The sequence below is a fragment of the Bos mutus genome, chromosome 9 (assembly GCF_027580195.1).
Source record: "Bos mutus isolate GX-2022 chromosome 9, NWIPB_WYAK_1.1, whole genome shotgun sequence".
NCBI classification, from domain to species: domain Eukaryota; kingdom Metazoa; phylum Chordata; class Mammalia; order Artiodactyla; family Bovidae; genus Bos; species Bos mutus.
In genome coordinates, this window is record NC_091625.1 from 10800341 (window position 1) to 11775515 (window position 975175).

At 39.2% G+C, this 975175-nt stretch overlaps 1 protein-coding gene across 1 annotated transcript; it reads left to right on the forward strand.

Annotated features, from left to right (window-relative positions):
* The first annotated feature begins 361263 nt into the window (after nucleotides 1-361263).
* On the forward strand, nucleotides 361264-960834 carry RIMS1 (regulating synaptic membrane exocytosis 1). The gene is given in 33 exon segments (XM_070376186.1): nucleotides 361264-361427; nucleotides 466291-466386; nucleotides 491328-491331; nucleotides 550416-550457; nucleotides 588772-588779; nucleotides 619727-619940; nucleotides 621869-621880; nucleotides 717347-717687; nucleotides 722755-723602; nucleotides 782419-782486; nucleotides 783078-783188; nucleotides 784730-784829; nucleotides 788743-788866; nucleotides 792548-792594; nucleotides 795235-795347; nucleotides 797491-797621; nucleotides 798208-798379; nucleotides 798484-798637; nucleotides 803235-803391; nucleotides 804486-804611; nucleotides 806264-806326; nucleotides 809725-809802; nucleotides 810957-811046; nucleotides 826886-826957; nucleotides 837269-837381; nucleotides 853803-853915; nucleotides 859691-859857; nucleotides 884675-884910; nucleotides 947326-947464; nucleotides 951686-951798; nucleotides 955304-955405; nucleotides 955985-956124; nucleotides 958077-960834. Coding segments are annotated over 33 exon segments (4677 nt in total). The 3' UTR covers nucleotides 958296-960834.
* The last annotated feature ends 14341 nt before the right edge of the window (nucleotides 960835-975175 follow it).

Consider the following 975175-nt stretch of genomic DNA (forward strand, 5'->3'; position numbering starts at 1 on the left):
ATTTCCTTCTCCAGGGCATCTTCCCGACCCAGGGATCGAACCCAGGTCTCCCACATTGGAGGCAGACGCTTTAACCTCTGAGCCACCAGGGAAGCCCATATTGAAAAAGATAGACTAACCCATCAAATTTTTAATTTTTAAAAAGCTGCAAAATTATAATAGGAATACTTTTGAGTAATAGAATGTGTATTGATGTATACATACAGATTTTCTGAAAATAAGTGAAAAATTCTATTACTCAAAAGTATTCCTATTATAATTTTGTAGCTTTTTAAAAATTAAAAATTTGATGGGTTAGTTGTATCTTTTTTCTTTTTACTTGGACTTATTTTAGGTTTTAAAATTTAGCATGCATTTCATATTAATAAATAAGTGGCTATTTTTAAAATTGTAAGGTCTAAATACTTTACATGATTCTCACAGTCTGTGAACATATTGTATCAAAAATGGGAGAAGAAACAGCTATAATAACTAATCATTAATACTGTGATTGTGTAATAGCTAATGACCATCAAGAATTTACTATGTTTTAGGCATTGTTTTATGTGTGTGTAATCCATTTAATCTCTAGAAGCTATAGCACTGGTATGGCAGAGTTTACTGGATTTCCCTTCAGTTTCTCTCCTAATATGATACAGTAATAGTTTTCTCAAAGCATATGGCATCCTTTGAAAGTAGATGTGACCATTCACCAGATTCTGGTCAAGGGGATGTGAAGAGAAATGATGCAGGGGGATTTCTGGGTCATGCTTTTAAAGGAAATGAAGGCAAGCTCCTCTTTTTTTTACTCTTTCAGGCTAGGGTGTGGACATCATGGTGTGAGATTGGGCGGTCATCATGGTTCATGGGATAGAGACCACAGTTTGAGAAGAGCTGAAGAGCAAACAGGAGCCTAATCCCACAGAGCATGACACCCACTTAACAATCCTGCACCCTTCCACCAGAGAGAAACAAAATTCCATTTCATTTAAGGTACTGCTGTTTTTGCTCATACTTATTCAGCCAAAATAAGAGGATGACAGAGGATGAAATGGTTGGATGGCCTCACTGACTCGATGGACATGAGTTTGAGCAAGCTCCAGGAGTTGGTGATGGATAGGGAAGCCTGGCATGCTGCAGTCCATGGGGTTGCAAAGAGTCAGACACAGCTGAGTGACTGAACTGAACTGATTCAGCCAAATATTCTAACTGATGTAGGTGGTACCTCATTTTGAAACTGGGCAGCTGAGGCACACAGAGTTTAAGTGGTGGGGTGACAGAGCCAGGATCTGAACCAGTCTTTGCTCCAGAACCTTCTCTTTTAACCACAGCCCTCCGCTGCCTCTGACAAAGCATCACATACATTTGCAGTCAGTTTTTGCACATGTGATTTTTCTACCAATTGTGAATGAGGGTTGGAGGTCAAGGAATTTTTCTTTGCCCTTTTCACTTTGGAGCGGGTGAGGGTTAGGGTTGAAATCTATCTGGATGTGGCTAGACCCAGGGAGGAAGGGAAAATAGGCTGATCCCAGAGAGAAGAGAAAACGTGGCACCAAGGTGGGGGAAGAAGATTGGAATGGGGAGACAATGGCATGGAGAAAGGAGCCTGATGAAAGAAGGCCGAACCCTGGCATGGTGAGTAAATATATGTGGTGAAGAGGAAGGACATAACAATGATATTTTCATACCTGTGGCTCCTCAGGCTCCATGTCAGGTGAGTCAGGATTGACTGGCATCTTTTATAGTTGGACCTATGAGCTCCAGGTTGTCTGTAAGACAACAAAAATGATCTTCTCAAAGTCCTAAAATAGCATATAATACTTCCAAACTTGAGTTTTAGTGTGATCCTCTCCTCAGGAATCTCTTCAGTTTTAATGTCTCCTTGGCTGCCTGGACACGACCAAGAAGAGCATTTCCTAGAGCAACATTTTTTTTTTTCTTTCTGCTAGTATTTATTTATTTATTTTTAATTTTATTTTATTTTTAAACTTTACATAATTGTATTAGTTTTGCCAAATATCAAAATGAATCCATCACAGGTATACATGTGTTCCCCATCCTGAACCCTCCTCCCTCCCCATGCCATCCCTCTGGGTCGTCCCAGTGCACTAGCCCCAAGTATCCAGTATCGTGCATCGAACCTGGACTGGCGTCTCGTTTCATATATGATATTTTTTATTTAAAGCTACTGTTTGACTCTCCTGTTCATCCTGGCTACCCCACCTGCTAGTGTTTAGACTACAAGGGCAAGAGAGCTCTTGGAATTAGTAAGGTATGATGCCTACCAGAAGATTCTGAAGGCATCTCAGATTGACCTCTGGCTTTCTATACAGTTTGGCCTAACCCATCTCAGAATAGAAATCCTTCTACTGCATGAGTTTTAAGCATGTTTCTTCACTTGTCTGGATTTTGTTTTACCCAAGTGTGAATGGAAAGTTGGACCGAGTATGGAACCCATTCACAGGAATAGCTATCTCTGCTCTGCCCCTCCCCACTTTTAATTAAACTTTTTTATTTTTTATTGGAGTATGGCCAGTTAACAATGTTGTGATAATTTTTAGGTGGACAGCAAAGGGACTCAGCCATAGATATGCATGAATCCATTCTCTCCCAAACTCTCTTCCCATCCAGACTTCCACATAACATTGAGCAGAATTCCTTGGTAGCTTCCCAAAACACTGAAAAAGAAGTCATAGAGTATGTACTTTCTTGGATGTTTCCTTCATTCTTTACTCCCCAGTTCCTTAGACAGTTGTTAGTTTTATGCATTCATGCCTTTGTCTAAGAAATCATAAAATAAGAAATATCTTGTTAAGGAAGGATGACTTGTATTTACTAAGGCAAAAGACAGTGCAAAGATGCAGCTGGTTCCATATCTCTGCCATCCAGGTAAGCCTTCTCATTGAAAGAAGAATTTCCTAACTTTTAACTTTAACTCCTCTTCTGAACATTGCTCCAGAAGAGGAGTGGTCCCTGACCTCCACTAACAAAAAATTGAAATATTTAATACAATTTAGAATATGCTTGAGGAAAATCATAATCCAAGATGGTGCTTTGTGCAAGCAAATTGCTTTCACAGTGTAAGGCCCCCTGCCCAATGTGGGTGAGGCACATGAATAAAATCTACTCCCTGCTCAGAAGGCGTCCATAATCCATGGGAGAAAATAGACACATGCATAAATAATTCTAACTCAAGAGAGGCCCTGATATGTGATTTACTTAAGATACAAAGGGATGCTAGGAGAACAGTCAGGGAGAGGGAAGAAGGTTGAGGGCTACAAATGAAGGTTTCTTAGAAAAAGTGAGACATCGTCAGGCCTATTTGCTAATGGCAAATATAATTTTTTTGCCCACTTTACATATATTATTTCTTATATCTTTTAATTCTCACAATAACCCAATGAGCAAGTCGGATATGAACAAAAAGCTGGAATACTCAGGACATTCATTGGGTTTGGAGGTACATGGAGAAAAACTGCATGGAGTTGCCCATATGAGAAGCATCTGGACCTTTGATCACTGCCAGCAGCTGGAGAGTATGCCCAATGGTTTGGATTTGAGCTCATAAAGTAGATTTCTTTTGCATGCCTCACAGTCTGTCTATTAAGTCTGACCATCCCTAACATGCCTTCCAGATTTGGAAACAATCCGTCTCAGGACTTTGGCATAATCTGGTGGCCAACAGATAGAAGAGCAGAGACTTTACCTTCTTGTATTGAGTCATATGAAATTGTCATCTTTGTGGGAGCAGTGACGTTTCAGATAGCTCAGCATAACTGTACATAGACACACTGGGCAGCTGCTCCTGGGCATCTGATCTCTGTGGGGCACAATGCTAGTATTTCATGGCTGATAATTTTCATCTCATATTGGCCAGTTTAAAAAAATCTGAACAGGTTATCACGGGAAATTCAGAAGATGCGCTGGCATATAGAGTCCTGGAGGCAAGGATTAGGCAGGGTCTAGGTGAGATTTCATTGTGGGGGTTCTCCCCGACCAAGGCTGGGCTTCTCCAGGGCAGAGATCACAGCTCGCGCAAATGTCTTCTGAGAACAGAGTAGATGCCCCTAAAGAGCTTACTGAGTGAGACAGGAGATAGGAGGAAAGAGGACAGGAAGACCATGAGAATCATCCAGCTGCAGGACCACCAGAACTTGTACTTGAATGAGGAAAGCCAGGTAGCGTGAAACTAAGCCAAGTGTTTTTGATGCTTCAAGGGGAAGAAGGAAGCATACGGGTAGAAAGGAAGAACCATCAAACAATGCCTGTGGTCCACCTTCCACTCGTGGTTTCTGCCAATATCCTCCGTGACTGATACATGTGACGGGGAGAGGGTAGGATCTTGAAATGTTATGTTAAACAAAGACTTTGAGGACATGAGGAGCCCTGAGTGCTGATCCATACATGCCATTTCCAAGCCCACCAAGATCCTGGGCATCTCCCTCACTCCCCTCTGACCCAGATTGTCTGGAAGCGCCTTATGTCTCTCTATTGAGCTCTGCATGGCAAGGGCAGCCCTGCCTAAGAACATGATACTTTAAAAATCCAGCAAGGAGATAGCACTGGGGAAGAAGCCAATGCAGTGTATTGCAAAGTTTGTTCCTTTCCAGAGGACATTAACAACTGTAAAATATTTTGAAAAAAAAATTTGTGAACAAATACATTTAGGAAATGAGCTAAAGTCTAAAATGAATGTTTTCTTTCCCCTGACATATTTTGTCTCTCTCAGATATTTGTAAAGTACATTGTGAATTTTTAAAATAGGATGAGAATATGAAATGTTGCCTAAACTTACTTTACCAATACTTTTTTTTTCCTTAACAAGCATTTTGTGGGCCTAGTGTTTTATGCCACTCACTTTGGGAAAAGTTGATATTAACTTTGCTTATGTGATATATTTTTAGCATTCTATTTTTGTGCGGTTCCCTTATTGTTGGGCTTTGCTGGTGGTTCATATGGTAAAGAATCTGCCTGCAATGCAAGACACCCTGGTTTGATCCCTGTGTCAGGAAGATCCACTAGAGAAGGGAATGGCTGCCCACTCCTTGTATTTTTATCTGGAGAATTCCATGGACAGAGGAGCCTGGTGGGCTACTGTCCATGGGGTCACATAGAGTCGGACATGATTGAGCGAGTAATGCTTTCACTTATTGTTGACTCAGTTTTCATAATAACTTGGTAATTAAGAGAGAAATCCACTAAAAACTTATAACCAGGTATTCAGTATAATTATAAAAATAATTTAAAAAACCTATCTCTAAGGAAAAATGTAAAATGAATTATTCCATGTTATCAACAGTGATCTTTTAGCATAGAGCAAATAAGTAATTTTTTATTTATTTCTTTCCTAAGTACTATTTAAGGATATATTGTTAATGGAAATAGAAAAAAAAATAAAAGGAAGATATTTTAAAAGTTAAAAGGAAGAGTGATACAGGAGAGCAAAATCATAAAGTGAGACTCAAATTTTTGAAGAAGTTTGTCTTATGTAGGTTTCTTTCATTTCGTTTTTTTTATGACTGAATATATTGCAGTTCTTACCTTGATCCTCGAGACTGCATATTGGGGTTATTAACAGTCACTGTCTGGTGGTGGAAAAGACCTGGGATTTGGAGATTTAAAGAATTTAGCTTTTAAGCCTAGTTCTCCTGTTTAAAAAAACAAAGATTCAGTAAGAAGTAGTTATGTGCATGGCACTGTCTTCACCTTGATAAAGAAAAAGTCTGATGTTTTTTACTTTTTGTAGAAATATATTCTCATTACAAAAACAATCTCATTACAAAAACAATCTCATTACAAAAACAATCCAACAACAAGAAACTTAGGAAACATGAAGAATGAGTCATAGAGCTGTAAACATCACTGATGACTGTCCACCTGACAATGTCCTCATTGCTGGTCTGTATCTATTCCACTGTCCACCTAACAATATCCACATTGCTGGTCCCTATCGCTGGTCTATATATATTATACCATCAGAAAGGTGAAAGCAGGGTTTTATTATTTTGTGTGTTCCTGCAAGGAGATCCAACCAGTCCATCCTAAATGAGATCAGTCCTGGGTGTTCATTGGAGGGACTGATGCTGAAGCTGAAGCTCCAATACTTTGGCCACCTGATGTGGAGAGCTGACTCATTTGAAAAGACCCTGATGCTGGGAAAGATTGAGAGGAGGAGGAAAAGGGGACGACAGAGGATGAGATGGTTAGATGGCATCACGGACTCAGTGGACATGGGTTTGGGTGGACTCTGGGAGTTGGTGATAGACAGGGAGGCCTGGCATGCTACGGTTCATGGGGTCACAAAGAGTCAGACATGACTGAGTGACTGAACTGAACTGAACTGAACCATATGAGGAGACACTTAATAAATTTGCTCAATGAACATGAAAGCATATTTTCCTTACTATTTACCTCAGACTTCTCTTTTTCTCTTATTCAGACTTATGCATATTCTGTGCCTTAAAAGCATGGGGGTAGAAACAAGCACAGTCTTGCACCTTTCCTCCTGTATTTCCGCTCTCTGGTGTTAGTGTCTAATGCTTTAAAACTGTGTAACTACAAGAAGATGGGGCATGCCAGCAAAAAAAGGCCATTGATTTGGTGTGGTTCAGTGCCCTAGCAATTCAGCTAGTTAGCAGAATAATCATGACACAAAATGCTGAAATATCGATATAATTGGGGAGCAAGGGTGTAAATGGGGTGTGACTAGAGATGAATGCACATGCATAGAAGATGGAGGGCCAGGGTGAGAAACTGGAAGGAAGGGCTTCCCCTCCCATTAAAGAGAAGTTTGCAGAAGGGTCCAGTGCCTGCCCATCCTTGGGCTTTCCAGAAGGTGTGGGATTCTAAGGAACTTCCTTCTCCTCTCCAGTCCAGCGTAAGGCTCTGCCCTCCTATCTGTGGTCCAATGTAGCAACCTGTGATCAAGCAGGGATGTCTTCCCAGGTTTCCTGGAGCAGAAAAGTCATAGAAGATGCTACCTCTTCTGTCTTGTCTTCAAACACTCATGTTCCCCAGGAACTCTCTCCTCCTGTGTCCTCTTCTGCTTCTAGCCCACCTTCTGGACTTTGCCAAGTACTTGGTCTATTCAGGCTTCCATAATGAAAACACCACAGACTGGGCAGCTTAAACAAGGGTCTCGTTCTCACAGCTCTGGAGTATGGGAAGGTAAGGGTGTCAGCAGGGTCAGGTTTTGGTGAGTCAACCTCCTGATGCATAGAGGCCCTTCTTCTCTTATAACCTCACATGAGGCGAGGAAGGGCAGTGGGACCTCTTTAATACTAGCACTAATCCCACTCACAATGACTCCACCCTCATGACCTAATCACCTCCCAAAGCCCCTACTTCCTAACACCACCACATTGGGGTTTGGCTTTGAATTTGAAGGGACACAGGATTTAGTCCACAGTATCTACTAGCTATGACCAACCTAGACTGCATATTAAAAGCAGAGACATTACTTTGTAAACAAAGATCCGTCTAGTCAAAGCTATGGTTTTTCCAGTAGTCATGTATAGACATGAGAGCTGGACCATAAAGAAAGCTGAGTGCCAAAGAATTGATGCTTTTGAACTGTGGTGTTGGAGAAGACTCTTGAGAGTCCCTTGGACTGCTAGGAGACCAAACCAGTCAATCCTAAAGGAAATCAGTCCTGAATATTCATTAGAAGGACTGATGCTGAAGCTGAAGCTCCAATACTTTGGCCACCTGACGCAAAGAACTGACTCATTGAAAAGACCCTGAAGGCAGGAGGAGAAGGGGATGACAGAGGATGAGATAGTTGGATGACATGACTGACTCGATGGACATGAGTTTGAGCAAGCTCCAGGAGTTGGTGATGGGGAGGGAAGCCTGGCGTGCTGCAGTCCATGGGGTCACAAAGAGTTGGATACAACCGATCTACTAGCTCGTTCTGTGACCTGAGGTAGAGAATAGCAGGAGTAGCTTCAGTGGATTTTCTCTCCCTCAGCCAAGGACTGGAGAACTTTCAGGTGGCACCCACCACAAAGAAGCAGGACCTCTCAAAACGTGAGTTCATGTAGTGATCCTAGGCCTTTGGTGGTCTCCTGAGACACCTGTATAGTTCCCTCCAGGCTGACTGGTCATCATAATCCACCCTCTAGTATTTCTCATTTGAGCTTGAAGCTCCAACGTGTGTTAAATCCTACAGGCCCCTGGAGACGACTGAAGGTGTCTTCAGTCAAAATTAATCCACTTTCTCACCAGGATTGACTGTCAGTTGTTGACTAAAAAAATAGTTACAACCTGATAGTTGAGAGGAGGAGCTACTCCACGTCCAAGATCAGGAGCAGCGGCTGCTCTTTGCTAGGCAGCCGTGAGGAGATACCCCATATCCAAGGTGAGAGAAAACCAAGTAAGGTGATAGGCACTGAGAGAGGGTATCAGAGGGCAGACAGAGTGAAACCACAATCACAGAAAACTAGCCAATCTGATCACATGGACCAAAGGCTTGTCTAACTCAATGAAACTAAGTCACGCCACGGGGGCCACCCCAGATAGGCGGGTCATGGTGGAGAAATCTGACGGAATGTGGTCCACTGGAGAAGGGAATGGCAAGCCACTTCAGTGTTCTTGCCTTGAGAACCGCATGAACAGTATGAAAAAGCAAAAAGATAGGACACTAAAAGATGAACTCCCAAGGTCAGTAGGTGCCCAATATGCTACAGGAGATCAGTGGAGAAATAACTCCAGAAAGAATGAAGGGATGGAGCCAAAGCAAAAACAACACCTATTTGTCAATGGGACTGGTGATAAAAGCAAGGTTTGATGCTGTAAAGAGCAATATTGCATAGGAACCTGGAATGTTAGGTTCATGAATCAAGGAAAATTGAAAGTGGTCAAACAGGAGATGACAAGAGTGAACACTGACATTCTAGGAATCAGAGAACTAAGATGGACTGGAATGGGTGAATTTAACTCAGATGACCATTATATCTACTACTGCAGGCAGGAATCCCTTAGAAGAAATGGAGTTGTCATCATAGTCAACAAAAGAGTCTGAAATGCAGTACTTGGATGCAATCTCAAAAACGACAGAATAATCTCTGTTTCCAAGGCAAACCACTCAATATCACAGTAATCCAAGTCTATGCCCCAACCAGTAATGCTGAAGAAGCTGAAGTTGAACAGTTCCATGAAGACCTACAAGACCTTCTAGAACTAACACCCTTAAAAAGATGTCCTTTTCATTATAGGGGACTGGAATGCAAAAGTAGGAAGTCAAGAAACACCTGGAGTAACAGGAAAATTTGGCCTTGGAGTACAGAGTGAAGCAGGGCAAAGGCTAATAGAGTTCTGCCAAGAGAATGCACTGGTCATAGCAAACACCTCTTCCAATAACACAAGAGAAGACTCTACACATGGACATCACCAGATGGTTGACACTGAAATCAGATTGATTATATTCTTTGCAGCCAAAGATGGAGAAACTCTATACAGTCAGCAAAAACAAGACCAGGAGCTGACTATGGCTCAGATCATGAACTCCTTATTGCCAAATTTAGACTGAAATTGAAGAAATTGGAGAAAACTACTAAACCATTCAGGTATGACCTAAATCAAATCCCTTATGACTATACAGTAGAAGTGAGAAATAGATTTAAGGGACTAGATCTGATAGACAGAGTGCCTGATGAACTATGGAAGGAGATTCACGACATTGTACAGGAGAGAGGAATCAAGACCATCCCCAAGAAAAAGAAACGCAAAAAAAGTAAAAAGTCTGTCTGAGGAGGCCTTATAAATAGCTATGAAAAGAAGAGAAGCAAAAAGCAAAGGAGAAAGGAAAGATATACCCATTTGAATGCAGAGTGCCAAAGAATAGCAAGGAGGGATAAGAAAGCCTTCCTCAGCAATCAATGCAAAGAAATAGAGGAAAACAATAGAATGAGACAGACTAGAGATCTCTTCAAGAAAATTAGAGATACCAAGGGAACATTTTATGCAAAGATGGGCTCAATAAAGGACAGAAATGGTAGGGACCTAACAGAGGCAGAAGATATCAAAAAGAGGTGGCAAGAATACACAGAAGAACTGCACAAAAAAGATCTTCATGACCAAGATAATCACGATGGTATGATCGCTGACCTAGAGCCAGACATCCTGGAATATGAAGTCAAGTGGGCCTTAAGAAGCATCACTATGAATGAAGCTAGACAGAATTCCAGTTGAGCTATTTCAAATCCTGAAAGATGATGCTGTGAAAGTGCTGCACTCAATATGCCAGCAAATTTGGAAAACTCAGCAGTGGCCACAGGACTGGAAAAGGTCAATTTTCATTCCAATCCCAAGAAAGGCAATGCCAAAGAATGCTCAAACTATCACACAATTGCATTCATCTCACATGCTAGTAAAGTAATGCTCAAAATTCTCCAAGCCAGGCTTCAGCACAGTGAACTGTGAACTTCCAGATGTTCAAGCTGGATTTAGAAAAGGCAGAGGAACCAGAGATCAATTTGCCAACATCTGCTGGATCATGGAAAAAGTAAGAGAGTTCCAGAAAAACATCTATTTCTGCTTTATTGACTATGCCAAAGCGTTTGACTCTGTGGATCACAATAAATTGTGGAAAATTCTGAAAGAGACGGGAATAACAGACCACCCGACCTGCCTCTTGAGAATTCTGTATGCAGACCAGGAAGCAACAGGTAGAACTGGACATGGAAAAACAGACTGGTTCCAAATAGAAAAGGAGTATGTCAAGGCTGTATATTGTCACCATGCTTATTTAACTCATATGCAGAGTACATCATGAGAAACCTTGGGCTGGAGGAATCACAAGTGGGAATCAAGATTGCGGGAGAAATATCAATAACCTCAGATATGCAGATGACACCACCCTTATGGCAGAAAGTGAAGAAGAACTAAAGAGCCTCTTGATGAAAGTGAAATAGGAGAGTGAAAAAGTTGGCTTCAGTTCATCAGTTCAGTAGCTCAGTCATGTCTGACTCTTTGCAACCCCATGAATTGCAGCATGCCAGGCCTCCCTCTCCATCACCAACCCCAGAGTTCACTCAAACTCACATCCATCGAGTCAGTGATGCCATCCACCCATCTCATCCTCTGTTGTCCCATTCTCCTCCTGCCCCCCATCCCTCCCAGCATCAGAGTCTTTTCCAATGAGTCAACTCTTCACATGAGGTGGCCAAAGTACTGGAGTTTCAGCTTCAGCATCATTCCTTCCAAAGAACACCGAGGACTGATCTTAAGCTCAACATTCAGAAAACTAAGATCATGGCATCCGGTCCCATCACTTCATAGCAAATAGATTGGGAAACAGTGTTAGACTTTCTTTTGGGGGGGTCCAAAATCACTGCAGATGGTGATTGCAGCCATGAAATTAAAAGATACTTACTCCTTGAAAGGAAAGTTATGACCAACCTAGACAGCATATTCAAAAGCAGAGACATTACTTTGCCAACAAAGGTCCATCTAATCAAGGCTATGGTTTCTCCATTGGTCATGTATGGATGTGAGAGTTGGACTATAAAGAAAGCTGTTCTGAAGAATTGATACTTTTGAACTACGATGTTGGAGAAGACTCTTGAGAGTCCCTTGGGCTGTGAGGAGATGCAACTGGTCCATCATAAAGGAGATCAGTCCTGGGTGTTCATTGGAAGGACTGATGCTGAAGCTGAAACTCCAATCCTTTGGCCACCTAATGCAAAGAGCTGACTTGTTGGAAAAGACTCTGATGCTGGGAAAGATTGAGGGAAGGAGGAGAAGGGGACGACAGAGGATGAGATGGTTGGATGGCATCACTGACTCAATGGACATAGTTTTGGGTGGACTCTGGGAGTTGGTGATGGACAGCGAGGCCTGGAGTGCTGTGGTTCATGGTTTTACAAAGAGTCAGACATGACTGAGCAACAGAACTGAACTGAACTGATAGTTGAGAGTTATGTTTATTCAGTGGTGATTTTTAGGACTTCAAGCCCAATAGGCAGCATCTCAGGTAGACCTGAGAAACTGCTCCAAGGAGGCAGGGTAGGGAGTCAGGTTATATAGAAGTTTGTAACAAAGGGAGGCAGGCAGCCTGAACATCAGAGATATTGTTAATTAAGGGAACCAGCTATCTCAAGTTAAGGAATTTAGCATTCCTCTATGTAAGGAAAGATGCAAGTTTTGGGCTTAGGGAAATCATTCCTTTCATATGCGTCTCAGCTATCTGGCGCCAGCAGCATCTTGTATTTTCATCCCCCCCACCACACCCCCTGGCTCAGAAATTCACATTTGGAGGGCCAGAAACACTGATGCCTGTGACATCCTAGTTTACAGATATGGCAGGTGATATTCCATTTCATACTCTAATGAGGAAAGGTCAGATGCTGACGTCCAGAGATGCAGAGATGAAACAGAGCAGGGTTGGAGGGTTACCCACCTTTGCAGACATCAGAAGCATAATTCCTGTCAGTTACGAGCACTTGTTTAGATTTTGTGGCTCTGTGGACTCAAGCAACCTAGTAGCTGGGTTTTCCTGAAGGCTAGAAGGCAAGACCAACCAGATGAGCAGAATGAAAGAATGGTGTCAAGTGGGTCTTTCTGGACAATTTTCTGGATTTTGCTGGGTTTTCACAATAAGCTGTATGCCTTCTGCCTCTTCCCTCAAGTTTCCTGGTGACACTGAAACATATATCACATTTTTTGCGAGGCCAGGCTCAGTCTTAATCTGTGGCCAAGGAAAGAGAGATGCTTCCTCTTGGCAAAGGCTTCTTCTTAGTCTTAAAACTGTATGTTTTTCTCTGCAGCAGTTTCAAATAGTATTGAAATTGTTGATTTGGCATGAGGGAATAAGGTAGCAATGGGGGGTGATGAGAAAAAATATGTTTCTACTACTACAAATGTTAAAATATTTTAAAAATATTTAAATGTCAAATCTCCTTGACTGACAAATTCTTGGTTCAATTTAACTATTTTTACTAAAATTGAAGGTTTTTCTAAAGACAGAAAACAGAGCACTTCCCAACATATAGTGTTAGCTTTTTGTATTAATGACCAATGTTTTAGGGTTAAAACATTGTGGGTATCTGAGTTTAAAATCTTCCAACAAGTTTAATTAACCTCCAAATAACACACAAGGGAATTCCCATAAGGATAACAATTAAAATAAATAAATTTATATTACAAAATAAAAAATAAAATCTTCCAACAAGTTTAATTTTGGGAAAAATCTTTTTTGGGGGAGAAGGATAAGGGAGGGTGGAAATAAAGACTAATTCCCTAGAAAAATCTGACAAGAAGCCTGCCTTGTGGGTTTTAATATTGCTTCTTAAACACAGTAGGCTGCTGACTATTTTAGATCCAGTGATTACATAATCTGTTATAACATATTGAAAGTCATTCAGTCATGTCTGACTCTTTGTGACCCCATGGACTGTAGTCCATGGAAATCTCCAGGCCAGAATACCAGAGTGGGCAGTCTTTCCTTTCTCCAGGTGATCTTCCCAACCCAGGGATCGAACCCAGGTCTCCTGCATTGCAGGTGGATTCTTTACCAACTGAAGCACATATCAATTTCAAGCTCAAAGGGATTTTCCAAGTGGGCCATGTATAAAAGCTCTTTCCAAATGAAACACAAAATCTGGTTGTAGTTAATTGTGAAATATTTTAGCTACAGAGAACTATAAGAGTGATTGATTCAGGTAAAGAAGTTAACCCATTTTCCATACAGTATCTTTTTCTGAAACAGAAAGCAAAAACAAACAGGTATATGTGACTTAGTTACTTGATTAATCTAGGAGCAAGTCTTACTTGTGCTGGTGATTGCATCATATTTGTATAGAACCGGTTGAGAATTAAATCACTTTTTCTTATTAAAATTATAGCTTTCCCTTCATGGAAAATAATCTAGTGTACACCGAATTTGGATGTCTGTAGGCAATATTTTAATTAGTGGGCTTCCCTGGTGGTTCAGATGGTAAAAGCGTCTGCCTGCAATGTGGGAGACCTGGGTTTGATCCTTGGGTTGGGAAGACCCACTGGAGAAGGCAATGGCAACCCACTCCAGTGTTCTTGCCTGGAGAATCCCAGGGATGGGGGAGCCTGGTGGGCTGCCGTCTATGGGGTCACACGGAGTCAGACATGACTGAAGCGACTTAGCAGCACAGTCAAATTCCTGGCAGAAAGAGCTAGGGTCCTTAGATACATTAGTAAAGTTACTTAGATTTCATTTATAACAAGCATCACAAGGCTTATAGGAATTATGTAGATTATTTGCTATCAGGAAAATTGCTAATTTCCAAAGAAAGAAGACAGACTTTGACCTAAGTACCTGGAAGATTTGTGTGACTGCTGTTTTGAATTCCAGAAATACTTTTGCAAAAGATAAAGGGCTTTCAGAAAGATTCTCCATTCCCTTCCCATCCTGTAGCATCTATTAACTAACAGAATTTTGAGGTAACATTAACTAATTTATAACTTTCAGCCACATTTAATTAATTTTCCACCCCATTTCTGCTTACAAATGATATCTCACTTTGAATAATGGCTTTGCACTGGTTTGTTTGCTGGGTACATCATTCCAGATGGAATAAGAAATGGAAATCTGCAAATGCAAGGAAGCATTATTTAAACACCACCCCCAAATGTGGAGGGGTTTAATTTATTCTGTGGCCTCTAATTGTGCTAATTAAGAATTTTCATAAAAAATTTAAAACAGGGGTTCCTAACTTGGGGCCTGTAGACTATAGGTCAAACCTTAGACTGCATGAAGTCTGTGCATCTACTGAAATAAGCAGAATTTCAAATGTGTGTGCATATATACTTTTTACTAGATACAGATTTTTCCACTTTTTGAGATTCCCAGAAGTGTTCAAAATTCAAAAAGTATTTAACGATTATGCATGCTAAATTGTAAAGGAAAAATTAAAAAAATAAAAATATACGTCATTTGCAAAAGATGTCCTAGAATGAGTTTCCTTCCAAATGATAAGTTGGAGACAATCTCTTCAAATAAATATATTCATTAAGTATGTAAATATGCTTACATAAAGAATGCACTATACTTTACTGGTACACAGTACTCATTCTAGTATATAAAGCAGCAAGCTCCAACCTTCTTGGCACAAGGGATTAGTTTAACAGAAAACACTTCTTCCATGCACCTGGCATGGGGGGATGGTTCAAGCAGTAATGGGAGCTTTAGGGAATGCTGGAGAGCCACTCATGCCTGCTGTGTGGCTCAGTTCCTAACAGGCTGTGGACAGGTGCCCATCTGTGGCCAGGGGTTGGGAACCCTTGATATCAAGCATGGAGTTTGGGTTTTGTTCCACTGAATAGTGACAGCCATTTATAAAATTGAAAGCATGAAAAAAAAAAATAGAACAAGTCAGCTATTTCACAAGGAATTGAATGTTTTGGTTACCAAAGAATTATATGATTTAATAAGCATGGATAAGCACATTTCTCACAATTTAATACATTTTTCTCTCACTTTTGTTCAGCACTTCAGAGCTTCCTGGTCACTTCCATGCCCACTCTATTGCTTGATCTTCAACATTGTCTTCTGATGCATTTGTGGCATAATAAATAATGCTGTTGTCAGAGATGAGCAAAGTGAAGTTGTCACATGACTTGAGCACAGCTAATATGAGCCAGACTTCAAGGTGGGTCTTTTTGTTCAGGTAGATAATAAAAAGGTAATAAGCAATATAGAACAAACAAATATAAAAATCATTTATTAGTTTTGGATGTTAAAAATAGTATACATAATAAATTCAGCATAGTAATGATAGTGGTGCAAGAGAAGATTTTACTGTTCAGATTATAGATTGTGCCAATGAGGTTGCTTTCCATCCAGAGTTTCAAAAATCCTGTTTTTATTACTAAATGCCTCTGGACTTCCAACTTCTCTGGTGGTGTAATACCTGACACATTGCAACTGAAGCTGTGTGACCATTGTCTTAAAGATCTTACTAAATCCTTGCATAGTGCAAATAAATGAGGCAAATACTTCCCCCCTTATGAATACTAGTCACCAAAACTGTCACAATGTCAAAATAAAAATCATTCCTTTCTCCTTTTAAATCTCAGTTACTCTTAAAGTACATGCATAAGAGGAAGTTAAAAACAAAAATGGAAACTTTATGCTGTATGCTATGTCAATGTTAAAATTCACAGACTAGTTTCTATTTATTTATTTAGCTGTGCTGGCATGTGGGATCTAGTTCCCTGACCAGGGATTCAACCCAGGCCCCCTGCATTGGGAGCTCAGAGTTTTAGCTGCTAGATCACTAAGGTAATCCCAACAGACTAATTTTTAGATGTAATCTTTCTAGTTCTGGTACTCAAAGACATCAACTTTGTTTTTGCATTCAAGGAACTTGTATCCAATGGCGCTTTGGGACTCTAAGATTTGGTTTGTGTCAATCTGCATGTTTTATATCCACTACCTGTGTGTTGTGTATGTGTAAAGCATGGAAGCCAGAGTATCTGCATGTTGATGGATATCACCTCCCTTCTATCAGCTTCATGTTGTGGATGCAATAGAAAGTCCATGGTTACTTTTTCTGGATGTCAGTGCTTTGCAAAGATGAAAATTTTGCCTTTTGGACGCAACAAGTTCTCTTCTATGAAAGACCTTTCAGCAGAGATCTGATCAGCTCTTGGGAGGGGGCTGAGAGGGGCATTTAGACAGCAGTGAGTAGCCAATAAGGACAGCCAAAGTTTTGTTCCAATTTCAAGATTCGTTGACTTTTCACACTCAATTCAGCCTGATGTTTCTTTTTAGATGAACTAAAATGTTTTCTCTGTCTGCATGGTAGATATTTTCTAAAGAGTTAGTCAAATATATAGTGGTGCAAAGTTGCTGAAGATGAATAAATATTTTTGCTTGATTGCAGTTTTTTTTAAACATATATATATATATATTTTTTTTTTTTTTTGCAGGGTTTGGGGCACGGGGGTGTGCATCCCTGGTGGCTCAAATGGTAAAGAATCTGCCTGCAATGCAGGAGGCCTAGGTTCGATCCCTGGGTGAGGAAGATCCCCTGGAGAAGGGAATGGCAGCTTACTCCAGTATTCTTGCTTGGAAAATCCCATGGACAGAAGAGACTGGCAGGCTACAGTCCATGGGGTCAAAAAGAGTTGGATACAACTAAGCACATGTATACCTGTGGTGGATTCATTTTGATATTTGCAAAAACTAATACAATTATGTAAAGTTTAAAAATAAAATAAAATTAAAAAAAATAAAAAAGAAAAGAAACAACTAAGCAGCTAACAGTATTCCTTTTTTAAAGAAATGGAGTATAATTGGTTTCCCAGGTAGCTCAGATGGTAAAGAATCTGCCTGCAATGTAGGAGACCCAGGTTCAATCCCTGGGTCAGGAAGATCCCCTAGAGAAGGGAATGGCAATCCACTGTAGCATTCTTGCCTGGAGGATTCCACGGACAGGGGCCCCTGGAGGGCTATAGTCTATGGGGTCACAAAGTGTTGTACACAACTGAGCAATTAACACACACACACACACACACACATACATATATCCATTTTTTTTAAGATTCTATTCCTGCATAGGTCATTACAGATTAATGAGTAGAGTTCCCTGTGTTATACAATAGGTCCTTATTAGTCATCTATTTTATATATAATAGTATGTATATACATTGACCCCAATCTCCCAATTCATCCATCACCCCCTTTTCCACCCCTTGTAACCATAAGTTTGTTTTTGACATCTGTGACTCTATTCTTTTTTGTAAATAAGTTGATTTGTGTCATTTTTTAAGATTCCACATATAAGCAATACCATAGGATATTTGTCTTTCTCTGTCTGATTTACTTCACTTACTATGATCATCTCTAGGTTTCCCCTCCTACCATATTGCTGCAAATAGCTTTATTTCACTCTTTTTCTGACTGATTAGTCTTTCATTGTATATATGTACCACATCTTTTTTATCCACTCATCTGTTGATGAATTCAAGGGCTTCCCATGTGTCTCAACTGATAAAGAATCTGCCTGCAATGTGGGAGATCTGGGTTCAATCCCTGGGCTGGGAAGATCCCCTGAAGAAGGGAAAGGCTACACACTCCAGTATTCTGGCCTGGAGCATTCCATGGACTGTATAGTCCATGGGGTTGCAAAAAGTTGGACATGACTGAACGACTTTCACTTTCCCTGTTGATGGATATTTAGATTATTTCCATGTCTTGGCTATTGTTAATTGTGCTGCAATGAGCATTGGGGTACATGTAGCTTTTCAAATTATGGATTTTTCTGGATATATGCCCAGGAGTAGGATTGTTGGATCACATGGTAACTTTATTTTTAATTTTTAAGGAACCCCCATACTTTTTTTAAGGTTTTACATAGTGGCTATACATTCCCACCAACAGTGTACAAACATTCCCTTTGCTCCATATCTTCTCCAGGATTATTTGTAGAATTTTTTATAATGGCCATTCTGATTGGTGTAAGGTGATACATCATTATACTTTTGGTTTGCATTTCTCTAATAATTAGTGATGTTGATCATCTTTTCATCTGCTTTTTGGCCATCTATGTGTCTTCTTTGAAGATATATCTATTTATATCTTCTGCCCATTTTTGATTATTTTTATTTATTTATTTTTAATTGAAGGATAATTGCTTTACAGTATTGCATTGGTTTTACCAAATATCAACATGAATCAGCTATAGGTTTACCCATGTCCCCTCCCTTGTGAACCTCCCTCCCCATTCCAACCCTCTGGATTGTTATCAAGCCTCAGTTTGAGTTCCCTGAGTCATACAGCAAATTCCCATTGGCTATCCATTTTACATATGTTAATGTATGTTTCCAGTTATTTTCTCCATACCTTCCACACTTTCCTTCTCCCCCTGCCACCATGTCTGTAAGTCTGTTCTCAATGTCTTTGTCTCCCTTGCTGCCCTGCAGATAGGTTTATCAGTACCATCTTTCTAGATTCCATATATATGAGTTAGTATATGATAATTGTTTTTCTCTTTATGACTTCATTCTGTATAATAGGCTCTAGGTTCATCTATGTCATTAGGACTGACTCTAATGTATTTATTTTTATTGCTGAGTAATATTCCATTGCATGTATGTACAACAGCTTCTTTATCCATTCATCTGTTGATGGATATCTAGGTTGCTTTCATGTCCTAGCTATTTTAAAAAGAGCTGAAATGAACATTGGATAACATATGTCTTTTTCAATTTTGGTTTCCTCCGGGTATATGCCTAGCAGTGGATTGCTGGGTCATATGGTGGTTTTATTCCTAGCTTTATAAGGTATCTCCATACTGTTCTCCATAGTGGCTGTATCAATGTGCATTCCCACTAAGGGTGCAGGAGGGTTCCCTTTTCTCCACACCCTCTCCAGCATCTATTGTTTTTAGATATTTTGTTGATGGCCACTCTGACTGGTGTGAGGTGCTATCTCATTGTAGTTTTGATTTTCATTTCTCTAATAATGAGCAATGTTGAGCCTCTTTTCATGTGTTTATTAGCTAACCAATATGTCTTCTTTGGAAAAATGTCTGTTTAGGTCTTTTGCCCATTTTTTGATTGGGTAGTTTCTTTTTCTGATATTAACTTGTATGAGCTGCTTGCATATTTTGTAAATTAATCCTTTGTCAGTTGTTTCATTTGCTATTATTTTTTCCCATTCTGAGGGTTGTCTTTTCACCTTGAATATGGTTTCCTTTGCTGTACAAAAACTTTTAAGTTTAATTAGGTTCCAATTGTTTATTTATTTATTTTATTTCCATTACTCTAGGAGGCAGATTTATGTCATAGAGTGTTCTGTTTTCCCCTAGGAGTTTTATAGTTTCTGGTCTTACATTTAGGTCTTTAATCCATTTTGAGTTTATCTTTGTGTATGGTGTTAGGAAGTGTTCTAATTTCATTCTTTTACATGTAGGCATCCAGTTTTCCCAGCACCACTTATTGAAGAGACACTTTGACCCATTGTATTTTAATGACTCCTTTGTCAAAAATAAGGTATTCATAGGTGAGTGGTTTATCTCTGGGCTTTCTATCTTGTTCACTGGCCTATATTTCTGTTTTTGTGCCAGTACCATACTGTTTTGATGACTATAGCTTTGTAGTATAGTCTGAAGTCAGGAAGGTTGTTTCCTCCAGCTCCATTCTCATTTCTTGATTTCTTTTGTCATTAGGACTCATTTGTGTTTCCATATGAATTGTGAGATTTTTTTTTGTTCTAGTTCTGTGAAAAATGCCATTGATAATTTGATAGGAATTGCACTGAATCTGTAGATTACATTTGGTAGTATAGTCATTTTCAAAATATTGATTCTTCTAACTCAGGAACATGGAATCTCTCTCCATCTGTTTATATTGCCTTTGATTTCTTTCAACAGTGTCTTATGGTTTTCTGCATATAACTCTTTTGTCTCCTTAGGTAGGTTTATTCCTAGGTATTTTATTATTTTTGTTGCAATGGTAAATGGAGTCGATTACTTAATTTCTCTTTCTGATTTTTCCTTGTTATTGTATAGGAATGCAAGTGATTTCTGTGGATTGATTTTGGATCCTGTCACTTTGCTAAATTCACTGATTAGCTCTAGTGATTTTCTAATGTTATTTTTAGAGTTTTCTATGTATAGTATCAGGTCATCTGCAAACAATGAGAGTTTCACTTCTGTTCCAATCTGGATTCCTTTTATTTCTTTTTCTTTTCTGATTGCTGTAGCTAGCACTTCTCAATCTATACTGAATAATAGTGGTCAGTGTGGGCACCCTTGTCTTTTCCTGATCTTAGAAGGAATGCTTTCAGTTTTTCATCACTGAGAATAATGTTTGCTGTGGGTTTATCATATATGGTCTTCATTATATTGAGGTAGATTACTTCTATGCCCATTTTTTGAATAGTTTTTTTTTTTATCACAAATGGGTGTTGAATTTTGTCAAAAGCTTTTTCTGCATCTATTGAGATTTTCATATGTTTTTTTAATCATTCAGTTTGTTTATATGGTGCATCATATTGACTGATTTGCATATACTGAAGAATCCTTGCATCCCTGGAATAAATGTGACTTGGTTATGGTGTAGGAGCTTTTTAATATGTTGTTAAATTTTGTTTGCTAGAATTTTGTTGAAGATTTTTGCATCTATGCTATCAGTGATATTGGCCTGTAATTTTATTCTTTTGTGTTGTCTTTGTCTGGTTTTGGTATCAGGGTGATGATGGCTTCATAGAATGAGAATGAACACATCCGTGTTCCTTCCTCTGCAACTTTTTGAAAGAGTTTTAGAAGGATAGGAATTAGTTCTCTAAATTTTTGATAGAATTCCCCTGTGAAGTTGCCTGGCTCTGCACTTCTGATTTTTAGGAAATTTTATATCACAATTTTGATTTCCAAACTTAAAGCTCAACATTCAGAAAACTAAGATCTTGGCATCTGGTCCCATCACTTCATGGCAAATAGATGGGGAAACAGTGTCAGACTTTATTTTTTGGGGCTCCAAAGTCACTGCAGATGGTGGTTGCAGACATGAAATTAAAAGACGCTTACTCCTTGGAAGGAAAGTTATGACCAACCTAGATAGCATATTCAAAAGCAGAGACATTACTTTGCCAACAAAGGTCCATCTAGTCAAGGCTATGGTTTTTCCAGTGGTCATGTATTGATGTGAGAGTTGGACTGTGAAGAAAGCTGAGCTCTGAAGAATTGATGTTTTTGAACTGTGGCATTGGAGAAGACTCTTGAGAGTCCCTTGGATTGCAAGGAGATCCAACCAGTTCATTCTAAAGAGATCAGTCCTGGGTGTTCTTTGGAAGGACTGATGCTAAAGCTGAAACTCCAGTACTTTGGCCACCTCATGCGAATAGTTGACTCATTGGAAAAGACTGATGCTGGGAGGGATTGGGGGCAGGAGGAGAAGGGACGACAGAGGATGAGATGGCTGGATGGCATCACCAACTCGATGGACATGAGTTTGGGTGAACTTCGGGAGTTGGTGATGGACAGGGAGGCCTGGCGTGCTGCAGTTCATGGAGGTGCAAAGAGTCGGACATGACTGAGTGACTGAACTGAACTGAACTGAATTGGGGTGTTCATAAATTCTATTTCTTCCTGGTTCAGTCTTGGAAGGTTGAACTTTTCTAAGAATCTGTCCATTTCTTCCAGGTTGTCCATTTTATTGGCATATATTAGCTCATAATAGTCTCATGATTCTTTGCATTTCTGTGTCGTCTGTTTTAACTTCTCCTTTTTAATTTCTGATTTTGTTGTTTTGATTCTTCTCTCATTTTTTCTTGATGAGTTGGTAAATGGTTCATCACTTTTGTTTATCTTCTCAAAGAACAAGCTTTTAGTTTTATTAATTTCTACTACTGCTTCCTTCATTTCCTTTCCATTTATTTCTGCTCTGATTAAAGATCAGAAATCATAAACTGATTTCTTTCCTTGTACTAACTTTGGAGATTTTTGTTCTTCTTTCCAGTTGTTTTAGGTGTAATGTTAGGTTGTCTATTCAATGTTTTCTTGTTTCTTGAGGTAGAATTGTGTTGCTATTAACTTCCCTCTTACAACTGCTTTTGCTGCATCCCATAGATTTTGAGTTGTCATGTTTTCATTATTTGTTTCTAGGAATTTTTTGACTTCCTTTTGATTTCTTCAGTAACCTGTTCATTATTTAGAAATGTATTGTTTAATCTCCCTGTGTTTGTATTTTTTACAGTTTTTTTCCCCCTGTAATTGATGTGTAGTCTCATAGCATTGCAGTCAGAAAAGATGCTTGTTATGATTTTATTTTCTTTGAATTTACTGAGGTTTAATTTATGACCCAAGATGTGATCTATCCTGGAGAATGTTCCATGTGCACTTGAGAAGAAAGTGTATTCTGCATTTGGGTGGAAATTTCTGAAGATATTGATTAGGTCCATTTGGTCTAGTGCTTCATTTAAGATTTTTGTCCTTATTAATTTTCTATTTTGATGATCTGTCCATTGGTGTAAATGGGGTGTTAAAGTCCCCTACTATTTTTGTGTTGCTGTCAACTTCCCCTTTTATGTTTATGTGTTGAGTGCTCCTATGTTGTGTGGATTGACATTTATAATTGTTATGCATTCTTCTTGGATTGATCCCTTGATCATTATGCATTGTCCTTTTTTTATGTCTTGTAATATTCTTTATTTTAAGGACTATGTGGACTAAGATGAGAATTGCCACTCCAGCTTTTTTTCGATTTCCATTTTCATGGAATATCTTTTCCCGTCCTTTTACTTTTAGAGACACTGTATGTGTCTCTAGGTCTGAAGTCGGTCTCTTGTAGACAACATATGTATGGGTCTTGTTTTGTATTCATTCTGCCAGTCTGTGCCTTGTGATTGGAGCACTTAATCCATTTATATTTTAAGTAATTATATATATATGAGGTTTAATTTATATATAATTATATATATATATGTATATGTATATATATTCCTATTGGCATTTTCTTAATTGCTTTGGGATTGTTTTTGTAGGTCTTTCCTTTCTCTTGCATTTATTACCTATATAAGTTCCTTTAATATTTGTTGTAAAGCTGGTTTGGTGGTGCTAAATTCTCTTAAATTTTGCTGGTCTGTAGAGCTTTTGTTTTCTCCATTAATTTTGAATGAGATCCTTGCTGAGTAATCTTGGTTGTAGTTTTTTTTTTCTTTCAGAACTTTAAATACATCCTACAATTCCCTTCTGTCCTGTAGAGTTTCTGCTGAAAGATTCGCTGTCAATTGTGTGCGTTTTCCTTTGTATGTTACTTCTTGCTTTCCCCTTGCTGCTTTTAATATTCTTTCTTTGGGTTTAATATCTGTTAACTTGATTAGTATGTGTCTCAATGTATTTCTCCTTGGGTTTATCCTTTGTGGGACCTTTGTGCTTCTTGAACTTGATTGACTATTTCCTTTCCCATGCTGGGGAAGTTTTCAATTATAATCTCTTCAAAATTTTTCTCAGTACCTTTGTTTTTCTCTTCTTCTTCTGTTACCCTTATAATTAAAATGCTGGTGCATTTAATGTTGTCCAAGAGGTCTCTAAGGCTATCCTCAATTCTTTTCATTCTTTTTCCTTTATTCTGCTGTTCAGCAGTTATTCCCACCATTCTATTTTCCAATTCACTTAACCGTTCTCTTTCCATTAATCTGCTATTGGTTCATTCCAGAGCATTTTTAATTTCACTAATTGAGTTATTCATCTCTGTTTGTTTAATCTTTATTTCTTCTATGTTCTTCGTAATTGTGTTAATCGTGTTGGTTGTTTCTGGTATTTTCTCCATTCTATGTTCGAGATTATGGAACATCTTTACTGTCATTATTCTGAATTCTTTTTCAGGTAGTTTTCCTATTTCCTCTTTGTTTACTTGGTCTTGTGTGTTTCTAGTTTGTTACTTAATTTGTGCAATACTTCTCTGCATTTTTTTTTTTTTAATATTGTGTTTGGGATGTCCTTCTCTGTCTTTGAGGTTGAATTCCATCTTCTTTTTGGTTTCTGCTCTTGGTAGGTAGGGTTGATCCAGTGGTTTGCATAGACTTCTATTGGGTGTGACTTGTGCTTGTGCTCTGGTGAGAGGAGGTACTTTTTTTTTTTTTTGCCTGTGGTGGTCAGGGCTGTATAAGGTGGTAATCCTGTTTGCTGATGATTGGGTTTGTGTTTTTGTTTTATTTGTTGTTAGGATGAGGTGTCCTGCACTGGGTGCTGCTGGAAGTTGGGTGATGCCAGGTCTTGTATACAAGTGGAGGCCTTTGTGGGAGTTCTCACTAGTTAATACATCCTGGGGTTAGAAGTCTTCTGGCATTCTATAGTCTTGTTGTTAGTGTTCCCACTCCAAAGGTTCAGGGCCCAACCCCTGGCCAGAGAACTGAGATTCCACAGGTGGTCTCTTATGGTATTATAGGGAATTAAAACATACACACTAAAACGAGAAACAAAATGCAAATCCCAGACAAACGGCAAATAGAAGATCAGGCAAATACTAACAAAAGTAATGGAATATATACACACACATACAGACAAAAAAAAAAAAAAAAAAAAGCAAAAAACAAATCAGTCCAAAAAAAAAAAGAAGAAGAAGAAATAAAGTAGAAAAGATTGGCTCCATGAGCAAAAGAAAGCAAAAATGATATAAATCAGTTGAAAACAAAACTAACTAAAACATAAACTGAAAAACAAAACCAAAACAATATGCCAACTGGGGAACAAAGCAATGACAGCAAGACAGACTAATAAACATGGTGAGAAAAAGAGAGAAAAGGAAGAAAAGAAAAAAGAATAGAAAAACAAAGTCAAATAGAGATAGATAAAGGAGGTTTATATATATTAAAGAATAACTGGAGCCTATTATACAGAGAGAAGTAAGCCAGAAAGAAAAATTCCAATACAGTATACTAACGCATATATATGGAATTTAGAAAGATGGTAACAATAACCCTGTATGTGAGACAGCAAAAGAGACACAGATGTATGGATCAGTCTTTTGGACTCTGTGGGAGAGGGTGAGGGTGGGATGATTTGGGAGAATGGCATTGAAACATGTATATTATCATACGTAAAACAAATTGCCAGTCCAGGTTTGATACATGATACACGATGCTTGAGGCTGGTGCACTGGGATGACCCAGAGGGATGGGATGGGGAGGGAAGTGAGAGGGGGGTTCAGGATGGGGAACACATGTACACCCATGGCTGATTCATGTCAGTGTATGGCAAAACCAATACAATATTGTAAAGTAATTAGCCTCCAATTAAAAAAAGAATAACTACAACAGGAAAAGAATAAGAAAAGCAAACTAACTAATATATGTAGGAAAATAATAACAAATTAATTATTTTAATTAAAAAAGGAAAAAAAAGGAGGGGACCTCAAAACCACAAAAGGCCAAAGTAGAGGCAGTGTATTTAAAGGAAATAAAAATTGTGATTAACAAAAACAACAAAAAATACTCAAATTGTAAATAGACTTATTAGTACTAATAAAAACAGCAACTACAGCAACAGAAGGAAAAAAGGGAAAAAGAATAAAAAAATCAGATCCAGCTACAGAATAAGGTAAAATATAAGAATAATAAATTTTTTTCTTGGATCTCAGCTGTCAGTGTCTATTCCCTCTGAATCACAGTCTATCTCAGCCCTCTAGGAGGCCCTTCAGTACTGGGCTGGTATCTGGGTCTTTTGTGGGGGCAGATCAGACTCCAATCTGGTCCTACTCCTGCGTGTTCTTGCCTCTATCATCTGCATTTGCCCGTGCTAGTGTATTTTCTTTTGTGGGACCTCTCATTGTCCTTTTACATATTCCATAGATTCAAACACTGCCTAGTTGATTGTGTGGATTTAATCTGCAGCTTGTACCACTGATGGGAAGGTTTTAGGTTCTCTTTTTTGGCCACATTGTGCCTGGGTTTCAATTGTGGTTTTATTTCCAACTCTGTGTATGAGTCATCCCCAGGGGTTTACTTCTCAAGCTGCCCTGGAGGACTTGGGTCTGCCCTAGGGAAGACTGGTGGGGAGGTGGTATGGCTGCTTGGATTGCAGGGGCCCTGGCAGTACTAGGTACTCAGGGGAGCTGGCAGCTGGGAATCGGCAGCTAGCAGGGAATATGGTGCTCTTGGGGCCTTTTCTAGCCTCTAGCTGCTCTGACCCAGTGGGGATCATACATGGGGGGTGACAAGGAGAACTTGGCTCGTGGGTACCCTGGCAATGCCAAATACTCAGGGGTGCTGGTGGCAATTGTCACAGGAGGTATGGCACTATTAGCTTCTAGCTTCTGGGAGTTCTGCCCCAGTGAGGATTTAACGAGGAGGTGGCACAGCTGCTTGGATCATGGGAGCTCTCATGGTGCCAAGTGTACAGGGACACCAACTGCCTCAGTCTCAGGAGCTATGGTCCTTGTTGTTCAGTCAGCTCAGTTGTGTCCAACTCTTTGCAACCCCATGGACTGCAGCACGTCAGGCTTCTGTGTCCTTTTCTATCTCCTAGAGTTTGCTCAAACTGATGTCCACTGAGTCGGTGATACCGTCTAACTATCTCATCTTCTGCCATCCCCTTCTCCTATTGTCCTCAATCTTTCCCAGCATCAGGGTCTTTTCCAATAAGTCAGCTCTTCCCATTAGGTGGCCAAAGTATTAGAGTTTCAGCTTCAGTATCAGTCCTTCCAAATAATATTTAGGGCTGATTTCCTTTAGGATGGACTGGTTGGATCTCCTTGCAGTCCAAGGGACTCTCAAGAGTCTTCTCCAACACCACAGTCCAAAAGCATCAGTTCTTTGGTGCTCAGCCTTCTTTATGGTCCAACTCTCACATCCATACATGACTACTGGAAAAACCATAGTTTTGATTATATGGACCTTTATTGGCAAAGTAATGCCTCTGCTTTTTAATATGCTGTCTAGGTTGGTCATATTTTTTTCTTCCAAGAAACAAGAGTCTTTTTATTTCATGGCTGCAGTCACCATCTGCAGTGATGTTGGAAAGTCTTTTCCTAGCCTCTGACAGCTGGCAATCAGAGGGCCTTCTCTGTTGCTTGGTCTGTTCAGGCACTTACAGGACTCCTCAGTTGGGGTCCTTTTCTGTTTCTTGGTGCATAAGGCACTGAAATGGTCAACCTCTCTGGGGTCTTTCAGCTGTCTAGTGCTGACCTCTATGGAGAGAGAGAGGCTATAGAGATGGCTACAACCCCTATTTGTGACTCAGCAGTATTGCCTTACTTCCATGTTTGTCTGGTTTTCCTTCACAAGCATTTCCCACTGTGAATTCCTCCCTCAGGTCCCTTTGGGCTGTCTCCCCACAGTCAACAGCAGATCTTGCCCAAGGATTGCTCTCCAATCTCTATGCCCCAGCTCCCAGCCACTGCACTTTCTAAGGGACTTGCATCCCTGTCCAGGGTATATGTGGCTGCAACAAGATTGCTTGTATGATTCTCATTCCACTCAGACTGTCACAGATTAGCTGTTTCACTCTCCAGTACCCTCAAATGCTTCACTTCCGTCCTAAAGAATTGTCCCATGTGGGGATCTGACCCCAGCTTCATTTGTTCCATCCCCAGTTGCAGATCCAGCCCTACTCACTCACCTCTTTTTCACCCTCCTTCCTTTGTCCTACCAAGTTTTGTGTGGTTCTATATATTCTTTTCCAGTGGTCAGGTACTCCTGCCCGCTCTCAGCTGGAGTTCTGCAAGATCTTCTGTTTCTGGAGGTGTATTCCTGATGTATACCTGGAGAGAGATGCACTCCATGTCCACCTACTCCTCTGCCATCTTGGATCTTAGTTGTTGTTGTTTTTGATATTGAGCTGCATGAAACTGTATATATTGGAGATTAATCTCTCACTGGTTGCTTCCTTTGCAAATATTTTCTTCCATTATGTGGATTGTTTTTTTTTATCATTTTATTTTTTAACTTTACAATATTGTATTGGTTTTGCCATATATCAACATGAATCTGCCACAGGTATACACGTGTTCCCCATCCTGATCCTTGTTTTCATTTTCTTTATAGTTTCCTTTGTTGTGCAAATCTTTTGTGATGAATTAGGTCCCATTTGTTTATTTTTGTTTTAAATTTCATTGCTCTTGGAGGGAGATTGAAAAAGGACTTGCAGAGAATGTTCTGCCTATGTTTCCCTCTAAGAGTTTTATTGTATCTGGCCTTATATTTATGTCTTTAATCCCCATTTGAGTTAATTTTTGTGTACAGTGTTAGAGAATATTCTAATTTCATTCTTTTACATGTAGCTGTCCAGTTTTCTCAGCACCATTTATTAAAGAGGATGTCTTTTCTCCATTGTATAGTCTTGCTTCCTTTGTTGTAGATTAAGTGACCATAGGTATGTGGGTTTATCTCTGGACTTCCTACTCTGTTCCACTGTATTTGTGCCAGCACCATACATTCTTGATTACTATAGCCTTGTAGTATATTTTGAAGTCAGGGAGCCTTATTCCTCCAACTTCATTTTTCTTTCTCTAGATTACTTTGGCTATTCAGGGTCTTTTGTGTTTCCTTACAAATTGTAAAATTTTTTTGTTTTAATCCTGTGAAAAAATGCCATTGGTAATTTAACAGGGATTGCACTGAATCTGTAGATTGTTTTGGATAGTATAGTCATTTTCACAATTTGATTTTTCTAATCTAAGAACATTGTATATCTCTCCATCTGTTTGTGGCATCTTTGATTTCTTTCATCAGCATCTTTTAGTTTTCTGAGTACAGGAAATCCTCCTTACATAGGATTATTCCTAGGTATTTTACTCTTTTGGTGAGATGGCAAATAGGATTGTTTCCTTAATTTCTCTTTCTGATCTTTCATTGTTAGTGTATAGGAATGCAAGCGGTTTCTGCATATTAATTCTGTAGCCTATAAGTTTACGAAATTCATTGATGAGCAGTTGTTTTCTGTTAGCATCTTTAGGATTTACAATGTATAATATCATGTCATCTTCAAATAGTGACGGTTTTGATTCTTATTTTTCCAGTGTGAATCTCTTTTATTTCCTTTTTTCCTCTGATATCTCCATCACTTGATGGACATTTGGCTTGTTTCCAGTTTTTGGCTATTATGAATAATGGTGCTATGTACATTCATGCACAAGTCTTTTTGTGGACATTTTTTTTTCAGGTTGGTTATGATCTAAGAATGTAACTACTGGAATGTATGGTATGTTTAGGTTTAATATTTAACAAACTGCCTTACTGCTTTTTCAAAGTGGCTGTATCATATACATTTCCACCGGCAAAGCACAAAGATACTGGTTTCTTGGTTTCAAGTGACCTTGTTGGTCTTTTTGGTTACATTAATCCTGCATGATATGTAATTGCACCCAGAGTCGGACACGACTGAGCAACTGATCTGATCTGATCTGATGGTTTAAATATTCATTTTTCTAATGACAAATTATATTGACCATCTTTCAATATTTATTGGCTATTTGTGTATTTTTTTTTTTTTTTTGCAAAATACTTACTCGAATGTGTATTTTTAAACTGGGTTGTTTATGTTAGTGTTGAGATGAAGGTCATGTTTCTATACTATGAATATAAATTATTTATCTGATATGTGATTTGATATTATTTTATTCCATGGTATGGTTTGTCCTTTAATTTTTGAATGGGGCCTTTTAATGAACAGAAGTTTTTAATTTTTATGGAACGTAATTTAACACTTTTAGTCTTGGGGATTGTACTTCTGTTTTTCCCTCTGACCAATCTCTGCCTGACTTTAGGTATCAATAACTTCTTGTGCTTTCTTTTAAGTTATTTTATAGTTTTAGACTTTACATTTAGGTCTGTGCTCCATTTTAAGTTAATTATGGTGTAAAAGATGAAGTGTATTTTTTTTCTTTTAATATATGAAATTTCAATTTTTCCAGCAGCATTTGTTCAAAAAAGATTCTATGGTTTGTCCACTCATACTTTTGCACTTTTGCTGCAATCAGCTGTCCATAAATAATTGAATTTATAGGTCTATCATGTTCCATTGATCTGTTTGTCTTTCTTTATGTTAACAGCACACTCCTTGATAATTGTAGCCGTATGGAAAGCTTGGAATCAGGTAACAGAAGTTCTCCTATGTTGTGCATATTGAAAAGCAGAGACATTACTTTGCCAACAAAGGTCTGTCTAGTCAAGGACATGGATTTCCAGTGGTCATGTATGGATGTAAGAGTTGGACTGTGAAGAAAGCTGAGCACCGAAGAATTGATGCTTTTGAATTGTGGTGTTGGAGAAACTCTTGAGAGTCCCTTGGACTGCAAGGAGATCCAACCAGTCCATTCTGAAGGAGATCAGCCCTGGGATTTCTTTGGAAGGAATGATGGTAAAGCTGAAACTCCAGTACTTTGGCCACCTCATGTGAAGAGTTGACTCATTGGAAAAGACTCTGATGCTGGGAGGGATTGGGGGCAGGAGGAGAAGGGGACGACAGAGGATGAGATGGGTGGATGGCATCACTGACTCGATGGACGTGAGTCTGGGTGAACTCTGGGAGTTGGTGATGGACAGGGAGGCCTGGCGTGCTGTGATTCATGGGGTCGCAAAGAGTCGGACACGACTGAGTGACTGGACTGAACTGAACTGAACAGAAGTCCTCCTATGTTGTACTTCTTTGTCAAGTTTGCTTTGCTTCTTCTATGTCCCTTGTATTTCCATACAAATTTTAGGGTCAACTTGTGCATTTCTAACAAGTTTTATGGGAGTTTTGATAGGAATTGAACCTATAGTTGAGCTCTTTCAAATCCTGAAAGATGATGCTGTGAAAGTGCTGCACTCAATATGCCAGCAAATTTGGAAAACTCAGCAGTGGCCACAGGACTGGAAAAGGTCAGTTTTCATTCCAATCCCAAAGAAAGGCAATGCCAAAGAATGCTCAAACTACTGCACAATTGCACTCATCTCACACGCTAGTAAAGTAATGCTCAAAATTCTCCAAGCAATATGTGAACCATGAACTTTCTGATGTTCAAGCTGGTTTCAGAAAAGGCAGAGGAACCAGAGATCAAATTGCCAACATCACTGGATTATGGAAAAAGCAAGAGAGTTCCAGAAAGAAATCTATTTCTGCTTTATTGACTATGCCAAAGCCTTTGATTGTGATCACAATAAACTGTGGAAAATTCTTCAAGAGATGGGAATACCAGACCACCTGATCTGCCTCTTGAGAAATTTGTATGCAGGTCAGGAAGCAACAGTTAGAACTGGACATGGACAACAGACTGGTTCCAAAAAGGAAAAGGAGTAGTTCAAGGCTGTATATTGTCACCCTGCTTATTTAACTTATATGCAGAGTACATCATGAGAAACGCTGGGCTGGAGGAAGCACAAGCTGGAATCAAGATTTCCAGGAGAAATATCAATAACCTCAGATATGCAGATGACACTACCCTTATGGCAGAAAGTGAAGAGGAACTAAAAAGCCTCTTGATGAAAGTGAAAGTGGAGAGTGAAAAAATTGGCTTAAAGCTCAACATTCAGAAAACAAAGATCATGGCATCCCACCACTTTATGGGAAATAGATGGGGAAACAGTGTCAGACTTTATTTTTTGGGGCTCCAAAATCACTGCAGATGGTGACTGCAGCCATGAAATTAAAAGATGCTTACTCCTTGGAAGGAAAGTTATGACCAACCTAGATAGCATATTTGAAAGCAGAGACATTACTTTGCCAACAAAGGTTCGTCTAGTCAAGGCTATGATTTTTCCAGTGATCATGTATGGATGTGAGAGTTGGACTGTGAAGAAGGCTGAGTGCTGAAGAATTGATGCTTTTGAACTGTGATGTTGGAGAAGACTCTTGAGAGTCCCTTGGACTGCAAGGAGATCCAACCAGTCCATTCTGAAGGAGATCAGCCCTGGGATTTCTTTGGAAGGAATGATGCTAAAGCTGAAACTCCAGTACTTTGGCCACCTCATGCAAAGAGTTGACTCATTGGAAAAGACTCTGTTGGTGGGAGGGATTGGGGGCAGGAGGAGAAGGGGACGACAGAGGACGAGATGGCTGGATGGCATCACTGACTGGATGGACGTGAGTCTGAGTGAACTCTGGGAGTTGGTGATGGACAGGGAGACCTGGCGTGCTGTGATTCATGGGGTCGCAGAGTCGGACACAACTGAGCGACTGAACTGAACTGAACTGAACCTATAGATTAATTTGGAAATTACTGCCTTTTCAATATTGTCTTATGGTTGATGAACATGATGTGTTCTACACGTATTTAAGTCTTTAATTTCTCTCAATACTTCACGGTTTCAGTGTACTAACCTTTCACATCTTTTGTTCAATTTAATCCCAAATATTTATATTCTCATATACTATTATGAATGACATGATTTTTAAAATATCAGTTTCTGATAGCATGTTGCTAAAATATTTAAATATAATTTGTTTTTATATATTCATGTTGAGTCCTGCAATTTAAGTAAACTTATTTATTAATTTTAAGAACTTCTTTTGAGATTTCATCAGATTTTCTACATTGATGTTTATATCTATGAATAAATTTTAATTATCCGTTTCCAGGGTGGATGACTTACATTTGTTCATATTTTCTATTGCACTGGCTCAAACCTCCAGTTTAATGTTGTATAAAAGCAGTGAGTCCAGAGATCCCTATCTTGTTCTTAATCTAAGGGGTAAAGTGTTTACATTTACCATTAAGTATGATATTAACCATAGGCTTTTCATTGATGCCATTTGTCAGACTGAGAGAATTTCCTTCTATTCTGCTTGTCAAGAGTTTCTGTCAAGAATGACTGTAGTTTTGTCAACTTCCTTCTTTACATCTATTGAGACAATTGTGGTCATTTTTATTTGTTGGTTGTTAATATGGTAAATTATATTGATCATTTTTGATATAAAATTTTTGTTTATGGCTATGAAGGAAACTGGTCTATAGTTATCTTTTCTTAAAATTGCGTTTGGAGCAGGACATAGTATAGATTGGGAAGTATTCTTTTCTTTTCAATTTCCCTGAAAGAGTTGCTATAGGGTTGGTATCATTTCTCAAGAATTGGCAATATACACTGGTAATCCATTTGGGCCTGGAGTTATCTTTGTGGAAAGGTTTTTAAGCTACAAGTTCAATTACTTTAAAAGATACATAATTATTCATGTTATCTCTTCCTTCTTGGGAGATCATTGGGAGTTTGTATCATTCAAGGAAATTAATCAGTTTCATCTACATTGTAGATTTCACTGGCATGAAGTCATTTATGTTATTCATATATTAATGTTTATATATTATCCTTGTAATATATATAGAGTCTGTAGTTACTACCCTTTTATGTATCTTGATATTGGTAATTGTGTCCACTGTCTCTTTGTCACACCAGTATGACTAGAGTTTCACCCCACTCCAGTACTCTTGCCTGGAAAATCCCATGGACGGAGGAGCCTGGTGGGCTGCAGTCCATGGGGTCGCTAAGAGTCAGACACGAATGAGCGACTTCATTTTCAGTTTTCACTTTCATGCATTGGAGAAGGAAATGGCAACCCACTCCAGTGTTCTTGCCTGGAGAATCTCAGGGACGGGGGAGCATGGTGGGCTGCCGTCTATGGGGTCGCACAGAGTTGGACACGACTGAAGCGACTTAGCAGCAGCAGCAGCAGCAGCATGGCTAGAGTTCTGTTAATTTTACTTATTTTTCTCAAGTATCTAACTTTTAATTTCATTGATTTTTTCTATTGCTTTTCTGACTTTTATTTAATTATTTTCACTGTAAATTTATTACTTTTTTTCTGCTTATATTGGAATTAACTTGACCTTCTCTTTCTAATTTCTTAGGATATAAATGGATGACAAATTCTTTTATATTTTGTAGGTCCGAAGAGGACTATGTTTATTCTTCCTGTTGACAAAATCAACATGAAGATAGAAAATCAGTTACTTTTAATTGCCTTTTAATATTTTAAAGACCTTATTCAACTGTTTTCTCACTTGATTGCTTCTGATGAGAAACAAATGTCATTCCTATGTTTATTATATGGTGGGTAATGTGTCTATTCTCTGGTTGCTTTTGAGATTCCCTTTTACCACTGAATTCATTGATCAACTTGATTATGATGAAAGCCTTGGTGTAGTTTTCTTTATGCTTCTTGTGCTTGGAGTTTACTGAGCTTCTTGAATATATGAGCTTATAGTTTACAACAAATTTAGAAACATTTAAACATTAATTCTTCAAATACTTTTTCCTTCACTTGTGTTTTCCTTCCATTCAGGGATTTTTGATTGAAATTGCCCCATACTCATGGATACTTTGATCATCTTTTTAATTAAATTTTTTCTGTTTTATCTTGGTTGTTTCCATTGCTATGTCTTCAAGTTCACTAATCTTTTCTTCTGTAATGTTCAATCTGTCACTAATCACTTTCTAGTGCAGTATTTGTCTCACACCTTGTATTTTTCTGCTCTAGTACTCTTGCCTGGAAAATCCCATGGATGGAGGAGCCTGGTAGGCTGCAGTCCATGGGGTTGCCACGAGTCCGTCGTGACTGAGTGACTTCACTTTCACTTTTCACTTTGACGCAATGGAGAAGGAAATGGCAATCCACTCCAGTGTTCTTGCCTGGAGAATCCCAGGGATGGCAGAGCCTGGTGGGCTGCTGTCTCTGGGGTCGCTCAGAATCGAACACGACTGAAGCGACTTAGCAGCAGCAGAAGTTTGATTGGAGTCTTTTAAATTTCTTTCCATATTTCTTCTTAACTTTTAAGCATCTGGAATATAGCTATAAGGAAAATTTTAATGCTTTGTCTGACAATCTTAACATCTATATCAGTTTTGGATCAGTTTTAGTTGATTTTTTTCTCCTCATAGATTTTATATTCTTGCCTCTTTCCATGACTAGTAGCTTTTTCTTGGTTCACGAGCACTGGAAATTTTATCTTGTTGGTCTCTGGCTATTTGGGGATTCCTATGACTATAATTTAGTGTTGTTCTGTGACCCAGTTAACTTACTTGTGAAGAGTTTGACCTTCTCAGGCTTTGCTCTTTATGTCTGTTATGCAGAACAAAAGCATGTTTAGTCCAGGATTTCCCTGCGACTCAGATGGTAAAGAATCCGCCAGTGATGCAGGAGATCCCAGTTTGATCCGTGGCTTGGGAAGATACCCTGGAGAAGAGCATGGCAGCTCACTCCAATGTTCTTGTCTGGAGAATCCCCATGGACAGGGGAGTCTGGCAGGTTACAGTTCTTGGAATCATAAAGAATGGGACTTGACTGAGTGACTAAGCACAACCGATTACCACCAAAGAAACTAAGACCTATCTAAATCCTCCACATGGTACCCTGTCAGTTCTGAGACTAGTCTGGCTGCTATGAGAAAATATGATTTTTGGTCTGATGTGAGCCACATGTACTGTTCTCTTTAATCCTTTTGGGTAATTCTTACTCTAGACTAATTTCCTCACATTTATGCACTGAACAGTACTCAGTTGAATACATTATGAAACCCTTTGCAAATATCTAGAACTCTGTGTAGCTCTGTGCTTTCCAGTGTTCTCTTCTAAGAATTAACTGGCCAGTTTCCCCAGCTTAGAGAGTTGGCCACCTCTAACTAGTTTCTCCTTCCCAACAGGAAACTGAAGCCACATAAGTTCATCTTATTTACTTCCTGTCTCTCAGTGATCACTGTATTTTGTTGATTGAGGTATAGTCTTTTGAAAAACAGTTTTTGAATTTTGCTTTTCTTTTGACTGGAAGGTAAATGTGATTCTTCACATGATAACTTTGCAAAACATAAATCCTTCTCAATATTCTTTCATAATAAAATTTTTTCTTGTTTTCCATGAGACAACATAAAGACATACAATCTGTGCCTTGTATATTGACTTGCTAAAGACACGATGTTTGAAGTTACTCTCTTAAGAAATCTTCTTGGTCAGTTTTCTAAACAGTGGCAAAGCATCTTTGCTTTAACCACTCATGGTACATATAAGAACATAACAATTTAACTGATGACATTTATTTTGTTACACAGTTTTTAATTAGTCCTGGAAGCTTTTTTCTCACTGTTTTTCTCCTTTATGACTTGATTGCATTGCCAGCAAAGAAGCCCCATTCCTTCTGGAAAAGATTCCTATGAAGAAAAGTTCTGGAGCCTGACTGTCCTAAAGATGGCTTTGTCCAGATGCAATTTAAGTGTGCAGCTGGAGAGCCTAATTCATTTGATCTCTGATCTCTGTGATAACATATGCCTCCCCCCAAAAGTGGGGAAAGTCAAGGTCATCTGTTGCTAATCATCGCAGGATTTGAACTTCAAAAAAATGGAAATAGAAGATTTTCATGAATTTGCTTCCTTTCCAAGACTTAATCGTTTTTCAATCTCAGGGCAGAATGAAATAATTATTCAGTCTTACCCTAAGGGGATAAGAATATAGCTAAATATCCATTTAAAAATATTTCTTTTTCTTTCAATGTACATTCTTCAATGGATTTCAGGAGGATTACTGAGTTCCTGTTTTTGTTTTTCCTTTTTCGTTTTTGTAAAATAGGTCAGGCTCCTTAGAGGAAATAAGTCAATAAAAATGCTTGTCTGAAGTGTGAGGTTTTGTTTAAGAAGGCAAGGCAAGGGAGAAAGAGAGGAAATGACTTATATATCTAGGCTTCTACAAACAAGCATGGCCACTGATTCTGTGGATGAAGACTTACTGGCAAATCCATTAGGCCAGCACGAAGGCTCTGGGCTCTGATCCAGGCTGCCTGGATTCAAATTCTGGTTCATTCACTTACTGGCTAAGCCGTCTTCACCAAGTTACATAACGTTACTGTATCTCTGCTTCCCCAACTCTAAGTGGAATGGTGATGTCACCTCTCTCTGATGTTTGATATAAAGATAGTTCGAATTAATATTTATAAAGAACTTAGAATAGTTCCTAGTGCATAGAAAGTGCCGTATATACAAGTGTCCTACAAAATATGCCTTTTAAAAATATATTTTCTGGGAAATACAACCATTTGCTGACCCAAGAATCACCCTATTTTGGGAACTGTCATTTTGTGCAAATGTTATGAAGGTTGGATTCCAGTGGGAAATAGAATTGAAATATCTATGAAAGAACTTGTGTAGAAAGGGCTCTTATCTCTTACTACAATAAATGAGCAGAGTATTTTTTCATAAAAAATGTATTGAGGTCTTCCTGGATATTCAACATAATGCCAGGTGCTAGGAATGTAAGGATGAACAAGGCTGCTGCTGCTGCTGCTGCTAAGTCGCTTCAGTCGTGTCCGACTCTGTGCGACCCCATAGACGGCAGCCCGCCAGGTTCTCCCGTCCCTGGGATTCTCCAGGCAAGAACACTGGAGTGGGTTGCCATTTCCTTCTCCAATGCATGAAAGTGAAAAGTGAAAGTGAAGTCGCTCAGTCGTGTCTCTCAGTGACCCCATGGACTGCAGCCTACCAGCCTCCTCCGTCCATGGGATTTTCCAGGCAAGAGTACTGGAGTGGGGTGCCATTGGCTAAGTTTCGCTTAAGGAGCATTACAGTCAGCAGACCAATAAGTGGATCATTTTAAAACAATGTGGGGATGCAGTAGCAAGAATGTTTCTAAGGAGCACCAGATAAAATGTCCTAATCCAGTGTGTTGGAGGTTTGAAATCAGGTCAAAGAAAGCCTCCTGGAGTTGGTGAGTGTAAGGCAACCAAGCCATGAGGAGGGAAATGGCATTCCTGGCACAGGGAGAGAAATGACAGCCGTTATGAATTCAGGGAATAAAGCGAGTTTTATGCTGAGCACTGCTGGAGACTGTACAGGCAGAGGGAGCACTGTGATTTGGTGGGCACTGCCCTTCTTGGTAGCTCTTCTTGCAAGTGACATCCTGGACAGAGCAGTACTGTATTTCAGGGGCTAGGAAGCAAGGAAAGGTTGGTGGTAGCAAGGGTGGAGGCTGGGCCCCATGGGTAGAGGCTGGGTCTGTGGGTGGAGGCTGGGTCCCATGGGCTGGCCATATCCTGAGAGATCACTCTAGGATCTGGAACTGCACCCAAGCTCTGGAGTTCAGGGCACAATTTCATCACTTTGCCCATGGGTGAACTGAGTCTCAGGTTGACACAAAATAACCAGACTCATAAGCAGCTGGTTTTCAAACAAATGTCATATTATAAATATACACCAAAATCTTAATCTTGCAGAATAACCAACATGCTCACAGTGCCTCTGATCCCCACTTTGTTGCTGAAATCCATTTCAGAAATCTAATTAGAGATCTGATTGCTGGTTGGTCATTCTTGATGTGCATTTCCAACAACCTAGACAAGTGGATTGCCCACTCTTTTATTTCAATATGCAATATTTCTACCCCAGTGATATATATTGGTCCTTGAGAGAGAGAAGAAGCTTCCTCTTCTGGAGAAAACTAAATAAAATTGGATAGTTCACTGCCTTATGGCTTCCTGGTTTTAGAATTTCCTTATCTCAGAAGGCTATGTTATGTTATGATAACTTGGCCACAGTTTTCTCTAACACCAGGTCTATAATCATGTTATATTAAAAAAACACTGTTGTTTTCTCAAGTGGGTATGGGGGTTTCTTGTTTTCTTCACAAAATTAGGGTAAAACCTTGCCATATGATCCATCATTTGTTGATTTTTGTTAGAGTTCAAAAGATAACTGTTTCCTTCACTTTATCTCTTAACCCAGGTCTTTGTTTTGCTTTCATTTTAATTTTTGGTGGTTGACATTGCAGACTAGTTTATAGCCTTTAAATGTACTTCTGGGGCCAGACAGTAAGGAACTACTTGAACATGAATCTCTGATGAGTGGAGAGTATGAGAGCATTAGGATTAAATCTGGGTGACAAAAACAAAATACTATGAAAAATTACTATTATTCATTTGCAAATTTCAAAAGCAGGAGAGAAACCCCATATGCATCATATTTTCATCCCTCGATTCTTTCTTCTTTGCTGTGTCACAAGGCCAAATTGCCACCTGGACCTCCTTAATGCCACCAAGCAACTACTTGCCATATAAGCTTCCTGATTATTTTTCATGCCTTTTGAATTTTATCTTCCTTTAATCATAAGTCAGTAATGACTTGCTGTGTCCAGCAGTGTAGTATCTACCATACGGGACAAAGAATTATTAAATTAAATTAAATTAAATTATTAAATTAAGTTAAAAAATAAATAAATAAATAATTGGAGAGAAGAGATAAGATGTGTGAAAAGAAATCACAAATTTTTTTTTAATTAAAAATCAATATATATAAGTTGTTTTACTAGCGAATGGGGCTCCCGAGGTAACTCACTGGTGAAGAATCTGCCTTCCAATGCAGGAACCACAGGAGACATGGGTTCCATCCCTGGAGAAGGAAATGGCAACCCACTCCAGTATTCTTGCCTGAAGAATCCCATGGACAGACGAGCTGGCAGGATCTTGGAGACAGTCCATGGAGTTGCACAGGGTCTGACATGACTGAGCGACTGAGCACACACGGGCAATCACTTATGAATTTGAAAGAAGAATTATAATGATTCAGTGCAGCTAAAGTATGCTGATAAAGGTGGCACTTGTGGTGAATCTTAAAGAATGGATACATAGATCACGTGTTGACACAAAGGGGATTTTAGAAAAGAAAAGCTTAGAGAAAATGGAGACGGGAGCGGGTTTCATGTGTGCCTTGTGTGCCTGTGTTGTTGAAGGGCAGGTCATAAGAAGAAGTAGTCCTGTGGAGGGAAAATGTAATGTGAAAGTGTTAGTCGTTGTTACTCACTTAGTTCCATGGACTGTAGCCCACCAGGCTCCTCTGTCCACGGAATTATCCAGGCAAGAATACTGGAGTGGGTTGCCATGCCCTTCTCCACCAGTTCTTTTTGACTCAGAGATCAAATCCCGGTCTTCTGCATTGCAGGCAGATTCTTTACCACCTGAGCTACCAGGGGAGCCCCTTATTGAGGGAGGCTGTTCCTATTATGAAATCCAGGTAAACATCTTTGAATAGGTAAACATAGCTATGATTTATAAAATGTTTCCAATGCTGTGTCCCACATAAATTATCTAATTTCAGTCTTAACCAGAGACCTGTGAAGTAGGTACCGCTATGGTCAGCCCCATTTTACAGAAGAGGAAGTCGAGGCTTAGTGCCTGAGTTCTCAGCCAGTGAGTGGTGGAGTCCGTAGAAATCTGGGCTACTGAGTCTGGGTTTCTTCTACAAGACCATCTGTCCTCATGCCAGAGGCTTTGCTGTAAGAAATGGGAGCTCTGACTGACTGCCTTAGGGTGACAGAAGGCCATTACTGCTCTGTGGGTGATGCAGTGAAAGTAGCATCTAAGGAGAAGCGGCATCATAGGAACACACAGGGACTGGGGATCAGCTCGTGGAAAACCCGTGGGAGAAGGGAATGATCAGATCAGATAAGATCAGTCGCTCAGTCGTGTCTGACTCTTTGCGACCCCATGAATCGCAGCACACCAGGCCGCCCTGTCCATCACCAACTCCCGGAGTTCACTGAGACTCACGTCCATCGAGTCAGTGATGCCATCCAGCCATCTCATCCTCTGTCGTCCCCTTCTCCTCCTGCCCCCAATCCCTCCCAGCATCAGAGTCTTTTCCAATGAGTCAACTCTTCGCATGAGGTGGCCAAAGTACTGGAGTTTCAGCTGTAGCATCATTCCTTCCAAAGAAATCCCAGGGCTGATCTCCTTCAGAATGGACTGGTTGGATCTTCTTGCAGTCCAAGGGACTCTCAAGAATCTTCTCCAACACCACAGTTCAAAAGCATCAATTCTTCAACGCTCAGCCTTCTTCACAGTCCAACTCTCGCATCCATACATGTGAGGCCAAATCATCAATAAAAAAGTGATGATTTCCTTGCCTCTCTCTGCATCTTTTAGCTCTACTACAGGCACATTTTGGGTATAGTGAAAAGTGGAATAGCATAGACCGCCCTCACCTGGTGCTACACACTTCCACTTCGAGTGGATTCTGATTCAGTGGAAGGATCTTGACTGGGTCCCATTTGTTGGCATATGAAGAGGTTTGGGGTAATTTGGCCAGCTGGAAGGAGGTTATTTTGAGCCAGGAAAGCAAACGAGTAATACTCTCGATACCTGGAGTGGGTGTAATTTGTTGCTTAAACATGCATCTTACTCACCTTGAGGCTCATTTGTGGGGGCTATAATTCAGGATAAGCCTTCATTTCTATGAACACACACCAGGACCATGAACTTGCTTCCTGTCTGCTAAGTAGGCAGTGGGACCCAATTTCTGATGATCCGTTTTCTTCTTCAACTTACACCTTGGCTCATAATGAAATCCCACCACACCGAAGGTCATTTTGCATGATTCATGCTTCTAATTTTTCTCAATAATCCTAATGTGCCTTGACACTAGTAATTCCATAAATCAATGAAATAAGTAGAGATATTAGTCCAAAGAGAAATACAGTTTTCTTTATTGTGGCAGACAGATATGCTCTACCGGTTTTCTAGTTAACCCAATACTGGAAGGCATATTCTTCTTAAAATATAAAAGGAAAAATAATAACTAACATATATTGGCCTTCTGTTTTGGTGCTTTCCAAAATTTTCTGTAACAGGAACAACAACAAAATCAGCATGCTTTTGTTGTGTGTACAGCCAAAACCTAAAACTCAATGAGCATTATTATTGCTCAGTTACTCGGTTATTGACCATATGGAATATAGTTATAATAACTGTTTTAATGTTCTTTTTCTACAAATTCTATCATTTGTGCCATTTTGGTGGCTGCTTCTATTAACTGATTTTCTTTTCCCTCATTATAGCTAATATTTCCCCACTTCTTTGCATATCCTTAACCTTTGAGTGTGGGCTACACATAGAATTTTGCATTGTTGACTGCTGATATCTTTGTTTTCTTTTAAATATTCTTGAGATTTACTCTGGGTTGCAGTTCAGTTACCTGCAAAGAGTTTGAAACAGTTTAAGGTGCTCTTTGTAGGCTTGGATAAGTGAGATAAGAGCAGCCTTTTTTTTTTTTTTAATTGGAGGATAATTGGTTTACAATGTTGTGTTGGTTTCTGCCATACAACATGAATCAATCATAATTATATATTCCCTCCTTCTTAAACCTTCCCATCCCACCCCTCTACGTTGTCATAGAGCACTGATCTGAGCTCCCTGTGTCATACAGCAGCTCCCCACTAGCTACATGGTAGTGTATATACATCAAAGCTGTTCTCTCAATTCATCCTGCCATCTCCTTCCCCTATTGTGTCAAGTCTGTTCTCTATGTCTGTGTCCTTTAAATGCAGGGTTAAACATTCCCAACTACTGAGGCCATGCTCTTCTAAACACTCCACCTGACACTTGACACCTTCTCTATTCTGAGTGTTTTCTACTCTGGCTGGTGGAAATCTGAACTACTTTCTGTTCTGTGTCAACTCAGTGATTGCCCTCCTGCTTCTGTTTAGTGGTGCTTTCCCTGCTCCCTGGATTAGTCACACACAGGTGCCCATCAGCTGATGACTCAAAGGGACCCCTCAGGCCACCTGCATGTATGTGTTTGTGTGTGTGCTTTTCTCCCCTATTTGTGTGTATGTATTTCTTCCCTGTTTGTGCAGCTCTCTCCTGCCTAGGATTTTGCCTGCAGATCTTGCCTCCTGTGCCTCCTTGGACTCTCCTTTCTGTCTCCTCACTCGGGGTGACTGTTGTGTCCTGAAATACTCTGCTGCGGCAGCAGTGAGCTGGGCAAACCCTGTGGCCCACCTTGTTTGTTCTGTATCTCATTGAAATCACTTGTCTGTTCTGTTTCCTCTTTGCTATCTAAAAGCTCTTGTTGGACATATATTTGGACTGTTTTCTTAGTTACCTAAACGTGGAGAGTAAATCTAGTCTTGGCTGGAATAGAAAGTCCAGTTATTCAGATTTTGGATGTGTCAAAAAAAAAAAAAGATAAAAATTTGAAAACTTTTGGTATTTATAATAAATCATGAGACATTTCCTTGTTCTCAAAAACAAATCTGGAATAATTCAGATGTTCTTTGGGCCCTGTGAGCAGAACACAGAACTCTTTCAGATCCTTGTTATATCTCTTCACTGCAAAAATTGATGTTCCAAAATTCTGTTGTCTTTATATCAATTTTTTTTTTTTTTTTTGTGGGGAGGAATGAGATGAAAAAAGACTCTCTGGACTAGCAAGTGTGGAAGAGTATTAACTGTATTGGGGACAAAAATCATTGTGATATGTAGGTCTGTGTACCTACAGCCATGTATATGCATTTGTTTGAATGGTGTTGTAATTGATAACTGACAATATTTGGGTGGAATACATGTTATGGTAAATTGAATTCTTGGTTAAATTAATATTTGATAGATATTATTTCATGCCTTGTTGAATTATTTTTTAAAATATTTCATATATTTACCTGGCAATAGAGAAAATTCAGTGTGCTTTAGTATTTCTCATGTATCTAGGATTCTAGTAGTATTTCCAGGTCAAAGTGTTGAACATCAGTAATCACTTTATACTACCCTATATGTGGCCAATGCAGTGTAAATGTGGCTCAACTGTGAATACTTTGGTCAGATAAACAATGCTTGGCATCCAGGAGAATGGGCACAGACATATTCCTGCATAAAAGAGTATAGTCAAGGCAAGGTTCTGGGAAAGCCAGGTTTGACAGCCAAGAATCCAACAATGTGCACCAGGTAACTTGTAGGTAGAAAGGAGATTTGGCAGCAAATAGAGGAATGTTCCAGTTCCAGGAGAAAGTGATTTTGGGGAGATCTCAGTATAAGTAGTATGTGTAGACACACAGAAATTAGAATTTTAGTCTCTGAAGAAGACAGTGTAGGGACAGGCAAGGCCCCTTTCTTCAAGGAAGTGGGTGAAAGAGAAGAAACTGAAATAAAAACCAGGGGGTTAAAATCCAAAATATGTAAGAATCCTGAAGAATTGAAGCTTTTGAACTGTGGTGTTGGAGAAGACTCTTGAGAGTCCCTGGGACTGCAAGAAGATCCAACCAGTCCATCCTAAAGGAGATCAGTCCTGGGTGTTCATTGGAGGACTGATGCTGAAGCTGAAACTCCAATACTTTGGCCACCTCATGTGAAGAGTTGACTCATTGGAAAAGACCCTGATGCTGGGAGGGATTGGGGGCAGGAGGAGAAGGGGATGACAGAGGATGAGATGGATGGATGGCATCACTGACTCGATGGACGTGAATTTGGGTGGACTCTGGGAGTTGGTGATGGACAGGGAGGCCTGGTATGCTATTATTCATGGGATTGCTAATAGTCGGACATGACTGAGCAACTGAACTGAACTGAACTGAAGGACACTTACAACTCAGTAGGAAAAGAACTGAAACACATTTTTTAAATGGGCAGATCTTTTGCAAAGACATTTTTTCCAAAGAAGGCTTAAAGCTTTCTAACAAATACACAAAAGGTTGCTCAACATCACTAATCATCAGAGAAATGCAAATCAAGACCACAATGAGATTTCATCTCACACCTGTGAGAATCAGTTCAGTTCAGTTCAGTCGCTCAGTTGTGTCCGACTCTTTGCGACCCCATGAATTGCAGCACACCAGGCCGCCCTGTCCATCACCAACTCCCGGAGTTCACTCAGACTCAGGTCCATTGAGTCAGTAATGCCATCCAGTCATCTTATCCTCTGTCGTCCCATTTTCCTCCTGCCCCCAATCCCTCCCAGCATCAGAGTCTTTTCCAATGAGTCAACTCTTCGCATGAGGTGGCCAAAGTACTGGAGTTTCAGCTTCAGCATCATTCCCTCCAAAGAAATCCCAGGGCTGATCTCCTTTAGAATGGACTGGTTGGATCTCCTTGCAGTCTAAGGGACTCTCAAGAGTCTTCTCCAACACCACAGTTCAAAAGCATCAATTCCTCGGCGCTCAGCCTTCTTCACAGTCCAACTCTCACATCCATACATGACCACAGGAAAAACCATAGCCTTGACTAGATGGACCTTTGTTGGCAAAGTAATGTCTCTGTTTTTCAATATGCTATCTAGGTTGGTCATAACTTTTCTTCCAAGGAATAAGCATCTTTTAATTTCATGGCTGCAGTCATCATCTGCAGTGATTTTGCAGCCCCCCAAAAATAAAGTCTGATGCTATTTCCACTGTTTCCCCATCTATTTCCCATGAAGTGATGGGACCAGATGCCATGATCTTGGTTTCTGAAAAGTTGACTTTTAAGCCAACTTTTTCACTCTCCTCTTTCACTTTCATCAAGAGGCTTTTTAGTTCCTCTTCACTTTCTGCCATAAAGGTGGTGTCATCTGCATATCTGAGGTTATTGATATTTCTCCTGGCAATCTTGATTCCAGCTTGTGTTTCTTTCAGCCCAGTGTTTCTCATGATGTACTCTGCATAGAAGTTAAATAAGCAGGGTGACAATATACAGCCTTGACATACTCCTTTTCCTGTTTGGAACCAGTCTGCCATTCCATGTCCAGTTTTAACTATTGCTTCCTGGCCTGCATCCAGATTTCTCAAGAGGCAGGTCAGGTGGTCTGGTATTCCCATCTCTTGAAGAATTTTCCACAGTTTATTGTGATCCACACAGTCAAAGGCTTTGGCATAGTCAATAAAGCAGAAATAGATGTTTTTCTGGAACTCTCTTACTTTTTCCATGATCCAGCGGATGTTGGCAATTTGATCTCTGGTTCCTCTGCCTTTTCTAAAACCAGCTTGAACATCAGGAAGTTCATGGTTCACGTTTTGCTGAAGCCTGGCTTGGAGAATTTTGAACAGTACTTTACTAGCATGTGAGATGAGTGCGATTGTGCGGTAGTTTAAGTATTCTTTGGCATTGCCTTTCTTTGAGATTGGAATGAAAACTGACGTTTTCCAGTCCTGTGGCCACTGCTGAGTTTTCCAAATTTGCTGGCATATTGAGTGCAGCACTTTCACAACATCATCTTTCAGGATTTGAAAAAGCTCAACTGGAATTCCATCACCTCCACTAGCTTTGTTCATAGTTATGTTTTCTAAGGCCCACTTGACTTCACATTCCAGGATGTCTGGCTCTAGGTCAGTGATCACACCATCGTGATTATCTGGGTCGTGAAGATCTTTTTTGTACAGTTCTTCTGTGTATTTCTGCCCCCTCTTCTTGATATCTTCTGCTTCTGTTAGGTCCATACCATTTCTGTCCTTTATCGAGCCCATCTTTGCATGAAATGTTCCCTTGGTATCTCTCATTTTCTTGAAGAGATCTCTAGTCTTTCCCATTCTGTTGTTTTCCTCTATTTCTTTGCATTGGTCACTGAGGAAGGCTTTCTAATCTCTTCTTGCTATTCTTTGGAACTCTGCATTCAGATCCTTATGTCTTTCCTTTTCTCCTTTGCTTTTCGCTTCTCTTCTTTTCACAGCTATTTGTAAGGCCTCCCCAGACAGCCATTTTGCTTTTTTGCATTTATTTTCCATTGGTAAGGTCTTGATCCCTGTCTCCTGGACAATGTCATGAACCTCCATCCACAGTTCATCAGGCACTCTATCTATCAGATCTAGTCCCTTAAATCTATTTCTCACTTCCACTGTATAATCATAAGGGATTTGATTTAGGTCATACCTGAATGGTCTAGAGGTTTTCCCTACTTTCTTCAATTTCAGTCTGAATTTGGCAATAAGGAGCTCATGATCTGAGCCACAGTCAGCTCCTGGCCTTGTTTTGGTTGACTGCTTAGAGCTTCTCCATCTTTGGTTGCAAAGAATATAATCGATCTGATTTTGGTGTTGACCATCTGGTAATGTCCATGTGTAAAGTCTTCTCTTGTGTTGTTGGAAGAGGGTGTTTGCTATGACCAGTGCGTTCTCTTGGCAAAACTCTATTAGTCTTTGCTCTGCTTCATTCCGTATTCCAAGACCAAATTTGCCTGTTACTCCAGGTGTTTCTTGACTTCCTACTTTTGCATTCCAGTCCCCTATAATGAAAAGGACATCTTTTTTGGGTGTTAGTTCTAGAAGGTCTTGTAAGTCTTCATAGAACTATTCAACTTCAGCTTCTTCAGCATTACTGGTTGGGGCATAGACTTGGAATACTGTGATACTGAATGGTTTGCCTTGGAAATGAACAGAGATCATTCTGTCGTTTTTGAGATTGCATCCAAGTACTGCATTTCGGACTCTTTTGTTGACCATGATGGCTACTCCATTTCTTCTGAGGGATTCCTGCCTGCAGTAGAAGATATAATGGTCATCTGAGTTAAATTCACCCATTCCAGTCCATTTTAGTTCGCTGATTCCTAGAATGTCAACATTCACTCTTGCTATCTCCTGTTTGACCACTTCCAATTTGCCTTGATTCATGGACCTAACATTCCAGGTTCCTATGTAATATTGCTCTTTACAGCATTGGACCTGGCTTCTATCACCAGTCACATCCACAACTGGGTATTGTTTTTGCTTTGGCTCCATCCCTTCATTCTTTCTGGAGTTATTTCTCCACTGATCTCCAATAGCATATTGGGCACCTACTGACCTGGGGAGTTCCTCTTTCAGGATCCTGTCACTTTGCCTTTTCATACTGTTCATGGGGTTCTCAAGGCAAGAATACTGAAGTGGTTTGCCATTCCCTTCTTCAGTGGACCACATTGTGTCAGACCTCTCCACCATGCCTGCCTGTCTTGGGTGGCCCCACCGGCCATGGCTTTGTTTCACTGAGTTAGACAAGGCTCTGGTCCTAGTGTGATTAGATTGACTAGTTTTCTGTGATTATGGTTTCAGTGTGTCTTCCCTCTGATGCCCTCTTGCAACACCTACTGTCTTACTTGGGTTTCTCTTACCTTGGACAAGGGGTATCTTCTCACTACCACCCCTCCAAACCTTGAATGTGGAATAGCTCCTCTAGGCCCTCAGGCGCTCGCACAGCCACTCCTCCCGGCCGCTGCCCCTGGCCTCGGACACAGTGTAGCTCCTCTCCGTTGCCACCCCTGACCTTGGACGCGGGGTAGCACATCCCGGCTGCTGCCCCTAACCTCGGACGTGGTCTAGCTTGTCTCGGCCGCTGCCCCTTGCCACGGGGTCCTCCCGGCTTCTGCCCCTGTCAGAATGGCTGTGATCAAAAAGACAAGTGTTGGCGAGGATGTGGAGAAAAGGAAACATTGTTGGTACAAATGTAGATTAGTGCAGCCATGATGAAAACAGCATGGAGGTTCCTCGAAAAATGAAAAATAAGTTTGAGTTGCCATGTGATCCAGCAATCCCACATCTGGGACTCCATTTATCCAAAGGGAAAGGGAATACTAACTCAACCAATTCATTTACATCCTCATGTCCACTGCAGCATTATTTACAATACCAACACATGGAAATGACCTACATATCAATCAATGGATGAATGAATAAAGAAATGTAGTGTATGTATTCAATGGAAGATTATTTGGACATGAAAAATGAGAAAATAATGCCAGTTGCAACAGTGTAGGTGGGCCTTAAGGGCATTATGTTCAGTGAAATCATTCAGACAAACACAAACGCTGTGTGATTTCAATTCTATGTGGACTCTAAACACACACACACACACACACACACACACACACACAAAACCAGAACTCACAAATACAGAGAATAGCTTGGTGTTTGCCAGAAGTGGGGTGGTGATGGGCAGGAAATGGGCAAAGGTAAGAACTTCTAGCTATGAGATACATAAGTCCTAGAGATGTAATGTATAGCATGGTAACTATAGTTAACATTATTGTGCTGTATATATTTTTTCATGTATTTTAAAAAATTTTACTTAGTTTTTAATTGAAGGATTTTTTAATTTACAGAACTGTGTTGGTTTCAGTGGCTGAGAGTGTAAACCTTGAAAGTTCTCATCACAGGAAAAAAATAATCTAACTATGTTTTTTGATGGATGTTAACTGAACTTATTGTGGTGATCAATGAGCAAAATGTATATGTCTCAAGTCATTTTATAATACACTAAAATATACCCCTATATCAGTTATATCTTAATTAAAGTAAAAGTAAAAATACCTAGTAGTGTTTGGAAGTTACTTGAGACATGAAGTACTTGCTATAGGACTCAGGATGTGCTTTCTGACAGCATCTTGCCGAAGGCTGAGGGGGACCCACTGAGTTTTAAGTGGATTCAAACCTAAATATGGAAATGATTTTAGAGCCCAGTGTGAGTCTTCAGAGGCAGTCAGCGGATTGTTATAATGTTGGAGAATGTGCTGACTGTACCAGTGCAGGCCCTTTAAATCAACTCAGTGTAACTCCACAAAGATACACTAAGAGGTCATTAAAAAGAAGTCAGAGGTATGTCACTCTGGGATTAATCCACTAACCTGCTCACAACATTCTTCTGTGTTAGTGAAATAGGGAAGAATCTTTGTATTCTATTATAAGTTCATCACTAAAGGGATGTTGCTTATAACCTTAGATTATACATAATGGCTCTGGAAACCCTGCCTCCCAGGTAATGAGCATTAAGCTAAAATGCCTTTGTTTAGCTTTCAGGAAACATCCTGACCAGGCCCACCTATAAATAACTGCAGGAAGGAAGAAATTAACACATTCCCTCTGGAGGCTGATGAAACTAGGAAATGTTTGACTTTATTCTCTCCCCTTTTAGTGAAAAAGAAGCCTGAATTCTAACCTAGGTAAGATGAGTCTTTGAGGCCTGAGCCCACTGTGTTCTTAGGTCTACTGGCTTTTTAAATAAAGTCTCTATTCCTTGTCCCATCAACTCATTTCTTGACTTATTGGCATGTTGTGTGGCCAGCAGTGCAAGCTTGGACTCTGTAACATTAGCTCTTCTTGTTTACAGATCTCATCTTTCAAGTACAGATGCCCAGATTTTTTCTTTTGGTGCTTGTCACCTTGCCTTTGATTACTGTTCTTGTTTGGGCTGTTTCCAGGTATGTTGGGCCTCCCTCCACGACATGCCTTTGGACATTCACTCTCTGGTCCTAAAATTCACTAATCTGATCTATGAGGCAGTCCTTTTATGCCTTCAAGGGTTCTCAGGGACTGACTGGTGTGTTCTTTTAGCTGCTTGATCAACAGTCTTGATCCTGAGTTAAAACCTAGGAATGACATTTGAATGAATCCCTGGAATGAACTAGTTTTCAGTTCAGTTCAGTTCAGTCACTCAGTCATGTCCAACTCTTTGCGACCCTGTGGACTGCAGCACGCCAGGCTTCCCTGTCTATCACCAGCTCCCAGAGTTTGCTCAAACTCATACCCATTGAGTTGTTGATGCCATCCAAACTTCTCATCCTCTGTCTTCCCCTTCTCCTCCTGCCTTCAATCTTTCCCAGGATCAGGGTCTTTTCCAGGGAGTCAGTTCTTCCCATCAGGTGGCCAAAGTACTGGAGTTTCAGCTTCAGCATCAGTCTTTCCAATGAATATTCAGGACTGATTTCCTTTAGGATTGACTAGTTTGATCTCCTTGAAGTCCAAGGGACTCTCAAGAGTCTTCTCCAGCACCACAGTTCAAAAGCATCAATTCTTCAGTGCTCAGCTTTCTTTATAGTCCAACTCTCACATCCATACATGACTACTGGAAAAACCATAGCTTTAACTAAACGGACCTTTGTTGGCAAAGTGATATCTCTGCTTTGTAATATGCTGTGTAGGTTGTTCATAGCTTTCCTTCCAAGAAGCAAGTGTCTGCTAATTTCATGGCTGCAGTCACCATCTGCAGGGATTTAGGAATATAGAGCCATCACCAAAATCCTTTAAGTGGGCAATTTTCATCATACTGCTCTCAGGGTATGCTCAGAGCCCAATTTCAGGAATTATCAATCATTTATGGCTCTGGGCGTAATTTCCGTCTATGCAATTTGGGGGCTGTATCACCTCTCAGCCTTGGTGTCCCCATGTGTGATTATAGATGAGAGTTATCATTCAAGTGTATCAGCTCTCAGTTTATCTCCTCTCAGTTCTAAATGCACTCTTCAATTTTGTTCTTTTTTTAATGGCAGACCTACTGTATAGCACTGGGAAGTCTACTCAATACTCTGGTGACCAAAATGGGAAGGAAACCCAAAAAAGAGGGGTATATATAAACATATCACTGTTGTACTTTGCTGTACAGCAGAAAGTAACACAACTTTGTAAAGCAAATATACTCCAATAAAATTAATTAAAAATGTACCCTTCAATATATGTGGTAATGGGATTATAACATAGATGTACTTTTCCTGTGTCCACAATTTAGCCCTCTAAAATGATTTTTGTGTTTGTTTCTTAAATTTAGATTCTTCTTCTTTTCTTTTTTATTTTAAAATTTTATTATTATTATTTTTTTTCTTTACAATATGTATTGGTTTTGCCATACATCAACATGAATCCGCCATGGGTGTACATGTGTTCCCCATCCTGAACCCCCTCCCACCTCCCTCCCCATACCATCCCTCTGGGTCATCCCAGTGCACCAGCCCCAGGCTTCTTGTATCCTGCATCCAATCTGGACTGTCGATTTGTTTCTTATATGATATTATACATGTTTTAATGCCATTCTCCCAAATCATCCCCACCCCTACAGAGTCCAAAAGACTGTTTCTTAAATTTAGATTCTTAAGGTGCCATAATATATCACTCTATTAGCTCAGTTAATAGGGCTTCCCTAGTGGCTCAGATGGTAAAGAATCTGCTTGCAATGCAGGAGACCTGGGTTCAATTCCTGGGGTGGGAAGATTCCCTGGAGAAGGAAATGACAACCCACTTCAGTATTCTTGCCTAGAAAATTCCATGGACAGAGGAACCTGGCAAACTACAGTGCATGGGATTTGCATAGTAGGCATGACTGAGCGTCTAACACTTTTGCTTTCAGCTTGGTTAATAAACCCACAAATATTTTTCCCAGTATTTATTTATTCCATAGGCATATTACTTACTAATGTGATTTTCTTAGATTTTGTAATAATAGTCATGCTATGTGAACTTCACTTGTGAAACATTTAGTCATTTCACCATTATGCATCATAACCAACTCTTTCATGTCCCAAAAGGTTGATCCTAATGCAAACCCATGCATGAGAGTGAGCTGGCAATGATACAGTGTAACATACTACAAGGTAATATTTTCTCCATGCAATCAGATGGGTGCTTCATTCCACTAATATCTGAAACTGATTAAGCTTAGAGAATATACCTGAATTGCCAAAGTTTGTATGAAGTATTATGATATCTAGGAAGATTTTTGGGTCAGGGATCACATGGACATGTCTGTGGGATGCATTCTGTAGAGGTTTAACCACAAAATTCCTTCAGCTATTAAAGCATAACCCATCATTTCTGTGTGGATTAAACTGACATGCTGTAGGAGATTTTCCCCTTATATTTCTATAGCTTTCCCCCATTTCCTTCCTTATATAACACACATTTAGGTAGAAGTGTTTTTAATATTCACTAACTTAAATGAGGTTTATTTTGAGCATAATCATAGGTGCTGCTTGAGTGGGAGGAATTTGTGCTGTGGATGTGAAAGAGGAGAAAAGATGCTTCTCACATACAGAAGTTGGTGAAAAAATATGTAATAGACTTGGGAGAATACCACTACTGCCATTAATAGATTCTAGGATGTGGGCAGCTCAGAATGCAGAGAACCCTCTACTCTCACCCAAGTCGGATGCACCCCCATGAACTTGTAGTTTCTGATAGGTCGCTGAGTTCTGTTTCTCACTGGTGCTGCTGATAATACAGGGATATGATTTTTTTTTGTTTGTTTGCATTTATTTATTGAAATGGCTGCATGGAGGTTGTAGCATGCAGGATCTTTGGTTGCTGTGCACAGACTCTCCAGTTGTGGCAGGAGACAACCTGCCATGTCTCCAGGGCATGCAGACACAGTAGGTTTATTTTTTAAAATAAATTTCTGACATTTAAATATTGAATATCACCAATTCTTCCTGCATATGTTTTCTGACAAAAAAACTCAGAATCTTGTCCCTATGCACATAAGATTTGAAAGACCACAATAAAGGACTAAGCCTGAATATTTGTTCACAACACTCGAACGCCTTGTACATGTCATCTTTATCTCTAAAGGGCTCTCTGTTTCAAAGCCCTTTTAATTCCTATAACTTCAGATAGAAATTCCCAATCAGGATGTTCATGAACATCTGGAAGTATCTTTTTCTGTTGGAAGATGTCAGCAGACAATGGCACGAGCAGTTAGTGAGGGATTGGCTGGGACCTGGCAACAGAACAAGGAGCAGATTCTCACGTTTGAGAACCTGAATCACTTCTTGATCTTGACATCCTTCACAGCATACCCGATGAATGGATCTCCAGGATGATGACAAGGGGATGAGTCAGAAGACGGAAGCTCCTTGATGTGACTAGGGGTACCGTGTTTTGAATCCTCTATTCTGCCTACTGCCTTCTCCTCTCCTTGCTTTCTATCCTTTTCCTGTTCCATCCTGGCCATATTCCTTTTGCAGCTCCTCTCCCACCTCACACTAAGAAAGTCTAGACATTCATTCATTCAACGAATATTTACTAAGTTTGACTGTGTTCTCTGCACTGTTCAGTTCAGTTCAGTCACTCAGTCATGTCTGACTCTTTGTGACCCTAGGAATCGCAGCACACCAGGCCTCCCTGTCCATCACCATCTCCTGGAGTCCACTCAAACTCACGTCCATCGAGTCCGTGATACCATCCAGCCATCTCATCCTCTGTTATCCTCTTTTCCTCCTGCCCCCAATCCCTCCCAGCATCAGAGTCTTTTCCAATGAGTCAACTCTTCGCATGAGGTGGCCAAAGTACTGGAGTTTCAGCTTTACCATCATTCCTTCCAAAGAAATACCGGGGCTGATCTCCTTCAGAATGGACTGGTTGGATCTCCTTGCAGTCCAAGGGACTCTCAAGAGTCTTCTCCAACACCACAGTTCAAAAGCATCAGTTCTTTGGCACTCAGCCTTCTTTACAGTCCAACTCTCACATCCATACGTGACCACTGGAAAAATCATAGCCTTGACTAGACGGAACTTTGTTGGCAAAGTAATGTCTCTGCTTTTGAATATGCTATCTAGGTTGGTCATAACTTTTCTTCCAAGGAGTAAGTGTCTTTTAGTTTCATGGCTGCAGTCACCATCTGCAGTGATTTTGGAGCCCCCAAAAATAAAGTCTGACACTGTTTCCACTGTTTCCTTATCTATTTCCCTTGAAGTGATGGGACCAGATGCCATGATCTTCATTTTCTGAATGTTGAGCTTTAAGCCAACTTTTTCACTCTCCTCTTTCACTTTCATCAAGAGGCTTTTTAGTTCCTCTTCACTTTCTGCACTGTTAGGTGATTGGATATAGAGTTAGGTGATTGGATATAGAGTAATGAATAAACAAATTGCTTATGTGGAGCATGTATTCTAGCAGGAAGGTTAGATCCTGAACTAGTGGTTCCATGTCACACAGTGGAAGAGCTCTTCACCAGCACTCTAAAGATCTGTCCTCTGTAATGAATGACCCTTAGCACTGGAGACCAGAATCCACATCTGGGGTTGCATGTGGATGGAAGGAGTTCAAGTAGATTGGCGATAATGGAGGGCAGAGCTGAAGGGGGAGCACAAATGCAGTGAAGGGACCCAGAGGAAGGAAATGGCTTTTTGTAGCTGCTTAATGTAAGATATTTTAAGGAGATACACATATAACTAAAGTGATTTTTTGAAGGCTGTGTGCATGAAATACTATACATAACCCCTGAGCTTTTAAAGTGAAGCAAATAATAGTTGCTTTTACAATTATTCTTTATGATTTTAACAGATTTGTATTTGTGTTTGTATTTCTGGGTAGCAGATTGAGGGTTTTCATTATGATGATTTTTATTTAGTTCATGTAAAGCAAAATGTTCATGTTTTCCCTACCTTTTGGCCACTAAGAATGAATCACATAGAATTCTTATTTCAATACACCTGGAAGAAAAAAAATAGTAGCTAACACTGGAGTTACTTATTGGTGAATAACAGTTCCACAAAGTGAGATTGGTGAGTAAGTTGTGTTTTATGACTGAGAAAAACATGGGAGACTAGTCTAGAGGGCAAAATGTAGGGTTGGGGGGCTGCCTTCTGCCCTTACCAACTCATTCTCTCTCTTTCTCTTCCTTCCCACTCCAAGCAAGTAAATGTGTACAACTTTCTTATACACTTGAACTTAAATTATCAGCTTAATATAGACTGTTATAACTATAATATGTATTATGAAAGCCTCTTGGTAATGACAAATCAAAAACCTATAACAGATACAAAAATGATAAAGAGAAAGAACCAAAACCAACACAACAAAAATAAATTCTCAAAGACAGCAAGAGAGGAAGAAAGGAACTACAAAGAAATAAGAAAACAATGAACAAAATGAAAATAGTAAGTCTTTACCTATCAATAATCACTCTAAATATAAATGGTTTAAATTCTCCAATTAGGAGAAATAGAGTGACCGAATAGATCAAAAAAGCAAAACCTAACTTAGTGCTGCCTACATGACACTTAAGCTACAAGAACACTCGCAGGCTGTGGGTGAAGGGATGGAAAAAAAAATACTCCATGCAAATGCAAACCAGAGAGCAGGTGTAGCTATGTTTATGTCAGAGAAAATAGAGTTCAAGTCAAAACCTATTACCATAGAAAGAAAGCTCACCATATAATGTAAAAGGGATCAATTTATTAAGTAGATATAAATATATTAAATAGGTATAGAAATTTTAATTTATATTAATTTAATTTAATTTATATGCACACACAATATTGAAACATTCATATATCTGAAACAAATATTAACAAATCTAAAGGCAGAAATCGGAGAAGGCAATGGCACCCCACTCCAGTACTCTTGCCTGGAAAATCCCATGGACAGAGGAGCCTGGTGGGCTGCAGTCCATGGGATTGCTAAGAGTCGGACACGACTGAGCAACTTCACTTTCACTTTTCACTTTCCTGCATTGGAGAAGGAAATGGCAACCCACTCCAGTGTTCTTGCCTGGAGAATCCCAGGGATGGGGGAGGCTGGTGGGCTGCCGTCTATGGGGTCACACAGAATTGGACATGACTGAAGCGACTTAGCAGAAGCAGCAGCAGCAAAGGCAGAAATAGGCAGAAATGATAGTAGAGAACTTTAACACTCCATTTTCAACAATGGATACATCATCCAGAAATCAACAAGGAAATAAAAGATTTGAAATTCATTTTAGACCAAAGAACCTAACAGACAAATTCTGAAAATCCCATCCAAGAGCAGCAGAATACACATTCCTCTAAAGTGCACATTAAAATTCTCCAGGGTAGATCACATGATAGGTCACAAAATAAGTCTTCACAAATTTATGAAGACTGAAATCATCAGGCAATTTTTTTTACCACAAATATATGAAACTATAAATCAATAACAGGAGGAAAGCAGGACAATTTATAGATATGTGGAAAGAACATGCTTCCAAATAACCAATGGGTCAAAGAAGAAATAAAAAGAAAATAAAAATAATGTCAAACAAACAAAAATTTATAAAGAAAATTATGGGATGCAGTAAAATGTACTAAGAAGGAAATTCTAGTGACAGATGCCCACATTAGAAAGAAACAAAAATGATCTCAAACACCCTAACCTTATATCTCAATGAAGCACAGAAAAAGAACAAATTAACCCCAAAGGTAGCATAAAGAAGGAAATAATAGAGATTATAGCAGAAATACATGAAATAGAGACTAGAAAGACAAAGATCAAAGACACTAAAAGTTTTTTTCCTAAAAGATAAACAAATTTGAGCAGTTAACTAATTAACAAAAAAGAGATGAATCAAATAAAATTATAAATGAAAGAGGGCACATAACAATTGATCCCAGAAACACAAAGATGATGAGATTTCAATGAACAATTAAATAATAACAAATTAGATAACCTAAAAGAAATGGACAAATTCCTAAAAAACATTTATCAGTCCTGAATCTTGAAGTAATAGAAACACTAAAGTGTCCTGATAATGAAGTGCAGCAGGGACACTACAAGGAAAGAAAATTACAAGCCAATGACCCTGATGAACACAGATGCAAATATCCTTAGCAAAACACTAGCAAACAGAATTGAAGGGCATGCTAAGAGGATCACACATTATGAGTATGTGGGATTTATCCCTGGGAATCAGGAAGGGTCCAACATATGCATGTCAAAAATGTGATACATCAAATTACTAGAAGGAAGGATAAAAATCCTATGAACATTTAAATAGATGTGGAGAAAGTATTTGATAAAATTCAACATCCTTTCATGATAAAAGTTCTCAACAAATTCGTTATGGAAGGAATATACCACAAAAATAATAGAGTTCATATATGAGAAATCAACAGTTAACATCATACTTAGTGAAAAATGAAAAGCTTTTTCCCCATGACCAGGAACAAGACATAGATACTTACTCTTGCCTCTTCTATTCAATGTAGTACTGGGAGCCCCATTGCTGTTGTTAGTCACTAAGCTGTGTCTGACTTTTTACGACCCCATGGACTGTAGCACCCCAGGCTTCTCTGTCCTTCAGTATTTCCTTGAGTCTGCTCAAATTCACTTCAATTGAGTTGGTGATGCCATCCAACCATCTCATCCTCTGTCGTCCTCTTCTCCTTTTGTCTTCAATCTTTCCCAGCATCAGAGTCTTTTCCAATGAGTTGTCACTTTCGATCAGATGGCCAAAGTATTGGAGCATCAGCATCAGTTTTACTCAGCATTGATTTCCTTTAGGATTGACTGATTTATCTCCTTGCTGTCCAAGGGGCTCTCAAGAGTCTTCTCCAACACCACAATTTGAAAGCACCAATTCTTCAGCACTTAGCCGTTTTTATGGTCCAATTCTCACATCCATATGTGCCTACTGGAAAAATTATAGCTTTGACTGTGTGGACCTTTGTCCACAAAGTGATGTCTCTGCTTTTTAATACATTATCTAGTTTTGTCATAGCTTTTCTCCTTAGGGGAAGCGTCTTTCAATTTCATGGCTGCAGTCATCACCTGCAGTGACTTTGGAGCCCAAGAAAAGAAAATCTGCCACTGTTTCCAATTTTTCCTCATCTATTTGCCATGATGTGATGGGCCAGAATGCCATAATCTTAATTGTTTGAATGTTGACTCTCAAACTAGCTTTTTCACTCTCCTCTTTTACCCTCATCAATAGGCTCCTTTGTTCCTCTTCACTTTCTCCATTAGAGTGATATACTCTGTATGTCTGAAGTTGTTGATATTTCTTCCAGCAATCTTGATTCTGCTTGTGATTCATCCAGCCTGGCATTTCACATTATGTACTCTGTATATAAGTTAAATAAGCAGGGTGACAATATACAGCCTTGATGTACTCCTTTCCCTATTTTAAATCAGTCTGTTGTTCCATGTCAGATTCTAACTTTTGTTTCTTGACCTGCATACATGTTTCTCAGGAGGCAGGTAATGAGGTCTTGTACTTCCATCCTTTTAAGAATTTTCCAGTTTGTTGGGATCCACACAGTCTTTAGTGTAGTCAATGAAACAGAAGATGTTTTTCTGGAATTCCTTTGCTATTTTGATGATCCAATGGATGCTGGCAATTTGATCTCTGGTTCATCTGCCTTTTTAAATCCAGCATGAACTTCTGTAATTTCTAAGTTCTTGTACTGCTGAAGCATCCTTGATGGATTTTGAGCATTACCTTGCTAGCATGTGAAATGAGTGCAATTGTGTGGTAGTTTGAACACTCTTTGGCATTGCCTTTCTTTGGAACTGGATTGAAAACTGATCTTTTCCAGCAATTAAGAAAATTCACACACACACACACACACACACACACACACATATGAGTGAGAAAGAGCACCCAAATCAGAAAGGAAGAAATAAAACTGTCTCTGAAGATAGTATGCTCTTATATATAGAAAACTTCTCACCAAAAAATTGTTACAAGGAATATATTTTGTTAAAAGTTGCAGAATGGTGATAGAAAAGACAAAACATTTTCAGACATCTGTATGATAAGAACTAAATGCTAGCATGGAGATTATATTTAGAATCAACAACAAATTTATTGATCTGATTATTTTAATGTCAAACAAATAATCTAAGAGTTCTATTCTGATTGTGGCAACTTGAATATGACAAAAACTGAGCCTTTGTCTTCCTTTGTAGCCCCCAAATCTGCATTATCCTAGCTTGTTGAACAAGCTGGTTGCAGGGTGGTTGTTCTGCTCCCTGCTCTCCCTCACCCATTTTTATCCTATCTACTACAAGCCCCCGAGAATCCTTGGAAGCTCAGCTTGTAAAGTATCTGCCTGCAATGCAGGAGACCCTGGTTAAACTCCTGGGTTGGGAAGGTCTGCTGGAGAAGGAATAGGCTACCCACTCCAGTATTCTTGGGCCTCCCTCATGGCTCAACTGGTAAAGAATACACCTGCAATGTGGGAGACCCAGGTTTGATCCCTGGGTTGGGAAGATCCCCTGGAGAAGGGAGAAGCTACCCACTCCAGTATTCTGGCCTGGAGAATTCCATGGACTGTGTAGTCCATGGGATTGCAAAGAGTCAGACATGACTTGGACTTCCACTTTCACCACGAAGACCCAGCAGTGATACCTCTCAGGGAATTTTGAATCCACCCACTTCTTTGCCTCCACCACCCCTGACCTCTACCCCCAGGAATCCCAGGCACTAATTCTCACAGGGGCTCTTCCAGAGACTTCAGAGAGTGCACCCTTGCTCTGGGAAATGGTCTCTAGGAAATTCAAAGCCCACTTCCAGATTCTCCCACCACTGAGTGCAATAGTTTCCTTTGCTCTAAGGGTGTGACCGTTGTTCTCTAACTGACCAGCTTTTGCTGCTTTAAGCACTCAGGTCGTCACCATGACCCCCTCCCATACCGAGGTTTTCAGCACCTGTGGTTTTATCTGCCCAGAGTACACTTCCCTCACCCTTTTATTCTAAGACAGTCCTACTCAGTCTTCAATGTTATGCCCAGTCTCTTCTCCCTCTCTCTGAGAAGTGTGGGTCCTGCTTTAGGGGTCCTGCAAACAAAGCAACTGACAAGGGATTACTCTCCAAAATACGCAAGCAGCTCATGTAGCTCAATGAAAAAAGATAACAAAAACAACCCAACCAAAAATGAACAGAAGACCTAAATAAATATTTCTCCAAAGGAAACACACAGATGGTCAAAAAGCATGTGAAAAGATGCTCAACACCACTAGTTATTAGAGAAGAGCAAGTCAAACCTTTTAATATCATGAAGTATCACCTCACACCAATCAAAATGGCCATCATCAAAAAACCTACAAACAAAAGTGCTAGAGAGGGTGTAGAGAAAAGGGAACCCTCCTACACCATTGGTTGGAATGTAAATTGGTATAGCTACTGTGGAGGTTCCTTAAAAAAGCTAAAAATACAATTACCGTATGGTCTAGCAATCCCACTCCTGGGCAGATACCCAGAGAAAACCATAATTCAAAATCATGCATGCACCCCAATGTTCATGGCAGCATTGTTCACAATAGCCAAGTCATAGAAACAACCTAAGTGTCCATCAACAGATGAATGGATAGAGAAGACATGGTGCATGTATGCAATGGAATATTACTCAGCCATAAAAAGAAAGAAACAATGCCTTTTGCAACAACACTGACACGACTAGAGATTATCATGTTAAATTAAGTAAGTCAGAAAGAGAAACAAATACCAGATAATATTAGTTATATGTGAACCCTAAAATATGGCACCATGAACCCATGTACAAAGCAGAAACAGACTCACAGACATAGAGAACAGATTCGTATTTGCCAAGGGGGTGGGGCTGGGGTCGGGATGGAATAGGAGTCTGGGGTTGGTAGATTAAAACTATTACATTTAGAATGGGTAACCAACAAAGTCCTACTGTGTAGCACAGGGTACTCTATTCAGTATTCTGTGATAAACCTTAATAGAAAAGAATATAAAAATAATTAATGTATGTATGTATATAACTGAGTCACTTTGCTGTACAGCAGAAATTGGCATAACATTGTAACTCAATTATACATCAATAAAAATTTTTTAAAAGTAATTACAGTTTTAAACTGATGCCTCCGCCCACGGCCCTTCATGTCAGTGATCCCAAATGACCCCTGTCCTGGTTCTGACCCGCAGCAGCTGGGCCTTGGGTGCTGGTTCCATGGAGAACCCAGGCCGTGCTTGCACCTCCCTGTTTCTAGCCTTGCTTTGGATGTTCTGGGCTGGGCCCTGCCATCACCCAGCATCCTCAGCCTCATCCTGGACCAGTGTGATGTTGGCCTTCTGGCTACAACAACCCTTCTCTTTCCCAAAGCCTGGTGGCTACTGATTGGTTGGTAACCTGGAAGTCTGGTTTCCTTAAGAGATGACACAGGGAATGTATTCTGCTTGGCTGTCACAGGAGCACTGTTGCTGATAATTATAATCCCACAGGGAGCTTTGGAAGGTTTTGAAGCCCAGTTCCCAACCCTAGGGACTCCAAATTAATTGATATGAGATGCAGTCTGGATATTGGGGTTTTTAAAAATGTGTATAGTTGTCAAACATAAATGAAGCTGGATACTAAAGTAAGTACAGATGTTAATCAGTGATGCACAATTGCAGTGGGAAAAGAGTTCAGTCTGAACTGAGCTCAACTATGCTTGGGTGACCAGGTGCTTCAAATGAGAATGAAGGGATAGGAAGTGGGGGCAATGAGTGAGGGCCTAGGAGAGTCAGGGAAGGAAAAGTCACAGAATGTGGGAAGGGGGCTGGTCCATAGGAAACCCACTTGGGTTCGTTAATGACCACTCTGGAAGTCAGGCTTCTGCCCTCCCACAGAGCCTGGGACTCAGGCCCCGTCTGCACCTGTGGGCTGGAACAAAATCCTCCTGGCAGCTTTGAGTTTTCACAGGCAGACACTCAAGGGGAGCTTAGGTCATCCTAGGGGCATGGCTTGAACTGTTAGAAACAGGTTAGTGTTTTAGGAAAGTCTTTCTAGGCCAAGGTTGAGTGCTGGTGGAGAACAGGGCTCCGATCAACGTGGCTAGAAATTGGTTGAGAGAATCTTTGTCTCAGCCAAGTCTGAAAACGCTGATCCAGGATTGTCAATGCCTGTCCCTCTCTCTGCTCTGAGGTCCAGGCTGCTATTCATAGGAGGCTGATTCCTGATGTGCAGGCCTTTAAGACAGGATTCAACTGTTTCCTTTTCTCCTGGCCCCCCTCCTCCTTTACCTACATTTTTTTGCTAGACCCTGATTAAGGGTGAAAAGTGAAAGTGTTAGTCCCTCACTTGTGTCAGACTCTTTGCGATCCCATGGACTGTAGCCCACCAAGTTCCTCTGTCCATGAAATTCTCCAGGCAAGAATATTGGAGTGGGTAGCCATTCTCTTCTCCAGGGGATTTTTCCCAACCCAGGGATTGAACTCCAGTCTTCCGTGTTGCAGGCTGATTCTTTACCATCTGAACCATAAGAGTACATTTGCCTTCTCACCTGTGGACTTAATTCTTTCCTACCTGTGAGAACTTCCCTCCACTTCAGCATTTGAGGAGCATGCTTCCTTCTCTGCACTGCCCACCACCACATACACAGCGACCAACCCCCAACATGCTCTCAGGTGGGCAAAGCAGTGGTCCCCCCACTGCGGCTCTTCTGTGACCTGGGCTTCAGCCAGTGCCTGGTCCTCTCTTATGCCTCATTCAGTTAGGCTCTGTGGGGCTGGCTTCTCCTCTCCGGGTTCTTGCCTCTGACCCTGAACCTTCTCTACCTTATGGCATAACTCTGAGGTGGGGGAGTTTGTGGGGTTCACTGAGCAGCAGGGAGACTGGTGCTTCTCACCCGACTTCTGCTCGCCGCTCATTCTAATGCAGCACTTTACACTGACAGAGTTCTTAAGATCATCAATTTATTAACTCATTAACAAACACTCCGTGAGTGACTTGGGAGTCTATTTTTAGTTTTATAAAGTAATCAGAGTTAATGGTTGTTACAGCATTTTCAGCTAGAAGCCAGGGGAGGGGTATGACTTTCTGAGTCAGTTAGCCTTGTGTGTTTGTGCTCAGTCACTTCGGTTGGGACCCCATGACTCTTTGTGACCCCATGGACCATAGCCTAGCTAGTTCCTCCATCCATGGGGTTTCCCAGGCAAGAGTTCTGGAGTGGGTAGCCATGCTCTCCACTGAGGGATCCTCCCAACAGGGATCGAACCTGGGTCTCCTACACTGCAGGCAGATTCTTTACCATCTGAACCGCCAGGGAAGCTCTCAGTTAGACTATTGTCATGAAAAGATAAAACAGAATGGGTCAACATCCTCGGTAATTTCAAAATGTCTTCTAGGACTTTAGTTGCTCAGGTGGAGTAAAGGTTTTTATTATTATAAAAAGAGCATAAACTTTTTGTTATTGAGTGTTTATCACATGACCAGACATTTTTTCTACTTTTAAAAATACAGTTGAGTGGGATATCACACATGTATGAAAATATAAAAAATAACTGAATATATGATGTACAAACATATATGAGGAAGGGAGACAACAGATACTGTGGTAGAAGCACAGAAAGCAGCTCTGGTGAGGAGCAGACATTTGGAAGTCTTACTGAGAAAAATCATTGAAATTGTCTTGGAGACAGTAGAATTTTAGCAGATATAGATTTGGAGACATGGCCTGGGCACCCCAGGTCCGGAACCTCGAGTGCAAGGGTGATGCAGTGGAAAACTTGGTGGGAGAACTTCAATGTGCTGACATTATCAGCATGTGTGGTTTCAGAGAGGTGTGCACCCAGCTCTTAGTGCTGAGAAAGTGCTCATCAAAGCACGTCATTGAATGACTGACCTTGGAGAGATTCCTCGAGGGGTTCACTAGGTGGCGCTCTGTCTTCTTTGGCAGCCTCTTCCTAGTCCCTCATAATAAGGGGTATAATCCTTGGAATTACTGCTGAGATGTACCACAAATAGATGAAACCTGAGACAGGGTAGCCTTTCTGTCTCTGTGGATGGAATGCTGGGAAGGAGGATTTCCAAGTGACATGGAAAACACCACCAGATAATTGAGATTCCTTACCTTTGGGTGTGATAGTCCAGAACTCTTTTTACCTTGGAAAAATGTTGTGTCTATTCACGATTCTTCCATTTAATTCCTTTATTTAAAGTTTCCCACTCCTGAAGGATGATTGTAAAAAAAATTCTGTATCTTGCATTTGTTTGAAACTCATCTACTGAATCTATTTAAATTAAAACATATCTAACCTTCCATTTTGGAAACAGGAGTATTGAGGTCTAAATGTCTGTAATCTCAAAGTCATACAACAGAAATATTATAGAAATGGGTTTTTTAAAAGGTATAACTGAAGAAGAGAATAGAATCTGAAAAAGATTAGACACATGTATACCTGTGGTGGATTCATTTCGATATTTGGCAAAACCAATACAATATTGTAAAGTTTAAAAATAAAATAAAATTAAAAAAAAAGAAAAAAAGATTAGACATAGACAAATATACAACTTAATATACATATATCTGAATCATTTTGCTGTACGTCTGAAACTAACATTGTAAATCAACTACATGTCAGTAAAAACGGTTATAAGACTTAAAAAAAAGAGAAAAAGCACCTAATAGCAAAAAATATATATAGCTAATAGCTTTTAATTACAATCAATGTGTTCTGGAAATTGTTGACCTATGCAAACTCTGGGAGATAGTGAAGGACAGGGAAGCCTGGCATGCTGCAGTCCATGGTGTCACAAAGAGATGGACACAACTTAGTGACTGACTAACAAATAAAATCCACAAATGAAATTATAGCATATACTGTGTCACATGTTAATTTATTTTTTTTTGTTTTTTTACATGTTGATTTTAAAATGTATAACTTTTCATATGAATTCATCAAGCATTATTTTTGCCATACATTTTGACATCTTTGGAGATAGATTGTCAGCTATTTTAATAAATATGCAGTAAGTGACAATTAAAATCCAAGTTCTCTGGAATAATTATGCTTTCAGTTACCCCTATTAGCACCACAGAGCGCATTTTTTTGTTGTCACTTCTCAATGAAACGGGAAACCTTGTCCTTATGTGCCCTGTACAGGTTCTCTGCCTACTTAAATGTTTAAAAATTACTTAGAAGAAAGATATTTAAAAGAGCAATATTAGAAACACGTGTCAGTAAAATCATATATTTTTAATGGAATTCTGATAGGAAAGTGGCAACAAAGTTTTCTGACTCCTCATTGAGGATTAAAAAGCAAAATTAGAGGGGGATGCAGACAAGTAATAAGCAAACGAACAAAACTTAGAGAAGATGTGGTACATACTTACAATGAATTATTACTCAGCCACTTAAAGGAGCAAATAGGGTCATTTGTAGAGATGTAGATGGATCCATGGAGAAGGCAATGGCAGCCCACTCCAGTACTCTTGCCTGGAAAATCCCATGGACGGAGGAGCCTGGAAGGCTGCAGTCCATGGGGTCGCTGAGGGTTGGACATGACTGAACACCTTCACTTTCACTTTTCACTTTCATGCATTGGAGAAGGAAATGGCAACCCACTCCAGTGTTCTTGCCTGGAGAATCCCAGGGACGGGGGATCCTGGTGGGCTGCTGTGTATGGGGTCGCACAGAGTCGGACACAACTGAAGCGACTTAGCAGCCGCAGCAGCAGCAGATGGATCTAGAGTCTGTCATACAGAGTGAAGTACATCAGAAAGAGAAAAAACAAATATCATATATTAATGCATATATATGAAATCTAGAAAAATGCTTCTGATGAACCTATCTGCAGGCCAGGAGTAGAGATGCAGACACAGAGAAGAGACATGTGTACACATTGGGGGGAAGAGGAGGGTGGGATGAACTGAGAGCTTAGCACTGATATATTTACACTACCATGTGTAAAATAGATAGCTAGTGCAAACCTGCTGTCCAGCACAGGGAGCTCACTTTGGTGCTCTGTGATAACCTAGGCAGGTGGAGTGCCAGGGAGGGAGGCTCAAGAAGAAGGGGATGTATGTATGCAGATAACTGATGCACTTCATTGCACAGCAGAAACTAACAAGCACTGTAATGCAATTATAGTACAATTTTTAACAAAAGACAGAGTCTACGAGTAGAATTTCGATGTGTTAGATGCCTGAATGCAGTAGGATATAATAAACATGGGTGAAAGAAGGAGAAACTAACAAAATAGATGTAAGGTTTTGTTTTTTCCCTTTTTATTGTTTGGAGATGAATTGCTAACTTGTCTGGAAAGACCGTTGAGATAATGTGCTGACAGCTATTTAGGAAAGTGACTTTCCTTCATATTTCAGATCACATTTCTGACCAGCACCCTCTGGACCACGTCTCCCGCGTCACTGATGTGTGTGTGCGCTGAGCCGCACCCTGGACAGACTCCCTTCTTGAGGTCTGGAAGACTACCCCCGCTTTCCCTGTGAATCCTTCAGGGCTCAGGCTGAACGTCTGTCCTCTCTGTTCCCTCCTTTCTGGTCCCTTCCCGACAAAGCCGCTCACGGTCGCGTGCTGCACAGGGGGTGCTGATGTTCACCAACTTTCAAGCTTCTCGCTCTCTTCCTAGGTACCCACTAAACCCTTTCCTAGCTCCTTTCCTCATTCCTTATGGTAAAAAGTGAAGAGGAACTAAAGAGCCTCTTGACTAAAGTTAAAGAGAAGAGTGAAAAAGCTGGCTTAAAACTCGGTATTCAAAAAAACTAAGATCATGGGATCCAGTCCCATTACTTCATGGCATATAGATGGGGAAACAATGGAAACAGTGAGACTTTAATTTCTTGGGCTCCAAAATCACTGCAGATGATGACTGCAGCCATGAAACTAAAAGACACTTGCTTCTTGAAAGAAAAGTTATGACAAACCTAGACAGCATATTAAAAAGCAGAGACATTACATTGCTGACAAAGGTCTGTCTAGTCACAGCTATGGTTTTTCCAGTAGTTATGTATGGATGTGAGAGCTGGACCACAAAGAAGACTGAGTGCTCAAGTACTGATACTTTTGAACTGTGGTGTTGGAGAAGTCTCCTGAGAGACCTTTGAATTGCAGGGAGATCAAAGTATACAATCCCAAAGGAATTCAATCCTGAATATTCACTGGAAGTACTGAGGCTGAAGCTCAAGCCCCAATACTTTGGCCACCTGATGCAAAGAGCTGATTCACTGGAAAAGACCCTGATGCTGGGAAAGATTGAAGGCAGGAGAAAAGGGGGACGATAGAAGACAAGATGGCTGGATGGCATCACCGACTCAATGGACATGAGTTTGAGCAAGCTCCAGGAGTTGGTTAAGGACAGGGAAGCCTGGGGTGCTTCAGTCCATGGGGTCACAAAGAGTCAGACATGACTGAGCAACTGAACTGAACTGAGAACTGGTTCATTCCAGGGATTCACTTGAGAAAGAACATAAAAGAGATGGAGAAATTAGAACACATAAACTAAATAAAATGGGAGCACTGAATATGGAATAGAAAAAGTGAAACAAATGAAATAAAGTAAAAGATCCTCATATATTCCAGTTGTTTTAAAACACGACTGCTCACTAGGGACATATCTGGAGCTCTAGGGAAAAAAAGCAATATGTGGACATTTGTATTTTTCAAAAAATTCCAAGATAATTCTGATATGCATCTGGGTTTTAAAAAGTGATTACAGATTTTTCTACTAGTACCTAGTTTTGGTGATATACAGTTCTATTATTTTTCTGTTGACCAATCACAATACAATGGTATTAAGTGAGTAATAGTTAAATAATCACAATGGTAAAAGTTGTTTATCATTTTCACAATCAAAAGCCAGACAAAAATAAAAGATAATTACAATTACAAGCCTTAATGGGAACATGATTAAACTAACAGTATAAAATACTTACATACAATTTGGGGGGTCATGCAGAGTGATGTGGTAAGTGGAAGTACGTGCATGCACATGTTTTCATCTGCTCAGCCAGTCTATGTCTTTCGGTTGGTGCATTTAATTCATTTACATTTAAGGTTATTGTATGTAATATGTATGATCCTATTATCATTTTCTTAATTGTTTCAGGTTTGTTTTCTGTAGGTAGGTCTCTCCTTCTCTTGTTTCCTGCCTAGAGAAGTTCCTTTAGCATTTTTCATAAGGCTGGTTTAGTGCTGTTGAATTCTCCTAACTTTTGATTGTCTGGAAAGCTTTTGAAATCTGAACAAGAGTCTCAATGGTTAGAATATTCTTGATTGTAGTTTATTCCCTTTCATCACTTTATTTTTTTTTGTCTTTTTTTTTCCCTTAAAAAAAATTTTTTTTTAACTTAACAATATTGTATTGGTTTTGCCATATAGCAACATGAATCCGCCACAGGTATACACGTGTTCCCCATCCTGAACCCTCCTACCTCATCCCTCCCCGTACCATCCCTCTGGGTTGTCCCAGTGCACCAGCCCCAAGCATCCAGTATTGTGCATTGAACCTGGACTGGCGACTTGTTTCATATATGATATTATACATGTTTCAATGCCATTCCCCCAAATCATCCCACCCTCTCCCTCTCCCACAGAGTCCAAAAGACTGTTCTATACATCTGTGTCTCTTTTGCTGTCTTGCATACAGGGTTATCGTTACCATCTTTCTAAATTCCATATATATGTGTTAGGATACTGTATTGGTGTTTTTCTTTCTGGCTTCAGTTCAGTTCAGTCGCTCAGTCGTGTCCGACTCTTTGCGACCCCATGAATCGCAGCGCTCCAGGCCTCCCTGTCCATCACCAGCTCCCGGACGTCACTCAGACTCACATCCATCGAGTCAGTGATGCCATCCACCCATCTCATTCTCTGTTTTCCCCTTCTCCTCCTGCCCCCAATACCTCCCAGCGTCAGAGTCTTTTCCAATGAGTCAACTCTTCGCATGAGGTGGCCAAAGTACTGGAGTTTCAGCTTTACCATCGTTCTTTCCAAAGAAATCCCAGGGCTGATCTCCTTCAGAAAGGACTGGTTGGATCTCCTTGCAGTCCAAGGGACTCTCAAGAGTCTTATCCAACACCACACTTCAAAGGCATCAATTCTTCAGCGCTCAGCCTTCTTCACAGTCCAACTCTCACATCCATACATGACCACAGGAAAAACCATAGCCTTGACTAGACGGACCTTTGTTGGCAAAGTAATGTCTCTGCTCTTGAATATGCTATCTAGGTTGGTCATAACTTTCCTTCCAAGAGTAAGCGTCTTTTAATTTCATGGCTGCAGTTACCATCTGCAGTGATTTTGGAGCCCCCAAAAATAAATTCTGACACGTTTCCACTGTTCCCCATCTATTTCCCATGAAGTGATGGGACCGGATGCCATGATCTTTGTTTTCAGAATGTTGAGTTTTAAGCCAACTTTTTCACTCTCCACTTTCACTTTCATCGAGGCTTTTTAGTTCCTATTCAAGCTGAAGTTGAACGGTTCTATGAAGACCTACAAGACCTTTTAGAACTAACACCCCCAAAAGATGTCCTTTTCATTATAGGGGACTGGAATGCAAAAGTAGGAAGTCAAGAAACACCTGGAGTAACAGGCAAATCTGGCCTTGGAATACGGAATGAAGAAGGGCAAAGACAGAGTTTTGCCAAGAAAATGCACTGATCATAACAAACACCCTCTTCCAACAACACAAGAGAAGACTCTACACATGGACATCACCAGATGGTCAACACCGAAATCAGATTGATTATATTCTTTGCAGCCAACGATGGAGAAGCTCTATACAGTCAACCAAAACAAGACCAGGAGCTGACTGTGGCTCAGATCATGAACTCCTTATTGCCAAATTCAGACTGAAATTGAAGAAAGTAGGGAAAACCATTAGACCATACAGGTATGACCTAAATCAAATCCCTTATGATTATACGGTGGAACTGAGAAATAGATTTAAGGGACTAGATCTGATAGACAGAGTGCCTGATGAACTATGGATGGAGGTTCATGACATAGTACAGGAGACAGGGATCAAGACCATCCCCATGGAAACGAAATGCAGAAAAGCAAAATGGCTGTCTGAGGAGGCCTTACAAATAGCTGTGAAAAGAAGAGAAGTGAAAAGCAAAGGAGAAAAGGAAAGATATAAGTATCTGAATGCAGAGTTCCAAAGAATAGTATGAAGAGATAAGAAAGCCTTCCTCAGTGATCAATGCAAAGAAATAGAGGAAAACAACAGAATGGGAAACACTAGAGATCTCTTCAAGAAAATTAGAGATACCAAGGGAACATTTCATGCAAAGATGGGGTCAATAAAGGACAGAAATGGTATGGACCTAACAGAAGCAGAAGATATTAAGAAGAGATGGCAAGAATACACAGAAGAACTGTACAATAAAGATCTTCATGACCCAGATAATCACGATGGTGTGATCACTCATCTAGAGCCAGACATCCTGGAATGTGAAGTCAAGTGGGCCTTAGAAAGCATCACTACGAACAAAGCTAGTGGAGGTGATGGAATTCCAGTTGAGCTACTTCAAATCCTGAAAGATGATGCTGTGAAAGTGCTTCACTCAATATGCCAGCAAATTTGGAAAACTCAGCAGTGGCCACAGGACTGGAAAAGGTCAGTTTTCATTCCAATCCCAAAGAAAAGCAATGCCAAAGAATGCTCAAACTACCGCACAATTGCACTCATCTCACACGCTAGTAAAGTAATGCTCAAAATTCTCCAAGCCAGTCTTCTTTCTGGCTTACTTCACTTTAAATATGTCATGCGATTCCCTTCTAGCTTGTAGAGTTTCTGTTGAGAAATTAGCTGATTGCCTGATGTGAGTTCCCTTGTATGTTATTCATCATTTTTCCTTTGTTGCTTTAATATTTTATCTCTGTCCTTAATTTTTGGCAGTTTGATTACTATGTGTCTAGGTGTGTTTCTCTTTGGATTTATCCTGCCTGGGGCTCTCTGTGCTCCCTGGACTTGGCTGATTATTTTCTTTCTCATGTTAGGGAAGTCTTCAGCTATTATGTCTTCAGATATTTTCTCAGGTCCTTTCTCTCTCTCTTCTCCTTTTGGGGCCCCTATAATGCCAATGTTTATGCATTTAATGTTTACATCATAAGGAGCCTTCCCAGACAGCTGCTGCCGGTCCCCACCACCCCTGCGGTGAGCCCCTGCTGACCCATGCCTCCACAGGAGACCCTCCATCAGTAGCAGGTCGTTTGGGTTCAGTTTCCTGTGGAATCACTGCTTCTTTCCTCTGAGTCTTGGTGTAGGAAAGGTTTTGTATGTGCCCTCCAAGATTAGAGTCTCCGTTTCTCCTAGTCCCATGGAGGTCTTGTAACAAAATCCCCCTGGGCTTCAAGGTCAGATGCCCTGGGGATTCTCAGTCCCTTTGTCAGGTCCCAGTTTGGGAAGCCTAATGTGGACTTCTGAACCGTCACAGCAGTGGGAGGACTCCTTTGGTATTATTGTTCTCCAGTTGGTGGGTCACCCACCCGGCAGGTATGGCAATTGCTTTTATCTTGATTATCTCCCTCCTATCATCTCACTGTGGCTTCTTCTTTGTTTTTGGACATGGGGTGTCTTTTTTTGGTAAGTTCCAGTGTCCTCCTGTCTATGGTTGTTCATCAGCTAGCTGTGATTTTGGCGCTCTCACAGGAGGAGATGATTGCATGTCCTTCTACTCCGCCATCTTGAACCAGAAGCCCTTCAGATAAAACATTAACAATCATTTCTTCAGGAATGTCTGCCTGGTCTCCTAAACTATACCTCCTCCCAACATGTTCCTTGTACTGAGTTTATGTCTTTAGTGTCTACACTGTCCACTGTTATAGCCCCAGATCTTTACATACTGCTTAGCACAAAGGAGAATAATAGAGGTTAATTACTTGAATTATTTTACTTATTAGGCAGTGATGTAAACATTCTTTTCATGTATCTTTCTTCCACTATACTTTGAAGCTCTTGAAACCATAATCCAGAACTTTCATTGCTAGCACAGTGCCGGCACAGAATTGGCATCTAAAAGGACTGAGTGATTGAATGGAACAATTATTAACAGAAGTATCTGTGCTTGGCCCCTGTGCTGAGAGGGATGGGATGGCACAGTTCAGTGTAACAGGATGATGCTGGTGCATAGAGAATCCCGAAAGCCATCACGACTGCCTGGACAGGGACACATATCTTCTCGAGATTTCTGAGCATCACGTGCATAAAACAGGAGCAGGTACTAAAAGTGCCTGACTATTCATGAGCTAGGTTTTTTCCTGCTCTTTTGAGAAAAGATATGGGTGGAGAGAAGGAAGTGAAGAGAGAGCCTGCATTTTCTGGGTAAGAATATAAGCTTTAGTGGAGCATTGAGAATGAGGTGTAAGGAGACAGGCTTTGGGGCAAATACAAATACAGGACAAGTGCAAAAAATTGGATGTGGAAGAGTGAATTTTAAGAACTCATGGGTTATAAATTCATGTTCAGTGAGGAACACAAAAGTATTTAATTAACGTGGGTGTAGGACTGTTTCTTCAAATGTAACTCTGCACTGACATGTGATCCCCTGGAATAAACAGATTTATTTAGCAAAGAAGAAAATATGTATTTCCTATTGATCTTACCACATAGCTATGCCATTTGATTTGCAATGATATTTCATGAATAGTTCAGGTAATCATTTTACACATAGAACCTGAGACTCTGAGGAGCTAAGAAGCCTCAACCAAATTCACAACCGGAACATGAAAACACAACATTAATGCACACACCTGTGTTCTCTCCCACCCTCCATGTTACTACTGAATAAAGAGGACAGAATATCTTATTCATTATTTTATAATTAACTTTTAAAAAATTATTATTGGAGAATAGTTTATTTACAATGTTGTGTTAGTTTCAGATGTGCAGCAAAGTGAAACAGTTACACACATATCCACTATTACTTAGATTATTTTCCATACAGGTCATTGGATGACTAAAGAAATCACTAATTAAGAAAAGAATCTTACAAAAATTTTATAGGACTATAGGAAACAAATCTTGTTTTTATGTCTTTTGAATATCAAGCATATGTGCTTATTTACTAGCATGGGAACTCTTATTATTTAAGTCCATTTCCTCAGATAGGTTGCAACAACTAACTGCTTTTTTAATTAATTAACTACCTTGTTAAACAGCCACTTGTTGATGCCAGCCAGAAGATTAAACTGCAAATAAGGTAGAGCCTCTTTTCTCAAGGAATTTCCCCTTCCTGGAAAGATGTTGTGATAGAAAATGAGAACTTAGTGGAGTTAAATGCATGGATAGAAAATAGACACAGAGTTATAGAAGCAACTAATTCCATCTAAGGTGGGCTCAAGAAGGCTTTCTAGAGCTTGGCTTGAGATGTGCCTTACAGGTTGCGGAAACACTTCAGGCAGTGGGCCCAACATACCTGTAGACTGAGACGATAGGCAGGACAATTTGTGTGTGTGTGTGTGTGCATGCACGTGATTTGACTACAATCAAGTGAATGTCTTGCTAAAGCACAATTTAATGATCAGAGACAAATATGAATAATAGTCAAAGGGTCTTGTATGTTATGTCAAGGTGTTCAAGCTTTATAAGTACACGATGAGGGATCCTTTAAAGGGAATGTCGTGATTATATCTGCATTTAGATAGGGGGCTCTGTCTATTGGGTGAAGGGAAGATTGAAGAGCAGAACACCAGAGATATTTTATTTAATTATTTTAGTCCAATTTATCCTATGAAGCTAATATCAATCTAATTAATATATTCATGAGTGAAACAATGATAATACAAATGTGCACAATAACAAGAAATTGTACACAATTGTATACAAGGAATAGAACACAATGCAATTTTCTCCTGTTTTATCATTTTGTTTACTTAAAATAGCATCTGAAAATTTTGAGACTTTAATTTCTAGACCTGCATTTCAAGTCTCCAAGATAAGGTTAAGCCATCAAATGATGAATTCATTCAGAAAATTCAACAAGAAATTCATTATAAAAGGTAATTAACTGTCTAATTCAGAAAACATGATTAAAAAATTACTTCTGAAAATAACCAACAAAGGAGAATTCATGAAAAAGATGCTGGAAACCCATGATATCAGGCAATGAGTGATCAAGGTTGACATACGTGGGGAGCATACTAAGTTTATGTAGCATCTGGACCACATGATTGAAGGCTTTTATCTGATTTTGTCATACTTGAAGGTATTTACTTTTGTTCGTTAAGAGAGGATTCTTAAATGATAGAAGATTGAGAATCCAGCCAATGCTTGAAGAGGAGCAGTGGTAGTTAATATTATGGACAAATGTTTATTTCTCGTACATTTTTCATGCATACAATGACAAGCACAGATATACCTTGGATTTAAAGTCCTACAAGGAAATTGTACTACTATATTTGGGATGGCAAATTGTTTCCTATTGATTAGAGTTTCCGGGACTCAGACAAATAGGCAAGAGTGAAGATCAATCTGGAGCATTAAGGGCTAAGACTGAATTTCTGCAAGTGGTATTAAGCATCATCTTTCTGAGTGATAATATTTACTCTACTACAAAAAGTGATATTCTTGAAAATAAGCCAAAAGGAGAAAGTTTGATGAACTATTTCTCCAAGTTGTACTGCAAGGATAATTACAGCCCTGCACTCCCTGCCAGGCTGATATGAATGATAGATTCCAGGATACAACAGGGTTCACAGAGAGGTCTCTTTTCACTCATCCTGTGGAGTCAGAGAACTCAAAAAGTAACTTAGCTTGGAAGATACGGCCAAAAGAAAAAAAAAAGTGGAAGCTATTTATTAATTACTTATTCATTCAAAACTGATGTTTTAAAAATTCCAGTATATCCAGCCATTCTGACTCTAATTATTCTTTTTCTTTTTCTTTTTTCCTTTTTGGAATCAGAATCACTTGAAGAGCTTGTTGACTAAATATTTCCCTGGGATACACCCAAAACTACTGAGCCAGATACTACGGGTGTCTTATGGTTCCTTTCTGCTTTGCGACGTATAAAATGAGCAGGCTTCTCTTCTATGGGTGCAGCACAATAAAGTGAGGTTTTAAAGCTCCTGTCCTCTCCCCATAACTCATTTACTTCTTCTGCTTTGTTGATGTAATTTAGGGAAAGTAAAAATCAGTACAAATAGTATGGTCAAAAGTTTATTAATCATGGCAGTTTCCGTTAGTTAACTTGAAGGGTTTAATTTTCCAAAGAAGAAGACATAGTCATGGTAATATTTGAATCTTTACAGTGATTATTATATGAGACCTGCTCTTTGTAGAAATCTAGATCTGAAGTGGCAAGTGTGGTCTTAAATCTGTAGCTCTGGATTGGAACTACAACTAAAGAGAAAATTCAAGAGATTTATACAGTAAATAAAATTTGAAATGATGGACTCAGACCTCAGAGAGTTGAGAGGGAAGTGTCATAAGATTACCAAATCTCTTCATGGCCACATCCCCTTTGTGGGGAAGGAGGTCTCCACTATGAACTGAACACAGCAAACTCCTGGGACCCTAGGAACTGTAATAGTTGACTCATGATAGCCTAATTTTTATACTTAAAGAGGCATTTCTCTGGCTCAGGGATTGTCTTAAAGTGCTGTTGATGTGTGCATGCTCAGTTTCTCAGTCCTGTCTGACTTTTTGCGACCCAGTGGACTGCAGCCTGCCAAGTTCCTCTGCCCATGGGGTTGTCCAGGCAAGAATATTGGCGTGGGTTGCCATTTTCTCCTTCAGAGGATCTTCCTAACACAAGGATCGAACTGGCATCTCCTGCGTCTCATGCATTGACAGGCAGATTCTTTACTGCTGAGCCACAGGTGAAGCCCTAAAGTTCTGTTAGCCCTTAGCATTTTACAGTAATTATATGAAAATTGATTCATATATTAGTTTATTTAAGAAAATTCCTTTTTTATACTTAGCAAAGAAAATGAGATGAGTTAAATATTGTTATTGATTGTGCAATAATTTTTTGTTAGAATTGACTTCAGTATTTTAGAGCTTCCCCTAGAAATAATAAGTGAATACAAAGCAAAAATAGAAATTTCAAAAATTCACAAAAATAAGGATTCTCAACTTCCCTTTACTTGCTTTTAAGAGATTCACTCATTTGAACATGAAAATGAATTTTTTACAAAATTCTGTTCTTTCTTAGTGTATGTTCTTTGGAAAAGATTATATTTGTGAGATACTTGCGAGTTGGAGGAAATTGATTAGCTATCAAAGAAGGTTAAAAAAGGGCATGATATACTTTTTAGAACATTCTGTCATGGCCTGTGGGTTATAAACATCAAGCTTTCTTTCACAGTGAAAACTTTTGTTTCCTGTATCAAAAAAACAGACCACAGTATTGTGACTTAGCAGAACTTAAATTTTGCTATCATGTGGTTTTTCTTAGCTTCATTGGAAATTTATTGTATTAAAGCAAGTTTTATACCATCATTTTTTCTGTGTATGTTGTTTTTGTTTTCATATTACATTGTATCCATTTTTTCTCAATGTCTAATTATAATTTTTTTATCTTTCCCTTTTATTTTATGGATTAAATTTGTATGTTTGCCTGTCTTCTTTGTTTAATTTCATTTTCTTAATGTTGCTGATATGTAGAGACACAGATGATCTTGCATGTAGCCATGTTGCTAAATTCTCTTGGAAACTATAATAGCTTGTAGATCCTTCTGAATTGTCAACATGTATAAAATGTTTGGGAATAGTGAAGCTCTTTTTTCAAATTCTTAGAATTAGAACATTTTTTCCTAAACTTACTGCACTGGCCAGGACCTTAAATATAATATTGGAAAAATGGTAAAAGCAGGTATACTCTGTATGATGTCAAGTCTTTGACATTTTGGGGGAACTTTTTCTATGGTTCAAATATACAGTTAATTTTGGAGTCAGTATATTATGTATGTTTGAGAAAAGTGTCAGTGTTGATGGAAATATTCTATTTCATTAAAGCAAATTTCTTAATTTTGATTTTCTAGTCTTCTGTATCTTTTGGATTTGCATGCTTCGTCACACACACATTCTCTCACATGAGAGAGATGTGTTAAATTCTCCACTTAATGATTTTGGATTCTCCAATTATGGATTTGTGTATCTTTTTTTTTTTTTTTTGGTATTTAGTTATATTTCCATTATTTATATCAAGGCTAGACCAAGAGGTCCCCAACCTTTTTGGCATGGGGACCTGTTTTGTGGAAGATAATTTTTCCATGGATCCAGGGCTGGGGGTTTGGGGAGTCAGTGGGGAGGATGGTTCAGGTATTAAAGTGAGTGATGGAGAGCCATGCGGAGCAGCAGATGAAGCTCCACTCCCTCCCCAGCTGCTCACCACCTGCTGTGCAGCCAGGTTCCTAACAGGCCATTGGCCAATACTGGTGGTCCAGGGGTTAGGGATCCCTGGGCCAGACTATAATACTCATCTAAGTTTGTAATTATTACATATTCCTATGGATTAAATCTTTTATCATCTTGAAATTTATTTCTTGTGTCTACTAAAGATCCTTGCCTTAAAGCCTCTTTGGTCTGAAATTAATAGATATACCAGGTTTTATTTTTTGCTTAGTGTTTGCATCTTTTTCATTCAAAATGTGATTACTATCATATTAATGTATGCATCATTAAAAAATTAGTCAAGCACACTTTGTAATATATTTAGAATATTTTGCCCACTTGATTTAAAATGCTTATGGTTATATTTGAGTTTAAAAGTACTATGTTACCATCTGTTTTCAATTTAAGCCATCTTGTCTCTTTTTGCATCCACTTTCTTTTTCCTTTATATTTACTTCTCTTCTTATTCTTCTTGAAATCAAATATTTTTGTTATTTATTTTTTCCAGTTTTTTAGCTTGCTAGTCATAGTTTATTTTAAATTAGAGGGTGATTACTTTACAGTTCTGGGATGATTTCTGCCACACATCAACACACATTGGCCATGCTGCTGCTGCTGCTAAGTCACTTCAGTTGTGTCCGACTCTGTGCGACCCCATAGACGGCAGCCCACCAGGCTCCCCCGTCCCTGGGATTCTCCAGGCAAAAACACTGGAGTGGGTCATAGGTATGCATATATCCCATCCCTCTTGAATTCCCCTCTCACGTCTTTCTCCAACCCACCCTCTAAGTTGTCATGGAGCACTGGCTTTGGGTTCCCTGCATCACACAGCAAACTCCTACTAGCTACTAGTTTCACATATGGTAATGTATATGTTTCAATGCTATTCTCTCAAACAGATATACATTTAAAAATTCTCTTTTAGTGGTTACCAATTATAAGAATATAATAAAGATTAGTATTTTATTGCTTTCTAAACAATGCAAAAAATTTGGATGGTTTTAACTCTTTGTAACCTTCTCCCACCTTTAGGGCTATTTGTCATATATTTCCATTCTGCATGTAATTTAAAACACACAGGTCTTACTGACATTGTTACAGAGACAATATGTTGATTTAAAGTCACTCACCCGTTTAACTCCTCCATTGTCTTTAGTTACTTCCTACACTGAACAATGGACCTGGGTCCATTTCTCCTTTGCATGAAGAACTGATTTTCATCTTTCTTTTAGAGGAATTCCATGGTAGAAGAACTTTCCCAATTCTTCTCAGTTTCGCTTTTATTTTTTAAGAACATTTTTTGTTGTTGTTGTTTTTAAGAACATTTTTTGTTGTTGTTTTGCAGGAAATAGAATTCCAGTTATTTTCTTTTTTAATCTTTAAAGATATCCTTTTGTCTTCTGGCTTATGTCATTGCTGTTCTGAAGTCAGTTTCAATATTATTGTTGCTCATCGGAAGATAATATGCCATTTCTCAATTACTGCTCTAAAGGTTCTTTTTTGTATTTGAGTTTCAGTAGTTTAATTATGATGCACTTCTGTATCCATGTGTGATATCAATGTATGCATATACGTATGAATCTATCTATCAGTCCATTCATCTTTGAAATTGCAGAGATTCATGAACTGTGAACTTCCAGATGTTCAAGCTGGTTTTAGAAAAGACAGAGGAACCAGAGATCAAATTGCCAACATCTGCTGGATCATGGAAAAAGGAAGAGAGTTCCAGAAAAACATCGATTTCTGCTTTATTGACTATGCCAAAGCCTTTGACTGTGTGGATCACAATAAACTGTGGAAAATTCTGAAAGAGATGGGAATACCAGGCCACGTGACTGGCATCTTGAGAAACCTATATGCAGGTCAGGAACAGACTGGTTCCAAATAGGAAAAGGAGTTCGTCAAGGCTGTATATTGTTACCCTGCTTATTTAACTTATATGCAGAGTACATGAAAGTGAAAGAGGAGAGTGAAAAAGTTGGCTTAAAGCTCAACATTCAGAAAACTAAGATTATGGCATCCAGTCCCATTACTTCATGGCAAATAGATGGGGAAACAATGGAAACAGTGTCAGGCTTTATTTTTTTGAGCTCCAAAATCACTGCAGATGGTGATTGCAGCCTTGAAATTAAAAGACACTTACTCCTTGAAAGGAAAGTTATAACCAACCTAGATAGTATATTGAAAAGCAGAGATATTACTTCACCAACAAAAGTCTGTCTAGTCAAGGCTATGGTTTTTCCAGTGGTCATGTATGGATGCGAGAGTTGGACTGTGAAGAAAGCTGAGTGCTGAAGAATTGATGCTTTTGAACTGTGGTGTTGGAGAAGACTCTTGAGAGTCCCTTGGACTGCAAGGAGATCCAACCTGTCCATTCTAAAGGAGATACGTCCTGGGTATTCATTGGAAGGACTGATGCTGAAGCTGAAACTCCAATACTTTGGCCACCTCATGCAAAGAGTTGACTCATTGGAAAAGACCCTGATGCTGGGAGGGATTGGGAGCAGGAGGAGAAGGGGACAACAGAGGATGAGATGGCTGGATGGCATCACCGACTCGATGGATATGAGTTTGAGTGAGCTCTGGGAGTTGGTGATGGACAGGGAGGCCTGGCTTGCTGTGATTCATGGGGTCACAAAGAGCTGGACACGACTGAGCGACTGAACTGAACTGAACTGAACTTGAATCTTCAACTGGATATAATCCATCATTTTAACAAAATTTTGGTCATTATCTCTTCATATATTGCTTCTGCTATGATTCTCTGCCTATGTTTCTCTGGAATTTCCATTGTACATACACTAAAAGTGTATATCCTTTATGTTACTCAAGCTGTTTTCTTTTTTATTTCCATATTTTTTATTCTCCTTTAATCTGGACACTTTCTATTGACCTGTCTTATGGCTTGTTTTTAATTTCTTCTGCTGTATCTAATCTGTCATTAAATCTGTTTAATTGCTTCTATAGATCAGTTCATTTTACATGTGATTAATTTTTTTTGATTTGATTTGATTATGTAATAAAGTCCAAAGTTAGGATGAAGTTAGGATGAAATTCTCCATATTTTATTTTTTAGATTTTAATTGTTGTCTTAAATTCCTGGTCACTTAACTTCAATGTCTTCACCACCTAAGCATATAGTATTGCCTTTCTTCAATTTTGGCATTCAGTTGTTTTGTCTTGTGTCTTGGCGGTTGATTAATTCATAATTCATAAAGGTTGACTAATGTGTATGAAAAATATTATGGATATTTTGAGGTTTCAGCTGCTGTTTTATTGGATTTCCTTTGCCTTCTCACAGGCAGTTAGAGTTCATCAACCCAAATTGGAGTTGGCCCAGTTCTATGAAATCTGTTCTACTTCAGGGATGTCCTTACTCCTGTGATGTTGTCTTTCTTACTCCCTCTTGATGTTGTCTCTTGGTTGTCTTTTCTCGTTCAACTTGAGATTTTCCTGGTCTTTGACATAAGAAGTTATTTTTTATTGATTTAGATGATGGTAGTCAATCATTCCTCCAGTACTCTCGCCTGGAAAATCCCATGGACGGAGGGGCCTGGTGGGCTGCAGTCCATGGGGTTGCTAGGAGTCGGACACGACTGAGCGACTTCACTTTCACTTTTCACTTTTCACTTTCATGCATTGGAGAAGGAAATGGTAACCCACTCCAGTGTTTTTGCCTGGAGAATCCCAGGGACGGGGGAGCCTGTTGGGCTGCCGTCTATGGGGTCATACAGTCGGACACGACTGAAGAGACTTAGCAGCAGCAGCAGCAGCAGTCAATCATTCTAAATGAGGGTGGTAGTTGGGTTGTACTCATACCTGAAGCCTTTGCCGACACCTTCAGGGGGCAGTGGGGCGCTGCCTTTCTTTGCCCAGGGGAGGATGCCTGTTGGGCTCTGCACACACTCACAGTAAACATGGACACCTGCCCGCCAGGATGGGAAGTCATGTTCTGACTGCCAGGCTGTGCTGGTAATCAGATTTCTTTCTCAAGTACTCCTGATGTCAGCTGTCAGAGAAGATACGTTTTATGGGAGGCAGTTTTTCTGAGGTTTGTCTGGTGTTATCCAAAAGGTTATGCCCTCTGTGGCCTCTCCCTTCTAGTTCCTTTGGCTAAAGAAACCAGGCTTATTTTATTTTTGTTTATTTTCAATTTTTGTCTGCCCTATTGCTCTTTCAAGCTTCCAAAATTCTCCATTAACCAAGGCAAGAAGAAATCCAGAACTTGCCAGTTTATTGTTTGAGTCACAAGATCCCTAGAAAAGCTATCTTCTTTTGTTTAACCTGAAAGAATCTTCTGATGTTTGTTTCATGTATCGCATGCTTAAGAAGCAGAGAGGAATTGGGTAAAATATTTCTATTCTGCCTTATCTGGAACTGGAAACCCTCCTTATTTTAATACTTATCCTTCATTTAAACACGATTTTGCAAACTTCTAAGTAACCAGCTTCATTCAGTATGAAATTCTTACACCACTCAAGCTCTGAGTGGAAAGGAGAAGTCAGGACAGAGTGGTACCCATGTCAATGAGACTCCAGCATCCCAGATCCACACCCAGAGAACTGCACCTTGGCGACCACTATCCTTTTGTGTCTTTTGTAAAATTGAGTTCACAGTGTTTAGTTTTCTGAATATAAAATAAACTTCTAGTCACTAGAGTAAATTTTAAAAATGTCTATTATTTTATTTAAGGCTTAAAAATTGTGCTAGATCCCAACATCCAGGCACAAAATATATTCCTTTTATCTTGGTACATTTCATTGCATTGTTTAAAAAATTACTTAATAATTTTCTTTCAATCTAATATTTTATCTCTTGATGGCCTCCTCATTAGAATAGTTACATATTTTATTATTTAATATTAGAATATTACATATTTATCATTTGCTTATTAGAATGTTTACATACTTATTAAAATTAAACAACACCAACAAATTCCCAGACTCTACTTTCTTCTTGAGCTGCTGTGCCACCTGCCAGCCAATTGGCTGGATGCTTTGGTCTTCACCATCACTAGCCACCTCACAAGTAGGTGCTGCCTTGCACTCTCCACACCACCATGAGTGTGAATTCTACCAGGTCACTGATGGACTCTGTCTTCCTAAATGCAGTGGGCACTTTCTGGCCTTTGCCTTCTTGAGCTGTGATGAGCATTGGATGACTCTGACATTTCCTCCATCTCTCCCTTTTCTGCTTTAAACAAAAGCAACATATCTATTGTTTCCAAGATGACTTTTAACTTTTTTTTCTCTCTTTTTGCTATATCACAAACACAAACTCATGCTAGACATTCAAATGATGCTTAAGAAAAGCTAAAATTTGCTTTTCTTACTAAGACTCAAGGTACTTCTGCAGAGGAAGGCATGGTTGCTGCTGCTGCTGCTAAGTTGCTTCAGTTGTGTCCGACTCTGTGCGACCCCATAGACGGCAGCCCACCAGGCTCCCCGTACCTGGAATTCTCCAGGCAAGAACACTGGAGTGGGTTGGTTAGGTTACCGCTTATAATTTCCTCACATAAAAACTTTATATTTTTCATGATAATATTTTGATACACCTAAAATGCATTTTTAATTCATGATAATTCTTTTAACTGCCCTCTGACAGTCCCCCATCAGACAATGTTATCCCATGTCTTAAGAGAATAAAGGATATTTATAAAGGCAATTAAAAATTATTCCCCAGTTTTCTGAGTTTCAAAATAGTTGGTTGAAACATGTTAGAGGAATCATTTTGAGAAAAAAAGTTTTTGAATTTTGGGTTGTGCTACTGGAGTTATTTGAGTTACAATACCTCAAAGATATTGCTGATTCAGTTCCAGACCACTGCAATAAGGTGAAAATCGAAATAAAGTGAGTTGTGAGAACTTTTTGGTTTTCCAGTGTATATAAAAATTCTGTTTACACTATACTGTAGTACATTAAATGTGCAACAGCAATATGTCTAAGAAGCAGTGTACAAAACTTAATTAAAATAGTTTATTGCTAAACATTTATAACAATTATCAGATAATGCAGGGTTGCCACCAATCTTCAATTTATAAAAATGCAATATCTGGGAAGTATAATAAAGTGAAGTGCAGTAAAAGATATGCCCCTTTTCAGTGTTTTCTATTTCACATAAGTGGTGTCTTTATGTATACGCTTGTGTGACTCAGAAACCCAGAAGTCATCTGAACAGCTTATTCATGCTCACACTTTCATCCCATTTATTTGAGCATCCTATTAATTGTGTTTCCTAAACTTCACAAGGTTATTACAATTTTCCCTGTCACTACTACTGTCACCCTAGCCTAACCTACTAGTATGTCTTGTCTGAATTTCTTACTATTGCAGACACTGTTCTAATAAGTCTTAGACTTCTCTCTCCATATCTATGTGGCTCATCCCAAAACAACTTCCTCATTAATAGCTAGAATACACTTTTAGAGGGCAAAGATCATCTTCAGGTCTCCTTTTGAAATTCTCCAGAGATTTTTCATTGCTTTAAGAATGGAGGAAAAATAATGCAAATCATGGTTTCCAGGGCACTCCCTCCCTCTACTGTGATCAGGACCCAGGTATACAGGCGGATTTGACATCCTTGCACTTTTCTCAAATGTTTGTTCTTAGGTAATTTATCTTTTTTGATTTTTCATTATACATTCTGATATTTTTCATTTTTTTTAATTTCCCAAAACTTCTTACTGTCTTAATACTTTCCAGCACTTATTTCCTGTAACTTTCAAATATAAAATTTTATTATTTTTAAATACTAAATATTGTACTACCTACTTTACAATATTTGTTCTGCCTGCTTTTCCCCTCTTGTTTAACTGCAGTGGTTAATACCCCTGAAACGTAATTATGAAAGAGTAAAGACAGCAGTTGCCTCTCACAATTTTCTAGTATTGTGTCACTAACCGTCTTCCTGATTTTATTTTTCATTTTCTCTCTCTCTTTTCTAAAAGTCACCTCTGTTCCTGATGACTTTTTCTATTCCATGCTTGTTTCACTTCATATGTATCATGTGTAAAAAGGAAACAGTCTCTTTACTGGATAATCTGAGTGGCTCTCTCTCTCTTTTTTTTTAAATGAAAAAAAGAGAAAATTTAAACAATGGATACTTTCACTTAAATTCCAATAAAGTTCCTTCAATGGATGAATATATTCAATATACAATGATAGTTTATTTAACAGTTTATTGCCGTGTATTCAAAATGTTTTATTTTTTATTAAAATCTCTCTATAATATGTATATTTATACTTAAAACACCTTTACATGAATTTTAAATGATTCTGTCAGGGTATAGTCCTAGAAATGACATTCTGGATTAAACATATGACATTTTTTTCAAAAGGTTATTGATAAAATAACCCAATTCTCTAAACTGTGTTCTGGAAGTTTTCTACCAATTAATACTTCCATTAAAGTGGGATTAGTTTTCAAGTTTTGCCTGCAATTAAAGGAAGTAATCCCCTTGGGAAGGGGCAGTCTCGGACTACTGATTCTGCTGGAATCTTGCATTAGGTGACAGTCTTGCACCTCCGGGCCTTCCCTCTCTGCTCCCCCTTCACACAGGCATAATGATGCCCAGAGGTCAGGCCACATTCAGATGCTGGGCTGGACTTATTGAAGCTGCAGGCCCAGAAGTGCTGCCTGAGTCCTGGTATGGTAACTACAATGTTGGTGTTATTATTTCTATTCCTATCTGCTCTTGGCACAAATGACAGCAGTTCTGGCAAAGCCGAATCTGTTTTCCAATGCCAACATGTTCTACTAATGATTGCTGCAAAATGCCAGCTGTAGAGACAGAGGGAAAGATTTCTTCTGCTTTTTTTGCCTTTAGGGATGGAAGGAAGAAAAAGTCCTCAGTGAATGTGCATTGGGAGCCAATTACATGGAAGTTCCTCTGTTTCTAGGTCGGTACCTTCTGCCCAAAGCTCCCCGAGCTCTCTGCTCCAGGCAGAATTCCCTCTTCTCTAACCAGGTTTCTCTGCTTAAACTATGAATCAATCGCATTCTCATTACCCTCAGAAATGGTATGGACTGGGGTGGTGGAGTCCTCTGAAAATAGAAGTGCAGATTTCCCTCCTCCTAAACCACTCTGCTTGCCTGGATTCTGTAAAATTTCTGAAAGGACCCTAATCAGGACCACACTCAGGGAGCCAGAGCCACATTCATCCTGGGACAACTGCCTGTCTGAAGCATCCTGCAGACGGGAGGGAGAAGGTTAATTGCCCGCCTTGCCCATTTAGGGCTTGCTCCTGAGATCAGCGTTCTTCAATTCTTACAGTCTTCCTAGATGGCTCCTTTGGTTTCTGTCTTTAAGGTGAGAGAACCAAGGCTCAGAGAGGTTAAGCAGTTTTGCAAAGTCACACAGCTAAAGCTGACAAAGCCAAGACTTGATTCTAGATCTGGCCGCCTCGCTCGGGCCCTTCCTCCCCAGGAAGCACTTGGCCCCAGTCTTCGCTGCGCTCGCTGGAGCAGCCGGAGCATCCTACTCCACAGAGATCAACGCAGTAAAGGGAAGGGCAGAGTCCACAGTGGGGGCCCTAGGATAGTGCTGAGTGGGGCCTGGTGTTTAAATTCCTCTAGCGATTCTAACACGAGCCAGCCGACTGAGAAGACTCCTCAGTGAAGCCCTGCCCGGCTCTGCATTCAGGCTGCCGGCGGCGGTTAGTCCTTTCTGTCCCCCGCTCCAGGCTGGGGAGGATTTGGGGCACTTCTCAGACTGCAATCGGAGCAGGTCTGCTTGCAAAGCTTTACGATTTTCAATCCCCTGAAGGATTAATTCCAAATTCCTAACCTAGCAAATTAAGTTCTTACCTTTCTCTCCTCTTCCCCTCTTTCTCCGTCCTGCTGTTATATTCTGCCTCAACTGAATTATGTGGGGTCCCCTTGACAGCTCTCCCTTGCGCAGGTCTCCAAGGCTCTGCATGAGCTCCTCCATCTGCCAGATGCTTCCTTCCTCACCTAGTGTCGCCTTCATTCCAAATCCCAGTGAGTTTCTGGTAACCTCATCTCCTCTCAGAACCCCTCCCCACTCCACCCCCCGCCCCCGACCACCACCGCCATTGGTCATCTTCATTTTCTCCAGTGAGGCCAAATTTTGTTTTCTTCCTCCGTTGTTCTGGCCTCCCATCCTGACCAGGCTCAGCACATCCTGCAGAGATGATGTTGTTTGCTTGCATTCTCTCTGACTGGACTGTGGCCTCCTTGGAAACCTGTCTTGCCTAGCAGTACATAGGATGCAGTAATAAACACTGAACACGAAGTGCCAAGGAAAGCTTGAGCTAGATTCTCTGGAAGTATCTAGATTCTCACCTTCCTTGGTTCAGAAAGGTGAAGGCTTCTGTAGGACCACTTTTCCAGCAAAGGAAGAATTAATTTGAATCAGTACAACTTCAAGTACTTATTGAATTTCTACTGTAAAGTCCTTGTGGAGTCTTTTGTCTCCCAGGTAAATATTAATAGAAATACTGTTAATCAAAAACCGTGGCTTTAATAGACAATGTTACAAGATAAGCTTTTTGAAACAAGAATTTGCTTCACTTGGTGTGTACACACACTGGAATATTGCTCAGCCATTAAAAAAGAATAAAATACTGCTATTTACAGCAACATGGGTGAACCTCAAGATTATCATACTAAGTGAAAGAAGTCAGAAAGAGAAAGACAAAGAATGAAAAAGACAAATACCATATGATATTGGTTATATGTGGAATCTAAAATGTGTTACAAATGAATATATTTACAAAACAGAAACAGACCCACGACATAGAAAACCAACTTATAGTTACCAAGGGGGAAAAGTGGGGAGGGGTCAATTAGGACTTTGGGATTAACATACACACTCTACTATATATATGTGTGTGTGTGTATGTATATATAACATGACTTATAGATAATATGTTGATATATTTCAATATATAAATATTGGTAACCAATAAGGACCCACTTTACAGCACAGGGTACTATATACAATATTTTGTGATAATCTATAATGGAAAATAATATGAAAATGAATATATAGAGACTATATTCTATATATTTTATATTTTAACTGAATCATTGTGCTGTATACTGGAAATAATGTAAGTCAACTGTATTCCAATAAATATTTTAAAAAGAATTTGCTTCAAATATGTGAAACATGTATACCAAATGGATCATATGCAGTGGTTTATAACATAGACTGAAGTCCCGAGCCAGTCTGTAGACTGACATCTCCTGTGATGCCGGACACACAGGGAAGCTGGTGTCCTTGGGAGGAGTCAAATAATGTGAGTTGAATTTCTACTTAAAATGAGAGAAACACTGGAAAACAATTTGCTTTAGTTTGGCTTCGAATACCTTCTTTTTAATTTTTTTTTTCCTCATGGAGTCAGAGGAGTAAAGAATATGGTTGGTTTAATGAAAAAGTTCAGAGGAGGTTGAAATTTGCATGGAAATGCAGTTGTTCTAGATTCCTAACTTACTGGCAAAACTCCTACATCTTATCATAGGTTTAACTTAAATGATTTAAAGAGCAGAGGGGCTGCTGTATTATTTTATACATAAATATAAAATAACAGTGGCTGAACTACAGGACTGGACTCCACGGGAAAATCTGGATTTTCGATGAGTGCACTGCCAGACTCTGTGGTCTCCCAGTGGCATGCAGTATAGACACACAGAGAAAAGATAAAGGCAGGAACAGAGGGAATGTTTCTCATGCCTTCATGGGGACTCTGTTCATTCACCTAATTCACAATGTCCTTTCCTTTACAAGAGTCCTTTAGGGATCCCTTTTGAACTGTGGTGTTGGAGAAGGCGCTTGAGAGTCCCTTGGACTGCAAGGAGATCCAACCAGTCCATTCTAAAGGAGATCAGCCCTGGGTGTTCTTTGGAAGGAATTATGCTAAAGCTGAAACTCCAGTACTTTGGCCACCTCATGCGAAGAGTTGACTCATTGGAAAAGACTCTGATGCTGGGAGGGATTGGGGGCAGGAGGAAAAGGGGACAATAGAGGAAGAGATGCCTGGATGGCATCACTGACTCAATGGACCTGAGTTTGAGTGAACTCCGGGAGTTGGTGATGGACAGGGAGGCCTGGAGTGCTGCAGTTCATGGGGTCGCAAAGAGTCAGACATGACTGAACGCCTGAACTGAACTGAACTTTTAAAAAATACTTTTATTGAAGTGTAGTTGATTTACAATGTTGCATTAATTTCTGCTGTATGGCAAAGTGATTCAGTTATATATACCTATTTTTCATATTCTCTCCCATTATAGTTTATCACAGGATATTAAATATAGTTCCCTGTGCCGTACAGTGGAAACTTGTCCATCCATTTTATATGTAATAGTTTGCATCTGCTAATCCCAAACTCATAGTCCTGTCTCCCAACCCTCTCCCCCTTGGCAGCCACAAGTCTGTTATCTATGTCTGCGAGTCTGTTTCCGTTTCATGTGTAATTTCATTTGTGTCACATTTTAGATTCCACATTTAAATGATACCACGTGATATTGTCTCTCTTTCTGACTTACTACATTTAGTATGATTATCTCCATTCATGTTGGTGCAACTGGCATTATTTCATTCTTTTTTATGGCTGAGTAGTATTCCATTGTATGCATGTACTACATCTTCTTTATTCATTTGTATGTCAGTGGAAATTTAAATTGCTTCCATGGCTTGGCTATTGTAAATAATGCTACAATGAACATAAGGGTGCATATGTCTTCTTGAATTTTAGTTTTGTTTGGATATATACCCAGGCGAGGAATTGCTGGATCATATGGTAGCTCTATTTTTAGTTCTTTGAGACACTACCATACTTGTTTGCCATAGTGACGGCACCAACAGTGTAAGACGGTAGGGATCTCTCTTAAAATAACGTAGCATAACTCCTTAATGCAGAAAGGAATGAAGAGTATTATTTGAAAATTTTTCACTTCCAGAAAAACTTCCAAATGCTAACAGACTAAACCAAATATATATAAAATACTTGTACAAGCAGTTTTTTGAAAGTTTTTAAAAAACAGAGTAGATAGAAGTGATCAATGTGGTCAAAGAACAGACAGCCCTGACTAGAGTTAAGGAAATTCTTTCTAAATGGCTTATCCCACATCTCTCAGCCATTTAAAAACCATGCCCCACCAGATTAAATGGATTTTATAGAGTTTAACTTTCTGCATTTGCATTAAGAGCTCAAGCTCATGCTATTTGCTTCTCAGCTGAACCCCTTTATTATTAGAGATGCTTTTGCAAGCTGCAGAGTACCCTCATCCTAGAATCTCAGAAGTCACAGATCAACTTCTTTATACACAGAAATTCACCACATTCTTCCCACCAGTCACCACACTTAAAACCAGCTTTTGGCAGGGAAGAGCTCCCTGCAGGCATCCCCTTTGTCTTGTCACTAAACATAAACCAGGCACCCTCTATGCTCTACTCATCTCTGGCCCCAGCCCATACAGAGGGGAAGGGTGATGACTCTGATCCATCTTCTCAATGATTAACTGAGGTTATTTCCCTTTAAAAACGTTTATGGCCTAGCAGAATCTTCACAAGTGGGTTTTGGGGGACCGCACCTCCACCATTCCCCCAGATTGCCAGCATTCTGATTAAAAGCCACTTTATTATCTGCCAACTTTTGCAAGTAGTGATTTTTAAAGTGGCGAGCATGTGGACCTGATTTGTTAAAAATGCTTTGGGTCGAAGTGCCTTAATGGGGTCAGCTTCTGCCTGGATTCATTATGTAGTCCTGGTCAAAAGGCTTATTAAGGGAGGGGAACCCCTCCTGAAAGAGTGTTTCATGGAGTGACTGACACCTCCAGAAGGAACTCATGGTAATATGTCTACTTATTTAAAGGAAACTAGGTGCAAAAGTGGTAAGATTAGGTAAGCACACATTTATTGTACAACTGTAGTTTCAGCTTTTTCCTTGAATTTCAATAACTAATGCCTTGACTCTATAAATGTTTGTATCAAGTCTTGTGTTCATGTAAACCTTCACTTCTAAATATTACATTACAAAGCTGTCTTATGTAATTTTTATGAAAACAAAATATTAAAAAAATTCTTGCTCTATATGTGAATTTATTTACATGATGGAATTTTATTAAGCTTATCTTAGATAGCTAATATTCCTTATTAAAAACTTGAAATTAGAAAAGATGAAGATTTTAGCCTTTTACTCCCTCAGGGGCTTTTAGTTTGGTAACCTGTTTATTGTTTCATTAGGTGAGCCATTTAATCAGATATTCATTGTAGATATAGAAATTACTAAGTTTAATGGTTCAGGAATTCCCTGAAGAGACAAATAATAACTAAATGGAATACTCTAAATTGATGAGTTTTGCATGTATCATAACAGCTCCTGGAAACATAATATTGAATCTGTCACTTCAGTATTATTCATTAGCTCATTTCATGCATATGTCAGTATCCAAGAGCAATTGCACAATACAGTTTGCCATTTCATTCTTTTTTAAAAATTGCTTTGTCCTTTGGGGACTTTTATCTTTGATAATACAAATTTGATATGTAAACCTCATAACAAAATCAAATCGTATGATGAGGGTCATCTCGCTAATTCTTGAATTATACATTGAAGCACTGTACACATTGTATTGACTTTTTTCAGGGAGTCCACACCAGCCATATCATAAATAATAAAGATATTATGCATTGTAAAAGATACAAACATGTGAGGTAGAAACATATATCCTTGAGGAGCTTACAATCTGTGACTTTGAGAAGGTAATGTATAAAATATTTTTTGAATGATATGTGACAGGCTTTGGTGATTAAAGGGCAAAATGTAATTTTTACATTTAATAGAATGTTGTCATTCAAAGAGCTACTTTGGCAAGCTATCTAACTATTAAGTTTGTTGACATTGCCACAGTATAACTTTGGAATGCTGTCATTTGGATTTGTTTTCAGAGTGAATTACAAAAGCATAAGGATACTTGTTTCTTATTGACATAGCTTTTTGAAAAAACTGAAAATGCTATTGGCCTGTTCAATGGATAATGTTCAATAACTTTTGATGTTTTAAAATTACATTTCTCACCCTGAGAAAATTAAAATTATATACATGCCCAAACACCTGAGAGCAATTCCAATGAAGTTATTACCAATATAGAGTTGTATACCTGTGGCGGATTCATTTTGATATTTGGCAAAACTAATACAATTATGTAAAGTTTAAAAATAAAATAAAATTAAAAAAATAAATAAAGTGGCAAAAAACAAACAAACAAAAAAATTATATACATGCCCAAACACCTGAGAGCAATTCCAATGAAGTTATTACCAATATAGAGTCATTTTAACAAAACTGGATGATTTTTTAAGGTGACATATTTGAAGACATTGATGACTTGTAGTGCATTCATTTAATCCATATTTATAATATTTACATAAAATGTATATATATGTATTTATATAATATGTGTATATTTATATGATAGAGTGCAATGCTATGGAATCTCACATGAATGATGTTCAGATAACAGAAGGAAGGGACAGGGCATTCATGATAGAGAAAAAAAAGAAAATATTGGAAGTAACTAAATGATAGTTCCAACCACAGGAAAGAGACCAGTGAGCACTTCAAAAATGATTGGAAAGTGATGGTGACACATTTGACTAAAAAAAAAAAAAAAGCAATAGGAAGGGAAAAAAATTAAACAAGTAAAAGATTTCTAGTTTCTCTTTCTAGAATGAAAGGTGTTGACTTCAAAGGAAAGATGGTGTTTCTATGACTAAAAACACGAAATAACAATTTTAAAGCCTGACCTTAGATATCATCTTGCTAGAATTCTCCTCCTTCTCAGAAAACAAAGAGAGAAGGTATTTGACCAAAAGCATGAAGCTCACCAACGGACAGCCAACATTTGATAATACTTCCACTTTGGAATAGATGTGAGTAGAAAAGTCATGCTAGTAGAGGAGTGGTGATTTAGGAAAAATAAAAAAAAATTTAATGGAGGAGGCTATGTTCATAGAGAGGTGAAGGTAGAAATGCAAAGCCTTGGGACATTTGAAGAGAAGGAGAGTGATCAACCAGGCAGAGGAGACCAAGAGCTTCCAAGTCTTTTGGAGGAGAAATGGTGAAAGATTGGATATTTTCCCCCTACAATCAAGAAGGCATGATGTTCATATTATCACATTTATTCAACATAATACTAGCAGACCTAACCAGTGCAATAACATAAGAAAATTAAACAGAAGATAAACAAATTAGAGAAAAAAAAAAAAGAAAGAAAACTGTCCCTATTTGCAGATAGCATAGCTATCTATATAGGAAATCACCAGGAATGTACAAAAAGCTCCTAAATATTGGCTGTAACTATAAAAATTCATACAGAATACACAAAGCCATTTTGAAAAAGAACAAATTTAGAGGACTCACACTTCCCATTTTGAAATTTATTACAAAACTACAATAATCATGTTAATGTGGTACTAGCATAAAGATGGAAATATAGATCAATAGAACATATTTTAGGTTACAGAAATTAACCCTTACATTTGCAATCAATTGATTTTCAATAAGAGTGTCAAGGTAATTTAATGAGAAAAGAATAGTCTGTTCAACAAGTGGTGATGGGACACACAAACGAATCAATTTGCAATGCACAATATGCAAAAGAATGAATTTGGACTCCAAACTTTACATCATATACAAAAATTAACTCAATACATGAGATAAAGGACTTCTCTGTTGGCTCAGATGGTAAAGCATGTGCCTACCATGTTGGAGACCCAGGTTCAATCTTCTGGGTTGGGAAGATCCCCTGGAAAAGGAAATGGCTACCCACTCCACTGTTCTTGCCTGGAAAATCCTATGGACAGAGGAGCCTAGTAGGCTACAGTCCATGGGGTTGCAAAGAGTCAGACATGACTGACTGACTTCACTAGTTGAGATAAAGCTATAAGTCATTTGAAGAAAGCATAGAAAGAAATCTTGTGACCTTGGATTAAACAATGGTTTCAGGGATAATACCAATAGCATCAATTACAAAAGAAAAAAAAAAACATATATTGAAATATATGAGAATTAAAATATTTGTGTTTCAAACGATATGGTCAAGTAATTGAAAAGAAAATCCAAATAATGTGAGAAAATATTTGCAAACCATATATCTGATAAGAGACTGGTATCAAAACAAAACAAAACAAAACACTTACAATCCAACAGTAAAATAATTAATAATAATCCAACTAGAAAATGAGCAAGAATTTTGAAGAGAAATTTCTTCAAAGAAGAGATACAAATGGCTAATACACACATTAAAAGATCCTTAGAACCATTAGCTTTTAGGTAAAAGCAAATCAAAACCACAATGAAATATTACTACATGCCTACTATTAAAGTTGTATTTTAAAAGGTGGACAATAAGAAGTACTGACAAGATGTGGATAAATTGGAACTCTTTTTCTCCCATATAGGTTGTTACAAGGCATTGAATATAGTTGCTGTATACAACAGGGCCTTGTTTTTTGTTTTGTTTTCAATTTTATATATAGTATTCTGTATATGTTAATCCCAAGCTCCTAACTTATCTCTCCTCCCACTTTCCTGTTTGGTAACCGTAAGTCTGTTCTCTATGTCTCTGGGTCACTTTCTGTTTTGTAAATACATCAATTTGTATAGTAGATTTTAGACTTATAAGTGACATATGACATTTCTCTCTCTACAGGCTGAAGATTGGGCCTGAGCTTCTGTAATAAGAGTGCTGAGTCTGAACTGCTGGATTAACAGGTAGCTTCACGCCCCAGGGAATATTAATCATAGTGAGGTATTCCCAAGGTCCACAACTCAGCACCAAGACCCAGCTCTGCCTGACTGTCTGCAAATCCCACTGCTGGAAATCTCAGGCCAAAAACTAGTTAGACACAGTCCCACCTATTAAAAAAAAAAGTGAGATGACAAAAAATATGTTAGAGATGATAAATGAAAAAGAAATAGGCAACCTATTTGAAAATGAATTTAGAGTGATAGGAAAAATGTTTCAAAATCTAGAAAACAGAATGGAGAAAATGCAAGAAACATTTGACAAAAATCTAAAAGAACAAAAGAGTAAACAAACAGTGACAAGCAACACAACAAATGAAATAAAAAATACTCTAGGAGGAATCAGTCACAGAATAACTGACCAAAAAGATCCAATAAGTGAGCTGGAAGACAGAATGATGGAAATAACTGCCAAAGAGCAGAATAGAGAAAAAAAAAAAAAAATGAATGAAATGAATTGAGGATAGTCTCAGAGACTTCTGGGACAATATTAAACACAGCAGCATTTGAATTATAGGGGTCCCAGAAGAAGAGAAAAGGTCTGAGAAAATATATAAAAGATGAAAGTTGAAAATTACCCTAACATGGGAAAGGAAATAGCCATCCAAGCCCAGAAAGTGCAGAGAGTTCCATACAAGACAGACTCTAAGAGAAACAAGATATGTATTAATCAAACTAACAAAAACTAAGTACAAAGTAAAAATATTAAAAATCAGCAAGACAAAAGCAGCAAATAACATACAAGGGAATCCCCATAAGGCTATCAGCTGATTGTTTAGCCAAAACTCTGCAGGTCAGCAAGGAGTGGCTGTATATATTTAAACTGATGAAAGGGAAAAAACTACAACAATGATTACTCTACCCAGCAAGAATTTCATTTAGATTTGATGAAGAAATTAAAAAGTTTACAGATAAACAAAAAGCTATGAGAATTCAGCATCACCAAACCAACCTTACAACAAATGGTAAAGGAATTTCTCTAGGCAGGAAACACAAGTGTAGAAAAAGACCCACAAAAACAAATCCCAAACAATTAAGAACATAGCAATAGGTACATACATATCAATAATTACCTTAAATGTAGCCATTTACATGTCCTCAACTGAAAGACACAGACTGGTCTAATTGGACACACACACGAAAAAGATCCACATACATGATTTCTACAAGAGACACATTTCAGACCTAGGACACGTACAAAATGGAAGTAGGGGGATGGAAAAAGATATTCCATGCAAATAGAAATCAAAAGAAAGCTAGAGAGTCTCTCGGGGGTGGAGGAATAGGACGGGGAGACCACGTTCTCCCCACAAATTCATCAAAAGAACATTTAAACGCTGAGTAAAATCCACAAAACAACTTCTGAATGCTGGCAGAAGACATCAGGCACCCAGAAAAGCAGCTCATTGTCTTCAAAAGGAGGTAGGAAAAATATAAAAGACTAAAAAAGAGACAAAAGAGGTAGGGACTGAGCTCCGTCCTGGGAAGGGAGTCTTAAAAAGAGAGGTTTCCAAACACCAGGAAACACTCTCACTGCCGAGTCTGTGCCGAGCCTTGGAAGAACAGAGGACAACATAATAGGGAGGAAAAATGAGTAAATAATTAAAACCCACAGATTATGAGCCCAACGGTAACTCCCCCAGCGGAGAAGCAGCACAGATGCCTGCACCCGCCACTAGCAAGCAGGGACTGGGCAGGGAGGCGCGGACTGCATTGCTTAGAGTAAGGATAGGGCCTGAATGCAACCCAGGGTAATCAGAGAGAAATAATTTGGGCTAGCAAACCAGACTGTGGGATAGCTACCACGTGAAAAGCCCTAAGACACTGCCAGGCCCGCGCACAGAACAAAGGGCTGAACAGAACTAGCCATCTGCAGACCATCCCCCTTGGGTGACAGGCAGCCAGAGCCGGAAGGAGGCAATCGCAGCCCCAGAGAGACATTATCTACCAAACTGCAAGCAGGCTTCTTTGCTAACTAAGATTTCTTGGGGTTCTGGACAGTCATCTACCTGAGAAGGTGTGCCAGTTGTACACCCAGAAAACTGAGAGGCAGGGACGGGAGAGGCGATAAGTTGCAGTGACCGTGCTCGCCAAACACCTCATCACCCGAGCTGCTCGGAGCTGGGAAGGGCACAAAACGCAGGCCCAACCGAGTCTACGCCTCTAAGGACTACCCGAGTGCCTGAACCTGAGCGGCTTAGACCTGGGAGGTGCATGCAGCCCAGGGCTGGCCTCGGACGGTTCCCGGCGGAGCAACCTAGAGCCTGAGCTGTGTGGGCAGGGAGGGTGCACGAGCCGTGAGCAGGGACAGGCCCAGTGTGGCTGAGACACTACAAGCACACGCCAGTGTTATTTGTTTGCAGTGTCCCTCCCTCCCCACAGCGCGACTGAACAAGTGAGCCTAAAAAGAGTGTCCACCACCGCCCCTTTGTGTCAGGGCGGAAACCAGACACTGAAGAGACCAGCAAACAGAAGCTAAAACCGAGGGAACCGCCTTGGAAGTGACAGGTGCAATAGATTAAAACCCTGTAGTTAGTACCAACTACATAGGAAGGGGCCTATAGATCTTGAGAAATATAAGCCAGACCAAGAAACTATCCAAAAATGAACTGACCCCACACTGCCCACAACACCACCAGAGAAAGTTCTAGGTATATTTTTACTATTTTTACGATCATTCTTTTTTTCTTCTTCTTCTTTTTTCTTTTTTTAAACTTTAAAAAAATTTTAAGTCCTCTATTACTCCTTTAATTTTCATTTTTATAACCTACTATTACTTTCCAAAAAAAGACTATTTTGTAAAGCAAACCATATATATATATATACTTAATAACTTTTGTGACTTTATTCTTCTTCTTCTTTTCTTTAAAAATGTATTTTTGAAAATCCAACCTCTACTCCAGAATTTTAATCTTTGCTTTTTGGTATTTGTTATCAATTTTATACCTTGAAGAACCCAATCTTCAGTACTTGTTTTTACTTGGGAGCGAGATTACTGGCTTGACTGCTCTCTCCCCCTTTGGACTCTCCTTTCTTTCCACTAGGTCGCCTTTGTCTCCTCCCTCCCCCTTCTCTTCTCTACCCAACTCTCTGAATCTCTGTGTATTCCAGATGGCAGAGGACACTTAGGGAACTGATTACTGACTGGATATGTCTTTCTCCTTTTCATTCCCCACTTTTATCCTCCTGGCAGCCTGTCTCCTTCCCCCCTCTTCTCTTCTCTGTATAACTCCATGAACATCTCTGAGCGGTCCAGACTGTGGAGCGCACATAAGGAAGTGATTACTGGCTAGCTTGCTCTCTCCTCCTTTGATTCCACCTCATCTCATTCGGGTCACCTCTAACTCCCTCCTCCCTATTCTCTTCTCCATGTAACTCTGTGAACCTCTCTGGGTGTCCCTCACTGTGGAGAAACTTTTCATCTTTAACCTGGATGTTTTATCAATGGTGCTGTATAGAAGGAGAAGTCTTGAGACTACTGTAAAAATAAGACTGAAAATCAGAAGCAGGAGGCTTAAGTCCAAATCCTGAGAACATTATAGAACACCTGACTCCAGGGAACATTAAGCGATAGGAGCTCATCAAACGCCTCCATACCTACACTGAAACTAAGCACCACCCCAGGGCCAACAAGTTCCAGAGCAAGACATACCACACAAATTCTCCAGAAACACAGGAACACAGCCCTGAGCTTCAATATACAGGCTGCCCAAAGTTACTCCAAATCTATTGACATCTCATAACTCATTACTAGACACTTCATTGCACTCCAGAGAGAAGAAATCCAGCTCCACCCACCAGAACACCGACACAAGCTTCCCTAACCAAGAAACCTTGACAAGCCACCGATACAACCCCACCCACAGCGAGGAAACTCCATAATAAAGAGAACTCCACAAACTACCAGAATACAGAAAGACCACCCTAAACTCAGCAATATAAACAAGATGAAGAGACAGAGGAATACCCAGCAGGTAAAGGAACAGGATAAATGCCCACCAAACCAAACAAAAGAGGAAGAGATAGGGAATCTACCTGAAAAAGAATTCTGAATAATGATAGTGAAAATGATCCAAAATCTTGAAATAAAAATGGAATCACAGATAAATAGCCTGAAGGCAAGGATTGAGAAAATGCAAGAAAGTTTTAACAAGGACCTAGAAGAAATAAAAAGGAGTCAATATATAATGAATAATGCAATAAATGAGATCAAAAACACTCTGGAGGCAACAAATAGTAGAATAACAGAGGCAGAAGATAGGATTAGTGAAATATAAGATAGAATGGTAGAAATAAATGAATCAGAGACGATAAAAGAAAAACGAAGTAAATGCAATGAGGACAATCTCAGAGACCTCCAGGACAATATTAAACGCCACAACATTCAAATCATAGGAGTCCCAGAAGAAGAAGACAAAAAGAAAGACCATGAAAAAATACTTGAGGAGATAATAGTTGAAAACTTCCCTAAAATGGGGAAGGAAATAATCACCCAAGTCCAAGAAACCCAGAGAGTCCCAAACAGGATAAACCTAAGGTGAAACACCCCAAGACACATATTAATCAAATTAACAAAGATCAAACACAAAGAACAAATATTAAAAGCAGCAAGGGAAAAACAATAAATAAGACACAAGGGGATTCTCATAAGGATAACAGCTGGTCTTTCAATAGAAACTCTTCAGACCAGGAGAGAATGGCAAGACATACTTACAGTGATGAAAGAAAATAACCTACAGCCCATATTACTGTACCCAGCAAGGATCTCATTCAAATATGAAGGAGAAATCAAAAGCTTTACAGACAAGCAAAAGCTGAGAGAATTCAGCACCACCAAACCAGCTCTCCAACAAATGCTAAAGGATATTCTCTAGACAGGAGACACAAAAAAGGTGTATAAACTCGAACCCAAAACAATAAAGTAAATGGCAATGGGATCGTACTTATCAATAAGTGGGTTGAATGTTCCAACCAAAAGACAAAGACTGGCTGAATGGGTACAAAAACAAGACCCCCTATATATGTTGTCTACAAGAGACCCACCTCAAAACAGGGGACACATACAGACTGAAATTGAAGGGCTGGAAAAAGATATTCCATGCAAATAGAGATCAAAAGAAAGCAGGAGTAGCAATACTCATATCAGATAAAATAGACTTTAAAACAAAGGCTGTGAAAAGAGACAAAAAAGGACACTGCATAATAATAAAAGGATCAATCCAAGAAGACGATATAACAATTATAAATATACACGTACCCACATAGGAGCACTGCAATATGTAAGACAAATGCTAACAAGTATGAAAGGTGAAATTAACAATACAACAATAATAGTGGGAGACTTTAACACCCCACTTACAAACTATGGATAGATCAACTAAACAGAAAATTAACAAGGAAACACAAACTTTAAATGATACAATAGACCAGGTAAACCTAATTGGTATCTATAGGACATTTCATGCCAAAACCATGAATTTCACCTTTTTCTCAAGTGCACATGGAACCTTCTCCAGGATAGATCACATCCTAGGCCATAAATCTAGCCTCGGTAAATTCAAAAAAATTGAAATCATTCCAAGCATCTTTTCTGACCACAATGCAGTAAGATTAGATCTCAATTACAGGAGAAAAACTATTAAAAATTCCAACATATGGAGGCTGAACAACACGCTGCTGAATAACCCACAAATCACAGAAGAAGTCAAAAAAGAAATCAAAATTTGCATAGAAACGAATGAAAATGAAAACACAACAACCCAAAACCTGTGGGACACTGTAAAAGCAGTGCTAAGGGGAAAGTTCATAGCAATACAGGCATACCTCAAGAAACAAGAAAAAAGTCAAATAAATAACCTAACTCTACACCTAAAGCAACTAGAAAAGGAAGAAATGAAGAACCCCAGGGTGAGTAGAAGGAAAGAAATCTTAAAAATCAGGGCAAAAATAAATGCAAAAGAAACAAAAGAGACCATAGCAAAAATCAACAAAGCCAAAAGCTGGTTCTTTGAAAGGATAAATAAAATTGACAAACCATTAGCCAGACTCATCAAGAAACAAAGGGAGAAAAATCAAATCAATAAAATTAGAAATGAAAATGGAGAGATCACAACAGACAATACGGAAATACAAAGGATCATAAAAGACTACTATCAGCAATTATATGCCAATAAAATGGACAATGTGGGAGAAATGGACAAATTCTTAGAAAAGTACAACTTTCCAAAACTGAACCAGGAAGAAATAGAAAATCTTAACAGACCCATCACAAGCATGGAAATTGAAACTGTAATCAGAAATCTTCCAGCAAACAAAAGCCCAGGTCCAGACAGCTTCACAGCTGAATTCTACTAAAAATTTAGAGAAGAGCTGACACCTATCCTACTCAAACTCTTCCAGAAACTTGCAGAGGAATGTAAACTTCCAAACTCATTCTATGAGGCCACCATCACCCTAATACCAAAACCTGACAAAGATGCCACAAAAAAAGAAAACTACAGGCCAATATCACTGATGAACATAGATGCAAAAATCCTTAACAAAATTCTAGCAATCAGAATCCAAAAACACATTGAAAATATCATACACCATGACCAAGTGGGCTTTATCCCAGGGATACAAGGATTCTTCAATATCTGCAAATCAATCAATGTAATACACCACATTCACAAATTGAAAATTAAAAGCCATATTATTATCTCAATAGATGCAGAGAAAGCCTTTGACAAAATTCAACATCCATTTATGATAAAAACTCTCCAGAAAGCAGGAATAGAAGGAACATACCTCAACATAATAAAAGCTATATATGACAAACCCACAGCAAACATTATCCTCAATGGTGAAAAATTGAAAGCATTTTACCTAAGTCAGGAACAAGACAAGGGTGCCCACTTTCATCACTACTATTCAACATAGTTTTGGAAGTTTTGGCCACAGCAATCAGAGCAGAAAAAGAAATAAAAGGAATCCAAATTGGAAAAGAAGAAGTAAAACTCTCACTGTTTGCAGATGACATGATCCTCTACATAGAAAACCCTAAAGACTCCACCAGAAAATTACTAGAGCTAATCAATGAATATAGTACAGTTGCAGGATATAAAATCAACACACAGAAATCCCTTGCATTCCTATACACTAATAATGAGAAAATAGGAAGAGAAATTAAGGAAACAATTCCATTCACCATTGCAATGAAAAGAATAAAATACTTAGGAATATATATACCTAAAGAAACTAAAGACCTATATATATAGAAAACTATTAAAAACTGGTGAAAGAAGTCAAATAGGACACTAATAGATGGAGAAACATACCATGTTCATGGATTGGAAGAATCAATGTAGTGAAAATGAGTATACTACCCAAAGCAATCTATAGATTCAATGCAATCCCTATCAAGCTACCAATGGTATTTTTCACAGAGCTAGAACAAATAATTTCACAATTTGTATGGAAATACAAAAAACCTGGAATAGCCAAAGCAATCTTGAGAAAGAAGAATGGAATTGGAGGAATCAACCTGCCTGACTTCAGGCTCTACTACAAAGCCACAGTCATCAAGACGGTATGGTACTGGCACAAAGACAGAAATATAGATCAGTGGAACAAAATAGAAAGCCCAGAGATAAACCCACGCACCTATGGACACCTTATTTTTGACAAAGGAGGCAAGAATATACAATGGAGAAAAGACAATTTCTTTAACAAGTGGTGCTGGGAAAACTGGTCAACCACTTGTAAAAGAATGAAACTAGAACACTTTCTAACACCATACACAAATATAAACTCAAAATGGATTAAAGATCTAAAATTAAGACCAGAAACTATAAACCTCTTAGAGGAGAACATAGGCAGAACACCCTCCGACATACATCACAGCAGGATCCTCTATGACCCACCTCCCAGAATATTGGAAATAAAAGCAAAAATAAACAAATGGGATATAATTAAAGTTAAAAGCTTCTGCAAAACAAAAGAAACTATAAGCAAGGTGAAAAGTCAGCCTTCAGTATGGGAGAAAATAATAGCAAATGAAGCAACTGACAAACAACTAATCTCAAATATATACAAGCAACTCCTGCAGCTCCAGAAAATTCCAGAAAAAGAAACGACCCAATCAAAAAATGGGCCAAAGAACTAAATAGACATTTCTCCAAAGAAGACATACAAATGGCTAAGAAACACATGAAAAGATGCTCAACATCACTCATTATCAAAGAAATGCAAATCAAAACCACAATGAGGTACCATTTCACGGCAGTCAGAATGGCTGTGATCCAAAAGTCTACAAGCAATAAATGCTGGAGAGGATGTTGAGAAAAGGGAACCCTCTTACGCTGTTGGTGGGAATGCAAACTAGTACAGCCACTATGGATAACAGTGTGGAGATTCCTTAAAAAACTGGAAATAGAACTGCCATACGACCCAGCAATCCCACTGCTGGGCATACACACAGAGGAAACCAGACTTGAAAGAGACACGTGTACCCCAATGTTCATCGCAGCACTGTTTATAATAGCCAGGACATGGAAGCAACTAGATGTCCATCAGCAGATAAATGGATAAGAAAGCTGTGGTACATATACACAATGGAGTATTACTCAGCCATTAAAAAGAATACATTTGAATCAGTTCTAATGAGGTGGATGAAACTGGAGCCTATTATACAGAGTGAAGTAAGCCGGAAAGAAAAACACCAATAGAGTATACTAACGCATATATATGGAATTTAGAAAGATGGTAATGACAGCCTTGTATGCGAGACAGCAAAAGAGACACAGAGGTATAGAACAGCCTTTTGGACTCTGTGGGAGAGGGAGGCGGGGAATGATTTGAGAGAATGGCATTGAAACATGTAGAATATCATATATGAAATGAATCACCAGTCCAGGTTCGATGCAGGATACAGGAAGCTTGGGGCTGGTGCACTGGGATGACCCAAAGGGATGGTATGGGGAGGGAGGTGGGAGAGGGGTTCAGGATGGGGAACACATGTAGACCCATGGTGGATGCATGTTGATGTATGGCAAAACTAATACAATATTGTAAAGTAAAAAAAAAAAAAAAAAGAAGGAAAGCTAGAGCAGCAGGACTCATATCAGACAAAATAGGCTAAAATTTAAAAAACTGTTAAAAGTGATAAGGAAGGACATTATTTAATGATCAAGTGAACAATCTAAGAATATTTTTTTAACAATTATAAGCATGCATGCACCTAACATAGAAGCACTTCAATACACAGATCAGATCAGATCAGTCGCTCAGTCGTGTCTGACTCTTTGCGACCCCATGAATTGCAGCGTGCCAGGCCTCCCTGTCCATCACCAACTCCCGGAGTTCACTGAGACTCACATCCATCGAGTCAGTGATGCCATCCAGCCATCTCATCCTCTGTCGTCCCCTTCTCCTCCTGCCCCCAGTCCCTCCAGCATCAGAGTCTTTTCCAATGAGTCAACTCTTCGCATGAGGTGGCCAAAGTACTGGAGTTTCAGCTTTAGCATCATTCCTTCCAACGAAATCCCACGGCTGATCTCCTTCAGAATGGACTGGTTGGATCTCCTTGCAGTCCAAGGGACTCTCAAGAGTCTTCTCCAACACCACAGTTGAAAAGCATCAATTCTTCGGCACTCAGCCTTCTTCACAGGGAAATGCTAACACCCATAAAAGGAGAAATTGACAGTAACCCAATAGAAGTGAGGGACTTTAAAACCCTATTGATACCAATGGCTGGATCTTCCAGGTAGAAAATGAAAAAGTAAATACAAGCTTTAAATGACACAATAGACCAGATACAATCAACTGATATTCATAGGACATTCCACCTGACACTGGCATAATACAAACAGAGCAGAATAAAGAAAAGAATAAAAAAGATAGTTTCTCAACTGCACGTGGAACACTCTCCAGTATAGACCACATTTTGAGTCACAAATCAAGTTTCAGAAAATTTAAGAAAACTGAAATTGTTTCAAGCTACTTTCTGACCACAGAAATTAAAAATTAATTACAAGGAAAAAAAACTTTAAAAAACACAAGCACACAGAGACTACAGGGTGCACTGCTAAATATCTAAGTGATCATTGCAGAAATTTTAATAAATACATAGAAACAAGTGACAATGGAAATATGATGACCAAAAACCTATGTGATGCAGCAAAAGCAGTTGTAAGAGGGAAGTTTATAGCAATTCAATCTCACCTGAATAAATAGTAAAAATCACAAGAAAACAGTCTAAACTTACAACTAAAGCAACTAGAGAAAGAAGAACAAAGAAAACTCAAAATCAGAAAAGGAAAAAAAGCTTACAGATCAGAGAAGAAATTAAAAAAAAGAAAAAAAATGAAGAAAATGGCAAACATCAATAAAAGTAAAAGTTGGCTCTTTGAGAAGATGCACAAAACTGATAAACCTTTAGCCCGACTCCTCATTTAAGAGAGGGCTCAAACTAATAAAATTAGAAATGAAAAAGGGAAAATCACAACTGACACAGTAGAAATATAAAGGATCATAAGAGACTGCTACAAACAACTATACCAATAAAATGGGCAACATCTGAAGAATAGGACAGATTCTTGAAAATGTACAACCTTCCAAGACAGAACTGGCAAGAATCAGGAAATATAAACAGACCAATCACAAGTAATGAAACTGAAACTGTAATTAAAAATCTTCTAACAAAAAAGTCCAGGACCAGATGGCTTCACATGGGGAACTCTATCAAACATTTAGAGGAGAGCTAAAATTTACCCTTCTCTTCTAAAAAAACCACAGAGGAAGGAACACTCCCAAATTCATTCTACAAGGCTACCATCACCCTGATACCAAAACAAGACAACGATATCACAAAAAAAGAAAATTACAGACCAATATCGCTAATCAACATTTATGGAAAATCCTCAACAAAATACTAGCAAACAGAATCCAACAACACATTAAAAGTATCATACACCATAATCAAGTGGGATTTATCCCAGAATGCAAGGATTCTTCAATATATGCAATAGGTGAATATATTCTTCAATATATGCAAATCAACCCATGGGATACACCATATTAAAAATTGTAGAATAAAAATTATGTTCATCTCTATATACCCAGAAAAAGCTTTTGAGAAAATTCAACACTCATTTTGATTAAAAAAAAAATTTCTCCAGAAAATGGGCATGGAGGGGACCTACCTCAGCATAATACAGGTCGTATATGACAAATCCACAACAAACATCATTCTCAATGATGAAAAACTGAAAGCATCTTCCCTAAGATTAGGAAGAAGGCAAGGATGTCCACCGTCATCACTTATTCAACATAGTTTTGGAAGTTCTGACAGGTTATGGCCATGAGTTGTGAACAGATCCGGTATTCATGACCTCTGGAGAAGAGGATTTCAATCTAGGGCCAGAAATGAGCCTGATCACTCAGAGATTTTGTGTAGCAAAGTTTTATTAAAGTGTAAAGGGATAGATAAAGCTTCTGACAGACATCAGAAGGGGACAGAAAGAGTGCTTCCTCGCTAGTTTTTTAGTAAAGCCTTATATACTTGTTTGCAAGCTGCTAATCATAGATTAAAAAAAACACCTCAAAAAGACTGAGTTGAACCAAGCTCCTCTCCCACAACATCCATTTTGAGATGGATTCAGTGCAAGGGGAGTCATCCTTGGCCATAAAACAATTGACATGAGTCTTGAAGAAAAGCAGATTCCCAAGCAAATACATAGTTTCATTAACATAGTTCATTTCCATGAATAAGACATATTGCTTTGCTGAGCAATTAGCAGCTCAAGGTTTGAGATAAAGTTAGGTGCAACCAACTGTCATCATGGCAACACAGGATTAAAGGAGGACCTTTAATCCTGTGCAGAGAAGAGAAAAACAAAAACAAAAACAAAAATGTCCATCACTTGTAGTTTATTTCCTCCTGCCACTTGGGGACTCTGGCCCCCTTACCTGATCATTAGCTTTTTCAGTCCTCATCATGGCAATGAAGGGAAAAAAAGTAATACAAGTTGGTAAAGGAGAAGTAATACCACCACTGTTTGCAGATGACATATTACTGTACACAGAAAACCCTAAAGATGCTATGAGAAAACTACTGGATCTAATCAATGAACTTGGTAAAATTACAGAATACAAAACTAATGCACAAAAAAACTTGCATTCTTATACACTAACAATAAAAGAGCAGGAAGAGGAATCAAGGAAACAATCTCATTTACCATTGCAACAAAAAGAACAAAATACCTAGGAATGAACCTACCTAAGGAAGCATACTTACTTACTTAAATACCTACTCAGAAATCTATAAAAACTATAAAAACTCAGAAAACTATAAAACACTGATGAAAGAAACCAAAGATGACACAAACAGATGGAAAAATAAAACATGTTTCTGTATGGGAAGTATCAATATAGTGAAAACGTATATGCTGCTCAAGTCAATCTACAGATTCAATGTAATTTACCAATTGGATTCTTCACAGGATTAGAACAAAAAAAATTTACAAATTGTATGGAAACACAAAAGACCCCAAATAGCCAATGTAATCTTGAGAAAGAAATCTAGAGCAGGAGGAATAAGGCGCCTTCACTTCAAACTATACTACAAAGCTTACAGTAGAAAGCCCAGAGAGAATAAACCCATACACCTAAGGTCAACTAATCTACGACAAATGCAGCAAGCCTATACAATGGAGAAAAGACAGCCTCTTCAATTAGTGGTGCTGAGAAATCTGTACAGCTACATGTAAAAACATGAAATTAGAACCCTACCTAATACCATACATAAAAATAAACTCAAAATGAATTAAAGACCTAATTGTAAGAGCAGACACTATAAAACTCTTAGAGGAAAACATAGGAAAACCATTCTTTGACATAAACCACAGCAAGATCTTTTTTGACCCACCTCTTAGAGTAATGAAAATCAAAACAAAAATAAATGTTTGCAATGTAATTAAAATTAAAGTCTTTTGCACAGCAAAGGAAGCCATAAACAAGATGAAAAGAAGACCCTCAGGATGTGAGAAAACATTTGCAAATGAAGCAACAAAGGATTAATCTTCAGAATATATTAACAATTCATGGAGGTCAATATAAAAAAAAATCCTATCAAAAAAATGGGTGGAAGACCTGAACAGATATCTCTCCAAAGAGACATACAGATGGCCAAAAAGAACGTGAAAAGATGCTCAACACCACTAATTATTAGAGACATTCAAACGAAAACTACAATCAGGTATCAACACATATAAGTCATACTGGCCATCATCAAAAATTCTACAAATATTAAATGCTGGAGAGGGTGTAGAGAAAAGAGGACCCTCTTACACTGTTGATGGGGATATAAATTGATATAGCCACAGTGGAGAACAGCATAATGTTCCATAAAACACTAACATAGAGCATGTACTCCAATGTTCATCGCAGTACTATTTACAATACCCAGGACATGGAAGCCACCTGGGTGTCTACTTCAGATGAATGGGTAAAGAAGATGTGGTACATACATCAAAAGGACTATTACTCAGCCATAAAAAATGAGTGAAACTAATTTACTTGTAGGGATGTGGATGAACCTAGAGCCTGTCATACAGTGTAAAGTCAGTCAGAAAAAGAAAAACAAATATCATATACTAATGCATATATATGCAATCTAGAAAAATGTTACTGATGAAACTACCTTCAGGGCAGGAATAGGGGTGGAGACATAGAGAACAATCACAATTTGGACAGGGCAGGGTGGCACAAATTGAGGGACTAGTATTGACTTACATACACCACCATGTGCAGAAATAGCTAGTGGGGAGCTGCTGTTTAGCACAGGATGCTCAGCTAGGTGCTCCGTGATGATCTAGAGAGGTGGAATGGGGGAAGGGTGGGAGGGAGGCTTGAGAGGGAGAGGATATATGTGTATCTATGGCTGATGCACATTGCTGTGCAGTAGAAACTACCACAGCATAGTAAAGCAATTATAATTCAATAAAAAAAGAAAAAAAAGATGTCATGCTGAGGATATCCTATTTTTCATGATGAGCATAATCTTGATAGATTATGCTATGATAACCAAAAAAGGTCTACTACATTGTTCGTGATCTTTGTGGTTTTTTTTTTTTTTTCTGTCAATGATTGGGTCTATGGTCCATGATGTCAAAATAAGGAGGGGAAAGGGCTGGAATGATTGGGCTGGGTCTATAGCTTGTTTTGTGCCATAAACATACATGTGTGGAGGTTAGGAAAAACTCCTGAAGCTCTGTCTTTACTGGTCTAGTCCACATACCTAGGTTTGGACTTTGTTTATTTTTTATAATATTGAAATCTTCCCTGGACAGGGAGATTGATTCTTCACACTTTGCTCAACTCTCACAGGGTTACTCTGGGTGGGGCAACATTTTAAGGACTGGTCTCTTGCTCACCACTTCCAATGGATGGTCCCACCTGCTGAAATAATGACCATAATAAGCGTGGGTGAACCTTGAAAGCTTGATGCTGAATGAAAGAAGCCAGGCACATAACACCAAAGACTAGAGCTTTGTTCAGATGAAAATCCTTAAAAGGCCAATCTAGAGAGACAGAAAGCAGATTAGTTCTTGTTTAGGTCTGTTGGATTGGGGAAGAGTGGACTTATGGTTAAGTATAAGGAATTTCTTTTGGAGATGATGAGATTGTTCTGAAATTGACTGTGGAAATGGTTCTACTTGTCTGTGAGTATGCTAAAAACCACTGGATTGTACACTTTAGGTGGGTGAATTATGTGATAGATGAATTATATCTCAATAAAGCTGCAATCGGAGAAGGCAATGGCACCCCACTCTAGTACTCTTGCCTGGAATATCCCATGGATGGAGGAGCCTGGTAGGCTGCAGTCCATGGGGTCGCTAAGAGTCGGATACGACTGAGCGACTTCACTTTCACTTTTCACTTTCATGCATTGGAGAAGGAAATGGCAACACACTCCAGTGTTCTTGCCTGGAGAATCCCAGGGACGGGGGATCCTGGTGGGCTGCTGTCTATGGGGTCGCACAGAGTCAGACATGACTGAAGTGACTTAGCAGTAGCAGCAGCAAAGCTGCAATACTTAAAAAAAAGAACAAGTAAATATGAAAAAAGTACTGATCTCTGTAGGAATCAAGATTGAATTTGGAACACTTCTTCCTGGGATACCTGGTAAACCCTTGTTCTCCCTTCTCCATGCCCCAACACACACACACACACACACACACACACACACACAGACTGAGTTAGCTTATTTTCTCTTTTGTTCTTTATTTGGCATAGTCCCCATTTCCTTCCTTTCCTCCTGGTCCACTATCCTGGGGATCATTGCACACTTGGCAATTGAGTCCTTTAAGGATTCCTTGGATTGAGATGTTGCCCACACACTCCTCAGTGCTCCTCAAAAATTGTAGAACATGGTTGCACAATGGGTAGTCAGGTTGAAAGCTGCAATAATTGAGACTATGTCACTTCATGAAGAACTAGAGGTCAGCTGTACTTTGATAAGTAAGTAAGTAAATAAGTATTAGTCACTCAGTTGTGCCCGACTCTTTGCTATCCCATGGACCTCAGCCCACCAGACTCCTCTGTCCATGAGATTTTTCCAGGCAAGGATACTGGAGTGGGTTGCCATTTCCTTCTCCAGAGGATCTTCCAACCTAGGGATCAAACCTAGGTCTCCTTCACTGCAGGCAGATTCTTTACCGACTGAGCTACAAGGGAAGAGATGTAGAGAAAGTTGTGTACACAGCAGCAAAGGCCATGGTTTTCCAGAAAAGCAAGTTGCCTTTTGCTAGAGTGAGTGATGGGTGAACTGGACACTAGAGAAGAGGCAGGGCAAGGGTGCTGGGGAGCTTGCATCCCATGCTGAGAAATATGGGGAGGGGAGCATCTTAAACAGTGGGCAATATGGAAGTGTTTGATATGTGAGCAATTTTAAGTAGAATTTTTGTCTCTATAATTATGGTGCTTCTTGATGGTTTCTAACTCTCTTCAGAATTTGCAGCATATGGTCACACAAAACTAATTTTCTTCCCTTGAAGTGATCATTTCATGTTTTAAAACCATCATTAATTTGATTTTTATACAAGTCTAAAGGTTATCATGAGTCACATTCAGCATCGTCATTTTTATTACATAAGTTTCCAGTTAAATATTAACCAGGCTTTTAAATGTCTTATTAAATATTTTACTGCACACCCTCAGATTTCATGCTAGTTATTTTGTAGCCATGACTGAGCAACCTGAATGTTGCAAAATTTTTGGCATGAAGGTTGCATAATTTAGAGATAAACAGCTTCTTTGCAAATGCAAAAGATAGACAATCAATAACACAAAATTTCTAGGTAAAACTAATATAAAACTCTCAGGAATCACATTGATCAGATTGTCAGATTGATTAGTTTGTGAATCACAGCCACACAAAGCAAGCAAGGTGTCCTTTAGTCACGGGCTTCCTGTTATTTTTCTCCCGACACTATTTTAATAAGATTCTGACAGGACCCAGAGAATCAGTTCTGATCACTGTCACTCTTTTTTTCCCTTCAGTCTGTTAAGGTAATTATTAACTTAGCTAAGCTAATTACCACCACTCTATTTGCAAGCAGCCCCTAGAACATTCTCAAATGGCAATGATTCAGTTGGCACTCACTCTGCTTTCACTATGCCTCACATGTACACCTTATGTCTTTAATTGTTGATAAGCTTCTTGAAGTCTAAAACTCTGTTCCACCCCAACCCTTGATTAGCAGAGCACCAGCTAAGAGCAGGCACTCCAGCATCTTTTCATAAATGAATGAATGAATGAATAGCATCATTGTATTTTCTTCATTATCCCCTTTGAAGTTCCTCTCTTTTATTTCAACCTTGGCTAAAATTATTTCTTTAAGCCTTGCACTGAGGTTCCTTTAGATATTATTTCCAGGCAAGAATACTGGAGTGGGCTGCCATTTCCTTCTCCAGATTATTTGCCCTACCATATTTCAATGTAAATTATTAAATATCTACTTGGGAAAAAGCCTGTATTAAGAGGATAAAAGGTGGAGAGAAAAGACCTTCAAGGGGTATCTCTCTTTCCCTCTCTTTCTCCCTCTCTCCCAGATCAATTTTCAAAAACCAAAATACCAAAAATTGGAAACTGTCACAGACACATTTTAAACATATTTGTTACTAATTAAAGTTGCACTTAAAGAAATTTTTAAAGAAAGATGGCAATCTGGATTTGTCTGCTCACAAAAAGAATGTGTCTTTTTATGCTACCTTATATTGACAAGAGATGAGTTCCTTTAAGTTACAGTCACAGATTAAGCTCATTATGTGGTCTTTCTCCAATCAAACTTATGATTTTGGTTGAGAATTTAAGCAAATACTTATTTTTGATTTATATAAAGATTGGTAAATTTAATTGCTTTAAATTTTTCAAACTCTCAGCTTCTACATAAAATATCTGGCTCATGATCTTCTGATATATCCAGAGGTTGTAATTATTTTAGTGCCTCATTTTCAAGTGGCACAAAAAAGTAATTTGGTGGCAGGCTTTGGAATTATTTCTCTGTGAGTTGACACATACATTCCAAAAAAATACTTGATAAGCCCATAACTGGTAATGAATTTGGGATACACAATTTAACTGCTGTATTTATCTGTTGCTTGACAAAAGGAAACAACTTCTAGAGCTCTCCAGACTTCACCAAGATTTAGTATGTAACTATGCCCCAAGGCTGTATTGGCAGGTGAGAAATCTTGACCGCTGGGAAACGATTACTTTGAAATGTTGCAGATTTCTTTCATAATTTACATTAGTGAAGGACAAGTGAGAATTGAAGACAGAGTGTAACTCAATGAAAAGATGGAGTGTTGGAAGGATAGAAGACTTGCACCACAGCAATTCCAGGAAATATGAAATTTATCAGGTCAGGCAGGATGAACCCAAGTATTTGAGGATTTGAGATCTGACATTAAATTATTAAGAGAAAGGATACACCCTTTCTGAATGGTTAATCATTCAAAAAATTAAAATTAGCTAGATGTGGCTAAGTTTGAGGTCATTGCTTAAGGAAGGAGAATGTAATCTTTGCGAGGGTTAAAATCTGTGGTGAAATATAATACTTGGAGAAGGTAGTAGCATTCTGGTGCTGCTAAGATAAATGGAGAATATTGAACAAGAGAAAATATTTTCCAGAGTTTAATTTTGATGAGTATGTTGTGTCTTTGAAAACTTGTTGGTGGTTGTGCTTTGTATTTTTATGCAAAAGGAAAATGATTAAATCAGAGAAACTGGACATAGGATTTTTACAATAGTTACTAAAATGGTCTCCCACTTTACATCAAAGTAAAATTCGGTTTTTACTGTGAGTGAACAACCCATGTGATTTGCTCTGCTCAACCACCAAGCTTCCTGCCCTAGTCTCCTGTGTGCACCCCCACCTTAATTCTCCCACTGCAGAGGCTATATGAGCTCCCTCTGCTATTCCTAGGACATGCCAAGCACACTCCCACTCAAAGAGTTTGCACCTGCTGTGTCCTCCTGCTGAACCCATGCTTTTTTCTTTCTTTTTTTAACCTGCATGTTTCGCTTGGCCATCTCCTTTACGGACTTCATGTTTCTGTTGAAATGTCACTTTATCTTTTGTCTTCACTGATACTGCTATATAAAATAGCACTCTCCTTATCAGTTTCTATACCTTCTATTCTGCTTCATTTTTATGACATTTAATGCCCACAGCACTTATTTGCTTCCTTCTATCTCCCCACTTGGAGAAGGCAATGGCACCCCATTCCAGTACCCTTGCCTGGAAAATCCCATGGACAGAGGAGCCTGGTAGGCTGCAGTCCATGGGGTCGCTGGGAGTCGGATACGACTGAGCGACTTCACTTTCACTTTTCACTTTCACGCATTGGAGAAGGAAATGGCAACCCACTCCAGTGTTCTTGCCTGGAGAATCCCAGGGACGGGGGAGCCTGGTGGGCTGCAGTCTATGGGGTTGCACAGAGTCGGACAGGACTGAAGCGACTTAGCAGCAGCAGCAGCAGCATCTCCCCACTAGGAGGAGTGCATAAACTTGGATTCATCACTGTATTGCCAGTATCTGGAACTGTGTTTGGCACATGGTATGTCCTCAAGAAAAGATTTATCAAGTGAATGAATGGCAAATGAGAATATATATTGATTCTTTACAGCCTAAAGTCTTAGCTTCCCTGGTGGCTCAACTGGTAAAGAATGCACCTGCAATGAGGGATAGCTGGGTTCGATCCCTCTGTTGGGAAGATCCCCTGGAGGAGGGAAAGGTTACCCACTCCAGTATTCTGGCCTGGAGAATTCCATGGACTACATACACGATCTAAAGTCTTAGAACTCCCTTAAAATAACATTTATGAATGAGGGAACTCTCCTGGTTAGTCAGAAGAACTTACAGAGGGCAGAAGTGGGGAAGTGTTTGTCTGCTTATCTCGATGTCTGACACTGTGAGGAAAAGGAGCAAAACAGACCAGCAAGGGCAAACAGTTAGAGACAAATGATCAGTGAAGAGTTGGAAGCAGCAGTTACACAGATAATCCCAAAGAGCAAGCAATTCCTAAATTTTTAAAGTGATACACACAATGCAAATCTTCCCCTTTTAAGGAAGAGGACTCCTGGAGCCAAGGAGCTCCTCTCTTGCGCGCAAGCTCTCTCTCTCTCTCTCTTTGAATTGATGCAGATCCAGGATGGGAATTTTCAATCAGAACATATGAAACAGTCAGGAAGACACAATACCTGTTAATTTACTGGGAATTATCTGTCAGGTAAAATACATATGCTCATTGATTTACTGCCAGGACCCAACTCTAGTGTTCTTACTAGCTTTTGATTTAGGAGGATTTTCATAGAGTATGTTGTGCAGGTACTAATCATTGTGAGATGACCAGAGAAATAGATTCTCTGCTCAGCTCGTGTTAAAAAAGCCTGGGCTAAGCAAAGTTGAGCAGGTCTCTGTATGAGAGAACTTCTCAAGGACAATCAGGGATCTAGATTAGTACCACCCAGCTGTAAGCAAAAAACTAACTGTGGCTCACCAGCCAGATCTACAAGGATTGAAGCTGTAACTCCCTGAGGTCAAATTCAACAGTACACTCAGAGAGGGAATAAAGACAATAGCAGAATGCTCTGTGCTATGGACAAGCAGGCTCCTTAGATGCTTAGATATATACCTCAGGAAGAATTTTAGTGAACCCAGACTCTTGCACATTCCCATACATAGAAAAATCACGAAAATCCTTAACTTGCTATATCTGTTCCTTATGACTACCAGTAATTTTTTACTGAGATGGATGTTTGACTGCATGCATTCCCAGCCATAAATCATATATAAACTGGCTTTTTTCCTGTGTCTTCAGAGCAATTGCCCTAGAGCAACTGAAAGCCTGTCTCCCAAACTCTAGTCTTCTGCAAGGTCCCTGAAGGAAACTTAAACTCATACCCCTTAAACCATGCTTTACCTTTCAGTTGACACAGCCAAGTCTTTTAATATTTGCTAACTTTGTAAGTAAAAAAGTTTGACTTCCCTCTTTCTGTAAACATCACATGTAATAGTTGAGCCAGCTCTGAGCAACCTGATCCCTTATCTCAATTGTTTTCATCTGTTCTGAGAAGAACTGATTTAAAATATTTTCTTTGATGTATTTAGGAAGAACTGTACCTTTTTTTTCATTCAATAAAATGTTGTCTTTATTGATTCTGAGGAGTCAAAGTTCTGGGAGAAGATAAAAGCTCCTGGACCTTTGGGTTAGCTCTGCCAGGTCTGCAAATCAGAGCTAGAGGTCTTCCTGCCAAGCTTCTCCTTCCCTCAGTGTGACAGGAGGCAGTGTGGGGAGGGCCGCTAAGGCGGGGGTCCTCTGGCATCATATGCAGTGGCCCCTCTAGGCTGAAAGTCCTGCCATCCAGCTGTAGCCTTTGCCCACTTTGCTTGTGAGGAAGGCAGTGTTCTCTTTTTGCTGCACCTCAGACATTAATCCATTCCTCCACAGCGCAGGGGTGATAATCCACTCAATACCATGATTTGGCAATTGTCTTTCTCCTCTTCCCTCTCCACTCCAGACTCAGGTGAGGTGAAGATCCTGGGTGAGTCTGTCTGCTCTGCAGATCCACCATGTTCTCCAGGACACATCTCAGTACCTTTAGAGAAACTGCAAGTTTCTGGGACTTTGCTGGCGATCCAGTAGTTAAGAATTCACCTTGCAATACAGGGGATATGGGTTCCATCCCTGGATGGGGAAGTAAGAGTGCACAAGCCCCAGGGCAACTGAGCCAGTGCAGTGCAACTAAAAAGCCTGTGAGCCCCAACAAGGCCCAAGCACAAGCCATAAAAAGAAGAGGAAATTAAAAATTACTGTGGATAAGTGGGCTATACATGACTCTGTTCAATTTTTTAAAAATAAACTCTACTTTTAAAACAGTTTTAGATTTACAGAAAAGTTGAAATAGCACAGGGAGTCTCACATATCCTATATAGAGTTTCCCATGTTATTAACTTATTACATTAGCATATTTATACGTTTGTACATCTGTTACAATTAATGAATTAATATTGATACATTGATATTAAAGACCATACTTGATTCATATTTCCATACTTTCTACCCAGTGTCCTTTTATCTGTTCCAGGATCCCATTCAGGGCACCACACAACATGTCATCTCTTCTCCTTAGACTCTTCTTAGCTTTGACAGTTTCTCAGTCTTCCCCTGTTTTTGATAAACTTGACAGTTTTGGTCAGGTATTTTGTGGAATGTCTTTCAGTGAAATTAGCTGGTATTACTCTCATGATTGGAACTATGTTTTAGGAGAAGGGTCACAGAGGTAAGGTGCCTTCATTATCACCTTATATTAAAGAATATATAATAACATGACTTTTCACCATTGCTGTTGACCTTGATCATCTGGCTGAGGTTGTATCTGTTAAGTGTCTCCAGTGCAAAGTTACCCTTTTTGTCCCCTTTACCTGACACATTATTTAGAAGGTGGTTCTTGTGTACAACCCACATTTAGGGGCTTGGGAAGTCCTGCTCTCCTTGAGGTCCAACTGTATACTCTGTTCCGTTCTAACATTAAGCCTTTGATACATGTATCTGTTTCTGTGCATCATTCTACAAAGGAGTCATATGTTCAGTTACTAAGGACAGTTAGTAACTCATAGGGCAACTGACAAAATATTGTGACTCAAGTAAAGGTGCAGACTGGGTGAAGAAAATTCGGTTTTTCATTCATTGAACATTTACGATCAGTGTAACCCTGACCCTCAGACTTGATGCTCTGAGCATCAAAGACTTGTTCTCAGGAAGGTTATAGTTTGTCATGACAAACAACTACTCAAACAAAACAAAACAAAACAAAAAATTTCACTATTGACATGTGGGCAAAATTTAAGATAAAACACTCTGCTGCTTGAGAACAAATTTGTACAGAATAGTTTTCTCAGGACTTAGTGGGAATTTAGTGCAAGTAGCTAGAGAAATGTGTGGCTACTGTCAAGTAGCCAGAATGTGACCCTGTTGGTGTCATAGAGAAGAAGATGGTGTGTAACCCTCAGCCTTCGCTGAAGGGTCCCTCCAGGGCCTCAGGCGAACATGAACCCCTGTGGGTAAGCAATGAAACAACCAGGTCAGTGAAACTAGTCCTCTCATCCTATCCACGTGGATTCTTCACAAACCACCTAAGTTTATGGGGAAGAAGTTCCCAAAGAATATCCTAGGATACTCCAGAATACTCAGAAAGAATATTTCCAGGTCACAGGCTGTCAATACACATACACACACAATGGCTAATCTTGGAATTCAGTGGATGTGGTGAAGTTTAAAGTTTATTTTCACTGTTTTCTTTTTTGATTAATTAGACTTAAAATAAACATGCCAGGAGCCAAGAGTCTTATAAGTTTTGTTCATTTCCTACCTCTTTCAGGTTGTGAGAACCCTGATTCTGTATGTGTCCAGCTTTGCCCAGAGTCACTCCTGAGTAAATTTTGATTGCTATAAACTTGGTCCAGTGATCTTACACCTCTTTTAGAGGTTAGTTTGGAGTGAGTACTCTCCCATGTCTACCGAGACTTGGGGAAGGTCTACTGAGAGTAGGGGGCTTTGGGAAAGAATTTACATCACTCCTTGGGTTAGACAAATAAGGAAGAGACACAAAGTCTCTTCCTAGATGGATTAATTCCCTGGTATGCTGTGGCCTGAGGGGTGCTAGCCTGGGAAAGACAGACCCGCTAAGGATGGCATAAGGGAAAGACAAAAAGGACTTTGGTGCCATAATGACATTGAACACTTTAGTTTACAAACCATGGATCACTTGTTTGGAAGATGACAAGTTTGCATCCTTGTTGTTTAAGCCGATTGAGTCAAGAACATTTGTTACTTGTGAACAAAGCATTCTATAGGATATGAGGGGGCTATATATAAGAAACCACATGCATGGAAGGATTTAGGGCTTTTAAAGATATTTTCAAGATAATTTTGTCCATAAGAGGTTGTTCAATGTGTGGCAAGTTTAGAACTTGATCCCTGCTAAGAGACAACTCCACAGAATATGTCTATTGATGAAGGTAGTATTGACTTCTTGGTCTGATATCTCTCTTGCTGTCTTAGGCATATTTGGGGCATATTTAATGCATATTTAGGCATATTTAATGTCTCAAGTCATATTCCCCTTATCCAGGAGTGCTTCACTCCCTGGTTGGGTGAACTAAATTGTACCTCAGTATTCCTAATCTCTGGCTATCTGCAGACTAGAAGAGACTCCTGGCCCAAGCCGAGCCCTTAGACACACTCTTTAGGGTATTTGGATTTGGGTCTCTGACAGATGGATTATTTTTTATTAGCTTTGAAATTAAGAAGTGATGCAAACTAGGATCTGGCTCAGCCATGTTTAGTCTGGTGCATGTCAAAGGAGAGACATCAATTCTGCAGAAAAATAAAAATAAAAGGAAAGAAACAGGGATAAGAGACCATGCTAATCCAAAGAGACACAAGAGAATAGTTTTGGTGTTCTTCTTCTTATTATTATTTTTAATTTAACTTTTGGTGTTTTTATTATCCTGTTTCTGGATCTATTTTCTCCAGAAGGTTGAACTTGGGTTTCATGAAATACATTTACATTTGATAATATTTCATCCCTTTTGTTGCAAGAAATTGAAGGAGTTTACATTACTTTGAGCTTTCTAATGCTTGACTAAGGTACTTGTGAACTAATAGAGATTTACTTAATAAGATTTTATTTTTTCATTGAAAGCATTTACCCTAAAGTTAGGAACAAAACTAGGGTGCCCACTCTTACCATGACTATTCAACATAGTTTTGGAAGTTTTAGATACAGAAATCAGAGAAGAAAAAGAAATAAAAGTAATCCAAATTGGAAAATAAGAAGTAAAACTCTCACTGTTTGCAGATGACATGATCCTCTACATAGAAAACCCTAAAGACACCACCAAAAAATTACTCGGGCTAATCGATGAATAAAGTAAAGTTGCAGGATGTAAAATTAATACACATAAATCACTTGCATTTCTATACACTAACAATGAGAAAACAGAAAGAGAAATTAAGGAAACAATCCCATTCACCATTGTGACCAAAAAAAAATATTTAGGAATAAATCTACCTAAAGAAACAAAAGATTTATATGTAGAAAACTATAAAACACTGCTGAAAGAAATCAAAGATGACACAAATAGATGGGGGAAATATACCATGTTCATGGATCAGAAGAATCAATATAGTGAAAATGAGTATACTTCCTAAAGCAATCTACAGATTCAATGCAATCCCTATCAGGCTACCAACAGTATTTTTCACAAAACTAGAACAAATAATTTCACAATTTGTATGGAAATACAAAAAACCTCAAATAGACAAAGCAATCTTGAGAAAGAAGTATGGAACTAGAAAAATCAACCTTTCTGACTTCAGACTATATAACAAAGCTACAGTCATCAAGACATATGGTACTGGCACAAAGGCAAAAATATAGATCAATGTAAAAAAATAGAAAGCCCAGAGATAAATCTATGCACCTACAGACATCTTATCTTTGACAAAAGAAGCAGGAAAGACAATCTCTTTAACAAATGGTGTTAGAAAAACTGGTCAACCACCTGTAAAAGAATGAAACTAGAACACTTTCTAACACTATAAACAAAAATAAACTCAAAATGGATTAAAGATATAAATGTAAGACCAGAAACTATAAAACTCTTAGAGGAAAATATAGGCAGGACACTCTCTGACATAAATCACAGCAAGATCCTCTATGACCCACCTCCCAGACTAATGGAAAAAAAAGGAAAAATAAGCAAATAAGACCTAATTAAATGTAAAAGTTTTTGCACAACCAAGGAAGCTATTAACATGGTGAAAAGACAGCCTTCAGAATGGGAGAAAATAATAACAAATGAAGCAACTGACTAAGAACTAATTTCAAAAATATACAAGCAGCTCATGCAGCTCAATATCAGAAAAATAAATGACCCAATCAAAAAAATTGGCCAAAGAGCTAAATAGGTGTTTCTCCAAAGAAGACATACAGATGGTTAACATACAGAAGACAAACACATGAAAAGATGCTCAACATCACTCAGTATCAGAGAAATGCAAATCAAAAACACAATGAGGTACCATCTCATACTAGTCAGAATGGATGCTACAAAAGGTCTACAAACAATAAATGCTGGAGACGGTGTAGAGAAAGGGGAACCCTCTTGCACTGCATATTGTCACCCTGCTTATTTAACTTATATGCAGAGTACATCATGAGAAATGCTGGGCTAGAAGAAGCACGAGCTTGAATCAAGATTGCCCAGAGAAGTATCAATAACCTCAGATATGCAGATGACACCACCCTTATGGCAGAAAGTGAAGAAGAACTAAAGAGCCTCTTGATGAAAGTGAAAAAGGAGAGTGAAAAAGTTGGCTTAAAGCTCAACATTCAGAAAACGAAGATCATGGCATCTGGTCCCATCACTTCCTGGCAAATAGATGGGGAAACAGTGTCAGACTTTATTTTTTTGGGCTCCAAGATCACTGCAGATGGTGATTTCGTCCATGAAATTAAAAGATGCTTACTCCTTGAAAGGAAGTTATGACCAACCTAGACAGCATATTAAAAAGCAGAGACATTACTTTGTCAACAAAGGTCCATCTAGTCAAGGCTATGGTTTATCCAGTAGTTGTGCATGGATGTGAGAGTCGGACAATAAAGAAAGCTGAGTGCCGAAGAATTAATGCTTTTGAACTGTGGTGCTGGAGAAGACTCTTGAGAGTCCCTTGGACTGGAAGGAGATCCAACCAGTCCATCCTAAAGGAGATCAGTCCTGGGTGTTCATTGCAAGGACTGATGTTGAAGCTGAAACTCCAATACTTTGGCCACCTGATGCAAAGAGCTGACTCATTTGAAAAGACTGTGATGCTGGGAAAAATTGAGGGCAGGAGAAGAAGGGGACAATAGAGAATGAGATGGTTGGATGGCTATACTGACTCAATGGACATGAGTTTGGGTAGGCTCTGGCAGTTGGTGATAGACAGGGAGGCCTGGTGTGCTGTGGTTCATGGGGTCGCAAAGAGTCGGACACTACTAAGCGACTGAACTCAATTGAACTTACACTGTTAGTGGGAATGTAAACTAGTGCAACCACTATGGAAAAGTGTGGAGATTCCTTAAAAAACTGGAAATAGAACTGCTATAGGACCCAGCAATCCCATTGCTGAGCATACACGCCAAAGAAACTAGAATTGAAAGAGACACCTGTACCCCAATGTTCATTGCGGCACTGTTTACAATAGCTAGGAGATGAAAGTAACCTAGATGTCCATTGGGAGACGAATGGATAAGAAAGCTCTGGTACATATACACGGTGGACTACTACTCAGCTATTATAAGGAATGCATTTGAATCAGTTCTAATGAGGTGGGTGAAACTGGAGCCTATTACACAGAATGAAGTAAGTCAGAAAGAAAAACACCAATACAGTATATTAATGAATATGTATGAAATTTAGAAAGATGGTAATGGTGATCCTGTATGCGAGACAGCAAAAGAGACACAGATATAAAGAACAGACGTTTGGACTCTGTGGGAGAAGGAGAGGGTGGGATGATTTGAGAGAATAGCATTGAATCATGTATATTACCACATATGAAGTGGATGACCGGTCCAAGTTCTATGCATGAAACAGGGCACTCAAAGCCGCTGCACTGGGACAACCTAGAGGGATGGGATGAGGAGGGAGGTGGGAGGGGGGTTTGGGATCAGGGACACATGTACACCGTGGCTGATTCATGTCAATGTATGGCAAAAACCACCACAATATTGTAAAGTAATTAGTATCCAATTAAAATAAATTAATTAAAAAATTAAAAGATTTTATTTTTCCTGTTTTGGTAATGCCACAGCAGTTCATACTATTTTATAGCTCCAATTTCAATCTGTCTTGTATTAGAATGACTTGATGACTTGCATAATCTATTAGTATGAGTTATGAGCAAGGATTAGCTTTATTCATTTTTTAATCTATTAAATCATGAAATATTATTCTTTGCCATAATAGGAACTTGAAATATTTATTGAGAGGTAACTATAGCCTGAAGAAAGAGAAAATAAAAAATTTCACCCACCCAAATTGAATTTTTATTTCATCTTTTTGGGAATGCCCTGAACCACTGAATAATCACATATTCAAATAAAATTCATTTAGTTTATTCCAAGTTATTTAACACAATTAAATCCTTTTTAGCAGTCAACAGCATCATCATCCTAGGAGCATTTTAAAATCATAACAAAAGCTATTGAAAGGTTTTTGCATATTTTTGGAGATTAAGTAGTTCTTTAAAAAAACAGACATGCTTCTTTTTAATGAATTTGAAGACAGTGCATTCCAAATGGGATTTCATTGTCAAAGACCTTAAAACTTTTAAGAGGAGGCAAAGCTATAGGGGTGGCATTGCTCTAATGACCCTTCTTTTAAATAATGCAAGAATTATCCCCTTTGAATAGTGAGAGTCAAAGAAACCCTGTAAATGCTGTGACTTAGGTGGCTCAACTCTATGCCCCTGACCTCCCTTTTCTCAGAACATTTACTTCTGAAAATTTGTAATTGCAAAATCTTTCTCTGACCCTTTGAAATGTACATAAATCCTTCCCTGACTTCTTTCCTGAATTACACTCCAGGAATGTCTTTCTCAAGGACCCAGGAGCCATCCCTTTGAAGTGTAATCACAAGGAAGATAGTGCTGTATTGTTGGCATATGATATCACTTACCTTCCAGTGCCCTTGGGAGGGTAGGAGCTAAATTCCTTAGGTGCTTTGCCCCAAGTTATAAAATTGCCTCCTGGCATAAAGATTTTAGAACATAAGGCAAAAACTCCAGCTCATGGTTTACCGCTGAGTTTAGATGGAATTTTAATCTCTCTCTTATTGCAATAGTCTTAAATAAAGTCTTCTTTCCTGTTTAGTCATGTGGTAAAATTTTTGCTATGACTGTTTCCATAAAATGAAAAAGTAAACTTCCGCCAGCAGTATTTATATAATACTGCTAGGAATCTATCAGTATTACATGAATTTGATGTTAAGATATTCAACTGCTTTACACATTTTATTCAGGAGGTAATGATAAATTGTATTTAAATTAGGCTATACAGACAGGCTTTGCATGAACAACTGTCAGATAAACTATTTTATTCTGTTTAGTTGCATAAGGGGTATCACCCTAACTCATTGCTAGTTCTGAGGAGCCTGGAGATTCTGGAGTCAGTTGCTTCTGTTACGCGAGTGTATGTTCCTTGGTTCTTTGTCTCGTCACAACAAAGATTTGGAGTGATGGACATTAAGGCCCCCTTGGCGCGTCACAGCTCTCAGGTCTTGGATAGACAGTGTTATAGCTCTCAGGTCTCGAATGGACCATGTTATAGCTCTTAGACAAATCAGTGCTACAGCTCAGTGTTACAGCTCTATTTTATTTAGAAGATAGCAGGAAAATCCATCTTCAAGGCATGAGGGCACGTCGATCCAAAGACACGAGGAGAAGAGTGCCCCAGCGTGCAGGAGAGAGAGAGAGAAAGCTAGCTTTGGCTCCTCTATTTATATGTTTATCTCTCCCTGGGCCTGTCCTATGTAAATTGAGCCAGCCAGGAGTGTTGTTTGTTTTACCTGAGGTCCTCACTCTGGTCCTCGGACCTTCTTTTGTTCTATTTTCTCAGGCTTTTCCCTTCCTTGTCTTTTAGCCACTGCCATTTTGGAGTCCTTTCCCCTATTCTACCTACCTAACACTTCCATGACACAAGGTGCACTTAGATTACTTTTGTAATAAGTAAGTGTTTTGCTATTGAAGGCTGCCATGCCATTCTTTCTGATTTTTACAATTTTTATCACTTACCTCCTAATGCTATAATTACTCTTGATAACAGACATTTCCAGTTTGTGAAAACTATTTCCCCTTCCTTGGCAAGAGCATCTTTTCAGGTAAGCACACTCATGTTAGGGAGCAAACATCAGGTAAATAAACAAGGTGCTTTCAGTGCCCCTGGCTTCCAGCTCTGCTCATCTCCTCAGGCACCTACCTGGATTCTGCGAGTGGTCCCCTTGTCCTGGAATTTTCCAGGACTGGCCTGGAGAACCTCTCTCAGATGAGTGTCAGGAAGAGAAAGGAGAAGGTTCGTAAAGGAGTTTCTGTAAAGTTGAAGGAAGAAAGTTACTATGTGTCACAGAAGAGCACAGTGGGTTGATAGAAGGGATCTTTGATTTACCCCATAATGATTAAAAGAAAAAGAAGAAGTTTGAAAAAAAAAAAAAAAAAAAAAAGTTTAAATGAAGTTGAACATAAAGGGAAATAAGACAGGCACACATGTTCTTACCACTCAAGATTACCATCAGTGAATACTGGATCACATGTTTTGCACCTATCATTGCCCCAAGTAGAGAATTTAATTTAATTTATTATTGAGTGATAAACATACCCCATCTCTTCTGGTGATGCTAGTTCTTCTATAGTTTATTAAGGAAAAGGTCTTAGTCCTATAAATATAGGGCAGGAATAATGAGATTAAAAAAATTAAAAAAAATTCTTAAATAACAAGTACTAATCCCTTTCAAGAATACTTAGAATTTGTTAAAGATTTATGATAATTTAAAAAATAATTATGCTTTATTTAGAATTTACAAATACCAGAAGTGAACTACTTTCTAAGTGTCATCAACTTTAACTAGTTGCTGCTTCTGCTGCTGCTGCTAATTCTCTTCAGTCATGTCTGACTCTTTGCAACCCTGTGATCTAAAGCCCACCAGGCTCCTCTGTCCATGTGATTCCCCAGGCAAGAATACTGGAGTGGATTGCCATGCCCTCCTCCAGGGGATCTTCCTGACCCAGGGATTGAACCCGAGTATCTAATGTCTCCTGCATGGACAATGGGTTCTTTGCTACTACTTCATAAGAAATTTTAGACATAATGAGATAATAAGTACTTACTTGAAAGATGACCTATCTACTGTGTTCCATTCATGTAAGAGAGAAGCTGACTAGGTGTGGACTGGATGTAAAATTGTGCATATAGGGGTTGGGGGGTTGGGATCTGTGCAAGTCATATATAAGGTACTCATTTGCAGAAGACAATGCCATTGGGCCAATGGAAGTTCAGAGAAAGTGGTAGGAATCCTGGATAGTAGTAGTGGGATGGAAGAATGATTTGGGGAGAGATAGGCATATGGAATGTTGACTGAATTAAGCTGATTGATGTGTGTGCATGTAAACCATCCCTATTGTTCCTCCAAATTTCAGGAGACCAGCTGAAAACAGTCCCTGGGCCTAATCTGTATTTCTTGCTGTTGCTATCCATGAGGGAGGATCTTTATGGTGAAAAAAGAAAGACTAACATTGACACCACATAGGCTCCCATCAGGGTTACTTCTAAAAGACTTTACACAACGCAGAGTACTAACCACTATTGTAAAGTTTAAAAATAAAACAAAATTAAAAAAAAAAAAAAAAGATTTTACACAGAACTCCTTCATGTGCAGATGGAAAAAGCAAATCAACAAGTAGTGTTTAATGAACGTTCACACTGTGTGGATCTTGTCTTAAAGTGTTAACTGAACTTTATGTCTGATAAGTATTAGCATATGCTATTGTCCATTTTGGAGAAGGCAATGGCAACCCACTCCAGTACTCTTGCCTGGAAAATCCCATGGGCAGAGGAGCCTGGTAGGCTGCAGTCCATGGGGTAGTGAAGAGTCGACTGAGCGACTTCAGTTTCACTTTTCACCTTCATGCATTGGAGAAGGAAATGGCAACCCACTCCAGTGTTCTTGCCTGGAGAATCCCAGGGACGGGGGAGCCTGGTGGGCTGCCGTCTATGGGGTCGCACGGAGTCAGACACTACTGAAGCGACTTAGCAGCAGCAGTAGCATTGTCCATTTTACACTCTGAGTAACATGGTTTGTTCCATTGCATTTGCACAGCCTGGCTAGACTCAAATATGTAAGCCTGGTTTTATTATTCCTTTGCAGTGGAAGTACTCACTTTCTTTGGAGAAGGCAATGGCACCCCACTCCAGTACTCTTGCCTGGAAAATCCCATGGACAGAGGAGCCTAGTAGGCTGCAGTCCGTGAGGTCGCTAAGAGTCGGACACGACTGAGTGACTTCACTTTCACTTTTCACTTTCATGCATTGGAGAAGGAAATGGCAACCTACTCCAGTGTTCTTACCTGGAGAATCCCAGGGACGAGGGAGCCTGGTGGGCTGCCGTATATGGGATCCCATAGAGTCGGACACGACTGAATCGACTTAGCAGCAGCAGCAGCACTCACTTTCTTAGTTAGCATTTATTGGCAGTATTTGTTGCTGGTGATGAGTTGGACATGACTGAGCAACTGAACTGAACTGGTGACAACCTGAGAGATGGCTTTCTCAAGTCGCTTATTATTAGGAGCTGAGACAGACATCTAAACAAATGATTTTGACACAACATAACCTGTGCAATAAGAGAGAAATTTTTAAAGTGTTAGTAAGCATGGAAAAGGAGTCAATATTATTGGATGAAGAGTAGATGAGGAAAGATGCTAGACAGAGTACCTGCATATTCTAGTATCACCCATTATAGAATTTTCCTATGGACCATTATAAAGTCTCCAATTAGGGGTTGGAGACAAGAACTGTTCTAAAAACACAGGCATAGTTTACTAGAATGTGACTTCTATTTTTGTTTTCTGGTCAGTTAACAAACATTGGCATTAATGTGCTAGTTATAGAGCCTGGCACCCAAATTTTGGAATGCAGGAAAAATCAAAGCAATCTGCTCCAAAGTGAAGCCAACAAGATAGTTCTGCCAAAACATGATGGCAGTGTTCTAAATAGAATCATTTTGTGATCATAGGCCAGTTTCTTAGTTTCCTTTCCTTTATAGTCTCTCTTGCTTACATTTGGATAATAAATACAAATGCAATTTATTTACCACAAAGTAGCCACTTTAAAGAAGTATGTTTCCAGACAATTTCTTTGAGGCTATACTGACCCACATTTATCCAAGGAATCCCATCATTGTGTTACTCACTCTGAGTGCATTTAGGTTGCACCAAGTAATAGGGCTTACTGAGCACATACTTGAGTTTTATGTTATATGTTCATTTAGGCAGCAATGATGCTCTGAAGGAGCTTCTGGACTATCAGTGGAATTCTGTAATGTGATCAAGGTAGTGTGTACCAACCCCCAAACCTAAAAACCACGCAGGATGCAGGGGTAATTGTTTGAATAGTAATTGACACTTTTATTTAGAAATAAGATTTAGGGAAGATTGTGGTGTAAGCAGATAGAGAGCAGTTACTATTGGAAAATGTGTGGAATCTTGAATGCAAGATAAGGAATAAAGCAGGGACTGTCCCCTCACTGGGACTTCATCTCCAGGTGAGGTTGTTGTTTGTTGTGGTGTGGTTATTGTTGATATGGTGGGGTCTGCTTTCTGAAGGTAGTGCCACCTACAAACTTGCACTTGCCTTCTGCCTCTACAATGACTAAGGCATAAACCACTGTGGCTGCCAGCCTTCAACAGCCCTGAAAGGAGTGCAGGGTGGAGATCAGAAATGAAGACCTCTGTGCTCTGAGAAAAACTGCCAGAACAGGGCTTCAGATAGTCAGATATTTTTAGGAGAAAATTTTATGAGCCCAATCCTATATCTGCTCATATCTAGAAAAGCACTAAAATCATTAAGGTTAGCATCTGTTCCTCCTGACTAGCAGCAAGGCTTTGCCAAAATGTGTGTTGATTGCATGTATTCTCCCTTCATTAATATCACATATTAATTGATATTAATTAATATCACCTTCCCCCTACGTCTTTGGAGCATTTCCTCAGAACTACCTGAGAGGCTATCTCTTGGGTGATAATCCTCATTTTACCCCAAATAAAACTTAACTCACTACTCTCACACTGTACTTTTTTTTTTTTTTTTAAGTCGACAGTATATTGGTTCCTACTTTAGAGAATTTAAAGTTTATCTTCCTGAGTAGAATTAATTTAGACTCTGAACAAGTATAATATCCTCAATACTGGTGCGACTCAAACCTTGGTAGGCTCTAGAAATATTCAGGGGAGCTTAACTGAAAATGCAGATTTTCAAGCTTCACCTTCAAAATCCTGTGTTAGTACATGAGTATGGGGCCTGGGAGGTTGTATTCCTCTTAATATCCCTAGGGGATTTATCTTTATTTTTGTTAATATTATTCATACACATTTATATTCTTGTACTACATCTTTTGCAAGAAATAAATAAATGAATAAATAAGGTATTAATTGCTCAGTCATGTTTGATTCTTTGTGATCTCATGGGCTATAGCCCACCAGAATTCTTCTGTCCATGGAATTCTCCAGGCAAAAATAATGGAGTGGGTAGCCAATCCCTTCTCTAGAGGACCTTCCTGACTCAGGGATCAAATCCAGGTCTCCTGAATTGCATGCAGATTCTTTACCATCTGAGTCACCAGGAAAGCCCTAAATATTTTTCACTGCTTTATAACAAATCTTGATATGTCCTTGTATACATCAATTATTTACATGTATCTTACTATGTATCTCTCTTGATCTAGATAGGTAAAAACTTTGATCTCTTATGTGTATTGCAAAAATATTCCCTTGTGCTATTGCATTTTAGCTGTATTTTTGTTTGTGTGTTGGGGGTGTGTGTAAAATGAGCAGTGTGTACCATAATACACACTGGCTCTCTGCACTGTGATCTTTGGTGTATTTCACTGCTAAGAGACAGATAACTTGAATAATTGGTTTCAGTGGGATTATGATTTTGAAATATTAACCAAATTTTAAACAATATCACCTGACAGTTCCCTTTGGTTTCTCTATCCCTAGTTAAAAGAAGAGGTTTTTCTGGATTTACTGCTTTAGGGAAAAGATGTTTGGGCAAAAGACAGCAGAGGAGATGCTACTCTGGATTTTAAGCTAAACAGCTCAGGTCCTCTAAATAATGGATGAAGAGGAGCAAACAATAGGCTTGAGAAAAATATGATGTCTTTCTGCCCCAAAGTCTTAGTGAAAAACAGTGTTCCTTTGATTAGAGGGAGGGAATGTAGGGCTATGAGAGAGCAAGAGGTCATGTGAGGGGTGGTCTTCTTCCCCTCCTCCCAGGGGTGTATGTGCAGGAGCAGACCCCAAAAGGAAAAGGTGAGTGGGCTCTGGAAGGCAAGGGAACCTGGGGATGCCCGTCCTGGCTGACCCCTCTGGAGTTTTCTGGGGATATGCAAGTCCTGAGAAACAGTTAATAGGGTGGGTTCCCAAATCCAGACACCAGCTAGTCTGGTAAAGTTTCTAGTTCTCCAGCATGGTGGGGAAAGATGGGCCCTTTGTGCCTGAGAGTTGAGGAAAATAGCAGAAGTTGATACTGGTTCTGTAGGGCATTTGCAGATGGAAATAAGAGGTGACTCAACACCTAACTGTGGGAACTAATAGTTGTGGACCTCAGTCCTTTGCAACCCCTTGACCCCACTTCTCATTCATGTGTACTGGATGATCTGGGTAGATGCAGATCAGGGGGGAAGGGGAAAGGCAGAGGGAAGTGTCAAAATATGAGTCAAAGTGGTTTCTGAAAACAGACGAAGGAACCTTTGACCGTGCCCATTCTGTGCACACCAGCGTTTGGCCTGCTGAGCTCTCACCTTGGAGCGGGTGCCCTGGGCTGTTTTGTCATTGGAGAGGGGAGTGTACGTATCTGCTGTCCATGGCCGCTTTGGACTGGGGTCATAGTCAGGCAGCTGTGGACAAGCACCCTGTGTCTGAGAAGCACTCTGGAACCTAGAACACTTTACTTTGCTCCAGATCATCCCAGCCTTGAGCTTGAGCAGAGTCAATGGCATTGGAAAAAGCCCTGTACTTATCCCACTGGGCAGGGCAGGAGAGGACAGTGAATATGAAAGGACAGGTGGCATCGTCCTAATGCTCCACTGGTCATTCCTGAGCAGGTGGTGAGCTTCAAAGGGGAGCTTCTGGGTAGGTTTCCTCCTCCACCTTCCTTAACTTGCTGGTTTCCTTGCATATCTTTTTATCGGAGTCTAAGCTTCTTCAATGTAGGTTAAATTTCGTTGCCTTGGTTTTTTTCACCACAGAGCTAGCTTTCCAGCTTCTAAGCTTAGGCTACATTTCCTAACTTCAGATAGAGTGTTGGCAAACGTTTCTTCAAAGGGCCAAACAGTAAATATCTTAAAGTTTTGCAGGCTATAAGCTCTCTGTTGCAACTATTTGACTCTGCCACTGAAGCACAAAAGCAGCCATAGGCAACCAGTAAACTTTGGGCATGGCTTTGTTCCTGTAAAACCTATAGAATGAGCAGGTGGCAATCATGGCCATCCCCTTAAAGTCTACAGATAATAAATGCTGGCGAAGGTATAGAGAAAGGGATCCCTCCTACACTATTGGCGGAAATGTAAACTGGATTGCAGCTGCTATGGAGAACAGTATTGTTGTTGTTTAGTCACTAAGTCTTGTCTGACTCTTGTGATCCCATGGACTGTAGGCCTCCAGCTGTTTCTGTCCATGGGATTCCCCAGGCAAGAATACTGGAGTATGTAGTCATTTCCTTCTCCAGGGATCTTCCCAACCCAGGGATTGAACCCAAGTCTCCTGCATTGGCAGGTGAGTTCTTTACCACTGTGCCACCAGAGAAGCCTGCAGAACAATATGGAGCTTCCTTAGAAAACTAAAAATAGAGCTACCATATGACCCAGCAATCCCACTTTTAGGCATATATCCAGAAAAGATGAAAATTAATTTGAAAAGATACATGCAACCCAGTGTTCACAGCAGCACTAGTCACAATAGCCACATCATGGCAACAACCTAAATGTTCATCAACAGGGAATGAATAAGGATATGTTACATATATATATATATATATATATATATATATATATATATATATAAAATGGGCTATTACTCAGTCATAGAAAATAATGAAGTAATGCCATTTGTAGCAACATGGATGGACCTAGATATTATCATGCCAAGTGAAGCAAGTCAGAGAGAGAAAGATAAATATCACACAATATCACTTGTAAGTGGAATCTAAAAACAAATACAAATTAACTTATTTACAACACAAAAACAGATTCACAGACATAGAAAACAAAGGGGAAAGTGGGAAGGGGATCAATTAGGAGCTTGGTATTAAGATGCACACTTTTGTTGTTCAGTTGCTCAGTCCTGTTTGACTCTTTGTGACCCCATGGTCTGCAGCACACCAGGCTTCCCAGTCCTTCACTATCTCTCAGAGTTTGCTCAAATTCCATCTCATCTTCTGTCATCCCCTTTTTCTCCTACCTTCAATCTTTCCCAGCATCAGGGTCTTTTCCAATGACTCAGAGTTCTTTGCATCAAGTGGCCAAAATATTAGAGTTTCAGCTACAGCATCAGTCCTTCCAATGAATATTCAGGGTTAATTTCCTTTAGGTTGGACTGGTTGGATCTCCTTGCTGTCCAAGGGACTCTCAACACCACATTTCAAAAACATCAATTCTTTAGTGCTCAGCCTTTTTTATTATCCAACTCTCACATTCATACATGATTACTGGAAAAACCATAGCTTGACTATATAGACATTTGTTGGCAAAGTAACATCATTGCTTTTTAATATGCTGTCTAGGTTTGTCATAGCTTTTCTTCCAAGGAGCAAGCATTTTTAAATTTCATGGCTGCAGTAACCATCTGCAGTGATTTGGGAGCCCCCCAAAATAAGGTCTGTCACTGTTTCCATTGTTTTCCCATCTATTTGCCATGCCGTGATGGGACTGGATGCCTTGATCTTAGTTTTTTGAATATTGGGTTTTAAGCCAGCTTTTTCACTCTCTTCTTTCACCTTCATCAAGAAGTTCTTTAGTTCCTCTTTGCTTTTTGCCATAAGGTGTCATCTGCATATCTGAGTTTATTGATATTTCTCCTGGCAATCTTAATTCCAATTTGTGCTTTACCCAGCCTGGCATTTCACATGATGTACTTTGCATAGATGTTAAATAAGGAGGTGACAATATACAACCTTGATACACTCCTTTCCCAATTTGGAAGCAGTCTGTGTTCCAAACAGTTAGAACCAGTTCTAACTGTTCCTTCTTGACCTGCATATAGGTTTCTCAGGAAGCAGGTAAGGTGGTCTGGTATTTCTATCTCTTTAAGAATTTTCCACACTACTACTATATATAAAATCATCTACAAAGATCTACTGTATAGCACAGGGAACTAAGTTCAATATTTTGTAATAACTTATAATGGTAAGAATATGAAAAAGAATATATATATATACACATATGTATACATTTATACACACATGTATGTCTGAATCTCTTTGCTGTACACTTAAAACTAACACAACAATGTTAAGCAACTATAGTTCAATTAAAAACAAAAACACACTAAGCAGCTGGCCAAATTTTGCCAATGAGCCTAGTTTGCCAACTCCTGCTTCAGGCGTTGCTTCATCTCTCATTTTATCTATGAACTTGCTCACTGGAAATCAGGGTTCAGATTATGCAGGGTGGTGTGTGGAATAGTCACTCCTGGGCTTCTGTTTGCCTCTTCAAACTGTGTATTAGAAGGAAGTTTGCATAACATTATGTGGACTGGACAGCTGGTGTTATTTAAGATGAACTAACCCGAAGTTAGTGCGTGAGCGGCTGTGACCAGCACACTGAGCACTGTGGAGAGGAGCTACTCCACGTCCGAGGTCAGGGACATCAGCCAAGAGTGCCAGGCTGCAACGGTGCAGGAATGGGCGAGAGGAGCTACCCCACGTCTGAAGTCAGGGGTGGCAGCAGCTGAGACGCGCTACCCCACATCCAAGGCCAGGGGCGGCGGCCAGGAGGACTTACCCCACGCCCGTGGCCAGGGCCCACGGTCAGGAAGAGCAACCCCACCTCCTAGGAGTGGTGGCTGCACAGACGCAGGAAAGCCTAGAAAAGCTATTCCATGTTTAAGGTCAGAAGGGGCAGCGGTGAGAAGATACCCCTCATCCAAGGTAAGGGGCAGCGGCTGCGCTTTGCTGGAGCAGCTGTGAAGAGATACCCCACGTCCAAGGTAAGAGAAACCCAAGTAAGACAGTAGGTGTTGCAAGAGGGCATCAGAGGGCAGACACACTGAAACCATACTCACAGAAAACTAGTCAATCTAATCACACTAGAACCACAGCCTTGTCTAACTCAATGAAACTAAGCCATGCCCTTGGGGCCACCCATGATGGGCGGGTCATGGTAGAGAGGTTTGACAGAATGTGGTCCACTGGAGAAAAGAATGGCAAACCACTTCAGTATTCTTGCCTTGAGAACCCTATGAACAGTATGAAAAAGCAAAATGTTAGGATACTGAAAGAGGAACTCCCCAGGTCAGTAGGTGCCCAATATGCTACTGGAGATCAGTGGAGAAATAACTCCAGAAAGAATGAAGGGATGGAGCCAAAGCAAAAACAATACCCAGTTGTGGATGTGACCGGTGCTAGAAGCAAGGTCCGATGCTGTAAAGAGCAATATTGCATAGGAACTTGGAATGTCAGGTCCATGAATCAAGGCCAACTGGAAGTGGTCAAACAAGAGATGGCAAGAGTGAACGTTGACATTCTAGAAATCAGCGACCTAAAATGGACTGGAATGGGTGAATTTAATTCAGATGACCATTATATCTACTACTGCGGGCAGGAATCCCTCAGAAGAAATGGAGTAGCCATCATGGTCAACAAAAGAGTTGGAAATGTAGTACTTGGATGCAATCTCAAAAATGACAGAATGATCTTTGTTCATTTCCAAGGCAAAGCATTCAATATCACAGTAATCCAAATCTATGCCCCAACGAGTAACGCTGAAGAAGCTGAAGTTGAACGGTTCTATGAAGACCTACAAGACCTTTTAGAACTAACACCCAAAAAAGATGTCATTTTCATTATAGGGGACTGGAATACAAAAGTAGGAAGTCAAGAAACACCTGGAGTATAGGCAAATTTGGCCTTGGAATACGGAATGAAGCAGGGCAAAGACTAATAGAGTTTTGCCAAGAAAATGCACTGATCATAGCAAACACCCTCTTCTAAGAACACAAGAGAAGACTCTACACATGGACATCACCAGACTGTCAACACCGAAATCAGATTGATTATATTCTTTGCAGCCAAAGATGGAGAAGCTCTATACAGTCAACAAAAACAAGACCGGGAGCTGACTGTGGCTCAGATCATGAACTCCTTATTGCCAAATTCAGACTGAAATTGAAGAAAGTAGGGAAAACCACTAGACCATTCAGGTATGACCTAAATCAAATCCCTTATTATACAATGGAAGTGAGAAATAGATTTAAGGGACTAGATCTGATAGATAGAGTGCCTGATGAACTATGGATGGAGGTTCATGACATTGTACAGGAGACAGGGATCAAGATCATCCCCATGGGAAAGAAATGCAAAAAAGCAAAATCCTTACAAATAGCTATGAAAAGAAAAGTGAAAAAGCAAAGGAGAAAAGGAAAGATATAAGCATCTGAATGCAGAGTTCCAAAGAATAGCAAAAAGAGATAAGAAAGCCTTCCTTATCAATGCAAAGAAATAGAGGAAAACAACAGAATGGGAAACACTAGAGATCTCTTCAAGACAATTAGAGATACCAAGGGAACATTTCATGCAAAGATGAGCTCAATAAAGGACAGAAATTGTATGGACATAACAGAAACAGAAGATATTAAGAAGAGGTGGCAAGAATACACAGAAGAACTGTACAAAAAAGATCTTCATGACCCAGATAATCACGATGGTGTGCTCACTTACCTAGAGCCAGACATCCTGGAATGGGAAGTCAAGTGGGCCTTAGAAAGCATCACTACGAACAAGGCTAGTGGAGGTGATGGAATTCCAGTTGAGCTCTTTCAAATCCTGAAAGATGATGCTATGAAAGTGCTGCACTCACTACGCCAGCAAACCTGGAAAACTCAGCAGTGGCCACAGGACTGGAAAACGTCAGTTTTCATTCCAATCCCAAAGAAAGGCAATGCCAAAGAATGCTCAAACTACCGCACAATTGCATTCATCTCACATGCTAGTAAAGTAATGCTCAAAATTCTCCAAGCCAAGCTTCAGCAATACATGAACCGTGAACTTCCTGATGTTCAAGCTGGTTTTAGAAAAGGCAGAGGAACCAGAGATCAAATTGCCAACATCCGCTGGATCATGGAAAAAGCAAGAGCGTTCCAGAAAAACATCTATTTCTGCTTTATTGACTATGCCAAAGCCTTTGACTGTGTGGATCACAATCAACTGTGGAAAATTCTGAAAGAGATGGGAATACCAGACCACCTGACCTGCCTCTTGAGAAACCTATATGCAGGTCGGGAAGCAACAGTTAGAACTGGACATGGAACAATGGGCTGGTTCCAAATAGGAAAAGGAGTATGTCAAGGCTGTATATTGTCACCCTGCTTATTTAACTTATATGCAGAGTACATCATGAGAACTGCTGGGCTGGGAGAAGCACGAGCTGGAATCAAGATTTCCGGGAGAAATATCAATAACCTCAGATATGCAGATGACACCACCCTTATGGCAGAAAGTGAAGAGAAACTCAAAAGCCTCTTGATGAAGATGAAAGATGAGGGTGAAAAAGTTGGCTTAAAACTCAGTATTCAGAAAATGAAAGATCATGACATCTGGGCCCATCACTTCATAGGAAATAGATGGGGAAACAGTGGAAACAGTGTCAGACTTTATTTTGGGGGGCTCGAAAATCACTGCAGATGGTGACTGCAGCCATGAAATTAAAAGACGCTTACTCCTTGGAAGAAAAGTTATGATGGACCTAGATAGCATATTGAAAAGCAGAGACATTGCTTTGCCAACTAAGGTCCATCTAGTCAAGGCTATGGTTTTTCCAGTGGTCATGTATGGATGTGAGAGTTGGACTGTGAAGAAGGCTGAGTGCCGAACAATTGATGCTTTTGAACTGTGGTGTTGGAGAAGACTCTTGAGAGTCCCTTGGACTGCAAGGAGATCCAACCAGTCCATTCTGAAGGAGATCAGCCCTGGGATTTCTTTGGAAGCAATGATTCTAAAGCTGAAACTCCAGTACTTTGGCCACCTCATGTGAAGAATTGACACATTGGAAAAGACTCTGATGCTGGGAGGGATTGGGGGCAGGAGGAGAAGGGACAACAGAGGATGAGATGGCTGGATGGCATCACTGACTCGATGGACGTGAGTCTGAGTGAACTCCAGGAGTTGGTGATGGACAGGGAGGCCTGGTGAGCTGGGATTCATGGGGTCACAAAGAGTCAGACACGACTGAGCGACTGAACTGAACTGTACTGAACTGAACCCAAACTTTGAGAAGTGGATTGTGAGCTCTGGTCCTAGATGTAGGGGTCAGAAAACCACACTATAGGGCAAAGATCACCAAAAGTGCAGTAGATTTTCTCCTAGCCAGCCTGGGCATAAAGGCCCATGGGGATATGAGCACATGAGTGGTGCACTGGGGTCCTATCTCACCTCTGAGGCTTGAAGGGTCCTGTGGTTAAGGGTGGAGGGTCCCTCACCACGCGTGACTCCACTGGGGTCTGGAAGGTCCTGAGGGATGTTTTTGCATAATTGTCTCGACTACTCCTCACAGCAATAATCTGTTGCCTTTTGGGCTGAGCTTCCTTTTTTTTCCCCCAGCTCAAGAAGAGACTTGATCACCATCACAATTCTCACATACCTCAGTTGGCCAGAGGGATAAAGGATGCAGCATTTCCGTCTCCTCCGTGGGGCCAAAGAGGGCTCCTTTGTGGTTAACAGCAGTCCATGGAGGAGGGCCTGGGAGGAAACCTAAGGGCTGGCCTGGAACATGTGCAAGGCAGTGACCTCAGAGACTCCCAGAACAGCTGCCAGGTATGTTGCAAGCAACGCAGACTTTTGACAAATGCACCAGTAGGGACTGGGGTTAAGATAAAAAGAAATAAGCTCATGTCTTGTTTAGCATCTGGTGAGGCCACTGATACGAGGTACACCCGATTTCTAACCCTCACAAATTCACTTATCAATATACATATATTATGTTCTAAAGTTGCTTTGTCGTGTATACCTTATGGTCAGTTTCACTGCTGGATTTCTTCCAAATAAGAAGATTCAAACCTGCTAATGTTAAAAATAAGTTTAATAATTATTTTGGGGAATATAGTGTCATCAGCGATTTTCTAGCCATTTTTATGTTTTTTTTTTTTTTTTGGCAAGTATCATTGTTTTCATCCCCCAGATGAAGAAGCTGAGATTCAGAAAGCTTAAATGACTTTCTAGGGTCAAATAACTAAGAAGTTGTAGAAACGGGGATTCATTCTAAATTATGGATTTCTCCAATTCTTGTTCCATTGTATCAAATACCCTTAAAAAAGAGGAAATACAGTTCTCTCAATATCTGTTTATGATTGTCTGAAAGCATCCTTTAAAAAAAATTAATTCCTGGAAAACACAACTGATGCTGAAAATCTCAGAAGTTTATTATTAGAGTTCAGAAAGTTTCATTCAAAGATGAAGGTCAACAGAGACAAAGTAGACACAATTCCAATCTGTTTTAATGAATCAGGACTGACGGAATGAATTCCATTTTGTAAAGAAAAAAAAAAAGGTCTGTTACTGTGGTTTCCTCTAAAAGATTTTATTCAGTCTTTGATTAGACCAAGCAGAACATATTTCAAGGACAGAAATCTTTTTTTTTTTTTTTTCAGATGTAGAAACACCTTCTGATTTGGAATCCATACTTATTTTCTATACAAAATTAAATTTATAGAAAGTAGGGTTGGGGTTATGTCAAAATGGTGATAGAGAAGACTATAATGTCCTTCAGCAAAAGCTAGATGAAAACTTTGTTCCAGGTGACACTTTCTGCCGAGTCCTTGCCTTCTTCAGCTGTCAGGTTCTGCTTGGAGTTTCTGTCCCTGCACACTTGTCTCTTCCTCTGTCTCATCCCCTGACGTCTGTCTGTGTCTCTTGCTTCCTGCTTTGAATGTCTCCTTGTTTTCACATTTCCTCCCTTGGGAATCCTTCTCTGAAGGGTTCACTTGTGGTGGCTGCTAGGGCTGTTCCAGTCTGCTGGCCCGAGGGTGTGATTTAATTCTTGTGGAGGTAGATGGCAAGCACCCATGTCAAGTGCCAATTTATGATTGATGAAACCATCCTTTCACTGCAAGGATAAAGGCTCAAGGGTGTGTGGGTGGAACTTCTCTATAGATATGACTTGGAAATGCAGGACTTGAGGTCCTAACAAGGAAACAGTAATTACAGTAGCCCCACGAGGGCAGAGCAAGGGCCTCTGGCTCTGGTGCTAAAATAGCCAAAGATCACAGAGATTCATGTGTGGACATTTTGAAAAAGCAGGAAACCAGATGGAAATTTAGAGCCAGGCCTAAAATAATGTTAAACAGTTACCTGACAACCTAATGTTTGAGGTTTTGTCCATAAGAAGAAGCTGTTGAAGATCTAGATTTTTGGAAAGAGAATGATCTCTTTTTTTTGAATGTGACTATTATATGCTCTAAGCAATTATGTCGCTTTCTTGACCTGGGAATGTTGGTAGCTCTTAGTAATGGGCTTAAGAGGGTAGGACATGGTACATACTTAAGACCAATCTATATTTTATGGGACAAGTTGTCTTCTATTTACTATTGAATATTGTCCTTAAGTACCAATGGAACAGAAGTTCTTTAAAAGACATTGTAGATAAAAATAAATTCACATTTTAAATTATTTCCTGGTAGATTTGATCAATATTTTTATGATTTTATGCTTTCTTGATTTATAGACTGAAATTCTTACTTTTTAAAATACATTAATTTATTTTAATTGGAGCATAATTACTTTACAATATTGTGGTGGTTTTTGCCATACGTCAACATGAATCAGCCTTGGGTATATATGTGTCCCCATCCTGAACCACCTCCCACTTCCCTCCCCACCTCATCACTCTGGGTGGTCCCAGAGCACCGAATTTGAGTGCCCTGCTTCATGCATTGAACTTGTGCTGGTCATCTTTTTATAGATGGTAATATACATGTTTCAAGGCTATTCTCTCAAATCATCTAACCTTCACCAGCACCCACATAGTCCAAAAGTCTATTCTTTATATCTGTGTCTCTTTTGTTGCCTTGTATACGGGATCATCATTACTGTCTTTCTAAGTTATATATATATGCATTAATATACTGTATTGGTGTTTATCTTTCTGTCTTACTTCACTCTGTATAATAGGCTCCAATTTCAACCATTTCATTAGAACTGACTCAAATGAGTTTGTTTTTTTTTTTTAATAGCTGAGTAATAGTCCATTGTGTATATGTGCCACTACTTCCTTATCCAATCTTCTGCTGATGGACATCAAAGTTGCTTCCATGTCCCAGCTATTGTGAATGGTGCTGCACTGAACACTGGGGTACGTGTCCCTTTCAGTTTTAGTTCCCTTGGTGTGTATGCCCAGGTGTGGGATTGCTGGGTCATATGGTAGTTCTATATCCAGTTTTTTAAGGAATCTTTGCATTGTTCTCCATAGTGGCAGTACTAGTTTGCGTTCCCTCCAACAGTGTAAGAGGGTTTCCTTTTCTCCACACCCTCTCCACCATTTATTGTTTTTAGACTTTTTGATGGCAACTATTCTGACCAGTGTGAGATGGTACCTCATTGTGGAGCAGCCATGAAGAGATACCCCATGTCCAAGGTAAGAGAAACCCAAATAAGATGGTAGGTGTTGCAAGAGGGCATCAGAGGACAGACACACTGAAACCATACTCACAGAAAACTAGTCAATCTGATCATATGGACCACAGCCTTGTCTAACTCAATGAAACTAAGCCATGCTGTGTGGGGCCACCCAAGATGGGTGGGTCAGGGTGGAGAGGTCTGACAGAATGTGGTCCACTGGAGAAAAGAATGGCAAACCACTTCAGTATTCTTGCCTTGAGAACCCCATGAACAGTATGAAAAGGCAAAATGATAGGATACTGAAAGAGGAACTCCCCAGGTCATAGGTGCCCAATATGCTACTGGAAATCAGTGGAGAAATAACTCCAGAAAGAATGAAGGGATGGAGCCAAAGCAAAAACAATACCCAGTTGTGGATGGGACTGGTGATGGAAGCAAGGTCCGATGCTGTGAAGAGCAATATTGCATAGGAACGTGGAATGTTAGATCCATGAATCAAGGCAAATTGGAAGCTGTCAAACAGGAGATGGCAAGAGTGAACATCGACATTCTAGGAATCAGCGAACTAAAATGGACTGGAATGGGTGAATTTAACTCAGATGACCATTATATCTACTACTGTGGGAAGGAATCCCTTAGAAGAAATGGAGTAGCCATCATGATCAACAAAAGAGTCCAAAATGAAGTACTTGGATGCAATCTCAAAAATGACAGAATGATCTCTGTTTGTTTCCAAGACAAAGCATTCAATATCACAGTAAGCCAAGTTCCAACCAGTAATGCTGAAGAAGCTGAAGTTGAACGGTTCTATGAAGACCTACAAGACCTTTTAGAACTAACACCCCCCCAAAAAATGTCCTTTTCATTATAGGGGACTGGAATGCAAAAGTAGGAAGTTAAGAAACACCTGGGGTATAGGCAAATTTGGCCTTGGAATACAGAATGAAGCAGGGAAAAGTCTAATAGAGTTGTGCCAAGAGAATGCACTGGTCATAGTAAACACCTTCTTCCAACAACACAAGAGAAGACTCTACACATGGACATCACCAGATGGTCAACACCGAAATCAGATTGATTATATTCTTTGCAGCCAAAGATGGAAAAGCTCTATACAGTCAGCAAAAACAAGACCGGGAGCTGACTGTGGCTCAGATCATGAAATCCTTATTGACAAATTCAGACTGAAATTGAAGAAAGTATGGAAAGCCTCTAGACCATTCAGGTATGACCTAAATCAAATCCCTTATTATTATACAATGGAAGTGAGAAATAGATTTAAGGGACTAGATCTGATAGATAGAGTGCCTGATGAACTATGGACGGAGGTTCGTGACATTGTACAGCAGACAGGGATCAAGACCATCCCCATGGAAAAGAAATGCAAAAAAACAAAATGGCTGTCTGAGGAGGCCTTACAAATAGCTGTGAACAGAAGAGAAGCAAAAAGCAAAGGAGAAAAGGAAAGATATAAGCATCTGAATGCAGAGTTCCAAAGAATAGCAAGGAGGGATAAGAAAGCCTTCCTCAGTGATCAATGCAAAGAAATAAGAGGAAAACAACAGAATGGGAAAGACTAGAGATCTCTTCAAGAAAATCAGAGATACCAAGGGAACATTTCATGCAAAGATAGGCTTGATAAAGGACAGAAATTATATGGACATAACAGAAGCAGAAGATATTAAGAAGAGGTGGCAAGAATACACAGAAGAACTGTACCAAAAAGATCTTCACAGTGCAGATAATCACGATGGTGTGCTCACTCACCTAGAGCCAGACATCCTGGAATGGGAAGTCAAGTGGGCCTTAGAAAGCATCACTATGAATAAAGCTAGTGGTGGTGATGGAATTCCAGTTGAGCTCTTTCAAATCCTGAAAGATGATGCTGTGAAAGTGCTGCACTCACTATGCCAGCAAATCTGGAAAACTCAGCAGTGGCCACAGGACTGGAAAACATCAGTTTTCATTCCAATCCCAAAGAAAGGCAATGCCAAAGAATGCTCAAACTACTGCACAATTGCAGTCATCTCACACACTAGTAAAGTAATACTCAAAGTTCTCCAAGCCAAGCTTCAGCAATACATGAACCATGAACTTCCAGATATTCAAGCTGGTTTTAGAAAAAGCAGGGGAACCAGAGATCAAATTGCCAACATCCACTGGATCATGGAAAAAGCAAGAGCATTCCAGAAAAACATCGATTTCTGCTTTATTGACTATGCCAAAGCCTTTGACTGTGTGGATCACAATAAACTGTGGAAAATTCTGAAAGAGATGGGAATACCAGACCACCTGACCTGCCTTGTGAGAAACCTATATGCAGGTCGGGAAGCAACAGTTAGAACCTGACATGGAACAACAGACTGGTTCCAAATAGGAAAAGGAGTATGTCAAGGCTGTGTATTGTCACCCTGCTTATTCAACTTATATGCAGAGTGCATCATGAGAAACGCTGGGCTGGAAGAAGCACACACTGGAATCAAGATTGCCAGGAAAAATATCAATAACCTCAGATATGCAGATGACACCACCTTTATGGCAGAAAGTGAAGAGGAACTCAAAAGCCTCTTGAAGAAAGTGAAAGAGGAGAGTGAAAAAGTTGGCTTAAAGCTCAACATTCAGAAAACTAAGATCATGGCATCTGGTCCCATCACTCCATGGCAAATAGATGGGGAACACAGTGGAAACAGTGTCAGGTTTTATTTTTCTGGGCTCGAAAATCACTGCAGATGGTGACTGCAGCCATGAAATTAAAAGACACTTACCCTTTGGAAGGAAAGTTATGACCAACCTAGATAGCATATTTAAAAGCAGAGACATTACTTTGCCGACAAAGGTCCATCTAGTCAAGGCTATGGTTTTTCCAGTGGTCATGTATGGATGTGAGAGCTGGACTCTGAAGAAAGCTGAATGCCAAAGAATTGATGCTTTTGAACTGTGGTGTTGGAGAAGACTCTTGAGAGTCCCTTGGACTGCAAGGAGATTCAACCAGTCCATCCTAAAGGAGACCCATCTTGGGTGTTCATTGGAAAGACTGATGCTAAAGCTGAAACTCCAATACTTTGGCCACCTCATGCATAGAGTTGACTCATTGGAAAAGACTCTGATGCTGGGAGGGATTGGGGACAGGAGGAGAAGTGGATGACAGAGGATGAGATGGCTGGATGGCATCACGAACTCGATAGACATGAGTTTGAGTGAACTCTGGGAGTTGGTGATGGACAGGGAGGCCCAGCGTGCTGCTATTTATGTGGTCACAATGAATCGGACATGACTGAGCGACTGAACTGAACTTATAATGAGTGATGTTGAGTATCTTTTCACGTTTTTATTAGTCATCTGTATGCTTTCTTTGCAGAAATGTCTCTTTAGTTCTTTGGTCCACTTTTTGATTGGGTTGTTTGTTTTTCTGATATTGAGCTACATGAGTTGCTTGTACAATTTCGAGATTAATCCTTTGTCAGTTGTTTCATTTGCTATCATGTTCTCCCATTCTGAAGGCTGCCTTTTCACCTTACTTATATTTCCCTCATTGTGCAAAAGTTTTTAAGTTTAATTAGTTCCCATTTGTTTTTTTTTTATTTTTTTATTTCAATTACTCTGGTCGGTGGGTTATAGAGGATCTTGCTGTGGTTTATGTCAGAGAGTGCTCTGTATGCTTTACTCAAAAAATTTTATAGTTTTGGTCTTTCATTTAGATCTTTAATGCATTTTGAGTTTATATTTGTGTATGGTGTTAGAAAGTGTTCTATTTTCATTCTTTTACAGGTGATTGACCAGTTTTCCCAGCACCACTTGTTAAAGAGGTTGTCTTTTCTCCAATGTACATTTTTGCCTTCTTTGTCAAAGACAAGGTATCCAGGTGCTTGTATTTATCTCTGGGCTTTCTATTTTGTTCCACTGATCTGTATTTCTGTCTCTGTGACAGTACCATACTGTTTTGATGATTGTAGCTTTGTCATATAGTCTGAAGTCAGGAAGATTGATTCTTCCAGTTCCATTTGTCTTTCTCAAGATTGCTTTGGCTATTTGAGTTTTTTTTGTGTTTCCATACAAATTGTTAAATTATTTGTTCTAGTTCTGTGAAAAATACCTTTGGTAGCTTGATAGGGGTTGCACTGAATATATAGTTTGCTTTAGGTTGTATATTCATTTTCACTATATTCATTCTTTCAATCCACAAGCATGGTATATTTCTCCAACTATTTGTGTCATCTTTGATTTATTTCATCAGTGATTTTTAATTTTATAAATATATGTCTTTTGTTTCTTTAGGTAAATTTATTCCTAAATATTTTATTCTTTTCGTGAATGGGATTGTTTCCCTAATTCCAGAAATTTTCAGAATTTCTCTTTCTGTTTTTTTTTTTTTTTTTCATTGTTGGTGTATAGGAATGCAAGGGATTTCTGTGTGTTAATTTTTCATCACGCAACTTTTCTTTGTTTATTAATTAGCTCTAGTATTTTTCTGGTGGTATCTTTAGGGTGTTCTATGTAGAGGACTGTGTCATCTCCAAACAGACAGAGTTTTACTTCTTTTCCAATCTGGATTCCTTTTTTTTTTTCTCCTTCCTCTCTGAATGCTGTGGCTAGGACTTCCCAAACTATGTGGAGTAATAGTGGTGAGAGTGGGCACCCTTGTCTTGTTCCTGATTTTAGAAGAAATGCTTTCAATTTTTTGCCATTGAGGATAGTGTCTCCTGTGGGTTTGTCATGTTAGGCTTTTATTATGTTGAAGTATGTTCTTTCTATACCTGCTTTCTGGAGAGTTTATCATAAATGGGTGTTGGATTTTGTCAAAGGCTTTCTCTGCATCTATTGAGATAATCATATAGTTTTTATTTTTCAATTTGTTAATATGGTGTTTCACATTGATTGCTTTGTGAATTTTGAAGAATCTCTGCATTCCTTGGATATAGCCCACTTGGTCATGATGTTTGATCTTTTTACTATGTTGTTGGATTCTGTTTGCTAGAATTTTGTTGAGGGTTTCTGCATCTATGTTCATCAGTGATATTGGTCTGCAGTTTTCTTTTCTAATGGCCTCTTTGTTTGATTTTGGTATCAAGGTGATGTTGGCTTCATAGAATGAGTTTGGGAATTTACCTTCGACAGCAATTTTCTGGAAGAGTCTGAGTAGGATAGGTGCTCAGTTCAGTTTAGTTAAGTCGCTCAGTCCTGTTTGACTCTTTGCGACCCCATGGACTGCAGCACACCAGGATAGGTGTTCAGTCAGTCAGTCAGTTCAGTTGCTCAGTTGTGTCCAACTCTTGTGACCTCATGAATCGCAGCATGCCAGGCCTCCATGTCTATCACCAACTCCCGGAGTTTACTCAAACTCATGTCCATCGAGTCTGTGATGCCATCCAGCCATCTCATCCTCTGTCGTCCCCTTCTCCTCCTGCCCCCAATCCCTCCCAGCATCAGAGTCTTTTCCAATGAGTCAACTCTTCGCATGAGGTGGCCAAAGTATTGGAGTTTCAGCTTTAGCATCAGTCCTTCCAATGAACACCCAGGATGGGTCTCCTTTAGGATGGACTGGTTGGATCTCCTTGCAGTCCAAGGGACTCTCAAGAGTCTTCTCCAACACCACAGTTCAGAAGCATCAATTCTTTGACACTCAGCTTTCTTCAGAGTCCAGCTCTCACATCCATACATGACCACTGGAAAAACCATAGCCTTGACTAAATGGACCTTTGTTGGCAATGGATAGGTGTTAGCTCTTCTGTAAATTTTTGATAGAATTCACCTGTGAAGCCATCTGGTCCTGGCCTTTGTTTGTTGAAAGATTTTTAAATTAGAGTTTTGATTCCCATGCTTGTGATGGGTCTGTTAAGATTTCCTGTTTCTGAACCATAAAGTTCAGTTTGGAGGGTTATACTTGTCTAAAAATTTGTCCATTTCTTCCAGGTTGTACATTTTATTGGCATATAATTGTTCATGGCAGTCTCTTATGATCTTTAGTATTTCTGTGTTGTCTGTTGTATTGTCTCCATTTTAATATCTAATTTTATTGATTTGATTCTTCTCCCTTTTTTTCTTGATGAGTCTGACTGACAGTTTGTCTATTTTATTTTTCTTCTCAAAGAACCAGTTTTTAGTTTTGTTGATCTTTGCTATAGTCTCCTTTATTTCTTTTTCATTTACTTCTGCTTTGTTTTTTATGATTTCTTTCCTTCTACTAACTTTAGGATTCTTCTGTTCTTCTTTTTCTAGTTGTTTTCAGAGTAAAGTTAGGTTATTTATTTGATGTTTCTCTTGTTTCTTGAGGTAGGCTTGTATTGCTATGAACCTCCGTCTTAGCACTGCTCTTACTGAATCACATAAGTTTTGGGTTGTTGTGTTTTCATGTTTTGTTTCTATGCATATTTTGATTTTTTTTTTCTTTTTGATTTCTTCTGTGGTCTGCTGGTTATACAGAAGTGTGTTGTTTAGCCTCCATGTTTGTCTCTTTTTTTAATTTATTTTTTTTCTTGTAGTTGACATCTAATCTTACTGCATTGTGATCGGAAAAGATGTTTGAAATTCTTTCTTTTTTTTCTTAAGTTTACCAAGGCTAGGTTTATGGCCCAGGATGTGATCTATCCTGGAGAATGTTCTGTGTGCACTTGAGAAAAAGTTGAAATCCATTGTTTTGGGGTGAAAAGCCCTGTAGATATCAATTAGGCCTAACTGCTCCATTGTATCATTTAAAGACTGTGTTTCCTTGCTAATTTTTTGTTTGGTTGGTCTATCCACAAGTGTGAGTGAGGTGTTAAAATCCCCCACTATTATTGTGTTACTATTAATTTCCCCTTTCATCCTTGTTAACATTTGCTTTACATATTGTGGTGCTCCTATGTTGGGTGCATGTGAAAGTGAAGTTGCTCAGTCGTGTCTGACTCTTTGGCGACCCCATGGACTGTATGTAGCCTACCAGGTTCCACCATCCATGGGATTTTCGAGGCAAGAATACTGAAGTGGGTTGCCATTTCCTTCTCCAGGAGATCTTCCCGACCCAGGGATTGAACCTGGGTCTCCCGCATTGTAGGCAGACGCTTTACCGTCTGAGCCACCAGGGAAGTCTAAATGTTGGGTGCATATATATTTATAATTGTTTTATCTTCTTCTTGTATTGATCCTTTGATCATTATGTAGTGTCTTTCTTTGTCTCTTATCGTGTTCTGTATTTCAAAGTCTATTTTATCTGATATTAGTATTGCTACTCCTGTTTTCCTTTGGTCCCCATTTGCATGAAATGTATTTTTCCAGCCCCTCCCAGTCTGTATGTGCCCCTAAGTTTGAGGCTGGCCTCTTGTAGACAGTATATATAGAGGTTTTGTTTTTGTATCCATTCTGCCAGTCTTTGTCTTTCGGTAGGAGCATTCATCCCATTTACATTTAAGGCAATTGTTGATAAGCATGAACCTGTTACCATTTACTTTGCTGTTTTGGGTTTGTTTTTATAAACGCTTTTCTGTGTTTCCTATCTAGCAAAGATCCTTTAGCATTCGTTGAAGAGCTGGTTTGGTGGTCCTGAATTCTCTCAGCTTTTGCTTGTCTGTAAAGCTTTTGATTTCTCCTTCATATCTGAATGAGAGCCTTGATGGGTAGAGTAATCATGGTTGTAGGTTTTTCTCTTTCATCACTTTAAGTACGTCCTGCAATTCCCTTCTGGCCTGAAGAGTTTCTATTGGAAAGTCAGCTGTTATCTTATGGGGATCACCTTGTGTGTTATATGTTGCTTTTCCCTTGCTGCTTTTAACATTTTCTCTTTGTGGTTAATTCTTGTTATTTTGATTAATATGTGTCTTGGGGTGTTGGAGATCCAACCAGTCCATTCTGAAGATCAGCCCTGGGATTTCTTTGGAAGGAATGATGCTAAAGCTGAAACTCCAGTACTTTGGCCACCTCATGTGAAGAGTTGACTCACTGGAAAAGACTCTGATGCTGGGAGGGATTGGGGGCAGGAGGAGAAGGGGACGACAGAGGATGAGATGGCTGGATGGCATCATTGACTCGGTGGACGTGAGTCTGAGTGAACTCTGGGAGTTGGTGATGGACAGGGAGGCCTGGCGTGCTGCGATTCATGGGGTCGCAAAGAGTTGGACACGACTGAGCGACTGATCTGATCTGATCTTATCTGGGGTGTTTTGCCTTGGATTTAGCCTGTTTGAGACTCTCTGTATTTCTTTAACTTGGGTGGTTATTTCCTTCTTCATTTTAGGAAAGTTGTTGGCTATTATCTCAAGTGTTTTCTCATGCCCTTTCTTTTTGTCTTCTTCTGGGACTCCTATGATTCAAATGTTGGGGTGTTTAACATCGTCCCAGAAGTCTCTGAGGTTGTCTTCATTTCTTTTAATTCTTTTTTCTTTCTTTCTCTGTTTCATTTATTTCCACCATTCTTCTTCCACCTCATTTATCCTCTCTTCTGCCTGTTATTCCACTATTGGTTACCCTCAGAGTGCTTTTAATTGAATTATTGCATTGTTCATTATTGATTGCTAAGCTAAGCTAAGTCGCTTCAGTCATGTCCGACTCTGTGTGACCCCATAGACGGCAGCCCACCAGGCTCCGCCATCCCTGGGATTCTCCAGGCAAGAACACTGGAGTGGGTTGCCATTTCCTTCTCCAATGCATGAAAGTGAAAAGTGAAAGTGAAGTCGCTCAGTCATGTCCAACTCTTAGCGACCCCATGGACTGCAGCCTATCAGGCTCCTCCATCCATGGGATTTTCCAGGCAAGAGTACTGGAGTGGGGTGCCATTGCCTTCTCCGCATTATTGATTGACTCTTCTTTATTTCTTCTAGGCCCTTGTTAGAAATTTATTGAATCTTATCAATCCTTGTATCTAGTTAATTTATCTGTAACTCCATTTTGTTTTCAAGATTTTGGGTCATCTTTATTATCATTCTGAATTCTTTTTCTGGTAGATTCCCTATAGCCCCCTCTTTCGTTTGGTTTTATGTGCTTTTATTATGTTCCCTCACCTGCTGAGTATTTATCTGCCTTTTCATTTTGTTTAGATTGCTGTGTTTGGGGTGTCCTTTCTGCAGGCTGGAAGTTCATGGTTCCTCTTAATTGTTAAATCTGCTCCCAGTGGGTGCAGTTGGACCAGTGGCTTGTCAAGGTTTCCTGATTGGGGGAACTTGTGTCTGTTTTCTAATGGGTAGAGCTGAATCTCTTCTCTCTGGAGTGCAATGAAGTGTCAGTAGTGAGTTTTGGGGCATCAATAGGTCTGGCATGGCTTTGGGAAGCCCATCTTTTAATGTTTAATGTTGTGTTTCTGTTTTGCTGGAGAATTAGCATGGTGTGTCTTGCACTGGAAATTGTTGGCTCTTTGGGTGGAGCTTAGTTTCAGTGTAGGTATAGGTATGGAAACTTGGATGAGTTCTTGTCTATTAATGTTCCCTGGAGTGAGGAGTTCTCTGATGTTCTAAAGTTCTGGAGTTAAGCCTCCTGCCTCTGGGTTTTGGTCCTTCTGTTATGTTAGCCTCAAGACTTCTTCAGACATACAGCATAGAAGATAAAACCCCTAGGTTAATGGTGAAAGAACTCTTCACAGTCAGGAACACCCAGAGAGATTCACCAAGTTATATAGAGAATAGAAGAGGGAGGAAGGAGATAGAGATGACCTGGAGCAGAAAAGGGAGAGTCAATAGGGGAGAGAGTAATCAAGCCAGTAACCAAATCCCTAAGTGAAAATGGATAATGAAGATTAGATTCTTAAAGGTACAAAATTAATAACAAATATCAAAAAGCAGAGATTTAAAATGTAGAACAGTGGTTAGACTCTCAAAAATACAATACAAAAAAGCAAAACAAAATTGAACACAAAAATAGAAATATATATATATATATGGAATTTGTTTTTAAAAATATGGCTTTTTTGAAAGCTATGATAGTAGGCTACAAAAATAGAAGTTAGAGTAATAAAGAACTAAAATTTTAAAGTGATAATAGTAAAAATATATCTAGGAATTTCTCTGGAGCTGCTGTGGGCAGTGTGGGATCAGTTCAGTGTCAGATAGTCCCTTCTTCCAACTTGTACTTGTTCTCATGGTCTATAGTTGCCCCTCGAAGGCACAGTATCAGAATTAACTGAACGGTTTTAATCTGTTGCACCTGTCTCTTCCAGAGCCATCCACCCTTCTTTGTTTATTTGGGCTCCCTCTGTTTGCAAGTCTCTTCAGTGTCTAATTTCCACCCTGACATGAAGGGGCAAAGGTGGCCACTTATTTAGGCTCACTTGTTCAGGTGTGCTGTGGAGAGGGAGGGACTCTGCAAACAAACACCACTGGCATGTGTGGGACATGCTTTCAGCAGATGGGACACACTGGGCTTGCCATAGTCCAAGGTGATGTGCACTTCCCAGGTCCACACTGCTCAGACTCCAGGGTGCTCTGCAAGGGCACTGTCCCATGTGGACCCTGCATTTCATGCACTTCCCAGGTCTAAGCCACTCAGGTTCTCTGGTGCTCCGCAAGGGCACAGACCCAGATGGGCTGTGTGTTTTGTGCCCTTCTTCCATCCAAGCTGCTCAGGTGACCAAGTGCTTGGTGAGTGCTCTGTCCCAGGTCAGCCATGTGTCTTATGCACCTCCCTGATCCCGACCACTCAGTTTCCTGGGTGTGCCACAAGGGCACAGTCACAGGTGTGCCTTTTGTCTCCTCTGGGAAGCTGATCTCAGGCTGTGACCCTCTTGGAAGATGTTAACTGTCCAGGATGCCAGGAAGACGTGGTTAGCAACTGACAACCTGCTCAGGTTGGTGGAAGATATGATCTATGTGGTTGAGATTACAGCAGCCCCTTGCCTTCCAGCTCTGGCTGTCGCACGCCTGCTTCTCTGCCTCTGGGGAGGGAGGCCATGAAAGCCAGCCGACTTGCTCTCCTTGGTGTTCACCCAATCCTTTGTTTTGTAAGCATGCCAGGGATCACCATGTGGCATTAGAATCGTTAGTGGGAACGTTCCCCTTTTTTGTTTTTGTCTCACTGATGACCCCACAGTTTGGGTTGTCACATTAGCTCCCTCAGATTGTCCTCAAGGCATTAAAGTCCAGTCCTTACCCTAAGGATGGACAAAACAGCCCATGCCTCTCTGCCCAGCCCCCAATCGCTGGTGGTGGAGGCAAGCGTCTAAGCTGCTTCTCCACTGTTAGCTGCAGTTAAGCGTGTATTCTGTGTTTGTTTGTTTTTTTTTTTCCCAGTTATGCCACTCTCTGGGATTCCAAAGCTCCATACAGACTTGCCTGTGAAAGGGTTTTCTATTGTGTGGAAATTTCTTCATGACTCCCTCACCAGGATGGGTATCCATCCCTAAATCTTTTGACTCTGTTTTCATCTTTTATATTCTGTCTGACCTCCTTTTGAGGAGTTTGGGCTGTCTTTCTAGGTGCCTGGTGTCCTCTGCCAGTGTTAAGAAGTTGTTTTGTGGAAGTTGCTAAACATTCAAATGATCTTTTGATGAATTTGTGGGGGAGAACATGGTCTTCCTGTCCCATTCCTCTGCCATCTTGGGACCGCTCTTAAATTCTTAATGTAAATGATCTGACCCCTTTTTACTTTAAAATGATTGAAAGATTAACCAATCCCATATTATGATATGCATTAGTTTTCTTTTATTTCTTCACTGTTTCCCTTGTCTCTGTAACATATATGTGTATAGTCAAATTTTATTTTAAAGAAAACATTTAAATGGTCTGCCCAGAAGATTAAATTAGCTCCTTGAATATATTTTTCTTTCCTTAGTAGCACAATTTTAATAGTAAAAACATCAAAATAGATGAAAATAAAGATCACATTCAGGATCACATTTACTTCAGTATTAAGCCTAGAATTAGTGGCCCTCTGAATCTAATTTTCAGTTGTTTAGAAGCAAAGGACTCACTTCAGTTCAGTCACTCAGTCGTGTCCAACTCTTTGTGAACTCCATGGACTGTAGCACGTGACACCTTCCTGTCCAACACCAACTCCTGGAGTTTACTCAAACTCATACCCATTGAGTCAGTGATGCCATCCAACCATCTCATCCTCTGTCATCCCCTTCTCCTCCCACCTTCAATTTTTCCCAGAATCAGGATATTTTCAAATGAGTTAGTTCTTTGCATCAGGTGGCCAAAATATTGGCATTTCAGCTTCAGCATCAGTCCTTTCAATGAATGTTCAGGACTGATTTCCTTTAGGATGGACTGGTTGGATCTCCATGCAGGGACTCTCAAGAGTGTTCTCCAACACCACAATTGAAAAGCATCAATTCTTGGCACTCAGCTTTCTTTGTAGTCCAGCTCTCACATCCATACATGACTATTGGAAAAACCATAGCTTTGACTAGAAGGACCTTTGTTGGCAAAGTAGTGTCTCTCTGCTTTTTGATATGCTGTCTAGGTTGTTCATAACTTTTCTTCCAAGGAGCAATCATCTTTTGATTTCAGGGCTGCAGTCACTATCTGCAGTGATTTTGGAGCCCCCCCAAAATAAAGTAGGTCACTGTTTCCACCGTTTCCCCATCTATTTGCCATGAAGTGGTGGGAACGGATGCCATGATCTTAGTTTTCTGAATGTTGAGTTTTAAGCCAACTTTTTCACTCTCCTCTTTCACTTTTATCAAGAGGCTCTTTAGTTCTTCACTTTCTGCCATAAAGGTGGTGTCATCTGCATACCTGAGGTTATTGATATTTCTCCCAGGTGTTAGGAAGATATTAAGAAAAGGTAGCAAGAATACACAGAAGAACTATACAAAAAAGATTTTCATGACCCAGATAATTACGATGGTGTAATCACTCACCGATAGCCCGACAGCCTGGAATGTGAAGTCAGGTGGGACTTAGGAAGCATCACTACAAACAAAGCTAATGGTGGTAATGGAATTCCATTTGGGCTATTTCAAATCCTAAAAGATGATGTTGTGAAAGTGCTGCACTCAATATCCTAGCAAATCTGGAAAACTCAGCAGTGGCCACAGGACTGGTAAAGGTCAGTTTTTTATTCCAATCCCAAAGAAAGGCAGTGCCAAAGAATGCTCAAGCTACCACACAATTGTGCTCGTCTCATATGCTAGCAAAGTAATGCTCAAAATTCTCCAAGCCAGGCTTCAACAGTACATGAACTGAGAACTTACAGATGTTTAAGCTGGATTTAGAAAAGGCAGAGAACCTAGAGATCAAATTGCCAACATCCATTAGATGATCAAAAAAAGCAGGAGAGTTCCAGGAAAACATCTACATCTGCTTTATTGACTATGCCAAAGGCTTTGACTGTGTGGATCATAACAAACTGGACAATTCTTCAAGAGATGGGAATACCAGACCACCTGACCTGCCTACTGATAAAACTGTATGTAGGTCAGGAGGCAACAGTTAGAACTGGACATGGAACAACAGACTGATTCCAAATCGGGAAAGGAGTACATCAAGGCTGTGTATTGTCACCCTACTTATTTAACTTTCATGCAGAGTACATCATGAGAAATGCTGGACTGCATGAAGCACAAGCAAAGGACTAATGAAAGTGAAATTGCTCAGTCGTGTCTGACTCTTTGCAACCCCATGGACTGTAGCCTACCAGGCTCCTCCATCCATAGGATTTTACAGGCAAGAGTACTGAAGTGGGTTGCCATTTCCTTCTCCAGGGGATCTTTCCAACCCAGGGATCGAACCTGTGTCTCCCACATTGCAGGCAGACGCTTTACTGTCTGAGTCACCAAGGAAGCCAAGGACTAATGAGATAGGTATTATTTCTACGTCAGTTCTGGCAAGAAAAAAAAGTTCTAAATACTTTTGAAAAGAAGGTTTTCTTTCAGTTTAAACACCATATTGAAAAATGTTTGCTGTGGTTTATTATTTGTGATATCTTTAATATTAAAATGTTTAATGTAGCATTAGTATTCTTTAGCTGAAAATAATAAGTTTGTGTTTCTTAAACATTTGTTGAGAGAAATCTAACACTTGTAATTCCATGCAATGAAAACATCTATACTTGAATGTCATTTAAATGTAACGCTCTCATGAGAAAGGAGCTGCTAGGAGTATGTTTTTCCTTGTTGCACTTAATAGAACCATATGATCTTGTTTTAATTGAAATTTTATTAACAAAGTTCTCCCTGGGTGACGAGAGTTCTTAATTTAGCAGCATCCAACATCAATTTAAGAACTTCCAATGACTTCCCATTTATCAGTCCCTCGCCTAGTTCTTTCAGTTAAACAACAAATATTGCTTTATAATTAAGGAAACAGTCCCAAATGTTTCAACAGGTAATGAGAAAATAGGAAATAATTCCATGTCCATTTAAGAGTGGAGTGATTATTCTTCAATATTTTTTTCTTGAAATATTGCTGATTTACAGTGCTCTATTTGTTTCACTGCAAAGTGATTTGGTTATATATTATATATATATACACATATACATATATACATATATATATATACATGCACACACACACACACACACATACACATATATACATATTCTTTTTTTACATTCTTTCCCTTATAGGTCATTACAAGATATTGAGTATAGTTCCCTGTGCTATGCAGTAAGTCCTTGTTGGTCATCTATTTTATATACAGTAGTAAGTATCTGTTAATCCCAAACCCTTAGGAACTGTGAAGGTGCTAGAGCAGTAAGAGGCTGACTGCCTGGGAGTTATGAGTATGGACTTGGTCCCTCTCTCATCAGACTTGTCACTTTAGGAACTGACTCTCCAAGATTCTGTTTCACCATCTATAAAATGGAGATAGTAATAATCGTATTCCTCCCCCAGGGACTCTTGTGAATGTCAAATGAGATCTTGAATGAATGTGAAGATTTATCATTGAGCTGAATTTAGCACTGAATTCACTAGAGGCTGGTTTCATTTTTATTATTATATAATTATTGAGTCTATCTCTTTCACTTTATTAGATGAGAAAGTCAAGATTCAGCAACTTTAAATGACAAGCCCAGGGTACTTCAGCTTTTCTTCTTCCTATGCTTCTTCCTATGTTGTATAGAATCCAACCTGATTATCAAATTGAAATAAGAAATTCAATCTGGACTCTGGGATCTCTAACTTTCCCTACATCTCTCTTTTTCCAGAAAATTAAGAATAAGGTCACTAAATGCTTGAGGGGGACAAATCCAAATCATACCTCCCAAGACACAGTTCGAGCAAATGCCTGCTGGTGTGTGGAGACAGAAGCAATACACTGTGTGTGTCACTCTGCTGTGGACCACTAATCGCTGAAGGCTAAGGGAGCACATCCATGTTTATTTTTATGAATGTTCTGCTCTGCAAACTCTGTGGGACAGGCAGAGACAGCCATGGTCCAGGACTCCAATGCTTGTCTTTCATTCTGTTGCCCCTTCTAAGGTGCATGATGTTAATAAGAAAACCAGCTTTTCTGAGCCTCTTCCCAGATCTTCTGTCCTCATCCATGGATGGAGAATGATGATATTTATCTCTTGCTCTTATTATGAAGTTCAAGTTCAGCTCTTTTCAGGATATAAATCTGGATTTCAAGTGTTAAATGCTACACAACTGAGTGGAATTAGTGAGCAAGTTTAAAAACCCAGTGGATGAAAGAAAATTATGAAAGTATGTATGAAAACCCATTTTAGTTAACAAGATGAAAGGAAAACATAGATTTTAGAGCTGAGGAGAAAATATATCAATAGGATTTGGAAATTTCTTTTTTTAGCATGACCTACCTTGCCTAGTGGGATAATTTAGACTAATTTTTCTTTTAAGTTTATGCTGTTTTATTTGCATATATTGTCTTTTAAATAATGTTAAGTTTGGATTTAAATACAACAGCACCATTTACAATAAAAATAATCTATTTTAAGGAAATGTGTTATATATAAGCACTCACTCATAATTAATCTATAAGCTTATAGTTTATTTTGAAAAAATTATCAAAGTATAGTTTATTTAGATTTATAGTTTTGAAGACAAAGAAAGAGTAAAATTGTACCTCTCTTGTACATGGAGAAGCACAGAAGGGCATGAGTAACACAGATCAGAAAAAATGAGCATAAAAAAGGACAAATGATGTCCTCAATCTTTTTTAGTGATGTTGAAGTTGGGTTTGCCATTGTTCATCAGCATGAACTCAGTTTCATTTTGAGATCCAAAAATGTGATTAGTTACTGAACATAGGATAGTTAAAACATGAATAAGATGAAATCGTCTTAAGAGAAAGTAAGGCCAATATCAAAGAGCAGAGGGTGAGGAACAGAAACATCATTATCACTTCCAAACAATAATGAGATACGTGGGGAGGTAGCCGGCAGATAACGTGATCACTAAACACAGGGTAATGGCAGAAGTAAAAGCGGATGGATTAAAGGAAAAAGAGGAAAAGGGGTTGCATGACAGGAGGTGAGAGAGACATGCACGATGTATGCAGAGTATGTTCTATAAGTGGAAATGTTTGCAGAGCCATTTCAGTTTACAGTCGAAAAGACGGTTCTTGTTGGAAAGCAAATAAAAAACAAGGCCGTTGCAGGGTGCGGGGGCAGGAACTAAAAGCCATTCCAAGAAAGGTTTTCAAATTCTCTTCCATTCGATACCTTTGTGTAATTTCTGTTAGAATGTGTGAGGAATTATTAGTAGCCAGAAAACGAAAGCTTTATCTTCGATTACTTTCCCATCATCTTCTAAAGACATCTTTTAGTGAAGTAATCCGTTTAGGCATTACCATGTGCGTTTATGTAAGGGTGTCCCTAAAACATTTGTATAAAGGTTACAGTATTAACAAGCATGTGCTAAAACAAGTACATCAAAATATTTTACATAAAACAGGAGTAAAGTATGTAACAGTGTCAGGCCTAATAGAAATCAGTGCCTTGTGATTTCAAGGTGTTAATTGGTATATTCAGAAAATTCACAGCATTTAATTTTAGGATGATTTCCAATTAGATTATTAAAATATTTTGGGCTATAAGAAAATGGTCCCCAAATAGCAAAGATGATTTAATTCAAGCATTGTGATTTCAATATGATCTTTTCAAATAAGTATTTATACCACCAGTTAAGTTTATAGAAGACCTTAATATATGAAACATGATGTTGGTAAAAATCAAACAACAAAAGATAATGGAATTTGCAAGGTAAGTTCTATACTTTGATTTTTGCTTTGTTTTAAACAGAGAAAGGTTTATTGCAGGGCCAGGCAAGGATAATGGGTTATTTGTGTTAAAAAAAAAAATCAAATTCCTATACTTTGTTAAATACCATAACAAAATATTAGTCTCATTACAGGCCTGAACAAAAGAAACTATTGAAAGCATTAATTTTTAATCAAGAGTGAAAACAGTCAAAAACTGTGAAGTTTATATGATTATAAAAATACGAAAGGGAAACAGCCATTCACTGATTCACTAACTTAAAAACACGTGGACTGCAGCACCTCCCAGGCACTGGTCAGTATTCTAGCCACAGCAGTGGACAAAGCAGACACTGTCACTAGCTTTGTGTTGGTGGAGGACACAAACAACAAACTCACATAAATTGGTGGCTATGGGACTGTGGGGAGAAATTAAGCAGAATAAAAAATGACGGAAGTGGGAAGACACATTTTAGACGAGTGGTTAGGGAAACCTGAAGGAAGAGAGGGACAAGTCATCTGGTCATCTGGGGAGGATCACACCAACCAGAGGGAGCAGAGAATGCATGGAACATTTGGGTCATGTAGATAACAGAGAAAGTGGAAGGCAGCATGGGGTGGGAGAGAGGGTGGTGGAGAATTCTTGGTGGACCGGATCAAGTAGGCGCTTAGGACTTATTAAGAGGGAGATGCTAAGTTTGAAATGTGCATTGGGCATAGTTGACTCCAGATTTCAGGTAACATGCTTTGGCTAGAGAGGTGATTTTTGGAGTATTTGGCCCTGGAGATGGTGTTTAAAGTGGTAGGACTGGGTGTACCGTTTAGAGGATGTGCGTGGTTAAAGAAGGTAAGAGGTCTCAAAGATCTTCACGTGATCTAAAGAAGCTCTCCAACAGTTGCAAGCTGGGAAGTCAAGGAGGATCTAGTAGAGGAGAATGAGAAGGAATGACCAGAATGTCAGAGGAAAAGAGTGTGGTTTAAGGTGTGAATGATGAACTGTGTTGGATACTGAGTTATTGCGTCTGGCAGCATGGAGGTAAACAAAGATATTGACAAGAGAAGATTGCAAAGAGCAGTGGTGACAAGTGAGTTGCTAGAGAGTGGTCATGGAAGGACAGAAGTGCAGAGAGAAGGTAAAGTCAACTCAGTTTCAAAGTTTTGCTGCAAACGAAGGAAGAAAGAGCAGAGCAGATTTTCAAAAGAGGATCTAGGTTTAAATACCAGTTCAAAACATTTTTCAAAGTTTGGATAATATAGACAGTGGGGATGATCATAGAGGAAACAGCGATATGATTTTCAGTTATTCCAGCTGTTTCATTTGCATTTCTGAAAGTAAATCTGTGTTTTGATGCACATACTTATACTTAAAATTCATTGTGGAAAACTTGCCCAAAGCACAGTGCTCTTGTCTTCCTTGGTCCAGATACCTCATAATCTTTGTATCTAAATATTAAAATAAGCATGTACACATCCCACTTGCTGAAGGTAGCTGAATTGCCTTCAAAATAATAACTCAGAACATTTCTAAATCATGAGAATTGTATTATACACTGTTAGTTTCCTTCCCAGAAGTCATACCTCTTCTTTCTTTTTAACAGAATCCCCAGTTTTGTGTAGACTGGAGATCTGTTTAGCTGTTAGCAAAGAAAACCTCATTCCTTTTAGCCAGGGCATTTTATGTGTGTGGCTGTGGCAGCCACCTTGTGATCATGAGGAAAAAGGAAATAAGCCAAAAATGGCAGATAAGAAAATTAAGAAGGGCCTTGGTTTTTGATAACATTTTGAGCTCCTGTACCACATCAATGGGGCTTCCCTGGAAGCTCAGCTGGTAAAGAACCCATCTGCAATGTGACCCTGGTTTGATCCCTGGGTCAGGAAGATCCCCTGGAGAAGGGATAGGCTACCTACTCTGGTATTTTTGGGCTTTCCTAGTGGCTCAGATGGTAAAGAATCCACCTGCAATGAAGAGACCTGGGTTCCATCCCTGGGTTGGGAGGATCCCCTGGAGGAGAGCATGGTAACCCACTCGAGTATTATTGCCTGGAGAATCCCCATAGACAGAAGAGCCTGACGAGCTACATACAGTCCATGAGGTCACACAGAGAGATACGACTGAGCCACATAAAGTTGCTAAGCACAGCACACACAGCACCATATCAGTAACACTTTACAGCTATATTTATTATAGGTAAGAATTAAATGGTTTTATTAATTAAATCTTGATTACTCAGGTATGGTGTTAAACTTGCAGCTGAAAACATTCCTGATATAATTTTGATTTTAATTGATGACTAGGAATCACAGGTGGAAGCATCTTAGATTTCTCACTGTGTGTGTGTATGCATGTGTGTGCTCAGTTGTGTCCATCTCTTTGTGACCCCATGGACCAAAATGGGAATAACTCTGTCATCTCTTATTCCCATTTTGGTGCTTTCATTTAAAAAACCATAAATCTATTTTTAATAATAATAGCTAACACTTAATAGCACTTACTTTGATCCAAAGACTATTCTAAACACCTTACTTACAGTATTTTATTTAACCCAATAAGATATGTATTACTATGTTTTGAATTTTTACATATGAGAATCTGAGGCACAAGGAGATTAATAACCTCGCCAAGATAACACAAATGATGATCAGCACAGCTGAGATTAGAACTTCAACGTCTGCATCTCAGGGTCCAGACTCCCAGGGCTGAGTTAGGAGGAGTGTTCACCTGCTCCTGTCTTCCTTCCCCTTCTTCACTCCTGTGCCTCACTACCCCCTACAGTCAGATGTCCCTTCCTAGTTTATTCCTTCCTTTTATTAACATGTCTTCATCATATCACTCTAATTGTGGGGTCAAGCACAGCCTTTATCTCCCAAGAGGAAGGAGACCCTCATGATATTTTTGGCTGCTCCACAACATGTTATTTGGCTCTCTTTCCATCCAGTTATTTTGTGTGATTATTAGGTCTAATCGCTCTTGTCTTTCTTTGGTGAAAGTCCCGTGTTTCCTGGAACTATACCAATTCGCTTTGCCCACCTGCACTGCTAACATAGATTGTGACAAACACTTAGAATGTAGACACAACACACAAAAATAGAATCTCTACAAACATTCACAGCAAGCAATATCCCATTGCATGTACAATTACTAAATAGGGTATTTCAGTGGACATCTAAAAATTCTATAAATTATATGTTTATTTATATCAACAGATTTATACATACATAAATTATGTATGCATATGTACAAATTGCATATCTATACATATTACACATACTGGACATATTGTCATTTAAGTTTTACGAAAATCCTAGGACATTGTTGGGCTTCTTTAGGTGGCACTAGTGGTAAAGAACCCATTTGCCAATGCAGGAGACAGAGGGGACACAATTTTGGTTCCCATGTCAGGAAGATTCCCCTGGAGAAGGGCATGGGAACCCACTCCAGTATTCTTGCCTGGAGAATCCTGTGTATAGGGGAGCTTGGAGGGCTATAGTCCATAGGGTTGCAAAGAGTTGGACATGACTGAAGTGACTTAGCATGCATGATATATTGTTTGCACTCATTTTATAAGGCTCCCAGAGAGGTTAAGTTCCAGTAAGTGGCTTGTATCCTCAGTACAAACTTGTATAGCTTCTAGTACCTCTTCTTTCTAATGGCTGTCCTTAGCTGTCAAGTATACTTGTTTTTTGTGGAGCAGGGAACCACGTATTCCGCCGTCTGTTGGCACATTCTCGGAGCTCCCCAACCTGGCAGTCGCAGAAAGGCCTCGCCTTTGGGGTCAAGGCCTGTACCGCTCCACCCCTTGGCGGAAAGTTCAGAGCCGTGCGGTTTTCCCAAGCAGCCTAGTGTCCACTGGAAGTCCAAGGGACAGAACCCTGAACTCTGGCCGGCTGGCCCAGCCCTGCTTCTGGCACTTTGTAGGCCAGCGGGCCCTTGACCACCTGCTGGGATGGGAAAGGGAAGGGTCCACGAATTGCACCCTAGAAACTTAGTAGGGTGCATGGATTTAAAAACCTGGTGGCCGCCCAGGCAGGAAAGAAGGGGGGAGGGCACCTTGCTGCCCTTTCATGGCAGAATCTGTGGCTGTCCTGCTGTGTGGGCCTTTTCATGGGGACCTTGTGCAATAAAAGTTTGGTGTTTTGGGACTGAATAATTAGAACGTGTAAAAATTTTAAATTATGTGGTGGTTTAATTAAAAAAAAAGTATACTTGTTTTTACAAATTTTTTAAAATATTTAACCCATGTTATAAGGAGGCAGGACTCAATTTTATTTTCAATATTGAAAATAATTACATATTGAAAATATTTAAAGATATTTTATTTATGTAAAATAATTTAATATTTTAAAATTAATATATGAAAAAGTAAATAAAATGTATAGAACTAACATTCAGATAGTATCAGATTACAAATCCAGTATTCTTTCGCTAGCTTGCTGATCTCTCAAAATTTCTAAGAAGCATCTGGATCAGGGGTGTCAAATCAAACAAATAGGGTACCACTCTGTTTATGTTCCTGGGGCACACTTTGCTTAATAATCATCATGTTTTTGCCCAATATGCCTTTTTGAGGCCTCAGTATTATTCTCCACTCAGGTCTTTAGACGTCACTACTGACCAATTTTTCTTGTCTAAGTTGAAATATATTTGCCATCCCAAATCTACAGGATAATTGCAGGAAAATTTTTGTCTTGTTTCATATATATATGCTCTGTTTCCATAAGGTTTTCCAACACTGAGGAGGGGGAAAGTTTGGATATTAGCAATGGCTACACCATCATAGAAATTAACAAATTCTGAGTGCAAATAATTCTCTACTATTTATCTATTTGTCAGTCTACCTATGTATCTATTTACCTGCCTTTGCTTCATGAAATTGTTTATCCTTTAAGGGATATTGCCTGCCAATTTTGTCACATTCATGGTGGACCCTAGTGGCAGAAAGCAAAGAGGAACTAAAGAGCCTCTTCATGAAGGTGAAGGGAGACTGAAAAAGCTGACTTAATGCTCAACATTCAAAAAATGAAGATCATGGTATCTAGTCCCATCACTTCATTGCAAATAGATGGGGGAAAACTATAAACAGTGACAGATTTTCTTTTCTTGGGCTCCAAAATCACTGCAGACAATGACTGCAGCCAAAAAATTAAAAGATGCTTGCTCTTTGCAAGAAAAGTTGTGACAATTCCAGACAGCATAGTCAAAAGCAGAGACATCAATCACTTTGGTGACAAAGATCTGTATAGTCAAAGCTGTGGTTTTTCCAGTGGTCATGTATGGATGTGAGAGTTAGACCATAAAGAAAGCTGAGAGCCAAAGGATTAATGCTTTCAAGAATTGTGGTGCTGGAGAAGACTCTTGAGCATCCCTTGGAGAGCAAGGAGATCAAACCAGTCCATCCTAAAGGAAATCAACCCTGAATACTCATTGGAAGGACTGAAGCTGAAGCTCCAGTATTTTGGCCACCTGATAAGGAGAGTTGAGTCATTGGAAAAGACCCTGATGCTGGGAAAGACTGAAGGCAGGAGCAGAAGGGAGCAACAAAGGATGAGATGGTTGAATGTCATCACTGACTCAATGGGCATGAATTTTAGCAAACTCCGGGAGATAGTGAAGGGCAGGGCAGCCTGATGTGCTTTAGTTCATGGGGTCACAAAGAGTCAGACACAACTTAGCAACTGAACAAGAACAATGCTAGACTGGACCAGCCTCACGATGGCTACAATGCTTGTGGCTCCCTTGAGGAGACCTGCACTTTTCCTGAGGAGGGCAAATCCTAAAACATAGTTGCCTAACTGGTACTGCTTAAGCTCAGCTTTGATCACACTGATGGAATTGGACACTTGTATCAGCGTAAGGAAATAGTAGTAGGCTGGATACGGAGCCTTGAGGCCAGATGAGTCCCAAATATCTCAGGATGTTTCAGTGAAAGATAGCAGAGAAAACTGAGGATGTTATCAATAGAGGAAGGTGCTGGAAATACAGTACAGAAGTATACGGATGTCATGAGACAAAGGAGTTTGCAAGAGCATATTTTTCTGGTTGGTATGTGAAAAATACACACTGGTCTGGGTGAAAAATAAAAACAGCAAAGCATGCAGATAAAGCTGTTCTAGTGTGCTGAGAAATATTTTTTCCTGTTTTTATTCTATGATATGGTCTGTATAGGGGCTTCCCAGGTAGCACTAGTGGTAAAGAACCTGCCTGCCATTGCAGGAAACATAAGAGATGAGGGTTCGATCCCTGGGTCAGGGAGATACCCTGGAGGAGGCCATTGCAACCCACTCCAGTATTCTTCCCTGGAGAATCCCCAAGGACAGAGGAGCCTGGAGGGCTACAGTCCAGGTTCACAGAGTCAGATATGACTGAAGTGACTTAGCATACACGCACATGGTGTGTATAAAATCAGGCTAATTCTTACAATGCCTTCATTTCAATTACTTTCAATAAATTCCCTGATATTTTCCAATATATTAAATTCACATTTAAAAAATAACTTTCAGGTTTGTCTACCTTTACTCTTCTAATAGTTAGCTGCTATTGGATTTGTATTCCCTAGAAAGCACATCTTCTGTTTATAGATTCTCAGAACTCTTTGTGCAGTTCCCAGGATGTTCTTCAGGTAACAATAGCAAATATTTAAATTGGTCTGTAATGCCAAAGGGTGTGGAATATTCAGGGAAATGTAATTTTAACTGAAGAGATGAAGTGCCTCATATAGGAAGGAAAAATAACCATTGATTAGGGGATGAATGAGTATTTAGTAATGAATTGAGTAAGTGGGATTTGTAATTTTCTGTCTAAGTAAATACACTGATAAGGAGACTCAATTAGGTGGCTGTTAATCAGCATTTTTGTTATTGATATGCTTGAGATACACTGATTTGGCTAAGAATGTAGACTTCTAATACACGCAGTATGGCCCCATGCCTAAATTCTCCTGGGATATGCTTGGCGTGATTCAGCCACATTAGGAACCAATAGGAGCATGTTGGACAGCTCAACATGATTTGATGTCTTTTACACTCAGCTATATCATTATTAATTTGATTCTCTTATTAATATAATTAGAAATTTAAAATTTTGGGTCAAATATATTTTTATTTGATGCTAATCATGACAATGTTCTAGTATTTATTAATTAATTTTTATTTTGTTTTTCTAATACCCTTCTCAAGTTTATTTGGTTGGTTGTTTATTTTGTTTATAATTATGCTTTGGTCCATTACCTATGATTTTCATTATCTTTGGTTAACTTTTTATCTTTACAATGCAACCTATTTTTATTGTAGAAAGTTGGAAAATGAAAAAAAGCATGAACATGAAAATCAGAATCTCTGAACTTCCAAAGACTTTATTTTTAACAGTATTTTATCCATTAACTTGAAAGAAATAAAGGATAAATTTAGGTGTTGTGGAGCATTTATTTTCACATTCAATTAAGAGAACTTATAAGAGTAATCAGATATTTTAACTATAAGACACAAATAAAAACTTAGATCAATCCCTCATCTTGAATATTAATCAGTTACTTTTACAACTAAACAAGTGAGAAACAAGAATAATCTCAATTTGTGTAGACAGAAAGACAATAAATATAAAAGCAGAATCAGAAAATTCACATGTGATGGTGAAGATCAGTGTTGCAAGGACTATTTGCTTTCCCTATTCAATTCTATTGTCTTTTTTTCCTTATTAATACAATATCCAGTATTCATATGTGCAACATGAATAATAACTACAGGTGTAGCTGGATGAAATTGTGGGAAGAGGTTTTGTTCAATATAAGTTAGTGAACATGTTTGGGAGCAGCTTTTTTAAATCATCCTTAAAGCTAGTAGACGTTCCTTGCCTGTTCTTACTTACTTATCCTCCATTTTGGACCATGAGGATAAGATGAAATGATGTACTAAAAAGATCTTGACCTTAAGATCTTGACTAGAGCTGTTCTGTTGACCAGTAGAACCCTCTCTGATGTGAGAGAAAAAAATTCTATATTTATTAAGCCACTGTGATTTGGAATTTCCCTGTAATTGTCATCTAGAACTAACCCCATCTAATAAAATCAATTAATCCAAAACATGGTTCTTTGAAAACATAATAATATTTGAAAATGTCTAGGTAGACTTACTTCTCTCCCCCTGCACCCCAAAAAGAGGAAAACCATGGAACGAAAGAAAGAGAAAAGCCAAATATGTAATATGAGGGAATAGAAAACAGGACATAATTTCTCTGGCATTAAAAAGTAAGGTGGAAAAGGAAATGCAAACCACTCTACTCTTCTTGCCTAGAGAATTCCATGGACAGAGGAGCCTGATGGGCTACAGTCCATGGGGTCGCAGAGAGTCAGACACGACTGAGCGACTAAACCACCACCACCAAAAAAGTAAGAGGGTAGTATGAAAAATGTTACACCAATAAATTTGAAAAAATATATGAAATTCCAAGCATTACATAGTATAAAATTGACTTGAGAAAAGATACAAAATCTGAATAGTCTTATAATCATTAAGAAAAATTAATAAGTATTTTAAAAAATCTTGCCACAGGAAAATACCTGAACTGGCTTTATCAGTAAGTTCTATAAAATATTTAATATTTAGAATACAAGTGAATTTTTAAAAGGTCATGCTATGTACAACAGTCCTAAGATAGCTGTGTCATACACAGCATGTATGTATTTCTTGTTCACCTTAGGTCATATTCTCTTTGTTGCTGTAACCTTTCTGTAGCTCTTCTCCAGGTGGGCACTGGGATCATATCTTCTAATTCATGTCTTCTAGGACTCAAGTGGAAATAGCTACTCTTTTTCTGGATACATCTTTCTCACCAGAGGGGATGCAGGAGCAAGAAAAGAACCTACGTATCCATGCAATTAGGCTTCCATGATGGCTCAGATAATAAAGAATTTGACTGTAATGAAGGAGACCAGGGTTCAATATTTGGGCAGGAAGATCCCCTGGAGAAAGAAATGGCTACCCACTTCCATATTCATGTCTGGAGAATTCCATGAATAGAGGAGCCTAGAGGGCTATAGTCCATGGGGTCACGAAGAGTTGGACATAACTGAACGACTGACACTTTCTTTTTTATCCGTCCAATTGCACTATGGTGTCTGCCTGAATGTGACATGTATCCCACCCAATCATATACTATCAGCTGAACTACATCACATGACCAAGTCTAGATCAATTGGATTAGAAAGTACACTGCTTCCAGAAATTATAGGATTTGGGAGGAGAAGTTTTGTGAATGAAAAGTGAAAGTGTTAGTCACTCAGTCATGTCAGACTCTTTGAGACCCCATAGAATGTAGCCCGCCAGACTCCTCTGTCCATGGAATTTTTCCAGGCAAGATTAACAGAGTGGGTAGCCATTCCCTTCTCCAGAGGATCTTCCCAACCCAGTGATTGAACCCAAATCTCCCACATTGCAGACAGATTCTTTCCATTTGAGCCACCAGAGAAGCTCTATTTGTGAATTGAGATTTACCATAAATAATAAAATAATAAGCTAGTAATCATAAAATAATAAACACTCTGTGGTAAATCCCAATTTTTACACCAAATCAGAGTATAAGGAATGAAAACCCTCCAACTCATTTATGAAGATATTACAAAATTGGAAATGAAAATAAAGTTAGAACAGTCTGAGAAAGAAAAGCAATTGCCAATATCCTTCAGGAATTCAGATAAAAAAATTCCAAACAAGAAAATAAATCAAATTAGACATGCTTAAAAATAAAATATTTACTGACAAAGCTACTTCATAAATATGAGTGGATGTTTTAAATTGCACTTGCACTGTAAAAGTCAAATAATGTAGTTCAACATATTAATTTATTTAAAATAAAAATATAATAGATGTAAGGAATCATTGAATAAAATTCAATATTTTAATAAACCATTATCAGCAAGTGTAAAATGCATGGACATTTCTAAATGATATTTTATTTATTTATTTCTGAAACAAGCTCAGTCTTCCCCAAAACTTACAAAAATAATGTCAAGAATTCCTGTATACACTTTCTCAGCTTACTCAGGGGTTAAGATATAACAACAAAGTTTGTTTTTGTTGTTTAGTCACTAAGTCATGTCCAACCCTTTTGCGACCCCATGGATTCCTCTGTCTATGGTTCCTCCAGGTTCCTCTGTCCTTGGGATTTTCCTAGCAAGAATATTGGAGTGGATTGCCAGTTCCTTCTCCAGGGGATCTTCCCAACCCAGGGATCAAACTCGCATCTCCTGCATTGCAGACAGATTCTTTACCAAGAGCACAGCTATTAAAACCCAGAAATTAATACGGGAAAAACACTATAATTAGTCTACAGGCCTTCGCCAAATTTCATTAGCTGTCCCACGAATTTACTTTTTCAGAACCAGAATTCAACCCAAAATTAGATGTTGATTTAACAGTCATAGTCATTGCTGCTGCTACTGCTGCTAAGTCGCTTCAGTCGTGTCTGACTCTATGCGGCCCCATAGATGGCAGCCCATCAGGCTCCACTGTCCCTGAAATTCTCCAGGCAAGAACACTGGAGTGGGTTGCCATTTCCTTCTCCAATGCATGAAAGTGAAAAATGAAAGCGAAGTCATTCAGTCGTGTCCGACTGTTAGTGACCCCATGGACTGCAGCCCACCAGGCTCCTCCATCCTTAGTCTCTTTTAATTACAGATAATCTTTCACTTTTGCTGGGGGAGGCTTACGATATTCTTGGAGAGTACTGGTCAGTTATTTTGTACACTATTTCTTAATTTATGTTTGTCTTATGCTCCTTAATGACTAAAGTTGAGTTATGTATTTTTGGCAGGAATAGCAAAGAAGTGATGTGGGATCCTGGAGCATCATTTCAGTAAACGTGATGTTTCTACCTTTCACTGATGGGAATGCTTTCTTTACAAACCTCTTAAGGTAGAGTCTGCTTGGACTTTCCTTAGCGTCTGCTTGGTCTTTCCTTTGCAAATATATTATTTTCCCTCTTTGTAATTAAATAGTTATTTTGTGGGAGGTTTCTTTGTGACCAGGTAAATATCTCATTTCTCACAGTAGTTTTGCATATTAATATCATTTATGATGTTTTACTGCAAGACTTATTACTGTGTTGCTTGCTAAAATGGCAATGTATTTACACAATTCTTTCTTTTTTCAATAATTAAATTTCTCCTGTGAGAAAGAGCTCTCCTCTCTCTCATTTACTCAATTATTCATTTATCATCATGATAAATTTACTCAATTATTCATTTATCATCATGAACTTGTGAATATTTGTCTTGCTCTGTGAGATTAACTCATTACTTTCATTATTTCTTCTATTGATCATATCACCCAAGCTTTGGCCATTGGGAGCCACTTCCAGTTTGATTTTATTTTGAATTATGTCCCTATCACATTTTGACCATTTTCTTGTTTTCTAAATTGAAAAGCGTTTTCAGGCTTAGCTTGTTCTTGCTCTGTCCCAGCTCTAGAATTGACTGTTTCTTTTAGGAGCACTGGTTCTTTCTGTTAGAAAAGGACCATGCCAATAGAGTTGTGGGTGTTGGATGTCCTCCTTGCCAGTGGGGTGTTATTACTTTTTATTTTTTTTGGGGGGGTACAGTTGCTTCACAATGTTGTGTTAATTTCTGCTATGCCACAGTGAATCAGCGATACATATACATCCCCACTTTTCTGAAGTTTAGACTTCCATGAACAAATGGAGCTAAGAAAGATAAATGTTGACATAGATTAATAAATATTCATATATACCACATCTGTTTATAGATGTATATTGCAAGCAATAAATTTATAGTGACACCATCGATTCCAATCCCCATCTCAGAATCCATCTAACCTCCCTCTTTCCTTACCTATAAACGGCCTTCTCTGACAATGAGTAACATGGCTCTCCTTATCCATGCTCATTTACTTATTACTCAGTTAGTCTCAGAACTGCTAACTCATACCTCTGTGAAAAACAAATTTACTAGCTGGAGAACAGTATTTGTGGACAGCTCTTCTGGCTTCAGCTTTAGAATATGTTGTCAACATGCTTCCCCCAAGTTACAAGTTACTCGGCTTTTGCTACATCTCTGAGTTCTGCCTGTGTCTCCATCTTGTCTTGTCCTCTGTGTGTCTGCAGAAACCTCTCTCTGCCTCTCTTTCAGAAAGACTCTGTGGTTGCATTTAGGGCTAGCCTAAATAATCCAGGACCATCTCTCCATCTCAGAATTCTCCCATCTGCAAAGACCGTTTTCCCAAATAAGGTTCCATTCGCAGGTCCTGGGGAACAGTCTACGGATGCATCTTTGGGAGTTGTCCCCAGCCTCCACCAGTAACTACTGTCACTATGGCCCAGTCGATCTTTTCTGTGACTTTTGTTGTCAAAGTGGGGCAGGCAGGTGGCATTAGTGGTAAAAGAACCCACCTGCCATAAGAAATATTGGTTCAATCCCTGGGTCAGAAAGATTCCCCTGGAGGAGGGCACGGCAACCCACTCCAATATTCTTGCCTAGAGAATCCCATGGACATAGAAACCTGGAAAACTATGATCCATATGGTTGCAAAGAGTCAGACATGACTGAAGCGACTTAATACAAACACACACATATATAAGCATGTGAAGTGAAGTGAAGTGAAAATCACTCAGTCGTGTCCTACTCTTTGCAACCCCATGGACTGTATAGTCCCTGAAATTCTCCAGGCCAGAATACTGGAGTGGATAGCCTTTCCCTTCTCCAGGGGATCGTTCCAACCCAGGGATTGAACCCAGGTCTCCTGCATATCAGGCAGGTTCTTTACCAGTTGAGTCACAAGGGGAGCCCAAGAATGCTGGAGTGGGTAGCCTGTCCCTTCTTCAGGGGATCTTCCCAACCCAGGAATCGAACTGGGGTCTCCTGCATTGCAGGTGGATTCTTTACCAACTGAGCTATATATAAACATACATAGTCTTATTTCCTTTTCTTTTTAAGATGGAAGACAGCATAGATTAGATAATCTTTTGTACTTTACTTTTAAAGTTTAACAATATATCTTGGAAATTTATCTGTATCCATTCCTAGACAGCATCTCATTTTCTACAGCTTCATAGAACTCAACTGCATGGATTGGCTATGGTTTATTCATCCACTCTCACATATATGGACATTCAGATTGTTACCAGTAATTTGTAGTTTCAAACAGCATGTATGAATGTTTCTCTTGTTGAAAGTTTATCTTTAGTGTAAATTCCTCAAAGGATAGCTGGGTCAAAAGATAAGTGCATAAATAGTACTACTGGTATTTCCAAATTCCCCTCTGCCTTAGTCTGTTCAGGCTGCTACAATAAATTACCATGGACTGCGTGATTTAAACAACAAGCATTTCTCCCACTTCTGGAGGCTGGAAGCCTGAGATCAGGGTTCCAGCACCATCAGGTTCTGGTGGGAGCACACTTCCAGGTTGCAGTCAGCCACCTTTTCATATACTCAGGCAGTAGACAAGGGGAGAGAGCTCTCTGGGATCTGTTTCATAAAGGTACTAATCCTATAGTAGGGGCTCTGCCCTCATGACCTGATCACCTTGCAAGCCCCACCTCCTAACGCCATCACATTAGGGGTTAGCATTTCAGGTATGATTTTAGGGAAGATACAGTTCACCCATAGCACCTCCAGAAAGGGTTTGTGTTCTCAGCAGCCATATATGGCATTTCTGTTTCCTCATAGTCTCACTACAAACTACATCGTCACAGTTTATAATATTCGTGAGTCTGATAGATAATAAGTGCTTGAATTTTCATTTCTCTAATCATGAGGAAGGTCAAACATATTTTCATATGTTTAAGGACCACTGTAGAATCTTTTTTAAATTGTATTTTTGTGCATAAGGAACTTCCATAACCAGATAAATCATACTTTGAAATAAATCTGAAGACATATCATATTAATAGAGAATTGTTTAAAATATTCCATTTTAGATTAGAAACAAAGAAAGAATAACTGCTGTCATTACTTTCGTTCAGCATTGAATTGAATGTCCTAGCTAGTGAAATAAGAAGGCATGAAAAGAAATGAAAAGTAAAGGGATTGAGAAGAAAGAAACAAATCCACCATCACTCACAGTTAGCGTGATTATTTATGTAGAAAAATCAAAGGAATCAGTAATTAACATATTAGAACTACTGAGATGACAATATTCCTGGTTACAGAATTAAAGATAATTGCATTTCTAAACATCAAAAAATGTACTTTTATAAAGTACATAAAAAACTTACAACAAAAAATAGAACGAAGTGCCAAATACCTAGAAAACCTTGAACCAAAATATTCAAGGCATTTACAGAGAAAATGATAAATTTTGTATTTTATTGAAAAATATTAAAGAAGATCTAATAAATGGAGATAGATGTTTATGAATAAAACAACACACTGTTATGAAATGTAATAGGTTGAGCTACAGATCCAGAATACTTTCGTTCAAAATCCCAACAGGTCATTGAAGTAAACAATTTACAAGCTGACTCAAAAATCTACTTAGAAGAATAAAGAATTAAGAGCAAGATTGGAGCATTTGGCCCATGAGTCACAAAAATATCAGCAGAAGAGGAAATTCTGAATGGTTAATAAGCACAGTAGAAGATGCTTAACCACTCTCAATACCATTTCACTTTTATGTAGTTAGCAAAAAAATGGTAAAGGTGGAAAAATTTTGTCATAAATGGGAACCAAGTGGACACTGGTGGGAATGTAAAATTTAAAAATACGTCCTAAAGCATTTAGTTTCATCCCCCAAAGCTTAAAATTGACATTTATTTTTACTGTAGAAATTGCATTTTTTGAGACATATGTCCTATAGAAAGTGTTTGATAATAAACATCCAGAGATAAACACAACAAAGTTTGTAACAGCAACATTTGTGAGAATAAAATGTTGGTAAGAACCCAGATTTCCATCCACCAGGGAATAAATAAACCACAGTATGTCAGACAATAGCAAATCTATAAAGCAGTGAAAATGGATGACCTTTGGCTGCGTGTGTCAATGAGGATAAATCTCGAGAACAATGCAGAGCACAGACCAGGCTGCAGAAGAATATATATGTGTTCTACAAAGCTTATAAATAGATAAAGCTAAACAACGTATTATTGAAGAATGTATTGCTAGGGATACACAGTAAAACTGTCTTACAGACACTGTAGGACTGTGGCTGACTCAGATGTTGTGGGAGATCAGGAAAGGTCACACAAGAAGATTTAAAAGTACTGGAATGTTCTATTGTTTAAAAAGACCTATTCTTCATATTTCATGCATATTGCAAAAATACTTCTGTGAATACATAAAAACTTCAAAAAAAGATATCAATTTAAAGCATTGACATAACTCATGATTTTTGAGATGGTTACTTGAGTGCTTTGTTCTGAGAGTTCTTAGAGCCACTCTGACCCTGCCCCACCTCACCAGTATGTGTGCCCTTGTTCACCTCTTGCTGAAGAACTTGGTGGAGAATATTGCTCTCCACTCTAAAACTAAAACACACAAATAAAGCAAAGAGTATTAGAGTCCATATCTTGGGACAAAAATGTCCAGATGAGCAGTGATATCATTAGCAGGAAGCAGGAAGCTTTCTGAGGGAAGGGGGATGGGTGGGACAAGGCGTGAATGCTGCTAGTTGCCTATGCTCATCGTCTGAGTATCTAAAGGGGAACAATGAATGCAGTTAACTAACTGAGTTTAGGAAAGAACGTGAGTCTACAATGATGTTCCAAAAGAGAAAAATAATGTAAGTTGCTAGAAGAGATTGTATACATCCATATGAGTTAATTTAATATGAGCTAAGTTTTTCCCAGACAGAAGAAGGGATAAAGCCATCCAAGTTAAAGGAAATGGACTGCTCTAGTGGGTTTAATTAGAACAGTGTTCTCACTGCGTCATTCAAGTTGAAGCATTGGTGAGGAGCACTGTTTCCACTCTGGCTGAGATGTGAGGAATGTCTTACAGTGACAAGGACGGATGAGCTGAGTTAATACTGTGGGATGCTGATCTGAGAAAAGTGGCTGGCTTGCAAGAGTGGTTCCCAGGCGTGGCAGGAGGGATGTATTAACACTACTGGGTACAGAACCTTCAGGACTGAGCCACAGGTGTCTCCAGGTATGTGTTCCTCTCTTAAGAAGCAGGTAGAGATGCAGAGCCAGAATACATAACTAATAAGAGCCTCCTGTATAGATGAGGGAACAATACTCAGTGCTCTGTGGTGACCTAAATGGGAAGGAAATCCAAAAAAAAGGGGGGATACGTGTATGGCTGATTCACTTTGCTGTACAGCTGAAACTAATACACCATGATAAAGCAAATATACTCCAATACAAATTTATAAAAAAATGAAATGAGAAGCTAACATACAAAGCATCAGCATGCTGTTTCATTCACATCCCACCTCCCTCCCCACCCCACCCCTCTAGGTTGTTACAGAGCCCTGGTTTGAGTTCCCTGAATGATACAGCAGATTCCCATTGGCTATCTCTTTTATGTATGGTAATGTAAGTTTCCACATTACTCTCTTCATACATCCCACCCTCTCCCTCCTCCCTCCGCCTGGCGTGTCCATAAGTCTGTTCTCATGTCTGTGTCTCCATTGCTGCCCTGCAAATGATTTCATCAGTCCCATCTTTCTAGATTCCATATATATGTGTTAGTATATATATGAGCATTTTGGGGGGCTACTCCTTTACACTGGACATGGAGTCCTACTTAGGGATAACAAAGATGTTTTCCAGGCTCTCGCCTAGACTAGAGAGACCTGATTGGTGTTCAGTCATTAAATCGGTGCTGTCATCACAGGGCAGGGGGATATACCCAAGGGTGATGGGTATACTAAAGATGCTACCCATAAAAAGGAAAGGCACACAAACGTGGGAGGAAACTGACTGTCATTCCCACTTAGGAGACCTCTATGAGCCTGGAACATGTTGATATCAGGTCTAGTAGGCAACTCAGAAATGCATCCAAAATGGAGCTTGGCGTTTCTATTTTCCAACCACCCTCCAAACCAAATTCCTCTCATTCCTTCTTATCTACTGGAGTAAATGGCACCACCATACACCCATGTCTTTTGGCAGAAAGTCTAGGAAACACCCTTGAAAGCTCCCCTTTGAGAAGAAATTTCGCCTCTTCACCTCAATCTAATGCAAGTCCTAGCATTCAGTGATAGGTGTATATCTTTGAGCTGTCAGCCGTTCCTCTAGTTCTGGATTCATCCTCCAGTCTCTACCTGGGATATGACGTAATCTTACAGTTTCTGACTGCACTCTTGCCAACCCATCCTTTCTTACCTTCTAGACCCAAATTTATTCCCTTGCAGCCATCGTTGTATAAAAGATGCTTATAAAAGCAAATTATCTTTCTTAAAATTTAAATTAGCTGTTTAATTGAAGGATAGTTGTATTATAGAATTTTGTTGGTTTCTGCCAAACATCAACATGAATCAGTCATAGGTATAGATACGTCCCCTCCCTGTTGAATCTCCCTCCCTATCCCACCCTTCTAGGTTGTTACAGAGCCCCGGTTTGAGTTCTCTGAGTCATAGAGCAGATTCCCATTGGCTATCTATTTTATTTATGGTATTGTACGTTTCCATGTTACTCTCTTTATACATCCCGCCCTCTCCTTCCTCCCCACCTTCCATGTCCATAAGTCTGTTCTCATGTCTGTGTCTCCAATGCCGTCCTGCAAATAATTTCATCAGTCCCATATTTCTAGATTCCAAATAACGCATTCGGTTCAGTTCAGTCTCTCAGGTGTGTCCGACTCTTTGCGACCCCATAAATCGTAGCACGCCAGGCCTCCCTGTCCATCACCAACTCCCGGAGTTCACCCAAACTCATGTCCATCGAGTCGGTGATGCGATCCAGCCATCTCATCCTCTGTCATCCCCTTCTCCTCCTGCCCTCAATCTTTCCCATCATCAGGATCTTTTTAAATGAGTCAACTCTTCGCATGAGGTGGCCAAAGTATTGGAGTTTAAGCTTCAGCACCAGTCCTTCCAATGAATACCCAGGACTGATCTCCTTTAGGATGGACTGGTTGGATCTCCTTGCAGTCCAAGGGACTCCCAAGAGTCTTCTCCAACATCACAGTTCAAAAGCATCAATTCTTCAGCGCTCAGCTTTCTTTATGGTCCAACTCTCACATCCATACATGACCACTGGAAAAACCATAGCCTTGACTAGACGGACCTTTGTTGGCAAAATAATGTCTCTGCTTTTTAATATGCTATCTAGGTTGGTCATAACTTTCTTTCCAAGGAGTAAGCATCTTTTAATTTCATGGCTGAAATCACCATCTGCAGTGATTTTGGAGCCCCCAAAAATAAAGTCTGACACTGTTTCCACTGTTTCCCCACCTATTTGCCATGAAGTGATAGGACCAGATGCCATGATCTTAGTTTTCTGAATGTTGAGCTTTAAGCCAACTTTTCACTCTCCTCTTTCACTTTCATCAAGAAGCTTTTTAGTTCCTCTTCACTTTCTACCATAAAGGTGGCGTCATCTGCATATCTTAGGTTGTTGATATTTCTCCCGGCAATCTTGATTCCAGCTTGTGCTTCCTCCAGCCCAGTATACAGTAATTGTTTTTCTCTTTCTGACTTACTTCACTCTGTATAACAAGCTCTAGGTTCATCCACCTCGTTAGAACTGGCTCAGTCTTTGAATGCTATGGTTAAACGTTTCCTCACTGCTTTTAAAGTAATGCCGTCAGTGTTCATGCAGGGTCTTGAGGCCCCATAAATTGGTACCCTGGCCCCATCTTCAGTATAATCTCATGCCACTTGCCCTGTTGCATCCCAGACTGTGCTCAACGAGATGCCCTACTGCTTCTCAAACGCATCACCTCTGTCCTGCCTTGGTTTATTTATGCATGTTGTTCACTTGCCTGGCCCAGATAAGTCTTTTGAGTGGTGGCTGAAATGTTATCTCCTTACCTGGCTCCTTGACCACTAACTACTCATTGTCACATTGCCCTATTTATTATCTTCCTAGCACTAGTTTCAATCTAAAGTAATAGTGTTTACTTGTGTGTGCCCATTTTTGTTTTTCGCTTGTTTGTTTTTGTCTACCTCCCACCACTAGAATGTAAGCTCCACTAAAACTGCATTAAGTGTCTTTTCTCCCTCCTATACCCCAGCACCATACACAAATAAACAGATGCACCATGAATTCTTGAAAACGAATGTGGAAGACATTGAGAGACATGAGGGTATCATTTCTTTGGGAAACCCAACTGATTCAGTAAAGCAATAAAAATATCTACAGCAGTCATTCTTTATTGAATGTAGTTTTATGCCAAGTATGATCCCAGCCACTTTATATACACAATCTCTTTTAATCTTTACAGCAGCCTCATGAATTAGGTATTATTGCAAATGATTCAGTTGAGGTACAGGGAGATTGAGGTTAACTTTAAAGAATTTGTCCCAAATATAACTGGCAGTTGGAAATGAAGAAATTTAATGTAAACTTAGGTCTGACCTTAGCCTTTGTTTTCTCAGCACCCATGCCATGGGTCTTCGCAGAGTAGCTGCTGAGATGCGAAGGATCCATCAGTGACTTGTCGACTGAGGCCTTCATTCTGTTGAAATTTCTATGATTCAGGTCACTTCTCTGGGTCTTCTATTTGTGTAACTAAGGTGCAATAGAGACATTTATTAAAATATTAGATAAATGCATTCATTTGCCTAATTTAGCATTGTTCCATTTCAGTTGATGCAGACTGTAGTCCCGAAAGAGAGGAACTAGGAAAGTTGAAGTTTGGTTAGACAGATTTCTGGGAGGAGGCAACTGAGAAGCTTAATCAGGTAGAAGAAATCATAAATAACTAAATGTAAAAATTATATACCCGTGTACCCAAATACAGACTTGAGGCGCTGGTGGCTCAGATGGTAAAGAATCCACCAGCAGTGCAGGAGACCAGGGTTCGATCTCTGAATTGGGAAATCCCCTGAAGAATGGCATGGTAACCCACTTGAGTATTCTTGTCTGAAGAATCCCTTGTACAGAAGAGCCCGGTGGGCTACAGTCCATGGGGTCACAAATAGTCAGACAGGACTGAGCAACAGCCAGGGTAAGTATCATCTATATTTTGCTTAGACAAAGTTAGAAAAGCTAACTATTTGCCCACAATCGACCTGAAATGAGGAGTGTGTCTAGAGCAGAGGACACTGAGTTCTAAGTGAAGTGTTTGTTCTAATGTATCAGGTTCTATACATGATGCGGTAACCAGAATGTCTCATCCCAGCCACACTAGGATATCTAAGTTCTAATTTCTGGAAGTACGTTATCATACATGAGAAATGGAACTTTTCAGATGTGATTAAAGTTAAGGACCTTGAAATGTGAAGATTATTTTGGATATCCTGGTGAGCCCAAGCTAACCACAGGAAACTTTAAAAGCAGAAGACCTTTCTTAGTTGTAGTCAGATGAAGATGTGAAGAAGGCTCAGGAAAATGCAATAATACTAGCTTTGAAGATGGAGGAAGGGGGTCATGGGGCAGAAAATATGGAGAGCCTGCAAAGCCAGAAAAGGCACTGAAACAAATTCACCCCTGGAGCCTCTGAACAGAGACTGTGATTCCAGCTCAGTGATATCTATGGCAGGCTTCAGGCCTATAGAACCAAAAGATAATACATTTGTGTTGTTTTTAAACTACTTAAAATGTGGTAATTTGTTATAGCAGCAATGTAAAACTGATACATATCCAAATTAGAATTTTAAACTGCCATTTAACTTTTACACAGAAGGGTTCAACAGAGAGCACATTTCAGGAGGAGCTCCTTTTCCATCTTAAGGATTCTTTCATGAGTTAAATCATTTTCACGTCATGAACACTGTTGGGCTCTCTGCTGTTTCAGGGACTAAATGCAGTTTGGTTAAATAACATTAACTCCGCTTTCCCAAATGGAACCTAATTATTTTTCCCCCTCTGTCAGATGGTGACAGACAAAGTTTCTTGAGGGAAGTTATAGCTCTGATACTGGTCAATAGGTTTTGCCAACTATTTGTTTTGCCTTGTTCCTGATATGATTAGCTAGTATTGTCATTATTGTGAATTTGGGAACAAAGAAAATTTAGGATTCTTAAGCTATCAAAAGGTGAAACAAGCATTTTAAACACAGTCTGTGTTTTTATGAGCCTTCTTGTGTTTAGTTAACATCTTGTTTATTTTTGAGACTATGTGGAGGTTGCTTCCTCTCATTCATTATAGAAGTTTATGATTCATCTCATTTCCCTCCTTGCTCAGAAAGAAAAGTGAAAGCAGCTACATTGGGAATTAGAACTGTTATCAGTCTCAAACATTTAATTAAACAATGCATTTGGTTACTTCTAATCATGCTGCATTAATCTTAGTTTTGCCCTTACATCAGTCAGGCAAGTCTAGGCTATATCGTAGTAATAAATAAATACTCAAAGGCTAAACACAGCAATGTTTGTTTCTCTTCAGTGTCTGCAGCCTTTCTTCTCCAGGTTCCCATGTGTAGATGTGCCCCAATGTGTGGATGATCCTCCATTCTGGGGTATCCACATGTGCCCAGGCAGGAGAAGGAGGCTGGCTACTTGAGTGCACCAGCTTTTAAGAGTCCTTCGTTTATTTGTCTTTCTCTTTCTGATCTACATTACTCAGTAAGTGAAGTAAGTAAGTGAAGTCACTCAGTCGTGTCCGACTCTTTGTGACTCCATGGACTGTAGCCTACTAGGCTGTGAGGAGCCTCTCAGTCCATGGAATTTTCCAGGCAACAGTACTGGAGTGGGTTTCCATTTCCTTCTCCAGGGGATCTTCCCAACCCAGGGATCAAACCTGGGTCTCCCACACTGCAGGCAGATGCTTTACCGTCTGAGCCACCAGGATCTAAATAATATTTTTAAAAGGAAATGTATGTATATGTGTGTATATATATATATATATATGTTTAACAGAATTACTTTGCAGTACAGCAGTAATTAATACAATGTTGTACTTCAATTGCACTTCAATTAAAACAGTTCTATCATTTTTGATGACTCAGACGGTAAAGAATCTGTTGGGAAGATCCCTTGGAGAAAGAAAAGGCAACCCACTCCAGTATTCTTGCCTGGGAAATCCCGTGGACAGAGGGGCCTTGCTGGCTACAGTCCATGGGGTCACAAAGAGTCAGATATGACTGGGTGACTAACAACAATCAGTTTTGAAAGGTCAAAAAACAAGCCTTGGTTTAAAAGTGACACATCATGTGTTGTTACGCAGCAGTCACATGGCCCCTAACTTCACGGAAACTAGAAATTAGGAGGATTACCTGGCTACTCAATGAGAAATAAACGTTTCAGCCCCAGAACCCCAAGTGCTACTCTCCAATTTTACAAAGAAGCACATAAGAAATGGAAAAGTTCTTCTGGTAGTTTAAGGACAATAGATGTTTTCAGTTGTACTTTCGTCACTTTCGGGTGTCATACGGCACCACTTTGCTGGCTGTATGAATAACTGAATATCAGTCATTTTTTAAAAGCTGAATCACAAGAAAGTAAAGCAAGAAAGTACTAATACATGCAAAAGTATAATTGAGGTTTCCTTCGTAAACAGCAAGCACACGCTCATGTGGAAGGAGCAATGGATGAAAAGCTGGTTTCTTTTCCTAGCTCTTTTTGAATTCATAAAAAAGGGAAATGAATAAATTAATGAATGAACCCCCAACGTAACCAGGTTAAGTCTTTGCTTGCCTGCCTCCTCATCTGTAAAACAAGGAGCTTGATTACATTTTCTGTATCTAAACTGCTATTAGGTGCAGAATTTTAGTAACCCAAACTTCATAGTCTGTATCAATTTATTTAAGCAATCATTCTCACCCTTGGAATGGAGGTCCCTGCAACCTTTTCAGGATCTTTATTGATATTACAATGATGAATATTTGTCATTATAAGTTTGCCCAAACCCATAGAATGTACAACACCAAAAATGAACCCTGTTGTAAACTATAGACATTGAAAGATAATGATATGTCAATGTAGGCTCATCGTTGGTAAAAAAAATGTACCATCTGGTGAGTCATGCTGATAATGGGGGAGGGTCTGCAGGTGTGCAGGTATGGTTAAATGGGAAATCTCTGTACCTCCTTCTCAATTTTGTTGTAAATCTAAAACTTCTCCCCAAAACATAGTACATTGGATTAGGACCCAACCTAATGACCTCATTTTAACTTGATCATTTCTATAAAGATTCAGTCTCCAAATAAGGTCATATTCTGAGTTACTGGGGGTTAGATTCCAGCATTAGCTTTTTAAAGGGGTTTTGGAAGGGACACTATTCAACCTATAAAAGCATGCAAACGTGCAAAGACATGTAACTATCAACTGGCAGGATTCCGTTCTCTGATTTCCTAACTTTTAATCCAACGCATTTTCTGCCAAAGTGCTGTTTCTTAAAATATGGATCACATTTGTCAGAACTAAGAAAATGCAGATATGTGTGTATGTGCTAAAATGCATTCCTAGGTTCCACCTCAGACCTCCTGAATCAAAAGATGAGTATGAGATTCATACAGACAATATATCTTCACATCTAATAATAACTTGTGCTTTATTGCCAAAATGCTTTTTACAGCAATTTTGAAATGTACTCTTAAAGACATACAGAGAGGAGATTAGGTATAAATAGTTGTGTTGAATAATTAATCCAGCTTTCTCTCTAGAAGTATATATTATTTATAAAAACTATTTCAGGTATGTTTTTAATTTTTAGGATTTCCTTCAACAAACATAAATTGATTTGAGATCTTCAGCAGTTAAACATGTAAACTCATGGTGATAGTTGGGGTTCAAAATCTCTTAGAGACTGAAATCTGTCTCTTAGTTCTGTGGGGTGCTATCAATCAATACCTCATACAAGCAAAGCAATTGGCTCAGTAAAATCATAGCACATATCTCAAATTGTACATACAGTATTAGAGCATCATTGATCTCAATCAATATTACTTACCAAAATGCAATTGGGTCAGCTAAAATTGTTAACAGAAAATAACTTAAAGCCCTGTATATGCTATTTGGGTTACACTGATTTCTACACCCATCATATTGATTTCTATACCCGTCACATTGATTTCTACACCCGTCATTGGAATCAATTTGGTACCATGTATCTTTTGCAATCAAATCAGTTATTTTTTGACTGAGATTTTCATATACAGTATAGCGATCAAGAAGAAAACATGAAAAATGTATTTCTGATGGACACTTATTCTGGGGGTTGATACATAGGGGACTCAAATGTGACCAAAAAGATTAGTAATAATAACAACAGACCTTTGTCCTTTCTGGTGTGTGTTTTGCAAATCTCATTATTTTTTGCAAAAGCCAAATTTCTTTCATCCTTGCTCCTTAACCCTAAATTTGGAACCAACTAACGTGACTGAATGGAGAAGGCAATGGCACCCCACTCCAGTACTCTTGCTTGGAAAATCCCATGGACAGAAGAGCCTGGTAGGCTGCAGTCTATAGGGTTGCTCAAAGTCGGACACGACTGAGCGACTTCACTTTCACTTTTCACTTTCATGCATTGGAGAAGGAAATGACAACCCATTCCAGTGTTCTTGCCTGGAGAATCCCAGGGATGGGGGAGCCTGGTGGGCTGCCTTCTCAGGGGTCGCACAGAATCAGACACGACTGAAGCGACTTAGCAGCAGCAGCAGCAACGTGATTGAAAATGGCTCAAACCATCTCTCTTGTTGGGTTTTTAGAGGAATAATTAATGAATATTCCTCTTGGGAATATCCCAAGTGCTTGGAAAATTTAATGTGCTATTTAAGTACTAAAAAAAAAAAAAAAAAAAGGAAGAATCCTTTGGTACTTAAAGAAAAGACCTAATCGTCACACTAGACTAAAATTCTGTTTTCCTTTAGTGGATTCCATTTTTGCAAAGGCAGGATATGGTTGAGTGTTGATGGAGTATTCCAAAGACTCTGGTTTTAGTGCAGTTTTGACGTGCATGTCTGAAAGGCAACCCTTCAGTAACCAGTAAACCCCATCAGAACTGTTTTTAAACATATCCAATAACAAACATTAATACTATGAAAAACTACGTCACCTTGATCATTTTAAAAGCATTAGATATGGTGGGTGATTTGCTTGCTTTTATGCTAAGCTATCTTTACACTGTTGGTGTACGTAGAATATCAGTATAAGACTCAGGTTTTGTGTGTTTTATTAGTGTATCAGAGCAAGACACTTGGATTGCTGGTCTGCCACTAAATTATACTCAATCTTTCCAACCCTCAGTTTCCTATACATAGTGTGAAGATTTATTTCTTGCTTTCAGAGGTATTGAAAAGTTTAATTGATATTGCAAAGTTCAGTTTACTTCATCTTATGAAACTTTCCTCTGGGAAGCTATTTAAGATAGATTATTCAAGTTTCACCAATCTGTTATTTACTATACTTTTCAGAGGGAATATATTAAAAATAATTTGTATTTGTTATAAAATATAATTAGGTAGATGTCACTTACACAATCTCTAAAGTCTAGTTAAGGCTGTGTTAGCTTTTTAAGGGCCAAGCATAGAAGCTTATGAGTATAAAGCCAGACACATAAATGTTGCTCAACAGAGGTGTGGATAAATGAACAAAGAAACTTAAAATAACTGAGATTCACCATTAACCCAGATAAAGTAATGCATCTTCCTGATTGCAAGAGATTTTAAATAATAAACCTTTACTCTAACCAAATCAAAATCCCTCTATCCACAGAAATTATGTCTGAAAGAGAAATGACCAGAATAGCAAAATATATCTGATTTATTACTGTTTTAATAATATACAGTTTTACCTCTCAAACAATGGCCTTAGAATTAACTTTAGAAAGCTGAGAGCACTTAAAGCACAAAAAATAGCTAAAAAAATAAGGAAATGACTATTGCTGGTAATCACATATCTGAATACAAATTATTTGCTTCAACAGATCAATGCCTGTGGCTTGCATAGCCAACAGAGAGAAAAGGCGATGACAACCTCTGAAGAAATGACACCGTAAAATTCAAAGCTCAACTTGGCAAGGGTGCTGAAAATGGAAAATAATACCCTTGATACTTGCTTATTATTGCTTAGCAATTAAATTGATTTAACCTAAGGTGCCATTTATTGACAGACACACTACTATTTTATATATGACTAATGGCAGATAGATAAGGAAACAATGGAAACAGTGAGAGCCTTTATTTTGGGGGTCTCCAAAATCACTGCAGATGGTGACTGCAGCCATGAAATTAAAAGACGCTTGCTCCTTGGAAGAAAAGCTATGACCAACCTAGACAGCATATTAAAAAGCAACACATTACCAACAAAAGCCCGTCTAGTCAAAGCTATGTTTTTTCCAGTAGTCATGTATGGATGTGAGAGGTAGACTATAAAGAAAGCCGAATGCCAAAGAATTGATGCTTTTGAACTGTGGTGTTGGAGAACGCTCTTGAGAGTCCCTTGGACTGCAAGGAGATCCAACCTGTCAATCCTAAAGGAAATCAGTCTTAAATATTCATTGGAAGGACTGATGTTAAAGATGAAACTCCAATATTTTGGCTGCCAGATGTGAAGAACCAACTCATTAGAAAAGACCCTGATGCTGGGAAAGATTGAGGGCAGGAGGAGAAGGGGACAACAGAGGATGAGATGGTTGGATGGCATCACTGAGTCAATGGATATGAGTCTGAGTAAACTCCAGGAGTTGGTGATGGACAGAGAAGCCTGGTGTGCTGCAATCCATAGGGTTGCAAAGAGTTGGACATGACTGAGTGACTGAACTGAGACTAAAAGAAAAAAAAAAAAGGTTAATTCTATTTGTAGGATGTTAGATGTTACTGGCTGTACCAATTTCAAAAATGAAAAGAATGTGCATTACAGAATGATTGTAATGTAGTATGTAAAGTGTCAGTTGGGGATAGCAAATAATCAAAAAAATCTAATCTGTTAAGAAGTTGGTCTGTTAATAGGGCTTCTGTAACAAAGTGGAGAAGGCTGGGTGGCATAAATAGAAATTTGTTTTCTCTCAGTTCTGGAGGCTGCAAGTCCAAGATCGAAGGGTCAGCAGGTTGACTTCTGAGGTTTCCCTTTGTCTTGTAGGAGGTGATCTGCTCCCTGTGTGTTCTTCTGTATTTGTCTGTGTCTTAATTTCCTTTTGTTACAGGGACACCTAGATTGGATTAGGGCCACTGAATGACCTCATTTTGACTTAATTACTTCTTTAAAGACTGTATCTCTAAGTACCAGCACATTGAAAGGTATGGGGTTAAGAACTAAACACTTGAATTTAGAGGGGGTCACAATTCAGCAAATAAAAAGTCTAAGTTGGTGTCAATGCCCCCTGAGCCTGCCTCAGTGAATGAGGTATGATTCTAATCTAGGTCTTTTTACTCCAAAGCCTATGTTCATTTCCTTATAGTATCAACATGATCACTAGCTATGGAATATTTATGACTCCTATGATGATTCAGTCACAGAACAAGCTGAATTCATCCAGCTTAAAAATTGTAATATATTAATACATAGTGAATACTGCATACAAACCACATATGAATATTTGTAAGTGAATACTTAGAAGTGGGAGTTAGTCTGATATGGTACAATGGAGTCCAATCAGATGCACTTACATTTAGACATTTATTCTTCAGGTCTAGACCTGTGCTACCTTCCTCCCAAGATTGTAGTGAACATTAAATGAGATTATACCTACTAAAACTTGGCTTGAAGCAAAATATTATCAGCATTGCACTTATTTAAAGAGAACAGCACTGTGGCAATTCTGTTGGAAGTAAGAGAAACACAATTGCCTTTTTAAAGTTAAGCCTCACGATCATCACATGATGGATAAAATCTTCTTGTAGTGGCAGGAATGGGGACAGTATGACTGTTAACACAACTTATGGAAGGATGCTTCACATGTGGGATGAGAGAGCCCATGGCCTAGGAGAGGAGTCAGGGAGACAGATGTTAGGGGCACCCACCTGGGCACTTTCAGGAAACAGGAAATTAAAGCCAGTAGTTTTTGTTTGTTTGTTTTTTAAGATCCTATAGCCAAACTCCCAACTAGGGGATTAATTTTTAGGCCTGTTTCAGCTTTTATTGGAGTATAGTTGCTTTACAATGTTGTATTAGTTTCTCTTGTTCAGCAAAGTGAACCAGCTATACCTGTACTTATATCCTCTTTTCTTTGTCTTTCAGTTCAGTTCAGTCTCTCAGTCATGTCCGACTCTTTGCAACCCCATGAACCACAGCACGCCAGGCCTCCCTGTCCATCACCAACTCCTGGAGTCCACCCAAACCCATGTATATTGAGTCAGTGATGCCATCCAACCATCTCATCCTCTGTCATCCCCTTCTCCTCCTGCCTTCAATCTTTCCCAGCATCAGGGTCTTTTCAAATGAGTCAGCTCTTCGCATCAGGTGGGCAAAGTATTGGAGTTTCAGCTTCAGCATCAGTCCTTCCAATGAATATTCAGGACTGATTTCCTTTAGGATGGACTTGTTGGATCTCCTTGCAGTCCAAGGGACTGTCAAGAGTCTTCTCCAACACCACAGTTCAAAAGCATCAATTCTTCAGCGCTCAGCTTTCTTTATAGTCCAACTCTTGTATCCATACATGACCATTGGAAAAACCGTAGCTTTGACTAGCTGGACCTTTGTTGACAAAGTAATGTCTCTGCTTTTCAATATGCTGTCTAGGTTCTTAGCCTTAAACCATAAGATATTCATTCATTATACATTTTCTGCCTGAAAACCAGTTTAACCTGAACAAAAGTGGTGTCACTATGCTTGCAGAGGTCATGAGAGTCTATCATCCTAACTTGGGTCTTCAGTAACTACATTATTATTTCTGTATTTAAGTAAATAGACTTTGATGACTTTAATGTCATTGAGATATGAATCCCACATTCAAAGTAAATCTGGTTTCTGTCTCTGAAAGTCTATGGACTCAATTCTACCACATTATAAATTTAACTTATAAGATTTAATGTTTAGGTTTATCAGATTTAGTGAATATATAGAAAGCCCAATTAAATTTGAATTTCAGCTAATCCATAATTAACATTTTTTTGGAATAAGTCTGATCCATGCAATATAAAATGTATTCATTGTTCACCTGAAATCCAAATTTAGCTGTTCATTGAGCATTTTAGCCAGCAAATCTACAAAGACCTCTTTTAACACAGCTCCTAATTTTAATGCTTAAGTCTTATCACAGATTCTGGCACATAAAACCAAAACGGTAACACATTTGACCTTTTTATAAAAGATATTATGTAGGTTGAAAAGTAATCACATTAGTTAATATGGTTGCTAAAGAGAAAATCCACACATTTCTTTTTCCTTTTACTCTTAAAAATGAAAGCCTCAAAAGTTAGCTACTAATTCTCTGATCAAGAAAGGTCATATTTCTTCCTTTTTGTTTAGGAGGTGTCCAAATAAGAGGATATTTATGAAATGGCCCCCAATTTTTGCTTCCCCTCAAGCCTGAATGATTACAAAATGGCCTAAACTCATGTATTGAGTTGGACACCACAGAAGCAACTTAGCAGCAGCAGCATGTATTGAGATTTCTTCCATCTGCCTGGTATAGACTTATGGCTGACATTAACCTAGGAGTGAACCAATGAGTAAAAGTGTTGACTTTCAGTCCAGCCACACATCTGATCACCTTCATTCTTCCCTTTTTTCTTTTTTTCTAATTGAAATATAGTTAGTTGAATTACAATGTTTTGTTAGTTTCAGGTGTACACCAAAGTGTTCCAGGTTTTTTTTTTTTTTTTTTTTTCAGATTCTTTTCCTTTATAAGTTATTATAAAATATTGAGTACAGTTCCCTGTGCTATACAGTAGGTCCTTGATGGTTATCTACTTTATATATAGTAGTGTGCATATGTAAATCCCCAGCTCCTAATTTATCCCTCCCGATCCTTCCTCCTTTGGTAATTTTAAGTTTGTTTTCTGTGTCTGTGTGTCTGTCTCTACTCACTTCCTCTCAGCTCAATGGGAGCAGATCCAGGTGATAATTGACAGGAACATCTCTAAAACTTTGTAGACAAGAAGCAGTTGACATTCAGGGTGGCTGAATGTCCAAGAAGAAAGTGAAGCTTAGCGCGAGGAAACAACTATTCTTAGGGCTCCACAAAATCCTCGGAGATTTCTAAAAGAAAATCCTATTGAGTAATTAAAAAAATATCCTTTTCTTACCACATTTGTCTGCAAGACCAAAAATGTCAAAAAATTGAAAGCTGTTAACTACTGTTTTGAAACACTTGGTGGGTTGCTTGATTTGATGATTTGCGTCAACTAATCAATATATTCTTCCTTTTCTTTGTCTTCCTCATTCCTGTGCTGTTCTTGAAAGAGAACCCAGGTCACTCCCTGCTGGAAAGAACTCCTTTAACACAGGCCACATGGAGTAGAAATCCGACCTCTCATGGAGAAACACTGTATGTGGTCCCTGACTTGTGTTTATACAACCACATGAAAATGACCAGTGAACCTACATGATTAAGTTCTCATTGGGGAATTACTTCTGTACTTCTTCCATGAGTCTAATTTTGATATTATTTTTTTAATCACAAGAAGATAATAGCATTGTCAAAAATTAATGAGCAAAACACCTAAGTGTCCATCAATAGAGGAATGGATAAAGAAGGTGTGGTATGTATACAGTGGAATATTGCTCAGCCATAAAAAGGAATGAAAGTGAATCATTTGTAGACATGTGGATGGATCTAGAGAGTGTTATATAGAGTGAAGTAAGTCAAAAAGAGAAAAACAAATATTGTATATTAGCACATATATGTGGAATCTAGAAAAATGGTATAAATGATCTATTTGCAAAGCAGAAATAGAGACAGAGTTGTAGAGAACAAATGTAACAAATGTATGGATACCAAGTGGGAAGGAGGAAGTAGGAGGAACTGGGAAATTAGGATTGACATATTTATATTATTGATACTATGTATAAAATAGATAACTAAGGAGAACCTACCCTATAGCACAGGGAAACCTACACAGAACACAGTCTGTGTAGGTTTTCTGAATGGGAAGGAAGTCCAAAAGGGAGCGGACATATGTATACACATAGGTGATTCATTTTGCTGTACAGCAAAAACTAAAACAACCCTGTAAAGCAATTATACTCCAATAAAAATGAATTTGAAAACCAAATGAGCAGAACACATTAAAAGACATATAAATAAGTTCTATTGCATTACTCTGCATTCTACATCCATAGATTTTAATAGAACAATAAAAATTTGAAATGAATATAATTGTAAGGCAAACTTTTATGTGTGGGACTTATACGGAAAAATTTTGGACTTTCTTTTTTAGCCTGTTTTAAAGAAGCATTTAAAATAAGCTCTCCTCCTGTTACTTAATTTCAACAAATAAGATAAAATGGAGGTTTAAATTACACGTCTTGTGGAGTGATTTGGTTAGCAAAACCGAAGTGTGTGCATTCTGTAGGAAATAATTACCCTAACAACAACAAGCATTCAATTGGCTTCTTTTCTAAAGACTCACAGGATGCCTTATAATTAAAACACAGCAAGCTGACCTACATTTTTAAGGGTGTGCAGGAAGAGGAATGAACAGATATTTCTTTAGTTTTAAGCGTCCAGACAGAAGAGTACTATGAATAGAATCTGGAAAGAAATTCTGGGGCTTCAAAAGCCTGGAGCTTAGGAGTGGGATAAAACAAATAGCCCGCTGACTCTGACCTTAATGATCGACCAGGGACATATGGTCGTCACAAAAGATCTAACAAATTTCCTGGGCCTCAGCCATTAAACAGCTCATCAGTGAGTGACACACCGTTTGAGTCAGCACTGGGTTTCAGTTCTGAAATGTGCAGCCTGAGGGCCCAGTCGCCTGAGCCTGCAATCAACAGAGCTGACCAAGGGCTACTTCCTCGTATGCACCAGGACCTAGTAGCTTACCTTATCACCAGTGACCAAGACTGAGCTGCACTCTGAAGTAGGGTGGTGGAGGAGAGGTCTCCAAGACCACAGTGGGAATACCAGTGGAGAAGAATTCTTGGGGTCAGCAGTAGTGACACCCAGGTGATGCTGCTGGCACCAATAGCTCCAAAAACGTCATCTAACTTTTCAGGCCAGTGCAACATTAGCCAAGTTCCTCAGCCATCTACTCTGGACTTAAAGGGGCATGTATGGGATTTCTTTGGAAGGAATGATGCTGAAGCTGAAACTCCAGTACTTTGGCCACCTCATGCGAAGAGTTGACTCGTTGGAAAAGACTCTGATGCTGGGAGGGATTGGGGGCAGGAGGAGAAGGGGACGACAGAGGATGAGATGGCTGGATGCCATCACTGACTCAATGGACGTGAGTCTGAGTGAACTCCGGGAGTTGGTGATGGACAGGGAGGCCTGGCGTGCTGCGATTCATGGGGTCGCAAAGAGTCGGACACGACTGAGCGACTGATTTGATCTGATCATGTATGGTTGACCTTTTTTACGGTTAGAGTCTGCTGACAAGACAGACCTGAATACATCCCAGAAATTTGGGCTCAACTCTCTGGTGTCCTTCTCCGAAGCTTGAAGATCCCCAAAGCTGTCTTCATCTTCAGATACACGCAAATAACCAACCAGTACTATTTCAGTATGGAAAGTACACTCAATGAAAGCAAGTGTCACATCTAAATTTGTCTTTTAATAACAAGTATTAAAATTATTCCAACATCAGAGTAGATCAGTGGTTCTCAACCAAGGGCAATTTTGCCCTTATCTCCACCCCAGGGGATATTTGGCAATGCCTGGAGACATTTTTGATCGTCACAACTGGAGGATGCTACTGGCATCTAGTGGGTAGACCCAAAAGTGCTGCTAAACATCTCACAATATGCAAGACCCTCCACCCAACGAAGAAATATCCGGCCCCAAATGTCAGTCATGCCACGGGTGAAAGACTTTGAGTTAGATTATGCTGCATTTAAATTATCTCAGTCTATTTGGGGAATGTACAGAAAATTTGAGAAAGTTTAAGATAGCTAAATTGCACCCTAAATTTAGATTTAGTCATATGTCTTGCACGATTTGAGGGAAGCATTCAATCAAGGTGACATGAACAGGTCGGGGAAGGTTTGGGGAGGAAGGATGTTTTCAGGTGGACTTAACGGTTATGTAAGCAGAGAGATGCCATTGGTGGAAGGGGAAAGGGCACATCTCAACTGGAGAGAAGTGTGTAAGAGTTGCAGCATGACCATCTCATGTCTCCAGCTCCAGGTGAATCTACACAGGACTGAGTAGCCTCATGGACGTGCATGGGGTTGAGTGCCTCCTTCTCCTTTTCTCCCACCAACCCCACATCTAGGTAGTGGCCCTAAAGATGAGACTTGGAGGAGAGGTGGATACCACGTCAGGACTGTGAGATGATTTGCCAGTTGCATAGCAGTTGCCTACATAGTGGCTGTTAAAGTTGCTGTGCTGGTGGTCATGCAGGCTGAAGCTTACTGACTAACATGCAATTCAAACTTCTCACACTTTTATACTCCCTGCAGTCAAGGATAAGGGGCTCTGCCTCACTCAGGTGGGCTTTATTGACAACATCTGTCACATATTTCTTTGCCCTGTACAGCAAAAGTCACGTGACTCTAAACCACGCTAGCATTTCAATCGGCCTGAATATAGACAACCTCCTCCCTTTTTCAGTACCTGGCACAGTAAGGTAGGGATGAGTTCAGGAAAGGTAACTCAGGAAAGTCAAAGACAGTAGTGGATGAGGTTACACTTTTTCAGAAGAAACTCACTCTACTAGGTGGTTGTGAGGTGATCATTTCTAAGTTGCCATTTCACAGAATGGTATGTATTTTCAAATAGAGAGGTCTCACTTTAACTAATATGATGAAATTTTTACCTACAACAGTACTGTGCTCCATGACTAGCCTCAGGTATCTGATAAGTAGCTGTGGTGGTTGTTCAGTCACTATGTCATGTCCGACTCTTTGTGACCCTGTGGACTGCAGCATGCCAGGCTACCCTGTCCTTCTTGTTTCCCAGAGTTTGCTCAAATTCATGTCCATTGAGTCAGTGATGCTATTTAACTACCTCACTCTCCTTCACCCCCTTCTCCTTTGCCTTCAATAAGTAGTACTAGTATTAACTGATAGTGACCAGGTCATGTGTGATAATCAGAGGGGTTGGTTGGTAATTTGGTTGATAATTTGTTACCAGGAACCAAGTCATCTGTATCATCTGTATGGAGTCTAAGAAAAAGATAGCCAAGGAACAAGTATTTGGTCATTCTCACCACTTTTGAAGAGCAGAATGTTCTGATACCAGAAATCTATTTACGCATTCTTGAGTTAAATAGAAATATCCCTCCTACATAAGATGAGTTATTTCTCAGGCGCTTTGGGCTATGGTTCTCACTTTGATCTGATGTTGTTTTATTGAGTTATCCTCTGATCTTGAATTTGTTCCCTTCACCAGCCTGGCCAATTAGGGGGAAATGCCCTGAATGATGAGTGAGTTTCAGTTCTCAAGTTAAGGACCTCTATCAAAATGTTCCACTTGTAAAACACTTGGAGTTTCACATAAGCTTGTTGTATCTAGATCCAAGCCTGCGAGGTCAAGAAAAGAGTGATTTTTATTGATGAGCATATCCACAGAAAACAAAAATTAGAAAGGTCCATTGGTTTGTCAAAGCTCAATCAGTTGATATATACCAGCCAACTCTTTCCACAATACTCACATCTAAGGAGAGTTAATAGCACAGATATCAGAAGATGAGAGGATGATCAATATAGACAATATAGTGTGAATATTTCCCCCAACAACTGTCTCCACCTATGTTGCTCCCAGTTCTGCTGCCTCCCTCTCTCAGTGGTTTTGTGACTTCAGTTTCCATTCAGTAGCCTGTTGAATGACCCATGCTCCTCCCTCACACCTGGAGTCATTGGGATGACACAAGAGATGAGGGAGGTACTGTGGCATCTCCAGAGGCAAGCGCAGAGAAGGAGAGGTTTCTTCACGTGCACAGAGGCGAATGCTAGACTGCCCCCAGGAGGCAGATATTTTGAATTCCAAACTTACCATGTCCTTCTTGATTTTTAGACTATTGGACAAATTCCTGCATCGGCTACCTCAATGTTGTTTGCAATTCTTGAATAAGAGTGCAAAAATGACTTGGTAAAAAAAGAAAAAAAAAGGCAAGTCCTTTAGAGATACTGAGCTAACAAGTAATTATAATAAATTAGATTTCCCTAATCATTTTTAGATCTTATCATTTCCTAGTCTCACTACATTTAATCAAGCAGGTGTGTTAATAACATTTCTCCCTTTTTTGCTTGCTTTGTAATAGTTTGCCAATCTAATTCCTTTGAAAGTGGGGCATATATGAGACTCTTCTTGGGGTATAGCTTTTTTCCTATTTTTAATATCTCATATTCACTTATTGCTAAAAGACTATATTAATAAATTCTAAAAAATGAAAATATTTAAAGGCATATGAGAAGAATTGTGAACAAATTCAATCATACTTGACCATACCTAATGATCAAAGCAATTCAATAAAATATCAAAAGGGAATTTAACATTAACTTTTATATTTATTTTTTAAAATATAGACTAGAAGTTTCAGTAGCTGAATTATTAAGGTGCCAGAGAGTCTGTGGTGCAGAGATAAAAGCATCAGAAAAGGGAATCCCATTCAGTAACAGATGAATTATTCTTTCTTGCTTTAAACTGTCAGTTATAAGCAAACACTGGCCTTAAATGATACATAAGACCAGAGGAACTTACTATATATATATACAGAATATTCTATCTCAAAGCAGCATAATGTACATTCTTTTTAAGTGCATATAGAATATTCTCCAGGATAGGTTACATGTAAGGCTATAAAATAAGTCTCAATAAATTTAAGAAGACTGAGATCATATCAAGCATCTCTTCTGACCATATGGTATGAAACTAAAAGTCAAGTATAAGAGCAAAATTGAAAACAAAAACAAAAACAAAAAAAACAGAAGCACATGGAATATAAACAATATGCTACGAGACAACCAATCACTCACTGAAAACAATCAAAGAGGAGATTAAAAAATACCAAGAGACAAATGAAAATGGAACCACATAAATCAAAATCTATGGGATAGAGCAGAAGCAGTTGTAAGAGAGATAAGTTGGAAAACAAGAGAAATACAAATGAACAATCTAATCTTACATCTAGAGAAACTAGAAAAAGAAGAACAAATAAGACCCACATCTAGAGAAACTAGAAAAAGAAGAACAAATAAGACCCAACATTAGCAGAAGGAAATAAATTATAAATATCAGAGCAGAGACTAAAAAAAAAAAAAAAAAGAATGAATGAAAAAAGAAGACATCAAAGGAAATTAGAACTGGTTCTTTAAGATAAGCAAAATTGTTTAACCAGTTTCATCAAAAAAGAGAGAAGGCACAAATCAGTAAAATCAGCCATGAAAGAGAAGTTACAACTGACACCAGAGAAATAGAAAGGAATGAAGTGATTACTATGAACAATGATCGTTCAATAAAATGGAAAATGTAGAAGACATGGATAAATTCCTAGAAATGCACAATCTCCCAAGACTGAATCAGAAATAAATAGAAAGTATGAAAAGCACAATTATTAGTAATGAAATTGAATCAGCAATAAAGAGAAAAATCCCCAGCAAACAAATGTCCAGGGCCAGATAGCTTTGTAGGTGAACCTTACCAAACACTAACGCTTTAAAGAAGAGTTAACACTATCTTTCTAAAATGGTTCTAAAAATATTTCAGAGGAAGATACACTACCAAACTCATTCAAAGAGGCCAGCTTCACTTTGACAGCAAAACCAAAGATACTACAAAAAGGTAATTACAGACCAATATCACAGATGACCATAGATAAGACAAAAAACTCTCAACAGGACATTAACAAATTGAATTCAACAATGTATTAATAGGGTGATCCAGTATCTGCTAATCAATCAATGTGATACATCTTATTAACAAATAATTAAAACTATAGGAACATGTCAATAAGATGTGGAAAAATCTTTTGAAAAAATTCAACATTCATCCTGGATAGACCTAGAGAGTACTATGCTAAGTGTAATAAGTCAAGTAGAGAAACACAAATACTGGATGATTTAATGTACATGTGCAATCTAAAGAAGTAACACACATAAAACAGAATCAGACTTGTAGATACAGAGAACAGGTAGTTGCCAGGGAGGAGGTGATGAGCAAAATAAGGGAGAGGTTGAGAAGCACAAATTTTCAGTTATGAAATAAATAAGTCATGGATGTGACATGCCGGGAATACAGTCAATAATTGTATGGTGGCAGGTGATGCTAGACTCACATGGTGACTATTTTGTAATGTATGAAAATATCAATTCACTATGTTGAACACTTAAAATGAATATAATATTGTAAGTCAACTGAACTTCAACAGAAATAAATAACCTGCTAGTTATCAACTTCCAAATTTACTGAATATCTAAAGGAAGAGCATATTTGTTTACATTGAAGTATCTGTAGATGCAAAGATCTGTCACCTGATTTCAGCTTGAATTGATTGATTCCTTTGAGTTTAGTCATTTTTCTTGTTAAGAGGAGCAACCATGTGAAATACCAAAACTGTCATTACATTTTTTCATCATGTGCCACGTGCCTCTGGACCTGTCCAGGTTCCATTATTATGTTTTGTGTGTTCTGACAATTTCAATTCATTTTTATTCCTTATGAATCTCAGTACAAGAAGATTTGGGAATAAAAAGGTTTGTATCAATAATACATGAACTCACAAACCTGCTGCTCCCTATTGCTTTTATATCCCTAATGGTAGAAAGAAAAATGTTCTAAAATCCTGTGCTGTAAGGCCCCTGGAGAACTCCTCCCTGTATGAAGACAAAAACTCAAAATCTTCAGACAGAACGTTAGAACTTTAAAACACCCCTGATTGGTGTTTAACATTTAAATTTAGCTGCTTTGCATGGACAGGTTTTTAATTTGGGAAGTGTGAGAACAAATGGAATCCTAAGCAATTTTTTTATTTGGGAATATTCTTTTAACTCTGAGACTGAAGTATTACAAGAAATTTCCTCAGTTATGCAAATTTTTTCTAATAGGGAAGAATTGGGGAGCAATAGGTTTCTATTTATTTTTTCATAAATAGATGTGTGCTTTTAATATCACAAGTTCTCACTTGCTGGTTGGAAAGATTCTTCTATGAGTCTGTTTCCCGAGACCCTTTTGCTTCTGTTAAAAAGACCCTTTTTCTTCTCTTCAGGTGACATCAGAGACACACAAGCAAAACCATATTTTCACAGTATAAAAATTTTATGGAGATGGATGTGAACATATTCAGTAACTTATATGTTTTGAAAATTACTTGTTTGGAAGTTTTAGATGTAATAGGGGATACTTTGTTAATGTCTTCAGTGAAGGGAAAACCGATGGAGACATTGTTCTTATTGGCTTTGATAGAACTTCAAAATCTTAGAAATGGTAGAAGTTCCTGGTAATCTGTTTTTCAATTCTAAGAAATTTCTTTCTCAGTCACAGTTGGGAGCATTCAAATGAGTTCAACAGAATTGAGTTGAAACCTCGTAATAAAGATAGTGGAGGACACGGAAGTTAAGGAAGATGGTGTTTATCTGCTCCCTGAGCACATCTCACAGGATGCTGACATTAGAGGACTTACATTTATCATAACTGCGATGCTTCCTCTCCACCAGACTGCAAGTTCTTGGAATTCTAAGGCAGGTCCTCGCACATCTCTTTAGCAGCCGTAGCACAGTGCCAGGAACATAGTGACCCTAGAGAATGTTTATGGAGAAAATGACCACTTTTATTTTGTGATAGGAAAAGAAATGGCATCTAATGTTAATACATTTCTGTGCAGTTCCTTCATTGACCCAGTCTTGCTGGATCTGCTGAGTTAAAATAACAGAGAAAAGGCTCCCAGCCTCCTTTCTCATTAATCTGAGATCTACCACGTTTTTGTTTTTGTTGTTTTTTTAATTTTTCTATTATGATACTATTTTAACCATATTTAAGTTCACAGCTCAGTGGCTCTAAGTACATTCACATTGTGCAAATCTCACTATCATTCATCTCTCATCATTCATCACCTTCCTAACCTGAAACTCTGTCCCCATTCAACACTTAATCCCCACTCCCCTCACCCTTCCCACCCCTGGCCCCTGGCATTTATCAATGTACTTTTCGACTCTATGAATTTGACTATTCTAGATACCTTGTACAAGTGGAATCAAACAGTATTTGTCTGCACCTACTGTATGTTGGAATGCATTTCAAGGTTAATTTAATACATGTCCTACAAACAGATTGTACTTTCCCCCTGTGCTATACAGTAAGCTCTCAATAGTTATCTCTTTTACACATAATACTGTATATATGTCCTTTCCAATCTCCCGATTCATGCCACCACCACCACCACCCTCCCTTGGTATCTGCCACATTTACTAAAAGTAACGGGTAAGGTCTCATTTACAACAATAGGTCTCTTTTACTCTGCTTTCATGACTAGGACTCTCACTCTTATTGGCCCAGAGTCAGTTGGGGTGGGAGGAATTGGGGTAGGGACACCGAAATAAGATGAACATAAAGAGAAAATGTAGGCAACATGCAGTTTTGGACGGTCAAAACAAGACAACAACTTTTCAAGCCATGCTAATTTTCTGGAAAAGGAGTTCCCAAGTTCCTACCACTCCCATTTAGTGTATTAAGGAGCTAGGCTGCCTTTGGAGTCAGATGGAAGAAGGATTTCATGTGGCAAAGTCAAAGGAGACTCAGGCTCTTCCCAGCCTCTGGGTATTATAGTACAAGGTAAAAAGATGCAAGGAGAAAGGTGACCTGTTGTACGTGTTAGAGGTTTTTTTTTTTTTTTCCCTGCATGGCTTCATCTCACTAAAAGTTGATTAGTAAGGGGCTCAAGACAGGCGGTGGGGGTTGGGAGACGCTCTAGCCTGTGCTCTTAGTTTTGGACTCTGGAAAGAGATATTTCCTTTTGTTTCTCTTAAACAACATGGGGCTTGGCCATGCCAACTTGAAGGCTCAGTGAGTAATCACAGGCATGAGTCATTTTAATTTCTCCAAACTACCCAGAATTACCATGGGGCAAGGAGGCTGAGTTGAGCTATGAAGGGTCAGCCATCAGGTCCTTTGTGGCAACAGGAGCTGAAGATAAAGAGGCCAGGACGCTGAATGGAGGAAATGCACAGATTCAAGGGTCTTCAGGTGGTAGAGTTGAAAGGGACCCTGTGGGCCAGGCAGCTGCACCCAGCTCCGTCCAAGCCAAGGAGAGATTGTACATCCCACCAGTTCTGAATTCCACCAGCCACAAGCAAGCACAGGCAACATACGGCTAAATAAGACACATGTTCTCCTGAGATGGCGTGGCTGAACTTGCAGCCAGTAGATGAGAATTCCTGAAAACATCTAATCTTTATGGATGAACTGTGATCTTTTGTCTGAGCATCTAAATTGTAATCAAATTCTGCAAGCCCAGTCATGAGGGCAGCAGTGATTTGCCAGAATCTGAGAGCAGAACGGTCTTGTTTCAACTTGTCCGTGACCAGGCGGTGTTAGTACAACTCAGTATCTCTTTGTGGCCATGTGGAAATGGGCACTGGGAATTCCTTAACCAGAGAATGTTCCTGATAGGAGAGTCTCTCCCTGCTTAAGCCTTCAGGGTTCATTATGCCAGATCGCAGTATAAACTCAGGTGAGAGTTAGGATCAGGAGGTAATGACTGCTTTCAATTCACTCTAGAATATTTACAGTAATGACTTATACTCGATAACATATGTCCCTGTTACAAATGCTTGTTCTAGTGTTTCCTATGGAGTAGCAGAAGTAATAATTTACTGTATATCACATTTAATATGCAAATATGTTTTTTAATCCTAGCAATCAGTCTGAGGATAGAAATTATTAGTCCAGACTTATAGGATCCTGACTCTTCATGTGTACAGCCAATAAGAGGAAAGGACATGTATTTATTGGATGAGTGATTATTATGGGTAAAGAGTTTTTCATTAGCTATTTGAAATATTCTTTGACATAATCCTCTAAGTTAGATGCTAATGTCTATTTACTGGGGCTTCTCTGGTAGCTCAGTTGGTAAAGAATCTGCCTGCAATGCAGGAGACCCTGGTTCGATTCCTCGGTCAGGAAGATCCCCTGGAGAAGGGTTAGGCTACCCACTCCAGTATTCTTGGGATTCCTTGGTGTCTTAGATGGTAAAGAACCCACCTGCAATGTGGAAGAGCTGGGTTCAATCCCTGGGTCAGGAAGATCCCCAGGAGGAGGAAATAGCAACCCACTCCAGTATTCTTGCCTGGAAAGTCCCACGGACAGAGGAGCCTGGTGGGGAAAGATAAGTCATTTGGTCCAGATTGCAAACAAGACTAGAACTCAGTTCTGATTTCACTTAAATCCTGCTGTTCTTTCCATTTTCAGTAGTCTTTCTTCATAATTATCTGTTTGAAGATCAATTTGAACCACTATTCAATTCATAATATATTTTAGAGCCTTTATTTGTAGCTTCTTATATTATTTGAAGGATGAAAGGGCAAATCAAAGCATAACAGACTGAAACACAGTCTAAATTTTCTGAGTCCTTATTGCCCTATATTTAATTCTGTCATCTTTCAGGGATTAATGAGATAATATATCAAAAGTGAAAGGCAAAGGCCTGGTGCATAGTAGATTGTTAAATGATTTTATTGTTTCTACATTGTTAAACAATTTTATTTATTTTTACCCATAAGCTCAGAATATCTATATCTATATATACATATAGATATATACACATATACATACTTATATACCTATTTCTCTTATATAATATATAATTCATTAGTACTATAAAACTATAAAAGATAAAGATAAACATTTGAGCAATTTTGCATAGAGTTTTTAATAGATGCAAAAGAATGTAGACCAAATTCTTACAAAGAATGCCTAACTGAATCAACACTTAAATGAGGAGACAAATCTCAATTCAATAAAGCCTAAAAATCTTAATATTACTAAAATTATAAAACTTTATTTTCATAATAAAAATTTCATTTGAAGCCATATAATATTTTTTTTATTCTTGGTGTTCAAATGACATTGGGTATAGTCAGGGGAAAGAACTTAAATGTGTTTTGAAAATTAAAATGCTTGAGAATAACAGACCAAACTGTAGGTCTAAGTAAACTGTACTTAGGGAAAATATCCCTTGACAACTGTGAGAAACAGAGACAGAGATGGTTTGCAGTGCTGAGCAGTGGAAGGTCCACATCACCCTCCCGCGCTCTGGGATTTCAGCCAGTCCATCTGGCCATCTAACAGGAGGCTGAAAGACAGTGGGTGATCTCACAGGCCATATGCACGTAGATACCTAAGAACCACTGGAGCTCAGATAATGACATGGCTAAACCTAAATTTGGGTTTAACTTGCTTTTACTGAGCAGGATCCAAAGTTATTGTTTTGTCTGTTTTTTGCACATTCCTTGCTTTGTATTTTATTAACTTAGAAATAGGGTTGCAAAAATATACCGTTTTTATTAGAGACATGATTTGACTGACCTGTTTAACCAATATTATGCCTCTCTTCCCATGGAAAAAAAATTAAAACCTGGGAGAGAAAAATGCTGCTATTTTCTTTGTGCTGAGAGATATTAAGACGAATCACCAGGGGTTGACACTGGTATTGCAGCTGTGAATGAATGACGGGGTAATGTCTTTTAGCCAAGGCTGTCTTTAACTCACATGAATGTACAACTGTGGAAACAATGATATAACAAGCCTGCAGAGGGTGACTAAACCCAGGAGGGGTGAGGAGAGTCCAAACAGGTGAAAATAAAGATCTGGGAAGATGATCATCAAAATCAGGTGATGATGGAGTCCTCCCAAAATGTTCCTCTTATTGTCTGTTCCTATATAAGCATCCTTTTCTGTAAGAGGCCACCTCATTTATATAGTTCTCAGGGAAGAGACATGTAAGGTAGATCACAGCAGGGAGCATTCTGAAGGAATGATATTAATAGCATTCTGAACTGGGTGTCTGTTATTATTATTTGGCCATGCACCACATGGGACCTTCCAGGGACAGAACCCACATCCCCTGCACTGGGATTGTGGAGTCTTAACCACGGAGCACTAGGGAAGTCACTTGGTGTCTTATTTAAATCACTAAATATTTATTTTCTCCATCTCCAATTTCGGGCTTCCCTGTGGCTCAGATGGTAAAGAATCCGCCTGCAATGTGGGATACCTGGGTTTGATCCTTGGGTTGGGAAGATCCCCTGGAGAAGGAAAAGTCTACCCACTCCAGCATTCTGGCCTAGAGAGTCCCATGGGCAGAGGAGTCTGGCGGGCTTACAAAGAACTGGACACGACTGAGCAACTTTCATTTCACTATCTCCAATTTCACATTGATCTCTAGACCTAGTAGATAAAAGTCCAAGATTATTAAGACGCTCCTTCTTAATTCAAGATGAGTGCAACATACATTACAAGATGAAGGAAAATTCTTTCACACACAAGAAAAGCAGGGAAATGTGTTTGAGATGACTGATATAATTATTCTGCAGAAATTTTACACCTACAGAGAGCAAGTTGGCGTGATTTCCCCTGCAGACTCCTTTCCCAGCTCAGCATCTTTGTTAACAATTTGTACAGGATTAAAAAGCATTAACTCCAATCCCCATCCTTAGTTTTCACTTATTAAGGACTTGATCTGACGTTTAAAAGCAAATTAAAAGTCCAGTTAAGCTTTACATAAATGACGACTTCTATTTAATGTGTTTTTAATAAAAATCAGAAGACTGTAAGGTTGTCTCTTAGTTCATATGGTGTTGCTTTAAATTCCATTTTTTTCTGGTTTCTGATTTAAAAACTGGTAAATATGCCAGGGAAATGCCACATTTAATTCAACAATGTGTCATCAGATTGTTTGGAAGCAATTTTTTAATTCAATTGAAATCATTTGGGTAATATTAACTTTAATATTCAAAATTGCTCTCGGATTATTCTCAATATCACATTTAATGGAAGATTACAAAAAGGGAACTCATGCTTTGGTCTGGAGATAGTTCTGAACATCTTACACACTAAATTCTCTCCATTAATTTATCAGCAGGCTATTCGGTTACACTAAGTAACAATTTATTTTGTATCTGTGGACACTGATACACAGAGTGATACTGGGAAATCAGAGCTTCCCTAATAGCTCAGTTGGTAAAGAATCTGCCTGCAATGCAGGAGACCCCAGTTTTATTCCTGGGTCAGGAAGATCCATTGGAGAAGTAATAGGCTTCCCACTCCAGTATTCTTGGGCTTCCCTGGTGGCTCAGTTGGTTAAGAATCTGCCTGCAATGCGGGAGACTTGGTTTCAATCCCTGGGTCGAGAAGATCTCCTGGAGGAGGGAAAGGCTACCCACTCCAGTATTCTGGCCTGGAGAATTCCATGGACTGTATAGGCCTTGGGGTGCAAAAGAGTCGGACACAACTGAGTGCCTTTCACTTTCACTGGGAAATAGTGGCTTATCAGTGTAGCAGTGGTGTCATAAGGGTTAGAAATGTATTTATGATACTGGTTCTAGACTCTGGATGCTGATTTCATACCATCAGAACAGAACAGGAACTCCTATTTACTTTAGGTGAGCAACTACAGTTAAGAGGACAATATATACTTCCATTCAACATAGAGGTGATCAAAAAAAGAACAATGGAAAATGGCACTGTGAAATTATGGTCACCAAGTTAGACCTAAACATGAAACAGGAGTCCAGATGGTAAAATTTCTAAACTAAGAGTCCTGTGTCTATTTTCCCTGAAAAGCTTGTGGTTGAGTCCCTGTAGGAATACATTTACTGATCCATTCAACAAATACTTACTGTGTGTATCAGTCAAAGCACAGTCAACAGACAGAAATTACATCAGGGACGTGAATAGAGAGAATTAAGTGTAAAGAATCATTAAGAGTATGGTTAAATGATAACATTTTACTGGAAAGAGTTAAAGCAAAATTTTGGGTACCATGGTAATAGCAACTATAGAAAGCAACCACCATCCTTAGGGGTGAAAGAACAAGGGGAAAGATTAGAATTAAAACTTAGAAATTTCAAGAATTTCCACAAAGCTGAAACATACTTCCAAGGAGGAGTTGTTGTGGGCCTGATGGCGGCATCGCTGAGCTTAAAGAATCACCCTGTGAGTTTGAGACTCAAACCTTTGAAGAAGGATCACCAAGCAGCGGTGTTGGTTTCTTGATCAGACACAATTTTGTCTGGAATGGATTGATGGTGAGTAAGGTATCCTATTACTCTATAGGTTGTCATGCTGGCATATGTTTGATGGACAAGGAAGGCAGAACAAGATCCAGAACATGTATTGTGATGAAGACCATGTCCCCCTCTGTAATGGGAGAGGTCCAGTATAACCAATCTGCCATCAAGGGACTGTCTGGTACCCAGGGCTCTGGGCCATGTTAGGGTCTCAGTGTTCACTCCTGCTGTTGATGGGTAGGGTATTCTGCCCCAGTGGGAGCCAGGTCAGGCTTAGTGAGGGTCACATTATACATAGGCCACTGGAAAAGGACTGCATGTCTGGGAAAAGCGAGTCATGGACAGCACAAAGCACATTATTTGTCTGTCTTATCCTGGAAAGCTTTCTCTGTAATAGTTGCCCTAATTCTTTACCATCCAGCCAGCTCATGAGTTACTGCCTCTAAATCCCTGCAGGTGTGTACTTATGACTATTTATTTCCAGACAGGTGGGAAAGCAAATAGAGGCACTCAAAGATCTGCCCCCACCCACTCCCAAAAGAGTCCCTGTCAGTGTTCTCTGTAAGTGGGGTTTTAATGATACAGATATCCATTCTTCTTTAGTGCCACCATTTGGAAACCAGGCCTATTATTTTACCTCCTCTATTAAACGGTCGTAATGAATTCACCCAAAGGGATATAAGTGTCAGTTGAGGGAGGGATTCAATGAAGCAGGTGTTGGTGCCAAAAAACCAGAGGCTTGTGCTCATGCAACCTGCATGGGACTTCTGGACCTGCTCAAGTCTGTGTGGGATGTCACAGCTGGCCTTCCTTTCAGGACTCTCTCAACATGCTCATTGAGTTGGTTCATGCCTACATTTGTTTGTGTTTTATCTCTAACACCTCGCATATGTCATACTAAGGCCTTTGTTGATATACTGTAGCTGTGAATGGCTGTCAATGGGCTTGGTGGGTCAGATAACATTCTAGTCAGTTGACGTCACCTGATTAAGTGCTCCATTTCTACGAGGACCAAAAAGCAGGGTAGAAGCTGTTTCTCAAAAAGAATGGTTACCTGGAGAAGTGAGCCAAGATTTGATCACTTGTCCCAGACATCTGATTCTTTTATAGCTGTTTGTGAGAGGGTCCAAACTGCACTCTTATCAACCATGCATTCTGAATGTCTTGGAATTTGCTATGTCTTTTGGTCCAGGTGCATTCACTGCCCTGTAGACTTACTGCAAAATTTACCCTGCTCTGCTTTTCACTTCAGATTGGAAGATTTATGAGTTACTTGATAGATGTGTCAAGCTGGCATATTTGAACATGGAATATGCTGCCTCCCCAGTTCAAAAAAGTACATGAAGCATCGTTCTTCCTTCCTGTGGTTAGTAGTGCAAGATGGTACAGCTTGCCTTTTACTTTAGAAGGGATATCTTAACATGCTTTAGAGCACAGCATTGAGGTGGCTGCTGACTAAATTTTTATGTGGTTTATCTCTAACACTTCAAATACATTATATGAAGGTGTTGAAAATATTTATTACATCAGCTAACGGGATCCAAGTGGCATATTTTGATTATGGAGAGATCCAGTGAAATATTGGGTGAAATCAAGGTGGTCAAGGTCTCTTTTATGTTAAAGTATAGCATGTGAATGCATTCCCTCCTAGTGTCAGATTGTGAAGGGTGAAGTAAACTGCTTCTGGTCTTTCTTGAATGTATGTGCAGAGGGATAAACATTTTTTTTCTAGGTCATATTTGCATGATAGATTCCAGAGTCTGTGTTGATTTGCTCTGGAACATATGCCACATCTGGGATATTGTTGCTGGTTAGTCACTAAGTCCTGTCTGACTATTCCATGAGCCCATGGACTATAGCCCACCAGGATCCTTTGTCCACGGGATTTCCCAGGAAAGAACACTAACTGAAGTGGATTGCTATTTCCTTCTCCAGGTGATCTTTCTGACCCAGGGATTGAACCATATTTCCTGCATTGTAGATGGATTCTTTACCACTGCAGACACCAGGGAAGTCTTACATCTGGGATACCAAATGCAACTGGAGTCAGCAATTGACAAATTTTATGATACTCCACTGTCACTCTCCAAAACCTGCCCACCTTCTGCGTGAGCAAAACAAGGGAGTTAAATGAGAATGAGGTGGATATCACTATGTTTGCATTTTCAAGACTTTGACGATGGCATTAATTTTCATTTTTCCAGGAATATGAATATTTTTAGCTGAATATACTAGTAAAGAGGGGACATTTCTAGGAAGTTCCATTTTGGTGTTTATTTTTGTTGTTGTTCAGTCACTCAGTCCTGTCTGATTCTTTGAGACCCCATGGACTGCAGCACACCAGGCTTGGCTGTCCTTCACTATCTCCTGGAGTTTGCTCAGTCTCATGTCCATTGAGTCAGTGATACCATCCAACCATCTTATTCTCTGTCACTCTACTTCTTCTCCTGCCCTCAGTCTTTCCCATCATCAGAGTGTTTTCCAATGATGGGCTCTTTGCATCAGGTGACCCAAGTATTGGAGCTTCAGCTTCAGCATCAGCCCTTCCAATCAATAATCAGGGTTGATTTCCTTTAGGATTGACTGGTTTGATCTTGCAGTCCAAGGACTCTCAAGAGTCTTCTCCAGTACCATAACTGGAAAGCATCAATTCTTTGGTGCTCAGCCTTCTTTATGGTCCATCTCACATCCATAGATGACTACTGGAAAATCCATAGGCTTTATTATACAGACTTTTGTCAGTACAGTGATGTCTCTGCTTTTTAATATAGTGTCTAGGTTGGTTATAGCTTTTCCTCCAAGGAACAAGTTTCTTTTAATTTCATGGCTGTAGTCACCATCTGCAGTGATTTTGGGGCCCAAGAAAATAAAGTCTCATGCTGTTTTCATTGTTTCTCCATCTATTTGCCATGAAGTGATGGAACCAGATGCCATGATCTTCATTTTTTTGAATGTTGAGTTTTAAGCCAGGTTTTCCCCTCTCCTCTTTCACTTTCTTCAAGAGGATATTTAGTCTTCTTCACTTTCTGCCATAAGGGTGGTGTCATCTGCATATTTGAGGTTATTGATATTTCTCCAGGCAATCTTGATTACAGCTTGAGCTTCATCCAGCAAAGCATTTCACATGATGTATTCTGCATATAAATTAAATAAGCAGGGTGACAATACAGAGTCTTGAAGAACTCCTTTCCCAATTTTGAACCAGTTCATTGTCTCATGTCTGGTTCTAGCTGTTGCTTCTTGACCTGCACACAGATTTCTCAGAGGCAGGTAAAATGGTCTGGTATTCCCATTTCTTGAAGAATTTTTCACAGTTTGTTGTGATACACACAAAGTTTTTAGTGTAGTCAATGAAGCAGAAGCAGATTTTTTCTGAAATTCTCTTGCCTTTTCTATGATCTGAAGGATGTTGGCAATTTGATGAGTTTCTACCATAGTGATCTTTATTCTTGTAACAAATTCATTAATGAACATGAGAAATTCACTTTTTGAGTGCTGTGTTGACTGTCCAGATGCTTTTCAAGACAGAAGAACTCATTTCCTGAGCTGCTGGAAATGTCAGCTGCAGACAGTTCACAGCTCTGTCCTTTTCCAAAAATTTCCATCAGCGGTAAAAGCTTTAGGTAAACTTGCATCTACTCCCCACCATCTTCCCACATTCAATGATGAGTAAAAACAGGATGCAAAATGGTACAAAGGTCAAACTCCCTTGCCGTGATCTGGGACATTTGTGAACAGTCATTCCATCTTGGAGCTTCATTAGAATCAACTTTGAGGTGCTGCAACCACACTGCCCTCAGAATTCTTTTCCTGCCTAATTCTGCTGCCTTCACTCCCTCCAAGAATTAGTCCACAGAGCGCTCACAAGAAGTTCCTCCTGAGTGAGGATCTCAAATCTAAGCACCTAGGGACTTGAGAAATCTCAGCTGGAATCTTAGGAATCAGATTTTGTAGTTGGTAATTGGCAGTCTGAGCAGCAAGGAAGACCTCAGCACTTGTGATGAGGATGGATATCGCCACACAGGCAGTTCAGGATTTCTCCAGTGGAGAATTGGGAAAAGGGACCAGTGCAGGGCACCATGTGGCACATGCAATCTCTCAAGTGTTTGTGAAGTACAGGAGAAATAGCCATTATAAAGACTATAACATTAAATATCTCTGGCCCAGGGTCAATAAATGTATTGGAGAAAGACAATGAAAGGATAAGTATGATTAACTATCAATTTAATGCAAAGTATAAAACCTGAAGGCTCTTTTGGGAAGCCTATACAGAAATTTTCATCCATTGCAGTCTGAAAGCAGAAAAAAAAGCTGAGAGGCATCAGGTCTAAAACGTAATCATAAGCATAATAACAACCAAAAAGATGTTGAGCCATCAACTTCAACAAATCTATTACATCGAAGCCAAGATCCTGATTGAAATGAGGTAGGTCTCTGTGCCTTGGAAAGGAACATTTGGCTAGAAGCACATGAAAATATTGAATCCCTGAATTCACTGAGATCTTCCTAAAATCTTTGCTGAGGTGGTCACCCCTCCCCCATTTATTGAAGACAATCCAAAATCCCTGCCTTGTGGGGCCTCTATGCTTTCTCAGGATTTCCCCTACTTCCCCTGCTAATTACCAGAGCCATTGCTAAGTCACAATGTATACAACCTATGTGGCAAAGTGCTAAGTCTTATAATAGAGGGAAGAGAAAATTAATATCCTGAAGGGACTGCAGGGTTCAGCCAACATATCCTGGAAGGAACCATAGCATATACAGGTGCCCTCATTCTGAACATCCTAGATTTGAAGAAGCAGCACAGAAGGTTGGATGAAGGAGATGTTACTGATATGGAGGCAATTGCCTATGATACAGGATTTACCACTCTAGGACAGACCTTGGGAGTTGGTGCTAGCATATTTCTGGGATGGAAATCCTCAAAGACTAGAGAAAGCAAAGATCTATGCTAATAGAATTAGAAATACCAGAATTGCCACAACAAGAATGGAAATCAAAAGGCTGGTTGAAGTGGACATTCTCCAGTGCTAAACCCCTGCAAGCTGACTATATAATACAGGAAGGCTCAGACGACTTGCTCACCTAAGTGATAGGATGCATCGCAGAGGGGTATGGGCATCACGGGGAACTCAAGGGAGCTGCTGTCTGTAGGCCAGGTCTGACTGTAGGATGGAGAGAAATGCTACCCTGGGTAGCAAAAGGAGGGTAGGCCCTGAACACTAGAGTCCAGGTGGTGGTTCTTATCTTTCAGAAGCAAGGTGAACACAAGTGCACAATCATCATAATAAACAGTGAGCACAGAGTGCCATCTGAGAAAGAGCCAGTTTACATAAAGCTGTGGGGGCGTTTAATAAAATACAGTAATCTCAGAAGCAAATGTCAATCTAAAATTGGCACTTGCCATCTTCCTCTACAAGGATTAAAGCATGTACTGCTGCAGTTGCTGGTTTTCAAGACCTCTTGAAAGGAGTTCAGGACAGAGAACAGAAACGAGGCATTCAGTGCTTGGGGAAAAGCTGGCAGAGCGGGTCTTCAGATAGACATTTTCAGGAGATAATTTTACAAGCCCAGTTCTTGCATCCCCTCTTACTGACAAAAGCACTAAAATTCTGACAACTGCTACTTGTGACTAGCAGAAACCTTGCAAAAACAAGCAAACAAACATGTTCTTGATTCTATGTCCTCCCCCTTCACCAAAATCATATATATACTGACCTTCCCCTAAGCTTCTTCGGAGCAGCTTCTCAGGGAAGTCTGAAATGCTGTCTCCTGGACCACAGTCCTCATTTTGTCCCAAATAAAACTTAACTCACACGTTATGCTTTTTTGTTTGTTTGTTTTTTAAGTTGGCGTAAGATAGATGGGAACCTAGCAAGGACATTGTTTAATCTGCATAAACCAAAGGAAGAAAGGATGCAAGCTTAAGGGGCTAAGTCAACTGCCCAATCAAACATTACAATCCCATGACCTGTTTCTGAATTTGACGCAGTTTTCAGATGTAGAAGCCATACCTGAAGGAGATTCTGGGATTACAGAAGGAAAAACCCTGAAAATTCATGGCCATGGCATATCATAATTATTCCTTCTTTCCTTTTCTCTCAAAGACCTACAGCCCTGTGCTCAAGTTATCACACTTTAATGAAAAGATACTGTTAGCTATTTGGAGCACTATTAAATACTGAATTTGATTTAATACTTATCTTCAGAGACTTATCCGAATTTTGTCATCCTATTTCTCCTGTTAAAGTAGGCAGTACGTTGGCAACATATACTCAATGGAATATTGGCTCAGGCTCCGTTCACCATGGACTATGTGTCTACTCCCTCATCCAATGATCATTCTCTTGGTTTCCCAATATAATTAGCAGGGATATATTTTGCATTTGCCAGAAATAAACATTGGTTTCTTGACCTGTGAGGTAATAGCTACCATAGAAGCCAAACATAGACACTTCTGATCACACCACCACCAGACCCTATCCCCAAATTAAGACAGTGTATCAAACACAGCATTGCATCATTAAGAAATGACAGGGATTTGCCATCATATCTTCATTGGCAACATATAATTAAATTACTATCTTCATTTAATTCATCATTTGGCCCCTAGGTATATCCCACAGATCTTAGAGGGTAAAGGTCAGCTACCACAAACCTACCCAAATAAACAATAGACCCATTTGTAGCTGCTGTGCCAGTTAAAATGTCTTTGCTAGAACAGGTTAACACAGCTTCAGCTTTATTTACATATCTTTTATGTATTTACATATTTATTATTTTTGAATTCCTATTTATATTTTGTTGAAGTATATTTGATTTATAATATTGTGTTAATTTCTACTGTAGAGCAAAGTGACTCAGTTATACATATGTGTGTACATTCTTTTGTATGTTCTTTTTCATTATGGTTTATCACAGGATGTTGTATAGAGTTCTCTGTGCTATACAGTAGGACCTTGTTATTTACCCATTCTATATATAATAGCTTACTGTCTACAGCTTCAGTTTTAAATATGGCAGTTATATTAGCACAGTGGTTCTCAGTTGGAGTGGGTGCCATTTTTATTGTCATGACTGGGGTGGAGCTATGGTAGGTAGAAACTAGCGATACTGTTAACATCATTTAATGTACAAGACAGACATCCACAACAAATATGGAATATCTGGTCCAAAATTTCAGTAGTGTCAATACTGGAAATCCAGACTTAATGAGTGCATTTTATCCCCATCTCTTTATCAGGAGGGAAGCTCAGGAGCAGTCACATTCACAAGGAATGGGAAAGAACACACACTTACACCCACAGTCCTGCCTTTGTTGCTTCTACTATCCTCTGTCATGATATAATTCAAGGGCACTTCAACCATCTGGATCTGGACATCCCACTGAATATCATGCGAGTTTATTATGTTGATGACTTCATGTCAATGAGGACAGATAAACCAGAACCAGCACGTATTCTGAAGGTTTTGATAAAACTGTGTGCTGCAGAGGGTTGGAGATAGTCTTCAGGGTCAGAAGTCCATATAGTCAGTGCTACTGGTTTGTGTCATGCAGAGAAATCCCCCTACAAACTGAAGAACATATTGTTGAATTTCACACTTTCCATATCTAAGACAATTAAATAACGTGCAATAGGTTTCCTTGGGTTCTCAAATTCTGGAGGGAGCATACTTCTCCTTTAGGACTAGTGCTCAGATTGGTTTACTGAGTGACATGGAAGGCTTACAGCTTTTAGTGAGCCCAGAGGAGGAAAGAGGTCCAGGAAATACTGGCTGTAGTCAAAGGATTGCTGTCACTTGGACCACAGGACTCAGCAGACCCCAGGCTATTCAAGCTAACTGTGGTGGGAGAGAGTCCATGTGGAGTTTATGGCAAGTCCCCAACAGTAGGATCATTACATAGACCTCTAGAGTTGTAGATCAGGGCCATGTCATCTCTAGCATAAAATGTCAAGCCATTCAAAAATCTGCTCCTAGTATGCTGTTGCATCATGACACAAACAGAGTGCCTGACATGGGACCAGAGACCCTGGGTCCATAGCTACACATTATGAGTTGGGTTCTGCAGGGTGGTGTGTGTCTAGAAGCAGTCATAAAGCAGGATCATTTTATCTAGTACTGGGCATAAATAAGACAAGAGGGTACAGAATGTGAAGATCACACATTAATGTTAATATCCCATATTAACATGTCAAAGACACTTAATCTCTAAAAAGAGAGAAAGACTCAGTCTGCTGTCACCACACAACCTCTGTCACCCTGGTGTTAGCACAACAGGAGCATGAAGAAAGTGCCCTGGTACAAGCACAGAGGCTCCTCCGCCTTGTGGACTCTCACACTGAAGCTGACACTGCAGCTACTGATGCTAGACCAATAGCACTGTCTATCTCTGGGCTCCTGAGGTGAGCCTTTTCCCTTAAGGACTCTGACTAGCCTGGTGGAAAGTTGATGACATTGAACCCCCTTTACCGTCAACATACAGCAATTCATCTTGGCTAAGATTGGCAGGTATATTAGGTATCTGCCTGCCTATCCAGCCTGCAAAGTGCAGATCGCACTGAGATTACAGTGTTTGGTCTAACAATGTGGGAAACCACTTAAAGTTGCATGAGACCATAGGACCCACTGTGTATCAAGGAGGTTGGCCACGGGCAAATGGCCATGGGGTCCTCTGGCTCCATAGCAAGGTGCACCAGGCAAAAGCTGCTGGCCTGATAGAGTGATGGCTTTTGAAAGTGTGGCTAAGATTCCAGCGTGGTGATGATAACCTGCAACAATGGGTCTTCACCCTCCCAGAGGGAGAACTCACTCTAAATCATGCTGTGTCTCTCATGTGGAGAATATGTGGATCTGAAACTCAAGGGGTGAGATGGGCTCACATTTGCTGTTACTCTCAGTAACCAAGCTGGGGACTCTGTGCTTCCTAACCGTGCAACCCTGAGCACTGATGACACAGGGATGCTGGAGCTCAGAGGAAGAAAAATTCTACCACAAGAACACAGTAAGACTCATTTTAAACCATAAGCTAGTACAGCCACCTGATTGCTTCAGTTTCATTGGGTCAGTAAGCTAGCAGTCAAGGCAAGGAGTCACCGTCAAGTTGGGAGTAGTAGACATTGATAGGATGGAATAAGGCTTCTGTTTCAGGATAAAGTGACTGAATGATGTGTTTGACATGGAGTATCTCACTGGCAACAAAGTTGGCAATCCCCTAACCAGTTTTGGTGGCAAATGGAAAAATGCAACAACTAGAATCTTCTTAGGGCCCACTGGATAAGGGCCCACATCCCTCAGGAAGGAGGCTTGGAACATGCTACCATGTTGCTTAGCAGCTGCTGCTGCTGCTAAGTCACTTCAGTCGTGTCCGACTCTGTGTGACCCCATAGACGGCAGCCCACCAGGCTCTCCCATCCCTGGGATTCTCCAGGCAAGAACACTGGAGTGGGTTGCCATGTATCGGCAAAAGTTGAACAGAACCTAGAAATAGGTAATAAAAAGGTAAATGATGAACATCAGTTGTAACCCTAAGATCACTGTGACAGAAGAGACTGTAGTATGTTCTACTAACTTTTTTTTGAAGTTTCTACTGAAAGAGACCATTTAGAATACTGAGAATCCTTGCTTTCAGGTAGAGGAAGCATAGCATTTGAAATAAGGAGTTTGAGTACCATGACAGTCGACTCCAGTGGAGGCTGGAGTGTACTGTCTAGATTCCCCCTGGATGTGGGAGCTCACTCCCTTTCTTCTGGGACTGTCAGCTGCTGAGTCTTCACAGGTGTGTTCCTTTAGGAGAACTGCCTTTGCCTTCACCCAAGGTTATGTCTTCTGGAAGCAGCCTTCATCCAATCACTGATCAATGCAAATAGGAAGTTCTTCTCTTCCCTTGACTTGAGACATATTTGAAGGTAAACCTAGCTGCATGGTATCAACTATTCTGTACTTCAAGCTCTCCCTCTGCCAGATTTTGCTTTTTTTGATCACTGTAGATGCTCCAAATGGCACTTCCCAGTAAATCCTCTGCAAGCAAATCTCAGAGCTTCATAGTCTGTTTCCTAGGGAAGCTGACCTGTGGAGGCCACTAATTTCACAGAGCTTAGATTTGGTTTCAGTACTAAGGGGACTTATGGATAATAAACATGTAAACAAACAACCAAATAAAATAATTTCAGAAGATGATAAAATATCATAAAAGGGTGCTTAAACATAATAGCTGATGGTGGAAATAGAATAGTTGATGGTAGAGGGGGAAGTGATCTAACATGAAGAGCTGAATATTTGTGCTGAAACCTCATAGGGGCTTACCAGGTGGTGCTAGTGGTAATGAACCCACTTGTCAATGCAGAAGACATGAGACACGAGCTTGGTCCCTGCATCAGGAAGATCCCCTGGAGGAGGGCATGGCAGCCCACTCCAGTATTCTTGCCTAGAGAATCCCATGAACAGAGGAGACTGGCAGGCTATAGTTCATAGGGTCACAGTTGGACACGACTAAAGCCACTTAGCAAACAAGCACACACTAAAATCTCACGGTGGCATGGAAGCAGGAGAAAGGTAATCTTTGAACACCAGCAACAGCTGAGTTTGTCTGGGGACCAGAGAACGAGAGGAGAGGATGCGAGGACATTATAGTAGTAGGAGGACCTTTGTGGATGGTGGTTGGCGTGTTTGGTTTTTACTCAATTTTCAGTGAAACCAATAGAAGATTTTTAAGCAGAAGAGTGGTATGATATGAATTACTCCTAAAAAGGATCATGTCAGTCATCTTGGTAAAAGGGACTTTTTCCTATCTAAACTGTTACTCTTATCTCTCCACACCTTTTCCAACTTTTCATATCCCTCTTTCTCTGCATTATATTTCTTGCATTAATCAGTAATATAAAGTAAGCTACTTCTTTATCTAGTATATGATCTAGCTCCCTACTAGAATGTAAGCTCCTTTGACCAAAGAGAGTACTTACTGCTATCACATAGCACATTCAAGATAAATACATATTAAATGGAAGAATAAAAGTAAAAGTTACTGTTATATAGATTATAGGCTAGGGTGAAGGAGGGGCAGAGAGAAAGTCTAGAGCAGCAGTCCAGATGAGAGATGGTGGTTAAAGCTTTAGTGGTGCAGAAAAAGAAAACATGGCTCATTTCAGTTATGTTTGAGAGTATAGTACTCGGTGATAAATTGGATGTTGGAATGACGTCTGAGAGAGGGAAATCAAGGATGATTTCAGCCAGAGCAACTAAACAGCTGTTGGCATCATTCACAGAGATGGGCGACATCAGAGGAGGAGAAGGCTTGTAGATAGTAGATGTGGCTGGAGAAGCTATCTCTATTAAAAATTCAGGGAGGTGGCACCTTCATTTCTGTGCTCAGAGTAGACTGGGAATTAAGTCCTTACAAGACTTAAGGGAATGAACTTGAGCATGAAGAACTTCTTAAGAAGAATTTATAAGTCCTCATTCTTTAATGGTCTTCTTGGTTATTAAAAATGTTGGAACATTGGGTAAGAGGGTAGGAGAAGTGAGGATATTTAATTACAATGGTTTAATGGAAAGGTGTATATACAATGGAATGACCACTGGTTACTATTTCTGTGACCTTATTGGATTTCTGAGCTGCACTGATTGATGGATACCTGTTAATAGTCCAGTCTCTGTCTTTTGTGGCAGTGTGATTTACACACAAGCATGTTAGTCCCTTAAGCAGTAAAAGTCCTGGACTTTTGAATGTTATACTTCTTTGGACATGCAGATGTAGCATGAATCATAATCAAACTATCTCAATCACATTATCAATATTGAATGCATCTGATAGATCTACATGTAATAGAAATGGAATGGCATCCACCTGGGACCACTGGAAAGAGTGTCATAATGATTGAACTGCAAGATTCTCCTTTCCAAACTGGAGAAGAACTTTTTCTAGTTTATGTCATGAAACATAACACTATTCTCTAAGATGCTGCAAAGTGATTGTTCAGACAGCCTCAGCAACAGCAAAACACTCTCTTTTTCTCTTTTGTACAGATTCTCAACTTTGCCTGCATATTAGAGTCACCTAGGGAGCCTTTAAGAATCCTGATGCCCGTGTCACGTTATTATCCAAGTAAATCAGAATCTCTGGGTGTCACACCCTGACATCAGAATTCCTAAAAATCCCTAGGTGATTGTAAGGTGTAGTTAACACTGATAACTACCGCTTTGAGATTCTTGAAGCACACTAGTAAATAAACAACCTGGTATATGTATACCTATGTCTGATTCATGTTGAGTTTTGACAGAAAACAAAAAAAATTCTGTAAAGCAATCATCCGTCAATAAAAAAATAAATTAAAAAAAAAACAAACACCTGAGAAGTAGGGCAATAAAAATACTCATTTTGGGGGGTTTAATATATAGTTTACAAAGTAAAATTCCTCACAGTTATGAATCATTTATACTATTTCAAGGATCACTACTATAATATGGATATATTCTGAAAATATTTCTGTAGATAGTTTAGAGATAACCTGCACTTTCTATGACAAAATTATGCAAATCTGAAGGATTAAAAGATAGCATCTCACCATTTTTCCCATTTGCATATCCTTTTTTATTAATGGGGTGAACATCTGTGCATATGTTTATTTAAAAGTCAGAAAGCTTTCAGGATTGCTGCTTATGGTTGTGAATAATTCAAACAAAGGATTAGGGGAAGAAGCTCCACAAAAAACAGGAAAAGAAAGGCAGTGTCCTGGGCCTGGTCATTGGAATCAGAGTCCCGGGGCTTCACTGCTATCAGCATGCATGGCATCATGTGAAAATTACAAGGATGGTAGCACAGAGACCTTTAATCATGTTCACCTACGTAGCCTCAAAACTCAGCCAGGTGTGTGTCAGAGCCTCAAAAATCATTTATTAAATAAAGGATTAAGGTGTTGGCCTTTATCCTTCTAAGGCCTTTCTCCTTGACTGCTGGATGGTTCTTCTCTTTACACAGCTTTCTTTCAGTGTGTGTTTGTGTCTCAATCTCCTACCCTTTTTTATTTTTTTTTAAATTTATTATTGTTATTATTATTATTTTACTTTACAATATTGTATTGGTTTTGCCATACATCAACATGCATCTGCCACGGGTGTACACATGTTCCCCATCCTGAACCCCCCTTCCACCTCCCTCCCCATACCATCCCTCTGGGTCATCCCAGTGTTGAATCTGGACTGGCGATTCGTTTCTTATATGATATTATACATGTTTTAATGCCATTCTCCCAAATCATCACCCCCTCCCTCTCCCACAGAGTCCAAAAGAATGCTCTATACATCTGTGTCTCTTTTGCTGTCTTGCATACAGGGTTGTCGTTATCATCTTTCTAAATTCCATATATATGCATTAGTATTGGTGTTTTTATTTCTGGCTTACTTCACTCCGTATAATAGGCTCCAGTTTCATCCACCTCATTAGAATGGATTCAAATGTATTTTTTTAATGGCTGAGTAATACTCCATTGTGTATATGTACCACGGCTTTCTTATCCATTCATCTGCTGATAGACATCTAGGTTGCTTCCATGTCCTGGCTATTATAAACAGTGCAGCTATGAACACTGGGGTACACGTGTCTCTTTCAATTCTGGTTTCCTTGGTGTGTATGCCCAGCAGTGGGATTGCTGGGTTGTATGGCTGTTCTATTTCCAGTTTTTTTTTTTCTTTTTTAAAAAATTTTATTGTTATTATTTTCTTACTTTACAATATTGTATTGGTTTTGCCATACATCAACAGGAATCTCCACACTGTTCTCCATAGTGGCTGTACTAGTTTGCATTCCCACCAACAGTGTAAGGGGGTTCCCTTTTCTCCACACTCTCTCCAGCATTTATTGCTTGTAGACTTTTGGATCACAGCTATTCTGACTGGCGTGAAAAGGTACCTCATTGTGGTTTTGATTTGCATTTCTCTGATAATGAGTGATGTTGAGCCTCTTTTCATGTGTTTGTTAGCCATCTGTATGTCTTCTTTGGAGAAATGTCTATTTAGTTCTTTGGCCCATTTTTTGATTGGGTCATTTATTTTTCTGGAGTTGAGCTGTAGGAGTTGCTTGTATATTTTTGAGATTAGTTGTTTGTCAGTTGCTTCATTTGCTATTATTTTCTTCCATTCTGAAGGCTGCTTTTTCACCTTGTTTATAGTTTCTTTTGTTGTGCAGAAGATTTAATTTTAATTAGATCCCATTTGTTTATTTTTGCTTTTATTTCCAATATTCTGGGAGGTGGGTCATCAATCTCCTACTCTTAAAAGAATACCAGTCATGTTGGATTGTGTGCATGTGTGCTCAGTCATGTCCAACTCTTTCTCAGGTCCCTATGTCCATGGAATTTTCCAGGCAAGAATACTGGAGTCAGTTGCCATTTCCTTCTCCAGGGGATCTTCCTGACCCAGAGACTGAATCTCCTGCATTGGCAGGTAGATTATTTACCAGTGTACCACCCGTGAAGCTGTAAAATGTTTACTTATTTATGTATGGCTATGTCAGGTCTTAGTTGAGATGCATGGGTTCAGTATTTCTGCATTTGATCCCTGGGTCGGGGATATTGGATTAGAACCTACACAAAGATTTCATTTTTTGACTCAATTTCATCCTTAAAGAACCTATTTACAAACACTCACATTCTAAGGATTTGGGGGCAGGGTTTTCAACATATGAAATAGAGGGCTACACAATTCAGCCCATAACACTGTGTCAGTCAGTTCAGTTGCTTAATCGTGTCCAACTTTTTGAGACCTCATGGACTGCAGCACACCACACTGCCCTGTCCATTACCAATTCCTGGAGCTTGCTCAAACTCATGACCATCAAATTGGTGATGCCATCCAACCATCTCATCCTCTGTTATTCCCTTCTCCTCTTGCTTTCAATCTTTCCCAGCAGAGGGTCTTTTCCAATGAGTCAGCTTTTTTGCATAAGGTGGCTTAAGTACTGGAGCTTCAGCATCAGTTCTTCTAAAGATTATTCAGGACTGACTTCCTTTAGGATTTGATCTCCTTGCAGTCCAAGGAACTCTCAAACGTCTTCTCCAACATCACAGTTCAAAATCATCAATTCTTTGGTGCCCAGCTTTCTTAATGGTCCAACTCTCACATCCGTACATGACTACTGGAAAAACCATAGCTTTGACTAGATGGATCTTTGTCTGCTAAGTAATGTCTCTGCTTTTTAACATTCTGTCTAGATTGGTCATAGCTTTTCTTCCAAGGAGCAAGTGTCTTTTAATTTCATGGCTGAAGTCACCATCTGCAGTGATTTGGGAGCCCAAGAAAATAAAGTCTGTCACTGTTCCCATTGTTTCCCCATCTATTTGCTGTGAAGTGATGGGACCGGATGCCATGATCTTAATTTTTGATGTTGAGTTTTAAGCCAGCTTTTTCACTCTCCTCTTTCACTTTCATCAAGAGGCTCTTTAGTTTTTCGCTTTCTACCACAAGGGTGGTGACATTGCATATCAGGTTATTGATATTTCTCCCTACAATCTTGATTTCAGCTTGAGCTTCATCCAGCCCAGAATTTTGCATGATGTATTCTGCATAGATGTTAAACAAGGGGGTGACCAATATACAACCTTGATGTACTCCTTTCCCAATTTGGAACCAGTCCTTTGTTCCATGTCCAGTTCTAACTGTAGCCTCTTGACTTGCATACATATTTCTCAGGAGGCAGGTAAGGTGTTCTGGTATTTCCATCTCTTTCAGAATTGCCCACAGTTTGTTGTGATCCACACAGTCAAAAGATTTAGTATACTCAATGGGCAGAAATATATATTTTTCTGGAATTCTTTTGCTTTTCCTATGATCAAACATATGTTGGCAATTTGATCTCTGGTTCCTCTGCCTTTTCTAAATACAGTTTGTACATCTGGAAGTTCTTGGTTTATGGACTGTTGAAGCCTAGCCTGGAGACTTTTGAGCATTGTGTTGCTAACGTGTGAGATGAGTGCAATTCTGTGGTAGTTTGAGCATTCTTTGGCATTGCCTTTCTTTGGGATTGGAATGAAAACTGACCTTTTCCAGTCCTGTGGCCACTGCTGAATTTTCCAAATTTGCTGATATATTGAGTGCAGCACCTTCACAGCATCATCTTTTAGGATTTGAAATAGCTCAACTGGAATTCCATCACCTCCTCTAGCTTTGGTAGTAGCGATGCTTTACCTGACCTCATACTCCAGGATGTGTGGCTCCAGATGAGTGATGACACCATCTTGGCTATCTGGGTTATTAAGATCTTTTTGTATATTTCTTCTGTGTATTCTTGCCACCTCCTCTTAATATCTTTTGCTTCTGTTAGGTCCATACTGTTTCTGTCCTTTATTGTGCTCATTTTTGCATAAAATGTTCCCTTGGTATCTCTAATTTTCTTAAAGAGATCTGTAGTCTTTCCCATTCTATTGTTTTCCTCTATTTCTTTGCATTGATCACTTAGGAAAGGTTTCTTGTCTCTCCTTGCTATTCTTTGGAACTCTGCATTCAGATGGATATATCTTTCCTTTTCTCCTTCGCCTTTAGCTTCTTTTCTTTTCTCAGCTATTTGTAAGTTCCCCTCAGATAACCATTTTACCTTTTTGAATTCCTTTTTCCTGCAGATGGTTTTGATCACTGCCTCCTGTACAATGTCATGAACCTCCATCCATAGTTCATCAGGCACTCTGAATATCAGATCTAGTCCCTTAAATCTATTTCTCACTTCCACTGTATAATCATAAGGGATTTGATTTAGGTCATACCTGAATGGTTGAGTGGTTTTTCCCTACTTTGTTCAATATAAGTCTGAATTTTGCAATAAGGAGTTCATGATCTGAGCCACAGTCAGCTCCTGGTCTTGTTTTTGATGACTGTATATTCATGTTGATATATGGCAAAACCAATACAATATTGTAAAGTTAAAAAATAAAATAAAATTAAAAAAAAAAAAAAAAGCATCTCTCTCTTCAGCTGTAAAGAATAGAATCAATCTGATTTCAGTGTTGACCATCTGGTGATGTCCATGTGTAGAGTCATCTCTTGTGTTATTGCAAGAGGAGGTTTACTATGACTAGTGCATTCTCTTGGCAAAACTCTGTTAGTCTTTGCCCTGTGTCATTTTGTACTCCAAGGCCAAACTTGTCTGATACTCCAGCTATCTCTTGACTTCCTACTTTTGCATTCCAGTCCCCTATGATGAAAGGATACCTTTTTTTTTTTTTTGGTGTTAGTTCTAGAAGGTCTGGTAGGTGATCATAGAGCCATTCAACTTCAGATTCTTCAGCATTACTGGTTGGGGTATAGACTTGGATTACTGTGATATTGAATGGTTTGCCTTGGAAATGAATAGAAATCATTCTGTCATTCTTGAGATTGCACCCAACTACTGCAATTTAGACGATTTCTTTGACTATGAGGGTGACTCCATTTCTTCTAAGGGATTCTTGTCCACAGTAGCAGGTGTAATGGTCATCTGAATTAAATTTGCCCATTCTGGCCCATTTTAGTTAACTGATTCCTAAAATAACAGTCTGTCAGTTCAGTTCAGTCGCTCAGTCATGTCCGACTCTTTGTGACCCCATGAATTGCAGCACGCCAGGTCTCCCTGTCCAACACCAACTCCCGGAGTTCACTCAAACTCATGTCCATCGAGTCAGTGATGCCATCCAGCCATCTCATCCTCTGTTGTCCCCTTCTCCTCCTGCCCCCAGTCCCTTCTAGCATCAGAGTCTTTTCCAATGAGTCAACTCTTTGCATGAGGTGGCCAAAGTACCGGAGTTTCAGCTTTAGCATCATTCCTTCCAATGAACACCCAGGACTGATCTCCTTCAGGATGGACTGGTTGGATCTCCTTGCAGTTCAAGGAATGCTTTAGAGTCTTCTCCAACACCACAGTTAAAAAGCATCAATTCTTTGGCGCTCAACTTTCTTCACAGTCCAACTCTCACATCCATACATGACCACTGGAAAAACCATAGCCTTGACTAGACATACCTTTGTTGGCAAAGTAATGTCTCTGCTTTTCAATATGCTATCTGGATTTAGTTTAGTAATTTCGACCTCATCTTTTAAAATATGTGATTAGAAGCTACAGTGCAACTTCTGGCTCTTTTTAGAGCAGTTTCCCTTCTGGCTCAAATTCATAAAAGGAAGATGTTTGGTGAAATAAAATGATTTTAAATGTGTTTAATACTTGAATCTTGAGATTGTATGACAATTAAGTGAAAGGATGTACTAATAAAACATATACAACACAATAAAGAATTGGTAACTGATATAATTATTAGGATAGCGAGAAAGATTATTTCAGGGAGTCCTAACTGACAACAAAACAGGGAAATAAAATGCAAATAACCATAAGGGAGAGCTTGTGGATGTTTTGTGAGAAATGGTCTGATCATTCCAGTACACCTGTGTGTCCCAGGATTCCACTTTCCTTCTATGGGGTAGATCTCTCAATCACAGTCCCTGCCGATCTTATGATTTAAAAACAAATAATTGAGTATACTTGATTTACAATGTTGTATGGTTCCCTGAGCTTTAGCCTAGGACCTTGTTTATCCATCCCATGTATAATAGTTTGCATCTGCCAGTCCCAGTCTCCCAATCCTTCCCTCCCACACTGCCCTCCCCCTTGGTAATCACAAGCCTGCTCTCTTTGTCTGTGAGTCTGTTTCTGTTCACAGATAAGTTCATCTGTGTCATACTTTAGATTCCACATATAAGTGATAGAATATGCTATTTGTCTTTCTCTGACTTACTTCACTTATTATGATAATCTCTAGGACCATCCATGTTGCTGCAAATGGCAGTACTTCACCCTTTTTATGGCTGAGTAGTATTCCATTGAATGTATGTGCCAGCCTTCTTTATTCATCTGTCGGTGGGCATTTAGGTTGTTTCCATGTCTTGGCTGCTGTAAATAATGCTCTATGAACATAACAACCTTGTGATTTTTAGTCTTTTTAAATTTTATCCTTTAAGATGTAAGACTCAATTCTGTTTACTTAGAGAGTGATTGGTCATAATATCTGTGATGCTTATTGTTCATGGCCCCAATCTTTTTGACATCTGAGAAGAAATATTTATATTATTATCTATTTCTTCTATACAATGAAACTGTGCAATAGTAATCATAAAATGAGACAAACCATATTAATGACCAGAAAATAAATGTAGACTGTGACATCTTTCTTTTACTCAATTTTGTTATATAATCATGCTGGCAAATTTGTTTAATTAAATACAAAATAACTGTAAAGTGAAAAAGGGAAAAACAAATTGTTTAATACTGTTCAACTACAATAACACATTATTTGAAACAGGGGTTTAAATTTGCACCTACATAATGGCTTGTCACAGAAGTGAATAATAAAATTACAATTTCTGTGTCAAGACCTATCTTTTGCATGTTTGTCAATGATTTTGTGACAACTGACTTTTTTGCATGTTCATTTTCAACAGAAGGCCAATCTTAGCTTACAGTTCAACAAAAAACACTTTTTATTAATTTTTATTTAAAAACACTTCTTTCCCAAAAAGTGACAGATACTAAATTTATTATGAAAAGTTTTTTATGTAAGGATGTATTGACAGCAATTTGTAAAATCTCATTTCATGATGAATTCTAGAATTTCAACATTTTTTTCCCAAGGATTGACTTCAGTAATGGAAAGTAATTTGAACACAATGAAAAACTCCAAATAGTCACATAGAATGGCAGGATTGAAGTAATTAAAGTTCTGTTTCTTAGTCTTTTACCATCATTGTGTTATTAACTGCTTAAACACAGTAACACATTGGTTAGGAATACAATTGCACGCTGAGTGAACTCAAATTATTCTAAACTGTTGCAAAATTACTCTGTAAACATAGATATATAAGTCAGTCCCTTTGTGTTGGGAGATTAATTGTATAATCAGAATTTTCTCAAATTAGCTTTGATTATATATATATATAATGTTTACAAAATTTTATTGCTAATTTGCATATTATATTATTATTAAAGCTCAACATTCAACTATACTTGCCACAAGTGTAAAATTAGAGCAGCAAAAGGTTTGGTCTGATTTGGGAATGACATTATTTACAAACTTCTGCCTACCTTTATTGAATCTCCAGGGTACGCCTCTTCCATCTGCTTTGGTCTTGGTACCTCACTGTTAGAAGACAGTTTCTTATGGGTGTCTCATACTTCAGATTGCTTTGTGAACTGAGGTGCTGATTGCCTTTTTTCTAGATTATTTTCCTAAGAATGTCTGCACTGAGAACAGTCTTAAAAGAAAAAGATGGCATCTTCTTCCTAATCGAAGGTCAGAATCAAAGAGAATTTCTTTCTCCAGGATAAAGAGCACATATGTGTATTCTCATTTATAAATGTTTGGAGTTCCCTAACCTTGAATTCTTTTCTGTAACATGACAATTACCTAGTCTTTTTCACATCACATGATGGAACTAGGGCTCAGGAAACTGGCCTAAATACTAGTATTCTGGCCCTTGCTATCGCTATGTGTAATAAAGTAGTTTATCTCTGAACCAGGTGTCTCATGCCTTCTGCCAGCATCCATAACATTGTGGCAAGTAGGGTGAAATCTCACTTAGCACAAACAACTCTGTTACAAATATCTTGTAGATAAATTAACCTCTTCAAAATACAAAGGAAAGTAGATGACATAAAAAAAGAAATTTGGAGGATTTCTTTGTGTCTTAGAAGGGGTTATACACAGAATACTCTAGTCTTTAGATGTTACTTTCATGATGTTTAGGTCATTTATGTGTTGTCATGGTGACAAGAGGCATGACAGGCTAAAACCAGAAACAATCAAGGGCCATGCATAGAAACAATGAGTTGCCAAGTGGTACAGGAGGCAGTGGCTTCTTGGAAAGGAGGCAATTAAGGTCTAACGTGAGTGGCTAATCAGGAAATGTCACATCCTGAGAGGCAGAGGTCAGAAATTAAGAACAAGGGGTAGTAAATGAAGATGAAGTAGATGAAAGTTGGCTTAGAAGAGGCAGGATGATAGCAACTTGTTGAACTCAATCTTAATCACTCCACATTGTCCCCCACACTTTAAACCTACTTTGAGCAACATATGTTCCTCCACATCCTTAGATGCGGTCTCAGATCTGAAATCTGCAGGGAGAGTATTAGTATCATTTGCATCATATCTCATTTCTTTATAATATTTTTCCAGTTTATATTATGTTTTTCCAAGTTTGAACATTTAAAGGGAAAAATCAATTAAATTTAGCTCACCACACTTTCACAACTCTGGATTCTATTATAGAAGGTGTTTATTTGTTTCCTTCTCTTTATTTTAATTTATTGTTTGCAATCTTTATTACAATCATTTAGAGACACTTTTCCCCAGTTACTAATCCCTTTAGAGCTGATGGGTGTATCATAAGTACTAACATCATCATTATTATGTAGCAGCATGTTCTTAGGGAGATGCAGTGGGAAACAGAAAACATTTACCTCTTCTCCCTGGAGGAGATGTTAAATGTAGCAGGATAGAGGCTATATTAATGCCACAGACTCTAGAGAATATATTGATGTGTACTTTTTCATCATACGGATATTATCAGGTTGACCATACACTGTATAAAAATTCCAAAAATTATAATTTAGACTGTAATTTTCAGTCTAAGATGACCATTAAAAATGTTGAAGTATCTATATGAAACCAAGATGCAAAGATATTCTTGTTCCCTGGTGTTTAGAGTTAACTTTCCACTCTAAGGAAATGAGACTGTGTTTAATTAAATGTCATTCCTTGTTTGCTGAGCAGCTACTGTGTTCCAAACTTGGAGTCGGTTCTGGGATCAGACATCAGCTAAAACACAAGACCCTTCTCTCATACAAAATTAAAAGAAAAATACTAAGTATTTACCAAGGATATTAAATATATATATATATATATATAAACTTGAATAAGTGAATGATAATATTGTATTTAGGGACTGGAGATATTGGATGTCTTAATGGTATTCTTCCAAAATTAATTTACATATTCAATTCAACAAGAATCTCAGTGAGAAAATAGATGACAGGTAGGTAGGTAGATAGATTCAGTTCAGAATAGTTCAGTTCAGTCACAGTGTCTGACTCTTTGTGACCCCATGGACTGCAGGACGCCAGGCTTCCCAGTCCTTCACCATCTCCCAGAGCTTACTCAAACTCATGTCCATTGAGTTGGTGATGCCATCCAACCATCTCATCCTCTGTCGTCCCCTTCTCCTACAACCTTCAATCTTTCCAAGCATCAGGGTCTTTTCCAATGCATCAGGTGGCCAAAGTATTGGAGATTCAGCTTCAGCATAAGTCCTTCCAATATTCAGGACTAATTTCCTCTAGTATTGACTTATTGGATCTCCTTGCAGTCCAAGAGACTCTCAAGAGTCTTCGCCAACACCACAGTTCAAAAGCATCAATTCTTCAGTGCTCAGCTTTCTTTATAGTCCAACTCTCACATCGATACATGACTACTGGAAAAACCATAACTTTGACTAAATGGACCTTTGCTGGCAAAGTAATGTCTCTGCTTTTTAATATGCATTCTAGGTTGGTCATAGTTTTTCTTCCAAGGAGCAAGGGTCTTTTAATTTCATGTCTGCAGTCACCACCTGCAGTGATTTTTTTTTTTTCCAACTACAATTTTATTTTATTTTTAAACTTTACAAAATTGTACTAGTTTTGCCAAATATCAAAATGAATCCGCCGCGAATCCGCCGCAGGTATACACGTGTTCCCCATCCTGAACCCTCCCCCCTCCTCCCTTCCCATACCATCTCTCTGGGTCGTCCGAGTGCACCAGCCCCAAGTATCCAGCATCGTGCATTGAACCTGGACTGGCAACTCATTTCATACATGATATTTTACATGTTTCAATGCCATTCTCCCAAATCTTCCCACCCTCTTCCTCTCCCACAGAGTCCATAAGACTGTTCTATACATCAGTGTCTCTTTTGCAGTCTCATACACAGGGTTATTGTTACCATCTTTCTAAATTCCATATATATGCGTTAGTATACTGTATTGGTGTTTTTCTTTCTGGCTTACTTCACTCTGTATAATAGGCTCCAGTTTCATCCACCTCATTAGAACTGATTCAAATGTATTCTTTTTAATGGCTGAGTAATACTCCATTGTGTATATGTACCACTGCTTTCTTATCCATTCATCTCCTGATGGACATCTAGGTTGCTTCCATGTCCTGGCTATTATAAACAGTGCTGTGATGAACATTGGGGTACACGTGTCTCTTTCCCTTCTGGTTTCCTCAGTGTGTATGCCCAGCAGTGGGATTGTTGGATCATAAGGCAGTTCTATTTCCAGTTTTTTAAGGAATCTCCACACTGTTCTCCATAGTGGCTGTACTAGTTTGCATTCCCACCAACAGTGTAAGAGGGTTCCCTTTTCTCCACACCCTCTCCAGCATTTATTGCTTGTAGACTTTTGGATTGCGGCCATTCTGACTGGAGTGAAATGGTACCTCATAGTGGTTTTGATTTGCATTTCTCTGATAATGAGTGATGTTGAGCATCTTTTCATGTGTTTGTTAGCCATCTGTATGTCTTCTTTGGAGAAATGTCTATTCAGTTCTTTGGCCCATTTTTTGATTGGGTCATTTATTTTTCTGGAGTTGAGCTGCAGGAGTTGCTTGTATATTTTTGAGATTAGTTGTTTGTCAGATGCTTCATTTGCCCCCCCCCAAAAAGTCTGTCACTCTTTCCATTGTTTCCCTATCTATTTGCCATGAAGGTATGGGACCAGATGCCATGATCTTGTTTTTCTCAATGTTGAATTTTAAGCCAACTTTTTCACTCTCTTCTTTCACTTTCATCAAGTGGCTCTTTAGTTCTTCTTCACTTTCTGCCATAAGGGTGGTGTCATCTGCATATCTGAGGTTATTGATATTTCTCCTGGCAATCTTGATTCCAGATTGTGCTTCATCTAGCCTGGCATTCCGCATGGTGTACTCTTCATAGAAGTTAAAATAAGCATGGTGACCATATACAGCCTTAACATACTCCTTTCCCAATTTGAAACCAGTGTGTTTTTTCATGTTCAGTTCTACAGATAAATAAATATATAGATATCAATATGTTTTTGGAAACTTAGAAGGTGAATTTAAGTTTGTTCTGACAAAAAGAACCAATACATTTTGGAAAAAGTTTTGTGAATGTGAATGTCCTACCAGATATAAAAATAAAAAGCTGCATAAATAAAAAGACACATGTGGTCCTGAAAGAAGACTTAATACCTCAAAGAGAACAGAATTAATAGGCCAGATATAGACAAGGGATATACAAGGAACTCAGTGCATAATAAAGATGACACCACGAAAGATTGGAGGAAAATTATTCAATAAAAGACATTGGGGAAAATATATATGTACTTGAATGATCACTCCTTACAAATGGTTCTTCATTAGAATTAATTCCAGAGGTATTGCAAAGTTAAATGGAAGAAATTAAACTATTAAAAAAAAAGAAAACTTCATGGATGTCTATTTTAGTGACCTTGAGGTGGGAAATAAAATTCTATATAAAAAAGCAAAGCAAGAGCACCTGAAGAAAAAAAATTATATTTTTCTTAAAAGAAACAAATCGCCAGTCCAGGTTCAATGCAGGATACAGGAAGCTTGGGGCTGGTGCAATGGGATGACCCAGAGGGATGGTATGGGGAGGGAGGTGGGAGGGGGGCTCAGGATGGGGAACACGTGTACACCCGTGGCAGATGCATGTTGATATATGGCAAAACCAATACAATATTGTAAAGTAAAATAAATAAATAAAAAATAAAATGATAAAAAAAGAGGCAAAGGATTCTGTGCATAATTATGGTTGGAAGGCAAAAAGAATGAGAAGTTGGAAAATATATGCAATAAATGCAGCAAATTTTTCATGTACAGAGATTTTGTGGAGAAAACTCACTAAATCTCCCCATTGAGGAGAGGACAAAGGGCATGGGCAAAGGGCATGGGCAAAGGACACCATGGTGTGGGCTGCCAGCTGTCCAATGAAATCCATCCTGTCTTTGACATTGATAGAGCTGTAGTCTGGCCCATGACTAGTCTCACTCCCAACCTCCCTCATGGTTGCAGAGCTAAGATTTTGCATGTGGGCCAGGAGCAGAGTGATGGATCCACTTGAGGAGCAGAACTTCTCTGAGAGGGAACGTTCCTGCCTAGATGCCTCTCATCCTGCCCGCTGAAGCCGGAGGTGCAGGACCCAACACCTCAAGGTCAGCTGTATAGGGTGCAGAGCCACTGGGCAAAGGGTCTGGTCTTTCCATGACCATGTGGAGGACGTCCACCCGCCAGTTTCACATCAGCTGGGAAGGGTGACAGATAAGCCTCTACGTGTATTTTAGCCTTTGCATTAACCATGTGGCTTGTTATAGCAATGTAGCTCACCTTTTACACAATGCTAAAAAGAAGAAACGCATATGGTTAACAGCCACACAAAATATATTCATTATTATTAATAATTAAGAACAATTAAAACTCTGATATGTTACTTTCATCTATTGAATAATTGTTTTGCAAATATATATATTTTTAAAAAAGCAAAATTGCTCAGTTTTGACAAAGATTCAGGGGAACTGCCATTCTTAAATAGTTCCATGAGAATGTGTACTGGTCCAAAGTCATCAAAAATCATTTTACAATATATTATTTATTGAACAGTCTTAGAAAACATACATATTTTAACCTAGTAATTTGTCTTTAATAAATTTATTCTAATAATTAGTATTTAATGAAGATTTATGTGCAAAAATGTTCATTGCAATGTTCTTTCCAAAAAAAAAAATTTAGAAGCAAATTAATGCTCTCAAATAATAAAACAGATAATTAAAATTGGGTGTATTATTATGATGAATATATATTCACTAAAATTTTGCTTCAAAAATTATAAGTATTGACACCTTAGTTACTAGTATGAAAAGGTAGCACACAAAATGTAATATGCAGTAATAGAAAACATGCATCTAATATTTGGAGGAAACAACTAGGCTATACAAACTATAAATATAGATAATACATGGACAGAGATTTTAAATAATATTTGCTGAATATTATATTTACTGCAAGTTACTTCTATAATCTACATTTACCTTTATACACTTTTTAGAACTCTCTATAGCAAGTATTTTATTCATTTTTAATTGAAAAGAAGCAATTTTGAAGGGAAAATGAGTTGCCAAAAACTTGAAGTAGGTTTGTGAACTTCTATTTGTTGATATACCAACTATTGCAGCAAATAGCTTAAAATGTGCTATTTAGAAGACTAGTCTAGGTTTATTTATTTTTGTTCTCTGGTTATGAAACATTTTCTAATATTAGAGTTTTAGAACTGCAGCATTTTCTACAAAGTGGTACAAAGCTAGTACGTTGGATGTCAAATATTAAATTTTTTTTTATTAAAGTATAACATATACACAGAATCATGCACATAGAGTAGATGGTTCCACAATCTGAAAGCATAACCATATATCCAGCATTTAGATCAAGAAACAAAAGACTTTTCATGTTCCCTTCTAGTCACTTATACCCAAGCTAACTAATTTTGTCTATATGTATTTAAAGAAGTTGAATCGTAGGATATAGCATCTTTTATGTCATACACCTATCACTCAATTTTACCTGTTTTAGATCGTTCATTCTTTTTGCTGTGCATCTTCCATTGTGGAAGTGTACTCTGTTCTATGTATATGTTCTACTGTTGATAGGCATTTACAGAGATTGGAATTTGGGGCTTTTATGATGAATTAGAATATTCCAATACATATCCAGTGAATATACATGTGCATTTTAGTTAAACGAATCTGTAGGAGTATAAAGTGAAGTTGCTTAGTTGTGTCTGACTCTTTTTGACCCCAGGGACTGTAGCCTGCCAGGCTCCTCCGTCCATGGGATTTTCCAGGCAAGGATACTGGGGTGGGCTCCCATTTCCTTCTCCAGGGGATCTTCCCTATCCAGGGATTGAACCCAGGTCTCCCTCACTGCAGGCAGACTCTTCATTGTCTGAGCCACCAGGGAAGCTTGCTAAGTAATAGGCAAGCAGATGGCCAGCCGTAGTAGATATTGCCAAACACTTTTAAAAGTTGTTTAAAATTTCTATCTCATCAGTGGTGTGTGAGTTTTCATTGCTTCACACTCTCACCAGTACTGGAAGTATCAGTTTTCCTTTTCTTCTCTTAGTCATTCTGGCAATAGGTACTGAAGTGGTCTTGGCATCTTAACATTATTGGGTCTTCCAGTGAATGAATATGACATATCTTTCCATTTATTTGGGTTTTCTTTAAATTTTCTCAATTGTTTTAATAGTAAATGATTTGTTTTATCTTTGTCTTTAGATTTGTTCTTAGTTATTTGATTTCAAATGGAATGTTCTTTTTTATTTTTTAATTTCTGCACTCTATGTGTTTAGTTCTGCACTCTATGTGAACTCTGGCCACCATGGTCTTCCAAGACATCCATCTCCATCTCTCTACCTAGGGTGTCCTCTGGGACGGTTCTGCACTCCACTTCTCTCAACACAGCAAGTGGGGACAAGCTTAAGGTTTACTTCATTAGTCCCTCTCTTACAGATTACAGTCCTTCATTTGCTAATATTTGTGGGTTTTTTTTTCAAATATGTTCTGGTGTTTTTTGTTTTTTGGTTTTTTTTCCCAGTAGAGAGTACAAGTCAGTTTCCTTATCCTCCATCTTGACTCAAAGCAGAAGACATAGACACCACAGGTGTTTGCTCTGTTATTGTTCTTCCAGACTATACGTATAGATTTTCCGTTTTTTTTAGCCGCATGTCATGTTTTACATATACACAAATACACAATTTTAATGAGTTTTTTCAAAGTTATGGAGAGTCCTTATTTTAAAACGTTATCACAGTTTAAAAACAAGTAGGCAAATTTTACAATTTTTTCAACATTCACTTTCTTCTCAAGCATTGGAAGAGGAAGCAACAGGAGAGTCATACAGAGACTTTGAAATAACCACTGAGGTTTGGCCACTGCTAAGTAGAAGCAGTAAGTGGTTGCTATTTCTCATTTTGATGACAATTGGGTTAAAGGAAGTCTGTAGCAGCAGGAATGTGACAAAGTTGTGGTTTAGAAATGTAAGAGCCGGAAATGCCAACATCAATTTAAAAATAAATAGCAGAATGTGGCTATTCTCTCAAAGTTTAAGAAAAAAAAATATTGAATTAAACAAAAATCAATGGCAGTTTGCAGATTCCAATAGCATTAAATCCTACTTAGGTTTTCGAACTCTTAGATACCTTCTCTAAATTATGTTCTTTTGAAAATTCACATTACTTTGTTATCTCCTAGGGTGTACTTAGGTAACAAGAGACTCCAATTTTAATCTGATCTGTAGGCCATAAGTTTGGAAGCCACAGGTTTTAAGATTTTATATTTTCTAACCACCCCTCCATACGCCCTGTCCTCCCTAGTTATCATTACATGACATTAGTGAGACAGACTCCAGCTCATACAACTTGCAGCACAACAGGCCAATCTAAAAAAAAATTTGGTGGGCCAAACAAAGCAACTTTATTCAGCAAGCCAGCAGTCCGAGGACATGGTGAACTGATGCCCAAACAACCATCTTCCCTGATCTTCTTGAGTTAGAATTCAGGTTCCTTTTATAGTAAAAGAAAAAACATCATGGAAAATAGATGGGGAAACAATGAAAACAGTGACAGACTTTACTTTTTTGGACTCCAAAATCACTGTAGATAGTGACTGCAGCCATGGAATAATTTGCTCCTTGGAAGACAAGCTACGACCAAAGTAGACGGCATATTAAAAAACAGAGACATTACTTTGCCAACAAATGTCCATCTAGTCAAACCTATGGTTTTTCCAGTAGTCATGTATGTATGTGAGAGTTGGACAATTCATTTCGATGTTGGGCAAAACTAATACAATATTGTAAAGTTTAAAAATAAAATTAAAAAAAAAATAAAGAAAGCTGAGTGCTGAAGCATCGATGCTTTTGGACTGTGGTGTTGGAAATTCTTGAGAATCCCTTGGACAGCAAGGAGATCAAAGCAATCAATCCTAAAGGAAATCAGTCCTGAATATTCATTGAAAGGGCTTATGCTGAAGCTGAATCTCCAATATTTTAGCCACCTGATGCAAATAACTGACTGCTGCTGCTGCTGGTAAGTCGCTTCAGTCGTGTCCAACTCTGTGCAACCCCAGAGACGGCAGCCCACCAGGCTCCCCTGTCCCTGGGATTCTCCAGGCAAGAACACTGGAGTGGGCTGCCACCTCCTTCTTCAATGCATGAAAGTGAAAGGTGAAAGAGAAGTCGCTCAGTCGTGTCCGACTCCCAGCGACCTCATGGACTGCAGCCCACCAGGCTGCCCCGTCCATGGGATTTTCCAGGCAAGGGTACTGGAGTGGGGTGCCACTGCCTTCTCCGAAATAACTGACTAGTTGAGATCAAAAGGATATGGCTGCAAGAAGGGGTTACTTTCTGACCTTGTCCTTGTATCCTGGGCTTCTGGTCATGAGCAGGCTTGGGAACAGGTCAGCAAACACACTGTGACTGTGACGTGGGGACATACGCCCTGCTGCAGGGTGCCCACAGGGAGCCGGCACTCAAAGGAAGACCTTCCACTCTGGCTGAGATGTTCCAGAGTGAGCCAGGGTCAAAGATGGAGACCAGGTTTCTCATTTCCTTATCAGTTAGGAAATCCTGCACTTTTGGAAAGGGAGCAAGGGAGTAAGAAGCCCCAAAGGAGTTCTTGGGATATAACCATATTCTACAAGTGCTTGCAGTTTATGGTGTGTCCGGAAAGAGAGCTTGGGTCACTACCTCCCCAGGGTGCTCTGTACCCCACAGAGTGGCCATTCATTCTGGTTGCTTGGTGTCTGCAAGAATTCACACAGATGTGACACTCAATTCTGACACATCTTCTACAGTCCCAGCTTCCAGCAACTCCTTGCCAAATCCGTGACGATGTATTTCAACATTGTCACCACTTGCTGTTAAATGATGCTTGAACTCAAATGCCATTTCTTTGATTAAACATTCTGTAACCCCTAAACTTAACTATATTTTCATCTGTCTGCTTATGACACGGTTTCCACTTCCTTTGTCATTTTTTGTTTAATTTTGCATTATAACTGGTTTTTTTTTTTAATTTTTTAAATTTTTTTTTTTTTTTTTTTTAATTTCAGGTATACACGTGCTCCCCATCCTGAACCCTCCTCCTCCCCCCCCCCATACCATCCCCTGGGCCATCCCAGCGCACCAGCCCCAAGCATCCAGCATCCTGCACTGAACCTGGACTGGCATCTCGTTTCATACATGACATTTCACATGTTTCAATGCCATTCTCCCAAATCTTCCCACCCTCTCCCTCTCCCACAGAGTCCATAAGACTGTTCTATACATCAGTGTCTCTTTTGCTGTCTCGTATACAGGGTTATCGTTACCATCTTTCTAAATTCCATATATATGCATTAGTATACTGTATTTATGTTTTTCCTTCTGGCTTACTTCACTCTGTATAATAGGCTCCAGTTTCATCCACCTCATTAGAACTGATTCAAATGTATTCTTTTTAATGGCTGAGTAATACTCCATTGTGTATATGTACCACTACTTTCTTATCCATTCATCTGCTGATGGACATCTAGGTTGCTTCCATGTCCTGGCTATTATAAACAGTGCTGCGATGAACATTGGGGTACACGTGTCTCTTTCCCTTCTGGTTTCCTCAGTGTGTATGCCCAGCAGTGGGATTGCTGGATCATAAGGCAGTTCTATTTCCAGTTTTTAAAGGAATCTCCACACTGTTCTCCATAGTGGCTGTACTAGTTTGCATTCCCACCAACAGTGTAAGAGGGTTCCCTTTTCTCCACACCCTCTCCAGCATTTATTATTTGTAGCCTTTTGGATCGCAGCCATTCTGAAGGGAGTGAAATGGTACCTCATAGTGGTTTTGATTTGCATTTCTCTGATAATGAGTGATGTTGAGCATCTTTTCATGTGTTTGTTAGCCATCTGTATGTCTTCTTTGGAGAAATGTCTATTTAGATCTTTGGCCCATTTTTTGATTGGGTCATTTATTTTTCTGGAGTTGAGCTGTAGGAGTTGCTTGTATATTTTTGAGATTAGTTGTTTGTTGGTTGCTTCATTTGCTATTATTTTCTCCCATTCTGAAGGCTGTCTTTTCACCTTGCTAATAGTTTCCTTTGATGTGCAGAAGCTTTTAAGTTTAATTAGGTCCCATTTGTTTATTTTTGCTTTTATTTCCAATATTCTGGGAGGTGGGTCATAGAGGATCCTGCTGTGAGGTATGTCAGAGAGTGTTTTGCCTATGTTCTCCTCTAGGAGTTTTATAGTTTCTGGTCTTACGTTGAGATCTTTAATCCATTTTGAGTTTATTTTTGTATATGGTGTTAGAAAGTGTTCTAGTTTCATTCTTTTACAAGTGGTTGACCAGATTTCCCAGCACCACTTGTTAAAGAGATTGTCTTTAATCCATTGTATATTCTTGCCTCCTTTGTCAAAGATAAGGTGTCCATATGTGCGTGGATTTATCTCTGGGCTTTCTATTTTGTTCCATTGATCTATATTTCTGTCTTTGTGCCAGTACCATACTGTCTTGATAACTGTGGCTTTGTAGTAGAGCCTGAAGTCAGGTAGGTTGATTCCTCCAGTTCCATTTTTCTTTCTCAAGATCGCTTTGGCTATTCGAGGTTTTTTGTATTTCCATACAAATTGTGAAATTATTTGTTCTAGCTCTGTGAAGAATACTGTTGGTAGCTTGATAGGGATTGCATTGAATCTATAAATTGCTTTGGGTAGTATACTCATTTTCACTATATTGATTCTCCCAACCCATGAACATGGTATATTTCTCCATCTATTAGTGTCCTCTTTGATTTCTTTCACCAGTGTTTTATAGTTTTCTATATATAGGTCTTTAGTTTCTTTAGGTAGATATATTCCTAAGTATTTTATTCTTTTCGTTGCAATGGTGAATGGAATTCTTTCCTTAATTTCTCTTTCTGTTTTCTCATTATTAGTGTATAGGAATGCAAGGGATTTCTGTGTGTTGATTTTATATCCTGCAACTTTACTATAATCATTGATTAGTTCTAGTAATTTTCTGGTGGAGTCTTTAGGGTTTTCTATGTAGAGGATCATGTCATCTGCAAATAGTGAGAGTTTTACTTCTTCTTTTCCAATTTGGATTCCTTTTATTTCTTTTTTTCTGCTCTGATTGCTGTAGCCAAAACTTCCAAAACTATGTTGAATAGTAATGGTGAAAGTGGGCACCCTTGTCTTGTTCCTGACTTTAGAGGAAATGCTTTCAATTTTTCACCATTGAGGATAATGTTTGCTGTGGGTTTGTCATATATAGCTTTTATTATGTTGAGGTATGTTCCTTCTATTCCTGCTTTCTGGAGAGTTTTTATCATAAATGGGTGTTGAATTTTGTCAAAGGCTTTCTCTGCATCTATTGAGATAATCATATAGTTTTTGTTTTTCAATTTGTTAATGTGGTGTATTACATTGATTGATTTATGGATATTGAAGAATCCTTGCATCCCTGGGATAAAGCCCACTTGGTCATGGTGTATGATCTTTTGAATGTGTTGTTGGATTCTGATTGCTAGAATTTTGTTTAGGATTTTTGCATCTATGTTCATCAGTGATATTGGCCTGTAGTTTTCTTTTTTTGTGGCATCTTTGTCAGGTTTTGGTATTAGGGTGATGGTGGCCTCATAGAATGAGTTTGGAAGTTTACCTTCCTCTGCAATTTTCTGGAACAGTTTGAGCAGGATAGGTGTTAGCTCTTCTCTAAATTTTTGGTAGAATTCAGCTGTGAAGCCGTCTGGACCTGGGCTTTTGTTTGCTGGAAGATTTCTGATTACAGTTTCAATTTCCGTGCTTGTGATGGGTCTGTTAAGGTTTTCTATTTCTTCCTGGTCGAGTTTTGGAAAGTTGTACTTTTCTAAGAATTTGTCCATTTCTTCCTCGTTGTCCATTTTATTGGCATATAATTGTTGATAATAGTCTCTTATGATCCTTTGTATTTCTATGTTGTCTGTTGTGATCTCTCCACTGTCATTTCTAATTTTATTGATTTGATTTTTCTCCCTTTGTTTCTTGATGAGTCTGGCTAATGGTTTGTCAATTTTATTTATCCTTTCAAAGAACCAGCTTTTGGCTTTGTTGATTTTTGCTATGGTCTCTTTTGTTTGTTTTGCATTTATTTCTGCTCTAATTTTTACGATTTCTTTCCTTCTACTAACCCTGGGGTTCTTCATTTCTTCCTTTTCTAGTTGTTTGAGGTGTAGAGTTAGGTTATTTATTTGACTTTTTCTTGTTTCTTGAGGTGTGCCTGTATTGCTATGAACTTTCCCTTAGGACTGCTTTTACTGTGTCCCACAGGTTTTGGGTTGTTGTGTTTTCATTTTCATTCGTTTCTATGCAAATTTTGATTTCTTTTTGATTTCTTCTGTGATTTGTTGGTTATTCAGCAGCGTGTTGTTCAGCCTCCATATGTTGGAATTTTTAATAGTTTTTCTCCTGTAATTGAGATCTAATCTTACTGCATTGTGGTCAGAAAAGATGCTTGGAATGATTTCTATTTTTTTGAATTTACCAAGGCTAGCTTTATGGCCCAGGATGTGATCTATCCTGGAGAAGGTTCCATGTGCACTTGAGAAAAAGGTGAAATTCATTGTTTTGGGATGAAATGTCCTATAGATATCAATTAGGTCTACCTGGTCTATTGTATCGTTTAAAGTTTGTGTTTCCTTGTTAATTTTCTGTTTAGTTGATCTATCCATAGGTGTGAGTGGGGTATTAAAGTCTCCCACTATTATTGTGTTATTGTTAATTTCTCCTTTCATACTTGTTAGCATTTGTCTTACATACTGCAGTGCTCCCGTGTTGGGTGCATATATATTTATAATTGTTATATCTTCTTCTTGGATTGATCCTTTGATCATTATGTAGTGACCTTCTTTGTCTCTTTTCACAGCCTTTGTTTTAAAGTCTATTTTATCTGATATGAGTATTGCTACTCCTGCTTTCTTTTGGTCCCTATTTGCATGGAAAATCTCTTTTTCCAGCCCTTCACTTTCAGTCTGTATGTGTCCCCTGTTTTGAGGTGGGTCTCTTGTAGACAACATATGTAGGGGTCTTGTTTTTGTATCCATTCAGCCAGTCTTTGTCTTTTTTTTGGGGCATTCAACCCATTTACGTTTAAGGTAATTACTGAAAAGTATGATCCGTTGCCATTTACTTTATTGTTTGGGGTTCAATTTATACACCATTTTTGTGTTTCCTGTCTAGAGAATATCCTTTAGTATTTGTTGTAGAGCTTGTTTGGTGGTGCAGAATTCTCTCAGCTTTTGCTTGTCTGAGAAGCTTTTGATTTCTCCTTCATACTTGAATGAAATCCTTGCTGGGTACAATAATCTAGGCTGTAGGTTATTTTCTTTCATCATTTTAAGTATGTCTTGCCATTCCCTCCTGGCTTGAAGAGTTTCTATTGAAAGATCAGCTGTTATCCTTATGGGAATTCCCTTGTGTGTTATTTGTTGTTTTTCCTTGCTGCTTTTAATATTTGTTCTTTGTGTTTGATCTTTGTTAATTTGATTAATATGTGTCTTGGGGTGTTTCTCCTTGGGTTTATCCTGTTTGGGACTCTCTGGGTTTCTTGGACTTGGGTGATTATTTCCTTCCCCAGTTTAGGAAGTTTTCAACTATTATCTCCTTAAGTATTTTCTCATGGTCTTTCTTTTTGTCTTCTTCTTCTGGAACCCCTATGATTGAATGTTGTAGCGTTTAATATTGTCCTGGAGGTCTCTGAGATTGTCCTCATTTCTTTTAATTCGTTTTTCTTTTATTCTCTCTGATTCATTTATTTCTACCATTCTATCTTCTAATTCACTAATCCTATCTTCTGCCTCTGTTATTCTACTATTTGTTGCCTCCAGAGTGTTTTTAATTTCATTTATTGCATTATTCATTATATATTGACTCTTTTTTATTTCTTCTAGGTCCTTGTTAAACCTTTCTTGCATCTTCTCAATCCTTGTCTCCAAGCTATTTGTCTGTGATTCCATTTTAATTTCAAGATTTTGGATCAATTTCACTATCATTATTCAGAATTCTTTATCAGGTAGATTCCCTATCTCTTCCTCTTTTGTTTGGTTTGGTGGGCATTTATCCTGTTCCTTTATCTGCTGGCTATTCCTCTGTCTCTTCATCTTGTTTAAATTGCTGAGTTTGGGGTGTCCTTTCTGTATTCTGGCAGTTTGTGGAGTTCTCTTTATTGTGGCTTTTCCTCACTGTGTGTGGGTTTGTACAGGTGGCTTGTCAAGGTTTCCTGGTTAGGGAAGCTTGTGTCAGTGTTCTGATGGGTGGAACTGTATTTCTTCTCTTTGTTCAGTCGCACTGTCGGGAGGGAGGGAGGGATGCTGCAAACAAATAACACCGGCGTGCGCTCGCAGTGCCTCAGCCACACTGGGTCTACCCCCGCTCACGGCGCGTGTAGCCTCCCTGCCCACACTGCTCGGGCTCTAGGTTGTTCCGCCGGGAACAATCCGAGGCTGGCCCTGGGTTGCATGTACCTCCCAGGTCCAAGCCGCTCAGGTTCAGGCACTCGGGTAGTCCTCAGAGGCGCAGATTCAGTTGGGCCTGAGTATTGTGCTCTTCCCAGGTCCGAGCAGCTCAAGTGATGAGGTGTTTGGCGAGCGCCAATGCTGCGACTTATCGCCTCCCCGCCACTCGGTTATCTGGGCGTAAAACCGGGGCACCTTCTTAGGCAGATGTTAACCGTCCAGACCCCCAAGAAGTTTTAGTTAGCAAAGAAGCCTGCTTACAGTTTTATAGATAATGTCTCTCTGGGGCTGCGATTGCCCCCTTCCGGCTCTGGCTGCCTGTCACCGGAGGGGGAAGGTCTGCAGCCAGCTATCTCTGTTCAATTCTTTGTTCCGTTCGTGGGCCTGGCGGTGTCTTAGGTTGGGGCTGGCTTTTCGCGTGGTAGATATCCCACAGTCTGGTTTGCTAGCCCAAATTATTTCGCTCAGATAGTGCTCAGGGTATTCAGGCCAGATTCTTACTCTAAGCGATGCAGCCCGCGCTGCGCCTCCCTGCCCAGCCCCCGCTTGTTAATGGTGCGTGCAGGCGTCTGCGCTGCTTCTCCGCTGGGGGAGTTACCGTAGGACTCGCAATCTTCGAGTTTTAATTGTTTATTTATTTTTTCTTCCTGTTATGTTGCCCTCTGTGCTTCCAAAGCTCGGCACAGATTTGGCAGTGAGAAGGTTTCCTGGTGTTTGGAAACTTCTCTCTCTCTCTTTTTTTTTTTTTAATGTTCCCTTAATATCTTTAATTTTCTTGAAGAGAACTCTAGTCTTTCCCATTCTATTGCTTTCCTCTATTTCTTTGCATTGTTCACTGAGGAAGGCTTTCTTATTTCTCATTGCTATTCTTTGGAAATCTGCATTCAAATGGGTATATCTTTCCTTTTCTTCTTTGCCTTTGACTTCTCTTCTTTTCTCAGATATTTGTAAGGCCTCCTCAGACAACCATTTTGCCTTTTTGAATTTCTTTTTCTTGGGGATTGTCTTCCTTTGATTAGGCCTAATCTATTGCTTAACTGATTTATTAATTTTGCTAAAGTTGACTAAAAAATAGACACAATCTAAAAGTTGAGAGTTAGGTTTTATTTGGTGGTAATGTTAGGACTTGAGCCCAGAAGACAATTTCTCAGGTCTGAGAGAGCTGACTCTGAGGAGGCAGGGAAGAGTGAGGCTATATACAAGTTTGCAGCAAGGGGCAGGTAATCTGAATATTAAGATTACTGTTAACTAAGAGAAAACTAAATCTCTCACATGAAGAGATTTAGTGATCTTCTGTGTATTGGAAGATGGAAGCTTTCAGGCTTATTGAAAGCGTTCATGCATCTAGCTATCTGGAGCCAATCCTCCATTCTTTATTGTTCACATATTCTTTGTTTACTATAAGAGATGGCAAATGTATCTGATGCCTCTCATATGCCCCCAGCTACTCAGCACACTGGGGAGGAAGCAGATGATGGCTTCCAAAAAGCTGGCTTTATTTCACCTTGGTTCATAAATTTGCATTTGGATAAGGTTTGTTTACTGATAGAGCATAGGGCAGAAAATATTTTATTTCCCACTTACTTTATTTATTTTTTTATTTTTTTTTTTTTTTATTTTCTCCCATTCTGAAGGCTGCCTTTTCACCTTGCTAATAGTTTCCTTTGTTGTGCAGAAGATTTTAAGTTTAATTAGGTCCCATTTGTTTATTTTTGCTTTTATTTCTAATATTCTGGGAGGTGGGTCATAGAGGATCCTGCTGTGATGTATGTCGGAGAGTGTTTTGCCTATGTTCTCCTCTAGGAGTTTTATAGTTTCTGGTCTTACATTTAGATCTTTACAAGGGTGCCCACTATCACCACCACCACTCAACACAGTCTTGGAAGCTCTGGCAACATGTTATTTTAGAAATTAATTTTGTTTCATGTTCCACATTGGATTGAGTTGGAATATTTACATGTTTACCTTATCATTTTCGACTGTAAAATTTTAACATCACAACAGTTGTTATATCCACATATGATTATTTACAGCTTATTATGTTCCACACAATCATTTAAGTGCTTTACACATGTTAACTCATATAATGTTTATCACATCATAATAATACAAATTTTATTTTATAGATGAGGAAACTAAGGCACAGAAAGATTAAGCAACTCATGATTATATGGCTAGTAAATAGCAGAGTTGGGGAGTCAAACCTCACAGGCTAGATTGTCTGTGTTCATCATCACTAAGCTATATTGCTTCTTAACCTTGAAATGCAATTTAGCTCATTCAGCCAACCTTCCATAGTTATTCACTGATAGCTTACATGTTATTGACAAAGTATTAAATATTTTAGATGGAAAGATAAATATTGCAGTTTAGTCTTCTAAAAAAATATCAGTCTTTTATTCCTGATGGGCTAGTAGAAAAGTTAAAAATTAATGAAATGTCTATTATAATGATTATGGAAAATGCTTGATAAATAGAAGTGGCAGGGTCTAAGTTAACTCATAGAAACACGTGGAAATGATATTAGACATACACTGAGGAAGGGAATTTGCCAGCCAAGGGGTCCTTGAGGAGTTTATGTTTACATTAAATCCAGAAGCCTCAGTAGGCGTTACCTAGGAAAGGAAGAAGCATGCTCATGGCAAAGGAACACAGCAAGAGCACAACCTGAGACCAAGAGTCTGGCCTTGCGTATGTTCTGCGTGGCAGGGCTGCACTGAGATGGTAGAACTCTCACCCTGACTGGCTTTCTTGTTAGCTGGCAGTAACATGGTTTTAGGAGAATCATTCATCTAATCCCTACACTCAGTGGCTTTTCTGACCTACTGATTACAAAATCAACAAAACTATTGGCCATCTTTTTTTTTTTTTTTTGCACTTAACCACTAAATCTTTATTGAATTTTTATTATAACATCAGGTCTCTTTTCACAGCCTTTGTTTTAAAGTCTAATTTATCTGATACGAGTATTGTGACTCCTGCTTTCTTTTGGTCCCAATTTGCATGGAAAATCTTTTTCCAGCCCTTCACTTTCAGTCTGTATGTGTCCCCTGTTTTGAGGTGGGTCTCTTGTAGACAACATATGTAGGGGTCTTGTTTTTGTATCCATTCAGCCAGTCTTTGTCTTTTGGTTGGGGCATTCAACCCATTTACGTTTAAGGTAATTACTAATAAGTATGATCCCGTTGCCATTTACTTTATTGTTTGGGGTTCGAGTTTATACACCATTTTTGTGTTTCCTGTCTAGAGAATATCGTTTAGTATTTGTTGGAGAGCTGGTTTGGTGGTGCAGAATTCTCTCAGCTTTTGCTTGTCTGAAAAGCTTTTGATTTCTCCTTCATACTTGAATGAGATCCTTGCTGGGTACAATAATCTAGGCTGTAGGTTATTTTCTTTCATCATTTTAAGTATGTCTTGCCATTCCCTCCTGGCTTGAAGAGTTTCTATTGAAAGATCAGCTGTTATCCTTATGGGAATTCCCTTGTGTGTTATTTGTTGTTTTTCCCTTGCTGCTTTTAATATTTGTTCTTTTGTGTTTGATCTTTGTTAATTTGATTAATATGTGTCTTGGGGTGTTTCTCCTTGGTTTTATCCTGTTTGGGACTCTCTGGGTTTCTTGGACTTGGGTGATTATTTCCTTCCCCATTTTAGGAAGTTTTCAACTATTATCTCCTCAAGTATTTTCTCATGGTCTTTCTTTTTGTCTTCTTCTTCTGGAACCCCTATGATTGAATGTTGTAGCGTTTAATATTGTCCTGGAGGTCTCTGAGATTGTCCTCATTTCTTTTAATTCGTTTTTTTCTTTTATCCTCTCTGATTCATTTATTTCTACCATTCTATCTTCTAATTCACTAATCCTATCTTCTGCCTCTGTTATTCTACTATTTGTTGCCTCCAGAGTGTTTTTAATTTCATTTATTGCATTATTCATTATATATTGACTCTTTTTTTATTTCTTCTAGGTCCTTGTTAAACCTTTCTTGCATCTTCTCAATCCTTGTCTCCAAGCTATTTGTCTGTGATTCCATTTTAATTTCAAGATTTTGGATCAATTTCACTATCATTATTCAGAATTCTTTATCAGGTAGATTCCCTATCTCTTCCTCTTTTGTTTGGTTTGGTGGGCATTTATCCTGTTCCTTTATCTGCTGGCTATTCCTCTGTCTCTTCATCTTGTTTAAATTGCTGAGTTTGGGAGTCCTTTCTGTATTCTGGCAGTTTGTGGAGTTCTCTTTATTGTGGCGTTTCCTCGCTGTGTGTGGGTATGTAGAGGTGGCTTGTCAAGGTTTCCTGGTTAGGGAAGCTTGTGTCGGTGTTCTGGTGGGTGGAGCTGTATTTCTTCTCTTTATTCAGTTGCGCTGTGGAGAGGGAGGGAGGGATGCTGCAAACAAATGACACTGGCGTGTGCTCGCAGTGCCTCAGCCACACTGGGTCTGCCCCCGCTCACGACGCGTGTAGCCTCCCTGCCCACACTGCTCAGGCTCTAGGTTGTTTCGCCAGGAACAATCCGAGGCTGGCCCTGGGTTGCATGCACCTCCCAGGTCCAAGCCGCTCAGGTTCAGGCACTCGGGTAGTCCTCAGGGGCGCAGACTCAGTTGGGGCTGCGTTTTGTGCTCTTCCCAGGTCAGAGCAGCTCAGGTGATGAGGTGTTTGGCAAGCGCCAATGCTGCAACTTATCGCCTCCCCGCCACTTGGTTATCTGGGTGTAAAACCGGCGCACCTTCTCAGGCAGATGTTGACCGTCCAGACCCCCAATAAGTTTTAATTAGCAAAGAAGCCAGTTTTATAGATAATGTCTCTCTGGGGCTGCGATTGCCCCCTTCCGGCTCTGGCTGCCTGTCACCGGAGGGGCAAGGTTTGCAGCCGGCTACCTCTGTTTAGTCCTTTGTTCCGTGCGCGGGCTGGCGGTGTCTTAGGTTAGGGCTGGCTTTTCGCATGGTAGATATCCCACAGTCTGGTTTGCTAGCCCAAATTATTTCGCTCAGATAGTGCTCAGGGTTTTCAGGCCAGATTCTTACTCTCAGTGATGCAGCCCGCGCCGCGCCTCCCTTCCCAGCCCCCGCTTGTTAATGGTGCGTGCAGGCGTCTGCGCTGCTTCTCCGCTGGGGGAGTTACCGTAGGGCTCGCAATCTGCGAGTTTTAATTGTTTATTTATTTTTTCTCCCTGTTATGTTGTCCTCTGTGCTTCCAAAGCTTGGCACGGATTCGGCAGTGAGAAGGTTTCCTGGTGTTTGGAAACTTCTCTCTTTTTAAGACTCCCTTCCCGGGACGGAACTCTGTCCCTCCCTCTTTTGTCTCTTTTATTGTCTTTAATATTTTTTCCTACCTCCTTTCGAGGAGTTCAATTGCTGTTCTGGGTGCCTGATGTCCTCTGCCGGCATTCAGAAGTTGTTTTGTGGAATTTACTCGACGTTTAAATGCTCTTTTGATGAATTTGTGGGGGAGAAAGTGTTCTCCCTGTCCTACTCCTCCGCCATCTTCTGGTTTGTTTTTACAACTGTTATCCTCATGAAACTTTAAATCAGTTAATGTCCTATATCTACTCTTCAGTGTTAATGAAACACATCTAGAAAAATTTCCTCCAGTAATTATGCTACTAAATGCAACTTTGTGTGCTCTACCCACAGTGAAACCAAATAAGTGGAAACATCAGAGTTTGGAGCAGAGAAAGGTATATTGCAGGGCCATTCAAAGAGATCAGTGGCTCATAGCTAAACCCCCCAATTCACCTAAGGATTTCAACCAAGCATTTTTAAAGGCTAGATGAGGGAGGTGCATGGCTGCAAACTTCTTGGTGTAAGAATCCTTTGTTCTTGCAGTTGTCCACATAGCTCAGGTCAGAATGTTCCTGTAAATCTCCAACAAGACAAATGTTATTCTCTATTCTTAAACATTTTATCTCCATGTAAATGAAAAAGTGTTATACCCTTAAAGGTCAGAGCCTTAAGAATGGGCTCTTCTGTATATTTCAGGCAATAGGCAAAATTCTTAACTATAAAAAACTAAGGTTAAAGCAAAATCTGACTACTGAGTCAGATTTCTTCTCAGGATTACAGTTATTCAATAAATATGTTTAGAGAATAATTTGATTGAATGTCAAAATAATCCTCATGTTGACCATGTGGTGTTACCTAATCATGAAACATCAAATTTCGGGGGAGGGGGGAGTCTAACCAGTTTTTAATGAGTATCTATTATATTTTATGTCCTATTCATAATGTAATGTGCATTTCAATCAAGGAAAACAATATATTAAACTGTGCCTAACTACTTCTAGGATTAGAAAATTGATACCAACTTGAATTGGAGAAATCAGGAACAAAAAGGTGTCTTTCCTGACAGATCATTGAAATTGAGTTAATGAGTTTAGGCACAGGCCAAAATGAAAATTTCTCAAATCAATTTACCATACTAAGGTGTAACCAGGAGTCAATATTTGATTAATAGCCTGGGTTTGGAGACTCAAGACAGAGAGATTTGGAACCTAAGGAAAAAGAAAGAAAAATAGATAATATAAGTCTGAGATTCGGTGAAGTGTAGAGCAGTGTTAATTTGGTCCAGCCTTTGTTGAAACAGGATGGGCTTGAGAATCTGATCATCAGGAAAGAACATTTTAGGGGTTTTAAACATGGTTGAATTTAACATTGTTGTTTCTGTTTATTTTTAGCTTTTTTTTATTTCTTTCTTGCAGACTATAGTCTGTGTGTCCTGACCATCTTCTATTAAAAATGTTAATTAAGTTGTGACTTGAGGATAACATAAATAAAGATATAAATAGGTAAAGACTTAACTAATTACTATAAGACCATCTTCAAAGTAGGTGAGTAGTTTTGACAGAGACAGTAATTCTTTTCAGTGTCTCATTCTCTTTCTAAATGTTCTATTTATATTCCATCTCCAATAATACAGATGTGCCCTACTTTTCTTAGCGCAAACAAGGATTCATATTTTCAGGACAAAAAAATGAAAATAATTATTTCAATTATGAGATAAATACTTAACATGTTGACATTGCAAATATATATTATTTGATTTCACTAAAATATGTTGTTGGTTTTTGGTTTTGGTATAAATTCTGGTTTACAGAGGTTTTCCTGGAGATGGGCCAGAAAATTTAATGTAACAGATTGGAAAGTACAAACAACTAAAACATTGTTTAAATCTCAGTTCAAATTTCACTTCCTGGGTGAAGCCTTACCAAGATAGTCCTAATTAGAATCTCTCATGTCAACAGAGAGAAACTTGAATCACTAAGTAATTCAGAAAAGAATATTTTTTAATATATATTTAAAAAGCAGTTTTGAACAACTCCAGAAGCTAACACATCACATAAGGTTGTATGCTGGGGTACCATCTGCCAAGTAGTGAAATACTGAGTGGAAATGACAGTACTTTCGACTTCCCAGTTTAAAGTTGACATTATGTCCAGCATTGTGTAAGGAAACAGAGAGCATTCACTTCATTGCATGAAATGGGCTTCCATAGTGGTGGTATTCCTTTGCTCTTTAAACAATTTATTTTTAATTGGAATATAGTTGCTTTACAATGTTGTGTTAGTTTCTGTTGTGCAGTAAAGTTAGTCAAAAATATGTTTACATATATCCTCTCTTTTCTGGATGTCCTTCCCATTTGGGTCACCATGGAGCATTGAGTAGTTTTCCCTATGCTATACAGAAAGTTCTATTACTTATTTTATACATATTACTGTATACACGTTAATCCCAATTTCCTGATTCATTCTACCCACCTTCTCCCTTTCAGTGTCTACATGTTTGTTCTCTATGTCTGTGTCTCCGTTTTTTTTCTTACCAGCAGTCTCATTAGAAAAAATAATAATAATTATGCTTTAGTAAGAAATCTTTGAGCTAAAACTGTTTCAAACTGAACTTTTTCACTTTTGAGGTAAGTGCATTTGAGGTAGGCACATCACCATTTTGAGATTTAGTTTCCTCATCTGTTAAAAAACATGATGAGTCTACTTTACAGCCATTGTGAAAATTCATGGAGACTGAATACACAAAAAATGTCCTGCAGAGTAGCTGTTACTGAGAAGACAGCCTGGAAAGCAAAGCCTTGTTTATCTGGTTTATATGTTTAACCAGAGATGCCTGGAGTAACAGGCAAGTTTGGCCTTGGTGTGCAAAATGAAGTAGGGCAAAGGCTAACAGAGTTTTGCCAAGAGAACGCACTGGTCATAGCAAACACCCTCGTGCAACAACACAAGAGACAACTCTACACATGGACATCATCAGGCACTCAATACCGAAATCAGATTGATTATATTTTTTGCAGCAAAAGATGAGGAATCTCTATACAGTCATCAAAAACAAGACTGGGAGCTGACTATGGCTTAGATCATGAACTCCTTATTGCCAAATTCAGACTTAAATTGAAGACAGTAGGGGAAACCACTAGATCATTCACATATATCCTAAATGAAATCCTTTACAATTATACAGTGGAAGTGACAAATAGATTTGGGGGATTAGATCTGATAGACAGAGCACCTGAAGAATTATGGATAGAGGTTCATGACATTGTACAGGAGACAGTAATGAAAACCATCCCCAAGAAAAATAAATGCAAGAAGGCAAAATGAGAAGGTCTTAAAAATAGCTGAGAAAAGAAGAGAAGTGAAAGGTAAAGGAGAAAAGGAAAGATATACCCCTTTGAGTGCAGAGTTCCAAAGAATACCAAGGAGAGATAAGAAACCCTTCCTCAGTGATCAATGCAAAGAAATAGAGGAAAATAATAGAATGGGAAGGACTAGAGATCTCATCAAGAAAATCAGAGATTCCAAGGGAAAATTTCATGCAAAGATGGGCACAATATAGAAATTGTATGGACCTAACAGAAGCAGAAGATATTAAGAAGAGATAGCAAGAATACAAAGGAGAACCATAGAAAAAAAGATCTTGATGACACATAGGTTCGTATCAGGATGGTTTGATCACTCACCTAGAGCCAGACATCCTGGAATGTGAAGTCAAGTGGGTTTTAGTAAGCATCACTATGAACAAAGCTAGTGGAGGTGAAGGAATTGCAGGTTAGATATTTCAAATCCTAAAAGATGATGCTGTTAAAGTGCTGCATTCAATATGCCAGCAAATTTGAAAAACTCAGCAGTGGCCACAGGACTGGAAAAGGTCAGTTTTCATTCCAATCCCAAAGAAAGGCAATGACAAAGAATGTTCAAATTATCACACAATTGCACTCATCTCACACGCTAGTAAAGTAACATTGAACATTCTCCAAATCAGTCTTCAACAGTACGCAAACTGTGAACTTCCATATTTTCAAACTGGATTTAGAAAAGGCAGAGGAACCAGAGATCAAATTGCCAACATCCATTGGGTCATCGAAAAAACAAGAGAGTTCCAGAAAATCAACTATTTCTGCTTTATTGACTATGCCAAAGCCTTTGACTGTGTGGATCACAACAGACCGTGGAACCTTCTTCAAGTGATGTGAATACCAGACGACCTGACTTGCCTCCTCAGAAAACTGTATGCAGGTCAAGAAGCGAGAGTTAGAAAAAAATAAAATTCAAAAAAAAAATTAATGTGTTTTCAAATGTTATTATCTTTACCTTTTTAAACAAAATGTCCAGAATGTATATAAAATGATAACATAAAATAATGATGATACTTACATATTACCCAACATAATAATTGATAACACTGTTGAACTAATCTTTTAAAATTAACATTATCATTGTTGCTTTTATGAGTACTATCTTTTGATGCATCAAATATTGCTGCATAAGTAATTTAAATGATTTTATTGTTTTGAATTGTTTATACATTTTATCTAATAAAAACTTTAAAAATCGAAAAAAAAAAAAAAAAAAGAACAAGACATGGAACAACAGACTGGTGCCAAATTGGGAAAGGAATACATCAAGGCTATATATTGTCATCCTGTTTTTTTAACTTATATGCAGTGTACATCATCCAAAATGCCAGGCTGAATGAAGCACAATCTGGAATCAAGAAATATCAATAACCTCATATATGCAGATGACACCAGCTTTATGGCAGAAAGTGAAGAGGAACTAAATAGTCCCTTGATGAAAGTGAAAGAGGAGAGTGAAAAACTGGCTTAAAACTCAACATTCAAAAAACAAAGATCTTGGCATCCAGTCCCATCACATCATGGCACATAGATGGGGAAACAATGGAAACAGTGACAGACTTTGTTGTCTTGGGCTCCCAAATCACAGCACCTGGTGACTGCAGCCATGAAATTAAAAGACGCTTGCTCTTTGGAAGAAAAGCTATGACCAACCTAGGCAGGATATTAAAAAACACAGACATTACTTTGCCAACAAAGGTCCATTTAGTCAAAGTTATGGTTTTTCCAGTAGTCATGTATGGATTGGAGAGTTGGACATAAAGAAAGCTGAGCACTGAAGAACTGATGCTTTTGAACTGTGGTGTTGGAGAAGACTCTTGAGAATCCCTTGAACTGCAAGATCAAATCAGTCAATCCTAAAGGAAATCAGTCCTGAATATTCATTGAAAGGACTGATGCTGAAGCTGAAGCTCCAATATTTTGGCCACCTGTCGAGAAGAACTGACTCATTGGAAAAGACCCTGCTGCTGGGAAAGATTAAAGGGAGAAGGAGGAGGGGATGACAGAAGATGCGACAATGAGTTGGATGACATCACCAACTCTATGGAGATGAATTTGAGTAGACTCTGGGAGTTGGTGATAGACAGGGAAGCCTGGTGTGCTGCAGTCCATGGGGTTGCAATGAGTCAGATACAACTGAACTAGTGAACTGAGCTGAACTGAACACTTTTAACAGCATATAGATGAGACGTCTGTTCTTTTATCTGTTACTTTTTTAATGAAAGAAATAAGAAGGCAAAAGAATGATATGTGAAAATGTAAACCAAAGAGATGTTTCTATAGTATGGCATCACAGAATTTTTTGAAACTGAAAAATTTTCTAACAGCCATATGTGTGGATCTTGGGGGTACTTTGGAAAATTCAGGCACTGCAGTTCCTGTGGGAAGTGTGGCCTGTGGATGTCCATTGCATAGCAGAAGCGAGTTTGGAAAAATACTGACACTCAGGTTTATTGTTGACTTTGGTGTTGCTTTAAATTGAATTCAATTCCCCACAGCGGCATTTCTTCTCACGGTTATATTTAACCTGTTATATTACACAATATACAAGTTGCTGTGTGATAACCCCTGACTGCATCTGAGTAACCATGCCCATTCCTACCTCTGCTCACAGCCAGGTGTCAAAGAGAGGAAGAGACTGGGCCAGGGATGTGTAAGATCTTTTGTTCCTTTTCTGTTTGTTCATCCCTGTTTTTCTCAAACCTTAATCATAATGATGAGATCACTGGGTAATATTTAACCTAGGTACTAATTTTTGCTTTACTGAATGTACACAATACCTTGCCTAACCTGTTGGCTGCTCTTCTGGATTAAGATTAAGAATGAATAATTAGGCAGATAAAGAGTGACTGCCTCTCTGCTCCTACCTCCTTCTCTTTAGCAAATTTGCAGGTGGATCCCATGGATGCACCAGAAAGATAGCATCCAAAGGAAGATCAGGAGAAGTCAACAGGTCTTCCCACAATGGAAAAGTGCTGACACATCTGACATGTTACCTTAATGATTAACTGAGATTGTTTCCCCTTCCTCCCTTTAAAAAAAAATCATGGCTGAGCAGAATATTCAGAGTTGGTCTCTGGACACAAGTCTACCTTCTCTCCAGCTTTTTGGAGTAAAAGTCTCTCCTCTCTACCAACACTTGCCCCTGAAATATTGGCTTTTGAGCAGAGAACTGCTGGACCTGAGTTCAGTAACAGAAACAGCTCTTCTTGGACAGGAGGACTGAGATACAGGGTTCCAGCTCCATCTTTACCACTGTAATCTCTGGATGTTCAGTTTCCTTACTTGTCAAATGTGGGGTTTGGTTAGCACCAGCTGATTTACAAGGTCTCCTTTCACTACAAGACTCTGAATTCAGGTCTTATGAAGCTGAATTAAATGTTCTTTTGCTATCATCACAGTTCCTTCCTTCTTCCCTAGGAAATAGAAAACTTCTGCACTTGAGAATCAGTATTATCTGACTTCCAAAAAATGTCCATACACTTGTATTTTATAGGTTCTATTTTAACAAAACAAGCCTACTGTCAACCTGTGAATTCTCAGGATTGTTGAAATGCAAAAGCAAAGTGAAAGAGAAAATCATTTGATTATTTTTCTTAGATAGCAAGGAATAAAAGTAACTTTGTCTCTCCTAGTATAGCCGTTTCTGGCAATTCATTATATCATGGGAAAAAAATGGGTCAGGTTTAAATATCCTGCTGTTTATAAAAATATATGAAGCCATAAAGCAGTCTTTGTATGTGTCCTTTTTGAGAGAGGGGATGCTTTAAATGACCAGGCTGGCTTTTGTAGAGCAAGCCTTTTTTTGCGCGGCGTGACCATTGGCGGGAGGCTGGGAGGGGTTACCTCGTGTCTCAGACACAGGGCAGAATGCAGCTGTGAGTCAGGCACCGAAAGCCCATGATATTGGCTCTAGAAAGGATGATAGAAATTCTGTGTTCTTCTGATTTTATTTTTACCCACTTCTCACCTCTAGTTCTGAAGGTGATTAGAGGGCTTCCCAGAGACAAAGACACGTGCCGCACACTGCTCTCCACACTGATTTGTGGTCTTGGTTTTATAAGCCTCTTCATCGAGTCCCATATCCATACATTAAAGAAGATTTGTCTCAATGCCACTTGTAGGATGAACAAATCACTTAATTTTTTATTGCATATGCTTTCCCACACAACCACAGGAGCTCTTTTATTTTCATCTTATGCTAGAGAATGAGATTTCTTGAGTCTTCCGTGTGCTCTTTTATTTTTGAACGATTGCCATGATCTATTTGCAAGACTGGAAATCTATTTAAATAGCGTAGAGCTATCAACCTGATAACTAACGAAAAATGCATTTAGTTCTGCTTTTTAACATAAATCTCTCTGATCTAGATTTCCACTCCTAATAAGGTCATGGGGCCACTTACTTAGGGTTGGGGAGGGTTGAAGAATAAATTATGGCTGCCTATAAATTGAGTGAGTGAGGCAGCAAATGACGAGGCAGGGAGATGTGGAGTCACATAGACCTTGAAGAGGCCACTTGGGGATGATCTTGCTGCCAAATCATCAGTATTTATGACATCTTCTTTGAGGTTGTAAAATGTTGGCCCTGGGTATTATACGGCGATAATATTGCATGGGTCACCTATCTTGCTTCTGAATTTTTGCTCAAAATATTCCCTATACCTAGATGTGTCTCTCCCTGCTCCTTCAGTAAGTTTTATTTATGTATAAACTTGATTTCAAACTCTAACCTTGGCTTTTCAAGAATCCTGCCTGAGTTGACGTAAAAAGTCCATCATTTTACCATGTTAAGCGCATGTCTTCATTTTTAAACATAATTATTTCTATTAAATTTAAAAATATATATATTTTAAATGTCCACTACAAGACAAGCAGCACAGTAGTAGACAAGCACACAAATATCGTAACCACATTTGCAGACATTGTAGGAATATAAAATTCTCTGCTTTGCTTGAGCTGGGTAGGACCTTCTGACCCCAAACAACCTTCCCATAAATCAGGGCAGGAAATCCAGTCTTCCTTGGTCCTCTCTCTTGTTCTAAATTAAACAATCTACCCTGGGTGAGGTGACAACAGAATTTGTCATCAGCATTTAGAGGTGATAGGTTTACTCAGCACTTCAAAAGGAAGGCTCTTCAGGAGGGAAAGGAGGACGGGCCACAATGGTAGGGCAGTGGTGACCATCTGCATGGAGCTCACCACACCTCAAGGCACACGAGCCAAGCCAGGAGATGGCTAGTGACCCTCTCTGCAAGGCTCCTCTTCAGACAGCCAGCTCCCAAAGAGAGGAGAGAAGTGTGTTTCACACTCAGAAGTCTCCTTCTGGAAGGAAAAGCAAAGAGCTCAAAAGAGTGAATTCCTGACCCTGAAGCGATATTGCTGTGTCAACTACCTGGGGGAGAATAACTGCTCCCCCTGAGCCCTTGTCTCACCATGTGCCTTGCTGTTACTCCCTGTGAAGATGAGAAGGTCCTTGTGGCATCTCTCTGTCTCCAGGAAGGGTGCGTATGAAGCAGAATTATGGGTATTAAACCCTACTCTGCATTCTCACACATCTGGAACTAGGACATGCTTTTTGGTTGAGGTGTCCATAAGCCCCAGGCCCTGGCAGTCCGGCTCCCAGCCTATGGTCAGACTGTTGGTATAGATTTCCTGATATGCAACAGAAAATCCCAACAGGCAGTTTTTTGTTTTTTTTTTTTATGTTTAGTTAGAAAAGCAGAGATCTTCAAATCTTGCTTGGGGTAGGTCTTCAGAGACCATGTAGCTAGTGGACTTTTTGATTTAGTAATTGTGATAAATTCAAATTCTGTATCAAATATCAGTGGGTCACCATAAAGAAAACTCTCAGTATCCTTGAGGGCTCTGAGATCAACATCTTCAGTGAGAAATAAGACATAATTGAATACAGCCAAAAGGAGATGGCTTCTCTGTGGACAGAAACCTTCCTTTCTTCCCTTTCCCCTCATGCTTTCTGTCACATGGAAGTCCTGCTGCCTTCTCTTCCCCCGGAGCTGATCTCACCCAGTGTGATCTTATTAAAGCAGGTGACACTGAGAGAGTTAACACATTCAATGAAGATTTATTTTTTATTGAAGTATAGTTGATTTACAAGGTTATGTTAGTTTCAGCTTACAGTAAAGTGATTCAGTTATACACATGCATCTATTATTTTTCAGATTATTTTCTCTTAGAGGTTGTTATAAAACACTGAGTGAAGTTCCCTATGCTATATTGCATATTGTTGTTATTTCATACATGGTAGTGTGTATGTATTCATCTCAAACTCCTAATTTGTCCCCCTTCCCCCACTTTCCACTTTGGTAACCGTAAGTTTGTGTTCTGTGTCTGTGAGTCTACTTCTGTAGATAAGTTATCTGTATTTCCTTTAGATTCCACATACAAGTGATATGATTTTTGTCTTTCTCTGTCTCACTTACTCCATTTAGTATGATAAATAGCCTCTAGGTTGACTCATGTTGCTGCAAATGGTCTCATTTCATTCTGTTTTATGGCTATGCATGTGTATGTGTTAAGTTGCTCAGTTGTGTCTGACTCTTTGTGACTCCATGGACTATAGCCTGCCAGGCCCTTCTGTTCATGGTATTATTCAGGGAAGAATACTGGAGTGGGTTGCCATTTCCTCCTCCAGGAGATCTTCCTAACCCAGGGATCAAACCTGAATCTCCTGTATTTCCTGCATTGGCATGCAGATTCTTTATTATTGACCACCAGGGAAATTTGTTATGGCTGAATAATATCTAAAAACTTTTTAAAAGATTGAAAGTCATTTTGAAAAGAATGAAATGTGAGACTTAGAAAAATGTGAGACTTAAACCATCAGGAATAATGATGAATTCTTTGTTCACAGCAGGATTTATATCCACAACTGTGTGATTCAGGCCCTCTGCCTGGAGGACTGTCAAATGTCTTGCTCTGGATGGAGCTTTTACTGAGCCCTGTGAGAGAGCAAGCAGCTCACAGGTAAGAGGGATGTGTTACAACAGGCCTCTCCAATTCAGAGAGGAAAAAGAGAATCAGGGATCTCCCAGAACAAACTAGGGATACTGGAAAGACAAATGAGAAATTGAGTTTAAAATTCTTTATTAAGGATGTGATACATATATTCAATAGGATATTTCTCAGCCATAAAAAAGAATAAATTCATGCCATATAGTTTTGTTTGAAACCAACACAACACTGTAAATTAATCATACTTTAATAAATTAAAACATGATTTTAAATGAAAAAAAAAAAAAGATGTTTGCCAACCCAATGCCTACACATAACTCTGAAAACCCTGTGTCCTAAACAGTAAGCTTGTGCTCTAACCTTGCCTTGTCTCCTGGTTTTGATGGTCAGAATCAACCACATTCAACTCCTGTAACTCTTTCTCTGACTTTTACCTGCATATTTCTGCTTTTTTATTCCTTAGCGAAGTTTGGCTACGACCTATTTGTTTGACAAGACACAAGGACATAAGTTTCTAACAACCTCTTGCCTGTATCACTGCCTTCCCCATAAAGGTAAATCAATATTCTGTGTTTAAATCCCTATGTCTATGCACATGCTGTCTGTACTCAGCCAAATGTTACACCAGGATTTCTTCTCTTGTACAAATTTTTGTTAATCCTGATGTTCATACACCTTGTTTGTCATTTGATGAGTTTTGTAATGATCACTCATCCTTTCCATAGTTTCTAACAACTTTCCACTGCAGTTTGCTATAAAACTGAATGTTCCATTTAATTGTTTTTCTAGAGCGTTCCCCTCCTGGAGGTCGGAGTCATATGCTTTAGCGTAGATGGGTGGCGGTCCAGGTCTGCTCACAGCTGTCACTCTGGGATGTCCCTACACAAGCACCAGAGCATCCTTCTGCCTGGACTCTGTGTAGAGTCTCTGGACGCCTGGTTCCCAGGGCCTCTTTTCTTGGTTAACTTCCTTGTTTTGAGAGCTCACACACCCTCCCTTTGGGTGGATTCCTGAGAAAAGAATGCATGGGAAGTAAGATCCTGATATCTTGGAAATCTAAGTGTTGTTATTCTTCTTCCACATTCTTTAATTAAGATTCTGATTGTGTGCAATAATACAGGGTGATAATTTCTTCACTCAGAATTGTGAAAGCCTTTTGCTTCTCAAAAGCCTTTGCTTCACAAAGAATTGGACACAACTGAGCGACTGAACTGAACTGAACTGACTTTGCTTCTCAATGCGGTTTCAAAAAATGGAAGTCATTCTACGTTATATTCCTTTTTATGTAACCCATGCTTGTTCCACACTGGAGATTTTTGAGAATAAATTTCTTTATCCTTCCTGTTATGAAATATATGATACATTGCCTCGATATTTTCCTTCCTTCCTTCCTTTGTCATTTCCTCCCTCCCTTGCTTTCTTTCTTTCATCATGCTTGGCTTTGGTAAACCAATTTAATCCATTGACTCATGGTTCAGGTTCAGGAAATATTTTGTATTACTATATTTTGATAATCCTATCTAATCCTCTACTGACAATTTAGGGGAGGTTTATTTTTGAGTAGGGATAAAGACATGTTAATTTGCCTGGATAATTTGCCTGGTTTCCCTAGGATTGTCTCGATATTAATGCATGAGTTAAGCTGGTCAGTATTCAGACACTTATTCATCCTACAAAATGCAATATGTGCCTTATATCCTTTTACCTGCTACATCCTAAACTCAGAGAGCCTGTCAAACTCCACTTGGGCTAAACCTCCTTGCCCTGCATCTTGAAAACTCTTTCAAGACAGTGAGCTCAGGGAATTATAGGACCCTTCTCATCTGCCTTCCTTCCCTCAAGGTCCATTGTTCTTTGTTGTTTGATATCCAGTGTCAACATGAGAACTCTTTTTCAGATATTTTAGTTGGTGTTGAGGTCATTTCCGGGGGGTGAGAAGGGTAATTCTCCAGTCTTTTTACTCCATCTTGACTAGAAGTAAAAGATCTTACTCATTTATATTTGAAGCTTGCTTTTACATTATAGGAAGATTTAATCTTTGCTTCTCCACACTTGCTCTCAGATATTTCATTTTAGCTTTCAGTGTATTTTTATAGCAGAAAATAGTAGCTTCAATTTATGCTTTGTAAATCATTGATGTGAAGTTTTTCTCTTGCTACTTTCCCTTACTCTTGTATTTAGACTTCCCAGTCAGATAGCTTTCTGATTCATAGAAAAATGTTTGTGTTGATGATCATTTTGGCATTAAATTTCCTTAGAATTCTTTACAGTATCCAATTTTTAAAAATGATTTCAGATACACTCTTTTTCTCAGTTTTATCATATCTTTCATTGCTTTCCACTTAAAAAAAAAACATAATGTAATCAAAAATATGCTGAGTACTAGTAAAAAAATAGCAGTGGTCATTGATTTCTATATGTGTTAGAGTTACAATTTCATTTTTATAAGTTGTAACAAAGTGAATTTTCTCACAAATAAATTGCAATTTTAATTCAGGTGCAGAGATTTTTAAAAATGTAACTTATATGAGTATTTATGTGCTCCAAAAAACAGCACATCATGCCTTATATTATCTATTTATGACAACAGTTATTTAAATAAAGTGTTTTGCTTTACTGGGGCAAATATGACTCAGGAAGGACCTTCCCTGAAACAATCTATCAATACCCTTCTTGGCAACAGTCAAGATCATATTATAAGGAAGCATGTGAAGAGTGAGTCTGATTTTTATCACATTTATAGCTTCATTGATGTCTATTGGAGAGAAGGCCTATAACACTTCTTACCTTTATTTTTACTTTTTCTAATGCAGACTCATTTTTTGGGGAAACTCTTACTTGGAACTCAAGACGTAAAACAGATGATAACAAGTTATGTGTTGCTGAGCTACTGACACCTTGAAAACACTCAGCCAGCAGATGTGTGACAATCCAGGAGGCATTTATCCCTTTTGTATTGTTTCATTAGTGTCTTTGGTGTTATCAAATTTTAAGTAGGGTATTATGCATTTTCTCAGAAAGCCAGTGTTTCAAATTTGATCCCAGTCCAGAATTAGTGTACACTTAGTTCTCAGAAACATCATTAAAAAGCTGACTCCTGTCTCTTCCACATTGTCTGATAGGATATGAGTGTTCTGGTCATCGGAGGAAGCTTTCAACAGTCATCTTTGTGGTGATTAGATATCTGTGTTCATTCACCCCACTATGTATGAGCATCTATTAGGAACCTAATATTATAAAAAAAAATGTTAAAGCATCAGAGAAAACCTATGTCCTTTGGCTAGAACTTTGAGTTTATTGTAAGCTCTGATGTCTTCATTCTTTATAAAAGGAGAGGATGAAGTGGCATGTTAGTCTACAATATGAGGGGATCATTTGAACAGATTAGAAAAGGTGAGTTTATCACTTGTTTATCACTGCTCAATGCATAACCAACTATCCTCATGAGTAGGCCAGCTAATGGTGACCATGCGGAATAATTTGTGAGCCAGAGATAGCATCACTGCTTTGGGATAACATGTTCTCACTGCTGGCTATTCATAGGCATTAAATCACTAGTGCCCTAAGCCACAGCCGTCATTTTGTTAAGTCGGATCCACTGCCAAGCAAAACCTGGACTCGTACTTCAGGAGGAATCTTAAATAAAACTTTGTAGGTGATAAAATACACCTATAAAATGAGGAGCTTCAGAATCCCATTTTTGTATTCTTTTTCCTCTAAATATATCCTTCAATTGTGGTCTCTCTGTTTTTGTGTTGACCTAAGACAACAATGCAGGAGATCCAGGCTCGATCCCTGGGTCAGGAAGATCCCCTGGAGAAGGAAATGGTAACCCACTCCAGTACTATTGCCTGGAAAATCCCATGGACAGAGGAGCCTGGTAGGTTACAGTCCATGGGGTCGCAAAGAGTCGGACACAACTGAGTGACTTCACAGACAGACAGAAGACAACAATAAAAAATTTCAGTACTGTTACTCGGGAGATGTGCATGTTAGTATTAGCTCTAGAACTCAGTACTGAGACCTTGGGACTTGGCTTTCTTGTGTGTAAAATGGGAAGTTTGAGCAGCATGGTTTGTAAAGTTTTTTAAAGCTCCCAGATTCTGGAATATTAACCTGTCTATCACTGAGGAAAGGACTTAATAAGATCATGTGAATTGTTAGTGACTTTGTCACAAATTCCCAATAAAGTTGTATCTAAAAGAAAAATATAGTAGTCCTCCTTACATATGATTTCACTTTCTGCAGATTCAGTTACCAGCAGTCAACTGTAGTTTAAAAATATTAAATGGAAAATTCCAGAAATACATAATTCATAAATTTTAAATTGTGTGCTTTTCTGAGTAGCATGAGGAAGTCTTAGGTCATTCTTCTCAGGGATCCACCACAACTGACATAACCGTGGTTCCAGGACCCAGGCTCTCCCAAAGCAGGCGATGGCCCATACATCCTCAGATGGTCAGTATTAGATTATTGCTACTTCAAAACACCTCCATCATTCACTCACATTATTTCATCCTACTGACAGTTTATCCTATTCCATCATCACAAGGAGAAGGGTGGGTAGAGTCCAGTAAGATATTTTGAGAAAGAGACCATATTCACAAAACTTTTGTTATATTAGATTGTTATAGCTCTTCTCCTTTATTATTAGCTATTGTTGGCTTCTCTGAAGGCTCAGATGGTAAAGAATCTGCCTGCAATGCAGGAAACCCAGATGTGATTCCCTGGGTCAGGGAGAATACACTGGAGAAGGGAATGGCTACCTGCACCAGTATTCTTGCCTAGAGAATTGCAAGGACAGAGGAGCCTGGAGGGTTATAGTCCATGGAGTTGCAAACAGTTGGACGCGACTGAAAGGCTAACACTTTTCACTTTCATTGTTGTTAATCTCCTTTTGTGTCTAACATATATTAAACTTTATCATAGGTATGTATGTATGTATAGGGAAATACATAGCATAGGTGGGATTTGGTGCTATCCACGGTTTCAGACATCTGCTTGGGGTCTCGGAACACATTCCCCCATACAGAAGGGGGGAGGACAACTGTATACTTGAAATGATTGTGTCAAGTTTTGAGAACTAGAGTAATGAGAATTAGAGCTTCATTATTTCTGCTAACATCATCATTCTGGGTGATCCCAATAAACACACTTTCCATTTCCATTAAGATATGATTTTTATCTACTTATGTACTCCACAAGTATCTACTCATTCATTAAATACATCTTGAGTGTCTACTATGGAACAATTACTATTCTAGGTATTTTGCAGGTATGTTTTAATTCATATAATTATTTTACATGCTAATATGAGGTTTGGGAAATTATGGGGTCTCAAGTGAGTGCTCTAGAAAATGGTGAAAGACTGAAAAGTACATTAGAAAACAGTTTTCCCACCTCACTGAGCTGCCTCATTCCCTACTTCCACCCCTGTTGCACCCTGGGCAACTCTTTGAATATTCTTCCCAAATATTTTGGGTGAAAGGGGAAGAATAATTTTGATGGATAGAGCAGGACTCCAAGAAGGCAATATTAACATAATATATTCAGGCAGATACACTCTTTAATGAGGATGGAAGAGAAAGTAGCCATATGAGATGGAGGGGTCAAAAATACATATCTTCTGTATAAGAATGCTTCCCAGAAATTAGACTTCTTTTTTTTTTTTTTGGTGAAGACACAGCCTGAGTGTGTGTGTGTGTGTGTGTGTGTGTGCATATACACAAGTTTTTTTCTACATTATGTATATATACACGCATATGTGTGTATATATGTGTGTGTGTGTGTGTGTGTGTGTGTGTATGCTTAGTCACTCAGTCATGTCTGACTCTTTGCCACCCCATGGTCTATAGCCTGCCAAGCCCTTCTGTCCACTGAGTTCTCCAGGCAGAATACTGAAGTGGGTTACCATTCTCTTCTCCAGGAGATCTTCCCAATCCAGGGATTGAACTCGGGTCTCCCGCATTGTGGGAGGTTTCTTTACCATCCGAGCTACCAAGGAAGACATATAGGTCTTAAATGATCAAAAGGTTTTGGTTTGTAATTTTTACCTGGAGACATTACATTTTCCAATTTATTTTTAGCATATTTGCAATAAGTGTGCAGTTCGAGAGAATCCATCTATGCAAATCTATCCCTTCTTCAGTGGATCTTTCCAACCCAGGAATGGAATCAGGGTCTCCTGCATTGCAGTCAGATCCTTTACCAACTGAGTTATGAGGGAAGCCCATAATGTAGGAAGACACATCAGAAATAAGGGCCTGGAAGTTACGCACACCTCTGTGAGCACAAGACTGAGCCCTTTGTGTCTAAACTGTAGCATTCATTTTTCCAGGTTCCTCCGGCTCTCAGGCTGCACATTTGTCATCTTAATTTAGTTGTTTACATGTTTATTTTGGGAAAGCAACATTTAGAAAAGTAGAATCTGCTTCAAGAAATAAGAAGTGAGAATTCCATCACAAAGTAAATACTGAAATCAAGTGGCATTTATTTTTCACGCATTTTTTATTGAATTCTGTATTTTTGGATATCACCTTTTAGAGAGCTTGCAATGAGCAGGATATAAAATACAAACCAACTGTCAACTGAAATTCACGTGTTAAATTATGGTAAAAGTTTGAAAATTAGAATTGGGTGTGAGATTGTTTTTTTCCTTTCAACTTCAAGAAGTTGAAGAACTAATTGTTGAGAAATGGAATAATGTTTAAGCAAAAGCACAAGCTCAATAGTCTAAAATATTGCTACTGAAATGCTTCAGTGTAATTTTTGATTGTGTGATTTATTAATAAATCAGTGTGTGATTTATTCAACAAATGCATGTTAAAAACCTGATATGTATAAAACATAGTGTTAGAAATAGGACATGAAAAGAGACAATTATAGAAAGGTGTAAGGCATGGTCCTTACCTAAGTTTACAACAGAAAACAGTAATTATCTCTGCAACTCCAGTGTTCCTGATAAAATATATGTGACATTTTTAAAAAACCTCTTCTGGAAAACCCATGAGTCATTCACCTGAAGGCTCCTAATATTGTAACATGAAGCAGGACTTGTCTAGAGAAAAGTCCTTTAAATCCTTTATGAAGAGTTCACCACAAAACAGGATCCCCATCTTGGGAGGAATTCACTGTTCCTGCCCTTTATTCAAACGACCCTGACAGATGAGAAAATAATAAGACACTCTTAGGAAACCTAGGGCGGTGGCCCATTCACAGCCGCCAGCATGATATAACTGGCGTTCCACATTTTCTAAACGTGAATTAGTATGTTGCAAGTCACCCGTGAGGTGGCCAGCAACATCGTCACCTTCAGGTTTATGGATCATCTGTGTCCACAATTCATGACGTGAAAGTTCCCCAGAAGCAAAAGAAGACATGTAGACTTTGAAAGAAGGGGGAGTTTTACAGGCGACCCCTGATTCCTCCTCAATTCCCTTTGGGGATTAACTCTGTGGGTGGCCACCACCAAAGGTGGAAATTCTGGGCCAAGAATTCCATAAATTTAAACCTGACTCCAACTCGGTTTATTTCAAAATTTGTCTCATTTCTCTCTGAACTACTCACCTTAAAGTAAATCCTGACACTAATTTACTGCTTCCCAAGTCCTAAATTAGAACATCATAGGCTTGCATTGCAATGATTCCCTGAATTTTTAGTGTTCCTAAATCTGACCCTGAAATACATCCTTCAAATAGAATAACTGGATATTTAAAAATATATTGAAGAGAACACTTAAAAATGAAGAGAGACTGAATGTCAGCGTTGTGGGAAGTTAGCTTTTGGCATTTGAAAAACACCCGTTTTGAAACAATGTTAATTATACAGCTATTGTTTTGGTGCACGAAGATGAAACAGAATTTATAGAAAGTAAAGGAGGCTAAGTGGGAAATACAGAGAAGTTATCCACAGAGACACCATGTCCAACTTTCACAAGTAATCTTGGGATGCTGGAGCTTTGTGGGAGAGTGGGCAACCACTTAGCAGGGAAGATACACAGTGGCTCACATTTAATTATTGCTTTCTTTTCGAAATACTTTTCTGTTTTACAGCCCTGTGTTCTCATTGATTCAGACTAAACCACCTCCTTTTTTCTTGGTAACTCAAAGTTATACATCCTTTTAAATATCATATTATATTACCCAAATGTAATAATTCATTTGGGCTTCCTTAGTGGCTCTGGTGGTAGAGACTCTGCCTGCAATACAAGAGACCCAGGTTCAATCCCTGGGTCAGGAAGACCTCCTGGAGAAGGGAATGACAACTCACTCCAGTATTCTTGCCTGGAAAATTCCATGGACAAAGGAGCCTGGCAGGTCACAGTCCTTTTAAGTTACAATTTTTTGTGCACTAAGTTTTAGGTTCAATTACATGAGTTGCTAATCTGTTATAAGAATATGGAGTTAATTGGAGGCAGAGATCAGAGAGTCGAAGGGTTTTTCCGCACAACTTGAAAATGTCACATAGATAATATGGTATCTGAACCATATCACCTTGAGCGAGATGTAGTGTGGCTGAACCCAGATCAAGAGAGAAGGCAGAGAGACTGTCACAGTTATGGCACATTGCCGGGAGCCGGCATATTGCATATTGAGTGCATATTGCATATTGAGTGCAGCACTTTCCGCAGCATCATCTTTCAGGATCTGGAATAGCTCAACTGGAATTCTATCACTGCCGGTAGCCAGCGTGAGGAGCTCCGCCCATGACAAAGGTCATGAGGAAGGAGGCTCGGTACACGCAAAGGCGGGATCGAGCCTCAGGAGTCCCCCTGGAAATTCTCGAGCATTTACACCCAAAACCAGAGTCTGCCTACTTTCTGCTTTGTGCTTTCACCTACACCTCTGACTTTACGGGGGGCTGTCCCCCACTACCTCTCTGAAAAAAGAGTTAGCTTACAGCTCCAGTTAATAATTCCTGGGTGTGACAGTGTTTCAACCTACAAACTCCTTTGGAAATCCTCTAGCCTGCCTGAATAGGTTTTTCCGGCCACCTGTGATTGTTCAGAGCCTCCCAACTGTGAGAGGTAGGAGATGTTCTAAACTGTCTAAACACAGATTCTTTTGAGTAGTTAAAAGATTGATTAGAAATTGTATTGGTGAAGGGATTTTCACTTGTTGGGCCAATGTTTGCTGCTAAGTTTCCATATCCCTTACCTGCTGTGTCCCTGGCAGTGTATTGATTAATAGAATTGGTGTAAGTAGTAGCTTTAATGTTTGTAACCTGGGACCCTTGAGTTAATTCTTTTTCTTGTTATAGCCCACCACACCTTTGCTCTGTAGGAATGCAACTTTATCTAATGCTTTTGGAGGGTGGCTACTGACCAATCACCTTTAGAGAAAAATAAGTTTTCTGAAGAAAGGGTCTAAAATGTTAACAGGCCTCTGGGCCAGAAGATGATGTAAATCACCTAAGCTTTTGCATATGATAAGTTTGCAGGAAGAAAGCCTGGCTTGCTGCCTGACTCTACCCCTTCCCCCATTATCCTCTATGCATAACTTAAGGTATAAAAACTACTTTGGAAAATAAAGTGCAGGCCTTGTTCACCGAAACTTTGTCTCACCATGTCGTTCTTTCTCTTACCTTCTGGCTGAATTATTCAGCCTCTTTTCTACACTGAATTTCCTCACTGTGCTATCCTTATGTCAGCCTCTTTTCTCCACTGAATTTCCTCACTGAGCTATCCTCATTCTATTACTCTTTATATCCTTAATTAACATTTAATTAAGCAGTTGTTTCCTGATCTTCACCTACGCCATCTCTCCTTCGAATACCCTGGATCAGCCGGGGCTGGTCCCCGGCAGCACATTCTCTGGGAAAGCACAGCTTCTCAGGTTGCATGCCACTGGGGTTGGTCACAGGCACAGGGAGACACATCTGTAGGGATGTGCTTTTATTGTGGTTTCTGTGGGAAGAACAGGGTGACACAGGATAAACAGGTTAGCATTGATGAGTTTGACAAACTTCAGCAGATTCTGGGATGTGGAAGCTGACCTTGGATGCCTGCTACGTGGCGCTGCATGGGCTTTTTTGGGGGATGTAGAGTGTCCAGAAGTGTGCAAGTCCTGAGGGGAGTAGGTGGAATGGTGGCTACGTGGCTTCTCAAGAATGATAAGCCTCTCAGTTCAGTTCAGTCGCTCAGTCATGTTGACTCTTTGTGACCCCATGGACTGCAGCATGCCAGGCCTCCCTGTCCATCACCAACTCCCAGAGCTTGCTCAAACTCATGTCCATCAAGTCGGTGATACCATCCAACCATCTCATCCTCTGTCATCTCCTTCTTCTCCTGCCTTCAATCTTTCTCAGCATCAGGGTCTTTTCAAATGAGTCAGCTCTTTGTATCAGGTGGCCAAAGTATTGGAGTTTCAGCTTCAGCATCAGTCCTTTTAGTGAATATTCAGGACTGATTTCCTTTAGGATGGACTGGTTGGATCTCCTTGCAGTTCAAGTGATGCTCAAGAATCTTCTGCAACACCACAGTTCAAAAGCATCAATTCTTCAGCACTCAGCTTTCTTTATAGTCCAACTCTCACATCCATACGTGACTACTGGAAAAACCATAGCTTTGACTAGATGGACCTTTTTTGGCAAAGTAACGTCTCTGCTTTTTAATATGTGTTCTAGGTTGGTCATAGCCTTTCTTCCAAGGAGCAAACATCTTTTAATTTCATGGCTTAACTCACCATCTGCAGTGATTTTGGAGCCCAAGAAAATAAAATCTGTCACTGTTTCCATTGCTTTTCCATCTATTTGCCATGGAGTGATCAGCCTATAGCCAGAGTCTTACCTCTGGGTCATGACAGCATCTTAGTAAAACATGAGAGATAGTGCCTAGCTCTGGGTTATAATATTGTGAGTGATCTCACTAGGAAGTCTTCTCCCCCTTGACTAGACCTCAGGTTTCTAGTTGAGGTCTAGAAAAAAAAGTTTCTTCGGTTCAGTTCAGTTCAGTCTCAGCCACATCCGATTCTTTGTGACCCGATGGACTGCAGCATGCCAGGCAGCCCTGTCTATCACCAACACCCAGATCCTGCTTAAACTCATGTCCATTGAGTCCGTGATGCCATGTTTATAAAATGTTTATAAGTAAAATCATATCTTAAATGCAATAATGAAATTGTATAGTATCCTCTGATAATCTTGGAATATGAACTACCTTCAACATATATATATTTTTAATTTTAGCTTTGTTTTGGCATATCTTTTCAATATATTTCATAAACTGAATATATAGTAAAATACTTAATGAGATTACTTTGTGTGTCTTCATTGTAAAAGGGAATTCTCTCTCAATTAAGAATAGTTAAGTATAAACAAAAAATGGCTAAAACATAACCTGTTATTGAAAATTCATATATCCAGAAAAGACACAAACTAATTCTAAAAATACATTGCCCCCAATGTTCATTGCAGCATTATTTACAGTAGTAAAGACATGGAAGCAACCTAGATATCACCAGTACATGAATGGATAAAGAAGATGTCATATATATACAAATATATCTTGTGTATATATATATATATATATACAAATCTATCTTTTATATATATATACTCAGAGATTTATAGAAAGACATATATATCTATGTTCAGTCTCTTCAGCCATATATATATACACACATACAATAGAATATTACTACACAGCCATAAAAAAAATAAATAAATAAAATTAATATAAACATTAAAAAAAAGAATGAAATAATGCCATTTGCAGAAACTTGGATGGACCTGGAGATGATCATACTAAGTGAAGTAAGACAGAAAAAGACAAATATCATATGATATCACTTATATGTGGAATAAAAATAAGATAAAAATGAACTTAACAGAAACAGGCCCACAGACATGGAGAACAAACTTAAGTTTACCCAAGGGGAAAGGGAGAGAGGTTTAAATTAAGAACTTGGGATTAGCACATATAAACTACTATATATAAAAACAGGACATACAATATAGCACAGGGAACAATATTCAATATCTTGTAATAACGTATAATGAAAAAGAATCTGGAAGGGCAGTCCTAAGATGGCGGATGAATAGGACGGGAAGACTACTTTCTCCCCCACAAATTCATCAAAAGAACATTTAAACACTGAGTAAATTCAACAAAACAACTTCTGGATGCTGGCAGAGGACATCAGGCACCCAGAAAAGCAGCCCATTGTCTTCAAAAGGAGGTAGGAAAAAATATAAAAGACAAAAAATAGAGACACAAGAGGTAGGGATGGAGCTCCATCCCGGGAAGGGAGTCTTAAAAAGAGAGAAGTTTCCAAACACCAGGAAACACTCTCACTGCCAAGTCTGTGGTGAGCCTTGGAAGCACACAGGGCCGAAAAATAAATAAATAATTAAAACCCACAGATTACGAGCCCAATAGTAACTCCCCCAGCAGAGAAGCAGTGCAGACGCCTGGACCTGCCACTAGCAAGCAGGGGCTGAGCACGGAGGAAAGGGCTGCATGGCTTAGAGTAAGGACCAGGCCTGAATACCCCGAGGGCAATCTGAGGGACCTAACGGGCTAGCAAACAAGACTGTGGGATAGCTACCAAGCGCAAAGCCAGCCCTAACCCAAGACACCGCTAGGCCTGTGCACAGAATAAAGGACTGAACAGAGATAGCCGGCTGCAGACCATCCCCCTCCGGTGACAGGCAGCCAGAGCCGGAAGGGGGCAATCGCAGCCCCAGAGAGACATTATCTACCAAACTGTAAGCAGGCTTCTTTGCTAACTAAGACTTCTTGGGGTTCTGGACGGTCAACATCTGCCTGAGAAGGTGCACCCAGAAAACCAAGTGGCAGGGAGGTGATAAGTCACAGCAACTGTGCTCACCAAACACCTCATCACCTGATCTGCTCGGACCTGGGAAGGGCACAAAATGCAGGCCCAACCGAGTCTGCACCTCTGAAGACTACCCGAGTGCATGAACCTGAGTGGCTCAGACCTGGGAGGTGCATGCAGCCCAGGGCCAGCTTCGGACGGTTCCTCGTGGAGCAACCTAGAGCCTGAGAAGTGTGGACCATGAGCGGGGGGCAGGCCCAGTGTGGCTGAGGCACTGCAAGCACATGCCAGTGTTGTTTGTTTGCAGCATCTTCCCTCCCCACAGCGCGACTGAACAAGTGAGCCTAAAAGAAAGTGTCCACCACCACCCACTTTGTGTCAGGGAGGAAATCAGACACTGAAGAGACCAGCAAACAGAAGAAGCTAAAACAGAAGGAACCGCCTTGGAAGTGACAGGTGCAATAGATTAAAACCCTGTCGTTAGTACTGACTACATGGGAAGGGGCCTATAGATCTTGAGAAATATCAGCTGGACCAAGGAACTATCTGAAAATGAACTGACCCCACAATACCCACAACAACACCAGAGAAAGTCCTAGATATATTTTTACTATTTTTACGATCATTCTTTTTTTTTCTAATTATTTTTAATTTTTAAGTCCTCTATTACTCCTTTTTCACTTTTATAACCTACTATTACTCTCCAAAAAAAAAGACCCTATTTTTTAAAAGCAAACTATATATATATATATATATATATATATATATATATAAAATAAATTTTGTGACTTTGTATTTTTTCTCTTTCTTTTTTTTCTTCTTTTCTTTAATATTGCATTTTTGAAATTCCAAACTCTACTCTAGATTTTTAATCTGTGCTTTTTGGTATTTGTTATCAATTTTGTACCTTTAAGAACCCAATCTTCAGTACCCATTTTTACTTGGGAGCAAGATTACTGGCTTGACTGCTCTCTCCTCTGGACTCTCCTTTTTCTCCACCAGGTCACCTCTGTCTCCTCCCTACCCCCTCTCTTCTCTACCCAAATCTGTGAATCTCTGTGTGTTCCAGACGGTGGAGAACACTTAGGGAACTGATTACCAGCTGGATCTGTCTCTCTCCTTTTGATTCCCCCCTGTGATCCTCCTGGCCACCTCTGTGTCCTTCCTCTCTCTTTTCGTCTCTGTTTAACTCCATGAACATCTCTGAGAGGTCCAGTTGTGGAGTGCATATAAGGAAGTGATTACTGGCTAGCCTGCTCTCTCCTCTATTGATTCCACCTCATCTCATTTAGGTCACTTCTAACTCCCTCCTCCCTCTTCTATTCTCCATGTAACTCTGCGAACCTCTCTGGGTGTCCCTCACTGTGGAGAAACTTTTCATCTTTAACCTATATGTTTTATCAATGGTGCTGTATAGATGGAGAAGTCTTGAGACTACTGTAAAAATAAGACTTAAAACCAGAAGCAGGAGGCTTCAGTCCAAATCCTGAGAACACCAGAGAACTCCTGACTCCAGGGAACATTAATCGACAGGAGCTCATCAAACACCTCCATACCTACACTGAAACCAAGCAGCACCCAAGGGCCACAAGTTCCAGAGCAAGACATACCACACAAATTCTCCAGCAACACAGGAACACAGCCCTGAGCTTCAATATACAGGCTGCCCAAAGTCACTCCAAACCCACTGACATCTCATAACTCATTACTGGACACTTTGTTGCACTCGAGAGAGAAGAAATCCAGCTCCACCCACCAGAACACCGACACAAGCTTCCCTAACCAAGAAACTTTGACAAGCCACTGGTACAACCCCACCCACAGTGAGAAAACTCCACAATAAAGAGAGCTCCACAAACTGCCAGAATACAGAAAGGCCACCCCAAACTCAGCAATATAAACAAGATGAAGAGACAGAGGAATACTCAGCAGGTGAAGGAACAGGATAAATGCCCACCAAACCAAAGAGGAAGAGATAGGGAATCTACCTGATAAACAATTCCAAATAATGATAGTGAAAATGATCCAAAATCTTGAACTCAAAATGGAATCACTAGCCTGGAGACAAGGATTGAGAAGATGCAAGAAAGGTTTAACAAGGACCTAGAAGAAATAAAAGAGTCAATATATAATGAATAATGCAATAAATGAGATCAAAAACACTTTGGAGGCAACAAATAGTAGAATAACAGAGGCAGAAGATAGGATTAGTGAATTAGAAGATAGAATGGTAGAAATAAATGAATTAGAGAGGAAAAAAGAAAAGTGAATTAAAGAAATGGGAACAATCTCAGAGACTTCCAGGACAGTGTTAAATGCCCCAACATTCGAATCATAGGAGTCCCAGAAGAAGAAGACAAAAAGAAAGACCATGAGAAAATACTTAAAGAGATAATCATTGAAAACTTCCCTAAAATGGGGAAGGAAATAATCACCCAAATCCAAGAAACCCAGAGAGTCCCAAACAGGATAAACCCAAGGTGAAACAACCCAAGACACATATTAATCAAATTAACAAAGATCAAACACAAAGAACAAATATTAAAAGCAGCAAGGGAAAAACAACAAATAACACACAAGGGGATTCCCATAAGGATAAGAGCTGATCTTTCAATAGAAACTCTTCAGACCAGGAGGGAAAGGTAAGACATGCTCAAAGTGATGAAAGAAAATAATCTACAGCCCAGATTACTGTACCCAGCAAGGATCTCATTCAAATATGAAGGAGAAATCAAAAGCTTTTCACACAAGCAAAAGCTGAGAGAATTCAGCACCACCAAACCATCTCTCCAACAAATGCTAAAGGAGAGTCACTAGACAGGACAAAAAGGGTGTATAAACTTGAACCCAAAACAATAAAGTAAATGGCAACAAGATCATACTTATTAATAATTACCTTAAATGTAAATGGGTTGAATGCCCCAACCAAAAGACAAAGACTGGCTGAATGGATACAAACACAAGACCCCTACATATGTTGTCTACAACAGACCCAAAACAGGGGGTGCATACAGACTGAAAGTGAAGGGCTGGAAAAAGATATTCCATGCAAACAGAGACCAAAAGAAATCAGGAGTGACAATACTCATATCAGATAAAATAGACTTTAAAACAAAGGCTGTGAAAAGAGACAAAGAAGGACACTACATAATAATAAAAGGATCAATCCAAGAAGAAGATATAACAATTATAAATATATATGCACCCAACATAGGAGCACCGCAATATGTAAGACAAATGCTAACAAGTATGAAAGGGGAAATTAACAATAACACGATAATAGTGGGAGACTTTAATACCCCACTCACACCTATGGATAGATCAAGTAAACAGAAAATTAACAAGGAAACACAAACTTTAAATGATACAATAGACCAGGTAGACCTAATTGATATCTATAGGACATTTCATCCAAAAACCATGAATATCACCTTTTTGTCAAGCGCACATGGAACCTTCTCCAGGATAGATCACATCCTGGGCCATAAATCTAGCCTTGGTAAATTCCAAAAAATAGAAATCATTCCAAGCATCTTTTCTGACCACAATGCAGTAAGATTAGATTTCAATTACAGGAGAAAAACTATTAAAAATTCCAACATATGGAGGCTGAACAACACGCTGCTGAATAACCAACAAATCACAGAAGAAATCAAAAAAGAAATCAAAATATGCATAGAAAACAATGAAAATGGAAACACAACAACCCAAAAGCTGTGGGACACTGTAAAAGCAGTGCTAAGGGGAAAGTTCATAGCAATACAGACACACCTCAAGAAACAAGAAAAAAGTCAAATAAATAACCTAACTGTACACCTAAAGCAACTAGAAAAGGAAGAAATGAAGAACCCCAGGGTTAGTAGAAGGAAGGAAGTCTTAAAAAGTAGGGCAGAAATAAATGCAAAGGAAACAAAAGAGACAATAGCAAAAATCAACAAAGCCAAAAGCTGGTTCTTTGAAAGGATAAATAAAATTGACAAACCATTAGCCAGACTCATCAAGAAACAAAGGGAGAAAAATCAAATCAATAAAATTAGAAATGAAAATGGAGAGATCACAACAGACAACACAGAAATACAAAGGATCATAAGAGACTACTATCAGCAATTACATGTCAATAAAATGGACAACGTGGAAGAAATTGACAAAGTCTTAGAAAAGTACAACTTTCCAAAACTGGACCAGGAAGAAATAGAAAAATCTTAACAGACCCATCACAAACACAGAAATTGAAACTGTAATCAGAAATCCTCCAGCAAACAAAAGCCCAGGTCCAGACGGCTTCACAGCAGAATTCTACCAAAAATTTAGAGAAGAGGTAACACCTATCCGACTCAAACTGTTCCAGAAAATTGCAGAGGAAGGTAAACTTCCAAACTCATTCTATGAGGCTACCATCACCCTAATACCAAAACCTGATAAAGATCCCACAAAAAAAGAAAACTACAGGCCAATATCACTGATGAACATAGATGCAAAAATCCTTAACAAAATTCTAGCAATCAGAATCCAACAACACATTCAAAAGATCATATACCATGACCAAGTGGGCTTTGTCCCAGGGATGCAAGGATTCTTCAATATCTGCAAATCAATCAATGCAATACACCACATTCACAAATTGAAAAATAAAAGCCATATAATTATCTCAATAGATGCAGAGAAAGTCTTTGACAAAATTCAACATCCATTTGTGATAAAAAAAAAAAAAAAAAAAAAAACTCTCCAGAAAGCAGAAATAGAAGGAACATACCTCAACATAATAAAAGCTATATATGAAAGACCCACAGCAAACATTATCCTCAATGGTGAAAAATTGAAAGCATTCCCTCTAAAGTCATGGACGAGACAAGGGTCCCACTTTCACCACTACTATTCAACACAGTTTTGGAAGTTTTGGCCACAGCAATCAGAGCAGAAAAAGAAATAAAAGGAATCCAAATTGAGAAGAAGAAGAAGTAAAACTCTCACTGTTTGCAGATGACATGATCCTCTACATAGAAAACCCTAAAGACTCCACCAGAAAATTACTAGAGCTAATCAATGAATATAGTAAAGTTGCAGGATACAAAATCAACACACAGAAATCCCTTGCATTCCTATACACTAATAATGAGAAAACAGAAAGAGAAATTAAGGAAACAATTCCATTCACCATTGCAATGAAAAGAATAAAATATTTAGGAATATAACTACCTAAAGAAACTAAAGACCTGGAAAACTAAAACTAGAAAACACTGGTGAAAGAAATCAAAGAGGACACTAATAGATGGAGAAATATACCATGTTCATGGATTGGAAGAGTCAATATAGTGAAAATGAGTATACTACCCAAAGCAATTTATAGATTCAACGCAATCCCTATCAAGCTACCAATGGTATTCTTCACAGAGATAGAAAAAATAATTTCACAATTTGTATGGAAATACAAAAAACCTCGAATAGCCAAAGCTATCTTGAGAAAGAAGTATGTTACTGGAGGAATCAACCTACCTGACTTCAGGCTCTACTACAAAGCTACAGTTATCAAGACAGTATGGTACTGGCACAAACACAGAAATATTGATCAATGGAACAAAATAGAAAGCCCAGAGATAAATCCACGCACCTATGGACACCTTATCTTTGACAAAGGAGGCAAGAATATACAATGGAGAAAAGACAATCTTTTAAACAAGTGGTGCTGGGAAAACTGGTCAACCACTTGTAAAAGAATGAAACTAGAACACTTTCTAACACCATACACAAAAATAAACTCAAAATGGATTAAAGATCTAAAGGTAGGACCAGAAACTATAAAACTCCTAGAGGAGAACATAGGCATAACACCCTCCGACATACATCACAGCAGGATCCTCTATGACCCACCTCCCAGAATATTGGAAATAAAAGCAAAGATAAACAAATGGGACCTAATTAAACTTAAAAGCTTCTGCACAACAAAGGAAACTCTAAGAAAGGTGAAAAGGCAGCCTTCAGAATGGGAGAAAATAATAGCAAATGAAGCAACTGACAAACAACTAATCTCAAAAATATACAAGCAACTCTTACAGCTCAACTCCAGAAAAATAAATGACCCAATCAAAAAATGGGCCAAAGAACTAAATAGACATTTCTCCAAAGAAGACATACAGATTGCTAACAAACACATGAAAAGATGCTCAACATCACTCATTATCAGAGAAATGCAAATCAAAACCACTATGAGGTACCATTTCACACCAGTCAGAATGGCTGCGATCCAAAAGTCTAAAGCAATACATGCTGGAGAGGGTGTGGAGAAAAGGAAACCCTCTTACACTGTTGGTGGGAATGCAAACTAGTACAGCCACTATGGAGAACAGTGTGGAGATGCCTTTAAAAACTGGAAATAGAACTGCCTTATGACCCAGAAATCCCACTGCTGGGCATCCACACTGAGGAAACCAGAAAGGAAAGAGACATGTGTACCCCAATGTCCATCGCAGCACTGTTTATAATAGCCAGGACATGGAAGCAACCTAGATGTCCATCAGCAGATGAATGGATAAGAAAGCAGTGGTACATATACACAATGGAGTATTACTCAGCCATTAAAAAGAATACATTTGAATCAGTTCTAATGAGGTGGATGAAACTGGAGCCTATTATACAGAGTGAAGTAAGCCAGAAAGAAAAACACCAATACAGTATACTAACGCATTTATATGAAATTTAGAAAGATGGTAACAATAACCCTGTATACGAGACAGCAAAAGAGACAAAAGATGTAAAGAACAGTCTTTTGGACTCTGTGGGAGAGGGAGAGGGTGGGATGATTTGGGAGAATGGCATTAAAACATGTATAATATCATAAATGAAATGAATCGCTAGTCCAAGTTTGATGCTTTGATACTGGTTGCTTCGGGCTGGTGCACTGGGACAACCCAGAGGGATGGTATGCGGAGGGACGAGGGAGGAGGGTTCAGGATGGGGAACACATGTATACCTGTGGCGGATTCATTTTGATATTTGGCAAAACTAACACAATTTGTAAAGTTTAAAAATAAAATAAAATAACTTTTTAAATATGATTTTGCTTTATGTAGTCTATTTTATTTCCTATAGCCTTAATTTGTGCCTTTACATGAATTATTTCCTTCAGTTCATTCATTTACATCATTTATTCATTTTTAATATATGCATATAAATGTCTCTAAATACTATTCTAGCTGGACACACATTTAGCTATTTATTAGTTGTATTATCACTTTCAGTATTTTCTGGTTTTCATTGATTTCTTCCTTGATCTGTGAGTTTTTAAAAGCATATTTCTTAATTTCATATATATAAAGTTTTTCTAGATTTGCTTATCTAATTTATTACTACTATTGCTGTGTTTTAGTCAGAGAACATGGCCTGTAAGATACCAATTCTCTGAAATGTGTTCTGACTTCCTTTGGAGCCTAGAAAGTAGAAAGATTCTCTATATATTCTACATAATATTCTATTGTGTTGAAATAGAGTATGTACTATGCAGCTGTTTCAGTCCAAGATTCTTTTATTCTCTCTCTACATTTGAAGAAACTTTTAAATTATGATATTTAGTCTTCAAATCTTTACTTATTTTTTATTTATTTGACCTATTAATTCCTGAGAAAGTTATGTTAAAATCCTTTCAGTGATTATGGAGTTAATTGTTTCTTCCTGCTTTCCTGTATATTTGCTTTATTCATTTAGGAGCTATGTTATTAGGTATTTAATTTTTTAAAGATTCCATAAATAATTGAAGTTTTTGCTTAAAAAATTTTTTATTGAAATACAGTTGGTTTACAATGTTGTATTGTGCTTAGTCGCTTAGTCATGTCTGACTCTTTGCAACCCTTTGGACTGTAGCCTGCCCAGGCTTTCTTCAGGCAAGCATATTGGAGTGGATTGTCATTCCCTCCTCCATGGGATCTTCCTAAGCCAGAGATGTAACTCTCATCTCTCATGTCTCTTGCATTGCAGGCAAATTCTTCAATCTCTGAGCCATCAGGCAATTCCACTATGCTGTGTTAGTTTTTGTATACAGCAAAGTGATTATTTTTCAGGTTCTTTTTTTTTTTAATTTAAATTTATTTATTTTAACTGGAGGTTAATTACTTTACAATATTGTATTGTATTTAGAGTTAGGTTATTTATTTGACTTTTTTCTTGTTTCTTGAGGTATGCCTGTATTGCTATGAACTTTCCCCTTAGGACTGCTTTTACAGTGTCCCACAGGTTTTGGGTTGTTGTGTTTTCATTTTCATTCGTTTCTATGCATATTTTGATTTCTTTTTTGATTTCTTCTGTGATTTGTTGGTTATTCAGCAGCGTGTTGTTCAGCCTCCATATGTTGGAATTTTTAATAGTTTTTCTCCTGTAATTGAGATCTAATCTTACTGCATTGTGGTCAGAAAAGATGCTTGGAATGATTTCTATTTTTTTGAATTTACCAAGGCTAGCTTTATGGCCCAGGATGTGATCTATCCTGGAGAAGGTTCCATGTGCGCTTGACAAAAAGGTGATATTCATGGTTTTTGGATGAAATGTCCTATAGATATCAATTAGGTCTACCTGGTCTATTGTATCATTTAAAGTTTGTGTTTCCTTGTTAATTTTCTGTTTACTTGATCTATCCATAGGTGTGAGTGGGGTATTAACGTCTCCCACTATTATCGTGTTATTGTTAATTTCTCCTTTCATACTTGTTAGCATTTGTCTTACATACTGTGGTGCTCCCGTGTTGGGTGCATATATATTTATAATTGTTATATCTTCTTCTTGCATTGATCCTTTGATCATTATGTAGTGACCATCATTGTCTCTTTTCACAGCCTTTGTTTTAAAGTCTATTTTATCTGATATGAGTATTGCTACTCCTGCTTTCTTTTGATCCCTATTTGCATGGAAAGTCTTTTTCCAGCCCTTCACTTTCAGTCTGTATGTGTCCCCTGTTTTGAGGTGGGTCTCTTGTAGACAACATATGTAGGGGTCTTGTTTTTGTATCCATTCAGCCAGTCTTTGTCTTTTGGTTGGGGCATTCAACCCATTTACATTTAAGGTAATTACTGATAAGTATGATCCCATTGCAACTTACTTTATTGTTTTAGGTTCAAATTTATACACCGTTTTTGTGTTTCCTGTCTAGAGAATATCCTTTAGTATTTGTTGGAGAGCTGGCTTGGTGGTGCAGAATTCTCTCAGCTTTTGCTTGTGTGAAAAGCTTTTGATTTCTCCTTCATACTTGAATGAGATCCTTGCTGGGTACAATAATCTGGGCTGTAGGTTATTTTCTTTCGTCATTTTAAGTATGTCTTGCCATTCCCTCCTGGCTTGAAGAGTTTCTATTGAAAGATCAGCTGTTATCCTTATGGGAATTCCCTTGTGTGTTATTTGTTGTTTTTCCCTTGCTGCTTTTAATTAAAAAGTGTTTTTAAAAGGTGGAAAAATTGCCTGAAAATATTAAATATCAAAGAGAATATGGTGCTCTGCATAGAGCAGTTATGTTCTACACCTGCAAGTGTTACATAAATTTTGGAATATAGTTTGGCATATCTGCTATAGTTGATGATGAACATACCCTATAACCTGAGGCACCTATAAAACAGAAACTATTGAAACTGCACTTGAAAACAAACAAAAGTAAAAAAATTCATAGAAGTACTCTCTGTGATAAAACAGTATCAATTTTTTTAAAGTGAAACAACATGAGTGACTTTGAAAGTAAAATGGACACACTGTAGCATGCTGCTGCTGCTAAGTCGCTTCAGTCGTGTCCGACTCTGTGCGACCCCATAGACAGCAGCCTACCAGGCTCCCCCATTCTGGGATTCTCTAGGCAAGAACACTGGAGTAGGTTGCCATTTCCTTCTCCAATACCTGAAAGTGAAAAGTGAAAGTGAAGTCGCTCAGTCGTGTCCGACTCTTAGCGATCCCGTGGATTGCAGCCCACCAGGCTCCTCTGTCCATGGGATTTTCCAGGCAAGAGTACTGGAGTGGGGTGCCATTGCCTTCTGCAACTGTAGCATAGTCATACAATAAAGTACTACAGGGTAATTAGAATTAATGTATTTCAGTTATATACAATGGCATTGAAAAATCTCAGGAACAAAATATTGAGCTAAAAGAGCAATTCAGAGAATAATATTAATAAATAATACATAAACTCAAACAAATATGCAAGACTAAACGGTATATTATTATGGATTAAAGGTTAGCTGATGGATGAGAAACAACTAGCAGAAATCTTATACCATCAGAGGTCAGGATGTTAAGAAATAGGACATAAAGAAAGTATCTGTTGAGAGTTAAGAGAGAAAAATAAAGCTAAAAATGCCTTCAGTTGTGGTGAACTTGGAGAACAAAATAGAAGAATAGCAAAAAATTGATATTTCACATCAGTATGTTCTCAGCAGATAAATCCTTGCCTACATGCAGCTTAAGCTGATCAGTGCCCACTAATTGGGATTTGTTGCCTTCTTTTTCACCTTTGTTCACCTTGCATCTCCCTCCCTGAATTCCTTCCTTCCCTCCCCCTCATCCTAGTCAAGGGAGGATTAAAGTGTCACTCACAGAAAGTTGTCAGAGGTCATTCCCTGTTCTAAAGTGCTCTAGACTCAGTCCAGCACTTAATTATTTGTAGTGACTTAACCAAAAGAACATGACTGAAGCAACTTAGCACACACATGCACCAATCACCTAGGAATCAGACTTCAGTTTTAAATATTCAGAATGAAACAAGGAATTTGGAAACAAATGGAAAAAGACAGATGATTGTGGAGAAAACAGCTGTCTTAAAGCCCGTGTATGTGTGAGTGTATGTGTGAGTCAGTGTGACTTGAGCTCCTGTAACAGAGTCCCTTGGACAGCAAGGATATCCAACCAGTCCATCCTAAAGGAAATCAGTATTGAATATTCGCTGGGAGGACTGATGCTGAAGCTGAAACTCTAATACTTTGGCCACCTGATGCGAAGAACTGACTCATTTGAAAAGACCCTGATGCTGGGAAAGATTGAAGGCGGGAGGAGAAGAGGATGACAGAGGATGAGATGGTTGGATGGCATCACCAACTCAATGGACATGAGTTTGAGTAGGCTCTGGGAGTTGGTGATGGATGGGGAAGCCTGGCACACTGCAGTCCATGGGGTTCCAACATATACGACTGAGCTACTGAACTGAACTAAACAGAATCCTCGGTATACCTATTAGCATTCTGGTCTCCCTGGAAGACACATATGGTTCATGAACTCTGTTCCCCAAAGTCCTGTTACAATGTCAACCAAAATTCTGTTCTATTTTCACTGTTTGACAGCCAAACTAGAGGAGATCCCTAAAAGCCAATATTGAATTACCATTCTCCTGTGAAAAGCTTCCAAAGCCAAAAAGCAGCACATGGGATGTGGGATGTCACTGATATCCCAAAGGGAAAGACTTGGGTGAAACGCTGTATTGACTATGTCTACGCTGGCCTCAAGTTGGTAACTGTGAGTGGAAGGAATTCAGCATCACGGGCACCTGCTTATTAGGTGAGTCAGTCAGGTTGGAAGAATGCTGAATCTTAAAGGAAAGGGAGAATCTATGTGACATTGTGGAATCAAAGCAGTGGAACCTCACACCCCTAATCAGGGCAGCTCTGGGAGTTTGAGTTGAAATTCAAAAGTACTCCAATTCAAAGTCTGGAGCTTACATCTTGCTCTTAGTCTTTCTTGTCTAACTTGGGTACCAAACCTCCATAACTGAAAAATCCAAGGGGCTTATTTAGCAAGTTTTCAGTTTGAGGGTGACTGCCCTGGGAAGTATCTGATGAGTGGAGTGAGACCGCTGAGTTGCAGCCCCGTGGCCTGAGATTCTGCTACTTAAAAGTTGCAGTAATGGATGGGGGCTGGGCTGCTTTCTGTGGGACAGGTGCTGGGAATGAGAAAGGAATGGGACACAGCAAAACTAGCAGCTGAAAGTGTTGTGAAAATATGTAGAGAGGCCAGGGCAAACTGCAAGTCATCTTTTGCTGTCCACTAGCCTAAATCTGTAACTTTTAAGAGAATAGATACAGTAAGAAAATTTACCTATGAGAGTTGTCCCATTGCCCATCATATTACATCATTGGGATGTTTTACACTGACTCACATTGCATTTTGCTTCCAATTTGCTGGGACCTTTGTTGTGTCTGCTGAAGGAAGTGCTTCTCTGAATCAACAGAGATCAAGAATGCAAAAACAGAAGGCAAAACCTCTACATGTAGATTACTACTAGTAACAATACTTTCACTTGTTGTTCCTCGATGTGTTTATTCTGGCCACTGAGGAATAGGAGCTAATACTTGATACTGGATTAAGGAATAAACCATATTCTGTGGCAAAACATAACAACTCTGCAGGGTGTGATGTCCCAGCTGGGAGTATAACTGACTCTTCTTTGGGTCATTCCATCATTCTGTTGGACTGAAGTTTCAGAGAAGTAGAATGAGGAGTGAGATCACCGAATTCCAGGAGCACAGGTACAATTGTAGCGAAATGAATCCCTTGAGTGGAACAACGTTATGGGAAGAAAAAGGAACAGTGCATTGGGCTTTTTGAAAGTTCACGAATAAAGGCACTAACAGAGGGATAAGGTAGCTGGGAAAGACAAATCCTTGTCAGGAACATCAGCCAGTGGCTCTGAAGACATATCTCTGCCTCTTTTATGATCAAAGTCATCCAATGTCATCTAGTGATTACAGTGGGAAGACCAGGGGACCGCTGGTCCCCCAGGGTGTGATGACTTACTGCAGACTCAGCACCAGCTCCTGATGTATGTGGGTGGAGCCCTTAGCAGAGGTGGTAGTTATATGGCACCAGCCTCCATCACTGTTCCACAGTCACTCTGTGCATGGCTCACTTAACAAGCAGCAGTCAGCTGATGTTCACAAGACAGTTCATTGGGGTGGGATGGGGAAGGAGATGGGAGGGAGGGAGGTTCAAAAGGGAGGGGACATATGTATACCTATGGCTGATTCATGTTGAGGTTTGACAGAAAAGAACAAAATTCTGTAAAGCAATTATTCCTCAATAAAAGGTTAATTAATTTAAAAAAGAAGTGACATACTGCTGCTGCTGCTGCTAAGTCACTTCAGTCATGTCCGACTCTGTGTGACCCCATAGACAGCAGCCCACAGGCTCCCCCGTCCCTGGGATTCTCCAGGCAAGAACACTGGAGTGGGTTGCCATTTCCTTTTCCAATGCGTGAAAGTGAAAAGTGAAAGTGAAGTCACTCAGTCGTGTCTGACCCACAGCGACCCCATAGACTGCAGCCCTCCAGGCTCCTTTGTCCATGGGATTTTCCAGGCAAGAGTACTTGGAGTGGGGTGCCATTGCCTTCTCCATATATAGTACATATGCTCATGCTATTGATAATCTATTTTATGTCACCAGCTACTAATAAAGAACATAGTTTAAAAAAAAAAAAAAACTCATTTTTAACTTGTTGTTCAGTTGCGAACTCATGTCCGACATTTTGTGACCCCCATGAACTGCAGCACACCAGCTTCCCTGTCCGTCATCATCTCCTGGAGTTTGCTCAGACTTGTGTCCATTGAGTCAGTGATGCCATCCAACCGTCTCATCCTCTGTTTCTCCTTTCTCCACCTTCCCTCAATCTTTCCCAGCATTAGGGTCTTTTCCAATGAGTTGGCTCTTTGCATTCGGTGGCCAAGGTATTGGAGATTCAGCTTCAGCATCAGTCTTTCCAATGAATATTCAGGGTTGATTTCCTTTAGGATGGACTGGTTTGATCTTGCAGTCTGAGGGACTCTGAAGAATCTTCTCCAGCACCACAGTTCAAAAGCATCAATTTTCTTTTGATGTGTTTATTTTTTATTTTTATTTGTTTTTAATTTATTTATTTTAATTGGAGGCTAATTACTTTACAATACTGTAGTGGTTTTCCCATACATTCACATGAATCAGCCATGGGTGTACATGTGGTCCCCATCTTGAACCCCCTCCCACTTCCCTCCCCATCCTATCCCTCTGGGCCATCCCAGTGCACCAGCCCTGAGCACCCTGTCTCATGCATCGAACTTGGACTGGCGATCTGTTTCACATATGACAATATACATGTTTCAATGCTATTCTCTCAAATCATCCCACCCTCGCCTTCTCCCACAGAGTCCAAAAGACTGTTCTTTACATCTGTATTTCTTTTGCCGTCTCACATGCAGGGTCATTGTTATCATCTTTCTAAATTCCATATATAAAAAGCATCAATTTTTTTAGACTCAGCCTTCTTTATGGTCCAGCTCTCACATCCATTCAGGGCTACTGGAAAAACCTTAGCTTTGACTAGATGGACGTTTGTCAGCAAAGTGATGTCTCAACTTTTTAAGACACTGTCTAGGTTTGTCATAGTTATTCTTCCACGGAGCAAGCGTCTTTTGATTTCTTGTTTGCAGTCCCTGTCCACATTTTGGAGCCGAAGAAAATGAAGTCTAACACTGTTTCCGTTTTTCCCCATCTGTTTGCCATGAAGTGATAGGACCGGATGACATGATGTTAGTTTTTTAAATGTTGAGTTTTAAGCCAGCTTTTTCACTCTGCTCTTAACTAAATTTAGTATTAGTCACTAATATTTTATGTACCAAGCATCATAGTGAACCAAACATCATGGTGGTCTCACACATAAATTCTTCTATAAATACATGAAAAAGTAAAAATCTACAACCTTATAGTGCTGGATATTAATGTATATTTTTCAAAACTTAAAAATCAGACAAAAATAAAACAAAACATAGGGATTTGTAAATTCAGTAAATAAGTTCAATTTTATATATATATATATGTGAGTATATAGGTGTATATTTAATACACACATATATATGTGTGTATTCATGTATATATGTATGTGTCTGTACCTATGGGCTTCCCTGGTGGCTCAGTAGTAAAAAATTCACCTGCAATGCAGGAGCTGCATGCTGCTGCTGCTGCTGCTGCTAAGTCGCTTCAGTCATGTCTGACTCTGTGCGACCCCATAGATGGCCTCCCACCAGCCTCCCCCGTCCCTGGGATTCTCCAGGCAAGAACACTGGAGTGGGTTGCCATTTCCTTCAATGCATGAAACTGAAAAGTGAAAGTGAAGTCACCCAGTCGAGTCCGACTCTTGGCGACCCCATGGACTGCAGCCTACCAGGCTCCTCCATCCATGGGATTTTCCAGGCAAGAGTACTGGAATGGGGTGCCATTGCCTTCTCTGGGAGGAGCTGCATACTAATACTCAAAACAATTTTTATTATACTCATGAAACAGGCCCCAAAATTCATCACATATGACTGAATTATATGAAATAGTCATTTTTATAGATTAAAAAATAATAAAATGTCAGTACTTTCATATGGTTCCGTTTAATAATTGATAATTCTTTAAAACATAAACTTTATAAATAACAATATATAAGACAAAAAACAAACAATAAAAAGATGGTCTTGCCCTGCAAAAAGAGTCAGCCTCTTGGAAGCTGATTATCAAAACTTTTAATACAAGACCCCCTGAAGGAGGAAATGGCAACCCACTCCAGTATTCTTGCCTGGAAAATCCCATGGACAGAGGAGCCTGGTGGGCTACAGTCCATGGGGTCACAAAGAGTTGGACATGACTGACCACAACACAGCACAACAATATTAGAAAGCTTTAAACCAAATGTACTAAGCGATCAAATTAATAAACTAGAAAAAGAAAGAAAAATAATCAAAAGGAAGTCTTAAATAAAGTAAAAAAGCAAAACAAAAAGCAACAACAACAAAACACACAGGGTGATAAAAAAAAATAAGAGCAAAAGCCATCACATATATGTAGAAATGTAATTCATTTTGATACAATAATTTAAATTTCCTAACCTTGCCAAAGTAATTTGCTAACTATGATACCTTTTTGTTTGTTCTGAAAATTTTATATGTACTTTTCCTTTCCCATCAACATGCCTTTTCTCCATTTTTCTGTCTTACTGTACTAGCTAAGACCTCTCACAAAATGCTAAATTTGAAATAGGAAAGTTTTCTATCACCATTTCATATGTTGTGGGCTGTAGGTTTCTACTAGATTTCTTTAATCAATTTTTAAAGCAAGTTCTCTTTATTATTAATTTGCTAAGAGATTTGATCATTAATTGATATTGATTTCTTGTCAAATACCTTCTCTGAATCTGTTGATTTTTTTTTCCTTTTGGTCTATTGGTTTGATGAATTACCTTGGTTGATTTTAAACTGTTTAAGCCACTTCATATTTTGGGGAAAAATACTATTTGGTCTTGATATAATGGCTTTGTGAAAAAATTTGTTCATTTTTTTTTCTGTAAGATGACTCCAGTTGTCTTTAACTCCATTTGAAACAATTTTGTTTTTCAAGGAGCAATTTTATTATTTTAAGAAAGGTAAAAATGTAACTGAAACACAAAACAGAGTTGTGCAGTATATGGAGAAAGTGCTGAGACTGATCAAACTTTATACTGAAGATTTCTCACTGGACGGTGCTCCACGGTTCAGTAGACCAGTTGATGTTGATAGCGATCAAACAGAGACATTAATTGAGAACGATCAATGTTATACCACATAAAAGGTAGCCTACATACTCAAAATATCCAAATCAAGCATTGAAAATCACTTGTGCCAGCTTGCTTGTGTTAAGTATTTTGATGTTTGGGTTCCACATAAGCTAAATGGGAAAAAAAAAAAAAAAAACCCAACCTTCTTGACCTTATTTTCACATGCAATTCTCTAATTAAAAGTAATGAAAGCATTCCATTTTTAAAATAAATTTTGATAAGTGATGAAAAGTGGATATTGCACAATAATGTTGAACAGAAGAGACTGTAGGCCAAGTGAAATGAACCACCACCAACCACATTAAAGGATGGTCTTCATTCAAAGAAGGTAGTCTTGTGTTTATGGTAGAATTGGAAGGGAGTCCTCTATTATGAGCTTCTTCTGAAAAACCAAAGGATTGATTCCAACAAGAACTGCTCCCCATTAGACCAACTGAAAGCAGCTCTCAATGAAAAGTTTCCAGAATAAGTCAACAGATAATACAAGACCCCATGTTTCTTTGATGACCAGGCAAAAACTGCTTATAGCTTGGGAGGAAAGTTCTGATTGATCCACTGTATTCACCAGATATCGCACCTTCAGATTTCCCTTTATTTTGGTCTTTACAAAATTCTTTTAATGGAAAAATTTTCAACTCCCTGGAAGACTGTCAAAGGCACCTGGAACAGTTCTTTGTTCAAAAAGATAAAAAGTTTTGGGAAGATGAAGTTATAAAGTTGCCTGAAAAATGGCAGAAGACAGTGGAACTCAATATTGCTGTTTTAATGTATTAGTGGATACAACATGCTACTGTTTTGTGAGGAATGTTCAGGTCTGTGTTCACGAGAGACATGCTCTATAACTTTTTATCTTGTTTTTGTACCAGGACAATACTGGCCTCAAAAAAATGTTCTGGACTTGATTTATCTCTTCTTTCTGAAAGAGTTTCTGTAGAATTGATATTATCTCTTCCTTATATGTTTGATAGAATTTCCTAGTGAAGCTATCTGGGTCTGAGTGTCCTTAGAGGGAAGGTTGTTAATTACTTCTATTTTTTAAAATAAATATAAGGCTTTCAGGTAGTCTATTTTGTCTTGTATGAGGTTTGTTAATATATGCATTTCAAAGAATTAATTTCATTTGTCAAATTCATCAGCATAAAGATGCCTCCTCACCTCCGGGTCCCATAAGCTTCAATTCTTCCATTGGTAAACTGCTGATATTTTACACTTCAAGAGAGATCAGGGACTGTAGCCACCAGCAGATAGTTGTAAGTATGGCCTCCTCCCGTAGACATCAACCGTCCCTGCACATGTGCCTCTGAAGCCTGTTCTATCCACCCTTCAGCAGTGGATTCTTGCTGCTGTTATCCAGGTCAGGGCTCTCTGTGTGAGCAGACAGTGGGGTTGTTGGTTCTCCACCAGCAGCCTTAGGCAGACCTTGTACCTGAGCCTCATAGGTAGCAGATAACTGCTCTCTCCTGCTGAGTCCAGGGTTAGAGCATGTTTGGTTTCCTGCTCTCGCATTTTCCCTTGGCAACCAAACTGTGCTTGTGTCCTTTGGGGTCTGTTGCCTGGGATCAGTGTGCAGGGGGTCAGGGCAGCCTTACAGCTTCCCCACCCATCCCCAGCCACAGCCTACCTTCGCTCTCACACTTTGATCAGGAAGTTGGAGGTTTTCCTAACCTTCCCACCTGTCAGCTTCTGCCAATGAAGGGTCTAGAGCTGACCACCAGGTACCTCACATGTGCCTGGGATGTAGGTGCCCTTTTTCTGGAATAGCTGCTGCTCCCTCAACCACTGCCTGACCCTGAGTACCTAAGCCCTTGTGCGATTTTTCAGGTTTTTTTCCCCTAACAGGTGAAGGCCTGTGCAAAAGAGTGAGCAACTGAGTGAGAACTCCCCTTTACCTGAGACTCTCAAGGATAATAAAGGGTGATGCTAGCCCACATGTTCTTGTTGTTGTTCAGTCACTAAGTTGTGTCTGACTCTTTTGCGGCCCTTGGACTGTAACCCACCAGGCTCCTCTGTCCATGGTACCACCCAGGCGAGAACACTGCAGTGTGTTGCCATTTCCTTCTCCAGGGGATTTTTTAGATTGGCAGATGAGTTCTTTACCACTGAGCCACCAGGGGAGACTTTAAGAATTGTGAGTAATGTGATTGTTTTCTTCTCATCAGCCCATAGGGATGCCCCTTCTTCTCCTATGTTCTAATGATGGTAAAAGATGTTGTCATCTCTCTCTGCTGCTGTTAAGTCGCTTCAGTTGTGTCCGACTCTGTGTGACCCCATAGACAGCAGCCCACCAGGCTCTGCCATCCCTGGGATTCTCCAGGCAAGAACACTGCAGTGGGTTGCCATTTCCTTCTCCAATGCATCGTCTCTCTCTAGAACCCTTTCAGAATTCAGTTCCCCTGATTTGTTTTGTGATGTCATCTCAGAGAGGAAAAAATGAAAAAAAAAAAGAGAAATAAAAGGGTTTTCTAAAATGATAATTTTGAGATATATTCAGATATCTTCTCTTTTCTAGGATGGGAGCAATATTTTCTTAAGGTTTTCTACATCCTCAGAGGAAGCAGAATTCTGGATGCTTCCATAAGTAGAAAACCTTGGAGACAGGATATCTTTAGCTGAATCATGAATAACTCATTAAGGATAGGTTGCTTCATCCTATAAGCCCACTCCTACATACCTGAGGACATTTAAGGCCTTCGTTGTTCCGGGATGTCATGGGAAGGGCCTTGTTTCAGTGTGTACCTTCCTGGCAGGGTCCAGATTGACTAAGGCAAGGCTCCAGAAGTATTTTCTTGGTGAGAAAATGACTTGGTCAGATATTTAGATGTCCACTACTTTATTTTACCGCCTCTGGGATAGTTTGAACCAAAGCACTTAAAACAAAGACCATCTGCTGGAAATCTTTTACCTTGAACAAAAGGCCCAATTTAGTTTCTTGGCACATTTCTTCAATTCAGTCATTTGTTTATGGAACAGATATTTATTCAGTGCCCACTACATGCTGGGTTCTGTTCTGTGCCCTGAAGACTGTATAATAAATAATTGTATAAGATTGTATAATGAATAAGGCAAAGACTTTGCCTTCACTGTGCTCATGTTCTTATGGACAAAACAGACAATATGCAAAAACTTAGTTGGGTGTATGACATAAGTGCAGGTTTCAACTAAGAAAAAGAAGGAGTATAAGTAGATAGAGAGTAAAACTGTCTTCTATATAAGTAAGGCAATCTGAGTTAAGTCCACATGGTGACATATGGCTGAGCTTTTACTGTCCAAGGAGCTGTGTTTGGAGTCAGAGCACAGTGAGTGAAGAACTTCAGAGTGGAACCACACAGTGGAACCACCATGTCAATGAGCGTAGAAGTCTCCGGGGGAGTCCTAGAGCGGTTTAGTCTATCAAAGCGATGTGCTTCTGAGAAAAAAGAGGATGGATCAAGGCTTGATACTGCAGGTATTAGTGAAAGTGAGACATCCAAGTACAATATTGATATTTTCTAGGTCTGATAATATTTGACAAGTGCTTGAAAATTATTATATTTACAATACCTAAAGTAGGGGAAAACCCCAACATTTGGGATATTGTGGAAACCTAAATCCTGAAAAATCTTTAAAAAATTACTTTCAAGTGCATATATAAAATTGAACTAAGCTACTTTATTAAACAAGAATTATTTACAATTAGAATATCAAAATTTTTCTAATTGAGTGCTTATAGAATGCTTTCGAAACTGGTTCTAGATCACTGACATAGGTTCCCCAGGATATGTTGATACATAATATTAATTTATTCATTTAGCAGGTCCTGTCTCAGAAAGTGTGGATTTAAAACCTTACCTCTTGGTCTTAAAGTTCACAAACCTTTATAAGACTATGCTGATTGAGATTAGTCTAATTATGAAGCTTTCTTATTATTATTTTGGTTACTTCCTTGGGCCACAGTCTGTCAAGACCCAGGTCAGGAGTTTCAGATGCTCTGAGGAGCCCAAAACAGAACATTTTAGGAGGAATAGATGCCAACATTTTGAGCTTAAAATTTGCCAGGAGTGATGTTTTCATACTGAGGGATTCAGAAAGACAAGTACAGAGTCCCCATAAATAAGGCAGAGATTCATCTATGGTATGTTCAGCTTGTCAATGTCCAACTTTTTTGCGGGCAAAATTCAGAATGATTTATTTCTTGGTATGCTTTGGTATACTGGCATACTTTATTTTTTTTTAATTTATTTTTTAATGGGAGGAAAATTGCTGTACAACGTTGTTTTGGTGTCTGCCATACAACAATGTGAAACAGCCATAGTAAAAATATATCCTGTCCCTGTTGAGCATCTGTCCCCCAACACCCCTGTATCCCCACCCCTAGGTCATCACGGGGCACTGGCTGAGCTCCTGTGTTATACAGCAGCTTCCACTAGCTATCTATTTCACACACTGTAGTGTATATATGTCAGTGTTACTCTCCCAGTTTGTCTCCAGCCATGTCCACAAATCCATTATCTAGGTCTGCATCAAAGCTCAGTTCTTTTAATAAAAGTACATTGTAAATCTACTAAAATGAGAAATTTTCTTTATGGCTATTGTCTTCTATTTGACACAGCATACAGAGGAAAAATATCTATTTTTAATTTTTATCTTTTAGAGTATACAATACTATGATTCAATACGTGTAGACATTGTGAAATGATTGTCACAATCAAGCTAATTATAACATCCATTATCTCACATAGTTATCACTTTTTTTTTCTGTATGGTGAGAATATTCATGATCTATTCTCTCAGCCAACATCAGGTATACAGCAAGATTTAGTAACTACAGTAAACATACTGTACAGTTCGGTTTCCAGAAATTATTCCTCCTGCACAGCTGAAACTTTATACCCTTTGACTGACCACTCCCCATTTCTCCCACCCACCAGCCACTGGCAGGAACCACTCTGCTTTCTGTTTATATGATTTTGACATTTTTAGATTCCACATGTTAATGAGATCACACAGTATTAGTTTTTTCTGGGGTTGGCTTATTTCATTTAGCTTAATACCGTGCAAATTTATCTACATTGTCAAAAATGGCAAGATTCCTTTCCTTCTGTGGCTGAATAACATTCTCCTGTGTGTGTGTGTGTGTGTGCGTGCATATTTCTTTATGTACATTCATCTGTTGATAGGCACTGAGTTTGTTTCCACAGCTTGGAAATTACAAATAGTGCTGCCATAAATATATGGGTGAGGGACAGAGGTATGAAATAATGATTTCATTTCCTTCAGGTATATACACAAAAGTGGAATTTCTGGGTCAAATGGCAATCTTATTTTTTTGAGTTATAAAAATTTTCCACAGTGGCTACATCAATTTGTATTCCCACTAACAGTGACAAGGGCTCCCATTTCTCCACATTCTCACCAATACTTATTTAGTTTAATTCAGTCGCTCAGTCATGTCCACCTCTTTGCCACCCCATAGACTGCAGCACTCCAGGCTTCCCCATCCATCAACAATTCCCGAAGCTTACTCAAACTTGTGTCCATTGAGTCAGTGATGCCATCCAGCCATCTCATCCTCTGTCATCTCCTTCTCCTTCCGCCTTCAATCTTTCCCAGCATCAGGGTCTTTCCAAATGAGTTAGTTCTTCTCATCAGGTGGCCAAAGTATTGGAGTTTCAGCTTCAGCATCAGTCCTTCCAATGAATATTCAGGACTGATTTCCTTTGGGATGGACTTCTTGGATCTCCTTGCTGTCCAAGGGACTCTCAAGATACTTCTCCAACACCACAGTTCAAAAGCATCAATTCTTCGGCACTCAGCTTTCCTTATAGTCCAACTCTCACATCCATACATGACTACTGGAAAAACCATAGCCTTGACTAGAAGGACCTTTGTTGTCTTTGATGTCTCTGCTTTTTAATATGCTATCTAGGTTGGTCATAGTTTTTCTTCCAAGGAGCAAGCGTCTTTTAATTTCATGGCTGCAGTCACCATCTGTAGTGATTTTGGAGCCCAAGAAAATAAAGTCTGTCACTGTTTCCACTGTTTCCCCATCTGTTTGCCATGAAGTGATGGGACTAGATGCCATGATCTTAGTTTTCTGAATGTTGAGCTTTAAGCCAACTTTTTCACTCTCTTCTCTCACTTTCATTAAGAGGCTCTTTAGTTCTTTTTCGCTTTCTGCCATAAGGGTGGTGTCATCTCCATATCTGAGGTTATTGATATTTCCCCTGGCAATCTTGATTCCAGCTTGTGCTTCATCCAGGCCAGCATTTTGCATGATGTACTTTGCATGTAAGTTAAATAAGCAGGGTTACAATATACAGTCTTGATGTACTCCTTTCCCGAGTTGGAACCAGTCTGTTGTTCCACGTCCAGTTCTAACTGTTGCTTGATTACTTTGTGAAAATTTTAAGAGTCCTGATCCTTTAAATTTTGAAATCACTGTGGGAAATGGAAGAGGCAATTTTCCAAGAATTGGAAAGGGAAGAGGCAGTCTGACTAGAGACCAAAAAGAAACATTGAGAACTACACGTAGCTTGCAAATAATCTTGGACTGTATCAGTTGATTTTGTAAAAAACAAAAAAGCATGTCTAGCTGCTTTAAGTGAGTTCAAGTGTCCACACTTTGATGACTTTCATTCTAAAATACTAAAAAGTACTTGCACATATGATTACATAATCAGTGCTGTTAATAATAGGGAGTTTAAGGTTAAGGAAGAGGTGGTAGAATTAAGAGATGAGTAAACTTTTAATTTCTAATATTGAGGAAAACAGTGAATTCCAAAATAATGTGAAATATAAATTCTCAATAAAATTAAAAAAAAATTTAGAACCACTTATTGGGCAAATGGCTTGTGAATACTGGGAAAAAGAATTCACTAGAACTATCATGAATTTTCTAAGAGCAAGTCATATTAACCAAGTTAACTTTATTTCCTTTTAAAAATACTGAAAAAAAATGTGTATTTTGGGGAATCTGAAAAAGTTATCTTAGGAATACTTTGTGGACATAGGGATATAAATTGTGAAGTTTGTTCCTCGTCTTGATTTAAGGGTTCAGGTAACTCTCTATTGGGCTCTGTGTGTTTACTAGTTTGTCAACTTAATTGACAATAAACATGTCCTGTTTAGCATACCTGGATATAGCAGAATCAGGAGAGTGGTTAACATGTTAAATGGCAAAATCAGAAATAAAAAAAAAAAAAAACACAGTAGATAGAAAAAAATGAGTTAAAATGATGTCTAACCAAAATAACATAAATTCCGCATTGAACTAATAAAAAATCAATCCTAGAGCAAAAACTTAAATTAATTTGGAGCTTGACATCTATCTAGTCATTGCTTTTAGCGTAAGTTCATACTGACAGGCAGGCTGAGAATATTACTTTTTTTTTTCTTTTCATTTTGCTTACGTGTCTAATAAGTCTGTCCGCATTAGGCAATTGCTCTTTAGAAGGGAACAATGATTGTGACAGGGCACATTGTTGCTGGCGTGGCAGGAATCAGCCAGTCTGGTTTAGGCTGTGGCTGGAAGACGAAGTAGTAAAAAATTTACAAAATAGGACATTTATCCAAGTCCTGAGGTTCAATGTTTGAAGCAAGATTTGACAAAATTAGGCCCAAAGGTCAAATCCAGCACACCAGCCTTTTGTAAAACTGGTAAGCTAAGAATGGGTTTCACATGTTAAAAAGGTTGAAAAAAATCAAAAGAAGAAGAGTATATCAGGACACTTGAAAATTATATAAAATTCAAGTATCCATAAATAAAGATTTATTGGAACACTATCATCAAGTTTTGCCATTAAATATTCTACTTTGCTCTTGATGACTCTAAGACATCCTTTTTTGTATGACACGTTTGATGAATCCCTCACTTTGGCTTTAAATATGTTTTTTTTTTATTATTTTTTGTTGGAATATAATTACTTTGCAATGTTGTGTTACTTTCTGGGGTATAATGAAGGGAATCAGCCAGTTCCACTGTCACATCTTATCTCAACAGACTTCCCATATTCATTCAAGTAACTGTGTACAGAGAGGTTTCCCTGAAGTCCTATGTATTAAAACAGTTGAAGTTTAGTTGGATATAATTATAATAATTTGTGATGCCAGAATTTGTTTTAATTATAAATTATTGCTTTACTTTGGATAATATTGTAGGTGAAAATCTTCGTTCTTTGCATTTGTAATTTAAATTTTTGTCTCAAAAATTGAGTTTTGTCCATATGATAACCATAAATATAACTAACAAAGAGGAAAGAACTCAAATAGTATCTTTAAGTGAGTTTAATCAACTTGTCACTAAACTGTCTAAAATATATATCTTAAAAACAAATACTTTCCATCTTTGCTATTTCAGCAACTAAAATAATCCTCAATTAGGAAATTTTACTTTCTCCTCAGGGTTAAAAAAAAAAAAAAAAAGAATGGACCTAAATTTTCCCCATCAAACACTAAATTTTCATGAATAAGATATTATTCTGAAATTATTTGCTTAAAACTGTGTCCATCTCTGACCATTTTTTTCCAGACAAACTATCCATACAGTAACATTAGTGAAGGCACCAATGTCAGCTTTCAGCCTCAACTGCTAAGTCACTTCAGTCGTGTCCGACTCTGTGCGACCCCATAGACGGCAGCCCACCAGGCTCCCCATCCCTGGGATTCTCCTGGCAAGAACACTGGAGTGGGATGCCATTTCCTTCTCCATTCAGCCTCAACAGCTACATGCAAATTGATAAAGGATGGAAACCCACCTGAAGGACAAGAAAAGGCAGAGATATCCATACTTAGGGATGGACACACAGCTAGGAAGAGAATTGCTTCATTGCATGGTAATTCTATGTTGAACTTTTTGAGGAACTGTCAAATTATTTTCTGCAGTAGTACCTATACCATTTTACATTTCCGTAGCAATGCACAAAGGTTCCAACTTCTTCATGTCCTTGCCAACACATTTTTTCCTTTCCTTTTTTTTTTTTTTTTGCTTTGTTATGTTTTATTCTGGAAGGTGTGAAGTGGTTGGTGTCTTGTGATTCTGATTTGCATTTCACCAGTGATTAACGATGCTGGGCATGTTTTCATGTGTTTATTAGCTATTTTTTTTACCTTCTTTGAAGAAATATCTATTGAAGTCTTTTGCCAAATGAAAAACGTATTTTATTAGTTAAAGCAGTTTTGGGTTAAGAGCAAAATTGAGAGGAAGGTACAGATTCCCCCTATGCCAGTCATACCCACATACACATAGGCTCTTCCCCTCTATCAAAATTTCACATCCGAGGGGTACATTTTTTATAATCCGTGAACCTATATCCATCATTATCATCCAGAGTCCATGGCTTACATCAGGGTTCACACTTGGTGTTCTATATTCTCTGGGTTTTGATGGTGCACAATGATGTACAGTATCACACAGAATAGTTTCACTGCCCTAAAAGTCCTCTGTGCTCTGCCCAGTCATCCCTTTCCCTTAACAACCACAGATGTTTCTCCTGTCCCCAGAGTTTGTCTTTCCCAGAATGTCGTATAGTTGGAATCGTACAGTATGTAGCTTTTTCAGACGGGTTTCCTTCTCTTTATCATATGCTTTTAAGGTTTCTCCATGCTTTTCCTAGGTTGGTAGCTCATAACCTTTTAGCACTGAGTGTTTGAATGCCTGGATGTATGCAATTATTTACCCATTTGCCTACTAAAGGACATCTTGGTTGCTGCAAAATTTTAGCAAGTATGAATAAAGTTCCATTTGCCTGCTTATTTTTGTGAGGATGTACTCTTTGGGGTAAATACCAAGAGGCACGTCTGCTGGATCATGCAATGAGAATATGTTTGGTCTTTCAAAGTAGCCACTTCACGTGGCTTTCAAAGTACCATTTCACGTTCCCACAAGTAATGAATGGATTTTTTGTCATATAGATCTTACACATGTTTGTTAGCATTTCATTTTGGAGGATACTAATGTAAATGATTTTTTGAGTTTTAATTTCAAATTCCACCTGTTCATTTATGGTCTATAGGGAAATGATTGCCTTTTGTATAATAACTTATCTTGCAACCTTGCTATATAATTGCTGATTAGTTGCAGGAAAGTTTTTTATTTGATTGTTTGCCAGGCAGTTTTGTATCTTTCTTTCCTAATCTGCATATCTTTTATTTCTTTGCTTTATCATCACATTAGCTTAGGACTAACTGTATGATGTTGAAAAGGAGTGGTTAAGATGGGACTTCCTTGCTTTGTTCCTGGTTTTAGTGGAAAAGCATCTAGTTTCTTGCCATTAAGAATGATGTTCATTGTAAGTTTTGCAAATCTTCCCCTTACATATCTGAAATTATTCATTTTAATTAAAAAAAAATCCACTGTTTTTTACACAGTCATCTTTACCCTAAGGTTATTTTTTGCCTAATCATAAGTATCATAACAGTCTTGGAGGTGTGATTTGCTATTAAAGAAACAGATTCCTATCAGCCCTGCCCCCACCTGCCTCTTCTCTCCTTAGATTCTGTGAAATCACACCAGGGTGTCTCTTGCAACAAGTTTATTCTAACTTTCTTGTTCCTTATACTGGCACCTGTTTTCTTTAGAGTATCCCACTTATTAAAACTTACAAGCTCACAGAATATTAAAACAATGATTCTTCATGAACATCCGATCCCATTCAAACAGCAAAACTTCACCTGTATTGGCAGTGGTATAGTGATTTGGAAACAACAACAACAACAACAACAACAAAAAAGCAAAAAAAAGAGATTGTAGATGTCAGATCCATTGGCCTCATTTAGAATTTTAATCAGTGCCTCAAAATATCTGCTCATGTTTGTACATTACAATCTCAGGATAGTGGGATTTTTTTTTTTAAGACTATATATCTGTATTGTGTAGATTACTGTGTATGAGAAATAGACGGCTAAGATGCAAAAGAGAGGAACCATAGCTGTCATGTAAGACATACTCTTAGTATCTCTTTTCCATTTTTAGAGAATGACTGTATGCCTGCTCTTTTTAAGGTATGAAAGTGAAAGTGAATGTGAAAGTTGCTCAGTTGTGTCCGACTCTTTGCAACCCCGTGGACTATACAGCCCATGGAATTCTCCAGGCCAGAATACTGGAGTGGGTAGCTATCCCTTCTCCAGCAGAGCTTCCTGACCCAGAGATCGAACTGGGGTCTCCTGCATTGCAGGTGATGTCTTTACCAACTGAGCTATAAGGGAAGCCTTTTATAAGTAAGCATGTAAGAAAAAAGAGAGATCATAAATGAAATTAAAAATTCAGTATATGAAAGAAATCTGAGAATTATTTTAATGTATTAAATTCCATGATAACATGATTCATGGCAAATACTTTGACATCAAGGTTATTCTGAGCTGGAATCTTAGACCAACTAACCTCTCAACTAGCACCTCAGGGCATGTGTTTAGACAACTGACTCTTGGTACTAAGAACATTACCTCCAAAGCCTTCTCCAGGGAGTCTTCTTTCCCTCTCACCTCACTTCTCCTGCACTGATAGCTTTAGTCTCAGGCTTCTCACTCCCTTGGAAGCCCACCCCCAACTTCAGCACCAGACTTTCCAGAGTTGGAGCTGTGCCACCTCTTTAAGGAAGAAGCACCTCTCATGCTTTGACATTTGGTTATTCTTGCTGTGATTATATGATATCATTAAATAAGTCAAGATAAATCATGCTAATAAGCATGAATTTAAAAAACTGCAATAATACAACTATTACTAAACTATTGTTTCAATTATTCCCTCCTCAAATACAAAAACTATGGCAGTTAACTCTAAAGCATAATAATTTCCAGTTTCTTTTGAAAAGGAACATATTCAAGCTTTCATTATATGCTAAGGACCATTTCCCTAAAAATTGGGAGGATGTTATGCTCTATATCTGTAATTATGCTGCTTCCACAAAACATTTTCTCTATAAATTTAAGAAGTAGTATTCCATCTGGAATCCTAGTCATTTCACATTTAGTGCATCTGCTAATTATTATGGTATAGGCCTTCCAGACATAATTTTAGGGATTCCAAAAAGCACTTTGCTAATGATTAAATATGAACATTTCTGTTCATTAAGGTATTACTTAATCATGGCATCTTTGTCTTTTAATTTTACAATTGCTTGGAGAAATATATTGTTTAAAATAATATGAGTCTTAATTTAAGCAAAACAATGTAAAAATAAAGGTTTTTTCAAGAATAAATTGGGGGTGTGACTACTCATTTTACAGAAAGAAATAAAAGCTTAACTTAGATCAGGGGTTGGTTAACTATCACCTGTAGACAAAGTCCAGCCCACTGTTTTGTAAATAGTGGTTTTAAAAAATAGTTTGTACCTCCAACTCCCCCAAGTCTATTGCTCCTCCCTCCTCTGCACTGGTAACCACTAGCTTGTTTCTGTATGTGTGAGTCTGCTTCTTGTTATATTCAATAGTTTGTTGTATTAAAAAAATATGGGACTCTAGTTGATTTACAATGTAGTGCTAGTTTTAGGTATACAGTAAAGTGATCTGTTATCATATACATATATCCACTGTTTTTTAAAATTCTTTTCCCATATTACTTTGAGTAGAGTTCCACGTGCTATACAACAGGGTCTTATTAATTATCGGTTTTATAAATGGGCTTCCCTGATAGCTCGGTTGGTAAAGAATCCATCTACAATGCAGGAGATGCTGGTTTGATTCCTGGGTTGGGGAGATTCGCTGGAGAAGGGATAGGATACCCACTCCAGAGTTCTTGGGCTTCCCTTTTGGCTCAGCTGGTAAAGAATACGACTGCAATGTGGGAGACCTGGGTTTGATCGGGGTTTTTATATATATTAGCTTTATATTTTTATATTTAGTTATAGCTACTTTATATAATTTTTAATAGATATTTATATTTAGTTATAGTTTTATATTTAGGTTTTATATCCCTGGGTTTTATATGTATTAGTACATATGTGTCAGTCTCAGTCTTCCAATTTATCCCTCCCCACCCTTTTACCTGGTAAGCATAAGTTTGTTTTCTATAACTGCAACTGTTTTTCTGTTTTGTAAATATGAATCTTTTTAAAGGTTCCATATATAAGCAATATCATATGACATTTATCTTTCTGTTGTCTGACTTACTTCACCTGGTATGACAATCTCTAGTTCCATCCATATGATGCAAATGGCATTATTTTGTTCTTTTTTATATCTGAGTAATATTCCTTTATGACTGACTGGAGATCAAACCAGTCAATTCTAAAGGAAATCAACCCTGAATACTTACTGGAAGGACTGTTGCTGAAGTTGAATCTCCAATACTTTGGCCATCTTCTGTGAGGAGCTGATGCATTAGAAAAGACCTTGATGCTGGAAAAGATTGAAGGCAAAAGGAGAAGGGGGTGGCAGAGGATGAAATGGTTAGACAGCATCAACAATTCAATGGACATAAATTTGAGCAAGATCCAGAAGATGTGGAGAACAGAGGAGCCTGGCATGCTACAGTCCATGAAGTCACAAAGAGTCAGACACAACTTAGGGACTGAAACACAATAATATTCTATTGTGTGTGTGTATATATATATATATATATATATATATATGTATGTATGTACTCCGGAGAAGGCAATGGCACCCCACTCCAGTACTCTTGCCTGGAAAATCCCACGAACAGAGGAGCTTGGCAGGCTGCAGTCCATGGGGTCGCTAAGACTTGGACATGACTGAGCATCTTCACTTTCACTTTTCACTTTCATGCATTGGAGAAGGAAATGGCAACCCACTCCAGTGTTCTTGCCTGGAGAATCCCAGGGACGGCGGAGCCTGGTGGGCTGCTGCCTATAGGGTCACACAGAGTCGGACACGACCGAAACGACTTAGCAGCAGCAGCACCATATTCTTTATCCATTCATGTATTGACCATACTCAATGGGGAAAAGATGAGAATAAATCCAATCAAAGAGGTAAAAGATCTGTTGTATTTTTTATATTTCACATATATCATATGATATTTGTCAGTCTCTGACTGACTGACTTCACTTAGGATAATGCCCTCCAAGTCTATCCACGTTGCTACAAATGGAAATATTTTGTTCTTCTTTATGCCTGAGTAGTAAATAAAGTTGTATTGGAACATAGTCATGTGTACTCATTTGCATTGTCTGTGGCTGCTTTGCTGATACAAAAGCAGAGTTAAGTAGTTGCAACAGAGATCACATGGCCTACAAAGCCTGAAGATTTTACTATTCAGATCTGTACAGAAAAAAGTTTGCCAGTCACTGGCTTAGGTTTTCAAATAGGAGTGTTTTCAACTGTAGGCATTTCTGATGAATTAGAGAGCTTTCTTGATAAAATTTAAGCTTGCTCATGATTTTGGGGGAGTGCATCTGTCATTTATGGGGAGATCCACCCATATTAACAATGATTTTAGAAAGTTCTGTTGTTTCCTTTCACTGAAGGTCACTGGCTAGTGTTCTATTGAATGATGAGAAAATATAGGTCATCCTTCTATTCTGTCTATAATTTAAAAATAGAATTGTTTGTCCTTAAACAGCAGCAACATTTATTTATATTTCATATCACTAGAATGGTGGGTGCAGTGCAAAGAATAAGGTGATCTTGGTTTTTAACACTTGTCAACACCCCCTACATTTTTGTCTCTTTACAAAATACACAGACACTACCCTGAGGTAAAACATCTCAAACTTGGGTCAGTGCAGTCCTCTATATTTTCTGCTCCTGGGCCCAGACTGCTTAGCGCTGTTGGAGAAAACTCAGTTCAAAGCAAGGTGTCGCACTCTCATGGGCCTGTAATTTCAGCCAAGCTTTTCTAGCACCTTCATCCACATCTCCAAGACACATACATTCTACATTTCTACAAGTCATGTAACATCAGGACTGTTCTCCTCTCATGAATTACTTTCACGGGGATACCTTTACCTCCTCTGTTATAAAACAGGAATTTCCTCAATGTCCACCTCTAGGGTGAACTAAATCTCTAAACCAATTATTACCTGCATTTCTTCCATTTTGCAATAACATGCAAGATCACATTTTCAAACCAAAATTAAGTGTCTATCAAGGAGTAAGAGAAAGCTTGCTAATAATTTCAGGGATACAAGTAAATAGAGGGCACAGACAAAGCAGAGAGAGGTCCAAGATCACCAGCTTAAGTACCCATCCCAGCCTTTCTGCCCCAACCACAGACCCCTAAGCCAATTCTAACACTGATTCCATCCCAACCCTTGGTACTAGCCACTCTACTACAGCTCAGATGATGCTTCCTCACCAGTCAAATCTCAGTTTAGATGCTGCTAATTTGAGTAAACATCCCCCAAGTCTCTGCCTGGGAGGATTTGCTCAATCTTCATCCTCCATGCATCACAAACCAATTCTGGTTGTCTTGTAACAATTTATTATCATTCTCCTGGACGGTAAGCAACTTGTAAGTGGAAACTTTTTACTTCCTTTTATTTCTGTATCTCTAGCTACTAGCATCGAGCCTTCATCAAATTTGGTGTTTAATAAATGCTTATTAAAGGATAAAAACATTAGGGATATTTTCCCTCTGATACAGTAAAGATCTAAAGTGGGAAAAACAACAGGAAGAAGTGATGAACGGACAATGTCATAAGAGTTATTACAGATGCAAAAAGCTGTAGAAACATTGAAGGGAACCACTAACTCTGCTCCAGGAAGTCTTGGAGAATTTCACAGAGACAGAGGAGAAATAAAGCTGCGTCTGAGGGGAGAATAGATTTTTTCAGGCAAAGAAGAGGGGGAAGGTTGTATGGGACAGAGGGAATAGTGGTTCTGAAGTCATCATTATCATTCTGCAGTGCTCAAGTATAATGATGAAAATTAGGTACCTCATGTGATAAATTATTCAAGTGTTATGCTTTTGTTTATATAAAGCATTTGGTATTTCAGTATTTACAAAGGAAGTGAATTTAGCCTAAATTCATATTATTGGATGAGGAAAGTATTTTTAAAATCAGTGCATAACTTGAAGACAGATTTTTTTGGTTGATCATTATGCAATGATTATTACAGATGTCCTGTGAATTATTGATTTAGCAAGCAATTGAGTTTCAAAACTGAGAAAACTGAACTTATATGCATTTTATTTTTATGGGTCATGTATTTGAGTATAGAAGCCAGTTACTTATATTTGGAAGAAAAACAAATATTGTCATTAATCAATGTTTAAATAACAAAGGAAAATGCTCCATCAATTACCCTGAAGTTCATGGTGATTTCAGATACTCAAGGTAAAATTTTTACTATGAAAAAGGATTGGGGAAAAGAAGCCAATGACATATAATCTGGGTTTAAGGGTAAATACTGTAACTGTCCAAATGTTTTTGTCCCTTCTCCACCTTTGATTTCATAGGCTGAAATCCTCACCCCCAAGGTGATGATATAGGAGATGGAATTTTGGGGAGACAATTAGGTGAAGAGGGCTCTGCTCTGAGGAATGGGATTAGTGCCCTCATAAAAGAGGCCTGAGAGGGCTCCCTGGCTCCATCCACCATGTGAGGACACAGCAAGAAGTCACCATGTATCTTCTTGACCCTTGGTCTTGGACTTCCCAGCCTTCAGGATGATGAGAAGTAAATTGCTGTTCTTTATAAGTCACTCTGTTTATGGCATTTTGTTATAGCAGCCCGAACCAACAGAGGCAAGTACTATGTACAGCTGCTGACATGTACACATTCATCAATATCTCGCAGTGCTTTGTAGAGAATTGTAATTTGTGACAGGAACTGCATTCCTTACTGATTGTTGGCATTGTTGACATCAATAAGATTTAATACTCACCAGTGACCAAAGGTGGCGAATAAATGGGCTAGGAGAAGGGGCAGGAAACACGCAGGGATAGTGAGCATTCCTGTGCTCTGAGGATTTACATGGATGGTTGCTTGCAGGTTCACAGGCTCCGGAGGAGCACAGCATGGGACCTACAGGGCCCTTTACATACTGGAGACTCCAGGCCCTGCCACATCTAACATCTGTAGGGAAACCAAAGAGACAAAGATGCACAAGGGAAATAGTGTCGATGGGACCTAGCAGGGACCCCAGAACAGTAGTTCCCAACCACAAGTGGCCCTCCTCACTCCACTGCGGAGGATATTTGGCAATGTCTGAACATATTTTCAATTGTCACAAGTGAAGGATGCTACTGGCATTTAGTGAGTAGAGGCCAGAGATGCTGTTAAACATCCTGCCATGCAAAGGACAGGCCCACAAATAGAATTATCCAGCCCCAAATGTCAACTGTGCTGAGATGAAGAAACCTCTGTGCTAACCCACTATTGATGGCAGATTTCCTTTGATTATTAAGAAGTAAAAGAAATACGGATAAGGAATGGATTGGCATTACTTTTTGGATTACAAATGCAAGGCATAGTTTTAGAAGTTGTAAGTATGGAAAATTCATTTGGTATATACAAAATAGTATAAAGAAGAAAATAAAATTCACTTGTGGTCCTGCCATACAGAGGTAACCACTATCAAACTTTTAATGTTTTCCAAGTAATTTGTGTGCAAATATGTTGGAAAGGCACTATGAATCAGATGGGAACTTGTAGCAATGGGGAGGGCAAGCTATCGAGTTTAATTGGTAGAAATAGCAGAAGAGAAGTTTAGTAAGTGTAAAGCAGAAATGCACAGGTTAATAAGAACTTGAGAGGAGAAAAACAAGGAGACAGGAAATCAAGATCACTTTGATGAGGTAGTGAAGGGTCTGTAGTAATTAAATAGTGCTCCCCTACTCCCTGTGGTGCTAGAAATGGAGCTGGGATCTTATAACAATGTTCAGTGAAAAGTAAAAATAAAACAAACACTTGCAAGTGAAATAAGTAGGAGAAGCAGACATCTTGGCTCAGAGCCTGAGAACTTTGGGGAAGATTTCGCATTGTGCATGGGGCTTCCCAGATGGTGCTAGTGGTAAAGAACCCACCTGCCAATGCAGGAGACATGGGGGGGGGGGCGGTGCTCTCTGGGTCAGGAAGAGCTCTTTGAGGAGGAAATGGCAAACCACTTCAGTATTCTCGCCTTGAGACCACCATGAACAGTATGAAAAAGGCTACAGTCTATGGGCCATGAAGAGTCGGACATGGCTGAGATAGAATGGCTAAACTAGACCAGCCTGTCCAAGAACCTCAGGTATGGCAGGCACTAGTTTTTCCCCGGGGTTGTGTAAACCAGTTCTCCCAACAATGAAAAATGCACTTATTTTGTCTGTTCTGTTTACTTCCTTTGTGGCCTAGAAGACTTTTGTATTAGGAAAGTGGAGGATGCTTTTTCTTGGTGGTCCAGGTCAACTCTCTTAGAATTAGTACAATTGAAACCATCACCACCGCTGACTCTTCCTCCTCTCTAGATCCCCTACAGGAGTAACAGGAATAATCCAAGGGATAAACAATACACACGGTGGGTGGACACACATGTCTTACAACTGCATTATTTTAAAACTTGAGATGATAAAGCAGAGAGAGATTTCCATATCTTTTTTTTTTTTTAATTTGGCAATATGCCATGAGGATTCTCTCATTTCACTTATGTTCTAAACAGGTTTTATCACCTTCTACTCACATGGCTTTACCTTTATTTACATATCTAATCCCTGTTGCTGAACATATAAGCTACTTACAACTCTTTTTTTTTTTTTTTAATAGAACAGTTCACACTGATCATCATTCTACAGTGAGGTTTTGTTATAAAATGCATTTAGAAATCAAGGTTGGATAGATAAGCAACATATTGGACTTTTCTGTTATTAACAAGTTTATTGAAGTACAATTTATATGTTATAAAAATCACCCATTTAAAATATACTACTTAGTAATTTTTAGTGTGTTCCTAGGGCTGGGCAACCATCACCACAATCTAATGCTAGAATATTTTCATGACTCCAAAGAGAATTCTTGTGCCCACTCCCATCCCAGCCTTAAGCAAATGTTAATATACATTTTCTCTGTATAAATTTAACCTTTTGTGGACATTGCATGTAAATACAATAGTACAATATGTTTTCTTTGGAGTCTGACTAATTTTTTCTTTTGTTTCAGAAATTAGTTGTTTTCTGTCACACCTCAACATGAATCAGCCATGCTGCTGCTGCTACTGCTAAGTTGCTTCAGTCATGTCCGACTCTGTGCGACCCCATAGATGGCAGCCCACCAGGCTCCCCTGTCCCTGGGATTCTCCAGGCAAGAACACTGGAGTGGGTTGCCATTTCCTTCTCCAATGCATGAAAGTGAAAAGTGAAAGTGAAGTCACTCAGTCATGTCTGACTCTTCTCGACCCCATGGACTGCAGCCCACCAGGCTCCTCCATCCATGGGATTCTCCAGGCAAGAGTACTGGAGTGGGGTGCCATTGCCTTCTCCGGCCATAGGTATATATACATTCCCTCCCTTTTGAATCTCCCCCCACCCCTCTAGGTTGATACAGAGTCCCTGTTTGAGGGCTCTGACTTCTTTCACTAAGTCTAATGCTTCCAAGGTACATCCATGCACCTAATGTGTTCATACATTATTCCACAGTGGACTCTTACCTGCCAAGAGCATCTACAAATCTCCAGGCAATTAGACTAAGAAGCTTCTGATGCAGGGCTGATGGGGGGTCTTGGCTGAGTGATTACATACTTCTGAGCTGCGAATATGTATGGTGAGTGACTTGTATTTTAACACCTTGATGCAGTTTAGGGCCAAAGAATTCTGTTCTTCCCAGTTGGAATACACACAATGACTTCCTGCAATCCTTTTTTCTAGATGAGTATTTCTGGCATATTATGGGTTTTCTAGGTCTAAACACGACTAATGAAAGGGCAAAATATATTTGTTTGACGTGAAAATTTAACCTAACTGAAGTCACTTTGCTGTTGATTAGCCATGAGTTTGATTTTCCAGGCTGATACACCAAGAGACACATGTTTTAAAGAAATCATTTTTTAAAGCCATCAATCAAGTGCATAAATGAAAACTTATCAGGGTACAGTTGACCAAACCTTTGTAATGAAGAGTAGGAATACTGTAAAATGGCCCAGAATGTGTTCTAAAATGGCTGAGGGAGAGGATGATTTCAGAAAATACTATCAAATGCCAAATGAAATGCTAGCATTTCTGGACTTCGCTGGTGGTACAGTGGATAAGAATCTGCCTACCAATGCAGGGGACAGTTTGATCCCTGGTCCAGGGAGATTCTACATGCAGAGGAGTGACTGAGCCCCTTTCCCAAACCACTGAACCCACACTCTACTGCGTGCGAGCTGAAACTGCTGAAGCCCGTGAGCCATAAAGCCTGTGCTCCACAATATGAGAAGTCATCACAATGAGAAGCCTGTGCAGTGCGACTACAGAGTAGCCCCCACTTGCTGCAATTAGAGAAAGCACACACAAAAGCAATGAAGACCCAGTACAGCCATAAATAAATACACAAATAAAAATGTTGAATGTTTCCGAAAACAAAGAATCCAACTGTGGTAGGTAGAATAACGTCTCCCTAAGATTTGTACAATCCTAATCCCCTACCTCTGTGAATATGTTACATTTCTTGGCGGGACTGATTTGGCAGATATGATTATGTTAAGGATCATGAGGAGATTATTCTGTATTATCTGGGTAAACCTGATGTAATTCCAAGTATCCTTATAAGGGAAAGAAGGAGATAATAGAGTGAGAGGAGATGTAAGGATTGAAGCAAATGTCAGACTCGGGAGAACCTTGGACCAAGGGATGCAGGAGCCTCCAAAGCTGGGCAGACAGGCAAGGAGACCGATCCTATTCCAGAACCTCCAGGAGGAACACATGCCACTGGCACTTTGATTTTAGCCAAGCGCAAGCTGCTTGGGGTTTCCATGCTTCCGAACTATAAGAGCATGTGTCTGTCGTTTGAAGCCACCACGTTCTGGCGGTTTGTCCCAAAAGCAGTGTGAAACTATTATGCAGATGCTTACCACAGTGATAAAGGGACGGGAATCTGACCCACTATCAGAAAAGGAAACACAAGGCCATGAGGGCGGCAGAGCAGCTCTGAGGCAGCCAGTCTCTGCTTGAGCCTGGAAACTGCCCCCAACGTCCTGCCCACCGCCGCTGAGCCTGGACCAGGCCTGACTCGTCCTCTCTGAGCTCTGAACTGGAACGTCCCACACCCTTTGTCCTCTCTTCCCCCAGTATAGGTTACCCTACAACCACTACTTCCAGTCTACTTTCAACTCAGGACTCCCCTAGAACACAGTTTAAGTGCCCCTCAGTCCTCTAGGTATCTTTTACGTTTGCAACCTCATATGTGATTGAAACTGGGATGAGCAGCCGGATCCAGGTTTGCATATGTCTTTTCCTCCAGCCATCATGGTGGGCAAGAGACACAACGTATTTAAATGTTCGTGCCTTCATGAGAAAAATGAGGAAATGTCACCACCTGTTTCCTGGAGTCATTGAGGAGATCAAATGAAGCACAATGTCTCCTTCTCAACAGCCGTCAACATCAACAGCCTATAGTTATCTCCACCATCTCATCGTGGAAAATCACTGGTGCCTGGCACGTAGAAATGCTGTGTAAGTGTCTGTACGTGTATATTAACAGATCAGAAACCAGGCAGATTGCTTCCATGTTCTGGCATTATTTGTGAATAATGCAGCAATGAACATGGGGTGCATGTATCTTTTGAATTATATTAACAGTTTTTTTTTAATATGCCCAGGAGTGAGAATGCTGGATCATATGGTAGTTCTATTAACATTTTTAGTTTTTCAAGGAGCCTCCATAATGTAGGAGTTCATCAAGGCTGTATATTGTCACCCTGTTTATTTAACTTATATGCAGAGTACATCATGAGAAACGCTGGACTGAAAGAAACACAAACTGGAGTCAAGATTGCCGGGAGAAATATCAATAACTTCAGATATGCAGATGACACCACCCTTATGGCAGAAAGTGAAGAGGAACTCAAAAGCCTCTTGATGAAAGTCAAAGTGTAGAGTGAAAAAGTTGGCTTAAAGCTCAACATTCAGAAAATGAAGATCATGGCATCCGGTCCCATCACTTCATGGGAAATACATGGGGAAACAGTGGAAACAGTGTCAGACTTTATTTTTCTGGGCTCCAAAATCACTATGGATGGTGACTGCAGCCATGGAATTAAAAGACGCTTACTCCTTGGAAGGAAAGATGATCAACCTAGACAGCATGTTCAAAAGCAGAGACATTACTTTGCCAACAAAGGTTCATCTAGTCAAGGCTATGGTTTTTCCTGTGGTCAAGTATGGATTTGAGAGTTGGACTGTGAAGAAGTCTGAGCGCCGAAGAATTGATGCTTTTGAACTGTGGTGTTGGAGAAGACTCTTGACAGTCCTTTGGACTGCAAGGAGATCCAACCAGTCCATTCTGAAGGAGATCAGCCCTGGGATTTCTTTGGAGGGAACGATGCTAAAGCTGAAACTCCAGTACTTTGGCCACCTCATGAGAAGAGTTGACTCATTGGAAAAGACTCTGATGCTGGGAGGGATTGGGGGCAGGAGGAGAAGGGGACGACAGAGGATGAGATGGCTGGATGGCATCACTGACTCGATGGACATGAGTCTGAGTGAACTCCGGGAGTTGGTGATGGACAGGGAGGCCTGGCGTGCTGCGATTCATGGGGTCACAAAGAGTCAGACACGACTGAGTGACTGATCTGGTCTGATCTGATCTGATGTTTTCCATAGTGGCTGCATCAACTTACACTCCCACCTGCAGGGTAGCAGGGTCCCTTTTCTCCACAGTGATACTGTATGTAAAACATTTAACTAATGAGAACCTACTGCATAGCTCAGCGAACTCTCCTCAGTGCTCTGTGGTGACCTAAATGGGAAGAAATTCCAAAAAAGAGGAGATATATGAAACATATAGCTGATTCATTCGCATGAACAGTAGAAACTATTCATAACACAGCGTTGTAAAACAATTACACTCAATAATAATTTAAAGAAAGAAATCAGGCAGGGCCCAGAAACAGGTGATTCTGTGACATCAAAGACATACTGATGATTAGATCTACTTTTTGCAGATTTTCTGTGACAGATTAAGAACTACACAAAGCATGTTTCATCATGTTTATAGCTGTACAACCTCTTACTTGACCAGCTTTAAGGAAAGTGTGACTATTTCAGCTGGCACTTCTGGAATTTACTTAATGGAATGAATAATAATTTGATTTTTTTTCTCTTCCTGTCTGTTGTCTTTGTGATTACAGAAAAGTTTAAAGGAAAAAGAAAAAAGACTTGCTCTGTAAACAAACCAAAAATTACATGTCTGTGCATAGATTTTTTTTTTTGTTCCAGTGAATTACCCTGTATTTTCCCATGGTATGCATATTTCATTTCTTACTGCACCATGTAGTCAAAATATATTTTGTACTTTGATGTTATTTAACTCGTTCACCACAGTGGTGTGTATCTTCAATATCACATATGCAGTTGCAAGTAATTTTTGCACAAGTCAGGGTCAGTGCACTTAAAGGATCTGGCTTGGTGGCAAGAGCCAGCGTCCGCTTCCTCTGAAAATTCCTAACACACACATGTTAGGTTGTCTACACAGATCCCTTTGTCTCTCCTTCATATCCTGTTTAAACAGTATCTTCCCATGAGGCCTTATAATCCAACAACCACATTATTTAACATTGCTCTGTCTATTCACTCTTTTGTCAATATTCACTGCTCTTCAAAGCATTTTTCTCAGAGACACAGTCTCTGACATACTATATATTGCACTTATTTATTTTCTGTCTCATTTGTCTCAATATATGCTCCACAAAGCATGATTTTTGCATATTTTGTTTACTTCTGTGTCACTAGCCCCGATAACAGGATTACCTAAATTGCAGACATTCACCAAATATTTCTTTAATTGATGAATGAATGATGCCATGTTTGCTCAGTGTTCTATTTCCAGCAGGTTGAAGTAAAATTGCAAAACTGTCAAAATCTTTTCAATATATTTAGTGCAGCTTGCAGAAGAGTATAAGAGAGAGCTTGGTGGCTGGAGTTAAGACATACTCCTTGTCTGCCCAGAAATGCTAAAAATCACAAGCTGTTTCAGGGAATTGGGGGATGATCATATTTGCAGATCCCCAACTCAGGTGTAGGAGACTGGAATGAATTCTATTCTATTCATAGACACCATTCTGTACACCCTTCCTTTGAAAGGTTTGCCCCTGGAAAAATTCTGTCCCAATGGTCTGTGTGCCAAGTGGGGTAAAGTCCAGGTGAAACAGCAGTCAAGCATGCAGACCAGCCCTTCCTCAGGGACCCATCCACTTTCATAATAAGGAGGATCTGGCTCCCTTGGGAGGAGCCTTTCATCACTGCTATAAGGAAACAGACAAATGACAACTTGTATCATTTTCTCCTACTCTAGTGGAGAGAGCTGTGGATCCAAGCCATTCATGAACAGTATTTTCCAGGCTCTTCCACAACCTAAATGAGAACATGCCTAGTTATGCCTGGTGCCCTGGTCTGATTGCAAGCTGTGATGTGCCTACTCAGGAAGATTTTCCCACCAGGAGTGGAGCCCTCTTCTAATTTTTACTCAGTCATTCTGAATTGTGAATTAACAAGATATCATTTCCCAAGGCTATGTTTATTTATCTTTGTAAGAAACTGTCAACATATCTTCCAAAGTGGTCGTGCCTTTTTAAATTCCCACCAGCAGTGGATGACAATTTCTGTTGTTCTGTATCTTTGCCATCATTTTTCAGGGTTTCTGGGTTTTTTTATTTTTTATTTTAGCCTTTCTCATAGCTCTGTGATTGCTTATTGCTTATTTCATAGCTCGTTGTTGTTTTGTTATTCCTTAATGCAAATCATACTTGGCATGTGCTATTTTAACATCTGCATATCTTCCTTGGTGAGGTGTCTTTTCTAAGCTCTTGCTCATTTTTCAGTTGGGTTGCTGCTTTCTCACTTGTTAGTTTAAAGATTTCTACATGTATTTTGGATTCACGTATTTATCAGGTTATGTGTTTTGCAAATATTTTCTCCCGGCCTGTGGCTTTTAGTTTTCTTAGTAATATTTTTCATTTAGTGAGTGAGGCGAAAGTCGCTCAGTTGTGTCCAACTCATTGTGACCCCATGGACTATAGAGTCCATGGAATTCTCCAGGCCAGAATACTGGAGTGGGTAGCCTTTCCCTTCTCCAGGGGATCTTCCCAACCCACGGATCGAACCCAGGTCTCCCTCATTTATCAGGTATGTGCTTTGCAAATATTTGTTCCCAGCCTGTGGCTTTTTATTTTCTTAGTAGTATCTTCCATTTAGAGTAAATTTTGAATTTTAGAATGTCTAAACATTTCCATTTTTTATTTAAAAAATGGAAAATTTTATTCCAAGCAACTGGAGGATTTTAACCTGGGAGACAGTCTTTTAGAAAGCTCTGAGGACTCATTAAGAGCCAAGAGGTATATGGGATTTTGGCAAAGGGATATGTGCAAGCAAGCACACCTCTTGATAGATGATTACTGTTATATGTGGGAAACAGACATCTAGGTTAATGGTTTTAGTGCTTTACAAAGTATGCAAAGATGCAAGAAACTTGGTTCATAAATTTTTTCCTGAAAATATCTCATTATCTGAGGGCCAGTTTTTCCATAGCTCAGAATGCCACATCCTGGCCTTAACCCTGAATGCCGTTCAGGATGTAGTGATGATCAGCAAGTGGCTAACAACTTGATTCTTGTATAACTGGGTGGTGGGCAGCATTCTTTATTTAATAGTTCCCTTCCTCTCAGTCTTAAATTTAATCAAGGATTGGGAGGCATTTTCTAATCAACTTCTCCCACATGCTAGGGTTCTATTGATATGTCACACCACATAATATTACTGGACTATTAACAGATTCTATTAACAGTAACCAAAAACCTCTAGATCACCTGTTTTACTAGTCTGTTTTGGTCCAGAATCTGATTCTCTCTTGTTGCTTCTTTCCATATCTAGAATTACACCATTACAATCATTGATCTTATAGATCATTCTTTAACACTATACACAAAAATAAGTTCAAAATGGATTAAAGACCAAACACGATCCAAAAGATTACATGTACCACAATGTTCATTGCAACACTGGTTATAATAGCCCAGACGTGGAAGCAATCTAAATGTAAATTGACAGAGGAACAAATAAAAAAGGTGTGATACATCTATTGAATGGAATATTATTCAGTCATTAAAAATCAAATAACGCCATTTGCAGTACCATGGATGGACCTAGATATTGTTACACTGACTGACGTTAGATAGAGAAGGAGAAATATCCTATGGCATCCTTTATATGCAGAATCTAAAAAGAAATTATACAAATGAACTTACTTGCAAAAAGGCAGAGGAACGAGAGGTCACATTGCCAACACTGGATCACAGAAAAAGCAAGAAAATTCCAGAAAAACATCTATTTCTGCTTCTTGACTATGCTAAAGCCTTTGATTGTGTGGAACAGAACAACTGTGGAAAATTCTGAAAGAGATGGGAATACCAGACCATCTTACCTGCCTCCTGAGAAACTTGTATACAGGTCAAGAAGCAACAGTTACAACCAAACATGGAACAATGGACTGTTTCAAAATTGGGAAAGGAGTACCTCAAGGTTGTATATTTTCACCCTGCTTATTTAACTTGCACGCAGCATATCTCATGTAAAATGACATGCTGGATGAAGCACAAGCTGGAGTTAAGATTGCTGGGGAAATATCAATAACCTCAGATATGCAGATGATACCACCCTTATGGCAGAAACTGAAGAGGAACTAAAGAGCCTCTTGATGAAGGTGAAAGAGCAGAGTGAAAAATCTGGCGGAAAACTCAACATTCAAAAAATGAAGATGATGGCATCCAGTTCCATCACTTCATGGCAAATAGATGGGGAAAAAATGAAAGCAGTGACAGACTTATTTTCCTGGGCTCCAAAGTCACTGCAGATGGTGACTGCAGCCATGAAATTAAAAGACACTTGCTCCTTGGAAGAAAAGCTATGACCAACCTAGACAGCATATTAAAAACAGATTACTTTGCCAAAAAAGGTCCATTTAGTCAAAGTTATGGTTTTTCTGGTAGTCATGTATGGATGTGAGAGTTGGACCATAAAAAAAGCTGAGCACCAAAGAATTGATGCTTTTGAACTGTGGTGTTGGAGAAGACTCTTGAGAATCCCTTGAACTGCAAGATCAAATCTGTCAATCCTAAAGGAAGTCAATCTTGAATATTCATTGGAATGAGTGATGCTGAAGCCAAACCTCCAATACTTTGTCCACCTGATGCAAAGAACTGACTCATTGAAAAAGACCCTGATGCTGGGAAAGATTGGAGGCAGGAGGAGAAGGGGATGACAGAGGACGAGATAGTTAGATGGCATCACTGACTCAATGGACATGAGTTTAAATAAGCTCCAGGATATAGTGAAGGACTAGGAAACCTGGTGTGCTGCAGTCCATGGGGTCACAAAGCATTGGATATGACTGAACAACTGAATAACAGCAACAAACAGACTCACAGACCTAGAGAACAAAATTATGGTTGCTAGGGGGAAAGGATGGGGAAGAAAGGATAGTTAGGGAGTTTGGGACTGACATGTACACATTGCCATGTTTAAAAGGGATAACCAAAAAGGCCCTCCTGTATATCACAGGGAACTCTGCTCAATGTTATGTGCCTGCCTGGATGAGAATGGAGTTTGGGGGAGAAGTAATACATGTGTATGTATGACTGAATTCCTTTGCTATCCACCTGAAACTATCACAACTTTGTTAACTAGCATACTCCAATGTGGGCTTCCCTGTTGGCTCAGTTGTAAAGAATCAGTCTAGCAATGTAGGAGATGAGAGTTTGATTCCTGAGTCAGGAAGATCCCTTGGAGAGGGAAATAGCCACTCACTCCAGTATTCTTGCCTGGAAAATGCCATGGACAGTGGAGTCTGGCGGGCTATAGTCCATGGCATTGCAGAGTCAGACCTAACTTAGCGAATAAACAACAACAACATACCTCGATATAAAATTTTTTAAAAGTTTAAAAAATATGAGATTGCTAACAAAAAGATAAATTATTCATTTAAAAATTATAGCAAGAATATTTCCTTTTAAGCAACAGAAAAAGTAGTTTTCTCAAATATACAATAAGCCAAAAAAAAAAAAGAAGAAGAAGAAAAAATACAGAATCAATGAAAGCAAAAAACAAATGAAAAGCAGATTAGAGTACTTATCATACCATCAGAAGCCATATCCCAGGCTCATCTCAATATAAGGAGAAATAGAACTCCAAAGAGAACAGAACATTATTAGACTAACGAAAAATTTTCTAACAGAACCTAAGCATAATATTGTACTTCTGTCTACTCCTTTTTGGTGCTCAGCCAAATACAGTTACTAACAGTAGTAAAAGTATTCTGGAAATTGGAAAATATGGTTTATGCCAGTTAACAAACTGGAATGGAGGCATTTATAAAACTCTTAATTTGTTTTCAGGAAAATCTGTTCTTCATCATTATTTGTTACTGTTATTGGACTATGGGGAAAGCCATTGTTAATGACTTGAGAGTTTCTGTAAGATATATGAAATTATTCCTGGGAAACTTTGAAGGTTAGGCTCATTTTGAAGTTGGAAGTGATTAAATAATTTATTGGGGGCAGAATGCCATTTTGCTGTCTTGGTTTTATAACTATTAGTATCTATACACACACATGTATGCATAGCACATGCAAACACACTTCTTAATATAGGTGCCAAACAGTTATGATTTGAGATGCAATGATGGTTTAAGTAATAAAATCTTTGAACCCTTTACACTAAAATGCAAGAGTATAATAACCAAACGCCTGAAACTTGTATTGAATTAAAATTCTTTAACTTTTAAGAGAAAAGCAATCATCTTTTACCCTGTCAATTATTTAACTAAATATTCAGCAAATCTCCACCCCCTTTTCCTTAGTCGTCCAGAATCAAATGACACACTACCTAATAGTCACCCTCCTTTAAAACTTGCACAAAGGTGAACTGTTGATCTTACACACCCATTTCAAGGAGAGGAATGATGCAAACACACACAGGTGGAAACTGTTCAAATTGACCCTACTCTTTTAAAATAAGATATTTAATAATCATGTTTTGCTGCCTGGAATCTTTAAGAACACTGTGTGTTTCTACCTGAAGTTTATTTACTATTGGCAATTAAGCAGTTCAGAGCAAGGAAAAATGCTTTTACAATTTCACACCATTGGCAGGACCAAAAATTATTATGCATATTAACGAGAAATACAATGTGAATTAAATCTTCATACTTTATTGCAGATTTTTTTTCTTTTGCTGATCATGCTTTTGATAATATCTAAAGACTCATCATCAAACTCAAGAAACTGAGATTTTTTTCTCTTACATGTTATTCTAGAAGTTTTATAGTTTTGCATTGTACATATAGGTCTCTTTTACACTTTGACCTAATATCTTTGAAAAGCATAAGATTAATATATAGCTCATCTTGTTGATATGGATGTCCAAGTGTTCTAGAACTATTTCTTATAGGACTACCCAAAACTTCATTGAATTGACTTTGCTCATTCCAAGGCAAACCTACTTAATATCGCAGTAATGCAAGTCTACCCCAACCACTAATGCTGAAGAAGGTAAAGTTGAAAAGCTCTATGAAGACTTATAAGACCTTCTACAACTAACACCAAGAAAAGACGTTCTTTTCATCATAGGAACTAGAATGCAAAAATACAAAGTCAAGAAATACCTGGAGTAACAGGCAAGTTTGCTCTTGGAGTACAAAATGAGGCAGGGCAAAGGCTTACGGAGTTTTGCCAAGAGAATGAACTGGTCATAGCAAACACCCTCTTGCAACAATACAAGAGATGGCTGTACGCATGGACATCACCAGATGGTCAATACAGAAATCAGATTGATTATCTGCTTTGCAACTAAACATGGAGAAGCTTCATACAGTTACAAAAAAACAAGACCAAGAGTTGACTGTGGCTCAGATCATGAACTCCTTAATGCAAAATTCAAACTTAAATTGAAGAAAGTAGGAAAAACCACTAGGCCACTCAGCTATGACCTAAGACAAATCTCTTATGATTATACAGTGCAACTGACAAAGAGATTCAAGAGATCAGATCTGATAGACAAAAGGCCTGACGAACTATGGACAGAGGTTCACGACATTCTACAGGAGGCGGTGATTGGAACCATCTCCAAGAAAAATAGTGCAAACAGGCAAAATGGCTGTCCACAGAGGCCTTACAAATAGCTGACAAAAGAAGAGAAATGAAAGGCAAAGGAGAAAAGAAAAGATATACCCATCTGAATGAGTTCCAAAAAATATCAATGAGAGATAAGAAAGCCCTCCTAAGTAACCAGTGCAAAGAAATAGAGGAAAATGGAAAACAATAGAATGGGAGATACTAGAAATATCTTCAAGAAAGTTAGAGATACCAACAGGATATTTCATGCAAATATGGGCACAATTAAGAACAGAACCGGTATGGACCCAGCAGAAGCAGACGTTATTAAGAAGAGGTGGCAAGAATACACAGCAGAACTATACAAAAAAGATCTCAGTGACCCACAAGATAACCACAATGGTGAGATCACTAACCTAGAGTTAGACATCTTGGAGTGTGAAGTCAAGCGGGCCTCAGGAAGCATCACTACAAATAAGTACTGGAGGTGATGGAATTCCAGTTGAGCTATTACAAACTGTAAAAGGGGATGCTGTTAAAATGCTGTAGTCAATATGCCAGCAAATTTGGAAACCTCAGCAGTGGCCACAGGACTGGAAAAGGTCAGTTTCATTCCAATCCCAAGGAAAGGCAGTGCCAAAAAATGCTCAAAAAACTGTACAGTTTCACTCATTTTACATGCTAGTAAAGTAATGCTCAAAATTTTCCAAGCTAGACTTCAATAGTACATGGACCAAGAACTGTCAGATGTTCAAGCTGGATTTAGAAAAGGCAGAGGAATCAGAGATCAAATTGCAATGATCTGTTGGATCATAGAAAAATCAAGAGATTCCAGAAAAACATCTACTTCTGCCTCATTACTAGAGTAAATCCTTTGACTGTGTAGATCACAGCAAACTGGAAAATTCTGAAAGAGATGGCAATACCAGACCACCTTTCTTGCCTCCTGGGAAATTTGTATGCAGGTCAAGAAGCAACAGTTAGAACTGGACACGGAACAACGAACTGGTTCAAAATTTGGAAAGGAGTATGTCAACGCTGTATATTATCACACTGCTCATTTAACTTATATGCAGATTGCATCATGTGAAATGCTGGGCTGGATGAGGCTCAAGCTGGAATCAAGACTGCTGGTAGAAATTTCAGTAACCTCAGGTATGGAGATGACATTATGTGCATAATGGCAGAAAGTAAAGAGGAACTAGAGAGACTTTTAGAGTAAAAAAAAAAAAAAAAGGCTTAAAACTCAACATTTAAAAAACTAAGTTCATGGGATCTGGTCCCATCAGTTCATGGCATATAGGTGGGAAACAAGGGAAACAATGATAAACTTATTTTCTTGGGCTCCAACATCACTGCAGATGGTGACTGCAGCCACAAAATTAAGACATTTGCTCCTTGGAAGAATAGCAAGACAAACCCAGACAGCATATTAAAAAGCACAGACAATACTTTTCCAACAAAGTTCCATCTAGTCAAAGATATTGTTTTTCTAGTAGTCATGTATGGATGTGAGATCTGGACCATAAAGAAGGCTAAGTGTTAAACAATCCATGCTTTTGAATTGTGGAGAAGACTCTCGAGAGTCCCTTAACTGCCAGGGGATCAAACTAGTCAATTCTAATGAAAACCAACCCCAAATATTCACTGGAAGGACTGATGCTGAAGCTGAAAACCCAATACTTTGGCCATCTGATGCGAAAAGCTGACTGAATAGAAAAGACCCTGTTGCTGGGAAAGATTGAAGGCATGAGGAGAAGGGGACAACAGAGAACGAGATGGTTGGATGGCATCAACCGACTCAATGAACATGAGTTTGAGCGGGCTCCAGAAGATGTTGAAGGACAGGGAAGCCTGGCATGCTGCAGTTCACGAGGTCACAAAGAGTCGAACATGACTGAGCAACTGAACATTTGTCAAAAATTAGCTACCTGTATTGTGAATCTTTTCGGGCTTCATTTTCTGTTCCTTCCCTGTTTCTATTTTTTTTTTTTTTTTGCAATACCATGCTATTTTGTTTACTGTAGCTTTGTAGTAATACTTAAAGTTGAGTTGTCTGATTCTTGCAGCTTTTTCTTTTCAGTATTGTTTCGCCTCTTCTAGGTCTTTTACCTTCCCATTTAAACTTCCGAACCAGTTTGTAGATATCTGCAAAAGAGTTCAGTAGATATCAAAGCCTAGTTGTTGAAATCATTTGCAAATTTTTTTCTCCCTTTCTGTAAGTTGTCTTTTCACTTTGTCAATGCTATCCTTTGCTGTGAAAATATTTTTAAGCTTCATTAGGTCCCATTTAGAGCTTCCTTAGTGGCGCAGACAGAAAAGAGTCTGCTTGCAATGTGAGAGACCTGGGTTTGATCCCTGGGTTGAGAAGATCTCCTAGAGAAGGAAATGGCAACTCACTCCAGTATTCTTGCCTGAAAAATTCCATAGATGAAAGAGCATGGACGGCTACAGTCCATGAGGTTGCAAAGACTCACACATGACTGAGCAACTAACACATTATTTTTGCTCATATCTTTTATTTTAGGAGACATATCTAAAAAAATATTAGTATGATTTATGTCTAGTGTATTCCACCAATGTTCTCTTCTATGAATTTTATGGTTTCAGATCTTACATCCTTTAATCTATTTTACTTTTGTATACGATGCAAGGAGATGGTCTAATTTCATTCTTTAACATGTAACTGTCCAGTTTTCTCAGCATCATTCATTGAAGAAACTGTCCTTTTCTCTATTGTACATTCCTCTCACCTTTGTTGTGGATTAATTGATCACAGGTGCATGTGTTTATTTCTGGGCTCTCTCTTCTGTTCTGATGATATGTGGGTCTGGTTTGTGTCAGTACCATGCTGTTTTGATTACTATCACTTTGTAGTATAGTCTGAAGTTTGGGAGGTTAATACCTTCAGGTCTGTTCTTTTTTATCAAGATTTTCTCGACAACCTCTTGTCTTTTGTGGTTCTGTTTAAATTTTAGGATTATTTTTCTTGTTCTGTGAAAATTTTCATGGATATTTTGACAGGAAATGCATTAAATGTCCAGATTTCTCTGGGTAGTATGACCATTTAAGCAATAATTATTCCAATCCAAGAGCGTAGGATGTCTTTCCACTTCTTTCTATCATCTTCAGTTTCTGAGAGTTAATTACTAGTAGGTAGGGCATTAACATATTTTTGTATATTAATCTTATATCCTGAAATTTTCTGAGTTCAATTATGATTTCTAACAGTATTTTGGTAAATAACCAAAGGCTCTTTGGTGGTATCCAAAGGGGTTAGTACCCCAAAACATAAACAGACCATCTGAATCAATATCAAAAAAGCAAACAACCTAATCAAAAAATGAGCAGAAGACCTATGTGGACTTTTTTTTCCCCAAAGAAGACATACATATGGCTAGCAGGCACATGAAAAGATACTCCGAATTGCTAATTATTAGAGAAATGAAAATCAAAACTATGAGATATGTATCATCTTACATCTATCAGAATAGCCATCATCAAGAAGTTCATAAATAACAATTGTTGGTGAAAATGTGGAGAAAATTTAGAGAAAATCCCTCCTCCTAGTAGGAATGTCAGTTGGTGCAGCCAATATGAAAAACAGTACTATGGAAATGCCTAAAAAAATTAAAATTGAACTATTAATACTATATAATCCAGCAACTCCATTCTTGGGTATATATCTAAAAAAATGTGAAAAGATATAAGCACCCCAATGTTAATAGCAGCATTATTTATAATAGTCAATATATGGAAGGAAGCTAAGTGTCCTTCAACAGATGAATAGACAAAGAAAATGTGGCATATGTTATATATACTATATGTATATGTATACATGTATGTATAAAATGGAGCATTACTCAACCATTAAAAAAACAATGAAATTCTGTCATTTGCAACAATGTTGGTAGACTTAGAGAATATTATGCTTAGTGAAATATATTGGAGAAAGACAAATACTGTATGATATCACTTATATATGAAATCTAAAAAATAAATGCAAATTGTAAAACAGAAACAGACAGAGATACAGAAAACAAACTAGTGGTTACCAGTGAGGAGAAGAAAGGTGGGAGAGATGAACAGATACAGAGTACTCTTTGTAATATAGGTAAGCAACAAAGATACAGCAAATTATAGCCACTATTTTGTAATACTTAAAAATTTTTTATTTGGCTGTACAAGGTTTTAGTTGCAACGTGTGGTCCTACTTCACTGACCAGGGATAGAACCCAGACCCCTGCACTGGGAGCAAGAAATCTTAGCCACTGGACCACCAAGAAAGTTCACTGTAATAAGTTTTAATGGAGTATAGTCTGCAAAAAAATGAAGCTATACACCCAAAGCTAATAAATTATTGTAAATCAAGAATAATTCAATGAAAAAATTAAGCCTGCATCCAACAGCAACAGAACTCATGCTTCTCAAGCTCATATGGAACACTGAACAATAAGAATCAAAGCATATTCTTAGGCATAAAACATCATAATAAATTCTGACAAATAGAAGTAATGCAAAGAACATTCTCAGACAATGATGGAATTAAATGAGCAACAAACACTACACAGAGAACTGGAAAATCCTCCATTATCTGGGCACTGAATAACCACTTTCAAACATCACATGGAGACAAAAAGAAGTTTCAAGAAAAATCAAGAAATGTTTTGTGCAAAATGAAAATGGAAATACACCTTATTAGAATTTGTGCAGAATGCAACAAAGCAGTGCTTAGAGGAAAATTATACCATTACTTTTATATATTAAAAAAAAAGAAACAAGAATCAATAAAGTAGTAAATAGTGGAGAAATTGTAGAGAAAATCAAGTAACTCTAAAATATGATTTTAGAGAAGATCAATAAAGTTGATAAAGCCTCTATGCAAGGTAATCAAAAGTCAGAGATGGAGAGTGGGGGGAAAAATTACCAATATCATAAATGAAATAGTCATCACTATTGAAACCATGAAGCTTAAAACATGGTGAATATTAAGAATAAATTCATGCTCACAAATTTGATGCCTTAAATGAAATGAATCAATTTAATGAAAATCACAAACTGTTCAAACTCATACAAGGAGAGAGACATAACATAGACAGGCCTATGTCTATTAAATAAAATAAATCAATAATAAGTAAACTTTAAAAAAGAAAGCATCAAGCTTAAATGGTTTTACTGATATATTCTATTGAATATTTGAACAAAAATGTTATATCAATTCTTCACATTCTATTCCAGAAAATAGAAGCTAAGGGAATACTTCTTAATGCACTCAATGAAGCCTGCGTTGCTCTAATGCCAAAACTAGACAAAGGCATTACAAGAAAAGAAAAATGCGGACCAATATATCTTATGTCAGTCAATCAGTTCAGTCGCTCAGTCATGTCAGACTCTTTGCGACCTCATGAATCACAGCACGCCAGGCCTCCCTGTCCATCACCAACTCCTGGAGTTTACTTAAACTCATGTCCATTGAGACGGTGATGCCATCCAGCCATCTCATCCTCTGTCGTCCCCTTCTCCTTCTGCCCCCAATCCCTCCCAGCATCAGGGTCTTTTCCAATGAGTCAACTCTTCGCATGAGGTGGCCAAAATATTGGAGTTTCAGCTTCAGCATCAGTCCTTCCAATGAACACCCAGGACTGGTCTCCTTTAGGATGGACTGTTTGGATCTCCTTGCAGGCCAAGGGACTCTCAAGAGTCTTCTCCAGCACCACAGTTCAAAAGCATCAATTCTTTGGTGCTCAGCTTTCTTCACAGTCCAACTCTCACATCCATACATGACCACTGGAAAAACCATAGCCTTGATTAGACGGACCTTTGTTGGCAAAGTAATGTCTCTGCTTTCGAATATGCTATCTAGATTGGTCATAACTTTCCTTCCAAAGAGTAAGCATCTTTTAATTTCCTGGCCGCAGTCAACACTTGCAGTGATTTTGGAACCCCCCAAAATAAAGTCTGACACTGTTTCCACTGTTTCCCCATCTATCTGCCATGAAGTGATGGGACCAGATGCCATGATCTTCATTTTCTGAATGTTGAACTTTAAGCCAACTTTCTCACTCTCCTCTTTCACTTTCATCAAGAGGCTTTTTAGTACATAGATGCAAAGATCCTCAAGACAGTATCAGCAAATTAATTCAATGTGTAGAAAGGATTATACCAAGTGGGATTTATTCTAGGTATGTGAGCTGAATCAATACTCAAAAGTAAGATAATAAACCTATCACATCAGCAATATAAAAGGATCAAAGACATGACTGCATCAGATAATGCAGAAAACAGAATTTTAAATGCATTTTAACAACACCAAAGCTTAATCTGTGAAAGAAATACTGCTAAGTTGGACTTTTAAGAAAAATCTTAGGATTAAAAACTCTGACAAAAGTAGAAACAAAGGGGCACTTACTCAACTTGATAAACAGCATCTGCAAAAACCCTACAGTTACACAAACAGCCTACTTCATGATGAAGAGCAGGACAATGCCCTTTCCCCTAAGATTGAGACCAAAGTCAGAATATCTCTATTCATCACTCCTATCCAACCTCGTACAGGTAGTCCTGGCTAGGGAAACAAGGCTATAAAGTAAAATAAAAAGTGTGCAGATTGAGAAGGAAGAAACAGCTGTTTTTATTCATGGATGACATGATTGTCTATGTGAAGAATCCTAAAGAACAGGCAAAGAGCTCCTGGAACTAATAAGAGATAGTAGTAAGCCCATGGGATCCAATTGCTTTTCTATATTCAAGCAATGCTGCTGCTGCTGCTGCTGCTGCTAAGTCGCTTCAGTCGTGTCCAACTCTGTGCGACCCCATAGATGGCAGCCCACCAGGCTCCCCCGTCCCTGGGATTCTCCGGGTAAGAACACTGCAGTGGGCTGCCATTTCCTTCTCCAATGCATGAAAGTGAAAAGTGAAAGTGAAGTTGCTCAGTCATGTCCGACTTTTAGCAATAAACAACTGCAGTTTGAAATTTGAAAACATAGCACTATTTACAATAGCACTACAAAAAAGAGAAATATTTTGATATAAATCTTATAAAATACATAGAGAATCTAAAAACAGAACATCATAAAACACTGGTAGAAGAAGTCAAAGAAAATATAAAGAAAAAGATATTCTATGTTCATGTGTGTGTGTGAAGTTTCTTCAGTCATGCCCAACTCTTTGCAATCCTATGGACTATACCCTGCTAGGCTCCCCTGTTCACATGGTCCTCCAGGCAAGAGTACTGGTGGGGGTTGCCCTGCTCTTCTCCAGGGGATCTTCCTGACACAGGGATCCATTCCACATCTCTCAAGTTTCCTGCATTGGCAGATGGATTCTTTACCACTACCACCACCTGGGGAAGCCCTCCATGTTCATAGGTAGACACAGTTGTCAAGATGGCAATGCTTTCCAAATTGATCTACAAATTCAATTCAATTCCAGCCAATATCCTACCAAGCTGCTTTTTATTTAAAAGGGATTTTGCAGCTTAATTTTTTTATTTTTATGGAAGTACAGTTGATTTTTGATATTCTATTAGTTTCAGTTGTACAGCATAGTGATTCTGTATTTTAACAGATTATACACATTAAAAGCTATTACAAAAGAATGGCTCTGCTTTTCTCTGCTGTACAATATATCCTTGTGGCTAATCTACTTTATACAGAGTACCTTGTTTCTCTTAATCATTTTCTCCTAATGAGCCCCTCCCCCCTTCCCTCTCATATGGGTAATGTCTAGTTTGTTTCCTATATCTGTGAGCCTCTTTTTGTTTTGCTATATGCATTTCTATGTTTTATTTTTAGAGTTCATATATAAGTAATAATATATAGTATTTGTCTGACTTATTTCACAAAGCATAATAATCCCTAGGTCCACCTATATTGTTGCAAATGACAGAATTTCATTCTTGCTAATAGTTGAATAATATTCCATTATATATATATATATATATATATATATGTATGTATGTATGTATACCATGGTTTCTTTATCCATTCATCTGCTGATAGACACTTAGGTTACTTCCATATCTTGGCTATTGCAAATAATACTATTATGAACATTGAGGTTCATATATCTTTTTTTAATTAGCACTTTTATTTTTGCCAGATATATGTCCCAAAAGGAATTGCTGGATTATACGGTAGTTCTATTTTTTTGAGGAACCTTCATATTCTCTTCCATAGCAGCTGCACCAGGATACATTTCTGCCAACAGCATACAGGGATTATGTTTTATCCACATTCTTGTCAACATTTGTTATTATAGACTTTTTGATGACGGCCATTCTGAAGGTGTGAGGTGACAACTCATTATTGTTTTGATTTTCATTTCTCTAATAATTAGCAATGTGAGCATCTTTTCTTGTGCCCATTGGCTATTTGTATGTATTCTTTGGAAAAGTGTCTATTTAGGTCTTCTTCCTATTGTTTGTTTGGGTTGTTTGCTTTTTTGATATTGAGTTGGATAAGCCGTTTATATATTTTGGATATCAACCTCTTAACAGTCATATCATTTACAAATATTTCCTCTCATTCTTTAGGTTGTTTTTGTTTTGTCTGTGGTTTCCTTTGCTGCGTGAAAGCTTTTATTTTTTTATTTGGTCCTTGACTGGACTACTTTAAAGATAGATTCTATTAACATGTAAAAATAGCTAATACCTCTCCCTCTCAAACCATTCCAGAAAACTGAAGAAGATGTGGTCTTTAAATGCTAGTTTTTAATCAAATTGATTGATAGCACTGTTCAGGTTGATTTTCTTCTTACTAATTTTCTTTCCCCTAGATCTATCACTTACGGAAAGAAGGAAGTTTATTTATTTTTATTTTTTTTTAGAAGGAAGTTTAATTCTCCAACTACAATCCAAATGCCTCCTTGAAGTTCTACCAGTTTTTGTAGTGTATTTTGATGCTCTCATGTTAGATTCATGCAGCCTAAGAATTGTTATGTCTTGGAGAATTGACTTCTTTATTGTTACCCCTCTTTAAGACTGATAATTTCTGTGCTCTGAAGTTCACTGCTTCAACTTTCTTTTGATTAGTGTTAGCATTGCATGTCTTTTTCATTTCTTTTACTTTAACCTAGTGACTCCGAATTTAAAGTAAATTTCTTATAGACCATGTACTTGGGTGTTTTTTTTGTTTTTTGTTTTTTTAATTCACTGACAGTCTTCTCTCATTATTTGGTATATTGACATTCAGTTCAGTTCAGTTCAGTCACTCAGTCATGTCCGACTCTTTGTGACATCATGAATTCCAGCATGCCAGGCCTTCCTGTCCATCACCAACTCCTGGAGTTTACTCAAACTCGTGTCCATCGAGTTGGTGATGCCATCCAGCCATCTCATCCTCTGTCGTCCCCTTCTCCTTCTGCCCCCAATCCCTCCCAGCATCAGGGTCTTTTCCAATGAGTCAACTCTTCACATGAGGTCGCCAAAGTACTGGAGTTTCAGCTTTAGCATCATTCCTTCCAAAGAAATCCCAGGGCTGATCTCCTTCAGAATTGACTAGTTGGATCTCCTTGCAGTCCAAGGGACTCTCAAGAGTCTTCTCCAACACCACAGTTCAAAAGCATAAATTCTTTGGTGCTCAGCTTTCTTCACAGCCCAACCCTCACATCCATACATGACCACTGGAAAAACCATAGCCTTGACTAGATGGACCTTTGTTGGCAAAGTAATGTCTCTGCTTTTTAATATGCTATCTAGCTTGGTCATAACTTTACTTCCAAGAAGTAAGTGTCTTTTAATTTCCTGGCTGCAATCACCATCTGCAGTGATTTTGGAGCCCAGAAAAATAAAGTCTGACACTGTTTCCACTGTTTCCCCATCTATTTGCCATGAAGTGATGGGACCAGATACCACAATCTTCGTTTTCCGAATGTTGAGCTTTAAGCCAACTTTTTCACTCTCCACTTTTACTTTCATCAAGAGGCTTTTTAGTTCCTCACTTTCTGCCATAAGGGTGGTGTCATCTGCATATATGAGGTTATTGATATTTCTCCTTGCAATCTTGATTCTAGCTTGTGCTTCTTCCAGCCCAGCATTTCTCATAATGTACTCTGCATATAAGTTAAATAAAGCATCGTGACAATATACAGCCTTAGTCACATTTTAAAATGTGTTGGTGTAAAGTTAAAAAATAAAATTAAATTAAAAAAAAAAAAACCTTATATTTGTATCTACCATATATGTGTCTGTTTTCCACTTGTTGTAATTATTCTTTGTTGCTTTTATTTTCCTCTTTTTTTGCCTTTGTAATTTTTTGTTAAAAGCAGATTTGACGTATTGGTAATAGGAACCAAAATGAAAGACCTTGTGTTCCTGGACTGAAAGTTGGGCTGTGTTTACAGTTTTCTGTAGCTATGCCTGTCAGAAGTTTCAAATTCTTCTAGGGTCCTTGTTTTAATGTCTGCTTTTGTCTCTTCACTTCCCTAGAAACTTCTCCTTAAATAATGTATTTTCTTGCAGCTCTTGTAATCAGTAATCTACTCTTATCATACTAAGACACTTGTAATTTGGTGACAAATTGTAGGGGAGGGGAGTACTCTATAAACTACATGCTAAGTCACTTCAAGTCATGTCCAGCTCTTTGCCTCCCCATGCATTGTAGCCTGCCAGGCTCCTCTTTCCGTGGTATTCTCCAGGCAAGGATACTGGAGGGAGTTGCCATTTCCTCTTCCAGGGAATCTTCCCGACCCAGGGATCGAACCTGCATCTCTTACATTTCCAGCATTGGCAGGTAGGTTCTTTACCACTAGCACCATCTAGGAATCCCCCTATAATCTTTGATTAAATATTATTCTTTTACTGAGCTGGTTTCACTAGGCAGTGACCCTCCCAGGTGTTTCTTAACTTCTCCCCTCCCCTTTAGGGAGACAGCAAGGATAAAAGATTCTAGGGTTGAATAAGGGCTTCCCTGGTGGCTCAGATGGCAAAGGATCCGCCTGTCATGTGGGAGACCTGGGTTCAATCCCTGGGTTGGGAAGATTCCCTGGAGAAGGGAGTGGCAAATCTACTCCAGTATTCTTGCCTGGAAATCCCAATGGACAGAGGAGTCTGGAGGGCTACAGTCCCTGGGGTCACAAAGAGGCAGACACAACTGAGCAACTCAGCACAGCGGGGTTGGATAAACGTTTTTTCTCCCTAGGTGGGATAAGGCTATGGTAAAACTATTTTTCCTGGAGAGTAGTTGTGGGGAGAGCAAATTAACCAAGATGGAGTGTTCAGGCTCTCTTGCCCCACGTTTTGTAAATACTGACTATGTAACAGCTGAGATCATCTGTAGCACTGTACACCAGCATCACGAGGCACTTGGTTGGTCACAAGTTACTTTGTGCTATAGGGATATAGGGGCTCCACCTAGAAAGTGGTGGTATTTACTGCTGAGTCACAGCTGTGTCCATTGGGTCAGCTACAAAAGGAGTGAATATAGGGAGTCTACTGCTATGGCTGCTGCATCAGCCTAGAGGGAGGCTATGCTATGGCTGCCATGCCAACCAGGAGAGAATAAACATGTCTGCAGTTCCTACAGCTCCTCCAGTCTCCTTCAATCTCTTAGCTCATGCCTTGCCTACCTTGGTTTCAATGAACAGTGCAAACAGGGTGAACAGCAATACAACTGGCATCAAGAACAGGATTGGCGAGACAGTAGCTCTCTGTAATGGAAGACACTCAGGGTATGTTTCAAAATGATATTTCTCTCTCCCTCTTCTAGAGCCATAAGAGGACTTTTATTGGCTCCTTACTGTGAGAACATTAAGAAACTTTTCCTTAGGGTGAAGTAGGTAAATCGTGGAGGGGTTCCTTTAAAACTGCAGCTCCAAGGAGCTTCTCCTTCTCGCACTAGTCTATACTCATCCTCTAGCAGTTTGTTAAGATTACCATTTAAGTGTTCCCACCAGTTACGGGCTCTGCTCCCAGTAGTTGTGGTCTCAGCTGTGAGTCTCTGCGTTCTCCTGTCTCTCCAGATTTTGGTGTGGTGGTTTGCTTTGTGACCTCAATTCTCTGATGGCTCCAAGAAAAGTTACCTTTCAATTTGTTATATATATTTTTTCCTTTGTTGTAAGATTGGGAGTAGCAACTTGCAAATTCTTTATACGACAAAGGTGAACACAGACATCCCCATGTAGTTCTTAATCTTTCATTTCCTACCACCATGAATTGTCTTCCCTGTGGCCACCATGGGGTCTCAGTACTTACCGATCCAAACAAGCCAGGGACTTCTGATTACTATAGCAGAGGAAATGGTGGTACTTAGCCAGATCATGCATGGTAGCTCAGTTTCTCCTCGTGAACATGTCATAGAGATAAGGAACTGGTTTCATTTTTGATGCATCAAGTTTAGCTGACCTTTGTCAAAAATAGTCACATTGATCAACATTTGATTCTATGCTGGTGAAGTCCTATGTGAGGATGATCAAAGAGGAAAGGGGAAAAATCACCTCAACTCTTCTTGGCATTAAAATATGAGTTCCTTTATGGTTTCTAGAAAATATTTGGATCATAATAGGGGAGATTCATCTCCTAGTTTGAGAAAAACAAGTTTATTCTATTATTACAAATATATGAAAGAAAAACTATATGAGTTCCTTTCTTGGAAATATTGATATTTAAGTAAATTCCACTACATTCTTCAGTGCTGGGTCTGAAAACATTACCAAGAAAATAATATTTAGGCTTTTGTTGTCTAAGCAGAAAGTTTGAAAAATTTCCTTGTTAAAAGTAAATATTCTACAAAATGTATATTCATGATTTCAGTATAATTCAACTTCAGGTGATGTATTCATTCAAAAAATTATTAAACATAGATTTTGACATCCAAGTAGTTAATTCTTACTTTAGGAAATAATAACATTATTATAATTAGAGTTAACAATTAGAAAAATGTCCACATTTCAGGCAGAAAGTGAGAATAAAGGGAAGAACCAGGATTGGGGGGAGGTTGAGAGAGAGATGTTTGGGGAAATTGTGGATGATAGAAAAAACCTGGAGAAATGCATACATGGAAGCTCTGTCTGAAATACACAGTTATGTTAAGAAGGTAACCTGAACACAGGTGACACTCGGAGGCTGGCAAATGTCCCCAGCAGAGGTTAATGCACAGGCTATGGCTTAGACCCAGGGAACAAGAAGAAACCAAAGGAGATCTCTCGGGCTTAGCCAGACCAGTGGGACTGTTGACACAAGTACAAGGGGCCAGAGGAGAGGAGACTCCACAAGTAAACCTCTGTTTGCTTTCAACAGATCATTTTCTCTCCTTTTCCCAGATGTGACCGGACAGCTTGAAGAAGCTGGTTAATTTCCTCAACTGCCCAATTCACTGAGAAAACTCAAGAATTTGGTGCCAAGCCTTACAAGAAAAAAAAAAAAAAAAGGAAAATATAAAACTAATTTAAGGGTCATGGTGAGGTCTGATGAGTTTCAACATGACGTCCAATCACAGAGAGGCAAAGTAACTGCAGACTCCAAAAGATGCCTGTTCAACCAAAGACAGCGGCGACTATTGCTGAAGTGTTTATAGATCATCCCAGAATAGTGCTTCTGGGATAAACTTCTAAACCCATTTTTCTGCTTGCAGCCTCAGTTTGCTTTATGAAACATGTGATACATTTTAACAATCCATCCTTGTGGTCCACCCACCTCTGCCCAGACCATGCAGACTCATCTCTGTACGATGCACCCTGACCATGTTGTCTTCACCTGAAACTCTCCCATGACTTCCCCTCCCCTTGTGAGAAGGGCCGGAATTCTTTATGTACCTACCACACCCTCGTGTGGTGTGGCCCTAACCATCTCCCCAGTCTTATCTCCTACTTACTCTTCACTAGAAGAGCAGCACCGAACAGAACTCTCTGTGAAGATGGTCATTTCAATACCTATATCTTTGGTGTCCAACACAGAAGTCACCTGTTGCATTTGACCAATTAAATTTAATATCAAGCACATGTAAAAGTCAGTTCCTCAGTTACACTAGACATATTTAAGGTGCTTGACAACCACATGTAGCTAATGACTGCTGAGATGGACAGTCAAATACAGAACTTTTCCATCAAGGCATGAGGTCCTTTAGGGCAGTACTGATCAGCACAGACTAACCTCACTTTCAGTCAGTTCAGTTGAGTCACTCAGTCGAGTCTGACTTTGTGATCCCATGGACTGCAGCACACTAGGCTTCCCTGTCCATCACCAACTCCCGGAGCTTGCTCAAACTCATGTCCACTGAGTCGGTAGTGCCATCCAACCATCTCATCTTCTATCGTCCCCTTCTCCTCCTCCCTTCAGTCTTTCCCAGAATCAAGGTCTTTTGCAAAGTGTCAGCTCTTCGCATCAGGTGGCCAAATATTGAAGTTTCAGCTTCAGCATCAGTCCTTCCAATGAATATTCAGGACTGATTTCTTTCAGGATTGACTGGTTTGATCTCCTTAATGTCCAAGGCACTCTCAAGAGTCTTCTCCAACACCACAGTTCAAAAGCATCAATTTTTTGGCACTCAGGTTTTTTTTATGGTCCAACTCACATCCGTCCATGCCGTGAGTACTGGAAAAACCATAGCTTTGGCTATATGGACTTTTGTCAGCAAAGTAATGTCTCTGCTTTTTAATATGCTGTCTATGTTTGTCATAGATTTTCTTCCAAGGAGCAAGCATCTTTTAATTTTATGGCTGCAGTCACTACCTGCAGTGATTTTGGAGTCCAAGAAAATAAAATTTGTTACTGTTTCCATTGTTTCCTAATATAATTGCCAGGAAGTGATGGGACCAGAAACCATGATCTTTGTTTTTTGAATGTTGAGTTTTAAGCCAGCTTTTTCACTCTCTTCTTTCACCTTCAAGAGGCTGTTTACTTCCTCTTCACTTTCTGCCATAAGGGTGGTGTCATCTGCATATCTGAGATTACTGATATTTCTCCCAGCAATCTTGATTCCAGCTTGTGCTTCATCTAGCCTGGCATTTCACATAATGTATTCTGCATATAAGTTAAATAAGCAGGGTGACAGTATACAGCCAACTGTGCAAAAAGAGATGGGCATATCAGACCACCTTACCAGCCTCACTTTAGGACCTCTAAATATTTTCTTACTTGAAAGTCTTTCCAGATGTCCCTTCTGTCCCCATCTCTCTCCTATCTGTCTCTTGTAATGTCTTACTTTTTTCTTTATTTCATTTGGAAGAAGTCTTAAAACACAACCTAGGTTATATTCTTGTGTATTACCTCATTAATAGAGCTGTTGATCATTGTATGAATGATTTAATGATTTTTTCTCACTAGGTTGTAATCTTTATTATGAAAGACATTATATTTGTATTCCCATTTCTGACAGTAAAAATGACCTTAATGCTACCACTACTGCTAAGTCACTTCAGTCGTGTCCGACTCTGTGCGACCCCATAGACAGCAGCCCACCAGGCTCCCCTGTCCCTGGGATTCTCCAGGCAAGAACGCTGGAGTGGGTTGCCATTTCCTTCTCCAATGCATGAAAGTGAAAAGTGAAAGTGAAGTCACTCAGTCGTGTCCGACTCTTTGCAACCCCATGGATTGCAGCCTACCAGGCTCCTCTGCCCATGGGATTTTCCAGGCAAGAGTACTGGAGTGAGGTGCCATTGCCTTCTCCATGACCTTAATGGGAGCTCATTAAAATTTATTTAGAAAAGAAAAATTAATAAATGAGTAAAGGAAAGATATGGGACTGAAAATTTATCCATAAAGAAAATGCTTATTAAGTATGGGAGTGAAGAAAAGAAACTAGTTTTGGTAGAAAGGGTGTTTGTGTTTGTGTATGTGTGCTCAGTCATGTGCAACTCTTTGCGACCCCATGGACTATTGCCCACCAGGCTTCTCTGCCTATGGATTTCCCAAGCAAGAATACTGGAGTGGGTAGCCATTTCCTACCCCAGGGGATCTTCCCAACCCAGGGATAAAACCCATGTCTTCTGTGTCTTTTACATTGTCAGGCAGATTCTTTTCCACTGAGCCACAAGGAAAGCCCTTACTTTAACATTAGACAAATTGCCTTTGAGGTGATGGTGGGCTAGGATCATTTGTCCACTGGAAATATGGACCTGAGTCTGGGAGTGGAAATGGAGCTGGAAATGTGAGAACTCAGAGTTGAAGCCTTGGCAGCCAGTGAGATCTTTAAAATAGTGTAGGCAGATACAGGATAAAATTGTGCCACCCATGGATGAGAAGAGAGACGAGAGGGCTTCTTTTGTGGTCCAGTGGTTAAGAGTCTGCAGTCCCCTTCCAATGCAGGGGACACCTGTTCAGTCCCTACTGAGCCCTCACTCTAGAGCCTGCAAGCCCCAGCTACTGAAGCCTGCCACCTAGAGATCATGCTCTGCAACAAGAGAAGACACTGCATTAAAAAGCCTGCACACCACAACCAGAGAGGAACCCCCACTTGCTACAACTAAAGAAAAGCTTGAGCATGGCAATGAAGACCCAATGCAATCAAAAATAGATGTAAATTATTTTTTAAAAGAGAGAGAAGAGAAATCATTGGTAAAACCTGTGAGACTGAAAGAGCTCCAAAACTGTCTAATGTCATGAAAGCTCAGGAAGATGGGCAATGGAAGCCAGGGATGTCATGCAATAAGACCCTCCATCTGGAAAAGCTCTTCATTCAATACCCTGATACAGAAAGTCAGTTACTCAGGGTTAGTCAACATGTAGGGAGAAAAGGTGGCAAAGTTGCCTGTAAGTTAGGACTGCATTTGAGCAAAAGATCCTGGAACGCAGGTTGGTTGGCTGTCATTCTACCCATGAAGGTGGGTCTCCTGGGATTAGGGATCCAGAGACTGAAGTGGATGATAAGAATGAGTAGGCATAGACTCTGAGAGTGTGACCCACATGTGTTCCAGGTCAGGACCCCCAGGAAACAAACTGTGGACTCTGATATTTATGTGCAGCAAGAGCTTGTTATGAAGTGTTCTTGACACTGATGGGAGAGAAAAAAAGAAAGAAGCCTGGTGGTGGTGGTGGTTTAGTTGCCAATCATGTCTGACTCTTGCAACCCCATGAACTGCAGCCTGCCAAGCTCCTCTGTCCATGGGATTCTTCAGGCAAGTATACTGGAGTAGGTTTCCATTTCCTTCTCTAGGGGTTCTTCCTGACCCAGGAATCGAACCTAGGTCTCCTGAATTGCAGGCAGATGATTTACCAACTGAGCTATGAGGGAAGCCCAAGAGGTCTGGAAAGAGTGCAAAGTTGAACAGCGATGGAAGGAATCATAGCAGAATTTAGCAGAATCATAGCAGAGTTTCACCCGATCTCCACAAGGAGCTCCAAAACAAGGCCCTGCAGGAATGTCACTAGTGGAAGCCAGGAGACCAGGCTTTTGAATGCCTACTTTGGATAGTTATCAGACGTGGGCTCTCCTGGGGAGATGGTGTGACCTTGAGTGAGGCAGATTCCTTATGTCAAAGGCAATTCCAAGAAAGAGATGCAGATGTGAGCCACCAGAAGCCAGTCCCCCCAGCATATGGGAAAAGTATGCATCAGCACAAAAATGAGACCTAGGGGGACACCGTGGCACTCATTCCTGTCCACTCCTTCTGCTGCTTGAATATACTTGTTTCGAAGAGTGTGTTTATCCCATTTGGGAACAACTCTTCCAGCATCCTGGTTAGTCTACATTTGTGAGGCACCTTACAAAAGCAAGGTTAGTGAAAAGCTGGAACAGTGGATCCAGAGACCATGACTGACCCTCATCATCTCTTTCTTCTGCTACTCAGTGCACATCATTCTTTGTGTAGTAGCTAATCTGGCCAGATGTCCCAGACCACTAACCCTTAAAATCCTCATCTCTTGATCACCACACCTTTCTCAGGCTTTGGCTAATGACCTTGCCAATTTTCCATTAAATGGACATGAGAGTACCAAGAGACATTCCAGACATTCCACATCATCTGAGCGTCACACGTGTCATGGAGTTCCCTGTCCACCATCATGTAGCTTCCTGCTTATGACCAGAGTCAACAATGCCTGCAGCATAGACTCCTTTTCTTTGCTGGTTTCTTGGCACAGAGGTGGAAGTAACTGAGAGGCATCCATAGCTTAAAGATAAATGGGAATATTTCTGTGTCCCTGAGGGGAAATATTCTGTCTCTGTGAATCTCTGGACTGGCAGAGCCTAGGTGTATGGGGTCGAGAAGCACAAACTCTCCATGAAGCTACTTGAAATGATGGTAAAGGGGGGACACTTCAACCTCTTGCTGTTTGAACTCATATTCTGATTGCAGGAGATACCATACAATATTATTTCCATTGATTTTAGAGTGTGTATTGAATTTTGGAATATTGCACTTCACTTTTATGGTATTAATTTCATATTCAAACCTATTCCTTCAGGGCAGTAGTTTTGAGGTGGTACAGTATGTAATAGGACTGGTAGATTCCAAGATCATGGGCCCATTCCTTTTGTTTTAAATTAGATCTCTTAGTCTTATTGGCTATATGTGGGATTCTCTGTTAGTAGTTTAGAAACTCTATAAGCTCTAAGTTGATATACTTGCTGAACTTTGGTGAGCAAGAAAGGCAAATACATAGCCAGAGTATGTGCTGATTCCATCCAGATGAGTTGCTTCCCATTCCAGGATGCAAAGAGTTCAGTGAAATCAACTTGCATCCCAGTGGCTGGTTAGTGTTCTCTAAAGCTGGTGCTATACTGGGGCTCAGGGCTTACCTCTGCTTCTGGTAGATTGGCTCTTTGGCATCAGGAGGCCAGATCAGCGCCATTGAATTGGAAAAATATACATTTGGATCCATGTATACCTACTATCTCAATTTCATGATTACTCTGTTCATGAGCCTATTGTACCAGCCTTGGGATCATCAGTAACTTGGTCATCAATGACACAGCATGACAGGCATCAGCTATCTCAAACATCCTGCCTACTTAGCTGTTTAGTACTTTTACCTGATGGATTCTCTCTGTTAGGCATGATTATGAGACAAAAACGTCTTTATACTTTGTGCCGCCTCCACAGTTCAATCTACAGGCTTCTTATCCAGATCTCCTTGTCTACAATAATTCTCCTTCCAGACCCCTAACCAAAACACTAAGTCATTCATCTTCCCATGAAACTGTATATAGTCTTGTGGTGGCTGTTGTTGTTTAGTCGCCAAGTAGCGTCCAACTCTAGGAGACCCCATGGACTACAGTACACCAGACTTCGCTGACCTTCACTATCTCCTGGAGTTTGCTCAAACTCATGTCTATTAAGCCAATGATGCCATCCAACCATCTCATCCCCTGTAACCCCTTTCTCCTCCTGCCCTCAATCTTTCCCAGCATTTGGGTCTTTTCCAATGAGTTGACTCTTCTCATCAGGTGGCCAAATTATTGAAGCTTCAGCTTTAGCATCTGAGCTCATTCTGCTGTTTTTAAGATTATGTCCAAGTACTGTATTTCAGGTTCTTTTGTTGACTTTAAGGATTACTCCATTTCTTCTAAAGGATTCTTGACCACAGTAGTAGATATAATGGCCATCTGAATTAAATCTGCTCATTTCTGTCCATTTTAGTTCACTGATTAAGATGTTAATGTTCACTCTTAACATCTCCTGCTTGATCGTGTCCAAATTTACTTTGATTCATGGACCTAACATTCCAGAATCCTGTGCAGTATTGTTTACAGCACCAGATGTGACTTTCACCACCAGATGCGTCCACATCTTAGCATCATTTCCACTTTGTCCCAGCCTCTATATTCTTTCTGGAGCTATTTTTCACTCTTCCACAGTAGCATATTGGACATGTTCTGACCTGGAGGGCTCATCTTCAGGTATCATATCTTATTGACTTTTCATACTGTTCATGGGATTCTCAAGGCAAGAATACTGAAGTAGCTTTCCATTCCCTCCTCCAGTGGACTGCGCTGTGTCAGAACTCCCCGCTCTGACCAATCCATCGTGGACAGCCTTGCACAACATGGCTCATAGTTTCTTTGAGTTACACAAGCCCCTTCATCACAAGACTGTGATTCATGGAGGAGCTATATATTCTTACCTTGAGCCAATCTTTTTCCACATAGAGTAGATGACTAATGTACTGCCCATATCTCTGACTGTTAAAAGGTTTTCCTTTAATGGTATCTTTCAGGGTCATGCTTGAGACCTACAGGGATGCAAAGACGACCTACATTTGAGCCATGATAAGCCTTTTTTCCCTTAGTCAGCTGGACATAAAGGCCTTCTCATGCAGCTATGGTCACGAGCTGGTAGACAGGATTTAGAGCCACCTGCTCATATTTGTGCCCTCCAGACCAGCTTATGTCTAATAACAGAGCATTTACACCTTACTTGTATTGCTTCTGGACCTTCTGACCTAATGACACAATGCGACTCATATAACCCAGCTCATGATAGGGAGTTTGGGCTGCATGCTTGCTTGTATCCCATGATTAATGTGTTCCATTACTACCAGGGCCCTGGACCATGCCAAGTGTTTTTGTTTATTTTCAAATACTGTACAACTTGCTGCTTCAGATAGTATGGCCTTGGTCAAGCCCAAAAGATTCATATTGTGATTCTCCTGTTGGAGGGTGAGATATGGCATTGTTCCCCTAAAGATGCCTGTCTTTCATTAGATACTCTAATATAGTGTCTGCTGGGTCACATGGAACAAGCTGATGGAATACTGAGCCATAACATGGACTTAATTCACAGACTTCCCCTGCTCTACTGCTGCTGCTAAGTCACTTCAGTCGTGTCCGACTCTGTGCGACCCCATAGACGGCAGCCCACCAGGCTCCTCCCTCCTTGGGATTCTCTAGGCAAGAACACTGGAGTGGGTTGCCATTTCCTTCTCTAATCCATGAAAGTGAAAAGTGAAAGTGAAGTCACTCAGTCGTGTCCGACCCTCAGCAAACCCATGGACTGCAGGCTACCAGGCTCCTCCATCCATGGGATTTTCCAGGCAAGAGTACTGGAGTGGGGTGCCATCTCTAAACCCCTCTAAAAATGTTTTGTATCATCCAGTATTTGAGAGTATTGGGAGCAGTATTCCCAAGTGGGGAGCCAAGTTGTCTCTAAGACCTAAAGAGGCTCATCAGTTGTGAGAGATAAAAGATGCAATAAATTTTCCTTTATGTGGATTGGGATGGTTCCTGTTTTCTCTTCACCGCTAGACCTAGAACTTGACCAATGGGTCAAGCCGCTGAATCTTTGTAGAGTTTAGTTTACTCTCTTAGAAGAGTTTAATGTTTTACAATGGTTTTTTATGTATTTGTGATTCCTTGCTCATTCAGTTTGATTAACATGATGTTACCAATGTAGTGGAGAGATGTGATGTTCTATGGCTTGGCTCCACAGCCTGGGTGTCTTTGAATTCTATTATGAGAGAGATTAATGGGGTCAACAAAACCCTGTTGTGCAGTGTAAATGGATATGCTTGTCCATTGTGGGGCTTTTTTCATTTTTTATTGGAGTATAGTTGATTTACAGTATTGTGTTAGTTTCAGATATATGGCAAAGGAATATATGTATATTTCTGAATATCTGAATGATATGTATATATCATAAAATGATATACATGTATAATATTATATCTGATATGTATAAATATACATATATATATATAACTATATTGTTTTTCAGATTCTTTACCATTATAGGTTATTACAAGATATTAAGCATAGCTCTCTGTGCTATACAGCAGGACCTTATTGTTTATCTATTCTATACACAGTAGTGTGTATATGTTAATACCAAAGTCCTAATTTATCTTTCTCCCTTTTCACTTTTGGTAACCATAAGTTTGTTTTCTATGTCTGTGTGTCTATCTTTATTTTGCATATAAGTTAATTTGCATCATTCTTTTCAGATTCCACATATAAGGACATCATATGGTATTTGTCTTTCCTGTCCAACTCACTTCACTAAATATGATAACCTCTAGGTCCATCCATGTTGTTGCAAATGGCATATTTATACTTTTTATGGCTGACTAATATTCCTTTTTAGGAATCAATGAACTAAAATGGACCAGAATGGGCAAATTTAATTCAGATGACCATTATATCTATGACTGTGAGCAAGAATCCCTTAGAAGAAATGGAGTAGGTCTCATAGTCAACAACAGAGTCCAAAATGCAGTTCTTGAGTGCAATCTCAAAAACAACAGCATGACCTCAGTTTGTTTCTAAGGCAAAACATTCAATATCACAGTAATCCAAATTTACAACACTAACAACAAAAGAGTGGAGGTTGAATAGTTCTATGAAGAACTACAAGACCTTTTAGAACTAACACCAATAAAGATGTCCTTTTCATAACAGAGAACTGGACTGCAAAAGTAGAAAGTCAAGAGATACCTGGAGCAACACAAAAGTTTCCTTGGAAATTAAACAGGGCAAAGGCTGACAGAGTTTTACTAAGAGAATGCACTGGTAATAATGAACACCCTCTTCTAACAACACAAGAGATGACTCTACATAGGGGCATCACCAGATGGTCAATACTGAAATCAGACTGATTAAATTCTTTGCAGCCAAAAATGGAGAAGCTTCATACAGTCAACAAAAACAAGACTGGGAGCTAACTGTGGCTCAGATCATGAACTCCTCATTACAAAATTCAGACATAAATTGAAGAAAGTAGGGAAAACCACAAGACCATGCAGGCATGACCTAAATCAAATCCCTTACAATTATACAGTTGAAGTGAGAAATAGACTCAAGGAATTAGATCTGATAGAGTGCCTGAAGAACTATGGATGGAAGTTCATGACATTGCACAGGAGGCTGTGATCAAACCCATTCCCAAGAAAAAGAAATGCAAAAAGGCAAAATGGCTGTCTGAGGAGACCTAATAAATATCTGAGAAAAGAAGAGAAGCAAAAGGCAAAGGAAAAAAGGAAAGATATACTCATCTGAATGCAGAGTTCCAGAGAATAGCAAGAAGACATAAGAAAGCCTTCCTAAGTGATCAATGCAAAGAAATAGAGGAAAACAATAGAATGGGAAAGACTGGAGATTTCTTCAAGAAAATTAGATATACCAAGGAAAAGTTTTATGCAAAGACTGGCAAAATAAAGGACAGAAACAGTATGGACTTAACAGAAGCAGAATATATTAAGAAGAAGTGGCAAGAATATACAGAAGAACTATACAAAAATAGATCTTAATGACCCAAATAACCAGGAGGGTGTGATCACTCATCTAGAGCCAGACATCTTGGAGTGTGAAGTAAAGTGGGCATTAGGAAGCATCACTACAAAGCTCATGTAGATGATGGAATTCCAGCTGAGCTACTTCAAATCCTAAAAGATGATGCTGTTAAAGTGCTGCACTGAATACACCAGCAAATTTAGAAACTCAGCAGTGGCCACAGGACTGGAAAAGGTCAGTTTTCATTCCAATCACAAAGAAGGGAAATGCCAAAGAATGTTCAAACTGCTGCACAATTGCATTCATTTCACATGCTAGCAAAGTAATGCTCAAAATTCTCCAACCTAGACTTCAACAGTATGTGAACTGAGAACTTCAATTTAGATTTGTTGAAACTGGATTTAGCAAAGGCAGCAAACCAGGGATTAAATTGTCAACATCTGTTGGATCATAGAAAAAGCAAGAGAATTCCAGGAAAACCTATGCTTCTGCTTCATTGACTACACAAAAACCTTTTGCTGTCTGGATCACAGCAAGCTGTGGAACGCTCTGAAAGAAATGCGAATATCAGACCACCTTATCTGCCTCTTGAGAAACCTGTATGCAGGTCAAGAAGCAACAGTTAGAACTGTACATGAAACAAGGGATTGGTTCAAAATTGAGAAAGAACTGCATCACGGGTGTATATTGTCACCCTGCTTATTTCACTTATACAAGCTGGAATCAAGGTTGCCAGGAGAAATATCAATAATCTCAGATATGCAGATGACACCACTGTTATGGCAGAAAGCAAAGAGGAATTAAAGAACCTCTTGATGAAAGTGAAAAAGGAGGTTGAAACAGCTAGTTAAAACTCAACAGTCAAAAAATGAAGATCATGGATCTGTTCCCCTTGCTACATGACGAATAGATGGGGAAACAGTGGAAATAGTGATAGACTTTATTTTGTTGGGCTCCAAAATCACTGCAGATGGTGGCTACAGCCATGAAATTACAAGATGTTTGCTCCTTTGAAGAAAAGCTATGAGAAAACTAGACAATATTCAAAAGCAGAGATATTATTTAGCCGAAAATTGTCCATATAATCAAAGCTATGGTTTTTCCAGTAGTCATGTATGGTTGTGAGAGGTGGGCCATAAAGAAGGCTGAGCACTGAAGAATTGATGTTTTTGAACTGTGGTTTGGAGAAGACTCTTGAGAATCCCATGAACTGAAGGAGACCAAACCACTCAATCCTAAAGGAAATTACCCCTGAATATTCATTGGAAGGACTGATGCTGAAGATGAAGCATGTGATGCAAAGAGCTAACTCATTAGAAAATACCCTGATGCTGGGAAAGATTGAAGGCAGGAGGAGCAAGGGGACAACAGAGGATGAGATGGTTGGATGGTATCACAGACTCAATGGACATGAATTTGAGCAAGACCCAGGAGATGGTAAAGGACAGGGAAGCTTGGCGTGCTGCAGTCCACAGAGTCATAAAGAGTCGGACATGACTGAGGGACTGAACAGCAACAGATATTACATTAATACTGAATTTGTTGTTGCTGTTCATTCACTGAGTTGGGTCCATCTCTTTGCAATCCCCTTCATTATGGCACACCAGGCTTCCCTGTCCTTCAGTATTCCTAGAGTTTGCCCAAGTACATGTCCATTGAATCAGTGATGTTATCCAACCAATTCATCCTCTGTGGCCAATATCCATAATATCAGATCAGATCAGATCAGTCACTCAGTCGTGTCCAACTCTTTGCGACCCCATGAATCACAGCACTCCAGGCCTCCCTGTCCATCACCAACTCCCAGAGTTCACTGAGACTCACGTCCATCAAGTCAGTGATGCCATCCAGCCATCTCATCCTCTGTCGTCCCCTTCTCCTCCTGCCCCCAATCCCCCCCAGCATCAGAGTCTTTTCCAATGAGTCAACTCTTTGCATGAGGTGGCCAAAGTACTGGAGTTTCAGCTTTAGCATCATTCCTTCCAAAGAAATCCATATATATAATGTTCCATTTATATATAATGTTCCATTACCTATAGGTAATCATTATCTATCTATCTATGAATATATATACATAAGCACACACACATATTGGGCATGCATGCTCATTTGTGTGCAACTCTTTGTGACCACACAGACTGTGGCCCACCAGGCTCCTCTGTCCATAGGATTTCCATAGGCAAGTATACTGGATGCATTGCCATTTCTTTCTCAAGGATATCTTCCTGACTCAAAGATCTAACCCACATCTCTGGCATCTCCTGCACTGTCAGGCAACTCTTTACCACTAGCACCATCTGGGAAGCCCTACACACACACACACACACACACACACATATACCACATCTTCTTTATCCATTCATCTCAGTGGATATGGAGGTTGCTTCTAAGTGAACACTGGGAAGCATGTATCTTTTCAAATTATATTTTTTATCATTTTTTTCTGGATATACACCCAGGAGTGGGATTGCAGGATCATATGGTAGTTTTATTTTTACTTTTTTAAGGAATCTCCATACATTCTCCTTAGTGACTGCACCAATTTACATTCCCACCAACAGTGTAGAAGGGTTCCCTTCTCTCCACACCCTCTCTAGCATTTATTATTTGTAGACTTTTTGGTGATGGCCATTTGGACCAGTGTGAGGTGGTACCTATTTGTAGTTTTGATTTGCATTTCTGTGATAATTAGTGATCATAATTAGTGATCTTGACCCTCTTGTCATCTGCCTCTTGGCCACCTGTATGTCTTCTTTGGAGGTAAATTGCATCTGGAACTCTTTCCCAGAAGAGTAATGAAAAAAACATATATTCGTTAGATCAATGTCTACATACAATGAACTTGAAGACATGTTAATTTGTTCTAGGAAACTTACTATATCTGAAAAAAACAGTTAAAATTAGGGCTACTATTCAGTTTATTTGGGGCAAGACCGTTGTCATTTCTAGGATTCTGTGAATTAAGTGAGTACACGAGGGAACCAATCAATCCCATATACTTTTTTTTTTTCCTATTATGGTATATCATAGGATAATGAGTACAGTTCCCTGTGCTGTATATTAGCACCTTGACTAGCAATCCTATATGAAATAGTTTGTCTTTAATTTTTCATTGGTAGTGATATTCTCTTTCATTCCTCTTCAGTGTGCAGTATTGTTTTTATTCACTCTCTTGGTCTAGTGGGAGATTATTGAAGAAGTTTCTACTTGATTTCTCTATTACAGTAGCTCTTATCTCACAGACCAAGAAGCTAATTGGGGATTCTGCCAACTTCCAATTATGTCTATTTTAATTATATTCAGAAACCCAGGAAATGACTAAGGGGAACAGTAAGCCAGATCCAGTGGATGGAATATAAGCCAGACCTGTGTCAGGACTTCTTTTTAAAATTAATATTTTATACAGCCCTAATTTTAAAAAGAGACAATTATGGTACTTACCCTGTTTATCAAATTCAGCTCAAACCCTACATTTGAAAGTTCTGAAAAATTGTAGTTTTAGTGCACAGGTGCCTGAGAAGGTGAGTGTGGGTCATTTGGAGAGTCATTACCATTATAGACTTGTCCTGATTTTGCAGTCTCCGTACCTGGGCATGTGTACTTTTTTGAAAACGGATTTTTAAGTCTTAAAAAGTCACCCAAGGAAGCTACCCTTCGTCCCCTGATTTGTTGTTTAGTCACTCAGTTATGTCTGACTCTGTGTGACCCCGTGGACTGCAGCATGCCAGGGTTCCCTGTCTTTCACCATCTCCCGGAGTTTGCTCGAACTCAAGTTCATTGAGTCGATGATGCCATCCAACCATCTCATCCTCTGTTGTCCCCTTCTCCTCCTGCTTTCAATCTTTCCCGGCATCAGAGTCTTTTCCAATGACTTGGCTCTTTGCATCAGGTGTCTAAAGTATTGCAACTTCAGCATCAGTCCTTCCAATGAATATTCAGGGTTGATTTCCTTTAGGATTGACAGGTTTGATGTCCTTGCTGTCCAAGGGACTCTCAAGAGTCTACTCCAGCACCACAGTTTGAAAGCATCAATTTTTCAGTGCTCGGCCTTCTTTATGTTCCGACTCTCACATTGGTATATGACTACTAGAAAAACCATAGGTTTGACTACATGGACCTTTGTCAGCAAAGTGATGTCCCCATCCCCTGATTACTATCCTTTATTTCTAATCATTATATAGATGGAACAAATCCTTGTTTTCTGTATTTGAAGAGATGGATCAATTAGCCATCTCCATAGCTGCTGCCTCTCCAATCATGTTGCTTCTTATAATAACTGTATCTAATTTTCTTCTGATGGTTAAACACCACCTGACCTCTATAATTTTGGAATTGTCTGATACTCATTTCTGTCAGCGAGTCTAGTTACTTCTGGCCCGGAGAAGAAGCCACCACTGAGTTTTTTTATAGATGTCAGTTGCCCTTTCCACCAGCTTCTAGAATATTGCTTTGATACATGGAGTGTCTTCCAGGGTCTTGTTCAGAAGATATTTGGCCGTTAGCTTTTATGACCTTGTATGATATACCCACACTAGCAAGCTCCTTTCTCTGCGTCTTTTGATCCACTGTCTGCCCCAGCAGTTCTGGTATTTCTAACCCACTTACTATGGACTTTCACTGTCCCCACATTTCAAACATCCATCCCAGTGATATGTCAGCAGTGCCTCCCCAAACCCTCACCAGAGTATTTTGTCCTGCAAATGAGAAAGTTTGTCTGTGTTCAAGTCAATAAGCTCTCTGGTTTGTGACTTTATTTCCAGGCCTGCTTAATCCAAGAGAGTCAGGGTTCAGTCCCCTACATACATCCTCGGCTCCTCCTGCAGGGTGGCCAGTCCTGTGGCTCCTTCAGGGTGTGGCCCATGTTCTCTCCAAGCAGGCTCAGCATGACCCAGCTGGGTTATATAGTGACTCAGGCCTGTCATTACTGGCCTGGTGGCCAAGAAGGGAGGCAAAGAAAAATCTTAGGGGAGATACTACATCTCCCTTCAGTTAAGGGTTAGCCCTGGCACTTAACATAAGAGAAAGCCACTTTGGCTGGCTCAGAGAGTTAAAGGTCTCTGGGGATTCAGTCTTTCTGAGAACATAGGCCCAGATGCTTTCATCCCATGTCTCAGACATCCAAACTCCCTCCATTCAGGCTCTGATGTTGGTGTAGCTGAATTATTGAAGTTGAGAATTCAACCACTTAAGGATTTCAACCACTTGGAGAATTCAGTCACTTGGAGAATTCAACCACTCAGGTCTGAATATCATCTTTGTCTGTTTTATAGCTGTACAAGATGAGACTCTTGGTACATGCTGCCAAAGAAGCCCTTTGACTTTTACACTTGATCTTTAATTGATGATTAATTGCCCTCATTTAATGTCTCTATCCAGTGAATTCATTTCACTCAGAAGCAGCCATCCAATTCCAGTCTTTATAACTGTAACTTTTTCATGTCTCTCAAGTGTCAGGGATGTTGCACTCATCAGAGTAATCCTATGCATTGCTGCCCATCCCAGCTCACTCTCAGTGAAAGTTTGAACAATTGTATGGCTGCTGAATGAAGGCTATGTGTATTATGCCTACCACCAATGGGCTCTTTATCACCGGTTGGCCAGCAGGTGAGTCAGCATCATAATCCCATTTTTAAGTCTGCTTCCTTGGACCACTCCTGATAGCACCTGCTGTGCTTCAGGTTCCCAGGGAAACAGATGCAAAAACTCTGTGATTAGCAGGCAAGAGGTTTATCATGCTGTACTTTTGAGAACACCTGTGAGGGACCAAGGAAGGGTGAATTTGATGGGGAGAAAAATTGAATATCCACACAGGTGCAAAAGTGCATGCTACCAATTACACAGGATCTCTAAAGATGCTTCCCTTTTTATAACAAATAAACAGGCTGGATCTTTGTAAACTGCAGCCTTGACCACTCATTGAATGAGGGCTTCTTCAAGGAAAGGAATGTAAGGTGAGACAGCACTCTTAATCTAAATGTCTGCAAGCAACCAAACTCCCAGTCAGAGAGGTAATGAGTGCCTTGGTTCTGAAGGAAGATCTCAGTGAAACTTGACTACATCCACTAGAGTAAGCATTCTATTTCTAAAAACAGGGCGTGTTACATCCAAGGTGTCTGAACTAGAGTCAGTTGAAAAGTAACTTGTGAATTGAAGAAAATGCGTGGGAAATTAAGTCTTGAAAGAAACGAGGGTGACATCGTTGTAAATGGATGTTAGGATTTCTCAGTACTTAATAAAACAGTGACATCACAACTCAATGGTTTCATAATCCTTTTATTCTCACCTTGACCTTGAAGTAGGATCACTCTCTTTAGACTACAGCTCTTCCATATGCTGCAGTACTATGACAGAGCATGGGTAAAACACATAACTTAAACATCGTGTGAATGAAATATGCTCCAACATAGAATATAATGATGTACTGTTTCCTAGGTAACTCCATAAAATTTGTCTACCTATCAAGGACCACATGCCAACTCCTGAATCAGTCCCCATGCCCAAAATAATGCTATTCCTTGTTTCAAAAGGAAAGTAAGTTTATCCCTTGATTTAGGCAAAGAAGCTCCAAACAGGAAGCTGGAATCAATCCCTAAGCTGTACATTTCTAAGAGTGAAATAAAAGGTGCAGATGAGAGCACCATTTGAGGTAAAGAATAAGACAAACATTTTCATCTGCCTTCTTCATTTTTGTTTTAAAGTATTTATGGAGTCCAGGGAATCACAGAGGTTGGTAGATAGATTCTCATAAACCATCACCCAGCTTCCCTCAATGGTGACATATTATATAACTGGAAAGTGAAAAGTGAAGTCGCTCAGTCATGTCTGACTCTTTGCAACCCCATGGACTGTAGCCCACCAGGCTCCTCTTTCCATGGGATTCTCCTGGCAAGAATACTGGGGTGGGTTGCCATTTCCTTCTCCAGAGGATCTTCCCGACCCAGGGATTGAACCCAGGTCTCCTGCATTGCAGGCAGATGCTTTAACCTCTGAGCCACCAAGGAAGCCCAGGAAATTGATGTTGGCGTGATATTAGCTAGACCTTAGTCCATTTTCAGCACTTAAAAAATATACATCCAAGTACTTGTGTGTATGTCTGTGTATAGTTCACAACCAGCCCACTCTCATCCTTACCCTGGCATCCACTAAACTATTCTCCATCTTTATAATTTTATTATTTATTAAATGCTATAAACTGAACCTTTTGGGAAGGTTCCATTTGGTTTGAGCAAAGAAGCTCCAAGTAGGAAGCTGGAATTAATCCCTAAGCCACAGGTTTATAAGAGTGAAATAACAGGTGTAGATGATAACCATTTAAGGTAAAGAATAGGATAAATGCTTTCATCTGCCTTTAGTTTCTAGTGTGAATTATTTAGAGAGTCCATAGGATCACATTCTTTGCCTACATGTGACCTTTTTGGAATTATCTCTTCAGTCACCATCATTTCCTGAGATTGGTCCAAGTTGTTGCCTGTGCTAATAGTTAACTCCTTTTTGTTGTTTAGCCTTCCATTAGTATGGATGTACAAGTTTCTTTAACCATTCACCCACATAAGGACTTTTGGGTTTTTCCCAATTTTTGCTATTACTAATAAAACTCCCATAAACATTTGTATGTAGGTTTTTGTATGAACAAATGTTTTTATTTATCTGGGAATAACTCTCAAGATACTGATTGCTAGGTTTTTTAAGAAAATTATTTGGGTATAGTTGATTTGCAAAGTTACAGCCTTGTCTAACTCAATGAAACTAAGCCATGCCCGTGGGGCCACCCAAGAAGGGCGGGTCATGGTGGAGAGATCTGACAGAATGTGGTCCACTGGAGAAGGGAATTGCAAACCACTTCAGTATTCTTGCCTTGAGAACCCCATGAACAGTATGAAAAGGCAAAATGATAGGATACTGAAAGAGGAACTCCCCAGGTCAGTAGGTGCCCAATATGCTACTGGAGATCAGTGGAGAAATAACTCCAGAAAGAATGAAGGGATGGAGCCAAAGCAAAAAGAATACCCAGCTGTGGATGTGACTGGTAATAGAAGCAAGGTCTGATGCTGTAAAGAGCAATATTGCATAGGAACCTGGAATGTCAGGTCCATGAATCAAGGCAAATTGGAAGTGGTCAAACAAGAGATTGCAAGAGTGAATGTCGACATTCTAGGAATCACCGAACTCAAATGGACTGGAATGGGTGAATTTAACTCAGATGACCATTATATCTACTACTGCGGGCAGGAATCCCTCAGAAGAAATGGAGTAGCCATCATGGTCAAAAAAAGAATCCGTAATGCAGTACTTGGATGCAATCTCAAAAACGACAGAATGATCTCTGTTCTTTTCCAAGGCAAACCATTCACTATCAGAGTAATCCAAGTCTATGCCCCAACCAGCAACGCTGAAGAAGCTGAAGTTGAATGGTTCTATGAAGACCTACAAGACCTTTTAGAACTAATACCCAAAAAAGATATCCTTTTCATTATAGAGGACTGAATTGCAAAGGTATGAAGTCAAGAAATACCTGGAGTAACAGGCAAATTTGGCCTTGAAATACGGAATGAAGCAGGGCAAAGACTAATAGAGTTTTGCCAAGAAAATGTACTGGTCATAGCAAACACCCTCTTCCAACAACACAAGAGAAGACTCTACACATGGACATCACCAGATGGTTAACACTGCAATCAGATTGATTATGTTCTTTGCAGCCAAAGATGGAGAAGCTCTATACAGTCAACAAAAACAAGACTGGGAGCTGACTGTGGCTCAGATCATGAACTCCTTATTACCAAATTCAGACTTAAATTGAAGAAAGTAGGGAAAACCACTAGATCATTCAGGTATGACCTAAATCAAATCCCTTATGATTATACAGTGGAAGTGAGAAATAGATTTAAGGGACTAGATCTGATAGATAGAGTGCCTGATGAACTATGGACTGAGGTTTCTGACATTGTACAGGAGACAGGGATCAAGACCATCCCCATGGAAAAGAAATGCAAAAAAAGCAAACTGGCTGTCTGGGGAGGCCTTACAAATAGCTGTGAAAAGAAGAGAAGCAAAAAGCAAAGGAGAAAAGCAAAGATATAAGCATCTGAATGCAGAGTTCCAAAGAATAGCAAGAAGAGATAAGAAAGCCTTCCTCAGTGATCAATGCAAAGAAATAGAGGGAAACAACAGAATGGGAAAGACGAGAGATCTCTTCAAGAAAATTAGAGATACCAAGGGAACATTTCATGCAAAGATGGGTTCGATAAAGGACAGAAATTGTATGGACCTAACAGAAGCAGAAGATATTAAGAAGAGGTGGCAAGAATACACAGAAGAACTATACAAAAAAGATGACCAGATAATCACGATGATGTGATCACTGACCTAGAGCTAGACATCCTGGAATGTGAAGTCAAGTGGGCCTTAGAAAGCTTCACTATGAACAAAGCTAGTGGAGGTGATGGAATTCCAGTTGAGCTCTTTCAAATCCTGAAAGATGATGTTGTGAAAGTACTGCACTCAATATGCCAGCAAATTTGGAAAACTCAACAGTGGCCACAGGACTGGAAAAGGTCAGTTTTCATTCCAATCCCAAAGAAAGGCAATGCCAAAGAAAGTTCAAACTACTGCACAATTGCGCTCATCTCACATTCTAGTAAAGTAATGCTCAAAATTCTCCAAGTCAGGCTTCAACAATACGTGAACCGTGAACTTCCTGATGTTCAAGCTAGTTTTAGAAAAGGCAGAGGAACCAGAGATCAAATCGGCAACATCCGCTGGATCATGGAAAAAGCAAGAGAGTTCCAGAAAAACATCTGTTTCTGCTTTATTGAGTATGCCAAAGCCTTTGACTTTGTGGATCACAATATACTGTGGAAACAGTGAACTGTAAACAGCAGCAGCAGTTTTAGTTTGTATATGTTATACTAATCTTCCAATATATCCCTCCTCTTCCTTATCACCTGGTAACCATAAGTTTTTTTTCTACATCAATGACTTTATTTTGTTTGTAAATAAGTTCATTTGCACCCCATTTTTAGATTCCACATGTACGTGATATCATATTTGTCTTTTTCTGTCTAACATACTTCACTTAGTATTATAATCTCTAGGCTCATCTATGTCGCTGCTAATAGCATTATTTTGTTCTTTTTCATGGCTGAGTAATATTTCATTGTATGTAGGTGTCAGATCTTCTTTATCCATCCCTATTTTTTTTTTTTAAGAGTAAATTAAAAAATTTTCTGAAAAGATAAGTACACGTGGAAAAGCACACAGGCCAGCTCAGAAAAGAACTGCACCTTTGGGAAGTTTAAATCTTTTATGAAGGAGTAGTATTCTGGTTCTTTGTCTTCCCTCAGGCCAATCACCTTACTTTGTCTCCCATGGTTAATTTGTCTCAGGACCCTCCCCTGGGGTGTGCACTCACACCCTAGCCAAGATAGATCTCAAAGTGAAGGCTTCTGGGAGGACCAAGACTCATTATGGCCTGGAATCATCCCCTGGCTTCTGACTCCAAGGAGTCTTTCTGCAAATGTGTAGTGTTTCCCTTTTCAGACAGGGTGTTTTCCTTTCTTTGTTCGTGCCATTATTATTCCCTTGAGGTAACGGACAAAGACTGGCTATTTACCTTTTTTTCCCCCCCTTCAGTGATGTTATTTTATTTTGGATTTTATTTAATTAATTTATTTTAATTGAAGGATAATTGCTTTATAGTATTGCATTGGTTACTACCAAATATCAACACAATTCAGCCATAGGTTTACCCCTGTCCCCTCCCATTTGAACACCCCTCCTAGCTCCCTCCCTATTGCACCCCTCTGTTTGAGTTCCCTGAGTCATGCAGCAAATTCCCACTGGCTACCCATTTTACGTATGTCAATGTACATTTCCATATTACTTTCTCCATACCCCCCACTTTCCCTTTCTCCCCCAGCCAACTGTGTCCATAAGTCTGTTCTCTATGTCTGTGTCTACATTGCTGCCCTGCAAAAAAGTTCATCAGTACCATCTTTCTTGATCCCATATATATGTGTGTGTGTGTGTGTGTGTGTGTGTGTGTGTGTGTTAGCATACAAAAATCTGTTTTTCTCTTTCTAACTTCACTCTGTATAATAAGCTCTAGGTTCATCCACCTCACTCAGTCATGTCTGACACTTTGTGGCCCCTAGATTATACAGTCCATGGAATTCTCCAGTCCTGAATACTGGAGTGGGTAGCCATTCCTTTCTCCAAGGAATCTTCCAAACCCAGGGATCAAACCCAGGTCTCCTGCATTGCAGGCAGATTCTTTACCAGCTGAGCCACCAGGGAAGTGCTGTGTATATCTACTAGTAGATGATAACTGGTTTTCTTTTTCTGACTTACTTCACTCTGTGTAATAGGCTCTAGGTTCATCCATCTTATTAGGACTGACTCTAATATGTTCCATTAATGGCTGAGTAATATTTCATTCAGGCTTCAGCAATGCATGAACCGTGAACTTCCAGATGTTCAAGCTGGTTTTAGAAAAGGCAGAGGAACAGATATCAAATTGGCAACATCCACTGGATCATGGAAAAAGCAAGAGAGTTCCAGAAAAACATCTATTTCTGCTTTATTGACTATGCCAAAGCCTTTGACTGTGTGGATCACAATAAACTGTGGAAAATTCTGAAAGAGATGGGAATACCAGACCACCTGACCTGCCTCTTGAGAAACCTATATGCAGGTCAGGAAGCAAGAGTTAGAACTGGACATGGAACAACAGACTGGTTCCAAAAGGAAAAGGAGTACATCAAGGCTGTATATTGTCACCCTGCTTATTTAACTTATATGCAGAGTACATCATGAGAAATTCTGGGCTTGGTGAAGCACAAGCTGGAATCAAGATTGCTGGGAGAAATATCAATAACCTCAGATATGCAGATGACACCACACTTATGGCAGAAAGTGAAGAGGAACTAAAAAGCCTCTTGATGAAAGTGAAAGAGGAGAGTGAAAAAGTTGGCTTAAAGCTCAACATTCAGAAGACGAAGATCATGGCATCTGGCCCCATCACTTCATGGGAAATAGATGGAGAAACAGTGGAAAACAGTGAGAGACTTTATTTGGGGGGCTCCAAAATCACTGCAGATGGTGATTGCAACCATGAAATTAAAAGACGCTTACTCCTTGGAAGGAAAGTTATGACCAACCTAGATAGCATATTCAAAAGAAGACATATTACTTTGCCAACAAATGTCCGCAAGTCAAAGCTATGCTTTTTCCAATGGTCATGTATGGATGTGAGAGTTGGACTGTGAAGAAAGATGAATGCCGAAGAATTGATGCTTTTGAACTGTGGTGTTGGAGAAGACTCCTGAGAGTCCCTTGGTCTGCAAGGAGATCCAACCAGTCCATCCTAAAGGAGATCAGTCCTGGGTGTTCATTGGAAGGACTAATGCTGAGGCTGAAACTCCAGTACTTTGGCCACCTCATGCGAAGAGTTGACTCATTTGAAGAGACCCTGATGCTGGGAGGGATTGGGGGCAGGAGGAGAAGGGGACGACAGAGGATGAGATGGCTGGATGGCATCACCAACTCGATGCACATGAGTTTGGGTGAACTCCGGGATTTGGTGATGGACATGGAGGCCTGGTGTGCTGCAATTCATGGGGTCACAAAGAGTCGCACATGACTGGGCGACTGAAATGAACTGAACTGAGTATTTCAATGTATATATGTACCACAGCTTCATTGCCCATTCATCTGTGGATGCACATCTAGGTTGCTTCCACGTCCTAACTATTGTAAATAAAGCTCCAATGAACATTGGGTTGCATGTGTCTTTTTCAATTTTGGTTTCTTCAGGGTATACACATAGTAGTGGGATTGTTGGGTCATATGGTGGTTTTATTCCTAGTTTTTTAAGGAATCTCCATACTGTTCTCCATAGTGGCTGTATCAATTTTCATTCCCACCAAATGTGGCTCAGCTAGTAAAGAATCTGCCTGCAGTGTGGGAGACCTGGGTTTGATCCCGGGGTTCAGAAGATCCCCTGAAGAAGGGAAAGGCTACCCACTCCAGTATTATGGCCTGGAGAATATCATGGACTGTATAGTCCATGGAGTCGCAAAGAGTCGAACATGACTGAGTGTCTTTCACGTTCATTTTCTTTCAACAGTGCAAGCAAGTTCCCTTTTTCCATGCCCTCTCCAGCATTTTTGATGATGGCCATTCTGACTGGTATGAGGTGATATCTCTTTGTAATTTTGATTTGAATTTCTCTAGTAGTGAGCAATGCTCAGCATCTTTTCATGTGTTTATTAGCCATCTATATGTCTTCTTTGGAGAAATGTCTGTTTAGGTCTTTTGTTCATTTTTTGATTGGGTTGTTTATTTTTCTGCTATTAACTTGTAAGAGCTGCTTGTGTATTTTTGAAATTAATCCTTTGTCATGTGTTTCATTTGCTATTATTTTTTCCCATTCTGAGGATTGTAATTTTACCTTGTTTATAGTTTCCTTTGCTATGAAAAAGTTTTTAAATTTAATTAGGTTTCATTTGTTTATTTTTTTTAGTTCTATTAAACTAGGAGGTGGTTCATAGAGGGTTTTGCTTTGATTTATGCCATTAAGTGTTCTGCCTATTTTTTCTATAGTTTTATAGTTTCTGGTGTTATATTTGGGTCTTTAATCCATTTTGCATTTATCTTTTTGTATGGTGTTTGGAAATGTTCTAATTCCATTCTTCTACATGTAGCTGTCCAGTTTTCCCAGTACCACTTATTGAAGAAGCTATCTTTGCCCCATTGTATATTCTTGCCTCCTTTGTCAAAAACAAGGTATCCATAAGTGTGTGGGTTTACCTCTAGGCTTTCTTTCTTGTTCCATTGGTCTATATTTCTGTGTTTGTGCCAGTACCATACTGTCTTGATGACTATAGCTTTGTAGTATAGTCTGAAGTCAGGAAGGTTGATTCCTCCAGCTCCATTCTTCTTTCTCAGATTGCTTTGTCTGCTCAGGGTCTTTTGTGTTTTGATATGAACCGTGATTTTTTTTGTTCTAGTTCTGTGAAAAATGTCATTGGTAATTTGATAGAGATTGCATTGAATGTATAGATTACACTTGGTAGTATAGTCATTTTCAAAATATCAATTCTTCCAGCCCAGGCACCTAGGATATCTCTCTGTTTATATTGTCTTTGATTTATTTCATCAGTGTCTTATAGTTTGCTGTATACAGCTCTTTTGTCTCCTTGGGTAGGTTTATTCTTAGGTATTTTATTATTTTTGTTGCAATGGGAAATGGATTGAGTCCTTATTTTCTCTTTCTGATTTTTCATTGTTAGCGTTATGTGAATGCAAATGATTTCTGTGTATTGATTTTGTATCCTGCCATTGCTAAATTCACTGATTAGCTATAGTAATTTTCTGATGGTCTATTTAGGGTTTTCTATGTATAGCATCATGCTGTCTGAAAACTGTGAGAATTTTATTTATTTTTTTAATTTTATTTATTATTATTATTATTATTTTTACTTTACAATATTGTATTGGTTTTGTCATACATCAACATGCATCTGCCACGGGTGTACACGTGTTCCCCATCCTGAACCCCCCTCCCAATTCCCTCCCCACACCATCCCTCTGGGTCATCCCAGTGCACCAGCCCCAAGCTTCCTGTATCCTGCATTGAACCTGGACTGGCAATTCGTTTCTTATATGATATTATACATGTTTTAATGCCATTCTCCCAAATCATCCCCCGCTCCCTCTCCCACAGAGTTGAAAAGACTATTCTATACATCTGTGTCTCTTTTGCTGTCTCGCATACAGTGAGAATTTTAATTCTTCTTTTCCAATATAAATTCCTTTTATTTCTTTTTTCTTCTCTGATTGCCAAAAACCATGTTGAATAATAGTGGTGAGAGTGGGGACCCTTGTCTTGTTCCTGATCTTTGAGGGAATGCTTTCTGTTTTTCACCATTGAGAATAATGTTTGCTGTGGGTTTATCATATATGGCCTTTATTATATTGAGGTAGGTCCCTTCTGTGCCAATTCTTTGACTTTTTTTTCTTTTAAATATAAATGTGTGTTGAATTTTGTCAAAAGGTTTTTCTGCATCTATTGAGATTTCCATACTGTTTATATTTTTCAAGTTTTTAGTATGGTGTATCACATTGATTGATTTATGTATGCTGAAGAATACTTGCACTTCTGGAATAAATTTGACTTGGTCATGGTGTATGATCTTTTTGACATGTTGTTGAATTCTGTTTGTTAGAATTTTGTCGATGATTTTTGTATCTATGTTCATCAGTGATATTGGCCTATAATATTCTTTTTAGTGTTTCCTTTGCCTGGGTTTGGTATCAGGGTGACAGTGGCCTCATAGAATGAGTTTGGAAGTGATTCTTCCTTTGCAATTTTTGGAAGAGTTTTAGAAGGATAGGGATTATTTCTTTTCTAAATGTTTGATAGAATTCAACTGTGAAGCCATCCAGCCCTGGGCTTTTGTTTTCTGAGAGATTTTTGAATACAGTTTTGATTTCAGTGCTCGTAATTGGATTGTTCATAATTTCCATTTCTTCCTGGTTCAGTCTTTGAAGATTTAACTTTTCTAAGAATCTGTCCATTTCTTCCAGGTTTCCCATTTTATTGGCATATAGTTGCACATAATAGTCTCTCAGGATCCTTTGTATTTCTGTGTTGTCTGTTGTAATCTCTACTTTTACATTTTTAATTTTGTTAATTTGATTCTTCTCCCTTTTTTTCTTAATGAGTCTGGCTAGTGGTTTGTTAATTTTTATCTGTTGATGGGTAACATCCATCTGTTTTTATCCATCAACAGAGGGATGGCTAAAAGAAGATATGTCACATATATACAATTGATATTAACTTTTTTTTTAATCTTCTTTATTCATCCCTCTGTTGATGGGCATTTAGGTTGCTTCCATGTTCTGGCTATTGTAAACAGTGCTGCAGTGAACACTGGAGTGCATGTATCTTTTTGAATTATGGTTTGCTCAAGGTATATGCCCAGAGTGGGATTGCTGGGTTATGTGGTACTTCTGTTTTTAGTTGATTGCTGAGTCTTATGGTGAGTATATTAGTTTTAGAGGAAATAGCCAAACTATTTTCCAAAGTGACTGCCACATTTTACATTTCCACCATGAATGTGTGAGAGATGTATCCTTGAAAGCATGCTTTCCCTGCATCCTTGAAAGCATTTAGTATTATCATTATTTTTATTTTAGGTGTACTGATAAAGCATACAGTGATATCTCATCATGGCTTTAATTTGCATTAGTTTTAATTTATTTACTAACTAATGATGCTGGTAAATTGATAGGTCTGACTGAAGTAAATTGTCTAGCTTAATGTTCCTGATTTTCTTGCCTACACATTCCATTATAATGATACTCTTATCTCACAAAAAATGTTCTTTATTTATTAATTACTGCCTGCTATATATCATTCCCTGTCTCTTTGTATGTTATAATGTTCAGTTCAGTTGTTCAGTTGTGTCCGACTTTTTGCGACCCCATGAATCACAGCACGCCAGGCCTCCCTGTCCATCACCAACTCCCGGAGTTCACTCAGACTCACGTCCATCGAGTCAGTGATGCTATCCAGCCATCTCATCCTCTGTCGTCCCCTTCTCCTCCTGCCCCCAATCCCTCCCAGCATCAGGGTCTCTTTGAATGAGTCAACTCTTCGCATGAGGTAGCCAGAGTATTGGAGTTTCAGCCTCAGCATCAGTCTTTCCAATGAACACCCAGGACTTATCTCCTTTAGGATGGACTGGTTGGATCTCCTTGCAGTTCAAGGGACTCTCAAGAGTCTTCTCCAACACCACAGTTCAAAAGCATCAATTCTTCAGCGCTCAGCCTTCTTCACAGTCCAACTCTCACATCCATACATGACCACTGGAAAAACCATAGCCTTGACTAGATGGACCTTTTTTGCAAAGTAATGTCTCTGCTTTTCAATATGCAATCTAGGTTGGTCATAAATTTCCTTCCAAGGAGTAAGCGTCTTTTAATTTCATGGTTGCAGTCACCATCTGCAGTGATTTTGGAGCCCCTCAAAATAAAATCTAACACTGTTTCCACTGTTTCCCTATCTATGTTCCATGAAGTGATGGGACCAGATGCCATTATCTTCGTCTTCTGAATGTTGAGCTTTAAGCCAAGTTTTTCACTCTCCACTTTCACTTTCATCAAGAGGCTCTTTAAGTTCTTCTTCATTTTCTGCCATAAGGGTGGTGTCATCTGCATATCTGAGGTTATTGATATTGCTCCTGGCAATCTTGATTCCAGCTTGTGCTTCACCCAGCCCAGCATTTCTCATGATGTACTCTACATATAAGTTAAATAAGCAGGGTGACAATATACAGCCTTGACGTACTTCTTTTCCTATTTGGAACCAGTCTGTTGTTCCATGTCCAGTTCTAACTGTTGCTTCCTGAACTGCATATAGGTTTCTCAAGAGGCAGATCAGGTGGTCTGGTTAGAGATGGCTAGACTCTTAAAAATACTGGTAGAATACTGAATTTTACATAATTAGGAAATTAGGTCTAGAAATATTAAGTAATTTTAAGAAATAAGAAAATAAGAAAAAAATTAGGTCTAGAAATATTAAGTAATTTTAAGAAATAAGAAAATAAGAAAAAATTTTAATAAATAAGAAAATAAGAAAAAAATATTGTTCAAGATTGCACGCTTAGAGTTGGAACCGAAATCCTGATGAACAGTGTCTTGGTTCACTCCCTATTTTGACACAATTATATATTGACGTTTGGTCTTCCTTGACAAATTGGAAGTGCTTATTTAACTTATATGTGTGTTTCATCTTACCTCCTTCCACATCAAGCACATTCCCCTGAACACAGCAAGTGTTCAAAATTTAGTTATTTGTTTATTAATAGACTGAGAGTTACAAACATCTCTCCTCCAGCTCAGTTTTTCACATTTGTTTTTGTCAACTGCCTGTTTTTCAAATACCCAGCCCTTGATTGATTTTTACTAGAGTTAAACTCTGCATTGTATTAATGATGGATGTGTGTGTATGAAAGTGTGTGTATGGTCAATGAATGCTTTTAATTTACTACTTTCTCTAGCTCCCTGGCCTTCTGATACCCTTAACCAGAGGATAATTAGATAACATATACTTGTCTTTAACTTCACAAAGCATTACAAGTTCTATCTAGCTTTGGGGACATACACAACTGAAAGAGTAGTGGAAGGGGCAGGATAACCAGGGATGAATAGAGGTAGAGACAAAATTCTGTTGGTAGAAACGTGGATGGAGATCTGAGCTGTTAAGTTTTGAAGGAGAGAGAAGTAGACAGAAGCAGACCCAAGGGCAAGTAGCACGTTTAGAAATGAATGGATACTCCCATAGGGACTTCCTCAGTGGCTGAGATGGTAAAGAATCTGCCTGCAATGCATGAGACCTGGGTTCAATCCCTGGGTTGGGAAGATCCCCTGAAGAAGGGAATGGCCGCCCACGCCAGTATTCTGGCCTGAAGAATTCTGTGGACAGAGGAATCTGGTGGGCTATAGTCCATGAGGTTGCAAAGAGTTGGACACAACTGAGCGACTGACACTTCCACTTCCTTAGCGAATGAACTGGGAAGAATTTATTTGCTTGATAGGCTCTTTCTTAAGCCAAAATAAAATCATATCTAGCATCAGGTTTAAAATCCTTCCCTTTCATTTTGTAATTTGCTTTGATTCTACCCATTATTTTGATGAAGACTGATAAACACACCTTACTACCCATGCATGTGGAGAAAGGAAGAAAGAATCAGAATTACTTTCCAAATCCATTTTCCACTTAAGATGTTGTTATCTTTGTGGGTAGGTAAAATTTAATGTTCCTTTTTAGACAATTCCATCCATCTTCCTTTTCAATAAAGAGATTGATTGTATACAGAGGAGGAATTCACTCCCATAGTGGGGAGGATGGCACTAAGACTAGTGCCTCAACCCATCTGGTATAAACACTCAGAAGGCACTCTCAGAAGGACAGAGCTAATCAATAGTTATAGCATGTAAGAAGGAGACTCTTCATATCACACAAAATCACAACCAAAGAGTTCTTAAGAAGTTACTCAAAGTAGAGAACAGAATGTAGAGAAATTATGCTCAAACCCTGCCAATTAAACATTCTAAGTGTGACTAAAATCGAAGATGATCAGTTTCAAAAGAATGTAAAAGAGGCCATGAACTCTGATACTCTGAGTTTTTTTTTAAAAATCAGGAGATAAGTATTGCAATAACTCAAAGAGAGACTAGTTAAGAATATTTTTATTCTTCCAAGAATTAATTGCTTAGAAGTGTGTCCAAGGCTGGTGTGACCCACCAGGCAAGAACAGAATCATGTTCCTTCTAGGTCCAAGGACCAAGACAGTCCCACACATTCAGTTGCTCGTGAAATAAATGACAATAGTGGAACCTTACCAAAATTCAAACTAAAATAAGAGTTTGGTTGAATTCGAGTAAAATCTCATATCCACTTTCAGCCAAATATTTTAAGTGAGATCACATGAGAGTTAAATGTTTGCTGAAGCCAAAAATACAACATTGTTTTTGTAAATAATGATAACTATGTATAAATAGGGGGACCATATCATTTGTCATCCAAACTAGAACACTGTTAAGTGAAAGAAGATGCTGTTTATACAGGAGGCACAAACTCAGACAGTCCTGGGTAGACAGGGACACGTGATCAACTTATATGGAAACCATTTTTGTGTAACGGCATAGGTGCCCATGACAATATGTGAATAATATACAGGTTGAGGTGATGATAAATTAAATTAAAACTCACTGTTGTCATTCACTGGTTAGGCAAGACTGCTTAGGTGTTGAAGATGTTACTAATTTATTTCCAAATTTTTCAGAAATTAAACATTGCAACTTTCATAATTGTAACGAGTTATATGGAATCCTAACATCATGAAAGCACTTATTCCTTGGAGTAGAAATTCCCTGGAGGAGCTCATCTCCTGTGTTTCCTCCTCTCCTCTCAGTGAACCCCCCTCCCTGGCCCATCTTCTGTTTCTCTAGGGCTCTGCCCCTTCCTGACTTGAGCCTTGTGTCCATTGCCTTCTTCAACTTGGAACACTCTGAGCCAGGCATTTCTTAGAATATATATAAACTAAAATACAAAATAAATTAGTCCCACTACTACAAAAAAAGAAAATGCCTTCTTCTTCTTTAAATCTCTGCCTACAGAAGCTGTCCTTAGGACACCATGACTACCCACTACCTTTACTTTCTATTCTATACTGCAAGTTATTTTTTAGAGCAATTATTAAAGTCCCTGTTCTTGTGTTTATTTAGTTATGACTCTTTCTGCTCCAATCACATTGTAAGCACCTGGAGCAGAGGTTGACAAACCTATTTCTGCGAGGCAGATAGTTAATATTTTAGGTTTTGCTGTGGTTTCCACTGTACCATCATAGCAGCAAGGCAGCTATAGATATTACATCAGTCAATGGGTGTGGCTGTGTTCCAATAAAACTTTATTCACAAAAACAGGCTTTGGGCTGCATTTGACTCATGGGTCATACTTTGCTAATCCTTCTAGGGCCATTAACTTATATTCAGTCTTCACTCCCATAGCCTCAGAGCCCAGCTTTCAATATTACCAAAATCCTGGAAGCTGGATAGTGTTATTTACATTTTATAGATATGCAACATAAGGCTCAGCAAGGCATACTTCACCCAAACACACGTAGATGTTGTAACAACTTTCTAGGGCTTCTATAGCAATGCAGCACAAGTTGCAAAACTGCTTGAAACAATAGAGATTTAGTCTCTCACAGCTGTGGAGGCTGCAAGTCCAAAATCCAGGGTTTGACAGGCCAAACCTCCTCCCAGATATGCAGAGGAGAATCCTTCCTGTGTCTACCAGCTTCAGGGGCTCCCTGTGTTTCTGGGTCTGGGGCTGCCTCTCCCCGCCCCCCACCCCCCCTGCCTGCTTCCACATGGCCTTCCTCCCTGTGTATTTGAGCCTCTCTCCTCTTATAAGGACAAAAGTCATTGGGCTTAGAACCCATCCTATTACAATACGATCTATTTCATCTAATATCATCTGTAAAGATCCACTTCCAAATACAGTCATATTTTGAGGTTCTGAATAGACCTGAACTTTGGGGAAAGGCAGTTTTAAACTCATTACATCTGTCAAATGGTATAGTAAGGATTTGAACCTGATCTCATTTCAGTGATTTTTCTACCTGGAAGTTATAGTCTTCGCTACTAAGTTAAACTAGCAGTTATCAGTGATGTTGAATTTTAGACATCTTTCAAGAAATGATGATTTGAGGACATCAGTGGAAAAGAGAGCTTAGAATTTTACCTGAGAGGAGCTTGGTCTCAGCCATCTCTTCTGACTTAAGTCCTGAATGTAGGATTAGTGTTGACCTGACAGGCATTTGATACATATCTTATGAATAAAGATTTAAGACAGTTTCCCGTAGATTTCATTGGCTGGGCAAGGGGCATCTCAGGAGAAGTTTCATAGTCTCTCTAGTCAACATCTCTGAGTGCCAAGCTTATAAGATGAGATTTTTCCCAGTACTTGTCCAAAGTATGCTTTGTCCCTTAGGGAAATGGGCAGTTTCATCACTGTCCAAACAGAGTTGGGAAATGCCAGGCCAAACCAAGCAAAACAAATTTTGTTACTGCAGTAAATAACTTGCTTCTTAGCACCTTTTATTTGTTAAGGTAGCTTGTGAGTTTCTAAGGAGGAAGTGAAAGTTGCTCAGTTGTGTCCAACTCTTTGTGACCCATGGACTATACAGTCCATGGAATTCTTTAGGCCAGAATACTGGAGTGGGTAGCCTTTCCCTTCTCCACGGGATCTTCCTAACTCAGGGATCGAACCCAGGTCTTCCGCCTTGCAGGCAGATTCTTTACCAGCTGAGCTACCAGGGAAACCCTGTAAGGAAGAGGTATTATGCATATTTTTCTATGTTTATTGGATATTTTTTGTACAGTATCTTCAGGAACTAATCATCTGTGCCACACACTTTGGCACATCTACCTTGGGCATTTATTTGCTTGCTTAAGTGCATATAAGTCTGATTTTCTGGAGGGAAATATAAAGAAATGTACTTCTCTTGGATTTGAACCCCTTGATAATGGATGGGATCCCTGACAGAGGGGACACATCGATGGGTATACCTTGGCATCCACTAATTCATTGGTCAATTCAGTCTCTCCTTTATTCATTTATTCACTCGCTGATTTCATACTCAAAAGAGAAGGCAAGGAGTTGTAAACATAAAGATGATTGAGACCAGACTTCTTATCATTAAATCATTTAGATAATACACTTCAATCACCATTTCCCAAAGTGATTCTAATAAATGGAAGCCGCTAGTAACGGACTAGTGGAACTGTGTGCCCCGCACCCCGAAAGTCACAGCCGAAGCCCTAATCCTGAGCACGTTAGAATGTGACTGTATTTGGAGATAGGACCTTTGAAGAGGTAATTAAGGTTAAATAAGGTCGTAAGGGTGGGGAGCCTAAATCAACAGGAACAATGTCCTTATAAGCAGAGGAGTGACAGCAGGGATGGGCCTGCTCAGAGATCAGGCCATGTGAGGACACAGCGAGAAGGTGGCCAAGGAGAGAGGCCTCAGGAAAAATCAATCCTGCCAACACCTTGATTGTGGATTTCTAGCCTCCAGGACTGTGAGAAAATAAATTTCTGCTGTTTACCCAGCCTGCAGTATTTTGTTACAGCAGCTCTCTCAGATGAAAACCACACTGTTAATTGTTCATTAGGCCCCTACCTTCGAGAACTTCATTTAACTAGTTCTAGTGTCTACTGAGGGTTTCTCATTCCTTTATTGACATCTTAGAAGGATTTCAACAGCTTGATTGTCCACCATGTGAGGACATGGACCTTGTTGTGTCTTCACATGGACCGGCAGAGAGGCAGGCGTCAGACAGAATGAACGTGTCACCTGCATTTCTCCTCCCCTTTGAACATCAATCACGGAGAGATGGCCTAAAACATCCTTTGCAAGAAAAAAAGAAAAAAAGAGGACTAGAAAATATTAGGCACACAGCTAGATGCTCCAAATATGCCTTCTAATTTAACATCCCTCTTCTATTTTGAGGTGAATATCTTTACTCCTCTTCCTAGGAAGAAACAGAGATCCAAAGAGGATAATGGATTTGCCAAGATCATGAAATTACTGATAGAGTCAGAATTCAAACTCATATATCTTTCCCTCCCAAATATATGCTGGTCTAAGGGAAATAAGGCTAATTTTTTTAAATGAAGAAAAGATGCTGATTAGAGTGTTTTCATCAATTGCTTAGTTAGAGGAAAGGGGAAATCTGGCTAGGCAGTAGCAGTTACAAAAAAAGGACTGAAAATTTTAGAACTATGTGTTTATTTCAGCGACATCCTCATAACCAACATGACTACCAAAAAGCCAGGCCAAATGTTAAGTTGTGCAAATAAAAATAATGATTACAGAGCAAGCGTCAGGCCCTGTTCTTGGTTCTTTCTGTGTGTTCTTGATACCGCTATTCAGGAAGGCTAGTGAAAAACCGAAGAAGGCAATGGCACCCCACTCCAGTACTCTTGCCTGGAAAATCCCATGGACGGAGGAGCCTGGTAGGCCTCAGTCCATGGGGTCGCTAAGAGTCGGACAAGACTCAGTGACTTCACTTTCACTTTTCACTTTCATGCATTGGAGAAGGAAACGGCAACCCACTCCAGTGTTCTTGCCTGGAGAATCCCAGGAACAGGGGAGCCTCGTGGGCTGCTGTCTATGGGGTCGCACAGAGTCGGACACGACTGACGTGACTTAGCAGCAGCAGCAGCAGCAGTGAAAAACCACCAGAATGTCCCAAGGCAGGTGACAAAAATGACCATATTTTGAAATCATGCTACAAGATTGTTGGTTGAATAAACTGGGAAGGGTTACTGTGGAGAAAATGGAAGATGATAAGATGGGCATCTCAAGGAACAGAGAGATTTTCAGGTAGAAGGGAAATTTAGATATATGGATAAAATTAAGAGGTAGCAAAACTTCCATTACTGAGATTATGCAAATGAATGTGTCCAGATAGAAACAATACCCCCCTTCATTCAATGGGAGATCAACTAATTAAACTCCTAAATTTTTTAAACTGGAATATTTTAGGGCTTTTAAGCACTTATAAATGTCATCATCCTTATCTTCTTTATTAACAAAGTTAGACTTGGAGGGAAAATTAAAAAAAAAACAAAACTAGATCCCTTCCAGAACTATAAAAAGAATTGGACGGGAGAGAAACATCAAATTTTTCCAACACCATTGCTAAGAGAAATTGTTGTTCAATTTGCACTCTTCTCTATATTAATTTTTTAAATAAATATATTGACAAAATTCAGTCTCAAGTATTGAAAGCCAGTAACATCAACAGTTTTGAAAGGATTGTCTCTTTTTGCCTTTATCAGCAAGGGGACCTCATCCTTAATGCTTATCATTGGGCCAAGCATTGAGCAGAAGCTTCTCACAGTAGGCTGTGGTGGAGTGGTTTTCTTATCTGGGATCGGTGATTCTTGAGAAGTACCTACAGAGGCTAAGAAGTGAATGCATGATGATAGCGAGCATCATTAGAGGAATTAGAGAAGATAATCCATTTGCCAACAGCAGAGAAGTGCAGTTATGTGATAAGATGGACTATCCAGAGGCCAAAATGACAAAGTAAAGATTCGCCGTGGTGTGGTGCCTCTGGACGGGGATTTCAGATACATTGCACAGCAGGAAAGCAGAGGGTGGGTCAAGGAAGACTGGAAGACCCAGAAAACCCAGGCTGGTGTGTGTGTGTGGAGGGTGGAGGGGGCGAGGTGGATCAAAATTATCTTTAAAAAACACATCGTTGTGGCTATGAACACTTGATCAGTACATGAGAAAGATACTGTGGAGGGGAGGAAATGCATGCCGAGGCTGTTTCGTCCTGTTCAGAACACCAAGGGTGTTCTGATAATACTAATGATCCACGAAGAACATGGGGAGCGGGGATGATGACGATTAAGGCAAACCGTGGAGACACAGGGCTGGCGAGGATGGCAGAGACTAGGGAGCGGGAGAGGCAGGATGAGTCACGGGCCGAGGTACCTGGGCTGGAGCGCGGCAGTGTTCACGCCGGCCAGGGGCGGGGGTAGGGGGCGCGCGGGCCCGGGCCCGGGAGTGGGCGGGTGGGCGCCGTGGGCGGAGCGGCTCGGGGCCGAGCGGCTGGCGGCAGTGTCTGCGAGCTCAGCAGCATCACCGGAGCCGAGCCGCGGAGACTCCGCCTAAGTGCCACCCAAACTCTCCTCCCGCACCGCGGACGCACGGAGGCGGTCGAGCCGGAGCATCCTAGCCGAGCCCCGAGCATCCTCGGCCCCGTGCGCTCCCGCCCCCGCCCGGGAAGGCTGGGCTGCGGGAGGCGGCCGGGCGCCCGCGCCTCGCCAGGGCCACCAAAACAAAGGCGGCCGCCTCCGGGGCTGGGTGCAGGCGGAGGACCATGACAGCCCGGGCTCGCGCGCTGCCCAGTCCAGCCGCCGGGAGGGCGCCGCGGTGAGCCGAGCAGGGACGCGGCCGCCGCCGGGCGTGGATCCGAAGGTGCGCTCGCGCCGAACCCAGGCCATCGAGGAGGGGCGGGCCAGGCCGCGAAGATGTCCTCGGCCGTGGGGCCCCGGGGTCCCCGCCCGCCCACCGTGCCTCCCCCGATGCCCGAGCTGCCCGACCTGAGCCACCTGACCGAGGAGGAGAGGAACATCATCCTGGCGGTGATGGACCGGCAGAAGGAGGAAGAGGAGAAGGAAGAAGCCATGCTCAAGTAAGCCAGCCGGCCGGGCCCGCCGAGCCTCCCTCCCGCGGGCCGTTCCCCGCTGCCGCCCGGTCCTCCCGGCTGGGGGTGGGGGCGGGGCTGGCCGGGTGCTGGGTGCGGGCGGAGGCGCCTGCCTGGGGGCCTGGGGCCCCAGAGGCCGGTGCAAGGAGGCGGGTGGGGGGGGGTGCAGGACAGGTGTCAGACGAGGATGCGCTGAGCCCTGAGCCGAGGAACCTGGGGAGACGATGGCTGGGGACCGAGGTGCAGGAGAGGACTGGGTGTGCGGGGGCCACCCGGGGGTGGGACGTGTGGAAGCTCAGAAGAGCAGATGCCGCCCGAGTGGAAGGAAGGGGCCCCGGAGCCGGAGCAGAGGAGGGGCAGGCGCTAAACAGGCAGGAAGGCGAGGTGGGAAGAGCTGCCAGAATAGCTCTTCTTGCCTTGGAGTTGTTGAGCAGGTTGGGGTTACCCCAGCCAAGGGTGCCAGCATTGATGCAAGAAAGATGCTTATTTTGAGTGTTCATTTTGCTACTCATTCATCTCGCAGCCCGAGGTTGGGTCTTTTTTTTTTTTTTTTTTTAGGCAGTTGCCATCTTTGGTAACCTGCCTCCCCAGCTTCTCTTTAACCTTTGATTCAGGGTCTGCTACACAGAAGACCTGTGTGAAGACATTTTCTTCCCTACATATGATGCCATTGGCAATGCAAAGTTTTTTAACAATGGGAGAAGCTGATGGGCACCCTGGCCTGAATAAAATACAGGTTCCTCCTTACTGGTTTTCAAGGGAGCACCAGGGCCTGCTCCTTCCTGGTGCAAGCCTTACAATAGAGGACTGAATCTTTGCACACATCAGCCCTTCTTTAAATCCCATCAACCAACCCTGCAAGGGACCTCTGTCCAGTGCCCCTTTTAGCTGGGTTTGGGGAGGGGACGGACTGGTGGCTGGCGATGTAGGCATGGGTGACCCTGTCCTGCCACCTGCCTTAGTCTCAGGCCAACCCGCCCTGGGGTGCTGGCCTTCCTGCACCTGCTTCCCATCACTGATGATGAGTGGAGTTGGAGGGGACTTCCCCTAAAGGGGTCTCCCAGTATCGGGCAAAGTTTTCAACTTGGCAGTGAGGGGCTTCAGAGCCCCGATGGAGACGAGCTCCTTGGAGCCCCAAGTTAAGGCCAGAAGGTGTGTCCGGGGGCAGAAGATTTGTGTGAAGAGCCAAAAGGGAGCCTGTTGCATCTGGAGTTAGTGAACAGAGAAGGAGGGATGGCAAAAGGGTGATACCCACTAGAGCTCAGGGCAGCCAGGGCCTCTCCCCGACCCACCCTCCGGAAGGCCTCCAAAAGAGAAGATGCTGCCATAGGAGGGGGGATTTCCTCCTTCTGCCTGGGTGCAGCGGACGCTGGCAGGAGAGAGCTGGAGGGAGCTGTGTCCCTGACCTGTTGGGTCTCCACCAGCCTGGCTGCAGCCCATATGGGGGAGGGGGGCTTTGAGGACAGCTATTGGGGCCGATCATAGCACACAGGGAGAAACCCAGTCATCCCTGCCCTTTTATGGTAGACTCCGAGAGGAGCCATTAACTTGGAAGGCCAGAGTTGGCCTGGTTCTATGAAGAGCAGCAGGTTTCTAAATTCCCTGTCCCTTCTTATCCAAAACAAAAAACAAAGACTTTAAGCCTCCCGGCTTGAGGGAGGCAGAACCTCCTTAATCTGCTGTCTGTCCCTGGCGCTGCAGGCTTCCCCTCTTCTGAGACTGGAAGTAATGGATGGTGTCTGCTGGTGCTACTGTCTGTCTGTCTGGTTGTCAGTCCGTCTGTCCTCCCCGGCCGCCACCCCTGCCACCTGTCCCAGACATCTCTCCTGCCGGTCAGGACGCACCGTTTGGCTCCCATTTCTTTTGGTGTTCGCTGCACACAGCAGGTGGACGGAGGCCTCCAGCCGCTGTGGAAAACATGGGAGGCTGCCTGACAGGGTCCGACCGGGAAGGGAGGTGCAGGGCACGCGGGTGGGCGTCACGCCTCTTCATTGGCTGTTTCAGGGCTGGCAAGGAGTGAGGGATTCTAGTGGGGAGGGTGCATCCTGGTAGTGATCAGATCCTACCGGCTTCTATGGACAAATAAAAATGAAAGATGCTGTCCAACTGCTCACGTGGAAAGCATCGTTCCCGCTGCTGTGCCCGAAACTGCTCTCCCGCACACAGCGCTTCTTTATTGCAGATTCACAAAACGTGATAGGGTGTGATGCTGTCACACCACAGCCTCTGTAACCCGGGGCCTGAGCACTAACTCTGTCAATCAGCCTAATGTCTTGGCCTTCCTTGCCCTGGCAGATTGGGCATGCTTTGGAATCCCAGTTTGCTGCGATGTAAGTCTGCGCTGTTATCAGCTCATTGGTGGAACAGAGCTGTACTTTTTTTCTAGAGGGCACTTTATGTCTTAAAAATAGGATCCTTAGGGGGTATTCAGATGACACACCTATGTGGGAATGTAATGATACACAGTCATGGGTGGTAGCCCTTTCTAAACTTTGCATAAAGATAGATTGGAAAAAAGCAGGAGGCTTTTCACAAGGTTTTGAAACAGTTGTTAAATCAGAGACAAGTTTTTGTGATAATGCGTGGTCATCATAGCACATACCTAAGAAATTGCTCTCACAACAGGTCTTACAAAGCTAAGCTCCTGGTAACAGAGCATTTAGACTTGAAATTCACTTTAGTCATTACTGTAGAGTCATCCCCTTGGGCTCCTTACCTACTGTGTGTACTCGCTGTTCACAATTTGTAAAATCAGGTATCAGCAGAGAGAAGAGAGAAAACTGATGGGTGAACATGCCAAAGAAATGTTATACAATATCAATTACAATATATTCATGCAGTTTCATCAGTCTTGATTTTATATTACTGCTTGAATTTTGTCTTGATAATGTCTTTAAATTTTTATAAATAGAAAAGAATAATGAAGCTAGTTTCACCTTAAGATTTCAGAACAGGAATTCTTTGAAATTTGTAAGTAATTTGTCATACAAATAATTTGTTTTGTTGGCAAGGTGCACTACTTTTAGACACCATTGCCATATAGTAATTACTAGATATAATTTACTCCTGCAAATAATTTCTAATGGTTTGATTTATTTCCCTGCAAATAGAAGGTCTTTCTTAATCTTAGGATTTCGAGGTGTGTTGGTGTGGGTATGACTATGTGTTCCAGAAGTTTTTTTGGAACCTAACTTCCTCAATGAATACTCCTTGAGGTAACTGTCACCAGACACCAAGAGCCAATATATTACATGGGTTGAAAACTGTGTTATCCTGGGACCTAAATCAAAGAAGATCTCATTAGATCTAAAATCTTATTCCCTTTTTATAAAAGCTTCATAGAGAAAAGAGCTACAGAGTAGTGAGACAAGAGAAAAAAAATATAGAAGCAGAAAATGAAAGTGATTGCTAGAGGCAGGGAATTGAGAATCGTGTCAGAATATTTAATAGAACTACTAACATTTATTGAGCATTTACCTCATATTGGCCATTATCCTAAGTGGTTATTGAAACAAATGCCAAAGAGCTGAACTGTGTTCAAGTTCAATATGTGTGTATTTGGATTTTCCCAAAGAGCTTGTGTAGAAGGTAATCATGTCATCCACAGATCCTTGTCCTGCCCTTAGAGGTTTCCTGTGGTACCTTGAACCGCCTCACAAAACATAGCCCAACCAGGTCCAGACCTTTTATGCTAAGTCCGAGCACAGTTCCCACATGCCACTCTGCCCTTCTACCGAGAAGAAGAAACCTGCGTTTCATCCACCTCTTCTTTAAGTTGGTGCCTGTTCTTCTTTCAGTGTCAGAGAAGGAGTTTGGCAGAAGGTTAGGCTGATTCAGAGGATGAGCTGCTGATTATAGGAGAACCAGGAGCTTCACCCACACTCTTAATAGGGTCTCCCAGTGGAGTGAGGGCAAGGGAATTATCTCCAATTTGAAGGTTATAAAAAGCATAGTGGAAAGTCCATTAAAGTTGGATCAAACATTTGGGGGTTCAAGTTTTAGTTCTGCCACTTACATTGTATAAATGTGGGCAAGAAAATTCATTTGGGATTCTAGGAGGTTCTGTCTTTCTTACGAATCCTGCAATTCATGGTGTGAATTGATTTATAAAGGATATTGAGTCTGGACTTCTCCATCTCTCTTAACAGGGAACCTTGCACCCACTAACTCTTCAAACCTCCGTAACGCCTACTTCCTTTGTGAGAGGAGAGACAAAGGAGGGGGTAGAACCCTTGTACCTTCAGCTTTTTTTTCCTCCTTTTTCTCCTCCAACCAATTATAATAGTGTGACTCAAAATTCATCCAGCAGTCTCAATTGGCAACTGGGAAATGAAGGAATGGTAGCAGAGGGCTTCTGGAGTGGAGTGAGGGCAGAGTCCCCAAGAAGGCAGATATCATCTTTTCATGGACATTTGCATAGATTTTTGTATATTATACCCCAGAATACTCTCTCATGTTGCTGAGGCAGGGGTGCATAAGGGGAAAAGTAAATATTAATTTGAGAATGCTGCTAATGCATTCACAGGCCCAAGGTGCTCTGTTAAGTAGAAAAGTCTGGGGGATAAAATGTACCCTTTCACCCAGAGTCTAGTCTCATTCACACCCCTAATTGGATAGGGTTAAATTTAGGGAAGATTGTTCTTGAATTATTGTAGTTTTCTGATTCAACAAAAATCTATCTTAGTAAATATACATACCTAGTACTAGGTCCCAAAATGCTCCTGGAGAAAATTCAGAAAAAGAGAAGCCTTAAAAAATGAAAATGAGGCATTATCAAAGAGAAGAGAGGGTAAGAAACATAACACTTAGTTCACATTTTTGCCAACCTGTCTTGCTTCTCTGGGCTTCCCTGGTGGCTCAGACGGTAAAGCGTCTGCCTGCGATGCGGGAGACCCGGGTTCAATTCCTGGGTCGGGAAGATCCCCTGGAGAAGGAAATGGCAATCCACTCTAGCACTCTTGCCTGGAAAATCCCATGGACGGAGGAGCCTGATAGACTACAGTCCATGGGCTCCCAAAGAGTCGGACTCGACTGAGCGACTTCACTTTCACTTCACTTGCTTCTCCTTTACCTCTGAGTATTCTGTCTTAACCAGAAGCAAGGGGCACCACTGCTGAAGTAAATAGATTCCTAAATCTGCAGTAGAATGTGGAAACCAGTGTGGACTGCAGGCACCCCTGCTGACTTGAATAGAAACACAGCATCTTGTGAGTGTTACTTGCTCAACTGGTCAGATGAGAAGAAAGGTTTGAGTTCAACCTATGCAGAAAGAGTCAGCTTCCTGCAAAGATATCAAATAGCAAAGTCTGCAATAATATTATTGCCCTCTAACATCTGTAATATGCTGGTGAGATTACTGTACTATGGATTGTAAAGCCTGTTGTATGGCATTTCATTCATCTTTATGGACTGTTTTATATTTTTAAGCAGCTTTCTACATATTGTTCTATGATAGGAGCTGGATATTTTAGAACTTGTCCTGGGAGTTGAATTAAGTTGGCCTGAGGCATATGACGATGAAAGTAATAGAACCCAGAACCCACATACATGGACTCCATATCTTTAGTGTTCTTAAAAGTCTTTTCAAAACTGCATCAAGCTATGGATATCAGGGTTAGTTTCCCTCTTCTGTCGGGGAAGGAACTTAACATTTGGTCATTTGGCTGCATACATTACATATTTTACTCTGCCCTACGCTCATCTCCTGAGAGGGCTATTCTGTGAGTATTCTATTATTACTAGTTTCTGTTAGTGAAATTCCCAGAACTAACTTGGTTCCTTCCTTGCCTTTTAATATTTGATCCTGGATCCAGAAAATAAACCTAAAAGGAGCAAAAAGATGTCATGTGAACAGTGGCATTTTCCAGCCTTTTCTGAGGACCCCAGTCACACTCCAGGCTCTGGATTTGGCCCACCCCATGTACATCTGGGTTCTCTAATCTGGCTCATTTGCTCACAGAATTCTCGAATCCCTTTGCACTTTCCCACAGTGAGGTTCTCTCTTCTCTCTACTATTGTGATAAATTTTATGTGTTAGGTAGGTTATTTCTAACAAGATATCATGTGATAATAAATTCACCAAATAAGACCATTTTGTCTGGTGTTAGGGTTGGGTCAGGCATTGGGCTGTTGGGTAGAGTAAAGAGAAAATCTTTTGCTTTAGCCAGATGTTGACTATTTCCTACCACTTAAAAACTGCCATGGCCAGAAAGGAAGGTGAGCATGAGAGAGTGTGACAGAGCAGTGGACTACATTCAACTCAACATTGTCATATTCCATAGGTGTAAACATAGATAAGTTAACTCATCTGTGCCCTGATTTCTTCCTGTGTAAAGTCAAATTGCTAATTTCTGCCTTTCTAACTTATGAGGCTTTAACATGATGGTACAGGCATCCTTAAACTTCCAATTGCTATACCAAGAAAGGTGGCATTATTAACTTTACTCTGTAAAACTACAGAAGATTCCCAGGAGCACCTTTTCCTGTGATGGCTGCAGCTACTAGAGGTCCTGCTGAGATTGGTCCTTGTGGAAGAATCCATCCATTGTATTGTGCTAGCTGGGTGGTGTGACCAGGGCTGCAGCCTCCAGGGTGCAAATTTGGCAAAGAGATCGAAGGTAAAATGAGTCCAGGGTTTGACCTGAGGTTATTTTTACCTTCCTTCCAGTCTTCTTTCTTTCTCATTAAATAGCTCATAAATGTCTTTGCAGGAAAAGCAATGTGGGCAAAATGATAAAGTTTGAAATGACTAAAAGGCAACCCTAATTCAAAAATGAGAAGAGAAATTAGCTTAGGGTCATTCCATCATCTTTTGCTAGAAAAAAATTGGAGAAACAGACTGATGATTTTAGTGTCACAAGATTTAATTAATTATTCACTGTGAATTAGAATATGGGGCCATTTACTTGCCAAGCAGAAGTTCCTGTTTCATGTCAGTTAAGTGCCGGGTACAGAATAGATTTAAATATGGTATGTGTTGAAGAATTTTTTAAGATTCTGTGGTGGATGTCTTGGGTTTTCTGTATTTATTTTCTTATGCTTTTACATCAGGCTTATGTACATTTATTATGATCTAAGTAAGTGTTCTTTGGATTATGAGAGGGGAATATATTGCAGAATTGACATTAACTTTTAAAAATTTGTTTTGGTGAAGTACAATGTTGTGTTAGTTTTTGTTGTAGAGCAAAGGGATATATTTATATTTATATCAGTAACACCAGTTATTTTTATATGTATTATTTTTTATATTCTTTTCCATTATGTTTCATTACAAGATATTGTATAGTTCCCTGTGCTGTACAGTAGGACCTTGTTGTCCGTCCATACTGTAGATAATCCTGTATATAGTAGTTTGCATATGCTAATCCCAAATTCCTAATCCATCCCTTTCTCCCCCGACCCCTGGCAACCACAAATCTGTTCTCTGTGTCTGTGAGAGTGTTTGCGTCTTGTAGATATGTTCATTTGTGTTGGATTTCAGATTCCACATATGAGTGATACCATATGGTATTTCTCTTTCTCTTCCTGATTTATTTCACTTAGTCTGATAAACTCTAGGCCCATCCATGTTGCTGCAAATGGCATTATTTCATTCTTCTTTATGGCTAAGTGATATTCCACTGTGTATATGTACCACAACTTCTTTATCCGTTCCTCCGTCAATGGACATTTAGGTTGCTTCTGTGTTCTGGGTATTGTGAATAATGCTGTAGTGAATATTCAGATGCATATATCTTTTCAAATTATAGTTTTCTCTGGGTATTTGTGGGGCTTCTCTTGTGGCTCAGTGGTAAAGAATCAGCTTGCAGTTCAGGAGAAGCAGATTCAATCCCTGGGTGGGGAGAGTCCCTGAAGAAGAAAATGATGACCCACTCCAGTATTGGTGCCAGGAAGATCCCACAGACATAAAACCCTGGCAGGCTACAGTCCATGGATCACAAAGAGTTGCACACGACTGAACTGAGCACATGTGCACTAGATATGTGCCCAGGAGTGAGGTTCCTGGATCATATGGTAATTCTATGTTTAGTTTTTTTGAGAAATCTCCATACTGTTCTCTAGAGTGGCTGCACCAATTTACACTGCCACCAACAGTGTAGGAGGGTTCCATTTTTTCTCCACATCTTCTCCAGCATTTATCATTTTTAGACCTCTTCATGATGCCCATTCTGACCAGTGCTAGGAGATAACCTCATTGTAGTCTTGATTTGCATTTCTCTGATAATTAGTGATACTGAGCATCTTTCCACGTGCCTATTGGACAGTCACATGTTTTCTTTGGAGAAATGTCTATTTAGGTCTGCAGAATTAGCTTTAGATATTCTCTAATCTGTTGCTAACTTGTGAAAACTTTTCATACACATAAACATTTATTTAACCGTAGAATAAAATATTAAAAAGGAAAGTAGTTATGTGTTGGCTTGCCCATGACAGTATCTGCTGATGCCAATTTCTTCCTTAATTAGAGCTCGTACCTCTTTCTCGCAATTTTGAATTTCAGTCTGAATGATAACTTAAATTATCTCCCTCTTTATAGATTGTTCTTTCCCTGAACCAAATTATTCATCAGAAAGTCAAGTAATTAACGGTCATAAAATATAGAAGTTAGTAATTATCAATAAGTAACACAGCAAGATGTAGACGTAGAATCTTGAAAATCGTTGTTTGGTAAATGGAAAAGCATTTGCTGAGAATCAGGTATTATCTTTTATGGATTCTCAGTGAAATGCTACATTTAATGGCAAAGGTGAATTTAAAAGTTCAAAAGACTTTTCAAATAACAGTAACTAGAATGCAACTATATGCAGGACTCTCTCTATGAAGATTTTTCTTTGGGACTTGCAAAGGAGCAGCCTATGGTTTAGAGAAGATATTTAACTAGATTTTAGGAAGAAATATACTGATAATTCCTCTGTATTATATATAGTAAAACAAGATAATTTTATAGAATGTAATTTCATGAAATTTGAAAGCAAATGCTTAATTAGATATTAAAGAACCATAATGAACCAAACATATATGTGTATCTAGTATAAAGTATAACACTTAGCTGATGATTTCCATATTATTTAGTACCATATTTTCTGTATTTCCCACAATTATGCCAGATAATTATCCTCTATTTTTGTACAACAGCACTCAGTTGTGCAACTCTTTGCGACCCCATGGACTATACAGTCCATGATATTCTCCAGGCCAGAATACTGGAGAGGGTAGCCTTTCCCTTCTCCAGGGGATCTTCCCAACCCAGGGATTGAACCCCAGTCTCCCTCATTGCAGGCAGATTCTTTACCAGCTAAGCCACAAGGGAAGCCCAATTATCCTCTGGGAGATGCCATTGTATTCAGATAAAGAGGAGATGTGAATTGAAAACCAATTAAGGTATCTATGCTGTCTTGTAAGTGTCTTAACTGCTTAGCTTTTTTCCATAGACTTTGATTCATGATCTGCATATTCACAAATGAGGACTAGTGTGGTAGTGGTTTTTGATGGGGTTTTCTGTCTGTATTTGCTAAACTTTATGTAGTCTAGTCGGAGAAGGCAATGGCACCCCACTCCAGTACTCTTGCCTGGAAAATCCCATGGGCGGAGGAGCCTGGTGGGCTGCAGTCCATGGAGTCACAGAGTCGGACACAACTGAGCGACTTCACTTTCACTTTTCACTTTCATGCATTGGAGAAGGAAATGGCAACCCACTCCAGTGTTCTTGCCTGAGAATCCCAGGGACAGAGGAGCCTGGTAGGAGGCCATCTATGGGGTTGCACAGAGTCAGACACGACTGAAGTGACTTAGCAGCAGCTTAGCAGCAGCATGTAGTCTATTAAATTAGTTCTAACTTATGTTCCTGTACCCAAAGCATTCTTGATGGATATTTGAGAAGTGTTCTTAATTTCAAGCATATCAAGTTATTTATTTATTTATTTTTTTAATATAAGTTATTTTAAAGTTGTAAGTGATGAGTACACAAGGGTCATGTGACACATTTTTCTTGTTTAAATATAGTTCTTAACACACAAGGAGGAGCTCTTTGTTCTGTTTTCAACTTATGGGGTTTATATTTTAGAAAAAATAGATGGTATACGAAATAGCTAAGGAATTCCTAAATCCATGTATCAGGTCTTTTTAAGTATGGAGTGGTATCCCAGGTATCTCAGACAGTGAAGAATCTGCCTGCAGTGCAGGAGACCTGGGTTTGACCACTGGGTTGGGAAGATCACACGGAGAAGGGCATGGCAACCCACTCCTGTATTCTTGCCTGAGAATTCCATGGGCAGAGGAGCCTGGCAGGATTCCTTTGGGGTCGCACAAAGACGGACTTAACTAAGCGACTCACACACTCACAGGGATCCACATTCAGAAGTTTTATCCAGGTCAGAAAGATTAGTTAGTGTCTTAGTATAAAGAGATGAAAACAAAAGTAAAGTAACCCGATGGCTTTCTTTTTATTTTTCACCCAGTGTAGCAGATTTATCTGCCTTAGCTGTCTCTGTCTTGTAATATATTGAAGCTTAAGTCTTCTTTGCTAACCCTTTTTTTTTCTTCAGAAAAACATGATATATTTTACATCCTGTTATCTGAAATATAGGACTATAGGTATCAGCTGGCTAGTATACTTTAGATATTAAATTTTTGGTAAGAGTAAAAATTATAAAGAGATTCTGTTTTGATATTCTTCACGATAGTCATGACAATTGTCACAAAATGTGATTTGGAGAAATAAAATAACATAAAATCTTCCTGTCTTTAGGCTGAATACTTCAATGTACAGACTCTCTGTTCCCTAGGCCAAAAATAGTGACCTAATATATAGCAGCCTGAAGTAAAATCTTGATACCTGTCTTAAAAAGATTGTACCATCTGAGTATTGTTCCAGACATAAGTATTAGAAAGGGATTTCATGGTATTTGGAGCTTCAAAGGTCTGAGCTATAATATTCACTGTATGATAGATAATCAGTCAGGTGACTTTCCAGTCCTGCCTTCTAGAAAGACAGCAAAGTGGAAGATTCCTGGAGGCACAGGTGCAATTTTAAAAAGTCAAAGTCCTAATGGATAAACAACAAGGTCCTACTATACAGCACAGGCAGCTACATTCAACACCCTGTGATAAATCATAATGGAAAAGAGTATGAAAAATAATGTGCGTATATGTATAACTGAATCACATTTCTGTACAGTAGAAATTAACACAACACTGTAAATCAGCTATACTTCAATAGATATTTTTTTTTAAGTTAAAAAAGAAAAACATGGTCCTGACCATTGGGGTCAGATATGGTAAGGTACTACACATCTTAGAAAACATGACATATGTACTTTGGAGAAGGCTAATTAGGTAGCAAGACAAATTGTGCAAAATGAGTGGTGGTTATAAGAGCTGGAGGACTTTTGGAAGCTTCCTCTTGCCCTTCCTTCTATAATTCCATTTACTTCTGATTTGCCTTCTTCTGTGTGGTTTCTGGTCATGAACTCAGTCACCCTTATGTGTTAATGATCTCAAGTCTATATTACAACACTGAAATTATCTACCAAATCCTGAATTCACATACCTTGCAGCTGCTGCTGCTGCTAAGTCGCTTCAGTCGTATCCGACTCTGTGCGACCCCATAGACGGCAGCCCACGAGGTTCCGCCGTCCCTGGGATTCTCCAGGCAAGAACACTGGAGTGGGTTGCCATTTCCTTCTCCAATGCATGAAAGTGAAAAGTGAAAGTGAAGTCTCTCAGTCGTGTCCGACTCTTAGCGACCCCATGGACTGCAGCCCACCAGGCTCCTCCGTCCGTGGGATTTTCCAGGAAAGAGTACTGGAGTGGGGTGCCATTGCCTTCTCTATCACATACCTTACCACTTGCTAAATTGTCTCCACCTGGATGCCCCATGGGTGCTTCAAACTGAGTGTTATCCTTCATCCATTTCTTGATTTTCTGCATCAGCCCTACAAACACTTGTATGAGTCTTGTCTGTGTGGGTAGATCACCATTGCAACCCCTTACTCACTGTGTTGTCAAATCCTTCAGGTACGATCATCTGACTGTGTACACTGTCACCTCAGCATCAGCCCTGAGAGCAAGGTCGTTCTCAGCTATGTCTGTCACATAAGCACAGAGCTTGCCATGGGATAGGTACCTGATTTCTAAACTGTGTGCATGAATGAATGAGCACATCCAGAGGATGTGGGGCAGAGGAGTCATCTAAGGCTGCTGGATAGATTCATAGGGTATGAGTAGGTGGCTGGAGTGGGAAGTTTATTCTAACTAGAAGAATTCTATCAGCATATTCTGAAAGCAAAAAAAATGAGCTGTGTATTTTGACTATTGAGAGAACCATGTTGGCCAGACTTTATGAGAAGAGCATACTGGTTGTTAGATATCACAATGTGAAATTGAAGTAAGATTTTCAGATGATATGTTGTACTCTTAATTTATCATTCATGGCTTTGTGAAGGACAGCATTCTGACAGTGTTTGAATGCCAGTGTCGGAGGATGTAAACAACACATTTTAAAAAGTAATCCTCTAGACAGACAAGCTTAATGGAAACATTTCCTTTGAATTCAAACATTAGTAACTTCAGTGAGCGTTTAAAGCATAATATGGATTCTCTGATTTGATACTTAGAATTAGATCAGATGCTTATGACTGTAAAGTATTGTACTTTTGTAAAGTATTATATTTTTAAATGTTTTCTGGTTAAGTCATCTTCTAAACTTTTTTTAAAATTTGAAATATAGTTGATTTATAATGTGTTGATTTCAGATGTAGAGCAAAGTGATTCAGTTATATGCACATACACACATATGTATTCTTTTTCAGATTCTTTTCCCTTATAGGTTATTATAAAATATTGGCTATAGTCCCTTGTGCTATGTAGTAGTCATTGTTGATGATCAGTTTTATATATATATTTATATAGTAGTGTGTATATGGTAATCCAATCTCCTAATTTATCTCTCCCCTCCTTTGCTCTTTGGTAACCATAATGTTGTTCTATGTCTGTGGGTCCATTTCTGTTTCTTAAATAATTTCATTTGGATTAATTTGTAGATTCCATGTATATTCCATGTAAGTGCTATCATTTAATATTTGTCTTTCTCTTTCTGGTTTACTTAAAATGATAATCTTGATAACCTCTAGGTCCATCTGTGTTGCTGCAAATGGCTTTATTTCATTCTTTTTTATGGCTGAGTAGTATTCCATTATATATGTGAACCACATCTTCTTTACCCATCCTCTTCCAAACTTAAACCCCTCGAAGACAAGTATCTGCTCTTACTCATTTTCATATTTCCATTGCCTAACCTGTGGCCCATAAACAGTGGGACCTCAGTAAGTGCTGCTTGAGCTGAGCTGCACGCACTTGTTCTTTGACACAACACAGACGGAGTTGAAATGTGAATGGGAGCTTAGAGGCTGCCTTGTCCAGGTCTGGCAAATATTCAGAATGCACAGACAACTTTCTGAAGCTAGAACAGTATTGCCGATAAATGTCAGATGCCTCAAAACCCTTCTGCATGGAGTATCCCAGGCCATCAACTGATGAGAGTTGCAATCAAGATAACACATTTTAGCCACTGAATATTTATTCCAGTTCCACTTTTAATACAAGAAAACTGAAGCCCAGAGGTTGTTTCAACTTTAATTAGTAATTGGCTAGAGAGTTAGGTATAAGACTTGGGGTTTTCTTTCTCCTGGTCCAGTGTTTTTTCTACTGTCACACTCTCTCCCCATGGTTTCATTTTAATGACCATCAAATTCAAATGATTATTTTTTTTCAAATTTGGTTTGTCTGCTCTATATGGTTATATCCTGTTATAGAAAACTCCAAGGAAACCTCTTATTTATTTTGATGATTTTGAATTTGGTTATATTTAATATTACTTATAATAAGTAGGTCATTTACAGGGATCAAGAAATACTTTATTTAAAGATTTCATTTTCAGTGGTATTTGTTACAGTTGAATTGAACTGAATTGAATAATTATTAACTGTGATCATTTTATTTTTAATTTTTAATACATCTTGAAAGCGACAATGTTTTCAGTATGCAGTAATTTATTCATGATTCCAAAGAGCTTTTCCTACCATGCATTTGAATTATATACAGATTAAATTCATGTTTTGTTTTATCAGTAGGAAAAACCAGTTGGTCTTTATTCATTCTGAGAACTTTCCTTGGTTCTCTCTCATCTGAAGGTTTGATTTCAGTTAGATGATTGGTCAGGTTTCCCAATTGGTCCTAGTGGTGGAGAATCTGCCCACCCATGTGGAACACTCAAGGGACACAAGTTCAATCCCTGGGTCGGGAAGATCCCCTGGAGAAGGAAATGGTAACCTGTTCCAGTATTCTTGCCTGGAAAATTCCATGGGCAGAGAAGCCTGGTGGGCTACAACCCACGGGCTTGTAAAGAGTCAGACACGAGTGAGCAACTGAACACACACACGCAGACTATTGGTCAGTGACCCAAAGAAAGAATCAGTAGGTTAGGGAAGGGGGTGGTATCCTATATATAGATCTGTGAACACTCCCACTCATATATCCATCTGTACTTATACACCTCACACCCACACACCGGAAAACGTATTCTTTCTAGAAAGTCTTTTTTAAGGAGTTTAATTTTATCTCATTTAGAGAATTGGCATGATCTAGACATTCCTCACTTTTTTGCATTACATAGTTTCATTTATTTATTTTTAAATTTTATTTTATTGTGGTAAAAGTCATATAATATAAAACATACTATTTTAACCATATTTCCTGTACAGTTCAGTGGCACTAAGAATATTAATATTGTGTACAACTCTCACCATCATCCATCTCTCAAAATTTTCACTTTCCTGAACTGAAACTCTGTCCCTATTAAACAGTGAGTTCCCATTCCCCCTCCCCACCCCCTGAACTCCAGCCCTTGGCACCTCCCAATGTTCTTTCTGACTCTGTGTATTTGACGATTCTAGGTATCACATGTAAGTGGAATCAACAGTATTTGTCTGCACCTAAGTATATTGGAATGCACTTTAAGGTTATCTTAATATATGTCCTAACAAACAGTTATTCCTTCTTTTTTTCCCCTTGGGCTATACAGTATTTTTGTAGGCACAACCTATCCTGTGAATTTTGCCTCAATGAGCATTCTGGAAGAAGCAGTCCTGTTTCCATATGTGCCCACCCTGGCCATAGTGATTGGACTAAAGATAAAAGATATGATCCAAGTCCAGATGATTCATTGACCAACCAAGAACTAGTAAGGTTCTCTTTCAAAATGAAAATAAAAAACAATCAGGGAGTCAGGAGGGTGAGTGATACCCATTCATTTTTTCTTGGAACAGAAATGGATTGAGCATTTATGATATGCCAGGAATTGTACTGAAATTAATAGAATTATCCAGAGTCCATGCCCTTTGCAGGGGGAGATGTATTTCACTTAAGTCAAATCAAAATTAAATGAGGAATTAATATCTCTGATAAATGCAACACAGGACAATACATGATCCTTTAATAATATAAGCCAGGAATTCTGATTGAGATCAAGCTGGCCAGGAGTGGAAGTGACAGTGAGACTGAACTAAGGTCTGAGGATGAGGAGGAGTTAGTGGGGCAAAAACAGAGAGAGGTACCCAGCCAGTGAGGGAATCAGAGGGTCTCAGGTGGGAGAGGGAGGGGTGATTCTGAAAAAGGGGAAGGAAACCAGTGTCATGGAAGAGCAGAAAGATGGCTTGAGAGGGTCTTGGAGACTAGAAGCCTGACAACGTGAGGTCTTCCAGGTCATGTAATAGAGGTTTATCTTCATCTGAAGAGCCAAAAGACTTTGAGGAGAGAGATGATATAAGCCTATTGGTATAAGATCCATCTGGCTCCAGTATCTAGAAATGATTGGATGGAGCACAGGTGTGTGTAAAGACTTGAGGAGGCTATTGCAGGATTCTAGATGAGAGATGACTGGAGAAGGAAATGGCAACCCACTCCAGTGTTCTTGCCTGGAGAATCCCACGGACGGGGAAGCCTGGTGGGCTGCTGCTGTCTATGGGGTCACACAGAGTCGGACATGACTGAAGTGACTTAGTAGCAGCAGCAGCAGGTGAGAGATGTTAGAAGCAAGGGCTTCTTGGAAATGGAAAAATGTTAGGACTGGAGAGATTTTGGTATGCCAGAACCACATTTTTTTTTTCCTTTAATATCTTGAAAATGGGTTAACTTCTAGCTTGTACCACCAGAAAGGGAGATCCTATATCTTGTCTTGGTCATTTTGCTTCTGCAGGCTGGAGGTTTGGACCTTAGAAGAAAGATGGTTGGAAATGTAAACTCCCAGCGAGTCGTCTCTGCACAGGTGTCAGAGATGCTACAGATGAAGATGAGTGATTAGATCCAGAGCAGGAGAAAACCTAGGAATTAGCCTTAAAGAAACTTTACCTTTCAAAGCAGAAAAGCAACAGTAACCTTGCAAAGGCGGTGTAGAGAAGCAAAGGATAAAACTCTGGAGACATCTTGTTACACCAAACAAAAGGGAAGAGATAATTTCAAGGAGGATAAGGCACTCTCACTAGGATGCCTAAAATGAAGGAGACTGGCAACATCCCATGCTGAGGAAGGTCATGAGGAAGTAGAACTCTCAGTTACTGTCTGTGAAAGCGTAGTATGGTGTACCATCTTAGCAAACTCTTTGGTAATTGCTGTAGAAGTTAAACATGCTTTTATATTATGGTCTAGCAATTATTTATACCATTCATAGAGGTTATAGAAAAGAAATGAAAACATTTATTTGCAAAAATTCTTTTACAAGAATATTTAGATCAGCCTTCTTCATTATAGCGCTAAACTGGAAACAGCCTAGATGTACATCAGCAAAAGAATGAACTAAAAACCTGTGGTATATTCATCCAATGAAATACTATCCAGCAATGGACAGGAGTAAACCACTGGCACATGAACACACATATGAATCTCAGAAGCATCATGCAGAATGAAAAAAGCCAGACACAAATCATGCAGACCATAAAATTCCATTTACATGAAGCTCTAGAACACACCAACCTAATCCATGTGTTAGAAACTAGACTGGCATTCAGCTCTGATAGCACAGGTGAGGGGTTGACAGGAAGGGGATAGGGGGCAATTTTATGGAGCGATAGAAATGTTCTTTATTTTGATAAGGGTTTGTATTATATGTGTGTATGTACTTCTCAAGACCAATCAAACTGTACACTTAAGATCTATGCATTTCACTATATGTAAATTATATCTGAATTAATAGAAAAGGAATTCAGCTGAGACAGACAATAGAATTAGAACTGATAAATAGCTATTAGAGTCAGTAACAAGAAATACCACTGTAACTTCATAAAATACACACACATAGCTGACAAATGCATTAATTAGCATGGACAAATCTTTTCAGGACTTTGGGAAGAGGGGCATAAGGTGTAGCAGGGGGTATGGGAGGCAGGTCCAAGGTGGGCCTCCTTTAAATGCTGTTTGAATAGAATATATGCCCATTGGCAGATGAATGGAAAAGGAATTTGTGGTACATATACACAATGGAATATTATTCAGCTATAAAAAAGGAAAGCGTTTGAGTCAGTCCTATTGAGGTGGGTGAAGCTAGAGCCTACTATACAGAGTAAAGTAAGTCAGAAATAGAAAGACAAATATCATATGTTAATGCGTGTATATGGCATCTAGAAAGATGGTACTGATGATCGTATGTGCAGGGCAGGAAAGGAGACACAGACACAAAGGACAGACGTTTCAACACAGTGGGGGAAGGAGAGGATGGATGACTTGAGGGGATAGCATTGAAACATGCACTTTAGATATGTAAACTAGATAGCAAGTGGGAGTTTGATGTATGAGGCCAGGAACCCACCAGTGCTCTGTGACAATTTAGAGGGCTGGGGTGGGGACGGAGGGAGGCAGGAGGCAGGTTCAGGAGGTTGCAGGTACATGAATGCCTATGGCCGATTCATGTTGATGTGTGTCACAGGCCATCACAATATTGTAAAGTAATTATCCCCCAATTAATAACAAGGTGACAGAAATAAAAATGTTGATGGAAATAATGTAGCAAACAAGATGGCTTGAATAAAGGAAGGTATAAGTTTGTGACTGGAAAGATGAGGGACCTTATGTCTGATGGTTTCTGTTTTTCTGGGAAGTAGGATTGAGTCATCTTCTGAGAATGATGGGAGCTGGAGATTTGAGGGTGAGGAAGAAATTCTGAAATATTTGAGTTGGAAAGCAGGATTGTAGATTTGCAGAAGTATCCAGAGGAAGCCACGCTGGGTCATGTGCAAGAGGAGTCAGTGGTGGGGATAGTTTCAGGTAAAAGGCGTGGCTGCTGAGAGAGGCCTTCTGGCTCCCAAGTGAAGAGACTTTGGTCCTGACCTCTGGGCAGAGTCACAGTGAGGCTGTCTGAACTCTTGGCTGTTCATCTTGATCTTATTTGAGTAGGTTTCTATTTCTTCCAGCCTAAAGAAAGCCATAATTAGGACTTTCTAGTTCTGCTTCTTTCTGCACTAGAGATGCCAGCTATTCTCAAGTCTGCATCTTTAGTTTTCACATTCTGAGAGGATATTTTCAATTCAGTAATGAGTACATATTGGGCTAGCTAAGAAGTTTGTTTGGATTTTTCTGTAACATCTTACAGAAAACCCAAAAAACTGTTTGGTAAACTCAGCATATATACATATATACATATGTGTGTGTGTGTGTGGGCTTCCCTGGTGGCTCAGACAATCTGCCTGCAATGCAGGAGACGGGGTTCCATCCTTGGGTCAGGAAGATCTTCTGGAGAAGAAAACGGCTATACCCACTTCAGTATTCTTGTCTGGAGAATTATATGGACCAATGCCTGTGAAAAGAAGAGAACTGAAAGGCAAAGGAGAAAAGGAAAGGTATACCCATTTGAATGCAGAGTTCCAAAGAACAACATGGAGAGATAAGAAAGCCTTCCTCAGTGATCAATGCAAAAAAATAGAGGAATATAATAGAACGGGAAAGACTACAGATCTCGTCTAGAAAACTAGAGATACCAAGAAAACTAGGGATCATGCAAAGATGGGCACAATAAAGGACAGAAATGGTATGGACCTAACAGAAGCAGAAGATATTAAGAAGAGATGGCAAGAATACACAGAAGAACTATACAAAAAAGGTCTTCATGACCCAGATAACCACGATGGTGTGATGACTCACCTAGAACCAAACATCCTGGAATGCAAAGTCAAGTGGGCCTTAGGAAGCATCACTACAAACAAAGCTAGTGGAGGTGATGGAATTCCAGTTGAGCTATTTCAAATCCTGAAAGATGATGCTGTGACAGTGCTGCACTCAATATGTCAGCAAATTTGGAAAACTCAGCAGTGGCCACAGGACTGGAAAAGGTCAGTTTTCATTCCAATCAGTAAGAAAAGAGATGCCAAAGAATGCTCAAACTACAACACAATTGCACTCATCTCACACACTAGTAAAGTAATGTTCAAAATTCTCGAAGCCAGGCTTCAACAGTACATGAACCGTAAATTTCCAGATGTTCGTGCTGAATTTATAAAAAGGAGAGGGACCAGAGATAAAATTGCCAACATCTATTGGATCATTGAAAAAGCAAGAGAGTTCCAGAAAAAAAACATCTATTTCTGCTTTATTGGCTATGCCAAAGCCTTTGACTGTGTGAATCACAATAAACTGTGGAAAATTCTGAAAGAGATGGGAATACCAGACCACCTGACCTGCCTCCTGAGAAATCTGTATACAGATCAATAAGCAACAGCTAGAACTGGACATGGAAATAGACTGGTTCCAAATCGGGAAAGGAGTATGTCAAGGCTGTGTATTGTCATCCTGCTTATTTAACTTATATGCAGAGTACATCATGAGAAATGCTGGACTGGATGAAGCACAAGCTGGAATTAAGATTTCTGGGAGAAATATCAATAACCTCAGATATGCAGATGACACCACACGTATGGCAGAATGCAAACAACTAAAGAGCCTCTTGATGAAAGTAACAGAGGAGAGTGGTTTAAATCTCAACATTCAAAAAACAAAGATCATGGCAACTGGTCCCATCACTTCATGGCAAATACATGGGGAAAAAAATGGAAACAGTGAGAGATTTTATTTTGTGGGGCTCCAAAATCACTGCAGATGGTGATTGCAGCCATGAAATTAAAAGAAGCTTACTCCTTGGAAGGAAAGTTATGACCAACCTAGATAGCATATTCAAAAGCAGAGATATTACTTTGCCAACAAAGGTCCATCTAGTCAAGGCTATGGCTTCTCCAGGGGTCATGTATGGATGTGAGAGTTGGACAGTGAAGAGGGCTGAGTGTTGAAGAATTGATGCTTTTGAACTGTGGTGTTGGAGAAGACTCTTGAGAATCCCTTGGACTGCAAGGAGATTCAACCAGTCCATTCTAAAATAAATCATTCCTGAGTATTCATTGGAAGGATTGATGCTGAAGCTGAAACTCCAATACTTTGGCCTCCTGATGTGAAGAACTGACTCCTTTGAAAAGACCGTGATGCTGGGAAATATTGAAGGTGGAAGGAGAAGGGGACAACAGAGGATGAGATTGTTGGATGGCATCACCGACTCAATGGACGATACTGAGTAAGCTCCAGGAATTGGTGATGGACAGGGAGGCCTGATGTTCTGCAGTCCATGGGGTCGCAAAGCGTCGGACACGACTGAGTGACTGAACTTAACTGAGGAGCCTCATGGGCTACAGTTCAACTGAGTGACTAACACAACAATAATATATGTGTATGTGTGTGTGTGCTTGTGTATGTGTGTGTGCACATATGCAAACCTTATTTGAAGTCTCCATAAATGAGCACTGTGCTAGCAAAAGACCTTGTCCTCCTACTCTTTCACATACCTCTCTTAGTTTATGTTCTGTCCTCTCTCTCAGGATGCTCCTGTTTATTTGAGTTGAATGTATTTGGGGACACAGAATAGAGAGTGACATGATTTGCTTCACATCTTTACCGTGAGGGACAGCCTGGGACACACGATGTGATGGGAAAATCTCTGAACACCTTAGTTTGACTTGTTTCCCATCTTTGTGGCTAGAGAGTCATTTAGATTTGCTGTCAGTCAGACTCCCTAGGAACAGACTCTGAGATGGGGATTCTTGTGCAAGAAGTTTATTAGACAGTGCTTTTGGGATTGACATCTGGATAGAAAGGAAAGCAGCAGATTATAAAGAGAGAGAAGCTAGACCGCTGAGCAGGTCCAATAAGACCCCATCAGCCCCTTGGAGGCAGTAACAATAGTTACAGTATTCTTGCATTGAATGATCACCAGACTCATGCCGCCCAGGCCATGGGACCTGGCCATTGGAGAGCTGGCTCTGGTTAGCAGAGGACAATTCAAAGAGAGGTTTGCCAGTTAAGAGCATCCCCTATGTGTGCCCACAATGAATGGGGCATCTGGACAGCTTTGGGCAGCACCACTTCATAGTTTTAGCTGAAAATCAAACTAAGAAATTTGGTGAATTAAATATTTTTTAACTGCCTGAAAATTTAAGGAAGCCAAATGCTATGTATGAAGTCATTAATGAGCTGAACTTATCACTTATGAACAAAATTGAATATTTAAATCAATTTTTGAGACTGTCCAAATTGTACATCTATTTGGGGTTTCACAATATCACCAGAATATTAAATTATAAGTCTGTCCATAGATTGAAAGCAGGAAGAGAAGGGGACAATAGAGGACGGGATGGATGGATGGCATCACCAACTCGATGGACATGAGTTTGAACAAGCTTTGGGAGATGGTGAAGGACAGGGAGGCCTGGCGTGCTGCAGTCCATGGGGTTGCAGAGTTAGATGCAACTGAGTCACTGAGCAACAACAAAATAGAACATTTGAAAATTCCTGAGGCAGTGAATAAGATTTGTAGAGGGTGGTGACTTCACTTGGGAAAGATACCTCTGATTTCTTTCTGCATTTAATTGGAAAGATGAGCCTTCATAAAATCTTAATCTGTATAATATTTCTTCCCGCCAGTTTTCCCATAAACAAGACAATTGACCTGGTACTTCAAACAGTATGGAAGATATGCAATTACAGGATTTTTATTCAGTGACAAAACTTTTGAGACAACTATGATGCATAGTTTAGCACATGAGACAGCTATGACGCATATGACTCCTATTTAGACCATTCTTCCCCAAATATCCTTACCTCATCCTCTGAAACATGTGCTTCTAAAGCACTAAACTCTGTGGACCCATTATTATCTGTGAAAATAGACAATTAATTGAATTTTAGGGATCTACTCAGGGTTCAGCCTGAATATCCTTATTAAATTAAAAGTGTATATTTGCCAGAAAAAAATGAGCCAAGCAACTTTCCTGGCTTAACATAGTAAAACTTCATTTCTCACGAGTACAGCTCTGTGTGGGTTGAGTGGGCTCTTCTTCCAGAAGGTAGAGACCTCTGGACCACGTGGCCACAGCCAGGGAGGGGATGGATAGGTGAGGCTGAATGAACCTGTGTCACTGCTGTCCATGGGCCACTGGCGGGGTCCAGACAGCTGTGAGAGAGGAGAGGAGCTGTGAGAGAGCATGCGGACATTGGATGAGTGATTTAGAATGATTGAAAAGTCAGTGTCTTATTAATTAAGCTACTTGATGCAAAAAAGAAATGTTACTTTCCTCAATATAGAATTATTAACCCATTGAAGATAGATGTCAGTATTTAGGCTCATGGAATTGGAGTCAAAGGGGGACTTCAGCATCCAAATCAGAGGTTTCCACACTGTGTCTGGAGGATTTCCCCAGAGTTTGGGGAGTGATAGTGAGCAGAGAAGAGAAAGTTGGTGAACAGGGTCTGAGCACATGGATGCTATAGTGCCATAGCTCCTGCTTTAACCCCAGATCTCGACTTTAGCTTCTTTATAGTTTGCAATTTGGGTATCTTACTAAAAAAAAAAGAACAGTTTTGCAGCTAAAGGAAATGTCTGAAAACCACTCATCTATTCCAATTCTACTCCTTTCATAGCTGTGGAGGTTTATTCATCCATTTAACCAATATCTCTGTGCACTTGCTATGCAGCAGGTGCCGGTGTGGGTTGTGAGAGCAGGATCCCTGTCCTGCTCAAGAGAACACTCTGGCATGTCCCAGAGAGCGCCAGTGCCCCCAGCATCTAAGTAAGATCTAGAGCTGACTGAAATTACAGTACTTTGTGAACTGAGAATATTTTGAAGACTGCCCAGAAATGACTAGCTCTGGAGTGTCTATATTTCCCATGGAAGATGGCATCTGTCTTGGAGAAATAACACTAAACCCCTTGAAGTTTTTGTTTTTTTTTTTTTGAGTCCAAAATATGGGCATCATTTGGACTTCTTTTCTTCCTCACTTCTAATATCTAGTTGACCACGGAATTTTCCTCTCAGAGTCCAGCATGCATCCATTGCTGCATGCATGCTAAATCGGTTTGGTTGTGTCCAACTTGTGATGCTGTGGACGGTAGCCCATAGCGTAGGCTTCTCTGTGCATGGTATTCTCTAGGCAAGAATACTGGAGTGGGTTGCCATGCTCTCCTCCAGGGGATCTTCCCAAACCAGAGATCGAACCCGCATCTCTTACCTCTCCTGCTTTGACACGAGAGTTCTTTACCACTAGCACCATCTGGGAAGCCTGATGCATCTGTTAGGACCAAGTATTATCATTAACAACTAGCATTTGTACCTGGAGCAGAATGTGCTTGCATGCACAGTTCTCGTATGTTCTTACTCTGGTGCTATGAAGTAAGACAATTATTACTACTATTTGTACTTACATTAAATAGAGAAAAAAGTGATTTAAGTCAAGATTACACAGAACGAGCAGTGAATGCTCCATGGACTTGGGAAATTAACTTCATTACTATGTGTTATTACAACCAGATACTGAAATACAAATCGTAAGGGAGAGTCTCTCTGATTGTGCACACTTACCACTCGTTGTGGCAGGAATTATTGTGGGATGCAGAGGAGGGAGAGCTTAAACATGTGAACTTCAGAATCAAAGAGGCCTGGGCGTGCATCCCAGACCCTAGGACCCACTATGTCATCTTGATCAGCCATATTTCCCTCCAAGGTCTTATCTGTGGTACAGAGCTGGTGGAGCAGTAACTAAGAGAGCAACAGTTACGTGATACACTTGGCACAACTCTTCATCCAAGGGCAGCATTAACAACTCAGGCTGTCATAATCAGTATTTATAACAGTGTGAATGTAAATAGTACTGTGCACCCAGCATTCACGTCTCTTTGAGTATAAAGACAGGCACAACTACACGGTGTGAGCCCTGTTCCAGCTCAGAGGTACAGAACTTGCTGTGTTGATGCTACATAAAGGAATTTTGAATCACAATTGGAGCCTCTTTCTCAAATGTGCTGAGCCTGAATACCCTATTCATTGATGTGGTTTTAGCACAATTCAGTTACCTGAACTTTGGGAACACACAGAAGAAGGGGGTGCTTTTTTATCCAACTTGGGTAATATCCTTATTTTAGCAGCAATTTGAAATAGGTTTACCATGCATTATACCAGATTTAACTCTTCCCTTTTGTTGTTTTACTAAGGAAACATTTTGACTCACCTATTTGGTTTATAATCTCAGATGAATGCGTAAGGATTTACATACATAATTCATATGGTTTATATTCAGTGAGACGGACTGAAACTCAAATATCCTATTTCCAACCAGAAATAATCTTTGTACAAGACTTCCTTATTTCAAAAATTAACAGATTTCCACACTGAATCAATGATATTCCTGAGTAAGTACTCACAATAAATGCTGAATAAAATATAAAAATGTTCTTCAAAAACATTGTTTAAATGAAAGGCAAGAATGAATTTATACTGGTGAATAGTTGGAATAATGCTGACATTTTTATACAAAATTGGAAGTAATGAGAATAAATTTCTGGTGTTTAAAAGAGACAACTGCATCATAGATCTGTACCTTTGCTGAGACTAAGGTGTAATGAAAAAACTGAAAGATATAATAAAAACATCTAACCATGACTACCAACTTCTAGCTTATAGCAAGTGTCTGTGCATGTGTACAAATCACCACATATATCAAAATGCCTGCTTTTAACTCATGAGAAAATCAAGTGCCCATAATAATGACCTGTGTTTTACTGGTGAAACTCTGGCAAATTGAATATATATTCTACAGCATTTAATGCAAATTTTCCAAAAGATAAAGCTCCTTCTAGATGCTTGCTCCTTGGAAGAAAAGCTATGACAAACCTAGACAGCATATTAAAAAGCAGAGACATTACTTTGCCAGCAAATGTGTATCTAGTCAAAGCTATGGTTTTTCCAGTAGTCATGTATGGATGTGAGAGTTGGACCATAATAAAGGTTGAGCACCAGAGAATTGATGCTTTTGAATGGCAGTGTTAGAGAAGATTCTTGAGAGTCCCTTGGACTGCAAGGAGATCAAACCAGTCAATCCTAAAGAAAATCAGTCCTGAATGTTCATTGGAAGGGCTGATGCTGAAGCTAAAGCTCCAATACTTTCGCCACCTGATGCGAAGAGCTGACTCATTATAAAAGACCCTGATGCTGGGAAAGTCTGAAGGCAGGAGGAGAAGGGGACAACAGAGGATGAGATGTTTGGATGGCATCATCACCTCAATGGCTATGAGTTTGAACAAGCTCTGGGAGATAGTGAAAGACAGGGAGGCCTGGCATGCTTCAGTCCATGAGGTAGCAAAGAGTTGGACACAACTGAGCGACTGATCAAAAACAATAAATACAGTGATGACTTGGGCTTCCCAGGTGGCAAGTGGTAATGAATCTGTCTGCCAGTGAAGGAGACACCAGAGAACCAGGTTCATTCCCTGGGTAGGGAAAATCCCTTGGAGGAAGAAATGGCAACCCAGTATTCTTACCTGGAAAATCCCATGGACAAAGGAGCCTGGCGGGCTATAGTCCATGGGGTTGCAAAGAGTTGGACACGACTGAGTGACTGAGCACACACACAAAAGATGACTTAAAAGAATCAGTGTAATTCTGAGAATTAATCCTTAATTTTGTTTCCTTCAAATTTGAAATTTAGAGGCTAAGCTGTTTGCCTGTATCCCACCAGCATCATTAAATCTTTTGTGCTGTAGGTCTGTGTGCTGCTGCTGCTGCTACTAAGTCACTTCAGTCATGTCTGACTCTGTGCAACCCCATAGACGGCAGCCCACCAGGCTCCCCTGTCCCTGGGATTCTCTAGGCAAGAACACTGGAGTGGGTTGCCATTTCCTTCTCCAATGCAGGAAAGTGAAAAGTGAAAGTGAAGTCACTCAGTCTGTCCGACTCTTCGTAACCCCATGGACTGCAGCCCACCAGGCTCCTCTGCCCATGGGATTTTCCAGGCAAGAGTACTGGAGTGGGGTGCCACTGCCTTCTCCCTTAGGTCTGTATGAGCGGTGGTTAATCTTAAGGTAGATGACTGTATGTCTGTTTACCCTTTGGACTCTTGGTTCTGGTGGGCAGGTTATCTGCCCCTCCCTGTTGACACCCTAAAAGATGGCACTCTTCGGCTTTCAGTTTCTGTTTTTCTTTCTTTAGGGAAGAAATTATGGATAATTTAGGCTGAAATTTAGGGACTTTATCTCCGTCTTCCTTTCTTTGCTCTCTCTTCTCCTCATTACACGAGATGGAAATCTGAGAGCCTCAGTGGGGAATTTTCCCAGAAGGGATAGATGTAATATCCATTCATCTATAATGCCAGTCATTTCCGGGGAGGAGTGATGTTTCTTGTTTGGCCCTTGGGCTCTGCTCTGCTGGGCAAACCCAACTGTTCGAGTGATCCTCCCAGGGCTGAAGGAAGGGAGACTTTTTAGCAGAGAAGCTGTGCAGATAGGAGTGAGCTCCTTCTGGGAGAGTCAGCCTCCTAGGATGAAGTCAGCATCTTGGACTCTATGGGCATGTGGGGTACTTAATTTACTTGTAGGCAGAACAGAAACTGTGGATGAGGCAGAACAACAAATTTAGAAAGGAAGAGGATGTTGTGCTGTCTGCACAGTCATTGTAGAGTTTGGGCACCCCCCTATTATTTTCCCTTCAGTGTGATGTTACAGTATGTTTTGTTCAAGCCTAAATGAACCTTTTATCTGGTAATTAACTTTTTTGCAGTGTTTCTCCTACCACCATATATTTTTGTTTAGAAAATTAAGACCCAGAGCCACAGTCAGTGTTTGTTTTGCAGAGAATGTATTTAAACCCGTACGAGTTGATTAGAGGGTAAAATGAGAAAGTTAAAGCTCATTTAATCTCCACCTCCTTGATTGCCCCATATATCAATATTTTCATCCTACTGTCTTTGGGGTTTCTTTCTTACTTATATTCATTGAATTTGTTTCTGAATTCATCTCTTTCTAACATTACGTGACCCGTGCAACCATCAGTGAGTTTAGTGGCCTCCTTTTGAGGACTTGCACCTCAACGAACATGAACATGCGTACTCAACTCTGAGCTTGAAATGACTGTGTGGGAGCCCCTGTCCTAGTCACAGGTTAGCTCAGGAGATCCTGGATTTTAGACCCGATTCTACTGTATGTAATCTAACCCTCTAGGGTCTCTGAGTTGTCAAGAATGTTCCATTCTTCTTAATTCATTAATTTCTTAATTAAAATATTGTTCTGGCTCTGCCTTGCGGAGGTGTACTAAAATGAACAACAATTACATTTTAAGTTACTGCTGATCATATTAAACTTTCAGGAAGCTCTGTTTTTTATGTACATGTCAGAGTGAATTTTTAATTTATCTGAAGAGGCTTGTAATTACTGTAATGCTGACCATAAAATGTATGCTCTTTGGATCAGAAAAAAAAAATGGTATGGATTCAGTCTTTGGTTCGATGTAATCTGAACTGGAAACTGTGCTTCCTGGCATCCCTGTGTTGTGGTCATCCTGCCCTCTGCCCTCTCACAAAGCACAAAGGCCGCCTGGATGAGAAGTCAGCCCACTTCTTTTGCAACACTGATTATTTGCTCTGAGCAGGACGGTCAGAGACTTCATTCAAGTTTCTATTTAGAGAGCTAAGCTACAGCAGAAAAGAGTTTACACTTAGGAAAGAACGTATTAGTGCTAGACGATCTTGAAGTCTATAGAAATCAGAGAGAAGCATTTCTCTGTACACACTTGCTCTGAGATCAGGAGAAAATAAAAGATGACTGCCCATTTGATAGACTCTCAGCTAAGCTGACAATCCAAGGCTTCAGAGGAAATCTGAACATTCCATATTTTTAAAATATATAACTTTAGGAGGATGGAGAACAAAATAAAATGTAGGTTTCAGTGTGCTTGTCTGACAGTGGAAGCTTTGTCACACTGTGAAATATTGTGTATTTTTGGACACACAATATCCAGTCCAGGAATACACACTGGGCCACATTATATGTACCAAATTCTTGATAAGGTCCCATATTCTATACTGATAATTTGCAATTCTCAGTGCTATGTAATTTTCATATGCATCTGGGTTTTTTAAAACAGATTTTTAATGCTAAGAAGCTACTGATTTATGGCTGGATGGCATGACCAATGCAATATACATGGACTTGGGCAAACTCTAGCAGATGGTGAGGGACAGGGAGGCCTGGCATGCTATGGTCCATGGGATCATTAAGAGTTGAACACGAATGGGTGACTGAACACCAACTGATTTATATTTGTTAGGTTCATGTTTTTCAAAATCCACTAAATGCTGCTACTGCCACTCTGAACTTTCACCCAGAGTTTTTGACTTGAACTTATTCCTTCCTGGTGACTTTCTCGATCCCATCAAGGCACTTACCCTCTTTTCTCTGTTCTGTATCCTTTGTGATCCAGCGTTGCTTTTAGGCATATTTCACATACATTTTTGATGATGTGTGGTACACATGATGTCATTGTCCTTTGCACCTACATCCTGTGCTTTTGGTAGTGTGAAGATCCAAGAGATAAAGGAAGTTAGTTAGGGTTGTATCTAAGTAAATGTGGGTACTTCAGGGAAGATGTGTATAAGATACCCTCCAGCAGCTCAGAAGTTTGTCCCAAGTCAAAGGTTAAATACAAGAACCTGGGAGGGCTCCCAACTCCAAAGAATCAGAGGCGTCAGTGAGTCTGGCTCCACCAGAGAGACTGGGCTAGAAAAAATTGCAAGAGTGATGCTGATGGTGAAGTTAAATCTAATTTGTGCATTTGGTTCCCAAGGCAATACAGTAGATCAGGCAAAACTTGAATATTGTTGAAATTGCTTTTGAAAACTCTGCCAGAGGAGTCACATTGAAGGTAAACACATCCTGTCTATCACATCCACACAGGCATTTGCCTTCTGGCCCTAGAGGAGGCAGCTCTGTTGAACACCAGAAGATGTCGTTGGCTTGTGCTTTAAGGTCCTTGTTAGATAAAATATATGCATCACTATACCATTGAATCCAGTGACTACCAGTGTCCTTTAGTTGGACAGGGTTTCTCTCAATTGGTGAACCACATAGGACCTGAGGCTGCCTTGAATGGAAAATTTGCATGCTTACTCAGAGTAAATGCTTATGGAGAAAACTGGAACACTGAAGGGATTCCTGTCGACTATTTAAAATTTTTTCTTGACTACTTCTCTGTCCCATAAGTGTGGTTCCATTCTCATAAGCTAAGTGCTTGTACAACACAAATGGACATTGTTTGTGGTCAATTGGCCAAAGCAGAGGAAAGAAGATTCCCGGGATCCTCGTACTCCATTTCTTGGTGGATGAAGCACTGGAAATAAAAATGTCCACTGGTAAAGATTCCTCTCTTGGATATCCATTGTATGGATTACCTCTACAGAAATGGGCTAGATTTGTTCTCACAAAATCACATTCACCAGAGACTTAAAATATGCAAAACTTTGGAAACATTTGCTTCCGTACCACACATCAGTCTAATGATTAAGGATTGAAGGGCATTTATTTGTCAAAAATTTGGCGGTGCTTGAAAAATGTAAGGCATCACCTGGCCCTGGCACATCAGTGTATAGAAGGGACATAGAAGTGTATGGAAGGGGTTCATGTTGCAGCCCTTGTAGGGCTTCCCTCTGAACTTGGTCTTTCTGTTTCTCCTACACTTGACCTCATCACATCCCCACTTAAGACCTGGGAGTGTGAAGTCCCTTCAGGGGTGCGTCTACTGAATGGATGAAGCACTCTGTCCACACCAGGGCCAATGCTCATATTCAGTGTCAGTGTGGCCTTATGTTCTCAAGTTCTTGCTGCTCCCCACTTCATAGAAGGTTTTTATTAAATTTTCAAATTCATTCAAATCCACAGGAGAGTTTGGAATTGTGTATAGAGGAAAAAAAATCTGAAGTTGAGGAATTAGGCTTAAAAACTGGCATTCAATTTTTCTGTAGTCTATGAACTTATATCAGAAGGGAATATAAGAATGTGCTTCAAAGATCCAGGGCCAGTTCTTTCATTGTTTTTAGGTAATAGGTTTTTCACTTAATCAAAATATATTTTGCTATGAAATGTTTGTAAACAAAGTCTCTGACCCTCAAATTAATTCTTTATTTCTCAACATTCATTCTTTCCCTGGTTCCTTATTTCTTCCAACATTGTGTTTGCTATAAAGCAAACAGAAAGAACACTCTGATCTCTACAATATTGGAATGGAATTTAAATATCCTACCTTCTTATTGCTATTGTTTATTGTAATTTCTATTACATTATAATACATGTATTTTTCTGTAATGACGGTTAGCTTTAATGACTTTCTTCCCTATGCTAACACATTTATTTAAAATTTTGTAGCATTGTTCCCAAGGCTGGTTTCCATAATCTTCTCCAAACAATGACTTCTTGTAATGAAAGGGAGCCTCTTTAATGGTAAAAATGGTGCTCAGAGGTCTTGGCAAATATTAGCCCTTAGAAATGAACACAAGCTTAACTATTCAATTTAATTGAACAAATATTTATTAAGTATTATATGTCAGGTGCTGAATCATATTGCCCAACATAAAAAATCTATTATTAAAATAAGTGGAAATTTAATGCAGAGAAGCATTTGCTGCCTTCTTTGAAGCCAGTGGCATGGGAAAGAATGATTGGATGTTTCAGTATTATTTTGCAAACAAAAGATAAGTATTTTTTATTACAAAACCCTTGGTAAAAACAAATGTGAAAAACAGACTTCATGCAAGCTTCTTGAATTTCATGTACTATCTTTTGTTCTGAAAACAATTGACTGCAATCAGATATAGTTTGAACTTTTTAAAGGAAGTGCACTCAAACATTTTTTTTTTTAGCCATAAGCCACCTTCAAAGCCAAAGCTTTGAAATTATAAGTTGTGTAGTTTGCATTAAAATACATACTTATTTAAAATATGGAGATATGTTATACCATTTAAATGATTAGGAATATAATTTTGTTTTGCAAAATATCTGTAAACAGATCCTTATGGTAAAACATTCCTGAGAAATAGTTCGGCTTGGCTCAACCAGGAATAGGACAAATGGATGAGTTTTCATGAATGCTCCTTGCAGGGTGGGGGAGACTGGAAGGGCAGGATGGGTGGTTGACCACCAAATATTTTTTATTTTTTTTTAATTTTATTTTATTTTAAAACTTTACAATATTGTATTAGTTTTGCCATATATTGAAATGAATCCGCCACAGGTATACCTGTGTTCCCCATCCTGAACCCTCCTCCCTCCTCCCTCCCCATACCCTCCCTCTGGGTCGTCCCAGTGCACCAGCCCCAAGCATCCAGTATTGTGCATCGAACCTGGACTGGCGACTCATTTCATACATGATATTATACATGTTTCAATGCCATTCTCCCAAATCTCCCCAGATGGGTGGTTGACCACCAAATATTTTTTAGATTACAGTGTTGTTTAGGGGAATCTTTTTATACATTTTATAATCTTCTTTAAATGTGTTTGAAAAATATATTCTATAACCCCCCCCATTCTCTTTCTATTTATACTGGGATTTTTATAATGTATCATCCTTAAATAGAGAACAGTTGCATCTAATCCTATTTAAAATGGTTGCTAAGGGACTATTCAGAGGAGCTTAGAAATGAGTCCAGATCTCCCTTTAAGAAGTAAAGGAGAAAAAGTAAAGAAAAGAAAATGTATGGAAAGAATTCTGGTCTATGAGTTTGTGTCACACATTTCCTGGTGTTTGGATTCATTTCCCAATCTGTGAAGTCTAGGCCTCCCCTGAGCCCTGAATCTTCACCCATTTGCTGGTCCCCTGTACACCTGAGGACCCTCCAAGGGTACACAGAATCAGGCAGAGTGCAGGCTAAGAGTGATGCACCCTTCTAGGACAGCTCTGGCCTGATAGAAAATGATAACTAGGTTTCCATGCATATCTACTAACCAGTTCCTCCAGAGAGGAGATAAGGGTCCTTGCTGGGGGGAGGGAGAGTCAGGCCAGCTGACCAAGAGTTCTCCAAGGTCCATTTAAGGAAACACGGAAGTTCCTGCTCTTCCTATCTTGGGATGAATGGGATGTGATGGATACACATTATGTACACACACACACACACACACACACACACACACACACACACACACACACACACGGCTTCCCTGGGGACTTAGCAGCAAAAAATCCTCCTATAATGCAGGAGACACAAGAGAGCCCTGTGTCAGGAAGATCCCTGTGTTGGGAAGATCCCTGGACTAGGAAATGAGAACCCACTCCAGTATTCATGCTAGAAAAATCCCATAGACAGAGGTGCCTGAACGGCTGCAGTCCATAGAGTTGCAAAGATTTGGACATGACTGAAGCGACTGAGCACACACACACACATATATACACACACGTGTATATAAACACACATATATGTATACACACATGTAGTTATGCACACATACATGTGTGTATGTGTATATATACACCCACACATAATACATATATGTATATATACTCACATTTACATATATTATTTTTGTTTTTCTCTGCAACGGGAAAAATATGAACTCCAAGGCTTGCTATAACCCAGGTAGAGTGTATTTCTACTCTAAACATTGTTTGTTTGCTTTTTTTGGCCTGTTTCAAAAACAGGAGCTCATAAGAGGGAACTATGAATGCCAACGAGACATTTCTTCTGACAAGCATTCAGTAAGAGATCTAGTAGCTTACAAAACAGTTAAGAGTAGATAGAGGGTTTTTTAAAAATCAAAACCTGTCCAGAGATTTTAGAGCAAAGAATATGGTGAAAATCGTAGGATGAATTAGTTCTCAAAAACTAAAGGTGGAACTAAGTTGAGATTACATATGATGCTTTAATAATGAAGGTGTCAATTTATTTTTAGGTGTTTCTATTTAAAACAAGAGCTACATAGATATGTTCATATACCAATGCTGGCTAATATTTATTGATTATAAATATAGATTGGTCACTCTATAAAATGGCCAAAATAAGGTCAGACATTGTTATGGTCTTCATCTCATTTTGCCAAACAGCTTTGAGATCTATCCAAGGCGCCGTAATTTATTGTTTGCTCTTTATAAAGCAAACATAACTCTTTAGGGAGAAATGACCTCTGACTGTTAGCCTGTCATGTCCAAACAAATCAAATCTTAGGAAACATAAAGCGTGCTACAAATTTAGGGCCATTTTTTGCTGGATTTAAGTTTTATGAGGATCTGGGTCATCCTAAGTTGCTGACCTCTGTGTTTCCTCTAGCACCTCTGTGTTTCCTGCAGGAGTGTCTAAAATACAGTGAAACTCAGTGGGTGCTCTTGTTCTAGTGAACTTAAGTATATAATCATTTATACTATGATTTGAGAAGCTTGGTTTTCATAATCAAAATACCAATTGCAGAAATATTGCTAAGTTATGCACATGGACCCAAGGCTTCCTTTTCTTCTATGTGTGGATTATTTGGTGTTTTTTTAATTACTCTGAACCTCTGCCAACCTATATATTGACTACTTTCCTATTTACAAGATTTCCTACCAGTGTTATCTACAAGGTGTACTCCTTCCCCCTTTCAAGGTCTTATTCTTTATATTTCCCAGATCCTGTCATATATGATTTTCATCTTTGCCTCTACTTTCTCTCCAACTACGAGATGATCAAGCTGCTCCCAAAGCAATGAGTCTAGTGACACGTGAGGTCATCTGCCTTTCTTTAGAACAATGGTTCTGAAAAGAGCAGCATCTGAGGATCCATTTGCTCTGTGTAGGTGGTCCCAGCCCTTTTCCAACTGTCTGCATGCTTTCTATTCAAACACCTCTTTGTCTCCTTCACTGTCCTTGGCTCCTTCTTCCTCACAGGGGTTCTTCATGGAAGATTACATAGCCCGGGCAGGTCGCTCAGCTCTTGGCCTGTGTCCTGTTATCACAGGGTTGTTGGGAGAATTAAATTAGATAATATTTATGAAGCACTTAAAACAATCCCAAGCACAGAGTAAACTTTGAATCATTTGATAAACAAAATAAATGAAAATGGGTGTGGAGGAAAATCAGTGGTGAAGAAACTGATATGGAGGGCATAGGAATCCTTCACTCTCCAGTTCTGTGAGTTAGTGGTTAGAGAAGAAGAAATGAATACCAAGAAGAGCTTTGCCACATAATGGGTCAAAGTTATTCCTGTGAAAGCCAACTAAAGCCCTGGGCATTCAAAAAGATCGCTTTGTGGATTAGCATGTTTGAGGGAGAGCTTATAAACTGTTTCCAAGGTTACAGAGCATTTTCCAGCAGACTCCTTGCTAAATCCATTGTCCCACTGAGCAGTGATGAAATTTTACTTTTCTATAATTCCTTTTAAAAATTCAGTGTCTGCTCCTCTTCCAGAGGTTAACAATCACCTGGTTTTATACTGCTAAGAATTTACCCTAACTTTGAGGGGTCTAAGCCAATTTTTAAATTAACTTTATAAGATTATTCTTACTCTAGATTTCTGAGTATAATATTAATTTGCTAATCTGAAAGTCATTCATTTCTAGCACCATGAGGAACAAGGCATAAATTTTTTAATGTCTTAAGAATCAAAGGGGATATTACTCAGCAAATTGTGTCTTACAACACTTTATTCATAGGCTGACACTTTATTCTTAGGTAAATAAACCCTTTAGGGTCTCACACTGAGGCTGTGTATTCTACCTTGTTTAGGTAGTTATTAAATGAATTAATTTAATGAGTTAATTAGTTGCTTATTGTCAGTTAGGAGGGGAAGGGGGTCAAGCAGAGGCAGATGCATTCATCTTTTTCACCCAGTTGGTACTTATTTACAGAGTGCCTTCAGTCCAGGGACTATGACAACACAGTGGCAACCAGACAAACTCCCTGACCTCCTGGAGGTTACATTCTGATGGAGTACTGGTGTGATGGATATGGTGAAGTCACTCAGTCATGTCTGACTCTTTGTGACCCCATGGACTGTAGCCCACCAGGCTCCTCCGTCCATGGGGTTTTCCAGGCAAGAATACTGGAGTGTGTTGCCATGTCCTTCTCCAGGTGTGATGGAACAGGGCCTGTTTATATCCCAATGGTTGATAAAAGTACTACTTACTGTGGGCCACACCAAGAGTTTCAACCTCTGTATACCTTAGTGTCTCTATACGTGAAGTGAGAATTATGAAGTTACTTACATTGTAGGGTTATTTTGATGATTAAATGAGTTAATATGTGTAAAGTGCTTAAAACAATGCCTTACACACAGTGAGTGCTGTGTAAACATTAGCTTCTATTATTGAGAAGTTATTTAACATGCATCACGTAAAATCATAAATGGGGTGAACTGGGTGAAAGAGACCATTCAACAGTCTACTGCAGAAATTCAGATAAGATATGATCATAGTTTGAACTAGAGCAGAAGTGAGAGTCGGTTGGTTGATGAGCAGATTGAGTGCAAGTTATCTAACAGAGATGGAACTGACAAGTTTCTTATAAATTTTAATGTGTGTAAGTGAAAGAGAAGAGTCAACAATCTCTCCAGTTTTGTATGTAGGCATCTGAATGAGGGAGGTGCCATTTACTGTAAGTAAGTAAGTGTTAGTCACTCAGTCGTGCCCGACTCTTTGTAACCCCATGGACTGCAGCCCACCAGGCTCCTCTGTCCATGAGATTTTCCAGACAAGGATACTGGAGTGGATTGCCATTTTCTTCTACAGGGGATCTTCCCAACCCAAAGATTGAACCCAGATCTCCTGCACTACAGGCATATTCTTTACTGACTGAGCTACAAGGGATGGTGTCTATTTGAGGATGAGGTCTAATTGGACCAAAAGTCCAGTTTGAGACATTATCACACTGAGATGCTGATTAGGTAAACGCTAGAGATACTGGGTAAGTAGTTGAATATTCAAGTTTGAGATACAGAGAGATATTAGGGCTAGGGATATAAATTTGGAGTGACCAGGTTATAGATATTTTGGAAAGTTGTGGAACTTGGATTTTATCGCCAAAATCTGGGATAGACAGAGACGAGCGGAAGAATAAAGAGGGAGCTGCAAGATTGCTAATTTTTAGATGTAGAGAAGAGGGTGCAGGGAGAGTAAAGGAAAAAATATCAAAGTGGCCACTGAAATAGGGAGAAGACTAAGAAAGTGTGGAGTCATGGAAGCCAAGTGAAGCAACAGTTTCAGGAAGGGGAGAGTGACCCAATCCTGCTGTGTGTTCTTGAGGAACCAAGTAAAAAAAATGAGCCCCAAGAGGGTCTTACGGAGAAGGCAATGGCACCCCACTTAGTACTCTTGCCTGGAAAATCCCATGGATGGAGGAGCATGGTAGGCTGCAGTCCATGGGGTCACTAAGAGTCGGACACGACTGAGCGACTTCACTTTCACTTTTTCACTTTCATGCATTGGAGAAGGAAATGACAACCCACTCCAGTGTTCTTGCCTGGAGAATCCCAGAGAGGGGGAGCCTGGTGGGCTGACGTCTGTGGGGTCACACAGAGTCGGACACGACTGAAGTGACTTAGCAGCAGCAAGAGGGTCTTATCGGATTAGACAATGTGAAGGTCACTAGTTCTCTTTTCAAGAGCGTGTGCCTCGGGGTGGTTAAGACTGAAACATAATTTGAGTAGATTCAACAGAGAATGAGAAACTCCAGGGATGGATAACTCCTTTGAAGAGTTTTGACATAAAAGAGTCCGAGAGATTGGGTGCTATTTGCAGAAAATGTGGGGTTATCTTTCTCTTTTTTAGAGGTGTTTTCAGAAGTGTATGTACTACTGAGAAAGGGCTTAAAGGAGAAATCTTGATGGTGCAGAGGACTATGGGGTAATTATGGGACTGAAGTCCTTGAATGGGGAGGAAAGGAGGAGGGGTGGGCAGGTGAACAGAGCATCATAACTGTGTAGAGAGATATTCAGTGGTCACAGAGCCAGGAGGTGGAAGACAGGAAAGTTATGGGAAAATGTCGAAATTTTCCCTTGATCACTTCTGTTCTCAGAAATATAATGACCAGCTGAGAACAATGAGGAGTTAGGGTTGTTCTAGGAGGAAAAGATGCAAAGCAGTAGCCCCAAGAGAGTGGGTGAATAAAATCACCAGAGAAATATAGAGAGTTGAAAGCAGTCCTGAGGATTTATTTGAGGTTGGAGATTATACATTTTTAATTTGAATTTAGTTGACATGTTGTGTGATTTTTCTCCAGCTGTATTCAGCTGTTTGGATGTAAGCAGTGGGTGAGTGGAGAGTGGGATTGAACCAGGGTTAGAGTTTCACCAAATGAGTCTGAACACTCAATAAAAGGCAGATGCTCTGAGAGTGTGTATCACAGTATGGTTATAGGGAATCATGGTCCTTGAAATCTTCATGGGTAACAGGGTAGAGTCCATGAGTGTAGGTACTTCTGGGCTAGAGGATTGTGAAGAAGGATTTCTAGAGTGAGTGAGCAGAAGAAGAGAAAGTGATCTTGAGTGAGAAGAATCTTTGAAATTGAGAATTGGTCCAGTCTGTGATTGTGGCAGTGAGCATCTGAGTCATGGCAGTGAACGGAAAAAGAGGCTGAGCCACTGAGAGGCCAGTGGTCAGATGAATGATCTACATGTGCACTGAAATGAGCTCCTCTAACAAAGTATACTTAGGCCACCTGATGCAAATAATTGACTCATTAGAAAAGACCCTGATGCTGGAAAGATTGAAGGTAGGAGGAGAAGGGGACAACAGAGGATGAGATGGCTGGATGGTCTCATTGACTCGATGGACATGAGTTTGAACAAGCTCTGGGAGTTGGTGATGGATGGGGAAGCCTGGCATAGAAATATATCTCTCACTGTTCTATAGGACAGAAACCTGACATCAGGGTGCCAGCATGGTCAGGTACTGCTGGGAGACCCATTCCAGGTTGCAGATGGCCACATGTTCATTGCATCCTCATGTGGCAGAAAAAAATGAGAGAGCTCCCTGAGGTCCCTTTGATGAGGGCACTAATCCTATTCTCGGGGACCCCACCTAATCATTCCACAAGTTGCCACTCTATAATATAATATTGGGAGTTAGGATTCTAATGTAAAAATTTTTTGAGGGAGTACAAACATTCAGTCTGTTACAACTGGAGAGAGCAGTGGTGAAGAAAAGGATGATAAGTCACTGCAAATGTTTTAGGTGACCAGGGCTTTGCTTCCAAAGCTACATAGGAGATATAGGTTCATGACATGTACTTTGACTTTTAAGGGTCTTTTTCTAGGTATGAGAGAGTTTAGTACCTATAATATGCAGGTGCTTCAGGGGATCAAAAGATGCATCAGACAATCATCTTAAGGAGTTTGAAGTCATTTCATAGGTGAGATGAAAATCGTGCATGAGTGATATAAAAGCAGGGTAATGTGATACAATAGACCATAGCAGTATAGCTAAAACACAGACTGGAGTTAGCAGAAGCATCTCCTTTGAGATGGGGAAGAATCCATGGTGAGCTATTGGGAAGAAGTGCCTTTCATATGGAATTTGGAGGCTGGAAAGAGTTTGAGTGTGGAGATAGGATAGAGAAAGCTTCACACAAAGAATAATGGAAGCAAAGGCATGGAAATGAAGAATTACAGGGACGCAGCAAGTGGTGTATCTTGACTTCCACGATGCTTGAAGAGAGAGAGCGCTGGAAAATCTGAATGGAACCAGATGAAAGGAATCTAATGCCAAACAAAGGCCTTTCCTTCCACAGGCAGCAAGGAGGGGAGCAGGATGTAAAGGCACATAGATGATGTGGTCGGATTTGGGCTTCGGAAAGAGAAGTGACAGCCCCAAGTCCAACGGAGAAAGGAGGAGGAGTCTACGAAAGAGGCGAGTTAATAGCACAGGCAGAGAGTGATGTGTATTTATTTTATGATTTACGAAGCCCACCATGGTTGGGATGATAGTAATAATAGCAATGGAAAAGGATTGGTGGGGTCAAATTAATAAAACAAGCAGAGATTCAGTCAACGCATATTGACAACTGATTGGATGCACGTAGTATTGAGAAGTATGGAGTATGAGAGTCAAGAAAATGACAAAGTTGGTGATAAATAGAGGACAGAGGAAGGAAAGGACCAAGGGCAGGCAGAAAGATGATTATTTTGGTTTTGGCATATCTGCAGGTGATCTGAAGGATAACCCTGGCACCTGGGAGTCTTCAGTGCTGATGGGAGGAGTCGTGAGCCCAGGTTAGAATGCCAAGGAAAGGGTGGGTGTGAGAGAGAGATAAATAATATCAATGGAAGTCTTCGTGGCACATTTTTATTATGGGGGAAGAATGAGGAGAAAGGGCTATAGATTAAGGCAAATAAGATATAGTGAGGTCACCACAGAGCATACCTAGGAGACTGTAATGTCCCTGAATCCAAGGAAGAATTTTGAATGAAAGCGCTATTTAAGTTCATCAAACAATCCAAGAGCATTGCAAATAAGAATCGAAAATATGTCATTGGATTTTTAACTGAGAAATCACAATTGATGGACAATAGCAAAATAACATGAATAACAACCATCACAATAGCTTAGACTTTGTGAACAATTCAACAGCAGCATTTTATCATCAGTAGAGAAAACACAGTCCAAACACCAGGAACATGAGAATGTACTCAGGTTTGTAGTTTACAGGGCCAGATAGTTTGAGATTCAAAGAATGCGACTCATTTAAGCAAACCCTGGAGGAATTGGTAAATTATGGTATGGTTTAATTAGGCGCATTTGTTTATTTTTTGCTTCTATTTCCATTACTCTGGGAGGTGGGTCATAGAGGATCCTGTTATGATTTACGTCAGAGAGCCTTTTGCCTATGTTTTCCTCTAGGAGTTTTATAGTTTCTGGTCTTACATTTAAATCTTTAATCCATTTTGAGTTTGCACAATGAGGGAAACTATAAGAAACATGAAAAGACAGCCTTCAGAATGGGAGAAAATAATAGCAAATGAAGCAACTGACAAAGAATTAATCTCAAAAATATACAAGCAACTCCTTCAGCTCAATTCCAAAAAAATAAGTGACCCAATAAAAAAATGGGCAAAAGAACTAAGCAGATATTTCTCCAAAGAAGACATACAGATGGCTAACAAACACATGAAAAGATGCTCAACATCACTCAGAGAAATGCAGATCAAAACCACAATGAGGTACCATCTCACGCTGGTCAGAATGGCTGCTATCAAAAAGTCTACAAACAATAAATGCTGGAGAGGGTGTGGAGAAAAAGGAACTCTCTTACACTGTTGGTGGGAATGTAAACTAGAACAGCCACTATGGAGAACAGTGTGGAGATTCCTTAAAAACCTGGAAATAGAACGGCCATATGACCCAGCAATCCCACTGCTGGGCATACATGCTGAGGAAACCAGAATAGAAAGAGACATGTGTACCCCAGTGTTCATCACTGCACTGTTTACAATAGCCAGGACATGGAAGCAACCTAGATGTCCATCAGCAGACAAATGGATAAGAAAGCTGTGGTACATATACACAATGGAATATTACTCAGCTATTAAAAAGAATGCATTTGAATCAGTTCTAATGAGGTGAATGAAACTGGAGCTTATTATACAGAGTGAAGTAAGTCAGAAAGGAAAACACCAATACAGTATATTAATACATGTATATGGAATTTATAAAGATGGTAATGATGACCCTATATGTGAGACAGCAAAAGAGACACAGATGTAAAGAACAGACTTTTGGACTCTGCAGGAGAAGGTGAGGGTGGGATGATTTTGAGAGAATAACATTGAAACATGTATATTATCATATGTGCAATAGATCGCCAGTCTAGGTTCGATGCATGAGACAGGATGCTCAGGGCTGGTGCACTGGGATGACCCTGAGGGATGGAATGGGGAGGGAGGTTGGGGAGGGAGGGTCAGGATGTGAAACACATGTACACCCATGGCTGATTCATGTGAATGTATGGCAAAAACCACCACAATATTATAAAGTAATTAGCCTCCAATTAAAATGAAAATAAAAAATATTATGGTATGGTGCAATTGATGCCTATAATATCAAAACATAAGTCTTTAAGAAAAGATCAATTTACATTACAGATATTGGTTTAAAAATCACTGATGTTGAATGCAATATGAACCCTGCATTTCTTCTTGGAACAGTAAAAGAATACAAGTGAAAAACTAGTGAAATAAAAATTGAGTCTATAGTTTAGTTAATAGTCGTGCACCAATGCTAATTTCTTAGTATAATATTCCATGTATGATGGAGCATTAGGGAAGCTAGATGAAGGGTCATGAAAATCCTCTACTGCCTTTGTGACTTTTCTGTAAATTTAAAATTGTTCCAAATTTAAAAGCATATTTTAAAATATGTGCCCCCATATTTAGATGTGTAATATAAACAGATTTTCCAGCCCAAATAGTTAAATTAATACTTTTGGTGCTTACAAAGGTAAGTTTTAGTTAATGGAAATTTAATTTTTCAAAACTAACTCATTCCTCACGTGGTTTTATATGTATGAGGCATTGTTGTTCTGAGGTCAAATAGTAAAACTGAATAAGATATCCTTCAAGTCACCTCCTTTCTCCAGTTGACTTTTTGATCTATAACCTGAATAGACAGCACCAAATAAACCTATTTACACAATGAAATCAGATATAGTTTTATATTTGTATTTAGTATTTCTTCATAATAATAATTCAAATATGTTTTTCCTCACTAAGAGCTTAAGACCAGAAAGAGACATGTGGCCACTGTTTACAAATAAATAAATACAGTTGACCCTTGAACAGCATGAGTTTAAACTTCCTGGGTCCACTTGTATGTGGATTTTTTTTTTCAGTAGTAGATACATAACTACATCGTCTGTGGTTGGTTGTACCTATGAATGGGATAGAACCACAAATGTGAATGTTGACTGTAAATTATTTGCAGACTAATCTTTCAGTTGTTCAAGAACCAACTTTAAATCGTTGTCACTAAGAAAAGGACTGGCTTCTCCTTCTGGAACCCCTATAATGAGTCTTTTTGATGAACTAGAGAAAGGAAAGCACATCTTCCCATTTAGAAGTCCATGTTACCATGGGCAGAATATTTTACAGGATCCTCCAGTGAAGCAGCAGAAGTGTGCTGCCTGGGAGACTGGGTCAACTGCCAGGTCTGAGCAACCAAAGAGATCAAGTCCTTAGCCATTGGAGTGAAAGTACTGACTCCAAGACCCTAGACTGCCAGAGAACTAACCCTAGGGAGTATCAAACAGTGAGAACTCACACAAAGGAAACCACTTAAATACAAGACCTGGCATCACCCAACCACCAGTAGCACCCTATTCAGGACACCTCATCTAAAAACAAACAAAAAAAAAATACAAACCCAATCATCAGCAGACAGGATTACCACCTCACTAAGCCTTGCCCATCAGAGGAAAAACAAACAAACAAAAACTCAGCACAAATCTCACCCTATATGAAGCTTACACAAACCACTGAACCAAACTTAGGAGGGCAGAAATCAAAAGGAAGAAAGAATTCAACCTTGAAGCCTGGGAAAAGGAGACCTCAAACACAATAAGTTTAAAAAAAAAAATGAAAAGGCAGAGAAATACTACTCAAATAAAGGAACAAAGTAGAAACACAGAAATTCAAATAAATTAAGAGGAAGTAGACAACCTACTTGAAAAAGAATTCAGAATAATGATAGTAAAGATGATTAAAAAAAACCTTGAAAACAAAATGGAGAAAATGCAAGAATCAATTAAAAAACACCTAGAAGAATTAAAGAATAAACATACAGAGGCAAACAACACAATTACTGAAATCAAAAACACTCTAGAAGGAATCAATAGCAGAATATCTGAAGCAGAAGAACGAATCAGTAAGCTGAAAGATAAAATGGTGGAAACAACTTCTGAAGAGCAGAATAAAGTGAAAAGAATGATAAGAATTGAAGATAGTCTCAGAGACCTCTGGGGCAATATCAAATGCATCAACATTCAAATTATAGGGCTCCCAGAAGAGGAAGAGAAAAAGAAAGGGTATGAGAAAATTTTTGAAGTGATTATAGTTGAAAATTTCCCCAACATGAAAGAGGAAACAGTCAATCAAGTCCAAGAGGCACAAAGAGTCCCATACAGTATAAATCCAAGGAGAAACAGACCAAGACACATACTAATCTAACTGGCAAAGAGTAAACGCAAAGAAAGAACATTAAAAGCAGCAAGGGAGAAACAACAAGTAACAAACAAAGAAAACCCCATATGCTTAACAGCTAATCTTTCAGCAGAAAGTCTGCAGGCCAGAAGGGAATGGCAGGATATATTAAAAGTACTGAAAGGGAAAAATCTACAGCCAAGATGACTGTACCCAGCAAAGATCTCATTCATAATTGATGGAGAAATAAAAAGCTTTGCAGACAAGCAAAAGTTAAAAAAATTCAGTACCACCAAACCAGCTTTACAACAAATGTTAAAGGGACTTATATAGTTAAGAAATACAAGAGAAGAAAAAAATCTACAAAATCAACCCCAATCAATTAAGAAAATAGCAATAGGAACATATATCAATAATTACTTTAAATGTAAGTGAATTAAATGCTCCAACCAAAAGACACAGACTGGCTGAATGGATACAAAAGCAAGACCCACATATATGCTGTCTATAGGAAACCCACTTCAGACCTCAAGAACACATAGACTGAAAGTGAGAGGATGCAAAACTATATTCCATGCAAATGAGAAGCAAAAGAAAGGTGGAGTAGCAATCCACATATCAGACAAAATAGACCTTAAAATAGAGCAGATTACAAGAGAAAAGGAAGGACACTACATAATGATCAAAGGATCAATCCAAGAGGGAAACAACAGTTGTAAATATCTAGGCACCCAACATAGGAGCACCTCAATACGTAAGACAGACACTACAGACATAAAAGGAGAAACTGACAGTAACACAATAATAGTAGGAGACTTTAACACCCCACTCACACCAGTGGACAGATCATCAAAACAGAAAATTAATAAGGAAACACAAGTCTTATATGATACATGAGATAAGATGGATCTCATTGATATCTTCAGGACATTCCATCCAAATGCAGAAGAATACACCTTCTTCTCAAGTGCACATGGAACATGCTCCAGGAGAGACCACATCTTGGGTCACAAATAAAACTCAGTAAATTTAAGAAAATGGAAATTGTATCAAGCATTTTCTCCAACCACAATGCTATGAGACTAGATATTAATTACAAGAAAAAAGCTAAGAAACACAAACACATGGAGATTAAACAACACATTTCTAAATAACCAACAGGTTACTGAAGAAATCAAAAAGGAAATAAAAAAAATTTCTAGAAACAAATGACAGTGAAAACACAACTCAAACCCATGGGATGCAGCAAAAAGCAAGTCTAAGAGGAAAGTTTACAGCAATACAATCCTACCTCAAGAAACAAGAAAAACATCAGTCAACTGAACTTTACACCTAAAACGACTGGAAAAAGAATAAAACAAACAATATACACAATGGAGTACTACTCAGCCATTAAAAAGAATACATTTGAATCAGTTCTAATGAGGTGGATGAAACTGGAGCCTATTATACAGAGTGAAGTAAGCCAGAAGGAAAAACACCAATACAGTATACTAATGCATATATATGGAATTTAGAAAGATGGTAACGATAACCCTGTATACGAGACAGCAAAAGAGACACTGATGTATAGAACAGTCTTATGGACTCTGTGGGAGAGGGAGAGGGTGGGAAAATTTGGGAGAATGGCATTGAAACATGTGAAACGTCATGTATGAAACGAGATGCCAGTCCAGGTTCAATGCACGATGCTGGATGCTTGGGGCTGGTGCACTGGGACGACCCAGAGGGATGGTGTGGGGAGGGAGGAGGGGAGGGTTCAGGATGGGGAACACATGTATACTAATTAAATAATTTTCTATTAAAGAAAAAAAAAACCCAAAACAAACAAACAAACAAAAAAAACCCAAATTAATAGAAGGAAAAAATCATAAAGATCTGAGCAGAAATAAATGAAAAGGAAATAAAAGAAACAATAGTAAAGATTAATAAAACTAAAAACTGGTTCTTTGAGAAGATAAACAAAATTGACAAGCCTTTAGACAGACTCATCAAGAAAAAAAGAGAGAAGAGTCAAATCAACAAAATTATAAATGAAAAAGAAGAGGTTACAATAGACAATGCAGAAATACAAATGATTATAAGAGACTATTATGAACAACTATATGGCAATATAATGGATAACCTAGAAGAAATGGATAGATTCTTAGAAAATTTTAATCTTCCAAGACTGAACCAAGAAGAAATAGAAATTATGGGCTAGCCAATTGCAAGCACTGAAATTGAAGCTATAATCAAAATTCTCCTGAAAAACAAAAGCCGAGGACCAGATGGCTTCACAGGAGAATTCTATCAAATGATTAGAGAAGAGCTAATGCCCATCCTTCTAAAACTCTTTCAAAAAATTGCAGAGAAAGGAGCACTTCCAAACTCATTCTGTGAGGCCACCATCACCCTGATACCAAAATAAGACAAAGACAATACGAAAAAAGAAAACTACAGGTCAATATCACTGATGAACATAGATGCAAAAATCCTCAACAAAATTTTAGCAAACAGAACTCAGAAATACATCAAATAGCTCATACACCGTGATCAAGTTGGGTTTATTCCAGGAATGCAAGGATTCTTCAATATATGCAAATCATATATCAATGTGATTATGATTTATATATATCACAATCAATGTGATACAGTATGTTAACAAATTGAAATATAAAAACCATATGATCATCTCAATAGATTCAGGCAAAGCCTTTGAGAAAATTCTGCACCCATTTATGATTAAAACTCTTCAAAAAATGGGCATAGAAAGAACCTACCTCAACATAGTAAAGGTCATATATGATAAGCCTACAGGAAACATTATTCTCAATGGTGAGAAACTGAAAGCATTTCCCCTAAGATCAGGGACAAGACAACAGTGTCCACTTTCCCCAGTAGTATTCAACACAGTTCTGGAAATCCTAGCTATAGCAATCAGAGAAGAAAAATAAAAGGAATCCAGATTGGAAAAGGAGAAGTAAAGCTCTCTCTGCAGATGACATGATACTCTACATAGAAAACCATAAAGATAGTGTCAGAAAATTACTGGGGCTAGTCAGTGAATTTAGCAAAGTTTCAGGATACAAAATCAATACACAGAAATCACTCTCATTTCTATATACTAACAATGAAAAATCAGAAAGAGAAATTAAGGAATCATTTCCATTCAGCATAGCAACAAAAATACTTAAATATCTAGGGATGCACTTACCTAAGGAGACAACATAATTGTACACAGAAAATTATAAGACATTAGTGAAAGAAATCAAAGATGACACAAACAGATGGAGAGATATTCCATGTTCCTGGGTAGGAAGAATCAATATTGTGAAAATGACTATACTACCAAATGCAATATAAAAATTCAATGCAATCCCTGTCAAATTACCAATGGCATTTTTCACAGAACTAGAACAAAAAAATTTCACAATTCATATGGAAACACAAAAGACCCCAAATAGCCAAAGCAGTCCTAAGAAAGAAGAATGGAGCTGGGGTAATCAACCTTCCTGACTTCAGATTATACTACAAAGCTACAGTCATCAAGACAGTATGGTACTGGCACAAAAAGAGAAATACAGACCAATGGAACAAGATAGAAAGCCCGGAAATAAACCTTCGCACCTATGGATATCTTATTTTTGACAAAGGAGGCAAGAATATACAACGGGCAAGGACAGACTCTTCAAGAAATGGTGCTGGGAAAACTGGACAGATACATGTAAAAGAATAAAATTAGAACACTTCCTAACACCATGCTGCTGCTGCTGCTGCTGCTGCTGCTGCTAAGTCTCTTCAGTCGTGTCTGACTCTGTGCGACCCCATACACAAAGATAAACTCAAAATGTATAAAAGACCTAAATGTAAGACCAGAAACTGTAAAACTCTTAGAGAAAAACATAGGCATAACACTCGATGACATAAATCAAAGCAAGATCCTTTATGACCCACCTCCTAGAGTAATGGAAATAAAAACAAAAGTAAACAAGTGGGATCTGATTAAACTTAAAAGCTTTTGTGCAGCAATGGAAACTGTAAGCAAGGTGAAAAGACAACCCTCAGAATAGGAGAAAATAATAGCAAATGAAACCACTGACAAAGGATTAATTTCCAAAATATAAAAGCAACTCATATAGCTCAATGTGAAAAAAACAAATAACCTACTTTAAAAGTGGGGAAAAGACTTCAACAGACATTTCTCCAAAGAAGACATACAGATGGCTAACAAACACCCGAAAACATTCTCAAAATCACTCATCATTAGAAAAATGCAAATCAAAACTACAATGAGATATCACCTCATACCAGTCAGAATGGCCATCATCAAGAAGTCTGCAAGCAATAAATGCTGGAGAGGGTTGGAGAAAAGGGGACGCTCTTGCACTGTTGGTGGCAATGTAAATCGATGCAGCCACTATGGAAGATGGTATGGAGAACCTTACAAAACTAGAAATAAAACCACCATATGACCCAGCAATCCCACTCCTAGGCACATATCCTGAGGAACCCAAAATTGAAAAAGACACATGTATCCCTTTGTTCATTGCAGCACTATTTACAGTAGGTAGAACATGGAAGCAACCTAGATGTCCATCAACAGATGAGTGGATAAACAAAGTAGTGGTACATATACACAATGGAATATTGAGTGAGGGAGTGGGTCCTTCAGTCGTGTCTGACTCTTTGCGACCCTATGGACTGACTGTACAGTCCATGGAATTCTAGAGGCCAGAATCCTGGAGTGGGTAGCCTTTCCCTTCTCCAGGGCTTCATCCCAACCCAGGGATCAAACCCAGGACTCCCACATTGCAGGAGGATTGGTTACCAACTGAGCTATCAGGGAAGTCCTCCACAGTGGCTGTTCCCAGTTTCCATCAGCAGCATCAGTGTAGGAGGGTTCCCTTTTCTTCTTCTCCTCTCCAACATTTACTGTTTGTAGACTTTTTCAGTGGCCATTCTGACCCATGTGAAGTTATACCTTGTTGCAATCTTGTTGCATTTCTCTTGTTGCAGCAGTGTTGATAGCTTTTCATGAGATGTTTTTTAAAATGGTGTGAGTTAAATTTACCTCTTGTTGTTGGCTCCTTGGCCATCTGCCTTGTTTTGAATTCTTTTTTGCTGACCAACCGTAGGATATTTCAGGTGCAGGCATTTTTTTTTTACTACAGCCCTAAAGGCTTTGTTAAGTAGTTAAGTGCCCCTCAGCGCAGGTTTAAGTTGTTTTGAAAAGTGCCCAGAAGGTGGCAGCATTTCTTAACCCCCCTTTTTTCTTCTTGTAATTTGTTATTTCATATTGGAGTAGAGTAGGAATATTACTCAGTCATAAAAAGGAACACATTTGAGTCAGTTCTGATGAGGTGGATGAACCTAGAACCTATTATACAGAGTGAAGTGAGTCAGAAATAGAAAGATAAATATCATATTCTAACACATATATACAGAATCTAGAAAAATGGTACTGAAGAATTTATTTACAGGGCAGCAATGGAGAAACAGACATAGAGAATAGACTTATGGACATGGGGAGAAGGGATGAGAGGGTGAGATGTATGAAAATAGTAATATGGAAACTTACATTACCACATGTAAGATAAATAGCAACGAGAATTTGCTGTATGGCTCAGGAAACTCAAACAGGGGCTAAGTATCAACCTAGAGGGTGGGATGGGGCAGCAGATGAGAAGGAGGTTCAAAAGGGAAGGGATATATGCACACCTATGGCTGATGCATGTTGAAGTTTGACAGAAAACAAGAAAATTCTGTAAAGAATTATCCTTAAATAAAAAAATAAATTAAAAAAAAAAAGAAAATGACTATCCACTTTTACTGGGACATATTTCAGCTTTGTGGGTAGTGATATGTGTGTATAATCCACATTAACCCAAAGCAAAGCCATGCTCCATCTAGTCCTGGCTAAATGTTCATCCCTGCAACTGAGGCAGAGCATCTCCCTCTGGTCTTTGAAGCCAGTGAGGTTGTAACCAAACCTCTGGTCTTGAATATATTTCATTCTTCCGCCATTTGACAGCAAAGGGAAGCTCATGCATCTAGCTTTTATTTTTGAATACAATATATTTCTGGATAATTCCCACAAACTTTACATCTCTTTTTGTGCTAAGGCTTGTGCTGAGCATCAAGTCTTGTCCAACTCCTTGCTCAGTCTTGTCCAATTCCTTGCAACCGATCACCAATTCTCACAGCTTGCTCAAACTCATGTCCATCGAGTCACTGATGCCATCCAACCATCTCATCCTCTGTCATTCTCTTCTCTTCTTGCCTTCAATCTTTTCCAGCATCAGGGTCTTTTTCAGTGAGTCCATTCTTCACATCAGGTGGCCAAAGTATTGGAGTTTCAGCTTCAGCATCAGTCCTTCCAATGAATATTCAGGACTGATTTCCTTTAGGATTGACTGGTTGGATCTCCTTGCAGTCCAAGGGAATCTCAAGAGTCTTCTCCAACACCACAGTTCAAAAGCATCAATTCTTTGGCACTCAGCTTTCTTTATAGTCCAACTCTCACATCCATACTTGACTACTGGAAAAACCATAGCTTTGACAAGATGGGCCTTTGTTGGCAAAGTAATGTCTCTGCTTTTCAATATGTTATCTAGGTTGGTCATAGCTGTTTTTCAAGGAAGAAGTGCCTTTTAATTTCATGGCTGCAGTCACCATCTTCAGTGATTTGGGAGCCCAAGAAAATAGTCTGTCACTCTTTCCATTGTTACTCCATCTTTTGCCATGAAGTGATGGGACTGGATGCCATGATCTTCGTTTTTCAAATGTTGAGTTTTAAGCCAGCTTTTTCACTCTCCTCTTTCACTTTCATCAAGAGGCTCTTTAGTTCTTCTTTGCTTTCTGCCGTAAGGGTGGTTTCATCTGAGTATCTGAGGATATTGGTGTTTTTCCCGGCAATCTTGATTCCAGCATGTGCTTCATCCAGCCTGGCATTTCACATGATGTACTCTGCATATAAATTAAATAAGCAGGGTGACAATATACAGCCTCGACATACTCCTTTCCCAATTTGGAGCTAGTCTATTGTTCCATGTCTGGTTCTAACTATTGCTTCTTGACCTGCATGCAGATTTCTCAGGAGACAGGTAAGGTGATCTGGTATTCCCATCTCCTGAAGTATTTTCCCCATTTTGTTGTGATCTACACAGTCAAAGTCTTTGGCGTAATCAATAAAACAGAAGTAGATGTTTCTCTGGTATCCTCCTGCTTTTTGAATGATCCAACAGATTTTGGCAAATTGATCTCTGGTTTGTCTGCCTTTTCTAAATCCAGCTTGGACATCTGGAAGTTCATGGTTCATGTACTGTTGAAGCCTGGCTTGGGGAATTTTGAGCATTACTTTGATAGCATGTGAGATACGTGCAATTGTGCAATAATTTGAATGATCTTTGGCATTGCCTTTCTTTGGGATTGGAATGAAAGCTGACCTTTTCCAGTGCTGTGGCCACTGCTGAGTTTTCCAAATTTACTGGCATATCGAGTGCAGCACTTTCACAGCATCATCTTTTAGCATTCGAAATAGCTCAACTAGAATTCCATCATCTCCACTAACTCTGTTGGTAGTGATGCTTCCTAAGGTCCACTTTACTTCACATTCCAGGATGTCTGACTCTGGGTGAGTTATCACACCATCATGATTATCTGGGTCATGGAGATCTTTTTTTTGTATAGTTCTTCTGTGTATTCTTGCCATTTCTTCTTTATATCTTCTGCTTCAGTTAGGTCCATACTACTTCTGTTCTTTATTGTGTCCATCTTTGCATGAAATGTTCCCTTGGTATCTCTAATTTTCTTGAAGAGCTCACTAGTCTTTCCCATTCTATTGTTTTCCTCTATTTCTTGCATTGATCATTGAGGAAGGCTTTCTTATCTCTCCTTGCTATTCTTTGGAACTCTGCATTCAAATGGGTATATCTTTCCTTTTCTCCTTTGCCTTTAGCTTCTCTTCTTTTCTCAGCTATCTGTAAGGCCTCCTCAGACAACCCTTTTGCCTTTTTGCATTTATTTTTCTTAGGGATGGTCTTGATCACTTCTCCCTGTAGAATGTCATGAATCTCTATCCGTAGTTCTTCAGGCACTGTGTCTATCAGGTCTAATCCCTTGAATCTATTTCTCACGTCCACCGTATAATTGTAAGGTATTTTTTTTAGTTCATACCTAAATTAAGTCTGAAATTTGCAACAAGTAGTTCATGCTCTGAGCCACAGTCAGCTCCCAGTCTTTTTTTTTTTTTTTTTGCTGACTGTATAGAGCTTCTCCATCTTTGCCTGCAAAGAATATAATCAGTCTGATTTCAGTATTGACCATCTGGTGATGTCCATGTGTAGAGTCTTCTCTTTTGTTGTCGAAAGAAGGTATTTGCTCTGACCAGTGTGTTCTCTTCGCAAAATTCTGTTAGCCTTTTCCCTGCTTTTTTGTAGTCCAAGGCCAAATGTGCCTGTTACTCCAGGTATCTCTTTGCATTCCTGTCCCCTATGATGAAAAGGACATCTTTTTTGGTATTAGTTCTAGAATGTATTGTAGGTCTTCATAGAACCATTCAACTTTAGCTTCTTCAGCATTACTGGTTGTTGCATAGAGTTAGATGACTGTGATATTGAATGGCTTGCCTTGAAAATGAACAGAGATCATTTTGTCATTTTTGAGATTGCACCCAAGAACTGCATTTTGGACTCTTTTGTTGACTATGAAGTCTACTCCATTTCTTCTAAGGGATTCTTGCCCACAGTAGTAAATATAATGGTCATCTGAATTAAATTCGCCCATTCTAGTCCATTTTAGTTCACTGATTCCTAAATGTCAATATTCACTCTTGCCATCTCTTGTTTGACCACTTTTTATTTACCTTGATTCATGAACCTAACATTCCAAGTTCCTATGCAATATTATTCTTTACAGCATTGGATTTTACTTCCATCACCGTCACATGCAGAACTGGGCATTGTTTTCCTTTTGATTCCATCTCTTCATTCTTTGGAGTTATTTCTCCACTCTTCTCCAGTAGCATATTGGGCAACTACTGACCTGGGAAGCACAGTGACACACAAATGTGGACTCTTCTACAATTTTGGTCTCCTGCAGAGTCACATTCATTGACCTGCATTTTGGCCACAGAAAACATCTCCCTGCTACATTAACAAGTGTAGAAACCAAAACTGCTTCAAGTCTGTGGGGGAAGGCAGGGTGGGATGATGTGAGAGAATAGAACTGAAACATATATATTACCATAGGTGAAATAGATGACCAGTCTAAGTTTGATTCTTGAAACAGGGCACTCAAAGCCAGTGCACTGGGACAACCCAGAGGCATGGGATTGGGAGGGAGGTGGGAGGGGGGTTCGGGATGGGGGACACATGTACACCCTTGTCAATATGTGGCAAAAACCACCACAATATTGTAAAGTAATAAGCCTCCAATTAAAATAAATAAAAACAACTGCTTATAAAACAAGAAATGGTGAATTTTGGAAAGCTTTTCCTATAAAGTTGTTGAATCTTTCAAAGTTTAAAATTAGCTTGCATATTGTACTCTATCTATTGGGAACCACAAATACAAAAAATAGTCATTTTATCCAAATACTACCCAAAAAAGAACCTGCTTTGGTGTTTATTATGCAAATACAGTTGAGGAAAACTGGCCACCACATCATATAGTACTTCTTTTATGAGAATCCCTGATGACTCTTCTCTGGTTTCTTTACCAGTATTTTTCCCTGGCAGTTGCTCTGTTATATTATGGATATTGTGAGTTTTTGTTTTGGTTGTTAAGAAAATCAGAACAAAATATGCCTTTACGTTTAACCACTGTGTTGAACTTGATAGCATATGCATGTGTACTTACCCAATTTCAACCTATTTTCTCATCTTATTTTTATTTCACTTTCTTTCTGTCTCTCTGTCACACACATGTACACATACACACACACACACACACACGCATTCTGTTATATGTATCTCACTCCTTCCTCAAATTCCTTTCTTTGGTGTGGTTAAAATATGCACATCAATATTTTTCATTTTAACCATTTATAAATGTGCAATTCAATGGCATTAAATGCATTCATAACGGTGAAGTAATCATCACCACTCTCTACATCCTGATTTTTTTCTTCATCTCTAACAGAAACTCTGTATCCTTTAAGCCATAACTTCCCCCTCAACCCCTTCCTCCCATCCCCAGCTAACCTCTGTTCTATTAATATTTTTTGTCTCTATGATTTTGCCAATTTTAGGCACCTCATATAAGTAGAATCCTATAATATCTGTCCTTCAGTGTCTGACTTACTACACCAGGCATGATGTATTCAGGCCCATTCACATGGTAGCATGTATCAAAATGTCATTCCTTTTTATAGATGAAAAAAATTCCCTCAAATCCATTTTGAAAAAAGACATGTTACTGAGTCTAAGCTCATCCTGCTTGCCCCCCTCTATAGGAAATAGGCCTTGCTGACCCAGTAACCAGTTTGGTAACATCATCTTCAAGGACATATTTTTTGTTGCTGTTGCTGAAACACTTTGAGTTTAAGTTGTTGACATATGGTCTGTACTTAGACAAATACTATGCTGTCAGTTCAGTTCAGTTCAGTCATTCAGTTGTGTCCGACTCTGCGATTCCATGGACCGCAGGACACCAGGCCTCCCTCCCTGTCCATCACCAACTCCCAGAGTTTACTCAAACTCATGTCTACCGAGTTGGTGATTCCATCCAACCATCTCATCCTTTGTCATTCCTTTCTCCTCCCGCCTTCAATCTTTCCCATTATCAGGGTCTTTTTCAGTGAGTTCGTTCTTCGCATCAGGTGGCCCAAGTATTGGAGTTTCAGCTTCAGTATCAGTCCTTCCAATGAATATTCAGGACTGATTTCCTTTAGGATGGACTGGTTGAATCTCTTTGCAGTCCAAGGGACTCTCAAGAGTCTTCTCCAACACCACAGTTCAAAAGCATCAATTCTTTGGCACTCAGCTTTCTTTATAGTCCAACTCTCACATCCATACTTGGCTACTGGAAAAACCATAGCTTTGACTAGATGGACCTTTGTTGGCAAAGTAATGTCTGTTTTTTAATATGCTGTCTAGGTTGGTCATAACTTCTCTTCCATAATTAAAAGCTGCAGTCACCATCTGCAGTGATTTGGGAGCCCCCCAAAATAAAGTCTGTCCCTGTTCCCATTGTTTCCCCATCTATTTGCCATGCAGTAATGGGACCAGATGCCATGAACTTAGTTTTCTGAATGCTGCGTTTTAAGCCAACTTTTTCACTCCCCTCTTTTACTTTCAGCAAGAGGCTCTTTCAGCATGGGAAAATACCACCTTTGTCATTGCACATACCAATGAATAAACACATTTGGACCAGGATACCAAAGAGTTCTCATGAAGGAAGTTTATTACAAGTCAATAAAATATAATGGTTTGTTCTTGTCTGCATTCCCTTCCTCCGTTTGTTTTACACAGAGGCAAACATTGCTAGAAATGGCATCAAGGGTGTTGACTTCACCAATAATCCACCATCTCTTATTTTCAGATGTGCAATGTTCTCCTATTGAAGAATGCTCTGAAACAGTCTGAGGGTCTCAGAGGTGAGGACTATGCAGGGCAGTCTTAGCAGGTGAAATCTGGTGGGTTCTTCCTGAACAATCCTGAGTGTTTGCATCAATGCATGATAACTACTTATAGAAGAGTTTAACATATAATATGTTTTTATAACACTAATGGGTAATTAGGATTAATTTTGGAAGACTTAAATCCATTTAAGAGTTTAAATGGAGTATAGTTGCTTTACAATATGGTGTTATTTTTGCTGTACAACACAGTGAATCAGTCATATGTATGTGTGTGTGTATAAATATATATATATATATATCTCCCCTCCCTCTTGGACCTTCCTTCTTCCTGTCCCATCCCACCCATCTAAGTCATCATAGAGCGCTGAGCTGAGCTCCCTGTGTTACAGCTTCCCACTGGCTATTGTTTTACCCATGAAGTGTATATATGTCAATCCTAATCTCCCAATTCATCCTAGTCTCCCTCCCCTCCATGTCCACAAGCCCATTCTCTACGTCTGCATCTCTATTCCTGCCCTGTACATAGGTTCATCAGTACCGTTTTTCTAGGTTCCACATACATGAGTTAATATATAATATTTGTTTTTCTCTCTCTGACTTGCTTCGATCTGTGTAACAGACTCTCGGCCCATCCACGTTCTGCAAATCCACTTTGAGGTTTCTCTGCCATCATTCATTTTGGCACAATAACATCTTTCAGTAACTGGCTTTGTCAATTTGGGCCACTGAATGGCCTTCTGCTTGAGTGAGTCTCTCCCTTACCATGCCTCTCCAGCTGCAAAAGTGTGAGATCAGTGTGATGATGTCTGTCAGAGCTCCATTCACCATTTGTAAAATAAACATAATAGGACTTCATGAAGTTTGTATGAGAAAAGAAGTTGAGAAAGGGTCAGGCATCTGATAAATTAAATGTTATTTTTCTTCTCTCTTATTTGAATTACAAGTTGTAGGGCAAGATGGAACAAATGGTTGTCAAAAGGCTGCAAGGCAGGAATTTAAGTTTAAACGCAATTGAGAGTGATTTGATAAATAACCAATGTCCTGTTAAGTTGGAATATTTGTTCGACATGGATTTTGAAGCATGACCTCTTAGGTGAAACACTTAACAACATCGGCTGATATTACAAATTATAACATACCACAACAGAATTTGTGATTGATGCACAGGTATGAAATAGTCTAGCTATTTAGCATAGTAACTACTTCTCTATATAATCTAGTTTGAAGACATGGAGGAAAGTTTAGACACCAAAATAAGATTAGGTCTTTGTAAAAACATTCAAAACTAAAAATCAGCATTACTCCAAGTGTTTATGTCTTTGGTCAGCCCTGTTGTCTTTTTACCTGTCATTTTATAGATTTTTATCTCTGTGATTTTAAAGCTGGTATTAACTGGTGCTTCTTTATAGCAGCCATCAATACTATTATATGTTTAATTAGATGGAGAATTGGTAAATTTTAATTGATTCAGCCAGTTTAGACATGAACTTTGGGTTGTTCATATCAAGATGAACTTCTCCTTTAAGGAACTTTTCCATATATATTGATACAGATGTCTTCTAGCTCAGTCTCACATTAATAATGTAAATAAGAGTTTAAAGATTCAGTGTTATCAAGTATGAAGGATATAATGCACATTAAAAACACAATTGTAGAATCATGTACGTGGTGCTAATGCAGTCAGCATCGAACAACCAACCTGAAACATTTTCTCATGTTATCAGCAGAATCAAAAATAAAGTATTCCCAGCATGTTGAGGAGGGGCAGTTGATATACCTCAAGTAAGGTGATGAGGAAACTTTTATTGAATTCAACATACAGCAGTAGCCCAGATACTTACACTTGTTAACATCAGCTTGATTACTTTGATCTTTAGTTATGACATGAACTTTAAGTACATAGATACATTTCATGGTATGATTTTACAAAGTAGTTTAGTAATGTTAATTTCTTTCTACCTGGATACCCACAGATCATAGGTTCTGCTCTGAGACATGGTAAGTAAGGAATTATTAAATTCATTTTACATGTTAGAAATCCAAGGGAAGCACATACACCCAGTGAGTGGCAAATCAGCATATATATTAAAGCTTTCTCTCTTTTTTTATTTTTGGAGGGGAGGCTATTTTGCCACTCTAAATTACTGCCGTTTCAAGATTAAGTTTAGGGAATTCTCTGGCTCTCCAGTGGGTAAGACTCCACACTTTCACTACTAAGGGTGTGGCTTCAATCCCTGGTCAGGGAACTAAGATCCTGAAAGCCAAAACAAACAAACAAACAAACAAACAAACAACTTTATCTGAACTGATTAGAGGTGGAGAAAAAGGCAGAATAAATGTGAGAATGAGTGAATGACAGTGAATAATTTCTTTTCCTCATTCATTTTTACTCAGAAGTAGAGCAATGGGGGAAAACAAGAATACCTCTCAACTCCCCAGGTACTTCCCTACCCTGACCTTCATCAACCAGGTCATTTAAACCAGCAGAGCCTGGCTCTTCTATATAACCCAGCAGAGTTACTCTGTTGGATAAAAGCATCTGGATATTTAAACCTGACTGATTCACAGTTTTCTTGTTATTGTGCAGTTCTGTGCAATGGTTTGTAAAATTGTTACAGTCAACCACACAACATAATAAACTCAAGCAATGTTGAATATATTTTAGTATATCCTGTGATGAATAGAGTCACAGTGAGTTAGACATGAAAGGATAGTTTTGGTTGAATAAAGGTGAATGTTATTAACTGACTGATTAAATAAGATTCAGCTAAGTTCTTAAGGACCTGCAGTTGGTGTATATGACTGTGAATTTGGACATGTGAATATCTGTCAAGTTTTTTCTTTGACTTCATAGTAGGAAAATATATTATTGAATGATGTTAAAGGATAGTCTTTAATTGCTAGAGAAGCCTTCACTCTGTAATATTCTGGCTATATACCAGGTAATGGTTAACTTATTTGGGGGCTAATGGAGAAATATCTTGGGATTATTATCATAAATCTTCATATCATAAAATAAAAGTATCAATTTATAACATTTGAAGAATGATATATTAAATTTCCAGGTAAGTAGAATGCATTTGTAAATTTCCATTTGGCCAATTTTCTTCTGAAATGACACACTTTTATATTAAATTATACAGTTGTTTTATAGTTGAATATGAAGACTTATCCTATTCTTTATAAGCTGGCAAGTTATTGTTCTTTGTAGAAATTTTAGAAATCAAAAACTAGTGTTTTAAAATAAAAGAATGCATGCTTATCCCTTTAAAAAGCTGAGCAATATGTAATTTTATGAATGAAAAGGCACAGCCGTTTCATTTTCTTCCCTCAGCCCTAACCACATTCTGCAGTGTAGGGATTCCAGAGGTCACTCTTTGTATTTATTAATATAAACAAATGCATTGGTTTTCATATAGACATACATATATACACATTTAATTACAAAAGATAACTTGTTTCATTCAAACTGTTCTGAAATCTGTTTTTTTTTTTTTTTTACTTAACAGTGTATCCTAGACATCTTTTCCTTCAGAATGTATGTACATGCTTAATTGCTCAGTCATATCTGACTTTTGTAACCCCATGGGCTGCAGCCTGCCAGCTCCTCTGTCCATGGGGATTCTCCAGGCAAGAATCCTGAAGTGGGTTGCCATACTTTCCTCCAGGGGATCTTCCCAACCCAGGGATTGAACCCAGGTCTCCCTCATTGCAGGTAGATTCTTTCCAATCTGAGCCACCACCAGGGAAGCCCAAGAATACCAGAGTGGGTAGCCTATCCTTTCTCCAGCAGATCCTTCGTACCCAAGAATCGAACTGGGGTCCCCTGCATTGCAGGTAGATTCTTTACCATCTGAGCTACCAGAGAAGCCCTCAGAATAAATAGAATGACCTTAATATTTTTACTGTTTCCCCACTGTATCATGTAATAATGTTTATTTAACCAATTCTTTGGTAGTAGGGTCTCCTTTTCATTATTTGAAGTACTGTTCAGAGAATATCTTTCAACATGTATCCCCTAAGTAATTAAATTTGGTTTTCTCAACTTAATATTATATTAGTATGATTATTATATATTATATAACATAATCATGTTATATATATTAATTTATATTTTATATCATGTTACTTATATATTCAGCATGAATCACTGGATTGCAGAATGTTAGGAGAAAAAACATATATAAACTAAAACTTAAACCCATATATAACCTTTATATCTGTATATTCTATGTTAACCAATAATATATACAATAAACTAGCTAATATACATTTTTTCTTCATCACGTCCTTGCATTTGTAGAAAGCACTGCATATAACAATGCTTCTCAATTTTGGTTGCACTTTAGACTTTTAAAATCATGATTCCCAGATTGCATTAATTAAATTAGAGTCTCTAGCATGGGAGACCCAGGCTTTGCAAAGCTCCTCAGGTGATTCCAATGTGAATCAGTGTTGAAAACCACTGACTGTGTAACACAAGGAGCCCAGCCTGGCATTCTGTGATGACCTAGGATGGAAAGGTGGGAGGCACTATATATATATATATATATATATATATATCCCCTGTAGATATACCTATATATATATGGTTGATTTATGTTGTTATATGGCAGAAACCAACAACCACATTGTAAAGCAATTATCCTACAATTCAAAAAATAACAATAAAGAAAATAAAGAAAGAACACTGACTAGACAGAGTATCTTCTTTAGAATGAGATGCTGCTCAGAGAGAAATAGAGAGGATGCAAGGAAAAAATTTCAGTAAGTTAGTCATCAAGAATTTTATGTATGTGAAAAACATGTCTACAGAATGCTAATTTTTTGCACGAGACCATAAGTGTCCTTTTTCTGGTTTAATTTGGTTAATGGAAGTGAAGGAACAAGTTGCAGCATCTTGCTGGGCTTGAAGAGGTAACAGGATGGGGTAACAGGCTCCCCACAGGATGGGACCTGTTACCAGCTATGCTGGCTCATGGCATCTCTCCTCCGAGGCAGTTGTTTGGGTGGTATTACTTCTCGATTTATTGTCCTCCCTTTTCCACTCATGCTTCTCTGTCCTGGTAGAGGGGACCTTCCTTGAGCAGGGACCCCATCCCAAGTTCATAGTAGAGCTAACACAAACAACTTTGAATCAGCATTGTTTCATAAATAAATGACTTTTGTCCTCCAAAGGAAGGTAACAGCTAACTAAATAGAGCTGATCACCATATGAAAAGATTGGTTCTGTTTTCACTCTGTAAAATTCTTATAAGCCATATTGAGAATAAAATACATTTTATTTGGAGAGATATCAGAATGCATTTCACTTCCAGTTGGATTGTCTTTAAGAAAAATAGAAGAAAGGTGATTTTGCATCATATACAACTGGAGTAAGTGTAAGAAAGGGATGATAAAGAATATTAGGAAGAAAAAAAGACATTTTATTTAATATGGTAATGAGTACATTCTTCAGAAAGGCAGAGAAATATTATTATACTCTTTTCAAAAAAAAAAATTGTATTTAAGCAAGAAATAATCGTAAGGAAACCTGGTTCTGTGAATGTACATTTTCATCAGAATGGGAAAGATTTCGTGTGGAATAAAGACGGTACCTAAAGAAACCAGGAAGGGTCAGATCAGCACTGGAATGAGGTTTGACAACTACATTAAAAGGAAATATTCTAGAAGTTCAGTTAAAATGACTGAAAATATGAACATTATCATGTTTAATGTCTAATATTAAAATAAATGAGACAGGCATGACTCAGGAAAGAATGAGAATGATTCTGCTGTACTCCAGGAATCTAAGAACTTGGTGTAAAATATCTCATTCAACTGTTGGAGAAAAAACAGAATAGTTTAGCCATCCTTGCAAACTTGTACTTGTAATATCTGAGGAAATGAAAAATAGTATTTTAATGGCCCGAGGCATGATGTAGGTGATGACAGACATTGTCAGTTTAATATAGATTTGATTTCACTACTGTGTAAATTCAGAAATAGGAAAGGCCCAAGTGTATGGGAATAAAGGTGTGAGTATATGAAGATGTGGATTGTGAAAAGGAAAAATATTTTTATCATGTTTGTAATCATAATTATCTGCAATAAATCATTTCCCTGTATTTATTTCTTATATTTAATATCAATACTTTCAAAACAGTTTTAAATTTGACATCCTTAGAAGCATAATGGTGAAATAATTTTATCATGATCTTTTGTCTCAAAAAACAAAACCAGTCCACCTCTATGCAGTTTTTATTCTCCAATTTATTATTTTATTCTGAACATCTTCAGTTGTCTGTGTTGTATATTTTATCATTATCAGTGTTATGTTGCTGCTGCTGCTAAGTCGCTTCAGTCGTGTCCAAATCTGTGCAACCCCATAGATGGCAGCCCACGAGGCTCCCCCGTCCCTGGGATTCTCCAGGCAAGAACACTGGAGTGGGTTGCCATTTCCTTCTCCAATGCATGAAAGTGAAAAGTGAAAGTGAAGTCGCTCAGTCGTGTCTGACTCTAGCGACCCCATGGACTGCACCCCACCAGGCTCCTCCGTCCATGGGATTTTCCAGGCAAGAGTACTGGAGTGGGGTGCCATATGCAGGCCTAATTAGGAATGTCTTTTCTCCCATATAAAGGGATCAAGCGTTTTCAAGTGGCAACTTTAAAAGATAATTTTAGGACAATACTTGTTTGTTCAAAGTAATTGTTTTAATAAAATAAACTAGATAGACAGCATATTAAAAAGCAGAGACATTACTTTGCCAACAAAGGTCCGTCTAGTCAAAGCTGTGTTTTTTCCAGTAGTCATGTATGGATGTGAGAGTTGGGCTATAAAGAAAGCTGAGCACCGAAGAATTGATGCTTTTGACCTGTGGTGTTGGAGAAGACTCTTGAGAGTCCCTTGGACAGCAAGGAGATCCAACCAGTCCATCCTAAAGGAAATCAGTCCTGAATATTCATTTGAAGGACTGATGCTGAAGCTGAAGCTTCAAGACTTTGGCCACCTGATGCAAATAACTGACTCATTTGAAAAGACCTTGATGCTGGGAAAGATTGAAAGTGAGAGGAGAAGGGGACAACAGAGGATGGCATGGTTGGGTGGCATCACAACTCAATGGACATGAGTTTGACTGAGCTCCAGGAGTTGGTGACGGACAGGAAGGCCTGGTGTGCTGCAGTCCATGGAGTCACAAAGAACCAGACATGACTGAATGATGGAATTGAACTGAACTGAGATGGCCTTTTGAAATGTATGTGGTTCATTATTTCATAATATTTTCATTTCTAATACCACGTTTTCTTACTCTGTTCTTGAGGATCAAGGTGTAGCTTTTAGTAGTAAATTATGGCATTATGAAAAACTGTAGTCACTATTTAAAAATCTACTTCAAGACTACTTAAATATGATGTCTTCCATCTTAAGTTATTTTACAGTATTTTGCAAATAAAGATAATTTTATGATTAAGCACATGAGAAGGTTATCATAATAAAATCTGAAACCCAATGAAAATTGGTATCAAGTTCACTATGACAGTTTCCCAGATTTTAGAAGGTATAAACATTTTATAGAATCAGAATTATATTGCTGGTGGAAAGACTCTAGAGATTAGCCATCCATTACCTTCTATTACAGATGAAAAACCAGGGCCCAACAGGTAGTTATTTAGATACTGATGAGCTGTGAGTACAATCCTAACTCTTGATTCCTAGTTTACTGCTCTTCTGTGTCACAATACACTGATTTTTTAAGTGAATCAAGACCAAGTATTTGTCCTCTGCATTCCCCCTTTCCATTAGCATTCCTTTTCATCAGGAAAATAAAAAATTGTCCTCTTCCTCTACTTTAAAGGTTGCCTGAAAATGTACAGATGGAAATAATGTTAGCACAGCCGGAACCAGAAGATACCTGATCTGAGTATTTATATTATATTATGATAAAGGTCAGGTTGGAAAAGTCAGCCTGGATTAAAGGCAAAAACCAGCATAAGCACTAAGACCAGTATCTATTAAAACTCTAAAGCAAAGACTGACCACATGTTGACCTTTTTTTTTTTTTATATAAAGCCACTAAAAATATAAATAAATCCTTGCATCATAAATTATGTATTGTTGACACTAATTTTTTGACTTTTGGAATATATTTTATAATTATATTTTCATGTATTCATGTATAACTCTGGTTGAAAACACAAATCCAATGACCCTAAGGAACTTAATTCTCTCAGCTCAAAAATAGGACTTTCTGAATGATTTCATCAGAAGGTTATTATGCTTTCATTTAAAAGGGTCATGTAAGACCTCAGGAGAAATATTTGCTTTATGTTGTGTATTTAAACAGAGGGCATTTTTATCAAAACTCTAATTTACATATGCTTATGAAATATAAAAGAAAGAGGAGAAATAAAATCTGACAGGAATATCTTGACAAATGGCCCAAAGAAATATAATCTTACTTTGCAATGGGTAGGTTCTGCCATGTATAAAGGAATTTAAGGACACCCTTTCATAGACAAATTAGAAAATCTGTCATCTTAGGATAATGATGAATTATCATTAGCTGTGTTTAATAGATGGCATTCTAGGATATATATCTTGACATACAACTTACCTTGGATTTTTTTCATCTTTTATAGATGGGCTTCCCTGGTGGCTTAGATGGTAAAGAATCTGCCTGTAATGAGGGAGACCTGGGTTCAATCCCTGGGTTGGGAAGACCCCCTGGAGAAGGAAATGGAAACCCACTCCAGTGTTTTTGCCTGGAGAATCCCATGGACAGAGAAGCTGACCAGGCTATAGTCCATGGGGTTGCAAAGAGTCAGACAACACTGAATGACTTTCACTCACTCACTCATACATGAGAAGATCCTCAAATAAACTGTTATGGAGTACGTAGAGGAACTATATAAGTTTGGGGAACACACTTGATTAAAGTTACATATTTGAAGAAAATTATAAGGACCAAGGAAGGGAACATTAATCAAAGAGTCTTTATTGGGTTCCTGATCCTTTAAATAATATTTATGGTCCACATATTTATGTGGTAGGCATTAGGGCATATAACAATGACTGAAGTGGACAATAATACATTTTAGCAAGGCATACTTTTTACTGTCAAAGGTGTATCATCAGTGCTTTGAATGCTTACAAAGAAGGGGGTGGTCGAGAGTAAGCCTGGGGATGCAGAGAGCAGATAGAACAGAGAGCCCTGAAAGGCAGAATCGCTGTAGGGTACAGGCGGGCTGAGTTCTGGGACTTTGTCCACTGTGGAGCCCCCTCTGATGCAGATTCTGCATGGGCTCCTCTAATGGACCCTGACTGTTGTTGCCCACTTGCTAAGTCAGGTCCAGCTCTTTGTGACCCCATGGCCTATGGCACACCAGGCTCCACTGTCCTCTGTTGTCTCGCGGAGTTTACTCAAATTCACATCCTTTGGGTCATGACCCTGGAAGGTCTGTCTGTTTCCCACCTTGTAGTAACCATCTCATTCCATTGCCTCTCCCTTTGGCACACCCGCCCCCCACAACTCCCCACCATATTTTCTTACCTTTTCTTGCTCCTGACTCTGAGTCATTTTGAGCCGTGAATTTTCTCGCATCTGAGATCCAGCTCTGCTGCCTGGCACAGGGCAGGTGCTCTGTGGTTTCTGCTTAATCGATATGCTAGCAGTTATCTGACAAAGCGTACAGGGGTTGTAGAGAAACATCATCTCCGTGCTTGACCATCTGCATTACATTAGAAACATAATGATTGAAAACATCTTTCCCTTTGAATTTTTTAAGACCGAATACCAGTGGCGGGGAGGAGAGGTCCTATGGGAGAGAGGGTTGTAGCTGCCCTCCTCTCTCCAAATAACATCTGCCTCAATCACAAGTCGGAGAAGGCAATGGCAACCCACTCCAGTACTCTTGCCTGGAAAATCCCATGGACGGAGGAGCCTGGTAGGTTGCAGTTCATGGGGTTGCTAAGAGTCGGGCACGACTGAGTGACTTCACTTTCACTTTTCACTTTCATGCATTGAAGAAGGAAATGGCAACCCACTCCAGTATTCTTGCCTGGAGAATCCCAAGGACAAAGGAGCCTAGTGTGCTGCCGTCTATGGGGTCGTACGGAGTCGGACACGACTGAAGTGACTTAGCAGCAGCAGTAGCAATCACAAGTAGATACAACTGGACTTAAAAAAAAAAATGTGAATTTATCTTCAAAGCATCTCGTAGGCCTAGGTTCCAATCAGATTTCCACTCCAAAGCTATTATACTTCCAGCAAGTTGCTGGCTATTGCAAATCACTACAAATAATTATTTAATCATGTTATAAAAACACAATCTGTATAACAAAACCCCAACCAAGCCCCCTGCCCTAGATGCTAGAGGGAAACCCATGCCTAGAGGGAAAATGGCAAGTGGAAATGTACTTGAATTCATGCCTGGAAACCCCCTCCCGCACGTCCTTGAACTCCCGCAATGAGAACTGTTTTAGGTTCTCTCTGGACTCTGTGCAGAAATTCTGGTTGTGGGAGTAAAAGCATGAGCATCCCTGTGTGCTAAATTCACATAGCGAAAATTAAATTCCAAGCCTTCCCTAGAAGAACTTTGCAACAACCTGACCCAGCGTTACCCCTGGTATTTGCTTCAGAAAATCGTTTGAAATATAACTGTTGTCTTTGGTTTCAAGTTTATAATCAGAGCGGTTTGAAATCTATTGGCACTGAACATAAAAGCCAAGGATGAAAATGGGAACATATGAACACTGAATATAGGTAGCGATGAATCACAGTGTGTCAGCTTTCAAGTATTACAATTATCCACCTAAAAATACCCTAAGGCGCCCTGTGCCCTTCCCTACTGTTTACCCTGCTTGCTGCCTGAAAAACCTCGAGAGCTGCTACATGTTGGCTTTTAGGTGATAATGTTAGAACTCTTATATATATATATATATATATATAATGTGTGTGTGTGTGTGTGTATATATATATATACTTTTTCTACTTACCAATTATCTTTTCCTTGCTATATATTTATCTTGTGAGATAAATATAATAACTCACTAATCACACTAATTGTGGGTGGGCACTGGTAGCATTATGGGATTTACAGATTAGTCACACTTAGAAGGAGAGGGAGTCAATGTTAGCTGGATTATATCAGTGCTGCAAATTAAAACGGAAAAACAAAACAAAACAAAAACTTAGTGCAGACTTTGATCTTGGACTCTGAACCCTAGAGTTAGCTGCCGAATGATGTCAGATTCCTATTGTTAACTATTAAAGATCCCAAACAGGGTTTCGGTTTCTAGCATCTCTGGATGTTTATTGGAGCTCAGAAAATCTCCGCCATTATTATGCGTAACCACGATGACCTTGAGTTTGTGGAAAGACCATCTTTCCCTCTAGAATTTATGTGTGCGTGCATGTGCTTGTGTGCTCAATCCCTTCGGTTGTGTCCCGCTCTTTGCAATGCTATGGACTGTGTAGCCCACCAGGTTCCTCTTTTCACGGGATTTTCCTGGCAACAATACTAGAGTGGGTTGCCATGCCCCACTCCAGGGGATCTTCCCAACCCAGGGATCAAACCCACATCTCCTGCACCTCCTACATTGCAGGCAGATTCTTGACCACTGAGCCATTGTGTGTGTTTCCTCCTTAAATAAAAGGGCGGGGGGTGAGATAGAACAAAAATTAAAGCTCTACAAATAAAGTTCAACTATTATCAACATTGAGACCAGTGGTGAGGCAAGTATATTGAATAAAAAGACAAAATAAAGTGCAGCTGGAGTCGGGGGAGAACAGAAGAAAAGAAAGTACTACATAGCAAGAGAGAGGCAGAAAATAACCAGATGGGTTGGTTTCCTGGGAGGTTTCCCTACAGCTCTGGATCAGATGAGAAAATAACTTTGAAAATTAACTCTTGCCTCTCACTTGTAGAAAAACACTTAATTTAATATTGTACTGAAAGTCCTTGAGTTCAAACAGAGGTGAGGGATGAAAAATTTACCAAGTCAAGTGGATTTCCTTTCCACCAGCTTCATGTCTTATTCTGTAAACTAGAAAAGTTAATTTATGTCCCAATTAAATGTGTCAGAACGCAATCTTACCTGATTTAAGTGCTTATTTAAAAATAAGCACTTAAACAATAAGCCCTGATTTAAGGGTTATTTTTGTAATGCCATATATTTTCACATTTTTTGTGTGTCATTATTGTTATAAGACAAAAATCGAGAAAATATACAACCCCATAATTAATGTCTAGAAAAAATTGTTTTTACAAACATAGGTTTCTTTCAGTGACATACACTTTTGTCTAGACACACATGGATGTGGGTGAACTGCAGGAGAAAGCCACCTGCATTTGCTGGGAAAGAAAAGGCTGTCGGGAGTACACTGGCTGCCCCGTGGCCTGTTTGCTTTTTGCCTTTCTATCAGCATCTTTTCTGAGTGCAGTGTGATATGCCCTTAAAAACGTGAGCATATACATGTTGTACCTGAGACCATGAGCTGAATTATCCTGAGAAGGAGAGGAGAGCTTCCTCTGGAGAGCCTGCCTGAGATTATGCAGTTGGGATTAAGCGCATGGACAGCTGAATTTAGAGAATTGCCTGTTAGATGTGAGAAATTCCAGAATGAGGTCTTTGACTGGGTTTCCCAGGCAGTGCAGTGGTAAAAAACCCACCTGCCAATGCAGGAGACTCAGGTTCGATCCCTGGGTCAGGAAGATCCCCTGGAGGAGGAAATGGCAACCGACTCCAGTATTCTTAGCTGGGACATCCACATGGACCGAGGAGCCTGGTGGGCTACAATCCATGGGATCATAAAGAGCCCGACACGACTGAGCATGCACGCACAACAACGTCTTTGACTTTGGGGAATAAAATGCCCCTCGGTGGCTATTCTTCTATCCCATGGTGTGTCCATGTCACAGGACTGACTCAGAATAGGGTGGCTCAGAGAGCCAGGCTTTGCTGCAGAGGAGCTTCTGAATGTTCAGTGGATTTAGAAGTAACTCCCTAAACTCTTTCAGTCTCCTTGACTCTAAGCAGAACTTGGTCCCCAAGTGTTGGCTCCCAGTCCATATGGGAGGTTTCCCATGCATCCCACACAGTGCTCCCACACCATCTTGGTGTCCTGAATCAGCTCAGCTCAGACTCCGTGGAGCTGGAGATGGATCACATCCTGCAGGTCTAGGCCTCAGTCCCTAGGACTGCCCCACCCCTGCCTCAGAAGGCAGTCCCAAGTCCAGGTTTTCACTTAGGCACATGACCAACTGTATAGATGGAAGGTTCCAATGCTATCAGGTTATATAGCTGCAGATCCCAGGTCCCAGTGATCCTCTCCCTGGGTTCAGTTAATTTTCTAGAGCAGCTCACAGAACTTGGAGAAGGATTTGACAGGCACACCTCAGACACCCTTCAGGCTGGATTCCAGTCCACAATGAAGCAGACACTGCAATAAAGTGAGCCACGTGGCTTTTTTGGTTTCCTAGTACACACAAAAAGGTTTGCTTACACTATACTGTGATCTGTTAAGTGTAAACTAGCATTATGTTTAAAACACACATTGTTGTTCAGTCACTAAGTCGTGTCTGACTCTCTGCGACCCCATGGACTGCAGCTCACCAGGCTTTTCTGTCCTTCACTATCTTCTAGAGTTTAAACTCATGTCCACCGAGTCCGTGATGCCATCCAAACATCTCATCCTGTCGCCCCCTTCTCCTCTTGCCTTCAGTCTTTCCCAGTACCAGGGTCTTTTCATTGAGTGGGCTCTTTGCATCAGATGGCCAAAATACTGGAGCTTCAGATTCAGCATCAGTTCTTCCAGTGAATATTCAGGGTTTATTTCCTTTAGGATTGACGGTTGATCTCCTTACTGCCAAGGCACTCTCAAGAGTCTTTTCCAGCTCCATAACTCAAAAGCACAAATCCTTTGGCACTCAGCCTTTTTTATGGTCCAACTTTCACATCCGTACATGACTACTGGAAAAACCATAGCTTTGACTATATGGACCATTGTCAGAAAAGTGATGTCTCTGCTTTTTAATACACTATCTAGGTTTGTCATAGCAAGCGTCTTATAATTTCATGGCTGCAGTCACTGTCCACAGTGATTTTGGAGCCCAAGAAAATAAAATCTGTCACTGCTTCCACTTTTTCCCCTTTTATTTGCCTTGAAGTGACATAATCTTAATTTTAAAATACCGTATTGCTAAAAATCACTAACTATCATCTGCGCCTTCATGGAGTCATAATCTTGCTGATGGAGGGTCTTGCCCCCATGCTGATGACTGCCGACTGATCATGGTAGTGTTTGTGGCAATTTCTTAAAATAAGACAACAGTGAAGTGTGCTGCACTGATTGGATCTGCCTCTCATGAATGATTTCTCTGTAGCATACAGTGTTGTTAGATGGCATTTTACTCACAGCAGAGCTACTTTCAGAATAGGAGCCAGTCCTCTCAAACCCTTGTGCTGCTTTATCAACAAAGTTTATGGAACAACCTAAATCCTTTGCTGCCGTTTCAGCAATCAATCAAGTTTGCCATCTTATGTGAGCACTATTCATGGTGTCCCAAATAATTACAATAGGAGCCTCACTGATCACAGATCAACCATGATAGATATAATAATAATTAAACGTTTGAAATTGTGCAAGAATTACCAAAGTGTGATTCAAAAACTTGAAGTGAGCAAATGCTATTGGAAAAATGGCAAGACACAGGACACAGGGTTACCACAAACCTTCAATTTGCAAAAAACAAAAAAAAAAGAGAGAAAGAAAAAGAAAATGCGATATTTGCAAAACAATACAATGAAATGCAATAAAATAAAATGAGGTATGTCTGAGTTTATCAGATCACTGGTTTGTCCTATAAAGGTGTAACTCGGGAGTAGCCATATGGAAGGGATGCAGAGGGCAGGGGATGGGGAAAGGGCACAGAGGTTTCGTGGCCCTGTCAAGTTCATCACTGTCCCAGAATTTCCGTGTATTCAGAAGAGCCTGAGTAGAGCTTTTTCAATCAAAAAATGTTTGTCAGTAGCTACTGTTTTTGTGAATCTGTGGTGGGGGTGATGGGATATTATAAACCAGAGTTTACAAGCCATCTTCCAAAATATTCTTTGGTGATTTAGTGTAGAGCATCTATGTGATCTGTCTACAGGTTATGGACCACAGATTTCCAAACTAAGGTAGATCCTCATGCTGGTAATTACACAGACTAGTTAGAAGTTTTTGGAGGGTGTTGATTTGCAGGGTTTTTTGGGGGATCCTCTTTTTCGCCCCTCCTTCCTTTCTCTGTTTCTTGTGATACTGAAGTCAGCCCTTTGGTTTATCGCTTCCACACTATCTCTTGCCCGTGGATCAGGCCTTTCTGCTTCATGTTATAAATCTGTGCTGACTCTATTTTCCACACACTGAACTGCTGCTTCTCTGCTGGCCTCTTCTGATTAAAACTTGGGTTGAGCTGTCTGCTTGGCTGTTGGGGTGGGGCATCACATTGTCCTTGTGCTTTATGGCTTTGACCTAGTGCTGTCCTGACCTAAGGCCAGGCCAGACTTTCTGATTGGGATCAGGGGCCCTGGGTCCAGGGAGGAAACCTCCAGTGATTTCCAGTCACTGCTCTCCTAAGCGTGATGCCAATTCTACAGGACCACCCTTTCTACCATTGACACCCTGCCTATGAACAGTGAATCCTTGGTAGATTATCCTGCAGTTATGCTTCACTCCTTACCTTGGGTGCTTGCTGGGCCAGTGCTTCAGATTCTGAGGAGGGCCAGCCTCACCACCATGGGGCAGGGTGGATGAGGTTTCCTGGTCCTGTGGCATCCCTGCTGTGACGCAGGCACAGAAGAGGGCAGTGCCTACTCTCCCTGTGTGTAAGGCCAGCCCAGGTAAGGCCACAGCCACTCAGAGCCGACTCACCATTGAGAATGGCGTTAGCTATGAGTTCATCATGTATGGCCTTATTCTGATGAGGCACATTCCCTCTGTGCCCAGTTTCTGGAGATTTTTTATCATAAATGGATGGTGAGCTTTGTCTAAAGATTTCTTTTTAATCTGTCGAGATGATCATATGATTTTTAGCGGAAATAGAGACACAGACGTAGAGAACAAACCTATGAATACCAGGGGGGAAAGTAGGATGAGTTGGGAGATTAGGATTGACATAATATACTATAGATACTGTATATAGAATAGATAACTAATCAGATCCTACTTATAGCACAGGGAACTCTACTCATTGCTGTATTCTAAGGTGACCTAAATGGGGAGGAAATCCAAAAAAGAGGGGGTATATATACACACATAATGGATTCACTTTTCTGTACAGCAGAAATTAATACAACATGGTAAAGCAATTATATTCCAATTAAAATTAATTTTAAAAAGTTGAGTTACACAGGCAACCAATTCTGTGTTTATTGCTCTGTTATTAACATGAGGATTAAAGGTAAACTTGTAAATCCTCCCTTGACTAGACTCCACAAGCAGGTCATAAATGGCTTGTAAAATTGATCACCCTAAATGTTATTACATATCATTTTTAATAGATGTCACTAGTTTATTTCCACTATACATAGATTCTGGAATTTTTATTCAGATATCAAATGATTCAAGCATGTATAGTAAACTATTTTTCCACAGCATATTTTGTTTTATGTACTTTACAGCTTTAGTTTTGCCCTAAATTTAATTGTAACATTCATAAACCAATAAACAGGTGCATGTAACTTTCTTAGAACTCTGGAGGAATTTTCTTAATGAATTATCTGTTGCTATACTACCAAAAACATCCTGGTGTTTTATAAAAGAAACAAAAACAAAAGAGGCAAAAATTAAAATAACTCAGAGACAAAGAAACAATACTATGCATAAAAATTAGATGCTTGTGTATTAAAATTTTTCTGAATCTCTGAATACTAATAATTGCTCATACATAATTTATCTAAAAATACTTGTGCCAATTTAGAGCAATACTTTCAAGAAGAAAGGTTTACAAATATTAAATGTAAATTTATGTAAGTATTAAAACTAGCCATAGATACTTAAAGACTGCTGTGTTAAAAATGGAAAATGTACTAAAATGAAAATATATGAGTGAAAAGATCAGTGAAAGTGAAAGTTGCTCAGTCATGTCCAACTCTTTGTGACCCCATGCACTGTAGTCCTTGGAATCCTCCAGGCCAGAATACTGGAGTGGGCAGCCTTTCTCTTCTCAGGGGATCTTCCCAACCCAGGAATCAAACCCAGGTCTCCCACATTGCAGGAGGATTCTTTTCCAGCTGAGCCACCCGGGAAAGCCAAGAATATTGAAGTGGGTAGCCTATCCCTTCAACAGATCTTCCTGACCCAGGAATCGAACCGGGGTCTCCTGCATTGCAGGCGGGTTCTTTACCAACTGAACTATCAGGAAGCCCATTGAGATCAGAGATATGTTAAAATCTTGATTCAAAAATAAATATAACTACAGTATATTAATGCATATATATGGAATTTAGAAAGATGTTAACGATGACCCTATTTGCGAGACAGCAAAAGGGACACAAATATAAGTAACAGACTTTTGGTCTCTTTGGGAGAAGGCGAGGGTGGAATGATATGAGAGAATGGCATTGAAACATGTATATTACTATATAAGAAATAGATGACCAGTCCAAGTTCGATACATGAAACAGGGCACTCAAAGCCGGTGCACTGGGACAGTCCTGAGGGATGGGGTGGGGAGGAAGGTGGGAGGGGGTTCAGGATGGGGGACACATGTACATCCATGGCTGATTCATGTCAGTGTATGGCAAAATCCACCACAAAATTGTAAATTAACTAGCCTTCAATTAAAATAAATTAATTAATTAAAAAATTAAAAGTCAATATAACTAGTATTCGAAAGAGTCAAGATAAAGTCCAGGTTACTTATGCCCATTCTTACATAGAGAAGTTACTCCTAAGATAGTGCTGATGTCTTTATTAAACAAAACAAAAACATTACCTACCCCTGAGTTGTAAATAATTAACATTTATTTATAGCTTGAGATGTGTAGAGGTGAAATTTCACCCTTAGATTTTAACTATAAATTCTGAATTTGGTTATATTTCCTGGCTGTGCTTAGTTATTTGAAACCTATGATATCTGTGGCCAAGCAGAAGGAGATTCCTTTAGGAACAATGTTGCTGATTTGCATTCATAAAGTAGGATCACTTAACACATTTCCCCCTGACACTGTTTCCAGGCTTTTTTTTTTTTTTTTTTGGCCCACAGACTCAGCACTCTAGGAGGAGTAACAATTTGCAGTTTCTGTCAAAAAATTGTTTCATAAGGATTAGAAGTCAGCCACTCTTAAAAAGGACAAAACTTGCTCTTTAATTTGTTGAATTTTACCTGTGCTCAAAATTGGCACGCTTTTCTTCTCGGTAATTCTAATCCTGTATAATATGCACAGATTCTGTGCATACTCAAAGCCTGGTTGATAATGTGAATGTAGCATAATGCAGACTGGTTATTTAAGAGCAGTTTGACTTTGTTTAGCATGTACCAAATAATATAGGCAATAAGCAATTTTTCCTTCTCAAGAGCAGTAGGTAATTCTTATAAGTATCAAAATTGCAGCTGCCATGGTTAGTTTTCTCCCAAATTGTTTGAACATAGCAACTTTCTGGAGTATTTGAAAGCCAAAGTTGTGATCCATTCTTTGAGTTGCAACTCTCAAATGTAAAATGTCAATCCAAATATTTCAATGGCTTAAACCTATTAAGTGGTAGGAGGTTGTAAACTGATAGACTCAAAATATTTTATATTACTCAACACATGGAAATAGACTACTTCGTTACTAGTTTTAATGTATATAAAGGAAAATTATTTTAAAGCATTTTTAATTAAAATGATTTTCTTAATTTTTTGGAACACATACTTATGTAAAATACAATGATAAAATAAATGATGCCTCTCAGTCTTAGGCATTGTTTATATTACTTGTTAAAATAATATTATGATTAATATAAATTCAGAGAAGCATTTGGGTTTATTTTCATATTTACAGTGTCTTATTACAAAAATATACCACATTAGACAACCATTTAATATTTAAAATGGGTTATATATACATGAGTTAGCATTAGGAATTTTAAGTGAATACTGTACATAGTTTTAAAAAGAAACAGATTGTTTGAAAATAGATGTGTAAGAGTAGAACTGTGCTGCTTCAAAAAGGCACCTCTTCTTCTTAGGGCTCAGCCTCTTCCCTGCTGGAGGGCATGGTATGGGGGGAGCCAGCTCTACCCCAAGGCTGGTGCTTCAGGAAGATGGGCAGCCTGCTCACCGTGCTGTGCACCTGGCTTAAGTTGGAAGTGAGGGAGGGTGGGGTCTAAATGCTGTGAAGGATGCAGTGGTGTTAGAATGTGGAGCTGGCTTGCAGTAGATGCAAGAGGGAGGAGGGGAAAGGGAGGACCCTTTGTGTGGGCAGAAGGGTCATGAGTCCATGAGAAGGGCTTCACATGAAGGAAGCAGTGACAAATAAGGCTGAGAAGATTCTGAGTCACAGGCTCAAGGCATTGTAACAATAACAATAAAAACTATCCTCACATCATATGTGGACTTTGTGTGATCTACATAGAAATCATGCATAATGCCTGCCCTGGGGATACTCAGGTCATGTATGTACATCTGAACTGGAATTCAGGTCCCTCAATAAAGCACCCTTTCCACAATGCTCCACTGACATCTCGTGATTTATCCAGAAGATGACGTGTTCCCACCTGTAGGAATAGGTCCTGCAGGAGATTTGATCACTTATGGAAAAGTCTAACACCTGTGTCCTCTTTATGTATCTGAAAATAGTGTGTGTGAACTTTCTGGACTTCTACCTGAAGTCCTATAACAAATGGCATGAGAAAATGGGTAGTTTGGAGAGGATTTAGTAAATGGACTGACTATAAAGATGTGGGCAGTGATTAGAACAGACAGCAAGGGATGGCAAAGGAACCTAGAGCCAGGCCAGTTGGGAGGGGCTTCTCCGTCTTTAATCCTGGAGGACCAAGGCTGAAGCCAGAGACAGCTGTGTGGTCGTGCAGATATCAGGGTGCGGCCTTCATTAGAGAGACAGCCTCCCTAAGGGGATGCTGGGAAGATGGACACCTCACCCGAGGTCTCTTCTATTTGATAGGCTTCAGCTGCCTGCTGTGGATAAAGTCAACCCAGCACCAGGAAGGAAGGAATCCCATTGTTGCAGCTTGAGTAGCTGAGCCCCCAGGCCCCAGAGCAGTGGAGACAGGGAGAAGGATTGCATCTGAAGAGATGGACAGAAAGTGTCTAGGGCAGTCATCCCCAGCCCACCAGTCACTCATCATAAAATCTTTATGATTTATGATTGTTTCTTAGCACTTATTTCCTTGTTGATGTTTAGTCGCTGAGTCATGTTCAACTCTTTTGCAGCCTCATACAATACTTGAATGGCTTGCCATTTCTTTCACCAGAGGATCTTCGCGACCCAGGGATCAAACCCATATCTCCTTCATTGCAGGCAGATTCTTTAACACTGGGCCAACAGGGAAGCCATCAGTTATTACTTATAATTATTTATTTATGTATCCATTGCTTATTTTCTATCCTCTGTCTCCTCTCATAAGAACAAGGACCTCATCCGACTTGTTTTCCCTTCTACCTCCAGTTCTTAAAGCAGTACACTGCAAACCATGGGAATCAATAATTTCTTGATTGGATAAAGGAAAGACATGTATTAAACATTCATATGTGTACACACTTTTATTACTTATATATTATATATAAATATGTTAATTATGTATATATATGCATAGTTTGGGTAAATTCTCTTTCTTACACAGGGTTATATTTTATAATTTAAACCCTAATAATATCTAACACACTGATGTCCATAAGTAGCCTCTCATTAAAAACTTACGAAAGGGTTATAAGTGTATCTGTTTATGATGCTAAATGAATATATTCAAGTAAGTTAGTTCAGTTCAGTCGCTCAGTCGTGTCCAACTCTTTGCAAGCCCATGGACTGCAGCACACCAGACATCCCTGTCCATCACCAACTCCTGGAGTTAACTCAAACTCATGTCCATTGAGTCGGTGATGTCATCCAACCATCTCATCCACTGTCGTCCCCTTCTCTTCCTGCCTTAAATATTTCCCAGTGTCAGGGTCTTTTCCAATCAGTCAGTTCTTCTAATCAGGTGGCCAGAGTATTGGAGTTTCAGCTTCAGCATCAGTCCTTCCAATGAACATTCAGGACTGATAATCTTTAGGATGAACTGGTTGGATCTCCTTGCAGTCCAAGGGACTCTCAAGAGTCTTCTCCAACACCATAGTTCAAAAGCATCAATTCTTTGGTTCTCAGCTTTCTTTATAGCCCAACTCTCACATCCATACATGACTACTGGAAAAACCATAGCTTTGACTAGATGGACCTTGTTGGCAAAGTAATGTCTCTGCTTTTTAATATGCTGTCTAGGTTGGTCATAGCTTTTCTTCCAAGGCACAAGCATCTTTTAATTTCATGGCTGCAGTCACCATCTGCAATGACTTTGGAGCCCCCAAAATAAATTCTGTCCCTCTTTCCATCATTTCTCCATCTATTTGCCATGAAGTGATGGGACTGGATGCCATGATCGTGGTTTTCTGAATGTTGAATTTTAAGCCAAATTTTTCATTCTCCTCTTTCACTTTAATCAAGAAGCTCTTTAGTTCTTTTTCACTTTCTGCCATAAGGATGGTGTCATCTGCATATCTGTGGTTAATGATATTTCTCCTGGCAATCTTGATTCCAGCTTATGCTTCATCCAGTCCAGGATTTCTCATGATATAATCTGCATATAATTTAAATAAGCACAATGACAATATACAGCCTTGACGTACTCCTTTTCCTATTTGGAACCAGTCTGTTGTTCCATGTCCAGTTCTGATTGTTGCTTCTTGACCTGAATACAGATTTCTTAGGAGGCAGGTCAGCTGTTCTGGTATTCCCATCTTTTGAAGAATTTTCCACAGGTTGCTGTGATCCACACAGTCAAAGGCTTTGGCATAGTCAATAAAGTAGAAGTAGATGTTTTTCTGAAACTTTGTTGCTTTTTCAATGATCCAGCAGATGTTGGCAATTTGATCTCTGGTTCCTGTCTTTTCTAAAACCAGCTTGAACATCTGGAAGTTCATGGTTCACATATTGCTGAAGCCTGGCTTGGAGAATTTTGAGCATTACTTTAGTAGCGTGTGAGATGAGTGCAATTGTGCAGTTATTTGAGCATTCTTTGACATTGCCTTTCTTTGGTATTTGAATGAAAACTGACCTTTTCCAGTCCTGTGACTACTGCTGAGTTTTCCAAATTTATTGGCATATTGAGTGCAGCACTTTCACAGCATCATCATTTAGGATTTGAAATAGCTCAACTGGAATTCTCATCACCTCTACTAGCTTTGTTCATAGTGATGCTTCCTAAGGCCCATTTGACTTCACATTCCAGGATGTTGAGTTCTAGGTGAGTGATCACACCATCTTGATTATCTGGGTCATGAAGATGTTTTTTGTATAGTTTCTCTGTGTATTCTTGCCGCATCTTCTTAATATCTTCTGCTTTTGTTAGGTCCATACCATTTCTGTCCTTTATTGAGCCCATCTTTGCATGAAATGTTCCTTTGTTATCTCTAATTTTCTTGAAGAAATCTCTAGTCTTTCCCATTTTATTGTTTTCCTCTATTTCTTTGCATTGATCACTGAGGAAGTCTTTCTTATCTCTCCTTGCTATTCTTTGGAACTCTGCATTCAAATGGGTATATCTTTCCTTTTCTCCTTTGCCTTTCACTTCTCTTCTTTTCATAGCTATTTGTAAGGCCTCCTCAGACAACCCTTTTCCCTTTTTGCGTTTCTGTTTCTTGGGGATTGTCTTGACCCCCAAGATCTTTTTCTTAGGGATGGTATTCAAGTAAAAATGCAATTAATTTCATATCAGTTGAAATCAATATTATTAGCATATAGTCATAATTTGTGACCTTTATTATTCACCACAGGATTAAAAATACCCATCCAGTTCATATATTAAGCATTCATCATACAAGCTACATAGGCATTGCCAAGTCCTGATACTATCAAGTGAAGTCATCATTACTGTTCACAGATATTTCTGGTTTGCCATCTTCCAGGCACTTGCTAGGATTATACCTCACACTCTTAAGTTGGGTATGGTCATGACACTTGTTCTGGCAACGAATAGGAAGAGAAGTGACATTCCATTTTTGAGCACAGGTACATCAGAGCCCATTTTTAGTTTGCCACTTCCCTTCCAAGTGGCCTGGAGCCCTCCTGGGATGAGAACAATGTGGAGAAGAACACCCCCACGCTGGCTGAGATGATGCAAAATCCATGGGAAATCAGCCATCATGATTTTCAACCACTAAGATCTGGAAGCTGTTTGTCATACATAATAACTTGATTAATGTGGGATGATACAGCAAAGTAAATGAGAGTGAGTTTTAGCTCCCAAGGACTTCATGATTTAATGAAGGGGGTAGACTTAAAAGCAAATTACAGTAAAGCATCTCAGAAAGTTTAAGTAAGAGGTATCAGAGACATAGGAACACAGAAAATGAAACCTCCACATGAGTTAGGGCAGGATTCAGGAGGTGACACAAGAATTTGGGCTTGAAGAAAATGTAAAGCGTTCTCAGATGCCTTCCAGGATGAGGAGCACCATGAGTCATAACATCAAGCCCTGACTTGGGACGCATATTTATACCCCAACAGACACTTGGACCAACTCTAGAGTCTTAGACACTGCATAGTGAAATGGGGAAAAGTGTGGCCTCTGGAGTAACATTACCTGGATTTGAATCCTACTTTGATATTTGTGGTCTCTTAACATACTACACAGCTTTCTAAGACTCACTTTCCCCCTACATAAATTAGAGACAATGAGGATGCTGTGAAGATGATTTTTGATGCATTTAACAAAGTACATGATGGAAGCAACCTGAATGTTCATCAACAGAGGAATGGATAAAGAAGATGTGGTATATTTCCCACATCTAATTTTCATATATATATATATATATATATATATATATATATATATATATATATAATACAATACTACTCAACTATAAAAAAGAACAAGGTTGTGCCATTTGCTGAAACATGGATGGATATAGGGGCTTTACAGGTGGCACTAGTGGTAAGGAACCCACCTGCCAATACAGGAAACATAAGAGACACTGGTTAAATCCCTGGGTTGGGAAGATCCCCTGGAGGAGGTCACTGTAACCCATTCAAGTATTCTTGCCTGGAGAATCCCACAGATGGAGGAGCCTGGCGGGGTACAGTCCATAGTGTGACAAAGTGTTGGACATGACTGAAGTGACTTATCGTGCACTCATGCACAGATGGACCTAGAGATGGTCGTACAGAGTGAAATAAGTCAGAAAGGGGAAGAAAGATATCATATATTAATGCACAGATGTGGAATCTAGAAAATGGCACAGATGAACCTGTTTGCAAAGCAGAAATAGAGAGCCAGACGTAGAGAACAAACAAACAGAACCAAAGGGATAAAGGGTGGGGGTGGAATGGTGTAAGGAATTGGGAGATTGGGATTGATGTATATATATATACTACTATTGGTAAAGAATCTGCCTGCCAATGCAGGAGATGTGGGTTCAATCTCTGAGTCAGGAAGATCCCCTGGAGAAGGAATGGCAACCCATTCCAGTATTATTGTTTGGGAAATCCCATGGAGAGAGAAGCCTAGTGGGCTATAGTCCATGAAGTTACAGAGTCACACATGACTTAGCAACTAAACAACAACAAGAACAAATGTATACAATAGATAACTAATGAGAACCTACTGTATAGCACAGAGAACTCAACTCAATGCTCTGTGGTGACCTAAATGGGAAGGAAATCCAATAAAGAGGGAATATATGTTAACTATAGCTGACTCACTTTTCTGTACAGCAGAAACTAATACAACATTGTAAATAAGCTATACTCCAATAAAATTAATAAAAACAATAAAAAGTGATTAACACCTAATAAGTGTGTAAAATGTGCCTCATAATTATTGCTAGTAACAGTCTGTGGGCTATAAGAGCTTCACAGATGGAGAAAGGGGAAGGCAGGGGAGGAGGGCGGGGTGGTGCTGGCCTGAGGGCAGGTGGGAAGGGGCGCTGCAGGCTGAAGTGACCTGGGAACTCCTCCGGGCGGTTAGAGCAGGGAGGCCCTGGGGATGTGTAAAGATGCTAGAACGCTGACCTTGCCAAATCATATCCATTTATGTTTTTGGTCTTTATGCATTAAAAGGGTCTAAGTTTACCCATCAAACCTATAAATGGAGTGAGGGCATAGCTAATTCAGGCCTGCAAAGCAGAGGTGAGGGCAATTACCAGGGTCCCTAGTATAGACATCACATGGTCCCTGGCGACAGACAAGTGCATTTCAAACTGGGCTGAGGACGTTTTTACAGTAGGAAAATTGGTCCCTGTAAGTGCTTATGGGTGTATTTTTATAGCTTTCAATGCAATATCTTAATGCAGGTTGAGGGTGTGTATGGAATAGGAATGGAAAAACAGACATGACTTGCAAACTTGATCTCAGTATAATTTAGTAGGGTTTAAGCTACCTTGGGATGTCACTTCTAGATCCTGGATCTGAGCATAGGAAGTTAATAAGAAAAGTGCTTTATATCATGTAGCATACTTTCTTCTTCTTTCTCTGAAGGTCCGGAATAAAACAGAATGAAAAAGAACGACTCTCTGTTCTGTTTTCCAAGTATTATTAAATGTACTGTTGTAGGCAACACCCTCCTCTGGTATTTGCTACACACAGTGGGCTTTGGAATCACAGCACCTCAGATACTTTCACTTTCATGCATTGGAGAAGGAAATGGCAATCCACTCCAGTGTTCTTGCCTGGAGAATCCCAGGGACGGGGGAGCCTGGTGGGCTGCTGTCCATGGGGTCGCACAGAGTCGGACACGACTGAAGCGACTTAGCAGCAGCAGCAGCACAGTTAACATTCCAAATTTTGTCTTATTTCATGGGCAAATTAACCACTTTAAGCTTCAGTATTCTCATTAAAATAAATGACAATATTAAGTACTCTCTACTCGTAGATATACAGCAAGAATGAAATGAGACAGGCAAACTCTTAACCTTCATAAACGTTAGACTAATGCAAGTTGAATGGCTATGAATTGTCAAGTCATCCTGTGGTCTTACATACAATGGTTAAGTGTAATGCTTCCATTGACCAGTTAAAGGATTAGTAGTTGAAACTTTTCTATACTGCTGACAGAAATATAAAACAGTGTAGCCACTTTGGGGAACAGTGTAGCAGTTTCCTCTAAAATGAGCGTGCACTGGCCAGATAACCCACCAGTTCCACTCCTAGGTGTATCCTTAGAAGGAATGAAGAAATATGCCTTCACCAAAGATCTAGCCTCAATTTGTAGCAGTTTTATTCATATAGGCAAAAACTGGAGACAATAAAATAGCCATCAACTGCTGAGTGAATGGGCAAGCTGTGATACATCCATAAGACGAAATACTGCTCAGCTCTAGAAAGGACCCAAATAGTGATTCATGGGAAAACACAGTGGGTCTCAGATATATTACGCTAATTGAAAGAATTCAGACAAAAAGACTACAAATTGGATGATTCTAGAAAGGGAAAATTTATAGAGATGAAAAAGACATCGCTGGTTGTCATGGGATAGAGTTGGGGCAGAGGTGAGAAGAGTGGAGGAGATGGACACAGGAGACAGGAAAGAACTTTTTGGGTGATAAGAGTGTTCCATATTTTGACTGCGGTGTTTGGTACAAGGCTGTATACATCTGTCAAAGAACTGATAGCCATGAACTTTAAATGAGTGAATTTTATTGCATGTAAGCTATATCTCAATTCTTAAAACTTAAGGAAGCAGATATCAAGGAAATCTCTGAGAAGGGAGAACATCACATAAATTTGCAACCCAGAAAATCATTCTAGAAAGGAGAAACCAACAACTTGGACAGTGCACATGTAGCCATCCTGACATTTGAGTCTCTAATTAGGATCTGGTGATAGTGAATTAAGTAAAAATGTGAATTCAAAAACAGAAACATCTTAGAAAATCTGCAGTTACAAGTTTATTAGAATAATTTTAGAAGTCTCTTCTAAAACTTTTGTATGAGTGTTTGAGAACTATGAATTGTCCAGAAATTTCAAGATTTATTTTGAAAAATAACTTGCTGTTTAATCTTCCTCCCCAAAATACTTTTTTCCTACTACGAGAAAACTTCTACCTTTAAAGCTGGTTTTTAAGTGCCATAGTCTGATATGTTTTATCTGAAGTGATGAAATAACACAAGCTTCCTCTTAAAAAAAAAAAAAAAAAAGGAAGAAAACTCAAAACACTGCCTGAAGCATACCTTTTGTGCATTTTTTTTCCATGTTTACCTCTTTTATTGGACTGCCTTTACCAAGAAACCCATAAATCTAATATTTAAAGTGCAAAATTATATGTAAGTAGCTGTAATACTTGGCATTTAAATGTGTACTTAAAATCCGCAAGCAAGAATCAAATATATTGTTGGTTAGTTGACTGTGGTTAGATGGAAGACATGAGAAATCAAGTAAGCTAACCCGAAGATTGGGACATTGGTTTCACATTCTGTTCCCCAGCCTGATCTCTTTAGTGTGTTGATAACATGGTAAATCCAGAATTTTTCCACAATTTTTTTCTGACCTAGCTCCTATTTTAGCTTCAGCTTGGTTAGTTCCTTGTTTCAGGAGGTTTTTTGTTGTTCCCCTGCTCTCAGAACCACCTTGCACTGACTACACAACCCTGTTAGTAAGGTCATTAGTCAATAGGATGATATGTCTTCTACATTCTTATACACAACATTTTTGAAGCACCTCTATTTCCAAGGTAATGTTCAAATCAGGGTGAAAGAATGACTTTTTAAGATAATACTATACAATGTGATAGTGTCTTCAATGCATTTTTAAATATAGTATTTCATTTCCTATTGCTAAGAATCCTCAGCATAATAGAATCCTCAATAATATTATGCTCACCGTGTCCTGCAATAAGGAGACACAGAAGGTTACTCATCTAATGTTTTCTAGTCAGTAGGTGGCCAGTGCACCTAGAACTCAGTTCTTTTGATGCCTTTTTCTGCTTCTCTACCATCCTACCTTTCTATGTTAACCTTCTTGCTCTCTGATAAAATAAACAAATTTGGACACCTGTATTTGGTTGGCAATTGTGTTTTTCCATCCAGGTCTCTTGGGATGAGAGTCAGTAAGAGGTCCAGACTGATATGATTTTCATGACTTTTTGCATTTTTCAGTATCTTTTAATAAAAATATTTTACACTTTTGGCATAAGGTGTATAGAAATTACAGCTAATGCTCAGAATTCCTTATAAAAGAAATGTCATTTGCTTTATCATAAGGCATATGGCATAGGGCATATTTTCAGTTCTACATAAATTGTATACTGAGTCTTCCAAAATACCAATTTTAGGATTTTTTCCCCCACCATAAATGCTTGTACCAGTCTTCCATAATATGTTGTGTAAAATACTGGAAGCAAATTTACCTTTTAAATAATCTGCATATGTGACAGGTAATAATTTAAATATGGTTTTAAAACCATAGTGCCATGTTTGTCCTTTTCCTGAACTCTATTTTAAAACCTCCTTTAAGTTCTTTAAGTGTACTTAATATTTCATCTTGATGAAAAATATCCCTACACAAAACATATTTCTTAGCTTTAATTATGTTTATATTTACCATTCTGACAGTGCATAAAGGAATACAGTGTTTGCTTTGAAAATGTGTATTAATTGACTTCCACAGTTGTTTATTGGCGTTACTGTTTTCTAAAACACATTAAACTGTTTTCTACTTACATGAAAGATGATATATCTTGAAATTACTAGACTTTTGACTTCTTTCTTTGAGCTATTGGTTATTGTTATTGCTTATTTTTTACTTTTTTATTAAGATGTAATTTACATACAATGAAATGCACAGATCTGAAGTTTTTGGCTTGATGAATAATGACATTTGCATTCACTTGTGTCACCACATCTCAAAACAGGATATAAAACATCCTCATCACTCGATCCATCCACCCCACCTGTGGCAACTTTGTTCTTAATCTTGACACATGGAGAACTTTTTACCTCTTCCTTATAAAAGTTGAATCACACAGTCAGAAACCTTGTGTCTAGATTCTTTGTTCAACAAAATATTTTTGAGGTTCATCCACACTGTTGCGTATAACAGGAGTACATTTCTTTTTATGAATATACTAAAATTCTTCTCAATAAATTCTTCTGTTGATGGGTTGCTTCCACTTTTAGGCTCTGAATATTCTTGTATAAGTCATTTTGGAGACATATGTTTCATTTCTCTTGAGTAGTAGACTAGGTTGCTTCTTTATTGATTTATAATAAGTATTCTGGATACAAGCCCTGTATATGTACATATAATTAGTATATAATGAAGATTTATAAAATAAATATTTTCTCTCAGTTTTGCGACTAGCATATTTTTTACTTTAATGTGATTTTTGGGGAGACAATTTTTTTTTATATTAATGAGTCATATATTAAAATTTTTATCACTGGTGAAATATCAGTAATTTTTAATTATTTAGTGTCAAAACCTATAATACTTTTCCAAAGTAAAAATGTCATTTTAAGTCATTGTTGTTTGTTGTTGTTGTTTGGTTGCTAGGTCATGTCTGACTCTTTTGTGACCCCATAGACTGTAGTCCACAAGGCTCCTTCATCCATAGGATTAACCAGGCAAGAATACTGGAGGGTGTTGCCATTTCCTTCTCCATGGGATTTTCCTGACCCAGAGATCAAACCCACATCTCCTGCCTTGCAGGCAGATTCTTTACCACTGAGCACCATGAAGACAATCTTCCCGATGCCGTATTTTGGGGTAAATGTACTACTTCAGTTCAGTTCAGTTCAGTTGCTCAGTCGTGTCCGACTCTTTGTGACCCCATGAATCGCAGCACACCAGGCCTCCCTGTACATCACCAACTCCCGGAGTTCACTCAGACTCATGTCCATCGAGTCAGTGATGCCATCCAGACATCTCATCCTCTGTTGTCCCCTTCTCCTCCTGCCCCCAATCCCTCCCAGCATCAGAGTCTTTTCCAATGAGTCAACTCTTCGCATGAGGTGGCCAAAGTACTGGAGTTTCAGCTTTAGCATCATTCCTTCCAAAGAAATCCCAGGGCTGATCTCCTTCAGAATGGACTGGTTGGATCTCCTTGCAGTCCAAGGAACTCTCAAGAGTCTTCTCCAACACCACAGTTCAAAAGCATCAATTCTTCGGTGCTCAGCTTTCTTCACAGTCCAACTCGCACATCCATACATGACCACAGGAAAAACCATAGCCTTGACTAGACAAACCTTTGTTGGCAAAGTAATGTCTCTGCTTTTGAATATGCTATCTAGGTTGGTCATAACTTTCCTTCCAAGGAGTAAGCGTCTTTTAATTTCATGGCTGCAGTCACCATCCGTAGTGATTTTGGAGCCCAGAAAAATAAAGTCTGATACTGTTTCCACTGTTTCCCCATCTATTTGCCATGAAGTGATGGGACCAGATGCCATGATCTTCGTTTTCTGAATGTTGAGCTTTAAGCCAACTTTTTCACTCTCTTCTTTCACTTTCATCAAGAGGCTTTTGAGTTCCTCTTCACTTTCTGCCATAAGGGTGGTGTCATCTGCATATCTGAGGTTATTGATATTTCTCCTGGCAATCTTCATTCCAGCTTGTGTTTCTTCCAGCCCAGCGTTTCTCATGATGTACTCTGCATATAAGTTAAATAAGCAGGGTGACAATATACAGCCTTGACGGACTCCTTTTCCTATTTGGAACCAGTCTGTTGTTCCATGTCCAGTTCTAACTGTTGTTTCCTGACCTGCATACAGATTTCTCAAGAGGCAGATCAGGTGTTCTGGTATTCCCATCTCTTTCAGAATTTTCCACAGTTTATTGTGATCCACACAGTCAAAGGCTTTGGCATAGTCAATAAAGCAGAAATCGATGTTTTTCTGGAACTCTTGGTTTTTCCATGATCCAGCGAATGTTGGCAATTTGATCTCTGGTTCCTCTGCCTTTTCTAAAACCAGCTTGAACATCAGGAAGTTCACGGTTCACATATTGCTGAAGCCTGGCTTGGAGAATTTTGAGCATTACTTTAGTAGCGTGTGAGATGAGTGCAATTGTGCGGTAGTTTGAGCATTCTTTGGCATTGCCTTTCTTTGGGATTGAAATGAAAACTGACCTTTTCCAGTCCTGTGGCCACTGCTGAGTTTTCCAAATTTGCTGACATATTGAGTGCATCACTTTCACAGCATCATCTTTCAGGGTTTGGAATAGCTCAACTGGAATTCCACCACCTCCACTAGCTTTGTTCGTAGTGATGCTTTACTTCACATTCCGGGATGTCTGGCTCTAGGTCAGTGATCACATCATCGTGATTATCTGGGTCGTGAAGATCTTTTTTGTACAGTTCTTCTGTGTATTCTTGCCATCTCTTCTTAATATCTTCTGCTTCTTTTAGGTCCATACCATTTCTGTCCTTTATTGAGCTCAGGCCTGGGGTTGCTCCTCCTGGCCCCCGCCCCTGGCCTCGGGCGTGCGGGTATGGGGTATCTCCTCCCGGCCACCTCCCTGACCTCGGACGCTGGGTATCTCCTCTCAGCTGCCCCCTGACCTTGGACGCAGGATAGCTCCTCTCGGCCGTTCCTGCGTGGTCGCAGTCTGGTACTCTTGGCCGCTGCCCCTGACCTCGGATGTAGGGTAACTCCTCTTGGCCGCTGCCCTTCGGGCATGGGGTCCTCCCGGCTCCTGCCCCTGACCTCGGACATGGGGTGGTGCGCCCGTCGCAGCCGCCTGCGCTTTGGTGCGCTCTCTCTATGGGGAAAAAATATATATATATACAGTAAATTTGTCTGAAAAATAAATGTATAAAATGTATGTATGAAAAGTATAAATTTTAAAGGTTTGTGGTATTTTTTCTCTTATATTAGTGTGACAAATATTCTTACCTATTGCAGTAATTACATTTTTATTTCCCATATATCTTACTTAGGAATTACAAAGAAGAACATTGGGATTTCTGCACTTTTAAAAATTATTTCTCTCAAATTTTACATAAGTATATTGATGGCTTTTGTTGAGTATGATGACTACTCCATTTCTTCTATGGGATTCTTGCCCACAGTAGTAGATATAATGGTCATCTGAATTGAATTCTCCCATTCCTGTCCATTTTACTTCATTGACTGCTCGCATGTCAATGTTCACTCTTGCCATCTCCTCTTTGACCACTTCCAAATTACCTTGCCCTCATAGTCAACAAGAGTCTGAAATGCAGTACTTGGGTGCAGTCTCAAAAATGACAGAATAATCTCTGTTCCTTTCCAAGGCAAGCCATTTAACATCATGATAATCCAAGTCTATTCCCTAATCACCAATGCTGAAAAGATTGTTGCAGTGTTCTATGAGGGCCTAAAAGATCTTCTAGAAGTAACACCCAAAATAGATGTCCTTTTCCTTTTCATCGTAGGGGACTGGAATGCAAAAGTAAGAAGTCAGGGGATACATGGAGTAACAGGCAAGTTTTTGGAGTACAAAATGAAGCAGGGCAAAGGCTAACAGAGTATTGCAAAGAGAACACACAGGTCATAGCAAACACCCTCTTCCAACAAAACAAGAGATGGTCATCATCAGATGGTCAATACTGAAATAACAATGATTATACTCTTTGCAGCCAAAGACAGAGAAGCTCTATACAGTCCGCAAAAACAAGACTGGGAGCCAACTGTGGCTCAGATCATGAACTCCGTATTGTCAAATTCACACTGAAATTGAAGAAAGTAGGGAAAACCACTAGGTAACTCAGCTATGACCTAAGTCAAATCCCTTATGATTATACAGTGGACACGAAAAATAGATTCAAGGGATTAGATCTGATTGACAGAATGCTGGAAAAGCTATGGATGGAGGTTCATAACATTTTACAGGAGACAGTGATCAAAACCATTCCCAGAAAAAAAGAAATGCAAAAAGGCAAAAGGGTTGTCTGGGGAGGCCTTACAAATAGATGATAAAAGAAGAGAAGTAAAAGGTAAAGGAGAAAAGGAAAGATATACCCATTTGAACATTTGAATGCAGAATTCCAAAGAATAGTAAGGAGTGATAAGAAAGACGTCCTAAGTCATCAATGCAAAGAAATAGAGGAAAACAATAAAATGGGAAAGATTAGCGATCTCTTTAAGAAAATTAGAGATACCAAGGGAACATTTCATGAAAACATGGGCTCAATAAAGGACATAAATGGTAAGGACCTAACAGAAGCAGAAGATATTAAGAAAAGGTGGCAAGAATACACAGAAGAACTACACAAAAAAGATCTTCATGACTCAGATAACCACATTGATGTGATCACTCATCTAGAGCCAGACATCCTGGAGTGCACAGCCAAGTGGGTCTTAGGAAGTATCACTACAAACAAAGCTAGTGGAGGTGATGGAATTCCAGGTAAGCTATTTGAAATTCTAAAAGATGATTCTGTGAACGTGCTGCACTCAATATGCCAGCAAATTTGGAAAACTCAGCATTGGCCACAGGACTGGAAAAGGCGTTTTCATTCCAATCCCAAAGAAAGGCAATGCCAAAGAATGTTCCAACTACTTCACAATTGCATTCATTTCACATCCTAGCAAAGTAATGCTCAAAATTCTCCATGCTAGGCCTGTCGGAGAAGGCAATGGCAACCCACTCCAGTACTCTTGCCTGGAAAATCCCGTGGACAGAGGGGCCTGGTAGGCTGCAGTCCATGGGGTCGCTAGGAGTCGGATACGACTGAGTGACTTCACTTTCACTTTTCACTTTCATGCATTGGAGAAGGCAATGGCAACCCACTCCAGTGTTCTTGCCTGGAGAATCCCAGGGATGGGGAGCCTTGCGGGCTGCTGTCTATGGGGTCGCACAGAGTTGGATAGGACTGAAGAGACTTAGCAACAGCAGCAGCAGGCCTCAGCAGTACATGAAAAGAGAATTACCAGATGTTCCGCCTAGATTCAGAAAAGGCAGAGGAATGAGAGATCAAATTGCCAACATCCATTGGCATAGTAAAAGCAAGAGATTTATAGAAATCTATAAATAGAGAAAGCAAGAGAATTCCAGAAAAAAACATCTACTGCTTCATTGACTACTCTAAAGCCTTTGACTGTGGGGATCATAACTAACTGTGGAAAATTTTTAAAGAGATTAGAATACCAGACCACCTTACCTGCCTCCTGAGAAACCTGTATGCAGTTCAAGAAGCAACAGAACCAGACATGGAACAACAGACTGGTTCCAAATTGGGAAAGGAGTACAAACAGTCTATATATTATCACTGTGCTTATTTAACTTGTATGCAGAGTACATCATGTGAAATACTGGGATGGATGAAGCACAAGCTGGAATCAAGATTTCTAGGAGAAATATCAATAACCTCAGATATGCAGATGACACCACGCTTATGGCAGAAAGTGAAGAGGGACTAAAGAGCCTCTTGCTGAGGTGAAATAGTAAAGTGACAAACGTGGCTTAAAGCTCAACATTCAAAAAATGAAGTTCATAGCATCCGGTCCCATCACTTTATGGCAAATAGATGGGAAAACAATGGAAACAGTGTCAGACTTTGTTGTCTTGGGCTCCAAAATCCCTGCAGATGGTGACTGCATGAAATTAAAAGACTCTTGCTCCTTGGAAGAAAAAACCTATGACAACCTTGACAGCATATAAAAAAACCGAGACATTATTTTGCCTACAAAGATTCATATAGTCCAAAGCTATGGTTTTTCCAGTAGTCATGTATGAAAATGAGAGTTGGTCCATAAAGAAGGCTGATCGCCAGAGAATATGTGATTTTGAACTGTGGTGTTGGAGAAGACTCTTGAGAGTCCCTTGGACAGGAAGAAAATCAAACCAGTCAATCCTAAAGGAAATCAATCCTAAATATTCATTGGGAGGACTGATGTTGAAGCTGAAGCTCCAACACTTTGGCCAACTGATATGAAGAAGTGGCTCACTGGAAAAGGCCCTGATGCTGGGAAAGATTGAATGCAGGACGAGAACGGGATGACAGAGGATGAGATGGTTGGATGTCATCACCAACTCGATGGACTTGAGTTTGAGCAAGCTCTGGGAGATGGCCAAGAATGGAAACCTGGTGTGCTGCAGTCTATGGGTTTGCAAAGAGTCAGACATCACTGAGGGACTGGAAAACAGCAAATGATTACTACCTGCATAAAAAGCTATCCAACCAACATACAAAATCTTTAAGCTTTGCCCAAAGGATTGCTAGTTTAGGCAAAATCTGTCCCTTTGATGATCTGATATTGATGGTTAATTATAAAATAAAATAATTTATTATATAACTTTTGGTGTCATCTCTCAGTGAAAGTAATATATAAGAATAGAGAAAAATATGTACTCTTAATCTGTATTGTCTTACTTGGAAGATGAACTTTCTGAGAGTTTGGTGATACGTTTATTCCATGGACCAAAATGTAAGGCCTTTGCCTATGTTCAGGTAGACACAATAAAGCTTTTAGACTAATAAGTGGCCACATCAAGATATTCTCCCCTGAAGTTTAGTGCAGTTTTTGTTCTTCTGTGTCACCTGGAATAATTTACCAAGCATTGATTCTGTCCTGTGGAGAATTCTTATTTTTCTCATGTTGCAGTTATCAAGTGTCACATCATCACTTTCTGAACTGTATTTTATTCCTTGGAAAATGCTACATATTATGCTTCTGTGTTTAGAGAACAGTGAACACTAGCATTTTGAAGAGTCTGAAAATTTAAGCAGTAAGAAAACCTACCCTGCCTGTCTAAATTAACATTCTCCTCATTTATTTTATTTGATCATTAAATCATTTCCTTTCTGTGTTTAACAGTTCCTAGGGAGGGTTTCCCTGAAACAAAAAATTCTTTCTGAAATGCTAATTTTGTATAACACGTCAACCTTAGAAAGATGTCATTATCATCATTATTATTCTTTTATATATATATTTTATATTGTGTTTACATATTCATATATTAGATGCCAGGTATGCTCTTTAAGATTTATTAGAGTTTTATAATGTAACAAAAATTTAATTTAAATTTTCCTGATGGGATAAAATTTTAACCTTTTTCTATTATTCTTTTTTACTTTTCTCAAATATATTTCAACATAAAACATTAGTAAAATGTAGATTGAAACTTTTAAGTAAGAAAAAATGAGGTTACAATAACCCTGTATACAAGACAGCAAAAGAGACACTGATGTATAGAACAGTCTTTTGGACTCTGTGGGAGAGGGAGAGGGTGGGATGATTTGGGAGAATGGCATTGAAATATGTATAATATCATATATGAAATGAGTCGCCAGTCCAGGTTCAATGCACGATACTGGATGCTTGGGGCTGGTGCACTGGGACAACCCAGAGGGATGGTATGGGGAGGGAGGAGGGAGGAGGGTTCAGGATGGGGAACACATGTAAACCTGTGGCGGATTCATTTCAATATATGGCAAAACCAATACAATATTGTAAAGTTAAAAAATAAAATAAAATAAAATAAAAAAAACCTCTTTGGATGGTTCTGTGACCGTGTTTTGGAAGCCATGCACTGATAATTTCCCCTGAATATCACTTCTGTCAATTGGCCTTTTTCTAGGACCTGGATATTAGAGGAGCATCATAAAATTTGAGTTTATATTCCTTCCTGTGGACCTAGAGGGAAAATATTGCACAAAAAAATGGAGCCAGGTTTTAAGAGAATTGTTAACCAAAAGAATTGCAGCTAGAGTGGGCCAGTTCCCTGAGCTAATGCCTTAGGAGACTACCTGCATAAAAAGGAGACATAATTGAGGGGCTGATGAGAAAGAAGCAAAGATTTGTATAGCTGATTCACTTTGCCATGTTGAAACTAACACAAGATTGTAAAGCACCTATACTTCAATATTTTTTTAAAAGTATCTTAGTTCTTGAGGCTGATGACCAAAAGGTCATCCTTAAAATTTTGAAAGGACTCATAAAACAAAGATGATATATCTTTCAAACTCTTTCTTCTTGATGAGTGATCACTTTTCTATTTCCATGATTTTTAAAATATTAAAGGACTTTGCTTTTGGAAAAAGAAAGAAAGTAGCAAAGAGATTTAATTCAAGTACACGGAGAGATGTCTCTGTGGCTTTAGGTTTGCCTACAGCAGAAGCATAAGAGCCATAGAGGAAATTAGTGACTTGGATGGAAGGTGTGTTGAATTTAAGTCTTGGAGTTTAAGAACCTCTCATGTTTTTCTTTACTCATAATATGTACATAAGAGGTGTATTCCAAGGAAACCCTAGGAATGACTAGCTGGAACTCTGGAAAAGATAGCTAAAAAGCAACCTGAACATTACTTATATGTTATAATGGAATTATAATTATTTTATGACCTTGGAGAACTGACGTGACAGTGTAGATATACATTTAAAATAAAAGAGACTATAGTTTTTTTCTTCAAAATGAATATAAACTTTATATTTAAACATTTGGTGGGGGCAAGAGGCAGCCTCTATTCCATTATTAGCCTAGATTCCTACACTTAATCTTGTTTCTGTACTTGAAGATAATATTTTATATTAAAATAGGAGGAATTTAAGCAATTTCAAATAATTAAAATAGTATACTAATAGAGCTCATTTGTGGAATGAATACCGTTGCAATTTACACGTTAGGCTTTTATAAATGCTTTGTCATGTGGTTATTTAACTTGCCCACCATACAGAGTTGTGAGGATCACATGAGTTCATGCATATAGGGGCTTAAAAGAGTCTGTGTGATCAATGCTCAGTAAACGTAAGTTGGTAATTTCCTGCTGCTATTGATGAGCAAGCTGATTTGCTTTCAGGTTGTGGTATAGCACAGGGCATGGTACTTGGCACAGAGCAGCTGTCCTGTAAGTGTTCGTTCATTGATCACAAAGATGTCATGGTCATTGGAGCTTCCCAGTCAGGTCCCTGGAACACACTTTCATTTCATGTCCTATTTCTAAAACATGCATTTCCTGAATGTCTTTCCAGCTGTTAACAAAATTTTTCATCCATACATAAGGACTAATTTGTTTCTTAGAAGATGCTAGTGAAGGATTAATGGAAGTCTTTAGCCTGGAAGGCTTCCTAGAGTTCAGTGCATTTGAGTTGAATTTTGTAAGAACTAAAAATGAATGGAGAGGGAAAAGGAGGCAGAACATTTTAAGCAAGAAATGTGGCATATGAACTGGAGATGCAAGCGACAGAAGGATGTTCTGAAATATTGAGATGGATGCACCTAACTTGAGAAGCAGACTCTGTTAGGAGTTAAGAGGAAGAGATTAGTGAATGAGGATGTGTGTAGGTGGGACCCTGGAACTAGACAGTGGTGTGTGTATTTGACATGATCGGGGATGGGAAGTGTTTTGTGGAATCTGAGGGCAGGAGAAGATGGCACTTGAGGAAGATCAACTCAAGCAGTTCACTCCAGAAAGAATATGACTTTGGAAGCAGAGGACTAATGCCTTACTGGCCATTAGAGAAAGTAAGAGGCCACAGGGCACCAAGATTGTGGACATCAGTAACGGGAGGGTTTAACTGACTACCAGGCACACTTTGGGAGGTGTTTCAGTCTAGGGTGGGGGGGACACTGAGTTTAGTACTTTAGTCTGATCTGGCTCAGTCATTAGGAAGGTTTTCAGGTAGACAGATTTCAGACCTGATAGGTAGTGGAAACTGAATTCTGGAAATGATAGTTCAGGAATCATCAGCCCCTCGGAAGCCACAAGAATGATGCTCTTATTAAGTCAAAAGTGCTCAGAGAGTGCTTACCCTTGTCAATGAGGAGTCAGCAGTCCTAGTCTGTGGATTACTTTTCCAGATCTCATATACCTCTTATTTGTCTAAATATCTTTACATATTTTCATCAGTTTGGTTGAAGGGGAGAAGAAAATGATTTACAAGTTTTTTGATATTTTCATTCTGAATGTCAAAAATACTTAGAACAAGAAGCAATCATATTCAGGTATTAAAGTTTCTATTGATGTGTCCAAATGATTTGGATTCATCCTTTTGTCATATTTTGGGTAAAAAAATAATAAAGCATCATGGCCTCTTGAAAAAATAAAGAAATCTTCATTTACAATAGGAAAGGAATAGTGTATATTTAGTATTGAGCACTTTCATATTTATATGAAAATTTATATATATAGTCCATGGGCAATGTATTTTCATATCTGATTGACTCCAGTTTCTCTCTAAGTTTCCAGCCAGGTGAATCAGATGAGAAATTAGTAATAATTAATTGAATACAATACCTGAAATATTTCATTAATTAATGCTTTTCCAAGTTCCAATTCCCCATTTTATCTATTTAAAATCCACTTAAATCCCACCAAGGAACTATTATGGACCTCTTAGTAGATATTTATTTAGCTATCTGGCTTCCCATGAGCAAGGAGAAGGAATACTTGTGGAGAAAAGGCACACGTAGAACAATCCTAAAATCATTATTTAAAGAGCTATGGCTTTGTGTTACAAATAAAAAGCAGGAAAATCATTAGTTGTAAAGAAGCTCTGGCAATAATCCTTACAAATACCATTCATCCCTCCTTGCTACCGAATGGAATTTTTTATCCTGGACATTAAACTGTAGATAAGCATTATCAGACAGCTCTCTATTCTTCTAGGATCCTGAAATGTCACAAGAGGATGTGAGGTGCTTAAAGCTTGAAATACTCAATTACAATCTTGTGTCTCATGCTAACACTTGAATGACAATGGAATAATTTATTTGATCAAAACAAAGCACTTCACAGAAGTGTGTAGTTTTTGAAATGAGTTGTGCTTCTGAGAAGAAATGGTAATACTGCACAAGTAAACATGTAACTTGGGTGACACCAAGGGCCACCTATGACCTGTGAGCAGATGGCATTCTAAAGGCATGTGGGATCCTTAGCTCAGCTCCTGGCCCAAGGCAGACACTCAGAAATGTGAGCTGATATCACTCACTGTCCTCTTCCTGTTCTGTTATTGTAGAGTTTTTGTATCTGAATAGATTTACATTTCTTGAAATTCATCTTGTTTTGCTGAATTGCATTTTTGATTAATGAAGGCAGTTTTACTTACTTGACTCTCTGTGTTACTGTTTCCTTGTAACTTGATATCATTGCTGATCCAGCAGACTCTCTCATCTCAGTCATTCAATCGTGTGGCCCTCTGTGTAGGTGGAGAGACCACCCTCAGCCAGGCTTGAGACAGAGCCCCAGTTCAGAGTAAGGATCCCACGTTGGGCTCTAAGGCCCAGGAGCTGGCTGTGAATGGCCAACCATTCACATGTGTGCATGTGTACTCAGTTGCTCAGTCATGTCTGACTCTTTAGGACTCCAAGGACTGTCGCCCTCCAGGCTCCTCTGTCCAAGGGATTATCCCAGCAGGGATGCTGGAGCAGGTTGCCATTTCCTCCTACAAGGAGATCTTCCTGATCCATGGATCAAACCAGGGTGAGGTCCTATTTATGAATGGAATTGAAGTACTAACAACTATAAACAATTTCCCCTTTAAAATAACCATATGTTAGTGGATGAGTGTTTGCTCAGTCATGTCCGACTCTTTTTGACCCTGTGGACTGTTGGGGTCCTCTGTCCATGGGATTCTCCAGGCAAGAATATTGGAGTCGGTTGCCATTTCCTTCTCCAAACCGTATGCTGGTTCCAAGATTATTCCTCAGTACTACCATTCTCATTCACTTTAGATCAATATGCTTTCTCTTGTTGTTGTTCAGTCACTCAGTCGTGCCCAACTCTTTGCCACCCCACAGACTACAGCACACCAGCCTTCCTTGTCCTTCACCATCTCCTGGAGCTTGCTCAAACTCATGTCCATTGAGTCAGTGATGCCATCCAACCATCTCATCCTCTGTCACGCCCTTCTCCATCCATTCAACTTCTCCCTTTGCCAGGGGGAGTTCATCACCTGGGACTGTGCCTATAGATATAAAAAAATTAAAACCTTCCTCATGACTCTTTTCACAACCTACCTTACCTCACTCTCTATTTTCACATTGCTCTTTCCCCTCAACCTTCTGCCTTTCCACTGAAGTCTCCCCACCCCCCACTTTTAGTCTTGGAGGGTCCAGAAGGTGGCTTAGGCCTCCCTTGCCTCATTGGTGCCTCTGCTGCCTTGATTCTAGGATTGTTTCTTCTGGCTGGAAATACCTTACCTCTTAATTAGATTTTTTTCCCCTCTATTGAATGCACACAAGTCATTCTCCCTTGCAGGTTTAGTGGCAGGAATTTTCTCATAATCTTCCTTTTTTTCTAAAGTTACGTTCTATCTTGCAGGCAGCAGGTGGCTTCTGGTGAATGCACACAGATTAATAAGTAGAAAAATGTCAGCAGGATGGTGTGTGGGGAATGGTAGCAGATATAAATCCATAGGTCTATGTAACACTTCAAGAATGGCAAATGGAGACAGGAACTGATTGTGTTAATAGGAAATATTAGCTTGGGTAAAAGGTTAATTGGGTGTATTGCTGCCATGTTGGAAACAATATTAGGACCTTATAGAACCAAACCTGTTAGCATCCTGGAGACATGAGAGGTGATAAACAGGCAGATTTGAATGGTCCAGAAGACCAAGGGCTTGATTTCTTATGTATTATTTTCCTTCTTATCAGTCTTTGAGAAAATTGTTTTTCCCAACTTTAAAATCACCCATTAATCTCTGTAGCAAATCGATATCTTGTTATCACCTTTATTTGAGAATCCTATACTTTTTAGTCTGGTTTTGTGAATAAATTCCTGGCCTAGTTAAGGGAGATTTAACTGTCCTCACAACTTACTGTGGAAACCAGCCAGCTGGGTTCCTTTTCTTACAATTAAGAGCCTAACTTACCTGTCCTCATTGTCTTTTTTAAAATAAAGGTCACTCCTATGTAGCTTCTGAGCATTCTCTGAATGTACATCCGAGGTAGAACACACCCTGATGATCTGTGATTAGTACATCTGGCTTTTCAACATCCACTTTTTCCGTCTGGTGTAGAATTGTCACTGTTTCATCTTCATCTTAGGGGTAGCAGTCATCACGCTTATCAGTTCACTGCTAAGTAGACATAAATATGCAACTTTTAAAATGCATTTTGTAAAATAATATTTTCAACTTTTCTGCTTTCAGTATTAGTAAATGGAGATGAGAAGATCACTTTTGAAGATTTCCTTTGAAAAGTATTTTTGAAGAGATTTTTATCAACCAAATTATATTTGTCTTGCAAGTAATTTTAAATTTTTTTTCACTTTCTTGACTCTTTTTCTTATATAAGTTGCTTTTCTCTATATGCAGGATGACCCGCCTTGAGTTTTACATTCCCACTGGTCTCAAGGTCACTCTGCATTTCTAATTTAGCCAATCTGACACCTGCTGTCACCATTGTTCTGCTGATATATTTGGAGAATATGGTCTTGGAATACTAGAATAATGTTTCAAGAACACTCAGCTATGTGAGGTATCTGAATAGTTTCAATAATATACCTATATCATGAAATCAATTATATTGAAACATATCTGAGGATACTGGACTCTGTAGCTTCATGATTGATTTGTATTAATTTTCATTCATCTTTTGAGTGTTAATGTCAGAGGGCATCGTTGAATGATGAAGAAGACATTACCTTTGGTCCCAAACAAAACTTGATACACATCTTGGCTTCTTAAAATATTAATATTTGCCAGTTATCACTGGAAAATAAATTTAATCTCTTAGAGTTGTAGTTATTTCATTTGTCAAATAGGACAATCAGATCTCCTTGCAGAGCATTGTGAAGATTAAATAGGATATTAACTGAATATTCTTGAACATTTTCAAAATAGATGACAATAAACAGAAGTTTTTTGTTAGTTTCCTACACTGTTTAGAAAAATAAATAGAAAGGGGGATTAATTTTCTATCTTTACTATTAAGGAATTACCTTATGTACAATTATTTTAAAGTTTTATTTGATAAAAGAGCAGGATACTAGATGTTAAATAGTGTCTCATTGTTTTGAAGCAACAATGTGACACTGAAGAGTCTTTTTCCACAAAATTAATCATTAAGGAATTACCTTATGTACAATTATTTTAAAGTTTTATTTGATAAAAGAGCAGGATACTAGATGTTAAATAGTGTCTCATTGTTTTGAAGCAACAATGTGACACTGAAGAGTCTTTTCCACAAAATTAATCATTAAGGAATTACCTTATGTACAATTATTTTAAAGTTTTATTTGATAAAAGAGCAGGATACTAGATGTTAAATAGTGTCTCATTGTTTTGAAGCAACAATGTGACGCTAAAGAGTCTTTTCCATAAAATTAATCAGTTTTTTCTTGTTTAGAAAGAGAATGAACCTTAGTCATGTCATATAAAAACAAATATAATAGATTATACAAATCATAAAATTTATTGGTCATACGTTAATTTATATTTTGCAGATATTTTATATAAATATGCTATAATCATGCAAAAAAGTATTACTTACATCTATTTGTAAATAACTGTATTTTAGCATGTTAGTTACTCAGGCTGGAAATATAAAGCATTTTGTCTTATTCATTTAACAAATATGTAGTGAGTGACTATGATGTTCTATGTGACTATGCCCTGTTCTAGGCTCTGGGCCTTTGCCAGTGAACCAAACAGACATCCTTCCTCTTAAGCAGCTGGTATTTCAAGCTGGGTTGAAGAGGAGAGGCAGATTTACAACGGCAACCCACTCCGGTATTCTTGCCTGGAGAATCCCATGGACAGAGGAGTCTGGCAGGATACAGTCCATGGGGTCGCAAGAGTTAGACATGACTTAGCACCTAAACCACCACCACCACCAGAGCAAGAGGAGGTGAAGGGCACTGAAAGTCTGGTGGGGGCAGACCATAGCAGTAGGGAGGGAAGTCGGGTAGGAACCACCAAACACTGATGCTTGAGCAAAGACTGCAAAGCGGGGAGGGGTTAGTCTGATACATATCAGGGAGGGAATCTTTGGTACAATGGTCCTGGTGTGTCTGAGAACCAGCAGCAAGGTCACTGCAGCTGGGTAGCATGAGTTGGGTGTGGATGCTGGGGAGGAGATAGTAGGAGAAGAACACTGGGAATTATGTGAGGCCAGATGACACTCCAAGGACTCCTGCGTTTTTGTGAGTAAACTGTAGTACCATTGCAGGATTTGGAGCAGAGGAGTCATGATTGATTTATCTTTCCAAAGGGTCTCTGCCAGCAGCCAGTGAGAAGTCTAATTCAGGAATCCAGTGAAAAGTAGCGTTGACCCCATCGAGGTAGCCATAGGGGAAGGAGGAGAAATGGGCAGATGGCTGCACATATTTGAAAGGAGAATCAAATCTGATGGACTGGACACAGGTACAAGAGAAGTGAGGCCTTGAGACTAAAGCTTTTCGTCTGAACAGCTAGAGAAACCGTTTACAACCAGCCAAGATGGTGCTGGCTCTGGAGGGTCAGGTGTCTAAGAAAAGGTGGATTCCGACTGAAGGTGTTGATTTTAGGAAGCCTACTGGAAACCCAAGCAAAAGTGTTGGGGAAACAACTGGATGCCTGCAGTTAAGAGAGATTCAGGGTGAAGACAAGACTTTGGCATACATTTTCGTACTTTTGCCTAATGTCTTATGTAAGAAGGGTCTCAAGTGCTGAATAGAAGGTTCAGAAGAAAACAACTGATTACAGAGCCCTATTCTTGCCTATTTTTCCCTTACTTCTTTGTGTCTGATTGGTGATCAGCAAATTAGAATACTGTATGTTCGAAAAGTATTTCATTTTCTCAACATGATGTCATTATAACTGACAAACTCTTGTGACAAATGCAGACTAGTACAATCCTACCCAGGGAGTAGGCACAGACACACTTCCCCTAGCCTTGGTTCAGTGTAATTGTCTCTATCACTGAAGGAGAAACCCCAGTAAAGTCCAAAACCACAAAAAATGGAGAGTAGAAATGCATAGGTGTCATCATCTGTGGTACAGCTCAGTGCTCAGTCACTAGACTCATGACCTTGTCATCAAGCTGAGTTGAGATAAACTTTCATAAAACAGTAGGGGTTTTTTTTTTTTGTTTGTTTTGTTTTTTAGTTATTTTGCAGGGAAGGGGAGGCAAAAGTGGGGCTGGTGACTGCAGGCACCAAAATAGAAACTCAAAAGAGAGAAAGTGATTATGTAAATTGTGCCTTTTGAAGGCATTGAGAATGTTTCATTCACATACTCTAAGTCTCTGGAAGCACATTTAGTTCCTGTTTAGGGAGATGAAAGCCTTGCCACAGCCTCATCTGCGGGCTTGCGGCAGGGTGAGTTTCTCTTGTGTGTACGGTGCCGGGAAGGGTGGGCAGTTGGCAGTGGTTCAGCATTGATTGCAGTCATTCATAAAATCCAACCGCGCGGAAGGCGGAGTCCAGGGGAGCTTCTCTGAGATGCTTGCAGGATGCCTCATTTGAACAAATCCTCAGTGATGCTTGAGGGATAAGGGGTGCTCGCAAGCACTGCCAAGATGGTGAGGGGTCCACCGTCCTTCCCAAGTAACTGAAGACTTTGCAGGAATCAGAGGTCACGCCTCTTGGACTCCTGGTCTCTCCATCCACAGCCTTTCTGGAAAGTCGGCTTTGTGGCTTATCTGTGGCCTCTTTGTGTCTGGATGATGGAGTAAATCATATGTAAGGAAGACCCTTCAGAGAAGGCAATGGCACCCTACTCAAGTACTCTTGCCTGGAAAATCCCATGGACGGAGGGGCCTGGAGGGCTGCAGTCTATGGGGTCGCTGTGGGTCAGACACGACTGAGCGACTTCACTTTCACTTTTCACTTTCATGCATTGGAGAAGGAAATGGCAACCCACTCCAGTGTTCTTGCCTGGAAAATCCCAGGGACGAGGGAGCCTGGTGGGCTGCTGTCTATGGGGTCGCACAGAGTCGGACACGACTGAAGTGACTTAGCAGCAGCAAGGAAGACCCCTGGGGCTTCCCAGGTGGTACCTGTAAAGAGCCCTCATGCCAATGCAGGAGAAATAGGAGATGTGAGTTTGATCCCTGGGTCAGGAAGATCCCCTGGAGGAGGGCATGGTGACCCACTCCAGTGTTCTTATCTTCATGAACAGAGGAGCCTGGTGGGGTCCCTAGAGCATTCATTGCAAAGAGTCTCACACACTGAAGGGCCTTAGTGCACAGCAGTGTGCTGATATATCACTGTGGTGTTTAAGTATGAGGGGTCCCTGTTATTGTGTTACGATTAACGCCTGGGAGAGGATGGGAAGTGGTCGGCTGAACAGTTTCCACACATTACAACTGGCGACACCACTTTGGTTTATCCCTCAAACTGCAATAGGACAGACAAAACAATCCAAATATAACTTTAAAGAAATGCTAATTCATTCAGGCTGACAAAAATCTGAGGAGGGCGTTGTATTATTTTATGTATCTTATTCTGAATGTAGGGATTTTTTTCTTCTTCTCTTTCCCTGGAATTTCAATTTCGTCTGAGAAAGTCAGATTAGAAAATGTAAGAATACATATTGGCATAGCTTCGTGCCCCCTCAAATTGGTTGAATAACTAGCAATCTGAAACTGATCACTTTCTCCCTGAGAACAGATTCAACAGCTAGCTGATTCACTCTAAACCTGAGATCAGGATATAAGTTAGTATGAAAAATTAGTTTTTTCTTATTTTGTTTTAAATAAAGTATATTAATTTAGTATATTTTAAATTAAATACATTAAATTCTAGCAACACTGTTTTTGAGTATTGATGTGTTTATTCTTATTATCCAAAAAGAGCTTTAAATTTTAGAAATTCAAATGAGGTTTTTATGGGCCAAAAAACTAAACAGATATTTCTCCAAAGAAGACATACCGATGTCTAACAAACACATGAAAAGATGCTCAACATCACTCATTATCAGAGAAATGCAAATCCAAACCACAGTGAGGTACCATCTCATGCCGGTCAGAATGGCTGCGATCCAAAAGTCTATAAGCAATAAATGCTGGAGAGGGTGTGGAGAAAAGGGAACCCTCTTACACTCTTGGTGGGAATGCAAACTAGTACAGCCACCATGGAGAACAGTGTGGAGATTCCTTAAAAAACTGGAAATAGAACTGCCATATAACCCAGCAATCCTGTTGCTGGGCATACACACTGAGGAAACCAGAACTGAAAGAGACACGTGTACCCCAATGTTCATTGCAGCACTGTTTACAATAGCCAGGACATGGAAGCAACCTAGATGTCCATCAGCAGATGAATAGATAAGAAAGCTCTGGTACATTTACACAATGGAATATTACTCAGCCATTAAAAATAATACATTTGAGTCAGTTCTAATGAGGTGGATGAAACTGGAGCCTATTATACAGAGTGAAGTAAGTCAGAAAGAAAAACACCAGTACAGTATACTAATGCATATATATGGAATTTAGAAAGATGGTAATGATAACCCTGTATGCGAGACAGCAAAAGAGACACAGATGTATAGAACAGTCTTTTGGACTCTGTGGGAGAAGGCAAGGGTGGGATGATCTGAGACAATAGCATTGAAACATGTATATTATCATATGTGCAAGAGATCATCAGTCCAGGTTCGATGCATGAGACAGGGTGCTCAGGGCTGATGTACTGGGATGACCCTGAGGGATGGGATGGTGGCGGTGAGGGAGGTGGGAGGGGGGTTCAGGATGGGGGACAGATGTACACCCATGGCTGATTCATGTCAATGTATGGCAAAACCACTACAATATTGTAAAGTAATTAGCCTCCAATAATAAAATAAAAATATAGTAAATAAAATAAAAATAAATAAATAAATAAATAAGATTCTATAACATAGGCAGACCGATGAAATATGCCAGTTACTATAGTTTTAAGTAAGAACTACTCAATTCTTAAGATTAAATGAGAATTTTCTTACACAGACATGGTCTTTTATGCTGGCTAATAATCCACTTTTATTGGAGAAGAGTTATTTAAAAACATATTGAAGGAAAACTCTGAGTGGCAGATTTCTTTTCTTCCCAAAACTTTGCCTAAATACCTGAATTTTCAGGAGGAAAAAGAAAAAAGGAAATGAACTAAGACAGAAGGTTGCATATGGTTTCTCTACATATAATTCTTCAAGATTTTCTCCAAAGTTGGTGATATTTCCGATATTTTCACAAACCAATGCGTGTAAAAATTCAACATGCCATGTGGGCTATTTTTAGTTGAGTGAGAATTGCTAAAGATTTCCCAGTGCAGTGAAATGTAACTTCCTGTGCACTGTACTTGTGTAAGTTATATTAACATTTCATAGCTCAGTAATACCCCAGGGTATTACTTCTCCTTGGCAACTGCCTTCTTGAATGTTCTCTGAACCTTCCTGCCAGAGGGTCCTTCTCCTCCAATGACTGGTGACCAGTCCATTAAGAGTTTAGCATTCACTCTAGACAGTTACCACATTTCTTTCCTTTGAACCCAGGAGGGGTGGCTTTGAAATGGCACCGTTTTCTTTTCTTGTCACATTATATATTGATTTCTAAGTCTTACTTGATCCTGTTTGGACTTAGCTGTGTGTGTGTGTGTGTGTGTGTGTGTGCACGCACGTTTCTGTGCAGTGTCCACGTTTGCCTGTATCATTTCTTTCAGAAGTGGAGAATTTTGCCATGCAGCTTTTAGCTCTGGAAAAACAGTTTATCTGCCACCACCTCACCACTGAGCCACCCCTTGAATAGCATGACTGGCCTTACAGGTAGTCAGATCTCCAAGTGCAGTCCAAACCACTGTCAAAGTTAAGAACCAGGTTCATGCTTGAGAATCCCAAGTCCTGTGTGGTTTTTCCATTTAGCAGAGTCTAAGAATCAGGGTCTCAACTTTCTAAACGGGGCTTCCCTATTCAAACCAAGGTTTGTTCAAGGCTTCTGAGGTAGAGGGATATCTGAGCCATCCAAGGACAGCCTCAGAGGGCTACGTTTTCTGGCTTATGCCGTGATTCTCTCCAGTGCTCCATTAAGTCCTGTTGACATCAGGTTAAGAGCATCTCCACCTGCTGCCCTTTGCAGCTGTGACCCATCCTCTGCCTTTATTTATTCTGTGATGGACAACTTAAGACCCAAAGACCTTTTCCTGCCTATTTTCACACTGTGCAGGCATCTTGCATATTTATTTTGCATACTTATGGAGACACACACACTTTATATATGCACATTTCCCTCTGACTCTTCCTCCTTTCTTAGCTTGAATGAATTTGGAACATGGGGGATGTCCTGAAACATCTCAGATCTCTGTTTTATTTTTTTTATTTTTTTGCATAAAGAGAAGGGCATGAAGGGCATGAAAAAATGTCCATGTCTTTCAGTAAGAAAGCCAAAGCCACAGAAAGTCCTGCCTGTTTTTAACATATCAGCACAACAGCTGCTCCTATGTTTACACTTTCAGATGTCTCCATAGGGTAAAGCCAAAGTTTTCAGCAGCTTTGCTTCTATGGGGAAGCCTAATGAGGATCGTTTTATTGATACTAAACAGGAAATCCAATACTGAGGCCAGCACCAGTATGGAGTTCATCTGGGTGTAATTGAGCTCTTGGAAGCATGAGCTGAAGGTTCCTAACTCCCAGGGCTTCTCAGGGTCTCCAGGTTAATACTTAGGGGCTTGCAGACAGTTCCCTTAAACTTGTTTTCAGTACCGTGTTTAATTTCCAGATGTTTCTCCCCGTTTTATAATTAATAGTGCGTTGTGCTGTCTATCATGCGCCCCAGGTGTGTGGTCAGGGACATGGTGAAGCCTGCTGCCTGCAAAGCCCCAAGAAATGTTGAACACCAGCCCCACCAGCCTCCACCGTGAGTATGGCATTGGTTTTATTGACTGAAAATGTCGTCTCTAACACAGATCTCTGGTTCCAGATGTATTAATTCACATTGCATGTGGGAGTGCAAACTCTGCCTGCTCTGGGGTGTCTGGGGGTAAAAGACTGCTACTGAATTAGATAAAATGATCTGGAAACTGAGCTCTGTGTTTCAAGCATCTTCATTAAGTGCTGTTTCTAATGCCATATGGAAAGCATGAAGCTAATTATAGGACAGAGACATGTATTGGGGAACTCTGTGGTATCAGAAACTCTGTACCTTTCGGATTTAGAAAGTATGTGGATTCGAGCCTGAGACCCTTTTCGAGAAAGTAATGCAAAGGTGCAGAGCGGGGATGCTTTCCTAATTGTGAAGAAGGGAAGTGCATGGTTCGTTCATAACCACCCTCGCACTGTGTCAGGTAAAGGTCAGGGACAGTCCGAAAGAGGGATGGACCTTCAGTTTATTTTTATTATTGTAACCTCAAGTGTGGATATTCATGAAGGATTAAATGGCCCACCAAAGGGAATTAAAGGAGAAACTAAATAAATGAACTCTGTGTTGCAAATGTGGATTTCTGTAAGGTGAAATGTAAAGAGCTTTAAAATCCTGCAGAGCAGCAAAATCTATTCAATCTTCTGAATAAAATTATGCTCCTGGTAAGAAAAATTAAACATTTCCTTTAAATGTCTCAGCAGTGGTAATACTGTTAGCATAACCAATACAGCCAAGTAGTTACTCCCAGGGAAATGCCTCCTTCCAAGTGATTTTTGCAAAAGCCATTGAAGAAATGTGTCTTAGGAGTGATTTTTCTATAGGTTTCCTTAGCTATCTGACAATTTTTTGAAGTAAAACCAAAATAAAGTAATAAGATTGTCCAAAGGCTATGAAAAGAAAAGTAAATTTTTGTAATTCTTTTGCTGTGTCAAGTTTTTATTCCCATTGGCAAAACTAAAATTAAATGAAATGTTTAAATGCTTATATTTTGCATACACACAGTCACAAATACAAAATTATTTATTGCTTGAGATATAAAATTTGGGTAAATAAATTTCAAGAGGCTCCATAAATGGGTTATAGATTTTATCTATGTGTATTTGAATATCATCTTCCACAGTTGATCAGTACTTCTCAAGGAACACAAATAATTTTCACCTAACTGTAGTAAAAATGGTTTATAATTGCATTGAAAAAAGTTTTAAGTTGGAAGAACTGCTTGTAATGATGTTGCCATTTTGTTCTATATATGTTCTAGCCATAAATCCATTTTCTTGATGGTGGAACTTTTTTTGAAAATTCATGGAAAACTTACAATCCCCATTTTCCATCATATATTCCAGGCATTAGAAAACAAGCAACTTTGGGGAAAGTGCTTTGAGGAATTAACATGAATTTTAAGATGTGTTATATTTCATATATTGAGGTTCCATTTTTATTTGTACCACTTATTCCAGTGTCCACCTAAATTGGAATTATCAGATACGAAGCAGCAATTGACATCCTTGCCAAAGAGACATTAATTATCTTTTCTTATTTTGCTTCTGCTTTCCATGGACTCCTAGAAGTGGAAAGCTGTTGTAACTTACCGTGAACCTAGTAGAACCTTCCTGGCTGCCTTTCTGAGTAAAGTGAATGAGAGTGGCTTTTGGGTTCTCCTTTCTGATAATCCTTTTCTTCACTCCATGCTTAACTAATCACAACAATGGACCTCTCTTTAGGTGACTTGAAGAATTTAAAGTTCGCAGTCCAGTCCTCATTTCTACTGATTCTCTCTAGAGAGGGGTGTTTATAAATCGAGCTCTCCATTTCCATATAAGCCCCTTTCTAGGCTGCTATGAAAAGAATGACAGTAATTGGGGGTGGGGAGGACACTAAGGATGGGCTTTAGCCTGTAGGCCGGTGTTTTTAAATATGTGCATTACAACCTATCAGTGGGGCTAAAGATCAATAAAAGCTAGTTCTTTAGTGTGGAGGTTATGTTTAAATTTTGAATGGAACAGAAAATATAAGATGACATCCTGGGTTACTATTGTAGGATGAGCTTAGATTTCTGTACATGATAACTGGATCAAAATAAAATTTAATAAACACTACATTTAGTTTTGAGCATGCACTGATGGATTTTAATTCATCAGATTCTCATTATGTGTATGTATGTGTGTGTGTGTATAAAATATGTATAACTTACTTTAGCAGAAGTAAGAATAATGGCATATGAATAGGATGTGGGCAAAACTGGAGACAAGCAGATCAATTAAGGGACTATTGCAACTGACCAGAGAAGGACGAGGTCTTGACCTACAGAAGTAGCAGAGGGTGTAGGAAGGAAACATTTTAAGAGCTCAGTAAGAAGGCAAATGGGCAGTGCTTAGTTGCCAATTGAATATGGTTTGTAAGGAAAGAGTTTAAGGGGGGCGGTTGTATCAGTGGTTTGGGTGATTGAGGACCAGCAGCTGATGTGGGGAAATAAAGAAGTAAACCAGGCCAACCAGTAGGGTGGGCAGTGAGGAGTTCAGATCCTGATAGGATGATTTGGGGCACCTGTGCATTATCCAGGAGTATATGTTCAAGAACGAATTGGGTGTATGAACCCAAAGCACTCAGCTGGGGAAGTAGATGACATCACCAAAGGGTACAGAGTTAGAAAAAGTAACAGAGTGCCTGGGTAAAACCAGTGTTTAAGGAGTGGGTAAAAGAAGAGGCTCCCCTGACTCAACTGAGAAATAATGGTCAAAGAGGTAGGAGAACCAGAAGCTAAGTGGGAGGAGTCACGGAGGGTGCCCCAGAGTAGCAAATGCTGCCAAAAAATGCTAATAATAATAATTCAAGAGATTAAAAATTTTTTGCCCCTTGGGTCATTGGTGGCATTTGTTGTAACACTTTAAATATCTGAGTGGGTGGAAATACTTTATTTGTATAGATGTAAGGGAAAAAAAATAGTCAGGAGGAAGAGATGGTGATTTTGCATGGGGAGCAGGAAAAGAGAGAGAGATTATTACCATGTGAATCGGTGGTAGAGTCATTGTATTCAGGTCACTCAGTGCCGTCTGTTTTACAAGTTAGGTCAATGGCTGCACATGTCAATATAATTTGTATTTTGATAATCATGTATGTAAATGATCTGAAGATTCTTTTTTCAGTTATTATTAAAATGTCACTTGGTCATATTTTAAGCATGCTACTTAAGTTGTCATCACTTAATCAAAGTTCTGTTCAGTTCAGTCATTCAGTCGTGTCCGACTCTTCATGACCCCATGGACTGCAGCACGCCGAGCTTCCCTGTCCATCATCAACTCCTGGAGCTTACTCAAACTCATGTCCATTGAGTCAGTGATGCCATCCAACCATCTCATCCTCTGCTGTCCCCTTCTCCTCCTGCCTTCAATATTTCCCAGCATTAGGGTCTTTTCCAATGAATCAGTTCTTCCCATCAGATGGCCAAAGTATTGGAGTTTCAGCTCAGCATCAGTCCTTCCAATGAATATTCAGGACTGATTTCTTTTAGGATGGACAGGTTGGATCTCCTTGCAGTCCAAGGGACTCTCAAGAGTCTTCTCCAACACCACAGTTCAAAAGCATAAATTCCTCAGTGCTCAGCTTTCTTTATAATCCAACTCTTACATCCATACATGACTACTGGAAAAACCATAGCTTTAACTAGATGGACCTTTGTTGGCTAAGTAATGTCTCTGCATTTTAATATGCTGTCTAGGTTGGTCATAGTTTTTCTTCCAAGGAGCAGGTGTCTTTTAACTTCGTGGCTGTAGTTACCATCTGCAGTGATTTTGGAGCCCCCCAAAATAAAGTCTCTCACTCTTTCCCCATCTATTTGCCATACCAGATGCCATGATCTTAGTTTTCTAAATGTTGATCAAAAAGATTAGTGGAGTTGAACAGATTGAGTTTGATAGCTGCTATTCTTCAGGTATGAGATGCACAGCTAAAGCCCTCTCAAGTTGGGGGCAGCAGTTATATAATCCAATTAACTATTACTACATGATAACTGCAAGATTAGAAGTATGTCTATAAAAGAGAAAATGGCCTATTCTCTTTGGGGTTGATGAGGTCAGACAAGAACTTTCAGAGCCTGAATTTAGAACAAAGCCTCCAGAAGAAGGAAATGATTAACTAGTGCCCCAAAACATCAAGTTGTGGGTGGTGATTTGAAACATGTACTCATTGCTGGAGCCTGAGAGTGTGCAAGTGTGTGTATCTGTGTATTTGTGTGAGTAAGAGTGCATGTGTAGGAGGGTGGGGTGAATGTGTTTGGGTGTGGTGGAGAGATTTATAACGACTTCAGGAGGTGCAGCACCAGTGTCTTTAAGGAAGAGAAAAGTGAAACTGAAGTCGCTCAGTCGTGTCTGACTCTTTTCGACCCCATGGACTGTAGCCTAACTGGCTACTCAGTCCATGGAATTTTCCAGGCAAGAGTACCGGAGTGGGTTGCCATTTCCTTCTCCAGGGGATCTTCCCAACCCAGGGATCGAACCCGGGTCTCCCACACTGCTGCTGCTAAGTCGCTTCAGTAGTGTCCAACTCTGTGGGACCCCAGAGATGGCAGTCCACCAGGCTCCCCCATCCCTGGGATTCTCCAGGCAAGAACACTGGAGTAGGTTGTCATTTCCTTCTCCAATGCATGCAAGTGAAAAGTGAAAGTGAAGTCGGTCAGTTGTGTCCGACTCCTAGCGACCCCATGGACTGCAGCCTACCAGGCTCCTCCATCCATGGGATTTTCCAGGCAAGAGTACTGGAGTGGGGTGCCATTGCCTTCTCCCTCCCACACTGCAGGTAGATGCTTTACTGTCTGAGCCACCAGGGAAGCCCCAAGGATGAGGATGTTGGTCTAACTTGGAAAGGATAGGCTATACACTTGGTCTTGTCTTTGGTTTAGTTTTAATACAGTATTTTGAAAGTTGACCTAACATTATGAGGTTTTTGAGTTTTTCAAAGTGATCATGGATTTTAGAACACTGACAGTCCTTAAGTCTACCAATCAGTTCCAGCTGTGGATGGAAGCAGGTCTAGGCAAGTGAGGCAGTGGTAGGGCAAATTTGAGAATGTTTCCCGGGTAGTGTAATCAGAGCACAGTGATTCATTAGCTCTGATAATAGAGTCAAGTGAAGAGGAAATAATTCACTTTATCTCAGGAGAGTAGGTGGATGTGATCATAGCAAGAAGAGTTAATTTAGGCACTAAAACAAGTTTAGATTTAGCTTTAGATGTATGTGAAAGTTGAAAGTGAAAGTCGCTCAGTTATGTCCAACTCTTTGTGACCCCATGAACCCCATGGAATTCTCCAGGCCAGAATATTGGAGTGGGTAGCCTTTCCCTTCTCCAGGGCATCTTCCTAACCCAGGTCTCCCAGATGGCAGGCAGATTCTTTACCAGCTAAGCCACAAGGGAAGCCCAAGAATACTGGACTGGGTAACCTATCCCTTCTCTAACAAATCTTTCTGAATCAAACTCGGATCTCCTGCATTGCAGGCAGACTCTTTACCAACTGAGCTATCAGGGAAGCCCCCTTATATATATATGTATTAGTGGCCAAAGAAATCTCTGATTGAAATATCCAGAAGGTAGTTGGCTATTCATACCCCAAACTCAGGAGAGACTTACATGACTTAATTTGTGAACAATTATTTTATAATAAACTATGAACACAAGTGAAATAGCATTTAGAACTATACTCAGTATTCTGTAACAACCTGTAAGGGAAAAGAATCTGAACATAGTGAGATATATATACACACGCACACACACACAATAATGTGTTATTTTCAAGTGTATGGCAAGGTGATTCAGATAAATTTAATTTCAAAGTTGTTTTACAGAGTATGATTTCTATAAGATTAATTTTATATCTCTAAAAAGTGAATTTTAGGAGTAACTTCATTATTAAAATACTTGAGATTAAAAAAAAAAGGGGAAAGCAGGATGGAGAACATGATAGGAATTAAAGAGAAGAGGAATTAAGTAAATTATACAAAATCAGGCAAGAACAAACTTTGCTCAGTTTTCCTGGAATTTTCCATGTTTTAGTGCTGAAAGTCTCATGTCTTGGAAACACCTTCAACCCTGGGAAAACTGGAATGATTGGCAACATTAGAACTGGTAAATTTAGAGTATGAGAGTAGAAACTTAGAAAAAGAATATATAGCCAAGGAATAACCGTGTTTAGGCAAACAATTTTTACATTACTCTGGACAGTGACATGATCAAGAATAACTTGGATTCAGGAAGGTACATCCATCATACTTCAGCTCAGTCTTTTCAGTTTTCCTTTGTTTTGTTGGTGGTTGCCTGCTTTTAAAAATAAATGAATGCCACACTTGCAGTTCACCTTTTCAATGGGTAAAAGTTAGTGTTTTTATTCAGTTGTTCAGCTGCTCAGTCCTGCCTAATTCTTTGCGACTCCATGTACTGCAGCATGCCAGGCTTCCCTGTCCTTCACCATCTTCCAGAGTTTGCTCAGACTCACGTTCATTGAGTCAGTGATGCCATCTAACCATCTCGTCCTCTGCCGTCCTCTTCTCCTCCCGCCTTCAATCTTTCCCAGCATCAGGGTCTTTCCCAGTGAGTTGGCTCTTCGCATTAGGTGGCCAAAGTACTGGAGCTTCAGCTTCAGCTTCAGTCCTTCCAGTGAATATTCAAGGTTGATTTCCTTTAGAATGGACTGGTTTGATCTCCATGATGTCCAAGGGACTCTCCAGAGTCTTCTCCAGCAACACAGTTTGAAGGCATCAATTCTTTGGTGCTCAACCTTTTTCATTGTCTAGCTCTCACATCCATATATGAGTACTACTGGAACAACCATAGCTTTTGCTAGATGGACTTTTGTTGGCAAAGAAATGTCTTTGCTTCTCAATATGCTGTCTAGGATATCATTGCTTTTCTTCTAAGGAACAAATGTCTTTTAATTTCATGGCTGTAGTCACCATCTGCAGTGATTTGGGAGCCCAAGAAAATAAAGTCTCGCACTGTTTCCATTGTTCCCATTTCTATTTGCCATGAAGCAATGAGACCAGATGCAATGATCTTCATTTTTTTAACATTGAGTTTTAAGCCAGATTTTTCACTCTCCTCTTTCATGTTCATAAAGAGGCTCTTTAGTTTCTCTTCATTTTCTTTCATAAGAGTGATGTCATCTGCATATCTGAGACTACTGATATTTCTCCCTGCAGTGTTGATTCCAGCTTGTACTTCATCCAGCTCAGGATTTTGCATGATGTACTTTGCATATAAGTTAAATAAGCACAGTGACAGTATACAGCCTTGATGTACTCCTTTCCCAATTCAGAACCAGTCCACTGTTCCATGTCCAGTTCTGTTTGTTCTTGGCCTGCATACAGATTTCTCAGGAGGCAGGTAAGGTGGTCTGGTATTCCCATCTCTTTAAGAATTTTCCACAGCTTGTTGTGGTCTTCATAGTCAAAGGCTTTAGAGTAGTCAATGAAGCAGAAGTTGATGTTTTTATGGAATTCTCTAGCTTTTTCTATGATCTAATGGATATTGGCAATTTGGTTTCTGGTTCCTCTGCCTTTTGTAAATCCAGCTTGTATATCTGGAAGTTCTCAGTTCACATACTGTTGAAGCCCAGCTTGAAGGATTTTGAGCATTACTTTGCTAGCATATGAAATGAGTGCAAAAAAGTTAGCAGTTTTTACAAAATTGTGCAACTTTTTCCACTATGCAATTTTGAAACAATGCTGGATTATTCCAAAAAGAAACATAATATTCATTAGAATCATCCCTATTCCCCTCAAAACTGAGCTTCTAGAAGCGACTAACCTATTTTTCATCTCTATGGATTCACCTATTCTGGATATTTAGTATAAATCAAATCACATAATGTGTGATTATTATGCTCTCATTTTTATAACTTGGTTTAACTTAGCATATTTCCAAGATTCATTCATATTATAGCATTTATCAGTACTTCATTTCTTTTATTGCCATATAGCATTGCATTATACCGCTTGTACAGTGGAACATATGCACCACTCTTGTGTCTGTATTTGAATTGTTTCCAATTTTTTATGCTGTATAAAGTGACCCTTAACATTTATGTACAGGTTTTTGCATAGACATATGTCCTTACTTCTCATAAGTATAAATCTAGGACTGAAATTTCTGGGTCATTTGGCAACTATATGTTTCCATTTTTTAAGAATTGTCAAGCTGTGTTTGAAAATAGCTGCAGCATGTTACATTTCTACCAGCAATATAAGAGGGTTCCAATTTCTCTACATCCTTGTCAACACTTGTTATTGTTGGTCTTTTTAGTTATAGCCATCTTTGCAAGTGTGATGTGTATGGATGGTTATCTTATTGTGGTTTTGATTTGTTTCCCTAATCAATAATGATGTTTAACATCTTGCCACACGCCCATTGGCTATTTGTATCCTTTTTTTGGGAAAAATATAGATCAAATATTTTGTCTATTTTTTATTGGATTATTTGTCTTTATTGTTTATATATATATATATATGAAAGTGAAAGTCACTTAATCATGTCTGACTCTTTGCTACCCACCATGGACTATACAGTCCATAGAATTCTCCAGGCCAGAATACTGGAATTGGTAGCCCTTTCCTTTTCCAGGGGATCTTCCCAACTCAGGGATTGAACCCAGGTCTCACACATTGCAGGTAGATTCCTTACCAGTTGAGCCACAAGGGAAGCCCAAGAATACTGGAGTAGGTAGCCTATCCCTTCTCCAGTGATCTACCCAGCCCAGGAATCAAACCAGAGTCTTCAGCATTGCAGGCGGATTCTTCACCAACTGAGCTATCAGGGAAGCCCCTAATATTATGGTTATATATATATATATATATATATATATATGTATATAGTGGATGCTATATTCTTGGCAGATAAATGATTTACAAATACTTCCCCTCATTTAGTGACTTGTCTTTTTGTTTTCTTGTAGGACATAATTTTTAATTTTGATGAAGTTGAATAGTTATATTTTCCATTGATTACTTGTAATTTTGGTGTTGTATTTAAGAATCTCTTGTCAAATTCAAGGTCATAAAGATATCCACCTAGGTTTTCTTTTAAGAATTTTTATACATTTGTTTCCTATATTTATGTCTTTGATCCATTTGGGGTTATTTTTTGAGTATGGTGTGAGGTAAGGATCCAGTTTCCCATGTGGACATCTAGTTGTCAAAATGTGGTGATCGCAGACATACATGTCTTGTTCCTGATACTAGGAGGAAAACTTTCAGTCTCTAGTGATTAAATATGGTGTTAATTGTGAGGTTTCAATTCATATTCTTTATCAGTTTTAGTGTTCATATCTTGAAAGAATGTTGGATTGTCTCAAATGCTTTTCCTGCATCTATTGAGATAATAATGTATTTTTTGAACTTATTGTATTAATATGGTGTAATGCCTTGATTTATTTTCACATTTAAACACTCTTACATTCCTGTGATAAATCCCACTTGGTTATCTATTTTATTTGTTGCTTTATTTGATTTGTTAACATTTCTGATGATTTTTTATGCATGTATATATAAGGGATATTGGTTTACTGTAATGCCTTTGTATGATTTTAGTATCAGGATAATACTGGCCTCCTAGAATGAATTTGGAAGTATTTACTAGCATTCTATCTAGGAAAAGTTTGTGAACTATTACTATAATTTTTTCTTCAAATGTTAGGTAGACTTCACCAGTGCAGCCATCATCTTTTCTTTGTAGTAAGTTTTTTTCTTACTAAGTTCATTTTGTTTAAATATTTGTAACAGTTTTATAAGAATATATATGTATATTTAGGTAAGTGTATCATGTGAAATCCCTGCATCTTTAGAACAACTCACATTCCAAAGTCAGTTCTATTTAACTCTTGAACCATTCTTGATTTGTGGTTATTGATACCTTGGTTTCCAGTTCCCATAAAATAAACGTAATTCTCTCTCTCTCTCTCTCTCTCTGTGAGACTAACTGAATCATTATAAAAATTATCAGTGTAACCTCAGAGTCTGGGATCAATGTAGTTAAAGGCCAATCAGAAAGAAAATTAGTATCTAAAAGAGCTTGAAGGTGTAAGTTCTTAAATCTTGTTGAGATTCTTTAGTTTGAGTTTATCTGATTACCACTGGAAAAATTGAGAAACTGGTTTTGATATAGCATTTATTTTTACTTATTTTTCTTTTGTTTTGCTAGGTAGATGTTTGTAGGTCCTATAATTAATTATGAATTTCATTCATCTAACAAAAAATGAATTTAGGTTCTGGATAAAAAATTCAAATTATTTAGTCTCAGGATTTTACTTGGCCACTCTCTCTCTGTCCTCTTCACTTCCTCCTTCCCAGAAATGGTCTTCCTGTGCCATGGGAACTCACATCCTGAACTGGATCATTGGGTACATCTGTGTTGAGGCTTTTGACATGGGCGTGTGCACCACATACACTCTGTTCTTTTCCCTTCTCGCAGCTTCAGATGAATCAGCCTTGAATTGACAGGGAGCCTGCATCCAAATTTTTCTTTTTACTAGACATACTTTTTCAGATATCAGGGGCATGGATTTTTTCAGCAATAACAGTCATCCTTCAGATTTGATTATAACATAGGGACTTCTGAGCACCAACATGTATGGAACTAGAATGAATTTAATAATCATGGAAATGTGGCATCTTGTAGTAAACTTAGTTGTAAAATATTTGGCAAAACTAATACAATATTGTAAAGTTTAAAAATAAAATAAAATTTTTAAAAAATAAAATAAAATAGTCTACCTTTAGGACCAAAAATATGATTGAAAAATACCTATTAATATATTTACTTTTCCCATAATACTACAGGAAATCTACATATATGTTTATACTTGAAAATATGTTTTTTCACTAAAATCACATATATAACAGCGAAATTATATATCATAATGGATAACAGATCAAACAGAAGTGTCTTTGAGGTTGTAAACAGTTGGACAGCAACCTTTGTCATTGTGTGACTGCTTTTGAGGTCTGCTCACCACATGTGATCTTTAGGTTGTGAGTACTGATGCCCAGAACTTTGTGTCTTGCTGTAGGAACAGATGGCAGAAGGTGCATGGATAACACAGAAAACTGGGAAACCCACTGGCAGACATTCACCACCTCAGACATACCTCTGTCATGAATCTAAGGATTCTTCTGCATAGCCTAGGAGAGATGCCTTGGGTGCTGAAATCGAGCCTGCTTTTCCCTGATTTCCCTGATCTTGACCCTCAGCTCCTCCTGAGCCTCCTGGTGTTCTGTGCTCCTGATGTTCTGCAGATTAATACCCAATCTTTTCCAAAGTCTCCTGAGTTCTGAACTCAGCCTGGCTGTGGTCTAGTTCTTCAGTGAGAACCTCTCAAATCAGCTTTGGATGAGAAGGTAGCATTGAGCAAAGGGGGTTTGAATGTCTAAAGTTGGTTGGAAGAGTGTGCAGTAGGGAAGCAATGCACTGCTGGCTCTGCAGTGAATCTGTCTAGTCCTTCTTCCTTCACAAATATTTATTTACTCTGTGCCATGTGCAGAGCCTGGCACCAGGCACTGGAGGTGATGCTGAATAAAGTAGAGTCTTCATAGAACTTAGTGTGTGGAGGGAAAGATATTAACAACAAAATAAAATATGTGATAGAAACTCTTCCTTTTAATCCAGGGCCTAAACCAAGTGCAGGGATGGAGAGCACACGGGGAAGCTGTCCAGGGAGCAGACTCAAGGAGGACTTGGGAAGAGATGACATTTAAGGAGAGACTTGATGACCATACAGGGGAAGCTGTCCAGGGAGCAGGCTCAAGGAAGACTTTGGGAAGAGATGACATTTAAGGAGAGACTTGAAAGATAAGAAGTTGGCATGGAGAAGAGTCAGCGAAACGGAATTCTAGGCATAGAGAATGCTACATGCAGTGGACCTTATAAGGAAATTTGTGTAGTGGGGTTGGAAAACTAAGAGAAAGGCAGAGAAAAGTGAGGAGGAGGTGGGTGGTGGAGGAGATAAGCAAGGTTCCACCCCAAAGACTTTTCAGGTTTTGGGGTTTTATGTAATACTATGAACAATCCCTTGAGGCCTTTCAAAGAAGGGAGAATCATGATCCAATGTGGTGTGGCCAGTGGGTAGGAAGAAGATGAGGGACTTTGGGAGGCAGTTGGGGTGGTTTGGACTCTGCTGGTGGCCAGAGATGTGGAGGAAATAGAATTCAGTGAAGTTTAGTGGCATTTAACGAAGTTTTTAAAGGAACGAAGGAGAAATTTCTGATGAGAACTGGAGGGAGGGGACTTCAGTTCATGTTTGTGATCCCCAATATGCTCGATCAGTCCTCTGTTCATTAAATGCATAATGTGTGGGAACATTTTCTCATAAAGTCTTAAGCACCCTATTATATATCTCCAATTTATCTTCAATGGCTTATATAAGTGACAAATTTAGAAATCTCACTTTATCACTTTAGGTAAATTTGCATAGAACTTCAAGTATTGAGATTAAAAATAGTGAAAAGTAAAACTGAGTATAATTGAAACATGATTAGACTTTACCATTTTAAATAAATTTTTTTTTGCATCATTTTTTTTCACTCTAATATTCTGTTGGGATAGATTTAATAATTTTGTAGGGGTTTGCATACACTAGAGGAAATAAATATTTTAAAATATATACTCCTTATAAAAATAATAATCCTTTTCTGAAAGGTGTCTCATTTTTCTGAGTAAAATTCAGCCAAGAAGAAAGAGAATGTGTTTTCGTTTGCTAATAATCTTTTAGCTATAGATTTTATTATGAATGAATGTATTATTCAGAGGCAGGCAGCTGTTTCTGGACTTCTTTTAGCTACATGTTTACATCAAAATGTGATGAGTTTTTTATTTTCCTGGGTTCATTTTTTTTTCTTATACTATAAAAGATGTTCAATGTCATAGTCTATAGTTCTATTACCAAACATAGTAGGAATCGTATTGAGCAAGTGATAATAGAAAAAAGTTTCAAATAAAAAACATGTTTTTGTCTTTTAGAATAAAGTCAGAACAGCCAGTAACTTGAAAATAGAGAGTACTGGGAACACTGACATTTCCAATTCATGGTTATAATTAGGAAGTGACAGAATTTTTTTTAATTGTGTGGCTTTTATAGACTTCATTCTCTTTGTATGATTTGCTAGTTTCTGCAAGTCATTTTGTGCCAGTTTACAAAGTCTTACAAAGCTCCTCTTTCTGATGTAGCTATTTTAATTTTGTGTTTATCTCTGTCTGAGTTCTCAGAGAAGATGCCTCCTTCAACTTCCTAATATTAAAAGAGTTTAATTCTTTAATTCTTTAGGAATAGAGCCGTAGTAGTTTTATATGTAACAGTTATATTTGGTGGAACTTTACTAGGCATTAATTGCTATCACCAATTATCCCTTGTTGACTGAGCTAGGTCCTCTTTTAATGATGCTCTGAGCAGTACCTTAAGCTGAGGACCAGCCGTGAGCAGCCAGCTCAGTGGATTTTCCTACTTTCCACTTTCTTTAACTAAGTGATGTATGTCCATAAGAACAAAGAATTACGTTTAAAAGATGTCCATGTCCAGAGGAAACTAAGGTTGTACAAACCCCAGCAAACCTTTGATTGAGTTCATTTAATGTCAGCTTTACCTTGAGCCACATATGGGCAACAAACAAGCTTGGAGGATATGTGGATTTCATCTGCATATGGTGAATACCACATAGACCTGGGAAGTGCCTCTCAGCAGGAGGGGGCAGATCTAGGTCTATAATTCATGTTTTCTGAGTCCATAGTAGAAGATGGATCCAAATTATGCAGATAATCCACATTATTAGCAAGGAGAAGAATTTTGCTATTGTTCAGTTCAGTTTAGTCGCTCAGTCCTGTCCGACTCTTTGCAACCCCATGAACCACAGCACGCCAGGCCTCCCTGTCCATCACCAACTCCCAGAGTCCACCCAAACCCATGCCCATTGAGTCGGTGATGCCATCCAACCCTCTCATCCTCTGTTGTCCCCTTCTCCTCCTGCTCACAATCCCTCCCAGCATCAGAGTCTTTTCCAATGAGTCAGATCTTTGCATCAGGTGGCCAAAGTATTGAGTTTCAGCTTCAACATCAGTCGTTCCAATGCACACCCAGAACTTATCTCCTTTAGGATGGACTGCTTGGATTTCCTTGCAGTCCAAGGGACTCTCAGGAGTCTTCTTGAACACCACAGTTCAAAAGCATCGATTCTTCAGCGCTCAGCCTTCTTCACAGTCCAACTCTCACATCCATACATGACCACTGGAAAAACCATAGCCTTGACTAGACGGACCTTTGTTGACAAAGTAATGTCTCTGCTTTTTAATATGCTGTCTAGGTTGGTCATAACTTTCCTTCTGAGGAGTAAGCGTCTTTTAATTTCATGGCTACAGTCACCATCTGCAGTGATTTTGAAGCCCAGAAAAATAAAATCAGCCATTGTTTTCACTGTTTCCCCATCTATTTGCCATGCATTGATGGGACCGGATGTCATGATCTTAGTTTTCTAAATATCGAGCTTTAAGCCAACTTTTTCCACTCTCGTCTTTCACTTAAATCAAGAGGCTCTTTAGTTCTTCACTTTCTGCCATAAGGATAGTATCATCTGCGTATCTGAGGTTATTGATATTTCTCCCAGCAATCTTGATTCTAGCTTGTGCTTCCTCCAGCCCAATGTTTCTCAAGCTGTTCTTCAGGGAATAATAAATAAATTCTAGCTTTAAGGCTTCAAGCTATGTATTTTTTATCCTTGCTCTGATGTTCATTTGCTGGATGATGGTGGCCCAGTTATTTTAACTTCCTAAATACTTAGTTTTCTCATCTGGAAAATAGGAAGAAAATAATTTCTAGTTATCCCATTGGGAGCTTTTGAGGATGAAATGAGATAAAATACAAGAGTTATATATAAAGCACCACAAAAAATATTATTCTATGAATGTATACATCAATAATCTTTACATTATTTATTACTTCATCCATTTGACAAATATTTGCCAAGTCATTACAGTGTGCTATACTGACACATTTTGAATATATATATATATATATATATATATATATTTGCTAATTCAGTCAAAACATAGACTATCTTTTCTTACCTATTACTGTTTCTTCTTGAGAGGAGTGGTGTAAAAAGCATACACCCACCTTATGCTACCTCTTCACGTGTATCAAATGTTCCCCCCTCTCTTCACGTGTATCAAATGTTCCCCCCTATGCATGGGTAGGGAGGCCAGGAAATGTGTATTTGGATCATTTTCCCAAGTTATCCTGATCTAGTCTCTTGATTTAAAACCACTGATATGTACCACTGAGATGCTCAATAAAAGTGAACATTAGTTGAGATGAGTGATCATTCATAATTCCAAATTAATGTGAATATCACTAAAGTGCACTTCTCTAAAATTCACGTAGAGAGGAAATAAATACTGGCAGCATTATTATTAGAAAGTCACTGTGCCTTGGGGCTAGCCTCATTTCTCTGTGAATCACTGCTATTTCCTCTACTCTTCTATGGAGTCTTTTGTCCGGGACAAGAACGCTCTCCCTGTGCCAAGAAAATAGATTGTGTTTGTGCAAAAACAGGGATCTATAAGATCCAAAGGAGAATATGTACCCATGGCTACTTCTGCTGGTATTAGAAGGAAGGTATTAAATAAAAGGAAGAGATTATTTCCAGTTCCTTGGCAATCTATGCAGCAAATGAATGTTTATTTAGTGAGAAATGATTTAGGTAGATAAATAAATACACTCATCTATTATGCATGTAACAAATATTAAACCTTGTGGATGTGTCTAGCTCTTTAATGATTTCAAATAGTGTCACTAGCGATCTGTAATTAAGGTCATTGGTAGACAAATTCAGAACATGGCAGGCTGAAGCAGACCTCTAAGTCTTATTTAACTCTAGGTAATGTTAAATAAGATTTCCATCAGTTCAGATGACCCAAATATGTAGCATCTATTGTGACATTTATTCATTAATTTTTACTCATTCATTCAACAAATACTAGAGACTTATAAAGCTATTAAGAAGATGTAACTTAGTTAACCTGACATACAGGTAAACAAATAATTACAATAAAGTACAAAATGAAGCTAGGAAAAGGCTTACAGGTTCCTTTGAGAGCAGAGAGGAATCTAGCTCAAAATGGGAGGTGAGGAAAAATTGTTAGAGCCAGTCAGATTTTATCATAATTACATTAATATTTAATTATATGCTATCTGATATGTGTCTGGGATGAAACCCCATGTCCCAGGACAGAGAAGCCTCAGCAAGATGGTAGGCGCTGGAACAGCAGCTGTGTGGTGCTGGAGTGACTTTGAGGAGATACCCCATATTCAAGGGCAAAGGAGAAGCCCCAGCAAGATGGTAGGAGGGGCAAAATCACATTTATCATATATAGCTTTTATTATGTTGAGGTATGTTCCTTCTATTCCTGCTTTCTGGAGAGTTTTTATCATAAATGGATGTTGAATTTTGTCAAAGGCTTTCTCTGCATCTATTGAGATAATCATATGGTTTTTATTTTTCAATTTGTTAATGTGGTGTATTACATTGATTGATTTGCGGATATTGAAGAATCCTTGCATCCCTGAGATAAAGCCCACTTGATCATGGTGTATGATCTTTTTAATGTGTTGTTGGATTCTGATTGCTAGAATTTTGTTAGGGATTTTTGCATCTATGTTCATCAGTGATATTGGCCTGTAGTTTTCTTTTTTTGTGGAATCTTTGTCAGGTTTTGGTATTAGGGTGATGGTGGCCTCATAGAATGAGTTTGGAAGTTTACCTTCCTCTGAAGGTATGAAGTATGAAGTATGAAGGAGAAATCAAAAGCTTTTCACACAAGCAAAAGCTGAGAGAATTCTGCACCACCAAACCAGCTCTCCAACAAATACTAAAGGATATTCTCTAGACAGGAAACACAAAAACAGTGTATAAACTCGAATCCAAAACAATAAAGTAAATGGCAACGGGATCATACTTATCAGTAATTACCTTAAACGTAAATGGGTTGAATGCCCCAACCAAAAGACAAAGACTGGCTGAATGGATACAAAAACAAGACCCCTACATATGTTGTCTACAAGAGACCCACCTCAAAACAGGGGGCACATACAGACTGAAAGTGAAGGGCTGGAAAAAGATTTTCCACGCAAATAGGGACCAAAAGAAAGCAGGAGTAGCAATACTCATATCAGATAAAATAGACTTTAAAACAAAGGCTGTGAAAAGAGACAAAGAAGGTCACTACATAATGATCAAAGGATCAATCCAAGAAGAAGATATAACAATTATATATGCACCCAACACGGGAGCACCACAGTACGTAAGACAAATGCTAACAAGTATAAAAGGAGAAATTAACAATAACACAATAATAGTGGGAGACTTTAATACCCCACTTACACCTATGGATAGATCAACTAAACAGAAAATTAACAAGGAAACACAAACTTTAAATGATACAATAGACCAGTTAGACCTAATTGATATGTATAGGACATTTCATCCCAAAACAATGAATTTCACCTTTTTCTCAAGCGCACATGGAACCTTCTCCAGGATAGATCACATCCTGGGCCATAAAGCTAGCCTTGGTAAATTCGAAATCACATTTAAAATCAAGTCCCATACCAACTAGAGACAGAGGGCTCAAATATACCTTGTGTGCACCAGGACCCAGAGACCCCACAGAGACTTAGATCTGTGCTTGGGTGTCTCCTGAGGAGGCATGGGTCAGCAGTGGCCTGCTGCAGGGGCAGGGGCTCTGGGTGCAGCAGACCTGGGTATGATATAAGCCCTCTTGGAGGAGGTCGCCATTAACCTACCATAGAGCCACCAGAACTTACACAGGACTGGGGAAACAGACACTTGGAGGGCACAAACAGAACTTTGTGCACACCAGGACCCAGGAGAAAGGAGCAGTGACCTCACCAGAGACCAACCCATATTTTCCCGTGAGTGTCCAGGAGTCTCTGGTGGAGACATGGCTCCATGGCGGCCTGCTGCAGGGTTGGGGGCACTGAGTGTAGCAGTGCATGCATGGGACCTTTTGAAAGAGGTTGCCATTATCTTCATTACCTCCACCATAGTTTGGCCTTAGGTCAAATAATAGGGAGGGAACAAAGCCCCACCCATCAAAAGAAAATTGGATTAAAGATTTACTGAGCATGGCCCTGCCCATCAGAACAAAACCCAGTTTCCCCCTCAGTCTCTCCCATCAGGAAGCTTCCATAAGCCTCTTATCCTCCAACAGAGAGCAGACAAATTGAAAACCACAATCACAGAAAACTAACCAATCTGATCACATGGACCACAGCTTTGTCTAACTCAGTGAAACTAAGCCATGCTGTGTAGGGCCACCCAAGATGAATGGGTCATGGTGGAGAGTTCTGATAAGATGTGGTCCACTGGAGAAGGGAATGGCAAACCACTTCAATATTCTTGCCTTGAGAATCCCATGAACAGTATGAAAAAACAAAAAGATAGGACACTGAAGCTGAACTCCCCAGGTCAGTGGGTGCTCAAAATGCTACTGGAGATCAGTGGAGAAGTAACTCCAGAAATATTGTAAAGACAGAGCCAAAGCAAAAACAACACCCAGTTGTGGATGTGACTGGTCATAGAAGCAACGTCCAATGCTGTAAGAGCAGTATTGCATAGGAACCCGGATTGCTAGGCCCATGAATCAAGGCAAATTGGAAGTGGTCAAACAGGAGATGGCAAGAATGAATATCGACATTTTAGGAATCAGTGAACTAAAATGGACTGGAATGAGTGAATTTAACTCAGATGACTATTATATCTACTACTGTGGGCAGGAATACCTTAGAAGAAATGGAGTAGCCATCATAGTCAACAAAACAGTCCAAAATGCAGTACTTGGATGCAATCTCAAAAACAACAGAATGATCTCTGTTCATTCCCAAGGCTAACCATTCAATATCACAGTAATCCAAGTCTATGCCCCAACCAGTAATGCTGAAGAAGCTGAAGTTGAATGGTTCTATAAAGACTTACAAAGCCTTCTAGAACTAACACCCAAAAAAGATGTCCTTTTCATTATAGGGGACTGAAATGCAAAAGTAGGAAGTCAAGAAACACCTGGAGTAATAGGCACATTTAGCCTTGGAATACAGAATGAAGCAGGGCAAAGGCTAACAGTGTTTTGCCACGAGAACACACTGGTCATAGCAAACACCCTCTTCCAACAACACAAGAGAAGACTCTACACATGGACGTCATCAAATGGCCAATACCAAAATCAGATTGACTACATTCTTTGCAGCCAAAGATGGATAAGCTCTATACAGTCGGAAAAAAACAAGACAGGGAGCTGACTGTGGCTCAGATCATGAACTCCTTATTGCGAAATTCAGACTTAAATTGAAGAAAGTGAAGAAAACCACTAGGCCATTCAGGTATGACCTAAATCAAATTCTTTAGATTACACAGTGGAAGTGACAAATAGATTCAAGGGATTAGATCTGATAGACAGAGTGCCTGAAGAACTATGGACAGAGGTTTTTGACATTGTACAAGAGGCAGTGATCAAGACCATTCCCAAGAAAAAGAAATGCAAAAAGTCAACATGGTTGTCTGAGGAGGTCTTACAAATAGCAATGAAAAGAAGAGCAGTGAAAGACAAAGGAGAAAAGGAAACATATACTCATTTGAATGCAGAGTTCCAAAGAATAGCAAGGAGAGATAAGAAAGCCTTTCTCAGAGATCAATGCAAAGAAATAGAGGAAAACAATAGAATGGGAAAGACTAGAGATGTCTTCAAGAAAATTTGAAATACCAAGGGAAATTTCATGCAAAGATGAACATAATAAAGGACAGCAATGGTATGGACCTAACAGAAGCAGAAGATATTAAGAGAAGGTGACAAGAATACACAGAACTATACAAAAAAGATGACCAGATAATCACGATGGTGTGATCATTCATCTAGAGCCAGATATCCTGGAATGTGAAGTCAAGTGGGCCTTAGGAAGCATCACTATGAACAAAGCTAGTGGAAATGATGGAATTCCAGTTGAGCTATTTCAAATCCTAAAAGATAATGCTATGAAAGCACTGCACTCAATATGCCAGCAATTTTGAAAAACTCAGCAGTGGCCACAGGACTGGAAAAGGTCAGTTTTCATTCCAATCTCAAAGAAAGGCAATGCCAAAGAATGCTCAAACTACTGCACAATTGCACTCATCTCACATGCAAGTAAAGTAATGCTCAAAATTCTCCAAGCCAGGCTTCAGCAGTATGTGAACCATGATCTTCCAGATGTTCATGCTGGATTTAGAAAAGGTGGAGGAACCAGAGATCAAATTGCTGACATCTGTTGGATCATCAAAAAAGCAAGGGAGTTCCAGAAAAACATCTGCTTCTGCTTTATTGGCTGTGCCAAAGCCGATTGACTGTGTGGTTCACAACAAACTGTGGAAAATTCTTCAAGAGACAGGAATACCAGACTACCTTACCTGCCTCCTGATAAATCTGTATGCAGGTTAAGAAGCAACAGTTAGAACTGGACATGGAACAACAGACTGGTTCCAAATTGGGAAAGAAGTATGTCAGGGTTCTATATTGTCACCCTGCTTATTCAACTTATATGTAGAGTACATCATGAGAAATGCTGGACTGGATGGAGCACAAGCTGAAATCAAGATTGCCGGGAGAAATATCAATAACCTCAGATATGCAGATGATACTACTCTTAGGGCAGAAAGTGAAGAAGAACTAAAGAGCCTGTTGATAAAATTGAAAGAGGAAAGTGAAAAAGTTGGCTTAAAACTCAACATTCAGAACACTAAGATCATGGCATCTGGTCTCATTACTTCATGGCAAATAGATGGGGAAACAAAGGAAACAATGACAGACTTTATTTTCTTGGGCTCCAAAATCACTGCAGATGGTGACTGCAGCCATGAAATTAAAAGACACTTGCTCCTCGGAAGAAAAGTTATGACCAACCTAGACAGCATATTAAAAAGCAGAGACATTACTTTTCCAACAAAGGTCCATCTAGTCAAAGCTATGGTTTTTCTAGTAGTCATGTATGTATGTGAGATTTGGACTGTAAAGAAAGCTTAGCGATGCAGAATTGTGCTTTTGAACTGTCGTGTTGGAAAGAAGTCTTTAGAGCCCCTTGGACAACAAGGAGATCCATCCAATCCATCCTAAAGGAAAAATCAGTCCTGAATATTCACTGGAAGGACTGACACTGTAGCTGAAACCCCAGTACTTTGGCTACCTGATGCGAAGAACTGACTCATTCGAAAAGGCCCTGATCCTGGGAATGTTTGAAGGAAGGAGAAGAAGGGGACAACAGAGGATGAAATGGTTGGATGGCATCACTGACTTGGTGGACATGAGTTTGAATAAACCCCAGGAGTAGGTGATGGACAGGGAGGCCTTGTGTACTGCAGTCCAGGTGGTCACAAAGAGTCAGACATGACTGAACTACTGAACTGATCTAATATTTTCCTATAATTATTTTTAAAGTGTTTATTAAGCCCAAGCTAGGTTCTAAATATAGTATATATTAGAAGATGAGAGAAGTTAGCTTCCCAAGGTAGTGTTAAGTAATAGGATTTGCCCTCAAGTAATTTATACTTTAGCTGTTGAAGATGAAGTATGGATGTATGGATGAATGGATGGATGGATGGATTGATTTATGGATGGATGGATGAACAGATGGATGGTTGGATGGGAGGATGAACAGTAGATGGATACGTTGGTGGCTATGTAGGTCTACAAGATACCCTACTAAAATCAGGTGAATTCCTTAAAAGTTTATATGGAGTTTTTTTTTCACAGAGGGGTAAAAAGTACATAGGTAAAATGGTGTGGAGTTAGGAAGAGCTATGGGGAAAAGAAGAGCTTTAATTTTCCATCAAGAATGAGTATTAATTGTGGAGAAAGAGAGTTTAGGGCATCCCAAACTATGAAAACAACTTGGGTAACCGTTCAGAGTGAGAATGAGCTAGTCAGGCAAAGAGGGCCTTGATTATAGACTCTGGTTTGAGAAGCATGCTTCACAAAGGTTTTGGGGAATATCAACCTATGGAGCAAGATTGGTTCTAGTTTATAAATATCCTTATCCTTCAGAATCAGTAACCAGGTTTTACTCTGAAGGGAGACGTGGAAATAGCTGACTGTGGAGCTATCCAATTGAAAGGTACATTTAAGAATGATGGATTTCTTAGAAGTACCCATGATGGATGATAATAGGGCTTTCCTGGAAAGAAAGAGATCAATTGGAGATGATTAAAATTGACCAGACATGGTTAATAATAGCAAGGACAATGTAGTGGTTAAAAAGAAATGGATGAGAGAGAGAAGCATCTGGAAGGAATAAGCAGCAGCTTTGGTGACAAATGAATGAACCAGAGAAAGGGGGAGAGAGAGAGAGGAAAGAGTCTAAAAACATCTAAGAATTTGAGCCTAGGAGTTCTGTAAGAAAGTTAATGAAAAAATAAGGAAACTGAAAAGATATGTAGCTCTTGGGAATTACATTCCCTAAGATATGCACTTTTTTCTAATGATTTAGGAAGATCCTTAGGAAAGAAGTCTCTGTGGCTTCTTACAGGGGAGAGAAGTATCTGGTAGCATCACAAAGGAAAAGAATGCACACCTAATTTTCAGAATCTAAGGGATGCATCAGGTTGGGGCAGAAGACAGTCTAGTTTTAGCTCTTGGCTGGTTTTTTATCCACAGTAGTAACAACAACTGGAGAAGGCAATGGCACCCCACTCCAGTACTCTTGCCTGGAAAATCCCATGGATGGAGGAGCCTAGTAGGCTGCAGTCCATGGGGTCGCAAAGAGTCAGACACGACTGAGTGACTTCACTTTCACTTTTCACTTTCATGCATTGGAGAAGGAAATGGCAACCCACTCCAGTGTTCTTGCCTGGAGAATCCCAGGGACCGGGAGCCTGGTGGGCTGCCGTCTATGGGGTTGCACAGAGTCGGACACGACTGAAGTGACTTAGCAGCAGCAGTAACAACAACTGCAAAATGTTAACAATTGCAGTTGAGGTGGCTGGGGGATTAATTGTATTTTTCTCTTTAGTTTTCTATATACTTTTCTTGTAATAAAGGTAAACCCCATGAAAGTCATATGTTCTTCTGTCTTAGGCACTTCATGTGTGTTCAGCCCTCACAAAATTTTGTAAAGTACAACAATTATCTTCATTTTATAAATGAGAAAATAGGTACAGAGATTGCTCTGCACCCACACGCACTGATAGTGAAGCAGGATTTGAAATGAGGCAGATTCCAAAGCTTCCTCAGAGGCTTGCTCAGAAGCAACCACTGTTAGTAATTCATTTCAGAATCCACGTGAGAACCTCACTTATGGCTCCCTTCCTGCTCAGTCCTGGGCTGTGCTCTATGAGATTAGAAGACAAGAATGTCATCGTATTTTTATTTTTTTCTTACTGAACTATGGTTGATTTACAATATTGTGTTAGTTTCATGTGAAGAGCATTGTAATTCAGTTATTTTATATAATCTTCAGATTATATTCCGTTACAGATTATTATAAAATATTGGGTATAATTCCCTATGCTGTACAGTAAATTGCTGTTGCTTTTCTATTTTATATATAGCAGTGTAAATTTGTTAATCCCAAACTCCTAATTTATTGCTCTCCCTCTCAGTTCCCCCTTGGTATCTATAAATATGTTTTCTAAGTCTGTGAGTTTGTTTCTGTTTGCATACAGATTCATTTGCATTGCTTTTTGGATTACACATATAAGTTATATCATATAGTATGTCTTTCTCTTTCTGACTTATTTCACTAAGTGTAACATTCTCCAGGTTCACCCATGTTGCTACAAATGGCATTGCTTCATTCTTTTTATGGCTGAGTCATATTCCATGATATATATCACATATTCTTTATTAATTCATCTGTCAGTGGACATTTAGCTTGTTTCCACTATAATAGTGGCTATTGTATTGTAGGTTCAGTTCAGTTGCTCAGTCGTGTCCGACTCTTTGCGACCCCATGAATCACAGCATGCCAGGCCTCCCTGTCATCACCAACTCCGGGAGTTCACTCAGACTCACATCCATTGAGTCAGTGATGCCATCCAGCCATCTCATCCTCGTTGTCTGCTCTTCTCCTGCCCCCAATCCCTCCCAGCATCAGAGTCTTTTCCAATGAGTCAACTCTTCGCATGAGGTGGCCAAAGTACTGGAGTTTCAGCTTTAACATCATTCCTTCCAAAGAAATCCCAGGGCTGATCTCCTTCAGAATGGACTGGTTGGATCTCCTTGCAGTCCAAGGGACTCTCAAGAGTGTTCTCCAACACCACAGTTCAAAAGCATCAATTCTTTGGCTCTCAGCCTTATTCACAGTCCAACTCTCACATCCATACATGACCACAGGAAAAACCATAGCCTTGACTAGACGAACCTTTGTTGGCAAAGTAATGTCTCTGCTTTTGAATATGCTATCTAGGTTGGTCATAACTTTCCTTCCAAGGAGTAAGCGTCTTTTAATTTCATGGCTGCAGTCACCATCTGCAGTGATTTTGGAGCCCCCCAAAATAAAGTCTGACACTGTTTCCACTGTTTCCCCATCTATTTCCCATGAAATGGTGGGACCAGATGCCATGATCTTCATTTTCTGAATGTTGAGCTTTAAGCCAACTTTTTCACTCTCCACTTTCACTTTCATCAAGAGGCTTTTGAGTTCCTCTTCACTTTCTGCCATAAGGGTGGTGTCATCTGCATATCTGAGGTTATTGGTATTTCTCCCAGCAATCTTGATTCCAGCTTGGGTTTCTTCCAGCCCAGCGTTTCTCATGATGTACTCTGCATAGAAGTTAAATAAGCAGGGTAACAATATACAACCTTGACGTACTCCTTTTCCTATTTGGAACCAGCCTGCTGTTCCATGTCCAGTTCTAACTGTTGCTTCCTGACAGTGTTGCTACTGTAAATAGTGTTGTTATGAACCTTGGGATGCATGTATCTTTTGAAATATGGTTTTCTCTGGATATATGCCTAGGAGTGGGATTGCAGGACTATATAGTAACTCTATTTTTAGTTTTTTTAAGGAATATCCTTCCTGTTCTCCATAGTGCCTGCACTAGTTTACATTCCCACCAACAGTGTAGGCAAGAGGAAATTGAAGGCAAAAGGAAAAGGGAATGGCAGAGGATAAGATTGTTAGATAGCATCACTGACTCAACAGACATGAATTTGAACAAACTCAGGGAGACAGTGGGGGACAGAGGAGACTGACGTGGTGCAGTCCATGTGGTCAGAATCAAACACGACTTAGCAACTGAACATCAAAAGTTTAAGAGGGTTGCCTTTTCTCCACATTTATTAGTTGCAGAATTTTTGATGCTGACCATTCTAACTGGTATGAGTTGAAACCTCACTGTAGCTTTGATTTGCATTTCTCTAATATTTAGTGACGCTTGAACATCTTTTCATGTGCTGGTTGGTCATCTGTACGTCTTCTTTGGAAAAATATCTATTCAGTTCTTCTGCTCAGTTTTGTTGTTGTTGTTGTTTATTTTTGGTATTGAGTTGCATGAGATTTCTGTATATTTTTGACATTAATCCCTTGTTAGTCACATCATTTGGAAATATTTTATCCCATTCTGTGGGTTGTCTTTTCCATCAGTTGATACTTTTTCTTTGCTGTGATGTCAGTGTCCTTGATTTGGAGAATTCACGCTAGTTGGGAGTTTGGGGCATAATATACATAGTCAGGCAATAAGTTTCATTGTCCATGGAGTTGACCACAAGTTGGAACAAATTCATGGAGAATATAAAACTGGATTGATTTGGAAGAATGTAAAGAATTGCTCTCATGACTTTTGCACCTAAATTTTCTCAAATATGAAGTAAGTAGATTCTTATTGTTTTGCTTGCAGAAAGGAGAGGTTGTATTTAAATTAAAGATGCGCTTCAACAATATTTTAAAAGCATACCAGTTATTTGTTGATAAACTGTGTGTTGCTTTGTGATGTGTTTTCTTTGGTTGTCTTGGTTGATTTAAAAAAGAAACTATTAATTTTTCAAATGTTTTTATCTTCCCACCTACAATGTTAACTTCTTGAAGGTGGAGCTCGTATGAAAGTCCTTGGTCTTCTGTAATGCATAATACTGTGCTACACCATTTCAGCTTGGTATAAATACCTTTCTTTTGATTTGAATTATGATTTGGTTTGATTTGAATAACAAAGTCCAATTGCAAATGATTTCAAAATGGATCCCTTTATGTCCTTATTGGGAATGGTAAACTGGTCTGATAAACATGAAAAATTAGAGAATATGGAGAATTGGGGAGGATAATGAAAGCCTCTTTCATTCATCCCTTAGATTTTTCTAGCTCTGCCTTTCCATGCAAAGCAGCAGAGCTGTTTCTCCATCTGTTATCCTTTGAAATATTAGTTGAAATACTTAGGCTGGTCCTTTGTGGAGTCATTCACTCTGAGAGTTCAGGGGATAGTTTTGGGTCATATTTATGAGAAAAGTTCAGACTTGGAAAAAGTATGACTTTGAGTTATATTTAATTGTTTCTGTGTATATCTCTGTGTGTAGATTAAATTTATCATTCTTTGCAATTATGTTTAGTGGGATCTCATGTATCACCATACTCTGCTGCAGCCAGCATAGAGCTTTATACGTAAGTGTACTTAAGTACCATGTTATTTGGACCAAGTAAAACAGAACTGAATATGTTAATTTCTTCCAGTTGTGTGCCCCCCACCCCCACCCCAAACAGCATCTTCCACCTTCCCTCCTCTGTTCATGCTATTTCCATCCTCTGAGTCATCTGGACAGGAACCCCTGGTTACTTTCCACTCTTGCTTCGTTGGGTCCTTGGTGTCAGTCACTGAGTCCCATCAGCTCCATTTCTGAACTGCCTTTCATACCTGCTCCAACTTTCCATCCTCACTGTCATCCTCCTATTTCTCTTCTTCTCTGTCACCTGGAGTCAGAAACCTAGGTGTCCTTTGTATATCCCATTCATTCTCCAGTCAAAACCATCCCATGCAGCTTTGGACAGAGTAGCTGCCCCCCCTTGGAGGCCTTCAGCCTGAAAATCATCCCACACCTTTCACTGCCCAGTAACTGCCTATGTATGCTTTTAAGATGTTCTTTCCTAAATTTTACATTCATTATATTCCTTTCTGATTCAAAAATGCATTTTGGTTTGCAGTTACATGTCAAGTTAAGCCCAAAATCCAATGTCTGTATTTCCTGGCTTGTCCTCATCTTCATTTCTGTTATGTTTCTGCATGCTTTTAGCAATATACCAAAACTCATAAAACACTCTAATTTTTTTACTTATTGGTTGATCTGTTATAAATTGCTGTTACTGAAAATTTTAACAACTGTAATCAGAATGTATTAGAAATAAGGGGACTATAATCTGATTTCTGCAATGTGTTTATATCTGAGATTGAGGAGAAGGCAAAAGGCTTGAGAAACATCTCCCTACTCTGAAACTCTTAATTGTTAGGTGGTATAGAGGGACACTTAGACAGGAAAATGAGAGGTAAAAGTTTCCAACATGCCCACCATAAGGACTGCAAGCTAAAGTTAAGAGGATGGTCTTTAAGAAAATAGGATGGGGAAAAGAAAGGAAGCTTTACTGCTGCGGCCACACTGGGAGAAATAAGGGAGTCTCCACAGAAGCAGCACACGTACATTCTCCTGGAAGGATACAGGGATCCACAGTCATACAAACTTGGACTATCTTCTCACAATTTTTGGTTTAAAAACCATTGCCACATTAAAGCTCAGCTCATTTTCTTGCCTTGGAGGAAGTGTTATTCTTCCTTTTCTGATGCTCAAACTGGCTAAATCATTACTAAATGATAGAGTAATAGACCTCTGACTCTAATCCTCCTTTTATTGCATTGCACAGGGATGGATAGGACCTTCAGTAACTTGTCTTAAAAGTCAAGGTTGCAAACCTCCAGTATTCTGTCTGTCATCATCATCATCTTTCTATCTCTATCACCTATCATCTCTCCATATACAGGCTATGGATGTTGTATAAAAGGCATGACTGACCACAGACCCTTCCCACATCCCCCTGCCCTGTTCATCCATACCCCCACCTTCTCCTCCCTCACATACACAGACACCTTATACTCCAGCAGAATAGACTTTCCTGCTGTTCACTACACAGAAAATGATTCATAACGGAAATTTTTCTTTTTAGGATAATGTATGTATAGTTAAGGGCTTCCCTGTTGGCTCATGGAGAAGGAAATGGCAACCCACTCCAGTATTCTTGCCTGAAAAATTCCATGGGTTTAGGAGCCTGGTGGGCTACAGTCCATGGGGTCGCAAAGAGTCAGACATGACTGAGCGACTTCACTTTCTTTCTCGTGGCTCAGACAGTAAAGAATCTGCCTGAAATGCAGGAGACCAGGGTTCGATCCCTAGGGTGGGAAGATCCACTGGAGAAGGGAATGACAACCTACTCCAATATTCCTTCCCAGAGAAATTCATGGACAGAGGAGCCTGGCAGTATAGAGTCTATGGTGTCACAAAGAGTCGGACACAACTGAGCAACCAACACTCACATGTACAGTTATCTTACTCTTTTTCTTATCTAACGTGTATCCCTACATGTTTCTGTTGGATAAAGTCAGGAAGTATTTCTGTGGGATTTGAAATGACATAGTAAGACTTGTGTCTTATGAAGGTAAGCTTTAGACTTTAAATGAGAAATGGTTTAGAAGTGGAGATGGTGGAATTAGGGCAGCTAGACTGGAGGTGAAGGCAAGAGGCAGAATGAGTGATGATGTGTGTACTGGGGCCCAGAGAGTGCCTGGAAATGGGGAACAGTTGGAGAGAGAACAGCTAGACAGGATCACTGGTTATAGATGCTAAATAAGGAGAAAGTAGAAACGACTCTGAAATTTCTTGCTTTGGTATTGGAGTGCTTGGGGATTCTCTTAGCTGGGAGGTAAATGTCTGATGTGCAGCAGGTTGGAATGAATGAGGATAACTGTGGAGGTCTATGTGGGACATGTTAAGTTTGATGTTATGTGGCCAAGTGTGCATTAAGAATATTTAGCCACCAGTACAGCATGGACACTGACAATGAAAATGACATACAAACCAATGGAAATGGATAACAGCCATCAGCCAGCAGGCATTGGCACTGTATGACAGTGCTTTCAAGTCAGCAACAATATCCAACCCACAACTTTGGGTCTGGGACACAGGAGAGAATTTGGGTCTGAAGATTTCAGAGTCCTTGACTCAGGTGATATTGATATTCTAGGAGTAAGTGAGATCATCTGCGGAGTATTTGAAGCAGAGGGTGAATGATGCATCCATAGTATATTAATATTTACAAGATGAGAAGGAGAAGTAAAAGTAGGAAAGAAGAAAAAGATGAAGTGGTTAGATTTTGTGTATTGTGGAGATGATGGATTTTCTTGCTTCCACTTCAACCACCACATTTTTTCTGATGGACCAGTACTTTTGAATTGTGTTGGAGAAGACTCTTGAGAGTCCCCTCCTAGCAAGGAGATCCAACCAGTCCATCCTAAAGGAGATCAGTCCTGAATATTCATTGGAAGGACTGATGCTGAAGCTGAAACTCCAATAGTTTGGCCACCTGATGCAAAGAACTGACTTATTTGAAAAGACCCTGATGCTGGGAAAGATTGAAGGTGGGAGGAGAAGGGGATGACAGAGGATGAGATGGTTGGATGGCGTCATCAACTCGATGGACATGAGTTTGAGTAAGCTCAGGGAGTTGGTGATGGACAGGGAGGCCTGGCGTGTTGTAGTCCATGGGGTCAGAGTTGAATATGACTGAGCAACTGAACTGAACTGACTGAATTGTTCTGTTAGAAGTGAGGTTATATAGGGGCTTCTATAAAATAACAGTCACCACAGAGATTGGAGGCTTGAACTTTTGTGCAATGGGAAGACCACCCTTCGTTGGACTGATGGGTTGACTAGATATATCATTATCACTCCAGGAGCACCTGCTGGGAATGAAAACAAAGATAATCAGTCAAGGAAGGCAGAGGGCTTATCAGGGCTCAAAGATGACTTCCCAGCAGCCTCTCTGACTTCAGCCAGTGATGGAGAAGAAAGGACTGGGAATAAAAAGTGGCCTGTGTGTGTCATTGACTGTGTCCTTAGCACACTTCTGCTGTTGTGATATTTCTCAAACATGATAATAGAAGCAATTATGAGATGATGAGAAAGCATTTGCATTTGAACAGTGAGTTGTTCTAGTTCTGTTTCCCAAGGAGTTCCTGAGGAAACCGAGGCTACCACAGTCCATATGGTCTGGAAAAGAACACCACGCTCAGGCTCAAATATGTGTGGGTCAGCAAACTGCTGTTTTGTTTTTTTTTTTTCCCTTAGGATTCTGAAAGGTTGCTTAATCATTTGTCTTGTTATTGCAAATGTTATCATAATAATTATAAATGTCCTTTGCTTTCTAGGGCAGCCAATCTAAATTTTTCCAGTTGACATCAAGATCCAGGCTACCCTACCTGCAATAACATCCCCTCCCACATCTAGGTGCCCTCAGATTATACATCTCAGATTATACATCTCAGATTATACCACTCGGATTATACATCTCAGGTTATACCACTCAGATTATACCACCAGATTATACCACTCCGATTATACAAGATCCAGGCTACCCTACCTGCAGTAACATCCCCTCGCACATCTAGGTGCCCTCAGATTATACCACCAGATTATACATCTCAGATTATACCACTCAGATTATACCACCAGATTATACCACTCAGATTATACAAGATCCAGGCTACCCTACCTGCAGTAACATCCCCTCCCACATCTAGGTGCCCTCAGATTATACCACCAGCTTTACTTTCAAGGCTCTAAGTCTGTGATTGTCACACGGGCACAGCATGTTGACTCCCACTGCCATATCTTTGTCTTACTTCATTCCTCAAAATTCCATCCAATTTCTGCTTTCCTATCCAAGGTGTTTTGAGTCCATGAGACCTAAATTCATATATCCAAGATTCTTATATCGGGAAAAACTTTCAAAGCAACTGTGTATACCTGATAATCCTACTTGTGGGAATAGGTCTGAGAGAAATACAGCGCCAATACATAGAGATGTATCTGCAAGGATGTTTATTTCAACAAATTGGATAAACAGTGATAGGAAAATGGCTAAATAACTTATGGTACTGCATATAGAGTTCAGTTGTTGCTACAGCCACAATGTCACATGTATGTACCTAAGCTGAATTGAGTCTAATTATTGCACAAATTATTAAGCAACTTGTAAAGCACAGGTACATGCCTAGCAAAAGAGATCTTGGCTCTGAGCAGCAGCATGGTTTACCAGATTGTAAACAGCTCAGCGTCAGCCCTGTAGCTCAAGGTGTGCATGGGCAGTGGAAGACATGTGCAAGGTTACATCAATAGGGTTAGACTTATTGATAGTGGCTCCTTAGGCAGGTGGGGCTGCAGCAGGGCAGAGCTGTTCTATGTGAAAACTGTCTTGTGTGAATTGTCCTAATAAAGAAGTATTACTTTCATCACTAAAATGACTGGAGTGTAAAATACTGCTTTTCTAGTAGAGACACCAGCACATATTACATAGCTCAATATTTGGTAACTACTGTGGTCATTATTTGGAGAAGGACATGGCAACCCACTCCAGTGTTCTTTCCTGGAGAATCCCAGGGATGGAGGAGGCTGGTGGGCTGCTGTCTATGGGGTTGCACAGAGTCGGACACGACTGAAGTGACTTAGCAGCAGCAGCAGCAGCAGCAGCAGCAGAAGCAGTGGTCATTATGACTGTTTCAAGTTCAGGAAACTCTGGAAACAGCATCTATCCTCTCCAAATTTGGACCGTAGAAACACTTGTGTGGACAGTTCATTTATAATACATGAAATTGCATGGACAGGTCTTCATTCCCTGTGGCCTTACCTGCAAGGAAGTTTTGTTTTGTTTCAAAAACATAGTATTTTTAAGGTGGAGTCACATTATACGCTTAGCTTACTTTATTGAGTAGTATCAGAAAATGGAATTGCAAGCAAAATGTTGACAGATAATTGCATTTGTTTCTTTTAATGAAAAGTCATTTATTTCTGAGCCACAAGCTCTTGATTATGCTTGGTGGTGACCATTGATCGATTCCTTTGTTGAAGAATACCTGCTTTGTTGAGCAGGTATATGTGAGCATCTGCTGTATACCACCAGGCACCTCTGTGAGGTCCAGGAACACAATAGTGAAGAGGACAGACCAGACCCACCCTGGAGTGGAATTTGTTTTCAGTTGGGGGAGGCACTCCAATACAGTTATATAGATTTAGATTTGCAAATATGTATAGATAAATAGATCAAATAATTGGAGATTGTGATAGGCACTAGGAATTTAACAAGTAGGTATGATGGTAGAAAATAACGGAAGCACATACTTAGCACAAATGTCAGAGATGGACTCTGTAGACACCTGGACCCCGCAAATGAGAAGCTGGGATGAGGGTTCCCCGGCAGGAGGCACACAAGCTCCCAGTGGGAACAACCATGCTCTGTGACCCAGGATGGATGGAGCAGCCGGAGCAGGGTTGGAGGAGCAGACCTTAGCTGGAGCACAGTAAGAACTGGGCTTATTCCAAGTCTGATGGTAAGATTCCCAAATAATAGCATCTATGAATAATATCCGGCCATAGCCTTAGAAGTCTTCATGAAATATATTTTAAGCAGTTAAGGTAATTATGGAGAGTTTTCGTATTTAAGAAAGTATATCTCAGAATGCTTTAAGATATACTTCTGAGTCAAGTGCTACTTGTTGTTCATAAATAATATTTAAAGAATTAATGTGAATACAGAAAAACCAGTGAATCTTTTCCAAGGTGAAAGTGACCAGCCTCATCTCAATTCTGTTCCTTTTGTCTAGAATTCGCCTCTCTAAGCCACACTGAAAGGAATGTAGTAACTGCTTTATTTTTACAAATGACTTCCTTTAAATTGCAGGTTTTATTTTTGAAATTGCCTCAATACTCTGTGAGTCACTTGTCTTTTTATATTAAAAAAAAAAAAAACTTTAAACAATTTGACAGCATTTTATGTCATTTACTCAGACCATCTGAATGTGTTTTTTAAAATGTCTAAGATTGTACCATTTGCTTGACCATGTCCTTTATTTCAGTAGCACATCCTATTCTTTGCATTTTTTAGGTTATATAAATGCCTGTATCTTTAGCAGATATTCCCCAAATTAAGCATAGTTCATTCAGCATTTATTAACTCATCATACATAAGCAGGTGCTCCGTGCAAAATGTACTTAAGTAAAGGAATCATCAGTGAAATCAAACCTGTTCCTACCTTCAAGGATACTCAATTAATAACAGTTTCAGTCTAATACTGAAATACAAAGTAGAGCATATTGTATGGTACCTATACAGAAGGGGGCAGGAAAATACTGTAAGAATTTAGGGAAGGCATAGACGGAATGGCAGCTACAAATACATTGTAACAGGAATCAAACTGACATTACAGAAAGAGCCTTAGACTCCACAGTATACTAAGATAATGTTCAAAATATTATTTTCCTCTGTAACAATTTAAAGTATTAAGATTTCACTGTGCTTTGTATTATGTACCTCTCTAGTCAAAGTGGTATTATAAACAATCTGTGACAATGAATCAGTGTTAATCATAAATCCTTGATCCTCTGCAATGTGCTTGAAAACACACACAAACCATTTGGGTTACAAATCTTTAACATCTGTTAGAAAGAATTTCTCATGTGCACTCAGAATTTTTTAAAATTTTCCCCCTGTATGCATTGTACTGGTTGTTGACCACCAGATACCACATTGCAAATATCTTTTCTTATATTCCCATATACCTAAATAATGATATTTGTAACAGAAGACATTTATTCTTTATTGATTAGAAAAACAGAAAGAAGAAATTATTTCCAGCCACCACAACATATGCAAAGGTGTGCTCATCTGTCCACTCTGCTTTACTCTTAGATCAGATCAGATCAGTCAATCAGTCGTGTCCAACTCTTTGCGACCCCATGAATTGCAGCACGCCAGGCCTCCCTGTCCATCACCAACTCCCAGAGTTCACTCAGACTCACGTCCATCGAGTCAGTGATGCCATCCAGCCATCTCATCCTCTGTCGTCCCCTTCTCCTCCTGCCCCCAATCCCTCCCAGCATCAGAGTCTTTTCCAATGAGTCAGCTCTTCACATGAGGTGGGCGAAGTACTGGAGTTTCAGCTTTAGCATCATTCCTTCCAAAGAAATCCCAGGGCTGATCTCCTTCAGAATGGACTGGTTGGATCTCCTTGCAGTCCAAGGGACTGCCAAGAGTCTTCTCCAACACCACAGTTCAAAAGCATCAATTCTTCAGTGCTCAGCCTTCTTCACAGTCCAACTCTCACATCCATACATGACCACTGGAAAAACCATAGCCTTGACTAGATGGACCTTTGTGGGCAAAGTAACGTCTCTGCGTTTGAATATGCTATCTAGGTTGGTCATAACTTTCCTTCCAAGGAGTAAGCGTCTTTTAATTTCATGGCTGCAGTCACCATCTGTAGTGATTTTGGAGCCCAGGAAAATAAAGTCTGACACTGTTTCCACTGTTTCTCCATCTATTTCCCATGAAGTGATGGGACCGGATGCCATGATCTTCGTTTTCTGAATGTTGAGCTTTAAGCCAACTTTTTCACTCTCCACTTTCACTTTCATCAAGAAGCTTTGTAGTTCCTCTTCACTTTCTGCCATAAGGGTGGTGTCATCTGCATATCTGAGGTTATTGATATTTCTTCCAGCAATCTTGACTCCAGCTTGTGCTTCCTCCAGTCCAGCGTTTCTCATGATGTCCTCTGCATATAAGTTAAATAAACAGGGTGACAATATACAGCCTTGACATACTCCTTTTCCTATTTGGAACCAGTCTGTTGTTCCATGTCCAATTCTAACTATTGCTTCCTGACCTGCATACAAATTTCTCAAGAGGCAGATCAGGTGGTCTGGTATTCCCATCTCTTTCAGAATTTTCCACAGTGTGTTGTGATCCACACAGTCAAAGGCTTTGGCATAGTCAATAAAGCAGAAATCGATGTTTTTCTGGAACTCTCTTGCTTTTTCCAAGATCCAGCGGATGTTGGCAATTTGATCTCTAGTTCCTCTGCCTTTTCTAAAACCACCTTGAACATCAGGAAGTTCATGGTTCACATATTGCTGAAGCCTGGCTTGGAGAATTTTGAGCATTACTTTACTAGCATGTGAGATGAGTGCAATTGTGTGGTAGTTTGAGCATTCTTTGGCATTGCCTTTCTTTGGGATTGGAATGAAAACTGACCTTTTCCAGTCCTGTGGCCACTGCTGAGTTTTCCAAATTTGCTGACATATTGAGTGAAGCACATTCACAGCATCATCTTTCAGGATTTGAAATAGCTCAACTGGAATTCCATCACCTCCACTAGCTTTGTTCATAGTGATGCTTTCGAAGGCCCATTTGACTTCACATTCCAGGATGTCTGGCTCTAGGTCAGTGATCACACCATCGTGATTATCCGGGTCATGAAGATCTTTTTTGTATAGTTCTTCTGTGTATTCTTGCCACCTCTTATTAATATCTTCTGCTTCTGTTAGGTCCATACCATTTCTGTCCTTTATCGAGCCCATCTTTGCATGAAATGTTCCTTTGGTATCTCTGATTTTCTTGAAGAGATCTCTAGTCTTTCCCATTCTGTTGTTTCCCTCTATTTCTTTGAATTGATCACTGAAGAAGGCTTTCTTATCTCTTCTTGCTATTCTTTGGAACTCTGCATTCAGATGCTTATATCTTTCCTTTTCTCCTTTGCTTTTCACTTCTCTTCTTTTCACAGCTATTTGTAAGGCCTCCCCAGACAGCCATTTTGCTTTTTTGCATTTCTTTTCCATGGGGATGGTCTTGATCCCTGTCTCCTATACAATGTCACGAACCTCATTCCATAGTTCATCAGGCACTCTATCTATCAGATCTAGGCCCTTAAATCTATTTCTCACTTCCACTGTATAATCATAAGGGATTTGATTTAGGTCTAGTGGTTTTCCCCACTTTCTTCAATTTAAGTCTGAATTTGGCAATAAGGAGTTCATGGTCTGAGCCACAGTCAGGTCCTGGTCTTGTTTTTGCTGACTGTATAGAGCTTCTGCATCTTTGGCTGCAAAGAATATAATCAATCTGATTTCAGTGTTGACCATCTGGTGATGTCCATGTATAGAGACTTCTCTTGTGTTGTTGGAAGAGGGTGTTTGCTATGACCAGTGCATTTTCTTGGCAAAACTCTATTAGTCTTTGACCCTGCTTCATTCCATATTCCAAGGCCAAATTTGCCTGTTACTCCATGTGTTTCTTGACTTCCTACTTTTGCATTCCAGTCCCCTATAATGAAAAGGACATCTTTTTTGGGTGTTAGTTCTAAAAGGTCTTCTAGGTCTTCATAGAACCATTCAACTTCAGCTTCTTTAGTGTTACTGGTTGGGGCATAGACTTGGATTACTGTGATATTGAATGGTTTGCCTTGGAAACAAACAGAGATCATTCTGTCGTTTTTGAGAATGCATCCAAATACTGCATTTCGGACTCTTTTGTTGACCATGATGGCAACTCCATTTCTTCTGAGGGATTCCTGCCCGCAGTAGTAGATATAATGGTCATCTGAGTTAAATTCACCCATTCCAGTCCATTTCAGTTCGCTGATTCCTAGAATGTCGACATTCACTCTTACCATGTCTTGTTTGACCACTTCCAATTTGCCTTGATTCATGGACCTGACTTTCCAGGTTCCTATGCAATATTGCTCTTTACAGCATTGGACCTTGCTTCTATCACCAGTCACATCCACAGCTGGGTATTCTTTTTGCTTTGGCTCCATCCCTTCATTCTTTCTGGAGTTATTTCTCCACTGATCTCCAGTAGCATACTGGGCACCTACTGACCTGGGGAGTTTCTCTTTCAGTATCCTATCATTTTGCCTTTTCATACTGTTCATGGGATTCTCAAGGCAAGAATACGGAAGTGGTTTGCCATTCCCTTCTCCAGTCGACCACATTCTGTCCGACCTCTCCACCATGACCCGCCCATCTTGGTTGCCCCACGGGCATGGCTTAGTTTCATTGAGTTAGACAAGGCTGTGGTCCTTGTGTGATTAGATTGACTAGTTTTCTGTGAGTATGGTTTCAGTGTGTTTGCCCTCTGATGCCCTCTTGCAACACCTACCGTCTTACTTGGGTTTCTCTTACCTTGGGCGTGGGTATCTCTTCACAGCTGCTCCAGCAAAGCACAGCCATTGCTTCTTACCTTGGATGAGGGGTATCTCCTCACCGCCCCCCTTTCTGACCTTCAACATGGGATAGCTCCTCTAGGCCCTCCTGCGCCCACGCAGCCTTGGAAGTGGGGTTGAACCCCTGGCCACCGCCCCTGGCCTTGGGCATGGGGTTGCTCCTCCCGGCCGCCACCCTCTGCCTCGGGCATGGGGGCGTGGGGTAGCTCCTCCTGCCCGCCGGCCCTGGCCTCAGGCTTGGGGCATGGGGTATCTCCTCCCAGCCACCGCCCCTGACCTTGGACGTGGGGTAACTTTACTCTTAAAAGTATACCAAATAGAAAAATAAAAATTTAGAGCTGAAAGAGGTTTACAGGATCATCCAATCTACATCCATGCTTGAACAGAGACATTGAGGTGCAGAGGTAAAATTACCCCACTGCCCAGTGTTACTTGGGAAGAGAGTGGTAAAGCTGATTCCAAGCCTGGGCTGCTTGCTTTCTCCAACATGGACACAGGTGCTGATTTTCCAGGGAAGATGCTACGACAGTCAAGGTTTATCCAAAGAATGTGCTGTACAGTTTTTTTTTTTTTTTTTTTTAATTTTAAAATAATCACATTTTATTTTCAGTTGACTTTTAATTGGAATTTAAATGAGCAAGTGCATTTTAATCAGAGTCTTCTTATCTAAATATATAGAAGACAGTTAAGGGAGAAATTGGATTTAACAAAACCAGTTGAGGTGTTGATTGGTCATGAGTGAAGCTTCTTCTTCATGTTCAGGTGGTCAGAACACAGGCATGCTCTATAAAGAGAGGTTTCTGAGTCTTAGATCCCAACATTTTAAAGAAAGAAGACTGTTTTGCCTATGGTTCTCAGATATTACCTTGTCACAAGGTCTGTCAAGGCCTCTGTGTTCTGTGACTTTAAATTGTTGTTGTTGCTTCCAAAGCTATGAGGAAAGGGCAAGAAAGCTCCAGGTGGAACCTGCTGACATCTGTCTGTTTGTTTTAAAAGTCCACGGCAGCAAAATAGAAACATAAACAGGAGTGATGCTATTTTGGTGTGATTGGCATCTTGACTAATTGCCGAATACTTTTTTAAATGGGAAGATGCCTGGGTAGAAGTCAATCATAATGCAGAAGGCCTCTTCATCTCCTTCCTGTCTTTGGTGTAGATGGAGAAAACAATCACAAATTAGTCTAGCCAACCTGGTCAGCTTAGAACTTCTAGAGTGAAAGCTTTGTATAAGCTGCAGGTTGGCCCCAGATAAATAGTTATTCTTCTCCAGATTTATCATTATTTATTATAAGGCTTCCCTGGTGGCTCAGAGGTTAAAGCCTCTGCCTGCAATGTGGGAGACCTGGGTTCGATCCCTGGGTTGGGAATATCCCCTGGAGAAGGAAATGGAAACCCACTCCAGTACTCTTGCCTGGAGAATCCCATGGACAGAGGAGCCTGGTGGGCTACAGTCCACAGGGTCTCAAAGAGTCGGACTCGACTGAGGGACTTCGCTTTTACTTTTTTTCATTATAAACTTCACACTGTTTGATTCGTGAAGGATTCTGTCTAAGCTTTCACACAGTGGTAGGCTGGAGGTTATTTTCTTAGAATTTTCAAAGTTGGATTTCTTTTGAAAATTATGGCTAACATATGTACATTATATATTATTTCAGTCACAAGCAGACTTCTTTTACATTGTCATGGGTTGAATGAATGCTGTTCAAGAACTTTTGAAACATTTTTATGTGATTTTTGGGAAGTGCTTTATTTCCTAAAAACGGTTCTCAGATGACTATAATTGACTCCTAAGTCAGTGAGAGTGGAGAATTATTCATTACTTTGTTTTATCAAAACAGTTTATGGAAGATAGGAACTAGAATTCCCCAGAACCTTTTGTTTATTTTCACCTCCTTTGTCATTTTAAATGTAGAGGGTTTATGTGGGGGTATTCAGTATTATACTTTAAACTTGATCTTCAAAAAATAAAGCCAAACCATTTGGGGTTTGGTGAAACATTTTGTTAGAGAAAATGTTTCCATCAAATACATGTAGTAGAAACCCATGGAATAAGTCAACAGTTCACGTAATGTCTGGAAGGATTAATGTGCTGAGAGTAAGTGACTGCTTGCAAGAAGCATCAAAGATAAGATGGACCATGGATGAAACATTCTAATAGACCCTGGACAAGTCAGTGGACAATGTCACAGGTATATATGTGTGTGTATATATATATATATATATATAGTCATTGTCTCAATACAGATTTTTAATTGCTTAGGAATGGGCTTGACGGATATCTTCTCTCACCCCCTGAATTTCTCTCTATTCCTGAGCTTTATCTGTAAGGTGTCTTTTGTACTCATATTTTGGACTCAGCTATCCCAATGGTGTCTTTCGGACTCAGCTAATACTCCACCCAAATCAACTATTCTTTGAAAGGGGAAAATAAAATGAACAAGAAGGAGCACTGTCACTATTGTCAGCGGAATGGATGGAGACTGCATTTTAAACATATTTAAATGATGTATGCTGATTTTCTCCTGAAATTATCTAGCATGCTCTGTCTCTAAGTTGGGCTGCAATACTTAGTGTTCAAGGAAGAAGAGGTGCGTGTACTGCCTAGTAAGAAAATGTCATCATTCTGTTTCTGCATCTCAGTGCTGACTCTTAATACGGTTTTCAGCAAAGAAAATATTCTGAAATATAAGCTTTGTTAGGAAGTAATTGATTTTTGGAATTGTCTTAGATCCATTAGCATATCAGGAACTCTGCTAAGGTGATAGAATTTTCTTACAGTGAAGGATGAATGCTCCTTCTGCCATGCAGGCTGAGCCATACTTCCCTTGCTCCTCTGGGATGAAAGGACCCGTGGTGTAGGGGAAGCACCCAGAGCCATTCCCCAGGTGTGGTTTCTTATAACGAGAGAGGAGATGAGGCAGAACTCTGCAAGACTGAGCTTCCTAAAAGGCTCTGTTAGAAATCAAAAGAAAATAATTTAGAAATGAGTGATTCTAATTGGAATTTCCAAGTTTAAACTAGTTCCTTAGCCATTTTTGACCCAGACTACATTTTCTCTGTTCTTCTAGGGATGAAAATATTATAAGTTTTGACTTCATTTATATCAATATGGACTTAGACAAACTGCTCTGTTTCTGGTTTTCAGTGTTTTGGTTTGTCATATGATGTGTGTCTGTGTGTGTGTGTGTGTGTATAAAAGTGTGTACAGACTGTGTACTACTTGATCCCTTGTGCACAAACACGCCTCAGAGGGATTATGTGTTCAGTTCCAGACCATCATGCTGCTGCTGCTGCTAAGTCACTTCAGTCGTGTCCAACTCTGTGCGACCCCATAGACGGACGCCCACCAGGCTCCCCCGTCCCTGCAATTCTCTAGGCAAGAACACTGGAGTGGGCCGCCATTTCCTTCTCCAATGCGTGAAAGGGAAAAGTGAAAGTGAAGTCACTCAGTCGTGTCCCACTCTTAGTGACCCCATGGACTGCAGCCTACCAGGCTCCGCCATCCATGGGATTTTCCAGGCAAGAGTACTGGAGTGGGGTGCCATTGCCTTCTCCACCAGACTATCATAGTAAAGTGAATGTTGCAATAAAGTGAATATATAATAAAGCAAGTTACATGAACTTTTTGGTTCATATAGAAGTTATACTTACACTATACTTTAGTCTATTGAGTGTACAATCAGTTCATTTCAGTTCAGTCGCTCAGTCGTGTCTGACTCTTTGCAACACCATTGACTGCAGCACTCCAGGCTTCCCTGTCCATCACCAACTCCTGGAGTTTACTCAAACTCATGTCCATTGAGTCGGTGATGCCATCCAACCAGCTCATCCTCTGTCGTCCCCTTCTTCTCCTGCCTTCAATCTTTCCTAGCATCAAGGTCTTTTCAATTGAGTCAACTCCTTGCATCAGGTGGCCAAAGTATTGGAGTTTCAGCTTCAGCATCAGTCCTTCCAATGAATATTCAGGACTGATTTCCTTTAAGATGGACTGGTTGGATCTCCTTGCAGTCCAGGGGACTTTCAAGAGTCTTCTGCAACACCACAGTTCAAAAGCATCAATTCTTCAGTACTCCAGCTCTCACATGCATATATCATTACTAGAAAAACCATAGCCTGATTAGATGGACCTTTGTTGACAAAGTAATGTCTCTGCTTTTTAATACACTGTCTAGGTTGATCATAGCTTTTCTTCCAAGGAGTAAGTGTCTTTTTATTTCATGGCTGTAATCACCATCTGCAGTGATTTTGGAGCCCTCCCAAATGAAATCTGCCACTGTTTCCACTGTTTTTCCATCTATTTGCCATGAAGTAATGGGATCGAATGCCATGATCTTTGTGTTCTGAATGTTGAGCTTTAAGCCAGCTTTTTCACTGTCCTCTTTCACTTTCATCAAGAGGCTCTTTAGTTCTTCTTCACCTTCTGCCATAAGCGTGGTGTCATCTGCATATCTGAGGTTATGATAGTTCTCCAAGCAATCTTGATTCCAGCTTGTGCTTCATGCAGCCAAAATGTACAATACCTTATGTCTAAAAAAGGGAACAGTGGCACAGTGGTAAAGAGTCTGCCTGCCAGTGTAGGAGACTCAAGAGACACTGGTTCAATCCCTGTGTCAAGAAGATCACCTGGAGTGGGAAATAGCAACTTGTTCTAGTATCCTTGCCTGGAAAATTCCATGGACAGGGGAGCCTGGTGGGCTACAGTCGATGGGGTCACAAAGAGTCAGACATGACTGAGCTACTGATTACTAAGCACATTGCTAAAAAAGGCCAAAACATTTATAATACTAACATCAAATATCACTGATCACAGATCACCATAACAAATATGATAACAATGAAAATGCTTAAAATATTGTGAGAATTACCAGAATATGATACAGAGACACAAAGTGAACAAATGCTGTTGCAAAAAATGGTAATGATAAATGTTTGGCACAGGGTTACCAGAAATTTTCAATTTGTTAAAATAAAAAAAGCAGTGTCTGCAAAGTATAACAAGGCAAAATGCAGTAAAATGAGATCTGTATTACTTTGCTCACACTGATAGAACCAAATACCATAGACTGGGTGAATGAAACAGGAATTAGTTTTCTAGCGGTTTTGGAACAGAGTCCTGGATTCAGGTTTGCCAGCATCCTTGGATTCAGGCAAGGGTTCTTTTCCTGGCTAGTAGAGTCTGTGTTCCCTCCATGTCCTCACATGGCCTTCTCTTGGTTCTTACAAATGGAGAGTGAGGACAAGCTCTCTCATGTCTTTCCATATAAGGACACTGATCCTATGCGATCAGAGCCCCAATCCTTGGAAGCCCTGCCTCCAAATACAGCCACACTATGGCTTAGAGCTTTAACATTTGTAATTGGGGGGAATATATTAAGTTCATAACACCTCCAAACCAAAAAATTTGTTTTCAGTTTATACTCTTAGGTTAAATTAACCCCATATTCACGTATTGAAAGTGTTAGTCGCTCAGTCATGTCCAACTCTTTGTGACCCCATAAACTGTAGCCCACCAGGCTCCTCAGTCCATGGAATTCTCCAGGTAAGAGAACTGGAGTGGGTAGCCATTCCCTTCTCCAGGGGATCTTCCCAACCCAGGGATAGAACCTGGGTCTCCTGCATTGCAGGCAGATTCTTTACTGTCTGAGCCACCAGAGAAGCCCTCATTTAATGAGGTTGGCTGTAAATATCATTAGTCTAAATTCTAAACTTTATGAAAAATATTAAAACCTTGCTTCCCAACTAATGCTCCATGCTTATGTTTTATATCTTTAGGTTTTATATACTTTCATTATTACATTTTTCAAATTCACCATTAGCAGAATTAGAATGGCTTAAGAAAATTATACTGGTTTGGGGGTTTGGTAACAGCTCAAAGCATTCCCTCAGGACCCCAGGCTCTCTTTTATAATCTGTGCTTCACTCTCTTCTCTTTCAATAGTTGTGTTTTCTCTACTACCGAGAATAAAGATAGCAGAAAATGGCAGACTCATCTATGAGTTTGTGGTATACCCCAGCCGTGGTGCTGCTGATCAGCTGTGAAGATACTTTACAAGGGCCCCACTTGGCACAAACCTCTGTGCAGACAGAAATAAAATAGTACTAACTGACCTCCATACTGGTAGAGGGAGGTTCTCTGGGTGGGGGGGGGGGGAAGGAGGGTCCCTACAAAGCTGCTTCCTAATCTGACTAATAAAATTGCACTAGATTTGATAATTATACACATTTCTAATGAATAAAAAAATTAATCTGTCAACCTAATAATTGTTGGGCAATAACCAATCAGGTGTACCAACTGTTCTGTGTCCACAAATAAAGTTTTCATGTGGAGTGAGAGATAATTAGCTTCAATGTAGTTTATTGGAATTTTACATTGGTTTTGATAAATGACTTTTTCCTTAGAGCAATACCAACATTTTGTCTGAAATATTTCCCAGTGACTATTCAGCACAGAAAATACAATAGTGAAGTAAATCAATTACTTTTGGAAGGAGGCAGAGTTCACTTTCATATAATTTTACAAAAGAGATGAAATAAACTTTTTTGTATTAATGAAGAGTTCCATTACCTGTCCCTAAAATGATTAAACCTTGACATGACTTTTCAATATTAGCTTCATTTTAGAATTAAAGGAAATAGAAAAAGAATAACATGCTTATAAGCCAGGTGATACATACAGGTAACAAGAATTCTTTGCAGAAAGATTCAAACTTCTTGGTTATAAAAAGCAAGCCAGCTAAAATTCAAAGGGATTGCAAAAGCCATAAAATAAAATAGCCATTTAAAATATTTAATAAAGTGTGAGCAAAGCTCTTGTGCTTTAAATGCCTGCCCCTTTCATTAATATCTTCTCTAAAACCTGAGCAATTAGGCTGGAATGTTAAAGTCATTACAAAACTTAAATAGCACTTCTGGGAATAAGGTGTTTTGAAGGAAATGTTATTGCATAAGAACTGCAAATATGAAAACATCTCATCACAAGAAATCAAGCTGTGTTTTATATGTGGGATGGGTGAAAAGAAGGAAATTTTATCGTAATTATGAGCAGCCACACCCTCACAGTATGCAGGAGAGAAACTAGTTAATACAGGCTACTGTTCTAGGAATTTCAGTGTCTCTTTCTAATACTATATCAAAGCAGATAAGGGATCAAAATGAGTAAATCATTTAAACATTGCTTTAAAGATCTTCGTTTTGTAGTTAGTACTGTACTACTCTACTTCAGAAAACAAGTAAAATCACTGGCTCTTCTCAGAAGCTTCTAATGATGAAATGATTTTAAAATGTTTAGGGATTGAAAGAAGACGGCATTTGTTGTTGTTCAGAATTATGGGTGGAAATAGCACATCCACAGTAGAGTGACTCCTGAGAAAACTAGGAGGCAGCTAGCTCTCAATGTGAGGTCTCTTGGTGCCCTGGCCCCCCTTTTCAGCTTGGTTTTAATACTTTGAATATTCTTCTGCTATGTCTTTAAAAGATGTTCACCTATTAATGCAGTGTTTGGAGTTTTAATGTTTGTCTTTCTTAAACTCAGGGTATTTGCTGTGATCTGGGCTCCAGGGTCCCCACCCCTTATTCACTGCGCCTTGGGTGCAGACTCTCCCTGCAGCTCTCTGCTCTGTTCACCAGTTTAGCAAGCCCTGTGTTGTGCTTGCCTCCACCCCCATGCCTCCTCCCTGTGCTGTTTTATTCTTCTTTAGGGCACATGCCCCAGCCCTACCTTCACTGAGTGGTGTGTCCACGTGTGGCGTGGTTATGTCTGTCTCTGCCCTTAGGGTGGCAACTCCAGAAGAGCAGGGCTCTTGGAGATCTTGGACGCTGCCTCCCGCAGAACCGTCATCACATTGTACCTGGGGAAGAATCATCACTCAAAGGAAGCTGAATAAAATAATCTGTGTTTCCTCACTTATTTGAGAGTCCGCATTTACCACATATTTTAGAGTCTCTTTTCATTTGGGATCTATTTTCTGCTTTTACCATTTATTTTTAAATTATTGTAACTTTAAAATATACTTTCCTACTTAAAGGAGTCCCTCACTCCAATACTGTTTCAAATATATTTTGACTATTGTATGTGTAGTTTTCCAAGCTGAGCTTTAGAATAATCCTATCAGGTTTCCAGTGAAGCTACCATTAGATTAATACTAAATTTGTAAAGGAATTTGCCTTTTTCAATATTGACTCTTTTCATTCCAGATCAAGGATAGAATACCACTTAATTCTTATTTATTTACTGTACATCAAATTAGTACTATATATTTTTTAAATACATCCTCCACAATTCAAGTTATTTTGTGTTCTTTTTCTCTATTTTTTAAAAATAAGATTCACTTTATAGTATTTTTTCCTGCCTGTAAAATAATTTTAATTTTTAATATAACTGAGCACCTAATCAAAATCTAATTTCTATAAGTAACTTAATTTTAATTTGGTATTCTTTCAAAGTAGACAGTCATAGCAAACATCAGTAACTTTATTTCTTCTTCTCTAAATGTTAGATTTCTTATTTCCTTATTGAAATCCATTGTAAAGGACTCCACTAAATCCCATGGACGGAGGAGCCTGGTAGGCTGCAGTCCATGGAGTCGCTTCGAGTTGAACACAATTGAGCGACTTCACTCTCACTTTTCACTTTCATGCATTGAAAAAGGAAATGGCAACCCACTCCAGTGTTCTTGCCTGGAGAATCCCAGGGATGGGGGAGCCTGGTGGGCTGCTGTCTATGGGGTTGCACAGAGTCCAGCACGACTGAAGCGACTTAGCAGCAGCAGCAGCAACTATTGTTACAAAAGGGTTAGCCCTGGCTATTAGTGCTGAGATGAACAGAGATATAGAGACTCAGATAGAAATATGGTTACAACATGTATATCCTTTGTTATACAAATTGTATATAAGTTCTGTGCTACCTTTGTTAAGTCTTCCTCCTAAGATTATTTTCTTCTGTAAAATAAACTGGCAGGAATCCCAACCTCCTCGGATAGTTTTAATTATGTGGAAACATTTTGACAGCTTTAAACAATCTGAGTCTGGCATTTTGAGACAAAGAAGTGGAGTTCTTTGGTAATTAAAATCTATCCATTTTTATTAATATGTCTCAGAGTTACACCTCTTTTAAATTAATGCTTGTAAACCATTGATATTTACTAGCGTGGCATCAGGCTGGTAGGGTTGTCCGAATTTTCTGCCAGCCTCACCTTGTTGGCTTCCCTGGTGGCTCAGACGGTAAAGGATCTGCCTGCAATGTGGGAGACCTGGGTTTGATCTCTGGGTTGGGAAGATCTTCCTGGAGAAGGAAATGGCAACCCACTGCAGTACTCCTGCCTGGCAATTTTCATGGATGAGGGAGCCTGGTAGGCTACAGTCCATGGGGTCACTAAGAGTCGGACACGACTGAGCGACTTCACTGGTTACCTTTGTTGTTTGTCAGTGGTGGGACTAGGAGGATTTTGGAGAACTGTTTCTGTCTTTTACAGTTACTTGGGGTTTCCAGTCTTCCTCTTTCATAATGGGTGTTGTGACTTAAAAAAATAATAATTTCTTCCACTACCTATGACTTGTTACCACTGTAAAGGATAACTGAATGTCAACTTTCAGCATCTCATTACAGTGTGGATTGAAATACTCTATCTGGCAGACACTTCTCAAATTTGAGATGGTCATTACTTTTAGCACTGATACAGTTTTTAACCTAATTTGTCCTTTTTATTTATGTCAATCACTTTCTGAGGACTGGGGCAGGAGGTGAAAGGGAAGTAGTGTAACCTCACACTTTTACCCTGACTTCATCAAGGATGCCATTATATCATACAACTTCTTTTAAGTCAAGAACAAGTATATCTTGTATTGTAAATAAAGCCATACAAAGAACCCCAAATTCTTCAGACAGAATTTGAAATAACAACCCAAACTTTTTTCTATAAGTCATTTATTTTTCATTGTTTAAGTTCAAGATATAGAAAACTTCAAGTTACAAAACTGTATTGTATTAATAACACTTTGTAAATATAGTTTAGAAAACATGCTTAGTAAGTTCATTGCTTATAAGATTTAGTATAATAATTTCTACTACATTATTTATTTTCAGTTTCTCATCTTCACAGGTCTTTTTTCCTTTATCCTATAGTCACACTTAAAGTCGGCCCAACCAAATAATCCCTCTGCAAGCAAATAAGCAAACGAATTTTCCCCTAATCCGCTGCACTTACACTGAGGTCCGTTTCACCTTCTGCTTGACTTCCAAACCTCATCAAAGGAAGGGGCTTCTTCTCAGCTGTGGGCGTTCTGTTGCATTTGTCAATACTTGGAACCTGCCCGCTTCTGTCACAGATAATTTCAAACTGCCAGATTTATTTGTTTTGCTTTCATTTTCAAACTGCTTGCTCACATTTGGGCTCTCCTCTGTGAAATTCTCCCCACTTTGCTTACACAGGTACTAATCTATCCAGACCCTCTCCCCCCATCCCAGTAATTTGTTCTTCAATGACTTCCTTCATCAACTCCCCTTTAACATTTTTTCAGTGATTTTTAACCACCACTGTGAGGCACACAGATTTAAACACACATGAGAGACAGGTTATGTTGTGTATTCTATCGACTGAGTAATGCTATCTGTATATTCCCCAGTCATCCCAAGTGAAACACCCAAACAAAATACAAGTACTATCCTTATGGTCAGTGCATTTTTCAACGGGCATTAGAGTCATTAATTCTACTCTTTCCCTAAAGTCACAAATCTCAGCCTGAAGAAGGAACCTCAGCGTCCTTACCTGATCATAAAACCTGTGATAGGCTGACCACATGCTCCATTTCCAGGCCATCCACCAGCCAGCCTCTCCACACTCCCCTTTGTGCTCGTTTAGGCTAAACAACATGCTTTCTTGCATGTGTATACATATCACTTCACTCTTCTCTTGTCCTAAAATACATCTTCAATTCTCTATAAAAGTATTACCCAAACATCAGTACATAGTTCAAATATAATATCAGTCCCTTAATAAGCACTTCTTGCTCTATGATCACAGTATTTGGTTCATGTGCTATTTTAGAACCAAGTATATTAGTATTTACTGTAATTTATGCCTGTTATCCTCTCCCTGGGCTTCCCTGGTAGCTCAGCTGGTAAAGAATCTGCCTGCAATGCAGGAGACAGCAGTGAAAATCGTGGGTCAGGAAGATGCCCTGGAGAAGGGACCTGGCTACCCACTGCAGTGTTCTGGCCTGGAGAATTCAATGGACTGTGTAGTCCATGGGGTTGCAAAGAGTCGGACAGGACTGAGTGACTTCCAATTTCCCTTTCATCCTCTCCCTAACCCCACCCCCATATTCACTAGAATGTGTTCTTGAAGGCAGAAATAGTACCGTATGTTATTATACTGCATAAACAACTAAGCTTTACTAAATTATAAGAGTTCAATAATGGGAGAAAAAAAACAAGCATTCATTCCCTTAGGTAGATATAGTCTAAAACTATGACTAACCTATAATCTTTCTGATGTATATTTGGGTACAAACTCTAGACGTTATGGTTGTCTACACCCATATAAATAGTATTCTGCTGCTGCTGCTGCTAAGTCACTTCAGTCGTGTCTGACTCTATGCGACCCCATAGCTAGGGCTCCATTATAATAAATATGTCATTCTTGAGGTCAGTTTTCATTCCAATCCCAAAGAAAGGCAATGCCAAAGAATGCTCAAACTACCACACAACTGCACTCACCTCGCACACTAGCAAAGTAATGCTCAAAATTTTCCAAGCCAGGCTTCAACAGTATGTGAATTATGAACTTCCAGATGTTCAAGCAGAATTTAGAAAAGGCAGAGGAACCAGAGATCAAATCGCCAACATCTGTTGGATCATTGAAAAGCAAGAGTATACCAGAAAAACATCTATTTCTGTTTTATTGACTATGCCAAGGTTTTTGACTGAGTGGATCACAATAAACTATGAAAAATTCTTAAAGAGTTGGGAATACAAGAACACCTGATCTGCCTCCTGAGAAATCTGTATGCAAGTCAAGAAACAACAGTTAGAACTGAACATGGAACAACATACTGGTCCAAAGTGGGAAAGGAGTACATCAAGGCTGTATACTGTCACCCTGCTTATTTAACTTATATGCAGAGTGCATCATGAGAAACACTGGGTTGGAAGAAGCACAGGGTGGAATCAAGATTGTCAGGAGAAATATCAATAACCTCAGATATGCAGATGACACCACCCTTTTAGCAGAAATTGAAGAAGAACTAAAGAGTCTCTTGATGAAAGTGAAAGAGAGAGTGAAAAAGTTGGCTTAAAGCTCAACATTCAGAAAACGAAGATCATGACATCCGGTCCCATCACGTCATGGGAAATAGATGGGGAAACAATGGAAACAGTGGCAGACTTTATTTTCTTTGGATCCAAAATCACTGCAGATAATGATTGCAGCCATGAAATTAAAAGACACTTGCTCCTTGGAAGAAAAGCTATGACCAACCTAGACAGCATATTAAAAAGCAGAGACCTTACCTTACCGACAAAGGTCCATCTTGTCAAAGCTATGGTTTTTCCAGTACTCATGTATGGATGTGAGAGTTGGACTATAAGGACAGTTGAGTGCCAAAGAATTGTTGCTTTTGAACTGTGGTGTTGGAGGAGTCTCTTGAGAGTCCTAGGACTGCAAGGAGATCAAACCAGTCTGTCCTAAAGGAGATCAGTCCTGAATATTCATTGGAAGGACTAATGCTGAAGCTGAAACTCCAATACTTTGGCCACCTGATATGAAGAACTGACTCTTTGGAACAGACCCTGATGCTGGGAAAGATTGAAGGCAGGAGGAGAAGGGGACAACAGAGGATGAGACGATTGGATGGCATTACCGACTTGATGGACATGAGTTTGAGTAAGCTCCAGGAGTTGGTGATGGACAGGGAGGCCTGGCGTGCTTCAGTCCATTGGGTCGCAAAGAGTTGGACACAACTGAGTGATTGAACTGAACTAAACTGTTTCTTAAGAGATCATGGCTGTCAGTTATAAGAGTCACGTGGCTTGTATTTGGGCAGTAAGAAGATCTTATTCTGTCCAAAATGTGGTGCAGAAAATTCTCCAAAATAAAGGAATGAATGATGAGGACATGGAAGTTCTCAAAAGAGCTCAAAATGCTCATTTTATTTTCTTCATGTCCCTATGATATAAACAAGCAGATGATTTTTAAAAATAAAAGTTAAAACTAAAGGCACAACAGGGGAGATTTCATTAAAATCTGCCAGTGTGCCAACAAGAGAGCCCAATAGTAAATAGAATGCTATTTTTCGCTCCTCATGGTCCATCTTGTTGCTACATATATTTTCACTTATAACTTGTAAACTTTCCTGCAAAAGGCAGTAGGTTAAGAACACAACGAGAAACATCTTCATTCTCACGGACTTTTTAAAAAGCTGCCTGAACTCCCTACTGAGGGAAGCTGCTGCTGCATCTCCAACTGGAGAAGAAATGATGTTAACAGCAAAAAGATGCTCTAAAATATATAGACTATGAAGGGTGATATACCACCTCTGGCATCATTACAGTCAGGCCTGGCACTAATGCTCTCAATACCTAGGAAGATAGATTTTTAAAAAATAGGCAGAAAATGGCATCCTAAAGACAAAATGTATTAAAATACCTCAGTGGGACTGGTGAGAACAAAGGACCAAAAGCCTACGGGGTGGGAGTGCACAGAAGGAGCTAGCAGCCACAGAAGCACAGCTTTGCAGGCAGGGAACCTGCTTGGAGGCCTGGAGGGGGCAGGGGCAGAACCAGTTTTCACTGAGAAAAGCAAAATGCTTGTGTATCCAGAAACAAGATCATCACGGATGCCCGTGGACCCCAGTGTGAACAGGTAACCCAGGGCAGATCAGCGGAATGCAACAAAAATAGGATTGAGCAGGATAAGAGTGGTTAGCAGATGAAGAAGCTGAAGGTCAAGAACACAGGCAAAAATGGAAGTCACCTAGGGTGCTGTTTACCCTTTTATCCCTGAAAGAAGGTAGCTAAATCCATGTCAGAAATCCCATCAAGGAAAATGACCCGTGGAGTAATTGTCCTCGCTCTCAGCACAGGGACCGCAAGCCTCAGGATGCCGGTCTGTGCGCTTCCATCCTCAGGGTCACAGGTATGCTTTCTAGCCCCTAATGAGGCATCTGCTTTTATGGTGTCTCCACAGCAGTCAGCCTGCGGTGGGCAGAGCATACGCGACTTATCACGACTCGGTGACAAGGGCAGAGATGAGGGAGGACTCAAAAATAGCTGGGACGGTGCTGACGGGGGTGACGCTGTGGTGGGCTGGGTGTGGAGGAACCATCCGTTGGCACTACTCGATGTGCACGGAGATCTTTTCACCGTCAGGCCTTGCAGCCCTTTGAGTGTCTGAGCCTCCTGAGTGCTTCTGCAGCACTCCACCCCCTTAGCTGACTATCTCCAGTCCTATCTCCTCTGGCAGCAGAGCGCAAGCGGTCACTGTTCTCTCACAGCACTTTCTAGAAGCCTGCCTGCCTGCATCAGTGGATGCATACGTGGATAATGAATGAAGCTGTTTAGCCCCCTCCTGACCGTCCCCTTCTATTTCCATGGACTCCTGTTTTTAAAATGATTAGTATGTAATAATCACTTACTAAAATGATGAGATATGCCATTTTGCTGATGGGCATAAATGTGTGTGTACTTGTCATCAGAATTGATCTGGATTCTCCACCTAAGCTATCATTGCTCTTCCCACATGGATGCCTCTAAAAATGGGGTCAAATATCAATTAGATATATCAGATGACCCTGGACAGCCTTGTACTTGAAAGAACTGTCCACTATAGTGGTTCTCTTTCTTCAAGTAGATTTTAAATAATTTTTGAAGAATAAGTCCACAGCTCCTCCGTTTCCTACCCCCGTGGAACTAACGCTGAGCTCAGCAGTGGCTTTTGCTGATGAATCAGTTGCTTGGAGGCAGTTTATTGCTTCCAGCTTTTCAAAAAATCATTTATCATTTGAGAAAATTAGCTTTATTTTCCTTAAACTCAAGTAAGTAAAATGACTTAGAACAAGCATCTGGCACAGAAAAGGCCATGGGTGATGCCTCATGATGACTAGCCTTTGTTACAAATACCTCTGGAATTCAAGACCTGCTGTGCTCATGAGCAAAGCTCTTTTGATCAACAATTATTTACTTATTATTCATCTAAAATCATTTCTTGGCTGTCTACTCTGAGATTCATATTGGGAATACAAGAGTGAGTTGGATAGATGAATTTGGTCTCTGCTGACATGCAATATAGATTAATAGGAGACAAAAAATATGAAATAAGTATATGAGAAATTCCAAAAACTTAAGTTCTATGAAGTTAAAGAATGCAGGATGTAGTAAATGGGAAGGAGTGAGGGTGGTCAAATCACACTTATTTGAGAAGAAAACATTTAGGTTGAGACTTGAAGGATGAATAACTAGCTGTTTAAAAAATAAAAAAGTAGAGCCTGTTGAAAAGAAAGAAATGTAGCTGCACATTCCAGGGGGTGGAAGAACCAGGACCTGAGAGGAAGTTTGTCTATTTGATGTTCAGACACACCTTGGAGACATTTCAGGTTCAATTTTCATATCACCACAATAAAGTGAATGTTGCAATAAACCATCACGTGATTTTTTGGTTTACCAGTGCATAAATAAAGTTATCTTTCACTGTAATCTTGTAATTTTTTTAAGTGTGCAATAGCATTTTGTCTAAAAATAGAGTCTACATACCTTAATTTAAAAATGTTATTGCAAAAAAAAAAAAAAGTGCTAACCACCATCACCTTCAGCTAGTTGTAATCTTTTTACAGGTAAAGGGTCTTCCTTTCGAATTTACTGACCAGGATGGTGGTTGCTGGAAGCTGGTGTGTCTGTGGAAATTTTTGAAAATGAGATGACAGTGAAGTTTCCCACATTAAGACACTCTTTCTATAAGGAACGGTTTCTCTGTAGCATGCAGTACTGCTTGATAGCAAACTGTTTTCTAAAATGTTTGCACCATGTTTTAATCCCACAGGCAATGACAGAGGTTTCTGATTGTTACATGTTTGACTTATTATTGACCATCTTTTAAAAGTTGAGGTATCCTAGTGGATATGAAGTGTTATATAGTTGTGGTTTTGATGGGCAAATCTCTAATGAATAGTTAAATTTGAGTTTCATGTACTTATTGGCCATTGTGTATCTTCTTTGGAAAACTGTGTAATCAAATCATCTGCCCATTTTTATACTGGGTTATTTCTTTTGTCATTGTTGAACTGCATTTTCCACTGCCAGAGTATAGAAGTACGGTTGACTTTTGTATATTGATTTTGTATCCTGCACCTTTCCTGAGCTCACTTACTAGTTCTAATTAGTTTTTTATGGCTTCTTCAGAATCATCTGTATAGAAGATCATGTCATCTACAAATAGAAATAGTTTTTCATATTCTTTTCATCCTTTCTGAATGTTTTCATTTATTTTTCTTGTCTAATTCCCCAGACCAGATCCTCCAGTACAATTTTGAACATAGTAATAAGAGCAGACATGCTGGTATTGTCCACATCTTGAGTGAGGAGCTCAGTCTTCCTAATTTAAGTGCAGTATGAGCTGTGAGTGTTTCATAGATGGGATTTATCAGATTGAAAAAGTTTTGTTCTATTTCTAACTTAATGAAGTTTTTATGATGAAAGTTTTTGAATTTTGTTAGTTACTATATTTGCACCTTTTTGGATGATCATATGGTTTTTTCCCATTATTATATTGCTATAGTATTTTACAGTAATTGACTTTCAGATGTTAAATCAACCTTGCATTCCTATGATATTATACGTGGTTATGGTCTGTAATCCTTTCTATATGTCACATAGATTCAGTTAATTAGTAAGTTTTCAGTGACTTTTATATAAATATTCATAAGGAATATTGGTCTGTAGTTTCCTCTTTGGGTCATATCTCCTTTTACTGTCAGGGTAGTATTGTCTTTCTACTCTCTATTTCATTTATTTCCACTGTTATTTTCATCATTTCCTTCCTTCTTTTTGCTTTTGGTTTTGTTTGCTTTTCTTTTTCTAGTTAAGAAACTAACTCCTAGGCTCCTGTTTTTCATGGATACTTTGGTTCTGGGGCAGATGGTTTTGAAAGCTACTGAGAAGCTAAGAGGGGAGAAGTGGGAAGAGAACAAGAGAAAATGCCATAAAGCTCTTTTCTTACCCAGATTCAGCCATCTTTCTTGAATAAGTGGATTGTCGCAAGTTACAGTAATTTCCAGAGTTCTGAAAAAAATGATTTTGACAAGTTTTGTCAGTGTCCTCATTTTATGGAGGACAGGATTTTGGGAGGGCCAAATTCTCCCATTCTAGAAGTGATTCTCTCCGCTGTGTTATTTTAACCACATTTGAAAGTAGAATGATCCACAAAATTTTGGAGCGGCATTAGCTGTTCCTTTATGCGAACACAAAGTAGTTGATGATACAATGTGGATAATAATTAAAATGCGTCTCAAATGCCTATGATGGGGAAAATAAAGCATGCTTGACTGTCACTTGGTGAGTATGTGCCAGTGACATGGGACCCTGACAGTCGCAATTGTTATAGAGTGGGAGTCCTGATTATTTTTGTTCTAGTGAGTAAAGGCTAATGTGCCCATGGGCTTAAGAAAAATATTTGCTTTTATTAACTGAGTTGAGTCCATTAAATCTTAAAAAGCCACCTTTTGAGAAAAGTGCCCATGTTACTACACCTTTCAGTTCAGTTCAGTTCAGTTGCTCAGTCGTGTCTGAGTCTTTGCGACCCCATGAATCGCAGCGTGCCAGGCCTCCCTGTCCATCACCAACTCCTGGAGTTTACCCAAACTCATGTCCATCAAGTCAGTGATGCCATCCAGTCAGTGATGCCATCCAGCCATCTCATCCTCTGTCGTCCCTGTCTCCTCCTGCCCCCAATCCCTCCCAGCATCAGAGTCTTTTCCAATGAGTCAACACTTCACATGAGGTGGCCAAAGTACTGGAGTTTCAGCTTTAGCATCATTCCTTCCAAAGAACACCCAGGGCTGATTTCCTTTAGAATGGACAGGTTGGATCTCCTTGCAGTCCAAGGGACTCTCAAGAGTCTTCTCCAACACCACAGTTCAAAAGCATCAATTCTTCGGTGCTCAGCTTTCTTCACAGTCCAACTCTCACATCCATACGAGACCACTGGAAAAACCATAGCCTTGACTAGACAGACCTTTGTTGGCAAAGTAATGTCTCTGCTTTTGAATATGCTATCTAGGGTGGTCATAACTTTCCTTCCAAGGAGTAAGCGTCTTTTAATCCAGCGTGGCCCATATTCTAGACCTAGACAGTGACACAGCATGTTCACTGTGGCTGCGGTGACAGGGAAGACTGCATCTCCTTCTGTTAGCGTCTACCAGTCACTCTTAGCTCTTCTCAGTGTTAACATTCAAACATTGTAATTAGATTATCAACACCTAATTTCATTCTCATGTGCTCACATTAAAGCTGAGATATATTTCCGGCCAGAACAGTAGTGATGCTGAGCATTTGGTTTTGGTGACTGAGTGATGCACAGGTGCCATTATGGTGGTCTGCGAACACTGGGCTTTGCATCTTGAGATGATGCGTAGTGCCTCTTTGGATGCAGCACTTTCCGTCTTTCCAGTCATGTGTGGAAAAGCCAGAAGGGGCTTGACCTGAGGCATGGTTTAACCAGATCACTCTGGCTGCTGTGCTAACCATGGCCGCAGGGGTGAAGGGTCGGGAACAGGAGCTATAACTGCAAGCTACGGCAGTACCATTCCTGAGAAATGATGACCTTGGTAATTGTAGTAGCAGTCTAGGTTTTAAAAATATTTTGGGTTCTGAATAGTTTTTCACAATTAGAGCTGAAAGGATGGCCTTTCACATATAATATAGAGCGTGAGAAACAGAAGAGAGTCAAGTGTGGCTGAGGTTTTTCTGTCTGGCCTGAATAAATATAAAAATTGAGTTTTAGTTTAATGATATAGGGAGAACTTTTAAAGGGGCAGATTTTGTACATTGTAGGGGGAGGCCGGAATATCAAGAGCTCACTGTTGGACCTGTAGAATCTTGGGTGCCTTTTAGACATCCTAGATGGAGATGGAGATGAGGCAGTCTTTTACACAGAGCTAGAGTCTAGGGAGACATGTGAGCTGGAGGTCTATTGTGAGAGATATGAGTTTATAGGTATCATTTAATGAATGAGGACCCTGATTGAAAAGAGCAAGATCCCAAATGTGAGCATTGGGGTACTCCACCCTTTAGAGGCTACTAAGAAGAAGGAAGCAGGGAGCATGGTATCCTAGAACCCAGGTGAAGAATGTCTCAAGGAAGAGAAACAAAGGATGTCTCAAGTGAGCAGATAAGAACTGAAAACTGACCATTTCATTTAGTAATATAAATACCATTGTTCCATTGGGAAGATTATCCCCCAAATAATGAGTTTATCGTTGCAACAGGAATTCTGCTCTGAATTTCAGAACATTGTTAAATGATTTCATGGTAGAAAGTATCACAGTCACAGTCTTTGAGTATTTGGTCCTCTACTACCTCATTAGGTGACCCTCCTGATGGGATGAGACAGTACCTAGAAGGGGCAGCATGAGGCATACCCTGTGGATGCACCGTGGTATTCTGGGGTGAGATGTACAAACTTACAGCTCTTATTATAATTTCTTGCCAAAATTTCTGTTTGTTGGATAAATTCCTATGTGAGTTATGAGAATTCTTTGACCTCATAGGATGAACATATTTATATAAATTTGGAATGAGTCAGATTTGTCTTTGTGCAGTATAAATGTGCTTTCAGAAAAATATTATTGACCTTTAATTTAGAATTTGATTCACCTATTAAACTATTATTGTATGGGAGATTTCTTTACAGATTGCAGTCAACACAAATCTTGGTCAACAAATTAAGTCACTAATATTTTCTTTTTTACTTGACATTTGTTTAAAAAGTGGGGATCAGATGAAAAGATCAGCAGGCAAAACAAGTGAAATTACTTTGTCATACATAAATATCTGTGCATATGATGGATTATTACAGTAAGCCATTTTAACTTTTTTAATTAGAGGGAATCGATGATATAGGCAATACAAAACATGGAATAATCAAGATGTTAATTTTTGATTTTGTAATGTAGTTTGAATGGATATAGACCTAATATACTGGAAAGTTATTTCCCCTTGATAGTCTGACTAAAGAAGCTACTTGAATCTCCCTTCCCTTTCTTGTTCTCCTTGGTTTCTGTGTTCTTGGCTCTCTGGCAGAGTGTGGGCTATAGATCTTTGTAAGGAGATGAGAGTGGTGGGATTTTATCAGTTTAATCTTTGCAGTCTCACTTGTTGCAGCTTTTCCCATATAGACATGTGAATTTGCATGTACTGCTCAGAACACTGGTCCTGATGTGATGCCCACACTGTCATGTGAGGTTGCTGGAGGTAGTTCAGTTAGTTCTTTCATGTACTCTTTGTGCTGAGCTGTGCCAAGTTTACTGTAAATTTGAGTTTGACACAAACTTTTAAAGAGCTTAGGTTTTAGAGACCAAAAATTAGGGTTTGAATCCTGACTCCATCACTTCCATGACAAGTCTCTCCACCTCTCGAGCCTGTGTTCTTACATGAAAATGACAATAATTATATTTATTTAAAACAATGTTTCAGAGTAAGTTCTGAATAAAACTATTACTCATTAGTATAATATGCCAATCAGTTAATAATTACTACTACTAGTATAGAGATATTCTGTGATTCTAGGTGTACCTTCAGTGAACTGCTTCTCCTCATTTCTTTGGAGGCCCTGGAAATAGTAAAATATCTTCATGGCAAAGTCCTTCTCAAATAGTCTGTGCAACAGCCAGAGCAAACTTTTAAAATCACAGAAATAAGTTTTCTTTGCTTCAAACCTATCAGTGGTTTCTTTGGGGAAAACCCTACAGTAAGATATGACCAAGGACTGCTATCCCCTTTAGTGGGCTAGTTCTGTGTACCCTCAAAGAGGACACTGGTGAAGAAAGTTGGAGAAATGAGGTAGATGGATAAAGTTACTGGAAGTAAAACCCCAGACTCCAGAAGGGGTTCTGACTCAGTTTACCATCCCTACATAAGAAATGAGATTCTCAGAGATGCAGACCTCTTAACTTCTCATTGTACATGAAAGATCTCTCACTACAGTTTATTCACTGGCCTAATGTGAAGTCAAATTAAGACAACAACAAAACAACAAAAAGCCCACCTAAATGTCCCAGCAGAGTTGCCAAAAATAGTAAATGCAAAAGGGGATGAGATCCTTTGTACAGTACCATGCAGTACCGTACAATAAGACTATTGGTTTCAAATTTTCTATCTTATAATCTCATAAAGAGGATGGGTAAACACGCAGACATTTTCCTCTCCCTCCCACCATACTAGTGGATATCTTCCCCTGCCCCTTGCTTCCCTAAATCACTGGAATCTGTCCTTTATTCACCATGCCTTGCTGTATAGGTCTTCCTGGCTCTAGGGAAGCAGCTGTCAACACTGATTGTGGAGGTCTTAGGATAAATCCCCCTGGAGGTTCCTACTCTTCTTTCTATTAGACAAAATGATCCAACGCCCAAATTCTGAGCTCATCCTGCCAACTATCAAGCGGTGGGTCCTGAAGTACTCCACTTCTCTCTCAGTCTTCCTCTTCTCTGTGGGGGTACCAGAAGTGACAGAAGTGCTCTTCCTTCTCACCAGGAACTAGGCTGATTTCTCTGCCCAAGAACTCCCAGGAGAAATAACTCATCAAACCTGTGTCAGTCAGGTTCCTGGAGAAGCAGATGCTGAGAAGGATTCTATTAGGGGAAATGCACAGAGTGAGAGAAGACAGTCAGAAAAGACTGGAAGACTCATTGAAATCTGACACCACGAGAAGGGTAGAAGAGGGAAGGGAAGGTTGGGTGGAAACACCCTAGGTTGCTGTGCAGTCTAAGGAAGGTTCCCAAGGTGGTCAGAGAGCCTTTAAGCCAATGTTGGTGATGAGGTGAGTGAGTACATTTTCTCCTGGGAACAAAATTGACCTTTGCATCCCTGACTGGCTCAGTGGTGGCCTAGAAGCAGCTCATAGTGGTGTGGTCTCCACGCAGTAGCTATGGGTTTAGAAGATGGACCTGTGTCAATTTGCATCTCCTAATCCAGCCATTCCCGTGACAGACAGCATGGCACAGTGATTAGGAGCGGAACTGTGGGTTCCTACTTTATATCGGTTTCGGTCTCAGCTCTACCGCTCATTGGCTGTGATATTGTACAAGTGACTGACATTTACCACCTCTCCATGTCCTCATCTGTACAGGGAGGAGACTAAGCCTTTCTAGGCAGTGGTGGTGTCATGATATTTAACTCTTAGAAGACTCCCTAGCACACAGGGAGTGCTCAAAAGCACATTACTAAAAGGATGAACTAGCACAAATATACTTAACCTCAGACCCCATTTTCCTCCTCCTATGATGACACTGTAACTCCTGGTGAAATGAGATGAGATGGTTTTATATAAAACTCCTGGGATGATGCTAGACATAGGATAAGCACTGAATAGACAGTATAGGTAACACTGATCATTATCAGCTACAGAGGTAATGGTAACAGCATCCTCACATAGCTTCTTTTGTTATACTATCATTCTTTTCTAAAAGTCAAGCCTATTAGATTAATAACCATTCTTTCAGTGTGCTGTTGCTGAGAACCCTCTCTGTGTTTGACTCTTCTAGGGACAGAAGCTGTTTTCTCTTCATTCCAAGCTATTCCAGATCCATGTTCTAATTAAAGTCGTAGCGAATGTGACAGAGTAGATGATTTAGTCCCCTCTAATTTGGCTTTACTTGTAAAAACATGTCCACAGATACATAAAGGTTAATGATCTTGCCCTGTTTCCCATTTTAAACAGCTGGCTCATGTTGGATTGGAATTGTCTTTTAATTCTTCACCCAGGAAGGCTCTAAATGTGAGATCATCTTTTAAGATAATATTAATAAATGTGTTTCCTTCTTCTGAAATTAAAGCTCTGAAATATGTGTATCTAAAAAAAAGTCTTAATAAAAATTTGTTGTTGTTATAGGATCTCTTAGTGTTGAAACTGACAGGTTTTGATGAACTGGACTTGCCAGTAATGCACTCAATATAGTGTATAAGGAGGATTTTAAACATTTATTAAGTCTGTATTATTTTCCAGGTCCTTAGGGGATAAAAAAATGACACAGTGTCTATCTTAGAGGCACTTATCCAGAAAAATAGATACTCACAATAGCCTGCTGATAAGCTCTATGCTAAGCTTAAGCCAAGATGTCTGGTGCACAAATAAAGGACGTGGTGTCATTTAGGATTAGAATCACCTGAGAGTAATAATAAAAGCAAAATACCCCAAACAACAAGAGGAAAGTTTATTTCTCTCACAAGTCCAAAAAAGGTATAGTGATCAATGTAGGAGGTGAACAGGGCCTCACAATGTCAGGAGTTAGGCCTCTATCCTGTTACTACTCTGTGAGCAGTATCCTTTCCCTACGGCACTCGTGGCCCATGTTGGTTGCTGATATTCAGTTGTATCTGCATTGAGCCATCAGGGAGGAAGGAGAAGAGAATGCAGGACTCACCGGAACCTTTGACAAGTAAATCCTAAAAGTTTTGTACAGAACATCTGCATGCATCCCCTTGATGTGGAGGGTGTACAAAGGGAGTTTGTAAATATAATCTTTATTCCAAGCCATCATGTACCCAGGTAAAATGGCAAATTATTTTTTCATACAATGTAAGGTGGAAAGAATGGGTATTTAACAACAGCAATTCTGCCATAAAACCCAACCCAGATAGGAGTGGGAGTAGAGGAAGCTGTCAAGTGTTATTATTAAAATAATAATATTATTAGTATGTGGCATTTTAACTGATAAGCTATATTGAATTTCAAAGAGCATTTACAGAAAAACTCCCAATCTAACTTAAAACCTAATGTAACCAATTTGCATTCATTGACAGCAAAATGTTTATGTTGCTTACAAGTGAAGACAGAAGGGTGTGGAGTATGCTGTAGGTGGAGGTTAGCTTTCTTTCACTAGAACAGAGTCTGTGCTTAACTTCTTCAAACTTGGTGGGCCATATCATGATTGTCTTCTTTAGATTATTACATGGAAACATTTATATGAAAATGGAAAAGCTTGGGAGGGAAGTAGGTAATCTGTCTTTCTAACATATTCTGATATTTTATGTACATTGACATTACAGTATATATTTGTTACAATATAGTTGTGGTGGTGGGTTTAGTCTCAAAGTCAAGTCCAACTCCTGGGACCCCATGGACAGTAGCCTGCCAGCCTACTCTGTCCATGGGATTTCCCAGGCAAGAGTCGTGGAGTGGGTTGCCATTTTCTTCTCCAACTGCAGTAAAGAAGATGACTTAATACTCAGTGCTTTAGCGTATTACTTCTAACTTCAAGCAAAATACCTAATGAGTTCATTAAGCGTTAAAAAATTAGGTAATTAGTGTCCTAAATGCTTTGCATTATGCAAGCATCCTTGGTGGCTTTTTTATGTTTAAGAGGGTTTTACTCATATTTGGTGAAGTTTATTAGGTTTTTTGGACTGATAGGAAGAGTTTATTACCTCTCCCATTTAAAATACTGGAAGGTAGGCTCATGCTATCAGAAAATTCACAATCCAACACATCTTCAGAAACATATTAGGTGCAGGCAAGAGGAATATTTCTAATTAATCCTTAGAATATGGGCCCAGAGTGGGAAGGAGATAACTAGCAGGGCAGAGACACTTTTTGCAATAATCTGTTCTAAATGTAATAGGAACCACTGAGAGACAAACATATGCACACCAAGATACATGTAAGTATGTGTTAGCTTCTTTATCTGCTTACATCTAGCTTTTTATCCACTATCAGTTCTCCCTCTGTGGCAACATTTGGGAGTCACAGGTTGTTGCTAAGCACATCTCTAAGTTTTGAGTGATTTTGAATTAGTATTTTGGTTTTTGCAAAGAAAGTTACCAATAAAAATTTAAAAAAAGATTCAATCTTATTTAGAGTTTTCAATGTTATTTCAGTTACCTAAATCATTTTAAAAGACTCTTTTACATCCTAAAAGAGCAAAAAAATGTTATTAAATGTTTGGTGTTGATTGTAGATATGTAAATTAGATATGTAATATAGATCAACATAATGTTTATGTGTTGTATATAAATAGCATGATATGTTTCTACTATAAGTTTTTGAAGTATTTTATATAATCATATGTAATTTCAATAATTCTTTTTATAATCTTTTATAGTTGTAGGCAGGGGGTTGTTATTATTTTAATGTGGCTAGTCAGTCAGTCAGTTCAAAGCTCAGTCGTGTCCAACTCCTTGCAACCCATGAATCGCAGCACACCAGGCCTCCCTGTCCATCACCAACTCCCGGAGTTCACTCAGACTCATGTCCGTCGAGTCAGTGATGCCATACATCCATCTCATCCTCTGTCGTCCCCTTCTCCTCCTGCCCCCAATCCCTCCCAGCATCAGAGTCTTTTCCAATGAGTCAACTCTTCACATGAGGTGGCCAAAGTACTGGAGTTTCAGCTTTAGCATCATCCCTTCCAAAGAAATCCCAGGGCTGATCTCCTTCAGAATGGACTGGTTGCATCTCCTTGCAGTCCAAGGAACTCTCAAGAGTCTTCTCCAACACCACAGTCAAAAGCATCAATTCTTCAGCACTCAGCCTTCTTCACAGTAGAATTAGTTCTTAACCTATATTTGGAAAATGTTTAGGAAAATATCTGATTTTATGAAATATCTTTTCCTAGTCATTCTTTTATGAAAATAAAAGAAAAACTTCTACTGACTATTATTTAAAATATATTATTTGAAATATGCAGATATAGATAAAACTTTGCAATTTTTAAAATTTTATAAGGATTTTTCATTTCTTTGCTATTTGTATCTTAGTGAGCCTAGAATTTCATTAATTTGTTTCAGAAACCAAAATTATTTCATGTTAAATTGTTTCACATGTATATATATATACACACTTATATGTGTAAACTTACCTCATGGATATATTTAAATAAATACACCTTGCTAAGCTAAGTCACTTCAGTCGTGTCTGACTCTGTGTGACCCCATAGATGGCAGCCCAACAGACTCCCCCATCCCTGAGATTCTCCAGGCAAGAACACAGGAGTGGGTTGCCATTTCCTTCTCCAATGCATGAAAGTGAAAAGTGAAAGTGAAGTTGCTCAGTCGTGTCCGACTCCTAGCAACCCCATGGACTGCAGCCTACCAGGCTCCTCCATCCATGGGATTTTCCAGGCAAGAGTACTGGAGTGGGGTGCCATTGCCTTCTCCGAAATACACCTTAAATTGTATTTAATAAAAATCAAGTGTTAAACACATGTTATATCTCAGGCACTATTATGACAGTTTTAGGTGAGCTAACTTGGATCCCTTTGACTATAGTCTCCAATTATTGATAAGAAAACGGTCTTAGTGAGGCTAAGCTTCTCATTCAGTGACACAACTTAGGGGTGTCACTAACTCATTTTCCCCAAAATCAGGTTATAAAGCATAATTTTTGTTTTAACGAGCTTTAAAGGAAATGCCTTGGTGAGATTGTGGAAGGGATTTCCTTAACTTGATTTTCAATTGTGCCTCTTGTTATGTCTATCTCCCTGCACATTTCTGATTAAAAATTTGTTTTACTGAAGTAGAGTTAATTTACAATGTTGTGTTAGTTTCAAGTGTACAGCAAAGTGCTGCAGATGTATATTCTGTTCTGTATTCTTTTCCATTATGTTATTATAAGAAATTGAATATAGTCCCCGGCACTATACAGTAAGACTTTGTTATTTTATGTATAGTGGTTTGTATCTGCTAATCCCAAACTCATGATTCATGCACCCTGCCCTCTTTCCCCTTTAGTAACCATGAGTTTTCTATGTCTGTGGGTCTCTTTCTGCTTTATAAGTAAGTTCATTTGCGCCATTTTTTAGATTCTACATATAAGTGATATCATGTGACATTTGTGTGTCTCTGTCTAACTTACTTCAGTTAGTGTGATAAGCTCTATGTCCATCTGTCATTTCTGATTTTTTATCTTCCTTCTTGATGCCTTTGTTCCTCATTTAGATGCAGGTCCATTTTCTTCTGTTTCTTGTGAATTCTTTACAACGTGTTTTTACCTCTATGCGAGCAGTTTTCTCTGGTAAGATGCACTCCCAGTTCTGAGTTCAGTGAACTTGGGTTTTATCACAGTTTGCACGTATTGTTCAGTCTCGGTTTCCTCATGTGTGAAACAGATGCTAATCTCAACCTCATAGGGTTATTGTGAAAGGAAGGACATCAGTTCATACACATGAAATGTTGAACGTAAAATACTTGACGTGTTAAATTCAAATGGCGTTTGTTATTTGTATTAACATTTAATTTCTATGGCTTCAGCTGTCTTTGTCAATATATCCAATCAGACATGAATCTCTCAAACCCACTCACTTTTGGATTTCCTGGTCACCTCTCCCTGATAGTAGGTGCCTCCACCAGCTGCTTCCAGCTTCAGAGAAGTAACATAACTTGGATCAAATAACAGGCTCTCAAAGACTGCTCTGAGCTGAGCAGTGTGCTGGGCACCATCCACTACACTATCCTATTTAGGTCTCACAGTCATTACCCATCTTTATGAACAGAGAAACAAATCACTGGAATTCCAAAATAGCGAATCACCCAGTGTCAGGTCAATACAGCAAGTAGCAGAGCTAAGATTTGAACCTAGGCTTCTCAAATTGCCCATTCACTTCACTGTGTATTTTTACATTTGTTTTACACTTTTACGCAGACTTGCTGCTTTAAATTTGGCTCCACCCAGGGAACCAGTGTGATGGAAGCAGGGCAACTGTTTTTCTCACCCTGCCCACTCCCCTTCATGTGTAGAAGTGACAAGACTTAACCCGTATAGATGGCAGAGATGAAATTCAACAGTGGCTTGACCAGCTTTTATGCCCTGTGTCTGCTGCTTCTCTAAAGTGAAGCCAATATTTTCTAATTTATTTTTCCATATCTTCAGATGATAGTCTAACTAAAATGTGATACAATTAACTGCTGCCACATCAAAACTCTGCCTATACTAGAATATCTATCAATAGAGCACGTAGAAACATCTGTTCTGTTCAGTTGCTCAGTTGTGTCCGACTCTTTGCGACCCCATGAACCACAGCACTCCAGGCCTCCCTGTCCATCACCAACTCCTGGAGTCCACCCAAACCCATGTCCGTTGAGTTGGTGATGCCATCCCACCATCTCATCCTCTGTCGTCCCCTTCTTCTCCTGCCCTCAGTCTTTCCCAGCATCAGGGTCTACATAGTCGCTCTCATTTTCTAAAATAATATTTTGTCTGGTAGAACTCATGGTTGAGCAGATAGTTAGGACCTCTTTGTGTTAGTTGTATATTTCCTGACTCATATAAATTACCCCCAAATTTAGTGGCCTAAATAGCTGTCTTTTTTTTTTTTTTTTTAATGTGTAACTGGGGAGTGGCAATGTGAGAGTGGTTCAGGCTTGGATTCTCCAGGCTGCAATGGGATGTCACCAGCTATGAGACATGCAACTGCAGCTTGACTGGGGATTTGAGACTCACTTATAAAGCAACTCACTCCCATGCTGGCAAGTTGGTACTGGGAGTTGGTTTCTCTGCAGATAGTCTGTGCACAGGGCTTCTTGAGTGTCCTTCCAGTGCGGCAGCTGGCCTCCATCACAGCAGGCAATCTGAGTAGGCAGGGTGGAAACTGCAGTGCCGCTAAGACCCAGCATTGCAAATCACACGCTGTCACGCCCTCCATATTCTGCCAGAACATGGAGATCCAATTGCAAAGGGACTATGGAGGGTCTGAAATGCACAGGTGTGGACTTGGGGTGGACATCTTGGAGGCCAGCTACCAAGTTTTTCAGACGAAACAGCAGTATTTTCTCCTTATCCAGAACAGAAGGCAGTGGATTTTGTGTGAAAGGACACAAGTATGATCAAGGAAAACCACTGTTACAAAATTGTATGGCCCTTCATTGCCACTAGAACAGAGTGAAAACCTTTGATCTTTGCATGAAACACTCACCAAAATTCTGTCTCTAACCTTCTTTACTCCCTTTATTTCCCACTATTATTTTTAACTGAGGAATAATGTACCCATAGTATAAGTATCAGGAAGTCCTCAAAACTCAGGAATTATATAAAATAGTATTGTTGTTGGTGGTGGTATTCACTTGTTAAGTCAGGTCTCACTCTTTGCGATCCCATGGACTTCAGCATGCCAGGTTTCCCTGTCCTTCACTATATCCCAGAGTTTGCTCAAACTCATGTTCATTGAGTCAATGATGAGATCCAAGCATCTCATCCTCTGTCACCTCCTTCTTGTCCTGCCTTCAATCGTTCCCAGCATCAGGGTCATTTCCAATAGGTCAAATCTTCACATCAAGCAGCCAAAGTATTAGAGCTTCAGCATCAGTCCTTCCAATGAATATTCAGGACTGATTTCCTTTAGGATGGACTGGTTTGATCTCCTTGCAGTCCAAGGGACTTTCAAGAGTCTTCTCCAACACCACAATTCAAAAGCATCAATTTTTTGGCACTCAGCTTTCTTTATAGTCTAACTTTCACATCCATACATGACTACAGGAAAAACCATAGCCTTAACAATATGGACCTTTGTCAGCAAAGTGATGTCTCTGCTTTTCAATGCTGTCTAGGTCTGTCTTTCCTTCCAAGAAAGCTTTCCTTCCAAGGAGCAAGTGTTTTTTAATTTCATGACTGCAGTCTCCATTTACAGTGGTTTTGGAACTCAAGAAAATAAAATCTGTCACTGTTTCCACTTTTCCTCTGTCTATTAGCCATGAAGTGATGGGACCAGATGCCATGATCTTCATTTTTTGAATGTTGAGTTTTAAGCCAGCTTTTCACTCTCCTCTTTCACCTTCATCAGACGCTCTTTAGTTTCTCTTCACTTTCTGCCATTAGAGTGGTATCATCTGCATATATGAGGCTGTTGATATTTCTCCCAGCAATCTTGATTCCATCTTGTGCTTCATCCAGCCCAGCATTTCACATGATGTACTCTGCATATAAGTTAAGTAAGCAGGGTGACAATATACAACCTTAACGTACTCTTTTTCCAATTTTGAAGCAGTCTGTTATTCCATGTCTGGTTCAAACTATTGCTTCTTGACCCACATATGGGTTTCTCAGGAAACAGGTAAGTTTGTCTGGTATCCCATCTCTTTAAGAATTTTCCACAGTTTGCTGTGATTCACACAGTCAAAGGTGCTAGCATAGTCAATGAAGCAGAAGTAGATTTTTTTTCTGAAATTCCCTTGCTTTTTCTATGATACAAGGAGTGTTTTTAATTTGATCTTTGTTTCTCTGACTTTTCTAAACTCAGCTTATACACTTGGAAGTTCTCAGTTTATGTGCTGCTGAAACCTAGCTTGAAGAATTTTGAGCATTACTTTACTAGCATGTGAAATGCATGCAATTGTGCAGTAGTTTGAACATTCTTTAGCATGGCCCTTCTTTGGAATTGGAATGAAAACTGACGTTTTACAGTCCTGTGGCCACTGCTGAATTTTCCAAATTTATTGACATATCGAATACATCACTTTAATAGCATCCTCTTTTAGAAATTTAATAGTGTACATAGTAATATATGTACACTTCTTTTTTTGACACTGAAATGTTCCCAGATTTTCTACTGTTACTTCTTTCCAGGGATAGATTAAAGGAAGAATTCTACATAAAATGTTATCTAAACTGCTGAAAGATCATTCCCACCCTCACTCTACCCTACTCCTCAATAAACCTTACAGTATTTGGTGAATTTTTTCAATGTTTCTTTCTTTTTAAATTTATTTTATTATTGAAGTGTAGTTGATTTATAATGTTGTGTTAGTTTCAGGTATACAAGTGATTCATATATATATATATTCTTTTTCAAAACTTTTCTCCATTATAAATGATTACAGAATATTGAGTAGTGTTTCCTGTGTAATACAGTAGTTCCCTGTTGGTTTTCTCTTTTACATATAGTGGTGTATATATGTTATATAATGGTAGTTTTGGCATACTACCTCCTGTCAACGTTTTGAGTTAATGTCTCACCTCTTCAAAAAAAGCTCTAAAGGCTTTGATAGCAGAAGTCATTTCTAAATTATTTTTGATTCTCCAAACTTATATTTTTCTAAAACAAGTAAAATATCTTCATTTTAGAAAACTTGGAATATATGGAAAATTAAGTGAGGAAATACTTCTCACTCTAAATTCAGTGAATGAACTCCATGAATGCATTTTTAATCATTCATGGGAACAAGGATGAATGATTTAAAATGTTTTCACATGTTCTTTTGGGCCAACTCATTTTGACAGTCAGAATTGTTTTCTTGTAAAAAGTGTTTTCCTAATTTTCTGTGCTTTCTAAGACCAAATTCAGATTCTTCTGGCTTACTGGCTACCACACAACATCTACTTTACATCAGAAGTGGATGAGCCCAGAACTGTGCCCAGGAGGACTGTAGTTCATTAGCCTAGAAGACTTAAGTTGTCAAATAGGTCCTGTGGTCCTGTGGCTGGAGTGAGGACTGTGCACCTCTCTGAAGCGGTGGTCACATGGGTAAGCTGCAGAAAATGATCAGTTTAACCAAATCTGTACCACCCAAATTCTTAAGACTAATACAGCAGGTATAACAGGAAGTACTTGAGGAAGCCCTCAGAATGTGGAACATAATATAAAGCAAAGCTGTTTTATTATTTCGTGACAATAGGTTAAAGAAAATATCTCCTTTTGTTCATGCATTATGAAATTCTTAGAAATGGACTATCAAATCCTTAGAAATGAACTGAAAGATCAATTGAAAATGTATCCTTGCCAACTTCTTCATTAAAAAAAGCTGTATGAAATTTCCTTGATCACAGCCTCTTTTGTTGATGGCTCCTTACTGTACTTATATTACCAATAGGATTGTAATCCAAAATGACAACTACTTTAATTTTTGTGGACTTTTTCATAGCAGTAGAGAAGATATAAGAAACTCAAGGATTATGTGATTTGCCACTTTGCACAATTTAGATTTTGAAACACCTGTTGCATGGATGCTCATTGTAGTATCGATACCAGTGGTCTCAATTTTTATCTCTTGCTGTGCTCTTGAGGCGGTAAGTGGACCAGAGAGGCATGTTTGCATTTTCATGTGTATTTGTCTTTGCTCAGTGAGAACAATATGCAAAATTACTTATTTTAAGAATTCAGATTAAAGAAGAGATTAAGTAATCAAACAGATACATATCAGGTTGTATAGGCTATCAAACTATTACCAAATGAAGGAAAACATATTCTGGATTCTACCTGGGTCTGTTAAGTACAGTGATTATTTAATGTAGTGAAACTGTCACCAAGAAATGACCTTATTTAGTTATGTAATATCAATGTATTAAACAAACTCATAGCCTAGTGCAATTCCTTAATCTCTTGGCCGTGATGTTTCTATTGTAATATTTCTAAAAAGACATTTAATAAAAAGTAAATATTTAGATACATTTGTCAAACTATTAATTGACCTAAAACATTTATATTCATGTGCGTGTGTGTGTGTGTGTGTGTGTGTGTGAAAGATTTCTTGGAAATGTTTTATTTTCATATTGTACCAAAATAGAATGTTGAAAATATAATTTGTGATTTGGAACTTCATATACAGTTGGGAAATCTACATAGTCTTCCAGACAGACCAACAATGGAAGCTGAAAAACGTTTTCACAGGCTTGTCCTCCTAAATCAATACCATTTTCAACATGATGGAAAATGGAATGCTTCCTTTCTTAGCTTCTTCATTATCATATTGGTGATGAATCAATACAACTTTTTGCCAACTCCCCTCCTAACAAGCCAAATGAAAGCATGAATATTTTTCAGTTATTTTAGTTGAGTTTGCACGTATTAAAATAGGATATTCCTCAAAATATTTCAGGGATTAAAAGGATCAGAATACATATTTCTTTCACCAAACATATAGAGTCTTCGGAGTTCCCTGGATTCTGAATGAAGAGTCTAAGTAAAAGTGGAGATTCAATAAATATCCGTGCATTGTCGACCTTCTATGTATCTGCCCCTCTGTGAGAATTAGCAGAAACCCACTGTGGACTGGCTTAAACTATGGTCAGAAATGCCCCATGTCCTTATGAAGGAAACTGACAATGCAGTATTTACATTACTAACGTTATGTTTCTTGATCCCAAAAGACTTTTCCCTCCATTAGTGACTATAGAGACTTTGGCTGCAATTTCCACAGAATATACTTGTGACTTTTCATTTTTACTTAAACTGTTATGTTGCTAGTATTACCATAGTATATGTTTGAAACTAACCTATCAAAATGTAATGGAAGAAGTATAAGTTATGCATGTTCTATAAATATTTACAATTGCAATGACATTTTTCCATAAATCTTTTGCTATAATTTGCAGATATTTTGACCACTTCTATAATCGAAAAATACTATAAATTTTAAAAGACAGTTATATTTGAGTTATTTCAATAAATGTGTGATTCAACTTTTAAATGAGATTTTTAGTATGGTTTAATATCTTCAGTGAAGTAAAAAAGACTTTGACTCCAAAATACATATGATCTGTTTAAACACAACTACACTGTATAGCTAGAAAAACAAAATTAAGGAGATGCTGCTTTCAGTTGCTTACTTCTGTTTTATTTTCACCCAAGTGTAGATCACAATAAAAGTAAAGAGATTTAATTCAAACTCTCCTTGTCTAACTCTTGTTGAGATAGAAAAAAGCAGGGGAACAGTTTAAATATATTTCTGTGGATTTGTAACTTTGGTTCAATTCTTTACTATTCTTGTCTACAAATCTTATGTGAAGGCTTTGAGATCTCGTTGGAATAAAAGCAAACAAGTAAAATAAATACAAGACACGGCACGATTATTTTAGCAGCTTTGTGTCTTGTGGTCATGAAACTCTCCCTTGCGAAACTTTAGATTACTTTTGATCACTCCATGTAACCAATTATACAGATGGCCATAAATAGAAATAAGAAAAAACTGCAAGATGACAGCTTGAGGTTCCATTAAAAGAAGTGCTGAAATGAGAGGTCGTCCCTTACATTTTCTGTCTGGTGGAGATGTCCGCCACTTCCGCTATATATTTAGCAGTATATGAAGGATTAAATGATACTTCTGTCAGAGCCCACAGCCGACTCTATTCCCCAACTCATCTTCCCAACAAAGCATTTTCATTTATAGCTTAGAATAACAGTCTATCTATATGCGGGTATAATTTTCCAGTGATTCCAAATAAAGAAGTTGTTATTCTTGAAACTGGGATTAAAAATATAGAGAACTTTCTCCAATATGGAAAAGTAATTATAGAACTCAGAGTCTCTTGAACTGGTGTAAACTAAATTCTGGGGGAAATAATTAAACAGGCACAAGATTCCTATGGACAAACAGGAAGCAATAAACACAAATCTTAACAGCTTGATGGTCCAGCCAGGCAGAGGTGAGACCTGCTTTGCAGGTCTAGATGATGCATTTGGGTAAAATTCAGAAATCCTTAAACTTTAACATCTACATATTCCACTACCATCATTTATTACTCACATGCTTGTTACTTGAACACTTACTAGGTACAGAGCCATATACTTTGTTATCAAAGAAGACAAAAAAGAATAGAAGAGAAAGACTTTGCCTTTGAAGTTATAATAATAGAGATGGAAAGAAGAACAACCACATATACAATGATGAGAATCAATGAGCCAGTGTTTGATGGTACAGTGTAAAGTATTGGTTTTAATAGCAAACCATGAGGGATGTGTCCGAGGGAGTCCTCTGTAAAGGGTCCCATTTGGAGACCAAGGAGGCTTGTATTGGAGGAGAGGAGGTGGGGAGAAAACGAGGTGTCAAGTGTAATCGGTTATAGAGTGATGTCAGGGGGAGCCAGACGGGGAAGGGAGGGAGGGAGGGAGGGAGGAGAAGGGGCAGGAGGGGCTAGGGGAGGGATGGAGCGTGCAGGAATGAGTTTTGGAGGCATGTTGGAAATATGGGTCTGCATTAGGGCATTTCTGTGTGGTATTAAAAACATGACAAACCATCCTGAATTAAGCAGAAAGACCAGGATGGGAGACAAAGAGGAAAGCACAGAGCTGGCTGCCAGCCAGAGCACACTGTGACTGATTCAGGATCTTCCTTTGTTGTTTCACGATGCACACCCAGACCCCTCAGGGGACCCCAGCTTCCAGAACTCTCTCTAAAGACCATTTTGTTCCTGCAGGGGTGGGTTTGGAGTCTGCTTACCCTAGGGTCCTGGGCTTTTTTCATTTTCACTGGAAATGGTATCTGGGAAGAGGAGACAGGATACTCTTACAACATTGTGGATTTGCATTTATTCATGAGGGCTTGTTTCAGAGGAGTTCTATTGGTATAACTCTTCTGTGAGTAGAAATGCTTTATTGCACTTCAGTCAGATTTCACCCCAACTCCTTAAGAATAAAATTAGACTTTTTAAAAATAAAATGTGTAAAACACATTCCTAATGTGAAGCGGAGGAGCAGAGGAGAGGTGAATCTGAATAAAACATCTTTGATTATTTCTCTCGTCGGTCATGTGAGCACTTTCGTTTTTGTGCATTCATTCAGAATGGTCTCAGGATACTCCGGAGGGGCACAGCTCCTGATGTCAAATGAAATCATTCTTGCCTTTTAGGGAAAGCAGACACGCAGATTCCCAGCTCCATCTGATAATATAGCACTAGCTCTGTGGGTGCAGCAAGGGGGTAAACAGGTCTATGGAGTCCTAATGAAGAGTCAGCTGAGTAGGCCTGTGAGGATTTGTGCAGATGGACAGACAAATGGTGAAGAAAGATTTCCCGTGAGACACAGAGTTTGGGTCCTGTGAGCTAAGTAGGCATTTCCCAGGAAGTGAACAAGGAAAAGAACACCCTTGTTGGTGGCAATGTAAATTGGTGCTGCCACTGTGGAAAACAATGTGGGTGTTTTGCAAAAAGCTACCAGATAGCCCAGTAACTCCACTCCTGGAGATAAGCCTGAGAAAAACAAAAACTCTAATTTGAAAAGATACATGCAAGCCAATGTTTCAGCAGCACTGTCCACAGTAGCTGCTGTGACATGGAAGACATGGAAGTGACATGGAAGACATGGAACAACATGCCTATCAACAGTATGAAAATATATATGTTTATGTATAATATATAATTATAAATATCATATATATATATATATATCTCCCATATATTTTTTTAGTCACATACCTTACGTATCAGGGAAGGGAGCCATGTCCATGGTAATTAGTATGGTGAATAATTGCATTGAATACATTTCAAGACATTTTTGGTTGTGTCTCAGGGAATTTAATGCTGTACATTCTTATAAAAATTAAGTATGTATGTACTCATGTTTAGATTATTTTGACAAAATGATTAAAGTAATGAGATGGAAAAAACACAGGTGAATGGTGAAGAAAAGAAAGTATGTATACATAAATATATGTATATATACCATGGAATGGTATTTTATGACCAATAAAATATTAGTGATAAAAATAATGAAATAATGTCATTTTCAGCAACATGAACGCAACTAGAGATCATCATACTAAGTGAAAGTAAGTCAGAAAGACAAATATCATAGTATCACTTGCATGTGAAATCTAAAAAGTCCAACACACTAGTAATGCAGCAATGTAGCAAAACAGAAGCAGTCTGACAGATACAGAGACCAATCTAGTGGTTACCAGTGTGGAAGGGAAAGTGGGGAGGGGCAGTATGGAGAATGGGATTAAAAGGTACAAACTATTAGATGTCAAATAAGCTACAAGGAAATATTGTACAGCCTGGAGAATATAACCAATATTTATAACTATAAATGGACTATAACATTTAAAAATTGTGAATCACTATGCTGTACACCTGTAACATTTAATATTGTACATCGACTATACTTCAGTCAAAAATTTGTCTTAAAAAAACAGGAAAGGAACAGTCCAGGCTGGCCTAACTCTCTTGCATCTTGGTAACTGATTGCTGTCTTTTGCAGGCTGCTGCTTTTTACCATATCCATCCTAGATTCACAGTTTTTCGTCACAGGTGCTTGGCTACCCTCCAGACATTTACCATCCAGAGGAAAGTTGTGTGGGTTATGCTGCCTTCAGCAGGCAGGCTAGGGCTTTGCACGGATACTTTGTCCACTAGATGTGATTTCTTGCCCTATCTGGGGCATTTAATATGTCCATGTTAATTACCTAATTATATGAACTGGATTCCTAACCATCACTCAGGTCTAGGCTTACATGCTTTAGTCCTTATATCACATGTCTCCTTTCAATACCAAATTCTGTGGACTGTCTCTTCCCTCCAAAACAGCCAGGTGCTTTTGTTTTTACCTTTCATGGCCACTTCCTTTCTACTAGTATTGTCATCATTAAAGAAAACTCATCAGTCTCATGGACTCTGTGGGAGAGAGAGAGGGTGGGAAGATTTGGGAGAATGGCATTGAAACATGTAAAATATCATGTAGGAAACGAGTTGCCAGTCCAGGTTCGATGCACGATGCTGGATGCTTGGGGCTGGTGCACTGGGACGGCCCAGAGGGAGGGTATGGGGAGGGAGGAGGGAGGAGGGTTTGGGATGGGGAACACATGTATACCTGTGGCGGATTCATTTTGATATTTGGCAAAACTAATACAATTATGTAAAGTTTAAAAATAAAATAAAATTAGAAAAAAAAAAAAAAAGAAAACTCATCAGAGTATTAAAGAACAACAACCCTGTGAGGGCTGGTTTATAGAAGATTTTTTAAAAGATTCTACTGTCTGTAGCATGTTTGAATAGGAACCAGAAATGTAGGTTAGTCTTTTTGTATATATGTATGATGTTATAACTTGGTATTGGGTAGGTACAGGAATTTGAGGAACAAGAGCTGATACCTTAGGCTAGCTAGCATTTCTCACTCAGATGCATGCTCAGTGGTTCATAAGTCCTAATTATTTTCTTTGGGTTTCATGTTTTCACCTCAACCAGGTGAGTCATTTACCAGTAGATTTGCCAGATAAAATACAGGTGCCCAGTTTAATTTAAATTTCAGATAAATGATGAATAATTTGTAAGTATGTCCCTAGATTTTAGTACATCCCTAAACATTTTAGGATAGCACATGTTTATATGAAAATGCGGATATTGAAGAATCCTTGCATCCCTGGGATAAAGCCCACTTGGTCATGGTGTATGATCTTTTTAATGTGTTGTTGGATTCTGATTGCTAGAATTTTGTTGGCCACAGCAATCAGAGCAGAAAAAGAAATAAAAGGAATCCAAATAGGAAAAGAAGAAGTAAAACTCTCACTATTTGCAGATGACATGATCCTCTACATAGAAAACCCTAAAGATTCCACCAGAAAATTACTAGAAATAATCAATGACTATAGTAAAGTTGCAGGATATATGAAAATGCACATCCCTCAGTGTGGTGGTGGTGGTTTAGTCACTAAGTCATGTCTGACTCTTGAGACCCCATGGACTGTAGCCTGCCAGGTTCCTCTGTCCATGGAATTCTCCAGGCAAGGATACAGGGTGTGCTAAGAAGTTATTCACTGTTTATTTAAAATTTCAATTTAAATGGGTGGGTATAGTCCATATTTATTTGCTAAATCTGGCAACTCTGTTTATTAGTGATAGAGATTAAATTTCTCTTTTTCAGAGATGATTCACATTTTCATTGTATAAAATGATATTTTTGAATCAGTGTTTCTCAGACTGGGCAACTATGGAAATATTTTTGTCAGTTCTCAAAGGTTATTCTTTCCTTGAACAATATCTGTTCCATATTTAGGTTTCTAAAATGTTCCTTTAAAACTAGGAAACTCTGTGTAAAATTATTTTTCATTATCAGATAGAACACATATCTAGAGTTTATAGAATTCTAGGAATTTGGAGCTCAAGGGATATGAATATCCTTAAATAATCTTTGTTACAGTTAAGGAATAGGACCACAGCTTTTAATGTTAAGTAACTATTGATAAGTTAAAAAGTTAGCAGGTAAATAAGCTGAAACTGATCTTACATCTTCCAGCTCTTGGTCCTGTGCTAAGAGGAATGTGAATACAAGGGTATATTCTTTCTCTTCTACAAAGGTACCAACATGCATAGCTGTGAAGTAATTAAGAAGAAGAAATTAATTGACTTCAATATCTTGTTTAAATGCACTGGCCTAGGTGTTATCGACCATCACTAACAACTTCCAGTATCACTAATTACTTACTGTATTCAACCAGTTCAGTTGAGTCACTCAGTCGTGTCCGACTCTTTGCGACCTCATGAACCACAGCATGCCAGGCCTCTCTGTCCATCACCAACTCCCAGAGTTCACCCAAACTCATGTCCATTGAGTCAGTGATGCCATCCAACCATCTCATCCTCTGTTGTCCCCTTCTCCTTCCGTCTTCAATCTTTCCCAGATTCAGAGTCTTTTCAAATGAGTCATTTCTTCCCATAAGGTGGCCAAAGTATTGGAGTTTCAGCTTCAAAAATCAGTGCTTCCAATGAACACCCAGGACTGAACTCCTTTAGGATGGACTGGTTGGATCTCCTTGCAGTCCAAGGGACTCTCAAGAGCCTTCTCCAACACCACAGTTCAAAAGCATCAATTCTTTGGCGCTCAGCTTTCTTTATAGTACAACTCTAACATCCATACATGACCACTTGAAAAATCATAGCCTTGAATAGATGGAACTTTGTTAGCAAAGTAATGTTTCTGCTTTTTAACATTCTGTCTAGGTTGGTCGTAACTTTCCTTCCAAGGAGTAAGTTTCTTTTAATTTCATGGCTGCAATCACCATCTGCAGTGATTTTGAAGCCCCCCAAAATAAAGTCAGCCACTGTTTCCACTGTTTTTCCATCTATTTGCCAAGAAGTGATGGGACCAGATGCTATGATCTTAGTTTTCTGAATGTTGAGCTTTAAGCCAACTTTTTCACTCTCCTCTTTCACTTTTATCAAGAGGCTCTTTAGTTCTTCTTCACTTGCTACCATAAGAGTGGTGTCATCTGCATATCTGAGGTTATTGATATTTCTCCTGGCAATCTTGATTCCAGCTTGTGTGTGCTTCACCCAGCCCAGCGTTTATCATGATGTACTCTGCATATAAGTTAAATAAGCAGGGTGACAATATACAGCTTTGACGTACTCCTTTTCCTATTTGGAACCAGTCTGCCGTTCCATGTCCAGTTCTAACTGTTGCTTCCTGACCTGCATAGAGATTTCTCAAGAGGAGGTCAGGTGGTCTGGTATTCCCATCTCTTTCAGAATTTTCCATAGTTTATTGTGATCCACATAAAAGCTTTGGCATAGTCAATAAAGCAGAAATAGATGGTTTTCTGGAACTTCCTTGCTTTTTCAATAATGCACTAGATGTTGGCAGTTTGATCTCTGGTTCCTCTGCCTTTTCTAAATCCAGCTTGAACATCTGGAAGTTCCCAGTTCACGTATTGTTGAAGTTCAGTCAGTTAGCCATCATCGATTAAGAGCTAACAGCCATGCTTCTTGCTTCACAATAAACTGGCTGTTTTATTTTCACCAAGTAACCTCTCTGTACTTCGTGTTTTCATCTGTAGAAAGGGGTCATGGTTATGAGAGTGCCATAAAAAACTGGGGTAGGAATTACATGGGAATACGGCAACCCACTCCAGTACTCTTGACTAGAGAATCCCATGGACAGAGGAGCCTGACAAGCTACAGTCCATAAGGTCCCATAGAGTCAGACATGACTGAAGCAACTTAGCATAGCACACCTACAGAGGAACCTAGAAGGCTACAGTCCATAGGGTCACAAAAGAGTTGGACATGACTTAGTGACTAAACAAAACAACAGATCTGTAGGGAACATTTAACAGTGCCTGACGCCGATCAAGATCTAATAAGGGTGACTTCTTGTTGACTTGTTATTGGCCTTGATATTGTTACTCCTCAGATACCCACAAATAGTGAAATTAATGTCCCAACCCCAGTCTGAGTAGATGTGATTAAGAATGGGATTAAAAGCTTCAATTTAGGTATAGATTTTATGATTTTAGAAAATATTTGATGCTCAGCATTATATAAATTGCTGTTTTTATTTTTTAAAAAGTAATAGTCCCCCATCCTACAACTTCACCAATCAAAGGGGACAACCCAAATTCCTCTCCTATTGCTTTCAATGATACCATATTGGAGATTTAGCCTTGAATTTCTTTCATTTTTTCAGGATTAATTAGAAAAATATGCCCCTTCCAGTAGGAAATGCCTCTCCCAGTAGGAAAGCCTTTGACTGTGTGGATCACAACAAATTGTGGGAAACTCATCAAGAGATAGGAATACCAGACCACCTTACCTGCATCCTGAGAAACCTATATCCAGGTCAAAAAGCAACAGTTAGAACTGGACATGGAACAACAAACTGGTTCCAGATTGGGAAAGGAGTACGTCAAGGTTGTGTATTGTCACCCTGCTTGTTTAAGTTCTATGCAGAGTCCACCATATGAAATGCCAGGCTGAATGAAGCACAAGCTGGAATCGAGATAGCTAGGAGAAATATCAGTAACCTCAGATATGCATATGACACCACCCTTATGGCAGAAAGTGAAGAGGAACTAAAAAGCCTCTTGATTAGAGTAAAAGAGGAGAATGAAAAAAGCTGGCTCAAAACTCTACATTCAAAAAACTAAGATCATGGCATCTGGTCCCATCACTTCCTGGCCAGTAGATGGGGAAACAATGGAAACAATGACAGAATTTATTTTCTTGGGCTCCAAAATCACTGCAGATTGTGACTGCAGACATGAAATTAAAAGAAAGTTGCTCCTTGGGAGAAAATCTATGACAAACCTAGACAGCATATTTAAAAGCAGAGACATTACTTTGCTGACAAAGGTCTGTATTAAGCTATGATTTTTCTAGTAGTCATGTATGGATGTGAGATTTGGACTATAAAGAACTCTGAGCGCTGAAGAATTGATGCTTTTGAACTGTGGTGTTGGAGAACATGTTTGAGAGTCCCTTGGACTGCAAGAAGATCAAACCAGTCCATCCTAAAGGAAATCAATTCTGCATATTCATTGGAAGGATTAATGCTGAAGCTGAAGCTCCAACATTTTGGCCACTTGATGTGAAAGGCTGACTTATTAGAAAAGACCTTGATGCTGGGGAGGATTGAAGGCAGGAGAAAAAGGGGACAACAGTGGACTACATGGTTGGATGGCATCACCAACTCAATGGACATGAATTTGAGTAACCTCTGGGAGTTGGTGATGGACAGGGAGGCCTGACATGCTACAGTCCATGGGGTTGCAAAGAGTCAGATGTGACTGAGAGACTGAACTGACTGACTGAGTAAGAAATTAGTATTTGAATTTTTGAAGTTATACAATCCTTTTAGAGATTAAAAAAAAAAAACCACACACACACACACACACAGGAAGAAAACATTGTAAGCATTCAGGTTCTTTGGTGATGTCCCAAGAGGCTCAAATAGTCCCTTGTGGGAAAGAGAGAAAGAGTATCTTCACACTGTAATTCTGATCATTCCAATTAGAGGTTTATATCTAGAACATTTGGGGATACGTTTCCAAAATTAGTGGCTGCAGTGTGTTAAATTCCAGAAGAGTCACAAAGGAGGCTGACTATATTTAGCTCAGTAATGCTTTGGGATAGAAAAGACCAAGTCATACTTTGGGGTAGAAAGTTATTTTTTTTTAAACAAAGCAAGACTCCACATCCTTGAAAATTAACTAAACAAGTTATTGTTGTTTAGTTTTTCAATCATGTCTGACTCTTCTGTGACCCCAGGAACTGTAGCCCACCAGGCTCCTCTCTCTGTAGGATTTCTCAGGCAAGAATACTAGAGTGGGTTGCCATTTCCTTCTCCAGGGAATCTTCCCAACTGAGGGATCAAACCCATGTCTCTTTCATTGGCAGGTGGGTTCTTTACCACTGAGGCACCAGGGAAGCCAAGCTAAACAAGTAGATAGCTGTTATTCTGTAGATTCAAACTCAATATAATCCACTGAATGGCAAAAGATAGCTTGCATTTGTGTTCCTGAAGTACTCAAATTCACAACATTTTGCTAACAATTTATGTAACACATTCTAAACAAATTTCTTCTGTGTTGGTCTCCTAGCATATCTGTGAGACCTGTGGTCCCTGCCAAAGAGTAAAAGTAATTTCAGGTGTGAAGACCCAAGTTCATAACTCAGAAGGCCTATTGATTACTTGTTTTCAATGTAAGACCTTGAATTTAGATTACAATTCTCTTCATTTTTCAAAAGTTGTTGATAAAGAGGAGTTGATTGGAGCAAGCAACAGAGAAAAGAATGACTTCCTGATGTGCAGTGATGCCAAGTGTGTCTGCTGTGGGAAACCCTTCCCATTCCTATGCCCACAGATGTGTATATGTGTGGTGAGTATGCATAACTGAGCTCGCCTGAACTGAGAACCATGTGTTTTGATAGATGCCTACAAAGACAAAGAAGCATAGTTCCTGACCTCGAAACTCTGTCTGTAGCTCACATGAGAAGCCTCCAAACAATCAGGTCTCCCTCCAGTCTCAGTTCTGTGAGTCATTGAGATAAATCCAATAAAACCATGGACAATTCCCGATGCCTGATAACTGGGCATCAGAGCAAATTATAATATCTGTATTAGCAGTGATCACATGTTTAACACAGTGTGGGCTGTATAGTAGGTGAATGGTCCTTTAAAGAGGAAGTAGAATCTAGATATATTCTACCAAAACCATCCTTCTTGTAGATACAAACAGGCTGAAACAATCTGAAGCTGTCACTCACATAAAAAGCTTTTCTTAGGCTAAAAATGGAAGTGGCCAGCATGGGAATTTCTAATGGGCTAGGGAAATGTTGTATCTTCCAAGTCTGCTTTTAGATCAATAAATGCATCTTAGCCTTGAACTTTCTCCTAGCAACTGATGTCTCTGAGTAAGTATCTCATGGGGAACCTGAGACAACAGCTGGGATTCTTAGGAAATGGCTCATGAGGACAATAAAGTATTTCCCAGCTTTCTGGTCAACAACCCTTGGCCATCATCAGCCCCTTGGCAGTCTGAGTTCCATATGTTTGCTTCCTTATTCTGAAGGCAATTTGGAGGTGAGGAAGTAGGGATGCAGGCAGTCTTCTAGGTTGGCATGTGGATGAGGTGACAGGAAAATTTTAGCAGCCCGTGGGTGGGTGTGCGGGGAGCAGGTGGCATGGAGAAGGGAGTGACTGTCAGGATTCGGTGGCATTTGGGGGCGGGTATAGGCAGGCACAAAAAAAGAGTCAGGGATTCTAAAAACACTTCGGTATTCTCGTCACGAGAAATGTAATCCAGGGTTTCTGACATTCTAAAGCACAGTGTTTAATTTGTCACTCTGAGCAGAGTTAGAGGAAAAGAACCCCAAGAGTTAAAAATAATAGGAGCAAGTAACCTATTTACATAGTGTATTAGCAAAACCTGCATGATGGTTTGAATTTTGAAGCAATGCTTTGGCAGGTCAACAGTGGGCTTTTTATGTTCCTATCTTCTTGGGAAGGAAACAATTTTCACCCCATCATTGCTGTTGTGGGGCGGTTTGTGAGACCTTGGCTGCCTCAGTTAAAATAAAGTGGTTCAGTGTTGATATGAGCCACATCACCAACCTTTAGCCGTTGGCCTCATGTGGCATCTATGTTCTGAACCAGTCCAGAAGTGTTCATCTCTTAACAAATTTGGGCTGTCTCCCGTGGTAGAAGATCTTCTGTTGGTGATGGGACAACGTGGTTCCAGTCTCTTCTGGGACATGGAAAGAATCCATTTTTATTCCATTCTCAGTTGAACAAACAAAATATTAACTTCTCCACTCCTACTTTCCAAAAAGACACTCTAGAAATCTTCAGGAAAGAAGGTTAAACAAGAGAGAAATGGAAAGCCTCGATACATGGACAACAATGTCATGACAAAGAGAGTTCTAAAAATGAATAGTCAGTCTCTTTTTCAGATAGGCTGTCAATAAGCTGTGATCACATGTAAGCCCTGTCACATCAGAACCATAAAAAGGACATATTCAAACCTTTGGGCAACTGGTTTTTCAGAATTCATGATAATGTTTAAAAATAAGAATATCCTTCGAATGGTCCCATCACTTTAAAGACATAACAGAACTTACATACTTTACAAGTTCAAGTTGAAATATTGTACATTTGTAAGCTTGCGTTGAAATAGGAAATGTGAAAGTCGCTCAGTCATGTCCGACGCTCTGTGACCCCATGTACTATACAATCCATGGAATTCTCCAAGCCAGAAATACTGGAGTGGGTAGCTTTCCCTTCTCTAGGGGATCTTCCTAACCCAGGGATTGAGCCCAGGTCTTCCACATTGCAGGCGGATTCTTTACCAGCTGAGCCACAAGGGAAGCCAGAAATAGGAAAAGTGAGGATTTAAAATAGGTGTTTAGGGACTTCCTGGCAGTCCAGTAATTAAGATTTTTGCCTCCCAATGTAGGGGCTGCTGGTTTAATCCTTTGTCAGGGAGCTAAGACCCCACAGGATAAAAAACCAAAGCATAAAACAGAAGCAATATTGTAACACATCTGATAAAGATGTATTATTGGATGTTTTTTTTAAAAAGATGTGTTATTTTAAAAATAGAAAATAAAGTAAAATAGGTGTTGGCTTGCATGTGTATGAGTCAGGGTTCTGGAAGGGGAGAGAGTAGAGGTTGGGTGTGGGCAAGTCAACAGTCATGGTGCAGCCATGCTAGCAGGCGCCAAGCTGCGTATTTTGCTCTTCAAAGGAACAGCATTCAGATTGCAAGCGCTTTGGAAAGAGGAGGGCACCTCTCACTGCTCTGGGTTTTTCAGGATCCTCCTGGGAGTGAGGTGTACGTAGGGCTCTGACATCATTTGTGTTGGGGTTTCTTCAAGTTCCCGTAGTGCGGTGTTTCCCTGTTGCCTGGAGCTGGCTGGGCTGTAACAGAATTCTTATGCAATGACTGTTTAAAGCAGTAGCTGTCTCTTGGGTGTCTCTTAGTGTATTTACAGTTTAAAAACTTGAAATAACGGTTTCTTTTAATTATCAGTGGAATTCTAAAAATAAATGGAAATAGCATTTCACCGAGGCTTCAACATACAAATCAACTTGCTTTGACTTTTCCTAACAGTTTAAATGTGGTTTAGCAAAGTTCTTTTGTTTGCCATAATTTCTGTTCCAGAGATCACTGTTCAGGACATGCTTTCCAACAGGAAGAAACACCAATACATTTTAGAAGTAACAGTGTGCCTTAGCCACATGCATATTTTGAATAATATCTATTGTGAAACATGACGCTCTTAACAGTATATGTCATTTAGAAATCAATTTAATTATTCTTAACATGTTTTCCATCAATGAAGAGCAAAAACTAATATAAGGCACAATTCTCTTCATCTTGCAAATTCAGAGAGAAAATGTTAATTTTTTCCCTTAAAGTAGATCTTCCTTTTTACTTGATGTTCATTTTGACAGTATGAAAAAAACTGCAGGTTGTTTGGTCAAATGTTAACATATTGATGTTTCCACACGATTCAAATGATCTCTGGTATTCAGCAGAGATGATGGCTTCATCTGCAAGTCAGCCACAGTGCTGAAATACGGAAACACTACTCTCCCACTCAGATAAAGACCCCCTTTCCTAAGTGCCCCCACAGGGCTCCTTCCTCCCAAGCACTGGGACCATCTGTGAAGCAGCCTCTCAAGGAGTTTAGGATGACTTATCTTTGAATCAGGCACTCTAAGCGGTTTTGTGATTTCAGCAGAGTCATTAGTTTACATTTTTAGTATATATTAAAAATCTTAATGGATTATGATTAACCTCAATAGCCCAAATGAGATTTTAACTCAATGTGTTTTTTTTGGTCAAACGATTTGTCTAATATAAGTACAATGGTTCAAAGCATTCACAGCACTTTCAAAGACTGGTATAACTAGGACAACTTTCTTCAGGAGGCAGACCTGATGGACCCACTAATAAGGAAAGAAAAAGAAATAGTGGCCTCATACAATTACCATCATATTTCCCCTTCATGTTTCTGCCATTCACTTTTGCATTACAAAAGAATATATGCCAAGATCGGTCACTTTATATTCACAGAGATTGCAAATGTGTGTTGCACACAGCACATCGCTTTGAATGCAACATGGGGAGTGTTTCAAAGTAGTATTTTGGACTTTTCTGCTGAAAGGTTCTGTGAAAGGGGATAGAAGGCACTTAATATCCATGCAGTTCAGCTTTTCATCTGCAAGATGAAGAGGGGAACTAGGTTGTCTCTGCAGCTCTGTGAGCTGTGTTCCCTTCCCATGTTTCCCCTTGCACGTGATTGTTCCACTGGAACACGAGTGACGAGCGGTGCTGGCTTACCGTTTCCAACCATCTGTTATTTGGAGCAAAGTGAGAGCAGTAACAGGACTTAATCAAGAATAGACTTTTCCGGGCAACAAGACAATAGCATGGTGTTAGGATATGCTTGTCTACATTTTAAATCCTTGTGTCCAGGCCAATGCCCATGTCATACAGATACAATGTACTCAGCCCTGAGAGGTATGTCTGGAGGCAAGTTAGAACATTTCTTGAACTAAAATGTAGAGCTCTCAGCTAGTATATTTGGGGAAAATAGATAAAATTTTAAAATAGGGTTTGTACTTTTTCATTTATTATTATTATTATTATATGAAGTGAAATGGGCTTGCCAGATGGCACTAGTTGTAAAGAACCTGGCTGTGAGTACAGGAGACAAAAGCGAGATGGGTTCAATCCCTGGGTTAGGAAGATCCTCTGGAGAAGGGAATGGCAATCCACTCCAATATTCTTGCCTGGAGAATCCCAGGGACAGAGAGGCCTGGTGGGCATCAGTCCATGGGATCGCAAACAGTTAGACACGAGTGAAGTGTTTGATTCATATTCAGTTCACATGTTGTGACTTAGCAGCAGCTATGAAGTGAAATAGTGAAAGTAAATTTTGTAGCCTTACATTATACCCAAATGTTGCCTTATATTATATTTTGTCTTTCTATAGTTACAGTGTTTCTGTGTATCATAAAAACACCCTTTCTAAATGAGCCTATTTTAAGATAATGAAGTGAAGTCCCTCAGTCCGACTCTTTGCGACCCCATGGACTGTAGCCTACCAGGCTCCTCAGTCCATGGAATTTTCCAGGCAAGAGAGTACTGGAGTGGGTTGCCATTTCCTTCTCCAGGGGATCTTCCCAACCCAGGGATTGAACCCAGGTCTTCCGCACTGCAGGCAGACGCTTTACCGTCTGAGCCACCAGGGAAGCCCATTTTAAGACAATAGCATATACAATGACCTCCCAGGCAGTGCTAGTGGTAAAGACTGCCTGGTAGTGCAGGAGACGTAAATGACGAGGGTTCAATCCCCGGATCAGGAAGAGCCCCTGGAGGAGAACATGGCAACCCACTCCAGTATTCTTGCCTGGTGAATCCCATGGACAGAGGAGCCTGGAGGGCTACAGTCCAGGGGTCACACAGAGTCAGGCATGACTGAAGTGCCTTGGCACACATGCATACAACATATACAATATTCTTATTAGTTGCATTAAAATTTTACTACATTCTCATCCTAGCAATCCAGATCAGACACTGTGTAAAGTTAAACAGTCTTAACACAGTAGAAAGCTGTCAACCTTGACTGATCTCCGCTGCACATGCCCAGTAGTTTGGACAAGAAACCTTGCTAACAGGAGCTGCCCTCTGATGGATAAAGCCTCTGTCATATGTGTTTTTCAAAAGTATCATTTCAGTAGTTGTGCTCTAAGGTTCAGATGAGCATCTTCTCATCTTCTAATTTTATATATAAAGTGTTTTTTTTTAGTTTAAATTTATTTATTTTAATTAGAGGCTAATTACTTTACAATATTGTATTGGTTTTGCCATACATCAACATGAATCTGCCACGGGTGTACACGTGTTCCCAATCCTGAACCCTCCCTCCCACCTCCCTCCCCATATCATCCCTTTTTTAAAATCTAGGTAAATAAAAGAAAAAAATTTAAAAATCATTCCTTATTTTACCACCCACATGTAAGTCAAGACTATACAAAGTTTTATTTTTTTTATGTCAATAAGCATTCTTTTGCCACATTATAGTTAATATTTGGAGGGTATGCTACCATACAGGTGTGTTATAATTTACTTCAATAATCTTTTATCTACAGGCACTTAAGTTGTCTCCTCTTTACCCAACATATTAGCAGTGCCCTATAAAACACTCTGGTGCATCTTCTGTATGCTGCATTTTTCCTTCCTTAATTGAGGTGAGCATGCTACGCTGAGAAATTTCAGACAAGTAGCAATGTACTCTAGTGTATACCTCAAAGAATATTTCTAATGCAGCTGCCTTTCCCTTTCCTGTTACTAAGGTTCTTTACATATAACACACAGTAAACTACTGAAAGATGGGTTCACGCGACTTCTCCAAGTGGCATTTGATGGCCAGGTGGATATAGAGGCAGGGCTAAAGAAGCAAAGCAGAAAAGCTGATGTTAGTCTTCATATTCAATTCACATGTTGTCTGAAGCTTTCTTCTTAGGGGATTCCTGTTTATTAAAACTGTACTATTCTTGAGTATTTTGAACATTAAAAGAACATTGTTTTTTCAACTCAATCTCATAGATTGCCCTGTGAACCAAGTATTTTAGGCCATCATTTTATATCTTATGCTAACACCAGTTTGGGAAATCATGTCCACCCATTTTTATTTTACCACATACTGCATGTTAAGAACCATAATTATAATGGGAAAAGGAAAGGCATCTCTATTAGAAATATCTTTGAGATATACTAGATTGGGCTGTTATTTATCTGTAATTTCTAAACACAACATGTGAACCTCTATTGAGAAATAAGGAAGAAAAAAATGCAGCATACAGAGTGTTTTATGAAGCACTGTTAATCATTTGAAAAATTTGGAGACAACTTGAGTGTTCCAACTATCAGAAATCACCCGAAAGCAAGCTTTAGACAGGACTTGAATTGAATGTGACTTTCCTTCGTAGCTTTTTTAGCTCTTACACTACTCCCACTTGGTACTAATTATATTTTTTGCCATGCTTCAGTTTTTCTTAGAGTCGTGCTATATAATGCCATAGTCATGGAACATACTCACACTCACACACAGTCACAGACTTGCAAGATTATTTGCATCACTGATATTATGAATGTAAAATAAGAAGTTCCTGAAAAGGCAAGTTCCGCTCTGCCAAAATTATTATTAAAAAAAAAAAAATAAGGAAAAGGATAAAGAAATAGAACTGTTCATAGTTGTCATTTTTATCTTTCTACCTTAAAATCTAGGGGGAAAATCTTTAAAAACAATCAATTGCTATCCATTGATGTTTTTCATTCACTCAGGTTCTGGCAGAAAGTCCTTGATCATCAGTGAGCATGTAGAAAGTTCAGCATTAAAATTGGGTGGGATCACACAATATAATTGTATGCCTAAATCATTTATTAATTATTTTTCTTTTTTCTTTTTAAGGATATAGTCTGTTGCAAACTTTTGGTTTAACTCTAAAATTCTGTCTATTCCTTTGAGATTATTCAATTTAGCAATGAAACTGTCAAATATAATCTGATACTGTTTTAGAAAATTGTAAGGTACTTTTTACCAGATTTTCCACTTTTCTGTTGATGTACAATGTTTCATTTATTTATGTGATTATTTCTTCCAATTTTAGCATTAAATAGAGTTATAACTCAGGAATCTGTTTCACAAGTTTAATGAATAAAATTCCAAAATTTTATTATAATTTATATGTACATTTATGAAGGAAAATGCAATTAGATATAAAAATAAAAGTAAAAATATCCACTATATAGTCAAAACTCAATAACCTTGGTGCATATATTTTGGTATGTTATGCTCCAGATTTGTATATACATTTTGTTTTTAAGATTTTTTTCACATAACAATGTGTCATTTTAATACATTATTAATTAATCTGTTATAAAAAACACTTACTAAAATCTGCAGCTCTCTGACATAATAATACACAAAAATAATTATGTCTTATAGAGTAGGTCCTTGTTTTATAAAACATAATTATTTTTTAGGGTTAAGAATAGACATATGTATATATATATAACTGAATCAATTTGTTGTACACCTGAAACTAACACAACATTACTAATCAGCGATGCTTTTGCTCTGTTCTGTCTGACTCTCCATGATTCCATGGACTGCAACACGCCAGGCTTCCCTGACCTTCACTATCTCCTGGAGCTTGCTCAAACTTATGTCCATTAGTCAGTGATGCCATCCAACCATCTTATCCTCTGTCACCCCCTTCTCCCCCTGCCCTCAATCTTTCCCAGAATCAGGGTCTTTTCCAATGAGTTGGCTCTTCACATCAGGAGGCTAAAGTATGGGAGTTTCAGCTTCAGCATCAGTCCTTCCAAAGAGTATTTAGGGCTGATCTTCTTTAGGACTGACTGGTTTGATGGCCTTGCTATCCAAGACACTCTCAAGAGTCTTCTCCACCACCACAATTTAAAAGCATTAATCCTTTGGTGCTCAGCCTTCATTATGGTCTAAATTTCACATCCATACATGACTACTGGAAAACCCATAGCTTTCACTATAAGGACCTTTGTTGGCAAAGTGATGTATCTGATTTTTAATACCCTGTCTAGGTTTGTCATAGCTTTTCTCCCAAGAAAGAAGCATCTTTTAATTTCATGGCTGCAGTAACCATCTGCAGTGATTTTAGAACCCAAGAAAATTAAGTCTGTCACTGTTTCCAGTTCTCTCCCATCCATTTACCGTGAAGTGATAGGACCAGATGCCATGATCTTCATTTCTTTGAAAGTTGAGTTTTAAGAGCTTTTTCACTCTCCTCTCTCACCTTCATCAAAAGGTGCTTTAGTTCCTCTTTCCCTTCTGTCATTAGGGTCGTGTCATCTGCATATCTGAGATTGTTGGTATTTCTCCCAGCAATCTTGATTCCAGCTTGTGAGGCATGCAGACTGACATTTCACATGATATACTCTTCATGTAAGTTAAATAAGCCGGGTGACAATATACAGCCTTGACATACTCCTTTTCCAATTTTGAACCAGTCTGTTGTTACATATTCAGTTCTAACTGTTGCTTCTTTACCTTCATACAGGTTTCTCAGGAGGCAGGTAAGGTGGTCTGATATTCCTATCTCTTTAAGAATTTTCCTCAGTTAGTTGTGATCCACACAGTCAAAGGCTTTATTATAGTCAATGAAGCAGAAGTAGATGTTTTTCTGGAATTCCCTTGCTTTATCTATGGTACAATAAGTTCAGTTCAGTTCAGTCACTCAGTCATGTCCAACTCTTTGTGACCTCATCGACTGCACCACACCAGGCCTCTCTGTCCATCACCAACTCATGGTACAATGGATGTTAGCAATTTGCTCTCTGCTTCCTCTGCCTTTTCTAAATCCAACTTGTTCATCTGGAAATTCTTGGTTCACATACTGTTGAAGCCTAGCTTGAAGGATTTTGAGCATTACCTTGCTAGCATGTGAAATGAGTGAAATCGTGACATTGCTTGAACATTCTCTGGCATTGCCCTTCTTTGGAATTGGAGTGAAAACTGACCTTTTCCAGTCCTGTGGTCACTGCTGAGTTTTCCAAATTTGCTGGCATATAGAGTATAGCACTTTAACAGCATCATCTCTTGGGATCAGAAATAGTTCAGCTGCAATTCCATCACCTTCACTAGCTTTGTTGTTAGTAATTCTTCCAAAGGCCCACTTGACTTCACATCGTGAATGTCTGACTCTAGGTGAGTGGCTACACCCTCATGGTTATCCATGTCATTAAGTCCTTTTTTTGTTCAATTCTTCTGTGTATTCCTGCCACCTCTTTTTAATATCTTCTGCTTCTGTTAGGTCCGTACCATTTCTGTCCTTTATTGTGCCCATCTTTGCATGAGATGTTCCCTTGGTATCTCTAATTTTCTTGAGATCTCTAGTCTTTCCCATTCCATTGTTTTCCTCTATTTCTTTGCATTGTCCACTTAGGAAATCTTTCTTATCTCTCCTTGCTCTTCTTTGGAACTCTGCATTCAGATGGGTATATCTTTCCTTTTCTCCTTTGCCTTTCCCTTCTTTTCTTTTCTCAGCTGTTTGTTAAGACCTCTTCAGGCAGCCATTTTGCCTTTTTTCGATTCTTTTTCTTGGGAAAGGCCTTGGTCAGTGTCTCCTGTACAGTGTTACAAATTTCTGTCCATAGTTCTTCAGGCACTCTACCCAGTCTAATCCTTTGGATCTATTTGTCACTTCCATTGTATAATCGTAAGGGATTTGATTTAGGTCATACCTTAATGGCCTAGTGATTTTCCCTATGTTCTTCAATTTAAGTCTGAATTTTATAATAAGGAGCTCATAATCTGAGCTGCAGTACCCAGACTTCTTTTTTCCAACTGTATAGAGCTTCTCCATATTCAGCTGCAAAGAATATAATCAATCTGATTTCATTATTGACCATCTTGTGATGCTCATGTATAGAGCCGTCTTTTTTGTTTTGGGAGGAGGGTATTTGCTATGAGCTGTGAATTCTCTTGGCAAAACTTTGTTAGCCTTTGCCCTGCTTCATTTTGTACTCCAAGGCCAAGCTTGACTGTGACTCCAGTTGTCTCTTGAGTTCCTACTTTTGTACCTGAGTCCCCTGTGATGAAAAGGACATCTTTTGGGGTGCTTTTTCTAGAAAGTCTTGTAGGTCTTCATAGAACAGTTCAACTTCATCTTCTCCGGCATTAGTGTTTGGGGCACAGACTTGGATTACTGTGATGTTGAATGGTTTGCCTTGGAAACGAACCAAGATCATTCTGTTGTTTTTCAGATTGCACCCAAGTACTGCATTTCAGACTCTTTTGTCAACTATGAGGACTACTCCATTTCTGCTAAGGCATTCTTGCCTCCAATAATAGAAATAATGATCATATGAATTAAATTTGCCCATTCCTGTCTGTTTTAGTTCACCAATTTCTATATCTATGGCTGATCCATGTTTAAGTTTGATAGAAAACAACAGAATTCTATAAAGCAATTATCCTTCAATAAAAAATAAATAAATTTATTTTTTTTCTTAGATTTTTATTTTTAAAAAATAAATTAATTTAAAACATGTCAATGTTCACTCTTTCCATCTCCTATTTGACCACTTCCAGTTTGCCTTGATTCATGAACCTAACATTACAGGTTTCTATGCAATATTGTTTTTCGTAGCACGGGCTCAGCCTCTGTAATTTTTCTGAAGCTATTTCTCCTCTCTTTTCCAGTAGCATGGTGGATACCTACTGACCTGAGAGGTTCATCTTTCAGTGTCATATCCTTTTGCCTTTCCATACTATTCATGCAGTTTGTAAGGTGAGAATGCTGATGGGGTTTGCCACTCCCTTCTCCAGTGGACCACATTCTGTCAGAACCCTGCACCATTGCCAGTCTGTCTTGGGTCACTCTATGTGGCATGACTCATAGTTTCATTGAGTTACACAAGTCTGTTATAATTTTGGTTACTTTTCCGTGATTGTGGTTTCCATTCTGTCTGTTCTCTGATGGATGAGGATAAGAGGACTGTGGGAGCTTCCTGATGGGAGGGACTGGCTGTGGGGGAAACTGGGTCTTGTTCTGATGGGAGGAGAGGGGCTGTGCTCAGTAAATCTTTCCAGTTTTCTGCTGATGAATGAGGTTGTGCTCCCTCAAAGTAGTTTGGCCAGAGGCAGCCTAGTCCTGGGGTCTTGTATTCTTTACAGAAGGGCTATAGTGTCGTCTTAGGCCTAATGGTGACCTCCTCCAAGAGGACTTATGCCAACATGCCTCACCTCCCAGGAATGCTGCTTCCCATGCCCCTGACCCCATGGCAGGCCTCTGTGGAACCACGCCTCCGTGAGAGACTCCCAAACACTCACAGGCAAGTCTGGCTCAGTCTCTTATGGGGTCTCTGCCCCTTTCTATCAGCTATACCCCATTATAAAATGTAAAGTTTAAAAAATTACTAGCATAAAAATAATTACATGTTGTCTTTAAATTATTCTGGGGAACTTTTCAAAGGTGCCAAGGTAATTCATTGATAATCAATAGTGCTAAAACAGCTGGAAATAGAAATGCAAATTTAAAAAAAAAAACATTTAGACCTTTAACTCATACCATATACAAAAATATGTCAAAACAGATCAGACTTAAGTATAAATTATTAGAAGAAAACATAGGAGACTGTTTTCTTTCTAAGAAAATTACTACTGCTCCTATGAAAGCAAAAGAAACTATTTTGGTTCACAGATAAGTGGTTTGATATTTGGACTAATAGTGACTAATCAGTGACCACGTATGTCTTGAAATCTCAGAAAGGTGTTGAATTCCAGGGACCAGCCTGTGGTATGAACCTTAATCTCAAGCTCTGAGTTTACGTAACCATCAGGTCTGTTTAGAAAGTGTTCCAGTTGGTGTCCTCATCCACTTTTGTAAGTCTTGAGTCAGAGAGTGGCGTGGGGGCGAAATGATGTACAAGTTTTATTGTTGGGGGGATGCTGACATGGAGGAAACTTGACCATGTTTAGACACTAGAATCCATAGTTCTGGAAAATTTTGAGGCTACAAAGTAGGAGGACAGCTGGTGAACTAGCGTTTCTGAGGATGCTGCAGGGTTTCCAAGTCTATTCAGAGAGATCACCCTGGATTAGAAAGAAGTTATCATTACTGAAGTGAGAGGGAAGGATGGGAACAGGAATAGGAATATTTACCAACAGGTCAGAAGGACTCTGAGGGGAAGCCTACCCAATTGTGTTTACTTGTATTTTCATTTGCTACTTTTAAGCAAGATGATGTGCTATAAATTAGGATTTGGAGACACATGCCAAATGGTTTAGGATGGTTTAGAAAAATCATACTGAGAACTGAAATTTTAGATTCCATTCTTCCAAACAAGGAGTTCTGAGAGAAATAGACTTTTGTAGAATGTTTGCTTCAAATATTCATTTCAAGGCCAATAGATCATATAAAGTAGACACTTAACACCATTTTAACAATTTCTACTGTGATAGTTAACTTCCCTCATCTTTTACTATAAGCTATTATATTCTGTCCTCCTGTGACCTGAGTCTTTGCATAAAACAGATACTTTTTAAAATAGACTTAGACTTAGGAAATAAATTTTGAAGTCATCTGACTTGGGAAAGTAAATAGTATTTATATCAATTAGTCAAATACTTCTGTCCTTTACAGGAAGATTAAAATATATAATTACCCCCAAAAATCTGTGTTTATGGCATAAAATGATATGCTTTGTAATTGGAAGTGATCTGTGTAAAGAAACAGTAGATTTTTTTAATAACAACTTCAAAATTCTCCTTTTAGCTGCTATGAATTATTTGTGTGACCCTGAAAACTGCAGAAATTGATTTTTTCTTGCACTCCTCACTGCAGGGGATTCTTTGAATGAGCTCATCAGACTTTACTTATTAGAGTTTTACCTCTTAGAAGCAGCACTGTGACACTCGACTCAACAATTAAATTCAAATGCAAACCATGGAATTTTCTGTTTCACAATTTCTTTGGTGACCTGGTAAATACTACAGAGGAGGAATTCTGTGGTGAAGTAAATCTAGAAATGATGACCATGTAAGATGTTGCTGGGCTACCATATTTTAATTCCCAGTGAACAGCCTTAGGCTGTTTGCTAACCTGCCTGAATTAAATGCTTTGTAATCCCAGATTTAAAGAGATGGACATAATTACAAGAGACAAGAGGCTAATGGAACAACAACAAAACTACTTTCAAAAAGTTTACCTGCCACCTCTGTAAGCTACGGAGGTGACTTTACAGCTTCTCTGAGGTAGGTAGCAATGCAGAACTAAAGGAAGTACAAACTCAATCCAAATCCTCCTCCCATAAAATTCACATTCAGCCTCTAAAAGAAACATGGTATATTAATCATATGGTTGTATTGGGTGGCTTTCAACATTATCTTCCTAATCAGGAAGTCTTAGTTAAATCTGTGTTCTTTTATGTGGGTTATACTTTAAAAATCAGTTACATACTGATTGGAACTATTATTCAAAACTTTCAGTTTATTGGGCAGTTATTTTTGAATTGTTTCCCATTTCCATCATCCCGTGTTGTCAGCAAATCGTAGTGGATTCAAACCAAATACTACTGCTAGTGAAACAAGTTATCCCTTCAACAACTATGAGAGGTTGCCACTCTTCAAGGTTTTGGGAATACAGACTGAATAAAACTAGCAAAGATGCCTCCCTCGTGGAGTTTATATTACATTGGGAAGAGACAGAAAATAAAATAAACAAGCAAATTTTATATTATATTCAGTTCAGTTCATCAGTTCAGTTCAGTCACTCAGTCATGTCTGACTCTTTGCAACCCCATGAATTGCAGCATGCCAGGCCTCCTTGTCCATCACCAACTCCCGGAGTTCACTCAAAATCACGTCCATTGAGTTGGTGATGCCATCCAGCCACCTCATCCTCTGTCATCCCCTTCTCCTCCTGACCCCAATCCCTCCCAGCATCAGATAAATGACAAAGAAAGGAGAGAAGAGTCTCAAGAGAGACTCCTTGATCAGGGGTCTCAAGGGAGGGTGCATTTGCATATTCAGATAGCATGGGTATTCTCCTTTATCACTTCGCAGTGGGCCTCCCACAGGGCCATTGTACAATGGCCATTGTGGCCATTGTACCACGAGGCTGCCTCAGGGATAAAATGACATTCCAGCAAGGACTTAGAAAGGACACCAGAGTGAGGTAAGCAGAGAAGTAGGGGAAGATATGAAGCAGTGGTAGCAGTGGAAGCTCTCAGGCCAGGGTTTCCCCAGGGAATTCTCAGAGCAGTAAGGAGCCAACCTGGCTGGACAGGAGGACATGAGGAGGAAAGTGGCAAGGGTGAGGCCAGAACGTGACATTTTGTGGCTGTCCCTCCAACAGTCAACATGAACAATGCAGGCTCCACAGGTGGTTGCTGACTCCTGCATTATCACACTGCATGTAATTTGTAAAATTAGTGTTTTGTTTTCCTTTATGGAAAGGATGGCCTACTTTTCAGCAGTAAAGACAGAATGTTGAATGTAAAAGCATATATTTTAGAAAACAAGAAGAGAGTCATTACCCTATAAAAGCATGAAATCACTCAAAATACAATCTGAATTTTTGCCATTTATATTTAATACAGTGGCTTTACCTTAACCGTAGACTCATTATCATAGGCATGAGTTCTTCTTATCCTTTTCCAATGCCTCAGAGCCAAATCTGATTCTTGAAGCCAGACTAGATTTATGTTTTAGTGGAAGTTGACCAGTAAGTACAAGGTGTCAGTTGTCTGTAAAGGAGAGTGAGTCTGATGGGTGCCTTTTGATTGCAGTTCCCAAGAGCACCCAGCTGATCCATTGCATCACTTCTGCTTGAAAGAGAGCCTCCAGGATGACTTCAGGTCTCATTTATGACTTGACAGTGGGCTTTCCATTGGGTCATGGTTGATAGTCACCAGGAAGACTCCCCAGTCATTACTCAGAGCTTGGCATGTCAGTTACCTCTTCCTCCCTCAGCTTCCAGTCATCTCAGATCTGCTAGTCTCAAAGGTCTACAGAGATTATGATGAAGCCACTTCAAATCTCAAAATAGAAACTTCATTAAATTTTCTGTTTCAGAATATTTTCTTTCCAATATTAGCTTTAAGTGTGAGTTTTGGAGCCCTAGGGCTTTAGGAGTAAAATGTAAAAAAATAAACTGAGAAGAGGGGAAAGGATATATATTTTGGTGCTCACGGTACAAATTCTAGTAGAAACCAGGAGAGTAAGAAGGAGAAATGAGGTCTTTCAGAGATGAGTGGTATTAATCTAGCTTAAAATTTCTTTCAAAAAATTAAGGTTGCCTTACTCCCCAAATCTTTTAGTATTCCTTACAATAGGATATAATTCAGAGTTAGACTTATATTCTTAGCTTGAAGGGAAAAGAGTTATGTAAAATCTATATTTCCAAAATGTCACTGTTACAATACTTAAATGAAACTACTTTGGTGGGGGTATGGGGGTGGGTATTGTATGAATAAAAGGGATTCTGAAGAATGAAAGGAATTATCACTCTTTATGTTGGTCTTGAATATAACTGAATTGTTCCCTCTGGTCCTGCCTTCTGATCCTTGTGAAGTGAGGGAAGATTGGCCATTAAACTTTTGTCTGCCACCCTTTGGTTAAAATAGCATATTTGTTGAGACACCTAAAATCTGTGATGACCTGTCTACAGTGGTGAAAATATATGCATAGCATTAGGTATGGTAATGAATTTAAGTAGGAATGGTAGACAAAGGAGCACAAAATAAATATTAAAAATATCTTCACTTGCCATATTACAACAAGTTACTTTAGGTCAGGGTGTAAAAACCCAGGCCTGTACCAGGGAGTGGTTCAGAGGCCTTTGCATCCACAGTGAGAGGATTTCCCAATGAAACATGGGGTTCAGCCAATGTAGCCTCAGTGTTTCTGCTCAGCCCTTCTCCAAGCCCTGTTGTCCTTTAAAGATGCAGGGAAGATTTTCCTTTCAACAGGGACTGGCAGCACAGTGTGACCTCAGTGTTGCTTTCTCAAGAATTACATGATTCATTTTGTTTGACTATGTCTACAGAATGTAGAAACAAAATAAAAGGGATAATTAAAAGTTTGGGAAGGAACAAACTATATTTATAGTAGTAGGTAATAGTATCATAATGTAAGAACTGGGCCTGGTGGGTAAAGTGTTTCATCAACAGTCTGCTGGAAAAGAGGATTAAATATAAAAATGTTAATGAAAAAGGTTATTATCCTATCAAAAGTTATTTTCTTACCTTTAAATTTTAATTATGAGAAACAGATTGAGAAGAGGGAATATATTCAGGACTTTTGCCTGAGATTAAGCTTCTTGGTTCTCAGTGCAAGTAAAACACTGGAAGGAGGAATGTTAGCAGTCTGTATAAACCCAGCATAAATGACCTTCAAGCCCTTGATCTGCTGTCGGTGTCTTACCCTGGCTGTAGGCATGATCCAGGATGCTGGCAGGCAAGCAGGGGAGGATGATAGACCTGTAGGCAAAGATGGGGCAAAGATGAACACAGGACCCAGGGGAACTGATGAAGAGATGCTGCTAGAGGGGACCTAGGGCATGGCCAGTAGTAGAGCTGCCCTATGGGTGAGTTCATTGTAGACCAGAAGGACCAGGCACTCGAGAGCAAGATGTGGGAACGTCAAAGGTCAAGTGCAGGGGACTTGGAATAGGGTCAAGCCATTGAGGAAACGTGAGCATTTGAACTTCTGGCAGCCAAGAAAGGACACAAGCAGCTGAAAACTGCTGGCTTTCTCTTGGGGGAATTTTTTTTGTTGTTTTCCCTTGTGTGTTCACTGATCAGGTAGGAACCAGCCTTAAGAGTGTAGAACTTAGAATCTGGGAACTCATCATTTCTAACAATTTGGCAGTGAAAGCAGATGATGGAAAATCTTTTATTGTAGAAGAGTCCACACACTGAAGCATCTAATTGTCTGATTGTAGTTGCAAGGCCAGGTTCTGTAGCTGCAGGACAGTGGGCATTCAGATAGCATTTATTGCAGATCTGGTTGTTAGGAAGGGGGATGGTTAGGTGTCATTGTGTAACTTAACCAGTAAGAAATGAACAATCCCCAGATGGTTTTGTCCCTGTAAACCCTGTAAACTGAGGGGCAGGAGCAGGTCACCAGGCAGCATGAAACATACTGTGGCCTCTCCCACAGCCCCCCAAGAAATCCAGTATAAGTTTTCTTTATAAACATATAGCCGTTGTTTGTGGAGAAGCAGTACAAATAATATAGAGAAAAAGCAAGTGTAACGTTTCTCCACACTTCCATTATTGATCCCTGCTACCTCTTCTTAGCAAGTTATTTTTATTAATTTACTTTTGGAGTGTAGTGTTAGTTTCTGGGTGGGTTATACTAATACTTTTATAAATTTCTTTTCCAAGAGAAAGCACTTATTTTTTATTATAGACATAGACTTAGATGTAATTACATATTTTATGTATATAATAGATGTATATAAAGTGTGTGTGTATTTGTTACTCATGTGACAATCACCTTCATTACTGGACCCAAAGTACATTTTTTTCAGTGTAAAACTGAAGAATGCATGTTGAAGGCCTGGCCAAAGAAATCAAAAGAGAAGCCCATGTCTCTACTTCCCCAAACTTGGAGAATCCAAATCAAGGAAAAGCTATTTCTAAGAGGCTGACATGCTCACTAGAGACCAGGCATCTGCACACTCCTCTTATGGTGAAAACTCCAAGACATAGCACTGTGGAGGTTAGTGCCATATTTGAGACAGTAGCAGCCAGTGACCCCAAGATCCCAGCTAATTTAAATTTACTTTCTGTCTGAATAAGGCGTATTGAAGTATTGAAACAAATTATAATTATCAGCACACTTTCCTTTTATAGTTGAATTAACAATTTATTTTGCAAGTATTAGAAAATTTAGCGGCTTTTAAAAAAAAATCTAATGCACACTAAGCTGATCTACAATAGATTTGTTAGACAACCAAAGAAATTTAAAAACATGATGCTGACAGCAGATTAGTGGTCATACAAACAAGGGGGGAATAAATGCATCATCATTTTATGCATTCATCATGATATACTAGACTTTGCTAAAGTTTTAGTCTTTAGTAAATCTCCCAGAATCCTATAGCTATTATCTATAGGACAATGATGTACATAGCTAAGTTTCTAGTGGTGAAAACTGTTGGGTTGCCCTCCAGCACAGCTGTGCTTTCTCAGGTGCAATGGTGCTCTGTGTGGCTCAGGGTGAAGTGCGTCCTTGTAGCCTTCGAGGGCCCCCAGCAGCTGCTACAGAAGCACATGGAGGAAACAGCATGATTCCTTTTGCAAGTCAGAGAATCCCATCTGGGTTGCTTAAGAGATATTGGGGTTTCTTGCAGAATCCAAGGAAGAAGGATAAAGAAGGACCAGATGAACAGTTAGAAATAGGGCGTGGGGTACCCAAGGGAACCATGGACATTTTGCTTCTAGCCCTCATCTCTATAGACCTGCCTCCTTTGCTGGCCATTCAGTGATCTCTGCTCATACTTCCTTGGCATCTATTCAAATGACAAAAAAATCCATCATTAAGATTTCAATGCAGCGTGACTACGGTAAACCATCAAGATCATCAACTTTGAGACCCACCTGACCTGGATTTTGTATTTCAGGTTTGTCCCTTGATGGCTCTGGCAATTTGAGGGTCTCATTTAATCTCAGTTTCTTCATGTGTGAAAGTAATATGAAAGCTCCTGGCTGGCAATGACAACCAAATAGATGTGATATGGAGAGCATCTGTATTGTTTGAACAAGTGTTATTCTCTACCTTGTGGATTACATGGCCACTTGACCAATAATGTAACAGAAATATAGCCGTTCATGACTGTTATTCACTCAGATGCTTGTAAATGCTCACTCTTTGGGTGAGAAGGGAAACCACAAGGCTCTACCCACAAACAGGTGGGGAAATAGCTTTTTCAGGAAAGCCCCTGTGGTTACCCCAGATCTGCTGGGCTGGACAGGTGACACGTGTGATGAGCCCGCTTGGGAGAGTATGCAACAGAGGCAAGGGGAACTCAGGCTCTTCTGCAGAGGTCACCTCCTGCTTCCAAAGTGCAAGCCCCAGCTTTAGTTAGGACCCAGAAGCAGGGCTTGCCTTCCCGAGCGGCCCCGCCTCTTGGCCCCCACAGGGGCAGAGGCCCTCTGCTATCCCCGCCATGGCTCACATACCTGTCTGTCACTCCGCTGCATGTAGAAATCTTTGCTCCATCGTCTCCTTTGACCTGATAAGCTAGGTATATTATCTATTGCCTTTCTTTCTGTGTTTGTAAAATGTTAAAGGGGGAAAAAAACAGAGAATGGGTAGACTCTTCTTGGCTTTTATGGTTTAATATCTGTTAGCTTCGCTGTGAGTCCTGTGGTACTTTGTCACCATGGGAGCACAGATTTGCGTTGCTTAAACAGTGAGAGGACCTGAGTAGGGGAAAAGATAAAACAGTGAGGGATCTCAATGAGGTAGATCTTGCCATCTACCCTGAGTCTTCTTAGCATCTCGCTGAAAATTCAGGAATTTCGGTCACAGAGGCATATTTAATCACTCTAGCCAAGGGAGGTACATTTCATTCCTTTGTGAAGAACAGTCCTGGGAATCAGGCAAACTTTAATGGCTGCTGTTAGAAGTAAAAGAACAGGAAGAGGTATAAAAATAATACTTCTGAACCAGGACATAAATTCAGGTTTGCAAAACCTTATGGTTGGACACCAGATCTCCTGGTGGTTAATATATGTGACATGAATAAGTTTATTATGTTCTCCAAAGGCAATGAAGCAATGTGACTCATAAAAGTATTTCAGTGAGTATTGAAGTCAGTCTTCAAGTGTTACTTTCTACATGATGTAATAGAGGGAACTTTGAGAAATGGGAAATTCACAGAAATCTTGGAATGCAGTTTTTGTGATTGTTAAGGAGCTGCTTTTCTTTCCTTTAAAAATAAGAATAATTGCCACTTAATGAGCATCTGTTCCAGGCAGGCATACTCCTGGGTTCTCCTTACATATAATTATATTTTATTCTCACAAAATGTAGATGAAGCAAATGCTAACCATATTTTAAACATGAAGAATTTGAGAGTCAGGGAGGTAAATTTTCTTATCCAATGTCATACAGTCTATCCTTCCGTGTGTATCCTAACTCATTTTCAAAAGAACTATAAAGGGACTCCTGTGCATTATTATGTAAAATTGAGTCTCTGTGATGTTTTTCTGCTCCAAACCAGCAAGACAAGTCACTTTTTCCCTTTCATATTTTGACTTTGGAAAATGAATGACTCCTTTGCCTATCAACTTCTAACCATTTTCTCTCTGCACAAAGATTATAATTACTTCTAGGATGAAAAGAAGATTTTAAACATTTATTTGAAATCTTAATTTTTATATTTATTTAGTATTTTCAAGTTTACAGAAAGAGTTGAAGTGGCTTGTCAGTTAAACATAACAGAAAGTAATAAAACAAAGGATAAACAAGATCTGCTAAAATTTATAGATAGTAAAGTATACTTAAGAAAAGCTAATTTAGATACCTAGTTTCTAAAATTATTTAAATAAGAAAAGTACGATTTATAATCTACATTATCTTTCCTAATAACAAAACGTGTAGAATAGCGTTTTGATAGTTTTCAAAAGCTATGCTGAAGAACAAATTTTCATATACACAGATTTGGGGGTGGCCCTGTGCACTAACGGATTTCAGGTGATGCTGAGGTGACATGGTTTAAATCACTGCTTTCTGTCCCTCTGGCTATAGAATAAATAGATAAACCAAACATAGGAGAACGTAAAGTACCCTGTGAACAAGGTTGTTGAAAATGTTGAATTGGAGTAGAGTCTTTCGCAATGCTTTAATCCAGTAAAGTCGGACTCAGGTCCTTTGACTGTGGTTGCTATGCAGAAAATACCTAAGGTAAGGTGCTGTGTTTATACAATTTATGGTCCAAACTGGGGTACTTGAGAGGAAAAAGGGGAACTGATCATATTATACCAAGTGAAGAGTTTTCATCAGAGACCATGCCAGGCACATGGGGACTACGGGGGCCCTAGGTAACAGCTGTCTTACCTGAGGTCAGCGCACCCCTGGAGCAGCCCCAGTGGCACTGAGGTGTGCTGTGCTAAGTTGCTTCAGTCGTGTCTGCCTCTTTACGACCCCATGGACTGTAGTCCACCAGCCTCCTCTGTCCATGGGATTCTCCAGGCAAGAATATTGGAGTGGGTTGCCATGCCCTCCTCTAGGGGATCTTCCTGACCCAGGGATCAAACCCATGTCTCTTGTGTCTGCTGCATTGGCAGGTGGGTTATTTACCACTAGCGCCACATTTTAATCCTCATCTGTGCAGATGCCAACCTCCTAAGGATGGTTTCTGTTGCATAAGTGCCTAGGAAATAGATCCAGATACCTTTACAAAATGTTTTCAGCAACCTCATGGACTTTTAAAGGACTTCTTTGAGTCTCCTGACATCTGGATACCAAGTTGTTGGAGAAATCCATCAGTTCTCTGTTATTTATTTATTATTTTTTTAAGAAATCAAACGCTGGACTTGACCCTTATGCCCAAATGTCCCCTCCTAATGGGGTGTTCTCACTCATCCCCACTAAAGCCCTCAGACTGGCTTCAGAGAAGCTCTATGAAGGTCAACTTCCCCCATGAGTCCTCGTTTCAGAGTTGACCCTCATCTTTATCTTATAAACAACATTCTGGACAAGGCTCAGAGATGGTAGATGAGTAATACATGCACAGTGACAAGTGTCTCGGTGACCTGATTTACACAGTGGGACTGACTCACCATTTTGGAAGGCCTTCTGAGCTTGGGGTGACTGCCAGGTGCTAAGCACACCTCCACCTGCCGAGCCCATCTTGTTCCAGCTGTGCGTTGGAAGAGGGTCGCTTTCAGGAGTATGTGCCCTCCAGACACCCCAGAAGAGTGTCAGTCTCCTCCCCCAGGCTCTGGTTTCTCCCTAAACCTTCTTTCCTGGGTTATTAAGAGCAGGACTGTGGACACTCTGAAGCTTCTTTATCTTACTCTTTCCAAAAGCATCCCTAATTCTCTGTGCATCACTTATTAAGCATAATTTGAGCACAGGAGACACAAAGAGAAGTGTAGGAAGATGACTTGGCTGCATATGATCCATGGGAGTCATGCTCTTGGCATGAAAATATTATTAAAATAGTACCAACTGAACTCTTTTTTCTATACAGCAAGTGTTGAAAATATTTGCCTTATTATAACTAGCTGTGAGAAATTGAAAATATTTGCATTATTATAACTAGCTGTGAGAGAAAAGCAGCCTTCTAATTGGCTGTTTAAGGTATTAAAATAGAACTCTTAATCAATTATTTTAATATGTTATTAGTAATATTAAATGATTCTTCATTTTGGACAACATTGCTACTGCCCATATTTATTACTCAACTTACTGTTTCTAATTTTAACTTCATGATCATCGTTTTTAAGGCATGTGTGCATACTAAGTCGCTTCAGTCATGCCTGACTCTTCGCAACCCTATGGACTGTAGCCCGCTAGGCTCCTCTATCCAAGGGGTTCTCCAGGCAAGAATACTGGAGTGGTTTGCCATGCCCTCCTCCAGGAGATCTTCCTGACCTGGAAATTGAGCCTGTATCTCTTTACATCTGCTGCACTGGGCAATCGGGCTCTTTACCACTAGCACCACTTGGGAAGCCCTATGATTATCACTGGGGACATATATATGACCTTTTCAGAGATTTTATCTAATTATGATATGATTCCATTAGATTACCATTCAAACCTTTTTTTTTTTTTTTAGTCTTAATCATTTTTGTTTGACTTAAGTGACAAATAAATACAAGAAAATGGTTGGGAAACCACTGGCAATGTAGTAAACTTTAAAGAATTTATATATTTTTTTTTTATGTGTGTGTGTGTGTGTGTTAGTGTGCAGGTATGTTAGTCACTCAGTCATGTCTGACTTTTTTTTTTTAATCTTTGCAAAGCATTTATTTATTTTACTATTTTTTAAAAAATTTTAATTGGAGGCTAATTACTTTACAATATTGTATTGGTTTTGCCATACATCAACATGAATCCACCACAGGTGTACATGTGTTCCCAATCCTGAACCCCCCTCCCACCTTCCTCCCCATACCATCCCTCTGGGTCATCCCAGTACCCCAGCCCCAAGCATCCTGTATCCTGCATCGAACCTGGACTGCCAATTCATTTCTTTTTTTTTTTTTTTTAAAATGGAAATTAATTTTATTATATTAATCTACTGAATATTAGATATTACAAATTACAAATGTTAAGTTCTAAATAAAAACTATTATTATACTCTAAGAATAAACATTAATAAACGTTAAGCTAAAATGAAGACCAATACTCGGAAAAGTAATGAAATCAATTAGCACAAATTAAAAAATCAAAAAGTAACATCATAATCCATTTTTCCCACTTTAACTTACTGAATGAACCCTTTATAAATTAAAGAAATAGCCAATTTGTTAATATTTTTTGCCTGAAAGATACTGTTTCTACTCATTTTTATTTTTACTTTATTTTTATACATGTTTCTTATACATGTTTCAATGCCATTCTCCCAAATCATCCCCCCACCACAGAGTCCAAAAGACTGTTCTATACATCTGTGTCTCTTTTGCTATCTCGCATACAGGGTTATTATTACCATCTTTCTAAATTCCATATATATATGTGTTAGTATACTGCATTGGTGTTTTTCTTTCTAGCTTACTTCACTCTGTATAATCGGCTCCAGTTTCATCCACCTCATTAGAACTGACTCAAATGTATTATTTTTAATGGCTGAGTAATATTCCATTGTGTATATGTACCACAGCTTTCTTATCCATTCATCTGCTGATGGACATCTAGGTTGCTTCCATGTCCTGGCTATTATAAACAGTGCTGCGATGAACATTGGGGTACACGTGTCTCTTTCAATTCTGGTTTCCTCGGTATGTATGCCCAGCAGTGAGATTGCTGGGTCATATGGCAGTTCTATTTCCAGTTTTTTAAGGAATCTCCACACTGTTCTCCATGGTGGCTGTACTAGTTTGCATTCCAACCAAAAGTGTAAGAGGGTTCCCTTTTCTTCACATCCTCTCCAGCATTTATTGCTTGTAGACTCTTGGATCGCAGCCTTTCTGACTGGCATGAGATGGTACCTCATTGTGGTTTTGATTTGCATTTCTCTGATAATGAGTGATGTTGAGCATCTTTTCATGTGTTTGTTAGCCATCTGTATGTCTTCTTTGGAGAAATGTCTATTTAGTTCTTTGGCCCATTTTTTGATTGGGTCATTTATTTTTCTGGAATTGAGCTGCAGGAGTTACTTGTATATTTTTGAGATTAGTTCTTTGTCAGTTGCTTCATTTGCTATTATTTTCTCCCATTCTGAAGGCTGTCTTTTCACCTTGCTTATAGTTTCTTTTGTTGTGCAGCTTTTAATTTTAATTAGATCCCATTTGTTTATTTTTGCTTTTATTTCCAATATTCTGGGAGGTGGGTCATAGAGGATCCTGCTGTGATTTATGTCGGAGAGTGTTTTGCCTATGTTCTCCTCTAAGAGTTTTATAGTTTCTGGTCTTACATTTAGATCTTTAATCCATTTTGAGTTTATTTTTGTGTATGTTGTTAGAAAATGTTCTAGTTTCATTCTTTTACAAGTGATTGACCAGTTTTCCCAGCACCGCTTGTTAAACAGATTGTCTTTTCTCCATTGTATATTCTTGCCTCCTTTGTCAAAGATAAGGTGTCCACAGGTGCAGGGTTTATCTCTGGGCTTTCTATTTTGTTCCACTGGTCTATATTTCTGTCTTTGTGCCAGTACCACACTGTCTTGATGACTGTGGCTTTGTAGTAGAGCCTGAAGTCAGGCAGGTTGATTCCTCCAGTTCCATTCTTCTTTCTCAAGATTGCTTTGGCTATTCGAGGTTTTTTGTATTTCCATACAAATTGTGAAATTATTTGTTCTAGCTCTGTGAAAAATACCATTGGTAGCTTGATAGGGATTGCATTGAATCTATAGATTACTTTGGGTAGTGTACTCATTTTCACTACATTGATTCTTCTGATCCATGAACATGGTATATTTCTCCATCTATTAGTGTCCTCTTTGATTTCTTTCACCAGTGTTTTATAGGTTTCTATAATGAAAAAGTGAAAAAAGGAAAGTGAAGTCGCACAGTCGTGTCCGACTCTTGCGACCCCATGAACTATAGCCTACCAGGCTCCTCCATCCATGGGATTTTCCAGGCAAGAATACTGCAGTGGGTTGCCATTTCCTTCTTCAGGAGATCTTCCCCACCCAGGGATTGAACCCAGGTCTCCCACACTGTAGGCAGATGCTTTACCATCTGAGCTGCCAGGAAGGTCCCCAGAATAGGAATATATATATATATATATATATATATATATATATATGTATATGTGTATATATATATATATATATAATTCAACAATAAATGCTTAATGCTTTAACTTTACAATTACCTTATTTGCAGAACCTTGGAAATCATTCCAATTCAATGGGGAAAAGTACAAAAAAAAGTTTTATAATTCAAAATATATTTAAAATAATATTTTTAAAACAGCCAAAACCTTTAACCAAAAATTGCATGTAACTGAGACCTGCTTCTACCAGGTAGTTTTAAATTCCTTCTAAATCATGTTACCTTAAGGTTGTTGATTACTATGTGTTAAAAGCTAACTTATCAATTGATTAAGTGTAAGAAAAAATGACTACACATGTGATAATGCTGTTGCTATCCCATTTGAGGCCTCATCAATTCATGCCAAGATCATGCTAACATCCTTGTTACTTGTGGACCCATTGAAAGCTGTCAGCACAGAGATCTAATACCACTTTCATCCATCAGTCAATCAATCCATCCAGCAGTCAGTAGAAAGCTCCTTTGGAATTATGTGACATCCAGGAATTAGAAAGGTTCACATCAAACTCTGGGTTTCTAGTTGTTCTGAAGAAACCAGGTATCTGGCAGAACTGGACCCGCTGAGTTTCCTATGGGCTAGAACAACGTGGTCCCCCGAGACTGCTGGCACAAGGCCCCAGGCCTGATAGGCACCCGAGTTTGCAAGCCCTGATCTAGACACCCACATTCCAGCTGCCTCCAGATTAGACCTCTGGTGCCTCACGGTAAGTATGCCACACCCCACTAGGACCTCTCTTTGCTCCATCTATAGACTGCAGTATAATATTCTGATACTCGGGACTCAGTACCATTGTTCTGGTCAAGTGGGGCTGGTTGATACCAGATTCCACCTTTTATTTTTATACACCTTCACTTTTTGGATGCTTTTCTTCTGCCTCACATTTCTTCTCATCTGTATTCATGTATGAATACTGGACCCATTGTTTAGATCCAGTTAAAAGTTTGTCTCATGTTATTCTTCCCTGAGCAGCCGAGATGGGTCTACACTCATATCACAGATTTGTCCAACTCTCAAATTCCTGAACATTATGTTGAAATTACATTCAATCAAGTTTTATCTTGACTGTTAAGTAGGGTCTAAATCTTGTTCAGTTTGAATTCCATGGATATTTGGCACAATTCCTTATACTTATTTGAGACTCGGTAGTTATTTGTTGAATGAGAAAATTGTTTTCTTTGTTCCAATATTCTCTGTGTAACTAACATTGTGTGAGACACAGATGTTGATATTTATGCTTGTGTTCTCATTAGGTAGATGACAGATGTGTGTATTTAAAATACTAATTTTTGTGACGTATATGAGTCATTTAAACTCTAGAGCTTTTGTGTAATCAAGTATTTGACCTTCTTGTTTAATCTTTTCTTTCCAGTTATTTCCATGATGTATTTTGGTTCTTTATAGCTCTCTCCTATGAAAATAATTCAGAAGTAATTATGAAATACCAGTGGTATGTCTTTCTTGACAGTATAATAGTATCATGTCCAAACTATAAGAAAAACTGTTACTCCTAAACTGTAACATGGTGCTAAATTTTAGGTTAGTGGGATTCAATGTTAAGTTTGAAGTTTGGGAATTTATAGCTCATGGAAGTCCTTTAAAACAAAATACTATAATATTCCTTTCAGTTACAGAGTTTATTAGAGTAGTCATTGCTCCTTGTTACTAACTCGGAAGGGTGTGCTTATATTTACATATGTGTTACAAATGTAACACATGTGACACATGTGTTACATGTGTGTTATATATGAGTGTGGATCGACAACCTTTTGCTCCCATTGATAGACTCATTCCTTTGTTAGAACTCACTTAGCAGCCAGTTTTTCCAGCTCCCTGCCTTCCAGTCTTCTCACTTGCTTATCTTCTTCCCAAAGCTGGGACCTGGGCCTTGCCCCCTACTGCCCTCCTTGTGCTGAGGAGAGTGCAGTGGCAGATGGCGGGGGGTATGGAGACCAGCCTTGGCCACCAGGAACCCCCAAGCCTGGCTCAGCATCTTAGAGCAAAGTGAAGAGATGCCCTGTCAGGCATGTACCTTCATAAACTTCAAGTAGAAGCATTTTCCTTTTAACATTTTAAATCTGTTACAAATCATTCTAGAAAAGATTTGCAACATAATAACGTTTTTATTTTTCCCCAGAGGGAAATTTTCACTGCTTTCAAAGACAGAAACAATTGCATTTTCATAAATATAGCCATCACAGTGTGCATAAATATAATTATTCGGCATATCCCTATCAGCAGAGCTACAGGGGAGACTTGTGCTTGACCTTGAATCAGAGTGAAAAAGAAATAGTTTCTGGTGGCCCTATAAGCATCTCAGTGGACCACTGCAGTGGAGGAGTCGCTTAGGATGAATGGCATTGAAGCTTATGCAACATCTAAGGCTCCAAAAATGCCCAGATATTTTCTATCAAGGACTTAGTTTTTTGTTTGCTTTTTTCCTTCATTTTATTAAAGGGAAATAAGTAATGGGATGACAAAGTACAACAATCTTGTCCTTGTAAAGTGACTATGATCCAGCCTTTTCCAAGTCGTAGCTCTAGTTATTTCTCCATTTATCTGTTTACATGCACCAGACCACTTCTGTCCTAAGAGTTCTTTTATCACTTCCTCCCTCCTTCCCCCTTTCTTTCTCTCCTACTTGCTTCTCTTCTGCTCTTTCTTTCTTTCTGTTCTTTATATCGATCTTCTTCTCTTGCCTATGCCTCCACTCCTTGCCTGTGGCAACTGCCAATCTGATAACCTGATTTCTGTATCTATGGGTTTGTTCTTTAAGATTCCAACAGTTAAGTGTGATCATACAGTATTTGTCTTTCTCTGACTTATTACACTTAACATGATGCCCTCAAAACTCATCCATGTTGAGATATATATATATATATATATATATATATATATATATATATATAAAACACTTCACTTTGCTGACAAAGTTCCCTTTAGTCAAAACTATGGTTTCAAATTCATGTATGGATGTGAGAGTTGGACCATAAACAAGACTGATCATCGAATTATTGATACTTTCAAAGTGTGGTGCTGGAGAAGACTTTTGAGAGTCCCTTGGATTGTAAGATGATCAAGTCAGTCATCCTAAAGGAAATTAACCCTGAATATTCACTGGAAGGACTGATGCTGAAGCTGAAGCTCTAATATTTTTCCCACATGATGTGAACAATTGATTCATTGGAAAAGACCCTGATGCTAGGGAAGATGAAGGGGATAACAGAGGACAAGATGGCATCACCGACTCAGTGGGCATGAGTTTGAGAAAATTCCTGTAGAGACTGAAGGAAAGGAAGACTGGCATGCTGCAGTCCATGGGGTAGCAAAGAGTCAGACACCACTTAGTGACTGATTTTATAAAAACGTGAAATTTTCCCTCTGGGGAAAAATAAAAATGTTATTGTATTGCAAATCTTTTCTAGAATGATTTGTAACAGATTTAAAATGTTAAAAGGAAAATGCTTCTACTCCATTCATCTGTAGACACTTAGGTTGTTTCATCCTTTTCAAACCTTTATTAAACTTTGACACTATGGAGAGTATTTTGCTAGTAATCAGAAGAGTTAGAAGAATTAGAATGGTCAGTATTTTTTCTAAAGTATCTGACAATCTAATCAGGGAAGTTAAGCAGACCCTAAAATAAAAATTCAAGTACAAACACTTGGTTAGGGGCAGGGAGGAGTCAGTGGGTGGGAGGCATGGATGTGGGAACAGAGGTGTGCTGCTTTCCCAGGGCTGCCTTCACAAAGCACTGATGACCAGGTTGCTTAGAACAGCAGAAATGTGTTATCTGCTGGCTCTGAGGGTGGCTAGCAGGCATGGAGATGCCGGCAGGCCTGGCTCCCTTTGGCAATGCTGGGAGAGAACCCTTACCCATCTTTTTCTCTGCGTCCAGTCACCTCGCTGTCCTTGCAAGTGTTTCCCCTACCCTCCTCCGTCTTCCATCCCTATAGGTCCGTCTCCATGGCCATATCCCCTCTTTGCATGTGTCCTATTGGATGGGGGCCCAAGATAATACGCTCATTCTTAACTGGGTTACTCCATAAAGGCCTATATTTCCAAATCAGGCCCTCTTCCTGAGGGACTGGGATCAGAACTCCACACGTCTTCTTGGGGACACACCTCAATTCATAAGAAGTAGGAGAAGAAAGTCAAAGGGCAACGTTAATTCTAGTAAAGAAGCAACAGCTTCTGGCAGCAGCTGTGAAGACGGAGGCCTCAGGTTCCTCCCTAAATGGAAGGAGGGAGCAGGGGCCATGATTACAAGGCCCCATGGGTCAGGGGCAGGCAGTGCTCAGCGCTTCTCTCTTGAGCAGAGAAAGCCCACAGGCAAAGGATGAGGCGCTCAGAGCTGGGAACTGTGGCTCCACTGAAGCAGTGTGTGTGTGGGGGGGGGTGGGGGTTGGGGTGGTGGTATGGGAGGGGCATCCTCAGTCTGTGTGACCATATGAAATGTCCTGTCACCAGCCTGTCCCAAAGCCACAGGAAGCAGGTAAAAACCAGGAGTCAGCGTTACCCAGAGCAGGTAACACATGCAGTGCTGTCCACTGGTGAGAAACGGAGCAGGAAACAGCAAAGCCCAGAGACCCCATCACACCTGTCACAGCGGTGGTCTGTGTGCAGCAGACGGGAGGAGGGGCCTTGCACCACCGTGGTACCTGTTCCAGGCGGAGACTCGCCTGTGCTGCAGGGGGAGTCCACACTGCATCCTGTGCTTTGGATGAGTTAGCCACTGCCTGCTTCTCAAAGCTCCTCCAGCTGTCAGTTGGTATCCGCTTTATCCATAAAAGTTAAAATCTGTTTCAGTCTGTTAGGTCCCACAGGTGGAGTGGCTTAAATAACAGAATGTATCTTCTCAGTTATGGAGGCTGGATCCCAGTCATGAATCAAAGAGCTGGCAGATTTGGTTCCTTCCAAGGACTGAGCAGAGACTATCGCAGCCCTCCTCCAGGGCTCAGTCCTCTTCCCTCTTCCCTCTGTACTTGTCTGAGTCTACATCTGTTCTTTCTGCAGGGACAACAGTCACACTGGATCAGGACTCCCCCTCATGGCTGTGTTTTGACTTAATTATCCCTATAAAGACTCAATCACCCCATAGGGTCACATTCAAAGGTACCACTACCTAGGACTCCAGTACATGAATTTCTGAAGGGACACAGTTCAGCCCATAACACTTTGCCCCCATGAGTCACGTCCTTCTCCCAAGCAGAAAGCGCTTGCCCTCTCCCAACTGACCAGAATTCTTAATCCCATCCAACGTCAATTCTAAAGATAAAATCTAATTTTTTGTTTGCTTTTGTTTTGTGTTTCCTATTCATCTACTAAGCAGATGTCCACCTGGCATTTCCTTCCAAATGATTCCACTCTACTTCCTTCAGGGTCCCCTTTGCTTGCTTGTTCTCTCAAGGTCCTGTATTTCCCTGTGGTAGCACGTGTCACAGTCAAATTCAGGGTTAAATGCGCTCATCACTCTCTAAGACAGGATCCTGTAAGAAAGGAAAGCCTTCCAGAGGGAAAGAAAAGAAGGAAGGGAAGAAGAAAAGAAGGAAAAGGTTTATTTACATGGAGGGAAGATGGGCTCAGAGCCTACTTGATAGGAAGCTTTGAATGCAACCTGAGACATAAGAGCTAGGCACGTCACCTTGTTCAACTGATTTAACCTCACTGGGCTTTATCTGACAAGTAAAAAAGCTAGACTTCAGTTTTCTTATATCCTTTAAAATGACGTTTGTGTGTGTGCTAAGTCACTGCAGTCGTGTCCAACTCTTTGTGACTCTATGGACTGTAGCCCCCCAGGGTCCTCTGTCCATGAGAGTCCCCAGGCAAGAATACTAGAGAGTGGGTTGCCATTTCTTCCTTCAGGGGATCTTCCCAACCCAGGGATCGAACCCAGGGATCGAACCCAGGTCTCTTACGCCTCCTGCATGGGCTGATGGGTTCTTTATCACTAGCGCCACCATGATGATGCTTTAAAAACTTTATTTTCAGCAGCTGTGAGTGGATTTAAGCTATTTGGCATGGGCTGGACTCTGAAAGACCACCTAGGAATCACTTATATAAATACAGGTGTGAGGTTCTGTTTGGAAGAAAGTTAAAATGATGGATTTGAGTTGGTAATAGGGTTTGGACGATCACCACCTGCATTATGGTGCTGTTTGTATAGGTCGTCTGCCTTTGGAGATGTGTGTTTGCTGTAACATGGGATTGGTGTGTGTCATCCTATACCAGAGTCACCTCTGTACAAGCATTATCAGTGTTATTGATGCTCAGTGTATGATGGATGGTGTGAAGGTATTGATTTGAGGTCTGGTTAAAGTGTCTGTATTGTTCAATTGAATTATGCTGCTATAATCAATTATTCAAGCCTAGTGTGCTACAGTCCATGCGGTTGTGAAGAGTCTGACATGATTTAGTGATAGAACAACAACAATCAGTTATTCATCTGCTGTGATTAGAGATACAATTTAGTTAAAAGGTCCAGGGAACTCTTCTGTGAATTAAAATGAAGGAGAAAGAGAACCCTTTGAGGCTGAACAGATCTTACCCCAAACCCAAGCCTGACTGTGATGCTGTGGCACCTAATGGGTACCACACTCTTGCCAAGGCTCACCTCTCCTCTATACCCAGGATTACTGAAAACTGGCCATAGTATTATGTTATGTTGGATCATAATACTGGCTTGAGCTCTCCAATAGGCATATATGAAAGCATAAGTACCTAATTTTACTAGTGGAAATTGCAAAAGATTTCTACAAAATAAACTCTTTTAAATGTTAAAGCTTGAAAGAGTGACTACTGTTGGTAATTTTACTTTTTTGAATAATTTATCTTTTGTTAATGGTTTCTTCCTCTTCTGGAGAGAAAAGTAGATATGGGACACATGAAATTCAAGGGACTTGTAAAAATAATAGTAGTACCAATGAAAACAACAACAGTAATGGCAAACCTTGATTGATTCCTTACTCTATGCCAGATACCTATGGTATCTCATTTAATCTTCAGCATAACCCTGTGATAAGGCTGAATCATTATCTCCACTAGACCAGTGAGAGTGTCTGTGAGGCACAGAAAGGTAATAGGACTTGCCCCTGAGCACATACTTGGTTAGTGGTTGAACCAAGATTCAAATCCAGGCTGTCTGGAAACCATGCTCTTAACCATACATGCTATAGTTAGGGTGGTTGCTAAATAATCACTCACAGAAAGTGAATCTGAAACAATGTCCAGAGAGAAGCAACAGAATTAGGAGATGAGGAAAAGGAATGCTGGATCCCAGCAATGCAGCTGAATATATATTGTGTTGGAATTCATCAGCTTTATGCATGGGAAGAAGTGAATTTTCTGTTTGATTCAACTCATTCTCAGAGTTGCTTCTTTAAAGGCACATAAAGACCATGGGGGAATTCCAATCACACTGAGGGCTTAGACAACTCCTTTCTTGGGATATTTAGTGCAGTTTAGAGACATGCAAGTGTAATAAATGATTCATCATTATCTTCTTACATATTTATAGATTTCAGTGCTCCCTTTTTAAATCTACAGTGAGCCAAGAAAAAAATATTTGGCTTTTCTAGTTTTGTTCATTGCTTTCCAGGTACATACTTGGCGGACTGGGCCTATTCTATATCTGTGACTTTATGAAATATGTCCTTGCATTTCACTGACTGTACACCTGGAGCCTTCTTTTTGAGGTCATTCAGTATTATAATTAATGCTGAACTTGAATCTCAGCCAGTAACCAAGTTTGTATTGTATATCTATCTTGTCAGATTTTTTTTTCTACTAACTGTACTTAGATTTATCCCCTCAACCAACCCAGATGTGAGCCCAGCTACTGGTAAACTGTTTAGATCCTTCTTCTCTTTTGTTTTAAATTGTAATCTTTCTCTGTGCTCAGAAGCAAATTGTGTTGTTTATCCAAGTGTGTTTTCTCTTCTATAAAAATGAGGTAATAATAGTTCTCATGTCTTAGAACCATGTGAGCATTAAACAAGACTGTATATTTGTATCTCTAGCCTAAACATTTTCCTGAGCAATATGTAATTACTTATGCAGCATCTTTGCTCAGATATCTAGTAGACATGCCAAACTGAACATGACTCAAGCAGTGAAGTTTCTCCCTCAAATAAGCTCCTTCCCTGACTTTCTAGTCTCTGTAATTGACTCAATTCCTCAGGTCATAAATTTAGGACTCAACCTTGAACTGTCTTTTCCAATCATTCCTTGAAGAGCTCTACCTTCAAAATCAGCCCAAATCTGGCCATTTTCAGTAACTTCCTTGCTCATATACTTTAGCTAATCACAAGTCATCATCCTGCTCCCCAAAAGCAGCCAGAGAGATTCTGTACATCTTTTAAATAGAGCATGTCTCCTCTCTGCTTAAAATATTCTGGCCAGTTTCCATCCCACCTGAAATAAAATCTATGCAATTTATCAGGGATGGTGGGACCCCAGGGGTGTGGACACACCCCCATATCTGCCCGCCTTGCTCCTGCTGGCACTGCCCCACTGGCCTTCTTGCTGATTCTTTGGTACATCAAGCTCATTCCTGCCTTGGTGCCTCTGAACTTGCCATGTCCTCCATCTAGAATATTCTCCCACAGATATTTGCATCGTTTGCTTCCTCACTTTATTTAATCTCTGTTCAAATCCATTTTTTCATGAAGAGGTTGGATCAAGCATTTTTAGCATAATTTATCTAAAATATTCCTCCTACATTCCTGGTCACTTCCCTAACCTCTTCCTCAACAATCACATCACTTGTTACATATTTCTCCATTCTGCAGGATATTTTTCTCCATTTATGTGTTCTCCTCATTCAGGATGTAAGCCCCTTGAGTGCAGGAACTTGCCTTATTCAATGCTGTATTTCCAGTGTCCACAGCAGACATGGTATATGGTAGGTTTTTTTATACAGATTTGTTAAAAAATAATTAATAGAAAGCATACACAGTCTGAAGCATAGTAAGTCCTCCTGAATGTTATTTTTATATAGATTTGTCAAAAAATAATTAATAGAAAGCATACACAGTCTGAAGCATACTAAGTCCTCCTGAATGTTAGTTCTTATCTCTCTTTCTGCTGAGACACATTACAAAGTCAGAACATGTTCTATTTGCCATTGAAGTGTATTATGCACTTTTAATTGAATTTACTTATATTTTCCTCATGGAATCTGTTAGGTCAGTGTTTTTATTTCACAGATGAAGTAACTGAGGGTTATGTGCTTAACTGGCCCAGAATGACACAATCATTAGATGTTCAGAGTTGGTCCAAACTCGTATCTCTATGTCCAGGGATCATGCAGTAAAAGGTTGTTTAAATGAAGGGCTACCATGCTGTTGATAACAAAGCTGATTGGTTAATGTCACTGTTGGGTCAGTGCCTCCTCTTTGTTTACTGCAGACTGCTCATGTCTGGGAGAAGATAACCCATTCCAGAAGGCCAGGAACATGTTTGATCCATGGTACCAAATGAATAGTCAAAGCTATGGTCTTTCCAGTAGTCAGGTACAGATATGAGAGTTGGACCATAAAGAAGGTTGAGTGCCAAAGAATTGATGCTTTCAAACTGGTGGTGCTAGAGAAGGCTCTTGAGAAGCCCTTGGACTGCAAGGAGATCAAACCAGTAAATCCTAAAGGAAATCAACATGAATATTCATCAGAAGGACGGATGTGGAAGCTTGAACTCCAATACTTTGGCCACCTGATGTGAAGAATTGATTCACTGGAAAAGACCCTGATGCTGGGAAAGATTGAAGGCAGGAGATGGGGACAAAAGAGGATGAGATGGTTGGATGGCATCACTGAGTCAATGGACATGAGTTTGGACAAGCTCCAGGAGTTGGTGAAGGACAGGAAGGCCTGGTGTGCTGCAGTCCATGGGGTCACAAAAAATCACATACAACTTAGTGACTGAACAATAACAACAACCAAACTTTCTAGAATTAGACATGTTCTAACATCCAACGTTATTGTATGATGCTGTGTCTGCCTCCCAGATCACTGCCAAGAAACCAGCATCAGCTCTTTTTCTTTTGACCATTGTGTGTAGGCTTTAAATTTTTTAAACTAATTTTCATTCTATACACTAAGGGTAGTTGCTACATGAGCCAATTAGGAACAGTTTTTTCTCCCCAAAATCCACCATGCTTCGCACTAGATAAAACCATTCCTGTACTGTTAGGCACCAGTTGCGGGCCTGCTAAACTGTCCTCAGAGGCAGGAGACGGGTGTGAGAGAGAATGCAGATGGCAGAGGAGCTGGAGAGGGGACAGTGGGAAGGGATGGAAACGTGGAAGAGAGGTGATGGATGTGCCGCAGCCTCATCAACGAGGATGCAGCAGAGGTAAACCAGTGACGATCTTCCAAAGTTCCAGGCATTGAGGGCCATGCTGAGGGGAACAGAACAGAAGCAAGCAGAGGAAGAACATAGGCAGGAACTGAAGACAGAGTGTGGTCCAGGTGACATGATGGACATGTGACTGGGGTGATGCAGTGATTTACATATCACAGAGGTTAACAGGGGTTGTGACGCTCAGGATGAAACTGGCCTGTGGCTGTGAAACCCGGGATTCAGACTGCGCCAAGCTGAAAGAGAAACAGGAGGCTACACCTAGCTCTGCCTGCTGCTGATCTGACCAGTGGGAGATGCAGGGCACCCGGAAATACTGCACTTAGGGCTGCTGTAGGGGGGCAAATCTGAGCCAACAGCTGCTTCCTCTGCCTGAAGGCAGTGTAGACAGGGGAGGCGGCCCCCAACCCAGAGCTCGCTGATGGAGGTCTCTGGTGATTTGTTGAGCTTGGAGGACAAACTAAAAAGTGCTTCTGAAAAAAAAAAAATCAGATTAGAATTGAGGAAATGATTTCTGCATGTTGTGTATGTGTGTGCTCAGTCGTGTGTGACTCTTTGCAACCCCATGGGCTGTAGCCCACCAGGCTCCTCTGTCCATGGGGTTTCAAGGGCAAGAAAACTGGAGTGGGCTTTCTGCACGTTAGTGCTGTGGCAAAGGTAAAATGAAAGCTAGACTCGTTCTGGGGTTTTTCAAAAGGAGGCAACTGTTTCTGTTTCTTTTGCATATGCAAAGCAGTCATCACCTCCCAAGCCCCTGCCTCCTGACTGCACCCTGTGTCTGCTGCTCTAAACCTTCATTCTTCCTGAGGCTCCAAAGAGAAGCAGGTTTCTCCTTCTCACAGTGTCTTGAGCAGAGGGCCAGTGGCGTGATTTCCGTTTTTCACCACCAAACTGAGGCAAAGGATTGAGTAGTTTATCTTAGACTAGGAGTGCAGCCATCCGAGTGGTCTTGCTTTTGTTTTTTGACCCCTGGTTGGTTTAATTGGGTTTCATTTGTGTGTGTTGGGGCATCACGTGGGAGTCAGGGAGTATGCAGATGTGGAGCTGAGAGTAACTGCAGGGATTGTCACCTCTTTGGAAAACGTGTACCACACCTTGATTCTATTTTCTAGTTTCAGTACAAGTTTTAATTTGACATGTTCCTTCTGTTTATCATAACTTTCCATTTTCTCTCTTGGCATATTTATTTACACTTATTCAGTTCACATACTTAAATACCCACTATGTGTCAGGCAAGGTTCTAGGTGAAGTGAAGTTGCTCAGTAGTGACCCAACTCTTTGTGACCCCATGGGGTGTAGCCTACCAGATTCCATCCATGAGATTTTCCAGGCAAGAATACGGGAGTGTGTTGCCATTTCATTCTCCAGAGGATCTTTCTGACCCAGGGATCGAACCCGGGTCTACCACATTGCAGGCAGACGCTTTGCCGTCTGAGCCACCTCTAGGTACTAAGGATATAATTGTGAATAACATAGTGTGGAAAGATTCATTAACACAGCCATTTTATAAAATACGTTGAAATCTACCACTTAACAGAAGTAAAATGGAAAAGCATATAAATAATTTTAAATACCATTTTATTCATTAGCAACTATTGATCTCGGATTATGAATGGTACAATGGTGTGGGTCATAAAGAGCCTTTAGTCAACTGGGGGAGAGGCATTGTAGTAACTGATTTCTACACATGTACCTCTATAATAAAGTCTGTCAAAGGAGACTCTGGGGGGACATGATAGATAACACTCTTCAAATATTCAGATGAATGTCTTATGGGAAAAGGATTAGGTTTATTCTATGTGAGCCAAGGGTATAAAGTCAGTGATGGAGGAGCAGAGAGGAGGCTCAGTATAAATAAATACTCATTTGAATTATTGTTCAAATATGGGATTTTTTTGCCTCAGAAGGTAATTCCTTTTCCTCCCTGGAAGGTGTGGACAGAGAACTCTGAGTTACAATGTTGTTAATGGGATCAGAAGATCAGAAGGAAATCTAGATTAAATGACATGTAAGATCTCTCTTGAAACTGAGCGTCCCAGAGAGTAATTGCCATGAATGCATTTTGATATTCCTTGTGCACTGACTGCATAGTTTATAATTGTGAATGAGACGAAGGGAATCCATGATGTGGATTCAAAGGGGGACAAAAGAAAGACACTTGCAAATAAGAGATAAACACATTAAACATCAGGATGAGTGATGTGTAGACTGAAACTCCATGGTCATTCAAAGAGCATGGGGTCAGTGAACATTTCAGGAAGGGGATGAGCTCTGAATGAGCTTTGAAGATTGGTTTTAATTTGGGTGGGTGGTAATAAGAACACAGAGGCTCTAGGTGATAAGAGCAGTATGAGCAAATATCAGTCAAGGAGGGGTAGGGTAGGAGATGTGGACGGTGGGGAGAAAAAAGGTTTCTTGGAGCAATGATTCATTCCACACTGAAGGGGCACCCATTACAGGAAACCACAATGCAATACAAGAGGTTACCAAGATGAGTACAATAAAGATTCTTGTCCTCTGGAAACTTCTAGCCCAGGAAGAGGAAAATCAATGCTGACGACTCTCTACAGTAGCTTCATTCCTAGGTGATTCAGCCACTAGATGAGTTACTGGAAATTTCTTGAACAAGCTTCCTCCATCTTAAAAAACTCACCAACATGCATTGAACAAATCCATGTTGAACTCCAGCATTGTACTGGCTCTTGGAGATGGGTCCGTGGACAAAGCAGGAAGAACCTTCATGACCAGGGTGTGATCTAAACATGATTTTGTTTTTCCCTGGTCCTTCAAGTAACATTAGACACTATTTATTGTTTTGCAAACACTGAGAGGGCAAAATCAATGTGAGAAACATCTTCTGGGGGCTTTCAGAAGAATATTTAGAGCTCCATCTGTAAAAGACTTAGCAGTGTCTCTTAAAATCTTTGCTCCTTCCTTGAGCAGCATTTGTATTTTTGTCATCCATTCCATTGTGATTTTGGTTTTGTTTTTTAGCACCTGCAAGATTTAAACTGGAAATTTCATCCTTTGTGTCTCAGCTCTTGTCACTGTACATGTTTCTTGTTGGGTGGAATCAGTATTGGCTCTTCATACAAATAAAATGCAAATCATATGCTTGTCAGAGCTAAACGCTTATCTCAATGAACAAGTATTTGAAGGTTAAAACTGAGATGCGTTGAGAGAAAAACACTGAATGCAACTTGAATTTTCCATTGAGATGAATTCAGAAGACAAGCCAAAAATTCAGTAGAGATAAAAATACTTCTTATACCAAATGATGGATTTTGATATCTAGAACCAAATAGCACACTTATTTCATTTTTTTTCCACATGGAAAAAACATTTTTTAATGTTGAGCATCAGATTGCTTCTCACTGTTGAAAAGGCCATATTAGATTTCACAAAAGGTGAGTTAACTCTGGGGTCCAGGTCAAATTGCTTTCCAAAGGAAACAGCTTCCCTGGTTTCCCTGCAGAACCAAAGGTCTACCTGCTGGTGGACTGGGGAGGTTCTGCCTTTCCCTCTGTAAATCACTTTTCCCCTGGCTCCTGGCCTCCTCATCTGTTAACTTTTGAGTCTGTGAATGTCGCCTTCTAAGGGTGGCTTTGAGGCATAAAATAAGCATCAGCATATTATATTTTATTGTATATTTTTAAAAAGTGTTCTCCTTTTATGTGTCCAAGAAGTTAGAATGATCATATGTATTACTACATTTTAAATGTGTTCTTTTAATACCTGGATAACTTTTTCAACATAATTGATTTCCTTGATCATTATACCTATTTTATGATCTATGCTTGAAAGTATCAGTGTGAGGAGGGATCTGTAGATTGACAATGAAGTCCATAACCCCAAAATGGTTCAGAACCCCAAATCCTGTACTTTGCTGTGAAAAAGCAGGTGCTTCCTCTGACCCACTCTCCCATGCCCTTAGGTTGCCTTGAAAGACAGAGGCAAGACCTCAGCCAGGTTTGCTAAAATGATTCAGGGGGGACAAACTACAAAGCCACATTCATTCACATAAATGGATTGCATAATATAGCTGGTATGTTGTGCTAAGTCACCTTAGTCATGTCTGAGTCTTTGCAACACTATAGACTGTGACCCACCAGGTTTCTCTGTGCATTAGATTCTCCAGGCAAGGATATTGAAGTGGGTTGTCATGCCCTTCTCCAAGGTATCTTCTTAACCCAGGGATCAAATCTGCATCCCTTATGTCTCCTGCACTGGCAGGTGGGTTCTTTACCACTAACGCCACCAGGGATTGCATTACATAGCTGGTATTGGTAGTTATTTTTATTTCATCAATATATCTTTTGTTTGAATATGAGGCAAAAACAAAGCCAAAATGATTGTTAATAATCATTGTCAGAGTGAAATGTGGTATCTGCTGGCAGGCCAACATTTCCAAGATGAATAAGTTGGGGAAATGATAGTATGTATATAGTTTCTGCAGTTTCCACAGCTACTGGATGTCACCAGTCAGCACTTCTCAAGAGAATAAGCTGAATTCTGGACCTAAATAACAAGCAGCTACCAATCACTGATACCGCAGACACCAGGTTTGATGCTTATTGGATCTGTGCAGTTGGAATCAACCCCTCTCTGTGTTCTTAAAAAGGAAGAGTCTGTATGTATAGGAGAGGGGCTCCTTTCAAACAGTGAAGTCCACCGGTTCAGAAATAATTCTGAGAGGAAACTCAGACTATCCTTTGGAGCATGGGATACTTCCTTATGCCATGTTCTGGGGAAGGTGAATTTCATTTTTCAGGCCTATATGGACTGTAATGGTTAAGGAATTTCATCCCGGCATCTCTTGTTTAATGAGGTTAAAAGTTATTATTCTGCTTAACTAATAATAGAAGAATAAAACAAAAAAGCATGTTCACAAGCTCTAGATCTATAAACGCTCTGGAAATTCTCTCCTCGGGTGTCTAAATAGCACAGGTCTGAACTAATTTTAAGTCTATACCTGTACAATAACACTGAATAAGTTTGCAGGTTTTTTTTTTTTAATTAATAAGGATTTTTTTTTCAGGATTCTACCTTGAAGGCTATTTTTACCCTAGTCTTTTAAAATATCCACATGAATAAGAAAAAAAAATTAAAGCACTTTTTTATGAGAAAAAGACAATGATTGGAAAAGCTAAAGTTAATTTTGCTTATGCTCAAAGTTGTAACTGCAGATACATTTTTGCAATGAGTTTCTTGTGAATGTGTGACCTGTTTTTTCAGGTGTAATTATATGTGACCTACATTTCTTGTCATGTTAAATATTCTCCAGCAAACTAAGAATTTTCAAAGCATTTGTTCCTAGGAACTGATCCTTATATTAATGATGATGACTTGAGGAAGTTTTAAATTCCATTGATAGTTGGTGATGCAGACTAAGCATGCTAACACGGGCCAGACCTTGACTTTGCTCAGCTTCCCCTCTTCAGGCCCCACAACAGCCCCATGGAGTGGACCAGGCTGTTGCCCCACTGAGAGGTGAGGGCATTCAGTGTCTTGGTCAGCTCAGGCTGCATAGCAAAGTGCTGTAGACTGGGTTACATGACAAGAAGTCAGTCCTCCTGGTTCTGGAGGCTGGGTGTCTGAGATAATGGTGCTAGAGGAACTGGTTCCCCTAAGGGTCTCTCTCTGGGCTGCAGACAGCTGCCTTATCACTGTGTCTTCATGTGGTGGAAGGTCCCCAGCCCTGGCCTCTTCTCCTTCTTGTGGGGATGCTAATCTCATCAAAAGCCCCAACCTCATGACTTCATCCTCACCTCACCAGCTCCCGAAGGCCCCACTCCAAACACCGTCTCGCAGGAGGTAGGGCTTCACCTTATGCATTGCAGGGGGAGGGCAAGTACATCGTGTCCCTAGCACTGAAGGTTGAGGAGGTTAAGGAATTTGCTTTTTGTTACAGAACGAGTGGGTGTCTCTGGTGGCTCAGGGGTAAAGAATCCACCTGCAATGCAGGAGCTGCAGCAGGTAAGGGTTTGATTCCTGGGTCAGGAAGTTCCCCTGGAGGAGGGCATTGGAACCCCCTTCAGTATTCTTGCCTGTAGAATTCCATGGGCAGAGGAACCTGGCAGGGTACAGTCCGTGGAGTCCCTAAGAGTCAGACACGACTGAAGTGACTCAGCACACATGCATGCACACACAGGGCAAGTAAGTCCTTAAAGATGGAGCAAGCCCCTGGAACTTGCTAAGATACATGCTTATGTTGGAGTGATGGCTTTAAAAGACGCTCAGTGTGACTTTACCACCCTCCTGACAAGCACCCCATCAAAAGACCACGCAGCTTGCTGCTCTGCTGAATGCCCTGCTGCACACATGTTCTCCACACAATAAACTGAGGAACCCTTGCACTCCTCAGCTTCATCATATCAACTGGTCACTCAGCCCTTCAGTGGCCTTCGACCCCATTCAGGAGCAAACAGAAAGCCCTCCATGACTCCAGAAGTGCTCTGGCCTCTTCTGATGGTGACCTTGTCTCCAGTCCCTGCCAGACTCCGCCCTGCCTGCCGGAGCCTGCCACCCCTTCTCTGGGACCCTGACCACCCCATCTCTGGGACCATGCCCCGCCCCACCTGAGACTGTGTTCTTTACCCTCTCGTATTCATCATCAGAGCCCACACTGCTGCTTGACAGAACCCTACCCTCGGTCCTTTTCTTACTGTGTTTTCACACCCACCTCCCTTAGTTAAATGCAGGTTTCCCCTGAACAGAGAGGCAGTTGTGTTTGTGTTGAGTTCGCCAATATCTCTAACAGCATCCAGCACATAGGAGATATGCATTATTTGCTGAATCTACAGAATAATGAAGGGTAACTCTAAATGGTCCGAGTTTATCCCTTCCATGGAGGTAAAGAAACCTGGATCAGAGGTGCCAAGGGCTATATCTGAAATTCTCCTGGATGTGGAGGCAAAACAAAGCCTGAAACCCACGTCTTCTTTCTCTACCGGTCCTTCCATCCCTACTGCTGGCCTTCCCTGCAGTGGCACAGAGTCAGGAGCAGGCACCCTGCTGAGAAAGGGGGGAGTGTAGGCAGAGCTACAGGGCCACTGAGGGTCAGGTCAGCACCCGATACACACATGGTCATCCCTCTACAGGCCCAAGGGGTAACAGTGGCTGTTCTCACTTTCCAGACAGACTTTGCACTTGTTGACATCACTCAACAAGCCCCTGGCAGAGCCTCTGCTCAAACCCTGGCTCTGACGTGGCAGGCCTGCCCTTACCAGGATATGCTGCCCAGGGTCCTTGGATGAATCACCTTCCCAGCCTCATTCACTCAGGAGTTTAAGGGGAGAGGATGGCTTGGCCTTAGCCAAGTTTTCTAGAATGTAGAAGACTCCTTCCTCAAATTCTTGTTCTTCTGTTTACTGTGAGGGTAATTCAAAACTCAAACAAAAGCCAGAACCCTCTAGGTTCTGAAGGAAATATGTTAAATCTACATATAAATCATGTGTTTTTAGAGCCAAGAGTATTTACACACACGGCCTGCAATCTTATCCCTTTAGACAGCTGGGATGGTGTGGCTGAAGCAAGCTTTGCGGTGTCATCTCACACAGATTCCAGGGAAAGGTGGGCTGCGGGTGCATACAGAGACAAGTGAGTGGGCTCCCTGCCAGGCCATTTACATTATTTTTAGGCAGGAGACACACTGTACTCACCAGGCGTTAGATGCGAGTAATTAATTTGAAAAACGCCCTCCCTCTTTGCCTGTAGTCGCACTGAGGAGGGTTTCTCTCTCTCTCTCTTCCCAGGTCCATTGCCTGGGTTCTCATGTATTGTCCATCTTGCAGATTGCCCTGTTACTGAGAAAAATGTTCTTGTTATACTGACAAGAATGTGTGTTCTCTAAACCAGGCACTGGTGGCAGTACCCCTGCCCGGAGCCCATAGTGCAGAGGCCCGAGACCTTGACTCCCCTTCTGTCATGGACCAGAGGCATTCACTGGTGTCTGATCAGGGGTTGGAAGGTGTTTATTTAGTTCACCGCCTGTCTACTGAGACCCTCCATTAGTTAGACGCTTTCTCCTAGACTTCAGAGAAGCAAAAGCGAAAACAGAACAAAACAAAATAAAACTCAAACCAACAAAAGAAACAACAAAAACCAAAACAAAACAGAAGCTGATAGAAGGGATTATTTGAAGAAGCATGTCCTTGGCATCTGAGCCAATTTCCCATCCCCTCCTCTATCTGTGTTTTCAGCATCACACAGGTTTTGGGTGTTGTTGTTCGCTAAGTCATATACATACATATGATACTTTGCATGATGTGTAATGTGATATTGCTTATATGTGAAATCTTACAAAATGATACAAATGTAGATTTTTACTTACATATGTATATATATATATCAAATATGTATTTGACTTACTTCACTTCATATGATCATCTCTAGGCCCATCCATGTTGCAGCGTGTATAGTATATTGATGGCTGAGTAGTATTCCATTGAATATATGAACTACATCTTTTTTACCCATTCATCTGTTGCTGAAAATTTAGGTTGTTTCCATATCTTAGCTATTGTAAATAATGCTGCTATGAAGATAAGGATGCATATATCTTTGTGAATTATAGTTTTGTCAGGGTATATGTCTTGGAATGGGATCCCTGAATTATGTGGTAACTCTATTTTTAGAGTCATTTATGAAACAGACCCACAGACAGAAAACAAATTTATGGTTACCAAAGGGGAACAGGGAGAGGGATAAGTTAGGAGTTGGGATTAACATATACACACTCCTATATGTCAAATAGATAAACAACAAGGATCCACTGTATAGACAGGGACCAATACGCAATATCCTGTAATAAACTATAAGGGAAAAGAATATAAAATGAATACATATATATGTATGTGTGTATAACTGAATCTCTTTTCTGGTCTCCTGAAACTGTGCTGTGCTGTACTTAGTTGCTCAGTGGTGTTCAACTCTTTGTGACCCCACAGACTGTAGCCCGCCAGGCTCCTCTGTCCATGGATTCCTCCAGGCAAGAACACTGGAGTGGGTTGCCATTCCCTTCTCCAGGGGATCTTCCCAACCCAGGGATTGAACCCAGGTCTCCCGCATTGCAGGCCAATTCTTTACCATCTGAGCCACCAAAGGAAGCCCTGAAACTTAAAAGTATGACATTGCAAATTAATTATGCTTCAATAAAATGAATAGAATTTAGAAAGGCCCTCTGCCTACCTGCACAGGCTCTGGGAGTGTTTGAAACAGAATGAAAGGGAGAATCAGATTCTGAGCCCAGCACCACCTGCACCCCTGAGCTGGTGTCCAGACCTCCATGTCAGATCGTCATAAGGCCTCATTATGGACAGAGGAACCACCTGGATATTGTAAAAACCTAATTCCAGTTGTATGGTGCCTCCAGGGGCTTCCCAGCACCCAGAGTAAATGCCATCTGCTAACAGTGACTTAAAACTCAATATTCAGAAAACTAAGATCATGATATCTGGTCCCATCACTTCATGGCAAATAGATGTGGAAACAGTGGAAACAGTGACAAGCTTTATTTTGGGGGGCTCCAAAATCATTGCAGATGATGGCTGCAGCAATGCAATTAAAAGATGCTTGCTCCTTGAGGGAAAAATTATGACCAACCTAGACAGCATATTAAAAAGCAGAGACATTACTTTGCTGACAAAGGTCCATCTAGTCAAGGCTATGTTTTTTTTTTCCAGTAGTCACATATGGATGTGAGAGTTGGCCTATAAAGAAAGATGAGCGCAGAAGAATTGATGCTTTTGAACTGTGGTGTTGGAGAAGACTCTTGAGAGTCCCTTGAATGGCAAGGAGATCCAACCAGTCCATCCTAAAGGAAATCAGTCCTGAATATTCATTGGAAGGACTGATGTTGAAGCTGAAACTCCAATACTTTGGCCACCTGATGAGAAGAGCTGATTTATTGGAACAGATCCTGATCCTAGGAAAGATTGAAGGCGGGAGGAGAAGGGGACAATAGAGGATGAGATGGTCGGATGGCATCGCCGACTCAATGGGCATGAGTTTGCGTAAACTCTGGGAGTTGGTGATGGACAGGGAGGCCTTGCGTGCTGCAGTCCATGGGATCACAGAGAGTCAGACACAACTGAGCAGCTGAACTGAACTGAACAGGGACCCAGGAGATGGACAGAACCTGCCCCTGCCTGACACCGCTCTGCTGCCCAAGCCTCTCCAGCCACACCAGCCACACCCGCTCCCTGGCTCCCCCGCCCCTCTCACCCTCTGCCTGCTGACCCTCCTTGACACCCTCGCTTTGGAACATGTCCACTTACCTCTTGCAGGTCCTCACTCAGTTTAAACCCCTCCCAGTCAAGCCTTCCCCAGCTTTCCCATCTCTCCTTTCAGAAGCAGGAAATCAACAGAAACAAACATTACTTAGCATTCAGAGACCTCAGATGATGGCAAAATATGAGTTGCAATCTACAGAGATACAGTATTTTCTGTTATATTCCTGGCTTTGCCTCTAAGAGGCGCTCAGAGTAATACAGTTTAAAGAGAAGGAAATTAGTGGATTCCTCTGTGTGATAACAAGGTGACTTTCTGGGCCACTCCACTGTATAGATTCCAGGTAGATAAACTCTAAATATTTATCTAAACTCAATTTAGATAAACTCTAAATATTTACTGATCTCCAGTTCTATAGGACTCTGTGCAGGTGTTACTGAGCGGATCAGAGAGCAAGGGACCCAGACCTTAAGTTTTCGATGCTCATCAGAGGAAGTTAAATACTCAAGAGAAATCACCCCAAAAGGTATAAGATTAGGTGTTACCCATCAGTGAAGTAGAGCAAAGCATTCTCTGCAGTATTGATCAGATAGTTGAGCTGAAATTAGATGATGCGGAGAAGGCAATGGCACCCTACCCCAGTACTCTTGCCTGGCAAATCCCATGGACAGAGGAGCCTGGTAGGCTGCAGTCCATGGGATCGCTAAGAGTCGGACACGACTGAGTGACTTCACTTTCACTTTTCACTTTCATGCACTGGAGAAGGAAATGGCAACCCACTCCAGTGTTCTTGCCTGGAGAATCCCAGGGACAGGGGAGCCTGGTGGGCTGCTGTCTATGGGGTCGCACAGAGTCGAACATGACTGAAGCGACTTAGCAGCAACCTGATGGATAGGCCTTCTTTGTGGCTCAGACTGTAAAGAATTGGCCTGCAATGCAAGAGACCTGGGGTTTATCCCTAGGTTAGGAAGATGCACTGGAGAAGAGAAGGCAACACACTCCAGTATTATTGCCTGAAAATTCCATAGACAGAGGACCCTGGTGGGCTACAGTTACGAGGTTGCAAAGAGTTGGACATGACTGAGCAACCTTCGCTCACTCACACTCTGATGGATGGTTACAGGGACAAAGGTTGCAAGATTTTCTGTCCATATTCTATTGAACTAAATGCAGTTCACATTTAAAGTACCTTGATGCTATACAAAGTTTTTTCATAGATAATGCAATATTATGAAGGGTAAAATAGACTGTTTCTAGTTTTGTGTGCACTGTGATTAATGAAAGCTGATTATGACACATTTTTAGCCTCTAAATATAGCTTAAGATGGTAAATTTTAAAAATAGACTTGATTATTCCTAGGCAGTGGCTGGTGAGGGTAGATGATGTCTGGAGTTGATTAAATAGTGGTTGGGGTTCTGGGTCACATGGCAGAGATATAGAGTCAATATACATTTGGATAAATTAAAAATTCTTCCAATATTCTCTGGCATTTTAGCTTCTATATTTGCCAAACCATGTGAACAATCCACTTTATGATCTCCCTTTCACAGTATTAAAAGAACTTAAGTTATTTACAGCACCTGTTAAATTATTTAGACGATCATTAAATCTTAAATGCATATTAACAATGTATTTTCATTAAAGGATGAAAACAGATGTCACCATTAGCAAATATAATGGGGAGGAAATTACATCTTGTCACTTGTCTTGAAATGCACTCCAGAATGGCTTAGAAAATATGGTACCTAATGATGGCTGACTAATTCATCTACATGGCAAAAGTAGAATCCAGGAAGCTTGTATTTCTCTGCTTTTAAGAAATAGCAAAAAGGAAGCCGTTTTGGAATAAATGTCTTAGTCCTCAGATATTCAATTTAGGCTCTAAAAGTAGGATATTTGGTGGTGCTACTTTTAGAAATCTGAACTCAACCTAAGTACTCTATATTTTATTATTTTAAATCCTACTTACATATTGCAATCCATTAAAAATAACATTAGATGTCACAGAACAAAAACAGATGCTTTATCTGATAGCGTTCACTATTTTCTCTGTATGTTATAAAAGGAGCAAATATTTTATGGAGTACTTACTATGTCCATACCTACCTAAGCACTCTACATGCATTAGCTGTTTTAATCCTCACAACCCTTTAAGTCGTTAGGCATTATCAACCCCATTTTATAAATGAAAAAGTGAGGTCCTAGAGTGTTAAATAACTTGCCAGGCCACAGAACTGGTATAAAAGGAAGAGCCCAGGAGAGATTTGCACCCAGGAATTTGGCCCCAGAAGCCCTGAGCTCTGCTGTTTTCTCAGGTATTGGTACATACCCATGTTTGCCAGATTCAAAACCAGGGAAATATGCCTGTGTTCTCAGTTCCTGGGGCAACAATCCATTTCCTTCTAGACTCAGAGGAGGGTTGACACTTCATTACCCCCTCTCTAGAGATGAGACAGAACATATGACCAGACAAGACAGGAGAGTGACTGGTGGCCAAACAGAGCCTGGTAGCTGGGTGGGTAAGCTCAGCCTTGACCATCAGAAGGATTTGTTCATGGAGGCACTCCTTAGAAGTCTGCAGATTGGGGCATGTTGCCCATCTACCTCCTGCGGCTCTTTGGTTTCTGGGAAACAAAGGCCCTTACATGGCTTTGTGGGCTATTGACTTTTAAAAGGAATTATTCTGATCAAATACTACAAATATAAGTTAAATATTTGTCCAAATTACATGTAAAGGTTCCCCTTATATTTTATCATTCAAAAGAACACATAGCAAAACTTGGTTAACTCATTGGTAAGAATGGTAAATTCAGTGTGCATAAATTGATCGGACATTAAAAACAAAAGGGTGGATCATTCATCCATCCACTATTTCAGAGCATTAGGGACACTTGTGATTTGGACAATCTACCTTTCTTAGTTCCACTACCCTCAATAATAATATTCTTTTTTTAAATATAAGATTTTAGAATCCCCCTTCTCTTTTTCTGTTTGTGTGAATTAGCAATGACCATTTTAAAAAGTGCTGACAGGATGAAATGACGTGAATTTCCCCAGTGGCTGTATCTTCTAGACTTTTCACAAAACAAGTTATACTAGTAGCTTTGCCTTTCTCTCTGACTTTTGTCTTATAAAATGTCCTTTTTGTCCCTTACTCCTGGGTCTATTGATAGATGATCTTGAGTCACTCACACTGGTCCCTACATGCCAGGAAATCCTGCACAAATAGCTGCTTCCCCAAAACTTCAGTGTGAGGTCCTTTCTTCCCTCGTGTATGATCTGTGTCTACAGGTAATAATAATATGAGTAGTAATAAGAGCTCAGTAATAATTTGAGCTCAGTTAAGGTTTACTGAGCTCATGCCACCAGCTATGCCGAGCTCAGCACTTTAACTGGAGGAACTCAGCTAACCCTCCCCAGGGTCATGTCAGGTCACCAGTTCATACGTGAGGAAACTAAGGAATAGAGAGTTTATGTAAGTTCTTTCTTGGGCTTCCCAGGGGGCGCTAGTGGTAAAGAATCCACCTGCCAATACAGGAGAAGCAAGAGACTCAGCTTTGAACCCTGAGATGGGAAGATTCTCTGGAGTAGGAAATGGCAACCCACTCAAGTAATCTTGCCTGGAAAATTCCACAGAGGAGCCCGGCAGGCTGCAGTCCATAGGGGTGCAAAGAGCTGGGCACAACTGAGCACGCACACACAGTCATGGTCAGAAGCTAAGAAACAGAACTAGAGCTGACCATGAGCAGGCTACCCTAGATTTGTCCTTCAACTGTTACGTTGAATCTGAAGAGCATCCAGTTGCGGACTGAAGTTGGTTTATCTTTCGCTTCTGAACTCTAGTAAAACACAGCCAGGCTGGGGAAGATGGTCAAGATGCAGCAAAAGCAAGGCTGATGGCGTTGTGCCTTCCGGGAGATGCAGGCAAGAGAGGGCTGCTCAGCACTTTGACTTTATCATATGTGTGGACACAATCTTCTAAATGGTTCCCACATGTGGTTTGGCCTTTCTATCTCAGATGGATTAGCATCAAATGACATGATACAGACAGAGAAGTCTGCATGGAATGCAACTTAATATTGATAATTATATCTTTTATCACATAGGTGGCACCACCATTACCTATTAGATTATTTTCTTCAAAAAAACTAACTTCCTTCCTAGTTAACTTTATGGTACTTTATGGTTTCTCTTCCTCCTCTCACTTGACTTTCTTCTCTTGGACTGTGCTGTGAATGAATAACCTGTTCCTCAAAGTATTAAAATGATCCCTTCTTGGGCCTATTTTCAGGTTTAGGCCTCTGGTGTATCTCAAGTGTTAGAAGCAGTAATCATATCCGATCATTTGGAATCAATAGCTGTAGGATCTAAGACAAATTTTCTATACACACAGGGCCTCAATGTGCAGGAGTCCAGGGAGAGTGTTTCTTGGGAGATGAAGTGGAACGAAAATTGTGAAGTGTGCAAGGGGGCCTCTGTGTCCTGAGATGCTCACTTAATGCTGACTCAGGAGTGGCGTCCTGTGGTAAATTGAAAACAGAATTAAAAATAAATGCTTGACTGAAGTAACAGACTATGAAACACTTGCAGCTAATCATCCGCTCAGCTTTACTTCTCCAAAGTGTCATTTCTCTGTGCTTTCAGAGCCCCGTGGGATGCTGATTGGATGAGCTACATCTTCAAGAGTTCTCTGCCAAACCAAACAAACAACAAACAAAAATAAACGACAGAGTTCTTATACATAATTTCTATCAGGGCATGTAGAAAGAGGTCCTCCAAAGAAAAGCAGAAACTCCACCACTTTGTACATTGCTCTTTTATTCTTTTTCAGCTGCCTCTGAAAACATATATTTTTCTAATAAGTTACACCTCCTGCTGATTGGTCTGGTTTGATTGAACATAATAGGTATTTTCAAGAAAAGCAGTTTCAATTACGAAGAATTCTATATGAAAGTAAGAATCTTGGGCGCCATCTGCTGGACATTGATAATAAGTAAAAAGCATGGGGCTTCCCTTGTGGCTCAATTGGTAAAGAATCCGCCTGCAATGTGGGAGACGTGGGTTCGATCCCTGAGTCAGGAAGATCCCCTGGAGAAGGGAAAGGCAATCCAACTCCAGTATTCTTGCCTGGAGAATCCTGTGGACAGAGGAGCCTGGCGGGCTACAGTCAATGCAGTCGCAAAGAGTCAGACGCGACTGCGCGACTGGGCGTGCATACATGCATGCTCATTTTCAAGACTAAATATGGTCCTAAATACAAACTGAAAAGTAGTCTTTTCACCTGTACTGATTTATTTGAAACTGAAAGTTGCTCAGTCGTGTCCGACTCTTTGCCACCCCATGGACTATATAGGCCATGGAATTCTCCAGGCCAGAATACTGGAGTGGATAGCCTTTCCCTTCTGCAGGGAATCTTCCCAACCCAGGGATCGTACCCAAGTCCAGCACTGCAGGCGGATTCTTTATCAGCTGAGCCACAAGGGAAGCCCAAGAACAGTGGAGTGGGTAGCCCTGTCCCTTCTCCAGCCGATCTTCCCGACACAAAATGGAAAGGGGTTCTCCTGCATTGCAGGTGGATTTTTTTTTACCAGTGGAGCTATCAGGGAATTAGTCAATAATATCTGGGGTATAATTTTGAATTACTGAAATGTTGAGACTATGAATAGTATTATATTTATATGAATGTATTATAGACACATTTTCTATATAGTAACATTGCTATTGCAACCTTTCTCAGACAGTAAAGTTTTTTTTAAAACAGACTTTAGTATTTTTTCAAGTTCAGTTCAGTTGCTCAGTTGTGTCAGACTCTGCGACCCCATGTACTGCAGCCCTCCAGGCCTCCCTGTCCATCACCAACTCCTGGAGTTTAATCAAACTCATGTCCATTGAGTCTGTGATGCCATCCAACCATCTCATCCTCTGTAGTCCCCTTCTCCTCCCGCCTTCAATCCCTCCCAGCATCACGGTCTTTTCAAATGAGTCAGTTCTTCACATCAGGTGGCCAAAGTATTGGAGTTTCAGCTTCAAATATCAGTCCTTCCAATGAACACCCAGGACTGATTTCCTTTAGGATGGACTGGTTGGATTTCCTTGCAGTCCAAGGGACTCTCAAGAGTCTTCTCCAACACCACAGTTCAAGAGCATCAATTCTTTGGAGCTCAGCTTTCTTTATAGTCCAACGCTCACATCCATACATGACCACTGGAAAAACCATAGCTTTGACTAGACGGACTATAGGAGGCAAAATACTGTCTCTCCTTTTTAATAAGCTGCCTAGTTTGGTCATGGCTTTTCTTCCAAGGAACAAGCACCTTTTAATTTCATGGCTGCAGTCACCATCTGCAGTGATTTTGGAGCCCCCGAAAATAAAGTCTGACACTGTTTCCATTGTTTCCCCATCTATTTACCATGAAGTGTTGAGACCAGATGCCATGATCTTAGTTTTCTGAATGTTGCGCTTTAAGCCAACTTTTTCACTCTCCTCTTTCACTTTCATCAAGAGGCTCTTTAGTTCTTCTTCACTTTCTGCCATAAGGGTGGTGTCATCTGCATATCTGAGGTTACTGATATTTCTCCTGGAAATCTTGATTCCAGTTTGTGCTTCATCCAGCCCAGTGTTTCTCATGATGTACTCTGCATCTAAGTTAAATAAGCAGGGTGGCAATGTACAGACTTGACATACTCCTTTCCTGATTTGGAACCAGTCTGTTGTTACATGTCCAGTTCTAACCGTTGCTTCTTGAGATGCATACAGATTTCTTAGGAGGCAGATTAGGTGGTCTGGTATTCCCGACTCTTGAAGAATTTTCCATAGTTTGTTGTGATCCATACAGTCAAAGGCTTTGGCATAGTCAATAAAGCAGAAGTAGATGTTTTTCTCTCACTTTTTCGATGATCCAACAGATGTTGGCAATTTGATCTCTGGTTCCTCTGCCTTTTCTAAATCCAGCTTGAGCATCTGGAAGTTCACGGTTCACGTACTGTTGAAGCCTGGCTTGGAAAATTTTAAGCGTTACATTGCTAGCATGCTAGATGAGTGCAATTGTGTGGTAGTTTGAGTATTCTTTGGCATTGCCTTTCTTTGGGATTGGAATGAAAACTGACCTTTTCCAGTTCTATGGCCACTGCTGAGTTTTCCAAATTTGCTGGCATATTGAGTTCAGCACTTTCACAGCATCATCTTTCAGGATTTGAAATAGTTCAACTGGAATTCCATCACTCCACTAGCTTTGTTCATAATGATGCTTCCTAAGGCCCACTTGACTTCGCATTCCAGGATGTCTGGCTCTAGATGAGTGATCACACCATCGTGCTTATCTGAGTCATGAAGATATTTTTTGTATAGTTCTTCTGTGTATTCTTGCCACCTCTTCTTAATATCTTCTGCTTCTGTTAGGTCCATACCATTTCTGTCCTTTATTGTGCCCATCTTTGCATGAAATGTTCCCTTGTATCTCTAATTTTCTTGAAGAGATCTCTAGTCTTTCCCATTCTGTTGTTTTCCTCTATTTCTTTGCTTTAATCACTGAGGAAGGCTTTCTTATCTCTCTGCTGTTCTTTGGAACTCTGCATTCAAGTGTGTATAACTTTCCTCTTTTCCTTTGCCTTTCACTTCTCTGCTTTTCACAGCTATTTGTAAGGCCTCCCCAGATAACCATTTGCCTTTTTGCATTTCTGTTTCTTGGGAATTGTCTTGATCACTGCCTCCTATACAATGTCACGAACCTCTGTCCATGGTTCATCAGGCACTCTATCTATCAAATCTAGTCCCTTAAATATATTTCTCACTTCCATTGTATAGTCATAAGGGATTTGATTTAGGTCATACCTGAATGGTCTAGAGGTTTTCCCTACTTTCTTCAATTTAAGTCTGAATTTGGCAATAAGGAGTCCATGATCTGAGCCACAGTCAGCTCCCGGTCTTGTTTTTGCTGACTGTATAGAGCTTCTCCATCTTTGGCTGCAAAGAATATAATCAATTTGATTTCCATATTGACCATCTGGTGCTGTCCATGTGTAGAGTCTTCTCTTGCATTGTTCCAAGTGGGTGTTTGCTATGACCAGTGCGTTCTCTTGGCAACACTCTGTTAGCCTCCGTTAATATTTTTAGATTTTATTTTTTTAGAGAAATTCTAGGTTGACAACAAAACTGAGGGGAAGGTACAGAGATTTCCCAAGGATCCTGTGCCCCAACACATGCACTGCCCCCCACAATTGTACAAAGTAACAACTGTACTTTTGTTACAATTGATGACTTTCCAGTGACAAATCAGTAACATCCAGAGTCCATAGTTTACCTTAGGATTCGCCCTAGATGTGGTACATCCTGTGGTTTGGATAATTATATGATGACACCTATCCATCCTTATAATATGCAAAGTGGTTTGGCTGCCCTAAATGTCCTCTCTGCTCTGCCTATTCATCCTTCCCTCTCCACAACCTCTACTATGATTATTTTTTAAATCTATGAATGCTAATGTGTACGTATCTGTCATTCATAAATCTGTTAAGCTTTAAACAATGGTGGAGATCCCATTAACTCAGATAACACAATATTTACATTTTCAGGATAGCTTCACACAGGCCATACCCCAAATTTTGCATTTATAATTGAAATTTAATAATGTGATGAAGACTATTTTAACAAGTGATATGAAAGATATATGAAAAATGCCTTCATTTTCTTATTTAGCCTTAATGTAGGATCTCTACTAAATTACAGTCCTCAGATATTCAGGATCACCTGGGTTGACTATTAAAAAGGGAGGTTCCTGGGATGCACCCCACACCTACTGACTCAGAAACACCTGAGGTTCAGCTGCATTTTAATAAGCCCCTTAGATACTTTTGGTGTTATGTTTGAGAACACCTGGGAACATCCCTCATAGATTGGTAATTTTCCATTCCTTCAGCCATATTCAGATGAGATTCTGAAGACAGGAAGGTGTAGTGGAAATACTGGACCTAATTATCACAAACCAGTTTCAGGACCTTGCCTAGATTTTCCCATTTTATAATGAGAAGCTTATCCCCAGAGATCTTCAAGGTCCCTCCTGTGTCTCTATTTTCATAAATATTTCCACTGAAAACAAGTTTTGACATCTTTTCTTTATCTTTTCTCGCTCTGAGAATGAGGTTCAAATGACTCCAAAGTTGTGAAACCCAAGTCCTAGCAAAGAAACAAGGGTGTTGATTCAGATGTGTACAATTGGATTTCTTAAATGTCAAGAACTACTGAAGTAGAAAACAAAGATGGAATGTAGAATAGTTCAAACTTGTGTCAAAAGAAAGCGAGCATGGTCATATAGAGAAAGAGCATATTGTGTTCCTACATACCAGTGAAAAATTAACCCAAGTAAACATAGATTAACAAAACATTGAGAAGTAAAGGTTTCTAATACTTGGTAAGGGTTCAGGTTGCAAAAGACAGTTCAAGGCTGCAAGGAAAATACACTGCTGCAGAGGTGATCTCACGTGAATTATATGAATTTGCAATCACAATCATTTCCTTCTGAAGAATATTATATATATACATATATATATAAACCCCACTCCAGTACTCCTGCCAGGAAAATCCCATGGATGGAGGAGCCTGGAAGGCTGCAGTCCATGGGGTCGCTGAGGGTCAGACATGACTGAGCAACTTCACTTTCACTTTTCACTTTGATGCATTGGAGAAGGAAATGGCAACTCACTCCAGTGTTCTTGCCTAGAGAATCCCAGGGACAGGGGAGCCTGGTGGGCTGCGGTCTATGGGGTCGCACAGAGTCGGACGTGACTGAAGTGACTTAGCAGCAGCAGCGTATATATAAACACCTGCAAATAACTTGTTATACTATGTATATTTTATATAATCTGAAAACATTGCAAAAATACATTTACACATTTTAACTAAGACTAATTATTCCTCTAAGTAACAAAAACTACTTAATTTAATCAAGAATATTAACAAATCATAAACCTTTCTTAATTTTGTGACTAGAGCCTAGAAATTTACATTTTTAAAATAAATTGTTTTGTTTTTATCATCAAATTGCTTTATTTTTTTTTCAGATATCAGCATGATGTCTTCTTTTAATTGAAGTATAGTTGATTTATAATATTATGTTTATTTATAGGTAGCTCAGTTGGTAAAGAAACTGCCTGCCATGTAGGAGACCAGGGTTTGATCCCTGGGTCAGGAAGATCCCCTGGAGAAGAAAATTGCAACCCACTGCAGTGTTCTTATCTGGAAAATCTCATGGACAGAGGAGCCTGGCAGGCTACAGTTCATGAGATTGCAAGGGTTGGACACGACTTAGCGACTAAACCCATATTATAACTCAGGGAAACAGTGTAGTGACTCAATATTTTTATAGATTATACTCCATTTCAAGTTACTACAAAATAGTGGCTCTATTTCTCTGTGCTGCACAGTATATCCTTGTAGGATGTTCACTTTACATTTAGTGTTTGTGCCTCTTCATCCTGTCCCTACCGTGCCCCTCCCCCCACCACCTCTCTCTCCCCACTGGTTTGTTCTCTGTATCTGTGAGCCTGCTTCTGGTTTTTTAATATTCATTCATTGTTTTATGTTTCAGATTCCAAATATCAGTGATATCATACACTATTTGTCTTCCTCTGACATTTCACTAAGCATAATACTCTCTAGGTCCATCTACTTTGTTGAAAATGGCAGAATTTAATTCTTTTTCATACCTAATGTTTCATTAGATAAATATGGATAGATTAAAAGTGATATTAAATATCATTAAAGTGATATTACATATCACTTGTTTTTGCCCATTCATCTGTTGATAGACATTCAGGTTACCTCTGTATTTTGGCTATTGTAAATAGTGCTGCTATGAGCACTGGGGTACATGCATTTTTTCAAATTAGTGGTTTTGTATTTTTCCAGTATGTATACTCTGGAGTGGGATTGCTAGATCATGTGATAGTTCTAACTCTAGTTTTCTGAGAAACCTCCATACTGTTTTCCACACTGGCTACACCAATTTACATTTCCATCAACAGTGTACATTAGGCTTTGAAGATTAAAAAAGAAAATAGTAATCTCTAATGTAGGGAGGATGATTTCCATGTACAATAGAAAAGACCCATTTTCTGATATTTATCAAAAAGCCTTAAATAAAGTAATAAAATAAGGGAAACTTATACTTTCTTATGAAGAAGGTGATGGCACCCGACTCCAGTAGTCTTGCCTGGAAAATCCCAGGGATGGAGGAGCCTGGTGGACTGCAGTCCATGGGGCCACAAAGAGTCAGCACGACTGAGTGACTTCACTTTCACTTTTCACTTTCATGCTTTGGAGAAGGAAATGACAACCCACTCCAGTGTTCTTGCCTGGAGAATCCCAGGGAGAGGGGAGCCTGGTGGTCTGCCGTCTATGGGGTCGCACAGTTGGACACGACTGAAGCAACTTAGCAGCAGCAGCAGCATACTTTCTTATGTTGTCTTACATTGTTCTCTTTGTACCCCCAGGGAGGCAAGCAATGCCTGTTGTACAGTTGCAGCTCAGTAAATGTTTGTTGCATTGCTGCTTGTAAGATTCTACTGTGTTTCATAACTAGGGAGAAAGCTTGATGCAAGAGCAGCTATAAGATATATGGGAAGGGTTTGTGAGAGACACTGATAGTAAGTAGATAAGTGGGAAGGAGGGAGAATCACCTTGGATCTCGGGATGGGGAATGGACTCTTAGAAATGATACTTCAGCTGCTAACCAATGTAATTGGTTCCGTTTTTCAAGGGAGGTCACTCAAAGAGTGTGAACCAAAGTGGCCAGAGCCTCACTAAAACTTGACGAGATAACCCAAACTAAGAACAGTGAAAGTCCTCATTAGAGGTGGTAGGTTGGGCTGTGCATCATGACCACAGGAGCAAAGTTGGATGTGTGTTCATCTGATTGTATGTGTATGGTATCTGAGTCTGAGTTTCACCTTGACTTGCCATTCTTGCAACTTGTTTGCTCGAGGAAATGGACTGGACAGACAGAGCTGCATACATGTGTATGAGAGTTTCTCGGGGGGCTGTGCTCTATGCTTAGTTGCTCGGTTGTGTCTGACTCTTTGTGGCTGGGGGGCTCAGTGTAGCTCTGGGGGTGGCTCCCGGACCAGAGCACCTCAGCTGAGGAGTTGGGTCTCCAGCACGAGCTCTTTGGGCAGTGGCTTTCTGATTCCACAGCTTCCTGGCTGAGGAACTTTGAGTTGCTGGTTTTGTGCTTTAGTTTTGGGGGTCATCCTTGAGGACCAGGCCAAGAATCGCTTCTTCCCCCCTTTCAACAATTTAGTAGCATCAAATTCTATTACCTAAACTTTTTGCTTAAAAGACTGTGATGTTTGTTATTTTCAATATTTTCAAATCAACTCTCATACAGGGGCCATTACTTCCAAGCATCATTTAAAAGAAAAAATCAGTCCCCACTGAAATGTAGTGGAAGTTTACTTCCCCTCTGTTACAGAATAGAATCAAAAAGACAGTTTCATGAAAAAGTGGATAATTGTGTTTTGGGGTCAAGGAACCATTTTTAACTGCACCTGTGTCTTGACTTCATGGACAGTTATGTATGATTGGAATTGTCATTTACTAGAACACACACATCTGCATGCTTGTTTGCTGATACACAAAGAATCTAAAAGGTGATTTGATTTAAACTCCATTTCTGAGACATTTGGGAACATTCATAATTATTTTATTATTATCTTAGCATGCTTTCCTATTTCTTTGTGTAAGTACTTCTATTAACTCCACCATGAGCTAGATTTTTATTATTTCGGAGAATAGTCCAAGTTCTAAATCATCTAAGAAAATATTTTTGACCAGCTAAGCCAAATAAATCTCCCTGATCATTTCACCCAGAATTATTACTCTCTACTGAACAATTTATTTGCATTCTTTGTCACTTGGCATATCTTGCCATAAGTGCTAATTTATGTTTACATATAACTTACTTCCTAAGTATAAGGAACATTCCTGGGAGTAAAGCACAAGGAATGCTCTTTAGGGTTGAAATTCGTGTGAGTTTGCTGTCAAAAATTTCTAAAGCAAGCCTTCAGCATATCAGGCTAGCAGATGTTTAATTTCAGTCACTACTGGGGCTCCCTCCTGGACATCCCCCAGGTCTTCTGGAGGCACTTAACCAATCCAGAATTCTCAGAACTCTCCTGACTGTATCTGCCCTGTCACAGCTTGCACGGGTCCTGGCAGGTGGCCTGTGGTATGTGTTCTGTGCCAAGGTTTGGAAGGAAACAAAGACCATGCTTGCTTCTCAGTACCCCCGCCTTCCTGCCTCATGTATGTTCCAAAACATTGTCTATCTCGGGAGCAACAGTTGTCCATCTCGGGGAGCTGCATGCAAACTGCTCTCACCTTTCTTCATGACCTGTAACCTTGGTTTTTGAAACTTCAAAGCCCTGGTTCCCATCTCCTCTTACTCCAGGAAAATCTAGGCTAGACTTTGTAAAGCAAAGCCAGGAAGAAAGGCGAAATTGTGGTCTTCCAGCTTCCGATGACTTTGGGGTTGGAGGAGGGAACAAAAGAAGTAAATTAGGCACCGTGCTGACTATAAAGGTCCCTCTTCATGCACTCAGCATCGCCAGTTATTTATAGTAAGGGATCCACATATATGCATTAACTGGTAAAGAGTTTATTAATAACTTCCTATTTAAATAATTTATTTTGCATTATAGGATGATACTTATATTTTAGATGTACAGAGAATAATATTTAGTTTCTTAGGCATTTGTCATTATTTCCTTCAAATACGTGTCATTACTCATACAAACAGTTTGCTTATAAATGAATTCTTGGAGTTTCTTGAATTGAGTGAAGAGATAATAAAATAATGCAATGATTAGGACATAGTGAAACAATGGAAAAATTACGTCCAGGGAGAAAGCCAAGGTTTCCATCAGTGCTTTACTTCTGATAGCACAGCATATTTTAGAATACTCTCTATTTCCTTCATAGAAAATTTAAATCAGAGATCTGTGATCATATAGTCTGTCAATGTTGCTAATCAGTAAGAATACAGTGTTGATTTTAAAAGTGAAAAGTACCAATACATTTCACAAAAGATTCTACATTTGTGTCCCTGCCTTTACTGAAATACCATATAATCAAATATGAATTTCCATGTATTATTCATAATAGAATACTGTCACATATTTGATGTGGATTAAAGCATTAAAACGTTAGATACAAAAAATAAATATACTGTTTACAGCTTCCCTCCCTGTATCCTGATTCTAGCAGCGTATGAGGACAGCATCTTGATGGTGCGCGGTGTGAGTGACGTGGGGGGAAGAGAAGGGCGTTGAGGTCGGTTTGTGAGAGAGAGTTTTCTAGAGCATTTCAGAGGGTTATGGAATAAGATTTCGAAGAAGTCGAAATTGTGAAGGCTGCTTCTGCCTGTCCCCTCCTCAGTTCAGTTCAGTCGCTCAGTCATTCCCAACTCTTTGCGACCGCTCCCCTCCTGCTTTCCTTTTATAATTTCTACTGGCAAAAACAAGGAGTCCTCTAGGGAATAACTTGGAGAGGATGATGAGGACTTGGGTCGGGCTTTTTCTTTCAGGGCACAATAAGGGAGTCCCATCTGGAAGCAGAGGAAGAAGCCCAGGAAGAAAGAGATGTGAAGATGTGGCCTGAGTTCTGTGCTGAGGAACAGCCGGGTCTTTCTTCTTTGGTTCTGCTCTCTGTGATAGCATACAAACCAGTTGTATAAACAGGGCCTATTGCTGAAACCAAGAAGGAATTTTAAATTCATGTGAGAAGAGGATTCAGATGCATACTTGCCACCAAGACGTGGCATCCGGAAGGGTGTGAGTCCTGGTAGGGGCTGGAGTGATCCCTGTGGGTGAGGCACGTGGGTACATCCTTCTGGGAGAAGAGCTCTGTTCCCTGCTGGCTCTTGTCCTGATAAACTACTCTGTGGGCTGAAATTTTCCTCACTTTTGGTGAGACAGGAAGGGAATGCCCCTCTAAGGCATCCCGTGGAGAAAGTACGAACCTGGAGACCTCACCCTCAGACCCAGTTAAGAAGCCTCATCTTGCCGACCCTTTGCTGTGGCCTCTGGGCCTCTTGGGAATGCAGTGCTCATCTCCCAGTGTTACTGCGACTTAGACTGTGGGGTCTCCCAAAGCCACAGCAGCACTTAGGAGACCAGCACTGAGTTGCCAAGCCACAAAAATAGCATTTTGAGTTTCACAGAAGGACACAGTCACTTGAAGTCAATTTGGGGAAAAAATACCATAGAGGAGCTGAGAGATGAGTGGAAGCATAGTTGAGCAGGAGTATAGACTCTGTAGACACATTGCAGCTGAGCTTCTCAGCATAGCTTTTGCTTTTCCATAGTCAGCTTTGTTCATGTACTTTCAATTAGTAATGATCGAAAGTGGACATTCACTCCCAGTGAACACTGCTGAGACCAGAAATGCTTTCCTTTGCAAGTTGAATCGTATTTATTCTCATGTTTTGTGTAAGCTCAATATAAAATCTGAAGTATGTCATTATTTATGTATTTACTTTTACTTTTTTATTTTTATATAATTTTAAAGTTTATACTCCATTTACAGATATTACAACATAGGCTATAGTCCCCACATGGTACAATACACACTTTAAGTCCATCTTACACCAATAGTTGTACCTCCCACTCCCCTGCCCCATACCACACCCCCCAAACTGGTAAACGCTAGCTTTTCCTCTAGATCTGTGAGTCTGATTCTTTTATGTCATATTCACTAGACTGATGTATTTCTTAGATTCTACATATAAGTGATAATCCTACAATATTTGTCTTTATCTGTCTGGTTTCTTATTTTTTGGTCCCACCACTTGGCTTGCAAGACCTTAGTTCCCTGACCAGGGATTGAACTGGGGCCCTGGCTATGAAAGCATCAAGTCTTAACCTCCTGATAGCCAAGAAATCTCCTGAGAGACATATTTTACTTAAGCATGAGATCCTCCAGGTCCATCCATGTTGCTGGAAATGGTGACTTTTCATTCTTTTTAGGATTGAGTAATATTCCATTTTATATATATATATACATATATATATACACACACATACATACACACACACACCACATCTTTAGTCCTCTGATGATGGATATGTAGGTTGCTTCTGTGTCTTGGCTATTGTAAATAGTGCTGTTATGAACATCAGGGTGCATGTATCTTTTTAAATTACTATATTTTTTTCAGATATATGCCCAGAAGTGGGATTGGCAGACCATGGGTATCTCTATTTTTATTTTATTTTATTTTTTTAGAAACTTCCATACTGTTTTCCACGTAGCTGCACCAATTTACATTCCCACAAAAAGTGTCCAAGGGTTCCCTTTTCCCCACATCCTTGCCAGTGTTTTTATCTGTGTTCTTTTTGACAGTCGCCATTCTGACAGATAGGAGGTGATATCTCATTGTGGCTTTGATTTGCATTTCCCTGATGGTTAGCCATGTTGAGCATCTTTTCGTGTGCCTGTTAGTCACCTGCATGTCTGCTTTGGAAAAATGTCTATTCAGTTCTTCTGCCCATTCTTTAATTGGGTTGGTTGGTTGGTTGATGTTGAGTTCTGTATGCTGTTTATATATATTGGATATTAACCCTTTAACAGTTATATCATTTAGAAATATTTTCTTCCATTCAGTAGGTTGTCTTTTCATTTTATTCAAGGTTTCCTTTGTCGTGTAGAAGCTTTTAAGTTTCATTAGATCTCATTTGCTTCTTTTTGCTTTTATTTCCTTTACTTTGGGGATGGATCCAAAAAAAAATACTGCTTTGATTTATATCAAAGAGTGTCTACCTAGGTTTTCCTCTGATTTTTATAGTATCTGATCTTAAATCACTAAAACATTTTGAGTTTATTTTTTTATATGTTGTTAGAGAACATTTTATTTTATTTTTTTACTAAAGCATGCAGATTTAGAAAGATATATTCAGGTAGAAAATAAAAGCAAAGTCCCAAACAAAAATTAGTTTCCTCATCAATAAAATAGGAATAAGACTGTATACTTCATAAAAAGTCATTATGTGGTTAAACATATGCATTTCTTCTTAAAATTATATTCCATACATGGTAAATTCTTTTGTAGATTTTAATGCTCTCAATACATTCACTTTTTAAATTCTTTAACAGCACTCATTTGTTAGCCAGTGATACCTAATGAGAAACAAATTTTCCTTCTTTTTAACATAAAATATTTCACACCTACAAGAGTATTATGTTACACATATGTAGAACATAAAAAGAACAAAACATACATCATTCATTTGCTATGCTGCTTAAGAAATAACACATTTCCATTTACTTTTGGGGCCCAGATTTGGAAAAATTTCATATCTCCTTGAAAAATATGTATTTCTTGAATATATTTACTGCACTCAGCAAGTTAAAACAAGTTTAGTTTACTGGACACATGTATACATATACACATATAAACTTGCTCAAACCTCCCCTGTCACTGTTTACTTTTGATCTGTCAACTACATAGATCAGTTCAGTTCAGTCGCTCAGTCGTGTCTGACTCTTTGCGACCCCATGAATCGCAGCACGCCAGGCCTCCCTGTCCATCAACAACTCCCAGAGTTCACCCAGATTCACGTCCATCGAGTCGGTGATGCCATCCAGCCATCTCATCCTCTGTTGTCCCCTTCTCCTCCTGCCCCCAATCCCTCCCAGCACAGGGTCTTTTCCAATGAGTCAACTCTTCACATGAGGTGGCCAAAGTACTGGAGAGAGGTGTGTAAAAATATTCTACTGTGTTGGTAGAATTCTCCGTCCTGTTAGTTTTATCAGTTTTTGGTTTTATATGTTTTGTGCAGAGAAGTTTAGAATTACCACATACACATGAAATGAACACTATCTTAAGTAATGTTTTTTGTCTTACATATATTTTTCCATATTTTTATTTAAAACATTCTGTGCTTTTATTTTATAGTTTGAGTATTTCTTATCTAGGACTCATTTAGCTGAATTGTAAAATCTAATATTATGAACTTTTAATAATGCTGTAGTCTACAATTCTGAGAAGGCAATGGCAACCCACTCCAGTACTCTAGCCTGGGAAATCCCATGGACGGAGGAGCCTGGTAGGCTACAATCCATGGGGTCATGAAGAGTTGGACACAACTGAGCGACTTCACTTTCACTTTTCACTTTCATGCACTGGAGAAGGAAATGGCAACCCATTCCAGTATGCTTGCCTTGAGAATCTCAGGGACGGGAGCCTGGTGGGCCGCCGTCTATGGGGTCACATGGAGTCGAACATGACTGACGTGACTTAGCAGCTTAGCAGCAGTCTACAATTACTGTGACTCTTGATAGGCTGAATTGTCTCTATGAGCACATGCTGTATTCTGGATTTTGTGTTTGTTTGTTTCAATTCTTATCTTCCTTGTATTGACTTTTTCCTCATTCCCTGTTTTACCCTCTCCCGGTTTGAATATTATACATTCTACTTTAATTATTTTTGGTAGCTACCTAACTAAAATTATATTTTCAACCATTGTCATTCAGTCACTAAGTTGTGTTCGACTTTTTGAGACCCCATGGACTGCAGAACAACAGGCCTCTCTGTCCCCCACTATCTCCCAGAGTTTGCCCAATATCATGTCCATTGAATCAGTGATGCTATCAAACCATCTTATTCTTTGCCATCCTCTTCTCCTTTTGCCTTCTTTCTTTCCCAGCATCAGGGTCTTTTCCAATGAGCTGGCTCTTCGCATTGGGTGGCCAAAATATTGGAGCTTCAGCTTCAGCATCAGTCCTTCCAATGAGTCTTCAAGGTTGATTTCCTTTAGGATTGACTGGTTTGATCTCTTTGCAGTCCAAGGGACTCTCAGAAGTTTTATCCAGCACCACAATTCGAAGCCATCAAGTCGTCGGCACTCAACCTTCTTTATGGTCCAAGTCTCACTTCTGTACATGACTACTGGAAAGACCATAGCTTTGACTATATGGACCTTTGTCAGCAAAGTGATGTCTTTGCTCCTTAATAACCCATCTAGGCTATTTACAGTTACATGTACAAAAGTTAAAACTGAAGTTCTTGGTCACAGAGCCTCTGTCTTTGTTTCCAGGGAAGCCATTGGTTTCAGAGCTATATTGTATCTGAATTACTGCTCCTATTTCATGTTTCTCATTTGAGGATCTCCATTGTATCTGCTAAGCTCAAACATAAATTCAAACATAAAGTTGTCCTTTTAAATATTTTATCCAGCATTTCTATCATTTTGTGGTAGTAAGTATGATGGATATTTAGTCTTCAGTATAAACTTCTTTATAAATTGTGAGTTTTAATTTTTTTCTCAAAATGACATATATATGTATGTATGTATATGTGACATTTCCATTCATAAGTTGTATGATTTTACTATCTGACTGAACTGTGCATTTCTAAACCATTTACCATTTGGTATAAGACATGTATCATGTCCAGAAACACTAGTAATATATGGTAGAAATAGTATGAAGTAGTTTTTGAGGGACCAAAGGAAATGCTATGAAATTGCAGTAGAGGAGTTTTCATTTCAGTGGTCAGTGCTCTGCACAAATGTATTTTACAAAGCTTCCTTGAAACAGATCTATTTTTGATTGGACCCAATAGGGCAGATAAAAGGCCTTGTGTTTGAATTTTTTTAATTTACTTATATTTTAAATATTTTTTATTTTTTAAAATTATTAAAGTATGATAGCACATACTTTCATAATTTACAGGAGACTTGGAAAATACAGAACAAAGTTACATATAGTTCCACTATGAATTACAATTATTTTTAAGTAAAGTAAGATTTTCAGTTGGAGTTTCAATATCAAACTTTGAAAAATTAATAGAATGAATATATAAAAATTAAAAGCACCATGAACCAATTCAACGTGATTAAATGTATACAATTTTCATACAACAGCAGAATACAGATTCTATTCAAGTCCCCATGCTGCTGCTGCTGCTGCTGCTGCTAAGCCACTTCAGTCGTGTCCAACTCTGTGCGACCCCATAGACGGCAGCCCACCAGGCTTCCCCGACCCTGGGATTCTCCAGGCAAGAACACTGGACTATAAAAAAAGAGATACTAGAATATATATGGGGACATAAAACAAGCTGCAAAAATTTCATAGTCTAAAGGTATTGAAATCATAGAGTCTGTTCTCTTATCACTGTGGAATTATGCTAGAAATCAATATATCAGTATCAAACTATATTTGGAGAAAAGTGTGATGTGATATTTACCAACAGAGATCTTTGACTTAGCCATCAGAAGCCTCAATAAAGTTAGAAAATTGAGAAAACACAGAGGGTGATTGCAGAGAAGAAAGCATTTAAATGAGAAATTAATACCAAAGATACTTTAAAAACCCCATGTATTTGAAAATTAAACATCCAATATTAAATCATGGGTGTACCTTAGAAGCCATAACAAAGAAAATTAGAAAATATATATAACAGAATAAAAATGAAAAAATGATTCATAAGAATCTGTTATATGCAGGCCAAGCTGCTCAATGCAGATAAATAAAATGTGAAATCTTGAATAAAGTATGAAAAAAATAATGGATACTAGCATAAAATTTTGTGAAATTTGAAAAAAAATCTATATTTAACAATACTATATCACATGTCAATTTTCTGTTTTTTACAACATAGTATTTCTTTCTCAGAATTCGATTAGAAGTCTCAAGCCTCATTCAAATTATTTTTGATTCACTGAAATGATACGCTTTCTAGAGTTTTAGTAGTAATACTAGATGCCAGAATAAATGGAACTATATCAGTGTTTTGAGTAAGTGTAAATTAGAAATCTAGCATTCTATTCATATTTAGTCAACATATAAACTAAAATGTCATAAATGTTTTAGCTAAGCAATAGTTTTTGTTTTCTAAAGTATATATATTATAAATACTATACACACACAAGTTTTCCTACTATACTTAATATACTTGTTCTTCTTGTGAAAGAACAACAACAAAAGGGATGGACAAATTGGGGAACATAAACTAAATGAAATGGGAGCACAGAATATGAAATAATAAAAGTTCAACTAAATTGAAGTAAAGCATCATCATATAATGCAGTTGCTTTTAAAGATGGCTGCTCATTAGAATCACATCTGGAACTTTAGAGAAAAACAAAACAAAACCTGGACATTTGTATTTTTCAAAAAAATTCCTAGGTATTTCTAATGTGTATCTGACTGGGACGACCCAGAGAGATGGTATGGGGAAGGAGGAGGGAGGTGGGTTCAGGATGGGGAACACGTGTATACCTGTGGTGGATTCATGTTGATATATGGCAAAACCAATACAATATTGTAAAGTTAAAAAATAAAATTAAAAAAAAAATAAAAAGTGATTACATGTTTTTCTATTAAATGGTAGTTTTAGTTATAATTATTTTCTGTTGACCAATCATGATACAATGTTAATAAAATGAGGAATAGTTACATAATCACAACAGTAAAAGATGTTTATCAGTTTTCACAGTCAATAGCTAGAGCCCCCTCAAAACAAAGTTATTTACAATTGCAAGCCATAATGTAAACCTGATTAACCTAACAATAGAAAATAATTGCATATAATTTGAGTGGTTAAGTAGAGTGATGTGGTAAGTGGAGGTGTATAGTCACATGCTTTCGTCCACCCAGCCAGCCTATGTCTTTGGGTTGATGTATTTAATCCATTTATACTTAAGCTTCCCTGGTGGCTCAGTCGGTAAAGAGTCTGCCTGACCCAGGTTCGATCCCTGGGTGGAGAAGATCCCCTAGAGAAGGAAATGGCAACCCATTCCAGTATTCTTGCCTGGAGAATCCTATGGACAGAGGAGCCTGCTTGGGCTACAGTCCATGGGATCAAAAAGAGTTGGACACGACTGAGTGACTAACACTTCCACTTTCATTTTTTATACTTACGGTAATTACTGATATATATGATTCTACTACCATTTTCTTAACTGTTTTGTGTTTATTAATTGTAGTCTTTTCTTTCTCTTGTGTTTCTTGCCTAGAAAATTTCCTTTAGCATTTGTTGTAAAGCTGATTCGGTGATATTGAATTCTAACCTTTGTTTGTCTGAAAGTTTTTGATTTCTCCATCAAATCTGAATGAGAGTCTTGCTGGGTAGAGTATTTTTGGTTGGAAGTTCTTCCTTTTCATCATTTTAAGCATATCATGCCATTCCCTTCTGGCTTGTAGAGTTCCTTTTGAGGAAATAACTGGTAACCTTATGGAAGTTCCCTTGTACGTTATTTGTCATTTTCCCCCTGTTGCTTTTAATATTTATCATTGTCTTTTTGTCAGTTTGATTACTGTGTGTCCTTGTGTGTTCCTCCTTGGGTTTATCTTGCCTGGGACTCTTGCATCTTCTCCATTCATTTTCCAAGATCAGGACCATCTTCATTATCATTATTCTGAATTATTTTTCTGGAAGATTTCCTATCTCCTCTTCCTTTAGTTATTTATCTGGGGTCTTATCTTGTCCCTTCACCTGGGACATAATCTTCTGCCTTTTCTTTTTGATTAACTTTCTGTGATGTACTTTTAATTCTGGCAACTGCACGATTGTAGTTCTTGCATCTTCTGTCTGCCCTCTGGTGGATGAGGCTAGGAGACTTGTGTAAGCTTCCTGATGGGATGGACTGGCAGTGGGAAGAACTGGGTCTTGCTCTGATGGGCAGAGATCAGTAAAACTTTAATCTGATTGTCTTCTGATGGGTGGGGCTATGCCCCTTTCCTGGTAGTTATTTGGCCTGAGGCAACCCAGCCCTGGAATCTGCAGGCTCTATGATGGGTCAGTGGTGGCTTCCAAGAGGGCTCCCACCAAGGGGCTCCTCCCAGCACTGCTGCTGCCAGTGCCGTGCCCCTGTGGCAAGCCCCTGTTGACCCACAACTCTGCAGGAGACCACCCAACACTGCCAAGGAGATCTGGCTCAATCTTCTGTGGGGTCACTTCTCCTTTCCCTTGGGTCCTGGTCCATGCAATCTTTTGTTTGTGCCCTCCAAGAGTCAAGTCTCTGTTTCTCCCAGTCCCATGGAAGTGAAATCCCTCTGGCCTTCAAAATCATAATTCTGGGGGATTCTCAGTCCCATTGCTGGATCCCCATGCTGGGAAGCCTGATGCAGGCTTAGAACCTTCACAACAGTGAGAGAACTGTTGATGTTACTATTCTCCAGTTTATGGGTCACCCACCCGGCAGGTATGGGATTGGGTTTTATCATGATTGTGTCCTTCCTACCATCTTGTTGCAGCTTCTTCTTTGTCTTTGCACATGGGGTATCATTTTTGGTGTGTTGCAGCATTCTCCTGCTGATGAGTGTTCAAAGCTAGCTGCGATGTTGGTGCTCTCTCAGGAGGAGATGAGCACACATCCTTTTAATCTGGCATCTTAACCAATTTTGGGTCTGTGTTTGAAATTTTAAAAGTCAGGAAATCTTAACTTTGCAAACTGTTATGCTGTAGTATAAATCAGACACTAAGTCAGAAGTTGACAACCTGGTGCACTGGCTAAATCTGGGTTACCATTTTTTTTTTTTTTTAAGTTTAATTGAAACACAGCCATGCTTACTATTTACATACTGTGTGTGCCACTGTCCTGCTAACTACGGTAGAACTGAGTACTTTCAACAGAAGTTTCCTGGCTCACAAAAGCTTAAAATATTTACAAACTGGCCTTAGACCATAAAATTTGCCAATACCCAAACTAAATCATATTCTATATCACACATTCATAGAACAGCTTTTTCCTAGCCTAGCTTTCCCCTTTGCATTATATATATTTATGATTTGGTGGTTCTCACAATAAATATTTATGCATGTACTCTTGGTCTGCTTAGCATTTTAGAATGAGTCAAATTGCTCTTCAATATATTGAGCAGATATTCTTATATTCATTAAACCAAATATCAAAATATCCTTCTCTGAGCTGAAATTTGCTGGCTTCTAAACTAGGGAAGTTTTAGATTCTAAACTACTTTATGTGCTAGTGCAACTGTGTTTACTTTAATTATGGAAATTTTTTTTTCCTTTTTTTTAATTTTATTTTTAAACTTTACAATATTGTATTAGTTTTGTCAAATATCGAAATGAATCTGCCACAGGTATACCTGTGTTCCCCATCCTGAACCCTCCTCCCTCCTCCCTCCCCATACCCTCCCTCTGGGTCATCCCAGTGCACCAGCCCCAAGCATCCAGTATCGTGCATAGAACCTGGACTGGTGACTCGTTTCATACATGATATTATACATGTTTCAATGAACTAGAAAAAGTGTCAATTGGTAAAGCAGGAAAGGGATTTCAGAATTTTTAATCATTAAAGTTTTGCTTAAAAGTTGTTGATGTTAAAAGGAAAATATAATAAAATCCTAGTATTTCAACCAATATAGTGCTGAGAATTAATTTGATTCAGTTTCCAGGGAGTCCCAGACCCCCCATGGTTATTGTAGAAGTGGAACATCACACAAACTGCATTAATTAACAATAGCATGTGTTTTCTCTGATCATGGAGAACTCACATCCAGAAAGAAGCTTAGATACACAGATGCATCTGCTTAGACATTTCCCATGAGTTTCTCTTCTGGTGTAAGAGACAATGACTGTTAGGCCTGGGAAATGCTCTCTGTTCTCATTTACTAAACAAAGGCAGCTTCCTCCGGGGATTTAGAGGATGTCACCCTGCTCTGTTTCTGTTTGTAATAGTCTGAGAGAGAGGAGTTTGGACTGATGGGAAGGCTATGTAGCCTCAATCACATTAAGTGTGAACATTCTTCGTCTTGGGGAAATGCTTTGCTTCAGCAAATTTAGTTGTCCCACTTCCAGTAGTTATCAATAAAGAGGAATAGGGATCCTCATACGTAAAAGGTGGGAGAGAGCCAGTAAAACTGGGGCATGTAAAAATCTGAATATTTTCAAGTTATGGTTTAGAACTTGTAAGGTGATGCAGCAGATCTAAGCAAGCTCAACTATTATATATATTATATTATATATTCATATATATTAAAGTGAAAGTGAAGTCACTCAGTCGTGTCTGACTCTTTGTGACCCTGTGGACTGTAGTCTACCAGGCTTCTCTGTCCATGGGATTCTCCAGGCAAGAATATTGGAGTGGGTTACCATTTCCTTCTCCAGAGGATCTTCTGACACAGGGATTGAACCCAGGTCTCCTGCATGAGAGGCAGACACTTTAACCTCTGAGCCACCAGAGAAGCCCATATATATTAAACATATATATTATATATTAATAATTATATATTAAATCTATATTCATCTAAAAATTTATGTGTGTATGTATATGTATGTGTGTATGTATATGTATGTGTGTGTGTGTATATATATATATATATACATATGGAGATAAATGTCATACTCTGTGTACTGTGTGAAATGTTTGATGCCAAACAAAAGTCTCCAGGAATGGAAGTGAAGACAGCTTGCTTAGCCATGTAGCTTAAAATAGTCAACTCCCAAGCATGCATTATACTTCATGAATTCAATTTACTGTGACAAACTTCTTAGATAGTAATCAGTATTTGGGACTTCCCAGATGGCTCACTGGTAAAGAATGCAGGAGATGCAGGTTTGATTCCTGGGTGGTGAAAATCCCCTAGAGAAGGAAAAGGCAACCCACTTCAGTATTATTGCCTAGGAAATCTTAAGGACAGAGGAGCTGGTGGGCCAAAGTCCATGGGTTACAAAAGAGTCAGACACAACTTAGCAACTAAACAAGAACAACAAAACAAATCACTATTAGACTTCAAACAGAGTAAGACAAAATTTCAAAGCAAATTCTGTAGAGTTGGCCTAAGAACATTGTATAATTTTGCCTCAGTTGTATACACACATACTTATTGTTGTAAAGTGTTGAGTCCCAGTAAAATACTTTGAAAACTGCCTGTCAAAGAAGCAGAGGCAATGATTGGATACAGGAATTCCACTGTTGGGGAAAATAGTGATTATTTAGAGTCAACTAATATATGGTTCAATGCTGTTGCAGTATGATTAGAGGAGAAATGAAAAGTAAAAGTCGCTCAGTTGTGTCCAACTCTTTGCAACCCCATGGACTATACAGTCCATGGAATTCTCCAGGCCAGAATACTGGAGTGGGTATCCTTTCCCTTCTCCAGGGGATCTTCCCAACCCAGGGAGCGAACCCAGGTCTCCCACATTGCAGGAGGATTCTTTACCAGCTGAGCCACTGGGGAAGCCCATTATTGAGGGAAGTGGCTTTATATGTTTTGCTTTAGTTTAAGTAACTAGATGTCTCCTCTACTAGGAAAAAGTGGGTTTTTTTCTCCAGCTCCTTCATCTACTTAGTTTGTGCCCATTTTCTCTTCTGTCTAGGAGATTGCATCAACAATTTGAAAGCTATAAAGAACAAGTGAGGAAAATAGGGGAAGAAGCACGGCGCTACCAAGGAGAGCACAAGGACGATGCTCCGACCTGCGGGATTTGCCACAAGACCAAGTTCGCAGACGGCTGTGGCCACCTGTGCTCCTACTGCCGCACCAAGTTCTGCGCGCGCTGTGGGGGCCGCGTGTCTCTGCGGTCCAGCAACGTGAGTACCGTGGCCGCGAGCATCCAGCGTCCTTGAGCGCAGGTGGATGCGCCCCACCTGCGCCTAGCCACTCAGGGGATGAGTGATGCAAAGAATTCACAAAAGATGCTCTTTGTATGTATGCATCTCAACAAATGATTGCCACTCAAAACCAACAGGTTACTCGTGGGAGCACATGTGTTTTCTGAAGAAGGTTGGAAATTTATATTTAGTGTCAGGAATTATGAAACGCTTGAAAGTTGTGGTGGCCAGTTCTTCTTGTACAAAGCAACAAAACCTAACAACTTACTTTTAGTTTCTGCAACATGTTTCAGATTGAATGAAGATAAAATCAATAGAATTTGTATGGTATTAATTTAATCCAATATAATCATTTATGAAGTGATAATTAGCCTCTGTGAGAATCACTTCATTTACTATCAAGTCTAAGAAATGTAGTACGAAGCTTATCTCATGAAAATTATTTGGATATTTAAAGAGTGTGTCAAAATACTGTTTGTTTGTTTTTAATTTTAATTTCATGGAGTCTTGCACTTATGTCTCCCTAATTTGGAAAAATCATAGTTAGAATTAAAGTGAGGTTACCACTTAATATTGTTTTTTAGTAGTATATTTGAGTTGTAAGTAGGGTATTATTCTAAAATCTCTCTCAGGGGAATTAAGACATTCAGTAAAATAGATGCATTATTATACTTAAGATGAGCCTACTATTATCTTTGTAGCTTTAACTTATCTGAAAAACAACTTCTTTATATATGAAATTGTATGGTAATAATTACTATATATGGTTGTTATGAAAATTAAAACAGTTCAATTTTTCTTTAGGTTCCATTCTTTTGACCATATAAGAATTTTTTTCCTCCTAAAAATTATGTGTTTTAGTTAATCTTCATATGCTACCTTACAGACTTTCTAGAGCAACTTTGGATTGAGATCTTGTTTGGCACATGAAAAGTGCACAGGATCTACTTTTGGAATAATATCTCACAAATAAAAGCTGTGATGATATTCAAAATATTTAACAACTCATGCAGCACTCTGAAAAGTGTTGGCCCTGAACAGTACAATGCAAAGGGGTTAAGTGTTAATTCAGACTGAGTGTGCATAGAGTTGGATGCTTTTAAATTCACATTATAGGTTTGAAGCAAGCCAGTAACAGAGTCAAACTCATGTTTTAAACAGGAGATGTGTTTAAAGGAGATTGAGCTAAGGGATACTTATGCTTTCAAACAGAAACCCAGGCCTAATGAAGTTCATCTATCTTTACTATACCCATTCAATCTTGAGAAAAATTAAAATTAAAAAAAATAAAAGAAAGTACAACTTACAATTTTTAATCTTGGGCAAAAGACAAAAGTTGTATACAGTTGGTATTTCCTGTGACATTGTAAATGTTGAAATTCATATTAGAAATAAATCAACCTTGTGAGATAATTTATGGCTAAAATAGTATATTTCCATTCTCTCTTTATTTATTACAAACACTTCCCTTTCTTACATTTTTCCAATTCATAACTATAAATATTTTAAAGACAATTTGATACAATTATTCATTCAAAGTTTATGCATTTTAATATAATCTTTTCAATAATAAGTAAGCCAAATATGGTAGCAAATTTTTTCTTTCTAAAAAAATTTTAAATGTAGACTTAATAATCCAAGTTCTAAAAAAATTCTGAAATTGTAGTGTCCAACTTTTGTACCTACCATGTAGCAAGATGAGCATATGTGCATTTCGAATGAAGGATTGAATAGTGACTATTTTTTGGTAAGAATAAACATTTACTTTTCAAAGTACCTGTATTTTTATACTTTAAAGTAACATATGACTGTTTTCTTAAAATCTGCTTATTAATACGTGCCTTATTTTTATTTTTCTCTTCTTTTCTCTCTCCCTTCACTCCGCTTCCTTGGATGCTTTCCCAAAGGAGGACAAAGTGGTTAGAATCCATGATTTCTTTTCTATCACTTGTTATTTCAATGTTGTGAATTTTATTAAGAGAATGTTTCACTTTCAAAAAGAAATGCTAGGAAGAGCTCATTCCCATTTCTCATGGAAAAATAAAATGAACATCTAGGAGCATTACAGAGTTTTATATTAATAGGCAAAGACTGGGTAATAGTTATGGAAATAGTGATATTTTAATATAATTAAATTATTATCAAACTCATTTGTGCTCTTAGCTCCCTGAGTTCTGAGGATGATCTATTTGCCTTTAGGAACAATAATGCCTAATGAGCTCTACCTTTCTCAACACTGTTTAGATGCATAGACAGATGATTTGAAACTTTCTGGTAGAAGAAATGGAATGCATTAATTTAGTAGAGAGGAAGGATCAAATTAGGATCAAGAGCTCAGAATAAAATGATATTTCTCTGGAACACAAGTAGTAGAGTTGTCATATTGAACCACAGTTTTGCTCTTTTCTTTTCCCTCATTCAATGAAATCACTCCCTCAGGGAGTAAAAGTTCACCTTTAATTTTTATCAACCTTGGAAACCACAGAGGCTGTACTCAGTAAGATAGGAGATAAGTGACATCTTCAATCAGCCTGTCCTTTGTATACATACTATACACTTCCGTTTGGTGTAAATTTCAATTCCCCCCAAACTCATTAATTTCCCGGTATGAGACTGAGGCAATGAGCATTTCAGGTTCAATATATCAACTCAGCTGACCCTGTTCAACTGTTTTTAATTTTAGATTACATACTATAGTGCATAGGTAGTCAGTGTGACATTAAGTTGAACATTAATTTGTGTTTTTAAGTTTGTTGCTAGTGTATGTTATCAGTTTTTTTTTTCTATGAATAAGAAATTAGGTTGAAAATTATGCGGTTTAATTATTTTCACTGCATCTGCTTGTAACATGGGTGGTATGTGAGATCATTTTAAGGGTTGTTATTTTAATGCAATACAGGTTTCCCATGCTATCTGAAAGTAGAGTGTTTCCAAATGGCATATAAAAGGAAGAATCAATTACCTCTGGACACATCTTGCTAACAGATGCACAAAATAAATGAGATAAAGCACAGATGTCCAGAGACACAGGTCAGAGTATGGTGGCCAGATGCTGAGATGCTGGTGGGTGTGGGAAAGGAGCCTGGTGGTCCCACTCTCTCTGCTGTGGCTGAGCACTGCCTCTATAACAGCTCACTCTAAAACAAACACAGCATACTGTTTTCACATCTCACCTTTTTTTCGTAAAAGTGAAAATCCTTTTTGAATTTCCTTCATTTAGTCAAAACAGGTACAAGTACAGGTCTTTCATGAAAGTAAAGTGGAAAGAAGTAACTTTTGAAAAGTGAAGGACACCAGTAGTGTATCACGTTAGAAAAAAGAAATTATAATATCACACTTTTGGTTTCATGAATATTATTACTTTGGACACTTTGAATTTGAAGTGTAGATAATTTTTAAATCCTTTAAAAAATAAAAGTTAAGTACATAAATAATGCTAGTGTCATGCAGAACTGGTGATAAAACTTTAGCCACTCCGGTAGAACTGGCCAGGTTGACTGTTCTATATGTGCTTGTTATGATTACTGACTCTGTAACAAGAATTCAGGTGGATTTTGTGGTTCTCAGGCTAATAACAAAATTAAAAGACCTATAAAATACAATAGCTTTCAATTATTTTCTTCACTTTGATTAGAATGTATATATCTTAAACCTACCATTTATGTTCAAGTAGTTGGTCATAATTTCATTAAAACCCATCGTAGCCGATTGAGGTTGTTCAATGAATTACTTTCTAGTCCAAGGAAACTGAAACCAGATTTTGTCTTTGTGTTAAATAGCTGAGTATTAAGCAAAGTGCTTACTGTTTCTTTCTCTATTCCTCTGGCATCTTTTATTTTATTTTTAAAAATTTTTTTAAATTTTATTTTATTTTTAAACTTTACATAATTGTATTAGTTTTGCCAAATATCAAAATGAATCCACCACAGGTATACATGGAGAAATTATAATTTGCAAATGTGTGTGTAGCGGGAGGAGGCGGCTGTTGGTATAAGAGGAAAGCAGAGAGTAATGGGATGAATAAAACCTTTCTAAAATCAATCTCCATCTTGATCAATGCAATGATAATGAAGTCTACATAGGTGGTTAAATTGATGAATAATGTGACTAAAATACTACTATATATGATATGAAGACCTAAGGTTAGCTAAGATATAAATATTTCTTTATTGAGTCCAGTGAAAAATATTCATGACCCTATTTTTTTTTTTTTTTTTACAGCCTGGCAATGTTTTATTTTAAAATTTTACTGTTAGTCTAAATCAGCTCTAGTAATTTGGGAGAGTGTATACTTGCTTAGAAAGAAAATGACTTGTCATATATAGTCACTTTGCAATTGACCCATAATAGTTCATAAGAGATATGCAAAGAGTTGACTCATTGGAAAAGACTCTGATGCTGGGAGGGACTGGGGGCAGGAGGAGAAGGGGACGACAGAGGATGAGATGGCTGGATGGCATCACTGACTCAATGGATTTGAGTCTGGGTGAACTCCGGGAGTTGGTGATGGACAGGGAGGCCTGGCGTGCTGCGATTCATGGGGTTGCAAAGAGTCGGACACCACTGAGCAATTGAACTGAACTGATATTATTTTTGTAATGTTTATTTATATTATTTTAAAGTGCACACTTTCAGAGATAAAATGGCAGTTTTTACTTCATCAAAAGGTCTCTCCAAAGTCTGAATACATAGGGGTTCTGAGAATTTCCCCACAACCTGTTTAAATTGTTTTTGTCTTTGTTTTATCCTCTGCAGAGTATTGAATTTAGATAAATCCTTTGGTAAATTAACAATTTGCTTTTACTAAATCGACTGAATTGAGTCCTCTAAGTTCAATTCCTTAGGGTTTTCCTTAAATTTTCATCAGTATTTCCTTTTGGTGAGGGTGATTGACCGTCAAAGCAACTAAAAATGAACTACCTTGCTACTTTTCTATTTAATCTTTATTTTCATACAAAAGAAGCGTCATGTATTATAAGTTGAGTATTTTGTAATAAATGTAAGCAATATTCAGAAAACAGAACATGACCATTTTCTTTGCTATTTTATTTAAATGTGAAAGCTAAACATATCTACCTTTTAAATGTCATGTATAAAAATAATAAAACCTCTTTTTCTTTTTTTTTCTAATTTTATTTTATTTTTAAACTTTACATAATTGTATTAGTTTTGCCAAATATCAAAATGAACCTGCCACAGGTATACATGTGTTCCCCATCCTGAACCCTCCTCCCTCCTCCCTCCCCATACCATCCCTCTGGGTCGTCCCAGTGCACTAGCCCCAAGCATCCAGTATCGTGCATCGAACCTGGACTGGCAACTCGTTTCTTACATGATATTTTACATGTTTCAATGCCATTCTCCCAAATCTTCCCACCCTCTCCCTCTCCCACAGAGTCCATAAGACTGTTCTATACATCAGTGTCTCTTTTGCTGTCTCATACACAGGGTTATTGTTACCATCTTTCTAAATTCCATATATATGCGTTAGTATACTGTATTGGTGTTTTTCCTTCTGGCTTACTTCACTCTGTATAATAGGCTCCAGTTTCATCCACCTCATTAGAACTGATTCAAATGTATTCTTTTTAATGGCTGAGTAATACTCCATTGTGTATATGTACCACCTTTCTTATCCATTCATCTGCTGATGGACATCTAGGTTGCTTCCATGTCCTGGCTATTATAAACAGTGCTGCGATGAACATTGGGGTACATGTGTCTCTTTCCCTTCTGGTTTCCTCAGTGTGTATGCCCAGCAGTGGGATTGCTGGATCATAAGGCAGTTCTATTTCCAGTTTTGTAAGGAATCTCCACACTGTTCTCCATAGTGGCTGTACTAGTTTGCATTCCACCAACAGTGTAAGAGGGTTCCCTTTTCTCCACACCCTCTCCAGCATTTATTATTTGTAGACTTTTGGATCGCAGCCATTCTGACTGGCGTGAAATGGTACCTCATAGTGGTTTTGATTTGCATTTCTCTGATAATGAGTGATGTTGAGCATCTTTTCATGTGTTTGTTAGCCATCTGTATGTCTTCTTTGGAGAAATGTGTATTTAGTTCTTTGGCCCATTTTTTTGATTGGGTCGTTTATTTTTCTGGAGTTGAGCTGTAGGAGTTGCTTGTATATTTTTGAGATTAGTTGTTTGTCGGTTGCTTCATTTGCTATTATTTTCTCCCATTCTGAAGGCTGTCTTTTCACCTTGCTAATAGTTTCCTTTGATGTGCAGAAGCTTTTAAGGTTAATTAGGTCCCATTTGTTTATTTTTGCTTTTATTTCCAATATTCTGGGAGGTGGGTCATAGAGAATCCTGCTGTGATGTATGTCGGAGAGTGTTTTGCCTATGTTCTCCTCTAGGAGTTTTATAGTTTCTGGTCTTACGTTTAGATCTTTAATCCATTTTGAGTTTATTTTTGTATATGGTGTTAGAAAGTGGTCTAGTTTCATTCTTTTACAAGTGGTTGACCAGATTTCCCAGCACCACTTGTTAAAGAGATTGTCTTTAATCCATTGTATATTCTTGCCTCCTTTGTCAAAGATAAGGTGTCCATATGTGCGTGGATTTATCTCTGGGCTTTCTATTTTATTTCATTGATCAATATTTCTGTCTTTGTGCCAGTACCATACTGTCTTGATAACTGTGGCTTTGTAGTAGAGCCTGAAGTCAGGTAGGTTGATTCCTCCAGTTCCATTCTTCTTTCTCAAGATCGCTTTGGCTATTTGAGGTTTTTTGTATTTCCATACAAATTGTGAAATTATTTGTTCTAGCTCTGTGAAGAATACTGTTGGTAGCTTGATAGGGATTTCGTTGAATCTATAAATTGCTTTGGGTAGTATACTCATTTTCACTATATTGATTCTTCCAATCCATGAACATGGTATATTTCTCCATCTATTAGTGTCCTCTTTGATTTCTTTCACCAGTGTTTTATAGTTTTCTATATATAGGTCTTTAGTTTCTTTAGGTAGATATATTCCTAAGTATTTTATTCTTTCCGTTGCAATGGTGAATGGAATTGTTTCCTTAATTTCTCTTTCTGTTTTCTCATTATTAGTGTATAGGAATGCAAGGGATTTCTGTGTGTTGATTTTATATCCTGCAACTTTACTATAGTCATTGATTATTTCTAGTAATTTTCTGGTGGAATCTTTAGGTAAAACCTCTTTTTCTATCAAGATAATAATTAATGAGGGGCAGTGTTTACAAAGTCATGATTTTTTAAACTGGCTCCTCATATGTTTTCATTGGTGTTTATTTATATAATTATGCTAAATGATATGCTGATAAAGTAAGTATGTTTTTGTAGAAAACAATTCATAAAGTGTAAGGGTTGGGTGGAATGGGATAGCACCAACTGAGTTTGGAATTGGTCTCATCCTAAGGTGTTATCTGTGGAATAATTGACACTTGACATCATAAAAAACTGCTCTCATAGACTCTGTTTTAAATGCCAAACTTATTTTGTATTTTCTCTCACTAGGGTTAGATAAAGAAAAGCAACTCAGTAGAAGTATATCCAGTTTAAAAAATTATTTGCATGATTGCATTATTTATTCTTATGAAAAGAACCCTCAGAATTATCCATATTTAGTCCATGATATGATGAGTCATCTAGTCACAATTTTCCACACTCACTCTTGGAAAAAAATGACTGAAGAGTGTTCCTGGACCCACTTTCATGTTCCCTCTTTCTCTCTCTGTTTATTCATTTTTTTGTGGTAGACGTTTTGGTGATGGTTTTCTCTGTAAGAGTGTTCTCTTAGAGATTCTGCCCAAAAAGATAGTATGGGCCTAAGTAGAGAAGTTTATAAACATATCAGTAAGGAAATGTCAGGGTAAATTGAGAGGAGGACATTCACTAAGCAATTTAATTGATTAAATTTGTTAAGGTGCCTCTTAATGTATTGTGCTCGTCCCAGTTGTTGTTATTATTGTTTAGTCCCTAAGTTGAGTCTGACTCTTTGTGACCTCATGGACTGTAACCCGCCAGGCTCCTCTCTGTACATGGAGTTCCCAGGCAAGAACACTGGAATGGGTTGCCATTTCCTTCTCCAGGGGATCTTCCCAACCCAGGAAACCTTCTGCATTGGCAGGTGGATTCTTTACCACTGAGCCACAAGGGAAGCCTGCTTGTCCCAGAGAGAGGGGTAAAACATCAAGTTGTAAAGACTTTTATTAGATAATTCAGAGTTTTTATTCCAAATCTGTTTTAAGAATTTGCTACACTGTTCTTCAGGAATTTTAATCTCTTGAATTTAGCCTTCCTGTCCTGGAAATGCTTGTAATATTTAATAATTAGGAAGTTTATAGTCCTGGTTTTGCCCCCACTCCACAAACCATTTTTAAAATGTTTAAACAATTTCTTTCCAGAAATCACAATTTCACAACAAATGTTCAATACAGATGCATCTTAGGGTGCAGAGAAAACCCTTTTAGTTTCAGGAAAGGGGCTGTGGAAGTCAGAACTTTCACAAAGGCAGACTAACCCATGGCAAACTCTCTGGTATTTTGAAACCTAAGTTGTCAGATCTGTTTCTCATTTACCTAGGAGTGGAATTACTGGATTTCATGATAGCCCTATGTTTAACAATTTGAAGAACTGATCATTTCCCCAAGCAGCTGCATAGCAGTGTTTATGGGTTCCAATTCTCCACATTCTCATCAACACTTGTTACTAGCTGGCTTTATTTTTACTCTAGCCATCATGTTGCATGTGAAGTGATGTTATATCCTGTTGCGCTTTTCACAAAGCTGTTTTTAGACCAAAATTATCAAACTAATTTGATATCTCCAAGAATTCACTTTGTATCTTACAAAATAAAAATGTTTCTAAGTTAGCAATTTCTTGAGAATGAATTTTTTTAAGCTTCCATATTCAAAGTATTAGCCGTAGGTTTATTTCTTTAGTGATTCCTTGTCTCTTATGTTACAATTACACAACTACTTAATAATCTACATAAACCAATCAGAACAGGAGCTCTATTGAGTTTAGGATAACTTGGAATCTAACATCTGTCTGCTTAGACCATCTATCCCTAGGATGCACACAAAGTTAGAGACTTTATTACCAATTGAAAAGACTGTTTTTTTAAACACATAGTGAGAACTAGCAGCTTCTGTTTTTCCACTCAGCCATAGGCCCAAAATTAAAACAGATATTTAAGCCCAGATTTTAAAAGATCATTCTTTTTTCAGCGTGTGCAAGATACTTTTTTGAGTCATGTGAGCTTGCAGCAGTATGCAAACAGACCCACATAGAGACTAACTATCAACCAGACTTTTTGTCATCCGCCACCCAGCTTTCCATACCTCCCTGCGGTCTGCCTCCAGCTGATTTCAGTAGTAGACAGATTCCCTGTCATTGCTGCTGCTAGTGGGGAATACATTTTAAGTTGCAAACAAAGCCTATTTTATCTGATATTAGTATAGTTACTCCAGCTCGGTTATGTTTGCTTTTTGCATGGTATATCCGTTTGTATTTGTTAAAATTGAATCATACAGTTATCTTTGAATCTAAAGTGTGTCTCATATAAATGACACGTACTTAGGTTTTGGATTTTTTTTAGTTCACTCTAACAATCTCTGCCTTTTGACTAGATTTTAATGCATTCATATTTAACATTATTACTGATATGACCATATTTTTTCTCCTAGTTCACATTTTGCTTTTTATGTTTTTTGATTCTCTGTTTCTCCTTTACTACTTTCTTTTGCATTGAATGAATTCTAGGCATGCCTTAAATATTTCAGTGATTTTAAACTATATTTATGATGTATTTTCTTAGTGACTCTAGATTTTCCAGTTTGCAACTTTTTTTCTAGTTTTATTGAAATATAATTGACATGCAACGTGTAAATCAAAGATATTCAATGTGATGGTTTGCTGCATATACCTACAAATCCATCTTGACAGAATCTACTTCAGCTTTACACTACCTTAATTCAAGTGAAAGATGTTTTTCAAGATTTTTTTTTTGATGTGGACCTTTTTTAGAGTATTTATTAAATTTGTTACAATATTTCTTCTTTTTTTTTTTTTTTTTTAATTTTCTGCCCCCCAGGCATGTGGAATCTTAGTTAACCCACCAGGGATCAAACCCACACCTTCTGCATTGAAAGGCGAGGTCTTAACCACTGGCCTGCCCAGGAGATCCCATAAATGTTAATTCTACATAGCTCTATGCACCTTTCTCCCTTTTTGGTGCTATTATTTTTATATATTTTATGTCTATATATTTTACAAATCCAATAATACGTTGTTATAACTAACACTTTATATGGTTTTGCCTTTTAATAAAGCCAAGAGAGGAAATGAGAGCAAGTATATATTTATAGGATCTGTTATGTAATGTTCTTATTTACTATTTTTGGTTCTCTTCATTTCTTCCTGGGGATTCAAGATACCATCTGGTGTCATTTCCCAACTCCAATTCATAGTTGCTTCTATCCATCTCCTTTGTTCTGTTATTGCCAAATCTATCTGATTTCTTTACATTATAGGCTTAACAATGCTAGTATATTAATACTGTTTTATACTATTTTTAAATAATTTAAGATAATGAAGAAATATGAAATTATACTTTTATAATTACCCCTATAATTATCTTTATCAGAGTTCTTTTTTATGTGAATTCATGTTTCTATCTACCCTAAAGACTTTCCTTTAGTATTTCTTAAAAGTGAGTTTCCTAGCAACGAATTCTGTCAGATTTTGTTTACCTAGGAATATATTTCACCTTCATTTTTGAAAAATAGTTTGCTGAATGTAGAATTTTTGGTTAATAGTTTCTTTTTCTTTCTTTTAGCACTTCAAATATACAAAAAAAGAAAAAAGAAAACCAAATATACCATCCCACTGCCTCTGACCGCCACTGTCTCTGATGAGAAGTCAACTGTTAATCTTACTAAAAGCCCGTGTGTGTGTGTGTGTGTGTGTGTGTGTGTGTAAGATGAGTGTATTTTCTCTTGTTATTTTCAAGAATTTCTCTTTTCCTTTTGTTTTCAGTGTTTATTGTGATATGTATGTATCTGGATAATGGATCTCTTTGCGTTGTTCCTAGCTGGGTTCATTGAGCTTCTTAGATATACAGACTGATGATTTCCATCAAATCTGGGAAGGTTCAGCTTTTAATGCTTTGTGTTTGGAAGGGATTTCTTTCTCTCTGTCCTCATTATGGCAGCTCCTACTACACATATATTCGTGTGGCTGATAGTCTTCTACATTTCTTCAGGGTTCTGTTCATTTTTCTTCATTTTCATCCTTGTTTTCACCAGGTTTCATTATCACTATTTATCTTTATATTCATGAATTCTGTATTCTGCCAGTTTAAAACTTAATATTGAATCCCTCTAGTGATTTTTTTCATTTTGAATCATTTTATTTCTTTAATAAGTTATATATCTTTATCTTCTCTATTAGATGAGATGCTGTTTTCCTAACTTCTTTTATTCTTTGAGCATGTTCATTTTAGTTCTTTGAACATATTTGCAACAGTTTTTTAAATGTCTTTGTCAGGTATGTTCAACATCTGGGCCTTCTCCGAAGGTTAGTCATATTTCTGTTTCTTTGGATGCCTCATAATTTACAGTTGCATATTGGCCATTTTAGATAGTATATTGTAGCAGATCTGGATACCGATCCCTGTCCTGACTCCCAGGGCTTATTTTTGATTGCTTGCTTCTTTATTGGTTTCATGAGTTGGCTATATTATTTCAGTAAAGCCTATTTCCCCTGTAGTGTGCAGCCTCTGATGTTTCTCAGTTCAGTTCAGTTCAGTCACTCAGTCGTGTCCAACTCCTTGTGACCCCATGAATCGCAACACTCCAGGCCCCCTGTCCATCACCAACTCCCGGAGTTCACCCAGACTCACGTCCATTGAGTCAGTGATGCCATCCAGCCATCTCATCCTCTGTCATCCCCTTCTCCTCCTGTCCCCAGTCCCTCCCAGCATCAGAGTCTTTTCCAATGAGTCAACTCTTCGCATGAGGTGGCCAAAGTACTGGAGTTTCAGCTTTAGCATCATGCCTTCCAAAGTAATCCCAGGGCTGATCTCCTTCAGAATGGACTGGTTGGATCTCCTTGCAGTCTAAGGGACTCTCAAGAGTCTTCTCCAACACCACAGTTCAAAAGTATCAATTCTTTGGCACTCAGCCTTCTTCACAGTCCAACTCTCACATCCATACATGACCACAGGAAAAACATAGCCTTGACTAGACGGACCTTTGTTGGCAAAGTAATGTCTCTGCTTTTGAATATGCTATCTAGGTTGGTCATAACCTTCCTTCCAAGGAGTAAGCGTCTTTTAATTTCATGGCTGCAGTCACCATCTGCAGTGATTTTGGAGCCCCAAAAAATAAAGTCTGACACTGTTTCCATTGTTTCCCTATCTATTTCCCATGAAGTGATGGGACCGGATGCCATGATCTTTGTTTTCTGAATGTTGAGCTTTAAGCCAACTTTTTCACTCTCCTCTTTCACTTTCATCAAGAGGCTCTTTAGTTCCTCTTCACTTTCTGCCATAAGGGTGGTGTCATCATGGGCAAAACTTTACCATGTATGCATCAGTCTTGCCTTCCCATCAGAGATGCTGGTGTTTTTAACCAGACTGTCTTTAACCATCATTCTCTTTTCTTGTCTCCAAGTTAAGATTTTAACTATTCTGCTCAAATTGGAGCCAGTCTTTAAAACCTGTTCCATTTCCAGGCTCTTCTCTGTCTCCATGGTTCTTTCTGCTCAGCTTCTTGCTTGCCTTTTGTTTTCCTTGTTGTTATCATAGAGCTGTCGGTCTTCTCCTTACAGCTGGGCACCAAAATCTGCATTGCTTTTGACTGTGCTGCTCTGCTTGAATGTTCCTAATCTCTATTCCAGATAAAATCCATTCTCCTAGAGAAAAATACAGAGCTCCTTATTCCTGTGTATGACTTGCCTCTTCTCCTAGTCAGAACTCCATGTCACTGTTCTGGAGCTAAGGTTAGGGACAACAACCTGCTTCTCTCGGGCAGACATTCCTGCTCCATGAGTGTGGCACTGGATGAAGTCACTAATTCCTGATAGGCTTGATGTACTTTTCCTCATGTGGAACCTCCACTCCATGAGGTAGCTGAGATAAGGATGTTTGGGGTCCCACAGTCTTGGCCTGCCCAGCAGAGGTAGAGTTTTAACCCTACAACTGGGAGATGGGTGGGGGACCCTTTGACCACTAAACAGCCTTTGCCTGGGGAGAGATTCTGCATGATGGAGCTGGAAGTGGAGATAAGGAGCACTGGTGGCCTTACCTGCTAGGGCAGATGCTATAATGCTTGACCAGGGCTGGAGGTAGTGCACTCACTCAGGTAGAACTTCCATCTTTCTGAGCTTTGAGGGGAGAAGGAAGGGAGTGGGTTGTAGCTCAGAAGCCACAGACCCTCCCTCACTGTTCTGCTGGATTTTAAGTAGAGTTTCTTGAATAAAACTTTCTCCATTTGTTATATGCCCTTCAGACAATTTCTAGGGATTTTTAAATGGTTACTTTTGAAAAGTAATTTTCATCAGTCATGGAGAAGAAGTCTGAAAAGCTCCTCACTTTATGATTCTAGAAATGCCTTTCAAAGAAACTCTTCATGGTTCTATGTTAAAACTCACCTATTCACTTATTAATTCATTTTTCATTTTATTATTAGTTTATTCTTTCTCACATGAGGTTTTTGTATATAATTTTGTCCTTTTAGAATTAACTACTATTTGATTCAACAAACACAATTTTGATGGGGATACATGCTAAGATGCATTCTTTTTGTTTAATTCATGTAAAATTATTTCTGTGAGCTTATTATTTCATAAATCCAGATTAAAATTGTGAGTGTGCATGTGTTGTTTTGACGCATAAAAATATTTAAGAAACACCACATTAAGGAAAATAAGATTCTCAAAAGCTTCCTCTTAGTGTACATGATAACAAGTATTGGATAATTCTATAAACATTCCTACTCAAACTTTTTAGTGCCACAATATCTGTGCTTATTTGTTTTAAAGCCACAAGTTTAATAAACTATGACTACTCCCCATATTCTATATGTTATTTTCTTTTTTTCATGTTAACATTTTATTTAAACCAGTAAAAGCACCATACTTAACAGAAGTCTGTCCAAAATAAACATGCAATATAAACTTTCACATTTTCTATTTAGTAAAGCTGTTTTGGAGAGATCTTTAAAAGTTTATAAAGTATGTTCTAAATTTATTAACTTTGCATACACTTAAATATTTTTAAGTATGTGACAGAATTTGGTCCACTGAAGAAGGGAATGGCAAACCACTTCAGTATTCTTGCCTTGAGAACACCATGAACAGTATGAAAAGGCAAAATGATAGGATACTGAAAGAGGAACTCCCCAGGTCAGTAGGTGCCCAATATGCTACTGGAGATCAGTGGAGAAATAACTCCAGAAAGAATGAAGGGATGGAGCCAAAGCAAAAAGAATACCCTGCTGTGGATGTGACTGGTGATAGAAGCAAGGTCTGATGCTTTCAAGAGCAATATTACATAGGAACCTGGAATGTCAGGTCCACGAATCAAGGCAAATTGGAAGTGGTCAAACAAGAGATGGCAAGGGTGAATGTCAACATTCTAGGAATCAGCGAACTCAAATGGACTGGAATGGGTGAATTTGACTCAGACGATCATTATATCTACTACTGCAGACAGGAATCCCTCAGAAGAAATGGAGTAGCCATCATGGTCAACAAAAGAGTCCGAAATGCAGTCCTTGGATGCAATCTCAAAAATGACAGAATGATCTCTGTTCATTTCCAAGGCAAACCATTCAGTATCACAGTAATCCAAGTCTATGACCCAACCAGTAACACTGAAGAAGCTGAAGTTGAATGGTTCTATGAAGACTTACAAGACCTTTTAGAACTAACACCCAAAAAAGATGTCCTTTTCATTATAGGGGACTGGAATGCAAAAGTAGGAAGTCAAGAAACACCTGGAGTAACAGGCAAATTTGGCCTTGGAATATGGAATGAAGCAGGGCAAAGGCTAATAGAGTTTTGCCAAGAAAATGCACTGGTCATAGCAAACATCCTCTTCCAACAACACAAGAGAAGACTCTACATATGGACATGACCAGATGGTCAACACTGAAATCAGATTGATTATATTCTTTGCAGCCAAAGATGGAGAAGCTCCATACAGTCAGCAAAAACAAGACTGGGAGCTGACTGTGGCTCAGATCATGAACTCCTTATTGCCAAATTCAGACTTAAATTAAAGAAAGTAGGGAAAACCACTAGACCATTCAGGTATGACCTAAATCAAATCCCTTATGATTATACAGTGGAAGTGAGAAATAGATTTAAGGGCCTGGATCTGATAGAGTGCCTGATGAACTATGGAATGAGGTTCATGACGTTGTACAGGAGACAGGGATCAAGACCATCCCCTGGAAAAGAAATGCAGAAAAGCAAAATGACAGTCTGGGGAGGCCTTACAAATGGCTGTAAAAAGAAGAGAAGCAAAATGCAAAGGAGAAAAGGAAAGGCATAAGCATCTGAATGCAGAGTTCCAAAGAAAAGCAAGAAGAGATAAGAAAGCCTTCCTCAGTGATCAATGCAAAGAAATAGAGGAAAACAACAGAATGGGACAGACTAGAGATCTCTTCAAGAAAATTAGAGATACCAAGGGAACATTTCATGCAAAGATGGGCTTGATAAAGGACAGAAATTGTATGGACCTAACAGAAGCAGAAGATATTAAGAAGAGGTGGCAAGAATACACAAAAGAACTGTACAAAAAAGATCTCCACGACCCAGATAATCACGATGGTGTGATCACTCACCTAGAGCCAGACATCCTGGAATGTGAAGTCAAGTGGGCCTTAGAAAGCATCACTATGAACAAAGCTAGTGGAGGTGATGGAATTCCAGTGGAGCTATTTCAAATCCTGAAAGATGATGCTGTGAAAGTGCTGCACTCAATATGCCAGCAAATTTGGAAAACTCAGCAGTGGCCACAGGACTGGAAAAGGTCAGTTTTCATTCCAATCCCAAAGAAAGGCAATGCCAAAGAATGCTCAAACTACCACACAATTGCACTCATCTCACATGCTAGTAAAGTAATGCTCAAAATTCTCCAAGCCAGGCTTCAGCAATATGTGAACCGTGAATTTCCTGATGTTCAAGCTGGTTTTAGAAAAGGCAGAGGAACCAGAGATCAAATTGCCAACATCTGCTGGATCATGGAAAAAGCAAGAGAGTTCCAGAAAAACATTGATTTCTGCTTTATTGACTATGCCAAAGCCTTTGACTGTGTGGATCACAATAAACTGTGGGAAATTCTGAAAGAGCTGGGAATACCAGACCACCTGACCTGCCTCTTGAGAAACCTGTATGCAGGTCAGGAAGCAACAGTTAGTACTGGACATGGAACAACAGACTGGTTCCAAATAGGAAAAGGAGTTCATCAAGGCTGTATATTATCACCCTGCTTATTTAACTTATATGCAGAGTACATCATGACAAATGCTGGACTGGAAGAAACACAAACTGGAATCAGGATTGCTGGGAGAAATATCAATAACCTCAGATATGCAGGTGACACCACCCTTATGGCAGAAAGTGAAGAGGAACTCAAAACCTCTTGATGAAAGTGAAAATGGAGAGTGAAAAAGTTGGCTTAAAGCTCAACATTCAGAAAACAAAGATCATGGCATCCGGTCCCATCACTTCATGGGCAATAGACGGGGAAACAGTGGAAACAGTGTCAGACTTTATTTTTGGGGGCTCCAAAATCACTGCAGATGGTGACTGCAGCCATGAAATTAAAAGATGCTTACTCCTTGGAAGGAAAGTTATGACCAACCTAGATAGCATATTCAAAAGCAGAGACATTACTTTGCCAACAAAGGTCCATCTAGTCAAGGCTATGTTTTTTCCTGTGGTCGTGTATGGATGTGAGAGTTGGACTGTGAAGAAGGCTGAGCACCGAAGAATTGATGCTTTTGAAGTGTGGTGTTGGAGAAGACTCTTGAGAGTCCCTTGGACTGCAAGGAGATCCAACCAGTCCATTCTGAAGGAGATCAGCCCTGGGATTACTTTGGAAGGAATGATGCTTAAAGCTGAAACTCCAGTACTTTGGCCACCTCATGCGAAGAGTTGACTCATTGGAAAAGACTCTGATGCTGGGAGGGATTGGGGGGCAGGAGGAGAAGGGGACGACAGAGGATGAGATGGCTGGATGGCATCACTGACTCAATGGACATGAGTGTGGGTGAACTCTGGGAGTTGGTAATGGACAGGGAGGCCTGGTGTCTGCAATTTATGGGGTTGCAAAGAGTCGGACATGACTAAGCGACTGAACTGGACTGAACTGAAATATTTTTAATATGTTCTAAATCTTGTAGTCATAATTAAAGTTACACACCTAGATCTTAAGATGTCATTGTTTTCATTTATATCTCTACCACATCATTTAACAAATGTATTTTTTGAGTAATTTATTTTTTTATGTATAAATACATCCAATAGATATGTTTCTTACATCAACTTCAATAGCAAATATTTGGTTTCCAAAATTCCACTGAACTGTTTCATAACGGAGGAAAAAAATGGCAAATACTTGTTTTGCCAAAAATTTAATTCTCATAAAACTCAATTATTTTTATGGACTAGTAAAATATTGTTGTAGCAAAGAATATGGTAAAAGTAGAAGGCTCATCTTCCATGAGAAAAATAGTACACCACTGAACACTTCATTTATGCCTAGGGGATTTGAAAATGTCTGTGCTTTTAAGCAGAAAATCAAGCATGCCAGCAACTGAGTAGAGTGTGCAGTTATATACATGTACCAGATGTGATCATCTCAGGGAAACTGGGTACTTGGAGGCAGTAATTCAATACTCAGGTTGGGGGTTGGAATAGAAGATCACAAAAGTTTCTTCTTTATTTGCATTTTTTAATGTTTTCCTTGTTTTATTTGTTGTTGTTTACTTCTAGATGTGGTTAAAGTTTCATTCCCTTCTCTAGGAGATCTTTCCAACCCAGGGATCACACCCGAGTTTCCTACATTGCAGGCAAATTCTTTACCATCTGAGACACCAGAGAAGCCCCATAATTTTATTTCTGATTACAATTACTTCATAGCATAGTTTGAGCTTTCCAGGTGGCACAATGGCAAACAACTTGCCTACCAATGTAAGTGACACAAGAGAAGCGGGTTTAATCCTTGGATAGGGAAGATACCTGGAGAAGGAAATGGCAACTCTCTATAGTATTCTTTCCTTGTCATGAAGAAGGGGCTTGTGTAACTCAGGAAGCTATGAGCCATGCCATGTTGGGCCACCCAAGATGGATGGGTCATATTGAAGAGTTATGACAAGCGTGGTCCTTTGGAGGAGGAAATGGCTAACAACTCCCGTATTCTTGCAAAGAGAACACTATCCACCATATGAAAAGGCAAAAAGGTATGACAACAGATGAGCCCTCAGGTCAGAAAGTGTCCAGTATGATACTGGGGAAGAATGTGAGTTAGTCCCTCAGTCATGTCCAACTCTTTGCAACCCCATGGACTGTGTGTAGCCCACCAGGCTCCTCTGTGCATGGTGTTTTCCAGGCAAGAATACTGGAGTGGGTTGCCAGAGCAGAGGGCACTTACTAATAGCTCAAGAAAGAATGAAGAGGCTGGGCCAAAGCAGAAACAATGCTCAGTTGTGGAAGTGTATGTTGCTGAAAGTAAAGTACAATGCTGTAAAAAAAACATTGCATAGGAACATGAAGTTTAGGTCCATGAAACAAAGTAAATTGGACGTGACAAAACAGGAGATGGCAAGACTGAACATCAACGTCTTAGGAATCAGTGAACAAAAAGGGAGAAGAATGGGAGAATTTAATTCAGATGACCATTATATCTACTACATGGGCAAGAATCCCTTAGAAGAAATGGAGTACCCTCATCATTAACAAAAGAATCAGAAATGCAGTATTTGGGTGCAACCTCAAAAATGACAGAATGATCTCAGTCTGTTTCCAAGAAAAACATTCAACATTACAGTAATCCAAGTCTATACCCCAACCACAAATGCTTAAGAAGCTGAAGTTGAACAGTTCTATGAAGACCTGCAAGACCTTCTAGAACCAACACACACACACACACACACACACACACACACACACACAAACAAAATGTCCTTTTCATCAGAGGGACTGGAATGCAAAAGTAGGAAGTAACAAGAGACCTGGAGTAACAAGCAAGTTTGGATTTGGAGTACAAAATGAAACAGGGCAAAGGCTAACAGAGTTTTGCCAAGAGAATGCACTGGCCATAGCAAACACCCTCTTCCAACAACACAGGAGACAACTGTATACATGAACATCACCAGATGGCCAAAAATGAAATCAGGTTGATTATGTTCTTTGCAGCCAAAGATGGAAAAGCTCTATACAGTCAGCAAAAACAAGACCTGGAGCTTACTGTGACTCAGATTATGAGCTCCTTATTGCCAAATTGAGGCTCAAATTGAAGAAAGTAGGGAAAACCACTAGGCCATTCAGGCATGAGCTACATCAAATCCCTTATGATTATACAATAGAGGTGACAAATAGATTCAAGGGAATAGATCTAGACAGAGTGCCTGAAGAACTATGGACCCCACCCTGATGAAAAGGACATGTGTGTGTGTGTGTGTGTGTGTGTTAATTCTAGAAGGTCTTGCAGGTCTTCCTAGAACTGTTCAACTTCAGCTTCTTCAGCATTAGTGGTTGGGGTATAGACTTGGATTACTGTGACGTTGAATGGTTTTCCTTGGAAACAAACTGAGATCATTCTGTACATAACATTGTACAGGAGGCAGTGAACAAAATTATCCCCAAGAAAAAGAAAAGAAAGAATGCAAAGTGGTTGTCCAAGGAAGCTTTACAAATAGCTGAGGTGAAGAGAAGTGAAAGGCAAGGGAGAAAGGAAAGATATACCCAACTGAATGCAGAGTTCCAAAGAATAGCAAGGAGATATAAGGAGCCCTTCTTCAAACAAACGATGTAAAAAATAGAGGGAAACAACAGAATGGGAAAGACTAGAGATCTCTTTAAGGACATTGGAAATATCAAAAGAACATTTCATGCAAGGATGGGCACGATAAAGGACAGAAACTGCAAGGACTTACAAAGCAGAGGAGATTAATAAAAAGTGGCAAGACTACACAGAAGAACTATACCAAAAAAAGGTCTTAATGACCTGGATAATCACGATAATATTGTCATTCATCTAGAGCCAAATATCCTTACATGTGAAGTCAAGTGGGCCTTATGAAGCGTTATGACAAACAAAGCTAGTGGAGGTGATAGAATTTCAGATAGGCTATTTAAAATCCTAAAAATGATGCTGTTATAGTGCTGCTATTAATATGTCAGCAAGTTTGAAAAACTCAGCAGTGGCCACAAAACTGGTATAGGTTACTTTCCACTCCAATTTCAGAGAAGGACAATGCCAAAGAATGTTCCAACTACTGCACAACTGCGCTCATTTCACAGGCTAGCAAAATCCTTCAAGCTAGGCTTCAACATTACATGAACAGAACTTTGAGAAGTACAAGCTGTGTTTATAAAAGGCAAAGGAACCAGAGCTCAAATAACCAACACTCATTGGATCATGGAAAAATCAAGGCAATTCCAGAAAAACTTCTGATTTCTTAAATAGATTAAAGCCTTTGACTGTGTGGATCACAACTGTGGAAAATTCTTAAGGGGCATCAATACCAGACTACCTTACCTCCTTCCTGAGAAACCTGTATGCAGGTCAAGAAGCAACAGTTAGACACAGACATGGAACAACACACTGGTTCAAAATTGGGAAAGGAAAACAACAAAGCTGCATATTGTCATCTTTATTATTTAACTTATATTCAGACTACATCATGCAAAATGTTGGGCTGGATAAAGTACAGCTGAAATAAAGATTGCCACGAGAAATGTCAATAACCACAGATGTGCAGATGACACCACACTAATGGCAGAAAGTGAAGAGGAATTAAAGAACCTCTTGATAAAGGTGATAGAGGAGAGAGAAAAAGCTGGCTTAAAGATCAACATTCAAAAAACTAAGATCATGGCATTCAGTCCCATCACTTCATGGCAAATAAATGGGGAAACAATGGAAACCATGATAAACTTCACTTTTTACTTTACTTTTTCCAAAATCACTGCAGATGGTGACTGTAGCCACGAAATTAAAAGACTGTGGCTTCTTGGAAGGAAAGTTATGACAAACCTAGACTGCCTATTAAAAAGCAGAGACATTACTTTGCCGACAAAGGTCCGTCTAGTCAAAGCTATGGTTTTTCCAGTGGTCATGAACGAATGTGTGAGTTGGGCAATAGAAAAGGCTGAGCACCAAAGAACTGATTCCTATGAACTGTCATGCTACACAAGACTCTTGAGAATCCCTTGGAAAGCAAAGAAATCAAACCAGTCAATCCTAAAGGAAATAAACCCTGAATATTCATTGGAAGGATTGATGCTAAAGCTGAAGCTCCAATACTTTGGCCACCTGATGCGGAGAGCTGACTCATTGTTTTGAAAAGACCCTGTGCTGGGAAAGACTGAAGGCAGGAGGAGAAGGGAATGACAGAAGACTAGATGGTTGGATGGCATCACTGACTCAATGGACATAAGTTTGAGCAAACTCCAGGAGACAATGAAGGACAGGGAAGCCTGGTGTGCTGCAGTTCATGGGGTTGCGAAGAGTTGGGCATGACTGAGTGACAGAACGACAATAAGACTGTGTATCAGAGACATCAACAAATGGTTTTTTCAGTAGTCATGAATGTATGTAAGAACTGGACCATAGAGAAGCCGGAGTGCTGAAAAACTGATGCTTTCAAATTGTGATGGAGAAGACTCTTGAGAGTCCCTTGAACTGCATGGAGATCAAGCCAGTCAGTTCTAAAGGAATCAACCATGAATATTCATTGGGAGGACTAATACTGAAGCTGAAGCTCCACCTGATGTGAAGAGCTGACTCACTGGAAAAGACCCTAAAATAGGGGAAGACTGAGGGAAGGGGCAGAAGAGGGGAACAGAGGATGATATGTTTAGGTAGCATCACCAACTCAATGGTCATGAATTAAAGCAAACCCTGGGAGATAGTGGAGGACAGAGGAGTCTGTTCAGCTGCAGTCCATGGGTTCACAGAGTCAGACAGAACTGAGCCACGGAACTACAGCACCAACACAATTACTTTATTTGTATGATAATACGATATCTTCTTATATCTATACATTCTTCTTATATCTATACATTTTAGTTCTTAACATTTAAAATTATTAGAGATGCCTAAATTGTTATTAGATTCATAAACCATTTATTTTGGGTTTTGTAGAGAAGATTCATCCATCATGTTACCAATTAATAATAATATTAATTTCTCTGAATGTATCATGCTCTTTTGTAGTTTGATATCTTTGCTTAGGTTCTTTCTGTACTAAAATAATCTTGCCACGTAAAGCACTCCCCACAAGGGTCTCAGGCAGAGTTAGTTTGTTCTGCACTTTTTATACATCTAAATTATCATATACTCCACTTTGATTTATGTTTCTTGTAGGCAAGGAAATATTAAATACTCTTTTGAATGCTCAATGATGTGGACACTGCTTGACACCCATTAGGTATCTGATTCATATTTGTTAGAAAAACATGAATTCAATGAGATAACAAATAATTTCTCTCCAACTCTGACATTTTCTATGTCTTTGAAATATTAGTATCAGGAGGTGCAGCAAATCCTTCCTAGAAACTAACTAGTGTTTACCTGGCATATCTTTTTCCAGCCCTAGATCACAGGCCTAATTCATGTGCAGTTTATATCAGAGAATCCACAGCATCCTTTGCATTTGCTGGTGTCAGCCCAGCTCAGTCTTTAATTCGTCATCCTTCTGGATCACAGCATCACCATCATCCCTGAACTATTTCAGGAAACATATCAACATGTCACCCAACTCAGTCTTTTCTTTCTGTTTACCAGAATAGTATGTTCTCCTTATTTTTATTTGAGTTCTCTATTCTCTTGAAAATTAAAGAATGAAAGACTATCTCCCTGCCTTTCTTGTAGATTAAGTACAAGGAGGAACTTCTCATTTTACCTGATGTCTGACTGACTTGTTTTCTCAATCTTTGCTTTATTTTCAGTTTTTCATAAGAAGGTAAAGTTGGGGTATTAAGGTGAATTGCAAGACATAGTTTAAAGATAATCAGGGATTGTGTAAAATAAATTAAGAAGTTATGTAATGAATACAACTGTATTTCTACTTCAAAATTGTTCTTTAAAATGGAAAACAGTTTTGATGATGTCATAAAACTTGGTTGATAATCAATATAAAAGAAAAAGGTACAAAGACATGGTCAGTTGTCTCTGTCTTACTGATGTTGCCCGTTTGCTTGTGTGTGTTTCTGATCATATTACATGTGTTTTTCTTCAGCTGCTCACACTAACTGCTTCCTTGGTCATTGTTTCTCAGCAGGATGATTTGCCCCACTTTCTATCATATGTATATTAAATTTCCTGCACCCATCTCTTCATATTTTTTCACATCATATTCACTACTTTTCATTGCTAATAGTTCTCAGAATCTCAAAGCTCTTTTTATATAATTATCCCTTCATGTGAATTTTGAATTATCCAAAAGCAAATTTTTTTATATCAGATTGTCTTGTTTCCATGAAACACATATTTTCTCAAAACTCCTTAATAATATGAATTATGCATTTTCTTTTTAATGTCAGTTTTCCCCCAATTCATCTAGTATATAATGTGATTGTTATTTATGGAAACACTTGCTGTGATTCCTCACAAAATTCCAATTTTTATCAAATGAAAATTTCACCTTTTGGTTCATCCTTAAAATTTGAGTTTGATCCCTTTTCTAAATTTTAGATTTAGGTGAAGAAGGTTTTCATTTTCTAATAGCCCTATCTGTCAGTTTAGGGGAGGGTATGAGCACGATGCTGTGGGAGGAAGCCTTGATTCAGGGAATTTGGGGCAGATTCCTGGGTTCCCCTCCTTGCTATATGCCTCTCAGACTCGAGCATTCAGGCCCCTTTCCTTTGGTAAATCCTCAGCATCATTTAGGATCCAGATTTCCTTCCCTCCAATACTTTGACATGTGGATCACAATAAACTGTGGAAAATTCTTAAAGAGATGGGAATACCAGACCACTTTACCTGCCTATTGAGAAATCTGCATGCAGGTTAGAAAGTAACAGTTAGAACTGGACATGAAACAACAGACTGGTTCCAAATTGGGAAAGGAGTGTGTCAAGGCTGTATATTATCACCCTGCTTATTTAACTTCTATGCAGAGTACAGCATGCTAAATGCCAGGCTAGATGAAGCACAAGCTGGAATCAAGATTGCTGGGAGAAATGTCAATAACCTCAGATATGAAAATGACACCACCCTTATGGCAGAAAGTGAAGAAGAATTAAAAAGCCTCTTGATGAAAGTGAAAGAGGAGAATGAAAAAGTTGGCTTAAAACTCAACGTTCATGAAACTAAGATCATGGCATTTGGTCCCATCACACCATGGGAAATAGATGAGGAAACAATAGAAACAGTGACAGACTTTATTCTTTGGGGCTCCAAAGTCACTGCAGATGATGACTGCAGCCATGTAATTAAAAGACACTTGCTCCTTGGAAGAAAAGTTATGACCAACCTAGACAGCATATTAAAAAGCAGAGACATTACTTTGCCAACAAAGGTCTGTCTAGTCAAAGCTATGGTTTTTCCAGTAGCCATGTATGGATGTGAGAGTTGAACTATAAAGAAAGCTGAGCACCAAATAATTGATGCTTTTGAACTGTGGTGTTGGAGAAGACTCTTTACAATCCCTTGGACTGCAAGGAGATCCAACCAGTCCATCCTAAAAGAAATCAGTACTGAATATATTCACTGGAAGGACTGATGCTGAAGCTGAAACTCCAGTACTTTGGCCACCTGATGTGAAGAACTGACTCATTTGAAAAGATCCTGATGATGGGAAAGATTGAAGGTAGGAGGAGATGGGGACAATGGGAGATGAGATGGTTGGATGGCATCACTGACTCAATGGACATGAGTTGGTATTGGACAGGGAAGCCTGGCGTGCTGCAGTCCATGAGGTTGCAAAGAGTCAGACACAACTGAGCAACTGAACTGAACTGAGTGCTTCTGTTCCTCATAATTTTCTCCTAGCCTTGTGGGCACGCCTGAGATTCTCAGTATTTGTGACAGGTTGGAATTCTAACTGTGCTAGTGAACTGTTTGGGGGGAGGCACTCCAGGGGAGAAGCCTCAGTGTGGCAGTTACGTGCATCTGCAGATGCTCAATAAGCATCTCTAACTTAACACAAGTAACACCCAACTCCCATTTTTATCTCCCAAGCTAGCTTACTCCACAGTCTTCACTGCAGGAAACAACTCCATTCCTGAAGAAGCATAAACCAAAGACCTAGGAATCCTCCTGACTTGTCTTTGCTTTTGGTTTTGTTTGTTTGCTTTTCTCTCATGTCTCACATCCAGCCCATCAGGAAATCCTGTTGGCTTTGTCTTCAAAATATATCAGGAATGCAACCTCTTCTCACCATCTCCTCCATTTCCAGCCTGCCCTGAGACATCATCCAGGCTGAATTATTGCATTCATTTGCTAACTGAACTCTTCCTTCTGCCCCAAAAATGTCACTCCCCAAACCCAATCTTAGCTGTGATTTTTAAGATGTAAAGCAGACCATGTGATGTCTCTTCTCAAAGCTTCATGATGGCTTTTCATCTCATGATGAAAGTAAAAGTAAAAGCAAAGCCCCTCAGAGTGGTACTCAAACTCGCTGTGACCTGATCTATACCTACACACACAGGCGCCCTTTCCAGTCATCTCACCCTTGCACACTGCCTTTGCTGGAGGCCTTCTTCCTGTCCCTGCCACACATTAAGCAGATACCTGTGTGGATCCAGGCGCAGCTGCAGCTTTTTCTGGAAACTCTTCTCATATCTCAGTCCTGAACTCTCTTCTGGTCTTTGTTCAAATATTGTTGTATCAAAGATGTCCTCTGTAATCACCCCATATAAAATCTCAGCACCCTCCTCCACCACAATATCCTTTTTTCACGTTTAATTTTTCTCCATACATACATACATACATATATATATATATATATATATATGGAAAATACTATGGAGATATATATATATATGTGGATATAAGTACTATGGAATATATATATATATTCCATCTGGGAGATAGTGAAGGACAGGGAAGCCTGGCATGCTGCAGTCCATGGGGTGAAAAGAGTTGGACAAGACTGAGCCACTGAATAACATATATGTGTGTGTGTGTATTTGTTCAATATGAGTTCTGTGAAGACTGGGCTTCCTTTTCATTGTATTAGGGTTTTCTAGAGAAACAGGTCCTATATATATTCATATGTATATATATAAGAAATTGGCTTATGCAGCTACAGAGGCTGAGAAGCCCCATGACCCGCTGTCTGTAGTAGGAAGGCCTAGGAGTGATTACTTCCTAGAAGGCAGTGGTTACTTCCAGTCCAGGCCAGAAGGCCTGAGAACCGGAGGGGCCAGTGGTCAAGTCCTGACTTCAGTGCAGGAGGAGAAACTGAAGCCCCAGCTCAAGCAGTCAGGTGGACAGTGAATTCTCCGTTTCTCCACCTTTTTGTTCCATTCAGGTCCTCAAGGGATTGGTTACCACCCACCCACACTGGGGAGGGCCATCTGCTTTACTTAGTTTACCAATTCAAATGCTCATCTCATCTGGAAACACCCTCACCGACACACCCAGAAATCATATTCAACCCAGTATCTGGGTAGACTGTGGCCGAGTAGAGTTGACCCGTGACATGAACCATCTCAGTGATGAGGGCTGAGAAGTTAGTGTCTGTGGCATGAGCTTCAGGTCAGCAGGACAAAGGACCTCTTCTCCACTCAGCACCATCCTCCTGCCTTGAGAATCTCACTGGACACAGGACTGCTGTACTTCACATGCTGTATTTGCATGTTAAAGTGAGGAGTGAAATTTGCAGCCCAGGTCTGCATGCAGAGTGGCGGCATAATTTTGGAAGTCTTTTCTGCCCTCTCTCACTGGACCGTGGACCATCGCCATCCTGAGACCACATGCTCCTTAGCTCAGGCATCTCTGGGAACTTGGTCCATGCCCAGCCTTCCCTTTGTCTCTGTCAGATCACAGGCTAACCATGTCCTACTCAGATTGATTTTTTTTTTTTAACTGTTCTGGGTCTTCATTGCTGCCTGGGCTTTCTCTAGCTGCAGAGAGTAGACAACTAGCCTCCTGTTGCCAAGTGCAGGCTTCTCACTGTGGTGGCTTCTCCTGTTGCGGAACACAGGCCATCGGGCATGTGCACTTCAGCAGTTGTGGGGCCTGGGTGCCTAAACGCAGGCTCGGCGGTTGTGCCTCACAGGCTTAGTTGCTCGGTAGCATGTGGGATCTTCCTGGACCAGGGATCAAACTAGTGTCCCTTGCATTGCAAGGTGGATTCTTAGCCACTGGGCCAAAGGGGAAGCCCTCAACTTGATTCTTCCCTGGACCGTGTCTTCTAAAATTTTCTCTAAGTTTCTGACTACTAATGGTGCCCATCCTTGTTCCACAGAACATATCCAGATGCCATTCTTACCTTTGTATTTCTGTAGCTTTTGGAAGAGTAGGTAACTGCCTTCTTGAAATGAAAATTCGTCAAGTAATTTTGATGAGGTTGAACTTTTAGACAAATAACATAAGATCTTATATAGAATGATAAACTTTCCCCCAATTTAGAAATTCTGAGTCTTTATCCTGGCATTGGACCTGCATGCTTTTAAAGTTAATTTTGTTGTAAATATTCCTTTTTGTGAATATTTTCAAAAATTTAGTGCTTTTAGTTTTTTCTTATATGACCCTGACTAATTTTTTTCTTGAATTCTTGTCACCTCCAAGTCTTATTGGGTTGATTGGCCCATTAGTGAAAATCAGTAATGCTAGTTATAGATTACTGAAAACCAATAATCCTAGTTATTGCAAGGAGAAAATATATATCAATGATATTATAATATCAGAGAAGTATTTAAGTAATTTTAAACTTGGTGATTAATGCTGTATAAATAAATATTTGATGTGAGACACTTCTTGATCATTTTACTCTTTCCCCTAAAACTCATATACAGATATAAAATACTGTAATCTGTAGTATTTTTAAATAATGAGAATATTTTATGAAAATTACTATGTCAAACATCAAATGAACAATTGAAGTAGTTGTTCTCTGATGTATCTTGAAATTCTTTGAAAAGAAAATATTTGGCTTATGTGAAGATGTTGTTGAATTGCACACTTTCTCATTGATGAAGTATTGTGAAGGTTAGAGAAAATGAGAGGATTACAATTTGACTTGGCACAATTCAGTGAATGCAAATGAGCCAAAACTATACTTTGGTAATATGTCTTTTAATTTGCTTAACATTGTTTGAATGTTTTGCAAAGTAATTTCCAACTTGCATTAGGTGGCTCAGAGGTTAAAGTGTCTGCCTGCAATGCGGGAGACCCACCTGGATTCGAACCCTGGGTTGGGAAGATCCACTGGAGAAGGAAATGGCAACCCACTCCAGTATTCTTGGCTGGGAAATCCCATGGACGGAGGAGGCTGGTGGCCTACAGTCCACGGGGTCCCAAAGAGTCAGACACGACTGAGCGACTTCACTCACTTGTACATAGTCACAATAGTTCTTTTCAGGTAAAGATGAAAAGTATGGCTAAATAAGTTGAGTGATATTTTTCTACATCAAAATGTTGACAGAATGTGGTTGGAAATCCAATTTACTTGCCTCAGAACTCATGGTTTTTAAAGTAAGGTGATGTGATTAATTTCTTCTAAGACAAATTCTCTGGTTATAAAGCATCTTTGTGTTCATAACAGATTTTAAAGCGAGTATGAAATCTTACATTATATTTGTGGGTATGTTTTAACTCCTTCACTTTGCTCTAACTAACTGCAGGATGACATGGGCTTTTTTTTTTTTTTCCCCGAGAGATATTTGAATTGAAAAGAATCAAAGGAGGCTCCCCACAAGCTTTTCAAATTACCAAGTCCAAATCCAAGTCAGCCTCAGTAGTGAATGGCACAGGCATGAAGAATGAGCACATATAGGTTTTTCTGTTTTAGACTATTAATTCAATATCTAGAGTGGTAAAGAATTAGCTTGCCAATGCAGGAGACACAGGAGATGTGAGTCCAGTCCCTGGGTAGGAAATGGCAACCCACTCCAGTGTTCTGGCGTGAAATATTCCATAGACACAGGAGCCTACGGGCTACAGTCTATGGTGTCACAGAGTCGGACATGACTGAGAATGCATGCACACAATCTGGCTTCCATTTAATTAATCCTTTTTAATCATGCACTTGGTGAGCACTTTATTATTAGTTGGAATAAGTTACTTTGCTTCAAATTGTATCTTTTGTAGGCATATGAATCTGGTTGAAAGTCAAATACATATTACAGGCATTGATTTTCTTGATATCCATAGAATAAATAACATGTAAATTCTTCTAAGGGATTCTTGCCCACAGTAGTAGATATAATGGTCATCTGAGTTAAATTCACCCATTCCAGTCCATTTTAGTTCCCTGATTCCTAAAATGTCTATGTTCACTCTTGCCATCTCCTATTTGACCACTTCCAATTTGCTTTGATTCATGGACCTAACATTCCAGGTTCCTATGCAATATTGCTCTTGAAAGTATCAGACCTTGCTTCCATCACCAGTCATATCTACAACTGGGTGTTGTTTTTGCTTTGGCTCCATCTCTTCATTCTTTCTGGAGTTATTTTTCCACTGATCTCTATTAGCACATTGGGCACCTACCAACCTGGGGAGTTCATCTTTCAGTGTCCTATCTTTTTACCTTTTCATTCTGTTCATGGAGTTCTCAAGGCAAGAATACTGAAGTGGTTTGCCATTCCCTTCACCAGTGGACCACATTCTTTCAGATCTCTCCACCATGACCCGCCCATCTTGGGTGGCCCTACATGGCATAGCTCATAATTTCATTGAGTTAGACAAGACTGTGGTCCATGTGATTAGATTGGTTAGTTTTCTGTGATTGTGGTTTTCAGTCTGTCTGCCCTCTGATGGAGAAGGGTAAGAGGCTTATGGAAGCTTCCTGATGGGAGAGACTGACTGAGGGGGAATCTGGGTCTTGTTCTGATGGAGGGAGCCATGCTCAGTAAATCTTTAATCCAATTTTCTGGTGATGGGTGGAGTTGTGTTCCCTCTCTGCTGTTTACCTGGAGCCAAACTATGGCAGAGGTAATGAAAATAATGGTGACTTCCTTCAAAAGATCCCATGCATGTATTGCTACACTTAGTGTCCCCAACCCTGCAATAGGCCACCACTGACACACACCTCTGCTGGAGACTCCTGGACACTCACAGGCAAGACTGGGTCAGTCTCTTGTGGGGTCACTGCTACTTTCTCCTGGTTTCTGGTGCACAAGGCTCTGTTTGTGTCCTTTAAGAGTCTATTTTCCAATACTGTAAAGTTCTGGTGGCTCTATAGTGGGGTTAATCGTGACCTCCTCCAAGAGGGCTTGTACCATACCCAACTCTGCTGCATCCGGAGCCCTTTTCCCTGTGGCAGTCCACTGCTGACCTGTACCCCCACAGGAGACACTCAAATATAGTCTATCTAAGTCTCTGTGAGGTCCCTGGGTCTTGGTGTGCACAAGGTTGAAGCTGGTTTTAGAAAAGGCAGAGGAACCAGAGATCAAATTGACAACATCCGCTGGATCATGGAAAAAGCAAGAGAGTTCCAGAAAAACATCTATTTCTGCTTTATTGACTATTCCAAAGCCTTTGACTATGTGGATCACAATAAACTGGAAAATTCTGAAAGAGATGGGAATACCAGATCACGTGACCTGCGTCTTGAAAAATCTGTGTGCAGGTCAGGAAGCAACAGTTAGAACCAGATATGGAACAGCAAACTGGTTCCAAATAGGAAAAGGAGTACGTCAAGGCTGTATATTGCCACCCTGTTATTTAACTTATATGCAGAATACATCATGAGAAATGCTGGGCTGGAGAAAGCACAAGCTGGAATCAAGATTGCCAGGAGAAATATCAATAACCTCAGATATGCAGATGACACCACCCTTATGGCAGAAAGTGAAGAAGAACTAAAGAGCCTCTTGATCACAGTGAAAGAGGAGAGTGAAAAAGATGACTTAAAGCTCAACATTTAGAAAACTAAGATCATGGCATCTGGTCCCTTCACTTCATGCCAAATAGATGGGGAAAAGTGGAAACAGTGGCAGACTTTATTTTTTGGGGCTCCAAAATCACTGCAGATGGTGACTGCAGCTATGAAATTGAAAGGCGCTTACTCCTTGGAAGAAAAGTCATGACCAATTTAGACAGCATATTAAAAACCAGAGACATTACTTTGCCAAAAAAGGTCCATCTAGTCAAAGCTATCATTTTTCCAGTAGTCATATATGGATGTGAAAGTTGGACTATAAAGAAAGCTAAGTGCTGAAGAAGTGATGCTTTAGAACTGTGGTGTTAAAGAAGACTCTTGAGAGTCCCTTGGACTGCAAGGAGACCCAACCAGTCCATCCTAAAGGAAATCAATCCTGGATATTCATTGAAAGGACTAATGCTGAAGCTGAAACTCCAATACTTTGGCCACCTGATGCAAAGAACTGACTCATTGGAAAAGACCCTGATTCTGGGAACAATTGAAGGTGGAAGGAGAAGGGGATGACAGAGGCTGAGATGGTTGCATAGCATCATCAACTCAATGGACATGAGTTTTTGTAAACTCTGGGAGTTGATGATGGACAGGAAGGCCTGGCGTGCTGCAGTCTGGACACGACTGACTAAACTGATCTGAATTGGGAAAGTATGATATTATTAGAAACTGATTTCATCTGTTCTCTAAATTCACTCTTTTATCATAAGGAGCTTATTTTTAGAAGTATGTGACCCAAATACATAATGCAAATAGTATTTTTGTCATCCTCCATAAGCCAATTAAAACATACATTATCAAGTTAGATTTATAAAGTGATTATATTTATTCCAAACATTTGAGATTGTCTTTATTCAGCCTTGTCAGTATTCCTTAAAAAGTGTTTTCGCTACTTAGACTTTTGGTTAGTGAATTAGAGAATATTTAAGCAAAAAAATAGAATATTATGCTAATATAATATCCTTCCAAAATAAGTTGCTACATAATTTTTTGACTTTTAAAGATTTTTTTGTGGTGCTATTTCTTTTAATTTGATTTAGGAAAGTTAAAACTGTGTAACTAATTCTATTACTTAAGTAGTAGGCTATAAAAATATCTAATGTCCTACTTTTATTCAATTGTGAGGCCTCTGTCATTTAATTTATATTATGAAATGTAAGTAACTTCCTACAACTGCAGCAAGAAGGTCAGTCATATTCTTAATTGCTTGTATTAAGATGTTTTCTTCTGAACCTGATTTTTCTGTTTGCATTCACAGAAAGAACTAAAGATAATATTATTTTTGCAATATTTAGTTTCAGTGATACAAATGTAAATGTCAGGTATAAACACAGTGTAGAAGCAGAAAGTATGGCTTATGAGAGTAATTCTTTTATTAATTTATTTTATTGGAGTATAGTTGATTTACAGTGTTATGTTAGTTTCTCCTCTACAGCAAAGTGAATCAGCTATACATATATACGTTCTTTTCATGTTGTTTTCTGTTACGATTTGTCACAAGATATTGAATATAGTTCCCCGTGTCACACTTTAGGACCTTATTTTCTATCCATTCTATGTATAACAGTTTGCATCTGCTAATCACAGACCCCCAATCCATCCCTCCCCCATACCCCTTCCACTTGGTAACATCAAGTCTGTTCTCTACATCTTTGCATCTCTTTTTGTTCATAGATAAGTTCATTTGTGTTGTATTTTAGATTCTGCATGTAAGTGTATCATATATTATTTGATATATATGACTTAGTTCACTTAATATGATAACCTCTAGGTCCATCTCATTCCAATCCCAAAAAAGTTTTCATTCCAACCCCAAAGAAGTTTTCATTCCAATTGTTGGGGATTTTCTCCCTGGGACTTGGAAGCGATGAACCTGAAAGAATGACACTCGGACAGTCTCTTGCAAGGACTGACAAGTTTATTTCTGCAGTCAAGCCTTTTTATAGAAGCAGGAACAAAAAGCTTAGAGTATACAGCCAGCAGAGTGCGTATGGGGTTAACACCTAATCAGTAAAAATATTTCAGGGACAGCGCGCTCTAAGTGACCCATGTGCTTATCCCATAACCCGTTTTCTCAAGCAACATCCTTAATATTTATTATTAAATCTTGGCTATTATTAAATATACATTTATTTATAGTTCAATAAATATATTGAACTATATTCAATAAATAATATTTATTATTAAATCTTAAAACATCAAAGGCAGGAGATGTTTTTCTGCCTGCAGCACCAAGCCGGGGTACTTCTGGCCCTTCGCCATTTTCCCAAGGACTTCCTCCAACCGGCTATTTTGTACTGGGCTTCCCAACACCAACCCCAAAGAGGGGCAATGCCAAAGAACGTTCAAACTACTTCACAGTTGTGTTCATCTCACATGCTAGCAAAATAATGTTCAAAATTCTCCAAGCTAGGCTTCAACAGGACATGAACTGTGAACTTCCAGATATTCAAGCTGGATTTAGAAAAGGCAGAAGAAACAGAGAACAAATTGCCAGCATCCATTGGATCATAAAAAAAAAAAAAAAAAGAAAATTCCAGAAAAATATCTACTTCTGCTTTATTGATTATGCCAAAGCCTTTGACTGTGTAATCACAACAAACTGTGGAAAATTCTTCAAGAGATGGGAATACCAGACCACCTGACCTGCCTCCAGAGAAATCTGTATGCAGGTCAATAAGCAACAGTTAGAACTGGGCATGGAACAACAGACTGATTCCAAATTGGGAAAGGAGTACAAGGCTGTATATTGTCACCCTGATTATTTTACTTCTATGCAGAGTACATCATGTGGAATGCTGGGCTAGATGAAGAACAGTTGGAGTCAAGATTGCCAGGAGAAATATCAGTAACCTTAGATACACAGATGACACCACCCTTATGGCAAAAAGTGAAGAGGAACTGAAGAACCTCTTGATGAAAGTGAAAGAGAAGTAGAGAAGTGAAAAAGCTGGCTTAAAACTCAACATTCAAAAACTAAGATCATGGCATCCAGTCCAATCACTTCATGGTAAATAGATGGGGAAACAATGGAAAAGTAACAGACTTTATTTTCTTGGGCTCCAAAATCACTGTGGTTGGTGACTGTAGCCATGAAATTAAAAGACGCTTGTTCTTTGGAAGAAAAACTATGACCAACCAAGAGAGCATATTTAAAAGCAGAGACATTACTTTGCTGACAAAAGTCTGTCTAGTCAAAGCTTTGGTTTTTCCAGTAGTCATGTATGGATGTGAGAGTTGGACTATAAGGAAAGCTGAGTACTGATGAATTGATATTTTTGAACTGTAGTGTTGGAGAAGACTCTTGAGGGTCCCTTGGACAGCAAGGAGATCCAACCAGTCCATCCTAAAGGAAATCAGTCCTGAATATTCATTGCAAAGACTGATGCTGAAGCTGAAAGTCCAATACTTTGGCCACCTGATGGGAAGAACTGACACATTTGAAAAGACCCTGATGATGGGAAAGATTGAATGCAGGAGAAGAAGGGGACAACAGAGGATGGGATGGTTGAATGGCATCACCGACTCGATGGATGTGAGTTTCAGCAAACTCTGGGAGTTGGTGATGGACAGGGAAGCCTGGTGTGCTGCAGTCCATGAGGTCCCAAAGAGTTTGACATGACTGAGTGACAGAACTGATGGACTGAGGTCCATCTCTGTTGCTGCAAAGAAATGATTCTTAAAGACAGAATGTAAATATATTTAACTACTTTATATTTTTTAAGGAATGTATGAATCATTTTCTATTCCTACTTAATATTATTTCTTGTGGCTGCTGAGATGACCACCGAGGAAGTCTCGAGTTGAGTGAGGAACATGAGAATAAAGGCTAAAGAGTCTGAATTTGGGCAGGAACCCAACCCATCTTCTAGAGAGGGGAGCCACATGAAATACCCCTGACTTCCAGTCTAGTATTGGCAAAGGCAGCGGACTGTCCCCAGGGCTCATCTACTCACTGCTTAGCCTGGACATGGGGATCTAACAGGTTCTAACAGGAGTCATCAGGGTGTGTCAGTGTGAATGTTGATGGTGGTGGTATCACGTTAGAATCTGCAACTCTAAGTGTAGTCTTAGATTCCATAAAAAGCAAATGAGTGAGGATTCGATCTAGAAGCCATTGTCAGAACCAAGAAAACTGGAAATAAATTGAAAATAGACTTATTATGTTCTACTCAGATTAGGTAACACACAATGCATTCCTAAGGACTCATAACCACATGATTTACTGCTTCAAAGTCTCCATGTAATCACACTTTACATATATATATATATTTTTTTAATTTTCAGAATTTTCCTACTATATTAGTGTGCATGCTCAGTCACTTCAGTCATATCTGACTCTGTGACCCACCAAGCTCCTCTTGTCCATGGGATCCTCCAGCCCACGGGAGTGGGTTACCATGCTCTCCTCCAAGGCATCTTCTTGACCCGTGATTCTTCTATGTCTCCTTTGTCTTCTATGTCTCCTATTCTTCTATGTCTCCTACATTTTCTACATATCTTCTATGTCTCCTAAATTGTGGGTGGATTCTTTACCCACTGAGCCACCTGGAGTCGAATCAACTTTCTTGTAAAGGGCTAGATAGTAAATGTTTTAGGCTTTGTGAGCCTTCAAACCTGTCATATCCACTCAAGTCTACATAAATGAGTCAATGTGGCTCGATGCAGTCTAACTTGACTGAAACATAATTTTCATGTGTCACAAAATATTCTTCTTCTTTTGATTATTTCTTGACATTAAAAAGTATAATTATTATTCTTAGATGCTGAGCTATTCAAGCAGGGGTGTCAGGCAGGGTTTTGCCTATAGTTTCCAGCTGCTGTTCCTGCGTTAGGACCATCTTTTGATCAATACTATATATCAGCCGTTAGTGGAACAATAGGAGTAATTAGTCTCATTGCATTATCATTAATTTTATCCACTATTTCTCTTACTTCCCAAAGTGTAATTTTATGTGTGTGTATATCAAAGGGAGAGAGAATATATTTTTAATTTCCTTATGAATATTAAAGTTGATTATAAGTCAAAGATTTAATAAAATATCTGGTGTATAATAAATGTTAACAAACTAATATTTTATATATATATATATGTTACACATTAATGCATAGTAATGTAATAATATAATGTCATTAATGTGTTCAGTTCAGTTCAGTCGCTCAGTCATGTCTGACTTTTTGCTACCCCATGAATCGCAGCACGCCAGGCCTCCCTGTCCAGCACCAACTCCCGGAGTTCACTCAGACTCACGTCCATTGTGTCAGTGATGCCATCCAGCCATCTCATCCTCTGTTGTCCCCTTCTCCTCCTGCCCCCAATCTCTCCCAGCGTCAGAGTGCTTTCCAATGAGTCATCTCCTCGCATGAGGTGGCCAAAAAAAGAGTTTCAGCTTTGGCATCATTCCTTCCAAAGTAATCCCAGGGCTAATCTCCTTCAGAATGGACTGGTTGGATCTCCTTGCAGTCCAAGGGACTCTGAAGAGTCTTCTCCAACACCAAAGTTCAAAAGCATCAATTCTTCAGTGCTCAGCCTTCTTCACAGTCCAACTCTCACATACATGACCACAGGAAAAACCATAGCCTTGACTAGACGGACCTTTGTTGGTAATATATGACTATTTTAATAAAATTCATTATTATTGCTGAGATCCAGTCACTAAATCCTGTCTGACTCTTTGCAACCCTGTGGACTGCAGCACACCAGGCTTCTCTTTTCTCCATTATCATCTAGAGTTTCCTCAAATTCACATCCACTGAGTCAGTGATGCTAACAACTTCATCCTCTACCACCCACTTGTTCTTTTGCTCTTATTCTTTACTAGCATCAGGGTCTTTTCCAATGAGTTTACTTTTTTAGCATCAATGGCCAAAGTATCGGAGTTTCAGCTTCAGCATCAGTCCTCCCAATGAATATTCAGGGTTGAGTTCCTTTAGTGTTGACTGGCTTGATCTCCTTGTTTTCCAAGGGACTCTCAAGAGTCTTCTCCAGCACCACACTTCAAAAATATCAGTTCTTCAGTGCTCAACGTTCTTTACGGTCCAACCCTCACATCCATACATGACTACTGGAGTGGGTTGCCATTTCCTCCTCCCGTGGGCCATGTTTTGTCAGAACTCTTCACTATGATGTGGCTGTCCTGAGTAGCCCACCATGGCATGGCATAGCTTCATTGAGTTATGCAAGTCTCTTTGCCATGACAAGGCTGTGATCCATGAAGCTGAAATACATTATACAAACTACTAAAAGAACATATATGTATGTTTGTATATACATATATCTATGATTATTTTTATTAAATCATGGATTCCTGAATGTGCAGGCCAACTGAAGTCCCTTTCTATGAATAATAGAAATTATCCTAAACAGTTTGATGTGTATATTTTAAAACTAAACATATAATTAGTATTTTAAACATTTTATTGTGATAAGAATAAGGTATCTATATTTTATCACAAAACAAAACAGAAACCTATTTCCTTGACAATATACTCATTATAATGCATATGCCTGGTTTCTCTCCTAAATTATTAAAATTACATTAAAAATTGATAATGTGCAACATATCACAAGTTAAAAAGGATGAGAAAGCCTTCTTAGGTACATTTTGGAAAGATCATCTGTTTTATACTTACAAGTATTCTAAAGCTATAAATGGGAAATTCACTTCTTCCTTTTCTCTTTTAAGTGTAAGAGAGTCACTTTTCAATAGTGGAGAAATATAAAACCTGTACATACTTAGATTTCCTTATTTTTTTTTCTATCAAGTTTAATTTTTATGTAGCATTCTTACTAAAATCATTATTCTGATATTTATTAGAAACATGATTGTGGATTGCTTTTCCAACTTGCAAAGTTTTGAAGATGAAGATTCAAAATTCCTCACAAAGCTTGTTTGTTTTAATGTCTTATAACTGCTCTCCTAGCAGAGAGGAGGCACCCCTTTACCAGAAAAATTTTCCAGGTATTTTATACTTAAATATGGTATTATTAATGTTAATACCTTATGTGAACAAAATGCAAAGGCATCAGGTCACTTTTGATTTATGAACTTCAGTTTCACTTCTCTAGCTGTGATCATCATTCTCCTGTGCTGTAGGCTAATGCCAGTACATACAGTGACAGTTTTTTCCTCTTAATTTGTGTATATTGTTTTGCAAGCAAATGTTCTGCTCAGTTGTGTTCTTTTTCCTAAATTTTAGTGGTACTAACAATGTAGTAAGGACATGGAGTCTCTTGAATCATCTTCACTTCCCTTAATATGATTATGACTGTTTGATTTCATCCTATGAGACCAATGGGAAATTTCGTCTCAGTTATCATTAGATCCACTCCTCCTAGCCACCCCGACTCCCAGATATGCACCTTACTTATACACTACCAAGGCATCTTACAGCTCCTCCAGTCCCCCAACCCACATCAGCAACCACAGACACTATTGGAGGCTTGGTGCCATACCTGGAACCTGGCAATCTTACGAAGCAGAAGCTCTGTGCTTCCTGTCCAGCTTTATGGAAAATCAAATTAAAAACCAAATTGTTTCTAAACCCAGAAAACCTGTCGACAAAGACAGTGAAGAAAGAAAAAGACTCTCACTATCGAATAAGCATTAAGCCAGGATGTGAGGCAATCCACTAGGAGACTGTAAGACAGAGAGACACCCTACCCTTTAATAGAGCCGAGTGGATGCAGCTCACTGTACGTGTTCTCAAGATAAACAGAAACTAGCCCTCAAGTAAAAGGGCTTCATAGCACTATTCATCACAGGTAGTTCATGCTAACTTCTTCTGGTGTATGGCCTGTGTTAGCTGATTGGCTTTATACAAAGATAAAATGAACTCATCTCTAGAACAGGAGGTTGATTTGCAGTTTGTAGAGAGTCAGCTTCTACCGTCCTGGAGAGGGTGCGGTCCTCTTTGGTGATGGCATTTCAAAAAGAAGGCTGCAGGTCTTGGGAAAGACCTCCTTGAGTTTTAAAGCTGACAAGAGGATTTTTTTAGCATTTAAAAATTTTACAGACATTTCAAAGGGACAGAGAAGAAATTACAAGTTTTGCAAAATAAAGTCTCTCTTTAAAAAAGTAAAGAGGGAAAGTCTCTTCCCTTACTTTCAACAGCAAGAACTATGCCTTTTTTGTTTTTCTGAATGAATTTTTGCCCTTAAATCCTCCCTGAATCTGCACACGTCAGTTAAGTTCAGTCGCTCAGTCGTATCCAACTCTTTGCGACCCCCATGGACTCCAGCATGCCAGGCTTCCCTATCCCTCACCAACTCCCATAGCTTGCTCAAACTCATGTCCATGGAGTCAGTGATGCCATCCAGCCATCTCATCCTCTGTTGTCCCCTTCTCCTCCTGCCCCCAATCTCTCCCAGCATCAGAGTCCTTTCCAATGAGTCATCTCCTCGCATGAGGTGGCCAAAAAAAGAATTTCAGCTTTGGCATCATTCCTTCCAAAGTAATCCCAGGGCTAATCTCCTTCAGAATGGACTGGTTGGATCTCCTTGCAGTCCAAGGGACTCTGAAGAGTCTTCTCCAACACCAAAGTTCAAAAGCATCAATTCTTCAGCGCTCAGCCTTCTTCACAGTCCAACTCTCACATACATGACCACAGGAAAAACCATAGCCTTGACTAGACGGACCTTTGTTGGTAATATATGACTATTTTAATAAAATTCATTATTATTGCTGAGATCCAGTCACTAAATCCTGTCTGACTCTTTGCAACCCTGTGGACTGCAGCACACCAGGCTTCTCTTTTCTCCATTATCATCTAGAGTTTCCTCAAATTCACATCCACTGAGTCAGTGATGCTAACAACTTCATCCTCTACCACCCACTTGTTCTTTTGCTCTTATTCTTTACTAGCATCAGGGTCTTTTCCAATGAGTTTACTTTTCGCATCAATGGCCAAAGTATCGGAGTTTCAGCTTCAGCATCAGTCCTCCCAATGAATATTCAGGGTTGAGTTCCTTTAGTGTTGACTGGCTTGATCTCCTTGTTTTCCAAGGGACTCTCAAGAGTCTTCTCCAGCACCACACTTCAAAAATATCAATTCTTCAGTGCTCAACCTTCTTTACGGTCCAACCCTCACATCCATACATGACTACTGGAGTGGGTTGCCATTTCCTCCTCCCGTGGGCCATGTTTTGTCAGAACTCTTCACTATGATGTGGTTGTCCTGAGTAGCCCACCATGGCATGGCATAGCTTCATTGAGTTATGCAAGTCTCTTTGCCATGACAAGGCTGTGATCCATGAAGCTGAAATACATTATACAAACTACTAAAAGAACATATATGTATGTTTGTATATACATATATCTATGATTATTTTTATTAAATCATGGATTCCTGAATGTGCAGGCCAACTGAAGTCCCTTTCTATGAATAATAGAAATTATCCTAAACAGTTTGATGTGTATATTTTAAAACTAAACATATAATTAGTATTTTAAACATTTTATTGTGATAAGAATAAGGTATCTATATTTTATCACAAAACAAAACAGAAACCTATTTCCTTGACAATATACTCATTATAATGCATATGCCTGGTTTCTCTCCTAAATTATTAAAATTACATTAAAATTGATAATGTGTAACATATCACAAGTTAAAAGGATGAGAAAGCCTTCTTAGGTACATTTTGGAAAGATCATCTGTTTTATACTTACAAGTATTCTAAAGCTATAAATGGAAATTCACTTCTTCCTTTTCTCTTTTAAGTGTAAGAGAGTCACTTTTCAATAGTGGAGAAATATAAAACCTGTACATACTTAGATTTCCTTATTTTTTTTTCTATCAAGTTTAATTTTTATGTAGCATTCTTACTAAAATCATTATTCTGATATTTATTAGAAACATGATTGTGGATTGCTTTTCCAACTTGCAAAGTTTTGAAGATGAAGATTCAAAATTCCTCACAAAGCTTGTTTGTTTTAATGTCTTATAACTGCTCTCCTAGCAGAGAGGAGGCACCCTTTACCAGAAAAATTTTCCAGGTATTTTATACTTAAATATGGTATTATTAATGTTAATACCTTATGTGAACAAAATGCAAAGGCATCAGGTCACTTTTGATTTATGAACTTCAGTTTCACTTCTCTAGCTGTGATCATCATTCTCCTGTGCTGTAGGCTAATGCCAGTACATACAGTGACAGTTTTTTCCTCTTAATTTGTGTATATTGTTTTGCAAGCAAATGTTCTGCTCAGTTGTGTTCTTTTTCCTAAATTTTAGTGGTACTAACAATGTAGTAAGGACATGGAGTCTCTTGAATCATCTTCACTTCCCTTAATATGATTATGACTGTTTGATTTCATCCTATGAGACCAATGGGAAATTTCGTCTCAGTTATCATTAGATCCACTCCTCCTAGCCACCCCGACTCCCAGATATGCACCTTACTTATACACTACCAAGGCATCTTGCAGCTCCTCCAGACCCCAACCCACATCAGCAACCACAGACACTATTGGAGGCTTGGTGCTATACCTGGAACCTGGCAATCTTACGAAGCAGAAGCTCTGTGCTTCCTGTCCAGCTTTATGGAAAATCAAATTAAAAACCAAATTGTTTCTAAACCCAGAAAACCTGTTGACAAAGACAGTGAAGAAAGAAAAAGACTCTCACTATCGAATAAGCATTAAGCCAGGATGTGAGGCAATCCACTAGGAGACTGTAAGACAGAGAGACACCCTACCCTTTAATAGAGCCGAGTGGATGCAGCTCACTGTACGTGTTCTCAAGATAAACAGAAACTAGCCCTCAAGTAAAAGGGCTTCATAGCACTATTCATCACAGGTAGTTCATGCTAACTTCTTCTGGTGTATGGCCTGCGTTAGCTGATTGGCTTTATACAAAGATAAAATGAACTCATCTCTAGAACAGGAGGTTGATTTGCAGTTTGTAGAGAGTCAGCTTCTACCGTCCTGGAGAGGGTGCGGTCCTCTTTGGTGATGGCATTTCAAAAAGAAGGCTGCAGGTCTTGGGAAAGACCTCCTTGAGTTTTAAAGCTGACAAGAGGATTTTTTTAGCATTTAAAAATTTTACAGACATTTCAAAGGGACAGAGAAGAAATTACAAGTTTTGCAAAATAAAGTCTCTCTTTAAAAAAGTAAAGAGGGAAAGTCTCTTCCCTTACTTTCAACAGCAAGAACTATGCCTTTTTGTTTTTCTGAATGAATTTTTGCCCTTAAATCCTCCCTGGATCTGCACACGTCAGTTAAGTTCAGTCGCTCAGTCGTATCCAACTCTTTGCGACCCCCATGGACTCCAGCATGCCAGGCTTCCCTATCCCTCACCAACTCCCATAGCTTGCTCAAACTCATGTCCATGGAGTCAGTGATGCCATCCAACCATCTCATTCTCTGTCGTCCCCTTCTCTTCCTGCCTTCAATGTTTCCCAGCATTAGGGTCTTTTCCAGTGAGTCAGTTCTTCGCATCAGGTGGCCAAAGTATTGGAGTTTCAGCTTCAACATCAGTCCTTCCATTGAATATTCAAGACTGATTTCCTTCAGGATTGACTGGTTGGATCTCCTTGCTGTCCAAGAGACTCTCAAGAGTCTTCTCCAACACCACAGCTCAAAAGCATCAATTCTTCCACATTCAGCATACTTTAGGGTCCAACTCTCACATCCATACATAACTACTGGGAAAACTATAGCTTTGACTATATGAACTTTTGTTGGCAAAGTAATGTCTCTGATTTTTAATATGCTGTCTAGGTTGGTCATAGCTTTTCTTCCAAGAAGCAGGTGTCTTTTAATTTTATGGCTGAAGTCACCATCTGCAGCGATTTTGGAGCCCAAGAAAATAAAGTCTGTCCCTGTTTCCATTGTTTCCCTATCTATTTGCCATGAAGTGTTGGGACCAGATGCCATGATCTTCGTTTTTTGAATGTTGACCTTTAAGTCAACTTTTTCACTCTCCTCTTTCACTTTCATCAAGAGTCTCTTCAGTTCTTCTTCGCTTTCTGCCATAAGGTTGGTGTCATCTGCATATCTCAGGTTATTGATATTTCTCCCAGCAATCTTAATTCCAGCTTGTGCTTGATCCAGTCCAGCATTTTGCATGATGTACTCTGCATATAAGTTAAATAAACAGGGTGACAATATACAGTCTTGACGTACTTCTTTCCCAATTTGGAACCAGTCTGTTGTTCCATGTCTGGTTCTAACTGTTGCTTCCTCACCTATATACAGATTTCTGGGGAGGCAGGTCAGGTAGTCTGGTATACCCATCTCTTTCAGAATTTTCCACAGATTGTTGTGATCCACACAGGCAAAGGATTTGGCATAGTCAATAAACTAGAAATTGATGTTTTTCTGGAACTCTCTTGCTTTTTCTATGATCCAGTAGATATTGGCAATTTGACCTCTGGTTCCTCTGCCTTCTCTAAATCCAGCTTGAATATCTGGAAGTTCACAGTTCATGTACTTCACGGTTCATGTTGAAGCTTCACTTGGAGAATTTTGAGCATTACTTTGTTAGCATGTGAGATGAGTGTCATTGTGCAGTAGTTGGAGCATTCTTTGGCATTGCCTTTCTTAGGGACTGGAATGAAAACTGACCTTTTCCAGTCCTGTGGCCACTGCTGAGTTTTCCAAATTTGCTGGCCTATTGAGTGTAGCACTTTCATAGTATCATCTTTTAGGATTTGAAATAGCTCAACTGGAATTCCGTCACCTCCACTAGCTTTGTTTGTAGTGATGTTTCATAAGGCCCACTTGATTTTGCATTCCAGGATGCCTGGCTCTAGGTGACTGATCACACCATCATGGTTATCTGGGTCATTAACATCTTTTTTATATGTGGCCCCATGGACTATGTCACTCAAGGCTCCTCTGGCCACAGAATCCTCCAGGGAGGAATACTGGAGTGGGTTGCCATGCCCTTTTCCAGAGATCTTCCCAACCCAGGGATCGAACCCAGGTCTGCTGCATTGCAGGCAGCCTCTTTACCATTTGAACTACTCAGGAATCCAGATCCACACTCACCCATCTATTTAAAAGTTTGACCATACACCCAGGGAATCACCAGCCAGCCCTGCCTTAGTTTCTGCTATCCACCCCACAGCTGGCAGCCAACCCCCAGTCTTCCGGAATCTTGCAGTATTCCTCTCATAAAATCTACAGTGTGCTCCTTTATGTTGGAAAAACTCCTCAAGACAAGGAAACAGAGGTTACTTAAGCTGATTTGGATATGGCTATGGAACACAGGGGCCTCCCCTGGTAGCTCAACTGGTAAACCACTGGTCTGCAATGTAGGAGACCCCAGTTCGATTCCTGGGTCAGGAAGATTCCATGGAGAAAGGTTAAACTACCCACTCCAGTGTTCTTGGGCATCCCTGGTGGCTCAGATGTTAAAGAATCTGCCTGCAGTGCAGGAGACCAGGGTTTGATCCCTGGGTTGGGAAGATCCCTTGGAGGAAGGCATGTCAACCCACTCCAATATTCTTGCCTGCCGAATCCTCACGGACAGAGGACCCTGGAGGGCTACCCTCCAGGACTACCCATGGACCCTGGAGGGACCACGGGGTTGCAAAGAATCAGACATGACTGAGAGAATAAACACCTGGAATCCAGAGGCAGAAAATGCAAATTAATATCTTAATAACTTTCCATCACACCATTATTATTGTTTTTACTCCTTATGTTTTGAAGTGTACTGGATCAACCAGATTACACGGATTACAGGATGTGTCTGTGTGTGTGCACATGTGCAAATACCCCTTCCTTCTCTAGCATTAGCACCATATACATTATCAAGGTCTTAATTTCCTTTATGAGTATAATAATAGCCTCTCGTTAGCAGTCCTACATTGCTCGTGACAGTTCCAGATCATGTTATGACATTAAATCAACTCACTAGGCTGAGTCCCATCTCATAACTTTTGATCGCACTTCATTGCTGCCACTGAAAAAATCGAGTGTAAGAAATGGCCGTGTTTGGGGTGGCCTTACTAGTGGTCCCTAGGAGCTGAGTCATCTTGGTCTGAGTAGCAGTCCTATGACCTGGAACAAAAAATCAAGTCTTCTCTGGATTAGTTTTCTACCTGTAATATGGAAATAATATTATTACCCATTACCTATTGCTCAGAGCTACTGAGTTAAAGTAGTGGGAAACTTCTGATATTGGAAAACTTTACAAGTATAAGTATTTTTTATTCACATTTTTACATAAGACTTGGGTTGTAAATAGAAGAGAGATGAGTATTTATGATTAGTGCTCATTTGATGCAGGCGGGCCTCTAGTTATTTTTCTCTTATGATTGATTAAACTGTATTTCTTTACTGGTTGCAAATCACTAGAAAATGGACAGTCTATCTCTTAGCTGTGATATACACAGTAAAGTGGTAACTGTCCGATCATTATGTTATGGTTGCCTATCCACACAGCCTCCAGAGTATCATGAATCATAATAAACCAAATGTGCCCTGGCCATTCACACTGTAACACTGGACTGTTTGTTGCCTATGATTCCTGTTCAGATATTATAAGGTATGACTTTTCCATGATCCTCCTCCACAAGTTTTGTCTTCTATCCACATTCCTTAAGAATGAGATCATTTTGAGTCTTCCCAAATAATTAGAAAGAATTTAAAACTTGTCCAAGTTTTAGTTCCTAATTTTAGTTATTAGGAATTTCCCAGATTTTATTTCAGTTATTCTAAAAATGAAGTGCATTTTAGTTTCCTTTTTGTCTTGTCACTGTTTTGAATTTAAAATTATTTTTTTTCTATCTCCTTGTCAGTTATTTCTGTCAGCCCAGACTCTCTAGCTAGGTGATTATTTCAGTAACCTTATTATTTAATGTGCCTGAATGACGTTTCCTTTTATGTGGTATAAGTTATTCCAGCTATTTTTTCTTAATTTATTTTGTACATCAGCTTTATTTTCCAGATAAAAGCATAGTTTACTTTATTCATATATTCATTTCTTTGTTGTGAGGTTTGATTATTTTTAGGTCAATATTCTATCAATGCTGCTGTAGCAGTTAAGCATAAATTGTGTATATTCCACATCCATTTTTAAAGTAAATTATCAAGGTAGAGCCTGATTATGGAAGTAGGTCATAATGATGGATAATCTTCTTAGAGACATGTGTTTGGGGGATACTGTGTGGTACAATATACACCAAATTCTCCTACAGCATCAACATAATTCTATTCTTTATTTTAGTGTTTTTATTATTTTAGCGATAATTTATTATTCCACAGGTAACACATTGCTTTTAAACATATTTTGGAACACATGCCTGATAACTCTTATCTTGGAGGGGCAAAATTCTGTTCTATAAGCTATTTGGAAAGTTGTAAAAAGGTCAAAGGATTGAAACTTTGATATTCCCTGAGGAAAATACACTAAGGCACTGGAAAAGAATTTCCTTTAATCAATAAAAGAAAGACAAGCAATTCTTTTTAAAACAAGGAAATTGGCAAGATATATATTTTTAAAATAACCTTGAGGGACTCCCCTAAATTATGAAAAATTCCACATTATTATTTCAAAGAAATCTGAAAGTTTAGAAAATACAGCATTAAAAAGGAGATGTTCTAAGAAAGAAATAGGAATTGATCAGTTTGATTTCCCAGGCATTGATTAATCACCGACTGTGTTCTCAGTGCATCTTTTTGGGCCTGTTGCTTGATTTTAGTGCAGAGAGACCTGCCCCCTACATCTGTTGGTCACACAAACCATGATTAGTGAGGAAGTGCTTCATCAATCTGCATTCTCAAACATCTCAGGGATTAGAATCCCCCTGCACTGAGAAGGGTGGAAAATGGCCTGATTCTCCCTGAAGACAGAAGAGGAACAGGATGCCCCAGATGTAACCAAGTTAGCATTAGTGTTGGCAGTAATATTATAATGAAAATCGATTTGCAGAAAATATCATTTGAAAATAACACCAATCGTGGAAGCAGACATTTGGGGTTAATGTATGCTGAGCACAAAATACTGTGGCAGTCAGGGCTCTGGTGTGCTCTGCAGTGTGTGTGTGTGTGTGTGTGTGTGATAAATTTTAATATATATTTTATTTGATCATCTAGACAACCTTAGTTCTATCTTCATGGGACAGGTGAGGAAGCTGAGTCATAGCCCGTAGTTCAAGGTCATGCTTAGCTGTTCCATGCTTGGCTTGGAGAAGGTTATTACTCAAATCTGTGCTCTTTAAAATCTAGATCTATGCAAATGCATCCCTTGAGGAGCAGTTTTTTATTTTTTTTAATTGAAGGATAATTGTTTTACAGTTTTGTTGTTTTCTGTCAAACGTCAACATGTATCAGCCATTGGTATTCATATATTCCCCTCCCTCTTGAACTTGCCTCCCATCTCCCTCCCCATACCACCCCTCTACATTGATATTGAGCCCTTGTTTAAGTTTCCTGAGCCATACAGTAAATTATCATTGCCTATCTATTTTACATATGGTATTGTAAGTTTTCATGTTACTCTCTCCCTACATCTCACCCTCTCCTCCCCTTACCCATGTCCATAAGTCTATTCTCTATGTCTGTTTCTCCATTGCTGCCCTGTAAATAAATTCTTCAGTATCATTTTTCTAGATTTCGTATATATGCATTAGAATACAATGTTTATCTTTCTGTTTCTGACTCACTTCACTCTGTATAATAGGTTCTAGGTTCATCCACCTCATCAGAACTGACTCAAATGTGTTCCTTTCTATGGGTGAGTAATATTCCATTGTGTATATGTACCACTACTTCTTTGTCCATTCATCTGTTGATGGACGTCTAGGTTGCTTCCATGTCCTAGCTGTTGCAAATAGCACTGCAGTGAACAATGGGATACATGTGTCTTTCAGTTTTGGTTTCCTCAAGGTGTATGCCTAGGAGTGGGATTGCTGGGTAATATGGTGGTTTTGTTTCTAGTTTTTTAAAGGATCTCCATACTGTCTTCCCTAGTGGCTGTATCAATTAACATTCCCACCAACAGTATAAGAGTGTTCCCTTTTCGCTACACCCTCTCCAGCATTTGTTGTTTGTAAACTTTTTGATGATGGCCGTTCTAACGGGTGTGAGGTGATACCTCATTTTAGTTTTGATTTGCATTTCTCTTATAAAGAGCGACGTTGAGCATCTTTTCATGTGTTTGTTAGCCATCTGTATGTTTTCTTTGGAGAAATGTCTGTTTAAGTCTTTTTCCCACTTTTTGATTGGGTTGTTTGTTTTTCTGGCATTGAGTTGTATGAGCTGCTTGTATATTTTGGAAATTAATCCTGTGTCAGTTGTTTCATTTGCTGTTATTTTCTCCCATTCTGAGGATTGTCTTTTCACCTTCTTTATAATTTTCTTTGCTGTGCAACAGCTTTTAAGTTTAATCAGGTCCCACTTGTTTACTTTTGTTTCTATTTCCATTACTCTAGGAGGTGGGTCATACAGGATCTTGCTTTGATTTATGTCATTGAGTTTTCTGCCTATATTTTCCTCTGAAAGTTTTATAGTTTCTCGCCTTACATTTAGGTTTTTAATTCATTTTGAGTTTTTTTGTGTGTGTATGGTGTTAGGCAGTGTTCTAATTTCATTCTTTTACATGTAACTGTCCAGTTTTCCAGCACCATTTTTTGAAGAGTCTGTCTCCTCCCCATTGTATATTCTTGCCTCCTTTGTCAAAAATAAGGTACGCATAGGTGCATGGTTTATTTATGGGCTTTCTATCTTGTTCCATTGATCTATATTTCTGTTTTGTGCCAGTACCATACTGTCTTGATGACTGTAGCTTTGTAGTATAATCTGAAGTCAGGAAGCTTGATTCCTCCAGCTCCAGTCTTTCTCAGGGCTGCTTTGGCTATTTGGGGTCTTACGTGTTTTCATATGAATTGTGAATTTTTTTGTTTTAGTTCTGTGAAAAATGTCATTAGTAATTTGATAGGGATCACACTGAATCTCTAGATTGCATTTGGTAGTATAGTTATTTTTTCAATGTTGATCCTTCCTATCCAGGTATATGGAATATCTCTCCATCTGTTTATGTCAGCTTAGATTTCTTTCATTAGTGTCTTATAATGTTCTGTGTACAGTTCTTTTGTCTCCTTAGGTAAATGTATTCCTAGATATTTAATTCTTTTTTTTAATTGTTTGGCATTGAGTTTGTAGATATTTTTTCTTCTCTTGTATTTCTTTACTATATAAATCCCTTTCACATTTGTTGTAAAGATGGGTTGGTGGGACTGAATTCTCTTAACTTTTGCTTGTCTGGAAAGTTTTCTATTTCTCCATCAATTCTGAATGAGACCCTTGCCGTGTATAGTAATCTTGGTTGTAGATTTTTCCCTTTCAGTACTTTAAATACATCTTGCCATTCCCTTCTGGCCTGCAGAGTTTCTGCTGAATGATCAGCTGTTAAACATATGGGGTTTCCCTTGTATGTTACTTCTTGCTTCTCCCTTACTGCTTTTAATACTCTTTCTTTGTGTTTAGTCTTTGTTAGTTTGATTAGTATGTGTCTTGGAGTGTTTCTCCTTGGCTTTATCCTGTATGGGTTTCTTTGTGCCTCTTGGATTTTATTTACTATTTCCTTTTTATTGTAGGGGAAATTTTCAACTATAATCTCTTCAAAAATTTTCTCATATTGTTTCTTTTACTCTTCTTCCTCTGCAACCCCTATAGTTCAAATGTTGATGCATTTAATATGGTCCCAGGGGTCTCTGAGACCGTCCTTGGTTCTTTTCATTCTTTTTACTTTATTCTGGTCTTCAGAAGTTATTTCCAACATTTTATCTTCCAGCTCACTGATTCATTCTTCTGCTTCAGATATTCTGCTATTGATTCCTTCTAGAGTATTTTTAATTTCAGTAATTGTGTTGTTTGCTTCTCTATGGTTGTTCTTTAATTCTTCTAGGTCTTTGTTAATTGATTCTTGCATTTTCTTAATTTTTTTAAAGGTTTTTGATCATCTTTACTACCGTTATTCTGAATTCTTTTTCAGGCAGTTTATCTATTTCCTCTTCATTTATTTGGACTTCTGTGTTTCTAGTTTTTTCCTTCACTTGTGCAGTATTTCTCTGCCTTTTCATTATTATTATTTCTTTAAGTTATTGTATTTGAGGTCTCCTTTTCCCAGGCTTCAAGGAAAGTTGAATTCTTTCATCCTTTTGGTTTATGACCTCCTAAGGTTGGTCCAGTGGTTTGTGTGAACTTTGTATAGGGTGAGATTTGTGCTGAGTTTTTGCTTGTTTGTTTGTTTTTCCTCTGGTGAGCAAGGCTGAGTGAGGTGGTAATCCTGTCTGCTGATGATTGGCTTTGTCTTTCTGTTTTGTTTGTTGTTTAGATGTGGCATCCTGTACAAGGTGCTACTGGTGGTTGGGTGACGCCAGGTCTTGTATTCAAGTGGGTTCCTCAGTGTGAGTTCTCACTATTTGATACTCCTTAAGGTTAGTTCTCTGGTAGACTAGGGTCTTGGAGTCAGCACTCGCCTCCATAGGCTGAAGGCTTGACCTCTGCCCAGGGTCCAGCACAGAAGCATCAGATCCAGATCCAGAAGGTGTAAGAGAAACTCATTTGCTTTGTGCTTGTCCTAGAGCTTCAGCCTGAGGGGCACGCAGCAGATCTGACACACCCTGGGAGTCCTGCAGGGCACCCTCCTGCACAAGGACATGGGTTCCATCCCAGGAGCAGGTTTATATGGAGATTTCTTTGCCTTACTCCCAGACATTGTAATTCAGTGGGTTTGGGGTAGGGCCCAGAAATCTGCATTTGTAAACATCACTCAGGAGACAAGTATCCATGGATTTTGAGTATCATTGGCCCAGGTAACTACTATATTTACGCATTGCTGTGAAGTTTCACATTATATCCTAGTTTAGTAATAAAGTAACACCTCATTCCTGTACACTTCAGCCTTTAATCAGCTTCACCTTCTTGATAAAATCAGGTGAGAGACAGAAAGGAAACAAAAAGATACTGTGGAATTTCACAGATGATTTTTCCATGTCCAAAGAATTAAGTGTGTACTATGAATTCATAAGAGAACATATTGGCTCTTAGTTTATTCAGAAGTCTTAAAAGCTGGATTTGATTTTTAGTCTTCAAGTTTGGAAAACTGGATCAGAAGGAAAAAAAAAAAATGCCTACTCCAGTGTAGCAGGTGCCTGCTGCTAATTCTGTGGCCCTTCAGTGGACAGTCAAAGATAGAAAGATAAGCACAAGAATCCAAATGGACAGCACAATCCAACTAGCCTGCCCATCACTGTTCAACTACGATTCTCAGTTGTTGTAGCAGGAGCAAGCACACCTGTCCTTAAACAGTGATGGCTTCAGGGAGAGAAAAATAAAATAGGATTTAGGATAAAACAGAGTAGTTTCAAATCCTAGCTGCTCCACTTCCTGTATGTATATGACACTAAGTTTTCTGAAACTATGTTTTCTCATCTGTGAGATAGTCATAACAACTGTCTCCTTAGATGGGATAAAAAGACCAGGTGGGCAGGTTCCCAAAGACAATGCCTACTGCACAGTAGGGACCCAGGTTCCTGCTCTGCCATCCTTGAGGTTATGAAGGATGGGGAGGGTAGGAGAGGAGCCAGCCAAATCCGGGCCCAGATGCTGGCCACACACCCACCAGCTGGGTGACAGGCAGGCTACTTGAACTCAGTGCCTCATTTTACCTGTTTGCAAAAGAGAGTCACCTAATGTCTTTTTTCTGGGTTAGTGTAAGAACTATAAATTATAATAGTATTCTGCTTATATCTTCAGTAAATGATAATTGTAAAGACTATATGTATCATTTCCAGTTTCTTTCTTTTAAAACAATATTGCAAGTATGCTACACGCTTTGGAAATATTTGTATCCTACATGGCAAACATTAAACTGAAACCAACAACAAAATGAATCATTGGTAGTTCAACATAATTTATTCATTAGAATTCTGGTTGTTTTTAGTTTCATTATAGAAAAACAAATACATAGTTAATATCTTGTTTTACTTGTGATGGATATGAATACACATAAATAGACATGTGTCTATGTATAGGAAGACTGCACTTCATAGATGTTGCATTTTTTTATAAAATTCTAGATCTGTGGTGACCCTGCACAGAGCAAGTCTGTTCGTACCATTTTTCAAATGGCATTTGCTCACTTCATATCTCTGTCAGTTTTTGGCAATTCTCATATTTCAAGCTTTTTCATTATTGTTATATTTAATATATCATATTTGATAATCTGTGAACAGTGATCATTGATACTACCATTTTAATTATTTGGGGGTACCATGTATAGGATCCATGTAAGTTGATGAACTTAATCAGTAAATGTTATGTATGTTCTGACTGCTCCACAGACCAGCCATCTCTCTCTCTTCCCTCAGGCCTTCCTATTCCCTGAGACATAATAATACTTAAATTAGGCTGATTAATATTTCTACAATGGCCCCTAAGTGTTGGAGTGAAAGGAAGAGTCAAACATCTCTGATTTTAAATAAAAAGTTAGAAATGACTGAATTTGGCAAGAAAGTCATGTAGAAAGCCGAGACGGGCCAAAACTAGGCCTCTTGTGCCAAACAGTCAAGTTGTGAATGTAAAGGAAAAGTCCTTGAAAGAAATTAAGTTCTACCCCAGTAAAGATGTGAATGATAAGGAAGGGAAACAGCCTTATTGCTGATATGAAGAAAGTTTTAGTGTCTGGATAGAAGATCACTATAAGAAACCCACTATAACATTCATTCTGAAGCCTATAGATCAAGAAGTAATGTTAACCTTCAAGTCATTATTTAAGCAATATAGTTTGTAAGGCTACACTTCTATAGGTAGATATTCCTCTGATGAATCTGTACAAAATCAATTGACAACCTTCTGGAAAGGATTAACCATGAAAGATATTATTAAGAATATTTGTGATTCATGGAACAAGATCAAAATATCAACATTAGATGGTGTTTGGAAGAAGTTGGTTCCAACCCTCATAGATGACTTGGAGTGTTCAAGACTTCAGTGGAGGAAATACCTACAGAAGTGGTGGAAAGAGCAGGAGAACTAAAATTAGAAGTAGAGACTGAAGATATGACTTAACTCCTTCAATCTCATGATAAAACTTGAATGGATGAGAAGATGCTTCTTAGGAATAAGCAATCAAAGTTGTTTCCTGGGATGGAATCTATTCCTGGTGAAGATGCTGTGAAGATCGTTAGATGACAACAAAGGATTTAGAATATGACATAAACCTAGTTGATAAAGCAGCACAAGGATTTGAGAAGAATGACTCCAAATTTGTAAAATTTCTGCAGGGAGTACAATACTATCAAATAGCAGTGCAGGTTAAAGTGTTCATGAAAGGAAGACATCTTCGTGGTAAACTTTACTATTGTCTTATTTTAAGAAATGCCACAATCACCTAACCTTCAGCAACCATCACTCTGACTAGTCAGTAGCCATCAGTATGGAGGTAAGGCCCTCCAACAGCAAGATTATGACTCCATGAAGGCTTAGATGAGGACTAGTATTTTTATCAGTAAAGTACTTTTTAATTAAGGTATTGCATTATATTTTAGGACGTCCCTGGTGGCTCAGACAGTAAAGAATCTGCCTATAATGCAGGAGACCTGGGTTCAATCCCTATGTCGGGAAGAAGCCCTGGAGAATGAAATGGCAACCCACTCCAATATTTTGAGATGAAACTGCAATACCGATAATGGTATTGCATACTTGAAATATTATAGTTCAGTGTAAATATAACTTTTATATGAACTGGGAAACCAAAATATTCATGTGACTTGCTTATTGTGATATTTGCTTTATTGCAGTGGTCTAGAACCAAACCCACAATATATCCAAGGTATGCCAGTGTGTGTGTGTGTGTGTATAAGAGGCAGGTGTGCTCAGTCATGTCCAACTCTTTTGCAACCCCATGGACTGCAGCCCACCAGGCTCCTCTGTCCATGGTAATTCCCAGGCAAGAATAGTGGAGTGGATTGCCATTTCCATCTCCAGAGCATCTTCCTGACTCAGGTATTGAACCTGAGTCTCTTGCATTGCAGGTAGATTCTGAGCCACTAAGCCACTGGGCAACAGTGTGTGTGTGTGAATTAAATATATTTATTTAATTAAATATATTAAATATATTTGTTTATATGTAAATTATTATATATAATTTATTATTTATATATAAATTATATTAAAATATATAATATTTATTTATTTATTTATTTATATAAATTTATATATACATTATATTTATTATAATATATAATGTATATTTATATATATTTATATTATAAATATAAATTTATTTATATATATAAATAAATATATGTAAATATATGTAATTCACATACACACACTGTTGCCCAGTAATATATGTGAATTCATATATATATGTATGATTTTTAATTTAATTTATATCATTAGCTTATATAAAAGGTTTTTTGCTCAGGAATTTGACATCTTAATATGCTGTAATAGTGATAATATTTTCTAGGAACATATAGAAAAACATAGTTATGAGTCTGAGCTTAAAAGTATAACACGAATAAAAAGTTGGCTTCTCTACTCATGAAATTTGTGACTTAGGATGGTCTACTTAACCATACTGAACCTCAGTACCTCATTCCTAAAGTGGGATAATATTCCCTACTTTCTATGTTTTGGGGATGATTACTAGCATTTATAGAGTTTTCCCAGGTAACACTAGTGGTAAAGAATCTGCCTGCCAATGTAGGATATGCAAGAGAGATAGTTTCAGTCCCTGGGTTGAGAAGATCCCCTGGAGTAGGAAATGGCAATCCCCTTCAGTATTCTTGCCTGAAAATTTCCTGGATGGGGGAGTCTACAGTCCATGAGGCTGCAGAGTTGGACATAACTGAGCAACTTAGCACTAGCATTTATAAAGTGCTTAACATGATTTATATTATAAATTATCAACAAATAGTAGTTTTGTCTAGTTATGTGCAAATTGTTGAGGAAATCATTCAGAATGTTAAGGACATTTGGGTTCTCCTCAATTCCCACTCCTACTTCTTTACATGTGCACCTAACAGAACAGGACAGCAGCATGGTTGACTCCTAAGCTCCACACTAACTTTCTAACACAGGAGGACTTGACCACACTCTAAGAAAATTTATTTATTTGTGGAAGATGCCTAGTAGAAGAGTCAGGGTCTGGAAGGGAATCAGAAGGAGTCTGGAAGGGAATCAGAAGGAGCTTTAAGTTTTAACTTGGTATACAAAGTTGATTTGAAAGAAGAGAAGTATAGCATGTACATCTGAGACAAACTCACAGAGAACAGTCAACTTCCTTTTGATAAATAAAATACTAAGAAAGATTTTTGTGTATTTGGTTGTGGGTGGGTGTTCATTGCCTTTCTTCACATGTGTTCTATGCTCCAGTAATGAAAATCAAGCCAGGCAATCAACACATTCACCCTCTTACACTAAACTCATAGTGAACTCTCATATTTAGAAATAGGGAAATACCCTATGATCTGCACAATGGCAAAAGGAAGGCACCCCAAAGTAAACAGAGATGATTAAGTGAGATTTGATATAACTCAAAGAGAGATTTGCATACATAAATAAAAACACTTTCCTATTTAAAAGGGGCTACAAGTGGATAAGAATGAGTTAGGAATTAAAATATGTTTGCAAAACTTGGTTTTACAAGTTGATAGAAGTCTCTGAACCAATGTCACCCACCAAGGAGCAGACAGCAGAGCAAAAGGAACTACAGTCTTGTAGCCTGCAGAAAGGAGAGCATAGCACAGTAAATTTGACAAAATGAGACAATAAAAAAATATGTTGCAGACTAAGGAAAAAGATAAAAGCCTACAAGAACAACTAAATGAAGATGAGATATGCAATCTATCCAAAAAAATATTTCAGAGTAATAATAGTAAAGATGACCCAAGATCTCAGAAACAGAGTGGAAAAACAGATTTTTAAGATACAAGAAACAAAGACCTAGAAGAAATAAAGAACAAAGAAAGATGAACAAGATAGTAACCAAAATAAAAAATACACTAGAAGGAATCAATAGCAAAATAAATGAGCCAGGAGAATGGATAAGTGACCTGGAAGACAGATGGTGGACATTTCTGCATGGGATAGAATAAAGACAAAAGAATGAAAGGAAATGACTACAGTGTCAGAGGCCTCTGGGACAAGATTAAAAGCACCAACATTTGAATTACAGGGGTACAAGGAGAAAAAGGGCCTGAGAAATATATGAAGAGATCATAGTTGAAAATTTTCCTGACATGGTAAAGGAAAGAGTCACCCAAGTCTAAGAAGTGCTAAGAGTCCCATACAGGATATACTTAAGGAAGAAAATGTAGAGACACATATTAATCAAACTAACTAAATGCAAAGAAAAAATATTAAAAGCAGCAATGGAAAGGCAATAAATATATACAAGGGAAACCCCATAACGTTATCAGCTGATTTTTTTCAGCAGAAACACTGCAGGCCAGAAGGCAAGAAATATCTACAGTGATGAAAGAGAAAAATCTACAACCAAGAATATTCTACTCAACAAGGCCCTCATTCAGATTTGACAGAGAAATAAAAAGCTTTACAGACAAGCAAAAGCTAAGGTAATTCAGCACCACCAAACAAGTTTATAATTAATGTTGAAGGAAATTTTCTAGGCAGGAAGCACAAAAGAAGAGAAAAGAGGAAGAGAAGAAAAAAGGAACTACAAAAACAAACCCAAAATAATCAAGAAAATGGCAGTAGGAAGATATATATCAATAATTACCTTAAATGTAGATAGATTAACTGCTCCAATCAAAAGACACAGACTGGCTGAATGAATACAAAAGTAATAGGCATATATAAACTGTCTAAAAGAGACCCCCTTCACACCTTAGGTCATGGACAGACTGAAAATGAGGGGATGAAAAAAAAGATGTTCCATACAAATGAAAATCAAAAGAAAGCAGGAGTAGCAATACTCATATCAGAAAAAAAAAAATAGACTATAAAATAAAGCTATTACAAGAGACAAGGAAGGGCACTAAAATAATGATCAAGGGATCAATTCGAGAAGAAAATGTAATGATTGTAAATATTTATATATCCCAAATAGGAGCACTTCAACATTTAAGGTAAATGCTAAAGCTATGAAAGGAGAAATCAACAGTGAAGCAATAATAGTGGTGGATATTAACACTTCACTTTCATCAATGGACAGACCATCAAACCAGAAAACAAATAAATAAACATGAGCCTTAAATGACACATTAGTCCAGATGGATTTAACTGATATTCAAACGACATTCCATCTTAAAAGCAGCAGAATACACATTCTTCTCAAGTGCACATGGGATATTCTCCACATCTTGGATCAAAAATCAATCCTCAGTAAATTTAAGAAAATTGAAATCATATCAAATATCTTTTCTGACCCCAAGGCTAATCTAATCTCATAGATTAGAAATCAATTACAGGAAAAACACTGTAAAAAAACACAAACACGTGGAGGCTAAACAATATGTTACTAAATAAGCAATGAATCACTGAAGAAATAAATAATAAATTTGAAAAAAACCTAGGGAAAAAAAAAATGACAAGAAAAACATGGTGACCAAAAATCTATGGAATGCAGAAAAAGCAGTTCTAAGATGGAAGATTATAGCAATACAATCCCACCTCAAGAAACAAGGAAAATTTCAAATAAGCAACCTAATCTTACACCTAAAGCAACTAGAGAAAGAAGAACAAACAGAACCCCAAGTTAGTAGAAGGAAAGAAATCATAAAAATCAGAAGTAAATGAAATATAAACAAAGAAAACAATAGCAAAATTCAATAGAACTAAAAGCGGGCTCTTTAAAAATAGAAACAAAATGGTAAATGTTTAGCCAAACTCATCAAGAAAAAAAGGAGAGGACTCATATCAAGAAAATTATAAATAAAAAGGAAAAGTTACAGCTGACACCACAGTAATACAAACAATCACAAGAGATGAATATAAGCAATAATAGCCAATAAAATGGACACCTGGAAGAAGTGGATAAATTCTTAGAAAGATACAACCTTCCAAGATTGAACCAGGAAAAATAAGAGCAGACCAATCACAAGTAATGAAATTGAAGCTATGATATAAAACCTTCCAACAAACAGAATGCTAAAGCTGAAACTCCAGTACTTTGGCCACCTCATGCGAAGAGTTGACTCATTGGAAAAGACTCTGATGCTGGGAGGGATTGAGGGCAGGAGGAGAAGGGGACGACAGAGGATGAGATGGCTGGATGGCATCACTGACTTGATGGACGTGAGTTTGAGTGAACTCCGGGAGATGGTGATGGACAGGAAGGCCTGGCGTGCTGCAATTCATGGTGTCGCAAAGAGTCGGACACGACTGAGCGACTGAACTGAACTGAACTGAACAAACAGAACGCCAGGATCAGTGTCTTCACAGGTGAATTCTATCAAACATTTAAAGAAAATATAACAACTATCCGTCTCAAACTCTTCCAAAATTGCAGAGAGAGGAATACCCCAAGCTCACTCTATGAAGTCACTTTAACCCTGGTAATGAAATCAAACAAAGATATCACACACAGAAAAGAAAAGAAACATCACAGGTCAATATCCCTGAATATAGATACAAATATCCTCAACAAAATACTCACAAACACAATCAAAACATGTAGCTGGAGGAATCAGCCTCCCTGATTTTAGGCTATACTACAGAGCTAGAGCCATCAAGATAGTGCGGGACTGGCACAAGAACAGAAATATAGATTAACGGAAGAGAGTAGAAAACCCAGAGATAAACCCACACACCTATGTACACCTAATTTGTGAAAAAGGAGGCAGAATATACAATGAAGAAGTCAATCTCTTCCAGAAGTGGTGCTGGAAAAACTGGACACCTACATGTAAATGAATTAAATTAGAACACTCTAACACCATGCACAAACACACACACACACACACACACACACACAAACCTCAAAAAGGATTAAAGTACTAAATACAAACATATATATATAACTATATATATATATATATAAAAATATATGCACACATAACTTATTCACTGATTCACTTGACTGTACAGTAGAAACTAACATAACTGTAAAGCAACTAAATTCCAATAAATATTAGAAAAAATGAAAACAAAGAAACCAACTAACAAATCAACAAGCAAAGAAATCTAATAACAATTAACAGGAGCTCCAGAGGATAAGAAAAAGAAAATGGAAACATACGTACAAAAATTGAGAAAACTATTCCCAAGTTGTTGGACAACTTGAATCTTGAGATTAAAAAGATATATATCAAGTATTAAGTGAAATTATTGAGAAAAGCTGTACACACAGATGTCACGTAGTGAAAATTTGTTACTCTAAATATGCAGATGAAAGTCCTAAAAGGATTTAGGAAAAAATGAAAAATGTTGATATACAAGCAAATGAAAAGCAGACTATCATGTGATTTATCATTGACAGACCCAGAAGGATGGTATGGGGAGGGAGGTGGGAGGGGGTTCAGGATGGGGAACACGTGTACACCCGTGGCGGATTCATGTTGATGTATGGCAAAACCATTACAATATTGTAAAGTAATTAGCCTCCAATTAAAATAAATAAATTTATATTAAAAACAAAACAAACAAATCAATGTTTTGAAGCAAAAGTGTCCTGAATCTGGAAATCTATATATAACCAAGTGTGAGTACAAATTTAGCACATTTGGGACATAAAAATATTCAGAAAATTTACCTTTTACAGACCCATTCTGAAATAGTCAGTCTAGGGTTTAATGTAACAAAATGATCAGGTAGCAGCTACTATAAGTTTGATAAAGTACATCTAACAACATAATTCAGTGTATCAGACATGTAAAGAAGAAAGTCATATAATCATATCAATAGATTCTTCAAAAACATTTGATAAAATTGACAACCATTTCTAATTAAACCCTAAGAAAGCTAGAACCATAATAAAGCGTCCTGAATATGAATAGGAATATTTATCAGAAACTAACAGCAACTATTTTTCTTACAGGTGAAAAACTAAAGGCATATCAATAAATGACAGAACTCAGCTTGATTACTATTTTTATTTTAGTCTTAGACTTTTTGATGAAAGTAATAAGACAAGAAGATAAAGTAACTAACAAGTGAGAAAATAGAAAAAGTAAGGAGGTATCTTTTGGCTAAGATTGTATACCAAAATGGAAATGAGAAATTCAGTATGATACCTAAATATGAAACAAATATGCAAAACTCTGTATATATCATAATTTATTCTACATTCTTACGGTTTCAAAGTTTTTTTTGAAAAAAAAAATTTTTTTCTGAAATTATTTTAAATTCTGAAAATAATACTATAATGAATGCCCTTGTCAATATATTCTTACTTTTTAATGTTTTGCATTTTAGGGATAAATTTTTAAAAATAAGTTTTCTGAACTGCTTTCCAAAAGCATTTTAATGATTAAGAAATGTTTGGGAGTTCATTTCTCCCACAGATCCAACAGTAATAGCTGGTGACATTCTTTTTTATTCCTGTCAACATAATGCACATAAGTTAGCATTTAATTATTAATTTGTTCTACTTATATATTTGTTAAGTTATGCTTTATTTCACATATTTTGGGCCACTTGGGTTTGGTTTTCTTAGAATTTTTCATTCATAACTTTTGCTTATTTTTTTTTTTTTTTCTCATCAATTAGTAAGCAGTGTGTATTAAATGTATTGACATAGTATCTGTTAAATACAGTGTGTGTGTATATATATACATTTTTTTTCTGAATTGATGTCCTGTTTGTTTACTGATTTTGTTTTGCTTTCACAGCTATTTTGCTCTTCTGTGCTAAAAGTAGGGTAAAAATATGTGTGCAGAAGTGTGTGTATGATCTATGTAATGCAAAAATCATATGTGAGTGTGTGTATGTGTATTTGTGTATAAACAATACAGAAAAGGTAGATTTTGAGACTCTCTGTACTAACTTGTGGAGATATCCATGATATATTGTTATTTGAAAAAAGTTGCTGAGTAATGTATATATTTCTTTTATTAAAGTAACTTGAAATATACATATAAAATTCATCTCTTTCAAACTTACATTTCAATGAGTCTTAGTACCTTTACCAAGTGGTGATACCATCATCATAAATCAATTTTAAACATTTTCATCCCCCTAACATTTTCATTCCCATTTGCAATTAACCCACGTGTCCAACCCCAGCCCTAGGCAGTCACTGATCTACTTTTTGTCTCCATATACTGCCTTTTCTTGTGTTTTCAAATAAATAAAAACCAAACAGTTATATATGTTTGAAAATAGGCTTGCATATGTTTGTATGAACAAGGAGATAGCTGAGAAGTGATACACATTGGTTGTTTGCACTGGTTAAAAATCAGACGTTTGTGGTAAGAGCAAGGGAGGCAGAATACAATCAAATAAGCACTCTCTAACACAAAAGAAGTATAACCTAACAAAAATAGAATTTCCTAACAGGAAATTCACATAAAACATATTACAAATAATGTAGAAGTGCATTAAGTATAGCGCTAATGTGCAATGAATTATTGTTTCACTACCAGATTGATAAAACTTTCCTAGACCAGAGATCCCCAAACCCCAGGCCACAGACTCATAACAGGTGATTCTGTTAGGAATCTTGCAACACAGTAGGAGGTGAGTGGCAGGCAAGCAAGTGAAGCTTCATTTGTATTTACAGCTGTTCCCCATCTCTTGCATTACTGTCTGAGCTCCACCAGATCAGAGGCAGAATTAGATTCACATAGTAGCCTAAGCCTTACTGTGAACTGAGAGATCTAGGTTTCTTGCCTCTTAAGAGAATCTAATGCCTGATGATCTGAGGTGGAGCTGAGGAGGTGATGCTAGCGCTGGGGAGTGACTGAAGATACAGATCATCATCATCAGAGAGATCTGACCACACAGAGACTATAATAAATCAATTTCCTGTAGACTCATATCAAACCCTCATCAGTGAAGAGCAAGTGAAAATTAAGCTGCATCCAGTGAAGGGCTTGGAGAAGGCAGTGGCACCCCAGTCCAGTACTCCTGCCTGGAAAATCCCATGGATAGAGGAGCCTGGTAGGCTGCAGTCCATGGGGTCGCTAAGAGTCAGACACGACTGAGCGACTTCACTTTCACTTTTCACTTTCATGCATTGGAGAAGGAAATGGCAACCCACTCCAGTGTTCTTGCCTGGAGAATCCCAGGGACGGAGGAGCCTGGTGGGCTACCATCTATGGGGTCGCACAGAGTCGGATACGACTGAAGGGACTTAGCAGTGGCAGCAGCAGCAGTGAAGGGCTTTAAGTCAGAATCCAACACTGCATATGGCTCGCCCTTTATTTTATTTAGTACTTTCTTCCATGCCTCTTTCCCACACTGTGCACTTTCTCAGTCACAGTTTTGGTAAGCCCACAAGCTAACCCTAGCCAAATGAGTTAAAAAAAATAAAAACAAAATCTCTCGAGAGCTCCTTTGAAAAGGCGGAAAGACCCAATGATGAGACAGCAGAAGAGTCTAAGACTGTCAAGCAGAAAGTGCATTTGAAAGAAAATACCAAGTCCTACTTAAATCACAACAGGTGATTTACATTCTCCAAGCACACTTTGTATTATGTTGATCATCTATACAAAGAAGTCAAGAAAAAAAGGTGCTTTGCCACATGGAGACCAAGCACCCTGCATAAAAGATAAGCCTTTGGAGTTTTTCAAAAGAAAACATAAACATGAAGAACAGAAACAGTTATTGAAGTCCACCACTTCATCAAATGTGTCTGTACAGAGAGCATCATTCTTAGTGGCTAACCACATTGCTAAAGCTAAGAATCCCTTTCTTACTGGTGAAAAGGAGATCCTGTCTTCTACTAAGGATATTTGTCATGAACTTTTAGAAGAGACTGCAGTTCAAAAGATCGCACGCATTCCTCTTTAATCTAGCACTATAACTAGACAAATTGATCAAATGGTAAGAGAATATTGAGGCACAACTGTTAGAATTAATGAGTGACACATGGTATGCAATCCAGGTTGGCGAGTCTACCAGTTCTGACAACAAGGCAACGATGTTTGTTTTCATCAGATATATTTTTCAGAATGCTGTGTTTGAAGATACCTGCATTTTATTGCCAACCAACACTACAGTTACAGAGCTATTCAACTCTGTGAATGATATGTAGTCATTCATATGGAAAATAGAATTGGTCATTTTGTGTTGGTATATGCATGGATGGAGCAGATGTTGTAACTGGACAGATTTCTGGTTTCACTACTCAGGTCAAAGAGGTCGCTTCCGAATGTGAGACTACACACTGTGCTATCCACACAGAAATGCTGGCTAGCAAAAAAGTGTCATGTTTTGTATGATGTGATTAAAATTATCAACCACATTAAAGTATATGGCCTTAAACCACATCTGTTTGCATCTCTGTGAGGAGATGGATGTAGAGCACACGTTTCTTCTCTTAAACACAGAAGTAAGATGGATTTCTAAAGGTGTATCACTGCCCAGTGTTTTTGAGTTATGAGATCTGCTCCAGGAATTTCTTTTAGAAATTAACCACTGGCAGTACACTGCAGTGACACAGTTTAGTTCAGTTGCTCAGTCATGTCCGACTCTTTGCGACCCCATGGACTGCAGCATGCCAGGCTTCCTTGTCCTTCACCAACTTCTGGAGCTTGATCAAACTAATGTCCATCGATTCGGTGATGCCATCAAACCATCTCATCCTCTGTCATCCCCTTCTCCTCCCACCTTCAATCTTTCCCAGCATCAGGGTCTTTTCCAATGAGTCAGTTCTTTGCATCAAATGGCCAAAGTATTGGACTTTCCGCTTTACCATCAGAACATCCAATGAGTATTCAGGGCTGATTTCCTTTAGGATTGACTGGTTTGATCTCCTTGCAGTCCAAGGGACTCTCAAGAGTCTTCTCCAACAGCACAATTCAAAAGCACCATTTTTTTTTTTTTTTTGGTGCTCAGATTTCTTTATGGTCCAACTTTCACATCCATACATGACTACTGGAAAAACCATAGCTTTGACTAGATGGACCTTTATGGCAAAGTAATGTCTCTGCTTTTTAATATGCTGTCTAGGTTGATCATAGCTTTTCTTCCAAGAAGCAAGCATCTTTTAATTTCATGGCTGCAGTCACCATCTGCAGTGATTTTGGAGCCCCCCAAAATAAAGTCTGTCACAGAATGGATCACAAAACTTGCTTACTTGTGTGACACATTCAACTCACTCAGCAAACAATCTGTCTCTTCAGGGGAGAATGACAATTGTGTTCAAGTCTACAGATAAAGTGGCTGCATTCAAAACCAAACTGGAATTATGGGGGTGATGAGTGAACACTGGGATTAGTACAGACTTTGGAACATTATCAGAGATTTTGGAAGAGACTGAGCAAGGGCCTTCTTTCTTCCTGCTGGTCCATGATCACCTATCACATCTTTCAAAAGAGTTTGTGCATTACTTCCCAGCCACAAAAGACCCCAAAACTGGGCAGGAATGGATCCAAGATGCATTTCTAAATAAGTTTCTGTGAATTGACTTTGTCTATGCTAGAAGAGGATCAGCTGCTTGATACCTCAAATGACAATGACCTTAAACGTATGTTTGATAAAACTTTAAATATCCGTACAGTCTGTATTAAAGTCAAGGTGGTATATCCTGAGATTGAAATAAAAGCACTAAAAGCCTGCTTCCATTTCCAAAATCCTACCTTTGAGAAACCAGGTCTTCTGCAGGGACTCAACCAAAACAAGATTACAAAGTAGACTGGTCATAAGCAATACACTACAGGTGTCACTGTCTCCCGTCACCCCCGGATGGGAACATCTAGTTATGGGAAAACAAGCTCAGGGATCCCACTGATTCTGAATTATGGTGATTGTATAATTATGTCATTATATATCACAATGTAATAATAATAGAAATAAAGTGCACAATAAGGGTAATGCATTTCAATAATCCCCAAATCATCCACTCCCCAGTTCCATGGAAAAATTGTCTTTCACACAATCGGCCCCTAGTGCCAAAAAGATTAGGGACCTCTGCCTTAGGCAGATGAAACCTGATATTGTTGCAGATTTTGAGAAACGGCTGTTCTCATACTTTGCTGGTTGAAAAGTAAATCAGTACAGCCTTTTCTAAAGGGTAATTTATTAACATTTGCCAACATTTAGCATAACTTTACCATGAGTTACTTTTATATTTTTTAACTTATTTTGTTAAAATATAGTAGATTTAACATGTTGAGTTAGTTTCTGGTATACAGCAAATGACTCAACTATATATATATATATATATAGTTGACAAGGGCATGGAAACCCACTCCAATATTATTGACTGGAGAATCCCATGGACAGAGGGGCCTGGTGGGCTACAGTCAATGGTGTCACAAAGAGTATATATAAACTTCCAATCCATGCCTTCCCCAACACCCTCTCCCTTGAATCCTAGGGAAACTGCATATGACCAAAGTTGTATTTTGTAATACCTAAATAAAAACATCTATACACAGCAACACATTTATGTGTAAACACACATATGTGTGTATATACCCATACATATTCCATCTATCTATCTATCCATCCACCCATCCATCCATCCATCTATTTACATCTCAGTTCAGTTCAGTCACTCTGTCATGCCTGACTCTTTGTGACCCCATGGACTGCAGCATGCCAGGCTTCCCTATCCTTCACCAACTCCTGGAGCTTGACCAAACTACTGTCCATCAAGTTGGTGATGCCATCCAACCATCTCATCCTCTGTCATCTCCTTTTCCTCCTGCCTTCCATCTTTCCCAGCATCAGGGTATTTTCTAATGAGTCAGTTCTTCACATCTGGTGGTCAAAGTGTTGGAGATTCAGATTCAGCATCAATTCTTCCAATGAATATTCAGGGCTGATCTCCTTTAGGATGGACTGACTGGATCTCCTTGCAGTCCAAGGGACTCTCGAGAGTCTTCTCCAACACCACACTTCAAAAGCATCAATTCATCGGCACTCAGTGTACTCCGTGGTTCAACTCTCACATCCATACATGACCACTGGAAAAACCATAGCTTTGACTAGACAGATCTTTGTTGGCAAAATAATGTCTCTGCTTTTTAATATGCTGTCTAAGTTGGTCATAACTTTCCTTCCAAGGAGCAAGTGTCTTTTAATTTCATGGCTGCAGTCACCATCTGCAGTGATTTTGGAGCCCAAGAAAACAAAGTCTGTCACTGTTACCATTGTTTTCCCACCTATTTTCCATGAAGTGATGGGACCAAATGCCATGAATTTCATTTTTTGAATGTAGAGTTTTAAGCTAGCTTTTTCACTCCTCTTTCACTTTCATCAAGAAGTTGTTTAGTTCTTCTTTGCTTTCTGCCATAGTGAAGTCACTCAGTCCTGTCCGACTCTTTGCGACCTTGTAGACTGTAGCCTAACAGGCTCCTCCATCCATGGGATTTTCCAGGCAAGAATACTGGAATGGGTTGCCATTCCTTTTCCAGGAGATTTTCCCAACCCAGGGATTGAACCCAGGTCTCCCACCTTGTAGGCAGACGCTTTACCGTCTGAGCCACCAGGGAAGTCTTTTCTGCCATAAGGGTGGTGTTATCTGCATATTTGAAGTTATTGATATGTCTCCCGGCAATCTTGATTCCAGCTTGTGCTTCATCCAGCCATGCATTTAGCATGATTTACTCTGCATAGAAGTTAAATAAGCAGGATTACAATATTCAGTCTTGATGTACTCCTTTCCCTATTTGCAACTAGTATGTTGTTCCATGTCCAGTTCTAACTGTTGTTTCTTGACCTGCATACAAATTTCTCAGGAGGCAGGTAAGGTGGTTTGGCGCTCCCACTCTTGAAGAATTTTCCACAGTTGGTTGTGACCCACACAGTCAAAGGCTTTAGCAAAGTCAATGAAGCAGATGTTTTTCTGAAATTCTTTTGGTTTTTCTATGATGTAACGGATGTTGGCAATTTGATCTCTGGTTCCTCTGCCTTTTCTAAATCCAGCTTGAATATCTGAAGTTCTCAGTTCACAAACTGTTGAAGCCTAACTTGGAGAATTTTGAGTATTACTTTGCTAGTGTATGAAATGAGTGCAATTGTGCAGTACTGACGTGAGTCTGAGTGAACTCCGGGAGTTGGTGATGGACAGGGAGGCCTGGCATGCTATGATTCATGGGGTCACAAACAGTCAGATACGACTGAGCAACTGAACTGAACTGAACTGAACTTGAACATTCTTTGGCCTTGCCTTTCTTTGGGATTGGCATGAAAACTAACCTTTTTCTGTCCTTGACCACCGCTGAGTTTTCTAAATTTGCTGGCATATTGAGTGCAGCACTTTAATAGCATCATCTTTTAGGATTTGATATAGCTCAGCTGGAATTCCATCACTTCCACTAGCTTTGTTTGAAGTGATGCTTCCTAAGGCCCACTTGACTTCTCACTCTAGGATGTCTGGCTCTAGGTCAGTGATTACAACATTGTTGTTATCTGGGTCATGAAGATCTTTTTTCTTGTTCTTCTGTGTATTCTTGTTGCGTCTTCTTAATGTTGTCTGCTATATATTTCTATATGGGCTTCCCAGGTGCCTCAGTGGTAAAGAATCCCCCTGTCAATGCAAGAGATGCAAGAAATGTGGGTTCAATCTTTGAGTCGGGAAGATACCCTGGAGAGGAAAATGGCAACCCATTGCAGTATTCTTGCCTGGAGAATCTCATGGATAGAGGAGCCTGGCAGGCTACTGTCCCTAGGGTTGCAAAGAGTCGGACATGACTGAAGCAACTTAGCATGCTGCATATCTATGTATATGTCTCACTATACACATAATGTTTGCTCTCAGTGTCCTTTATCATCTGTTTCTTCCCACTGTCACAGAAGCTTCTTGATGATGGGAACTTCTTGCTTCCCTAAGGCCTAATACCTGGCACAAGATGGATATGGAATAGTGACTGTTAAATAAATGGACTAGATTGTAAAGATTATAAGAGACTGCATGAAAGGAAAATGTCATATCTCAATTATCTTTAATTACTTTTGATTATTTTTAAAGAATATGTTTCCCTTATGTGTGGATTATTTTATTATTTTAGAAATCACAGATGAAATCTCTCACACTTCCAAATTAATCCAAGAAATGTGCTTTTAGTTACATTCTTCAAATGGCCTAAACAAGTCCAAGCTTAAAATAAAGGCCTTTGTCTTAAAAAAGATAAGATATTTGAAGGTTGATTTAAGGTTTTACATTAATAGTCATAAAGAAAACAGCATGTTAGTATCTTTGTACTTAACTTTGTGGGGTGCAATGTTGGTCCAAGTTTGGGGAGAGCTTGCTTTCCTTATACTGTGTCAGATGAAAAATGTTCCTTATTTTTATGGACATGTGATTTCAGACTAAGTTTGGAGCTATAATGGTTAGCAAACTGTTCTAATCAGTGATATACAGCAAACAATAATTATTTCTTTTAATGTGACCTTTTGAGTTAAAAAAGCATTTAAGCAACTGACCTTTATTTTAAAATAAAGATTTTTTTCTTCTCTTTACATCACTTTCTTTAAATTTATGATTTAAAGACAAGAAGAAACACTACTGTTTTAGTTTGGGTATAATTGTACATGCCTGGTAATATCACAATGAGAATCAGAAATTATGTGGGTAACATGGTTAAACAGAGACAGAACAGTCTGTAGTGAGGGCATGTTGAAATTTAATCAATTTAATCAGTTTAGAGTATTTCAGCACAGTTAGAATTCTTTTAAAATACTTTGTTATTCTGCCTGGCAGAAGTTACAGAGCACTGGAAAGAGGAAATATTAGTATTACATAGTATTACTCATTATGCTTTAATATTTCCACTTGGTGTGATTGTTGTATTTAAAACGTAATGCCTGAAGTTCCTTATTGTGGTTATTTTTATTTTGTTTCAGTTTGTGAGAAAAAGGCAACCTCATTTCTCCAGCAAGAAAACAGATCGCTGTTACGTGTGTTTGTGTGTGTGTGTGTGCGTGCACGTGTGTGTGTTATCAGACTTCTCACAGCCCAGATCATTTCAAACCAGGAGTTAAGACACCCAGAGTTGCATTTCTCATCTTCCTTCCCGTTATCAAAGATTAAGTTACCATCTTAGTTCAAATGCGTATCTCTGTCTTTAAGAGACATCGAAATTTACACAATATACATAAATATAATATATATTATAAATACATAGAATATATAAGGTAAATATATAAAGTTAGCCCAGTGGTAAAGAATCGGCCTGCCAATACAGGAGATGCAAGAGACGCAGTTCGATCACTGGATCCGGAAGATTCCCTAGAGTAGGAAATGGCAACGCATGCCAGTATTCTTGCCTGGGATAATCCCATGGACAGAGGAGTCTGGCAGGCTACAGTCCATGGGTAACAAAGAATCAGACATGACTGAGCACACATGCAGTGCAGTGCAGTGCAATGGAAGTATATGAAGTATATATATATAAAATACATTAAGGAAAAAGTTGCATCAGCTTGCTTTTTATTGTCATGTGAATGAAAATGTATATACCTTTCTGATACTCCTCCCGAGGGTTTTGGGGTGAAAAAAGAAAGTTGGCAACAAGTTCAAAAGAAAGGAGAAATCAGTCGTTCCCTAAGGTGGTAATGTTTCCTGAAGATGGTAGAAAAAACAGTAATTTATCAATGTTCCCAATTGCTGATAAGCAAGTTACAAATATCTCGTATTTGGGGGTTGGTACAATTCCAATTTTTTAAAACAAAAGTATGGTTGATTTACAATATTGTTTTATTTTCAAGTGTACAGCAAAATGATGCCGTAATACATACACACACAATACTATTTTTTCACATTCTTTTCCCTTATAGGTTATGTGAATTCTAATAGTGCCAGCACCATACTGAGAGATTATTCTGCACAACCTTTAGGAATAGATCATTGATTTCTTAGTAATTCTTTCAGAATGTTTCATAAACTCTTTGAAGCAGCTATAAAGTGAGCTGTCAAGTAACAGTTATGGCATTTGGATCATGACTCTCTGAAAAGGGGTGTGGTCTGAGTGACAAGGACAGGAGTGATGTGAGGGAAGGCTGACTCCCCTCCCTGCCTCACCAGCGGTGCAGACCAAGCCTGTGCACAGTAGCGCTTAGTTCCCGTGGGGCTTTTCTGCTATTATTTATTCCTAATCCCCCCCTGCAAAAAAAAAGTTTTAAATATACTTACAAGCTATGTGTATCTAAATCAAATGGCTGGAGAAGGCAGTGGCACCCCACTCCAGTACTCTTGCCTGGAAAATCCCATGGACGGCGAGCCTGGTAGGCTGCAGTCCATGGGGTCGCGAAGAGTCAGACAAGACTGAGCGACTTCACTTTCACTTTTCACTTTCATGCATTGGAGAAGGAAATGGCAACCCATTCCAGTGTTCTTGCCTGGAGAATCCCAGGGACGGGAAGCCTGGTGGGCTGCCGTCTATGGGGTCGCACAGAGTCAGACACAACTGAAGTGACTTAGCAGGAAGTCTTAGAAACCATATTTGTTACAATTGTTAAATTAGAGGCTGCATTTTGTGGCAAAAATATCACAAGAAAATTATACTTTCTCAAAGAATTATAGTGTTTAATGATGACCAGTATGTTTAGTAATTGAAAGGAATTTCAAAAGGATGAGGATTCTTGGTGTTATATTTAAAAATTACATTTTTCAGAATTTAATGCGCTTAGAGCTTAGAGTACAGCTGGCATGAAAGAAGCTGGTGATAAAAATGATAAATCACTAGACTTTGACTAAAGTGCTCTGTTCTCACCTCAATGAAGTTGCTAGTCCAACACCTCACTGTGTGCAAGTGATGTAAGTGTCCTTTCCTTTCCTGGGAAGCAATGGATGTTGACTTAGGTGACCTATCAACTTCCTTCAGGTTCTCACATTCTGGAACTAAAAATGTTTATAATTTGCATTTTAATGAAATACTTTATATCATGCTTATAAAACAGTTATTAAAAGTGAAATTTGCCTTCGCTACTAGTAGGGTTTTTAATTTTTTATGATGTTTTATAAGACATTTAAATTCACTATCTTAAAATCTGTAAACTGAATTGATGAGTAGGAATTAATTTAGCCTCCTTTTAAAAGTCAAGCACTATGCTACCCATACTGTAGAAACTCTCTTTTCCGGCCTCCACCCAGATTTAGCAAGTTGAGTATTATTGTCTTCAGTTTACAAAGAAGGAAACTTAAGTCTGTATATGTAAGTTGACTTGCTGTACTTCAAAAAGCACAAAATTGGGTATACCTAACTCTAAAGACTGTTTTATTCCCCTCACTGTACTATTTTAAATGAAAACACCTTCTTTACTCCTTGGAACAAAATATGACATACTTGGTTATCATTTTAAAGTAATTTTCTAAGAGAAAGTGGTAGAACATTAAAAATAATCAATATGTCTTTTAGCAGGTTAGACAGTACATTCCTCCTTTATAATATGATGTATTTTCATTTACTGAGAAAAGTAGATAACCATTGATATTTGTTTCTAAAATTCATCAGAATTTACTCACAGATCATACACAATAACAAGGAAAGGTTATTTTTTAACGAGTTGTTGCAGAATTGTGTCAGTGTGAAATCTGTGTCAAGTCACATTTTCCCATTATGTATACAGAAATGAGGTTAACTCCAGCTTAAAATTAAGCAGGAATCATCTTCCAATGACAGGTGTTTCTGCTCTGTTATGATATATTTCCAGGGTAACTCAACAAAACATCATAAAGGAAGGATTATGTTGGCAGGTGTGAAATAAACAGCAGGAGAACACTTCACAGAAACTTCATAAAACTTTGAAAGTAGATGACATTTTTGGTAAACATTGCCACCAGCAATGATACATATAGGATTATGAGAGGTTCAAAAATCACCTAGTACATGAAGTACATGATGAAACCTAGGTCAACGTTAATTTACTAGAAATAAGAGAATTTATGCACACAGTTTTCTCCATGATACAGTTTAATGGAGCAAGCTATATTTTAAAAATATTACTGAAAGACAGTTGATTTACAATGCTGTATTAATTTCTGCTGTACAGCAAAGTGACTCGTTTATACATGCATGCATGCTCAGTTGTGTCTGACTCAACAACCCCATGGACTGTAGACCACCAGGCTCCTTTGTCCATGGAATTTTCTGTGCAGAAATACTGGAGTGGGTTGCCATATCCTCCTCCAGGGGATCTTCCCAGGGATTGAACACATCACCTATATTAGCAGGCAGATTCTTGACCACTGTGCCACCTGGGAAGCCTCAGTTATACACACATACGTTCTTTTTCATATACTTTCCCATATGGTTTATCACAGGATAATGAATATATTAATAGTTCCTTCTGTTATACCTTAGGATCTTGTTATTTGTCCATCTTATAAATGCTAGTTTGAAGCAAGCTACTTTGTCAAGTTCTTTGATGATCATGGGTCTGTTACTTATGATAGGTTAGTGTACAGTGAATACACTTATGATCAAAAAACAGTGTTAATGTCGAATTGGTATGTGTATGTTTTTCTTTCTTATTGAAAGATGTTTCAGTTAGTTTCTAACATATAGTTCGGTTCTGTTCAGTTCAGTCACCCAATCATGTCTGACCCCATGGATGCAGCATGCCAGGCTTCCCTATCTATCACAAATTCCTGGAGCTTACTCATACTCATGCCCATCGAGTCGGTGATGCCATCCAACCATCTCATCCTCTGTCGCCCCCTTCTCTTCCCACCTTCAACCTTTCCCAGCATCAGGGTCTTTTCCAATGAGTCAGTTCTTTGCATCAGATGGCCTAAGTATTGGAATTTCAGCTTCAGATTCAGTCCTTCCAATGAATATTCAGGACTGATTTCCTTTAGGATTGTCTGGTTGGATCTCCTTGCAGTCCAAGGGACTCTCAAGAGTCTTCTCCAACACCACACTTCAAAAGCATCAATTCTTTGGCACTCAATTTTCTTTATAGTCCAACTCTCACATCCATACATGACTACTGGAAAAACCAAAGCTTTGACTAGATGGATCTTTGTCGGCAAAGTAATGTCTCTGCTTTTTAATATGCTGTCTAGGTTAGTCATAGATTTTCTTTCAAGGAGCAAACGCCTTTTAGTTTCATGACTGCAGTCACCATCTGCAGTGATTTTGGAGCCCCCCAAAACAAAGTCTGTCACTGTTACCATTGTTTCCCTATCTATCTGCCATGAAGTAATAAGACCAAATGCCATTATCTTAGTTTTCTGAATGTTGAGTTTTAAGCCAACTTTTTCACTCTCCTCTTTCAATTTCATCAAGAGGCTTTTGAGTTCCTCTTCACTTTCTGCCATAAGGGTGGTGTCATCTGCATATCTGAGGTTATTGATATTTCTCCTGGCAATCTTGATTCCAGCTTGTGCTTCATTCAGCGTGGCATTTTGCATGATGTACTATGTGCATAAGTTAAATAAGCAGGGTGACAATATACAGCATTGACATACTACTTTCCCAGTTTGGAACCATGTAGGCTTCTAACATATAGGCTAGTCATAAAATGCTCTAGAATACGATGTTTATCTCAAAACAGCAGAAAGACACATAGTTCCTGGTCATCAGTGAGTCTTTTTGAGGAAGGAGTTGGTCCTTTTTCTCTTTCAATGGACAAGCCATATCAAAATAGAAGATTGTTTAAGGGTGTAGTTCAGGAGAGGGGTGTGGGGGGATCCATTTAAATTGCTTCATGGAAACTGAAATCCAGAGCAAAACAGTGGGTCAACAAAGTCTCCACCATTCAGCCCTGGGTTTGGGAAGAGTGACCAGTTTTAGAGAGTGTGGGAAAAGGATGGAGTCAAGAGTCTGCCACCAGCGGGTTGCAGAAATGTGTGCAGAACTTCATAGCTTCCATAGATGTCCTGGATTGTGACTCCAGGAGCAGGGCGAGCAAGCCATTAAACTGAAACCTAAATGATGGTCCCAGGACCTTGCCTTTCCTCCATCAAGCTGTGTGGATGCTCAGCTGGTGCTGAGGCCTGTCCGTGAAGATCAAATTCCATTTTGAGCAGAGGAAGGGTCCAGAATATGACAGAGGGACATAACTAATTCCATGTTGCAGTAAATGCCCATCTGCATGATCACATTTCTACATCTTTTCTGCTAGAAGTATGACACTCCAGCAACATGTGGCACGTTACTGGATGAGGTTCTATTACTTGAATGACAACTCTGAGCCATTCATAGCTTGGCAAGGAGAAGATAACATTATACGTGAATCCTGAAAATACTGAGAAAAAGGATGGGGAAAGTGAAGAGAGAAAAAGTCAGATGTAACTAAGGGCAAATATGAGCTAAATACTATATATTTTAGAGAATGGATAAGCAAGGTCCTACTATGCCGGGCAGGGAACTATATTCAATATCCTGTAATAAACCATAGTGGAAAAGAATATGAAAAAGAATTAATTTGCTGTACAGCAGAATCAGCACATCACTGTAAACCAACTATACTTCAATAAAATCATTTTTTTCTTTTTTTTTTTTTAAAGAGTAAATGTGAGCTGGGGACAGTTTTCTGGGGACATATTCATAATTGCTTGATGTCTTACCTGTAGCTGCTGACATTCCCAAAGTTGCAAATCATTAATTAAGAGTAAACACCTTTTCATTATACAGTTAGCCACCATGCCTCCATTAAGTGTTATCCAAGTACTTGATCACTAATGAGATGGTTTACATTAAAGCCAAGTATGTTTTTACAAAGGCTAGTTAACTCAGAATGAGTTCTCACCATTTTGACTATGGTCCTAAACTCCATAAAAAGAGCTGACTGCACTCTGTCCAAGAATTAACAGTGAAGACTGTACCTCTACAGAGCTCTTTCCTGGGGAAAGAAGGAATTTGAGATGCTAACTCTCAGGGACATGCCTTATGTCCTAATCATGTGTCAGGATGTGAGGTGATGGAAACTTGAAAACTAAGGCTTGAAAAGATTTGCTCATATTTATGAGAAAAATATTTGAGAATCTTTGACCCCCCTCACTAATCACAAATATACTTTATTGTGTAGAAAGCTCTTAAGCTAGCATAGCCAGAATTGTTCACTTTGCAAGCATCCTAATGTCTCAGGCTTAGTTTTGCAGGAACTGAAGCAGACAGAAATTAGAGGTAATTCTCTGTTCTGTTTGTTCATCACCATTCACTCATCTCCTTCCCTTAAGTCTAACACTTTGTTTTCATTTCATCCTTTTCCTGGGGTTTCCATGCATGCCCTTACCCTCAGATTAAGGATGGCTGCCCTGCAGTGCCAGACTGCAGGATCCACATTGTATTATTACCTTCCAAGGCTCTTTTCTGCTTCCCAAGGCTTTGCAACCTAATAATGATGGTCAGGAATATTGCTATATTGGATTCAAGTTGACCTTAGTGACAGTCATAAATGCAGTTGACAATCATTCTGGTCTAGAATTTCTGAATGAACTGAAAGCTGGAAAGGCATATATTCTACTTGAAAAAGTAGTTGACTGAATCAGGATAAATGTTGAAAGAAATGGTTTCAGAGTTTAAAAATTACAAAGAAGCCATCTTGAGATTTTTTTACACTCTCTGATCTTCATTACAACCTGTTCAAATTAGCAGCTGAAACTCAGATTAGTAGCTGTATGGGCAAGACAAACATGCCATCCCGGTGCTCTGTGCTGTATTTGGCATCTCTTGTTGTCAATAAACTCTTCCTTGTATCAGATGCTAATCTTGGCACTGCTATACGTGTGTGTGTGTTGTCTCTGATACCTTCTTCTGGAGCCAAAAGAGCTTCTAAATCTCACTTTCCCTCTCCCTCTTTTCTCTGTGTAATAACATGTTGCATATAAGACAGGCCGTTTTACTTAAGGGAAGACAGCATGAGTTGGATGGAAAACGCTCATTTTTAAACCCCACATTTAATTTGTTTACCAAATATTTTTATAGCACTTACTACGTGTCAGGCATCACTCCAACTACTTCACAAATGCTAATTCATTTAATGCCTTCATGACAAGCCTGTGGGGGAGGCATCATTAGTGATCCCATGTTGCAGACAAGGAAGCTGAGGTGCAGGGCAGATGGGTAGTTTGCCCAGGATCCCAGTAACTGATGCGTGACCCAGGTGGCTCTCAGTTGCTGTGCTGCATTCCTCTCCATGAAAACGTCTGCATGATTTTCTCCAACATCTTGAATGTGTTCTGTTCCTAGTAGTATCACCAACCCTGCATCTATGCCACAGGCATCCTGAGCTTGTTATGCAGTGTGTGTCTAGCCTATTGCCAAACCCAACTTGGATCCACTGGCCCACACACAGTAAATCCAACCTGCAGACACCAGCTGTGGCAAAAGGGAAGAACAGCATTTATTGCAGGTGCCAAGCAAGGAGAATGGGCAACTTGTGCTCAAAAGACCCAAACTCCTTGATGCCTTTTTGGGAAGGGATTTTGAAGGCAATGTGAAGGAGGGAGTGGCAGGATGCATAATCGGCTTGTGCATAGTTCTCTGGTTGGTTGGCATCAAGATGAAGCTTCAAGCCCTCTGGTTTCAACCAGTCTAGGGTTTATGTGCTTGTGGTCAGCAGTTTTCATCTAGTGTGAGTCTACATCCTGCAAAAACAACGTAGGAATGTGTGTCAGACCTTTATCTATATCTTTCAGTGACTCTGCTATGTGGCTGGTTTATAATCTAAGTTGTTTCCAGTTTCCCAGCCTAAGAGCTATTCTTTATTTTTACATCTTCACGTCTCCTAACCACTATTTCTTGAGCCAGCCTTTAGAGACTCAAGGAAGACCTGGGAGACTAAAGCAAAAGCGATTTACTTCAAAGGACAGGGGCACAAGGGGCTTAGACACCAGATCAGCCTACGTGTGTGCAGCAGTGTGAGCTCGTGTGCAGTGCTGGTCATGTGTTGTTTTATCGCAGCGTTTTTGGAGATGCTAACACTGGGGAACCTTAAGTTAGGAAGCAAGAAAAGAATATATAACAACTCCCCTCCTCAAAAACACAAATTCCTAACTAATTGCATTGTGAGACCCTGAGCAATTCATGACCACTATGAGTCAATTTCCACATTAGCAAAGTAAAAGAGATGGATTTGATTTTTTTTCTATTTTTTTCATCTTCAAATTCTAAACCTGGATCAGGGTATATATTGATTTATAAAGCAGCCAGTAAAGAAATTTCTTCTTAAGACTGAGTAGACTTTTGACATTTGAAAAACTATACCCCCAGACTTTAATAAATCCCTATGTTTGCAAAACAGCATCTGATCCCATAACTAAATATGCTAAGAATGAAAGTAAGTAAATGAAAATTTTACTTCTAGTCTCAGCTCTAAAATAAATAACTTATGAAATTATTACAAAAAAAGCTATGTAATAAGACCAAATTTACACTGTTGTATTATATAATTAATCAGATAAAACCTCAGCAGCAGTATACCTGCATTCAAACAAAATTGGGTTTGTGTATTTACTGCACAGAAAAAGAAAGTTCTAGAGGAGCTTCAGGAAAGATCCTGAGGAGGGAGTGGGAGAAGCAGACCTAATATGGTATAATTAGGTGATGAGTTTACTGAGGAATATAGGGTTTACTAGGAATATAGATAGAGCCGGCTAATCTATAATGGACTTTCCTTAAATGCATTATTTTGGAAAATATGATGTGTTAAGCTGTTGCATTTTTGTTTTTGCTTGTACAGGTGGTTGTCATACTATAGAAACAGTTTTTAATTTCAAAATGATCAAATTTACAAACATATAAGGAATAAAATGGACAGAACGTATTTGTAAGCCCAGTAGGTATAAAAATGAAGGAGAAAACACTGTTCAGAACATAACTCTCACCAATGAAGGCATAGAATTAATTATAAGCTTGAATATGCAAATGATTATACTGCTTCATAATATCTTTGCTGTTTGGTGAGATGACTTATTTCTGCTTGGCAAACTGCTTGATTTCTGGAAAAAAAAAAATATGTATACATTTACGTATATATATATATGTATATATATATATATATATTTCTATAACAGCTATAAAGTTGCAAGCTGAGAGGATAATCACACATAAAAAAAAGTTACACATTTGCACAAAATGCAGAATGTTTCTCTTTTCCTTTTGCTTAATGTTTTTGGCTCTCCCAAACAGCAGCCTGTTGCCATGCTTACTGACAACTGACCCTTGGATGGATATATTGATTATACAACTTTGTAGAATAAAAAGGAAGCAAACACTTCAACAGAAATTGACTGAGAATCAATTATACCGAAGGCATATGATGGTTTCCCTATAAGATGAAAAGGAAAAAAGGCCTAGCTTGCAAGGAGCTACGGTTTAATGGAGATAACAACAGCAAAATGCTAGAAAGTTGTATGAATGCAAAAATGTATCCACTGAACGACTTCACTTTTCCTTTTCACTTTCATTCATTGGAGGAGGAAATGGCAGCCCACTCCAGTGTTCTTGCCTGGAGAATCCCAGGGACGGCGGGGCCTGGTGGGCTGCCGTCTATGGGGTCGCACAGAGTCGGACGCGACTGAAGCGACTTAGCAGCAGCAGCAGCATACTGTGAGAAGTTAAGAGAAGAAAAGCTGGTCAGTTGGCTAATGTGAAAATTCTAACAAATGAATAATCATCTGTCTACCTGAATTAATATTTTACTAATCCACATTTATCAGAATAATTAAAATACTTGAATATAAGACTACCACAAAACCAAGGCATATGATCATTGTGAATCTTTTACCACAATTGCTGTGTGCCTGATTCAGCCAATCATACTCAGTGTGGGGGCTGGATTGGCCCTTGTGGTTCTTATTATAAGTGCAAGAGGCCCTTAGCAATAACCATCAGGAAACAAAAAAAAAAAGAAAAGTTTATTACTTATGGTTCCTGGAAATACGTTGGCACACCTGGGAACACACAGCACAGTCTTGGGTAGACAGGTAGACAGGAATAGTGCTTGGCCTGGGGTTCTGATTTTATTGGGATTGTGGGTAGAGGTGTAGGTTTCCCAAGTCTCTCTTTATTGGTGAATTAAAAACAGAAGAGCAGGAATTTGAAGCATCACTTCAGTTCAGTTGCTTAGTCGTGTCCGACTCTTTGTGACCCCATGAATCGCAGCACGCCAGGCCTCCCTGTCCATCACCAACTACCGGAGTTCACCCAAACTCATGTCCATCGAGTCGGTGATGCCATCCAGAAATCTCATCCTCTGTCGTCCCCTTCTCCTCCTGCCCCCAATCCCTCCCAGCATGAGTCTTTTCCAATGAGTCAATTCTTTGCATGAGGTGGCCAAAGTATTGGAGTTTCAGTTTTAGCATCATTCTTCCAAAGAACACCCAGGACTGATCTCCTTTAGAATGGACTGGTTGGATCTCCTTGCAGCCCAAGGTACTCTCAAGAGTCTTCTCCAACACCACAGTTCAGAAGCATCAATTCTTCAGTGCTCAGCTTTCTTCACAGTCCAACTCTCACATCCATACATGACATAGCCTTGACTAGACGGACCTTTGTTGGCAAAGTAATGTCTCTGCTTTTGAATATGCTATCTAGGAAAAGAAAAAAACAAGGGCCCCAAATAGTCAGTTATGAAATGAGCCAAGATCTCTAAAACAAAGGAGTCAGTGTGGGGAGGTAGCCTGTCTTTTTATTCTTGTGTTGTGACTGGCTAGGTGTTTATTTGGGAAGGCCGTTTTTGAAGTGGATGCCTCCATAATCAAAGCTTAAGTCAGGCATTTTCATTGTAAAAATAAATAAATAAATAAATAAAAAAACACCTGTTGGAGCTTAATGATTTTTTTTGAATTGATAAGAATCGTCTGTCTAAATAATGAATAACTGTGCAAGTGGCCTGATGGCACTGCTTTAAAAAAGTAGTTGCAAAATATTTGCAGTAAGGGAGTAAAAAGAGTCTAAATCTGAAATTTTTCTTTTTCTATGTGATTGTTTTAGTTATTTTTGGCCTTTAGCTTTCTATAATAATAATTTTAGAATCACCTTATTCATTTCCAGGAAAACATAGTGGGATTGTGTGTGTGTGTGTGTGTGTGTGTGTGTGTGTTGAAGATTGCACCACATCCATACAGCATTGTTAGATGTACACATTTACACGTTTGTGATTCTGCAGTTAATGAACACAGTTCTGCTTATTGATGAGGGCAACGTTGTTCAAATCTTTATAACTTTACTGATTTTATTATGCATGTTTTATTTTATATATTGACTATAATGTTAATACATATACAATTAGATATTAGTGTCATTGAATGGATTTTTGTTGATCAGTTGCTGAGTCATGTCCAGCTCCGTGACCCCATGGACTGCAGCATGTCAGACCTCCCTGTCCATCAGTATCTCGTAGAACTTGCTCAAACTCATGTCCATCGAGTCAATAATGACATCCAACCATCTCATCCTCTGTCATCCCCTTCTCCTCTCGCCTTCTATCTTCCCCAGCATGAAGGTCTTTTCCAATGAGTCAGTTCTTTGCATCAGGTGGCCAAAGTATTGGAACTTCCGTTTCAGCATCAGTCCTTCCAGTGAATATTCAGGACTGACTTCCTTTGGGGCAGACTGGTTTGATCTCCTTGCAGTCCAAGGGACTCTCAAGAGATTTCTCCAGCACCACAGTTTGAAAGCATCAGTTCTTTGGCACTCAACCTTCTTTATGGTTCAGTTCTCACTGGAAAAAACATAGTTTGGACAATATGAACCTTTGTAAGCAAAATAATGTGTCTATTTTTTAATAATGTGTCTAGGTTTACCATAGCTTTTCTTGGATGGATTAATGTTTTACTATATTGAAATGTGTCTTTTTGTCAATATTTCCACCAAGTCTACTTTGCCTGACATTAGTATCACTACATTAGTTTTCTCCTGGTCAGTGTTTGCGTGATATTTCTTTTGTTTTCTCTTTGCTTAATCTCTTTGTATCCCTATACTCAAGGAATATCTCTTTTAGTTAGCAGCTAGGTTGTTTACAAAATCCAGTCTAATGATTTTCTCCTTTCAGCTGGAACATTTATTTGTTTACATTCTATGCCATGTCACTGTATTTGTGTTTAAATTTACCCTCTTGCTTTGCATTTTCTATTTACCCTATTATTATCTAATTTTTAGTTAATTATATATAGCATTCTATTATTCATTAGCTAATTAGAAATATTGGGTTGGCCAAGACGTTCATTTGGGTTTTTTTATAAGATTGTAAGAAAAACCTAAAAGAACTATTTAGTCTTTTCCAATGAGTCAACTCTTGGCATGAGGTGGCCAAAGTATTGGAAGTTCAGCTTCAGCATCAGTCCTTCCAATGAACACCCAAGACTGATCTCCTTTAGAATGGACTGGTTGGATCTCCTTGCAGTGCAAGGGACTCTCAAGAGTCTTCTCCAACACCACAGTTCAAATGCATCAATTCTTTGGAGCTCAGCTTTCTTCACAGTCCAACTCTCACATCCAGACATGACCACTGGAAAAACCATAGCCTTGACTAGATAGGCCTTTGTTGGCAAAGCAATGTCTCTGCTTTTGAATATGCTATCTGGGTTGGTCATAACTTTCCTTCCAAGGAGTAAGCGTCTTTTAATTTCATGGCTGCAGTCACCATCTGCAGTGATTTTGGAGCCCAGAAAAATAAAGTCTGACACTGTTTCCACTGTTTCCCCATCTATTTCCCATGAAGTGATGGGACCTGATGCCATGATCTTTGTTTTCTGAATGTTGAGCTTTAAGCCAACTTTTTCACTCTCCACTTTCACTTTCATCAAGAGGCTCTTTAGTTCCTCTTCACTTTCTGCCATAAGGGTGGTGTCATCTGCATATCTGAGGTTATTGATATTTCTCCCAGCAATCTTGATTCCAGCTTGTTCTTCCAGCCCAGCGTTTCTCATGATATACTCTGCATAGAAGTTAAATAAGCAAGATGACAATATAAAGCCTTGATGTACTCCTTTTCCTATTTGGAACCAGTATATTGTTCCATGTCCAGTTTTTACTGTTGCTTCCTGACCTGCATATAGGTTTCTCACGAGGCAGGTCAGGTGGTCTGGTATTCCCATCTCTTTCAGAATTTTCCACAGTTTAATGTGATCCACACAGTCAAAGGTTTTGGCATAGTCAATAAAGCAGAAATAGATATTTTTCTGGAACTCTCTTGCTTTTTCCATGATCCAGCGGATGTTGGCAATTTGATCTCTGGTTCCTCTGCCTTCTCTAATACCATCTTGAACATCTGGAAGTTCATGGTTCACGTACTGCTGAAGCCTGGCTTGGAGAATTTTGAGCATTACTTTACTAGTTTGTGAGATGAGTGCAATTATGCGGTAGTTTGAGCATTCTTTGGCATTGCCTTTCTTTGGGATTGGAATGAAAACACCTTTTCCAGTCCTGTGGCCACTGCTGAGTTTTCCAAATTTGCTGGCATATTGAGTGCAGCACTTTCACAGCATCATCTTTCAGGATTTGAAATAGCTCAACTGGAATTCCATCACCTCTACTAGCTTTGTTCGTAGTGATGCTTTCTAAGGCCTAATTGACTTTACATTCCAGGATATCTGGCTCTAGGTGAGTGATCACACCATCGTGATTATCTGGGTCATGAAGCTCTTTTTTGTACAGTTCTTCTGTGTATTCTTGCCACCTCTTCTTAATATCTTCTGCTTCTGTTAGGTCCATACCATTTCTGTCCTTTATCAAGCCCATCTTTGCATGAAATGTTCCCTTGGTATCTCTGATTTTCTTGAAGAGATCTCTAGTCTTTCCCATTTTGTTGTTTTCCTCTGTTTCTTTGCATTGATTGCTGAGGAAGGCTTTCTTATCTCTCCTTGCTCTTCTTTGGAACTCTGCATTCAGATGCTTATATCTTTCCTTTTCTCCTTTGTTTTTTGCTTCTCTTCTTTTCACAGCTATTTTTAAGGCCTCCTCAGACAGCCGTTTTGCTTTTTTGCATTTCTTTTCCATGGGGATGGTCTTTATCCCTGTCTCCTGTACAATGTCAGGAACCTCCGTCCATAGTTCCTCAGGCACTCTGTCTATCAGATCTAGTCCCTTAAATCTATTTCTCATTTCCACTGTATAATCATAAGGGATTTGTCATATATAAGCAAATTAAGAGAGTTGGGACTTCACCATATTAGTTGGGGAGGGGGTCACAGTCCAGTCTATAGCAGTATTTATGAATTTTTCTCAGTAGCATTGTATAAATTTTAGTGTAGAACTTTTTACATATATTGTTGCTAAATTAATTTTTAAGTATTTATATTGATTTTTTTCTATTGACTTTGTGACTTACTGCCAGATAAAACCACTTCTTTTTATCCAGTAGTGTGTTTTGATGATTCTTTAGGAATTCTTGCATGTATGGTTATTACTTCTGTAAATAATATTAGATTTAATTTTTCCTATTTATGTTTTATTTATTTTCATTGTTTTATTGTGTTTGCTCTGATCTGTACTATAAGGTTAATAGTGGTGTTGAAAACAGAAATCCTTGCTTTGTTCCTGACATTAGGTAGAAAGCATTTGACTTTCACATTAAATATACTGCTTATGGTGAGTTTCCTATAGATTTGATAAATCTTTTCTTAAAGATTTTTGCTTCTATGCTTTTCAGGGATTGTGGTTTTTAACTTTATTCTCTTATAGCAGGGTTTTCTTGTATCAGAAATTGAGTTTCAATGCTAAGTTGGCCAGATAAAATGAGTTCATAAGTTGAAGTGGTCCATTTTCCACTTTTGTACTAAAAAAATTTTGTATTATTTTGGTATCATTTACTCTTTTAAAATTTTAAAGGACTTTTCCATTAAAGATATCTGGTTCTGGAATTTTCATTGTATATTGTCTTTTAATTATGAATTCAACCACTTTACTACTTATGGAGCTCTTCAGGTTTTCTATTTCTTCTTGTATTGCTTTTAGTAGTTTGAATTTTAATGGAATTTCTCTATTTAATGCATGTTAATTAATTTATTGGGGCTTCCCAGGTGGCGATTGTGGTAAAGAACCTGCCTGCCAATACCAGAAATGCAGGTTTGATCCTTGGGTTGGGAAGATCCCCTGAAGTAGGAACTGGCAATCCACTCCAGTAATCTTGCCTGGAACATGCATGGACAGAAGAGCCTGGTGAGCTACAGTCCATGAGGTCACAAAAAGGTGGACATGACTGAGCCACTAAGCACACACATTTTATTTAAAGGCATAAATAAATATACTATTTATATATATAGTATACTAATTTATAAACATATTCAGTATATATATTTATGTATAAATATATAATATGTATTATATAATATATATATTTATAATGTTAAAATATTAAATTATAATATTAAAATATATATATATATATTTATATATAAATATATATACTTATGGAGAAGGCAATGGCACCCCACTCCAGTACTCTTGCCTGGAAAATCCCATGGATGGATAAGCCTGGTGGGCTGCAGTCCACAGAGTTGCTGAGAGTCGAACACGACTGAGTGACTTCACTTTCACTTTTCACTTTTCACTTTCCTGCATTGGAGAAGCAAATGGCAACCCACTCCAGTCTTCTTGCCTGGAGAATCCCAGGGACGGGGGAGCCTGGTGGGCTGCCATCTATGGGATAGCACAGAGTCGTCCACGACTGAAGTGACTTAGCAGCATATATACTTATATATAAATAAATATATATTATGTTGTTCATAATATTCCCTTATTTATCTTTTTAATGAATCTAGGGTCTGTGGCACTGTCTTCTCTTTGGGTAATTCTAGTTCCTTTTTTTTTCTTTTCAGTGAAGTGAGATGTTCAACAATTTTATTAGTCCTTTCAAAGAAGCCAGTTTCTAATTTCATTGATTTTCTCTAGGTTTTATTGATTTTTAAATTTTATGTGTAATGGATTTCCCCTCTCATCTTTATTGTTTTCTTCTTTATTTCATTGTTCTTGTTAATTAATTTTATTATTTTTGTTCTTTTTATTGTTAAAACTGAGATAATTGATTTTGTAATTTTTTTCTTTTGGAATGCAGTATTTAAAGCTATGATTTTCTAAAAAGTACTTTAGCAACATCTCAGAAATTTTGATAAGTTGTATTTTATTAACATTTAGACCAAAAACACATTTTAATTTTGTGATTTTTTTCCTTGACATTGGCATATTTAGATTTGTATTCCTTTATTTTTAAAATTAGGATATTCTAATACTTTTGGGATTGTTTTATAATTTTATTCAAGTACAAAATAAAATTATTATTCTGTTATTTTCTATATATTTTATATACATTATTCTATTATTATTCTATATATTTTTAATCTCATTCATTTAAATTTATATTTTGCAAGTTTTATCCTGCAAATACTGTGTTAATCTAATAGATATGTATATAATTTATTAAATAAATACCCATTTATTGTATAAGCTTCAAAAATACTTTGTGAAGCTTCACAGGCAGTCCAATGGTTAAGACACCACACTCTCAAGCACAGGTTTGATCCCTGGCCATGAAACTATGATCCCACATGTCACATGGCATGGCAAAAAGGGAGTTCTGATGAAAATGGAATAAGAGATGCAGAGAAGCAAGAAGTCATGCAGGTCCATGAGTTTAGGAATAAAATTCTCAAACAGAAAGAATACTTTACCAAAGAGACTGACATTCTGAAAAAGATCCAAACAGAAATTTTGGAGCTGAAGACCTCAATTAAGGGCAAGAAGAATGCATTAAAGGCATTGGAAATAAAACAGACCATATGGAAGAATTGGTGAGCTCAAAGTTGGAAGTCTAGAAATCATACATGCACAAGAGGAAAGAGAATTTAGACATTTTAAAAAAGAAGAAATTCTGCAAGAACTATCTAACCCTATTAGGAAGTGCAAAATTAACAGAATAGTTATCCCAGGAGAAGAAGGAAGAAAAGAGTAGAGAATTTATTTAAAGAAATATTAATCGAGAATTTCCCAAACCTTAGGAAGAAACTGGACTTACCATTCCATGGAACTGAGAACACCTAATTATCTCAATACAAAAAGACCATTTCCAAAAGACGTTATATTAAAACTATTGAAAATCAATGACAAAGAATTTTAAAGTGGCTGGGGAAAAATGGATGGTCACTTGCAAATAAACCTCTATTAGGCTGCCAGCAGATTTCTCAGCAGAAACTCTGCAAGCCAAGAAAGGAGAATAACATTCTCAGAACACTGATAGAGGAAAAATATCAGGCAAGAATACTCTATCCAGGAAAGTTACCCTGCAGACATGAAGGAGAAATAAAAGCTGTCTCAGAGAGACAAAAGCTGAGGGAGTTCATCATCATCAGACTTGCCTTACTAGAAAAGTTGGAAGGAGCTCTTCTACTTGAAAAAAAAAAAAGTCAAAAGTACTTTGGTGGGACTTCTCTGGCAGGCCAGTGGTTAAGACTTCACCTTCTAATGCAGGGACTGTGGTTTGATCCCTGATCTGGGAATTAAGATACCACATGTCTCATGGCCAAAAAAACAGAACTTATAAAAAACAACTGAAGCTATATTATAACATATTAAATAAAGATGTTAAAAATTGTCCACATCAAAACCAAATTTTTTAAATACATAAATTTTGAATAAGTAGATAAATAGAATCAGACTGAAGAGGTTCTTAATCAAATAGGTTGTTAAAGAAGAAAAAGCAATAAAAAAAAAAACAATAGCTACTTCAATTTGGTAACAAACTCACAACATAATAAAAGAATAATTTGAGACAACAAAAACATAAATAGGGAAGAAAAAAAAAAGGATGATATCCATGTAGGCAAATGAAAATAAGATGTCATCTGCATTAAACAGATTATGTTATTTATGAGATATTAATAGAAAACCACCAAATTAAAATGACAGACAAAAACATAAAGAATCAATGGAGATATAGAACAACCAGAAAAGGAAAAAATAAAATGGCAATACTAAGTTCTCATTTATTAATAATCACCTTAAATATAAATAACTTGAATTCACCATTGAAAAGACACAGAGTGGCTGGATGGATTAAAAAACAGGACCAAACTATAGCTCTAAAGACAAACATAAGCTCAAAGAGAAGGGATGAAAGATTATATGCTAAGGAAATGGCAGCAAAAAGACAGTACAGCCACTTTCATATCAGAGAAAATAGTCTTCAAGGCAAAACAAAGATGGGCGTTATATAGAGATAGAGGGGATCATTCATCAAGAAGACATAACAGTGACTAATACATATGCGCCTGGTATAGAAGCATCAGTACATCAATGGATGGATCATCTAGAAAGAAAGTTAAACAGGAGACAGAGGCCTAAAATGAAACATCAGATGTAACTGTGCTCAATCCCTCAGTTGTGTCCAACTCTTAGTGACCCCATGGACTGTAGCCTGCCAGGCTCCTTTGTCCACGGAATCTTCCAGGCAATCCTACTGCAATGAGTTGCCATTTCCTCATTCAGGAGATCTTCCCAACCCAGGTATCAAACCTATGGCCTCTGCATTGGCAGGAAGATTCCTTCCTAACTGTGCCAGCTGGGAATCCCCTTATACAAAATGGACTTGAATGGACTTGATAGATTTATACAGAACATTCCATCCAAATGCATCAGAATACACATTCCTTTCAAGTGTACATGGGGCATTGTTAGGATAGACCATAGATGGGGACACAAAAAATTTAAGAAGATTGAAATTGTATACAGAATCTTTTCTAATGACAAAGTTACGAGACTAGAGATCGATTAAAGCTGGAAAGCTGGAAAATCACAAAACATGCAGACTAAACAATGTGCTACTGAACAACTATTGTGTCAACAAAGAAATTAAAGGATATGGAGTAAAGAGAACCCTCACATACTGTTGGTGAGACTGTAAATTGGTGAAGCTAATATGGAGAATTCTTTACCAGTTGAGCTACCAAGGAAGCCCTAAGGAATTACAGGTGTTCCCACCCAAATTACAAATATTACTACCATATGATCTAGCTATTCCACTTCTGGGTGTTTTATTCAAAGATTATAAAAGCACTAATTAAAAAAAAAGCCCCCCTATATCAGGAGAAGGCAATGGCACCCCACTCCAGTACTCTTGCCTGGAAAATCCCATGGATGGAGGAGCCTGGTAGGCTGCAGTCCATGGGGTCGCAAAGAGTTGGACACGACTGAGCGACTTCACTTTCACTTTTCACTTACCTTGCCTGCAGAATCCCAGGGACAGAGGAGCCTGGTGGGCTGCCGTCTATGGGGTTGCACAGAGTCAGACATGACTGAAGCGACTTACCAGCAGCAGCAGCCCCCCTATATTCACCATAGCATTATCTACAATAGTCAAAATATGGAAACAACCTAAGTTCCTGTCAACAGATGAATGTATAAAGGAGATGTGTCTCATATAACAGAATATTACTTTGCCATTAAAAAAGATAATTATTTTTTCCGTTTGTGACTACATGGATTGATCTTGAGGGCATCATGCTAAGTGAAATAAGTCAAATAGAGAAAGACAAATAATTTCACACATACATGCAATATAATAAAACAAGGAAACGAATGAACAAACAAAACAAAACCAGAAGTTACAGGGAATAGAGCATCAGTTAAGAGTGAAGGGCAGGTTGGGGAGGCTGAAATGAGTAAAGGTGGTCAACTCGATGGTGACAGGTGGAAACTAAATTTTTGGTGGTGAGCATGCAGTCCTGCATACAGAATTCAAAATAAAATATTGTACATGTGAAACTTATATGATGTTATAAATCAAAAGAATAAAAAGTACTTCAATATTTCTTCTGAATTTCCATAATGCCAGTTATCTATTGACCAAGTAATATCTATAATAAGAGTCATTTTACTCAGAGTAGAATATTTTATTAGACTTTATACACTTTCTTTCACTGGAAGGGCTTCCCAGGTGGCGCTAGTAGTAAAGAGCCTGCCTGCCAATGCAGGAGACATAAGAGACACAGATTCCCTGAGTTGGCAAGATTCTCCTGGGCAGGGGGGTGGAGGGGGGGCATGGCAACCCATGGACAGAGGAGCCTAGTGGGCTATGTATGGTCCATAGGGTCACAAAGAGTTAGACACGACTGAAGCGACTGAGCATGAACATGTGCATGTCATTAAAAATGACAAATTTGAACTTACTTGTGAATTCTCATACAGAGGTCCTCAATACTGTCCCTGAAAACAACAGATGTGATTCTGCTCCTTAAATTAAGATTATAGTGATAATAATTGCCACAATTTATTAAATGTCAATAAACTTACTGAATGCCAGGAAAGGAGTGTGAGTCAGGACTTCTAAAATAAGGACTGTGCATTTCTAGATGCTACTAAAACACAAAAATTAGACAAATAAATACAATTCAGTCTTGTGCTGTATATGAGAAGAGATTCACCACCAACAAAATGACAGGAAAAGATAACCTACAGGGCTTAAAAAACATGTATAGCAAAAATGAACCCAAACAGCAGGATAGTAAACCCCCAACATATAAACATTCAAGTTGCAACATTTCAAAGATGTGAACGTGTGTTCCACCAGCATCAGGCATGAGTAAAATTGCAGCTTGCCTCCGTCTGCTATTGCTGATGAGCCTTCAGCTCCACCATCTCCCATGCCCTCTCCTCCAGTCAGTAAGTCCTCTAGTCTGTTCATGTGATGCCAGCCCCTGTATGCCAGCTGCTATGCAGTACTACTTTTCAAGGTTACTGCACTGTAAAATTAAAATGCTTTATTTATTTTTTGTGTTTTTATGTTTAAATTGTGTGAAAAGTATTACAAACCTATTACAGTACATTGCTGTATAACCCACTGTGTTAGCTGGGCTACCTTTATTGAACTTACAGACTGGACCTATGAACAAGCTCTTTGAACAGAACTCACACTATGTAGGGAACTTACTGTGTTAGAATTCAATTCAAAAAGATTTTCAGCTGAGTCTCTGCATTTTGTCCCCAACACAGTAGCTAGAAGGATCCTATCAAAACATAATACATTAGGTCACTTCTCTGCTCAAAACCTTCCAGGAGTTTCTGTTACTCTCATCACGAAAGTCAGTCTTTGCCATGACTCCCAAAGGTCCATTTACTCTGACCCTAGTTGCTTGGCGAACCTACTACAGGGCTCTACCTTCACTGCCTTGAAATCAAAAGGTTTATATCTCCTCAAAATCGTCTTCACTTGCTATTGTTACAGCTGGACTTTTTCAATACCCTCTCTCAGTGAAATGTTCCCAACAGCTAGTATGAAGGTAAACCAACCCTGTCCACCACCACACAGAATGTCTGTTCTTTTTCATTTTTTTCTATTGCACTTCTCACTACCCTGCATTCCTCATCTATTTACTATCATTTCACTGGAATGTGAACTCCATATGTCATTTTGTTCACTGCTATATGCCCATGGCCTAGAAAAAAAAAAAAAGTGCATTACAGAAACACTTGTTTAAATCAGAAATATGTCCAGAGTATGGCACTTTTTACAGAAAACAAAAAAGACTTCTTACCTTTAACTAAAGTCATCTTCAGTGAATTTTTGTTTGCTGTTAATCATTCATATGTATTGAGTGCTTTCCATGAGCTAAACAAGGTTGTATATATTTTCTCACTGACTAAATCCTAACACATAGTCTATGAAAGCATCACTATTATTATTTTCCCTATTTTATGAATGAGTAAACTGAAATATAGAGAGATGATGTAACTTCCTCATTAGCGGAGCAGGAAGGTGGGTCATCATATTCAGTGTTCCCCACTCCCTTTGACGTGCCATGACCCACACAGATAGTTACACAAACAGGAGCAGTGAGAGACACGCCATCAGGCAGCCCACGTGGAAGTGATCAAGACGGAGGGCTATGCGTCATAATTTAACTGACGGGTTGGATTAATAAGTGCTCGGGAACATCTGTTTGTTTCTCTGTAGGAACAAAATACAAGTTTCTTGCTGGCTTTGTATGCTACAGAGAGCCCCCCAAATTTTACACATATGATTAACGAGGTGATGATGATGGTAATGATTAGTTGTTAGTCATAATTAGACATTACCACGGTGATCAGTGCCTGGTAAGCTTTTACTGTCTGTCAGGCTCTGTGCTGAGTGATTTAGATGAATTATGCCATTAATTCCCAAAATGTCTCAGTGAGTTAGAAACTGCCAGGATCCCAAGTTTACTGATGAGTTATGGAGGCTATGAAAGGGGCTGGAGTAAACAGCAAACAAGGGGTGGATTTGAGGTGAGAACCTGGGCCGTTTAGACACGACATGCTTCTTTCAAGCTCAGTGATGAGATGAGAGATTATCCAGTACATCATGTCAAGATTGTTAGCTATGAGAGAAACACAACCACTTTAGATCCCTGTCTCTTGTCACATATCAAGATAAATTCTGAGAGATCAAGAATTAAGTTGTAACATATTAAATCATATAAATAGTCAATGAAAATAAAAGTGAATATTTATCACAGAATTTTTGGTGCTAAATTAGAAGCAACAGAACAATCATTAAGGAAGAGCACAACAGATTAGACAACGTAAAATGAAAAGTCATCTTTGTAACAAAAAAATAGTTGATATGACAAGTAACAATTTGAAAACTCTATCAAATAGTTATTAAATGGGTAAGAAAATGCTACTAATCCAATTGATAAATACACAAAAGGCTGGGGCAGTTAATATCCTAGTGGGTATGTAGAAACACTGGTACAACTGAAATGAACAAAAGTAATAAAATCATCAATAAATGGCAGTAAATGATCAGTGTACACCATTCTACTTTTAAAAATATATTATGAATATAGTTAAGAGGTAAATATACCAGTAGACGTATATATACATATACATAAAGACTTATGTATACATATGTCTTCTCCTCTTTGAAAAAAAATCAATTAAGAAAGGATCCCCAACCCACTTGTGGACTTTTCTACAGTTACAAGCAAGCATAATAATTAACAATCAATTCAAAAATAGAATCTTTAAGCACAAATAACTGCATTGCTTATTAGCAACTAATTGGTTATTTTTATACATGTCTGCAATGTTTGATATGAACTGTGTTGAAAAATATGACTAATATTTTATTTTTAATTAATTTTTAAATACAAATATAAAAAATACTGTGGTACACAAATAAATAAGATGTAGGAAAATTTGGAATTAAACAAGAGTTTTCCTAACTGTTAGAGTTTGACAAATATAATATCACAGATTTAAATGAATAAAAATATTACAAAATGCTAAAGTAGCTGCTTCTACTAACCATTAACTGTAACTTTTTAAATAAATCAAAAATAAAACTGGAGCCTATTATACAGAGTGAAGTAAGCCAGAAGGAAAAACAAATACAGTATACTAACGCATATATATGGAATTTAGAAAGATGGTAACAATAACTCTGTATATGAGACAGCAAAAGAGACACTGATGTATAGAACAGTCTTATGGACTCTGTGGGAGAGGGAGAGGGTGGGAAGATTTGGGAGAATGGCATTGAAACATGTAAAATATCATGTAGGAAACGAGTTGCCAGTCCAGGTTCGATGCACGATGCTGGATGCTTGGGGCTGGTGCACTGGACGGCCCAGAGGGATGGTATGGGGAGGGAGGAGGAGGAGGGTTCGGGATGGGGAACACATGTATACCTGTATGGATTCATTTTGATATTTGGCAAAACTAATACAATTATGTAAAGTTTAAAAATAAAATAAAATTAGAAAAAAAAATAAAATTAAGTGAATTGTAAAACTTAATTGACTTCAACAGTACATGAATAGGGAACTTCCAGATGTTCAAGCTGGATTTAGAAAAGGCAGAAGAAACAAAGATCAAATTGCCAACATCCATTGGATCATAGATGAAGCAAGAGAGTTCCAGAAAAACATCTACTTCTTCTTTATGGACTATGCCAAAGCCTTTGTGTGGATCACAACAAATTGTGAAAAATTCTTCAAGAGATGAAAATATCAGAACACCTTTCCTGCCTTCTGAGAAATTTGTATGCAGGTCAAGAAACAACAGTTAGAACTGGACATGGAAAAATGGACTGCTTCAAAATTGGAAAAGGAGTACATCATGACTGTATATTGTCACCCTACTTATTTAACTTCTATGGAGAGTACATCATGGAAAATGACAGGCTGGATGAAGCACAGGTTGGACTCAAGATTGCCAGGAGAAATATCAATAACCTCAGATATGGAGATGACGCCACTCTTACGGTAGAAAGCAAAGAAGAACTAAAGAGCCCCTTGATGATAGTGAAAAAGGAGAAGGGAAATATTGGCTTAAAACTCAACATTCAGAAAACTAAGATCATGGTATCTGGTCCCATCAATTCATGGGAAATAGATGGGGAAACAATGGAAACAGTGACAGACTATTTTCTTGGGCTCCAAAATCACTGCAGATGGTGACTGTAGCCATGAAATTAAAAGATGCTTGCTCCTTGGAAGAAAAAGCTATGACTGACCTAGATAGCCTATTAAGAAGCAGGGACATTACTTTGCCAACAAAGGTCTGTCTAGTCAAAGCTATGGTTTTTCCAGTAGTCATGTATGGATGTGAGAGCTGGACCATAAGAAAAGCTGAGCACCAAAGAACTGATGCTTTTGAACTGTGGTGTTGGAGAAGACTCGAGAGTCCCTTGGACTGCAAGGATACCCAGCCAGTTCAACCTAAAGGAAATCAACCCTGAATATTCATTGGAAGGACTGATGCTGAAGCTGAAACTCCAATATTTTGGCCACCTGATGTGAAGAACTGACTCATTGGAAAGGACCCTGATGCTGGGAAAAATTGAAGGCAGCAAGAGAAGGGGACGACAGAGAATGAGATCGTTGGATGGCATCACCGATTCCATGGACATGTGTTTGAGCAAGCTCTTGGATTTGGTGATGTACAGGGAAGCCTGGTGGGCTGTAGTCCATGGGGTCACAAAGAGTTGAACATGACCGAGTGACTGAACTGAACTGAATAAAAAGCACATTCTGTTTGCCTTTATTAATCCTACAGCAGTTTTGCACATATTCAAAATTTGGAACTTGTCCAAATCTGACAATTACTTTTTATTAGTCCATTTTTATAATACTTAAAATCATGAAACAATCAAATAAAACTGTGATAACAATTTTATAAGAAATATGCAGATGTGTGCTCTTTTCTGCCTGTTTACTCAGCTTAATTTCATTTTGGAACTTGTGTAATAATTGTAAATTTTGCTGTGTTCTGTATAGTTTTAAAGGAAAGGTATATTTATCCTAAGTACACCTTAATGTTTTTGTAGAAAAGAAACTAATTTGGTGCTAAGTAATACTTTGCAAATTATTAGTGCAATCAATACAATTTTAATATCTACTTCAGATCAGATCAGTCGCTCAGTCGTGTCCGACTCTTTGCGACCCCATGAATCGCAGCACGCCAGGCCTCCCTGTCCATCACCAACTACCAGAGTTCACTGAGACTCATGTCCATCGAGTCAGTGATGCCATCCAGCCATCTCATCCTCTGTCGTCCCCTTCTCCTCCTGCCCCCAATCCCTCCCAGCATCAGAGTCTTTTCCAATGAGTCAACTCTTCACATGAGGTGGCCAAAGTACTGGAGTTTCAGCTTTAGCATCGTTCCTTCCAAAGAAATCCCAGGGCTGATCTCCTTCAGAATGGACTGGTTGGATCTCCTTGCAGTCCAAGGGACTCTCAAGAGTCTTCTCCAACACCACAGTTCAAAAGCATCAATTCTTCAGTGCTCAGCCTTCTTCATAGTCCAACTCTCATATCCATACATGACCACAGGAAAAATCATAGCCTTGACTAGACGAACCTTTGTTGGCAAAGTAATGTCTCTGCTTTTGAATATGCTATCTAGGTTGGTCATAACTTTCCTTCCAATGAGTAAGGATCTTTTAATTTCATGGCTGCAGTCACCATCTGCAGTGATTTTGGAGAAAAATAAAGTCTGACACTGTTTCCACTGTTTCCCCATCTATTTCCCATGAAGTGATGGGACCAGATGCCATGATCTTCGTTTTCTGAATGTTGAGCTTTAAGCCAACTTTTTCACTCTCCACTTTCACTTTCATCAAGAGGCTTTTGAGTTCCTCTTCACTTTCTGCCATAAGGGTGGTATCATCTGCATATCTGAGGTTATCGATATTTCTCCCGGCAATCTTGATTCCAGTTTGTGTTTCGTCCAGTCCAGCATTTCTCATGATGTACTCTGCATGTAAGTTAAATAAGCAGGGTGACAATATACAGCCTTGTCATACTCCTTTTCCTATTTGGAACCAGTCTGTTGTTCCATGTCCAGTTCTAACTGTTGCTTCCTGTTACTGTGAAATAGTCAAAATTTCATATCAGTGTCCTAGCACTCTATGAATTCAGACTTTCTCTTCACTGTCTTAGCAACAATGAGGCAGCCAAGGAGGAAGGGTGTCACCTGTCCTCATCCAGGGTCTGGGGAGAGGAGACATGGTGTCACTGTTGATGGAAGTCCTGGTTATAGAGCATCATCCTCACGACGTTATCACTGATACCTCTACGTTCAATCAGTCAGAACTTGATGGACCTTATTTACAACATCAAAGAGATGGACGAATGCTGTGCAAAGTATAGCCATATTTGGCAAGCATGTTAAATTGAAGTTCCACTCCATAGATCCTTTATTTTGCTATAGGCATACACAGCATATTGCTCATCTTGTCTAACATTTCAGTAGATGGGAAGTCCATGATATAATACACTGTGCAGATGTTGTAATTAATTGATTTTGTGGACCACATTTTCTTTGTTTTATGACCCAAGGAAATATAGAGGGCTGAGTTAAGTGCCATAAAGCTTAAACATATTATAGCAAATATATTTGCTACATCCTAGTTTTCCCCATATTATTAATTCATTTGAATTTTCTTTGTTGGAAAGAAGGAGTTCTCAACAGTTCATCTGCAATATTTTTCTTTTTAAAATGTATTGCTTTTATTCTCATTTCCTTATTATCACTTTAGCTTTAGTCTTATAAACAGTAACAAGTGATAATTTTCCTCGTATCCACTGGAAAGTTTTCAGTATTCTATTTTCTTCTTTTTGCCAACTAAATGCTGCTTCTTCTACTGTCTTGCATTGCTTCTTGCTTGATGTATCTAGGATTTATCCATCCTTGAGCGGTATATTTGAGTGACTGTTGACTTAGTCTTATTAGTGGAAATGGGCACCTAGAGGTAGGTGATCAGCCTTCCTGGAGGTGCTGGGTCTGAAATACAAAGAGAAAACTGAAGTGCATTCTGAGAAGAGTAAGTGAGGCAGGCTTGGCTGTTATATTATTATTCATTATTTCTATGAACACCATTGTCCTCATCATTACCTTCACTTCACTAAGTGTGCCCAAAAAGAGAGCAGCTATATAGATTTTAAGTGGTGATACATTTCATAATTTATCAGCGAATGTGTTTCCCAGTGATTATTCCAAAATAGCTCTTACAGCTGAGCTTAGTTGATTACTAGTAAACTAGAGAACATATATAGCCTGTCCTGTTCTTCAGCGACTACCTTTCATTGTTTGTTAATTCCTCCTGAATATCTTATAATATTGATTTTAATAATGGATGGTTCTTGAGAAGACAGCTTCTAAATCCTTTGACACACTGAGGCGTATATACATAAATATTAATTCCATGGTTCCCTACAACATTTTTCTAATCAATCAACTACCTTGCTTAGACCATTTTTACAAATATATTTTATTTTATTTTTTTATTTATTTTTTGGAGTTTCTGCTTCTTTTTTTTTTTTTTTTTTTTTTAAATTTTATTTTATTTTTCAATTTTACATAATTGTATTAGTTTTGCCAAATATCAAAACGAATCCGCCACAGGTATACAAATATATTTTAAATGAAACTTCAGAGTCAGTCATTCAAAATGTGGTGAATACATAGTAATAGAAAACTCAGAATCATAGATTATGAATGCCAAGAAAGGCTCTATTCTGGTTACCATAAGTCTATGGTTTCCAATGGGTCATGCTGCAGGCATTCATAAACTTGTTCAGGGGTCATTTTCATAAGAACTGCTCAAGGATCAACATAAAAATGACAACCATTCTGTTTTGCCTTAAGAGATATTTTAGTGTGATGAAAATAAATGTATTTCCACAGCACAGAAAATTTACACTGTTCTCTGTTCTTCAAACAGGTTATGTGGGTATGCAATTTGTGTCGAAAGCAACAGGAAATCTTAACCAAGTCAGGGGCGTGGTTCTTCGGCAGCGGCCCTCAGCAGCCCAGTCAGGACGGAACGCTCAGCGACACGGCTACAGGGGCGGGTTCCGAGGCGCCTAGAGAGAAGAAAGCCCGGCTCCAAGAGCGCTCGAGGTCGCAGACCCCCCTGAGCAGCGCCGCGGCCTCCGCCCAGGACCAGGCTACCCCCGGCGCACAGGTGGACAGGACCAAGGGCGCTGAGCCCGCCCCGCAAGCCGGGGGCCCTGAGCAGAAGCAGGCATCCTCCAGATCTAGAAGCGAGCCTCCCAGAGACAGGTAAGAGGTCAGCAACCCACAGGCAAAGGGCAAGATCTTAAATGGAGAGCAAACCCATCTTCAGGAATCGAACCGCTAGGAGATGCAGAAAGGGTGCCTCTCAGACTCAACCAGAAAAGCGATAGGGAGCCCACTGCCTTTGTCTCTCTCTAGAACCTATCTTTCCTTAGGAGGCCTTTGCTGAAAAGCTTGTCTTTCACGTCCCACATGGAGGTAAACAAGTCACCCAAGTGTACTACGAACTTCCAACCCTTTGGTGAGAACAGCCATTGGCTGTTATTGGCTATTAGAGTGAGTCCTGCAGTTGAATCTGTGCTCTGAGAGAAGAATATGGGGAACAGACACACTTAGGGCTGGGGGTGCATCAGCAAAGGCTTCCTGAAGGATGCTTTCTTCTACACTGAGCTTTGAAGGTGACTAGAGATGAGCCAGGTGAAGCAAGGGATGGGTGCATGGGTGTCTGGCCAGAAGGAACAGTGGGACCACCCAAAGGCTGGTCTTGGCTGGAGGGTGATTTGGAGAAGGGGGGGGAGCAGGGGATGACGGTGAGGTCTGAGCGCCCAGGTCACACTGGGCCTTTTAGCCAGGTTCAATTTCACAGACTTCATCCTGAAAACAACGGAATGCAATGGAGGCTTGTAAGTTTGGGCTCACGTGATCAGCTTATTAATTTCAATTTGTCTACTGTATCATTCATTCATGGAGAAGGCAATGGCAGCCCACTCCAGTACTCTTGCCTGGAAAACCCCATGGGCGGAAGAGCCTGGTAGGCTGCAGTCCATGGAGTTGCAAAGAGTCAGACACGACTGAGCGACTTCACTTTCACTTTTTCACTTTTCACTTTCGTGCATTGGAGAAGGAAATGGCAACCCACTCCAGTGTTCTTGCCTGGAGAATCCCAGGGAAGGGGGAGCCTAGTGGGCTGCCGTCTCTGGGGTCACAGAGTCGGATACAACTGAAGCGACTTAGCAGCAACCGTGTATTAATGCCCAGACAGGATGCTGTGCAGTAGGTGGGGACAGCGTTAACAAGGGGGGATATAGCCCTTTTCTTCCCGAGGCTGGGAGTCTGGGACACCTGACGGTTAGCACTGGGTGTGGCTGCCTTCGCCTGTGTGACCCTTATTTATTCCACTGGGTGGGAGGACAGGATCCGAGGGTAGGATCCAAGGAAGGCTTCTGATCTGCTTGTCAAAGGAAACTCCCACAGTAAGCTCAAAGACTTCAAAGCTGAAGTGATCCGGATTCCAGGCCTCGCTCTGTCACCAGGGATTCTCACGGGCATGTTGGAGGACTGAGTGAGCACCTGTGCTCAGCAGCAGGCCCATGGGAGGCCTCTAGTGAATGCAGACAGTAGGCACCATGTGTTTACCATTACTGAACACTGCAGGAGCCAGAGGGCATCAAGATGACTGGGGCATAGTCCCTTTTCATTCAGATCCTGGGAAAGAGACCACACCGGCCCCTAGGGAAGACACCACCCTGGGCAGTGAACTGGCCCAGAGGGCTGACATGATCAGAGCTCGACAATACAAACACAAGTCCTTTGGAGGCCACAGGAAAGGGGAGCACCTTCTGAACACAGGCAGATAGGACACCCAGAAGTTGTGGGATGGGCAGGCAAAATCGGAGAGACCATGATGGCAAGACACCAGAGCCACCCTCGTGATGGCCAGACTTGCAGCATGGTGACAAAGTGCTGTGAGTTAAGGAAAGAAAGGATGCTGAAAGGGCAGCTCACGATTGGTCAGAAAAGGATTTCTTTTAAAGGAGAGGAAGAGTTTGGAAGTATAGAGTTTCCAAAGAGAAAATTTGAGTCCTGCTTATGATGAACTGTGAAAAACTACAAAGAAGTTGAGAGTAGGCACCGAGGAGAGGCTTTTTGATGAAATTTGAAAAAGACTGATAAGGACAAATAGCTTTCCTGATGATATAAATGACTTGCTGATTATATAAATACCGAGGACAACAGTGAGGATGTTGGGGCTGGAGAAGGAGGAAGAGGGGGACCTGGTTGGTAGTCAGGGTCCTTGAGAGAATGAGCCAAGCCTGAAGGAGTGGCTGGCTGTCTTGTTTTACATTACATTATTTAAAAATTTTTATTTTTGAAGTACAGTTGCTTTTCAGTGCTGTGTTAGTTTTTCTGATACAACAAAGTGAATCAGTTATATATACAGATATACCCCTCCCTCTGTGACCCCCCTCCCACCGTCCATCCACTCCCTAGGTCATCACAGAGCACTAAGCTGAGCCCCTGTGCTCCACAGCTGCTTCCCACGAGCTATCTGTTTTACATGTGGGAGTGTGTGTGTGTCCCTGCTACTCTCTCAGTTCGTCCCGCCCTCTCTTTCCACCACTAGCTATCTGTTTTACACGTGAGTGTATGTATGTCAATATTACTCTCTCAATTTGTCCCACTCTCTCCTTCCCTGATACCTCAGTTGGTAAAGAATCTGCCTGCAATGCAGGAGACCCTGGTCTGATTCCTGGGTCAGGAATCCTAATCTGCTAGAGAAGGGATAGGCTACCCACTCCAGTATTCTTGGGTTTCCCTTGTGGCTCAGCTGGGAAAGAATCCACCTGTGATGCGGGAGACCTGGGTTCGATCCCTGGGTTAGGAAGATCCCCTGAAGAAGGGAAAGGCTACCCATTCCAGTATTCTGGCCTGGAGAATTCCATGGACTGTATAGTCCATGGGGTCGCAAAGAGTCGGACGTGACTGAGCTTCACTTCACTTCACTTCACTTCTCCTTCCACCACTGTGTCCACAAGTTCTGTTCTCTACGTCTGTGTCTCTATTCCTTCCCTGCAAATAGGTTCATCTGTACCATTTTTCTAGATTCCACAAACATGTGGTAACATACCAAATTTGTTATTCTCATCCCAACTTACTTCACTTAGTATGACAATCTTTAGTCACATCCATGTTGTGGCAAATGACATTATTTTCTTCCTTTTTATTACTGTATTCCATTGTATATTATATGTACCACATCTTCTTCACCCATTCAACAGTTGATGGACGTTTAGGTTGCTTCCATGTCCTGGCTATTGTAAGTAGTGCTGCAGTGAACACTGGGGTACATATTTCTTTTGAAACAAGATCTTAGTCTTTTTGATCCTAATTTGTACACTCATCAGGAGCTAGCGGGGATGGAAACATTAGATGTGAGAAAAGGCCTATTTTGAAGACAAGAATCAGAGAGACTGGAGAAGAGTCCCATTTGCATATAAGGCTATCCTTTCATAAAGCATCTTCACAGATGCTGTCTCCTTTAATCTGCACACGAACTCTGCAAGGTAAGCATCCTTGATCAGTATTTCAACAGCAACAAAAAAATCGACTCTATAGAAACTTCCACAAGGGCAACTCTGCTTTAATGAGCTACTGAGGTTTGCAGTACATTCATCACATTTTTATGAAAACTCTAATTATGATGACTGCATTCATAGCAGACCCCTTACACGGGAAAACAGCAATGCTACCTGTGAAACTCCACCCTCCCTGAAAATCTCTCCCACTTCAAAGGACCAAGTAATCTAAAAGCCTCAGGCAGAGTTGACCATGCTTCTGTTTTGCTTTTGTGTCATTGGAAACCCTCTCCCCTTTCTTTCCATTATCACCAGGCCCTGCTCAAACTGATCCCACAACATATTTTAGCAATTACTACTTTGATAATGGACAATAGAAACCGCTCTACTTTTCCCCATCTTGTATATTATTCTCAGTTTTTGTTCATGAAGTCTGCTTTTGGACTTCCAATGTTCTCTCTAGAAAGCCCTTTCTATGGATCTAAGGATTCCAGAAAGAGCTTATCTGTCCCCATTTTAACTGCACAGTCGAGCATACAGGGTCTGAATGCTTTGGTAAGGCATCCCCTTTCTGTAACTTCGGGTGTCCTTGCTGAAAGCTGCCCAAAGCAGATGGACTACAATGTTCAGAAAAGGGCTGTACAGGGGCATCTTAAACAATGTAATTTAAATATTCAAACTGTGAAACACTTTTCCTTTATCTTTGTCAGTGTCTCCTACAAGATGGAGAGCAAAGTAGAACACAAACTGCTTTTTATTTTCATATTCTTTTTTGTTATGATTATAGGATATTGAACATGGTTCCCTGTGCTCTGCATTTTGGAATGAGGGGAGAAGGCCTGAGAGGGAGGAAAAATGAATAATAATTTCAAAACGTCAACATTTCTATAATTTTTGCTGGGGAAGGTACAATGAAGGCTCAGCTTCAATCATTTTTTTTTCCTAACCAATTCCCTAAAAAGTGTTGGACTGCACATGATCTCTTAAAAAGTACTTTTGTTCTACAACTGAAGTGCTGCTGCTGCTGCTGCTGCTGCTAAGTCGCTTCAGTCGTGTCCGACTCTGTGCGACCCCGTAGACGGCAGCCCACCAGGCTCCCCATCCCTGGGATTCTCCAGGCAAGAACGCTAGTAGAATTAATTTCTGAAATGGACATACTTATATTCACATTTCCTTGAATGTTTCCGTTATAAGAGATTAATATATATCGCCCAAATATATGTCAGGTATTAATTTTTGAACTGATATATATCTATTAGCGTTTATCCTAACTTATTATTACCTATATCATTTTATCTACTACCACTACTACTAAGTCGCTTCAGTCGTGTCCGACTCTGTGCGACCCCATGGACTGCAGCCTACCAGGCTTCTCTGTCCATGGGATTCTCCAGGCAAGAACACTGGAGTGGGTTGCCATTTCCTTCTCCAATCATTTTATCTAGAACATGTTAAAGAGGTTAGCATAAAACTTGTTCTTTTAGTGAATTAATTCATTGATTTTTAAAATGATCTGTTTAACTGATAGAGAATTTAAAAATCTGAAAGCCAGTTGTGAAGACCCTGAATATCTTGTAACGCAAAGGAACCTTATTTAGAAAGCGACTCGGGTATACGGGTTTAATGCGCCTTTTTAACATCTCGCTTTTTAATTAGACATCGAAGAACTATTTCCAAGGATGCTGCTTCTGGGGTCTGGTCCTCGCCTTGAGTTTACACGCGATTCTCCTTCTCCACGTTTCTTTGTGCATCCCAGGAAGAAGACCCCAGGGCTGGCTGAGCAGAATGGCAAAGGCGCTCCAAAGGGCGAGCGCAAACGCGCGCCCAGGACCTCGGCGCCTCCTGCAGAGGCGCCCGCGGAAGAACGGGAGCGGAAGGAAAGGCGGGAAAGCCGAAGGCTGGAGAAAGGCCGGTCCCAGGACTACTCCGTCGTGCCGGAGAAACGCGAGGAAGGCCCGGTGGCTGAAGCGGAGAAGCAGCGGAAAGAGGAGGAGTACCAGACCCGGTACCGCAGCGACCCGAACCTGGCGCGGTACCCCGTCCAGCCGCCGCCCGAGGAGCAGCAGATGCGCATGCACGCGCGGGTGTCCCGCGCCCGGCACGAGCGGCGCCACAGCGACGTGTCCCTGCCGCGCACCGAGGCGGCCGCGGGGCCCGAGGGCAGGCCCGGCCCGCGCGCGCCCCACGCCGCCCGGGGCTCGCCGCCGGCCTCGCCGCGCGCCTACTCGGCTGAGAGGACCGCGGAGGCCCGGGCGCCGGGCGCCCAGCCGCTCGCCGACTCCAGTCCGCCGGCGCCCCGGCCAGGCCCGGGCCCCGCGGAGGTCCCGGAGCCGCTCCGGAAGCAGAGCCGCCTGGACCCCGGCTCGGCCGTCCTGGTGCGCAAGGCCAAGCGCGAGAAAGTGGAGACCATGCTGCGCAACGACTCGCTCAGCTCCGACCAGTCCGAGTCTGTGCGGCCGTCGCCGCCCAAGCCACACCGCGCCAAGAGGGGCGGCAAGCGGCGCCAAATGTCCGTGAGCAGCTCGGAAGAAGAGGGTGTGTCAACGCCGGAGTACACGAGCTGCGAGGACGTGGAGCTGGAGAGCGAGAGCGTCAGCGAGAAGGGTGAGCGAGCCGCGGCGCGCGGGCTCTGGGCGCGGGCGGGGCTGGCAGGGTGGGTGGGAACCGGGCGCTCCTGTGGGTTTCTGAGGTGCGCGTTCCGGGCTGGGGGCGTGTGCTGGAATCCGAGATATACGCTCGGAGCTGGGGGTGTGTGCTGGGATCCGAGGTGCGCGCTCCGGGCTGGGGGCTGGTGTGCTGGGATCCGACAAGTGCGTTCGGGGCTGGGGGCTTGTGTGCTGGGATCCGAGGTGCGCGCTCCGGGCTGGGGGCTGGTGTGCTGGGATCCGACAAGTGCGTTCGGGGCTGGGGGCTTGTGTGCTGGGATCCGAGGTGCGCGCTCCGGGCTAGCGGCGTGTGTGCTGGGATCCGAGATATACGCTAGGGGCTGGGGGCTCGTGAACTGGGATCCGAGGTGCGCGCTCCGGCCTGGGGTCTCTTGTGCTGGGATCCGAGATATACGCTTGGAGCTGGGGGTGTTTGTGCCGGGATCCGAGGTGCGCGCTCCGAAATGGGGGCTCGTGAGCTGGGATGAGAGATACACGCTCAGAGCTGGGGGCCTGTGTGCGGGGCTCGGGGATTCGCCAGAGTGGCTTAGAGGCGCGTGTGCTGTGCGCTCAGGGTGCGCGCCTGCAAGGTTTACAAGCGTAGCTGGTAATGTCTAGCACGGTGACTGTGACTGCAGTTACCACTGCTTTATGGTATATTAGAAACAAGCTACGAAGGCAAATCCTAAAAGTTCTCATTACAAGAAAATTATTATTTTGGTAACCGGATGAAGACACAGATGTTAACTAAACTTCCTGGGGTAGTCTTCTGGCCTCCTGTGTATGTCTAATGTTTAGTTTAAGTTCACACGTCGCTCAGCAGTGTGACTTTTTGCCGTGCCATGGACTGTATAGCCTGCCAGTCTCCCCTATCAATGGAATTTTCCAGGCAAGAATACTGGAGTGGATTGCCTTTTCCTACTCCAGGGGATCTTCCAGACCCAGTGATAGAACTCGCACCTCCACTGGCAGGTGGATTCCTTGTCACTGGGCCTCCTGGAAATCCACAGGTGGTTAGGGGTACACCTTCAACTTCCATGGAAAGTGAAAGTGAAAGTCGCTCAGTCATGTCCCACTCTTTGCGACCCCATGGACTAAACAGTCCATGGAATTCTCTAGGCCAGAATAATGGAACGGGTAGCCTTACACTTCTCCAGGGGATCTTCCCAACCTTGGGATCCTAGGTGCGACCAAGGGATGAGCGGAGTGTGGGACTCGGGGCTCGTGTGCAGAAATCTGAGGTGCCCGCTGGGGACTGGGGGTGTGTGTGCAGAGTGCCGGATTCGCGAGCGTGGCTGAGAGGTGCGTGTGCTGGGCTCAGGGTGCGCCCCTGCAGGGTTCGAACCCAGATCTCCCGCATTGCCGGTGGATTCTTTACCAGCTGAGCCACAAGGGAAGCCCAAGAATACTGGAGTGGGTAGCCTTTCGCTTCTCCAGCAGATCTACGCACCAGGAATCTGGTCTCCTGCATTCCTCTAGGATTCTTTACCAACTGAGCTATCAGGGAAGCTGTATGTCAATTAAGTCTCAGTAAAAGTGGGGGAGGAAAGTGGGGCTTGGAATGCTCCAGGCAGTCTCCCAGCAAATGGAAGGTTTTAGTGTTTTGTTTCCTTTTATTTTTGGATGTGGAGTTTAAAAATGTCACCTCAGGCACCGAATGAGTTACAAGAATTTTTCATGACGTTCAGTTCAGTTCAGTTCAGTTCAGTCACTCAGTCATGTCCAACTCTCTGCGACCCCATGAATTATAGCACGCCAGGCCTCCCCGTCCATCACCAACTCCCGGAGTTGACTCAGACTCACGTCCATCAAGTCAGCGATGCCATCCAGCCATCTCATCCTCTGTTGTCTCCTTCTCTTCCGGCCCCCAATCCCTCCCAGCGTCAGAGTCTTTTCCAATGAGTCAACTCTTCTCATGAGGTGGCCAAAGTACTGGAGTTTCAGCTTTAGCATCATTCCTTCCAAAGAAATCCCAGGGCTGATCTCCTTCAGAATGGACTGGTTGGATCTTCTTGCAGTCCAGGGGACTCTCAAGAGTTTTCTCCAACACCACAGTTCAAAAGCATCAATTCTTCAGTGCTCAGCCTTCTTCACAGTCCAACTCTCATATCCATACATGACCACAGGAAAAATCATAGCTTTGACTAGATGGACCTTTGTTGGCAAAGTAATGTCTCTGCTTTTGAATATGCTATCTAGGTTGGACATAACTTTCCTTCCAAGGAGTAAGCGTCTTTTAATTTCATGGCTGCAGTCACCATCTGCAGTCATTTTGAAGCCCCAAAAATAAAGTCTGACACTGTTTCCACTGTTTCCCCATCTATTTCCCATGAAGTGGTGGGACCGGATGCCATGATCTTCGTTTTCTGAATGTTGAGCTTTAAGCCAACTTTTTCACTCTCCTCTTTCACTTTCATCAAGAGGCTTTTGAGTTCCTCTTCACTTTCTCCCACAAGGGTGGTGTCATCTGCATATCTGAGGTTATCGATATTTCTCCCTGCAATCTTGATTCCAGCTTGTGTTTCTTCCAGTCCAGCTTTTCTCATGATGTACTCTGCATATAAGTTAAATAAGCAGGGTGACAATATACAGCCTTGACATACTCCTTTTCCTATTTGGAACCAGTCTGTTGTTCCATGTCCAGTTCTAACTGTTGCTTCCTGACCTGCATACAGATTTCTCAAGAAGCAGGTCAGGTAGTCTGGTATTCCCATCTCTTTCAGAATTCATGACGTTGGTTCCTCTCATTCTGGGAAATTTAGTATTCTATAGCTATCATCACAGAAAATCCTTTAGATAATACTTGTCTAGAAGATACATCAATTTCAATTTAAACTCCTGTGTTTATTTTGAAGAATTTCCTCCTTTTGCTGCTATTCACTTAAACTGACCACAGCCATAAATTCAGTTGGTGGCGGTTATCATCTTTGTTGTAGGGCTGGGGCTTCCCTGGTAGCTCAGATGGTGAAGAATCTGCTTGCTGTGTGGCATCACCGACTTGATGGACATGAGTTTGGGTGAACTCCGGGAGTTGGTGATGGACAGGGAGGCCTGGCCTGTAATTCATGTGGTCTCAAAGAGTCCAACACGACTAAGCGACTGAACTGAACTGAACTGATGCTCCAATGAGGAGAAGGAAATGGCAACCCACTCCAGTATTCTTGCCTAGAGAATCCCATGGACAGAGGAGCCTGGTAGGCTGCTGTCCATAGGGTTGCACAGAGTGGGACATGACTAAAGCGACTTAGCATGCATGCAGCATGCCCCAATTATCTTATGCTATATTTGGGAACAATTTTAAAAGCTCATTCTGTTGCTATTAGTACTACAATTCAACTGGTAATAGGTATCTTTGGAGTATGGGGGAGAGAGGTGAATTTGGCTTTTTCAGTTAGGCATTGATGTTTATAAAGTGCATATTGGTTTTTTAAAAGTCAGATGATGTGTAGCCTTTTGCTGTCTTTGTGCCTCAATGTTGTGTTTTGTGAACATGTATTTTTTTTCCCCTTAAGTCATAAGGGAAGTGTTAAGTAAGTGGATATGCTTAATTGGTGTGAAGAAAACCCCTTATGAGGATGGATATAGATTGAGAAGGCGATGGCACCCCACTCCAGTACTCTTTTGCCTGGAAAATCCCATGGACAGAAGAGCCTGGTGGGCTGCACTCCATGGGGTCACTAAGAGTCCGGCACAGATGAGTGACTTCACTCTCACTTTTCACTTTCATGCATTTTAGAAAGAAATGGCAACCCACTCCAGTGTTCTTGCCTGGAGAATCCCAGGGATGGGGGAGCCTGGTGGGCTGTCGTCTGTGGGGTCGCACAGAGTCGGACACGACTGAAGCAACTTAGCAGCAGCATAGATATAGTTACATATGTATATTTTCCTACTTTGTAAAGAAAGGGTGTACACCAGCTCCACTTGAATGTGGTTAATAAATCACAATGGGCGTGAAACTAGAAATGAAGCTCAGAATTATTTACAGTAACAACAGATTATGAAAGAAACATGAGGAAGGCAGCTAGTGTGATGAGAGGCGCTTATTGTCTCTGGCCGCTATCTCCCTTTCTCATGGATTATCTTCTGGGCACTTGGGTGATGACCTGGAATTTAGCCACCTCTGAAGTTGGGGTTCAGTTTCTTCATATGGAAGCATAGGAGCCATCATCTGATACACACAGCCCTGATTTCTCTTCATTTGTAAATAATCTCATTCTCAATGTCTATGAATGTAGCATAGGCATTTTCCTCCTTTAACCTTAATCTGTAATATTGATTAATGCCTTTATTGCCAAGGCTCACCACTGCTGACCAAGAGCTCAGCCATGATCATCTCCAGCACGCTGTGACCCTGCACGACTTTTTTAGCATCCCTAAGTCTCAGTTTTCTTATTGCCACAGTGGAGATGAGAGTTTCCACTTTGTCAGGTGACAGAGTGGTTTGGATGAGCTCATGTAGCTGCAGCAGGATGCTAAGTTAGCATTCGTCCTGTCTTGATGAGCCTGTGGCATATGCCCCATAGATCTAGTATTGCAATGAAGGTGAGATCATTGTATATATATATCATATATATATATATAAATCAAAGAAGAGGTGAAAGAACCCATTTTATATCTTCCAGGCTCTAGAGGGATGAGAAGGGGACGAGTAATCAGGGAAGAGCCATTTTCCCAGGAGAGGAAGCCATATAGCGACCTTCCCGGTCAAGGAAGGTGATCTTCATGAAATAAATATAAGAAAGCAGCGTTTTGACTATATCCCGAGTATTCACTTGCTCAGTTTTATCAGTTACATGTATCATGTAACAATTGAACACTTGAATGGCTCTGCTAGTCTGTTTGGGCTCCTGTAACAAAATTCCACAGACTAAGTAGCTTATACACAAAAGAAATTCGTTTTCTCACAGTTCCAGGGGCTGGGAGGCCCAGGGTCCAGGTGCCAGCATGGTCTTGTCCTGGGGAAGGTGCTCTTTCTAGCTCAGGTGGAGTCGCTCCTTCTCATTGTGTCCGTACATGGGGGAGGCGGCAGGGAGCTCTGTGGGGTCTGTGATGAGTGCTAATCCCACTCATGAGGGCTTCACCCTCCTGATATAAGCATCACCCAAAGGCCCCACATCCTATTTGAGGGGTTAAACATGTGAATTTTGAGGGAATACAAGCATCTAGACCATAGCTCTGGCACAAGGCATCTACTTAATATATGTGTACTACTGCTACTGCTGCTGCTAAGTCACTTCAGTCGTGTCTGACTCTGTGCGACCCCATAGATGGCAGCCCACCAGGCTCCCCCGTCCCTGGGATTCTCCAGACAAGAACACTGGAGTGGGTTGCCATTTCCTTCTCCAATGCATGAAAGTGAAAAGTGAAAGTGAAGTCGCTCAGTCATGTCTGACTCTTAATGACCCCATGGACTGCAGCCTACCAGGCTCCTCCGTCCATGGGATTTTCCAGGCAAGAGTACTGGAGTGGGGTGCCATTGCCTTCTCCGATATGTGTACTACTTTTGCCATTTATGTTGTTATCCTTCTCATTATGCTGAGTTGGTTTGTGTGTTTATTGGTAAGTGTAGATTTAACACTTTCAGTAGATACACAGATGTCAAAAACAAAGACATGTGCTGCATGCCCTTATGGAGCTTACATGTTGTTGAGAGAAATAAAGTATAATTACACAATGAAATATAATTTATTAAATGCCTCAAAGGAGCATTCCTTCCAGATGTATTGATACAGTTTTGCTTTGTGTCCAGATGTTTAACCAGAAAGGTTCCCTGGGCAAATGGTGTCTGAAAGTCAACACATAGATAGTCAGCGTGATGCTTTGTGTGCAGTGTAATTACACACATACACACACACACACACATGGATTAACAGTGAGCTCTATCTAGTGGGCTTGTCTAAAAAGTGAGGTCAGCTACTGCATGTTTCAAAGAGAAGGCTATTTGTTCGGTATTTGTACTTCTCTTTGCCAACTGGAAAAAATTGGGCATCTCTGATTTCTTAGATGAGGGGACCCCAACCCCTGGGCCTGGGACCACTGCTGGTCTGTGATCTGTTAGGAACCTGGCGGCACAGCAGGAGGAGAGCTGCAGGCTAGGGAAGGAATTTTCATCTGCACTTACAGCCACTCCACATTGATCCACCTCCTGTCAGATCGCTGGTGGCTTTAGACTCTCCTAGGAGTGTGGACCCTTCTGTGCACCGTGCAGGCGAGGGTCTAGGTTGTTCACTCTTTACGAGAGTCATCTTGAAACTTCCCTCTCCACCCTGGGCTAACTGTCTTTCGTGACACAGTCCCTGGTGCAAAAAGGTTGGAGACCACTGTGTTAGACTATAAGTATTGAATCTCTCCATGCAGAAGAAAAACAGAGAACTAAATCTTACTTGTAATAAGAAAGCAATTGAATTTACATGAAATGTGTATCAATATCCCCTGGGGCAAGGTCCAGTGAAGATTTGTGCCCCTAAGGGATTGAGTCAGGAGGCCTAAGGAGAAAAACAAGAGACAGGAGGTGCAAAGTGGATGAGAGGAGGAAAAGGCACCATAGCTCAGAAGAAGCAGAGCATCACTGTCTCAATCAGGGGATTCATCCACTCACACTTAGAAGGAACCTGAAGCCCTCTGACAAAGCATACTGGAAAAAGAGTCTGGCGTGGGATAAAAGGATTTCCTTTCCTTTTAATCCTTGCCTTCTTGCTGGCTTTGAGTGACTGGGAAAAATACGACCCAAATTAATGTTACCTTTGAACTTTTAAAGCACTTTGTGAATGGCTTCTGATGAACGAGGGCTAACAGGTTTCTTTGTAGCTGTTACTGCTAAGCATCATTTAGCAGTCCTTGTAGGAGTGTGTGTTACCTGGATGACTAGCAAGAAATAATACTTCTAAAGGTAGCAAATAATGAGGGATTGAAAACAGAGACCAAGGACACTTAATCACAAGGTTGAATTTTCCCCATAAAACTAAAACAGTTTCAGGGGATCCGTGTGTCAGTTGTGGGCACTGTGAACTATTCACTATGTAGTCTGGGTCCCTGACAGCTTAAACAGTGGGGAGTCAGGAACAAGCGTTGGGAAGCTTTGCAACTATCAGGTACTAAATCATTTAGATGTAACTAATTCATGTAGTGCTTTGTATCATCCTTTAGTCATTAAGCTAAAACTGTTAGGAGTCACCTGTTTGGGCTCCAGCAGTATATTGCCTGTTGCTTACATAGTACTTTTAATTCTACACAGAAGTTGATTTACTTCCATTTCTTGAGAGCACAGAATGCATTTTATATTCTTTTGTTGCTCCTGGTGCTTCTTCCTATAACTTTAAAAGGGTTTTCAATTAAAGAAGGTGGTCACCATTCAGTCATGTATTAATTTCTGTGTGATATTACACAAGTATTACATTATTTACATGATATTAAGCAAGGTATCTACAAGAATCTGCTGAATTCTAGGCACATTGTGCTAGGTTTTAGAGGTACAGTGATCAAATAAATACAGACATGTACATAGATACAGATAGATACGTATGGGGCCAGCCCTGGTTCTTGATCCTGTGACACTTTTCTGGGCAACCAAGAGAACTGTTATTGAGGACTTAATAGAGAGGACATATTCCTTAGAAGGACTGATGCTGAAGCTGAGGCTCAATAATTTTGCCACCTGATGTGAAAATCTGTCTCTTTGGAAAAGACCCTGATGCTGAGAAAGATTGAGGGTAGGAAGAGACGGGGGTGACAGAGATGGTTGGATGGCATCATCGACTCAATGGACATGAGTTTGCCCAAACTCTAGGGGATAGTGAAGGACAGGGAAGCCTGGTGTGCTGCAGTCCATGGGATCACAAAGACCTGGACATGACTTAGTGACTGAACAACAATGTGTCTAATGAATATGTTCTCTCTGTAAAGTCTCCAAGACACTCCAAAGTCAAGTCAGGTTCTGTGGCTGACGTTAAAATCTGAAACCTTTAAATAATTACAACTTGGAAAGACTTCTCTATTTTTTTATTTAAATTTTGTTCTATATTGGAGTACAGTTGATTTACACTGTGGTGTTAGTTTCAGGTATACAGCAAAGTTATCCCATTATACATATATACATTCTTTTCCAGATTCTTTTGCAATTTAGATTATTACAGGATATTGACTAGAGTTCCCTGTGCTATACAGTAGGTCCTTATTGATTATCTGTTTAGTATCTAGTAGTATGTATATGCTAAACCTCAAAGGGACTTTCTCTTTTAATGTCTGCTCAAATGTAGGTATTTATTTTTCCTACTCCATGAGACCCAACAGCAGTAAAGAGGAGAGGAAGTGGACTGTGAATAGATGGTGTAAAGAGGCAAGCAGCCTACCTTGGGACAGAGGAGCTTGCTGAGGAGGCGAGAAGGGTTAGGGCAGAGGGAGGCCTCCTGGCTCAAACCTGAGAGTCAGCGAAGCTGGGAGTGAGAAGTGGAGCTTCTGATCACAGACATACTCAGTGTTTGTTGACAGAGCCCCTGCAGCACACTCTTCATCCTTCCTACCGTTTCCTCCTCCTCCTCTATCCCCCTGCCACCCAGCAGGAGCAGCTCTGCATCTAATTCCCAGGAAAAATCAAGAGGCAATGCAGTGAGCTGCCTCAGCAAAGCCGGAGGTCCTGGAGAAAATGCTCTGTGTTCTGGCACCCCCACCTTTCCACCAGCTCCCGCCAAGCCAACACCTCATTCCCTGTGCGGGGAAGGGGCCCACTCTCAGGCGCCATCCTTCCCAGATGTCAGAGACGGCAACAGTGTCTGCAGGAGGAGCGCCACTGATCACACCTGTGTGGTACCCACCACAAGTGTCCACCTGAAACCAAATGTTGCACGAGGCAGCACCAACGGCTGTGAGATACGAGCATAAATAAGGGGACATGTGGACCCTAGAAGTAAGGGATAGCTCAAAAGCAGAGGTATGCTAGAAAAGCAAACAGAAAAAAATGCTACACATCGTAATCGAGTTCAGTACAGCCTGAATTTCCCAGCACTCACCCCCGGGGCAGTGTCCCTGCCCAAACCTATGGATGTTCCCTGCAAAATATTTTTATATTAAAAAATTAATAAATAATTAACTTTAATTTACTAATACTATTATTAACAAAACTCTGAGTGTGCAAATCCATTGCTCTGAAGTGCTTGGAAGACATATTTGGACAACATACAAGACTGTTCAACTGGACACAAGATTAAACTCTTACCTGCAAATATTGATTAATTCTTCTGAACAGGAAGTAAGATATCTAGATCTGAGGTCTTAAAATAAAAGCTGATATTAAATCTGTAAAAATTCTTTTGGGTCCAGAAAGAAGCAGCCATACAGAAGCAAGCCCGTTACAACCTTGGGAATGCCCAGAAGATGGCTCCAGGGATCAGTCGTGAAAGAAAGAGGAAATTCAACACCATGCCAAGGGAAAAATCTATACAATTCTGGAGGTTAAAGAATAAAGGTTATATGTAAAATAGGAGGTTATATGTAAAATAGGAGTTACACTGACTTTACATTTCTCATCAATAGTGGATTCTAGACTACAAATGACCAATGCCTTCAAAGTTTGGAGTGAAACCCATCCTAGACACATCTAAGTTATCAATCAGCTCCCATTTTCAGAAATTCTACTTTGCAGTCTCCTGAGAAAATTGTTTAAATTTGTATGTACTCAAGAAAACTGAGAAATAATCATGAAAGTGGGACAAATGAGAAAGAAGAAACAGTGGAGCTGACTGAGGAATCCAATTCAGAGAAATCCACGAAGGACACTGGAGATCATATATAGGAAGCTCCACAAAGAATATTTTTTTGAGAAGTATGCCGTAGATTCCAAGAAGTATCCAATGACTAATCAGTTACTTGATATTATTAATGTGGTAAAGAGGGGCTATCTTTCTCAACAATAAAGAAGAACAGTTAAAACTTGATGGAGGGGTGATGCGGGGGGGAAACTGTTAAGGAAAATCATGGTCCAAACATGAAGCAATCAAGAATATGGCATTATTTTAGTAATTGACACAGACTATTTGACTGTTAACCTAGGTAATCTTTCCTCTAAGTGAACAGGAAGCCTGAAAGTTCATCTGTAGAATAGGAAATTTAACATCTGCCTGTTACTGGTTTTACTTGGTCCTGAAGTATTTACATGTAATAATATGGTCAATGCCAGTTTTGTTGTTCAGTCACAAAGTCATGTCTGACTCTTTGCAACCCCCATGGACTGCAGCATGCCAGACTTCCGTGTCCTTCACTATCTCCAGGAGTTTGGTCAGACTCATGTGCATTGAGTCAGTGATGTCATCCAATTGTCTCATTCTTTGTCACCCACCCCCGCTTTTCCTCCTGCCTTCAGTCTTTCCTAGCATCAGGGTGTTTTCTATTGAGTCAGCTCTTTGCATCATGTGGCCAAAGTATTGGAGCTTCAGCTTCAGCAGCAGTCCTTCCAATGAATATTCAGGGTTGATTTCCTTTAGGATTGACTGGGTTGATCTCCTTGCTGTCCAAAGGACTCTCAAGAGTCTCTAGCGTCACAGTTCGATGCCAGTTACTGGTTTTCAGTTTTTAGAATAAACCCCTTTCTACATTGAATATATGTATACTTATTTGGTCTCTTTGTTTTACACAATTGAAGATAAATATTGTGTACATGTTAAAATAAAGAAAAAACTGACACATATGGGAGACAAATGATTTGGAGAACAGAGAGTTAGAGATGCATATGGATATTCTTTAATCATCATCTCTAAAAGATGATGCTGTTAAAATGCTGCACTTAATATGCCAAAAGATTTGGAAAACTCAGCAGTGTCCACAGGAATGCAAAAGATCAGTTTCATTCCAATCCCAAAGAAAGGCAAAGCCAAAGAATGTTCAAAGTACTGCACAATTGCACTCAGCTCACATGCTAGCAAAGTAATGCTCAAAATTCTCCACGCCAGGCTTCAACAGTACATGAACCGTGAACTTCCAGATGCTCAAGCTGGATTTAGAAAAGGCAGAGGAGCCAGAGATCAAATTGCCAACATCCACTGGATCATCAAAAAAGCAAAAGAATTCCAGAAAAACATGTACTTCATTGACTATGCTAAAGCCTTTGACTGTGTGGATCACAACAAACTGTGGAAAATTTTTCAAGAGATGAGAATACCAAACTACCTTACCTGCCTCCTGAGAAATCTGTATGCAGAACAATAAGCAACGATTAGAACCGGTCATGGAGCAATGGACTGGTTGCAAACTGGGAAAACAGTACATCAGGACTGTATATTGTCACCTTGCTTATTTAACTTATATGCAGAGTACGTCATGCAAAATTCCAGACTGAATGAAGCACAAGCTGGAATCAAGATGCCAGGAGAAATATTAATAACCTCAGTTATGCAGATGACACCACCCTTATGGCAGAAAGCAAAGAGGAACTGAAGAGCCTCTTGATGAAAGTGAAAGAGGAGAATGAAAAAGCTGGTTTAAAACTCAACATTAAGAAAACTAAGATCATGGCATCTGGTCCCGCTTCATGACAAATAGATGGGGAAATGATGGAAAGTGATAGACTTTATTTTTGGGGGGCTCCACAATCACTGCAGATGGTGACTGCAGCCATGAAATTAGAAGATGCTTGCTTCTTGGAGGAAAAGCTATCACCAACCTAGACAGCATATTAGAAAGCAGACATCACTCTACTGACAGAGGTCCATCTAGTCAAAGGTGTGGTTATTACAGTAGTCATGTATGGGTGTGGAAGTTGGACCACAAAGTACGCTGAGTGCCGAAGAATTGATGCTTTTGAACTGTGGTGTTGGAGAAGACTCTTGAGAGTTCCTTGAACTGCAAGGAGATCCAACCAGTCAATCCTAAAGGAAATCAGTCCTGAATATTCATTGGAAGGACTATGCTGAAACTGAAGCTTCCAATAATTTGGCCATCTGATGTGAAGAACTGACTCACTAGAAAAGACCCTGATGCTGGGAAAGATTGAGGGCAGGAGGAGAAGGGGACGACAGAGGATTATATGGTTGGCTGGCACCACAGACTCAATGGACATGAGTTTGGGTAAACTCTGGGAGTTGGTGATGGACAGGGAGGCCTGGTGTGCTGCAGTTCATGGGGTCGCAAAGAGTTGGAAGTGACTGAGCGACTGAACTGAACTGATGAATATTCTTATCTAAAATGTTCAACATCCCGCTCAAATTTTAGGCCAAGAAATAGGGAATTAAGATTACTTAAGTATACAAATATATAAATAGAAATAAATCTATTGGTTTTGAAAGCAAAAGGGTATCAGTATCACAGTAAACTTAATAAAGTCTCTTCTTTCATTGGTTTTTAATATGATGTCATAAAATTAGAAATCAATAGAGAATGTCCTAAATAGAGTGGTTAGTGGATAGAGCAAAGTTATTTAAACATTAGAGTGCTTTCCATAAGAACTCAGAAAGTGATCATTTTGAAATAGGTTGGGTAGTGGAGACGACAGTGTGGGCAAAAGGGCCATGAGGATAAATGAGTTATTGTAGCCGCCTCAGAAGTTTATTTTCATCATGTGCACAGGTTCACTTGATATCCACCAAAATAGGAAAACAGAAAACTGCTATTTAACTTCCCCTTGATAAGTTCCAAGTGATCAGTTTTGTTGTCTTCTGGGCCCTCTCATAATTTTACCCACCATCTATCAGCGGTTGATCCACATAGAACTCTGATAGCCTTTGCTTCTCTTTGACCTTTTATACATTAATCTTTCACTGATTCCTACTATTTCTGTGGGGAAGAGGAATTTAATTCTCCCTTGCAGCTGTTGGAAGAGCCAGCGTTTACAGAGTGTTAGGTGCTTCAGTTTAGATTCCATCGAGAAAGTCTGAGAATTAATTTCTTCTTTCAGTGTGTATAAAATGACCTTGACTGTTTTAATCATCTATGTAATTTAAATCTTAGAGACAGAGTGGATATAGGTAACTGTTTCCATGCATGTGGGGGGTTGTTAGAGCTAATGTGCTAATTCCTGATTTCCAAGAATATGGGATAAGAACATTTTGGGAAACATGGTAAGGAGCTGAGTTTTTCAGAATTACAGTTTCTCCATAATATATAAAGGACTGGAAAATCTCCTTGATTCTAAAGCAGGAGCTCTGACTTAAAAGAAGTCCTATAAAAAGAAAAGAAATTAAGTCTATAAATCTAACCTGATTAGATCCAATAATATTTTCCCCAAATTAATCCATGGCTAGAAATACCACTCACTTAGCTACATCTGAAGGAGATTTCTATTCTAGAATCAGGAGAAACTCAATTAAAATCTGGTTTACATCTCATTTTCAAAAGTAATCAAATACAAATTTGACACGTATGCTGACAGTTTTTTAAAGTGGAATGTTTGGGTGTATGATTGAAGGACGTTATAAGGGAAACTATCTGTGCTTCAAAATGCATTTAGAAGAAGAGTTGATATTGAAAATTTCAGTGCGTCTATTTTATCTCCTAGGTTATTACTTCAATATCCTTTCAAAATGCAGAATCATACTGCAGTGTTTGTGACCCATTTTATCCAGTGAATGGAAAGGTTGTCCTTACTTGGGGTTCAGTTTCACAGAATAACAAAACGTCAGAACCTGGGAGAGACTTGGGAAGCAAGCAAAGAAAGAGAAAGCCACCCTTGTCACACACTGTTGAACTGAGAAGTGGACATCGTGGGCACTGTCAGCTGTCCTGCCCCGGCACCATTTTCCATTTGCAGCAAGAAGAGGTGGAATGCATAGTGGTCCCAGCTCCAGCCAGACTTCTGAGGACCAGCAGTGAGTCAGTCCTACCACTGTTCTGTCCTCAGTCAAGGCCCAGCCCTAGCAATCTGGTTTCTAACATATTCCTGAGACCAGGCCCCTAGATGGTGCCTGGTTTTCGTTATTAGATTCCTATCCCTGGATCTTTGTGAAAAGTGAAAGTGTTAGTCGCTCAGTCGTGTCCAACTCTCTGCTGGAGTCCCTCTGGAACTAATGCTTGACCCTAACCAATCCCCCTGTAGGAACTAGGAACTGGATTGCTGATACTGACTCCCTAGTGCCAGTTGCCAGATTGGAAATCTAGGTGTTACCTTGTGTGTCATTCTTACTCATACTTTATGGACATCCACCTGGCATTGCTAATCTGCACTGAATGGTTACTTTCTGTGGCCATCTTCTTTGAGCATCTTGGTATTCTTCCTGAGCTGGACTTCTACATTTGGGTCTTCTTAAAAGCTCCAGTTCTGCACCAAGGGCCAGACTAATTGTAATTCTGATGAAGTCTTCTGAGGCTGGTGTGTACGAGGTAATAATATATCAGTTTCTTAGGCTGCTGTAACATGATGCCACAGTGAGAGAGTCCATTCCTAGGCAGGTTGATAAGAAGTCCGGGGTCCCCAAAATGAAAGGTTGTTGCTGAACCACGAAAGATGCCGGGATTCTTAGCCTCCAGAGGAGAAGAATTCAATCTGGGGCCAGAGACAAGTCTTGATCGCTCAGAACTTTTTGTGTAATAAAGTTTTATTAAAGTATAAAAGATATAGAGAAAGCTTCTGACACAGACTTCAGAAGAGGGCAGAAAGAGTGCCCCCTCACTGTTGTTATCAATGGAGTTATATACTTTTAATCAGTTGTTGCAGTGAATCAAAAGAATGTCTGGAGGTTGTAAAGACCTTACTAGACCCACTCTCATAATTTACGTTTTAAGATAACAGGATTAGCCAGAAGGTTTTTTCCAGAAACTGTCCTCAAGCAGGATACATTATTGTTATATAATCCTAAGGAATGTAGGAATAGATGTTTTTCTGGAACTCTCTTGCTTTTTTGATGATCCAGCACATGTTGGCAATTTGATCTCTGGTTCCTCTGCCTTTTCTAAAACCAGCTTGAATATCTGGAAGTTCACGGTTCACATACTGCTGAAGCCTGGCTTGGAGAATTTTGAGCATTAATTTACTAGCATGTGAGATGAGTGCAATTGTGCAGTAGTTTGAGCATTCTTTGGCATTGCCTTTCTTTGGGGTTGGAATGAAAACACCTTTTCCAGTCCTGTGGCCACTGCTGAGTTTTCCAAATTTGCTGACATATTGAGTGTAGCACTTTCACAGCATCATCTTTCAGGATTTGAAATAGCTCCACTGGAATTCCATCACCTCCACTAGCTTTGTTCGTAGTGATGCTTTCTAAGGCCCACTTGACTTCACATTCCAGGATGTCTGGCTCTAGGCCAGTGATCACACCATCGTGATTATCTTGGCCATGAAGACCTTTTTTGTACAGTTCTGTGTATTCTTGCCACCTCTTCTTAATATCTTCTGCTTCTGTTAGGTCCATGCCATTTCTGTCCTTTATCGAGCCCATCTTTGCATGAAATGTTCCCTTGGTATCTCTAATTTTCTTGAAGAGATCTCTAGTCTTTCCCATTCTGTTGTTTTCTTCTATTTCTTTGCATTGATCACTGAGGAAGGCTTTCTTATCTCTTCTTGCTATTCTTTGGAACTCTGCATTCAAATGCTTATATCTTTCCTTTTCTCCTTTGCTTTTCGCTTCTCTTCTTTTCACAGCTATTTGTAAGGCCTCCCCAGAAAGCCATTTTGCTTTTCTGCCTCTGTTTTCGATGGTGATGGCCTTGATCCCTTTCTCCTGTACAATGTCACGAACCTCCGTCCATAGTTCATTAGGCACTCTATCTATCAGATCTAGGCCCTTAAATCTATTTCTCACTTCCACTGTATAATCATAAGGGATTTGATTTAGGTCATACCTGAACAGTCTAGTGGTTTCCCTACTTTCTTCAATTTAAGTCTGAATTTGGCAATAAGAAGTTCATGAGCTGAGCCACAGTCAGCTCCCGGTCTTGTTTTTGCTGACTTTGTAGAGCTTCTCCATCGTTGGCTGCAAGGAATATAATCAGTCTGATTTCGGTGTTCGCCATCTGTTGATGTCCATGTGTAAAGTCTTCTCTTGTGTTGTTGGAAGAGGGTGTTTGCTATGACCAGTATGTTCTCTTGGCAAAACACTATTAGCCTTTGCCCTGCTTCATTCTGTATTCTAAGGCCAAATCTGCCTGTTACTCCATGTGTTTCTTGACTTCCTACTTTTGCATTCCAGTCCCCTATAATGAAAAAGACATCTTTTTTGGGTGTTAGTTCTAAAAGGTCTTGTAGGTCTTCACAGAACCATTCAACTTCAGATTCTTCGGCGTTACTGGTTGGGTCATAGACTTGGATTACTGTGATATTGAATAGTTTTCCTTGGAAATGAACATTGACTATGCCAAAGCCTTTGACTGTGTGGATCACAATAAACTGTGGAAAATTCTGAAAGAGTTTGGAATACCAGACCACCTGACTGGCCTCTTGAGAAACTTATATGCAGGTCAGGAAGCAACAGTTAGAACTGGACATGGAACAACAGACTGGTTCCAAATAGGAAAAGGAGTATGACAAGGCTGTATATTGTCACCCTGCTTATTTAACTTATATGCAGAGTACGTCATGAGAAACACTGGACTGGAAGAAGCACAAGCTGGAATCAAGATTGCCAGGAGAAATATCAATAACCTCAGATATACAGATGACACCACCCTTATGGCAGAAAGTGAAGAGGAACTAAAAAGCCTCCTGATGAAAGTCAAAGAGGAGAGTAAAAAAGTTGGATTAAAGCTCAGCATTCAGAAAACAAAGATCATGGCATCTGGTCCCATCACTTCATGGGAAATAGATGGGGAAACAGGGGAAACAGTGTTAGACTTTGTTTTTCTGGGCTCCAAAATGACTGCAGATGGTAGTTGCAGCTGTGAAATTAAAAGATGCTTACTCCTTGAAAGGAAAGTTATGACCAACCTAGATAGCACTATTAAAAACAGAGACATTACTTTGCCAACACAGGTCTGTCTAGTCAAGGCTATAGTTTTTCCAGTAGTCATGTATGGATATGAGAGTTGGACTGTGAAGAAAGCTGAGCACTGAAGAATTGATGCTTTTAAACTGTGGTGTTGGAGAAGGCTTTTGAGAGTCCCTTGGACTGCAAGGAGATCCAACCAGTCCATTCTAAAGGAGATCAGTCCCGTGTGTTCTTTGGAAGGAATGATGCTAAAGCTGAAACTCCAGTATTTTGGCCTCCTCATGCGAAGAGTTAACTCATTGGAAAAGACTCTGATGCTGGGAGGGATTGGGGGCAGGAGGAAAAGGGGACGACAGAGGATGAGATGGCTGGATGGCATCACCGACTCAATGGACGTGAGTTTGAGTGAACTCCGGGAGTTGGTGATGGACTGGGAAGCTGGCTTGCTGCAATTCATGGGGTCGCAAAGAGTCGGAAACGACTGAGCTGAACTGAACTGAAGGAATGTAGAGGGGAAAATATGTTTCTCCTTCCCTCCTCCTTGAGAATTCCAGACCCCTCTCTCCTTGGGGACCCCTGAACTTCTTATCAGCCTGCCCAGGAATTGACTCTCTCAATAGCCTGGGTAATCTGAACAAGAGAAATTTGCTTTTCCCAGTCTGGAGGCTGGGACTGCAGCATCTGAGTGTGGGCAGGGTTGGCCCTTCTGTGGTCCGTGAACAGACCTCTGTCCTTGGCCTGTGAGGAGCTTCCCTCTCTCTGAGTCTCTGCGTTGTCTTTCCTCTCTGTGTGCATCCATGTTTCCTCTCCTTCTGAGGACACTGTGCATCTTGGATTAGGGAACATCCCAATGAGTTTCTTTCAAATTGATTATCTCTTTAAAGATGCTATCCACAGATATGTTTACACCCTGAGGGAGTTGGGAGGAGGGCTTCAACATACGAATTTTGGCATGAAGACAATCCAGTCCATAATTATCGCATTCTCAGGACGAAAGCCCACAGCCTCCACGTGTTTGTATCCACACATGGTAAATAAATACTCATGTCTGGAGCTTGACTCCATTGGTTTCCGTTTGTGAAAAGGATAAGATGATCAGGAATGTCACTGGGTTGTTACTTTATAAAGAGGGTTGCCATCCACAATCAGCAAGATACAGGCAGTTTGAGGCACTGCCAGGGAATAAACCCATTGGGCATGTTTCTTAACCTCTGTAAGGCTCAAGTGCATTCTGTTTGGAACTTGTGGAGTAATTAACTGTACATGTTCCATGGAGTCGTTGTAAAGATTAAAAGAGATGATGGTAGACAGCAAATGCTCAACAAGTGTTTCTATTTCTGTGACACCAAGGAGGATGCAGAGACAGTAAACGTAACAGAAATCAGAAGGAAAGCTGGGATGCCAGGGCTTCATGTCAGAGCTGCAGTAGAATTTTGTGGGAAGAATCAATGCGGCATTTAAGTCAGAGAGGTGGGCCTGAGCAATGAGAGATGCGGAGACACACACATGTGGAAACAGGAGACTCCCAGACCTGTGAAAGGAAACAGCCCAGAGGCCAGTGATTGAGGGAACAGTTTGAATCCTAGTTTGAAGGACTAGGTTACCTTGGGCAATAGAATTAGAGGGATAGAATGTGCCAGTGATTCTCATTCTTGGGTACTCTTTAGAACCTCCTGGGGAGCATAGAGGTTATTATACTACATAAAATAAGTCAGAAAGAAAAGACAGATGTTATGTGATGTCATATGGTTGAAGCTGAAACTCCAATACTTTGGCTACCAGATGCAAACAACCAATTCATTGGAAAAGACCCTGAAGCTGGGAAAGACTGAAGGCAGGAGGAGAAGAGGGCGGCAGAGGATGAGATGGTTGGATGGCATTACTGACTCAGTGGGCATAGGTTTGAGCCAACTCCGGGAGTTGGTGATGGACAGTGAAGCCTGGCGTGCTGCAGTCCATGGGGTTGCAAAGAGTTGGACATGACTTAGCGACTGAACAGCAACAACATATGATGTCACTTTTATGTGGGATCTAAAGTATGACAACTACAAAACAGAGACAAGACTCACAGACATAGAGAACAGTCTCGTGTTTGCCGGAGGGGTGGGGTAGGGGCGGGGTGGACTGGGAGTTTGGGGTCAGTGGATGCAAGCTAGTATATATGAGATGCATGAACAGCAAGGTCCTATTGTACAGCACTGGGAACTGTATCTAGTCTCCTGGGATAAAGCATAATGGAAAAGAATATTTAAAAAAACAATGTGTATTTGTGTAACTGAATCAATTGGCTGTCCAGTGGAAATTGACACAACATTATAAATCAACTATACTTCAGTTAAAAAAAAGTTGAGGCATCACGAAGAGATTCTGATTTGTTCAGTGTGGAGTCAAGCCCCAGTTTATTTTATTAAAGCATGTAGCTGAATTGAGAACTGTAGGATTACTTCAGAGTACATTATAATCACTTGAGGAACTTCACAAAAAAAGGTACCAGTGTTCAGGTCCCAAGCCCAGAGCTCCTGATCTGATGGTTCTGGACTGAGGCCCAAGCATCTGATGTTCTTGGCATCTCTTTGGTGAGTCCATTCTGAGGTCAAGGTTATGGCCACAGAGCCTTCAAGGACCTTTCCAAGTCTCAGACTTGACCCTTCCTAAATTATGAAGTGCTGATTCTTTGATGAAAAATGTTATTTTGTATCACACAAACTTGCCATGAAAAAAAGTTGCTTATTTATACGGGGAAACATTTGGCTGGAAAAAACAACTTAATGACTACTAATGTTTACAGGACAGAATAGAGTTGGCTTTGTCCAGGTGTACTTTGGAGCCCTGGCCCAGGTAGAGTTGAACCTCAAACAACACAGGTTTGTACTGCACAGGTGCACTCATACATGGATTTCTTGCACTAAATACAGTACTACATGATCCAAGGAATCCAGGGACATTTGATATATAAGATGTTATTGCATCCCAAAGAGTATCTCGGCAGATTAACCTTTTATGATGAATATGGGTAAATACTTCTTATTACAACACTTTATAATACAGGAATTGGAAGCCAGCTCAGCTTTCAAATTAAGAAGCTCTGGTTAAAGGAATACTGTGTTGCAATAAAAGTTAACATTGTATATTCTTATATTTACGACATAAAATATGTTTGTGATTATTGAGAGAAAGGTAATGCTAGTTGTATACATACTATATGGTATGTTTTTGAAAAAGAATGTTTACAGAATATGTGTAAAGAAAACTGAAAGATCCAAGTATTGTATCTACTTATATCTGGATGATGAAACAGCACACATTCGTTATTTTTCTTTTTGTATTCTTTGTATGTTTAAACTCCCACCATGAACATATTCCTTCATATTAGCTGTATTTGGGTTTTCTGTTTGCCAGTCATTCCTTTGCTTGGATCTTTCTCTTCATGCCTTCTGTAAGATTGACAAGGTACTTTCATGTGCTTTTTCACTTATTTTCAAGCTGAAGGCATTATATTAACACATTCCTGTGGTAGTCTTAATGCAGACCTGAACTTTTCAATGCAATACTTAGTTTTATAATTTTTTAGTGAAATCTAAAGAAGGAAAGTTATGACCAACCTGGATAGCATATTCAAAAGCAGACATTACTTTGCCAACAAAGGTCCATCTAGTCAAGGCTGTGGTTTTTCCAGTGGTCATGTATGGATGTGAGAGTTGGACTGTGAAAAAGGCTGCGAGCTGAAGAATTGATGCTTTTGAACTGTGGTGTTGGAGAAGACTCTTGAGAGTCCCTTGGACTGCAAGGAGATCCAACCAGTCCATTCTGAAGGAGATCAGCCCTGGGATTTCTTTGGAAGGAATGATGCTAAAGCTGAAACTCCAGTACTTTGGCCACCTCATGCAAAGAGCTGACTCATTGGAAAAGACTGTGATGCTGGGAGGTATTGGGGGCAGGAGGAGAAGGGGAAGACAGAGGATGGGATGACTGGATGGCATCACTGACTCGATGGACGTGAGTCTGAGTGAACTCCGGGAGTTGGTGATGGACAGGGAGGCTTGGCATGCTGCGATTCATGGGGTCGCAAAGAGTTGGACATGACTGAGCGACTGGACTGAACTGAACTGAAAATCACTAACTCTAAGAAAGATGACTTTAACACATTTTACCTTTCCTCTAAAATTTACTGCTTTTCCTACTGTCTATGTTATTGTTGTCTAGAATAGGTTCAGATTGTCCTTCCCCATTCATATAAGTAGGTGTTACTATTTTTATAATTAAGACTTATTTAGATTTGCCAACATCTTTAATATGTTTTACCTGATTTCATGTTCGTTATTACCTTTTACATCTCTTTTCTTTCCCGCTTTCATTTTTCTTCTTGTCAGAGCTTATCCTGTATTCATTCTTCCAGTGAGAGTCTAGGAATAGCTTGTTATCATTTCTTGCAGGACACCCAACTGGGTGTACAGCACAGGCTTTTTCTCTTTTGAATAAATATTAAAAAGTACTATTTTTTGGAATAAATATTTTATTACATTTATGGCGCAGAAGTGAGGAACATAGGCATGTTTTATCTGGACCTGAAGCACATATATCATTTTTAAGATTTTTTTGAACAAAGTGCAGGAGGACTAAGCAAACCAGAAACACTGTGGCCCTTCAGTCATGGTATAAAGCAGAGAAAAGACTGGCCTTGGTGTAATTTGGCTGGAAATTCACTTGAGGTGGAACTTAGGGACCTCCTGTTCTGGGAAATCAATGGTTATGGTATGTTTTGCTTAATTCCTAGAAAGATTTGAAAAATCCTTCTAACAAAAACAGAAAAAGGACAGCAATTAGGATAAAAATAAATAAAAAGGTAAATAGGGTTTAGAAATAATGAAATAAAGCTATAGGTTTTTATGTTGTGTTTAATTAATTAGCTTGTACATCATGTAAATAGTCTTCCACCTCTCCTTGACAATGTGATTTCCTTAATAACTTGCTGTTGGAAATCTTGTCCTTTCTAACATTTCTACTAAGCCCTTTGAATTAGTTGTTTTCTTTATGGAGAAATAACTCGTGTCCACTGCTGTAGGAAGCTAGGTATTTGGGCCACAGGTTAATAGCAAAAGGTATCATTATTCACCCCACTTCAATTGCTGAGTGCTAAAGAATTGATGCTTTTGAACTGTGATGTTGCAGAAGACTCTTGAGAGGTCCTTGGACTGCAAGGAGATCCAACCAGTCCATCCTAAAGAAGATCAGTCCTGGGTGTTCTTTAGAAGGACTGATGCTAAAGCTGAAACTCCAATACTTTGGCCACCTCGCATGAACAGTTGACTCATTGGAAAAGACTCTGATGCTGGGAGGGATTGGGGGCAGGAGGAGAAGGGGACGACAGAGGATGAGATGGCTGGATGGCATCACTGACTTGATGGACGTTGAGTCTGAGTGAACTCCGGGAGTTGGTGATGGACAGGGAGGCTTGGCATGCTGCGATTCATGGGGTCGCAAAGAATCGGACACGACTGAGCGACTGAACTGAACTGAAAGACAAATAAACATAATATATCCCCTTAATGGATTTTGAGCTTACCCATTTAGATTTTAAACTGCCATCATATCCAGGTGAAAAAGCTGAGCAGCACACCCCCGGAAACTATTTCCAGTTTATAGTTACAAGTCTGCCTAAGCTAAAGAAACTAAGATCAAACAGAACCAACTTCCACTGGCAAAAATCTATAAATGGTGGATGTAGAAAACATTTATTTAAAAATGCATCACTGAGTTTGCATAAAAGAGAAACCTCCAAATGGCAGAAGTGAAATGAGAAAACCATCTACATAAGGATGTGGGATGATGCTTCAGCAATGCCTCTAGTTGCATAGAGACAGGTGATGTCTGGGGCCTTAAGCAACCCGGGGCTGTGAGGAGCAGTGGTCCCTGCAAGAGGCAGGTGATTGGAACTGGCATCTCTGCGTGAGAATATGACCCTCAGAATGCTTCCCCCACAATGAAAAGAAAATTAATATTAAACTTCACATAGTTTGGATAAATGAGAAACCTTGTTTCTGTCTGAATGCTGGGAGGAAAACAAAAAGCAATGTATCTCTAGTAAGAACTTGAAATCTCTTTCTGTTCCTAAGGTGGATTTTGTAGACCGAATTTATATTACATACATTGTGATTTAATCTCAAGGCAAGAAATGAGTATTTCCTTTGGTCCTTGATCAGGGAAAGCTTCAAGCTCAGAAGCCTTCCATTTCTTTATAATCAGTGACCTATGTTCTGAAGAATGGGCTTCCCTCGTGGCTCAGTGGTAAAGAATCTATCTGCTAAGGAGGAGATGTAGGTTTGATCCCTGGGTCCAGAAGATCCCTTGGAGAAGGAAATGACAACCCACTCCAGTATTCTTGCCTCGGAAACTCCATGGACAGAGGAGCCTGGCAGGCTATGGTCCCCAGAGTTGCAGAGTCGGACTTGACTTAAATAAAAACGATGACAACAATGTTCTGAAGAACAGACAAGTACTATGAAGTGGCCCTCAGAGAATCAATATTTTGGCTTTATCATTTGGGTTTCTTTTTCTTTTGACATGTTTTCTGTTTTACAGAGCAGCGCAGTAATGGCTAAAGCATTTGTGCCAGGCTTTAGGCTGAAATGTTCAACTTCTGACTGTCCTTTAAAGTATCTCAGCACCATGAAAAGCCCTCAATTTCATTCTGTTTTATTTCATTAATTTATTTTATTGAAGTGTAGTTGATTTACAATGTTGTGTTCATTTCTGCTGTACAGCCAAGTGACTCAGTTATACATGCATATATGTATACATTTATGTGTATACACACACACACATGTGTTCTTTTTTCTATTCTTTTCCATTATGGTTTATCCCAGATGGGATATAGTTCCCTGTGCTATCTAGTAAGACTTTTTTATTCATTCTATGCATAATAATTTGAACTGCTAATCCGGATCTTTTAATCTTTCCCTCCCTCATCCCCCTATACCCCTTGGCAACCACAAGCCTATTCCCTATGTGAGTCTGTATCTGTTTCATATATAAGTTCACTTGTATGATATTTAGATTCCACGTGTAAGTGATACCATAAGGTCTTTGTCTTTCTCCATCTGAATGACTTCACTTAGTTTGATCATCTCCAGGTTCATCTGCAGTACGACGCATGCATGCTCAGCTGTGTCCAACTCTATGACCCCACGGACTGTAGCCTGCCTGGCCCCTTTGTCCATGGGCTTTTCCAGGCAAGAATAGTGGAGTGGGTTGCCATTTCGTCTTCCCAGGGACCTTCCTGATCCAAGGATTGAACCTGTGTCTCCTGTGGCTCCTGCATTGGCAGGTGGGTTCTTTACCACCAAGCCACCAATGTGGAATGTTGCCACCAATGACATTAACAATTTCCAATTGTCCTGCTTTGCTAGGTCTCCTCTAGGAGATGTGTGGGACGCATCAGAGGGTATGTATTGGAGGAATATTCCATGGTGAGAGTTGGGCTTACAAAGAGGTCACTATCCATAACAAACATTTGCCTTTTCTTTGTTTCTCTACCTTTCATAACTCAGTTGTCTTTCCCCTAATCTCCCTAAAGAGATTCTCACTAAAGTTTTCCAACCAGCCCTGGCTCATATCCTTTCACTATGTGATGTGTTGGGCTATTTGCTGTTCTGATACCTTTATTCTATACCAGGTAGAGGTATGGAACGTGATCTGGGAGCCTTAAGATCCTGAGCTTGGAGAGCACAGACCAAGGAAAGCTGGGTGACCAGTTCTTCCTGAAAGATCCTTTTCACACACACACTGTGAGACAGAGGACAGGGAGGGTCCTCGGGGGCCTGTGTTCATTTCATGGAAAATGGTTTCATTAGTACAACTTGGAAAGAGTAATTCCCATACCTGTATTTCAGAATTTCAGAGTGATCTGGGATCCAGAGGTCCTTAATAGCATCACATTCTTTGAGTGTTTTTGACCTTTGAAACTTTCTCAAGCTAGTTTATAGACAGGGTCCTTCTAGTATCCAACAAATCCTTGTAGAAAAACTATAAATCCTGATACAAGAAAGGCTGCAGCCTTATGACTCAGGAAAGGCAAGTGTGAACGAAGTTCTCAACCTGGAAAAAAAATGAATTATTTATATTATTACACCAATGCATTAAAAGAATACACGTGTAGCTCACAGAATGAGTTATTTCCACCTGGACTGTCTCTAGTCTGTAACCTCTTGGAAAAGTAGATGCTTTACTTATCTCCCGTCAGGTGTTTGCAATCTAACTTATAATGTCACTGTTTATAATTACTCAGTATATCTGTCTACATAGAGGTGTACCTTGTTTTTGTCTGAGATATGGTTGTGAGCAGCCAAGGACATTACACAGATGAGTCAGCTGAGGGATAATGGATAAATTTAGTGTGCAGGACCTTGCTGTGGCACAGGGGTAAAGAATCCACCTGCCAGTGCAGGAGACCCAAGAGCTGTGGCTTTGATCCCTGGATCAGGAAGATCCCCTTGGAGTAAGAAATGGCAACCCACTCTGGTATTCTTGCATGGAAAGTTTCATGGACAGAGGAGCCTGGCTGGCTACAGTCCCTGCAGTCAAAAAGAGTTGGACATGACTGAGCATGTACACACAAATCATTGCTGGACAGTATTTCAGTGCTGTTTTCCTTAATGTTCTGGGGTTATGTAGAACATAGAGATTCAATACATATTGATTATTACTTCAGTGTGCACTAGTAGGAGATTTGTGATTTGAAGTCAGATTTTGTTTTGTTTTAATTACTAGGACTGCGGAGGGAAAAACACACACACACACACAAACTTCTAGTTCCCAGGGTATTGTAATTGTAATGTGATTAATATTTCAACATTAGCAGTATTGGCATTTGACTGTAATAATTTTTATCTCTATTTTCCAGCTGTTGTATTAGTACTAAAGTTTAATTTTAAAAATAAAAGCTTGGTGTAATAGAAATATTGGGTTGGTAATATAGGAGTTTAGTTTCCAGGAGATACTAGTCTGGAAGTTTACTCCCTATCTCTTTCTATAAGCGGCTGATTCTCTTGTAATGCACTCCATCCTTGTCCCTTTTCAGATTTGTTTTAAAACCCATGGAGGGATTCCCCTGGCAGTCCAGTAGTCCATACTTGGGCTTCCAATGCAAGGAGTGTGGATTCAATTCCTAGTCTATCCCACATGCATTGAGGCCAAAAAACCAAAACATAAAACAGGAGCAATATTATAACAAATTCAATAAAGACTTTTAAAAGGATCCACATTAAAAATAAAACCCTTGTACGTATTTTGGGAAGTATGAGATACCTGAATATACATCATTTTTACAATTTACATTGTTTGTATTAAAATCCAAAAGCTAATGATCACCTGCACAATAGTATATTCTTAAAGTTATATGTATCTGTTGTTTTAGTTAGTAGACGGAAATATAATTCCCTAATTCCTTTTTGTTCCCATAAAGTTGGAGTTTGCATTTTATCTAAAAGAAGATACAGCTGTTTATAGTCTAGAAATGTTACATCATGTCACAGGTAGTTGAAAAGAATCCCAGAGCCAAATGTGTGTGTGTGTGTGTGTGTGTGTGTATTTAAAGGATTTGCCTCTGCTGAGAAAATACAGCAATAGGAAGAAGGAATCTACCTTTAAAAGTTTATGTAATAGGAGAAAAATATATAAAGAATATATTGTTTTTCTTCACAAGTCAGAGCTCTAATACCAAGGAACCCTCTCAATTTACCTGGCTTTAATGTCCCTGCACAGAAGCAGAAGACTGGAGCTTTAAGGAGTCATCCTATGGGCGACTGGCCATGTGGTTGTCATAAAAAGCCTTTATTTAGCGCCCTCTACAAATAAGCACACAGCAGGATAAAGGACACTAGTTAGAATGACTGGGGGGTAGGTAAACAGAAGGAAGGACTTGGAGCAGAGTGTCATCTGGCTGAGAGCTTATTTCCTGAATCCTGTGGATCTGGTTAAAACCCAGCAGAGATGCCAATATGTTTCTGTTCAGTAAATGCTACCAGGCTCCAGGCCACCAGGCCACCAAGGCTCACGTGCGGCGTCCCGTCCAGGCAGTGCCTGCGATGACCTGAGTTAGGTGTGCAGAGCGACTTTCTCCCGCTCACAGCAGCATCCCTGGGTTCCGTCTGCTGCTGCTCCTGACCTCCGGGTAGCTCAGTGGCCTGAGCAGAGGGCCAGAGGAGACACTGTGTACGCCCCTTGGATGAGATCTTGAACTTGTTTCAGAGCCAGGCTGGACTTCTCTGAGAAGCTGCTGTCACGTGTGCCCCCGGGACACCTGTGTCTTCAGAAGGGTGGGAAGATATGAGGGCGGTCAACCCCAAAGAGGGGAGCGTGGAAGCCTGGAGAGCAGGTGCTGGTAAGCCTGACCAGAGTCTGGGGCTCGGGGATCCTGCTTTATTGTTTTGTCCAGTCAGATGCAAGATTGTATTTAATGCTCACGCTGTATCTACCTCCAATGAAAATATTAACAGTGTGCATCAGGTAGAATATGATTTTGTTCCATTTTCTCAATAGAGCAGTTTCCAGCTTTCAACTTGATCGTCCGTGTTTTTCTTTGAAAAGACATGATAAGACTTGTAAGATAGCCCTAAAGATTACAGGGTGATTAATCATATTTGTGTTTTTATTTTCTTGAGTAATAGCTAAGTCAAGAAAGAGGTAATTAGAATGTCAGTGTTTTCTGAAGAGAAAACAATAGCTGGTTGTTTAATTGTGCGTGAGTTTTGTTTGTAGTCCCTGTTTTCTGTGCTTTGCTATCGTGCATTCAAAGAATGAAAAAGACTTGAGAAGTTGGAGTCATTATTGGAAGGGAATCAGTCCCCAGATAGGAATTTTTAAATTAATTTTATCAGAGTATAGCTGGTTTACACTGCTGTGTTAGTTTCTGCTGTACAGAAAAGTGATCCAGCCGTACGTATACATATATCCCCTCTGTTTTGGCTTTCCTTCCTATTTAGATCTCCACAGAGAACTGAGTAGACTTCTCTGTGCTATACAGTAGATCTCTTTAGTTACCTACTTTGTACATATGATCAGTAGGGTATGTACATCAGTACCGATCTCCCAGTTGGTGTCCATATGTTTGTTTTCTATGTCTGTATCTCTATTTCTGTCTCGCAAAAAAGATCGTAGACACAGAATATAGAGAAATGCTATAATGATCTTACTCCCAAATGTGAAGTTTGTGTCACTTTATCCAAATAATGGATTCTGAATGCTTGTGAAAGGGCTGAAGCTTTCCACAAACACAAGCCATGACGCTGACCACAAAACAAGCAGTCAATGGTGTATGTGAAGCAAGCTCAGCATCGTGGTTGGTGTTAGGTCTTATGTGTCTTCTCCTAAGAGACAGAGGGTGCGATGGCTGCATGGTATCGCCGTTGCAATGGACATGAACTTGGGCAAAACTCAGGGAGATGGTGAGGGACAGGGAAGCCTGGCATGCTACAGGCCATGGGGTTGCAAAGAGTCGGACATGTCTAGGCAACTGAACAGCAATGACAAAGACAAATTAGCTGGTCTTTGGGGTGACTGTGGTCCACAGCTGAGTAGGAGGCTGTGAGACACATAGCCCCAGAGAAGGATGCACATGGCTCAGATAGACCAAGTGGTAGAAATATTTTCACTGAGTAAATATTGTTAATATACGTTTCTGAATTGATAGATGGAAGTGGGATTTTTTCCTCCTATTTACATGTGGACAGTGGCCTCCATGAAAGACATTCTTCACCTTACTGTTGATGGGATGTCAGAGTAAACAGTACCCAGACACAAGAGAAAGGGTCTTTTAAAATAAGGTCAACCTTAGCCACTCTTAAAACTCAACTTTCTATTTGGGTTCTGTAATTAGGGAAGCTGTGTGTACCATTTCACAGACTTTACTTGGTTTATCAAGCATCTTTGGTTAGAAATAGTAATTTGTTTCCATGTAGGGAACTCAAGATAATTACATCAAATTAACATAAGTTTCTAAGATGGAATGAGGGATAGGTATTCGATGAGCAGCATTCAAATGATGTTATCATTTGAAACAAGCCCATTCTAGGTGCTAAACGGGAAAAAAAGAAGTAGAAGAAGAGAAATATGGAAAAGAAATATGTAAAGGTCAGGCATGATGATAGCCACAGAAAACATTAGTACAGAAAAATTTTTTCAGATCCATAGACTTTTTTTTGACTGTGCCCTAGGGCATGTAGGATCTTAGTTCCTGGACCAGGGGTGGGACCCATACCCCCTGCCTAGGAAGCATAGAGTCTTAACCACTTGACCAGCAGGGAAGTCCCAATATCCACAGCCTCTTTTACTTCCCCACAGGCAGACTCCATGGTGCCAGGCTCAGCTGGGGCGAGGGCCCTGATTACTGAGGGTGTGACTGTCCTTCCCCTGGTTCTCACCAGTGCACCTGTGGGGCCAGCCCCTCCATCTCTAGACCCGGATGCTTGTGTGTCTGTATGACAGAGCCAGTGTTGCCCCATAGGCTGGTCTGAAGAATAATCACTGGCTCCCAACGTGGGACACAGAGGTAGATGAATGTCAGCCCTCCTGCCTCGCCAGTTTCCACACCAAATCCCTAGCACTTTGACAAAACCTGAGAGGACCTCAAGATGATCTACAAAAAATAGTCTCTGCAGCGACTATGTACCGGGTTCGTGAAAAGCTGGGCCTCCTAGTTAGATGAGGCCAAGTTCCAATCCCAGCTCTGCTAGTCATGAACCATGTGACCTAGGGCAAGTTCGCTGGCTTCTTGAGCCTCATCTATAATATGGGATAAATAATATCGACTTTGCCATATGCCTGTGAAAAATACATGAATTAAAAACAATGCACGTGCTTATTTAGCACAATATTTGGCACAGGCTCACTCAACTAATGTGTATTTCCCTTTCTCTTTTCAACTAGCAACCATCTGGCTAATTTTTGATTCGAGCCAGTTTATTAAAGCATATTTGAAAGTTTGGGGTAAAGGAAAAAATAAGGATTCTAGGTAGAGATCAAAAATCTGTTTTTGTTTGTTTGTTTGTTTGCTTTAGGAGGAGAATGTTCAGATTAGTCAGTTTGTTTCAGGCTGGTATTTTGCACTTGCCTTGGTAATGATGAGATGATCCATCATAGTTCAGTATAATTTTTTCCTTTGCTGATAGTTATTTTTGACCATTATCTATACTTTAAGCACAGTGTACTTAGTTTAGATAAATGAAACCTGGGTCTTAATTCTGCCATTATATCATTTGATCATTTCATTTTCTAAAGCAAACTAGAAGCAGTCGGCGCCAATTCTTCAATGATTTTCCCTTAGATTAGATTAGAGAAGTTTGTTGTTTCTGGAAACTGAATGATAGGCCACAGTAAACATGACTTTGGAGGAGTGACATCATTTGAAAGCATTTCAAAGTTTCATTGTGATCATTGCTGTTCTGTCATCCATGGTCGTGGGGGAGGGGGGTCAAGAAGTGTAGGAAATCTGGTAAGAGGAGGGTGATTCAGTCTCAGGGGGGAAAGTGTAGTGGGCCATTAAGTGTGATCCCACAGTCATCAGAGGCCTGCATCTTTAAAAATATTGAAGCTGAGAGCCCACCCCATCTCCCGAGCTCTCAGATACACCAATTTGGGTTGTCCTTTTGCCCCCTGGAGATGAGCCCTGTGAGCGGCAGGCTGGGCGTCCGTCCAGCACAGCTGGAGGAAGCTCTGTGTCCTGTTACTGGTCACTCATGAGCTCCTGGCTGACGTCTCCTCCTGCCAGTCGTCCCTGGGCTGAGTAAAGTCCCAGGTAGGGAGACTGCAGAGGAAGTGATGGGGTTTACAGAGCTTGGCAGGACCACAGCCCGAGATTGAGAATGGGATCAGATTATCTCAGGTGAGTGTTCTGGGGTCTACTGACTGGCAGGGGTCTGCTTGTCTTTGTCATCTGAGTCCATGAATGTCTCTCTGAAATGTCAGAAGAGGGATGAAAGGAGGGGCTTTTCAAGCCTCTGCCTGGGACTTCTCTCCAGTGCTGGCTTTAAGGGACCACAGCGTTTCAGGTCTCTGCCTACAGGAGGGTAGCATCTTCTGTGCATTGGTTCAGGAAACGGTTAATCAGACTTGCCAGGGCCTCAGTGCTTGCTACAGCAGGGTTCTCTGTAGCATAGCACAGAGCACTTTGGATCGGTAATGCGGTAATCAATGAGAATCTGTACACTGCAGAGATCTGTTTTGATGACAGCGGCACTTCTGGCCTTGTTTAATGTCACCACTCTATAATGTTGGACACTGCAGGATTTTTTCGTTTGTTTCTGATTTAGAATGCAAGGACCACAGGGGATGCTATTTAGCATTTCTTTTGCATATCAGTAGATTTCTGACTGTGTTGTGGATTTGCTGCCATTGCTAGCTAGAGTTTAGTGATCTGATGCCAGCAGCCTCTCTTTAACCCCTCCAGTGCTGCTGTTATGTTGGCTGTGTTTCTGCAGCTTCGACTCCTTCATACATTGCACTCAGGAACAGGTAAACCAAGCTCTAATATTAATCTTATGCATAAGTGTAAAATGAATGGGATATTTGTTTCATTATCCGAAACAGTCAGATATGACTCAGGAAACTCAAACAGGGGCTCTGTATCAACCTAGAGGGGTGGTATGGGGAGGGAGATGGGAGGGAGGTTCAAGAGGGAGGGGATATGTGTATTCCTATGGCTGATTCGTGTTGAGGTTTGACAGAGAACAACAAAATTCTGTAAAGCAATTATCCTTCAATTAAAAAATAAAATGCTTTATCTAGAGTCTATCAGGAGAGAATAAGGAATTTGACCAGGGAAATTGCACAGATATGTTATTAACATCATTTTGGAATGCAATGGTAATCATCTAGTTATATGAGGTTATTTTCATGTTTCATGCTTCAAGTGAATATCTGAAGTGTGCATTTAGTTGTCTATGATTTAGTATTTAACTCTCAACCTGATGTATGTATAATATACAGTTAATTCAGAAAGTACGTATTTTCCTTTTCTTACTGACCCAAGACAACTGTTTTCCTTGTTTACTGAATTTTGCTGAAATCAGAAGGCCTCATACCTTAATCTTCTTAAAAATACAAAGGAGTGAGTTTATATATAGATTGCTATTTTGAAGCATTTAAACGAAGGTTGCCGAGGCTGGGTTTCCTGTGACTGATAGCCCTAATTGTAGAGCATGTTATGGAAATGCCTGAGTTTCTGTGTGATCTTAAGCTGTGGTTTGAAGGAAAACCTGCTAGGATAAGAGGACCAGGGAGCCAAGTCAGAAAGAAGGGGGAGGGCCAGGCAGTGCTTTGAGTCCAAGATTTGGGTATGTGTCCTCAGATGATGGAGCAGCACCCTGGCCCCCGTTTCCATATGCCAGTGTGGGGAAGACTCTGCTGCTCATCTTAGTAGGGGTAGTATCACAGTGTTCAGGTGCTCAGAATTGTCTGATGGTTCTGTCTGTGCAGAAGAAGACTCCACTGTGAAGTTTTTAAAGGTATACAATCTTCTGAGTAAAGGGGGGCCATGGAGCTCTTTGAGTCCTCCCTTCACAGCATTTTAGCAACTGAGGCTTTTCTGAAAGGGAGCTTACAGCTCTTTTAAACTGATAAATCTCTCAGTTCCACTGTAAGTCATTTGCCAAACAGGCCTTGAGGAGTCTGCGGTGTCCTGAGGGCCCCTGCTGGCAGACTGCCCCCCAGGAGGGACAGGAGTCATAGGGTCCTGCTGCAGTGATGCAGGGCTGATGCAGACTAAGAGTTCTCTGGATGCCTTCCAGGGCTGCAAGCGCACCTCCCTCCCTGGCAGTACACGTGTTCAGAGGGCAACTGAGGGCAGCTTCCATCTTCTCTTCTCAGTAGAGGACTTTCAAGAGGTTCACCTCCTGCCGAGGGCAGGCGTAGGATCTGACAACCAGAGGTGACCAGAAGAGCAGCTTCCAGCCACCTTCACCCACCCCTTGATGAAGTGTGAATCAGTTGCTGCCTGTCGAGTGCCAGCTCCCATCCCTGAGTCTAGACACAGTTAATGTTGCTTCAGGGAGGATAGAAGGATTTGATTGTAAACTGAGTCACATGCTGGCAGCGTAGCTGATCATCCCTGATGGATGAAGATGGTGAATCTTGTGTTCATGCTCATCATCACTGGGTGATGCAGACCCACCTGCAGGGGGAAGGCTGAGGCTGTGACGGTCCCCCCTCACTGTGAAGGAGTGGGTGATGAAAGATGAACAGCATGGTGGGCTCCTCTGCCCAGCTCCAGGGAGCCCATCTTGTGTGAGACATGCATGGAGGGAAGTGGCTTTGTTAGGAAAGTGACTCTCCATTGGGTGGAAGGGGGTCCCCTCAGCTGTCTTCTGACTTTCTGACTTTACATGGTGCTGTTAGTCATTGCCTGTGGTTGGAAAGCTCTTCAGGAGAAAGTGGTGTGCTCATTTTCAAGGACTACCTGGGAATATTCCTGAGGAGAGCACTGTCAGAGGTTTGGAGAAAGGCATTTGCAAAAGAAAGACAAAAATCTGAGTGAACTTCAAGTATATATTCTTTATATTCTTCCCTGTATCTCTCCAGGTAATCCACAGAAACTTTTAATAAATGAAATAAATGATTTCTGTTCTCAATTTTCCAAGGCCAGGGAGATTAGGAAGAACTATATCAAGTTACAACATAGAGGAATCAATGGAAGAATTAGTAATTTTAATAATAAAAAGCCTCTTGACGAAAGTGAAAGAGGATAGTGAAAAAGTTGGCTTAAAGCTCAACATTCAGAAAACTAAGATCATGGCATCCAGTCCCATCACTTCATGGCAAATAGATGGGGAAATAGTGGAAACAATGGCTGACTTTATTTTGGGGGGGCTCCAGAATCACTGCAGATGGTGATTGCAGCCATAAAATTAAAAGACAGTTACTCCTTTGGAAGGAAAGTTATGATCAACCTAGACAGCATATTAAGAAGCAAAGACATTACTTTGTCAACAAAGGTCCGTCTAGTCAAGGCTATGGTTTTTCCAGTAGTCATATATGGATGTGAGAGTTGGGCCTATAAAGAAAGCTGAGTGCCCAAGAATTGATGCTTTTGAACTGTGGTGTTGGAGAAGACTCTTGAGAGTCCCTTGGACTGCAAGGAGATCCAACCAGTTCATCCTAAAGGAAATCAGTCCTGGGTGTTCATTGGAAGGACTGATGTTGAAGCTGAAACTCCAATACTTTGGCCACCTGATGCAAAGAGCTGACTCATTTGAGAAAACCCTGATGCTGGGAAAGATTGAGGGCAGGAGAAGGGGACAACAGAGGATGAGATGGTTGGATGGCATCATCGACGGTTAGATCGCATCATCAACTCAATGGACATGAGTTTGGGTAAACTCCGGGAGTTGGTGACGGACAGGGAGGCCTGGTGTGCTGTGATTCATGGGGTTGCAGAGTCGGACATGACTGAGCAGCTGAACTGAACTGAATTAAGGAGACTGCTACAGTATTTATTATCTGGCTTGTAAATTGAAGGCTAATGAAATGGGTTTAGGTCTTGGACAGCCTGCTTCAGGCAGCCCATCTTTGGTCATTAAAGAAGGGAACTGTTGTAACCATATAATGAATTGGTCAATTTGTTACAGATGTGCAAGGAAGAATTTTGGATGCCCACTTAATTTAGATAGGTTGTTTCAGAGGAAGTTTTATGTGTATTATGTAAGTTTTAAAGATTTGAGAGAGAAATGTTGACAAACTCTAAACATTGAACAAATTTTAAAGCTGACTTCAGTAAAAGGGGGCATATTGATAGTAATAAAATGTATGTTCTATCAAATACGTTTTCAGCAGTGTAACATCTGTTGTATATTTTAGACTTACTAATAGTTTCTGACAGTGTTTTTCTTTCTTTTTTTCTCTCCAGGGAATGCTTAGCCCTTGATACTTGTTCTTAACGTTTAAGCAGGTCCAAATTAGAATAATATTTATTCACTTGAAGTTTTACTTTTATTTCAAAATTATAATTTCTAATAACATTTAAATTATATAAAGTTTATTATTTATTCTGTATTTTCGCATTTAGCAAATGTCATTGAAATGAAGATGCTCATCAGGGAGATCAGAGAGGAATAGCACATCTGTATATAGTATTTCTCTTGCCTATCGATACGAAAGGCTCTTGAAAATGTGCTTTATGAGTCTTGAGAGCACACGAATGTGCTTTCTGATGTTAATTTCTTTGCTCTCTATATGTAACCACAAAGCTCATTTTCCCTAAGTATGGTTTCTGGATTTCCTGAATGTCTAGCTTAAATGGGGGTCTTAATGAAAACCTCTCATTGAGGCTGGGGCCCTGTGGGAGAGGAGCTCGAGGTGAAGCACCCGGGTAGTAGAGCAGATCCCAGGCTGAGTCACCTTCATCCAGACTCGTCACTCCTTTGCTGTTAATTTGGGTAAAGATCATGGACCCTTTATAGAATTTGAGGAAACGGAGCACTTACACATACACACAAAATTTTACATGCAATCTCAAGGAGTGTATTGAACCCCTGAGTCTAATCAGAGACCATGTCCAAAGGCTCAGCTCACATATCCCAGGTTATAATGCTGTGCTGTTCTTAGGACTCTGCAACTCCATGGACTATAACCTGCCAGGTTTCTCTGTCCATAAGGATTCTCTGGGCAATAATACTGGAGTGGGTTGCCATGCCCTTCTCCAGGGGATCTTCCCAACCCAGGGATCCAACCCAGGTCTTCTGCATTGCAGGCAGATTCTTTCCTGTCTGAGCCATCAGGGAAGCCCCAGGTTATAGACCTTGCCCTAAAGGTCACAGAAACAAGAGACTTGACATTCAGTGGTGGAGAAAGTCTGCCAACTTGAAGGTAACCTGTTTCCCATTCTGAAGTTAGTAGATAAAATCAAGCTCCTTCGTAGGGGAACAGAGGAGGTCCCCGCCCCTGGGTGCTAACTAGGATAATCAGAGACCTTGGTCTGTTGGACCCCAGACCCCAGGCCCCACCTGGGAAGACCTGCTTCAGGATTTGTTGTTGTTAAGTTGCTAAGTTGTGTCCAACTCTTTGCGACCCCATGGACTGCAGTACGTCAGGCTTCCCTGTCCTTCAGCATCTCTCAGAATTTGCTTAGATTCATGTCCATTGAGTCAATGGTGCTATCTAACCAGCTCTTACTTAAAAAAACAAAAACAAACAAACAAACAAAAACAAACAAAAAAAATCTTAATTTCCGTTTGATGTTTTTATGAGTTATGTTATTGCAGGTCATAGTGAAAAAAATCCATCCCAAGCTGAATTCTGTGAACAAGAATAAATGATTAGATACCTTGATATAAGTAAATGGATTAGAAATGACTGAAAACCCAAATATAACAGCATGCCAGCCTTATTTCCCTGAACCTGGAGGTCTGGACAGGGCTTGTTTCTGTTCAGAACAGCTTGACAGAGACCAGGTTTTTCCTGACAGTAGGTCTCTTTGACCAAATGCTGTGATACCCTGACTTAGAGGCCAGCATTGTTCTAGGTGGAGACACATAGTTTTAGAAATCTCTGTGCAAGATTGGCCTTAGTCTATTAGATTTTGCTGCAGTCGGAGCTATTCAGTGAAGGCAGGAAAGTGATAGAACAATCGAGCACAAAACAAAAGCCTCAAAAAACCCCAGTTTATTATGAAAGACCCCTAGAGGTTGGTGGGATACCCATGTTTTGTCCTGAGAAGGATCCCTTTTTGGAGTGTTTGCTTGAAATTGTCTCCACTGTGTTCGTTGTACAGAACACACTGTCTTTGGTCTCTACCAGCCCTGGTTGCTTTGACAGAGGTCAATGGCAGTGGGCACATTTCTGTGCATTGAAGTAACAGCCCATCTGGACGTTTGCACTAAAATGTGATACAGTGACAATTACCCTGACCAAAGATGGTAGCAGGTTCAAAGAAGTGTGTAATTTTTTGTTGTCAAAACTATTAGTGCATCACTTCAGAAAACAAGCAGAGCTGTTGAAATTCTTGGTAAAAAGTGAAATTATAAAGGCGAGCAAGATGTTGTCTTTGAATGTTTTGACCCTTTTCCGCAGGATAAAAGGCAAACTAGACCAGCAAGAATAATATAGAGTTTCTCATTTGAAAAATAAGTATTTAGTTATTAGAATGCAGTTGCAACAATTATTTTAATCCAAGTTCTTTGAAAATACATTTGAAATATGAATAATAAGCTGCTTATACCTAAAAGTGTATGCTACACTTAGAGTCCTGCCAGGTAGAAAGAATATGAGCTTGAACTCAAGAGATGTTACTGACTCATTTTAAAATGGAGATTAACCTTTAATTTGATTTAAAATATATATAAAATAAAAGTCTGTATATTTGGGAAAATTTTAAGGCAAGCTCTTGTTTTAATAACATTGGAACCATTAATATTATAATCACTATAATAATTAGTTATTTCTCATAGGTTATATCCACTTCTCCAGCTCATTTTTGCTGTGATCATTAAGATATCTTAACTGAAATTTAAGTTTCTTTATATAAAATCAAGTGCAGTATAATGATCTTATGTAGTTAAGATCATTGGAGTTATTTGAGCAATCTTAAATGTGCTCATTGGAGAATGCAGTGGCACCCCACTCCAGTACTCTTGCCTGGAAAATCCCCTGGATGGAGGAGCCTGGTGGGCTGCAGTCCATGGGGTCGCTAAGAGTTGGACACGACTGAGCGACTTCACTTTCACTTTTCACTTTCATGCATTGGAGAAGGAAATAGCATCCCGCTCCAGTGTTCTTGCCTGGAGAATGCCAGGGAGAGTGGAGCCTGATGGGCTGCTGGCTATGGGGTCGCACAGAGTCAGACACGACTGAAGTGACTTAGCAGCAGCAGCAAATGTGCTCATAGTTATTGGGAGAAATTACATAAAGGTTTTTTTATGGATTTATAAAGTTTGATATAGAAGTTACTTGTAAAAAGTATTACTTTTAGCATTATTGAAATGACATTCAATTTATTCATTTTATGAAGGAGTTAAAGGGTAATTTCAAATTTCAGACTTAATGTCACTGAAAATTTTTCGTAACAGTGCTCACATTATTCAGTTTCAGTTTTTTTTCAACAAATGTCTATTTATTTCATAATTTAATTCTGTTGCATAATCAGTCCTCAAGAAAAGGAAATCAGTCCCCAAGAAAAAGAAGTGCAAAAAGGCAAAATGGTTGTTTAACAAGGCCTTATAAATGGCTGAGAAAAGAGAAGTTAAAGGCAAAGGAGAAAAGGAAAGATATAACCATTTGAATTCAGAGTTCCAAAGAATATCGAGGAGAGATAAGAAAGCCTTCCTCAGCAATCAATACAAAGAAGTAGAGGAAAAGAATAGAATGGGAAAGACTAGAGATCTCTTCAAGAAAATTAGAGATACCAAGGGAACATTTCATGCAAAGATGGGCTCAATAAAGAACAGAAATGGTATGGACCTAACAGAAGCAGAAGATATTAAGAAGAGGTGGCAAGAATACACAGAAGAACTGTACAAAAAAAAAAAAGACCATCATGACCCAGATAATCACGATGGTGTGATCACTTGCCTAGAGCCAGACATCCTGGAATGTGCAGTCAAGTGGGCCTTAGGAAGCATCACTACGAACAAAGCTAATGGAAGTAATGGAACTTTGCTGAGCTATTTCAGATCCTAAAGATGATGCTGCGAAAGTGCTTCACTCAATACTCCAGCAAATCTGGAAAATCAGCACTGACCACAGGAGTGGAAAAGGTCAGTTTTCATTCTAATCCCAAAGAAAGGCAATGCCAAAGAATATTCAAAGTCCCACACAATTAACACTCATCTCACATGCTAGCAAAGTAGTGCTCAAAATTCTTCAAGCCAGGCATCATCAGTAGGTGAACCATGAACTTCCAGATGTTCAAGCTGGATTTAGAAAAGGCGGAGGAACCAGAGATCAAATTGCCAGCATCAGCTGGATCATTGAAAAAGCAAGAGAGTTCCAGAAAAAAAAAAAAATCTACTTATGTTTTATCGACTACATCAAAGCTTTTAACTGTATGGATCACAATAAACTGTGGAAAATTATTAAAGAGATGGGAATACCAGAGCACTTTACCTGTGTCCTGAGAAATCTGTATGCAGCTCAATAAGTTAAAACTGGACATGGAACAACAGACTGGTTCCAAATCGGGAAAGGAGTACATCAAGGCTGAATATTCTCACCCTGCTTATTTAACTTCTAAGCAGAGAACATCATGCTAAATGCCAGGCTGAACGAAGCACAAGCTGGAATCAAGATTTCCAGGAGAAATATCAATAACCTCAGATATGCAGATGACACCACACTTATGGCAGAAAGCAAAGAAGAACTAAAGAGCTTCAATGAAAATGAAAGAGGAGAGGGAAAAGTTGGCTTAAAACTCAACATTCAGAAAACTAAGATCATGGCATCTGGTCCTATCACTTCATGGCAAATAGATGGGGAAACAATGGGAACAGTGAGAGACTTTATTTTTGGGGGGGCTCGAAAATCACTGCAGATGGTGACTGCAGCCATGAAATTTAAAGACGCTTGTTCCTTGGAAGTAAAGCTGTGACCAACCTAGACAAAGTATTAAAAAGCAGAGACATTGCTTTACCAACAAAGGTCCATCTAGTCAAAGTTATGATTTTTCCAGTGGTCATGTATGGATGTGAGAGTTGGACTATAAAGAAAGCTGAGCACCAAAGAATTGATGCTTTTGAACTGCGTTGTTGGAGAAGACTCTTGAGAGTCCCTTGAACTTCAAGGAGATCCAACTAGTCCATCCTAAAGGAAATCAATCCTGACTATTCATTGGAAGGACTGATGCTGAAGCCAAGGCTCTAATACTTTGGCCACCTGTGTGAAGAACTGACTCACTGGAAAAGACCCTGATTCTGGGAAAGATTGAAGGCGGGAGGAGAAGGGGACAACAGAGGATGAGATGGTTGGATGGCATCACCTACTCAATGGGCATAAGTTTGAATAAACTCCGGGAGCTGGTGATGGACAGGGAGGCCTGGTGTGCTTCAGTCCATGGGGTTCCAAAGAGTCAGACTCGAATGAGCGACTGAACTTAAATGTACTGAGAAAAGGTAGTTTTGTTTGCTTTGCTTTGTTCTTACTTGAGAGGCATCACTTTTGTTAAGCATCTTTAGAAGACAGTTCAGCCACTTTGTGTGTAGGACATTATGCAAAAAGCAATTAACCATCTTTTTCTCATGTTTTTTAATTGCATTTACAAAATGTCAAAATACAGCATTCAAAGAGAGAAAATAAATAATATTTATAGTGCATGACTCTTTAATACATGGTAAATTTAAAGCAGTATTTGATAAGCAGTTACTACATGTTTCTGTTGTTCATAGTATTGATGAGTGATAATTTTGAAATTGTGAAGAAGTAGCCTCCAACCCCTGGATTGCTGAGTTTAACAATATGCTTAATATTTACCAGCCACCTTGTTATTGATGCTATTCCTTTTTTATAATTTTAAGTCAGATACTTCTCATCAGAATTGCAACTTACTCTTTTTTGTTTTAAATCAGGAAAGGGGGGAAGAGGGTTTCATCTTCTTTTCATAAGAGTTTATATGTCATAAAGTAATAATTGTTGCCTAATGGATATTGTCTTACCTTTCATTTATTTTGTTCCCTGGTAGTACGGTTGTTTTTTCATAGCGACTCACAGTTTTGAAGTGTTGAGGGCAGGTAAAGCCTTGCCAACTTGTTTGACTTGGTTTTGTGCTTTTTTTTTTAAAAGTTTCCCATTCCTGTTCTCTTAGAATTCTCATTGTTGTCAATGTGTTTGTAGCAACTCCTTGCTGGCTTACAATGTGCATCTTCAGTGATCCTGTGGGGTTGAATGTCAGAGAAAACTGTCATATGATTGTGACCATAAAGTTATGAGTGAAGCCTGCTGGATTTTTAAAAGAGTACAATCTAGGAGCTCAGATTTGTGATACTGGTTGTCAGATGAGAATCTTTTTTTGCTTGCTTTCCATTCTTTGGCAAGATTCCCAAGTAAAGTACAGTAATTTGCTGTTTACTGAATGCTTTGGTTTAAGCTCCGGATAAGCTAACATCTGTATATCAGTTGCATCTTAGTTATTTCTCATGGAAGCAAGGACATTTTGAGATTGATAGATGGAAAAATCTATATTTTAACAAAAGCAGGGTTTACAGTTAATATAATAAATATTATTCTATGTATATTCATTTTTATTTTATTCCCACTATACAGTCTACCGTTATACCAAAGAGACTTAACATTTTCACTAAAATGTAAAAATACAGCCATATGGAATCAGTGAAAAATGTGTGAAAAAGATTGGGAAGGGAGAATCAAGGTAGGCATTTAGTTGTAGATTTAACCATAAACATCTTAACACATGTGCTTTGAGAAAAATATCATTAGTTAAAAATGGACAGCATCCGTAACATGAAAATAAAGTGTTTGCTCAAGTGCTCACTGATGGTCCTGACACAGACTCCATAAAGATGGCTCCTCTATACAGTTTCCTGGAGAAGACAGTCAGTAGCAGCAGCAGTGTGATCTGTGTGATAATCTGTGTAATATATAACATGCTGAAGGACAACATAGCAGAACAGTGGGGCAGACTGGGGATGGCGTGCAGTCCAGGTGCGTGGCTGTGGTCTGGGTTAATGCCAAGCTGGATTTTAGAACAGCTAAATGCATTCATTGCATCTCCCTCACCAAGACCTCGCTCTGCATTACTGCTTTGAGTTAAACATGTCAGAAATATCCAGGGATAGGGTGTTCCAGAATCCTCCCTGAGCTGTGCCTGGGTAGGTCAGTGTAGCTGGATGACTGAGGAGTCCTGGGTTTAAATAACCAGCGGAAGCCCGTCCTTCCCAAGACAGCACCCATGAGCAGCCAAGAAACCATGCTGAACACTTTGAAGGCCAGCAAGCTATCCTGATGTTTCCAAGTAACAAGCTTTGGTAGGAAGGTTTAATCTAAGAAGGATGTATTTTGAAATGATTGTATTGGAATTGTAACTCTGGTTTCATTTATCCAAACCTTAAATGTTCGGGGCCTCTGGGAGAGCATTCCTTTCCTGTGTCAGTAGGTTAATCTCTGATCACCTGAACTGAGATGTCTGTGTGACTAGCAGTGTGTGGCCTGTGCACGTGTGGTTTGAGGATGCCTCGTTCCTTTGGTTTGTTTTTGCTTTGATACTTGCATTGCCTCCTCCTACCACCTGGTGTAGGAGCCCAGTTGAGAGGTTGTGCCTGTGAACAGCTTGACTGTTTTGGCACTGTGGTGGCGATCTAGGCCAGTGACCTTGGGGTGTTTTGCAGTCTGGTTTCTGACGGCTATAATTTTGAAGGTGTATGAATATGAGTACTTAGCAGTTTTCTCTAGAATAATGTGGAGGTGTAAAGTGTTCTCCAGATTGCTTTGCCTATTGATTTCCCATTGCCAGTCAAGGAATTTCCAACTTAAAACAATCTTTAGTACATCTATAAATCATTTGCTTCCATACCCAAAATAAAAAAATGACAAATTAACAAGAAAAGAAAAAAAGAAACAGTATTTATGATAACTTACTTGGCAGGAGGGAATTCTGGTTTTAAAACATGTTTTTATTGCAAAATGTTTGCTAGGGTGAATTTATTTTCTACTCTTTTATAGTTTCACAGTGTATTTATAAGAGGTAAGCTGTATCAGTCCCTCATAAGAACTTCTGTTTTGATCTGTATAACCTTAAAATTCATCTTTGTCATTTGAGTATTATTCTTGTTATTTATATCATTAAAACCAGGAGAGTGTATTGGTCTTCATTGATCTCCCTATTTTTCCTTTTTGTGTCTTTGGGATGTAAAGGCAGGTGGAAATTGATCGACAGTCAGGATCATTGCGGTTAATACTGTTTTGCTAGTGTTGCCTGGGCATGAGATCTGGATAAAGACTAGAGTTTTCCTTGATCAGAGATGTTTGTATCCAGAATCTCTGCCAGGTCATCACCCAGCACTACAGCTACTGAAACCTATGGGTAACACCCAGTCCCCAGACCATGAAAACAAATAAACCCTGGTTTCTTCCACAGGGTTTCCTGGCTGGCTTTTCCGAGACTTTGCACGTGACAGCCGGTCTGCCCGTGAATGGAGTGCTCAGTGTCACAGAGGAAGCCTGGTCAGTTGGGAGTGGCAGGGACACCCTGCCTCCTATAGGAAGAGTGCCCAAGTCGATTATGAAAGGTCCTTGTGCTGGGAGAAAGGGAGCAGAGTCCCTGTGATTGTAACTTTGGGGATCTGCTCCTCAGGGTACAACACTGTTCTTTGTATGTGTAGATTCTGGGAAGGCAATGGCTCAGTCGTGAAGCCTTCTCTAAACTATTCTACGTGGACATCCTTTTCCCGTCATCAGTCACCTCAGACCTGTTTTTAGACCCATTTTTTATTGTTATATAATATGGGCAATATATACAGTCTGCCGTAGATTTCCTAAAGACTATATAAACATCCTTATTTTATTATTCTAAAAGCACAGATGTGTGTGTGTGTGTGTGTGTGCGTGTGTGTGTGTGTGTGTTTTCTGTTGCTGTGGTTGTTTAGAACTTTTAGAAATTGTACTTTACTTACTTCTTTGAAGATCTGTGACATCAGATCCACATGGCAGTAAGGGTACGAACATCGCAGTTGTAGGAGTAGTTCTGAACCCTGAAACTTTACATAGTCTCAAAAATACACTTTTATATAACTTTTAAAGCTAGGAAAAATAAAATGACTCATATTTACTGTGGGTAATAACTTTTCATGTATTCCTCTCTGTCTTTTAGCCCATTTAAAGTAAAACAAAATTTTCTGTGCTTTGCCACAACCCCATCATTCTGAGTGAACCCAGTTACAGATTTAAATTTACAGTGGTTTTCATTAAGACCATCCATCTTGTTATGATTTAGATTGTTTTGTTTGGAATGTAAGCTAAAAAAAAGGAATATTAGAAAGTTAAGAATCTTATAACTATTATAATATAAATATTGAAATATATCCCATAACTTGTATCTGTACCACATAATTTTAAGACCATAATACAGGCTAGTTTCAAAAAGTAATTTCAGGGATATCTTTGAATTATCAGAAAAAAGCATATAAAGGGATAAAATAACCTCCTTGTTTCAAGATACGGAAGATTTCAGTCACAAGTATGTGACTTATATACCAAAAAGTGTTTCATTTTTCCGCATGAAAATGTGATCTTATAAAGAAAAATGACAAAATGCTTATCATTAGACTAAAAATATATTAAGCAACTTGGTCAAATTAATTCCTTCACATATTTGGGATTGGGTTAATCAGTATACATGTTGGTGTATGAAAAACCTCCCAGAAAAAGTAACTACTGTCTCATTCCCTGGCTCCTGCTAGCTTTGCAGAGATTAACAGGAAGATTCCTGCCCCAGTTTCTGTACATGGTGGCTGCTTTTCTCACCTTTTAGCAGTCAGAGTTAAAGAACTATTCCTTCCTTCTGAGCACTTGGGTGTCTGTTTCATAGCAGGCCAGTTAATAATTTTTATAAACAAAATCACTTAACATTTTTCTAAGCCCATTTCAACTCATCCTTTGAAAAGATTACTGATACTGCATGAATTTTAGCTGTGGCTGCGCTTTCAGCATCAATCTGATCTCTTCACACCATGACTTCATATTCCTATTCTCAACTGTATAATTAGACAATAAAACCTGTTTCTAAAATCCTTGACACTGTACAAAACTGGCAGATCTCATTTAAACCTCGTGGAAATTTCGTGAGGAAGTGGCATCTTCCTCCTTTTCAGTCAAGGATTATAGGAATATTATTAAGTTGGTGCACTTGATATAGTAGAGTTAGGGTGAGAGTCCCAAGTCTCCAGCTTCGAGTGCTATGCTTTTTTTATATCACATCTTGTTTTTTGGTATGTTTTATAGAAACAGCATAATTTTAACTATTAGGTAAGATGATACTGCTAACAGAGAAATTAAAATTCAGGGAGATTATTTGATTTGTCATGATTTTAAAAAGTAAACTGTAGATCAGAAAAACAAAATTATATAATGTTCGAATTGACAAAAATATTTATCAGTGTTATGATGGGAAATACTTTTCAGTGTGTATTTTTACACTCTAATGACCACTTGCATATTTGGGATGCTCTACAGTTTATTACAGAATTTCACATTCATTGTCTCATCCTACCCTGGAAAGAGTGCTGAGATGTCATAAGAGTTAGTATCTACAAAGTGGAGGGAACTCAGTGCTCAGCCAGAAATGCTCATTCGCAGTTACACATCACCACTTTGTAGAAATCTCTCGTGGTCGGGTTGACATACCCAAAATTAGCTCTCAGACTCACCAAATGACACATGTATCGAGAAAAGTACCACCTCCACCAAAAAGGCTTACAAATTCTCCTTTCCCAGATTGGCTACCAGCCTTCCTTCCTGTGCTTGAGATTGTAAACCACAGAGACAGCATTACAGGCCCTGAAACATATATTTCACCTTTCCCTAGAGGTAGTTCACCTCTGTAGGTTCTATTTAATATAAATAATCTCTGAATGCAAGCATCTTTGACACCTCATTAACTTAGCAACTGATACTTGCTGAATTTACTTGAACTGCCAAATTTATACATCAAAGACAGAGAGATGGTGGTATTGTTGGTTCTGTGATAGAAGCAGAGCACATTGTCAACAGATGGGGATTTTGAAAGTGAAATTGCTAAGGTACATTTGGAAAACAGACACTTTTATTGAATCCCTAAAAGCTGGAGATAATGTAATGCTCATGGGGAGGGGGAGTGTCTCATGGCAAATGGCAAGTATGTGTCTGCTTTCAGCCAGCTGAGGGCAGGACCCTGGGGAGGAGGGTGCCCCCCAGTGATAGATGGATCCCTGACAGTGTTGGAACAGCCCAGGGGTGGAATGGAGGCTTGCAGGATCTTAGTTCTCTGACCAGGGATGGAAACCTTGGTCCCCTGCAGTGGACGCACAGAGTCCTAACCACTGGACCACCAGAGAATTCCCATGGATATTGTCAACATATACACTATTGTTGATGAACAAAAACATATACAATATTGTCAATAAACAACCATTGACAGGAGAATGTTGGATCCCACAAAAAAAAGATACCCCATGTCCAAAGGCAACAGAGAAGCCCCAGAAAGATGGTAGGAGAGGCGAAATCGTCTTTAGAATCAAACCTTATAGTCACCCGAGACACTCAGAGGGCTCAAACAAAACCTATGCACACCAGGACCCAGAGACCCCACAGAGACTGAGCCAGACCTGTGTTTGAGTCTTCTGTGGAGGTACAGGTCAGTAGTGGACTGCCACAGGGGCAGGGACTCTGGGTGTAGCTGTCTGGGTCACACAGCCTGTGGCATAAAACCTCTTGGAGGAGGTCACCAATAAGCCCTCCATTGAGCCACCAAGCAGATGGCCCACAGACTGCAGAGCAATTAAACCAAAGAAGTTCTCACACTGTTTAGAAAGTTCCAGGACCCACAACAGATTTCCCAACCTGAGGATCTGGCAAAGGGACTGAGAATTTGACAAGGAATTTGACTTTGCAGATAAGTGGGATTTGATTACAGAACTTCCACAGGACTGGGGAAACAGACTCTTGGAGGGCACAAACAAAACCTTGTGCCCATCAGGACTCAGGAGAAAGGAGCAGTAACCCCACAAGAGATTGACTCGGACTTGCCTGTGAGTATCTAGTAGTCTCTGGCGGAGGCGTGGGTCAGCAGTGGCTTGCTGGAGGGTCTGGGGCACTGAGTGCTGCAGTGCCTGCAAAGGACCTTTTGAAGGAGGTCGCATTTACCTTCATTCAGTTCATTTCATTTCAGTCACTCAGTCATCTCCAACTACTTGCAGTCCAGGGACTGCAGCACAGTAGGCTTCCCTGTCCATCACCAACTCCTGGAGCTTACTCAAACTCATGCCCATCAAGGTGGTGATGCCATCCAAGCATCTTAGCCTCTGTCATCCCTTTCTCCTCCCACCTTCAATCTTCCCCAGCATCAGGGTCTTTTCAATGAGTCAGTTCTTCGCATCAGATAGGCAAAATATTGTAGTTTCAGCTTTAGCATCAGTCATTCCAATGAATATTCAGGACTGATTTCCTTTAGGATTGACTGGTTGGGTCTCTGCAGTCCAAAGGACTCTCAAGAGTCTTCTCCAACACTACAGTTCAAAAGCATCATTTTCTTTGGCACTCAGCTTTCTTTACTGTCCAACTCTCACATCCATACGTGAATACTGGAAAAACCATAGCTTTGACTAGACAGACTTTGTTGTCAAAGTAATGTCTCTGCTTTTTAATATGCTGTCTAGGTTGGTCATAGTTTCTTCCAAGCATAGATCTTCTTCCAAGAAGTAAGCATCTTTTCATTTCATGGCAGCAGTCACCATCTGCAGTTATTTTGGAGCCCCCAAAAATAAAGTCTCACACTGTTTCCATTGTTTCCCTATCTATTTGCCACAAAGTAATGGAACCAGCTACCATGATATTCATTTTCTGAATATTGAGTTCTAAGCCAACTTTTTCCCTCTCCTCTCTTACTTTCATCAACCGGCTCTTTAGTTCTACTTTGCTTTCTGCCGTAAGAGTGATGTGATCTGCATATCTGAGTTTTTTGATATTTTTCTCGGCAATCTTGTTTCTAGCTTGTGCTTCATCCAGTCTGGCATTTCTCATGATGTACTCTGCAGAAAAGTTAAATAAGCAGAGTAACATTATACAGCACTGATGTACTCCTTTCCTGATTTGGAACCAGTCTGTTGTTCCATGTCCAGTTCTAACTGTTGCTTCTTGACCTGCATACAGATTTCTCAGGAGGCAGATCAGGTGGTCTGGTAGTCCTATCTCTTTAAGAATTTTCCACAGTTTGTTGTGATCCACACAGTCAAAGGCTTTGGCATAGTCAGTAAGACAGGAGCAGATATTTTTCTGGAACTCTCTTGCATTTTCTGTGATCCAAGGAATGTTGTCAATTTGATCTCTGGTTCCTCTGCCTTTTCTAAATCCAGCTTGAACATCTGGAAGTTCTCCATTCATGTACTGCTATAGCCTGTCTTGGAGAATTTTGAGCATTTCTTTGCTAGCATGTGAGATGAGTGCAATTATGCAGTAGTTTGAACATTCTTTGGCATTGCTTTTCTTTGGGATTGGAATGAAAACTGACCTTTTCCAGTCCTGTGGTCACTGCTGAGTTCTTCAAATTTGCTGGCATATTCAGTGCAGCACTTTAACAGCATCATCTTTTAGGATTTCAAATAGCTCAACTAGAATTACATTACCTCCACTAGTTTTGTTTGTAGTGATGCTTCCTAGGGCCCACTTGACTTCACATTCCATGATGTCTGGCTCTAGGTGAGTGATCACACCATTGTGGTTATCTGGGTCATAAAGGTCTTTTTTGTATAGTTCTTCTGAGTATTCTTGCCACCTCTTAATGTTTTCTGCTTCTTTTGGGTCCATACCATTTCTATCCTTTATTGTGCCCTTCTTTGCATGAAATGTTCCCTTGGTGACTCTTGTTTTCTTGAAGGGATCTCTAGTCTTTCCCATTCTATTGTTTTCCTCTATTTCTTTGCATTGATCACTGAGGAAGGCTTTCTTATCTCTCCTTGCTATTCTTTGGAGCTCTGCATTCAAATGGGTATATATTTTCTCTTCTCCTTTGCCTTTAGTTTCTCTTCTTTTCTCAGCTATTTGTAAGGCCTCCTTAGACAACCATTTTGCCTTTTGCATTTCTTTTTCATGGAGATGGTCTTAATCACTGCCTCCTGTACAATGTCAGGAACCTCTGTACACTGTTCTTTAGGCACTGTGTCTATCAGATCTAATCTCTTGAATTTATTTGTCACTCCACTGTATAATCTTAACGGATTAAGGTCAGACCTAAATTATCTTCATTACCTCCACCATAGTTTGGTCTCTGGACAAACAACAGGGAGGGAACAAAGCCCTGCCCATCAACAAAAACTTGGATTAAAGATTTACTGATCATGTCCCCTCCCATCAGAAGACCCAGTTTCCCCCAAAGTCAGTCTCTCCCATCCAGAAGCTTCCATAAGCCTCTTATCCTTATCCATAAGAGGGTGGACAGAATGAAAATCACAATCACAGAAAACTAACCAGTCTGATCACATGGACCACTGCCTTGTCTAACTCAATAAAACCATAAGCCATGCTCTGTAGGGCCACTGAAGACAGATGGGTCATGGTGGAGAGTTCTGACAAAATGTGGTCCACTGGAGAAAGGAATGGCAAACCACTTTAGTACTCTTGCTTTCAGAACCCCGTGAACAGTATGAAAAGGCAAAAAGATGTGACACTGAAAGATGAACTCCCCAGGTTGGGAAATACACAATATGCTACTGGAGAAGAGTGCAGAGATAGCTCCAGAAAGAATGAACAGACACAGCCAAAGCAAAAACAATGCTCAGCTGGTGATGTGACTGATGATGAAAGTAAAGTCTGATGCTGTAAAGAACAATATTGCATAGGAACCTGGAATGTTAGGTCCATGCATCAAGGCAAATTAGAAGTCATCGAACAGGAGATGGCAATAGTGAACATCAGCATTTTAGAAATCAGTGAACTAAAATGGATGGGAATGGGTGAATTTAATTCAGATGATCATTATATTTACTACTGTGGGCAAGAATCCCTTAGAAGAAATGGAGTAGCCATCATAGTCAATAGAAGAGCCCAAAACACAGTACTTGGATGCAATCTCAAAAATGATACAATGATCTCTGTTCATTTCCAAGCCAAACCATTGAATATCACGGCAATCCAAGTCTATGCCCTAACAAGTAATGCTGAAGAAGCTGAAGTTGAATGATTCTATGAAGATGTACAAGACCTTCTAGAACTAGCACTCAAAAAAGATGTCCTTTTAATTATAGGGAACTGGAATGCAAAAGTAGGAAGTCAAGAGATTCTGGAACAACAGGCAAGTTTGGCCTTGGAGAATAAAATGAGTCAGGGCAAAGACTAACAGAGTTTTGCCAAGAGAACACACTGATCATAGCAAACACCCTCTTCCAACAACACAAAAGACCACTCTACACATGGACATCATCAGATGGTCAATACTGAAATCAGATTGATTATATTCTTTGCAGCCAAAGATGGAGAAGCTCTATACAGTCAGCAAAAACAAGATCAGGAGCTCACTGTGGCTCAGATCATAATCTAAAAATTCCAAAATTCAGACTTAAATTGAAGAAAGTAGGGAAAACCAGTAAACCATTCAGGTATGCTGCTGCTGCTGCTGTGAAGTCACTTCAGTTGTGTCTGACTCTGTGAGACCCCATAGACGGCAGCCCACCAGGCTCCTCCGTCCCTAGGATTCTCCAGGCAAGAACACTGCAGTGGGTTGCCATTTCCTTCTCCAATGGATGAAAGTTAAAAGTGAAAGTGAAGTCGCTCAGTCGTGTCCGACTCTTCGCGACCCTTACCAGGCTCCTCCGTCCATGGGATGTTCTAGGCAAGAGTACTGGAGTGGATTGCCATTGCCTTCTTCATTCAGATATAACCTAAGTCAAATCCATAATGATTTTGCAGTCAAAGTAACAAGTAGATTCAAGGGATTAGATCTGATAGACAGAGTGTCTGAAGAACTATGGATGGTGGTTCATGACTTTGTACAGGAGACAATGATCAAGACCATCACCATGAAAAAGAAATGCAAAAAGGCAAAATGGTTTTCTGAGTAGGCCTTACAAATAGCTGAGAAAGAAGAGAAGCTAAAGACAAAGGATAAAAGGAAAGACGTGAATGCAGAGTTCCAAAGAAGAGAAGCTAAAGACAAAGGATAAAAGGAAAGACGTGAATGCAGAGTTCCGACTCTTAGCGACCCCATGGACTGCAGCCTACCAGGCTCCTCCATCCATGGGATTTTCCAGGCAAGAGTACTGGAGTGTGTAGATCACAACAAACTGTTGAAAATTCTTCAAGAGATGGGAATACCAGACCACCTTACCTGCTTCCTGAGAAATCTGTATTCAGTTCAAGAAGGAACAGTTAGAACTGGACATGGAACAATAGCCTGGTTCCAAATTGGGAAAGGAGTACGTCAAGGCTGTATATTGTCACCCTGCTTTTTTAGCCCATATGCAGAGTACATTATGCGAAATGCTGGGTTGGTTGAAGCAGAAGTTAGAATCAAGATTAGGAGAAATATCAATAACCGCAGATACTTAAATGATACCTTTATGTCAGAAAGTGAAGAGGAAGTAAAGAGCCTTTGATGAACATGAAAGAGGAGAGTGAAAAAGCTGGCTTATAACTCAGCATTTCAAAACTAGGATCATGGTATCCAGGCCAATCACTTCATGGCAAACAGATGAGAAAACAATGGAAACAGCATCAGACTTTATTTTCTTGGGCTCCAAAATCACTGCTGATGGTGACTGCAATCATGAAATTAAAAGACATTTGCTTCTTGGAGGAAAAGCTATGACCAACCTATAGAGCATATTAAAAAGCAGAGACATTGCTTTGCCAATGAAGGTCTGTCTAGTCAAAGCTATGGTTTTTCCAGCAGTCATGTATGGATGTGAGAGTTGAACTGTGAAGAAAGCTGAGCACCGAAGAATTGATGCTTTTGAACTGTGGTGTTGGAGAAGACTCTTAAGAGTCCCTTGGACTGCAAGGAGATCCAACCAGTCCATTCTGAAGATCAGCCCTGGAATTTCTTTGGAAGGAATGATGCTAAAGATGAAACTCCAGTACTTTGGCCACCTCATGCGAAGAGTTGACTCACTGGAAAAGACTGATGCTGGGAAGGATTAGGGGCAGGAGGAAAAGGGGACGACGGAGGATGAGATGGTTGATGGCATCACCGACTCGGTGGACATGAGTTTCAGCAAGCTCTGGATACTGGTGAAGGACAGGGAGGCCTGCTGTCAATGGACAGGTGTTGCAAAGAGTTGGACATGACTGAGGGAGTGAACTGAACTGACTGAATATAATTCTTCCAAGACTGACAGTTTCTGTGTGTGTCTTGGGCCAGCACCAGACAATTTAGTTACTTAGAATTACTGAAGAGATTTCTGCTAAAGACCAACAGTTTAGAGATGCCTCCAGCCATGCCTCAGGCCTTGCATTCAAGGGACATAAATTTGCTACTTAATTACACAAAATTTGCCATCAGATTGTGCAGTGGACATGGTGGGATTTGAATGAAGTCACCAGAAAGCGTTTGTGGGCTGATACTTTTACTCTACTAGGAGCTTAGACTATCAGGATTCCAGTCATGAATGACAGTTTGCTGATTTTGCATCTGTGCAGAAATTCTCTATTTTTTCACAGATTATTTGGTTAATCAGTAAAGTTAATAAGGACATGTTCCAATTTAATTTTAATGCCTAGCTTTTAAGTGTCTTTAAGTAATATTTGTTTCTTCTCCTGGACTGTTAAAGTAACTGAGGTGAGATTAGGTTTTCTGGCACTCTGTTGTATAACACATTTTTACTGAGTGATTGCACAGATAGCTCCATTATTGTATATAACTTAGAGTGAGAGTGAACACACTTGCCCTTGGAAGGCATCAGTTCAGTTCAGTCGCTCAGTCATGTCCAACTCTTTGCGACCCCATGAATCGCAGCACTCTAGGCCTCCCTGTCCATCACCAACTCCCGGTGTTCACTCAAACTCATGTGCATTGAGTCAGTGATGCCATCCAGCCATCTCATCCTCTGTCGTCCCCTTCTCCTCCTGCCCCCAATCCCTCCCAGCATCACAGTCTTTTCCAATGAGTCAACTCTTCGTATGAGGTGGCCAAAGTACTGGAGTTTCAGCTTTAGCATCATTCCTTCCAAAGAACACCCAGGACTGATCTCCTTTAAAATGTACTGGTTGGATCTCCTTGCAGTCCAAGGGACTCTCAAGAATCTTCTCCACCACCACAGTTCAAAAGCATCAATTCTTCGGCACTCAGCTTTCTTCACAGTCCAACTCTCACACACATACATGACTACTGGAAAAACCATAGCCTTGACTAGACAGACCTTTGTTGACAAAGTAATATCTCTGCTTTTGAATATGCTATCTAGGTTGGTCATAACTTTCCTTCCAAGGAGTAAGTGTCTTTTAATTTCATGGCTGCAATCACCATCTGCAGTGATTTTGGAGCCCCCAAAAATAAAGTCTGACACTGTTTCCACTGTTTCCTCATCTATCTGCCATCAACTGATGGGACCAGATGCCATGATGTTAGTTTTCTGAATGTTGAGCTTTAAGCCAACTTTTTCACTCTCCTCTTTCACTTTCATCAAGAGTCTTTTTAGTTCCTCTTCACTTTCTGCCATAAGGGTAGTGTCATCTTGCATATCTGAGGTTATTGGCATAGAACCTTCTAAAAACATAAGGAAACTATTTCACGCATTTTTGTTATATCAATCAGAAGTTAAGTTTTTTCCTCCATTCTTAGACTTCATAGTTTATTTCCTATATGAAAAGAATGTCCTTGTAATGTATTAAAATCAATAAAATGGATACATGCCTCTATTATATCATAACAATAGCAATTTAGCAATATTTATTAACTTACATGCTGATCATGGTACATAGTATTAAAAATACCTTGCTTTGTCTCAAATTAAAATATAATTCTTATAACTGAGTTGGCTTTTTTATGTATACACTGTGTATAGGTATATAATAAATGTAACATATTTTAATTTTAATTAAAGAAATAATATTAATTATTTAAATTAATTAAATTTAATTTTAATTAAGATATTAAGACATATTTTAATTTGCCTAGTGCTGTGCTATAATAAAGTACATTAGGATTCATATATTAATAGTTTCATTGAGTCTCCACACATACCTTGCCATAGAGTGTAAACAAAAAAGAGGGAAAATTTAAAGAAGTGTATGAAACCTCTGGGAAGACTTGTTCTTCTGATTTTGGTCCATGATTTTTATAATGGTTTTGAATGGTACAATCTGTTCTATGTAGGAAGAACAATCCATTTATTTTGAGATAATAAGTCGCAAAATTATGGATATATATTGTTCAGACTTTCTGTGAGTCTATCTTGTAATTGATTTAGTCCCCTCTTTTATTATCACCCATTATAATGATGTTAAAAATACACCATCTATGTCTTCTGGTGGTGGAGAAGTCCACATTTTCTAATGCTTCAGGGGTTTGATGTTGATACTCTTTCCTTTGCTACTTGAACATTAGTTAGACCTTCAGCTTGATCAAGTATATTTGTTATGTGAGTTTTTAAGTAGATATTTAATGTGTGAAGTTATGTATGGTTTTCTCCTTACAGTTTTAGTATATTCATACACATGCACCCATCCATATGTATTATTTAGAAAGTGTTTTTGTTCATTGCCTTTGATTGGTCTTATTGAAATCTCTTGTGCTTTGAAATTAGCTATCACAAGATGCAAATATTTAAATCATAGACATGTATGTTTATGCACTGTTACATACTCTTGCCATAATAACCTGGGTTTAGGAAAAGCAAGATCTCTTTTCAGAAAGCTCATATGTCACTGTACTGTGCTATGCTTAGTCACTCAGTCGTGTCTGACTCTGTGTGACCCCATGGACTGTAGCTCGCCAGGCTCCTCTGTCCATGGGGATTCTCCAGGCAAGAATACTGGAGTGGGTTGTCATGCCCTCCTCCAGGGCATCTTCCCAAGCCAGGGATTGAACCAGGTCTCCTGCACTGTAGGCAGATTCTTTACCAACTGAGCCACTAGGGAAGCCTATATGTCACTCAGTTCAGTCGCTCAGTTCGTGTTCCGACTCTGTGACCCCATGGACTGCAGCACGCCAGGCTTCCCTGTCCATCACCAATTCCCGGAGTTTGCTCAAACTCACGTCCATCAAATTGGTGATGCCAACCAACCGTCTCATCCTCTGTCATTCCCTTCTCAATCTGCTTTCAATCTTCCCAGCATCAGGGTCTTTTCTAATGAGTCAGTTCTTCCATCGGGTGGCCAAAATATTGGAGCTTCAGCTTCAGCATCAGCATAAGTCCTTCCAGTGAATATTCAGGACCAATATCTTTTAGGATTGACTGGTTTGTTCTCCTTACAGTCACTAGCTGACTTTTTTTTGTGCAGTGAAACCTGTGTGCTTACTTATGAAGTTTAATTAACCTGCTTTTTCAACAAGGGACAGGATAAAACTCTGCTTTTAATGTTTTCACAAAAATTAATCAAATTATAACACTTCATTGAACATGGATATTTATGAACTTCAGTCATTTCTGTAGACTGAAGTATCTATTTCCTGGATCTAAATTAATGATAATACTAAATGTACTCCTTTACAGTTACATTGAACATTAAAACCAAGATGCTTTTGCATCAATTCCATAAGCAAATGCCATGAATTTATCATTTTGTGGTTATGCCACTGGCAGTCAATATCTTTAATCACCTATTAGGAAATTTAATTAAGAAAAATGTTTTATATTAATGAAATTCTAGTCTGAATATTTTAGGAGGGAGGTTTGTTGAGTGTTACTTTTATTAATAATAGATAAATGTCTTATAAAGACAAATTAGAGTGCTTAAAAGTCAGTGACACATTTACAGCTTCATAATGCACGGAAAGATGAAGGACATATAGTTTAAAACAGCATATTTAGATTTTATAATATATTTTTTATAAATGTTTAAGCAAAACTGTTGTATTTTAATGTGTGATGATGAAATTCATGCTAAGAAAGCTGTTAAAACTTTCAGAATGTGAGGGAAGTATATTCGTGTACTAAAATATACGCAACTGTTAGTGTATACTGCAGTACTTAATGTGCTTTTTAGATTTATGTTAATTAGTCATTTTTAGTCACTTGCCAGAATTTAAAAGCAGAGTTTCCAAACTGCAAAATCTATTCCATCCAAATGAGCATTAATGTGCTGGCCACACACATGAATGGCCTGGAAAAACATATATACATACATATGCACATACATGCATGTGTTCCTGTTCAGTTCAGTTTAGTCGCCCAGTCAGGTCCGATTCTTTGTGACCCCATGGACCACAGTATGCCAGGCCTCCCTGTCCGTCACCAACTCCCGGAGTTTACTCAAATTCATGTCCATCCAGTCGGTGATGCCATCCAACCATCTCATCCTCTGTTGTCCCCTTTCCCTCCCACCTTCAATCTTTCCTAGCATCAGGGTCTTTTCCAGTGAGTCAGTTCTTCACATCAGGTGGCCAAAGTATGGAGTTTCAGCTTCAGCATCAATCCTTCCAATGAATATTCAGGACTGATTTCCTTTAGGATGGGCTGGTTGGATCTCCTTGCAGTCCAAAGGACTCTCAAGAGCCTTCTCCAACACCACAGTTCAAAAGCATCAGTTCTTCAGCACTCAGCTTTCTTTATAGTCCAACTCTCACATCCATACATGACCACTGGAAAAACCATAGCTTTGACTAGATGGGCCTTTGTTGGCAAAGTAATGTCTCTGCTTTTTAATATGCTGTCTAGGTTGGTCATAACTTTCCTTCCAAGGAGTAAGCGTCTTTTAATTTCATGGCTGCAGTCACCTGAAGCCTAAAAAAGTAAAGACTCTCACTGTTTCCATTGTTTCCCAATGTATTTGCCATGAAGTGATGGGACCAGATGCCATGATCTTAGTTTTCTGAATGTTGAGTTTTAAGCCAACTTTCTCACTCTCCTCTTTCACTTTCATCAAGAGGCTCTTTAGTTCTTCTTCGCTTTCTTCCATAAGGGTGGTGTCATCTGTGTATCTGAGGTTAAGCCAATTAAATTAGAATCTTTATTATGATCATTTCCCTACACAGTTTATACCTGATAGAAAACCATTGCCTGAAAGCAGTCTTTTCATAATAAAGTGTATTCAGTGTCATTACTGAATTATACCAGATACATTAGCTTTTGACTCTTTGCATATAAGGAGCGCTTTTTGCACGACATTCACTAGATACAAATATCCAGATTTGCTCAGGAAAAGGTGAGTGAAACAATGTTTAAGTCCATACAAGGATTTGGAGGAAGAGACAGAGAAGGGCCCAAGGATTCTAGTTTCTAAGATCTCAATCAATTCCTGAAGGATGCAATGAACTGTTTCCCTAAAGCCTTTAAAATAGTGAGGATTTTTGTCATTTCTGCATCCTTAAAGACTTCTCAAAGCAGCTTCCAACTTAATGACTAATTTTTTTTTCTTTAAGCCCCAAGCATATCTCAGTAAGTCTATTAATTTGTCACAGTATTTCAGAGTGAATCAGAATTTGAGAAGTGATCAGCCTTATTACTTGGTATGTGAAATTTTAGGGAGAAAGCTTTATGAATTGAAATAATCCTTTGAATATTTGAAGTTACTGCTTAGTAGAAATTTTAATTTTATTTTTATTGTAGATAGTTTTTCTTTCAAGAGGAATGGTGTCATAATATTAAAGATGAAACAGCTTTAGTGAAATATATTTAAACTTAAATATGAAGTTTCACAAACAGTAAAAATAAAGGAGAAAAAAATATTTCTTTTACAGCTTTCCTTATATTCCATTCCCTAAGCCCGTCCAGAAGAATATTTGAGATCTGTAGTCACAAATTCATGTACAGCTTTTAAAGTTTGTGATTTGGGGAGGGATATAGACTCCATGTGGAGTAAATTTTAACAGAATACGGCTTCATAGAATATATTGCTAGTTATTTACATGCCGTATTTGAAAAACATTAAGTGTTTATTATAGTATGTATAACACTCTCCCACATTCCTAACACATTATGTAAAAGGAAAAGAGGCAGCTACTAAAAAACTGAAATGCATGCAGTTTTTGTGCCTACACATTTTAAACTGTTTTTCCATTTCTGTCATATTTCTTCTATCATGCTTATTATGTTTGTCATGCCTGTCATCTACATAAAATCCTTTATTTATGACCTTCACAGGCAGCATCCTAACATTTTCTTAACAGTGAGTTGGACATCTCACTGTTAACTAGCATGCTTTACTCACTCTCCTAGTATTTTTCTCTTTCAGCATCCATGAGGAGAAAATTTTTCATGGATTTAACCTGATGTTTAAAATGTTAAAGGTCATTAATTCTCAGACGGTTACCCGATTTGGACTTTCTTCCTATGCGGATATTTACAGCCCTGCTGCTTTGCGTTGATTTTTCTTCTTCTTTTTTTTTTCCTCAAATGCTTTCTATCATATTATATTTTTAAACCAAAAAATCCAAAGTAAATGTTCATAAATTCATGTTTAAAAAGTTAGAATTTTTAAAGTCTTTTTTATGATTTAGTAAAAGTGAATTCTGTCAGTTGTATGTACTCTTTTTTAAAATATAAATTTATTTATTTTAATTGGAGGCTAATTACTTTACAATACTGTATTGGTTTTGCCATACATCTACATGAATCCACCACGGGTATACACGTGTTCTGGAACACGTGCATGTACTCTTTTGCTAAAAGTTTTTTTGGATCTTTAACTTTCACATCACTTTTTCAAAAATGTCCTTAAACTGTGTGTCCAGTTATAGAGACTAGAGAATAATTTTGAAAAACGATGTAGTTCAGAAGAGTTGAAGAAGAGGCACTAAATTTTAGTACTCATCTCAGTGCAGTGAATATAATTTTAGCCAGTATCACTCATGACAGTCTGTGTCTTGGCGTGGGTAGTCCATTGCGGGGCAGTGCATGAGATAACCTAGTTCTTTCTATACTTTTTATGTGTTTCTAGGATGAGAGGAAAGATAACCCTCCCGTAGGACAATATGCATTGTTGCACCCACTCATTCTGGGCGTGCAGGTCACAGCCTGGGCAGCGCAGATGTGTACAATCTGAGATGCACACACCCAAGATTATGAAACTTATTAACCCTTCATAGATTGAGGAAGTTGTACATAAGGTATTCCTTCTCCACTTCAAAGCCATTGCACTTTTCCTTCTCTCCCTACTGTGCAGGTGACTTGGATTATTACTGGCTGGATCCCGCCACGTGGCATAGCCGGGAAACATCACCTATTAGCTCGGTGAGCATCCGGAGAGGGAGATTTGGGAGCTCTGGGAAGATGTAGGCCGTTCATCCTTTGCTGATATGTGATAGACAGTAACCTTATTCTGCTCCATTATATATCTTATGAAAGAAAATACTGATTTCATTTAAGACAGTACAGTTTGAAGAAAAATAAGTTAGCACTGAATAATACTTCAAACAAATTTTAAAGTAGTAAAAGCAAGTGTTAAGTAATGGCTATTTGTAAATGAGATATTATTTGCTTAATGATATCAACATCACTGACAACTCAGAATACAGAATCGACTTGACTGATATCAGCAGATACATTTTAATATTTCATTTCATTTCATTTCAGAGCTGTATTTTGGAGAGGTACTTAGATTCTGACTTTTTAGAATGATGTAGTATAATAAGTGCCTATTTCAAAAAAATTACAACTGTAAATGAAAATTGTTATAAGCCAAGGACAGAGCCCACGAGAAGAAGGAATCCCCTCAGAGTGTCCTTAACTGAGGAAATTGCATCACACTACAACCAGTAATTATGTGTGTATAGGAAAGAGAATAGCTGGTTTAGCTTCTTAACTTTGTTCATGTTTTAATAGCATCCTGTAACGTGGCAGCCTTCTAAAGAAGGGGATCGATTAATTGGACGTGTTATTCTTAACAAGAGAACAACCATGCCCAAAGAATCAGGTGCATTACTGGGTCTGAAAGTAAGTATCCTGGTTTATAATGTTTCTTAAATGATGAATTAAAGTGTGACTGCATTCAACAAAGTTTCTGACAGTGGTCATCCTCTCCTCTTCAGAAAAAAGTTCTTCTAGTAAATATATCTTGTTAATATATTGATGGCTTATGGTGTATTTAGTACCTTTATCTGGGCAGTATTTTAAACTCATTTTGTTAAAATGGCATACAGATACGTTAGGAAACTGCAATAAAATGTTGAAAAATAGTAGAATTCTCCTCTGAACATAAAGTTAAAGGACTGTTTTTACATTAAAATGGTTTTAATGGAAAGTAATAACATTAGATAATATGAACCTCATAATTTTATTATATTTTGACAAGCAACCTCAAAGATCACTGAAAAGATTGTTTCCTAAGTGCAATAAAATTTATACCCAAAGAGTAAAATGTACCTTTAAAAATATTAACTGACTTCTAACAGATAACAAAGCAACTAAAAATTACAAATATTTTGTTTGGCAAGAAAAAATATATATATATATACATTTTGTTTTATTGTGTGTAACATGTATGAATGTTGTCACATGGTTTTATTTGCTTTCATAAACACTCATAAATGTTGCTTTAAAATGATTATTTATCAAGAGATTGTATTGTATAGTTGGGTAATAGTTTGATCTCCTTAAAACCATTGCCTATGAATCCAACTAAAAATTTTTTTTCAGCTAATGTCACCTTATTGATTATTATCATTAATTCTCTTGTTATGAACTAATTCTGATCACCTCCACTATTGGCCATGTCCCTAATGATCAACTTCAACTTTTGATGATACCCTTCCCATTTTGAATCATATGTATTGAACCCCTGCATTGGGAGAAATTAAACTGAGAACCTTTCAGATATGTTTAATTTTAGTTATTGAGGAAAATCCAGGTGAGCATGTTAACCATTCAGTGCTTTAACTTAGCCTTGGAGACTCAGATTGGATCCTCTATGTATATCAGATGAGGAGGTCATTCAGGTGTTCAGGAGATGTGATAAACTTAGGCCGTTACTCTGCACCATGGTGAACTGCTTCCCCAAAGTGGTCTGTTCTTGGTTTAAATTTTAAATCCTCAGTCTTTGTCTTAGACTAAAAATACATGAAAAGGATCAAGTTCCCATGTCACAATAGACCATGGTCAATTATAGAAATTCAAGTGAATTTAGATAAAGAAAAATGAACTCCAATATTAGTAAAGTGTCAAACACCTGTTGTCTGATGGTGAAAGGGGACATCGTGTATTCTTGGGGGCACATTGTCCCAGACACCCTTTTGTGTGAGGTTGGTACAACGAACCAGTATATAAACTTCCTTAGGACACATTATCTCACATGCAATAGGGTAAGTTCTTGTTGCTACTATGCTGCAGCCCCCTTTAACCAAAAATAGATTTCATGTCATTTTTGTTCCTACATTCAATTCTAAACATATCACAAAATATGTAGGAATAATTCCCCAAACTAAGAGACTTTTGTTTCAGTGTGAGTCTTGGGAACTTACAAATGTATAATTATCCAGGTTGTTGGAGGAAAAATGACTGACTTAGGACGCCTCGGTGCCTTCATCACCAAAGTAAAGAAGGGTAGCCTTGCAGATGTGGTTGGACACTTGAGAGCAGGTAAAGTTCCTCTTTTCATATCTAAGTCATATGTACTCTATGCATGAGTTGGTGGTTTTCAATTTTGGGTAAGTTATGTATGCCCATTAAGTAAACAAGCAATTTTCATGCAGGCATACAGATAGTTTTCTGGATATGAATATTTAATTGATTGTCATAATAGACAACTAAACATGAATAGCAGTTTGGAGAGAATGAGTCAAATCTTTGCATTTATTAAAAATAAATAGTTGCAAAATGCCAAAGGATTACTGATTTTTGTATATGGCTACATAATGTTGCTACAAAAGTCTTAAACAGTTCAGCCTGTGAAAAAAATAATGTCAGAGTTTAGTCCTTTATTTTATAAGTCATAGTAATTACTAAAGTTTCTCATAATGGTCCCAAAACACTTATTCATTACTGGAGTTTTTAGTAAAATCTCATCACAATCACATTTCTTACACAGATTATATATTATTTGTTAATTTAAATGTGACATATACTGTTGTATTCATACAGATGTGCTACTTCTTAGTATTTGGAAATTTACATTTTGTTACTTTGTAACCTTAATATTATATAATAACATCATTTACATGTTGAAATGTGCCATACTTAGTAGCAACATATTTTAAAATTTATTTTTGATAAATCTTTTATTTTTCATTTAGTAAAAGCCATATAAACATATTTTTTTCCAGTTTGCTGTACTTCAGAGTTTAGTAAAAATCTTTTGGTGAGAGTATTTGCTTACTCATTTGCCAGACAATCATAAAGAAAACAGAGTAAGCTGACCTGTCAAAGTGAGGATTAATGACCCATAGCATGTGGAAAGAGAACATTTCTGGACTATTTATTTTCAGTTTTTATACCTTAAGGTTATAATTATTGGAACCTTTAGAAAAATATTCTATTAAGGACAGTTTTGCTGTAACTGATTATGAGAGTGTCAGTTCAGAATCATTCAGATTTTTTTATTTGCTAGGGACGTGCTCTCCAGGTATTATATAGAGGGAAAATCCAAATGAGAGGTTTTTCTCCATCTGCTATATGCACATCTTTGAAGATATGTACTGTCATTGTCCTCTGTTATTTCTCATCAGGGACTATTATGATTCTATAAGAACATAGCTCAATCAGGAGTGACTATGTCATGAAACCGATTCTGCTTGTTTAGGGGCTTGAAGTCTTGAAATGTTGTAAGAATCACTTGTTGTCTACTCAAATGTAAGATAACTTTGACTACAGAAATCTGAATTTGGAGATCAGATTCTAAACATGACATTTTTTTTATTTTTGTGGTTTTTTTTAATAGTTACTTAAGAAAGTCAGATTTTCTATAGTATATATATCCCTTAGTAATTAATTTCACTTATTTAACCCTCTTATGTGCCTAGAGTCTGAGAAACTTTAAAACATTAGAAGCTCTACTTAAATAACTATAAAACATATAAATGTAGTTTTCACTTGAAGCAATTGATGTGCTTGAAAATTAGACAGTATATTCTGTTTGGTTTACATGTTATTTAGGAACTGTTTTCCTTCTGTTTACATATAAACAGCTTTAGCCTGTAAAACTATTTTGTTTGTTTAGCATGACATTTGTTCAGCATCTGCATTCTTGCCTTAATCTGCGGTAGCTTTTCCTACTGCTGTTCCCTTCAGTCCTTGCCCACTGCTGGATGATGGAATCACAGACACCCCCCTTGTTAAGTCCCTCCATCATCCCTCAGGCACCGTCTGCTCGGGTTGAAGCTCTGCAGTCTGCCCTCCGCTAACAGTCCCGCCCCCTCCTTCCGCTCCCCCCGCCCCCCCCCCCCCGCCCCCCGAGGCCGTGCTCCACCTGCGGCCCTGGGCGCTGTTTGCACCTGCAGGACCTGGCGGTGCCTGTCCTCCTCAGGTGGCTTTGCTGTTCCTGGGCTCTGCCTGTTGATATCCTTGCCATCCTTCAAAACTCTTCTAAAGTTGCCTTAACTGTGAAGCGTTTCCCGATACTTCCCCTGAGCAGTAACTACTCCCCTGCTCCCCGGTGCAGCTGGACTCTCCCTCTGTTCCTCACATGGATTTCTCTCATTGCATACAACATTTTATTAAAGGGATTCACTCTTGTATTTCTCCTCCAACAAATTTAAAGACAGAAGAAAGCCTCCTTTTCATCTTTGTTTACCCATTATCTTTCATAAATAGTTTTAAGGAGACCAGCTTCTAATTTAGGAATTCTTGATTTGTAAATAAATCAATACATATAGTAAGTTAATTTTATATTAAAAGTAGTGCTGCTAGATTGCTGTCTATAAGAGGAAGAATTTTACAATGCAGGGTTTTTTTGCAAAATGTTGATTGCTGCACATTACTGGATAGTAAAGTTGACTTAATGGATTACATTCATTATTTTAAAAAAAATGAAATAGAACAAAATAGAATAGAAAATATCAGGGTAATTATTATTTTAGAAAATATTTTTTCATACAGACACACGCATATACATTCACATGATGTAAACTTTCTTTTTTCTTTTCTTTTTTTGGTCAGTAAATTTAAAAGACTCCTAATACATTTTAAAATTGTATTTTTTTTTTTTAATAGAGTGATGTGTATTCATTCCTGTTTGAAAAACTGCAAGTTAACATCTTAGGTCAAATGATCAGAAGTCATTTAACCATTTGTACTAACCATACTCTTTTGTCATACCTAAACAGCATTATATGCTTGTCAAATATTTGCCTTTTTACTTTTGAGTAAGCAAACACTTGGGGGTAGGGAGAAGAATTATTTTAAAATAAACCTAGCAAAGCAAAAATCTACTTTTTTAAAAGGCATCACTAAAAACTAAAAAGTTCCATATTTGTCATTAGCTTTAAACGTATGATGGTGATATTGATCCATTTATTAGAGACATATTTCATTTGCTACTGAAGTATTACAGGAACTGATAACAGCAAAATAAGCATACACAAAACAAGCACAAAACTAAGACTCTGCAAAGTATCCCTGTGGCTGGGATATTTCAGCTGAGCCTCTCTATTGTCAATTCAAGGGTACATTGCAGAGACATTTGAGAACTAAAACTGCTCTAAATATTTGTGAAAATAAGTGTTTTTTTTCCAAATGTTCTTTGGTGAAAGCTCTGGTTAATATAGGAGGTGATTAGTCCTTGTATTTTAATACTGTGTTACTCTCTTCAGTGAATCTTCAGTTATTTAACAACTTAATATGTATTATATTTTTATTAAAATATTTTCTAATTTTACCTTAATTACCATGATATGTATTATGTATAGAACGTGTGTGTATGAACATCTGGAAGTAGGTTGACTGTCATGCAACAATTTTACATCTGCTTGCTTTGTAATTTTGCCATAGCTCCCTGCGTTACCCTCTGGGTATGAATTCAAATCCTTTCATGCATTTTTATTCTGTTGTGCATCTGGAGAAGGCAATGAAGCATGACTTATAGTTGGAAAATTCATGCTAACAAATGTTAATTACTATTTCTACCAAAAGTAAAGCAGGATTTATGCAGCATTTAATAATCTTTCATGTATAGAGCCGCCTACATTTATATTATGGAGGGCATGCTGCTAATTATTATTTTTGATATTGCCAAATGAGCTATGCTAATTCCATCCCATAGCATGAGATGATTTTTATATTATTTCTGATATTTCTCAAAAGATAGTTTGTGTTGTACTGTTTCAAATGACCAGTAATCTTTTATGGGGGAAAGAAAAAAACAAAAAGAAAAAAGTGTTTAGAAAGAACCATTTAGCTGACATTATATGGCAATCAATTTGCTTTCAAGAGCAGAGCCTAGATGATTAAACTATTTGTATATGTTTTGCATTTCTTTGTTAAAAAAAAAAAAACAAGAAAAGATAAGAAAAATAAACAATATATAAGGTAAAAAAATACCCTTCTTTTTAAATTCAAGGGGATGAAGTTCTAGAATGGAATGGTAAACCCCTGCCGGGAGCTACAAATGAAGAAGTTTACAACATTATTTTAGAATCAAAATCAGAACCTCAAGTTGAAATTATTGTTTCAAGGCCTATTGGGTAAGGCTAAAAAAACTTGCTTCTTAAGTTTAGTAAATTACATGTATTAGCAGGGTTTCTAAAAGAAGTTTATACATTCATACAGTACATGTTACAATGGATAGTTTTTTCTTCAAATATGGGCATACATTTTAGATCTTTCAAATCTCAATTTTTTAAACTTGGACTGAATTTCCTTCACTACATTTTAGGAGCTCCACTATTTAACAATTGTAGTATCAAAAAGAATGTATTTTTCATAAGTGGGCTATAAAGTAAAAATCTTTTCTTTTAATGGTAGAACTATTTATTTTTATTAATCCTAAATTATTATAGTGTTTCCTTAAAGAGAGTCACTTACAAACTCATCTTTTTGTGATATTTAAAATAGTAGTCATTTCATACATCTACATGACTTTTTGTTATTCTACTAAGAATGGAATACTTTTTCTATATCTTTAATTATGGATAGTTCCAAATTTTATTTAAAATCAAGCAAGTGTGAAATATTTAAGCATTTTAATTGGCCATGATAATCTGTGTGATATTTTTAAAACTCCAATTTTCAGCATAATTTAATAATCTACAGTCAATGGGATATTTTCTCTCTGTATATAGAGTTCCCATATTGGTATATTTTCCTAAGAAACCCACAAGTCCAGAATATTCATTTTGCCTGTCTATAATTTTTTGGAAGGCATTTTGAACTGTTTCATAATTAGCTTAATGTTTGAATATATTTCTTGAAATTATTCCTTTTTCTATTCTCTAAAATATTATAGAGCCATAAATTCAAGACTTTTTATGGAAGAGTAGTAACCTTAATTTTTTGTTGTTCTCATGAATGCATATCAATGCAAAACATGCAAGAAAATATAATTATCCTAATTCTCAAAGAACTTAAACTGTATGATCATATATTCTAAAGAATAATATACATATATAAAACTCGAAAGTGAAGGCAAGCTTATAGTCAATTTTAAGTGGTGATTATTAAGAATAAAGATTGAAGGCATTTGCAGAAGTATTGTACATTTCCATGCAGATTTTTTAAGAATAACAACACTATATAATTTATGCTAGTTTTACATGACGTGTTCTAGTGCTGAGGTAAACATGAGGCTGGAAAAGAGGTAAGTAAATTGGAGAATGAATCAAAAGTATAAAAAACAAAACTTAAAGCATTGGGCACATTACCAAATACTTTCAAATATATAGTGGTTTTAAAAGTAATCAGCCAAAATACCATTGATTCATGGTGATTTAAAAAATAAAAATTAACAGACAGTTAAAGTGGACTGGAATAACATTCAAATTATCTTTAGTGTAAAGATAATTTTAAAAGTATTCTTTGCAAAACAGACCTAAACCATCATGGATTGTGGGACTCAAAGAATATGGGAATACAAAGATTATATTTAAATAAAAATTAAATCTGATATCAACTTTCTAGTTAATAGGGAACTTATTAGAATCTTGGAAGAATAATTCTAGATGTATTTAGTAATTATGTTTCATGTAGTTCTATAATTAAAGCAAAAAGCAGCGATGTATTCATTGTTTAAGGGGATAGTTATAGTGATTCCAAGAATCATCCCAAATGTAACTTACACGCACACTGACCACCATGGTCTAATAGACATCAGCCATCCTGAGGTACCACCCGTTTTTGCTAGCCCACCTAATGTAATGTTCTTTACCTTTACGATGGTAACTATAATTTTTTTTTAATGATTGTAATTTTTATCCAGACTGTTTTACCACCTTATTTGTGAGCAGAACAATTTCAGAAGGCTTATATAATTGTCAAGAGGACATTTTTTGCCTGAAAATATTACTGAAGCAATTAATAAACATTAAATATATTTTAATTCTGTCTCTTCAAAAGAATTTTTTGTAACTTCTCCACAGTTCTTCTTTCACAGACACATAAAATTCAAACTTCTATCTAGTTTTGAAGTTTCAAATTTTACTTTCATAACTGAGGCTAATTTTCAAAGAAGTAACATTATCTAAAAAAATATTGTTTCTAGATTTTTAAGAATTGATTTTTTTTGCCTTTGAATTTGCCTTTGAATTAAGAAGAAGGTAGAAGATAAATAGTTGCTTTCTTGTGTCTTAGGTATTGAATAATTAGCCTCATTATCACATAAAATATATATTTCAGACACATTATTAATTGTACATGATTATATAATAAAATTTGGCTTCCCAGATGGTGCAGTAGCAAAGAACCTGTCTACCAATGCAGGAAACACAAGAGACACAGGTTCGATCTCTAGGTTGGGAAGATCCCTGGTATTAGGAAATGACATTCCACTCCAGTATTCTCCCCTGGAAGATCTCCTGGAGGAAATGGCAACCCATTCCAGTTTCTTTGCCTGGAGAATCCCATGGACAGAGGAGCCTAGTGGGCTACAGTCAGTCCATAGGGTGGTAAAGAGTCAGACTCAACTGAAGTGACTTAGCACCAGCATTCTTGCCTGGAAAATTCCATGGACAAGAGGAGCCTGGTAGGCAACAGTCCATGGGGTTGCAAAGAGTCAGACATGACTGAGCAGCTGAGCACACATAACATACACAAGATTAATTGTCATTTGTAAGAAGTAAAAATTGTAGGTGGTTGGAATTACTTTGCCCAAAAATGTGAAAATGAAGAGTCAGGAAAATAAATCACCAAACAGAAAACTGTTTTTGTTTCAATTCCCTCCAAAAGTGCAAAGAAAAATCAAAGTAAAGTTAGTTCACAAGGTAAGTGGTTAGAAATTCTTAAATAATATTCTGATAATTTTATTGGGACTAACTAACTCCAGTCTGCTTTAATTTGTCCTGTTAATACTTGTATATTGTTAATGGCCTTACACTGATACAAAAATATCTTGGAAAAAAGAAGTTAAATAGTTTAATACCATATAATTCCCAAACCCCAGGGTTCTAAGGCCACAGTGGATAATGGACGAAGCTGAGGTCATATTAAATATTTATTCAGAATAATTTGTGAGTGTGTCAGGAGTGGGTGTTCTCACAAGTCACTTTCTGATCATCTAGTAAATGGCCATATATTTAGCTAATTTGAGCATAGAGATATGAATCTCTGTATAGGGTTATATATGTGTATATGAATTATATATTCACATATATAATATATTTTGGCTTTTTTGTTGCTAGCTTGAACCATTTTTAATTTCCAAAGCAATCCATCTTTTTTGTTTTATTAACTTTGCCCATGATATTCACCATATTATTTTATTCTCAGGAGATGTTTCCATTCCTTTCATTCAGTAAACTCTTTCAGATGTGTTTGTAAAGCATATTACTGATTTGTAAAATATGTGTCATTTTGATTTTCTAGAATTGAAATAAAATATTGCCTTTAACATTTTTTATTTCCAAAACCTGTTGTTTTGGTGGTAAAAATATTGTGGCGATTTTAGCCACAATATTATTCTGATTGTTGTCATGTTAAAGTGTTTTGGTATTAAATATATAAAAACTTGTTTTTACTGAAGTTTTTGTGTGTGTGTGTGTGTGTGTGTGTGTGGTGTTTGACATTCATGCACATTAGAAATTGCCTTAATGGTAACTCTTGTCCATTTCCACACCAAAAGGTTTTTTGACACCACTGAGATAAAGTGTGGTTATGATTGCCTCAGGCAGGGTGGTTTAGCTAATGGGATTTTCACCATGCCCTGTTTTTTTTAGTGACATTCCAAGGATTCCTGAGAGCTCCCATCCACCACTGGAGTCCAGTGAGTATAAAATTTAAGGTCTTTTTCAGTTATTTGATATAAATGAGTTGTCAACCATGGGAAATCCAAAGAAGATCTGCTTTTTTTTCTCTTTCTATTCTTTGTGTATGGGGGGTGGGGATGTTAAGTGAAAGTGAAGTCACTCAGTTGTGTCTGGCTCTTTGCGACCTCTCCTCCATCCATGGGATTTTCCAGTCAAGAGTACTGGAATAGCTTGCCATTTCCTTCTCCAGGGGATCTTCCTGACCCAGGGATTGAACCCTGGTCTCCTGCATTGTAGGCAGACTCTTTACCATCTGAACCACCAGGGGATGTGAATATGTCTAGCAAAAGTTCAAAAGTCTTTCTTGGCAGTAGCCTTCTGCATCTTAGCATTTAAGATGCACAGGGCAAAATTAATGAAACAGTAACAGTTCTATTTGTCTATTTGTTGTTGTTTAGTTTCTAAGTTATGTCTCTTTTGCGACCCTATGAATTATAGTCCTCCAGGCTCTTCTATCCATGAGATTCCTCAGTTTTCTCTGTATTTCACAGAACACTAGAGTGGATCAGCATGTCTTTCTCCAGGGGATCTTCCAGACCCAGAGATCTAAACTGTCTCTCCTGCTTAGCAGGCAGGGAAGAGGAAATGGCAACCCACTCTAATATTCTTGCCTGGGAAATCCCATGGGCAGAAGAGACTGGCAGGCTACAGTCCATGGGGTCACAAAGAGTTGAACATGACTTAGCGACTAAACACAACAACAATTCTAGTTGCCTTACGTAAACATGTGTTTTGATGCTGGATTATTCTGTTTCATTGGAAACTGACTTCATGGCATGAGCAGTCTAGTGAAGGAAAACAGGCACAGAAGCAAATGATTTTAATTCAGTGTAACAGTGTGGAATATGACCATGAAAGTGATGGGTGGGGTAGAGGGAGATTTCAGTGCAAATAAAGGGGTTGAGGCTAGAGGGTTGTTATCTACAGGGACATTAAAAGGACTCCAAATGAAAGATGATAATGTGGGTAATGAAGTTTTCAAGGACAGTGTGGAAGTGACTTAAATATTTACTTTGCAATGTATTGGCATTAAATTGATAATACTAGGGCTTTATCACCAAGCGTTATTATGTAACCTAGCTTATTGGAATAGAAAATACAAGGTGATTTTAGGATAAAACAAGTGATGGTTATAAGAAGGAAATTTACGGGTGGGATAAACAAGGAAGTAGGGATCAGATGAATTATTCGAATGTATAGCATTGTGTTCCACATTCCCGCTAGACATGAGCCCACGGTTGGTTTTGAGTTTTCTAATATGAAGGGAGAAATGGGACCAACTGGATAATTTACAATGTTGATGTTGTATTTAAAAAAAAAAAAAGTCTATAATATTAGAAAGGTACTGTTAGAAGCGACGATGTCTGAGAACTAAGAAGAAAATTATCCTAAGAATACTTCATCAAGGAGACACAGTTAACAAAGAATTTTATAGCACTGTATCTTATATTTAAAAGTCTTTGGAAGGTGCAAAATGACACTGTGTGATTTAATTTAACCATATTGATAATTTGCATGTATGGAAAAAAGTGTGGATGATGTACTCTTGGGAAAAGGTTCATACGTACTGTTTTCTCAATAAAACTAAGTCTTGATGGCTGTGGGTTCAAGGTTATACTTGCTGGGGATATAGCATTCTGCAGACGCTCATCCTGCTGGTTGTGGACACTTTATCAGTGACCCAGGAAAAGTGGACTTTCATTTGAAAGGGGGGAGAAGACCCTCTCTGCGGTGCTGTGTGGGAAGCCACTGTCCCTCCTCCACAGGTGAATCACTGGACAGCATCCTCAGACAGTCAGGAGACAGATCTGTAAAATCACAACCGAAAGAGGTGGAAATCTTGTTTTAAAAGAGTGGTGAATACTATCTTAGTTTAGACGCAGCTCATAAATTATATGATACATGCATTCATTTTAATTTCAGTGAGGGCAGTTCGTCATAGATGATCCTAAGATAATTAACATAATGGGTACCATCTTTCTTATCGTTAAAGCATGAAGCCTTTAACTCTGGATAAGGCTGTACAAGAACCTACATTGGACAATATCCTCTAGAAACTTAGAAAGTCAATGCTAACAGAGTGAAGCAAACAAATCCAATATGTGTTTGTATCACTTTGCTACTACTGCTGCTAAGTCGCTTCAGTCGTGTCCGACTCTGTGTGACCCCATAGATGGCAGCCCACCAGGCTCCCCTGTCCCTGGGATTCTCCAGGCAAGAACACTGGAGTGGGTTGCCATTTCCCTCTCCAGTGCATGGAAGTGAAAAGTGAAAGGGAAGTCACTCAGTCGTGTCCGACTCTTCACGACCCCATGGACTGCAGCCCATCAGGCTCCTCCGTCCATGGGATTTTCCAGGCAAGAGTACTGGAGTAGGGTGCCATCGTTAAATTCCCTTAAAATAGACAATCCAAGAACACGTGAGAATAACTTTCTACGACCTCCCCACTGCAAGTGGTTTCTGCTCTTATGGGTGGCACTGAATTATGATTATATACCAATAACATATGCACTTAACATTTCATGAAAAATATGTATTCTTCACATATAGGTTATAATTATGTTGTTAAAAAATACTTAATTTCCCCCTCATTTTAGGTTCTAGTTCCTTTGAGTCTCAGAAGATGGAAAGGCCTTCCATTTCTGTAATTTCTCCCACAAGCCCTGGAGCTCTCAAAGATGCCCCACAAGTATTACCAGGACAACTTTCTGTATGTATCTGCAGTGCATGTTGCTGACCATTAATGTCCGCTCCCTGCTCTGCTTCTGTCTTTAAAGTGTGTGGCTTTGCTTGAAGCCTGTGATATAGTCAGAATCATTTCACATCATCATCTACTTCATCAATTTTTCATTCACTTATTAGATTGTTCCTTTACTCACATATTTATTTGAACATATCTATGGAGTGCCTACAATATGCCAGATGTGCCGAACATTAAGTGATACCTTAAGAAAATAAACTATCAATTATTTTTGTGTGTGTTGGATGAAAGTTTCTAAGGTAAGTAGTTTAGATATAATAAAAGCAAAGAGTTGTGTTCTGTTTACTTAACAACCTCATTGTCCTGGATCTTGGAAAACTTAAATTTAACATATTTTTTAACTTCTTAAGACATTTGATGAAACTCTCCGTTACTGATCTTAGTGTGAAAAAGCTACAGTTTTCTTCACCACTGTTTTATATGTGATCTGGGAAAAGCTGAAGTCAAGAAGCATGTCTAATACAGGATATTTGTGTTAATAGCTGATAGAAAATCCTGCTTCACACAGTTCTCTAGTAGCTGGTCTTCTGCTACGTCGGTAATGTGTGCATTTCTATAGTCTATTTTTGGCTGTTCTCCTCTTAGTTTTAATTAAATAAAAAAGGTAACTGTAAAATTGTTGCTGTTTTTAAAACCTTTCCTGGTTTTAGCTTCTGTTTTTAGTAGGTTGAAGACCTCTGTCTAGTCCCTGTGCCATTGTTTCAGTGTGTGTGAGAATCTCTCAGAAACGTCACCTATATTTTAAGAGGGATAAAAATCCATCTCAGATTAATGAAAAACACACCTCTGGAATTAATTGAGAACAGAGATATGAATTGGTACAGATCTGGATTTGAATTCTTAATCTGCCCCTTACCTTACTGCTGCTGCTGCTGCCAAGTCGCTTCAGTCGTGTCCGACTCTGTGCAACCCCATAGATGGCAGCCCACTAGGCTCCCCTGTCCCTGGGATTCTCCAGACAAGAACACTGGAGTGGGTTGCCATTTCCTTCTCCAATGCATGAAAGTGAAAAGTGAAAGTGAAGTCGCTCAGGCATGTCTGACTCTTAGCGACTCCATGGACTGTAGCCCACCAGGCTCCTCCATGCATGGGATTTTCCAGGCAAGAGTACTGGAGTGGGGTGCCATTGCCTTCTCCTTACTACTCCCTTGTTAAATTAGCTTATTTTGTTACAATGACTCTTAAATGTATTACAATAAGTACCTATTAAACAACTTATCTTGATAGTTCTTATTTAACCATAAACCCAAAGCTAACTTCTAAATTAAAAAAAGAAAAAGAATTAAAGCTAACATTGTCTCCTGCCAGTACAGATACTGCCCTGACTGTATCCACAGTTTTGCCAGTAATATTTCAGTATGTGCTCTTTTCCTGGTTTTCTTTATTCATGCTATCATGAATCTTAGTTAAAGAAATATCGCTTGATCTTCATTTGGTTTGAAGGCATCATATATGCAGGATACCTTCCTTTTTGCTTTTCTTCTCTCATGAAAATTAACCTGTAATAGGTTAGTTGAAAATTAAATGAGGAACGCAGCAGTACCTGGTATAAAGAGGCCTAAAGTAAATGTGTTTCCTGACCTCTTCCAAGTTATTTCAGTATACTGTTTTTATTTATTTATTTATTTATTTTATTTCAGTGTACTGTTTTTAGCATCAGACGTTTTGTTTCAGCCACAAGTGGCGCTGCAGAATGCCTTTAGCCATGCTGTAAATCATTAAGATACTTATAATCACCAAACAGTTGCATTCAGCATTTAAAAACAAGAATAATTATTTCAATATTTCCCTCTTCCCTTATTATTTTTCTAAAATTTTTACTATTATTTTTATTTCATCACACAGTATAAGAGAGTATATATCAACACTGCAGGCCTGCCTGTTGTAAGTCATGTTTAAAATGCGTGAAGAGGAAAGTCAAGTTCTAAAGTGGTTATGCTCTCATGTCGGTATTCTTTGCTGAAAAGTATCTATGATTCAGCTGTATTTTGCAACTTGAAATGTCCTTCAAAAATAATTTTAGTACTTTTTTTTGAAATTTTAATACCTTGTGATTTTTATAAATGCTAATTTCTGTGTCCCTTGCGCTTAGGTGAAGCTGTGGTATGACAAGGTGGGCCACCAACTGATTGTCAATGTTCTGCAAGCAACAGACCTACCCCCTAGAGTAGATGGGCGTCCCAGGAATCCCTATGTAAAAATGTATTTTCTTCCAGATAGAAGGTATGAAATTTTTTAAAATATTTTTTAAATAAAATCTTTACTTATAGAAAAATCTTTATTTATAGAAAAAGTAGAATTTCTTCTCCTGGGATATAGTTTCATTTAGTTTTTAAAGTTTTATTGAAGTATAATTGATATACCAAAATTTCCACATAATTATTTATATTTTGATGAGTTTGCATATATGTGTACACCTTGATATAATTTTAAAATATAATAGGTAATCCTCTATGGGGGGATAAGCTATATATTGTCCCTAAAAAATTCCCTCAAGCCTTATATTTCTTTAAAATAACCTGTCAATTAAAAATTTTTTCATTACCTTGTTTCTATATCTGTTGGTCTTTGAGAGCTACATCATTTAGCTTGTACCCTTGTGTGTGCGTGTCTATAATTGTAACAACTGCTTATATCATAGTTAAAACTAGAATTGTAATAAACTCAACTGTCTTTTCAGACTTTTATATAACAGGTATAAATTACAAATGGTAAAAATATTCCAAGATCAGTATTGCATGTAGCTACAGTAGGTGGCAGCATATACTTGCGTTTGCTTTTTCATTTACAAAGCATACTTACTTTTCAGTGATAAAAGTAAAAGGAGAACCAAAACGGTAAAGAAAGTCCTCGAACCAAAGTGGAATCAGACTTTTGTCTATTCGCACGTGCATCGTAGAGACTTTAGAGAACGGATGTTGGAAATAACCGTGTGGGACCAGCCCAGGGTGCAGGAAGAGGAGAGTGAGTTCCTTGGAGAGGTGAGTATATGGTCAAGACCCGAATGAGATGCTTCGTGCAGCTTCTGCAGTGTGCATTATTCCTTATGCCTTTCCTTGATCTAACCCGAGGGCTGTCCTTTCAGATCCTCATAGAGTTGGAAACAGCGCTTCTAGACGATGAGCCACATTGGTATAAACTTCAGACTCATGACGAATCTTCACTACCTCTGCCTCAGCCATCGCCGTTCATGCCGCGGCGACACACCCACGGCGAAAGCGCCAGCAAGAAGCTGCAAAGTAGGTGGACGCTCTGCTCAGTTGCCAGGAGCAATTGTGTTGTTAGGTCTGAGTTCCATATTGACGTTCAGGGTATTTTTTCAAATGTTCATTAGAGATTATTGAAAAATTAGTCATCTATATAAAGAAGCCTGGCAAGACCGTTTTCTCCTTTTCCCAGTGAAAGTAATACATACAATATAGTGGAGTCATTCCAGAGGTGAAAGTTTAGAACCTGTGAATTATAATCCTTTGTGCTGATGGAGTTGTTCATTGGCTGACCGATGGGGCAGTTATTGCCTTAATTGATGGGTTGCTGTGTAGAATATCTTAATAACCATATAATTCCTGGATATTTTAGTATTATTTATAAGAAACATTTTCTCAAAAACATTGTAAAATCTGTTTGCTTTTACTCTTCTGATGATTGGAGGGGGGAAAAAAAGTACTTTTTTGCATTTATTTATTAATTTTTGAATTATGACTAAATCTCTTATTGGACAAATGAAACTTAGAAGCCTCGTTTTGGTAACCTGGAATCAATGTTCAAATAATTGTTCAAATGTTCATATAATTAAATGTCATGTTAGTGCTTCTCTGATGAATTATTTCCTCAGATTAAATCTTTAATGCAGTGTAATGGCTAATTTTGAAGGCTAAACACAAATGTTTATAAAGGGACCTGATACCCTTTCAATGACATGAGTTCCAGAGTCCCAGACAAGAAAGGTCTCTCTGAACCTTTCCACTCAGCCCCATCCTGCCTGCACTGTGCAGGAGGGTGTATACGTGGGTAGAAAACAGTATACACTTTGCTCTAGACCTTAATTAAAGAATAATTTGAAAAGTCCAAATGCTGTTCTATGAAATCTTCTTTCTTATGTGTGTCTTCAGTGCTTATAAGGATGCTGAGAACATGGTGTCCTTGGAGAACAAGTACTTGAAAATCAACTGCACATGAACTTTGCAGAATATATATGTACAAGAAAATCACTTTTTTACACCCTGAGACATTGAAGTCAATATACTTCATTCACTAAAAATAAAGTGTTTAGTAGTAATGTAATTAGCATTTAAAGAGAAAACTGTGACCATGCCCTCCACATTTCCTGACCCGAGCAGACGCAGAGGTATCTGTTTGCCTTCCTGTCGTGCAGGGTCCCAGCGAATCAGTGACAGTGACATGTCAGACTATGAGGTTGATGATGCGATTGGAGTGGTCCCTCCAGGTGCGTGGGGGGAGCGGGGTGGCGTCACGGTGCTTCTGTGCTTGCTGTCCTGTGGGTTTCCTGACTTCCCTGGGTCCCACGCTACAGATCTATAGCACAGAGAAGTCTGAATGATATTATTCCATGGTGACTTGTGTTCCAAATTATTGAGAAAGTGTGAAATGGACTAGTAACTATTCGTTAACATCCCCCTTAAATTAAATTAGATAGGTTCTCCTTTAGAAGCATGGCTCGTGAGGTTAAAACTGTCAACTCAAAGTGTTCTGAGCAGAAGTGAAAATATGAATTCTGAAAAGATATAGTTAATTTTTAAATAAAAACCCCACTCTCCTATGCTTTATATTGTATCTCTGTGACTTTCCTTCCCGTGTTTCTGGAAATAATGTAGCCGTCCATGGAATATACCGAGAAATGTGCATGGCAGGGTTTAAATTGCATGTGGCATGGCTTAACTTCAATGCTTTTGTGATGTGCTGATTATACGTAGAATGATTATACCTAGAATGTGTATGTACGTTTTACAAAAAGGAAATGCTTTAGAAAAGTTTACTATTTAAGTCAATGTCTTTTGTCATTGTATAAATTAGTAAAATCTCTGTGATATTTTGCAGTTCAAGTCTGTTTCTCACCTGACTCTAGTCAGAAAGTGAGTAAAACCAATTAGTAAAGACTTATTTTCTTGGCACTAACCCTGTTCCTTTTATTTGCTAATGAAAAGTAGGGAGATATTCAAATGAGAAAAAAATTAAGAGAACATGTTAGGATATTAAGAACATTTTCTTAGGATGATATTGACATATGCCCCCTTAATTTGCATAATTCTTCAGACAGGGATGCACCTAATTTGAAGGCAGCGATTTTGGTAAATGTCAATAGACAGATGCCACACTAGTGACTGAGTTTACAATTTAAAGATTTTTTACGACTTCATTAAAACTGGGAGAATATTATGGAGAGTTCCTTTAAATTAGGTTTCATTTGCTCCCTGTAATTCAGAGAAAATGTAGTCTTTGATTGCTGTATGAAGTGTCAGATATCCTTAACAACAATAAATCTGGCTCTGTATATCTATATACTTAGATTACCCCTTGATATCAGACCATCAGGGAGAGTTTTAAATAATAGTGGATAATTGTGGATTACAGTTCATGTTTTGCTTTCTGAGTTTGTTGGTTTCTAAAAGGATCAGAATAATTAGACACACTCACTCTACATGGAAACTTCCACACAAAATTCAATAGAATATTTTTTATGAAATTGAAAGGGGGAAGGTAAATTATACCCCTTGGCATATTTAATAGAACTCAGATGATTCCTGATAGGAATGGGGTCTTGTTATCAAATCTTTCTAACAAAAATTTTGCCTTCCAATTACCTTAATGCTGTGATTTCCAACTTATCTAAATAGAATTTGCTTCTGTGGGTGGTTCTCATATTTGATTCACCTAAAACTTCATACTTTTATGATGAGGCAGAATAGCAAATGAAGGGCTAATATAATAAATATTACATGTATATTTAGTTGATCTCTTTCTAGGCTTAATATTACAATTTCTGAACAAGGAAACTCTACATGAAATTAAAAATAATACATGAATTGCTATTGTTTTTGTTATGAAAGTATATGAAATTATAAATTAATAGCACTTATGTTTATAATTATTTGGTTGTTTACTGATGTTTTTGTGGTTGTTTAGTCACTAAGTCATGTCCAACTCTTTTGCGACCTCATGGACTGTAGCCTGCCAGGCTCCTATGTCCATGGGATTCTCCAGGCAAGAATACTGGAGTCGGTTACCATTTCCTTTTCCAGGGGGTCTTCCCGACTCAGGGATCGAACCTGAGTCTCCTGCATGGACAGGCAGGTTCTTTGCCACTGCACCACTATGTAATTATTACTTTTTTGCATGAATACTAAATGAAAATGATTTTGCACCACTACTGTTTACATTTCAAACATTCCTGCCTTTCCCTATCTCCAAGACAAGAACACCAAAAGCTACCAAGTTTACTGTTGTCTTCACAGTATAGTGCTTCTGGACTTGTTAATGTCAACAAGCATTCTTAATTTACAAACTTTCAGAGTAATGGTACAAATTTAGCTTTCTCCTTGGAATGGAAAACTTGCTTGGAAGTTATTTCAGTTTTTTTTTTTTTTTCCTTTCAAGGCCATCTTGTAGCACCAGCTGCTAGATGTTTTTAGAGAGTGATAAAATGGCTGAATTTCTTTGGTGTCAGTATTGTCAAATCAGCCTTTATGAAATATCTGAAGACCTTCCTTATATGCTAAGTGAGGTCAAAAGATTATACAATCACAACAGATACACTGTTGGGGAATTTTAGTCTGCCTTTAAAAATGATGCCACATGGCCTTTAAAAATGATGTGGGAGTTATCACGTAAATAGATGAGCATTAGTCAGGCTGCCCAGTTAAATTTAATGTTTTCATAGGTTGTGTACATTTTATGTAGTTGTAAATATAGTTATTTTTCCTTTGTCCACATAATTTTTATTTTTCTTGCAACAATAGTAATAATGACCCTTTTGAAAAATACTTAACCTATTACTATGTAATTGAGATTGCTGTTTAACTAAATCAGAGATTGTAAAAACCTTTTTGTTTCATGGGAGCATGACTGTTAAAATTTAATTTGAACTATTAATTTAATTACTTTAGCTTAATAGCACATTTGTGGAATAGTTTCATATGTCCAGGGTAGATTTTATTATTATTTCTTTAGGAGGTTTAATTTGTTCTGTGTTATTTCCATAGTCATCTCCACCCATACCATATTTTCATTTGAAAATTGCAGTATTATCTGTGGTTCACAAAATTCACAATCAGTATTTGTAATGGTGAAGACCTGCTACTCTTCTTTAATCATTAAAATTGGTATGATATTGATTTTATTTTCTTATTATCGAAGCCATCTGAAACCCAAATAACATATAGTGTCATTTGGATGAAAAAATCAAAAAACACAATTTAAAAAGGCACTACATTTCTAAGCATTGACTTGTATATGAATAACAGTTCACTGGCAAGTCCTCGATTTGTATTGCTGAAAAAAAAAAAAAATCACTAATTCTTTCTTTAAATTAATCCAGTATCCCAACTCATCATGATTTTTGAGGCATCATCTGTCATATTCATGTCAGTATCTCCATGATAACCTTTGAGTCGAGCCAAACTCTGCTTGGTCCTCATGCATGTGTATGTTACACTCCATACCTGTACTTGGTAGTTTTGAAGATAAGCCTGATAATACTGATTGCATGGCACTTATCTCCATAGGTCAGTGGCTGCTTTGGGTATAATTTGACGTCGCCACATTAGCATTGACATTATAGAAGAATATTGACTTGTTCTTCGTGTGTACTCTCACCAGTAGGTTATAGGTCTAGCACTCGAGAAAGCAAACCTTCAACATTAACCGTGCCAGAGCAGCAGAGAACAACTCATCACCGCTCACGGTCGGTGTCTCCTCATCGCGGCGACGATCAGGGGAGGCCACGGTCACGTTTACCAAATGTGCCATTACAGAGGTAGGCTTTGAGAAGGGCTTTGCATCCTTGACGGGACATTTTTTACGTTATGTGCATGCGTGCTCAGTCCTGTGGACTCGTGGAGGCCCCAAGGACTGTACCCCGCCAGGCTCCTCTGCCCATGGGATTTCCCAGGCAAGAAGATGGGAGTGAGTTGCCATTTCCTCATCCCTACAGGGGATCTTCCTGACCTAGGGATTCGAACCCGCATCTCCTGCATGTCCTACATTGGCAGGCAGATTCTTTACCAGTGAACCACCGGGGAAGCCCTGACAGCACATTTTTGTTATCATAACATGCAAACTTATAGGAGACTCTAAGGGCAATGAAAGAACGGTTTGGTCAATCAGTTATTTTTCAGAACCCTGTGTGGGCAAAATGCCATCTTATTCGTAACCCAACCTGTGCAACATTCTGTTCTTTTTTTTTTTTTTTTTTTTTTAAACTTGAAAAAAAGCCTGAGGGCTAACCTCAGTGCCTCTTTCTGCAACCGAAGCTCAAGTCTCCCTGCTCTCTCCTTAGGGAGGAAATCAGCAACATTCTGTTCTCTAATCTCAACACATCTCCCAGGGCGTGGAAGAAGTTAATGTCACAAGCACGGTTTTTTAATAACTGTCTTGTATTCTCTTTTTTTTTTTTTCTCTCCTGTTGGGAGAAACTGTAGGATAATAAATTAGCTTGGACAGAGAAGTGGCAGAGAAAATAAGGTTAAAAGGCAGAATGTGTTTTTAAGAAATTTGGTGCTGTCTCTTTGAAGCACTGTAAATGTTTGGAAAAGCATATAAACCATAAAGAATGTCCTTCTGTATTTCACCTAACCCTGAAATGCAGTTCTGAAATTTTATTTAAGTATGCAGATGAAAACTATGGTCCTTTTTTGATAGTAGTTCAAAAGGAGATTGGGGAAATACAGCACAGGCAAAGCAACAACAGACAATAAATACCTTTAAAACAGGTGTTTGGGGATATGGCCAGAGGTTTATAAGCCATGTCAGTTGTTTGCCAATTACTATCAGTTCGTTCCTGTCAGTCTCTCAGACTGCTTGGGAAAAATGTTGTATTTTGAGACATATAATTTTTTGTAATCATTTTAGGAGTTTAGATGAAATTCATCCAACAAGAAGATCACGTTCTCCAACCAGACACCGTGATGCCTCCCGAAGCCCAATTGATCAGAGAATCAGAGATGTGGACAGTCAGTGTTTATCAGAACAAGACAGGTATTTTTTCACATTATGATCTCAACATGATACATTTTCTTTGCCATGTTTTCATATATGATAGATATCTTAGCAGAGCACAAAAGACAGTAAAAGAATTCCATCTTTCAAAACTGAACTTCTCCCAAGGAATGCCTTTTGAGATATTCTAATAGAAATGCACCTCTAGGAAATATTTGACTAATAGTATATTGTCATAAAATGTGCACTATTTTACAAAATCAGAATTTATGTTTAGCCAGTTTTAAATATACAGTTTGTTGTTGACTTACATAACTAAATTACAGAAGGGAGATTATATAAGCTACTTTTAAATATTTTATTTTTTGTGTATTTCAGTCTTAGGAATATTATTTGTATAATTGCAAAATTATGTTTTTTCTGTAATAAAAAAGTACAGGTCATCTGAAAGACTGTTACTTTCACAGTATCTGTGAGAACTTCAATAGGAATATTTTTTTAGTACACCTACTTTTCATAAAATGTAGTAACCTAAAATGTCTATAAAGTACAAAATGTTGAAATGGACTCTTTCTTCTATGGATGTGTATGTAAACTTAGTTCTGCATTTATTTATGAACAAGGTACTTCCTGTTACTTACAGTTACTGAAAATCAGCGTTCTGGTTCCATCGTTCTATATTTCCAAGGACCTGCTCCTCTGGCCAACCCTCTTCGTGTAGGATGTGCTTGACCACTAGCTCAGGGTTTGATTTAGTTGTTAGAGTCCCCAGCTGGTTGGATAATGTCTTCTGGGTTTTTGAAGTGGAGCGGTTTTTAGGGAGGGGTAGGAAGGGAGTGTGGTACTCGGTGGCCAGTTTTTTGCTGTGCAATCAAGGACACAGAACTCACAGATAGCCCTTTAGCTCCATAATTGTCACCCTGCCGTAGAGGGAGTGGGGCCAAGACCTTCAGGATGGGGTGATGGAACTTACTGGGACTTAACACTGCTCTCCAGAGTAGGGTTCCGGGCTACTCAGGCTGGAGTGATGTCAGTTGAGGGTCCCTTTGTTGCCAGTCACCAGGGCCACCATAAATTTATGTGAACGAGGGGATAAAAAAGGACTTCTAGACCAGGGCGTTCAATAGAATGAAATTAATTTGAGTATAGAAAAAGTATCAATTTTAAGACAAACATTCCTAATCAAATATTTTCCTAGTCAGAAAATGAAAAACAGAAAATGAGATGTTGCATTTTAGTGGCTGTAAAAGCTGAGAAATCCATTGTGCTTTGAGTTGCTAAAAAGAAATGAAAGGATCTAGAGTTCCCATTAGAAGTGGAAAAGCCAGATTTTATAGGGCTTTTAAAAGCTATTAAAATAACCAAATGTCTGGAATTGGAAATAGATTTCTGGGTCTTACATGGGAAGGGAACCATTAAGTTTTTTCTTGATACTCTATAAAATCATTTTGAAGTAGAATAGCAAATCAGCAACAGCTAGGACTTTGACCATAATGTTTGCAGTTTATTGTTTAAATTTTTAAAAATACTGTCATGTTTATTTTTGTTTGAACTCTCAAGCAAATATGCTAGTGCAGACAATCTGGTTTCTTCCCTTTTCCTGTTGTCATCGGCATACCATTGGCAAAACCCATGTCATCTAATGCCTCATGACCTATCTGTTTCACTCACCACCCATCCTGTCTGTGCAGTGAGCTTCTCATGCTTCCCAGAGCAAAACGAGGACGAAGTGCAGAATGCCTACACACCACCAGGTAACTACAGGAATTTGGTGAAGTAACTGTGTGTGATGACTCTTTCCATTCTACTCTGCTTCCATCTCCCCCTCAGCGGTATGATTACAAATACGTAAAATCAATTTACCCAGTATTCAGTTGGTTTTGTCTTATATGGAGGTTGTGGAAAAGGTTCCAATATATTTGAATTCTAATCCAGGAAGACTGCTTTTCTGTTTGTACATTCGAAATCCAGAGGCTAGTGAGCCTCTCTGCAGAACTGTTTACACATTGCCAAAACCAAGGAACCGATTTCTGCAATTAAAATTCCATAACCTCACTGTGAGGGGTCCCCAGGCCTGCCACATACACCCATCGAGGCACAAAAATCTGATCAGCTGTGCGTGGCAGTGTTACTGTTTACATCATTGTAAGTTAGCTTTGTTTTAGCCTTTTTTTTTTAAATTTTTGTGTGTTTCATATTCTATTGTTTTCTTTGTTTGATTTTAATAAAATCTTGTCCGTTTTCATTTTTAATAGCTGAGCTTCAGTTCCTATCTTGATAAAGAGTGAGGATATTTGACATGTAAACTTCCAAGCCCTCCAGTCCTTCATGCTGCTACCAGTTCAGAAGTGCTCCACTACAAACATTCTCATGAAAGCACATAAGGGTATGAAGGCTTTTTAAAGATGAGACCAAAAGGGGCATAATACCATCCTCGAAATTGGAACCTAGAGCTTTATTTTCATCTTATTACATCTCTTAGATCTCATATCTCAGATAAACCATCTTACAGATTACTTACAGGATAATCTGTGCATATTTATTGTCAGTATGGAGTTAATAGAAGGGAAAGAAGTAGTAATTCAGTAAAGCAAACAAACCAACACACAGATAAATTCAAATATTGTGGCAGTAAAGAGTAGGTAGGAAAGAGAATGAAAGAGCTGTACTGGAAATCCTCCCCTGTACAGGCAGGTTTATTGCGTCTTTGAAGACATGGGCTTCTGCTGAGGTGGTGAACATGGTCACTGCCATGACCATGACAAGTACATATGCTTACCACAAATACGTGCTTAACACAAGTAAGCCCTAACGTTTTACATGTATAAAACATGCCTCGAAATAAAAATGGCTGTCTGTGCAGTGCCACAGTGAAAAGTGAGGAATGTCAGTTCTGCTTCCAAACTGGATAAATCATGTAAAATCATAACTATTAGAAAAATCAACTCAGATTCTTCATAATGCTGAAGTCTCAAGCTTTAGTATTAGTTGTCTTGACAAACAGTTTAATAGGAATGATTTCTTTACTGATTCAGAAAGTTTTCTCATATTCCTGTTGACATGACTCCAACCATAAAACAAAAGCAAAAAACAGCCTTCATGTTTATTAGGCACCAAAGTGTGGGTATTTTTAATACTCTTACACCAATAATATACATAGAATTACTAAATATGTGGTTTTTCTTTCCCTTATATTTCATTTCTCAAGGTAAAATGTCATAATATGCTCAATAAAATAAAGAAGTAGTTTCATCATTTTATAAAATTTTATCATCAAGATACAGCCTGTCATATTCACATAGGACTTTTAAGAATAAAACCTGTGGATTTACTACTTTTCAGTAAACAAGGAAAATAGCATTCATTGACTACGAAGAACTGTGCTAATTAATTAATGTATTTTTTCTCATCATCCTGACAAAGTTGTATCACATTAATATTATTATCTTCATTTCCCAGTTGAGGAAAGAGGCTAAGAAAGTTTTATTTGATATGTAATTTAGCAAGGATTCAAAATCAGTTCTATTTGAAGTTTTCCACTAAATTAGGTTTTTTTCCCCCCAAAAAAACATTTGACAAGGAGTTAGTTTTGCACAAAGTTCAAACAATTTAAGAGTTTGCAAGTCAAACATATTTTGAAAACTTTACAAATTAAAATCAGTGCCTAGATTTTACATGCAAACCATACCAAACTTGTGTGCTACAGATATCTGTCCCATATCGTTTAATTCATCCCCTGCTATGATTGTCATATCAAATAATCTTTTCATAGAGCATGTCCTGAGAAAGTCATGTGGTACAGAAAATGCGGTGGCTTCCTTACTGTGTCCTAGATCCTTTGTACCTGTTATTTCATTTAATGCTCACAGACAGCGTCCCCATTAAAGATTATTTCTCCCGTGATACAGATATAGAAAAAGGCTGGATGATTTGACTTGAATCACCCAGGTTCACAGTCAGTAAATGGCAAAGTCAATGTGGACCTTCATTCTGTAAACTGCGTGCAATTTTTCATTGTTTCCATTCTCTTCTGACCCCAATTACTCCTCCCCAAATCATTTTTGAACCAATTGCTTAGAAAAGTTATTTGGCAATCTATTTCGTAAGATAGTTGCCTTAGGTTTAGGAGTTGAGAAGAAGATTCTACTGTTTGTGAGATAGGCTGAATCATTTGCTTCAGTTTAAGTGTCCTTGACTGGTGCTTGAAGGTGGTACTTTAATACATTTTAAACCAACGTTTTAAGAGATTTCCCGATTCAACCATTAGTATAAACATGAATAAACTGGGAGGAGGGGGTGTTTGATATTTAATATGTCCTAAGCAAATGTTTAATCCATTGTCAATTTATCAGACTTTAATGTAAGCCAAATGGACAATATATTTTCATAATTGATAGTTAAATTTGTAGAAACATTATTAAATTTAAATGATCAAAAAATTAATTGACTGGGACTCATTTGTCCTGTAGACAGCCAGAAGCCCTCATAGGTTTTAAGTGAATTCAGATGATATTGGGCCTTGTTTCTGCCATTTGTTCTGCCAAATCAGAATTAATATTCTGATTGCAGCTAATATCCATCTCACCCAGTTTCCAGTGATTGTTACCTGTTGGCTGGGTTTGTATCCAAAAGCTAATAAGTGGAAAGGACTTGCCCCTGCTTTGTCATCTCCTAATCTTCCCTGCTTTACTGCCTGGTCAGTACCACGACCAGCCTTTTCCCTGAAACACTGGTTAGCATTTTCCTTCTTATTAGAATATTAACTTTTAGTCATATTAATTCCCAAGTTTCATGAATTATTTTGTTAGTGCTTTTTAACTATGAGTTGTTATTTCCAAAGAAGTAGGTATAATATTAAATCAGGAGTTAAATAGTAAGTTTCATGCCTGATACTGGATAGAGTATAGGTTACAGATCTTTTTCAAATTAAGGCTTTTGAACTATAATTTAGAGTATCTTAATTATGCACACAGACGACTGTAATTCCATACTTAATAGTTCTATTCCTACCTTCAAATAATCAAGGTGGTCCTTCTGAGAAAAACAAAAGATTCATCTTTTTAGCTTTCTAGGCCTCTTATTTCGTATTCTAATAAAACTCACTTCATATATATTTTTCTGTTTTCTGCGTGTCTCCATTGCCACGTTCCAGACATCTTGTTAGGCACTATAAAACATTACCGCCTAAGATGCCCTTATTAGAGACCTGTTCTCACTGGGATATTTACAGGTAAGAGTCCTAACAGTGAGTCTCAGTTATAAACTAATCCCTAATCCCCAGCCTACTAAAAATAGCAAATGTACAGTCTAATAAAACATTAGCATTTCCTCTTAAAATTAATTATACACAGAGAAACACTAATGATTTCTAAAAATAACTTTAAGGGAGGGAAGGGGGAGGATAAACTGGGAGACTGGGACTGACAAATAAAACACTATATATACACAGTACTGTATTTAAAAATAGATAACTAATAAGGACCTACTGTGTAGCACAGAGAGCTCTACTCAATACTGTCAATACTCAATACCTATATGGGAAAAGAATCTAATAAAGAGTAAATACACATATATATATACTGATTCACTTTGCTGTACAGCAGAGACTAACTCAACAGTGTAGAAAAACTAATAAAAATCAATTGAAAGTAAAAATAAGATCATTTTAATTATAAAATTTATGCTAGACTACTTCTCTAAATGAAATCTACATACTCAAATGTCAGATTTCTAAGTCATTGTCATCTTTTTTTTTTTTTTTTTTTTTGCTATGTTACTTGTTGATTTGAATTATGAGAATTAATTTATTTTATTTTATTTTTGGATAATTTTACTTTGTGGAGCTCAATTCTGCCTGCACATACCAAAACCCAAACCCTTCACCATGAATGTTTTCACTCGAGAGCACTGAGGTTTACTGATGAGATTCTGGTTGGGTAAGGACGTTTGGACGTCATACCTTCCACCTCCCCTGTCTAGTGTTTGATCCAGAGTAGCTGAGTTGTAAAATTTTCCTCCTCTGCTGTCCTTCATTTTGTTTTGGTGTGGCATCTGTCCTTGGTAACGGAGTGTTAGGCATTTCGTTTCAGTGCTTTCTGTATCCAGTTTTTTTCATGAGTAGGTGTGACTTAGTCTTATTTATTTCCGTCTGAGACCCTTTTAAAAATTATGCAAAGCAATTCGAGCATAATATTTGTTTAGTGTCACTTTCTAAACAAAACTGTGCATGGCCGTCCTGTTGGTGCTCAGCCCTTAGAACGCGGCGCAGCGATTCTGCACTCTGTGTACAGGGGCAGGCCTGGATGGGTTCCTCGCTAACCGGTCTTCCTCTCTCTGTTTTCTCTGTCCTCCTCCTCCACCCTGGACGCAATGCACTGGCACTAGTGACCTGCAGCCCTCCCTTGACAGGGCGAGGAGTGCTAGTACCAACTGCTTGAGACCAGATGCTAGTTTGCATTCACCAGAACGAGAAAGGTATACAGTAAAGACTTTCTTACTCTCCTATCATTTTGTACAGTCACCTTTTTTCCCATCACTGTGTTTCGTGTCACGGAGCTTCACAGGTTGCTCATCCATGTTCACCCGCCGACTGTCTGCCTCTCCCCTCCCTCCCGTCCAAGTCCATGCAGAGACATATGTGTACGTGGGGGAGCCCGAGGGCACACATACACATATTTCCCTGCGTGTCTTGCGAATGGCGTGATGTGATTTGTAACTGCTTCTGGCTGCTGCTTTTCCCTTTTGTTGCCTTTCTGTGGTTTTCTTTACGTCTACTCAGGGAGCCTTCAGTACGCTGATATGGTTATGGGGACAGGGAATTATTTGAAGGAGAAAATCACGTAGTAGATCTGCTGATAAATAGTTCTGTAGGTTCAACAACAATCTTCTGTAAGCTCAAAAACAAGAGTCTTATTTAGATAGAGTACTTCCTTTGTGCATCTGCATTCACTCATTAAATCAACTTTCTCTTTGATATAGATCATGTTGTTATTAAATTATGTTTTGACAACAAAATGTGGTATGTTTATCATGGATTTCCTGATGCTTTACAAAAATAAATGCACATTATATACACACATACATAATTTTGCTTAATGCTTTTAACTGATCAATTAATAAGTCTGATTTTAATTTAAAGGTATTCAGTGATCACATGTTAACCTGTCGCCTATGTGAGCAGCTAATTTTCCGGTGGAATTTTCTATTCCAGTAAACTTGGTTATACTTGATAGTGTTCATTATAAATGTTATCTCTCTTCAATTAGAAGTCATTCACTGGAGATAAGATACTACCTCATCACAAATCCTGAATAAAAATGTTTCATTCTGTTAATGTAACCCACTTTTCCTCTTCTTTTGAGGCTATTTAAAGCTTTGCTCTAGCAATCTTTATAGTCTGATTCTATTCATTTGTTTATGAAACATTTATTTCTAGAATTGAATAGATTCAGGTAGACATATTCATTTTCAAATATTCATTTTCAATGTCTTCATAAGATTATTCTAAAAAAATCTGCTTTTGAATTTTGTATTATTTTGTATTGGCAAAATTTATGTTAGAAAACAATGGAATCTAACTTACGTTTTGTAATTTTTTTACATTTATAGGAGAGATTTTAGTTGAAATGACTATGGGCTCTTGTAAAAGCACAATTGAAATTGTTTCACTGTTTGCATTTGTTTTATATTCCCCTCCCCCAATTACAAGAGTAGCAAGAAAAATATTTTATATTATTTACATATTGTTATTTCCTTATATGTTTAGAGTTGGTGTTAAATCAAGGGTAGAATGAGTCAGTGGAACCTGCTGATGACAAAACACCACCCAGACATCTTAAATATCATCTGTATTAGTTCTAATTTAGAAGTATGATTTGAGTCACAAGCATAATTTAAAATTTTCTGCTTGCCATCTTAAAGATGTAAAATTAGTACTTTAGTATGTATGTGAACTGTTATCATTTTAACGTATAATCAATTAAAAACTGCTAGTGAGACATTCTGCTTTCCCTTTTTCACAGTGCTCTGTGGCCACTGCATTGGACAGTGACATGTCATTCTTTTGTTGAATCCTGTCTAGCACGTGTTCTATTGTTGCTCTGAAGCTATAGAATTCACAAACCCTTGTGCTGCTGAATTTAATCTCTCGGATAATACCCTTAGAACAGGCCAACCTGTAGGCAGATAATCCAGCCACAGTTATTTTACAGGCCATAGTTAAGTCTGAGTACACTCACTTGTGATATTTAATTTTGATAGAAGAAGATAAAATATGCGTGAAACTCATGTTCACTCTATGTGTTGAAAAAAAGAGAGAAGTTTCCCATTAAAATGAAAAAGGGGCAAGAATTCAAGAATCAGTATTACTAATGATCTTTAATTTATTGGGGTCAGTTTCTTGTCAAGAAGAAACTAAAATGAGAAGAGTTTTCATCAGGAAGTTTGCAGACATTATAGATGCGTTTTGGTGTGGAAGATGCTGCTCATGCATGCTCAGACCCCTGAACAGCTTCAAGACAGGACAGAACAGGGCCAGCAGTGGGGGCTTTGTGCTTTTTGGAAGATGCACTTGTCCATCCACAGATGGGACGTGAAAACACTGGGGAGGCTTCCAGGGTTTCCAGATTACTTAGTTCTTGTGATGGAGCAGAGAGCTGGTTAATGCCTCATACGTACGTAGTAGGCACAATGTTAGAGAAAAGTTGTTAGAAGTATAATTTCATTTTCTTGAGATAGCACCGCATTTCCACAGCTTTATCACCTGTTTAGGTGAAGCAGTTTGCTGATTCTAAACCATCTCGATGACCATTTCTATGGTGTTCTACCTACTTAGGAGGCTTTCTGAAGTTTCCTCACTAAGCTTGGGAGCAAAGGAAGTTCTGTGTTAGTACAAAGCATGAGCTTCTTAAAGCTGAGTCAATACTCACTGTCACACATCCCTAACGATTCTAAGATACAGGAGCAGCAGGTACAATTAGCATGTTCTTCTCCTGAACTACCCCCAGACTGTCAGAATGACCTTGTCTTCCTTAGGAGAATGGTTTGGCCCAGGTTAAGAAATAAATTTCCATATAAGCCAATGGAAATCCTGTTTTCAAAGGAGGTCATTTCCATGTTTGAGCACCTCTGTAATGTATTCTGAGGATTACGTAACTAGAAAAAATACATATTACCCTTAGCCCCATACAGTCATGACTCATAAGTCAAGAAAATTGAGGTTCATTTACAATGAAAGATAACCTGAAAGACTGGTTATACCCAACTGAAAATGTCTAATAGAAATGGCTTGCTTTCATCTCTTCTCTAGCAAATACCACTGCATGTTTACAAGGAGATCCAGTCAAGGTCATTGTACTTTCCTTTCTCTGTGTCAAGGTCAGCTTGAGGTCATCACTTCCCCCTTGTGCCTGATCTCAAAGGAGTGAGTTACATGTCTGCTCCTAGCCTTTCCTTTCCCAGATTTTCAAACAGAATGTCGCTTATGTATCTGGAAACACTGATTTTTAGAGCCACTGGAGAATGAATCCTTTTCTTGGATGTTTTATCTTCTTGGACCTTTTGAAGAAACCGTAGCCTTGCTAAAGTCCATCAGAGAGTAGTCTATACTTGCCACCTCTTTTTTGTACCTTCCAGAAAGTTCTGCAGTCCCGCCACTTTGCTAAAACCCTGCCATGGGTTACCTTGGCCTCTACCGGCACAGCAGCATTTTACAACATCTTACAGTCACTGCTGCCTCTAGAATCTTTCCTTTCTCAAGCACACTCTACAAATTCCCTAACGCCTCCATGTCAAGTCAGTCTCCTTTACAGGCTTCTTTTCCCCCGGTCTCCCTCTCACCTTTCCTCTGTTGCTCACCCATCCCATCTCTGAAATTCAATGTCTATCAAAAGTTTTCACACTAATACATATGAGGACCACAGTCCACTGGAGCTGGTCAGGCCAGACCTTCCCTTGAAAATGCCTAAGTTCCTCAGTGATTGGCAGACCCTGCAGGCATCAAATTCACTGTCTCCCCTCACACCCTTTGACAGCAAAATGCTTTGTTTTCTGACATGTCCCCGTGCTTTGACAAATTTGACATGTAACCATCCACATAATCTGGAAATACGTCTCCTGCTCCTTTGTCTCATTGAGTAAAACAGAAAGTCCTATCAATTCTCCTTCAAGAATCTTCAAAACAGATTACACCAAAGTCCTCCTCCACTTCCAGTGTCATTCTTGCCCCCTAAATTTCTCATAAGCTCTACTAATCATTCTGTTAGTTTTCGTATGAAGTTGTCTTTCCGTTACAATTAAAATACTCTTTTCTTTTTGTTTTTATCCTCATTTTTCAAAAAGGGGGTCAAATAACCATATCTCCTGTAGAACTTCTCCTAACCTCCCTCCCACTTCCCTTTCTCTGCCAAGCAGAATTATCGATGCTGTTTTCTGGATTCACATAGTACTGCATACTTTCTGTTTCACTTAGGCAAGTATTTTTTTCCTTTTACTAGATTTTCCTCCTGGAGGGCAGGGATCATATCCGGTTTGTCGTTGCTGTTTGTTGCAATAGCATTATTATTATTATTTTTACTTAGTAAATGCTCAGTTTGGGGATTTGAGGGCACTTAAAAAACACTCCCTATTTTCTGCTCCGAAGTCTGTGTCCAGTTGTGAACTAGACCCAGGAACTGCAAGGTGGGAGATGTAGTCATCACCATAGATACAGTGAGCAAGTTCAGGAGCCAGACTTCAGGCCGTAAGCTTCCTGATGGCTCAGCAAGAGGCTGCTGTTTTGCAGTCAGACTGATTTGGAAAGAGGAAATCAGAGAGGGCTAAGTAATCTGTGCCTGATTCTTTACCACAAAGTCTTCCCTACTCCCTCCTTGTGGTGGACAGACACCCAAGGCAGGACTTGAAAGAATTTCCCTCCATGTGAAAACACGAGGCCTAAGATAAAGAAGTTCCTGCCTAAAACTTAGCAACTGTTAACTTGAATTGAAATAGATAAACCTTATTCCAAAATGTAAGTACCTATAGTAATTTTAATTTTCAATAGTATTGGGGAAAATGTTTTAAAGAACTCCATGAATAATGGGAATAGACCATAAAAATAAATGTAATCAATTCTCTCCTTTGGTCAGGTTTGGTTTCTAATATTACAGAACTTCACAGATACTTTTTATGTGTGCAGCTTATGGAATGAAGGATTTGCATTTCCAAAAACTTTCTCTTTCAGGTAACTAAAACAGCCCTGCCAAGAGTTGTGCACCACTGAAAGCTGTGTACACATGCAAGCATAAATACTAGTTACACATTTAAATACACATGCATTTGGCTTAAGGTATATCCATGGTAGGGAAAAGCCCCAAGATAAGAACCATTTGATTGCTTGCTGAGGACAGTCAGTTCTAAGTCCTTGTATTGCCTCACCACTATCGATTTCTCAGTTTAGTTTCTCATTTCTTACTAGTATTACCCCCAAACCTCAAATCTTATCCTCTTTATTATCTACTTAAATATTTGCAAATATTTATTCATTATTTATTCTGTGCTGTGCATAGTTGATATCACTGCCAAAACAAAGCCAAACAAAACTTTGTAGACCCTTATTTAGGGACCTCCTCTGCAGCCTGTTCCTTCAGTCCCACAGCCATCAGAGGGACCTTTGCCCCCTGTTCTGAGGCCAGTGAAAAGGATGAGCTCTCAGTAAACAGACTTCCTGAATTAATGAGTTTAAAGTATCTGAGATTAAAGCATTATTAATGTAACTTGCAGGCAAGATGATTTGGAAGGAGAAATAAAGAAGCAGCTGTTGTAGTTCAGATTTGCAATGAATGCCCCCAGCGTAGCGTGCCTTTTTCACTTCTAGCATGAAAATGCATGTGGAAGGTGTTTCATTCAGTAATAACGAATAAAGATTCTAACTTTGATCCTCTTCATCTGTTTGGCAGTAGGAACAGAGAAAGAAGTTGCACACATTTTAAAAACATATAAAACATTAGTATATTTAATGCTCATAAATGTATGTTATTAAAACTTAGGTAATCTCTGATCTTTGGGGGAAAAAATAGGTATAAGTTGATCTTGCTCTTATCATATCCAAGATACAAGGGAAAAGCAAACCTTTCTTTTATTGGGACTACATATCAGCATATTCAGAAGGACTTTGAGTGTACAGATATAAATGTATGATGCTAAATGTTTCTTCAGAATTTCCCTTTTAATAGCTTGCATTCACTGTGGCTTGCTTCTAAATGTACGTCTCTCTTCCCATGGCTTTCCTTGCATGTTTCATAATTATAGCATTTTCTTTAATTTTTGCACTTAAATAAACACAAGGACTGGAATTTTGCCTCAGGAAGCAAGGTTATTCATAATCCTGTTGAGTGAATACTATTTATTCCTTCACAACTGTTCAAAGAAAATCATAATGACTCTATATGTGTATTTTCAAAGAACACCTTAAGCTTTCTCATGACTGAGTACAATTTCATGTAGAAAACACTATAGCTGTAATTCTCTTTAAAAACTTTAGAAATATTTTTCTTTATTGTGTCTGCAGAGCAAAAGTCAGTGAAAAGATATTTTTTCAAGCATTCCAACTGAATTGACCAGCTATTTAAATCATTTAAAATAATTAACTCACTTGAATGCAACTTTATTTTTGCCTTCACAAACGTGTAACACATTACAGAGGACATGCCACACAATTTTGTCTTGTGCCCAAATTCTGCTACTGAGTATCTCTACTTGCTGTACCGATTGCGCACAGCCCTCCTTGAATCCATCCAAAGCTGAGAGATGATGAACAGGTTTCCTGGGGGCTCTCAGAGATGAGAGCCTGCTGACCAAGGCTACCCTGGTCATGTCTGTAGCCCTCTGCTGCTTTTGTGCAGATTGATAAATCCAGGAAGCCAAGCTATTAACGGCAAGGAAAGATGGCTTTTAAAAGATATTACGACTGATCTTCTTTGGATTGTTATAAAATCTTATGGTTAGATGAGCCTTAAACATCATTCAGTGATTCTTTGTTACATATGAGGAAGCCAGTATGCAGAGAAATTATCCTGCTTGCAATGTGCATATCTAATACATTAAAATTTCCAAAATAGGGCTGTTTAGTCCCTTACTGCCTCTTTTCAGTATTTGCCCAGATTTTTGTAATTTGTAGTTACACAGACTTAATATCAAGATAGCTTAACAAAAAAATGAACCAAGTTTTGAAAGTTCATTTGATTGTTAATCATAAAAAATTAGTATTCTTCTAAATGCTGAAATAAGAAAACAACTGTGTAGCTCACTGATAGATCCTTTTGCAAGTTAAGATTAGCAGACTATTTTAAAGGTAATGCTATTTTACTGTGGCATTTATCTGCATTTCCCACTTCTATACGTCAGTGGATTTTGTTCACAATATTTTAATTTCAATTATTAACCCTCAGTTTTCGCCAAGGAAACTTATGTAGATGTCACTAGTAGCATTTCTGTGAGTTATTTCTTCGTGTCATTGTTTCTACACTAGAGAGTACATTTATTTCTTCTGCCTTGTATCAAATGTACATACCTCATCTTTGCCACTTTAATCCAATAATTTCAAGACCTTGTATCAAGTAAGCACTGGCAGCTTCTTAAATCTATTTTGTTCAACATCTGCTAGATTCTTAACCATGCATACTTATAAAGTTTTATATACATATATGTAAAATTATATGTACATACATATACATATATATATCTCATACATATATAGAGATATGTGTCTATAGATAGGCAAACACACACAACCACATTGAAAAGAAAAAAAAAATACACTTACTATACTTTAGACATCTTCCCAAATGAGTTTCCCTATTCACATATAAGGCTACCAGTTTTCTTTCCTTACAGCATTATCATTTATCTTTCCAAGGCTTGTAAAACTGAAGAATACATTATGAAGCAAAAAGCCTACACTTTGCCTTTCTGGGGTGCTTTTCCAGTCCTCTTGTTCCATATATTCTTTTACTTTAGGAGTTACTAAATGTCCTGTTTTTTCCTGTCTTGTTCATTGGGCAAACAGGGGTAGATGGTCCCCCTCCCTAGATAGGAGACGACCTCCTAGCCCCAGGATTCAAATCCAGCATGCGTCTCCGGAGAATGACAGGTACTTCCTCCTCCCAGACAAGTGGCTTCCAGAGGCTGCCAGGCCATCAGGTGGAGGGTAGCCAGACGCGTGTGGTTACTGCGCCTTTCTTTCAGGGGGGCAGAGCCCAAGAGGTGGAGATTCCAAAACTGAATGCGTCCACCTCTGATGAAGCACCTCAGAATATTTTCTGAAATGAAAGTTGTATGCACAGGGCGTGGTTCCAAGAAAGAACGTTGGGTCCAGTGGGAGAATTTTCTTTTAATGCGCATTTATTTCAGGGTTTCAATTTTCTAGAAACATATTTAACTATTGCTTTTGTTTACACTTGACTAAAATTCTCAGGTGCTTTAAGATATTTTAAAGACTATCACAGAGCCTATTCTTTTTGTGGTCCTGATTGATGGTTTGATCTTCACCATCTTGTTTTGTCAATGATGAAGTTTAGGCTTTTAGATATATTCCCTGATTTAAAGTAGAATACCTGGTTCTTACCTGTTTTATGAATATTGTGTTTTTAAGCCAAATATTGTCAAGGGCTAGGGTCAGTCATCAAGGTAGGTTTTTGAAAATAACATCAGTGCTTTGAACCCACTCCGTGCTGTGATGTCGTAAGTGCCGAAGTGTGTTTTTCCCTTGCTTTGTTTTCCTTCTGGGCTGTATTAAGAGTTGGCCCCGTTCTCCTATTTTGTGATAGTTGTTATACATAGCGCATATCTTCTCCCAACTGGCCATGAAAGGCTTCGGGCGTTTTGGTTGTTTTGCTTCGGGTGAAGCAGAAATTCAATCAACACACGGGTAACATTTATTAAGCAGATAAGCAGATGGGGTATCTCAGATATGGAGTCATGCCAGCACACAGGTTTTTATTAATTTATCTTTTAGTATGTGTGTATATAGTAAAGTAATTGTACCTTTAGTTAAGAGTGATATGATTTATTTTCTGTATCTGTAAATTGTCAAGATATCGTCAGGATTACAATTTGAAAGAAAAACTAAACATCATCACTCAGAAAAAAATGAGTAAGTCATCTTACAAATGTTGGACCCCAAGATGATATTTATGGAGGTTTTTCAAATATGTTATTATGCTTAAATCTTTAAGACCTTAATATGACTTACATATTTGAAATGTAAATCTAATGTTTTCTACTGCTGTCTGATTTCTAGGATAATAGAAATCAGACTAGAAACATTAGTAAAATTTCCAATCTAAACATTATTATAAACATAAAGTCTTTTTGAATAAAAATATAAAATAATAATGTATATTAAAATTTAAAATGTGCATCCACAGTGCTACTCATCCATTCAACAAATATTAATTGTGTGCTTATTTATGTGCACTGTTCTAATGCCTAGAATCACAGCAGTGTTTAAGAAAAACTGTCATGGACACCAAGGAAATAAAATTTCCTTTTATGAAAGGCTGTTCTGGGTTTCATTTTATATAATGCCTGCCAGAGTATAAGACGATTAAGTATGATGCTCTTTGTAATGAATATAAACATAAGTTTAACTGGGTTTAGAATAAGCAACATGGAAATCCAAATAATAATTTCAGTTCTTAACATTATGTGAGATGAGGATTAGTTGAAAATTAGTTGTTTTTTAATAACCTGAATTAACTCTGACATTTGATTTAGTAGATTGTATATATCATTGTAAAGGTAGATTTTAGAAGCAGAAATAGTCCTTTTAGATAAGATTATTAAATGAAACTCTTACTAATAAATAATAATTTATTCCTAATAAGTAATTCTGAGCATATATTTTACTTGTTATTATAATTTATTTGTAAGTAAGTTCTGGGTTCAACAAAGGGAAATACATTTTAAATGGCTTGACCCTATGATTTATTACTGTAGGGAACAGAATATTATTTATAGTATTTAAAATATACTTTTATTAAAATATGAGTAACAAGTGCCCATAAAAATTAGAGAGAAATTACTGTATCAGCTGATGTAGAAAAAAAAAATCCATTGGTAACCTGAGCAAACACTTAATACTTGCTTTCCTTTTTACCTCTTATAAGCTTTATTTACTAATTTAGAAAAATTTGCAAATTAAGTGAACATGGCATCAGATTTGGAGATAGTGAATGTTCATAAGAATTTGCCATCAGATAAATTTTGAACTAGGAAATGGGTAACTTTAAAAAAATATTCTAAAATCAGTGACAGTTTATGTTATCAGCCATTGGAGTTGATAGAATATTTTCTTTTTTAGTACGTTTTAAGATGTATTTTAATGCTTCACTAGCTTGAAGGTACTGACTCTAATGTTCTGATTAAAAATATTTTTGCATGCGTGTACATATTTTTGTACATGATATTTTTAAAGATGCAGTTTATTGATGTGACTTTGATAAAATGGGAAATATGAATGGAATAACACTATTTTTTGTGATTTTAATTATTAGAAAAAGTAAAGTATCCCACTGTGTTAAAGATTAATTCTTGAATTACTCTGCTGTTCTAGTTCTAATTTCTTTTGCAAGTAACCAGATTTCTCTAGTTGCCCACACTTGCAACTTGGAAGCAGCTACTTGCCAAGGAATTTTTAACCAAAAATATCATGTGGTTCCTCTTATTTGAAGTGGATGGATCTTCTTTCTCCACTGGAAATATTTCTAGGATAAAGAAATTATCCACTTTTCCACTTCCAGAATTCATACTTTTGCAGTGTAGGTGCAGAGTTAATATAGAACCACTTGTAAATTCAGTATATTACTAGTCATTTTTGTTTGCTTCATAATACTTATTATCTATGCTTTGCAAAAATGTCCTTTATTTAAAGGAATGAAATATACTCATATACTAAAATACTTAGTCTTTTTAATGGCTGTAGTCATATACATAAATATCAATAATAAGCAAAAGGGTAAATGTATCTAAATTGTATGCATCCATCTTTACTGCATATGAACATTGCTTAAGTAGATTCTTAATCTAAATTTAATATTTTCTTCCCAAAATTATGAGGAAACAACATGATGATGAAGATTTGCATTTCACATCAGACCATCTGGAGAATCAACCAGAATATATACAGAAATATTCTTATGACATCAGTGTTAATTATAATTAAAACATTATGTGGTAGAACTTATTACTCCCCAAAGCAGAACATATTATATTTTCATTTTATTAACATGTTAATTTTTCACTTTAATAGAATTTTAGTATCTTTAGAAAAGTGGTGTTTATCAGTGTCTTCAGGGAATTGTTCTAATTGAGCCTAGTTATTGATGAGGAAAGGAAAATATCACAAAGACAGATTTTTAACAATTGCCTTGCATTTCATTAGTACATTTTATGAATCTTCACACTTAATCTAATAGAGAATGATAATTGAAAATAGGACGTCCAGAAAATTAACTTTGATTAGGAACACCCCCACTCTTATGATTATTTCTCTCGCTTCCACTTAATGATATAATTGTTGTTATAACATATTTGAATAGACCTTTATAGCTTTTAAAGAACTGGGCACAAAATCATACAGCTATAAGTTGTGATTAAAAAAAAAAAAAAACTGAGGATTTTCTGATTCTTGCATACCTAAACCAGAGAAACATTCTTTAAGAATAATAAAAGATCATTAAAAATTTTAATGTAACAAAATGCATGTTAGAACCCAAAATAGCTAAGACATGATGGAAATGCTATCACTGTTTTTATTTGATTTTGTTGAGGTATCCCTTCAATGAATATCAAATCATTCAGAGTTGCTGGATGGCAGAAGGGCAGGATCGTGGGCCATGATAGCAGTGTCCTCACCAATTGACTGTGGCCTGTATTTCCCTCAACTAGTCACTCAACCTTCCTGGGACTCATTTCCCTTTCTGTAGATTTAGGTGGGTGTAGATGGATTAGCTGAATTCTGACATGGCTTAAGACCCTAAACTGAGTCCATGCTGCCTGGTTGCATCATGATGAACATGCGTTGGGCCAGTAGTGATAACTCTTCCTTATGCCTAAGGCAGTAACCAGAATGCGTTTCTTATATATGGTATTTTATGTTATACTGATGATCAGAAAACAATGTATGTCTAAATTGATTGATATAAGCTGAATTGTATAGTCCTAGTTAGATTTTTACTTGTTATAATCTTTTAGACTCTTAAATTCCAGTAGCATACTCAAAATACTACTTTTTAAACCACTTATTTATTCAACATATATTTAATGAGAAGCTACTATGTGCTGGGTGTTGATGTTACAGACACAATACCTGCCCATAAAGAGCTTAGGAAAGAATGGTGTAAGGTAGAAGGTATTTCTTTTCACTGTGATCCTTTTTTATGATTCTGTGGCCAGTAGTTTCAGGAAAACAGTACATGAATATAAATTGATGGTTTTAACCCGGGTGGCACTAGTGGTAAAGAATCTGCCTTCCAATGAAGGAGATGTGGGTTCAATCCTTGGGTCGGGAAGATTCCCTGGAGTAGGAAATGGCAACCCATTCCAGTATCCTTGCCTGGGAAATTCCATGAACAGAGGAACCTCACAAGCTACAGTCCATGGGGTTGCAAAGAGTCAGACAAGACTGAGCGACTGAGCACAAGCACGTTTACACATCACAAAACTATTCCAAGAAAAATCTGTCTTTACAATGTACAATATATTCAGAGAAAAGACAGTAGAATTTTCTATTTTCTTCTCTATTCTTGCTTTACACTGGATTATTACAATCAAGTGTATGTCATTTTAACTTAACTCCAGGATTCTTTTAAGTGGTTAGAAAAATTATAAGGACATATCCTTTGTAGAAATCTTTAGAAGAATCTTCAATAGAGTAATTGTCTGTAGCATTTGAAGAGAAAAAAGGGGCATCCTTAAATAGAGGGTTAGAAACAAAAGCAAAAACACAAGTTAGACACATGAACCTCTTTGTGAATATTTATCATCTAGTTATGGGGCACTGACCTGAGGTTGATACTCTTATAGATGAGTAAGAGTTTTTACTTTAGGGAAACAAATACATATTATTATCATTTTAAATAAGACTTTTATAGCATTGATCTCTTGCTATTCTAAGTAATGCTAAAACTAAAATGCTTATTCTGTGTCATACTACAAATACTATAATACAAATAGTAATATTGACATATTTAGAGTTATCAAGGGAGAAGGCAGTGGCACCCCACTCCAGTACTGTTGCCCAGAAAATCCCATGGATGGAGGAGCCTGGTAGGCTGCAGTCCATGGGGTCGCTAAGAGTCAGACACGACTGAGCGACTTCACTTTCACTTTCCACTTTCATGCATTGGAGAAGGAAATGGCAACCCACTCCAGTGTTCTTGCCCAGAGAATCCCCTGGACGGAGAAGCCTGGTAAGCTACAGTCCATGGGATCCCACAGAGTCGGACACGACTGAAGCGACTTAGCAGCAGTAGCAGCAGAGTTAGCAAATCTGTGAGGTGATAGTATTTTTGCCACTTTGCAAGTAGAAGAAACCTGAGGCACATAGAGTTTGAGTAAATTGACTAAAATCACCCAGCGAAAATCACTCTTTCATCATTCAGAAAGAGGGTGGGGAATAAACTCAGTTTTGCTCTGGGATCCGTGTTTTTAGCTACCACGATCCAGTGTCGTTTGTGCCACAGATGCAACACGTTCCCAGATACTGAGATTATAGACTCTCAGTTTACGTCGTGGGTTTGACAGGCAAGGTCCATGTAAGAGCAACTGACTTCACCCCTGCAAGCCTCAATCTGCTGCTTCTTAAAAGGATGAAAGTGAAGTATGCCTTCATTGGATGGGAGAGCTTAGATGAGAAAAGACAGCAAGTTCTTAGTAGATATTTGATATTGTTAATATCAGCGCTGTCATCATCACTATCACCAGGCACTGTGATGATCAGTCTTACATGTGAGCCCATTAAATGTTAGAGATGAGAAGAGGAAGAGTGGAAGTTTTATAGAGGAAATAAAATCTCCATTGACTTTGTAGCAATGACTAGGGATACAAGAAAAGCAGAGAAGGTCTAAAGGATGCTCATCACCTTTTCATTGCAGGGATGTAGAAAGTTGGTACAAAAGCCTGCCTCTTGCTTCTGGTCCTGCCCTTTGCACCCACACACACTTCCAGAGCATCTTCCTTCAAACTGCAACCTGCTTTTATCTGAGACCCAGTCCCTCAGGCACGTCTCTGAACTGTGTTGCCCTGGTTGACTTTTTCTCGTTGTTCTCATTATTGATCTGACATGTTATATAGTTTACTTGTTTGAGGGGTTCTTGTTTATTGTTTGTTTTCTACCATAAAACACAAATTGTTTGAGGGCAGAAATTTTGTCTACCTTGTTCGCAGATGTAGCCCAAGCAGCTGGAGCAGCATCTGGCATATAAACACAGTATTTGTTCAATGAATGAGTGAAAACCCTTAGTGATTGTGAGTTTCAGGAACTGGCCTGAAACTCTGTGTCTTCACTTGGCTCTCACACTTCTCATAGGGGACAAAGGACTCTGGCTCTCTCGGTCCCAGGACACTCTTGGGACCAAACATGTGTGTGTTAGTCATTCAGTCATGTCTGACTCTTTGCAGCCTCATGGACTGTAGCCCACCAGGCTTCTCTGTCTGTGGAATTCTCTGGGCAAGAGTACTGGAGTGGGTTGCCATTTCCTTCTCTGGGAGATCTTCCTGACCCAAGGATCAAACCTGGGTCTCCCACATTGCAGGCAGATTCTCTACCATCTGAGCCACCAGAGAAGCTTGGGGCCAAGTATAAATTTCCCCAGATAATGGACCACATGTTGTTTAGAGCTCAGGCCCCTGGGTCTGCAGACCTCTTTCCTCTGCCTTCCTTCCTGATCACTTCCTGCTCTGCACCTGGTACTTCCCTCTGCTCCAGGAGAAATCTTTGTCTATCAGTGACTTTCCTCATTGATCACAGGCATGTGCTCAGGACTCCTCTGCTCTCCTGCACCCCTGGGCCTTACAGAACTGGACGTGTGCTGGACACTTGGAGCATCTGGCATTAATATATCAAAAGAATAGAGATGGGAGACTAGATCTTAAAGGTTCCCATCACAAGAAATTTTCTGACTTGAGTGGTGATGGGTATAGACCAGGCTTATTGGGGTGGTCATTATGTCACACATCTGAAACTAGTCTAATGATGTATGCCAATAACATCTCAAAAAAAAAAAAAAAGCAGAGTTTTCTCCTTAACATTGTTGGAAGGAAAGGATATCAGAAAATAAAAATATATTGTAGGCAACCAGTTATCTGAAGTGAGAGTCATTCAGTCGTGTCTGACTCTTTGCAAGCCCATAGACTGTAGCCCAACCAGGCGCCTCTGTCCGTGGAATTCTTCAGGCAAGAATACTGGAGAATTCTGTCCTTCAGGATAAACTTTATTGCTTTTATAGTTTCTCTGTTTGTTTTTTTTTTTTTAAATAAGTGAGCTTCTTGACCACAGTATTTCTTATTTATTTCAAATGTATTGTAGTCCAGACACATTTTAGGATGAATAGATAGATGTATGTAAGCTGCCTTGGGGAGGTCAGTTGTATGTATAAGCATTATTTCTGTGGGAAATGCATTTCAAGTTTCAAATGTTCAATATACATAAGTACTTTTAGAATATAGAGTAAATTGCAAACTTTATTAGTTCTTTGGTTTGCAATGGATGATTAGCTTTTTAAAATACTACACAAATACAAAAGTATATGATAATTTTAAAAATAATTTGAATAGTTGATTTTTAAATAGTTTTCTTTATGTCAAACACATTCCCCTAGAGCAGCCTAGAGCATATTTTTGGAGGAGAAAAAAAGCAAAGGAAAACATCTTTGTAGCATCAGGTTTGAGACTTTCAGGGTGGAGAGTACTTCCCCTGTGTGTGATCTTTCGGCACCTAAACCACGACTGTCATCATGTTTCTCATCACTGCGTTTCACCATTGAGTTTGTTTCCGCCTCAGTTGCCAGCAGGAGTCTCCTTGACATCAGGACTGTAGACTTTCTCGTCTACACTGGTGGGGTGTCAGCTTCTGTGCTTCCTGGTGGGAAATTGTGTCTTCTGCACAACACCCGTTCTCATTTTTGTTTTATTTTAAGAAAGTACGGATTGACAAAACCATTTAGTAAAATAGTTGCCATTTTCCATGTCAGTTGCTTTTTATCATTGTACAAGATGACCAGATGACTGTAGCGTGATTCATCATATATTTTGTGTTTCTTTAACATTTCATTCCACAGGCACTCCAGAAAGTCTGAAAGATCTAGCATCCAAAGCCAGACTAGGAAAGGCACTGCCTCTGATGCAGAAAGGTAGGCTCGGTGTTGTGCTGTGCAGCATCTTCTGTTTCACTAAGATGTTCTGGGGCACCTCCTCTCTCATTTTACAAGATTGGTGTTTAAACACAATTGTAATGCTTAGAGAGACATTCCTGTTGAGAAATCTCCTACATGGGGATAGCCTCATTCAAAAAATGAGAGATGGATAGTTTGAAGGCAACCCCTAAGTCTTAGGGCTTAAGAAAATTCTCATGCATTTCTCTTAGTGATCATTCTGATCACTAAAAAACGATTAAATGCAGTGTAGTCCTATATACATATTAAGACATTAATATTTTGTTTCTGAGATGATTGAAATGTTACTGATGAATATGTTACCTGAAATATGCAAGTATTTTGAGTGTCTGTTATTTATCCAAATGATGCCATCTTCTTTAAAATCTGTTCTACAAATGCATAATCTGAGTCTACTCATAACTACAACTTAAGATACTCGCTAAGTTAATGTAGAAATTAAGTGATTTCTTGTATTTTGTTTGCAATTTTTATAAAATTTTAAAGTGCTTTTAGGTTCAAGATACAAACAGAATTTTTGCATAGCTGTAAAAAAGAAACACCAAAAATCCAATTAACATATATCCACTCATCCCATCAGTATTGAGAATGTGCAGGGTGACATAGATGTAAGTGGATACATGCATTCAGGTGTCACAGCTGCCATAGCGGTGACACAAGGCATAGTGAGAACACAAGGAAAAGAGAGGCTGCAGGTGAGATTAGATGAACTAATCTAGGTGTATAAAAGTAGGTGTCAAGAGGAGCATGTTCTATGAGAAAGGAACAGCATGTGAAAACACTGAGGACTGAAATACCCTCTTGAGTTTGTGGAACTCATGTTTACTGGGGACGATTCAGGAGATGGGAGAGAGGCTGAAAACAACACGGGAGAAATTCTTAGAGATTGCTATCAATGACCTTACACGCTGTGGTATAGAATTTTAACTTCTACCTTATTACTCCTTGAGCCACGGCAGTTCCCTCCACATGATTGGTCTGAGTCCCAAAGTTGTAGATCACTTGAACGACACTTTGGAAAGTGGATTGAAAGACCCAGGGGTAGATGGGAAACACCCACAAGGCTGTCACAAGAAGGAAACTTGGTGGACAGGGAAACTGCAATTCAGTGATCCATGCAGTCAATAAATATGTGCCAAGCTGCGTGTCCAGTTCAAGGAATAAATAGTGAGCAACAAAAAAAGGAAAGCTTTCCAGAGGATAATACCTCTTAGGTGAGGTTAGAAAAATGAGTAGGTGTTAGTCACATCAAGCATCGTGGGTGAAGAGGAGGTTGAATTGGTTTCTGGCTGATGATCTATGGAGATTTGGACTATATAGGCAACTTAACTTACAATGGAACAAGGATCCCAGGAGCCAAAAAAGTGCTGAATAGAAATTCAGTTTTGCAGAGACACTGAATAAATAGATACATACCCATCTTATAGAGATAGAAATAGATAGGTAGATACATACATACATACTTACATAGATGGACAGGTAGATAAAATAGACCAGTAGTGGTGATAGTGGTGGTTTAGCTGCTAAGTTGTGTCTCATTCTTTGTGATCCCATGGACTGTAGTCGGTCAGACTTCTCTGTCCCTTGGATTTCCAAGGCAAGAATACTGGAGTGGGTTGCATTTTCTTCTCCAGGAGATCTTCTCAACCCAGAGATTGAACTGTCATCTCCTGCATTGCAGGCAAATTCTTTACCACTAAGCCACCAGGGAGGCCCTCAACAGATATGTACATACATAAAAACACAGATGGACAGAGAAATAGATACATAGATAAACAGATAGATAAACAGATAAAGACAGAAGGAGTGCCTGAAGAACTATGGGCGGAGGTTTGTAACATTGTACAGGAGGCGGTGACCAAACCATGCCAAAGAAACAGAAATGGAAAAAGGCAAAATGGTTGTCTGAGGAGCCCATACAAATATCTGAGGGAAAAAAGAGAAGTAAAAGGCAAAGGCGAAAGGGAAAGATATACCCAACTGAATGCAAAGTTGCAGAGAATGGCAAGGAGAGAAAAGGAAGCCTTCTTAAGTGAACAATGCAAAAAGAGAGAGAAAAAAAAGAGGAAAATAGTAGAGTGGGAAAGACTAGATATCACTTCAAGGATGCTTGGGGCTGGTGCACTGGGACGACCCAGAGGGATGGTGTGGGGAGGGAGGAGGGAGGAGGGTTCAGGTTGGGGAACACATGAGAAATAAAGAAAAAAAAAATGTTAAGAATATTGGAGATACTAAGGGAACATTTCATGCAAAGATGGGCACAATAAAGGACAGAAATGGCTAGGACCTAACAGAAGCAGAAGAGATTAAGAAGAGGTGGCAGGAATACACAGAGAAACTATACAAACAAGGTCTTAATGATCCAGATAACCACAAAGGTGTGGTCACTCACCTAGAGCCAGATGTCCTGGAGTGTGAAGTCAAGTGGGTTGGAGGAAGAATTACCATGAACAAAGTTAGTGGATGTGATGGAATCCCAGCTGACCTATTTAAAATCCTAAAAGATGATGCTGTTAAAGTGCTTCACTCAATATGTAAGCAAATTTGAAAAGCTCAGCAGTGGCCATAGGACTGGAGAAGGTCAGTTTTCTTTCCAAATCCAAAGAAAGGCAGTGTCAAATAATGTTCAAGCTACCATACAGTTGCAGTCATTTCACATGCTAGCAAGATAATACTCAAAATCCTTCAAGCTAGGCTTCAGGAGTACGTGAACTGAGAACTTCCAGATGTATAAGCTGGATTTAGAAATGGCAGAGGAACCAGAGATCAAATTGCCAACATCCATTGGATCATAGAAAAAGAAAGGAAATCCTCCCACAAAAAAAAAGTCTACTTCTGTTTACTTGACTACACTAAAGCCTTTAACTGTCTTAATCACAACAATCTGTGGAAACCAGACCATCCACCATACCTGCTTCCAGAGGAACCTGTATGCAGATAATGAAGCAACAGTTAGGACCAAATGTGGACTAACAGACTGGTTCCAAATTGGGAAAGGAGTATGTCAAGGCTGTAGTCATCCTGCTTATTTAACTTATATGCAGAGTACATCATGTAAAATGCAGGGATGGATGAATCACAAACTGGAATCAAGATTTCTGGAAGAAATATCAACAACCACAAACATTCTGATGATATTGCTTTAGTGGCAGAAAATGAAGAGGAATAAAAGAGCCTCTTGATGAGAGTGAAAAAGGAGAGTGAAAAAGCTGGCTTAAAACTCACCATTCAGGAAACTAAGATCATGACATCCGGTCCCATCACTTCATGGCGAATAGATGGGAAAACAGTGGAAACAGTGACAGATTTTATTTTCTTGGGCTCCAAAATCATTGCAGATGGTGAGTTCATCCATGAAATTAAAAGATGCTTGCTCCTTGGAAGAAAAGCTATGACAGATCTAGACAGTATATTGAAAAGCAGAGATGTCACTTTGCTGACAAGGTTCATATATGGATGTTAGAGTTTAACCATAGAGAAGGCTGAGTGCTGAAGAATTGATGCTTTTGAATTGTGCTAGAAAATACTCTTGGGAGTCCCTTGGACTACCAGCAGTTCAGACAAGTCAATCCTAAAGGAAATCATCCCTGAATATTCATTGGAAGGACTGATGATGACGCTCACTTTATAAAATTTAAAGTGAATTTTCCACTTTTTCTCCTCCCCAAAAAACCCTAGAAAATACCTTCAGTAGGCAACTTTGAAATTTCAGACTCAGAACTTACATAGAGCACAGCAGCAGCAAGTGAGTACATCAGGATAATTCAGAAGGGATTGCTTTCCATTGCAGAATTCCTAGTTTGCCATAATGGCCTAGTAGAAACCAAGATTTCCTGAAAAAGCGGGAGTGTTTTTGCTCAATACTTTGTTGGTCAATGCTTTGGCCACCTGATGAGAATAACTGGCTTGCTCGTTGGGAAAGATCCTGATGCTAGGAAATATTGAGGGCAGGAGGAGAAGGGGGCCATAGAGGGTGAGATGATTGAGTGGCATCACGGGCGCAATGAACATGAGTTTGAGCAAACTCAGGAAGATAGTGAAGACAGGGAAGCCTGGCATGCTGCAGTCTATGGGGTCACAAAGAGTTGGACACAACTTAGGGACTGAACAACAACATGCATACATACATACATGCATACAAGCACCCATTCATACATAGGTGGACAGATAGAAATAGATACATGGCTAGCTAGCTAGATAGATGATAGATGAGAAGAATGTAATGAAAATACTGATTGTGTAACTGTTTGCATTTTCTTTACTCTCAATAAATCTAATTATAATACAGTCTCTTTGCCAGGTTGTAAATTACTTAAGTTCCTCCCATTTATTTTCACAAGATTAAAAATTTTCCTCAAGTTACATATTCATTATATTCCATTGAGGCCTTTTTAATTCATTTAACAATTACTAGTTAAATATCTACCATGTGTCATTTTCCAGAATCAATGAACAAGGTTTTTTGACAGTAAGATATGGTTTTACAAAATGTTAGATGATTCTAGAGTCAACTGACCGTGTTTTCCTCCAGATGAGGGATATTTGAGTGTCATGCCTGGCAACACTGAACACGTGTGTCGTTGTTAGTCACTCAGTCGTGTCCAACTCTTTGCAACCCGTGAACTGTAGCCCTCCAGGGTCCTCTGTCCATGTAATTCTCCAGGCAAGAATACTGAAGTGGGTTGCCATTTCTTTCTCCAGGGGACCTTCCCAACCCAGGGATCGAACCTGGGTGTCCTGCACTGCAGGCAGATTCTTTACATTCTGAGCCACCACATGTGTGTGGATAATCACAAATCTTCCCTCCAGTAAGAAGAGAAGGGATTCCATTCCCCCTAGTCTCAAATGTTTGCTCAAGAAGAAGAAGAGTCACTCAGTTGTGTCTGACTCTTTGCAACCCCATGGACTGTAGCCTACCAGGCTCCTCTGTCCATGGGATTTTCCAGGCAATAGTACTGGAGTGGATTGCCATTTCCTTCTCCAGGGGATCTTCCCAACCCAAGGATCGAACCCAGGTCTCCCGCATTGTAGACAGACGTTTTACCGTCTGAGCCACCAGGGAAGTCTAAGGGCCATATTCATATTACTCTTTCCATTACTTACTTTATTTGTAGGTTTCATGTAGAAAACTCAAGCCTGTTAGGTATTTGAATTTGTTTGATTATAATTAAAGCTCCTCATTGATATTTATTAGAGTGTAAGTCACATGCTTAGCTTTCAAGGGAATTGATGAATAGCTCATTACAATAGAAGAACTGGCCTGGATTCTCTAGGTTTATGTTAGCACTCATTTCTTTTGACGATACCTTCTAAGTTGATGTTTAGCTACAGGTGAGTGAGGCCACAGTATGAATGCTCTGGACACTGATTCTTGGCCTCAGGAATTGACGGCTCCCCAGAGGAGCCCCAGCACAGACCCATCTTGGCCTCAGGCAGAATTTGCTGTGTGACGATCATAATTTTTAAGGCCCTTTGTTGGCCTCAAAAAAAGTGACCTTTTCAGGAATAGCTGTGTAATAAAATGTTTTGAAAGCTATGATAACCATTTCTAGATAGAAGAAAGGCAAAACTGATTTCTGACTTACATGCCTAACCATTGAAATACAGCTTCAGACCCTGTGAGGAAGCTCCTTAGTAAATAAATGTGTATCTTTTCACCCTCATGTGTGTTGAGCTTTGCGGACTGTTAGCACTGCTGCATGTCCTGCTCTGGGGACTTTTCTTCTTGTGGAACCTGCTTTCTGAATCCTGACTCGGGGGTGTTTGGTCAGGGTTGGTATAGAATTGCGTACACATTCATTTTCTGCTGTGCTGGTGCTCCTGAAAAAGGCAGTCACCACGGGAGGAACCATGGTGACCTTAAGTACCTCATGCATGTCTATCCTTTAACAAGTAATTTCTTTTAAAAAGGACTCTACTTTTAAGCAGCAATAGAAGCAATGTACTGCAAGTCTCCTTGCAGCAACAGAAATGTCTAACAAGCTAAGATTTTGGTGGGGAAATATTAACTTTAGTTCAGGAACACTAGTCTTAAGTGAAGAGAGTAGGCAGGGGTTGAACTCAGCAGTAAATATTTAGAAACTCGTTTGGAGACGGTGAACTGGAGTTGTAGCTAGATTGAATTCATATTTTGAATTTGTATTCTAGAACCCTCACTATTTTTATTTCAATAGTATGTTATGTGTAGACATATGAAGCAGAGTTGATGTTCATTAAATACCATTTTCCATATATTTTGTTCCTATAAACTCTCAAAATATGATTCTATTAAATCTTGTCAAACAATCTGTTACTGGACATGCATTTATGTTTTGTTTTGCAAGATGAACAATACATCGATATTACCATGTTTCATCTCATGATAATAGAAGCCAGCCCTGTCTCAAAGGCAGAAAAGAGAGCAGTGTTGGCGCTTCATATACTCTGTGGGTCCTGCCTTAATCAAGCTAGTTATTTGTCTTTTTGCAATTCACACTACAAGCCCCCAGTTTTCCCATCTATAACATAGGAATGATAATACTTTGAAGAGCTGTTGTGAGAATGCAAAAAAAGGACACGTGTATGTATGTGATATGTACACCACAGCACACGCATGTACACAGACAGACACGCTGGAGCCTGGCGTATGCAGACGGCACCACGTGGATGCCTGGTGAGGAACACTAGCTCCCATCACCCTCCTTCTCCATCATTCACTCCCTGTTCATCCTCTGTCCTGCTCCTTGCCGGTCTCTTTCCCTCGGATACTTTCTCAGCACATCCCATTTCATGGAGAAGTCTGGATTTCCTCCCATCTCACTCCTGGACCTCAGAATTTCCTGATTCACCCTCCTTCCTCTCCTATGAAACAAACTTGGCTTCACCATCTCTTTCTCCAAAGCCTGGCCCGTCTCTCTCTAGCCCTTGCCTTGTCACTCCCCTCTGCCCCGCTCCTGTGATCCAGCCTCCTTTATCCTCAGGTGGAACAGTTTCCACTCCTCCTCAGAGTCAGTGCTTCCATACTAGTTATTGATGGCAGGGTGGGGGGATCAGAAGCTGTTTTGTTCCTGAGGGACTTGTGATTGGTTTCAAAGGAAAAACAGCCCTGGGCTAAGTAATTAACCCCCAACAGGGCACACTATTCTTGGGCCCTGAAAGCTCGTGGTTTGGGAGGATCTGTGTAACATTCATCGAGAAATGAATTTGCACTTATTTGCCCCTGAATTACTTTTCTATATTTATACAAAATAAGTGGCAAATTAAATAGATAGATAGATATTTGACTATGTCTCAAGGCATGGGAGCTCTTAGTTCCCCAACCAGGAATTGAAACCATGCCCCCTTCAGTGGAAATGCAAAGTCTTCACCACTGGACCACCAGCAAACTGTGCTTTTTATATTTTTGTCATTTACTTTGTGGCCGTATAGACTCATATAATTTATTTACGTTTCAGGTTGCATTTAGGAAGTTCCTTTAATTTATGAATTGCATTAAGAAATGAAGCAAGATTTTAGTGAAATTGCAAGATCTGTGAAATTTGTCTGGACTAGGGTAAAAACTATATTATTAAACTTTCAAACCACATTAAAGTGTATTTTGTACAAGGGAGTGTTGAAGTTTATTCTCATGATAATGACTTTTAAAGAATAATAGATAAAAACTCATTATTTATCATTGGAAAGGACTTGATCATACCTTGATCCTTCCCATGTAAGTTAATTATATAGAGCTGAGTTCATGTGAGAAGTCAATCCAGAATGAATGAACAGTTTTGATACATGATGCCAGGGCTTTCCTCCATTAACTCAGAAATCAAAATGACCATCCAGGTTTCTGGATATGCCTTAGGGTCTGATGCAGCATTAATCCAGAGCTCAAAAAGGTTAAATGCACATTAGATACCCAAGCTGTACCTTTTTATGCTCTAAAATCTGACATTTTCCCATTTTATTGTTTGAAAATAGAGGATATACCCTGAATCAATATAATCACAGCTGCAGAAGATATTCTATTTATGAGAAATATTGTCAATCCGAATGAAAGCTGAATAAAGCACTTGGTAATTAATGTATCACTACTTCCTGTAGTGATCAGTATGGATTCTTAACTCACCACTTTAAATTACTTAGTTGAATATTACAGCATTGTTTTCAAAAGGATGAAGTGTTATTTCTTGGCTTCTGTGACTATGAAAAATAATACAGATTAGGTATTTTAAATGTGCACTTTATTTAAAATACAAAAAATGATAAAGCAAAAATGTACATGTTTTAAAGAAGTATATATATAATATATACATACATCTATTCACATGTAAACATCAGTTTTTAATTCTTAATCCTTAATTTAGAAATTGGCTTCAGAATAATTTTGAACACTATATTAAAATAGCTGTCAATATATGGACAAATATCCTTTCTGATACTTTTATGCATTAGAGGATGTGTTTTTATCCATATATCAGCCACTCGCATTTAGTCAGCTCAAAAGCAAAGAATTCTCTACCTTATATCATTTTAATTTGTTGATCTATTTAAATTAACCTCAGAAGACAGCTTCCCTTTGCTGTTTGGTAGGAACTTCCTATTGCAGAGTACAATTATGAACATTGAGAATGTGCTGAGTGTATTGCTCCTTTTTGAAGGCAAGTGCTTCAAGTTTCCCCCGGTTCATTGTCCTGATGGTGCTCACTCGTGCAGCCCTAATCTCTTTACTGAGGTCTTGGTCTCTGTGCTGCTGTGTTCCAGGCACCAGAGATCAGCTCAGTAAGACACAAGAGTCCGAAGTCTCGGCCCTGTGGGCCTTGAAGGCTTGTCTCCCTGGAGGAACCCAGATGGGTCCTCTCAGGACCACTGGGCGTGCACGTTCCCAATAACGCGTCGGTTTGATGTGAAGTCCCGTTCAGTAACATTGTGATGGGTTTGCTCCTGGGTTTTAAAAATCACTGTCTTGTACGAGTAACCAGGTTTTCCTTGGACAGATGTGCTGGTATCAAAGTGGATGTGACCTGCTGACTGAAGATCTTTTCTGACCCTAATGTTTTAGGGTTCTCCCACCATGTCTTTCTAGAAGGGGATACGCAGCCGCGAGAGCGACTGATCAGCCAGTCCTTAGGGGGAAACATCCCGCTCGCTCCCGCTCGAGCGAGCACCCTAGTGTCAGAACACTCTGCTCTATGCACCACCTTGCCCCCGGAGGGTCCGCGCCACCTTCTCCGCTCCTGACAAGGTCGCTGTTCAGTGTCTGCCTCCAGGTGTCGCTGTGGTGTTGTGCCTTCCTGAGCTCTCGCCACTGTCACTCATTACGGCACCATAGCTCTTGATCCTTTCTTTGTGACACTTAAACCCCTCCACTTCCACCCTTGCCTGCATCTGCCTTCACTGTGCTGGTGACCTTCTCTTCTATACTTCCTGCCAACTAGCCATCACTGAAAACTGAACTTGCCTGTGTTACGTCCTTCCATCTGTTTGTGGCATATTCATATATACTTTTTTTTTTTAATTATGTGAAATTCTTTATAAGAAATTGCCTGGAATTAAATGTATATTTGCTTTAAAATGTATAAGAGGAATTAGAAGGAAAAAAAAGTCTTTCATCTTTGTTTACAAAATTCTGAGAGTGCTTTAAAGTTCTTAAGTATATAAAAAAAAAAGTTTGAATAACAACAGATAGAGGTCAGCTTACTCCGGTACAGTAGTAATGTGTCTGCACGCTTCTTAAATTTATATTTGTAATTTTGATCTGTTCCCCAGGATATTTCATAGCATGTGCCCAAGGTTCTTTTTATACATATCTTTTCAGACTTTTCCTATTTAAAAATAAATTGCAAGTGAATGGTAGCTTACAAAAGTCTGTAGCTATAACTACTCTCGTCACTTATATGGATTTAATTGTAGCAGTCTAACAGCCTTTCTTAAATAATTGACACACGTTGTTAAGATTCAGAGGCTGTGAGTACATACATTCCGTCCAGTACTACCGAAAATGGATACCTGAACAGCAAGTCACAGCTTCATACACAGTTTATGAAAAGAAGTGTGTTCAGTTCTGCCCGGTTCAGGAATTCATCCTGCAACACTGTCTGTGGCCGAAAGCTTCCTTTCTCTTTTAGCCCCTTTTTTGGTCATAGTCATTTTATGCACATCATGTAAGATAATTTGATTTTACTTCGAAAGGCCCACGTAGGGGTTTTATGTCTCTTTTCATAGTAGCAGGAAGAAGTAAGGGATTTTTGTCGGGCCCTCCGGGGTTTCATCTTGTGACTTGTCCCTCTCTGTCTCCCTCCGCAGGACGCACCGGCAGGCGAGCCCCACCCGGTCCCCGCCCATGGACGCCGCCTTCAGCAGCCGCAGGGGCAGGCAGCTCCCGCAGGTGCCCGTGCGAAGCGGCAGCATAGAACAAGGTATCCACAGAGGGAGCCTGGCCAAAAGCCTGGGTTCGAGAAACCCCTCTTTATATATGCCTTCTGTTAACAGAATCATATTCTGGTTGCATGTAGTCGGATGAATCCTAAGAACTCAAGTTACCTAGATCTTTATTCCCAGCACCTGGTTATAACAATTGGTGCCTCTGTGCTGTTTTTGCTAAGTGAGTGAATGAATAAATTTTAGATGGTCGGTTAAAAGAAAAAAACGAGCCCTTAGAGATACTTCTTCCAACGGTACCAAGGAAAAAAAATAAAACTTTAAAGACCTCAGTACAATACGGTATTTTTGGTGTTAAAGGAAGACTTATTTAACCTTATTTTTAAAATATTTTTAAATGAAACAATCGTATTAAAGGCTTTGCTAGTGTTTTTTCATTTTAACTTACTTGCAATAGCTCGTATTTTTCATATGTCTGATGATGAAAAACTGACTTAGAAAACACATTTTAGTGTTTTTAAACAGTTAACATCACTTAAATTTCCCTTATTTTAAGCATATACCCATTGTTTTTATCTTCTAGATAGAAAGGGGGTGGGAATGGGGGATATATTTTCCTGGAAATTAAATTCACTAAGCTACCTGGCCAAGAGTTAAACACAGTTGAAAGAGTCAGATTTCTTCATGTGACTCAAAGTGCCTTCCCATTTCTCAGTAAGTGAAATGATATGTTATCAGTAAATGTTATCATACATTTCTTAAACAAATTAGTGAAATAATGTTTAATTTGGGGTTGTAATGTGAATACAGTGGACTTATATTTAAAACATGTATTAAAAATCTTCATCCCTGTGAAAAACTGAAAGGTTAACATTTTGAATATTTTTTTCAACAGTGTTGGTTGTTGTTGATGTAAAACTTGTATATTTCCTTCTATATTGCTGAATATGTGTTCTACTCACTCAAAGCACTTTGCTGAATGTATCATTGAAATATTAGTGGTCAAAAAAGATAAATATGTGTTTGCAAAGACTGATATGACGGTTTGTACACAGAATACTTGGTTATAAGAAAATTAGTGTAGATTTTAAGAAGTGTCATCTTATTGACAGAAAAATGTTGCTACAATAAATTCTGAATTTGTATTCTTTTTTAAAAATCATGCGTCCTGTTGATATGCCATGCTTTAATATTCAGGGTCATTATAACATTATTCATTTAGCTAATCAGAAAAATAAAAGGCTATGTGAAACTCTGACTTTCTTTTCTAAAATAGCAATTAATTCATGGGAATTCTCAATTCATGTCTTTAACAAACTTTCTCTTATTTGGGAACATTTTGGGAAGATAATTCATAATTATCGTTATTAAGGCTGTAATTAGTGATAGTCTAAATGAAATTGTCTTAAAATTTATCTTAAAAAATGTGGTGTTTGTTTAAATTACCCAGTCACGGACTCCTGTTGCACAACCAAAAGAACTACAGGTTCTGGTGTTCAGCTAGCCGCAAACTCACTACTGGCCATAGTGTGCTAAAGATTGATATCCAAAAATCATGTGTTCCTAAAATTCTTTGCATTTCCTCCAGTTGCTAAAACACTTAAGATTCAAAAGCATATGAGGGTATTGAATATAACTCTCATATAGTGAGATTATAGTTTTATTAATCTATAGAAATAAGACTTGCTTCTACAAAATAAGATGGAATGTATGCTAGACTTTGTGTTTTTTTTTTAAACTCATGTTTGGTTGTTAATGTCAATCAACATTACTGCTTTATGATATTCATATTCACAGTTGTCTTTCAGAGAAATCACCAATTTGTAAGGATTGAATTGAGGTGGGAAGAAAGGACTGACTGAGAATGAAATTGGTGGAGTTATTTTGATAGTTAATATCACAAATATATTCCTAGCCACTTGCTATTTGAGGTTCCTAAAGCTCATCAAGAGTCGTATAGATACAACCTTTTAAAAATATAACAAGCATGTACTATTTTATCTGTGTATTCTATAATTAAAATGGATCTGATTTACTATATGATGTTACTGTGTGCTTCAGGACATTGGTAAATGATGATACTGCCCACCTTCGTCTTATTATGGATCTATTTCAAACTGAAGAGTTCACATGACATCTTTGTATTTCCTAGATATGTTTTTAAAAATCAACATCTAATTTTATTCATGGGCTCAATAGAATTTAGCTCATTTTACTGAATATGGAGTTCATTGATGTTCTTAAGGTGATATAATCATGTCATTTTTTTCTTTAATATTGTATGTTAAAATTTACATCTGTGTTCTGTGAAGACTAATGCCAAATGCAGTTTATTTACAATCAATGAAGGCCCTACCGTATTTGACTTCCTTCTTTCCAGTCTCATTTTATGTTTATTTTTACTTAAAAAAAAATTTTAACAAAGGATAATTGTATTTTATTAAAAGAACTGAGTTGACAATTGGTTGGTAAGAGTGAATATTTCAAATGATTTAGATTCCTGAATAGTGCTATAACTTCTTGATGAACTTATATTCATGCATAATTTCTGGATATAATTATCTGCATTATTGTGTTTAGGATCTGTAGATTGCTTGGATGCTTATTTTCTTCATTGTAATTCAGTTCTACCATTCTCTCTTTGTACAATGAAAACTGTATATATATATATATATATGGCTAACATCATGTGAAAAAACACATTTACTTAAACTTCTAAAAATGTATTTTAAAATTTCTTTTAAAAATTAGGAATGCTAGCCTATTTTCTACATGGAATCTGATTATGTTACAGTTAGGGAGGAAGCACGGTTGTGGTTATGATACAGATTTTGAGATAAAGTAGCTGAAAAAGTAGCCTTAACATTTAGGTAACTCTAAAGGTATGTGATAATTGAGAGCAGAGGCTTTCAGGAAACTCTGGGTATATTCCAATGTTGTATTCCAATGTAACCCAAGGCAGTGTGAGACAGAAAAGCAAGATAATCAGTTGCATTAAAATGGATGGTTTTCTGAAGCCAACCAAGTGATTTTGTATGTGTGTGTGCAGCATAGGTTTTTTTTTTTTTTTTTTTAAGAAGACCTATTTAAAGATCACTCATAAACTGACACAATGTGCCAATTATTTTGTTGTTGTTGTTATTGTTCTGCTATTCTGGTACCTAACATTAATGGCACACCCCTTCAAAATATCTAGATAGGCCATTGTTTCTCAGTAATGGATGTGCCAACAAGGAGGTAGATAAATGCATAAGAAATGTGTGAGAAATATAATCTCCAGAGAACATTTCACTTTGAAATAGTTTAATATAATTAGTTTGAGAAGGAGGAAAGGATTACTTGAAGTAGAATATATTTTTTTCCAGGTGGAAAATGTTCTAGAATACTTTCCACAGTGAAAAGAAAATGCCTACGACCTACCAAAAAATGGAATTTATGTTTTTATTTATTATATAATATTTTAAATTATCTGAAAGGCTATCATTTTTGAAATTAAATTGTTAGTTTTGGAATATTAAATATGCTTTTAAGTACATTTATAATAAACTGTCACGATATATTAAGATTAAAATGTCTTAGTTAAGTCGGTGCTGAAATATTGTGCAATTCTTCAAAGACAAGAAAAGTAACACAAAATATACTTTTTCAAATTCTAAATATATTAATTTCCCAATGTTTATGCTTTTATTTAAAATCTTTAAATTGTTGCATTCATTCTTTCTTTGATTGATTTTAGTGCCATGTTTGAGACTTCTTCATGGTTTGTCATTAAAGTTTGTCATATCACATTATATGTTACATATTTTTATTATTCATGCCATTGTGTTGATTCACATTTCCATGTCTAACTATAAATTTGCTGATTTCTTTCTTTTGTTTCCATCATTATGTGCATTTAATTCATTGAAGAACAAGAAAAATATAACTCATCCACAAAAGGTAAATATTAACGTAACTTTTTAACAATTGAATATTGTTTCTTTTCTCTCATAGTATATGAGTTATGTATGAGCTACATTATTTAACGGATAGCTTTTTTGCCTGCATTGATTTTGTAGGGCATTTGGTGTCAATTGTTTTGTATTGTGAGCAGTTCACATCAAAGAAGAGAGGATTAAAATTAAAAGTAGCTTTGCTTCAAAATTTAATTTTCGATACTGACAACTAGAAAGCAGTTCTCTTTAGAAATGAGTAGCATATTTATTTTATGTTTTTTGCATTCCCTTGCACTCATAGATACAGGGTTCAATGGTTACTGTCTATGATGCAAAGGAGTAGAAAATCCCTAGGTTTTCCTTCTAACCTTATGGAATATTTGGCCCCTGCAGTCATGCATTGGAAAGTGGCTGCCAGAATTCCTGCTCCTCTTGGCCCCAGGAGGGTTAGAACATCCATCAGTTCTTCCTTCTTGAGGGACACTCGAGGGAAACCATTTATCCTGCTGTTTTGCCACCTTGCTGACCTGCCCTGCCCTTCGAATCACATGTGATATTTGGTCTTTGTACTTGAATCTCATGTAGATGCAGACGTCAACCCACTCTCACGTGCCATCTTATTAGATGTGACTATTAGCTTGATAGTTAAATATTTGAATATGAGATTTCAGCTTAAAGAAATAATATTAGCAATGCTAAAAGATTATATAATTTAACAAAAGTACCTTTGCTCCCTATTTGTAGCTTGATGATGTAATTATTGTTCCCAGTAACTCTAAAAGTTAGTCCTGAGAGGACCTTTTATGAAAGATAAAGCTCAGATTGAGAGAGGTTCAGAGATTTACCCATCCACCCTGGTGATGTGACATAGATTACAAGCCCATCTCCCACTTTGGACCTCCTTCCTCTATACTTGATTGCATTCTATTTTAATAGGCACAAATCCCAAGTTTACTCCTAACTTTGAGTACAGTGAAGTATGTGTTATATCTCTCAATGTCATAGATTGAAAATGGAGGTAATATTCAAGTACTTATATTAGTTTGAGTTTATGAAAATTTATTTATATTCTAGCACATAATACATATTCTGACAAAGTGTCTGAAATACTAGACAATGAATAGATATTAATAAAAATAAAATGTTATTCAGATCAAGATGTTATGAGATGCTAGGCTTTGGTCCCTAGATTTTTCATAGATTTCTGGCCATCTTGCATTTTTAATTCAGGTATCAGAAACACAAATTTAGGTTCAGTGGTATGGCCAATGCATTTGTGCTTACATTCAGAAGAATTTATTTAGACTTGCAAGATAAATTTTAGTATGCTAAAAGATGTTATATTGGAGATGGGTCAATGACCTCATTCGTTTAGCCGAAAATAAGTATAATAATTGTTCAGTTGGAGAGCTCTTCCCCTATATTATTACTAGCCAAAGCTTTAATTTGCTAATCGAAACAATGCAAAATTCATGGGTTGTACAACTTCAAGTGTAGGAAGTATGGACCTCTGCAGCCTCACTACAGAGCATGTCAGGTGGTTACATTTTAACAAGGTCGTTTTTGTCCTAACTGAGGTGTGTCATCATTCTTCCAAGTCTTCCTGGGACATGCGATGTAGATAAGTTTCATGGGATGTACCATGTGACTGAAAACAATCGAAGAGACTTGTTTCCAAATGCAACCAGTAAGGCAGAGAGCAGTCCAGGATACTGCATTTCTCTCCTGGGATTTAAGGGAGCCACAGCTTAGCCATGAAAAGCGTGGGCAACCTGGAAAAGATATAAGCAAATTCAAGAAATTTCTTTTGAGTCAGATTGTAGGTTCACCTGCCCCATAGGAAAGAAAACGTTTTATTTTGCATAGAAACCCTGCTGCTGTGAGCTGACCTTTCTGAGGTCGACTATATTTAGAATTAGGTTATCCTGAGTGCTCCCTGAGTGTTAGGTACTGCCTTAACTACAGGAGGTAACAGCCTGCAGGCTTACAGGACCCCTAGTGAGAGGTGGCTTTTGATGAATTGCAGACAAATTTGTAAGATGTTTCCAGTTTGTCCAGGATTTATGAGGTTTCATAAGACACAAGATTTTCAGTGTTAAAACCAGGAAAGCTCTGGGCAAGATCACCAGGTCACCCTACCCAAAGGGGACGTAGGGGACCAGTATATAATTTTCAAGCGTATTTTGTAAAACACATCCAGAGAGGTATAATATACTGAACATTTTTAATATGAGTTAGAGATTATAGGGCACTTCCTCTAGGTAAGTGTCTTGACTAACAGGGTCATCTCTTCATCTCATCATATTTCTGCCCCAACTTGAGACATAACTATCCATATCCTCATTTATCAACTGAGGGAGTTACAGCATAGAGAGATGCAGAGCCAGACCCCAGGTCAGCTGCTCATTGGGGAAGTGCTTGGCCAGGAATCGGGGCTTGAGCCTCACTTTGGAGCCCTTGTGCTGAACCACTTTGCTCGGCTGCCTCTCCCACATTCAGCACTGACCAAGCACCCACTGAGGGGTGACACTGCATAATCAGGGTAATGACCCAGGACAAGCTGAAGGAAGGTGTAGTGATTCCTCTTTTAGAAAGAGGGCAGAGGATGCCCGGAAGAGCAGAGCTGCTGCAGGACAGAGCTGGACCGCGAAGCCGCAGCCCGTGTCCTGGCCACTCCCTTGGGTCGCAGTCACCTCCCCTTCCTGTGGAGGAGGCCCACTCAGGGGCCCTGCCGCCCCCGGTGACCCATTTTTATGTCTCTCAGCCAAATCTTCCAATCCCTGGCTTGCTCTTCAAGTGAACCCTGCACCCTGAGAAAAGGAAACCACTGTATTCGGACTAAGATGACGCGGTCTAGCGTTGAAAAGTTAACTGAGGAAATAGAAACGTTCACACAGCTTGTTTACCTCTTTCCCACCTCCTCTTTGTATGTTGGAAGCTGAGGTACCCTGTCTTTCTAGGATTCACAGACTGTTTTATAGGCATATTTTAAATCATTCCTTCTCAAAGTAAGCCAATTTTTCCCTCTCTGCTACATTTCTTGGACAGTTTTAAAGAGCCCATGAATGTAGTTTGGGGGCATCGAAATAATGCTATAAGAAGATCAGAACCAGAAATTAAAAGGCTTCAGGTGAGAAAAAATGTTATTATCATAATAAGTTTCTAATTTATATGCCTTTAAGATAGGATCTCTAAAGTGCATTAACTTTTTGCCTTTTGGAAGCAATTTGGAATAACAAAACCCATTATACTGTCTTTTCTACAAGTAAACTTCCCTTTATCATAAGAAATGTGTAGTTTACCCACAGAATGAAGTGCAATTACAGTTCAAGTAACTAAAGGGTTGAAAAGGAATGAGCTAGCATCTGTTTTGTGGTCCTGTTTAACTAATAAAATATATAATAATTATTGTAAGCAGGTCATGAGGGCCATTTAAGGATTATCTGTAGTCAACTGAATTTTTAAACTTCTGTTAGAAAAATGCTCCAATAAATTATCTGTCTCTTCTTTTTGAAGTGTTGACAAGAGTAGTTTGAATGGCAAGCACTCAACCTATAATCTTTATGGAACTATTAGCATTAATCTGAATTAAATGTAATTCAGATTAAAAGTGAAAAACATCATTTTAATGGTTTTATGTTATATTGTTTATTGTTTATGGAGTTTCTTTTGAAACATGTTATAGGCGAAAAATCATGTCTCTTGGCTTTTGCCAATATAAGTAAACTAATTTATTTGTGAATCCATGGAGGCAGAATTATTTTAACTGTCATTATGTAGAAAAGGATTTTGGCTTTATTCACATTTTTCTTAACTGCATTTTGAGTAGGTGCATATTACCCAGGTGATTCATTTGATGTTACTGTGTGTAAAGATTTCAAGTTATTTAATCTTCTAGGGCTTTGCTTCTCTTGAACACTTATGATGAATATTCATGAATATTTAGTCATAAACATTTAGAGCTCTGTTAGTTAAAGCATCAAACTGGTCCATTTCTCTTTTTATCACAAACCTATGTTTGTCATTCTAGCCTTCTTTTCTTGTTTGTTTGTTTTTGATTACTGTCTTTATTTTTCTTTCTTTTTTTCTTTTTTAATTTAAATTTATTTATTTTAATTGGAGGCTAACTACTTTACAATATTGTATTGGTTTTGCCATACATCAACATGAATCCGCCACGGGTGTACACGTGCTCCCAATCCTGAACCCTCCTCCCACTTCTAGCCTTCTTTTTAAACTTTAGGGACATATGAAAGTGGTCCATGTACAGTAGTTCTGAACTCTTGGTTTGGACCCATTTTTTTCTGTTCTGCTGATTGAAATGTGATGCTTTATAATAGTATTAAAGAGTCGTAAAGTTTTAAGTATTTAACGCTTGAATTGACCAGGTATCAGTTTGCCAGAAATGCACCCTTGAGGGAGAAGAGTTTTGCCCCTTCCTCCCTGATTCTGCAAGAGAAGGTAAAAGGTGGATGTCTAGCCATGAATAGACCTTTTGGGTTTTCTCCTCTAAAGCTGTGTATTTCCCCTAAATACTGTAATTTTGTTTTCTAAACTTTAAAATCTGTCAACACTTTTTGCAAAAAAGAAAGGAGACATTGAATTTAGTAGTTATGCCACATCAAACCTTTCAAGATAGATTCTGTTGCCTCCAGTGTAATTGGATTAACAAAAAATGATGGATAAACATGTTAAGAGATCCTGGGGATGAACAGCATGACCCTTTGTGTTCCCAGAGAAGCCTTAAGTCCATGGACTACTCTCACGAAGATTGTGTTCTATGCAGTGCCTTGTAAGGAGGACAGTGTTTGCTCTCAAGACCGACATACACATAAAAAGCTATTTAAACCTGTGTAACAAAAGGGCAGGGTCAAATGACAGATTTTTCATTTGACTTTCTCATCTGCCCAGTATCAGATTAATATTTTCACTGTTACTCTGGGGCTTGGCTATTTTGACACTGAAAGTGATACATGGGGCTGGAAATCCTGAACTTTGTTTTAGATAGTTGAGTGAAAATCAGCTAAAACAAGAGATGACCTTGGGGTTTTGGCTGCAGACAAAAGAGATTTAAGTGATAATACATGGAAGTTACCTATTTCCTCTAAATCAATATTCCATTTCAATTTTCTATGCCAAAACACAGCCTCTTTTCAAATTCTTAAAGGCGATATGGTTCTTTTTACTTTGCATGTGTTATTTACTTGTTACATTTTATCTTTCTCATCCTGGATAGACAGTATCTTTTATTTTATTGTTTATGTTACTGTAGCATAATCCTTAACATCCAAGAGAATCATGAAAGGGCACATTTCTCCCCTTGCAAATTGAAATTCATTTTATTCTAGGAAAATGACCCAGAATATGGGCATTGCTGTAGTGTCAGAATATTTGAAATATTTACTCTTTAGATACACATGTTCTATATGTTGAGGCAAGAGAAGTGGGTATGTGGGTATTGTATCAAAGTTGCTTATTATGCTTGTATGACTCCAAAGATAACGATAGACGTAAAAAGACTGCTTTATCTTTTAAAAAAATGATAAAAAATAACCAAATATAACTGGTAATTTTTGCCCCTTAATTTCTATGGTTTTGGTAAATTGGCAAACAAAGAAAATAGTAAAAATGCTGGAAATTCGGGCAAACAAAAAAAAAAAAGTAAAAATGCTGGAAATTCGTTAGTTGAGCAAGAGACAAAGTTGTTAGCTTCCTATTTTTTAAAAATATCGGAAAAATATCAAAATTTATTGAGACGGTACAGAGTCAGAGTCTACAACAGCAGGAAGTTACTCTAAGTGATGTCTTAGAGTTTTCATTTTCTTTACAAGTGAAAACTCCGTAAAGGTGAGATGTCAGGACTGATAAATTCACACTGATGAACGGTGTGTGTCTGAGGTTTTAATCTCTGCCAAGTATTTTTGAGTCCTGAGCTCTTACCATGCTACCCCATTGCTTCCAGGCATGTGGAGAAGGTTCCTACATCTTAACAGTTTGCGTTCCTCTAAAGTCTAAAAACCCATGTGTAGGGATAAGTTTTGCCGTCTTGAATTTCCTAATATAAAAGCATCTTCCTTTCTCTTCAGGCTGTGTATACCTTACAAAGTTTACAGATTCAGTCAGCTCATTTTTTTTCATCTTTTATTACTTTCTAATCTCCACATTTCCTGCTACATTGTTCAGTGTATTTGAGTGCCCACCAGGAGTGATTTGTAAAAATAAATGCTTCAGAGAAGGGCTTTCCTCAGGGCTGTCAGTAACAGGCATTGCAGATATCTCATTCATATGTTTAATTCTGACAGCTTTCAGGCCTGGGGTCATTTATCATCACTTTGAGACACATTAGACCCAGATCAGGGCTTCACTGTCGCCAAACTCGTTTTGATGCAAAGGCACTAAAATTTCATACAGTGTGGTAGCAAGCTTTAGACAAGGTTGTTATCCTGTACAAATGTTACCATGTTTTACTTTTCACACATGTGTAAGCTAATCTTGTTATAAAAAAATACTCAATAACCTTTTTGCTGCTAAGTTGCTTCAGTTGTGTCCGACTCTGTGCGACCTCATAGATGGCAGCCCACCAGGCTCCCCCATCCCTGGGATTCTCCTGGCAAGAATACTGGAGTGGGTTGCCATTGCCTTCTCCAATGCATGAAAGTGAAAAGTGAAAGTGAAGTCGCTCAGTCGTGTCCAACTCTTAGCGACCCCATGGACTGCAGCCTGCCAGGCTCCTCCGTTCATGAGATTTTTCCAGGCAAGAGTACTGGAGTGGGGTGCCATTACCTTTTTACTTTAATATATTTAATAAATCAGAAATTTTCATTACCTCTATTCCCTTTTATACTCGTATTTCACCTAGAATACTTGAAAATGTAGGTTTAGCAATAAATTTTATGGATTGTCTGTTTCGCCTATAAACACAAACGTTTGAAATTGCAAATTCATGTTAATTTCTAGATGCACAGGGAGAAATGTGAAAGACTTAAGGAATTTGAACAGCAGAACAAAATTTTATTTACATAATTGTAAATTCAAGAATAATATGTAAAATATATTTATGAAAATTTAATGTTTAAATAATAATTATCTTACATTACACAGGGCCATGATATTTACAGTGTTTTAAAGCAGGTCATGAACGTCTACCAAGTCAAAGGAGTTTCCCCGAAAACTGCATTTCTCTTCGGAAGAGGTGATACCTTCAAAATTTTTCAGTGATGGATTAGGGAAGACTTATTAATGATTCTTTAGCTTTATTTTAAGTCATAAGCCTCTTTAATAATCTTATGAAAGGATAGATCTAGAAAAGTGCATATAGGTCCAAACGCAATATTTGCAAATGATTGCAGCTTCTTCATAGTTTCTCCCAAGATCACCTATAATACTGGATTAAGAATTCACAGCACAACATGGAGCATGAAAATATAAGTAATTATATTACTCTGTCTTTACCTTTAATAATATCTAATATTTTCCATTAAAAAAACTCTAGAAAATCTTACCCTTTGTGTTCCAATCAGTTATCCTTGTTGAATTTAGAATACAAGAAATGATTTCACAAGTTTTTTTTTAACTTAAACTCTTTTTTTAAATTTTATTTTATTTTTTAAATTTACAATATTGTATTACTTTTGCCATATATCAAAATGAATCTACCACAGGTATACATGTGTTCCCCATCCTGAACCCTCCTCCCTCCTCCCTCCGCATACCATCCCTCTGGGTCGTCCCAGTGCACCAGCCCCAATCATCCAGTATCATGCATTGAACCTGGACTGGCGACTCGTTTCATATATGATATTATACATGTTTCAATGCCATTCTCCCAAATCATCCCACCCTCTCCCTCTCCCACAGAGTCCAAAAGACTGTTCTATGCATCAGTGTCTCTTTTGCTGTCTCATATACACGGTTACTCTTACCATCTTTCTAAATTCCATATATATGCGTTAGTATACTGTATTGGTGTTTTTCTTTCTGGCTTACTTCACTCTGTATAATAGGCTCCAGTTTCATCCACCTCATTAGAACTTAAACTCTAAGAAAAGTTCTAAACTTTCCTTTTTTTTTAAGAATTTTATTTTATTTAAATATAAATTTATTTATTTTAATTGGAGGATAATTACTTTACAATATTGTATTGGTTTTGCCATACATTAACATGTTGAGTTGATATTTGATATAAGTACGTTCATTGGATAAAAATGTCAGAGTTTAAAATTAACTGAGGGTTTAAAGTTGATCTAAAGAAAATAGATGAAATTCAATAAGTATCTTTTAGGAAAATTAATACCTGCTTTTTAAAAGACATAATTTATTTAACATCAGACACATCAGTCAGCTTGTAGAAAGCATAGTGAAAAATTCTGGCTTTTTAAAAAAAGCTTCTATATAAAATTACAGTGTTAATTATACTCTAGTGGCTAGGGGAAATGAATTATATTACTATCACTCTATGGGAATTATAACTGAAGCTATATTTTCATTAAAATACTAAGTGAAATTATGTGATAATTACATTTGTTGTAAAACATGAGCAAGGTTATTTAACTCTCTAGTATGTGGCAGTATTGAAATTAAAAAAAAATTAAAACCCAGATGTTCTCCAAATTTAAAATCTTTTTAAAAAGGAATAGTGACTGGCATTTTGATGATTTGTTAGTTTCCAATGCTACCAGTATTCAGAGTGCTCCCAAAATGTAAATTTAATGCTAGGATTTATGGAAGAATTAGAAAATATTTTATTTCATATTTTAATTTTGCTATTAGCATTAACATTGTTAATATAAAAAATTTAATAATGAATAATCATTCTTTTCAAAGTAAGATATTTGAGCTGTCTGGGCTGTGGTTAATTTTACTTTTAACTGCTTACTCAAGAGTTAATCACATTCCAAGGATTTATTTCTAATCATTACCAAGTATATTATTCTCTCTATAAATCATGTACATTAATAATCATGTATTCTTTATCAATTTGTGATAAATGTTCTATTTTAGCTGATAAATTTTCTTCATATTTAGATTGACACATCAATAATCCAGAATTGATGTCATTTCATTCCATAACGTACAGTTGAAAAATAAAATGTACAATACACAAAATATGTAGAAAAGCTAACACACACACAGAAGTCGCTCAGTCGTGTCTGACTCTTTGCGACCCCATGGATTGTAGCCCACCAGGCTCCTCAGTCCATGGGATTTTCCAGGCATGAATACTGGAGTGGGTTGCCGTTTCCTTCTCCAGAAAAGCTAAAGAACTGCCCAATTCACACTGAAGCCTCTTCATTGATGTTTACGAAAAGCAATTTTACTGCAACATGACGACTTGTATCAAGAATTATTTTAGAATACACACTAATGTGCACAGCATCCGGAAATAAAGAGAAATACTCTTTAAAAATGTGAATTACATGTAATTACCTGACTTTTTTATATAGGTGAACAATAAGCTGTTTGCATTTCACTTCTGATCTTGGAATCCGAGAGCAAGCACAGAGGACATAGAAACGACATTACTGCTGATGAGTCAAGGGTGTCCAGTCATGATTTTGAAAAGAAAACTATTTGGAGATTTTCTTTCTTTGACAGCTTAGAGGATGTCAACTTTAACTTCTTTAGGAATAAAGATAGTATATTAATCACTTAATCACTTTTGGGAGGTCAGAGTGAAGTCATTGAACCATTGTAGGACTCAGTTTGTTGTTGGTATTTTTTAAAGTCGTTAAAAATCCTGCCGCTGCTGCTGCAGTTCGCCTTTGGTATCCGCCGTGGCCCTGTCCTGCCTCTGAAAGCAGAAGGGCCGACATCCCTTGCCACCAGCAGGTCCTCCTGAGAGCGATACAACACAGACACAGCCTCCTCTGGTGCGCGGGAGGCGGGGGATAAGACTGCATTTAATAAAGGGAAAGAAAAAGAAATGAGAGTAAGAAAGAAAGGAAATCTCATTTCTTTTTGTAAACTTTAGAAAAGCCTTCAGAATTGCTAGTCTGGATGGAGTTGCCTTTAGAAAAGAATAAAAACGAAATATAGCTGGAGATAAACTGCTGCTGCTAAGTCACTTCAGTCGTGTCCGACTCTGTGCGACCCCATAGACGGCAGCCCACTAGGCTCCCCTGTCCCTGGGATTCTCCAGGCAAGAACACTGGAGTGGGTTGCCATTTCCTTCTCCAATGCAGTGAAAAGTGAAAGTGAAGTCGCTCAGTCGTGTATGACTCTTAGCGACCCCATGGACTGCAGCCTACCAGGCTCCTCCGTCCATGGGATTTTCCAGGCAAGAGTACTGGAGTGGGGTGCCATCACCTTCTCCGTGGAGATATGTAGCTGATGACAAACCAGCCTGTCTGTAGGGTCTTCCAGGTGTATTAGATGGAAAGCCATCCTTCATTCTTAAGGATGAAAAACCTGGTCTTCTCTAAGGGACAACTGTAACCTGCGTGTACTTTGCTAATCACACATCACCTTCAATCTGAAGCATCTTCCTTAATTTTTCCATGACTTCTTGGCCACCCTGCTGTGTGTTTCTCAGGCCCACCCCAGGAATTCTGTGTCTCTTATTTAAAGAGATGAGGTGCTTTCCTGGCAAGGTTAAGTCACCAGAACTATTTCAGACTGCTTTAGGCTGTAGCTCTTGGGAAATAATCTTTTCAATGCTCCCCACCAAGAATTACATGATGCCAAATGTGAAGGTCACAAAGCTATAGGCTAACCAATGTCAAAAATTTATTAAAATGTCTGTCATTGCTGAGAATATTAAGCTGACATCATTTAAATCTGCTTTTATTACAAGTCGAGATTACTTGGATTTGTTTTAAGCGTTAATTGTACAGTACAGCTGCTTACAGTTCATCTGTCTTCCTCAAAGCCCAAAGCAGATGACCTAGGCGTTATCCACATCACAGGCAGATGGCAGGCAGCAGACTCCTGTACATTTTCTCACTGGGTATATGGCTTTCTATAAGTACAGCTCACATTTTCAATAATTTTAATTCTCTTGCATAGCAGTTTGCTTTGTAATACTTACTATGACTCCTTACATATTGTCAAGTAAGTAACACATTTAGAAACTGCTCTTCCCAAGGTCTTTATTGAGCCACACTTTAATCACAATAGTATCATTTACAACCATGAGTCAAAGCAAGTGTTGTGACTGCTTCATTCACGTAACTGTGTCATTAGGGGTTGATATCATCTGTCTAATACACTGACTTTAAGCAAAGCAAAACATCTAATAACTTGGTGTGAAAAGACAATTAAAACATTTACCATACATTTCACACCATGTACTTATCTCATGGGCTATTAGTCTGTACTTGGACACACAGCAAAAGCTACATATTTACTGAATTTCCATGAGTGTCAGTGTCTTTTATCAAGGATCACAGGCCATGTTTAATCACTGCAGTGGAAAAGATTTGTTAGCAAGTGTCTTTATAAACTCCTGGTTAGATAGGAAATTGACAACCAGGTCAATTAAATGTATCAGTATTCCCATTCTCCTTTAAATCACAAAACCTCTTGGCAGAAACCCCAGTACATTCGTTACAAAACAATGGGTTTTGCTCAGATATATGTGTATGTAAGCAACTTAATAATAAACTCTAGCACTTGTTGCAGAGATTGGCAAAAGATAAGTTATAAAGCATAAACATAGTCCTCATACAACACAGGTACATGTACACAACTGTACTCTTATTTTTTCATTTGTAAGAATGTAAAAATTAAAGACAGGGTCTTTAAGCTCCTTGTGATAGATTCTGAGTTAAAATAGCTCGTACTTTACTGAAGGCAGTACTTCACATCTATACAGTCACACCTGCTACACTACTTAGACGCTTAATAAAGGCTTAACTGGAGTACACTTTTATTTACAATTTAAATTAAAAACCTAAAGTTCTATATCACATCTTCAAGAAGTATGAATTTCGTTTTTGTGGTCAGACAGAGCTTTCAGAAATAGAAAATAAATCTTGTCCTTTAGCAAGTCCAGTTTTTAAGATTGGCAAATATTCATGAAAAACGGTTGGTAGAAATGAAGGATTTAATAAGAATGCCTCAGAAAAGCAGATGCTCTTCTGTTAGAAGAGATTTTTGGAGCCTGCTTCAGCTGACAGTGTTACCTGGTGTGCATGTGTCTCAGTAAACACGTGGAGCTTTGTGTGATGTGTTCGCTTTATATGTACAAGCAACCAGTTCATTCAATAGGGAGCATATTTTCACAATCAGACTCAATTTTACATAATCACTTATGAAGAATTGATATTATTTCATCTCCGATAAACTCACAGGGTCCTTAGCTTTTGTTACTAACCTTTGTGTCCCCCATCCTGTGTGATTTGAGTCACATTCTTTGTTAGAGCCCCAGTTGCTAGCATTTGATCTTCTGCCTTTTGTTTGTTAATCATGTCATTTTGAGATTTTACTTGAAATCATTATCAAAAGCATTGCAGTCTTAATTAAACCATTCGGTTCCCCAGAGGTGCTTCGGTGTTTTAACGGATTGCCGTTGTGTGTTTTTGCAGCAAGCTTAGTAGTGGAGGAGCGAACGAGACAGATGAAAATGAAAGTGCATCGATTTAAGCAGACAACAGGGTCTGGTTCTAGTCAAGAACTTGATCGCGAGCAATATTCCAAGGTAAAACCAGTAACTGACCAATAGTTTCCCTGGTAACAAAAAAAAAAGTACAGTGTGGGTAGCAGGTAGGACCAGTGAGCCCTTAAGTTACAGGAGAGAAATTATGCTTCAGATGATGGCCTTGCATCATGGCTTCTCTGCTCTTAACATGGGCGCAAGATAGAAGTTTAGTAATGTATCATTTATGAATTTGGATTAAATGTTTTCTAGAAAAAAGAAAATGCTTGATGTTACAGTCATTTAATGATTGTCAGTAGTCAAATTCACATCAGTAAGGTAAATGAAGCCATTTTATCTCTTGAATTTCATTCAACACTCTATTTTAAATATTAAGATGTAGATTTATAGTCATATACTATTTGTGGTTGATAATTCCTATGGAGATTTCACAGTGAGTGAAAATTGTGTGATGTGAGATTTCTTATCGATCTGTCTTTAGTAAGAAAACTGATTTAAACTCTTAGAAACTGAAATCCACATAATTTTAAGAGATAATAAAAACTTATATTTCAAAATTATTTTGTAAGGATGCATTGAGGAGTTTATAAACTGCTAAATAGTATCTGAATTTTGATTAAAATATGATTTTTAATTAAAATAAGAGTTTTATGCGTCATTAAGCAATTTTGAATATATTATCTGATTTATTTTTAAAATATTTTTTAAAAGACTACAAAAGCTACAGGATGTGCTAAGTTGTTTCAGTCATGTCCAACTCTTTGCAACCCTGTGGACTGCAGTCCACCAGGCTCCTCTGTCCATGGGATTCTCCAGGCAAGAATACTGACTGGAGTGGGTTGCCACGCCCTCCTTCAGGGGATCTTCCTGACCCAGGAATCGAACTCAACTCTTATGTCTCCTGCATTGGCAAGTGAGCTCTTTACCACTAGTGCCACCAGAGAAGCACACTACAGGATACCCTGTGTTATAATTTGGTATCTAGAGCCCTTTTACAAGTAATGACCTTTTAGAAATTCAAATTAAGTAAAAACTATACTAAATTAATGTTGTTAGCTTGTTGTATGAACCTAGTAAAACCTACTCATTTTTAAATAGTGAGGTTGTTCATTATGTAGCCAGATATTCAGAAACTAATACAAAAATATACAGGCGGTAACAAAATCAGATTTGTTACCAGCCCACCATACAGGCATGTGTGTTGGACATCGTCTTATCATTTTATGACTTTATGTCTTAGTTTAACTGCAGAAGGTTCCAGCTGAACAAAGCTCAAGGTCACTGTGATCTGGTGGAGCCCAACTCCCTAGGAGTCTGAAACAATATTTTAAAAAGCAAAATCAGTAAGGCAAAAAAAAAGAGAGAGAGAGAGAGAAATATTAGTAAGCAGAATATCTTGATGTTGCCCAAAGTTGCTGATTCCTTCTCCACATGTTTTTTCCTCCAGTTTGTACTTTATGATATTATCACTTAATCAGCTATTTGTCTGTCTTTATGGATATCATCATCATTTTTGTTTTCCTTTACACAAATGCGGTAAGCATTATAAAACAGGTTAAGTTAGAATTTCTTCCTTCACTGTGGCATGTGCTTATTTGGGAAGGATCTTTAAACTAGAAAAGCTTAATCAAAGATGGAAATGCTTTCTTAATTTCTTAGCATCATGTCAAAGGATGAGGTCAGATTGAACCACAGAGAGAGGTAGAGCCAGTACAGAAAACAAGAAAGATTCTAATAAAGAATCAGCATAAAATCCTGAAAGCCTTTCTGAACTGAGTCTCTAGTCATTCATCAGGTGATCAAAAAACTCTAAGATGAAGTGCCCTAGCCTCTAAACCACCCTAAACCACCACTACCACTTGTTTTCGTAATGAATCAAAAGTAGGTGTATCCTGATTGAGAGATTCCAGAATCTGAAAATACCTAAAAATGACCCTCTCTAGTCCAGCTGTCTCATTTACCAGATTTATGAAAACTGAGGCTCTCTCTGAAGAAGGGAGGTACTTTCTCTTCATTAGCAGACTTCCTGTTTGGTGGTCAGCCCTCCATTCTCTAGCTGGAACTTAGATGCCCTTTGTTCTTCCTATGACACCAATGAAATGTATACATGACTCCAGCCTGATTCAGAGGCTCTCCTATGGCTTTTAATTTGTATATAGTTGAATTATTATATTCTAACATTCCTTTCTTGTTTGCATAGGCATCCTTTTCCTTTTTCTCTTTCAATGTATTTGAATATTAAAAAACCCTTTACTTTTAAATATGTTACAGTTGCTTTCACTGCATATATTGATACTATATATTACATAAATAAAATTATTATAAATTATACTGATAAGTGTGAGATCAAAGATATGGTATCTTTAAAAACATGAGACTATAATACAGGAAAAATATTTAGGGTAAAATAACAAATAATTGGCTTATATTAAATTTTATGGGTTAAGTAAAAGGTAAATACTCTGCATGATTCTAATATGCCTAATGCTTACAATGAATTTTTAAAATAATGTCCAGTAGTAATTTCTGTTAATCCTCTCTTCTTTTTTCTTTCTTAAATTTACCCTTTTACCCCAACCTTTTAACAATTTACAAAGATCTATTTGTATTTGTATAGCTGAGAACCAATAATTTCATAAATTTAATGTACACTAAATTTTGAACTTTATTCCCTGATTGATTTATTTTTAGTCATTCAGCACTTTGCTAAAGCAAAGCACCTTAATTGAAATTCTGGCAAATTAGAAATTGATTAACTGTTTTCAAATATTTATAATGAAACACCAACAGAATTCGATTTTCTTCAGCACAAAGAATTACCAGACAGATGTAGTATAATTCCTAAGATGTTTCAAGCCTGACACCTCCTTAAAGTATTAAATGAACCTAACTCCATCCTGAGTAAGGAATTAGCAGTAACTTGGTTTCTGAGAAAATACAAAACTACATCACTGTCCCTGAAATGTGACACTGTGCTACATTTTCATTGATATTAGAGCCGCATGCCCTGGCGATGGAGTGAATTTCATCAATGGGTAGCGAATTTTCATATAGGTCTCACATTTGAAAGAGCACTTCTGTTTCTGTAACTTAGAAACAGCAAGAGTTGACGTGATAGGTTTTGTAGGAGCTTCTGAATGTTTATTATAAGTTATGAAAACGGCAGCCCTATTATCAGGGCTTCCTTCACATCAAGGACTAATTTCCCTACTATATGATCAATATGAATTTCTCCTGAGGATGCTACATTTCTCAAAATACATTTAATGTATTTCCATTAAAATATTTAATTGTTAAATAGGAGTTTTAAAGAATCATGCTTGATGAAAAGTCAAAGTTATTAAACTTTTAACAGATTTTGAAAATAAATAGATACAGTAGTATAAAGTGAGTGTAAAGTCTTTCCTTCAAATTACACATGTGAAGAAAACTGTGACGTGTCAGAATGACGAATTATTCTTTACCCCAATATAAAAAAAAAATGTTAACATGACAGTCTTTCAAACTTTTTTGTTTTGTTTCTTGACAGGAGTAGCAGAAGTCTATATACAAAAGGAGAAGAACAGATAATTTATAGGAAAGGAGAAAATCTTTAGTTGGAGAAATAATTCCATGCATATTCCATTACCCTTGGTTTATAGTCCTCAGTGGTTGTTATTGGCATTTGCCAAATAAGGGGAGACTTTGTTCTAGGGGTCAACACCATGCCAGAATATTTCCTACAGCTATTAATTTTCATTGTATTAGAAACAAATTAGTTCATATTCTCTCAAGTACAAGCTATCATTTCAATTTTTGGAAATATTACAGGAATGACATATTTACATTGCAAAATAGTTTTAGAGACAAGTGATATTGGAATTATGTTTTTACCCCAGCAACAGTATTAAATTCAGCTTCCACCACGTGAGCATGTTATGTTTTTACATCTATGTAAATAAAAACCAGTTCTGATTGAAATGAATCCTGCCAGTTAGTGTCAGGCTACCAGATATGACAATTTGATGATAAAAATTACCATGCTACTTTAAATACATTATCATAACTCATGTTAACTTTAGGTCACATACAAAGTTGTGTAAATAGCTCATTTCTGAACATATTAACATATATGCATTTTCTTTTGGATTACTATTTAGCATATGGCTTTCAAAAATAAATCATGCAATCATGAAAAAATTATCTGAAAATAGAATTTATAGACATTCTATAAATTTGGAGTTGTGAAATTTTTTGCCCAACACATACATGTGAGAGATGGAAAATTAAAGCTAACATTTAAATACCTTCACCCTGAACTGCTGTCATATGAAGAATTATTAAATAAACATGGTCCTTTTTCTAGAACTTTTAAAGTAAGTATTATTGTCCTATAATTGTATATATAGAACCACAATTAAGCATCATTTTACATAGTATTCTTTAGCAAGACAATTGTTTATGCAAAATGTTTAACTAGTTAGGATTATTTTAGATTTGTTAAAACTCACATAATATGGAGCATAGAGGAAGGGTGAGTTTTTCTACAAGTTTAACAAACATTTGATGTTTTCACACCTGAGCACATAAATGCAGAATTAAATTGCTTGATAAGAAACATAAATAGCTGGTGTTGGTCGTGTGTCCCTTTAGTCATATGTTCTTTTATTTTATGTAAGAAGTTATCTTACCTTCCAGTACCTAACAATAGAAAATCAATTATGTATTTGTTATTTCAAAATTGTAGATACTTATATAACCTTACTATTTATTATGATTTAAACACACATAAAAATATAGACTGTATAAAGCTACTCACAGTGTGATTCGTTGCAGTAAGACAGTAAAGCAGAAATAGAAAAAAAAATACTTTTGACATCTTCACCAATTTTAACTTTTACCTAATGATTTCTACAACTTTAGATAATAAATACTTAAGACAGATACAAAGACACATTGAGGGGCTTCGCTGGTGGTTCAGTGGCTAACCCTGTGCGCTCCCAATGCAGAGGGCCCAGATTTAATCCCTGGTTGGGCACCTAGATCCCACGTGCCACATAAGACCTGCCTGCACAACTAAATTAATTAATTAATTTAAAAATAAAGACATTTAAATATGAGATGTAGCATATACTGAAATTTTAATAGGAATCCTTTTTTTTTTTTAACTTTCAACACTTAGTTAATAGTTTAATCTGAAAATGAGTAATTAAACCGTAATAGAGAGAAAGTCAAAGTTCTGTCTTTGCCTCCATCACCTCACTTGAATTTGGCATAATCCCTTTGCTTTCTTATCAACTCTTTTTTTTTTTTTTTTTGAGAGTTATATTTTTTGGTAAAATGTGAAAGAATGTGACATCTTAAAATGGGGAGAGTGTGTAGGGTAAATTAAATATCAGTTTTAGAATGCCTCAAGAAGCACAGACAAAAGGAAGTAGTCTCTTTCATGAGTAGAGTAGAAGGTGAGTAGAATTTGTAGGCTGTGATGAAAATCAAGAAAAGAGAAATTGACGTACTGGAGAAGAGGAATAATGCAATTTTGAGGTAGTAAGTAGGTGCGAGTCATTTATGTAGTAAATTTTCCACCCAAGCATTGACACTTCTGATTATTTTGTCAGTCGGTCCTCATAGAGCACTTCTTACCGTTCAGAGGACGCGGGATGGTTCTGTTGGAAACCATACATCATGCTAGCGTTGGGTCACTTTAGATTTCACACCTAGTTTTATAAAAGTGCACTTTTGCTTGATGCGGGCAGAGTAGCCGCTAACCTCACCGTGTTATCTCTGCTTCCCCCCACCCGGTAACGGAGCTCACACGCTCTTGTTTTCACTCCTTAGTATAACGCACACACAGATCAGTACAGAAGCTGCGACAACGTCTCCACCAGATCCTCAGACAGCGACGTCAGCGACGCGTCTGCCGTGTCCCGAACCAGCAGTGCCTCCCGCCTCAGCAGCACCAGCTTCCTGTCCGAGCAGTCTGAGCGGCCTCGGGGCAGGATCAGGTGAGTGGCCACCACTCGTGCCAACCAGGTAGAAGTGCACCTAGCCTCCTGCTTATTCTCGCTCAGAGTTTAGGTAGAGGAGCCAGAGCGTTTCACTGAAATGACCAGAACTAGGGTGGCTTCAGCCTTGGTTCACTGTTGTGTAATATTGCCCAGATTCTGTGGTCCTTCCTATCAGGTGGGGCTTGTAACCACAGAGTAATCTCTAAAATTCCTTATAATATCATTAAATCCATAAAGCATTCTTTAGTCCTGTGTTGGGAAGCCTCTCTGTAAAGGGCCCAGTAGTAAATACTTCAGGCTCTGCTGGACAGCCTCTGTTGCGATGATTTATAATGTCATTGTACAGAAACTCTGCAAACGAGTGAGCACAGTCGTAGTCCAATAAAGTTTTATTTACAGAAGGACAGAGAGCAGGCTACATTTTCCCGTAGGCTATAATTTACTGAGCTCGTCTTCAGTCCCCAAGCAGTTGGTACACCTTCAGGTGGGGGTGATTGCAAAATACACATGCCTCTTTTTTACATTATGGGACTTGTAAGAGATTTGCATGTAGTTTGTTTAAATCACCAGCAATTATCTTGGTTCTCACGAGGTAAATAACCCTGCTAAAGGGGAAAAGACCTCAGGAATCTGGTCCTGTCTTCAGTAAAACAGACTCAGTATGGACAAGGCATATTTTGTATTTGCTCTTAACTAGTTCCCAGAAGTAGAAGTTTGACTGAAGGCAGTTTTGGGTTGTTGAGAGGCCCATAAAATGTAAATGTTCAAAACAGGAGCAGTTATCTTCCTAACACTCTGAAAGCTGGTATGATGGCACGTTTGAATGATGATCCTGGAGTGTTCTGTCTTCCTGGATTTCTCTGCACCTTGCTCACCTGTTGATGTAATTTGAGAGCAGTTATCTTACTGTTAATTGACAGTGTCTCACTGAGAATCTACAAGAGAAGTTCTGATCAGTCAAGATATTAGTGGAACGTTTTATCTTTATTTTGAATATTCTCTGCCTCTGGTCCTAACAGAGTATTAAGTTCTCTAAAAGTGAAGAAAGAAGAGCTAAAAAATATATCTATTGAGCTGCTAGGTTAGAGGGTGTAAAAATGATTCTAATTGATCCCCTTGTATTGAAATATTATTAAGATACTGTGTTTCAGAACCTATTCAGTTTAGCAAGAATATTGATAAATAGGGATTAAACAAAAACTTTTCACTTTTAATCACTAGAAACAATTTATATTCATGATAGACTCTAGTGGCCTGAGTCTTATGGTATAAAGTATAACTAATTAATAGAATTCACGTCACAAACCAACTCTGAGAATGCTATGTGGGTCCACTGTCATTCTCTTGAAATTTCAGGAGAATAAAGTCTTCAAAAATTTATCTTCAGAAAAAACTTGGCAGCATGGCTTTTAAGGAAGAAAGCAAAGAACAGAATTTTTAGGCAGCTCAAGAGCAAGGTACTATGATTTTGTACAAAGCGTGAGAAGGAATTACATAATAGTGATTAGAGCCAAGGTTACTTCGTGGGAAAATGATAGTTTATCAGATCAGTTCAGTTCAGTCTCAGTTGTGTCCGACCCTTTGCAACCCCATGGACTGCAGCATGCCAGCTTCCCTGTCCATCACCAACTCCTGGAGCTTACTCAAACTCATGTCCATCACGTCGGTGATGCCATCCAACCATCTCATCCTCTGTCATCCCCTCCTCTTCCTGCCTTCAATGTTTCCCAGCATCAGGGTCTTTTCCAATGAGTCGGTTCTGTGCATCAGGTGGCCGAAGTATTGGAGTTTCAGCTTCAGCATCAGTCCTTCCAATGATAACACTCACTATATTATACCATGATACAAAGTAGAAGATAGATGATGTTTTGCCTCCTTGATTCATATGATTTCTATTTATTGAAGTTGGTGAAGACAGAGATTAGACCTGGAAACAGTACAAGTGAATTTCTTAGTGACAAATCTGTTTTCTCTGGGCATTTCCCTGTTTTCAGCTCCTCTTTCTTTTCTCTGTAGCTTGGAGCATGTTTGAGTTATTTTTATATAAGTGGATTATGTAAAGGCAGGCAGTTAAACTAATGGCTAAACAAGTTTCCCCTGAAGCTAAGGTGAAGAAGTATTTTCCTGTGGCCCGATGCTCAAGGTCATAATTGGTAGATGTTTGATTTCTTAGAACACTTAGGAATAAAGAGGGTAGGATGAGATACGGAGGGGCATGACTTTCTTTTGACATTTAAAACCTAGTTATCTTTTGATATATGTTCTTCCCAAGGAATATCCATAGGTGCACAAACGCACATGTTAACACACATGCGTGCACACACACACACACACACACACACACACAGTTCAGTTACTTTGCATCCACCATTAGCCTTGTGGTAAATACTTGAGAGTTAGACTGTGAAGAAGGCTGAGTGCTGAAGAATTGATGCTTTTGAACTGTGGTGTTGGAGAAGACTCTTGAGGGTCCTTTGGACTGCAAGGAGATCCAACCAGTCCATTCTGAAGGAGATCAGCCCTGGGATTTCTTTGGAAGGAATGATGCTAAAGCTGAAACTCCAGTACTTTGGCCACCTCATGCGAAGAGTTGACTCATTGGAAAAGACTCTGATGCTGGGAGGGATTGGGGGCAGGAGGAGAAGGGGACGACAGAGGATGAGATGGCTGGATGGCATCACTGACTCGATGGACATGAGTCTGGGTGAACTCTGGGAGTTGGTGATGGACAGGGAGGCCTGGCGTGCTGCGATTCATGGGGTCGCAAAGAATTGGACACGACTGAGTGACTGAACTGAACTGAACTGAAAAACTTGAGAGGAGGGTTTGTAATGGAGAAACAAAGAACAAAATGATATCAAATGGTTGCAGGCTCTTCAAACTTAAATATTCCTAGTGTTTATAACACTGTGAATATTTATTTTTCTCAATATAATACTGTTTTGCATTTCTTTATTTTTAGTAACTACCTTCATAGGTTTTAAAATTCTATGTATTCAAGCTCATATATAAAGTATCTGATCAATATGATAATAGATATATTTACATTTCATAATAGATACCAGTAAACCTTTGAGATCCAATCAAGCATAAAGACTTTATTATTTCCCAAGACTTCATGATAGTATAATATCTATGCCACACGCTTAAAACCTATTTTTTATGTTCTGGTTCCCTATACTGAGCAACTGATCTGATCTGATCTGATCCCTATACAAGAGGTCAGATCTTTGACAATGTGGGCAGGAAGCTGAGATGGTTAAGATAAAACCAGGACTCAAACCCTAGCCTTTTCTTTCCACATTGAACACAAACTTTTCCCCACACTTAGTTAATTTTAAGATTAAAATATGTGCTATATTTATTGAAAAAATCAGCATATAAACCCACTCACTTCAAACCCATGTTGTTCAGGGTTCACATATAAGTATCTTTGCTTTTATCTTCCTATGAAGATATAACATGGAATGCTTGGCTCTACGTTGCCTGGGATGGGTTTTATACTGAAAGACACTAAAAGCATTAGAAGACACTGCAGCATCCCCTGAAGACAGCGTTCAGTATCTAAAAGTCCACCACGTGTCCAGTACACCCCTGAAGGACCCAGAGAGAGAGAAACCACTGACTTCACCTTGTCATATCATATAGAACCATAGTATGCAGGCAATTAAATACCATATATGGTTCTGATTCCATCTATGCAAGTATGTGATGAACCAAGAAAATGTCAAGATAGGCACCTCTGAGATGAGCAGTGGGCTGCACAGCGTGATACATAGGCCAGCATCTCCCAAACACTGCTTGCTACACTTGCCTGTTGATGATTCACAGGACAAAGTACAGTTCTTGAGGTTTTGAGTTCTACCTTGTAATAGCTTACCTCTGCTTACTCCAGCATATACCAAGATTACTTCATTCTGGAAGACCTATTTCCCAAGGACATCAATTAATGTGTTACATAGTTTTCAAGTGAAGTTTGAGAAATTCCATTTTAGATAGCCAGCATCCTACTGCCTAAGAGATAATAGGCAGTAAAGAGAGCTTTAAAAACCCTGTTTGGGGAAAAAATGAAATTAAGCCCTTACAGAATGTGTATAGGTTGAAGAATACAAATATATTTAGATCAATCTCTTAAAGATCATTTTCAGAATATTAGGAATTCACAGACCGTATATTGAATCTTTTGTGTTTGACATAATGATTAGGCAAAAGATACTTGACCACTGGGGGTGGCACCAGCTAAACCACATGTTTCTGTGTAAACTGAAATAAGGACGTCTCTCCCCCTAGGTGCATTGTAAATGCTTCATTCAAAATAAACCAAAACATACTTAATGTTTTCAAAGGTTATGTAAACAGGGAACTACAGTAGAAAAGCATATACTATACTGTTTATATTAATTAACCTTTTGTAGATAGAATGAATTTAAAGTTCTTCCAAAAAAAATGTTATCGTGGATTCGAAGTACTTAAAACTTAAGTAATTTCTAGGATGATTCTTTCAGGACAAAATCAACAGAGTAATCCAAAGTGCATGTGTGCTAAGTTGCTTCAGTTGTGTCTGACTCTTTGCAACCCTAGGGACTGTGACCCACCAGACTCCTCTGCCTATGGGATTCTCCAGGCAAGAATATGGGACTGGGTTGCTGTGCCCTTCTCCAGGGGATCTTCTCAACCCAGGGCTCAAACCCATGTCTCTTCTGTCTCCTGCACTGGCAGGCAATTTCTTTACCACTAGTTCCACCTGGGAAACCGAGTTCAAAATAATAAACATCAATAAAGATTTGAGGTCCCTTGTTTTTCAGATTTGTTCTACGTGTGACATATAATTTTCATTTAGTATTAGCTTAAATAGTTCTCGAAGAACATTTCCTTTCCAACCATAAAGAATGTAGAGTGTATTAGTAGAGGGAGCATGACAAGTGAAAGTCGATTAGTCATGTCCAACTCTTTGTGACCCCATGGACTGTATGTAGCCTGCCAGGTTCCTCTGTCCATTAAATTCTGCAGGCCAGAATACTGGAATGGGTAGCCATTCCCTTCTCCAGGGGATCTTCCTAACCCAGGGATCAAACCCAGGTCTCCCACGTTGCGGGAAGCCCGCAATTGATAATAAGAAATGCACATGTTCTGGAAGTCAGAAAGAGTATGTTAAGTTTCTAAGTTTTATTTATTTTTTTTTATTTTTTGCATCAAAGAAAATGTTCATCGCAAAAAGAGGCTGAATTTTTATGATATAGCTCTGAATTTTTTTCATCTTCATCATATATCAATTTTTTTTCCAGGCAGACAAATTTCAGATGTTTTATGTAAGATCAAACTACAAAACCAAATATAAGCATAATCCTATAAAATCCTTTAATTGTACTCAGATGATACATAATTTTAGTTCTGTCAAAATCAACAGTTTCCCAGCGACCTTCACATATAAACTTTTGTCAGCATTGACAAAGGTTTGCCTAGATCTACAAGGTTGCCTTTCTATATCAAGGTGAATTTTGATAAACAAACTTGCTGAGCATATTTGATGAAAATAGTTTTTGGTCTTTTTATCATCTCTTTTTAGAAGAATATTTTCAAAAGCAGTTCTTTTCTACAATCATAGTTTGAAAGATATGAGAGCTTTTTAAGCGAAGCTTTCTCCTATACACAAATAGTAATTTCAGAGCAGGAAATTTACTAAAATCTGGCAGTTGATGTCAGTAGGCATAATAATAAGTAGGCGCATACTTAAGGAAATATGCTTATTGAGGGATTTTAAAACATTGTAGGTTAAATTATTCGATATTTTAAAATGTGATAGAGAATGAGTGCGTAGTTTACTATCTCCTGGAAAATCAATCTTGATATTGCAGTTATGCTTGAAAAATATTACAGAAAATTTCAAATGCCCTTAATTTCATGGTAGTTCTTCAGCTCCACAAGGGAATACAAGATACCATTTAAAAATAATCTTTGGAAATTTTGTGATGGCATTTGAAAAATACTTAACTGCAAAATTATTTGCTGTATCTATAGCTCAGAATAACAAATGAAACTTTCATTTTTATATACTTCTTATTATGCCTACTGACACTGAATATAGTCAAGAGGACCACGAGGGAATTTTAAAGCTGTCCACACAATTTTGCATGCCCTCCTGTTCTCCTATGGAAAAACAAAGTCAACTGAGATCTGCAGAAGTACTAAAAAGAAAGGAAAATAACATGGACATTTGGTGATGGGGAGAAACTAACTGGAACACAGTGAGAGATGCTGGATATTGAATCAATATCTGAGGAAGGAAATATATTTTGGCATTCTTCTTTCATGGAATTTCTTCATTTTAATTGTCTAAGACTGATGAGTGGACTATTATTATTTCCGTGACCAGATGGAAGCAGTAGAGAGATGGGAAGACTGTGCCACGTGCCCTTTAAAAACTCTCTGCCTTTATGGTGAAATTACTAAATGATACTGTTAGTATACCATATGACTGAAGGGGCCATGCAACTGAGTTGCTAAATTGTGCCATGTCCAGCACATAAACACAATTCTTTTGACCTGTGAATGTAAGTAACAGACAATCCTTAGAGTAGCGAATTTGAGCTCTTGGGGCAAGTGAGTAGATTTTCCTGGTGAGAGTCTTCCTTGCAAACCTTTAGTACTACTACAGGGGTCTGGTTCCATTCCTGGCTGGGGAACTAAGATTCTGCAAGCTGTGCAGTCAAAAAATATATATATATAAAGGACTGCAGTTTGAAGGGAAGCAGCAGCAGTCTGATATGAACAGCTCCATTCTGTGTGTTTTTACTCATGTGTTCTGTCAGTTCCTTATAGGTTTACTGAGATGTTTTGTTGAAATCTGGGAAAGTTAGCAGAGTATTAGATAAATGCTTCCTACTTAATAGGCAATAAAAATGGTCAGTTATAATAAAGTTTTCAAATTTTGATGGAAACCCAGAATACCTCATAAAGATGGGAGTTACTTGTCAAAGTGATCATTTGTAATTAGATCTCAGACACGACTTCTGTCTCTTAGGGAAAAATAGCTACACTGCATATGGAGTTTTAAAGTATGCTGTAACATTTTGTTATTTGTAGAAATCGAATTCCCTGTAAGGATTAAACAGATAATTTTTAACATTTCAAATATTTTAAAGAGCATGCTCAATGGACATCATAGATACTGTTAATTAGAAACTTTTCTTTAATGAGAAAAATAAGACTGTGTTTGGAAGAATGTATTAGAAGGTTTATTTCATTTATTATTTTATTTGAGGTGAAAAAAATCTTTGAAAGTTCAAACCAACAAACTATATTAATAACTTTGCTTGTAAGTACATGCTCATCTATTTATGATACTAAATCATACTTGATTTTATTTAAGAGAGTGTAATTTTCCAATTTAATTAATTATCCTAAAAGAAGTTACACATTTCATTTAATACTGTTGTTAAATGAAATAAAAATGTAACTCTCTCTTCTTATTATTTCCCCACAATACACAAGAAATTAACTTACATACTTCTAACAGCACATCTTAAGTGTAACAAATTATTAGAAAGCTATAGTTTATACATCTTTTAAGTGCAAGGAAAATAACATAGGTTGTGAATCCTATAGTGAATTGACTATATTAAAGCAACTTTCAAATAAAACCAATTTATTTCCTAGGAATAGTTTTGAAAGAGAAAAAGAATTCAACTTTGGGGTTCAAAACCCCGTTCACTGTGAGGGATATGATTGTAGTTGTGATCTTGGTTTTTGACAGCAGGCATGAGCAGTGCATTTACTCTGGGGCTATGGACTGATTGTCCAGAAGTACCACCTTTGGATTCGGGGCAGAGTCAGGTGTAGGAGGCCACTCCTGTTGGTAAGGTGTTGACTAGCTTTGCTTCAATGCTCTGTAATTTCCACAGCACGTGAGGGCTTCCTAAAGGACCACTGATGTGACCCTTTTGTTTGATGTGCGGTCACTACTGCACACACTGGCTATAGGAAGGATGCCCTGTACTCTGTTCGCTCTCAAACAGCAGGGTGACTGTTCTGCTGCTGCTAAGTCGCTTCAGTCGTGTCCGACTTTGTGCGACCCCATAGACGGCAGCCCACCAGGCCCTGCTGTCTCTGGGATTCTCCAGGCAAGAACACTGGAGTGGGTTGCCATTTCCTCCTCCAATGCTGTTCTGAGAGGAACTCAATTTGTTACTGTATTTTTATGCCAAAACATAAAGGGGTATTTCTAATGGGAATTTTCTAACAGATTCTGAAGTTTCTATTTATCTTACTGTGTTTACATGTTTATATCTGCATGTTGGAGAACTGATTGCTGATTTTAAACCTGGAAGTATTACATAAACAAACAGCTAATAGTTTTATGGTCTCCATGTATGAAGTCTGGTTGTCAACATTAAATATCTGTTCTTTGGGACAGTCTTCATATTTCCATGGAAATTATCCTATAATTTAAAGTGGATATGAATCCTTTCACTCCAAACCAATGCTTCCCAAACTTCAGTTATTTCACATGTCACGTTTGTAATTTTTCCATGACTGTGTAATACATACATAATTTTTAATGTGTTAAAAATGTGGTGACATGTAAAGTGTGTTTTATGATTATAAGATATTCCAATAGATGGTGTACATGCAATATCACGAGTGCTGTAACAGCCCAGTAGTGTAACTGCTAATAGTCTCTTTTTATAAATAAAATGTGAAGCAACATATTGACTTCACTTGGCAATAAGCAGTAGAGCTAGAATTGAGAGCCAGATGATTTAACCTTTTTATTAATTCAAGACTTATGAAATGTATCATTAAATATAAAGAGGAAATATCAGTGCCTTTAAAAAAGCGTATTTTAAAACAAATGTGGCACAATAATTTCTAGTGCTGTCATTTGAAGGAAAAAATTAAAATATGAGATTCAGTTCTAATTCTTTAGCTATTAAGTATTGTTAATTCAGATAGTATCATAATTTGGCCAATGGTTTGTCTAGTATGTTGCAAGTCCTTGGCATGATACATTAGGAAAAAAATCTATTTCAAAGAAAAAGGAAACTTGCAGACTGCTAGGTCTATGTTGAGCTTAGATGGTCTTTTTTCCCACTGCATATTTTATTTATGAATCATACACCTGGTGTATGAAGTAAAAGAAGTGCTTGGGATTGCTTTTTAGTACAATAGCTTTACACAGTATGATACATACTATATAAATAATATATTTTACTTTCAAATCCATTGCTTTAGCATACATACTTAACAGATTTCATACTACACTTGGTAACTTAAATTTAAAACAATATGGTAAAAATTGTAAAGGCTTTTTTTTTACTTTATCATTTTTTAAAGAAAATAATCACTTAGAGCTACATTTATTTACTCATTTTTAAATATGATTACCTTGATTTCAACCAGGACATCGTAAAGCACAGACACAATAATGAAATTGGTATAATCAGCACTCACTGACTGAATGCATAGTACATACCCAGTTTAATGACTCAAAACCCTAGACCTTGAAGGATTCTCAAAAGACCTTATGCCCTAGCTTCCTATAATTAGTGGAAATGTTTTCTAAGTTATTTGCATCATCCAAAATAATTGATGATCTTTGTTCCTTTGTAAACTAAAACAGCAGTTACATTATGAAATCACTTGTGTGTCCATCTTCAGCTTTCTGACTTTATCATTTTGTGACTCATTTATACTATTTTATGGTTCATACATGATATGAGAAAGTATTTACTTTTTTATATGTTTTTTTTTTACTTTAGTTTGATTTGCTATGTTTCAGGTATACAGCAATGTGATTCAGTTACATTTATGTGTGTGTGTGTGTGTGTGTGTGTACACACATGTATGTATATGAGGGGAATGGTTTCCGTGTGGCACTAGTGGTGAAGAACCCACCTGCCAAAGCAGGAGACCTCAGAGACATGGGTTTGATCCCTGGGTCAGGAAGATCTCCTAGAAGAGGGCATGGCAACCCACTCCAGTGTTCTTACCTGGAGAATCCCATGGACAGAGGAGCCTGGAGGGCTACAGTCCATTAGAGTTGCAAAGAGCTGGACACGACTGAAGCCACTTAGCATGCATGCACTCACACATATATATGTGTATATGTATGTATATGTATGTATATATATATGTATGTATGTATATGTATATATGTGTATATACACATACACATATACATGTATGTATATTTTTTTCCTATTCATTTCCATTATAGGTTATTATGAGATATTGAATATATATAGTTTGCTATATAGTTGATCCTTGTTGTTTATCTAATTTATATATATATATATAAATATTTTAGTGTGTGTTTGTTAATCCAAACTCATATTTTATCCCTTCCCTACCCGCTTTCCATTTTGGTAACAGTAAGTTTTTCTTTATCTGTGAGTCTGCTTCTATTTTGTCAATAAGTTCATTTATATCACTTTTGGGATTCCACATAAATGATATCATATAATATTTGTCTTTTTCTGACTTACTTCACTTAAAATGATCATTTCTACTTGCAGCCATATTGCTAACATTGGCAAAATTTCATTTTTTATGATTGAGTAATATTCCATTGCATATATGTACCACATTTTCTTTATCCATTCATCTGTGGATGGACACCGGGGTTGCTTCCATGTCTTGGCTACTGCAAATAGTGCTGCAAGGAACACTGAAGTGCCTGTATTGCTTTGAATTATGGTTTCCTCTGGAGTGGGATTGGTACATCATATGGTAGTTCTCCTTTTCATTTTTTGAACAACAGCCATACTGTTCTCCATAGTGGCTGCATTCCCACCAACAATGTAGGAAGGTTCCCTTTTATTTTCTAATGTTTCAGTATTTACTGAATATTGTACACACACCAGCTTTTGTTGAACAGTGTGTGTGTGTACACACACATGTATATTTGGTTGAATTCATGATAGACTGGAAATACATGTGTATATAGTTAGTTCATTATTTATAATCACTAAGGTCCTTAAATGTTTCTTAGAATAATAATAAACAAATGATTGATTGATTTAGTATTTGAACAGAATAAGTATATTCTTTCTACCCCATTAACCACCTAGTTCCCAAATCAAAAAGTTGGAAGCTGCCCTAGTTTTAACTCCTCCCAGTCCTCTTTCTAACACTTTATTTGTAGCATTATCAGCCCCCACTATATTTCTGGATGTTGTTTCCCTAAAGACCTCCCCACATGACATTTTAACCTCACAGGTACTCTGTGTTTGTCTTGATACACTGTGGCCTCTTGGAGGACCCAATGGGTGTGTTACCTGAGATCTTTTCATTCCTCCCGCCTCCAGGAACCAGTGATTACCTTTGGGAGACTTAATCACTCTCATAAAGAATTTGTGTTCAAGGCAGTCATCGAGTAATACAATCGATTTTACTTCCTAAATAGAACTCATGATCACAGACTGCAGATTGAAGACAATAGATATTTTTATTCATCTCTAATTGCCAACTGAAAGCTACCCAAATTTTGTAAGAAGAAGATTAAACTTTTGTCTACTATGAAACTAGGAGACAACAGCTTCCTTAAATTATAAACTATAGAAAACACCTTTCAAATCCAGTGAAATCTGTACTAAAAGGAGGAGAAATACCAAGAGTAGATGCTGACTTATTCAGCTCCTGAATAATGTAGAGTTCTCTAAATGGCATAGCCTTAAAAAGCCCAGTTAAAATGTGCACCTCAGATCTGTGGGAACTAGAGAACTTCCAGGCCTGGGACATCCTGAAGCAGTGATTCATACCTCAGAGGAGCAGCTGACATCTGCTTAGAGGAGAGAAGCCTTGCCAGTCTGCCAGGCTGTGTGTCACCTACAGCCTGTCAGGGAACTGTGAATAGAAGCAAGTTGGAAAACACTACCCAGTGTAGTTTGCAAAGAAATGAATTGCTACAGCCCTATAACGCATACCTCTTCATCACTCACCAAGTGGAGATTTTGACACCACCACTGGTCCTGATGACTCTAAACTTATTCAAAAGTAAGGAGTGAGTTGACACAGCCTGTCCAGTTGCAGGTATGACAAAGTAGCTGGTATCAGATGGATCATCTCTCCTACAAAGCTATAAAAACTAAACCAAAACAGATGAACAGATAAAAAACTATTTGACAGCACTTATAAGCAATATTTCAGACAAAGAAATTGAAGGGGCTGCAACCCTTGAAAGAAGAAAAGGACATAAAGTAATGCCACATGGACCCCTTTTCCTCTGGAGGGACTTTGCAATCCAGTGACACAGATATTCAGTTCAGATCAGTTCAGTCGCTCAGTTGTATCCGACTCTTTGTGACCCCATGAACCGCAGCACGCCAGGCCTCCCTGTCCATCACCAAACTCACATCCATTGAGTTGGTGATGCCATCCAACCATCTCATCCTCTGGCGTCCCCTTCTCCTCCTGCCCTCAATATTTCCCAGCATCAGAGTCTTTTCAAATGGGTCAGCTCTTTTGCATCAGGTGGCCAAAGTATTAGAGTTTCAGCTTCAACATCAGTCCTTCCAATGAACACTCAGAACTGATCTCCTTTAGGATGGACTGGTTGGATCTCCTTGCAGTTCAAGGGACTCTCAAGAGTCTTCTCCAACACCACAGTTCAAAAGCATCAATTCTTCAGTGCTCTGCTTTCTTTGTAGTCCAACTCTCACATCCATACATGACTACTGGAAAAACGTGGCTAGACAGACCTTTTTTACAAATTGAGTGATAATTTTAAACTAAAAAATGCCCCCCCCAAAAAAACCCTAACAGTACATTTAATAGGTGGGTTTAATGGCATGTTAGAAACAGCAGGACTGAGAGTTCGTGACCAGGTCTGTGGAAAGTATACTTTGTTGACAAAGTAATGTCTCTGCTTTTTAATATGCTGTCTAGGTTTGTCATAACTTTCCTTCCAAGGAGTAAGCATCTTTTAATTTAATTTCTGCAGTGATTTTGGAACCCCAAAAAATAAAGTCAGCCACTGTTTCCCCATCTATTTACCATGAAGTGTTGGGACCAGATGCCATGATCTTAGTTTTCTGAATGTTGAACTTTAAGCTAACTTTTTCACTCTCCTCTTTCACTTTCATCAAGAGGCTATTTAGTTCTTCTTCACTTTTTTCCATAAAGGTCATGTCATCTGCATATCTGAGATATTGATATTTCTCCCAGCAATCTTGATTCCAGCTTGTGCTTCCTCCAGCCCAGCGTTTCTCATGACGTACTCTGCATATCAGTTAAAGAAGGAGGGTGACAATATACAGCCTTGACGTACTCCTTTTCCTATTTGGAACCAGTCTTTTGTTCCATGTCCAGTTCTAAATGTTGCTTCCTGACCTGCATACAGGTGTCGAAAGAGATAGGTCAGGTGGTCTGGTATTCCCATCTCTTTCAGAATTTTCCACAGTTTATTGTGATCCACACAGTCAAAGGCTTTGGCATAGTCAATAAAGCAGAAATAGATGTTTTTTTCTGGAACTCTCTTGCTTTTTCGATGATCCATCAGATGTTGGCAATTTGATCTCTGGTTCCTCTGCCTTTTGTAAAACCAGCTTGAACATCTGAAAGTTCATGATTCATGTATTGCTGAAGCCTGGCTTGGAGAATTTTGAGCATCACTTTACTAGCGTGTGAGATGAGTGCAACCAAGCAAAGAGCGGTATCTTCCTGGGGTGAGGATACAGATGTCACAGTACAGGAACTGACAGAGAAGTTGGAAACTGAGTTGGGAGGGGGCGGTCCCACAGTTTGTAACAGATTTCCCTAATTTGTTGACTGCTGAGCTGTGCATGCACAGAAATTAACCAAGAAATTAACCAAACAGCAGCAGCTGGAGGATGAACTTCTGAGCAAACTCTCCAGCAGCTGCCAGGTGCTGGGAGACCCCATGCCCACTTCAAGTGCATGGGAAACACTTTGGTGTCCTGGACAAATTCCAAGAGGGCCAAACTCTGGAAATAGCATCACACTCTCAAGTAACAGCAGACCTTTCTTTAAGCACAGCTCTGAACAGGAGCAGGACTTATTCTCTCTGCCAATCAAAAACAATTTCACTCCTGTTGGAGGAAAATAATATCATCCAAAGCCTCTGTAGGTTTTTACCCACAAAGTCTGGCATCTAACTTAAATTAATGAAGAAAAGGACCAACCAACTAACAAGGAAAACTAATAATAGCATTATCAAAAAGAGACTTTGAAATATCCATGATCAATATGTTCTAGAGACAAAGTGGGAGGAATGCTTTCAGCAAAGACTTGGAATCCATTTTTACAAATTGAATGATAATTTTAAAGTAAAAAATGCCCCCCCCACCGGAAAAAACCCTAACAGTACATTTAATAGGTGGGTTTAATGGTGTATTAGAAACAGCAGGACTGAGAGTTAGTGACCACATCTGTGGAAAGTATATACATTCACACCAGAGAAAAGAGAAGTTGAAGGGAAACAGGTCAGATGTGGAACAAGATGGAAAGGTGGCCTGAGAGTGTAATTGAGTCCCAGGAGGAGAGCGGTGGCAGAAACAAGACTTGAGTCCTGAAGGGCTGGCTGAGAACTTTGCCAAAGTAGTGAAATACTGATACATTACGTTGTAAATCCAACAGCCTTTCATAGTCTCATGATAGAGGGAGAGAAAAACAAACCTAGCAATATTATGATCTGTGTACTGAGAACTAAAGAAAACGATTTTTCTTAAAATAATCCTAGGGAGGGGAGAAAGAGATTATGTTCAGGAAAGAAACAGTGAGACTTTGGCTGGAAATTCAGCAGATGTTATCAAAACCCCAAACCCATGGAATGACTGAAAAGAAGAATGGTAGAGAAAAAAAGAAAAACATCAGACCTACTGTTTATGCTTGGTACATGTTGCAGCTGCTGCTGCTAAGTCGCTTCAGTCGTGTCCGACTCTGTGCAACCCCATAGGTGGCAGCCCACCAGGCTCCCCGTCCCTGGGATTCTCCAGGCAAGAACACTGGAGTGGGTTGCCATTGCCTTCTCCATGGTACATGTTACCCAGTGAAAATATCCTTCAGATAGTGCAAGGATGAATGGATGAAATTTCTAAGAATTCATCACCAGCCAACCTACTCTTCATGTGGAAGGAAAAAGTCTCTGGTTGGGAGCAAACTGGAGGAAGAAATAGGGAACACAAGGGAGGGGTAGTAAGAATAAAAGTAACAGGAACAACATATGGGGGAGAGTTGGCAATAATAACAGTAACAACAACAGTAACAAATCAGTTGTGTTTTTATGTGCCAGCAACAAACATTAGGACATGAAATTTATAAAATACATCAATACAGTATAATTAGGAACATGAAATACCTAAGAATAATTCCAAGTAGGTAAGCTAATTAGAAATAAACTAAATGAATAGGATCGATTAATAATATGTAAGTCCTCAATACGAAGAGTGTTTATAGGCTCATAGATAAATCCAGTTGTGTGTGAGTGAAATTCAATAAGAATTACACAGACACAACTACTTCAAAAGGTCTGGCTATTTGAGGGATCGAATGTAAATAGCGATCTAACTTGAGCACATCCCTTGGTTCTAAAGTGATGCTGCTGTCAAAATAGGTCCAGTGGATAAGCTTAGATGGAATTTGACACCATCCTGTTATCAGTCCCAGATTTTTAACTCCTAGAAATTATGAGTGAGATGCCTGGGGGTTTCTTGATCAGCAAATTCCTTTTGTGTTGACCATTTATCATTAACAACTTGTATATTGATCCAAACAAGTGTAGGACTCAAATAATTTGAGGAGACTTCTGATTTATTTGAAAACATATAGTGAATTTGTCCTGGAAAATCCCATGGACAGAGGGGCCTGGTGGGCTGCCTGCCGTCTATGGGGTTGCACAGAATCAGACATGACTGAAGCGACTTAGCAGCAGCAGCAGTGAATTTGTATGTATTATAGCCATCTTTTCATATGCTTTAAATTACTTATCCTTTTTTGGCCTTAGGGTGGAGTCATGGTAGTCGTCTACCTTCTTTTGGTGTGTCCAAGATACAGAAATTGATTATGATTTTTAGGCTAAATTTATTATTAAGAGTGGAAATCATCTTTACGTAGTGTCTCATAAACTTTTCCTAAAAGTTGCCTTACTTTCTGAAAATGAGAAGCTGTATCAGGCCCATTTTTTTTTTTCATTCTGTTCCCAAATTACATGCCAGTCATCTTATATTAGAATAAGGAGCCAGAGTATGACAATGAAAGGTGCAGGTTTGGTTCCTGTGTGGTTGATCTCTGGGATGTCTATAGGTAATGCAAAGTCTTTTTGTCTACTTTAGGGAAAGTGAGCTCACAGGGTTCCAGCTTCATTTTATCAACCTTTAAAACAACGCTTGATTAAAATGAGTTTCTACATTGCCTGTTACCGTAATTTCATTGGCTCTATTAATACAATGCACACTGGTAGGTACTATGCAATATATGAATTCCATATATATATTTTACAGTTGATGGCATTTTTCTTTCTTAAAATACATAAAATTTGATGTGTCTTAATATTGAGCATAATTGATTTGATTTGTTTGGTCACTGAGTTGTGTCTAACTCTTTTGTGACCCCATGAACTGCCAGACTCCTCTGTCCATGGGATTTCTCAGCCAAGAACACAGGAGTGGGTTACCATTTCCTTCTCCAGGGGATCTTCCTGACCCAGGGATCAAACACACATCTCTTGCATTACAGGCAGTTTCTTTACTGCTAAGCCACCAGGGAAGTCCTATTGATTTGATTAAGTGCATATTGATTCTTCATGTTAACAGAAAACCCAATTCTAATCTTGCATTAATGTAATATTTGTCAGTAAATGGTTCATACATCTTTGTTATATATTATGAAGATTTCCATTAAATAGAGCCAATTAGTTAAAGTTCTGCTTTTGTTTTCACTTTAGACTTACTGTTTACAACTACAACAGACAAGAGTAAATAGTTTATTTTCCTCGAACCTCCTACAATTTAATATATTCACCCACCTTCTGTTGTTTACCATCCCTATTTATATTCCAGTATTTTACTGTAAAGAAGGATTTCCTTACTTTATATAATAAATAAAAACACATCTATTGTCTTGAATATGTGGTATATTTTTGTCACTTTTTATAGTTTAAAAAGAACCATCTGTACTAATTGCAACTTTTAAAGAAATTTAATGGAGTGTAGTTAACTTCAAAATATTGTATTAGTTTCTGCTGTACAGCAGACTGAATCAGTTATATGTATACATACATCCCCTCTGTTTTAGATTTCCTTCCCATTAATCAACTTTTAACCTCAGCTTCTATTTGATAGAGAAAATCTGGAGGTAGATAATTGAGCATGACAATTTGTCTGTCATATACAAGCAATTTTGCAGCCTAGCAAGTAGCAGCACATATAATAAACATCCTACAAACACCTCAATCAAAAATGGGCAGAAGACCTAAATAGATATTTCTCCCAAAGAGACATATAGATGCCAAAAGACACATGAAAAGATGCTCAATGTCATTAATTATCAGAGAAATGCAAATTAAAATTACAAAGAGGTGTCCCCTCACACCAGTCAGAATGGCCATCAGCCAAAAATCTATAAATAATAAATGTTGAAAAGGATGTGGAAAAAAGGGGAATTCTCCCACACTGTTGGTGGGAATTTAATTGGTACAATGGTATGGAGAAGAGCATGCAAGTTCCTTAAAACCTAAAAATAGAAACTGCCATATAACCCAGCAGTCCCACTATGGACATATATCTAGAGAAGAAAAAAACTCTAATTCAAAAAGATACATGCACCTCTACAGTGTTCATAGCAGCACTGTTTACAATAACCAAGACAGGAAACAAGCTAACTATCTATTGACAGAGGAATGGATAAAGAAAATATGGGGGTGTGTGTGTGTGTGTGTGTGTATAAAACACAATATTCAGTTCAGTTCAGTCACTCAGTCGTGTCCGACTCTTTGCAACCCCATGAATTGCAGCACGCCAGGCCTCCCTGTCCATCACCAACTCGCATGAGGTGGCCAAAGTACTGGAGTTTCAGCTTTAGCATCATTCCTTCCAAAGAAATCCCAGGGCTGATCTCCTTTAGGATGGACTGGTTGGATCTCCTTGCAGTCCAAGGGACTCTCAAGAGTCTTCTCCAACACCACAGTTCAAAAGCATCAATTCTTCGACGCTCAGCCTTCTTCACAGTCCAACTCTCACATCCATACATGACCACAGGAAAAACCATAGCCTTGACTAGACGGACCTTTGTTAGCAAAGTAATGTCTCTGCTTTTGAATATGCTATCTAGGTTGGTCATAACTTTCCTTCCAAGGAGTAAGCGTCTTTTAATTTCATGACTGCAGTCACCATCTTACTCAGCCATAAATGAGAATGAAAGCAATGCCATTTGCAATAACATGGATGGAACTACAGATTATCATACTAAGTGAAGTCAGAGAAAGACATATATAAACTTATCAGTTTATATATGAAATGTAAAAGTACAGATGAGCTTATTTATAAAACAGAAACAAACTAGCAGACATAGAAAACAAACTTATGGCCACTGAAGGGGAAAGGGGGAGGAATAAATTAGGAGTTTGGGATTATGGTACATATAACACAGTTCAGTAGTTTTTAGTATATTCACAATTAGCTATGCAACCATCACCACCATGTAACTTGAGAACATTTTTTTCATCTCCCAAAGAAACCCATAACCCTTGGCATATACCCCTCCCCCTGTTCTTCTAGCCCCTGGTCATCACTTATCTACATTTGTCTCTTGATTTGGCATTTAATTTAGATGAAATTATACAGTATATGAGCTTCCCAGGTGGCGCTAGTAGTAAAGAACCTGCCTGCCAATGCAGGAGATGTAAGAGATGCCGGTTCGATCCCTGGGCTGGGAAGATCCCCTGGAGGAGGACATGGCAACCCACTCCAGTATTCTTGCCTGGAGAATCCCATGGACAAAGGAGCCTGGCAGGCTACAGTCCACGAGGTCACACAGAGTCAGACATGACTGAAGCGACTTAACACACATGCACCCATATAGTATGTGACCTTCTGTAGCTGACTTCTTTCATATAGTATAATGTTTCCAACTTTGTAACATGTACCATTCATTTTTATGAGTAATAATATTCCATGGTATGGATAAAACACGTTTCCATTCATCATTTGATAGGCATTTGGGTTGTTTCCTTTTTTAAAGTGTTATGAATAATGCTGATCTGAATGTTCCTATGTCAGTGTTTGGATATGTTTTCAATTCAGCTCATGAATGTACCTCTCATGGGCTTCCCTGGTGGCTCAGAGGTTAAACCATCTGCCTTCAAGGATAGAGACCCAGGTTCGATCCCTGGAAGGAAATGGCATCCCGCATCCCACTCCAGTATTCTTGCCTGGAGAATCCCATGGACGGAGGAGCCTGGTGGGCTACAGTCCATGGGGTCTCAAAGGGTCGGACACAACTGAGGGACTTCACTTTCACAGATGTGATAGGAATGAAATTACTAAGTAGTATGGCAACTCAAAGTTTAATTTAACTCTAAGTTTTGTTTTAGTTTAAAACTCTAAGTTTTAGTTTAACTAAACTGCCAAACTATTTCCAAAGTGACTGCATCATTTTACACTGCCACCAGCTGTGTATGAGGCGTCCAGTTTCTTCAGATTCTCGTCAGCGCCTGTTAGCATCCCCTTTTTACTGTAGCTGTCCTGTGCTTGCAAAGTGGCCTCTCATCATGGTTTTCATAAAGCTTCTTTTAAGCCAAATTTATCAAACTTGTTTGATATTTCAAATAATTCACTTTGATTGTGGATTCAGATTCTTATATTAAAATTCTTTAGAGTCATCCATTTCTTAAAAATGGCTTTTTCTTGAAAGAGAAGCATATTCACAGTATTAGAAGTTCAGTTTCTTTTTTCCCCCTGGGAATTCTTTAGCTAACTGCATGAGAACTATGTCTACATAGATCAATCAGAGCAGGAGCTCTGTTCAGTTGATATCTGTCTGCCCAGACCAGTATTCCTAGGGTACAGAAAGTGAGAGACTATTTTCACCAATTGAAATGACTTTTTTTAAAACATGCAGAGAAAACTAGTAGTTCCAGTTTTACCACTTGACATAGATGGAAATGGACACAGAAACCTAATCCCAGAACATGAAGGGCTGTTCTTTATTATGGACAAGACATTTTCTTGAATGATATGAACTTTTGTAGCTTACTAACAGACAGAAAAACCAGATTTTCTGTCATCTGCCACCAAGCTCTCAATACACCTCTGAGATTTTCTATCGACCCGATTTCATCTGTAGACAGATCCTCTATTGTTGCTGCCACTGCCACAGACAAAGCAAAAGAAGAGCCAGATTCAGCAGGAAGCAGAACCAGCAGCAAACAAAACAAGGCCAGAGTTAAGAACACAAAACAGAGATTGAAAGCAACGTTCTCTTGTCTCTTGATATTAAATTCAGGAGCCTGAAAAAGGCATCACTGGGCTCAGAGCATTCATGGGGCGCCCTCCCCAGAGGCCCAGCAAATGTCCATCTGGGCATTTTTACAGGATCTCTGACACTCTTAAAACATAATCCCCAAATTTAAAACAGTTGTCAGAAAAATATATAGGAAATGTCAAAATTTTAACTCATTAGTGAGCAAACCAACAGAGAAACAAACTGGTTACTCAGATGATGTGCATGTAGACACAAATATATAGTCATTAGGGAAAAAAAAGTGAAAATGCTGGAACATTGTCCAGTTTAATCCCAACTGGATCATGTTCTCTAGGTCAATAAAACCCTATCCTTTGGAGTTATCCTCACTACCAGGTAGTGATCATTTGCTCCTTATAAGTTCTTTTCAAGTTAACATCTTTTTTGTTGTTCAGTCACCTAGTCATGTCCTACTGTTTGTGACCCGTCTTCATAGCATCTTTTACAGAGTTGTAAAATTTTTGGACCATAATTATTATAAGAGTAAATAGTAAGTCAATAAATATTCCATTCCCTCAGAGAGTCAGATGCTTGTAGGCCCTTGAGGTGCTTAGTAGATAATCCTTAAACATGGCATTAAGAGGTAAACCAGATTTTTTTTTTCCTAATCTCATTTCCAAGTTTAGATTTTTCCTTTCTTAACAGGTAGGAGGCAGGTATTACTCTGAGCAGCTGGATAAGTGGCATGCCCTTAATGTAATATGCAAGATTAGAAAAGGCAGTTTTTTCATTGGGTTGAACACATTTTTGAGAGCCTTATCAGACAAACCCAAGCAGTTCACAAGAAAGGTACATAAATTCAGAGTCAAGGCCTGCAATGAGGTGGAGAAAAGCCATGCAAATTGGCAGAACATAGAAGAAAGTAAAACCTGGAACCAGCTGAGACACCTAGAGGGTCAGTCTCCTGAAGTTATAGAGGTGTGGGGAGCAGGTGTCGAGAACTCCGGTTTTAGTGATGAAAGAGAATGAAAGTCTTGCCAGGAGGCACAAGGTGGGAAAACCTATGAGACCAGAGTGTCCCAGGATCAACAAAATCAAATACTTTGTCTAATATATGATGTATGAAGATGTCAAAAAGATGAGGACTGAAAAATAGTAGGATTTTGTTATGTGGAGTCATTTTTCGACTTTGATGAAAGGAAAAGGCAGAATGGATGAAGTGCTGGTGACAGAGCCTGGTTTTGCTTAGTTTAGGAGAGAATAGAGAGAGTTGGATGTACAACCCAGAGGTTTCAGCACAAGGTCAGGAGCTAGGGGAGAGTCTTCCAAAGGAGGAAGGAGGGTTTTTTGTTTGATCTTTAAATATGGGTTGTGTCAGCCTGTTTGTATAGTGAGAACTCACTTATTCAGCTTCAATTTAGGGGCTTCCCAGATGGGTAAAGAATCCACCTACCAATACAGGAGACACAGGAGACATGGGCTGGCTTTGATCCCTTGGTTGGGAAGATCCCCTGCAGGAAGAAATGGCAACCCTCTCCAGTGTTCTTGCCTGGAAAATTCTATTGACAGAGGAGCTGGGCAGGCTACAGTTCATGGAACTGCAAGGAGTTAGACACAGCTGAGCAAAGGACTGAACTTCACTTTACTCAGCAATGGGAGGAATGCTGCAAATGTTTAGTGTGTGCTGATATTAGGTATCCAAGTCATAATGTGACCGGTACAAAATATAAAATACAGGGGTGGGAGGTATCAGTCAGTGCTTGACAGAGACCCCCAAAAAGCTTTATAAGGCAAAAGCCCTTCCAGGGCACCTTGAAGGACTCAGGCACATCTAAAGGACAGGAATCAGTTTTTGGATAATGGAAGCAGAATAAAGGAGAAACAGGCAAACAGAGGTAAATCTGTGCTAAGACTCTGACCTTTCCTTTAGTTTAATTGATCTGGCTGATTAGACCCAACTCCAAACTTCTCCCTTCAGTTAGCTGACAGAATTGAAAATGCCCTAACATGTTCCATTTGAACATATGATGCTGTAGATTCTTCAGGAAACTATTCAGATCACGTAATAATGATTTTTGAGCTTCTAAACAAAATATTTTATTTTTTGAGGGAAAAAAATGTGTCTTACTTATTCATAGACTTACTTTTAACATAACTTCTTAAATCACCCCCCACCAAAAAATGGCAATTGTTTACTGTACAGATTTATCTGATTTTTTTCAGAATTTTTATTTGTTGACATCGTAGAACATTTCATTGCTGTAATTAAATATCCATGAAAAATTTGTGAATCTTCGTCATTGGATACATTTTTATAATAGAACTATTATAGAAAACACCTTCCTGTTCTTTCAAACTTCTCTATAACCTAAATAACAGCATCTAAAATTTAACAATAGTACTTTTGTGCAGTGATTTTTAAAATGCAGATTGAGAGTTGTGATATAATTCTGTTTTCATGAATCATGTGGAGAAAAAGGTGTGTGTTGGTTTATCTGTACTTTAAAGGTAAAAATAAAATCACTAGAAAAGACGATTTCAGTAACCACTGTGGGGAGTGTGCTGAGGAGACTGATGAGAGATGAAAACTATGGATTTCTCAGTCTCAGGTGTTTGCTTGAAGATGGGTATTATAGTGGTGAAATTGGCCAAATCCTGTCATTTCTGTATATCCTTCAGCAGAATCGTGTGAATAAAATAGTAGAGAAACCAGACACTAAGAGAGGACTTGAGCAGGATCACAGAGTTAGGAAATACATTCAAATAAATTGGTGAGGACACGAAATAAATTGGCCATAATATTTATATGGAAAGGAAGTCCACTAGAGTTGGGTATATAAACCTCTCAGAAATCAGTGTTAAATTTATTATATGTAAAACTGCCTTTTTAATGTTTGGAAAAAGAGACTGCATAAAATGCATAGTGAAATTACCAGGTTTGCAAATCGCTTTAAAAAGCATTTGGCTTGATGAAAAGGTGATTAGAGTAAAGGGAAACAATGTGAATACCTGAATACTGTCGGTGAATGTTGACATGGACAGATTCAAGAAACACAGCTAGGGTTTAACATTCCAAGTTATTCTGGTCAAATCAGGTCTCAGTTTCTGTTCACGGTCTCTGAAGTGATCCTAAGGTCCAGACAGTCCTCTGTTTTCCCTGCCTTCTGAGCCCCCATACCAGTTTTCCTTTCTGCTGAAACACTCATTGTGTGTGTAACCACAAACATGTTATGTGATCACCAAGGCTTTCTGTTTTATTGTTTCTCATCATATTAGGGTCTACTCTGGCTTGTATAAGAAGTGTCATCACTTAAGCTATATTCAATGGTATCTTTAGTATTTCCAGACAGGAAATAGAAAGTCCAGATGGTGGTAAAGGTCATGGGAGCCAGTTTTTGCAGATATTTTGAGGACACATAAAATAAGAGGGCCATTTCAAAGATATCAAACAGGACTTTTTGGACCAAAAACTGGATAGTCTATGTCAATAATGTAAATGCATAAGTAGCACAGTTAAGATAGAAAGGATCCTACTCCCCTGGCCCTCTCTGCCCTGCCTTCGACTCTAGCTCACGGACACACCTTTGCTTGGGCAGGTAGAGAGGTTTGTCCATTAACCTTCTATGGTACCTGAGCAGAAATTTATTCATTTGGGAAAGAAGTCCAGTGATCTTGTCAGATACACTGAGGCAAGCTCAGGACACAGACGAGTAAGTTTTGCAGAAAGGAACGAAAACAAGGATATCTGGACTCAGAACCTGTGGGTTTGAAGGGTCTAAGGATGAAAATGAGAGGAAACGTGTGGAGGAGATAGACCAGGAGGGGCTAAGTAAGGAGAAGGAGAGAGGCTGGGGGGTTTTCCAGATTAACAGTCTTTCCTGGGTTCACTAAGCCTCAGAGAATAAAAGATGTGCCTATGAGTTGGAATCCCAAAGAGAAACCAGCACAAACGCTGTTTTCATTTTTTTTTAACCTTGTCATATGGCAAATTCAGAGTATCCATTTTTAACAATATTTTTCCCTCCAAAATGTATATGAACTTATCTCATCAACTGAAATATTTTAGCTTTTCCCTGAAAGTAACAGAGGAACTATTGACAAAATTGATCAGTTACATTTACTCCCCGATCACTAGCATCTGTTGCATTTCCTTTTCCTCTCTTCCAGGAGTTGATAGATGACTCTGTGTTGAAATGCTTGTTGCTTCAAGTTGCATCCAGTAAACATTTGACAGTGGTGATGTGATCTTAAGAGTATTCATAGCTGTAGGACTACTACTCAACGGGCTTTTCACTCTAGAATTTTGCCTGGATTATTTCAAAATGAATGAGATTTAGAGTTTCAGTTATGCTGACCTGTAATTTATGGATGCATATATGTTTTTACTTTGTAAATATAGTTCATTTACCCCTAAAATGCAAGGCAGACGGATGGGGACTTCCGGAAGAGCCATCACCAAGAGCACAAGCATGAGCGGAGAGATGTACACACTGGAGCATAATGACGGCAGCCAGTCGGACACAGCTGTGGGCACCGTTGGAGCAGGTGGGAAGAAGAGGAGGTCCAGCCTGAGTGCCAAGGTGGTTGCCATAGTGTCTCGAAGGAGCAGAAGCACATCCCAGCTGAGCCAAACAGGTGAGTGATATGAACTAAAAAATCTCAAGTTCTTACTAGAAAGATGGAGTTGATCTTCATGCTGTGTCTTGTGATGGGCTTTACAGTGTATTGATGCTAAGAATGTTTATTTCTGTTTCTGGAAACCTGTTCCATGTGTGAGTTTATTCTTCTTTTCTGTACAGCTGTCTAACAGGTATCATTTGTCAACCCTAAAGTGGTCAGATGTTTTGGAAAAAAAATTAAGCTGTGTTTACAAATATGCAAGGAAATGCAAAGAAGTATTAAAGAACCAAATTGTTTGAAATGCAAGAAAAGCAACAGGATTCTCCTTTTCAAAATGTTCCTTAATGCAATTACTTCTAATTTAGACTAACTCCATATTGTTATAGAAAAGAAGGTCAGTTGTGCAACTTGAAAAAGTGTGTGATGTAATAATTGGACTGTGATTGCTGTATTTTCAATGCAAGTAAAAAATCTAGCAGTTATTTTTACTTTAGAAAAAAATGGGTCAGTGTATTCATGCGACAAATAATGTTTTAATACAAATTTGAGTTTCAAACATTTTCTACTTCTCATAAATCTTAAAAGCTTTATGTCCACAAGGTATATAGGAGAAAGCAAACACAGAAGGGAGGATGGTTATTTATGTATTCTAAAATATAAAAAAAAGACTGCCTGAAATTATATAACATTTGTTCTTACGTATTAGATAATTTGTTACTAGGCTGAGTACTGCAGAAAACCGAAGGTAAGTGAAATATACAACTGATATTAGCACTTGTTTCTCCTGCCATAATCTTAGTTCCATTTTTTGTTCCTTAAGAGTGAAAGTCTTATTGCAAAATTTAGTTATGCTAAAGCACTTTCATGAAATGCTTTTTTATAGTTAACTTGGCATCCTGGAAACTACATGTTTTATATTATACATTCTACTGGACAAAATGATGAATAAATTAGAAATTGGAAATTTTGAGCCATTCAGAAATTGAACTAGTGCACATAGCTGTTTATCAGAACAGAGGTTTGTCTTTCTGAAAATCACAGGATTAGAAAGGACCTACATAAGCCAGGGTCTAAGAGCTGCCTCTCTGCCATCCCAGGAGGTTGGGCTGTTCATTTTGAAGGAAAATCATGTGTCTTCCTTGGGGTCCTACTTCCTTAGGAGTAGGAGGTGTTTTATCATTGCTTTTGCTTCTTTTATTTTTGACGCTGGTGCTTAGTGGTTTGTAGGATTGATGTAATAAATGATCCTTTCCAGTGGGGGGTGTGGATGGACTTTAACCACCAGATTTCAAATCGCTTTATCACTTGGATGAAATGGAAATTCTCCTTAATGTCCTTCTAGGGAACCAGTGTTTGCTGCAAGTTCGGGGATGGCTTATCTTCTTCCACGGCTTCCACAGTCGGTCTCTTCTCAGTTTCCCCCATAGTTAGCGTGAGTGGAGTTACCTTTTCTTAGAATAAAACACAGCAATAATTAAACATAAGAATTATACCTGAGGCACTGCTTTGCAGGTAATAGATTCAAATGAGTGCCACTGAAACCCTCAACCCCTTTAGTTTAAATTTTATCCCAATTATAATCTTTGCTGAATTTTGAATATCCCCCTCCCAAAAGTCGCATTGTTAGTAACTTCCACTGAATACCCGGGTTTCAGAGATCAGGTTTCAAGGTATAGGGGCAAAAAAGGCTGACAAAGCCAAGGTAACAAAAATAGTTCTATTCCGAAGTGACCGAAGGAATGAAATGTGACTTGCCCTCGGGCTCAGTTTGCCTGTGTAGCGGGTGGGTTTGACTGAAAGTCCACCTCTGAACTTTCCAGGTGTAGGAATTGATGCTTCTTCTACTGCATCGTAATTGTATCTTACATTTGATGACAAGTTTTCTCATTCTTCTTGATCTTCCCAAAGTAATTGACCAACAGTGACAAACCTCAGTTAACTTTCTCTTTGTTTCAGTGGATGGCCTGGTTTGTCTCCCTATTGCTTCTTTTACAAGTGTTTTCTCCCCACTTTTTCAGTGGTTATATTCTCTCCTGTGAAGAGTCACCAAAATTCAGAATTCTCATTCTAGGAAATCTTATTTTTTGTTGCTTCAGCTACTGTGTGAAAGTGAGAGTTGTTCAGTCGTGTCCAGTTCTTTGCAACCCCATAGACGATACAGTGAAGAAGGCAATGGCACTCCACTCCAGTACTCTTGCCTGGAAAATCCCATGGACGGAGGAGCCTGGTGGGCTGCAGTCCATGGCGTCGCTAGGAGTTGGATACGACTGAGTGACTTCACTTTCATTTTTCACTTTCACGCACTGGAGAAGGAAATGGCAACCCACTGCAGTGTTCTTGCCTGGAGAATCCCAGGGACGGGGGAGCCTGGTGGGTTGCCGTCTTTGGGGTCGCACAGAGTCAGACACAACTGAAGCGACTTAGCAGCAGCAGCAGCAGCAGATGATACAGTCCAAGGGATTCTCCAGGCCAGAATACTGGAGTGGGTACCCTTTCCATTCTCCATGGGATCTTCACAGCCCAGGGATCGAACCCAGGTCTCCTGCATTCTAGGCAGATTCTTTATCAGCTGAGCCACAAGGGAAGCCCAAGAGTACTGGAGTGGGTAGCCTGTCCCTTCTCCAGAGGATCTTCCCATCCCAGGAATCAAACCGGGGTCTCCTGCATTGCAGGCAGATTCTTTACCAAATGACCTATCAAGACTGTATACGATCATCAAATTTATTTTTCCATATTTGTCCTCCAAAGAATTATTTCTTAATTTTAACTTCTTATAAGAAAGCCCCTTGGATGGCCTACTTTAAATAAGTGGAACATCTCCACAATTCTGAATTTCGAGGACTTCCTTTCAGTAATGCCATAGTATGTATAGTTACAAACCCTTAGAATAGTTTTCTACTTTTTAAAATTTTCCTTTAACTTGCTTTTCCCCAGGTCCATCATTCCAGAGAAAGCTATGTGATACTTGTCCAATTTTAAGAAACATTATTATAATTGATTTAGATGTCTTCAGTGTGAATTGAACCCAATAATTGCAGACAGGTGAGGGTTTCAGGGGGGCTCCTAAATATATGTATATTTAAGACAAATTTTTAAAATATATTTCATTAAAATATAGTTGATTTATAATGTTGCGTTAATTTCTTATATACAGCAAAGTGATTCACCTATATATATAAACTATAATGCATGTGTGTGTGTTCAGTTAGTCAGTCATGTCAGTCTCTTTGCAACCTTATGGACTGTAGCCCACCAGGCTCCTCTCTCCATGGGATTGTATAGGCAAGAATACTGGAGTGGGTTGCCATTTCCTCTCTGAGGCAGATTCTTTACCACTGAGCCACCTGGGAAGCCCAGTATTATAATATGTGTATATGTACATATATGTCTATTATTTTTCATATTCTTTTCCATGATGGTTTATCATAGGATACTGAATTTAGTTCCCTGTGCTATGCAATAGGATCTTAGTGTTTATCCATCCTATATATAATCATTTGCATCTACTAATCCTGAACTCACAATCCATTCCTCCCCAAGTTGCCTCCCTCTTGGCAACCACAAGTCTCTCCTCTATATCTATGAGTCCATTTCTGTTTTGTGAATAAATTCATTTATGTTGTATTTTAGAATCCACATGTAAATGATATCATATGTTATTTTTCGTTCTCTGACTTACTTCAGTTAGTATGATAATCTTGAGGTACAGCCATGTTGCTGCAAGTAGACATATTTCATCCTTTTTTATGGCTGAGTAATATTCTATTGGATATATGTACCACATCTTTATCCATTTAGCTAAGACAGATTGTCTTATGGTGTCAATTTATCAAAGATTTGGAAGAAGAAAGCAGTCTTACTTATGTATTAAAAGAAACTGGGTATTCTGTGGAAGAGAATGTATTATGTTTAATGTAAATGTCTTCTTATGTTTGTAAAAAAAAAAAAAAAGACCTTAAGGGCTTCTATGACAGTGAGTCTCTGGGATCTTCCCCAAGCACCTCTGCCACACAGATGATGGATAATCAGGGAAACATGAAGCATTCAGAAATAATGTTTAACCGGCTCTTTTTAGAATGGGAGATTTCAAGTATGTTGTTTTATTTGTTTTTCTTTTTATAGCCACAGGTTTGCTCAAGGAGTTTATCTGATTCTTTGTTCAAAATCAAGTAAAATCTATTTCCAAAAAGTGAAGAGCATAGTAAACTATATATATACATACATGTATGTAGTAAATTATGTATGTGATATGTAAGTATGTTCCATTTACTTTGTGCTTATATGTAACTTGCTGTGCACCTCAATATATTTACTGTGCTCTTCAATTATGTATAATCATTTATGTTGAATATTTCAAGTATAAGCAATGCTAATATTTTTAAATCACCTTTAGCACAATATTCATAATGAAAGTAGCAATTTTTAAATGTATTTTTTAACTAGGAGACTGATATAAACAGAAATGTTTCCAAAAACGCTACCGCTGATGAATGGGTTCAAACCATCAGGCACATAGCTCAAAATTTGTTCAGTGTGCAACAGCTGAATTAGATTGAAAAGGGTGTGAGGAGTGGGAGGAAAAGGAAACTTTAAGAAAAAGCTCCTGATCCAGGAGTGTTTTGGAATTGAATGAAGCTCTGGTTCATTCGATGTAGGGCCAGGCCTTAGGATATGAGGAAGTTTGGGGCCTAATGTAGGTATAGCCTGGCCTGTATAGCCTGAGGTTTGCTTCACTAAATGAAGGCTCTTTTGAGAAAGATCATCCTTACGTACACCCTGTATTTACCTACAAGTGAAGATAATTGTGGTGATAGTTATCATAATAATGATAAGTATTCATATATCTAAATGATTTAAACCAGGGTATTTGCATTTCTAGAGCTTTTTCCATGTACCCCTAAGTTATACAGATACAGGTGTGTGTGTATAACTTCAATCCATGATTGGTGACAAAAACATTGTGATTAGAACTTTTAGCTTTTTTGAAGAAGACACCTATAAATGTAAAAGTATTATGAGCTTTATAGGCTAGAAACTACTTAATTTATTTTACCATATTATTGAATATTTGTCTCTCCAGGACTGTACCAGGAACAATGGGTATTTCAAAATTTAGAAGCATCATTCCTAGTGGACATAAATCATTCATATTTGAAATAAACAAGAATTGAAGAGCTCAAAGAGAAAACATAAAGCCAGATGCCAAATGTAACAAAACCCAGTGCCATTTGTGTGTATTACCAAGGGAAGTGGGAAGACAAATAGGTCAAAGGACTAAATTTCTTAGGATAAGAACACATGCAGAATCGGCAGCTAATTATAGTCTAGACATTTAATGTAATTATTATTTGTTATATCATTAACAACTGATGATACTTCATTAACTAGATTAATATCATCTTTTCCTACATACTGGCAGGATTTTGGTGATTGTGCATTGATTAAATTATGGAAAATGTTGCAGGACTTTGTTATACTGTCAGATTTTCCAGGCAAGAGTACTGGAGTGGGTTGCCATTGCCTTCTCCATCATGTACTAAGACCATACTAGAAAAGTCACTTCTGTGTTCCTTTAAGAACAGATATTTTGTACCATTCCAACATTTTCCACCATCCACATTTCTGCTTCCCCTGTGAAAATCCTTTCTTTAAAGACCTGCTCAAAATCCTCTTAAGTCATCTCGTGGTGTTATTTCAAGGTTTTCTAGTGTCTTTTTCCTCTGAATTCCTGTAGATCCTGACTTCACTGTCAACTTGCTGCAAACCCAAACATTCTGGGGCCACTGCCATGAGCAAAGCAATAAGGAAATAATGATTAATAAAAATTCTCACCTGGACACAGAGAAACAAACAAAAAACAAAAATAAAAAAAATTCAGTGACCTGAAAATGATTCACACTCCCTCTGAGAGAAATCTGAGTCTATATATAAAAATACCTTCCAGCCACACTGTGCTTCTTCCTCTTGTCCTGTGTACACCAGGGTGAGTGGGACAGGGCCCAGGTCCCCATGGACTGCACCGAGTCCAGAAGCCCAGCTAAGCTTGCTCCTTCTGCCTTCCTGACCCGACACATTTAGCGTCATCTATTCTAGGCACAGACATTTCCAAAAGACTGAAGTTTTAGGCCTGCCTTCCTGCTGCTGTTTTTCTTCAGAAATCCTGAAGCAAGGAAGCATAAACTAATTTTGTGGCAATTATTAAGAGGCCAGTAATTTTGTGGAAAGGGGAAAAGAAAATGCTGGAAGAAAAATACAAGATGTATGTCAATAAATTACCTAGCCTGTGAACCCAATTTGGCTTGAAGCAAAGATGTATGAAAGAGCCGTAATGGGAAATATGTTTTGGAAAGAAGATTGGAGCTAGGTCTTCAAACCATCTAAAGTACTCTGCTCACTATTTTTATGGAGAGCTTTTAATTGAGAATAGAAGAAATGAAACTGTGTCCCCAGAAGCTTAAGTGGAAGCAAGATGTACAAAATAGTGAGGAAGCAGAAAGGTCAGAGTGAGGCTAGTGAATGAAATGGAATAATGTGACGTAGTTAGAAAAAGAGCCATAAAGAGGGACAGGGATGAGCTTGTTGCAATAAAGTAAGAACCCAAATGGAGAGAGAACAAAATGAGAGACCCACATTTAGGGGTAACTGGTGAGAGAACTGGGGGGTGTGTGGGTCAGGATTCAGGGAAAGAGTGAGTGAGCAAGGAGAAGGAGAAATAGACCCAAGGGAAGGCAGGGTTTCCCAGAGAGGCTGCTGAATCCCCAGAAAGAAAGGGAGGCCAGGGAGTACAGACTGCTGGAGTCTGCAGCTGCAGGGTCGCTCTGCCTGGCCCAGTCGGGGAGGACAGGGGTCCTCAGTGTGGGCGGCTCGCCAGGGGGGAGACCGTTCCTCTCTCCATTCGGTCTGCATTTCAGGTGGAACTACCATCTCCTAGATTTGGGATGGGCCTGCTGGAGATCAGGCTGGAGGGTCTACCATGAGATATACTGGGGATTCCCCCAAAACCTATCAGATGAATGGGGCTGGAAAGATGAGAGAGAGGGAATTATTACGAACTTATCTTCAGAAGGCATCATGAAGGGAAGAGCTCAATGTGAACAGTCTGTCTTTCATTCATTCTACCAGCATTTATTGACTATTTTTCATGTACCAGACTCTGTCATCAAAAGGATGTTAGGAGCAGGTAAAGTGTGTGTGTGTGGACACGTGTGCACACACGTGTCTCAGAACAAAGGGGATCTGGGCATTTTTCCAGGATGACATGTGGAAGAGGCACCTCTGGGTGAAGATATGGAAAAATTTGAGATACAGTACAAAGAATTTAAAGTACTGGAGCAAAATCCCAAAGAGCAAAGTAGTTAATTTGAGGACACAAAGTTATTCTTGGAGAGAGGGCAGGATGGTTCTGTCCCTGTTTGATAGAAAAGAGGAAATGGTTGAAATCCAGAGGAGTATTGCAGTGGGGTTCCTGAGTAGTGAAGGAGCCTGTGTCCAGGGCGATATGAGTAAAGGGAGGGTTCAGGGTGAAGAGTGTAGTAGAGAGATGGTCATTTGTGTCGATCAGAGTACGGCCAACCTGTACCCATGTTCCTGAGTTTGGATGATGGAAGTCTCCAAAAGTAGCTTTAGAAACATCTCCCAGGGTCCGTGTCATCCCTGCAGGCTTCTGAGTCATCGTGGCTATTCTTTTATCCCTCAAGTCATCCCCGAAGTTTCTGCATCTCTGCTGTCCTCCCAGAATTTCTGCAGTCATTGTTGAGTCTTTGAGTTTTTGTGGTTCTGACATGAGGAATGGTTGGATCCAGACCCATTTTGGAAGCTCACTGTCTTGGGATGCCATCTGCTCCTTAGGTGACTGTCTCTATTGTGAGTATTATTCTCACAGAAGAAAAGGGAAGTCCTGCCTTCTCTCTTATCTGTGGATATTCCTCTTCCCAAGGCAGAGAGCAGACCTTTTTTCTCACTCAGAATATGGGTCAGGGGATTTCCCTGGTGGTCCAGTGGTTAAGACTTTGCCTTCCAATGCAGGGAATGCAAGTTCAATCCCTGGTTGAGGAGCTGAGATCCCACCAAAAATCCAGAACATAAAAACAGAAGTAACAATGTGCGTGCATACAGTGGCTCAGTTGTGTCTACCTCTTTGTGACCCCATGGCCATGGACTGTCGCCCATCAGGCTCCTCTGTCCATGGGATTTCCTAGCAAGATTACTGTAGTGGGTTGCCATTTCCTCCTCCAGGGGATCCTCCCTACCCAGGGATCGAACCCTCTGCATTGGAAGGCAGATTCTTTACCACTGAGTTACCTGGGAAGCCCGTGAAATAATAGTGTAACAAATTCAATGGAGACTTTGAAAATGGTACACATTAGGGTAAAAAAAAGAAAACTTAAAAAAAAGAATATGGATCAAAAAGACTTTTTTTTTTTTTTTTTGCTTTGGCAATTTAGCTCAAGGAAATCATTTCATTACCATCATGGGGATGAAAAGAAACATTTCAGAAGGTCCATAGAGTATTAAAAACTGTATAGATAGAGTTCATTATTCTACAAAATCATACAGGTAAAAACTTAAGTATTCTAAGAAGTTTTAGCTAGACTTATGGATAGTTAATTTCAGAGTAGCTTAATAAGAGTTAATGAATATCCAAGGCATATCTCTAACCTCTCAAGACATAGATAGAAACTAACCATAGTACCCTTGATCCATTGTCAAGAAAAGAACAATATACACAAAACTTGAACTGTAATCCACTTATCCCTAAAGGAGTAGTTCCTGAAAAAGCTAATTTACCCATGAGCTCAAGGCATTATTTTAAGATTTATGTTGTTCGTAGTCAATAAGCATTCCAAGAAAATGTCCAAGTTATTAAATGCTCTTCTGCTTATCTTTTTTCAGTTTTCTTCTTCAGAACCTCACAGTTAAGGCGAGTCATGGAATAAACCACACACCAGCTTAGACCTCATACTTTATTTACTTAGAAAAAATGATTGTCTTACATTTGTCTTAGGACTTGTTTTTAATCTTTCCAAGCTATCCAATTTACCAGAATATTCTGCATAGTTTAAATCTAGTGCTTCTTTGTCCGTGCTCTCTGCCTGTTCCTTTGCACAAGCAATTGTAGAGCTGGAGGAGAGGGTGCCACAGTGATTTTACTGGACAGTCTAAGAAAAGTTTTCTTGACTCTGCTGATGTTAATACTGGAAGCAAAACATTTTTACAAAGAATGGGCATCCCTCCTCCAAAGTTTCAGAAACTGAGAGCTACTGTAGATGAAAATCTTGCTGAAATTGAAGTGCCTTGTTTGTGCCTCATTTAATCATTTAATAGTGCTAGGGAAACATTCTGAGGAACGTCATGTTTCATGTTCTTTGTTTCCTGAACACACGGTCGTGGTGCCAGAAATGATTTTCGGTCTGCAAAACCATCAGATGAATGTAAGCATGGGTTCTTTTATTTACCGCTGGTGTCTGGCTTAGGAATTCACTACTGTTAATAGAGATTTAATGCCGCAAGAGTAACTCATCTGCATCAAGAGATGCCCTAATAAGGATTCGTAGTTTTAAACATACGCCAGCTGCTCTATTTTTGTTCTTTTCCTTGCTCTGAACTATAAATTTTGGTGTGGCTAATAGGTAGATACACTTTTAGTTTGGTTTGGCAGAAAAAAGTGGAATTCATTTTTATAATTAATTTGAATTTTAGGACTTGGAGGAAGAAAGAAATACATTTATTAAGTAACTTAAAAGCATAATACTAAGTATACCTTTAATTATAAATTCCTTTCATTATAATTATACATTCTTGTTGACCAGTACTAAGGTAATTTTTACACATGAGATCAGTTTCAGAATGGATGTTCTAAAGTACTTCAGGTAGCTCAAATGTAACAATAAATATGTCTGATTATTTTTCCAGATGACCAATTTCAGTGCATCCTCATCTAATGCAGACTGGCTTTCAATAAAGTTTTTTTATTGATTTCTTTGCTAATGATTTTTTTCAGTTTTAAACCCAAAAAGAATAAAAAGCAGATTCATCAAACTCCCGTAGTATCACCACTTATTGCAAATTCACTGCAAAAATATTAGGAGTGTATGATTAGCTAATCGTTTATGCATTTTATTATTAATATTGATAAAGCTATCAGCAATTAAAGCTATTATTTATTAATCACCATCAGCCAGCTGGCATTTTAATTATTTTGCATATATTAATGTCTGTGGTTCTCAAGACACAGCCACGAGGCACTATTATTATTGACACTTTATGGGTTTCATGACTTGTCCAAGGCCAAACAACCCTTAGAAGTTCAAGTAGAATTTACATTCATAACCACTTCACTGTAATCTCATTCAACTGCGTGGACACACAGAGAAATACCTTTCTTTTTAGCTTTTTAGAAACAATCATAGTCTCATAATATTTCATTTTGTTCTAAAATACGGCCTTTTTTTGGCTTTTAAAATAACCTGTATTTAGGATGACCACTGCAGAAGGTTTGTCTAGGGTTGATTTGGGAAAAGGTGGAACAGTGTAAGAGGAATCACAGTGCTTTGTATCTAGGAGTCAGTGGTTCAGGGGATGGGATGTCAGACATGAGAGTGTGTTATGTTGCCTTTTAAGGAGAGAGTGATTGTTGGAAAAAAGCATTATTTGTCACTTTGGTCCAGTTTGCAGTGAGGGCAGCGATTGGAAAGGGTTTTTGAGGAGACTAAGGATCCTCAGCATATAAATGGCAACTGGGGTCAGTGAATGTGCTTAGGAAGAAAATGCAGATCGATTTTCCAGATCCTCTTCCAAAAGGGAAGTAGATCTATAAAACAGAAGAAAACAGAAAGGGGAAGGCCTTTCTGAGCCTCAGTTTCCCCAACTCTGAAATGGAATGATAAACCACACCGACCTGAGAGTACTGTTGAAAAGATTAAATGAGCATCTACGTTAAGAATTTAGCAAAGGACCTGGCATATGAAAAGGAATCAATAATAATAATGGTTAGTGACTTTAATAACTCTGAGAAAACAAAGATAAGAATAGCAGGCAAAGAACAGTGTCGGTGACATCGCTCTTTGGGTGGGAGGAGACTGGACTCTTCCTGCATCAGTGCTTCCAAAGTTCCTCTTATCCGACACCCTCTGAGGAGCTGGTGGGGTCGTAGCACTGACCTCAGGTACCTGCCTAGACGTGGTTGCACACACCACCCTGCGACACACGGGGCATCTGTGGGCTCCCTGACCTGCAAGGCCTGCTCCAGGGCCTCCTCCCCAGACCTTTACCCAGCCTTTTCTATACAAGATCTGGGGTCAGTAGGCTCTGGCCCACAGCCTGTGTTTTTTAATGGCCCATGAGCTAAGCATAATTTTTCTTTTTTTTTCAAATGGTTGGAAAAAAATCATAATATTTTGTGACTCATGAAAAGATGTGAAATTCAGGGTTGGCATCCATAAATACAGTTTTGTACAGGTGTTCCCCGGCTGCTTTTATGCTAAAAAAGCAGAGACCATGTGGCCAGTACAGCCTGAAATATTAACACCCTGGTCCTTTAAAAAGCAAGTTTCAGGATCATTTTTATAGACTCTCTCTATATATATCTATATCTATATCTATATCTATATCTATATCTATATCTATATATATGTTAATATATGATACTTGTTTTTCTTGAGTGGGATAGGAGGTGGGATGGAGGCTCAAAAGGGAGGGGATACATGCATACTTATGACTGATTCATGTTGTTGTACAGCAAAAACCAGCAAGACTTTGTAATGCAATTATCCTCCAATTAAAATTTATTGTTATTATTTTTTTATTAAAGAAAGTTTTATGGCTGTTGCTCCAGCTTGAGAGCTCAGTGGTTCTATTAGGGAACAGGATCTTTTCTAGAGTTCCCTAAACAGGGTCTCTGCTTTTCAAAGGCAGTTGTTAGTTTACACTATTACACCATGAACTTTGCTCTTGCCTCCCTTACTCATGCAAAGGTTACATTTAAACGGTGGGCCCATCGATATCATCTGTCATTAGATCAACGAGTCTCCAAAATGAAAGTATATCTCTGAGAGAACACGAATCTTTAGATCTTCAACTTTGCCCTAAAAATTGATCCCTGATTTAGCTGCTGACATAAAGTAGTAAAAGCACTTTCCCTCAAAAGCACTTCGTTTTCACAGTTGGGCATTCAGGGACTTTGTTATTTCACTGGTGATTATATGCCCAGCATCTAGCACATGGCCTGGCCTGGGCACACACAGATTGTTCAGAATGCATGAAAGTTCGGAAAGAGTTTTCTGTATTCCCTTTCTTCACAAGCCGCTGAGTCCTCCTCACACTCTGGTCTGAATTCTGCCTACCCAGTTTCCCCAGACTGTTCTTACGAAGGTCACAGAAAGTCAACGGGCATGAATTTGATTGGGAGAAAATTTAACGTACAGTAGAGGTCATAGGTATTCTGACCTATGATACAAACAGGAGATGTGTATAATAGAAAAATGTTTGTGAAGATTATTTATTTGTTTTTATTTGACATGACTAAATGTTTCTCTTACATGTGTCACTTCCTGTCTAACAATGCCCAGCCAGACTTACCTACCTTCAGTTCACAAAACACCTTAAAGCTTCCTTCTTTGTAGCTTTACAGGTGTTGAAAGTTCTTCTTTTTTTAAATTAATTTTCACTGGTATATAATTGATTTACAATGTTGTCTTAGTTCCTGTTGTACAGCAAAAGGAATCAGTTAAACATACACATATATTCATTCTTTTTAGATCCTTTTCCTATATAGGTCATTACAAAGTGTTGAGTAGAGTTCCTTGTGTTATACAGCAGGTTATCAATTATCTATTTTATATATATTAATGTGTGTGTGTCAACCCCAATCTTCTAATTTATCCTCCCATCCCTTTATCTCCTGGGTAACTACATGTGTTTTCTGTCTCTGTGACTGTTTCTGTTTTGTAAGTAAGTTCATTTGTACCGTTTTTTAAGCCTGTCAAAATCCTTCTCTGCATCCAGGCCCTACCCAAATCCCAACCTCCTGTCTGGGCTAAAAGCGGTCTCTGAATTCCTGCAAGATTTTTCTGGTTCTCCAGTGGTGTGGTTTAAGTATTTATCTGCCATTTAAGTGTCTGTGGAAGTCTTATCACAAGATGAACTTAGAAGTTACCCAAGGACAGTTATCCTTCAGCAGGTGTGTTTCCCCAGGGACAGTTACCCTGCAGCAGGTGTGTTTCCCCAGGGACAGTTACCCTGCAGCAGGTGGGCTTCCCCAGGGACAGTTACCCTGCAGCAGGTGTGTTTCCCCAGGGACAGTTACCCTGCAGCAGGTGTGTTTCCCCAGGGACAGTTATCCTGCAGGGGTGTGTTTCCCCAGGGACAGTTACCCTGCAGTGGGTGTGTTTCCCCAGGGACAGTTACCCTGCAGCGGGTGTGCTTCCCCAGGGACAGTTACCCTGCAGCGGGTGTGCTTCCCCGGGGACAGTTATCCTGCAACGGGTGTGCTTCCCCGGGGACAGTTATCCTGCAGCAGGTGTGTTTCCCCGGGGACAGTTACCCTGCAGCGGGTGTGCTTCCCCAGGGACAGTTACCCTGCAGCGGGTGTGTTTCCCCAGGGACAGTTACCCTGCAGCGGGTGTGCTTCCCCAGGGACAGTTATCCTGCAGCGGGTGTGCTTCCCCAGGGACAGTTATCCTGCAGCGGGTGTGCTTCCCCAGGGACAGTTACCCTGCAGCGGGTGTGCTTCCCCAGGGACAGTTACCCTGCAGTGGGTGTGCTTCCCCAGGGACAGTTATCCTGCAGTGGGTGTGCTTCCCCGGGGACAGTTACCCTGCAGCAGGTGTGTTTCCCCGGGGACAGTTATCCTGCAACAGGTGTGCTTCCCCAGGGACAGTTACCCTGCAGCGGGTGTGCTTCCCCAGGGACAGTTATCCTGCAGTGGGTGTGCTTCCCCAGAGACAGTTATCCTGCAGCGGGTGTGCTTCCCCAGAGACAGTTATCCTGCAGCGGGTGTGCTTCCCCAGGGACAGTTACCCTGCAGCGGGTGTGCTTCCCCAGGGACAGTTACCCTGCAGCGGGTGTGCTTCCCCAGGGACAGTTATCCTGCAGCAGGTGTGTTTCCCCAGGGACAGTTACCCTGCAGCAGATGTGTTTCCCCAGGGACAGTTACCCTGCAGCAGGTGTGTTTCCCCAGGGACAGTTACCCTGCAGCAGGTGTGTTTCCCCAGGGACAGTTACCCTGCAGCAGGTGTGCTTCCCCAGGGACAGTTATCCTGCAGCGGGTGTGTTTCCCCAGGGACAGTTATCCTGCAGCGGGTGTGTTTCCCCAGGGACAGTTATCCTGCAGCGGGTGTGTTTCCCCAGGGACAGTTATCCTGCAGCGGGTGTGTTTCCCCAGGGACAGTTATCCTGCAGCAGGTGTGTTTTGCTCTCACACAACCTAGTGTCTTCAGAGCAGGAGGGTCTTGGATGCACGTGATACTGACCTAGTGAGAACAGCTCAGATGGTGACTCACTGATCCTTTAGCATTGAGACATGCTTTGATTAGTGGACAATTTTCAAAAGGTAATTTTTCTTCTATGTTGGGTTTTGTTATTCTTAGGAAATCTACTCAGAAGTAGAAGTAACTTTTCTATACTTCTTCTACCTACCTTTCCCTTATTTCTCTTCTTGGCTTATACATCACTTCAGAAGCACCTAGGCATTGATCTAGATATGTTTTACTGGTCAATTCCACCTGCTTTCAAGTTTTAACGCTTCTACAAGTAATTATAGATAATTATCATTTGAGTTTTGAGACAGTAAATGAATTGTTGTGATGGTAACTTCCTTACCTTTACAATAAAAGTCAAATAAAGTAGCACTTTATTGGGAAATTGCTGAGAGACAAAAGTTGGCATTGATGATTTATGATGCTACTATGTATATCACTCCAGTTAATAAAGGTTTGGCTATTAATCTTGTGAAAATGCTTAGTAAGAAATGCAAAAATATCCATTTTTAAAAAGAAATCTTTTATTGGCAATAGAAACAGAAGGTCCTGCTATATATAATGGCCCTACTATAACTTCTTTGCAAGTCAGCTAGTGAATTCCTACATGGAAAATAAAACTTCTGATTTGGGGTCAGTACATTGTGATACTTATTATAAAATCATTTACATTGTAAGGATTCTTTTCTTATGAATAAAGAATGTGTACACACAATGATTAGTCATAGTTGTAGTGAGACTTAACAGACTTTATCTAGGACTGCAGGAGAAATAACAGTTAATATTCCAGATTCAAACTCAATTTCTTGGGATAATTTTGAAAGTAGAAATAGCGCATTCCTTCCACTCTTAATTTGAAACTCTAAAACCTCTGACGATTTATCAAATAGTAAAGTTAATAATCTATTATACTTAGGAAAGTTTCAAATGGAAAAGGTTATAAATTATACTTAGTAACTAAGTAAATTTGCTTTTATACCTAAGCATATACCTTCATTGAAACATTTGCTATTATCTAATGAAGTAAAGGTATATCAATTGGGAAATAAAACCAAATTGATGAAGATGTTAATTTAATACTTTTAGCATTCTGAAATTGAAAAGGTAAAACAGAGTCCTTGATCTGTCTCCTTACATTCTGGAAACTGGAAATAGCTGCAAAGCTGCTAGTGAGGGAGAGCTCTTGAGAGAACCTGTTGATTTGAAGCCCACAGGAAAATACATCCAAGAGATAGTTAATTGACTTTAGGTGGTCTAACCTGTTGCTAAAAATGCCGGCCTTATTTACAACATCTACCTCAGGAAATTCACCTAAACAATTACTTGGTGGTTTTTAAAATGAAAAAAAAAAAAAAAGAAAAGAAAGGAAGGGAAGATGGAGAGATAGAAAAAGAGTTAAAATTATTTTAAGAGAGTTGCATAAAATTTCATGGAGATTCTTAGATATTCATCAAATCATTGACCATCAAAAATTGATCAAATTTTGATGAATATTTGATATTCATCAAAATATTAACATGTATATTGGAGACTTACAGCAAGATCAGAAAAGGAACATTTTACCCCCAAAGTAGAAATTTACTTTCAATTCTGTCTTCTCATGGATTATTCCTTATTGTTTCTTTCAAAGTAAACACTCAAAAGTATTATATTTTGTGAGGAGAACCCATCCACTTATGTAGATTATGAATGATTTTGATATTTAATCTAAATTTTACAGACAGAAACATGAAAGAATAAAGGCTGAATTCAAATATATGTTAATGTTGCATTCAGTGCATTGACCAGGTGATAGAGCATCTTTATTTCCAGAGTTGCTTAAATCTAGTCTGAGTGCAGTTTCGAGCAGTATATTGATTTTCATTTCAAGGTGTATGTGGCCTGAGTCCCAGGTTCCTTGGTGAGACTGCCTGCATCCAAGTGGTAACAACTCAGTGATGATGGGAATCTGCCAGCTCCCTCTGCTTTTCCAGACCCCTCCCTGGGCTTTTTAATTCATATTCTGCACGTCCTAGATTCTCTGGCCCAGATAGAATGGTCTGACAATTGGGTACACATCCTTTCACTCTGTAAATGGCTTCGTAACACTATTCAGAGTAATGCCAGTTCTCTTACTCTTTTGTTCTGCTTTTATATTTTTAGAGTTGTTGCTCATCACATACCCTTTAGCTAAGCATTTCAGAAAAAGCCTCTGCCCTTTGGAACTCTGCCCTGGGTATTCTTCGTGGTCCACAAGAAAGGGAAAGCATTCCCTTGCCCTTCATTTGTTTACAAGCTCTTTGACTAAGTAGCGCATCAACAGGGGAAGACCTGCCCTACCTTTTTATATTTGACTAAGCACACACACACCTTTTTATAAAACTTTATAGTTTTATAAAGTCTCATTTTTATCATTGAACAAGTGCAAAATGACTGAAAAATTTTAAAATCAGAGCTTGAATCATATGAGGAAAGATCAGAAATGCATTAATTGAAGGAAGTGCCCAAAGAAAATGAGTTTTAAAGTGAAATGTGATATTAATAATAATCCCTCAAGGTTTCCATAAGTTTTAATACATTCTTAATATAATTTCCCTTCTTTCTACCCAGAATACAGTTGTGACAATTGAATGTGACAATTGACAAGGAGCATAAATATTTTGAACTGCACATGCATATTAATCTGTAAAAAAAAAAAAAAAGTCTGTTTTAGCAGCTTGTCATCCTAAGCATTGATGTTCATTTTTAGTTATGTCCTGCTCACCTCCCCAGGATAAGAAGAAACCATCATTTTTGTTTTAAGCTTTAATTTTTCCCCATCTTAATGTCAGTAGTGCTTGAAACCAGCAATTGCTCCCCAGTGAAGTTTAGCGGTGACTGTTTTTACTGCCTGTATTGCTGGTGGTTGCTCACATGGTAAAGAACCCCCGGGCAATGCAGGAGACCCAGCTTTGAGACCTGGGTTGGAACGATCCCCTGGAGAAGAGAATAGCTGTCCATTCCAGTATTCTTGCCTGGAGATCCCATGGACAGAGGAACCTGGGGTGCTACCATCCATGGGGTTGCAAAGAGTCGGAGCACTGGTTATACTGCTGTGTGATGAGAGACCATGGGGACTGTGATGCAGTCCACGGTTGGGGTCGCTAAGAGTCGGACATGACTGAGCAACTTCACCTTCACTTTTCACTTTCATGCATTGGAGAAGGCAATGGCAACCCACTCCAGTGTTCGTGCCTGGAGAATCCCAGGGACGGGGGAACCTGGTGGGCTGCCGTCCATGGGGTCGCACAGAGTCAGACAGGACTGAAGCGACTTAGCAGCAACAGCAGCAGCAGTATAGTGTTAGTCACTCAGTCCTATCCAACTCTTTGTGACCCCATGGATTGTAGCCCACCAGGCTCCTCTCTCCACGGAATTCTCCAGGCAAGAATTCTGGAGTGGGTAGCCATGCCCTCCTCCAGGGGATCTTCCCAACCCAGGGATCAAATCCAGGTCTCCTGCATTGCAGGCAGATTCTTTACCATCTGAACCAGCAGGGAAGCCCGATTAAGTGTGTGCTGCTGCTGCTGCTGCTGCTAAGTCATTTCAGTCGTGTCCGACTCTGTGGGACCCCATAGACAGCAGCCCACCAGGCTTCCCCGTCCCTGGGATTCACCAGGCAAGAACACTGGAGTGGGTTGCCATTTCCTTCTCCAATGCATGAAAGTGAAAAGTGAAAGTGAAGTCGCTCAGTCGTGTCCGATTCTAGGGACCCCATGGACTGCAGCCCACCAGGCTCCTCCATCCATGGGATTTTCTAGGCAGAAGTACTGGAGTGGGGTGCCATTGCCTTCTCCGAATTAAGTGTGTAATCATCTACAAATATCCAGAATACCCAGTATCAATAGTTGGTATTTTGTCGGCTCTCTAGAAGTTTATATAACTAGAAACATATTTTATTCAGATTTCCTTTTCCTTTATAGGGAATCTGAAAGTGTTAGTCACTCAGTCATGGACTATAGCCCCCAGACTCCTCTGTCCATGGAATTCTCCAGGCGAGAACACTGGAGAGGGTTGTCATTCCCTCCTCCAGTGGATCTGCCTGACCCAGAGATCAAACCGAGTCTTCTGCATTGCAGACAGATTCTTTACCATCTGAGCCACCAGGGAAGTACCCCTTTATCAGGGGAAAACTATAAAATGTATATCTGTATGAGTTTACATACTGAAACTAAAGTCAAGTCACTGTTTTTCTTCTTCAACAATATGAATCACTTTGTTACTAGTTGTCTTTACTCATTAGGAAAGGGAAATGCCGGTTGAGGAACTTGCAGGAGTCCACACCAGTAAGGGCAGAGCTGGTCTTGAACCTGGCAATCAGACAGAAGTCTGTGCTCCATGTGGGGCAGTGTCAGCCAGCAGTGTGGCTCCAGGCCCCCAGTCCCCTGACAGCTTCCTGTCTTCAGACACAGTGAGGCCCGGTACCATACTGTGTTTCTTGTTCATTTCACCAAAAAAAAAAAAAAAAGAGCTTGCTGGACATCTGTGGGCTTAGCAAATGCTACTAGATGTTTCTGTGGGGAAGGGAGTATATGAAGAAGAGATCATATCGCAAGTTGCATAATCTTGTCTCAAAGCAGTGAGTCATGTTCGGATTGGTGCTGGTTTTTCTCTGGACCATGTCACTGTTTCTGAGCCCCAGTGGGTGGGGTGCAGGGTGCAGTATGTGAAGAAGAAAAGATTTCCTCGGAGTGTCTGGAGCTGGGGAAGGGAAGTAAAGGGGGAAAGAGTCCAGACTGTCATATGCATCCAGTGAGCGGTGCCCTGGGCCCCTGTCACCTGAGCTGTGTGCAGGCAGGCTGCAGCAGCCGCTGTGAGGGAGGCGTGTGCCCATAAGTCATCAGATCATCATCTACTAGGTTCCCTAACAGGGTAAGTCAAGAACAAGACGGTTGTGTTGGGGGAAGATGGGAGATGTAGAAGCAAGTGATTTGTACCTTGAGGAACGCCTCTGCATAGTTACAGGAAAGCTGGATGCTTTTGCTGTCTACTCAACTGATGCATTTATTCACAGGAATACATCTCATTAAATATAATAATAAAGGTTGAGTTTATCGAATCCTTAAATGATGAGCCAGACTGGCACATTCAGGCATTTCAACCAGGTAACCATTCTTATCAGGGGCCTTCCTCGTGGCTTAGAGAGTAAAGAGCCTTCCTGCAATGCAGGAGACATAGGTTCGGTCCCTGAGTTGGGAAGATCCCCTGGAGAAGGGAATGATGACCCACTTCTTCCTGCCTGGAGAACTCCATAGTCGGAGGAGCTTGGCAGGCTATGTCCATGGGATCACAAACAGTCACACACAACTGAGAGACTGGCACTTTTACTTCCTCACTTCACCATTACTGTTCTTTTCTGGATAAGGAATATCCAGCTTATCTGGATAAGGAATATCCAGCTTATCTGGATAAGCTCAGGAAGATTAAATGTCATTTTCTCAGCAACACACAGCCAGTAACTGGTCCATTCAGGGTGCTGCCATGCTTATTCTTAGCCCTCGTGCTGTGCTGTCATCTTCAAAGCTGGATATGTTAAAATAATTCTACTTGCTGTAAAAATTGACCTTAAAATGTGCAGATTCTCAAACTGAATGAAACGATGTTCCTTCTTCCTTCAGTAGCATGAGCAGGTGCTCGTAGCTGACAGCCCTTGCTTCCACACAGTGGCTCAGGTACCGAGGTCCTAACGTCTCATGCTGTTGTCCTCTGAACCCACATGGCGGAAGGATGAGAACAGATGGAGAAAGTATATCTGCTTCTTAAATGCCTCACCCCAGAGGCCCGTATGCCTCGAGCCACATGGCCATGTCCACCTGCTAGGGGACAGGCCCTGGGGAAATGCGTTGCTGGCTGAACAGCCGTTAGCATCAGTTTACTGCAGTGGAAGGGGATGGACAGCAGGCTAGCTCCCACAGGAGTGACTTCAAATATCTTCTATTATAATGAATTAAAGCCTTTGAGAGTTTTTGCTTGTTATTTTTTAAGCAGAGGCTGAAAATACTGGTGATTTCTCTTCTTTTGTTATTTTTGTATCTCTTTTTAAAAATTTTATTTATTTTTTAACTGAAGGATAGTTGCTTTGCAGAATTTTGTTGCTTCCTGTCAAACATCAACATGAATCGGTCATGGGTATACATATGTCCCTTCCCTCTTGGTATTTCTTATGTAAGAATTGTACATAGCCAGTGTGATCCAGTACCTGTTTATCTCAGCTCCAAAGCCTCGAATAAAAATTGGTTTCTGTTTGTTCCTCACTTTTAAGTTTTCGTGGCCTCTTCTGACCCTTAGATTCCTCTGCCCCATTTTACATATACCAGTGTGTGAAGTTGAGCCATTTCTTTGCCTTTTTTTTAATTTTATTTTTTATTGAAGTATAGTTGATTTAGCATGTTGCATTAGTTTTAGGTGTACAGCACAATGATTCAAATAAATACATATATGTACATTTGCACATATGTATCTTCCATATACCTGAATACATACACACACACACACACATGTGTGTGTATATTATTTTTCAGATTCTTTTCCATTATAGGTTATTACAAAATATTGAGTGTAGTTCCCTGTGCTCTACAGTAGGTCCTTGTTGGTTATCTATCTTATGTATAACTTTGTGTCTGTTAATCCCATGTCTTTGCTTTTTAAAACAAAACTGGCATGTGCCAGCATGCCTGAGTTTAGCATCGTTTGGTGAAGATGTCACGGGGAGCGGGCCTGGAGGAAAGCAGATGGTGGGAAGTGGTCAGAGCACTAGACATGCAGGATTTTGCCACTTTTTCCTCCTTGGTCTTCTCTCTCTCCCCTCTGCTCGTCCATTATTTCTCTGGGAATCTGCCATGTTGCTCAACAACAAGGATGTGCTTATATCCCTCTTCTAAGTTGCTTCACCAACATCTATTTATTTAATGTTTAATGTAGGCCTGTGATGGGGGGCTCTGATAGCGTCTTTCCTGTTTATCAGTGCCAATACTGCAGGGCGGAGAGTGAATGGTGACGGCCTGGCTCAGATGTGAACCGCAACTGCTCAGCTGCAGTCTGCCCTCGTGGCCATGAAAGCATTCTCCCTCTCAATAGGGACTTTCTCACAAAGGAAGATTCTGGTGCCAGCTCTCACGGTTCAATTCTATTTTGTTAAATGTATTTCTGAAGTTCATCTGAGCTGTAATCCTGCTCTTAAGTACTCACTGTGGTTATAATTGTAAGGACCACAAAGTACTTCCTACGCTTTAACCAGAAAGGAAACTGTTATGTGAACCATCATTGGATGCTATTACAGCTGATCCTTACGTGCTCTGTGTTAGTTCTTAAGAGTGAAAATTGCTTTTGGTTGCTTTAACTGTAGGAGATTTATTTGTAATTTCCCTAGGATTCTTTTGCAGATCAGAATAAAGATTTTGCTGGATGGGCTTAGTTTGCACACCTCTGTTTAGGCACTCTTGTAGCCAAACCTCAGCATACTCGGCAACCTGTTTTGTTCTTCAGACCTTTTTCAGAGCTTGTCACACAGTCAAGGCCCAGAAGTAAGTCCAGACACCGCCGAGGTCTTTGTTGCAGCTACTTTCTGCAAAGAACCCAGCTTTTACTCTTTTTTTTTTTTTTACTGAAAATTTTTTTTTTTTTTTTTCTGGTGCTCAGTGGCCTGTTCAAATATTGAACATCCAAGGAAAGTTCATATATTTACATAACCAAATAGGAGGGAAAATCTATTATGTGTTGTGACTGTCCCTCCAAGATGTCTCCAGCGAATCCTAAGATCATGCAGTGTGGTGGGAAGGAATACCTTCATGTTGTACAGCTAGGGTTTTCTTTTAAATTTTTAAATGATATTAGGTGTCGCTTTATAATTTTGACATAATGAAAATACAAGGGTGAAAAAGAAGGGGATTATTTCTAGTCAATCTGTGCTGGATTTCGTGCTCTCTGTAAAGTTTACACAGTCCAGTACTTACAAATAATTCCTTTAAGGATTACAGTTTACATGTCCTTTTTTGAACATTAATTTATTAGAGAGGATTTCATTTGATGTAGATATTATTGATATAACTGGGATTTGATGCCTCAAAACAAGAGAATATATGTATTCACACTCAAAGAACATAAAGCAGAAATAACCTGCAGAGCAATGCCTTTGTAATTTATTTGGGCTTGAAAAGATTTTTTGTTTCTTAAAATGATTGTCCTTTGGATGTTTCTCTTTGCTTTAAATGCAAAAACCTAATTCTGTTCCTCTTCTTTTGTGTGAGTAAAGACACTTGAAGCCACTGTTATCATAAACAGTTCATTTTTCGTGCTGATAAACTGTGCTGCAGTGATGTTCTTGGTTAGAGGACACCTTGACAAAAGACACTGGATGTTCCCGCTTCTCAGATTGCCTGACATTATAGTGAAGATTTCCGTCTACCATCTATGCTTTCCCGGTAGCTTCATGCTATGTTTAGATGAATTTGGGGGCTGTTTATCATTTTCTTCTGTCTCCAGTTCTGTACCCACTATTTATATCCATTTTTCCTGCCCCTTCAAAAAATCGGTCATGAGTGTAATCTCATGTCTGCTGATAAAACACACTTTTTCACTGAAGTGTAGTTGATTTACAGTGTTGGATTAGATTCTGTTGTACAGCAAAGTGATTCAGTTATACATAAAGGCGTTTTTTTTTTTACATTCTTTTCCATCATGGTTTATCACAGGATATTGGGTGTAGTTCCCTGTGCTACACTGTATGTGCTGTTGCTTGGCCATCCCGTGGATAACACTTTGCATCTGCTAATCCCCAGCCTTCCAACCCAGTCCTCCCCTACCTTCTCCCCCTTGGCAACCCCAAGTCTGCTCTCTATATCTGTAAGTCTGTTTCTGTTTCATAGACAAGTTTATTCGTCTCATATTTTAGGTTCCACATGTTAGTGATATCATATGGAAAATGTCTTACTCTTTCTGACTTAACTTAGTTGATGACCTCTATCTAGGCCCATCCGTGTTGCTGCCCATGGGAGTATTTCACTGTGTATATGAACCACAACTTCTCTCTCTATTCATCCGTTAATGAACATTTCAGTTGTTTCCATGTCTTATTTTGTAAATAGTGCTGCAGTAAACACTATTTACCGAGGTATGTGTATCCTTCTGAGTTACTGTTTTGTCTGGATATATATACCCAAGCATGGGATTGCTGGATTTTATGGCAATTCTATTTTTAGTTTTAAAACACACATTTGACAGTTTTATCATGTACATAATAAGAGCTTGTTGATGTCCAGAAGATTAGGATTATATATACTAGATGGTTCTTGGTCTCAACATACATAAAGGAGGTTGGATATCATCACTGACCTAATTCTTCCACATACTCTAGAAGGTGGTTACAGCCCAATGTATTAAGCTGTTGTGTGATACCCCAGAGATGGGTTGACATTCTCTATCCAGTGAGTTGACTTGATATCTGAAATATGTCATTTTATGCTGATCCAGACGTTATTGCTATTTTCAGAGCATAATCGTTTCCTATCTGTGGAATGAATGAAATGAGAACTGTTTTAATGGCAAACCACTGATCTCCAAGAAGATTCAAAATTCTGTCACTTGCTTTCTGGAATTTGGAAGTGTGCTTCTGGGACAGATAAAGAAATGTTCCATGTTTCTCTAACTCTTCCCTTGAAACGCATCTAGTGGCAAAAGAAAGCCCATCTTCGACGGGATGGAGGCCAGAGCCCAAAACAGCAGCAAAGAAGGAAGATTGTTTGAAGTCTTGAGTTTTACCTTAAAACTTCATGAGGCTTTAGCCTTTCCCTGACAATATACTCATGTTTGTTTTACTATAAAATTTCCCCAAAGCTTCTAGCAAATGCAGAATAGCATTCTCCTCTAAGTTCCATGCTTGTTTATTATCCTCAAATATCATCTGAAACACTGCTTCCATCTCCCCTCCAGAGTTATCAGCCAGAACCTGAAGGCCAGCTGTCCACATCTGGGGGCTTAAGCAGCAGGGTTTTCAGTGCAGTCCATGACTGTGGAGTAAAGGACAGCTAACTGGATGGCAGAGAGGACAAGCTGGGGGTCTTATCCAGCACCAAAATCCGACTGTTTGAGCTAACTCTGATTCACTCTGAGTGCAAGTTAGCCTGTAGCTTGAAGAATGAAGGATCTTTTCCGGGGATCTTCCCAAGAAAAGACTTCTCTTTGCTCTCCTGGTTCTCAGGAAGTCTCAAAAACTTTGATGCAAACCTCCTTTACTTGAGTTTTACAGATATGTACTATTGAACACTTAGCATGTCTATAAACTTGAAATTAAATATGCCTATAACCATCTTAGTTATAATTCCACATTTCTGATATTGGTGATTGACAATCATTCCACTCAAGATTTGTTTTTTTAATTTTTTTCTAAGTGCAAAAATACATTGAGTCAGATTATTTACAGAGATTGAGAAAAGAAGAAAGCAAGCCATTAATGGCTTATATTACTTTGTGATTCACTTTTGTGTAGCCCTACCCTTCACATGTGATTCACTGACTCCCTAAAAAGCAGCTGCTCCCTGTGAGGGAGATTCATTTGCAGAGGTGTCACCTCTCTTGGCTGTACAGCACAGTTATGTAGCAAAACAAGAGCTGGGTTTGTGCAACTGTAGGAATGTATTCTTCTCTTTTGCCTTTCATAGAACCGGATGAAGTTAGGGTTAGGAAAAAATAGTGTTGATACTGATGATAAGAAACATAGCCTTCAGAAAATATAATTCAACAAAATAGAATTAAAGATGGTGTCTAATAGGGGAGGTGGAGGCGTGTGCTAGAGAGATCTTTAAAATTCCAGGGTGATGATCATTCTCAGAAACATTCCAGTGAGTGTTCTTAATGCAAAGTAATGTTGTATATTTGCATGAGAAATGGAAGAATGCTTAGAAGGGGCTACTGAGATTCCACAATTTCTGATTAGCCAAGGCTGCTTTGATAAATTGTGGAGAAATTCTTGCTTGCAAGATACCAAACATACCTAGAGTTTATATGGGGACGGATACAGGAAACATTGTTTAAATGTAATTTCTTAAGATATGAACACAGAAGAGGGGCCTGTTAAGTTTGTCAGGAAAAAGTATGGGTTTTGAAAAACGTATATTCTAATGAAAGGAAAACTTTAAGGTTAAAAATGGAGAGAGAATTACTTCCTAGAGCTTCCTTGAGAAGGCAAGAGGGAGAGGCAGCTGACCAGACTAGAGAGACACCCTTTGCCTCGTGGGAGGAGACATAGGGGCAAAGGTGAATGTGGAGGCTTAAGCGCCTGTGACCTTCTCACTCATCACGCTTCACCAAGCTTCTGGTTCGTAACTGCCTGTATGCTGGCTCCATGCATAGCTGGTCTTCAGATGACACGCTGATCGCCCGCAGTGTGCAGAGCCCAGCCCCAGCACTACCATCAGCTCTGATGAGACATGCTCAGGCCAATATGTCACTTAAGGCATGTAAGTGACATATAAGGCACCAGCTAAGTGACAGGTAAGGCACCAGCTAAGTCTGTCTGGTTCCTTAAGTCATATCATTAGAAAGCCATTCGCCTTATTTTTCTGAATAATGACCTTTTCAAATAATACCTGGTCAGTCAGACACATCTTCAGTGGCCCTGCTTAATACTGTTTCAAGTAGTAACGTAATCCAGCATAAATGACAGTTTATTAAATTAACATTTAGCATTCATGGAGTCATAGAGTCACCAAAACCTTTCTAGGACAGGGAATTTAATTAATTATTATACTTGGACTTGCATTTCTTCTAATTCATATGTAAAATAACAAAGTTTACCTGTCTAAATGACAAGACTTTTCCTTCAAGGGTCATGTGAAATAAATAATGCTCAGAAGACATTAATTACAAAGGTTGGGTTTCAAATATATGTTATTATGTTTATAAAGTCACCTTTCTCCACAAGTACATGTGTGAAAAATTACTGTTAAAAATCTTGACAATGACCCAACGTAAAAAATTTGTTTTACCCAATTTTCTGGAAGAATCTTACATTCTCTACATTCAAACTTACATGTGATAGGCAGTTACTTACTTATGCAAACTTACTTTTAACATGCAGTTGTTTTCATGGATTTTTAGCAGAAGTTGTGTGAAGTTTATCAGGTATGTATGCTTGCTTTAACGGGAGTGACGAGGCTAAAGGAGGACTATTTCCCTGTCAGCGTTGGGTTGACTCTTCAAATTCCAATGATACAGCCCTTTTGTGTAAGGTTAAGTGTTGTATTAAAGTTAATTTGTGTTGTATTTTATCGCCTGGCTTCTAATCAGAACACTGTGTCTCTAGGTTCCTTATAAAATGGCTTTCCTATTAGCAACCATTTTTCAGGAATATGTGTGTGTGCTTAGCCATGTCTGACTCTTTGCACCCCCATGAACTATAGCCCACCAGGCTCCTCTGTCCATGGAATTTTTCAGGAAAAAATCTTGGAGTGGGCTGCCATTTCCTTCTCCATTTCAGGCATATATGGAAATGTTATTAGAACCCTTATTTGTGAGAAAATGCAAACGGTCTGCAGTGCAATATTATTTCAAGTAAAAATGCATAAATACCAAGTTATTATTAATATAACAGCTGTTTGTCTTTAGGTATCAGACCCTGCCCTTGGTGCTTTACATCATTTCTATTTATCCCAGAAAACTAAGCTATTTCCCCTTTACACAAAAGGAAACTTAAGATTAACAACTTGCCAAATATTATCTAGTGGTGGTGTTAGCATTTCAGCGTAGGTCTGTGTAGAGTCTTAAGGGGAAAATGTGTGTGCATGTATACATCTAAAGATAGGAGAAAAGGCAGTTTTTATGTGTATTGTTCTTGGCGGGCTTAACAAACATTTGACTGAATGGGTTCTAATTACCAATGACTCTGTTGTCTGTAGGTGTGAACTTACAGTATCTATAGTAAATTACGTTTCTTGGCCTGAGAAATCCTCCTTACAAATGGTAATTTTTTTTCAAAATTATTTGGAAACCTTCTATAATTATTCTTAGGATTTGGATCATGAGATCATCTTTTAAATGAAAGAAAAGTTTAGGGAAGTCTCTTTTGCAGAGTAATAACTTTCTGAGTAATCTTGTAGGAGTAGTGTATGAATTTGTTTTTGCTGCTGTAATAAATATAGTTGCTTAAAACACAACAAAGTGTATTATCTTGCAGTTCTGGAGGTCAAAAGTCCAAAGCAGGTCAAGATGTGGGTTGGGCTGTGTTTCTTCTTGGGGCTATAGGGGAGAATCCACTTTTTGCCTCCCAGTCTCTTGGGGCTTCTGTCACTCCTTCACCTTCAGCCCTCTTCCACCTTCAAAGTCATTGTGCCACTCTTACTCAGACCTGCATCTCCCTTGCCCTTGTAAGGACCTTCCAATGTAACAGGCAGACACAGGAGGTCTTCTCAGGACCTTCCAGTGTATCAGGCAGACACAGGAGGTCTTCTCAGGACCTTAAAGTGTAACAGGCAGACACAAGAGGTCTTCTCGGGACCTTAAAGTGTATCAGGCAGTCACTGGAGGTCTTCTCAGGACCTTCCAGTGTATCAGGCAGACACAGGAGGTCTTCTCCGGACCTTCCAGTGTATCAGGCAGACACAGGAGGTCTTCTCCGGACCTTCCAGTGTAGCAGGCAGACACAGGAGGTCTTCTCCGGACCTTCCAGTGTATCAGGCAGACACAGGAGGTCTTCTCCGGACCTTCCAGTGTATCAGGCAGACACAGGAGGTCTTCTCAGGACCTTCCAGTGTATCAGGCAGACACAGGAGGTCTTCTCCGGACCTTCCAGTGTAGCAGGCAGACACAGGAGGTCTTCTCAGGACCTTCCAGTGTAGCAGGCAGACACAGGAGGTCTTCTCAGGACCTTCCAGTGTAACAGGCAGACACAGGAGGTCTTCTCAGGACCTTCCAGTGTAGCAGGCAGACACAGGAGGTCTTCTCCGGACCGTCCAGTGTATCAGGCAGACACAGGAGGTCTTCTCCAGACCTTCCAGTGTATCAGGCAGACACAGGAGGTCTTCTCAGGACCTTCCAGTGTAGCAGGCAGACACAGGAGGTCTTCTCAGGACCTTCCAGTGTATCAGGCAGACACAGGAGGTCTTAGGACCTTCCAGTGTAGCAGGCAGACACAGGAGGTCTTCTCCGGACCTTCCAGTGTATCAGGCAGACACAGGAGGTCTTCTCCAGACCTTCCAGTGTATCAGGCAGACACAGGAGGTCTTCTCAGGACTTTCCAGTGTAGCAGGCAGACACAGGAGGTCTTCTCAGGACCTTCCAGTGTATCAGGCAGACACAGGAGGTCTTAGGACCTTCCAGTGTAGCAGGCAGACACAGGAGGTCTTCTCTGGACCTTCCAGTGTAGCAGGCAGACACAGGAGGTCTTCTCCGGACCTTCCAGTGTATCAGGCAGACACAGGAGGTCTTCTCCAGACCTTCCAGTGTATCAGGCAGACACAGGAGGTCTTCTCAGGACCTTCCAGTGTAACAGGCAGACACAGGAGGTCTTCTCAGGACCTTCCAGTGTATCAGGCAGACACAGGAGGTCTTAGGACCTTCCAGTGTATCAGGCAGACACAGGAGGTCTTCTCAGGACCTTCCAGTGTATCAGGCAGACACAGGAGGTCTTAGGACCTTCCAGTGTAGCAGGCAGACACAGGAGGTCTTCCCAGGACCTTCCAGTGTATCAGGCAGACACAGGAGGTCTTCTCAGGACCTTCCAGTGTAGCAGGCAGACACAGGAGGTCTTCTCAGGACCTTAAAGTGTAACAGGCAGACACAGAGGTCTTCTCAGCACATTGGGTGTTCTGAAGGTTTGCAGGGCCTGGGAAAGCTCTGAAAGGGGCCCCCTGGGATGGTGGCCATGAGGTTTCCTCCAAGACCTGCAGGACGAGATGAGGCAGTCAAGGCAGATGGGTGCAGGGAGAGGAGATTTCAGCAAAAGAAACAGTATGGGTAAAGACTGGTGCTGGGAAAGCTGATACAGATTTTAAGAAGGTGCAAGGGCAAGACCCTGTAGTCTAGGGAGGAAGGGAGAAGATGGTGTGAGAGCCTCCCTGAGAGCAGGTGGGGGGCAGGTCAGAAGGGGCCTCAGGACCATGCCTAAAGGCTTGGTTTCATCTTAAACGCAGCAGGATGCCAAGGAAGGGTTCTAAACAGAGATGCAGAATGATCTGATCAGCAGGTCAAAAGCTTTTCCTGTTCCTTTGGAACAAGCGACCGGCAAGTGGGGAAAGGCAAGAGTAAATGTAAGAAAATGTTAGGATAAAGAGAAGTACTTAGATTTTAAATAAAGACTTGTTAACTATCGTCTCCTTTTCAAAAGGATTCAGATATATATGTCTTTTCATTGGCAATGATTCCCTTTTTTAAAAAGTTATTCATTAAGCACTATTTAAGATACACAAAAAATTTAGAAGGCATATGATCACTTGCTTTTATGCTGAGAGATGTATTTAGTTTCTTTGGCCAGGTGTTTGTGTTTTATTTCTAATTGTGTAATGAATGTAGTTTCCTTAAAAGGAGGCCTTTGGGGCATCAACAAGCTGGTTAAGGGGAGATTGGGGGAGTTAGAAAGTTCCTTCTCAGGTGGCACCAGGCCTTCTGTAGCTGATGGTAAAGATTACCTGATTTAGGACTTGCTGTTGGTGTGGGGGAGGCTCCTCATACAGCCCCCCAGTCCCGTGAGACTCCCTGGTGGTGGGGACCCCTGGTGCCCCTCCACCGGCTTCCAAGGAGCACACCTGGTCTTTAGTGCAGGTATTGACTTCTCCCCTCCAGGAGTCTCACTTCCTTGGCCCACAGGTCAAGCCCCATTCTTACTCCCATTAATACACCTCTGGAGCCCCCCTTTTTCTGCCCTGAGATTGCCAGAGTCATCCGTTGTGATCTCTGTGTGGTTTATGCACATCTTTTAACGTTTTCTTACTCTAGTTTCCCTTCTGATGTAGTTTCTACTTCTTTTTGCTACATTATGACAAGGAAACAGACCATTGATATATATTTCCCTGTTGATGGAGGTTTGCGTGCATGTGTGCTGAGTTGCATCAGTCGTGTCTGACTCTTTGCAACCTGATGGACTGTAACCGCCAGGCTCCTCTATTCATGGGATTCTCCAGGCAAGGATACTGGAGTGGGTTGCCATGCCCTCCTCCAGGGGATCTTTCCAACCCGAGGGTTGTACCCGTGCTTCTGGCACTGCAGGCATATTCTTTACTACTGAGCCACCGGGGGAGCCCCGATGGAGGTTTGCTCATACCTTTAGAAGTAGTTGAGGTAGACAGCCGTGCATGAATGTCCACACGATAAAGGACGAAGAGCTGAAGGAAACTGCTGTATGTGTGTTTCTCACATGCGTCTGTGGAAAGCTTGTCATTATAGTTTATGTCAAGTAAAACTTATGTTATTCTAATCTTTGTAAAATACTAATGAATTGACTAAGAAAAAGTTTTTCGTTTCCCAAACATCTGCTAAAACCAGGTATCTCTCCAGCTCTAAAAAATAAAGTAAGCTTCTCTTTGGCAGCTGTGTGGGTTGGACTCACCTGAAAGCAGACCCCGAGTCAAAAGTCTGAGTGCAGAGAGTTTACTTAGAGGTGATTCTAGGGCAATGAGGCAGGAAAAGGCAGTCAGTATAAAGTGCGTTATTTAGTGGATGGGTGCCCTCGGCAAGGGGCTCTAGCCCATTGGGGTACTATGGGAGACAGTGTAGAGGTGTCGCCCTGAGGGTGAGGAAGCTGGCGTTGATCCAGCAAGTCCCACTGCTCATCGACTGGGCACTGCTTCCAGGGTCCTCAGCTTCCTGGAACTTGAAGCCTCTTTACTGTGTGGGCCCAGCCGACAGCAGCCAGGGCCCCATAGAGTCACGGGTTCTGCCGGGAGAAGCAGTCTTGCATCCGGGAACAGGAACTGCCCAGGGGACTGGGCAGGGCCCCCGCAGCGTCTGCTCCTTTGGCCTCTGCCCAGCGTCTCCCCCTCGAGTTGCAGAATGGGCACCCAGCCCGTGGGTTCCCGCAGCCCCCTCACGGGCAGAGGTGGGCGGCTGTGCCAGCCACAGGCCCGGTGAGATCACGTCTGCTGGTCCTGGTTTGCCCAGACATGCAGGACTTGCTCGGGGAGGCCCCTCTCCCGCCTCCTCTCTCTGTGCCATCCAGTTCCCACTGGGGCTAAGGCTGGACTGCTCTCTTGGCCTTCCATCATTGTCCAGAACATTCTGTTACACAGGAGGACCCCCCTCAGTCCCCTCCGGGTGCTGCTCTGATGCACACAGTGGTCAGTAAGGTCTGTGCCCACCCATCTCCAGATCCCTTTGGTTGATTTTTCTCTATGCTCCTCATTTTGGCCGCACACGGAACACATCTTATTAAAGACATGCTCTTAACAGACAGCATTACGTTGTCCAAAGTGGAAGGGCTTCATCCTTTGAGGGCAGCTGCTGTTGATTGGAGGGACCCAGTTCTCATGGCAGGATGTCCAGGGTCACTCTGAAGAACATCCAAAGGAAGCAAAGTAGCAGTTTGAGGGGTTCCCTGCTGGTCTTGAAAGACTGCCCACATATGTGCTGTTTTATGTTAGAAAGTTCTGTTATAACCTTGTCCCTTTTCAGTTATTCTGGCCTCAAGTTTAAGTGCTTCAGTTGTGCCAACAGAGGTGGCTCCATCAGCACAAACATACGTTTCCCCATGCAAAAGACCCAGATAAGCAGCCCAAGTTCCAGGAGCGCTGGAACGCACGCCCTGTGCCCCACAGAGCCTCCAGGCTAGACTCGAGTTCCACGGGCTTCTGTTCTTTGGTGTTTTCATGCCTTGTGATTTGAATAACTGTCTAAATGAAATTTCACAATATCACATAAAAATGTTTTGAGGCAAGTGTAGTTTAGTTGTTTAACTTGTTACTGCTCTCCTTTTTATATTGGTATATGTATGTGGACTACATAATTTATCATCCAGACTGGAATGTCTTAGTGAGTGAAAAGGAAACATTATTAATCACATGTTACAACAGTGGTCACAAACCAGGGTTGTCCTGTGTTACTAGTGAGGAGGATCACCCTGCTACATCTCACCTATTCATGTTCATTTTTAAGGTGAGAAGAGACGATAGGAAGAAACACGGTCATGGTCAAAACAAGCAGCTACACATACTCAATTTCATAACCCAAAATAGAATAGTGTTAAAATATTGTATCACTGGGGTAACTGTAATAACAGCATTTTAAAGATATTTTTGCTTGGTTCTTTGTAACAGTTTACCCCCAACTCCGAAAAGGATCTGCTTAAAACAAAAAACAAAAAAAGAAGTTCCTATCTTTCAAATAATGCTTGTTTCTTATCCAAAAAAAAAAACAAAAAACAAACATGATCCTAGTAAGATGGTTCTGTCACTGCCGTTTTTCCCATCTTCATGGAAAGGGCTTCGATTGAAAGGAAGCAGACTTACTTGGAAGTGGCATTAAAGGGTTTGATGTTGCTGCTGATGATAGTTTTGCGTGTAAATACTAACTGCTACTGAAGTCTGGGGCCTGTGTCCTCATTCTTGTAAAACACAGCAAGCCCAGCAATGCCAGCAAATTTGAGTAGGGGGAACAGAAATGTGTGGGAAGCAGTGAGCTTGGTGTGTGAAAAATGTTCAGCAAGAGTTGGGCTGTTTACCTCTTCTATGCCTTCCCATCTCCCTTGCCCTAGAGCTGCCTCCTGGCAGGGTGGGGTGCGGGAGAAGCCCTAAGTGCGTCTGGAAGGTGATGCTGCTGATGCCTGGGCATATTACGTGTGCATTACAGGCACTAGGGCAAGACATCCGCACGGGACCTTCCTCTTGCCCCTCTAAAAGCCCTTTAAACAGATTTACCCGGGAAATCATGTGTTAAGCCCGGAGCTTTACTTCTTGAATTTTTATTAAATACTAGAGAAGCTACATGGTATTTCATAGATTAACAAACAGACTTTCAGTTCATTTGATTTAAATACATCTTCATTATATAGTTTGTTTAAAAATTTGTGACTATGTAGCAGCTTTCAAATTGTGCTATTTAGCAGTTTTCAAATTATGAGATGATGCATAGCAAATTTACTGAGTGATTTTTCACTTCATGGTCGTATAATATAATAGGCTCTGGAAGAAACACTCCTGGCAGAAGCAGTTTAATCATCCTGTTGTAAGTGTGAGGAAGAGGGGCGGGGGAGAGAGGGTTGTGGGGGGAGAGAGAGAGAAAGGAAAGGTTTGTCAGAGCTCTGATATTTCTCCCCGAGGCAGCACAAGTTATTTAAGCCAGGTCAAAGCTTCTTTGGCTTCAGTTTTCCTCTGAAGACAACCTAATGCTGATTCTTCATTTTCTCAAGATAAACACGGTAAGTCTGTGTTCTGTATACGGATTTACTGAGTCCTTACAGGAGTTTGTTAGTTGATATATAACATCTTATGAAACTAAAACCAAAAGCCAAATTCCTGTTTGTCTGAAGCATTCAAAAAATGTGTAAACAGTTTTTGCAAAGGTATATTATACTTTATTATTAGAGTACTAATAATGGAATGAAAAAGAAAAAAAAAGTAAAAGTAATGTAGTGGATGAAGTACTTACAGAAGGATGTTGCTGCTGTAGGTGTATTTATAAAATTGTAATGTCTAAATATGATAACTTTAGACCTAGGCTTACAAGATTTTAAAACTGGGTTTGAAATTGAGCAGTGCTTCAACTCAAACATACCTTGTAATGTTATCACAAAATTATATTTTTCTTTAAAGCAATTTGATTTGTATTTAAAATTGTATCAACTGTTTTGCGTATCACATAACCCTTTTATATACAAATAAATATGAATACTTTTATATGGACATAGATTTTAGAAATTTAAAAGTTTATTTTCATTACTTTTTAAAATTGTAAATCATGTTAGTTTCCAAAAATTTTGCCTTTCATGTATTATAGTCAGGCAAAGGCCAGAGAAATGTAACTTTTTTGTGTAAATAACTTAATGATGACTCATTTCAACTGCTTTATTTAATATAGTTTATAGTTTGGGTTTTTTTTTTTTTTTTTTTTTTTGGTTTCCTGACTACCTATTTTTGAAGATCTTTCTCAGCCGTATTTCAGAGAAACTAATCAAAATTCTCAAATGATAAGTATGTTTTAACTATCTTTAGATTAAAAGAAAACACACATTTTAAGGGTCTAAATAATATTTTGAAATAGACTTATTTTGTGCTTTCAGATAGTTCATGTGGAGAAGTGTTATCTGGTCATTGTTTCCCCCTAACTCATTTTCTTGTTCACTCGTATGCTGTTGCCACAGAAGATGTGGCTGAAATTAGAAGTGTTGTTTGTCATTGCTAAACCTTGTGTCAAAGCCATTCTGAGAATCTTCTAGAAAAGGGTGGTCGTAGTTGCATATATTCACAAGCAGTGCTGCTCTTCAAAGACTAACCATGTAATATGTGTGGTAAAATCAACACTTTGTTTCTTGCTTTTTTCTACATTTATTTTTTTAAATAACCTCTACATCAAAATCTGAGCGGCATGTAGAGGCTTTTATACAGTAGCAAAGTCTTCAGCATAAGACTTGTGTTTTGTTTGTATGTTTATTTTATATTCTGGTTAACACTTGTATAGAACTAATTCCTGATTTAGTTCCAGTTAACACTTCACCCAACTTCAGAAGCAGGGCTCATCCACAGAAAGAAGCCATAAACATGCTTAGGATGGTTGTAATATGTCATGATTTTTATCTTCCCCTTCCCTAATCCCCAATTTAGTTTAAGTCATTTGTCTCAAAAGGAATCTTAACATCTGTTGGTTTCACAACATCTTCATGTTTAACCAACTGAGTGAAATGGCCTCTTGCTTCTTATATGTGCTTATTATTAATGGGCAGTAAGAAATTATTTTTCTACTGAAGTAAAAAGTATATTTAAAAAAAATTATTTGAGTATAGTTGATTAACAACGTTGTATTTGTTTCTGCTGAATAGCGAAGTGAATCAGCTACATATATATATATCCACTTTTTTTTTTTTTTTTTAGATTCTTTTCAAAAAGTGTATTTTTTTTTTCCCCTTCACACTTTAAACTTGGTGTAAAACTAAGAGTGCAGAAGCAGTGTGTTCTGGATTTTATTTTTTTAATCGGATTGGCCAATGATTAGGAACCGCTTTGGGCTAATCTGTGAAGGTGTATGCACAGTTAATGCTCTCGGATTTAGTTACAAGATTCAGTCAGTGGCTCACTCAGTAAGTATTTTTGGGAGAAACTGGTGTCTCACAAAGCACTCTGACCAGGAGGGTGCTAAGGGGAGAGGCATGAAAGCATATCCAGAGGAAAAATTACATGTAAGTAAAGGATTTTATTAAAGTCTATCACTTTCATCTAAGCGTTTTCATAGAGCAGTTTATAGTCAATTACCAAGTAATTTTTAGGGAAGCCACCAGTACAGGAGTAGAAAGAGCAGGGTCACTGTAGCTTAGGCTGGTCTGACTCGGTTGCAAGTACATATGCTTGAGGTGGTCTTAAAGGAATGGCAGGGGTCATCTCAAGTAAGTAGGATAAAGTACAGCTTGGAGGCAGAAAACATCAGCTCATACATCAGGAACAGGCTGGAGGCAGCCTGGTTGGCGCAGAAGGTTGCTATGGGGGAACAGAGAGAGGCAGATGAGGCAGAGTTGGAGCCAGAGACCAACGACCAATCTTTATGAAAGTTAATCTGCTGTGGTTGTATAGACCCCAGCTGAAATGACAAGCATCTCAACATAAGGAGAGTAATGGAAGCCAGAAGGAAGGAACGGATGGAGAAGATGAGGCCGGGAGAGACACAAAGATAACCACGTTCAATCATGGAATAGTGACAGACCCTTTAATAGAAATGGGATGTTAGGAGAGAAGACCTCTTGGGATCTGTGACGCTCTTCTGGTCAGGTTCAGCCGGAGGAGCAGAATCTGTAGGAGACAGACATTAAGAGATTTATTACCAGGCTTCTGTGGTTATGGGGCAGGTCCGAAATCCACAGGGCAGCCCTGAGCTTGGACAGCCTGGGCCCTCAGGAATGGCTGGAGCTGCGGCCCACACGGGGGAGTACCCCCAATCAGAGGGTCCTTAGTTCTGCCCTTGAAGCTTTTAAATCATCCAGATTGTCTGAAATAGTCCCCCTTATTAAAGTCAACCGAGTATGTCCTCTAATCACACCTACAGGGTATACCTAGACGTGTGTTTGATTGAATGACCAGGACTGTGGCCCAGCCAAGGAGACATAGAATAAAACCATCAGAATCCTCCAACTTGTTATGAACTCCAAGGGGCTGGTTAGGTTTCTTAGGTGACAATGGAAGAAATACATCAGAAATTCAGAATTGAAATTCAGAAACGGTGCTGAGACTGGAGGGCTCCCTGGTGGCTCAGATGATAAGGAACCCACCTGCAATGCAGGAGACCTGAGTTCAATCCCTGGGTCAGAAAGATCCCCTGGAAGAGGGCATGACAACCCACTGCAGTGTTCTTGCCTAGAGAATCCCATGGCAGGAGGAGCCTGGTGGGCTACAGTACATAGGGTCGCACAGAGTCGAACACAACTGAAGCGACCAGCACAGCACAGCAGAGCACTGATATTAGAGCTACCGTGATAGGAGTTACCCACTAGAGGTGATATGTTCATGTCAGTCAGGAGTTTGGGAGGTCCTCGTACAAGGCTATAAGCTTCTACATCAAAGATGAATTCTTGGGAGAATTAAGGGGCAGAAGAAAGAAGAGTTGACTAAAAGATGCAAAGAAAAGATTAAATTTAGATTGAGTTTAGATTAAGTGCTAAGGGGAGTACTGTAGCATCATATGACTTTGGCTGTCCATCTCTGCTATACTTTCTCACTCGTTTCACAAGACTTCCAGTGGGGCAGGGGGACACTGTGGTCCCCTGGTTTCCTCCTATACTATATTGAGGGATCTTGCTGCCAGGTGGACCCTTGGCAGAATCTGCACTGAGAGAAAGCCAGTGTTTTGTTTTGTTTTGTTTTTATTGTGAACTTTAAACATACAATTGAGTAAGGTAAAACATTCCAGACTGCAGATGTTACAGACATAAAGAATCAGATACATATTCCAGACAATGAAGAGTTAGAGGTACAGCTGTCTGCGTACTTAGTGGAGAGATTTTGGGGAAGCTTCAGCCCACAGTCTTGAATGCCTTGTCTCTTGCTCATCTGTTGAGCATTTTCTTTAACCTTCAATGTACAGCTCAGATGTCTCTTCCTCTGAGAGAAGTTCATTAACTCACTGTGGCAGGGATGTTAACTCTGTCCTTTGTCCTATCTCTGGGGCCTATTTGCACTTGTTATCCTGCTGAATGGGACTTCCCTGGTGGCTCAGTGGTTTAAAAAAAAAAAAAAGAAAATCTGCTTGCCAATGCAGGAGACGTGGGTTCAATCCTGGGTCAGGAAGATTTCCCCTGGAGAAGGAAATGGCAACCCATTCCCATATATTTTTCCTGGAAAATTCCATGGACAGAGGGCCCTGGAGGGCTACAGTCCATGAGGTCACAAAGAGTCTGGCATGACTGAGTGATGAAACAGCCACACCACCATCCAGCTGAGGTAGAGCTGCTTGTATGATTTTCTCCCCCACCAGCTGGTGGTCAGCTCCCTGCAATTTTGATGGTCAGCTCCCTGCAATTTTGAATCCACCACCCTGGAAGGAAAAGTTTCTGGGGGTTGAAGAGTAAGTTTAGGAGAATAAGGTAGAGAAGAAGAGGAGGGGAAGTGAATGGCAGGAGCATTGCAGGAGGTGGGGGAGGTGTTTAACATGGTCCTAATATGGACTAGGTGGAGGATGGAGTTGGAAGGGAGGAAGCCTGGGAGAGATCTGTCTTCTGGAAAAGTAAAGACAAACAAACGCGAAGGAAAATGTTCTTTCTTTAACGAGGATATTTTTTCTGATGTGAAAAGCTCGTTGATTTTTATTATATACGATATTATTATCGTTGTATTTGTTAATTTAATATAAAGCATGTAAAGGGCTTATAACAATGAAATCTGCTAGTCCTGTGTATGTGTGTGTATGTGTTGATCTGAGTGTGAATGTGTGTGTGATCTGAGGGTCTATTACAAGTCCGTTCTTACATATTTTGTTTAATTGACATTTTACCTGTTTTTCCCAGTCATATGCTCTCCTAGTGTTTGGTTACAAATGCTATTATTGATAAGTCAAAATATGGTTCCTTCCCAACTAATTGAAAGTATTTTACAGATAGTGGAATTCTATGTGAACATGATTATGATGCATTGGGTTGCAAGAAAACAAGAAAAGTGATTTTCCGTATCAGCATTGTCTTGCAGTGCCTTTGAGAGGAAAATATAAAGGTTAAAGAAAAGTGTCTCATTCTAAAATTGAAAGTACTGGTCTGTACTTCCAAGGTGTTTAACTTTTCTCATCAGAATTGTTTAATGTATTCCTAATACAATTATTTTCACCCCTGCCTTCCAGGGTTCTATGTTTTATTTTGTTTTTATTGTCTTTAACTTAGCAAAAAGTGTGTGTTAGTTGCTGAATCATGTCTGACTCTTTGTGACCCCATGGACTGTAGCCCGCCAGGCTCCTCTGTCCATGGAATTCTCCAGGCAAGAGTACTGGAGTGGGTTGCCATTCCCTTCTCCAGGGGATCTTCCTGACCCAGGGATAGAACCCAGGTCGTCCGCACTGCAGGCAGTTTCTTTACCATCTTAGCCACCAGGGAAGCAAAAAGTAGATTTTTTTCTTGATCTGTAAAATCTATACAAATGTTTTTCTTTCCTCAGATTGATTTAGAACTTGACTGCTTAACTGCTTGACTGCTTAGCATCTTTCAAAAAATGTGAACTTGTTTGCAGAGAAATTCAGCTGAAATCAACTTTTCAAAAATTTAGGTACCAGGGACATACAGTATTTCTCTCCTTTTGTTCTATTTTAGGGGTGATTTCAAGAAGCATTATCAAGAGCCTTTTACTGTAGAATTTCAGATTTAAATTTGCAGACAAAATCTTCCTGGCTTAAGGAGAACTGCAGAACTAAGAGCCCTGTCTCTAGACCATATCTAATGCACAGTGATGCGGGTCCTTGTTCGTTAAACACCATACATGGCTGCCTCCAGGTGGCACCACCTGTTAGGTAACCATTTATTGTAGCAGGGATGCTCGAATCCCTGGAGGTTGGACTTGGTCTGTTCAAGTGTGAATAAATGGAGTGTGACAGTGTGTCTGTTCTTCCTGAAACAAACAATCCACTCAGAGCCTCACCGCTTGCATGATCAGATTCTTCGTCTTTTTTCTTTTATTTACAAAATGGGAATCGAAATTTCATCTACAGTAGAACCAGACAGAAAGAGTTTGGAGCAGAAAGTTTGAGGCTCTGATCTTCACTGTGGCTTTAGAAGCCATGTGGCCACTAGCTAAGGATTTACATCCTGACCCTTTAAATAAAGAATTTGGATGAGATCACTCATTTTTAAAGTTCTGGGGCTAAATTTCAGATCTATTCTGTTCTAAAATGCACCAGTTGAATCCACCTAATTGTATTCATTTTGGGATGTCAGCTCCGTGTTTAATTTTTGTATTCTTTTAATCCTCGTTTGAATGGAAAATAATTATTGCCAGTATGAAATTATCTTACTGCTTTCATATCACAGAAGCCTCAAGGTATATTAGGAAAAGTATTTAATATTCTGAATTCACTTCTGGTCTAGTGAGGAAAATGTCAGGTTTGTTTTCAACTGTATCCAGTTGTTTTCCCTCCAGGAAAAGAGTTACTAGCTCTGCAATCTTGGTCGTGTTTATCTGTCTCCACCTGACAGGGTGTAATGTCTCAGTCAATCTGGGCTGCTGTGACAAAAATGCCAGAAACTGGGTGGATTGTAAATGACAGAAACTTGCTTCTGGAGGCTGGAAGCCAGGGTCAGGGCACCAGCATTGTCTGCTTCCTGGTTCATAGATGGCCATCTTTTTCTGTAACCCCACATGGTAGAAGGAGCAGGCACACATTTTGGGGTCTCTGTTATAAGGGCCGGAGAAGGCAATGGCACCCCACTCCAGTACTCTTGCCTGGAAAATCCCATGGACGGAGGGGTCGCTAAGGGTCAGACAAGACTAAGCGACTTCACTTTCACTTTTCACTTTCATGCACTGGAGAAGGAAATGGCAACCCACTCCAGTGTTCTTGCCTGGAGAATCCCAGGGACGAGGGAGCCTGGTGGGCTGCCGTTTATGGGGTTGTACAGAGTCGGACACGACTGAAGTGACTTAGCAGTAGCAGTAGCAGTTATAAGGGCACTAACCTCATTCACGAGGGCTTCACCCTCATGACCTAATCACCTGCCCAAAGCCCTGGCTCCAAGTCCCACACAATGCAGGTTTCAATATATTAACTGGGGGGATGGGAGACACAGACATTCAATCTATAGCCTGCGGCTGAACCAAAATCAAAACATTTTTGTGTCATTAACACCTAATGCTTCTCTAACTCAAACTCTCAGGACTGTCGTTCTTTTATTGTACAGTCAAGTTAGGACAATGCCTTGAGAATAATAAACAAAAACGGGAAAAATGAGAGGCAGAGTCACTGACTTTGCTAAGAATGTCAAGTTAGTATCAATAACATGTGCATAACTCCTATCCCTCATTTGGTTCACATTTTCATTCTGTTAATGCTTGGGTACCTGCTCATTAACATTTATTTTTTGGCAACAGAATCTTTAAATACTGTGCTTGACCCAGCTCAGTTAACTCCTTAGATGCCCTAAGATACAGGTAATGCTGTGCTGTGGTTGGTGAATCTTGGTCGTCAGTTTCCCTTCACCAGTACACATTTTAGGCTTTCCTTATATATTTCAAATTCTATTCATCTGATTTTCTAAAGATGGAAAGTAGAAGGGTGAAAATGAAAGACCTCAAATTTTTAATATTCTTATTTACCATTTTTTTTTTAAATTTCCCAAGGATTTCTTTTGCTCTTTGGACGTGCAACTTTATGTTTTATTTAACACTTATGTTTTGTATTGAAGTATAGTAGATTTACAGTGTTGTGTTAATTTCTACTGTATAGCCAAGTGACTCACTTGTGTGTATATATGCTGCTGCAGCTAAGTCACTTCAGTCGTGTCTGACTCTGTGCGACCCCATAGACGGCAGCCCACCAGGCTCCCCCGTCCCTGGGATTCTCCAGGCAAGAACACTGGAGTGGGTTGTCATTTCCTTCTCCAATGCATGAAAGTGAAAAATGAAAATGAAGTTGCTCAGTCGTGTCCGACTCTTAGCAATCCCATGGACTGCAGCCTACCAGGCTCCTCCATCCATGGGATTTTCCAGGCACAAGTACTGGAGTTGGGTGCCATTGCCTTCTCCATGTGTGTGTGTGTGTATATATATATATATATATATATGTGTGTGTGTGTGTGTGTATATATATATGTATTATTTTTCATATTCTTTTCAGCTATGGTTTATCCCAGGATATTGAATATAGTTCCCTGTGCTGTATAGTAAGACTTTGCTGTTTATCCATCCTATGTGTAATAGTTTGTATCTGCTAATCCCAAACTACCAATCCACCCCTCCTCTACCCAATCCCCCTGTAGCAACCACACGTCTGTTCACTATGTCTCTGAGTCTGTTTCTGTTTTGTAGAGAAGTTCACTTGTGTTGTATTTCAGAGTCCACGTATAAGTGATGTCCTATGGTATTTAATACATTCTAACCACAGTCAGTGGAGAGCAGCCAGCAGGTTCCCAGTGACCCGAGTGGACCTATTTGTGTGCACACAGCATTCCTGTCACTCATGGACTCTCATCACTGGGCACAGCCAGACCCCAAATTACTCCCAAGACCTGTGTGGCCAGGCCTCCAATTACCACTGTTTAGTTAACTTGCCCATTTGCTGCCTGTTTGGCTCATTCTCCAAGGCTCAGTTTGATCTCCCTGCCAGCCGGAGTGGTTTGCTTTACAAGGACCAGCTGCTCAGAATCCGCTGTGCAGACAGCCACCCTCACTCTTGTGGTCTTTTTTTTTTTTTGGCCCAGGACAGTTGCTTTCTCTTCCTCGGCCTCCCTCTGCCTATTCCTGGTGAATAATTCACTCTTCTCTTTCCACTTGGAATCTGAAGATTTTTCTCTTGAATCAACTAACTTAACTCCTTCCATGCCTATTTGTAATATTCGTATATTTTACCTCTTAAAACATAAATTACCTTTATGATCATTCAGTAAATAGATATAACTACTTTTTAAAAAATTTTTATTCCCATCCTTTAAAATAGGTGTTAGAATTTAAGCTAACGATACGGTAAGTAAACAGAAATCTAAATAAACCTCCAGTTATTATAGAACAGGGTCCTACCCTGGTAGCTCTGATGGTAAAGAATCTGCCTGTAATGAGGAAGACCTGGGTTCGATCCCTGGGTTGGAAAGATCTTGCTTCCCTGGTGGCTTAGATGGTAAAGAAACTGCCTGCAATGCGGACGACCCAGGTTCTATCCCTGGGTCAGGAAGATCCTCTGGAGAAGGGAATGACAACCCACTCCAGTATTCTTGCCTGGAGAATCCCTTGGACAGAGGAGCCTGGCGGGCTACTGTCCATGAGATCACAAAGAATCTGACACAACTGAGCAGCTAACACTTTGTTCACTTTGTGATATAACAGACTGAAACATTTCCAGATAATAGTATTGCAGAAGATTACAGCCACCTCAAGCAGCTCATACTCTCTCATGGTGGATTTTGCTTCCTGTGTAGTGACACATAAAATTTCTGATGTTTGGGTGCAGGTCTATGGGTCAGGTAAGGCTTGGGTAGGATAGGGTAATGAGGATGGATAGTTTTGTAATTAACTTGCCACCTGTATGAGATTCCTACAGTATTTCCTGGCTACTGATCCCCTGGAAGTTTGCCAGTTGATTTGTCTTCTTTGCCACTGCACTGAAAATATCCCATGGACTAATGAAGTTCTCAATGTCCTTATTAATAAAGTGGAAACTGGATTATTTTTAAAAGCTACCAGTAGGTAAAGATGTCTCTTTGACCACCTGTATTTCTTACCTTGTAGTTTTATAAATGAAAAAGCAAAGAGATGGCTGCTGCCACCTCTGAGTTAACTTTCTCTTAAAAAGTTTGGACTTAAAGATGACAATTTTCCAACTTTATGGCTTCAAAAATATTGATCCCACTACCCCAGTTTTCTTTGAATTCTTTGCTTAATCAGATCTTAGCAAATAATGCTTTGGCATACTATTAAAAATCTGTAGAATAACATCCAATTACTTGAGGATTATAAATCAGACATTACGGTAGGTGCTGGCACGTCCTGTTTTACTCTGCAAAGTGTAAGTGCTGCTGCCCTGCTCTCGTGCCATGAGTTTCCATGTGGAGTGTTCTCTCTGGATCTGTAGGTTTTGTGGCCCCAGGATCTCAACATTATGGAGACCACCAACCAGAGGAACAGAGGAGAGAGCCTTCAGAGAGACACACACCCATGATCACTGACTGTAGTGACTGCCTGTCACCTTCTTTCTTGATCTCCAAGTTTCCTGAATTGATGGAAAGTTTAGTAAAACCTTGAAAGAGAGCAGGATGCTGTGGCCACACTGTCCTTCCCTGGGTGTTTATCATCAGAATTGATCATAAGTTTTCCAAAGTCTGATCAAAGCTCAAAAAAAAAAAAAAAAAATACCCAGTAGATATTTTTCTAATGATAATCCTTCAAGTGAATCAAAATAGGATTTTCCTTATATTATGAAGCATGAGATAGTTTCATCCATGAGAAACGCTAGACTTGGGCCTGTTCAAAAAAACAGAACCCCACATACCTGATGTCACTTAACAGTTACAAACCAAGCTAAGAAAATGCTAAATTTTATTTTAGTTTCCTACCTTGACAAAAAACGTTTGCCAACACCAAAGAGGTCAAGTTTCAACTTAGAATTCTGACTGCTGGGAGCTCCGTGCTTGACTGTGACACACCCCCACCGTCTTCTGGGACCCACCACCTGCCCCCTTCTGTTCCCAGCTGCTGGCTCTGCAAAGCACCTCAAGGGGCCCTGCCTGCTCCCACTTGGACTTTGGGGTGTGTACATCGGTGGTGCTGTTCATCGTTAGGAGAGAGACATACAGGCTGGCCCTGGATGTGGGATTGGGACCTCTGGGTGGGAAATTCTAGGCTCCAAAGATCTCGGAGGCTTCGTGTAGAAGCCAGCCCACAGGCTCTAGGTGGGCAAACCCTCTGGACACCCTCCTGGTCCCTGGGGAGGGAGAGTCTCCATTCTCTCTGCAAGAATACAGCCACAGGAGGGACTGAGCCAGGCCCCAGAACACAGGAGAGGAGAATTTAATGGTCCTCCAGAGATGATCTTCCATCCAGAGATGATCTAGAGATTCCTAGAGTATCATACATTCTTTTAAACTATATGGATTAACTCATTTTGTAGTGTGATCTTTGTCAAATTTTGTTTTACATACAGATTCTTTATATCCATCCCATCTGTTTGGGAATGATGGGTAACGCCGGCGTGATTAATGTGCCTAACCAAAGAGGTAGGAGGGAATCTCAGAGTCCTCTTCACATGAACTTGGCCTTTAAAAGTTGGCCAGGCCCGTTTCATTCCGTCCTGTTTCTCTGGACAGTGTGTATCCCATCCTTTCAGTAATTACCTTGTGGGTCATTCTGTGATTACTGTGCTCTCCCTCAGTACAGAGATGCACAGTCACACACGCCGCTTGACTCTCCAGTGTGGATTGGGAAGATCATAAGCCTGAATACAGTTAATTCCTACTCAGGGGCCGGTTCAAGCTAGACTGGCTCCCCAAAGAGGAGACTGTGTGATTGTCCCCATCACTCACTATTTTGGGTGCCTGATGCTGTGACCTTGCATTTCAACGTGGGTCCCTCTTGGTCATGGGTGACTCTCCCAGATCAGTGTACCCCTGACTCAGACTCTGTCAAGAACTCCTGCCCATCTCTTTAAAATCACCCTGCTGGTCTCTGAAATCCCTAAAAAGAACTCCACTTGTGCTACATAGCTCATATTTCAAATCAGACTGTCCTGATTTTGATGAAAATCCATCCAGTTGGTTTGAAGGGATGTAGTAAGAAGCAGAGAACCTACTTTGTTTTATAGAATCTGGAAAGAAATTTACTCATGTAATTTGTGACCATATACTGTTTTCTTCCCATAATGACCAGTGCAGCAGGTCATTGCTACACAATAATGAGGAACTTCATATGTGCAGATTATAGAACATTAAACAGGAAAAGAGCCACATACCTAATGTCACTTAACAGTTACAAACCGAGGACTTATAACTTAGAAAGGACCCCTCTATGTATTGAATCAGTTATTGCTAGAGTCTCCCCTTCTAATCCCATTTTCTTGAGACAACACAGAGAAGAAAAGTTTCTAACTCTGCTGAAAATAGAAGAGGAGCCTTCTATTTTCTAGATAGGAAAGTGTTGCCAATCAATTCAGTAACTCAGATTCTCAGATCTAAAGTCAGAGAATTGAGTGCACTCTTCACAAAAATAGTATTATATTTTTAAAATCCACTCTAGATTTTATTTATAATCCTATGTACCATGGTACAGATTAGGCTACTGTAACAAGACACTCAAAAATAGAGTGGCTTAATCAAGACCCTCACAGAGTAGTGCAGGTAGACCATCTCTTCTGGGGCTGGCATAACAACTGCAACACATCAGGGACCTGGGCTCTGCCAGCTTCAACATATGCTTGCATCCTGAGGCACAAAGTGGCTGCTGCAGCACCTGCTATCACATCCCTATGCCATTCACAGTGAAGATGGGATGGGCAATGTGGTCAGCCCTTAGCTGGGAGGATGAGGGAAGTTCTATCACTAGAGAAAAGGGTAAGGATGGATACCCAGGGCATGAAAAGTCTCTGTGCTCCATTTTATTGGCATATAATTGTTGATAGTAGTCTCTTATGATCCTTTGTATGTCTGTGTTGTCTGTTGTGATCTCTCCATTTTCATTTCTAATTTTATTGATTTGATTTTTCTCCCTTTGTTTCTTGATGAGTCTGGCTAATGGTTTGTCAATTTTATTTATCCTTTCAAAGAACCAGCTTTTGGCTTTGTTGATTTTTGCTATCATCTCTTTTGTTTCTTTTGCATTTATTTCTGCCCTAATTTTTAAGATTTCTTTCCTTCTACTAACCCTGGGGTTCTTCATTTCTTCCTTTTCTAGTTGCTTTAGGTGTAGAGTTAGGTTATTTATTTGACTTTTTTCTTGTTTCTTGAGGTATGCCTGTATTGCTATGAACTTTCCCCTTAGCACTGCTTTTACAGTGTCCCACAGGTTTTGGGTTGTTGTGTTTTCATTTTCATTCGTTTCTATGCAAATTTTGATTTCTTTTTTGATTTCTTCTGTAATTTGTGGGTTATTCAGCAGCGTGTTGTTCAGCCTCCATATGTTGGAATTTTTAATAGTTCAGGAGATAGTGGAGGACAGAGAAGTCAGGCATGCTGAACTCCACGGGGTCACAAAGAGCCAGATGTGACTTAGTGACTGAAAAGCAACAGCAGCACAGGTGCTTTGAGAAGTCTTAAAAGGAACATGGCTGTTGAAATGGGAGAAAGGATGAATAAAATATCAGATAAATTGGAAAAAAAAAGAAAAGTCTCTGTGCTCTGTTGCCACTTAAACTTGATTCCGAAGAGCATTTTGAGATAAATATGTGAAAGATACAGAAAGATGTGCTTTGAGTTGAGCTTGGGAAATTAGTGTTATTCTACTTGGAGACCCAATCTATGCAAAACACTTTGAGATCTCACATTGTAGCATGAGGTAAGTTCAGAAGCACGATCTTTTCATTCCTGCTCAAGACAAGCTCCCATTTCATAGACAAGGAAAGTGAGGCACAGAGAGACAAAGTGAGCCACCTGCAGACTCAGAACTAACACAGGTGGGGCTGGGATGAATCACAGGCTCTGATCCCACGGAAGGCCCTCAAACCACTTCCTATCCAGCCAACACTGAGTGTATTAGGCTGCCTTTTCAAATTGGAAAAAAAAAAAAAAAAGATTCCCTAAATAGTAATTATTGTTGTTCAGTTGCCCAGTTATGTCCCGACTCTGTGACCCCATGGACTGCAGCACACCAGGTCTCTCTGTCCCTCACCATCTCCCAAAGTTTGCCCAAGTTCATGTACATTACATCAGTGATGCCATCCAGCCATCTCATCCTTTGACACCCACTTCTTCTGCCCCTCAATCTTTCCCAGTATAAGGGACCTTTCTAATAAGTCAGCTTTTTGCATCAGATGACCAAAATACTGGAGTTTCAGTTTCAGCATCAGTCCTTCCAATGAGTATTCAGGGTTGATCTCCCTCAAGATTGACTGGCTTGATCTCCTTTCAGTCCAAGGGACTCTCAGGAGTCTTCCCCAGCACCACAATTTGAAGGATTCAATTCTTTGGTGCTTTGCCTTCTTTACACTATAGCCCTTACAACCTTACATGACCACTGGGAGGACCATAGCCTTGACTATATGGACCTTTTTTGGCAGAGTATTGTCTCTGCTTTTCAACACACTGTATAGGTTTGTCATTGCTTTCCTGCCGAGAAGCAAACGTCTTATGATTCGATGGCTGCAGTCATCTGCAGTGATTTTAGATCCCCAAAAGAGGAACTCTGTCACTACTTCCATTTTTTTCCCTTCTATTTGCCATGAAGTAATGGGGCCAGACTTGGCTTCAATCCCTGAGTTGGAAAGATCCCCTGGAGAAGGAAATGGCACCCCACTCCAGTACTCCTGCCTGGAAAATCCCATGGGCAGAGGATCCTGGTAGGCTGCAGTCGATGGGGTCGCAAAGAGTCGGACACAACGGAGTGACATGAATTTCACTTTCTTTTTCACTTTCAGTTTAATGGGGCCAGATGCCATGATCTTTTCTTTTTTAATATTGAGTTTTAAGCCAGCTCTTTCACTCTCCTTCACCCTTATCAAAAGGCTCTTTAGTTCATCTTCAGTTTCTGCCATTAGAGTGGTACCATCTGCATACCTGAGCTTGATGTTTCTCCCACCTATCTTGTTTCCAGCTTGTAACTCATCCAGCCCTGAATTTCTCATTATGTGCTCAGTGTATACATTAAACAAACAGGGTGCAGCAGACAGCCCTGTCTTACTCCTTTCTCTATCCTGAACCAATCAGTTATTCCACAGAGGGTTCCAACTGTTGCTTCCTGACCCACATACAGGTTTCTCAGGAGACAGGTAAGATGGTCTGGTATTCCCATCTAAATACTAATAACTTGGTTTAAACATTTTTTTAAAAAGAAAACCTAAAACATGCAATAAAACATTTGTTTTTTGTAGCTTTCAGCCTGAAGTATTGTTTTACTTTTACAGTCAGAATGTCATATAATTAAGGAGCTATTCTAAGTTTACACTCAGTGAGTGAAATACAGTTTCAATTAAGGTGTTAATTTAGAACAAAGAAGAGTTAAAAAAAATATATGTGACATAAATGTGGTATGTTTTACTCCTGGGAAAACAAACCTGAGGCCTTCTTTTCTTTTTTTTTTTTTTGTTCTTTTTTTTTTAATTTTATTTTATTTTAAAACTTTACATAATTGTATTAGTTTTGCCAAATATTAAAATGAATCCACCACAGGTATACATGTGTTCCCCATCCTGAACCCTCCTCCCTCCTCCCTCCCCATACCATCCCTCTGGGTCATCCCAGTGCACTAGCCCCAAGCATCCAGTATCATGCATCGAACCTGGTCTGGCATCTCGTTTCATACATGATATTTTACATGTTTCAATGCCATTCTCCCAAATCTTCCCACCCTCTCCCTCTCCCACAGAGTCCATAAGACTGATCTATACATCAGTGTCTCTTTTGCTGTCTCGTACACAGGGTTATTGTTACCATCTTTCTAAATTCCATATATATGCGTTAGTATACTGTATTGGTGTTTTTCTTTCTGGCTTACTTCACTCTGTGTAATAGGCTCCAGTTTCATCCACCTCATTAGAACTGATTCAAATGTATTCTTTTTAATGGCTGAGTAATACTCCATTGTGTATATGTACCATAGCTTTCTTATCCATTCATCTGCTGATGGACATCTAGGTTGCTTCCATGTCCTGGCTATTATAAACAGTGCTTTTCTGAACCCACTTGATTTATAATATTGTGTTAGTTTCAGGTGTACTGCAAACTGATTCGGTTATACATATACATATATCTATTCTTTTTCACATTCTTTTCTAATTTATATTATTACAGAATATTGGAATAGAATTCCCTGTTCTGTGCAATAGGTCCTTACTGTTTATCTATTTTATATATGCTATTTTTTGCTACTGTTTAGTCGCTAAATCATGTCTGACTGTTTGCATCCCGATAGACTGTACCCACCAGGCTTCTCTGTCCATGGGATTTTCCAGGCAAGAATACTGCAGTGGGTTGCCATTTCCTTCTCCAGGGGATCTTCCCAACCGAAGGATATAGTAGTGTTTATATGTTAATCTCATCCTCCCAATTTATCCCTCCCCGCCTTTCCCCCTGATAACCGTAAGTTTGTTGTCTGTGTCTGTGAGTCTGTTGCTGTTTTGTATATAACTTCACTCGTATCATTTTTTTAGACTCCATACATAAGTGATATCATAAAATACTTGTCTCTGTCTGACATACTTCACTTAGTATGATAATCCCTAGGTTCGTCCATGTTGCTGCAAAAATTGGCATTATTTCATTCTTTTTTTATGGCTGAGTATATATATCCCTTGTACATATATCTTTGGCTGCTCAGTGGGTAAGGAATTGGCTGGTAGCACAGGAAACTCAGGTTCGATCTCTGGGTGGGGAAGATCTCCTGGAGGAGGTAATGGCAACCCACTTCCGTATTCTTGCCTGGAGAATCCCATGGACACAGGAGGCCTGCAGGCTAGACCATAGGGTCACAAAGAGTCAGACACAACTGAAGCAACTTAGAACGCATTCAAGCTCGTATATATATCACAGCTTCTTTATCCATTCATCTGTTGAGGGACATCTACTTTGTTTCCATGTCTTGGCTATTGTACATAGTGCTGCAATGAACTTAGGATGCATATATCTTTTCAAAGTATGGTCTTCTCTGGAGGTATGCCCAAGAGTGGAATTGCTGGATCACATGGTGGCTCTGTTTTTAGTTTTTTAAAGCACCTTCATTCTGTTTTCCACAGTGGCTGCACCCCCTTGCATTCCCATCAGCAGTGTAGAAAGGTTCCCTTCTCTGCACAGCCTCTCTAGCATTTATTGCTTGTGGACTTTTAAATGATGGCCATCCTGACTGATGTGACGTGGCACCTCACTGCAGTTTTCATTTGCATTTCGCTAATAATTAGTGATGTTGAGCATATTTACATGTGCTTTTTGTCCAACTGTATGTCTTCTTTGGAGAAGTTTCTAGTTAGATCTTCTGTTTTGTTTTGTTTTGTTTTTGAGCTATTTGAGCTGTTTGTATGCTTCGGAGGTTAATCCCTTGTCAGGTTGCAAATATATCTGAGGCCTTATTTTCTGAACATTGAGTTGTTAATAAACACTTTAGATATCTCCATGTCATGCTTTAGAGCACTTTTTAATCAAGTCAAGCTGAAATAAGTCCATCCCAGGATTGGGGGCTTAATCTCATCCTCAGAACATGTCAGTTGTCATTGATCCCCAGGTGCTTTAACTTGTATGCATCACATTTATTAAACAAGAAGACGACCGTATATAATATCCACTCCCTAGATATATTGGTTTGCTCAGGCTGCATGACAAAATATCACTGACTGGGTGGTTGGAATAGCAGTAGTTTATCCTCTCACAGTTTTAGGGGCTGGGTGTCCACGATCGCGATGTGGGCATGGGTGGTTCCTCTGAAGCGTCTGTCCTTGGCTTGGAGGTGGGATTTCTCAGGCAAGAATAATGGAGTGGGTGCACAGCCATTTCCTCCTCCAGGGGATCTTCCTGACCCAGGGACTGAACCCACGTCTCCTTCATTGGCAGGCAGATTCTTTTAACACTGCACTACTTGGGAAGCTCTGAGGTCACAGTAACAAACATTTTCCTGGAAAACTCAGTGTGTGTGAGGGAGCCGACATGGTCTGACTGCAGGCATTCCAGGCACTCGGCAGGATGCCAGCTTCTCACCAGGGAGCCATTTATAGTCATGGTTAGGCTGAAAAGCAGAGGTCAGGGGTCAGCATTGACCTTCTAAAGCCATGTTTGCAGAGCACACAGCAGCAAACGAAGCACCATAACAACCTTCAGGTTACTGTAGTGAAATAAGAAAGCATGCTGCTGCTGCTGCTAAGTTGTTTCAGTCGTGTCCGACTCTGTGCGACCCCATAGACGGCAGCCCACCAGGCTCCCCCGTCCCTGGGATTCTCCAAGCAAGAACACTGGAGTGGGTTGCCATTTCCTTCTCCAAAGAAAGCATAGCCAGGGTCTTTCCCTGGTTGTTCAGTGGTTAGGACTCTGAGCTCCCAGTGGAGGCTACATGAGTTCAGTCCCTGCTCAGGGAACTAAGATCCTGCATGTTTAAAGCAAACAAACAAAAAAGCATCACTACATCACCGGGAAAGACTGAAAGAATTCTGAAAATATTATGAAGGGCACTTATTCCATCCATCTCACAAAAAGTATTCCTAACGATTCTATTTTTAGCTTCTTGACCATTGTGTATCTTTCATTATAAACCTCTTTGGAAAATGGGAAAACTGTAAACTTTATGGCTTGTAGGATTAAACCAGAGAATGAATGAGGGAAACCATAAAAGTGCAAGAACTCTCATGCGGTGTTCTAAAAATATTCTTCAGACTTATGAAACTTTTACAAGTTGTACTTATCTGGAGTGGGGTGAGGTATATTCAAGAACCTTGGCCCAGCACAAAAGGAACATTTTTGTTTGTTTAAAAATACCCAGAAACTCCACTGTGGCACCGTTGGAACAGACTGCCTAATAAATGTTTTCCGACTGTGTGGTTGCCACAACATTGGAAGCGTCTGACAGCAACAGGAGAACTGCTGGGTCTTTTCTTGTAAAAAATGATCACTAGAGATCTGTGTTGTATTGTGCACAGTACAGAGTACACACAGCTCTGTGTGGCCCTGGGGGGGCCAAGAGTTTGATGCCAGTAAGAACAGCATCAGTAGTAATACAGCAGCCACAGCCACCCAGGTGGTACATAACCATGCATCTGGAGAGCATCAGGTCAGAGGTCATGTAGAGAACTCCCTCTCTGCACTCACCACTCACAGTGTCAACTTGAGGTTAACTTGAGTCAACTTGGAAATGTGCCCACTTTAAGAGACCATGCTGCCCCTCACTTGAGATCTTTATATATGATGTTCTCCTGGAATGAAATACAAATGCCTCTTCACCATCTGCACAGAGTTAAAATTGCCTTTGAAAATCCCTTGGGTATCAACCTGTAGTGTCTCAGGGAGTCCAGTCCCATCAGTTAGACTGTTTTGCTGCTGCTCTGTTTACACACTAGATAAAGTGATTGGTTTGCATTTAGGCAATATATTTTATTAGAGGTCATCATAAACTCTGGAGGGCCTCCTAGTGGCTCTGACAGTAAAAAAAAAAAAAAAAAATCCTCCTGCAATGCAGAAGACCCGGGTTTGATCCCTGAGTCAGAGTCAGGAAGATCCCCTGGGGAAGGGAATGGCAACCCACTCCAGTATTCTTGCCTAGAGAATCCCATGAACAGAAAGGCCTGGTGGGCTACAGTCCATGCGGTCACACAGAGTTGGACATGACTGAGTGCCTAGCACACACAGACACACATAGACTCAGAATTCTCTTGAGGAACTGACAAAAGTGAACGAAGAGAAGTTTTGCATTTCTCACTTCCTGATTCTGCCAGGTTACTGCTCATTTAGTGGCCGGGCAAGCAGCAGACCCCTCACTGTCTAAACCGTTCTCTCTCTCTCTTGCTCTGTCTTCTCTCTGTGTTAGTAGCATTACATTAGATAAAAACCTGAAGCTCAATACATATAAATCCTCCGTGTTGCACTGACTCTTGAGGATCAGTACATGCCTGTCCCTCCTCCAAGGCCATGAGCTGCCTGGAATCAGGGACTCTTTCCTTTCCAAGTGTACATACACAGCACTGGCCCGAAACATTCAGGGACAATTTCCTTGAATAAGTTAATAAAGGAATGAAGAAACAAAATGGGCCACATTAACCACAACAACTTTTCTGTTTAAAAACAACTGAATTTTGCCACTGTACATATAAACAAAATGAATCTTATCACTGAGCTCAGTTTTTACTTTCAAGACAACCAAACTGAAGCACTTCCTCTGTTCTTTCTATGAGTTGATAAGAAAGACATTATTGTACTTATCTTTTGAATTCAAATTTTTAATCCATTAGTTTATATTCTCTTACTGATATTTCCAGTTGCTGGATGGGATTGACTTTTCATTTGATGGTTAGATACTGCATTGATTGGACGGTGATTTTTTGGACACTATTTATCTTTATCCACCTCTCCAACCCATGATATTACACCTGACACTGTTGTGCTTCACCCTATGCATTTATGGATTCCCATCTGCATAGATCTCTAACATCTTAAAAAACAGACAACCTGCCCTCATCATGTGTGACTCTCCAAATACTCTCTCAGTCACTGCAAACCTTTTGGAAATGGTCCTGGAGCCTCTCTGCCTCATCTCTGGTTCTCTCTTCTGACTGGTCCCCAGCTCCCCTCGAAATCAGTGCTGCCATGGAGGCGGCCCTGTCATCCACTCTACAGGTCTGCTTCTTACTAAAATTCTAAGTAGTAATCAACAGTTAATTATCTTACTTCCTGAAATACCATATTCTTCTGATTTCTGCAGCATGACGCTTACCTCTTTTTCTCCTGAAAAGGTCTTCCCATGGAGACCCCTTAGCTGCCTCGATTTTCTTCTAGACCTTCAAATGTGAAAACATCCTGGGCTCCGCTCCAACTCCCCTGTGTATCTCTCTGTGTTCCCTGGAGGTCAAACTGGTACCCTAGATCTCCATCCCGTCTGCCTGCCAATGTGTCCTGTCTGCCCATCTCCCACCTCTCTGGCCGCAACCTGACCCTCTGGTCCTGATCCTACATCTTCTTCCTACTTTACTCTCCACACAGCTATTGTACAAGCTCCTCTTCCATCCACTGGAGAACCCAGAATTTCTACCACCCACGAGTTCCCCTCCCCGTAAGTGACACTGTCATCCAACTAGTTGTTGGTGTTTAGTCACTCAGACCACCCATGGACTGTGGTCCAACAGGCTCCTCCAACCATGGGATTTCCCAGGTAAGAAGACTGGAGTGCGTTGTCATTTCCTTCTCCAGGAGATCTTCCCGACCCAGGCATCGAACCCGCATCTACTATACTGGCAGGCAGATTCGTCACTACTGAGCTACCAGGGAAGCCCCTCCAACTGGTTATCCTAACTGAAAACCTGAAAGTTCCTGATTTCTCCTGTTTTTCTGAGCCACTTGCACATGGATGAACAGGACACGTGTCAGCTACACTGCAAGAGAAGCTCAAAGCCTCTCCCCACTGATCTGCCCTGCTGCTCTCCGAACGTAGTCTCGATTTCCCTCCTCAGGGAGGAGGGCTTCCCCACCTCCTCCACTTCTACTCCAGGAGCTCAGCCCCACACAGTGGCTTGGTGACCCTGTGAGAGGGGAGATCAGAACGGGACCCTTCCCTGGGTTCCCCAACACTCGAGCATAGAGTCCAGGTAGGCACCCAGCAGAGCCTGAGCCTCTCCATCTCCTCCTCTCCTTGTGCATAATCTCAGACCCGCCAGGGCAGGCCTGGCCCTCCTCGGGGTCTGCCTCTTGCTCCTCTGCCTGGACTGGCCTTCCCCCAGACCCTTGCTTGGCAGCCTTCTTGTCTACAAGTCACCTGCCCTGCCCAACTGATCAAAAGGAACTCTCTCAACGCAGGCAGGCTCTTCTTCATTTTTCTGTGATGCTATCCAGTATCTAGATGATATTCAGATGGAATTCCAGTTGAGCTGTTTCAAATCCTGAAAGATGATGCTGTGAAAGTGCTGCACTCAATATGTCAGCAAAGTTGCAAAAGTCAGCAGTGGACATGGGACTGGAAAATGTCAGTTTTCATTCTAATTCCAAAGAAAGGCAATGCCAGAGAATGCTCAAACTACCGCACAATTGCACTCATCTCACATGCCAGCAAAGTAATGCTCAAAATTCTCCAAGCCAGGCTTCAAAATGTCCATGAACCTTGAACCGTGAACTTCCAGAGGTCCAGGCTGGATTTAGAAAATACAGAGGAACCAGAGATCAAATTGGCAATATCTGTTGGATCATAGAAAAAGCAGGGGAGTTCAAGAAAAACATATCCTTCTGCTTTATTGACTATGCCAAAGCCTTTGATTGTGTGGATCACGACAAACTCTGGAAATTTCTTAAAGAGTTGGGAATACCAGAGTTGAGAATACCAGACCACTTTAACTGCCTCCTGAGAAATCTGTATGCTGGTCAAGAAGCATCAGTTAGAACCAGACATGGAACAACAGACTGGTTCCAAATCGGGAAAGGAGTACGTCAAGGCTGTATATTGTCACCCTGCTTATTTAACTATATGCCATATACATCATGCGAAATACCGGGCTGGATGAAGCACAAGCTGGAATTAAGATTGCTAGGAGTAATACGATAACCTCATATATGCAGATGACACAACTCTTATGGCAGAAAGCAAAGAGGAACTAAAGAGTCTCTTGATGAAAGTGAAAGAGGAGAGTGAAAAATCTGGCTTAAAACTCAACATTCAAAAAACTAAGATCATCACATCCGGTCCCATCACTTCATGGCAAATAGATGGGGAAACAATGGAAACAGTGACAGACTTTATTTTCTTGGGCTCCAAAATCACTGCAGATGGTGACTGTAGCCATGAAGTTAAAAGATGCTTGTTCCTTGGAAGAAAAGCTGTGATAAAACTAGACAGTATATTAAAAAGAACTGACATTACCTTGCTGACAGAGGTCCATCTAGTCAAAGCTATGGTTTTGCCAGAGCATGGCAAGCTTCAGTTCACAGGGATCACAAAGAATTGGGACACAACGACCAAATAACAATACAATAACATAACTTTCTCTATTCTTTATTTAACTATGAACTGCTCACATCTGCCAAAGTGAAAAATATGAGTAGAGTTGATGCTAAATTCTGTCCATGAAATTCATGCACTGATACGTCTTAACAAAGCAATTTAGTACAAACATTTTTATGTCTATTGATATATTGCATGCAATTGTAATTGTAATGGTGATTGAAACAAAAAGAAATGTGTTTAAAACTTAGATTTTTTTTTTTTTATAATTTTGTTCATTTTCATCCTGCAGTATTAGTATTACATGATACTGAATTGTAAATACAAGCCTTCAGTGGTTAGCCAGTAGTCTAGAAAGCTTGGGGTTTTGGGTATAAATTCTAGTTTGGTATTCACTCACTATCAGCACTTCTATAAACCTCTCAATATTGTGTTTGCTCATATACTAAGTGGAGATATCCATATTCCCCTGATTCATAGAGCCGAGTCCTCATACACTGCAGAGATTAAGTGAAATAAGATACACAAGAGCCCTTGATGAAGTGTTAGGAAAAATACAAATAGTAGTAATAAATTACTATATCTATTAGAGCACAGAATGCATGCCAAGCAACCTAAATCACACTAATACAACATATGTAAATATCGTGCTACATTAAACAAAATATATCCAGAATATGATTCTACTTGTCATAATAGCACCCAAAGAAAGCCCTGTTGACCCATATTATATGACTCCTATAACATGTTTAACTTCCTTTAATAATCAAGTCCATAATTCAACATATATTACTACAAGTCTTTCTGGTGACAAAATAGACAAAGTCCTTTTCCTTCTGGAGCTTACACCCCAGTGGACAATTGCTCATCTTTCTCAGGCTTGAACGTGCATATGAGTCATCTGAGAGTTTGATACAAATACAAATTCTAATTCACTGGGCCTGGGGGGAGGCCTGCTAGTCCTAGAAAGGAATTAGGAAGCCAACTTTCCAAGCCACATGACAATAAAAATGCTCTACTTTTTTTTTTTTTTTTTAATTTTTCAGCACTTTATTTTTTTTTTATTTGATAAATTTAACGCCTTTTATTGCCATACCTCATTTTACTGTGCTTTGCTTTAGTGAACTTTTAAAACTTAGATTCTTTTGAGACAAGAAGATTAAAATAAATTTAAAGTTTTGTTATAGAAAAACTGTCAAGGCTATTAATAAATATGTTGACTATAAAACATTAAAAAAAAGAAAATTGAGCACCAAGAACTGATGCTTTTGAACTGTAGTGTTGGAGATGACTCTTGAGAGTCCCTTGGACTGCAAGGAGATCCAACCAGTCCATCCTAAAGGAAATCAGTCCTGAATATTCTTTGGAAGAACTGATGCTGAAGCTGAAACTCCAAGACTTTGGCCACCTGATGCGAAGAACTGACTCATTGGAAAAGCCCCTGATGCTGGGAAAGATTGAAGACAGGAGGAGAAGGGGACGACAGAAGATGAGATGGTTGGATGGCATCACTGACATAAGTTTGAGCAAGCTCCAGGAAGTGGTGAGGGACAAGGAAGCCTCGCATGGTGCAGTCAGTGGGGTTGTAAAGAGTAAGACATGACTGAGCAACTGAACTGATCCAGAATCTAAAGTCTTTATTTTTCTGTTTATATTATCTTTGTTTATTTTTAAGCTGAAATACAGATGATTTACAATGTCATATTAATCTCAGGTGTACAGCAAAGTGATTGAGTTATCTATCTATCTATCTATTCTTCAGATTCTTTTCCCTTTGGTAAAGAATAGGTTCTTACAAGATATTGAATACAATATACAAGATATATGATACAGGATACAATATATTGAACACAATATGCAAGATATTGAATCCAGTTCCAAGTACTATATAGCAGGTTATTTTTTTAGCTTTTTATTTTGTGTTGGTATATAGCTGATTGACAATGTTGTGATATTTCAGGTGAACAGCCAAGAGACTCAGTGATAGATATACATGTATCCATTCTCCCCCAAACTCCCCTCCTCTCCATGCTGCTTAACATTGAGGAGCGTTCCACAGATCCTCATTAATTATCAGTTTTATTAGTATATAGTACTGTATGTATTAATCTCAAACTCCTGATTTCTTTCTCCCCCTGCCCTTTCCCCTTTGGCAACCATAAATTTGTCTTCTATGTCTGTGAGTCTGTTTTTAAGTAAGTTTATTTATATCGTTTTTCCCATTCCACATATAAGCCATATATGATATTTGTCCAGAATCATCATGTTCCCTGACTTGCTCTAGCTGTTACTGGATGTGCTCTCCTATTACTTGTGTGGCTTTGACACCTAGAATGCTATCAGACTATCAAATTGTAGGCCTTTGATGCTTAAGAAGCATTTGCAGAATGAACTAATACATCCATAGGTTGTTTCTAAATGCAGCATTTCTAAATATGAAAAGTGAAAGTTCATATATAAGTAGGACACATTTTGGAATATTCTATGTAAGTATGTCTATTTTTCCAAAGCATGAGTATAGTATTGCCCCCCCAATATTATGGATTTTACTAACTTTTACATGTCTGTGAATGTAGAATATTAAAATATACTAGTTCTCTAATCCTTTTGTTCTTTGTATAGTACTTGGGACAGGGTTTCAGGTCAAAGGTCTCATGACATCATCTGCCAGTAGACTTCACGTCTTTTTCGGGTTAATGATTCTTCAGTGGATACAAGTAATTATTAAATACTGAGGGTATCTTTAATAGGCATAATAGTATTTTGTAATATTTAGTGATTTAATACATTATATTGGTATTAAAAATGTCATATATGTAACATATTTATTCTGTAATTATAGCATGTATGCTCAGTAGCTCAGTCATGTCTGATTTTGTGACCCCATGGACTGCAGCCCATTGGGGTCCTCTGTCCATTGAATTTTCCAGGCAAAAATACTGGAATGGGTTACCATTTCTGACTCCAATTATGGCACAGAGGGATAAATACAGATAATTATATACACTTGTATAGAATATGTGTGATTTTTTCAATGTTTTCAAATGAATTTGTAAGCCCATATGAAAATGCATACATGAAAATATCTATAGCTAAACTTTTGTTTTGTTTGTAAAGTCAATCAGATCAGACTCTGTGTTTTCCTACACTGTGGTATAATGGAATGATCACAAGACTGAGGTTCAGAAAATCAGGTTTCTCATCTAGCTTCCAGGCTAATGAGGGGGGGATACTGAAGAAGCCATCGTTCCCACTAAAATGTAAGCTCCAGCGGGCAGAGGTCATGTTGGTTGCATTCACTGCTCTATCACCAGCATGCAGAAAAGGTGAGGACCAGTTCAAATGCTGGACAGTTACTTGTTGCATGAATTATACTTCTCTTGTGTACAGTTTCCACGTCTGTAAAACTCTGATCCTTCGAACCTTTACATTCCAGATAATATGAGAGCCCTTTGAATATAAATCAGAAAGATTCAGAGCTAGAATTGCTTATCCAGCTGTTACCTGGGCCTTTATACAGTTGTATAGTGAGTGCATCAAAACTCTGTGTTGAATATTTCTTAACATGAGTGAGACATCGGTCCATGATCGCCCTCTTTAGAAGGCTTGAAACAAAACCTCTAAAATGAAAAATATATTACCCAAACTCACAAAGTTAAGTAAGTATAAAAGAAAGTTCAATAACCGACCTCTTACATGATGTTTTTGCGAAGTGTGTAGCACTTAGATTTATTTTGGAAGCTTTGGAGGTTTTAATACTGCTGTAAGTATTTGGGGACACCCTGTAGACATACCCCTCTTTGAGAAAAACTTGAAAAATACAAATTGATAAAGAACTCTTAACTTTTAAATGTTTTCTTTTCGTTCATCAAACACATATGTCACTACAAGCACCTGTAGCAGGCGTTAGGAGAAGCGGGAGAAGCCAGGCTCTGGTAGTACCTCCGTCATCCGGACAGCCAGGCACACAGAGCCTCCTGGCTGGAGTCAACATCAGCACTGGAAACGTCACAGAGGAAACCTGTGGACTGGGGGCTGATGACCAGACCGACATCACTCACAGCCTCCCCAGCACAGCCACCTGGACCAACCCGGCTTTGGGGGCCACCGCCCAGTCCCCTCATATCCTCCAGATCGATGTTTGATGAGACCCTGACCCCTTTTTTACAAAGCCGCTGCTCAGCTCCATCAATCTCCATCCCCTTCTCTTGCCTGTTTTTGTCCATAGCAGTTGTTACCGGACCTGTTACGTATTTGTTGACTTGTTAATTGCCTTTCTTGTGTAATACATGCATGTAAGCTCCATGACAGGAAATTTGTCATTTGGCAGTGTTTACCCAGAACCTAGAACAGTGTGGGACACCTGGCTGGTGTTTAGTAAATATTTCTTGGATGGAGGGATGGATGGAGGAAGGGATGGAAAGAGGGAGGGAAGGAAGAATGGATGGAGGGAACGATAGATGGAAGGATGGAGGAAAGATGGTTGGAAGGAGGGAAGGATGGATGGATAGAATAAAGGAGGGAAGCATAGATGCATGGATGGGGCTAGGGATGGATAGATGCATGCATGGAGGGAAGGAAGGATGGATGGATGGATGGATGGATGGATGGATGAAAGTGTGGATGGATGAATAAAAGGAAGGTTGAATGGATGGAAGGAATGCTGACTGGGTGGATAAATTAACACCTTAATGAAAAGATCCTTGTGGCTGATCCTCTTAACTATTTCTCTTTAGTTCCCAGCATCCTCCCCTCCATTTACATATAAAGTTTGCTTTCATTATTCTAGCTATGAATCTCATTATTTTCAGTAGAATTTGGTGTTCTACCCTTGTTCATTGCCTCGGGATGCCTGGGGTAAATGTTTGTCAGGATTCTGGCTGGCTCACTTGAGTAACATGCCATGGGGGCTGCCTCTTGCTCTCAGGCGATGTGGTGCTGATAGGCATGCAGGGATGAAATGTTGCTTTACGTGGTGACTTCATACAAGAGTGACGTCTAAGAAGGAGCCACAGGACACACATAAACACCCAAACTAAGCTAATGGCAGCCATCACTGCCATAGGGGATGTCCCTGCCTTGAGTCCAGTGGGTGGGACAGAAACCAGGAGCAGCACAGGTGGAGAATCTAGAGCCATAGGTGGGAAAAGAGATGCATCCATGTGACGGTTGGTAGGAGCACACATTGCTCTTGTAGAGGGCTAGTTAGAAACAATAAGATCAAACAGATTCCTACCCTTTCATTAGCATTTCAACCTCTAAAATGTATTCTGTGAAAGCACCTCTAACAACTGGAAACATAATCGGTAATGAGCCCTATGTGGGTAACCTCTGTGCTATCTCAGATGAGATCCTGTATGTTAAAGTGTTACAGAAAACATTGAATAAAATGCTGCTTTTTTTTTTTTTTCCTTTTATGAGGATTGTGGATAGCTGGCTGTACCAAAACAGTGGTATTTTCCATGCTGGGTTCCAAGTGCCTCTTCTGTAGACATTCCCAGTCATTCAGATCTGTCTCCATGCAGTTGGAACCTTCCAGATTAGAAGAAACCTGTTAGCTTCCACAGAACAGTTCAGTGCAAAATCCAGTTTTTCACTGAAGCTGACGACTTGAGCAGCCACAATTCAGGGATGCATTTTGGCTCACTGGGAGTCAGGTGGTCTCTGAAACTGGGCAGTGGTCTGCCTTCTACTGCTGCCTCCTTAGCCAGAGCATCCTGTAGCAAAGAGATCAATTTATCAGAGTATTCTCTTAGACATTATTTTTGTGAGTAAAACTTGAATTATTGCATAATTAACGATTGTACTTGCAGAGTCCATATCCAGGGAAACTGTCTGGAAAAAGAAAGAAACTTAGAGTTGCTTTTACTCTCTCCTGCCAGAGTCAGGCCACAAGAAGTTGAAAAGCACCATCCAGAGAAGCACTGAGACAGGAATGGCAGCTGAGATGAGGAAGATGGTGAGGCAGCCAAGCCGGGAGTCCACGGACGGCAGCATCAACAGCTACAGCTCCGAGGGAAAGTAAGTGGATCAGCACATGCACGAGGCCTGGAGCCGAGGGTCCCGAGTCACAGGGAGGGTAACAAGGCCCCCATTACCCTGCAATTGCTTTGTACAACTGGGAGTTCAACCACCCACTTTAAACAGCCTGACCTTTTAGGATACAGACACAGACACACCTCCGCCCCTGGTCACTCAGACCTCTCAAAGGGATGAGGAACTGGCGGCTTAACATGGATAAACTGGTTTTTTGTTATCCAGAAAGGCTCAGAAAAGTCCATGACCAGAGGCTTATGGTAGAAATGCCACATTTACTGGCTTCTTTCACATGGGAAATTCGTCATCTGGCCCAGTTGCCAAAATCTGAATTAGAACATAGAAGTATGAAGCTAATTGTCCATATTCCTGCTTTTCTCCAAACTATTTTGGGATTCAAGTTGTTGGAAGTCTAACATTCTTATAATAGCAACTTATTTTTCTTATTTTTAAAACATCACCATTTCATTTTCACCTTAGGAAAAATGCCCAGGATCTACCTACTTAGTTATTTTTCTGATGAAAGCATTTTCATTAATCTTGAAATTGATTAACTGGGGAAAAATATAACTAGATTTTTGTTTTTTTTTTTACTTGGTGTGATTTTTTTATACAAAATCTACATTTTTCTTATGCTTGAGAATTTTTCTGGTGAAACTGAAATAATGGTTTTACTGATTGATAGTTTGATAGTTGACAGGTTACTGAGGTGATAGATTTTACAAATAATTAAGTATTATCCTGCAATGGGTTACTTGGGGATTTACGTGTACAAGTTTTCTATAATTATGTATTACCATGCAAATATCTTTTACCCATTCATTATTAATAATTTATTTTATTTTACTGGCATTTTTAATTTGGTTCAGAAAATAAAATAAATTCTGCCAAGTTAATGTTCATGATATTGTTTCCCATTCCTGAAAGTAGTGAGTCCCTTTATTTGATCCAATGATGGGTATGCATTCTCCCAGCAAGATACAGCCAGGAACAAAAATCAGAAGGCATGAAGTTTAGGAGTTAAGTTTGCTGACAAAATACCAATATTTGTTGAAGTATTATGAAGCAATGAGCAAATAAAAAACTGGAGACACTGTTTTCTGATATAAAAATCAAGTGTAGATTGGAATTAACAAATACACTCCTATATATAGATAGATAGATAATAACTAATAGGAACCTAGAGTATAGCACAAGGAACTCTACTCAACTGTCTGTAATGGCCTATGGGGAAAAGGATATTAAAGAGGGTGGACATATGTCTATTTCCAGATACATATAACCAATTCACTTTGCTCTACAGCAGAAACTAACACAGCATTGTAAATCAACTATACTCCAATAAAATTTTTTTAATTGACAAATCTAGTAATACTTCCACCATGGATAAGCCACTTAATGTCTCACGGATTTATTTTATGGTCTCTGGATAGAATAATAATCGATGCTCTGTCGAATCCCTTTGATTATGAACAAATAATATGTATGAAAGCGCATGGTTGATGTTGTTCGGGCGCTCAGTCGAGTTTAACTCTTTGCATCCCCACGGACAGCAGCATGCCAGGCTTCCCTGTGCTTCACTACCACACTGGAAAAAATCGACCCTTATACAAAATTGTTATTCCAAAAAATTACATATTGAAGTTTAACTATGTGAACAGCCTGGTTCTTGTTACCCTGGACACATCAGGTAACAAGAGCACAGTCCCTGCTCTGGGCAAAGATATAGCCTGGGGCTTCAGTCAGGCATGATGAGAAACAGACAAACGTTTTTGCATTTAATTTAAATTAAATTAAACGTATTTGCATTTAAATACAAATCTCATATATGACATATAAATGTATTCAAGACGTTAATTCATTCAAAACTGAAAAAATTAAGCATTTTGTTTTGTAATAAGAATCTGTTTTCAAATAATATTTATTCAATATTACAAATTAGAGATACCAAGAGAACATTTCATGCAAAGATGGGCACAATAAAGGACAGAAATGCTATGGACCTAACAGAAGCAGAAGATATTAAGAAAAGGTGGCATAAATACACAGAACTGTAAAAAAGATCTTCATGAGCCAGATAACCACAATGCTGTGATCACTCAGCTAGAGCCACGTCCTGGAATGCAAAGTCAAGTGGGCATTAGGAAGCATCACTGTGAACAAAGCTAGTGGAGGTGATGGAATTCCAGATGAGCTATTTCAGATCCTAAAAGATGATGCCATGAAAGTGCAGCACTCAGTATGCCAGCAAATTTGGAAAAGTCAGCAGTGGCCACAGGACTGGATAAGGTCAGTTTTCATTCCAATCCCAAAGAAAGGCAATGCCAAAGAATGCTCAAATTACCACACAGTTGCGCTCACCTCACATGCTAGCAAAGTAATGCTCAAAATTCTCCAAGCCAGGCTTCCACAGAACATGAACCGTGAACTTCCAGGTGTTCAAGCTGGATTTAGAAAACGCACAGGACCCAGAGATCAAATTGCCAACATCCATTGGATCATCGAAAAAGCAAGAGAGTTCCAGAAAAATATGTATTTCTGCTTTATTGACTATGCCAAAGTCTTTGGCTGTGTGGATCACAACAAACTGTGGAAAATTCTGAAAAATATGGGAATACCAGACCACCTGACCTGCCTCCTGAGAAAACTGTATGCACGTCAGGAAGCAACAGTTAGAACTGGACATGGAACAACAGACTGGTTCCAAATCGGGAAAGGCTATATATTGTGACCTTGCTTATTTAACTTCTATGCAGAGTACATCCTGTGAAATGCTGGGCTGGATGAAGCACAAGCTGGAATCAAGATTTCCAGGGAAATATCAATAACCTCAGATATGCAGATGATACCACACTTATGGCAGAAAGCAAAGAGGAACTAAAGAGCCTCTTGATGAAAGTGAAAGAGGAGAGTGAAAATGTTGGCTTAAAGCTCAACATACTGAAAACAAAGATCATTGCATCTGGTCCCATCACTTCATGGCAAATAGATGCGGAAACGATGGAAACGGTGAAAGATTTTATTTTGGGGGGCTCCAGAATCAGTGCAGATGGTGAATGCAGCCATGAAATTAAAAGACGCTTGTTCCTTGGAAGGGAAGTTATGACCAACCTAGACAGCATATTAAAAAACAGAGACATTACTTTGCCAACAAAAGTCTGTCTAGACAAAGTTATGGTTTTTCCAGTAGTCATGTATGGATGTGAGAGTTAGACTATAAAGAAAGCTGAGTGCCAAAGAAATGATGCTTTTGAACTGTGGTGTTGGAGAACACTCTTGAGAGTCCCTTGGACTGCATGATGATCAAATCAGTCAATCCTAATGGAAATCAGTCTTGAATATTCATTAGAAGGACTGATGCTGAAGCTGACATTCCAATACTTAGACCAGCTGACGCAAAGAACTGACTCCTTAGAAAAGACCCTGATGCTGCGTAGATTGAAGGCCGGAGGAGAAGGGAATGACAGAGGATGAGATGGTTGGATGGCATCACCAACTCAATGGACATGAGTTTGAGCAAACTCTGAGAGTTGGTGATAGATAGGGAGGCCTGGCATGCTGCAGTCCATTGGGTTGCAAAGAGTCAGACACAACTGAGTGACTGAACTGAACTGAATATTGCAAAATAATATTTATTTAAGAAATTGTTAAATGTTTCTTAAAATTTAGCACTTTAATGTTACTTAATGCTTGTGAGCAACTATTTAAGTAGATCATGACATAAAATATCACATCTTATATCTTATGTTAGTCATACATTTATGTAGGGACTTGTAAAATGTGCCCCAAACTTACTACATTAAAAACTTTAATTAAGCCCTCCTCAGCATCAGATCTTCTTTTTTATTTTATATTGGAGTAGAGTTGATTAACAATATTGTGTTAGTTTCAGGTGAATGGGAGGGAGGGATATACTGGGAGTTCAGGATCGACATGTACACTCTGCTGTGTTTAAAGTGGATAACCAACAAGTACCTACTGTGTAGCACAGGGAACTCTGCTGAATATTCTGTAAATTGATAGGGTAGATCTTTTCTTGTTCAGCACTGAGCCTCATATGCTTGGTTCAGAGGAAATGCAAAGAATCAGTAAGTAAACCAGTTACCCAAGTACTGTTTGATTCATGTTCAGAACTGTATTCTAATGGAAAGTAATGAAAAGAGTTCTAGGAGATCTAATGTTTTGTTTTTGTCCTTTTGCCAATAGTTTAATATTTCCTGGAGTGAGACTAGGCGCAGATAGTCAATTCAGTGATTTTCTTGATGGATTGGGACCAGCCCAGCTTGTTGGCCGCCAAACCCTTGCTACCCCTGCAATGGGTAAGAATAATTTTTCCTGAAAGAAAATGAGTGTTTCACGGTTGACAAGATTATTTAAAGTAGCATAATAGCATTGATAATACAAGTGAGAAGAATACTTTATCTCAACTGCTGCTGGTTTCAAATGACTATTCTAAGTTCTAATGCATTTTTCTAACTTGATACATATTTCCAATGCATTTTCCTAACTTTGCTGACAAAGGTCTGTATAGTCAAAGCTATGGTTTTTCCAGTAGTCATGTACGAATGTGAGAGCTGGAACGTAAAAAAGTTCCAGAAAACTGAGCACCAAAAATTAATGCCTTCAAACTGTGGTGCTGGAGAAGACTCGTGAGAGTCCCTTGGATATCTAGGAGATCAAACCAGTCCATCCTAAAGGAAATCAACCCTGAATATTCATTGGAAGGACTGGTGCTGAAGCTGAAGTTCCAATACATTGGCCATCTGATGTGAAAAGATCCTGAAAAGATCACTGGAAAAGATCCTGATTCTGGGAAGGATGGAGGGCAAGAGAAGGGGTGACAGAGGATGAGATGGTTGGATGGCATTACTGACTCAATGGATATGAGCTTGAACAAACTCAGCGAGATAGTGAAGGACAGGGAAGTCTGGTGTGCTGCAGTTAGTTCATGGGATCTCAGAGTTGAACACGACTAAACAACAGCAACAACTTGACACGTAATGGAAAATGAATAAAGTTCGTCACATATCTTTGAATTATCGAAATTCTGTCAATGTAATGTCTACAGTATATCCAAATGTAGGAGAAGGGTAGCACGTTATAGCATGGAAAAATCAATAGATCAGTTGATCAAGAATGTTGGTGTGAGTGTATTGTTATGCAGAAAAATTCATGAAATTGCCTCCCTACTTCAGAACTCAAAAAAGTAGTATTTTGGAGTCAACTGTAAAAGAGACACAGGAGGTGAAGAAAGACATTAATAAATCCTGAAAACACTTAATGTTTCTATACTCTTGGAGTGAGAAAGAATTTCCAAACCAAAGCCAGATAAATCAAAAAACTTCTACTAACAAAAATACCATAAATGAAGATTATAAGAAGTGATAAATGGAGAAAATTATATGTAACATGTGCAATAAATATCTTCCTGAAAGGCATGAGATTCTAGCTTGAAAGGACCCACAGAGTAGTCAGCAAAATCATGAGAATATTTCAAACACAAAAACAATATTATGTCATTTTATAGTACCAGATATTGATAGAAAATCCCATAGCTTTCCTAAGACGCAAAATAATTGTATCCAAACTATTAAAAATCTGATTCTCACTGGACTCTTCAGTAGTAATAGTGGAATCCAGAAGATGAGCACTGTCTTCAAAATTCTGATTAACAATTTATTTCCAACATGGAGTACAATAGCCAGCCAAGTCATCTAGTAAATCTGAGGCTAGAACTAACATATGTGCAGACACAAAGGGCCTCAAAACACTTTCCTAATACTCAGCATCATTCAGAAACCTGTTGGAGGACGTGCTTCAACAAAATGAACTAAGTGAACTTAAAAATTGTGAACTAAAAAGGAGGAGCATGAAATTCAGTAAATTAATGCTTTTGTACAAGAGAGAAATGGATAGGATGCCCAGAATAAGTGAAGGAAAATCTAAGAAAACAGCTACTGCTTTAAAAGCAACCTGTCCAAATTGCAGCCTGTCAGATTCTTAAGCTAAATCTATAGAAAACCTAGTGTGTTTGATTTTGTAGAAGAACTAGACAAGCAGGACAGAGTGAGGGGTTGAATTAGCATAAAAATACATAAAAATGTAAGCAAGTACTTTTTAAAACACACTTAAGTGGGCGTAGAGAAAAGGAAGAGTGTCCAGGAAATGAGAAGTAATCACAATATTCCATTGTACTTAACTACAATATTGCATAATCATAATATAAATATTAATATTGGGAGAACAGCATGACAGAAAATGTCAAGTGTATACAGGGGACAGGAAGACAGAGAAAGCAAAAGTAGAGGTGAATAATATCTATTACTGAAAAAAGGAAGGTATCTTATGAATATGATATTTAGAGATAGGGATGCAAATGCCAAAAAGTAAAAAAAAATAAAAATAAAAAGTTAAAATATTGCAAATTTTGAAAGCAGTGACTTTTGAAAGGGAAGAAGTTGAGAGAGAGACTAGGAATATTTTATACTAATAACAAGGCTTAGAGAACAGTTTGACTCTTTAAACTGTGTTGTGTATGTGATTAAAAGGAAAAAGCCTGAGAGTCCCCAGGAGCTAAGGTTTAAAACAAGAATTATTATAAAATTAATGAACAATCCAGAACCACAACATTGATCACTAGATGAGGCAAATAAGAAGAATTCACAAGTGAATTCTTTCTCACAGCTGAGAAAATGAAGATGATTCAACCAACTAAAACCAACTGAGAAATAAGTATATTTAATATTTTGGAGGATAAAGTATCATATAATTCAGAAAAAGTTTGGCATCTTCTAAAAATGGATAAAGGGCATGAACAGGGAATGCAAAAGAAGAAATAAAAATTGAAAATATTTGCAAATATGTTCAATCTCCCTAATAACCAAAGAAATACTAACTATAACTTATGGAACATCAGACTGGCAAAAAAGTAGACATATTTCTCTTAATGTTATTAGTGGGCTGTGGAAATGGGAAGACAGATTTTTTTCTGATCACAGTGTACCATTCTGAAGGATAGTTGGCAGTATGCATGAAATTATTGAATGTCCCTTCAATTAGACCTAATGATTACAAATCTGGGAATTTATGTTTAAGAAATAATTGATCATGGGTGTAAAAATTCTTCATAAAGCTGTTGTTTCTAGTGTTGTTTAATGACAACAATATAGATAAGCTATATTTCCATCCACAGGGATCTGGTTAAATAGGTAATAACATTCCTATTCCATGGTTCATATGGTCAGTAAATTGAGGGTGTATGGTCATGAAAGAGGTTAGATAAATTGATAGAGGCAGGTGGGTAGATAGATGTATAGATAGAGTGATGGAGAGAGAGAGATGGATTAATAGAGGATAGATGAGATAGGCTTATAGCCAGAGAGAGAAAAAAAGATAGGAATGAAGGAAGGAACTAACAAATTGTGAAATTGCTAGGGTATTTATCAAGATATTAATGGAGATTTTTGCTAAATAATGGAAATGCAGATAATTGTACTTTTTATTAAGTATTTCATATACTCAACATAAAGGATAAGAAACCTTAGGGTACAGAATTTCTTAAATACTTCAGTGTTGTTACAGTTAAGCAATTTATAAACTAGTACGAGACTCTCATAAGTTGAATGAGTACCAGAAAAATGAAGAGAAACATTCAAATCCTGATTTGGATGTAGGGAAAAAAAGTGGGGTTGGGGGCTCTAAGTATTAGTTTTTTTATGAGGATCATGAGGATCATAATTTGGAGTCTGTTATGACCTTTTTTTTTTTTTTTTTTAAACTGAATGCAACTGCAAAGAAGCTGACACATTTTGCTTCTGCTGGCAGGTGATATACAGATAGGAATGGAGGATAAAAAGGGCCAGTTAGAAGTTGAAGTGATTCGAGCACGAAGCCTCACGCAGAAACCCGGCTCCAAATCCACACCTGGTAAGACGCAGAATTAACTGTTCATATGAGAGTCTTCCGTGGACAGAAGCTCAAAACGTGTTGTATTTGAATTGCACACGCTCCGTGTTGCATTATCTGTCCTTTGATTGTATAACAGTGGATCTGGGTTTTCCTTGCACAATTACTCTGTTGAAAGTATTAAGAAAAGTCTTGTGTTAAGACAAATTTAGTTATGATGGCTTCTTAGCTCGTGTCAATTATTTTTGTCTGCCCATGTACAAAGGCAGCATAAAAGTTCAGTTCTAATCGTAACAAGGATAAGCTTTTAGATAGAAAATGAGTTTTAAAATATAAGTCTATGTTGTATTGCCAGCCATAAGCCAAATAAGTCAGAATCTTATCATAACTTTGCACACTTGAAATGAGGAAAATTATGTTAGTAGTAACATATGGGTTTTAAGGGGTAGCGTTCATGGAGCACTGAAGACTTCAAATGATTTAAATAATCAATGGAAAGCTTTTAGTAAGCATCTCTACTTCTCTAAGGAAGCATTTGCTAATAAAATCAATTTAATTTGAAGGATTAACTTGTTATCTGTTAATGTTACCTTTGTTCAGCTCCTTATGTCAAAGTGTATCTTTTGGAGAATGGGGCCTGCATAGCCAAGAAGAAGACAAGAATTGCACGAAAGACCCTTGACCCTTTGTACCAACAGTCCCTGGTTTTTGATGAAAGTCCACAGGGTAAAGTCCTTCAGGTCAGTCCTAGCTGGTTTGTCTTTTTACACTGTAACAGGCCTACTGTCTACACCAACACTGAAGAGGTGGGCAAATAGAAAGATAATAAATTCCAAATTATTAATTTACAGTATAAGTGATATGTGGTTGTAAAATATCTCTAGGTTCCAATGGAGAACAAGATATTTATTTTCACTCTCCTTTTCTCCCTTCTCTCATCCTTTCCTTGTACTTTTGCCCTACTTTGCACCCCTTTCGTCTTCTAGATGTTAGATAAGTAGACCAGATGTTTAGACGAGATAGATAGAAGGATGGAGAGATAGGTAGATAGACAGATATATAAATACATAGACTAGATGGATGGAAAAATGTATGCATGGGTGGGTAGACAGGTAGATGGATAGATAGATACTTAGGGCAACCAATGTTAGTAATAGTTTAGTGAGCAAGACATGATGCAAAGAGGAAGAAAGGAAAGGAAGCAAATATTCATGACTGGTTGAGTGTCCGTTTCACTGTTAGCTGCTTCCACATGTTATCTTTTCTAAATATTTTGACCACCACTGCCCTGCCCCCAGCTTTTTTTTTTTTGGCTTTTCATTTGCATTTCTATAGCTACTAATAAGATTAAACAAATTGTTCATATGTAATTGACCATTTGGGTTTTCTCTTGTGTGAAAAATTAACCGTTTTACCTGATACTCTTTTGAGCTTGTTGAAGTTTTTTTTGTTTGTTTGTTTGTTTTAAGCTGTTCTGGATACTGGTATTTTGTTATTTACATGAATTACACACACATTAGTCCTACTGTGAGTTTTCTTTCACCAAACTCTTTACATCTTTTGATGAACAGAAGTTCTCAATTTAAATATACTTTTTAAAAAACCACTTTTATGTTGTTTATGCTTTTTTTCTGACTTAGTTTTTAAAAAATCCTTCTTTATACCTTATTTATTAGGTATAATCCTTCTTTATTTTTATCCTTCTTTATAAATATATTGGGTATAAATAACCTGAAAGTTATAAATATATTATTTTCATAAAGTTTTATTATTTTGGTTTATGTTGTGAAGTAGGGTCCAATTTTATTTTTCCTGTTTCTATAATTATTTGTCCAGAAATTATTTATTGAAAAGCCCTTGTTTTACACCCATTCTATAATATCAGCTTAGTCATAGACCATTTCACTATCTGCATTGTCCCCTTTTGAAAGATTATGTCTGAGAAATACAGGCATTAAATGATTTGGCAAGGTTACTCAGTAAATTGAAAAACAGATTTGCCACCCCTGCCTCTGTAAAACAGGTGAGTGAGTTCATTTGGGAACCTCTACAGAGCCTGGAGTAAGTGTAATGGGAATCTTACCTGACACCACAAGAGTTGGTTTTGGTGTCAGATTGTTCTGTCAGTTCACTGACTTATTAATCTTCTGATCAAGTCAAAACTGTCAGGCAAGTCCTCAAAAGGCACCAGCTTATAATTATTGTTCAGTCTGTCCCTTCAGTAACAAGTTTATAATATAAAAGAACTGTAATGAATATTCTCATTCTTTTTGCACATTCCACCATGCACACACTCCATGGTACCAGAAGTTGGGTTATCTTGCCCTCCTAGCTTGCACAAAATTTAATCTGTATATCTCTGTGGTCCTGCCCATTGCTCACTAGACAATAGTTGCTAAAGAAGGTTTTGAATTGATAAGTAAATAAGCTTCCCTGTTTGTTTTTAACATGGTTTATATAGACAGTACCCCTCATGGACTAGGAAAATATAGTATGTATTCCATCAAATCAAAAAATCATGATGAAGTGTCTCAGGGTACCTGAATATTTTTAATTATTAAGTCTCCTTGGTCTTAGTTTTATTCACTTCACCTCCTTCCCTGTCTGGCTCAGTTTTACAGACCAGTTTGCTCTCAGCTCTTCGTGTGTGAAGGAGAGGAGCTCAAGTTTACTGCACTCTCTGTTTCTGCAGGTGATTGTCTGGGGGGACTATGGCAGAATGGACCACAAATGCTTCATGGGGGTGGCTCAGATCTTGTTGGAGGAACTCGATCTTTCCAGCATGGTCATCGGCTGGTACAAGCTGTTCCCACCGTCATCACTGGTCGACCCCACGCTCACCCCTCTGACCCGCCGGGCTTCCCAGTCATCTCTGGAAAGTTCCACTGGGCCCCCCTGCATCCGGTCCTAATGAACTCACACCACTAAGACTCTACCTTCAGGATAATAATCTGAACCAGATATTTCATGAGCATTGTTGGAGACAGACAATCAACCTGTGTTTTGCCTGTAGTCGTTTTTCAATAATATGTCCCAATCGTTGTTTAAAACCTGGCTTCACATGACAGAACAAGGCAGTCTATCAAATACAGGAAGAGTCAACGTGCTAGAGAATCACTGATGCTTCTAACAAATGAAAGAAAGGAAACTGCAAATTCACACACACGCGCGCACATGCACACACCAAACTGAACCAACTGGAAACTGTCACTCTTGTGAAAAGCTGTATTTCATGTGTTTTTTGCACAAACCACAAGGAGTGTTATTTCCCTGGTGTTTAAGTTTTGTTTGTGTGTTGTTTGTTGATTTCAGTTGATTTCAGATTTGTTTTGATTTAATTCGGTTTTCACTGCATTTGTTGTTTCTACTCGTTTTCAGCTGTGTCATGACAGGGCTCGTGATGTTTACAGAGACCCTTCCTTTCTTTTTCCAAAAGCACCAAAAAAAAAGGGCTGAAGCAGTCTCTGTAGCATCTCTGCAGAGTGCGCACCATGAGACAAAGTGAGGCCAATGAGGGCCTCACTAACTTTTGCGTTATGATTCTTCAAGTTCTTATGAGAAACCCAGAAAATGAAAGTGATCTTCTGAAAACAAATAATCACAGAATCACTGTTTTGAATGGAGCTCATGTCTGTTTGTGTTCTAAATCATTAATGTATGTTTTCCATTGTTTTGCATGGAAGACTTTTACAGAACTGAGTCTGCAGCGAATGCTGGGAACTAACCTAAATGCATCGTTGTACCTTGGAAACACTCCTTGTAATGCCTTTTCCTTCCTGACATCCAAAATAAAAGCAAGTATATGCTCATGTGTACAAACCATATGTTTGACTTCCCAAAATGGTGACTAGAAATGGATTTGAGCCTCAGACACTTTGAATGATGCCCAGGCTCCTTGGCCACATCTCAGTGTAGATTTAGTACCCGTCCTGGCAAGAACATGGTATGGGCTATTAATATTCCACTGGAAATTTCATTTGAAATATTCTGCACTAAACTAATGATTTTTATCAAATTTTAGTTTACATTTCTTTGAAATTGATGCAAGCACAATGCTTGTTTTTTTTAATGCAAAGTATCTTACTTTGGGGTGGGGGAAATAAAACAAAGTCCAGTTCAATTTGCATTTTCTTCATCTGAGTTTTTCTTGGCCTTGAATTCCCTTGTGACCTTCTGTATCTGTGCTAACAACTGCAGACTCTGCAGGTGCATCAAGACCTTCTCCCTCCTTTTATGAGTCCCTCCACTTTTGTGACTCCACAAATAGAGCAGCATGACTTGGAACTGTTCAAAGCTGCATGCACGTTTTATTAAAAAAAAAAAAAAAAAGGATGAAAAAAAAGAAAGGAACAAAGAAAAGAAACAAAAGGTTATTTAATAATGTATGTTAGTTCCACATAGGCCAGCTTGTATGTTGCATGTACTTGTACAGTTTGCTTGTTAATTACTCTACTGAAATAACCAAGAAATCTAAGCCATCCATTTTTGTTATAGACATTTTGCAAGTTTTAGCCAGACTCCATCTGTGAGTCTGAGGTGAAATGTCTGTAGATGGACTTTATTTTTTACCCTCTGGAAAATGTGATGTAGTATGGACCAAATTCCTTCTAATAAATATTTTGGTGTAGATTCCTCCTGTGGGGCTGTAACACATGTAGACACTGTGTACACATAGGTTTTAATCCATAGACATACTGCCTGCACCAAGTGAATTATTTATTATTTATACACGCCAGAATGACCTGCCCATTGTTCCCAGGGCACAGATTGACCACGGGTCACCATGCTGAGCAGGAAGGACTGAAGCATTGGTGTACTTCTGCTAGATACTGTTCTGTCTTAGTGGCCAACAATCAACTGATTCTAATTGGGTAGTATCTTTCTATTTGACCACTTGTCTTAACACTTCCCTGTGCTTTTAAATGAACTTCCAACTCATGTATGTAAACATGTTTAATAAAATTTACTTTTCATGTCAGTCTACAGCCATCTGTGTTCTGTGTTGTGCCAGATACTCATTGTGGGTTCCACTGGGCAAGAGGGGAGCTGGATTGCGGGAAGGGAGGTGGGATTTGTCATCTGCTGGGGGCACTTGACTTGTCACTGCACGGTGTGTGTCTTCATCTCCAGCCCAAAGGGTACTTTGCATCACATACAATTTTTTACTCTGTCAGCCTGTCTAAGTGAGCACATGAGTTTACTTCTGAAAAGTGGCATTACTGGAAACAATAAATCTCAGTAAGAATCAAATGGAAGATTGTTTTTCTGCTGCTCTTTAAGTATGCTGTTGTCCAACTGCCTAATCATTTCAAGCGTGTGATATGTCAAAATATCAATTCCTGCACCTGTTACCAAAGCATCTGGTTCCTCCTTCCATTGGTTCCTTCTGGTCCCCCGACTGACTCATAGAAACTTGCCTTAGAGTTGATCAACTTAAACCAAACAATATGTTATATCATCTCCAACAGAATCTTTGAGAATAAATATATCTTCAAAGATAATAGCTGAGTCTCCAAAAGTAGTATGTTAAATAAAATTTGTTGGCTTTATTACTTCAACTTTATGACATTTTCTTTTCTTCCCCAAAAGTGTGTTCATATATGATGCCAAACCTGGCCTCTGTACACCAACACTGAATTAAAATTTGAAGACAAGAGTTTGGGTGAAGAAGAAAACATATCTTTATTGCTTTACTGGGCAAAGGGGGACACAGTGGGCTAATGCACTCAAAACTGTGTGTCCCCTCCTGCAGGGGCTAGTGAGGAGTATTCAAGTGTTCAAGGAGCAGAGCATGATCAGCTTATGGACAATGTTCTGATTCGTTGGTGGTGAGGGAAGAGGGAGTCAGGACTATCAACCTTCCGGTTCCAACTGGCCTGATATCTTTGTGCCTGTGGGCAGCATGAAGTTAACTTCTCCTACCTGGTGGGAGTTTCAGTATCTGCAAGACAGCTCAAAGATACTGTTCTGTGTATCTCTTGAGGCCAAATCAGGACCCTGCCCCAAAGCTGCACTATTGTTTCTCGACTGCTCCTCCCTTGTCTCCACACCCCCTCCCTTCCCTGGTTAGTAATTGTTTGAACCCGACCTTTGGAGCTCTGGGAAGGTCATGGAGGCTGAATGAAGCCTGTTTCCTACCATTAACCAGGGATGCAGAAAGGCTTTTGTGCCCAGGAGCTCCACAGAGTCACGCTTAGTTCCATACATTTCATCACTGTCACCCTCATGACACTTGGTGAGCATTAATTTCGTGTTGCATTCCTGTAAGATAATTGCTGCGATCTAGTGTCCACCTTCTAGGAACCCTTAAAATTTTACAGAACACACTGGCTTTAACTTTGTAAATCAAAGTAAACACAACTAAATCAAAATCAAATTGGAGACAATCAGTTGTTTAGAGTGTTTTAAACAGTTGACTGAATTTTACCCTACTGAGTCAGCCAGTTGTTTGGTCTACAAGACATGAAATTATCTGTGAGGCTGGGTCAACAGGAGACAAAAACAACTGATCAGTTCATTTCAAAACAACCTGTCAGAGCACAGCTGTCTAATGGCCCTACAGCACATCACTGGGGGTGGGAGGGGGCACTTCGGCCACTGAAAGAGGATGCAGCTGAATGTGGTTCAAGAATTCTTTGTCTGGACAGGCACAGAAGCAGAAATCAATCTTCAAGTCATATAGGATTGCATGGTGTTATGATTTCAGGGCCTGCATGATGGAGCGGAATTAACTAGAAGGGTGACCATTTTGCTAAATCTTCAGGATTTCTTGCTGACTCTGACAAGTTAATTTCTGGAAATCTCAGCCTGAAATATGTGATCTGATTTTACTTAACCAACAGTGTTAAGAACTTTGTTGGGTACTAGATATTAAGTACTTGGGATATAAAAGCAAAACAGATACTATCTTCAAGGAACCCCATGTCTACTGAGAGTAATCATTACCTAAAGAAATAATTGCAATGATACATGCTTGATTTGCATGCAAAGGGCTATGGGTTGCAGTTAATTTTCCCAATAGCCTGTGAGTTAAGTACTCTTATGACTCCTACATCCCATAAAGGATCTGCAGCATGGAGCAGTTAAGCTGCAGGTCAAAGTTGCAGTGCAGGTTTAGTGATGGAGCTGGAATACCCACCAAGGTCTCGCTATCTTCAGAGCCTGCCTTCTCAGCACTTGGCATCTTCCCTCAGTGCTCACAGCTGAGCTCAACCTTCACATACGACGAGTCCACAAAATGGGGAAGAACTCCAACCCAAATTCATCTCTCCACTCAAGGCAAGGGTAAACGAATGAACAAAGTAGTCTTTGAGCCCCAGACTGATCCTTTCAAGGCAACACTGTCTTGGGTACCCCTCCCCATCTGTCCCCAGACACGATGTAATAACTGTAGTTCTTACAGTTCTTCATCAGTCACAAAATTTTGCATCTTAGGGTTGAATCCACCCATGGAGCTATTGGGTCTTCCCAGTCATCCCATGCACTCTCTTAAGTTATTTGCTTCCAAAGCATATTCAATGATCATCATTGAGATGTAGAGTGCCCTCTCCCCAGAAGCTCCCAGAGGTCATCCCTCCACTCTGCAGCCCCCACACTTGACTTGTACTGCCACCCCAATTCCCCTCCAATACTTATCAACAGGGCACAAGAGATGCCAAGTCTTCATATCTGAGTACAAAGCAGACGTGAGCAAATCATGGGTACCATGTAATGACGTTTTTAGTAGTTGGTCCCATGCAGGTTTACTCTAAGTTCCTATCTTGGGACAAAGTCTTAGAAGTCATGGTTTTGGCTATTTTGTTCTGTTTGAATCACCACAAAGAGATGCTCTGAGGTCACAGTATACAATTACTACTCAAATTTGTTCCTTTCTCCCATCATCTTCCAAAATGTGAAATATTAGCACACACACACACACACACACACACACCATACATGTGTGAGATGATCTCTTATATTTTGGATTAGGTCTTCATCATCAGGAGAACCTTTCACTACTACCTAGATCCGTCAGTTTTATCCCTCCCTAAAATGATCATTTCAGTCCTGCCTCCAATACCTCACCTACTGCTTATTCATCACCCCTGTGGAAGGCTTCCAGATCAAAACACAACATATCCACATTCATTTGAATTTCATATAAACAATGAGTAATTAAAAATCATCTTAAAATTAGTTTTATCAGCCATTCAAAATCAACTTGGCATCCTGTATTTTTATTGGGTAAATATGGCCATTCTATCCCTGTGGTGGGTGGTTTGTGCCCCTACCACTTTGCTGAAATGCAGACACATCCAACAGCATTTTCTCAGCATAGTTATTGACCCCTCCTCTGCATCGCCTATTGAGAACTTCCTTCTTGGAAGTTTTTCTCTCCTCTACTTATTGTTCTCATCCTCCACCTTGAAGACTGGATTATGTATCCAATTCCTCACTCCTTTTGAAAGGATCACACACTCAGACCTGTTGCCATGTTGTTTTGCACCCCCTAACAATATAACAGGATGACAATCTACATCCCTTTGCCACTGACATGGGAATGACCAGGTGACTAGCTTATCATTTTTAAATGCATTTTATTGAAGTATAGTTGATTTATGATGTGTTAATTTCTGCTGTATAGAAAAATGATTCAGTTTTACATATATAGCTATAAAGATACAGATATAGTAGTAGTGGTATTTATCGCTCAGTCACATCTGACTCTTTGTGACCCCATGGACTGTAGCTCATGACGGTCCTCTGTCCATGGGATTCTCCAGGCAAGACTACTAGAGTGAGTTGCCATTTCCTTCCCCTAGGGATCTTCCTGAGCCAGGAATCAAACCCAACTCTCCTGCATTGCAGACAGATTCTTTACTGTCTTAGCTACAGGGAAGCCATAAATATTTAGATATAGGTATATTCTTTTTCATATTCTTTTCCATTATGTTTTATCTCAGGATATTGAATATATTTCCCTGTGCTGTATAGTGGGACTTGGCTGTTTATCTGTCCTATATTTACTAGCTTACATCTGCTAATCCCAATTTCTCAATCATGCACTGCCACCTCACTTGGTAACCACAAGTTTTTTCTCTATGTCTGTGAGTCTGTTTCTGTTTTGTAGATATGTTCATCTGTGCCATATTTTAGATTCCACATATAAGTGATATCATATGGTATTTTTCTTTCTCTATCTGATTTACTTCACTCAGTATGATAATTTCTAGGTCTATTCATGATGTTACAAATGGCATCATCTCATTTCTTTTTCATGGCCGAGTAGTACATATATGTATATATCTGTGTGTGTGTATACGTGTGTGTGCGTACATATCTTCTTTATCTATTCATTTATCGATGGACATTTAGGTTGCTTCCATACAAACAACTTGCTCCTGGGCTGGTTGATGAGCTGGTTAGTACCTAACAGGAAGAATTAGTGCTGTGACACAGCAAATGCAATTCTCCATGGGAAGGCCTCCCTGCAGGTTGGCACTGCTCATTCAACCTGGTCCTGGAATGAACTTTGTGTAGAGCAGACCTGCATCCACCTCCCAGACTGAAGCAGAGCTGCTCCAGACCTGTGCACAATAAAAAATGTTTTGGTAGCCACAAAGACTTGGAAGTTATTTGTTATGCAGCCTCATTACAGGCTTGAGTAACACGTGAACCAAGATCATCCAGATGTACAAGCTGGATTTAGAAAAGGCAGAGGAACCTGAGGTTAATTACCAACATCCACTGCATCATAGAAAAACATCTACTTCTGCTTCATTGACTAAGCTAAAACCTTTGACTGTGTAGATCACAACAAACTGTGGAAAATTCTGAAACAGATGGATACCAGACCACCTTACCTACATCCTAAGAAACTTGTATGCAGGTCAGGAAGCAACAGTTAGAAATCAACATGGAACAACGTACTGGTTCAAAATTGGGAAAGGAGCACATCAAGGCTATATATTGTCACCCTGTTTATTTAACTTCTGTGCAGAGTACAGCATGTGAAATATGGGCCTGGATTAAGCACAAGCTGGAATCAAGAGTGCTGGGAGAAATATCAATAATCTCAAATATGCAGATGACACCACCCTTATGGCAGAAAGTGAAGAAGAACTAAAGAGCCTCTTGATGAAAGTGAAAGAGGAGAGTGAAAAGTTGGCTTAATGCTCAACATTCAAAGGAATAAGATCATGGCATCTGGTCCCATCACTTCATGGCAAACAGATGGGGAAAAAGTGGAAACAGTGACAGATTTCATTTTCTTGGCCTCCAAAATCACTGTGGATGGTGACTACAGCCACAAAATTAAAAGACGCTTGCTCCTTGAAATAAAAGCTATGACAAACCTCAGTTCAGTTCAGTTCAGTCGCTCAGTCGTGTCCGACTCTTTGCAACCCCATGAATCACAGCACGCCAGGCCTCCCTGTCCATCAACAATTCCTGGAGTTCACCCAGACTCACATTCATCGAGTCAGTGATGCCATCCAGCCATCTCATCCTCTGTTGTCCCCTTCTTCTCCTGCCCCCAACCCCTCCCAGCACCAGAGTCTTTTCCAATGAGTCAACTCTTCGCATGAGGTGGCCAAACTACTGGAGTTTCAGCTTTAGCATCATTCCTTCCAAAGAAATCCCAGGGCTGATCTCCTTCAGAATGGACTGGTTGGATCTCCTTGCAGTCCAAGGGACTCTCAAGAGTCTTCTCCAACACCACAGTTCAAAAGCATCAATTCTTCAGCACTCAGCTTTTCTTCACAGTGCAACTCTCACATCCATACATGACCACAGGAAAAACCATAGCCTTGACTAGATGGACCTTTGTTGGCAAAGTAATATCTCTGCTTTTGAATATGATATCTAGGTTGGTCATAATTTTCCGTCCAAGGAGTAAACGTCTTCTAATTTCATGGCTGCAGTCACCATCTGCAGTGATTTTAGAGCCCAAAAAAATAAAGTCTGACACTGTTTCCCCATCTATTTCCCATGAAGTGATGGGACCGGATGCCATGATCTTCGTTTTATGAATGTTGAGCTTTAAGCCAACTTTTTTACTCTCCACTTTCACTTTCATCAAGAGGCTTTTTAGTTCCTCTTCACTTTCTCCCATAAGGGTGGTCTCATCTGTATATCTGAGGTTATTGATATTTCTCCCAGCAATCTTGATTCCAGCTTGTGTTTCTTCCAGTCCAGCGTTTCTCATGATGTACTCTGCATAGAAGTTAAAAAAGCAGGGTGACAATATACAGCCTTGATGTACTCCTTTTCCTATTTGGAACCAATCCGTTGTTCCATGTCCAGTTCTAACTGTTGCTTCCTGACCTGCACACAAATTTCTCAAGAGGAAGGTCAGCTGGTCTGGTATATAATCAATCTGATTTCAGTGTTGACCATCTGGTGATGTCTAGACAATGTATTAAAAAGCATAGATATCACTCTTCCAACAAAAGTCTGTCTAGTCAAAGCTATGGTTTTTCCATTAGTCATGTGGTGGCTCTGATGGTAAAGAGTCTGCCTGCAATGTGGGAGATCAGTATTTGATCCCTGGGTCAGGAAGATCCCCTGGAGAAGGAAATGGCAACCCACTCCAGTATTCTTGCCTGAAAAATCCCATAGACAGAGGAGCCTGGCAGTCTACAGTCCATGGGGTTGCAATGAGGTGGACAAAACTCAGTGACTTCACTATGTACAGATGTGAGAGTTGGACCATAAAAAAGGCTGAGTGCCTAAGAATTGATGCTTTTGAATTGTGGTGTTTGAAAAGACTCTTGAGAGTCCCTTGGCTATTCGAGGTTTTTTGTATTTCCATACAAATTGTGAAATTATTTGTTCTAGCTCTGTGAAGAATACCGTTGGTAGCTTGATAGGGATTGCATTAAATCTATAAATTGCTTTGGGTAGTATACTCATTTTCACTATATTGATTCTTCCAATCCATGAACGTGGTATATTTCTCCATCTATTAGTGTCCTCTTTGATTTCTTTCACCAGTGTTTTATAGTTTTCTATATATAGGTCTTTAGTTTCTTTAGGTAGATATAAATACAAAAAACTTCGAATAGACAAAGCTATCTTGAGAAAGAAGAATGGAACTGGAGGAATCAATCTGCCTGACTTCAGGCTCTACTACAAAGCCACAGCCATCAAGACAGTATGGTACTGGTACAAAGACAGAAATATAGATCAATGGAACAAAATAGAAAGCCCAGAGATAAATCCATGCACATATGGACACCTTATCTTTGACAAAGGAGGCAAGAATATACAATGGATTAAAGACAATCTCTTTAACAAGTGGTGCTGGGAAAACTGGTCAACCACTTGTAAAAGAATGAAACTAGAACACTTTCTAACACCATACACAAAAATAAACTCAAAATGGGTTAAAGATCTCAACATAAGACCAGAAACTATAAAACTCCTAGAGGAGAACATAGGCAAAACACTCTCCGACATACATCACAGCAGGATCCTCTATGACCCACCTCCCAGAATATTGGAAATAAAAGCAAAAATAAACAAATGGGACCTAACTAAACTTAAAAGCTTCTGCACAACAAAGAAAACTATTAGCAAGGTGAAAAGACAGCCTTCAGGATGGGAGAAAATAATAGCAAATGAAGCAACTGACAAACAACTAATCTCAAAAATATACAAGCAACTCCTACAGCTCAACTCCAGAAAAATAAATGACCCAATCAATAAATGGGCCAAAGAACTAAATAGACATTTCTCCAAAGAAGACATACAGATGGCTAACAAACACATGAAAAGATGCTCAACATCACTCATTATCAGAGAAATGCAAATCAAAACCACTATGAGGTACCATTTCATGCCAGTCAGAATGGCTGCGATCCAAAAGTCTACAAGCAATAAATGCTGGAGAGGGTGTGGAGAAAAGGGAACCCTCCTACACTGTTGGTGGGAATGCAAACTAGTACAGCCACTATGGAGAACAGTGTGGAGATTCCTTAAAAAACTGGAAATAGAACTACGTTATGATCCAGCAATCCCACTGCTGGGCATACACACTGAGGAAACCAGAAGGGAAAGAGACACGTGTACCCCAGTGTTCATTGCAGCACTCTTTATAATAGCCAAGACATGGAAGCAACCTAGATGTCCATCAGCAGATGAATGGATAAGAAAGCGGTGGTACATATACACAATGGAGTATTACTCAGCCATTAAAAAGAATACATTTGAATCAGTTCTAATGAGGTGGATGAAACTGGAGCCTATTATACAGAGTGAAGTAAGCCAGAAAGAAAAACACCAATACAGTATACTAACGCATATATATGGAATTTAGAAAGATGGTAACAATAACCCTGTGTACGAGACAGCAAAAGAGACACTAATGTATAGAACAGTCTTATGGACTCTGTAGGAGAGGGAGAGGGTGGGAAGATTTGGGAGAATGGCATTGAAGCATGTATAATATCATGTATGAAACGAGTCGCCAGTCCAGGTTCGATGTACGATACTGGATGCTTGGGGCTGGTGCACTGGGACGACCCAGAGGGAGGGTATGGGGAGGGAGGAGGGAGGAGGGTTCAGGATGGGGAACACATGTGTACCTGTGGCGGATTCATTTTGATATTTGGCAAAACTAACACAATATTGTAAAGTTTAAAAAAAAAAAGAGAGAGTCCCTTGGACAGCAAAGAGATCAAACCAGTCAAACCTAAAGGAAATCGGTCCTGAATATTCATTGGAAGGACTGATGCTGAGGCTGAAGCTCCAAAACTTTGACCACCTGATGCAAAGAGTCGAGTCATTGGAAAAAACCCTGATGCTGGGGAAGACTGACAGCAAGAGAATGGGTGACAGAGGAAGAGATGGTTGGATGGCATCACTTACTCAATGGACATGAGTTTGAGCAAACTCCAGGAGATAGTGAAGAATAGAGAAGCCTGGCATGCTTCAGTCCATGGCATTGTAGAGTCAGACACCACTTGGTCACTGAACAACAACAATTACAGGGCAACCTATGACACCATCCTTTCCTAGGTCCTTCTCATCAGCATCTACTATGTATAGGGGGCGTGTTGCCTACGAAGGCACAAAGTTGAATAACACAAAGAATCTGTAGCAATCCTTAAGGTTGTTTATTTCACAATATTATGACCTTTTTTCTTTCTATCCCCCTTCCACTCTCTAATCTACTCCCAATTTTCAACAAAAGCCTCTATTTTCATCTTAGCATGGACATTTCTCCAGTTAACAGGTCTGAGTTTCAGACTCTTTGCAGGAAAACTTTTTAATGTCTCAGCATCTCAAGAACATGTCTAAAGGAAAAACATTATCACATATTCCCAAAGTCATCCTATTTCTGTTAGGCATTTTCTGAGTTTCTGATATTTGATTCATTCTTTTTTTGTAGATGTGAAATATATGCTTAAAATTTTTTTTTATTGATGGATAATTGCTTTACAGAATTCTGTTGTTTTCTGTCAAACCTCAACATGAATCAGCCATAAGTATACATATATCCCCTCCCTTTTGAACCTCCCTCCCATCTCCCTCCCCATCCCACCCCTCTAGGTTGATACAGAGCCCCTGTTTGAGTTTCCTGAGTGATACAGCAAATTCCCATTGGCTATCTATTTTACATATGCTAATGTAAGTTTCCATGTTACTCTTTCCATACATCTCACCCTCTCCTCCCCTCTCCCCATGTCCATAAGTCTATTCTCTATGTTTGTTTCTCCATTGTTGTCCTGTAAATAAATTTTTCAGGACCAATTTTCTGGATTTGTATATATGTGTTAGAATACAATATTTATCTTTCTCTTTCTGACTCACTTCACTCTGTATATTAGGTTCTAGGTTCATCCACCTCATTAGAACTGACTCAAACACATTTCTTCTTATGGCTGAATAACATTCCATTGTGTATATGTACCACACTTCTTTATCCATTCATCTGTCGGTGGACATCTAGGTTGCTTCCATGTTCTGGCTATTGTAAATAGTGCTGCAATGAACATTGGGATACATGTGTCTCTTTCAATTTTGATTTCCTCAGTGTATATGCCTAGGACTGGGGTTGCTGGATCATACGGTGATTTTATTCCTAGTTTTTAAAGGAATCTAAATACCATCTTTCATAGTGGCTATATCAATTTACATTCCCCCCAACAGCATAAGAGTGTTCCATTTTCTCTACACCCTCTCCAGCATTTATTGTTTGTAGACATTTTGATGATGGCCATTCTGACTGGTGTGAGGTGAATCTCACTGTAGTTTTGATTTGCATTTCTCTAATAATGAGCAATGTTGAGCATCATTTCATGTATTTATTAGCCATCTGTATGTCTTCCTTGGAGAAATGTCTGTTTAGATCTTTTTCCCACTTTTTGATTGGGTTGTTTGTTTTCCTGGTATTAAGTTGTATGAGTTGCTTGTACACTCTGGAAATTAATCTTTTGCCAACTGTTTCATTTGTTATTATTTTCTCCCATTCTGAGGGTTGTCTTTTCACCTTGCTTATAGTTTCCTTTGCTGTGCAAAACCTTTTAAGTTTAATTAGGTTCCACTTGTTTACTTTTGTTTTAATTTCCATTACTCTAGGAGGTGGGTCATAGAGGATCTTGCTTTGATTTATGTCATCGAGTGTTCTGCATATGTTTTCCTTTAAGAGTTGTATAGTTTCTGGTCTTACATTTAGGTCTTTAATTTCATTCTTTTACATGTAGCTGCTCAATGTTCCCAGCACCGTTTATTGAAGAGGCTGTCTTTGCCCCATTGCATATTCTTGCCTGCTTTGTCAAAACTAAGGTACCCATAGGTGCATGGGTTTCTTTATGGGCTTTCTGTATTGTTTCATTGGTCTATATTCCTGTTTTTGTGTCAGGACCATACTGTCTTGATGACTATAGCTTTGTAGTATAACTTAAAGTCAAGAAGGTTGATTCCTCCAGCTCCATTCTTCTTTCTCAAGACTGATTTGGCTATTTGGGGTCTTTTGTGTCTCCATGAAGGTGAAAGGGAAGTTGCTCAGTCCTGTCTGACTCTTTGCGACCCTGTGGACTGTAGCCTACCAGGCTTTTCCGTCCATGGGATGAATTGTGAAATATTTTGTTCTAATTCTGTGAAAAATGCCATTGGTGATTTGATAGGGATCACATGGAATCTGTAGCTTGTGTTTGGTAATATAGTCATTTTCACAATATTAATTCTTCCTACCCAGGAACATGGAATATCTCTCCATCTGTTTATGTCATCTTCGATTTCCTTCATTAGTGTCTTATAATTTTCTGTGTACAGTTATTTTGTCTCCTTAGGTAAATTTATTCCTAGATATTAATTCTTTTTGTTGCAATGGTGAATAGGATTGATTCCTTAATTTCTCTTTCTGATTTTTCATTGTTAGTATATAGAAATGCAAGTGATTTCTGTGTATTGATTATGCAACTTTACTAAATTAACTGATTCTCTCTAGCAATTTTTTGATACTATCTTTAGGGTTTTCTATGTACAGTATCATGTCACCTGAAAACAGTGAGAGGCTTACTTCTTCTTTTCCTCTCTGGATTCCATTTATTTATTTTTCTTCTCTGATCACTGTAGCTAGGACTTCCAGAACTATGTTGAATAACAGTGGCAAAAGTGAACACCCTTGTCTTGTTCCTGATCTTGGGGGGAATGCTTTGAGGTTTTTACCACTGAGAATAATGTTTGCTGTAGGCTTATTATATATGGCCTTTACTATGTTGAGGTAGGTTACCTCTACGCCCATTTTTTGAAGAGTTTTCATCATAAATGTGTGCTGAATTTTCTCAAAGGCTTTCCCTGTATCAATTGAGATGATCACATGATTTTTATTGTTCCATTTGTTAATATGGTGTATCACATTGATTTATTTGCATACATTAAGATTCCTTGCATCCCTGGAATAAACCCAACTTGATCATGGTGTGTGAGCTTTTTGATGTGTTGCTGAATTCTACTTGGTAAAATGTTGTTGAGGATTTTTGCATATATGTTCATCAGTGATATTTGCCTGCAGTTTTCTTTTTTTGTGTTGTCTTTGTTAGGTTTTGGTATCAGGGTGATGGTGACCTTGTAGAATGAGTTTGGAAGTGTTCTTTCCTCTGCAGTTAAAAAGAGAGAGAGAGAGTTTTAGAAAGATCTGCATTAGTTCTTCTCTAAATGTTTAATAGAATTCTCCTGTAAAGCCACCTGGTCCTGGGCTTTTGTTTTTTGGGAGATTTTTAATCACAGCTTCAATTTCCGTACTTTTAATTAGGGTTAGGGTTAATTGGGGTTGTTCATAATTTCTATTTCTTCCTGATTCAGTCTTGGAAGATTGAACTTTTCTAAGAATCTGCCTATTTTTTCCAGGTTATCCATTTTATTGACATATAGTTGTTCATAATGGTGCTGCTGCTAAGTCACGTCAGTCGTGTCCAACTCTGTGCGACCCCATAGACGGAAGTCCACCAAGCTCCTCTGTCCCTGGGATTCTCCAGGCAAGAACACTGGAGTGGGTTGACATTTCCTTCTCCAATGCATGAAAGTGAAAAGTGAAAGGGAAGTCGCTCAGTCGTGTCCGACTCTTAGCGGCCCCATGGACTGCAGCCTACCAGGCTCCTCTGTCCATGGGATTTTCCAGGCAAGAGTACTAGAGTGGGGGTGCCATTGCCTTCGCATACTAGTCTCTTATAATCCTTTGTATTTCTGCATTGTCTGTTGTAACCCCTCCTTTTTCATTACTAATTTGTTGATTTGATTCTTCTCTCTTTTTTTCTGATGAATCTGGCTAAAGGCTTGCAAATTTTGTTTATCTTCTCAAAAATGAACTTTTAATTTTATTAATCTTTAGTATTTTTCTTTCATTTCTTTTTCATTTATTTCTGCTCAGATCTTTATAACTTATTACCTTTAAAATTTTTTTGGTTTTTTTATTCTTATTATTCTTTTATTTTTATTCTTATTTTTCCAGTTATTTTAGGTTGTCTCTTTGATGTTTTTCTCATTTCTTGAGGTAGGACTGTATTGTTAAAAACTTCCCTCTTAGAATGGCTATTGCTGCATTCAAAATAGGTTTTGAGTTGTTGTGTTTCCATTGTTATTTGTTTCTAGAAATTTTTTGGTTTCCCTTTTGATGTCTTCAGTATCCTGTTGGTTATTTATAAATATGTTGTTTAATCTCAATATGTTTGTATTTATTACCATTTTTTTTTCTTATAATTGACATCTAATCTAATAGTGTTTGGAGAAGATGCTTGATACGATTCCAATTTTCTTAAATTTGCTAAGGTTTGATTTGTGACACAAGATGTGGTCTATCCTGGAGAATATTCCATGTGTGCTGGAGAAGAAAGTGTATTCTTATCATTTGAATGGAATGTTCTGAAGATATCAATGAGATCCATCACATCTAATGGATGACTTAAGTTGTGTTTCCTTTTAATTTTCTGTTTTGATGATCTGTCCATTGGTGTGAGTGGGGTGTTAAAGTCTCCTACTATTATTGTGTTACTGTCAATTTTTCCTTTTATGTCTGTTCAGTTCAGTCTCTAGGTTGGGTTCGACTCTTTAGAACCTATGGACTACAGCATGCCAGGTCTCCTTGGCCATCACCAACTCCTGGATTTATTGAAACTCATGTCCATAGAGCCAGTGATGCCATCCAACCATCTCATCCTCTGTCGTCCCCCTCTCCCACCTTCTATCGTTCCCAGCATCATGGTCTTTTCAAAGAGTCAGTTCTTCATATCAGGTGGCCAAAGTATTGGAGTTTCAGCTTCAACATCAGTCCTTCCAATGAATATTCATCACTGATTTCCTTTATGATGGACTGGTTGGGTCTCCTTGCAGTCCAAGGACTCTCAAGAATCTTCTCTAACACCACAGTTCAACAGCATCAATTCTTCAGTGCTCAGCTTTCTTTATAGTCCAACTCTCACATCCATACATGACTACTGGAAAAACCATAGCCTTAACAAGATGGACCTTTGTTGGCAAAATAATGTCTCTACCTTTTAAAAAGATGTCTGGGTTGGTCATAACTTTTCTTCCAAGGAGTAAGCGTCTTTTAATTTCATGGCTGCAATCACCATCTGCAGTGATTTTGGAGCCCCAAAAAATAAAGCCTGCCACTGTTTCCACTGTTTCCCCATCTATTTGCCATAACGTGATGGGACAAGATTCCATGATCTTAGTTTTCTAAATGTTGAGCTTTTAGCCAATTTTTATACTCTCCTCTTTCACTTTCATCAAGAGGCTCTTTAGTTCTTCTTCACTTTCTGCCATAAGGGTCGTGTCATCTGCATATCTGAGGTTATTGATATTTCTCTCAGCAATCTTGATTCCAGCTTGTGCTTCATCCAGCCCAGCATTTCTCACGATGTACTCTGCATATAAGTTAAATAAGCATGGTGACAATACACAGCCTTGGTGTACTTCTTTTCCTATTTTGAACCAGTCTGTTGTTTCATGCCCAGTTCTAACTGTTGTTTCTTGAACTGCATACAAGTTTCTCAAGAGGCAAGTCAGGTGGTCTGGTATTCCCATCCCTTTCAGAATGTTCCACAATTTATTGTGATCCACACAGGCAAAGGCTTTGGCATAGTCAATAAAACAGAAACACATATTTTTCTGGAACTCTCTTGCTTTTTCGATGATCCAGTAGATATTGGCAATTTGATCTCTGGTTCCTCTGTCTTTTCTAAATCCAACTTGAACATCTGGAAGTTCACGATTCATGTATTGTTGAAGCCTGTCTTGGAGAATTTTGAGCATTACTTTAGTAGTTTGTGAGATGAGTGCAATTGTGCAGTATTGAGCATTCTTTGG